Raw genomic sequence first — 1,153,433 nt, forward strand, 5'->3', positions numbered from 1 at the left:
TGCAACACGTAGCCTTATTGGACAGTCTGATTAAGGCACTACAGCTCCCAGTGGGCATAGCAGTCATGAAATCCACCGCCCACACGAAAGGGAGAGATTTTATCTCACGCGGAAATCAAGCAGCAGACACGGAATCCAAAGGTATGGCATCCAAGAGTGAGACAATCATGGAAGTTGAAGTCACCCACACAAATGAAAGAATGCTGGTTGCATGGATTACACCTGAGAGTTATAGTAATTTGGGGCAAAGACAGTTGATGGAACACCAATGGGAGGCACCACAGGAAGAGAAAAATCTTTGGAATCAGCGAGGGTGTTTTTTAAACCCCTCTGACAGTTTGTGGCAACACAACAGCACTGGTAAACCAGTAATGCCTATAGCCCTGTTAAAAATAGCGCTGAAGCAGCTACATTATCCGGCACACATGACGAAAGAGAATCTAGCAGCAGCGCTCGCAGAAGACTGGTTCATACCGAAGTTAACCAAGCACGTTGCATTTTTTTATAGTGAACTGTATAATCTTCCAACAATTCACAGCTGGGCACACATTAAAAGTAATGAGAGGAGTCATCCCAAGGCCGAATGGTCCTTTTCAGCACTTGCATGCTGATTACATTGACATGATCCATGTATGTAACGGCTACAGATACCTAATTGTTGTGGTGTGTCCATTCTCTAGATGGATAGAAGCAGGTCCATGTACACACCCAGACTCTACCTGTGTGGCCACATTTTTAGTGAGAGAGGTATTTCCCAAGTGGGGGGTATGTGAAGTTATGAGATCCGATAATGGGGCCTACTTTGTAAATGAGATTTTCGAACAGATTAGCTTGCTGCCTGGTATAAAGCACAAGTTCTCATCGGCGTATCATCCACACGGTAACGGACTCTGTGAGAAGCTCAACGGCTTATTAAAGGAAAGGATAGCCAAGTTGAAGCTTACTCTAAGAAAGGGATGGTTGCACTGCCTTCCTTTGGCACTGTATGCACTCAGAAACCAACCTGGTTCTGACCATCATCTCACGCCGCACGAAATAGCCACAGGAAGAAGAATGCACACTCCTCTGACACCCTGAGACAGACTTAGATGTGATGCCCAGTCAACAGGAGAAATCATAGGGTCTGAAATGCAAAATTACCTGAATTGCATGACATCTTGCCTTACTGTAATTTCAGAACAGCTGCAGCGGTGACGAAAAGGGTGCAGGGCAGCACAGAAGACAGAAGTAGATACTACTACAGGCACAGCTCAAGGACTTTGTGTACCATCCGTTTTTCCTGGAGATACCATCCTGGTAAAGAATCATACGAGGAAAAGGTGGGACGAGCCAAGGTTTAACGGTCCCTTTACAGTAGAAGACTGCACTCCTTCCGCTGTGAAACTACAAGGTAGAAGAGCTTGGATTTTTCTGGGTGATATCAAACCCTACATCGAAGAAGGCTCCCTGCCTGCAAATGAGAAGGCCTGCACCATGGACCGGGATACTCGAGAATCCTCCAGTAAGAAAGAGCCATATAGATGCATTCAGGGATGTAGTTATAGCAAACTACAGGAAAACATTAAGAATCAAGAGAAGCATGCATGGAGATGACAGTGAACTAAACGATTAATTGGACAGCACAGCACATTTGGGAAACAACATTTGGTACCAGCACATGAAAGAAGTTGGAAGACGAAATTCAGAAGGGGAATGCTTTGCTTGTGCACTCCTACCATACAGCAAGGGGAAGTCCAAGATCTTCGTAGCTGTAGAAATTGATGTCCAGACAGCACACTGTCTTTCACACATAGCCATGTGCAAAACTAGAGGCCAGTTCATAGGTAGTGATGCCTCACTAAAATGGGCAACTGAAACAGCTTATCCCGATACAATTGTGCTTCAGGAACAATGGCACGAGAAAGATGGGAGAGAATCAGAACTGTGGACGAATCTTTGACACCCCAGGCATGGAACACAGAACTGTAGTAATTATGGATAACTATTGGGCATGTGGATCCAAAGCATACATCAGACTGCCGAGAAACTGGGGAGGTATATGCACATTAGTGAATGTCCACGTTCCAGCGTTGGTGATCCCAAAAAGCGAATTGAATATTGACAGTTTCCTGAAAGCAGATGCTCACCTGAGAAAAAAGAGATCTGTGGAAGTGATGACTCAACTGAAGAGGGAAAATTACTTCTCTGCCAAATCTGAAGAAGCCTTTCATGCAATCCCATATGAACACAGACTGTTTAGCCTCACCTGGTCAGTGTTCATGACAATCTTTATTCCAGGACTTCAAGTTGGAGCAAATACTAAATGGTTACAGATAAACAGATGGGAGTTACTGCAGACCATCAACATGACAATAAAAGGATTCAATGCAATCAAGGAAGAGTTTACAGCCATCCGACTGATTACTCTCCAGAACAGATATGTACTTCAAATGATCACAGCTATGGATGGAGGAGTTTGTGCAAAAATTGGAGAATCATGTTGCACATTCACACCTTCTCACAATGAGGATAATGTAACTCTAACAGAAGCCATAGGTATGCTGACAAAACTGCAGAACCAGATGATTGACGGGACAGACGAAGTTGATGATGACAGTTGGTTTGGATCACTATTCTCATGGGTTCCACATTGGATGGCAGACACATTCAAGTTCCTGGGAGCACTGCTAGTGATGATATTGCTAGGATTTTGTGCTATTAAGATAATAATGTCCCAGTGCCAGAAAACTGCAAGGAAAGCCATAGAGATGAAGATCATCATTGATGTCAAACCAGGATGGAAGCCCAAAGACCTGACTGATGAAGAAATAAGAGACTTTGTGAAATCTAGCATTCTTGCACCTAAAGGAACAAAATTTCTCTATCCCAGGAAACATTGAAACTATCTGGGAATGTGGGTCTACTGCAGCCCAAATGGACAATGTCAACTGATGACATGGAATAAAGACGAACATGTGAGGACAGCAGGAAGCCTGAAAGGAGTCATAAAGATATGGGGGGTCATTATGAGTTTGGAGGCAGCCATGGCGCTTTTAGCGCCATGGCTGCCTCCAAACCCAGGTCCAGTCTGGCTGAATGGGGACTTACCGGGACATTCTGACCTATGCGGACCCGGTAAGTCCCCATTTAGTTAACCATTCCCCATTCCCATTTGAGCCCCCATAGAACTCAATGGGAATGGGGAAGGCGCTAATAACGGGCCCACAAATTGCGGGTCCGTTATTAGCTCCAAGGTCCCTTAACGGGACCCGCAGAGAACGGCTGGTCAGACCAGCCGTTTCTGCTGGGATCCACTAAGGGACCTCGGAATAGGACGGTAAGGGTTTACCGGCACCGACATAATTACTGGTGACCGTTAACCCTTACCACCCAACTCGTAATGAGCCCATGGACTCCAAAGAGACACTTCTTCAGACCATCATGTATAGATCTAGAAGATGAAGAAGGAATGAACCCAGGCGATGAAGTGGAGGTGAATACAGAAGAATTGAGTAAAATGAATCCAATGATGGAAGTCAAAGTGGTCGATGAATCGCCCAGAGGGGGGAGTGTAGAGGAGGTCCCGAATAAAGCCTGCACTCCAATCGTCCATTTTCGAAGTTCCAGGAATATTCACACCAAGATAAGTGACATATGATGAGCAAATAAACCAGCAGAGAGCCGCAGTAGGACTCTGTCCAGTACCTATTAAAAGAACAGCACCTATTGACGTACCAATACCAAGGAAACCATGGACAGTAAGGTACCCTTTGAGAAAACCATACCAAAAAATGAACCAAAATGAAGATCGTCTGTGTACAGTCCCTGAAGAAACCAAAAAGGCCTTAATAGAAGATGAATGGTGACATCATGTGGAACCTCAAGAAAGCTAAGAAAACAGTGCGGCTTGCTATGCTTAGTAGAAGAATAGTGCGGCATGCGTCATTATACATTATAGTCTACCTCAAATGAAGCACCTTATTATAAGTATATTTCTACTTTGCACAAGAAGCAGAATCAACCCAGGTGACTAAAGGACATACGAGTAAAAGCTTCACATTTAGCAAAACGAGAAGAGACGTCTGAAACAAAACTCAGCAGAGGTAACTTGTGCCAGGAGAGCCAAGGTCATACCAATAGAAGTTATGAACAGTAGCTATGTTTAATTGAAACTAAGAACGGAATATCCTGCCTCTGAAAGGTCGAGATAAGAAGGCGAAGGAAGGTGGTGGTTGAAACGAAAATCAAATACACGAATTGATGGAAAAGAAGCAAATTCACAGTGCCTGAACCACGTGACCAGCCAAGGGAGAAGAGACAAGAGTTCACACCTACGCATGGCACAAGGCCAGATGAAGATATCAGAACCTTTTCCAGACAGAAGATGCAGTCTCGAGGCCAACCGCAGAGAAATAATTGACACATGGCTACTAAAGTTATGATTGATTCTAGCAAGGACTGGGGGATGGCCGGGTAACTAAGGGGCACCTCGCACCTGGCCGACCATTCTGCGTGCTGCTAAGCGAAATAGAAAAGTATGCATGGGGTTGGTGCCAACCCGATCACAATGGACCAAATAATCTATGGTCCTATAGTTAGTAGAACCAATGGGACATCATACTTTTAGTGACGTCTGCAGCAGTCATTTTCATGGAAGGGCTTAGATGCCCACCTGACAGTGTTTACCCAATCCTCTCACTCTGTTACCATATACAGATATAGTACCTATAATAAAGTTACCTTTTCCTAACCAATAGAATTGCATGTCAACCTTTGAGTGTTACACGTCAATGATGATGAGTTTTGAGTATAAATGTTACAACTTGTATGAAGTTCGTTGGAGTTGAAGCGAGAAGGAAGATCGCACCATTGCTGATATTCATAACTCCCTGTTTTTTGTACTTGTCATTAAACGGACCCCCTTTGCCAAACCGTTTGAGTTGTCCTTATTGATTGGTGTTGGAGTAATAAATCTGCACCCCCATCCATCTCACGGGTGCTGCTATCTTGTCATAAAGTACTTCTGAACAAACTCTGACTCTATGGGCTGGTCGGGGGTCTCGGAGTACAACTTTTCATTCCCCCTCCAATTAGATCTGGCAAATTCTCTTACAGCCTAATGTTTAATTCATGTGTGTTGACATCCTTGTTATTGTCCTCGCGTTGCACACGTGCTCTGTGTATGTATGAACTCAGACGTGAAGCCGTCTAACTTTTTTTAAACTGTATTAGATTTCAAAATGTATTCTTGTTCCTTCAGCTGCTCTCTTCTGTAGAAGAGAAAGGTGTTGCTGGAATTATTATCTCCTCAAACTACTTATGACTGTCACTTCTGGATCTGATGAGGCGTGGCCCCAGTAATATATAATGCTTACTACTTCTTGTCCATCCTGGGCTAGAGGACTCTGACGTTACAAAGCTGAATAGGATCAACACAAGGCAGAAATTAAATTGTATATTTAACCAGGCTTTATTAGGGATATTTATAATATTGGGGCAAATATTGGGGCAAAACAAGGAAATTACCTTAAAAGGATGCACCTTGAATTTAACAAACAAACAAAGAGATCACCTCTTCCTAGATTTTACAAATGGCAGACGTACCCTTTCACAGAATTAACAATAAAAGGATTACTGAGGTTCAATTAAAAAAAGAACTTGCAGTCGAAACATCCTTCCTGGTAGCTGATTGCGTCACAGCCACTCACACTACTTGCATTGTGTTAAGTGCTCCCCCACATGTTGTTCCAGTGTGATGAACCTGCAGACTTTAGTCCTCTGCTGCTCATCCTCGCTGATGGCAAAACTCATTGCAAGGATCACGTGGCCCACGTGAGTTTGCAGTCTGGGCCTGAACAGGGGGAGAGAGTGGGAATGGGGAATAGTAGGCAGCTCTGAGTCAGAGCTTCCACAAGGCAGCAGGTAGCCTTCAGGTAGCCTTCACTCATCGTCTGCCTTTACTTTCCAACTTCCTGTCTTAGGGTCTTGGCTCTGTCAGCAGAGCCCTGTCCTTGTCTACCTCCTCAAAGACTAGCAGCAGACTTGTGCCAAAGGGATATCTCTAATGTCTCCCCATAGTTCCTCTCCAAGCTCCTGCCTTTTCTCCTGTTTCTCCCTGACATCACACCACCTACTATCACCTGCACCCCTCCTGGCCTCGCCCTGACAGGTTTTTGGCCTCACCTTCCACCTCACCACCCCTTTACGGTTGTTCTCTTTCACTGTCCCTTCACTGTCATCTTCATTTTCTTCTTGTGTGTCTTCACCACTTTATTCCTGACTACTTCCTTCAACCTCACTTTGACATTCCTGCAGACCTCCTTCTCAATATTCACATCTTACTCTTTCTGATAGTTTCTTTCCACTGTCTCTTCTCCCCACCTCCCCCTCCCCCTTTCAGCTTTCTCTTTGAGGTATTTACCAAGCTCTGGTGAAGTGTTATTTTTTTTCCGTATCCTTATCACCTCTGCCTTTTCTCCTTCTTAACTTTCTCTTCCTAGTCCACTCCTCTCGTCTCCTTCTCAATATTCTTTCCAGCCCCTATATCAATCCCTCAATGCTTCCCTTTCTATTCATGTCCTCCTTCCATTCATTTCTTTCTCCCTTTTTGACCTCCTTCAGCCACCAGATTCAATGTTCTCTCTATCTCTTGTCTCGATTGGCTCTGTCCCACTCCTCCTTGCCTCTGCTTCCTTTCTCCTCTGTCACCGTCTCTCAGCCCCCTCTCCCTGCTGGTTAGCCTCCTCCCTTCTCCACTTCTCCTTCCTTCTTTTCTCTGCGTCCATTCATCACTGTCCCGCCTTCTCCCTCCACCACTCCTCCACTTCTTGTCACCGGCTCCTAGATACTCCACACCTTACTTGCCAACCCTTCACTCCTACAGCCAGGTCCGAATTTGTATTCCTTTTCCAGGGGCAGAACTGCTCCCCTTGAGTCACACAGCTCAGGGGTACACACACTTGCATCTGATTATTAGAAACTAGTGTAGATGCCTGTGTACACCGGCCAAAGTGCAGGTTTACATTAACAAAGAAGGAGCACTATATATCCTAAGGCAACAGCTACCTAAGATGACAACCGGCAAAGCTACTGCATAGGACAAACATACAGGGACAAAAATACATCTGGCCTTTTATTATATTGTTAGAAATGTAGTGAAGAGGTGGTGACAGAGCATGCATTTAACACAATCAGCATCTTTGTGTCTTGTCACAGTCTGCCAGGAATGAGTGGGGCTACAGAGTATTAGTCTTTTTCAGTGATAGACAGTGATCACCTGTAAAATGGAGACAGACTTGCTTTTGGGGGCTGCATGGACTTTCATCTCTGAAGTGCTCCTACTTGAAATTGGCCTCTGTCACTTTGTGCAGCACAGAAGACCACGCGTACATCCCATGGATGATGCTGAGTCCGTCGGCGCACGCTCTCTCCCCGGATGACAGAAGCTGTGTCCGTGGCCCACCTGATGCCGTCAGCATCCCTTGGTGGTGTTCCTCAATGTTTACAAGTGTTTCTCCTGTCTTTCTCAGTGCAGGCTGTTCTGATGTTGGAAAAACATAAAGCTATGGGAATCACTTAATTGTAATTGGTAATTTATAATGCGCTTAATACCCAGAGGTTTCAAAGCACGTACCCGGGGATTGAACCTGTGTTGCCCCGTGTCATCTTGCTTCCAAGGTGAGCGCATTGACCCTGACCTATCCTCGTGGCCCAAAGGGGCAGGGGTACCAATGTATACCTCCAGTGACCGCCCCTTGTTATAGACCTGGGCCAAGGTAGGGGCTGAGTCCAGAGGATCCACACTGTGCCAGCTCTGGACCCCGCATCATGCCACGGGTGGTGGCACCCAGCCCCTATCTGTGACAACAGCACCCTTCACCCCAAGGCTCAGGCAGGAGACTTTGTCACAGATGACTCCTTTCGTGCATTCCATCCGTACTTGCCCTTTTGAGTGGTAATGACTTTCTGTACAATGCTGACTCAAGGCTTTGCTGTCATGTGTGAGCCTGCTTATGACATCTGTGATAATGGTTAAATACAATGGGGGGAGAAGGAGGCGCACTTCCTAAATTTGTGTGTCGCTCTCTAAGGCTCAACTTAGACCCTTATCAAATTAACCACATGTGCCTATGGGTGGTCAGTCAAAATGTCGAAAATAAAATGTAGAATGACAATAATGTTGAAAAATAAATGTAGAAAAAAAAAATGTCGAATTTCCTTTTTTTAATTATATATTTATTTTGGGGTCCGGGAATAAAAAAAAATAGGTAAAAAAAAAAAAGGGGGGTTGGGGGGAACCCCCCCATTTCGAATAAAAAACATCATAAAATCAAATTTGACATTTTTTTTCTACATTTATTTTTCGACATTTTGACTTTCTACATTTTGTCTTTCTACATTATCACTATAATCCGTGCCTATGTATGTACATTTTTTGTGTAAGTGAAACCCCTGGTGCAAAAATGTAAGGTCTCTAGGCCACCAGAGACCTTCACTATAAAGATCCAAACACCAAGGCCTTTTGTTAACAACAGGAACCCCTTCTTGCACTCCTGACGGCCTAAAGCCGTGTGGCTAATAATTCTATCTCTATTTTACAAATGTAGAGCCCACCTACACTCTACATTCAATCAATTCCGTACATCTGGAGCAAACCAATGCTCAGAAATTGTAGATATCCAATTCAAAATACAAACTGAAAATTTCAAACGAAAATAATTTAAATTGTTTTGGGATAGCAGGTACACCCTGAAACCCTCAAATAAATAATACATGGATGAGAAACTCTAACACAACAATAATTAAAGAGTGTAGCAGTAAATACAAACAATGTTTCAAAAAATCCAGCAATGATATATCAACATACAATGCAATTGTGAATGCCAGTAACATACACAGATATTCTGGCTGTTTAGAAACCCCTTGCATGACACTCTGCACTAGTGTCATATAGTTAAATATATATGCAGAACAGTATCTAATGAATTCACAGTATCCAAATAAGCTCAAATCATTGTTTTTGTAAAAACCATCTATGGCCGGTGCGTTTCGGATTTTGTATCCTTCTTCAGGGCATTTGAGGCAATATGTTCCCGGTATGTTCCAAGTATGGTATGACCTGTAGACAAAACAGGTATACACACTTTAGTAACATATTACTTAAGGACAATGTCCTGTTTATCTGTTCATGTTATACTTAAGATGTCATTTAGTACTAACCTTTGTGAGAATAATGTTCTGTATAATTAAATCTTGACCAGAACCTACACAAGAAAGGAGTGAGATCCCAATGTTAATAAAAGCACTCTGTTACATTTGGACAAAAAGAGTTTACTTAATGTGTATCAGATGTCTGTAACAAGTAAAGTGAGAGGACATACACTCACCCGACTACTGGATGAAACCGGCTTGGTGGGGTAGTGTGACTTGCTGAATGGCTAACATGGACTCAGGATTCACTGTGAAAAAACAATGATGATGATCATTCCTCTAGTTGTCTTATGACCAACATGGGTTGCTGGAGATAAAAATTTGAGTGGCGTAGTCTAGACACCATATCCGTCAATACTGGATAATATCTAAATATCAAAGATCAAGTGTGCAATGTCCATTATCGCCTCAATCTCTATATCGACAGTAAGGTATAGTAGAAAGACTCAGAACACAAATTGTAATATCAGGTCATTAAGTTTGTCAATGTAAACACACAACACCCTGCAGAGCAGTGTCCAATATTATATTAACGTTGTTAAGCAAGCGTGAACTGAAGTAAGAGTGTACATTGTTTATAAGATAACGGATGCCGCCCTCTACTGTCTGTAGACACGTAACCTACTTGTGGGGTATCGCGGGTGCCACCATCTACTATAGCCATAATTGTAACCTAGACTGTAAATCGTGTGCGTCTGGGTTAGTGCATCGTGTCATAAACTCTACACACATTACAATGTGCCAACATTATGCTGCACATGTCACGTCCCATATAACCCTAAAGATGTTACCTGCAGTGTGAATACAAGTCCTCTGTGTCTGCTAACCATATGTGGCGCAGCTCATGGATGCTCTGTTTATCAGTTGGCATGGCAACATTGCGCATGCCTATGGGCCTGGCCTTCAGGCATTCCACCATATTGGTATGGGCGACGTGATTCAAATCCACGTCAGGTTGTCTAGGCAACCAACCATGTAAAAGGCCCGTCTCTCACCATGAGCTCCGTTGATAGCTTAAACTATTCTCTGAATAAACGGAGAGGAATGTGTTCCTATTTCAAAGCCTAGTAAATTCAGTGGAAGAGAAAGTGTACAGCAGAATCTGTCTTTTTTATCTTTATCCCGGTACTTGATGATTAAGATTACTGAATTCATCATGCATCATAGTAATCCATTTCATGCTTAATAATTGTGCCAAGCCTTCCTTGTTTTTCCTTGTCAGTTCCCATTCTGCTTGTACTCATTCATGAATATGTTTAATTTAAACAAACCCTTCAAAAAATCTAAATAATGCACTCCCTATTCTTGAAAATCATACCAATCAGGGTGTGTGCTCTATAGAAAATACTCATTTAACCTAATGGCACACTCCTTTATATGTTCAGGCCTTAGAAATACTAGTATTATTTCTTGTGTGCATTCATAACTAATCCCTAAACTAGTGCATGTTATCTCCTTAGTTATTTACTGAGATCTCTCCTGAATACAACTGTTAAATATATCAAATCAAAGGGGGATCTGGGAGTCTCTCTACCAGCACAAACACAGCCCAATGATCTGTTTTTGGGTAGATGGCCCATAGGAGAGTCTCAACCAAGTCTTTAGCTCACTGTCCCTTGCAGAGAGGAGAAATATCCCAGCATATCAGTCTTTGTCCTGCCCAGGGGCAGGCAAGCACCAAAAGGCTAGGCAATTCTTCTCTGAACAAGAGTACCAACAGCAACCCCAGACACGTGTTTCGGCCTAGTCGGGCCTCATCAGTGAGGTGGATCTGTGCCTCTCTAAGAAAGGTGAGCAAGGGGTCCACGTCTGGATTCCCCTGGTAACGTAGGGTGAGACCCAAAGTTACTTTATATGCAAATCAAAGGGGGGTCTGGGAGTCTCTCTACCAGCACGAACACAGCCCAATGAACTGTTCTTGGATGGATGGCCCCTGGGAGAGTATCAACCAAGTATTTAGCTCACTGTCCCTTTCACAGAGGAGAAATATCCCTGCATAAATATGTTAAATATATCATGCTTTTTTAAATCTATATTGTGTGTAACCTCAGCCTACCTGCATTTGAGAGTACTTCCTCTGATTGTTTACTGCTTCCCCATTCTAAATACAAATTCTTGCGTCAATACATGCACTTTTAACACTGTTGCTGAAAAAAGGTGTTTTATCACCTTAATTCTTGCTATTCCCCATAAATATTTACCATGCTTAATCTAGTATCATTTACTATTGTGTTAACATACTTTTTAATGTAATTTACAAGCATAATTACATTTCTATTCTCAGCGCATGTTTCACAAATTGTGTGATTTTAGAAATATATCTTTTAATTCCTCACAGTTGTGCATTGGGGGATATGCTGTCCCCTCTCTTGAAGCTTGTCTAATTTGCTGTGGCTTGTGTGCATATGCTTGAGTCTTTATGTAATCTCTTTATGACTCTGTATTTTATTGTGGTGCCTATCCCATTCCTCCTTTCTCTTTCCTTAATTACCAATATTCTCACTGTTCTGGTTACTTATAGTACTCTCCTGTACATTCATTTGCTATTTCTGTCTTACTTTTGCTCTCCTAATCATTTTATGTCCCTTTCTCATTCTCCTTCTCTCCTTCTATAATCACTTTCCCATTTCCTTCTGCTGACATACTTCATTGCCTTCTGTTTCAAATTCTATGAAAATAAACAGTGTGCATCTGCTCTTCCTTTTGGTAGCGCACTGAAACCTTTTAGCGAAGCACCTTTCCTTTTCCCCCCAATTATTTTCCATTAATGCATCTAGATTTTATTTTAAATGGTTTCTTTCCATTACATGTTCCTCATCTGTGTAATTGGCCCATGCATGCTTTATGATATATGCTCTTTCAAAATGTCCCATTATCACTAATAAGAAATGCTGAGATTCCTTTAAAATGAGATTAACACATCAGGGGTACTCTAGTGTGGGCCTAACAGAGAAAGTATCGAACATTAGCTCCAAAATAACTTAAAAAAAACTTAAAATGGAAAGTGGCTTGTGTGATTTAAAAAAGTGACCTAATGGGACCTCCTTAGTTCACATATGTGCAATGACTGGGGACAACTTCTAGTGTAAAACAGAGAACTGACAATATGGTTCCGTCACATATAGTTTCTTTGCGCTCAAGTACCCGGAAGTACCTCTTTGCCTCGGCACGCTCTTCATCTGCCACGGGAGCCGTTTAAGCAGTTTGGACTTTAATGGTACTGTGGACTTCAGAACGTTATATTCATTGATGGGTGTCCTAACTAAGGCAATCTAATAGTGATATCATCTTGTCTACATTTATTCAGAGCATTTTACCCCTGTGAAGCAAGATAACTTTAAGAATAACTGAGGCAAGCCTACTTGGGGGCAGATCCTATAAAATCAGCGGATCACGCGCACCAGCACGTGCGCACCGAGTGGAAGTGCCCGGAAGTATCTCTTTGCCTCTTCGCTGAGTTGGTGCAGCGCTGATGCATGTGGGTCTTCCGGGTACTCCGTCGGTGGAAATCATCCACTTGTGCTCCTGGGATTAGAAAAATGATCCGCCAAACACTAAAATCAGGCATGCCGGTGAGAAGGCATTATCGCGGGTAAGAGAGCAACCCACGGAACGGCAGCGGCCTGTCAGTTATTCTTGTTCTATGCCCCGCAGAGGCAACAACAGTAATGGAGTGCTGGTGGACTCTGACATTAGGATGTTCTGCAATGGCACGCTGTCGGCATACAGGGCGAAAAATGTAAGCGAAACAGAAGATCGACCAAGAATTGGGAATGTTGAGATTCCGAAACTGGAGATTCTAAAAACTGATAATATTGCCCCCCAAGTGGCTTTTGCTGTTAACAATGCGGTGGAGGCTACTCCCACAACACATCAAAATGATGCGTCCACATTGACACAGCATTGTTGAACAGCATGCCTCCTACGGGGAATATGTTAAATCCAATACACCCCACTTGTGACAGTTCAATGGGGGAGGTAGTCATTGACTTAGAAGCCAATGACTCAGTATTTTCAAACAATTTACTTCCGGAAAATCTGTCTGGGTGATGTTTTCTGAGGTAAGTCATAGCACAGTGGAATTGGCCTCTTCGGTTGAGTCCTTCAGGCCAATTAAACTTCAAACTAACACTCACAGTACATATGCATCGCTGGTCATTCAGCATTCTGACAAATTATTGGAAGTGACATTGCAAGCGATGAACCTTGCAATCCAGACGCTGGGGAATGTCTTTCAAACTTGTGAACACAAATTACTCATTCATGGTGAAAACTTGCAGAAAATTCTCTTATGGCAAAGTTCTAGACCGCCCCCTGTGGACCGTATGACTGCCATGAAACAACTAGTGCCAAGTCCGAAGTTGCCAGAAACTCTGTAGCATGTCAAACAGACAAAAATGTGTTCCCGGTACAGGCTGTAAAACCAAAGACTCAATCCAAGGCCCAAAAAGAGACCTTACAACCATTAGCATGTATTGAAGAAATTATTTACGATACCATAATAGATGTTGATAAAACAACTAATACCAAGACAATAACCCCACAGTTGTCTGTCGCTGATAATAGCTTCAGTGAGAAAGGTAAACAAAATTACATGATTTTTACTCCTGGGGCCCTGGAGAAAAAGAATAAGAAAGCAAGCCTAACAAAATTGTCAAAAAAAAAAAAAAAACTAAAAGTATAGGGCAGATCTCAAATTGTTTTTTAAAAGCAATATCACTTCCAAAGAGAAATACTGTCAACAAATCCAGGCAAGAACAATTGTGAGTGTCACCTTTAATCCAGCGCAGGCCATGAGTTATCCACCTTTGGACAATTTAATGGTTGAAATAAGTAATCAAAACATCTCAGAACCCAATCAATTAAGCGAGGCATCCACTGTTCCTGCAATGATCGGTGCCCCTGCCAAACCTAAAATAGTAGCAAACGAATGTACTCAAAGTGCCCATAGAGCATAAATCCGAAAAGCAGTAGATGCTTATATGGCAGGGCTTACCCCGTCTGACCTTACCTTCCCGGCAAATAGCACTCCGCAGCCAAACCCTATAAACCCCGGGTATGACGCTGGCTTCATAGCTAAAGAGAAAAACTAGGGAGCCAGAAACTGGACAAATTATTGAAAAGTTAACCCTGCCCACATCCACCAATAATCACCTGTCCCAGGGCGTGCAGGCGCAAATCAATATTGGCGAAGGACCTCAGGACATGTCTGGAGCCATTTTGCGACTAATCGAAAATGCGCTGGGAAAATCTGCAGGGCCAAAATTTACAAAAAGTCCAAGCGGATTTGGTCAGCAAAGTAAAAGGTGACAGCATGAAGAAAGCAGTGCATTTTGCCAGGAAGCCTCCAGCTGCACATTCCTTAGTACTGGCGTGTGGGCCGCCCCCGCTTACTCAATATGATTTAAACCGAAGAGCGGTAATGGCCATCTTTTCCGATGTACAGGAGCTGGAGGACCATGATGGTGAAAAAATCCCAACAAAGTAACATGCATTGCAAATGTCAGCAAAAGAATAACCGGAATCAACTAGATGTGGAGGTGGGTCTGGGCCAACTGTCCCTTAAGAGGATTTAAACATCTCCTTAATAACGACCAAAGTAACGGAAGTAAATGTGATATAGCCCTCTTTCAAGAGACGTGGCTCACCCTGCCTCCAATCTGGGACAATCATGAAATCCACCTAAATCCTGCCTTTAAACCTCTGTCAGGCAGACCGATCTCTGGCCTGTTGACAGATGTGAAAATGGGCAAGGGTTTGTCATCTAAATTTTGGATGGCACCAAACAAATATATGTTGTTGGTTAAAGTGCTTTGTTTAAATGAAGAGTATGCAATACTAAACATATATTGGAATCCGATTGCATTATCGGATGAGGTATTTTGTAGAGATTCGAATGCCCTGTTGGACATGGTAGCAGAACATCAAAATGTCAGGTTCCTTGTGTTAGCTGGGGATCTAAATCTAAACTGCATGGCCAAATTAGACTGCCACAACAAAGAGAGACGCTTGAGATGGAATGCCTTGGTTGACTTTAGAGGTCTATATGTGCTCAATGGCGCTTTCGCCACAGATATTCCACCTGCCACGACATGGCACAAGGGCGAGAGCACATCGATAATAGACTATATTTATGTGAATTCTACATTGTGGTCTCGCATGAAGAACTTCTGTGTGATTAAGTCCGAAGTGAGTGATCATAACATCCTCACTGCAGAGTGGGGGTCATGGGTTGTAAATGACGGTGTCCACACGGAATCTGAACAAGGTTGCTTGGTAGTCAATCCTGGTGGGAACCATCTCTGATGGTCGGAGGACGACTTGATGCACTTTAATCGATTGTTAACTCCTCGTCGGAGACATAATTACACTCAGTTAGAAAATGTGGGGATAGTATACTGTGATGCAATTCAGGCATTGCAACAGGGAAAATCAAACATAAAGCCACAATTGAGCCATGTGCACAGTTATAACAATGTGGTCAGAGTAAGAAAATCATTGTATCGCTCTGAATCGAGACAGCTTTCACATTGTCCTCTCTCCACTAGATCGGCGACATCAAAATTGATAAAAGCCAGCTATAGAAACTGGATCAAGGGGTACAGAGCTTCCCTGTATCAGCAAGATGGTGCCCATATGCAAAAACTTTTATCAAACAAAAATATTTCGAAAATGTGGTTTGTAATTAACCACTCAATAGCAGCTCCCCAAATGGTCATGCAGTCGACCTCAGTGAATATGCATTTATGGGTAACGCACTTTGCAATTATATGCACCTTGAGCAATTAAAGATACCTATTGATTTCCATCTGGCATTTGAACAATCTGATATTCTACATCTTATTAGAACATCTAGCAACTCGAAGACAGGTGGGCCGGGTGGCCTATCTAATCATGCCCTGAAAGCGCAGCCTGACATTTGGTCATCCATACTGTACAAGATCTTCTCAGCAGTACATTTGGCACAGACCCTGCCCAAGTCCTGGACACAAGCCATTATGGTACCTATTTATAAAAAAAGGTCGTCAATCCACATAGAGCTATTGGCCCATCTCACTTTTAGATGTACCAGGCAAAGATTTTGGCGGTTAATTCTCAGAGAGTTACAAACCTGGGTCTCAGTAAAAACACTAACTGACCCCCTACAATCAGGGTTTGTGAAAGGGTTGGGCACCATTCCAAGTATACTCTCTTTAATGATGATTCAATCTCAGTATACTAAACAGTAAGAGGTCAATCGCTATATCTGAACTTCATCGACTTTAGAGCCGCTTTTGACTCGGTGGATAGGGCCCTGTTATATAGTAAGTTAAAACATCATGAATTTCCTAACTCATTGATCTCCCTGATAATGTTATTTCATATGAATACTACTATGCGAGTCTGAGTCACCCTTGATGGTAAATTATTGCCCATAATTACTACACAAAGAGGTTTGAAACAGGGCTGTGCATAAGCTTTGTTCTTGTTCAACTTCTTCCTATTAGATATGGGAGCTGAGTCACAAATTGTAATGGCGACCCCCCTAGATTAGAAGACCAATAAATGCCTTAGCTGCTATATGCAGATGAGTTGGTGCTCCTCTCACAAACTCCTAATGGTCTTCAACGAATGTTACAGGGTTTGGGCACTTATGTGCAACGGAACAACTTAGACATCAACACAACGAAAACACAAATTGATGTCTGTAATAACACACCTAGTTCCAGAAAATGCAAGTATAAATGGCATCTACAGGACTGCGAACTACTTATTGTCCCTCAATATAAATACTTAGGGGTAACTATTCAACATGTAAAATCTTTGCAGCAGGACGCATTGGAACTTAAAAACAGACTACAGAACTTAATGTCTCAAATGAAAATACTAATTAGAAAATTTTCTTTGAAACAAATTATTGTATTTTATAAAATGAAGGTTATTCCCATTATGTTGTACGGTACAGAAGGAACTATACCAAAAAAGCGTGCAGCTTGGGATTTGCTTGAGTCAAAGTATTGGAAACGAACATTATGTTTACCGAGCTGCACCCCGATAGCCTTGATATGACATGAATTTGGCCTCTTGTCACTGTACTCGGTAGTGACGTCGAAACGGTGTGCTTTACTTCGCAAATGTCTGTTGGGCTTAAAAAGCTCCAGCATTTTAGAAGTGATAGCTCACTACTTGTTGACGTCTAAATACATGTTTCCAAACACTTGGCGTAATCAAGTTCTGAACAGTCTGGCCGATGCAGACGGCACAATTGACCTGCTGTTGTCCAAAACAGATCGGGCAAAAACGAAAATCTATCAATTAGATTGGGCTAATAATGCCACAAATTGTTCACAATATAAAGATTTTAATATCTTTTGTTTGGTACTAAGAGATATGGAGTCAAGGCGGAATATCTGGTGAAATGCCCTTCCCCTAATATACGTGCAAAATACCTAAGGTTTAGATTAAACCTATGGAACACCCGGGATGTATTATACGAAAGGAAATTGCTGTTACTTGAACAAAACTATTGTCGATATTGTTTGAATGTAAGGCAAAAAGAAACTTTACAGCATCTAGTAGTGGAGTGCACTGGACTAACAATGGTTAAAGAGAAGTGATTTAAGAGGATGATCACTATACAAACCCATATGAGTAGTGATCAAATATGGCAATTCTTATTTGCAAATCCGCGTCCAGCCGTACGAATAGCCATTGTGCAATACTTAGAAATGATCCTACCAGTCTGTAAATAATGATGACTTTGGTTGTCCCTTTCTCATGTTCAGTGGTTGAGGGTCTAATTATTTTTAGTAGAAAACTCTGGAAAATAGCATTGGCAGCAGGCCATGCCTGTCTCGAAGCGATGGAAAGTGAAATGTTTTTCATTTTGACTGTTTTGTTCTAATGTGTTTTTAGGATTCATGTGTTCATTGTGATATGGTATCATTTGTGTTTTTTGTAATACGTGAATGATTTTGTAATATATGAATGATAAATGATGACAAATATTTGAAAAGTTGTTAATTCAACTAAACAAATAATAAAATATATATATATATATATAAATATATAGTTTCTTAGCAAAACAACAATCTTTCAAGATATATACCTTTGCTTTACTTAAACAACCAGGGGCCTAACTATCCCACAATGTCATGTAATTTAATCAAGTGCTTCTCTATCACCTGGCTTCAACAAAACATGCACAAATACCATGAAGAAAAGCTGTTCTCAAAACCCACTCAATTGTCAATTTCTTCAACTGGTATTTGTCATTAGGACCTACAGCTGAGCATCCCTACCCAAAAAACACAAGCATCACACGTGTGTATCACAGAAATCCCTAAAAAACAAAAGTCAGTTCAATGAGTTCTGGTTCAAGGCTATATTTCCATAAGGGTGTGAATCAGGCCTTTCTCACTTACAACCTTTGTGCACAAAATATGAATATTTAAAAATGCACAGATAAATCACTACTTGTTCCAAGAAAACCAAAAGCCACACATTTTTAAAACAATTTGTCTCACTGTATTAAATGCATGCTCATTCATGCATCAGCTCTGGCCCTACTCATTCCCACTCATTTTGATCATATGTTCAGGAATGTGTATTTATTTTTCTGTTTCATTAATGAATACACATACATACATTTGTCATTTCTCCAAGCTTCCCATATTTTCGCTAAAGTTTTATAAAAGTATTGTCACTTTTACTAAAAAGAACAGCATATTCCTCTTTCTTTATGCAAAACTGATTCATAGCCATTTAACTTGCAGGGCTAGCCCATGATTTCAAATACAAACAGCTCTGTTTTTGTACAACTATTAATCACTTCCTGGATGTGTGTCAGCCCTTATCTTAGCTTTGAAAAGGAGCCTTGGTTTACTTCAAAGGTGCTGCGGTTTTGAAACATAAATCTCACTCTGCACACTGTGCGTGGTTTCTATCAACTATGCACATATTGTGCTTTTTAAAATGAATACATTTCTATCTTCTTCTTTACTCTTAGAGCGTGCCATGTACAAACTGTCTTCATTTGTTCAAACACAAAATGAAATCAGTATTGTTTTAGCTCACAACCCAGCTTTAAGGAATGCTTTCAACTGCACACTTTCCTATACAGAAAAAAATGCTTGCAAAATCTCCCACTGCTGTCTTATTTCCTCCTTCGTTCATGTGTTCCGCTAATCGGATTTCTATCGTTCAAAGCTTTCCAATATGTCAAGAGCTTTATCTCTGTCTGGACGTAATTATTATTTCTCCTTAACTCTTTACTTGATTTCACTGCCTTATTTAAAAAGTGTAGAGGAGAGTCACAATTGACTGCCTATTTTTACCAGATTCTTATATAAAGCCTCCATTTTTTTAAACTTAAACCATCACTTTTAAAATTTTAAAACAACAAATAGGAGCGAGCACCTTCAATCGCAGCTCAGACCTCTAATTTCAATGCCTATCTACTCTCTTGATTGGTGCCAATCACTTTGCTGAGCTCAATCACTGTTGTTCCTCAACCTTTTCTAATTTTTTTCACAACCTCTATCGTTCTTCGATATTTTTACTTGACAAACAACATCAGACTAGTCAAACATTACATTTTATAAACACTGTGATCACCTTTTTCTCTCCTCTTCATTCTATACGCGATACAGGGTTTTAGACGTAAGCTTACATAAACCTGTTTACCCGTTGTATGTTTCTGCTCTACCCCCATTAGACTTGAAACATCTCCCTCTGAAACTTCCTTGAGCCAGGACTTCTAGGCGCTACCTTTTCTCAAAAATATTTCGCGTTACTCAGAAATTATCATGATCCCCTTAATATGTACATGAACAGGTTTTATTCATTTTCTGTTGCCTCTGTCTTTCAGAATGCATACCATAATTCATAGATGGCAGGTGTGCTATGCTGGCGGTCATGAGCAGACGCCCCTGACAGAAATGAGACCATACTGCAGTTTGACACTCACGTTATCATCTTTTTCAGGCATCTCCCCCTGTCTGCCAGCACATCAACATGAAGCCTGGGTCCTTGTCCATGAATCTTATGAACTGAACTGAAGGCCCTGACCCCCATCCTCCATCAAACACTAGGCATACATTAACATTCCCCAGAGAGAGAGATGAGAGAAAATCAGGCACCTGGGAGTTTCTCAGCAGTCTTTATTAGCTGTAGTTACAAGACACGCTCTGGACACACTCAAAGAAATGTTGCCTTTCCCCTGCTTTTATAGTCTGGTGTACACTAAGCCCACATTAATCATAACTGGCATCCACAATTTTCTCTGACGCACAAAACTGATAAGCTTATTTTAGATGTGGCTAGACACGACTATGACAGTTGTTAACTTCTGCCAAGAATACCTTCATTACATCAGTGTCTACTCTTTATCTAATTTTTGAGGTCCTGCCAAGTTAGTTAGTGCCTATTACTGTAGCAGGAATTGATCAACATTATTATATGGTGCCAAATAATAGCTGTCTCTCAAAATGGTCTGCATGATGCACATTGTGCACTTGTCATTAAGTACATAGATACATGTATCCAAGTTTCCCTTGCTTTATCTGGCTTCATCATTAATCTTGTCTGCTTTTCCTGCCAAGTTCCAATTGTAACCTCACAAACCAAATCACTTTACTGCAAGATGCTGCCAAAGACTACCTCCAATGTATCAGCCTCTGTTGCTTGTCTGAAATCTCTTGGCATGAGTCATAATCTCTCACACCTGGAAACCATTTTGTACTTGAGTTATCCATTTTGAATATATATCTTAGTTTGACACTATATGCATTCTTCAGAGAGCTATTATTGTTTTATTTAAGCATCTCTCGCATTGTATCCCTTATTCATAATATATCTTTATACATGTATGGTATGTGTGTAATATTTTAAGCACCCTTCACTTCCTGGGTCATCCTAATCCAAATATGCGCAAATAAAGGCACTATAATCCTGAGTTCTGCAATAATTGAACCATTTGATCTGCCTATCATGTTATCTATACTCAGTTGGGGGGGGGGGGCTTGGCACCCCCTATACAGATAGGTTTAAGTATCAATGTAATGTCAACATTTTTGCCAGTGTTTGTTATATGAGTATTCAGTTGTATGCTCATTCATCACATTGCACTTCATGAAACAAGATACAACACTATGACAATTATTTGTTATGGAACAACCACAAATGCTAAAAGTATTGCCTTTGATAATGCTTATTAGATGAGTGTTCAGTCGTATACACATGTTTGTATGTGATATTACACTGTATGAAACAGGTTATTAAGCGATGACCATTTATTTGTCAATTAACAAGTGCAAACACCTAAAATAATGGCTTTGATGATGCTTGTTAGATGAGTTATCAGAAGTTTGTTTATTTAGTCACATAGCTTATTACACTTTGCAAAATGAGTCACAAAGCTATGCCTATTTGTCTGCCAATGAATGAGTACAAATGCCAAAACCATTGGCCCTCATTACGACCCTGGCGGAGGTCCATGGTGCAATTTGCACCATGGACCATGGCGCAGAGCTGCCAACTCCGCCATGGGGGTTGGCGGACTTACCGCCCCATTCCGACCTTGGCGGGGCGGTAAGTCCCCAATCCCCATTTACCCTTCCCCATTCCCATTTTTGCCCCATAGGGTATAATGGGAGTGGGGAAGGCATTAATTACGCCACCGTAGAATACGGTGGCGTAATTAACGAGGGGACCCGTAGCGCCATGGATTTTTCCGCCCGGAAAATCCGGGCGTAAAAATCACCATGGCGCTACGGAAAGTCCTAATCTGGCGGAGAGGTACGCCATGCATTACGCTGGCGTAAACCCCTCTCCGCCAGGGTCGTAATGAGGGCCATTGTCTTTTTTAATGATTGCTAGATTCGTTTGCATACAATTGTATGTTTGTGTGGCATATTACACTTTATAAAGGAACCTATACAGCTGCACCATTTGTCTATTAACAAACATTTACAGAGTCCAAAAGTATTGGCATTTTCAATGCTTGTTAGGTGAGTTTTCTTTCATATGTTCATGTGCTCGCATAGCTTATTACACTTTGTGATAGGAGATGATAAGTTATGACCATTTGTTTGGCAATGAGCAAGTAGAAGTGCCAAGATCATTCACTTTGATAATGCTTGTTAGATGAGTTTATATTGTTTATATGTTCATATATCATAATACACTTTACGAAACGAGATATGAAGACTAAGTTGCCAAGGTAGGACCTTTCCTTTGGTAATTGAGCAAGTACAACATTCAAAATTATTCACATTGCCAATGCTTGTTTGATTTCTTTCAGCCATATGTTTGAATAGCATGCAGCATTTTTTAGAAATGAGATACAAGAGTAAAACCATGTTTTTGCCAATGCACAACTAGAAATGGCACAATTTGTTTGCCAATACTTATAAGATGAGTTTTCAATCGTATGTTCATATACCACATTGCACTTTACATAAGGGAATACAAAGGTTCAACCAATTGTTTCTCAATGACGAACTTTAAATACCACAACTATTGTCTTTGCCAATGCATTTTGGATGACTTTTCAGTCTTCCTTTCTTATATCATACTACACTTTCTGAAAGAAGATATATGAAGCTATGACCATTTGTCAATGAAGAAGTACAAACAACAAAACTATGGGCTTTTTCAATGCTTTTTGTTTTTACTGTGTCATTGGTCTGTAGTAGTTGTATTTTGAATGGTACTATTATGAAAGAAGATACAACGATATCTCCATTTCTTTGGCAATAAACAATGACAAAGGGCAAAATTATTTGCTTTGCCAATGCTTGTTTTCAGTTGTATATTTGTATTTCATGTTATACTTAAAAAAATAGATACATACTATGACCATTTATTTGACAATGATCAACTACAAACACCAGAAATATTGTAATTTCTGGGGCTTGGTAGATGAGTTTTCAGTTATATGTTCATATATTTATTTAATTGATATAGCGCTCATACAACCCTGAGGCATTAAGGCACTGTTACAAGTCAAGTAGAGGAGTTGTGTAATACAGTCACAATGATCCTGTAGCAGGCATGTATTGGGTACATTTACAAAATGGTAACATGGTTGCAATGCATACAGCCAAAGTCATGCAACATAATATACATTATAGTGGTGTTTTGAGTCATACATCTGAACAAGCTTTTTAGGTGTGGAGCTGAGTTTTAAGAGCTTTATGAAACAACCAATATGATTTATCAACGCTCAAGCAGGGAGGGAGGTCATTCCAGAGTCTCGCTGAAAGGTAGGGGAAACTTGAGCCTCCGGCTTTGCATCTCTTTACTTTGGAGATGATAAGTCAATCAGTGTAGGTGGCCCTCATAGGTCTTTTGGAGTGAGCTTTTGTAATTCTCTGGGTGGGGGAGGGGGATGCTGAGTTGGAGAAGCACTTGTGGGCAATGGGGAGTGCTTTAAAGGTGATGCGCTTCCCTGATGGGGAGCCAGTGCATATCTCTCCTAGCTTTGGTGATGTGTTCTCTTTTTGCAATGTTAAGGGCTGCTCCCAGGGCGTTGTTTTGTATGACTTGTGGTTGTTTCCCGAGGATGTGGATGTGAATAAGGCTTTGCAGTAGTCAATCTTGGAGCTAATGATAGCACAGGCAATGGTATGGCAGTTATTTTTAGAGAGGATGGGTCTGGCGGCATAGAGGACTTTGGTGGCATAGGCTGCTGAGGAGGCAATTGCGTTTTCTTGTCTTGTCATGGTGAGAGAGGCATCAAGATAGACTCCCAGAGTGTTGACCATAGTTGAGACTGGTATTGAGCAGCTGTCTATTCGGAAGGCAGTGTAATGAAAGTGGAGGGACTTGGGGGCATTGGGTGTGCCTGCAATTAAGATTTCTGTTTTGTCTGTATTAAGGCAAAGATGGTTAGCTGCCATCCAGGCCTCTATTGTAGAATAGATTGTATTGAGGGTGTTGGAATCATCTGGATAGTTGCCTGAGAGTGGGATTAGGATTTGGGTGTCATCAACCTAGTTTGTGAAAGCTACCCTGTGGGAGTCCCAGATATTTAAGAGTGGCCTTGTAAAGATGCTGTAAAGGGTTGGCGCGATTCAGGAGCCTTGGGGCACATCAACACATGATGGGGGAAGGAGAGGGGTTAGCAATCTCTGAGAAGACCCTCGTGACCCTTCCTTCCAAGAGATAAGCGATCCGGCAGTGGCTTGAGGGGAGAAATTTGCATGCATGGTGAGATGGTGACAGAGGATTTTGTGGTTGACAAGGGCGAATAGGTTGAGGAGGAAGGATCAAGGCAGAGTTGCCTTCATCCTTGATTGCATCTATCTGATTTTTTAGATCCAGGAGGGTAGATTCAGAGCCGTGCCCTGGGCTGGAGCCAGATTGTCGCATCCCTAAGATTTTGTTGTTCTCCAGGAACTGTTGAACATGCAGGTAAGCTGCCCGGCCCAGGATTTTTAGTAGGAAGGGGAGGGGTGTGATTGCACTGTAGTTTGTTGGGATGGCTGTGTAAAGGGACTTTTTTTTAGAAGGGGAAGGACCCAAGCTTCTTTGAACGCTAGCTGGAACAAGGATTTTGGCGAAGGATGCATTTATGGAGGGAAGTGATAAAGGGGCTAGCAGGTCGGCACAGTCTTTGACGGGAGATGCAGGGATATGTCGCCTTTGCATTTGGAAGGTTTCAAGCTTTTGATCAATTTTAATCCTTTGCTTTCAGATAGGTCTCTGAAGGAGAACTGATTGGTGGAGGGAAGGGTTGGTGGCGGAAGGCCCCTGTTGGTGATGTTTGTGGGATCATTACTGAAAATAGCCTGTTGTTTAAGAATTTTCAAGTTCAGGGCGTAAATTTTGGCTAGTCGTTCTGCTTGGATATTGGAGCACCACGTAGCGCCTTTAGTGATGTTTGTGAGGGGTGGGGTGGGGTAGGGGATTCAAGTTCTCTGAAGATAGTAAAGATTTTCTTTTACATCAGTCTTGGCATTGTTGATTCTAGAATTGAATGAGTTTGATTTAGCTGTGATGGTGACAGATTTGTACTGTTTGGCTATTTTGGAAAATCTAAATTTTCAAAGTATTGGTAGGGTTCTTTAACCATACTAGCTGGGCTTATCTTTTCTGATTGCGTAGAGCCAAAAGGTAATTGGAAAACCAGGAGTTAGAGTGGCTGACTGTTTTAGCTTTGTGCGGCACTAAGGGGGGGCTAAGGTGTTTATTGCTTTGGATAGGATTGAGGAGTAAGTATCCACTAACGTGTTGAGGTTTGAGCCGAATAGGGGCTGGAGGACTGGGGTGTCGCGCAACAGCAGAATGTCATCTCCTGTGAGCCTCCAAGAGCTGCGTGTTGTAGCTCGGGCTAAAGGGTTGAGCGTGGGTTTTGCTTTGGAGTGGAGTGGGATGGAGAAATTGATGATATGGTGGTCAGACCAAGGACAAGGTGTGATGGTACTGGTGGAGATCTCACAGTTGTGATCAGCAATCCAGTCTAGAGTGCATAATTTCCTGTGAGTGGGGGAAGTGGTACACTGGAAAAAGCCTAATGTGTCTAGTGCATCGGATAGTGATGTTTCTTTTGGGTCGTTGGGGTCGTAGAGGCCCAGATTAAGGTCTCCTAGCAAGATCACTTTTTAGGAGGCTTTTAAATTGTCTTGAAAATATGCAGTAGGTTAGACTCGAAGTTGAGAAGGGGGCTGGGTGGGCCAAAGATGAGTTGAAATGTGATGGTGCAAGTGAGTGATGGTGTGCGTTTGAGTGAGAGCAGGTTGGTGTTACCTTCGATGGATGTGGTGCAATATCTGAAAGAAAGGGAATCCCTGGCTATCAGGGGAACTCCACCGCCTCTGGAGGTAAGTCTGTCATTCCAAAAGATGGTGTACCGTGAAGGTATGGCTAGGGATAGGGCAGGGCCAGAGGCCTCATGGAGCCATGTTTAGTAGATAGCTAAGGTGTCGAGGTTATGAGTGGTAATCAGGTTGTTAATGTCTAGTGCATGTGCAGGCATTGAGAGAGCATTGATTAGGGTGCAGGTCAGGAGGGGCTGAACGACAGGGGTAGGGGTGATAGGATATAGCTCTACTGGTGAGCCCTGATTAGCAGAGGTTTGGTGTAAAAGTTGGGCAGATGCCTGCTGTCTGGGGGAGGGTTTATTAGAAGGATGGGAGCTTGGTACGGCTGCCCTCTTCTCCTTTCTGAGGTCAGGAGAAATAATAAGGTTAGATAAGGTCTGGGTGACCTGGGAAAGGGTGGTTGTAAGGTAGTGAAGTAAACCAGGGGTGGTGTTGGGGTTGATCTTGGATGGACCGCAGTAGCAGCAGTGTCGAGATACTGTGTTCTCTCTATGACTTGGCTCTGGACTTTGCGTTGGGCTGAGGACATAGCCTTGCGGGCTAAGGGTATTTTCCCTCCAGTGAGGAAAAGCATGGTTACTATGGCTAGGAGGCACTAAAGTGTCTGGTGTGAGAGTGGTGCTTATTGAACACTTAGGTGAAGCAGCAAGAGGTAGCTCTTATTGGTAGATGGAGGTGCTGCTAGTGCGCATTGCGAGTCTGGAGTTCCTGGAATGCATGTTTTGGGGCCATGTGGGAAATGAGGTGTTGCTGAAGCGTGAGCGTAATCTGGGGTTTCTAGCTGCTGACCACCTGCCAGATGGGCTCAAGAGCGTATCCTTTGGGCTATGGAGGGGCAGCACTGGCAGTGTGGGGCAGCTGTAAGTGCTGGTTGGTAGATGCATATGCTGTGGGGAGTCAGCCCCTTTCGTGGCAGCAGTAAGAGGTGGACCTGTGTATAGAGGAGGGCTTAGCAGACAATTGTGTGCAGGGCACTGTTGTCCTTGGGGGATAGAGGGATTTCTTTGCTATTTGGCTAAAGTAGCCCCTCTCCTCTTCTTGGAGAATAGCAGCAGAGTACTCACGTGCGCATGCGCACGCAGAGAGGATTGTGGAGGTAGTAGTTGCATGGAGCGGCGATTCGCGCTATGCCGCTTGATCGCTTAGGTCATGCTGGAAGCAAGAGTAACTGGTGATAATGCTCATGGTGTGGGCGGCAGCTAATGTGGCAGCTTGCCTATTTATGGAGGCGCTACTTGATGTGATGGGCATGCAGAGGCCGTTCATGGCTGCGTTGGGGCTGGATGTCGTGCACCGAGCAGCAGTAACATTGCATGGCTTAGGAGAGATGAAGAGAGATACTGGTGCATTGTGTGCACGCACTGCCGGGCAGATGTGAGAAAGGGGCTAGGAGGGGCAAAGGGATGGTTGTGTGGCATGATATTCTTACATAAACAGAGATAGATTTAGTATTGTAATTTATCAAGCATTGCTTAGCTGTTTCAAGGTCTAAGGTTGGACGCATGCGTGAGGAGTAATCTGTGGTTGTAGTTCTCTGAGCGGTGGTAGTGCTGTGTGCGGCTTCATCGCAAAGCTAGCATTTAGACGGTGAGTGGCTGGTATGAGCGTTCGGGATGCTTGTGTAGCAACTCTTACGCCGGGTATCGCAAACGAGCTGCTAGTCGCATAGTGGTTTGCCAAGCAAACGGGGCTGTTACTGATGGTATGATTACACTTTGTAGCTTCACCTGGATGAGGTGAGAATCAATTGGATGATCTTGTGGAATCATCTGGCGCGTTATGAGATTGCACTGTAGCAATCAATTTACGCTTTACAAACAAGATATCGAGCTATGACTATTTGTCAATCAACAACTACAAAGTCCAAACATTTGGTTTTGTCAATGCTTGTTTTTTGAAAATCAGATTTTATTGCCATTTTAGTTATACCAACTCAGAACAATATAAATAAATTCCTTAATAGTGCCAACTTTAACCCTATCCCCATGCCACGGATTCTCGATCTTATCTCCTTCAAAACAAATTGGACAATTAGTAATACCTCTTATTCAAGTCCGGGTTCTCCTCATGGAAACGCCTGAACCCTAGGCGTGTGAGTCTCTCCCCCGGTCCCAACTGTGAGTCCCAAGTCCAATAATGTCACTTCCCCATAAGGAGTTCACCTTTTTCTTTCTGCCACAGCCCCCTCCATCTCCTCAGCGCCTCCAGTTCTACCGCCCATATTTCTCAAAGAAAGGGTGCCAAGCACTTTCAATGTTAAACCTAGATTCGGCCAGAAGGTGAGTTAAATATTTAATGTCATATATGGCACGGTCCTTGGCAACACATTCCTTCTCTAAATGTATTTGCGGGTTCTTCCACAATTGGGACAGACAACATCTCGCTGCCACCAACATGATTTGGAACATATGCCCCCATTCCGTTTCAGGTTCCTTCTCAGTGATCACCCCAACAAGAACAAGCCATAGGAAGAGATCCCTCTGAATCCCATCCACCCCCTTTATCCACAACAGGACTTCCCTTCAGTATGTCCCTACCTTGTAACAGCCCCATCACATATGGATGTATTGTCTCCTTTCACAGTGACATTCCCAGCAGTGTGGGTCGTATCCATCTCTCATCTGGGCTATCATCACTGGGGGATAGTGCCACCTATGCAAAATGTTAAGGGCCTGATACCTGTATTGCCTGTACTGAAGGGATGCGGTGGTGCAGTGGTGCGGTAGGCCCATATGCACATCTGAACCCATAGTGCATCTTCGATATCTCTACCCAGGTCCTGTCCCCATTTGACCCTCGAGGAGGGAGGTTCCCTCGGGATTGCCAAGAAAAGCAATTTGTACATTCTGGCGTAATCATGAATCTTTAAAAATTCAAAATTTGTCAGTTCCCTCCTAAGGTTTTCCCCCACCTCTCCTCGGACAGGGCCTCTTTTAATAAAAAAAAAAAAATGAAAGGGCGATAGCTTGCATAAACCTAGGTCTTCCTCCAATTCCCCCAGAGATATGAAAGCCTTCCCTGCCAACAATTGTCCCGCCCTGCTGGGTCCCGCCGTATTCCATGATTCAAAAGCAAGTGGTTCCTCAATCCCAAGTGGAGGGGCCCAGATGCAACTCAAACATGATGGCCATGTTGTAAGCCACCTGTTATCCCCTGCCTCTTTCCAGAGAGACCACAGAACCTCCAGGACCGGATGGTGCATGATGCTGTTCGGGATGCGAGCCCTGGGAACCCATAACCATTCGTCCAATGTAACCGGGGCCAGTACTTCGTTATCCATTGCCACCCATTGTTTCCCCGATCCCGGATAGAAGTGGTCCACAAAGACTCGCAACTGAGTCTCTTTGTAATATGTTGCCAAGTCTGGGAACCCCACTCCCCCCTCTTCTTTTGTCCGAGTTAATGTCTCATAGGTTATTGTGTGCATCTTCCCCTCCTAGAGGAATCGCAACAAGGTTTGCTTCACCTTGGCTAGGAAAGATGCAGGTATGGATGTCGCCAACATTTGAAACAAGAACAAGAATTTGGGGAGAACCGACATCTTTATAGAGTTCAGCTGCACCATCCAAGACAACCCCGCCCATCTCTCCATGTCTCATTTCACAGCCGCCCATAGGGGGAGGAAGTTACCGGGGAAGACTTCCCCCCGAATGTTTGGTTACCTGGATCCCCAGATGATGGAAGGTCTCATTCTGCACCTTAAATGGAAGCCCGGCCACATAGTTCCTCTCCTCATCCGACAATCCCCCAATTATGAACACCACTGACTTCCCAGATTTACTTTAAAGCCAGACAACTTCCAATAATACTCCAGACTTTCCAACACATGGGGTACCGAGTGTGAATGTAAGTAACCTAGAGCAAGGCATCATCTGCAAAGAGGCTTATATTACAGTGTGTCGAAGATCTTGCCAGCCACGTTAAGGAGGGAGATGGGCCTGTACGAGGCACAGTCAGCTGAGTCCTTCCCTAGTTTTGGAATGACCGCTATGAGAGCCTGGAGACAAGACAGTGGTATTGTGTCTCTTCCTCCTAGTAGGTTAAACAGCTTGGCCAAGGGCTTCGCCAGCAGGGTCTGATACTGCTTATAAATATCAGCCCTAAGGCCATCCCCTCCTGGGGCCTTCCCTTCCTTCAACCTTTTGATGGCTCCCAGCACCTCCTCCCCTGTCACCTCCCCCTCCAAAGCATCCCTTTCAAGCCCTGTGAGCTTGGGGAGGTTTTGCTAGACCAAATACTGCTGCATGTCCTCTGCAGGTTGCGTTGGCAGCCTAGCATATAGGTCTTTGTAGAATTTAGCAAAGCAACCCACTATGTCCTTTCCCCCCCCCTGGACCCGTCCCCCAATGTCCCGGATTCCCTCTACCCTCCTTTCCATCCTACAACCTCTCACCCTGTCCCCCCTCTCATAATATCTCCTCCCCAGACCTCCCTAATTAGGACTGTATGGAGCTCCTGTCTCTTGTCCCTCATATCATTCAGTAAGGCCTCTGTATCCATGCCCCCCTGGTTAAGCTGCAGGTGCATTGCTCTCAGGTCTTCACGGAGCCTAGTTTCTATCAGTGCCCTCTTGTGCTTCTTACGGGCCCCCTCTGCAATGAGTAGACCTCGGAAGGTGGCCTTGGCCACCTCCCAGACCATTGTCATACCCGTCTCCCCATTATCATTGATTTAAAAATAGGCCTGTATCTCCTTCCTCAAAAACTCTGGAATACCTGGCATCTCAACAAGTTATCGTTACATCTCCACCTATAGCTCTATAGGGTCTCCACTATCTTCCAGCTCACCATAATGAGCTTGTGGTCTGACCACGTAATGGCTTCCACCCTTGGCACCCCATCCTCACCCTCCTGCTCCCTTGGAATCAACAGGAGGACGATCCTTGTATATGATTGATGTGGGGTGAAAAAAAGTTTTAGCCCCCCGGTCCCGGCCAGGTCTTGCGACACACCTCCCCCAGAAGTGGTCCCGCAGAAGGTCCCTCAGGGCAAGATTATCTCTCGTCACCCCTCTCGCGCCAATCCCTTTGTTGACCAGCAATCCAGCTGCGGGTCCAGTATCAAATTGAAACCCCCCAGCAGCATTGCCCCCTCTGCCCACCCGTCTATCACTCTAAACACCTGACGTATAAACCCCAACTGGCACGCATTAGGTGCGGAAAGGGTGGCCAGTGTAATCTGCCTACCCTTGTAAGTGCCTTTTATTCCCAAGAATATTCCCCCAAAGCCCCTCTTAGTCTCGATTTCCTTCAGACAAAATGACTTGCCAAACAGTATTCCCACCCCCTCCTTCTTAGATGATCTATGCGAAGCCAAAAATTCCCCCCTATCTTTTTGCCTTTTATTGATGATTCTGCCCCCTGTGGGTAGTGGGTTTCTTGCAGGAAGAGGACCATGAGTTTTTGTTTGCAGAAAATGTTACTGGTGAGGGACCGTTTGTTTTGAGAGCTCAAACCCTTGACGTTCAGCGTATCGATCATCCCTTCAACCATTCCCCCTCTTTACCTTTCGCCCATTACTCCTCTTGCATCTAACAAGGCCCGTAGCCTTCCTACTATTTAGAATCTGTGGCATTCCCTGTTTTCCCTCACCCCTCCTCCCACTACCACCCATCCCCACCCTTCCCACCTTTCCCTCCGACCCTCCGCCTAAACTGAGGTGTCCGTTCCCATCTCCCAGTCATGCTGGGCATGGTCAACGAACCATCAGAGACTTGTCCCGTAACTTGGGTGTCATATTAAGCAGGTCTACAATTCCCATATCTCTGAGACAGTCAGGGGGGTTGCGTAAGCCCCATCAGTTCCAAACTGATCCCCGAGCATCGCCCTCCAACACCCTGTTAATCCCTTCTCAACCATGTGCATTCAACCTTCAAAACCTTCTATGTATTTTAACAACTGAAACCTCAAACAGAGTGTACCGCTGGCCCCTCTCACACCAGCATGAAACAGCCAAACAGTGGTGACTCCATAGTCATTTGTCTCCTACTGGGCCCCTAAGAACATTGTGTGGATAAACAGCACTATTTAACGCCTCGTCCCATGAGGAGTCCTCGTTCCGTAGTGGGGGTTGGGGGGCAGCTGCTGAAACTTCGGGCCTCCTTTCACCCTTCGCTTTCCTCGTACCGAGTCTGGGCCTATGAGTCTCTGAGTAGGGTCCAGGCCTGCCCACCCAGCTCCGAAGAAGGGCCCTCCCGACTGCCAACCAACTCCTCTGTGATACTCTGAATGTTCTCTTCTGCCACCAGGTGATGCCTCTCCCCTTCCCATTCGAACACGAAGGATATTGGATAGGCCCAATGGTACTGAACCCCCTTTTCCTGCAGCCACTTGGTAGGGTCCCACATTTCTTTCGTCTCAGCAACATGTGGGCCGAGAGGTCCTGGAAAATGGGCACTTTTGAGTCACCATATAGTATTTCCCTTAGGCGTTTAGCTTTTTGAGTATCCTCACTTTGTCCCATAGTAGTGCATGTGTGTCAAGACCGTACGGGGGCCATGGACCCCTCCACCTGCCCGGTGCACTCTGTCAATCATGACCCTTTCACTGTCCTCCGTTCCGAGGACCATCCTTATTATGTCCTGCACCTTATGCTCCAAACCTGCCAGGGTCTCACCCTCCACCTCCAGCAGCCAGAAGAAATGAAGATTGTTCCTTCTCTTAAGGTTTTCAATGTCGTCCACCTTGAGGCGTAGTTCCTCTTCTCAGTGCTCCATCTCCATGAAGTGAGCCTCCATCTGCGTTCCCAAGATCCCAGGTGACGTTTGGCTTGCCTCAACCCCATTCATTCGCTCTTCCAGTGTGGACACCTTAGCCGAGAGGTCAGCCGGTCTCACCCCATCCTCATCCCCGAATCTCCTCGAGGATGGTCTGTATGTCCGTCTTTATGGAGCCAAATTCTGCCGATGGTGGTGGCGCGCTCACGGGCCTCCATTGTGGTGTCCGCTGTGTGAAACTGATATTGTGCCAGGGCCTCCTCCCAACTCATGGAGTGTCCCTCCTTTATTCCCTGGGAGTCTCAAATACTGTTCCACTACTTCACAGGCACCCCTTCCAGAGTTAGATCCTGTGTATGTAGGTAATGCAACTGTTTTTTCAAGGAGAAGAGGAGGTGCCAACCTGGCCGGGGGTGTCTTGTGACTCATAGGGCCTGTCGCCCGCGTTTTCCCTTCCACAAAGTCTTTGTTTCCAAGTTGGGTTGTTGCACCCTTCCTGCTGGTCTAGAGGGGGGTGTCTCTCGGACGGTGTATATGTCGCAATAATTATCCCCACCCCACCCTTCCACTAGTCAGTTTCTATCCCCAAGGATTGGGGAATGTACCCCAACAGGGCGCCTGGCCATCCACCTCGGGGGCCTGTTGTCTCCCACCCCCATGGGGCTGTCTGCAGTCCTCTGGGGTCTGGCCCAGCAGTCAGCACCTTGCGTTGCTTTCCGAGTCACGGTATATGGCAGGGTGTTCTGGTTGACTCCTTACAGGGCCTTCCTCATGGGCTCTGTGTCCCCTTTCCACTACTATTCATAGGAGGTGCTGACACCAGGATCCATCCACCTCCCCGGGTGGCATGTGAGGGGATGCCGTCGAGCTTTAGTAGTCCCTGTGGGCTCATTTGCTATCTTCACTCCTGGCTGGGCTGCGTCGGGTGCCTGGGGCCTTCGGAGGCACAGGTCGCCTCCCCCGGACACCTGCGATCGCCTGCTGCCTGGGCCCAGTCTCCCTCATAGAATGCTGGTGCCGCGGTGCAGCATCTGCAGCCCCCACAAGGGCTTGGAGACCCCACTGCTCCCTCATCTGTTGCGTGCTGGACCTGCTGCGTGCTAGCTGGCTGCCGGTCCTTGGTCTGCTGCGTTCCTTCCTCATCACTGCAGGCAGCGTCGGGGAAGGCGCGCTCCCACGTCAGCCCTTGGCAGGGGGTCGCTGTGCCAGGGGAGAGGGCCTCTTCATCCCATCAGTGATCAGTTCACGCACTCTCCGGTCTCAGCTGCATACAGGGAAGCATGTCCCCCGCGGCTCTGGTCTCATCCGTCACACCATCCGGGTCCGGGAGCCAGTCAGCTTCTCTGTGTTCGGATCCAGCGTGGTGCGTGGCTGTTGGGAATTATGCCCAGATACACCAGGCTGCATTTGAAGTGTAGGGGTCGGCCTCTGGACTTCTTTCTTGGTTGCCCCTGACGATTTCAGGTTCCAATGTATACATTTCGGCAATTTGAGCTTATAGAAGGCTGCTTTTCACATTAACACTGCATTGCGTCCCAGGCTGGGGACGGAGCACGGCAATCAGGCAGCCATCTTGCATGCACCCCCTGGTGGCCTCCCAATGCTTGTTTGATGAACGTTCCATTGTATTTGTGAATAGAATATTGCACCGCCCTTAAGAGATAAAAAGGTACACCCATCTATTTATCAATGAAGAATTACAAATCGCAGATACTACTGGTTTTGCCAGTGCTCATTCGATGAGTTTTTATTTTTATGTGGGTATATCATAATCCACCTAGCAAAACAAGTCAGTTTGGTTTGTTTGCACATATTCCATATTTCTGTCTGTCTGTCTTTGGGTGTCTTTCTAGCTATCATGTTCAGAAAATAATGTTTCTGTGTGTCGATCTCCATACTAGCAAGGTGAAAACATGAGCTTTCCATGATCAGATAGGTTAACCAGCCCTTAAGACACATCTATCACAATGTCACTGTTGAGACATTATTAATTGCTACACATGATGGTAGAGGATGGTAGAGACACAAATCTAATGTTGCAGCACATTTTGAATTTGTTCCACAAATGTGTTTTGCTACATTTTCCAGATATTGTACAGGGAGTTCCCCCTATTGAACTATCCTTTTGGTGAAAGACAAACGTAACCTTATATTAAAAGGTTACATTTTATCGACAATAGACAAGTGGTGCCACATTGAAAAAGTTAGACAAACATAATTACAAAGATTAAAACAAAAACACTTGAGTTTATATGGTTTCATAAATGACAGAATAAAAGGTACAGTGAACAAAAAGAGGACTTGTAAAACATAAACATAAAAATCAAAACATTAAACGATCTTGATTTTCTCATGTGTAAATTAGCAGTCAATTGTATTGTATGTGAGATTTATTCTGAACAGTTCATCTTCAAAAATATTTACTTATTCCTTTTCTAACGTGCACTTAATTTCATGAAATGTCTAAATTGAATTAACTGCCATCCTCTAAATGAAAAAGACATTTTCCATGGTCGGCTTAATTGAAACGTTCCAGTCTATTCCAGTTAAGACAACTTTTTTCAGGACCAAATGCAATTCACCCTGTGTATAGACAGGGTACCCATACAGTATTAGTTTGAGGTCTCATGAGATCATTCTCAAACATTTGATTATATACTTAATCGGCACTTATGGTACATGTTTAAGGTACACACAAAATCAAACTGTTTGTACATTAAATACACGTGGTGACCTCATAGCCTATGCGCATGGCATCATATTTGTAAATTTGGACATTTTTATAGTCTCATAAATTGTGTTATATGATACATCATCCAATGTAGCTTCATTCAAATGGGTCATGATTATCCACAATCCTTTAATATGATTGGAAATATGATACATGTTCCAATGTTTATATAGTGACTAGAGCACTTGTTGAACACGAGATGAGATTACATGTTATTTAGACATCTATTACTTTGAGTAGGTATTGTGTTTCAAAGGTTGCATGGCATACAGAGGTCAATAGTTGAATGACGAATTCATGATGTTAATATCAGGGACCAATCTGTAGAATCATTCAAAATCTCAGAGTGGAATTTCATACAATAAATCAATTTCCAACTCTTTCCATAGAAGGTCCTGTTCCATTTTCATTGCTAATTTCCAGATATGCCCAAAATCATAAGTGAATTGATCATCTGTTGGGGTACCTGGTTTGATTGAAATAACCTATATGTGAGGTATTTGCTTCAGCCTGTCTTGCAATGTTGCATTGAAACCAGTCCAGTTGAATACAATTAGAATAAGGACTTGTTTTCCTCGGTTGATTTTTGGAGTATTTGACCATTGGATCATCATCCATCCTGCTTGCGTTCTCAACTTTCCATGTAGTAGAATTTGCTAGGTGTCCAGTTTAGCATTACAAAAATCCCAAGTATGTTTCTGGAAACGTTCTCAAATCCTTAACTCTTCTGTTAGCTTTAGGAGATTTGGGCCATTGTAGGAGATGAAGTCTGTCATGTATCATGGTAGGTTTTGTAGTGAACGATTCATCATGCCTATATCGGACAATGTTATGTACTGTGATTCATTTTTGTCATCACATTCTTGTCACCACAGTTGCATAAAAGGTTCCCTTTCCATCAGGTGTGTCCTCACAGAATTCACAATTATCTGCAGCACAGTACATACATCTTCCTTTCACAAGGCCGATTGGTACATATATTCCTCCATTACCTTCTATGCAGCGTAGAATTCATCGGCTAACACTGTATCAAGTTAGAGAACTTATTATAGTCCATCGATGAACCAAAGCCATGCATTAGCTGAAACAAGAATTTGCGTCCAGTTTTGAAACTTATCATTAGGCCATGTGATAGGGTCATGATCATGACTCTGTCAGGGGGTGCAGGGGCCCCCCTCAAAGTGGGGTAGGTGGCCTTCAATGTACAGCCAGAGTCAGTCCTACCTCAGGGCTGGCAAGGGAGGTGTTGAGAGGAACCTCAGTCCCTGGCTCCCCCAGAGTGCTGAAGTATTTGCAAGACAATTGCTTCTCTCTCCCTGCCTCAATACCTATCAGCCTCTGACCTGGCCAGGCCTCGTTTTCTTCCTTTTCAGAGAATGGGAGTAGGTGTGAACCCCTAAACCCTGATAAGCCTGACAGAAGTAATGGGTCATGAGGATCAAGGCAAAGTAGTGGAAGACCAAAGAATCCAGTACCAGTATGCACACGGGATCAACTGGGAACACCAGTACTGGAGCCACAGGAATTGAATTGTGGCAAGATGTGGAAAGGACTGTGATTTTCCCTCCACAAGGGCAATGCGACACCCAACACCTGAACCACCAACCCCTAGCAGACCCCAATGGAATGGTGGGATAACAGAAAACTGACTGAGAATGGAAGAGACTGCAGGGGAATATGAAAATACAGAAATCCTCCCCAAACCCTGGTTGGAAACAAAACCCCCAAACACTTGAAGATAATCACAGGGACAAATGAGTATCCTGGGCACAGGGCTGCTAGCACAATAGTGGTGACTGAAAAAGGGGGCAGTACTAGAAGCTTTCTTAAAGAATGTCATGGGAAGCCCTGGCCCCCACGGGAGTAAGAGATTGTCCAAGGGGATCAGGTGATATAGAGGGCTAATCGGGACAGGAAGGAACTCCACAACAGGGAAGGCTGGGCTATATAGAGAGATATTGTGTGACAAGAACAGGGGACAGAGTATGCTGTCTGAGAGGGGGAGAGAGGTAAGACTAGTAAACAGACTATAGGACGATGGGAGAGGCCAGCTGGGGGGTGATACAGGATAAGCAGTGGAAGGAGTGGAGACAGAGAAAGGGAGAGAGAGAGAGAGAGAGAGAGAGACAGATGAGGCGAGAAGAGAGGAGATAGGTGAGTGAGGAGAATCAGCGGAGTCAAGCATTGAAACAAAAGGAGACAGAACCACCAGAAAATCCCATGAGGTGCCTTTGGAAGTCCCTGGGGAAGTCCTTGGCGAACAGAGTTAAATAATGCGAGAGCAGTTGCCCCCCTTAAGGATAAAGGATAGATACAGAGAATAGGGGTCACCTAGCAATAGTTTACCAAAATTTGCGAATCATTTTGGGGGGATAGGGGAGTTTGTTTTAGGGCGGTACAAGCACACTTGCAAGTTGAGGTAAACTGCAGGGACCATGCCTTATCTGGGAATCCTGAATGTTTTGAAAAATAAATTGCAAAATAAAAAAATTAAACATACTCATTGTCATGACATTCTTGGCGCAAAGTATCACACATTTGGTCCTGGCTTTGTTCAAGCCCGGAAACAGAGGCCACCCACAAGGGGGAAGCCAGAGGTACACACATCTCCTAGGAAAAGATGGCCAGCCATTTGAAACGCACTCATTGTCGTGAGATTCTTGGATAAAAGCATCACAGCAAAAACAACCTAAAATGGAATTTCATGTGTTCGTCTTACTTTTACTGAAGTTAAGGCGCCATATGATGCCTTCCTTTGTATTATGCACTCATACATTAGAGTTTGCGACAAAGTAGCAGCCTTCTGGTTTAATTGTTTATTTTTAGTCTGTAAACTATCTAGCATTCTTCTCTGGCATAGGCACAATTTGAAAAGGGATAACACTTCTCGCGGTATTGCTTTTGTGACTTTTTCCTGCATGATGGAAGTTGTGAATTTTCATTTCTCCTTTTCTGCAATTTTTTCCCTAGTGATTTAGCATCATACTAGAGTCCCATCATATTTGCAACTATTTACGACTTACTTCTGCACGTGAAAGAACAGGATTGTTAAATGATTTCAAAGACAATTGCTGCGATTTCTTCTGGGAGACAGGATTGCTGAAAACTACATCTATGTAAAAAATATCATTTTCCCCAAAAAAAATCAGAGATTTTAATGATGTATCCTCCTATTTAACACCTTTTGAAGAAGCAGGTGTCCTTGTAGTATTGCTCAGTATCTACCGTTGTGATAACCTTACCGTCCAAAAGGCCTCTGATAAACAGTCAACAAATTCTACCTGGCATATACATTCTGGCACATTTGGTGGCATTTCATCATTACAAGTTGTGCGGAATGCATTTAACGGCGCCGGTTATGGTGCCGGCGCCGTTAAACGCATTCCGCATTATTACGAGGTTCCCTCGCGGGACCCGCTCTGGACGTCTGGTTTATCCAGATGTCCAGAGCGGGTCCCGCGAGGGAACCAGGGAGCTGACAACGGGCCCTCTTGTAATGGGCCCGTTGTTAGCCCCCTCCCCATTCCCATTGAGCCCTATGGGGGCTCGAATGGGAATGGGGTCCGGGTTCCCTGAATGGGGAAATACCGGGCCCTCCATACTCGGAATGGCCCGATATTATCCCAATCAGGGAACTGGGACCCCTACACGGTTTTGGAGGCAGCCATGGCACCAATAGCGCCATGGCTACCTCCAAAGTCGTAATGAGGCCCATTGTGCACACTTTCTGCATAGAATTCTTTGTGACATACTATGTCAAATATATGGTCATCTTTTGGGTGGATGCACCCACTCAGCTACAATTTTCATTGGATATTTTCACTCAACTGAACAGACTAAATCATTTTTGACCTGCACCTTTAGTACAAAGAGAGCGAAATATATTCCTTCTAGCTTCAGGTCTATCGCAAAATAAGCAGGAATGTTTTGGTAAATGAGTACCTGTACTTGGGATCATGATTAGGGAAGGTCCCTATGCACTGAGCTCTCAACAGCATCTTCATGTTCTGTCAGCTGTGCTTCGTGTGTCTGGCCTGCAGTCCATCAAGATTAACTTTGTGTCTGTATTTCTTGTAACAGAACGGATGCCATTATTTATTCTATGGTTGTATTTTCAAAATATTTTTCGAGGTGTTTTTTAATCCCTGTCTTTGCAATTATTTCAAATTCTTAGAGCGTCCATGGCTGTTAAGTAGATTTACAGTTTTTAACTTGACACATTAAACTGAAATCAAACTTTATACCACTCGAATTTTTGAATTTGTGTTATGATGGTTCATCTATATGTCATCCACCTACCATCATTTCAGTCAAATGGTTGTCCCTGAAACAGCCGATTCATGGAATTAATGTGCGCTGAAATTTTCAGCGCAAGGGTGCGAAAGCGTGCAAAAACGTGCGAATCGCAGTGCCAGTGTGAAAATCGCAGCGAAACCCGCGCACAGTGATTCATGGAAGTCCGTGCGCATGTAAATCCCAGGACGTGCGCCAAAATTCTGCGTGGCGCATGCTGGCGCACACGTCTCCAAACAGGGTGTGCTACGTGCACTGCAAAATCGCACATAGGGCCTCATTAGGACCCAGGCGGAGTGGGTTTCCGCCAGCGCTAATCGCGGCGGACCCGTCCGCCGTACTACGAGTTCCCTTAGCGCCATGGAGGTTTTCTCCGCCTGGTTTTACCAGGCGGAGAAAACCATGGCGCTACGGGACCTCGTTGTTAATTACGCCACCGTATTTTACGGTGGCGTAATTAACTCCTTCCCCACTCCCATTATACCCTATGGGGCAAGAATGGGAATGGGGAAGGGCAGAATGGGGATTGGGGATTTACCGCTCCGCCGAGGTCGGAATGGGGCGGTAAATCCGCCAACCCCCATGGCGCTATCGACGGCTTTCCGCCGTGCTTCGCGGTGCATTTAGCACCGCGAAATCCGCCTGGGTCCTAATGAGGCCCATAGTGTGGCGCACACAACAAAAGTAGGAGGAACAGAGGGCGTGACACGCGGAATGGGGAACAACATGTGAAAATGTGGGCGTCACGGGGAAAATACAGGAGGCAAATGTGTGGAACGCCCACACGCACGTTCAAAACACGTATTCATGGATTCGAACGGGGCTAACGCGTGCGCCAAAAAAGATGCGCTAATCCTGAAACACAGACGCCAGCAGGAAGCAGGCGTACATGGACCCACGCATAAAAGTGCGCGCAAACAACAAACAAGCTCAGACGCCAGGATGAATATACCGTTCCTAGCAGCAGTGGTCGTGGGATACCGCAGGAGGAGGAGGAGGAGGATAGTCAGGCCCAGAATTTTCACACCCAGAAACAGCCTTTTTGGGATGCCTGATGACCAGGTGTATGGGAGGTACAGGTTTCCACCTCACATAATACTCGACCTGGTGAGTGAGTGGGAGGATGACCTCACATCATCCACCCTGTGCTCCCAAGCACTCAGCCCCCTGGAGAAGGTCCTTAATGTACTGCACTTCTTGACCACTGGATCATTTCAGCGGACAAGTGCTATAGTGGGGGGGTGTCACAGGCCACGCAGTCACGTTGCCTACACCAGGTCTTGACCATCATGACTGCACGCCCATCAGTCCGCAGGCACATATACCTGCCCAGAACACCTGCAGAAAGGCAGGCTGCCGCTCAGGATTTCTACGGGGTGACACAATTCCCTAAAGTCCTAGGTGCCATTAATTGCACCCATGTGGCTCTACATCCCCCCAGGGCATCAGAGCACATCTATAGAAACCGCAAGCCATGGCATTCCATCAACGTCCAGGTAGTATGTGATGCCAAGGCAATCATCACCTCAGTATTTGCCAACTATCCAGGGTCCACCCACGACAGTTTTATTTACAGAATGTCAACCCTAAACCGGGACCTAGAAGCTGGGCGGCATGGCGATACATGGCTGCTCGGTGAGTATAAATGCCACAGCACATGCATGTATGTCAGATACTGAGTAATGTCACAACCCCACTAATGATACCCATCACCACCTCCCCAGGGGACAGTGCCTACCCTCTGAGAACTAACATGATGTCGCCAATTCGGAACCCCACCACGCCACCCGAGGTAAGATACAATACAGCCCACATTGCAACCCGCGGCATAGTGGAGCGCACATTCGGAGTGCTCAAGTCATGCTTTCGCTCCCTTGACCGTTCTGGTGGGCAGCTGTTATACGCTCCCCCAGTAGTGTGCAGGATCATAGTGGAAGCATGTGTCCTGCACAACGTTGCAACACGTTGGGGCCTGCCCGTGGACATGGTGGTGCCCCCACATCCCCAACCACATGCAAGGCCGCTGCGCATGGGAGGGGAAAGGGCATGGGGTGAGGCAGCCCGTACGCAGCTGGTGGCTAATTAATTCACCTAAAATCACACCCCTGTGGAGTGCACACAGCCCTGGCACATACCAGCTGACAATCAATGATGATGACATAAGGGACAGTCAACTGTCACAACCATACCAGCCTGAGATTGGTCACCTGGAAGTGTTACATTGTGTGCATCCCTACCTACACAAACACCACCAATGCTGTGTCATCAAAAGACACACTTCTATGCTGCTAAATACATTACCCCCTTGCAAAATACAACATGACAACAGTGCCATGTCACCCAACCCCTCCCCAGCACTGCCACCCAACACACCATCGCATGTCATGCTATGTGAGAGCAAACAAAGCAATCCCCAAAACATGACACAAGTGTCACAAAGTACAGTGTCCCTAATGGAAACTGGCCACACACAATATGCTCCCAGTAATGTAGAACTAACAACACACATGACCAAATTCTTACCAACAATACAATGCAGCTACACAACCTAAAACATAGCATAAACATGACAGTACTAAGTTAAAGTAGTGGTAGTCTTACAACCTGATTATGCCAGCACATCGACCACTTCCAACTGTACAGTGCTGCTGACACGCAAATGTGTAAGTGCACTGCTTACAACATGAACTCCATCTCCAAAGTAGACAGCTTTGGGAAGACATGAGGAATGAACCTGCAAATTAGGAGGAAGACATGGATGCACAAGCACATATCAATGCACCATGCAGTGTACAATACAACAACAATATCCACTAGGAATGTATACACAGTATTGACTACAGACTGCCCACACAGCTCATTGGAGTCCAACGTCACTGTGTAAGTCACTGTCACTTGGGCACACCCTTTGCAAGCCCATGGAAACGGGAAGCAGGAGGGTTGTGTGTCTCACGAACCCAAGCATCTAACCCAAACTCAGGACAAGCCTGCATGTGCCCAGCCGGAATACAGTGGATGCCCACGGGAGCCACACAAGGCAACACACTGTAAAAAAAAATCAAAAATCAAAAATGCCCATGTGGGAGCCGGCGGGGGAGGCCACCCAGGAGGTCTGAGGACAGGGTGCGCACCAACAGCCACCTGTGTGGATGTTGGGAAAAAAACCACCTCCATGGGCTCATGGCCTGCACAGCTATGCTAATGTGGGAGAACCGCTGCTGTCACTCTCATCACCCTCTGCTGCTGCCACAGGAGGTGGTGGTGCTATTGGAGGCAGCCCACGCAAAGCCCTGGTATGGTCCTCCATGGCAGCAAGCATGCGGGTGTGGAAGGTCTCGTTCTGGAGGATTATAGTGTGGAGATCCCCATGCACCACCTGACGTGATGCCCGGATCTCCTCCCGAGTTGCCTGCATCTCAGCTGAGAGCAAACGTGTGAGCCGCTCCAGCTGCTGTTTTGTCCTCAAGTTAGTGGAAGCCTCAAGGTCAACAAGAGTCTCCCTGAGGTGATGGAGTTCTACCCTCAGGGCTTCCCTGTGGCCCTGGGACTCTATTGATATCGATTGGCGTAGAGTCTCCAGTGCCGCCCGTCTGTCCCTGTTGGATGCCAACATGTCCTCCCTGTGTGATTGGCAAATGGAGTCTGTTGCCTGCTGTAGTTGCTCCATCTGCCTTTCAGGGGACAATGGAAGTGGCCACCCTCTCCATTGCTTGAGCCATCATCTCAACTGATGCTGCCTGTTGGGTTGCCATACCGTACATGGATTGTTCCCATGCGGAATTGCCTGGTGGCGTACGGCCACCGCGTCGGCGGGCACCACACCTGTTTGGGGCAAGGCGATCTGCGCCTTGCTGTGCCAGAACTGCCTGAAGCTGCAGGACTGCATTCCCCCTCTGATCTGCTGGCCCAGGAACAGGATCAGATGTTGTGGAGTGCGACCCTGCATCCGTAACCGCCAAAGGCGGACTTACCAACACTGACATCCCCATAGAGGGTTCGACCCCTGGTGCAGGTGGGTTGGACAGAACAGAATCCCTGCCAGAAACACTTACCTGCGACGCCACATAGGTCTCATCATCCGAATCAGCACCTGAATAGTGGTCTGGGGAGGTGCACCCAGAGACACCCCTGGGCAGAATGGTCTGCAGCAAGATTGGGTTCTCACCCACCACCACACCACATCCCCCACTGGGCCCGATCGTGCCTGAGATCCCTCCTGGGTCTGCACCATCTCCTCAACCTCAACAGCATCAAGTGCGTCATCCCCTGCAAAAACATGAAAGACAAAAAATGGAAACAGGCATTAGCACCATAGCACACAAATAGGCCTAACAAGCTACAGAACCAGTACATGATTTACACATGTCCCACATGACTATAACCCTCCCATGCATGCACTGTCACTGAGTTGGAAGGGGAGGCAAAAGGCAGACACTGATGACACCAAGATGGAAGAGAAACACATTTGCCGCATGCTGGGTAGCACTGCCATCACACATTGGCCTGTGAGTGGCATGTCCAATACACATACATGACACATGCCATCACACAGATGGCATGTACCATAGCCATGGTACATTCCACAAGTACATCCATATGTCAGTGAATGAATACTGTCAGCCATCCATGTGAGATGGACATGATGAGATGAAAAATGCTACATAGTCTGACAAAATAGGCATGTGCCACACACTGCAACACATCCAGTGTACAAAAATACAGTGATTGCAGGCCGATGTACACATCAATGGTTGTGCACTTCAACATGACAGGAAACAACTATCATGTTCCACATTCAAACAGGCCCCAAAAATGTATGTGATCAGGCCAATACTCAATCAGCCTGAATGATCAAATCATTCACCTAACAAGGTAACACATGTGGGCCAATGTGGGGTTCATCAATGACAGAAGCATGTCACAAATGTGACAATAGTGCTGAGGAATGCGTAGCAAAAGTGGGAGAATTGAAACAATCAGCCTGAATGAACACTGAAAAATACAAACAATGTTGTTGCAAGATGCCACTTCAAGGGCAACTGCCGTAATGCTGCGCTAAATTACTAATGTGGGCAGAAGGGATACTGTCACACCCAAATCCAAGGCCGCTGAATGTTTTGGATGAAGCACATGGGTGACCCATACCACTTAGGCACACACACACTCTCACCTGGCACTCAATCACAACATGTCACCCAAACAACATACACATGCATTACACACACATGCATGGGCACTCATCGGACAATGCATCATAATCAGGTAGTTCTCCCACACCTTGGATCTGTTCCTCTCTGACAAAGGCCCCAGCAACAGACTCATGTTCAGCGAGTTCATTGTCCTCTTGTGGAGACCCACCGCCAGTCACCAGAGTAGCGGCATGATTTGAGGCCAGCTTGTTCTTTGCTCTGCATTTCAGGTCATTCCACCGCTTGTAGCAATCATCAGCTGTGCGCCTCACAAATCCAAGGGCATTTATGCGGTCCGCGATGGTCTGCCAGTGTGCCCTACGTTGACCAGGTGTGGTCTTGCACCCTGCAGTCACCACCATTTTACGGCTATGTGCTGACACATAGGCCACAAGTGCATCAAGTTCAAGATCATTAAAGCAAGGCTTCCTTGAGGTACCGGAGTGTGTAGCCGTGTCTGGGGTCTCAGCCTGTCGTGCCAGAGCACCCTTCATCCTCTTCTTTAAAGGTGGAGCAGAGCCAGAGTGGTTTACACTGCTCTGGTCAGTAGGGGCAGAATCACCGGTGGACTGGGTGGTAGGAGTGTGGGAATGCACAATGACCATAGGTCTTGATGCAGGTATTGGTTGCAGGGTAATCTTGGCAGGGGGGAACGTCAGTTTGATGGACCTGGACTGACACTGTCCTGGCTGGGAGAGTCAGAGCTGGGGCGGATGGAGCTGCAGCTGCCCCTGCAGCCTCCCCACCCTGCATACTTGGGGCAGCAGATGAAATAGCTGCCCCAGATCCAAGTGGCTTGGTGACAACAACTTGCACCGCCACACGTGGCCTAGACTTGCTGACCTGGAAGTCAGCCAGGGAGTAATCCTGTGCCAGGTCAGGTGCCACAATGGGCTGGTCCAACAGGGGCTGAGCTGGGATGGTGTCAGCTACGTTTCCCTGAACCATGGGGGTGGGGGGCATGGGTGTCCCTGATTGTTCCTCCACACATGGGGGTATAGGAGCACCCTGCAAATCCCGGTCACGTCCCCTACCGCGCCCACCATGCCCACCTTTTGAAGGTCGGCCAACTTTGCCTCCCTTACCGCTTGGTCGCCTCCCAACCATGGCAGTGATGTTGTTGTGCGTATGGGAGTTGCAGTAAACTATTGTCCTGGGCAGTTGGGGGTCAAAGGGGTAGGATACCAGATGGAATTCGTACCCTAGTGCTCTAACAAGGCTGTCTGTGACCCCTGGGGGAAGATGACGGGTCACGCAACACACAGGCAGCCCAAAATCAAAAATTAACGTGCACGCAACCCCTCGTAGACCACGTGCGTGAAAAAATGAACCTGCACTACGCTGTGGCACCCAGAAACACAAAACTAAGCGTACGAGTAATACACGCAGCCTACAATGACCTCTGAAGGGAAACGCGACACACGGGGCAAGCACAGTTGCTAAGTACGTGCGGAACGCACCGTCTGCCTGGAAAAAGAACGTGAAAAATACACGTGTGTGCGCATTGGCAACACCCCCGCCAAAAGAAGAATTGTACGCTGTCTGAGGAGACAGGACAAAAGGAGAAGTGAATTCTGTTTGAGGAAACAGGCCCAACAGAAATTCAGAGAAGAGCTGTCAGAGGTAACAGGGAGTACGAACTAGAAACGCTGTGAAGTAATAATGTGTGAACCGACAAGAAGTACAGATTTCACCCACTCGCTCACCCACGAAAAGCACGTACAAGGAAATAGCATCCTACACGTAGCTTTTAAACTGGCCCACACGTACACGTCAGATATGTGTGTACGTGAGCGCTTTCCTCCAATTACACTCGATGACACTCGGACGTGCAGTTTTTCCACGTGTGCTCTGTCATCACGTGCTATGAGGGAAACGCCCGCGCGCGTAATGTAACTTATGCGCTTACGCGCTAAGGGCCTTTGGTCCAATGAAATCGCGTGCGTATGCTGACGCGCTTATACGCTAAGGCCCTTTCCTCGAATTACAGATTCGACCTGCAATTTATTCACGTGCCAAATCACGCCGTATCAAGCTGGCCTCGCGAAAACACACGGAAGACCACGCTCCTGCCCAGAAGGCCGAATTACTGCCCCCCAGAGCCCCGAGCACGCTCCCACCTGCCATCTGCTGCTGCCTGACTGCCTGCTGCCCACGTGCCCTGCCATTTGCTGCCTGCACGTCAGCCAGGGGAGTAGTTGCTGTGACTACCCCTGCTGGAACCGAAGACTCCCGACTGGGATTCCATCGCTCCACAGCCCAGCCCCAGGACCCAGTTGCCCACCCACTCCTGCCTCTGGGGTTGCCATGTCCAGCACAACACCATCTGGTAGCACTGGCAACCCCCAGCCAGAGAGGCAGAGGTCCACCAGCTTCACTGCCACCAAAGTTGGTGTCCTGGTGGAGCAAGTCCTGTGGCAGTATGATGCCCTCTTTGGAAGTTTGCGCGCCGACAATGAAGGATGGACCAGGATCTGGATGGACATCATGACTGCCATCAATGCGGAGGGGGTGGCAGTCCGCGACTTACATCATGTCAAGAAGCGCTGGGAGGACTTCAGGTCCAGGACCCTCAACAAGGCCCGGCGCCTCGCTAAGGCAGCGGATGCCAGGGGGTGCCGGGGCCAGCTGTCGAACCATCAAATGAGGGTCCTGGAACGCATATGCCCAGCGCTCTACGTCCAGATCCTTGAGAGGCAGACCCGTCTGGAGTCGAGCGCTAAGTGTACATGCATGTTGATAGTACGCTTTGCGTGTCGTGGTGTGCCAGTAGTGTGCAGGTTGCACATGTGTTTATCTAGGGTCATGTAGGGATGTGTATGAACATGGGCGTGAGGCTGCCACATGATAGTCCTCTCAGTTGTGAGACACATTGATGGTGTATGTGTTGGTAAGCATGCTGGGCAAATGCAGGTGTGGGAGCACACATGTTTGAATTTCTGTGTATGTACATTGGCATGGTTGTGGCATGGATGGTGGTTCATAATGCATTTATCTGCACTGTGTACATGTGCATGTATGTGTATCTGACAAGTGTGCAACTGTGATGCAACATGGATGCACGTGACACTGATATGTAGAAGGATGAATGGCAGATGTGACATGTATGGCGATCTCATCACTGCAACAGTTGGAGGAGATGTAGACATGCATGTAAGTGTGGTGGTGTGTGTGCATGTCTAGTGCACTCCTTGTGTTTCATGTGATGTCAGGCTCACCTTTGGCTGTTCATGCTGTTGTATGTGTATGGATGGGGTTGCCTGGTGCAATATTGCTGTTGAAATGTTCATGTGTGTGAGTTAAAATGACATGTGTCTCATGGAGTGTGATGCCGTGTCTGAAGTTAAACATTGCCACTCATGTGCAACTGTCATGTGTGTATCAGTCCATTGTACAGTGCCCTGCTGATGCCTGTGTTTTATCTCTCCCTGTCTACAGCGTCAACTGAAGAAGAGGGCGGAGAGGGTGCTGTGGAGCACAGCGGCAGAGATCGTCCCGCCAGCCGGAGATGCAAGGCCCGGCTCCCCTCCCAGATTGTCATCTCATCAGGGAGTGAGGAGTCTGGTGCCACGTGCCAGGCCGCAGCTGCCGAGGGTATGTCCAAGAGGCGGAGGTTGGAGGTGGACTCATTGGCAGCAGAAGGGGCAGCTGAGACCCCACAGGGTCCGACGGAGGAAGATGGCATGGAGTCATCAGGTTGATGGGGGGTTTGGTGGATGAGGAGGCCATGGAAGGGACACACACGGGGTCTGGAGGTGGGGATTCCACTGGTGCTAGTGGTGCAGTGCAGGACCAGGGACAGGAGGCAGCACAGGCCGACGCGGAGGTGCCTGTGTGCAATCTGTCCCTGATCCTGTCACTGCATCATCTGGCACCAGCAGGGATGCCTATGTCCAGACCCGTTTTCAGGGAGGGGATGAGCGCACAACAACTGGCCTTCCTCTCCCTGCGGACGTGGCTATGCAGGACCGTGTTGAGCCTGTCCTGGCCGGGATAGCGTTGCGTCAACGGGGCATGCGAGGTGACGTGCAGTTTTTTCATGAAAAGACTGCACGTCATCTCGGGTGCCTCTTTGACTGCATTGACCTGCTGGGACAGGTCACCAGTGCTGGATTCCTCCGTGTGCTGGACCCCCTTCCGACCCTCTCCTCACCTGAACCGCCTACGCGCCAGTCGTCCTCAATGCCATCTTCCCACCCATGTATCACCTGGGTACCCTGTGGAGCTGCCTCTGACCCTGCGGCCAGGCTGGTGGAGGACACATCCCTGCCACAGTCGGGAGTCAGACGTCCAGCAGGGGTGGCCACCTCAACAACTGCACCCCAGCTGGAGGAGGATGTGCAGGCAGCAAGAGCCAGGACACAGGCAGAGGCACAGCAGAAGCAGCAACAAGGTGGGAGCCATCATGGCTTGGGGCCTTCGACATCGGAGGGGCATGCATCGGCCAGACGGCAGGAGGACCCAGGACTGGAAGTGTCTTCCATGTGGCAGCGGTTAGGCCATGCTATAGATGCGGAGCGGCAGCGGGCAGAAGAGACACGGCTCACGATGGTCAGAGCGGAGAACTCCATGCGGAGGGCCCTGAGGTGGGCCGAGTGCCTCGAGGCAATTCGCAGGGAGATGGAGGAGAACATGTCGTCGTCCCTGCGAACCCTCGGGGCCATGGAAGAGGACCGCCTCCAGGACATTGAGCAGGAGTTCGATGATGCCCTGGCCTGGGACATCCAAAAGTGAGCCGTCGGACTAGTCTGCTGCCCTTGTAAATAGTTTTTAGAGTTAGGTTTCCTTTTCGTTTTCCTTTTATTTGTGGTCTATGGACAATGCCACACAAATTTGTATATAGTTATATTTTTAGGTAGTTTGTTAGGTAGGTTTCATTTGTTTGGTTGGGATCATGGACCCTTTACATCCATGGACAATGGATTGTATATAGTTTCATCATGTATTCATTTATTTTTTTTTTTTTGCATTATGGACATGGAGCATTGGATTTATTTTTTCCGGACAATGGATTGTAATAGTTGGACTATGGATTGATTTCTCTTTTTTTTTAATTATGAACATGAAGCAATGGAGATTTTTTTTACATTTCCTTTGGATTTCTGTTGTTGGAGTGTGACTTTGGACTGTTTTTCTTTCTCATTTATTTGGATTGGTTATCATTTTCATTCAATCATCTTTTTCACATGCTTTTCATTTCATGTTTCATATTTTGGTATGCTTTCATTTCATTTTTGATTTTATGTACATAATAACATAATACATTTTCATTTTTTAGTTCCATGTGTGGGATTCGCTCATTGGGTTGATGCATGTGAAAATGTGGGTTTACACAAGCAATGCCAACCAGTGTATGTGTGTGACGGACATGTGTTGATGTACATAGTTGACTTTTGGTTTGTGTCATGAGATCGGCATTTCACTGCTGGGGGTGGGGGTGCAGGAGGACATGAGTGGGACATGAGTGGGGGCCTGCTGGCAGGTGCCCCACAGTGCTGGGGGGTGAGGGTCCAGGGGGACATGAGTGGGACATGAGTGGGGGCCTGCTGGCAGGTACCCTCAGTGCTGGGGGTTGGGGGTGCAAGGGGACATGAGTGGGGGCCTGCTGGCAGGTGCCCCACAGTGCTGGGGGGTGAGGGTCCAGGGGGACATGAGTGGGACATGAGTGGGGGCCTGCTGGCAGGTACCCTCAGTGCTGGGGGTGGGGGTGCAAGGGGACATGAGTGGGGGCCTGCTGGCAGGTGCCCCACAGTGCTGGGGGGTGGGGGTGCAGGGGGACATGAGTGGGACATGAGTGGGGGCCTGCTGGTAGGTGCTCCTCAGTGCTGGGTGGTGGGGGTGCAGGGGGACATGAGTGGGACATGAGTGGGGGCCTGCTGGCAGGTGCCCCACAGTGCTGGGGGGTGGGGGTGCAAGGGGACATGAGCTGGTGATCAGTACTGCAAGGTGACATGTGGCTTGGCTGGGGGGGCATGCCCATGGTGGATGGGCTGCCTGCGGGACATGACCAGGGGTGCAGGGTAGTCCCCTGTGGTGTGGGCTGCCTGCAGGGTCCGTGGAGGGTGTAGACGGAACACCTGGGAGATCCCACACTGCCAATTCACGTGTTGGACTCCCTGCGCACCCTGAAATTCACGTACCCCGCTCTGACAGCAAAATCGCATGTGAAACTTCCCGCGCACCCCCGAAATACACGTACCCTGCTCCAATCGCGTGTGAAACTTCCCGCGAACCCCAGTAATACACGTACCCCACTCGCACAGGGCCTATCGCGTGTGAAACTTCCCGCGCACACTAGGAATACACGTACCCGGCTCCAATCACGTGTGAGACTTCCCGCGAACCCCAGTTATACACGTACCCCGCTGAAATCGTGTCCCCTTGCACCCCCACCCCCCAGCAGTGCAGGGCACCTGCCAGCAGGCCCCCACAAATGTCCACTCATGTCCCCTTGCACCCCCACCCCCCAGCAGTGCAGGGCACCTGCCAGCAGGCCCCCACTCATGTCCCACTCATGTCCCCCTGCCCCCAGGTCATGATGATCCTCAATCGTAGCCCTTATGGCCAGCCTCCCCAGCCCAAAGACCCAACCAAGTATTGCATCCACCCACATAGAAAAGGCAATTACATGATACAACCCCAATGGCAAGTATGTAAATGAACACATGTCCGTCACACACACACAATGGGTGCAAGTGAATGTGAAAACCCATATCATGACATGCATGAAACCAATGAGATAATACCACACATCAAAGTATGAAGAAAAAAATGTATTGAACACAACATGAATGTAATCTAAATCCAACACACAACAATGGGAATAATAAAAGAAAAGCTGCATGTCCGTAAAAGAATAAAAAACAAGAAATCATAATCCATAGAAATCCAAAAGAAATGGTGTCCAAAGTCACAGTCCAACAAAGCAAATCCAAGGGAAAAAGAAAGTGAAAACCATTGTTCCATGGTGAAAATAAAAAAAAAGAGAACACTCCAATGGTGAACTATGTACAGATGAACAATCCAGGGTCCATGAGCCCAACTGATGAAATGAAAAATATTACCTAATACAAAACTATATACAAAAACGTGGTGCATTGTCCAAGCGCAACCAAAATTAAGAAAAAACGAAAGGAAACCTAACACTATCTAACTATATACAATGGCGGCGGGCAAGTCCAGCAGCTCACTCTGTGGTGTCCCGGGCCAGGGCATCATCGAACTCCATATCTCGCACTCATGGCCTGTTCCAACTCCCTGCGAGTTGCCTCAAGGCACTCTGCCCGCCCCAAAGCCCGACGCATAGAGAACTCCGCCCTGACCATGGTGAGCCACGCCTATTCCACCCGCCGCCGCTCCGCACCTATCTGCTGCCCCAACCGGTGCCACACGGAAGACACTCCCATTCCTGGTTCCTCCTGCCCTCTGGCCGATGCCTGCCCCTCCAATGTTGATGGCCCGAGCCATCATTGCTCCCACCTAGAGCCTGCTCTTGCTGCTGCTGTCCATGTGCCATGTCTGATGGTGCCTGCACATCCTCCATCAGCTGGTGTCCAGTTGTGGTGTCCACCCCTGCTGGACCGCCGACTCCCGACTGTGGCAGGGATGTGAGCTCCACCAAGCTGGCTGTGTTGGTCGGGCCAGGTCCACAGGGGGCCCTGGTGGAATCTGGGCCGGAAGACGGTGTGGAGAACGACTGGCGCATAGTCTCCACAGAGGAGGAGAGGTCCGCCAGAGTGCGCGACACCTGTAGGAACCCACCAACCAGGGCCCCTCCCAGCAGTGCAACGTCACGACGCTGCTCTCCGTGATGGCGTGCGTTCTCTGCCCAGGAAGAACGCACATCATCACGAATGACACGCGTGCGCAACGCGACACCAACCAGGATGGAGCCCATACTTTCGTGGGACCCCTCGTCCACAGGTAGTGGAGAGGCAGATGACATGGCACTCTCCCCTACCTGCGGACGTGCCTGGGACGGGGCCTTCCTGCTGGTGCATGGTGGTGCAGTCACAGGGTCAGGGACAGCGACATGCACAGGCCCCTCCGCGGTGACCTGTGCTGCCTCCTGACCCTGGCCCTGGACTGCACCACTTGCACCAGTGGTACTACCCCCACCAAGCCCCATGTGCTGCTCAGTAGCGGGCTCCTCCTCCTCTGTGGAGAACACCAACCTGGATGTCTCCACACTGTCTTCCGCCATTGGAAGCCCCTGTGGGGGCTCACCCGGCCCTTCCGCCACAGCCGTTGTGGCAGACGCAGCACCAGCCCCCTCGCTCCCTGATGATGGTAATTCCTGGGATGGTGGCTGGGCCTTGCGTCGCTGCCCAGTGGAGACATCCCCGCCGCTTGGCTCCACAGCGCAGTCTCCGCCCTCTTCTTCACTTGACGCTGCGTAGAGGGAGACATAGAACACAAGCATCAGGGTACAGTACAAAATACCCTAGACAGGAAGCAATAACACATGAGTGGCACTGTCAAATGTCACTTCCATCCTGTCATTCCACAACACATGGGTGAATGCACACAACACACATGCAGAAACAGTCCTGGCGCCTGCAATCAACATCAACATCCATGTAGAAGGGCCCCTGAAAACCAAGATGTTGCCTTCAAAGTCACATGCATCGATGGCGTTTCAAAGTCACACACACACGTCTCAGGCACACACACACATGTGCACCATACATGTACATGAAATCAGCACCCATTCCTCACCCCCCCTCCATGTCCAGGAACAGAGACAGCCATGCTTTCATGTGTGCATTCCGTATAAAGCTCCCCATGTTGCATTGAAACACATGCACCAACCATGTGGTTCACACATAACTGGTCTCACATACAAGACCATGATGTCCCTGCACACACACATCCATACATGGCCTATGTCAAACATACAGGCAAGCATCAGACTACCAGCACACTGCAACATGCCCTGTCTCACACAGCAATGCTTGGCCACTTATCGCTCAACTCCAGACGGGTCTGCCTCCGAAGGATCTGGGCGTGGAGTACTGGGCCTACGCGTTCGAGGACCCTCATCTGGATGTTACTCATGCGTGCCCGGCCCCCCTCAGCGAGGCGCCGGGCCTTGTGGAGGGTCCTGGACCTGAAGTCCTCCCAGTGCTTCTTGACGTGCTTGATGTCGCTGGTTGCCACCCACTCTGCGTAGATGGCAACCACTACGTTGTCCCAGATCCTCTCCCGTCCTTCCTTGTTGGCGCGTGATGTTCCAAAGAGGGCATCATAATGCCCCAGGACATGCTCCACCAGGACACCAACTTCGGTGGCAGTGAAACTGGTGGCCCTCTGCCTCTCTGGCTGGGGTTGCCAGTGGTGCCAGATGGAGATGTGCCCGACATGGCAACCCCAGAGGCAGGAGTGGGTGGGCAACTGAGTCCTGGGGCTGGGCTGTGGAGCGATGGTATCCCAATCGGGAGTCTTCTGTTCCAGCAGGGGTGGACACAGCAACTGGACCCCTGCAGATGGCTGATGTGCAGGCACCAAATAGCAGGGCACATGGGCAGCAGACAGTCAGGCAGCAGCAGATGGCAGGTGGGAGCGTGCTCGGGGCTCTGGGGGGCAGGAAAATGGCCTTCAGGGCAGGAGCGTGGTCTTCCGTGTGTGTATGCGTGGCCAGCTTGATACGGAGTGATTTGGCACGTGAAAATATTGCACGTCAGCGTGTAATTCGAGGAAAGGCCCTTAGCGCGTAAGCGGGTCAGCACACGTACGCGATTTCATTGGACCAAAGGCCCTTAGCGCGTAAGCACGTCTGTGACGTATCGTGCACGGGCATTGCCCTTTTGCGTGTAAAACTTCACGCGAACCCCAGGAATACACGTGTCCCACTCGCACAGGGCCCTTTCGTGTGTAAAACTTCACGCGAACCCCAGAAATACATGTACCCCACTCGCACAGGGCCCTTATGCGTGTAAAACTTCATGTGAACCCCAGGAATACACGTACCCCACTCGCACAGGGCCCTTTCGCATGTAAAACTTCATGTGAACCCCAGGAATACACGTACCCCACTCGCACAGGCCCTTTCGGTTGTGAAACTTCCCGCGCAACCCCGTAATACACGTACCCGGCTGAAATCGCGTGTGAGACTTCTCACGAACCCCAGTTATACACGTACCCCACTCGCACAGGCCCTTTCGCGTGTGAAACTTCCCACGAACCTCGTAATACACATACCCTGCTCCAATCGCATGTGAAACTTCCTGCGAACCGCAGTTATACACATACCCCACTCGCACAGGCCCTTTCGTGTGTGAAACTTCCCGCGAACCCTCTTAATACACGTACCCTGCTCCAATCGCGTGTGAGACTTCCCACAAACACCCGTAATACACGTACCCTGCTCCAATCGCGTGTGAAACTTCCCGTGAACCCCAGTTATACACGTACCCCACTCACACCGGCCCTTTCGCATGTGAAACTTCCTGCGCACCCCCGAAATACATGTACACTGCTGAAATCGAGTGTGAGACTTCCCGCGAACCCCAGGAATACACATACCCCACTCGAACAGGCCCTTTCGCATGTGAAACTTCCTGCGCACCCCCGTAATACACGTACCCTGCTCCAATCGCGTGTGAAACTTCACGCGAACCCCAGTTATACACGTACCCCACTCGCAGAGGCCCTTTCGCGTGTGAAACTTCACGCAAACCCCAGTAATACACTTTCCCCGCTTGGCGTTTGCTGTTTGGCAGCCCTGTAAACTGGTCCAGGGTTAGCGCAGCCCTTTGTGCTGGATTGGGGATTTTGATGGCTTTTCCTTGCGCAAGGGTGTTCTTGGGGGCGTAACTGGCGCTGCTGCAGGGTCGCTGCACCACTCTGCGCCACGGCTGGTTTTGGAGGCTAAAATCCATGAATACGCTGTGCGCGGAAATCGATTTTAGCGCACACGGCTGGCGCAGACATTCGCACGCGCACAATGTGCGCCAGCCGCGTGCGCCACTTGTGCGCGAAATTCTATGAATTACCCCGAATTAAAATGAAACATTGAAACATATGAAGAACTGAACATGTAACACTGGTGATGTAATTGCATAAATGTACTTAAAGGTTTTTGCAACACCATGGATTTGACCATGGATCTTGGAAATTGAAATCTGTCCACAAATAACACAGATATTGAAAATGGTATTTATTTCGTTATTGGCTATCTTGTGCACATCCTCATCACTGCATGTGATGCATCATAGAATCACACCAAGGACATTCATTATTCATGCATAGCTAGCTAGCTTGACACAAACTCACCACCTTTTCCTCACTGAAGCTGCCACAGAGCATACATTTTGTAAGTATTCTCCTGTCCTATATGTGAAATATTTGTATTAAACAATCTAGTGTTCAGTGTTTTTGTATTATACTACACTTGGTCCATGTTTTGTTGGTGGACTGTTAGCATGCACTTCATAAATGTGAATTATAAATACATTTAAGACACTGCTGTTTACCAGATGTTGCTCTTATGGTGTGCTGCTTGTTCACGCTATGATAGGTGCTCTTTCTGTATACATAGACTGTGGCACTTAAAGTGCATGCACATATCGTCAATCTGTTTCTTTTAGACTGTAGGGATAGCCAGGTGTGGTGAACAGTACATATTCTGCAAGTGGATGATGGGAGCCACCTTTTAGTGCATATAAAACCCATAGATCAAAGGATGTACATTAAGGGATGGTCTCATACCTAGTATTATTGAATTACTGACCGCGGATGAAGGTCTTCAATCCAAAGCCTGCACGAAAAGTTTGTTTTTAAGAGTTTCATCACGTGTAGATAGTCTAGTTCTGGCATTACATGTTTGTTTGTGATTGGTGCCCAGGTTAGAAGAAGCAAACCTCTTCTTTTACGATATAGTTCTGGGTCAGGGAATGCTGGTTCTATGTGTAAATGTCCCCAGGAAAACGTAGTCCTGTGAAAATGTAGCCAGCAAAATGTTGCTTTAAAAAATGTAGTCATTCAATACAATCAATGCAAAGTGTGAAAATGTTGCCAGTAATAGGTCGCCAAAAGACCTATTTCTAAATACACAAAAGTACAAGGCAGTAACCCTAATAATGACCCAAATCTTTAATAAAATCTCTACAATCATAGTAACTCAGTTCCTAAACCCTCCCCTAACTCTAATTACCACTTCGAACTCTTACGAAACACTACACCTTCAGTGCACTTTTATTATCATTATATTCAATATATAAAGTCAATGGAACATGAATTGTGAAACTAACTCTAACCCCATCACCAGCTTGCCACAAATGACATAGCCCATAAGCTAATCCAAAACCTTGCTCTAATACTAACCTTACCCTAACTGCAACTCTAACACTTTGTAACGCTCACTTGGTATCCACGGGGACATCACTCAGCCTGTTCTGACCTCTTACGACCTCAAACCCTTCCCTGGAGTCTACTCGACTGGAGACTGGTCCTGAAACACATGATTGGTAGAGTTTAACTCCCTATTGTCTCTGTGTGCTTGAACCCCTTCTTCCCCGGGGTCCAACCCTTCTCTTTGATCCACAGCTCACCTTGTTTTCTTGGAAAGTGTGCTCTCAGTCCCGCTTGCAGCGCAGGGGCGCTTTGATTGATGCAGGCTCGTTGCTGCCTAGTTACTTCACTGGCAAGAGTCAGACAGGTAAGTATAAAGAGTCTTTTGAACAGTTCTCTAAGTTTGTTCCTTTCCTTCCTTAGATGATGGCCGGCGTCCGGGGATGGCGACGTGCTGCTGAGATGAGTAGCGCTGAAAGTGAGTGAGAGCGCGATGCGCAATGCAACCCTTCGTATTTGTATTGAACTGAGTTCTTTTTCTGTGTCTTTTAGGTGCCGCGACGTTTTCAGCGTGGATGCCGGTTATGAAGAAGAAATGCGGTAAGCACGGTATGCGGCGCCTCTAGATGTTTCCACGCTAACCTGGAGTGTCTTTTCCCTCTTGCAGATGGATGAGAAGTTCCGGAGACAGAGTTCCCCCAGAGCGGCTGGGATTCAGGTAAGCGTTTGAAGCTCGTACAGCCTTTAAAAATAAGCAAAGATTTGCTGAATGCTTACTAATTCCTTTTTTCTGTTCTTTTCCCTTTTCCATAGGAAGCAGCGTGCCGGGATAGGAATTACAACGCCGAAGATGCCCGCAGAACAGAAGAAGCGATGAATGATGGGCAGAAGCGCTGCAAGGTAAGGCTGTTCTTAACGATGTTCTTGTTCTTGCAGGAGCTGAGCGCAGAAGAAAGATGCAGGCCTACTGGAGACCTATCCGAACACGGTGAGTGTCACGCTGCAGGTGCAGAAAACACAAAGCATGTTTCTCAGCCTGGGCGTGACTTAAATTGTCTCTCGATATCTCAGCTGTCTCTGGGCTGAACCACACCCAAAAGACTAGACTGCACATGCAGTTCTGGGAATCGAAATATGTGGGGGCATCCATCTTGTCCCCATCAAAGCACTACAAGTCCAATCCCCAATTTTATCCTATGGGAGTGAGTGAGTCTGGTGCCACAAGCACCAAGTCTGACTCCAAGTGGGTCTTTGGAGGGATGGAGATGCCCTTGAGGGCCACGTAGGTGATCGTGGCCTGGCTCCAGCCTTACATCTTGGAGGGCTGGGGACATGAGGGGCAGGAATCATGACAGCACTCCCCCCCAAGGCCCCTCTCAAGGTGGCTCTTCTGTCTGGTCTTGGTTTGTTTGGATGGTTTTGATGAAATCGTCTAAGCAAGCGAGGTGCATGGATGTACTCACAAGGCTCCCATGTCCTGTCTTGCGGACCATACCCCTTCCAGTCTACTAAGTAGTATAATTTGGATCTGACATACTTTGAATCCAGGATGTCCATGACTTTGAATTCTGGCTCCCCGGCTACTACTACTGGCTGCGGTGGCGTTGCTACCCGGGTCCCAGGTTGAACAGCTTTAAGGAGAGACACGTGGAACACAGGATGAATCTGCATGTTTGACGGCAAAGCTAGTCTGACCGCTACAGGATTTATCAGGGAGGTGAAGGTGAATGGACCCAGGTATCTTGGATGGAAAGTTTGGGTTCCTTTAATGGACACGTGTTTAGACGCCAGCCAGACTTTGTCTCCTACTTGGTAGTTGGGGGCCTTTGCTCGGTGTTGATCAGAAAACTTCTTTTGGCGATTCTTAGCTGGAAGTAGGTGTTCAGCTGCTCTTTTAAAGGTTTGAGAAATGGTCGTGTGGAAGGTTTTGACTGCTGGCATTTCCAGGGTTGTAGGAACGTCCAACTCAGAAGTACGTGGGTGCCTGCCATACATGGTATAAAAGGGTGTCTGCCCAGTGCTGGTGTGTAGGGAATTATTATAAGCATATTCAGCTATACATAATAGGTCGAACCAGCTTCCTTCAGCTTGGTGTAACATGCAACGCAGATACTTCTCGAGTGTCTGATTTGTCCTCTCAGTTTGACCATCCATTTGGGGATGGTGACTGGTGGATAGCCGGATGTCGATCTGGGCCATAGAACAGCATTTTCTCCAGAAGTTAAATACGAATTGAGTACCTCGGTCTGAGACTAAAACTGAAGGAAACCCATGGAGCCGTACGATGCCTTCAAGAAATACCTTTGCCAGAGTGGAAGTATTTGGGAGACCCTTAAGAGGAATGAAATGTGCCATTTTTGAAAATAGGTCCACGACCACAAGAATAGTGTTAAACCCTTGACTGGGTGGTAAGTCAGTAATAAAATCGAGGGACAACGTGTGCCAGGGTGCTGGTGGGATTTCCAATGGTTGTAATAGCCCAGCCGGTTTCTGCTTGGATGACTTGTTTTGAGCACACACTCCACAAGATAGGATGAATTGGATAATGTCTTTACGCCATGTGGGCCGCCAATAATTTCGTTTTACCTTGGCTAGGGTTTTAGTGATTCCGGGGTGGCCCTCGATTAAGGAATCATGATAACTGGACATGATTTGTTCTCGTAGTTCTTGGTTTGGTAAGAATAAACGATTCCTGAAGTAGGGCAACTGATCTTTTATCATGTAATGTTCTCCTTGTGCACTCCACGCTTGTAATTGCTCCGGACTCATCAGGTTTTGGATTTCTTCATGTAATTATTTCTGAGTTATGGTTGCTGTGATTCATAGGAGCTTGTCACTCGGGATGATTGCTATTGGGTCAGGGGTCTGATACCCTTGCTCTTCCACCGCCATACGGGAAAGGGCATCGGCCTTCCTGTTTTTCACCCCTGGTCGAAATGTAATCACGTAGTCATATTCAGCAAAAAAAGAGCCCAACGTAGTTGTCGTGAGGATTGGGCCTTTGCCGTTTTTAGGTACTGGAGGTTCTGGTGGTCTGTTATTACAGTGATTGTGTGTCTGGCGCCCAAGAGGTTACTAGGCTACCACACCCAAAACACTAGACCGCATAGCTTGGTTCTTATGAACCAAGCTATGTGGATGCCTCCATGTTGGCTGACAATACAATAAAGTAGTTCCCAAGCACATTGTTTTTCATGGTGTATGAGCCTGGTGCCATAGGCGCCAGGACTGGCCCCATGAGGGCTTTTGAAGAGGATGCCAGGCTCTAGAGGCTCGAGTCCTGACTCCACCTGGCCAATGGATTTGCCAGAGGGGGTTTTGGGCCAGGGTTGTGACAGCACTCCCCCCTTAGGCCCCTCCCATGGTGTTCCTTCTGTCTGGCCCAGGTTTGGTTGGGAAGTTCCGATGGAATTTTCTGATTAGACGTGATGCGTGGATATTCTCACTGGGCTCCCAGGATCTATCTTGTGGTCCAAATCCTTTTCAATTGACGAGATAATATAGCTTGGTCCTAGAGTATTTAGAGTCCAAGATATCTGTGACTTTGAATTCTGGTTCTCCGTCAACAAGTATGGGCTTAGGTGGTGTCCCAATCCGTGTGCCGGGTTGCATTCGTTTCAGGAGGGACACATGGAATACCGGGTGGATGTGTAGATTAGGTGGTAAATACAGTTTCACGGCTGCTGGGTTGATAATTGCCTTAATGGTATAGGGTCCTAAGAATCTGGGATGAAAGGTCCGGGTTCCCTTGATGGGTACGAATTTAGCGGCTAACCAAACTTTGTCTCCTACTTGATAATCAGGGGCCTTTTTCCGGTGTTGGTCGGCGAATCTCGTTTGTTTTTCTTTGGCAAGAATAAGGTGTTCCTTTGCCCTTTTAAAAGCCTGAGTAATGGTTGTGTGTAGAGTCTTTACCGCTGGCATTTCCAAGCTGGCTGGAAGGTCTAGTTCAGAGGTACCCGGATTTCTGTCATAAAGGGTATAGAAGGGCGTTTGTCCCGTGTATGAATGCAAAGAATTGTTATATGCATATTCGGCTATCCACAGTAGGTCTTTCCAATTCCTTTGTTCCTGGAGCAGCAAGCACCGTAAATATTGCTCGAGTGTCTGATTGGTTCTATCGGTTTGGCCGTATGTTTGGGGATGGTGACTGGTAGCTAGCCGCACGTCGATCTGCTACATTGCACAAAATGTTTTCCCGAACTTTGAAACAAACTGGCTGTGTCGATCAGAGACCAGAACCGAAGGGAAGCCATGTAGCTTAACCACGCCCTCCAGGAACACTTTTGCTAAAGTGGCTGCATCTGGGAGGCCCTTGAGAGGAATAAAATGGACCATCTTCGAGAATAAGTCCACAACTACAAGGATGGTGTTGAACCCTTGGCTTGGAGGTAGATCAGTGATGAAGTCAAGGGAAAGAGTGTGCCATGGAACTGGAGGAATGTCCAATGGTTGTAGGAGACCAGATGGTTTTTGTTTCTGTGATTTATTTTGTGCGCAGACACCGCAGGACTGAATATACTGAATTATGTCCTTACGCCAGGTAGGCCACCAAAAGTTCTCTTTCACCTTAGCTAGGATTTTGGCGATCCCAGGATGCCCTTCGATCAGTGAGTCGTGATAGTTTGAAATAGTATGCTGTTGTAATTCCTTCTTGGGTACATATAGGCGATCCCTAAAAAGGGTAGATGGTTCTTGATGGTATATTGTTCTCCTTGAGTTTGCCATGCGAGGTAGGCATCAGGATTCATTGTGCGTTGGATTTCTTTTTGTAGTTCTGCTTGTGTTAAGGCTGTTGTGATACCCAAGAGTTTGTCTTCAGGTATAATAGGTACTGGGTCTGGAGTTGTATATACTATTTCATCTATGCCCATGCGAGATAAGGCATCCGCCTTTCCGTTTCTGACTCCTGGTCGAAATGTGATTACATAATCATATTCGGAGAAGAAACGGGCCCACCGTAATTGGCGTGAGGACTGGGCCTTGGCTGTTTTGAGATATTGCAGGTTTCGGTGGTCTGTGATGACTGTAATGGTGTGTCTGGCCCCAGAAGGTAGTGCCTCCAGGCTTTAAAGGCGGATTTGATAGCCAGGAGTTCCTTGTCCATGATGGCATAATTAATCTCTGGAGGTGAGTACTTTTTCGACCAGAAGGCCACAGGATGTAGCTGGCTGGTTTCCAGGTCTCTCTGTGAAAGGACAGCCCCCATTGCGAGACTGGGCATATCAGTTTCAACGACATAAGGGAGGTCTGGACGAGGATGTCGCAGGATTGGGGCGAGGTAAACCTTTGTTTAAGTTCCTGAAAGGCTTCTTCTGCTTCTTCGGTCCAAGCAAACTTTTTATTGTTTTTTCGTAATAGTACTGTGATTGGGTGCACAACCTGAGAGAAGTCTGGGATGAACCGGCGGTAGAAGTTCGCAAACCCCAGCATGATTTGTACCCCTTTCAGAGACGTTGGTGAAGGCCATTTCAGAATGGCATCTACCTTGTGCACGTCCATTCTGATGCCTCCTGGAGAAAGGATAAAACCAAGAAATTCTACTTCAGTGACGTGAAAAAAGCATTTTTCAAGCTTTGCAAACAAGCGATGTTGACGGAGCTTGGTGAGGACTGAACGAACGTGCCTGACATGATCTTGTTCCGAGGCTGAGTATACTAAGATGTCGTCTATGTACACTAAGGCGCACACATCAATTAACTCCCTTAAGATGTCATTAATGAAATACTGGAATGCCGCAGGAGCGTTGCATAACCCGAAGGGCATGACTTGATATTCAAACAAGCCGTACTTAGTACGGAAGGCGGTTTTCCATTCATCTCCTTTTCTGACTCGGACCAGGTGGTACGCTCCTCGAAGGTCCAATTTGGTATAAATCTGGGCATCTTTAACTTGGTCTAGCATCTCAGGGATAAGTAGCAAGGGGTAGCGGTTCTTCATGGTGATCTGGTTCAATGCGCGGTAGTCAATACAGGTTCTCAAGTCTCCTTCCTTTTTCGGTATGAAGAACAAAGGACTGGCTGTGGGGGACTTCGAATAGGATTTCAAATGAAGGTTTTCTGGTTCTGTGAGAGCGTAGATCATGCCACAAGGGATTTGTCGATCTGACAGTCATAGGGCCTATGTGGCAGCAATGTATTGGCCTGGTCCTTTCGGAAAACATTGTGGAAATCATGGTATTCCCTTGGCAAGGTATTAGTTGCTCCCAGGGTTGATACTGTCGCTCCGGGAGTCATGGGGATACAGACGTCGGGTTTCTCTTCTTGGTAATAGCAGCCAGGGGAGCAGTCACCGGGGAAGGTTAATTTTCGTGCCCGCCAGTCTATCAAAGTGCCTTGATGAGATCGAATGAAATAGACTCCCGATGTCCATTCTGGCACAGCAAGGTTCTCCTGGCTGTGCACTGGGTTACTGGTCCGTAAGCGATTTCTGTCCCATCCCCCCTGGTTACCTTGTCCATAGTTGGCTTAGAACACAAAGGAAAGCCCCATCTCTGCTGCCGGTTCTTGATCAATATAATTTCCAACTGCTCCGCTATCGATGTATGCTTCAACAGCATGCATTCTTGATGACTGTTAGTGGTTAATTAAGATCACTGGTATTGCAAAGTGCGAGGTCAGCAACTCTTTCTTCTCACTCGACAAACTGACCTCTACGTTTGTCAAGCTTGGTAGTTTTCCGATTCCTTAGCTTTATCCTTCTCTGTGGTCCCGACTGTTCTTCTTGGGGGTTTTACTGGACAGTCCTTCAGGAAATGTCCTGGTTTCCCACAATACAAACAAAGCTGTTGTTGTCTTCTTTTGTCCCGCTCTTGTTTTGTTAATGGAGGCCGTATCCCTCTAATCTGCATGGGTTCTACAGCATTTTCAGGTACACAGGGTGTGTTTTCCCTTGGTCGAACATACACGGTCCGAGGGCCTGTCTTAGACCGGTCTGCCTTTCGGTCCTGCAACTGGTGGTCTAGCTGCACGACCAGATTTATGAATTCTGCACAGTCTCTGGGTGGATCAACCACCTGGGCTAAGACGTCCTTTAAATCACCTCGTAAGCCTCGATGGAATAATGTGGTTCTTTTGTTTTCTGGCCACCTAGCTTCGGCAACCAGTCTGTTGAAGGTAGCAATGTACGTTAACAAGTCCTGATTCCCCTGTCGGAGGGACAAGAGTTAATTGTCTACTGCTTGTTCCTGGGTATGGCGAGCAAAACGTTTTTCCATTTCTCTCTGGACCCCCCCAAAGTCATGTAATAGAGGATCGTCATGGGTTACCAAGGGCACCGACCAATCTGCTGCACTACCACTCAAGTATGATAAGACAAAACTACCCGAGCTTGGTCATTTGGAAATGCTCCAGGCCTACAAAGAAAATGAAGGCTGTACTGATTGATGAATGCCACAAACTTCCGTGGGTCGCCTGAGAACCTTTCGGGTTGTGCCAGGGGCACTGTTCCAGGTAACGTGATCCTACCGGAGTGGGTGGTATGGCGGGGTTTTGCATCGTTGGATTGCTTCCAGGTAGAGGCGTCTGTCCTGCCTGTGATTGCAAGTATTGCCTGTTAATCTCTTCAGTGTGTTCTTTGGTCACTATTAGGTCTCTCTTGAACCCCTTCTTCCCCAGGGTCCAACCCTTCCCTTTGATCCACAGCTCACCTTGTTTTCTTGGAAAGTGTGCTCTCCATCCTGCTTTCAGCGCAGGGGCGCATGGATTGATGCAGGCTCGTTGCTGCCTAGTTACTTCACTGGCAAGAGTTGGACAGGTAAGTATAATGAGTCTTTTGAACAGTTCTCTAACTTCATTCCTTTCCTCCCTTAGATGATGGCCGGCGTCCGGGGATGGCGACGTGCTGCTGAGATGAGTAGTGCTGAAGGTGAGTGAGAGCGCGATGCGCGATGCGACCCTTTCGTATTTGTATTGAACTGAGTTCTTTTTCTGTGTCTTTTAGGTGCTGTGATGTTTTCAGCGTGGATGCCGGTTATGAAGAAGAAATGCGGTGAGTAAGCGCGGTAAGCGGCGCCTCTAGATGTTTCTACGCTAACCTGGAGTGTCTTTTCCCTCTTGCAGATGGATGAGAAGTTCCGGAGACAGAGTTCCCCCAGAGCGGCTTGGATTCAGTTAAGCGTTTGAAGCTCGTACAGTCTTTAAAAATAAGCGAAGATTTGCTGAATGCTTACTAATGCCTTTTTTCTGTTCTTTTCCTTAGGAAGCGGCGTGCCGGGATGGGGATGACACCGCCTAAGATGCCCGCAGAACAGAAGAAGCGATGAATGATGGGCAGAAGCGCTGCAAGGTAAGGCTGTATTTAACGGTGTTCTTGTTCTTGCAGGAGCTGAGTCCACAAGAAAGATGCAGGCCTGTTGGAGACCGATCCGAACACTTTGAGTGTCACGCTGCAAATGCAGAAAACACAAAGCATGTTTCTCAGCCTGGGTGTGGCTTAAATAGTCCATGGATATCTGGGGTGAACCACACCCAAAAGACTAGACTGCACATGCAGTTCTGGGAACCGAAATATGTGGGGGCATCCATCTTGTCCCCATCAAAGCACTACAAGTCCAATCCCCAATGTTATCCTATGGGAGTGAGTGAGTCTGGTGCCACAAGCGCCAAGTCTGACTCCAAGTGGGTCTTTGGAGGGATGGAGAGGCCCTTGAGGTCCATGTAGGTGATCGTGGCCTGGCTCCAGCCTGACATCTTGGAGGGCTGTGGACATGAGGGGCAGGAATCATGGTACACTTACCCTAATGCTGACTTTGCTCTAACCACTAGGCTTATCCTAACCCCTATCCTATGCCAACATCACCAGCGCTCCCAAATGTCCCTATCCCTTTCTTTAACACTTACCCAAACCATTACTCTATTTGCCCTAGCCTTACCAAAAGCCCTACCCTAACACATACCCTGACAATTAATCTACCCTAACGACTAACCAAAGTCCAACATACCCAACCCTGCAGAAACCACCCTGCCCCTAACTCTTTACACTAATTCCAACCAACATCTTTAATATAGTCCTATACCCTATCCTCCCCCAAAACCAGGCAATCACAAGCCCACAAAACCCAACTTAACCCTAATAATGACCTTAGCAGCACTACTTTGTTGGCTACTTTCCAGCTGCATTTTATTACCATGTTTTGCTTGGTAACTTTATCACTACAGAGGTAGTTTCACCGGTATTAGCATAATTGACCTAAAAACATTTGACCTAAAACATTTGATTGAATTTATTTTTACCTTTTTTCGGTCAAATATATATATGTATATATATATATGTATATATATATATATATATATATATATATATATATATATATATATATATATATATATATATGGGGTGGGTAAGGGTATAGATTAGGTTGAGGAGAAGTGGGGGGATTGCGGGGGTCTCCCCCCCGCATTTTAGACCAAAAGAAAAGGTCAGACAGATTCGATCACATGAGATTTGGTCAAATGTTTTAGGTCAAATAGACCCAAACCATTTTCATCACATCTTTTTCAATGACTACATTTTTGCTGGCAACATTTTCACTGGATACCGTAAACTCAAGCCAAAAGCCAGGATTTCACATATGTTATTGCCAGAGATTTCTTAAGACCTTTCCTTCTTCACTTTTGACAGCCACCTTCCCTTTTCTCATTTCATCAGGGACTAAAAAGGTTATTTTCTCCAAATAATGTCAATGGCTGTGGTCTGTAATATGTTTTATCTGTGATGTTCTGTATTCTTTTTTGTACTTTAAATGTTGTGCAGTGATCCATACGCCTCTGAACACCTTCAAATATGTTTTAATAAAATTACAAAATTATAAGACATGTGTTGATGGCCCACTGATGCCTGGCTGGCACGTTGTAGGGGGTCATTTTCTGGAGGTGCTAGTGAGTAAGTTACATTGTGTTCGCCAGGTCTGGCTCTTCCTTTCCTGGCTGTACCTTTACCACGATACACCTAATGAAATTAAACTATTGTGGTATGCATGACTTCTTTCACTTCTGCAAATTGTATTAAAATATTTTAGCCACAATGTGGCAAATTTCCTTTGTGGCTAACGGTTACCAGTCAATTGGTCGAAAACATTTGGTCGACAGGACAATTGGTCGACACCATTTGGTCAAATGCCAAATGGTCGAATTTTTTTTTTTTTTACCCCCTTTTTTTCTTTTTTTTTTTCTTTCCCCACACGAAAACCCACAAAAAATATATATAAATTAAAAAAAAAAATTCGACCATTTGGCATTCGACCAAATGGTGTCGACCAAATTGCAGTCGACCAAATTGCAGTCGACCAATTGACAGGACACCGTGGCTAACCTGTTCCCCATCTGCATAGCTGTCTCACTAAACATTTGTGTATAGCTCTTTACTGCCACCTGCTCTGTCTCTCTTTCTTTTCCAATGTATCTCGTCTTTCTTTATCTTAATCTTGCTCCATCTCTATCTCTTTCTCCATCTCGCCCTTAATATCACTCTCGAACTCTCTCTCTTTTTCTCTTTCTCCTTTTCACTCTACGTCTCTCACATTCTCTCTTTCTCTCTTTATCTCTCAAATCTTCTCCCGCTCTTTGTCTCTTAGCCATCATTTACTCAAAAGATGACAAAACAGTGGTGTACCTGTCCTCACATAAAGACATCCAACACATTTGGTGAGTATGGTCTTAAAAATGCAAACCCAAATCTTTATCCATCCCACTCTCTGTGCAAATAAATTGGTGAAAGACACTGGGTTCAGGTGTAAGCACGTGGAAAAGTCAGATAACTTATAATCAGGATATTGTATTTCTCAGCTGAGCTGGCATACTTACAAATGTGTCCCGATAGGCATTTCAGATGTCCACTCTATTAATTTAAAAGCGTTAAGGTGAGTAAATGAGTATTTTCAAAGGTCAGAAGACATGTTCCTCTAAACGAGCTACTAACAAGATGATCTGTTGGTCAAGACAAATGGCCACATGCAAAAAATATGCATTTCTTGAGCCACATAAAAACATCCCAAAATCAAGCACTGTCATAATTCATCAATGTAAGAAGAATCCTCAGCAACAAACAATATCAAATTCACAGTGAGAATTTGCAATCAAATCCCTGTGCAGGACTTCTAATTCTAGACACCTATTTGCATTTTTCTGGTGTTGGAGTTGGTTGGTGGTGGTAGCAGAGGTAGGACTGTTGGAAAGATAGCTCAGTTTTAGGGACGAGCTTTTCAAAAATCCTGGGTCTGACATGAATTCCGAAACAATGCTCAATAGCACAAGAAAAGGTGATGAGGCTCTAAACCCTAAGTGCGTTCCTGTGAGAGTAGCAATCAACCATACCAGCCAAACATAGTGAGAGCTTTTGCAAGCCAGAAGAAATAATTTTATAATTCCATTAACCTCACCATCAACCAAACTCTTCTACCCATTGAAGGGGAGTCAATCACCCCAGAACGAAGGTCAAAAATCTAAAAGTCAACTCATGTCAATGGGGCTCACTAAACCCAGGCTTGACCTTTGTCAGCACACTGCAGTACCACTACCACCTCTCTCTACCTCAATACAACCTCGCCCTCATTCCACTATAAGACTGATGAGTGAATGCGAGAGCTGAAATCGAGTCCCGCCATGACTATATCAGTTCCCTCAAGCCTCCAAAGATAATATCTTCCACCTGCAAAAGACCCTAAATCAACTGTCAGAATAAGGCAATCTGGGCGCATCTGACAGCAAGCATCCTGCCTAACAACGGCCAAGTGCAAGTGCCAAGTGAGAACTGCCATCCAGTCCCGCCACAACTACGTCAGTTCCCTCAAGCCTCTAAAGAGGACATCTTTCACCTGAAAAAGACACTAAATGCAACTGTCTCCTCCTTGGCAACTACTAAATTGGGCGATATCGATCTACATGATGGTGACACATCTGAGCTATTCAGCCACCTATCTTCTGCTATTAATGAACCTTGGCCCCAGAAAAAAATCCAGATGTTGAAAGCAGAAACCATCAACAAAACTAGGTTCTGTAAAGAGATCCTAGAACAAAGAACAAGTAAAAGAACCTATGAGTTATAATGAGAAATAAACAGTGCCCTACTACTCTGGGAAAATATAAAAAACAGGTCCAGGAGTATAAGTATGCCAAAATTGAGCCCCAAAATGATGTTGACAATGCTCGCATTGATAACGCTAAATCTAGTTCCAAAGAACTATTGAAAATTCTTAAAGATTTTGAAAATCACACCTCCCCCTTTGCACCCATCTCCAAGGATTCTGCCTAGTGCCAACAAATCCAGAACAAATTCATGAATAAAATAGCTGGACATCGTCAGGGCATTGCAAATCAACTGGCTAACATTGACAAAAAAGACTGCATCAATGCAAATTACCTGAACAATGTTTTTCCTGTCAATTCCTAGAAATTTGAATTTCATTCCTGCACCAAACAAGAGGTCAAGTAGGTAATTATCAATATGAAATCAACCATCTGTCTCAGAGACGTCTTGCTGCCAGATTTATTAAAAGAGTCCATGAACTTCCTGTTACCATAGATCACCAAAATGATGAACCTTTCCTTCTCGTGAGGCATAGTCCCTGCTGCCTTAAAGGAAGCCTGGATCATGCCACTCTTGAAAAAGGATTCCCTTGACCCCTCAATCCCCAAAAACTACAGACCCATTATCAACGTCCCTTATCTATTGAAAATCTTAGACCGAGTGGCATATGTACAATTGCAGAGCGATTCATTGAGGATCATACACTCCTCAACCTAAATCAATACGGTTTTTGTGCCCAGCATGGCACTGAAACCGTATTTTTGGATCTCAAACATTATTGAAATCATTGAAAGACGACATCCTGCACTGCTATTATTCTTGGACCTCTCAGCAGCATTTGACATCATAGACCATAATCTTCTACACAACAGATTACTAACTGTCACTAATTGTTCCAAAATTGCAGCAAAGTGGATTGCATCATTCTTGGTTCCCAGAACGTCTAGTGCGGCAGTCGAGGGAGCTCACGCTAGACCCTTATCAAGCACATGTGGTGTTCCGCAGGGTTCCTGATTTTCCCCTTTGCTTTTTAATATTTATATTAGACCTTTTCTCAACCTTCTTGAGGATCTGGTCATTCAATTTGCAAACTATGCAGACATCACAAAGATCCTTTTTAACTCCCTGGTAACTACCAGGAAGACGTGGAAGCTGTGAATAAAATCTATACTAAAATCCAAGACTGGATGGCACTCAACTCACTGGCTCTTAAAGACTCCAAAACGCAGCTGCTTATGTTGGCCTCCAGTCCGTGATTGAAGAATCTCACCCAATAGTATGAATCTTTTGAGGTTGCGAGCAATATCATTCCTGTGAGCAAATCAGTAAAAACATTGGGAGTGATGCTGGATGCTGACCTCTCAATGAAAAAAGCAGGTTTTTCAGATCCGCTCATCATGTGGACAGGTAATCAAACTCTTACATCAGAATAGGCTATATTTTACGCTTACAAACAGATCCCTGGTTGCATCCTCATTAATAAACTCACGATTGGATTATTGTAATAGTTTATTGATGGGGACAGTACTAGCGAACTTGAAGCGGTTACAGACCGTGCAGAACTGAGCCGTCCGGGCAGTGTTCGGCTTGGCTAGATGAGACCACGTCACCGTTTTCAGGAAGGAACTTCACTGGCTTCCAGTGAAGCACAGGATCGGGCACAAAATTCTCTCACTTATAAATCTCAAAATGCTAATGCGCCTCACTATTTTACCAACAGATTGAAGAGGAAATCATCCTGTAGAGTGTTACGCTCCTCCAACACTCTCCTGCTTAATCAGCTTAGATCCCGTCTAAAAAACATTGGCGACTGCAATTTTGAATTCATTGCTCCCCGTGAATGGAATGCTTTGACTCTGAATATTAAAACATCTCAAACATGTGGTGGCCTTTCTCTTCAATCTTCCCAATTAGTATCCTCACTTAAACTCACTGCCGTGCTCTCCTCCCCTTACGTGCAGCGCTTGGAGGCCCACGGACATGTAGCTCCTTACAAGAAATTAATACATAATTAAATAAATAAGGCAACCAGCCTGCCTGATGACGGCCAAGTGCAAGTGCCAAGTGAGAGCTACCATCGAGTCCCTCCACAACTATGTCAGTTCCCTCAAGTCTCCAAAGATAGCATCTTCCACCTGCAGAAGACCCTAAATACAACCGTCAGACTAGCTACTGGATAGAAACTTTGTCTACGCTGCAACGACCCAGAGGATGCCTCACTTGCTTGATCACACCTACAACCAAATACAGCCACACCAGAGCACTAAAATACAACGAAAGCTCTTCCTAGGTCCATCCAAATAAAGCTTACTTTAGATGTCTGGAGAATTCTGCACCACAAAAGAAAGTGCGAGATCTGTAGATAATACACCCCAACTATGACACTCCCTCGTAAACGACATGTGCTGCAAAAGCCCAACCACCAAACGTCTTCCCGTGTTTGGCAATCAGAAACTATTCATTCGTTTTTTAAGGCATTGTTTAATGTAAAACATTTCTTTGTGTTGATAAATACACTGCGTTACGAGAAGCCTTCAATGTCAGGCTAAGAAGAAGGCCACATATTTCACTTTTAACAGTGACGAATAAGTCTGTACGCTCCAAATAAGCCAGGGTGCTACAGAATCTTAGAAGCAAGTAAAATGTTTTCACAAATTGAAAAACCACACTACATGATATCTGCACCGAGTAATCTCCTACTAAGGTGTGCATAAAAATAAAATAAGAACAAAGGGGAAACAAATCACCAGGTGACAGTGTCAGGGCTGTCACAGATATATGGTTTCCACTTCAACATATCTTGCGACGTTTTGCAACTTCCTTGACCGTCTGCTTTGAAGGGATTTGAAAGATTCTCTGAAATTCTCTCTTGGGATCTGCTCTCCGGTTCATCTGACAGTGCTTTGGTCACAGGAGAGTGCCTCAATTCGAATGAGGCACCTTCTGCTGAAATGTGTTTGCTGTCTTCATTCATGCAAATTTCAACGTGTGAAATAGTGCTTCCTGTTATTGTTGGACATCCTCCTGAGATACTTCAGCAAAGTAAGCTGGCCCCTTCAAAGATGACGTGAGACATTCACAATGTGAAGGTGACGACAGAGAAAAATGGAGGAGGTGCACGGATAACATGGGCAGGGTCCTCCTCCCTACCCCCTGGGTAAGGGGGAGGGTTGTGACAAGCGTGCCAAGAATAAGCAAAAGCCTGCGAAGGCCGACAAAGGAAAGGGGCGTGCCTAGCGGCATATAAGATGGCGGGCGTCCTGCTGCAGGAGTATCCAGCTCCAAGCAGAAGGACGCCCGCCTGCCGCATCAGAGGACTTGTTTTTCAGAGGTACGGCAAGGCCTGGCTGTTGACGTCGTGGGACAGCGAGGCAGTGTTTTGGCAACCAGTGGCAGTTTACAGACTCCGAATGAGCCATGGGAAAGCCGGAAGGATCTTCGCTCTTCGCGGGACCAGCGCCTCGTGGGGGCCTAAGCGGTGGGGGCGTCTGGTGGTAGCAGTGAGGGCTCAGTTTCCCCCGAATAAACGGCACTCCCCCAGCCCAGGAACACCTGCAGGGGCAGGCGGGGCTCAGACACAAAGGGTTTGGGGGAGTTGGGCCTACTGTGGACTTTGTCCGGAAAAGGGGGAAGCAGGTTTTTGGACACGGAGCAGTCGCTGCACCTTCAGAATATTTTCACAAAGTTGTTTGCAGTGTTTTGAATTTATTATGTTGTGAAAATAAATCTACGCCCTTTTTATGCCAAAAAGAAGACATGACTCATTCTGCACCTTACTGGGTGGGAAAGGAAAGGGGCAAAGAGAATGAGGGAGTGTGATGGAACAAAGATGGACAAATTCCCACCATTTCGTCAATGTCTCTGTGTAGTGCATTTAATAGAACAGCAAAGTTTGTCCTATTTCTATAAACAGTGGGACATTTTAAAAAACCATTGCACCATAAGTGCAGTTTTGCATGGTGCTTATACCATGCAAACTGCACTTGTCATGGTGCAATGGTTTTCTAATATGTCCCAGTGCTTTTAAAAACAGGGCAGCCATTGTCCAGCGCTGATAGGCGCTTTTGCCCAAAACATCTGGGAATCAGTCGTGTATTTAGCCACCCCTGCCTGCCCAGACCTCCAGAAAACACAGCACGGTGCGCTGCTGCCTGCAAAGCTTTTGCGTTGACGAGCAATTCCCGTGTGTCCAAGACAATGGAAATGCGTTCCCAGTCTTGACGACACGCTTGCCACGATGACGAATATTATAATGTCTGACACAAACACAATGATAGTGCTATGCCAAAAACGATGGCCTGTCATAGCTTCAAAGGTGTTCTACGAGCTTCAGGGGGTGTCGCAGGGGCTTTTTTCTAGAGCAGCACACATGTGTAGTACACTGTCATATCAGGCCGATGTGGAGCATGCCTAGCGCCTCCCGGGAATGCGGGAATCTGGCGGCAGCGAGCAGCCTGCCCAATGACAGCCAAGTATACATTCTGCATGGTTGCCTATCAGAAACACGGAAACGCGTTATCACGTATCCCTTTACCCAGAAACCCACTGGCAGCGTTATGCACTACTGATGGAAACTGGAGTGGTATTGTATTGTGACCGGTGTTAAGCACCATGTGATCTACCTCGTCTAGGGGTAAGTCAAATGTGGAAATGACTTAGGGTGACCAAATGTTCCGGTTGTACCTTGACTGTCCCGGAAATGGGTGCTTTGTCCCCCTTTCTCAAGATAATTTTTCCATTGGAAAATGCAGCAGTCCCGGCTTTTTGGTAGTAGATCTTTATAGCTGGGAGATCTCACATAGAAATAATGCTGCATTTTACGAATTAAGAGAGTGGTGATTTGTGATCAATTAATTATAATATGTGTTTATTTCACCAGTAACACTTAAAACTCCTTCTCCTCCAACCGCTACTGAAGTGTAGTCAGAGTCGGACTGGGGCATAACAGTGAAAAAGTGGCACACAGTTGCAAATAGCAATACATTCCTTTTGTGACAGACTTTGAGTAGTATGCAAGTGGGATGTTTTTGATAAAAATGTGATGCAAGTTGTGCATTTTACAGAATATTATACAGATGCCCGAGGGCCAGGCGCGCTTTACAAATAAAGAAATTCAATTCAATTCAATTATTTATACAGTAACACTCGTCAAAACTACTAGCCGCATGGGGAAGTAACTTATCAAACTGGCTCACATGGGCCAAACAAGTGGCCCACTTTCACCAAAAAATCTGGCGCACACTAGCATTTTGTGTTTTTGGTTCAGGCATTGCCCTGTTTACTTATAGGTCAGTCCAAGCCTGAGTGTAGTGCCTTGGCAGGGTATCCAGTCAATGAGGGTTATTCTGAGGTTGGAGGTAAGGGAAAAACGATGCAGGTAAACAGGGCCGGTCTTTGTGTCAGGCAGCTCAGGCGGCTGCCTGATGTCAGTGAGCCTCTAGGGGGCGCCGCGCGGCGGTGCTCAGAGTCTTGCAACTGCAAGCCAGGCCAGGCCACACACACGACGCACCAGCCAGGCCTTGATTTTGACGTCCGTGTATTAGCAGCAGTGAGCACTGCTTCAGGCTGCAGCCTTTGCCCTCAGGCAGGGCAGCAGTAATTAAAAAAAAAATTAGCAATTCGCAACATTTGTTTGTTGCTTTTTCACTTCCCCCGGGCCCCGGTGTTGCTGGCGCCAGCCAGGCCTATGGCCATGGGTGCATGTGCAGCGTGCCCCCAGGCTATGTGCGCGCGTGCACTGATGATTTTGGCTGGCTGGCGTTGTCAGCCCAGCCCCCCGCCATTCCGGAAACCAGGAAGAGTGGAGTGAATGCATCATGCATGAACAATAATATCAGGTAAGTCAGTAGTGTACTGTATTTGGAACTTTGGCACAACTATGATGCAGCCAGGCGCATCCCATCCTGATTCCCCACACAGCTTCAATTGTGAGCAGCACCGAGCCACGAGACACGGCTGCTGCAGCTCATTAGTCTTGGAACTAGAAAGGAGGTTGCATGTCAGGCACCTCCGGCCGGGTCACGTGTTGCCCTGGGGGCCCCCAGCGCTATGAGTAGTCATAGGGTGCCTAAGTGCATCCTAAGGTCCGCTCCGTGCGTGACCTGGCTGTCATCGGTGTGATCGCGGCAGCAGCTCTGTGTCAGGTAAGTGAAGTGATGCAGGACTGCCCCGCACTGTTAGATTGTGTCCTGTATGGCGCACACACTCTCCCGGGGTCCGGGATGGAGGTAAGTCCGGACTTAGCTTCGGGCTGAGCATTGCTGGGGGGGCACGGCAAGTGTTGCACAGCGGGTATAGTCCCGGGGGCCGGGTCTTTTGGTTGTAGCCCAATAAGCCCCGAATCCCAGGAGCTACAATCAAACACCTTAATGCATATTGATATTATTTAACCTAGGAAAATGTGCGGTCAAGTGTTTATATCACCGGCATCCCGGTCCCACCACTTTGTGATCTTGGGCAAATCATCCGCAGTACATGTATGTGATTTAGTTAATGCCATTTGCTAATTGTCTGGTCTGTAGCTAAGGAAACGGCAGGACATATGGCATAAAAGTTAACTGATATAGACTCGTCTGCAATGTACAGGAGGGATGTGCTTCTGTTCAAGACCTTTGGCTAGGTTATGAAAGTGAATGTTTTGTGGAAAGTGTGTACCTGGACGCGCAAGCGCCCAACAGAATCAAGTCTCTGCTCTGCCTTGTTTCCTTCGCAGCCACTTTCGGGGAATGTGTGTACCTCAATATTGCTCGCAGGCCCCTGGGTACAAGGGTGTTCTCTGGCCTGGGACATGGCAGGGGCCAGGGTTGGTTTTGTGTCATGGGTCTCTGTCCCAGTCTAGATAGCATTTTCCCTTTTTCTGACCGTCTTCTGTTAATCGGAAATGCGCCTCTCATGATTTCCTTCATTGAATACTCCCCCACCTACATATGCACTCTAGAGAGGGGGCTGCTGAATAAGGGGGCGACGGAAGTCTACCGCCCAACCTGTTGTGAATAAGGTCATGAAAGGCCGAACACGTGGATTTGGCGATTGCTGCTGCACATCTTTTAGACATATCTGACAGCCATTGCTGCATTCCTTGTACATTATGACTGCTTGCTTCATACTTATATGTGTTAGGAATGAATACACTTGGCTCGAACTTCGGGCGTTGTTTCCTCTATAATAATAGTAACTACCAACGACTATGCCTCTCCCATACAATATGCCTCTGATTAGTTACTGCTAACTTTGCTGGTTCGTTCTGTAACCCAAGCAGACAAACAAACACAAAGCCGTTTATGAGGGGGTGGTGACGGTGTACCCCTGATAGACGGAGGGTCCTTCACATGGGCCCAGCACCCCCTTTCCTGCTCCCTCTTCTGGGGGTGGCCGTGGCAGGTAAGTGACTGCGAGGTGGGGGTGGCGTATCGGTATGGGAAATTGTTGGTCTTTATTGCTGGTACAGCCTGGGGTGCACTGGCCACTACAGGTAGGCCAGATGGACTCAACATACTCCAACAGCAGCCATCTCTACCTGCAGTGCTTTAGAACTTTCCAGAAGGAGAATCACTACCACTGTGCCACGTGTGGCTCTGCTCCCATTAATGTGCCCGGGGCCTGCTGCCTCACACGAAGGGAGACACTCAGCGGTGGGAGTCTGCAGGTGAATGGGACTGGGGAAAGACTAGTGGCCTCGCTGTCTGTCCTCTTCTTGCTGATAGACTTTCCCATCAGCGGTGATTTCTGGCTACCCAGGATTGCGTATAAGGCATGTTGCATGCAGGCGGGCACTCTTACCAGCGGCATCTCTCCCCTCCAAAGCTGGCTTTGCTGGTCTTCGCTGGTCTTTTTCTATTTCTCCGCAGCTGGGTTGTTTGGTCAGGATTTCACTGGTTTGTAGCGGGCAACGTGGAACCCAACAATGCCAACAGCGGTGGGTTGATTTCACTCTCCTGATCTGGGTCGGTTTGTGCATGTTGGTGGACACTGGTACCGCTCAGGCTCCAGTGCTGAGTTTGTTTTACCTGGTGCCATCCACAGATCAGTTGATAGGTGCCCACTGGTGGGAATTGGTATCCTCTCACCCTCAAGAGATGGGTTGGTGCCAGCTGGTGGATCACACTGTTACTACTGTTCTCGAGCGCTGGCTGAATTTTGTCTGAGCCGAGTCACCCTCGTGCCCTCCACAGCTGGATTGGTTGATGTCCGCTGGCGGAATGTTATCCTCCCCCACAAGAGCTTGGTTGCTTCCTCCTGATGGGAACTGTTGCTGTCCTGCTCGCTAGTGCTGGGTTCATTTTGTGTGGTGATCAGAGTCCCTCTCCCTCCCTCCTGGACTGATTTGGTTGATGACTGATGGTGGCCAATGTATCCTCTTGCTGTCTTGCACTCATGAGGTAGGTTGGTTCCCAATGTTGACCACTATTTCCCATTCGTTTTCTAGTGATGGGTCATGTTTGGCAGGTGATCAGAGTCACCCAGCTGCCCGGTTGTCATTTGCGTTGGATCCAGGTGCAGTGACCGATATGAAAGAGATGGTTGGGGGGAAGAGGGAATATGCAAGCTAACTTTGCTGATGCCTTCCTAGGTAAACCGAGCAGCTCTGTGTCTGTGTGTGGCTTTCTAGGTGTTTTGCATCAACAGTGACAAGCTGTTTGTGTCAGTTAAGTGAACTTTTATATTGCACTATATACCAGTGACCAGCCTCTAAGCGCAGGACCAGAGGTTCGAGTCCGTGAACGTGGTAAGCTTGAGGAGACATTTCAGAGACCATCATTGCAATGCCGCCTGACCTATGAACGCAGTAGCTTTGCTGAAGATTTTTTAAATGTGTTAGAGTTTGGAAATTGCAAACATGTGCAGGTCCACAGAAACAGGAGTGTAACTTTATTCATTTGATTTATGAAAAGGCAACCTTAAATTGAACCAGTAATGAGTTGGGGCTGAGGACTACTGCTTGTGTCCGTGGAACAGGGCACTCTAGTCTAGCACATGGACTGAGTAGCAGGGCTGAAGTCGAGGGTACACGCGGGGGACAGAGTCCACCCACTTTTTTGGGTACAAGTGGGGGGACAGAGTCCACCCACTTTTATCAGAGGGTAGACTCAGTCCTCCCCAGCTAAAATGAGAAACATTGAATGTCATCTTTGAATGTATGCATTAAAGCCGACCGTGGGGATCGGACCACAGTCATCAGGTTTGTAGGCCAGACACTTCACCACACTGCATGATATAACCTGATGAAAAATAACAAACAGCTAAAGGTGAAATGTCCCATTTCGGTACTGCAAGTTCCTGGAAAACATTTGTATTGGTTCTTAGAGTTTAAAACAGGCACTCCTTTTAACATTTTCAAAAACACTATTAGAAGAAAATATCCTCTCTTGGTTTTGTGTGTGTTGATTTTATGAAAAGGCAAATGCCATTCGTCCTGTACAATTTGGGTGGTTATGCAAAGCCAATTTAATGAAATATTATGTCATGTTATGTTACTTGGCATTTGTATTGCGCCTTATGTATCAATGGTATGATCTCAAAGAGCTGGTATGTTGAATGCCCTCGGGAACCGTAGTTCACGTCAGTAGAGAGAGAGAGTGTTGTACGGTGCGTGGGTGCACTGGATATGTGTGCAGCTGGTGTAGTGTTATTTCACCTTGGTATGCTAATTTCTGGCAACGTCACATCCCATTGCATTTGTTGATGAGTCCCCTCACTTAAATTTTTAGGACTTGACCCCTGCTGAGTAGGGTTTATTCACTTAGTTTGGAGGGGAGCCTGCCCTTCCTTGAACTGCTGTCCCGAGACTAGTCTTTGTCAGTCGGAAATTGCATGGAATCGTGAACGAATCAGAAGGCCCAGCCGCAGCAAGACCCAGTGAGCCAGAGCCTGCTGACTTTGCCATTGGGGCACCGTGACCGGTCTGTGCAGCCCACGGGTGCTGAGTGCTTCTGCCTTCTCTGCCGATCAATAAATTAAGTCAGTGTGTTGCTGGCATGTATGCTATAGTATGTATTGAATAACTTCTAGGCTCTTAAGCCACAGTGAGATAAAATCATATGTCCAGGATCACACACTTTGTGGTGAAGAGTGTCACCTAGTGTCTAATGTATGCATTTTCTATTACATTTGTAATTCTATCTGGTTCTTAATGAAGTGCCCTATTTACAACATTTGTAACACATTTTTTGGTTGTCATTTTTAGGGGGGGTGCCAATAATACTTCCCGCCTGGGGTGCAATATGGTGTAAGACCGGCTCTGCCGGTAAAGGATTACCGGCATCGCTTACTGCTATGGGCTATTCTGACCTGTTAGACCGCTATTTATGGTACCGTAAATTCCGATGCCATAATTATTGGTCTTGGGTCGCGTGCGCGCCCCACCATGCCGAAATTAGTGGCATGGCGTAAACCGGAGCTGATCACAAATAACGCGCACATGTAAATAACGGCCACCTCAAGGCCGTTAAGTACCTTACCGGCATGGAGTACATAGAGGCATCTCAGAGAAGGAGTAAAGAACCCTGAGTGGTAGTTCCCAGAGCCACAGGTGCACACAATCAGCACAGGTGGAGGCAATGGAGTCTGACACAGCAGAAAAGGGTCACACCCACACACCACACTCCCTCCCACACCAAGATGATACCAATAGTGGCAGCAGTACATGAAGTGGGAGGCCCCTGCCTGAAGGGCACAACCACAAGAACAACACCAACAACACCAGGCCCCACCACTGAGGAGACACAGGGGGAGAAGGAGGGTGAGACAGGCCCAGCATGCAGCACCAGTGCAGCCTCCGTCACCATCCCAGCAGCCCCAATTCCCACGCAGCAGGTCCGGTCCCTCAAGGAAACCCCTGAGCAGATACACACCCCCTACCAGCTTGACTGTGACACCATCACTACAATGGTAGGCCTGAGAAATTAGGAGATAAGCTAGCAGCATACAAATACACACCGCTATCCCTGCTCAACTGAAGGTGGTGCCTGTGCCCCACACCCATGCCACAGGCACCTACCAGCACACAGTGGGGCCCATGCATGGCATGTCACAACCGTCCATTTTACGGATGCAGAACCAAGTGCTGGATCACCTCCTCAAGCACACAAAGGGCTACAAATCCCTAACATGGACTACCCAGGAGATATACGACACAAAAGTTGGCCCGCATGCATTGGCAGGCATGCCAAATGACATGGGTGCCCCTGACTGCACCCACGTGGATTAGGTGAACCTGCATGGCATGCAGGTGGCGGATCGCAACCGCAAGCAATACCACTCCACCACTGTGCAGACGGAATGCAACGCAAGCAAGAACATCACACATGGGTGGGCCCGACATCCGGGAACAACTCATGACTCAATGGGCCAGCTGAACTCCACGCTACTGTGCCGAATGGGGCGACATGCAGGGTGACGTGCCTGGCTGCTTGGTGAGTCATTTGACTGTGTCATGCCAGTGCATCAGTGCCATGAGCTGGGTGCCTGTATAAACAAACTGGGTCGAAATGATCAAGCCAGTGCACGATGTTCACCCACCAATCACCGTGCCACAGAACCAGTGTAACGGCACATGAGTACATATTCCCACATCGATGGAGTAAGGCACACACCAAACACAACATAACCAACATCTGACAAGGCCAAATCCCACAACACATGCACCACTCATTGGCAGCCCCCACAACTGTAAGGGCATATAGGAAGACACACTGCATATGCAGAATGTGGGTGCCTCCAGCATGTCACCACACTGGAGAGTCATCCCTGGGAGTGGATTGAACTTAGGGCAGCAGGGATACCACACCACATCACCGGTTTGGCACACCCATAGGAGTGGTGGAATTCACCATAGTATGGATCAGAGCAGTATGATGAATATGAGCCACTGACTACAGCCAACACACCCAACTACGGATTCACACAGTACACAGCACTTCATGGATCTAACATCAAGACTGCTGCATTCATCAATGAATCACGTACCACGAGATGTGCATGCCATTGTTCATAGACCATCTCGTAGACGCGTCCCCCTACAGCATTCCATTGCACAGGACACATATTGGGGCCATGAATGGGCTAAATGCATCCATGGACATGTGCGTATGGGCATCAATGACCTGCTGCCATGTCAGACAAGTTCAGTTCTCCACCATGACAGTCCAAACACTTACCTTAATTGGCTAGACATGCAGGTGTTGGTGGCTGTCCCTTGACACCATGGTACGGGACCCCTGTCAGAAACCCACAGAACAGGCCCAAGGAGGCCTAAAATATTGGCCATACCCGTGCATGCGTGGAGATGAAGCAGCCACCTGGCTTGCATAAGGCACATATGAGTTGCCGAAGCTGGACTGGTGGGGGACCCATCTACTGCAATGTGGTGTCCAAGACCCCCATGTCATGTGTAAAGCTGAACAAAATGTGCATCCCTTGGAATGTGGCTCTGTCCCCTGACATGGGACTGCTAGCACCAGATGAACATGGAGTGAAGGAGGAGGAAGAAGGGGCAAGACAGCATCATGGAGGCGGTGCACGGGAGGGACATGTCGTGTGGCAAACATTGATTGGACATAAAAACCAAAACACAAGTCAGCAGAGGGCGGCATTACATGGGCACACAGGGCACTGGGTGTGTGTATACTTGTAGACCATGCACTGTCAGACGTCATAATACACATGCTCAATGATGAATGTCCACACAGGTTAAACTTTGCGACTCCAACGGTGTATTGTAAATTTAAATGAATGAGTGTGAACATTCCCTCCACCCCCCACCCCCCCAAACTCCACAACAAACCCTCCCCTCCACCCACCTCCCCCCCAACTCCACAACAAACCCTCACCCCTCACCCTCCTCCCCCCAACTCCACAACAGTAGTCCCATGTTGTCCATTAAGGCCACATGTGGCAGAAATGCCGACTAATCCATGCTCCCGGGGCCCGGGGGAGGCATGTCCCGGCGCCGCATAGAACACAGAATGCGTCACAGTGAGCTTGCTGGGGTGGATCGACTGGATGAGGGGGTGTCCTCCTGCTGAGGCAGCTGATTGGGATGTGCAGCTAGGACGTCGCATAACCTGTTGGTGCTCTCTGTGACCACCTGACGCATTGCCCTAAGTTCATCTAGCCACTCCATCCTGGCCTGGCGGTTGTCCTCCATCAACCCAGTGATGAGGGCAGTCAGCTGTGTCGCACAAAGTGCATCCATTGATGGTGGTTCATCCCTGCAGGGGATTGGGCGTACATGCCCTGGCATGGCCTCGACTGGGGAACTGGGCCCGGGATCAGCGTCTCCCTGTGCATCGCCACATGCACTACGGCCAGGTGTTTCAGGCTCCCCTGAGTAACTGCACGACGCCTGGGGGACATTGCTGGGCTCCGGGGTGTGGACGGTGGGGTAGAAGTCCTCCTCGGATGCCCCACAGATGGACAAGGGGCTGTCCACATTCTCCAGGGGGGCCATGGCTGCCACCTCCCCAGCAATGCTCGACTCCTCCGACCTTGGGGCGGCCATTGTGGCAGGTACCAATGCAGGGAGGGAATGGGGTGGTGCATCCTCCATGGACCTTTGGGGATCCGGGGTGGGTGTTTTTGTCCGGGCTGGTATGCCACGGACCCTGCCTCTGCCCGTGGAGGTGGTTGGACGGTTCGTCTCGGGCTCCCCGCTCTCCTGCTCATTGCCTGTGGGGGTAGAAGAGAGGGACGACATGAGTGATTGTTTGAGACGCTAATTACATTGATGGCTGCATTCACATTTCAGCCATTTGGGGTTTGTGGCCTTTTGGGCGTTGCAACAGCACTAGTACATATGCAGGTGTATGATATGTACGCAGGTGTCGGAGTGACTCATCCTGCCCTGGTAATGTGCAGTCTGACTTGCACACTGCCGAACCTACTGCACAGTGTGCATAATGGGATGTGCCAGTTAGTGCACTATGGTTGATGTGCGTTATGTACTTGCACTTGGCCCTTGATTGTGTGGCAGTTGGCTCTGCATTATTTGGATGGTGGGGAAGGCAGCATGGCAAGGTGCCTTGGACGGCCCTTGGGGGTGTATACATCATGTAAATGCCATTGGCAGTGTTGACTTTGGACACTCACCTCCATCGGCAGACGACGTTGCCCCGCACTCCATATCGCCGACGCCCTCTATGGATTCGGTCCCGATCAATGACGCTCATGTGTCCTCCCATGGCTCCAGTCTCATTGGGGAACTTGGGCCCCCTCCGGTCTGCAGTGCCTGACTCCGGTTGGTGGAGAGGAGGCATCGCACCCGCACCCGCAAGTCATCCCACCGCTTGCGGCAGTCCTTGGGGGCGCGGGGGGTGGTCCCTACTGCGCTCACCCTTTGGGCGGTTTGTGCCCAGATGTTTTTTTTGCAGCGTATTGCCTCTCGCCACATGTTGGTGCTCAACACGACATCAGCGTGCTCCGCCAGGTTGTCCACCATGGCCTGCAGCTCTTCCGGGCTGAATCGCTTCTTGCGGAGCCGGTCCGCTGACTTCTTCAGGGCTTTTGGCATTGGTTCCTGGTGTGTAGTCCTTTCCCAAACTTCAGATTGCTCCCAAGGGTGCTGCCTGATGAGAATGGCAATGGATTGTGTTTTTAAAGATGGCCGCTGTGCTCCTTCCCACTCCTGTGCGATGACGATATTTCCGGTTCTGTTATTTTGCAGTGACCGTAATTTACGGCACCCGTAAATTACGGTCCCCATTATTTGCAGACATCGCTGCTTCCGTAGCAGTGTTGTTAAGTACGTCTCGCAGCATGCCGGTAGGGGGCTTTACGGGTCATTTAGCGGCATGCCGCTAGGTACTTTTCCGGCATGGCGAAAAGCTTGTGCCCGCGAGGTCGTAATGGGCCGCAATTAGCGGTCTGTCACCAGGTCGGTCTCGTACTTTCCGCCATGCCGGAAAGTACCTGAACTTACCTCCAAGCTCGGAATGAGGGCCTTTAAAACAAAACAGAGTGTGCATTTCAGAATGGACCATAACACTGAAAAATACTGCAAACATGAATTAAATAAATAAAGGTGTTTTGGGGTAAAGGGGTTAAAATGGTTCTGGAATGGGGTTGGAGGTGGAGTTATAAGGGTAAAAAAACAGGGGGGGTGGTGGGAGCCCCAAATTGAAAAAGCAAAACAAGATTCGATATTTTGTCCACGATTAAATGTACCACTCTGTAAGTCTGGTCGGTAAGATCACATATAACCACCTGCGCGCAGCACATGGGTCCCAATGTGGTGTGATGTGCTGTCACAATGGCAGGTTGGAGAAAGAGGATGGACTTGCCTCACAGACCACGCACTGTCTATGAGCGAACTTCTACTCATTGAAACAGGTTGTTTCTTTTGTTGTCCTATCTCCCCCATCTTCCCTTCTTGCTGGTTTTTCCTAACACTGCGTTGTAGCCACCAACATTCCTTAGCCATTTTACCCCAGACCCTTGTGTGTGGGGGTACTCAGTAGTTGGAATTCCCAAAGGCGTTTGTATTATAAGCTTTTCTTTCCTGTTTGGTGACTTCTTTCAAGCCACAAATTAAACAATTCTCTTATTAAATAAAACATCCTGGGATATATAATCATTCAAGATGTGCTCCTCTTTAAGACTCTTAAACCATGCTCTTGTAAAGTTGTGGGCAGCCGGAACCCTCAGCTTGTGCCCCCGGCTTGCTCAGACAGATTTAAGATCATGCATAGGACAGTTATATGCACAAATCCGTGGCAAATCTGGCCTCGCCATTCCGGAGGAGGGGTAGGCACTTTCTGCATAGATTCAAACGGGGCACACATGGAGCACAGAGAGGCTAGTCCCCACACTTCCCCTCTGAAAAAGGAACCCATTGCTCCAATTTTGACGATTCAGGTCATTTTCAGACCCTCTTTCCAAACATATGTTCTCTTGAACCCATGAGTCCTGGAAGCGTCGTCTTCAAATGAAGAGAAGCCGTAACCTGTGAACAATGCATATCCATTTGCCATCGATGAAGCAGGACACTCACCTTTCCTCCTCTTCCCAGTGGGATTCCAACCAGCGGCACCCCAAATCCGCAATCCATGTTCTTAGACAGTGAACGACGCGTTGGTTCTGGGAAAACATTCCGCTCAACTACTCGTATGTAAACTTGCCGAGCAGTGTGACTTGGACGTTCAGCTAACTTGTCAAGCAATAATGTGGTCAAAGTAATCAGACTTTATGAATGCCACGAAGGGTGGGTCTTATAGCAACTCATCTAGAGAGTTTTATGGAAGTTAATTTTAGAGCAGTCATTTATTCTATATCACATAAATTGCATGCAGCCATTTTCCTCCACTTGTTTATTCAATGTCTGGCCGCGGATACGCCACACTAATTGGATGGCATCAAAAGGAGATAATAATAATAATATTTGTTTTTATATATTTCATGCTATGTAGTTCTTAATGTTTCTTTTCCCAGTAAAAGAAATGTACGTTGCTATGACATGCCATTATGGTTATGTTATGTTAGGTTAATAGAACTTATTAAGCGCATCGGTCCTACGAGGGCATCGTGGCGCTAAGAGACCAAAAGTAACCAGCAGAGACAGTGTAGAGGAGCAGATGCATACATCTGTAGGAGATCCCGCCCCCTTCCTACTCTGTATTGGAGACATGAGACTGACAAGCCGTCTTGCCAATAACAGAGCTAGTGTTGTGAAGAAGATACCCATTAAGAGAACCTTATCGAATGTACCACCGAAGTGACGACAACCTGCAGGAGGAACTGCCTGAAGGTATATGAGAAAGAACAAAGAAGAGTAGCTAGTTATGTCATAAAAAGTGTGCACGATGTCCCGAGATACTGGCTGAAGATGATGTATAAATCCTGAAGAAACTAATGACGAAGTAAAGAATCGAGTGAACTCTCAAATGTAAAAGAAGATTACACATGCACGAAGTACTGCAGAAAATAACCATTCAATAAATTTACAGACGCTGAAACGCAAGTTAGATCATGTCATCATAGAAGCTAGCTAAGAGCAATGAATAAAATGCAGGCAAAGCCGCCATTGTACAGAAACTGGACATTGGCATCATAAATGAAGTAAGCCAGAACCCATAAAGTGGGAAGGGAAAACTGTGTCGCTGCAATAATAATAGGTTCATGCAGCTGCGTGGCAAGGCTGCCTGGCCTAAAGTCAAGAATCTAGAAGGTGAGGTCAGCTGTCTCCTCTGAAGAAGGACGAGTGTGCAGAGGATGAACCTTCTCACATTAAGGTGCAAGAAAGAAAACAAAGGATGGCAAGCTTTAATTCATTTAGAGCATTTAAATGCTGCAGCATGGACCAAATCGTGGTCTCCTGTCATGTGAGCCAAGGATGGAAATAGAGTTTGAACTTGGAGTTCCAGACATGATTGTCACGCTCCTGGGGGTGGGGGGGCTTGCGCTTAAGGAAGCAATGGAGGCACCGCCTCCATTGAACCATGCTATTATGTTTTCTTCCCCGCTTCCGACGCGGTCTAGTTGTTCCTAAACATGGCAGCCGCCGGGAGGTTCTTATACCTCCTCCTCCCGGTGGTCGGCGCATTGCAACTCATTGTGCTTCCTCCTTTTGGGTCACCATGCTAGTTTTCTCTTTTGCTGTGATCTGCTTTTTGTTTCTCTGACCTGATCTTGCTGTTTGGCTTTTTGTCTCTCTCAAGATCCTGCGGCGGATCTCTCCCACCCGCGCTCTCTCTCCCTCTCCTCGTTTCTCTGCGGCAGCTCTCTTCAGCCCGTGGTCTCTCTCCTCCTCTGTGCTCCTCTGCGATGGTGCTTCCCCGCTCGCGGTCGCTCTCCTCCTCTCTCTCTGTACTTACCTGCTTTCTCTCTCTCTTTCTCGCAGCTTTCCCACGCTGCCTCGTTTTGTACATTCCTTGCCTTCAGGTTTTGCCCTCTACTTTAAAAAAGGACTATCGGACAAGGGGAAGGAAGAAGGTTCCGTCTCCGGAGTCAAGTTCTTCAGGTGAGGAGGAAGAAGGGGACTGTAAGTCAGATTCTGTCAACTCTGAGGAAGACCGCCCTGACAGATTGCAATGCCTGAACATAACCATGGCTACAGCTAAACAGGTGCAAGAATTTGTCACAGCAGTTCAAGGATCAACCCAACAAGTGCAAAATTTGAAGACAGAGAACACGGTCTTACGCCTAATGGTCACAGCAAGGGAACAACATCCGTCAGACTTGCCCCCGATGGCCCTAGCCTTAGGTAAATTTGATGGGTTGCCGAACAAGGTGAAGGAGTTTATTGAGGCTTGTGGGGTCCACTTCACTTTCAGAGTCGGCAAATTCGCCTCAGACGACACGCGTGTCAGATTTATGATCTCCCACATGGTGGGGAACGTTTTGGCCTGGGCTACCCCTCTTGTCATTCAAGCCAATCCTGTGTTTCATGATTACGGTGGTTTTGTAACATTGCTCAGACTGACCCTCCAAAGACCCGAGACCCCATTTGTTGCCTGTGAGGAGTTGCTTGACGTTCGTCAAAGTAATTCACACGTATTATCTTACATTACTACGTTTAAACAACTAGCATCCGAGACTGGTTGGCCGGAGCCGGCAAAATATGCCATCTTCAGCCGGGGACTACGAGAAGAGCTCAAGGATGAGTTAGCTCAAACACCCCGTCCTCCCATCTTATCGAATCTACTGTCGGCTGTCCTTCAAATCGAATACTGATTATTGGAACGACGGACAGAGAGGAAGAAGAACCATAGTTTGCTTTTGCCCCCTGACCTGTATGGCTATCCGTCACAGTCAACTATACCCCAGCCAAAGGAAGAGCCCATGCAAGTAGGAACAGCTCGAGCCCCTCTGACACCAGACGAGAGCGTAAGAGAAGAAAGGAAAAAGGCTTGTGTAAGTACTGCAGCTCTGATACACACCTGTTAAGAGACTATGCCAAGGTTCTGCCTAGGCGTTCAGGAAACAGACGCCCTCGGTCCTAGGATGGACGGGAGACCGAGGCACCAAGGACAGTCCCAAGTCACACTTGCAGTGTCATCTCCCAATAACCCTGAGGACTCTCGGCTCATGGTGGTGGTCATCCAGTTGAAGGTGGGGGACCAGAAGATTGACTCCCTGGCTTTATTGGATTTCAGAGTGGCAGGGAACTTCGTCGACACCCTCTGGGCAGAGAATATTGGACTCTGACGCTTAGAGAAGAAGGAAGACCAGAACGTTGAAGGGATAGACGGCGAGCCACTTAGCTCAGGTCTTATTACCCATACCACTGAAGAGCTAAAGTAACCATCCTTCAGCATGCGGAAAGGATTACGTTTTACTTTATCCGGGCTTCCCATTTTCCAATTATCCTGGGTATAGTGTAGCTTTGCAAGCACAACCCGTTCAACAATTGGACTGACAACCAGCTCAGTTTTCATTCCGCATACTGTAAAAGGAATTGTCTCCAGGGACCAGGTTGCAAGACCATCAAGATGGTGTCTGTTACAGGGTCAGTTTGTATCCACTGTCTACCTGTCGAATTCATGGAGTTTAAGGATGTCTTCCTCGGGAAGATACCTCAAATCCTTTCGCCCCATAGACCTGAGGATTGTGCCATCAATCTTATTCCGGGGGCTTTAGTGCCTTTTGGGCGGATGTACTCCCTTTCTCTGACTGATAAGAGGGTTCTGAGAGAGTACCTTGACGTGAATCTCACTAATGGTCTCATTAAACCCCCTCGCTCTCTGGCTGGGGCATCACTATTCTTTATTTCTAAGAGGGATTCTAAGGAATTGAGACCATGCATTGACTTCCGCGGCCTTATCAAGGTCACCATCAGGGATCACTACCCAATGCACACATTTCTGACATTATAGAGGGGGTACAGAGGGCTACTATCTTCTCCAAACTGGACCCAAGGCGTGCCCACCATCTTCTCTGAGTTCGTGCTGGCAATGAGCGGAAAACGGCCCTCAGAACTCTGTTTGGACATTTTGAATATCAAGTCATGCCGTTTGGTTAGGTGAACGCCCCTGCCATTTTCCAAATATTCATGACTGGCTATTCTCAGATCTGCTTTTCCACTCTGCCATCATTTACCTTGATGGCATCCTTGTTTTTTCCTGCACCAAACAAACCCACCAGGATCATGTATGGGAAGTACTTTGCAGACTCCAGGCACATTATATCTTGGTCAAGCCTGAGAAGTGTCTTTTCTCCACATCTTCCATTCCTTAGCTTGGTTTCATCCTTTCTGATCAAGGTATAACCATGGACCAGAGGAAAGTCTCCGCCTTCCTGGACTGGCCCGTTCCCACCTCAGTTAAGGAGGTGCAAAGGTTTATCGGACTTGCCAATTTCTACTGGAAGTTTATTCCGGAGTTCTCTGACTTGGTATTACCCATCACTAGTCTTCTTAAGAAATCATCCGCTACTTTCCGGTGGACCCTGGCAGTGGAAATAAGCCTCACTCAACTCAAGAACCACTTCTGCTCGGCGCCCATTCTGCATCAACCAGATCAGTCAAAGCCTTTCATACTGGAGACCGACGCTTCATCGGCAGTGGTTAGGGCGGCTCGTCTACAAGCTCATAAGGGCGTGGAACACCCAATTGCCTACTTTTCCAAGACCCTGACTCCCAGTCAGACTATTATGTTATAGAAAAAGAGTTACTCGCGATGAAACTAGCATGTGAGAAGTGGCGGCATCTTCTGCAAGGCGGAGAGCGTCCTTTTCTTATACGCACAGACCATAAGAACCTCAAGGTCCTCCAAAAAATGGAGTGCGTGAACACCTGCCAAGCAAGATGGGCCCACTTCTTTGCCCAGTTTGATTTTACCATCATCTACCTACTGGGCATGCTTAATATACTGGTGGATGCACTTTCCCGCCGCTATGCTCACGACAAGAACCCGGATCACCCCAAGGAGCTAATTTTTCCCCAAAACAAGCTCATATCCTTGGTTTCCACCTTTCTTCAGGATGTCAAAGAAGCCACCAGCATATCTTAGGAGGTGGTAGAGCGCAAACCCCACAACCAGTTCAAGGAGAAAGAAGGACTGCTCTTCGTCAAACAAAGGTTGTACCCACCTACTAAAGACTTGCGCAGATCAACTCTATCTTGGTGTCATGACTCCTGTACCACGGGTCATTGCGGGAAGAAGGGTACCCTAGACCTCCTCAAATGCTCTTTTTACTGGCCAGGGATGGCAGCCGACACAGAAGAATACACCAAAGCCTGCCCAGTGTGTATCCAGAGCAAGTACAGCACGCATAAACCTATCAGTCTCTTGGAACAAAGCCTGGTTCCCCCATGTCCCTGGAGTCACATCTCCACCAGTTTCATTGTAGAATTACCCCTCTCTCAAGGTTGTTCATGCATTATGGTGACCGTGGACACATTCTCCAAACTGGCTCATTTTTCACCCTTGCCAGGTGTTATCTCAGCATCCGAGATGGCGAAAGTGTTCATCAGGGATGTATTCAGACTCCACGGCTTGACGAGAAAGGTAGTATCAGAAAGAGGGAGCCAATACACATTCCGATTCTGGAAAGCCCTCTGTGAAAGTTTGAACATCGATCAGGCTCTTTCGTCCGGTTTCCACCCTCACACCAATGGCCAGACAAAGCATATCAACAGCTGTAACGCTCACCTGACTCCCACGGAGGCGCTGGCCTGGTTCGCGCTGCTGTGAGCTCTTCTAAGGTGATGCGCAGGGTTCGGAAGACGGACTGGACCGGGCCCCCAAATCTGGCTTGTCTGGCTCGCAGAAGTATCCTTCTGTAGGCGAAAATAGGGGATTAACTGTCTGCGGGGTAATGCAATCGGCCTCCCACTTTCCCCTCTCACCCTCCTCGAAACCCTTCTGTGATTCCCCGTAGCGTCTCACCTTAGGGTCTGGAAGGACGAGCTCTCCATCCTGCTTCTGATGCAGGGGCGCATTGGTATCCAGTTACTTCACTGGATTTTCGGATTGGTGAGAACCGAACTTGCTTGGCTTCCAGGTAAGTTTTTTGATAAGAGGTTCCCCTTGTGTCCATGCATTAATGTACTAATGTTAGTGTCTTTTTCCCCATACGGGCCGGGGTACGGAATGCCGGGGAACAGGCACCGACCCGAGATGAAAGGTGAAATCCTTGTAGAAATCAGGTAAGTCTTTAATGAGCGTTTTTTTGGTAATGTCTTTTCATTCGCTCATTAACGCTGATGTCCTTTTTTCCCCTTAGGGGCCGGGGGCCGGAAATGCCAGGATGCGGCGCGGACCCGAAATGAAGAGAGAATGAATCAACAGGTAAGTCTTAACATGGAGATTTAGCTTTCCTTATTCCCTTCTCTCTCTCACCTTTTGTTCTTGCCTTTTTCTCCCTAGGCGCTGGGGCGTGACTGCGAATCCGGATGATCGCTGCTGAACATGGAGGCGCCCTGTGAAGGTGAGTGGAATGCGGCGCTGCAGCGATCGACGCGATGAGCTTTTAAATAAAAGTCTTCCTTTTCAGGATTGTCGGCGAGATGTCTCTGGGATGCGGATTTAGCAGGTAAGGACTTTTCCTTCTTCTGTTCTCTTCTTCTCTTCCTTTGCAGGTGATCCAGGATGCTGGCAGGCGTGGCAGAAGTCAGGATGCAGGAGCAGACACGGTGAGCGTCCAGCTGCTAGATGCAGAACAACGCGAAGCACGTGTGGCTGTTCCGCTGGGGTTTAAATAGCCTTGGAAGAAGTTCCAGGTATGTATCCTTCCTCCAATCAGGTATGTACCCTTCCCCGACCACGCCCGAATGGTAAATTAGTCCCACAGGTAAAATAGTTCCTTTCAGGCCTCAAGGAGGCCGGGATCCTGCAGCATGGTCTGCATCAGGTAAGTGCACCCAAGCACTCCCATAATGAGCCTGGCGCCTATGGCGCCAGGACTGATGTCTTTTATGAGCCTGGCGCCATAGGCGCCAGGACACTGTCCAAAGGGCCCCTATATGGGGTTGCTGGGCCTTTCCTTGGGGACTGGATGTCCGCTTTCGGGGACGCAGGGCTTGAACCCGCTCCCCGGGAGCAGGCATCATGACAACAGCACGTTGGAGCAATACCTACGCTGTTATATCAACCAACATCAAGACAACTGGGTGTCCATTCTACCCACCACAGAGTTTGCATAAAACAACACCATTCACTCAGCCTTGGGTATGAGTCAGTTTTTCTGCACTTACTGTCTACATCCCCTTTTCATCCTGCCGGTGGCATCTTTGCCTTCTAACATCCCCTTTATTGAAGATTCTCTTGCTAGGATCTCAGAAGCCCACAAGACCGCGGAACGGAGCCTACAGGAGACCAGGAAGTGCTATAAGACTGGAGCCGATAAGCAGCGGAAGAGGGGTCCTGATTGGGTGATCGGATCTAAGGTCTGGTTATCTACCAAATTCCTTCCCCAGTGGGTCCGTCCCACCAAGCTATCTCCGCACTTCATAGGTCTTTACGAGATAGTGTCTAAGATCAATCCTGTGGCCTTTCGGCTACGACTTCCTCACAGTTTGAGAAGCATTCATGCTGTTTTTCACTCTTCCCTTTTGCACCCTGTGGAGCCTGATCCCATGGTTTGCACTGTTCCTCCCCTTTGCATAGCTCCTGTCATCACACCGGAGGAATACAAAGCCGTTCAGATTTGTGACTCCCGTTACCGCAGAGGGGTTTTGAGTACTTAGTGAGATGGAAAGGGTTATCCCAGTTCCAGGAATTCTTGGGAACCTGTCTCTTTTGTACATGCCCCCCTTTTAGTGCATAAGTGTCATCGGGTGCACCCGGGTAAGCCTGGGGGGACCCGGCACAGGAGGGGGCATACTGTCAAGCTCCCGGGGGGCTGGCACTTGTGGAAGTAATGGAGGCATTGCTTCCATTGAACCATGCCATCACGTTTTCTTTCATGACTCCTATGCGGTCTAGTTGTTCATAAACATGGCCGCCGCCGGAAGGTTCTTATGCCTCCTCCTCCCGGTGTTCGGCATGTTGCAACTCATTGTGCTTCCTCCTTTTGGGTCGCCACGCTAGTTTTCTCTTTTGCAGTGCTCTGCTTTTTGTTTCTAGGTCCTCTGACCTTGCTGTTTGGCTTTTTGCCCGCTCTCAAACTCCCACGGCGGATCTCTCCCGCCTGTGCTCTCTCTCCCTCTCCTCGTTTCTCCACGGTAGCTCTCTTCCGCGCACGGTCTCTCTCCTCCTCTGTGGTCCACTGCAGTGGCGCTTCCTCTCTCTTTGTACTCACCTGCTTTCTCTCTCGCTTTCTCGCGGCTTTCCTGCGCTGCCTCCTTTTGGACATTCCTTACCTTCAGGTCTTGTCTGATCACTCCCTCTGTTGTCCTCTCTCGGTCCTTTCAACAGGCCGAGGCACTCTCCAGAGTTCTATCCGTTCCTTTCTATGAATGGCTGCTTGTACTCACTCCACTCTCCACCCCTGTACTCTATTGGGGATATTGCCATCCTTTTCTGGACTGCCTGCCTTATCTACCTACCAAGTTCTACTCTCTTTTTACCAGACCTGGATCCAGTGGCTCCATCAAGGCCTCTGCTACAGGAAACGTTCTTCAATACAGAACACACCATCACAGCTTTATTCCGTGGCAACAAGGTTTTTTTATGCCTGGAGGCTTTTTCCCCTGATTCTTGGCTGCTCTGGAAGTGAGGTCACTGGCCTGCTGACATCTCGCGGCCACAGTGGCTTCCTTCCGTGGTAGGCCATATCTATATAAAAAGGACTATTGGACAAGGGGAAGGAAGAAGGTTCTGTCTCCAGAGTCAAGTTCTTAAGGTGAGGAAGAAGAAGGGGACTTTAAGTCAGAATTTGTCGACTCTGAGGAAGACCGCCCATACAATGATAGCGAGTGCCCTCTCTTCTGTGCATTCTCAAAGACAAGGATACTCTGCAAGGCCAGGTACAAAGACAATTTCATGGGAGAAGGCATGGGTGTTGAGAGATGCAGTGCTAACTGGGTGGTGAGGTAGCTTCATATCCTATCTCCCTGCACCTGGGTCTGCACTTGCGTGCTGCCAAATGAACCAAATGTTCCAAACATGGCACAAGCATGCCAACAAATTGAATTAGTCCATACAATGAAGGACCTTATAGTTTGAAGACCAATGAGAAACTGTTTATCTAATGTTTCTGAAATGACATGTTTTTAGAGGTAGACATAAGTTGTCCACCTGATAACGGGCAGCCAATAACAATCCTAGCTCTTATAAAAATCTATACTTAAATGTTTCCCTTAACCAATATTGACCCTTGATAGGTTTTTCACTATTGCCACGTAGTATGACATTACTCTGATGCATTATTTAGTGTAAAGACCATATTTTGTGTGGAGATCATTGAGAGACTGAACGTATGTCCGTTGATGTTTGTTGTAACCTCCCTGTTTTATATAATTGTTAATAAAATAGTACTTGTCCATCTTCCTGAGTTGGTTCAGTTATTTGGACTCAGAATTACTCTGGTGTAATGCTATCCCTTACCATATGCACATTCCTAAGGGCCATACGCTCAACAGGGTCAAATTGATTTAGAAAAGAAAAGTCCTCAGGGAGCAGAGAAAGAAGAGGTGATTATCCATTGCGCAAAGGGAGAATGGGAGAGAGTTCCAGGACTTTGTTGCAGCAACAGAGAATGCGCGACTGCCTATCCGGGTATGTTTTATCCGGGAGACCTGAATCATATGCTCCTCCATTCATTGACTTGCGAAGGCTGAAGGGATGAGTTGGCCCTGCTGCATTCAACATTTGACATGCAGACTGAACTCGAGTGTGCCTACTCCATTGAGATATCTGGCCGGCACATGTAAAGTGCCCATACAACCAATTTAGGAAAGGTCTTGATTTTATTCAAGGCATGTTACTATTTTTCAGAGGGCAACACTCTTGTTGTCTAGCGCTAGGATGGATGATGCTCTCCCGTTGGCCAGCATGAGCATTGCATACCTTTTAGACAGAGTCAATTCTCTGCTGCTGGTTGAAGTACTCTAAAGATGTGAGATTTCTTTATCAGAGGGCGTTGATGTACATGTAAAAATGATGTACATTGCATTTACGCCTGTAGAGGAGGTCCCAAATATGGCCTACACTCCAGCCACCCATGTCGAAATGCCAGAAGCATACGCGCCAAGATATGTGACATATAAGGAGCAAATGAACCAACAGAGAGCCACGGTGGGGCTCTGTCCAGTACCCATCAGAGAGACATGTATACCTATTGAAGCGCCAATAACCAGACAACCGTGGGCTCCAAGGTACCCACTGAGACAACCATACCCGCAGCTGATACGAAATGAAGATTACTTACAAACAGTCCCTGAAGAGACCCAGAGAGCCTTAATGGAGGGCAGATGGTGAGAACAAATGAACACAAACGACGAACGAAAAACGGACACACAAGGACTAAAAACAAAGAGTAACGATGTAATGGACATATAAGAAGAAACGATGTTGGCAAACAGAAACGTAACCATGAAGTAAGATGAAAATATGCGACTAACTGAATGCATGTGAATAGGCTTGGAACAGAAGAAGCTAAGAAAAACGGTACTGCTTGCAATGCTTAGTAGAAGAATAGAGCGGCATGCGCCAAGTATATATCTACCTCAATGAAGCACGCTATACAAGTGCAACTCCTTTTTGTAAAAGCAGAATTAAGCCCAGGTTGCAAGGGACTAACAAGGCCAAGATTCATATTCCAGCCAAAACCGAAGGAAAGAGCGGAAGCGAAACTCATTAAGAAGCAGCTCAATGCCTGGGAATTTGAGGTCAACTCCAGGAAGGGAGGAGAGCGACAACTCGGAAGAATCGAAACTTCAGAGCACAGCAGCCAGCCAGTGAAGGTCAAGATAAGGAGGCCCCATGCAGGTGGCGAGGCTATGGAAGAATCAAATACACAAATAAGAGGGAAAATGAAGCAGATTTTGAGTGAACAGACACGTGACCAGCCAAGGGCAAAGAAGTACCAACGTCTGATGTCACCCAGAACCCGAAGATGCCATAACTTTTCCTGATAAGAATTACAGTTTCGAGGCCATCCCTAGCCATCTAATTGACACATAGCCCTAAAGGTACTGATTGATGGAATGGAGGCAGGGTGAATCGTGGGGCACTCCGCATCTGGGTGTTCATTCTGCTTGCTGCTCATTAAAGTGGAGATTTATGCCTAGGGGTGTAACCCACCCAATCACAATGGACCAAATAATCTAGGGTCTTATAGCTGGTAGAACCAATAAGTCATCGTAGTTGTAGTGACGTCTATCACGAGTGATGTAGTGGGATGGGCATAGATGCCCACCCGATAAGAGCTATGCAATCCGCATGCTCTGTTACCATATACAGATATAGCACCATATAGCACCTATACTTAAGTTACCTTCCCGAACAATAGAATTGCATGACAAACTTATGTGTTTTGCACGTCAACTGATGACGAATTTTGCCCATAAAAGGTGCTGTCTGAATGAAGAATTTGGGAGTTGAAGCGAGGCAGGCGATCGCATCATTGATGATTACCATTTGTTTCCCCGTTTTTTGTACTTGTCATTAAACAGACTTCCCTTTGCCAAACTATTGAGTTGTCCTTATTGAAGTGTGTCGGAGTAAGTGAATCCTGCACCCTAACCTCCTCAAGGTGCAGCTATCTTGTCTTACAGGTACTAGAGAGTGAGCTCTGACCTATGGGCTCGTCAGAGGATGCTCCGCCCTCCTGTACACTTGGTGGCAGAGGATGGTTCGACCATCAACTATTAATTAATTAATACTAAGACACCATAGACCGATGGAACGGAGTAACTCTAGGCCTTCGGCAATATCACAAGTCCTTCGCCATGCGGTTGAGTAGACTGAGAAGCTTCCCGTGGACAATGATAGAAGTAAGTCCATCAAATCTGCAGTAGGTCTGAAGGAATCTACCTTTCCAAGCATAACCCTTCCAATTCCCACAGGCAGCAGATCAGATGAAAAGACCGCAAGAGGCGGTAACTACGGAGGGGCTGGTGATCCCGAAGTTCCAGAGAGGAAAAGATGCGAGCGATGAGTGAAACAATAAACTCATTACTTTGGCAAATGTCTTGTAGGCATTAGAACAAGTAAGGGAAAGGTAACGGAGGGCGGCGGAGAAAAAATAAATAGTTAGAAGTAGAGAAGACTGTATATATATATATATATTTAAGGGGTTAATGACTCAAGTATAATAGATAAAAAGTGGTTACCGGGATAGACACCCGAGATAAAAAGTATTTACTGGGATAAATACCCGAGATAAAAAGTGGTTACCGGGATAGACACCCGAGATAAAAATTGATAACCGGGATGACACCCAAGATAAAAAGTAGGTTACCGGGAGGGCACCCGAGAGAAAAAGTAAGAGGATTCACCCTGTTCCTGCGCTTTAATACAGCGGTCAGAAGAAACGTGAACTCAGAGCCCACATATTAGGGGACAATTAGGCTATGGTGATGATTAAAGATGGCACTAATGGGGTTTGTTTAAACCCCATGTCGGGGTATTGATTAGAAGGCAGGTATATGTCTGTCCAGCGGTGTCCGTCTAGTCTGTCAAATGTCTGTCATACGTGTCCTGTTATATGTCAAACGTAAAGAACTGTGTCATTGATTGTTTGAAATTAGGTTTGGGCTTTACGTGATTCTGTATCTAAGAGGGAATCGCCAATGAATTGATGTTCTTGAATAAAGTGATGATATAGAATTTTGGCAGGAAAGATTGGATTGGAGCTTGCGTATTTGGTGCTCGCTCATACTGTTGGACGTCTGAAAATTGCATAAAATAGTGTTGGTAACGAAAGTTGAGAATGGAGGCGGTTACCCCACTTGCCCATTTGTGCAAGCAATTAAACAAGCACGCACTCATGCTTAAGAAGCATAGTGCGGAGTGGGTTAAGGGTACCGCCCACAAAATGTTTATGCCGTGGCCACACAATGGATCTTTATCTAAAGCTGTCTTACAGCATATGACAACTTATCTGCATGCCACACACAGGTAAGAAACTAGAGAAACGTCTTGCTGTTCTAGAACTGTGGAAAATGTTTGAACAGCCAAAGGAGGAAGAGCCTCCTGCAGATTGGATACTAAACGTATGCATGGAGGTGGGTGAGACGCCTATCGCGCCACCAGCCCGCCTGAGCCAGATATCGAGGAGAGTAAGTGAGAGGGGCTCTACCCGTTAAGAGAGCTTAAGGCAGCTACGGGGTACAACAACCCCGCGTATGAGTCACCTACGTACGGTAGTGATGAAATCAAGGAGAAGGAGCAGGAAATTACCTTACCTCTGCAGTCCTGAGGGAGAAGGAAAGATGCGATGAGGAGAGGAAAGACGAGGCACAGAGTAGTGCACCTCTCGTTAAGGAAAGAGAGAGAAAGAAATAGAAGGGAAGCAAAGGCAGAACTGATGAGATAGCATTCGCAAAAGACGAATGGATGGGAGGACAGATATTGTTGGAACTTGATGGTAAAGGAAGTCATAATATAAGGCCGAGAGAGAAGTCTGATGAGGCACAGAGAAGGGAAAAGGAGAAGGAAAAGGAAATGAGGGACGAGAGAATAAAAAAGAAAGATAGGCTGAGGCGAGAACAGCTATATCGCGAAGAGCAAGGAAAACCGCTCAGTCGCAAACAATGTGAAGCCTATGCACAGTACAGACAGAACATGCAAAGGTGAGAAGAAGAGCAAAGCGTATGTGAAAAGAGAATAAGGAGACGGGAAGATGAGGAAGTTAGAAGGGCAAATGAACGTAGAAATGAGAGAAGAAGAGAAGAAGATAACACTAGAGAAGAAGCGAGGAAGCACAAGGAAGTCGAAGGTGATATAGAACGCAAACGTAGACAGAGGGCACGGGATCTTGAATATTTGGAGCGGGAAGTTAAAAAACCCAATCCTGTTGTAGAATGGGAAGACATCGAAGAATTCTTCCCTGCAAATGAGTCAATATCAGGCACGAATGGGGCAAACATTGAAGATGACTTCGACACCAGATGCATCGGGGAAACGAATGATAAAATATACGATGAAATGGGGCTGGAACAAATTTCCCAAAGGGGAAGGGAAGATGAGCGCTTGGAAAGCACTCAGCTGTATGACACTGAGGATGTCTCCCGAAGTAGTGGGAGCCGGGGGCTGTTCCTGGATAGGCCAGAAATTAGTAAGAATGAAGAAGATGGAAGGAGTTGCATGAACTGGGAACAATCAGCGTCCAACTCCGGTGGGGAAACGGAGGACGAGACACACGAAGAAGGCAGACAACGCGAGAAGCGGCTCCCAAGGGACCAAGGGGTACGATGGTCAGACACTAGCAAGTCCACACCTAGGGCAGCGGAGTTCGCTGCGCAGCCTGGCTGACATAAGGGAATACCCTGCAGTCAGAGGGGGGAGCCAGCACCTGCCTATGTAGACAGATTGAGGACATTGCCAGGTAGATGGCGATGCGGGAATGCTACCCCAGCGATAGACAGGAGAGCTATGGGGAAAGTGAAGGAAGGCTGCGCATTTCAGTTCCCGCTGCTAGAAAAGGGGGGCGCAAGACCACAATATATTCCATGGCCACACATGGATCGAGAGAACTTTAAAAACAAGCTTCCAATGCTGACTTCGGGAGCCGGGAAATGGATACAAGAGTTAGAAAAAATTACAGGGGGTGTCACGATGGCTATAGGGGACATTAAAGGTCTCCTGATCGCCATACTGGGTGAGAGAGCAGACGATGTATGGAAGCGGGCTGGATACCCTGGGGTAACCATAATTAACACTATCCATAACAGAGCACCATTCAATAATTATAGAGCAGCAGTGTGGAAAGCGCTAGGAGTGCTGTACCCAGACACTTCCGATATGGGAGCTATAATGACTCGAAAAATGAAAGAGTCAGAGGATCCTTTGATTTATATCCAGAATTTTCAAGACGCGTGGGTGCTCGAAACACATGAATCTTGGACGAAATCTATCCCTGTATTCTACCATATATTGTGCCAAGGGTTGCCAGACCCGGTGCAGAAACAACTCAAGAAATTGGCAGGAGTAGAAGCTAAACCGTGGGCCGAAATACAGTTGACAATTGCACACTGCTGTAGATTGTTGCAAGAAAAGAACCGAAAAAAGGAGGCAACTCGTAATGGTGAGGAAGCGAAGCTGGTGCAAAAGAAACTCTCAGAGTATGCTCTCGAGGGAGCCATGCTGACAAAACCAGCTGAGCCAAGCGCGCGACAAGTGACTAACCCATTGCAGAATAACCAGGGTAGTGCAGGATTTTACCCGAGGGGTAGGGGATTTAGAGGAAGAGGATGGCAGAATAATCAGGGAGGGTTTCAAAGTAATCAGGGAGGTTTTCCGAATAATCAAGGTGGATTTCAGAACATGCAGATGGGCAGCCCAGCTGGACAGATGGCCCGACCACCGCCAGTTTGTTGGCTGTGTGGAATGACAGGACATGTGGCGCGCGTGTGCAGAAGCCAAGGCATGTGGCAAAATGGCCAAGGGATGGGAACGGGCATGGTGAATCAGCCTGCCGTCCCACAACAAGACGGTGCACAGAATCACGCAGTGCAGCAGCAGGCGCCAGGCTTGCAGCAAGGTACGCCGCAAGGGGTTCAACCCTCGAATATAGGGAATTTTCCACAGGGGCAATCCCAACAGGCACCGCTGCAAATGTCGCAGGGCACTAACTCCGGAGGGGGGGTCAACCCTGGAAATGGGGGAATTCCACAAGTATACAGTGGACCAAACCTTTGTTTACAATAGGACAGCTCACTGGATAATCTGATGTGCTCTATCCTATCAGTGGCGCCAGACCCTAATAGGGAACCTAGGGTAAATGTCATCATAGGGGGGAAAGAATATTCCTTCTTAGTTGACACGGGTGCAACACGCTTGTGCATTCGAGAAGGCAGGTTTTCCTTGTCCGGCCAGGCCATAGACACTCAGAGTTTTACAGGAGATCACAGCAGAGTTCCCTTTGCGGACAATCACCCAGTCTTTGTGGGGGAATGTGAGATGAATGTACCCTTGTTATATTCACGCCAGACCCCAGTAAACATTTCGGGTCGAGATTTAATGACAAAGTTGAATATGACTATATCGTTAACAGAGGAGGGCATAGTATGCTCCACTCCAGGAATGCATTATTCTAACATGTGCAAAATGATCAGAAGAGCGTACTCCGGACGCATAGCCATGGGAGCTATACCATTACAACCGGAAGTCTTCACATATGGCGTGTGTGTGCTTATGGCGGGATTGCCAGGCCTCGCAGAAAGAACTATGAGAAGCCCTGATGAATTTCTATTGAGACCAAGAATACCTATGCATGAAGAAGAGGGACAAGTATTTCCCTTATCGATACATATTACAGCAGTACGAGGGAAGGTAGTAATGGTCGAAGGATACGATGATGAAGGCAGACAATGGTGTGCCATTATCGCCATTGAAGAAGGGTACCGAGTGACTGACGTCACCGATGATGATCTGTTCGAAGAACACCCTGACTCAGAAGAGACTAGGGTGGAGGTGAGTCTCATATTTTGGGTCACAAGTGCCACAGAGAATGATGTTGACACTGATCCGCCCCACATACTTTGATGACGATATGTCCCAGGTGCCTGTCTCAGTATGGACTACAGGACCCTATGACTTAGGCCTCCTGAAAGGAGCAGGAGAAGTGAAAATTAAATTGAAACCAGGAGCAATTTTACCAAGGGCACGACAATATCCCATGTCCAGAGAAGCGGATGAAGGGATTGCGAAGACAATTTCTGCCATGATGGAGCAGGACATCCTTGTGACGTCAGAATCACCCTGCAATACGGTGATTTACCCGTCAAGAAATCAAAGGGAGGGTCGTGGCATTTAATCCAAGATTTAAGAGCATTAAACGATATTGTTGAAGCCGAGTTCCCTATAGTCACTAATCCATCTACATTCTTGTGTAACATACCGATTGAGGCAAAATACTTCACTGTGATTGATTTGAAAAATGCTTTTTTCTCAATCCTGCTGCACTGTGACTCACAAGATCTGACGTCTTTCACGTTCAGACAAATGCGCCTAAAAAGTATGAGGTTGCCGCAGGGATACTGTGAGTCCCCATCCATTTTCAACAGAGTCTTGCAAATGGATCTAGGCAACATTACAGTAGACAGTGTTGTTTTGCAGTATCTGGATGACATCCTGATCTGCAGCACCACTGAAGAACAATGCAGGCGCGATTCTATCCAGCTTCTGACTATATTGGCTGAGAAAGGATATAAGGTTGACAAAGAAAAGTTACAATATTGTCAAGAAGAGGTGCTGTACATAGGCCAGCTAATCTCGTATGAGGGGAAAAAGGTCACTCCTGAAAGGGCTGACACTATCATGAACACGGCTAAGCCGATCACGATAAAACAAATGGAGAACTTCCTAGGGTTGTGCAACTATGTTAGGGCATGGGTCTTCGATTACAGCTCATATACCAAGCCCTTGCACCAGGCCCTGAAGAAGGCCTGAGCGACAACAGAAAAAATGGAATGTACTGAAGTGATGGAAGAGGGGTTCACAGAACTAAAGAGAGCAATTTGCGCGGCTCCAGTTCTCGGGATTCCTAATTATGCAGAGAAATTCTACCTGTTCTCGCACACGAATGGCAATGTTATGACGGCAGTACTCACTCAAAAAAACTTGTTGGGGTACAAGCCCCTGGCGTATTACAGTGGGAATCTGGACCCAGTAATGAGAGGCCAGTCCCCATTCGAACAAAGCTTAGCTGCCGCAGCATTCGCCATAGAGAAGGCAACAACCATTGTAATGGGATGCTCCATGACATTATATGTTGAACACTCATTATTTGCCATATTATAGAAACCAAAAGATACATTGACATCTCAAAGGGCCTCTGCCTATGAGGTGATCATATCGAATCCATCGATCAAAATAGTGCGATGTAAAACAGTTAATCCAGCCACGTTTATAGCTGACCCAGTCACTGAAGCTGAGCCGATACATGACTGCGCAAACTACGAAGAATTCTATGATGAAATCCAGAGGGTAAAAGAAAATGCCCTGGTGGGAGGTGAGATCTTTTTCATTGACGGTTCTTTGAGAATCGACCAAAAAGATGTACGGGCATTTCCGTGATAAAACACATAGCAAATGGAGAATTTCAAGTACTCGTTAGTGCACGAATACCATCTCATTATTCAGCACAGGCTGCAGAATTATTGGCGTTGATACTCGCCATTGAGAATCATGCAGACCAGGAAGTAACGGTGTATAGTGACTCCGCCTATGTGACGTCGATAGTAACACGCAGGACTAGCGCGTTGGAAGAGGAGGGGATACCTCCAAGCAGACCGCACGCTAGTGCAGCATGCAGCCTTATTGGACAGGCTGATCAAGGCACTTCAGCTCCCAGTGGGCATAGCAATCGTGAAATGCGCCGCCCATACTCATGGGACAGATTTTGTGTCACGTGGAAATCATGCAGCAAACATGGAAGCCAAGCGTATGGCATCCACAAATGAGACAATCATGGAAGTAGAAGTGGCACGCACCCATGAGCGTATGATGATAGCTCGAGCCACATCAGAGGCTTATAGTAATATGGGGCAAACTCAATTGATGGAGCTAGAAGGGGAGGCACCACAGGACGAAAAGAACCTGTGGAAGCGACAAGGGTGTTCTTTGAACCCCTCGGATGGATTGTACAGACAAGACAGCACTGGTAAACCAGTAATGCCTGTAGCCCTACTAAAGATATCACTAGAACAATTACATTACCCGTTCCATATGACAAAAGAAAATCTAGTCGCAACGCTCGCAGAAGACTGGTTCATACCGAATTTAGCAGAGCAGGTTGCATTTTTTATAGTGAAGTGCATAATTTGCCAGCAGGTCACCGCTGGGCACACATTAAAAGTAGTGAGAGGAGTCATCCCCCGGCCAAATGGGCCATTTCAGCACTTGCACGTTGATTATTTCGACATGATTCAAGTATGTAACGGGTACAGGTACTTAATTGTAGTGGTGTGTCCATTCTCTAGATGGATAGAAGCAGGTCCCTGTACACACCCAGACTCAGCCTGTGCTGCCAAATTCCTGGTGAGGGAAGTATTCCCCAAATGGGGGGTGTGTGAGGTGATGAGATCAGATATTGGGGCTCATTTTGTAAATACAGTTTTTGAACAGATTAGCTTGTTGCTTGGTATACAGTACATGTTCTCGTCCGCATACCATCCAGAGGGAAATGGTATATGCAAGAGGCTCAACGGCTTGTTAAAGGAAAGGATAGCCGTGTTGAAGCTTACTCTAAAAAAGGGATGGCTGCACTGTCTACCACTGGCATTGTAAGCACTTCGGAACCAACCAGGCTCCGACCATCATCTCACGCCGCACGAGATAGTCACGGGAAGGAGAATGAGGACCCCCCTCACCCCTCGAGATAGAGCTAGATGTGATGCCCAGTCTACCCGAGAGGTCCTGGGAACCGAATTGTCAGAATATCTGAACTGCATGACATCAAGCCTCGCTGTCATTTCAGACCAACTGCAGCGATGACGAAAAGGCTGCAGCACAACACCAGACCCAGAGGGAGATGCTGAAACAGACACAGCTCAAGGGCTATGTGCGCCCGTCATCTTCCCTGGTGACACAGTACTGGTGAGAAATCACACAAAGAAAAGGTGGGACGAGCCGAGATTCAACGGCCCGTTCATCGTAGAGGTTTGCACTCCCTCAGTCATGAAACTGCAAGGCAGGAGAGCTTGGATTTTCCTAAATGACATTAAACCTTATATCGGTGAGATCCCTTTAGCTGCACCCCACTGTGAAGAACCTATAGACAACGGGAAAGCACGTGCAGACGAGAGCTATGACGAGGAAGAAGGACGCATGAGCAGGAAAACCAAGACAAAGAACCCGGATACAAGTTGTGGCTTGAAACTGGACAGTTCCTCCAAGAAAAGGGGGATAAGGACATAACGAACACTCTGTGCATTCTAGTTGCAGGGTAAAGAAGAGAATCGTACATCTGAGCCACAACACACTGATGATACGAACTTTTGAATCAATCCATATCCAAGCATTATTAGTAAACAAGACTTTGATGAACTAAGAGAAAAAGTTAAAAACATCACACAGTCACCTGAATCAACCAACACCCAGACTTTGTTTTGCAGAATGTATGACATCCCCCAACAGGAATATCACAAGAGATGTGCTGTCCTGTTTTCAGTTAATACTAGAGACATATCCATCGCTTGTAGGGAGAGTTACCAGCATCTCAGACTTTGTCCAAAATCCTGCCAACAAGAAGGTGATCTGGCAACTACTGACTGTCATCGCGGAATCCTTCATTGTACTGCCTGAGTACAGTAATATAGACACAGATGCTTCCTCCACAGGTGCTAATAGATGAACTCACTTATACGCTTTTCTTTCGCATCATAGAGGAGTGCCCAGGACTCATTGGGAGAACCACGGATACCCTACCATTCATCAGACATCCAAGAACCAATGAATACCTGAACCAAGTGTGGATCAAGCTAAATTACGTGATTTCAATCCACGCAGCAGGAAAGTGCAGAGACTGTTCTCGTCCAAAGAAAGGCCTGTGATCCGGAACCCAGCCAAGCAGGACAAATGTCACTGTCACCCGAGGACAGCCGCCTGGCACATAATGTCCTGTTTCGTTTAGTCACAGACTATCCAGAAATGGTGGGGAGGCCTGCAGATGTTGACATCATCACCTTCCTCAGAGACCCAGCTAATGTCGCACATGTGGGCACACTCCTCCACGTTATCATACTCCAGGTGGAGCTATCCAACGTCCAGTGAGAGTACCTGAGGAAATTCCAGTGAAACCGTCTGCCGAGGGACAGATCGAGGGAACAGAGGCACAGTTCTTCATCTTACCGCTCGGGACAGATCGAGAAGAGCAGGGAAGAGAACTTCACTGCTTGTTTTGTTTTTATTTTTTCATTTTTATGGTTATTTATCTCCCATTTTTTATTTGATTTTGAACAGTTTTTGAACAGTTGAACAGTACCATTTTTTCAATTTGTTTCTATTGTTTCCACATTTTTCCATCTTTTTCACATTTAAACAAGATTCCAGCATCTCTTCCAGACTAAGGCAAATTTGGGGGGTGGACTGGGAATTGACCTATTTTGAATATGCTTAATGAGTGTGACTCACCAAAGAGGCTAGTCTAATATTTTTCCATAGTCTAGCAAGGGAACTACATCCCGCAACCAAAGACAATCGTCACCCTCGAGAGGGGGGACTCTTACGAAGCACAAGACACTTTACATCCAAGACCATAATGGAGTAAATGAAAAGAAGAGATCTAGAACTTTAACCATTGATATAAATGAAATGGGGGTCCAGAACAGTAACCTAGTCCTCCCACAAGCAGAGGGGCGCCCCCACTTCCCTGGAAGAAAATGCTGCAAATTGTCTTATCGAACGAAAATGTGCATATGTATAGTGATTATTATTGTTTTTCTGTCATTAACAATCAGAACTGCAGTCTTTATTGGTTCACAAAGCGTTCCAATTTCAGTGCACCCACCAGATAATGTACGTACGAACCCCACAAAAGCACCCAGACCCTATATAGTTATTTCAGTTCCAAGAAAAGCTGATGGTAAAGCAAACAAGCTAAAATTAAATGTAATTAACAGTGATTCATACACATTTGAGGTAACAAATGAAGAGAAAAGCTGAAGACAGGGTAAGCACAGAATGAATGAAAATGTAGCACTGACCACTGCACGCACCCACACACAGGATGCACATAAACCAGGGCAAGTGTCAATGGCTACAGAACCTCGAATGATGGCAACAGAAAGTAAGAGACTGACTACCGAACAACCAGTTCCAGAAAATAGTGGAAGTGACCAAGAGGAAGCAAGCAAAAGGCCAACTGAAAAAGATATAACCAACGCACTCAAGAAGACAGAGACTGCTACAAAAGAATTCACTGCAAAGATACAAATGCTGATAGACAATTTGTTCCCGTTTATAGCTAGAGCAAAGAAACTGCATGAGGAACTGAAAAATAGAACCACAGTGACTATCGCAGCAAGCACATCAGTTCCTACGAGCACCAGGCCCATGATGAGGCCACACGTAGGATTGATGATACACAGATGGTGGATGAAGGAGCCCTACGGGAGAATGCAAGAGGAGAAGAAGAGACACACAAAACCTTCTCCTACCACAGCAATACAGGTAATGAAGCCTGCTCCTCCAACAAGCATGCCCGAGAATCCTCCAGCAAGAAAAAGTCACACAGACGCATTTAGAGACATAGTTATAGCTACCTACAAAAAGACATTAAGAATCAAGAGAAACCCACATGAAGACAACAATGAACTAAATGATTACCTAGACAGCACAGCACATCTAGGAAATAACATTTGGTACCAACACATGAAAGAGGTCGGAAGAAGAAAGTTGAAGGAGAATGCTACGTCTGCGCACTCCTACCGTACAGCATGGGAAAATCCAAGAGCTTTGTGGCTGTAGAAATCGATGTCCCGACAGCACACTGTTTGTCACACGTAGCAATGTGCAACACCAGAAGACAATTCATGGGGAGAGATGCCTCACTGATATGGGCAACAGAAAGAGCATACCCTGATGAAGATGACTATATCCAAGACATCAAGACAAGAAGCAGAGCTCACACCAGGAATCACATGATTAGGTATGCAAAGTCAGAAGCACAAGGAGCAGGAACAAGATGGGAGATAAACCCGAGACTGAACGTCCAAGGAAAAACTCCAAAAGAAGCGCAAATTTGGAGAAATAAAGGCCAGATGCAGATTTGGGGAACAGTGCTTTCCCCAGACGGATGGGAAGCAGGAGTAGTGATATGCCGAGCATGGATGGTCCTTGAAGCCTGCAAGGAAGCAATAGAAAACTCTCAAAAACTGTGCAAACCCCTATGGCCAAAATTGGTGAAGTTACTAACATGGGTCGAAGATAGAGGAGGACCACTGCAGATAGTGCCACTGGAAAGCCCGAAATTATACTTTAGTAATAATGGCACGAGGAAGATGGGAGAGAATCAGAACTGTGGACGCATCTTTGAAGCTCCAGGTATGATTCACGGAACCGCAGTAATTATGGATCATTACTGGGCTTGTGGATCCAAAGCATACATAAGGTTGCCGAAAAAAACTGGGGAGGTATATGCACGATAGTGAATGTCCACGTTCCAGCACTAGTGATACCAAAAAGTGACTTGAGCATTGACGGCTTCCCAAATGCAGATGGTCACGCGAGAAAGAGGAGGTCTGTGGAACTGGTATCCCAAATAAAGAGAGAGAATTACTTTTCTGCCAAATCAGAAGAAGCATTTCATGCAATCCCATACGAGCACAGGCTGTTTAGCCTCACCTCAACAGTATTCACAACAATGCTCTTGCCACACATCCAAAAAGGAGTGAATGCTAAATGGTTGCATATAACCAGTTGTGACTTATTGCAAACCATCAACACTACCATAAAAGGATTCAACGTAATCAAAGAAGAACTGAGAGCAATCCAATTGATGACCCTCCAGAACAGATATGTACTTGACATGATCACAGCAATGGATGGAGGTGTTTGCACAAAAATCGGAAAATCGTGTTGCACGTTTATACCTTCACATGATGAAGAAAATGGAACCTTAACAGAAGCCATATGTATGCTGGCAGATCTGCAGAATCAGATGATCAAGGAAACTGACGAAGTCAATGATGACAGCTGGTTTGGAACGCTGTTTCTATGGGTCCCACAATGGATGGTAGACATATTCAAAATTCTGGGAGCCCTGCTAGTAATGATACTACTAGGATTTTGCGTTATCAAGATAATCGTAACTCAATGCCAGAAAACTGCGAAGAAAGCCATTGGGATGAAAATTATGGTCGATGTCGAACCAGGATGGAAGCCCAGAGACCTAACAGATGAAGAAATAATAAACTTTGTGAAGGCCAGCGAATTTGCGCCAGAAGGAACAAAGTTTGCATACCCCAGAAAACGAAGAAGGTATGAAGGGAAAGTGATTTACTGCAGCCCAAATGGGCAATGCCAGCTAATGACCTGGACCAAAGATGAACACGTAAAAACAACAGGAAGTTTGAAAGGAGTGATAAAAATATGGACTCCAAAGATGTACACGTTCACATCATCATGTACAAACCCAGATGATGAAGAATTGGATATAGAAGAACCAAGCAAGAATAATCTAAAGGAAGAAGAAAAAGTGGTTGATAAACCGACCAGAGGGGGGGTGTGTAGAGGAGGTCCCAAATATGGCCTGCACTCCAGCCACCCATGTCTAAATGCCAGAAGCATACTCGCCAAGATATGTGACATATAAGGAGCAATTGAACCAACAGAGAGCCACGGTGGAGCTCTGTCCAGTACCCATCAGAGGGACATGTATACCTATTGAAGCGCAAATAACCAGACAACCGTGGGCTGCAAGGTACCCACTGAGACAACCATACCAGCAGCTGATACGAAATGAAGATTACTTACAAACAGTCCTTGAAGAGACCCAGAGAGCCTTAATGGAGGGCAGATGGTAACAACAAATGAACACAAACGACGAACGAAAAACTGACACACAAGGACTAAAAACAAAGAGTAACGATGTAATGGGCATATAAGAAGAAACAATGTTGGCAAACAGAAACGTAACCATGAAGTAAGATGAAAATATGCAACTAACTGAATGCATGTGAATAGGCTTGAAATGCAAGAAGCTAAGAAAAACGGTACTGCTTGCAATGCTTAGTAGAAGAAAAGAGCGGCATGCGCCAAGTATATATCTAGCTCAATGAAGCACGCTATACAAGTGCAACTCCATTTTGTAAAAGCAGAATTAAGCCCAGGCTGCAAGGGACTAACAAGGCCAAGATTCATATACCAGCCAAAACCAAAGGAAAGAGCGGAATCGAAACTCAGTAAGAAGCAGCTCAATGCCTGGGAATTCGAGGTCAACTACAGGAAGGGAGGAGAGCGACAACTCGGAAGAATCGAAACTTCAGAGCATAGCAGCCAGCCAGTGAAAGTCAAGATAAGGAGGCCCCATGCAGGTGGCGAGGCTAGGGAAGAAACAAATACGCGAATAAGACAGAAAATGAAGCAGATTCACTGTGAACAGACATGTGACCAGCCAAGGGCAAAGAAGTACCATCATCTGATGTCACCCAGAACCCGAGGATGCCATAACTTTTCCTGATAAAAACTACAGTTTCGAGGTCATCCCTAGCCAACTAATTGACACATAGCCCTAAAGGTACTGATTGATGGAAGGGAGGCAGGGTAAATTGTGGGGCACTCCGCATCTGGGTGTCCATTCCGCATGCTGCTCATTAAAGTGGAGATTTATGCCTAGGGGTGTAACCCACCCAATGACAATGGACAAATAATCTAGGGTCTTATAGCTGGTAGAACCAATAAGACGTCGTAGTTGTAGTGACGTCTATCATGAGTGATGTAGTGGGATGGGCATAGACGCTCACCCGATAAGAGCTATCCAATCCGCATGCTCTGTTACCATATACAGATATAGCACCTATACTTAAGTTACCTTTCCGACCAATAGAATTGCATGACAAACGTATGAGTTTTGCACGTCAACTGATGACGAATTTTGCCCAAAAAAGTTGCTGTCTGAATGAAGAATTTGGGAGTTGAAGCGAGACAGGTGATCGCATCATTGATGATTACCATTTGTTTCCCCGTTTTTTGTACTTGTCATTAAACGGACTTCCTTTTGCCAAATTATTGAGTTGTCCTTATTGAAGTGTGTCGGAGTAAGTGAATCCTGCACCCTAACCTCCTCAAGGTGCAGCTATCTTGTTTTACAGGTACTATAGGGTGAGCTCTGACCTATGGGCACGTCAGCGGATGCTCTGCCCTCCTGTACACGCCTGTGGAGGATATCCACCACAGTTACATCAGAAGACTGGCTCTGTTTCCGAATTCTCTGTTGATTGCAATTATGTTGCAGCACAGATCCAGGCAATAAGTTATCAGCATGTCTTTCTTTGCAGAGAGCTAATCAACAGTGTCCTTTGTAATCCGTTTCCTCAGTTACAAGAAATGCGTGCATATCTGCATGAGTCTGTCATGTGCAGTGATCTTGGCTTGGCATAGATTGACATTAGAACTCTCCTCCCATTGCAGGCTCACACGGACACAAGTAAGAAAATGTGTTTACCTGTGTCAGACTTCTCGAAAAGTGACCCCATGCTAATTGCGCAGTCAATTGATGTCAAATTAATGTCAAATTCAAAACTGATCCACTTTGACTGTTTATTTATTATTTATTTATTTGTTTGCATTTGTAGAGCATGCCAAGCCCATGCATATCTGGCCACTGGACAGACACGAAATAGGGCATTTACGTTGGATACATAGTAAAGACATAGTACAGTTAAGCATAATTTATCATCATTACAGTATGTACAGGAGGCACATAGATACAGTGTGCAGAGGAGTTCAGAAAGACTGAAGGTGCCTGGGATGTTTTGACAGATTGTGTGTTAGGAACCACGTTTTGAGTTTTCTGCGGAAGGATGTGTGGGAGGGTTCAGATCTGATGGCTATGGGGAGGGCATTCCATTGTTTGGCAGCCATGCCAGGGAATCTGCGGCCCCTGACCTTAGCTCTCTTGAATTTGGGTACGGTGAGGAGGTGAGCAGAGGAGGTTTGGCCGTTTGGGATGATGTGAGTATGATAGAGAGGTATTTCGGGGCAATATTAGCCAGGCATTTGTGAGTAATTGACATTGTTTTGAACCTGATCCTGTCCTGGACTGGTTGCCAAAGTGCATTGTGTCTCGATTCGGAGATGTGCTCTCTCTTGGGGGTTTTTAAGGCTGCTCGTAGAGTGTTATTTTGTGTGACCTGAAGTTTTTTGATGTTGCTGGTTGAGGCTCCAGCGAGGAGCACGTTACAGTAGTCGAGTTTGGACAGGATGAGGGCTCTGGCTAGAGTCATGCAGCTGTCTGGGGAGATATCGGGTCTGCATGTATTGATGAGCTTAGCTGTGTACGCTGCAGAAGAAATAGTTGTGTTGACTTGTCTTGAGAGTGATAGTGATGAGTTGAGGTACACTCCCAATTTGTTTACCTCCTTCAGGACGGTGATAGTGTTACTATCTATTGTGGAGGTTTTGTATTTTGGGTCAAGTTTTTTTAGGCGTGTTTGTGTACCTACCAGTAGCAGCTCGGTATTGTCATCGTTTAGACATAATTCATGTCGAGCCATCCAAGTTTGAATGATCTGATAGATGTTATTGAGTGTGGTAGAACCCTTTTTGTAGTTGTCTGTGATGTGAAGTAGGATCTTCGTGTAATCTGCATAGTTAGTATAAGACACTCAATGTTCATCTAAGCGGTCGAACAGGGGCTTAGTGAAGATATTATATAGTGTAGGTGACATGCAAGATCCTTGGGGCACGCCGCAGAACTGGGGCAGGAACGGCATTTGCTGTGTTGGAAAAGACTGTCATTGTTCGTTCTGAGAGGGAAGATTCTATCCATGTTATAGCTTTCGAGGAGGAGTGGGCTGCGCTGGATATGTGACGGCACAGGATTTCATGGTTCGCTAAGTCAAAGTTCATTATTAAAACATTGATTTTCTTCAGTAAACTGCATCACAGTGCTATTTAGGCAGAGCCCACAGCTGTCATCAGTTGCTCTTGAATAGATGGATTCAATAGGAACTAGCATTACATGCATCATTCTTACCCACCGTGCCCCTAAATTGACTAAATGGGTAATGTGTATTGATGACTCTACAAACACGCACTTGCTTACATTGGCACATGCGTGGGCAGTATGTGTTTCCCTCCAGCCAGCATGTAGTAAATGATTACGATTCCATGTGATTACATCAAAATGAATTAGTCGAATATGATTTTGGCTAAATTATTTTATTCTTTAATTCAATTTGGCTGAAAATATATGCAGGTGAGACCCCCAGAGCCCTCCCCCTGATGTCCTCCTATCTATATTATCATGATTACCCACATATAGTTTGGTCCAAATTCGATTAAAATAATTAATCAAATTCATATTCGACAATTTCTTCCACAATGTAACCACCCTATCCCAATGATTACTTTTTGCCAGTGTTCAAACATGTTTATGTCTCAGTTGTTAGAATCCCCTATGTCATGTAATAAATGGCCGGCCTGCGGTCATATAATGGGGTGTCCACTCTCCCTCAGCACTTTGAAGCCATAGCAAGTGCAGCTGAGTGCTTTTCAAATACTACATACAGTTCCTTGAATTGTGGGTCCTTATGCAGTCTCTGGCCTTCCCCTCTCTTTATCTGCATTTTCCTGCTCACACAGTCAATTCTTTTTGTATTCACATGTTTATTATTAATAGGAAAAGGAAACAATTCAATATCATGAATTTGGCAAAGCGGGGCTGCGCAGTAGTCAGCGGCTATTCCAGCATCAAGCTCAACATGCTACCCATATTGCTCCTCTTTGAAATAAGTGGAAGGGAGGAACAGAGTGCGTGAGTGGCAGGAGAGCAACTATTACATGGGAGGTGGCCTGCTAGGGGCCTGGCCAGGCTCAGGACATGGTCTGTTGCAGGCACGCACTCCACTCTACTAGATACTGGAGAAGAAATTGGGGCCTAGCATGAACACCTCTCAACTCCCACGCTCTTGGCAGGTGTCACCTCCCAGCGAAAGCGTCCAATCCCCACCAAGCTCCTTATCTGTCTATTAACTTCAACGGACTCTGACCCGCCCCAAATAAAAATTGTGTGCTTTCACCCACCCATTGGACTGGAAAGATTGAGAGCTATGAGCGTGTGTGGGTGGTATCTCACAGGTTGAGCCAAATGTGACACGGTGTTACGCATGTGCTTGTGGACAGCTTCAGTCTCACTTTGCCTTGCGGCATAGAGCATGCAAGTGCATCTTCCGCATGAAGCATCCGTGATTATCCTTCAGTGAAGTGTGGAAAAGTTATGTTTTTTGGTAATTGGTCAGAAACAGGCAGCGACGCACGCATACCAATCAATCTATTGACTCACCAAGACAGGTACAATCAGGTGTGCTTGGCAGGTATGTAGCAGGTGATCACATTGAAGTCAATGGGAACTAATGCATGTTTTAATGTTGGTGAAGCGTTTCTGGGCGGCAAGGCCTTTAAAGTCAATGGGTGACAGTGGCGTATTGGGAGGTTGACAATATGTTCAAGCCGGGTGACGCCTTTTAAATGCAGGTAAGTTGAGAGGTATGCATATCGACAGGTATTCATACATGCCAACCCTCCCAATTTGGGCAGAGACTCCTTGAATTTCCGATTACAATAGTTGCTACTTTTCACTTTCTCCCACCTAAAATAATTCTAGTCCCAATGCTTTTCTATGGGAAAATTAATCTCTCCCGCTTTTTTTCAGGAAATCTCCCTCCCAGGTGCTACAAAATGGCACTCATAGGTATTGCCCACTGGGAAAGGAATGCTCCAAAAAACGCACAGATTGAAATGATGACTTTATATAAAGAAGAACATTTGAGAAGGTTTACAGCGTAAATGATAGTCCCTTAGAGAAAGGTTGCCAGAAGATTCAATGCATAGACAGTTGGGCATCTTGGGATTACTTCTGTTTCTCGGTCTGGTGTACCGTGCAAGAATCATTTGAAAAACACATTCCAGAAAAACGTGAGGAGCGTGAAAGACAGTCATAGTCCCTGAGTTACTTTGACTCTAGGGTCGGTCCACATCAATTAGACAAGCAGATTCTGGGTTGTCTCGCATTTTTAATAGTATTTACTCTGAACATTTTTACTGGCTTCTATCTGCTTCAGTGCAAAAGCATGCCCAAATCAACACGGTACTGTATGACAGCAAAGTAAGACACAGAAAGAGAGCGTATTTACAAACATGAAGAACTCAGCTGAGTCAAATAAGAAAATTAAAACCTTTACAAAATAAAAAGATCACACGAGTAGCGTCGACTTTGAGCTGTCTCTAAGCATAAATTAAATAAATAAACACATAAAATCAGTTGTCATTTTTTGCACCAACACCCCCTCACAGAGGGAGACAAATGTTTGCGTAATACGTAGGTGTTTGCTTGTGTGCCCTTGCGCGTGTCCCATGGAGAAAATAAATTCCAAGATGGCCGATTCGTTATGCCTGCCTAGAACCTTGAGGATTGTAGATTGTACGTGCTAGCCTCCAGCTACGTGAGCGCTCACTTCCGTGTATTCAAGAATGCATGCATGAAATGCCGATCATAAAAAGAGGACTGCACAGTTGATGCTCAAAATAGCACGACCACACCAACATGAAATATACTAAGATCCGGGACTGTATGCTGACAGAGATCAAGCGATAGCCACAGAATAACTTTAAACCTTTTCAAGGAACTTATACAGTTTAATATACAAATAACAAGCTCAACATACACCTGTTTCAGTTGGGTGTAGAATTTTCGTGTTTTTTTTGGCTCAGTCAATTACCAACAACGTACAGGCAGAAAGCCGATGGCCACCATAAGTTTCCCTTAATTAAACATGTTGCTCTTAATAGGGCTGCGATGCTTACTTGTGTATATAACAGCATGAGCAAGAGTATTCCGGACACAGACACCATGCACAACATTTGATTGCACAGTTGTAAGTAGGAGATGTTTTGTTGACAAGTACAATTACACTTGATCCACTGTTTAGGGCTCCCTCATGGAGATTTGCGAGCTCGTATGATTATCGTCATATTGACGCTGTACACGAATGCGCCTGGCTCCCATCTGAGGTATACCTTTTACCACTTGCATCATGTTATCAGACCATACAAAGACAGGGTTAGGTGGCTGAGCAGGGCTGAACGTATAGTGCTGTCATGATCCTTATATAGGTAGCATTGATCTCTCCCGCCGTTTCCCTCGCTCTCTCGCTCTTTCCCTCCCACTCTCTTACTCTCACCACCATACAACTTTAAGTCTAGCAATGGAGGAGGCTACCCAAAGAACAAAGTTCAGCCATTTTTGCACTGCCCCCATCTTGACCCTCCCCTGGCATGAGATACCCGCTAGCTAGCATGGCCTGCAGCACCACTCCCAGTTTCTTCTGTCCGTGGTTGGTGCTGCCGCGCGAACGTTCACAATGGAACAGGCAGTAACCGTTTCTCCTCGCAAATGGTCACCAGGTTTGAGCGCATTTTTCAGCTTTCACCCCCAGAACATCAGCTTAAAGTCCTGCATTTCAAACATGTTGCCTCCACTTGGAAAGAAAGATGTTTCCCACGCAGAACACGTAGCCTGGCGTCCCACGTGCCGAATCAAAAAAGTCGAGGCAAAGTGAGGTGGAATCCACACAAAAGTCCAGTAGATGCACAGCTGAAGTCACAAAGTTCGAAGTCAAATGTTCGTTTCCCTTTTTGTATCCACATCAAAGGCAGGAGTACATAAAGGCATTGTTAGATGTGGTGGACAGAGTTGTGCACCTGCCCATTAAACAGACTGGGGTTTTAAGGCCTTGATCTATGCAGAGTTACATGTAATACAGAAGCAAGGGTGGCTCAACATCACAACGATGAGGGAGACACTTCCGGGCATTGAGAGGATGATGGGGTGAAGGAGTGAAACGAGGTAGAAAACAGAAAGGAGGTCAAACGGAAAGAGAGGATGCAAGAAAGGAAGCAAGGAGCATGAGAGAAGAAGATACAACTTTTTTTTGTTATCAAAATAGTCAATACTCTGTCTACAGATGGAGGAGTGCACGTTGCTTGCCCTTTGAAAGCTTCTCCGCCTCTCTGTAAATAATACTGTCAGAATCAAGAACACACACCATGGAGTTCGGGGGGCTGTAGAACATGCCCGCTCACAGCCAACGGAGGAAAAGCCACAGGCTGCTAGCCCAGAATATCCAGGTAGACTGGGGAAGCCTTGGCCAAGTTCTGAAGGAGAATGTGGATCTCTTTGATGTTCAGCCTCATGTGGGGCTCCCTTTGCCAGCAGCCCAGCATCAGGTCATACACCTCCTTGGGACATGTGCGCGGCCGCTGGAGGACTCTGCCCTGAGTGATGCACTCTATCACCTACAAGGAGGAGAAGACAGGCAAGTGTCAGTCAACAAGCTCTGGACAAAAAAACAACACGTGTTTCGTGAACATGATTCCTGTACATGCCTGATTTATCCTATCCTCGTAATTTAAGCAAAACACCTTCGGCCCAATGAAAAAATGACTGCATATTGAAATATTGGAGGAAGCCTCCCTTCACGCTCCCGGGCACTTGAACATCACACTCTGTCAACGTCCTGGCATTTAGTGGCACCACATTTTTGAAAATACTGCGTCCTAGGCAGACCGGGCAACATAGCGACAAGAGGGAGGAGGCCATACATCCATGCAGCAAAGATTCATCATGAAGAGAAATTGTGTACATAGGTTTTCGTTGCATAATGACTATAACAGATGTTGACCTAAGCACTGAGCCATGGACTCATATTATCTAGTATTCTGCTCCGCTTTGCACTGGCATTATGCCGAAGGTAGCCTCTTTCTAGCACAGTCACAGTTTTATGTGCGTAATGTTGGTGTGGGGTTGGAAGTTGGTCTTCAGGAGCCTTGATGTCACTTGAATAAACCGTGCAGTCCTGGTGATTTTAGTTTACCTGGATTTTGTCTGAATGTGGCCCATGATTTTTCAGAATATATTGATTCTGCCGCTGGAGATTGAACAATCAGAGGGTAGTGATTCTGCCCCTGGTCTGAGCCATGCTGGTCTAACACAAAATAGAGGCCGATACTAAGAATGCCACCTGGTCCCCAGGGCAGTGGCATGTGGGCCCTCAGGCCCTGCAGAGGTGGGCTTTTTGGCAGTCACCCATTTGCACTATGTGACTTCTAGATATATAAGGCCTGCCCCAGGCGCAGGTGGACCCTAGAACATAAATGACAGAGAGAATGTGTACTGATTTGGGGTGAAAGTAAAACTTGTATTTGAAAGGTGCTTTAAATTACATTGATTCCTATGGACACACATTGGGCCTCATTCCGACCCAGGCGGTAAGTTACCGCCTGGGTCGTACCTTTACCACCATGGCGTAAACTATGTTTACGCCATGGTGGTTGGCGGACTTACCGCCCCATTCCGAGGTTGGCGGGGCGGTAAGTCCCCAATCCCCATTTACCCTTCCCCATTCCCATTTTTGCCCCATAGGGCATAATGGGAGTGGGGAAGGCGTTAATTACGCCACCGTAAATTACAGTGGCGTAATTAACAACAAGGTCCCTTAGCGCCATGGATTTTAACACCTGCTAAAAGCAGGTGTTAAATCCTCCATGGCGCTAAGGGACCTCGGAATCAGGCGGTAAGGGTCGGCGCTGTTTACGCTGCCGTAAACCCGTTACCGCCTGGGTCGGAATGAGGCCCATTGTCTTCTATGGACCCTCATTATGTTCAATGGACTGCATTGACTTCATTGGGTGGAATATTCCTATGGTCCCGTTTTTCCGCTCACCCCATCCCACAGATTCTGTTTATAGGCGATTCAGTTGTAATAGTTGTCATAGGTTACATTGGGCTTTTCAGATCTCCCTATCTCTCTAATGGAAGAATGTTCCAGGCACTCTTCCATCCTTACCTGTGCCTAACTGCAGAATGGCAGACACCTTCTGAAACATACACGTATTTATTTAATTTTATGGCAACAGAAAGCTTTGTGTAATTTCATGAATTGCTCATTTTATTGTGTAATGTTAATATTGGGAGTGGTGTGGTAATGTGTGTTATTCCGTTAGCACTTCATTTGCAATTGCTTTTGTATATATTTGCTGTAACCTTTCCAGTGTATAGGCAGTGCTGCTGTCCCAGTGGCCCCCTGCCACCACATACACTTGGTCTGTACCTTTGGTTATTTTAGCCCAGGCTCTTGGGGGCAGCTTTTTCCCTGGAGACCTTCTGGAGAGAATCAGTGTCAGCCTGTGCTCTGCTGTCAGGCGTGCCAGAGGACTGTTCCCCTGCTCCTGGAGGCCTGTCCCCCTGACTCCTGTGTGCTGCCCTAATGCCTAAATCCTGCAATTGGTGGGGACTGTGCAGGTCTTGTGGTCCCTGACTACATGTAACCACCCAGCCTCATATTGGGGCAGTTCCCAGCTTCTAGCAATCCATGCTTGTGAGCATCAAAACTGTCTGCTCCCTGCCCTGGCTGTCCCCCTGGTTTTCCCTGCTCCTCCAGTGTTAATAGGTGCCACTTTAATCTCTTTTTCTATTGACTTTCATTCTGTGATTTCTTTCTGTGATTTAGTTTACGTACAGTAATCACACCTAGAAGTCCCACCCGTTTGCCATTGAATTTCTGTATGCCAGTGATTCTGATATTCTGAAGACTGTTTGTGGATTTTAGACAGTTTCCATGGGGTTTGAAACTGTTCAGGCTGTATTTATGCATTGTGTGACACTTACAGGTGTGAAATATGCTGTAAACAAGTACAATGTGCTGTTAAGCTGTGTGTACAGGGAAGCTCTGTGTTCATTTCAAGGCATATGTGTACAAAGTGTTGATAAGTAAAGAAAGGTGAAAAGGGTTGAAACCCGTATGCACTGCACTGGTTTACCGAAAAAAACATGAGTTTTCCTTTTGTGTTGTTAAATAGGCATTCTACGTATTTCCCCAACCCTCAATTTTCTATTTTTTTTAACCCCCTATTTCTATTTTTTACACATCCCCTTTTCTGGGGTCAAAGTCACGCCACCTCTTGCTGCTTCTCATCCCTCCCTTCTTTTGGGTCAGGTTTCTCTGTCCTTTGGTTTCAAGGGGCTCTCCCCCCTCACTGGAGTCACCCCTCTTCTCGGGTCAAAGGGGATCCTTCTTCCTCACAGGAGTACACCCCTATTCTGGGGTAGATGGTCTTCTCTCTCACTCACTGGTGCAGAGCCCACTTTTGAGGTTCAGGGGGCTTTTCTCCCTCTCACTGGGGAATTCCCCTCTTCTTGGGTTTAGGGGTCTCTGCTACCCTCTCAATGATGCCGAATCCTCTTCTCGGGTTTGGGGAGGCTCACTACCACCCCACTGGAACAAACCCCTTTTTTGGGGTTCAGGGAGGCTCTTCTTCCCCTCACCAGAGCAGACCCATTTTATGGGGCTCAGGAGGCTCCACTCTCCCCTGGAGCACATCCCTCTTCTGGGCTCAAGGGGGTCCGTCCCTTAGTCTGGTGCTCTGTACTTCCTCAACAAATTCCTTGCTTAGCTCCTATCCCTAAAGACACTGCCAGTGTTTCTAAGCTTCAGTTATAAAAAAGGCTAACCGATTTATGGTGTTTATTTTGTAAGCATTACTGTCTGTATTTATCTATATATTTTTTTGTCATTGTATCCACATTTATATTTGTTATGTAAAAAATAAGTTTCAACTATTGCTTTTCTGTATTTATTCAAATTAAAAATGTAGAACGTGATTCCTGTAATGAGAAGCTCAGAGAGGTGGTTTCCTGCACTTCTATCCAAGATATATTTAACCCTTAAAACAATCACCCTAGTCCTTTAGACAACTCGAAAGAGAAATCCATCACTTTTTTTTAGCCTCACCACTGTGTTACTTTACACATCCATTGGCCTGCAAAGCACAATTGACAACTAGAATAGCTAATCAAAACACATGAATTTCTGCTTTTTCAGATTTTCACAAATAAATACTGTAAGGAAAGAGGGTGACTTCAGTGTGGATTAATGTGTAAAAATAGAAAACTGGGAGCTCTAGTTATAAAGCACTCACTGCTCTCCCATCGGCTGAGCAAATATTCACATTTATTGATTAATTTGCTTCCTATTCCAAGCCAAGGGAGGGATGTCTTTAAAAAAGCTTGCTGCCATTTTGGATTTCTTTCAGTTGATTTCAAAGTAAGGGAGTCAGCGCTTGTCTGCTGCTCTGCTACTGCCTGTACCTATGCACAGAAGTAAATTTGGAAGGTTTCTCATTTTGAGAGTTTCTGGTAGATAATAGCCCATCCCAAGTGACATGATAGTCTCTAGTAAGTTCCCATCTGTGCAAAATCTCTCTCTTTTTGAAGGCTGCAGTTGCAGGGGTAGTGGAAAACATGGGGTTGGCATAAGGTATGTTTTTTCCTTAGAGGATGTGCACCTGTTGAATAACGGGTCTCTCTGGATGTGCTAGCGTTTCCCCATAGCGTATGTTTCTCTGAATCCCAGAAAGCCGCTCTGGACTCCGCTCTGGGTCTGGATCTCTAAATCTGATGAATGTTGGGAGATGCAGTCCCCAACACCGTGTTTCATTGGGACCTGGTAGATTCTAACAAGGGGTTTGGGAATAGTTCAGGGCTGGTCCAGCCGCCAGTCCTACTCACAGGTGGGCTGGGGACTGAATGCGAGGTTGGAACTTTGACCTTGTCACACAGGACCACAGCTGAAAGCAGAAAACTACCATATGTGGTGAATGACAGAGGTATTAGAAGGAATAAAGCAAGGAAAAACAGCCAAAGCAATGTCAGACGCCAGAGGCAACTTACAAATAATGAGAGTACTGGAAACGTTGCGTGAAAAAACAAGAAAATAAAAACAACAGACCCCAGAGATAAAACACATAATTCCTTCTAACAAAAGCTTATGTTTGCAGTTATACCACATATGATTCAGTGGCAACATGTTGGATGTTTACCATAGGTAATTGCTCTTGATGCTATCGTTGGCATTTAACATAAATGGTAGATTGGCATCGCTTTTCACCTACAAGGAGAGCTTTGCTGACATATACACACCTCGTTGTTTGAAAGTTGATACCAAGGCTGTTTTCCATAAGTGAAGATTTCCCACAGGACAACTCCCAGACTCCAGACATCACTTTCGGTGGTGAACTTCCTGTACATTATGCTCTCCGGTGGCATCCAGCGAATGGGAAGCATGGTATGGCCGCCAACCTGAAACACATGAAAATAAGCATTGCTGTACTATATCTGCCAGTGCAACCGTATGCCAGACACAAGGCATTATCCTATATATGCTCTTACAACCCAGTAACAGACAGAAGGCATTGCCCTATATATGCTACTGCAACTCAATAATAGACACAAGGCATTGCCCTATATATGCTCCTACAACCCAGTAACAGACAGAAGGCATTGCCCTATATATGCTACTGCAACTCAATAATAGACACAAGGCATTGCCCTATATATGCTCTTACAACCCAGTAACAGACAGAAGGCATTGCCTGTATCTGCCCTTACAACCCCATAACAGACATGAGTCATTGTCCTGTATCTGACCTTACAACCCCATAACCGACACAAGGCCTTGCCCTATATATGCTCTTACAACCCAATAACAGACATAAGTCATTGTCCTGTATCTGACCTTACCACCCAATAACAGACAGAAGGCATTGTCCTATATATGCTCCTACAACCCAGTAACAGACAGAAGGCATTGCCTGTATCTGCCCTTACAACCCCATAACAGACAGAAGGCATTGTCCTTTATCTGACCTTACAACCCCATAACAGACACAAGGCCCTGCCCTATATATGCTCTTACAACCCAATAACAGACAGAAGGCATTGTCCTGTATCTGACCTTACCACCCAATAACAGACAGAAGGCATTGTCCTATATATGCTCCTACAACCCAGTAACAGACAGAAGGCATTGTCCTATATATGCTCTTACAACCCAATAATAGACACAAGGCATTGCCCTATATATGCTCCTACAACCCAATGACAGACAGAAGGCATTATGCTGTATCTGCCCGTCAAACTAATAGCAGACACAAGGTGCTGCCCTACGGCTGCCCTCTCGACCCAGTACCAGACACAAGACAATGGTGTATGTCTGTTTCAACTCAACACCCAATACAAAGCAATGAGCTCTCTCTAGTTTTTCAGCCCAGCACCAGACTCAAGGCAATGGTTGTGTAAAGTGATAGACAGTCTTTCCAGGAAGCTCGTTCAGCTGACCAAGGACTACACTGGGCAGTAGGAAAACCCTGATGCAAGTAGACCCAGAGACTGCCTCCGGGTGGTAGCGATGCACATTAAAAGTCCACATAACATAACATAAAGCCCAGGCTTAATACCAGTTAGTAACTGAGTAGAGTTGGAAAGGCAGCATCAGGAACACAGCTGCTAAATGGCCTGGAATGTGCGGGTCTGGCCCACAACTGTCAGCAGATTTACCCAAGATGATAAGATTACCTTCAAACCCACGAGGCAGGATCTCTCCCTCCCCATCCCCCATTGGAGAAGTTTGCTTTGTTTTTCCCCGTTTTATGACATCACTATGGCCGCATGTGCATCACCCTTAAAAGAGGCTTGCATCTGAGTGCATGCAGAAAACTAGGCAAGGACACAACAGCTGCACAGGTGAGCCATTCCCGACTTAAATGGAACTTGTGGACTGCCGCACGTGTCACTGCTGAGCATTTCTCTGAACTTCGGCCTTTCTCAAGCTCCAGCATTGGCTGCAGAATTGGATTTTTTGTAAAGACTCACAAAAAGCAACATTTACGCATTGTGTTGTGGGCTAGAACGGAACTTTGACATAGACTGGAAATTCTTCAGAAATGCCTTCAGAGGAAACCAGCGTTGTCTCCCAACCACTCCCTCCGCCAATCCAGGTCCATCTTTTCTCATGACAAGGCTTGCGTGGTGTATCTCAATGGACTATGACTGACCTCACATGTGGTGAGGAATTCGACCATCCTCACGGTGGGTGTGCACTCGCGTTGGTTTTTTGACATTTTAAAAGAAATTGAATGATGGTAGATGATCCTCCAGAAAATGTGCGGGGCTAATCCGCACACATATTCCTATGCTCACCACATCTCTGATTAGTATGCAAAGCTGCCACCAGCAGAGCTAACAAAGGACAGGGAGGATCCATGGATCCTTTGTTAGTTAATTAGGCTGGCCATAGCAGCAGGACAGTTTTGGCCTTCCCCTTCAGATATGTCTTGATGTACTCTTGGCTGTCATATCCTAACTAAATATGACAGGGGGGACGGTGCCTATAGGCTGTGTTACAGAGTACACTGTGTTTGCAGTACACGAAAACACTTTTTTGTCACTAACCTCATCCGAATTTGAACTATATGTTCTTGTATTGTGATTGACAATGATAGTCATAGTTTTGTTTCTGTTTTTATTATCAAACTTCACTGAGAATGATTTTTTTTTTTTTTTTATAACTCTGTTTATTGAGTTTTAAAGCATAACAACATAACAAGCAACATAAATCATCGGCATTCAACAAATGAGAAGGGCATAGCATGGCAGCAACAGAAACATTGTCCAAGGCAAGAGGGGCAACACCAGGCCAGGGGCCACAGGCAGTTGCATGTCAAGGCAGGCAGGTGGGGTTAGGCAAGATGTTGAGTTGTATCGACCGGCGGGGCTTACTGCGCGTCTAGCCATTTGCCCCATATTTTCTCAAATTTGCGGGGGCAGCCTCGTGCATTGTAGATCCGGCGTTCCGAGGCCGCACACCTGTCCAGGTCGTTCCTCCATCGGTTCAGGCACAGTATTACAATTTGTAAGGTTTATCATGCACGGCTAAACGGTCAAATCCCTTAGCCCCCAATAGGTTGTTTTGCACTACCTGTGCGTTGAAGGGAGGGGTGACCTTGGCTCACCTTTTTGTTTTGTTTGAGCATGTTTCTTAGCCCTGCAAACCTATTCCATGACCCTTCTTTGGTTGGTGGGAGTCAGAGGGCCAAGCTGATATTAGCATTGTCATGTTGGCACTATGCAGAGAAACTCAGTAGATCCAATGAATATATTGGATGCTGGGGTGGTTAAATGTATTGGCAACAATATTATTTGCACTAATATTGGCAATGGATATGATGGACTGATTGGCAATCAGTCAATTAAAATAATTACATTTAATAGAACGAAAAAAAAAGCATAATTCCCAATATTCACATACAATAATACAGGTCTTAATGACAGAAATTATGCGGGCTACATTGGTGGAATGTATTTAACATTTTGAATAAACTCTGTCCTTTTCAGCGTGGCCTATCCCCACTGGTGTTTTACTTAAGGCTGCTCAAACCCCTTTCTGTAAGACAGTAGGACCCCGTGCTTTTAAAGGGTGTTCCCGCCTTTGCATGGGACATTACCTCGTTAAAGAGAGGGAGGTCCCTTTACACTGGCGCATGCCCACAGTGAAGTACATTTAGCAAGGGAACTGCAGTACCCAGGCCATGTAGGAGGTACCTTTCACTGTAGAAGCACTCGCCTATCGCGCAGGCCGGTGAGTGCCGAGGGATGCAGGGGCAGGGACATCCGTACGGACCATGCGGGGGAACTCACTCAAAGACAGAGACCCCCCTGGAGGTACGCTGGGCCACTCCCTGATGCTTGCTGCTTGATGCCCGCGGCAGAGCTAGGCAGCCTATCTGGAGGGATGTAGCCTGACTCTTCCCAGGGCCCCCACGATGGTGGGATTGAGGCCGCTCTTGCAGAGCCCTCCGCTCCATCACAGGGTGCTGAGGGAAGCAGTCTACCTCTGGAGGTTTAGGCTGTGCACGTGGGCCTCATTACAAGTTTGGTGGTGCAGTAAAAAAAATGGTGGCAAATCCATTATCTGCACTTTATCAGCAGTAAAAGGTTTACTGGCACCTTTATCGCACTCACACATCCTGAGAATGGAGGGAAACTGGAGGAGGAATCATAGGGGGAGGTTTCTCTTCCACTTTGACTCCACAAAATGGAGGATTTACCATAGGGAGAATGACCACCCGTGGGAAATCCCCCACGAGTCCCATGGACCTCTGCGGACTCCAAAAATGGGGATTAACACTACCTTACTGCAATGTGTAATCTGGCAGAAGCCGCAGATTGCGAGCAGCGGTAAAAGTAACTGAGTTTGGCAGTATTTCCCAAAAATACTGCAGCAATACTACCAAACGTGGTGTACATGGAGCACAATGCACCTGGTGCTATGTTCTGTCATACTGCCCACAGCCTAGTATTAGCTCGGTTCATACACATATTACATTACTGAATCATGCAGATGCTATGAAGGGAGCGCCTGCTATGAACATCACCCTGTTCAGGCCCTCTTTCGCACACAGCCCTGCAGTGTGTGCCAGGATTCTGTGAGTTCTTGTGATCAAAGACGCGGCAAAATATCAGTGGCGCACAATAATGATCCCAAGTGTGGTTGAGTCGGCATCAAGATCTAAACCGATTGCTCGCACGATCCCCCTGAATTGGCGTGAGCTACCTGATGTCCGGTCCCCCATGCCACCCAAGGTGGGGAGTGTGACAGGAGACATGGCTGTGACTTCACATACTTCAAAGCTCGGGGGTATGGTATTGTGTATTTATATAGCGCCTATACACAGGCAAGCGTTTCAAAGCGCTCAAGGAGGAAGACATCTTGTTCGATCGGGAAACATAACGAAGCGTGCAGCAAATGAAGCCTCGAGACCACACCCGTCTGCTGCATTTACTTATCATGCCCATGGCGATAACTCAGCTTGGGTCTTAAAACTTTACTCACTCAGAAACCCACAGCAGGGCAAAGAGCAGGCCCCATTAGAGGGAAATTAACGGTCATAAGCCTTTGGTCTCATTAAATATTGAAGAATGGCTCTTAGTCTGCCTCGCCCGGTCGGTAACTGTCAGCAGTTTCCTTTGCTGTATCTCCGCCATCCATGAAGGGACACCAACAGATATAAGACAGCTGTGTTTTTTGCACACCAGTTGTTAGAGACAGGGAAGCCTGCACCCTTTCCCATACCCTTGCTGTTGGATGCAGTACGTTTAGGTATAAGTCAGGCCAGGCTCCAACATTCATAGTTATTTCCTCCCATTGTGTACTTTGTCCTGGCTCCTGTCCTTCTTTGTTTATCTCTGCCCATTGTGATACTTAACCTGTCCTCATCCCTCAATTATTTGATTTTGGCCTGGCTCCTCCTGTTCACTGATTTTGTTCCCATGGTTTTTTCATCAGGTTCCTGCCCTTCACTGCTCATTTTTGCCCATTGTCATCCTTCACCTTGCCCATTTACTTCATTGTTAATTTCTGTCCATTATGTTCTTTGACCTGGCTCTGTCCCTGCATTGTTTACTTTTCCCTATGAGTACCTGGGTGGGTGATTGCAGCCAATCAGTGATTTCAGCGGGCATTCCATAGAACCTGAGGGCTACCTCCTCTGCCGCGGGTCGCAATTGCCCCCCACCCTCCTATGTTTGTTTTCATTTCCCAACCCCCTCCCCTACACCACTTACCTTAATGTTGGGGCCGCCGCAGCAGCAGCTTCCCTCCTCCCTTTTCCAGCTGCAATGGTAATAGAAGAGGGGCTCTGTACAGAGCCCGACCTTGTAAAACCATGGTGGCCATCTTGGATCAGTATTTTTACTCATTGAACGTGACGCTATTGGCCTCCTGTTCAATGAATGAAAATGCTTTTCATTAGCACCCCGCTTTGGTAACCCAGGGTGCTAATGACGTTAACATCCCGTTCCAAGGACTGGAATGGGGGTTTATGTCCTGGAGCCCTTGTTAACTGCCCTCGCGAACTTGATAATATTTGCAAGACAAAAGAACAATAAAATTGAGTACGACAATAAGCAAAAAGAGGGCTGAGCAGGTCTAGATGGTCCCAACAAGAGAGCACATGAGGAGGAGCTGCCCACTTCCAGCACTTAAACCTCTCCAACAGAGTGCAAGAGAGGGCCGGGGACACTGTGCGCAACAATGTGAAGTTTTGCAACTAATTGTCAATCAGCCTGTGGTTTTGGTCTTACTTTACCCACTATTCTGTTTTGGCTTTAGCTTTCAGCGCTGACAAATGGCAATGTAAGATTTATTAAACCTTTGCGCTCGAGAAGAAACGGTGCTGTGCTGAGCAGCTGGCCCTTCCCGGGGAAGATTAAACTGCAATTAATCACAAATCACAATTAATCAGTGCTCAAAATCGAGAGTTGGACTGTTGTCACCATCATAACGATGGCCACCAGATGACTCCATGTCACGGGGACACCATGCCTCAGTGTTGGGCTTATATTGCTCGATCAATTGCATTGTGGGAAATGTAGTTTGGGGTCAGCCCAACTGAATACAATGGACCAAAATAAAACTACAGTAAAAGGTAAACCCTGAAATGTATTTGGGTGTCTCATGCAGAGGAGTCATCCGATTAATGTTCTCCTAACCCAATTCTTAGGAAGCATTTCCACTCTCATTTACTTGGGCAAAAAGGCATCCATGTGGGCGTTACAACTAGCCCCATTTCTTTGCCAGTCCTTTTTCGCACTTGCCTCAGGGCCACACACCTCACCCACATTTTCTGCACTTGAGAAATAACCTAAGAGAGTGGCTCTCTCTGCACTTACCCTGTCTCCACCGACCCGGTGCACTTGGACCTCCCCCTCCCTCTGGCCGTCTTGCAATTGCACGATCCATACGCAGCGCACCTGAAGATCGTCTGTCTGTTCCTCTTGTCTTCACCCCCTTAATTGCACTGGTAAAAGTGCAGTATCGCTGTAAGGCCTATTTGCTGTATCCCAAACTGTTAAATGTATTTTACGCACTTACTCTGCCTGTGCAGGCTGTTATCGTCTTAGAAATTCAAGGACTCCGAGCGACGGCTGTTTTTTACCCATGTTCACACCCTCCTTCAACACTTTGAAACACTTGCCTGTGTATAGGCCCCTTATAAATAAAGAATACCATACCATACCATAGATGTCTCTCGTTAGTAAACCTATAGCAAAAGCAAAAAATAATGATGCACACTGACATGCAAGTCTCGTACCCCAACCTTGTCTTCGTATGTTAAGCACTAGAGGGCTGCTGGAGTGACCATACTGTAGCCCCGGTCTAGTAATATAGTCACCAATGCAGCAGTGAAACTAGTAAGCACTTGCAAACTGATACATGCTGCTAGTCGTAGTTGTGTTTTATGCTTTAGCTTTTCAGTTCCCGTCCCCGGCGAGCCCAGAGTTCCAGGATGAAACATAGGTTTCATCTGGCGTCTCTGGGACTTGGGGGCAGGTGCACCAGACTTGCTCCCGAACTACACCTTGTGGCAAAACGAGACCACTTTTTAGGGTGCATCTTAAGGGCCCTGAAATGGTTAAGAGACATCCCTGGCATCAGCTTAGTTAATTCCTTGCTCATGTTATGGTTGTGAAATGTGCAGTGGATGGTGTCCTCTCTACCCACTGCCAAGAGCATCTGTCACTCAAGCAACCATTACATGAGCTGGGGCTGTCACCCAGAAGCAATGCCAGTCCTTCATCCTGGCCAGGAGGATAGCTCGGGGGCACGGTCGGACTGGGGAATAAAATGGTCTCGGGCACCAATGAGAAAGTGGCCCACAGTGGCAAATGGCAATTCAATCCTTTTGTCACAGACTATTTGAGTAGTACTCAAGGGGGAGATTTTTGATCAAATGTGATGCAAATTGTGCATTTTAAAGACTATGTATCCAGCAGCACTGGTCAAAACTACTAGCCGAACGGTGAAGTAACTTATCAAACTGGCCCACAAGGCCCAAAAAAGTAAGCCACATCGACCAAAAAAACTGGCCCACACTAGCATTTCGTGTTTTTGGTTCGGGCATTGCCCTGTTGCCCGGTCCGAGCCTACTCAGGGGCAGCGAGTTCGTTCCACGCTTTGAGGCTGGCATCCAGCATGAAGCGCGATATCAAAGCTGAATGCATTTTTATTTTGTTTTCTTATCTACTCTACATGGCAAGCAGCACACAGCCCCGTGAATCCCCCAACTTTCCACACCATTTGCCAACAAGAGCCAAATGGACTCTACAAAGGTACCCTGAAACAGTAGCGACCTGCCTGAGTGAACACTGTGTTCAATGCGCGCACAGCCACGTGCCTCTTAATCGTACCCCCCCCCGATGGGACGTGTATTCCCGCCTAATGCCCAGAGGCTGAGCACGACTCGCCCAGGACTCAGAGTCGGCGGCTGCATGGTGATGAATGCACCTGCGGAAAGAAGCCCACCCTGACCGTAAAGCCGGCTGGCCAATGGCCGCTCCAGGGCGCCGACCACACTCCTCAAAACAAGATGCCGCCAGGCCAGGAACCGCGGAAACACAAAAGGCTAATCGGCGACCATTAACATCTTCCCACAATCTACTTAGTGCTCTTCACATTAAGATTTCATGATGCTACAATGCGTGGTGTTAACGCCTGGCAAGCCATTTTATTAAATGAAACAAATCATTTTATTTTTTTGAAGGAACCGCTGAGATGTTACCGCAGCGGAAGTTTACTGATAACCCGGTCTCTTCTCTCCGGTGTCCTGCAGGGCGAACAACACAAACCACACAACGGTGCTTACTTATCGAATTAACCACTGCTACGCAGGCATTAGGCCTGCTCTCCTCGGCCACCGATGGCAAAAGCAGGGCTTTCAGTGGGCCGGAGCTGAGCCCTAGCAGTCTCCTGAAACTTTGATCCAGTTGGGGTGCTGCCAGGGCTTCCTCATCTCCCACCACCCCACCAGTGAGAAAAGTCAGTTTGCTGTATTGTCCCATGTTGGGGACTCAAACCCAAGCCTAGCCACGGTCACAGCACATTCTGCTATTTCGGAGATGCTGCATTTTTGTTGTTGCTTGATTCACTAGACTGCTTGACACATAAAGCCAGTGAGCAATCAAGCAGCTATGAAATAGCACAGCACCAACAGAGCTTGGGTTTGAATCCCCAGTGTTGACAATAACACAATAAAAGAGACCTGAACTCCACTTATTATTGTCCCGTGAGGGGGACACTTCAGGCCATGACCATCATTTCAGCCACACCCACTTCTTACACCCCACCCATCGATTTCTCACCCCACTTAAAGCACTAAGTAAACCCACCCAAACCACAGATATGCAAGCAATCTCCTATGAAGCACATTGCATGTACACTTCATTCATGTAGACTAACAGCGGGAAGCCTGAAAACTGGCCTGTATTTTGCTGCATAGGGAGTTGGAGGGGTGGGGGGGGACTTACCTAAACAGATACCAAACAACAGACAGAATGCTAGCATGGTATAACTGATATTTTCCAGTGTCTATTTCGTGACCGTGAGAATATTTATATAGGGGGAGACAAAAGGGTATATTGATTGCCGCTCCATGTCAGAGGCCAAGACTTCCAAGTACTTCCTGGCACAGCCAGCTGCCCCCTCAGTGTGCACCGCTTACGTGATGGTGTTCAACCTTGCGGGCATTCTCAGGTGGTAATGGCACCCAGACCAAGTTATAATTCAAGAGCGAAGCATGGGGCATCCAGCACTGCCACCAGGGCAAGCCTGCAAGGGAGGGTGCTACAGAAATTATCACCGCAGGATGTATGGTGCCTGTGGTGCTCAGGGCATTGTTTTTTACATGAGAAGTGGAGCGCACAGAGAGTGCAAGTTATTTATCAAGCTAAAAAAATACAATCTACAAAAAAACATGGCTGCCAAGGAGATGGTGCAGGGAACTCGTGCAGTGCCTTCTTCATTTCCATGGGCAGCCAAAGAGCAGGAGTGCTGCAAGGGTGGGTGGGAGTAGCCAGCGGGCGGTGAGTGCAGTTTGGAAAGGGGGTGGCGGGTGAGGAGCAGAGGGATGCAGGGCGGGATAGTGCAGAGCCATTGGTGCAGAGGAGGCGACCTTGCGGAGTGATGAGCTGATCCAAGCTGCTCAGAATACAGGTCCTACTACTTGGTACGGCCCACGTCCCGGGCCCTATGGTTGGCTGAGGTGTGCGTGCATCCAGGTGCCAATCTGTAATAAACAGTCTATCCAGCTCTTAAAGAACAGAGAAGGAGGGTGTAAGTGGGCATCAACAATGATTTAGGTGGGTTGAGAAATCGAGAGGGGCTGCAATGAGGGTGTGTGGCCTAAATTATAGGCGTGGCCTGAAGTGTCCCCAGCACAGGACAATACAGTGCCGAATTGCACTGTGCTGTTTCATTCAATAGACTGTGTCAAGCAGTCAATTGAATGAGACCAATAGAATCCAGCACCTATGCAATAGCACAGTGTGATGGCTTGCCATAAACAGGGCTCGGGTTCGAATCCCCAGCCTGGGACGACAAAAACATTGCTTTTTGGACTGCCCCGTGCTAGGGATTCCAACCCGGGCCCTGCCACTGACAAGCCAGTGTTGCAGCGCACTGTGCTCTTTCATAGGTACACAATTTATTTGGTTTTATACAATAGACTGCTTGACACATAAAGCCTGCTATGGGCTTCATGTGTCAAGCAGTCTAGGAATGAAACAGACGCTATCCCCCACCTGAATAATAGCACATTGCAACATGGCACTGGCTAGTCACTGGCAATACGTGGGTTCCAGTCCTGGGCATGGTTGAGTAACAAAAAGGGAGGAGGGCTGGCTGGGTTAATGAGAGCCCAGTATCAATCAAGATTTTGGGAGACTTCCACAAGCCCCGGCTAGCCCCGGCCGACTTAAAGCCCTGTTAACCAACCAGGTGCGTCTCATGTCGTGCTGGGGCACTGCCCCTTCATATGTGACACTCTGCATCTCTAAAGTAAGTAGTCCCGATGTGCAGGGAGGGCTGTGTCATACATACTTGAAAGCAGAAGATGGACCCTGCACAGTAAGGCTGTGCTAAGGCTGAGTGAGAGATGAGCCAACTGCCCAGAAAAATTAAAACCACACAATATCAGCTGACTTGACCTAAATTAGGCAGGTAGCGAAGGCCAATGCTCTCGTTGGCTCGACCCCTATGACAGATTAAATAGAAGCATCGCCGGCAAGAGGGCATTCCCCTATGATTTGAACAATGCGTAATAATTATAGCCGACATATTGCTCCCAACATGTGGTGTCTGGGGCCCTTTGGACTGTGTTACCATTTTCATTTTAACCCTCGCTACAACCGTGCATATGCGTCGAACCTATTAAACAAACGAGTTCTCTGTTCGCACAGTTTGGAAATGTGCAAAGAAAAGGTGACATTGAGTAGTTGCTGCTAGGTTTCGTGACATGTTCTTATGGCAGGGTTTTGGAGAAGGTTTGCCTGCGCCTAGACCACGTGTGGAAGAAAGAAAGCCCGTGTCCGCTGTAATAAACAGGGAAGGGCGCTCTGTTCGCGAAGGTGCGCGGATATTAGTAATTGAGACGGTGCTTCTCGTCGGCGCAGTGGGATTTAGTTGGGGTTTTATGCACTGATTTGTAAGGAATGTTTATTGACTGTAAAGCACCAATGTGCTTCATGACGGCGCATAAATATTAGAAGACGCACTCATAAATAAGAGCCATTTGGGACGCCAAGGAGTTCCTCCCACTTAGAAAGGTGGCAAACGTCGCGAGCGCAGCGGTGCCACGAGACTTGCCATATGAGGGTTGACGGGCTAGTTCCTCATTTTCTCATGTAAGTACTCACGGCTCCAATACCCCTCCTGTGCCGCGGTGCATGTGTGGAGAACAGGTGTGCAAAAAGAAGAAGACCACTGTGCAGGGCATCAGAACACCCGAACGCGAGGCACCCGGCACGCAGCGCGTGCTTTACGACGAGTGTGGATACACTGTGGAAAAGTTCATGCCCGAGAGCTTCAGAGAAGTGTAGAGCTGCAGTGCTCGCCGGAGCCCCTAGATGGCGGTGGCGAGCCTCCGCAAAGAAGCCCTGCGCCGCCGTCCATTTTCCCATTATTTGTCTGGATAGACGGAACTTTAGTGCTCATTCCGGAAAGCTTTTTCTGTCGTTGTGATACAATTTTGGTCTCCTGGGTTGCTTCTCTAGCTCTTTGCCCTTCTTAAAAAAACACAAACACTTAAGGGCTCTATCAGCCTGTGGTCAAAGTTAACATCGCAGCATTGCCAGCGCTAACACTGAAATTGAACAGAAAGGCCTCTGCTTCTAGGCGTTTCTTGTTTTCTAAGCTTTCTGTCCCACTCCATTAATCAAGACGTATCTACGCTTCTGGCATTGGGTCCCATTGAAAACGTGTTTGTACATCAGGCTCTTGGTGTTTTTTTGTGGTTTTCGGTTGCGTGAGTGGGGCAAAATGTCAAAACGACCCGCCTTTCGGCGTTGGAAAGGACACATGTTTTTAACATAGCACCAAACACTGGTGGGACTGTGTTGTGTGCTGCTCGCAGGTTTTGCTATAAGGGAACGGATGCCGGGCAATACCATGATTGTCAAAGTGTCGCGCAGTTTTAGACACTTGTGAAAGTGGGTCTGGGATGTATGTGTATTTAGGGTGCCAACTCTTTGATGGTATTTTGCGGGACACTTGACAACAAAGCGGCGATGACGTCACCACGCCATTCACGTTTGGCCCGCCCCTTTTTTAATTTGCATTTTTTAATGTCTCCTTTAGAGCCCGTAGGTCGAGCTGTAACGCTCTGACACCAGGCTTAATTGAAATGCAAATGGTTTGTCCTTGGGAGGTGATGGTCACGTTTTTTAACTGCAAACATGACCATCATTACCCAGGAACAAACCATTAGCATTTGAATAAAGCCAGGTGTCGCGCGTTACACAGCTCGACCTGCAGGCTCTAAAGTAGCCGGGGGTTGCAGAGCCACTGGGGAAAGAAATCAGCAGGCGGTAGCGCCGTGCTGTGTAAATGCGCACTTCAATTCGCAGAGTGGCTGTGATGGATGCAGGTTGTCCTGACAAAAGTCGGGACAACCTGCGTCCCGCACAGCCACTCTGCAAACGGCGGGACAGAGTCCCTGATTGCGGGACAATCCCGCGAAAAGCGGGACAGTTGGCCACCCTATGTGTATTGTTGCCATTCTTTTTTGTTGTTTATTTTGTCCTTGGCTGGATTGCCTCTCCCCCTGAGCCTAATGGGTGGTCCACTCCCCACAACTTGTCATTCCTTATCAACATCTAGATATACATGTGCTCCCTTTTTACTTACTTAAGGGAGTTTTTGCTCTTTTTTAGACAATTAATTTCAAATAAACTTATATGAAGGGAACATCTATTTCCTACGTTTTGTACATATCTGTCTGACGTTTTCGAATGCACGGAGGTCTCGGGAAGTATGTTCCGGAGACGGGGAGCCAGAAAGCTATACGATCTGGCCCCAGTTCGGCTTTCTGGGCCTCTAGCTGCTTCAAGTCACCACTAGCTGCACGAGCACTGGATGGAGTGTAAGGTCTTAGTTAATCTGGGATGAAGGATCAGACCCTATTCTAATGAAAACCGCCCGCTCCCGCGGTGGGAAGCCCTGCAACAGCACAAGAGCGGGGCGCATTTAATTTCAATAGGGCACCTTCCGCGTCTTCTCCCACCACGCCAGCTTGGGGGAGCCCTTGAAAGACTCCCTGAACTTGCATGGTGGGGGACTAATGGCGCCCTGGGCGGTTGCCCAGGCAGCCCTGCCCTAAGGCCGGCCCTGGCTATAGGAGTGATTGATGGCCAGGCACAGAGCCTTAAAGGCAATCGCAAGTCACTGGAAGCTAGTGTGAATAGCGTAGGGCAGGAGTGTTAGGGTCACTGTGTACTGAGTTCACAATTGGTCTTGCAGCCATATTTGAAACCCCTGAAATTAGCAGAGAAGAGAGGCCGTAAGGCAGAGATACACACGGCCTAGAGAAGCTGGGATACACAATTGCAAATATTGCAGATATTCTAAGTGAGTGGCAGGAAGGGAGAACAATGAAAGGGTGTAGAGGTGGTGCCACTATGCACCACTGCACTGATCTCTGACCTGTGAATTGACAACATAGAGATGAAAAGCACCCCCCAGACAGTGAATGTGCCAAGAGTCAGGAAAGGTGCCCTCTTCCCATCCCACAATATGGATCTCTGATTTTGGAATTAATTTTTAACATGCCAATAACTGCTCAGAGACAAGACTGAAGATGATGGCACCAACACAAAGTTGAATAATCAGTTGGGTGTCATTGGCATAACTCCTTGTCATGTGTACTGAGGGAAGAATCGAAACTAAAAAAGGAGCCGCGAGATCTCAGTGAGCAGTTACTTAGAAATGAAGTAATACCGTCCGTCTAGACCAGCGATATTCAAACTGTGTGGCGCGCCCCGCATCCCTCGGGATGGCAGCCCAACATGAAATGTAAAAAAAAAATACATTTTTTTTATATTGGAAGAAATGGAAGAAATGGGCAGGGGCGGCTCACATGGTCGGGCTGAAGCAAGAAACTGTCTCAGGCACCAATTAAAAAGTGGCCCGCAGATGTAAATGGATATTCATGTCTTTAGTTACAGACTGTTTGAGTAGTACCCAAGGGGGTGCTTTGTGTTAAAATGTAATTAAATTGTGATATTTAAAGAATATTTTTTCAGCAACAATGGTCAAAATTACTAAATGCATAGTGAAGTAACTCATCAAATTGGCCCACATTCGCCAAAAAGGTGACCCATTTTGACTGGGCCACACTAGCATTTTGCATTTTTGGTACAGGCATTGCCCTATTGACCTATAGGTCAGTCAGAGTCTGGCGGCTCATCCATAATGGGAAGGGGCTGCCCACCCAGTGGCCCCCTCACCCATTTAGTAGGAGCTAAGGAGCCAGCCAGCGAAACAATGAGCACTCCCTCATCTGCCTTTTCCAGGTGAGGGAGTGCTCCTGGGCTGACTGAACTGTCAAAGGGAAACCGTATTTCCCTTTGACCGTTCATTTTAGTTCCCCAGCCGCAAATGCTCACTGAGCCATGCAAGTGCTGGGGCATTTTGCTTCGCCAGCTTTGCATAGCTCATTGGAAATGCTGGCTGGGGCACTGCATGTTTGTATGTGCAAGGGGGAGCTCCTGCGCCTCCTCGCACATATGGACAGAGCAGCCTGGAGCATGGCGTTTCAGCACCCACACGCAGGCTAATGCAGAAGGTACGCTTATGTTAATTTTTTATTTATTTAGACATTTGTATGGATGCGTGTATGCTTGTGTTATGAGTGTATGGTGATGGATGCTTGTGTGAATGATAGAGTGATTGCTGCATGAATGTGTGTGTGTTAGTTTGCTTTGGTCCGTTGAGCTGATTTTGGCAAGTGGTTGATAGAGGGGGGAAAGAGGGTTGGACAACAAAGGCATTTTAAAAATGCCTAAATGCCTTTGTTGCACAATCCCCCTACCCACCTGCCAAAATCAGCTCTCCTTCTGAGACGCTGTGGAGCCCAGGGGACAGGGGTGGTATTTTTTTTACTGTCTATCATAGATGTCCAGTCAAAAATACCATGTTTTCCCCCATGGCACCCTAGCGCCTTGCATGCACACATAATCATGTTGATTGTGTTAGGCCCACTGGGGCCCAGATGACAGGGATGGCATCTTTTTACTGGACATCTATCATAGATGTCCAGTAAAAAATGTCATGCTCACCCGAGCCCCCGCCCCCCGCTCCAATTGCAAACTATTTGGCTATTTACCCATTTTTTTTAAAGTATGCTCTACAATACAAGATTTTAAAGCATTATTTAAAAAAAAACTTCACTGGGGGAAAAAAAACCTGAACCCCCTTGGGTTGGTTAGGGCTCCCTCACTGCGCTCGGTCGCTATGGCATTTTTGGGGGAATGTCCACTTAAAACATTCAAAAGCCGCCACTGGCCTTCAGATTGTTTTAGTAACAGGATGAGGGGAGCCCAGGGACTGTGGTGGAAGCCATGGGATAGTGGTGGGAGCAGCGTGGGGAGAGCCCAGTGTCTGTGGTGGGGCGTAGAGAGCCCAGGGACTGGGTAGGAGTGGGATGAGGGAGCCCAGCAACTGTGATGGGAGCAGGTGGGGGAGCCCAGGGACTATACTGGGAGTAGGGTGCGGTGACAGCGCACAATAGTTCCTAGGGTGTCCAGGCCAAAGAAGTTTGAAGACCAGTGGTCTAGATCCATGGCAGTCACTCTTGTGCCTTCGCAGCAATCATTCGCAGCATGCCAGAAATGTTCTTGGAGACTCAAACCCAGCTAGAAGTACTGATTCAGCAGCATGCGCAAACCCAACCCTGACTGCAGGGCTTTGACTGACAGTCCCACAGCCATTTTTATTTTATTTGCATGTATGGGATTCGAACCTGCACACTGCCAGTGGCAGGCCAGTGGCACCTTGCACTGTGCTAATCCGTAGCTGGTGTGTGCTGTTTGTTTCATTCAATAGACAATGTGTCAAGCAGTCTTTTGCATGACACAAAAGTCCAGCACCTACGAAATGAATGAAACAAAAGAAATGCACCACCTACGAAATAGAACAATGCTATTTTGCAGGTGCTGGCTTTCTTATGTTTCATTTAATAGACTGCTTGAAGTATGAAGCTCATAACGGCCTTCATGTGTCAAGCAGTCTGTTGAATAAACTAAATAAATAGTGCACCTGGATCGAAACCCCAGCACGGGACAATAAAAAAAAAACAATTTTGTTAACTGGCCCATGCTGGGTTTTCAAACATGAGTCCTGCTGGTAACAAGCCCGTGTTGCATTGCACTCTGCTATTTCATTTGGGCTCAATTTCTTCTGTTAAATGAAACAAAAGAAATTGAGCACGAACGAAATAGCAGAGTGCAACGTGACTTTGGTTTGTTAGCAGCAAGCTCAGGTTCAAATCCCCAGCACAGGACAGTAACAAAAAAATGAACACAACGTTTCTTATTTCTGGGAACGCTTCAGGCCACGCTCATCATTTAGGCAACACTCCCTCATTTCAGCTCCCACCCTCGATTTCACACCCCACCTAAAGCACGGATTGGCCACAGCCCTTTCCGTATCGCTATATCCCTGATGCATTTTGAATACACATTGAATTTAGCAATCTTTTCCTGGAAATCTTGTTTATTCTTCAATTAAATCGTTTTGCAATTAGTAGCTCTACCTTGCTTGCACCCTGAGACAGTGACACATTTTGGGCACTTTCCTCTGCTTCTGGCACCACTTTTGCCAAGATCCGGGTCTGCAATTAGCAGCTCGCCAGGTGTTTTGGCCCATCCCATGACTCTGGTGATCTCTGAAAAAAATGGCTCTGCCGGCTACCGCTCATGGGAGATGTAGTCCAAAGTTGCAGGCCCCATCCCTAGACACTTGAGCATAAGATAGAGATTGAAATATGTATATGAAATGCATTAGTGAACTCTGCCGAGAGCATTAAATAGATGTGAGACATAGGGCCTCATTACGAGGTGGGCGGTAAGGGGTTAACGGTGCCGGTAAAGGCGCTGGAGCTGTTAACCCCATACCGCCCTATTACGAGGTCCCCTTGCGGGACCCGCTCTGGACGTCTGGCGAGGGGGCCAGCTTGCTAACAACGGGACAGTCATCAACGGGCCTGTTGTTAAAACGCCCCTTATTCCCATTGAGCCCTATGGGGGCTCAAATGGGAATGGTCCGGGTTCCCTGAATGGGGAAATACTGGGCCCTCCAAGGTCGGAATAGCCCGGTATTTCCCCATTCAGGAAACCCGGACCTGAGTTTGGAGGCAGCCATGCCCTTATTAAGGGCATGGCTGCCTCCAAACTCGTAATGAGGCCCATACACTGTTGTGGAGGGCGGTGTGTACTCAGTTAGGCAGCGTGCCTTCTGGCACAACTGATTTATTGCGTGGTCTTTTCTTTCACTTCAGTTTCTTCCACTTTCTGCCGTCTCACAACTGTTCACACTCAATATCATCAGGCACTTGGAATCAGTGCAAAGAAACCCATCCCCTCTGCTCACACTGCGCCTGGCAGCACTCCCTATTCGGCTACTGAACAGTCGGGCTATCTGTGCAAATACCCACACACCGTGAAGACTTAAAATGAGGCGATACGCCCCAAGGCACCGGGCCGACCTTGAACTGGATGGGTGAGCACACCACTGAGGGGCATATCGCCTGTAGCACCCATGTAGTTCGCTGCACGGGTACTAATGGTGTCTAAACAAAAAGAAACAAAATGTAAGAAATGAAAGTAGCTTTGTTTCGCGCCCCGTGTCGCACAGTGCTGCTGTCTCTTATTGAGCAAGAACAATTGTCGCTTATTGTTTGCGCAGCGGTGTTGTTGGACTATAAGACTCATCGTGCTGTACTTTCAAACCTATATCGGATCACCAGCAAGAATAAAATATATCGTGACTGGCTGGTTTTCCCTTTCCTTAATATTCCCGTAACATCAGGAAGGCCATGCGACCACAGTCCCGAGATGCAAATCAGTAGAACATGGCAGAAAATATGTCCACTGCACAATATTGGCTCCACAGCGCAAATACGCAAGCACATTGTGCGCCAGGTTTTTCATGAATTGCATCAGGTAATTGCTTGCATTCTGCCTCTCGTAACGCCATGCTTTGGCGCATAAAGGATCGTGGGACAATAAAATGAACAAGTGTTAAACTAGTTTAGAGAGGGTTAGAAGAGAAAAGAAAGAGCGGCAGGAACAATAAAACGTTCCCCCATCACCAATGAAAAAAATATATATATATATATATTCGTATGTACTCATATCAAGTGATTAGACGAGGATCCCGTACCCTGGTTTCCTTGTTCCACAATCTACAATTTAAACAGAAGAGTACACTGTTCCATTTTCAATTAAAAAAAATAATATTTTTGTGCCTTATTGTCTTAAACTACCAACAGTGGGGTCACTCAGCAGGGAAGCAATGCATTGTCTTCCACAGTGAAAGTGTCCCTCACACATTATCTATAGTGTTGGTCCATATAGAATTCTAATATTACCCCTTTACACAGAGCGTTAGTTGCGTGCTCTCTGCTCACTCACGGCAGCCTCACTTTGAGTCATGGTACACACACAAAGAAACTTAAACAAATGATATTTTACCATGGCCAAGTACACATATGTTCTAAATGTGTGCAAGACACATGTACTCATCTGTAACTGGTCCCCCATGGCAGTGATTTTGTACAGACACCCCCGCTTGGCGGCCGCACCAGCAGTGCTCTGTTTTAACTCTGCTCATCAATTTCACTGCCGCACTTGGGGTCTGATTTACAAACATGTTTTCACAAGGGGAACGTCTATAATGCCCCATTAGAAGGACAACAGAACATGAATAAATACATACAAAAACAAATATCTGCAAAAAGCAAAGAGTGGGGCGGGCCAGAGGATATTACTGAGAAAAGAGGAAAAGCCGTACGCCATGGAGAACAATAGCCAATAACACTAATATCAGAATACCCATAGGAACATGAAACGGAGGTCAGTTTTACCCTGACGAATGTCCTTAAACAGTTTTTGGTGAGATTGAAAGGAATGAAACATGTAGGGAAACGCATGAGTGAAGTATTAATGCGATTAGTAGAAGTGTGGGAGAAAGAAATGAGTCGATGTGGTGATTAAATTCTGGACAGCCCTGATTGAATAAGCGTCCATAAGATCCAAAGAGCCGACTACCGTGGAATATACAAAAAAGATGTTTGTACTGTTTTGAGCTCTTTTTCTTGAAATATGTTTGCACTGTTCTAAGCACTTTTTCTTGAGTGATGTTTGGTGTACTTGAAGACTGTGGGCCTGATCCATGGAATATTTCGCACGGTGCAAAGTACTTTTCACTGGTGCAAAGTGACTTTGCACTGCAAAAATACACTTTGCACTGTTCCATGAGTCACGGTGTTTGTTGGCAGTGTAATGTCACTTTGCACTAGTGAAAAGTACTCCACCGTGCAAATTATTCCATGAATCAGACCCTGTGTAAATATGTGATTTATTTTTTTTGTATGGCCTTACTAATGAAGTAGAAGAAATATTATTAATAAACATATCAAAGATTAACAAAATACGAGTCGGCTGTTGTGCATATTCAATAACAAAACAGATCAGCCTCAGATGTAAGTGGGTAGCAGCACGCCACCTCAACGACTGAGACCTGAAAGCATTTTGGAGTTCATTGTTAACATGGGAAAGCACCATTGAAAACATTTTGATAAATCAGGCCCTTGGTCTCTGCAGTATTGGAATCCCTCCTTCCATTGGACCGCTCATTCTTCATTATCAAATGTACTCATCTTCAGGTGAGAACAATGGAATGGGATAATTCTTTTTTGTTTACACTAGTAGATTTTGAAATGGATGAATATCCTGCCTTCTTGAGCAATGACACGCTCCAGTCCGGAGCAGAAGACTGCTCCAGAGGACACGTCAGAGTCCTGTTGGGGCTTTGTGTCTGTGGAGTTTATAGTTTGGCGTTTTGTCGTTGCCTGCACTGGCGTTGCCAAAGATGTATATACATTATCTTCATTCTTGGGGTCGTGACATGACACCGCTCCTGAATGTGCAGTAGAAATGGGACATGTACGTGAACGGTCCTCAGTGAGATAACAGTGCACTCTAATTGAAAGACCATACTCTGTGGGCCAAATATGAAGGTGTCCGTGTTTCATCTGGCCCAGAGGAGCACATTTATTTATTTATTTATTTATTTGTGTGCAGGGAGGGACAATGCTCTTTTGATCACAAAAGAACGTACAATAGATATGAAATCCGAATTCACGGGAAGCAGTGTGCTTCTTATAAGGGGTGAGCTCAAGTCACATTGTGACAGGTTGTTGGTCCTTTCTACCCTCCTTTATTGATGCAACACCTGGAAACCATGCACGCTGCTTCGAGATGCATGTTCCCTAGGGCTCACTCAAAACAGAACAAAATCCAGCATACCGCCGATTACCCAGAGCTGTGATACAAGCCCTTCCGGTCTGGACGGGTCCCCATCTTGTAGACACCCGTTTGCCTGGCGCAGGGCCTGCAGGCCTGAACTGATGCACCCCCCCTCCTCCTCTGCTGGGAAGATGTGGCAGCTGCTGGAGCCCACTGCAAAAGATGGATGGAACTGAGGCTCTCCGCTAGGCTCTTCCCTAACGGCCCCTCACGGTCCATTATGAGGTAATGGTGCCGCCGTGCCTTTAACTGCCTTCTCGCGCATGATAGATTTAAAAAATGGTGGCCAATTTGTCTGTTAATCTGTGGCTAATGGGGCCACATCTTTCATTCCGGTATTTAAACTTAGTTTTTCTGCGCTGCCTGTTACTCTGGCTTCCTGCTGGGCTTGTGCCTAGGTTACTGCTTGCTTGCTCTGGGCGGTCTACTGCACTTTCCTGCCTTTCTTGTTTTCCTTCTTATATGTGTACAATCTACAGTGCATTTGTACTATTTCATAATAGGCTTTCAGCACTTTTGATGACTGCATTTTTTGATTTTTCCGAATGCTTTTATTTTTATTGTTAATTCAATGAGTCATTAGTTAAATCCCATATTAGTGGCACAGGGTCATTGATGCATACGTAATATTAAAGTATAGCAGGACACACAATGTGCACTCACCACTATCCATCGGTTAGTGATAATTGACACTTGGCGGGTACCAAATGGGGTGGTGTGTGTTTGTATGTCTAGAATTGAGGTGGCAAGTGACTTTTTATGGCTGGCTAGTGGATTGTAACTTCAAATGTTTACCCCTGAGTATATTGAAGACATTATGATTCAATCTTTTTTTTTTTACTGTGGCAGTGGGAGGGCCTGCAGTCATGTGCCATTAGCATTTATTTATTTATGTTTGCAATTATAGCAGTGCACCAAGCCCTCAGGCATCTGGGCACTAGTTACAGTGAATAGTTACAAGATGTTATCAGGCAAGTACATAAGCAGCACAATGCTGAAGAAGTCATCGGCAGGTAGGTTACAAGCAAGTTATAGGCGCAGAATAAGGCTGAGAGGCCATAAGCAGGTGGAAGTTGCAGGCATGATAAATGTAATAATTTGTGTAAGGACATCAGCACAGTCTGGTAAAGCCTCACCTCATGGTGCGGGGGCGGGGGATACATCAGATGAGCATATGGCATAATAGGAAACATTTGTGTAAAACATGGGTTGATGGGTTACTTGCAATGTTGAGATGTGCTTGGGTGGGGTGAAGGGAGGGCTGACTCAGAGGCTCTGACAGAGTTCCATGAGACAGACTCCATTAACTCAAACATACCCTGCTTACACCACATATATATGTGTGTGTGGGGCTATATGATATAATAGTAATATGGGGAGGCTGCAGAGGTCTCCCCGCATATGTATGTGCTGTAAAGGGGGTTTACATATATATTTTTTTAAGTCAGCATTTTCGGCTGTCGCAATTATGGGGGTCGTAGTCATCACATAGATCTGGTTTCTACAGTGACCCCGCCCAGGCTCCAGACTATAGCCGGCAGCGTCCCTCTGTTTCGGATTGCTTGGGAAATGGGGCTCAGCGTAGGCGCAGTTCAGCCCTGACATTGAGTACTCCTTATTTTGTGGTCTGCCGCAGTGCTCTTTTGAAGTCTATGACAGGCACGTGCATAGTCGCTACTCACACAATCCAGGAGGCCTAAGCTATTTTGATGAAAGGCATCCTACGGATCGTATATTTGATCTTTATTTTTTAAAGTGATTTGTGTCACAAAGGGTTTCTTCTCTCAAAGCAATCAAACATCAACAACAAATAAGACTGCAGTAAAACATCAGAGCATTACAATGCGTCTCCACCCCATCCACTGAAAGGTGATCCCCCATTGTCAAACAGGGGCTGAATGGGTAAATCTGTAGGACGCTACATGGACAACTAAAACAATGTGATTGCTGCTGGGTGTCACAAAAAACGAATAGATGGACATGAGCACTTTCCACAGGTGTGTGAATATATATGCTCAAAAATCCAGGTACAAAAATCCCTCAGGCTGAGCCCAGACCAAGCTACTGAAGATTGGAATTAGATAGTTCCTCCGCCTATCCCTCACTCTCATCCCAACTATCTACCCAACTTTGCTTCTCCCTACCACTACTTAAGCAATAGAAATTGGGTCCCTTGGCTGTAGCTGGTGGGAATGGCCTGGGGGCCGAGTTAATACATAAGGGTCCGTAGGATGTTACCATGTGGTGCAGCCCAGGGAGCAAGATATTACTGCCATTAGCATCCCGGGTTAACATCCCTGGGTGCTAGTAGCAATGTATTTGGTCAATTCAATGGGTCACGCACTCGCTGCGATACGTTGATTCAGAAAAATACTCACCCATGATGGCCGCCATGGACATAGAATATGAGGCTCCAAGAGGAGCCCCTATTCCGTTTCCATGGCCTGCTGAGGATGTAGGAGCGGCTTGGCAGCGATGCCCGCCACAACGAAAAACAGATGAGTGGGAGCAGGAGGCGGGTGGTGATATGGGGGATGTGGAGGTGGACAACAGCGGAAGGGGAGGTGGGGGAAGATGGCAGAGGAGGAGGATCAGCTTTCAGCATGTTCAGAAAGTGGGCTTAGATGGTAGGAATCAGCCACAATCCAAGTAACCTGATTGGCTGCTGTTCCCTCCCCAGGAACCAATTAAGAACACATAACATGAGTATCAAGCTACCTCCCGATGCTGCCCATGACCTGCACTAACTTAGTAAGCCTCTGTTCTGCCCATCTTTAGACCCACTTCCATCTCTGTAACCACTGGGGCAGTCTAACTGAACAACCTCATAAAAATCTATCAACTACTTGCTGAACACTCACTCCACTCATACAATGCATTCCCTCCAATGTAACGAACCAGCATGGACTCCCCAATTCCAGCGAGTTTCTGCATCCTCGGAGTGGGCAATGGAAACTGAAGCAAAAGTGGGGTTCCACTAATCCACAAAGGCATCATCACGTTTAAACAAATACAGTGAAGAGAATACTCTGTGTCGGAATGGTCCTGAGTAAAAAAAAAACATCTCTTTAAAAAACACAAACAAAAAAGGTCAGTTTAGAAAGTCCACTGCGAGACCTCTCTGAGCGTCCTTTCTAAATCGACGAGCTACACCCGTCGTCACATAAGAGTCAGCGCAGGGGCTAACAGGTAGGCACGGCTGGAAGACAGAAGTCGCAAATGTCCCCGGTAAGTGTTAAATATATATGTGTGCGTGTGGGTGGGTGTCTGTCTTTCTGTCTGGTGGGCATTTTGGAGGAATGATTTTAGCATGGAAAGGAGGAGGCAGGGGAAATGTTTGTGGTGTGTAAGTGAGTAAGTGTGTGCATCTGTGGGGTAGAGGGAAAATGTTTTTGGCAGGGGGTTAGTTGAGCAAAGGATGGTTTGGGGGTAAAGCCCCCCAATTTAAAGGAAATCCCATCAGCGTGCAAGAGAGTGAGGTAAGGGGTAGGCAGGGGATCAGCTGGCAGGGGGTTTGCACAAAATCGGCTGATAAAAACATTATTTTTTGCGTGCAGCCTTCACTATGTGGGATTATCACATAGAACGGTCTGAATGTTTAGTTGTAAAATGTATCCTTAGCCCTCCTGTCTACTAACTCCATTCATCACATTACTTCCACCTAAATTCTACAGTAAATAACAATTTGAATCGACAACATTTGACGAAATGGCTACTGCTCTACTCTGCTCTGCAGAAGTGGGCTTGGATGGTTCGACAGGCCATCGGGGTCCTGCAGTGGCATTTGGCTGAAGCATGCAAGCTGCTGACCAGGTGGCGGTGTCAAGTTTGGGATGCAAGAGGACTCGGCAGGTCTCAGATGCAGAGATGGCAGAGTTTCAGCATCAGTGTCAAGCGAGACTCTGAGATGCAGAGGCGACTGGGCGTCGAGGTAGGAGAGGACTCTGGTGGTTTCCATGCATCAGCTTGAATGTCATCTAAGGTACCCAAACTGGCACAGATGCGGTTTGGCGATACAGGGAGAGCCAGAGGTCCCTTCTTTGATTCTGTAGTCGCTGGGAGTCCAAATCCAGGGGCTCCAGGAAAAGGTGAGTCCTTTCTGCACTTCCCTTCCAGGGAGCTTGGCATGAACCTTTTGGCGGAGGCTTCACCCCCGTGGCCAGGACCTTAGTTGCAGAGCAGTGTGTGTGCAGAAGGAGGCACTGACACATTGTGGCATGATTGTTGGCATAAACTGTTATTTAATGAAAAATAAAAAGGCAACCCATCCCTCTCTAACTCTAAGAGGGGTTTCCCAGCCTCAACTAAGGAACTAAGGATTCAGTGGGAATGTCCAAGTACATTAAAAGAGTCCACTGTCATTTGTCAAAATGTCTACTTCTGTCACTCACACTTGTCACTAAACTGAAGAGGTAGTGGATCTTCCTGGTCCAGAAGAATGGCTCCCTTCTTCTGGACAATGTATCATAATTCCAATTGGTAGGTGGGAACTATGCCTGAGAGAATAACTCCCTTCCCGAGGTCTCAGATCCTTTCCAAGAAATAAAACAAAATTCCAGCTTGTGACGTTCTCAGTTCAAACTCAAAGAGTAAAGTTCCAGTTTAAACATCAACATACCTTATTGCATATAGTTTCCTTTACTATTGGGTTCCTGGAGAATGCCTCCCTTCTCCGGGTGTCTTGTTCTCAGTAGTTCCACAGGGCCAGAGGAATGCCTCCCTTCCCTGGGCCTTCCTTGGCTTTGCTTCGCGGTACTCAACACCACGGTGTATGGATTCCTCCCCCTGATCTCTCTTGGATTGCAGTTTTGCCATAGTAGGAGGAATTTGTCCCCTGTCCCTTCTCAGGCTCTTTACCACAGCTCAGGAAGGCTGGTGGACCGACTCCCTTCCCCAGGCCCTTCTCAGGCTCTTTATCACAGTTCACGAAGGCTGGTGGACCGACTCCCTTCCCCAGGCCCTTCTCAGGCTCTTTATCATAGTTCATGAAGGCTGGGGGAGTGACTCCCTTCCCCAGGCCCTTCTCAAGCTTCTTATTTTGGGTGCAGGTCCCAGACCCATGTGGGCGGACCTGCAATGAGCAAGAGTGATTATGATGCTTTTTCTATGAGGGTGCGGATTTCAGACCCAGGCTTCTCGATCTGACTTCTTGGATGTGGGTCCCAGACCTATGTATCTCTCTCTCTCTCCTTTGCAACCCCACCAACCGTCCCGGTCACCCAGCTACCTCTAGGGTGATTGCCAGTCCTCTCCAGTCAGCGTTGGGTGTTGTGTTGAGTCACATCACATTACTAGACATCTTCCTAGGTGACTTTAACTTACAGTGGGGAGACCACTACTCATGGCCAGTATTGAACATTCAATTGTTTCTAAATGGTCAACTTTCTATACCAACCCTGCATGTAACAGATGTATACGATTTGGCCGCGACACAATTGTTTGTGGCCGAATTGACTCTAGTCAATTTGGCCACAAAGACAATTTTGCTGCAGCCAAATCGGGCCAAACCTAAACCCCCCCAGGATCTCGCCTGTGCACTCCCCCACCTACCCTACTGACCTTTTTTGCATCCACTCATCTTCTGACCCTGCGGCGTCGGATCCTCCCGCCTACGTGGGTCGGATCTGACGCTGCAGGGTACGCTTTTCTTTTTTTTTTCTTTCCGGCCCACCTCCAAAACTCCGGAAGTGGGGGACACCCCTGCTACCTCCAAAGGCCATGACTACCAAACATGGGGAGCGGGTGACACCCCTGCAACCCCTGCTGTCCATATTTGGCAGTGATTACCCAATCTGATTTTTTCCATACGATCGTAGGGTACTGGCAGAATTCGGTCAGATTTACCATACAATCGTTTGGAAACAATCAGTTTGGGTACTACCCTACCCATGTAGCGCATTCCCATATGCATGTAGATCAATAAAGCACTGAAGATGCTAGATTGTATTATATGTTTGCCATTGTTGCTCCAGTATGAAGACCCTAAAGCCCTGTCAGAGTTGAATGGTCACATCCCTACCAAATTCCCTTCTCCCTCAAAATCGAAACAACAGACAATCTAGGAAATCCCAAGGGACAACCCAAAAGACATAGGATCTGGTTTAGTGACCTGAGGCATGTGGACCTGACTAGCCTCAATAATATTTTCTTCATTGGCTTTCTTCTGGAAGCTACTGTAGAGCAAGTCAACTTCCACACTACACAGTGCCATAGCTCATCAGTAATGGCAGTGACAGGCACATTACAAAAAGTTTAACGTTATGTAATCCCACTATGGTTGTTCACTAGCCTAAATGAGGAAATTCATCCCTGCATATTCAAAAAATATCCGGGCACTGAGCGGGACATATACGCATAACACCGGAGTAGCAAAGGTCACCTATTCAATTTTCATATAGGTACAACAGACCAATAACGTCTATTTCCCACCCAAGGAAACTCGGTGACATAATCAAACATGAAGGTAACATAACCCCAGGGCCATTTATCCCTTAGCCAAATATGCCAAATTCCTTGTGGATAAAAAATAGACATGAAGCGGGATGAAATAGGAACCACTACCAATACACCCAACACACGATGCCTAATAAGTTAATTATGGGATGGCGTGAGTACACCTCAAATGAGCTACATGAATTCACAAAAACTAACAGATCCCTAAAGACTTTCACTTTCCTGGGAGACCCAGGCCAGCTACCTTATCAAATCAGCTATACACTATCTTATCTATACAGCAATGAGATTTCCATAGCAACTTAACAACTCGCAAGTTTACCCCTCACACAAAAAGACTACCACTGACCAGAACAATAAAAACAATGTTCCCTGCCCTTGGCCTCCTGTTTTTACAAAGGTCGTGAAAAGCAGGAGTTCTTCACCAGAACTCACCAGGTGCACTAAAAAGGGCATCCTCCAGGGGGCCTACGAATCATGCAGTCATTCAGGGGCCTGTCAGTGGAACGGCAGGCATCCAGGTTGTGGAGCACATCCTTATTTGTTAAAATAAATGCTTTTCTGGGATCAGCTCTTTCCTAGATCTCTCATCAGCTTTCAACACCATCAACCACTCAGTTCTCCTAAACATCCTGAAGACCTGCACAGGCATTTGCAATGCAATACTCAACTAGTTTACCTCCTTTGTTCAACCCCAAGCCCATCCGGTGAAACTCTACTTCATGGCGATGGCCTAAAGAGTCGCCTATGGGTAGAGTGAGCAGACGTCACAGCTTTGCCTGCACTGTTCAATATTGTGGGCCCTGTATCAACTTGTGCAATGAGTTTTTTTATTTTTTATTTAAAAAACCATGTCCCGGATTTTGGGAAAGGGAGGGTGATAGTGTGACCACTTAATCGGAGACAGTTCAAAACGAAATAAAGATCCTAATACATTCAGAATATTTCTATCTCGGGGCACGCTCACCCCCCAGCCACATGCATTCATTGATTGTGCCACAGAGACTGGCTGAGAAGTGATGAATCAGCAAGGCATGTCCTACCAATCAGAGCCATGACAAAGAGACCTGCGAAAGGAACATGCTTATATCAACAGTCAGAACCACAGAATGTATGGGCAGATACTGTGGGATCCCGTGCGGAGGGTCGGTCGGATTAAAGAGCTGTGTCAGGCGGGAGTGGTAAAGACGGGGGATGAGGGTTGGTCCTTCTTTTGTGCTGTTGGCCATCCCGTTTTTTTTATTTTATTTTTTTTTGCTTGAACATCTGGTCACCCTACCCAAGGGTCAATCCTCTTCCAATATGTAATCTTCATATCGAACCTGTGGGAGAACCATTTGGAAATGTGGGTACATCAGTCCACCAGCAAGTAGGGTGACCAGACAACCCGATTTTGCCAGGACTGACCTAGTATTGGGTGCTCTGTCCACCTTTCTCAAGATTATGTTCCCATTGGAAACAACAGTGGTCTTGGTTTTTGTAGTAGGTCTTTATAGCTGGCAGGCAGGAATGCACGATGTTGCACAGAAGAAATGCTGCATTTTACAATTTAACATAGTGTTAGTGTGATGAACTAATCATAATATGTGTTTCTTTGAACAGTAACACTTAAACCCCCTTCACCTCCAAACGCTACTGAATTGTAGTGCCTTGACAGCCACTTTCAAGAGTTAGTCCTACTTTTATGTTAGTTGCCCAGTCCCGGTTTTTAACTTTTAAAATCTGTTCACCCTACCAATAAGTGTCCAACACATAGCAGTATTTCAAAATTACAGCTCAACAGTATATTACTCATCTCGACAACACATCTCCCCAAAATAAGAATTCCTTCTGGCCACATCATGACACTCTCTGTTGCCCACCCAGAAACGGTGCCCAGTCTCTGCTAAAGTGGCAATCTCCCATATTGCAGAGGAGACTGCACGTTTACTGGGCGTCATGTTCTACAGCATGATTCAGTTTGAATATGACTATATGAGCTCATTCCTAATCTTCCTTCAATGGCTTGCCTCCGAAGCCTGCGATTCCAAGATGGCCTGCCCAGTTGGCCACTTTGTTCACCTAAACTCAAGCCAATATCTAGCTGTTGAGCTCTCACACTCCTCCTTCAACACTACGCAGCACAGTAGAGCTTTGTCTGGAACCACTGAAATTCCAAACACAACAAATGCTTAATGAACCTTTCTTGTGCTTAGAGCCAAACCTCTGAATCACATTTCCAATCGAACCTCGCTTCTCCCAGCACTCCCCACTCACCGAACAGAGCATTTCTGTTTAGCCAGAAGACTGTTGATGTTCTAGTTTCCCCTCCTTAATACTGTGCCCTTATGTGATTATGACACTGTGCCCATCAGCAGCTCTGATTAGTGAGGCAATGCTGTTATGCTGCTATGCTTCCATACTGTGCCAACTCACGATCCGTGATTCAGAACATCTAGGCTTGTCCCATGAGCATAGTTTACTCTTTAATATTGGGTATGTGATTGTGAGATTTCCCAAAAAGAAAGGGGTTTTCCCAACTAAACTGGATAGTGTGACGAGCCAGAAACCGGCCCATTTTTAGATTATTTTACATTGAATACTAGCCATCATTGCTGCAACACCATTGAGCTGACCGGAATTTAGCCCCCCGCCCCTCCCTGAAATGTTGTGCTTTGTTGACTCGACCTACCTGACGTACAGAGCCGCGGCCTAACAGAACAGGACACAGATTCTAAACTATACCTGGACATCGCTGTTAACAGAGGCCCGGCAATTACTAAGGTAAAGTGTTTCACTGTTAGCACATGCATTAATATGCAAATATCTTCAGGCAATTGAAATCGTGATGTGAGGTTAGCACTTGCATGCCAGGGGAGTGATTGGAAGGGCAGAGAGGGGACAGGAGACTGCTCATTCTAACAGCAGTCCTTAAGTGGGTGCTTTCAGACTTAAAGGAGAGTTAACTGCGTGTAGCATTGACACTGCACTAGAATAGTCTCATTAGAATACATAAAGAAATTAGATGCCCCCACAGAAATGAGTTTTCCCCTCCCCCACTGTCACAAGTTAGCACCTCCCCCAACATTTGAAGGGTTAGTCCCGCAAAAAATGTAGGTTTCGTTGGGCCGTTAACCATATCCTACTACGATTGCTATGCCTTCCTGTAGCCCATTATATTGCTCAACCTTTGCAGGATAGAGCTCTGTCATAATAGTTCATGCTTGTACGAGTGGGAGTGAAAGTCAAACCACTCAAATTGCAGGTGGTTTGGGGCTCCTGAAACGTTCAAACATTTTCATGGATTTATGGCCAGAAAACGACCTGGGTTCAAAGCAGCGCAAGACCCCGCAAAGGAAGGCAGGCTGCCAGCTCCCACAGGACCTTGTTTTCACTCTATTTAAAACGCGAGTACCTGCTCATGCTAGAAATAGCAGCATCTCTCTTAAAACGCTGTTCTACTTTCAGTGCAAGCCTTTAGAAGGAGGAAGGATAGCTCAGGGGAAACGTGTTTGTTTTGGAAGCAAGACAACGCAGCGCAACACTGGTTTGAATCCCGATCCCAGGCATAGAAACCACTCGTTGGTATTAAGCACGTTATGAAAGAACAATTATAATGATCCCATTGTGCTAGAATGTTTAGTACAAGCACATTGCCAGTGCTAGAAATAGATTTTCCAGCGCCTGCACATGCGAGAAAGAGAAAAGGATTTTTTCTAACTATAGCTTGTTCCTATACCAGGCAAGTGCCCGCCAATGCTATAAGTGGTATTTTCCTATTCCCGACCGGCCATCAACACTGGAACCACCATGCACAGAAAATAGTATGATGGAGAAGGGAACGCACCCAACGAATGACCCACACACATTTGTGGACTATTGGATATTTAAAGGGGTGGGCTATGAATATTCAAAGGTCACGTGTTGAGCAGTTCTAACAAACTTGTCCTTATTCACTTCCTTTCATGTTCCTGGCTGCACATAATATGAATTGGAAAACAAGCCACTCCCACTGACCAAACATTGTATTTGATCACTGAATCCACATGTATGTATGAGGAGAGACATTTTTTGTAAAATAGCAGTGCAAAAATAGATACACCGCATAATAAGTCAAGTGACAAGATACACCAGGTCAAGTTAGTCCCCTAAACAATAGGCAGGGGTAGAGTTACTGGCGGAAAGCCATCAGAAATGAAAAAATTAGGAATTTATGTAATACTCAGAACATTACTCCTGTGTCTATGTAGTTGAGAACAATATATTGTAGATTGTCTCCAGTTGAAGGTTGTTTTACTTATTTTTGATACATAGTTTTGATGAAATAAAAGAATGTTTGTATACTGAAAAAGGCAAGCGGGTCTAGGTCTGTCCTCTGTCGCCCTGATCAGTGGGTTGTTTTGCTGTATGTGGAGAGAGCCATACCTAGTGTCGTTCCATGAGTGAGCTGGGACACAATTCAGCCTATTGCGGGCACTGTATAACTGGTCAATATTATTGTATATTGGCTATTGTTCCATTCCCAACTTAAATTCAATGTTCTATGTCGTGTTTTTAAATCTCTTCATGGTCTGCACCTAACTATCTTTCCTCTTTCGTCTCATTCCATACGCCTTTCTGATCTCTTCGTTCTACATCCTAATTTCTCTTAGTAGCCTCCCGACCGCCCTGTGCCCAGTCTCGCTTTCGCCCTTTTTCTCTTTTGGCGCCATTACACTGGAATGCCCTGCCTTGCTCTCTTCTTTCTGTCTTTTCTTACTCCATTTTCCGAAAGTCGGCGAAGTCACTTTTTACATCCCGGTTAAAATGACAGATTGCTTTGATTGATTATTTTATTGTAATTACTCATTTTTGTGCTGTATTGCCTCTGTGCAGCGCCTTGCCTTAAGGTGCTACTTAAAATATAAATAAATATGAAATATACGGAGCAACGCCGCAGTCTATTATTGTATGCAGGGTTCGAAATTGAGAGGAGCAGGGAGCTGTTTAGCTCCTGCAGAGGGCCTAGAAGAGGATGGTTAACTTGACAGCAACAGCTACCAGGAGCTACTCTTGGCTCCCCAAGCCAACTGGTGCCACTCAAATATACCCATCTGAATAGTCACTCTGCTGCCTCTGGAAACTTGCATAAGAGGTGCTTTAGTAAACTTCTAGAAGACATCTAAACATGAACGGTCACATGCACTTTACACAACATTCTAGCTGCATCCCATTTGGAAGTTGGGCCGCTCCTGGGTTATGCTGAGTAACCCCTGCTGAGAGAATAGTCCTGATCCTGAGAAGCTCCTTCCAGCTGTTGCTCTATGAATCACAATGTCAACCCACGTGCATGCATTAGTGAGCCATTTTATATAATGCACATTTAGGAAATCCCATTCAACATGGTTCGAATGGGAAAGAAAACAGAGCAATGGTAGTTGATTTGCCCAGGATCACATACATTTTGGGGAGGGGAATAAGCTGGAATTTGAGTCCATAATTCGTATTTCCACATTGTGCAATTTAATCAGTAGCCCACGTCTAATCCCATCCAATCTTTCCTGGTGCACCAACATATAATGCTGGATAATGGCCCTTAAAAAGGTATCATGTCATCAGTGACGCCCTAGTAAATGGATTCAATTCATGGAAAATCAACATAAAAATATATACGAATTCTAAATAGAAATGCACTACAGCAAGTATCATTCATTCTGAAAGGTCAAATGAATACACCAGGGACAGTGTGGCTGCAGAATAATTACAAAGCAAGACAGCAAAGTTTGTGATTTAAAAAGAAAGTGTGTCGTTTTCTGCAAAACAATCTCAAATACATGGAAGGGAAGCGACCGTGTGTGTGCTAAAATCAGTGAGCTCCACAAACTGAATGTGACAAGTTGAAAACCATAGTGAACAACAAAATGCTTCTAAATATGAATCAGTCATTGATTAGGGCGGCGTGTGGAGATGTAGGCATATACCCAGAAATAGCCCAGCATGCAGGACAATGATGCCAGCATATCTCAGGCGCTAGAAGGCCCACTGCCTGCGTGTGTGATCTCAGTCACACGTTTCGAACTGGGCAAGGCGAACATGGCCTTTCATTGTCCGAAGTCAATAGCATGATTACCTTTATGTAAAGTATTGACATCACCATTGGTGACATCTCTTCCAGATGCCTCAACCATTCAGAAACAGATGGCATGTGTCCACTCTCCAGTACCTTAAAATCATTGTGCTTGCAGAAATGGATGCTCTAAAAACCAACATCTTTTGTGCATCTGACAAATCATCTATCAGGTTTCCTTCTCCTAGAATGATGCTCTCATCATTATAATCCACATCCAACATTAAGACTCGATCATTCTTACCGCCCTCCAAAAATGGAAAGGCTTCTCTTCTGCAAAAACAAAAAAAGAAACGTATATGAAGATATTTGGGGTAAATTCCTGGAAATGTAAAATGGGTAACTTTATTGGACTCTAAACTTCAGACTGGACTGAGCTGGTTTGACCGCACTTGTGAACTGCTGTTTCTCTGTTCGTAAAATAAGATGTAGCCATCTGCATTCTTAATGTACTGTGTTAAATTCGAATTAATAAGTGAATATAAAAAAATAAAAAAAGTATTGAGTATTGACATCACCTATTGACATGTGGAGACAAAGACCTGGGCCTGTTTATAAGGGGTACACATGTGGGCACTGTGTACCTGCAAAAGGGTCCCTTTCCCTACAGTGCCACCTACTAGACCCAATCCCTAATGCTCACAGGAGAATAAGGAAAAGCCAGAGTCCAGCCGTCTCCGCAATGGCCTACTGCCAGAAGAATATCTTTGCCAAGGGTGTAAATATGATGTTTGCCAACTAGCAATAGGGTGCAGCGATGTACTGTGGATCACTCAGTCACTACCCCAATATTAAAGTGTAAACTATGCTCATGGGACAAGCCTACATGCTTAAACAATATTTATTCAGGAACAATGGCTGAAACTACTCGCCGCATAGTGAAGTAACTCATCAAACTGGCCCACATTGGCCAAAAAAGTGGTCCACTTTGACCCAAATAACTGTCCCACACGAGCATTTCGTGTTTTTGTTTCGCGTTTTTGTTTCGCGCATTGCCCTATTGCCCTATAGGCCAGTCCAAGCCTGCTTCTCTGCATGCTACACCTCTGCCCAGGAGTGGGGTATTGTGGCTCCATCCAGGGGATCTAGCTCTTAGACTGCAGGAGGAAAAAAAATATCAGGAGAAGATCAGATGATGGCAAAGCAGGAAAAAGATAAAGAGGGGTGATGCAGTGGGGTGGCATGGCGGCGGAACATGGCGGCATTGCAAGACGCGCATAGCTAGGCAGGAGAAAAAGCAGTGTATGATGTAATGTGGTGCAGTCACTGGAATGTCTCTCCAAGGCAGATAGGGATGATGGTCAGTTAGTACACAGTTGACAGTTGGATGCTTGAGAGTCTCAAGGATGTGGTCAGGCAATGCTGGAAGTTCAGTGGTTTAATTGCCAGGGCATAGCCATACATTCTGCCACAGGTAACAATCCAGAAGGGTACATCTAGGCTGAGAAGCCAGAGCCGAGAGAGAGCCTTGGTACAAGAAGGGGTCGTTTTCGGGTGAATATTGTTTATTAACAGACGTTAGAGTCTTGGGATCATCAGAGCAGTTCTGTAAAGTGTCAAAAGCCTGGCACTTTGCTGTGCAACAAGTTATTTTTGAGAGTATATTCCATGTTGCTTGTTGTAAGGCCCAGATCAAGCAGACAGATGTCAGAACTTGGAAGCAAATTTCTTGTTTTGGAGCGTCGTGATGAAATACATAGCAGGTAGTGAAGAAGTACTGGTCGAATGGGCGATGCAAGAGACTTACGTTTTGTTACCCGTATCTTGACGGCACACGCTTACATGTATATGTGTGAAATGGACAGACCAATAAGAAACATTACTCTCTCAATAGAGCTTTATGGGTCAAACTGCCAAGCATGCAACATCAGCAAAATGGCTCTACCTACCACTAAATTACAACATGGGTAGACCTGACTGCCAACAGAGGGCAGATGCCCAGGCAGTGAGTATACAAATCGGTTAAGCCCTTCGGGCATCAGAGCCGCTATGTGGGGGAAAGGTAGTGCAACCCCTTTCAGGGCAGGTCACAGCTTTCTTTCATCATTGATTTGTTACTGTGTGGCTGTCATCTATTAAGGGCCAAACACAGCAGTCAATCATGAGGTCATTATTAATTTCGATCAACACATACGTTTTCCAAGGTGGAAGTCCACATAGTGGAGCCCACAGATTTTGGCTCAATATCACTGCTTCGGAGAAAACAAAACAATCTGGCCGAATTACAAAGTACAGTGCTTTCATTAAATGTAACAATTCCTGGGCCTGTTTCTTTGTGGCACTGCAGTGTGTATTATCATGGTGTATAACAGCTTGGCAGGTGACCGTTTTGCATCTGTGTAACGCAAAGGATAGCAGATATCTCACGCCACCTCAGGTGACGCGCGGGATGCTCAGCCAGTCGCGGCTTTTATTATTCCATCTCTTCTCGTCCTGTTATTTGCAAAGCAGCAATTACACTGGGGGAATAACACTATACACACTGTATATGCCTGCTGAAGGACATGAGCCAAAAATCCAGGACTTTGAAACATTTCAGAGTTTTGTTTCTGGGTATTTGTATAACATGGCGTAAATAATCAGCACTTTCCGTGGTGTGTTCCTTCCTCCCTCTTTCCCACACTTATTGGTCTGAGGACCTGAGATCACTTTTTGTGCAGACTAAAAAGAGGCAATATTAAAATCCAGGCACTCACCCTTTTACGTTGCCCCCTCCACCGTGCCTTATCAACCCATGTTTAGGGCAGGAGTCTCTTTCCTGTGACAGCTCTTCTGGCTGGTCTGTTATTGCTTCTTAAGGCTGCCTTGCCCCAGAAAGTCTAGAAGTTGGCTACCGATGGCCACAGCCTTGCCAAACTTGCAAAGTATGATCAGCCCCAGCTCACCGGTTGAGGCAGAAGTTTTTTTTAACCTTTTCTTCGGTCAAATTTAATTCAATATATATATATGGGGGTGGGTAAGGGTATACATTAGGTGGAGGGGAAGTGGGGGTGGGGTTGCAGGGGTATCCCCCTGCATTTTAGACCATAAAAAAGGTCAAATAAATTTGATCAAAAGTGATTAGGTCAAATGTTTTAGGTCAAATAGACCCAAGCCGATTCTAAGTCTGTGGATTCAATGGTAAAGAAAGGTGGAGGCGAGTGCCTGTCAAATAAATCACCTGGGAGAGCGGATGTACATGAAGACAATCATTTATGTGGGTGCAGAAAACTTAAAGAGGCAGAGGACAAAAGTCAGGAGATAGCAATACGTCACTCATGATGAAGCCAAAGGCTTAACTGCTGGGCTCCCCCTTTTCTCGCCCACACCTCCAATGATTAGCACCTCTTCTGGAAACTGAACATCCTCTGATGGAGTGTAAGATGCATCTGGTTGCTCAAAGGAAGGCGTAAAAGCTATTCAGGATGGGCGGGTCTGACAGCCCAATGGGTTAATGCCCCACTAACGACCATCTTTCAAAACTGTCATCTGGGCTGCCGCAAAAAATGTGAGGCCTGTTTCCTCCCTGCTTCAAGGTGTCAATAGAGGTGCCCGATTTTGAGTGAATGGGAGCCGCTCACCCCAAAACGATTCTTCTGCTGGCTCACATCTCCCTTGGCTGGTGCTGCTGATAGCAGCTTTCCAAGTGCCAAACATGTCAGAAAGTGAAGGACCAGTCAGCCCTGCAATCTGAAATACGTATCTCATATAGCGGTATATGGGAAGATGCTGTTTGTTGCATCTATGGTGGCGATAAATGGCAGAGGTGGCTTCTTTGAGCGTTTGACGTCATAACGCTTCGTACCTTGCAGTGCTAAACTAAGGTGGAATGAATGCTGACATGTTGAATGAATGCGCTGTGTGCTGTCGCAAACTTCACTGTGGCATTATGTACCCGTTCCACGGGCAACATTGGGGGTTAACGAGCAAAGCGAGTGAAATCTCCCATGTGTTCAAGCAATACTCTGATGCAAGAGAATGCACAAGTCGTGTAATTGCGCTGCCTTCTGTGACACTGGTGCTGCCTCAGGGTGGCAGGGGGAGGGGAGAGAGGAAGCGCAGGTGGGGGGGCTGTTTATCTTTACAGCCATCTAGAAAACCCTCACGGTTATAAACTCTTTCTGTGCCTCTCCTGAGATATAGAGGCAGCTTTTTGTACAGAGCTTTTAATAGTGCCGACATGAGTGATCAGATCGCGATGGCGATGCTGGAGAGCTGTCGGCGCGATGCACTGACACGTCCATTATCGGGCAGACCTGGCCAATCAATGCAGCATTTCCTTCGCTCCATCTAGGCCCTTTCTTTGTGAGAAACCTGCCTCTTGACTTCTGTTCCAAATTAAAATGTTAGGGCTGTGTGTAAAATGAAGGCTTCATACAGATTATCAAGGCAAAAGCCACTTCTTTCAATACAAGAATAGCAAATGCAAAATCTGGGAGGAAAGAGATCTTTGTTATCTTCCGGGAGCTAGAAACACCCCCCCCCCCCCACCTACTATTCAGAAAAATTAAGACTGGTGTAACAAGATACAATCAGCAATGCTGGATAAACTCAACTCCCGGCAAGACAAAATTCTTGCTGATCAACGTGCACTCAGTCACCAAATCTCAGAATTACAAAGTAGGACTACCAGTGACTCTCCCTCATTTGCTTTTAAGGAAATTAGTGAACTGGAAGTTACCAATCTCCTAAAGTCCATCAAACCCTACCCTTGCAAAGGTGATGCCTGCCGAGCTCAGCCTATTAAAGACTGTGCCCCAACCATAACCCTGTTTCTCACAACCTTCATTGATGCCCACTTCCAGGCTGGCTATGTCCCTACAGGTCTCAAGGAAGCATGGGTACACCCCCTCCACAAGAAACCCTCTCTTGACCCCAGTGTCCACGGGAATTACAGACCCATCACTACAGTCCCGTTCCTGTTGAAAATCTTGGACAAAGCAGCTTATCTGCAGGTCCAGAAACTCCTCGAGGCAAACAACTTGCCGCAATGTAGTTTTATTTAGAGCATGCAGACCGGATGTAAACAAGACCACCTCAGACTGTGCTAGCTAGGCCAAAGTACATGTTTGCAGAGCCTCTTAATGCTGTTTCTAGGCTGGAGGCCCACGCCAAAGTCACCTGCCCTTCCTTTAGGCCACATCTAGCACAATTTGACCACACGCCCTTTCCAGAGACCACAACCAATGATTTCATATCCGCCTTAGAGCACTGTTCTATCGTCAATAATACGGTGAGCAAAGATTGGTGCAAGGCCTTTGACTTAGCCTACTTCCCAGTGGCGGCAATGGATTACAGAGAACCTGATGTGCACATATTCATCCAAAGGGATGACCGAAAGCTCATACAATTGCAGCTGTGGCGGGTTCCTCGAAGGCCATATGCTAGAAGGAGGTTTGGTAAAACGACTACACAGAGAATGGTTGGGACCGCACTGACATGCGTGGACCTTGGTGGCCGCCGCCGCTCTTAGCAGCAAAGAGCACGGGCCCAGGTCACTGTCACCCTCCCCTGTTGGGCCCTAGGGCAGGAGGATGCTTCAAAGTAAGAGGGAGAGGAGGGTGGGTTTACCTGGAGAAGGGGAGGGTATGGGTTAAGGGTATGTGGGCAGCAGCAGAACAAAGAGCTGAGGGGGGGAGTGTCAAAAGCTTAAGTAAACAGCACGTGAGGAGCAGAGGCTATTTGTATGTTGGTGACGGGAACTCTAGAACTGTGAGACTGCCGTGCTTCCAGATGAGAATATCGTATGCCCTGCTGCGTGTGGCCTGGTCTGCTTCAGAAAGTGCCCCACTGTCCCCTGCTCGGATTCCAGGTACGGTTTTGAGACCTGTCACATTCGCGCTGGACACTGTGTAGAGGTTCTCTTACCAAATCTTGCGAGATCTCGTTTGTGTGAGCATTAACAGGTGTTTATTAGGTTTCGCTGACACGGGTTTCGACCTTAAAGGTCATTTTCAAGGCAAGATGAGTAAGGTAGTGCAGGTTAAGCGTTTGAAGATCAGGAAGGGGGGGCCCTATGTTGTTACCTGGTGGGTAATCCACATTACACGGTGGATGTGAAACCTGATTGCTTCTCATTCGAGTTTTCTCGGTCGATCGCACTGGTTATTTTGATGAGCTGCCCCCTGGAATAAGGTTCGCCCATCCGTCATCGCACATTTTCATTTGCAAGGATTGCGCCTCGATGTGATGTGCACTTCTCTCTTTCTCGGTTTGCTGCAACAGCGTTGCATGGTGGATCCCAGGAATACGCACTCATCGGGCCACAAGGAGCTGGCAGCCATTAGAAAGCTACAGAGTCTCAGGCTGCAAGAGCGCAGGGGATCAATGGAGTGCGAGGGTGTATGCAGGTGGGGAAGTGGTTTCTGGCCTGAAACAAATGCTCCAAAAGAGAGCTAGCTTGAAATCAAGTTATCCTTGGGAGGGCTGGCGCAAAGGACAAAAAGAGTGGGGACACACTAGGGTCCCAAAATGCCTGCATAAGGTACAACTTCAATCCCCCCAGAAGGGAAGGCATCCCTTCTGTTTACATACAGAGTCCGGCCTGAGGCTGTGCTAACACATGTTGAGGCCTGTATGTAAACGTATGCAAATTGAAGGAATTGCGCCAGTCCGAACCTCACTAAATAGTCGTCTTGGTGTCTTTTTTTCCAGAGGAGGATGAGGGAAGGTGAAATGGATGTGGGGGTGACTGCAGGCAACGATCGTGAACAGCGGAAGGTGGCCATCTTGGAGGGATACGTTGTGGGCTGTCGCAGTGTCGTGAAATAAGAGTGATGGAAAGGCGCCCACACTGTCTTTTCTTCTGCTCCAGTCATGCTCCTCTGAGGCCATTTCTCCTGATCTTTCTGTTTAGATGCAGAAAGCTGGCGAATTACAGACACCAACCCTCATATTCACTGACAACTGTGTGAGGGGCCACTAGGTCACATGGACAGTCTCTCGGCATAGCAAGACGCGCCAGGCGATTGTGCAATGGGATCTCATAATGTAGAGTATATGCTACATTATTCTACCCAATGTAATAAATACTGTGTACTTTGGGGATATTAGATCCACTCGGTTCGATTAGGGTCGGTATATTCGATTTCTTTGCTTTGCTCTCTTTTTATTTTTGCATTTTTCCCCATTATTAAAATCCATCATTTTCTCCATAAACTCTACTAAGCGACTTGATTTCCCGCTTTCCATTGTTTGCAAACATTCATCACGGGTCGCCTGCATTGAAATACCACATTCCGGAAACTGTTTTTCTCAGGGACTAAAACGTGCTTGATGTCAAAGAGAAAGCTGCAATGTCCATACACGACCAAGGCCTTTTATTTTACTCTCTCTCACCTCCCCCGCGAAAATCTGAAGACTGCAGTCCAGGCCAATCCCTTCCAACCCGTCCCCTATCTCAACGCCTTTTTTCTGACAAGCTGAAGAGATGTTTGCTGTTATCATCACATCAGGGCCTTGTGCTATGGTAGTGGTTACAGGGCCATCTTAAGCAATTTTGGGGCCCTGGGCATGGACATCTTTGGGACCCCCTCCACCAAATGAAAGGAATTAAGTGATGGAGAATATCTGGTGATACCCCCCCCTCTCCCTTCCCCACCATGAGCATAACCTATCGGTATATATGCCACCTTACAGCATTAAAAATAAGCATGTTTACTCCATTTTAGTCCCCTTACCCTCTTCATTCTTGCTCTAATCAGAATGATAAACAAGTAGCATTTGAAGGCCAACATTAACAATCTACAAAGAGGTTACTTCTCTTCTAGTATAGAAACAGGATGCTTTTTATCAATATCATCCAGGAAGGTATGCAGCCTGCAGTTTTAATGCAGGACTGTATGTAAAAGGTACATGTCACCCATAATAGACAGAGAACTCACATTAGCTGCCTCACAGAATGCAAAAGTGTTCAAGCATGGATAGAGGAGACCATTTGTAAGGAAGTAGAAAGCTACAAATAGCACATCATGGATAGTGAATGCAGATTAGAAGCTACCAGGAAGGTTTCTCTATCCAGACAGACTGAGATTAGAAGTGGGACATGGTTTTCAAATAGTGTTGTCATTAGAGATCAAGGGAACAAGTGCCTGTGGTGTGCAGTATATTGATGCTCACTATTATAGTGGAAGCAACCGTATAGCCAGTGAAGCCACGAGTGAGGCTTTTATGAAGATCATACCCTGAGAAGGAAATCACTCTGAAGGGCTGACAATTTTTAAAGGTTTAGGGACTGTCAATTCTGAGAGGTTAGGCAATACAAGATTAAATGAGAGGCCCAGGATCACACATTGCTTAAGGGGTGAAGCTGGGATTTGTGCCAACTCTGCAACTTCTGCATTTGAACACTTCCTTTTCAAGCTCTTACCACGGACTTGCAAAGTACACAAATCACATTTCCAGACCTGACAATTTTTAAAACCAAGATATTACAGAAGGGTGTTATGCAAAATGGGAATGATTTACCAATCAATGTGATTTAACAGATTTAATCTAGGTATGTCTTTTGTACTTTTAAGCTTGAAGTACGTCTAAAACAATGGCTTGTGAAATTGCCATTCAAAAATGTGCAAAAAACCTTTGACTTTTATACAAAAAGCAAAATGTTTTCTGTGTCAAACGAGCAGACCTTAAAATATGCTTGCCCAAGGCCTACACCATCTGGTCCGCTCTCTCCTGTCTACCACCCCTTCCACTCAAATGGCCTAAATAAGAAGAAAGATCAAGTAATGAGCTAAACAATGCCACCAGCATACAAGAAGGAAAACCTCACAGAAGACAGCACAGTAATGCAAGAGATATATGATTTGACCAGGATCACTGTATCGTCTGCTGTCAAAGCCAGGATACAAGCATGAACACTTTGGTTCCACAGTCTTTTATTCACCTCTTGGACTAATAGTTTATGCTCATCTTTTGAGGGGATTGCCTAGCTTTTAGAACGCCCCATCTGAATAAACCATTTTCTAGAACTTCACCATACGAAAGGCATGTTAGTTTTTATAGCAACCCCTATCTGGTGCAGGAACATTGCTGATAATAGCACCTCTTATGCTGCAAAACCAAGTACATATGCAGGTAGGTTTATAAACTTCAGACATCAGAAAGTTTCAGCCAGCCTTGCTGGAGTGCTCTTCTAATCTTTCATATGTACGCATATCTCTGCAATGAGTGCTTAACACACTGTGCTAACTTCTGAACCATTGTGCCACTCAATGTATCAATATGGATTTCAACTTTGGCTATTGCACATGATCAACACAATTCCCACAAGAATGAAAGAATGCCACAGAAGCTGTGCCATATGGAACACACAAACTATGTATTCCACAGTGAACACAGAAAGCTGGTCAGATAGCACAGCGAGTAGAGCGCTCGCTTTGACATCTGTGAAGAGCCTGCTGATGCAGGTTTGAATCCCGGCAGGGCAAAACTCAGCCTTCCATCCTTCCCAGCTCGATAAATGAGCACCACACACCGTGGGAAATAAGCAGCGCTCAGATACCTGAGGGTTCGTAGCGCTATATAAATGCCCAAACAAAGCATTACATGATTAATTGATCAGGGCAGAATGTACTTGTCAAAACAGACAAGCAATAGGTCTAGCACTTCAGCAGCATGCCATAAAATCTCCTGGCGTGTGCTATTTAAGTCTGGTAAACAATGGAATCTTACTTTACGTCAGGCAGCTTTGTGGTGGCCCCTTCCAAGGTGGGGGCCCTGGGCAAGTTCCCCTTTTGCCCTCCCATAAAGACGTCTCTAAGTGGTTACTGCAAACACTCCTAAAAAACGCTTTCTTCTCTATATCAGCATTATACAAAATGCATTCTGCATACAAGGTATGCACAGGCCGGTGTAAATATTACCCTTAAAAACAGCCCAATGAAATCACTGCTGCTGCCGCCGCCACTGCCATGTGCACGCAAGTAAGATAGGTTGCACTGCGCCAGCGTCACTAAATACTCACATGAAAAATGCAACGTGACACGGAATGATCGCGAAAACGGGGAGGGTCCTTCACATGGTCTGCCAAGAAATGCCAGGATCTTCCCAAAATGAAACCGGAAGGCAGCCAAGGGAGCAAATGCAGCCGCGTAGATGAATTGGAAACCTACTAGCCAACACGCAGTTCTCAGCCGGCTTCTAACAGGGAGGGGTTGCCGGTAATGATGTACAGATCATTTCATGCTTGCCTTCGTCTATTCAGACCACTCAAGCCTCTAGCCAAATCATGATGTGCAAAACGCCGCGCGAGCCGTGCAGAGCCACACGCATGGCTAGCCCTACTGAGCGGAGACTCGCCATTCAGCTGGCCACACTCCACTCGAGAGGGGGTCAGTAACATCAACTGAAAAATTGGTGTATGATGACGATGTATTGGATCTATGACTTTTGCTCTCAACAGCAATGCTGGGTGAACACTTCAAACCAGGTTTGATTGGTTTAAATGTATGCCTTCTCTTTGTTTGCCTTGGGGGGTACTCTCATACTTCCTTGCACTTTCCCAATATCCCCACTCACGATCAATACCTAACCTGCCCCCGTTGTTTTAATTACTCAAATTTCTCTCTTCTTACTGCAGTTCATTTTTTGGTTTTAAGGGAGTTTTGCTCATTTTTGGTTACCTGTTTTTCGGTTTATTGACGTTAACCTATTTTATCAACTTTGGATGAGTGGAAGGCTGGGAGAGCCCTCAAGGGAAGGCAATGTGCGACCTGGTTTTCGTGCACAACCCTCATCAGCTGGCACACAAATTAGTAAGCAATCTCACTTACAATTCACAGAGCTAGTTTTTTCATGATTGCCCTTCCTAGCGTGTATTTAGCATACGTCTCACAAGACAAACAGTTGGTTTCAACCTATTTGTTTTAATGTTCGTATGAAGATGCTCTTGGTTTTATTTCACAGTGTCACCTTTTTGTCTTGCTTTTTCAATCGGTGGGAAAGGCCATTGAAGAAAACATATTTCAAGAATTGTCAGTCCTGTCTCGACAAAGTTAATATCCAATGGACATGATATCAATCGAGCAAAATCAACTGGAAAGCCAACACCCTCATGGTAGCCCAGGGTCACAAGGTTGGAGTGCCTATCAACGGCGAGGGGCTGTCCCGGGAACCACTGGGCAGTCCCTCGTGACTTAGGATGGTACAGGGGATAGGATGCCAACATGCCATTCAAGTGCAGAGAAGTACCAGGTTCACTGGATGGGCCCACGTGCCCAGCACACCCAATTATCCATATAGCATGAAGGTAATCCCTTAGCACGTCACCACAAAACAGATTGAAGACGGCTCTGGTGAGTTAGGCCAGAGCAAATAGCCAAACCAATGTTTGCCAACCATCCCTTCATCTCATTAAGGGGACTCGAGGGCTGAAGGCTGTACAGGGGTTGCTTTCAGAGTTCATGCAAAGCTCAGAGAGATCATTTTTCACATCTGCATAAGAAAGAAATCAACCCTTTCCAACAGAAATGAACGAGGGGGTGAAAGAGAACAAGCGGGCTTGGACTGGCCAACGGGGCTCTGGGGAAATGCTGCAAGGGCCAGCCAACATTAGGCCTTTGCCGAATGAGAAAAGCAGTGCTGCTATAGCCAGGGCTGCGATTCTGTCCAGACTGGACTATGGGGCGCTCTAATGCTGGGAGCAAACAAAGGGTGCATTGCTGGATGCCAGATTACTCTGAACAGTGCAGTAAGGATGGTCAAGAAGCAAACCGGGAGGGAGCATATTACCGTAGACAGAAAAGCACTGCACTGGTTGGCTGTCAATAGAAGGATTTCCTTCAAGGCCATGACCATAGTCCACCGATGCTTTCATAGCAGGTCCCCTGCCTATTTGAGAGAACAGATAACTCACTACGCCCCAGGTCGATCACTGAGATCAGAGTCTGCTGGCCAAATTCTCTGCCCTCCCTTTAAGAGCTCCAACGGGCTCGGCAGGTCATTTCCAGTAAGAGCCGCCCAAGTATGGAATGGATTACCAAATTCAATCAGACATGAGAGCAACTATCTAATCTTCAGGAAAGCGCGAACGACAGCAATCTTTAGATAATCTCAGCAGATTCTAGGAGACTCAATGAATCAGTCAATTGTCCTGTCAAACTTTTTGTCATCCTTGTCTAAATGTATGCGCTCTGATGCCTGCGGACTTCGGTGCAATATAAATAAATAAAACAAAAACATGCTCGCAACTTTAATGAGTCATTTGCACTGTGCGGCTAGTTCTTACACGCCTATGTTACAGATCAAGTGTGCTAAGGTCACCATTTGCAAAAAGGTTACCAAATACACCCCCCTAGGTAGTACTCAGTTGTAATATTTCCCAGGCCTCTTTAATGCCCCAGTCAGATCATGGGAACAAGGAAGAGAGGAAAAGGCAAGAGGGCAAGCAGGGCAGTCTACACTTAGACTCATTCTTATTTTTACATTTGTTGTTTATACATTTTTTTGTTTTCTTTCTTTACATTATGCTGACATACACCATTAAAAAAAAACAGCCTACTAGCAATAATGCGTTAGCCCGTGGCTGCAGCAGGTTTCGATGCTATGTTTCAACCCCCCCCACCAACCCGCCCCCCACATCAAGTGCAGGCAGAATGCACACCCATCTCCTGGAACCGGAGCACCTGTTCCTTCCGAGATGTACTAAGCGGGAGCAAATGATGCTCTAGGATTGATAATCAGGTTTGAACATTTGTGCGGTCTTTCCCGGGACATGACAAGGTAACACCTGCATTATGCCGATATTGTGTTACATCTCGTCCAGAAGACTGCAGGGAGTATGGATTGCAGGAGCCTGCCGCCTCAGATAAACCGATTCCAGATGCTTCTTACAGTAAGTGCTGCAAGGAGATCGTGTGCGGGAACCTCGGCCGGAGGAGGGCAGCCAAGTCAGAGTGGAGCACCACTGTTGGTCATTTGCCCTCACATGTGGGTGCGTCCATGTTGTGTAAGGCTCCAGAGCCCCAGAACGACTAGACTAACTTCACCAAATCGGTATCAGGTAATAATGTCCCCGTACATAATGTCGTAACGAACCACCAAATCTGCCTAGCGTCAAGCACTCTTCCTGAAAAGAGGCTGACAGCAGAAGAGGTAAGTTGGGTCTTGCCAGAGTGACTGTGCAAAGCCAAAGACACTGAGGACCATTCCGACTGCCAAGATGCAGATTAAAGACACCCTACGCTCCTCCCCCCAAATTGTCCCTTCAGCTTGCTGTCCACCTGTTCCTTTCTGTAGATAATTGAGATGGATGAGCCAGGTGGGGTTTGGGCCATTTGGCTGCCGCTAGCAGGAACCTAGTTTCAAGACACTTGCCAGCCACATGGCGGACCTCTTCGCCCTACTGCAGCAGTAAACAAATCTATAATTACACAAAATAACTTGCCTGAATCGGGACGGGCGTTGCCCGACTGACTTCCGGTGCTGTCCCTCACAACTCAGGGTTAAACTGGGCCTGGGCAGAAAGTTACAGACAATGTGAGTGACAGCTGCTCCTTTCGACACCGCCATTTTCTCACTGTTCAGATGCTGTGGTAGGGAAGCTGCTGCATCGCCACGCATCTGCCAGCGCCTCCTCTCGCCCCACCGCCCCATGATCCATTAACACGGTCCCCTAAAATAAACGCACTAAATGAAATCCCATGCTGCTATGGCAGTGCCTCCAGCCCAGCACCCCCTTCCTTCCTTCGCCTCATTCTCTGTTTGGGGAGGTGGGAGGTGATGGCAGGACTCCAGGTACGGGTCTTTTTTGAGGGGCGCCGGGCAGTTATGGGGCAATGAAGACGCAGGAGGTCAGGCAGGGTTGTTGTGGTGGCGAGTTGGGGAGGGTGGCTGCTGGGTGAGGGGCTTTCATTGTTAGGATGTGAGGGCCCAGGGCATAAGTCAGGCATCGTTTGTTGTAGGGTGGGAGGTTTGGAGGCACACAGGGCCTGATTTATACAAATGTTTTAACCTGGGAAGGTCCCATTGAAAACTTTTTGAAGTACATAAACTCTGCACCGGTGCAAGTGCAATTTTGAATGGTATTAGCACAAGGACAACATTTCCCTAGGGCTGAAAACACTGGGGGCCACATTACAAAACGTTTGCAACATGGCAAGTGTAATTTTGCATGGTATTATCACTAAGGCAAAAACTGCCCTGGTGCAAACACATGCACTTTCAATGCATTTTTTCAAAAGTGCAATGTTTGCCCTACTGCTAATACCAGTCCTTATAAACACTAGGACAAACTTTGCACAGATGCAAAAATGCACTCAAAGAAGAGTTGTTTGCCTTAGGGCAAGCTCTGCCCTAGTGCTAATACCGTACAATATTAAATTCTTACTTTTTTGGCCATAATCAGGTGCTGCGATTTATGCTATGAACACAGATTTGGAATGAGCCTGGAATAAACAAATGCACCCAAAGGCGCAGAAAAACACTCTGTGTAAGAAATTCTTTTTTTGGTGGGTAAAGTTAAACTCAACATAGACCATTTCGCCTCGTTCCTCCACCACAGCAATAGTGATGTAGTGTGTGGAAAGGTGGATGACATAAATATGACGTTTGTGTTTCATCTTTCCCGGCATTTTGATCCTTTAAAGGCACGTCATTGAAAATCTCTCGACCGTCGGAGAGCCACAACATGCTCTTTTCCCTTATTATAATCGCTACATTCACTGTTTCTCATATATTCTTATTTAAAGGTTCCCTTCTCCGAATTTATCAGAAGAAATGTGGTTCCTCCTTTTTTTTCAGTGCTTGCTGTTTCTGGGCTATCTGATGTTTAATGGCATCACTGCAATATACAATAACTGGTGTTTACGTCTCTTTACAGCTTGTTAAACACCCAGACACATGTTTTCGTGGCCGAACGTGCTGTACCTGCTGGGGGGTAGATCTCTCTCCTCTGCAGGTGCCTCCCTCTGGAACTGCCCCCCTGCCCCTCTCAGACATGAGCTGGGCACTTGAAGATCCGGAAGCAGCTCAAGACCCCCCCCCTTTTCTCCTCTGCCTTCTCTCTCTCTCTCTCGCTTCCTTGCTAACTTACCTGTCCAGTGGTTGCTTGTTACCCTCAGAGTCTCACTGGGTACCAGGCTCTTCCATGACTAGTCTCCTTGCACTGTCTCCTGGCCTACCGCGCACACGGGGCTGTAACAGTTACCCCTACAGCATTCCTGCCTCCGTGCACTTACCCAGAGCCGCACTGGCTGCACTTACTCAGAGCCATTTGGCCCTGATCGCACTCCCCCCTACCCTCTCCCTTACACTTCTCCCGCTCACTTTCCCTTGCACTTCTCCCGCTCACTTTCCCTTGCACTTCTCCCGCTCACTTTCCCTTGCACTTCTCCCGCTCACTTCCCCTTGCACTTCTTGTTGCCGCACTTGCACAATCCGAACGGCACAAGGCCTAGTAGGATCGTTTGTCTTTTCTTCCTTATGTCTTCCCTCCCGTTTTCTTGTTGCGCCTAGAGACACCTAAGTACAGGCGCAATATAAATACCATATCATATCAGACACAAAATGACAAATAAATGTGCTTGTTGCGCTGCCATTCCCAGGGTTGGATCATTCCCAATTTCCGATCGGCTACGCTCCGGTTCAATACATTCGAGGTTGGCGGTGGGCGGTGTCATCCGGCAGCGAGTAGAACTGATGCTTTTCTCCTGCATAATCAATGCACTCATTTCAATGATAGGCTCCAAACCATTAGGGGGAACTGCCAGCTGAAATCGAATGCACATAGTTTCTGATCAGTTTCCCGATTTAAACACAACTTTCCCGTTTATTTCCACCATATGCTCTGCGTTGCAATGGTCATTATTTCTAATGGAGAAAAATACAAATGAAAAACAATGCTTGAGTGGGAAGGTCACCAAATTGGCTGACGCCATCGCTCACTGCGATTCGTTAAAAGCAGGGAATAGTTCTATTTATACCAATGAATATACATATCATTGGTATCATTTCTTATAGCTAAGATCTTGATGAGGGTGCTACACCAAAAACTGGGATGGTGTGATTGTACTCATAAAGGAGTTAGCATTGTAGGAATCATTTTCTGAAGGAACTCTGCACCTCAGATCCCTAGGTCCGTTTCCTGTCCACAGCATCCTGACATGGTCCAATGCCGGCCTCCGGTTAGGAGCCATTGGTTGCCCATGTATGTGATCCGGTGATTTGCGGCTCAGAGGCCACCGCGCACTGGCTGCTCCATGCATGAGCACATGGCAGTGGCAGCCCTGGTGCTGCATACTAATTGGCAAGGCTGTAATGGCTTTTCCCCCCTCTCCTCTCCCTCGAAACGCCTGCTCTGGGCAGACGAGCTTGCTGCCATGGAAACCACGTCCCCGAATGCGCAGAACCCAAGCCCGCATCAGCGCTCACTGCGAATTCCGCTGGTGAATTTGAAAAAAAAGGGGATGCTGGAGGAAGAGACATAGAGGAGGAGGCGGCAAGTGAAGAGATGAGAGGGGGGGGGCATTTTTAAGCTGCAAAGGGGTTGACTATTGCACTGCTCTTTATGTCCAGGGTTCCAGTACATAAAGCACCCAGGATGGGCGCCAGTAGGCAGCCATGACAGCTGCAATGCCCATTGTCAACTGGTTGTTTGTCATATCAGTGCTGCGGCTGCTGCGGGATCTGTTGCTATTGTATCGATGTACGGAATTCGGCATAATGTGTGGCCCAAGCATGAGGTGAGTATTGGATTGTTATGCTTCGCTTGTGCCCCACGGCCTGCTGTACACTTGGGCAGACAGGAGAGGCTCTCAGAGAGGTGGCGGTTACCCAAGTAGTCTATCAAGGATCTCGATCCCAAATAATTCCCACTAGGAGAAATGATCAGCTGCCCATCCTTTCATGAAACCGATGGGATTGTGTGTGACTTTGCCTCAGCATAGATTGGGTCCAATGTCTGTAGGAGGCAGTTTTGAACACAAGAGCATACACGAGCCATGCAAAGTAGAGATCCGAGCTCCCCGACAGCCATCCTTCCTGATAAAAGGCATGATTCTGAATCCAAGCGTTAGACATTTGGGGGTGTACCACCATGATTCCAAGGCATGGCAGAGATGCAGACAACCTCATTTGAAAGGTCGAGTTCAAATCCCTCCCTCTTCACAGTACCGCATAACGTGGTTTTAAGATTGATATTTATGTACATGTCCCTTACATTTTTATTTGATTTAAAATGTTTATTTTATTATAACACCATTGAGTAACATTCATCACATGCGTGTACAAAGGTATTACAAGCATCATATCGACAATTTAAATATGCAAACCTGTTGGACATGCTATACAAGTTGGAAGTCATTCGTGGTCACAAAGTGAAAGGAAAAGAGAGAAAGAAAAAAACAAAAAAAGCCATTTAACAAATTGTATCAATGTCATACTCACTATCCATCAGACAGGATACTATTGCAGAAGCAGCAACGCAACCAGATCATTGACAATACATTGCAGGAAACCTTCAGAATATGCACATTTAATGAAGTAATAAAATGACATATCATTTAATCATGACACTCCAGGAAACGGCCCCTGAGATCATTGAATTTATCAGATTCTCGTCTGTATTTAAAAATTGCCTTCTCAGACGTGGATAGAGTCAGCAGTTTCTCCACCTAAACATGTCCCTTACTTTTTACTTGTCTTTTACTTTTTCATCATAATTGGCAGGTTGTTCCATGGACAACAACCCGAAGTATACAACACTTTGGTACCCAGTCATTTTAACGAAGCAAATTTCAGAGTGGTACATTTAACCACGACCAGAATATCGAAAAATGCTGATAATGTTATATAGGGTAGAGGGGTAAGGGGTTAAAATGGATCAGATGTGGTTGGGGTGGGGTTATAAGGATAGAAAAACAGGGGATTTAGGGAGGAGCCCCTAAAATAGAAATAAATAAATACATTTGGTATTTTTCAGTATTTTGTTCGCAATGAAATGTACCACTCTGAAATTTGCTTCGGTAATGTCACATATAACCAAAACTTTGCCTGCAAATGATGCCTTGCGGAATTTACCAACCACTAACCAGTCCTTGGTACTAGATCTAAGAGAGTATATCGGGCAATAGAGGTGTGCCATGTACCATAAGTACCCAGGCACAAGGTCCTTCACAATTTTCAGAATTTGTGTATGATATGATATGATTGGTTATTTATATCCTGAACCTGTGTGGCTCTGTGTTGTTTTGCTTTCAAGGCGAGCACGTTGCCCCTGAGCTATCTTCCCAAAACAAAGCAAATGAACTTGAATCAAGGGTTCGACAGCCTAACTCTCGCCATGCCTGAGATATCTGGTCAAATTGTTTCAAACCAAAAATCACACGCACGGTCCGATTTTGAACTGCTTACAATGTTTTGTTTCTTTGAAATGCCAAGGTAGGGAGACAGACAGCGCTGCACTTAGGGACATCATTTAGGGGCTGGCAGGGGTTGCAGCTGCGACCCCTGAGGCCTCCCTTGCTACCCCTGTTGTCTTCCTTGCTACCCCTTAAAAAAAATCCTTTTTTTCCCCCTTGGCTGTGGCCAGCAGCACGTGGTTCTTTGTTTCTGGAGTGGCTGGTTTCATTATAGCTATAGCCGTTTAAGATAACTCAGTGAGTTGAGCTCTCGCTGCTGAAATGCATATGTGATCTGCAGATTGCAGGTTCGACTCCCGGCGAGATTAACTCAGCCTTTCATCCTGCTGAGGTTGATAAATGAGTACCAACACAGGTTGGGTAATATTGTATGTATATTTGTTCTATATGAAGCACTTAAGCGTAAGTGCTATACAATAACACATCATTATCGTTTGGCCTTGGACGTATGTTTGCATTCACAGTAATTTGGTAATTTGGGCCTATACACGCTGATATTAATGATACATATGGTGATCCATTCTTGTATGAAATGTATACCACTTTACAGTGATATCGTAACCATATTTTTCATAGTGTTCTTAGAAACAATGCTATGTGATGCCACTTCCTGTTTTGTCATGTGGTGAAAGGTTGTGTTCCATTGCTTACCGTGATGTCACTTTGGGTTGGGGTCGTGATGTCATCAGAGGTCAAGCGTCGTGTGTTGTCACTTCCACTAACCCTGGCATTTTGATGAAATGACGTTCCTGGCTGCACTCTCCAAAGAACCACTGCCAGAATTAAGATCTTAAGGTGGCCTGTGTCTAAAAGATGACTGCACCGACTAGCATTGAGGAGATAGAAATAGGCAGTTTTTACTACTGCGTTTACTTGTGGCGCAAAAGGAAGTTGATTGTCAGACAGGATACCCAGATTCCTAGCCACCTCTACACTTTAACACTTTTACCTTTACATTTCGCTTATATACCACTTTTGTCGACATGACGCATTCACCCATTTTATTTAACATAGCTACATTTCTAGTATTTTAACATATTGCAGTCCGTTATACCCATTTTGTAAGAATCATTAGCTTGAAGCCCGCATCTTAATTGTTTTAATGATACTATTTTCCCATTTTATTTCACTTTTTTTGCATTTTGCCACAGTGAGGCGCATGATATTCAAAAGGGTGCCTTTTACAGATGCTACACACTACGTACACTCAATGCCACCCCTCATTGCCACACATAGTCAGACTGTATCATATGTCTTGAACTTCCCCTACTTCTTTAACGTTGCTACACCAATCCCAAGATGGCCACCACCTTATGCTAATGGAGCTCATGTAGAGCAGTCTAGTTGTTTCAAGTCTGCACTGACTTACTAAGCCTGCATTCCCCATTCCCGCTCACCACTCATGCTATGCAGAATCATGTTCTGACTGGATACCCGAGGAAGAGTTGGTGTATAGGTATGGTGATGAGAACTTTAGTCAGTTGCATGTACTCTCTAGGGAACTGTAAACGGTCACATTCTTTTAAAAATTCATAAGAAATAAATCAAATTTGCGACAATAATTTATGGAATGAAAGGAAAGGACTGGGCAGAAATAAAGGTTAAATTAACTTGCAGAATCATCATGGAGCACAACAGTTATGTTGTCACTAGAGCATATAACTCTATGGGAGGCTGGGCAGCGCTGACAGCCATTAGACCGATTTCAATATGGACGAGCCGGCCCACAAGCCAAAAGCAGGTAGAGAGGTGTGCACAGGAGGGCCCTCTCTCCCTGCCCAACTCCTGCCGCTGGGGTGCAAAGCTCCCCCTGCCAGCATGGCCCATTTGGAATGCTGGCTGGGTCCCTGCCTGCGGACCTCAGATATAGGAAGCCTAATAGGAAGGAACGCTTGGAGCTGAAAGACTGGGGCATGTAACCGCCATGTAATAACCAGCAATAGGCAGTGCTATGGGTAGCATAGTATAAGTACAGCCCAAAGTAGACAAGTGCTTTAAACATCTCGGACACCCCTAGGGTTTCATTCTAAAGGTGGTACCCAGACCCCAACTGAATCCAGACGAATAATCTGGGGAACCCTCACATGCTGTTGGTTGATCTGACCCCTTTAGCTGAATACCCCTTTTCCATGACCTTTCATGCGGTCCAATGGGCAAGGCCCCCCACCCCCCAAACCAATAACGAAAGTGAGCAAAGTCCAATAAGACAACGATGTCTCATGTTTCCCTCACGTGAAAGGTGCTGTTAGGAACAGCATTACTTTAGGCCTACCACTAACATTGTTACTCTTCTTCAGAGTCCTCATGCAATCGCACTGGGGACCGTGATCACCGTGCTCGCCTGCACCGGGCTCCCAAGTAGGACACCTGCCAAACTCCAAAGAGTTCAGAACCTTGCCTTCACGCATAAACTTAGCCTCATACACTCATCTAAAAGGTCACCTCAGCAGTCGTTGACACGGCAGCCAACAAGCATGATGTGCTACTTGAATTCTTCGCAATCTCAGCGGGTGATGGAGGCATGGAATTCACTTGGTTTACATCCTTTCTAGCAAACCATACCCATCAAGCTAAACTGCGCTCTACACTCTCACGCCACTCTAACATTGTGCTGGGTGTGACAGGCACCAGCCCCTTTGCTGATCATGTGCAATTGCATCATGACCACACTGCACAGCATCCTCTAATCCCACAGTGTGATCTACCACATTTATAAGGCTAGATCTGAGATCTTCCTTCAACTAGGTGAGGGGTGAGGGAGCCACTGCGTTGTTGCAAACTTCCAGACCCATGTACACAATTGTATTCACATGAATCGACTGTGTCTACATGGTCATACAATAAAAAGGCACAGGGTGGCCTTCTCCGCTATGGTGCACCCAGCTCCTTGAGCCGCAACCTTGTACTGGTCATGCCAATAGTGCAGAAGCATTTACAATCTGCTCCTATAAAGGTCTCCATTAAATCTTCAAACATTTTGGTCGCCTGGCTCATCTCACATTTGGCTCACGATGCCAGACCACACCATGTCAATCACTGAATGCCGGGCACTGTAGTTAGCTTCAAGAACCTGCAGTTTGAACTTGAGCTTGCCACTAAGTCCCTTCAGGACCAGTTCTCCCAGATACCACTCTCAGATTTTCCCGTCATATTAACCTTCCAACACCTAAGGTTGGCTAATTTATATAATAATAATAATAATAATAATAATAATTAGGCTTTTATATAGCGCTACAAACCCTCAGGTATCCGAGCGCTGCTTATTATTACCCACGGTGTGTGGTGCTCATTTATCGACCTCGGAAGGATGAAAGGCTGAGTTTGGCCCCGCCGGGATTCGAACCCGCGTTAACAGGCTCTGCACGGGTGTCAAAGCGAGCGCTCTACTCACTCCTGATTCACCAGACAACATACATATGTGGCAAGGGTCTCCAAGCCCAGAGCCTTCTACTTTTGAACACCCTCAATTCAGATGTCCTCAAACTCTGACAGGGCTAAAAGACTGTCCTATTCAGCTTTTGCACACCAATTGGCTAGATGTGCTGCCAACTTAACTTTGCTTCCAAGGCCAGTGAACATGTTATTCCCCAGATCTCTCTCCTCTTCAGGTGCCTCCCTCTGGAATCCTCTCAAACTAGAGCCGGACCACCTGAAGTTCCGGAAGCAGCTCAAAACGTTCCTCTTCTCTGATTTCTCTCCCCCCCGGCTGACCTACCTGACCTACCTGTCTGCTGCACCGACTGGTTGCTTGACTACCCTCAGAGTCTCACGAGGTTCCAGGCTCTTTCTTAATCAGTTACCCTTGCACTGCCTCCGGGCCATCCACGCACTTAGGGCCTGTCACCGTAACCTCTGCAGTCCCCTACCACTTTGCACTTACCCAGAGCCACGCTGCCCTGTGCTGCACTTACTCAGAGCATTGCTGCCCTGTTTTCCCCTCCCCTCTCCCTTGCACTGCCCCCTCCCTTTCCCCTTGCACTTCTCGTTCTTGCACTTGCACGATCTGAATGACACAAAGCCTAGTAAGATCGTTTGTCTTGACATTACATGATTGGTTATTTATAACACGCTTAATACCCAAAGGTTTCTAAGCGCGGACCCGGGGATCGAACCTGTGTTGCTGCGTGGTTTTGCTTCCAAGGCGAGCATGTTGCCCCTGAGCTATCCTCCCGGGACTGAACCACTTGTCCTCCCCCTGTCTTCCCTCCTTTGTCTTGTCGCGCCTAGGAACACTTGTGTGCAAGTGTGTTATAAATTACTTATTTATGAGGTGAAATGGAAGATGACATTGTTGTTTTATGTGGTGAATATTGTGTTTTATGAATTAATATGTACATTTTTTTTAACCTTTATTTACAATTTAACAACATACAGAGTAAGTCATAACTATAAAACCTTATAGTCAAAGCAGAATCAAAATCAAACAAACCTTATATACAATACAATTATGTACAGTAAGGGATGTAATTACATCATAATCTTCCTCAAAATCTACCATACCTCCGACTCCACCCTTCCCCCGCCCCCCACCCCAGCCCTCCAGATTCACTTTCACATATTCACAGTTTAGTACAATGAAAGAAATGTTCCCCAGATCTTTTCAAAAAGTGCATTGTTCCCTTCCCTCCTGTAGCTAGCTTTACTGTCAGTATATTAAATAAATAAATAAATAAACGTCTTCTCATATCTACTGACTCCCGGCACCTCATCCTACAGTGCAGGCCTCCTATGGTCTCCTCCCTCTTGAAGCATTCTTTACCATTTGCCTACATATTGAGGATGTCCCATGACAGCAGCATTAAAACCTCCACCTCCCCCCGAAGCCTTCAAGGGGCGTCATGTAGTGCTGCACATATCAAATATCAATACATTGGTGTCATCAAAGATGCTGCCCCGCCCTTCTTTCATATGAAATGCTCCAATAAATGGTTTCTTTTGCTCATTCAAGGGATACGTAGGGCGTCGGCACGTGGGCGAGGCTTCGAACAAGTACATGCCAAGCATTGTCCAAGGCCAAACGCTCATTTTCCCTTGAAGAAAACATGCGATATGACATGATTCTGTCTGGGAGGGCCAGGTTTTAGAGCATACCAGGCACGGTATACAAATGATACCCCCTGACTGTATTTTTTGCCAAGGATGCCCGGCACAGAGACACAGAGCAGCGACTGGCCCTCTTCTCTATTGGTGTGAAGCAGCACACATGCCCTAGGACTTTCCAGGTGGATAATTCTTGTGTTATGTTATGTCATATTCACCAGTATTTATAGGGCACACACCTGACATGAATAGGGCCACATAGGGCTCGCAGCTTCTCCGGTGATGCATTGCCGCAACGTTGTAGGGTTCCTACAGTGCATGGGTGGAAGGTTGTGTGGTTGCAGGTTGTCCTATGCAAGTGCATAAGGTCAGCAGCAAAGACAGTCAGACTCAGGTAGCACGCAAGTGTCACTTACTCAAGTCACGCAAGGTGGTGCAAGCAAGTGGGAGCATTGGTGGTTCCAGGTGCTGTGCCTCCCATCCGAAGATACGTGCTGCACCACGTCACTGTGTCCTATGCACGCCTGGACAGCAGTAGGGAACGCCAGGAGCTGGTAGAGCTCTGATAAAGAGGCAGCAAAGACTGGAGGTATTGTAGGGCCTCGTGATCAAAGCAGCATTTTGTACAGTTTTTCATAAAAGTCCATGGGCGGATTGGCCCACGTTTTGGCGATCATGCCATCTGTTTATCTGCCTTGCCTTCTTCAGGATCACATGTTTTCATAGGGGTCTAACTTCTCTGACATTATTAATCCCTCTTCCATAGTCCACTGAGCTCACTCGTGACACACCCGATGTCAAGGGGTCCTAAATATCCTGCTCTCCATGACAAAAAGCCGCTTCTTGTTGCTTGTACATGATATTTAAGGGGGGTTCTCTCTTTCTCTTATATCCACAATCTTATGGAACTTAAGCTGCGCTTAGTTCCTGAGCACAACCTGCTCAGTTTCTCTTCTGAATAGATGTTGGGAGGCAATATCTATAATAGTACAACTTGGTAGACAAAAGAGTTTGTGAGTAAGTGGAAGTATTTAGTCAGAGTCTCTGTAAACATATAGCAGTTCATGTACTGGCATGAGTGCGATGTCGACAGACGTTTCGCAGAGGTCACATACATCAATGTGATTTCTGTTCTAAGTAAATACCCACCAACAACTGCCCAAGTTTCAATAGGGAACCAAGCGCGGATTATGGTCCTTAGTAAGGACAGTCATCATGGTGTCAAGAGGTGCTTCTCTGCTGGAAAGTGTGTGCTTTTTGTCCTGTGTTCACTTCCCGTTGAAGCAACAGAGTCAATAGGCTGTTGTCTGCAGCTTGGACCTAAGCAAGGGATTGCTTTTAAACTGATGTTCCTATTCCTTTTCCAGGAGTCAGAATAATTCTGTTCGAACAAGCACTGACTTCCGAAGCCCTTCTTTCTAGCCGCTCCCCTTAGCTTAGACGCACCATCTATCACTAAGAAGTCAAGGAACCTGCGCTTAATCTCAAACGTCAACTGCTTGTTTGCGTCTTTGGTCTAGGGGGGTCACCAGTGCCTTCTTCCTCTACCTGAGCGCACTAAAAAATAGACTCGGAGAGCTGACCATCTAAAACAAAGGAAAGGGGGTCGACACCCTCATCGCCTCCAGAATCAACCACTGCAACATCCTGTACCCTTGTCTCAGGCGGCAGCTCATCCATATTCTGCAGAGGAACCAGGGCATAGCGACTGGACGCTTTCTGAAAATCCGGAGACACAACTAAACCACCGGGGAGCCCGCCTCATTCCACTTGTTCCTTTTCTGCAAAGCTGATGCCCACCATGTCCTTCTGCCTCCCACCAACCAAGCCCCAAATAATGCATGGAAATATGAACAATATTCCCAGGCCAGGTCGTCCGTCTACAAACCCTCGTGAAGTGCCCATCTCAGGATGCAAGCCATGCCACTGCCATCCTTGCCACTCACTTGCTGAACCCTCTCCAACACGTGACCTGGAGCACTGAAGACAGCCTGGTGGCTGAATGCATATTGAACGGGTTCTTTGTGCTGTGGTCTCACCCGCTGCCACCATGCTGTTACACCTTCCACTGTTGTCGCTGGTTGATGTCGCAAGAGCACCATAGTGAAGAACACCATGCTCTAAACAATGCAGGATACTGTGGCATTGGGCTTCCATTGATGTACACAATGCACACCATAGACCGTTATCTGGCCTGGAACCCTAGGTTCCAGGAGTGACGTTTGGGACACACAGGATGGGAGATGAAACACAGAAGGATGTGTCTACCATAGCTCTTGCCTCCCTTCTAACTGAATAAAGCGTATTCCTATTTCTACGTAGCGGCTTCCAGAGTCCTGCCTGCTTCCTGCTTATATGTGTGAACTTCAGATACATACACGCATTGTACATATGTGTCACCGTTTTGTTTAAAAGGCAATGGTAACACAATTCTTATAATTTGGAAGTAAAGTGAGCTGGTACTTTGCAAAACAGCAGAATATTCATAAGCAGTGTACAAAGATGATGCCCTGTCCTGGCGTATGAATATGCATTAGTCAAGGACGGTTCCATGTCTCAGAATGGCGGCAAAAATTCCTGTGTATACAAAACATTGCAGCAAAAATGCTGTGGTTTTGCTGCCACAATCATGTAAAGGATGTGGGGGGACACCCCAGCATCCCCCAGACCCATTATACCATTTAAGGGGAGCGGGGGACACCCCCGCAACCCCTGCTCCCCTGAAATGGAATAATGGGGTACACCTTTACGAGGTCAAACCACAGCATTTCTGTCGCGATATTTTTTACCAGCGACATTTCTGCCGCGATTTTATTAGCTGAAACCTCAAGGACGGCCCAGTGTAAAGCCCAGGAAGATAGTGCACTCACAGCGCGCACATCACCCCAGACACATGCCTAGAGAGCGTCGTTACATGTGAGCTTCCCTGTAGTTGCAGTGCCACCGCTTGCCTTGGGCTAGGGGACAAAGGCATGGTCAATGCAGTCCGATAATGTATGCCTACGTTGGGGAGGGGCTTTACGTCCATTATAACCCCCGAGTCCAATAGCAAAAGCCGCTAGTCAGATGGCACAGTTAAGACCAGCCTTGCAATGCTTTTCAAATCAGCTCTGTGTCGGTGGGTGGTCAAACGTGCCCGGTGCGCCTTTTATGAAAGAGTTCCCAAGGAAAGGGAGGTGGAACTTAAGGAGGGCTGGCTGCAAAGGACTGCTTTTCTCCGACTGACCTGGGGGGGGGGGAGGTGGGGTGTTCATGCCGTTTCCACACATACGTTATATTACAATCCAGAATATAATATTTTACATCTTAACCTAAACACCTTTTAGGGACAAATATATTCACGCATTTATTTTCTTTGAACAGTTTGGTGAGCATCACAAGAGAGGGGGGTGCTGGGAGGGGCAAGGTACAAAATTCATGCCTCATTGAACATAGCCTCTGCTTGCAACGCCTCAAAATCAGCTGCACCCACATTCGCTAGATGTGGGAGGCAGCCTGAACTTACAGTGAGTTTGTTTAGCCTCCTCCTACCCAAAGGCTAAATTGTGATTGGCTAAGCAGGCTCAGGTGTTTCTTTTCTGTCCGCCTTTCGACCAGCTGTGGAGTTCTGTTCACAGACCTAGTCCAGGACCTGACTCGGACCCAGACCCGTCAGCAAGCTCTGATCGGGATTCATGGCCCTGCACAAATGTCAAAGTACAATTCTAAATGGAAAATGATTGGGACCATCATTATACATGGATAATACATGGATCCAGCCTTGATTGGTCTCCTGGACTCCTTCGAGTGTGACGTTTTTTAAGTGGCTAAAGTAAGCTGCCAGACGTGTGTGGCCATCATTTGAAAAAACGATTTGCTAATCCCATGTGTTTGGTTGGCTTGTCCGCTGTCGAGATGTGTGCGTAGTCTACAGATCCAATGTTACAATCGCAGGGGGGCCAATAGCAATAACAGTGTTTTCATGTATAGCGCTTCATGTCATACTCCCACAGCTTCTAAGCACTGTAATAACATGTGCTATTATTGTTATTTCAATGGACATTTGTTTGGTGACCTCAGAAGGATGAAAGACCTTTGCGGGATTCATACTTGCAAAGTGCAGGCTGCCTGACCAACACTTTACCTGTACCACTCTCCATCCTTAGCATCCAATCCAAAGTGCTGGGGTTGAGAAAAGGGAGCAAACCCAGTTGGCCAGTATTAACACATATTGTCTGCGAACCAAAAGACGATTCAATCTGTGGCGTGCACAGAAGAATTGGTGAAAGGTAACAGCATGCAACAGCATGGCGGCGTGCTTGCTCACCCCAGAGTATTGTTCTGGGACTCTGCAATTCCCAGTTTACTACACTGAGTCATGTGCTAAAAGTAAAAATATGAGTTTTCTGGACTGTGGGCGATTTTCCAAACCATAATGTGTGTGTTTTGTCTGTGTGCAGATCTAGTCGAACCAATGAGCGTGGTTTTCCTTGTGCTCTTCTGTGGCCCATGAAGGAAGGTGTAGTATTATGGGATTGCTATTAGCCATGTTGCCAAAAGAATTCCTTTCCCAAGTGCCGGAAGGTGACATCACCCGCCCCCTAATTCATTCGGCAAGAGAAGAAACTGACCGGTCCCACTGAGAGAGCCAGGGAGGGAACTCGCTTACAGACAGCCTCACTCTATCCGGCCCTCCTCGCCTTCGGTCCCCTCAACAAACTCCACCCCATGACCTCATTTTCTGGAGCAGAAAATCCCAACGTGAGGTCAGCGGACGGCCTCCCACGATATGTACTAGCGGGGCCGCCAGAGAGCTCCAAGGAGAATATTCATTCAAATGTGCGCTAACGTGGCCGAAAGGGAGCACGTTTAGTAGAATCCAAAAACCCTCAATGAATAACCAAATCAAATCTTAAATAAAAACAGCCTTTTGTGCCCAGGGGACCAATGCGACGGGTTCAGCACAGTTTGCAGGTTCCATTTGGTGGCCTTCCTCCTCAAGGAACCGAATTGGCCGAGCGTACAACTCTACAAATGTTAATGTTGATATGGAAGGGTATCTGTACCACACCACACACTGCCACCACCGGAGTGGTCCCCTGGCGCTCTGGTGGCTCTCGTGGGCAAGGGGGTAGGGTAAGTTAATAGTGATTACGCGACATTAGTTGGCATGCATGGTTCCAGGAAAAGTGTCTCGGGGTTACCGGAAATACCGCTGACCGTTTCCGCAAAAGCAGGGCTCTGCAATGTCTACTTTGTCGCTGCATTCTACGCATGAAACGTGCACTTTTTTCATTTATACTAAACAATTCTTTTCTTTCTCTCTGTGGGTGGGAACATTGCAAAGCTAAGGATTCTGGGAAGAAGAGGTGTAGGCGACTAACAGCAGATAGGCCATTCTGAAGGATGCAGCAACGTGTAATAGCTCAAGCGAAATAGGTATTTTCTGTGTGTGTGCTTTTAGGTGGAATCCGTATGTTTGTTCGAATAAAAAAACAAAACGAATGGTAGATTTATTCGACTGTACGAAAATTACTACAGCCGAAAATGCTGGATTAATCCCCCATTCAGTGTCATTATGGTGAACAAGGGCCATGGGGGCTGTGGGGTGTCCCTCGCACCCTTGTTCACCACAATGCCACCAGGAGTTGCGGGGGTTTTCCCTTTTGCTATAGAATAAAGTTTAAAAGAAAAAAAAAAGAGGACACTGCTGCGCCGGGTCCCATTTGTGTAAGTGAAGGGGACCGGCGTTGCAGAGGGATGCACGAGACACCGCGGCACACAAGGTCTTCCGCCAAGAGGTAAGTCAAGCAGTGGAGTAACTTTGCTGAAAATGTTGGGGGGACATGACATCCGAAGAAAACATGCCCCGGCGAAATGAATGGGGACAAAATGGTGGGCCATGAAAGTTGGGGGGACAAGCACCCCCGCCCCCCTAAAATTACGGCCATGAAGTCAAGGAGTGGGGGCCAGTGGGTTGTCAGAAATGTTCGGGGGGGGGTGAAAATCAAAAGTCATTTTCATTCAATTCGGTAAATTCAAGGTAATCCCTTTTAGGATGCTGTATTCTCGTACCTAGATGAACATGGTGAGAACAATCGCGCTTCTCCCCCTCTGGAAACGTCAATGCGACGACTGTGCAACTTTTTACATTGTTAAGCACTGCACAAGCTAATTATGCAATTTTTGTTACTGCTTTCCCTGGCCAGGACCCCCTTTTTTCATACTATTTTGGCTTCAGTGAAAATGTATTGTAGCATGACTATTTTAGCTTTTTATATGAACAGAAATGATTTATTTCATTCATATCAAGGTTTTTGCTCTGTTCAGCTGAAAATCTCTCTCTAAAGTATTATGAGCAGTAAATTAAGATGTCTCGCGTTTGATCTGATTCCAAGAACATGGAAAACCTTAGACTCCCACCGTGAATTCCTTGGCGCGGGGGCCGACTAATGGATCCGCTTAGCTTTTTAACTGCAGCGATATGCACAATGGCCTCAGTGGCGAAAGGCGAAGCCAGAGGTGGATTGAATGGGAGGATCATGCAAGGGCTGGGTTGCGTGGCCTGGACACGTGACCGGCCGCTGGGGAAGTCATGGCTCAGGAGTAGTGTCGAAAGAAGCATATATTGTGTCTTAACATATAACAACTAATCTCCGGAACGAGTCTCACCACTCATTGGGAGTATGCATAGCATCAGTAGAATGAATGCAAAACAATCATCGCAGTTAGTAAGGCTTTCCTTTTGTCGCGCGCGCTTCGGTTTAAGCGCATGAGTGCTTCTTCAGGGTATCCTCTTGCTCTCGATATTCAGAACCTCCATTCAAATCCATGTTTCTACTCGTACATCTCACTGTGCTTAGGGCCGTCGGCTACAAAAAGATGTCTCCTGGGAGGGCACCCATGCATGACTACAGCTATGCTATATGGGGAAGCGCGTGATTGGACGCTGGGATAAAGGAAAGGGGGATGAATTCGTTATTGGCTTTAGTTTACAGGTATTTATAGCAGAGAGCAACCTGCAGGAAGAAGTGACGTGCTCCTTTGAGGGAACATTACAGGACAAACCGGGTATATATCATTTTCAGATGTGACAAGGGCAATGGCCTGACCTTCTCAAAATGGGGAGAGGACAGAGGAGAGGGGGATCCAGAGGCAGCCCTAACCCTGGTGACAGCTGCACAGGCCCAAATGCCTCTTTTTCCGCCTTGTGCCAGAAGGCTTGTGTGCAGAACCATGTCTCCTACCAAGCCTCTTGGCAAAGATGCTCGCCAGTGTTTCTCTTCATGTTTCACATCCACTACAAGTCCACCAGACTATCAGCTTGACCGAACAAAGAGAGATGCATACATCAAAAGACTAATAACACCCATACAAAGGGAAGAGAACCCCGGGTCTTACAGAGAGACCGTCACGCTGCGCAAACCAGCTTTAAGCCACCCAGAGACCGGAGGAGAGAGACAGAGAGAGAGAGAGAGGGAAAGGCAGGGAGAGAGAAAAAGAGAGAGAGAGAGAGAGAGAGAGAGACAGATGCGACGGGAAGCCACAGCGTACTAGTCAATTACACAGGCAGCGCGGTCTGGTTTGGATGCATCGGCAGGGGTTCTCACATGCAGCCACTAAACCGCCAGGGACAACCACAGAGACATACCAGCATTGTTGGAGACACGCTGCCCTGTTATACAAACTCTTACAAGGAACTTGGTACAACGCCATTATACAGCAAGGGGAGAGAGTGTTGGAGCAGGTGAGGTATTGGGTTAGGAGTACTAGTGCTTCTACAGTTTAAGACTGCATGTTTGTGAGGTGAGTGAGTAGGAGAAGACAGTGCAAGGAGAAGAATTGACCTTGTTGGAAACTACCATGGAGATAGAAATGAGAGCCGAAGAGGCGGAGGGGTGTTCAAGGAGGCACAACATACGTGTGGTGGGCATGACAGAGTGCGCATGGGGCTTGGCCGAGTTGTTTCTTGAGCAATGGCTGAAAGAGTCCTTCGGTCTTAAAGGTCTCTCGAACTGGTTCACATTGGAACACACCCATATGGTGCCGTTGCAGAAAACACTGTGGGATCCAGACCTAGACCTTTGGTGGCCAGAATATTCATATTTTAGAGACCCAGATGCAACATTGCAAACTGAAATTGGTCTGAGATTGGTTGGGCACAGGCATACAGTACTTAGTAACATAATTACATGGAATGTCCGTGCGATGGGTAATCCAACAAAGAGGAGGCGGATATGGGCTTAGATTAAGCGGTGGAATTTACAGGTCGCATTTCTTCAGGAAACACTCTTGTTTGCCACGGAGCAGCACATGATTAAATCTAACTGGGGAGGAGAGGTTTATGGCACCACCTGCTCATCCTTTGCAAGAGGGATTCTTATGTGGGTGGTTAGGGGAGTAGAGCTCTGGATATCGAAGATGATAAAAGATGAGGAACAGCAGAACGTTATTTCTGGTGGGCATATTAGATGGGAAAAAGTGTGTTTGATTAATTCTTATGCCCTCCAACATTGATAATAACTTGTATGTTCCTCTTTTGTCAGAAATGTTGTGGGGCTTTGTGTATGGGATGCTCATTTGGAGCGGTGACTTTAATTGCCTGTTGGATCCAGACTTGGATAGGTCAAATATTGCAGTTTTCTATCAATTGCAAGCGTCAAGATCCCTAAATCGTGTGGCTTCGGATCTTGGTTTGATAGAGTTGTGGAGAGAAAGGAATGGGACTCCTACTTACATAACACACATTACAGGATCGACTACATATTCCGGTTTGACCTAGTCCACAACTTTCAAAATGTTGAGTATTTGGGGAGAGTCCTCTCGGATCACTCACTGTGGATGCTAGGTTTTCTTGGGTTAAAGAGATTACTCGGATACCGACATGGAGATTGAGGGCAGAATCGCAGCTGGACATGGCTTTTAAGGCCACGTTCCGAGACGCTACGTTGGCATACTTTGCTCTCAATATGGGCTTGGTTGAGGATGTCTGTGTTTTATGAGAAGCATTTCAGGTGATAGAGGAAAATCGCATGTGGCAATCAGTGTGGAGCAATAATTGATTACAGAACGTTTTACTTACGTGCAGACACAGGAGACACTGGGACACCATGATTACACCCGCTATATTTGTAGAATTAATGGGGAAGGAGGAAAAGATGGCAGGCTACTGGCCTCCCCGCTACAGAGAGAGAGAGATACCACACACGACCGATACTCAAATAGAGAAAACAGATGAGTCCCTAGCAGTTACAAAGAAGGATATTAATAGTACCTTTATTGACTTTGTCACATCACTATATAAAAAGGGAGGCGATAGTCCCATGGAAGCTGTTACGGACGTCCTGGGTCAGGCTCAACTCCCTCCAGCTGCACAGGTGGAACTAGGGGAACAGATAACAGAGGCTGAGGTATGGCTATCCATGGAATATTTGAAGGGAGATAAACGCCTGGTAATGACAGTTTACCAGCTGAATTTTATAAGGCATATGCGAATATCTTCCCTCCACAGTTGAAACAGGAATAGTGTGATGGCTTTAGAGTGGGAACGTTGCCTCTGTCGATGAGAGAACCCATCATTGTGGTCCTATTGAAATTGGGCAAGGAGCCCAAATATAAGACTTGTATCACCCTATGTCCATATTGAATATGGACGTAAATATTCTGGGTACAATTATACTGACCAGATTGCTAAGAGTAGCATTTTACCTGGTACACTCAGACCAGTGTGGGTTTGGAATGGTAGGAACAAAACCATGAACATTCGCAGATTACACCATGTGATGGAGGTGGCAACAACATCTGGATGAGGATCTAGCCTTGGTCTTGTTGGATGCTACCAAGACATTCAACTCCTTGGAATGGAGCAGGCTATTCCAGGTTTTAGAGAGATATGGTTTGGGGGACAACATGTTGAAATTAATTAAGTTACTCTATAAGGAACTGAGGGCTAGGATGAAGGTCACCTTTCCCAGCTGGTCAATTGGCAAGGGTACACGCCAGGGGCTCCCTTTATCCCCGTTTTTGTTTGCAATGGCATTTGAACCCCTTGCTGCAATCTTCCGTAGGGAGTTTGTGGAAGCGGGTATACAGGTTGAAAGGCATATTCATATTATATCCCTCTATGATATGATATGATATGGCATTTATAATGTGCCTATACACAAGTGATGATGTATTGCCTATACACTATGCTGATGAGGTATTGCTCTAAATACAGGCTACATTGGTACATATCCCGTATATGATGGATTTCCTTGGGAGGTTGAGTGAGATGTTTGAATACAGGGTGAATGGAAGCAAATCTGTTAACTTGCCCCTTGTGTTACTTACAGACAAATGAAAGGAAGATTTTCCGGATATGGGGATTCATTGAGAATTGGAGTCTTCTAAGTACCTGGGGATACAAACACATCACACTATCGCTGAGACGTTCCAATAAAATACTGGTAGGGTTTCTACTGGTATAGAGGACGTCGGCAAAGCTACCTTTGACCTAATGGCAAGACTGGCAATTTGTAAAATGGTGATCCTTCTGAGGCTCCTATACATGTTTGTTTACATACTCTAAATGATTCATCCACATTTTTCAAAAGCTATTAAACATTAGCTTAACAAGACTCCTATGGACTGGGGGAAATTGTGTGGTGTTCTCTACGATGCATAGGACATATCAAGAAGGTGGGCTTACTCTCCCAGATTTCGAATTATACTTCTTGGCGGCGCAATTGCACGTTGCGTCTAGGTGGAATCAAATACAGAACAAGGTGAATGAAACGCTGCCGGGGGAAATTCCCCCCTACAGGAGTGGTTTGGAACGAATGTGGGGTCAGATAGGCACGATAGGGGCTTCATGTATCATTAAGGTGGTTGAGAGGGTGTGGAAGCACGCATGTGCTACGCTCTCCCTGAACGAGGTGTATAGCCTGGATATCTCCTTGAGGGCGATTGGGAGCTTAGCGGGAATGAATAAAGACACGGGAGATGAGAGATGTGCTAGATCTGTACTTTCTCTGTTAGGAGATGTATTTGAAGGGTCTTACCTTTACAAATTGGAGAGGACAACATGGTATGTCACAAGGGCAATTTCTGAATTATGCCAGACTGACTAAAGGATTGGCCTCTAGTTGAAAATGGATGCCAGAGGAACCACTGACTACCCCACTATTGCATTTCATATTACATATAGCATATATGAAACATGGAATATAGCGTGGTGATATCACAATTTAAAGTGAAAGAAATATGGAAAAGTGATATTGGAGAATCACTTAAAAATGGACAATGGTTAAAGAACTGTACAGAGGTTAAAACAGTTATGCGCAAGGTTTAAATTGATTAGATATAACATCATACACAGGGTCTCCATGACCCACAAGAGACTGCATTCATTTAATCGAGAAATTGCACACAGGTGCCCTAGATGTTGATAAGACAATGCTAATGTCTGGCATATGGTTTGGACAAAGGAGATAGGAAACCCAACAACTTTTCATATGTAACTGTATCAAACTGATGCCGGCTCCCGCCCTCAGTGTCAATACAAGTGAGCTGTCATGTCTGGGACTGTGTGTTTGCACTAGGCCACCCCGGTAGGGCGACCCCAATCATAAGGTACGAGAATGTGGTTTGCAGGAGCCAGAGAGTCTGTTCTTACCACAACTAAAGGGAGACCTGCAGCTTTAATCAGGGACCACAGAGAGATCCAACAACCAGACAGACTCTTTGATCAACAACAGACAGGAAGATGGGTGGGACTTAGTATCACAAGTATTCACCCCTTTACCTTCCCTGTTTCAAAGCACTCTGGTTATGATAGGAGATTGTTTGTAGGGACCCCAAGATTGGTTAATTTTGGTAGGTTTAGTCTACACCAATCAATGTGGCACACTTGGCTTTAAAAGAGGGCTGAACCCCCCTTTTGGCAGATCATCTGAAGACTTCACAAGAAGTAGAAAAGAAGAACTCATCCTTGGACCCTGGCTGAAGGTACAGTCTTCCTTACAGGTTCCACCAGTGAAGAAAGGCCAGGACATCCAAAGAGCGAAGCAAGATCCCTTGACTTAACTTCTCCCAGGGAACAGAGGGAGAAAAAGAACTCAGAGGACCCTCCAGCCGCTTCAAGACCTTGTACCCAGTCAGCACACAGCGTGCTCTGCTAGGCTCGGCATTGGGCAGGGAGTGCCAGAAGGTCTCTGAACCTACAACCAAGGACAAGGCAACTGCCTGCAACACACTCCAAAGCTGTGGGCTGTCCATCTTAAAAGACGACACAAGCCCATTGAAGAAGCCGGGAGAAGTGCCTCGACAAACATCTATCGCTATCTGCCCTGAAGGGCATTTTTGAGCCAGTTGAGTTCCTCGAGCTGCAACGGTCTGCAACGCTGAGCGTCGTTAGGCTGCAGTCACTTAAAGACATCGAGATGTCTCGACCGGTGCTTCAGAACCACCAATCAGCACTGAGACAACGATTCCTGCCCCTGAGGCTCGCTGTGTAGGCCAGCCTGCAGCCGTTTGTCAAGCTTTGCTTGCCGAACCATCTTGTTTCCTGATACTCGCAGCCGACTCCCACCTTGGACTCTGTCACAGAAGTGCCCTGAAGCCAACTCGACCCTGTTGAGCACCAAGAACACCAACAGCACAAGGTACATTGTGGTTCTGTCTGTCCTCTGCATTCCTTTACAAGGTGGGTTGTATTTCAGACTGTTGCTAGAACTGTCTGTTGTGATATAAAGAAAGTAGTTATTTTTGATACAACCTTGACTGGCCACTCCCTTTTATCATTGGGTTATATTTGTATTTTCGCTGTGTTGCAACTAACCAACAATCCTTAACCTTTCGTAGATGAGCCTGCCGTTCTATCCACGTTACCAACATTGGACAAGGAGGTTTATAATTTGCTTGTTATTCCAATCTGTTTGGATCCCTTCTGGTGTATTAGAGGTGTGGAGCTGATTGCCGGTTTAGAAACCGATATTCACCACTGGACCACTGGTACCCCAGAAGTAACAGCTGCCCTCCATGGATTCTAAATGGTTCCTGGGGACCAGGGAACCTTGTATGGGGGTATTATCTGTCTATGTGTATGAGGATCCGTTGGTAGAAAGTTAAGGTGGCAAAGGACTTGGGCTTTTCTTTAGGAGGTTTATTTGATGTCAGGCATCCTGGACTGTTTTGCAGATAGGTTACTAGAAGAAGAAAAGAAAATCAATATGCAAGCTCAAAGATGATATGGTGGATGAGAATGTTGGAGACATCGACATGCTGCTAAGTGAGGAAAGTGTTTCTGTCAGAGCCGTCATTGCAGATTATGAGGAAATCTGTCTTGCTGGAGTTCTGCTGAAGATAAAATGCTAACATCAGTGCTTTAATCACAATAAAGCAAGATCAGGATTGTCTTCCACCAATGACACCTTCAGATAGACTTGACCATTGTTGACACTGCCTGCCTAGTAGGACTCCCTGATGCTCTGTTACATCTGGCTTGCGTGCGATGAGTTCATGTGTGATGATGTTGTGGCTTGTCTTACTGGTTCTTCTTGCGTAAATGTAAAATGTTGATGATTGCAGATGAACAACAGCCCATTAATTTGGGGTGAGAGTTGTATGTATGATTCTGAGAGTGTTAGTTACATTTGAGCTGTGAGTGCATGAGGATGGACCGGTGGGTGTGTCCCTGTGTAGCATCTCAACGTAAGAGTTGCAGGATTGCTTCAGCTTACATGTGAATAAAGAAACGTTATTTTGTATCTGCATGACCCCATAGCTTGCATGAGTCTGAAGATCATCAGTCTACCTAACTGTTCCATGTATAGACTAATGACCGTGGAGATATAGCAGGCCTGGGGAATGCTTTAGTGACATGCATGTGGGCATGGAGTGATCGTGTGACCTCCATATGATGATAGTGTCTGTTTGACGGGAACTGATACACTGCATGCCTGTGTCCTCAAGTCACATGCATGGGGGTGGCCGGTCTGAGGGTCCACAGTGCTGATGTACACAGGTGAGGAGGCTTGTCTAGGGTCAGAGTATGTCTTTGGAATTCTAATTGGTTGCCATTCCCATGTTGTATTTTGTGAGGAAGTCAGATTGCTAGCATTGTAGGTCGCGGCAGTGATCCAGGTGGGCTTCTGGATGGGTGGCTGTGAACCTTTCAGCTATTCCTTGTTCAGTCCCATTGATAGGGAAACACCGACAGAATAATAAACTGATGAAAAGAACAAACCCAACCTTAGCAAAACAGTGTCTGCAGTTTCCAGACTGAAGAATGGACGTGTTGGCAGCTGCAAACAGGCATGGTCAGTGGTGTGGTGCACCATGCCAGGTACGTACCAGGGATTTGGCATGTGGGGACAGGCGTAGGGGGTTGAGGGCTCAGGAAGGGAGGAGAATCCTGAGAACGAAAAGGCGCAGACAGGTGCAGAGGGATTAGGGAAAGTGCTGAGAGAGTAGTAGAGTAACAGGATAGAAAACCTATGCCATAGAGGGGAGCGGTACATGGTGGGAAAAGGGGGATAGTAGAGGGAGTGGGTCAGATGGGGCGAGGGCAAATGCGAATGCATGCAATGTTGGGGTGCGTACTGGAAAAGGGGTGTGTGTACAAGGCTGATGGGGTGTCAGCTCTTTAAGAGTAGATGTCAGTAGGCTTCCCAGCATGTACCTGTCTTTAGTCTGGAGAAGTCGCCTTTGGTTTGCAGTTAGTAAAGTTTTATTTTTTGTGAGATAGTTTTGTGAAACTTTGGAGAGGGACTAGTGCGTCAGATAATGGCCAGGTCTTCAATAGTGAGAGTTTGTAGGACCAGCCTTTTTTGGATGCAACTGGGTGAGGTTGGTAGGGGTTTTGCCTGGGTCATTGCTGAAGTCCAGGTCTGTGTGATCGCTAATAATATGTCTGGATGAATAATGTGTTCATAGATTGCTTTTTTAAACATATGAAGGATTGGAGTGTCACTAAGGAGAAATTAAGGCAGCATGTAGATGGCAATATAATTAAATTAATGAAGGAGCATGGTGTGTGTGTGTGTGTGCATATCTAATAAAGAACTTGCACGATTATTGTGTGTGTGCTATATCTTTCTATCATCTATATATCTATTTTTCTATCTGTTGTAGAATAGTCTTTTTTATTAACTTGGTGACTTTTTTGTTTTATTTACAGGTTAGTCATGAAAAAACGGTTGTTTGTGGGCTACACAGACAATGTAAGCAATGGACCCACACATGTCCCATGTGACAATGTAACAGACGTTTTGATAGCCTACCTGTTTGGCTGGATGCAGGATCGCACAATAAACTCATTCCACTGCTCTTTTTGTAGCCTGATTGGTTCTCAGCGTAGGCCATTCTCACGAAGACACTTGACAACGTGAACTATTGGTGACTGACATGACCATCACTGACCATAATGTGATCCATTTCAGACTGATCATTATGTGAAACACTGCAAACTGGTCATGATGTGAGCCATTTAGAGATTCATCTCACGTGATCTCTTGTCTGAATGGGTATAAGAAAAGGTTACATGCTATATCAGGTGATTGGCCAATGCAGATACAGCTTTTCCGTCCTTCCTTGCAGAACAACAGGCAACACCAAAGATGGTTAAGCTTGCTTGGAATTAAGAATTTCCCCCACCATCCCTCACCTGATTGGGCTGTGCAATATCTTATGGCCATTTGACAGGAATCCATATAAGTCTATATCTTGCTGTGCCGCCATCATAGCTAAGCCTCCACAGGCCTTTCCGCGGCACCGTCACCATCATCGCTCCCTCTTTTTGTCCTGCTATTTCTATTTGGAGCAGATTCTCTGTTGTCCTTGGAAATGAAATGGAAAAAAAATGCTTCTTCTTGCTGCCTAGCAACCAGGTCCCTTCATTTCAAGGACATCAATTATTTGCATAATAAGAGGCCTGTGGGCAGCGGAGTGGGAGCGCATAGGGGGGGCACTTTACAAGGTCTCTGCTGAGAGCTCCCCAGGCCCCCGCCATTACAGAAAGAAATCCCATTCCCCAATCCCCTTTCCAGGAACCTCTCTAACTAAGGCCCACTTGTATTCCTTTCATTGGAAGCGCGTTCCGCGGTGTTTACTACAAAGGCGGTACAGCCTGTTCCCCATGCGCATTGGTGCTGCGCCAGAGCACGGCCCCACAGTCCGCTTGCACTGTTTCCAGGTCTGTGTGCTCTGCATGGCAATTCCACCATGCCCGAGCCCTGGAGATATGGACGCCATTTTCTTGCCGTTTCGCCCTGCAGGGATTCAAGTAGTACGAATAGTAATAAAAATATTTCGTAAGCACACCAATCACCAACAAATGTAGCTTCAAGGTGCTACATAGAACAATATTAAGCATATAAGTGAAATCAATGCAGGGTCGTAGTGCTGACGCTAAGTTTACTCCTTCGTAAGGAGATGGTGTTGTAGTCTGCCCCATAAGAGTTGTATGGGTAACACTTCCTGAACCTTGCTCGGCAGGGCATTCCAAAGACTGACCCCCTTTATCGTGATCATTTTGCCGCCACCGGTTCCTCACTGTGCAGATGCTCAAAATGCCACATTGAGGAAAAGGCCTTGCTCTCAATTGAGTGGGACAATGACCGTGTGCGGTGATGGCCTTTGTTTTGATGTTTCCAATTTGAAAAAAACGTGAAATTGGCGTAATCAAGCAATAACAACGCGGTATAGTCTCCCATTGGGATATTGTATTGTAGTCGTCATTTATATAGCACAATTTCCCCATTTGTATGGCCTCCTTAGATATATGTGCACAGATGTGTTTTGTCGGAATTCCAATTGATGTTGCGGGAATTGGTGGTTTAGAGACTCATAAACTCAGTTCTTGATTGCATGGGCGCCTTGCATGCTCAGACCTCAAGAGGTCAAGCTGCTGGCCAATCTGTGCTAATCCCCGAAATGACACATGCATTAGTGTGGCAAGATACTTTTTGGGAAGTGCAGACTCTTCCTTGGACAAATGGCCCTGAAATTAAGAAATCGTGAGTTGCCGCCTAGGTTTATCGATTCGACACATTTGAATCTTACCTCCCCCACCAAAAGACCCGGGACAGGTTTTAAGTCGCAATCCACCGTCCCGTTTACGTGCAGAAGCAATGCAAATGTCACCAGCTTTTGTGTGTGAAGTATATAAGAATAGAGAACATTGGAGACTTAAGCAACGCAATTTGCAACATTGGATTCTCAAATGACAGTAAAAATCTCTTGAACACAGTTGCCTAATAGTACAATCAAACCAACAGTTAGAAATGCCGGAAACTACACCCCCCCCTAGCCAGTGAACCAATCAAAGTGGCCAAGCCAGCCGTGTAGACCGTACGGAAGCGCCACCTGGATTGCTGGTGGTAACGATGATAAAGAAGCATGCTTCCAGCATAGCGCCTCATGTGGCAAGGCACTAAGGCAGGAAAGAACTGTCCCACCAGACAAATACATACAAATATAGAAAAGCAGCTCCACAACGTTCATTTATGATGTACTGCACAACCGCACAATGCATAGGCCAAGTACGGGTGAAGTGTGGGCGGCTTGCACTGCACAAATAAACATATTCGCAAATCACAACGGATGGTACGCAACAGACTTGCACTGCTTCCCTCTTCCTGATAGTCTCCGCAATTGACTTAGTTCTCTTTCTGAGTGATGCTGCCAGCAGGAGAGGCCTGACACAATGTTCAGTCATTGTTCCTTGTTGCAATATCAATAGCCACAAACCAATAATAATAATAATAATAATAATGGTTGGGATAGAGAACCCACTCAGCATATGTTCTAAGGAAAGTGCAAGGCACCGGAATTCCAGGGCCACATGTCTCGAAGGAGGCTTTCAGTATCCTTTTCATGTGCGGTAGCGGATACCTTATTCCTTAACACTTGGTCTCTAGCTTGCTTCAGCTTCCACTTTTGGATATGTATCAACATAGTAAATCTATAAGGCTGGACAATGAAATAGCCACAGACAGAGTAAATATATAACAAAAGGTTAAGACAAATGTACACTTTGCTCGTTTTTCAGGGAGATGGAGACATGTAACATGTGTTTTGTGCAGTAGCTGCCGTCTCCCCATTTGCCCGTCCTATGTGTCCCTTTTGGAGCGCATCCACTTTTGGTTCATGCCCATTATCGCCACTTTATTTTCTTTCCTGGGCTGTGCCACACGCTGCAGGGTCTCAAAGCATTAGGGGGTAAATGTAAGGTCACCCGTTAGCTCTGGGCACAGCCCACAACGAATAAGAAATAAAAAAGAAACTCCATTTAAGGAAACCACCACTTGTTTCATAGAAGGAGGCATGACTCACTTGCCAAAAGATGGCCACATGTTTCTTTCGGTGGGCAGCCATAATTTCGAAAAAAAATGTCGACAGACAAAAATGTCGACAAAAAAATGTCGAAAAAAAAAATGTCGACTTTCGTTTTTTTTAATTATATATTTATTTTAGGGGTTCGGGAGTTAAAAAAAAGGGAAAAATTAAAAAAAAAATTAAAAAAGGGGGGTTGGGGGGGAACCCCCCATTTAAAAAAAAAATGCATTGAAAAAAAAAGTCAACATTTTTTTTTCGACATTTTTTTTTCGAAATTTTGACTGTCGACATTTTTGTTGTCGACATTATGACTATAAACCGTTTCTTTCTGTAGCCAGGAGAGATAACACCTCTTAGTGAAAGGGAGGGTGGAATGAAGGAAAAAGGCGTAGGATGGCTCCCCTTGCCTTTGAGTCCTGTGCCTCGGCCTACAATATAGCATTCCCATCACATCTTGAAAGCACTGAATCCCAGAGCAGCAGCTGACTGAAACTCTAAAAACAGTGTGCGTGTGTGTCTGTGTGTGCGCACACACAAAACCACTCCAATAGATTATTTGGGAAATGCTACCTTTGTAGTGTTGTTTTGCAGGGTTGCACTAATATTTGTTTGTTGTGCCAAGCTATGTCCTTTTCTGCTTTCAAATGCCAAGATCGCTTGGGTTTTTGCCATGGGGCAGTGTGCTGTGCTATGCAACATTGTTATGTGAGGACCTAAGTGTTTTGCTCCCAATTCTAAGTGCATGTTAACTTGGATATGTGCTTTTGATTTTAGCTTATTTTTGAAATAAAATGAAGAGGAAAGAAAACAAAAAGAAAAACAATATTGCTCCTTTTTTATGGAGTTGTGAATAGGGGAAATTCACATCTCTGACATACATTGGGCCTCATTATGAGTATGGAGGTAGCCATGCCGCTTGTAGCGGCATGGCTACCCCCATACCGGGTACCGGGCACGGTTTCCAGGAATAGGGAATTACCGGGCCATGCCGACTTTGGCGGGCCCGGTAATTCCCATTCTCGGGACCCGGACCCGGTACATCCCCATGAATGGGGAGCATGCTAACAACGGGCCTGTTAATGACGGGCCCGTTGTTAGCATCCTGGTCCCGCTAAGGATGCCTGGTCTGACCACGCGTTCCAGAGCGGACCCGCTGCAGACCTCGTAATAGGGCAGCCCGGAATGAACGATGCTGGTCCCTTACCGGCACCGTTCATTCCGTGGCCGCCTCCTCATAATGAGGCCCATTGAATCTTGTTACTTTGTGAGCGTGTACGTGGAGGAGGAGTGAGGGAACACCGAGTCTATTATCCTACTCGGGACATGCTACCTTTGCATGCTGATTTGAAGGGTTGCATTATTGCATTATTATCCGGTTATGCCACGCTACGGCACATGCTATGCTCTCTTAGGTTCTGTTATGCTACATGTGGTTATGCTATGTAATGTTTGACGGTTAGGATCCGTGTATCTTTCCCAAATGTAAAGGCATGTTAACATGAAACTACACCTTTGATTTACAGCTTCTTTCTGCTTTGATGTGGGTTGACCAGCCCGCCCCCAGTGAGACCACTGTTTGAGCGGCAGTCAGTTTATGAAAAAGGCTGTGATCCCCAACGCAGACTTGTACATGTGATCTAGTAACCAGTCTCCACGTCCCTGCTTGGACTCCCAGTATGCATGCTGCCCTCAGTGAAGAGGATACTGTAACTGCAGCCCAGAGAACGAGAAGGCTGGGCAATGTGCGATTATGCAGATTAGCTCCCAGAAGTGCTCAACCTCAGCCTAAGAGGAGTCCTCACATGACTAGCCTCATCCCCAAGAGGCTCCTAGCAAGCCTCAAGCACTTCCAGGAAGCCCGGCCCAGGCTTTTGCTGCCAGAATAGCCAGCGCTCCAAACCCACACAAAAACACCCACAGTGCCAGCCTGCTTTCCCGTCTACGGGACCTGGCAGGGCATGGCTGTTCATAGGGAGAGGGTTATCTCCCTGTGCTTTCCTGGGCTGGCTTCAACATGCCCAGGCACACAACGGCACCCGGGCACTATGGAAAGCTGAAGAGGCTGCTGAGCCAAAGACAGTGCTCATTTCCTTAAGCAGGCCCAAAGTGCCATAAGCGCTGATTCCCGGCCTTCATTTCTACAAGGTTAGAGGAAGCAGCCGCATGCCCCAATGTATACCATGTCAGCTCAACCATTAGATGGTTTACCAGCATGATGCAGTAGGATTTCAGATGTGGCAGGGGGGGGGGGCAGAGTCAATATAAGAACACGACCCCAGGCTAGGTCCGTGCAGACCACGTTGATAAACAGGAAGTTATAATCAGTTGATTACTATCATTAATGATTAACCTGGAAGATTTGGTATCCCACTTAATGAGACAGAATACAAACGATTCCCCTTAGCTCACTCCTGCCTCTTAGATACACCCACCCATGTTAACAGCCTTCATAACAAACCCGAGCCATCATGCATGACCTTTCTGATTTCACTGCTAGTAAGTCCTTCTCATCATAGCACCAAGCTCGCAGTATCTCCTGAGAGCACCGCGAACAGACCAGCGCACCCTCTTGCTCCCCAACCACATTCAGACTTGTATGTGGTCTATTCCTGACCTACACACTCCTGGCCCAGACCCGGCACTTTTCCTGGAATTGCCATTCCCGATCTGACTAACGGCTATATATGAACTACAAGCCGGGTCAAAGACCTCCACCGGACCCACTAGGCGGTCTAAGCACTTCTTGAGCCCATCACACAACCAAACAATGTAGGAATATTATACAAATATTATTTTTTGAAACGTACATAAACAGTGGAGTTCAAACTGAGCCCAGGTATGTGTACTATGCCTTCTTCATAAGGGGGAGGGCACGGTACGCCACATTTACCCTGCCAATCCAGGTCTTCTGAGACTGCTGCAGTGGTTATTTGGCATAGCATAAGAGCCCCTTGGCAGAACATGACATACGATTTGCAAAAAACATTCTAAGCAGTTTCATTAAAAAATCCTTTAAACACTAGCTTGTATTTTGCAAGAGGTGGCACCATGCACATACATACCTATGCTCGTGCACTCCAACAGTGCATTAAACAGACATGCTATAATGCATGCTTCCTGATCAGCTGATGGCTGCGAATTGTCCTAGACATTTAATAAGATTATGACCCTTTCCAGAACATTTGTCATGGCTGAGCCAATCAGAAGTGAGGAATTTCAGGCTTTTCTCTCTCTTAGTCTCCCTGGAATGTCTTGATCACAAGCTCGGGGACCTCCTGTGGCTGTGCGCATCCATGCCTGCCGGAACCCTCGCCTACTCCCCGGCGGACCTTATGGCTTTCTACTGTTTCCCTGCATCCTGTGCTCTCTGCTCCCGACCCTCCCTGGCCCTGCTCTTTGCTCCCTCCACGCCTCAATGCAATGCTCCACCCTTCCGCATCGGCCCTGTGTGCCATGCGACGATAGCAACGCAGCATTCCCTGTTACATTGGGAACGCAGCCCCCCAGTGTAGGTGTTTCCCCCACAGTTAAATGCCACACAGTTTTGGGAAGCACCACAACAGGTGCTAAAAGCATTATAGATCCCAGCAGTTGGCAATACCAGCATTAAGGGCCCGACTCATGGAATATTTGCACTGCCAAAAAATGACCTTGCACTGCCGATGCCAACCCTGATTCACGGAACCGTGCAAAGTGTATTTTTGCCGGGCAAAGTCATTTTGTACTGCAAAAATGACTATGTGCTGACTTTTCAGCAGTGCAAATTCACTTTGAACCGGGCACATATTCCATGTATCCGGCCCTAAGTGTCCTACGCGCTCTTCAAGGGCTGATGCTTTCCTCAGGTTCATTGAGCCGAGCTTCCCGGCAACTTGTGACCATTATTGCATACCAATGGGAGCTAAAATGCCCAAATGGTTATTTAAGATGAAAGGAATCTGAAAAAGCCAGTCCTCCTTAATGTAGAGGTAGCTAGAAAAATGCTTACCTGGCTTGCATCGCACTCTGGCTGGCCCTGTCCGCAGGTTTTGTGTCTATGTCACACACCTGTAATATGCTATTCCAGTTGTCTAGTGATATGTTTATGTAATAAATAGAAGCCTGCAATCTCTGCATAAAAGCCTTGTGCACATTGTTCTTATTACAGGTCAGGTGTAACATAAAACGCGTATGATATCAGTATTCTAAGCAGGTTACAGCTGATACATGAGGTCACAATGCCTGCTGCCAGAGCGAGCACAAGCTGTGAAAGGCAGCTCCCTCCCCAAAACCCCAACTGCCACTAGAGCACTGAAAGCAATGGCTCGCTTGTCTGATTGAATCTTTCGAACAAAGTCATTGGCTAATTTATAAGGAGAAGAGTGTGGTAGTGTGTGCATTTAGTGCAGTGATGGTAGTTAGCACAGGAGAACGGGAACCTATCTGCTAGCTGCCATCAGTTTCCACTTATTCTAACCCATGATGCTGCTTATTAAATGCATTCTTGTTCTGCCGCTTAAAGGTATTTTTGCACCACACTCAGGCTGCATATCAGTGTGTTTTTATAACCAGATTCTACACTTATTCCACATCACACCGGGATGGACTTTGACATCAGAGCCAGTAAGAGGTCAAGTATTAAAGGGGGTGAAGATGGGACAAAGTATTGTAAAGAAGAAAGTACCTCTATTATACGCCATGAAATTATTGGAAGTTACATCAGAGTTCTGTGACCTTATAAAAGAATTAGCTCTTTGTCAAAAACTCCGTTTGGATAAAAGGATCTGCAAATTTGTTTGGGCCATGACTCAAACTATTTCACCTTGCCTCATATGCAGCAGGAAAGAAACAAAATGGCCGCCCGAACGACTGGATTCTCGAAAGCACTTTTTATATTTGAGTCTTCTTAAATTTTGCACAAGAATTATACTTATGGACAAATCTATGAAGCCATTGACCGATTTAGAAGGGGTATCATTCTGCATGACATTGGTACCCACATGGAATGAAATACAGAGTGCCAACACGCTTTGGCCTAAGTATACATTTCACCAAGCGGGACAGCCTGTTTTTCTGTCTTCCCAATCATTTCAATCTAGAATTCCTAGCTCTGCTGTATAGGAGGACTGGTTTGTGTCACCCCCATCCTTCCTTAGGCAGAGGGACTTACCGGTCACTCCCTGGACTGTGAGCAGTGTCCCGGGCCCACCATTTATGCACTGTGTCTCCTGGGGGCCAGCAGGTCCCTCATGAGAAATGACTGGCAAAGACTAGCCTTGTTTTGGGTAGTTTTACTCTTATCATTGCAACTCTATAATACAAATTCGATGTTTGGAGATGGGGCGATAGAGTCAGGAGTAAGATCTGAATGTGGCACACGCCTGTGTATATCTGGCGATCTTGCCATCAGAAAACAGGTTGGCGCGGGCCTAGAACCTCGACCCATGGCTGTCAGTACAACGTGAAGGCCCAATATTGCATTTGTTGTCCCTTTCACTTTGGGGGCTGAGAAACCAACATTGCATTCATGATTTGGGTTTTTGCACGCGAGCGCAGTGTGCATCACGTACCATGATCCGGACACCAGGTCCTGCACACACGCCCTTCGTTGCCTTAGCGGAGGGTGCAGTTGCAACAGTACATGTGCTCTGCCGCCCGCATTGACCACCAGTGATCACTGATTCCTCCTTGCAGCACTCAAAGGACTGTGGTCAGGCCTTTGGGTGTGATTAGTAGTGGGCTGCTAAAGGACTGTGGTCAGGCCTTTGGGTGTGATCAGGCCTTTGGGTGTGATTAGTAGTGGGCTGCTAAAGGACTGTGGTCAGGCCTTTGGGTGTGATTAGTAGTGGGCTGCTAAAGGACTGTGGTCAGGCCTTTGGGTGTGATTAGTAGTGGGCTGCTAAAGGACTGTGGTCAGGCCTTTGGGTGTGATTAGTAGTGGGCTGCTAAAGGACTGTGGACAGGCCTTTGGGTGTGATTAGTAGTGGGCTGCTAAAGGATTGTGGACAGGCCTTTGGGTGTGATTAGTAGTGGGCTGCTTAAGGACTGTGGTCAGGCCTTTGGGTGTGATTAGTAGTGGGCTGCTAAAGGACTGTGGTCAGGCCTTTGGGTGTGATTAGTAGTGGTCATAGTGGAGTTCTTTTGGTTGCCTTTAGACCTTCTTCATCCAAATAATTCCGGCAAACGGCTCTGACCCCTGATCTCTCCCCCGCCAGTCCACACCCCCCTTACACGCAGGGTTGGGCAAAGATCCACGAGGCCCATTGCACAGTGATGCTTGAGGCCCCCCTAATCTGGAGCTGGGAACCCCTGCCGCCATATGTCAGCAGCAAATCTGTGTGGATGTGGTGGAGTTTAAGGTTTTCAAAGGCAAAAGAGAAGTGACATATACGTGTCTTGGGGGACAAGCAGATTCAATTGGTGCACTTTCCTATCCCCAGTGAGGGTGGTATAGCTCAGTGGCAATGCTCTTATCTTGGAAGCGAGATTTGAATCCCGGGTCGTGCTTAGAAACCTCTTCAGTATTAAGTGTGTTATAAAAAAAAACAATTATAATATAATGTGAAAAATTCTCTGAAAATGATCACTTGTTTCTCATAGTTCACAACATGTTTAACTTCTTCCTTTTGCATCAAATTAATGATGAGCATGTGACTTGCTTAGTGACTATGTTTATGCCCACAGGCGGGGGTGTTGCTAGGTCTGGAAAAGATCCGGGACTGCGCTACTGTCTGGACTGTCGGCACTCGGGGCTAGCTAGCCTCTTGGTTGTAGTCCCTGAGCTTCTATCCGGGTCTACAACCAAAAGACCCGGGGCTATAGCACCCCCAGGACACTCTTAGCTACACCTCTGCCCAAAGCCTTAATGCGTGCCTTGATTGTGCATGAAAATCCCAAAGAAAGCCATGCAGGAATTCTATGGTGTGCAGACCATCAAGGGACTTGTTGATTGTCTTTTGCACAGCTGAACAAAGAAAGGCTACTAAGAGAGGAGCAGAACTCCTAAATGACCACTTAAGAAAAGGATTTGAGTTTTCTTCAACTGAGTCATGGGAGCAGGGGGGCCGGCTGGGATGCTTAAGGTGTAGGGGCCCACTTCAATTGAAAACCCTAAAAGGCCCCAAATAGTGTCCCTGACTATATGGATTTACACTAAACTCCAAATTAGATTTCAGATCCAGCACAACATATGTCAGTCTGGACCAGGGGTGTTGCTAGGTCTGGAAAAGACCCCGGGCTACGCTAATGTCAGAACTGTCGGGACTGGGGGCTAGCAGCCCTTTTGGTTGTAGCTCCTGAGATTCTATCCGGGGCTACAACCAAAATACCAGGGGCTATAGCCCCCTTAGCCCACACCTAGCAATGCCTCTGGTCTGGACTCCAGGGAACACCTTTACTGTTTCCGCTTTGCATTAGCAGGCTATAGACTTGTGCAAGTCAGCGGTTATCTACCGGTTATAGGGAACATCCTCTCACCACTCTTGGTTTATGATGATGGCTTGGTATTAGTAGCTAAAACACCTTGTGCTCTCCAGTGCTTTAATCATTTTTTAACCGAAACAAATCCATCGAAAAACACCGATTTAAAAATATATATATTTGGGGGTAAGGGGTTAAAACGGGTGGGGAGGGATTTGGGTGGGGTGAAAAACATAGCGAAGCAGGTGGCCTGAGGGGGTGACCCCCCAAATAAAAAAATGTAACGTGATTTATTTTGATATATTTTTTGGGTAAAGAATCCACCGAAAAAAATATTTTCGATAAAATCACAGGGAACCATACCATCCTCATGAAGCAGCTCGGTCGAATCGGCTGTTTTAGTTTGCCAAACGGGTCGCGACATCTTAAATGTCCTATTTTCCAAACCAGGGAGACTGAGTTTCACTGTCTCAGCATGCGTTTTTCAGCCAGATTGAGGGGAGACGGACATATATCCAAACAAGGCCCTGACTGAAACACACGCTTGGGCATATGAGCGGTCAGCGATAGGGGGCGGGGCAAATGGCCTGCTGTGCAGTGCACCTTGCAAGGATTTGTTGCATGTCATGTTTTTTTGTGCATCTTATTCAGACATTAGATGGAAGACTTTATTTGCAATACTCAGCGGTTTTACTCGGTGTCATCCCGCGCTCTGTTTTTTGTAGCGGGCTGGTCGCCCGATATTTGGCTGCGCGTTGTTATCCCGGCTCATGCAAGCATGGGAGGCAAAGAGCTCCTGTCTCTTATCTTGGATATTATTCTGATGACGCTTTCCTTGTTTGTGTTCTTTTGTGATGTGCATTGATAAGGCATGTTTTATATGTGTGTGTGCATTATGCTCTTATGTGTTTTATGGAATGTTTTATTCAAAATAAACATGACGTTGACCTTTAGGTTTTGTGGCTCATTCCAACCTGTTCATTGACCTTGGCCCCACGATTCTGCACAGCAAGTTGCAAAGTCCTAAGAATATGCTAAATGAATTTCCTGAAGGCAACGGGAGACCACAACCCTGTCCCTGCTGCAAAGACCTGCCATTCTGCTTCTCAGCAAGGGAGCCAGGAGTAGATGGCTGCCGAGCAGAGCTGTGAGTCCCGGGCACCCGGATGAAGTATTATTTGGACTGCAGATGTTTCAAGCGCGTCTAATAAAAGCTGTCGAACTGCGCCAGTGCTGTGCTCACGCCCACAGGTTGCCTTGACAAGGCGCTTGGCGCCTCAGAAGCCTTTCCTTGCTTTTCCTCCGCCGTGCTCCTCATCATCCCCTCCCACACAGGTACACAAGCAGGCAGCTGTGCAGTGACACACGCTAGCCTGACAGGCATCCCAGATGACTGACACATCACAGCGGGGGTTTGCGGCACCCTGGGCGTGGACTCCACAGTTGCAGTGCCAGGTGAGCTGCTTGCTGGCATGCATGAATGTGCTGTGGTGTGTTTTGTTTGTTTTGCCACATTCTGCCGTGGTGGGATTCAAACGTTGTTTGAATCCCCCCTCACCGCCCACCACCCCATGAGTATAAATATTGTTGCAGGACTCCCCCACAAAGTTTAACTGCTCTCGTGTTCTAGTGGAAGCAGTCATCGTAAACCCCCCTGGCCCCGAAGATTTTTCAGCCCCCCCATAGGGGGGACCAGCCAGAATTTGAAGACCACTGGTCTATTGGCATATTCAGCTGGTCATTCGGGCTGTGATTATGTTTGGAGTCATTGGACCAATGCGAGAAGCAAGATGAGGAGCTCCAGCGGCTTTGCTGTCAGTCGTGGGCACAGGCGTCCTGAATCCGAATCCTGGCTGCCCCACTTGCCCAAATAGTTTGATCCTGGGTAACAGTGAATTCCGTGAGACTGCCTTTCTCTTCTGCAAACATTGCTGGAGATCAGAAATGGCCCAATGACCAGCAAAAGGAAGGGGGGGGCGGGGCTAAGCCGTCACATACTACCTTAATAAAAGTCGGAACTAGTTCTATTTTCAGAAGAAAGAAGGACACTATTCAGTGTGCGGGATAGTCTTCTGAGATGCAGAGCCGCAGAGACCAATGGGAATCTTTCGGATTCATCCATTGTGTGGGTTACAATCAGCCACTGATTCTCGTAAGGCATGGACTCGCCCGCCTCCTGCTCACAGGCATGTCAGAGTTATTGGGGCATGCATGACATACTTCAGAAGGAGAATCATCTCCTCGGATGTAGCATGATTTGGGAATGACGGCACGTCAACGTTTGGTTATTGAGCACTTGAATTAAAGCGCCTGGCGGAAGCAGTGTTTCTGCTAGGCACATGCCATGTGCACTTCAGGCTGCCAAGCAGAAGCACTTTCACAATGCAGATGCAGTGCTGCAAGCTGGGTTGGCTGGCCTGCTTGGTGGTGCATTAGTAGAAGGGGGGCAACCACTTCAGGGCTGATGGGTGTGTCTTCTCCCCCTCTCTCTCCTCCCCCGGATCCAAGGATCCCTCAGTGTTCCCTTGGCTTCTCCTGTGTGGGGGGTGGGAGCGCAGGGACAGGAAGACCACTGGCCTTTGGTGGAAGGCATTACTGCCTTGATACGGCCCCCCGACGCCAGTGCCCTCTACCAAGCTCTGAATCAGCCAGCTTTTTGGTTTCCAGGTGGTGGGAAAGGGCCGGCACATGGGCCACTTATAAAGTGGAGGGGCGGACATAGTGGAAGGAGCTTCGCCCTTTTCCTGCCACAGCGGGCTTAAGTTATTTGGATTTTTGCATAAAGAGCTTAGAAAGAAAAATAAAACACACACATGGCAGAGGTCTCTCTAGAGAATCTCTACACACACCGGAAAAGCCGGGGTAGTAATGCAGATGTCATGTTGGGCTTTTACACCTAAGTTGAATCGTGGGTTTCTCATTAAAATTGTGATGTGTTATGACCCATTGGATCTCAAAGTGGGGGAGGGGAGTGGGGGGGAGAAGACAGTTCCAGCCTCAATGGCTTTCTTCTTTGGTGATCCCTAGATCCCCTAGCGACATGACGGAAGGCCAGAAGGAACTTCCGCCTGAGCCGCGGCATGCCGTTTAAAGGTAGATCCACTTTAGTAAACATTTTGCCATATTACGAGAAACACAAGAATGCTCACATGTTAACTGTACGCATCACACGCATGTCCGCATTTTCCTTTCCCTAAGCAGTGAATCCCCTCATTTGAGGAAGTTCGTGAGCCTGTGGAGACTGGGTGCTAGGCGGAGTGAAACGGGGGAGCGTACCACAGTTTGGTGCCAAGATAAAAGGATTCGGTACATGACCTTTCCATGGAGTAACACAGACATGTAGTCCTAGTGAATGGCAAAGGGTCAGAATGCTGTGGGCCTATCGCGTGTTGCACCGCCCTTTCTCGGATCCCTCCATTGGCTAATGATAAAGGCGTGTTCTTCCTAGGGCTATACATTCAGTTCATTGCATACCTCCTACAGTAGTCAACGTACACCTTGTGCGATGGGTGCTTTGGGGCTCTGGCCTGCAGACTGCGCAGCACCCTGACATTCACGAGCTGCTTACATACTGGTTCTGTGCAGGACTCAGCAGCTAGCGCTTCACTTAAATACATCTGGAGAGGTTTTTTTCACTACCCAATGTTTGTAGTGGTTGCAACCTTGTACCTAACATGACATTAGTCTCGGAGAAGGCAATTGTTTTTTGATGTCAAGTTCCCAAATGTCCGTCATTGGTCCAAAATGTGATATCCACTGTTATGAGGTTAAACCCAGTGATGTCACAGACGGTATCCAGTGATCATTTCTACCCCCAAAATATCTCACTATCAAAACCAGGGCTATAAGTGGGGTAAGAAATCGAGGGTGCGCCCTCATTTGGGGCCGTGGCTTGTGGGATGGCCGTGGCCCAACAAAGTACACAAACTGCAGTAAGGTACGCAAACAAATATATAAATGCGTGCAAGCATTTATATATGTGTATGCGTACCTTACTATGGTTTGTGTAGTAGGCAAGACATATTTTATGACATATTTCTATGTTTATAAAAGATGGCTTGGAAAGTACACAAACCATAGTAAGGTGGGCACACAAATACATAACATTTATATATTTGTGTGCGTACCTCATGGTTTGCGCACTTTTCAAGCCATCTTTTTTAAACATTTCTATGTTTATAAAAGATGGCTTGAAAAGTACATAATTCAATCCATCTTTTATAAACATAGAAATATGTTATAAAATATGTCTTGCCTACTACACAAACCATAGTCAAAGCTATATAATAAATCTTTCCCAACGTACAAAGCCCGAGGCATCTTTGTCTGTCGGCAAAGCTTTTTAAAAGATGGCTTGACTTGTGTACTTTTCAAGTCAACTTTTATAAACCTCTAATTATGTTTTGGAATCCCCAGGTTTGCCGAGGGTTAAAGATGCCTCGCGACCTGGAGAAACAAAGGGACAATAACTTCCTCTGGTGACCCCCGTGCAAGGGGTCACCAGAAGAATTTACAGTGACTGACAGAAGTGCCAGCCAGTCACAGCGTCGCGGGGTCTGGTTGGCACTTCTGTCAGTTTGCCTGATATAATGCTGACGCATGTCCCGTCGCAGATTCAGCGGGATAATGTGTCCCGCCAATGTTATGGTGGGACCGGGGGTCCCAGCAGGGCCCCTGCTCAGCCCCACTTTTTGGAGACTGCCGGGGCCTGGCCCCGGGTGGACCCAGCCTACTTAAAACACTGATCAAAACTATGAACAGTAATAATCCCAGCACACACCTTAATATCTATGTGCTATAATGATGCCATGAAAAGAATTGAGGGATCCACATATCACACAGTTGCCCTGAAACGGGTCAGGGGCTGGAGTTAGAGGCATAAACTAACTCAGTGGAGATATCATTGCAGAATACTGGCTGTTGATATTTGAAGATTGGCACTGGAGATAGTTGTTTTGCCTGAATTAGGACCTGGTATGGTGGCAGAGGTGAACAGATGCATGTAGTTGTGTGGGATTTATAAAGCGCAAACCTCATGGAAGGAATGGAGCACGCTACACAGGGGACACACCAATGGGACTACAGGTGAGGTGCAGTAGTGGCTGCTGGGATGGGTAGAGGCGGCAGAGGAGGAGATGAGCTCTACTGGGGATGAGGGAGGTAGGGATGTGTAGAGGGATCAGCCACGTGTTCTTTGAAGAGTCGGGTCTCCAGGTTCGTCTGGAGTTATAGCATGAAAGGGGCATCTCGAGCCGCGTTGGTGACTTGCTCGAGAGTTCTTCTGCTCACCCCTGCCTGTGGCAAAGTGAGCAAGCTGATGTTGCCTCTCTTGGCGGATGAAGGGCCTCGGCTTGCGCAGTTCGATATCACCAATGGGCAACACCCCGAAGGGCAGTGGCACTATGTTAGAGTCGCAGTGCCAGGAGCTGTGATTCTGCATGGCCCCTGCTTTACCTACCACTGAGGTTTCAGAGCAGCGCAGTTGGTCAATGATTGGGGGTGCGCTGGGGAGACCACAGACATTTACGTAACTCATCTAGTCCTTCCGTCCCTTTCCTTCCCCCGCTCTTTCCACATTTAATTCAGCTTTGATTGATCATTTGTACATTACTTTAACTGTCTCGCTAATTACTTTGCCATTTTATTGGGCCTCATTACGAATCAGGCGTTAAGGGGTTAACGGCGCCGTAAACGGCGCCGACCCTTAACGCCTGATTCCGAGGTCCCTTTGCGCCATGGTGAGTTTAACGCCTGCTTTTTGCAGGCGTTAAAATCCATGGCGCTAAGGGACCATGGTGCTAATTACGCCACCGTAATTTACGATGGCGTAATTAGCGCCTTCCCCACTCCCATTATGCCCTACGGGGCAAAAATGGGAATGGGGAAGGGTAAAATGGGAAATGGGGATTTACCGCCCCACTCACCTTGGAATGGGGCGGTAAATCCGCCATCCACCATGGTGTAAACATAGTTTACACCATGGTGGTAAGGGTACGACCCAGGTGGTAACTTACCGCCTGGGTCGTAATGAGGCCCATTATCTTTGAAATAATTTTGGAGAGCAAGATGAAACCTTGCTGTTCTTGTAGCATTCGTTTCATAACACAAAAGGGACAAGCAGCTCGAAATTGTTTATCATTTCAAAAAATATTCTTTGGCACTTCTATGAATCCAAGCTTATCAGCGATGTATCGACAGCCTGACTTCCAGCACAGGCATGAGGGTGTGTGACGTCACGATCTGGCCACAAGTGCGCGCAGAATGTCGACTCTGACCAAAATGGACACCAATGAGCCATAGGAGTCTTCATCGTGCTTGTAAATATTCTGGTATGATTCAATTGACACATCCATAGGTAAAACTACGATTACGTTAGGAAGTCTCTGCCCAAACAATTATTTTCTTCCTCTGCCACTGTCTCACAGTAGAGAGGGTGAGTTTCCCTTCATTGCCAACTCAGCCTTGCATTCTTACAAGGAGGAAAACATGAGTGCTGTTAAGTTGGGCAGCACTTAAACTGGCTTCTCTTTATCCAGGGTTCCACAGCCTTATCAAGGGACGGCCTTACGCAGATCCCAGCCCACTGGGACCCGAAGCACGACCGTGTTTTTCTGCCTGCACGTCACCTACCAGGCGCCAAGATCAAGGAGAAACCCTCTCCCCGCTGCACACAGTCCAGCACTAGCCGCAGGCTGGAGACGTTTGTGCCCCAGGTACTTCATGGTCCCTAGGTTTGGACAATACCATTTTTTACTTAATTACAACATCACCCAGACACATATTGTTGTTCTTCTTTTTCTTCTCTCCATTTTAACATCCAGCATTTCCAGTAGATGTACCATCTACATGCAGCTGTTTCCCTGATGAGACCTGCCTAAACAAACAATCCTACAGAACTCCCTATCGTCAACAACGGGAAGTTAATATAAACCCCCAGATTTTTGTCCAGGTTAGTAACCAGGTGCCAGCAAGCAATAGGACAACTCCAAAGTTGTTCCTACAGTTGGTCCCAATTCGTTTTTTAATGCATGCTGGTAACACTAGTATTAGATTTACCCCTCTTTTTAGATGAGCTCTACAGCAAGTATGAGCCCCACATGTTTTACTTTAAAATATACATATTTTTTCTACTCTTTCCCTTTTTCCACACACAGGGGATACCAAGTCGAGGCCCATGAAGAAGGCTCCTTGCCGAAACGTCACAGGACCACATAACTTTGAGGGCTTCATTCCCACAATCCCGGTCCATTATTCGATCTGTTTCTTGACGTTGACCAACGACTAGGTTCCTGTCTCTTCAAGAGCTCACAGACACCATGTTGTTTTGAATGTATTACCTATTCAAGACAAACAAACATTAATGATGGTGTTTCTGTCTATTGTATTTGTTAAACCTTTGTTACAACAATGTTTGTAACCTTGTTTTCTAATGCATTTCTAGAATAAGATGAATGTTCTTTGATTCTAGATGCTCACTATGAAAAAGTTTAAAATGCATAGAATATGATGTGTTCCCACTAGCATTAGCAAAATAAAAAATGCTACAATGTACTCTCTAAGGGCTCTATTGCTCGTCTTTTAGAACACGTATGACAGTGGCTAAATAAAAAAAAGCTGCTGCCATACTCAGCATGCAAAATCATTTAGCCTTTACCAAAGCAGACAGGTAAAGAGCCCTAAAAGGAAGTGGTAGGACGCCTCACCCTTTGTTTCAAGTTGGGTTCAAGACACAGCTGTTATTGAAAGTACTACACAATGCAGACATGTTTCCTTGTTTTAGACCCACAGATGTTGAGATGTTCCCTGCTCTTTATTTACCCGTTGCCAGCGACAGTTCTAAATCTCGACCTAACCACTAGCACGCACCAATATCAGTCTACACCTTCTGTGCCACTGTACTCTAAAGTCGGCATGCCTAGAGACAGATAACCAGGAATATACTGAATCCTAACCTAACCTCTTGTGCACATCAATACCAGTCCATGACATCTCATACCATACCATCTTAATGGATCAACTTCCTCTGGCTTAGCCTTGAAACTATGAAACTCCCTTTCGAGGGAAATACGAACTATGCAGGACCATACAACATTCAGAAAACTTCTTAAAACCTGGCACTTCAGCTCCGAACACAATGAAACCGACTGAACAGCGCCTGCACACCTCTTAACCAGCCAAGTACTGAAAAAGGAAACGCAGTATGAAAACAATAGAGGAATGAGGGATAGGACTGGGAAGAGAGACCTTAAACAGAGACAAGCCCTCCCCCGACCCTCTAAAGAGGGACTACTAAGAAACAGGAGAAGCTGGTAGACCCGATACGATTTGGCCAGGGAAGGAGGCTCAATGGAAATCGGCAGAGGGAAAAACAGGGAAGGGAGACCCTCAGGGTAGACGTACCCACACTGGGGACCAACAAGCGAACAGGAGTAATGCACCAAACCCTCCCCAATAGATAATGGACAAGACCGTAGGGTATTGAGGAAGATGACTAACTGCTGAAGATTCCCCTTAAACCAGCGAACACATCACTTAGCTAGGGCTTTATTGACAAATCAGACACCTTAGCAAATTCAGGAGGAGCATGACGGCTGAGGTGACAATTAAGGTAAATATCAGAAAGGGCAACTAGGGGGGAGACAAAGATCATGACTGCCACAGGTGATGCAGTAAGATGAATTTCAAGGGTAGGAAATGTGACGCACTCGGACAGTTTTAGGGTGGGAACTGTGATGAACTTGGATGGATGTCAGGGTTAGGGAATCTGACGAGCTTAGGTGGATTTCAGGGGTAGGACATGTGATGCACTGAGATGGATTTTTGTGGGGGAGGTGTGACACGCTAGGATTGATTCCTGGTGTGGGAGGTGTGATGCACTTGGATGGATCTCAGGGGAGGGAGTTGTGGTGCATTTGGGTGGATTCCAGGGGTAGGAAATGTGATGCACTTAGGTGAATTTTGGGGGAGGGGGTGTGACACACTCGGATGGATTCCTGGGGTGGGAGGTGTGACTCAGTTGGATGGATCTCAGGGGTGGGAGTTGTGGCCCAGTTGGGTGAATTCCGGGGGTGGGATTTGTGATGCACTTGGATTAATTCCTTGGGTGGGGTGAGTGGTGCACTTGGGTGGATTTCGGCAGTGGGAGGTGGGGAGCACTTGGATGGATTTCCAGGACGTTCACCAACAATCCGTACTAATAAGCTCACTCCTCTGCATACACCTCTCAAACTCGGACTTAACACAAGCAGACCTCTACAGTACCACAGTCCATAAATACTTCACAAAACCTCAAGAAAACAAACCACACATAATCTTCTACAAAAGCACATGGTGGCTAACTTCCGAAAATCACATTTATGCTCAGTGAACAGTGTTTCCGAACTGAAGCTGCCAACAGCACATCACAGCTCTCTTGCTCTTCTCCCGCTCAACCCTACAACCACCCCCCTCCCTCCTTGCATGACAGATCCGTCTGAGCGCCTGGAGACCAAACAATTGGCATTGGTGTGCGGTATAAAAACCTTTAACATTAACATTACCCTAACAGCTTTCTCATCTTACTCTTAAGTTGGTATGTCCAGAGTTGGATAACCAGGAATATGCTAAATCCCAACTTAACCTCTAGTGCACATCAATACCAGTCTTTGCCATCTATGTCAATTTACTCTAAAGTTGGCATTCCTAGAGATGGATAACCAGGAAAATGGTAAATCCTGGCCTAAACTGTGTGCACATCAATAGCAGTCTATGCCATCTATGTCATCTTACTCTAAAGTTGGCATGCCTAAAAACATATAACCAGCAATATGTTGACTCCTGGGCTAACCTCTAGTGCACATCAATACCAGTCTATACCATCTATGTCATTTTACTCTAAAGTTGGCGTTCCAAGAGATGGATAACCCCGGAAGGTGACAGCCTTTGAACAGTTATGGAGAAGAAAACATTTAGTTTACTGAAACATTAAACAATAGGTTGTCAGTGATCTAGTATAGCTCTTTTACTCTGGCAGTCCCGTAATGACCGGCACCGTTCATTACGGGCTGCCCTATTACGAGGACTGCTGTGGGTCCCGCTAAGGAACGCCTGGTCAGACCAGGCGTCCTTAGTGGGACCCGCTAGCAGTCGAGGATGCTAACAACGGCCCGTCATTAACGGGCCCGTTGTTAGCACCCTCCCCATTCCCATTGAGCCCTATGGGGGCCCTATGGGGCCCCTATGGGGCTCCATGGGAATGGGGAATGGTTTTTCCCAGAGCCCAGAAAAGGGCAATAACCGGGTTCGGCAAGGTCGGCATGACCCAGTTATTGCCCTTTTCTGGGCCCCGGAAAAAAATCATTACCGGCAGCAGCCGGGCCCTTAATAAGGGCCTGGCCTCCCCCAGGGCCCTAATGAGGCCCTGGGACTCTTCTTACCTAAGGCATTTAGGTCTGGGCTCTTGCTTATTAACTTCATGTATTTGTCCGGATTTGAAGTACACAAACACAGAAGAATATCCAAAGTGGCTGAATTCTGGCCTCGATTTTAGGGCCATGGAAACTCCAGATGGAACCCCGCTCCCAGCCCCTGGACACAGATCAATCAGCCAAGACAAAATGATCAAAATAAATCACACTGGCAAGCCAGTCAATTTCAGCAACACTATCAACTTCCTCTAAACCAGGGGTCTGCAACCTTTGGCTCTCCAAGTATTTTGAACTACAACTCCCCTCAACCCTAGCCAGCAGAGTCAATAGTGAGGTGTCATGGGAGCTGTAGTCCAAAACATCTGGAGATCTGCGGGGTGAAGAACCCTGGTTTAAACAAAAAGAACCATGCACCATCAAATAGGCAGATAAATTGACATTAAGCCACCCGGTATTTGAGAGTGTACTTAATGTAAAGAGCACAGCTGTTGTGATGCCACATTACAACTGGCCTTTTCTGCCATATGGCCAAGGTTATTCGGTGACTCCATGTCACCAAAACACCCTATTCCAGACCTGGGCTTTGTTATTAATCGAACCCATTATATTCAATTGCATTAACCCAAGAATACAACTCCCAGAATGTAAATAGTTGAGAAAGTAAAGCCCAGGACTGGTACATGATGTTACCAATGACATGGAGACATCTGATGCCCTTACTTATGGGCACTCTACCTTCAATGGTAGATTCACAAAGTATAACCCGACTACTGTCCTTTCCAACCAATGTTTCCAGTGCATGAATTGATCAGGAAGCGATACAGTCTCGCGCCCTCATCAGACCATTGCAGCACATTACCCTGTATTTGAGCACAATTTCATAACAGAATGATTTTTTAAATAATATGAAGTCTTCCTTTTGGTGTGGCATTGTAGTATCTCTTTGACATCATTGAAGATACGTGAACCGACTCCCTCCCAGCGCGGCTCTCAGAGATGTTGCTTTACAATCTGACTCCAGTCATAAACCAGACATCTACATTCAGAGTGTCTTCTGTAGTACAGTGATGACCTAAATAGTGTAGAATAAGAAGAGGGCGGAGCACGCTTGAAGCTAATATGATCCCAATTGACATGTGCTGTGGCAGCAGAATACCCCCATAAGCCATTGCACTTACCCTGTAGTAATCCGTGCTGTATACATCCCTGGACATCCCAAAATCTCCAATCTTCACCAGGAGGTTCTCCCCTACCAAACAATTCCGGGTTGCGAGGTCGCGGTGGACGAAGTGCTGCGATGCCAGGTACACCATGCCGGCTGCAATTTGCTGGGCTATGTGCAGCATCTGAGACTGCGTCAGCTCCGCAAGGAGCGTGCCTTCCGCCATTAGCACCGCATCAGGGCCATGTGATCTGCATTTAGGAAAGAAAAGACCGGGCAATTACTTCAAATTGTAGGCATTCTAGAGATTGCAATGGCCGGCCTTCACCTCAGAGACCAACCACTGAGGCCGATCAAGCTTGCATTAGCGTGAAACAGAAAACTATCTGTCTTGCCCTTTGCTATGCGGAGATTACCACCCCATTCCTTACGATGCACATAAAACCCAAATATTGGGGGGAGAAGGGAGGTTTTGATAACAAGTAATCTTCTCCAAGTTCTACAATTTGCCTACGGAAAAGAAATCAGGTGAAAAAGCACGAAGCACTTAAATAATCTATACGATATGAAATATGATAAGTCATTTATAGCATGCCTGTACACACGTATGTTTATTCCACAGTTTTGTGAAAATAGATATGCTTTTGTGATTCACATACATTTGTCTCACCGTTTATGTTTGTAAAATTATTGTACTTCCATCTACCAAATGACAATGTTACAGGCTAACTGCTGGAAATATGCATGCATATACAGTGAATAGTGGGCTTTCATGGACACAGCGGGATGCCCGACTGGGCCGATATGCCTACCCTCGGCGACCTTCTGAGGGGTCCATAAGGGCCTACTATGTACCCGAAAAATGCAGACTAGATGTCATTTCCGATCCCACAACATTTTCTTTTCAAAATGAATTTACTTTATTTGTCGTATATGATGTAATGGAACTTGAGAGAAAAAAAAATACCTATTTTGATATATTGATTGAGTGAGAAACTTGAACGGTATCTGCCATGTTTTCATTTTCAAAATGTGGGGAGAAAACAAGATATTATTGTAATATTGACAAATAAGAAAGAGCATTTTTCGGTTTATATGCTGGCGGTTTGGGGAATTATCCTCAATCTAACATTGTTAAAAGTATCCCAAAAAATACTCAGGAGGAAGTCTGCTGGATTCCTGATAGGCTCCCCGGCCCCTGCTTCATCTGTCCTGTTCGAGGCAGGAGCGAAGGGACAGATTGCGCCTTTGCACGGATAATGAGCCGGCCATGTCAGATATAAAATCCCCAATATTTAACAATGCATCTTCTTTACACAAAAAAAAAGAAACAGGAGCCACGGGGCCAGTGGTTATCTCTGTAAATGTGAAATATTGGAAAAGAAATATTGCTCATTAAATCCTGAATGGTTCACAAAGTCAATAGGCTTTTTAGGGGGCTGAGGTTCTGGGGGACAATGGCTGCTTGTGGAGGTTTCCATTGTTGAAGTGTGTGGTGCCACCTCCCCACATTCCAAAGGCATGGTCAATGATCCAAGGGGCATGGTCAATGATCCAAGGGGCATGGTCAATGATCCAAGGGGCATGACGGGGAAACCTATCATCATCATCATCATCATCATCATCATCATCGCAATCGTTTATTTCGGATTATAATATCCACAAAGATTAACAATACACCACAATTCACACACCTTAAACGAACTTGCATTATTTAAAATCTGTGCATCCATGAATACACAAAAACCCAACACAGCATAATTACGATGATAATTCGGCACCATCATGGCACCCCATAACTCAAATAAAATAGATTTGGGATACATCAGAGTCAAATCTGCTCCCACCTGAGTAGCCATTGTTTTAGATCTTCAATATCAGGTTCCCTTTTAGTAACTTGCAAAGGCAAACGCCTCCTTAGCCTCTTCTAAAGACATCAAGAACATAAAGGCTGATCTAAATTACCTCAAACCACTCTCGCTTATTATACCCAAAAGATAACATTTTCTAATATCTTGATATCAGAGACGGAATCAATGCTCCCCTCTTGCCACAAATACAACACGAGTCAACATCTGCCTGATTCCATGCTGTAGCTTTGAGAGGGAGCACATGAGGCCGGGATTTGGTTAGAAGAATTCTATGGTAATAATCAGTGTTGACAGAAAGACGCCCAGCTGCGCCCCTTGAAAGAGAGAGCAGTAAATAAAGCCTTACTTGAGATTTACGAAGATTTACTTCATCCCTGTTTTGTTCCAAAAAATACATTCATTTAATTTAAGCAGCTGTTTGGAGAATTTGGCAATGCTTTCTAGTTTATCGAACCTACTACAACAACTTCTTCATATACACGAGCCACCCTATTTTATAACAAATTCCTAGTGACATCAATTTTCTTATTAACCTTTTCGGTAATTCCCCGTTTTCACAGAACGACAACACATGCCATAACAAAATTGGCCTCATGTATAAAAGATCACTGAGGTTAAACTATCCAGTTTCCAAATGTGTGCCGTACACTGATGTAGAGGGAGGGATGGCGAGGAGACGGGCAAGAAAAAACAGTCCCACATCTTCTGTAATGCATCTAATGTGCCAAAACGCCATATCTCGCTCCTGTATGCACCTGCAGGGATAGCCTTTCCCCTATTAATCATCAGCATGTGCTCAACAGAGTAACACTTGGAAATTGTTGTGGCTGTGAAGAGGCTGCATATGACCTGCCTCCTCTCCACCCCATGTTTAACAATAGGATTTTTGCGGGTTAGTCGCTGGTTAAATGTAATCTCTAAGTAGTCAAAAGAATCAAAGACATGAGCCAATGAACTTCCAAAAGGTCTGCAGATTCCTCCTCTTAGTGCTAGAAACACACATAACAGCACTGGGCAGCATTTACCTTTAAACCTCTGTATGGCATTCATTCTGAACATGTATTTACTAATATTTGTAACAATCTCAGGGGTTTTGGCAAGGAGCACCAAATCGTCAGCATATCTGAGGACCGGCAACCTTCGGGTCCCACATCATGGTATGTCTGTCTCTGTAACTCCCAGGTAGGATGAGAGTGAGTTAACATATGCGGTGAACATTTAGGATGCAAGCACACAGCTTTGCCTGATCCCTCAATATGCTCACTCAATTTGACCCCCTGTACCATATCCATCACATAACTATGATTCTGCATGAAGAAGCTCCAACATACAAATCAGTGGTTTTGGAACTCCCACATCCTCATGGGTTTGCCAGAGGAGTCTCCTGTCCCGTGGCCAAAGATTGAGCTCAAGTCCATATAGGCCACACAGCCAGGAGATCCCAATCCGGAAACATGCTTAACCAATATCAAATAGGGATTATAACCCTGCTAAATCATACCTGTACCCGCCCTAAAAGCTAATTGAGTGTCTGTGTCTGTCGGAATATCCTGCTCCAGTACTCATACCTCTCACCTCTTTAATAAAATCCCCGAAAAGAGTTTAGCCATACCATCTAACAAGGTGACTGGTTGGTAAAATGACGGGCGAGACTTGTTGCCCTTTTTGTGCATGGGCACAATAATCTGGGTTTTGCAACTCTGCAGAATCTGTTTTGTCTGACTAATCACATTAAATACCTGTACCAAGAATGGAGCCCACAAATCAGTCTGCACACAAGAAACACTTTTTGGCACCACATAATTCCCTGGAGCTCTAAGGGGTCAATGCCTGGCTATCACACGTTCCATTCGCAAACTGAGAATGGACTTCAGTGCCTTCTCCTGGCAGAACATCTCCATTTCCTTCAGTCCAATCCTCAATGATGCCGCTTGAATCACATAGGGTATGAAAGTGATCAATCAATCAATCTAGGGTAGGAAAGTGATCAATAAATCCCTCTCCAAAACCTAGACTTCTGTTCTTTCTAAGAGCCTCACATCAAGCCAATTGGAATTCCTAGCCGAAATCCTCCAAAGGGATTTGACATTGGTCAATATTGCTGCTTCAATTAAGTCATCCCAATTCTTGTTTGCAATCTCTGCTCTTCTTTTGGATAATTCGGTTCTATAATCCCGCCATCTCTGTCTTCTGTCGACAATATCTGGACAGGGTGATTGAAGTACTTCAGAGACTACCCTCTTCTTTTCTTTAAAGCTACCAGATAGCCACAATATTTTCCCTTCAAAATGGCTTCTCATAACAGATAAGCGAATTCCAAAAATGTTATTACAGTTCTCGGCAAATTGGGTAAAAGTTCTGACAATATCTCGGGATGGAGTATTAGTATTTAAACATATCATGAGCTCTGCCATACTTTACCTCGCAGCAACCTTTCAATTGCCCCACCTAGAGGATGTGAGGCATAATTATGGGCAGTGTTGGGCACCTTCCCACACCAAGCCCAAATAACAGAACGCAGATTAATATCACTTGTTTGCTTTCCTGTAATCTCAAAGCCATGGATACAGCCCAACCAATTCATATAAATTAAACCATAATCAATTATAATCCGAAACCTCCCATTGTCAAACAATTTCCAGCAGTTTCAGAGTCATATCTGCCATTTACAGCTCGATAACCTGTTTCTAATAGGATATTCCATTAAATGAAAGCATTAACATAGGTTTCAGGGTCCACCAAAAGGGGTATGGAGAACATGTCGTATGAACATCAAAGGACCAATGAGAGGCTGAGTCCCTGGAGATGGCCTTGATTCTTTACATAATTAAAAGTCAGCACTTGGCCCAGATGTCTTGGCAAACTACCAACACATCATGCATGTTCCCTTCATTGTAAAGATCACATACAATTAGTCCTGCTTTTGTTGCACAAGAAGATCGCCAAACACAAGCTCAGCCTGCACTGTTAGTCCCGATTCTGACCAAGATGTCGCACCGAGATCGCCACTATCCAGGTCACCGAAGATGCATTGCTCATCACGGATAAAGGTGACCCTTGCCTACTGCTTCTGCCCGACCTGTACACTGCCTCCAACAGAGTCTACTTTAAAGAGCTCCTCCTAATACTCACCAGCTGCATGGGTTTCTAGGATGCTTTGCCTCCTACCTCACTGAAAGACACCCACTTGTCGAAATGGGCTCCAACCGATCCCAATGCCATTACATCATCTATTCTATAGAAAGCCACAAGGGACCATCCTCTCTCAAATCATCTTCAACTTGTACATGGAACCACCAGGGAACTCCTTGATAACCTTTACTTCAGGAGCCACAGGCACGATTCCATATGCAGCATTCGTCTAGATAAGATGTTTTTCCCCTAATACCACACTTGATTTTTCTTTTGTCGCTCTCTGCATCCAATGAGCAATACGTACAGCCCTGCTCTTCCACTAGATCTTCATACTAGGGATGGTCTAGGCTAGGGCCATGCACCGTATGTTTTGCAATACAACTCCCATCAGCCCTAGCCGCCAATGTCAATGGTGAGGGATCATGGGAGTCACAGTCGAAAATATATGGCAAAATGCAGGTTGCAGCCCCTTGCTCTAGGCTAAATGGCACGATGAAGGTGTCCATCATTTCCTTGTGTCAGATTTAATATGCTGTCTTTGTTGGTCTTTGAAAATTCCTAAACACTAAATAAAAAATCAATAAGAAATGATCCACCAACAGAATCACCCAGCTCTACATAAAAGTAAGCTCAGTCAACAAGGTCCATCAATTGATCTCAGCCTTCCAATCCTTGAAGCTGGGGTGGCAAGCACATACCACAAAGGCGGAAATCCTCCACCTCAGGGATTTCACCACTCACACTGAAGTCCTGTCTTACATAAAAGAGACTGGACAGCTTCCCTCAATACTTGACAGCCAGCACAAAGTCTATTGGCTTCACCATTGACTGCAACCATTTGTTCAAGTCAAACATTATGACAAAAAAACAGAAAGCCAGCCCATTGCCAGGTTGCTCTCTTTCACCAAACCAAGACCTTCATCCCAGCTAAATATCTCCAGAATGTCCGAGCCCGGACCTCTCACACTTGGCTGGTGGCAATGTGCTCCTTGCTGGAATCCTGTCCTCCTTCCTTGCCCAAGTGGAAATTGCCCAGCACACAACCGACCCTCTCATCACAGGAAGGAAGCAGTCCAACCACACCCCCCACCCTCAGTGAGATACAGCAGCTACCGCTGCACGCCGGTATCACCGTCCAAACAACCTACATCATATCCAATGTATGGCAACCATTTCCCCATCCTAACTCGCCAAAAGATTCACCATCTCGGATGCCTCCCTGACACTAGAAGCCAAAACACTGCCAGAGTAGAATCTTAAATAAAAAGCAAAGAGAAAACGGCAGCTTTCGGTCTCTTGAACAGCATACCTGCTCGCATCCGATTGGCCCATCTCTCCTGCACAGGCGAAGGAACCGAAGGCCCCGCTGATCAAGGAACTCCTCATTGCCCACTGACAGAAACTCTCCTCTACCCCATCCTTCTCCTCCCCTGAGCCCAGCCTGTCCTTCCATCTCTGTATTTCCCCCCTTTTTGCACGGCGCCCCATTGTTTTTGAACTGGGTTTTCACTATGTAATTTGCATACATGCATGCATACACACATATAGATACATACAGAGAATGTGTAGGGATTTCATAATTAGAAAACATACCCTGTACGAATGTTAAGGTTTCACAATTCCTTGAGTACCACATTTTATGACTGAAACCTCAAAAATCAACATCACTGCCACTTCGTCGGTCATATTCAATTGTCTTTAATGAACAGTGTTAACCTTAATACGGAAATCAAAGACACACAAATGCCAGTGTCTAATAAACGCAACAACATTTCAATAAACATGGCATTTTTTGTATGTCAGTGACAAAAATGCATTACCACTGCATTCCACACCAACTGCTGCTAATCTACAACACAGAGCTAGAGTCAAGGCCCTCTCCCGAATATACGCTGGCCCTTCTTAATGGGACAGTCGCAGGACATGCCATGCACATAGCGCCACTCTGCACACGCGCAGACGCCACCGACCTATCCCGCAAGCTGAGAGGGCACGTCCTGCAGGAAGCGACATTTCCAACACCGTTCAAAAGTCTAAAGCCTTAACAAAGTACAAATTACTCCATGATCATGTACCAGAAAAGAACATCATTTTTAACGATTTGGGCATTTTAAGCATTACGTGAAAGCAGGACAAAGTATGTAAGTATAAATATCATAAATAACACGGACAGGGGAGCTGGGCTGATGCTAAATGCTGGAGTGGAAAGTAGCCCCCCCACGTCCCCCCTACCCCACCCCCCCCCCCTCTCTCTCTCTCTCTCTCTCTCTCTCTCTCTCTCTCTCCATCTACATATCCACCTCTTCATCCACCCAACTCTGTCTCGTTCTATGTGTCTCCATCTTTATCTATCCAACTCTGTATCTAGCTATCCCCTTATCTACCCAACACTGTATATATCTGTCTCTATCTACCCAGCGCTTTATCTGTGCCTATCTGGCCAACTCTATATCTATCTATCCATCTATCTATCTATCTATCTATCTATCTATCTATCTATCTATCTATCTCTATCTGTCGCTTTCTACCCAACTCTTTATCTTTGTCTAACTGCCCTTTTATCTACCCAGCTGGTTATCTGTCTATCTGTCTATCTGTCTATCTGTCTGTTTCTGCGTCTACATCTTTATCTACCCAACTCTGTATCTAGCCATCTGTGTATATCTATCCCTTTATCTACCCAACACTTTATATATCTGTCTCTATCTACCCAGCTCTTTATCTATCTATCTATCTATCTATCTATCTATCTATCTATCTATCTCTTTCTACCCAACTCTTTATCTATCTGTCTCTATCTATCCAACTCTTTTGCTGTGCCTATCTACCTCTTAATCTTCCCAACTCGTTACCTATCTATCAATCTGTCTATCTATCTCTTTCTACCCAACTCATTATCGTTCTCTAACTACCCTTTCATCTACCCAACTCGTTATCTGTCTATCTGTGTCTATCTCCTTATCTACCCAACTCTGTATCTCTCATTCTATCTCTGTATCTACCCACCTCTTTATCTATCTGTGTGTAACTACCTCTTTGTCCAGGTCTTTATCTTCCCAGCTGCGTATCTATCTATATCTCTTTATCGATCCAACGTTCTATCTATTCACCTCTCTCTGGACACCTATCTCTCTCTACGTTTCTATCTTCTCTACCTCGCACGCTCCCATTTGCCGCTATTTCTTTCTCCCCGTGCCAGTTTCCAAACATTCCCAGCAGTGTTTTGAGTCACTGTCCCAATAAAGCAGCTCCGTAATAAAAAAAAAACAGCTGTATTTAGCGCCGCCGTTTTTTACACGAGCTCGGCAATGTTACAAGCACACAACTACATTTAGGAACTTGTTTTCTGACCCACAGAATCACAAACATGTGACTGTTTCCGAAATGAAATCCCGGTGTCATTGCCACATACGAGAAAGGACAACACATATATCATTGGCGTGGAAAAGATAACGCGGTGGTTTAAAATAGTCCGGAATGCTTATTTGACAGCCAATTGCATTTGCAAACTGGGCACTCAGTGAGCGTCTTTCACAAGACATCCACACATTCGGCTCGCAGGCTGTGATAATTGAGAGCACTGGCTGTTCTCAAACAACACATTATTCTGAGCTAATTAAACAGGGTTTCATCAATGTGTTTTTAGTGCTGAGCCCAGATTTCAGACCTGGCAATTCTCCCTATCAAATCAGAGAATAAGAATAACCCGCAGCAGCACAGCTGCAGCAAGGCCCGGGAGCCTCCTCCCCAGCAGCGAATCGCTTCCCTCGGCTGTGCGCAGAGACCGCTCCGACCTTCAACCTGTGCTCCAGCAGCGTCTGAAACCCGAGTCTATTCAGCCGGAAGCAGGGATCAGTCTGATGTGGGATTAGGAAGGGACGGGATGCGTTTCCCATGGCGGCCAGCGGTGGCGCTGCAGGGTAAAGAAAGGCCGCCACAACATTTTCACGCTCAAGATGCGGCAAAAGCGTAAGGCAGGAAGCATGCACATGACTAGGAGCTTGGACTGACACACATGCATAGACGCCCCTAGAGGGGGCGAAGGGGGCAATTGCCCCCCTATTTTCTGCTTTGCTGCCCTAATTGGTGGTCTGTACTCCCTCTGGTAAAGAACTCTTTCCAGGAGTCTTAAAGCATACATGCCAACACCCCCTCCCCCCGGATTTAGGCGGGAGAAATTATTGTTATTTTGCACGTTCTCCCACCTAAAAGAATTCTGTCCCTAATGCATTCCTATGAGAAAGTTGTCTCCCGATTTCTATGATGAAATCTCCCTCCCAGGTGCGTCGGAATGTTGGCATGTATAACAAAGGTGCTCCTCGTTGCCCAGCCATCATTCACGCGTTTGCAGGCCCTATTTGCCTAGACTGTCCTTTCTTCTGGACTGAAGGGACCCCACAGGAATTAAGGGGCCATGAATATCACTTATGTGGAGGGGGGGCTCACTGCTAAAAGCAGCTTTCTACATGCTGGGCACACTATTGTTTTCCAAATGTGCAGCTTACACTTGCATAGAAAAAAACAATAACGGTCCTACTAGGCCTTGTGTTATTCGGATTGTGCAAGTGCAGTAAAAAGAAGAGCAAGAGGGAGGGGAAGAGACGGCCAGAGCGGAAGGGATAATGCTAGGGAGGGAGGGAAATGAGGGGCAGAGGACGGCATACAAGTGCGGGGGAGGAGCAGGAGGGGAAGAAAAAGACCACTGGGGATGGACAAGTGTTAAGGCGAGCTCAGGAGGGCAGGTGCCAGGGGACACAAGGGGTGGGGACCCCATGCTAGGTGCGAGGATGGGGGCACCGGACACCATAGGGAGGCACACCACACCAGGCTGGTCAGTGTAAGGGGGCCCGGAAGGGCAAGTGCAGGTTAGGGTGCGTGCTGGGCTAGACTGGTAGAGGAGGGCCTGGTGCCCAGTAGGACTCAGAAGGGACCAGGCAGCCAGGCAAAGCCTAGAGAGGGCGTTAGCAAAGGAGGGGGAGAGGGAAGGAAGAAGCAAAAAGGAAGGTCTTGAGAAGCTTCCGGAACTTAAGCAAATCCAGCTTAAAGATGAGAGGAGCAGGGAGGCCATACCAGAAGGAGGCTCCTGCCAATGAGAGAGATCCTCCCCCCACTCTCTGCTAGGAAAAGCATCTTATCTGCAGAGAGTTAGACCAAAGGGCTCTAGCAGGAGAACGAGTTGGATGTAGCAAGGTCCCAGGCCCCAGAAGGCCTTGTGGATGATGCAGAGGGTCTTGAACTTGATCCTCGCAGCCACAAAAGCCATTGGAGAGAGTTTAGGGCTGGAGAGATGCGGTCCCTGGGCTCGAGGCCAAGGATACGTCTTGCAATCATATTCTGGATTAGTTGAAGGGGGCGAAGGGAGGATAAAGACAGATTGAGGAAGATGCTGTTGCAGTAGTCCAGCCTAGGGAAGACCAGAGCTCTGGCAACATTGAGTTTCTGAGGGAAGGTGAGCAAAGACAGAATGCCTCTGAGGAAGTGAAGCTGAAAGTGGGCCTTCTTGGCAAGGTCCGCGATGTGAGGAGAGAAGGAGAGAGAGGAGTCAAAGATGATGCCCACGTTTTTAGCCTCACAAGAGGGTGAGGAGACGGGACCCAAGGAGGTCCACCAGAGAGCAGGAGGGAAGGAGAGAGCAGGTATCCCAATGAGTAGGATCACAGTCTTACTGGAATAAAGGCAGAGATCGTTAGCAGCACACCATGCGTGAATAGCAGCCAGACATCCAGGAATGAGAGAGGAAGAAGAGGAGGCATGTCGTCCACATAACACTGGAAGTGAGGAGATAAGGTGGAGATCAAGTGGGCCAGAGGAGGAAGGAAGATGTTGAAAAGCCACAGAGAGAGGATAGAGCCTGAGGGACGCCGCAGGTAGAGAGTGACGTGAAGGAGAGGATAGGGCCAAGTTGAACCTGGGAAGGTCAGTCAGATAGAAAGGAAGTTAACCAATCCAGCTTTATAAGGGTGGCATGATTGACCATATCAAAGGCAGAGGAAAGATCAAGAAGGATGAGAACGGAAGGAGAGTTGGAATCAAGGTTTGAGAGCAACTCTTCACAGGTGTTCAGGAGAGCAGTTTCTGTGCCTCTGGCTGCTCTGAAGCCAGACTGGTGGTCGTGGAGACAGCCAACAGATTCAGTGTGGTGGGTCAGTTGGGAGATGACCAACTCCTCCAGTAGTTTGCCCAGTAAGGGGGTAATGGAGATAGGGCAGTAGTTAGCCGGGCAGCAAGGGTCGGCGGTAGGCTTTTAAGGAGAGGATGCACAAGGGTGTGCTTGAGGGGTAGTGGGACGGAGCCAGTGGCAAAGAAGTGATTGCAGAAATCAGCCAAGGCAGTAACAAGGGAGGAACTGTTGTCTTGGATAGTTCTTGAAGAGTAGGGGAGCACCTGTTTTGAAGAGACTTTCATAGAGCGGACTAGCTTAGAGACCTCATCCAGTGCTACGGGCGATGGAGGAGGAGAGTAAAAGGGAAGGGAGCAGGGGGGCTGAGGGAGGCCAGACAGCAGGTGATGGATGAGGGAGAGGAGAAGATGAGAAGGAGGACTGGATGCCCAATGTTTTAGTAGTGAAGTGGAAGGCCAGTGCAGTGCAGAGAGCCTGGGATGGAAGATGAGAAGCGGAGACTGCACTAGGATTGTCGAATTCCTTGCAGATTTTGAACAGTTCAGCCATGTTGTTGGTGGCTCAGAGATGCGTGCTTGGATATGGGACCTCTTCTTTGAGCAGATGTAGAGTCTGTATTGCCTTTGGAGTAGGCGACAGGCCAGGCTGTCCGTGGATGTGCTTGAAGCGAGCCACTTCCGTTCAGCAACTCTGTACTTATGTTTCAGAGAGCCTAGGTCAGAGTCATACCAGGTGTTGTGCTTGGAGACAGGCTTCATGCGGATCCTCATGACAAGGGCAAGGATGTTAATGGTGTTGGAGATGGAGAGGTGAAGGTTGGCAAGGGCAATATCAGTGTGAGAGTCAGTGGCAGGAATGGGAGGGGAAATGAAAGTGGCGGTAAAAGCAACATCTGACACTTGCTTAATCGGTTAAATGGTGCAGTAGGAAACTGGCAGTGCAGGAAGAGGCTTAGCCGGGTGTTAAGACGGATTTCTGAACTCTGTCCTGGTGGCGCAGAAGTTCAGAAGGCCAACCTAATTACTTGGAACAGGGTAACCTCTGGACAAGCCAGACCACAAGGTAGCGATTGCGGCGGTCAAGACTAGGTCTCAAGAGGGGTGAGGGTGACTGAAAGCCCGCAATGAGCACACAAAGCAAGGACACTTACAAACTACTCCAAACAGGTGTTATATTAAAAATATATACACATTTATTCCAAGGCCTTTAAAACAATGACCGTAGCGAGAAATCACAATACAACTCTAGTAAACCAACACATACCATACCAATACAATATATATACAAATACAAACAAGTCTCAGGCGTTAGATGCACGAAATGTGTAGTCCACCTAAAAAGGGAAGGAAAACAGGCAGTGCGAAATAATGCTTAGACCCAGTCCGCCTTCAGAGGCACCTAACTAAAAGGAAGTCCGAGCCCTACGAAGAGTGGAGCCTTGTGCTCAAAAGTACCTGCACACGCTGGTGCCAACGGGCAAAAGGGGGAGTCTCTTCGGGGGAATCAGGCAGTTCAGTTTAGTGCACAAATGAAGAAGAACGGAGTTCCGTGACTCAAGCGCAGCCTCCACTGTGGGCAGAAGCAGAGCGCGAGTACGGAAAGGCGTGCTGTTTTGACACAGCGTGGAAACGCTTTGGGGTCCTGCAGGTGGGCGACCAGTTCCTAGCTATGTTACTCACTGTCCCTGATGCAAGCAGACCCAGGCTTCTCCGCGTCAGTTTCAGTCGCTGGCAGGTTCAGGAGAGCAGGGGACGTCTCGTCGTCGTGCTGATTCAGCAGCAGCAGAGTTGAGTTGAAGATGTCCCAAACGAAGTGAACCCACACAGTTTGTTACCACAGCAGGGCAATGGAGCGGCCGTGTGTATCTGAGCCAAATGTACACTACTCACTTCAGACCTGGGTACGCCAAGTGTACGAATCGTGTGAGAGTGACAAGGACTTGAAATACTGCACAACCTGGCGGCGGTTACAGAGCAAGACTCCTGTGTAGGCTGGTCAGTCTGCTGGATGGCCCAGAGACGCTTCCGAAGGCTTACTAGCAGTAGATGGTGAAGATGCCGAGAATAGCTGTTCCCGCTATTCCAAGGGTCGAAGTACCAGTACAGGCCTTCTGGTTCGATCAAAGGTGAAAAGGGTTTCACAAGGCGACAGCAGTGCAGAGGAGCAGTCCTTCAGCGGGTCACCAGCGATTCCTCGGTTCAGCCTCTTGGTTGCAGGATACTTGGCTCCTGTATTCATTTGTTCGTGAGAACTCAGGAGATCGACATGGTAGTGGTGTTTCCAGCCCCCTCTTATCCACGGTTCCCTTCATGCCAAAACGGAGGAGACCCAATGGGAGATCCGCTCATCAACACTCACACCATACGTGGACCTATCACGGACCACGGTGGTCCCAGGCATTCACACCACCCTAGATTCTCTGGCACCCAGGATGTGTATTGGGACCAGGCATCCCAGCCCACATCCTGGAGGCACACACCAGACATGTAGAAGCCTGCAAAAGCATCCGTGTTTCGCGGGAAAGTACATGCCCAAATAAGGAAGGCCCCGGTTCGGCTCGACCTGGGGAAGGTGAAGGGAGCAAGACGGTCAGCAGACAGGACAAAGGAGCCTCGTGGTCTGGCCATTTTGGGAGCCTGGCCACCATTTTGGGTTAAGCGTGAGAAACGCACTTAAAACGCCAAAAGGAGCTCAAAACACAAGAAACGATCGCTGCCACCATTCCCGTCCGTGAATCACTTGCACCGATCAGTTACAATCCTAAAAGAGTATCTAGGGCCTTTAGAAGGCTAGAGACCCAAGAGAGCAGTAACTTAGCTTACAGTGCCCTCTTGTGTCATGTTGCACGAAAGCCGCAACATGATAAAAGAAACTACGGAAAACAGCGTTTCCCGGTACTGTCTGTCGTAAGGGCATGTCAGTTTCCCCGTAAGAAAGGAGCGAAAGCCCAGAGGAGTGCGGCAGAAGGCTGCACTTCTCTGGCAAAGTCGAGAACAAGGTGAAAAACAACAGCAAAAAGTTTAGGGGTTGCCCCATGGAAGGAAAATTACCTACAATTACGAAATCTTTCCTAACACCGGGGGACCCAAGAGATCCCAAGAGAGAGGAAAGGAGAGAATGTTTAGATCAGAAGGAAGGTGTAGTGAGAGGGTTTGAGATAGGTATGTCTGCTGAGATGAGCGCATTGAAGGTGTGTCTGGCTGAGTGGGTTGGACCGGAGGGAAGAAAGGTGAGGGAAAGAGAGTCACAGAGGCTGAGGAAGAGTCCAATGGCAATGAACCACGTTACAGTGAGAGCGAGGACATCAAGGTCAAAGTCCTCAAGAAGGTGACAGGTGTCAGAGGAGTGTTTAACAGCAGAGCAAGAGTTGAGGGTAGCTAAGTGAGGTTGGTTGCCAACTTTTAAGGTCTTTCGAGCCTGGGTACAGGGCAGGGATGAGGTACACCCGACAGTGGTGACAAAGGGGGAAGGACGTGGTAGAAGGAGGAGTGGCAGAAGAAAGGAGGAAGTTGATGAAAGATGGAGGACGCCTATCAAGAAGAAGGAGTTTGGGCTGAGAGCCTTGGGCCATGACAGGTCCATTTTGGTAGACATTAATGATGCATCTAGAGGACGGGGAATGGGCCAAGAGTACTTCCCATCTAGTTCCACCATTAATGGGCTAAAAAGAGAAAGAGGAGAGGACTGAGATCATATGGGAAGTCCATATGTCCGAGGAGGGAGCAACAAAGAGGATGTCAGTGACAATCTGCCTGGAAGAAGCGTTGATATAGGTGGCAGCGATGGGCAGGCCTGGGTTGGAGCCAGGAGTTCTTTCTTGAATTTCTTCCTTCCAGGCTTTGAAAGAGAGGTAGGATAAGTGTAGCAGTTAGAGTAGATAGGGGAGATGGAGAGCATCATGGAGGGACAGAGCAGAGAGATAGAAGGGGAGAGAGAGAGAGAGAGAGAGAGAAAGAGAGAGAGAGAGAGAGAGAGAGAGAGAGGGAGAGAAAGAGAGAGAGACAACGAAACTGCACAATGAACTCTCCAGCCGGCCCAGCAGCAAGACAGGTGGAGACGAATCAGATTCACGTTGTCAGAACGATTGCGGAAAAGGGGGGCTGCGCTGCTCCAGCAGTAGAGGAGGTAGGAAGGCAACTCAGTTGTGCTGAAACCTTCTCTGAAATACAAAGAAGGGGCTTTCAATCATTAGTCAGTGGGCGCTTTTTGTGGTTGCATTAATGCCGACTTTAAGCTCAAGGGCTTCAATGGTAGGAACTTAGCTGAGCTGCTGAGTGGGCATGTGCAGAGTGCATGCGGATGCTCCTCTTGGGAGAAAGGTAAGGGTGGGTGGGAAAAACCAACACAGCTAAACAATTGCATACACCAGAATTATGTAGCAAGCCTCCACGTGCCTGACATCACCATGCTCTGGAGCCTGAACACGAAAAGTCAGCAGTAGCTCAAGTATTCAGATGCCCAGTCACTAAGCACTTCCTGTGACTGCATTGATGGTAACTTAAAGCTCAAAGGGCTTCAATAGCTGGACCTAAGCCGAGCTGCAGAGTGCATCATGAGTGCAATATTCTAATAAAATGTGGTGCATCCAACACAAGAGGGAAAGACCCAATGACCAAAACAGCACAGGAACACAGGCTCAGGTTGTTTTCGGTGGTCTATCTCCACAAGAACACTATACCTAGTGTTCAAATAAAGCAGGAGATTGGTCACTGTTAAAGCCATGCCTGCTTCCAGGCTGCAATGAACTCTGGTCGAACTTCCTCCAGGTGGGAATTGGCTGTCAAATTTGGTGGAGTAAACCACTGGATGACAAAAGAACAGCAAGCCAGTTGAAAAATCCTTGGGCAGCACCCGCCATGCTTCCGAATCAAAGGCATCTGGTTGGGGGAGGGCTTCATGGCCCTCTACATGGTGGCAGTGTTGGCACCATGCGATCTGGACAATGCAGACTCCCAGTGTGCCAGAGGTATTAACTGGCGGACTCTCCAGAGAACTCCAGAGCAAACTGTAGCCACCAGAAGATCAACTGATTCCCTCCAGCTGCCTCTCCATGCCTCGCTGTTCGAGGTGCCCTGTCTGCCGATGCAGACCTCAGTCGGCCCACACAGGAGAGGCTCTCCCCCTGCTCGCAGGACTCCACAGCCGAGTTCACCGCTTGGTGACACAATACCTCCCAACCCTCCACAGTATCGCTGGAAGCTCAGAAGCATCTCTCGGTACGAGAGAGGGGAGAGAAATAAATGACTCCCCCTCTAGAGAAAAACTGCTGGTGCAGCAGGTGGCAGAATTGCCCACATGCCCTGGCAGGACATCTGCTGTGCTCTACTGATTGGAGCAAACGTTGAGGGTGGCCAGAGAGATAACATACCCGGCAATGAGGTAAGAGAGGTGTTGGGTCATTGTGCTCCTCCCCAAGGATGTGAACGTTTTTTCTCACGGGGGGGTCTCAATAATGAATACTATTTGTACTAAGTATGCCCCCTTAAGAGAAACTATTCCCAAGACAGTGCATAAGGTTTGGTATACTGCACAGCTCTCAGAACTTGAAACAGCATATATACACCTTGAGATGGTATTCTTCAAAGTTGCCTGAACATGCCACTATGGCGAAAATAGCCCTGACTAACTAAAATTTGATTTCCTAGTAGTAACAATTACAGCTGCAGCTAATCATCCTCAAGAGCTATTCAGAGTGATAGCACATTTGTAAAAACTAGCACGACTACTTCAGTGAAGGAACTGTCAGCAGACCACGCAAATGCCTTAAACGTTTTTTTCATGGATAACATTTCGACTATTCAGAAAAGCATTAAGTCTCAAAGGGAGTTTGAAGCCACAGTGCCCATGAATATCATGAATTGGAATACTGTATTAACGGAAGGGGGACCCATCAAGAGTATATCGTTTACTTTTAAGCCGGTATCAGATGAGAATATCTCCACGCTTTTGCTGACGCTAAAACCTGTGCCGGTTGATCTGAAACTGTCGGTCATCCCTCCTATGTTAAAGAAGTCTAGTCCTGACCAGAGGTCGAAGTGAGCGGGAGCGGTCGGGAGCGGTGCTCCTCTACTTTTTTAAATTACGTTTTACAGCTCCTATACTTTTATTTTAAAAAGAAACCATTCGGGAACGGTTTCATTTTAAAATAACACTGTAGGAAGAAGTTGAAACTTTCACGTTCAGTGCACTACACTGAACGTTCCCTTAAACAGCAGGCAAATGTGTTTGGGGGTTTGTATTGTGTGTCAGAGGGGGCAGGGCAATGTGGTTTGTGTGGAGCGGGGCAGGCTAGCATGGAACATAGTTCCACTACTTCTTTTCTTACACTTCGACCACTGGTCCTGACCCTGAGGACCACAAGAACTATCGTCCTATTGCAGGCCTTCCTAGGCCGGAAAAACATCCTGGAAAAAGTGGCCACAGCTCAGTTCCAGAATAATATTGAAGGAGAGGACTTGCTACACCCATTACAATCAGGATTTCGGCCTACATTTGGGATGGAAACAGTGCTGATGGAGGTATGGGACGTGTTGTTGCAAGTAGGCGATGAGGATAAATTATCCCTGCTTGCAATGCTCGACCTATCCACAGCGTTTGATACAGTGGATCCCTGGATCTTGTTAGATCGCTTAAAAAACATAGGGAATGTTGACACATGTGCTTTGGATTGGTTTGTAACATTCTTGGCAGGCGTAGACAGTGTGTACAGGTGGGAGGTTTTCTGCCAGAAATTCTCTCGCAATGTTATGCTGTCCCACAGGGCTCTGCGCTTTCCCCCCTCCTGTTCAATATCTATCTCCGCCCATTGATGGACATACTAGAGAAACATCATATCAGCTTCCAATCATATGCTGTCGACACGCAGCTTTACATCAGACTCGATGATGTGGATAATGCACCTATCAAGGTGGGTAGATGCCTGGAAGAAATAGGGGTTTGGATGGCATTAAATTGGCTACAGCTTAATTCAAATAAAACAGAGGTGATCCTCTTTGCACCAAAACACCTATTGGAGGGGAATAGCAGTCCGCCTCCACCTCTATTTCTGGGTTCAAAACTCAAGTATGCCTCTAAGGTAAAAAAATAACCTGGGATGCATATGGCAGAGTGACTTGGGCTGTGATGGTCAAGTCTCAGCTAAAGTTCAGTCAGCATTTTATAACATTCTAACATTCGGCTGTTACGACAAGCCCTCCCCTATGTGCATGAGACTGACTGTGTCCTGGTTGTGGGAGGCCTAGTCAACTTGAAATTAGACTACTGCAACAGATTCCTTGTTGGAGCCCCGGCTAAACAAATTCACAACCTGCAAGGGGCACAAAATGCAGCGGTCAGACTAGTGTTTAGTGCACCTAAAAATACCCCAACCTCAGGCCTCTGCCGCTCTCTCCGTTGGTTAGCAGTGGAGGATTGTATAAAGTTCAAGGTTGGCTGCTTGGTGTTTAAATGTATTAATGGTCTGGCACCAAGTTACCTGAGGGACAAGTTGAATCTATACCATCCCACTCGACCCCTAAGGTCGGAAGATAAACTTCTACTTATTATCCCCAGGAAAAAATGTGTGTTCAGGGGAGATTGTAGATTTTCAGTATTTGAGCCCAGATTGTGGAACAGTCTCCCTGTGAACCCAAGGAAAATGAACTCGCTCTTAACATTCCAAGCAGGTTTAAAAACTCATCTTTTCAAATAAGGTATTCTTTTGTTTTGACCTCAGTACTACTATCACCATGTGATTGACTACTACATTTTGTCTGATGACATATTCCATCTGCGCCAGGATTCGATTTGGTTTGTTGTGTGCGCGTTTACAAATTTCTCAATCAATCAATTTCTCAATCAGAGTCTGCACTGCTCGTGAGTTCCTGCAAGCACCAATGTTAGCGGCTCTACACAGTGAGAGTGCTCATGTGACAGCAGGTCTGAACAAGTCCAAGCAAAGAGACATTAGAGCCGAAAGAGATGGCGTTGAAGATGAGGTGCCAACATCCATGGACCAATGGCGGCAAGGACTTCAATCTAGCCCGGGACTACAACAGGTACCGCAGCTCTTCCATAGCAATCCAGTCCCAGAGTTTGATGTGGCGGGGTCACCGGCTGTGCTGGGACCGTGATGGGTGCTCTATGGTGTGAGCATTTGGGACAACACCAAGGGCTCCATGCTGCTCTTTTAAGCCGGCAGTGAAGCTCACCGCCTTTTTTCAAAACAATGCCACAAGGTAATGGGTTATATGCAGACACCAAAGTGGCCTTGACAAACTATTTTGCACCAATGGTTAATGTGGACTATGAAAGGCTCCAGTTGAGACAGGCACAACTGGAGTGAACAGAATCGTTGGATGCCTTCTGTACCTGGTTGAGTGATCTGGTCACCTCATGTGCGTTCCAGTATGAAAAGGTAGAGATTAGAAGCCAAATCATCCAGAAGTGCAACTTGTGACAACTGGCGAAGCACATTTTGAAGGTCCATGGCCTGCCTCTAGTATGTATTCTGGAGCTGGGGAGAGCACAAGAGCTGGTGAACATGAGAGCATCACACATGGAAGATGCAACAAAGGGTATGAAGATCAAACAGGCACATGCAATCAAGTCTACGCCCCTATGCCATGCAAGAGAAGAAAGCCTGTCCAACTCAACAAGGATATCAAGATCCAATGACATCATTGTGTGACCAGTGTGGTAGACCACTCCCACATCCCCAGGAGTGTCCAGCGATGGGAAGAAAATGTAGGCAATTTAGCAAGATGAACCACTATGCAAGCATGTGCCGGTTGGCATGGTGTTCATTTCCAATTTGGCTACAATCACAAAACCTCTTAGGAATGTTATCTGCAGTAATATAATGTGGCAGTGGAATGCGACCACTCAGACAGCATTTGAGAAGGCCAAAGCAGCCCTTTGCAGAGGGCATTACAATGGCATTCTTGAACCCCCATTGCCAATCAGAAATGTTGGTCAATGCAAATCGAGCAGGAGTGGGGGCACTGCTGGCACAGGTGAATGGTGAAGGTGTTCGAAGGCCAACCACATTTGCCAGTAAAGCGCTGAAGGCTACGCAGAGAAGATGCTCACAAATTGAGCATGAGGCACTGGCCTAGCTATGGGCTTCCGGCATTTTCATATATATGTGTTTGGGTGGCCTGTCACCATGGCCACAGACCATGGACCATTGCTGCCTATACTGCATAGCTTCACCCTGTGCCTGCGACTGAGATTGGAGAGATGGATGTTGCAAACGCAGGACAATGGAGTGAAGCTACGTTTTGAGGCAGGGGTGTCAAATCCTACCGATAACCTTTCGAGGCATCCACTGGTTATGGATCCGAAAGAGGCTGTCCAGACTTTGGAGGATCCAGTTAACATAGTTACCAGGGCTGTGGTGCCTTGCTCAATATTGCTTGAGGGCATTACAGCGGCAACAAGCAGGCCTACAGAAATGCAGCAGGTGATAGACCAACTATGTGAAAGACAGTGGAAGATGTGGGCCAATGCACACCAGACACCTAGGCATTTAGGAGTGGACTCTGGAGAGTAAGAGCTGAACTCTCATGGGGATCTGAAGGGGTGCTGTTAGGAGATACACGGATAGTCATTCACCAAGCCCTGATTCCAGCAGTCGTGGAAAAGGCACACAGGGGCCACCATGTAGCGGGCAAGACCAAGGCAAATGGTGCCAGGCTGCTGGAAGTCTTTCTATACCTCCACCTATGCAGACATCTGAAAGCGTAGAGGAACCGTTGCAAGGCCTGAGTATGGACTTCGGAACCATTCTACAGAACAGTCATTTCCTGCTGGTCCTCAATGCGTTTTCAAGTTATCCGTTGGTGTGATTTGTTAACTTGAAATCAGCAGAGGTGGAGATTCCTGTCATTAAGGATATCTTTGCAGCACATGCACTGCCGCAGTCTTTGAGGACGGAAAATGGTCCACCTTTCCAGGGAATAGTGTTTATGGAATTCCTGGATGTGGAGCACAAGCGCATTGCACCATGTTGGCCAAGGCCATTGATGATGTGGAGTGGTTTATGTGCACTCTCAAGAAGACATTCAGGATTGCGATGGAAGAAGGCATATCTCTCGGGAAGGCACTGACTACTTTTATGATGGCATATAGGACAATGCCTCACACATCCACAGGTATTTCTCCAACGATTCCGGAATATTGGTACCGAGTAGTGGGAAAGCTGGATGCAAGTGGACTAACAGAGATGCAGCAAGAGAACAATGACCTTGAATCCAGTGGCAGGCATCTGGTGCCGTCCCCTGACCAAGTGGGGGATACGGAAAAGGAACATCACTCACAAGTTGGATCTGCGTCATGAAATGGCCCAGTGGACAATTGCTAGGAAGAAAGGGTCTATGGGCATGGTCAGAAAGGTAGGTGAAAAGGTGACCCGAAACTCCAGTTGGTTTAAGAAGGTGATCCCGGGGTCCACAACAGGGATTAGCAGGAGTGAGGCTGATGACGAGCCTGATGCCCATGAGAGCGGCAGTGAGGAATTCCATTTTCTGGAGGTTGTGGCAGAGGATAATACAGGACAAGGAGTATGACAGCAGGTGAGATGTGAGGAAGAAGATATATGCTAAGTGAGGAGATATCTGAGAAGGGAACATAGGAGGATGCCGGCAAGGTTGGATGACTTTCTGGTAGAAAATGACTAATAATAAGGGTTCAAATGAAAGTCATATTCTATCATACTGAAGGTCAGTAACTAATGCTTGTATTATGTAGTTTGTTATGAGGGTGGTAAGGGATATAATATGGTCTGCCCGTACATGCTGCAATGTAGTGCGGACGTGATGTGAAGCCCTGAATTAAAGAGCCCAATCTTACCAGAGATGGGCAGTTACAACACCACCCTCTGTGTGAAGTGTGTGTTTGGTCCAGGGCCACAACGGGCCTACAACAGGGTGTGTCTATGGATCCCTTAATGAGCTAAAAGTAACTGCATTACCAACAGTGCCCAGGCAGAAGGCAATATCATTTTAATAAGTATATGTATGCGTGTGTTGTGTGCCATTAGTGAGTGCATGATGATGAGTGCACATGTGAATGAGCGAGTGCATGCTGTGTGTGCATCTGTGTGAACATGTGTTTGTGCTGGGCCATGGAGCTGCTTTTGGCAGGAGGGGGGCTCCCCCACCAGCCACAATCAACTCCTTTGCAAGGTGTTGGGACGGGGGCAGGTGGCAGGCATCGATTTTTTTTTACTGGGCACCTATGTTAAAGCAAGCATGGTCAGTGTTATTACATGGTTATTACATGGTAGACCGCCATTTTGGAGCAGCCAGTCTAGCCATTTCCTACTGTGGCATGTCATTTTGTATAGAGCATCTTTAATAAAGTAAGCATGAGAAGTGTTATTATGTTGCTAGACTGGAATTTTAATTCAGCCAGTCTAGCCATTTCTCACTTTGGCATAACATTTTGTATTGGGCATCTTTAATAAAGGAAGCATGATCAGTGTTATTACTAGCCTAGACTGGCATTGTGGTGTAGCTAGTCTAGCCACGTCTTACTGTGGCATGACACTTTGTATGGGCATGTTTGATAAAGCAAGCATGATACATGTTATTACATAATATTATGTGGCTAGACTGGCATTTTGATGCAGCCAGTTCTGACATGTTTTCATCCTGTGGCATGGCATTTTTAATGGTAAAGTCGACTGGAGTATGTGTACTGCCATGCCTTAGTATAGTCTCATTACTGGCATTATGCGCAAAGCAAACGTGAGTATACAAGTATGTTCTTATATGGGAATAATGGCATATGTTGATGCTGCTGACATGGAAATGTATGGGCACAGCCAGCATGAACATTTATTTATACTGGCATATATTTTGGGCAAAGGCATCATGAAAATGTGTTGGGGGAAACGCTCCTGTCAATTTATGGTAACTTGCATCTATTGGATTTTTTCACAAGTTACCCTACAAAACAAATTGCAAACTCTTCAGCTTTTTACACAGTTTTTCAAAAAAAGTGTCCTGTAAAATGCACCATCTTAAGCCAGTATTGTAAACATTTTCTCGGGAGGGGGAAATCCCCTTAAGTCCCCCTTGATTGGCAAATGTATACACCTCCAATTAAACAATTCCCCAGCCACTACTGGGATGTTCTGTAAGAAATGGAAAACTGTAAATTCTATGTGGACAAAAGTGAGACTCCTGCAACCATTACTAGCGAACCAATGGAGCAGTGTCCTCCTTTCACCTGTACTTGGCGCCTGTATGTGATAGTTCATTTGTTAAACAGACTGTCCTTGACTATCATTTGTAACAGAGGTCTGAGTGACATCTCTTCTGTTAAACCAACTCTTTTTGATTGGCTATTACTTAAAGGTGAGCTCGAAGCAATGTCTCTTCTGTTAAATACCACATCTAACTACACAGTATTTGAAGCTGTGCTGGCAGTGTTGTCCGCCTGAGTTAAAAGAATGCAGTCTTTTGCTGAGTGCAAATGTTGAAAATGAGTTAACATTTTTAGGATGTTTATTAATTTGGAGCACATCTTTATTGTCTTAACTCTACTCCGAAAATGCTTGTCACATTTCTTTTAAACAGCTTTGTAAAATATAGGCATTCTTGTTGACCTTTGTTTAGGGTGACCAGATTTTCAAGACGAAAAACCAAGATGGCCAACAATACAAAAAGGATCACACCCACCTCCACTCACTCACCATTGACAACCCCTCCCCCAAACACCTTTAACACACCCCGCCCTGCACTATTTCCAGCACTGCCCCTCTATATAAATTATATATCGTGTAAGTTGTGAGGTTTATGCATGAATGTCAGCATGTCAATCAAAAAAGGAGCTTGTGTTCTAAATGATTTTGCAGGCCTTGCTGGCTGCTTCTAAGCTGGTCTCTGTGGCACAATCAGTAAATGCGTGTGGCTGACACCAGAAAAGTTGAGGGTTCAAGCCTATCAAACGATGGCAGAATTCTGACAGTGTTATGATGTTTATTTATTTATTTTTATTTATTTATTTTACATTTTTATTTAAAAAATGTAAACAATAACAAGATACATAGACAATTGCAAAACAATATACATCAAACGCAGTAAGGAACAACAAACTATGTACAGTGAATGATACCCCCCTTCCCCCCAACGAGTCACAACATATCCAAAAGATCAAGTTCAGTACAATAAAAGAAATTTACACCAAATCTTGTTGAATAAAGCACTTTTCTTCTCCCTATGATACAACACTCTCTCTATTTCCGCCAGATCATGCATTTCGGCCACCCACATCTCAATTGTAACAGGAGCAGATGTTTTCCAGTTTCTCAAAATCAGTTTTTTCCCCACCAACGCTCCCCGGAAAACCCATTTTCTCTGGGAAGTACTCAAGTCATCCAGTTCCTCATCACTACCCAGCACAACAGTCTTAAAATCCAAATTCATCCTCACATCAAGAACCTTCTCACAAATCCGATCAAATTCAAACCACATACCCCTCACCCTTGAACATTCCCACAACATATGTTCCATGGTCCCAATTTCATGTACACATGCCCAGCATTCAGAGTTGTCACTCATCCCCCTCTTCATCATTCTCTCAGGCGTCCAGTAGGTTCTATGTAGAATCTTGATTTGACGTTTGTAATCGTTACTCGTGAAGTTGTCACCCTCCGTTTACCCAAAACTCAGGACTGTCACCTTCTTTTTCCCTAAAACCAGGACAGGGCTTTAAAAGTAAAAAATCTCTGTGAACTGGGGGAACAGAGGGCCCAATTCTGGGACAGTCGCCGCAAAACCGGGACGTCTGGTCACCCTACCCTTATTTGATGTGTCACAATCCCGCCCACCTTGTATTTGTGCCCCCTGTTTTGCCCCCCTATTACTGATTTCTAGTGATGCCACTGCGCACGTCCCTGTGTCATGATAAGAGCTATGCTCGTACATTGTCTGGTGGGTCTGAGAACAAACAGTCAGATTTGAAAATAGCCTTAAAAGACAGCCGAGGCCAACTAAGAGCACAGACGTTTTTTAACAAAGTGTATTTAGTTTTCACTAAGGTTTTCTATATTGCCAAATATCATATCATGATGTGTTTAAAAAAAAGCTAGGTGTGCTAATAACCTCTCTTTCTCTCCCTCTCTTCACCTCGGGAGTCAATAGTCACCTGACTCTTTCCACAGAGGTACACTTTGGCGAGGGCAGTAAGTATTTACTGTTCCTGCCTTGAGACTATTACAGTCACTGTCAAGATTCTGTACACTGTACTCTGTCATTAAAACGAAAAATATAACCAAGAACAATTGAATTCACACAGAGGTCAGGAGCAGGTCTAGTTGAGCATTTGCAAATCCCTGTAACGCAAAAGATGTGCAGGTCCCCCTAATTTGCATGTGTCTGTGATTTCACCAGAAGTGATATCACAGACTTTGACGTAACGGGCAGTGACATCAGTCTTTGATGCTCGAGGGCAGTGTGGAAAGTTAATACGTTTTAATAAGAATTCAACAGAGAAATGACTTTGTGATGTGCATTCGCTCAATGGCCACTACTATTATCATCGATCCATAGGTCGTTCCTTGCTATCTAATGAAGTTTCCGCGCCATAGAGCGTTCTTGATTTTCTTACGGTTTTGTTTTAATTTCTTGCCTGCTCTGCAGATTATTGGCGTCAGAACCAGGTTTCCAACTGATAAGCAAAATTGTCGATTATGTGCAAAGATAAACCGGAAACTTTGAAACATCTGATATTATATCACCAAACCCTTGAGGGTCACTCATTTTGGCCGGTATGTACATTCCACAGAAATGATTGCCTCTGAGATGTACTGGGAGCGTCTCCGAACAGGTACTCATTCACTGGGTCTAGCTACTATAAGTTTCTTTTTTGCTCTGATTGTGAGGAATTCGACCATCCGCATAGCGGGTGTGCGCTTGCCTGGGCTTTTTTTAAATGAAATTAAATAATGGTAGATCAACCTTTGGAAAATGGGTGGGGATAATGCACACACATTTTCCTATGCTCACTGCATGACATACATATAGACCTGGGTACTCTGGGTGGACACAGCCTACAGGCCTCGCTTGACGAACTGCCTGCTGCCTGAGACCAGCAGCTGTCTCCGTCTTGAATTCTGTCGCAGACACACTTCTACAAGCGCAAGGTACATTGTGGTAGTGTCCTCCTGCTCCTTCTCCGAAGGCCCCTGGTGACATTTTATGACCGATGATTGCTCCCTTTGTGCTGAAACCAAGTATCTCTCAACTATTGCGATTAATTACTTTACTGACTACCCTCCTGTCAGTATCCAGAGAGCATCCCTTTTCCTTCTTGAAACTGTCTGTCCTTTGCATTCCTTTACAGGGTGGGTTGTATTTTGTAGTGTGATAGAACTGTCTGTTGAATGAAGTAGATATGTTTATACATCCTTGACTGGACAGTCCCTTTTTATCAATGAGTAATAATTGTATTTTTGCTGTGTTGCAACTGACCAACAATCCACGTAAACCTGCTGTTCCATCCAGGTACCAAAATTGGACAATGATGTTTATACTTTGCTTGTGTTTCCAATCTGTTCGGATCCATTCTGGTGTATTAGAGGTGTGGGGCTGATTGATGGTTTAGTAACCGATATTCATCCCTGGACCACTGGTGCCCCGGAAGTTGATTTGTCACACTGATTAATTAGATAAATGAAATACTTTTGTTGAGTGAATGATTTACGAATTCACGTGCAAATAATTGGCGCTCTAGTTAATGAATTAATTTTATTAGGATTAATCATTTGAGCAATGTTTGCATTGTGTCCTAACTTTGTGTTTATGACGTGTTTTTATACTGGAATATTGAATGTATTTACATGTGTTGTCATGATTAATTTGTTAAGTACTAATCATACCATGGTTTACTTGCCTTAGGGTTTGATTTCTGTGGTTTTATATCAAAATACTGACAGTGTATTTATCTGTCCTCGTGTTGTATATTCATGTGAAAGGTTTGTAGAAACCGTATCACTTTAATAAAAAAAATATGTATTTATTATTGTTATTATTATTGCAATAACCTAAAGGCTTGTTTGAATTATGTTCATTGAGAGTCACTTCTGGAGACTTCATATTTGGGCAGTTAATGCATTGTGAGATAGAGTGATTTGCCCGGGTGCCCGGAACTTTAGTTAAGTGCTGAAGCCAAAATATGTCCTGCAACTTAGGTACATGACCACTTATCTTGCCAGGGACTAGTTGGTAGATGTATGTTTTAATGTTTGGATTCCAAGGATGCTTTGTTTTAGGGAGATTACTTATAAAGTACAAATCCCACAGAAAATCATATACTTTTAGAAATATGTTAAGTTAGAGAGTCTAACTTGAGCTTTATTTTTCTAGTCTTGAATTGAAGTGTCCGAGTACCAGGATACAAAGTACTAATATAAAAATGTCATGAGGATTTTACAAAAAGACTTGACAATAGATAATCTGTGATAAACTCAGGTCCTTCTAGTCATTGTTTGACACATTTGTAGGATGTGAAGAAAAGGTAAAGTACCAACAACAAAAAACCTGCTTTCTATGGGTTTGGCGGAGAATCCTCGGAGAATGTTATCCATAGGGAGGAAGCCAAGATCGAATAAACTACATCACTTTGGGTCTGCTTAGCTGCTGATGTGGGAGTGTGATCGTGCTAAAGAGGAGTGCTTAGTCATAGTTCGTTAGTGTTGATGTGCTAATGGCTAATGCCTGTGACAGCCGTCTGTGAGGGTTTGTGTGTGTGTAGTGTACAGTGATAGGAGGTCTTAGAGGGGATTAGGGAAGTCAGGGACTAGGGCAGTAGGCCTTACAAAGCAAAACAACCTGCTACCCGGCACTCTCACCAATAGCCTCTTGCAGACAGGTCTCATTTCACAAGCTCACATTGCCACTCTCAATACCCCCCCCACCTCTCTCTCTCTCTCTCTCTCTCTCTCTTTCTCTCTCTCTCGCTCTGTCTTTCTCAAATAGATACTTTGCATGTGCAACAAAACAAGCATCTTTTAGCTGGCAGACGAGGGAAGGGGGCAGTCTGGAAGTTTCACCCAATCATTATAAGCTGCTTGCCAAAGGTTATGGGAGGCAAGAACGTTTGGTTCAGAGAAAGGCCTACTTGAAATTTATGGGCCGCAGTCAGCCATTTCGCCTTCCTTATTGTGCCGGTTGGCAGGCTGTGAGACGCCTCAAACATCACTCTTGCATGTGCATGCTGTGCTCAGCGGCCTGCTGGGAATTCTGCCTGTCAATGGCAGGGCCTGTCTTGATCAGGACAAGGAGGCGTTCACTGGGCAGTCAGCACAGGGGTCATAATCCTTGCACGTTATTTCCTGCTGTCTCCCACAATTCCCAAAATTCTTCTCAGACAGGCCAAATGGCACTCCACCCCACATTGGGTCAACAGGTTTTGGGGTGGTTCTAAGGTTTTGAGATTGTTTTGAAATGGGAGAAAGTCAGAGGGAACAATGTTTTTTGTATGCATGTGATAATTCTGTGATTGAAACAGCAGTTTTATTGTTGCACATGATATGTTCCTAAGGAAACATTACTTAGTACCATGTTGAAAGAATCTGGGCATACAAGAACTCCATGTTGTTTTATTGTACTTCTCTTCTGGTATACATACTGGCATAAAAAAGGCATTTGCACTAAGCATTCAATATAAGAAATTGAATAATAAAATACTTCATTGACATAGTTTAATGTGATGTGTTGCACTAAAAGTGTTTTCTCGGTTGTTGAAATGAATTATGAATTTGAAGGCTGTATATTTTAGGGAATTACATATTTCAGAATAAACAAATTATGATAATTAAACAGTGACATTTATTGTTTATTTGTGAGTGAAGCAGTTACATTGTCTAGAACAGCAGCACATAATTCGGTAGCTCACTGGTGCCTGGTTGCGGCTTTTAGAAGCAATTGAACCTATCTTGTTTCTTATCATCCAAACATTAACACTTAATAAGGGACTTGTTTGAGACAAAGATGACTCCTATGAACCATCACTATGCAAGAGCTGTTCCTATGTTCTGGCAATAACAGAGTGATTGGTAAATAGTTGTAAAGGTCTGATGAATTTCTTGTGGTATCTGGTTTGGCGACCTCTCTAACATAGCCGCCTTATCATCTGATGGTTGGTGAGCGGAAGGCTGCCCACCAAGGCAGTCACGCCGTCTCCGAGCGCTGTCTGCGTTCCCCTGTGTAGGGTGCGTGTAAGGAAGTTTCAGGCACATTCTGTTTGGAACTCTGGACAAAAATAAGTAGCGTGCACACCGATAAAGTGCTTGTTATCACTGTGACAGAACACATTGTAGTTCCAGATCAGTCCAGCCTGCCAGGTCACACCTACTGAAATTCCAGTGGGCCTCAAGCGCTGGTGGACCAGGGAAAGTGATGTCAATGGTCCTTCTGTCACCATTGTGGGCACCAGAGAGCAAACACAGTAAAGTAGAGGATGTTCTTTGATTGGTATGTTAAAGTGCCTGCACAGCCCAGTGACAGAGTGAGCGAGTGGGTGAGTGAGCAGGAGAGTGAGCGAGCCAATCAATGACGCTGAACAGTTGAATGGAGTGTATAGGTATTGTGAAATAACTTGGTACCTGGAGTAACACCCGGACCAGCAGGTAGGTTATTTGTAGGTTTATTAGTAAGTTTGTGCCAGGAAGACACTGGCACGTCCCTTCATCTCCAACTGTGCAAGATAGAACCTGTATTCAGAACATAACATCCCAACACTCCACACTCACTGACATCACACCATTCCACCATCAGTGATGTCACCCACACCCAGAGACACATTACAACACTTCTCCCTCCTTACATTTCTTGAACAAGAAGGAATTCAAGCAAAACTATCACCCAAAACAATCCCCCACAAGTACGTGTGGCCAGCACGTAAATGCACCAACGAAACAGACCCCAGATATGTGCCACAAAAACTGGCCACCTGGAGCTCGCTCACACCTCCAACTGTCATGATGCCTACCTCCACGGAGCCAGGTCCGACCCAGCGACCCCACAGGCAGGCATCATTTCCCCCAGGGAAGTGCCAGCGGGCCCAAGCTGGGGCCCTTTGGACGCAGTCCTGGCGCCTTAGGCGCCAGGCTCATGTTGGACCTCTGTCCTGGCGCCTTAGGCGCCAGGCTCATAAAGCTAGACATGTGTTCAAGTGTTTTTATGTGCACTTACCTGATGCAGACCATGCTGCCACATCCAGGCCCTCTTGAGGCCTGAATGGAACTACTTTACCTGTGGGACTACTTTCCACCCGGGTGTGGTCGGGGAAGGATACATACCTGATCGGAGGAAGGATACATACTTGGGACTTCTTCCAAAGCTATTTAAACCACACCCGATCAGCAACTCACGCTTCGTGTTGTTCTGCTCCTCGCAGCTGGACGCTCACCGTGTCAGCCCCTGCATCTGGACTGTCAGCATCCTGGGTCACCTGCAAAGGGAGACAAGAGACCTTACCAGCTAAATCTGCACCACAGAGACATCACCGACGATCCTGAAAGGGAAGACATTATTTTTTAAAAGCATTTCATTACGATCGCTAAGACATAAGCATTAGCGCTTGCTGCAAAAAGACAATGAACATCATTATTAGGCTTGGACTTTTGAACTTGCAACAGAACTTTTACAGAGCCTTACCTGAATAGTCAGGCTTACCTGAACTCCCATCAATCCTCAATCCAGTGAAGTAACTGGGTTTCAACGCGCCCCTGCATCAGAAGCAGGATGGGGAGCTCATCCTTCCTGACCCTAAGGTGAGACTTCACGGGGAATCGTGGAAGGGTATCGTGGAGGGTTGGAAGAGAGTGGGAGGCTTGAGCAAAACTCAGTCAGAAGGTAATACTCCCTTTTCATGCACAGGGGAATATTCCTGCGAGCCGGAGAAGCCAGAGTAGAGGGCCCTTCCTGTCCATCTTCAGAGTCCTGCGCTTCACCATTGAAGAAGCATCAGCACTCGAAGCCAGACCTGCGCCTCCGTGGGAATCAGGTGAGCGTTACAGAACGCAAAGCCTACCCACAATTTCCCACCTGGGCGCTATGGAGACTTCCGAGACTGACCAGCTGGCCCAGCTTTTGGGGGAATTACGGGCAGAGGTGCACTCAGCCCGCCAGGAGACTAACGCTTTCAAAAGAGAACTGATCTTATCCAAGGAAGGAACAGATGACCTAGCCAAAAGGTTATTACAGGCCCAGGCAGGGCACACTTCTTTACCTAATTCCGGAGACATTTCCACATCAATGGGTTTGAGTAACCCGGTACAAATTAATCTACCTGGACACATGCCTTTGGCCCCGCCTGAATGTTTTGCGGGGGATCCCAAGAAATATGCCGTCTTTATGAACCAATGTCGTTTACACTTTCTATGCAGACCCGCAGCCTTCCCTAACGACCAGACCAAGGTAGCCTTTATACTATCTTACCTCAGTGGCAGTGCTGCCGATTGGTCTATTCCATTGGTAAATCAGGATGCTCCCATTCTACAGAATTTTCAGGGCTTCCAGGCCAGCATGGAAAGATTGTTCGCTCAACACTCTCAAGGACAGGCCCTTGATAACGAACTGCTATCCTTACGACAACGTAATCAGGATCTTCTGTCCTACATAGCCACCTTTAACAGACTGGTTGTGGAAACTGGATGGCCAGAAAGCAAAAGGATCACATTGTTTCATCGAGGCCTGCGCGGAGAGCTTAAGGATGTTCTAGCTCAGATAGTAAACCCACCCCAGGTCTGCGCAGACTACATTGACTTGGTGGTTCAAGTTGATCACAGACTTCAAAATAGAAAAGCAGATCGGTTCAAGTATGAAAACCGAGCACCGATCAAAACCCACGCTAACTCCAAGAGTACCGACGTATCTGAACCTATGCAAATCGGTGGTGTTAAAGGACCATTAACGCAGAAAGAACGAGAGAGAAGGCGGCAAATGCAACTTTGTCTGTATTGTGGGACTTCCGGTCACTTTCTTCGAAATTGTCCAGTTAAACCACTTAAGAAGGTGGTTGGAGCTACTGATAACGAATTAGTGACACCTGATTCGGGAAACGACCTAGCCCGGCAAGCGTAGGGGTCCGCTTGCCGAGCTTGAAAACTAACTCTTTGACCTCGCATTTTGTCATGCCAATGGTGCTCGTGGACCCAAAACAGCCTCAGCAGTTGCATGCTATAAAAGCATGCATCGACAGTGGAGCTATTGGAAATTACATAGACCGTGAATTGGCTTCCAGGATTAAGCTTCCTCTCCGCCCGAAAGTAACCCAAGATGTCATTACTACAGTAGATGGAACCGAAATAGCCTCAGGGCCTGTAACACATTCCACTGTTGAAGTGACACTGGTGGGTCAGGATGGACATCGGGAAGCAATCGTGTTTGATGTGATCAAGGCCCCACAATTTCAAGTAATTCCTGGAATTCCTTGGTTAGAAACACATAATCCCAGAATTGACTGGCGAGCAAAGAAGATACGTTTTCCTGATTGTGAACATACTTGTTATCCAAGAAATCCAGCTATGGGTCTAGCCTCAGCAACTTCCACCCCTGTACAGCTACCGTCAGAAAGAACAGGCTAACACGTTACCTCCCCATCGGTCTTATGATTGCCAAATCGATCTGGTACCCAATGCTCAACTACCTTGTAGTAGGATTTATGCTCTTACGGAACCTGAGAACCTGCATTTGCGTCAGTATTTAGATCAGTACCTAGCCAATGGTTTTATTTGCCCGTCCAAGTCTCCTGTCTCTTCAGCTCTGTTCTTCGTGCCGAAAAAAGAAGGCGACCTTAGAACGTGTATAGACTATCGCGCCCTAAATCAAATAACAATTAAGAATCGTTATCCTCTGCCCTTGATCCCTGAGCTTATCGACCAGGTGAAAGACGCTTGTGTGTACACCAAGTTAGATCTCCGAGGAGCGTATCACCTGGTGCGCATAAAAGAAGGCGACGAATGGAAGACTGCATTCCGCACCAAGTTTGGGCTCTTCGAATATCAGGTGATGCCCTTCGGTTTGTGCAATGCACCTGCCGCCTTTCAGTACTTTATGAATGATGTTCTTCGGGAACCTATCGATGTCTGTGTCATTGTTTACATTGACGACATCCTGGTGTACTCTTCTTCAGAATCTGATCACAGAAAACATGTTAGGGCAGTTCTTGAGAAACTGTGCCAGCACAGATTATTTGCAAAACTCGAAAAATGCGTTTTTCATACCACAGAAGTTGAGTTTCTCGGATTCATCCTGACACCTCAAGGAGTCCGAATGGACTCGCGAAAGGTGGATGCCATCCTCAAATGGCCATCTCCAAGCTCGGTGAAGGGAGTTCAGAGCATGCTCGGCTTTGCCAATTTCTATCGAAGATTCATCCCGGAATTTTCCCGAACAGTCCATCTCATCACCGCTCTCCTAAAGAAAAACAAACGCTTCGAATGGACTCTTGAGGCCGAACAAGTCTTCCAGGACCTAAAAACCAAATTCACCTCTGCACCTGTATTGAAGCACCCGCACCCAGATCTCCCGTACATAGTGGAAACCGATGCATCCAGTTCGGCCATGGGAGCTGTCCTGTCGCAAAGAGACCCAAAAACTAACCAACTACACCCAGTGGGCTTTTGGTCCAGAAATTTTCTCCTCCTGAAATCAACTACGCAATTACCGATAAAGAGTTACTGGCCATCAAATCTGCTTTCAAGGCTTGGCGTCACTACCTTATCGGGGCAAGACACACCATCACCGTAATTACGGACCACAGAAACTTACAGTATTTAAAAACGGCCAAAGCTCAATCTTCACGACAACTCCGATGGGCTCTATTCTTTGCGGAATTTGATTTTGTAATTACCTATTGCCCTGGCTGCAAGAATTGAAAAGCGGACGCCTTATCCCGGATTGGCATGGAAGAACCTAATTCGAGCTTAGAACCTGTGCCCATCATACCTGAGCAAAGAATCTTAGGCTTAACTTCATTGCAAACTATTGAGGATATCCAAACGCAAGTAAAACAACTTCTAGACTCTTCAACCTTACTGGAATAGAGTCAAAAGGGTCCTCATTACACCGTTAAGGATGACTTACCCTACTTCCAGGAGCGGTTGTTTCTGCCAAGTAAAGAATTGCAAGAACTTGTTATTGCCCATCATCATGAATCTTTAATGGAAGGACACCCTGGTATCGCTAAAACGGAGGAAAAAATCAAACGCCACTTCTGGTGGCCTTCTTGGAGAAAAGACATAAAGTCTTTTGTACTGTCTTGTGGAATTTGCGCCCAAAACAAGGCTCAAAAGAAAAGGCCAGCCGGCCTACTTCAACCCTTGGATATTCCACCGGCGTCATGGCACACCCTGTCAATGGACTTTATAACAGATCTGCATCCTTGGGCTGGTTACAACACAATCCTTGTAATTGTGGACCTATTCTCCAAAATGGCCCACTTTATCCCTTTAAAGGGTTTGCCTTCAGCTTCCACCTTGGCAAAGGAATTCCGGGAGAATGTAGTTCGCATACATGGTTTCCCTTCCATATTAGTCTCGAATCGTGGAAGTCAATTTATCTCACATTTTTGGAAGAAGTGTTGCCAACTAGCACAAATAGATGTGCGGTTATCCACCAGCCACCACCCCCAGACCGACGGACAGACCGAGAGAACCAATCAGACTCTCGAGCAATATCTTCGGTGCATGTTACACCAATCCGAGTTAAATTGGAAAGACATCCTTTGGATCGCAGAATATGCATACAACAATTCAGTGCATTCTGGAACCGGACAAACCCCCTTTTATACTTTGTATGGTCACCATCCTCGGACCTCTGACCTAGATCCACCTCTGACCCTGGAAATGCCCGCAGTAAATCATCTGCATTCCACAATAACCCAAGCCTTCAAAGAAGCTGCAACTCATTTACAGCAAGCCAAGAAAAAGTATAGAGAAAACGCTGATTTGCACCAAAGTAAAACTCCTCCTTACCAAGTAGTTGACCAGGTATGGCTAGCAACTAAACATGTACCCCTCAAGGGCCCGCAAACCTTCAATCCCAGATTCATAGGACCTTATCCCATCAAAGCTATAATCAACCCAGTGGCCTTTAAACTGGATCTACCGTCCAACATGCGTATTCATCCAGTTTTTCATGCATCACTTTTGAAACCAGTACAACCAGGAACCCGATTGTCCAAACCTCCAGATCCAGTTCAAATTGAAGGGGAATTAGAATTCGAAGTTAAAGACATTTTAGACTCCAAGGTGGTAAAGTCGAAACTCTTCTATCTTGTTGACTGGAAGGGATATGGACCTCAGGAGAGATCGTGGGAGCCTAGTAACCATGTCCACGCACCTCGATTAGTACAAAGGTTTCACCGGAGATTTCCGAACAAGCCCAAACCCCCGGAGGGAAGAACCTTGGGAGGGGCCTTGAGGGGGGTACTGTCATGATGCCTACCTCTAAGGAGCCAGGTCCGACCCAGCGACCCCAGAGGCAGGCATCATTTCCCCCAGGGGAGTGCCAGCGGGCCCAAGCTGGGGCCCTTTGGACGCAGTCCTGGCGCCTTAGGTGCAAGGCTCATGTTGGACCTCTGTCCTGGCGCCTTAGGCGCCAGGCTCATAAAGCTAGACATGTGTTCAAGTGTTTTAATGTGCACTTACCTGATGCAGACCATGCTGCCACATCCAGGCCCTCTTGAGGCCTGAATGGAACTACTTTACCTGTGGGACTACTTTCCACCCGGGTGTGGTCGGGGAAGGATACATACCTGATCGGAGGAAGGATACACACTTGGGACTTCTTCCAAAGCTATTTAAACCACACCCGATCAGCAACTCACGCTTTGCGTTGTTCTGCTCCTCGCAGCTGGACGCTCACCGTGTCAGCTCCTGCATCTGGACTTCAGCCACACCTGTCAGCATCCTGGGTCACCTGCAAAGGGAGACAAGAGACCTTACCAGCTAAATCTGCACCACGGAGACATCACCAACGATCCTGAAAGGGAAGACATTATTTTTAAAAGCATTTCATTACGATCGCTGCAGCGCTGCATTTCACTCACCTTTCCTGGGTTCCTCCATCTTCAGCAGCGATCATCCGGATATACAGCCACTTCCCAGAGCCTAGAGAAAAAGACAAGAATAAGAGGTGAGAGAAGGAAGGGAATAAGACTTACCTGTTGGGTCATTCCCATTTCATTTCGGGTCTTGCCGCTTCCAGGCATTTTCCGGACCCCGGCCCCTATGGGGAAAAAAGACAAAGACATTGAATGAGCGTATGCAAAGACAGTTCCCGAGCGCTCATCCAGAACTAACCTGCCATTTATTGGAACTGGAACTGCACGTTTCACTTCGGGTCGGTGCCATATCTCCGGCATTCCGAACCCCGACCCCTAAGGGGAAAAAAGACATAAGCATTAGCGCTTGCTGCAAAAAGACAATGAACATCATTATTAGGCTTGGACTTTTGAACTTGCAACAGAACTTTTACAGAGCCTTACCTGAATAGTCAAGCTTATCTGAACTCCCATCAAACCTCAATCCAGTGAAGTAACTGGGTTTCAACGCGCCTCTGCATCAGAAGCAGGATGGAGAGCTCATCCTTCCGGACCCTAAGGTGAGACTTCACAGGGAATCGTGGAAGGGTATCGTGGAGGGTTGGAAGAGAGTGGGAGGCTTGAGCATAACTCAGTCAGTAGGTAATACTCCCTTTTCACGCACAGGGGAATATTCCTGCGAGCCGGAGAAGCCAGAGTAGAGGGCCCTTCCTGTCCATCTTCAGAGTCCTGCGCTTCACCATTGAAGAAGCATCAGCACTCGAAGCCAGACCTGCGCCTCCGTGGGAATCAGGTGAGCGTTACACCAACACTCACAATAATTGACCGAATGCCAACCAACTGAAACCAACTCTAACGGAAACTGCGCCTCAATTAGCACTATAACCAATGACACCCATAACCTACGTGGCACCCCAAGAATATGCACCCTAACTGTGCCTAACAATGGACAATAAAGAACCATAACCATGCCAACAAAGAATACATCCAACTCCACTGCTTCCCCACAAAACACTAATAATGAGGAAACCATCGAAGTAGAACAAGGGCTAACTCCTCCCTTAAAACCTGACCGGAATACACTCGAGAAGCAAAAATAATAAATTACACACTCTGCCTGTTTCAAGCTGCCTAGAGCCTGCTTCACTCCAGCATTCCCCAAAATACAATACCTAACACGCCAAACCATCCATGCACCAACAACCTTCCACACTAGTCTGCACCCTAGGGCACCAGGGCTGCCACCCCTGGGCACAATCCCAGCTCACCAAGAGCAACAACAAGCACACCATGCCAACATCAGTCCACAACAGCACCCATACAGAGCACACCTAACACACAAGAACACCATAAGAAAACACAGTCCAACTAATCCGCGGCAACACATACTCCTTAAGCCACCACACTACGAGACCCAGGTCCCCACCAACTGCCCGTGACAGTACACCAAACACACAACTAGGACCCCTAGTCCAGCCAAACTGCACCACCGCAGCACACCAACACTACAACTCAGGACCCCTAGCCCTTGTCAACTGCACCACTGCAGTGCACCAACACTACCAGTCAGGACCCCTAGTCCAGCCAAACGGCACCACTGCAGCACACCAACACGACCAGTCAGGACCCCTAGTCCTTGCCAACTGCACCACTGCAGCACACCAACACTACAACTCTACAACTCTGAACCCCAAGTCCTAGCCAAACTGCACACACAGCACCACATCACTAACCTATGGGACCCCTAGACCAATCATAGGCTACCATAAGGACAGCTATCCCGCAACACACCCGGTCACGGAAAACATCCTTTACACAACACATCCCCGCAGCATAATCACTTAGCTCCTATAATCATTCCCAAATTATTGACTAACCCGTCACAGCCTATCACATAAGACGAGGAACAATACAGGAATAATTTAATGATAATGCTGCATTTCCCTTGTTGGCAATCAATTATGAACAATGCTGATACGAACACAATGCAACAATTAGGAATTTAACCATCGCCCAAGAAGACAACCCACCCGCAAGTCTTTTGTGGACCAAAACCCACTAATCCAACCCACCCGTGAGTCACGGTCGCCAGACCATTAAGCTCCCTGCCGAAAAAGAAAATCATGTTAGAACAACAGTACGTACGCATTTTAAATTTCACAGATCCAGGTAACGCTTCCAGGAAATATTATAGTCCCTCCTGAAAGATATTATGTTATCATTAGAACAAATTTAACAATAACATATAAACGCTACAATATTATAACCCGCCACCCAAATTTTTAAGTCCACATGCAAGACAAATACGTTACTACTAGCATATAGCAGCATAATCAATTAAAAATATAATTTGAATGACATCACACCTAGGCCACAACCAAAAACACACACTTCCAACTGGCCGATAACTACATTCATAGACCACGACACCACCTGCCATTCATACTAACCCGCCATTCATAATGACCCATTACACACATGCACCGGTGCAAGACGCATACAGGCCACAACAAATACACAGAACATCACACAACAGGCTTAACACCATACTCTTACTACTGTCCTTGACAGACACGTGTTGGCCTTGTCCTTAAGAACAACACGCAGGAATCCAAACCCGACAGCTCCAGGTTTCCAAACTGCACACCGGAACTCCAGTAAGTGTCCAAAGAGGAACACATGCCAGTTAATCCAGAAGAACACACAGTCCTCAGGGGATCCCTCATCACACCCTGTAAGCAACAATCCACTATTGTGCTCCATATCGTCCTAGGAACGTCCCTGACTCCACTTGACTCCGTCTTTGAAACATCAATACTACACAACTCATAATCACCGGCTGCTTTAATCTGAGAAGTCTTGAAACAGTCACTACACGCACTACTCCTCACATGAGCCGGTACTCCGACGTGCATGACACTCAAGAACGCGGCACAGTCAGCACGTTCGTAACCTCTTCTGCGTTCCAGCTGCCCACGCTGAAACGCACAACCTCTTCCGCATTCCAGCTGCCCACGCTGAAACGCGCAAACTCTTCCGCATTCTAGCTCATTACCCTGGAAAGCATCGTGATAACCCCCCGACATCATCATTTCACTGAAGGCGCCACAGCGAACGTATCTCTGCTTGCTCCCCATTCCTCACGGCTCTTCTCCCTTGTCCACTGCGCCGGGAACCTTCATGATGGGCACTCTCCACCCCCACTGCCACACGTACGGAGCAGCCTCACAGCGGATCACCAAACACCGGACCTCCTCCAACCAGCAATGTACCCGGCCCCACTCTGCACTGCCTGAGGGGCACAGAACTGTGCCTCCCCCCCTCGAGCAGGCTCAACGCGGAGAGACCAGGACACGCCTTCTCTGCTACTTGCTGCACGCTTCCAGCAGCTTCTAACACCGCCCGGCCTGCTTGGGTACAGGCGCTGGAGCACAGCACCCCAATGGGGTACTTTGCCAAAGGGCACCTGCACCTTCACTGCACACCAAACTGTGTGCTGACCAGCAACCCCCTTCCCTCTAGCAGGGGGAGGCACGATGAACTCATGCCTTGGACAATCCAGAGACTTCAAGGAGACTCCTGCATTCACAATACCCCTTGTTATGCACACAGATTATGTGCATTTCAGCTCTGCTACCAAATACCTGGACACTCGAGCTCAGCACCACCCGGCCTGCTGAGACTCCATCCGCGGCTCAGGAAACCAAGAGCAAACATAACTGGCATCACCACGGGACGTGGGTACATGGAGGGCGATGTTCCTGGACTTCAACTCCTGTCCCCTCCATGACAGAATCCCATCCTTGTCGCCAGTGAAATAACTTGGTACCTGGAGTAACACCCGGACCAGCAGGTAAGTAATTTGTAGATTTATTAGTAAGTTTGTGCCAGGAAGACACCGGCACATCCCTTCATGCCAGCTCAGATCTCCAACTGTCGAAGATAGAACCTGTATTCAGAACATAACATCCCAACACTCCACACTCACTGACATCACCACATTCCACCATCAGTGATGTCACCCACACCCAGAGACACATTACAACACATTGCTTTCTACCGCTATGCCAGTAGAGCCAGGACACAATGATGACGTGAATTTACTCAATAGCATCTCGTCAGCAACACACAGTAAAGGACTGCATTTTGGACTGTCTGCAGCTGAATGAGACATTTATTGGGAATAGGCAGCTGGACTGCTTACATGCCATTCTAACAAGGGTTTGCTGAATGGTACATGGAGACATCGCAACTTAGCAATGCCGGATAGCTGGCCGGTCTCTTGTCACGTCCAGACTCTCAGTTCTCTCAAATCAAGACATAGGGCCTCATTACAAGTGAGGAGCTGAATGGGAATGGGGAAGGTCCGGGCCCGGGTTCCTGGAGGGAGGAATTACCGGGCCCTCTGAACTCGGAATGGCCTGGTAATTCCCCATTCTGGGAACCCGGTCCCGATTTTGGTGGAAGCCATGCTGCCACCAAAATCCAAGATCGTAATGCGGTCCATAATCTCAGTCTCTTAACTATTCACTTTGGATCTCCATTCCTCTGGGATCAGGTCATCAGAAGCAGCAGCCATAGAGTGAGGTAATTCACAATAGGCTCATGCACAAAAGAACAGTTTTTAAAAAGGGGGTTTATCGAAGAATTTACAGGTTAGGATATTAGATAATACTGGGCTATGTGTGTCATTGAACTTATTAAAAGAATAATTTGATTCTTTCAAGCAGCACACAACCCTTTTTCTAAACTTACCAAGCACCGAGATAAAAGCTCATAGTCTCAAAAGTCAGGATTCTCTATACATTGTTTTTTTTTGTTTTGGAAGGCGGGGGGCGGGGTCGTGATAATGCACCACGATTGCGTGGGATCAAGGTATGGAGTCATGTGTTTTGAACCAAATTATCCTTCTTTAATATACAATTCCTCGAAGAGGAAGCTAGCGCATCACTAGAAATAGAACGCTGTGGGTAGCCAGGATTCCATTTGTACAACATACATTAAGGCCTTTATTTAATCATCTGGCACTTTGGAGAACCTCTTGTTCAACCTTGATGCCCCAAGTGTTGGGCGGCATAAGGGAATGCACAAATAACATGGGCATGCCCTGCCTTGACTTTAAAGCATGTATGTCGCCTTTTCCTTCCTAGGTAATAGCATATGGCACGCGGACCCTACTTTGATCCCCACAAAAGATACAATGATCTATGTGGTACCTAGATGGGAACGGTCTGGGGAGGTTTGCAAAGGTGAACAGTGGAACCAGTCTTGGCATACTCCCACCAATGACGTTTGGGTGCCGATTAATGTATCTGAACATCAAATGTGTTAAAGCAGATAGGCAGCTACTTGCACAGCCGAAAGGGAACCAATTACCATTAGCGAGTCTCGCGGGGAGATGAAAGGGAAGATGTCGGAAACAATGTAAGGAGCCTCGTGGGGCTAAGCTGGTAGAAAGATGCAGAGCATTTCCTGTTATTCTGTATGCTGTACTTGGCACAGAAGGAGAAGCTAATTGCACCTGCAGTAATATGAAAAGTGTTAGATGTGGCGAAAACCCGTATGTGTAGACCGCAGTCTGGACCTTATTTATCTTATATATATTTATTTAGTGCAGAACCTTCAGCCCAAACAAAATACCACACACAGTAATGTATACAAAAACAAGATAAAATGACCTTTGAATATGAAAGTAAAATGTTGAAGTTCCATATAAAATAAAATAATGATGTTCCTACTTCATACAGTCCCAATTCAAAACAGTCTTTAACAAATTAATCGCTGCAAAGCACAATGACAATTTATGAGAGTTTAAAAGACAGATCCATAAATAATCAACATTAGCATTCACTTCATCGTAATTGTCAGTAAAATATAATTTCCTTCTAGGAGATACACCCACAATGATAGAAATCTGTGCCAACCAATGTGCAACAAGTTATGAAATTTCCTTCAAAAAGGCAGGCAAGGAGGATTTTCTAACATTACAATCTACATTCATCAGAATGCAAATATCAGGCCCATGATGCTCATCCCTTTGGTGTTGAGTCCTTACTGCCAGAATGTCCAAAGACTTAGATTCGATGTTGTGTGTAGAGAAGCCCAAATTGTTACGGATGGCACAGAGCAGTCCTCCAGAAGGACGACCCCGAGGCCCTTTAGTGGCCAACGATGCATGTATGGTAAAACCATCAATAATAGGAGCACAATCCAACCAGGTTTCTTGAAAGCAAACAATATGAGCTTCTTCATCACCAAACATCCCAAACGAGTCAAATAACAAGTGTGAGAAACTGCAGATATTCGAACTAGCTAGCGTTAGATTTGCATCCTCCCTTCAATGTTCTTTAAATCGGAATTATATGTTTTCATGCAAAGACATTGAAACATGAGCCCAGTTGTTCTGAACGTTTGACGTATCACCAAACGTGTCCCCTTCAAAAGACACCACCCAGCAGGATTGGTCAGCCAAAGTCACATTGATCCTCAGAAGTGACTTGTCGGCTGAATTATTAGATCCCGCATTACACTTATCCAAAGTGACTCCATTCACAATCTTCTCAAAACTCGTCCTCCTGGAATTTAGTACTCTACTGTGTGTCAACCTGCCATGGCTCTGAAAAGGGCCCGTAACCTCAAATACTTTGTACCCCATATATAGTAACAGATTTGCCTCCTCCAAGACCACTCTTTTCACCAAATTAGAACAAAAAATATAATTGAGCCAGATAATTTCCATTTTCCTGTATGAAATCTACTGATATAAATTCAGAGGAGTCAATCATCCTAAGTTAAGGGATCTCCTTAAAGACAGCTAAAATATAAGTAGGAAATGAGCACTATCCTTAGGAATGTGCTCCACGAGGAGAGAATGTCCCTGAACTGGGGTGTGTTTTGAGTTGCTTTGGATTTTAACATGAATAGTGCCTAAATCGCAAAGGGAACCTGGCAGAACACTGCATCTAGGTGCAGGTGTTGAATGTTTTTGAATGTTGATCACCACGTGATAACCCAGAATCGGGTTCCTTCGAATAACATCTTGTTAGGTCTGGCCCCAAAGTCTTAAGTCTCCTTTCCTCTGGTGTCAGATAAGCCAGAGACAAAGGCACCAATTTACTATTAATGGAACCAGCTTGACTGACATGAGTATCTGTCCGGACAGTGCAAGTGGATGGGCCAGGTTCTTTAGAATTTCATCTTTGTGGATCCGGCCCCCGAGATCTTACATCTCCTCTCTTCTAAAGTCAGAAAGGCAGGGGTCATAGGAACCAGTGCATTGCTAATCAACCCTGCCACACTGCTAGAAGTAGTTGCCACCCGCAACAAGGCCACTATCACCAGGCTCGGCATGTATCACACTTGTATTTAATGGCTATGGGATGGTGGCTCTAAATTTTGTAGTCAGAAGGGCCTGTACTAGATGACTCTCCATGGCCTCAGCATTGTCTAGATTAACATTTGGCATGGCCCTGGTGTTCCCCACAAAAACCGAGGGCAATGAGGCATATTTTAGCTCGGACATATGGCGACCCATACTGTTGGTCAGTTGGGAGCAGTGACCTGTGACACGTGCACCACTAATGCTTGGTGTGGTTAACATTTCAACAACACTGTATACCTCATCTTCCCTGGATTCCACATCTGCATCACCATGCACCGTTAAGATGCTTAAGTGTAACAACTCTTCCTCCAAAGCCACTATGTTGCTTATGTGTTTCAGAAAGTGCATAATGGTGTAATTCCCCTTTGAGAGATCTTTACATTTCATGTTCTCCTTCTATTGTTGTTACATTTGGGCAAGGAGTTGTCAGTCTTCATCCCTATCTCATCGGATACCAGGCCGATAGACATCCCTGTTGCTGTCTCTGAAGTATCATTAGGGGTCAACATTGCATCTGTCTCCTCCATACCCTCAGATAAATTGTGGCAGAGATGCCTAAGGAACTTCCTTGAACCCTTATTTTTATTCTTAGAGGCCATTTTAATATTTGTAGACTTTTTCAGCTGCTGATCAAACCGCCGCATAGCTACATTATTTCTCCCAACCCGATTAGACTGCATTCTCTGACCTCTGACTTTAGACTCAACAATCAATATATCAGACAAAGCAGGAATCTTTGGAGGCGAAACTTCCACAATTGTTCTCTGACCATCAGCAAACTCAGCCACCAACCTAGCAGAGGACATGAATAGGATTTTTCTGACCCACTCCCACACCTTCATTCATAACCACATTAGTGGTAACGCCATCTTTCTCCACCACTTGGCCCACCCTTTCTACCATTTGCAAAACGGAAAGACAATGGTCCAACTCTGTAACACCACGAACAGATTGCGCCTTGATATCATGAACCCCCACAACACTGTTGGCTTTCACAGTCGAAACCTCGACCTTCGCAAGGGGCACCACATTGTTTACATTTTTAGTCTTAACAAAATCATTCTCACTGTGGACCCCCGCCTATGAGTCAAAGTTAGGAAATCTTGCCGTAGCCGTGATAGAAAGGATAATTTAGCTGACAATTCTTTCAAATTCTTTCAAAACTTGCCTAACTTCACAGACTCCAAGTTGAAAGGTATCATGACCCTTATCCACGCAGTCTAAAATTCGGGTCAAATCTGGAACGGGAAAAGCATCAAATAAATCTTCACTAGTAGTGTTAGTTTGGTCCATTTCCATGAGGCGTATCTGGCCCAGAGCCACTTTGTTGTTTTTCAGACTGAGTTTGGGTTGAACAACAGATCCTTTCCGGTGCCTGCTTAGTAGGACCCTCCCAAAGCATACCATCCTTGAGGGACGATTCCTCCCTGAAGAGTGTAGGAGTGCAGTGAAGGAAAACGCTCTCCATCCTGTCCCATACTGGTAACTGAGCACTTTCGGGATCTAAGACAGGTGAACTCACTTTTCTAGTTCTCTGGAAACAGTGGGGGCTAACATAGATACAGCAGAGATTACATTTCTGATCTCACAATTATGGAGATCGTTTAAGCTCAAATGTTCGAGGGAACAGGAGGCCTCCAGAGTGCTCGGAGACCCATTAACTGGATGGTTGGCTAGATCCACTGCAACCGCGACTTTGGAAGGAGATCTTTAACCTGCACTGCCTTAAATATTTCCCCTTCCCCGCTGACAATTTGAACAAAAGAGTATGGAGGAAACTCTTTGTTCCATGTTTTAATAGTCACCACTGTTTCATCCAAATGAATAATTTCAATAGGGCAAGTGTTCGCTTGGAGAATCGCAGTCATAGGGGTTAATGCATCACCTGCACATATATCCAAACGATCAGTCTCCCTCGAAGTAAGTCTTTGACACTGCATACTAAACACAGTCACAAAGTGTGTCAAGCAAAGTCAGATCAAAACTGAGGTGCCCTGATTGCAAAGCCGATGACACAATCAGTAGACCATGCACCCTATCGCAGACATACGTACAGCATTGCTTCCACTATAACAGCTAACGGCATCCCTATCTGAAGGCAAGAAATCCAACAGAAAGATTGGGGCTTCTGCGTGGACGAGACCACATGGGAAAGGATGAGGGTTTTCAAAGCTGGCCATGGGCTGTTCCTAAAGAAATGTAATGGGTTAGTCGTCTCTATATAGAAGTCCACCTTAGTTGGCCCTGTTTTGCATTTATGATGGAATGCCCATTTAACTATATGTTAGTTAAGGGTAACACTGTTCTATTTTTAATTCTGGGTTTTGTAAGTCCGAGTCTCAGAAGAAACCCACTAAACCCTTTATGAGCACTCCTGGTCTGAAAATGCATAGAAATTCGTCCTTGAATGTCCGAATAGAAAGCAGACTTACAACAATCCACGCATATAGAATGTGCATGGCTTAAAGATGGGGTCAACCGGGCAAATGTCCTTTCAGAATTTATGAAATATTTGCCATGTGACTCGATGCCTATATCCAATCCCTTCATCGGATTCCCGCCATCTTTCTCGATAAGGCTGCAACAAACACAGGGTTTATGGCAGGATGTGTGCCGCTCTGCCCCTCTCGATTGAACATTCCTTTGATGAGGGTTCCTCATACTGAGGTTTATATGCAGGTGCACTGTGTACGATTCCTTCTAATACAAAAGACATTATTGACCTACCAGCCTCTCACGTCACCTTCCTCAAAATATGAGGTTCTTCTTACCTCATTACAGAAGCCAAGAAAATAGTCTGTGCACCTGCTATCAGGCCTGAATCCACATCTCTCCTCCTCCTACTAGGAGGTATTCAGCCCTGGCCACACATGTCACTTCCTATTTTTCTTCTCCTTAAGATGGACGTGCCCATCAGAATCCATGTGGCAGGGACAGGGGGCAAGAAAATACAACCAAAGAGACCTGGGGAGCAGCAGCTTGCCCTTTTCTGTGAGAGACGAAGTCCAGGGCAGATCTGGGTGCTGCCCTTTATCCTCCGGAATGGCGGGTGATCAAGGGCACCCACAATGTTGCAGCGGGGCTGCGCCATTGTTTGTCCAGTGTGTCTGAGGTGCCAACAAATAACATCAAGAAGGGGTCAGTGGCCCAGGCACTGCCTTGGAAACTACAAAGTGGGAATGAGCCTGTAAATTGGCTCAGTTTCCAATTCCCCCAAGTGGCAATTCAGCTAACATCTAAACCTAGAAAAGTTGGTCCTGACTAGTGAGCAGAACTTCCAACCAGGGAGTTTGCCTTCAAGTCTTTATGCCTGAGTGGGAAGCCCTTTTTGGGAATGATTGGGAAACAAGGATCATAGAAGAAGGCTACGCAGTAGACTTGATGACAGCCCCTTCACAAGCTTGTGTCACGAAGATGCAGACAACAAAAGATCAGTTTCAAGGGAACTGACTCCTCAAGAGCATTCAGTGATAGTTCCAGTGCCTCGGGGGTGGGGGCCAGAGGGGGAGGTAGGCCAGGCCTTCAACCCTCACATGTTGCTCATTAGGAAGTACTCTGGAGGAGCTGGGGGTCATGTTAGTTCTCAACTGCAGAACTAAACCTTTAACACATGCAATCCCTGCACACAGTTTATTTGAAAACCTAGTAGAGAATCTGGCCACTATTGTCATCTTGTCTTGCCTGACCATGACCTCAGTGGATCTTCAGGATGAATACTACCATGTTCCTATTGCCCCAGCTCACCGGAACTTTCTCTGATTCGTTTTGTTCTAAAGGTGCAAAGGGTCCTGTCATCCAGGCTAAAAGTGACGCTGTGGACTTTTACCAAACTCTTTGCTCTGATGAGTGGGTGCTTGCACAGGGACGGTGTTCAGATACAACCATGCCTTGATGGCTGGCTCATCCCTGGGAGATTCCAGGTGGAAGTGAAGTACCATATATGGAAGGAATTGCAGCTGGTCGGGAGCTTGGGGTTCCTCTTCAACCATCAGTATTCCCCGGCAAAAGAGGTCACAGGTCAGTATGGTGCAGCAAAGAGTGTTCCTCGAAGAGGAAAAGGTGCTCAAACTGCAAGAGCAAGCAACGCTTCTCCTGTCCCACGAGAAAGCACCAGTGAGGCCTTGCATGACAGTGCAGAGGTTCAGAGCACCCACCATCTTTCTCAATCCGGTGCACGGCACCGGCTGCACCATCTGATGAACTAGGCATGAGTTACCAGGTGTCTGTACTAGTGTCCTCTAAGATAGGATCCAGGCTACAGTTCTGGTTGGGTCCCTTGAATCAGGTGCAGGGAATTGCTTTGGACCCTCTCTATCCCCTGGTCTTGACCACAGGTGTGAGCCAGATGGGATGGGGTTGACTTGCGAGGCGCTGTCAGTCCACACAAGACATTTGGTATCCGATGGCACTTGGTCCTCCATCTGGAGGGAGTTGGCAGCAGTACTGGAAGCCTGGTTTACTTTGCTTCATCTCTCCAGCGGAGGGCTGTTCTGTTCTGAACAGAAAACATACTATGGAAAAGGCCTATTTAAAACTTTAAAAGGGCACTCACTCAAGGTCCTTGATGCAGCTGGCAGACATGAGTTTTTACTGGGCAGAGCTGCACCTACTGGCTGTCACAGCAACGCATATTCCAGGGATCTTGAACACAGATGCAACGGGTCCAGAAGAATCTAAATGTCCTCTCTAGAACCGACTCTGACTCACATGTGATCTACAGCAGGTTTGGATCTGCCATGATCCACCTGTTCACAGCACATCAGAACAGGGTGGCTCCTCTTTCTGGTTCTCAGATCCCAACCCCCTGGTTGCAATGAAACCCATCTGAAGTAGACCAAATCTCTGCTGAATGCAGAGGTGTATTATAACGAAAAGGTCTCCTAACCATTCAATTCTTTATGCACACAGTGTATAATCATTTTCTGACCGGGGTTCACAATAAATGTCTACTAAGATCCCAATTCAAACATCAAAATAAAGAATAGTCATTTTATCTTTCATAAAATTGGATATGGGAGTGGGAATGTATTTGCCCATCTCTTCCATTATCTTTATTTCATTGTTATTTCGTGTTTTCAAACCTCTAAAGACATGCTACTTGCTTCCACATGTTTCTATATATAGTGACAAAAGAGCATATTCATGAAGGTAGCAAAAGATTTGTTCACTCCCATCAACCATTATATACTTCATTATTTAAAAGACAGTGAAAAAACAATGGTATGGTCCACACTTGTGTACATAGAACCAACAGTCAAGTATAGAAGAACATACAAAAACCCTGTTTTTAGTATATGCAAAATTACATAGACACTGGTACTTAACGTTACATAAATGTGCATATTAATGACCCAATGGCTATAATTGTGTCCATGTTCTAAACTGTGTCATCACGTGTACTGGTTTATATGTGTTTATGTTCCTGGATTAATTCTTTCTGGGCAAAGCGGAGGCATAGCCAGGATTGTCTAACAATTGGGGACAGAAGCTAATGTAGTTGGGCCCACCGCAGTGACATTGACATGAGTACATTCCCACACAGTACTGCTGAGTGGTCCGTTACAGCTTTTGGGTGGGCCTGGTACTACCCTGCCTATGCCTCTTGCTGTATGCATTTCCTCAATTTCCTCTCATTCCCAGGGTAAGGCATAATATAATCTGGGAAGGGAAGAGGTGCTTAAGTTGGTGTCACAGTTGCTGGGGTAGCCCTCGTGCATTTTCCTGTAGTGGCTCACAGTGAATCAAGCACGGATCTTAACAGGAGATCACCCTCTTGTTTCGTCATCCAAGGGGCAACATCAGCACCTTGGTATAAAGCGCTCTATAAATAAACAAATCAATCAATCAATCAACATCAAAGGTCCTCTCTTCTGAAATGACCAGCATGGAGGTTAAACGGCGGGGTTAGCATAGTTCAGGCTTTTCCTCTGTCATGGATGAGGCAGTCCAGAAGTAGATCATATGAGAGCCATTAGACCTCTTTTCAGTCATGGGGTGAGGGTGTGGGGTATTCACTCTTTGTACTGTGGATCCCTTAGATTTTGGATTTCCTTCGGGATGAGTTCATTAGGATTTGGCAGTTCCTATCCTTGAGGTCCAGTGGAGCATTATCAGGGATTTGGAAAGTCTTGGGGTGGTCTGGCCATCATTGAGAAATTGGTTCCCTATATTCTGAAGACTTGTATTCCACTGAATCGTCAGAGGAAGAAAATGGTTCCTTAAGAGGAGTTGCCCTTGGTATTTAAATCTCTACTAGGGCCTTCCTATGAACCCTTAGAGCAAGCTTATTAACAAGGCTGTTCGCCAGAAAAAAGGTTCTTTCAACTGTTAGGCATCTGGACCTTGTGTTGCAGGAAACCTTATCTTAGGGTTTTTCCTTTTGCATAGGTTCCAACTTCCAAAGCCTGGTCTCAGATTTCTTAAAATATTTTTTTTAATCATCCCAGGAAGCTCTTAATTCCCTAAGGTCTTTCGGTGGTCCAAAAGAGTACTGTAGATCAGATCTGTTAGATGTCAGACACTCAGTGCTTGTTTATGTTGACAGAACTGAATATTTTAAGGAACGTTACAGCTTGCTTGTGAAATGTGGTGGCAGCGGAAAAGGTTTCTTCCCTAAGCAAATGGTTAGGGTTGTCACATCAAAAGCCTAGGAGCTACAGAGCTCTGTATTCCCTCTGATTGTAGAGGGCCGATCAAGGAGGGGCATAGCAGCATCCTGGGTGGAATTAAAGGGCATTAGCTTGGCGGATATCGGTAGGACATCCATCTTTGCACATCATTACAGACTGGTGGTTCTGGGCCATCGTACCAGAATTGTGGCTGCGTATGTGTTAGACACTGGCCCTCATTACGACCCTGGCGGAAAGTAACTGACCTGACCGCCATAGCGTAAATAGCGTTTCCGCCATTGCACGACGGAGTAAAGTGCGGCCAATTCTGACCCATCGGGCACGAGCACTACGCCATGGCGGAAGTGCAAAGTCCGCGATGGCGGAAATGTCCCCAAAACGCCCCTCACCGCCGTCGTACGGCGCCCTAGGTGCAATTCCGCCACCCATCATAGCGGTCACCGTAATGAGCGGCAATCGGAAAATACGGTGACCGTAAATATACGGAAACGGAAGTAAAAACATGGTCCCGGAACGGGAAACAGCACGCCGTACACCTATAAAATCAGAATTCCCACACAACCATTAAAAATACTACCCTGAGACACATCCCAACCCGTCATCCACCCTAGTGAAAACAATAAAAATGGGAAAAGTAGCGAAAAAAGAGTGCGACCGCAAGCGGCAGGTCCAGTTCTCCCCTGAGGAACTCACCGTGCTCACAGAGACCCTCCAGGAGAATGCTGCCGTCGTCTTCTCAACGCAAATGACCAGGACGGCACTTGCGAACAAGAAGGCCATATGGGCCCTGGTGGCACAGCGGGTAAGTGCGGTGGGGACCGCACCCCGCAACCCACAGCAATGCAGAAAGCGATGGGACGACTTGCGGATACGCGTACGGAGCATACTATCCGCCAACCGTAACATTGCCACAGCTACCGGGGGAGGATCGGAATCACCCATCAAGTTGACCCCCTGGGAAGAAATCTGTGCCTCCACCATTGGAATGGAGAGTATAGAGGGAGTCGGAGGGATGGAGAAAGGAGTGCAGACATCCGAAGAATCAGGTAGGTGGGCCAAATAAAACAATGCTAAATCCACAATGTCCAATCATGTGAAGTACCATGTGTCCACATAGTGCAACAGAAACACATGTCCAGGAGAACGTCCACATACATTGGCCTGATAGCGCACTTTAAAAGTCACATTAAATACATAAATAATTAAAAATCCTAAAAACACCCTCTACATATGCAGCAGGCACACCCTAACTGCAGGCTGCAAAACAACTGCATCCTCAATCCACACAAAAATGAAACCACCTCCAAGGCCCTGACCCAAATAACCCTCAGGTACCACCCCAATGCATGTGATACATTGCCATTCCAATTTCCACAGACCCATTAATAACGCTCGCCCTCCTTTACTCCACCACAGGGTCCGATTCAAACGACGAGCTCCAGGACACCCCTACCAGCACACCTGCAAAGAGGGCCAAGACCAACGGCCAAAGACCCTCCACCTCAGCTGCACGGATCAAGACACGGCAGCAGCACAAATCAAGTGGCAGCACACAGGAGGGCACTTCAACAGGCACCCCAGCAGCCAGCATGCCCACAACAGCACCACCACAGGTCCCCCCAATGGATGCCACAGAAGGCACTGCTTCTGGTGGCAGCAGCACCATAGGTGACACTGCATTAATGGCAGCATGTTCCGACACAGAAAACGGTGATGTCGATGTAGGATCCATCCATGACCTGTCTCAATCCCCCTGTTTGTTTCATCCCGTACACCATGAGGATACCACGCAGGGGCACCCACAAGACGACGACTGGCCATCCCCCACAAGCCCTGTGTCAAGGCAACATGAGGTGATCAGCCCCTCTGTGACACCACCGCAAATGGCCATGGCCCAGCAGAGGCAACAGTCCCTCGACCAGGTGATCGTGCAACAGCAGCAACTGGCCACGCTCCTCAAGGACCATGCTGATGAATGTGGGGGTACTAAGGCAGCCATAGAAACATCTACTGAGACACTTAGGGCAGAAATGGAGAGAAGTACAGAGACACTAAGGGCACAAATGGAGAGAAGCACCGAGAGCCTGAGGGGGGAACTGCATGCGACGTCCAAAGACGTATGTGCTGAACTTGCCGCTGTGCGCCGTGTGCTCACTGAGCTCTCACAAACCCTTAGGGACATGCATGGACGTGAGCAGGCAGAGACATCATCCGTTGCAAGTTCCGTCCAGGGCAGCCCCCAACGTAGATCTGGGAGGAACCTGCGCTCCACAGGCAGGGGAGCCCCTGATACCCGGAGAGGGGGCTTGCAATAGCGTCTGCCCACTGACAATGAGCATCTTTGGACACTGGTGTTCGGGGGGGAGGTAGGAGGGTGGAGGGGGTGTGTTGGGCTTACTTGGGTGGCGGGTCGATGGGGTGTGTAACATAATTTCACATATGCTATAAACATTTCACAATCATCCAATGAGATATGTGGACATTGATCTTTGTGTACGATGCCTTTATAGGCGTACAGTCCATATTGTGCATGTTCCAGACACACACAGTGCCACAAGTCGCGTGTCCATGTATCAGCCACCGGGCGTGAGCGCTAGAAGCATGAATCTATGATAATCTGACGAATTTCACGGCCCTCCTGTGCCTCGCGGACTCCTTGAGGTGCTGCCACATCCCCACCCTCATCATGACCATCTTCAGGTGCTTGCAGTTCTGCGTCAGGGGGCATGGGCACATTTCTACGTACGCACATGTTGTGTAGCATGACACATGCCATGACCATCTTTGCAACCTTCTCATGGCGGTACAGGAGTGCCCCGCCAGACCTGCTGAGGCAGCGGAAACGACCCTTCAGTAGGCCGAATGCCTGTTCTATGACTACACGGGTACGTGAGTGGGCATGGTTGTAGTCCTCCTCATGCTGGTTCTGTGGGTTCCGGAGTGGTGTAAGGAGCCATCTCTTCAGTGGATACCCGGCATCACCTGTATGTGGACAATAAAGGATGTTTGTGGAATGATATTGCTACGTACGCATCCCCCCCCCTTCCTGCCAGGTCATTGCCGCATCACATACCCCACATTATCATGCATGAAATGAGACTCACCGAGTAGCCAGGATATGTTCCCTGCGTGTCGCTCCATGTAGCGTGGTATTGTAGAGTTCCTCAAGACCATAGAATCATGGGTTGATCCAGGAAATCGGGCACAACAATGTGTAATGATCCTGTTGGAGTCACACACCATTTGTACATTAAGAGAATGATATTGTTTTCGGTTGCGGTACTGGGCCTCCATGGCATGTGGGACAACCAATTCCACATGGGTGCAGTCGATGGCACCAATGCAACCCGGTATGCCGGCAAGTACATGGAATCCCACTTTTGTGTTCGTAATTTCCTGCTCCGAGCGTGGTAGAGAGATGTAGTCGTCTGCGTGCTTCAGGAGGGCATCGAGCACTTGCAATAGTGTCCGTGACAACAGTGGCTGTGAAATGCCATGCAACTGTCCGACTGTGTGCTGGTAGGTGCCTGTGGCCAGGAAGTGGAGTACAGACACCACCTTCAGTAGGGGTGGGATGGCGGTTGGGCTATCTATCATGCTGACAAGGTCAGCGTGTGTCATGTCCACAATGGCGGTTATGGTGTCCCGGTCCAAACGGTAGAGGGTGTGGATCTGCTCATCAGTGAGGTTGAACGGATGTGCTCGGAGGCGTGGGATTGCGGGCTGCCTGCGTGGTGGTAGTGGCTGTGCTGGTGGGCCTTGCTGGCCCTGCCTTGCCCTCCTCCTCCTCCTCCGTCTCCTCTGTGCGGCCGGTTGTTGTAGTAGTTGGTGTTCGTCTTCTTCTTGAAGTTGGAGTACTTGCAGTGCTATCAGGTCCCCCAGGGCCAACATCGCTAGTCCTGCCGGTAGCATTTTGGAGTGGGTGTGGTTGTGGGAGGGGGTTGGGTGTGCAATTTATGTGTTTTCAGGCTGTATAGCCTCCACCTATGGTGATTCATTCCACCTGTGCAAGCTGCAATCCCCTTTGGGCGAGCACGTCCCGCACAAAACGCTGCAATTCGACGCATGGCATCTTGCTATTACAATCATGTATTTAATCCCGATGGCAGTGAAATATTGGTTCATATGTTCATTCTGCTATTGTCCCATTGTTTCACATACTATCTTTGCAGTCGCGAACAAACTTGTGAAGGGTCAGTGGAATGTAGTACTCGATTAACGGTGGACCCTCATGCAGCACTGTACCGCGGTTCACCGACGGGCGGGGCGTCCCATTTGTGAGTGAAGCCAGTTGCCATTTTCACACACTGCCGCACTACATGGATGGATTTGTGATTTCAAGCGGTCACAGATGCCTTTTCGACGTGATGTTGCAAATGAGGAATTCGAAGGACAGCGCTTTCGGTTTTTAGCTAGCGGCGAGGAGACGCCCACAGGTCTGACTGCAGATATAAAGTTCTATTGTTTAATGTCCTTCGGACAGGGGCCATGGCGAGAATGCAATGATTGATATGAATAGTATGGGATGCGCAATAGCGTAGTGGACGATAAGGCCGGACGTTCCCAAATACATGTTACTTCACAACACTGGAATTCCGGGCTGAAGCACAGTGGATTTTGCAGACTGCATTACGCACAGACTCAATGGAAATTTCACATGTTATGTGAGTAAATAATCAGGCGTTTTCATACCGGGATGAGGGAATGATGTATGGATGCATGGACAGATGATTTAATAGAGAGTTTGCCATGTACATGGCTTTTTGGAATCTATCCACTTCCCCTGCGCTATGTGATGCAGGGCTGCCATAGTGGGACCATCGTCTATGTGCCCTTGTTGAACCCTCCCTGTCTCGACGCGCCTTCAAACACTTGTGTCTATGCACGTTACTAATCCCATCTAATGGAATCTGTTTTAACAGACGCATGCACACAAACACTCGTTTGTAATAGTGTTTTCACCTCGATTTATATAGTTATGATTCGCAAGTGATTTTTGGGTGGGAATAATCCTTTTGAGTGGGCTAGCATGCATATGGCTGTGGATTTAGTGTGATCATTGAAGTGAGTAATTCAAATGAAGTTCTGATGCCCATACTATTGTTTTTCATTTCATTTGGGTGACAGGTATCTCCTCCCCTTTTGCCGCTGCCATCTGTATGCCACTCCTGCAGATGGCTTTTACTCCCGACACCTGCTGCTTCGTGTTAATCAGTGGAGCACCATTACGATCTTATGGGACGATCGCCAATGGGCCACATGCCCTTACGCAGTACTAGTGGCTAGGAGCAACATATCGAACTTTCAGCTGGACTAGTGCCTACCTAATGGGACGGCCCTGCGGTTCTAGGCGCTTCCATGTTGCCTTTTTGAACGTGAATGTAGCCCCTGTGTACCATGAAGGAACAGGGCGTCACACAAGAAGAGGCTGGTCATTTATTGCGGATGCAGCCCACAATGATGAAATATATTTTGGAGTTCATGACCTAATAGCTGTATGGGCTTGGTGATTTTGTTGTGCATTAAATTTTGATTATGATATTGACCGTGTAGCGTTATTCTTTGCAAGTAATGTAGCATATTCCTATTTGTGGAGCGATGTATTGTGAGAAGATCTGCATTGGGTTCCGGCTTCTGAGTATAGTTGCGTGGTACTGTACTGGGCGCGTTTGCCTACGAAGCCCAGTGAGGTCAGGGATAGGGGCTGCCATTATGACTGTTTTAATGATGTCATGCTCAGGGGCGGGGGATTAGCTTTTGTGTAACAGATGCCGGTCAGCCAGGTGGATTGGTGGAATGATGTGATTATCAGAATATGGCTGGTCACAGGTGCCTGTGTTTGCGTGCGTTTCTTGGAGGGAGACTGAGGTCATGTCCATTGGAATAGCTTCTGTATTCGTGCCATCTGTGCCCTGCAGCTCCCATTGGCCCCTCTTGAGATGAGCCTGGCTGCTCAGTCACTCTGCCAACTTGTGTGGTACATGCTTATGCTGATGGTTGGTTTGTTTACTGGCAGGAGTACAGGGCTGGTGCAGTCTCACTCAAGATACTGCTTTGAATGTTGCCTTACACTGGTGTCAAGCGATGGGGGGCCTGTTTTTGTTTGTCTCATATTTCAGTTCATGTTGCTGTACTTGAACCTTCACATGCCTGTGCTGCATCAGTACGGCAATGGTGCCATGGCAAATATGGATGGCCACTCACAAGGCACTTGGAGCCCCTACATTCTTTTGTTCGTTGGCATGCATGGGTGACTTGTACATTTCACTGGTTGCATTGTGTGACTTCATTGCACCTACGAGGAGTTGTGCAATGTGGCCAGGGAGTGGTGTACGGGCACTCAGTAGGGCCTTTTACGGTTGGTTCGCGATGCCGTACTTCTCACCATGGCGGAATGGTACTTTCCGCCATGCTTGATGGCGTTAGGTAAATGTCCGCTAGGGTCAGAATTCGCGTACCGTTGCGCCATGGTGGTAATTACGGTTTCGCATGGCGCGCATGCGCGTACTTGGTGCAGTTAGCGTTGGCGTTCACTACGGTGTCGCTAATGGCATCGTACTTTACGGTGACGGGTCATAATCGCACCGAGCGCTATTCGATGGCGGTATTGCATTTCCGCCATCGTTTTTCGATTTCCGCCAGGGTCGTAATGAGGGCCACTGTCAATTGTGGAGAACCGTAGGTAATTTTCACTAAATAAAGGTGTAGCATGGTACTTCCCCGAGTGTATGGGTGTTTTTTGCGTGGACCTCTTGTGCAGTGTTCTCACTCTTGTGCATATCATCATATTTTGTGGAAGGTGCAGAGGAAGGTCATCTGCTCGGTAATGCCCAGATTAGGTAAAATAGTCCTCTTTACTGCAACAGGCCTCTCACCCAATCCACAAGCATGCAACCACAAGCATGCAACAACAAGCATGCAACCACAAGCATGCAACCGGTTTGAGGGATCAGGAGTAAGCAGAAAGTGGCGTGGGTTGCCCGGGATTGTTTGACCTCAGTGGAGGTGGGGGCATGGGGTACCATCAGTCTTCAGTCGTCAGGTAGGGAGAACCTCATATTTTGAGTAAGGTGATGAGGCTGAGTAAGGGGATGAGGGACACTTGTTGCAGTAATGAGGATTACAGTATGTAATCCAGGCATTACTTTCATTTGCCCTGGACCAAAAATACCATAGGGTGACCTCACAAGTTACATATTGCTTACTAATCACGTGGGTTGTTAGACCTATTTTCTGTAATATTCTTTAAAGTATCTGCAAGCTCACAAGGCCAAACAGAATCATTCTGAACTGTGCAGAAAGTATGCAAATGTCTGTCTATGTCCGTCTGCCATTCGACAACAAAAGCTATGTTATGTTATTAGTATTTGTACCAGACACTGCTGCCATTTGCATTTTTCTCCAGGCTCTCTGGCATGTCTGCCAGAAAGCGGGTGGGCTTGGTTAGATAACAGGAGAGGGACATGCAAGATTGCAGTGCTTTTGTGTTGAGGGTGCAGGTTGGAAGTACCTTGAACTTTGCAGGCTTGCAAGCTTTCTAGGTTTGAAGAGTAGGAGGTATTAAAGGCTTTTGTGTCCGGACGGGGCAGCCTTGTGCCTGCAGTGTGTTGGCCAGGGGCTGAGCGTGCCAGTTGTAAATAGAGGTGTACGTTTGTGTTTTTGGAGGTTTGAGGAAGCTGTGTGCAAGTGACTGGTTTTCATAGTTGTGTGTTAAGGTGGAGAGACATTGAGAGTTAGTCAAAAGGTGGGGTGTTGTTTTCAGGTTGACGTAGGGCTTTCCCATTTTTGGTCTTGCTGCGGGTTGCTTTATGGTGAGAAGTGCATGGCTTGAATGGTTGATGCATGTCCTGTGTTGAGGTTTCAATATCCTGCAAGACGGGGAAGGAGTTCTCTCCGGGGTTTCGTGAATCTCCATTCTCTCTTTACAGACGTTGTTCAGGCTGCAGTGCATTGTGTCTTCCGCCTCAGCAGGACCTGGATCCCGTCGCCACGCTGCTGAGGTTGCTGTACACTGAGGACTGGGCAACCTAAAAATGTTGATGGTGACTATGCCTCATTGTTGCTGGGTGTCCTTTACCTGAGGGTGGCGGGGTGCATGTAAAGATCTAATATGCCTTAACTCTGAGGAAGTGTGGGATGTGAAAGGGTGGGAGTAGTATGTCTACTATGTTTATTCTGAGTATTTGAGGGATATTTAGATGTAAAGCACAAGAAAGTACAGTTAACAGCAACGCAATGTTCTTTTTAGTGATACCTGTATATGAACCCAAAGACCAGGAGTAAAAATGGCAAGCTGTGAGCCACCACCGAGGCACTACAAGTTTCCCAACCCCCAGCATTTACCTCACGCACACAGCAAGAATCAATGAGTCCAGATCTGTGATCTTAGTGGCAAGAAGCGAGAGAATTAATGAGTCAAGAATGCGGTAACACTTTGGCTCAGTTTTTTGTGATGTACAAAATGCATTAATTTCACAATGAGGCATGATGGAGACAGGGTTTGGCAAGTTTGCTTGTCTGCATTCGGGCTAACGGCGAGTCCACCCCATCGACGCGTTGAGGCCAAATGAGACAAGCCCCAAGCAGCACATGGATCTAAACACTGCTCGCGTTGTACCCTCCTATAAGCTTATCCGAGCAAGGGTCTGTAACCATTGGCTCGTCAGATCTTTTGGACTACAACTCCATCAGCCCCAGCCAACAGAATGAAGGCGAGTGATCATGGGAGTTGCAGTCAAACACGCCTGGAGAGCCACAGGTAGTTCAGGGCAGGCCACAGTCTCTTCCAAGAAGTGTCTAAAGTGGCCTGTGGGCCTCAGGCACGCCCCGCCTTCTACTAGCACACCTGCACTGTGGTGTCTTACGTGGTAACGTTTTTGCTGTGTTTTATAGACATATTCAGCATCACAACACACACGTGACTTTCTTGTTGCCCTCAAAATATACGAAAAGCAGGAAACTGGTAAAACCTGGGATTTTCCTAGGTTTCAGTGTTTTCTTATTTTGGGGTCTCTTTCACTTAGTTCCTGCCTCTGCCCTAAGGGAAAAAGCATTTATCTGCCTCCAGCAGTTACCTACGCACCAAAAATTACGCAGATTTGAATGATTAAAAACCTGTTCTGTGAAAGAGCACCAGCGAATGATGTGTTGGAGGAAGCTAATTGCCCCCCCGCTTCCCTCCCCCATCTGATGCAAGAGTTCATTAGAAGCAGGTGCCGGGGTCGCAGCAGGAGCAGGACAGTAGCACTTCTCCCACGGCTGGCTGAGAGAAAATACAGCATTCCGTTGCTGTGCCTAACTCACAACTCTCAACTCACGCGCTTGTGGCATGTGTGCCCACCCTCTAACAAATGTACCCACCCGTCAAGCCCCTCACACGCCCATGCACTTCAATGGGCTCTCAGGGACTCAGGCGTAACCCAATGTAAACGTGGCCTAGGGTCACATGAAGAGGCGCCGATAATGCTAATCAAACATATGTCAAGATATGCAGGTGGGGTAAGGTATAGACGAGTTTCCTGACACCCTTCATCATATTCCAAGCAAATGAGAGTTACATGTAGAAATCATTAGTCCTCAATTAAAGATTACATACATTGTTTGGTCCTCAAATAAATGGACAAAGCAATTGAATACATGAGGTATACAAGCAAAAATAAGTGAACCAAGGATGAGATTCTCATGTGTGAAACTTTGATTAATAAAGCTGTTGAAACACAGACATGGATAGAAGTGCTGGAAAAGTTTTGAATTTGTGAATTCTAATAAAAGACATTTCATTAAAAAAAAGTGTATTGGGATTAGGAAAATAGTAAATTACTACGAAACATTTTTTTGTTTGGCGCAGAAACCAAACCTGTAACCTTTCCAAGTTCATCTTTTTTGGGCAGACACAAAAATTAGGCGATTTTTTTTACGACAACTAAACCAAATACAAACAGAGATTATCGCGACGATTTAACGTGTGCCTGCAAAAAATTCTTTTGCAACACAAAGGAGAGTGACTTGTCTCGGTGACTTTATTCGGAAGCCCCTCAAACCCCCAGCGGCAACTACATCTACACGCAGTGTTGGTTAGTTCATACATGGCGACCGGGCAATACTGCTCGGGCCCTGAGGGCACGCCACGTGCCTTCTGCCACTGGCGGCTAACTTCACTTTCCCTTTCTGCATCAAGCAAATGGCTGACATTCCCAAAAGGCTGAAAGAAGGTCGTTTTTAAAATAAAAAGACATCTCGTAAACTCCTTATGACTGCGCATGTGTACCCGGGGAACACTGCGGACGCCCCTAGTTCGCAGATGGGGGTGCAATATGTGCCGCCCGAAAGGGCATGACCTGCAGAATATGGTCGCACAAACGTATTAGGCAAGTATACAAGCGCCACAGTACAGGTGCAACTGCTAATTAGCGTGTACAGAGCACACTAGCAGTTGTGTGGCACGGGGAGGCAGCCCCCAGCTTTCAATAGTGACTGGGGCGGTTGGGCCTTTAGCCTGGGCCAGAGCAGAGACAGCAGCCGGCACAGGCATGAGGAATGTTGCACGAGACATCAGGTGTGGGACGGGAGCAGCAGCAGAACAAGCAACAGATTGATGGCCCCAGTGTCCCACTCACCCCCTGAACTGGCAGGAGGAAGGAGGAAGGCGGAAGCAACGAGGAGCAAGGAGGACGTTGAAGCAAGAAGGAGGAAGGAGGAAGGAGTAACGCCACCAGGAGGACACAGAGAAGTTGATACAGAGAACCCGGCAGCCATTGATGTCCACATTAAGGTGGTCCAGTGATGGGGTAGCAGGTGAGGTGTGCTAACTAAGCATATAATAATGCCATGAAATCTTTTCCCATGTTGCTTCTCCCTTACATTGATAGGAATGTAAAACATATTTTGAAGGTGATAAACGTTTGCTAGGAGGTGGATCAGTTCACAGTCAATGGTCAGGGGATTTATTAGGAGGATGGAAATGAGTCTAAGATAGGCGACACTTCAAATGAAGGTTAGGTAAGATATATATGTAGTGCTAAAGCAGGCCTTTGAAAGGGGAATTAATCTATTAAGGTGAGGCTGAATCTGGAATTGGGAAGATAGGAATGTAAGCAAGACAGGCTGGCTTCTTCTGGTAGCATATTCCATCATTGCCACTGTAAAACGCATTTTCAAGATGACTATAGCTCCAGACCTGCCCCACGTCACCTCCCTGTCCAGTTTGGCCCCATGTACTGGACAGGGAGGTGACGTGGGGCAGGTCTGGGGCTATAGTCACCTTGAAAATGCGTTTTACAGTGGCAATGATGGAATATGCTTCCAGGAGAGGCCATATGATTTTCTTTGGGCACAGGCAACAGGAAAATGTCTTTATAGTGGCAATGTTGGCATATACTGTTGAGACAGACTCCGTGCATTTCTTTGGGCATAACAAGCATGAAAATAGATGACAGAATGCTCCTAGGCACTATTGGCAAAATAGCATCTATTTGTGTCTTTCATATATTTCTACAGAGCCAACCTAATATTTTAAAACATGTATGGCCTTCTCCCCACACCCCTGAAAACTCCTGAGTTGGTCTGGCTCCCCGGTGGCGACCTGGGCAATTCCGGGAAAACATTTATGGCCCACCAATTTAGAAATAAACCAGCTGCATCATTACAAAAGATGTTTGCGGAGACCCAGGCACGTAGCGGAAGCGTAAGACAAACGGAACAGCTGGAGACTAAGCAGTATCTACTGATTAGCATGCTCCTCATTGCTATGAGTCATAGTTATCAATACATACATTTGTCACAGTAAGTACTAAAAGAGCATCAGTGCCTTGGTACATGCACTCTGTAACGCACACAGAACCACAGAAGCCCTCCCTCGTGAAGGACACACTAGTTAAAGGGTCTGACACTCAGGCTGCTTAATGGACAGCCTTCTGCCATTTCCCAATCCCTTCCTTGTTTTTCCTGTTCCCAAAATGGATGAGTGTTTATTTCATTTGGAAATACTGTATTTGAGGGTGTAGAAATATTTTCTTTTGGCACCTTTATGGTTCTTCAGTAAAAAGAACACTACATATTAGTGAACGTTCAGCCAATGAGTTCCTCACTACCTCCCATGTCAATATGATACTCTGCATTTTACCTGCAGTGTGTAACAAACACACCAACTTATGTCAGAGAATAATTTCAGAAACACATTGTGTAAACACTCTGTGCTATCAAGAACCATGAGTCCCCCTGCTACACAGCAGTATGCTCTCCACTGTTGTCGATATAAATCTTGAATTTGGGGGCATATGATACACCACACTGTTGCAATATTCGGTGCAGTCAACCATCACATGTCCTCCTGTTGCCTAGGTTGGAACCCCCATTCGCGACATACCTGAGGAATTTGTTGAGATCTCCGTGCTTCATGTACTCAAAGACCATGATGAGTGGGTCTCCCTCCACGCAGACTCCGTAGAACTTCACAATGTGGTCATGCTGCAGGTTGGTGAGCAGCTCTGCCTCCCGGTGGAAATCCTTCCTCGCGTTCTCGCTGGCTTCTTTCAAGGTCTGTGGGGCAAAAGTGAGGGCCAAGAACATTTTCTTAACACAATGAATAATAACGAACCATCAGGCGCTGCTCATACCAGCATGCAAGTTACGCAAAGCAAGCCAACATGTTCAGAAATCAGTGTCCCAAAGCAGAACTGTATGCGTGCTTCTTGTGGAAGCGTAAAATGCACGTTCAACACAAGAGGTCTCCAAGCCATGTAGCAATGGCCATGTCCAGTCTATGGGGCTCATTATGAGTGTGCCGGTCTGGTAAAAATGCCGGACAAAATGCAAGTAATACTGGCTCTGGCATTTTTACCAGACTGCCACACTCTGGGTTTGCCGGTAAGGGCAGTGAACTGCCGGCAGGCCTGACCTGCTGGGAGGTCAGGCCTGTACCAGCAAATAATTGACGCAATTACTGGCACTGGTAGCACAAACAAACTGCAATTTCGACAAGAGCTGTGGGCAACAACCCCACAAACCTGTGACCGTGCAACTCATAAAGCCTAAACATGAAATAACTACTAACATAGGAGTGGAGCGCAAGTGGATCCTAATACCTAGTGCCCAAACACCTCTGCTTGCATATAAACGTAGCTCCTTCCTTCCGCTTATGTTTGCAGATTGATGCCCCTCTTTCGTGGGGGATGGCATCATTAGACACATCAGATGGTGCACCCAAAGAGTGGGCACCATTGGAAAGACTGTGGGGCCCAATCACAAAACATTTTGCGGCTCAAGTGATGGGATGCGTTTGTTCATACGCATCACCGGCACCCAAGCAGGTTTTGCCCACTTCAAGCATCTCAATGTGCCCATGAATGCCCCTACCCACCCCCCCCGCCCTTTTTGTTCAATTGTGTAAACCAGAGGTGAAAGGGAGGCAAAACGGAATGTGGTTTGAAATGTGTAGAAAATGAAAACATTCCTAGCAACAGTATGGAATAGGCAGAGGGGCAGGTGCAATTCATTCAAGTGGGCCAGAAGCAGTATGCTTCACCTGTATTCCTATCCCTCATACAGGGGTCAGTATGATCACTTGCTTTTTACATTTCTCAGTGACACGCTTTTTAAGAGCCCCCTCTGTGAAATCAGCTCACAGCACCTCCATGGACATCTTGGAGGGGATCATTTATTTTTTAAATGTTTGTATTTATTTATTTTCTTTTATTAATTTTTATATCATGCATGTGTGCAGTGAGCACACTCCCCAACACTGATGTATGACAAATGGAGGCCAGTGCACCCCCCAGCCCCAGTCTGGAAATTCACTGGTCATGATTGTACATTTCCAGACAGACACAGGGAATGCTTTTGTTTTTGCCTCATTTTAAAATGCACTCATTTGGGAATTGGGGATGGGCTTTGAAGTCCAGAGAAATGCTGTTCCGCACCCCTGCTTTGCAAACATTTTCATGGAGGGGAGAGGATTAGCACCCTAGGCCCTGATTCATGCAATTATTTGCACGGTGCAAAGTGACTTTGCACTGCTGACCATGTGCGCATTCAGATTCCCTGTGCAAAGTGACAGGACTTTCTGGTGCAAGTGAAGGAGATAGCTGGGCAAGCACAAACCATCACGTGCACTCCTGAACCCCGCCCCCCAACCCCCTCCCCGCGGCCTACCAGGGCACCCACTCACCACACATCCGGGAGCATGCGCAAGCACACCTTTCTGGCACAGCATGCAGGATCACAGCACACTTGTTGAGAGGCATCGGAGAGTAGTGTTACTCGCACATCAGGTTGCGCTGCGTTGCACATATGTCAAGCATATGCCCAGCTAAGCTCTTTCTTCCCCTCTCATCTCCGCATAACCTCCCACAATCATCCCTTGCCAATCGATCCCCCAAACCCAGAGCATGAATCAGAATGTCTACAAGCTGCACTAATCCCACACTGCCACTCTCCCACCGGCACGCTTCAGGATTCCACGGCCACATCCTTCAATGGCAAGCGCAGGTCACCAAAGAGGAGAATTCCGCTCCTAGTCAGGCCAGGCCCTGCCAGACACTAAACCTCTGGGACTTTCTCTGAAAGAACACATGCTAATAATCAGAGGTTCAAGAAGAATAACAACACCCCTCTCCATTTCAAAGCCTTGCTAAGCCATCTAAGGGAGACGTCACACTCCCAAATGGCCAAAGAAGCGGACACCCAGATGCTGGAACTTAGATGGACACGTTACAAAGAAACATTTGGCACCCAAAAATCTCATACAAAATGAAGCACAGCGAAGGTTAAATACAAAAACGGAGCAATGTGGAATGCTACCAACCACACCCTAGCATAATACCCGTTCCCAGTGAAGAGCTCTGAACACAGACAAATAATGGCCAGATAGAGCAGGGGGCCAGCAACCTTGGGCCCTCCAGTTTTCGTTTTTTGGACTACAATTCCCCTTGGCACCGGCCAGCATAGTCAATGGTGAGGTATCATGGGAGTCGTAGTTCAGAACATCTTGAGAACTGTTACTCTTAGAAAATTCTCCTGCAGCAATACCAACTTCGGAAACTTTGAAGCTGAACACAAGATCTGTTAGCTGCTAGAAGACCAATTAGAGGTTTCAGGGAAACAGCATACATATTAGCATGTAACCCCATCAGAGATCAAAACTGTGTATTTAGAAAGGTTGTAATGCCTATGAACCTGCAGCAGCTTAGTCAAAACTTACAAACTCAAACGCCATGTCAGTAAAGCTTTACCGAATTTAATTGTATTGCACTGTAATGCTGTGTTTGAGCAATGTCCTAACCAAATTCTTTATTCTGGCAGCTTCTGACACCATGTTACAGCTAGGATCCAAATTAGTATCCGTTCAAGTGATCAACTCACTAACAACTGAAAAACCCCTCATGTGCTGTACTACTGCCATGCCATCCAATGAAAGCACCGCGCATCCAACTTGGACAGCTATGCGCTGAACTATGTGGAATGCATTTTAGGGCCTAATCTGCGCTTGTGAGAAAAGTAGTGTGGAAAGCTGACATTAGCCCCTCCAGTTTCCAGCGCCACCATTCTGAGGTGGGTGGAAGGATTGGAGGGGAGCCGCCATGCTTCCCAGCTGCAAAGGCTGCTAACATCTACCATTGTGGAGCCACCCTGTGCACCAGTGTCACTTCGCAGATTTCTAAAACGCCTGCCCCTTTTGTGGTTTGGTATCCTTGAGCTTTCAGTAAATCTGAAAAGTGCTGCTGTCACCTCGGAAAGGCCTTGATTATAAAAGAAAATGTGTGCAGTGGATGTTAACGATACCTCATAGGTGCCGCATTTTAACTCCTTTTTTATTAAATGTAAAAGTAGTGCTCTGCAAAAGAAAGTACCCTCACAGTGTCTGCCCTGCATTAGGGATGGCCACTAGGGCTGTATCTGGCTTTAAATCAGGGTCATGCAACAGCTGAGGCATTCATGTTAGAAACATCACATTCTTTCCTTTTAGGAGAAGTGGTGTTCCGCTTTGGAACAACACTTTTCAATTTTTACATAGATCTCCGAATCGGCCGGCCCGTCTCTGTCATACTGGAACTGTGTGCCATCGTTACTATGGTGATGTGCTTTAAAGTAGCACCCCTCCACGTCACACAATGAATGAACTATCACCACCGTTTGTTACACAATCATGGCCACAATTTGTTGACAGGAATGATGACACCCATCATGTTATGTTATGTTATGTTATGTTATGTTATTTGGCATTTATATAGCGCTCTGTATATCATTGGTATGACCTCAAAAGCGCTGGTAGGTTGAATGCCCTCGGGGACCGCAGTCCAGGTCAGTTGAGAGAGTAGGAGATCAGGGGACTGTGGCACAGACCCTAGCAACCAATGATTGACCCTGTGTGTGAATTGGTAACCCATCTTTTCCATAATGCTTAGGTGTGAACCCTCACACTATCACTGTGCCGCGTAGCACTCTTCTCTATGGTTTGTGTTAAGCCAGGAATAGGAAACGTGTACAGTGCAAAGCCACATCTCTGCAAATGACACCCACCAAAAGCAAATTCTGAGATGCTTGATACAGGTTCGAGATGCTCTGCGGCAGAGGTTCATTGTCAGGAAACCCTGCTCAGCACAATTGTACCTCACAGGGAAGCGGAACAGACTCATGCCCACCCTGACGACCATCCACCCACTTCGTAAAACGGCTGAACAATGCCATGCTATAGAGAACGTTAATAGCCTATCACATGATATGAATGGGAAACCAGAGCGTGCGCTGTCGCGATCCACGGCGAAGCCCACCTGGTTGCGCGGCCCATGATCCGGGGCCGCTTCGCGCTGGCATCCATGGGACACCACAGACAGCCACATGTGGCACGTCCCGGTGCCCCGGGGCAAAAGCAAACACTGAGATGCCTGATACAGGTTCGAGCTGCTCTGGGGCAGAGGTTCATTTCCAGGAAACCCTGCTCAGCACAACTGTACCTCACAAGCAAGAGGAACAGACTCATGCCCGCCCTGACGACCATCCACCCACTTCGTGAAACAGCTGAACAATGCCATGCTATAAAGAACGGTAATAACCTATCACATGATATGAATGGGAAAGCAGCATCACATAGTTGGGCACCTTTGACGGTCATGGGACATTTCCTGCTGCCCCTGCACCAGATGTGTTGTGATGAGCCTCTGCCATCTTGGATTTCTCTCATCTACGTTCTGCTGTATGCAGTTACTTGCTTGTAAATCTTAGTTATGTTGTTCATTGTAGCAGTGAACGAAAGAAAATCCCAGGTTACACGGAAGTGAGATCCTTATGCTAGTAGTTAAGAAGGATATCCCACATGACTAATAATATTTCACATTTTAGAAACACAATTTTGCTTCCTGTGGCCCCCTCTGCCTGCTTTTTCATTTGTGCGGGTGCCAGTGTGCGCTCCCGCCCCCGAACCCTACCCTGAGGCCCCGACAGGAGACCAAGTCCCAGCCGGCAAAGCAGGTAAGTCACTTGTTGTTGCGTGCGGTGCAGCCTGAGCCTGTCACAGTCAAGTGATCAGGCAAGCAAGGCCCAGGTTGGGGCCCGGGTGGCGGCACAGTCCCCTTGTGGTGTCCTGACTGGCCAGGAGTCAGGACCCCACCAGGGGCCCGTCCGCTCCTAGGCTTCTGTCTGTGCGACCTGTGTGCAGTGTGCTGCTGACTGCAGTCAGTGCCAGGCCCAGGCCAATTTCTCTGACCAGGGGCTGCCGGCTGCCGCAGACTGAGTCGGGTGACTCTGCTGCGGGCGGCCGGGCCCGTGGATTGTGCCCAAAAGTATGTTTTTTACTTTTTTCTTTGAAAACCTGACCTTCCGTGGGGACGGCGGCCGGGGCCCACCCCATGGAAGGTAGGTTTTAAAAGAAATAACTTATTTTGAGTGGCAGCTGTGGACCATCACTTCGAAAGTGATGGGCTCCATCCGCCCAAATACACGTTCTTTCTTTTAAAATCTTACGTTCCGTGGGGCCACTGCGCCGTGCACCTATTTTAGTCACCATCAGGCTTAGCATGGCCATGGCGGTGGTGGCCCCACGGAAGGTAGCCTAAGTGATTGAGACAAGGCAGGGCAAAGCCCAGGACCGGGCGGGCACGGGCGGCAGCGTGGTCCCACTAGTGTCTGTCACAAAAGGAATGAATTGTCGTTTGCAACTTTGGCCACTTTTTCATTGGTGCCGAGCCCGACTCCAGACAATTGTATGCCCCAGTCCGACCCTGGATAGCATTCATCTAAGCAAAACATAAACTGTGAATTTTTGACTGGGTGTTTCCGTTCTTCCTTTTAATGTTATCGGCCTCATTAGTTCACAAACGAGCTTCAGCGAGGGGACCCGGAACGGTGCACGTATTGGGCCGAAACCGAACCGGCTGCACTTCGCGAGAAAAGCCCATGCAAAGACGAACTTCTGAAATGCCATTTCAGTCTTAAAGATACACACATGGAAACTAGACGGGAATAAACATGGTGCATGTGCCCAGTAATCTGTCCTCATAAATAAAAGCACTAGTTGAGTATTCATGTATAATTCTCAACCGTCTTTTGGTGTCATTTTTTTACGTAATTCCAGGGCATGTTTTCTATCCTGATGTGTGCTTTATACACCAGATGTGGCCCCTTAACCTGGGTACAATACACTCCGAGCATGTGCTCCGAATGATAGCACATGCAATCCTCTGATAGGAATCCCCAGATAGGGGGGTGGGTGTTTGTTACACCCCGCAGTTTAGTGAAGTATGTCAAGAACATGTCAGTGGGAAGGAGATATCCGAATATGCATTCTCCTCTGGCTCCTGAATATTGGGTGACAAAACATATTTAGTTTTTTTAATATGTGTTAAGGTGGAAAGAGGCCCTAAAGCAGAAGTAGCACAGGCTGTTGATTTCACAACAATGTCTTGCAGAAATGACTTTTTCCAAGTTATACAACACCATGCTCATGCTTCAAGGAAGGGTGAAGAGGGATGCATTTATGAGATGTGATGACTGATAAGGGCTTGAGAGTAAATTGATTAAACAAAACACCTGGATGAGGTGACTGAATAACAGGCTGCGTCGAGGGTGCTCTTCCTGGAGGTAACCGATTAACAATACTTGGTGCACGTTAACAGGCTGTCAGATGGGGCAGAAGGGGTAGAGACAAATACAGTGAAACAGTGACTGAAACAGAAAGCTTTTTTATTTATTTGCATTTTTAAAGAGCTCACACAGCCCGGGGGCATCGAGGCGCAGTTACAGAAGGAGCATGTCTTAGTTGCATATTTACTACTAGCCTGTGCCAGCAGTTGCTGCAGTGCCAAACACATGACATGGAGCAGCAGCAGTGTGATGCGCTGGTGGTGGGCCGATCTAGGTAGGTCTAGCACTGAACTGGCGCGGCCGGCGCGCCTGCGGTGAGGGCGGTGCGGCGCCACGCCCGGCATTATGGGGCCAATATTTTTTGGGCACTGGCACTTATTTTTTTACAAATTAAGCACTGCTAACAGCACAAAGTGATGAAAATAGGTAGCCGATTAACCTCATTGATGATGGCTGACAAGACCATTGATATGTGATTTTTCTCCTTCTTGGTTTTGTGAAAAAAACCCTCTGTATGTGATTTTTCTGTTTTTTTTGGTTTTGCGTCTTCAATAACGCTTATATGTTTATGCTGGCCTGCAAGTGGCCTTTTATTGGGTTGTTTTTGATAATGTAGACGTTTTTACATTGCTGTATAACCATTAAAATATGTTTGGGATACTCTAAATGATGTGGACGTACATGAACTGAGTGAAAGTGACCTTCATTCATTAAGTAGATGCCCCATGGCTGTTGTGTTGGGAAGGTGGGAAGCTAGGGGTGAATGTTCTCTTATTGACACTTACCTCCTCAATCACCCTATTCCCCGAAAAAAACGAGGATTTGTTTGCTCGACATTCTTTTGACAGGCTATACCTTCAGCCAGGGTGCAAATCAGTTCTTCTTGTTACTCCTTGCAAAGTCTTCAGATGATCTACCTAAAAGAGGGGCTCAGACCTCTTTTAAAGCCAAATGTGCCACAGTGATTGGTGTTCCTTAATGAACCAATCCTGGGTCCCCACCAGCAATCTCCTGTATGCATGAGGTCATAACCAGAGTGCTTTGCAACAGGAAAGGTAACGGGGTGTAAACATGTAATACTAATTCCCACACATCTTCCTGTCTGTTGTGGATCAAAGGGTCTCTCTCGTTAATGGAGCTCTCTGTGGTTGCTCAGTAAAGCGGCAAGTCTCCCTTTGTCTCCATCAAACCACATACTCCAACCTTCTGAATGGGGTTTCCCTGCAGGGGTGACTACCTCAATCCACACATTCCCAGACAAGACATTTCACTGTCCATTGATGCTAAGGGGGGGAGCCTCTTCAGGTTGACACAGTGCATATCGAAGGTTTTTGAGGTTTCCTGTCTCTTTGATCATCTCTGCAGCTAGGCCCCATGTGGGCATTTTTTAAGTATATTCTGTTAGTATTCTAATTATGTTCATTTCTGCCACCATTCTGCAGTGCTTACACATAAGGACAGGGTGAATCCATGGGGTTAACAACTGTGGACCACCATAAGGATGTCCACTATCACCACTATACTTCAACATCTACCAGACACTGTTAATCAAGATTTTCAAAAAATTCAACATTACATGCTACAACTACACAGACGACACTCAAATCATCTACAAAATCTAAGATGCACAAGCAGACCACTCAATTCTAATAGAATGTCTAAAAGAAATCTCAGACTGGATGAATGCCAACAACCTAAAAATCAACCCAGGAAAGACAGAAATCATGATTATATCCAAAAACCAAGAGACCAACACCTACATTCCCTGGACGATTGTATTGGGAAGCACACCCACACCATCTAAGGTAGTAAAAACACTGGGAGGCCCAATGAACACAAGTAAATGTGATAATTAAGAAATGCTTCCTCCTCCTTCACTCAACAAAATAAATCCTACCTTTCCTCTCCTTTACCCACAAAACACTGAAAATCATCGCCCTCATCATGTCATGAATCGATTACTAAAAAAGCCTCTACCTCACGATGCCGGAACACCTCCTGAAAAAAATTACAAAGCATCCAAAACGCAGCAGCTAGACTCCTCCTCAAACTATCTAGAAGAGATCACATCAATCCAGCGCTAAAAATGTTTAATTGTCTTCCAATCAAACATCGTATCACATTCAAAACAATGTGCATAACACACAGGGCAATCAACGGACAGGGAGCACAGTTCCTACAAAAGAAAATAACAATCTACAAGTCAACCAACAAGACTCCTCATCAAGCAATGAAATCCGCCTGGAACCAAAACAATACGTCAAGAAAATAACTAGGAGGCTCCTCTTTCTCCCACCTAGCCGCAAAACCCTGGAACAACCTCCTGAAAGGAATAACAAATACCAAAAATCACCTAAAATTTAGAAAACCACTAAAAACTTGTCTCTTCAACACCTCGGAACCAGATGGAAACAACTGAAACAATGAAACAGGAAATACAAAAGAACAGGCTAACAGAATATATGATGGCACAGACAACACCTAGGACCGACTAAGGGAAACACCTACAAGAAGAAGAGAGACAATGCTAGGCAGAAAAGAACATGAGCGACAACCCCATCTGGACAGAACAATAGCAGACATGCCTAAACACAAAGGCACAACCACCAACCTCACCCACTCAGACAGGGCGGAGGGTACGGGCGCAGGTCGCAAGCAGATCGATCCGAAAGGACTAGTTTCTATCAACCACAAACTGGGATATCTGGGCTGGCCAAATACAAAGATAGCTAGTGCTAAGACTAGCTAACTTAGAATAATGACAGAGAGATGAGGGGCAGCCTTATCATCCTGAAACTTAATCAATGAAAAGAAGACAACCATGTCTAAATCGCCAAAGACACACAATAGGTGTGTGCATTTCTCCGAATTACAAGGCTACTAACCAACCCCACAAAAACTTCTACAAATCTCACCATTCCTCACACATCTCTCACACTCTAACTAAACACAACTAGACCTCTTAAACTGCAGCAACCCGCATGTAGTTCACCACACCGCAACAACAGACACACCACACAGACTTTCACACAACAGCACATGACAGATTCAGACCGGATACCACACCAAAAAGCTCAGCGAATGGGTTAACCAAACTGAAGCTGCCAACAGTACATCACAGTTCACTTGCTCCTCTCCAAACGTTGTCCTACTAACACGTCTCTAACCTACCCTCCTTTTCTTTCAGATCTGCCAGAGCACCAGGTGACGACTCCGTTGGTGATAGTGCGCGGTGCAAATATACTTTAACATTAACATTAACGTTAATTAGGCTGACCATGGCAGGAGGAAGGTTTTGCCCTCTCCATCTGAGAGACAAAGTGTAATCCTGGCTGTCATATCCCAATTAAATATGACAGGGATACTGCGCCTGTAGACTTTGTCCACCCAGATTACACGTGTCTATGTGTATGTCCTGCAGTAGAGCATGGGAAAATGTGTGCGGATTAGCCCACACATGTTCCACAGGTTGATCTAGCTTCATTCAATTTCATATAAAATTTCCAAAAAGCCCAGGTAAGCGCACACCCGCCGTACGGATGGTCGAATTCCTCACAAGGTAATACACTGTTTAGACACAAACTGATAGACGCAAATCCTATGGAAAGATTGCTGCCATGTTTTAATGAAGATGTAAAACGATCAAGTAATAAACATATTTCATGGTCTTGCGCTTAAAGAGCCCTCACTTAATATCAAATACATATGGATTACATCGATATGTGAAATTCCAAAAACCTCCACCAGGTACAAAGGCACGTAAACAGGCCTATAAAACAGATAGTCCAGAACAAGGCCCTGCGGATATCGTCTGGAGCTCCAATCTTCACAAGGACAGCTGACCTTCACAGAGACCTGGACATCGAGATGTTGGACGAACAACTAGCGAACCTGAGTAAAAACTTCTGCCAAGAATTGGATCAGAACGCAAACCCTCTGATCAGAGGACTCATTGCCACCACTGCAAACCCCTTTGACCGCTGCCCGCAGCCCATCACGGTGAAGACCCTGTGAAACCAGCCCTACTGTGACAAGTCCACACAGACCAAGAAGAATCGTAACCCATGACTACATACTCAACCGAGAAGATGGAATAATGAGGCTCAAGCCACGGTATCCAAAAATCACTGCTGATGGATGAAATCTATCAGCAAGAAGAAGAAGTGACGTATTAGACAATAAGCCTTTCGAGGACAAGGCCAGATGCCGTAAGACCACTACGGCGGGGAAGAGTGAAGAATAAAAACAGAATAACATAAAATAACATGACATGCACTGAACGATGGAAGAGCTGCGTTTCTTTGAATACATGTATGACAAACCGCGGTGGCGGGCAGCCCAGGGAAGCAAGTAGCTGTCCAAAAGCCACACTTGGGCTGCGGTTTTGCAAAAGGTAGTACAATTAGCGCTGAGGTTGGCAGCAGACAGAAAATTCAGTCCTTATGTTTCTGTTCAGCAAGTCGGGAGACCAGGTCCTTTTTTGCGTTTTCTTTTAATACAATTGTTTTTTTTTCCTTTGCAAAGAGGTTGAAATTCCAAGCTGGCACGCGTGCTGCACGCCCCTGGACCGAAGCGCCGCTGCATGTGCAGAAACGATCCCGTTCAGAAGAGGCAGGACAATTGCTGGGTGATGGAACGTGCTGCTATGGCAACCTCGACACTATTTTCATTAATCAGCGGAATTAATAGCTGTATTAAACACATGCGGATTGCTGTTCTGCTAGTTACTGCCGCCCTGGGACCCAGCAAATGTTCTGTTCATCTTTCTTTTATATAATCCTGCGTTGGCGAGGCATAAAACCCCGGGCCTCAAGTCTGCTGCTTGGGCCGCCCATATGTGGCGTGTCCGGATAATCACTCATGCGCGAGCGCGCCTCAGCTTGTACTTCTAAGCAGCCGGGGCTCGTTGGGCTGGGAAGCATTATAGAAAACCGCATTGCTTTCTCCTCACCACAACTCCGCTCTTTATTATCCACGTCAATTAGGACTGCATTAGACAAATAAACAGGGGCCGTGATAATCACGTGCCATTGACGGAGGGAAATGGCGCGGCCACATAGGCATCTTTGGCGGGAAGGATCACAGGTTGTTTGAGAGGCGGGCACTGGATTGCCATGGCAACAAACCTCACGAGCGGCAGAATACTCAGCCAATCAAAGCCTGGCTACCCGGAAAAGAGGTCATTGTTACCTAGGGATGCTGACCTATGGAAAAACTGTGACCTGATACTGAGGTTGGCGAATGCCTCAAACCCAAGGCATTCCCATAAAGGAATCCATTGAGTGGGATACACTCTACCAAACTGTTTGTAAATAATTCTAACACTGATAATAACGGAAAACTTACTAGGTCTTCCTATAGCACAGCTTTTACTATTTGCTTCATCTCTTGGTGTTGTGGCTGCAAGTTAAACAGTGGGGTTACGTTAGTGGGTGCATGGCAGATGTTGTGATGATTGGATTTCCTGTGCAAGGCAGGTTCTGCTGTATTGATGCCTGCATGTAGGGGGGAGTCTGATTTGTGCGGGGTATGCATTAGGATTCTGGACACGGTTGGGGTATGCATTAGGATTCTGGACACGGTTGGTGTTCAGCAAGCCAGAGTTCCTGGCTTGCCTGTGGGATGGCGCATGCGTATAATTACGCGGCGGTGGGTGATATATTTGGGAAGTTTAGCAAGGGTCTGATTTGTGTGATGTGTGTTGCCTGGGTGCACAGGGCAAGCAAAGGGTATATTTGTACCGCTGGATGTGTGTCAGCTGGTGGATGAGGTTGAGCGGGAGCTGCTAGGAACAGATTCGGATTGCAATACAGAAAAGGTCATGGACATTGCATCATTCACCAATCTTGGGTCAGTGCTTGTGTCCATACCATATGTAAGGTCATTGCAGCACTGACAGTCCTGGCATACACAGCTGCAGCGTGAGTCATCACTTCAAATAATTAGTTAATTACCTGAATTGTAGTTAGTTAGTACTATCAATGATAATGAAAATAATAAGAGCAATATTAGTAGTAGTATTACTAATATTACTCATTATTATTATTATTATTATTATTATTATTATTATTATTATTATTATTACTATTATGCTTATTATTAATACTAACAATACTATTAATAATAGTAATAAAACACGTATTTACTGTGTTTCAAAACATCAGAGATGTGGTAACCCCCAGATAAAAGCCTAATTATGTGTATGTTTTCTTTGAAAAACCTATAATTGATCCACGATAGAACAATTTCTTCTCAATAAAATGAATGTCTAGAATTTTCAATCGCATAGTGCGCTCTTAAAATGCTGCTCACGTCAATAGCCTCTGCGTGATCTTTTGTGGCGGGAGCAAGAAGACGCCAAACGTTAATGTAGACTCGAACATTTACACAATCGCATCTCCGACCCATCAAATTGGGCTTGAAATGTCCGAAACCCTACGGGCGCTTCTTGATGTGTGAAGGGTAGGATGGGTAGAACAGAGATGGAGGAACGGAGAGCTGTAAGGGACACCATGGAGGAGAGCCAGGTGGGAAGGAAGCAAGATAGAGCCCCTCTCCCGCGCGGTATTGCTTGAGGATGGCTTTGCAGTGTAGGAGAGGATTTGCCGCAGGCGGTCTTCATGGTGTCTCTACTGTCACAGTCACCGCTGCACCTGGTTTGGCACTCATTGGTTTTCGATTCTCTGCCTCTGATGGCTTTGGGACCTCTGCCGAGAAAGGATTGTGAATTCTGGACAGGAGATACCTGGTTATGGCCCACGTTGCCCGTGTGCTCTAAATGGGACGTCACTTGTGTTTATTTTGTCAATGATTTTGTAGGGTGGGTCCTACACGTTAAAGCATGTATCTTGAAATCTGGTCTTAGCACCAGGAGATGAACATTGCATCTTGATTGTGTGGGTAAGGACAAGGACATGTAATGGCAGCAAAGACATTATGAGAGTTGAGAGTGACCAATCTGATGACGGCCCGCCGGACGCCTTCCCCAAAACTCTAAATAGCAAGCCGCTTGCTGCTATGCGTCACAGTTGCCAATACGTGTGTGTCTTGTTATCCCGGCTCATTAGCGAGACTGTCTTCATGTACAGGCTCAATAGATCATTCATGAATAATTTGGGCTAGAACTCTTTCTGATTTCACATATTTTCATTAGTAATAATTATTAATTAGCGTTACGCATTTAGTTGTGCAACAGAATTGAGCGGAGATGGTCAGCCAGCTGAATAGAAATATCGAGTCAGGTTTTCAGAAACACCCAACATTTTGCCTATCATCTCCACTGAAATCCATCCGTTGTAACTATTTGCGATGCATACGCAACGTGAATATCCCGAAACGCGAATGTGATTTTCCTGTTCAGGGGATCGACGAGCTCAGCTCTACTACATAATATTGATTTTTTTAAATATTTGTATGTATTTATGCTAAATGAAAGCATCACTGGCCTCTACGTGAAATAGAGGAGAACTGTTAATTTAGACTTAACCATTTAGACCGGGGTTGTCCAACTCGAGCCCTCGAGAGCCGGAATCCTGGCGGGTTTCAGGATATCCCTCATTAATATTCATGAGACAAAATGTGTATACACGTAGAATCATTGTATGCAAATTTATCTTATGAATATTAATAAGGGGTATCCTGAAAATCCAACATGTTTCCGGCCCTCGAGATGGGCAACTATGATTTAGACAATCTCGTGTCCGACCCCTCAAATTGGGCTGATTATGCGTCCAACCAATTGAATGCTTCCTCATGTGTGAAAGGTTGGACAAGAAAAACTATTGATTTTATTGCATTTACAATATTATCATGAGGATTTTGGAATTTACTGTAGCTTGCACTCAGAACTGAATACATATTTAATCAGACGTGCAGACATTTTGGAGTCAGGTCCCAGCACTGTTTTCTGCAGTAGCTCCTTCGCTGAGTGAGAAAAATGAAGAAAAAACCAGACAATCGCAACAGCAGTAGCTTCTTAGCACGCATGCACAAAGCTGCGGCGGTTGCCTGGCAACAAGTGAAGGTCTATGTGAGAGCCATAGAGGCCAAGATGAATGACAGACGCATCGACAACAATTTCACGAGGGAGGAGAGAGATTCTCTGTCCGGCGCCATCTTGCTTGGCATCGCCCTTTCTCAAATCCAATGGGGTAAGCGAGTATGTGAGTAGTGACATTAGAAAACTGCACTCTGGCGGCTGGCAGATGCAAAAATGCCTCACGTGATGTACAAATAGATTGTCACCGGACTGAAGAGTTATGCATTGCTAAACACGTGTTAAAATCGGTTCAACGTGTTTACATTGCCCTCCCTTTGGATATTGTAAATCTGGTCGACACACGTTTTGTCTGCCTTCTTTTTTCTATAATAGGGGACTCCGCCCACTCCCATGCCTCCCTTCCTCCACCACCGCCCGTTAGCAGCGCTGAAACCTAACTTATGCATGGCATGTGCAATATATCTATGCATTTAGTTGCTAAAACGAACATGGGTCGACCAAATTTGCAACCACCAAACCAGAATTGTTGGAACCACGACATAGCATTACTGTCTCAATCTGCAATAGAAGCCTCTGATACTGAGTGTACTCTACATAGGGTGACCAGATTTCCAAGACAGAAAATCGGGACGACCAACAATACAAAGGAAGGACTACCCCACTCCCTCTACACCCTGCCCCATTCTCTCCATTTAACCCAACCCGCCTCATTAGGCACCCCAAAGTATTTGCATGTTAATTGAGCTGTTTTGTATGTAAACAGGTTAATAACCAAGGAGCTGTTTGACATTACATGCCTTGCTATGGTTACTGGCTTCCCTGTCAGTCTGTGTGGCACAGGCAGTAAATGCATGTGGATTGTATTGGGAAAGGTGGGGGTTCAAGCCCATCCTCATATGGCATAACTGTGAAAATACCATGAGGCCTATTTAGTACCACACAATGAGAGCTGAGTGTCATAGGGTGACATTAAAAGCCAAAGGTACAAGGGGAAGTGCGCCTTCGTCTCAAATAAGATATTTGAGAGGAAATTACATTAAGAATACATTGCACTGGTGTTTGCTGAAATTCTGCCTGAAGAAGCCTGCAGACAAACAAATGAGACCACTGCCCAGCCATTTACATCAAATTATCCATTAAAATGATACTTCTTAAGAAATACATTATGCAACAAAATACTTCAAGTCTGCTTATTAAACAGTTATCAACTGACATGTCGCTCAGTGCATAAAAAAGACTGTCTTTCTTAAAAGTATCACTTTAATGGCAAATTGGATGGAAATGGCGGGCAGTGTTCTCATTTGTTTGTCTGGAGGTTACTTTAGGCAGGATTTCAGCAAACACCAGTGCAATGTATTTTTAATGTAATTTCCTTTCTAATATCTTATTTTATTGGCTTTTAATGTCCCCCTATGACACTCAGCTCTCATTGCGTGGTACTCCATGACATCAGATACCGTGATCTCCTGACATTCCACTAGCCCGTGGCCCCGACCACGCATGTGCCACAGAATCTCTGTAGACTGTGGCCTGTGGATAGGCACATATAGACGAGCGGCATTAAACCCTGTCGTGCCAGCCTCTTACCTTCACTGCCACCAGGATTTTGTCTTGCTCCATGTAGAGGTTGTAGCATTCTGCCAAGAAGACCTTCCCAAAGGCCCCTTCGCCCAGCTCTCGCTTCAAGACAATGTTGTGTCTCTTGATATGCTGAACAACTGTAAATGAATGGAAATGTGGGTTAGGCGTGTGCACAGTGGACGATCTGCACACGGTACATAAAGGTGAAAGGTCACAGCAGCTTCAATGCGCCACCAAATGACAGTGGGGAGAGTTAGCATACAGTAGCAAAAAATACACGGGTGCAGTGTTTCTGTGTGAGTTTGTATATGCATACTAATGTTACATGACACTGAAAACAACATGTTCATCTGTGTCTTTTAGCCTTGTTCATGAAAGAGAACTACATTTGCCAAATAGCCGGTCTGGCCACACCCAACTCTCAGAGCAGATTCGATGAAGTTTCATGAAGGTTTTCCTGAAGCTTACAAAAGTTGAACATTTTTGCTTTTCCCAGTGCTTAATTTTGTATAAAAAAAGAAGTGCTAGGGTCCAAATATTTTCTAGCACTACTGTGACACTGCAGGCGGTTCCCCACCACTGCTGCCATCGGTATCAGGTAATATTATCCCCATATATATGGTCGCCGTAAATAATATCGCCGGGAAAAGGTCGCAGCGATATTATATGGGTGACCATATATATGGGGACAGGGGCAAAAAATAAATAAAAAATTAAAATAAAAAAATGGGGGGTTGTGGGGATGTCCCCCGCATGTTCCATGCAATAATGTCGCCACAAAAAACGGCCATTTTTCGGCAATATTTTTGTATGGCGAGATTTTTGTGGCGACATTATTACATGGAACCCTGCCATCACCCAGAGCTGCTCCCCACAGTGTCGACATATGTGTGGTTACACCGCAGCTCGCAACTGCTCATTGTGGTGGATGGATGCACTATCACCCGCCAGGGTCGGACTGGGCCATAACATTGTCTCGGGCAGCAATGAAAAAGTGGCCCACAGTTTCTAATGGCAATTCATTCCTTTTGTGACACGGTTTGAATTTTTTGATAAAATGTGATGAACATTGTGCATTAAAAAATATATAAAAATTCACAACCATTGCAGTGACCTGAACATTGTGCTTTTGAAAGAATATGTATTCAGCAACAGTGGTCAAAACTATTAGCCACATAGTGAAGTAACTCTTCAAACTGGCCCACATTGGTCAAAAAGTGGGTCACTTTGACCAAAAAAAGTTGCCCACAACCGCATTTTGCATTTTTGGTTCAGCCATGGGCCTATTGCCAAAAAGGCCAGTCCGTGCCTGATCACCACTTCATAATTAAAGTGAGTCTGAGACAATAAGTGGCGGGGCTAAAAAATAAGTGCTAGGGCTAAACCCTGGCAAACACCCCCACAAATTAAGCACTGGATTTTTCCATAGATCCACAAAAAAAAAAACTTTTCAGACATACATTTAAACATTTTCCTCTTCCATATTGAAGAGTTTTGGAACACACATAGCAATTACCTTGAACTGATGCACACAGTAAACATCCTGACAATCGGATCTGCCAAACGTGAGATAGTTTATTTTTTAAGAAAGAACTATCGATATCTTGCATGCGCAGTAGGCCCAGAATTACACCAATAAGTGGCTAACGGATAACATCACCAATGCACGGGATGACAGATGAAAACACCACACATGCACACACACACAAGCACGCGTGCGTGCCCGGATACACTTCTGCAGAATGTGCATGGGCACACAGACACCATCACCAACAGGATCCAAGATCCCTCACTTCACATATCACTATGGACAAAAATGAAAGAGCAAGAGCAGAATGCATGAACACGCATGGCATGAAAACATGGACACCAAGCCCATGCAGACTGATTGGGAGAACAACAACCTCAGAAGACACTTGCCAACACCATTCATGTACAACCTATAGGCACAGATATCACTTTCAGAATGAAGAGTCAAGGAAACCATAAAAGAGGAGGCACTCATCAATAAAAGCATTGTGGTTAATTCCTAGACAAGCTGTAGTCTACAAACACTGGGACATTATAACTTTAAGACGCAAACATCTCCTCAAAGATAACAAGGTAGAGTCTGCACACTGTGTCAGTGCCAATGGTCAGGAACCAGCACTCATTTTCTAATAGAAGCAAAGCCCATCACAGAACAGAAATAAGCCTGACTCACTCTACTCCTCTTCCCCAAAGCACTATGCATCTTAGTGGCCCACATCGGTGCTATACTTGGAGATTTTTTAAGTGCATTAGGTCTGAAGCATCTCCAGTTTTTCAATAAAGGTTCTCCCAGGAAAGTTATGATCTGAAACTGTTGGTGTCATTTGACGTGTTGTGCAGCAATGCTCCATGAGATCAGTAAGGTAGAGTATTTGTGAGTCAGTGGTACCACGGAATACATGCGAGTGTCTCCAGAGTGTTTGTAAGTGACATCCAGGAATACCTCTCCTCACCCAGTTCCACAAAGGGATTGAATTTTAACGGTCATCTGTGATGAGGAAGTGCCACCATTTTCTCCAAAGGCCTTCCACTGTAAAGCCATCCATGGTAAAGAGGATTCTATCATCTTGACTGGGAATGTATATTGCATCTGCCACAACTTTACCAACCTGGTAATCACTGCAGATAATGTAACCACCTCAAACCTACTACAGAATTGAGTATCCAGTGATAAAGTCGCCTTGGAAAAGGTCGCCAGGGGGCGACATTTTCCCGAATTTGAACTCCGGAGAAAATCAAGCAGTTTGTCTAAATATTCTCTGACTCAAGTATATAATAGTTATTATTTCCTATCCTAGAATATGTGGGGGGAAGGTTTTTATGGGTGCAAGGAAAAAGAATCACGTACCTGTCAACTTGTTCCCAGGTAACATTTTCGCCTAGAACCTAAAATTGCAGCACAGCTAACATCCATAACGTCTCCTGCCTTACCCTCTAGTGAGGTCCCAAGCTGAATGCAGCGCTAGGCTTTCTTCAATGGCCCACAATTGTCAGTGACGTTCATGAGCTATCCTGTCACCAGACCTGAACTCCAGCACCAGGGCTGAGAGCATGTCTAGTGGCAAACAGGCTAAGGCCTCCAGGCAACCTCCACACTCCAGACTACCACCCTTTCATGATATGTCTCGGGAGGATAGCTCAGGGGCAACATGCTCGCCTTGGTAGCAAGTTGACACGGAGGAACACAGGTTCGATCCCCGGGTCCGCGTTTAGACACCTCTGGGTATTAAGCACGTTTATAAATAACCTATCATATCATATGCTCATTGGCCTGCCCATTATGCAAGTCCATTCAAATGGTTCGTCAGAATTCGCCATGGACATCTTCTAGATGCCTAAGGAACCAGTAGGTCCAAACAGAACCCATGCCTACACTGTGTGGAATAGGAATCTGTGCAAAGACATGATGGCTTCCTTCAGATAGAAAGCCGACTTTGTAAGGACAGACATCAAAATGAAGTGCTCAAGCAGCAGCCCCGCGTCCCATAGACAGACACCTTACCCACAACTCTTCCATGACATCCCCACCCATTTACAGAAGACGACCTTCAAAACATCCTGCCCCTTTCAAAGAAATCATCATCACCAACTGATATACGCAACAGGAAGTTCCTTAATTTCGGTCCACATGCACTCTCCTCCATAAGTACAAAGATTACCAATGCCTAACTCTCCTCATGTGTAGTCTGCAAGTTATTTAAACATGCCATCCTTACACTGATGTCACGGGAGGAAAGCCCAGGGGCAACCCTCTCGTCTTGGACGCAAGACGACACAGAGCAACACCAGTTCGATCCCTGGGTCCTCTGGGTATTAAGCATGTTATGAATAACCTATCACAATTATAATGCTGAAGAAATCCAATGCAGATCCCAAAGCATTAACTATCGACTGCCCATCTCTTGCCTTCCAAGCATTGCAAGAGGCTCTTGAAACCACTGTCGATTCGCAGCCATTCCTGCATCGCCAATCAAACAACCTATACAGTGATTTTCGGACGGGTTTCAGACCATGCTGTGGCACTTTAACCATTTAGCTGAAAATAACAGGAGACCCTTTCACAAATGGCAACCAAGGGGAGATGGGGGTTCTTAAAATATTGCATCTCACAGCATTGGACACCATCATCCATGGGGTGCGGCTAGGATGTCACCAAAAGATCATCGCTCTCGATGACCCTCCTCAGCGCCTACTTTGCTTCAGTGGCCATTGCCGATATCATCAGAACACAAGAGGTGGGTTTACGTGTACCTGCAGAGGGCACCCACTTTCACGCAAGTTTGGACTAAGAATAAGTAGGTTGTCATCAGGTTGTCGTTAGGTTGCTAACTGCCCGCCTCACGTTCATCGTAGCGTGCATACTAACTGGCGGTGCCTAAATGGGCAGAAAACTGCGATACAACTCTTGGTTCTGTTGCTGCACGCTCCCCCCTCACTCCCGGCCTTTACATACCTATCACTCTTGGATCACCTCCACATTTGATCCAGTAAACCAGAAACCTGGGAGCGATCTTTGACAGAAAAGTCTCTTTCAATGCTCTGGTGAATACAGTTACTAAAACCTGTACCGCTCATCTTTGGGCAAGGGGTTTCCCAAATCCCTTCAAGACCCGTGTAAAGTTACTTTAGCCACTGCAGCCTTTGCAGTTGCCCCCTCACACCTTGGCTATTGCAACAGCATTCACCCAGGACTGCATAACCCCATCAAAACTGCAAAAGGTACCAAATCATACTCCCTGCCTCATCCTTGCACTACATTATAAAGACAATATCACACCAGCACCAAAGGCCATAAAATGGATCCCCCAAAATGAATAATGTTTCACAAGAACTTGTGCGTTGTGCACAAAAGCCTCCATGATTGCACACCCAGCTCCCTTGGTGGTCTTTCCCAGCTATATCAACTCTCCGGATGCCTGAGATTAGCAAATTTAAATCTATGCAACATCCGCACAACCAGTGCGGAAGTCAAACCCTTAATAGGGGGCTCCACCAGCTGGAACACCTCCTCATGACACCTGTGCGGAGTGGCAGACCCTCTGAAGTTCTGCAAATACACGTATAAAGACTTTTCTCTTACTGCCAAAGGACATTTGACCGCAATGTGATCTTTGCATTATTTACTGGGAATATTCCTTAGACTGGTGTGATGGGATTCTGTATGCTCAGGCTTCTGCAGGTGCGGAATCAAAGGTGTCCAATAGCATGACAGAATGAAGAAAATGCAAATTCGTCCAGAGCCCCCAAACAGCTGGAGGATGTAGAGGCAAGCGGGGCTGGCAGTGTATGGCGAGTCTGGTGCTGAGAGCGTGTGTGTAAAAAGAGGCACAAGGGGACACATATTCAATAAGTAAAACCAGGTTCACTGGGATTCAGGTTGTTGAGATTGCGGTGGTCGATGAACCCAAATGAATCCCAGCTCAACATACCCTAGCTACATATTCCTCTTATGCTTTCTCCCCACCCAGAGTATGCCACCATCTCAGAAGAACTCATTGCGGCTCGGCCTGTGCCTGCAAACTGCCACCTTCTTCCTTGAAGCATTTGGACCATTTCCAACATTCCTCTTTGTACCCCCACTCGCCTCCTGCTGCTTGGAGTTTGCCCTTGGATTTCATGCATCCGATAAAGAAATGCAAAAACAGGGAAATAACCTTGCAGATTAGTTAGCAGAGACGGCAACTCCTCGCCACCAAGAGTTCATCATCCTGTCTTCTATGCAAACACTGGACTATTAGAACAAATTGGCCGTGTTTCCTACAAAATGCATGGAATAGCTGAAATCCCCTTGCTTGTTTAGATCTATCTCTAATTTCAAAACAACTACTTCAACATGGATAAACCCGTCCGATACGCACCTAGCTAGAGTGTGGCAGTAGGACTCAGCACCCGTCTCCGTCTCCTGCCACACTTGCGTTCTTCACACTTTTTAGTCGAGGTTGAGTTCCCCATGTCGTCTTGCACATCCACACTGAGTATGCCTGTAGGATATCTGGGGGAAAGCGCTAGCAATGATATGTACACCACCGTCTCCGAGATGGCGGTCGGCTCTTTCCAACCTCCCTTAGATATGGGAATCCCCTGAGGAGTGCCTCCATTAGCAACAGTGGTGACCCGCCTCTCAGTGCTTTGCCTACCAGTGCACTCCACCGGTCTGGCTGACATGATTCCTCCAGGCTAATCCCCAGCTCTGCGCTGTAACTGGCTTCCCAATCCTAATAGTCTGCCATGCTATAGATCTACTCCATAGAGTTCTTGGGGCCGCTAGGCGTTAGAACTGAAAGACGGTTCTCTTTAACAAGGGCCTTTTCTGGGCTTACAGTGACATGTTCTCTCTGCCTACCTGTAATTCTCATTTTCGTCTTTCGCAGCCCTTACGATGGAGGTGTACATCCTGACAAAGGGTTAGGGACATCCTAATTGATGAGAGTCACAGAATGTGTTGTGAGCACTCCGGGCACACCTTTAGATTCGGCCTTGGCGGGGCTAAGAATGATACAGAGTGTAAGTGCGGCTCTTTCTGCATTTTCCTTTTGATGGTTTGTGTCTTTCCATCAGTTGCAAGTCTAAGGAACACTTGCACGCCTGGGCTACATAACTTCCTAACCAATTAGAAGCAAACTGTTGCATTCAAAATCCTGCAGAATCAGGGGTTAGCAAGACCAGCTTAATAATAATATAATTGTGCTACATGTGCAGCATGTCCTAGGCCAAACATAATTAAGAACATATGTCCAAGATTACTACTACTCTCCGCTTGCCAACATGTCCAGCGCAAACTGTACAAAGGGTCTTCATTCTTGACTAGAACATCTACGTCCTTTTGGTTCCACTGGTTTTCCAGCTCATGGGCGTCAAAGAACATGTCAATTTCCATTTGTTTTGCTGGAAGGAAACCTCTTGCATGGCACATAAATGATCATCAAACCTCAAAGATGTGTCAAGTGAGCAGGGTTTCTACATTTGTGACACATTAGCTTCCTTCTGTCAAGGTCAACCATCTCATTACAAGCCAACACTTCTTGCCGCCCTTCGATGTGATCGGCCCATTATTTTGCACTTTGTAAAGGGCATTCATCCACAGAATTCTGAATACTATCCTACAATGAAATGTTATTTTATGCCCCTTCCTTAATATGTTCATTTCTCACTTTTGCTGATAGTGGTCCCATCTATTTCCTGCATCCATGTATGATACTTTAGTCAATACACACTGGTATTATCAATGGTACTTAGTTACGCAGAAGTTTCTAATGGGTGTTAAGAAGATTCACATCAGCCTTCACTGCTGGTACCATCAAGACAAGGGGCCTCATTACGACCCTGGCGGAATGGGTTTAATGGCGCTGGTAGAACTGCCGGCGCCATTAAACCCATTCCGCCCTATCACGAGGTCCCCTTGCGGGACCCGCTCTGGACGCCTGGTCAGACCAGACGTTCTTTGCTGGTCCTGCGAGGGGACCAGCATGCTAACAACAGGCCCGTCATTAACGGGCCCGTTGTTAGCATGCTCCCCATTCCCATTGAGGCCTATGGGGCCTCAAATGGGAATGGTCCGGGTCCCGGTTCCCTGAATGCGGAAATACCAGGCCCTCCAAAGTCGGAATGGCCCGGTATTTCCCCATTCAGGGACCACGGACCCGACCTTATTAAGGGCATGACTACCTCCAAACTCGTAATGAGGTCCAAGGTCTGAATGTGGCTGCAAATAAGGGCTGCTTGAAGAAATGATGCCTGATGGCCGTATCCTCACTATGCAGTACTATTATTTGCATCAATCATTAGAATATTATTAGCATTCTTTATGACTTTGGCTATATCCGATAGGCAATCAGAAACTTGGTTAACATCCTGAGAAACCTTTTCATGTTTCTTTAAATCCTATGAACCTTTTGCTGAGACTTGAATATACCTAGCTAGCCTCTACAAACTTAGTCGCTGTCCTAATTCTAGTTTTCAGACGGGTGGCGTGCCACAGCCAATGAGGTTGTGGAACCCGGGCTGTAATCACCAGAATGTTCCCACAGATTTCCCACAGCTTGTGGGGCTGGAGGCGCCTTCTCTTTTTAGAAGGTGCACACAGGTTCTTCTCTTTTGTGCCCATTGTCCCTGGCATGCACTTGTCCCGGCTTCCACCCTTTCTGTCTCAAAGGCACCAATGCCAGCACTCAGCCTGCATTCCTGCCAACCCGCTCAGGTGTGTCCACCATTCCTGTTGGTGTGCAGCTTCTCTCTGCTGCTGTGTCTCTTCTCCCACACACCTTTTTGACCCTAATGTGTTTTGAACTGGGACTTGTTCCCTTCAACCCTGGCCATCAGTGGTTTGGAACATCATGCAGTCTTTTCGTTCTGTCTTGCAGCCCTTTCCACTCTCCAAAACCTGTCTGTTTGATTTGAGGAAATGTTTCATGATCTGACTACAAGGTGCCGGTAGCCGACCTGAGTTCTTCTGACTAAAAGGTGCTGGGTAGCCGACCAGAGTTCTAATAGCGGTATAGCCCACAGGTGCAATTAAGGGCCCCCAACCCACCTGTGAATTTGTGGTTCCAATGCTTTAGAAGCTAGTATCTGTCAATCCTGCGGGCTGCAATGCTGCATTATTAAAAACACGAAGCAGTGCACTGTTTAAAAGGTGGGACATTAACCTCGCTTATAATGTTAGTTATATTTCCCGACACTGGCATTTTGAATGCTTTATAAGTCTGTATTGCTAGGAAACGTCACAGACGTTGATAAGTTATTTAGCAAATTTGCATTCAACTACAATTAAGAAAAACAATGCTGCAGGTGTGCTACCAATGTTACATTGTTACATCTATCTGTGGTTCTCCAATTTCCACTTGAGCGCTCTCTGAATGCAGGCCTGCACCCGCGAGTGGCATGCGTCTGCCCCGTGAGTGGCATGGGTCTGCCCCGTGAGTGGCATGCGTGTGCCCCGTGAGTGGCCTGGGTCTGCCCCGTGAGTGGCATGTGTGTGCCCCGTGAGTGGCATGCGTCTGCCCCGTGAGTGGCATGGGTCTGCCCCGTGAGTGGCCTAGGTCTGCCCCGTGAGTGACCTGGGTCTGCCCCGTGAGTGGCATGGGTCTGCCCCGTGAGTGGCCTGGGTCTGCCCCGTGAGTGGCATGCGTCTGCCCCGTGAGTGGCATGGGTCTGCCCCGTGAGTGGCCTGGGTCTGCCCCGTGAGTGGCATGCGTCTGCCCCGTGAGTGACCTGGGTCTGCCCTGTGAGTGGCATGCGTGTGCGCCGTGAGTGGCCTGGGTCTGCCCCGTGAGTGGCATGTTTGTGCCCCGTGAGTGGCATGCGTCTGCCCCGTGAGTGGCATGGGTCTGCCCCGTGAGTGGCCTAGGTCTGCCCCGTGAGTGACCTGGGTCTGCCCCGTGAGAGGCATGGGTCTTCCCCGTGAGTGGCCTGGGTCTGCCCCGTGAGTGGCATGCGTCTGCCCCATGAGTGGCATGGGTCTGCCCCGTGAGTGGCCTGGGTCTGCCCCGTGAGTGGCATGCGTCTGCCCCGTGAGTGACCTAGGTCTGCCCCGTGAGTGGCCTGGGTCTTCCCCGTGAGTGGCATGCGTCTGCCATAGCTGAAGGTCGTGTCAGAGGTGCAGGTGCTATAGTGCCTCGCAATCTATGCACCGCCCTATGGCGCAGGGTCCAGCAGCAGCAGTCCCACTATGTGTCCTATGCAGTGACGCAGAAGAAGACGTATATCAACAGTGCTGGGTGTCCCAGCCCCGCGAGATTTACAGCTAATCCTGGAGCCTTGCTGTCTCCTGCTGGGTTCCCTATGGGCGGCATCCTGAGGCAGAATGGCTGGCGTTCAGACTACACAAGGGGTTTAGTTCTGCCCACAAGCATCTCTTTGTTGCAGGGCCCGCCACATGCCTTAATTGTACTCGAGACTGACGCTGATTCTGTCTCCGACTCAAACAGAATAGCTCGGTGTTTAACTTTTCCAAATGTGTTTTATATCTGTCCACATTAAAAGACAGCCATGGAATGCATTTTGAAGAATGTCGGAGATTGCATTTCTATGCTGGCACATCCGAAAGTGCTGTTGTCTATCGGATCTTGGGCTCTTTCCTATGGAGAACATTCTCCCAAGTGTTTCTGCCAAACCCATGGAAAGCAGATCGGCACGCAGGAACCTGGTACCCCACCTGCACCCTTCAACACCACAGGTTTTGCATCTGCCTCTCCCACTGTCCCACTAATGGCTCCCACCCTTTTCTTCCAGGCCAGTGACAGCTGGGCACTATAAAAGGCCACTTACATTCCATTGCATTTGCTGATCAGCATAAATCAACACAAGGAAGCTGCGTGATGATTGTATAGGATCTGGGCAGGAGGACGAAATGATAATCGGGTGTGGCAGGAAAAGGCCTTTTTTGTTTACTCGAAAGCAAAAAAGACAGATCTAGAAAGACAGGTCTGAGACCGCTGAGAACAGTCTTTCTAAATCGAAATGTCACGGCCCTGGACGCACACAAGTGCGCGCAGGTGAAGACAAAAGCTGTGGATGCATCTGGTGAGTTTCTTTGTGTGTGTGTGTGTGTGTCTGTATGTGTATATGTTGAGGGGAAATGTGTTTAGTGGTATGGGGATGGGGCTGGAGAGAAGCTAAGGGTAAGAGTGTTTGCGTCGGTCAAAGAAGATTGCTTGTTGCATTGAAGGGCCACGGCGGGTGGGCACATAAGTGTGTGTGTTTCTGTGTTTGTGAGTGTGTGTGTTTGTGAGGTGAAGGGGGTTTGAGTAGAAATGGCTACAGCGGGAAGGGGAGTAAAGGAGTGTTAGGGGACTGAAACCCCTGATTTAAAGGTTGAGGGCAGACATGGGATTGGTTTTGAGGGGTAGTAACGAACATTGAATGCTGCACGAAAGCAACTGAAAAAGAAAATTGGTCTTTTTTGCATGCAGCCTTGTATACGTCAAAAAAGGCCACATAGACCCGATAATCCTTTTGCAGAAATGAAGGTGTTCACAACCCTCTATCAATGAAAGTAACAGAAACATTACAGTGAAGCATGAATACCGTGGGACCTTGGGATAAACTAACCGATGTGAGATTTACTGTAAGAAGAATACATTTCAACGCCAATATGATCTCAAGTTGCCCATCTCAGTTTAGAAAAACAAAATAAGCATACTTCATAAAGCCACAATTGATCACAGAAAATAAGCTAATGCGACAAGCTCCAGTGGGATGGGCGGAAGCACGCTGCCCTGGATCACAAATGATAGAACATGCGCACGACAGTGCGGGTCACCTCGAACATCTGGACACACATGATCTGGAGTTATTCAACTGGTGATAGAACATGAAATGGAAATCTTCAGCAATGAATATTCACACATACTGATAAACGCCAACGCAACAGGACACACACCTTTGCGATATTGTCCTATTGAAGGGACCTCTAATGTATGGCAAGCAACACCCTGGCCCAGTGGAGTAGCTTTGCTGAAAATGTTGGGGGGGTAGATGACATCTAAAGGAAAGGGGCCCCTGCCAAATGAGGAGGACAAAAAGGTGTGCCACGAAATTGAGGGGGACAAACACACTTGTCCCTCCCTAAAATGACACCCATGCTCAGACCCACCCACTTACAAAAAAGGGAGGTCCCTTGGATCTGTACGCGCTCCATTGTGTGTCTACAGTAGCTTGCGGTATTGATAGACCATGGTTTCAGTTGAGCCTTTGAACACATTTCGCTAATTCAAAACTTTACAACAACATGCAAAATACCTACATTCGATTCCTGTTCCCATATGCAAGAGGGCCCTTCAAGAGATTCCTGATTTACATTTTTTTAATTGTTCTGTTAGTTTCTGTGACCCTATTAGAAACATCTTTGCTAGAATAACCCTGCACACTGTGCAAAATGAACACAGTAGTTCAGGCGTGTTTTACAGGCAAACAATTGGATGATGACACACAAAAAAGAGGATTGGCTTTTGTTAATCATCACACACCTTCATCACAACAGCAGAGCCCCGGGTAGAGTGTGCTTCAAATGGGCTGCAAGGCTTAGTGATCAGCAGGATAAAACGTCACTCTATACCCTACGCCATCCAATGTGTGTACTTGAGGATGCGTACAATTCTTCGGGTAATGCTCTGGCATTACCTCAAATCACCTATCCTCCTTCATTAAAACAGTATTGGCAACCATGCCCAATGCAATGCCAATGTAACAAGTGCCATTGTGAATCTACTGCACAAGAAGCATCGACTGTCTCGGGAGGATAGCTCAGGGGCAACATGCTCGGCTTGGAAGCAACACGGCACGGAACAACACAGTTTTGATCACCGGGTCCGTGCTTAGAAAGGTCTGGGCATTATAAATAACCAATTACAATTGCAAAGCAACAAGCTAATACTTAAGACATTGCCAAAGAATGTATGTAGCTTTCTGGGGAAAAATCAAGTGCAAAGCAAATGTGAAAGATATGTCCATGGCGGTTATACACTCAAGGTGTTTCAGTATTTACTGCACTGTACACTAAAGAGGTGGGGGGATTAAACTATGGACCAAAACGCCCCCTAACTTTAGGAACACCTAAACAATATAAACTAAAGAATGGTCCACAGTAAAGTGTCACGGTGTCACGTGTCCATCCTCACTAATAGGAAGGCAGGGAAAGGGGTAAACAGTTCCCACTTAACATAACTTTAAACATAAGTACTTGTCGTTATTAGTACTATGCAAGGAAAAATAGAGCAAGGTATACAATTTTTAAATTTTATTAACCTTCAATGGTAAGAATACATCGTAAAAATGCCGACATGGCATCATACATTATTTAATACAAAAATAGCATAATCCTTAAAAACTTTTAGTACAAAATGAACTAAAGAGCAAGAAAAACAACCATATCGCATCAGTGACAATATAAGTACACCGGGAGACAGAGGTGTACGTGTAAACCTAAAAAACCACACAATCAAGGAATACAAAAAGCACAAAAAAGTCTAAATCAATATGTTGCTAATAAGCCTAACCACAGTGATAAGGTTAGGAAAAAAAATATATATCACACAACTGAAATAACTAATAACTACCACACAGCTACTCTCCCATTCAACCCGACATGTTTCATTCCTCACTCATTTCATACACACACAGTCAGGGGAAATTCATCAGGGGTATATACTTAAAAAAGCACGATGTGTCTCAGTTGGTCGTTTTATGCGGCAGAGCTGTGGTTGACGCCTCACAACCTAAATGGTTCAAGGTGGACATTAAATGTATCACACATATTAAGCCAAATTCTGCATTTTTAGAAATTACGTAAAAAACTGGCTTAAGCGACAGCACCTGGATCCATGCACTTTGCAAATAAAATGTAAAAGTTTGCCCGTTACAAAAACATTTAATTTCTTGAGGTTAAAGTAGAGTTTGGACTGTCCTCCCGTAAGGAATGGACGCGTGACACCTTACGTTTGCTAATAAAAGACTTCAACCGACAACAATGTGGGATGAGTATCTGTGCAAATTCAAAACTCCTCTATCGCCTCTCTTAGATTAAAGGCGTTGTGTGTCGCTCTAATACGCTTATACAATTGGCTCCACAGTTGCCGTGTTGTACCGTCCCGTCAGGTATGTCGTTACGAAGTCAACATCAAAGCAGCACGATTAATCAGCTGCTAGTGTGGCCTCTAGTAAAATGCAGCCCAATTAGGTCTGGGTCTCGTTGTCGCGTCGCGTTAGTCAGTCAGTATTTACTGCAACTGAGGCATACACTCATATATATATATATATACAATCACATGTTAAATGTTAAAGGTATTTGTACCGCGCACCGTCAGCAACGGAGTTGGTCCCCAGGCGCTCGGGCTGATCTGTAAATGAGAAGGTGAAAGTCGTGCGTAGAAAGCCGCAGTGGATATGCAAAGCAAGTGGGAAGAAAGCCATACGGTTCATGGCTCCCTGATTTAAGCCAAATACATGTTTATTTTGTTGTTTTGTCATTTTGTAGAGGCAGAACTATGCCTCAAAGGGTGTCAAATCAGAAGAGTATGCAAACATTTAAGGAGGAGGGTGTGAGGAGATGAGTGAAACCATGTAGTGTAGCGAACACTTCCTATTGGGATCTTGCAGTCAAGTTGGATAAGCTTGCAGTGGTAAATAAAAGAAATATAGCCCCGCCCCCACCTATATTCTCAGGTTTCACGGCCAGTCGCGGTTGATCTGTTTCTACAGGAGATTGCGCTCGCCTGAATGCCTGAGATGGTAGCAATGTGAAGATAAGCGTAAGGAGGGGGTGCCGCTTGCTCTTAGACAGTGAGTGCAGCAACACAATAATATATTATGTGTCTGCACCCAACATAAAGATGAATGAAAGGGGCTGGCAGGTGTCCCATAGGTTTCCCCACAAAAGAGGGATGAATGTGTACATGAAGCCAAAGTGTAAACAGAGATAGAGCCTACCTTATGCAAGCATTTCAGTTACTTTGTTTAGGAGCAAGAACGATGCAGAGTTAAACGCACAAGTACACCATTTAAATATATAAATATATGTAAACTCATCAGGATTTTTGGCACCCCATATGTACATTGGTTATAAGGAGATTCCATTCGATAGTGGTTTTGGAACCCAACCCGGCCAGCAAAGAAATGGTGTTTGGCACATTGAAACCCACACTCTACATGTCAATAGATACATAGCCAGTGGATCCAAGGAGTCTGCTGAAACCCACGCCCCCAGAGAGCAAACCCTATAATGTATGTCTACTCCACCACATGTGGGGCTTCTTAACCATTACCCCTTCTCCTAAACTCTTGCTTACCTCCACAGACTTCTGTCAGTCAATCTGTCAGGTTTACTGTCTGCTGATGGAAGCCTAAGCATGCCAGGGACTGTACCTGTTCAAGCCCCTGGGTATCCCACCGCTTGATAGGCTCTTCTGCCAATGGGGAGCCATGCAATTATAGAAGAGCGGGATCTGCTCCTCCTCACCCAGCTGGAGGGAACTCAAGGAGTTTTAGAAAGGAAATCACCTAGTCCTAAACCCATCATGTGTTTCTCCCCTTGCTAGACCCGGCGATGGCCATGTTCCAGGCAGCAACCCCTTAGGGACCTTTCCCACACTAACAAACATCTGAGTCATGTCTTGTCTCTCTCAACTCTCAGTCAGACATATGTCCTCCAGGATTACACACAACTTCTCCTCACAGCACTGCCCCGGAAGTGAAACATGTGTCACAGCAATATACAGCAGCTGAGAAAAGGAACGCAACAACATGCCTGCTCAAAATCTCAAACCCTCTCAGGCAAAAGCCCCAAGGGTGGTTACACAAAAAGACAAAAGTCACAACAGGCTGTTGCAAACTCCGATTTAAGCTGGTGCTTAGACATAGTTAATGTTAATGTTAAAGGACATTTGTACCGTGCACTATCACCACCGGAGTGGTCCCCTGGCGCTCTAGCGGCTCTGAAAGAGGAGGGGAGGTTGAGTTAGTGGGAGGAGGCAGGGAAAGTGCAAGAGAGCAGTGATGTGCTGTTGGCGGCCTCAGCCCGGTGGGTCCGTTGGCTGGGCCTGAGGTGTTTGCGGCCGGTAGTCGTCATGTAATTTTGTGCAAGACTTTGTGTGTTTTTGTTTTGTTGTTGAAATGTAGTGAAGTTTGTGTGGTTTGTTGTGCTGTAGATTTTGGTTGTGCTTGGTTTGGAGTTTGAGAGGTGTATGCAGAAAGGGAAATTGTTAGTAGGGCTGGTTAGTTTGCGTCTCTATGCTGAATTCAGGCGCTCGGCTTGCGCAGTCTCCCCTGGTGCGGCTCTGTCCTGATCTGGGTCCGACCCGACTGGCACATAAGGTTCCTTACTCCTCTGGCCGCCACCTCTAACATGCTCTCTCATAGCTCCCCTTATCCTCCCTTCATACTCCTGTGGCCAGTGCACCTGCCAATGTCAATCTCTCAGGTAGAGTGGTGATTGCCAATATCTCGACAATTCCACACCACTGTGGTACCTGGCGGTAACTAAGGGACGGGCGAAAGTGTTGGTGGGATTGTCTGGGGGAGTTGGCTCAGTCTTCGTGCGTGCCGCCTGTGTTCCAGTCTATCCGGTGTCACCCGTTCAGGTGCCGTGGGAGCTACCTTCTCGGGTCTGGGATGTCTGTGTCCTTTCCGGATTAGTCATCCTTTTTCCGGTTTCGGTTTCCAGATTCAGTCTGTGTGTTGAAGAGCCAGGTTTTTAGTGATTTCCTGAATTTTAGGTGATCTTCAGTGTCAGTGTTTCTTATTTCTTTTGGGATGTTGTTCCAGGTTTTTGCGGCTAAGTGGTAGAAGGAGGTGCCTCCAAGTTTTTTCTTAAGGTATGGTTTGAGTTCCAGGCAGATTTCGTTGCTTGATCGGAGGGGTCTCTTTGGTTTGTAGACTGTTATTTTCTTTTGTAGGAATTCTGCTCCTTGTCCGCTGATTGCCCTGTGTGTTATGCACATTGTTTTGAAGGTGATGCAATGTTTTACTAGGAGCCATTGTAGTGTTTATAGGGCTGGAGTGATGTGGTCTCTTCTGGATAGTTTGAGGAGTAGAAGGAATGGAATGTTTAAAGGTAACACATAAATGGGTTTTAAAGGGTTGGGTTGAAAGGAAAAATATTGACGATAGAGACACTTATTTTTCAAAGGAAACTCATTCAGTTTTATATTACAGGCAGGGAGAAAGAGAACCCTATATATACCGGGAGAATTGGCGGCACTCGAACCTATGAGCAGAGAGAAGGTTCAAGGGACCTAACCAGATGCCCATACACAAATGTGTCTGCTGTGCAGTTTTGACAGTGGAAAAACTCCTGTGAAAACTCCCATATCGTTGCTGCAAAGCATGCCTAAAAAGAGGACAAATACGACCCGACAGACGATCTATGGAGTCCAAACCAAGATGATTTGGGTGGAAGAAATACACAATGAACAAAGAAGAGAGGGAAAATCAACGTGTAGAAATACAAATGGGGAAGCAGGAAATGTTATGGGATGGGAGCGATAGAACAAATATGGTGTATAAACCACACGTGAATAAAGTGTGTCAAACGGGCTGGTGGGTTACCTCAAAGCGTGACCTTCTTTCAAATTCTCATAGTGGCTGTAAATTTATCTGAGGCATATAGTTAGTTTAAAGTTAACTGGGTAATAGAGGTGGGATTTAGATAAAAGTTAACAAAGGTATTCTTTAGGGACACATACATGTTTAGACTGTGTTAGTACTGACATTGTAGAAATGTTGTAGGATACCTCCCATATTAAAATAAATTATATCACAGAAAAGGGTTATTAGGTGATTATATTTTTATAATATAAAAAAGATAAAAAAATAAAACATAACATTTGTACGTTCAATTACAAATTACAAATGCATATGTCATCCATCATAAAAGTAAGAAAAATGACACCTAACAATAAATTACAGTGATTCCAATGCATTTGTGTTTGATATCTGAACACCATGATTACAAGCTATTTCCTTAAACTGTATAAAGTATAAGACAGAGCACATAATTTCCCATCTGCAGCAGATCATGCCATTTTTCGCAATTTCAAAATTTCTAACAAAACATACTGATAGTTGTTTGGATCAATGCTACTGGGAGCCCATGATTTCGACTTAGTGGATCTTGCACATGTATAGGGAAAATGCAAATTATATCTACTTCAGTTCTAGTTCATTGGTGTTCTCCAAGGCCAGAGCCATCAAGAAGTTTGCAGTTGCAATTCTAATGCTGATGGATGGTGAGGAACGCCTCAAGTGGAGGAATCCTGAATGGTGTTGTCTTTTCCAAGACACAAGTAAATTGGGTGTTGATTGAATCGAGAGTCTATGGGTCACTTTGTAGGAAAGATGGGCATTTCAGGAAATCACTCGATCTCCCAATATTTTTTCTTTGTATCATACAAAGCAAAGCAAGGCTGTTGGCAGAGGGCTGGCTTTGAAGGGCATTGGGGACAGTACACCCGAGTATCCCTCCTCCTTCCTTGATTTGTACACACCTTACATCTTTTGTATGGTTGTGTCTTCCTGGGGGTGGCAGGCACATAATCAGCAAAGTGTCGTTCTTGCAATCTGGCTACATCCTCTACTTCTGCAAAGTTGGGAGTTGGTACATGCACAACGGTCAGCGAAGGTAAAACTGCTAATTCAAACTTCAAAAATGTCAGTTTGTTTTCTAGAGCGGCTGCACGATATACAACATATGCATTGTATGTAGCTAGATGCATAAGGTAAACTGCCAACTTCTTGTACCACATGCAAGCTCTTACGCTCTACATGGTATAACTCAAGTAATTGGTCTATTTTGTCTACTCCTCCCATGTACCTGTTGTAGTCCAGAATACACTTGGGTTTTAGCACTTGCTGAGCCTGCCCGTGTACAGTGTCAAGGGAAGTAATTTCATCATGAATAGTACTCAGCATGTGCACATCCCTTCGGTGGCAGAATTTTAGTGCCAACAGTTCATCATGCCGCAATGCCATACATGCTCCCTTGTCCAGCTTCTTACACACAAGTTGACTGGGGAAGCCTTTGCGGTTACTGCGGATTCACCGCATGCCAGTGTGCCCACGTTGTACAATTCCTTCAACAGTGGTATTATGGTGTAGAAATTGTCCACATAAAATTGGTGACCCTTGTGGAACAATGATGTGGCAAGATCCCACACAATCCTCTCACTGGTCCCTAAATGGGTTGGGGACATTTCTTACATAGGTAAAACGTTTCTTACATTTCTTACATAGGTAAGAAGAACTCTATCTGTTGCGAGAGCATTGATTGCAGGATATTCCATTGCATGTTTGTTTCCCGCTATTTACTGATTAGATGGTGAAGGGGGTTCCATGTCACACATTTTTTCAAAGTAATTTTCTATGAAGAAATGACTTTGAATAAACAAATTGAAATGTTTTCTTTTAATTTTGGCGGGGTTCACCACCAAGCCCCTCCCTTCTCTTACTATTACCCCTACCCCCACACCCTTGCTGCCCCTTTTAACCCTGTACACCCCTATATAATTTTCTATGAATTTTTTAAACGTAATTTCTTCATAGAACATAGAAAAAATTGAAAAAATAGAAAAGATACATGTTGTTAAAGCAACGCAATACTGTTGAAGGTATGACTCAACAATCTAGTTACCAAGGCACCGACTATTCTAGGAAGGCAGGGATCCCCCAGGCACTGTTGATTTGTAGAGGGGTGATTAGGTTTTTACCAACTAGAACTGAACTTACGTAGAACAGAGTCAGAAGATCTAGAGGGGACATTGACCGTCAACATTCTAAAAGATGCGATGGTGAGGGATAACTTAGAGACTGCCCTGGCTGAGTATTTCACACATAATGTGGCAGCAGACGCATGGGTGGCAAATCACTGGGACGCCATGAAAGCGGTGGTAAGAGACATTGCAATGGCTGTGTACTGTATCATACACAACATTAGAAAACAGCAGGAAAATAATCTGCTAGCAGACATATCAGAGTTGAAAAGCCGACATAGATTGAAACAAACAAGGGTTAATTTCAGGAAGCTGGTGGCGAAAAGAGGGGAGTTAAATATGTTTGGAATAGACAAAGTGTGAAAAATGCTCCTGCGATTTAGACAATTCTTTTATGAAAAAGGAGGGAAAGCTGACAGGCTCCTGGTGAATAGGCTGAGGACCTGGGAGAGCAGATCCTTTATCCAAAGGATAGTGGATGATGCTGGGAAGGATAGCAGAGCACAAACATAAATCCTTCTGGAGATTCTATCACACTTTATATATGGCTGAGGGAGCAAGGTCTACCTTTCCTCAAATGGACTACTTAGCATTCCTGAATGAACCAGAGAATTTTATTTTATTTATTTGCATATTTAAAGTGCTCACACAGCACCGGGGCATTGAGGCGCTGTTACAGAAATGTTTGTTGTTGTCTTAGTTGCATATTTATAACGCGCTTAAATACCCTGAGGTTTCTAAGCACGGACCTGGGAATCGAACCTGTGTTGCTTTGTGTCGTCTTACTTCCAAGGCGAGCACATTGCCATTGAGCTATCCTCCCGGGACAATACACAGAGAGCCAGGAGGATCTAGCAGCAATCATGGGGTTGGTAGTCGGGAAAAGCCTGGGGCCAGATGGATTCTCTGCAACCTTCCACAAGGTAATGGCTCTCCTTATCATAAACTCTACGTTAGATCTTTTCAATTCCCTTAGAGACGAGGGAAACATTCAACACCACTCAATGACAGAAGCACAAATTGTGCTGATTTCAAAACCAGCCATGGATCCAGGAAACTGTGTGTCGTACAGGCCAATCCCCTTGCTTATTGATTTGTAGAGGGGTGATTAGGTTTTTACCAACTAGAACTGAACTTACGTAGAACAGAGTCAGAAGATCTAGAGGGGGCATTGAGCGTCAACATTCTAAAAGATGCGATGGTGAGGGATAACTTAGAGACTGCCCTGGCTGAGTATTTCACACATAATGTGGCAGCAGACACATGGGTGGCAAATCACTGGGACGCCATGAAAGCGGTGGTAAGAGACATTACAATGGCTGTGTACTGTATCATACACAACATTAGAAAACAGCAGGAAAATAATCTGCTAGCAGACATATCAGAGTTGAAAAGCCGACATAGATTGAAACAAACAAGGGTTAATTTCAGGAAGCTGATGACAACGAGGGGGGGCAAGGGAAGGAGAGAGGGGGGCGTGGTACATGCTGTAAAAACCAATACAAATATATTTTGAAAAATAGACTTTAGCAATTCACCTTTGGGGCCTTCTTCATAAGTGAGACGAAGCTGGGCGAAAGCTCTTCTCCTGCCAGGGCTCTACCCGTGAAATGATATTTCATTCACTTGAGTTTGGTCTTGTCGGCAAGAAAGTGGCTGACTTTGTTGTCTAAGTCTGATGAGTGCGCTGTTGTATGGCGAAAGCTGAAAAAACACAGACCTTGCCTCTGCATCCCAACAGAATCTACCTGCCTCGGCAAACTGAACGGGTGTAATGATACGAATGCAATCAATGACACTTAGAGAAAACTCAAAATATTTCAGAGCCCATGCATACTTGTCTTTTGTTTTTCATCTTGACGTATTTATTGAAACCAAAAATGTTATAATTATGCTTGGACATACTGACACGTTGATTGAATCCAACTAAGCATCTCATGGTGCTTGCGGATGCATCTTACAGCCATGGCGGGCTCGCGGATCATTATGCACGTGGAATCCCAGAGGTGACAAGGCACTTTATTAGCACTTCAAGGTACCTCACGCCAATAACGAGTATGACCTGAAGAAAGTAGTGCCAGATTCATAAGGAGGCAGAATTGGCAGGACTGACTAATTAGTAACAATTAATGTTATGGGGATGGCTGCAGTGCATGTATAAGGTTCTATAAAAGCTTAATACATGTCACTGTAATTCATACTTATCTCTTTCCTTCGCTCCATTCATCTTGGAAAATGGCTGCACCTGATTCTTTAGTAACATAGATGTGGTCGGAAGTGATCCTTAATGGGACTCTAGGTATTCGCTTCAGCAGACTTTGCGTGGATCCGTTGCGCCACCACGTCGAAATAGAATGCATCAGGGGCCTCCACTGCACCACCGATCTATGTGTATAGGGGCAATGCTGCATAAGATACATAAAGCAAAATGATCTTTTGAAATGCAAGAACCTCCGCGGGAGCCAGCATGGCGCATGCTCACGTTGATGCTTATTTTACTGTAAAAAAGACCCTTCTTGCGAGCAGCAGGCAATATTCCCCTTCGGGGGTCACCAATATGTTTTTAGTCTGATTTAAATCTTTCTGCTACTTTTTCAATTGAGGTACCTTTGAAGTATTTTTGGATGGGGCCTTCACTAATTGTACACATTCTATAAATCAAGATGTCAATTGTGTTGTTGGAGCATTACATACAGAATCCAGCAATGAACCTTACATGGTCTGTGCAGTGGATTGGCCTGAAATTATTCCATACCTGTGAACATTCTGCATTGCACTGAGGCGGTGCTTGTACAGTCCTGTTTTTTTCCGTGACATTCTAAGGCACTCTATGACTTTTAGTCCCAGAATTATAAGGCGAAATCTGGGGGAACAAGTTCTAGAAATTAACAGGACTGGACAAACACCTCCTGAAAGGAATGGGTCATGTTGGCATGTATTGAATGTTGACCAGAGATCTTAATTACATAACATGCCATTACATAAAACAAACAAAGACTCCTCCGGCTTGTCCACCGAGCCCAATGTCTTTTCAGTGTCTTGTGGTCTACAAATACCTATGGTAGACCAGTGACGCCCAACACCATTTTATAAGCCAGCCTTCATCTTGTTTAATACATTTCCTGTAGCATTTCGAATCCAAAGTAGTGTCTGGTATCATTAGACCAAGGTGGGGTTGAGCTACAAAGAAAGGGTCTTCTGCAGAGGGCTACACCTCTTAAGCTATGCCGGCCCCTGATGAATTCCAGGCTGACTCCCGAGTCAAGACACAGGAGGAACAGCGATGAGGCGAACATGACACAGAGGCAGTGTCCACTGCTAATGTAAACTGTAAACATCTCCTCTTCAAGACATCAGGTGCCTAAACAAAAACAGCCACCCATTGCCCAGTAGGTTAGACAGTGAATTGTGTGTGTGTACTCCCCCCCCCTTCAACACCACTTACATGGCTGAAAGTCGGCTAGAAAGATATGTTTTTCTAAATCCACAGGAATAAAAGATGTTCTTCCATTTTTTTCAAGGTAAACCAAATGCTATGTGTGTGAGGAATTTGGCCCGCCGCACGGCAGGTGTGCACTCACCTGGGCTTTTAGATGTTTTTTTAAGAAATTGAAGGATGGGAGATCAACCTCAGAAAATGTGTGGGGCTAATCTGCACACATTTTCCTATGCTCACCGCGCAACACACACATAGTCACGTCTACTCTGGCTGGACACAGCCTACAGGAGCATTCCTCCTGTCACGTTCAATTGGAATGTGACAGCCAGGAGTACATAAAAGCAGGGCAACACCTTCCTCCTGCCTTGGCCAGCCAAATTAAATATCAAAGGCTCCATGAATTCACCCTATCCTTTGTCTGCCTGCTGATGGCAGCGCATACTGATGAGAGTTAATTGAAGCAGGCCTGCGGCAGGCCTGGTAGCAGGACTGACAAAGGGGACAGGAAACCCAACACTGTTTTGATATGCATCTGTGTCAACTTGATGTCAGCTTGCGCCCATTAGTATGAAGGGCAGTGAATGTCATGTCTGGGGCCTCTTTTTACAGTGCTCATCCCGCAAGGGGGCCCCATTCAGGAAGGTACGAGTATGTGATTTGATGGAGACAGAAAGTCTATTTCCGCCATAACTTCAAGGGAGACCTGAGCTTTGATCAGGAGCCACAGAGAGCTCGATTAACCAGAGAGACACTTTGATCGGAAAGGAAGATGGGTGGGACTTAATAGTACATGTTGTCACCTCTTTACCTTTTCGGTTGCAAATCACTCTGGTTATGACCTCACGCATACTAGAAGATTGTTGGTGGGGACCCAGGATTGGTTCATTAAGGTAAGCTTAGCCTGCACCAATCACTGGAGCCCATTTGGCATTAAAAGAGGGTTGAGCCCTTCTTTTGGCAGATCATCCAACGACTACGAAAGGAGTAAGAAGAAGGACTCACTTAGACCCGAGCTAAAGGTACAGCCTGCCTTACAGTTTCCGCCAGTGAAGGAAGGCCAGGATTTCCAAGAGGGAAGCAAGGTCCTTCCCCTAAACATTTCCCATGGAACAGAGGGTAATGCCGACATCACAGGACCCATCCAGAAGCTCCAGAACCGGTACCCAGCCAGCACACAGCGTGCCCTGCTAGGTTCTGCCAGCAAGCTTCCTAGGTGAGAAGTGCCAGAGAGTCTGTGACCAAAGGACATGGTTGTTGCCTGCAAACGCTCTCCTCATGTTTGGGCCATCCACCTTAAAGGACGACACATGCCCAGCGAAGAAGCTAGGAGGAGTGCCACAACAAGTACCAACCAGCGTCCATCTTTTAAGGAACATTTTGAGGTAGTCATGCCCTCGAACCGCGACCGGCTGCACCACTGAGTGTTGTCATGTTGCAGTCACTAAAGCCATCCGAGACGCCTCGACCAGCATTCCAGATCTGCAAACCAGCACAGCGACAACAATTCTTGACCCTAAAGCCACCGTGTAGACCAGCCTGCAGCCGTCCGTTCAGCCTCGATTGCCGAACTGCCGGCCACCTGATACCCACAACTGTCTCCCGTCTTGACCTCTGTTGCAGGAGCTGCAAAGCGTCCTAGAACTGACTCAACTCTGTTGTGCATCAAGATCATCTCAGGGACCAGGTACATTATGGTTCTGTCCCCCCTGGTCCTTCTCCAAAGGCCGCTAGTGACATTTACGACCCCTTGCTCCCTTGGTGCTGAAACCAAACAACCTTGAACAGTTAAGACTTATTACTTTACCGACTACCCTCCTGTCATTATCCAGAGTGCATCCCTTTCCTTCGTGAAACTGTTTGTCTTCTGTGTTCCTTTACAGGGTTGGTTGTATTTTGTAGTGTGCTAGAACTGTCTGTTGTAATAATAATAAAGTAGATATTGTTATGCAACCTTGACTGAACAGTCCCTTTTATCATTGGCTCATAATTCTATTTTCACTGTGTTGCAACTAACCAACGATCCAGGTCCTAGAGAAGATAAGCCTAGCATTCCGTCCACGTTACCAAAATTGGAAGTTTATAATTTACTTGTGTTTCTAATATGTTCGGAAACCCTTCTGGTATACTAGAGGTGTGGGGCTGATTGATGGTTTAGAAACCAATATTCAACCCTGGACCACTGGTGACCCGGAAATTGATCCCCTCACATTGAGAAAGATCAAATTGAGTTTTCAGCATCAGGAAAATGTATGGATATTACAAAAATGCAAATAGAATCTGAGTAAATTTAACCATGTACTTTGTTATCCAGCATTGTCACAGTTCCCCTTGACATGGGCCTCATTATGAGTTTGCTGGTACAGTAACAACAGTACTTGTAAGCTTGCCGGTACCATTGTTACGGTACCGGCAAACTACGAGTTCTGCTCGCGGGTGCCTTTGCAGCCTTTGCAGCCACCAGGTCTGACCTGGTGGCCGTACCGGCACCCGTGAGCAGAACATGACGGTAGCACCGGAACCGTTTTTAACATACCGGTGCTACCACCTTCCCAATTCCCATTGAGCCCCATGAGGCTCAATGGGAATGGGGAAGAATGTTTTCCGGCGCCCAGAAAAAGGCAATTACTGGGTCCCGCAAGGTCTTAATGACCCAGTAATTGCCCTTTGCTGGGCGCCAGAAAAAATGAATGCCAGCGGCAGCCGTGCCTGTACCGCCAGCCTCGTAATGAGGCGCTCCATGGCCCGCTGCACACTGCAGGCCCCTTTGTCCGGTAAGCAATGCAGAAGTGGCCTCTTACTGCTGCATCACTTAATCTTGGCTAGCATGCATTCCACTGGCATCGCCATTCTTAGACCAGCAAAATATGCCCCACTGCTATGTTCCTTCCTGTTAACTTCTGTGTGCACTCAGGTGATGGTGGGGGGGTGAAGCTTCAGTGCAGCAATAATGGATATGCTCTTCAGTGCTTTCAAAGTGTACGCTCTCCAAGCATGGCATGCCAATCTTGTAAAAATCCACATTGCTTAATGTATAGTTTACATACAGACATCTCGATTACCATGCATTAGCTAAATCATATTGACCCGTGAATTCAATGTTGTAGAAAAAAGTGATTCTTTAGCCCGAATCCATTTATAGCTTATTTTGGTGGATGTGTTTTTGCCACCTAACATCAAAGTGAGATTTTTGTTTTTCAGAGGATAGGTTAAACATTTTAGCCCCCCCTCAACCCCCACCGCTGCCCTTAAGGTCCAGGAATGTCCTGACAAAAGTTATTTGCTTGGGCTGGGCTCCCTGTGACCTGGCGCAGGGGCCAGCTCAGAACTTAATGTCCCAGCATATATACATTTATACATTCACTGAAAAAAAATCAAGGGGCGTTATGGTTAAGTTACACTAATAATAACCTATGAAATTCAATGAAAAAACATTGTTAAAGAGACGTTATGGTTACAAGTAAAACCGAAAAACCTCAGAGATTCACCAGTTATGGTAAATTTAGCAAGCCTAGCTCGCACCACCGCCGTGCACTGCTAAGACTAACACCCAGGACATCAAAGATGACATCACAAATGCCATTGATGCATTCAGAAAGACCCAACAGGACAAAGGCTGTTTTGCTGTTGTTTTGTACCTGCCCTGACTTCTGGAAGCAAGTGCAGCCTTTTCTCTTCACTTGCCTTCCTAAACTCATCTGTTTTGGGGGCACTGGTTAGTCCCCATGGCTATCAGTGCAGGGGAACTCTGTTATCCATGAGGACATTCTCGGTTTTACACTGCACTCTTCACCTTACAGTGATGTGCAGTAGGGATACTTTGTGTCCCTATAACTTGTTTTTTCATTACTTAGTGGTTACTTGAATGAAGTGTCCAAGACTGGCTCGTGGCAGCTGTTATTTTCCTACAATGTTTCTTTTTTATTCTTGTGTGAACCTTTGCATTTTACCGCTTAATGCCTGTTAGAGTACTATATACTCTAAAATGGCCATGCTGTGAGATGTTCGTGTGTCCGTTAGCCAGCTTGTAATTGGGCCTTCTTCCTGCCCTTTCAGGCTAAATCTGCTATATATGGTAAGCCCTTCCCGGGGAGAAGTTCACTTTTCTTGGACAAAGTGGTGGTGTGTGTTTGTGGCCAGATGTGGAGACTGGGATTGTCTGCTGCCAGTTCAATCCATGCCAAAGTGTCTGTTGCTTTGCAGACGTGGTGGCCAGAGGCTGTCCATGATTGGACAGCCACAGCCAGTTTGAATGGTGCGGATCCTTACCTTTGGTGGCTACCGGGTGACACCAGCTCAAATCCCGGATAAAGGGGGGATCTTTGCAGACATTTATCCTATTTGTATTGGAGCCAATGCTTCTGGGAAGAGGGGCATCTCATTTGAATATCCAGAACTCAGTGCTGCAGCGAACCAGCATGGTCTTCTTCAACCATGTCGGCAAAACCCTGCTCCTTTGTTGATCTCCAGAAGGCCTTCATTGAATGCTCCGACACCTGGACCAATGGGAACAACCAGCCTCAACCCGAGGTTGAGGATCCTGCTTTTGGAAACCTTCAGTGGTGTCCCAGAACCATCCTGTGGGTTGGCCTGCTTCTTCATGGGCTACCACGCTGCATCAGTTACTGTACCAAGTTTGGACTGCGGACTCTGTAGACCCTCCCCTTGTAAAATAAGAGTCAAGCCCCTGTTGTTGCAGCTCTCCAGCATAAAGAGGGCCCTTTCAGGGTGAACTTCTTTGCACCAGCTTCTTTGTCTCTGCCATGAGGGTCGACTTCTGCCATTTCTTCGTAGTGGCCATCTCTGATCTCAGCCTGCATCGTGTCCTCAGGGTCCATTGAGGCTGGCAACAACATGGTGGTCCTTTCTTCATTCTTCATTGTGCCAGGGTCGTCCAGCTGTCCAGTGAGAGGAACCATTTCACCAGAGTGTGGAACCACCGACCAGCAGGACCTAAATCCTGATACCCAAAGTGACCAGCGCAGCCACGACCCAGTGCCTCCTTCAATGGAATCCAGGCACAGAGCACTGAGATTCAGCCATTTCAGGAGCTGCCAAAGTGCTCTGTGAGTGAATCGGAGTACAGGGGGTGAGTAACATACCTGTACCTACTCCCTACCTCCAAAAGAATGAAAAGGCATAAAGTCCATACACTACCTCTGCCTTGCCTGACCATGATTGGTGGAGTTCTGATCACGGATCCTCCACCTGGCTTCCCCTAAACTAGTTGGACTGGGGGAATGTTTCCAACAACTTTACTTTCATTTTTATTCAACATGTAGGCACTTACAAGTAGTACCGTTTGGCTTTGCCAACATGTGTTCAGACTCCTTTACAGATTCTGAGCCTCCCGAAAACAACTGTATTTGTTTCTTGTGAATCTAAAGGCAATAGGCCACATCTTTTCTAGCTAGGGTGGGACCTTTAAGGTGTGTCCTATTTCTATAAGAATGCATATTTTTCTCTAACTCCTTTCTTTCTTACATATTAGTTTTCTAATGTTGTTCTTTCTCATCGTGTTCTTTATTCACTTGCTTTGCTACACTACAGTTGGTAGGAGTGTGCTGTTTGTTTTCAGAAGTAAAGTGTTAGTGCTCTGTAGCCAGAGCAACGCAAAAGTGATTGAGTACATAATAGCAGTGGATGTTTAGTGTGCTAAGAGTTTATCCAAGGCCTCAATAGATAATTGTATTTGTGTACATTCTGCCTAACCTGTGCTATTAAGAATGCTTTATGTGTGCTTAACTGAACCCTGCACCACTCTCGCACTCTGCTGCGGTCAAGCCTTACTGCTCAATCACACTACCCAGATAGAGTTTGGCTAGACACTCATCTCGCAAACTGTCCACAGGGCTGATTCTGAAAATCCATCCTAACAATGTCCTTAGTTTAAAACTAGCCCACTTTTTTAGGTCATGTAGACATATGTCAAAGGTCAAAGGGTTAAGCAATCAATGTGTATCTCTAAGAAGTCTCATTGTTGTGGTGTGATCCATGGATATCAAATGAGTCACACCACACTGTGCCTGGGCATGAAATGAGAGCTCCACCAGCCTGGGGCAAGTTGCCTTATAGTGCCTTCCGACAGCACCAATAAGTCTCTGGGATCCCAAACACGTCACTTTATGTCATTATTATTTTTATATTTAACATGCCTAATACTGTACCTGAGTTTGGTTTCTAAGCACAGATCCGGGGGTTCGGACCTCTGTTGCTCTGCGTGGTCTTGCTTCCAAGAACAGCGCATTGCCCCTGTGCTATCCTCTGCTCACTGCGCACTTTTTGTCCCCTTCCTTGTGGCTCTAAAGACAAACTGGGTGTCCGACCGGTCGTTTGGAATTGGAGCTGATGCGACGTCATTACTGACGTGCTGCTTTGAGGAGGCCCAATGCAGGAGAATCTTTTGGTGGGATATTCACTCTACATCTCGCGTGCCAGAGCACCCACACATCTAAAGCAAAATAAAGAATATGGCCGATGGACGGTCCACTGGGAATGATGAGAGTACAACGTGAACCTTGATCTTCATAGTGAATGAATCATTTAAGTATGGAATGAAAATAGCATAGTTTTGTCAATGTTACCCAAGAAAATATATCAGCGTTCCTCTTGGACCGAATTTCAGTACTTGTTCTTATTTGGATTCTGATTATTGTCTTGCTACAGATACGAATAAGTTGAATTTAAATTCTTTTGAAATAATGAATCGGATTTAAGCTCCCGCCTCTCAGTTTGTAGGAATTTGGATTGAAATCACATGAGCGCTCGTTACCCGAAATCTACACCAAGAAATGCAATGATTGAGCAAATTGCCCTCCCACAGCATCAGACATACAAGCATCAACTAAATGGAAGAATGCTCCGAAAACAGGCATTGGAGGGAAGAAGGGCCCTGTGAGTGGAGGCTCTCACTCAGTGAAAGGAGGAGTCATTGAGGTACACAGAGGACAACCTTTGTAGAAGCAGAGCTTTTTCATCAAAATCCGCCCCTTTTGAAAACATTGAGATAGTAGATCTGTGTGGAGAGTCAATCTGCGGGCAACAAGAGGCATCTGCTAACATTTCTCCTGACTCAATTCTCCACTATTCACATGCTAGGTGTGTGTGTTGTGTGGAATGTGAGCTGTTGTTATGGGTCTAGATAGCTCAGGGAGGTAGGTGCTCACCCCAGACATCTGTGTTCTGCCTGCCAGAGGCACGTTTGAATCCTGGCATAAATAACTCAGCCCTTCATCGATCTCAGGTGAGTACATCAAGTAGTGTTGTACTGATTAGAAGCGCGAGGAATCCGGCATCAAGTTGTCTATAAAAAAGGTGATGTTCTTAATCGGGACCCCATGTTTCAAATGCGCGCCCGGGGTATGTAGACCCCGTTCGCACCGACTCTTTGCTTCATGCGTCAACATTTAAAGGTGAGCAGGATGTAGCGAAAGCACCGCGCTGTTTATATTTCTCTCTCGTGGCTCTCACCCTGGATTTCACATAAAAATGTACTCGGTTAAAACATGAGTAATGAGTAACTCTTGGAATGCAAATCAGGGCTACATTAAAAAAAAGTTTCAATTTGAAGAATGTTAACAGGCCAATAAAATATTAGAAGATTAAAGGAGCATATTGACTTTTCAGGAAAAGCACTCTTAGAAAACGTTTTGCTGGAGAAAAAAAACACCAATTGTTTTATTAGCTCCTCAGGAAGATGTCTCTGCGTGAAATGAAGAGGTATCAGAGTAAGTAATCAACAGATTCCATTTCATATTATTTGAGTTGCAACCTTTCTTTGAAAAGATGTAACTGCTGTCCACCAAGGGAGCGGGGGGCCTCACCCTTTGCCCGGGGAGCAGAGAAACATTTTGTATTGTTTGCAACTGAATTGAAAAGTTGCATCAGGGAGGCCCAATTGATTCTGGGAATTATTGACTAAGCCATTCAGTCCCAGTGTGGGAACACAGCAATTGCAATAGGAATAAAAGCACAGATCATCAATCACTGGGCAAAACAATGCACATTGTTGACTTGCCATACACAAGGGTTGAGCCAGGTCGAACTTGACAGGTTTTTCTAGAGGTGTGAGATATGAGGTTCTACTGGGTTAGACATCACATCTATATAAAGACAGGTGGGCAGACACTCGGGACAGTCGATAGTAGGCATCTGAAGTGGGAGGAGCCTTGCTTATTAGTGAAGGGGACTGTGGCTAGGCTATTGCAAGGTAGAGTAGAATTAAACTGAAAATCGGTCCAAGGGCCTAGTTACACTTAGAAAAATAGGTTGGAATTTTTGGGGGATTGAAGGGTAGGGGCACATGATTTCTTGGTGGGTAGGGTTTTGAATTTTATGGCTGGAAGAGCAGTACAGCCTACTTGCTTTCTGTAGTCATAAAGGAAGTCCAAAACACTAAGAACCTTGCATGCATGTACTTGTCATAGGGGAAGTCCAAAGCATTGAGACCGACATGTGCATTTTAAAGTTGTAGGAAAAGGCAAGAGCAGTGAGGATCCCATTTGCATTGTGTAGTTGAAGGAGAAGACCAAATATTTGAGGATCCCATGGGCATTTATTAGGCAGAAAAGGCCAAATCAATGAAAATACAATGGAGATCATTTTTGGGCTCTGATAATTCTGCAGCGGGGACTTGTTACGTTAACACTTTAGCATAGACATGACCCCTCACCACATTTTCCTCATTTGCATAGTACAGTGCAAAAGGGGAGCAGCAAAAGGAGGCGTGCATGCCTGTACACCACCCCATTTGCACTCCGCCATGCATATTGAGTAAACGCTGCCTGCTACGTACACATGGCAGGTGGAATTTACAATGGATTCCTTGGGACCCTGTCTGCTTTTTGCTCATGCAAAAAGCCAACGAACTTCAAAGGAATCCCCAGCATTCGCGCTGGGATGAAAATCCGTGCCGGCGCAAATGCCGGAGTTTTTTTATGACAGAGAGAAAGGGAGCAAGGGAACTGTAACGTTCCGTCCCCTCCTCTCTGCCATACAAATCATTGAAAATGGGCCGTACCAGAAACGAAATGCGTAAAAGCCCAAAATGAGCTCCCATGTGCACTTAGTAGGCAAAAGAGAAGACAAAAGCAACGAGAACCACAGGTGCATTTTCAAGGCAGGGGAGAACGCCAAAGTATTGAGAATCCCACCTCCATTAATCAAAGGGAAGTGGTGAATTAAAATGAATTTGTCTGAATCTACTGTAAGTCCGAAACGTGGTATGGGATATGTTCAAGGTTTGTGGAGGAATGTATCTGTTGGGTGTCTTTCACGCTCTATATCAGCCGTTGTTTGCAGTGGAGAAGCAGATAGAGTACTCGGTTTGCTGTACTGGCCGCTCTAGTGAATTGGTAGCCACGGAATCCTTCCTCTGCAAATAACAGGGGTATATGTCTCCAAAAGATACTGGTATAACAAGAAGAAATGTAACTGGGGATGCAGCACCTTTTTGTATGCATCAGGGGCCAGCGGATTTGGTTCAGGAAGAGGAAGTTGAGTCGCAGCAAACCGGGACCAAGAGGGAAAAGATATGAAATCAACTAAGCAACATAGAGAGCAATACTTGGACGAGGGAGAAGAGGCGATCCCTGAACCTTCCCCACTTCTGATATCCCTTGGAACAGATCACAAAGACGAAGAAGATGACAAAGATGATGCTACATCCACTGATGCAAGACCCAGGCTCAGACATCTCTACTGCACCGCAGCTAGCGAGAGACGTAGAGACAGACAACGGCGCAGGCCTTGACCCACCCATGCAATTGGCAAGCGCAAGCACTGTGCACAGGAAGCAAGCTTCAGATACGGCCCGTGAACCAGTCTCAAGTCTTCTCGAAAATGAGGCAAAAAGCACATGCTTAGTACCCCTCTGTAGCCAGTCACATGAACCTCCCCAACTCTTCAGTCAACGGCGCCCGCACAGCATCCACTGCAATGTACACCAAGAAGACCTCAAGAAGGGTGAGAGGCAAGTGCGTAATCAGCCCTCCTAAGACTATCAGGAATGTGGGTTTATTTTAAATTGGAAAAGCAACAGGCTCATCTTGCTACCTTCCATATATATATGTTATTTTAACTTATGTTCAGATATATTTAAACTGAGCCCATCACCACCAGAGTGGTCTAATGGTGCCCAGCCTTGCCTTGGTATCAGCGTATAGTGACCCCAGCAGGGCGTTTCCAGACCATCGTCTGTTGGTAATAAGGAACAGAGGAGACAAAGAGAAAGATATAGAAATAAAGATAAAAACAGAGTGAACAAATGGAGGCTGTCAGTTATATAATGCACAAGCAGTGTAATGGGGGGATGTTTGTAGTAGTATGGATGTATGTCTTTAGTACGCGCTTGCTTATAGAAATTAAAAAAAAACAGCATGAAAGCAACTACAACGAGCAGGCAGCTTGTAGTCAAATATGACTGTTAGGTCAGCTGCAATATCTACTCCTGAAGTGTTACGGCCCTAGAAATGAGTTTTGTGGGGTCGCATATGGGCGTGAGATGTGCTCGAGCAGACCCCTGTAACGTGGGGACTTTTCACTCTGTGGTGTCTATGAAACCACGCCTGTAAACAGAGAAGGGCACGTGTTTCCAAGGCCGCTGACAAGATGCACCAGCGCCAAGAAGCGTGCATTGGGAAACAGGTTGAAGAGTTGGAACTAGAGAGAGAATGTAATTAGCATCCTTTCTCCTAATCTCTAACTACTGTGCCCTGCCATGCAACCTCTGGGTGGTTACAGGGTATTGTAGAGTGATAATCAGAAGTTATAATGGTGCATGGAGTTTTTTTCTTATGTTCTCATTATGTTTTGCGCTATGTGAGCACTAACATGCTGCCTTGTATCAGCTTTTAAGTCCTTTGAGGCACAGCCGTGCGTTGCAAATTACAGGAAATAAAATAAATAAAGTAATGAAGCTGCATCAAACAAAGAGGATTTAGAGCACCAGGGGACTGGCTGAAGATGTGCATAGGCCCATTTCAACATGATGGTTGGGGGCCCACCCTTGCTCACAGTGGAAAACCGCCTGAGGCACCCGTGGGAAGGAGACAAATACAACCGGGGGCTAATGTCCGTTGGTTATCACGAGACAGACAGCCAGCGGGGAGCTGTAACAGTAAATGCCCAATACATGCAGAATAAAAAGCTATAAACCCACCTTTGTCAGCAAGCGGCTGAAGTGGAGGAACCAGCGACAAAGTGATACCCCGAGGGAAGTGACGGCCAGAAGGGCTCCAGAAAACGCAGCTTGTAAGGTGATGGCTGCAAAGCGGACATTCAAAGCCCCAGAATGTAAGTATTAAATAAAGGAATACATTGCTATGGTCCAAGACTATTGACTGGTGAAATGGGGGGCAGTTCTTGGGGGCCCAACTGAGGCCGCTTTGATTTGAAAAAGTTGAAAGGCCCTGACACTGTCCCTGGTACCACACTGGAGGTTCTACCGTTATATATTTGGCTCCATAAATGAGCAGAGCTCCATTTCCCCTACACTCTCCCCTCACACTACGTCCTTCCTTGTACTAGCCTCTTGCAGAGTCATGTAGGAGAGTGTAAGGTGGGGCAAGAGCATGTGCTTCTCCGTGTCCCACACCACAAGCTCATCATTCCGCTCACACTAACTCGGAAAGGTCAGGCAATGCAGACAGTATGTGCCTACATTCCTTGTCACCTGCTCTGACTAAATGGAACCACAACCTAAGGGATGCCACTGCTAATGGTGGAAGGTGGCCCTGCTAGTCTATGCTGTGTCTGCCTCAGACTGTGTTGGGCCAGACATGGGGGACGAGGAGACAGTTGGGCTACCCCAGAGTCGGGGTGATGGGGTGGGTTTGGAGGCCATTTGCGTTAACGTGACCAGTGTTAAACTGGCGTGCCATCTGACTCCCTTTCAGCCACAGTCAGTACGGCAGGAGGGTGCGGCATTAGCTGTGTCTTTGGCACTTGCTGTACACTCATTGAACACATCATTGTGCCACAGCCTGCAGTGTTAGTGCATTGCAGAGGTACTCTTACTTTCTTGAGGTGGAGGTTGTAGATTACACTGCCTCCCCCCAGCAGTCATACCCTCTGACAAGCGGAAGTAGTCCCAGAACCCAGGACTAGATGGATGTTGATGTGATGTCATTGGTGGGGATTGTCTTCTGAGCTGACTTCATTCACTTGAAGAAAGCCTGAGCCTACAGTGCCCTTTCCAGGGGAAAGTAGTGGTGTAGTTGCCCCAATTTCCGTGCTCCAAGCCATCGGCTGGGGGCCATCTCAGGCTCCTTCGATCTCCTGCAGCACCACCACGTCTCCATCTCCCACCCGCCCTGCACCCACCTGCACTTCTGTGGCTACCATTGCCATCTGCACAGCCGCTTGCTTCTCACATCTATCTCTGGTTCGAAGTAGACTGTCAACCGCGTGTTTCTCTGTGGTATGGGTTTCATGAAGGAGGGAGGGTCTTCCCCACGTCATTTTGCGGGTGTAAGAAATGCCGTCGAATCCTCAAAGCTCCCTATCCTTGAGCAGATCACCTTCTGCTTTCCTTATTTAGGCACCACGTAGGGAGGGAGAATGTGACTCAGGCAAAGCCATGTGCTCCACATACAGTGCGGTGCGCATGATGGCTTTGTTGATGTCCGCAACTGTGTCACGGGCAGGATAGAGCCTTGCTCCATTGCAAAACCCCTCAGAGGGCGAGCGGTGGTGCCACAGCTTGCTTTCCTGCAGACATGGTGAACATCAGGATCAGTTCTCTGTTGTCAGGTGTGATTGAGCCCAAAAAGGGCTTTGAAGGCCTTGGTGAATGAGCAGGTGAGCGAGCCCTGCAACATGAAAGCTGGCAGTGATAGCTTCCCACCTGTGGAAGTTATGTTAGTGGGGCCCCTTGCATAGAAATGTCACTGCTCCAGAGCTCCTACTCACTGAAACGCAGTGATCGGATGACTGCTGGAAGAATCAGGGCTGGGGTTATACAAGGTTCTTATATTAAGCAGTATTTACTTTTTTGAGAGTAATGGGTGTTCAGCTCTCCGGGGCTTGGCCACTCCTGTCTGTGGGGTTTGCATGGCAAAGAGGCGGGGGGGTGGCAGTGGGTCCGAAAAAGAGACCAAAAAAGTATGTATTGTACAAAGAAAAAGGTATTTTGTTGGACTAACTTTTTTGGCATTTCAAAAATCACACAGACCTCTGAGCTAGGAAGTCAACTTTATCAAAATGTCTGTGTTGTTAAGGCCTGCTGCAAGGAAATTAAAGTTATGATGTATAATATGATATTTTATTTGTATCACGCTCGTACACAAGTGTTTCAGAGCGCAACCAGGCAAGGGGAGGGGAAACAAGGGAGAAACAAAAAAACAACGATTTTACTAGGCACAGTGAAATTAAGAACGTGCAAGTGCATGGACAATGGAAAAAGGGGGAAGTGCAAGGGGGAAGGGGGGAATGGAAAGTGCTGAACAGAGGAGAGAACAGAATAAATAATAAGTAAAATAAATAAAGGCGATGAACAGTGGAAGTGCAGCCAGCAAGTGGCAAGTGCTGGATTAGTCAGGTAGGGTATATCTGATATGCAAAGAAGAAAAGTGGGAGGGAGATTGTACGGGTACAGATACAGGCCTGAAGGACAGAGGGTGGCCAGGTGCACGGTGCCGAGAGAGAGAACAGATCAGCAAGGGAGAAGAGGGGCAAAGGCAGAAGCAAAGAGAAAGGTCTTGAGGTGCTTCCGGAACAGGGGCCAATCAGAGTTGGCCCCTGCACCGACCACCTAGCGAATGCCTGGCAAACACCTACTTGCCGGGGGCAAAATTCCCAGCATGCCACTGAGCGCACCACCTGAGAATGCTAGACTTGAGTTTGAGGCGTCTCTCAGTCTGACAAGCAGCACACTAAGGAAGGTGAAATGGTTGACTGTAGCCCCCAAATTTGAAGTAGCACTTTCGCTGAACCAAAGGTTCTTGCCTCCCATAACCCTTAGCAAGTAGCTTACGATAATGGAGTGGAGTTTCACGACTGCCTGTTTCCCGAACTGCAGATCCTTGTTTTGGTGCATGTGGGATGCAAAGTATCTACTTGACTTGAGAGAGAGAGAGGAGGATATTGGCAGTGGCAATGTGAACCTTTGAAAATGGGACCTGCATGCAAGAGGCCAGTGGTGTGCAGGTTGCTTTTGCCTTGTTAGGCCCACTCCTCCCTTGCTGTGACTAAACGACTCTCCTCTAGACTCCTTCCACCTTACACTACACACACACTTAGAGAGAGCCCCCACAGGCCTGGCCAATAGTGCATCAACATTAACCAAATCATGACTAGGACCCCCTCTTTAGCCTGGCACACTCTCGCACATCAGCGTGAAGAGGACCCACAGCTATGCAGTCGTTCAGCTCTTGGGCTCTTCCCTATGGATAACATACTCCGAGGTATCACCACCAAATCCATAGAGTGCAGATTAGCACACAAGAACTGGGAACATCTGGCCTGCACCCATCAACACCACAGGTTTTGCACCTGCCTCTCTCCCTGTCCATTAACTACTGCCCCCTTTACTTCCAGAGCCAAGCCCAGTGAGGCCACCAATAGCGACGGAAGGGTGCTGTGCAAGACCATGTACATTACATGACCTGCTCTCAACCCTATGTAAGATTTTTTTGGTGGTATTTCAGTTTCGCAGAGTGCAGAGTCCCAGCAGCACGCAGAAGCAGAGCGATGTGCAGAGAACATTGGTGTTGGCGCAGAAGCATCTGGACCGTGAGATGCTCCAGGCAGTGCAGTCGATGGCGCCGGCTGAAATCCGATTACGTAAACCAGGATGTGATGCGGAGCAGGGGCACACACATTTCTTACATATACGTATTACAAATCTTTACAATGAGGACACAGTGGAATACGGTGGTTTGGCCACAATCCTGGAATAATTTCGGTGAAATGCAGAAGTTGGGACTCTAAGCCAGTAATTGGAAGCTGGTGGGGACAGTGCATGGGCTTCTGGCCTCTCGTGTTGGAAGATTGAGAGAGGCCTACACTGCCCCACTTTTCCTCTCCAGGTGGTATTATCATGGTCATGTGCTCACCAGGGCTTTAAGTGGGCCGGGGCCTGCCGGGGCTGGGCCCCGGCAGGCTCCGAAATTTCGTTTTGAGGCGGGGCCCTGCCGGGGCCCACTAATCTCCCCTGGCAGCCCCGGCCACAACACGAAAAGGCATTTTTTTCTACAGCCTGAAGCTCTCGCTCGTGAGCGAGAGCTTCAGGCTTCAGAAAAAAATGCCTTTTAGCCATAATGGTGGCGCCGCACCTGCGAGGCATCCCTTTAATCAAGTGATGCACGTGGGCCGGCGCCACCATTATGGAGAAAACGTGAGGCCGCTGGAAGCAGAGGCCTTGCTTTCTAAATACTGAAGCTCCCGCGGATTCGCGAGAGTTTCAGTCTTTAGGAAAAAGGCCTCTGCTTCCAGTGGCCTCACCCTTTCAGCCATGAAGGTGATGCTGCCTCTCCCCAGCTTGCGAGGGGCAGCACCACCATTAAGGCTGAAGAGGCGAGGCGCCGTCCCCTGCCAGGCAAGCCTATAAAAAATACATGCAGCATCAGCACCCTCTCCCCCATAGGGGAGAGGGTGCTAATCTCTACAAAAGGCTGTCTGGCAGGGGTGCCAGTAGCCCATTGAGCTGGGGCTCGTCAAGGGGGCGTGGCCTAACGGGCCATGAAGACCCCCGTTGTTAGGCCACGCCCCTCGATGAGCCCCGGCTCGATTTGTAGTGCCACTTAAGGCACTGGTGCTCACGATTGGGGCGAGTGTGTTTGTGCATGTGCGTGGCTTCGTTGCACGTTCTTGACACACTGCCAGTGTTTGTGAGCGTGGCCATAAAAGAGGGTATCGTTTATAGGTGAAATATGTTCACATGCACAGCGATGTGTATAACAATAGGGACGAGGACGAAAAGGTCAACTATTTAAATATGGTCGAATTTACAGAGCACCTGCGGGTTTTCCTGTAGGACTACGGATATTTGTTTACAGGGTTTCTCCAAATCTCGATGTGAATTTATAAGCTCTTGCAGGAATGGCTGTTTGTAACAGATAATCCGAACGAAGAAATATCCTCGCCCTTCCCACGCCTCGAAAGTGATGACACATTATCTGCTCGTTCTCTCTCACACACACACACTTTGATTGACAGCCTGAGACCTCCCACACTGCTGCAGGCGAATGCTGCGTTGCATGCGGACATAACGCCTGCACGCTATGCATTGGAACAGAGAATACCTACATTTCCCCGTAGTATACGAGAAAATACAGTTCCATGTAGTTAAGATGCTATGAGCAAAGTCAAACAGAGGAGTGCGACGTGGTGCCCTGTAAGCCGCGTTTAGGGGGGCATCCGCAGTGGTTCTCTTCTCTGCGCCGGATAATATCCCCGTTGCCATGGAAATGGGGGAAGATGGTGTCTCTCAGTCCCCCGGTGCATTTTCTACTGACACACATTCTTTGCAGGTGAGGCGACCCTCGCCGCCTCTTAAGCCTTTCCATGGCAACATTATTGCATCGGGCTGGCTATGGCACGCCATATTTAGTGGGATGACAGGCAAGGGGGCGCCGTGGGTCTGTAGGTCTGTAAGCAGCGGGGTGCGAGTGGAAGGGCCAGTTGGAGAAGACGCATGCGTTTCACGCTCAAACAGGCGTCATCGACTAGATCCTAAGACGTCCAACCAGTATCGACGTGTTTGAGCAAAAGCCACTGCATTTCAAAATGGCGCACCTGTTCCGCTGCTTATTGTGGATGCTGGAATTGCGGGATATTGTTCAATAAACGGAATAGACGGATAGAAAACGAAATCACAAAAAACCATTACGCAGTCACCTCATTAAAAGCCGCCCACATCTAGTAATGTTTGTCATTTGCATCGCTTATGTGGTACCTTAAGTGAAGAAGACACTGTTGCACTATACAAGTGGTGCTCGAATATTATAAGGAAAATGAAAACCCAACTCCTCAGGTAAAATAATGTTGAATTAAGTAGGGGCTTAACGCATGCTAGGCCATTGTTATCGAAATAGAAACACATAAGCAAGACATTATTAGAAAATGCGAAAAAATTAAACTAGCCTTGATCTAGACGATTTTCCTTAGAGAGGGTGCGGTGGATGGGTAGCTACATTGACAGAAGATGAGAGAGAGAGGGGGAGAGAGAAAAAGAGCGCAAGAGGGAGGAAGAGCGAGAAAGTGAGAGAGAGCGAGAGAGAGCAAAAGAGAGAGAAAGAGAGAGAGAGAGAGAGGGAAAGAGAGAGAGGGAAAGAGTGAGAGGGAAAGAGAGAAGAACGAGAGGGAAAGATAGAGAGAGAGAGGGTGAGAAAGAGAGAGAGAGGGAAAGAGAGCAAGAGAGGGAAAGAGAGAGCGAGGGGAGAGGAAGAGCGAGAAAGTGAGATAGAGCGAGAGAGAGCAAACGAGAGAAAGAGAGAGCGAGAGAGAAAGAGAGAGAGGCAAAGAGAGCAAGAGAGGGAAAGAGAGAGAGAGGGCGAGAGCGAGAGAGGGAAGAGAGAGAGGGAGACACGGCGAGAGGGGAAGAGCGTGAGAGGTAGAGCGAGAGAAAGCAAAAGAGAGACGGAGAGAAAGGAAGAGAGAGGAAGAGAGCGAAAAGAGAGGGAGAGAGGGAAAATGAGAGAGAGGGAGCGAGAGAGATTGAAAGAGAGCGAAAGTGAGAAAATGAGAGAGAAAGGTAGAGAGAGAGCGCGAGAGGGAGGAAGAGCGAGAAAGTGAGATAGAGCGAGAGAGAGCAAAAGAGAGAGAAAGAGAGAGAGAGAGGGAAAGAGAGCAAGAGAGTGAAAGAGAGAGCGAGGGGGGAGGAAGAGCGAGAAAGTGAGATAGAGCGAGAGAGAGCAAACGAGAGAAAGAGAGAGAGGGAAAGAGAGCAAGAGAGTGAAAGAGAGAGCGAGGGGGGAGGAAGAGCGAGAAAGTGAGATAGAGCGAGAGAGAGCAAACGAGAGAAAGAGAGAGCGAGAGAGAAAGAAAGAGAGGGAAAGAGAGAAGAACGAGAGGGAAAGATAGAGAGAGAGAGGGAGAGAGAGCAAACGAGAGAAAGAGAGAGCGAGAGAGAAAGAGAGAGAGGGAAAGAGAGAAGAACGAGAGGGAAAGATAGAGAGAGAGAGGGAGAGAAAGAGAGAGAGAGGGAAAGAGAGCAAGAGAGGGAAAGAGAGAGAGAGAGAGAGAGAGGGAGAGAAAGAGAGAGAGAGGGAAAGAGCAAGAGAGGGAAAGAGAGAGAGAGAGAGAGAGGGAAAGAGAGCAAGAGAGGGAAAGAGAGAGAGAGAGAGAGAGAGAGAGAGAGAGAGAGAGAGCAAGAGAGGGAAAGAGATAGAGAGAGAGGGAGAGAGCGAGAGAGAGAGCAAGAGAGAGAAAGAGAGCAAGAGAGGGAAAGAGAGAGAGAGGGAGAGAGCGAGCGAGAGAAAGAGAGAGAGAGAGAGAGAGAGAGAGAGAGAGAGATAACATGCACCAGGTAGGTGCTCATGCTTTTGAAGTGGTGGACTGGTCCCACGCTTGAAGGTTGGTGCAGTTAGGCATTGCTGCTGTCCCTGCGTGCCCACTCTTGGATCGTAAAGAACAGGAGCTCCCACACACGATGAACAAGTGGCCCCCTTGACCGCTGCTCTCTCATAGTGCACTGGCCGCTCTGCTCTGCAGCCACATCTGTGGATGCGGTGGAGATTATTCTAATCCCACTCGCCTTTAGAAAAGAACACAGGGCATGTGACAGCTTTCTGTGCTTGAACAGTGTCCCCCGGCTGCAAGACCGGTAATCGGGTCATGGGTAACATTGACTTAGGCCTTAGGAGAAGGTGGGTGTGGTTGTTTGGGAGGGTAGGACAACGTGTTAAGGCATTCAGTCTGCGACCTAGTGCCGCTACATGGTCACCAAAGACCTCAGTGAGCATTGAATTGTAGCATCCGGGTTAAACGCATGTGTGTGTGCCAAGGGAAGTTAATCCCTTTAAGTAGTCATTGAGCCTCATTACAGTTTTGGTGGTATCACGCCAGTAAATCCGGTGGGATACCACCAAAATGGTAATACCGGTACCCCCACTTGGAAAGCTGGAATTACTGGCATATTCAAAGTGGCGGAAACGCCACTAAATCCCTATTCCATGGAATCTGATAGGACTCGGGGGATTGCCCGAATTACCGGCACCGGAATTACCGGTGCTGGTTATTCTGGCATTTTTCTGCTGGTGGGGGCAAGATTTACCTCTATCTCTTGGCTGGAGGTAAATCAGTGCCCACAATGGCACACTTGTATTTTGCCAGTGCAGTAAAAGTGCCAGTGCTGGAATTACTGGCAGTTTTATGGGCAGTTTTACCACACCGGTGAAACTGTAATGAGGTCCATTGTATCTTGTACATGCAAATAAAATCTATTCAACTCACCTGTTAATGTCAGGTTCAGAAAATCCCATTTATGCATTCCTTTAAAACAACCCCTATGTTGTATCACTGCAGGGTGCAACATTGCCCACTGAGCCACAGACCAAGCTGTGTAATTTCATTTTTCATTTTATTTTATTGCTTAAAACATGGAAGTAGGTTATGGGTGGCCAGTGTGAGGGCTGGAATCATTTCACAGTAGAGTAGTAGCGTGGGTTTCCACCTGTGCATCAGTCTATACATGGATTGGGATTAGTCCTTGGTTAAGTGTGTTTGAAAAAGACACGTTTGAGAGATTTGTGAAATTGGAGAATTGTGGGGGCATTCCGACTGATAGCGGAATCATGTTCCAGAGGTTGGGCGCATGACAAGACAAGGATGGTTTGCAGATCCTCGCTTCGAGGGTGAGTTGTGAATCAAGGCAGCAACAAGCGTGTGCCACCAGATATGTCTTCTTGTGCTATCCGTGACTGCTTTGTAGAAGATACATGCAATCTTCAACAGTATCCTGTCCTGGAAAGAAAGCCAATGTAGCTTGCGTAGGATGGGGATGATTGTGACAAATCAACTTCTGGGGACCCAGTGGCCCAGGGGTGAAAGTCGGTTTCTAAACCATCAATCAGCCCCACAACTTTAATAAACCTGAAGGGATACAAACAGATTGGAATAACAAGCAAATTATAAACCTCCTTGTCCAATTTTGGTAATGTGGTCGGAACGGCAGTCTTATCTCCGAAAAGATAGATCGTTGGTTAGTTGCAACGCAGCAAAAATACTTTACCCAATGATAAAAGGGACAGTTCAGTCAAGGTTGCATCAAAAATGTCTACTTTACTTACATAACAACAGACAGTTCTAGCAACACTACAAAATACAACCCACCCTGTAAAGGAATGCAGAGAACAGACAGTTGCAAAGAAGGAAAAGGGATGCACTGTGGATTCTGAAAGGACGGTAGTCGGTATGGTTGATAACCACAACAGGTTAAGGTTACTTGGCTTCAGCACAAAGGGAGCAATCGGCTTCAGGGCGCATTGCAGGCTTCTGTGACAGAGTTCAAAACGGGAGTCAGCTGCCGGGATCAGGCGGCAAGACGGTTCAGCGAGTGAAGCTGGATGAACGGCTGCAGGCTGGCATACGCGGTGGCTCAGTGTCAGGAATCGTTGTCTTAGTGCTGTTCGCAGTTCTTAAGCACTGGTTAAGATATCACGGTTGTCTTTAAGTGACTGTGGCATGACAACGGTCAGCATTGCAGTTGGTTGCAGCTTGAGGAACTCCACTGGCACGAAAATATCCTATAAGGCAGACGTTGGTAGATGCTCATCGAGTCACTTCTCCCAGCTTCTTCAATGAGCTTGTGTCATCCTTTAAGGCAGATGGCCCAAAGCTGAGGAGTGTTTTGCAAATAGCTGCCTTGTCCTTGGTTGTAGGCTCAGAGAGCTTCTGGCAGTTCCTACCTAGGAAGCTTGCAGCAGAGCCTAGCAGGGCATGCTGCGTGCTGGCTGGGTACTGGTTCTAGAGCTGCTTGAGGGTCCTCTGGATTCAATTTCTCCCCCTGTTCCCTGGGAGATGTTTAGAGGAGGGATCGTACTTCCTTCTTTGGAGGTCCTGGCCTTCCTTCACTGGCAGAAGATGCAAGGCAGACTGTATCTTCAGCCAGGGTCCTATGATGAGTACTTCTTTCACAGTCTTCAGATGATCTGCCAAAAGAGGGGCTCCACCCTCTTTTAAAGCAAAATGGGCTACATTGATTGGTGTAAGCTAAGCCTACCTTAATGAACCAATGCTGGGGTCCCCACCAATAATCTCCTGTATGAATGAGTTAATAACCAGAGTGCTTTGCAAAAGGAAGGTAAAGGGGTGAAAACATGTAATACTAAGTGCCACCAATCCTCTTGTCTGTTGTGAATCAAAGAGTCTTTCTGGTTAATGGATCTCGCTGTGGTTCCTGATTACATTGGCAGGTCTCCCTTGAAGCTGACATGAGACCAGACTCTCTGGCTTCAGCAAATGACATGCTCGTACCTTATGAATGGGGTCTCCCTGTGTGGTGGCCTACTGTAAACACGCAGTCCCAGTCGTGACAGGTCACTGCCATAGATACTGAGGGCGGCAGCTGGCTTCAGCTTGACACAGTTACATATCCATGGAGCCTTTGTTAGTTAATCAGGCTGGCCATGGCAGGGGGAACCTTAGTCCTCCCCCTTTCTGAAGATGACATGGTGTACTCCTGACTCTCATATCCCAACTAATTATGACAGGACGGACCGTGCATGTAGGCTGTGTCCACCCACAATACAAGGGTCTATTTGTTTGTTGTGGCGTGAGCATAGGAAAATGTGTGTGGATTAGCCCCACATATTTTCCTGAGGTTGGTCTACGATTATTCCATTTAATAAAAAATATCAAAAAAGCCCAGGCGAGCGCAGACCCACCATGCGGATGGTCAAATCCTGACAACGATTCAGTAAATTTACCACACACCTCTACTAAGACATGCTGCAGCCTGATGGACTGCTTTTAGGAGAGCCAAGTGAGCGGCTGGGAGCCCTGTCATGAGGGCATTTCCCCTATTGCGTGCGAGATTGCAAGGGCCTACTCTGCGGGCCGGTACTCCTGCATCGGGAGGAAGGGTTTGATTTTGCAAAGGGTGGATCGCATGAGTCGCCCTTATCCATGATTGGGAGGGTATCATCTACCACCTCAATGGTGGATAGCTCAATGCTACTCTTGGGGCGGAACCTATTGTTGGTCATCGAGGAGGCGTAGTTGTCCAATTCTGTCAAGTAGTTGTTTAGTGACTACTTTTGCCAAGATTGTGTTAATAAACGGGAGGTTTGTAATGGGCCAGTAGGTTATGGATCAGTTTTAAAAAAATAAGTCATACGAGACCAGTCTCGAGGGTTTTTCAGCAATGACCCTTCTGTGAAGCAGACAGAGTAGGAAGTAGGTTTGAGGGTAGCAAATCTTTTTAGGAGGTCTGGGGAGAGAAGTGAAAACATTTGTTCCAGAGGGGCAGTGTGCGTGGTGGAGTGTGGGGCGACAGGGGCAAGAGGGGGGAGGGTAATGTTGTGGGAGGTTGATTTTATGATCTGCTTGATCTATAATAACCTTTTAGGTTTTAAACTTTTGGACATGCATATACAGTCTTTACAACATACATAATGTTAATTGGAATGATTGATAAGCCATTCTTATTAGAAGCTGTTCAACCAGCTAAATGGAAGCGTGGCTCTTGGCAAAGGTATTTCAGATTTCCATGATTTGGTTCATGGGCCAAAAGTTGGATGCTATTTTATTTCTTTTTTACATGGGTTCACTTAAGGCCTAAGGCTGATTCCTGGCTCTTGCTGAGTGAATTAGGGATGGGAAAAGGTGGCACAAGCGTATATTATCGTTACATCAATATATGCTGGAAAACTTGCATTGATAGTGAGTTAGAAGGTCTGGAGTGATTTATTTTCATGCATTCATTTGACCTTTTCTTAAATAAAGAGCACACATGCACAGGCCAAACAACTGCTACTAAGAAACAAAGAGCTATAGCCTTACCAGAAAAATGCCAAGCACGGAAATCCCAAACCCACGTCACTCACCCACATAGTTGATAATAAGCAGTCACATAATCACATACGCAGTAAAAGAATAGCACATGCATAGCACATAATCATTATACAAACACTGGGGTAGGTTCGAAGACACAAGGAAGGAAAACTACCTTCCCTAACCGTTAAACTAAACTTTGTAACACAAAAACAACAGTTCATCGGGAGAACACAGTGCGCATACCAATCCTAAGTAAAGACTCGAGTACATACAAAGCAGTGTACTAGCTGGCCCTAAGGGAAGAACACCCTGTACCTGACAGGAGTGCCTGGCCCTAGGTGGCGTGTGCTGGAACGCCTACCTGAGAATCTGTCACTCAGCGCTAGCAATTGTGACATTCAAATATATTTCAAGGAAGGCACATTACAATCAGACAAGACCACAACTGATCAGCTGTTCATCTACTCACAGAACTGGATATTAGATTCTGCCAGGCACCAGCTCAGATCTAATGCTGTATCAGCTACTTATAACCTAGTAGATTGTGTATTTTAATCCACCCGTGGCTATTATAATCACCAGGTATGATCAGTGTGGTCCACTCAATCAATGGTTTAAAAATGGGCATTTGAAGTCCATCCTATAAAAGCTCACTCTGCATGAGTATGAACTAAACAAAATCTATAGGGTGTCCATCTTTCGTATATCTGGACATCCATAGGATCACGAGAGCCCTCATGGTCCGTGTGGTCGACCGGTCTCGATGGCAATCTCATTCAAGCCATCTTCTTCAGGACCGTGGCTGTACAAAGGAGCTGAGTTCCGGTGTCGGCTTGCCGGAGTCTTCGGCACCAAGGGCGAATGCTTACCTCCCCTGTTGGAACCCCTGCCGAACACACGTTCGAGCGCTAGGGGAAATGCTGTTGTATCTACTGGTGCTTCTCTGTTGCCCACAGTGACTATGTGAGCGGTTCAGAACCGCTGAATCTCTCTACCTACACAGCATTTGGATTAGCTCACAAAGCTTCTGCGGGCCAAAGGGCTGCACAGACGCACTAGCTGATACGCCAGCATCCCCCAAGTGTCCAAAGGCACTCCACTTGTACCGAGGTTTCCACAGTAAGCCGACTTCACAGATTCAGCGGTTCTGAACAGCTCAACTTTTTCTGGCACTGAGATAATCCTTATCAGCACTCACCCAGTGTTTCGTATCTCTAATCCCCAAAGGCAGTGTAGGCATATGGATCACCTTCCAGTGCATAACCCTCAGTCTTTTAACCAGTAGGAGACCTCGCTCTATGAACAAAGTCATTGCACCACGCTTCCTTGTTTGAGGTATGCTTCTCAGAAGACACGGAAGTGGCGAGGGCATCACTGCCCATTCACCCCAAGGAGGCCAGCCCAGCACACTGCGGATCATTTGGAGAAACGCAGCAGGGGGCATTTACAGGTGTTAGCTGTGCCCTGTGTAGAAATCTCAAGTGAAACAACTTAAAGCTGCATCTATAGAGGCCTTCCTGGAGTATCTGCACACTGCTGGCCAAGTCACTTCTTCACCTGGTGCTTCTTAGTCAGTTTCCATCTACTAGGTACCTCTCAGAGATTCATTTAATTTAAATGAATCTGTGACCCGATGGTATTATTGCTCTGTATAACAGCATCATTTTCCTATAACGCCCAATCACTTCCCTCATAACAATTGCAACAATGCAACAATTCTTTACTGAACTGTTTATGAAGGGAATACCGGCGCATTTTCCATATAACAGCAGTAGCAGAAAAATTAAAAACAGTCCATTCGCAAATCCTCAGGCGGTAACAAAATCATGACATGAAAACAATCTATTATAAAGCCACAAAACCCCACCGTTCCATACCCATTATCATCGCAACTTTATCTTTTCACAGTTCCTAACATACCATAGAAATACCTCTTCTCCTGTAGTGGTCTGTCAATGGGGTAAAGTGGTCCACCCTGTACATCACTGTTCAAATGGGAAGACATCCCCCAGATCGTATTGACCTGACATGGACATTTCTTAATTTGTTTCCATAAACCCACAGCAGGTTCCTCAGGAATTCATGTTCAGTCATTTCATGTAATACTTCTATTGGGTGTATCTAAAGCAGCAGCGCCACTCCATGCAACAGTGTGTTGATTCTGGGCACAATGTCACTGTTGACAACTCCACCCTTGGCGACAAATCACAACACGACAGCTTAACAAGGAATCACATTTCTTAAATATATGCCTGGGAAGGGAGATGGGAAAACACTGGTTACCAAACAATAGCCTGGGAAGCATGATCATTGTAGCTATTGCAATACACTCCAGCATTGATCAATTACATTTACACTGTGTCTCCACAGAAAGCATCAAGTGACCAATCTTCACAATAATGTTCAAGTCAGGCATGTTGTTATGGCAGTGTCCACCCAATTCCCCACTGATTGAAAGGTTTCAGTCAAAATAGGCACAGTTCGCAATAGGGTACACAACACATTTTTCTGGCATTGATGTGAAGGTCCGATGCCTCCCAACATCTAACATTTCTTTGAGTACAACAAAAATGTCATCAGCATAAAGTGACACAATGTGCGTTTCACCAGCAACTTTAATACTGCTATCCACATATGATGCCTTGAGAGTACAGACCATGGCTTCCAATGGCAAGATGAACACCAATGGTGGCATTGCCCCCTTTTGCAAAGGAAACACCTACAATATTACATCATTTGCATGGACTGTAGCCAAGGGCCGTTCTCTAAGAATCTGGTCCAGCTCAGGAAGGACTCACTGGCTCCAAGCGACTGTCATAAAAATTGCCAATCAATGCAGTCAAATGCCTTTTTGGCATGAAGGTTAGCCAGCGCAGAACTCTGAGCAGCATTCTTAGTCGTGCCTAGATTATAAACATTCTATGTACATTCACTGGTATTAAGCCAGCCTGGTCACAGTGCACCAGACCAATAATCACCTGTGCCAACATAACAGGCAGTATTGTTTCTAATATTTTACCACCTATGTTTTATAAGCAATATATCACACAGCAGCAACATGAAGCATCGGGTTTCCATGTTATCAACAGCAAGACTATCAATGCCTGCCTCATTGCACGTGGAAGGGAGTCAGTCTCCAAATACCCTAGGCTGAAAAGATGGGTCACAACGAAGCACCACGAGTCCCAGGGAACCCGGAAGTAAGTTGCCACACACAATAATGCACTCAACTCCCCCAATCACCTGGCTGATACCATGGCTTCCAAGAATACCACCGTGATTGGTTAGAAACTTTAATTCTGGCTCTTCCAATAGTTCATGAGTGGTACCTTGTAAAGACTTCAGTACGACTGGCAAATCCCATGCAGGAACCAGCAATCTAATCCCCGGCCTTTCCACTCTGAACAACCCCTGAACATCCCAGCAATGCCTACTACTTTCCTTCTCATGCTTGGCCAGCGCTCCCTAACTTCTCTAATTGCTGTCCACTATACCTGAAGGCAATAAGGGGCCAATCCTAAGTGGAGCCTATCCTGCGGGTGCTGGGCTATAACCAATGTTCCAACGTATAGTGGAAGAATTCCACGGTTCCCACACCAGGATGAACAATGAGCACAAATGCTGGAGCCGGCACTGTATGTAACTCTACCGCACATGAGGGTGGCTATTGCCACAGCAACTAGACATTTAAGGTGGGAATTTCCCATGCTTGAAGGACCTGATGATGGGCAATGTATCACTCTAAGATCCGTGCAGAGGGTGGGTATGCATTGCACTTAGCTCGTATGTGAGATTATGCCGTGCTCTTTGTACCTAGATATAATCCAGGGGGTAGACAATGTCGAATGAATAGCTAACACATTAATTCCTATCGCACCCCGCACCTTCATAATTTAGTCAAAGCCACAGCCTCATCCGCACACACATCTGCTCTCACATATAACTGAAACGCTGCTGCATAACACCCCTGCCATACGAACGAAGCTACCTTTCATGATAGAAAATTTGAACTGTAGCTACTCACATAACTTGTCCATCCTCTTACACACACCCTCCAGTTTAGCTACTGGTGTACCAGCTGCAAATGTTCCCATACTCTGGACGTTGGTCCCTCTGAGAGCGTTCAACCACCAAAGCATTGGGACCATAATTATGGTGAAAGGTGCTATACAAATGAAAAGAATAAATACAAATAAAAAAATAAAGCTGGAGCTGTTGGAAGGCCAATAGATCCTCAAATTATGCAGATATCTCGACTGGTATCACATCCCTACCAGTTACCTATCCGAACAAATTGTCTACTGACCCATTTGACCTCCTGCAATTTAATAAGATCATCGAGAGATTCATGTAATGGTGACAGAGAGAGTGGGGGGGGGGGCATCTGTCAACCAATGAAGGACGTGTGCAGTATCAGCACAAACCTGTGATGTATAAACAGTGGTGTAATATTTCCACACCAATCCCCTTTGCATGACTTTAATACTTCAGGCTTCTTTATCAAAAAAGAAAACCTAGTGAGAGACTTTAAGAAGTTGTTAGATTAACGATAATGTTAACTAGGCTTATTCAGCGCACTGTCGCCACTTGCGCAGTCTCTTGGCGCTCTGGTGGTTGTGCAATGGACGGAGGGTTGCGGCAACTGTGGCCACTGCCGGAGGTCACACTTTTCAAGGGTGGGTGCCCCAGTGAGTTAACAACCACCAAACTGAAATTGGAAATGTCATTGGCCGGCTCCCTTTTGACTATGTCACAATGAAAAGTCCAGTCTAACGAACAACACAACTCAATAAATGAACTGTCTTAGCATTTGGTGAAACCATAAAACAAATTAATAGGAAACAATTTGAGTTCATACTACAATACTTGAACCCAGTTCAAGAGTGCATGAAAATACTTCTCAAAAAGCGTGCGTTAGAACATATCCGCAGTGTACACTTTGGACCAAAGTAGAATAATATATTTATAATGATAAAAGTCCAAAAGTGTTCCATAGCTGCCAGAACTGGACGGTGATGAGGTCACACCGCCAGCACAAGAGAGCTCCAAACTCTTGGCAGTGCACCTATCCAATTGGGTTCCATGTTATTTCATCGCCAGGTATTATAACGTCTGCCTTTCTAACGAGTACATGATAACGAAAAGGGTCATCGATTTCTCCCCCAACCCCTGTCTCCCCAACCTATTTTTACCTATTCCTGACCCCCTAACCCTTTATCTACCCTTTCCCGCCCCCCCCAAACTTCGATGACCCTTTTCGTTATTATGTACCCGTTAGAAAGTCAGACGTTAAAATCCCTGGCGATGAAAGGACGGTATACCATCCAATTGGTACATTTCGGTGAGGTGGGAAGATACTCTCTTACTAGTAGAGGGAATGCTGCCATTTTTATAAGGATCCAGCAGGAGGCACAAATCTTGGACTAAGAACCATACGGAGGGTTATCGGCTCCTGAAGCCAAGGAGCCTCAGGTGGAAGGCAGTTTGCACTGGTGGAGGATGGAATGTACTCTCATGAAGGGCTACGCCAGTCCCACACAGCTGAAAGCACGGCCACTATTTCTCTTACATTGAAATTAGGGTGCACACGATTCCTCATTGTTTGTAATTGCCGCCAGTGGACGGAGGTAGGTCAGGCTACAGGAGGCTGCTCCTCTAGGCCTCGTCAGCAATTGATTAGGGGACAGGTAAGGAGGACAGCCTTCAAGGCACTTTGATTAGGGCAGTGATACAAATTGGATCAAGAAACATCAAGCGTCTCAAACTATCAAATTATTAAGTTTTGGTATTCTCTTTCAAGCTCGGGGAATTGCTTCAAAAAAAGTTTATAAATTGCCGTCAGCAAAAAAAATGTCAGGGTTCTTGTAGTTAAAGATGAGGGACTTCTGATGTGAACATCTATACAGTTTGTTTTAACTTATTTTCCATGCTCACGTGACCGTTTAGTGTTCAACATGTTTCACAACATGCAAGTATTCAGAAAATGGAAGTCTAAAACGAGAAATTGCAGCATTTCCCTGTCTCCCTCCTTTAAACATTTTGTTTCTCAAAAAATCCTTGTTATTTTTGATTGGTACCCGGCAGCATCTTTCGCTAATTAAACCCATTGATTTAGCAGAAGAAAGCATTTAATTGTCACAGAAATATCCTCCGCTGTTGCCGTCACGGTATGATTGAGGCCTCTGCTTTCCCTACTCGGCCATTTTACAGCTCCTTTTAAAGATGGCTGCCATGGCTTCAGGGGCTCCTAATTTACCCTGGGAGAGCAGGTATTAAAGGCTTCCAAAGAAGCTCATTTCTCGTCAATCAAGACATGGAAAGGGTCACACAAATCATTCACCCATGAAAAGTCTCTTTGGAACTTAATGAAAGCTGTTCAGAAATGGAGTGCACATGGGATCTCCTTGGATCATGTCCAGTTCCTAAAATACGTAAATACACAGCCGGAGTGGTCTAGTCCAAATTTGACTCTGCTGCCTATGACACAGACTTAACAACTCCTTTTTGTAATGTTACGCACCTCGGGAAAAAAAACTAATATCAGCACAATGTGTGTGAGGAATTCGACCATCCACACAGTGGGTGTGCACTATCATGGGCTTTTTTTAAATAATAAATTAAATTGAATGATGGTAGATCAACCTCTGGAAAATGTGTGGGGCTAATCCGCACACATTTTCCTATGCTCACTACACAATACACGCATAGAGGCATGTGCTCTGGCTGGATGCAGTCTACAGGCGCAGTCACCTCTGTCATATTTAGTTGGGATATGACAGCCAGGAGTACACCATGTCATCTCAGAAGGGGAAAAGGCCAAACCTTCCCCCTCCATGGCCAGCCTTATTAACTAACAAAGGCTCCATGGATCCGCCCTGTCCTTTTGTGTAAGCACTGCAGATGGTGGAAGCAATTAGCATAATTAACATACTAATAGAGTATACTTCAAACAGGCACACGTGGGGCCTGCAGGAACGTCATTTCACCAAAATGGCACGGGTAGCGGAAGTGACATCACATGACCCTTGACCTCTGACATCACAGGAAGTGATGCCTTTTGACCCCACCCCGAAGTGACATCACGGGGAGCAATGGACCACAACCTTTCACCCGACGCCAAAACAGGAAGTGGCATCACATAGCATTGGAAAAGGAAGCTGCCTGCAACACACTCCTCAGCTTTGGGTTATCCACCTTAAAGGATGACACAAGCCCAGTGAAGAAGCTAGGAGGACTGCACCGACAAGCATCTACTGATGTCCGTCTTAAAGAACATTTTCAAGCAAGTCCTGCCCCTGGAGCTGCAACTGACTTCACTGCTAACTGTTGTTATGCCGCAGTCGCTAAAGCCATCCAAGATGCCTCAACCACTGCTTTAGAACCTCCGACAATCACTCAGAAATGATTCCTGACCCCGAACCACTGAGTAGGCCAGACAGCAGCCGTATGTTCAGCTTTGCTTGCCGAACTGCCTGCCGTTTGATACCCGCAGCTGTGTTCTGTCTTGAACTCTGTTTCAGAAGCTGCAAAGCACCTTGAAAACGGCTCGACGCTGTCTAGCACTAATAACTCCTACAGCACAAGGTACATTGTGGTTCTGTTCCCCTGGTCCTTCTCTGAAGGCCCCTAGTGACATTATATGACCCATTGCTCCCTTTGTGTTTAAACCAAGTATCCTTGAACTATTGTGATTAATAACTATACCGACTACCCTCCTGTCAGTATCCAGAGTGAATACCTTTTCCTTCTTTGAAACTTTCTGCCCTATGCATTCCTTTACCTGGTGGGTTATATTTTGTAGTGTGCTATAACTGTCAATTGTGATAATAATAAAGTAGATATTTTATACAACCTTGACTAGCCAGTCCTTTTTTGTCATTGGGCAATAATTGTATTTTCGCTGTGTTGCAACTAACCAATGATCCACGACCTTTGGGAGATAAGCCTGACATTCCATCCACGTTACCAAAATTGGATAAGGAGGTTTATTATTTGCTTGTGTTTCGAGTCAGTTCGGATCCCTTCTGGTGTGCTAGAGGTGTGGGGCTGATTGATTGTTTAGAAACTGATATTCATCCCTGGAATACTGGTGGCCCGGAACTTGATACGTCTCAACGTGACTTTAATTGAAAATCTTGTTTGTGTTTATAATAGGTGGACTTTAAAGACATCAAGTGTCCCACAGTTAAAACAGGCATTCTTTGTATGCACATGCAAATGGAATTTTGAAGAATAATTTACCATAGAAGGAGGAAGTGGCCCAGGATAAAAACAGCACTTTTAAAATGAGATCCTGTAGTTGCAGAGGGGGGCTTAAATTGTCAAACAAAACTTGTTAAGGAAAACAATTGAACGTTGCCTTGCCTGCCATGCTATGTGAGATTGAAATTGGCGCTCACCTGCAAAGGTATAATGACACATTTGTAGTTTGGGCTATTAGGTGGTTCTAAAGTGCAATCTATAAGCCAAAACAAATGCATTATAATACTGCTAGGAGGGAGATGAGCTGCAAGGTGGTACACAAAGCTTGTAGGTTTTCATTGGTTAGTTCCCCACCCATTGACTGCCCATTGTCATGCAAATCCCTATGGTGTCGAAACGCATCCTATTTGTATCTCACTGGGCTAGCTTCATCAAGCAGTAACATCAAACGTTGTGCTAGAAGTGCTTGCCAGTGCTATTTCAAAGAAGTCTACTGGGAGGTAATGGCTTAATTGCAGCTGTAAATGTGCTACTTTTGTAATAAAAACTGCTTTTGTCAAGTGTGCCTTCAGCCACTTGATTTATAAGCGGTATGCGTGCCCTTCACTAAAGGCTTGTAAAAAACAAGGTATTGGGCGTTTTCCAGAAACTGTTATCATTTGCCCAGAATCTCATACCATTTGCAGCTGCTGCCATTAATTGCCAGTAGGCACCATGGGAGCATTGCTGGCAAATACATACCTCATGCCTACACAAAAGCCCAAACTGTTGACTTTGCAAATGCTTGTTTGGAAAAGAAATGAATAGGTCAGTTTTCCCAGTGGAGGTCTTAATACAGATTCCTGAAAAACAGTGAGTTACCCTCGTAAATGTAACTTGCTGCACAAGGCTTGGATATGGCGATGGGTTGGATGGCTCATGCCACTTTAAGAATTATTTATAAACTTGCACCCATGAATTATCCCCTACAGCTAACTGTTGACTGCTGACTTCTTACATTGCGCCATCTCCGGGGACCGGCCTCGCACAGTTTTGCTCAAAGACATACTTCAGGTACAAATAGGCAGTAAGGTGTTTACTTTTCAGTTCCTGTTGGGTCACATCTCACTAAATAAATAATCCCTGTTTTCTATCGGTTAAAACAACGACAACATAAACCAGCATTAAGGATTGTGCACACCTCCAATCAAGGCCAAACGAAATATTGCATTTAAAGTGACACATTTTTTTGAAAAAAGGTAGCCTACTCCTAAAGTCGAATGTCCCAACGTGAGGCTCGCCCAAAGGAAGTTATGCCAAGGTACTTTGCCCCCTTTTTGCTTCTCCAACAAACACAATGGTTTTTCCACACTCTCCTGTCTTCAGCCCAAAGCCAGTGCACTGTCCTGGGCCACTGCTAGGGTGAGCCATCCAATGTCCCTTGCTCTGCAATATTCCAAGGGCTCGCATCGTTGGTAGAGCTCCTCTCCGCAAGGTCAGTACAGTTAATACAACTTTACACAGTACTATACTTGGTTTAAACAATCCATGGCGTCTTTGTGTTTTTCTCCCACGCCTCTACTTCCCCTAAGCTAAGTCAGCAATGCAACCCCCATGTTAACTGGCCCCATTTGGGCCAGGGGTTACACACACCAGACCATTTTCGATAGCTGAGGTTCAGTACTGGCCACAATTCCATCAGCACCTTAGCAAGCACCAGGGAATTCGTTTGTAAACATCTGCTTTTTGAAAAAATCAGATACGCATTTTGTTTTGTGCAAATGTTTGGGTAATTGGAACTGTAATTGAGCATTTACATGCACAATCCCGCATACAGCACAAGTTACCCACCACGTCTATGCCTTCTTCTAGGACAATTAAACACAGACACAAAACACATATTTTTAAAACTGCATAGTTTAAATCCATGATATCTACTAGTTTAAAACACAGTCAAATCATGTGTTGTTTGGGGAAATGTAAATGTCCTCAAGATCCTGCATAATAACAAGATACATGTATGTGCCGAATAGTGACTATAGGTAGGTGACTTTACCACACTGGTCATTTTGTTGTGCGCCCTTAACTTCTGAAAGTACAGTGATAAAACAAAGAAAAGAGTTTTCAGGCTCACATTACTTTTCATTGTCGTACTTGCTACTTTCCATTCAGAATTTGGAAAACGATGCTACAATCCTACCTTTTTTGAGTAACATGTATTTATAAGGATTTGTAGACTGTCTGTTTGGTTTATTAAGGCATTTGTTTACTTTGAAAGCAATCTCTATAACATATAATGTGTGTACTTCTTGAATTCTAAAACCTTTCAGAGAGCGAGGTTTTGTGGGCAATTTCTTAATTTTCTTCATTTTCTTCATTCTTTCAAAGATTTGTATCCACTTTCTCTATTGCCCTGTGAGAGGAGCCTACGGTGAAAGTTTGCATTCAGAATAAAACCTTTCAGTAACAATTTTACAATCAATGGTGTTCCAGGATGTTCTGGCAAACCTAGAGATAGGCAAGACCATGCTAGACCCACGGTGGCTGCACAACAAGACTACCAAACCTAGAGATAGGCAAGACCATGCTAGACCCACAGTGGCTGCACAACAAGACTACCAAACCTAGAGATAGGCAAGACCATGCTAGACCCACGGTGGCTGCACAACTAGACTGCCAAACCTAGAGATAGGCAAGACCATGCTAGACCCACGGTGGCTGCACAACTAGACTGCCAAACCTAGAGATAGGCAAGACCATGCTAGACCCACGGTGGCTGCACAACAAGACTGCCAAACCTGGAGATAGGCAAGACCATGCTAGACTCACAGTGGCTGCACAACAAGACATACATAGCATGCATTGTATGTGATTGGGGCAGGGGCTTCACCTGCCATGTGCAGGATAGAGACCCCTCTCATCATCCTGCCCCAGACACTTGGTGAGAGTCTCAGACTCCCCGTTATGTGCCTTGTTACAGGTGAAAGGTACCATTGTCAATCCCCCAACACCTGAAGCACCTTGTTCTGGCCAGAGTTCTATTTCAGGATTCCATCGACTAAGAAGCACTGCAGAAGATGGAAATTGTCCTGTTCTGGGAGAACCGAAACAACAGATTGAGTCCCACAAACCATCTACACAGTGAAACAAAACTCACTGTGTCTCAGCAACAGCGACACAGCCACCGGAGCCTACACTCGATAGACTAAGGCCAACTCTCAGAACGAAAAGGGGGTAGGGCTACGCACGGATATTGAAGCTTCACACCATTGTGGCACTTCTCAGATGGGTCAAGCAAGATCAGATTGGGCCCAAGGAACAGGTGAACAAATAAAGCCCATGGGCCTGGGCGGAAACGACCACTACATGAGGTCAGAAGTATAAAAACCCTGCCAATGTTGGCTGTTCAGGCGAGGGGAGGCTGAGCAGAGACAGACCAAGAGACCTGGGCTTGGAGAGGGAGAGTAGGAGGATACATGAGCGTAAATAGGGTGTATGAGCGAGTGAAAGGGTGAATGAAAGTGGGAGAAGAGGAAGGGATGCGAGGAGACAGTAGAGGGGAGAGGAGTGGAGAGTGAGGAGTAGAGGGGAGAGAGAGAGGAGAATACAGGTGAGTGGAGAGGAGTGGAGAGTGGAGAGTAAATGGGAGAGGATAAGAGTGTGAAGAATAAAGAGTGGAGTGGAGAGTAAAAGTGAAGATGAGAGTGGAAAATAGGGCAGTAGAAACGACCAGAGGGAGAAAGTAGAGAATAGAGAGGAGAAGAGTAGGTAGGAGTTTGTGTGACCATCAGAGGGACCGAAGGAGGGATCAGAGAGGAAAAGGAGAGGGAAGGAGAAAGAAGGAGCGAGAGAGATAAAGAGTGGGTGAGAGAGATAAAGAGTGAGGAACCAAACTTCAGAGACAGGAATGCAAGGGCACACAAATGTCAAGTGAGTAGAACTGGACATTTGGAAAAGGGCACCAGATCGTATTGAGAACCCTACCCGAGGGAATTATCAGGACATGTTTCCCACTAGAAGAATCCTAGAGGGAGTGAGAAAGAAAGCCTGAAGTCTCTATGCCAGCACACTAGTCAGGTGTTGCCAATCTCTAGTTGCCAACCTGGCTATGAAGGGGGTTGGTGGGAGATCACGGGAGACAAGAGAGGGATGCCCCTTAGTCTGCCACATTTCTTTCACATGTTCAAGTTTCTGAATCATATCAATTTTCTGCAAAAAAAACTTGACTCTTCCTCTGGAGTCTGGATATTCTTAAATCCGTCTGTGACATCTGCTACCCTGGGAAACAGTTTGTTGTACTATCAAATTAAATGGGACACATGGAGAGTTCATTAAGCTGTGGGCACAGATGCTGATTTGCTGGACTTTTGAGAATGTACGAATATCGGGTAAAAGGTTTGGGAAATGAAGACGTAGGTCCAAGTATGGCGCATGACCCCCACACAACTATCAGCCCCCAGACTGAGACACGACAGATACACCTCACTCTTAGGCCCTTCACTGCCATCGTAGACGCATCGCAGATGTGAGAAACGTTACTCTCTCAGACAACCATTCAGGCCATGCCCAGTCGATGATCTGGAGGAAATGGAGATGCCATCCATCGAACAAGTCGATTGACTGCAAATCAAGAAATCATTGACCTCATCACTGGCACTTAGACATGAAGTACATAGCCATCCATTTGCAAAGTTACATGAACATGCACTAGCTTATTGCATGTAGACACGGAACACATGCTTATGACACATACAGGTAGATGACAGACACATACATATCTCTATATCTAGTCACATTATTTGCCAAAGCTGGGCCGCAAGATGCCAAAGTATACGTATACCAAGCTTGCACATGCTTGACTGCCACTAACATAGAAAAGCCATAAGGACAAATATGGAAGATATAGGCCCACTGAAGTGAATGAGGAATGGGAGACAGGCTTCGAGTACATGGAAGGGCCAGCATCATCACTGCAGCCAAAGGCAAGCAGAATGATTCACCCAGCCAAGGACGAGTGGAGACGTAAAGTTCCAGTTAACAAGACGATAAGCCACCTGCGAGAAATTCTGACGAAAATCCTCAAAATTACAGGCAAGAGAGCTTCATTTCATGGTCTCAACACATGTGACCCAGCAGAACAGGATAATGCCTATTCAATCTAGGTTGGCGCACAAAAGCTGTTCCCACCAAATCAGAGGTGGAAAGACACAAGTGTTGATCATGAACTGCCCATTGAATGCACTCTCCCAGGCTTAGGTGATTAGAGATGGCAACATTAGAGAAAACACAGACCAGCCATGTTCATTCTCATTGCCTTGAAAAGATTCATTCAACCTGGTAACCGTCCAGTGTACGGGGGCTGGGAGGACACATTCTGCCCAATCCAGAGTCACCTTTCACATGAGGTTATAATATGTTGCAGGACCCAATGGTCTCCCTGCGACCCTGGAATTAGGATAAAGGCCACAATCTTTATCCTAATTGATGCCACATTGACATACAGTCAGGAATACAGCAGAGCACATATCCCATTCACCAATAAATAATGAGATACCACTGAATATGGCCTTTGGTCATGGGCAGTGGCCATGGTGTATAGCCACGGTGTTCAGCCATGGGCACTGGCTTTGTTGCCACAATTTGGCTAAATGACCACCATGGGACACAGGCCACAGCTTCATACATTGTCAATCCCTTTTCCCCCCTTCTTGTGGAAACATAACTTCAGTCACTGTGGCGCCGACTTTCATCGTTGTCATAATCGTTCCCATGCTAATGCAGCATTTGCCGATTATCGCTGTAATGGTAAAACACTTGAAAATTAAGAAGTCTTCCCCATCCCCACTGCTACTCTTCATGTGCACCCCTCCTCCTTTTAAGGATCCCCCAACTCCTCCCCACTGTGTAAATCCCTCCTGGACCTTCCCGATTATTCTCTTTTCCCGCTGTTCTCTGTGACACACTTTTGTTTCAGAGTGCTTCCTGTGATTTTCCAGTGGGAATACTGTGGAAATCCTTTGGTATTTGTACAGTAAAGTCTGAAAAAGGGCTCTGCAGGCTTTTCCAAAGTGACTACCTAGTATTTGGTCCTCGCTCCCCCTCCTCACCCCCACCCTGATGTGAAATCACCCCTTTCTCCCGTTCAAAAATCATGTTGAGCCCTTTTTGTTTAGCTTCTCACAGGAATACCATTGGAAGCGCTCGCATTGAGCAAAAGAGAAATTGTGGCTTATCATTTCTCAGTGCTGGAATACACCATGAGAGAAATATAACATTTGTGGGTGTTGGGGGCACCCCATTCTCCGCCAAAGTGTTTTAAAAAAAAACTACTGGACAGATTTACATCACACCAAAAAAAGGAATATCTGTGCTGCTTTGTGCCCAACGTTGCGCAAATTCATCCAGTGGATTCTGCGGTGCACGTGATTAATCAAAGCACCTTTTCCTTTATGAATGGGGGTAGACAAAAACAGTTCTTTTCTCTTTGATTGATAACTTTTGTACCCTTTAACAATTTGTCCTCAACATTTCCATTTTTGGAATCCGTGCCGCCAGACATTTTATTTGTAAATATTCAGCCTAATCTGTCGAGAGAGCCAAAATGCATTAGCAATAGAATTTTGGGAAGAAATTATTTTATCTTGACTATAGGGCAGTTGTTGGCCTATAGTAAAGATAATATATGTGTGGGTGTTAAAATAATAATAAATTCCATTTGCTGCCTTGTGTTACATATTGGTAAATTATTCCCTTTGTAACTGTGCAAACTGTAAGTCCGGACAAAGTCATGTTGTACTGCAAAAATAACTTTGCACTGACTTTGCCCGGACTTTGCCCGCAAAAATACACTCTGCACCGTTCCTTGAATCAGGGTTTGTGTCGGCAGTGCAAAGTCACTTTTCAGCTGTGCAAATTCACTTCGAACCAGGCCAATATTCCATTAATCAAGCCCTTTGCCTCTGCAATTTTGACTTCAGATTTCTGATGCATGACTCGTTTGGTATTCTGTGGTACTGTCAAGTTCTTGTTTTTTAAAAACAGGTGTTTTGCAGGATAAAGATTGGTTTGATGTGAATAGGTGAGTTACACACTGTGGAGCGCACCATGGGATAAGTGAGGGAATAACAGAAGGCAGATTATGTTGTCACTCTGTGTTACGCGATGGAATGAAAACAAGTTCTATCACTTAGCTTAGGGCAAGAAGTTTCCAGACAGTTAGGTATGCACTCAGTTTGGAGTCTCATGCGAATCCCACCGAGGAAGCGTCATAGCAATGCCAGGGTCATGGAAGGTCAGGGTCGGACTGGCAGGCCACAAACAGACCAGGCAGTAAGGGAGTCCAGCCGGTTCCAACAATATTCTACTATTCCTCTACACAACCAACATTGTGAATATTCTTGCGCTAAGTGTCCAAACTGTTTTGACTGGGGTGGCCCAAGCCGGGCACTGACTTATAAAGCCGGCATGAAGTAGAAGCACACACACACGCACACACTCACACACACACACATGTCTGAATATCATTAATTTACTATTTGTCTCCACTACCCATATCTACTTTAATTACTAACATAGGTGTCTTACATTCCTGTGTGTAAAGTTGAATGATCATAGTTTAGGATAATGGGGTGAGGTGACACCTGGGGTGGCCAATCAGATTCCCAGGGAAGCATGTGCCACCCGAGGCCACTCCCTGGAGACGCCACTGGCATTCATTAGCACTGCCACAAAATAAGAAGACTTCTATGCTCATTACTAGCATGTCATTACGAGTATGTCATTACTAGCATGACAGTGTCAGCAGAACATGGATTGATGTTCTGTCTGCACTTTTCTTAATATTAGCCATTTTCATGGGACATATTTTTTCATCAGACCAAAAAATGAGTCGATTCTCGCTGGACTCAAGCACGTTCTCTGCAGAGTAAGCATGGAGCTGAACAGCGCACACCTGGTGCAGAGAGCTATCCGGCCCTGCATGGGGCCATGGCTCTTGCAGATACAAATGAGTACTGTTTACTCTGAGGACCACAGGAGGGAGGTGACCTACACCATCTAACAAGCCTTTTAGTTATGCCATTGTGAGCTTTGTAAATGCCTTATCTCTCTTGAACCAGCCTGTGCTGGAGAGAGAAGCGGGGTGTGGGGGCAGTGACCACACACATGGAGTCATCCCTAAAACAACAGCAGAGCAGCACCGCACCTGACAAACCCTTCTCTGGAGAGGGTAATCCTGCTACCTACAGCTGAGGGGTGGTGAGCTACCAGAGTAAGGACATTGCACAAAGCACACATAGTTTTGGGTGAATGAAGGATTGGCTTGTAGTAAAACAACTAGGGGTGAACAATGCAAGTAAAGGACGTTGACGACTGGTTCATAGTGACTATTTCGAATTAAATAATTTCGAATGCCAAAATGTCAAAAAATGATATCTAAAACATGTTTTCAAATGTCTTTTTGTTTTTTTGTTTTTTAAATGGAGGGGTTCACCCCAACCCCCTTTTTTTAACCCTTTTTTTTACTTGCGAAATAAACAAAAAAACATGTAAATTAACAAATAAGACATTCGAAAACAAAAATGTAGGTATCATTTTTTCTACATTTTTGTCATTCGAAATTATTATTTCGACATATTAACTGGATACCTGAGGACTGGCCTAGAACTAACATGATGCAGAAGATGTTGAACAATTAGTCAGGGTAGCAAGGGACACTTAACACCCTGCACTGCATCACCATTTCCTTTCAGGGCGTCCAGTGGAGGTTCCAGAGCTACATACATCCAGAAAAGTCTATGCTGACCCCGAGATTAAAGAGTGTTTTTGAATGGTGAGGAGTAGAAGAAACACAAACATTGTACAAACTAAAGATAAGCCATGCCAAGCTGCCAAAAAAGCCGAATGAAAACGATCGGTGACGTGATGATCCACTGAGAGAGCAGGGTAAGCCAGAAAAGAAATTGTTGCCGGTGGTGTACCCAGAGTACACTGGTCTTTGGGTATGCCGTGCAGTGAGAATAGAAAATATGTGCAGATTAGCCCCACACTTTTTCCGGAAGTTGATCTACCTTCATTCAATTTCATTTTAAATTTTAAAAAAGCCTGGGCGAGCTCACACTCACACCATGTTTTCACCCCTTTGCCTTTTCTGGTACAAAGCACTCTGGTTATGACCTCACGCATACAGGAGATTGTTGGTAGGGACCCAGGATTGGTTCATTAAGGTAGACTTATTCTACACCAATCACTGTGGCCCATTTGGCTTTAAAAGAGGGATACCCCTTTTTTGGGCAGATCATCTCAAGACTTCACAATGAGTAACAAGAAGAACTCATTTGGACCTTGGCTGAAGCTACAGTCTGCCTCACAGCTTCCGGCAGTGAAGGAAGGCCAGAATTTCCAAAGAGGGAAGCAAGAGCCCTCCCCTAAACATTTCCCAGGGAGCAGAGGGAGATACTGAATCCAGGGGACCCTCCAGCAGCTCCAGAACCGGTCCCCAGCCAGCACACAGCGTGCCCTGCCAGGCTCTGCAAGCAAGCCATAGGTATCCACTAACAAAGTACACTGTAGGTGTGCTTTATGTGCATCTTGCCAACGTCATTTGCTGTGTCATGTACAGCATGGAAGCTATCAGCATACCATTTTAATTTTGGTTTTAAAATCTAGACTGGACATTTTCTAATTGGTACAGAGGCAGAGAAAACAGCCCTCTCTGTCAAATCTCAAATGTTAGGCCCCCAGACCAAACCAAGAAAGCATTTTTTCTACAAGGTAACACTTCATCTACGTGTGAGAGGGGGTCTTCAATAAGTTAAGTTGAATCCAGAACAGACTCTTGGGCCTGTACAGCAGCGGGTGATTAGGGGAGGGTACCTGTATTGGCAGCTAGGACTCTGTATTCTTGAGGTGTCCGGACATGAGATAGAAACTCAAGGAGAGTTACACTCATTCCCACTATTTGTATTCTTCTAGAACCCTCTGTATGAGCCATACAGCAGGAGAAGGGCAACCTAGGAGCTGCAGCAATAGAGGTAGGACACTCAATGCTTGGGATGTCCTCCCTGAGCCCTGGAGGGAGGTTGGAAGATTTGCACCCCCTACTAGTATTTGTGACTAAATAGGGTTATAACGAGCCATTATGTTGGTTACTTGTTGGAGCATGGAATCCTCACAGCCCCTTATCAAGGAGGGAAGACACAGGAATCACGAAAGGAGAAAGTCTTGTATCCTTCACTTTCCAGAGGGATGGAATGGACACTTGCGTGGGGAATTAAAGAGCTTGAATGCTTCCGAGGAACAAGTCCCAGGACACCAGGATAACCACGCGGAGACATAGTGGCTGGCAGCGCCTCAGCCAAAGGGAGCAGAGCAGTTGAGCGCGCCAATTTCAGACATTCCGGGAAGAACCTCCAATAAGTAGCACTGTCTGCTGCAGCAGTTGACTAGCAGACCCAAAAGAAGAATCAGGCTTTTTTTTTTATAAATAGCTTATTTTTGACATTCATCCTGTGTTGCCACTCCATCTATTCAATCTGCTTGTTGTATATGTTCAGTCTACCCACACTGTGCTTTTCCACTGTGAGGGATGTTGTTTGTGTTATATGAAGTATTGAATTGTGTCTGCTTAACTTCTATGTCTGGAACAACTATGTGGCAAGTTGCGGTGTGAGTTTGCTCATAGCACTTTGAAACCTTTGGCCTGCCTTCTTTGTACTTTGGACAGCAAGGATTTCATCTCACAACCGTTTTGAATGTTTTACTGTTTTGAATTACGCCCAGGGCTTTAAGGAGGGTTAAAAAAACGTGCGGGGGCCCTCCTTTGGGGGCGTGGGTTGCGGGATATGCGTGGCCTTAAAAACGTACACAAACCATAGTAAGGTACGCAAAAATTGTACATATCTGTAGGCATACCTTACTATGGTTTGTGTAGTAGGCAAGCCATCTCTTATAAACATAGAACTATGCAACATAGTTCTATGTTTATAAAAGATGGCTTCTATACTACACAAATCATAGTAAGGTACACACATAAATATATAAATGCCTACATTTAAATATTTGTTTGCGTGCCTTACTGTGGTTTGTGTACTTCAAGATGGCTTGAAAAGTACTTGAACCAAAGTAAGGTACGCACACAAATATACAGCATTTATATATTTGTATGCATACCTTATGGTTTGTGTACTTTACACGTCATCTTTGTTAAACATTTCTATGTTTATAAAAGATGGTTTGAAAAGTGCACAATTCAATCCATCTTTTATAAAGCTTTCCCGACGGACAAAGCCTGAGGCGTCTTTGTCCTTTGGCGAAGCTTTATAAAAGATGGCTTGAATTGTGCACTTTTCAAGCCAACTTTTAAAAACCTCAAAATATGTCGAGTAGCCCCCAGGTTCGCTGAGGGTTAAAGACGCATCAGTGACCTGGGGAAACAAAGGCACAGTAACTTCCTCTGGTGACTACTCACACGAGAGGTCACCATAGGAAGTTACAGTGACTGACAAGCGATGCTGTGGCTGGCTGACACGTCTGTTAGGTTGCCTGACCTAATAGCGGACTTATCTCCTGTGTCAGCTGCAGCCGCGACGGGATAATGCCTCCCGCCAATGTTGTGGTCGGACCGGGCCCGGCCCCGGCCCACTTAAAGCACTGATTACACCTGAGAAAACTAGTTCAGGTATGATTTGCATCACATGAATTTGGGGTGCTTCGATGTCTCCCAATTTTTTCAATCAGAAATTCATCTGGAAAAGTTTGAGGTTTGTCCATGGTTAATCAATGAGGGGCATGTGAGGAAAGGGGGTAAGCTGCAATCCCTCAAAGGCCCCCATAACTATTCCCCACACTCTCCCATATCTGCCTTACCGGAGACGCTTAGGCGTGGGCGTGGCAGTGGTGCATGATAAACCTTGTTCTATTTGCACAGAACTGGTACTGGAATTTGTAAAAGAAAAAGTGTTTCTGTTTGTTGGAGTATTGTGGGGGAGGAAGACATTGGGTACTTAGGTGTGGTAGCTGGCAAAGCTGTGCTTCGCGGCGTCGATTTGGATATGTTCGTAGTGCAGCATACATGGACTAACTAATAATATTCATGGATCACCATAAATTCGATGTGATGGCGGATCACACCCGGTACTAGATTTTATGTTTAGTCAAATGAGCCACTGGTGGAATATAGCAGTGGGCTGACAAACACGGCAAAGATCAAAATCCAGTCCAGTTTTTTAAAATTCATTTTCACGGTAGCCATAGAGGAGAAATCCGTTTCCTACACAATTGTTCACATATTTAAAATTTTAATGGATTGTCTTCTTTGTTTTGATTGCCGCAGAACATCCTAGAATAATCTCCTGCAGCCTCCCATAACCCCCCTCGCCCCCCAATGAATGAATGCGTCAACACCCAAACAACTGCCACAGAATTCCCCAGAAATACTGAGACAGGAGGAGGCAATGGGTGTTGGCGGAGCCAGGCATGCCCTTGGAAGGCAGACCTTGGTATGTTTTCCGAGCTGCGCCATCCTGAATGGTCTGCCCTGCCAGACTCCATGAGAATAATCATTAGGCCGCCTCAATCATCGGCAGGGGATGTTGGCGCAAGAACACCTAAGTCCCGGTGTCTTTCATCCGCAGCCGCCGTGCATCCCTCGTCGCCTTCGCGAAACACCCATTCCATCGTTCCACTCGTCACGGGGGGATTTGAAATGCTGGGCCGTTTACCTCAGAGCGCGCGCCTTCAAAGCGACACCTGCTCGCGCGCGCTTCCTGTGTACACAGATCACTCATGGCCCGAAAGCGAAACTATTCTGGCGGGAGCCTTAATCGCAAGTTCAGATGCCGAGCTTTCGCTGGAGGAGACAACCTCACAACAACAGAGAGAAGTTGCTTTCTTGTTTGTTTACTTACCTCGAAGAGTCTTGATTCAAGAACGGTTTGTAGATTGTGGCCCCTATATTGTGCCACTCCCCAGGTTCAACACAGGTTCTGTATACCCTCAAGTTTGCTGTGTTAATATTGATGGCCTTTGTTGGCCACGCTGTGAGGCGATGAAGTGGTTAGCATGATGACTTTCATTGGGTTTTGTTGGGCAAGCCGCTGCCGCTTTGCATTGAGTTTTAGGGGGACAGATGTGCAAACAACACACTAGTGGTAAAAGGCTGTGAGTAGATTGTGCCGTTCCATTGCAACCGCGTGTGCAATGACTCGAAAGGTACACAAGTATCATTTTAATTATTGAGATTGGTAAACCAGGGCGGTAGGGATATTGCGGCTCTATGGAAAGTTATTTCTGGAAATTGTCATTGTAACACAAAGTATTTGCAGAATATAAAACAGTTTTGGGAAAAACATCCCAAAAACATTCTTGAAAGGAATATACTTTTACATTTCACTCAAAAATCAATTGTTTCCCTGAAACAGGCCAGAATTTGGTTTTCCAGCCAGATGGGATTCTGCAACATTATTGCTGATCTATGAAATATAGGAATGGGGCGGGTTTCACCAATGACACCCATTAATGGAAGAGCATTGCGCGCTGTTGACTGAGCAAGCGGCAAACCTTCCAGGAGAGAATGAGATGCAATGATGCCTGTTCTTTAACGCAGTTAATGCCCCCCAACCCCCACTCCCCACCTGACTCTGCTTTGAATTGAAGGCCGCGCGGTCACCCAGCTGTTGAGGGAGGGCATTGCACAGCAGCCATGCAATCCCCCTTCCCGCTTTACAATCTCCCATGACACTTTAACTTTAAACGTTCACATTCAAAATTCTAAGAAGTGCAAACAAGTGTTTGATTGGCAACTGGAAGGAGGATATCTTTCAATTTTCCGAAGCGTTCTCCACTAAGGTCACGACCTGCGTTATTTGGAAGCTTTCACTAATAAGGGGGCGTTGTTCTCATGTCGCTGCCGCCCCGAGTGACCTGTGAGGGACAGGTGGCAATCCTTCCGGAACATTGCTCGCTCAGGGCAAGAGGGAATGTTGACTGTTGCAGGATCACTTTTCTGTAAATGACTCTGTATTTTCATTCCTGGGGATACGCCAGCTCCCCAGCTCCCCAGGCGATCTTGCCTCTTCCGGGACTCAGTAAAAAGTCTCCCGAGAGAAAGAGGGTTTAGCTCAGTGACAGCCAACACTGGGTGGCTTGCAGGGCACAGCTATTTACCACTCTCAAGCAAGCAAGCACAAACTACACCTTGCATTGCTTTTGCTGTGCAGTGACCCCGTACCTAAAGTAAACAGTAAGCAATAACATACAATACAATAAACTTTATTTAGAACATTAAAGTGCAACCGTAATCACAATACGGAATGCCTTAACGCTCACTATCACAGAAACAATGACTCTACAAAAAAAGTAAGCCTACATCAGACATGTAAACTAAAGAACGTTCTACGCAATGCATGAACATATTTTCTGTAACTAGACATTCCTATTCAGCTCAGCCGTTGACGCAGATCAGGGAATGTGTACCAGGAGGGTCTACGTCAAAACATTGAATCCATTAGTGCGAATCCGAATTCGGCGAACCGTTTTTTGTGCATTTTTAGCCCCCACACCAAATACCCTAATCCACCCACCCCTCTATATTGCGATGAAATGCGCAGAAAACGGTTTGGTGAAATCTACCTCGCAGTATTCGGGTTCATCGTTTTGGTATGATACCTACCAGGATAGGAGCCTTCCACGGCATAAGTGGACTCTTTCATTTCTGCATCCAATCCTGCTCATTCCATACCCATAGTGGTAGCTCAAGGTGAGGCAGTATGACTGCTGAAGCGTGTCATGCAGGCCAGGCTTACATATGTCTCCCAGAAGAAGTTATTACTAGATTGTCTAGGGTAGGGTTGTCCAACTCCAGGCCTCGAGGGCTGGGATCCTGACGGGTTTTCAGGATATCCCTCTTTAATATTCATGAAGAAAATGTGCATATGTTTAGAATCATAATACGAAAATCCATATCATGAATATTAAAGAGGGGTATCCTGAAAACCCGACATGGATCCAGCCCTCGAGGCCTAGAGTTGGACAACCATGGTCTAGGGAGTGAATGATTGAGTGAGTAGTGAGTTATATTGTTAAAGTCAAACAATCCCAGAACCATTGTGAAACCAGCTATGACAAAAAAAAGGAGCATGTCAGCAAATGTAGTTATATGTATTCATTAGCATTCCTCACGGAACCTTAATAGAGGCTTCGCCAATCAGGCATGATGAATTCTGGGCAGTAACCAATGTTATAGGGGTGAAAGTGAGAGCATTAGATAGCTCACTGCGCTTATCATGGTGTTTTTCAGGTGTGGGTCCTGCTGCCGGTTGTTGATTTCTTGTGGGACAGTGCTCTTCTGTCCTGTTTTGTAGTGAGAAAAAAGGTTGCTAAGAAACATGTAAAGTCAGGCGCTGGACCTCAGGTAACATGACCAGTTAGGTTCTGTGTATGAAGCAACTACATGAAAAGCCTTGTCACTTCCATTTGAATTTAGAGTGCTGGTTTATTGGCATAGAATGTGCCCTGGTTTGTTAGCATACAAAGTGCAGTCATGTGTTTCGACCATGAAAAGGGCTTTATCAAGGCGGGTGATCCAGCAAAATCATCCATCTGGAACTCTCCACCAAGGCCCCAGACTCAGAACCTGAGTTCTGAGTCTGGGGCCTTGGTGGAGAGTTCCAGATGGATGATTTTGCTGGATAGCAAGCAAGAAGGCTGCTTCCAGCATCTGCAAATACTCACTTCCAGCACGTGAAAAGTCCCGCTGCCAGCACCTGCTGGATTCCATTGGGTTCTAAAAGCTTTAGTAACTATGCAGGGAGCAATGTCATGCATGGGGTGTTCTTTGGCCTCCCTAATGCCCCTTGATTAACTTGGGGCAGTTAAATTAGGATTCTGATACCTAATGCCCGGCATTGTCCCCCTAACTTCCCTTTGCTGCATGAAGGGGATGCAGAACTGGAACGGGCTCCTATGCGACATACGCAAAGTTCATGCCAGTGCCATTTTCCCAAACAGGAGATTTCGCTCATACCGACATGGATTTCGCTCATACCGCGAGGGATCAGAATGCACGGACAAGGAGGACCACTACGCACACATGATTTTTGTTTTTTCTTCTGTGCTCACAGACATCTGAATGAATCGATCAGTGGTGCTCATTTCATCAGTAAGATAGCTGACAGCGCATAAGGTAACCCAGAGAGTTAAACACCTGACTCTCATATCTGTGTGCAGACTGCAGTCACAGCTTTGAATAATGGTTGGGCCAACTCTGTCTTTCTGGAGACAATCATTTGAGTAGTGTTATATTCTGTATACAAAACACCCATTATTGCGGCGCTTAGAAACTTGAGAAATCCAAAATGATATGCTACATAAAAATGGAATATTATTATTATCGGCTTGAGAAGTGTGAATGGTTAGGCCTCCCAGCCCAGGTTAGACACAGCAATTTATTGGTTGTACACAGATGGCCGCATCAGGTCTGTAAACCCACAGAGCGTATTTATTGGAGGATTGGAGCCTGTAAATTACCATGAACTCCAGTCACTGCAGTTTTCAAATTGACACTATCAGCCTCAAGCTACATGAAGAAGTTTTGAAGGGCCCTTGAATTTATTTTTACCCATGTAACTCTGGCAGACAAGAAACAGCACTGCTTGTGTGACCTTCCAGGACCTACTACAATAAAAATGCTTGGTGAACAGCGAGTCTGACCAAGGACCCTGTGTGACGAATCAATTCCGGGGCACCGGTGTTCCAGGCATGAAAAGGGGCTTCTAAACTGTCAATCAACCCCACACCTCTAGTACACCAGAAAGGATCCAAACAGAATGGAATACAAGTACATTATAAGACCTCTGTGTCCAATTTTGGTAACATGGACGGAGCGGCAGGCTTATCTCTGAAAGGTAATGAATGGATCGTTGGTTAGTGGTAACACAGCGTAAATACAATTATTACCCAATGATAAAAGGGACTGTCGGGTCAAGGTTGTGTACAAATATATATTTTATTATTACTACAACAGACAGTTCTAGCACACTACAATTACAACACACACTGTAAAGGAACACAGAGGACAGACCGTTTCATACAGGAAAGGGTTGCACTCTGGATACTTACAGGAGGATAATTGGTAAAGTAATCAGTCATATAGTTCAAGATTATTTGGTTTCAACACCAAAAGGTAATAACTGTCTCTCAGGGCCTTCGGAGTAGGACCAGCAGGGCAGAACCACAATGTACCTGGTGTTGAATAAGTTCTTGGTGCTCGACAGCGTCGAGGTGGTTCCAGGGCACTTCGCACTCGGGCGAAACAAAGTTAGTGCTGGGAGAAAGCTGCGGGTACCAGGGGGCAGGCAGGTCAGCGAGCGAGGCTGGATGAAGTCTGCAGGCTGACGAGCGCGGCAACTCAGGGCCAAGAATCAATGTCTCTGTGCTGGTTGGTGGATCTGGAATACTGGTCGAGGCATCTCGGACGGCTCTGGCGACTGCAGCGTCACAACAGTCAGCGATGCAGCCGGATGTGGTTCGAGGAATCGACTGTCTCGATATTGTCCTTAAAAAGATGTACATTGGATGATGCTTGTGTGGCACTCCTCCTAGCCTCTTTGCAGGGTTTGTGTCCTTTCAAGGCAGACGGCCCAAAGCTCAAGAGAGTGATTGCAGGCAGCAGGCTTGTTCTTTGTCCAGAGACTCTCCGGCACTTCCCACCTAGGAAGCTTGCTGTTAGAACCTACCAGGGCACACTCTGTTCTGGCTGCATACCAGTTCTGGAACTGCTGGATGGGTCCTCTGAGTCTGGTATCTTGCTCTGTTCCCTGGGAGATGTTTAGGTGAAGGATCTTGCTTCCCTCTTAGAACCTCTGGCCTTCCTTCACTGGCAGAAGATGTAAGGTAGACTGTACCTTCAGCTTGGGTCCAAATGAGTCCTCCTTCTTACTCCTTGCAAAGTCTTCAGATGATCTGATCTGCGAGGGGCTCAGCCCTCTTTTAAAGCTAAATGGGCTCCAGTGATTGGTGCAGGCTTAGCCCCCCTTAATGAACCAATCCTGGGTCCCCACCAACAATCTTCAGTGATGCTTCATGTCGGAATCAGAGCGCTTGACAACAGACAGGGGAAGGATGACAACATATACTTCTAAGTCCCACCCATCTTCCTGTCATCTGTACATCAAAGTCTCTCCCTAATTAACTGAGCCCTATGTGGTGCTTGGTCACAACATGGGTCTCCTTTGAAGTAGGGGGTTGCAGGCAGACTTTCATCTCCTACAGTTGACATACTTCCCTGCTTTGAAAGGAGTGGTTCCAGACAGGACATTCCTTGCCCTTTCATACCAAATAGGGGTGTTAGTGCCATGTTGATGCATTGTATTACAAAGAGGTGCTGGTCTCTGGTCTCCATTGTTACTTCCTGCACCCAGGCCTTCTCTGAGGCCTGCTAATTAACATTCTTCAGTAGTCGCTGCCACCTGCAAGGTGTAACAATGAAGGTGCTAATCCATGGGGCTTTGAAGAGCTAATCAGGCTGCCCACAGCCAGAGGCTTTTGATGTACCCACAGCTGTCAGGTGTCAGCTCCACATGACAGTGGGGGACGGCACTGGTAAGTTGTGTCCTCCCAGAGTACATGACTATTTTTCTGCAGAAATACTAGGATGAGTAGAGGCTAAAGAGTCCACTCCACCCTCACACTGCTACACACCAAGAGCCAACCCAATCATAAAGGTAAAACAGGTACAGTCACAAGATACACCTCCTTTACTTTTTGAGTGTAACATGGGCCGAGGGAAGGATATGCTCTCAAGAGGTGTGTGAATGCCATTCAATCGTGACCCAAACAGCAAAGCATAACAGTCCAGAATAAAGGGAATGTCCAATCAAAGTTCTATAAAAATAGAACTGCTTTAAAAAAAAAACACCATCTGCAAAATAACTAAATAGAAATAAAATACACAATACCCACCCCTGAGGAAAGAACAGAGAATAAGCAAGGGTAGCACAATGAGGCACTTTGAGTAATGAATCAGGGGTGTAAGGCAAGTCAAAACCACAATGTTCTTTAACAAGGATATGTTTCCTGAATGCAAACATGTAATTAGTCACCTAAACAGTTTCTAGGGTCCAGAACTGGACCATGGGTGCAGTTAATAGTTAATAGTGTCTTTTTGCAGTTCTTGACGGTTCAGCAGCGACAAATTGGTATTTCTGGTGCCGTGTGAGAAATTTGAAGATTGAGAGACTACAACAGGCAGCACTGGACGGTCCTGGTGGGTCGAATGTGTTGAACGGTTCTTAAAAACACGACTCCAAGCAGTTCAATTACAGTTCAATGGTGAACACACCAGGATCCCAGCTGTTTTGGCTGTCAGGATGCTATGAAACCCAATACAGGGGCAAGATGAGTACTTTCCTCATGCTCCCAAACACGGGAGAGGCTAGCACCCAACTGCAGGGGTACTTCACCACAATGAGGCCCTGAGTACCACAGTGGCTGGCAGAGAGGCAGGTCTTGTTCCAGCAGCATTTCACCCCTACTGGTCCCTGGGATGGTTTGGGGACAGAGCTTCCCTCTCCCTTGGAGTCTTCACCTCACTGGTAGAGGACTGGGAAAGATCAACCTTCCCAACAGAAGTCCTATGAAATCTTCTTGAAAGGTTGGAGTCCAAAAGATGATTCAAAGATGATTAAAAGAAGTGGTGGGAGACCCCTTCTTTTAAAAGCAAAATCCCTCAAGTGATTGGACTAATGCTAGCTTGCCTTGGCGGTTGAATCCCTGCTCTTGAAACAAGTGGACTTTGCCTTTCTGACATCACACTCAAAGTGCTTTGTGCTACAGGAAGAGGAGGGGACTGAAAGGAGAGACAGAGACAGAGACGGTGTGCAGTCATATTTTCGAAAGTTATATTTTCGAAAGTCATAATGTCGAAAATATAACATCGAAATTATAAATGTTGAATTAACAAAAAGTCGAATTTTTTTTGATTTTTTTCCGTTTTAATGTTAATACAAGGTAAGTGTCACAATATATCGCCTATGTTATTAAAGAGTAGATTGGTATATAGTTATTTATAACTATTTAAACGTTTTTCTTTTAAATATAATAATATTTTTATTTACTATAAACATTTGATTGAAAGGTAGTACAATCTACATTTTATTTAAAAAAATAATAAAAAAAATAATTAAAGGTATATCCATGGGGGGTGGGGGATAGGGTGTTGGGGGAGGGGTTTGGGATGGGGGGTTTGGGGTGACCCCCTCCCATAAAAAACGTTAGTATTTGTGACATTTTACATTGGTGTTTTAGCATTGGCTTTTCGATTTTTTTTTCGACATTTTATTTTCGAAATAATGACTTTTTGTATTATATGTATATGATTTAGATATATTTGAATCCAACATTATTTTTTCGAAATTTTTGCTTTTCGAGATTTTTTTTCTCGAAATTATGACTATAAACCGACAGAGACATAGAGAAACAAGATGTTGAAAGTCTTTCTGCACTGTACATAGTCCTCATGTCTACTCTAACCCTCCCACTTTTCATCTCAAGAGGAACAAAGGCCTTTACAAATGAAGCACTGATTTGTGAGGTTACTCCATTTGAATGGGTGTACTCCTTTGACGCCTGAGCCCAGGACAGATGTCTGTTGTGCAGCTATTTCTGGCGGAGGGTGTTACATGCCCTCACAAAGAGATCAAAGAAGAGACATGCCAATTCAGGCTCATGTCCTGTCATTTGGCAGGCTCAGTCCGTATGGCCAGAATACACATCCCCTTCCAAAAAGCTGAGTTGACTCACAGGAGCTGACACATGTATGATATCAAATTGGATGTGGCTGTAATTATTAGAACACCATCCACCACACCCTAACTCATGAATAGTTTATATTTAAAGAGTATCACAAAAAATCCCAAGGGGAAAAAAGGGGTTCACATGGAAGAGTACTGTATTAGTTTGAGTACTCAATTATAAAAATAGAGGCGAGGAAGAGAAGGAAGCCCAGACATAAATATTCACATTTTCATTTTTAATTTATTACCATTGTAAAATTGCATAATATATAAACATCAAAACAACAATAAAATAGATGAATTAATTTTAGTATAAAATTCTTGTCAAATCTCATGCCTCAAAACATTCAATCGCAGTTTAGTTGCCACAATTCCTAACCTTGTATTACTCAAGGTAAAGCATCGCTGTCTCATTTTTAAATTTCATTCAAAAAATGGAATTGCTGTAGAGAAAATGAATAGTTAACAATTGGATAAAGTGCTAAATGCAACCAAGTGCTAAGTGCCAAATTGTTAACAAAGAAATAAAGTACTGAATGCAAAAAAAGTGCTAAGTGCCTTAGGAATTGTGGCAACTAAACTGCGATTGAATGTTTTGAGGCATGAGATTTGACAAGAATTTTATACTAAAATTAATTCATCTATTTTATTGTTGTTTTGATGTTTATATATTATGCAATTTTACAATGGTAATAAATTAAAAATGAAAATGTGAATATTTATGTCTGGGCTTCCTTCTCTTCCTCGCCTCTATTTTTATAATTGAGTACTCAAACTAATACAGTACTCTTCCATGTGAACCCCTTTTTTCCCCTTGGGATTTTTTGTGATACTTTGTTGTTCCCCAGTTCCATGGTTTAGGGGTTACCCATCCGGTGTGATATATATATTTAAAGAGTAGTCAGCTACCAGGAGGTAGACTTATAACTATGTGTTTTTGGAAGAAGGGTACACAGGGGAGTTGCTAGGTCTGGAAAAGACCTGGGGCTAAGCTGATGTCGGAACTGTTGGGACTGGGGGCTAGCTAGTCTTTTGGCTGTAGCTCCTGAGATTCTATCCGGGGCTACAACCAAAAGATCAGGGGCTATAGCCCCCTTAGCCCCCCCCTAGCAACGCCCCTGAGAGTACATATCTTAAATGCAGCCCCTGGCTATCAGTGTAGCTGTCAAATGGGCACCGGTGACCTCAGAATTTGCTCAGTGCAATTGGTAGGGCATGTGCTGCAAATCAGGGTACTGATGCAGCAGAACAAAGGTACACACAATGCTTTTGGCATGGAGTTCATGAAAGGAGAATCTGGTCAGCAGATTTTCCTTTCAGAGATGGAATTACAGACACATTATTTTGTTAATTTAATATCAATAAAAACTGGCAGGGCTCCTACACCTTTGCCAAATGGCAATACATCACCCATCTTCCTCTATGCGTTTTGATAGTTAGAAGTCGGTTAATTGAGAGAGAGAGAGAGAGAGAGAGAGAGAGAGAGAGAGAGAAAGCGAGAGCTATAGATAAAGAGTGCTACAGGGAAATTATTGCAGGAGACGGAGAACGACACATGCAAATGTGAGGTAGCAATTATGGAATAGTGTTTGATGGCGTTAATATCAGATTATAGAAAGAAAGTACAGATCTTGGTGATGGCAAATCAAATATATTTTGAGTTTTGTCAAAATGCTTCCAGTTCGCAGTGTTTTATTTGCTCCATCATTTTTTGATTGCCGCTTGATGCTGTTTCGTGCGCTGCATCTTGTTTTGATAGTTTACTGGATTGCATTGGTTAAAGGCTACACAAACCTGTGCACTGTTGACTGCAGGAGCCTCAGTGATAACACAATTGTTCATAAACACATGTTTTCTATGAAGAACAGCTTGACATAAAGGAGTTTTTTTTTTAGCATAGATAGAACCCAGGGGCTATCAGTGTAAACAACTGAAGGATGACATATTGCCACTAGCTGTGTCCCGGCAAAGGCTAGCACTTTACCCTACTTCGGCCACAACCTCCCCTGTGCAGAGCAGGTTTGTTTCTCGCCACTTCTCAATATTACAGTAGCGCAGTAGGCCCATTTTAGGTCCTCATTATTCAACAGGGTGCCTGCCAGTCCCTTGACTCGAAATTCGATAGAATGCAGTGTTTTTCCATGTGCCCACTCTGGTATCTTCTGCTGTGGAATATGGCCCGTGGGCACACGATGTGCAACGTCCTTCTCCACGTTTCTGTCAAACTGACAGTGCTTCTCTGTAGGTGGTACAATACGGAGGGGGGCAAAGTGGGCACATTGTGAGTTTACACTGGTGGCCTCTGTAATGAAAGACCTAGCTCTTCAGTTATAGTCACTGACATGCAACACAACCAAACAACCTACAATGGCATCGCCACAGCACTTTCCAGTGCCTGCGTACTCTTCTGTGCCCGCAGGGACGGGTGCCCTCTGCACCCAGATCACTGAACTGAAATTGTATTTTCTTATGTTACAAGCCACCATTTGGAGCATTTTAGTTTTAACAGCACAGAATCCAACCATTTCAAAGTCCACCCTACCCCTATGACGATAGGTTTCTAAGAAGGGTGGTTGACATTTTCAAGACCATCCATTTTGTAAGTGCTGCCCGTTTCGGATGGCATGCAATGCCAATGTGCCCCCTGTTCCATGCTTGCATATTATCGATGGCATCTTGAATAACCCCATGGTTCCTGGCGATATAGAAGTTTCTGAATATTAGAGACTCGCCGCCGCAGTGTTCCTATGAAAGCGTCTGGGCGACAGTTGCCTTCCCCAGTGGGTCTCCAACTGTTGTGTGGGCGAGCGTGGGTGGGTGGTGTCTGCTTGCCATTTCTCCGCGCAAAGGAGGCACTGTCCTGTCCTGGAGCTGGAGCCCTTCTGCTGTGCTCACGTCTCTGCGGCAAGGCTCCCCCTCTCAGACTGATGCAAGCACAGACTCTCCCTGGGTGTGAGTGTGCGGCGTGACATGGGAAACATGTTTCCATGCAATCTGTTTTCTAAAAAGCCCACAACTTTTTTTTCTTCTAAAAAATACATCCATTTAAACAAAAAAGGGACTATGCGTAAATGTGTGAATTTGCCAAACACAGTATGTAGAAAATGTAATAAAAAGAACCAGCACACAAGGAGAAAAGAATAATCTCGGGAGGATACTATGCTTCATACACAAATACTGGGATGAGATAGAGTTGCATGGAGGTAATGCCTGACTTAGCTACCTGTATCTTTATTACTCCTAATCCCACTCTTCCTCATTCCAGTCCTTTCCTGTTAGGCAAGGAGCCTCAAACGTAAGCTCTGGGACAAGGAAGAAGGACGTGAATGTAATTCTGGGCCAAGGAGCTTTTCTTGGAGGTTGGGTAGGGCATAGGAGGGAGGGGGGATGTGTGGGGGCTGGATTGTGCGATAAATCATAATGGATGTCTATGTCCAGGCTAAGCAGGATATGTGGTATTAGTGGCTAGAGAGGCATTTTGGTGCAGCCAGTCCAGTTATTCCTCAGTTTGGTATGACTTTTTTTTTAACTGCACATTTCTGATAAAGCAGTCCTGCGAAGTATAATTACCTGGCTAGAATAGCATTTGGGTGCTACCAGTCTAGCCATTTCTTACTGCGGCATTGCATTTTTTTGGGCATCTGTGATCAAATGAAATGATATAAGTCTACTATAACACAAGCGTACACAAGTGTTTCTAGGTGCAACAAGTAAGGGAGGGAAGATAGAGAGAGGACAAGACAAATGATCTTTCTAGGCCTTGTGTCATTCAGATCGTGCAAGTGCAAGAATGAGAAATGCAAGGAGAAAGGGAGGGGGGAAGTGCAAGTTAGAAGGGAGGGGAAAACAGAACGGTAATGGTCTGGGTAAGTACAGCTAGGGCAGTGCGGCTCTGGTTAGTGCAAGGAGAACAAGGGACTGTAGGGTTACAGTTACAGCCGTTCGTGGTAGGCCGGAGGCAGTTCAAGGGTGACTGATCAAGAAAGAGCCTGGACTCAGTGAGACTCTAGGGGTAGCCAAGCGACGAGTCGGTACAGCAGACAGGTAGGTCAGCAGGGGAGGGAGAGAGCGAAACAAAGGAGAAGAGGAACGTTTTGAGCTGCTTCCAGAACCTCAGGTGGGCCACTAAAGTTTGAGAGAGGCAGGGAGGCCATTCCAGGGGGAGGCATCTGCAGAGGAGAGAGATCTACCCCCCACTCTCTGCCTGTAGAAGCATCTAGCCCTTAGAAAGTTGGAGGTAGCTTGGGGAAGGCCTCGAGAAGAAAGGTATTTTGGAAGAGAGCATTGGATGTAGTGTGGGCCTGACCCCAGAAAGCCTTGTGGACAATGCAAAGGGTCTTGAACTTGATTTTTGCAACCACTGAGAGCCAGTGGAGAGATTTCAGGGATGGGGAGATATGATCCTGGGCTTGTGGCCAACAATAAGTCTTGCAGTCCTGTTCTGGATTAGTTGCAAAGGGCGGAAAGTAGAGGAAGGCAGCTTGAGAAAGAGGCTGTTGCAGTAGTCCAGCCTAGAGAGAAACAGAGCTCTGGAGACAGTGAGCTTCTGGGGGAAAGTGAGAAAGGGAAGAGTCACTTTGAGGAGGAGCAGCTGGTACTCAGTGGGACTTCTTGGCGACGTCCGAGATGCGAGGAGAGAAAGGGCGAGTGGATTCGAAGATGACACAAACAGTTTTTTGCCTCGCAGGAAGGCAAAGGAAGAGGGCCCAAGGTGGGCGGCCAGAGTCAGAGAGAGAAAGCAGGGGCAGGGGTCCCATTGAGAAGGATCTCCATCTTAATGGCTTTAAGGCAGAGATTGTTGGAGGCGCACCAATCCTGAATCATGGATAGACTGTCAGGAATGAGCGAGAGATGAGAGGGGCCTGAAGAAAAAAGCTGACTGCCATCCGTATAACACTGAAAGTTAGAGGATATGGTAAAGATCAGGTGGGCCAAAGGGGCCAAGTAGAGGTTGAAAACCAGGGTGAGAGGATAGAACCCTGGGGAGTGCAACAGGCAGAGAGAGAGGTGGCTGAGAGAAAGGGACCAAGTTGGACCTGGGAGGGGCAGTCCAAGAGGAAGTAGGTCAGCCACTCCAGGGCCTGCTCCGTGATGTCGATTGATCAGGATGGCGTGGTTGACTGTCGAAACTAGAGGAAAGATCAAGGAGGATTAGGACAGAAGGAATGCTGGAATCAAGGTTAGGATCTTCACGGGTGTTCAGGAGAGCAGTTTCTTTTCCTCTGGCAGCTCTGAAGCCAGATTAATGGTTATGGAGACAACCAACAGATTCAATGTGGAGAGTAAGCTGGGAGATGGCCAGCTTTTTTCCAAGAGTTTGCCCAGGAAAGGGGTGATGGAGATTGGACAATAGTTTGCTGGACAGGTAGGTTCGGCAGACGGCTTCTTGAAGAGTGGGTGCACAAGGGAGTGCTTAAGGGGAGAGGGGAATGTTCCAATGGTGAAAGAGTGATTTCAGAATTCAACCAAGGTTGCAGCAAGGGTGTCAATTGATGGTTCTGGAGGAGCAGGGGAGCACCTGTTTGGACGACACTTTCATGGATCAGAATTGTCTAGAAACCTTGTCAGGTGTGGTCAGAGAGAAAGAATAGAAAGGAGGAGGAGAGTTAGAGAGGGCCTGGGAGGGAACAGGAGAGGTGGAGACCGCAACAGGATTGACCAGTTCCATGCAGATTTTAAAGAGTTTGGCTGTGTTGCTAGAGGCCACAGAGAGCCTGGCTTCAATGTGTGCTCTCCTCTTGATGAGTGTTATTGCTTCGACTGGCATTTTTGTGCAACCAGTCTAGGTATGTCTAAATGTGGCCCGTCATGCTTTACTGTAATATTATTACGTGTCTACAATGGTCTACATTGTGCAGCCAGTTGGACATCCTTTCAATGTGACAGGGCATTTTTAACAGCAAAGCACTAATGTTCCTGTGCACTGTTGGTGACTTGCATGTATTGTGTTGGTGTTACCCTACAAAACAATTGCAAACACTCTGGCTTTTTAGACAGTTTTTTCTCAGAAAGTGTGCTGGATTTTGCATTAAAACACATATTTATATCTTTCTCCTAGTACAGTGTGTGGCATACCCCTTCAGCAGCACGTTCATGCATATTTTTCAAGCGTGATAATCTAGGCCGGCCCAGAGTGTAACAAAACCTGTGATTTGTTGCCGAGTTGGAGGGGGGCCCTCAGCAGGGCGCGCAGGGGGCCCCCCACATTTTGTGTTCCGCCCTGCCTCCCACCCTTTTGCCATTTTCCTTTCCTTCACAGACCAAAGTCTGGCTCACCCCCGGCGGGGGCACAATAGGCCTATCTAGACAAGCATTGGGCTGTCAGACCACTGCGGTGGCGGCGGGCACAGCATAAAAGCTTTTTCGCGCAACATAATGTAACAAAACCAGCAGTAAACAATAAACCAATGGTCGCAGCTGACAGGTTTGGCTTTATGGTTGAATCTGGACATAAGCAATAAGCCCACTTTTGCATTCAAGCACAAATTCAACCAAGAAATACATTGTCCCAGGAGGATAGCTCAGTGGCAGCGTGCTCGACTTGGAAACAAGATGACACGAAGCAACACAGGTTTGATCCCTGGGTCCGCGCTTGGAAACCTCTGGGTATTAAGCGCGTTATAAATAACCCATCATATATATCATTTTGGAAGGGGCTTCCCCCTCAAATACCGGTATTCCGATTTATCCAAATTCTTCTGTAGTAGTAAGGAGCATCCGAGCACTGAGTTGAAATGCACCACAACTGCTATTCTAAGATCCATTGGGCATGGCCTGGATGGTGGCAAACAACTCACCTGAATCCACAGAATGTGCCTATGGCAGGGCGGCAGATTGTGAACTGAGATCTTGCAAAGCAAGTAGTAACACAGCAGGTTAAGACCAGTTGGACTCCCTTTAAGATGCCACACTGAAGAACTAAAGTAATTGACCGCTCACTGCTAGGGAATTGCAATAGTTATTCCTGCCCACAAGTGGAACATCAGCCCTCCACAGCAATACAACACACCATGCAGAAGCATACAAAAGCCATAGGTATACACAGTCAGCACGATACTCCACAACACATAATACAGAAAAATATTGTAACAGTACAAATGGGACAGGTCACAACACTCCAGTAGCAAGATCGCAAAGTTAAAGCACTGCATTATCGGTTAGCCACACAAATCTGCGATCTGCACAAATGTGACTCCCAGTGTGGCAGGGCACAGACACAGGGCCCTATTCTCTGCCCAACAAGGTATTGATAACGTTGAGGTAACACAATACACACAATGGGCCTCATTACGACTCAGGCGGTAAGGGGTTTACGGCAGCGTAAACAGCGCCGACCCTTACCGCCTGATTCCGAGGTCCCTTAGCGCCATGGCGGATTTAACACCTGCTTTTAGCAGGTGTTAAAATCCATGGCGCTAAGGGACCTTGTTGTTAATTACGCCACCGTAATTTACGGTGGCGTAATTAACGCCTTCCCCACTCCCATTATGCCCTATGGGGCAAAAATGGGAATGGGGAAGGGTAAATGGGGATTGGGGACTTACCGCCCCGCCAACCTCGGAATGGGGCGGTAAGTCCGCCAACCACCATGGCGTAAACGTAGTTTACGCCATGGTGGTAAAGGTACGACCCAGGCGGTAACTTACCGCCTGGGTCGTAATGAGGCCCAATGTATCTGATTCACAAAGATTTGAACCTCAGCAAATGAAGCCATGCCCGTCAGCATCTCAGGTCTGCACCTGCCACCGTATACACAATTCCCAAAGCCTAAAACTGGAGCAAATATGGGGATGCCTGTAACAGACTGCAGATGCCCACGTGCCAATATGATTCATAAAGATTTGCTCCAGGGCATCTCCGAGGTGCCCCAGAGTGGCTCCCCTTTTTCGTCTTTGTGAACCAGGTGCAAGCTTGCATGTGCAAATATGAGATTCTCGTGGGCATCTCCTGATTTGCTCCTGTGCAAATCTTTGTGAAAGTGTTGCAATTAAGGGCCCGATTCAAGGAATTATTTGCAAGGAAATTCATGGGTTTGCGTGCCAAACATCGCACATGTCCCCATTCAGCGATTCATGGAATCGAATGCGCGGGACTTCTCCTGGACTTGCGTGGAGTTCGAGCCATCGAGCGCCTAGAAGAGTGTGGGAGTGGCTTGCTCAGAGGGCCGGAAAGGGGGCGGAACACCAAAAATGGGGAAGAACTTGTGAAAAAAGTGTGCGTCCCTCTCACTCCCACAATTGCGCGGCACGAGACACATTCAAGGATTCGATCACGCAACCTCTCAGCTGGTAAATGGCCATGCAAGTCCTTCATACCATCCGCCACCCGAAGGCAGGCGTAAGGACACTTTCACATAGTAATTGTAGCGCGGAGGTGGGTTTGCATTTCAGATTTCGGGGTGCGTGTACACAACCGGGGTCCAATCTAACTTAGGGGTGAACATATGCAGTGCAGCAGGGTGCAAAAACAGTTTACAGCGGTTCAGACACAGATTTTCTGAGTTTTTACTGAGTTATGATTTTTCATACGTATGTTGGCAGGGTGCCGGAACTAGTTAGAGGGTCCGCGAGATGCAGGCCTGCTAGCGGGGGACCCCACACACTGTTTGAAGGGTGCATGTATTCGCACCCGGGGGATCGCGCAAAGGTAGCTTTTCTGGCTGGTTATGATTTGCGTGTGGACGTGTCGGGGGCATTCCGGCCACGATTTGCGATTACGGCTACTTTGCACAGTAAATTCCATAAATATGCAGGCCCACATTTTTTATTCAGCATGCTGGCTCACGCAATTTCCGGCACGCGACCCTTCTGGGATTTCTAGGCACATTTCCATGAATCGGGCCCTAAATGTTTTGAAAAGATGTTTATTCTAAAGGGGCAAACAAGTTTCAATCATCCTGTAATCCCCATTTTGCAGGCCTTTCACTGATGTACACAAACGACACAGTGCTGGCTACAACATGAACATGCACTTTGTGAAGTCAGCGAGCATAAAAAAGGCAATGCAAGAACACCATGGGCCTCATTACAAGTATTGCGGAATGGTTTAACGGGCACTGCTAATGGTGGCGGTGCCTTTAAACCCATTCCGCAATATTACGAGGTTCTGGTTTTACCAGACGTCCAGAGCGGGTCCCGTGAGGGGACCAGGGAGCTAACAACGGGCCAGTCGTAATCGGCCCGTTGTTAGCTCCCACACCCATTCCCATTTAGCCGTATGGGGGCTCAAATGGGAATGGGGAAGGTCCGGGCCGAGGTTCCCTGAAGGAGGAATTACCGGGCCCTCCAAATTCAGAATGGCCTGGTAATTCCCCATTCAGGGAACCCGGACCCGATTTTGGAGGCAGCCATGGCGCCAATAGGGCCATGGCTACCTCCAAAGTCGTAATGAGGCCCCATGAGTCCTAAAGAGTGGTCCAACTTGCCAACACATGCTATAATATGAGCCGCCAAACAAATGAGTTCCACTGATACAAATCTTGAGCAACATCCGGGTACTACATGTATAGGAAGAACCAGGCTATGAACAAAGTCAGGACACTGACAGAGGTTTTTATGGCGCTGTGCCCCTGAGGCACCCTTCTCCTGGACATACCATAACATTATTCAGTGGGGCGCAGTGCAATTGCCTACAATAAGTGTCCAAGGAATGTGCAGACATATAGGTCATAGAACGCTACAGCTAGACCCTAATACTAGAACATCCAATGAAGCAAAATGATTCCTCGAGTGCATAGTGCCAGAGTGCATCATAACACCTGGCAACGTCAATGCTATTATTATAAGCGCAGCAAGCACCTGCAACGGTAAAATCATGCATGGGCAGAGTGCAAAGGCACACATCTGCTTACACCTGCACAATCAAAAGTATGGCAAAATCACCGCACCTACACTCCACCACTTTTGGTGCAGTTGCACTGTGGCACTAGCATTCAGCAGTCGAAGGAATGACTGACAGAAGACCAACGCGCAGGAGCCCCGGCAGGAGCAGAGACTTGCCACTGCATAAAGCACTTCTATGCGCACTTGTATTAGGAGTGGCTTGTAGCAGGCAGTTAAAACCCTTTCAGTACGTCTTAAACCAAGCAATATGTTCCAAGTTGTACAATCTCTTAAATGTGGAGAAGAAATGCCCTTAAAACAAGACGAACACCTTCCCCATGTGTTCACTGGCAGGGAGCAAACACTCGCCATTCCAGCAACGTCAACTGAAGGCACGTGCTTAGAATAGGTTTCGTGTGCCAGATGTTTTGGACTACAACTCCCATTAGCTTCAGCCAGCATAGTCAATGGCAAGGGATCATGGGACTCGCAACCCAGAACATCTGGAGAGCTGCAGGTTGCACCCACCCCCCTGATAGCCGAACACTTCTCAGGATCAATGTGAAAGGAGGCACCTCTCAAATCACCAGTGGAATTCCCTTGGTCAATTCGACCATTTGCTTTACAAAGTCATCTAAATGATCCCATAAGAACAATAGAGGTTGCGTATCTTTGAGCGATGCTACCGGCTGTGTACATATTAGAGACATTAAATGTTTGGTCCCAATATCTGATTTTCAAGGCCATGGCAAAGAACAACGCTCCCTAGGTTAACCTTCCATTTCCACCCTGCTGGAGCTTTGCTAGACAATTCTTGAGCAGGCATGTTCTTTGTGCATCAGATGCAACAGGCTAATAGGGGGAAAAGATGAGCGTGTGTACTCACAGGTGTCGGGCTTCATGTGACTGTTGGTGATCCCGAAGTACTGGGGGTTTTCAATGACCGGGATCTTCGTCATGCCGATGATGACGGCATCAGGGCCCCCCTCAGAGGATGAGGGTGTGTTGCTCCCATTGGAGATGTGGTGGAGGGGGCTGGCGGAATCATCATCGTTGCTGATCACGGACGACGGACCTGAAAAACAGAACAGGGTCATGAGCTCGGGTGCACATCTTTGGGTACGTGTTTTTGCATGTAAACACTGGAAAAGAGCAAGGATTCATTTAATGTCCATTATAGAGCACAAGATGAGGGAGATACCAGCCAATCAAGGAGCTCGGAAAGCGAGCTCTACCTCATGGTATTAGTCTACCTTCTGAGTCCCCTGAGCAGTAGGACGCTGCCATATTGCCTCCCACGCTCTGGACACTGGCTACAAGTAACTCCTGACACCCCTTACATTTCTCCATACCGTCCCCTTGCTCCCCTGCCACAATTCCATGCATCCAGGTACCTTCTTCTATAGGGTGACCAGATAAAAAAAAAAAAAAAAAAAGAAAAGCCGGACAGGCCAGAAGTAGGAATAAAGTAAATACAATTAAAATGTTAGTCCTACTTCTATGTCGCTGGCCTGTTGCTGGGGGGGGGGGGGGGGTGGGGTTTGAGGGGGTGGTGTGCTGAGTGGCAGGGGGAGGACATGGAAGCGCGAAAAGCATTTAACGCCCCCATTTGTGCAGGAAAAGTTGCGCCGGGACCCGATTTCAGGATTTCAAAATCGGGTCCCTGCAAAAAGCGGGACCGTAGCCACCCACCCTTGGAAACCCCAGATGGGGTTTATAAAATCAAAAAACTCCCAAGACCCCGGGACGGAGGGTGATTTCCCCAGACTGTCCCGGGAAAACTGGAACGTCTGGTCACCCACTTCTTTCACCTCTCCACTCTGCCGCACAGGCCCCTTGCCCCTCAGACCTGTCTCTTTACTTTTTCGGCAATGGTCACCAAGGAAAGGGAGAACAGACTAGGAGTAGATTTCTTTCTCCATTTTCCATGCCAGCCATTCCTTTTAGTAGTTATGTGCAACTTTTGAAATGACAACTGCATAATTTCACAACTGTAAAACGAGCTATTGGTACCCTGGAGGTACGTCAGGGTGCTAATAGCTATAACCCCAAAGGTGGGGTGACTTTACCACACAGTAATTGCTCTGGGTCCCTGTGCCATTGCCAAGCGATAAAGCCCTCCCCCACCTTAGGAGGTGTTTCTTAAGTAGTAACAGTGGTGGGATGTACACTGATTCTGATTGGCTTAGGTGCAGGCCTTGCCTGATGGTAATGTTTGCCTTTGAACTATGGCTCTGTGACCTGCTCTTATCTGGTCCTCCGCTCCAGTCTCTCTCCCCAGCTGACGCTATCATTTCCCACCACATACTCCACCCACCTAAGCTGCTGCCACTGTCACCTTGTCCCTCTAGACTCTCAGCAGCCATTTTGTTTCCCCCTTCTTTTGCCCCCTCTGTCCCACCTACACACTAGTGCACATGACCCCCTTCTAATGGCGACGTCCTCTCTTGTGCTCATTACTCTTTCATAGCTCCTGCACACAGCACCTTACCCTCTCACCGGACCGCCCTAAAGCGTTTTTATCTGAATTAATACCCCCAGACCTGCTGCTCTGTTTGAGCATCCTCCCAGGGCACTAGTAGCTACATGCCACTCCGAGGAAGGACTTTAGTGACTGGTTACGGCACCAGGGAACATTGTGAGGCCCTTTCTTGCTGTGACCTCTTATTTGGGAACAAGGCAATTGTTGACCTGTAAAGCCCCCCTCTTCAGGGTTTATTGCTTAAGTGATAGAATGATAATATGAAATGGCATTTATAGCGCGCCTATACACAAGTGTTTCAAGGCCCGACGAGGCAAGGGAGGTGGAACAGAGGGAAGGTGGAGACAACAATCCTACTAGGCCAAGTGTCATTCAGATCGCACAAGTGCATAGTAAGGGGGAAGGGGGAATTAGGAAGTGCGGGGGGAAGGGTGAGGGGACAGTGCAGTACATGGGATAATAGAATAAATAAACAATAAGTAAAAAGTACGGCCAGCTGGTGGCAAGTGCAAGGGTAAGTGCAGACATCAGGTGTCAAGTGCTGATAGATACCTATGAAGGGGAATGTTACCAGTGGACACTCCATAAGTACACAGTTGTCGCTAGCTTAGGGGGCAGAGGCACCCCTTCTCATACACTAAAGAGGAAGTACTAAAATAAATCTCCATCAATAATCAATACGCTTCAAACGGCCAAAAAAAAGAACAGCGATAAACTAAGTTTCAAGATGTAAGATATTTCTATCTGTACCGGTGCAACCATGTAACTAATGCATTCCTATTGTCAAGAACAGAAGTAACTAACTTAGGATGTAAGACCCTTTTTTCTGTACCTGCGCAAACTATGTAACTACTGTATTTTCTTTGTAACCACGGAATTATTGCATTTTTATTATCAAGAAAAGCGCCCAGATGGCTCCGGGTTAGGTGCACTATACAAATGTAAATATAAATAAATAAATAAAATTCACTTGAAACGTGGAAATGGAAACTATTTGGCAGAATTGCTGATAGAAGGCGTGTCAGGATCCAAGCAACATGACGTGCTGCATAAATTGGCACAGATGTGCAACCGCCTTAGTTCGGCTTGAGCAAGGCCTGGCCTTTTACGCTCAACGTGACATCTGGACACCCTTATTTTCTGCAGCTCACTGTCCATGCATCATTTTGGCCCCAGGCCTGAAGTCTGTCCCACTGAAGCCTATGTTGGAGCTGAGCTTGTTAAGTTTGAAGCAGGTGAACAGCGTTGGCCAGCATTGCACGGGGTTGGGATCTCAACCTGTTCCAATGTTTTGAACTCTTTGCCTCGAGACGTTTTACTTGGACACTCTGCATTGTGTTTTCTGTTTGTTGACAATGTTTCTAAGCAGAGATCCGATCTGAGAGCATTTGCCAGATCAGCTGCACACGTTACACTGGGTAAGGGGCCGACTCGAAGCGGGACTTGGGGCAATAAGGCAATGCCCGGAGTGCAGGCCCAACATGCTACTATGGGCCCGTTTTTTCAGTCAAAGGAAGCCAGTTAAATGCGTCACTCCAATGTTCAGATACTACTTTTTAATGGTGTCACTGAACACATATTCTCTAAAATGCAAAATGTGCTACACATTTGACTAAAGCAAGATCTCCTTGGGTACTGCTCAAGCAGTCTGCCACAAAAGGAATGACCAGGAACATGCCACCCTGGGCCACTTTTTCATTGGTGCCTGGGATACATGGACTCCCCAGTCTGGCTGAATAGCAGCAGTACCTCAAACACGGGGAGACGTCCACTTTATTTGATCTCATCCTGCTGATGCTATTCTTGGCTCCTTCGATTTGTTCCCTGATCTCTGCCTTTCTTTGGATTCGGAAGAGGGTGTTTTTCACTCTCCATGGAAATTGGGGGACTTAAAAACCTGCCGGTATCTGTGTCAAGCTGCCCACAGTAACCCCATGCTAGTGAAAGACTGATATGCGGCAACTATCCCCCACGAGGCAGTTAAGCAGCGCCAACAGTAAGGCAAATTGCCATATCTATGTTAGGTTATGTGGGTAGAATCGGTACCATGCACCACTGCCATTTGCATGGTGTCCAGGCGCTCTGGTGGACCTGGGAGAGAGTGGGTGGCTTTAGTTGGTGGGGAGGAGAGGGAAAGGCAAGATTGCAGTGCTTTGTGTAGAGGTTGCAGTTTGGAAGTACCCTGAGCTCTTTGTGCGTGTCAGCTTTCTAGGGTGTGAAATTTGCGAGGCAGCGAGGGCTTTGTGTCCAGAGGGGCAACATAATCGTGCTTATAGTGTGGACAACTGTGGGCCAGGGGCTGAGTATGTTTGCCCAGGTTAGAATTAGTGGAAGATCTAAATAAAAGAATGCCATAAGAACAAGCACATGGAAATGTTCTTTGAAGTTCGAGCCCAACTGCATGCAAATCAATGCATTTTCGGTCAGCATGGCGGTGATAGTCTCTGTCCTACAGAAGCCGTAAAAAGCTACCATGGAAACTGGTGAACAAAAACAAGAAGAACCCACCATTCTATTTTCTGAAATCAAAATGTATCATTTCCTCGTTTGTTGGGTATCAGGTAATAATGTCCCCATACATGAAGTCCCCATACATGATGTCCCCATACATGATGTTACCAGGAAAAGCCATTGGCAACATTATATATGGTGACATTATGTATGGGGACGGGTTGCAGGGATATCCCCTGCTCCTTGTTAAAAAAAAAAAAAAAATGTGTGGGCTGCAGGGGTGTCCCCCGCTTGTTCAATGTAATAATGTCTCTGCAAAAACAGCGACTTTTTTGTCAGCAGCCATTTTTGCGGGGACATTGTTACATAGAACCGTTTGTTGGTCACAGGTGCACACAACAAGTTTTAGAACGGTTTTACACTAACATAATACCACATTGAAGTGATAAATTTACCCTTCCTTACAATTTGTTTGTGTCATTAATCATGCAATTTACCTGCAGTATTTCTTCTCTCTTGCTTGTGCTATACTATGAAGGCCTTCACTAAACAAAACATTTGATTTGGGTTTCCAACAACTAATGCATCCTTCTTAAATGCTAGAGATTGATGTGTAAAGGGCATTCGGCGTACTCAATTGTGCTAAAAGCATTGGCCAACACTTAAAGGGTTCTGCCCAATGGACCTGGAAGGGAATTAGCAGGAACCAATGTATTTTAAAGCACATTGTAAGGAGAATTGGGCTTGTATCATTGGTCAAAACGTGACACCAAAAGAATGGCCAAGGAAGTCAGAGGATGGAACTTCTTGACAACATTTTGACAAAAGGTATTGAAGTGTTGTATATGGTATATGCCGATTGCATCCAATCCTCTGGACAACCTACATTCCGACCACTGAAAAACACCAGAGGGTCGAATGTGGCAGGATTGCTCCTTAAAATACCATGTGTGCCATGACTGGTGCTCAAATGTGCCAGATCTCATCAATGTGCCAATGGTGCTGCTGTGCCCTGGCTGATAACATAGTAATGCCTCTGATCAAGTAAATCAGTGGTTCAAATCTGTGCCAGGGCTGCTGTTGCAGTACGGGGGGGGGGTGCTCCATGTGCCACAGTACTGCAAAACATTGTCAATGATGCTATGCTTGCCAGTGTGGCTGCTGAAACATACAATGATGTGTAATATCTGCTCGAAATTCACATGATGCTTACATGTACAAGGGGTGGGACAACATATACCAGAGCTGCTTGCACGGGGCCTGCTCATAGGGGCCAGGGGAGGTGCTCACCTTTGCAGGGGTGCGTGCCTTCTCTGTCGCTGCAGCAAGGTGCTGGAATTCTCTTCCACTTCGCCTTCGGGCAACGGCGGATTACTTAGCTTGTCACCGGTTGCTAAAATGTTTCTTTTTATTTAGAGGGATGATACTCTGCATAGTGCCAAGATGCCGTCAGGTGGACGTGCGCTTTATAAACTCATATAACATAACGCAACATAACAGGGCTGATCATAACATGATTCTGCTTCGGATTTGCCACCGCTCATCTTGGTGGCGCTGGTGGTGCTTAAATGCCTGCGGCTTGTTCATACTTGCCAGCACTTCTGCTTACATACACCAGGGCTGCTCTTGCTGCCCCCCCCCCCTTGTGTCCCCTACCACTTCTCTACGGGGTGGTTATGAGCCACTGCTTTGTGAGGTAGCTAGTGCAACAGTAAAGTGCACCATTGTGGACCCACACAGGCAGCCACATGTTACACGAAATGTAAGTGCATGCAGGAGACCACCCACATTAGAACTCACAGCTTGTGGGGTGCCCTGTATGCAATGTTGAGCTCCCACAAGGAGGAGGGGAACATGAAAGAGTAAAGTAAGGCAAATTCACTTTTGCTGCTCAATTTTATCGTTGGCTCATGGACAAGTACAAATTACGCTTTGCAGGCAGAGTTTACTAACACATTTCTATGGACTAGGTCTAGTTTTGAGCAGGTGCAAAATCACAGAAATCAATCTGTTTAATAGCTGCACGAATATTTCCTGCAGGTGTAAAACGATGCGCACTGACAAGACGGTGTAGGAATCCAAGGACATTTTACGCCTCACTTTTCCGCCTCCATTTAATGCATCAGCACATTTCAAATGAGCCCTTTATGGGTTTCCTGCAATCTAGAGACCTTTGCGAGGAGTTCAAACTAAGGCCATTATTACGAGTTTGCTGGTATCCCGCCGGTAATTTCGGAAGGATGTCGTCAAACTGACCCTACGTTGCAGGCACCTGATATCCCGGCAGAGGCGTTGCTAGGGAGGGACTGAGGAGGCGATAGATAGAAGCTCAGGGGCTACAATCAAAAGGCTGGCTAGCCCAGAGTACCGACAGTCCAGACAGTAGCTTAGCCCCTGATCTTTTACAAACCTAGCAACACCTCTGCATCCCAGTATTACCAGAATAGTCCAGGTGCTGGCAATGGCAGGAAATCCCCATTCCATGGAGTCCACATAGGATTCCATGGAGGGGATTGCCTCAATTACTGGCACCGGTAATTGCAGCATTATTAGCCGGGGTGGCAGATTTACTGGCAGGTCAGGCCTCAAGGTAGATCCGTGGCCACCACCGGCAAACGTGTGTTTCCCATGTACGGTACAAATGCTGGTTCCGGAGTTACCGTACATTTTCTGGCATTTTTACTATAGCGGAGAAGCTGTAATGAGGCCTTTAAGTGGCCGCTCTTGCTTGCTGGCTATAAAGTTTGCCAGGATCATAAACGTGTCACTGATGACGCCAGAGGAAACATTTTTCTATGTCGTGATGTGAGCTGCTCATGCTCACATAAGGGGGCGTCACAGTTTTTTAAAGTATTCGGTAGCACGGCTGATCGTGGAAGGGGAGCTGGCCTAGCAGAAATTACAAACCACACAACAGAGGATAACAATAATGACGTTTTGTGTGTGCTCTATCGTTTGCGCAACAGGTGCCATGTTAGTCAGCAACGCTTTCGCTTTTTTAACAGCGACTTTATTTGCAGTACAGTTTTTGCTGGAAAAGCCTCGGGATCAGCATGGTGTGCTTGCGCTGCTCACACCTGAACTTCATCGACACCTCCTGCCGCGCCGCTCTCGACGAGCCATTCGGCCGAACGTGACCTCACGTCCCCAAACTGCTCCAGGAAACGGTTCCCGCCTCTGCCGCTGAGCTCCCACTCACAACATGATGTCATCAGTGGGAATGCATGTTATAATGCTCTGGAGTGGTCCTTGACCAGGGGGCGGGACTGGCTGTCCCATGGCGAGAGCCACCTTTAAGCCATTATCAGACATGCCTAGCTTCTGAGCATGCGCCCGCCCTTGGCCGAACTTTCACGTTGTTTTGACTTAAGGCCAGCAAGAGGGAAAGGAAACGTGCTCAAGATGTTTAGCAGCCCCTGCATGGTACTGACTGGGAGGATGAGGGGGGGGGGGTGCACTACACTACATGCATTAGAAACTCTGCTCAAAGCTCTTCTGTACAAGGGATAAGAAAAGCAGTGGACGTCATTTAAAAAAGGCTGCATTGCTGATACATGCAACAAACATGAAGACTGCATGCGCAGTGGCAAGGGGTGCACCCACTGAGGAGCTGCCTTTGAAAATGCCCAGACTTTAGACAGAATTGCAGATTATTCTTCATTGGTCGAGTCAGCAGCTGAATCAGTGCACAACATGCAGTGCTGGAGCAAGGCTTTCGTTATTAGTATCATGGTGTTTATTGAGCGTGCACCTAGCTTCGAGAAGCAGCGGAGCGCTTTACAGAGGTATACAACAATACAAATACAGAACGGAGCACTTTACAGAGGTCTACAACATTACAGATATACAGTGGGGGTAGGATACAGAGGGGCACAGAGGTGGCGGGGATCAGGGGAGCGGGCGGCATCTAGCGAGTCAGGTGGCATGAGGGACAATGTGATGGCCTAGGTGTTGAGGAGGAGAGAGTCCTTGGAGAGCTGGGTATTGAGTAATTTTTAGAATTGTAGGTGCGTCGGGTGAGTCTGATCTGACAGAGAGGACGTTCCATAGTCTTGGGGTTTAAGCAGAGAAGGCTTCATCGGACCTCAAGTGAAGTGCTATGTTGACTGTCCCAGACCAAGGGCGTAGCCAGCCTCTAAATATGGGGCGGGCTGGAGAACAGTTTAAAAGGCAATGTGTTGCTTGTGGGTGGCACAAATAGCTGCAGTAGGTGCTTTAACCTGCTGGACTGTCAATTCCACCACCTTTCTCTAGGACCAGGAGACTGAATAGCTATTACACCTTCTCTTGGCCCATTAGATTAATCTTCTACCCCACCCACCCAAGCCCAACCATCCTTTTGGGGATATTTAGTTTCACAAAGAGATGTTCACCATTCATTGTGGGCCATTTAAAAGCTGAGCAGATTTGGCTTCATCATAGGGGCAATATTGCTATGGGCAGGACAGAGTAGCTGATCTGGCTCTTGCAGCATACCACTGAAATGTCGCTGCTCAGGCAATATAGCACAGCAAAAAGGGAGAATGTCAAAAAAGAAAATACATAACTACGCTTAAAATAAAAAAGGCAAAATAACCCAACATACATACTTTAGAGAAAAATAAAAAAATGATGAGAAATTGATGGGAGATCAACCTCTGAAAATGTGTGAGGCCATTCTGCGCTCATTTTCCCTGTTCACTGCATGAAACGCATAGTCACATGCACTCTGGGACGACACAGCCTACACGAGCCATCCTCCACTGTCATGTCCAGCTGGAATGTGACAGCCATGGGTACTACAAAGCATCTCACGAAGGGGGAAGGCACACCTTCCTCCATGGATCTGACTTCCTGTTATCCCAACTGCTGGCGGCAGCACACACTGATGAGAGTTAATTGAGGCAAGACGGTTGAAGGGGTTTGGTCTCAGAACAGACAACAGGATGGCGGGGCTAACAACTAATTGATCTGCAAAGTGTCAACTTGAAGCTAGTTCCCATCCCGCTGTATGAAAGGCAGTGAATGGCTTGTCTGGGTCCATTATTTACTGTGGGCAACCCATGCAGAGCGGACCTCTTGCAGAGGGGAGAAGTATGTGATTTAAGGGAGACAGGAAGTCTGCTCGCATCACAAACTTCAAGGGAGACCTGCACTTTGATCAAGAGTCACAGAGGGATCAGTTAACCAGAGACACTTTGATCTACAACAGACAGGAAGATGGGTGGGATTTAGGAGTATATGTTGTCACCCCTTACCTTTCCTGTTGGAGAGCACTCTGGTTCTTATCTCAGGCATAACCGAACCGTGTTGGTGGGGACCCAGGATTGGTTCATTAAGGTAGGCTTAGCCTGCAGCAATCACTGGGGCCCATTTGGCTTTAAAAGGGTTCGAACTCTTCACTTAGGAGATCATCTGATGACTTCGAAAGGAGTAAGAAGAAGGACTCATTTTGGACCCTGGCAGTCTGCCTTACATCTTCCGACAGTGAAGGAAGGCCAGGATTTCCAAGAGGGAACGATTCTTGACCCCGAGCTGCACTGTAGGCCAGCCTGCAGCCGTCTGTCCACCCTCGTTTGCCAAACTGCCTGCCGCATGATACCCGCAGCTGTCTCCCATTTTGAAATCTGTTGCAGGAGCTGCAAAGCATCCTGGAACCGACTTGATGCTGTCGAGCATCAAGGGCATCTCAAGCACCAGGTACATTCTGTCCATCTGGTCCTTCTCTGAAGGCTGCTTGTGACATTTACGACCCCTTCCTCCCTTGATGCTGAAACCAAATAACCTTGCACAGTTAAGACTGATTGCTTTACCAACTACCCTCCTGTCAGTATCCAGAGTGCTTCCCTTTCCTTTGTGAAGCTGTCTGTCCGCTGTGTTCTTTTACAGGGTGGGTTGTATTTTGTAGTGTGCTAGAACTGTCTGTTGTAATAATAGAAGTAGATATTTGTATACAACCTTGACTGGACAGTTCCTTTTATTATTGGCTAATAATTGTATTTTTGCTGTGTTGCAAATAACAAACGATCCACGACCTTGCAGAGATAAGCCTGCCGTTCCATCCACATTACCAAAATTGGACAAGGAGGTTTATAATTGACTTGTGTTCCAATCTGTTCGGATCTGTTCTGGTGTACTAAAGGTGTGGGGCTGATTGATTGTTTAGAAACCAATATTCATCCCTGGTCTACCGGTGCCCCAGAAGTTGATTCGTCACAAAAACACACTCATGGTTTGTCTGGTTTAGAGCAAGTAAAGTAGGTAGAGGGTGGTTGGAAGGATTCTTTGACTTTAAACCTCCATAGACTGAAATTGGTAGGTTCTAAATAAGTGGTGCTCAAGATGAAAAGATGGCGGCATACAAGGATCCCCCACAAGCTACAACATGCGTGAAAACATGAAAAAACTCATTTTTTAAGCAAATATGTATATTTAGACTGAATTCACTTTTTCAGAAACTCATAACGTAATACATTTAGTTCTTTTTACTTCCTTCGTTTAACTCTTGGGTTTCGTTCCTTTTGGCATTACTTTCAGTGTAAAATCAGTGTTGCTTATCTCTTCGTGTTTACCATTTCTTTTACAGATCAAGTAATTATTTTTCAGGATTTCATAGCAAAGAACAGAATTATCATCAGGGACAATAAAACTGCCCATCCCAACAAGAGAGTAATGGCACACAATGACAAGTCGTGACAGATTCTAGAGCAAACCCCTCCAGATGAAAGGCATTCATAAAGAGTCCTGTCCCAAGTCGGGTGCTCGATTTGTTTTGGCAACACCTGAACAATGCACAGTGAAAATGGGGATGGGCTTTTATACCATTCACCCCTTTCTAGTTCTAAAATCACTTTGGCAATATATTAAGGGCCTGACTCATGGAATCTTGTGCACGTTTCAAAGTGACTTTGCACTGCCGACACAAACCCTGATTCGTACGAAGTGTATTATTGAAGTGCAAAGTTCGTGCAAAGTCATTTTGTACTGCAACAATTACTCTGCACTGACTCGTGCAAAGTCATTTTGTACTGCAAAAATTACTCTGCACTGACTTTGCACTGCAAAAATACACTTGCACAGTTCCATGAATCAGGTTTGTGTCAAAAGTGCAAAGTCACCTTTCAGCAGTGCAAAGTCACTTTGAACCGTTTTTGCGCGTCGGTTCAAAGTGAATTTGCACTGCTGAAAGTTGAGTTTTCACTGTCAACACAATCCCTGATTCATGGAACTGTGCAAAGTGTATTTTTTCCATAGTCATGTTTTATTGCAAAAATGACTATGCACTGACTTTGCACAGACTTTGCGCTGCAAAAATGTGCACCTTTTCTTGACTTCAAAATATCCAACTATCCAAAAGAGGCAACATTCAAGCTATGCACTTGTATCCCGTTTTACTTTTTTTCCCTTCATTTCGTGCTCTTTTTTCCTATTTTTGCGTTCAAAGTGCATAATGCCTTTCATGGCCTCCGGAAGCTCGGTTATGTTGTATCCTGCTTTCTTGGCTACTGGTATAGAGTGTCAGTCTAAGGACTCATTTCCATCCTTCTAGTGCACCATAATGAATTCTCATAAACAGCGGCCTCATCTTAGAGTACACTGTAATTCATTTGATTAGAATGCATCATGCACTCTCTTGCACTCCAATCCACGAGTCTGCCCAGATGTAATATCCATAGCGCTCCTTTGATGTACGTATGATACACGATGCATGTATAATGCATAAAATGCCCGATGCTTTCTCCTCTTTCGATTTTCGTCCTCACCCGCTTGGCTTGGCTAAAAATGCTTTGCTTTTTGGGAAAGGGGTGGCCAAATTACCCAGCATTCCAGTCACTCTGCACCCCTCCATAGCTGCTTCTGCCGGGTGGAAAGAAAACTGTCAGGATTTAGTGCACAATCTTCTGGTGGCCGGGCTGAAATTGCAGGCATTGCACACCAAGGATTGTGGGGAGAATGTTCTACACCAGTGGTCTGCAACCTTTGGCTCTCCAGATGCGTTGGACTATAACCCCTATAACCCCCTAACCAGCATAGCCAATAGACAGAATTCATGGAAATTGTAGTCCAAAACATCTGGAGCGCCAAAGGTTGCAGACATCTGTTCTACACACAGCTGATTCAAATGTGCATGCACTCTCTCCCTTTTTGTGTTTGAGATGTTGGGTTTGTATAGTGTAACCAGGGTTGGATTGGCCCCTCTGCCTTTCGGCCCGTGGGAAGTGGGGGCCGGTTTCTGGTCAAGCCTGGGCCGGTTTGGAGAAAAAGAAATAGAACATGTTGTTTTTTTTTCACAAAGCCTTTCATCCTTCTTAAATGAGTCACAATACAGGTTGGGTGATATTGTACGCATATTGGTTCTATAAAAAAAAGAGCTTAAGCGTAAGTGCTATACAATAACACATTATCATTTGGCCTTGGGCGTCTGCTTGGATTCACAGTAATTTAGTGTACTTAGGAACAATGCCATTTGATGGCACTTCCTGTTTTGTCAAGGGGTGAAAGGTTGTGTTTCATCGCTTCCTGGGACATCACTTCCGGTGATGTCATCAGAGGTCAAGGATCGTGAGGCATGGGCCACTTTTCTGAGACGAGGGGTGGGACACTTTTTTTGGGTGACCGGGCCTATTTCTTGTCCCACTCCGACCCCGAGTGTAGCGCGTGTTACTAGGCAACCTGCTGAGCAATTGACAAAAGGGAATCTGCACTAGGCCTTAGCAACACACCGTGTGGACCGTGCTAAGACAAGCACAGCACCTGCCCATCGAGCGTTGGAAACCACAATTCATGACATTGCTTTTTTAATTTTTTTGAATATGTATTTCTTATTTATCAAAAATACATGCAACATATATACAGAAAAACCAACATGCCGATATTGACTACTCTAAATCTAAAAGCCTTACAATAATCGGCAACAATAAACTAAGAATAACCCCCCACCCTCCTCTACCCACTAACATCATCACCAATAATAAGTATGTACAAATGAAATCAAAGTCTAGTACAACAGTAAAAACCTCCCCCAAATCTTCTCAAAAAGGGAAATCTTCTTTTCCCTCCTGTAAATGACCTTCTCAATATATGCCAAACCGTGCATCTCATTCAACCATGTACTCATTTCCACAGCTGCTTTTGATTTCCAACCAACCAAAATTCGTTTCTTCCCAATCATCGCACTACAAAACAACATTTTATTCTGGTTCGTAGTCAGATCCACCAGGAGTTCATCAGAATCAAAGTTTTGAAGTCGTAATCAATTCTTATCTCCAGTATCTCATCACATTCCATGCCACACTGTGTCCAAAAACCTCTCACTCTCAAGCAATCCCACATCATGTGTTCCATTGTACCCATCTCATGTACACAAGCCCAACAACCATTATTGTCCAAGAATCCCCTTTTCCACAAACGTTCAATCTGTTAAGTATTTCAATCCGGCAATACACTCTGGTCTCAGCCCAGTATGCAGCGCACAACTGAAATGCTTATTTTGTTATATACGTAGGTTCAATATTTGAGAGATACACCATATTTGAGAGATACACCACTCATATCACACTCTTTTTTCAAATACCCTGGGTCACGGTGGACCAACCAGGCTGGTTGGTAAAGGTAATATTTATTTATTTATTCAAAATTCAAGAAAATCATACACTTTTTAATATATGGGGCAGCAATCACCAACGGGTGACAATAACAAATAGGAATGTGAACAATGCACTTAAATTAAAACCCTTTAGCAACACAGAGAGAACACACCAGAGAATAGAGACGCTTTTGAATTTTGGGAAAGATAGCACTCAAGTTAGGATTTCCCCCTCCAATATTCTGCAACCCACAAATAATCAATTCTGAATAGATATAAGGAAGCAACAGGTCATCAGGAATGAGGAATAAAAAACAAAATTCGAATCCAACCTCCCCTCCCCAAACAAGAGAGAACAACGGATTTGAAACCCTTGCAAGGTTAAAATGGCACTCGGAAATGGGTGAATAAAACAATGTATGTGTGCAAAAATCCTAAAACAAGTACAATTCTGTACGGGAGCAACACTGGAAAGTTACAAGTAATCAAGTAATCATAAGCAATATATTGAGCAAAAGCATACAATTCGAAAATGAATGGAAGGTTTAAAACAATTGATAGTATAAAAATAACTTCAAATTCACAGATGTGAAGAGTTGGGGTACAGCTATAGATCTTAGCTACAATCAGGAGGTCAAATGAAGTCTCTAGCTATTAAACTGAGGGAGATATGCAAGGTAGTATGAGGTGCGTTCTTCGAAAAAATCGGGTAGTGAAAACAGAAAAGAACTTAGTTTGGACAAGAACAGGTTTACTCTACACTAGAGCATTCCGGCTAGAATACCAAAGAGGGACATAGTAAGCTCCTAGGTTGATTCATGAGTTCAACCGTAGTTCCCCAGCGCCCGCCCTGGCGCAACCAGTCCGAGCACTTGAAATAGGATTAATAATTTAGGATTTACAAGACGAGATAAAAATGACTAAAGAAATGGCATTTGGAAAGATAAATCAATGACAGGGTTGCAATAAGTATTGTGACAATGTTACAAATTATTAAGGTAAGGATAGGATGGTTTAGAGATTGGGATAGGACAAGACAAGGCAAGTTATGCTATGGTTTTATGGTTCCTATTGATACTCACAGTCCACTGTTAATTTGGATTTTGGACAGTCAGCGCTCTGGATCACCCTACGGATCTGGTCTAACACAGGACAGCCGGACAAAATCAGTGGGCGTGGACTGGATACCGGGTTACACTTCTGGTTATGGATACTACAGATCATCAGGGTAGGATAGCAGCAGCATGCATATATTTAGTGGCAGCAAGCCAGGCTGGTATCAGGATGCTTCCCACAATTTGGGTAATGGGATTTTTTTAGAATTTGAGGCCTAGCTGAAAATGGGGTCAGCAATGCATAGGCCTTGGCTTTGCAATGAGCATCTGGAATCAGGATCAAAGAGGATGAAGAAAGCAGGAACCGGGCGCCACGCAGAAATTCAGGAAGAGCGTCAGGAATCAGTGCCTGCTGAGTTTGTTGTCATGGACCCTTTATATAGAGCATAGTGACATTATTGACTATATTGCTGGGCTGGCTTAGCTAAGCATGCCTTTAAACAATGGATTGGGCAATCAATGTTAGCGGCCTCCCCTGAGCGGTACCCAGTTTAGGAGGTTGTATTTTTATGAGGTAAAAGACTTCCCACAGACATTTTTGCCAAAAATCTGTCATTTCAGTATTTAAGCACTTGTACAATGGTAGCACCTTAATAAATTGCATAATCAGGTCATATATTGTATGTAAAGTACAGCCGTCCAATCCTGCAATCTGTGAGACCTTATTTTGGTTAATTACTACCTTTTCATCATTTTAGGCATGAAAAGTTTGGCCTAAAATTCCATAATTTTATACATATATGGGTACTGTTATGAGGGATGTATGTACAAAAAATGTATGTTTGTAACATTTATACTTTTCTTTAAATCCTCAATATTTCACCATTTCCGTCCAGAGTGTTTCAAGACATTCTACTTAGTTTCAAAATAAAGCACACATGATCAATTTTAAACTGGGAAGTCTTGCTGCAGAGATAGAAGTCTTTAAAGTTTCTTCATGAAATAATCTTTAAAAGCAAATGGCAGGTGCTGGACCATTTTTTTTCTTGTCAGCTGACCCCAACTGGCATTTCCTTCAAAGCAGGATGGGAGTTTTAAGCTTGATTGTAGATTTCATTGCCCTTTCACACTTCCAACTTCCTTGCCCTGGGAGCTCCGTTGTCTGTGGGCTTAATAGAGACGGAAGTCTGTCCAACCCTTTTATTATCAGGGAATTTCCAGGAGCTGCTGAGAGAGAGAGAGCCCTCTTCCAAGCAGAAAAATGTTTTTCAACTTTGTACCTCAAGCCACCCTGAGTTTAACATCTTTCACTTATGCTCTTAAATCCAGAACTAAAACAAACCTATGGCATTAAATAATCCATGTTATATAGTCTCAACAGTAACAAATCCCTTTACATTTCTAAAGACAAGTTAAACTTTTATTTACCAGTGTACTGTTTTAAAACACAGGCATTCGTTTTTCATTATTTTGTAAGCAGCCTATGTTCACATGTGGTGCAAACTGACATTTCTTTCTTTAATTCGGTTTTGGGCAGCTCACTCAGATTTCCACAATGTCCTTGCAGCTAAAGTCATTTTTCTTTGAATGCATGAGTTTTATCTGAACACTGGTATATCAAACTGACTAATTTCAGATAGTTGAAGTTCTTTTGAAGACAGCTAATGTTTGATACATTGTGGAGAAATATGCGTCTTTCCTGTGCAAGTAAAAGCAGAGTTCTTGGTTACTTTTTCAAAGTTACTTTTGACAGGGTTGTCATTCAGGAATTAGGCTCGGTTTTGCTGAGACACAATGGATGATCCTGGGCATGACATGGCCTTTTTAATCACAGTGGTTTTAAAATGAATGGAATGAATTAGCGTCAAAGCAGCTTTTACAAAGAGTGAAAAAGTTTCATTTTAATAGGGAATTTTGGGGTTTTTCAGCAAGGCAATGCTGCCTATTTACTTAATTCCATGTTAAATGTTGCAGAGCACACTGGCACATTCCTGCAGTGTGTACTCTGTTCCCCACGCCTGAAATGTGTGTGGCAGGGTGGTGCAGCCATTTTTCTGGTGGTTGTAAAAATGCAATTTTGAGAGCCTGGCGCGCACAGGAGTCAGTGCATCCATTTTGCTGTTTCTTGCACCAATGCAGCACAGTAATGTGGGGCAAAGCGTTGAGTGGGTCAATATATCCCACAAGGCGTCCAATAAATCCTATTAAGTATTTTTATCTGTCGTGACTTTTCACCTAAGCTCAAAGAGCAGAATCTGATATTTTGACATATATTTAAATGTTGCTCGGCAGAGATAACACATCCAATTCTATTGCCCCAGTCTTCTCTCAGACCATCATTTACGCTGTACCTCGAAACAATCTGATGATAAACTCTACTGGCTAAACCTCCCACTCCAGCTTCGGGGACATTGGTAAAGAAATCAAAATCAACCCTGGTGTCCAGGGCTACCACACCCAATGCTTTCCTTAGCCTCTGATAATCCGTTACTGAGAAACCAACAACATTCCAATTATCCTGAAACACTGGCCATCATCTACTTTCCATCCTTTTTCAAATCCGAGATCTGCCTAATCCCACTCAAGAACCACTCCGGCAAGAAGATAGATTTCCCTGCAACCTTGATACTAGGGTTCAACCAGACCGAAGACGTTGGATCGTTCAAAGCATCAGTCCCCAACAACACACACAATTTCCTCCACAAAACTCTAACAGCTTCAGACAAAGGATACTTTACAGATCCTGGTGCACCAGCCTTTGACAGGACATTTACAGCCGAAAGAGGGCCATTACAGCTAGCTTCCGCATCTGCCCAATCATCTGAACCATCCTTGAAGAAAGGCACAAAAATGTGCGACATGAATGACAAATGGCAAGCTATAAAATTAGGAACCCCTAGACCAACTTTCTCAATTGCAAGTTGCAATTTCCATAGTTTCAATCTAGGCAGTTTATGGTCCCAAATAAACTCTTGCATCAGTCTGTGTAATTCCTTCCAGTATTTAGGACTAATAGTCAGAGGGAGCATGCCCAGCACATAATTGATCCTAGGGGCCGCATTCATCTTCAATTTGTTGACTTTACCCCACATAGAAAGATTCAGCAGACCCCATCTCTTAAAGTCAATCTTCAAGTCTGAACAAATTTCATTTAAATTCTCACCCTCATAGTCCAAAATATTAGGCGTCAACCAGATCCCCAGGTACCTCATTCTTACAGTACACCACCTGAAACCAAAAGAACTCACCAAATGCCTGTCACAAGATAGAGTCAAAGGCAACACCTCTGACTTAGACCAATTTATTTTGTAACCCAACGCCTGATGAAACACCGTTAAGATCTCCATAAGCGCTGGTAAAGAGTCTTCCAAATTCTTAAGCACCAGAAGCAAATCGTAGGCGTACAACCACAATCGTTGCACTAGCCCCCAACAAGACACACCTGCCAACTTTTCATCTTGCCTCAATAGCTCCGCTAAGGGCTCTATAGCAATCACAAACAACAGAGGCGGAAGCTGACAGCCTTGTCTCGTGCCTCTCTTCAGCGAGAAAGTTTGTATTAATATCCGCAGTGGGATCAGCATACAAATGTTTTATCCAGGACACAAACGTCTCCCCCAATCCCATCCTACATAGCACCAAAAACAGATAGTCCCAATTCACCCTATGAAACGCTTTTTCTGCATCGAGCGACAGAACTGCAATGTCATCAGGGGAATCGCTAGCATTAGAAATAGTTTGAATCAAATTCCTAATATTAGTAGACATCCGCCTCCCCTTAACAAAACCTGATTGATTCCAATGAATTAGATTAGGTAGCAACTCCTCCAATCTCAGAGCCGACACTTTTGCCAAGATTTTATTGTCCATATTGATTAAGCTTATTGGCCTATAACTTGATGACAATGTCTCATCTTTACCTTTCTTCAGGAAGACAGAAATCATAGCATGTCTAGTAGTGGGAGGTAAACTGCCTGAGATCAATGAAGATTCAAACCTATCATTAAGCAAAGTTAAAGCCGAATCAGGCAAAAGTCTATAAAATTCCACTGGAAGAGCATCCGGTCCCGGGGAACTTCCCAGAATTCAATTTACCAATCGCTCTTCTAATTTCATCTACTGTGATATTGCCCTCTAGTTTTTACGAGTCAGTCTGATTCAATTCTTTCAAATGTATACTGTCCCCATGGACACCCTGTTCATTCTGATAAAGATCACTATAAAACTCTCAAAGGATTTCATTGATTTTTGCCGGTTAAAAAGTAAGCAACCCATCCCTATCTTGAATAGCAGTAATAGACCTTTCTGAGTTTCTTTTCCTTAACCTGTAAGCTAACCATCAACCGAACTTCTCCCCCTTCTCAAAATAAGAACATTTCTGAAGGTATACATTCTGATCTGCCCTATCACCAATCATAGCCTTTAGGTCCTTTTTCATCTTCTGCAAAACTTTCCTTTTCTCTTCCTGTCAAGGATTCTCCATGACCTCCTGCGACAAAACTCCAATCCTTGAATCTAACTCCAATCACTCTTTCTCAAATCTTTTTTTTCTGGCCACAAGACAAACTGATGAGAGTACCTCTAATAGTGTATTTAAACGCTTCACACACAGTTTGAGTTCCTACTTCTCCATTGTAATTCATGACATTGCTATGTGCTGCACCAGATAAATATGAGAATTAGAAAGCAGTACCACAACCCCAAATGAGTTTGAAGCTCAGCATTGGCCTCCGTTCAAGCCGATGCGATAACGCTTACCCCCTCTGCCTTGCATTGAGTGCTCTTCAGCATCATACCGGACCAAAAGAGGCACAGAGCACACAGCCGCTAGAGGGTTGTGTCATCATTTCCTTTCTATCAATTTACTGTGCACATATAGGTTGTACATATTGGGTTCCAGTGACATACTTTGCTGACATTGAGATTATGAAGGTGTCCCAATACCAGAGCATACAAATGAGCACTGGGGACTTTACTTTTACAAATTATTCAAAAAGCCACCACCTCAAAGTGAAGTCTGCAATCATGTAAGATTGGAAAATTGTGTCTGAGACTTATTTTCAAAATTGTAAGCCAATGTGTATTTCGGTAGCCAACACTGGAATACTTATTTTTGGGGCAACCAATACTCACCAGAATTGTTACATTCAACTGATGTTTATTTTTTTATTGTTGCCAAGTTGGGTTAGAATTTCAATATTTTTGGCCAAAGCTGTAGACAAGTCAAAATGGATCTCATCGGAATGATCTGTTTCTCTGGTAACACATGCTGACATCAGGGATGTCAACGTAGAAATTATGTATGCATTTTTATTTGTTTAATATATCACCAAACATGTCTGCTTCACGGCAAATCCTGGATTCCTTTATGTAAACAATCTATTAAAACACGCATTGAGTTAGAGGACAATAATAGGGGTAACACAAAATAGGGTGTAGGAGATAGGATTGGGGAAGTAGATACTGCAGGTGGGGGCATTGTGTATGCCACCAGACAGGGCAGCTTGAGTCCTACCAATGAAAGGGTTATGCTATAGTAGTTGGTATTATTGAATCACTTCAAGCAAAGATCAGTGTATGTGGCCAATCCGGATTGAACATCTTTGCTTTTGAGCATATTATAAAGAACACTTCTTTCAACTTTGTGTTTTGTGGGTTGGGGCACTATTGATCATATTCCAGAGTAGATATAGTAGAAAGACTACCTTCTGCTCTTCAGACACTTCAGAAGGGAGTCCATTTCATTTGTCTAATCCAGAGAGGAGAACTGTGGGGAGTGGCAGAGTAAATAAGAGGTACATTTGGAGATGGAGTTAGAATACACGTTTTTATTTTTTTAACTACATTGCCCTGCAGAGAGATGTCTTCCACTGCATTTCCCTGAAATGTAGAAAACACGAAGATCCCATTAGTTAGTAGGTAATAAGGGCCAATGTCTCGTTTGTCATGTCTGCCACCAATGTATTCACAGTTACCTCTTAATCCATACATCGAGGACTCAAATGATGTTATGGTATGTTGTGTTATATCATGCCATGTTATGGTATGCTATGTTATGTTCTTGTTCTAGTATTTATTCTGTTTTATTCTTCTATTTGCATGGCCTCCAGGTGCTCTGGCAGATCTGAAGGGGAGCAGGAGGGAGCAAAGGAGAAATGAAAGATAGCTTTGCTGTTGTACTGATGCATGCACACTGAGCTCTGCATGCCGGTCTGTTTCTTGGTGCTATTTTACCAGGTGCTGTGAGGAAATACCATCTGCCAAGATTGTAGAAGCCTTTGTTTTTTTGAGTTGTATTAACTAATCCAATTATGTGGGTAATTCCACCTCAGAAAGGGTGGCCTGCTAACCAGGTCCCCCTATGCTAAAGCCCCATGCCAAAAGCATACTGTACATCTGTGCACTGTTGAATCAGTAGCCTGATTGCAGTTCCTGCTCTCCAGTGGCAGAGATCGGGGTCTGGCCACAGGTGCCCTATTGGCAGCTGCAGTGACATATTTACTCCTGTTCCCAAAACTTCATAAGTATGCAAATGCTATCCGGGTGGCATGTTAAACTGTAAATATAAACCAGACCTGAGTTTGTGATATGTGGCTAGCATCTCACGTCCGCCCCCTCTGACCCTCTCCCCTCCGTTCTTATCCCCAAGATCTACCCTCTTCTTATCCCTTACCTTACCACCTTCTTCAACTCTTGCCTCTCCTCATCAATCTTTCCCTCTGCGTTCAAACATGCAACAATTATTCCTATTCTAAAGAAGCCCTCTGCTGATCCACTGCTCCTGCTAACTACAGACCTATTTCTCTTCTACCTTTCCTCTCTAAGCTTCTTGAGCGCCTTGCCTACTCTCAACTCTCATCCTTTGTTACTTCTTCCTCTCTCCTTCCTCCCTTCCAATCTGGCTTCTGTCCCAAACATTCCACTGAAACTGCTCTCACCTCTATCCTTAACTCACTCCTCTCTGCTCGACATGCTAAGCAATCCTCTATCCTTATTCTACTTGATCTCTCTGCAGCGTTTGACACTGTCGATCACCCACTCCTGCTTCATACTCTTTCCTCCTTCGGGTTTAACGGCCCTGTTCTAAAATGGCTATCCTCCTACCTCTCCTCCCGTTCCTTTGCTGTATCGTGGGGAGGCCAGTCCTCTCCTTCCTTCCCTCTTAACTACGGTGTTCCTCAAGGCTCTGTACTTGGTCCTTTCCTTTTCTCTCTTTACACCTCTCTCATTGCCCCTGTCATCTCTTTGTTTGGCATTTCTCACCACTTTTATGCTGACGATACTCAACTCTTTCTTTCTTTCTCCTCCTTCTCGCCTGACCTCCACCTTAAACTCTCCTCCTGTCTCACTGCTATCAAGAACTGGATGTCCTCCCGCTTTCTCTCTCTTAACACCGATAAAACCGAAGTCCTTTTCTTCCCCTCTAACTCTCTTCCCCCTCCCTCCCCTCCTCCTTTCATTCACTTTCCTCCCTCCAATCTCCCTATCTCCCCCCAAGCTCGTACTCTAGGCGTTCTCTTTGACTCCTCTCTCACCTTCTCACAACACATTTCACTCACCTCCCGCCCCTGCCGATACCACCTCTACAATATACGCAAAATCCGTCCCTCCCTCACATTTCACGCCACCAAACTCCTAATTTCCTCTCTCATCTTTTCCCGCCTCTTCTACTGCTCCTCTCTAATCTTTGGACTTCCCGCATCTCAGCTTACCCCTCTAAAATCCTTATACCACTCTGCTGTCCGTACCCTTTGTCTCCTTCCCTCCGTGACTCCATCTCTTCCTCGCTCTCTCACCTTGGCTGGCTACCTTTCCACTCACAACTAAAGTTCTACTTTCTCTGCCTTGTCTTCAAATCCCTCCATGGTCTTGCTCCTCCTTATCTCTCCTCCCTCCTCTCCTTCTACTCCCCCTCCCTCTCCCTTCGCTCAGCTGACCATTTCCTTCTCACTGTTCCTCCTTCCCCTTGCGCTTCCTCCCGTTTCCACTCATTCCAACTCCTTGCACCCCTGCATTGGAACTCGCTCCCTCTTACAATCCGCTCTACCACAACCTTCACCTCATTTCGCACTTCCCTTAAATCCCTCCTTCTCCATTCTCCTCCTTGAAAACTTCTCCTCTGCCCTCTTCACTTCCCCCCACACCCCTCTCTTTTTACCCTCATCTGATTCCTCTCTCCCCTCTCCTACTCCTCTCTTTTCCCCTTCCATTCTCCCTCGCCCTGTCCATCTCCTACTCCCCCCACCTCTTCCCTCTCCCCTTTCCACCCCCCCACCTAAGTTAATTGCTCTTTGCACTGTTTTGTTGAATGATTCATGATTTGCTCTCATTGTTAAATGTTGTTGTTATTTTGTATTTTGTTGTTCCACTGTACAGCGCCTTGGTATAAAGCGCTATATAAATCAATCAATCAATCAATCAATCAATCAATCTCTCATAACTAAACAAGCCAAACCAATTTGATATAACACACGTCAGCCCTGCGAGCCCAGCTTATCAGTGGAAGGGGTATGTACATTCCTCCCAGTCAGGATTTCTTGGCTGCTCCCGCAAAACTGTTGCCTCCCTTTGCTCCTTTGCCGAGGCCAGGTAACATCCTCTCAGTGAGGCAGTCACTCCAAAGGACGCTGTCCTGGGAAAAGTAATCAAAGGGCACACCCATTAAAAAAAAGTAGCTTCATACCAGGATGCTGCATGCGAAGAGGAACTTTGATTCTGTTGAGAAGGGAAAGGGCAGTGTTAGTGGCGAGAGAGAGGGGTATGGCTGCTGGCGGATTGCAGGGTTGGTGCCATGGCAAGCTCATGTGTTAACAATCCAGGCTTTCCAGGCCATAGTTTGAAGACATGGTCCATGATCTATTATTTTTTCCTACAATTTGAAGTTTTACAATAAATCACTGTTATTGCCAAAGATGTGCTTTGTTTTTTTAGGCAGTGAGAGGTAGTGTGCTTGACTGAGTACTTGGTAGTGTTGAGTGGTAAAACATTTAAAGGGGGATCCTAAAAGGGCCAGGGTTGGGGAAGAGTCTGGATGAGGTTGTGGAGCTCTGAGCAGGCAGATCTCAGAGGGGGTGGAGCTGGCAGCTGAACTCGGCTCAAAGAAAATGTTCAAAATAATAGTTTTTAAATGGTGCCATTTTTTTCATGCTTCTTATCAATTCCAATTTAAATCACTTCCTTGGAAATGGTGCACCCAAAATATGTTTAAATATGTTTCAAATCGCTTTGGGATCCCATCACCAGAAAAATTACCTGAGAGATGAGATTTGCAAATAACTATGCTGGAAAAGTTTAAAAGGTGCTCACCTTTTAAACCCTGCAATCTATAATGCAATATTCCCATGAAAACAAAATCCAAAAATGGGCATGTGCGTTGATGACAATTTTAAGTGGTCTTGTGGGTAAGCGTAAACACTAGGAATGTGAATGAGAATGTGACAGCCTGGGTGAAATCCTGGTAGAGAAAACACTTGCGCATGCTTGCCCGTCTCAAAAACACCCATGGGGTTTTGCGTCTGCTATCTAAAAAAAGCGACATTGTCCATCCACATGTATCCTTTCCTTGTGCGCTGAAAAGCAGCACATGGCCACAATCGGGGAGAAATAACTCCAGGATTGCAGACTCTCTTGCCACATCCTGGGCAAATATTCACGACTCACTGCCACAATCATCATCTCCCCTCCTCAACAACCTGTTTGGCTTTCAACAATATTGTGCTTTATAAAGATGGCTTAAAAAAGTACACTAACAATAGTAAGGTACTCACACACATATATCAATTCTTATAGAAATATGTTAGGCAAAAAGTATACAATTGTAATATTATTCCCCCCATCTTGACTGGGAGACTACAAACCCGGAATGTAATTCAGCAAAAGACAAACAAAATGGCCCTGGGATTTGAAAATATACTTCCAAGACTTATAAGAAAATGCAATGTGTGAAAAGGTTACCTGCATATGTTTCACATGTTGTGAAATGCATGGTTAACATATGATGGAAATATGACATTATACCAGAAATAAACAATGAACATCTGAAAATAATGTAGTTAGTTTTAAAAACGGTTTTGTGTGATATAAATGAATTGGCCTGGAGTAGGACATAGATTTGGGCAGCTGACTGCTGCTTTCTGTGTGCTTTCCAAATTAAAACGTCCATTTGCATTTCATAACCCGCAACCCTTCCGAACATCTTGTCCAAATAAAAATTGTCCTTTAAATGAGCCATTATTTATGAATCAATTGTACTTTAAAAGCTCTACTAGAAGATTTTGTATTTGTATTTTATTTATTTGTACAGCGCGGCCAAGCCCTGGGGCAACTGGGCTTAGCCGCGTGATAAACTGTAAGTGTGGGGCCGGCACCCTCTGATGGGCCGCTGGGAGGAGACATTTGTCTCTAGATAGCCACTGAGCCACAGGAGCTCACACGGCGGCCTCACTCAACATTGTCGTAGAAGAAAAGAAAAGCAAAACCATAAGTGAGCCTCTCACATGAAAGCCGCACAGTCAACCCATGCCTGAGGCCGGCTTTGGGCAGGACTGCCTCTTTAAGCCGTGACTGTGCTTTAAGCAGTCCCTGGTCTGCCCATCAGCAAAGCCGGCGGTTCGGGGATGTGATCTGCTTTACGGGCTAGAGCTCGCAGAGCAGATTAGATCACTGAGCCCCCAGCTTCACCAAGGGGCAAAGACGCCTCGCTCTGTGTGTTAAGGAGGGAGACCCTCCGTCGAGCAAAGCTGGGGGCTCGGTAAAGCCTTGTCAGGACTGAGGCAGGCCGGGTCCAGGATCCGGGTAGACATCTGATACTGCATCTTAGGCACGGCAAGATCCAGCCTATTGACCAGCGCTGGTAGTGTCCAGGATTTCTCTGCATGTCAGGTCTCTGGCACCACCCCCCAGCGGCCCACCGAACACATTCCACCTATAGATTCTCGTTTTATGTAGGTCATCATGAAATATGACATGCTATTCAACAACTTCTCTGAGATTTCCTTTTTATTCATTTTTCATTATATTTTGTTTTCATAACATTATTAATAAAACACTGAACTTGTTGGTGCTTAGCTGTCCCAGTAATGAGGGGAAGGATGGATATGCACTGCAGATCCCTTCACAACATCCATCAATCAAACTCCTTTCTCACCCACATCATCCCCAGGTTGTGATTTGTGGTTGTGTTTCCCTCACCTACTTCCCCTCCAGCACACTACTGTAGAAGAATCACTCAACTGTGATTGTGTTGTTGAGGGTGTGTAAGAGGGTGTAGGGGACGGGGACAGTGAGGGGTAAGTGCACTGCGAGTTGGAAGTTTTCTGGTGGGTTTTACAGGGTGGGGGAACAGTTGGCAGAAGAGCAACTGGAAGGAGACCTGGGGGGGGGAGAAGTAATCTAAATCTGCAGAGGGCTTTTGGTGGGAGCACAAACAAAGGTAGGGATGATGCGAGACCCTATATTTACAGGAATTATATTCAACAAATAAATGCAGCTTTCAAGAAGGACGATGTCCAACAATGCAGCCACTTTGCAGCTGTGGCAACTGAAACGGCCATGGGTTCTAGTCCCCTGTGATGCTCACACCACATTTCCCAGGAAAATGTCTCAATTTGCTGCCCTTTGCCCTAATGGGTGGGCCAAGTAATTGGAGCAATATATTTCTAGTTCAAATGTTGTTTTCCCAACTAGAACCACGCGTATCTTTGTGTAAGTGCATTGTCTTAACTTGAGTGAGTTAAGTCAATGATTGGATTGGTTCCATATCATAGTAAGGTTTATTCGCCTTTGTGAGAAGTTGATGTGAAGCTCGAGCACCAATGAAACATCTCCAATACCTGGGGTTTGCCCTGTGCCGACAACTAGTTCCTTTTCTTCCTGGTCTGCACACAGCATCAGAAAGAATGAGAGGCGTGGCTAAAACCTAAGGACCCAAGAGAGACAATCGACAGGCCGCCCCGCCACTTGTATTTTTGGTTCACGGTTCCTTGGTCCTCACAGGTTACGTTGTAAGCCACTTCATGAACAGCCTCCTCGACTGACAGAAAAGACACTAGAAGGAGAGATGAAGATGGGGTCTCGGCCAAAATAGAGCCCCTGGAATCGAGAAAGGGCAATTCCGACCCATTCAGAAGTATCATGTGTGGTTGGAGGACAGCATAGGCTAGGCCTTGAAATGCTGTGTCCTGACCCCGGCAATACTGCACATGTAACCTTTTACTGTGTGTAGGCAATACTGCAAATGTAACCTTTTACTGTGTGTACTATACATTCCAACAGGCAAAGGATAAATCACCCAAAAACCACACTTAGATTGTTGCTGGGGTAAAGCATAAATGGGGCGTAAATGAATGAAGTGAGTGGAATAATCACATTTTATCTCTCACTTTAGAGGAAGGCATAAGAATTAACCAGTGCACCAGAATATCTGAGCAAGTCCATTCATGTGAGCATACAGTCATGTGAGAGGAGAGTGTACATTGTCTCAGGGAGAATTTTCACAGCAGCAGGACCGCTGTAAACATATGGTACAACCTATAGAACATTCTGGTGTGTTCGTATTGGTTGAGACCAGATTACGGAAACGTGGGTGCGATGGGGCAGAGCTCAGGAGCATGCCAACGGGACACGATAAAGGCGCACAAGGTACCAAAGACTGGATTGGAACCAGGCTTCCACGTTCAATGGTCAGATTTATCCGGCAGATAACTTCTCCACCTCTAAACTGGGCTTCTAAATCTCGATCTTCTCTCGCTATGTATAAGTATATAGCAGAAAATCTGTTTGTTTGCTTTTTATACAATTCCACACCACTCCACCAATCTGCACCACATATTTCATAGCTATCTGTCAGGACCCTCTGGACATTACTGGCTGCATGACATTTGGACACCCCACCCCTTCCCCCGATTTCATTCCCTTTGCATATTAGACGGTTGCCTGAATTCGGTGAAACAGCAATGTGTCGTAGAAGTACCGGGCAAAGCACATTTTAAGTGTCTTGACGCAAGGAACAAAACTCAAAGATGCCATACCTTGAAAACCACATTTCAAGGCCCTACGACACACAGTTTCCAAGATATTTGCTCCGCAACGCACCACAACGCACTGCACCATGCCATGGTGAGCCGACAGTTGGAGAGAGCGCACAGAACGTCCCAGTATGGTGCAGCATGACAACTCTCCCCTCCCCTCCACGTCTGCTCCGGGGGATGTCAGCCAGCCACACCCACTCATTCTCAGTGCTGTTTACTTCAGAGTGCAAAGCACATCAATCGATAAGCGACTCGGAACAGCGACTTACAGGATCATTGATTTTCAACAATTGATGAGAGTGTTATCATGACTGTCTACAGAACCTGTGCCGAGTATGGGTACTTTTTGCTAGTGCTTTTATGTATATAACAGTCAGGGACATGTCAAACACAAGTATAGTTAAAATTGAACCACGCCAATGAACCCTGCTGTTACTGGCATGGGCCATTACATGACAGGCCCACATTTCTTTCTGACTGAGCATGACCCTTCATCTAGCGGGGTAACATTATCTCTGTCCGGGTGTGCTTTGCATGATGGACCTGACAGATCTGCCATCTCCCCATGACGAAGGCAATTCAGCGCACAGGTCTGTGCAACGATTGACGGTTACGCTGACAGACCTGCTGTTGCTGCACACGAAATTGGACCCGGCCCAGCCCATTGACATAGCGCGCTGGCCAGAACAAATCAAGCGAGAGCGTGGATGACAAGCCCAACGTGGCACAGAGTGCGGGGCTGGGACAGAAAGCCAACCAAATGCCGCTCGCAGGCTGGCCTCCCCCGGCTGGCGGGCTGCCGGCGCGCGCGGCTCCCTGAATCACACAGGCAGAGCCGGCACCAACGGCTCATGTCTGCAAGAGTGTCTTAGTGGCACGTTATGCTGATTGCATGGGGTCACCTAATTGGCTGTCAGAGGCAGAATGAGCCTGGGCACCTATCAGGGATTCGGCTCTTCTGACAGGGGACTCTGGGGCATCAGAAGTCAGGGAACAAAAGGAGCCCCCGTGCACAAGACTGAATGCGTGCTCCATGTTGTGCACCCACAAGTACTAACTATTGTGAAAAAGTCCTGTTCTGTGATTGTCGTTTTTGTTCTGTTTTTAGGAAGGCTAATAGAATAGCCACCAGCCATTGCATTTTTGATGACGTAACTCGCTGCTCCAAACTTGTGCCTGCTACAGAGCTACCCACATTTGACATTTGAAAAACCCTAAGATATTGGCTCTAATAGCACATAGCCAACCCCCCAACTTCTAATGATCATAGAGACCCTAAGAAAACATATCAAGTTGCGAAAACACGGTGGCCGGCTCCAAGGGCATCTATTTGTAGTTCCCTCGTATTTTCTAACACTCTCAGTTTCACACTTGGCTCACTTCACCACACCCCTACAATTCTCCAATATTTCACCACCCCCAAGTTTCTGGGTTTATGAAACTCTTTCATTTCCCATCTACACTCCACCTCTCCCGTTTTGTCCCCTCTTTGCAGCTCTAGTACTGTTGCTAATCTCTCCATCTGTCACGTGTCATGTCCTATCTGCACACATATGCATACTCAGGGTCAAAGGACGAGTGTGACATGCAGGGTCGGGCTGGGGCATAAAATGGTTTGGGGCACCAATGAAAAAGTGGCCCACAGTGCCAAATGGCAGACTGTTTGAATAGTACCCAAGGGGGAGGTATTTGATCAAATGTGATGAAAACTGTGCATTTTAAGGAATATCTATTCAGTTACACTGGTCAAAACTACTAACCGCGTGGTGAAGTAACTTATGAAACTGCCCACTTTGACCCAAAAAAAACTGCCCCACGCTAGCATTTTGTGTTTCTGGTTCTGGCATTGGTATGTTGCCCTATAGGCCAGTCCGAGCCTGGCAACATGTTTATTGGAGCAAGGAAAACAAGGGCAGACAGGAGCGGGAGGCCTCAGTGAGAGGAAGAAAGCCAGAGTGGATATCTGGAAAGCCAGAGTGGATCTCTGGCAGCTTGCAAAGAAAACAAAGAATGCAAGTTTGAGTTAAACAGCTGTTTCCACAACATTGGCGACGAGGAAGGGAGAAAGCGCTCTCGCAATGAATTTGTCCCATTTCAGAAAACTGAATCCCGATAAAGCTGGCAGAGTCTCATTTGGATCACCAAGGCCATTACACGATGCAGGTGATGAAGAGATGCCAGCATGCACAGAATGAAGAAATCCCAGCATGCACAGCATGAAGAGATCCCAGCATGCACCGCATGAAGAGATCCCAGCATGCACCGCATGAAGAGATCCCAGCATGCACCGCATGAAAAGATCCCAGCATGCACAGCATGAAGAGATCCCAGCATGCAGCGCATGAAGAGATCCCAGCATGCACAGCATGAAGAGATCCCAGCATGCACCGCATGAAGAGATCCCAGCATGCACCGCATGAAGAGATCCCAGCATGCACAGATGATACTGATAAACATTAAGAATGGGTTGGAAACAGAGCCACACAGATTCAAAGACCACAAAAGCGGATTGAACAAAGGGTACGGGGGTTTGCTTCCCTTTAAGTCCGTGGGAGATGGTGTGCCCTATCCAGGGACATCATTTTGGGGTCGCCAGGGGTCGCATCTGCGACTCCTGAGGTCTCCCTTGCTACCCCTGTGGTCTTCCTTGCTACCCCTACAAATAATGCAAACCCCTGGGCTCTGGCCAGCGCTGTGTGGGTCTTTCCTTTTGGAATGGCTGGCTTTCTTTTTCAGGCCTCTTAAAAAATAAAAAATAAAAAATAAAAAATAAAAAAGAACAGGGGCTGCACAAAGTCTAACACTTTCAGCAGTGACCCTAAATAAGAAAGAATAGGAATACCCAAAATGTGTCTTTCAGGAATTCTGTACAATAATTGCTAGGCTCATTAAAAGTTTATTTCAGGCACACTTCAGGGGGTGAGTCACTGATTTAGTTTGTTCTTAAACACCTGAACTCAGCCTTTCATCCTTCTGAGATCGATAAATGACTATCAACGCAGGTTGGGTGATATTGCATGTATATTTTTTCTATATAAAGCGCTTAAGCATAAGTGCTATATAATAATACATCATTATCATTTGGCCATGGAAGTCTGCTTGCATTCACAGTAATTTGGTAATATGAGCCTATGCACACGGATCTTAACGATACATATGGCGATCCATTCTTCTATGAAATGTATATCACATTATAGTGATGTCGTAACCATATTTTTTGTAGTGTTCTTAGGAACAATGCTATGTGATGTCACTTCATGTTTTGTCAAGAGGTGAAAGGCCGTGTTCCATCGCTTCCTGCGATATCACTTGAGGGTGGGATCGAATTACAACACTTCTTGTGATGTCATCAGAGGTCAAGGGTCATGTGATGTCACTTCAGCTACCCCTGGCATTTTGGTAAAATGATGTCCCTGGTCCTATCTGAATCATTCTGCATTCTTGTGGCCAAAAGACAAGCTGTGACATGGCCTTAGGGAGCACTGACATTAAGGGCAGAGAGGGAAGGCAGGAGGCCGCAAAGGGAGGGAAACCAGAAAAGAAGTGTGGCAGCCGGCAAACAACATAAAAAGAAAACATATGAGTGAGCTGTGCCCATCTGGTCTTTGATGGGCATATCATCCCACATCACCAACCCTCTCCGGCACCCCCATTGCTCCTACTCACCCCAAATATCCCATTCCTCAGATTCGCCAGCTCCCATTTCCCAAAATCTATCCAGCTGTCCCATTCATCTCCCTTTACATCTCTCGAATTTAGCACGCTCTGTCCAACTCTCATCTCTTACTCTCTCCAGGTATCCCCATTCGACATTGCCACCCAAGTAAAGTTTCAATATTTGCCCAGTCAAGCTCTTTCATTTGTGCCAGCCCTTCCAAATCTCAATCCTCCCTTTTACTCCTGGGCTTTGCTAATATTTCCCAGAGCCTCTAAATTACTCTCTCCCCTGGCTTCCTTAGACAGGTGGACACACACTGGCTGTTCTGCTCCACCTCTGCATGGAGAGCTTAGAGCATAGCTCTCTTTCTGCCTTGACATGAACAGTCAAATACAGAAGCACGCCGAGCAGAGCCGAGGAGGACCTCCGGGAACTCAGCGCGAGGAAATCAGAAGCAGCTTTGGGATCTACTGCTCCTGTCCCTGTTTGTGAAACAGAGAAAGTACTTCTTATGACGTTGTGCATTTTACACTCTGTCCTGTTTCTGAATCCAGGAGTTTACATACACTGCCTGGAAGCCCAGAAGAGAGCATGATAGCCCACAAATGCTGAGAGTACAAGATATTGCCAATAAACGGGAGGTTCAAAGTGGGCTAGTAGTTGGCCTGGTTGTCTGGATTCGTTTTTTTTTCAGAATATGTCTTATTGGAGAAGTCTTGAGGGGGTCTGGAAATGGGCCTTCAGTGAGGGAGGCATTAATGATGCTGAGGAGTGCATTGAGCGCTGGGCCCACCAATTGTTTGATGATGGGGGAAGGGATGATATTGTCAGAGTAGGAGGTAGGTTTGTGGAGGGCAAGTGTTTTTAGGAGTTCTGGGAGAGAGCGAGGAGAGAATTTTATCCAGAGGGGCAGTGTACGTGCTGTGATGCCGGGGAGAGGGGGTCATGCTAAGGGAGGTTGATTTAATGATCTGTTGGATTTTGTCTATTAAAAAAGTTGTTTCTGTCGATTTTTCCTGAGTTGTTGGCAACTCAGTGTCAGGTGAAGGTTTGGTACACTGCTTTGCTATTTCAATGAGGGCTTTGCTCAGCTGTAATGGTGGTGGAGTAGTATGCAGCTTTGGCGTTGGTCATCAGAATCCTATGCTTGGTGTAGAGAGGTTTGAGGTTAGTGTTATTTCCAGATTTGGGTCTGTGTGCCACTATTTCATCAGGACTCTGATTGCACATTTGTTGGAGGTGAGCTCAGGGGTGTACCAAGGGGTAGATGGTTTGTTCTTAGCACAGCTGCCTTTTTAGAGGGCATGAGTCTCCACCAGTTTCATAGCAGAGTTGTTCAATAATTCTAGGAGGAACGAGGCATTCTCTATGGTGGGGTAGACTGCAAATTTGCTTCGAGCGCATTGACTGAGAAAGTTTTGAAGGAGTGGTGCATGAAGAGATCCCAGCATGCACCGCATGAAGAGATCCCAGCATGCACCGCATGAAAAGATCCCAGCATGCACAGCATGAAGAGATCCCAGCATGCAGCGCATGAAGAGATCCCAGCATGCACAGCATGAAGAGATCCCAGCATGCACCGCATGAAGAGATCCCAGCATGCACAGCATGAAGAGATCCCAGCATGCACCGCATGAAGAGATCCCAGCATGCACCGCATGAAGAGATCCCAGCATGCAGCGATGATACTGATAAACATTAAGAATGGGTTGGAAACAGAGCCACACAGATTCAAAGACCACAAAAGCGGATTGAACAAAGGGTACGGGGTTTGCTTCCCTTTAAGTCCGTGGGAGATGGTGTGCCCTAGCCAGGGACATCATTTTGGGGTCGCCAGGGGTCGCATCTACGACTCCTGAGGTCTCCCTTGCTACCCCTGTGGTCTTCCTTGCTACCCCTACAAATAATGCAAACCCCTGGGCTGTGGCCAGCGCTGTGTGGGTCTTTCCTTCTGGAGTGGCTGGCTTTCTTTTTCAGGCCTCTTAAAAAATAAAAAATAAAAAAGAACAGGGGCTGCACAAAGTCTAACACCTTCAGCAGTGACCCTAAATAAGAAAGAATAGGAATACCCAAAATGTGTCTTTCAGGAATTCTGTACAATAATTGCTAGGCTCATTAAAAGTTTATTTCAGGCACACTTCAGGGGGTGAGTCACTGATTTAGTTTGTTCTTAAACACCTGAAGTCAGCCTTTCATCCTTCTGAGATCAATAAATGACTATCAACGCAGGTTGGGTGATATTGCATGTATATTTTTTCTATATAAAGCGCTTAAGCATAAGTGCTATATAATAATACATCATTATCATTTGGCCATGGAAGTCTGCTTGCATTCACAGTAATTTGGTAATATGAGCCTATGCACACGGATCTTAACGATACATATGGCTTTGCTCCTGTTAGACGCAGCTGTAATGGTGGTGGAGTAGTATGCAGCTTTGGCGTTGGTCATCAGAATCCTATGCTTGGTGTAGAGAGGTTTGAGGTTAGTGTTATTTCCAGATTTGGGTCTGTGTGCCACTATTTCATCAGGACTCTGATTGCACATTTGTTGGAGGTGAGCTCAGGGGTGTACCAAGGGGTAGATGGTTTGTTCTTAGCACAGCTGCCTTTTTAGAGGGCATGAGTCTCCACCAGTTTCATAGCAGAGTTGTTCAATAATTCTAGGAGGAACGAGGCATTCTCTATGGTGGGGTAGACTGCAAATTTGCTTCGAGCGCATTGACTGAGAAAGTTTTGAAGGAGTGGCGCTGAGTGAAGTGGCGTTAAGCCTGACCTTTGTGGGATGTGGTCAAGTGGGTGATCGACAGTGGGATGATGGCATGGTCGAGTGAGACAGGGTCTTAGCGTGTGATGGGAAGGGATGATATAAAGACTAAGTGTAGGATGTTGCCTTTGTTTTGCATGGGGGAGAGTGCAATTTGCTTTATGTCCATGGATCTGGTGAGTGTGAAAAGTGTGCTTCAAGTGTAACTCTCAGCGTGCGATTCAGGGATGTTAAAATCTCAGAGAAAGACATTATTAACGTGTGCACATTTGGCACATTTGGCAGATGAGAGGAAGTTGGGGATTTCTTCAGTGAAAGAGTCACTCCAGTAAGGTGGTCTGTAGATAAGGTGGAGTGATACGAATTAGCTTGTTCTGGGATAAGAGATGATGGAGCATGGCCAATCTATTGTGCTGATAACTGCTATTCCACCTCCTGTCTTTTCTGACAGGTCAGCATGTTGGATGCAGTAGCCTGGGGGTAGGAGGACAAAGAAAACACGGTGGAGGCTGGGGGAAACCATATGTCAGTGATGAAGAAGGCATCAAGGTTATTGAACGAGATGAGGTTGGTAATCTCTGTGGCGTGGGCGACTGCTGAGCTAGCATTGACTTGCATGAGGAGGCATGTGCATGTGATCTATGGGTGTTGGATGGGAACAAGGGTGATTTTAATGCGGTACATTAGGGTAGCTTGCCAATTATGCCCACAGCGCTTAACCATTTGAACCGTTGCGATGGTGGGGAGAGGCTGTGGAGGTAGGAGACACACAGTAATGTATTTTGGTAGCAGCAGCAATTGCAGGGCCTGGTTATGTGACCAGAAGCCTCCTCAATGCTGCCACTTATGAGCTTCTGGAAAATAATCCTTTTCCACAAATACCAATGACACTATGGAGATCTCTACTATGATAACACCCCTGAACATCTGACATCTTAACTAGAGTTATCCTTAGTGCATAAACTGATATAAGGCTATACGTGTAAAGCCAATTTTTAGACCAATCATGCCGACAGAAAAATGCAGGTAATATATGTGAACTAATGTCTTAACTATGCAATCACATAGTACCTGAATAAGGGTCAGAATGAGAAATCACCCTAGTGAGTGTAGCTCGCTAGCAAAGGAGAGGCAGATGCAAGAGACTTGATTTCTGGTCTTTTGGTTAGGCTTTCCTGACTCCAAAACTGCTTAAGCTTTGAGCCAAGTCAGGTGATCCTATTGGCATACTATTTGGTGCCCGGCAGACCACAGTTCATATGGCCAGACGTATTGTAGAAGGATGTTGTAGTGTGGCCTTCCTCATGCTAACAGGGTATAGAGGAGCAGGTTCATGCCTCTGCAGGAAATCCTGGTCCCTACCGCTTATATGTTGGAAGTCAGAGCCTTTGCCATGTTTGACACCAGCAGTTGTGTCAATAACGCAGTGAGTACTTGAGAAAACGTATCCACTGAGAAAACTGTATCAAATGTATCCCCAAAGAGACGACAATCTGAGGGAAAAACTCTCTGAAGGAATATTTAAAAGAGTGAAAAAAAGCTAGTGACACCACAAGAGATGAGCATGACACACTGAGAATACTGGCTGAAGAGAATGCATGGATTTTATGGAAACTGATGATGTTGATAAGAATCAAGTAAACTATTTGCAGAAAAAAGATTGCACGTGTGTGAAGTTCTACAGAAATGGAACTGTTCCATAATTGTATAGATGCAGAAACGCAAGTATACTAGGTAATCATAGAAGCTGGCAATATGTAGTGCGTAAACTACAGGCAAAGCCACCATTGTATAGGAAATGGACATCAGCGTCATGAATTTACTAAGCTTGGACCCATGGAGAGGAAAGACAGAGAATTGTGTCGCAACATGAATAAGCTGAGATCGTGGAAACGCCTGGCAAGGCTGTGTGGCCTGGCATAAAAACAGAAGCAGCCAAGGTCGGTTATCTTTTCTTGAAAGCAAAGAAAGAATTCCAAGCTTGCCAGGTTTTATTCATTTAAGACATTTAAATACTGCATAATGGACCAGAATTATGGTCTCTTGTCACGTGAGCTGAGGATGGAAATAGAGTTGTGCTTGGGGTCCTAGAACAACGATAGTGAGTGCCTGGACTCCCATAAATTCCCAGAGACAAGGATACTTTGCAAGGACAAGTTCAAAGACAATCTGCATGGCAGAAGGAATGGGTGATGAGAGATGTTGGGCTAATTGGGTAGGGAGGTAAGGTCAAGTCCACCTACTAGCACCTTGCTATGAGCTTACATGCTTCTAAGTGAACCAAATGTTTCAGACATGGCACAAGCATGCCAACCAATTGTTGGGAGCCGTGTAAAGAAGGTCCTTATAGTTTGAGAGCCAATGATAAACCATGTACTTAACAGTGTTGAAGAACATATGTTTTAGAGGGAGGCATAAATTGTCCACTTGACAGTAGTTCACAATTGCAGCCCTTATAGAAAGTATACTTAGATATTCCTCTTGAACCAATTATAATTGATTGTAGATTTTTCTTATTTGCCATGTAGCATGATGTCACTTCTGACATATTTTTAGTATGAAGTGTATGTTTTATGAGAAATCTGTTGAGAACTGAGCGTACGTCCGTTGATGTCCGTTGTAACCTCCCCGTTTTAGATAATTGTTAATAAAACAGCAACCTTTGCCATCTTCCTAAATTGGTTTGATTATTTGGACTCTGAGTTATTCTGTGAACCCCATCCATTGCATGCACATTGCTAAAGAACCATACGTTTAGGGGCATGATCAGTGCTCTGAAAAGAGTGCAAATAGTGTCCAGTGATGACCTTTTTAATGTTTCAAAATAGATATCTCCAGGGGTTCAAAGCAATAGCCAGCTCCGGAGAAGAACATTTTTTGCCTGTCCCAACTTTCACAGTCACACTTGATGACGGTTAGTGGCAAGAACTCACTAGCAATTTTAATCATCCATAATCTTACATCACATACCAGTATAATACCTGACTTTGATGCAACAAATTCCTGCAATCTGCATACGCGTATCTCAGGCAGGTAAGAAAAGCATGCATTACAATCTTAATGCTACATCAGAAACTCATGCCAAAGATTATTTGTATCATCTGGAAAATAAAGGACACACATTACCTGAAGATGATTCAAATACAGAGTACAATGAGCGATATCATTTGACAAACTTAGATAAATGTGCTTCTGGAGGTTGCATTGAATTATAGTGCAGAAAAGCTTGGTTCAACTCCGCAGAGCAGTCCTGCAAATACTTTCCATTGGTATGTCCCTAGAAACCTTTTAACTGTCTCGAGAATTGTTCAGAATAGAGGCATTCAATGGGGATTCTTAGAACTGTATTTTAAGTTCATATTAATGATACAAACTGTGTTGAAGAATTAAAATTCATCACACCAGGGAGATAAGTTTAATTAGTTTTCAGTGAATCACAAATGATGACAATTTTCCATGCGCTAGATAGGTGGCCGTCATAAAGCCGCTCTGCGCTTGTCAGGCACATTTGGACTAGCGCCACTGCTGATGGCATGACCAGTTCCGGCAGATGATTAACTTATTGGCAACCATCATTGGCAGACTCATGAAACACATATATGAGAAGAATGCGAGGCTAGTGGAAGAACTGGCATCAGGATCGATATAGTTGCATCAGCCAGGAGGAGTTAAGTCTCCTCGTGACGAGAAAGCACAAAGAGAGAAATTCAATGCCAGGAGTTGTTCTTTTCAGTATACATATATATATAGTTGAGTACATTTTTTAAAAACAGTCATCAACTTGTGTGCCGAGGAATTGTTGGCTAAAAAACTAATTATTCTAATATTGCTAGAAAAGATATAGGGGCAAGAATAGAAGGCTCACTGTAACAGATGGTTTTTATTATATAAAATGATGCAGGTAATTCTGTTTCTGAAAGGGAAATCTGTTAATCAGAGCCGTCTTTCATGAATGCTCCACGCCAAAATGAAAGTGCATTCATGTGCCTTGGCTGTAGCAGTCGCCAAATATCTACTACTGCAGTCTTGCGGTGGTATATGTCAGGTTCAAAGGTCTGATGTGCATCCCTAGACAGCTGCTGGAAAACAAAGTGACTCTATCTGTCTGCACCACTGATACAAATTATAATAATGAAATATCCTAGTCAGACTGGTTGTGCATTGAGCCTTAACTATACGGCCATACCTGGTTCTAGCATGGTGGCTGCTTGGATCATGCAATTATACAGCCACAGCTATTTGATAGCATTCTTGTGTCATCTCTGTGAGCAAGAAACAGCTATGAAAGGACAATGTATATTAGCCATTTGGTATGGATGTCACCACAACTGGCATATAGAACAATGGCCAGGATTCTGCCTCTTTGTTCCTACAGTGGAAGTCCAGCCTCTCCCTCCAGGGCACAGGAATCTTACCCAGGCGACCTCCTGAGAGCCAGTGTTACAAAGGCAACACCAACGTTAAGAAAAAGGCAAACTCACACCAGGGTGCTGACTACTGTCCCTTCAACGTCAGAAGGCATGGGAAGGGGCGGAGTAAAAGTAGCCAGAGGAGAGAGGGGTTTGACCACCTTGGCTTCTACTGGGTATCGCTACTACTTCTTCCCGCCTCCGATTTCCTACAATAATGCTCTCTAGGTGAGACAAAGAGCACTTGTTGCAACTGCCTGGATTAGACCTGTTACAGCCAGCTTGCTTTTGAATCAATCCCTTCTGACATTTGCCTTTATAAGGAGGAGGAACACACGCCTTCTTTGATTCATCTTTGGACTCTCAGGGCAAGAAAATGCATTCACAGGACCTCTGTTGGGAATACAGCTTATCCCAAATTCCTCTGCCAAAGAGGTGAAGACAGAAGGCATCCAAGGCAGAGGAAAGCTCTGCTCCCTAACACATCCCAAGGAACAGTGGGGGTGTACTGCTGTAGAAGAAGGCCTCTATGATGGATGTACTCATTTCAGGATCCTATTCGCTGAAGAAGAAAGACCCCCGGTATGTGCTAGCCAACTTCCTGAAGTGGAACAACAGAACAGAAGGATTCACCTTGTCCTGGAGACCCTAGACTGGGTCTCTCAGGAAACCAGAAGTCCAGAAACAGTTGCAATTCATTTTCCCTCCCTCCAGAGTGCTTTGCTGCAGATTGAGCATGCTCAACACACTTTGAGCCAACATTGGACCCAGAGTACTGCTTTTGGCACTCTATTCAACTTCAAACCACTTGTTGCGCTTCAACCCATTCAGATGGCAGTTTGACCCATTGAAACGGATCGACTCATCTCAACCTGATTGCGGGAACGACATTGTTAGAGCAACAGACTCAAGTGCTGTCTTGATTGCCGGAATTAATAATAAAGGGGTTACCTGTTTTTAATCCCTGGTTCTTCAAGTATATCAAGCAGACAATATGTAACAGTTTGAACCAGCGGATGGAGGATAAGATTATGTCACTCAGTTTATTCTAAAAGCATTTTTATTGATCATAGTACAAAACTACATATGTCTAAAATTGTGTATATCAAAATACATTTCCCAATTCATAATAACCAGCACACTAATCATGAACTCAAATACATGTACAATTTATACTCACACAATCAATTCTCTCAGTCATTCATTCATACCCACACTTTCAACACTAGCACTAACTCTTCTATATTGCAGAGTAACATAATCTAATTGTTAGAATATATTCCATACATTAAGTTTCTTTTTGAGACCCTATCATAGATTCAAGTGTCTATAACTGTTCATTATAATTTGGAGCAGTCCTTTTTCGTCGACACGTGTTTTGGTCATATGATCGGGCACTACAATTATGGCCCTTATTGTCTGACCTTCTACAGGATGTTTGGCAAAGGTCTTGTTGTTTCTTGCCTTATATGTACTGAGGTGAGCCACACCACCTCCACATGTATACTTTGGAGATGCAAGCAAAAGTAGAATGAACTTGATCCTTCACCAGGTCCTAGCAATGATGTTTTCACACTGGGCCAGATAACTGTAGGTGAATCTCTGTTACTGCTCGTGGTTTTCTTTGGGGTACAGTATTCTCAAAGGTACAGCAGGTCTGCTTTTATCCTTCCTTATTCTCCCAACCTGGGCAGATAGTTCTAGTTATTTCATCGTGAGAATGTCAGGTCTGATATTCATACTATATCAAATTTGCATGTTTTCTTGGTGTCCGAGTGCGCAAGAAATTATTTGCCGGAATAGTCTACAGACCTTATTATATAGCTGTGATTTCTACAGGGCGTCTACCATCTGTATTGGCTACGGTGACTAGCCTTCTTTCTCAAAAGAAACTTAATGTATGGAATATGTTGTAACAATTAGATTCTGTTACTCTGCAATATAGAAGAGATAGTGCTAGTGTTGAAAGTGTGGTAAAAATGCTTTTAGAATACATTGAATGAAATAATCTTGTCATCCTCCATCCGCTGGTTCAAATTGTTACATATTAATTGCCAGAAGCCATTCACTCTCCTGTCTCCAACACTGGCTCAATATAGCAGAGCCATTGTCTCGCCACTGACTCGACCGCTGTACCGAACCGATAGAAGCTATCGTCTACATTGTCTCGATGGCTGTCTCAACCAGCGGGAGCCCACACATTCAAACCAACTTGATGATGAGCACCATCGGTTTGATTTTCTTGACATAGGCTTGACCACAGGGAAAGCACCTAGAAGCCCAGCATGCACCATCGCACACCAAAGACAATATTTAAAGGCACTGTGAAGAGGCTGTGTGCCTCTAGTCCGCCTTTTGCCACCATAGTGATCTTTGAGTCCAGGTTGTACCATTTTCTACAAGAAAATAACCTTGGAATTTGCAAAGGTTGTTGCATAAACATCCCCGCCTATCAACCCAGAGTACCCTTTCACACAAAGTTCTGCATTCTTTGTGTCTCTTTTACAGGGTTTTGTTTTTAGTGTTTTTAATTATTTTGTTTGCATTGATTGTGTTTTTAAAGCGCCTGTATTTTTATAGAAACTTGATTGGACATTCTTTTATTTTGGAACCATTATTCTAACACTGTTATGGTTTGCTACTGTTGTCAGCTCCCACCCCTTCTGAAGACACAGCCTGTCCTTGGCCTGCGCTACCAAAGGAAACAGAAGAGGTATTCCTTTTGGGCTATTCCTGTTCCACCATTATGTTTGGGATCACTGCTGGTTTAGTCTTAGAGCGGGGTTGAGTAGGTGGTTTATCCACTACACACCCCTGTACTCCTGCAGAGCAGTAGTCATTTCATCACCCGAAAGGGGATTATTTTAAGCAAACACACAGACAGTTATGACCCTTTGTCCCCTGGGTGCTCAAACCAAATAACAGTAAGACTGATTACTTTACCAACTACCCTCCTGTCAGTATACATAGTGCTTTCCTTTCCTTCATGAAACTGTCTGTCCTCTGTGTTCCTTTACAGTGTGGGTTGTAATTTGTAGTGTGGTAGAACTGTCTGTTGCAATAATGATAAAGTATATATTTTTAATAAATCCTTGACTGGACAGTCCCTTTTATCATTGGGTAATAATTGAATTTTCGCTGTGTTGCAACTAACCAACGAGACACAACCTTGGGGAGATAAGCCTGCCGTTCTTTCCACGTTACCCATATTGGACTAGGAGGTTTATAATTGACTGGTGCTGGAAACTGTTTGGGTCCTTTCTGGTGTACTAGACGTGTGGGTCAGATTGATTGTTTAGAAATCGATATTCATCCCTGTGCCACTGGTGCCCTGGAAGTTGATTTGTCACACCAAGTCTTCACAGTGTTCCATGACCTTACAATGGAAATCTGCCTTAGGCCTCATTCCCATATTTGGTCAAAGAACTCCTCAGTGACTTGCAATATCATTACAGCATACTGTAGGGAATACTTTAACTCATATATTGCAAAATGTAATGGCATTCAGTGTAACTACTTGGAAGGATGAAGGGCCGAGTAAGCTCTACCAGGATTCAAACCTGTATCTTTGTCTTGAGCACAGATTTCTGAGGTAGCTCTTCGTGCTCTGAGCTATCTTGGGAGTGTATCACAGTACCCCTCAGTGATCTTGCTGTTGTTTGATCAGATAGGCCACTGTGATACACTGCCAAGACAGCACAGAGGGTTGATTGCTAAACCAGGCGGTTTATGGTAATAATACCGAATTTACAAATCGCGAAAAAATAAATCTCGAAAAAAAAGGCTGAAAAAAAAAGGTCGAATTTTTTTTTATGACGTTTTTTATTCGAAATGGGGGGGGTTCCCCCCAAACCCCCTTTTTTTACCATTTTTTTTTATCCCGGACCCCAAAATAAATATATAATTAAAAAAAAAAACTTTTTTTTTTCAGTCTTTTTTTTTCGACCTTATTGTTATTCGAGATTATTTTTTCAAGATTTTGACTGACCACCAAACCAGGCATCTGCATTCAAGGTGAAGACACAGATTTGAATCCTGGTAGAGCTGACTCAGCCCTTCATATTCCAAGTTGTTGCATTCAACACCATTACATATGGTACTATATCGGATAGCGTTACTTGTAGCGTACGACTGTGTAATGCGCAATTTTTTAGGCGTACCTGTTTGCAGAATGCAATTAACATGGGATTTATTCATTTCATTTATTCATTTCAGGAGTCATATTTACACCTTTGCCAAAACATAAACATTGCAAAAATGCACCAGGACCCTCACTTGGCAAAGATTGTTTCGTTTGTAAGCGTGCTAACATGTAGTTATCTTGCTGCTATTTGCACAACGTTCCGCATTATTCTTGTTTCTTTTGGTTATGTTGTTGCCAGGCTTGACCAATTCGTTTCAGCATTTGAGATTTTATTAGCCGTTCCGGTTGGAGGGAGGTTTATAATCTTACAGTCAAAGCTGTAGAATTGGAATTCACCCAAACACAACTACTTTCAAAACATATTTAGTTCTTTGTTTTTGACTGATTTTTAGTTGCAGTGATTCCTACTGTAGAATTGACCCCCTATTTACATTGCTGGAAGAAGGGCTTTGACCGTTCCTGGGAGTGCACCAGGAAAACTACATATGCCAGCAATGGTAGCTCAGGCACCCACTGACGCGCAGCCTGTTGTCGTCTGCTGGCACATTGAAGGCCCTACAGGCCTGCTACACTGCCGAGGTGGGACCGTTCTATCTCTTTTAGGAGTTCTTCTGCCTAAATACTATTCTATATCACCTGAAGAGACTTTAACCTGCTCTGTAAAGGCACCAGCTATGTCAGCACATTTCTGGACAGTCACAGGTCTCAAAGGTTGTCAGTGAATATATGGATTTAACAAAGCCAGATCTGGCCGCTTCTGCAGCTGTAGCCACCCGTGACCCCGCCACCTGCCTCGTTGTCAGAAGAAGGGGACACCCTCTTAACCGCAGTTACGGAGGGTAGCTCATGGGCAACGTGCTCGCCTTGGAAGCAAGACGACACAGAGCAACACAGGTTCGATTACCAGCTCCATGCATAGAAATCTCTGGGTATTAAGCGTGTTGTAAATAACCTATCATATCAACAGCAATGATTCATTTTGGAGCAGGGAGACATACAGAACTGTGGGTGCCTTTCCACACTACTGAGGCCAAGCGGATCCACAGCACAGGGCCACAGCCAGACACCTTTTCAATTAATGTACATCATTAGGCTACAGGATTTTATGTTAGCAAACAGATGAAAACTTGCTGCGCAAGAGGCAGAGGAAAGTAATTCTGCCTATAAAGAGTGGGTAGTTAAGGATAAGTGGCTGCCCAACACTTCTAAACTGGCAGAGGTTTCTGAACAGTCACAAAGCAACCCTCTGTCTGTGGCCTCTTGCAAAATGCGTCTTCAGTTGTAAAAAAACAACAACACATATCCGTACTTGATGTAAACATCGCTTAATTGTGTATGACAAAAACGTGGTTTGTGGAGCATTCTGAGCCAAAGACCCGCCCATTTTGGGGATGCCGGGTTGGGTGGGCCGGGGGCAGACAGAGGCACAGATGACCAGCGGTGCCCAGTAGGCAATGCCCCAAACTGGTTCTTGGCGGCAGGTGCTGGCCTTTGGCCTTTGGTGGGGACTTGACCAGGAGGGCACAGCGGCACTAAATCTATACATTAAAGGGGGTGGGCGCGCTAGAGATGGGTATCAGCCTTCATCTCTCCTCGGTTTTCCAGGCGGCCCTCCCCCCCATCGCTTCAACCCATGCCATCAACCACCTCGAAGGAATCTTAGACCCTTTTTCCATCGCACCCACCCTGACATTAGAATTCTGAGTTGGGGAGGGGGGCAGGCAGGTGGGGGACGACCATGGGACACTAAGCTGCCCGTTCTGGGGACACTGGGGCTGGAATGGTGTAGTGGGGAGGGCAAAGGACGCCCCCGATAGAGAATGGACTGCCAGCAGGGTGTCCCAATGGATAGGGGCCTGGAGGAGGCAGGATCATGAGGCAATTTGGGCCAGTGACAAGGGGTGTAGCTCCTGGTATCACCCACTGAGAGGGCATCGTGGGTGGTGGACAGAGGCCTCACCACCATGCATTGCCATGATGGCTGGAGTCATGGTCCACCTGAACCACCTGTCCGTAGGATATAATGTAATTTTGTGTGGTTATGATGTGTTGTTTGAGGGGAGTCACACTTTGGTGTTTTGCGGTTGATGTGTTGGTTGGTTTCAATAGTTTTCAATAAAATGTGGCCAGAGTGACATCTATACCGTAGTCATGTGTGTTCACTTATGCACCTGGCACTGCGCCCTGCTTAGCTCACACTTTATGCACAGAACGATCTGTGCCCAGATGACAAGAGGCAGAGTTGCAATTGTTTATAAAAACACAGTAAATGTTGTAAAGAACACCAGGGCAACCTGTAAGTGAGCTGCAATTTTGCATTAAAATACACTCTGAATTCTATATCTGTGGATATTCTAGCAGTATATCACCCACCCTCCAATGTGATATGATATATGATATGATATTGTGGGATACATCAACTAGCCCTGCAGAATTCCCCTACCTCACCAACCTACACTTCAGCAGTTACCAGCAGAATGGCTGCGCTGGCTCATCAGAGCGCCATTCCCTTGCATCAAAAACTTTTGCAGCTATAAAAATGATGGCTGTGCTGTCCTTGGTAAGCACCTATTGGGCAAGATGGAACATGGACCCCCCCCACCCGAGAAAGGCTGCCAGTGTGTTCCTTATGTGCACCAAAGAAAACAATTGATAAGCAGTGCTACTTTGCTGCTAGCTCAAAATTTCCCATTGAAAAAGGAAGTATTTTATATTTAAAGTGACTGCGCCTGATGCTTTTTTTTTCATCTGTTCAACAGTACACCATTGGTTCCAGTGAGACCCAGCTATGCCCTGCCATATTCAGGTAGTGCTCCAGCAAAAGAAAGCTCTTCTCACTGAATGACAGGCTGTGTCAGGCAAGATGAAATAACAAAGAAACTCCACTCTCAGCCATACAGAAAAACACTTGACTTTTTGCTACAAAATATCACAGATGAACTCTTCAAAAGAAGCCCCGTCTCTCTGTGCTTATGTCAGTTTCAGTGGACCTTTGACTTCAACAGATTGTTGTGTATGAGAAAATAACTAGGGCTACAAATAATGTTAGAACCTAGATGTAAGAGAAAAACCGCATTTGAAAGTGACATCCCAACTGAATTAACCCACGTGTAAAAAAGGTTACTTTTTGCAGACAAGAAAAATATCTTTTTAAAAGTGAAATGTTGAATTAGGCCTATCCTTGCATAGAAATGTGAGGGGGGCTTTGTTTGAAAACATATATAGGATGTTTTATTTCAACAGACTTGCTTCTGGTTCAGACAAAAATAACAAATTAAATAAATAAGTGCATTTACTGTGGAACCAGCAAGACAGGTTTTTCCTGGCCTGGCTTCAAAGGACATTTGCTTTCTGGAAACAGGATTTGCCTTCCCCCAAAGGGGCCAGCCCTTTGGAAACTACGAATGGACCAAGAGGAAGCATCTCACATGCTTGTCAGACTTTGTGTCTGTGCTTCTGCCTGATACAATGGATTTCTGGGACACTTAAGTGAGAAATTTCAAGTAGTTGCCAACCCCCTTCAAAGACAAACTCCAAGGCAGCACAGGGCTAAACTGACATTTGGTTGTGGCCTGGAAAGAAATTACCATATTTGGAAGACAAAGGCCAGCCCATCTGGCTAAAAAGACTATTTTAATTAATAAACGTTAAGACTGTTATTTCTGCAACCACACAACGCAGTAATGCAAAGGTTTTACAGTTTAAATGCAATTTTTGTGTCATTAAATTAAGACGTGGTAGCTTTCACTAGCAGGTTGGGCATGGAAATGGCAGAATATGGTATATTCTGAGGAAGGTGTATGTGGTGCCCCTTTGAAATTCAATACTAATATGCCTTGTGATAATAGGTATACATGTAGAAAATTATAGAATGTTAGATAAAACATTTCCCACTGAAAATGACGAAAGATTATTAAAAGGGTGAAACAAAGTCCTACAAACTTGGGAGTGGGAATATTATGCTCTGTGTGGAATATGTAATTTGCCAATAAGATTTGCGAAAGCACCACAACTGTAAACATGTGCAATTTATGTCAAAACTGATTTTTGGCTAAATGAACTCTGGGAGGACCCAGGCATAATAAACCCACACCATAAAACTCATGTCATGTCTCTAAAGTCCAACCGGCTGACAGGAAGGCGGTAACAATAAACCCTTACAAATCCAGTTGTTTAGAGGCATGTCCAGCCAATGCCTGCCCCCATGGTAAACCCTGTGATGTCACCCGCCTTCTAAAAGGGGGAAGCTCACAGAGACAAAGGACAGACTCTTCTGAATTTTCCAACTCCTATCCTGATATTCCACATTCACTCTGCAAGATTCCAGAATCTACTGCCAGGCCACAGCATTGCTGATCCTATCCAGGCAGAACCACCCTTCAGAACTAAACCCCATAACAAAATCCCACTTACTCAGGGATAAAGGGGGAAAAGCTGTGGTACCCTTTTTGAGAGTATCCTGTGACCAGACTGGCTTTGTGCCCGACTACCTGCATGCCGCTGTGCCGTGAGCAGACAGGCCCAGCTGTGTTCTGCTAGGAGAGCCCTGCTGTGGTGCTGTGACCAGATACTTTGAGTCCAGAATCCCGGTTGGCTGTCCCAAACTCCTTCACTGATTGTGAGTATCTCCCTATCCCATAGCAACACATAGTATACCCCAATTTGATACCTTGTCTTGGTTCCATTCTCTAAGTAATCCCAGCCGGTAGATTGTCAGCGCCGATGAAGACAACTAGCGGCGTTAAACAGGGGTGTATGGTTGCTGCGATTCTATTCAACCTGTATTTGGCAGATATGGGTGGAGCTTTCAATATTCCTGCAGCTTATCCATTAAAAATCTCCGAGGTGATCCTTGGGTGGTTGGCATATGCCGATGACCTCATCTTGCTTGATTACACACAAGCGGGACTTCAGCTGATGCTGGATGCGCTGAGTAGGTATTGCACTCTTAACGGTCTAGTGATCAATATTGACAAAAGCAAAGTGATGGTCTTCACAAAAAAACACTGCCCAAAAAAATATACGTGGCTCATGAATGGTCAAACCTTAGAACAGGTCAAAACCTATAAATATTTAGGGATAATCATAGATGACCACCTGACATGGTATGCCCATTGGACTGCTCTCCAAACTCGATGCAAAACCGCAACTAATGCTCTTAGCATATTTATTGGTAGGTATAGTGGCTACTCAATTTCAGCGGTATTGTGCATCTACATTGCTAAGATAAGATCTATAATATTGTATGCAATTATCATATGGGGACACAAATATGTTAAAATGGTTATGAAACTTGAAGCTTTTTTGCTACGTGAATTATTTCGTTTACCTCAATGTGTCAGTGTCGAATATCTTAATCTTGAATTTAATCTGACAGGCATATCTCATGTTTTCTTCAACCATTGTGTGCTAAACTATGAGAAGTTGTTACGCCTTAAGACCGAAACTATCACTAGTGCTTATGTTCATGCTTACTTACACTTAGTCAATGGTACCATGTTTGGAGTAATGGGTGAGTTATAAAAACTTCACAATAAGTGGGCCCGTCAACTGGCCATAGATGTCCAAATGAGTATACACTCCGTGAGGGTAACTTTAAAAAATGCTCTCAAAGAAGTTAGCTACGAACAACAGATAATTGATCTTGCAACTAAATCCAATAGTGCAATCTATTGCAATGAACGTATACTGCCTAGCCATATACCGAGATACATTAATGCCTATCCCAGCCCACGTATAGTGAGGCAATATCTACTATTGAAGTTTAATAGATCTGAAGCACTTGAAATTAAAGGCGCACATACACGTATCCCGCGAGAATGTCGCTACTGTCGTTTGTGCGGGATAGACATAATTGAGACGTTACACCATCTTCTCATTGTATGTGAAAGTCTACATGCACTTCGGCATAGACATATGATATCATACAATAATAACCTTACCCCTAATAAAAAATGAAAGTCTCTGGTCATTGTTTATGAGTGGTAATGATTTAAATCTAATGTACTTCCTGGTATTATTTTATACCAAAATTGTACAGATTTTACAGTGACAATATGGGATTACTGTAATATTTGATACAAATCACCTATGAACTAATGAATTATATAACCTGATATGATTTGGTTCCATTATTATTAGTGCCAATTACTGTTTGTTTTTAAAAATAAAATTGAAAATGTTTGATTTTAGAAATAACATGTAACGTGAATGGGATGAAATGATATATAAAACATTTGTTTTGTTATATGTATATCAATAAAAACTGAACTGAACTGAGCTAAGTAATCCCATCTATACCCTGATAACTTGTTGAAGATAGTCTGAATTCTCTGTGTGTTCTGATCCTTGATTTTCTAGTGTTAGCACAATTCTTTCGTTCATCTCTGTCATTTGTAAGTCCTTAGTACTATTTTGATTAAATAAATTAATTCTCCTGGAAAAGAGGCACACTGCGTGAAGGGTTACAAGTGCAACGTAACTTTTCTACTTCACGGGTGGCGTTTCTCTTTTCTAGCCACTAAATCTAGTTTAAGTGAAGCCTTCCCTTTTTAAACCGTTTTTCTCTGTTAACTGCTTTTATTTTTAAAACCGAATTTCCTTTCACATTGAAAATCTCATCCAGTTATTCAGCTAGAGTCACTCTTTCATTTTCATATTATCCCTGTGATGTGCATCTATCACCCAAACTAAAAACCGCATTCCAATTGTACCTATTTGACCTATTTTTCAAACTGTTTTGACCTTTAAACCTGTAAAAAGATGAAAAATGCAATTTTCCAACATGTGATTTGGCAGCACTGTGTTCTTACTTCCAAGTTGATTTTTGAACTGTATGCCCTTTGTTGAAACCTTGCCTTGTAGTTGCTAGTGTTCTTACATTCCTGATACTGTTAAAACTCATATTTAGCCCATTTATTCAACGGCACATGTAAATTAATTATTTACCAATTCTGAGTGTTATTTATGCAATTGCAAAGGTTTTAAAACCTGCTCCTTTCTATCCACTCAATACTTGATTAATAGGGGCTTGAGGGACGATTACAAGGGGAAATCTTAACTCAGGTGCTATCTACCAGAACAGTAAAATTGCTCCCATTCATCTGCGCTTTGGATATGTTATAGTAGAAGGTCAACTAAGTGGGTTTCATCATGTTACCTTGTAATTATCGCCCCATTGGTGATTGCTGCCCAATATTAAAAATGTGTGATTTTCTTTGAATACAAAATAAATATTGTACCGGCCTGGTTCATGGTCCATTGTGACACGGGGTATTTGTAAAAAGGGGTGTGAGACGGGTTAAGTGCCAGCTCAATCCGAATTCTAGGAAATAAAGAAAAAGTATTTTAATTGTGCGCTACCTCCTAGGCTAAGGGCAAGAGTCCTGGTCTGGTGTGTGATGCTCGATTGGAATCCTTAACACTATGGCATTTATAATGCGCCTATACACAAGTGTTTCAAGATTTTGATGATCTCTTAGCTCAACTCATTGCATTTGACTCCCTGTTGATAATGGTAAGCGATCTTAAGGGTTGGCTGCGTCTCACAAACAATGAGAATTCTAAAGCTTGTCTTGATTCACTGATCCATTTAGGCCCGCATCAGCCTGTACCTTCGCATGTTGCTGGATATACTTCGGACTGCATTTTTGACAATTCTGGCTCAGCTAAATCTGGAGATACTTTTTTTCTTCCCAGGACAGACCATGCAGGCACCACTTGTTATAATGAATCTCATTATGAATAGTAAGTCACTCTTGGTTGATAAGAGAGTGCAGATAGTGTGCAAGTGGGACCATGTCAATGTTGATCTGTTTTGCACTCTCTTTGTATCATTAGCTCACTCTATGGAGTTCAATACAGAAGAGAGGAATCTGATCCTTCACTGACTCTTGATACCTTCAATGATTCTGTTTTGGAGGTAGTCAGCCAATTTGCCCCAGCTTTCACTAGGCCATCAAGACAAGAGCAACACATTATTAGTCATCTGGTGTGAACCTGGAGAAGGAATTAAGAGCATTGTGCAAAGGTAGTATTTATGAGGAAACTCCATAATTATAAGGATGAATTGCAGGATAAGCCTAAGAGAAATATTATGCAGATCACACATGTGAGAGCCCAAACATAGCACTAAAGCAAATGCAATCCCTCTGACTCCCAATTGTCTAATTGTACCACTGCAGGCATTGTGTGATGACTCAGCAGTATTTATTTTAAAAAATGTCTCAAATGCTACGGGAATTGATAGTTTTTGAGCTTCTTAGGGACCCATATGTGTGTTCTGCCATCCGCATCAGACGATCTGGACTTTGAAATTGACTCGATTTCTTTTCAGCCGGTAACCCACAATTGGCTGTTGAAAATCACTGCATCCCAGCGTGCAACAGGATCATCTCATGGACTGTGCCCAGATAGAAATCTTAAGGAAGCCCGATCGGTAGAAATCTCAGATCTTTGTAAGATCACACACTGCTCTTTTGATTGCGGTCTGGCCCGCACTTCTTACAGCAGCAGTGATTACTGCCATGCTTAAGAAGCCAACTTGTGACCTATTTCTCAGCTTGTTGATTTCTAGCAAACTCATGGGGGAAGTGGAAACAGCGCAACTGCAGCCATTCTTAGAAGATTTAGGCAGGCTAAGGGTGCCCAGGCTGTTTCTTTCCTAGGGCATGGCACAGAATCACTAATCATGGCAGCTTTATTTGACATTAGATTGACAATCGATGGAGATGGAGTCAGGCCGCGAATTTTACTTAATCCTTTGGCAGCTTTCGATACGTCTACCACTCAGTGTTCTTAAGGAGATTATTTTTGCTTGTTCATCAGGGGTAAGGCATGGGCATGGCTCTGGTAATTTTCGACATGGAGAGTACAGCTGGTGGGCGCAGTCACACCATTTCAATCAGCACAAAGAAAGAACTCTGCCCAGCTCAGTCCCAAAAGGATTAGCCCTCCATCCTCTGCTGTTCAATATTCATGAAATCCTTGGCCAACCATATTCAAACATTTTACATTAAATTCTATACATATGTGGACCATACGCGAATATTGATTTTTCTGGGATGTACAAGTGAGAGTACAGAAACTCACTTGAAATGTTGCATGGAACAGGTCAGGGACTAGATGAACTTAAATTGTCTGTAGTTTAAAACACAGAAAACAGTTCTTCGTTGTAAACGCTGTACTCATACAATGCACAGGGCCTTTCCGTTAGATTGCAAGACAGGTACTCGGTTTACAGTGAAATGGTCTGATACCCATTGGCTTTCATCATTAGGACAAATCTCTGCCCTGTGTGCTGATGGTCAAGAACCTAGGAGTCTCGTTTGACTCCTGCCTTTTCTTTGAGGCCTAGATCAATATGTTTTTTATAACTTGTGTTTTTCCCATCTTAGGAGCCTAAAAGGATTCCTAGAATATTTGTTTTCCCATAGAGTTCAATTTGTCTAGAACCCTCGGATCTTCATTTGTCGGCCTACTTTCCATACTTCGGTTCCAGTATAAAAAGTGGGGTGGATGATCTTTCTCTGTCAAGGTGGCACCACTCTGGAATGCTCTGCCATACCACATTCACTCTCTGGAAACGCATTTGGAGCTCAGGCATGATGAAACTACCCATCGGTTCCCTAAATAATCTGTTTCAGCAAATGGGCCACTCGATTGCTTCTGCGCCTAGCTACCTTTCTTAAGTGATTGCTGTGTGGTATATCTACACATGCCTAGACACATATATAGAACTTGATTGTGTCCTTCTGGCAGTAAGTAGAGGGGCTTCACCTGTTGTGTTTCCTTGGCCATGGCTTTCTACCTGCCTTGGCACACCATGACACCGTGGAAGGGTCAAAGTCTGGCCATAGACAGGCTGTGTGTCCTTGAGCACTTTGCGTACAAGCTTAGGGTTTTGGTAACCAGGACATAAATGAAGAAACCAAAAGAATTGGGGGGGGTTTGCTTGCTTTTGAGGGAGCTTTTGCACGTTTTGCACATCTGGATTTCTGACACAACCACTCCCAAATCTTGTTCGAGGCCTAGGGAAGGAAAAAAGGGTTTTGCCATCTGTGTTTGTTTTCTTGGCGATAGCTTCAACATGCCCAGGCTAACCATGCAGTGAGTAATTTTCAGACATACCCGATTTGCACAGAGAACACTCTCTCTCCTTTTGGTGCTGTGCCTCACAGAATACAGTGGAGTCCCACGAGAAATGTGCTTCAATTATACACATAGCTCCTTCTCATGCCTTCAAGAGCATCTTATCTATCTCTCGCCCTCATCCCAAATGTCTACACAACTTTGCTACTCCCTACCACTACAACATGTTCTATCATACTCCTTAGCTTCTCTCACAGGCAAAGTGCTTTGACGCCCTAAACTATGGCAGGAGGCGCTACACAAATGCAGGATAGCATAACATACATGCAAACAGGTGTGTGCAGGCCTAGGAACGTGTGCATGCAAATTAAGAGGAACATTAAAATCAGAAAACAAAAAGTTGTCCAAGCTCTTCAGTAGCAACTTTGACTAACACTGAAAGACGTCCTGCTCGTCTGCTTTGCCACTGCTTCCACAAAAGACATATAGTGTGCCACCATCATCCCTAGTGAGATGCAAATGCTGGTGGACAAAATGTCCACTAGCGGGATCTGATTAAGGTAGAACATTGTGATGTAAATGGAGCTGTACAAGCAGTTACCAGTGAATTGCCCAGAAGATCACCAACATCTGTGGCTAGTAAGGCTACAGAATGGGTGAAGTGGCAATGACCTGGCTACACCAACACCCAATAAAAAAGGGTGCCAAGAGCTTTCCCCACCAGCAGCACAGAGATGACAGCAGTGACCACACAAGAGAGGTTTTAGGCAAGCTTCCTCCATGCTACATCAATATCCTCTGGAGGCATCGGCTCTATGCGAAATAAGAATGGCTTACTTTGATGTGACTATCCACATAACTGGCTTTCTCTATGGAATGCTAAGAAAGTTACTGCTCGATGTCCTTAGCCCATTCATTCATTTGGTAACCCAGCTTTGCAGAAGAAATTCCACTAGCACTCGGAGGCTAAATGGAAAGTGTCTGGTCCTTCCACAATGTTACAACCAGAGACTTACTATCCACAGAAAAGTCCCCTCCAATTCACCCTCAAGATATTCACTCATACATCCTCGGCTACTCACACCGGGACGTCATTTGGGGGTCGCCAGGGGTCGCATATGCGACCCCCGAGGTCTACCTTGCTACCCCTGTGTTCTCCCTTGCTACTGCAAAAAAAAAGGAAACAAGCATTTTTTTTTTATTCTTTTTTTTTTTTTACAAATGGAAGCTCCTTGGCTGTGGCTAGCACCATGTGGCTCTTTGTTTGGCTGGCTTACTTTGTTCAGGCCTCTTTAAAAAAAAGAAAAAAACTGGTGTTCCCCAAGTGTAACACTTTGTGCAGTGACCCTAAATCAGAAAGAATGGGAATAACAAATAATCTGTCTTTCTGGAATGCTGTACAATAATTGCTAGACTCATTAAAGGTTTATTCAAACACACTTCAGGGGGTGAGTCACCGATTTAGTCTGTTCTTAAAAACCTAAAATTCACAATGCAGACAAAAACTTCCCAAAAAGAATTTAGAGTAGAATAAGCATCCATTTCGGACCATGTGTTTTGATTTTTGCAAGTTGCAGTTAGCGTATGTTTTTTTTTCTGCTGTTGTCTCTGTTACGATCATCACAAGATTCATCTGAGTGTCCTCGCTCACTTGACAAAATCCTTGTTTTTAAAAGCTTGGGTACAGTGTAGAAATGTTTGACCAAAGCACATAAAGTGGTCCTTGATTTCATTGTGCCACAAATAAATGCGTTGTTGTAACATGTCTATCGTTCCTATCTCCCTGGCATGCTGTTCAGGATGTTTGTTTTCATGTATCAGGTAAAGAGTGTCCAGAGTACGGGATGCTGTGTGAGTGCGCTGCATTCGCCGTGCTAATATGAATTATGAACCCTCCCAATGGTATGAAGCCTGAAAAGTAGATCCATGCAGACTTGACATGTGGCCAACTTTGCACCAGACCTGCAGATGAACGGGCCTGCTGTTAAATCTTGGTTACCAGTTTATTGGTATTCGCTACAGAGTGTAATTTGCTTTTTTGACTTTGAGATCATTCAGACATGTAATTGCTCATTTTACTATTGCCAATTAATTAGCTCTAGCCAGTATGATCGCTCATTGGGTTGAGTGCTCGCTGCTGCTGTGTGTGTGTGATCTGCAGGTTGCAGATATGAATCCCAGCAAGGACAACTCAGCCTTTCATCCTTCTGACTTTGATAAATGAATAACAACACAGGTTAGGTGATCTTTTATGTGTATTTGTTGTATATAAAGCACTTAAGCAGAAGTGCTATATAATAATAACACATCATTATCAGTTGGCCTTGGATGTTTGCTCATATACACAGTAATTTTGTAATATGGGCCAATACACACTGATATTAACGATACATATGGTGATCCATTCTTGTATGAAATGTATATCACATTACGGTGATATTGTAACCATATTTTTACTAGTGTACTTAGGAACAATACTATGTGATGCCACTTCCTGTTTTGTCAAGGGGTGAAAGGCCATGTTCCATCGCTTCCCGTGATGCCACCTCGGGGTGTGATCAAATGACATCACTTCCTGTGATGTCATCAGAGATCAATGGTATTGTGATGTCACTTCCGCTATCCTGCCATGTTGGTGAAATGACGTCCTTCTGCTCGCAGTTAACCCCTTGCAGCATGTACATGGGCAAAGAAATCTGTTCTCAAAAGTTTGAGTCTGCACACAGAGGCACAGGAGGACGTTCGGGTGATAATGCACACGTGTCAAATGAAACTTTGGCAGTGACAGAGTTCAACACACAGGAGTCTCTGTGAAGACGTGTCACAGATGCTTTCGTCATCAACGTATGCAGAGCCAAGACATGTCGTATGTAGCCACGTGCTTTGGATGTATGACAGCAGCTGGTATTATTGTGATGGATAGTGAATTTAAAGACATACACCAGCCATTGCCTGGTGTGGAGTGAATCTTTCAGCACAGTGCGTGTGCTGTTGCACGACATTCTCTGTGTAGAGCACACAGGCGTCACGCAGTCTGCTTCAAATCAGAGATTGACTTTTCAAACTGCTGTAGGTTTAGGCTGGGTTGGCAACTACAGCGCAAAGGCCGCATGATTTGCTGGGGATGGGGCACTGTAGTTAGTCTATTCTTGCAGTGCAGCTGAAACCCTCTGAGTATGTCCGTCTTGTGTGTCACGTGCTCGCTGGTATCATCTACGTGGCCAGTGGAGATTTGAAGGGCAAGAAGCGGCTTCCTGTGGTTCTATTGTACTGCTATGGATTCCCATATTAGGCATTATTACAGAACCATAACTCATACTTGGGCGCTCTTAAACACAATTTACTTGATGTATAAGCACCTTACAAATGCACAATCAAGAAATGAATACATATTAATGTAATGGCAACATAAAAGCCCAAGGGTTCCTTAAATTAAGGGGTGTGCCTTTCCTAAGACACCCACACACCATTGCCCTGAACAATGTTGTGTTTGTATCTTTTGGAATTTGGTGGTGGCTAGCCAGACAGGGATACATGGATGGGCCTAGGTGGATGACTAGGGATATTTTTGCCAGCCAATAACTAAGCAGCCTGAGGCATAATGGGAGATCTACTGAGGCCTATTTTCAACAGCAGATCACAAAGGCTGCCCAGCAAGTCAGCTGGCAGCAAAGAGCCTTATTCATCCTATATCTACTATGACCTTCAGAGTACCGGAGATGCAAGTGTAATATAAACCATTAGTACGCTGTACCACTAGTTCTTTTCATTTTTACAGAGCATACCTTTAGTTCCAAGGCTCAAGAAATGCACTTGGCTGCTTTTTCCTTCTCATGGGCCAAATATAGAGTTCAGGCCGGACATTCAAGCACTGCCAGTTTCCCAAGTCAGAGCAAGGCAGAAAAACTCACAGTGTCCGTGGCTCTGCAGGTGGTTAAGGTACTCAGGATGCCAACACATTTCTTTTATCAGTGGCAGAGCCTTTCATATGCATGATGGGACATTTTCAACCCAAAGAGCACGCAAAGCACCAGTTACCTTGCAAATATGCGCTAGTTAAAGTGAGCAACACAAAGCACCCGTTTAAAGATTTGTTTACATCCATGATGCCTACTATCTGGATGTGCAAAACAATAAAGGTGCTTGAAGTCACTAATCAAATGTTTTCAACATCAAGCCTAACAACGTGCTGGAAGTTTGCGACAAAGAATCTGCATAGTTTATTACACAACTTCCTTCATTCTGAGTCTTAAATCACTGAATGTACTGTGGGGTTAACTAGATTCTTCAGTTTGGCATTTTATTGCATTCTGGGACTTATAGTTTACCATTCAGGATGTGAAAATTAAAGCCATAACGATATTATTTTATCTTAACCTGTTGCTATAAGTATTTACATCTTGTCATGTGGCTTTATTTTGCAGTTCGTTTTTTTGAAAGTAAACTCCATAAGACATTATTCCTGTAGACCTTCAAATCCAACTATTTGAGCCAAGGTTTGTGGTCCTACTCACCGCCCCGCCCCACACTCGACATCCCCCCAGCCATCCTGGCCCTCTGTCCTACCATTCCACTCCTTCCTTTTTGGATGCAGCCAGAGCGCACCACTAGTTCTTTTTTCCACTTCCACCCCTGCAGAGTAACGTTTCCGAAACACGTGTCTTAAAGGCTTCAGATCAGAGGTGCAATGGCAACCTGATGACAAGAACAGTGATGCTGTGACCGTCTGCTGGGCCTTAAAGGCAGGCAGCAGTCAGGGCTGAGAGGAAGAGCACACCCGCCACTCAATGCCATGCCTCAGAACTGAGTGCAACAGGGACATTGCTCGAGGCAGCCATCTTGTGAAACACGGCTGGCGGGCTGATTGGCAAGAATCAGCATGTCCAGCTTGAATGATAGGGGCTTCAGAGTGTAGGGGGCGTGTGCCGGGGTGAGGAGGACAATCACAATAAGGCACGGAGTGGCATGTGATGCCACATTCAGCAGGTAGAAAGAGCAGGCCCAGACACACTAACCCCACTATCCTTCTAGAAAGTGCCTGTGCCTTCAAGGGATCAGCCTATATATCCATTAAGCCCTAGACGAAGCAGGTGATGGAGCCACATACAAACAACGTTATGCCCAGAGCCGGCTCAAGGGGCGATGAAGTGGTGCAGTGGCACAGGGGCACTGCAGATGAAATGGCACCGCCAGCTCACACACTGTAAAGTGTTAGATACATTAGATGACATTTTACAGTGGGTGAGCTGTGGCACCCTTTATCTGCAGCACCCTGACCTAAAGTGTCAGTCAATGACATTCCACTAGTTAGTAACTCACTAATAGAAAGTCATTGTCTAGCCCTTTACATGACAGTGAGGGACAGAGGCGCAGCGCCTATTCCAGAATCACGCCGTGACTTTGCATTCTGGTATTTGTTTGTAGTCTAGGAGGGGGGGTGGTGGAGGGGGGAGCCCAAATATCGTGTACAGGACGCTGGAAGGCGTGGGGCATGGCACTGTTTACGCCTGACCACCAAAAGTCCCCCAGCAAAACAGTCAAAAGGTGTATTAATGGTGAACTAAAGGAGGTTATCTTCCATCATCATACGACTGTTGCTGGTGACTGTCTGTCAGTCCATTGCATTCCTGAAAGAGGAAGCAGTGCACATTCAGTATAAAGAGGCGGGCCTACTTTTTCCCACATGCCAGGATGCCCTGCTGATGGCGAGGTGGACTGCCGCCACCAGCCCCTGTAAGTCGTGGCCTAGGGAGAGGGTGAGTTCTGCTGTGGTCCAGGGAAGGTAGAATGTTGCCACATGGTACATCACGGTGCTGCCCAGATATTGTATCTGGACATTTTAAGAAGGGGAGTTGGCGGGGTTGTTGGGGGAAGTGCCATCCCTTGACCGCCACTGTGCTGAGATCGCTGCCCACGTGCCTCTTTCCGACTGCTGGCAAGCCCCATGCGCATGGTTCGAGCCTGATCTAAAAATTGGTCATGCTGCTCAAAGCAGGTGGCATCCTTTGTGGCAAATTGTCCTGTGGTGCTGGTGCGGGCTGGGCTGGTGACTTTATGGTCAGTTAGGCTGACCAATAAAGTTAATATCTAAACTCGGCAGGTGTTGCCTGCCAGGTAGACCTGAATTTTCCAAGAGTCAGAATCCTTGAAAAAAAGTGAACGATGTCAGCAATTGTGTTTTCTATTGGGAGCACTCCAAGGCAATCACACATTCTGTAGTGATAAGTCTTAGACACGCCTGACCCTACTTGTGAAGGAATCGGGAGTCTGGAGGTAAGCTCATACCACACATACCACATGGTCCCACCACTACGTGATGTGTGCCTAATTTATGGAACATGTAATATCCATTTGGTCGTTGACATGCCAAGACTGCGCGTCCACCACATTACTTGATCACTTCGACATAGACTGGCATTTGCTTTGCAAGAGGCAATGGCCTCCAAAGCTTCCGATATGGTTAGTCATCCTAGCTGCAAACCTGTCTGGTGTGTTCTGGACTGGGGCGGTCCCAGTAGTGATGCACCTGAGCTCTGGGCTGAGAATCCTCTCCCACTGTAATCAAGTTTGGTTGATAAGACAAGCATGCAACCAATTTTGAGATGGGGATACAATTATTGTTTTCGGGTCACTGGGACAGTCTAAGAAAGTGTCAACGATCACTGCTCTCAACCCCACATCTCCAGTGCAAAATAAATCCACAAGCCCATGGGATGTCTCAAAATAGCTGTACATACCACAGCCGCGCCCCACGCTCTTCTGCCAACAATGGCAACATTGATTATGGAAAGGAATAAATGGGATTATGCATGCATGATAGCCTGCAAGACCCATATGAAATACTTTGAGAAACTTTATTACAGGATAGTTGTGACATCATTACCGACCTGTAACAAAACAAATGCATGACTGCCGCTCTGCAATCAGTTATTACAGTGGGGTAGTGAGGCGACCATGCCTGCTGCTTGAGCCATCACAGAGTGGGTTCTAACTCCCCTCTCCCTTCCCTCCCCAGAGCGCTAACTGAAAGCCAGGGCTATTATGTTCTTGTGAAATACATTCCTGAGACACTTTAGAGACATTCCTTTATGAATGAGGGGAGGATCATGGTTGTTTGTTTTTGTATTTCCTGCTGGAGCTTAACACAGGAGACCAAGAATCCATCTGCACCTTATCACTTATTAGAATCCATCTGCACCATATCACTTCTTAGAATCCATCTGCACCTTATCACTTCTTAGAATCCATCTGCACTTATCACTTCTTAGAATCCATCTGCACCTTATCACTTCTTAGAATCCATCTGCACTTATCACTTCTTAGAATCCATCTGCACCTTATCACTTCTTAGAATCCATCTGCACCTTATCACTTCTTAGAATCCATCTGCACTTATCACTTCTTAGAATCCATCTGCACCTTATCACTTCTTAGACTCCATCTGCACCTTATCACTTCTTAGAATCCATCTGCACCATATCACTTCTTAGAATCCATCTGCACCTTATCACTTCTTAGAATCCATCTGCACCTTATCACTTCTTAGAATCCATCTGCGCCATATCACTTCTTAGAATCCATCTGCACCTTAATCGCAATCCATCTGCACCTTATCACTTCTTAGAATCCATCTGCACCATATCACTTCTTAGAATCCATCTGCACCATATCACTTCTTAGAATCCATCTGCACCATATCACTTCTTAGAATCCATCTGCACCTTATCACTTCTTAGAATCCATCTGCACTTATCACTCCTTAGAATCCATCTGCACCTTATCACTTCTTAGAATCCATCTGCACTTATCACTTCTTAGAATCCATCTGCACCTTATCACTTCTTAGACTCCATCTGCACCTTATCACTTCTTAGAATCCATCTGCACCTTATCACTTCTTAGAATCCATTGCAATCCATCTGCACCTTATCACTTCTTAGAATCCATCTGCACCATATCACTTCTTAGAATCCATCTGCACCTTATCACTTCTTAGAATCCATTGCAATCCATCTGCACCTTATCACTTCTTAGAATCCATCTGCACCATATCACTTCTTAGAATCCATCTGCACCTTATCACTTCTTAGAATCCATCTGCACCATATCACTTCTTAGAATCCATCTGCACCTTATCACTTCTTAGAATCCATTGCAATCCATCTGCACCTTATCACTTCTTAGAATCCATCTGCACCATATCACTTCTTAGAATCCATCTGCACCTTATCACTTCTTAGAATCCATTGCAATCCATCTGCACCTTATCACTTCTTAGAATCCATCTGCACCATATCACTTCTTAGAATCCATCTGCACCTTATCACTTCTTAGAATCCATTGCAATCCATCTGCACCTTATCACTTCTTAGAATCCATTGCAATCCATCTGCACCTTATCACTTCTTAGAATCCATCTGCACCATATCACTTCTTAGAATCCATCTGCACCTTATCACTTCTTAGAATCCATTGCAATCCATCTGCACCTTATCACTTCTTAGAATCCATCTGCACCTTATCACTTCTTAGAATCCATCTGCACCTTATCACTTATTAGATTCCCTCTGCACCGTATCTCTTATTCTAAATCACAAACCGCTTGTAAATGGCTGGTATTAAACTGCACTAAATTGTCCCTTGGTATTTTTGGTATCGTGTTATTTTAAGGTGCACTAACAAAGCATCCATTGATAAGCATCAAAGGTGTAGTAACACTTTAGTAAGGACTAACTCATTGCTCATTGTTGTATAAGGTACATAGAACTACTGGCTCTGGGGTCCTCCTGTACAGAAGGAGCGACTCGCCGGTGATCCAAAAGTGTTAAAGGAGTCCCACGTGCTCGCAACGAGACCAAATTGTTGGCACCCCAAATGATCCCCTTTTCATGTGCATTTTGCATACAGCTCTCCCTAACGTGCAATCGGTGCACCGAGCGCATTTCACAGGTGGGAAATAGACACACTTAAAGAGACACAGTGACTGAGGATCATTGGTGGCTTCACAGCTTCTAGTAGACACAACTAAGTGGGTTTCCTGCTTTAGCAGTTGTGAATCACTCATTCGGTATAGAGTGACCCCCAGAGCGAGTCACAATGTGTTTATTACACAGTGTGCCATTAGTTATAAATAACTAAAGTGTTGTTACACCTTTGCCTAATTAGTTACTCATTAGTAAGCTGTTCTTATGCTGTTGTTGCATATTAATTGTGCATTCGTCATTGCATTGTTGGCCAAGCAGATTCTATATTCATTTTATGTATCACCATCTGGAAGATCTCTTGCATAAGAGCTCGGTCCGTAATCTTTGGCTTTTCAGCTGCTTTACACTACACCTCCCATGATCCCACAGCATGGACTATGCTGGCTAGAGTTGGTGGGATTTGCAGTCCAAAACATCTGGAGAGGCAACGGTTACAGACCTTGCAAAACAGTACCCAAAAGAGAGAGTATTAAAGAAGGGGATGGTGTGGCCCTTTATTATGAGGTAGCAAATGACTGTGCCTTATTCAAAAAGGATATTTACGAGTTGCCTTAGAATTCCTTACTTCTCTGTTTGGGTATCCAGTGATAATGTTGCTGTGAAAATGGCAGCCAGGTGGTGACATTTGCCTAAAAATGCACCCTTCAGACAAACACTTTTGGCACACCCCTATTCGGCACGGTCAGTTGACCGTGGGCAGGTTTGGCCGACTTGTTAGGCGCGACCAGTCTGGCGCAGGGATCTATTTGGCCCCAGCACGTTTTGCCACAGCAGTTCAAGGATTCTAATTAGATCCAAAAAAATAAAGTATTGATGCTGTCTATAACCCGGACTGATGAGATGACCACTAGGTTATCGAGATCTTGTCAATCTTAAAATCATATGTTACTTCTTTTAACGTGGATCATTTTGAATAAGTTATGCTTAATATAAATATCTTGAGATACTATGCCGCATTCCCCAATTGTGGTCTCTTACTAATGTAGATCTTACAAGGATTTCACTAGCAGGAGACAACAATCACAGAATGATTTGTTACGTGCCATCGGAAGCAATTTTGAAATATATTTGGGCAAATAGGGCGGAGCTGAAAGAACAAGGTTTTCCCTATTTAAGTTTGGTAACGAACAAAGCGCAAATTCATCTCATACTCATGGCAATCGGCAGGCCAAAGTGGTACCAATTCTTCTGAAACTAAAAACAATTGCAAAGATCAGAATCAAATAATTACACAACTTTTAGGATTGGCAGGGAATAATAAAGATATGTCATGGCTTGAACCCATGCTAAGAATGATTGTAAGTTCGAACACCCCATCACAGTCACTCTAGCCACCTATAGAAGGGAAATATAACGTCATCTCCTGGAACTCATGTGGTTTTCGTAATTTTCAGAATTGCTTTAGTTCACTATCGGTGGTTAAGTATCCCTGTATTCTCTTATTACAAGAAACTATGAAAATGGAGGCATTAACTGTTGCTGACTACAGAACATTTTGCTCTCCTGAGACCAGGGTCAATGGCTGTCGACCGTCTGGCAGATTAGCAATCGCTGTTAACAATAATATCAGATGCCACACGCAACTTGTTTGGGAATCAAGCAACCTCTTGTGCATTATATTCAATTCTACGAACATAAAATCGAAGCCATTTATGATAGTAAACTTGTATTGGAATCCTGTGTCATAAGCCAATCAACACCCTATTTGAGGAATTAGATAATTGCCTTGAAACACTCCTTTTACAAAGGGACGAGTGTGATGTTATTATCGGAGGTGACTTTAACTCTGAATGGTACCAGGGGATGACTGATTCCTGGACAGGTTCACTGCTAGCGGAGAGAAGAGGGAACTTATAGAAATCATATCTCCAGGACTGGGATATTGATATTGTTGATTATGATGTGCATGGACCCAATTTTACCTGGAACAGAGAGGGTAGCACCTCTATGATTGACTACATATGCCTATGCCATAGTATTAGCCACTTAGCGAGTTCTGTAACAATTTACCCTATAAAATACGGTGATCATGCACCCTTATCAATAACTCTTCAACTGGACCATTCTCTACGAGATGTTGTCCCAGATTTAGCATTCCCTGAGTTACATCGTTCTACCTTGTCGCTTCGATTGGACATGGGTTTATGTAAGCGCTTTACGACATATGTATCCAATGGTGTCACTCTAAATCATCACATGACAGCTGCAGAAAACGAAGTGATGTATGTTAGCGCTATAAATCAGGCATTAAATCACTTTCTGACAAAAGCTGTAACCAAGATTAATCATCCCCATTGCTATGATCCGGAAAGTAAAATATTGAAAAGGGGGAAGAACAGCGACTTGAGGAATCTGAAAAAGAAATCAACGCTATGCAGCTAATTATCATACACTGCGGAAACGTATATTGTTGAAGTATAAGAACAAGATGAGGGAAATTTGTGTATGGAACTACAATAAAACTAATTGTGCATTAATTAAGGCCATCTGTAGGCATAATACACGGACCGTTTGGCAAACTATTAAGAGTACCAACTTTGGAAATATGGTCCCTTCTGCTAGTCTTATCCCTGCACAGACCTGGCATGAATACATTTCAGCAAAATTTAAAATTCCAGGTGCATTTCAAACTTCAACCTTTGTAACAAAAAGCTATAAAGAATTGGGCCGCCTCAATGGTCTCTGGATGACATAAGGTGGGCAATTAGCAAACTATCCTTTTCAAAATCTGCTGGACCTGATGGGATCCCTCCTTGTGTCTTTAAATCTGACCCTAGGGTATGGGCTGATATTTTGAAATCCAAATTCGAATTGATCATATCGTCTGGAAAAATTCCTCAGGGATGGACCACTTTGAATATTATTCCCATTTACAAAAAAGGGGACCCTGCACTACCAGTAAATTATCGTCCAATTTCTTTAATAAACACAGAAGCAAAGATCTTTTCAATATTGCTTCTTTATGATTTGGAACAGCACATTAGTCAACATGCTCTTTATTCCAAATTCCAAACCGGTTTTAGGAAATCAATGAGCACAACTTTAAACGGCACAATTTTATCTCACATACATTTGGGTATGAAATGTAAAGATCCCCGTCCCATTTATATGGCGCTAATTGATAAGTCTGCGGCTTTTGATTCTGTTGTCCGGAACATCTTATGGCACAAATTGGAATAATTAGGCACCCCTTCAATGCTAATTTATTAGCTTGTTCAATTACACACAGATACATCTTACAAAATACAAATTACTAAAGATGGAGCAACTACGGATCCAATTAAAACATTCTTGGGTCTCAAGCAGGGATGTAATCTCGCGGCTACTCTTTTTAATCTGTATATTTCTGATTTGGATCATTTGTGGTGGGAGCTAAACCCTTTTTCAATTAAACTAGGAATACTCCCACTGCAATGGCTTGCTTTTGCTGATGATCTCATTTTTTGGCCCTACCTCATCAGGACTTCAAAACAAATTGAATCTGTTTGACATCTTTGCAAGAGAGCACAAGTTGAGCCCCAATCCAGCTAAAACTGCAATAATGACCTTTGGTTTAATGAATAGAAAAAAAAGCATTTCCAATGGCAAATATTGAAAACACTGATTCTGCTTATCGATGAAACCATCTATTTGGGATATTATATATCGCATAGGAATTCGATGAAGCTATGGGTTGCCCAATTGAACTTGAGAGCTAGACTACTTCTCTTGCAGTTAAAAATAATTGTGCCCAAATAATGTAAATTCTCCTTGGTGCCCTTGTTAGATTTTTTCAACTTAAAGGTGGAAAGTGTACTTTTGTATTCGATGGATGTTTGTTTATTGAATATGAACACATACCTTGACTCGTTACAGGGTCGTTTATTGAAATCGGCATTACACCTACCCTTGTCTTTACCAAACAGCCTACTCAGACACAAGTTTGGATTGATTGCGCTGTCCACCAGAAGGAAATGGAGGCAATTATCAAACTATGCAAAAATGATAATGCCTTCTAATAACTCATTATATCAGGACTTGGAGAGCAATCTATAATTGAAGAATGTTGTCCCGTTAAATTCATACCAAGATGAAATGCAAAAATGTCTATCTGAGGTTAACATTACCTCTGCTGATCTATGTTTAAGAGCTGGGTATGCTAAAAAGAAAATAATTGAACATGACTGGTGTCGGACTGTACAAGAGATGAGTAATTTTAAAATGCATTTTGAATATGCTAAATTTCCAACAAAAAGAAGTCCACGGTACTCTTACTTGGAATCCTTTCCATGTAGATCTATTAGATCAGTTTATATGAGGTTTATAATGAACCTATTTCATACAAGAGAAAGAACATCTCATAGGAATAAGGGTACAGATGAGGCAATTATTCTCAAATGTCGCTTTCCATTTGTGAGGAACTGGTGGACACGTTGAAACACCTAGTGTTAGCCTGTAGCCACTTCAAAATACAAAGAACTAATTAACTCATGAAATTTGTAAACATTCAATTAGAAGATTGCTTGGAAGTCTTTTGGGCCAGAATGATGAATGGTAATTATCGGCCTTTGATTTTTGCACTAGGATGGTTTCTGAAGCATATTGAAAAGGAACTAGGAAATAATGCATGGTGATTATTAGTAAGATGTTTTTGGAGATATTTTTATGTATGAAGTTACTTTTGTATGATTTTCAAAAATTTTGTTTTAAAATGTATGTAAATAATTTTTCTTCTTTTGATATTTGTGTAAATGTTCATTTGTGAACGATGGACAAATAAAAATAAAAAACATATATAAATAAGCAACTGTTGCAGATGCAATTGATAAGATCTCTATGGCCTTGCGGTTAACTTTTCAGTTTCGTATTTCTGCAGGCCAGGGGTCACCACCGCCCTAAACCTATATCATTTTTATTTTAAATTAGCATTGCAATGCAATGTTAATTAAACTTGCGCTGAACTGACCGCGCAGAAGAGGTCGCGTCCAACTGGCTCCTGCAGCGAAACATCCGTGCAAAATTGGCCCACGCCGAAATGTCCTGCTCCAAACACTTTCCCCAAATATTCTACGATCGGAGGTAATAATATATAAGTATGCCCCTCCTAGAATTTTAGGGGGGAGGAAAAAAGTCACCCACCTGGCGACTTTTACACGGGAACATTATCACATGGAAGCTCTAATCGGCCACAGAGCTCCTCTGCGGCTACTAATGTCCTTATAGCGTACGGTTGGGGGTACTTTAGGATACATATTCCACTTCATGCCGGGTTTCAGTCTCCATCTTTTAAGGGCTGCAACCCTTGGGGTATTATTTCCTTGCTGACTTGTGCTCAGTTTGTGGGCTGGAAGGATGAAGTGTTGGGACAGCCGTGCCGGTCATCTGCTGAGTGAACTTGTCAGCCTTATGCGACATCGGGCCTGATTTACACAGCGTTTTCCAACGGGGAAATCCCATTGAAAAATGCATTGTGAATCGGTTCATTGTGTTATGCATTGTTTAACGTATGTACTAAAAACAGGGAGAATCAGTCCAAGGCTACTTGTTCTACATACGCACGGGGCATTGAACAGGGTGGCGGGAAAGACCGGGAGCGATCATCAGAAATAGGAATGACGCAATGAAAGGAATTACGCATTCACCGGTTGACTTCCCCGCTCCTTTTTTTATAAGATCACGATGGTGTGGGCAACAGCTGCATCACTTAATTTTGTGAAAAGGCCACATGCGCACTTACAATGCACTCGTATTGCCTCCATTGGGCCCCTATCCTGCCTGGCCTCATACCAGCTGGGGTTGGCATTAACTGAAGCATGTGCTCATTGATTTTGTTTAATTTTGCCTAGTGTGATGCTAATTCGATTAAAATAGGAACGTCCTAGTTTGAAAAACAGGGCATATTCTTTGAATGTTTAAGACGAGGACTGCCCTGTGAGAAAGGAAGGCAAGGCTTGATAGTCTGAGGACACGGGCACTCCTCACTGGAGTCAGTCTGGATGAGTGCGCGTGCGCCCTAAAATACCTCAGACGGTTTGCCCAATGAGCTTCAAGCTGCTCACAGTGTCGGTGTACGTCCTGCACGTTACTCACAGTGTCCACAGGCTACTGACAGTGTCTGTCTACACTGCGGTGTCTGCCCAAGCGCCTCACATTCTTCACGCTCTCTGTCTGTGTACCTCAAGCTCCTCATTGTGTCCGCCGACTGCCTCTAGGTGTATCCTTGGGCTCAAGCTCCTCACAGTGTCTACACAGTCTCACAAGCTACGCACAGAGTCTACACAGGCCCACAAGCTACTCACAGCCTCGGTCTGTGTGCCTTAAGCCACCCTGCGCTGTCTACCGAGGTGCTGCCAGCTTCCCATGGCGTCTTTCCATGTGGCCCAACACTCCTCACACTGACTGTCTTTAAGACCCACTCTAGCACGCAGTCTTCCCATGCACCTCAAACTCCTCCCACTGATTTCCCACATGCACTATGCTCCTCAAAATTGATTGGCCAAGTGCTGCTAGCCCATCGCCATGCCTGTCCATGTGACCCGCGTCTGCTCAATCCGTTGAGAGTGAGCTGTAAATGCAGCCCCTCCTTCACCCAGGCAATGACTGCACAGGTCAATACTTCTCTTGATTGTAATTTAGGCTGAATGCTCATCTGTCTGGGTGTTTAATCATTATGCAGCCAGTAAATAACATTTTTGATCTTTTGCACGCAATTGCAAGTTACAGATACGACACCCACTTGCCATGTAAGAGCGCTAAGAGCAGGAACGTCATTTGGGGGTTCCCAGGGAGGGCAACTGCGACCCTTGAGCTCTCCCTTGCAACCCCTGTGGTCTCCCTTGATCCCCTAAAAAAATATTTGAAAAAACTTTTTTAAAACATGTTTTTATTTTTTAAATGGAAGCTCCTGGGCTGTGGCCAGCACCGTGTGGCTCTTTGTTTCTGGAAGGGCTGGCTTTCTTGTTCAGGCCTTTTACTAAAAACAGGGGTTTCCACTTCCACAAGTGTAACACTTTGAGCAGTGACCCTAAATAAGTAAGAATAGGAATAACAAATAGGCTTTCTGGAATTCTATGTAATAATTGCTAGACTCGTGAAAGGTTTATTTTAGGCACACTTCAGGGGGTGAGTCACTGATTTATTCTGATTTAGTTGAACACCTCAAATTCAGAATGCAGACAAAAACAATATGTTTTTAGCTTTTCGCAAGTTGCAGTTATAGCATGTTTTTTTTCTGCCATTGTCTCTGTTACGATCATCACAGGACATTCCACCTCGGTGTCCTCGGTCACTTTGCAAAATCCTTGTGCCTAAAAGCTTGTGTACAGTGTAGACATGTTTGACCGTTAGCACATCAAGTGTCTCTTGATTGATTTCATTATGTCACAATTCATTCTTTGTATTAATGTGTCTATCTTTCCTATCTCCCTGGCATGTGCATGTATGAGGTAACGAGTGCCAGAGTACGGGATGCCGTGTGAGTGCGCTGCTTTTCCTGCGCTACTCTAAATTCTTTAATACACAGTTTGAACCCTCCCAAGGGAATGTATTTTGCCAACCTATGAAGCCTGAAAAGTAGATCCATGCAGACTTGACATGAGGCCAACTTTGCACCCGACTTGCAGATGAACGGGCCTGCTGTTGAATCTCAGTTACCAGGTTATTGGTATCCGCTACAGAGTGTAATTTGCTTTCTGACTTTGAGAACATTCATGTAATTGCTCATTTTACTATAGCCTCAAGTTAGCTAGCGCTGGTAAGATAGCTCAGTGGGTTGAGCGCTCGTTGCTGCAATGCGCGTGAGATCTGCAGGTTCGAATCCTGGCAAGGCAAACTTTCCCTTTCAGCCTTTGAGGTCTATAAATGAGTACCAACACAGATTGAGTGATATTGTATGTATATTTGCTCTATACAAAGTACCTAAGCATCAGTGCTATATAGTAACACATCATTATCATTTGGCCTTGGACTGCTGCTTGCATTCACAGTACTTTGGTAATATGGGTCTTGAAACGCTGATATTAACGACACATATGGTGATCCATTCTTGTATGAAATGTATATAACATTACAGTGATATCGTAACCATATTTATCATAGTTTATTTATAAACAATGCTATGTGATGTCACTTCCTGTTTTGTCAAAGGGTGAAAGGTTTTGTTCCATTGCTTCCCGTGATGTCATTTCAGAGTGGGGTCAAATGACATCACTTCCTGTCATGTCATCAGAGGTCAAAGGGCATGTGATGTCACTGCTACTACCCCTGGCATTTTGGTGAAATGACGTCTCTGGCTAAGAGCACTGACTACCAGAATGAGGTTGTTCATTGTGCAAAGTGCACCAAGTATTACCCTGCAACAAAGGGAAACATGTATAGAGAGAAATGGGGTTTCCCCAAGGTCAAAGGAATATGTGTTGCGGGTGTTCATGACATTCTCCCCTCCCCTTTGGTGCCTACGGTCCTAAAACAGGCCCCTGCCAGCGACGGGGGCCCAGTTCAAGATGCTCTCAATTGAAGATACGATTCACGCTGGCAGCTGCTCCCCTGCTTTCTGCGCTGCATCATGTCGGAAAGACTCATTGTTCCAAGAGTTGGGAAGCTGGCGGGATGCGAACAGCCAACCACAGCGCACGCTGTGAACCTCAAACAAAGGCGTCTTACTCCGGGATTAATATCATCCCTGCAAGCAGAGTAGTGGTACGATGTCCCGTCTGCCCCATTCCCCTTTTTGTCCCTACCCCTACTCACTCTTCTCCCCCTCTTCCCAAGATTAAAACTCCATACCTGGCTCCTTCCTTTCCTCCACTCTGCCCCCGCAATGCTGTGCTTTACATCAGTTCTAGCAAAACTGAAGAAAACACAATGAAAGAAAATGCGTTTAAATGACTACCTTGGTGTGTTATTATCCCCCTCGGCAAACAGCTTTATACCGCCTCCCCTTCTCACCCACTGTGCAGGCCTCTTACGGGACATTCCCATAGCCAACCCCCCCCCCCACCCCCCCTTACCTGCATACACTACTGTGCCTACAGCAATTCAGACGCAGATCGCTGACGGCTGGGCCTTTTGACCCAGGCCCCAGGACGCATGAAATGTGGAACGATAGAGGGTCTGGGAGTTTAGGCGCGGGGTGGGAGGAAAACGGCGCGAAAGCGTAGGGAGGGGCGTCCGAATGGTGCCACAAGAAACAAAAGGCCCAGGAGGGGCAGGAAGCAGCGCCTGGGTAGGTGCGAAATATAACAACAGGAGGTCAGGGGGTAACCCGGCCGCCCCCAGGAAGGAACAAAAGGCCGGGGGGTATAAGTAAGCCTTGCTCTTGCGGGCTCACGCGCTTTCGACCCTTCAATAAGCGGAGCTTTTGCGGGTTCACGCATTTTAGACAGCGTTCGTCGCTTGAGACTAACGCGGCAACCGAGACGACACCGGAGTGAGCGAGAGGGATAGTCGTTGCAGTTGCCAAACGGAAGCGGGACCGGCAGAATTCAGACGAGAAAAATGGCGGATGGGAGAGCGAAGAGGGCCCGAGAATTCTCAGAATGGGCAAGAAAAGCGGAGAAGGAGTATGGAGCCCAATGGGTGCTGGAAGTAATGCAGAAAGAAGAAAGGGCGAAGGCAGCATCCCCCCTACTGTTCATCGAACACAGCAGCAGCGAAGGCGAGGAAGAAGTGCCACAAGGACAGAAGAGGGGAAGAGCAGAGTCAAGAAGAACAGAGGAGGAGACGGAGACGACGGTCAAGAGAAAGAGGAAAGATAAAAAGAAAGGTACTGTGAATAATAATGTTGGGAATAAAATAGTAAAGATGTTAAAAAATTGTGTCACGGTTTCGGGTAAGTCGCCCAGAACCAACGACAGGAAGAGCAGACAGGGGAAGAAAAGCAGGGAAGAATGGTTGGGAAATTCGTCAGAGGAAACCAGCAGTGAGGATGAAGAAAGGGATCATCTAAAAGCTTGGGTAAAGTGGAAAGGAGTGGTGAGCAAGGAAAAGCGGAGTGGGGTAGGGGGGGCACGGATAGAACCCAAAGAGGCCCCGGTACCTACCCCACAGGGGGCACCAGTTGAGCCCAAGGAAGTTCCGGTTCCGACACCGCAGGGGACACCAGTAGTCCCAGTGCCCCAAGGAGCGCCAATTGTAGCGACGCTGCAAAGCGCGACGGTAGGCCCAAACATAGGGGCAGGGGCAACAACAACGGCGGCAACAGTAGAGAATGAGGCACCACTCATGACGAAATATGGCAGGCCAACCATGGGTAAAGACGCACAGGGCAGGTCAATGAAAGCGATGGCCTGGTACATAAATGACAAAGTAAAGGAAAACATTTGGAGAAAGGAGTTGATCGATATATTTACATTATTAGATTGTCAAAAAAGGGGGATGAATGTGGCAGTCGAAGACATGAAAGAGGATGAAAAGAGTTTACTCAAAAAGGGGCCAGTAGTTAGGAACTTCGATAATTGGATGTTGGCCTTTACCATAATGTCGACAATCATATTACAGAAATTCCCGGAGGATGGGGTAGCGTTAGTAGCTTATCAACAGAGGGTGCTGAAGGTCCACGCAGCGTTTGGTGGGGACGCATGGCTAGAGTACGACCATGAGTTCCGAAAGGAGATGGACTGCTTCCCGGACATGGGCTGGGACGAAGAAAATTTCAACCTTTACATCTTTAATGTGCTGAAAGAAAAATGGGATTCCAAGGAGCGGAATACAGGTGGTCAGCAGAGAAGGCAGTACTGGCAGAGCGATTACAAGACAGATTACAGATCTAGTAACCGAAGATACGACTCCAGTTACGACAGATACAGGGAACAGAGTTTTCGGAGCAAAAATTTCGGGCCACAGAGAGGATGGCAGAGCAGCCTGCCCCCAACAACACAAGGTGGGGGCAGGGGAGCCCGGTTACGGCTCGGACAGAACCAGGGCAATGCAGGAGCTTTGAAAAAGGGGTACCATGCAGCTGGGGTTGGAAGTGCAAATTCAGCCACAAATGCGAGAGATGCAAAGGAGACCACAGCAGTTCCAAGTGCACAAGGGCCGCAGCTCCGAGCGGCAGAAGAGACGAGACACGGAAATAAGAGCGGGAGCAGGAAAGGGGCCACGCCGGTAAAGATCGAGAGAATGGAAAAGTGGCTCCGAGATTACCCCGACCAAGAAGCGGCAGAGCAGATTAGGCGAGGCTTTAGTGAGGGGTTCAACATCCCGTTCACCAGCCAAGGAGCGCGAGACATTCCCAGGAATCTGAAATCAGCAAGAGAAAACAGAGAGATAGTGACCAAGAAGATCATGACGGAAGTGGAACTAGGGAGGGTGGAGGGCCCATTCATGGCCCTACCCTTTGAAGAATTCTTGTGCTCTCCGCTAGGGCTGGTGCCAAAGAAAGAGGAAGGGGAATACAGGTTGATACACCACCTATCCTACCCCCCGGGGGCCTCGGTGAACGACGGTATCGCGCAGAGCGAAGCAACAGTAACGTATTCAGATTTCGAAGACGCAGTGGAATTGGTCAGAAAAGCAGGGGAAGGGGCATGGATGGCAAAAGCAGACATTAAATCGGCATTTTGCCTGTTGCCAGTCAACAGCAGATCACAAAAATGTCTATGTATGCACTGGGAGGGGGAATACTTCATCGACAAGTGCCTCCCAATGGGTTGTGCCATCTCGTGCGCATATTTCGAGAGGGTGAGTTCATTTTTACAATGGGCAGTGGCACAAGAGATGAGGGAGTCCATGATGGTGCATTACCTAGATGATTTTTTATTTGTCGGCACCAAGGGGGCAGACATGTGCAAGGCAACACTGGACAAATTCGTAGAAATAACGAGTGAGTGGGGCATTCCTCTGGCAGATGAGAAAATGAAGGGGCCAACACAGGGGATCCAGTTTCTAGGTATAGAGATCGACTCGAACAAGGGGAGGTGTCGGATCCCAGAGGACAAAGTGACGGAGCTAATCAAAACAATACAGGAGCTACGAGGAAGAAACAAGGCAACCGTGAAGGAATTACAAGCACTGGCAGGGAAACTGAACTTCGCAGGAAGAGTCATACCGCAGGCAAAAGTGTTCCAGAGAAGGATCGAGCTAAAGACAAGAGGTGCTACCAAAGGGCACCACAGGGTCAGGCTAGGAGGAGGAATCAAGAGAGACTTAGAAGTCTGGGCTAAATTTTTGGTGAAGTTCAGAGGTACAGTGATATGGCGCTCGCCAGTGAATGAGGAAGGCAGAAGAGTGTTATTCACTGACGCAGCCGGTGGTTTCGGTTTTGGAGCAATACTGGGGAGAAAATGGTGTGCAGATGAGTGGCCGGAATCATGTCAGGTGGCGGAATGGACAAAGAACATAACGCTACTAGAGCTCTTCCAGATATGGGTCGCGTTATGCGCATGGGGGAAGGAGCTAGGCAATAAGGAGTTGGCGGTATGGTCGGACAACATGTGTTATACAAGGGTAATGCATCATGCAGTGTAGTGTTGGAGTTGATGAGGGCAATCACATTGGAAAGCCTGGAATTAAATACATGCATAAGGGCGAGGCATATCGCAGGGGAGGAAAATGTGGTGGCTGATGCAATCTCTCGTTTTCAGTGGGAGAGATTCAGGGAGCAGAGACCGGACGCCGACAAGGAAAAGACGCCCACGCCACGAAAGGCATGGGTCCCGTTGAAGGCACTAAAAAGGAAAGCACGGTTGGCCTCAAGGTCGACTCAAAAGTGGTGGAAAAAGAGTGGAAAAAAGAAAGGGTCATCGACAAGCTGACCAGGAATGCCCTGACAGACAAGACGGGTAAGCAGTACGCAAAGAGTGTAAAAGATGTGTTGTTGGAAACAGGTGTAAAAGTGGTGGAAGAAATATCAACGGAAAAAATCTGTGAATTCCTGGAAGGGGCATTTGCCAAAGGTAAAAAGAAAAGCTGGGCAGCAGCGCACCTAACGGCGGAGGCATATACCGCAAAAGTGGCGGGCATACCGGACCCGACTGACAGCGATAAAATAAAATATGCAATAAGGGGATGGCCGAAGCTAGAGGGGAAGAAGCCAGATAGCAGAAGGCCGGTCAATTTTGGGAAATTGATAATTTTACTGAAAGTGCTACCAAATACATGCAGCAGCACATACGAAACTGCGCTGTTCAGGGCAGCATTCGCGCTAGCGTACTACTGGGCTTTCAGAATAGGGGAACTGGTGGCCAGGAATACGACGGCAGGAGACGGCCTGGCAAGGAAAGATATCACTATGGGCGACAAAGGTATGTCAATAATGCTAAGGAAATCTAAGACAGACCAAACAGGGAGGGGGAGAGCGATAGATCTCAATTGCATCAGAGAGAAGGACCACTGTCCCAGATGCATCACCAGGGAATTTTTAGATCTGCGACCAGAAAATTGACGGGCAGTTATTGATACATAGGGACGGCCGCACGCTCAGCAGGTATCAGTTTCAGGCGGTATTGAAGCAGGTAGTGGCAAAGGCGGGATGGGATCCAGCCGAGTTTGGGACACACTCCTTCAGGATAGGTGCAGCAACCTCTGCGTGGGCAGGGGGCCTGGGACGAAGGGGGTGTAAAGAATTGGGGGATGGAAATCGCAATGTTTTAAGAGATACATATGGGAGGAACTGATATGATATTTATCTCCCCCGTTTCCACAGAGGTCGGACCCTGCAAATCGGCCTGGATAGTGGGGCACTCTTTTGTGACCCGGGCAGGCAGGTGGCTGGAAGAGGTGAATCAAGGATTACAATTCAGGAACACAATTACGTCATGGTGGGGCCTCCCGGGGATGCACTGGGTGGACATCCACGACAGGCTATCGGACTTAATAGGTTTCAGGGAACCCCCCGAGTACCTGGTTATACATTTAGGGGGGAACGATCTGGTGAGCATGAACAGGGGCAAATTGCAAAGAGAGATCTGTGAGTCACTGCATAGCTTGGCTCGCAGCTGGTGGAAGACAGAGATTTTTATGTCAGAAATAATACCTAGAAGGATCTGGCATGGGGCACAAAAGAGACACGCAATTGAGATAGCGAGGAAGAAGTTAAATAAATCAGTAGAGAAGTACTGCAAGAGTACAGGTCTGCATTTCATAAGACATGGTTTACACCGGAGCAACCCGGACATGTTCCACCAAGATGGAGTGCACCTATCGAAGGTTGGGATGGGGGTTTTTTCCGACAACATTTTTAGGGCACTTCAGGCAAGAGGCTGTAGGTAGGGGGCTTTCGGGGGGGACCTGAGTGGGTGTAAAGGACACCCACTCAGGTGTGGCGGCATGTGCCCAGGAACGAAGGCTCGGGGATAACAAAGACTCAGAAGGAGCCTTGAGCGGCTTCGGAACTGGACACAATGTGCCCAAAAGCATATGTATATGTAATGTTTTGTTATCATGCATTTTCTGTAAGAAAATAAAATGCCTACGGCCTACAAATTTTCCATACACACAAACTTGTCTGTAATTTATTATTAGGTAGGGATCTGGTAAGAACAGCAAGGTGAACCCACACTACTCAGCCTATGACCCAGGCCCCGGGCCGCATGAAATGTGGAACGATAGAGGGTCTGGGAGTTTAGGCGCGGGTGGGGGGAAAACGGCGCGAAAGCGTAGGGAGGGGCGTCCGAATGGCGCCACAAGAAACAAAAGGCCCAGGAGGGGCAGGAAGCAGCACCTGGGTAGGTGCGAAATATAACAACAGGAGGTCAGGGGGTAACCCGGCCGCCCCCAGGAAGGAACAAAAGGCCGGGGGGGTATAAGTAAGCCTGGAGAAGGAGAGGCGGCACAAACCAGGTAAGAGCTCACCTCTCTCAGGTAGGCACTTGGTACCTGGAGAAGGGAAAGGAAAAACGTTGCCACCCAACCCACCCTACAAAAGAAATGGAAGAGGTGGGGGTGTGCAGGCAGGAGCCAGGACGCCGAGTACTCCTTCGGGACACGGTACAAAAAAGATGGTACAAAAGTGGAAGAAAGAACGCCGAGTACTCGTTCGGTACACGGTCCAAGGAAAGAAGGAATAAGCAGGAGAAAAGAACGCCGAGTACTCTTTCGGTACACGGTCCAAGAAACGTCGTAGGCGGCATGTGCCCAGGAACGAAGGCTCAGGGATAACAAAGACTCAGAAGGAGCCTTGAGCGGCTTCGGAACTGGACACAATGTGCCCAAAAGCATATGTATATGGAATGTTTTGTTATCATGGATTTTCTGTAAGAAAATAAAATGCCTACGGGATACAAATTTTCCATACACACAAAGTTGTCTGTAATTTATTATTAGGTAGGGATCTGGTAAGAGCAGCAAGGTGAACCCACACTACTCAGCCTATGGCTGTTTGGGAATGGGTTGTATATCCCAAGCAGTCTATTGAAATAAGCAATGCCACTGTAGCACCTGTGAGACAGCACAGTGACATGTTACACTGGCTTCCTATAGTATGGGAGAAGTTTAAAACAAAAAAATCAACAAAAGTTGCCACCCAGGAACGGTACTCCAGGTCCCATAAAGTAAGGGACCGAGGACGGATTTCCCCGAAAAGTAAGGGAACGTCGTACCCTTTAGTTCTGGCCCACTTTGAACTCTGTGTAAAAGACTTTGCCAATGGGCTGCATCCATTGGAAAACGCTTTGTGAATCGGGCAACATATTGGAAATGTTGTTGCATACTAAAGCAAAAAATAGTGCACAGAAGTGTTGCTCCGTATTGTGTTGCTTCTGTCAGAAGGAATGGAGCAAATCGTCTTTTCTCCGGCCTACATCAAATAAATGTGTTCTCGCGAGAGAAGCAATGGAGTAGATAGTCTAACACATATTAATCCCTTATCACATACACACGAGTTTATAGGGGTAACCAAGACCTTATCGGGTCTGTGAACAACCTTTGTTAAAAACAAGCAGCAAACTCTTTGCGCCCTACTTCTGCTGCTTAAGGAGCCCCTCAGCAAGTCGCTCCTGTCGCCCTTTAAAAGTAAAGACGCTGGTGTTTGCTTTATTAATGACTGGACTCACACAGGAAAATAAAGTGCACAAGCAGTTTGCACCATTGTTTGCTCCGGTACAAAGCTCGGTGTAATACGCTCCCGGCTGAGTTTAACATGCATGTGCGCCCATAGCATAGCCCTTCCAGACAGACTCCTCCCTGGGGATCCCTTGCAAGCCTAGTTCAGTGAACTGGGGGGGGGGTGGGGGCTACTGCCTTCTACCCTTCCCTGCCGTGGCGCATGCACGCAGAGTGATTGATCAACGCCCCTGAAACCCGGCCCAGCTAAGGGATGTCTGGCACCCTGACCCACCCGCCAAAGGTGAACAGGTTGCGGCCTGCTGATGGCAAGCAGCCGCCTCCCCGCGGTTGGGTTTCCGCCTAGTTGACAGAGCTGCCAGCATGGCACGTTGAACAGCAGGCACTTAAGGCAGGATAGAGCAGAGGGCGCGAGGGTAAAGGCAGAGGGCTCAGGAGTGGGTGCCTTCTGTGGTCTGTAATCCAGGGCCTTTCTGGGGCGAGGGGGGGGAGGGATTTGTGTGCAGCCGCGATGGAAGGAGAAACGTGGAACGGTTGTAGCAACATGGGAACGCATGCCGGCTCTCTGTCATTTGGGAAGAGGCCTGCCTATGTATCTATTCGCCTGGTATTGGGGCGACGCGGGGCGGGGGGGGGTGATGCGAGTGCAATCCACGGCAGCTCGTCTTCTCGGGATTCCGAGTGGCACTGCTGCTCTTGGGTGATGGACACTGGTCCACTGTACATGTAGTGCAGGCAGACGCAGCTCGCGCTTGGGACTTCTGTACCCTTGGTGAAGAGAGGAGTAGGCTAGTCCATGTCACTAAGCGGGCCATTGTAAGATTTAAAGTTAAGCTTGGCTCCTCAGGCCTGTAACCCCCTTCTCCCCCCCCCAGGGCAGACAGAGCACCCATGTTGGCTGCACATTTTATAGAAGCAGGGGCTTCTGAATGGACGCCCAGAGGCAGCAATGCATTGTCGGGATTGCAGGAGACCAAGTGTTGCACAGCTCTACTCCCTTGCAGCATGTTGTATGGACATACTTTTAAAGTTAAGCTTGGTTCCTCAAGCCTTTAACACCCTTCATGAGATTACACTTGTTAGGATACCAGTTTCATATGTGTTCCTAAAACATGTGTAGTAATCTTTACAATGTACAGAGTTATGAGTTTATGTATGCATATAGGATTTCTATAGTGCAAGCAAAATCCCAGTGGCCACAGGGGAACTTTGCAATGGATGCAAAAGCCAGTTGGAAAGACTGCATTGGGTGCAGAGGGCCACAGACATGTCAGCTTTTTAGGACACCTCCATTAATATTCATGGGGTTCGTTTGCATGCATTTGGATTATTGCATGTACATTTCATATTAATGGGAGATATCCTGAATATCTGATGTGTTAGCATCCCACAAGCCTTGGATTTCCAAATCAAAGTCTATTCAGAGTAATGCTGGTACCCTGGGACTCGAGGAATGGGTAGCATTTTGACAGTGTGGGTACAGGTAATTGACCATTACAGTGGTGTCAGAGGGCTGTGGCTTGAACTGAGGTGTAGTCTGGCCATTCCACTTTCCCGCTGCTAGAACGTGGTATGACTGGCAATGGGGGTGGGTGGAGGGCAATAGGGTGCTCGATAAGGTCTTGTTGAATCTAGGAGTCATTTGGAGGCTTCACAGGTCTTCATTGTCCATTTTAGCCATAAGGAACTGTTTCATAGTTGGGTGGTATGTTTTGGACTTTTGGTGGTAGTTCCTGATGAGGTAACGCGTCGCTTCCCAGGAACAGCTATAATTTTAGAGGTTTGTAGAATTTAAGGAAGACCGAGTGAATCCCGGGGTAAAGGACGAGTGAGTTACAGAGGGTGGTGCATTTTGTGTGGAAGACTTTCCACCAAACCTCTTATATTTAGTTGGGTGGGTGAATTGTTGGGCTGGAAGCCAAGGCAAGGCATATGCTCAGCATGGGCAGGTGGGCTGCTTTGGTTGGGTATTCTACTGTAGTGCCATGTAAGGAAGCCAAGGCAAGGCATCTACTCAGCATGGGCAGGTGGGCTGTTTTGGTTAGGTATTCTACTGTAGTGCCATGTAAGGCATCTGCTCAGCATGGACAGGTGGGCTGCTTTGGTTAGGTATTCTACCATAGTGCCATGTAAGGAAGCCAAGGCAAGGCATCTGCTCAGCATGGGCAGGTGGGCTTCTTTGGTTCGGTATTCTACTGTAGTGCCATGTAAGGAAGCCAAGGCAAGGCATCTGCTCAGCATTGGCAGGTGGGCTGTTTTGGTTAGGCATTCTACTGTAGTGCCATGTAAGGCATCTGCTCAGCATGGACAGGTGGGCTGCTTTGGTTAGGTATTCTACCATAGTGCCATGTAAGGAAGCCAAGGCAAGGCATCTGCTCAGCATGGGCAGGTGGGCTGCTTTGGTTAGGTATTCTACCATAGTGCCATGTAAGGAAGCCAAGGCAAGGCATCTGCTCAGCATGGGCAGGTGGGCTGCTTTGGTTAGGTATTCTACCATAGTGCCATGTAAGGAAGCCAAGGCAAGGCATCTGCTCAGCATGGGCAGGTGGGCTTCTTTGGTTCGGTATTCTACTGTAGTGCCATGTAAGGAAGCCAAGGCAAGGCATCTGCTCAGCATTGGCAGGTGGGCTGTTTTGGTTAGGCATTCTACTGTAGTGCCATGTAAGGCATCTGCTCAGCATGGACAGGTGGGCTGCTTTGGTTAGGTATTCTACTGTAGTGCCATGTAAGGAAACCAAGGTAAGGCATCTGCTCAGCATGGGCAGGTGGGCTGCTTTGGTTAAGTATTCTACTGTAGTGCCAAGCAAGGCATTTCAGGCATCAAGCTATTTCTCTATTTGGGAGCCAATGTACGTTCCTTAAGGCAGGAATGATGTGGTGGGACGGCCACAGTCCGCAGGCGGTCCATCCACTGTAATTCTGGAACCCTGAATTCTATCAAAGATTACCTTTGATAGACACCCTTTGTAAAGTGCATCGTTGTAGTTCAGGCATGATATGGGTGGTCACTCTCTGGTCGTGCTGTGGCCAAAGAGGATGGCCAGCTGGACGTGGGAAGGTTATGGGGTCTACTGGGCGGCAAGAGACAACTTCTGTTTTGGGTGTATTCAGAATATGAATGGTTAAAAGCGCAACTTGAATGTCCTCATTTTAATCATTAGATACTAGGGGCCCGACTCATGGAATTATTTGCATGGTTCAAAGGGACTTTGCCCGGCAAAAATACACTTTGCACAGTTCCATGAATCAGGGTTTGTGTCGGCAGTGCAAAGTCACTTTTCAACAGTGCAAATTCACTTTTCAGCAGTGCAAAGTCACTTTGAAACGCGCACAAACTTCCATGAATCAGGCCCTTTATATAATGGCAAATATAAGCATTTCACACTTTTTATTATTCATTGAGGCAAAGATTGTTCGCGTTTACTCAGCACTGGAAGTGATCCAAACTGGTAAATTTCTGGTCTGTATAGTTAGAAGAATTGTGATGTTTAGTGTGTAGTTTGGTACGTCGTCACGATGCAAGAATTAATATTAATCTCACATATAAACAAATACAATGCCTCTTAAGGAGATGGTTGGCAAAATACTACACAGCATGAACACTACAATACCCAGTAAGATATAAGAACCTTGAAAAATGAGCGACTGTGCGAAACACGGCGGTCCCCTTCCATGAATCAAAAATGTTAGAAATAATTTGAAATAAACACTCATGTCTGAAATTCAGCTCCTCGATGCAATACTTTTCTCGGCTCGTAGTGCTATGTAATAATGAATAGCATTTTGAGCACTCGCCAAAGTGCTTTTCTCTTTGAGTTTCAATCAAGCAACAGATACCGCATTACACATGTCTAAAACCAGAGCAGGACAGCTCATGTGGCTTCACGGTTCATAGAACCTGTAAAGACAACCGATTTTAGAGGGTTGGATGAGATGAGTACAATGAACAGTGTTAATATCACACAGGATCAGGCACACAGTTGAGCCCTAGGGCTTGCGGTATGTGATGACAGAGAGGAGTTCAGTTGTGGCTGTTGCATACAGCGATCTACGAATGATGAGAACCGATTGAGGTTGGTGCCATGGTACTGTAATGTGGCAATGCCAGTTATGTGTGACTCGCATGTGAGGAATTAGTTGGGCAATTCCAATTCAGTTGGATCCAGACAAACACAGATTGTAAGCTTCTTGTCTGGTCAGGTAGATTGCTAAAATGTTTCTATCCAGGTCTTTCTGGTTCGTTTTGCGCCCATCACTCCTGAAGTGTACGAGTTCCTTAAACTGACTACCCTTTTTAATAAATAGGATTGAGTGCTGTTTTGCGGAACCTCCTTTAGTCTCATATCATGAACTCTAGTGCACTGGAAAATCTATGGTCGGTTCTTGATCTATGTTTGTTTTCTTCATGAATACCAATGCCTCGGTCTTATTGAAGAGAGGGTCCCTTCAATGCCCCTCTGGACCCCTGTAAGCATGATAGCCAGAGGAGTCAAAAATGCAAGATGCCAGTCACTGTTTGGGCCAGTCCTCAGGAGGGCCAGTGACTTCTACATATGCAAACAGATATTCTCTCAGACAACCATTCAAACCATATCCAGCTGATGTCCTCATCGATAAAGGTACCACACCTTGACTAATGATAAATATCCAGCTGTGCTGATATCATTAGAGACACCACGACATAGTAACGTTAGCCACAAAGCAAACTCGCATCCCTGCGCAAAGTTCGATGTGCACACACAAAGAACATGCTTACATAGTTCTGTAGATAGAGGATAGATAGATATACATACTGTCAGAAGCCTTTCCTTTTCATTTGCAAAACGCAGAAACGCAAGAAAGCAAGAGATGCAGAGCAAGCTTGCAGCCGCTTATTGCAACTAACTATATGGAACAACAGGGTTGTATCGGGAACCTGAAGTACCACTAATCCATAAGGAAAATAATGCAATATAGACATATAGAAATCAAATCATAACTATGAAGCCACAGGCCTCAGAATATGGGATGAAGGAAAACAGATTTTGCAGCACACTGTCCAGGGCTTGTGCTCTCAGCCAAGGTCAGAGACAAGCAGAACATTCCTGGCTCCAGGGACAGAGAGCCACCTGCAAAATAGCAGAATAAATCCTCACTCATTGCAGACATAAAAGCTCAATTTGACGGTCTTCACCCACGTGGTCTGGCCGAGCCAAACAATAGCCATTACCCGCGGTGGGCAGAGGAGCAGTTCCCAGAAAAGCAGACAAGAACTGATTCATGTGTTGTTTTACAACGTTGCAACCTGCAGGCAACCTTCTAAGGTGAAGTGGTAGCAACAATGGGAACACATAGTCTTTCTCATCACCTTGAGAAGGTACACAGAGCTCTGAGAACAGAGCTGGAACCCGCTCCAGACAATCAGGGAACACAAATCCATGGGTGGATGGCAAAAGGCAAGGGCCAATGGTAATCCAGTGACCCTGCAAAAATGTAATAGATCGTTTTTTTAGGGAAGGTTCAGGCAAAGCCACCGGCCATGCATAGTTGCCGTCTATAGGCACTAGCACCCCAGCCACCCAATTGTGTAAGCTCTTCGGTTTTTGGGGAAGACCCCCAACTTGTGATGACACATGCAACAAAAGCCCCTGACACGGGCTCAGGGTCTCGGATTGCTGCAGAAATATTTCCTGTATGATCCATGTCTGTTACAGAGAATAAAGGACAGTTCTAACTTGCCCTTGGCTGAGTCCTCTGTCTTTTACCGGGGGAGGGTTCAGTGTGCCCTGGATACTCTGCTGAACAGTGATTGTGTGGCACGTACCGCGGTCCTTTGGTATACCTATACATGATCTTGTTACATCTTGCTGCCTTCCTTCCAGCAGATAGAGATGTATCGTCTTGAGTTGCTCCACCTATGACCAATGATCAAAAGATGCATTGGTTTTGTTGATATTCTCCATAATGTGACCAATCTGGCTTCATCTTTCTAGAAATGTGGACTCCGGATTAGGAGCAGATACTCCAAAACTGGCCCTGCAAGCGGGGTCTGAAGGCGCTAGCTTTATAGGAATGTTAGTGTTCCAGGGTTCTTTTATGAACTGGGAAATTATGAGAGAAGTCTATTTCTCTGACACTTAGTACAATATTAGGCTAAACCAAGTAGACATGAAGGATGTTGCAGAATTTCCAATCCATTATTTGCCCTAGAGTCTGAGCCTCTTATCTGGTGGCCTGTGTCCAAGACCTTACCTCATTGTTTTTTATTTATTTTATTTATTTATTTGCCTTTTTATGTTACAAAAAAACATTTTAGCAAAAGGAAAAGAAGAAAAAGAAAAAGAAAAGGAACAACATCATAGTACATCAACCATCTTACATCTGTCAGCCAGCTATATATCATTGTTGTTTCTGACATGAAGCTGTGTTTTATGTTTGGATGACAGTGACTATTATGTTGCGTCAGTAGAAATAAATAGATTGGCCCTACTAGGCTTCTATTCTGTCTTGATATCCCTGTGTGAAAACTGTAAATCCACTCCTGCAATAATCCTTGTGTCTGATGGCCTGAAATACCTTGTACTACCTCAGGGACAAGTTCAAATCTCTTGGGACATTTCGTATGTATTTATGCTTTATTTAGCTGCCACTGTACAGCTCTGTAACCTACCACAAGTAAGGCTGTGAAGGCCACAAAGACTGTGAGAGCGTGAAGATGGGTGTTCCTGCCTTTGTTCTTCATGGAATAGGTTTGTTTGCACACCTTTGTGTAATTTCAGAAATTCGTAATCTAAGCGGTCTGGCAAGCAAGATCAAGATCTTGTGTTGCCATGTGAAGGCTTCTACAGATGTACTGCTTGTCTGGGTAGATGGCAAGGGAGTAACATTCAATACTAGGGCCTTTTTGTGTCTCACACAATAGCTCGCGCAGAAAGGTTTATTGCACAGGCTCATTGTCATATCTGCCGCGCACGCGAGGGCATTCCAACGTTCTTCTTTGGAATGCCATTGCATGCACCCTTTGTAGACACTTGATCTGCATGGGGTCTTGTTACGAAATAAATTACTTCTTCATTATTACTACATGGTGTCTTGATATTACTTACCACATTATAAGTTGCAACCAGGACCCTGATCAAGGAAGACTCTGTGCGGGGTGAAGCTGTTGGTGTCCAGGTGTGGTGAAAAGGGACGCTGCCTGGATGGTGTGGGCCCATCTGTGTGACACCTGCACAAGCTGTGGTGCATTCATCAGATAAGGGTGCCAGCTGTTGCTGGGGCTGGACAGTGAGTTTCAGATTCCCCCCATCCATATCAGGGCGGGTGTGCTGCGTGGCGCAAATGGCCTCTGTCTCAATGGAGAAAAAACAGAGATTCTCCTAGTAGGCCCTAAAGAAACCCTAAGTAAACTGGGTAATCAATATAATGACTTCACCATTGATAATATCGTTATCCCGTCCCTCCATCGGTAAAAACTCTAGTTATCTATCTAGACTCTATATTCTCCATGTCTCGCCAAGTAACCGCAATTGCCTCTGCCTCTGCACTCACCACCAAACTAATAAATGCAGTAAAACCCTATTTGTCTAAGGAAAACCACCTTTCAATAGCTAGAGCCACCTTTAGAGCCAAACTAGATTATTGCAATGTTCTCCTAGCAGGTACTTTGGCCAAAAACTTGAATAGTCTTCAAGTCAATCAAAACAACAATCTCAGAGCAGCATTAAACATCCTCAAAAGAGACCACATCTCACATGCCAGGCGCGCAGCCCACTGGCTCCCTGTCAAGGAACGGATTATCTTCAAGACACTCACCCTTGCCCACAAGTGCCTTGCGCTCACAGCCCCCCATACCTATCAGAGAAAATCATCACAGCTATTTCTACACGCCCCAAAAGAGCTTGCCACGCAAACCAGTTGCTCATCCACTCAATCAAGAGGGGTAAAGCAGGCGGCAAAGGCTTTCCCTACATTGCCTCCAAATCATGGAATGCCTTACCGAACCCACTCAGAGCTGAGACCTGCCTTACCACATTTCGGAAAATGCTGAAACCAGACTTTTCAACTAAACACCTCCTCCCTGTCCCTCCCTATCCCGCCTCACTGAACTGTTTTAGATGTAGTCTACATCAGTCTGTTCTCTGCTATATTACCGTCTGTTTTTCTATCTACCCTGACCACTTTCAGGCTCATGTTTTCCACTCCCTCCTCTTCTTCCTTTCTTTTTGTTTTTTGTCGTCCTCATGTAACTAAGTATGCCTTCTTGTAACAGTGCCACAATGCCTTCGGGCTGTTGCACGCTTTATAAATGTTAATAAATAAATAAATCAATACATTTCCTTGAGAGCTGCCGTCAGAGTGCAGAGGATCCACAAGTCCTGCTGGGGAAGAGAGCACTTGCTCTGGGCTCGGGTCAGGGGCCATGTGGTGAAGGCTAGCGCTGGACACACTATATCAGGGCTTGGATCGGGCCCAGAGTGCGTGTTGGAGGTGGGCGGGCTTCCTGTACCCCCAGCTATCCCAGAGGTGTTCTGCGCAGCACTCCTGACTGGTCCAGTCGTAGCCATTTTGCAGCACAGCACAAGTTTGTGAGCAGGCCCAGTGTGTGGCATGCTGGGGGTCTCACAATTCGGAACCTGTTGAGGGTGTGGGAGCAGATTTGAGCATCGCAGCCCAGGTCAGGGCTAGCGCCCGGGCACGCGCCATTACGTGTGTAAAGCTATTTGACATATGGCTGGGGCGGAGCAACAATAGAGGTTTGCTGCAGATTGTTTACAACAATAAAGTCTGCACCTCAAATAGGCAGGCACCCTGGAGAAGACATTTCTGTCCTCGTGTGAGCATACTCTGATATACGCAGGCGCCAGCTGGGAACATTATATTTTACATCTAAGAGGAACAGGAGAGATTGTGCGCAATCAGGCCATATGGTTTGTAAGAGTCAAAAGTGACATCTTCAATTTGGACAGAAAAGAATTAATGAAATGTTTTTTTTTTGGTCCTGCAAAATACTTTAGCGTTTCATGGTATATTAACAGTGATGGACATTACCTTATTACGATGTAACGTAAGTCTAGCATAGATACGTGGCATGCCATGAAGTTTTGCATTAAAATGCAATGATCTATTTGCATTTGTCTTCATTTGTTTACCAAGTTGGGCTCTTCTCCCAGAGGTGAGTGTCCTACAGAGAGCAGAACTACAGACAGCAGAGGTCTGGACCTTTTGGCTTTGAGACAATGTTTACAGGAATACAATTTACATCGATACAGTTGTTTCGCATCAGGCTGTTGAAAGCTGAAATGTGGAGAGCTTCGGTGGAAGAGCAGAGGGAGATGCAATCGGCTAGATATTCCAGGCTAGTAAAAAGTCAAAGGGCGAGGAAATGTGTCATTGTGGCCATCCAGCATGGTGGATGTAGGCCAATGTGGTAGGGGATCTAGGTAGGGAGAGGCAGAATGGAGTACTTTGTTGATGGAAGAAGAAGCAAAAGAGTAGAGGAGAAGACTGATAGCCGTCTGAAGCAAAAGTAAAGTGTACTGAGGACTAGGTTGGAGATGAGAGTTTGTCCGAGTGGTCCGTAAGTTGCAGGTGGTTCTTAATATTCAGATGATTGAGTCTGGCCCCAGTGGCTGTGGCAATGATAAAGCGATTTGAATTAGTTTGCTGTCAAAGAGGGCCCCAAGATTGTGCGTCCTTTGTTATGGAGTGAGGATGTCCAGAGGAAAAGAGAAAAGGATGAACGAGAGAGAGATTAGCATTGGGTGAAAGGAGGAAGATGACTTCCTCCTGTTTTAGAGGAGTTTAACATTAAGCACTGTGTGACATCCAGTGAAGGATAGTGGAGATGAGGGTGAGATGGAGAAGATGTGGCGGCCATCAGCTAAGAAGTGGTAGGAGAAGCCAAAGGATGAATTATATTAGGAAGGGTATCGCATAAAAAAGGAGCTGTCCCAGGACTGAGCCTTTGGGGAGGCCCACGGGAAAGGGGTATGGAAGAGGTGATGGAATTCCAAGAAGTAGAGCAGGAGTGTTCTTAGAGCTAATATGCCACCAAGTTGAGTATGGTGTCCTTGAAGCCTAGGAAAGGAGAGCCTCAGGGATGCTGGATGATGCAACGTGTCAAGGACAGCAGAAAGATGAGTAGAATGGGAGTGGTGAGAAGTGTTCAGAAAGTTGGAGACATGGCTTAGAGGAGAGTTGTGCATTGTTTTCTGAGAAGCCCAGATGGGAGGGAATTGCCCAGCACTTTTGCCTAGAGGTTGTTGACAATGGGGTTAAAACTACCGAAGATTTGGGGGTGCTGCAGAAGAAGAGAGGGTGCTCAGAGGGAAAAGGGTCTGTAGGGGTCAGTACTTGTTTTTTGCAAGGTGAGTATGGCTGTGCACACCTTGTAGCAGGCTCAGAAGATATTATTTATTGGAGAGATATTGACAGGGAGGAGTGGTGAGAGTAGGTGACAGTAGAAAGCTCTTTGCTTGTTTCAAGAGTAACAAGATAGGTTACTCGGCTCCAAATCTCTTGGCTGACATACATTAGCCTTTTCCTGGCCTCCAACCTCTCTCTTTATTCTGAAAATAAGTAACAGAGATGATACCAGGTATAAAGCCCCAAAGTCATTCAGACGACTTCCTCAGAACACCAAGTCACATTAACACAGCAGGATAGGAAGCAGCTTAGAACAGAATTTTTCATGAATACAAAAAAGTGGAAGGCATATACCAAGAACAAACAAAACATCGAACAGGCCCATTTGTGCAGTGCCATCTCCCCTCGTTAAATCATGAAGCTCAGCCTATTTAGGTAACTCTTAGTCAAAGAAACTAAGCAAAATAGCCGGTACCTTGTGCCATTTGGTGGCCTCACTAGTCTGAGCAGGGACCTCCTCATATTCTAGAGGCCAGGTGAGCTAGTGAAACCATGAGTCTTGTTTCTTTAGACTGGTATAGTAAGGAGAAAAAGCTCTCTTTTCCCTCCTGAAATGCTGTTTATTTTTAACATGCATAGTAGGTGTTTTTATACATCACACACCCCATTTTAAGACTGTTACATATAGCCTACAGTGGTGGCAGAGGGGACACATTGTGCCTGTTTTAACAAGCAAGTGAAAGAGTTGGCACAGTGGTTGTCCATGAATCTAAAAGGTGGGTTTTTAGCCCTTTGTGGAATTTGTTAAAGATATCATCTAGGCAGAGGGGGGTAAGGAAAAAGAGGTATCTACTGAAGAGCAATGTGAATTAGAAATGTGTCCATGTTGTCAGGTTGATGCTCAGTTTGTTGTGGGTGCCAACCTTAGGTTTCTTTCTGTTGTGCTTTTATCAATAGGCTAGATGTGCTGTTGTGTGGACGTATAGAAATGTTCTTGTGAAGTAGGCACTGTCTTTTGAATTCCATTGGCTGAAGGTACTCTAATGTGATCATCCCAGCAGTACTCCTGGACATCATTATGAGCACTGTGGAAATATTTGGTATTAGCAACCCTGAGGGGAAGGAAGCAATGGGGCTTCCCAATCAGGAAGCTCGAAACGTGGCGTTACCTCATGGTAAATCCAGGGTTACAATCCGCCTCTGAAGCTAAAGACCACCATCTATCCAGCCCGGCTGCAGGTAAGTATTCATCCCCTCACCTCCCAAACTTCACTCCCCATATTCCTGGGTAATTTGCCAGGATTCACGTTAAGGCCCTTGCCGCACTCTGGCCTATAACTCTGCCCCAGGCATTACCTGATCTGATAATGCCCTGCCCGTCAGGGGTTCATTGCTTAATTATAAATACCTGCTATTTTTAAAACCCTGGTTATGAATTTGGGATCACCAGGGAGGATCACCTGGAAAATGTATGACATATGATACATACAAGGTACTTCCTGGTCTAAATGGAGCCCATGCAGTACTTGCTAAGTACCCTTTACATAATAATAATTGTCTATTTATAGTGCGCTTGATACCGAAGAGGTTTCTAAGCGTGAATCCAGGATTCGAGCAAGTGTTGCTCTACGTCGTCTTGCTTCCAAGATGAGCGCATGGCCACTGAGCTATACAACCCATTGCTTTGCTATAAGTATCCATTGCAATCCCGTCTCATTGGATATAAGAGGCATGCATTGTGTTCCCTGTGACCACCATACTCATCTTAAGGCAGTGTCCAGCCTTGTGTTGGGTGAAACACTGTCAGGATGGTCAAGGAGGGTCCCCATCATTATGAGGGATTCATGTTGTGGGTGCCATATTGATGACTGAGCGTGAGTGCTAATTTTGTTCAGAACTGATACATATTAGCTTGCACGTGCACAGAAACATTAAGTATTAGATCCACCAAATGTAAAAACATGAATGCACATTAACGGAATTCATGAATCTCAATGCAAGTGGCTATTCACAATGAATCCGAACTCAGTGGTTAGGGCTTCCTTGCAAAATGCACTTTGACTTCTAAACAGGTTTTTCACATGGCAGAAGGCAGATAAATGAGTAATCTCAAACTTTGTGGTCAGCAGCTGCAGAAATACTCTTGAATTTTATAGTATGATAAGTCTTGTAGATAGTAGATATAATTTTGTGTTGTTTAAGAGCGTGACCAAAAGAGTTTCATTATTTATTCTGGTCAGTCGTAAAACACAGGGTAAGTTAAGTGCCTAAAGCTATATAGGAGTTTTCAATCGTGCAATAAAATGGGAGCCTTGGAGATTGGAAGGTTTCAAGGAAACAGTGACCTGGGAAATAAGATAGCATCATGAACCAAGTGAAATCATTCACCCAGCCTTCTCATGTTGCATTGAATGTCCATATGAGTCATGTGCAAATCAAGAATTAGGATTTAAACAGCTTAGGTCAGTTATTACTAGTAATGAATTATGTTTTCAATACCAATGTTTAATCCTGTGTTGTCATCATGACCTACTGCGAACGAATCAAAAGAAGAGGTGCGTTATGAATGTAATATGAAGATAATTATTGAGATAACCCTGGCCAATGAAAATATAGAAATTGGGGAAATATGGGATTTCTTTGAAGAGGGTTGTTTCCAATCATGTTTGGGGGTGGATTGCAATAAAGTATTTTGGAAGTGTTTTAACTGTTGCAGAATTGTATAAAAGATGTGAACTGATGTAGTATTGTTGAGACTTGGGTTAATTTGGTCCTGCAACACCATCTAACCACTCCCCGGAGCGTTGTACAATAAACTTGTTTTATGTGCAACTGTGTACACACTTATTAAGTGATTGGTCTGTTTTGGGTTAAGGTTATGGAAGGCCCATCCCCCCACATGGCACATTGTTACGGGCATCTTCCCACAGTGGCCGCTTTCATGGTTACAACGTATGTCTTGCATGCAGGTTTGTTCTCGTTTTCATGACTATTTCCTTTGCACACAAGAAACATGAAATGTCCAAAGGTTCTTCATACACAAAGCCATCCATAATGGTGTTATCACCAGAATTTACTTCAGCAGAATCCCATGCAGGCGTGAGGCCGCTTCACAGCGTGGATGTTGGCATACGTAAACTGCCTTGTTTGTTTCAGACAGGTAAGAATTATTTATACAGTGAAAGACAGAAGCATATTGAATTATTCACCTTTATTAGCTTGTTATTAAAAAAATCATGTACATTTGAAATCTATCAACAACTTTCAGCTTGTATTACAAAATAAAATAAACAATAAAACACTGATTGTCAATTAAGTATTTACATGAATACAAAAATAACCTCAAACTTTCCAAGGTTAGTAAAGATGTAATGTTGAGAGTCACTAATCGCTCGGGATTACAGCAAATGTGTTTCGAGAATGACTAATGAATTACGCTGGCTGCAGTACCGAATGAACATCAATGTAACAGTGTCTTAACCCTTGGAGTGCATTTAGGACGTGTGAGTTCTTGTTTTGTTCTTAGCACATATATTTAATTTCTGAAACGACGGGAAGGGTCACCTGTATAACCCTAAATCCCGAAGATGTGATGTCAATAATTTTGTTTGGACAAGGGCACTCTGGACCTTCAGGGGCGAGACGACGGTCACTCAATGGATTAAAACGTGTATTGCTTATTCAGAATTCAAATACATTTTCAGATTTTTCAAAAAACGTGTAACATTTTGGAGAAAGAGAATCGACGGGGACATCCTTTCTCAAAATGGCGTAGGGTGGTCACTGTCCAGTTTTTTACGGCACTGTCCTTAAATTACAGCTCAGGACCCGCATTCTGCAGACCTCCTGTCCGGAATGTCAAAGTCCTGCTTTTGCTTCATGCGGACTGAGGGGGTCTGCAGGACGCAGGACGCACCCTGTCAATTCGACCTTTCGAGCGCCCCGACTCTTGTGTGAAAGTTGGAGTACCTGGCAGAAGAGCTGCTCTTCCCGTGTCTGTCTGTGACACATTTTAGGCTATAAGCAGTGGGGGGTTGTCCCTTAAGAAACGTGAATGGGGGTGATAAGAAATGGGAAGCGAGCATAATGCTGCATGCTGTGTGAAGTAACGCCAGGAGAGATTAGGCTCACAATACTTTGCCTGCTGCTACTGTGACCTTCTATGCAGGATGGGGAGAGGAGAATAAAACTAAAGCCATACTATTATTGCTCAACATATTTTTATGACCATATAGTGTGAGGTTAGTATGTTATGGAAGGCTAGTTTATTGTGCATTGTGATTCTTTTCAAGGCACTGCTATAAAGAAAGTATTATTTAGGCACATGAAACCCAAAGCAAAAGCTAAATAAATACCGATATCAACTAAACGTGGGAACATATGAGTTAAATTGCTTTAATTGTTCACATCGTGGGTTCTTCATGTAACCAAAGTGTATGGTCCTGGGCAAATCATTTAATGTCACTGTGTCTTATCTGGAGCCTCTGTGAGTGATTCAGTTCATAACGTATGTATTGCTATGTATCATGCTATTGTTAACAAAGCCTAGTGGCTGTAGAGTTGCTCCTTATATCACAATAGTGCCATTCATATATTTCTTACCACACTTATCCGCTACTCGGCTTACTTATGGCAGCGTCTTCTAACGGCACTTCCCAAGGTGCATCTCAGCATCAAAGACTGAAGATACTCCTTGCAAATCAATTTTCTGAGAAGTCACTTCTGTTGTTGTCAATGCATATGCAAATGAGGAGGCTTGCATGTATTTTGCCCCATAAGGCCTGGGTAGAGCTCTAATCGGCGAGTTTCCTGCATGTATAATGGCCCTAGAGTTTTGTTGTTTTTTTTGCTCTGTGTATGTGTTAAAATGCCATGTGCAAGTAATGTCACCAAAAAACTTGATGGGGGCACGCACATTATATCGTATGTGATCGCGCTCACTGTAGGCCACTTCTGATGCGCTACCACGTCCAAAGTGTCCTGCAAGAACTATTTCGGAAAGTGGGCCACCCTAGCCTGTTAGCTTAAGTGCATTGCACCTTGGGGATCGCTCGGTGCCAGGAACTTTCCCAGCATGCATACAATGGGCCATCAAACGTGTACATCACTGATTTTACAACCCCTCTAACCAACTGAGTGTTTCTCAAGTAGGAAGGAACTGTATTTTTCAAACTATTGCGGGCAAAGGAATTCCCTAAATTAGGGCGAGGTGCGGCAACATACTAAACATTAAAGTCCAATCTGGGTTCGGGGTATCGAACATGAATGGGTATCAGAAAGAAATTAAACATTGTAATTCTGTATAGCACACTGGATTTCAATGTGTGGTCGACATGCTCAACCCTTGACCATGCATTGAAGAGGTACGTTAGTCTGATGACGTCATAGAGGAATGGAAAAAGGAAGAATTGAAGTGGAAGCATTCTACAGTTTGCCGTGTGTCCACCATGGGCCGCGGAAAGGCCATGGGTGCTAGCTGAGCTTTTATTTCAAAAGGTTGTCATGGTAACTGTCAGTGAACACCAGCTGCTACCAAGAGACCTCATTTACAAAGGTGGTTTTACGAGGCAGTCAGATCAATGTGTGGAGATAGAATTCAGGGGTTGCCAAAGCGTAGGGTGACCAGATTTTGAAAATAAAAAAACGGACAGGCCACTGACATAGAAGTAGGACTACAGCTTCAGCTGTGAAACTAGTCCTTCTTCTATGTGGGTGGCCTGTCCTGTGTCACGTCGATCAAGTGAGGAGAGCGCTATGGGTCCCCACACTATTTAAGTTTTAAAAATCTGTCTGGGATTTGCAGATCGGGTGGATACCATCCCTTTTTTGGCCAAACCAATGGAAAAATCATGACATCGGGCCAAAAACCATGACGGAATGCACCTGATCTCCAAATCCGGGGACAGGTTTGTTAAACTTAAAAAGTCCCTGGACCACGGACGGAATCGCATATACCCGGACAGTCCCGTCAAAACCGGGACGTCTGGTCAACCTACCAAAGCGGGATTTGCAAAAAGGTATCACTTTCGTGGTAAGATTAGTTGTTGTCATGAGCAGAAGGTGGTATCAACAAGAAGCTGTGGGGTGAGGGTTCAGGGGCCACAGTGTGGCACAAACGTGTTGGGATGGGTGGCAGTACAACTGGATGGGCGGTCCAAGTACTTGCAGGAGGCGGTAGAATGCCTTGAATAAGAGGGTAGCTGCCAAAGAACCATGGTGACTCTTGGGGGCAACACAGGGATGGCCCAGGGGAAAACGGCAAGGCATCCAAATAAAGAGAAACATGGAGCGCCATAGCCGGAACGATATAAGGCCCTTCGTAAGAGAGGAGATTTAACAACATAAGAAAAATCTCTTAGCAAGACAGGCAATCATATGATGCTGCCAAAACTAGGCAGCTGCCACAGAACCGAGAACAAACTGATCGGGGAATGCACAGAATCTACGCTTTCCAGGAACTGCCAGAATGGTGCAGCCTGGCAATAAGATGGGCAACAGCTGCCAAAGGGTCATAGGATCTGGGCACATTATGCAGTGCCTGGCAAATGCTAATACGAGAGCCAAAAATGTTGGCTTTGCAAATGTATGTTTTAACAGAAATTCAGTGCAATGTACAGATGCAAGAACATGTGTATTGCCTGGCACACTTGGTTAATATAGTTTTCTTCCAAAAGGAGCGTGTTTGGCTGGCTTTTAGCTGCAACTTTCTTTTATTTTATTCTTTAAAGTGTGGACCTAGCTTGAGAGCAGCAGAGCGTTGTACACATTTTGGCTAGCCAGCGTTTTGACTGGCATCTTTAAACAGGTGTGCAGTACTGTAAGTTGCAATTTGTGTGTCCACTGGAATTAGTTCATGGACAGGTGCTTTTGAGAAAGCCACGTTCTGAGAGATTTGTGAAACTGGAGAAATGTGGGGGCATTTTGAGTTGATAATGGAATCGAGTGGCAGAGTGCGGCTGTGTGACAAGAGAAGGATGTTTTTGCGGGTCTCTCTTTGCCGACTAGTTGTGATTCAAGTCAGTTGGTTGATTTGCTGCGCATTGGCGCGTGTGCCACCAGATTTGTGCAGTTTTGCTGCCAGGCATGCTGGTGTGCTACTCATGACTGCTTCGCCATGATAAGTATGGCAACAATTCGATCCATGTGACAGTAATCATAGATGAAAATGGGAAAAATATCAAATTGTTAACAATCCAATTTCCCTGAGTAGGGGCAGATTTTATTGGTCCCTGAGAGGGAGAAGCCGTTGAATATTCCCTTCGAGATATCAGACTTTCCTGGCAAAGTGGACACAGAATTTGAGGGTAAATAGTAATTACAATTGATTATTTGCATGGAGCAAGCCATAAGTTTAGACATTGTCAATTGACTGACCTTGTGAAGGAGGATAAAGGATTTATCAGTCAGCGATTACTCATGTGAACCCTGCACTCAGCAAGACAGACAGATGATGTCAGAATAGATGTGGAGAAAGAGTTAATAGTAACAACTTCTCCTTTTTGCTGCCACTAAATGCAGAATGTTGTACGTATTAAAAATGTCAACTTGGATATGCTCGAGCATTAATATTCGACTATCCCACACTTGCTTCCCATAGCTATCCGCCTGATGGTTGGACTGTAAGAAAAGACGAAAGGGACCTCATTGACAGTGGATCCCAGAGAAATCACCAACAAGAAGACAAACATAATTGTACATGTCAATAGAATGTGGTAGAATTTTTTACCCCTGAAGAATTTCCTTGTGAATAGCGTGAAAGTGTGAAAGGAATGAAACATGTCGGGTACGGTATGAATGCAGTATGAAAGTGAGCATGTGTGAATGAGTACAAAGAAAAAGTTTTATGGACTGAGATTTACTCCTCTATGAAAGAGGTGACTAAACTACAGATCCTGATGATATTATCATCTTTCTAAAGTATTTTATAATTGATTGCTACAGGATATTGAATGTGCATAACTTAATTGAGATTTATTGAAAAATTGTTTGTTGTCTAAAAATTACTTGAGAAAATTTGTAAAAAAAATATTTTTCTATATTTGTAGATGTGGTAAAGTAAAAAAATGTAATTGATGAAATGCTATTAAAAAAATAACTATTTTTGATATTAATTGGTGTAGTACATGAGAATTCATCAACTATTAATCATATATGTAAAAAGAAATAACCACGAAAGGATTTGGGGAAGCAAGCGACCCGGTGAACATAGTGTATTGCGAAACAAAACTGTTGATAGAGGGCTGGTCACAAGTGGTCGTTAAAAATTACCTCTGGTCTCTCTAAGTCAGTTGTGCTTCGCAGATGAAACATGCAGCCTTGAACAGTATCCTGGCCTAGGACAGGAGTGATTCGATAACATTTCCGCACACCCAAGACATGCTGCAGCGTGGTGGACTGCTTTTAGGGGAGCCAAGTGAGCCAACTAAGACATTACCTTTCAGAAAGCTGCTCAGAAGGCAAAGAGTTAAATTGAAAAAGATGCCGTGTTTTGGGCAGGGAGAGACAGTTAGTGGGTGGAATGGCCATAGCGACTTGTACAGAGATGGAGGCTCCCGGAGGTGTCCACCAAGTCATACTCCAGGAGGTGTCTGACAAGTCACAGGCTCTAGGAGGTGTCTGACAAGTCACAGGCTCCAGGAGGCGCCCACCAAGTCACAGGCTCCAGGAGGCGCCCACCAAGTCACAGGCTCCAGGAGGCACCCACCAAGTCACAGGCTCCAGGAGGGGCCCACCAAGTCACAGGCTCCAGGAGACGCCCACCGACATGGGCTCCAGGAGGGGCCCACCAAGTCACAGGCTCCAGGAGGTGCCCACCAAGTCACAGGCTGCAGGAGATGTCCTCCAAGTCACAGGCACCAGGAGGTGCCCACCAAGTCACAGGCTCCAGGAGGTGCCCACCAAATCATGGGCTCCAGGAGGGGCCCACCAAGTCACAGGCTCCAGGAGGCACCCACCAAGTCACAGGCTCCAGGAGGTGCCCACCAAGTCACAGGCTCCAGGAGGCGCCCACCAAGTCACAGGCTGCAGGAGGTGTCCTCCAAGTCACAGGCTCCAGGAGGCGCCCACCAAGTCACAGGCTCCAGGAGGCGCCCACCAAGTCACAGGCTCCAGGAGGTGCCCACCAAGTTACAGGCTCCAGGAGGCGCCCACCAAGTCACAGGCTCCAGGAGGCGCCCACCAAGTCACAGGCTGCAGGAGGTGTCCTCCAAGTCACAGGCTCTAGGAGGCGCCCACCAAGTCACAGGCTCCAGGAGGCGCCCACCAAGTCACAGGCTGCAGGAGATGTCCTCCAAGTCACAGGCTGCAGGAGGTGTCCTCCAAGTCACAGGCTCTAGGAGGGGCCCTTTAGGCAGTGAAATATAAAATGTGGTTCACTTTCAGATGTGTGGGGAGTGTGGCACTTCGCCAGGAATGGAATACATCTTCACAACAGCCCTGGCCACTTTGCACAATGGATACATGAAATCGGGTTCCCCCTTTCCAGGTCCTCCATTTCCCAGCGGCCCTCTATGCGCATGTGCCCCGAGAGGTTGACCTGACACTGCGAACAGCAACTGCCCTGTGATGGCGTTATTCACCTCTGAATTGAAAGCAGATATTTAACCTTTTCAGAGACCACACTCCTCGCGCCGAGGGACCAGGGCGATGGAATGAGAAGTATGTTTCACCCCAGGGGTCTGCCGGATTAAAGGGTGGGAGGGCAGGGGATTTACTTCACTCTCATATAAGAATGGATGTATTCCACTTGGGTCAAAATGGGTGTGCGTTCTTAAGGAATATGCATATAGGTCTAACCGGCCCTCAGAGGGCTAAGAGGATCCAACCAAAACCTTGAGAAGAAACGTTTTTCCTGCCAAATATTATTTTTGGCAGTTGACTCGTTACAAGATATTTTCATTTTTTGGCATGGGTTAGGAATTGGGTGTAAATGAGGCTGCTTGTCCCGGTACTGCGTCTGCAAAAGCTCACATGAATGCATACGCTGTCTCTATATTGCGTGCCAGAGGAGGGCAAAGTTCTTAGTGACCCCGCTCGCGCAGGCGTTACCACAGGCACTCCTGTTATTCCAACACAAGCGACTCATTACCTGCTCACATCCTCTTACAGAGAGAGGATCTACACTTCTACACCCCAGCATTCTGTCCAGTAACCAGCACCCCCAGTCCCTCATCGTTTCTGGCTATACGCGTCATTTCTGGGACTCGCCACAGTGAAGAGTGAGTGTCGTTCTAAGATGGCTGCCACTGGCTGAGGTGTCCTTTGCTTTGTTTGCCATAGCTGTCTGCTGGATGGACTCCCTCCCTCACGAGAACGCAACATAGGATAGAGAAGAGCTTTTCCGTATTTTGAGAGTGAGACTTTGGAGTTGAGCCTAATCGCACTAAAATGGCAAGCCACTTAATCTGCAATTGGTCCACTGATGGACCCTAACTGATGCTGGTTGTAAAGGTTCTCCAGTCCTCAATGGCCCCTAACTTATTTTGGTTTTAAAGGGTTTCCAGTAGGGACAGCTTTGGGGCCTTTCTACCTTTTCAGTTGAAAGGGGCGACCCCTGCAACTGCCCCCATATTGCCTGTCAGTAGTCTTATAAGGCAGCAATATATTCCTTTATTTATTACTTACATTCCGGGGCTTAGAATGTACACTTTGCAGAGTTCACTTTACAAGCTGCATTTGCTAGAACCCTTCCGGACGTCAATTCCCTCAGCAAATACAGAAGTGTTATCACCTCATTGCCTTTTAACACTGGTTCCTCCACCTTAGCCACTTGTTGACAAAGATGGATGTATAGCTTTTCAGTGAGTATTTAGTGTTTCAGCTCCCTGCTGGCCATCTCGTGATCATCGGCAGCTATTTACCCCTGGCTGCAGTGCCAGAAATGAAAAAGAATTACTCAGGGATCACCCTCCCCCTTGCGACGAGGGGGGCCGGGCCAGGTGAACATGGGCCATACCAGTTCATGAAACATCTACCTTTTCAAGGAACCAAAGAATGGCGATTTGCATTAAAGCATGTAGCATTTTAGGAGCAAAAAAATACCCACAATATTATATTTGAAATAGTTCTGTGGTAGTGCTTCAGCGAGACAATTCTGCAAGAAACCCTGTGCTTTTCATTGGTCACGACGCCCTAACAAAAATATGTCTGTAAATTGCCAGACATATATACCAATAAAAACAGCTTCTGAAGAGGATGTCAGGCAGGGTTTGGCTCTTTCTGTACTCTAGTACTCTACCCACTTTCAGTCTCCCACAAGGAGTCTTCTCAAGTGCTGGCTGCTCAGCTAGGGAGTAGCCCAGTACATTTCCTGGGCCTCAGAATGGAGCAGAGTTCCGGGAAGACAAGTTTTTCTGGAGCTCCACTCAGTCTTGTTCCAGCCCGTTTCCGACCCTGCCCGACTGTATTTGTCTCCATTATAATGCGTGCCCTGTTATCACATCCTAGAAAGGCAGAGGGAGTGTGCAGAACAAGTACTGGTAACAGGCAGGGGCCTAGACTTTTTTCCTGGGGGGGGATAGGGGGGTAGCGGAGGAGGTGGTGGCTAAGTAAACAAAACGTCCCGTTATAAGTATAGGGACTTTCACAAAAATAGCCTTTCCCGGGGGACGGGCGGCCCCCGGAGAACCCACGTACTCGGCGCCCCTAGTAACAGGCATTAAAACAAATAATAGGACCCTGTCATAGAGTAGGAGGAGCCTTGTTTGCCAATTTTATTATCACGTGAACTAAACTTTTCTGACATTCCGAGTTTGGGAAACTAAAACTCAGGGTTCAGCCTGTCTCGGCCTGGCCCTGGAGGCAACAGGAACATGATTGAAGAGCTGGTCTTCAGCTGGGACCTCTTTTGTGGACTAAGGTGGGTCAGTTGGAAGAATTAGAGCATTTGTGCAGCTGGTAGATTCAAAAAATCTTCAAAGAATACAACCCGACATAATACTAATAGAGTTTGCAGATAAAGGCCACACATTGCGATTACCGAATCCGGGACACTTTATTTAATCGGCCCAGAGCCTGCTTTTAGTTCCAGTCCAAGCCTGGATTTTCTGCCTGCCCTATATGCTCTCCCCCTCACTATAGTAGGGCTGATAAAATCACTGTTTCCCGTGCGGAGTGCAGGAAGGACCAGTTTCTGACTAGCCCCCAGGATGAGCTGCACTTCTTCTCAGACTTTGGAACAAACAAACTCAGGGTGCTTCATGACCCTGTGCCTTTTTCCCGCTGGTATTGTTTTCCCCGGCTTCTTAGAATCCATCTCACTGGGCATGCTCCATCTTGGCTATCTTTCATTTTCAGGGCGAGTTGACCTTGTTTTGCGGCCTGTCTGGCAACTCTGGGGTGCAATGGGGAATAGCTGATTCTGAGCCATTGGTGTGCCCAGTCACAACCATAAGGCTGCACTATTGCAACCGCCTCCTGCAAGTCCGGCTATTTCTGAGTCAATCCCATTTTGTGAGTTGTGCAGAGCAGGAACTGCTGTTTCTCTTTGCAAAATGCTGCTTAAAACGGCAGGCAAGTGCTGTGCATGACAACGCCCTCCTCTTAGTCTGTTCTTAAGAATTTAAACATACCTAGAAAGGTATGTGACGTGAAAATGAACAGACATTTAACCAGCCACAGTTTTGGTGAGAAGGTATACATCCTTTCTCTAAAGACTGAAGACAGTCCATTGTTTCGAATTCAGGCAAGGCACCCGGATATGTCCCCCAGCAACCTGGGGCCATGCACACTCTGTCAATTGTCAAAGTAACTGACTACCGCAGTGATCTTAAGAGAGGGGTTCGGGGGGGGGGGAGGAGCTGGTGGCCACCCAAGGGCTGGGTCATCAGTCAATTTCAACACCACTTAACAGGAAGGGGGTTACGTTCTGTGATAAGGACCATAATGCTTTGCTCAGCACTGTTCATACTCCAGAGCAGCTCCCCGTCTCCAGGTGGCTGTGGACATTGTAGCGGAAGAGGTCGCTTTAGCTGTGGGGTCAAGCAGGATGAGGAGTGGGGACCAGCGTCCGGGGCCCCCTAGGAACAGGCAGAAGTGCATTTCCTGCAGATGAAGAATATGGACAGAGCGGCGATTGGAGAGACTCCAGGCCACACAAAATGGCAGAGCTATGAAAGGCTGCATGTGGACTACCATTAGCGCCTTCTGGCAAACCCAGTTATCCAAAGCCATCCGCGCGGTCCCGCTGGCTGCACAGGGACCCCACAAACAGGTTTTGAAAGCATTGTTTGAAGGCGAATCTGGCACAAGGACGGACAGAATCCCTTTTGATTTGTCCCTTGCAAAAACCGTGCACACATAGGAGAATACATTTAAAGTATGCTTTGGATCAAACTATTGGTTCGATGCACCCAGCCCTGCCCGCACACGCTCACCTTCTAATGTGTGGATGGGTGCATTGCCACTGCTGGGGATAGAGCCCTCTTCGCTTATGCCTGAGCCTGGCACATGAAACCCACGGTAGTGGCAGCCGGCAAGAGTTATCAAATTCCAGTGTTTAATGATCCCAAGAAAAAAGGCATTAACTAACCCTAGGAGGTCAAAGAAAACTCTTCAGACGCAGGGGTGCTTGGCCAGTCCTGGTCGGTGAGAGGTGCGTGCTGGCTTGTACCAAGTCTGGCCATTTACAGGCTAGTTGGTGTGTGTGGAGAGTTAGACGGCAGCCTGTGGCCCAGGTAAACTGCACCATGAATGGCAGGTGCCTTGCTCATCAGGTAGAGAAAGGACTGCTCGTGATGCCTTCGATGAATTTCAGATCCAAAGAAAGTAAGACAGTAGAGTGACGCTGCCCTGTAGCTGGAGAAGCATTCTATGCACCACGATCCCCTAGATGTCTCCAACCTGCGGCTCCACAGACGTGTTGGACTCCCATACCCATCATCCCTCACTATTAACAAGGTTTTCTAGGTCTGATGGGAGTTGTAGTCCAAAACCTCTTGAAAGCAAAAGACTGCAGACTGCGGGCCTAGAGGGAGCAAGATGGTTCTTGCTCAGGTGCAACATTCAAGATTTCTGGTTAATCTCGCTCACCCATGCTCTGAACTCGGAAACGAAACGCTTCAAAGAAATGGCAGAATCCTGCGATGCATCCGTGTATGGCTGAGCGAGATTAACCAGAAATTCACTTAGGGCGTATGGCACTGTAGTTACTCGCCATCAATGTCTAAGATGCTTTGTTTGTAAAGGGCGATTTGTTAAGAGTGAAAGGTTTGTGTAGACCCGCCTCATTTTCTTGTCAATCCTTTCCTTGTAGGTTGTTTGCAATTTGAGTGCAAAGGCTTCTCCACGCATGTGGTATTGCACTTTCCTTGCACAGCCATGCAAAGCACATAGGCATGGCCGTGGGGCCACAGCGGAAAGTGAGGCCTACGTCTACCACACTGGGCTGCCTGGTGTCTCCCTACCAAGTTTCAACACAGGAGTGCATTTGCCCTCACTATAAACTCGAAAGTGACGCACCTCTGCTGTGACTGGTTCTAAGCGAGGTGCATAAAGAACTAACGAAGCAGGAGCATAATTAGGCTGGGCGCGAGGGGGGACTGTTAGTTTAGCTGCACTGCATTTAAAAAGTCTGACCTCAGTCTGCCAAAGGGTAACGGGATCTGCTCATAATGTCATAGGATTGTTTTGTAAAGGGTTTAAACCTTGCAGCCAAAATGACGTATGTTCTAGCTATGCGGATATCGCTGGGTTTCTTCACGTATTTATTGACACGCTAATAGCTCTGCTTTGATTCGCGGTTTCTGCACCTTAAAAACATCAGTTAGGCGGGAATGCAAACGGTTCCAGAGAAACTGTTGCAAAAGAAACAACTTTTTTTCTCATGTTTACAGCTTCAGTTCTCAAACAATTCCAAAGCGTTATTGGTGCTTTTGTGAAACCCTATCAAAGGTCCCTCTGCCCACCCTTCCACGCGGGAGTTTCTTCACAGCCAGTGGTTTGCGGTTCTCCAAGGGCACCCTCGGAACCGGGCCAGCCCCGCCAGGCATCAGCAGTAAACACAACGCTCTGCGCCAGTGTGGAAAATGCGAATCTGCGTGCGATGACAGGAGGGTGACGTATTCCCAAATGCCGCTTCCCGCCATTATGATCCCACTAACTAGTCTGGGCAAAGGCCACATTTTAACGCCACACACCGCACACGCTTTGCTCCCTGCATTGCTATTAGCCCACTTTTGTGCGTCTCATCAAAGGACGCGAGCCACCACAGCGTACTGTCAATGGTGGTCCAGCAAGTGGTGGGGTTTTTAAAGTTAGTACACGGATTTACTCAGTGGTGGAAATGGAAACATTTTGGAGGGGGATCCCAAAGGCTGGTGTGGGGGCGGAGCTTGGATGAGTGGCGGACCTTATAGGGGGTGGGGCTTCCAGTTGAAGTCCGATGAATGGAACTGTTCGAAATAATACTTTAAAAATGGCGCAATTTCTTTTATTGCTTAAAAACTACACGAACCATATTAAACATGATTTGTGTACTTTTCAAGCCATCACAGCATGCACCAGAATGTCTTTTGACAACCCCAACTACAAATACCAGAATACATTTGGGAAAGGCCGCGAAGGTGGGGGCTAAGTGATCATTGCGTTTTCCAAAAGGATTCTGCTTTCTACTCAGTCACAGGGTCTTGGACCCTCGGCGAACCCCGGGGGCTCGCCTCAGTGATGTACTCTGCTCTGTGCAAGCACACTGTGCACTACGGGGCTCGCACAGAGCAGGCTAGGTCATTGAGGAGAGCCCCCAGGTTCACCGAGGGTCTGCCTTGGCTGAGGGCTCGTGCTGCCTGTGACATGGGTAGGGGGTGGAGCCAGAAGGGCGCTCATGGCGCAATGTGCAGTTTGCGGCTCCTCCCCCGACTCTGTACCGTAGCGCGACAAGTGCTTTTTTTCTTCTTCTTATTTTAAATGCGCTTTATGGGTAGAGGCTACACATCTGATGCCGGATCTTGGATCCAGTGAGAGCCGGCCCAATGCCCAGCGCTGGATTTACTGTTAGATGAAACTAACTAGAACCAATGGAAAAAACGACAGTTTTCCTCTCAGTCACGACTGATAAACAACCACTGGGTTAACAATGCAACTTTGTGAAGCTCGTAAGAAGACGACTTGAATTTCGATACCGCCAGACTCTGGGTCGGTGGAAGAATTTCTAAAATGTTCGGTGAACCTCACCAAGGTGACATCTTGTTGCATGTTCCCCTAGCAGTGGGGCCAACATTGCTGAGGAAGGGGCACTCTTATGGAGCCCTGCTGGAGGCGAGTCTGGTGAGATGGTTAGTGATTCTGGCCTTAGACCAGTGCACTTCAAACCTTTTGATACCAAGCCACCCCCCTTGAACAAAGATATTTTTTCTGAACCCCATACCTAGGTGTTGGCCCCCCTAGGGGGCACAAAGGATGTCCAGGGAGCGTGGGGGCAAGCTCTTTAAGCAGATTTTCTAAGGCTTATATTTTCTATTAAAAAAGTCACGTTAATGTTTATAATATTAAAAGCCGTTATTTTAATCCCTTTTTAAAGAGTCTGCCCCCCACACCAACTTGACATCCTCCAAGCCCCCGAGTTTGAAGACCAATGCCCAAGACCCAGCCCGGCCCAAACAGACTGCTATTTCCCTGGTCTGGCTGCATTGCTGTGCTGGTTAGGAGGTTGATCATGTGTTTGCAGGGACAAGCTACATAGGGACTTTTTACATAGTACTGGAAACGGCCCCCAGCGACAGCCCCGCTGAGAGCCAGTGTGAACAAGGCATCGTGGTTAGTGGGAGATAAAGCGGGGAGCCTCACATCTCTCAGCTAATGTCACAAGTCCCAGGCCTTGCTTCGACATACGTACACCAAAGCTACACTGTCTTAACATGAAACACTGGTTTTAATAAATACCTTCTATCTATCCCCATGCCCTGCAACTGGAAGCACATGAGAGTCTTCTTCAGCAGTGTAATCACGTGTTGCTCGCGAATGTCCCCTTCAGACGTCACTGTAGGAAAAATGGCGTACCAAATGCAGGAAAGCCGCTGACGGCCTACGCCGGTGGATGCGGAAACTTAGTCGTTGCCTTTGAATAAACTCAGTGCTAAGAATCTACACATTACAGACATGCTAGTGCACGGCACGCTACCCATAGAGGTCTCCGAGGAGCGGGCCTTCACGGCACCCTAGTGCGCAGCGTACAGCACAGCTCCGCCAAAGCCGCCACAACGGGCCCTGTCCCTCTTTCCAATTACAGTAGGTCCTCTAGCCATCCAGTGGCACCTTATGAAACAACACAAAACCTAAAAGAAACACAAAATAAAACATGAGAATTCATGCATGGAACATAAACAAAAACAAATGAAATCAACATGTGGAGGCAAATTAAGGCAAAGAATAAACAGAGGTGAATAGGAGATAAAGATGGAAAATGAATAAAAGAGGAATGCATCTCAAAGCATAACATAACAGGAAGCGAAGCGGAAAAAACAATACAGCGCGGAACAACACTCCATGATTACTGGAAGAAGTCAAAGTGTGGGGTGTCTTCCTGGGTCAGTGCACAGAGAGCTTATTTGGGCTCTATTGTAGGGCCACCTAGCGGGAAAGAGCAACATGCCACAATCCCCAACAAATCTAACCCCACAGCAGGTAAAAGAAATTGCAAAGTTCCACGCATGTCCAGTGGAACAGAAGCATCCACCACGATTACCAAGCCGGGGAATCCGAAGCTCAGTATCCCCCAGGCGCGCTCGGCCTCAAGGCGCATGTCGACACTGTGAGTACTTACACCTTTGCTCTGAAACTTCAACTTTACCGGGAATCATACAGCGAGTGCTATTTTGTGAGCATGTGTTAACTCATATCTTAGTCTGGTGCTCAGATTCTTCAGTGATGTGTCTAGATTACACAATGCAGGTGCTGTGCGGTGTGTGCACACACAATGATGATAACACAGCAGGGCACAGTGTTGTCTGGAAAGGGGAAACATCTGTTTGTCATGATTCGTTGATGAAACACACCAGCACCCGCAGGGACATGATTCATTGCAATCCTTGAATGATTGTTTTTGAATTGTGAAGCCTGCGAGTCCCCCTCCCAGTGTGAGAAGACATGGATGGGCCTAATGCGCTTCAATGAAGATTGAACGAGTGTGAAAGATGGCCCTGATGAAGGCCGCGTCCTACCCGTCCACTTTGACTGCATAGGATAGGAGCGAGGATAAGCAGACAAGGAGCCGCCAGAGACATCGGAACTGGCAGACCATAGGTCTTGTCAAGGGGGAGGAGTCTGCCAAGGCCAGATGTTCATTGGCTGCCCAGTTGCCCTATCCATTAGACACAGAAGAGTAGAGCTGAGGAGTAGTGGGTGTGTGGGATTGGACGAAATAAGAGGGCTCCTGATTGGTCTCTTCAGAATGCAATCATTAGCAACTCAGATTCCCTCCTGGCCAATTATAAGAGAAAGAGCCTAGAGGGACTTCAGCTGTGGGGTCTTTTGGCCAATTAAGAAGAGAATTGTCATAAACAGCCGTAAAGAAAAGTGCATTTCCCATCACCGCCTGGTGACTCGCATCACTCCTAAGGCTCCTTGCACACTGATCAGTCGCCGGTGCCCTCAGAGAACCGCGGCGCCATTGGCGCATCATACATCTGAGACGCCTCAAAGGCGGCCATGATGGCTGCACCAACAAGAGGGACTGTTCAGATTGATGTTGAGAACTCTTAACAGCAGTGTTTACAACGGTTATAAGTGACGGTATAAGTATCTAAAAACTGTTCATCCTCATAGTGAAAAAGGGGTGGGCAAGCGAGCCAAGCAGCAGCGGCCAAGCCAGCATGCTTCATGCCGCTCTCCCACCGACGATGTAGTTGTTTAGATGACAGGTGAGGCTACGGACATCATTAAGGAGGCAAATAAACTTAAGATTTAATAAAGTAAGTGGCATACTTGTTTATTCCAAATCTCGGACGGACCTGGCTTTGTGATGGCTGGAGTTCTTGCATCACTCGTGCCTGTGTTTCCTTGCCTGGCTTTGTGATGGCTGGAGTTCTTGCATCACTCTTGCCTGTGTTCCTTTGCCTGGCTTTATGATGGCTGGAGTTCTTGCATCACTCGTGCCTGTGTTCCTTTGCCTGGCTTTGTGATGGCTGGAGTTCTTGTATCACTCTTGCCTGTGTTTCCTTACCTGGCTTGTGATGGCTGGAGTTCTTGCATCACTCTTGCCTGTGTTTCCTTAGCTGGCTTTGTGATGGCTGGAGTTCTTGCATCACTCGTGCCTGTGTTTCCTTACCTGCCTTTGTGATGGCTCGAGGTCTTGCATCACTCTTGCCTGTGTTTCCTTACCTAGCTTTGTGATGGCTGGAGTTCTTGAATCAATGTTGCATGTACTTGTTTAGCTGGCCATCTGATGGCTGGAGTGCTTGCATATGTTTTTTTTTTTTCTGTGGTCGGGTGTATGGCTTTGTGCTGACTGTATCACGTGCCTCACCTTTGCCTGTGTTCCCTTTGAATCATTTCGGATGACTGCAGTCCTTGCATCAACTAGGTGTTTGATGGCTGCAGTCCTTGCATCACTCTTGCCTGTGTTCCTTTACCTGGCTTGGCTGGAGTTCTTGCATCATCTTTGACAGCATTTTAAGGGCTGGCTTTGTGGTGGCTGCAGGGCTTGCAACACCTTAGCCTGTGGTAGTGTGTCTGGCTTTGTGGTGGCTGTGTTCTTGCATCATTTGTGCTTTTGTTCCCTTCGAAGGATTTATGATGGCTGTAGGCCCTGCATCGCCTTTGCCAATGTTCCTTCACCTGGCTTTGTGATGGCTGCAGTCCTTGAATCACTTTTTCCTGAGGTAGTTTGTCTGGCTTTGTGATGGCTGCAGTCCTTGAATCACTTTTGCCTGAGGTAGTTTGTCTGGCTTTGTGATGGCTGCAGTCCTTGAATCGCTTTTGCCTGAGGTAGTTTGTCTGGCTTTGTGATGGCTGCAGTCTTTGAATCACTTTTGCCTGAGGTAGTTTGTCTGGCTTTGTGATGGTTGCAGCCCTTGACTCACTTTTGCCCGTGGTCGTTTGTCTGGCTTTGTGCTGGCATTAGCACCTGCCTTCCTTTTGCCTCTGTTCTGTTTGATGGCTTTGTGATGGCTGCGGTAATTGTGCCACTTTTGCCTGTATTCCTTTTTTAGGTGCTGGTGCATTCTATTCACTGCTCCGATTCTCCTATCACTCCACATCACCATTTTCCCTCTGTTGTTTTCATTGTTTCTGTCCCCGAGGTACCTGTTGAATTTGGCACCTCAATTTCTTCTCGTCTTTCAACCTTCCCTTTTTAACTGTGTTTAGTTTTCTCTTTTTTACTGTGTTTGGCATGTTCCTCCCCTCCAAATGTAGTTGGTAGCCAGGCCGATGTCATTCAGTCGGTGGGTTGCTTGTCTCCTAAAGTTCTAAGAAATGGTCTACACGAGCCCCCCCCCGCGGCCCCCATCACTATCTCAACCCTCGGCCTTGACGTTCAGTGGGGCATCTTGGAATGAGCGAATGGACCTGGCCACAGTTCTCTTTCTTTTTACCCCAGAAGCATTGGTTTAGTACTGTCCATCCCTTGAGGCTGCAGTTGCTTAACGAAGGGAAGGATTGTCAGGCCAGGCTGCCATTTTGGCCTGGTGTGAAGGCTGAAGTCTAGACACGCTTCAAGAGAATGTCTAGTTTCTGTCTCACGCTCAGCCACTGACCATGTTTCAGAGGGTTCCCAATGTTGGCAGGGGAGGGAACAGAGGCATGCATTGATGGAGTGATTTTCTGAAGATCCCACCTTAGGCTTCACGATGGTCTGGCGCAGAGGGGTGCTTGATCCAGTACCACGCACACTGTGGTAACCCCCTACCACTCCCCACACTCTCTCACCTTGCTCCTTAAAGGTGCTGAGACAGCGGGAATCTAAAAGCAGCAAAGTGAGCCCAGGCTTTTCTTGGTAGATCGGCTGAACCCTGAGAGAGGTCTCCTGGGTTCAGTGGGATCCCTCTGACCCAATTGTCTGTTAGCTTACTCATCGCAAATCCACTTCCGAGCCATGGGGCTTTGCTCAAAGAGAAGGGAAGCACATGACATATTACGCTGCTTACTGGTACCTGCATTCTCAATGCATGCGCACCTTATAATGGAGACAGATGTTCTGCTCTTCATAAGCAGTCCTTATTGCCCAGTGCCCATTGCACTGTGGTTTTGGCATGCACCGCTTGGTCCCCACTGTATGCACTCTCACCAACAATTGCTACAGACAGCAATGCATCAACACATATGGTCAGGAGGGCAAACTGGCATTATAGGCTCGGCCTCCTTGTTGCACACTTGTCATTAGGGTGCACAACAAGATCCTTTAAGTATCACAATAGTACAACTCGAACATCATAAAATGCAGTATTCATCAAAGAACGACTATTGCTGCTTTGTTTGACATAAACATGGCAACAGAAATCCAACCAGTTCTTGAGTTCAGAACACAATCAGTAAACAAAGAAGCATTGGCAAATCCAATAGTTGTGTGGTTCACTGTTCTTTGCATTTTGCATTTGTAGGCAACCGGGGGCAAGGAGAAGAGTTCACACTTTCGAAGGAGCTCTGATAAGGGTTGCAGGTGTGCAAGAGAATGAGAACGAGAACAGAGCAGGGTAGGAAACGACTGGAGAGGGTGCCATCGATGATGAGCAAGAGGAAATATGAGCGAGAAAGGTTGAGAGTGAGAGGGTAAGAAATAAAGTTAGAGTGTGAGAGGAAGTATGAGAGGGGGTAGAGAGTGTGGGTTAGGGTGGGTGGATTGTAGAGGGAGTTGGGTGGGTTGGGGTGGAGAGAGTGGGGGTATGATGTGTGGATGGAGGTAGAGTGAGTGGGGGTAGCGTGGGTGGGGGTAGAGAGAGTCATGGTAGGGTGATTTCAGAGGTACGAAGTATGTGATTTGAGGGAGAAAGCAGTCTGTTCTCACCACAAACGTCAAGGGAGACCTGCACTTTGATCAAGAACCACAGAGGTCTCAGTTAACCAGAGAGACACTCTGATCTACAACAGACAGGAAGATGGGTGGGACTTAGGAGTACATGTTGTCACCTCTTACCTTTCCTGTTGCAAAGCACTCTGGTACTGACCTAACGCATGACAGAAGATTGTTGGTGGGTACCGGGGATTGGTACCTTAAGGTAGGCTTAGCCTGCACCAATCACTGGGGCCCATTTGGCTTTAAGAGAGGGCTTAGCCCCTCACTTAACAGAACATGCAATGACTTTGAAAGGAGTAAGAAGAAGGAGGCATTTGGAACATGGCTGAAGGTACAGTCTGCCGTACATCTTCCGCCAGTGAAGGAAGGCCAGGATTTCCAAGAGAGAAGCAAGAGCCCTTCCCTAAACATCTACCAGGGTCCAGCAGCTCCAGAACCAGTACCCAGCCAGCAAACAGCATGCCCTGTTAGGTTCTGCCAGCAAGCTTCCTAGGTCGGAAGTGCCAGAAAGTCTCTGAACAAAGGACAAGGCTGTTGCCTGCAAGCACTCTCCCCAGCTATGGGCAGTCCACCTTGAAGGATGCCACAAGCCCTGCGAAGAAGCTAGGAGGAGTGCCACACAAGCATCAACCAGCGTCCATCTTTTAAGCCCATTTTCGAGGCAGTCGAGCCTTCGAACTGCGACTGGCTGCACCACTGACTGTTGTCATGCTGCAGTCACTAAAGCCATCTGAGACACCACGACCAGTGTTCCAGATACACCAACCAGCACAGAGACAATTCTTGACCCTGAGCTGCCATGTAGGCCAGCCTGCAGCCATCCGTCCAGCCTCGCTTACCGAACTGCCTGCTGCCTGATACTCACAGCTGTCTCCCATCTTGAACTCTGTCGCAGGAGCTGCAAAGCGTCCTGGAACTGACTCGACGCTGTGGAGCATCAAAAACATCTCAAGAACCAGGTACATTGTGGTTCTGTACCCCGGTCCTTTTCTGAAGGCTCTTAGTGATATTTACAACCCCTTGCTCCCTTGTTGCTGATACCAAATAACCTTAAACAGTTAAGACTGATTGCTTTACCGACTACCCAGTAGCCAGCGTGCATCCCTTTCCTTCGTGAAACTGTCTTCTGTGTTCCTTTACAGAGTGGGTTGTGTTTTGTAGTGTGCTATAACTGTCTGTTCTAATAATAATAAAGTGGATATTTTAATACAACCTTGACTGGACAGTCCCTTTCATCATTGGGTAATAATTGTATTTTCGCTGTGTTGCAACTAACCAACAATCCACAAGTTTACGAAATTAAGCCTGTCGTTCCGTCCACGTTACCAACATTGGAAAAGGAGGTTTAAAATTGACTTGTGTTTCCAATCTGTTCGTATCCCTTCTGGTGTACTAGAGGGGTGGGGCTGATTGATGTTTTAGAAAACAATATTCATCCCTGGATCACTGGTGCCCTGGAAGTTGATTCGTCACATGGGGATATTTCAATAGGCATCGATGTGAAATCATTACTGCCCTATTATTAAATGCACCCCACTGCCGAGAGCCGCATAAACTCCCCTGAGCTGGCGTGGTAGGGGGCTAATGGCGCCCCAGATGGTCGCCCTGACGGCCCTGTCCTAAGGCTGGCCCTGAGCATCACAAAAATTCCCAAAAACTAAAAGCAGGAGGTCTACCCCTTAGCTCCAGCTGCTCGTGGTTCCCACCTTGCAAGGTCCAGTCACTGCAAATACAATGTTCACATGTCCACTACAGTTCAGAAGGTGAAAAGAGAAACAGAAATAGAGACCTTCATGCCAAGCATGAGCAAGACAGTATTCCTCTTGGGGAAGAGGAATACTGTCAAGGTCCTGAAATATGCCTGGCGGCATTGCACACGAGTACAGGGACTGGCGCAGTTGCAAACACCTCCTTCTGTGAATCATTGATTCCGCTGGAATTGCTCAACCCCTTCCCCCAACACTCCTCTACCCCACTTCCGTGTTTGCAGTGAATTATAGCAGTGAGTCTGCATGCGTCCAGTGACGTGTGCATGGAGGGAGCGTTTCTTTGCGTGTGTTTTTTTTATCATACAATCGGGTGAAAACTATTTAGAGCCCTGGCCCCATTGTGCTTTTCAATACTGCCTATGTTGTTGGTAGTGCTGAGCAGAGCCCCAGAAACTCCCAATAGTGTCACGGATGGTATAGTGTCCGCCTGTCAGTCATCCACATCTATGCATTCGTAAGATACGGGTTTTTAAATCATGGGCTTGAGTGAGAGGCCTGTATGAGTTGCCTGCTGGTCACTTGTCTTTATCTACAAAGTGCATCTTGGACCTTATACCATATGTACAGTAAAGGAATGTATTTTATACTTTCAGACCATACATATCCTGTGCTTGCTGACGGGAAAACTCGGATTATACCATAAGGCTAGTCTCAGGAGAAAGTTTTGTATTTTCTACTAAAAGGTTTTAATGTATAGACTATATATCGATTGATTTAAATGCGTGTCTGTGTTTTTGACATCATATAATATTGTATCCCATAATATTAACATAGGTAGTGTTTTGGGGTATCCCTCACCCCTATACCTTACAGGCACACAGAGCCGTGGTGACTTCAACCTCCTTTATTCATTGTCTAACCAAAACTGAAACTAGATAGCCCACATCCCCCTTCCTCCCCAATCCCGGGCGTCCTCCCTCCCCACTGTCCCTTTTCTAGGAGAGCTAGAGCCCTTCTTCCCTTCACAGCATCTCCCCCACTTATCATAATACTTTGTCAGTTATCTATGTTCAATGAATCTAGAGGGCATCTGAACAGTTGGGTGTGGTCTCCCGGGGTACTCGCGAGTCTCTCCTTTCCTTCCTCTCTCAGGTTCCTCGATCTCTGCCATGGGTGGACCCATCGCTTCTTCCTCTTGTGATTCTTCTCACGGCCTGACTGTCTCTTCTAACTTCTCAGGTGGCTCCCACTCGTCCTCCTCGTCTGTGGCGTGCAGCTTGCGGAAGAAGAAGGTGTTTCGAGTTATGCTTTTTCCGTCCCTTGCTGCCATGATCATGGATCCTTTGGTTTCCACCACTTCAAATGGCTCAGAGTCATACCTGGTGTCTGTTTGCCTCTGCCGTTTCGGCTGCACCAGCACTAGGTCTCCCAATGGGATTGTGGACTCTTTTGATCCTCTTCGCTGATCGGCCCACCTCTTTGCTTTTCTCTTTCGCTCAGTGTCTCACTCCCTGATTTTCGGCGCCCTGTTCTTCAGTGTAGTCTTTGAACTGCCGAAGTCTCGTTCGCGGCTTTTTATCGGATCATTATTTTGGTCAGAGTCTTTCTTCCTTGTGCCCTTGTGTGGGTTGGTCCGGTCAGTAGCTTCTGAGCATTTGGCACATGGCTTGTGCAAATGGCATCTGGTCTACCCTTGCTTTCTGGCGTGTCTCTCACATAGCACATCTCCTCCCTCTCATGGTGGCGTGCCAGTAGGTGGCTGGGTGCAATGGGGTAATCTTGTTCCCCTTGATATAGCGGTGGAATCTGCATGGTGAGATCCTCCATCACTCTCACAAATCTGGTCTGTCCTTGCCGTGGGATTGTCGGTCGTACTGGCACTCTCACATAGCACATCTCCTCCCTCTCATGGTGGCGTGCCAGTAGGTGGCTGGGTGCAATGGGGTAATCTTGTTCCCCTTGATATAGCGGTGGAGTGTGCATGGTGTGATCCTCCATCACTCTCACAAATCTAGTCTGTCCTTGCCGTGGGATTGTCGGTCGTACTGGCAGTGAACGTGGGTTATTCTGATCAGGATACATCCTGTTGCCAAAGTTGCAGGACTGTTCCAGTCGACCATCAAGGCTTCCTGGCCTGGAATTCCTGTAGGCCAGAAGAAGTACTTTCTTCTCTTTATATACTGCCTGAAAGTGATACTCTCGCCCGCATCCCTTGCACATCTGTCCCCATGCTGGGTACTGTCCCCGGTGTGGGAATTCGAAGCTGCACCGATAACATTGTTTGTCCCCTTGGTATCTCTACCTGGACCGGGTTGGTTGGTTCGTCTGGGGTCCGTATGGTTCCTCCCACTTCCTGATGGTGTTGTCTGCATGGCTGACAGTGTTTCTGGGTTCTTCGGGGTCTCCATGGTAGCCGCCTAGGCACCTACCCTTTCGTAAACTCTCACCAGGTCCATTATTTCTGGCAGCGAAATTGGCTTCTTCAGTAGTGTCTCCTAAATACTGATGAGGTGCACCCTTCAATGATGCGCAGCCGAATAGCTTCATTGCCAGAAAAGTTCTCAAAGTCGCAATGGGTGATTTTCTTCTGTAGCCTGAGCACAAACTTCCCTATTGTCTCATGAGTGAGTTGTACACACTGATTAAATAAATACCTTTGATAGTCTCTGTTGGGAAGCACCAGCAATATTTTCTTCACTGCCGCCACCAGCATCGGATCAGCATCAGCATCACGATGCCCTTGGGCTGCTGCACGCTTTATAAATGTTAATAATAAATAAATAAATGCTGTTCTTTCTTGCAGGGGGATGTTTTTATCATGCTCTTTATTTATTTCCCCACCAGGTTTGTGAATATTTCAGCAATGTTTGGTGAGCCCTGATCTCCCACCGCTTTAGTGAAGTCGTCAAACTCTTCCATCCATTCTTCCCATCTGTGGCCTTGATCGTGCTGGGGCTGCAGTGAAAATGGACTTGGTCTCCTCAGGAATGTGACTCTCGATGGTGTAGCTAGTAGGTTGGGTGCAGGTATCCCTGCGGCCGCTGGTGCGCCCAGGTCAACTTGTGCGTTGTCCACTAGTTTGCTCTACTTCTTGCTTGGGGCCCTTTTCTCTTTTTTTTTTCTTTTTGTGTATCCCATCTGGCTGTTCCCTCCTGCATGGCCTTGGGTTTTTCCCTTTCCCACAGATGCTCTTGACATTGTCCTTGGGCTGTCATGTGGCCTGTGCATACTTTCCACAGTGCTTTTCTCTGTATTGGGCTCCCACCTCCCCCTCAGTGGTAATGTGGCCTCTCCCCTGGTTTGCGTTGTCCTTTACACCGGGTCCCACCTTTCCTTTGGTGGTAATATGGCTTCCCCTTTGGCCGAAATTGTCCTGTGTGCCCATCCTCTCACCTCTTCTTCAGTAGTGGCTGTGCTCTATCCCCAGGCTCTTGCTGGATGGTGCGCCCCTCTATGGCCACGTGTGTAGGCACTGGTGTTGTCCTTCACTCCATCTCCTTACTTCGTTTTTGCAGCAATGTAATACCTGTGTCATGTCCTTCTCGCGTTCCTCCTCAGCACGTGTGTACCGGTAAAGCTGAGCTCCTCCTTCTCGTAGCTCCGTGCTCACGCGTACCTCTGGCAGCAGCAAATAGTCTCCTCCTGCTCCCAGATGGCTTCTTCTCCTCCCAGCCGTGTCATAAGCACACTCCTGTCTTTTGGAGAGGGCCAAGCAGCGGCAAGCCTGGTCACCAGCAGGTCTCCTCGCCCCTCCGCCGGCAGCACCGTCGGCTCGCAGCTGATGGGACGCCGAGAAGCAAAGCCCTCCTTCCTTGTAAGGTCCGTCGCCTAATCGCCAGTTGTTTTGGGGTATCCCTCACCCATATACCTTACAAAAACATGCAGCCGTGGTGACTTCAACCTCCTTTATTCATTACCTAATCAAAACTGAGACTAGATTTCCCATGTCCCTCCCCTTCCTCCCAACTCCTACGTGCCCTCCCTTCTCAGTGTCCCTTTTCTTAAAGAGCTAGAACCTTTCTTCCCTTCCCAACAGGTAACAATCTTACCAAAAATGGTCCAATGTCACAAGCACTCCTAGAAACATCTGTGACAATATACACTAGAGATAACATTAAATACCTTTAATTAATTAATTCAGAACTACAGGCTGGGCAACTAAGCCAATTATTGGACCTCTAGAGTGGCCATTTTGGCTGGCGGCTTCATTCACATGTACACATGCTCATCTATGCCCTGCTGCATTGTACAGCACCTTTGCCTGACACACAGCATAATATCGTACTTACAAGTCCCAAAGGGCAGAGCTCAGGTACACAGCTGCCAAAACACACAGTCGGGGTGCCAACGTGGTACCACTTAGCCAGCAAATGAAAAGGCAGAGCAATTGGAGCCATACATAAACTACTGTGTTGTAAAAATGCTGCCAGTAGCACTGTCTTAGACTATTGTGACTGATTAAAATATCACGATAGTGAATTCTGAAAGTGACGAGTGACGATGAAAAAGAAGAAAATGAGGGAGTGGGATACTGTATGGGTACAGATACAGGCCCCAGTGCAAAAGGTGACCAGGAGGCAGTGCGGGAGGGTGGCAGGGTGAGCAGGTACCTGGGCACAGGGGACAGAGAGTGGCCATGTGTTCAGTCCCAAGAGAGAGCAGATCAGCTGAGGAGAGGGGGAGCAAAGGCAAAAGCAAAGAGGAAGGTCTTGAGGTGCTTCCGGAACCGGAGATGGTTCTCCTCAAGTTTTAGAGTGGCGGGGAGGCTGTTCCAGAGGGAGGTACCAGCCGAAGACAGAGATCTACCCCCAGCTTGTTTCTTTGAAAAACGACTGACTCTGAGGGAGTTAGAGGTAGAGGAGCGAAGAGCTCGAGAGGGGAGGTATTTTCGGAGGGATAGCTGAAGGTATTTTGGACCCAGGCCCCAGAAAGCCTTGTGGACAATGCAGAGGGTTTCAAGAAGAATGTTTAGCAGCACCAGAGGCACCAACAAGATGCATCCCCATTGGTCAAATTTCCATGAGACAACTGCTCACATCCTCCCAGGGCCAGCTTAAGTGGCCGCAGCGCTGGGCAGCAAAACAAAAATGGACCCCCTCCCATTGAGCGCACCCATGGTCATGCGGGTCGGGGGCCACATTTTTCAATAGGCGCTGTTCAGCTCCCTATTGTTATTAAATATGCTCAGCTTCTGAGAGCGTAGCACATTTAATTTCAATAGGATGCCTGCAACGACTTCCCCCACCACGCCAGCTCAGAGGAGACCTTGAAAGACTCACCTGATCTGGCGTTTTGGGGGGCTAATGGCAGGGCATCCCGGGAGGTCACCCGGGCGGCCCATCCCTGAGGCCAGCTTTGCCCCTCCTGTATCTCCCTCACCCTTCCTTCCTGTCTTTCCTCGTTCCTTTCTCAAGAGCCAGATCCATGCCCTCGTTGCCTTTCTCTCTTTCTGCAGCCACCCTCTGCATCCCCTCAACCCCGACTGTCTCCTCCAAGACTCCCCTTTGTCCCCCACCAACTTCTCTGCTTGGCCACTTAGCCTTCAAAAAAACAAATTACACTAAACAAATTGGGGCGTGGTCGGCGACTGCATGAGAGAAGGAAGAGAACATACACCTGCTGGAAAGGTCTGCAACATAAAAGTGGGGGGTCGGATTTGGGAGGAAGGGCAAGTTTTGATTTCCGAGGTAGCAATCACTTAATTGTAGGGTCTAACTGTTATTGTGTATCGCAGCATATTAAGACACTTGACCCTCTGAAAAGTATGACGCAAGCTAGGCTTCCTGCCTACCCACTCAATGATGAGCTGAAGGCCCCATGAATAACTCCAATGCCCTTCATCTATAGGTACATAACCTATTCGAACCTTCTTGAAGTAGTGCTTATGCATATGGTCGTTACATAAGTAAGCATTTCTTGCCAAATGTTATATTGACCCTTTTTAAAGCATATTCTGCTAAATTAATTGTCTCTTGGTGTTTGAGGGAATAATATCCAGTTTAATTGCGTTGACCTTGGAAGAAAAACATGCTCAGTTGGTTCTGTTTGCAGTTGAACCTGTGGCAAGCAGGCTATGCACGAACACAATGCGCACATCCAACCACTGCACTACCGTATCAAGAAATAAAGTATAGAGGATTGAGGAAGACTCAGTGGGATGTGCTCTTTGCCAAGGCTATGGATCTCCCAACCTTCTGACATTTGATTTGTCGTATCTCCAACCTTCTCACCTGCAACCAAAATGTCAACCCTTACTTCTTCCAGAACGGCTGTACAAAGAAATCCTTTATTCTATGTCCTCAGGATCTTCACCCAGGCCCAAGACACAACGCCCATTTGCCAGACACCATATACGCATGCGCAAATGGAAATAAAGTCAACTATGACAATTGTCGAATTGAAATGGTGCATTTCTAACATGCAGACCAACCAGCAGTGGCGCTGTATTTAGTTAAGTGATTGACTCCCCGCTCCCATGGTGAAAGGCTGCCCCATGCTTGTTGGTATCAGCGTGGTATTATAATAAAAATCCCCCCGCTCTCATGCTGGAACGCCTGGCACCAGTACTAGAGCAGGGCACATTTGATTACAATAAGGTGCCTGCCGCACCTTCACTCACCACACTAGCTCGGAGGAGCCCTTGAAAGACTCCCCAGAGCTGGCATGGCAGAGGGATAATGTGGCATCCTGGGCGGTCAGCCTTGCGCTGGGTTCCCCAGCCCCTTGCACCAACATTCCACTTCTAACCCAGCCATGGATCCATCTAGAGTTAGGCAAGGAGGAGCGCGTTCTGTCACACTTGCAGTTTTACATGGCTGCTGCACCATAGGTGGAGGTGCATGGAGCAAACTCCTGCAAATTGCCACTGCAAAAGGGGCTGTAATCCTCATTGTGTGGTCTGCAGTAACACTCTTCTGTGACTCCTCTGCTCAAAATATCTCCATTTTAAGACTAATGCATTCATCATTTCTGTAGCACAACAACCACTATGGCAGCCCTCCTCTCTTTAAAGGTCCCTCTCATCTTAAAATATCACAATTCATTTCTAAACATAAAGCCAGTCCCTAGTTTGCTCTTCCCGCCCTCCCTCATCACCACAGTGGCCTCTCCACCATCAAACCGGCTCAAGCAATGCACAAATCACAGACAAAAGCCCAATTATCGTTACACACTTTGGTCTCAAAATTAAGGTGCAGACTGAATTTCGTACCGAACAGTGCCAACATTCCCTGTTCCCTCGAACTCCAAATCTGGCTTTCAGATACCTAATAATGACCCACCTTGTCACCTATGAAAAGATAGAAATTGTTCTGTTGATTTCTTTAATTTAAAAAAAAAAAAAACACAAACAACAATCAACAAACCACAAACTGTTTCTTGTTCCTTGGTTCTAAACAATGAAGAACCAAAGTGGTTTGAAATAACAAAATAGCGCAATATAGAATTGTAATATGACTCGTAGTACATAAATAAATAAATAAATAAACACACCCAAGCATTCATAGCAGACTTGTAGGGGCACAGATACTCAGTCCTAGAGGGTTAGCAAAAGGGACCCATTACATTAGTGAGGTGCAAGGGGTGGTGGCAAACAGTCAAAGATCGATGACAATAATCAGGTTACTCAACAGCTGACACATACTGAACCTCTAGACACTAAGGGCCCGATTCATGAAAAAGTCCACATTCATCCCGCAAAGGCCACACGCCGAGAGCAACACTGCCCGAGCCTGCATGCAGAATGTATTCTGTGCGCTCTGCGCTTTCATGGAATTGTCTGTGCAAAGTAACCGTATACGCCAGTCGCATCCGGAACGCCCCAAAGCCAGAACAGCTGCCTTTGCGTGCTCGCCCGGGTGCAAATATATGCACCCTTCAAACTGTGCATGGGGTCCCCCGCAAGCAGGCCTGCATCTCAGGGACCCTGAGCGGGGTCCCCCTTAATGTTACCGGCACCACAACTACATACGTACGATTTATCGTAACTCGGGTAAAACTCTGAAAATCTGCCTATGAACCCCTGTAAATCCTTCCTGCACCCTGCTACACTGAGTAGGAGCACCCCTAAGTCAGATCGGAACCATGGCTGCATACACACACTCATAAATTCGACCCCTGATTCCTATGCACAAGTGTGTGTACGCCTGCCTTCGGGTGACGGATAGTATGACGGCTTTGAGTGGCCATTTCCCTTCCCGCATATGCAACAATGAACACCCCAGCAAATAGCACACTCGCCTATTTCACACACCCTTAGTCACGTTGACGTGAATATCACACACTGGCATAACGTGAATTTCCCCAACAATACATCACCACTGAAAGCAGCCACCAAACCCAGCTACTTTACTATCTGCAGCACAATGTCTGGCAGCAATACAAGCCAATCGGCCTGTGCAGGAACGTACAATTCCCTGAGCCCCCAGGACCGAGAACCCCTGAAAAAGGCAGATATTGCGATGTATAAAAACCAAATATGATTCATTACATAAGCACGTCCCTGTTAATTTCTCATCAGTATTGCATGAACTCAGGTTCCCTTCCTTTGTAAAAAAGAAAACAGGGCGAGGTTGTAAATAAAGAAATAAACGAGATTTTGTGTAATACATGCAATGTGGTCACATATATATATATATATATATATATATCCAGTGGTGGAAATGGGAAAAAATTGGTGGGGGACCCCACAAGGGTGGGTGCCGAGTTTGGGTGGGGAGGGCAATGCCCGAGGAGGCGGGGTTTAGGGGGGCCGAGCTGGCAGTTGGCCTCTGATCAAAGCAAATGTCCAAAATAATAGTTTAAACTGCGCTATTTCTTTCATGCTGCTTCTTTTCCAAACTATATATCACTTCCACTTTAAACCACTTCCATGGCACTGGTGATGAGTTACTTCAGAATGACAATGATAGGGCTATTTATTTATTCATGCAATGTTTGTCGGATACCTGTATATTTATTTATTTATGCAAGGTTTTTCAGATACAGATATCCAACCAACATTGCATTAATAAATAATCCGACAAACATTGCATAAATAAATAAACCGGGTTGTGGCTGAGAACTGTAACTTCCCCTGGTGACCCCTTTTGCGGAATCACCAGAGGAAGTTACAGTTTGCTTTTCCTGTAGCTGTGACCTGTATCAAACTCCTGATGTGTACGCGCAGGAGGGCAGAGTCAGCAGAGCGCTCACCGCGGCGATGTTCTGCTCCGCCCTCTACTCTGTGCCATTGTGGAAAGCGGGCGTTTTCATTCTTTTTTTTCACATTTTATTTTTTCTAAATAATTTGGGTTTTGCAGCGGCAGACTCTGGCTGGATCCCAAGATCCAGCTACACATCTGGTGCCAGCGAGAGCCGGCCCAATGACCAGCACTGTATATATCAGAATCTACTACAATTATCAGAGCTGACAAAAAGGCGATATCGCCGAAACAGCTTGGTGCTCAGCTCACGGTCCCTTGGCAGAAGCCACTCTGCCTGGCGTTACTGTGCATTTCTTGCTCAGATGTTAAGTGAGCAGAATAACTGAGTTCATAATATCGTGACTTCAGCCTTGATGTACAATACTTAAAATGGACTTTATTGAGCTAAGTTTGGCGCTCTGTTACTCGGGAAGCTAACTTGGCATATTGGCTCGCGTGACCAGATTTTAAAAGTTTAAAAAACGGGACAGGGCAACTAACATAAAAGTAGGACTAACTTGTGAAAGTGGTTGTCATGGCACTTCAGTTCAGTTGCGGTTGGAGAAGAAGGGGGTTTAAGTGTTATTGTTCACATAAACAGATAATATAATTAATTTGTCACAAATGTATCACAAACTAACACTATATTAATTTGCAAAATGCAGCATTTTTTCTGTACGAGCTGTGCCTGCCAGCTATGAAGACCTACTACCAACAACCGGGACCATTGCAGTTTCCAATGGAAACATAATCTTGCCAAAGGGGGACAGGGCTCCAATATCAGGACGTCTGGTCACCCTATAACATTGGCACCCCATCTGCTTATACCAGAGAATCCTTGCTGGCGCTTCTTTGCCTTTTCGCGAGGGTGGATGCAACATTCTTTCTCTCTGAAACAATCGGCTGAGCTCATTAGAGGAAGCCAACACAAACAGAGAGAGCTGCGTAGCTAATCAAGGTGGTAACGAATGGCTTTCCGTTCCCACTGTTTATTTTGCAAGCCCAGACCCGCCCGGCTCCTGCGCGTGACGTGCGCGCGTGCGCGCACGCTAGGAGGTACGCAGCCGGCCTGCTGCACGTGCTGGAAAGAGTGAGCAGCCAAGGTAGCCTAAAACAGCCCCGGCATGTCAAGAGGGCTGTCTTAAGGGAGCCGCAAAGTGTGAAGCATCAGAAATGTGTGTTGTTTATTCAGCCGCCAAGAACACACCACATTAGTCATGGCGGGACACGCAGGTAGGAGGGTGAGCTTCCTGGTGTTACTTGACATCAACACAATTACCTCAATTATCAGTCATGGCACTGGCTCTATTTTTAGATGTCTCTGTCAACCCTCCCTGAAGCTGCATATTACCCATAGAGGTGCAATGAGCTTTTTTTTTTAAAAGATCTTTTTTGTAAGTGTACTGTTGATGCTGGCCTTGGTTGGGCAGCAGCCATGTTTATGACTGTGCTTCCAGGGCCCCCAGTTAAAGATGAAGGTTGGGTTTTGTTCGGATTGCAGCTTAGGACAGAATGTGCACCGCATAAGACTCATTTGTCTTCGAAGTCAGGCAGTCATCATGTTTCCAAAGGCCTGTCAACAAACAGCCCCGGAGGGTTCATTACCACAGCCCCTCCCAGTAGAGGCTTGGCCCAGACGCAGGCCATCAGATGCCAATCAAAGCACACCCTGTGCAGAAGGGAAGAGGTGAGGTAACCTCCAAAACCTAGAACGGATTGTGATGGAGAAATCAGCAACGCTGGCCTGAACTGTGCCCCGTTAATCGCTGCTGGAGCAAGAAACACGTTTTGATTTTCAATAAATGTAAAGACTTGTTTGGCAGAATCTTGCAAAAATCAACACCCAATTGACTAGTTTTCCACTACAGTAGCTTATATTGGGGATAGTGAAAAAAAGAACCACTTGGGGTTTGGGATGTGTAAAAAGAAAAGCTGATATTTTGAATTATTGGGCACACAAACCTAGCCACAACTCCTCCATCAGTGTGCTAAATATTCACGTGTGATCTGTGTGTGATTGACTGTACAGAGTTTTCTGCATGAGGGTGGCCCCTTGCTCTAGACTGGATGCTGTGCACTTCCCTGGACTGTGTGCTGAAGACCACGTGCCATTAAATGGAAGCTATTTATATACTATATAGACGCCAGTTTCATTTATCTCCATGGACATGAACCCAGGGAGGGGTCAACCCAAGTTACGTGTAGTTTCATAAAAGCAGCCCATAAAACGATTGCTATAAAAATGAGTTACAGGCGTGTGATGCTGTGGTAAGTGCTCGCCCATCAAGGAAGGGGGCACGGCAGGTAGGGAAGGGTTAATAGGCTGCACCCTGCTTAGGTGAGCCGTGATTCCCTTAATCGCGTTTACAGTAGCATAGTGTGTAATAAAGGAAGGTTTTGTACTCGGAGGAATACTTCCCTTTTAGTGTGGTCGCCATCTTGCAGCATCCACCAACAGCACCTCCGCATGTAGAGGCGCACGCTACATGTACTGGTGTTTCCCTCATGTTTTTCGGATCAGAGTTTCACTGTCATTTCCAGGCGAATCGTGCAGCTGCTTTTCTTGCCCAGATCTCTGTGGATCAGTTAGCATCAAGATCATTGCAAACCACAGCACTAACCGTACTTTCTCTTGGAGCAGACGCGGGATAACGTAGACCAGCGGTCCATATGATGGTGCCTCAAGACAGATAGGAACCTATCCAAACTGCAGCTACTGCAAAACAAGGCCCTCAGAGTGGCCAAAGGCCCAGGGCGTTCGGCTCGCATCTCATCAACCAGACGGGATGGCCACTGGCTCCCCGTTAATGCCTGAATCAAGTTCAAAATCTTAACTACCACGCGCCGTTGTATCTATAACGATGCTCCCTCCTTCCTTAATCACTGCATCTCCACCAAACCTTCTCCAGCCTCACCTTGCAAACTCCCAGATTAAAAAAAAAAAACGAGCAGGAGAGCTTTTGTATCACTGCGCCCTTCCTCTGGAACACCCTCCCGCCACCATCAAAAATGAGACTTCCTATCGCATGTTCTGAAAACTTGTAAAAACCTGTCTGTTTGACAAATACGTAGGGTGACCAGACGTCCCGGTTTTTGGTGCTCTGTCCCAATTTCTGAAGATGATGTTTCCATTGGAAACTGCAGTTGTCCCAGTTTTTGGTAGTCTCTCATTATAGCTGACAGGTATGAATGCACAATCGGACACAAAAGAAATGCTGCATTTTACAACTTAATATACTGTTGGTTTGCCATAAATTAATTATAATGTGTTTATTTGAACAGTAACACTTAAAACCCCTTCTTCCCTAATCTCTACTGAAGTGTAGTGCCTTGACAGCCACTGTCAAGAGTTAGTCCTACCTTTATGTTAGTTGCCCTGTCCCGGTTTTGTACTTTTTAAATCTGGTCACCCTACAAATACGACAAATGTTTCTCCTGCTATCTGCACATGAATCAGTATCCAGGTTAGCGCTGTGATATCCACGGGTCTGGGCACTACAAAATGTAATAAATAAATACAAATAAATAAAGTCTATGTTCACGAGCAGTGAGTGACGCGGGTTAAGCTTTTATAAATCTCAAAGTGGGCTCTTGACCTGAATCAACGAGCAGGCGTGGGCTGGGGCATGGTTTGTCTGCATCGTGTAACAGGTACTGGAGAGAGGAGGAGAGTGTGTAGTGGCTTTGGATGTATTTGTCCACATTTCAAACGTCCGAATATTGATGTAGCTTTCAAGACTATAAAAGATATGGTTTAATCCATTTTTTAAAATAATAATAATTTTATATTTATATAGTGCGTTGATTTAAAATAGCACGTTTCTACACTTTATTATTACACAATTGAATTTGGTACTCACTTTATGAGCCTCAGAAGGATGAAAGGATGAGTCGACCTTGCTGGGATTTGAACCTGTGACCAGCAGATCATCAAAGAGCGCGTAACCCGCTGAGCCATTTTACCAGCTTAAAAAGAAGTAAAGCACCAAAAATACACCATCTCCTCTTGCAAGTGTGTACTTTTGTTAGACTAACAATTGTGGGCCTGCGACCTTTGGCTCCCCAGGTGTGGATTACAACTCCCATCTGCCCCAGCCAGCGAAGTTAATTAAAAGTCTAGGTCCATGGGAGGCAGAGTCTCCGTTTGTGGACTCCTTAACACATATTGTAGGTAATGAAGAAAGCTGTGTGCTTGGTACTAAGTGAAAAAATCGATTATTAAGAAACAATTTCAGAAATAACAGTTTTAGAAAGACGCTCAGAGGCCGCTCCAAGCAGTATTTCTAAATCAAACTGTCACGCCCCACGATGCACAGGAATGCATGCAGGGGGTGACAGGCCTGGTGGGAGCACGGTATTTCAAGGCCCGAGTATCCTGGCAGCACATTCCAGAAACCAGAACTGTGACTTCAAAGAGTCTGCTTCCTGTTAGAAGATGGACAAGGCACTGGGCCTTTAGGATGAGCCAATCATAAGCATTGCAGCTCTGTGAGCTCTGCTTCCCTGGGAGGCTTCGGAAGCTTGGAATGTCCGTGAGCCAATGAGCGGAACGGATTAATGATCCCCGCATCAAGGCCTTCAACGTGGAGGGAAATGCGGCCCCGCTTCCCAAATCCTTGCCGTGGGTGGGGGACGGGGGGAGGTGGTTAGTAGCTCTCAACCATTTGGGTCGCGAAGGCGGGTGAAAACACCCGATTTTAGTTTTGGCGGGTGAGACGCCCATTGAAATGAATGGGCGTGCTGGAGGCTTGGCGGGTGAGTCAGCTGTTTACAAGGCGGGTGACACCCGCCAAAAGCGTGAGAGTTGAGAGCTATGGGGTACAGAGCACAGGACGCTGATGACGCAAGCCACAGGAGTGCCCCCGCAATCAATGGAAGCCCAGTTTCGCCGCGAATCATGACCTCATCCTTATAGCCAGCGGCAGGGCATAAAAAGGAAAGCAATCTTGGCTCCTTTAACTATTCGGAAACAAATTGTGCTGCTTGAGGTGTAGAAAGAGGACTGGAAGCCAGGGCATTCCACGCCTGCGCAGCTTTGCCGTGAGACGCCAGCGCGTGCACAATGCCTATGAGAATGCCGATAGCATTCGCACATTCCTGTTTCTCTTTTTAAATAAAAAGGGATCATGTTTTTTTTTTCTGATTTGCTTATTCTTATAGGGTCATGTCCATGAGCTGGCAGAATGGCCCGGAGGAGGTCACATTTGTGAAGACAGACTGTGTGTGCTTTGCTGCCCCACTCCTTGCCAGGAATCTGCCAGCACCTCTTCTTGCAGCCCATCCTGGCATGGGCAGAGAGGGCGGGATCTCTGTGGGCTCTGCCCAGGGGATCCCAGGTAATGTCAGCTCCCACGTGTGTACATGTCACTGGTGTGCACCATGTCCACAAAGCAGTGATGGAAGCGCACAAAAACATTTGTAAAACATTTGCAAATGGGGCGTTTTGCAGAACATTTTTTGAGAAAATGTGGTTGTAAAGGAATAAGGTTTACAGGCTGTACTCTACAGGAACATATGAAATATCCCAACATTGTAGACGTCAGGTCAGCCACCACAAGTGCGCAATAGCAGTTTACAGTGACAAATCATGTATGTGCCCACCATACAATTGTGCACCCGTTACACATTCATCATACGCCAGTAGAAGTTCCCAGGTGTATTGCGCCAGGAGATTTAATGCACATCAGAGTTTCTGTGCTCGTCTTAAAACGCAATCCGAAACGTCCACACGAACATAGGGGTGCTGCCATCATACGCCGCGTCACTCCCCGAGTATTTCTCAGAGTTGATCAAATAAGCCCTGGTGCTTCTAATGCTAAAGGTAATGCCAAGTCTCGATGCCAAGGTAATGTCCAAACACACCACAGTACCCGAACACATATGAGGCATTCGCAGAGCAGGCCATCCTCTCACTTTAAACATTGCCATGACCATTTCCACATCGCCAGAACAGTTTCCAACTTCCCCCTTCAATGCCATATTATCATTGTCGCTGTACAACAGTGCCCTGGCACTGGTCACCCACCTGAAGAATATCTATCTCATTTCTACATTGACTCCAGAACATTGTGATGCCAGTTTCAACAATAAGATGCCAGGGTTGTGCCAGTTAATCAGATTGTCACGATGTTTTTTTACATTTGCTTCACTGCTCATGGGTACATTAACTCTAGAGAACTAAACTAAGATGCCAACCTCAACAGTAAGTATTGCTCTAGGTAAGTCCAAGCGCTATACCTTCTCCACCCCATTACACACCCATAGGCCCTATCTGGTCTGATGAGTGGGTGGAGTCTGAGTGCCGAGTACAGCTATCTCTGAACATGCCAAGCAATGGGCGCACTCTCTCTCTCTCTCTCACACACACACACACACACACACCAAAGACACACACACACAACAAACACACGTTTAGCGCTGATGAGCAATTCAGAGTTGTGAGGCAAGGGTTTGACGGTAAGAGAGCATCATGTCTGTTTTGTATAGCCCAGAATCAAAGATGAAGGCATCTCCAAACCTTTCAAGGCACAGATGTAGGTGGGGTGTTTCAGCCAAAGGACTGACAGGGCTTGGCTTCCAAAGTAAGAGGCTCGCAGCAGATTCGGTGTCGGTGCGGGTGTATCTGCTCTGCTCTGAGGGTACAGTAGGCCACGACACATTGGAGTAGATGGCATATGAAGTGTGAAGTGGACACAGAGCCAAATTTGCCTCCCAAAGAATTTTCATTAAGTGTTCTCTTTCCTGGCCATTGTATGTGTGGGGTGTGACTTATGTACTCTTGAACTCAGAAGTGGTGGCTGAAGTGTTGTACGTACCCTCGTAATGTATTACGCAATGCAAACTGGGGGGCTTGACCAAGGACATTACAAAAGCTGAACGATCACACAGTTGACTCTGCTGGCTCGGAATGATGGGAGTTGTAGTCCAAGACACCTGAGAGACATAGGTTACAGATCCCTGGCCTACAGGGTGCATGGTAATCGTCAGCCGAGAATGACTGCGGCTGCATTTCATTTAAGCTCTCTCTGACCACAAGGTCTCGTTTTCAAGGCTCTCTGTGGAAATATAAAACAAAAAGGGGATCTTTGAATGCTTCAAATCTCTAAGTGCTCTTAGAAGCAGGCCAAAGGTCGCTGGGAAGTAGGGCCCTGTTTTCCATAAACAAGCCTCAGGGCAGTCCCTCCAAAGAAGCCTGACGTCAGGTTTCAGGCTTGGTTCTGAAGCCTGCGTGCTGACAGTACATCAGAGGCCAGGTCACGAGAACGCGGGGTCCCGTGCCCCTGATCCTCATTAGTGAGCCTGGCGATTGAGGCGTCCATCAGTAGTCGCAGAATCTCGGCTCAGGGCCTCCCGCCATTCAGTGACAGTCCCAGGCTGTTGAGGGGAGAGGCTGTTCTCATGACGAAGTGCAGAGCACGCAGGTGCGATTTCTGAGCACTCTGTATGCCTGCCAGGGTCCGGGTCCGGGATGGCGGCCCTATAGAGTTGGGGGTGAATGAACTGTGAGCGTAGGGTTGCTGCAGCTCCCCAGCTCCCCACGTGTATGGTTGCACTGCTAAACACGAGTGACAAAGCAAAGTATGCTGATTGCCACCCCAGGAGTGCACCTTTACCTCCCCATAGCTCCCCTTACAGAGAGGACATAGCGCCTTGAAGTGAAAGGGGGTTTCACGACTGCTGGGCGGTTGGAGACGAATGTTGCATTTGGGGGAGTGTTTGTGAGTGGTGGGGGATCGAGATGCCTTTTTAACCTTCTTCTGCTTTCCCCTCCGACCAAAGGCGTGGAAGGGTTCAGGTTCCCAGTAAAACTTTCTGGAAATCTCTAAAAGATTAAAGGCATTTGGCCATTTTTAAAATAATAAAAATGCATGCCTCTGGTTTGCTGAGGGCAGAACTGAAGCAGCTGCTCTGGGATAGCGACAGGTGCTACGAAATGACCACGCCCTCACACACACAATCAACATTCGTATGCTGCGCACTACAAAATGGACTGAATGGGTGCTGCAAAGGAATTAATGGGTGCTGCAATGGGCTGAATGGGTACTACAATGGACTGAATGGGTGCTGCAATCGACTGAATGGGTGCTGCAATCGACTGAATGGGTGCTGCAATGGACTGAATGGGTGCTGCAATGGGCTGAATGGGTACTACAATGGACTGAATGGGTGCTGCAAAGGAATTAATGGGTGCTGCAATGGGCTGAATGGGTGCTGCAAAGGAATTAATGGGTGCTGCAATGGGCTGAATGGGTGCTGCAATGGACTGAATGGGTACTGCAATGGACTGAATGGATGCTGCAATGGACTGAATGGGTACTGCAATGGACTGAATGGGTGCTGCAATGGACTAAATTGGTACTGAAATGGACTGAATGGGTGCTGCTCGCTTGCGACTCCTCTCACATCAAAACTGCGCAGCCTGAAAAAAAGGCAGTGCACAGCCCACCTGAACCAAGCACGTGATACATTTTATAATCACAGCCATTATTATAATTGTCATTATGAGGCAATGGATTTTGCACTGAAATGGGGAACACTCATAGGTTTAGTATATTGACAACGTTTAAGTGTAATTTGGACGTTTACGTGGTGGCAGTCGTAAGATTGGTAGATATCACTTAAGTTCTGCAAAGGTGCCGTGCCTGCATTTTTTTATTTGAGCTAGATGCTCATAAAACAATCATGTCGACAATGTTTCGGCTTGTACAACTAGTGCAAACAGCCTTATTCATGACATGAAACAAGGTCATGGTGACTGGAAAGCAGATTTGATGACCATTATTGCACACACCACACAAAACACACAAGCATCACCTAAAATGTGATGAACTAAAAGCGTAAAATGATGCTCTTGCAGCAAGAACACCGGTCATCCAGGGTTAGCAAACAGGCAGCGTGCCTTCATCAGGCACTGGAGAAGACTACAGCTGGATGATGTTTTTACTGCTACCTGTGCTCAGGGGTGTTGCTAGGTCTGGAAAAGATCTGGCGCTACGCTGTTGTCGGGACTGTCGGGACTCAGGGCTAGCTATCCTTTTGGTTGTAGCCCCTGAGCTTCTATCTGGGGCTACAACCAAAAGACAAGGGGCTGTAGCCTCCCTTGACACGTTAAAGCAACTTAAAAACATGCCCTCCACCAGGAACGATCTGCCAGGAACTTCAGTGACTTTACAACTCTCCTTTGCTCTAAGCCAAGGGTACTCAGACATTTGTATACTGATCGCCTCCCCGCTTGAGTACAAATATTGTTTGTGGGCCGCTCTGCCAGCTGTAACGGCTTAAACACTGCAGAGTTAGAACAAACGCTCATGCTGGCATCCCAAAGACCCAGCACGACTCTCAAAATGCAACCCCTCCTGAAAGTCCATATGCACAGAATCACAAGCAAACGTGTCCCAGCCTTCCGAGTTGCCGTTGTGCGACTTAATGCACCGCGTATCGTGAACGGTCCTGGCAGATTTCTCCTCCTGGCGCCCTGATATGCTCTCCGTTTCTGCCCTTCTGCTATGGTTTCTAAGATCCCACAATTGATTTGAATTAAACAATTCTCCCTAAAGTGTTGCACCACTTACTTGGTATATGGTGCGAACTCTAAAACATCTGTGTGTATGTACAAAAGGTCATCCTTTTTGAAACATGACAATGAATGCCTGGGCGAATGTTGAAGAGTGCAGGAAACTGGAGGACGATGGAGCAGGCGTACAGAAAAAGAAAACTGGATAATGAGCGACACAAAGGCTATCATTAGAAGCACCCGGGGGGGGGGCAGGGATTGGCTGGATCTTGCTTGGAATGGAGGGGAGAATGGACTGTCATAATGGGAGGCGAAAAGATGTGATGGATGCTCCCTCTAATGCCTTTAGTTCTAAACCTCAATGACACCAACTTGAGGTGTTCTCATTATGGTCTGATGAAGGGAGGCGATTATGCATAGAATAGACTTCAGAGCACCTAAAAGGGCCCATTTTAGCTGATTATATCCTGCTACTAATGAATGCTAAACTGGTCCATTTTAGCTCAGTATATCCTGCGACTAATGAATGCTAAACCGGCCCATTTTAGCTGAGTATAGCCTACTACTAATGAATGCTAAACTCGCCCGTCTTAGCTGAGTATATCCTGCTACTAATGAATGCTAAACTGGTCCATTTTAGCTCAGTATATCCTGCGACTAATGAATGCTAAACCGGCCATTTTAGCTGAGTATAGCCTACCACTAATGAATGCTAAACTCGACCATTTTAGCTGAGTATAGCCTACTAGTAATGAATGCTAAACTCGCCCATCTTAACTGAGTATATCTTGCTACTAATGAATGCTGAACTGGCCCATCTTAGCTCAGTATATCCTGTGATTAATGAATTCTAAACCAGCCCATTTTAGCTGAGTATAGCCTACTGCTAATGAATGCTAAACTCGCCCATCTTAGCTGTGTATAGCCTACTAGCAATGAATGCTAAACTCGCCCATTTTAGCTGAGTATATTCTGCGACTAATGAATGCCAAACTGGCCCATCTTGGCTGAGTATATCCTGCTACTAACGAATGCTAAACTGGCCCATTTTAGCTGAGTATATCCTGCTACTAATGAATGCTAATAATGTCTACACATTTTAAATCTTACATGTTCTGGATTTTTAGAGCAGTTTATCTATCTGCATCCTGACACAAACCATATATTTGGTTTCCATAGCAACAAGAGTCCGTTGCTTCACTCTGCTGGCTGTGCTTCCGGATGTCGCGGCTCACCTGCCCGCAGCAGGCGCTGTTCTCCAGATACCCACCCAGCAGTCACATACACCACCTCCTGTGGCCGAGCCTTCCCGGGTGGGCGTGGAAGGCTTCCATCAGGCCACTGACTCTGCCAGGCTCGCATATCGCTGTTAAGAATCCGTTTTTCACCCAACTTCTAAAAAGGAAATGGATCCCAGGCTGGTTGGCCCATCAATTGGTGTGACTTGGAAATCCTGATTACCTTTCTGACAGGATATGTACATCCTGTGCGCATGCATCCACGCTTCCTCCACCAGTTTTTCTTACTCATGTTCCTGTTTATTTGGCCATATTGTTCTTGGATGATACTTTGGACTCTTATTTGAAGCAGTAAATTTCAGCAAAGCAGGGAACAGCCAGAAAGTGTAGCAAAGAGCTCAGGGTATGAATCGCTATGCTGAAAACCATCAACCAATCGACCAATCACAAAATGGCACCCATGCCGAATAAGACCCAGTGGTATTTTGTCACTGGTCCCCGGCGTTACTCTCCATTAAGGCAAGCAAGCAGCATATCAAAGATAAAGGACCTGGCTCAGGAAGAAGGACATTCAAACAAATCTACCAATAAGAAGCAAGGATAGGCCTCTATGTGGGCCAAATACGCTCCCATAATAGCCCTTAAATTCTGCCTCGAACAAGAGATTGGCATTTCCCTGTGAGCCTGGGGGCTCTTTAGAATGGTATCATGAAAGGATAAGAGGCACCGTTCCCTAGAGCCTGGAGTACCTGCTCGAGGCACTCTGAATTTGGTCCCCAGCGCGTAAATGGAAGAGATCGGATTCCTGAAACTATGCAATGGAGCCCGCCGTGTGTTTTGTAAATCGAGGGACACGCTGACATGGCAGACATTGCTGGCGACCTTGAAACTAAATCATCGATCTTGCTGCTTTGGACTGGGAGTCACGAAACCACCCGCCCTGAATCATTAATGGGGCTGTGTGCATGTTTGCGGCCTCTTTGAGATTGCAGGATTGCCTGGTGGCGGACATCTTCCCATGTGTGCACGCGCACACTGCGATGACTGCGGGAAATGAATGGAGGCGAAAGCAGTGAGGGACACATGCGAACACACGCCATCAGGCCTCAAGCCTCTCTTCCTGCATCTAGGTGCATTATCAGCAACAACATTTATTTATTTATTTATCTGGATTGGTAAAGCGCGCTACAGACCAGAGGCATCGAGGTGCTATTGCATGAGATTGTCTCGGTTGCAATTAAGAAGGCTTGGTTCAGGGTTAAAACAACAGAAGGTAAAGTTATTGTAAGTTATTCCTGTAGCTAGATCCCTAGCCAACAAATAAGTCTCCCTATCTGTGAATAATCTCAAACCAATAAGAGGGGTCCCTAGTTAGTGCTGCTGGGCCGACTACAAATGGTGTTGAGATCTTCTCCCTGGTCTCTCTAAAACACTTTTCTGGTGTCTAGTATGTGCACACAGGTTGGGGGTCGATTCTTGAATTTTAATGTGTCGCCCCCAATTTGTGTGTCTTATCGTTAAAAAACACAACAAGTGCTGATCTCAGAGTATCTGGTTGAGAAGCCAGATAACAATGGCGAAAAATTAAAAAAGATTTTTTTGTGTTCAAAAATTATGTGGAAAGTGAAGATATTAATTCTTCATAACTCCCAAGGGTTCAGATTGAACCATAAATAATATGGATAACGAATTTAGTTTCCTTGCAACAATCCCTTTGTTTTTCTTTTGGAAAGGGAATGTGGGTCTGGGTTATCTTCCAGGCCTTTTCTATGGTCAACCGGTTTCAGCGGGATTCTTGAGTTGCCGCTTTCTTCAGGACGAATACTTCAAGTTGAGGTATCCTCAACAGTGTCTTCAACACTGTTTAGATGATAGAGGGTGTCCAGGGTTTGGTAGGGTAATTACTTCCTAGTCCTGTATGGACAACAAAAACAAGAAAAAATGGGGACTATGATCAGTCTCTTGTACCAACAGTTTCTACTTAAAAAAGATTTTTCTCGAAAAGGAGATTTCTAAGGTACTTCTATCAGTACCACCTCTATAGTGGAATCATACCTCTGTGTTGTAATTCCAGGGTAGCTGTTTGGTTTTTCAGCGGTATCCACTTTGCAGTCAAAATACTCGCAAGGTAGGTCTTATTTCGTCCTTACTTCTGGATATTGTCCCTCTGGGTACCGAGTTGTTCCTTCCCGAATTGAGTCGTATCCAATACTAAGTTTCCCTGTGTCTGTTGTGCTTTTATAGCAGTGTGCGTGGTCACGTGACCGTAATGTCAGATCACGTGATCATGCACACGCAATCGCGTCTAAAGCGCGAGATCAGGCAAACATGCCCGATGTGGAACCGTGACTCAATGTGAATGAGAAACAACTGCCGGAACCACTGTTCGCCATAAGGAGGAGAAAAAACTTAAGAGATTCTTTAGTGCACACTTACAAAGAATCACTGCCTGCTATGGACACGAACACACTATGGGATACACCAAAAGCTCAGGGTCATACACCTTGTGGAAACTGCACCATTTGCAAATATACAAAACGTACTACAGTAATAGATATAGGCTGGAAATATCCCTGGGAACAAAGAACTCTGACCAACTGCAATTCCACCAATGTTGTGTACCTCATACAATGCCCCTGCAACAAAAAATATATTGGGATGACGACTCGAACAATAAAACTACGGATAGGAGAGCACCGTTCCAACATTAGGACATGCAAAAGGACGGCTCCTCTAGTAGAACATTTTATCGAGAACCATCACACTGCAGACGATATTATGTGGACCGTAATAGAAAAAGTGAAAGCACCAGCAAGAGGTGGAAACATCACAGCACTCCTATTAAAGAGGGAACAACAGTGGATATACAGAACACGCAGTCACGTGATTGGCCTTAATGATGAGATCTGCTGGCAGGCTCTGGCGACCCTTGGATGAACAGACTTAGCTAACTAAGACCCATTTTAGGGTACAGATTTTTGCAATTTCCACCTTGCATTTAAGCCCTTACTCCGTACAATCTGCTTTTGACGGAGTCCCCTTTAAGAGTCACGGTTCCACATCGGGCATGTTTGCCTGATCTCGCGCTTTAGACGCGATTGCGTGTGCATGATCACGTGATCTGACATTACGGTCACGTGACCACGCACACTGCTATAAAAGCACAACAGACACAGGGAAACTTAGTATTGGATACGACTCGATTCGGGAAGGAACAACTCGGTACCCAGAGGGACAATATCCAGAAGTAAGGACGAAATAAGACCTACCTTGCGAGTATTTTGACTGCAAAGTGGATACCGCTGAAAAACCAAACAGCTACCCTGGAATTACAACACAGAGGTATGATTCCACTATAGAGGTGGTACTGATAGAAGTACCTTAGAAATCTCCTTTTCGAGAAAAATCTTTTTTAAGTAGAAACTGTTGGTACAAGAGACTGATCATAGTCCCCATTTTTTCTTGTTTTTGTTGTCCATACAGGACTAGGAAGTAATTACCCTACCAAACCCTGGACACCCTCAATCATCTAAACAGTGTTGAAGACACTGTTGAGGATACCTCAACTTGAAGTATTCGTCCTGAAGAAAGCGGCAACTCAAGAATCCCGCTGAAACCGGTTGACCATAGAAAAGGCCTGGAAGATAACCCAGACCCACATTCCCTTTCCAAAAGAAAAACAAAAGGATTGTTGCAAGGAAACTAAATTCGTTATCCATATTATTTATGGTTCAATCTGAACCCTTGGGAGTTATGAAGAATTAATATCTTCACTTTCCACATAATTTTTGAACACAAAAAAATCTTTTTTAATTTTTCGCCATTGTTATCTGGCTTCTCAACCAGATACTCTGAGATCAGCACTTGTTGTGTTTTTTAACGATAAGACACACAAATTGGGGGCGACACATTAAAATTCAAGAATCGACCCCCAACCTGTGTGCACATACTAGACACCAGAAAAGTGTTTTAGAGAGACCAGGGAGAAGATCTCAACACCATTTGTAGTCGGCCCAGCAGCACTAACTAGGGACCCCTCTTATTGGTTTGAGATTATTCACAGATAGGGAGACTTATTTGTTGGCTAGGGATCTAGCTACAGGAATAACTTACAATAACTTTACCTTCTGTTGTTTTGAGTGTTATAAACGATTGGCATAAACAGGAGGGAACCGCCCTATAACTCCTTTTTGTGGTTACTTGGTTCAGGGTTACACTGAAAGTGTAGCCCAACAATAGGAATTTCTTAAGTTACCTACACAGGTGGTTCAAGAGAAAAGCAAAGCTCAGAGTTCCAATGTACTTTTAACCTAACAGTGAATAAGGTTGAATACGTACATAGTTAGTTACAGATGTTGTGTATCATACAGCTACAGTGGGGGTTTCATCATAGATAGCAATAACGTACGGCCTAGAAGGGTGCAATGGTTTGGCAACGGCTATGTTACACAAGTAGCATGTTATCGCCCATAGTGTCGGGCCAACTGCAACACTTGCTGCAGTAAGTATTGTAGCGCTATGCCTTTCAGTTCACAGGCAGAAGAAAAGAGAGCACTCCAGGACTAAATAAATAAATATAAAAAGACTACTCAATACAACATGGTGACGTCAATTCCACAGTCACGGGAAATGGTCTGCGTGAACTTCATGCAAATGTTCAGGGTTACGCTGTATCATGGACGCCAAATTGGAAATCAAAGGCACGAGCGCATTCGGTCGTGGAGTACTAGGATTTAAAGTAAATAAAGCTCAGCGGTGGTCTGCAGCTCTTCATGACGGAGGCCATAGGCCTACTGCTTGCCATATGAAGCGGTGGGCAGAGTGCAAGGCTAATGGCGCATTTGCATGTTCGGCCGCTCCCGAACAAGTGGGAATAGCTTTCCAATAATGTCTCTCTCTGTAAAAATGTCACTAGAAAAATATCCTTTCTGAATAGCATCTCCCTCTGCTAAATCATAAGATCATGAGGGAACCTTGCAATAGAAAGAGAAGCGGGGGACGGAACCGACTGAGAGGGACTGGAGCGATACAGCAAATTACAAACAAATTAAAATAGTAACAACATTAAAACATCCCCCCAAAAAAGTACTTAAAGGAGGCTGAAAACAACAGCAGTAAAAAAAGAATTGCAAATTATTGCATAAACACAAGCAATGCATACTTTACAAAGGGAATATGAATGAGGATGAGAATCTGAGAAGCAACAATTCTGAAAGATATTTTTTATAAAAAAGAAATCATTCCATGGGGTCTCTATGCTGACCAGATCTGATAATGATCCCGGAATGAACTCCTCATTGTGGGTGCAAGACGCACTGCCTGCAGCCATTGACATCTACCATTAACCTATCAAATAAGAGAATCCAATAGGGCAAGCTCTACGCGTAACACAAGCCAACGCGCTCTGCAAGGAGCTAGTTGCAGTGGCAGTGCAGTGAGCAAAATAACCCCTCAGCAGCAGTGGCAGGAGTCATCGCCGCTGCAGGACTGACCCACGTTTAACAGCACAGTTCCTCTGGAACAAGGAAAACAGATCAAGTCTTACATGCGCCCCCTGGTGGAAATTTCAGATCACCAGTGAAGTCCAGTTGAGAAAACGTGGGTCTCTCAAATGAGGGAACCCCGCCTGGCAAGGCCGACTCAGCCTTCCATCCTTCTGAGGTCGACAAACCAAGTACCAAACAATTGGGTAAGACCACCTTTTATTACAGCGCATAGAAGCGTGAGGAATCCGTCATGAACCACTATTATTACCACTAACGTTTTACACTCAATGTAGTTGCAGCTTATGGGCTTTTGGAAAATAGACTGTTCTTCATAGTGCATAAAAACCAGGAAGCACTCTACTTGTTAAAAGCAATAATACCAATAGCCACCAATTACCCTTTCCAAGATGCAACTAGAATGCACTTGAATGGTGTCCAAAGCACTTCAGTAGAAGTGCAAAGAAACATGGATCAGCATTTGGAACCAGTAAAAACCACGGAAGACTCTACTTTTTCCAGTGTATTAATTCATCTGTGTTTTCCTTTCTTCTTCCTGCATTCTGTTTTTTTGCCTAGCGCCTTGATGCCATTGCTGGTGAATGCCACACTTTACAAATGCTTTAACATAACATAACATGTTGAAAACAATGCATTTGAAAACATATTTGCTCAGTAACATTGATTAAAACTAGTGTAGCAACTTCTGAAACTGGCCCAATCGGAAACAAAAATGTGGTCCAGTCTGTCAAAAAACTGGCCCCTCCTAGAATCATGGGCTGGCACTTCGGGCATTGCCCTGTTGCCCACTAGGCCAGAACAAGCCTGCTGCTGGCAGCTTTAGCTGTTTCCTAGGCCGTGCCCCCCTTTAATCTTTTCTCACACAAAAAATGGACACTAGGCGGGGTGAATGTTGTTCCCTCTGCGCATGTTTACTTCTCTCTGTTTCCCCCTAATATATTTCAATAATGCCAGGGACAAAAAGGGGGTTCTTTCCTGTGGAACTTTGCATTTTCTTGACACTGTGCGTATCTGGAACTGTAGGCTGGGTTTGCTTAAGGCTTCATATTAAGTTGCAGGAGGAGTCGCACATTACTGGATTTTCTATTACTTGAGTACTTTCATTCTGATTGGTGAATGTGATCTACAATAAACACACTAAAGGACTATGGGTGGATGGGTAACCTGCACCAAAACCCTTACATATTCCCACAAAAAGTGTACAGGTGTAGTCAATTAATTCTTAGTCAATCATGTCGTTTCATGAAACCTGAATTGCCCTCCAACTGTGGTAACTGCACCCTCCTGTTGTTGCGTGTCTCTAGGTGCCAGTGATGCGCCGGCTATCTAGTGGGAGTGGACAGAAATAAGCTTGCCCTACTCCTATTGAAGGCAACAGAAAGACAAAGCAAAGAAACAACTATACCCTTTGCGCTGTGTCCCAGAGTGATGGGGATGAAGCAGGAGATTCGGTGTCTTTAATAGCCCTGCTTCTTGAACTCAGATAGGATTAAAATCAACTAAAAGTACAACTCAACATTCAGAGTTTTGTGTACAGGTTCTTGTGTATGTCAGTACTAATTTGGGGATCCCTAATTTATTGGGCACCCCTCAAAGACAAATGGCCGACCGGTTTCAGTGGTGTCTGCTAGTGCTAGCACTTTCTTCAGGGCCTGTGGTGCCAAGATTATGCACCAGGCAGAATGCTAGATGGAGGACAGTGACTGCAGCCCTAGATAGGCGGCGCATCCCCGGCACAGCTAGCATGGCTGAATGTAATCTACAATCATACTCCTTTTTCTTAATGCACTTCTACCAGGATTCATGTGATGGTCAGATTGGTTTATAATATATGTTTAACAACCAGACCTGAGAAGATATGCGGTCAGTCAGAGGGCTAAACTGCAGACTGGGCTCAAATGCAGGCTTCGCCACTTAAAGTGTGTGAACTTGAGCAAATCATGTATTCTTACTTTACTTTAAAATTGTTCGTCCATTGGGGGAAAACTGATTTTAATGTTATATAATCCTTTTTACAGGGTATTGGTAGGCCCAGTTAAATTTAAACCTAATTTCTTAAAATAATCATATGATTTTATACAATCTGACAATTGATTTTGTTATATTATTAGACTATTACTTAATTATTGTTTCAATATGTCAAGAAAGCCAAGAGTCTTTTTCCCATTGCAATCACACCACTTCGGAACACTGGTTTAAGGGTAAGTCAAAAGTGCAATGTAGTACACACCTCCACTGAGCGATGCAAATAAGTTGAAATGCTCCCCTGGCAAACTAATGGCAAAGCGCATTCCCTTAACCCCTTAAGTGCCAGGCTATTATGCTAGACTATGCAAATGGGACGAGCATACTCGTCCTTGACACTTATAGGTCATTCCTTTTGGGGAAAATACACGTATGTACACTATTAAAACTATTACACAAGGCAAATGAAAGTGAACTGTGCGTGTTCTTGATGCTAATGCAAAATGCCCTCAACGAGGTGGGTCCCTTGTATGTTCTATCTTTTTTAAGGTGGTGAGTGTGGTTATGCAAATATGAAAATGTCTGCAGGGTGGAGCATAGGAATGTGGGCACCACACAAGGGACCCTCGAGCCCACTCTAAAAAGTTGGAGTCTATGGAAAACCCACTAATGTTTTCTTTTACAAATTAGGCTCTTGTGTGCAGCGCCACCTTTGGTGATGTGTTTTTTAAATATTAGAGAAATGTTGGCGAGATGAAGAAACAGGGTAGTCATGGACTCACAAAACGTTCACTCTTCTTACAGTTTAGGTAGGTTGCTTAGTACATCGTAAAAAAATAAAATAATAATAATAATAATAATGTTTGTTCAATGTGTACATAAAAATAGTAGGTCAGGATGTGCAGAGAGCTAAGAAGTGTTCTCCCCCAGTCCCAGAAGGGGGTACTAGAGGGTAGAAGTGTCACGGCTACACTTCTAGAACTGAAGCCAGAGAGGAAGAAAAGCAAGGTGTAACCGGAAGTGACCCAAAACCTCCTTCCAGGGCACTGGGCTAACAGCACGGGCAAGTTGCCAAGTCGAAGCACGGTCCAAGGAGAGGGAGGGCCAATGGTCAAAAGGGGGTGGAAGAATACATGAGAGGGGAGCCGGGGCACATGGAATCTTTAGCATCTGGAGCTGCACCTTTGGGAACATGTGTGGCAAATGGTGCATTTCACATCACATTGGGCGATGCCGTTTATCAAAGCTACCAGTATCAAGGGCTACTAAGCGGGGCAACTTCCCCGCAGTGGCCGGCAAAACTGGCCCCGGCTGGCCTGCCAGCTCATCAGGCATTGGTCCATAGACCAGCCCGAGCCTGTTTATTTCGGTGCCTTGCCTCACTTTTTGCATTAATGTGTTCAAATCACATTGATTTCGTCGCACGTGGCCAGGGTCAAGAAGTCCACCACCAAGAGTGCCTGCGGTAATCATGAGTGCAGGGCAATGTTTGGAGATGGAATGTTTCTAGCTGAGCGCTCCAGCCCACACTGCGCATGCGCAGCAGATTGATTCAGGCCCGGATTGGCCCACAGGGCCAGGCTGGCAGTTCATTTTCAGACACTTTTGAGGGACAACGCGGGTCAATGTAATTACTCAGTAGACTCTGCAGCTGGGATTTTTAAATCGGGCCGATGCTGTTCTTTGTCCCTGTCCGGTCCTGGCCTGTTTACAGCAGCTCAATCTACAACATCCGTATGTGTCTGAAAGACATGTTGGAGCCAATGTTTTATGGTAATATCCAAGCCGTGCGTAATTCTGATGGGCAATTGCAACACCATTCAGAGAAAACACACATATGCCATGCAAGCAGCGACCTGCACATTCAAGCTGACAAGGAAACCGCGAGGATGGATCCCGTGCCAAGGGTGGGCAGAGTGCGCGCAGAAGAATCATTGTGTGCTTCTGGAGTAAAGTGCACGAGCATCTTCTCCGGAGAAGACACACATGCATTGGATCAATGCATGTGTGCTTCCCATGCCTTGCAGAAATGCATCTGTGCTCCCATGCATTGCAGCGATGCATGTGTGCTCCCATGTGTTGCAGCAATGCATCTGTGTCCCCATGCATTGCAGCGATGCATGCATGCTTCCCATGCGTTGCGGCAATGCATCTGTGCTCCCATGCATTGCAGCGATGCATGTGTGCTTCCCATGTGTTGCAGATATGCATGTGTGCTCCAGCAGAAGCGCACCTTGTTATCTTGATCATATTTCACACACGGTCTTGCTTCGGTGCACGCTCTGGCTCTATCATTGCCACGTACTTGTCGCACTTCCCCTTCGAACGCTCCCATTCATCTGAGAAGAGCGTGAGTGTTGCCGCCATACGCGTTATGGTGCAGACACACGTGTTCTCATTGCCAACCTCTGGGGGACACATGGCTGAGTGAAGCATTTCACCTGAAGCCAAGGGGCCCTTTCCCAGGGAACTGCATTGTGGAACATGTTGCATGGATTGCTGTTTGGATGTGGACCTGCTGGCTACTGCAGTGGTCGGTGGAATAGAGGAAGAGGCGTGTCCTGTGCCAGAAGGGGGTGGGGAGAATAACCACCAAACAGATAACCGCCATGAAAAGGGGTCAGTGTGGGGCAGTGAATCGGCTGTTAGAAATATACGCGTTGGAGTGTCCTCTCGGTGAATTTGCTGCGTCAGTTGTTGGTGAACAGCCTGACCTGATGCAAGCTTTGCTGAGCAAGTGAATGAGCCCTAAGTGGTACTGAAGCGGGATGGGTGGTAAGCTTTGAATCACTCACAGTCTGGGGCATTCCCTGCCAACCCTCCAGACCATTGTGTATTAGCCTGCCACGCCATGGCCGAAAGGACACAAAGCCATGAGCAGATCTGGCTTGGTGCCACCTCAAATGGGGCACCCAGAGCAAACGCCTAGGTCAGATCTCATCTCCACGAGGCAACAAGCACCCCAGACACTGAGCTTCACAGGTGAGGTGTAGCCTGCATCTCCAGGCACAGCAAGCTCGGCACACATGTCTCGCCATTGTGGCGCCAGTTAGACGGACTTAGTTAACGGGAAGGTGCTCATTGACTTTACTTGAGAGGCTGGCAAGCGAGCTTTCACTATCACTTTCCACGGCTCATTGCCGATGACCACACGCAGCAGAGACCCGGAGCGCCTGCATTCTTGCTATTAAATGGCCTGGATTTCAATATAGCAATGGTTGCTATTTTAGATGCATTCCTATTTGGTAGGGCCGAGGACTCATGGTGGTGTTGGGATGGATGGCTACATCCGTCCAGCGTGGCTCTCACGTGATATTGCCGTTGTTACATATGAAGCGATTGGGTGATGCTTTTCATGAGATTGGACTGATGATTTAAAAGCTGGGAAATGACCGGGACTGTAAAAGGACAGCTATGCAGTGCCTGAGATTGCCCCCTTATAACCACTAAAGGTAAAATAATTTGCCTCCATCCAATTGGTGCAAATCATGGGGCACCGCATGCTGAGTTTGTCACCTTGCAGGAATACACAAAGCTGTGCCTGGATCGCATACAACCGATAGCGGGGAATATGGCACCAAGTGAACACAACTAGGGGAGGCCTGCAAGGGCAGGGCTTTGCAACCTGTAAATCCCATGAGCCCTCACCATTGACTATGCTGACTAGAGCTGATGGGAGTTGTAGTCCAAAGCAACGGAAGATCCAAAGGTTGCAGACCCTTGTGCTAGGGTGAGGCAGGCAGGTATCGGGCGATTATCCGCTGAGGATTCTGGACGCAAGACTCAATTTCTGTCCGATCAGACGGGCCACTGGCTGACATGGCCTGCATACTTGTGGGACCTACAAACGTAGAGATGTATCAGACATAGGCGAGGCAACAGCACGTGGCCAACATAATGTGAAGCAGGGGTATTGCTACATCTGAAAAAGATACGGGCTATGCTAATGTCGGGGCTGTCGGGACTCGGGGATGGCTGACCTTTTGGTTGTAACCCCTGAGCTTCTATCCGGGGCTACAACCAAAAGACCCGGGGCTATAGCCCCTCAACCCTACCCTAGCAACGCCTCTGGCTATTGGGGCAAGCAGGATAGTACCATTTTATTTATTTTCTCAATGAAATGAATAAAGCACGTCCTTGCCCCAAGAGGTAACAGGACATACACGAAAATATATTTAAAATGCTTTAAAACTAAAATGAATTATGTTAAAACGTTATATAAACACAAGCCACGGGGAAAAGGCAAAAGAAAAAGCAACACCGTTCTGATTCAGCAGAACATCAAAATACCAACACCTGTATAAGGTGCTTAATATTTTTCAAATTTCATTCTCTCTATGTTTTCATGTGCCCCCATTTAAAACTAGGTAGCAACGGGATTCCAAGATGGCCGCCGGCAGGTGAAGACGCACGTCTCCAGAGCTCTGCAAAAGCAGCATCTGAAAAAGGGGCCAAAAGCATGTGAAACAGGGCGGAGAGCATAGGCAAGAACAGCATTTGCAGCTTATATAGGTGCGGGCAGACGTGAGCCCAAATTGCAGCTACGAGTTCTCACCAACAAAACGACTCGCGCGGGAGCCCTGGTGTGGAAGGCCCAGAGGGGGCTGGGCATGAGGAGATCCCTCCTGGAGAAACACCATCAACGGAGGAAGAGCGGTCCCACGGCAGATCGGGACGTCATTGTTCCCCCCCGGGGCATATACGACGAGCCAGGAGCTCACAGTGTGCTCCCCATCTGACGGACTGGTGACAGACTGGTGGGGGTCCTGGGGGAGCAGCGGCCCGGAGATTGGAAGGGCGGCCCACCCAGGAGCTGGCAGGAAGCAGAGGGCACCCGGAAGCCCGAGGGAGAGCGCACCCCACTGCAACAGCAGCCGAGGCGGACCAGAAGGGAATCGGGGGAGCCCCGCTAACAGGCCGCCCCGCAGCCAGCATTGGAGGAGCGGGGAGGCAGTCAGTGAACCCCGCGGGCCCACGGCCAGTGTAGCAGAGGTCCCAGAGCCTCGGCAGGAGATAGACCAAGCGGTCTGCTCAGGCTGGGCACCCCGCCCCCTACCTCCACCACGCTGAGGATGGTGACACTGGGAATGGAGGTCCCAGAGCACCGAAGCTCAGCAGGAGCAGCCGCAGAACAACAACGGTCACGGAGGGACACAAACGCACAGGGGCCAGGAAGTAGAAGGCACAACAGAGAGCAACTCTGAGAGCAGGGTGCACGCAGGAGCTACGGTCATCTGAGCGCCAAGGTAAGAGTCTCGCCCCTCCTCCCCCTCATAATTAAAAACCACTGACGGGGGCCCCAGCTGGGGGCGATCCGCCGGAGCGGCTCCTGGGGAGGGGAAGAGGAGTGGGCTGGTGGCTCAGCAAACATCCCCCTAGGTACTAGAAGTGCACCAATGGACCACATGACACGGTCCCTCCAGCAACCCTTCAGCAACCAACCGAACAGTAAAGGTTCCAAAGTGCCACAGCTAGGATCAGGAGATAAGAGCAGCCACCAATCTTCCCCAGTCGTACTCTTATCAGCAGGAAGATATATCTAGGCCCATTGGGGGCAGGTGGATCTCTGGCCCCACAAATTGCGCATACTAATTTGCGGCTGACACAAGAACAACGTAGATCTAGTGGAGAGAACACTATCAAAAAAAAAGACATTAACGATCAGCCTAGATGCCTGGCGCTACGATGAAAAGTGCACCCCCAAAAGTGAAAGGATCCCCCAAGAACCAAGAAAACCAGCTGGCCAGGTGCTGGGGCCTATAACAACCACAGGACTTAAACACACAACAGCCATGAAAATTTCCTACGGAAACAACCCCGGATATATCCCCAAGCACAATGAACTCAGATAGGGAGGAGTTGTTGGCATTCCTGAAAGGCATGGAGTCTAGAATGACAAATGCATTCCAGACCTAAATTTGTCAGCTAAGGGAAGATATAAAATCCTCACTACAAGAAGTTCGGAAAGAGATCAACGAGTTGGGGCAGAGAGTAGATATAATGGAAAGTGGCCTCTCCAGTCTATCGGAGGAATCCAAACAAACCAGCGAGTTGCTGGCCCAACTAGCAGTTGCTACAAACAACCTCGAACTGCAAGCAGAGGCCCTTGAAAATAGGTCATGACGGTCCAACATTCGGATTAAGGGACTATCTGAGTCGGTCCCGGACAGGGAGCTATGCAACACAATACAGTAGGCCTTCAGCAATATGCTACTCGACACCATGCCGGAAACAATAGGATTTGACAGGATCCACAGGGTCGGACCCCGAAGAACGGAACCGGGGCTCATCCCAGAGACGTGCTGGTGTCGATAACATCATTTGCTATGAAGGAAAGGATTATGAAAGCAGCCAGATCTACCACTGATCTGTCAATTAATGGGAGCCCGATCCAACTATTTCAGGATCTGGCGCTCACCACTCTACACAAACGGCACTTAATGCGTCCAGTGATGAGAGTGCTATGAGACAAACAAATCCCCTATGGCTGGGCTTACCCATTTGGCCTAACATTCAATTGGGATGGAAGACAGAGGAAAATTTGTACGTGCGAAGAGGCCCTCCCATTGTTGGGGCTGGAAGGAGACCAGAACCGTGAAGGAAATGGCCGGGTCTAGAGCACTCAATCCTCGGGGGCCAACCCATGGGAGTGGTCCACAACACATAGGAGCAGATCCAGGAGAGAACTACATCCTAAGGGTCCAACTCACGCTCCATCACGACAGGAAGCTCAGTGATGATGGCCTAGCACTCTCTCCGTAACCTTATAAAGGAAGCCACCATCAATACCCCAAAGGCGGGGGAAAATTTGCATCTACAGGCCTGCAGAAGCGGAGATGGGAGGTGCCGAATCTTGGAATCCAACCTGAGTCTAGTTTCTCTGAGACCACTCGGAAATAATGCCCTGTATAGTGACTTTAACCCCCAATAGGTCAGAGGGGGGATCTCAGGGACATCCTGGTCACAGGGGCCATAAGAAGGGGGAAGAGGGGTGGGAAGGCAATAGGGGAAGGGAGGGGGGAAGAGGGAGTTGGGAAGGGAGAGATGGGATAGATAGCCACTGAAAGTTCCAGCGTAGAATAGAACAACAAGAAGTAGGCAAAGGAGGCAATAAGGTAACCCAAGGTAGGAATAAATGGGTGGGCACCCCTCTTGAACTAGATGATGGCGGAGTCTAACGTAATCTCCCTGAATGTACAAGGGTTGAACTCTCGACAAAGTGCAGAGTAATATTGGAAAGGTTAAGAGCATTGAAAGCCTCAGTGGGGATCCTACAGGAGACCCACCTCTTTCCGAAAGATGAAAAAAGGATGGCTCATAGTGCCTTTCCTCAGCAATATTATGCATCTAGTGGGGGACAAAAGTGGGGAGTAGCCATTCTGATAGGGCGTGACCTTGAATTAAAAAAAACACCAACTCCGCAGGGATGGCGGGGGAAGTTACCTAGGGGTTAAGGGAACGATAAAAGGCTGCATGTACCCAATACTAGTCATCTATGCCCCCAATGAACGGCAGGATTCGTTCATTTTAGACCTACTCGGCCAACTGGGCAGTTGGTGCGAGGGCCAATTGATAGTGGGTGGGGTCTTCAACTGCGTTATGGACCCACCACTAGATAAAACTCTCCCCCCCATGGCTGCTGACCATAAGAACAGGCAGGCACTAGGGCACTTCTTTAGAGAGTTGGGAGTCATTGAGACCGGGTGGTTCTTCCACGAAGAAATCAAAGAGTACACCCATTACTCTGCTGTCCACCTAGGCTATTCCAGGATAGATATGATCCTGGTTTCGGCCACTCTAATCCCCCAAATAACGTCAGTAGAAATAGGGGTGGAATACTGCTCAGATCATGCTCCAGTCATGGTGGGGGTGGATTGGGGGGCGTGAGGGCGGAAGCAGAAGCCACCCTGGAAATTAAACAAACTCCTCCTGAAAGATGTAGCCTTAAGAGCCCACATGGAAAACACCATCAATAATTATAGTGAGCTGGAGGGGAATATAGGACGCAGGGAAGGCTTTGATCAGAGGGGAGTTTATATCTCAAGCGGCAACATATTACAGGAACAGAGCCTTGGTGACACAACATCTAGAAAAAGAGGTGAAGAAAGCTGAAGCCCAACACAAGGCCCGACAAACAAGGAAGTCCCTACGAGAACTCAAGAAGATCTGAGCTCAGCTCGAGAACCACATGGCTGAGGGAGTGGCCAGACACTATTAAACGCAAAACAGTCCTATTATACACATGGGGGTAAGGCAAATAGATTTTTGCCCGCTAAATTGGGAAAACAAAAGACCCAAAACTACATTACGCAACTGCACGACAAGAAGGGCACTCCCCATACAGCGGAACATGAAAAAATGGAAATAATGATGAAATTTCATGAAGACCTCCTGTGCGGAGAGAACCTGGATCGGGAGCAACAACGCTCATATATCCGCTCAGGCCTCCTACCACAGATTACGGAACAGGATAGATTAGAAATAGGTAGCCCAATAACAGCGCAGGAGATCAGCGATGCAATCTCAGCACTACCGATGAAGAAAGCCCCTGGGCCAGGCGTGTTTAGTAATGGCTACTACAAGGCTTTCCGCACACAACTCTTGGCCCTGCTGACAAAGCTTTTTAACACAATCAGAGAAGAGGGTCAGGTAACACCAGATATGGGGCGGTCCACAACCATACTTATTCTAAATCCAGGGAAAGCCCCCCATGAATGCTCTAACTACTGACCTATCGCATTGCTGAACACTGACGCAAAACTATATACAAAAATCTTGGCAACGCGACTGATGATGGTCTTCCGGGCATAATCCATGATGACTAAGCAGTATTTATTACAGGTCGACACACCCAGGACAATGTGAGAAGAGCAATAAACGTAATAGATGCAGGGAGACGAATACAACAAGCGATCGCAGTGGCTGCCCTAGATGCAAGACGGGCATTCAATAGTATGGATTGGGGTTATCTGGAGTTGGTGCTGTAGGGCTTTGGATGCGGTCCGGAATTCACGCACATGGTACTAGCAAATTACAAAATCCCGTCGACCAGCTTTACCCTCAATTGCCAAAGCTTGGAGTATATCAAAGTTCGCAGAGGCACGCGTCAAGGTTGCCCGCTCTCCCCACTAATATTTGCGATGGCAATGGAACCATGTGCCGCTCGGTTCAGGCAAGATGTGGAAATCAGAGGAATGCAGTCCAGCCAGATAACCCATAAAATCGCGCTCTACGCCGATGACATTATGTTTTTCATGAGAGACCCTGAAGTAACAATGCCCCTAGCAATGTCACAATTACAGGAATTCTGAGAAATCTCCGGGTTCGCCATTAATTTCGCAAAATCTAAGGCAATAAACATCACGGAGAAGGGGGAAGTGATCAAGAAGCTGGAGAAGAACTTCCCAGTGCCCTGGGTAGAAGACTCACTGGAGTATTTGGGGATCCACTTAACGAGAGACCCAAACAAACCATACAAGGCGAATATAATCCCCTTTTGGAGACAGTTGCAAGAAGATATGCTTAAATGGGAAACCCAGGAGGTGTCGTGGTTCGCCCGAAAAACAGCAGTAAAAATGACAATCCTTCCCAGGCTCCTATACGTGGCGGGAGCCATCCCGTTGTTCATTACGACAGCTAAAATCAAAGAGCTGCAAAAAGCAATATTAAAATTGATTTGGCGGGGGAAAAAACCAAGGATCTAGAAACGCATCATGATGCGCCCGCCGCTCCTCGGTGGCCTGGGGGTACCGAACATGAATGGTTACATACTGGCAGCGCAGCTGGCACCGATGCTAAGATGGGCAAACCCCAAAACCCACAAAGGATGGTGTCAAATTGAGCAAGCGGCCACGTCCATCCCTCTGAAAGCCCTATTAAGCCTGAAAAGACGGGACCGAGAGAAAGGTGGTACTCTACTGGAAGCGACCAAATGGTCCCTGCTTAACTGGGACAAAGCCCGGAGAAGGAAAGGAATCCCACTTGGACTGGACCCTAACACCCTGCTCATGCATACCCTGGACTTCTCACCAGGCCTTCAAAAAAAGTTCTGGGTAGGATGGGCCGGAGCCGACGCATTGACTCTGCAAGACTTATATAATAACGGTACCCCACTGCTCTTTACAGAATGCCAACATAAATTCGGCCTGGAAGAAAAAGAACGGTATAGATACACTCAGCTCAGGCACTGGATCACCCATCCAGCAGTGAAACAGGCAGGCACAAGGACTCTTTCAGGTCTCGAACTGACCCTACAGGAGGGTCAGACATCGAAGGGAGTGACCAGACTCTATAGATTACTCACCAAGGCTCAACCGGAAGATGATTTCCCATATAAAGTGAACTGGGAAAGAGACATGGACAAACCCATAACAGAGCAGGAATGGAATCAAATCTGGGCAAGAGCACAGGGTACCTCCAGATGCACAACGATCAAAGAATCGGCATATAAACCATGCCTCAGATGGTATCTGTCCCCCCACCAAATACACAAAATCAATAGATCCTACTCCCCAAATTTCTGGAGGAAATGTGGAGAGAGAGGCGTCCTATTCCACATGTGGTGGACGTGTCCTAAAGCAAACACGTTCTGGAAGGAAATACTGAGCCACATCAAAGATATTACCAGGGTGGAACTACCAATGTCCCCAAAATCGATCCTACTGGGAGTGCCCATAGAAGGAAAATATGCAATGTCAGGGCCCAATGCTTCTCTAATCACTCATTTGCTATCAGCAGCAAGAATGACCTAGCCCTGAACTGGAAGAACGAGTCCGGTAAAGATCTGGGGAGTAATGGCCATGGAGAAGATATGCGCCCTCAATTCAGGAAGATACCAACGGTTCCTTCCCATATGGTCACCCTTTCACGACTTAGTGAAGGACAGAGAAGCCCAATACTTCAAGCCACGCCTATTTCGGAGCATACACGTTATATGAACTTGAACTTAAAGAAAATTAAGACACTATTGCCTACGACAGCCCTCACACGGTTGGATCTCTGCATCCCAAAAGTTAGAAAAGGAACGTTGGGGGGTTTGGGGGTATAGAGGGAGGGAGGGAGGGGGGGAGTAAACCAGAAAATATTTGAGGACTTGCAAACGTCTTTCACCCTGAAGAGCAAGCATGCTAGTGATGCACGATACTCTGCCGGAAAATAAGGACCCATCTTCGGGAAATGTACCAATGCTTTGTTTTGTCTTTTGTATGCCTTCGAATTCTAAATAAAGATGTTTAAAAAAAAATAGGTAGCACCTCATTCCCAATTCACAGTAGTCATAATTGGAACGTTTGCTGTTGCCAGCAAACCCAGCCCTGTTATCAAAGCATTGCATTACCCATCTCCATTATGCACAGTCGTGGCAGCCTTCCAGTACACCCGCGGGTCACATCATTGCTAGTTATGCACATCATGAGAAGGTTGTTTGCGGCCCCACATCTTGCCTGGATCTCCCGCTGGTCACTTGACCTATCATTGCCCAGCATTAGCTGACCTCTCCTCCCAAGGGGTCACATTCTACTGGAAGTGTCAGAAAAAAAGGGATACCATGGTCATCATGGGCACAATAGTTTACCCTCTGCCCTCAGAAACAGTACACTTTATTTGCTTCAAGTCTGGCTGGGTTGGCCAAAAGCCCCAGCCCGCCTCAGCCCTGCTCCAGGCAGACAGGTCTGGCTGGGGTCTCCTACACCACTTCCCTATGGGGACCTCTTTACTGCCCTATCATTGGGGCAAACGGGGACGCGTGATGGAACATATTTCCCTTTAACTGTGCAGAGATATCATGTGCAAACATCAGACACAGAGACCATTATAAAAAGTGGATGAGAGCAGAGGAATTTCTAAGTAGGGAAGGGATAGTAGTCCCAGACTGGCAACAAATGATGCAACTTAAGGCCGCATTAGGAGGGAGGGGCAAATGAGAAGAATTATGATCCGATCGGGGGTGGGAACACTGGAAATTGGAGAGCCTGCAGCCAATTATAATAAGGACATGGGTGTGCGCAACTACGTAGAAAGATACCCAGCTATGATCTCAGAAGGAGATTCTTCTTGTTGTGACTAAATCTGTGGCAGACGCAGGAGTTTATAATTGGAGCTATAGAAAAAATGTCTGGGTTTGAATGGATGTGCTGATGGTGTGAGATGGCCAGGAGACCGTGAAACACGGATTGCTGGGCTGCCGTCATGAATCAATGAACTTGAGGGCTGGTGAACGGAACACTTGTTGTGGAAATATAAAGGCCCTATGCGGAATCGCAAATAGACGGTCACTGATTGCCCACTGAATAGAATTGTTTTATTAGTGGTCAATGTGTGTGAGGACAAATAAGGGGTGTTGATGCAGCATTGATTTGATGCAAAATGTATGGCTTTAAGAAGGATTTGGGGGTCAGGAGTTGTTCTTATATCCATAGATTACTGAGGAAATGTATTTATTTATATTATAGTGCCGATTCAAGGAATTATTCGCGGGGAAAATCGGGGATGTGCGCACCATTCTGCGTGCAAAATCCTGTTTGTTGATTCATGGAATCGATTGCGTGGCACTTTTCCCTAACTTGTGTGGACTTTGTGCAGGCTCGGCACATCTCTGTGAGTGGTTGAGTGCCTTGTGCGAAACACCATGCATAGGTGTTCCCGTACGCAGTGTAGTGTGGAGCAGGAATGGTTTACGGGGGTTCGCACGCAGATTTTCAGTTTCACCCGAGTTATGATACATTGTACTCATGTTGTTGGGATGCCGCTAACAGTTACTGGGGATCCCGCGCTGGGTCCTTGATGTGAAGACCTGCATGTGGAGCACCCCATGCACTGTTTGAAGGATGCATGTATTCGTACCTGGGGAAGCACGCAAAGGTAGCTGCACTGGCATTTTTTTGCTTTGCATGGGAGCGTGTCGGGGGCGTTCCATCCACGACTTGCGTATACGGTTACTTTGCACAGAAAATTCCATGAATACGCAGGGCGTGCATTTTTTATCCTGTGCGCAGGGTCACCCAGTGTCATTCTCAGCCCGTGCCCTTTGTGGATAAAATGCACACTTGTCCATGAATCGGGCCCTAAATTCTTATTTATTGTCCACAGGGTTTGCCTAGGAACTAAAAATAGACAGTAATACTGGAAAATATATGCTCAGGTGGTTGAGGGCCTATTCTAGTTAAGTGCTTGTCCCAACAGTTCTTTTCAGGCTGCATAACACACACTCGCAACCGGGCAGGGCCAACACAGTGCTTCCTGCTTATGATGATACTAAATGGAGTGCCATTAAATTGGATAATACCTTTGCTTATTATAAGTGCTCTTAGAAGTGTGGGGGGGCTGCATGCGACACTATAAAAACGCGAGATAACTCTTTCAGAACCATTAACTAACAAAGACTTAAAACTGATGTGCTTATAAGATGCCAGGAAAGATGTTCGCAGAAATCACAGCAAAACTTTGGGGGGTCGGGGAAAGATAACCGAAGGGTAGCAGACACATTAAAATGTTATAAAAATGGAAAAATATGGAAGCTGGCTAAGTACCATCCTTTAAAAGAAATGCTGCCACTAACATAGAAACACGTGTCTAGGAGGCATGCAGCAGGCGGGCCAGTGTCGCTCTGTCTAGTAAGCAGCACGCCAAAACCTTTTGGGTATCACGTAGGTGAACAGTCTGAATACCAACACAATCATGTTGATATTGTCTTTGGTGGAACTTAAAAAGAGCTCCAGCCTCCAGCCCCCACCCTCCATCCTCCAGCCCCCAGCCTCCAGCCTCCAGCCCCCAGCTCGGCGAATCAAATGTCTGGTGATTTCCCACATCTGTGCACAGAAAGACTTCTCATGCAAAATACTGATCCTGTTACCTTTTCCTGTTATGAAAGGAACTGACCCTCCGCCCCCCGCCCCTTGCTTCAAACTTTGGGGATCATTTAAGCATTCAAAAAGTACTCCGGATTAAACGTGTAAAATCATAAATACAGAGAGCTGCGGGCCGCCTGCAGCTGCGGCAGCCGCCTGGCGTCTCCAGTGTCAGGCGCGATGGGACTCACAGGTAACAGTCTGCGAATTGCATTTTTCAAGTGCCTCTTAACACACAGGGAGTGCGACCCGGTTGAAAGGGATCACTTTCTTCCTGTGTTTTTTCTTCTAGGCCGAGTCCTATATTTTGTTAAGTTGTACATCTGGAGCTGTGAGCCTTGAGTTCAGTTTCTGCCACATGAAGGCTGTAACCCTAGGAAGACGAGGAGAAGGGAAGGGGTCAGGAGCTCTCTCCTTTCAGATTCACATTTCCTACTCTGGACCCAAGAACATGACAAGTGTTAGTGAAACATACTTGTTAAACAATGGCTCTTGGGGAGCTGTATTTTGCAATCTTCTGTCTCTATTTGTTGTGTTCTTTCTCTGCGTGTGCAATGTTTGCCTGTGCATCTCTTGCCTTGCCCAGCCTGTATGAAGGTTGTCAGTTGCCTGTTTCTGTGAGCAGAGGTGCCTGTCCATTTCCCATCTCTGTCTACACAAGGCATGTCAGTCAGTCCCCTTTCTCGCTCCATCTCTATGATGGTCTGTTTGTCAGTCCCCGGCATCTCTCTGGTACAACGTTGTTACAACGCCAGCCTTTAATTCGCAGAGTTTTTTTGCCGATAAGTTTTGTCTGGAAAAAACTCATAGAAAAATATGTGGGTGGGGGGGTTGTTAAGGGGATATAAGGTCTAGTGTGGGTGTTGACAATAGGGGCTAGATAATAGGGAAAGGGGTGTTTGGGGGGCAACCCCCAATTAAAAAAAACAAACATTTGATTTGTTTTTTAGGCTGAAAGTATTCGGCAAACACTCCACGAAAACAAACTGGGGATGTAAGAACATAGAACCCTCTCTCTGTATGAAGGATTATCTGTTTGTTTACTGCACATATCGGCACTAAGTTGTGTCTAACAGTTTGCTGCCTTTCTCAGCATGAAGGCTTGTCCGTTGGTCTCCTCTCTAGCTCCATCCCTGTCTCGGTTTGTCTTTCGTCTCTTACCTCTCTCTGTATGAAGGATTGTCTGTTTGTTTACTGCATATATCGGCACTAAGTTGTGTCTAACAGTTTGATGCCTTTCTCAGCACGAAGGCTTGTCCGTTGGTCTCCTCTCTAGCTCCATCCCTGTCTCGGTTTGTCTTTCGTCTCTTACCTCTCTCTGTATGAAGGATTGTCTGTTTGTTTACTGCATATATCGGCACTAAGTTGTGTCTAACAGTTTGATGCCTTTCTCAGCATGAAGGCTTGTCCGTTGGTCTCATCTCTAGCTCCAACCCTGTCCCGGTTTGTCTTTCGTCTCTTACCTCTGTCTGTTTGAAGGATTGTCTGTCAGAGTCCTGCCTCGCACCTCATCCATTTCCTTCTCCTCATCACTCAGATGTCGTTCCTGTGTAGTGTAGGGAGCTGCAAGAGTTGAGGGCCTGCCTACGGGGTAGGGGTGCATCCCCGGTAAAGATTCCACCAAAGGTGGGAGCTTTTGTTTTAAGAACATGCTGAAATGCTTATGCAGGTGATTGCGGTCACAGAATCTATTACCAAATGTGATCAGGAAAAAGATCTGCGGTGACCAGGGAAGGTTTGATCGACTGATTCAAATACCATTTTATTGGTCTAGATGCATGCTTAATATATTTTGAAGGAGCTATTATGACAAAACTCGATAATTTATCATCTGTTGCCATGGTTTGGTAGTAGACATCACCATGCCCATCAACGATGGACATTTTGATCAGTCTAGGCAAATTGTTTCTTTGGTGTTTCGATATGTGTGGAGTGAATATGAGGTCTCAATTGTTCTTTCCTGCTGAATATGCATTGCTATGATTGAGAAAATCAGCTTAATTGTCGCAACAAAAATGCGCTCTGTCACTCTCCCACTCTTGATCTCTCTGGGACAGTGTCCCTCTTTCATTCAGCAAGTTTCTATGTCTGTCTCTCCTAAGGTTATGCTTGCCTCTCACTTTGTTACTGTTATGTTATCCTGCTCTATAATTCTGTCTATGGCCCTCATTACGAGTTTGGTGGTATCCCACTGGTAATACCGGTGGGATACCACCAAACGGAATTAGCATTCCCGCCACCTGATATCCCGGTATTTCTGGGATGTTACAGGCAGCAGGAATGCCGGTAATTCCCAGTGATGCTAATTCTGGCTGTTTTTTTGCCAGTGGGGCCTAACTTACCTCCATCTGTTGTCTGCATGTAAATCATTCACCCCACCAGCAACACTTGTAATTTCCCTGTTTGGTGCCGGTGGTGGTATAACTGCCACTTTTACCCGCATTTTTCCTGCACCGGAAAACGTATAATGACCTCTATGTCTCCTTGTTGCCATTGTCTCTTCATATTCCCATAATGTTTCCTTTTCATAGTTATTCTATATTGCCCTGTACTTCTGCCTCTGGGTCCTTGTTGCCATCGTCTCTACATATGCCCATGTATGTATGTCTTTCTCATAGTTTGGGTATATGGCACACTGCCTCTGTCTATGGCCCTCATTATGAGGTTGCCAGTAGGCCGCTGGTAGTAACGGCGGCCTACCAGCAACCTCGACTTACCGTTTCCGCAGCCCGATATCCTACTGGGATATTACAGGCGGTGGAGTAACGGTAAGTTTGCATTCCCATGGAGTCCTGTAGGAACCACTCAAGCACCGGCATTGTTTTCAATGGTGCCGGTGCTCAGAGAATTATCTGCCGATAGGGGCCTGAACTACCGGCAGCTTGGGCCTGCTGGTAGTTCACTGCCCCTATTAGCAGACTCAGAGTCTGCCGTTCCGGAAAAGGTGCCAGTGCCCGTTGTTACCGGCACCTTTTTCCAGACTGGTATACTCATAAAGAAGCCCTATGTGTCCTTGTTGCCATCATCTCTACAGATGCCCATATATGTCTCAGTCTTTCTCATTGCTATGGTATATTGCCACATGCTTCTGTGTATGCCTCCCTGTTGTCATCATGGCTGGTCATTGTGTTCCTGCAGCTGTGCATCTTTCTCTTTGTCTTTTCACCTCTCTCACTCGCTTTCGCTCACTCTCTTCTGCCTGGGTAAATCAGTCTATTTTCTTAAATATCTGTCTCTTTCTCTAGCTTTCGGTCAGGATATCAGTCCCCATCTAATCAGCCACATAGTGGTCCATTGAGCTTGCATTTGCTTTCACGTCTCTTGGTTAATGGAACGCGGTGCCGTACTGTGAGTGTCCGGCAACCGGGGGCTGTTTATTGTGCAAGAGGCGGTAGTATGCCACACATTTACTGGGTTTTATACTCTGTACTATGACTTGGTTTCACCCACTGAACACTATACTGAATGCTTATTAAAGAAAATTCACACTGACTGCATTATACCCTTCCAAATATGTGTGTTTCTCATGGCAGGTCACTGTCTTCCTTAGTATGGATTTCAGCTACGATGAAAAATCAGTAGCCTACTGCATGAGCCATGTTATGTTATTTTATTATGTTATTTGTTGCTTACTTTCAGAATTCAGCATGGAAGAACTTCACTTTTATTTTTTGAGGCTCCCAAATCAGGTGGCGGTCATTTCTCCAACTGCTAAAATCATGCCTTCCAATTTTACTTTGCAGTACCCTGGTTTGGCTGGATGACGGGAACACCTGGGGCATTGTGAAATCACACAGGTTTTCATAAATCTGGTCTTGGCTCCAGAAGATCCAGTCAATAGAGTTTTTGATTTAAAAAAGAAAATCACCAGATATTGAATCTGTCATAGCAATGGCATCCAACTATGTGTGACTTGCTCCATGTGACACAGGCCACCCAGTATCCTTGTGTCATGATTGTGACCACTGTGTGGTGTTCTTGTGAAGCCCTGTGAAGCCAGAATTGTGGACATCTGGTAGATAGAGAGACAATACACATTCAAGTGACAGGCCAATGTTCAGGAATGTAAGGCTGCATTTAGAACAAATAATTACAGTGTCCTATTTTATAGAACTCCCAGGTGCTCCAATGCCCTAATCAGGCCAGGTTCAGGGATTACTTACTGGATCCATTTGTAGGGGAGAGAGGATGGGTGCAATTGATCCACCAGCATTCGTTTAAATTATGGTGCTATTGAAGCAGAGGATATGGACAAGGGAGTTTGGCATATATATCACAAAAGAGGATCCACAGACAGTGTGGAAAGGATCCAGGCATGGCTGCTGGTAAATGTTAATCTGGAAGATGGCAAGTGGAGGAGGTCAATGGATGCGCCAATTTGTGAGACATAAAGGCCTAATTGCGTCCTTTGCTGATGAGCTCTGCGCTGTGGCATACCATCCCCCCCTGGCTAACAAATAATACAAGTGTGTGCTGTTATATAGTTTGATAGATCTCTATCATTTCAACCAACCCCTTTTTTCTCTCTCCCTCCTCCACCCCTTCGTTCCACAGTCCCTGGTTTCGTATATTTTGAGGATTGAGATAGCCTCAAAATAATCATTGCACTCAACCCATCATTTTCTCTCATAGATTTTTCTGCCACCAGTCATCAAATCACACTTTTCTGCTCTCCTCACCCACATCTCAATGTTGGTCAACTCTTTAAATAAGGCAATATTTTCACCTGCCCTTAAGATGCTAACAATCACTCGACTAAAAATAAGGATCTGATATCAGGAAACCTGCAAATTACAGGCCACTCTCCAACATTCCAGAATTGACAAAAATCATTGACAAATGCACCACCACTGACCTTCCGCACCATGTGGATTTAATCAAATGCTGGGTGTTTGACAATCAGGCTTCTGCTCAGCTGCAAAAACTGAATCTAGCCTTGCTTGCATCTTCATTGTCCTCCTAGGAGTGAGGGATTCTGGAAGACCTCCTCGGCCTTCTGAACCTTTCAGCCATGTTTGACACTAGTGATCCTCACACTCTTCTTGATACGCCCTCTTCAGTTGCCACTGTGAAGAAGGAAGCCCTCCACTCGTTCAATTCCTTTCTATCAGAGCGATTGTTCGCCACCACATTGGGTCACTTTGCTTCTTCCAGCTTCACTTTGTCCTGTGGCTTCCCCAAAGTCTCCCCCTTCCCCCTCTTCTTTTCTATATATCTGTCAGACGACGTACTAATTCAATCAAACGTTTTAGTCTTCCCTTCCACTCTTAAAGGGATGACACTCAAGTATTACTTCAGCTAGACCAAGCCTCTGATGAAGTCCATCGAGTTTCTGAATTCATTAACACAATCAACTGCTGGAGAAGAAGTAACTGGCCCTAAATAAAAAAAATGATTCTCCTCTCGGACTAATCACCTCCTCCTCCTCCAACTGCTCCTTGGCATAAGAACTTTAGTGCCCCCCTCCAACCTCCAAAGCCCTCTTTAACAATGCATTCTCCCTAGCACCTTACATTTCCAGCATTTAAGCCGCTGCCACCTTTAAACTGAAAACCACTAGAAAACCTCTGCCTGCACTCTCCATTCCCTACAAAGTCACATTTGTCCTAGCTACTGTCTTGTCAAGTATGGACTTCTACAAAGCCCTCTTCAATGGACTCCCTGCCTCTTCCGGCCATAAACTGCCAGATCAGCCCTCAAACCACCTAAACAGTACTATATGAAATCCGGCCTTAAGCCTTTACGCTGACTCCCCATCAAAAAACATTTGCATTTGAAATTGCTATGCCATGTCCACAATGTGCGACATGGCATATGCCTGGAATACCTCGGAAACATATGGCCCATATTTCCCGTCTCACACCCGCAATTAATCGTTACTTACCTTAGCATGATCCCACCTAACGTCGTCATGTCGCATCTACCTCCTGGTTCCATGTCATTTCATCCCGCAATGTTTTTTCACAGGGTTTTTTACCGCAAACTTTTTTAATGAAAAAAACCCATTGAATTTTTTAAAAATTAGTTTTGGGGGGTTTCCCCCACAAACCCACATTCCCTTTCCTTTTTTATCTAATCCCAAACACCCACATCCCATATATATAATTTTCAAACCCCCCCTCCAAAAATCAGATTATTTTTTTTTGGTTAAAAAATTCGCGGTAAAAAACCCTGCGAAAAAAACATCACACAACTTGTCTGCCTGCCTACGTTCCACCTCCAATTCAATTAATTTCAGAAAGCTCTTAAAACCTGATCCATGTTCTATTACTTGCTAGTCTCTACTGCCTGCTCCTCCACCTTTTTGCCATGTGCCCTGAAGCTACCTCTGCCGGATGTCTGTCGCTATAAAAAAGCATAAATAAATAATAAAGGGAATTTGTTGAAGATGCAAGATGCATTCTTTCAGTGGGGGTAGGGGGTTAGTAGAAGGAACACCTGTGGTCCATTAGGGAATCCCACAAAAGCATTTGTAGGACTTTTTAAAGTACTTTTGGCATTCTTAGCTTCTTACAAAACATCCACTGTCACTTAGAAGAAAGATCAATGCTAACTTCAGCGCATGTCAGGAGTAGCCCCGCCCATGCAAGGGGGCATGTCGGGAGACATTATGCCTCGTCTGGGTTGCTCTGTCTAAGATCTTAAGTGGCTCCATTATGCGCTTCAAAGTCCTGCTAATTCAGTTATTGCCATTATCGGCCCTCCACATTGTGAAGAGATTGAGCTGTCACTGGCTGGGTGGTAATGGAGAGGCCTTCCGCCATGTTGCCTGCAATGCGAGCCTGCCTCCTGCCCTGCGATACGCGGCCCAGGGAGCTAATCGCAGAGTCAAGGTGAATATTTGCCAGGCATGTGAAATACAATCTCGGGTGCCTTTACACAGCAATAACAAAAAGGCCACTTCAGTGTAATAAGATTGCGGCCTTCTGCTGGAGGGATTGGTAAGTGGCTGCTGCGGACATGGCACGGCTCTAATCTCGTTTCCCGAGGCCCTGGTTTAACTCGGGCGATTCCCGTGCTCAGCAAACGAGCCTTGGACAAAGCACAGCCAAGAGTGGCAAATAACCAGGGAGAAGCCAAGGAGACCCACATCTTCATTCCGGCAACCAGGACATTGGCCTTTGAATCAAGTTTGGACATTTATACCTCAAATGCTCGTCCACCACCGTGCCAGGCCATTCATAGCCCTGGATTTTATTAATTGAATATCAATATTTATCTTTTTCAGGGCCAGGCGCACATAGCAATGACGTCATTTTAACTGGTTGTGTTTCCTCGTGCAAACCTCTTTCCCAATATAAAGGGGAGAAGACACAGCATGTGTTTTCTGGGCAGCCATCTTATAGCGACCTGAGATGGAAAGGAATCATGGACACAAACCTATAGGGTGACCAGACGTTCCGGTTTTCCCGTGACAGTCCAGGGCAATCACCCTCTGTCCCGGGGTCCAGGGAGTTTTTTCATTTTGCAATCCCCATCTGGGGTTGGCAATGGTGGGTTGCTACAGTCCGGGACCCGATTTCGAAATCCCGAATTCGGATCCCGGCGCAACTCTTCCTGCGCAAATGAGGTTGTGAAATGTTTTTCACACAAATCCCATAAAGAACATATGTTATTGCTGCTGCACAAATGCTTGCCCAACCCCCGCACCACCATGTAAGAATACTCTTCATGTTGACTTGGCCCTCAATGCCAGTAAAACATGCAATGCTACATTAAGGAACCATTTCCTTTTTTTGGCTGAACAAATACCTTCACCCACCATGTAAGAACAATCATCATGTTGGCTTTGCCCTTAACACCAGTGAAACACGCAATGCCAAAGTAAGAAAACATTTACTTGCTAACTGCACAAATGCCCCCAGCTTCCCCATGAAAGAACACACACCATAAATGCCTTGCCCCTCATATGGGTAAAATATGCCACAGCACTGAATGGAAATGTCCATTCTCCTTGCCTCACCCAAACCTTCCTCTGATCAATAACATTCATCATGTTAGTTTTGCCCAAAAATAGCAATGCAATGTGTAAGAAAATGTCCATGCTCCAATGCCCCTTCCCAGGGCCCCAACCAAGCATGCACACATTCACACCCATTTACCCACCAGCCACTCATCCAGTGGCGGCAGGTGAATTTTTTAATTGGAGGGGTGTTAACATTTCCCACAAATATGCTATAGCGACCGAGCGTAGCGAGGGATCCCAAACCAACCCAAAGGAGTTTGGTGGGAGGGGGGTGTGTCCCCCTTACCCATCCCTACTTTCCCCAAGATTTTATGAATGATGATTTAAAATGGTGCATTATACAGAACACTTTCTGTAAAAAAGTGGGTAAAAACCCGACAGTTTGCAATTGGTTTTGCAAGGTAACTCCAATCCAAAAATCAAATAGATGCAATTCACGAACAGTGCTCAGGAGCATTTCCCAATGCATTTTCATGATACCTTTACCCAAAATATATGTCAGTATAAAAACATTTGTATGCTGTCTGTGCCTATACATGTCCATTATGGCTGCACCAATATATGCAAGTATTCCAATATAAGAACATACTCTGTGCATAATGGCAGTAATGATACTGTAAGAAAACATGTCCACACTGGTTCTGCCACTAAAGGCAGGATAACCATGTAAGGACATACTCCTGTTAGCTTTGCCATTAAAAATGTGATGCCACAGTAAGAAAACCTGGCCAAACTGGCTGCACCAAAATGCCAGTCTAGCAACATAATAACACTTATCATGCTTATTTTATTATAGATACCCAGCAAACATTACTATGCCGCAGTAAGAACTGGCTACACTGGCTGTACCAAAATACCAGTCTAGCCACATAATAACACATCATGCTTGCTTAACTACAGATGTCCAGTAAAAAAAAGCCATGTCACAGGAAGAAATGGCTAGACTGGCTGAACCCAAATGCTAGTCTAGAGAGGTAATGATGACACTTATCATGCTTGCTTTATTACAAATGGCCATTAACAAATGTTGCACACACACACACACAACATTCTTTTTTCCTTACCTGCTCCAGACCTGATCCGATTTCCCAGAGGAAGGCCTCCTCTCCACTGCGGCAGCCGGGCTCACGCACTGCAGCCACCCACATGCAGGCAGGAAGCAGGGCGAGCTTACTGTTTCCTGTCATGCACTCCAATCTAACTTCACAAATAAATCATTTAAATTGTTTCTGAAGTCGGAGCCCATGCACTCCGATTTCACAAAGAAAGGATTTTTCTTCAGAAATAAATCGTTTCTTTCTGAATTAAGAGTTTATGCACTCTGAATTACATTCTGCATATCCTCCAGCTTCGTCACTTTGCATTTTGCCTCCGCGCCTACCAATAGTTTAGCCACATTTGGCTGTTGGAAAGTGCCAGTTGATGTCCATCGTGCAACATTTGAAACAGCTGGCATGCAAGTAACAGCGCAGTGACCACCAGGGATTATAGAGCTGCTACATGTCTAGCCAGTGGTTTTCTCAGAAGTGCTCTGGTGTGCATGGATTTCCGACACTGGCTTAATGTGATACCTGTCCATTCACTTTGCTGCAAATGATTCCCTCCATCCAGGCAGTTCAAAGCCTGCATAGCTCGGGTTGCCATAGACACCAGGATAAGGTTGGCGGGGCTCACGATTACCAGCACCGCCATAGTGTATTTGTTTATTAATTTATTTTTCAGTATATGGATTATATATATAAACTTGCTTATATGGCTCCGCGTGGACACTTTAGGCCAATACATTGTGTGTTACTTTAATGCTTAAATAGTTGATCATGTATCATCTCGGTAGCTAGTCACTATCAGCTGGACACAAATGACAGATGTCTCACAAAAATGCTGCCTTTGATGACATCCCCTGTATCTTCATTGCTCCCTTTGAGCTCAAAATTGGCAGTTCTTGGTTTAAAATGGTATATTTGCACATTCTGCGTGTGTCCTGCTGCAGTGTCTTGGACTGGATGTTATTTGAAGCATGTTTACACATCATATTTACACATCAATTCTGAGATTGTTTTTTTGCACTGTACTGATGACTTTTGACGGACAGGCTACTGCATGCTTCATACTCTGCTTAAACCTTTAGTAGATGTGCACATCTAATGGGGATGCACTACAGAAACCTTGCCCTAGAGCTAATAGTAAGCAAATCTGCACTGGCATCGGTGCAAATCCCCCAATGCAATATGGCTCCTGGGAGCGATCACTTTGCACATTGCCTTGTGTACGTACCGACGGTGAAAGAATCGTGTGCAATACCAAACACCAAAATGGTGCCAGCCCAGCCGCCACCGAAATTGGGAAGATGAACTCTTCTCACTGTTGAATTTTTCCAAAATCTTTCAGAAGACAAAAGGGCCACCGTGTAAGTTCAGAGAGCGATTCCTAAAGATAGACCCAGAGAACAGATACTATTTGGGTTTCTGCCTCCATGGAGGGTGATTTGTGAGATGTTGAGCTGGATTCTCCTGCAGCAGCATCTGGCTGGAAGGCTTTGCCTGCCTCCGTAGGCAAGAATCTTAGAGGTCAAGGGCTGCTTCTTCAAAGCTTGCTCTGGTGGGTTCCAACTACTGCAACCGCAAATATTTGCCTGACATTATATCGAGAACTCCAATACTTGTAATTACCACTGGTGGTCCTCTCACTCCGGAGTGATGGGAGATCGCAGCGGGAGAAAGCACAGGGCCTGGGTGCATAGCTTTTCTCGTGCATGACGCGCAATTAAGTGACAAGGACGAGTATGCTCGTCCTTTTTGCATAGACTTGCATCATAGCCTGGCACTTAAGGGGTTAAGGGAGTTAAAAGCACAAGTTGTTCCACACTGTTTATTTCCAAGAACACTCTGATGGGTTTGAGGCTGATGGGATTCCCTACCTGGGGACAGCTGAAGGGTCACCTCCCAGAATGCTGTGCAGTATCTCAGTCTGCTGGCAAGCGTCCACAGGCAAGCGCCGGCAGCAAGAGGCGCCGTGGCGCAACAGCTTGCAATGCTTCCCACTGCATGCCAATCTTCTGCCGGTCACCCAATGGAAGGCAATGTGCCCACTTGCCACAATGTCACCGTGGCAATCCCAGGCAGCGGTCACAGAGTTACCTTTTCAACTCTTGCTCAACAAGAGATGATAATCGTCTTCCCATATCGGACCCTGCTTCCTGGTTTCCCACAAGGGTTTATCAGGATGCACACAGCTGCAAGCAGTGTTATAGTTTCAATAACTATGCTCCAGAACTGTTGCATGTTTATGTTTTTTTTTAGGGATCCAACATTTCATTTTAATAAGGGTGGGGCACTTCAGTTCTAAGGCAATGATTTGCCGAGCTTGGATGTTCTTTGAAGGGGAGCATAACATGGTGTGAAAAATATGGGAGAAATAGTTGAAGCCGAGATTTAAAAAAAAGTAGCAAAGATTTCCATTCCGTTCTTCCTTGAAGTGCCATTATTCATGTATGCACCGCTTGACCTGCAGTAACTTGGTGGAAACGCAAGGAAGTTCTGCCCAAGCTCGACAAACAAGGGTCCAGTGCACTGTTCCCCAATACCGTGCCTCGCAAGAAGCATCCACCGTTCGGTTTCAAGATAACCACAGACTGTGCAGCGACCTCCAATTTGTATTCAATGTTACCCAAATGCATGTTGCCAGGACAACCTGGCAACATGAAATGGATTGGCTCTTGTGGACGAGACTTGGAGACCCATGGTGTAGCATTCCATGTGTGGAAGATGGGAGGAACAAGTGCTGCCAACATTTCATTTTCCCAGTGGGCAAGTCCAGGCGCTGACTGCTGCTGAGATTGCCATCTACATCAGGTCCAGAGAAGGCCAGGTGATCCTAGAAACTAACCATCATACAAGAAGCAGTCATTGGGAAGCATGGAGTGGCTCCTGGATTTTTTCCTAGACACTGGCACAGCAACGAGGTCCATGCAGAGCAACTTTGCACGTGATAAAAGTGTATTTGAGGTTTTCACCACATGTTCCCATTGTAGAAGCCTCTTGCATGAAGGTACCGAAAACAGATTCTGCGCTTTTGCTGACTCGTAAAATCTAGGATTAAGAGAAAACGTTTATTCTGATCGAGTAAACAGGATTACATTAAAAAAAACAATGTATTGCATTTTGGGGTTTGAAAAATGGACCAATGAGGACCCATAAAAGCCGTATAGTGGAGAGCATTACTTAGGAAGTCGCTGGCCTTCTGACAATAGTGCACTTTTTTTGTTGAAAGAAAAGTGGACACTGGGAGCTACCATTTTTCAAATTGGGAACAGGACAGTTTTCTTTAATCGGACGCTTTCGGTTGGTGGGCAATGATGCATGCGGATCCTTAATGCTGTATATGCTCACATTGCCTTTACTTATTTCCACGGCTTTAGTTTTTACGTTTGTTTTACATGTGTTTGCCTTGCTAACATTTTTATTGATATTATTACTTGCATATTAGATGGAAATAATCAACCATGTTAAGGAATTCTTCTTGAATGGTTTGTCAAAGACTATTTTATAGTTGGCTTGTTCATTATATGAATCTAATGACACAGACATACAATACAATAATACAACAATGCAATGTCTTCCTTGGTATCGTAAATCACCTATCAGTGAAAAAGATAGATCGATTGGGACTTCTTTATGGAAAAAGATAAGGTTAGGTCTGTTTAGACCAATTTGCCTGGTTTAATATTTCAAAACATTGGAAATGTGACATTGACATGACATATACCAGCCTCTCACTGCACAATTTTAAAGTTTAAAGGTCCATATTTGCGGAGGATAAACACAATCCTCGGGGATTAACTTCTCATTGCTTTGTTCAATTAAATACCGCCCCAATGTCTTCATCTAATGTTAATACAGGTGTGCCATGTACTCTGAAGATAACCAGATACACTTAGATACCAAAGATAGAGATTGATCAATGTGGCCCTTAAACAACTGCTGTGAGGTCAGATGAAAGCAAAATGCAGGACCAACCCTAGGCACAGGCAGTCTGGGCCATCACCCAGGGCTCTGCGCTCATGGGTCACCACATGCACCAGCTGCATACCAACTAATGAAGAGCACATTTTATAGGGACTGTGCTCCTTCCACATTTGAGGCTCTTTTTCCTGCCTGTTCCGGAGAGCATGTGTTCTCAGCTCCAATTCCCCTGCAAGTCTCTGGAGACAAATCCTCCCCAGTGGACCAGTAGCCACTGCAAACAAAGCAGGTCCTACTGGGGCCTTGCAAATACTTATCTACTTAACACTCTCTCACAGCTATGTATTTATAATGATGGTTCATTCGAGTAAGCATTGTCTCGTGATAAGACCTGCAATAGGGTTTTTTTTAATTCTGAAAGCACATACCAGGCACTGGTTTGCTAACTAAAACTATGCCTTCCTTGAAAACTAAAAACGTTTAAAATATGTCATATAAAAAAGTTTTCAACCATATTTCGTGTGTGCTTATTTGACACAGGAAAACATGATTTTTGCTGAACGTCACATTTTCCTCACATCACATAGGTTGCAATACATTGTCAAGCAATGAAAAACAACCATGTTACCCTTTCAAACTCTAGCTTTTGTTCAGTCTTCAGGTCTTGAAGTAAATTTACTAAAATGTACAAAACCAGCAGGCCATTTGTTTAGCATCACATTGACTTGCATTCTGGTATTTGTAGCCTTCCATTCAAGATGGGGACGTTATGTAACAATCACACTCCTTTGCATACTATGTGTCCATAAGGATGTGTATATTTGTCAGAGTACCTTATGATTTGTGTTCTTTCCAAGTCATCTCTGTAAAACAAAGTATTCTTGAAAGTAAACGCAAGGCTGAGGAGGGGAAAGGAGAAGAGGAATGTGGGAAGAGAGGTTGATGGTCTTGAGAGGTTGTTTTACCTCTGTTCTTGCCTCTGTGCTGATTTTGCTAACACCCGAAAGACCTGAGACATTGCTTACTCTCACTGTCACAAAACCCTCCTACTAATCGGGCACTGCTTCGGCCACACTATACGGCAATCCTGCAGTAGAGGCCCTTGGTGCTGTCTCTCCAAGCCCCAATTCCGGCCCTGAGGTCCTTTGAACCTGTAAGGTAGTCCTATAGCTTGCCTTATATTAGTAATAAAAGCATTGCTTGGAGATTCATTTCTTTGACAGTCAAAATAATCCTCGCTCGTAGCTTCGGAATCAAAAGCATATTGCTATTTTGGACAATATGGCCAAATATATACATCATAAAATATTAGCAATCAGGAAACCACGGTAAATGCAACAGTTACCTTCAGTTAGCAAAACACAATTTGTTTCCACATCATTCCGAAGTCACATGGTGTTTGCAAACAAACGTTGCAAAAATACGTGCTGCAAACAATATTTCAACCAAGTAAGTACAGCTGGTAAGATGCGTGCATGTGCCTGAGTTGCAGACTGGTCTCAAATCACACCTTTGCCATGAAACCAAAGCCGGTGCGCCCGGCAAATCCATTTATCGCACTATGCCTTAATTGATAAAATCAGAAGTGATTCAGCTTACACAGTCCACCACTTAAAAAAATCGTCATTCACGCTATTGATCAATTTATAATCACAACAATGACTTTTACATATTAAACATCAGCAAGTTTGTCTCTTGGCTAACCCCTTGCAACTGCTTTCAATGTAACGTCTGATGAAACCCTCTAGTATCAAAGACTCAAACTTGGACTGTCATTTTCTGTGATGTCACCACATATGCAAATTAGGGTGCCAAACACATCCTTTGACACCACGGGCCCGCACATTCTAAGGCCGGGTCCAGAAACATTTTCACATCCAATGAAAAGAAACATTGGTGACACTAAGGGCCCGATTCATGGAATACTTGCCAGGTTGAAAGTGACTTTGCGCTGCTGAAAAGTGACTTTGCACTGCCAACACCAACCCTGATTCATGGAACCATGCAAAGAGTATTTTTGAGGTGCAAAGTCCGGGAAAATTCAGCGCATACTAATTTTTGCAGTTCAAAATGGCCGAGCACAGACTTTGCAGGGTAAAAATACACTTTGCGCGGTTCCATGAATCAGGGTTTGTGCCGGCAGTGCAAAGTCACTTTTCAGCAGCGCAAATTCACTTGGAAGCGGGCAAATATTCCATGAATCAGGCCCTAAGTAGTTTTATTGTGAGTACTTTTTACGATTGATGTTATGCTTCTTTTGCAGTAAGAGGCGACAGAGGTAAAGAGGAGCAAAGATACAGAGAGCCAGGTACAAGGATAGGCAGATAGACAAGCGAAGGAAAGTTAGAGCATGCGGACAGAATTAACAATAAATCAACAACTGGTAAAAACACACATGATACTTCTTCCAACCACTGGAGAGGGCTGCTATGCAACTGCTCAGCACAAGGCATTGCTTTTACAGCAGCTCAAGCAACATGACTTCAGTATCTATTTCTTGATGCATTTGGCATGTCGCTAACATTGGTATTTCATGATCTAATTATTGTATACATTGACGTGTGCATGGAGTAAACTGTACAGTTCAGTTTTCTTTTTTGTCAGTGAATGTGTGTGGATGTATGGCTGTTTATGTGTGTATGGCATGTTGTGTGCTATGTAAAAGTGGTTGTCAGTATGTGCACACATACATGTGTGCTATTGTTGCACTATAGGCGCGTTTTTGAAGTTATGCATGAGTGCACCTAAACTATGTGGCATGCAAGTAAAAGAAGCAATATCTCACTCTGAGTCTACCTTTCTCCAGTGTACTGTGGCTGCATGCTTAGGGCCTTGGATGACCTCAGTAAGGTCTTGTGTTCCTGGCTACCAGTACCACGGCTGTGCCGCGTGCAGAACTTCGGGGGATGGTTGATGGTGTAATGCAGCTAGGTGCAGAGAGGCTGCATTTCTTACCTTTCAGTCCAAACTTGGAGTGCCTGCCAAACTTCAGGATTATCAGCATGACCACCAAGCCTGTGCACACCAGTACTGCAATCCCCACCACAACGTATACCTGGAAGAAACCATTGGTCAGTTTAGACAAGGTGCCCGAAAGCTAAAATGGCCGCCAGTGAAACCCTGTCTGCTCTCTGTAAACAAAGCTGCTGTCAGGAAACCTAGGGAGACTTTGTTGAGAGTGCACTGAAGGGGCGATGTGCTAAGGCATTGCTAGAGTTTCTGGCAGTGCCAGCCCCAGGTCTGCCAGCACCCTGTGCGACATTTTTCGGTGCTACGCACCCTTAAGCCCCCATTTTGCCCGGTCACTAATTGCACCAACCCACCACAAATGCAGAACAGCAGGGGGCTCAGTTCTGTTGTCCGGCTGATACTTGTACACAAGTGTTACCCAAAAAACAGAACTGAGCCTGCTGCTGTTCTTGTAAAGTGTGTTTAAAGGTAGTGCCCAGCGCAGCATGATTCTTTAACAAGCACTGGGCCAGATCGATACTTAAGTTTACGTAACACTGAGCTGGAGCCTCCAGCTCAGTGTCACGTCAACTGGAGGCAAGGTGCCCTTTACTTGCTGCGTTCGCTGGTTTCTGGAATTAGTTTCAGGGTTGGATAATGAAGCCTTTCATCTGTTTTGAATTTCTATTTTTTATTTGTATTTTGGGGTTTATCAAGTACATCATTCATCCAAAGGCATCTTGGTGCTATAGAGGATGGCAAAGAAGCATGTTCATCAGCTTGAGAAGGGCGGAGAGTGTCCCATCTGTGCAAGTTTGCTATGCGTACTGGGAGACTAATGGATCTGGAAAATTAGCCCAAAATGACGTGGAGCGGGGCGGCCGGGGTGCCCTTGAATACAGTTCATATGGGGGCATATAGAAAGGATGGCGTCAGAATCTGTTGATCTTCTTTGAGACTGTGGCCACAAGTTCACAGCTTTCCGTAAAACAATGGATTTAATGCTTTGACTGAATCATAACTGTTGTCAATTTCGCCGAGCTGCTTCTGTTTTTTAGTCAATTTCTGCCATTACAGAGTGTGAGGAGTGTATGAAAATCAGTCTTGGCCCCACCCCTAAATGGGCCGTTCCACTAGCCGCAACATGTAGCTCCTTTGCATGCCAAACCTCCCATCTTTGTGGTTATACAGTAATTTCTGTGAAACTGCTTTTGAGGAGCTGCCAGCTATGATTAAGGCCTGGACCAGGCAGCTGTGGAAGAGGCGTTGCGGGATTCGCGGGAGAGGTGCACGCAGTAAAACCTTCACTTTATGCTTCAGCACTAAATACTGGGATTATTTTGTTCCGCTCCCCGTATTCTACCGGAAGTCCTATTTGCATACTTCCTTGCAGCATGCAGACAGGTTCCTCGCGGAGGGGTTCAATGTGGCGGGTATGTTCCTAGACCTTTGAGAGCTAGTTGGCAGGACTCACATGTCCCTCTCACTCCTTTTCATCACAGTAGGCAGGGTTTCAAGTGCTAATGTCAGAAAGGATACCTTTTCATTATCTTGTCTGCAATTATTAGAGTTCCTTCCTTTCAGAAAATCATCACTATTCAAAACCTATTTCAATGTAAATCGCAGCAGAACTTTGGAGAAGTTGTCAGTGGACGAAGTGTACGAAAAGAAGTAGAGGAACTATGTTCCCTTCTGGCCTGCCCCCGCTCCCCACAAACCCCATTGCCACGCCCCCTCCCACGCACAATACAAACCCCCAAACACATGCACCTGCTGTTTAAGTGAATGTTCAGTGCACTGCACACAGGTGCACGTTTCGACTTCTTGCTACACTTTTAGTTTAAAACAAAACCATTCCCAAACGCTTTCTTTTTAAAATAAAAGTATAGGAGCAGTAAAACTTAAAAACGCAGAGAAGCTCCACACCCAACCGCTCCTGCCCACTTCGATCACTGAGGGAGTGGTAATTGCATTATCCTATTTTGTTTTGAATATGATCTTCAATTTGAAATGTTTTATTTTAGTCGATTTTTTGGCCGTTGAATAGTTATATTACATCACACACACACACGATAGATTTAAAGCAAAACAGACTCAATTTCCTAAATGTTCCTAGATATATAGGCTGGGCATAATTTATCAGCAAGTCAGTTTGGGAAAGCTTTTTTACCAAGATGCCACCTTAATGCACATGTTTCAGTGTTCTGAACCCACTGCTCTCCAGATGTTGTAGACTACGACACCTGTAATCCTTCACCATTGACTATGCTGATTAGGGCTGATGGAAGTTGTAGTGCAAAACATCTGGTGAACCTAAGGAAGGTTGCAGGCCCTTGTGACCTGATGGGTGGGAAGGCATTGGGCCATGGATCACAAGGAGGTTCTGTCTCTATGTTTGCCATCCATCCCTAATCAGTTTAGTTGTGTTGTCCTCTGAATTGCTTTGTGGCATTTGCAGGTGAAAAGGGAGTGACACTACAATTTAATTTGCTGCATTGATCCTGTATTTCCCATTCTCTTGGGGGTGGGGGGGGTTGGCATTTGCTTGTCATTAAACCCCATTCCCCTTCAACCTCCAACCCTAATCCTTTCTACTGTCCTGCTATACAAAGGAGCCAGATGTGTTCAGTGCAGATATGAGTGTTCAATAAAGTTCTAGCCCAGGTCTCACGACTGATGGTTCAGTCTCCGCCAATGATTCATCAGCCCAAACATGGATAGGCCTGACTGGATCATTGCAGGTGCCACTAAAGAAGACAACCATTGGATGTCAAAGACACCTTAATTAAATCAGAACATTGTTCTGACAATCCTCTCAGTTCCCCAGAAACCTTCAATCAGAAAAGGTGGTAAACGTGACAAAAATCAAGATAGCAGAAAAAGGACCTTTTGGAAATCAGAGTGAATTTATGTTTAAAACTCAGACCCCACCCCATACCCACCCCCCATGAGTGCTCAACTAAACCTCTGATCACACAGCCACCCTCCCCACGCCCCAGAGAGTCAGACTGGAGCCCATGGGCACTCACCGTGATGCTGTCTTCTTTTCCCTCTGTCGACACATTGGTGAACCTGTTATCTGTGGTTTCCCGGAAGTCACTGGAGGTGGTGTCATAGTATTCTTAGAAGAAAAAAGAAACATTCTTTGTCTTCACTGTCGTTATAGTAAAAATCCGAAGAACAGATTATCATTCCAATCTAAAGTATATCTGCCAAGAAATAAGACATATCACCTTAGGTGGCCTTTCTGGCAACTAAGAAAATATACCTTCTGCAAATGTTGACTTGCTTCAAATTTTGCATGCCATTTGCCATAGCGCAACACACTTGGGTGGTGAAAATACATTTTACTTCAATGCATTCCTGCACCAGGGAAAGTGTTGACCAGTTGCAAATATTGTGCACAAAATCATTGCACAAGTGCACATTTCTTGTAACATGGGTTCTATGCTCCATCAAGATGTATGAAATGTAAATCTAGCCAGAGGGTGGAGTAGTCACCATGAAATGTTATAAAGCTAGAGCAGATTCACAATAAGCCTCATCACGCCAATTCTTAATGCATTCCGCAAGCTTCTGCACCAAGAAATGACAAATTCCACCATGGAGGGAGATTATGGAATGCAGGTCAAATGCAGGACCCCTGGAGGGAGATGTTTAACCAAAACCTCTTAAAAGAGAGGGATTTTGTTGACGCTTCCTTTTAATTTGTAAAAATAATTCTCCTGCTGGTTCATGGTAATGTCCGCAGGTAACAACCCACCCTGATCCATAAGTAGGGACATACAATGCACTTTTCCTGTTGAGTTGCATGGATGACTTCAGAGGGGATTGTGCTTGCTAAAGAGGTGCTGATAGAACTACCTCAGCCCAGGGGGCCCTCTTATTCTTATAGTGTACACTATGTAACAATGCATGAATAGTGTACTACCTCTAAATAAATCACCCATGGACACATAACCCTACCTAGGATGTGGGATCCAATTGCAAAACACCTAAATGTCCCAAAGAGCTTCTATGCACAGTTGGACACCTGTTTCACATCCAATCATGAACACTATGTGCCAATCCCACTGAGGATTATCCCCCAAACCAGACTCAAGGATCAGGAACATGGGGGTGAAACGATCAGCTGGTCAGAGCATCAACTATGGAATTCCTAGAATCCCATCTGAGGGATAACTCCCCCAAACTAGGCTCAAGCATTAGTAAACACAGAGGAGAAACCATCAGAGGATCTGACCATCAACTATGGAATTTCTAAAAGCCCATCCAAGAAATCACTCCACCAAACCAGGCCCAAGGATCAGGAACATGGAAGAGAAACCATCAGAGGATCTGACCATCAACTATGGAATTTCTAAAAGCCCATCCAAGAAATCACTCCACCAAACCAGGCTCAAGGATCAGGAACATGGAAGAGAAACCATCAGAGGATCAGACCACCAACTATGGAATTCCTAGAAGCCCATCCAAGAAATCACTCCACCAAACCAGGCTCAAGGATCAGGAACATGGAAGAGAAACCATCAGATGATCAGGCCACCTACTATGGAATTCCTGGAACCCCACCTGAGGGCTAACTCCCCTAAACCAGGCTCAAGAATTAGTAACATGGAGGAGAAACCATCAGAGGATCAGACCACCAACTATAGAACTCCTAGATGCCTACCTGAGGGATCATTCAAGCATAACTTCCTTCATAGGAGCCTTCAAGACATGTCTCTTTATAAGCTCCTTAATACGTTTTTTTAAGAAAATGTTTGCACAACAAATACATTATACACACGTTACTTCCTTAAAACCACACTGAACTCTCCTGTAGATTGAAACACCATTCATAACAACTATCAATTGAAATAAATATTAAAAAACGATTAGATTCACAAACATCTTAGCATTTTATGTTGACAAAGGGTTTCATTAAAGTGCTGGCCCTAAAGCTGTATACTAAATTTGACGTCCCGATCGAGCTATATAACCTAAGACCTGTCACATCAATAATGGCTCATCATACAACATCACCATCATATCTTGATCTCATGGCTCACACCCTTTTGAGGCAGTTGATGACAGCAAAAACCGTAACATCGGTGGTGCTCTGCCCATGCACAGTAATGGCATCCCTGCAGTAATGGACACCCACTGTTCTCAGTGCCGGGAGTCAACAGTTGTTTCTATCCTTGTCATATGATAGGCAACAACAAAGAAGGTGTGACACATCTTTGCCACCAGATGTGCAGGAGAGGCAGATACCATTGCCACCATCCCTTCATCTCTGCTTCAAAACTGCAAGGTGTAGCGTGCCAAAACGCAGTTTAGGACAGAGCCACCTTACACTGCATGGTTCTTCTTCAACCAGATGCTTCCCAAAGCCCAGTTCATTCTCATAGGCCACATGTCTCTCCATGAAGACATTCAACAGCATCAGGACCATCCCTGCGATAGAAAGGGGGCATGCGCGGCACGATATCTAAGCAAAGGAGTGCTGTTGCCTCTGGCCTGGCAAGAAGGAACGTTCTGTCCCAGAGAAGCCTCTCACGACTTGGGAGATCCCGGTGCTGATTCAGGGAATCCACAAGTCTCCCGCTGCTGATTAGCCAACAGTGGCATGTCAGGGCATCACAAAACATTTCAATTAATTAAATACATATTTAAGTGATTACTGTCAGATACCTACTTTCCCAAGAACGTATTTTACTAGTCTGGAGCTAGAGGCTGCATCACTTCTTCCAAGGTTGTACCAACATCTGGAAAAAGATGACAATGTCAATCTTTCTGTTGGTCGCTGGAGGTGAGCAGGGCACTTCTTCCTTTGCAGGTCCTCAGCTGATGGGCGTAAATGCATTAAGACATTAGTCTCCACACTCCGCTAATCAATCAATAACTCAGCCAATGAATTGTCTAGCCAATCAATAATCGCGGCAGGTCCACTGCTGGCTGAGCTATCACTGTCTATTTCTTTTTTTTCATTGTTGTCAAGTTTAAGACAAAGTGACTCAGGTCCAGTGTTTCCAATGTCAACAACTGAGAAGAAAAGAAGAAACTTCAGTGTGACACGAGAATGCACATATCCTAGAGCTTCAAGGCCAGGTGAGAGGACTGCATCCCTAGAGGCTATTTTATTTCAAATGACACATTAGTAGGGATGCACAATGCGATTGTGCTTCATTGTTTACATTGTAAACAAGGTCCTTACAGGAATCTACTCAAAAAGGCTGATGCTTGGATATTTCTTTGCGAGCACGGCATTGTGTTCCTCTAGAAGGGGATACGGATCCTGGACACCGGTGCACGCTTGCGAACTTTTACTGGCGGGAAGGAAGGCTACCTGAAGTAAGAGTATGCTGGTGCTCCGAAGTGCTTGTGACGCCACCGTCCATAAGTGCGTGAGCGAGTTCAGCGGTGTCTGCAAGTTCGGGATGATGCTGCTTTCATGTTAGGACGGAGCGAACCCCATTCCTGGGACTGGGCCGGCTTGGATAATGGTGCGCTGCCTAGTAGATGGTATTTTCTTCTACCCTACCTCCCCTGTCTTGTGTCATCTGTGAGTCTGTACATGTTCCTCTCGCTGCTGTAGAGGACCATTAACTTGGCTGCTATTGGCCACCACCCTGGCAGAGATTTTGTGGATTCTTGAGGGTTGCGCGCAGTTGCAGCTCCCTCATCCCAACTGCTGGTCAAGCAGAGTCAATGCAGTTTCTATATTATTTTATTTTTTAGATAGGACTAAGCACTTGCACCAATTTTCGGACATATGTATCAGCCATTGATGTGCGATTTTCAGAATTGTACAAAAGTTGTACTATGATAAAGATTGACTGCTTTTCAAACACTACTGTCTTGTATTATCAGGTCAGTTCCTTCGTCTGCACAAGTTTCGAATGGGATAAGATGAAGCTGGCATCTGCAAAACCACCCTACCTTCTTCAGGACCATATTCTCTTTGACCGAACTCCTTGTTCACATTTAACACCTTTCCTTTGTATCAGCATGTCAAGTAGCACCCTTGTTAAAAGAAACTTCTGGCTTTGAAATGGTTTCACTTGTTCACGTGCAAGGGTTATGAATGGCTCTGGCCACCGCGGCAGCAGTGTAACCCGCTGGGGTGCTTTTTATCCTCACCGCCGTTAGACTCTCGACTTTTCAGAGCCCCCTCTTTCCCTCATTTCTTGTGTAGCCTCTGAGAGCTAAGCAGAGCCTCACTCTCGCCTGAAGGCACCTGTGGCCAGCGTTCCGCAAGTTCATGTGTGCCAGGGCCCACATTATCCGAGCGACAATTCACATTCGTTCAAAAAGCTTTTGCTCCAAATCATTTTTTGACCCCATTGAAAATACCATGAAAAATAAAATTGTGCCAGTGTAAAGTTGCTGTAATAGAGGCCCTGGAGGTTCCCTTTAAGCGTTTTCTTCAATCACTACATGCACGTGCATTCCTTGGGGTTCTGTCCACAGAACAGAGTGGTGCATCAAGTGATATAGGGAACTTGGCTTAAGGTGTGTATAGCACCAGTCTTGCATATATATTTAATTTCTGCTATGCCAGTCACTCGTACATATTTCGATGCTTTTTGGTCCAAATAAGACTTTTTCAGCATGTTCAGTTTCACATTCATCCAGGAATGTCTGGTGTGAGTAAACCCCCCCTGAACTGTGAGCCTTGCATTCCCAACCTTTCTATGGCTCAGAGAATGTCGTTCCCAATAAGCCGGACTCAATCAGCCCTTAGGTCAGTATTGAGCCATAGTAGCGTCCATTCACAAGCAGCAGCCTCCAAGGCATTCGGTAGGCAAAAGCAAATCTCTTCACCAAGAAGATCCTGACCTTATGCTATAGGTCCGAATAAGTCACATGATTTCTTCCACACTCAATGGAATTCAATTATCTGCTGTGCCCAGATCTCAGGTGACGCCAGTCAGCGGCTCAGTCGTCAGCCACCCTGCCAAACATATTGTCTCCACTTTTTCCTGCCATTTTTCTTTGAGAGCAGGGAGACTCCACCGCCAAGTGAGGGGAACTGCAAAGAAGGTGCAGCTGTGCACTTCGAGGTCACTGGGGACGTCGCAGGCAACGATCGAGCCTGTCAAGCTGCCCGCAGGGTGTAAAACCCACCCCTCTTCATTGCACTTGTAGTAACATTTTGCAGAAAGAGTAAGTCAAGGAAAATGGTTGGTGCAAAATATGGCTAGAGGAAAATTTTGAGAAAACACCATGCAGTTTTCAGTCTGTTTTGATGGCTTGTCATTGCCGCTCACTTTAGTGCAAGTGCCCAACTCTAAGCTTCCAGGGATGCTTTCCTAAAATGTTTTTGAGATAAATCTGCGCCCTTCTTCCACTTCCTTTTCTGCCACGGGGGTGTTCTAAGAAGGAAAGGCAGCGTACGATGGCAGTGCATCACTCTGTGCGACGTGTGTATCCGACTTCTCTACATCTGGTTCCCCGGCGCCCCACGTTGCCACTCCCTTTGTCATGTGATGGCTGCTTTTCTCGCCGACAAACAAAAAAGGCACCCAGCACCGAAGCACATGCTGCCATTGGCCAATGCTTGTGAGACGTCAGTTCAGGCGGTGAAAATCCCCTTCCACAATATTTTAAAACGGAATTTCAAATTTCCACTGATTTTCCTGGCAACATTTTTTCTGAAAAACACAACCGCCAGCTGTGTTTCCAGACCGTACGTGGCCATCATGTTTTTCTTCAAAGGTAGTTTGCAGAATGCACTCGCGCGACTCAGCAGCGCCGAGTTCTCATGAGACACGCGGTACCCGAAGCGCGCTTCCTGGAAGGAAGCCGGCACAGCACAAAAGAGCAACGGAGCAGCAGCAGCTCCCGGTGTTCCTGCTCTAATGGGAGAACAGGAGCTGCCCAGCATACAGAGACATCATAGACTTGCCAGAGACTCATGAGTACTCATGACAGTGAAGTAACTGTCCCCCACATATATTGCGTTGCTCATGTAATCATTAAAGCAAGTAACCAACATCTAATTAGGCCTGTTTATTCTACATCATAATTGGCAACGACGATCAGACTGATATACCACGACCAATGATGCAAGTTGCGACACCATCCGCACCGTTTCTACAAACTCCAGGTAAGCCCACCATAAAATGTCCTCAGTGGGAGTCCCTGTTTGTGACAAATGTGGACGCACTGGGTGGTGTGGACTTCACAGCTGCGAGGAAGAGGGAAAGCTTCTCAACGCATTAGGAGTGTAAGGACAAAGAGTGTTTGCCAGCCTCACGCCAGAGGTGATTGCGGTCGACGACGATAATCTGTACAAGGAAACTTTGAGGAGAATTGTCAAGAGATTTTCCAGCAAGGAGAACACTGTACTACATAGAATGAAGTGCTACGGCCGGAAACAGGAACCCACTGAACGTGTGGATGATTCCGTCATGAAATTGCGTGAGTTGGTGGCGCTTTGCAATTTTGGTAATAATGCAGAAAACATGATTTGTGACATGCTCACGTTACATCTTGGAGAAAGAACTTCAATTGGACAAGGCCGTTGAAAGTGCGAGAGCAGTAAAAGAGACTATGGGCAGATGCAAGGAGTTTGCTGATAGCCCAGTGGCTATGGAAGTCCAGGCTGTGGTGTTTAGAGGGAAGACAGAGAAGCAGTCATTTGAACTCTGAGAGGAGAGATGGTGTAGAAGGGAACCCCTCAAGTGCCACAGATGAACCAGTACACAGCACTTAGCCAATGACAGAGAATGTCCTGCGATTGACAAAGAGTGTTACAACTGCAAGAGGTTCAGGCACTTCACAGTCACATGTAAGTGGTGCAAAAAAAAGTGAAAGCCATACAAGCCGAAGAAGGGGATGAAGGAAACAGTTTGTTTGAAGAAGAAGGAAGACCAACCATAATAATGGGTAATAAATAGCTCAAGGGCCAGGAGGGCAAAGCCACATTGCATCCTCAATGTAGATGTTAAGGAGATGAGAGTGATGGGCGATTCGGGGTCAGATCTGAAAATACTACCCATCCACATATATTAGGAAATAGTAGGAAGTGACAATGTAGAAGTGTTGAAGACCAAATAAAAGCCCACTGTATTCAAATGTGCCTCAATACATTTGATAGTGTCATTGAGTTTAAAGGGAGAGAAGCCAGGCCCGACTTTACTTTGCAAAGGAAGGTCCAGCGGTCCTGGGACGGGACAATTAACCCAACCTTTAAATCAAGCTAGATCCCAGTAAGGAGGACCAAGTAATGGTGGTAGATGCAGGAGGAGCGCCGGTATCAAAAGAAGATTTCCCCAAGTTGTTCTCTGAAGGGTCTAGTAGAATCAAAAACTATGCACATAAGATAATGGTCAGAACCAATGCAGTCCCTATAACGAACAAGGTACGTCCAGTGCCAGCAACAGCAAGGAACGTGTTGAAGCTGAAACTGGAAAAGATGGTGAAAGAGGGCATCATTGAAGAAGTGTAATCTGCAAGTGGTTGAGTCCAGTGGTGCTAATCAAAATACAGAACTCAAACGATTTGAGGGTATGCAAAGACCTTTGCAGTCTAAATTTGTTTTGATTGAAGAAGTCAGTAAAGATTCCACAATGATGAGGCTCACTGAATGGTTTAGGAGAGGCTGGCTGTAATAAAAAGGGCCATCCCAGAGGGTATGAGGCCATATTGGAAAGTGGCTGAAGACACCTTCGAGGCAGAATGATTGATAATCAAGGATGATCAAGTGATCCCGCCATTAGGCATGAGAAAGATCCTCCTATATAGGGCCCATTCGGGACATTTAGGAAGTACCATGACACAACGCTGGGTGCGTGAGGAGTACTGGTGGCCTACCATGGATCAGGACATACGCACGATGATCGACAGATGTCATGAATGTCTAAGCAGTGACAAGAGGTTGCAGACAAGTGCCACTAATACCCACAGAAGTCGCGGACGGGGTGTGGCAAAAGTTAGGCTTGGATTGTATTGCCCCCCCTGGAAGCTATGCCCCCAGAACATCGATATGGTAGTGGTTATGATTGACTATTTATCAAAGTGGGTGGAAGCTGAATTTGTGCCGAACATCACCACCACGACTGTGATTGATGTGTTAATAGCAATGTCTCAGAGGGAAGGACTACCAAAAGACATTGTCACAGACAATGGAGTTCAACTGGTCTCATGTGAAATGGAGACTTTCATGGGAAAAAAACATAAGGCAGATCAAAGCAGCACTGTACCACCCCCCGGCCAATGGACTGGTGGAAAGGGTGAACAGGTTTATCAAAGGAGCAATACAGCTGGCCACGGCATCCTGAATTGACCCATTAAAGACAGTTAAGGAAGCCATAGCAGCCCACTGCTTGACCCCCATTGGTATCACCCAAGTGTCACCGTTCCATATGCTAAGGGGGAGAAGAGCGCCGTCCACCCTGGTACCTCCATGGTTGTCAAGTATAAGGGAGGATGAAGAGGTGAATATGGAGGATGTAGTATGGAGGATAAAGAACAGCAAGATACAGATGAACAAAATGGAGCAACCAGTGAAGAGCAACCCAAAGTCGAGGAGTCAGAGAAGACAATAGAATCAAAATCTGGTTATCGCGCAAAGACCAGGTTACTGGGTCCAAGTTCAGTTGACCAATCTAGGTAGTGCAAAGAGGAACCAACCACGTCTTCAGCCAAGATGGCCGCAAATGGAATATGGAACGAGTGGCAGTTTTTCAGAGATATCAGCCCCACGGGGGAGTAAGAGCAGAGAAATGAACACGAGAAGACCCCGACCAGGTGACAGCAAAGGAACATGATTCAGACCAACATGGGGTACTCCTGATAGAAGCTGAGACGGAACTAGAGCAGCCTGACCTCAGTCCAGAAGTAACTGACATGCAGACCGACGGGGGAGAAAAGGAGAACTGGCCCAGGAAAGAATGGAGAAGACCGGTGAAGTATGATGATTATGTAATGGGGTAAACTGTTGGTGTATTTACCAAAGGGAGGTATCTAGAACACACTTGCGAGATTCAGTAGCAATTTCTCAATGAGACACATTCTACGTGAAGCGCACTTCCAGGAAGGAAGCCGGCAGAGCGCGAGAGAGCAACGGAGCAGCAGCAGCTCGCGGCGCTCCTCCTCTAGCGGGAGAATAGGAGCTCCCCAGCCTACAGAGACACCAGAGACTTACCAGAGCCTCATGAGTACTCATGACAATGAAGTAACTGTCACACATATATATATTGCATCGCTCATGTAATCATTAAAGCAAGTAAACAACATCTAATACGGCCTGATTATTATACAACATAGTTGTCAAACATCCGAGTAGTTGTCATCTGATTTTTAATCGTAGGTTTTGGAGTGGGGAGTTACTTCTGAAGTCAGAATAAAAACGAATGGAGGAGCGTTTAAAAGAAATCTCAGACGGACCAGATGTGAGTAGCTCCTTGGAAAACAGAATGTCAGGCCTGGTGAGAATGGCCATATGCATCTGCAGTAGTTACGGCACGCTAAATCTGGACACACCAAAGTAAACCAGTCACAGACCCGGAAACAAGTAACTAATCTCATTAGGAATAATTAACGTATCAAAATAATGGAATCCATTTGTTCAATGGTATTTTTTGGTCAGAAGGGCGAGCTTTGTCTTTAAGTATTATTCCAAAAGCGAGGGAAATGGTTTGCATGCTCTAACATGGGAGCATCGTACTCTGTACTTCGCAGTACTGCAATCAGAGTGCAATCAGAGTGCGTGGGTACGCAATGATGTCATCCTAAAGCAGGAAAATGCCAGTGATGAATTCAGAGCTAATGGACATACGAGCTATGCTCCAGGGAGACTTGTGAGTGCAAGTGAACCATCAGAGCACACGGGCATGCGTGGCACACAGCAGTGCGCATGGGTAAACGGATCACACTTTGGTGCACCAGTGAATGACCGAGGTGGCATTGGAATGCATAAGGATTCAACAGTTAAATGAGGGCAGACGGACATGCAAGTAATGACACCATAGCACACAGAAATGAAAGCATGTGGGCATGCATGCACTGGATGGCATTATAACGCAAGGGCATGCAAGTAATGACATCGGAGCACCTGGTATTCAACTGTTTAGTTCTGAGTTCATGTGAAAATTAAAACGCCATGCCAGAGAGACATCAAATTGCATGCACAATCCTTTCTCAACCAGCATCACAAACCATTCAGTGGAACAGGTGGGCTAGTGCAATGCAACATTCCCGAATTACAGGGTCTTGTTTTCCCACTTGTGCCTTTACTCATATATTCCAAATATATTGGAGTGGCCTGATGTCAATGTTTGAAAAGAATTCATGGTATGAACCAGTGTGCCCAATTAGAATTGACCCATCACTCATTGGAGATGGATGACTACCAGTTACCATTGGTCGAGCAGGCACCGGGAGTGTCTAGGGTAACTAGCACTATATGATGCATGTGATAATAGCAGTAAGAAAGCCACCTGGACCATGAAGAAACACCGCTCGCGACATGCCTGAATATGAACAGTCACACTCAGTCAAGCTGACCAACAATGTATTGCTACTCAGAAAGAGGGATCGCAATTTTCTCGTGCCCTGCGTTCATTCTAATCACGTTGTCTGCACAAGGGTCCTATCTGTTTCTGTGTGATCTGATGGATAGGTATGGATGCTCAGCGTGTAGGTTGCAGCAACCATATACTTGATGTCCATCAAGCACCATGCATTCACTGTCTGCATGTATTTCTGTGTCTTCTCTGCAGCTATAGCCCCAGTGTCTACCTCTGCTCGATTCCTCGCTTCCTGTCTCGGGCAGCCAGTCACATGGAAATACAATTGGTGCCTTCAGGCAGGTTCTCGTCTTTAAAAAGAAGATGGCCGCCATGCCCGAGAGTTGAGAGGTTACAAAGCAGGACGGTGCTCGCATTTCCAGTGACATGTACATAATAACAGTGTGGCCAATGGAAGTCTAAAGCACATTCCTTTCAGGGGGTTCCTGAAAGAAATGAGCCGGAAGTGAAACTTGCAATAAGTTGCCCTCACATTTTCATTTTTAATCTTTAGCATGCAATGGGCCACTTTACGAAAGGTCTAATCAAATAACATCCAATGATTTATGTGGAGGGACAATATATACTCTACGACCTTTCATTAGCAATCTACACCCCAGACGCACCAAGAGACGGGGAGTCCAGGGCCGCGTTGGGTCTAAGAGGCAGGGAAAGAGGTTCTGCTATGTTTCAAGTAATGCCCCCTAGGCGCTTCTTCTCCCAATAATTAACTGAGTGTAACTGTTCATTTTTTCAGCCGATTTTCCAGCTGTGTTCAGTTATTTAAATCATTTGTTTTCTTCAATTTTACATAAAGGAAATTTAATTGGAATTTGTACCATAAAAGGCAGGGTCGGTAAATCCTTTACCTAAATAGAAAAAAAAAAAAGTTTGTGAGAATTTGTAAATTTGGCAAGAGAATTATCACCTGTTACTTAAAAATGCAGTTTGGTGCTGGAAAAAGTGAACAGACGACCTTGCATCCTTATCCCACAGTATGCACAGGCTCCCTTTTAAGGAAAGAACGCATAAGATCACAAAATGGCAGAACAGGAATATTGCATATCATGATCATGCTTATTCTCTCCAGAAATGCACAGGCTGGCACAGTGCATGAACACCCGCCCACACAGGACAGGAAGAAGCCCTAGAGGGAGGCAAACGTGCTCCATCAGGCCGGGGGCGGGGGGGGCGGCGCTGCAGTGCAGGGGAGGGGAGGCGATCTTTCATTTGCTAGAGGGCCAGAAAATTGAATTTTGCCCCCCGGGACCAGGATAAAGAACCAATGTAATAGGGCCTCCAATCAGCAAGTGAAACGTGCTTGACAGCTGTGCCATTATAGTCAAATCTTACTCATGAAGTGGCAAAACAACCTTCCATTATGCCCCGCCCCCTGACATTTGACCAACAGCTCTCATTAGCAGGTAATTAGAGAATGTATGATTTTTGATATACTCCTATAATAGATCTCTTTGTTTTTTGTTTTTGTTTTGATTATTAGTTGGCATTTTAGCAATACATATAAGATGAAAATAGTGCAATGGAGTACAGATAGGAGGGAGATGGGAATTGAAAAACAACACAGAGCTTGGGAGCTCTGTTTGTCTTTTTGCCCACCCATGGCAATGCTAATCCCTGTACCTGCCCTTGCCCATACAAATGAACCTGTGTACCCAACACTAGGCCTTTTAAGACGAGGTAGTAATACTTTGAGATAGATGGGGATGCAGATCATACTCAAACATCAATAATCACAGTGACCCAGGAAGTTGGCAAAGTACGTCTGTTTTAATATCAATTGTCTAAAAAAGGGAGTATAACGAATATCAACGAACATCCTCTCGATCTTCTCATTCAGCGAGTTTCATAAAAAACATAGCTTATATAGTAAAAACCCGTCATCACTGACGTCAATCTACGTGGCAAACTACAAAAACCTACTTGGGAAAGTGATTGGCTTAGAGGGAACATCTAGGTATATGTTCCATACTTGTCCGGGAAAGTGTTTGGGTCTCTAACATCAGGTGAGCAACTAAGTCTTCCTCTAGTGCAAGTCACTATGAACATCATCAAATTCATAACGTCCTATTGGTCAGACAAACTATAGGGTTCTCTATTACGTGGCCCTCTATAATTGGTTGGCACCTTTGTATCCCTCTGTAATATTCCACACATGCTAGCAGCACACAGGCTGGCACCCAGGTGGTGGTGGGCTGGTCATGACCATAGGTTTCCACCTAATTAGCCTGCCATCTATCATCACTCTTGCCGCCTGCCAGTCAATTAGCCTTTGAACATGGCCTTGGAAATGTTCCTTAATGCCTGATGATAAAAGGGAGTATAAGCATACTTTGTCTCTTGGTTTCGAAGTAGCTCAACTCAGTATCTATTTTCATCCGACCATGTGACTAGAGACCATGTTTTAGAGCTTTTCTGTATTTGAAATACTATTAAATGATAAGCCCCTGACATCTTCAATGTTCTTGTTCCTCACCTCGGACAGGAGTTTGTTCTTTTCACACGTTTTGTAGCTACTGCATGAACATTCAGGCTCACAGTGGTCTTGACTTCCTGGTGCTGGGACAGCCAAGCCTTTCTTGAATTTACCTCCGTCATTAAGTCGTTTTCCAACTGCGCCACACTGAAAAAGCCTTTCTATTCGCTGGGTCCAAGATCTTATAAAGTGTGTTGTGGAAAATCCATATTTCATGCATTCCTATACATATACGTTGGTGCATCACCACAATCTATTCACTCCGTAGCCAGCCTTTAAGAATACTTTGTCTGCTTGCGTTACTGAGTCTGTACAATTGTAAAATGGCTTGCCATTTTCTTCATCATTTCTGAAGGTTGAGCATATTCATCTCGAGCCCGAAATGTTGCTCATCTTTAACACCTCCTGCTTACATCATAATGATTGTTTATGGTCTTCAATCTCTTTTCTGGATGCGTCAGCTCTGCTTCGCATGACGTCACCAATCTCTCTTGCTCATTTTCACACTTCCTCCAGGATGTCATTCAAATGACCATCATATTGTCGTGAGTGCATATATGGTTTCCTCAATGGGTACCTCACTTCCAGGATTCTTTTCGGTATAGGTATTGTCAGTGGCATTGCACGTGGCTCACACTCTGTCTCCCAATGTATAGGCAGCATGAGGGCAGAGCTTTGAGTGGGGGTACTTAGCTCCATCTCTATACTTCTCACTCTGGGCGATTCATTGACCACTCTCCCATCACTCATCACATCTAGACAACCTCGTCTGAAGAAATGCTTCTTAGGGACCCATACATTTATGATTCCTTTCAAGCATCCTGCTGATTTCATATGCTCATCCTTATTCCAGGACATAAACATGCTTTGTCCATTGGGACTGCAGTAAATCCACTTCCCCACATACTTATTGTGGGTCTTCAGAATCAGTTATAGGGTTGTTGTTTCAGTTGAAACATTTTTAAGGTCCCTTTGGGGAATTTGCAAGGTATTTGTTGCCATTTCTCCTTATGCATGTCAATGCCCAGCTCTGTTAATCAGTCTGTTACCCAGTCTCTGGCAAATGTCTTAAAATATGAAATGTTCTCATCTGTGACATGCCTAAAAATATTAGCTTCTGCAAGCTGGTTCACCCTCTTTGAGACAACATTTGCTCCACTTGATGCATCACTGGATCCCAGGTTTTCTGATCTTCCCGCTTTGAATGTCTTTAACACTGGGACAAGACTCAGGCAATTCCAGAGCTCTTGTAAAGGGAGGCCATACTTCCTGCATAGCTATCAGAATGACCACAGTATGCATTACGTCTCTCCAAATCCCTCATCATCTGTATGTGAGCTTCCACCCATTCTTTGCTACAGCAAGGCAAGCCTGTCACGGATCAGTATGCTGGGATTCTCTCAGAACCGTCAATCATCTGTTCTCAGCGGGACACTATCCACTGTTTCTACCCTATTCCTGGATGATCTCTCTCCCATTGTGTAGATTGACTGGTCGAGTTTTGATCGTTGTATACTTTGGAGGAGTCGTGAGTGACTTTATTTTCTCCCCTTCCATTTCCGATTCAAATTTTACCCAGTTGGGACTTTTGTCTCTTATGGGTCCAAGGAGAGGCACAGTTTGCTTCACAGCTCGAGGTTCATGAATGTTTGGAAGGCCAAATCCACTTTTGTGGGTTGGGGTCTGTACTGTTTTGAGAGACTGAGAGGGCTCCTTACTTTTCCATATGATTTTCATCAGCAATTTGTCTATTTCTACAAAATTCTGTAGTGGATATTGTCAATCATATAGAGGAACTTTGGTTAGGTTACTATTTTGATTAGATAAAGGTTATCCCACAGTTCTGAGATGATTGAGGCCCACATTCCCATACCACCTGAGATATCTTTCATAGCTGTATTAAATTTCACCATCTTTCCCATATCATCTTAAATGTTCAGGCCCAAGTGTTTTATTTATGTCTGAGCAATTCAGATTCAAAGGCTGTGTACGAGTTCCATCTTGCATTGCCTCGTGTGAGCCTGTGCAGTCGTTGCCTTCGTTTTCCTGCTCCTCTAGCAGCTTTCCTTCTCTACCTACCTGTGTTTTGATCTGCGGCCAGACCATTCCATCCCTCTCTGCAATGTTGGAATTCATGCCCCGGAGTGTTGCCTCTCGCTCGCAGTGCTTCTCTGTCTGCCTGCTATGGGGCATGCAGTGGGAGGACTGCCGGTGCAGTTGTTCTAGATTACTCGTAGTTGTAGAAATGATTGCATTACACTAAATGGCGTGTTGGTATTCTTTTGCCCTTCTCTGTGTTACCTACCGTTGGCATTCCCCTTGTTGCAATCATTTGTTAACATTATGAAAGTACTTCTGGTGTGTAAACTCCTGGATACTCTCACTTGCCTGAGACTGCCGTGTCTGTCTGCTAAGGGAACAGAGGAAGGCTGCCTTTCGCAAGTTTGCCAGCGTGTTGCCTGGATGTGTTTGTTTAATTGTTGGTGGTGTTTTTCTATGTCCTGCAGAGGGTGCGTAGGTGTATCATTGGGGTGGAAGCTCAGGGTACCTCAGGGTGTTTGATCTTACGTGTGGCTAACTTTGGCCATGTTGTTTCCGACAGTATTCTGGGTCTTGCACGCTCAGCATGGCTTCCTCTGGTTGGTGTGTGCGGCCATCTGGGTGGCGATGTATCTTGGCGGTTGGTTTCTTTCCACTTCTTTTCTTCCTGCCCTCGCTGTGTGCTTGTCCCGTCCATGGGTAGTTGGGTAGTGTTCTTTGAGCGTATCCCTTGCATGGGTGTCTGGTTGATTGTTGCAAGGGTGTCCCTAGAATGAGTGAATATTTGATTGTCACTGGAGTGCCTGCCTGAGCAACGACCACTTTTCATCCCTTTCTGTGTCTGGTTGGTATGAGTGGTGTTAGTCTATAGCATGTATACAACCCCTGAATATGCTGTGATGTCATGAGTACGTATGTTACGCTCACCTGTTCCCACGGGGACGTCGATCTGGACCGGCCTGGTGCCACGTTGAGCCGAGATGACTGACTGGACACCCCCACTTACTTCGTTTGTCGGCTCGTATGAATATCTTTCTGCAAAGGAGAAAGGGAATTAACCTCCCGTAATTCGAGCGTTAACCCACCTTCCACTCCCGTTGTCTGCCCACTGACCACTCCCTCTTGTTCTCACCTGATGGTTTAGAAAGGTGGGCTCTCCATCCTGCATCAAGAGCAGGGGCGCGTAGACGACCAGTTACTTCACTGGCGTGGAGGAATTGGTGAGTTCCAGTATTGACTCTAGGATCCAATAGTTTGTAAGAGTTCAAATGTCTGATCTTCACTCTTTCCGATTCCTTGTAGGTTGCCGACTTAACCACCAAGAAGAGTCCAAAGGGCAGTTGGTGAGAGTCAGGTAAGTCTATAGTGGTTTTCCCCTTAGGGGCCGGGGTACGGTGATGATGCAGAGTTAACTGCGCCGACCCGATATGAGGTGAGTACCCCCTGCGGTAAATCAGGTCAGTCTTTGGGGGGTTGCTTGTAATGTCCAGTGGTTTCCCCTTAGGGGATGGGGTGCGGCGGTAATGCTGAGTTAACTGCGCCGACCCGAGATGAGGTGAGTACCCCCCGTGGTAATCCGGTAAGTCTTTGGGGGTAGTTTGTATTGCCCTTTTGCATTCCCGTGCTCACCTGGCTTTTCTTGTCCCCTTAGATATCGGAGAGCGGTGTGGAAATGCAGAGTCTGCGATGGAGTGAGGAAAAGCTGCACTGGATGGTGAGTGCAGCGCGGCGCTGCGAGGTGCGTGACGATGCGCGTGCGATGACTCCTTCTTCGAGATCGACGGCGCGATGGATCAAGAATTCAGGTAAGGTTTCAAGTTTGAACCTCTTCTCCTTCTTTCTTTTCGTTTCCAGGTGGTCCAGGACTGAAGCGGGCGTGGCTGAAGACTGGAAGATGCTGGAGGCACGGTGAGCGTTATGCTGCTGAAGCACGTGTGGCTGTCCGGGCGTGGTTTAAATAGCTTAGGAAGAAGTCCCAGGTAAGTATTCTTCCACAGCCCCCACCCAAGAAAAAAGTAGTCCCTTAGGTAAAATAGTCCCTCCTAAGCCCCATTTGGCTTGTGGCTTCGTGCAGCATGGTCTGCACCAGGTGAGTATGCAGCATGGTCTGCATTAGGTAAGTTTTCTGTAATGAGCCCGGCGCCCATGGCGCCAGGACTGACTTTATCCTTATGAGCCTGGCGCCATAGGCGCCAGGACTGCACCCAAACAGCCCCTAACTGGGGTTTTTGGGCATGCTTCAAATGGCATGATGCCTGCTTCCGGGGTTGCTGGGCCTGGTCTGGCTTCCCGGGGGCAGGCATCATGACAGTGTAAGCTAGTAGAATGTGTGTATTGTTGGATCCCTGTCGGTTGGAGATTGCCTGGGTGTTGGATCCCGATGGGCCTCCGCTATCTGTACCTCTGAACGTACTAGCATAAAGAGGGCTTACCTGAACCCAGGGTCCCTGACCTCCTTCTTACTGCAAATGTATCTGAGAAGGTTACCATGGTGGGCCTTAACTCATAAGGGCATTGCACAGGAGTGAGATGCCTGAAAATAATTAAGACCAGAAGTGACACGTGTCCCCATGTTCAATACCCAGGAATGGGGAAAGACACCCAGATAGGGGTTAGGAGTAGAAGTCACTGCTAACCAGGCAATGCTGGGATCACCTGTATGTTGCTTCTTAGAATAAAATATGGCCTGTTTTCCTTCCCTTATGTTTGGTGTCAAATTATTAGGTTTCCCCTCACAAGTGGACTGGATAGGGGCTAAACCCACTACGCATCAGAGTGATGCACTTAAGGTCTTCTTTATATTGAGGCAACCTTATTTTATATTGGTTCATTATCAATTAATGCTCTTACCTGAATTGAGAAAGCTGACTGTATGATATGGAAGCATCATCTCTCAGGTAGTTGATTAATAAATACTTGGCTGTATGCAGCTGTGATACGTACTTTGAGATATCTCGAATATATGATTGTAGCATGACAGTGTAGAAGTTTAATGTACTGAAACACTGCATGGAGCTAATTTTTTAGTCTCTTTTAATTTGGTTGCGGGAATCCATTACATGTGCACGTTCACGTCCATGGGTCCCTGGCACCAAAAGTTTGTCATTTGCACAGCAGATATTGACACAGTGGGGGCAGAGGGTGTGAGGGATTCAAAATTCCACACAGGGAGTGTGTGCCTGCCTGGGCTCCTTTGAGGATTGCTTAGGAAATGGAATGATGGAAGATGAACCTCCGAAAATGTGTGGGGCTAATCCGCACACATTTTCTATGCACGCCACACACAGCCTACAGACGCAGTCCTCCCTGTCACATTTATTTGACAGATGACAGTGAGGGGTGCACATAAACATCCAGAGGATAAGGGCAACACCTTCCTCCTCCCGTGGCTAGCCTAATTAAATATCAAAGGCTCCATGGATCTTCCCTGTTCTATTGTCTAAGTAATGTGTGGTGGCGGCGCATACTGATGAGAGTTAATTGAAGCAGTCCTGCGAATAGGCCTGGTCACAGAACATAATAATGGGCAGGAAATCGAACACCTCTTTGATATGAAATGTGTCACCTTGAAGCTAGCTCCTAACCCTCTGCAAGATGGGCAGTGAATGCCATGTCTGGGACAACTGTTTACAGTAAGAAAACTCCCTTTCAGAGGGATGAAGTATGTGATTTGAGAGAGACAGAAGTCTGTTCTCACCACAAACTTCAAGCGAGGCCTGCACCTTGATCAAGAATCACAGAGGGCTAAGTTCACCAGAGAGACAGTTTTGATCAACAGACAGGAAGATGGGTGGAAATTAGGAATACATGTTGTCATCTCATACCTTTCCTGTTGCAAAGCACTTTGGTCCTGACCTCATGCATAACAGAAGATTGTTGGTGGGGACCCCGGATTGGTACCTTAAGGTAGTCTTAGCCTGCACCAATCACTGGGGTCCATTTGGCTTTAAAAGAGGGCTGAGCCCCTCACTTACCAGATCATCCTACCTCTTCCAAAGGAGTAAGACGAAGGACTCATTTAGACCATGGCCGAAGGTACAATTTGCCTTACAGCTTCTGCCAGTGAAGAACGGCCAGGATTACCAAGAGGGAAGCACGATCCCTCCCCTAAACATCTCCCAGGGAACAGAGGGAGATACCGGACTCAGAGGACCCGTCCAGCAGCTTCAAAACTGGTACCCAGCCAGCACACAGCATGCCCTGCTACTTTCCTCCAGATGGGAAGCACCAGCGAGTCTCTGGACAAAGGACAAGGCTGTTGTCTGCAAGCGCTCTCCTCAGCTTTGGGCTGTCCACCTTGAAAGGATGCCACGAGCCCTGTGAAGAAGCCAGGAGGAGTGGCACACAAGCATCAACCAGCGTCCATCTTTTAAGGACATTTTCGAGGCAGTCGTGCCCTTGAACAGCGACCGGCTGCACCACTGATAGCAGTCACTAAAGGAGTCTGAGATGCCTCGACCACCATTCTAGATCCACCAACCAGAACAGAGACAATCATTCTTGACCCCGAGCCTCTGTGTAGGCCAGCCTGCAGCCATCAATCCGGCCTTGCTTGCCAACTGCCTGCCGCCTGATACCTGCAGCTGTCTCCCATCTTGAACTCTGTCACAGAAGCTGCAAAGCATCCTGTAACTGACTTGACGCTGTTGAGCATCAAGATAATCTCAAGCACCAGGTTCATTGTGGTTCTGTCCCCCTGGTCCTTCTCCGAAGGCCCCTTTAGACATTTACAACCCCTCGCTCACTTGGCGCTGAAACCAAATAACCTTTAAGAGTTAAGACTGAATGCTTTACCGACAACCCTCTGTTGTTGTAATAATAAAGTATATATTTGTATACAACCTTAACTGGACAGCCCCTTTTATCATTGGGTAATAATTGTATGTTCGCTGTGTTGCAACTAACCACCAACCCATGACCTTGCGGAGATATGCCTGCCATTACATCCATGTTACCAAAATTGGACTAGGAGGTTTATAATTGACTTGTGTTCCAATCTGTTCGGATCGCTTCTGGTGTACTAGAGGTGTGGGGCGATTGATGGTTTAGAAACCAATATTCATCCCTGCACCACTGGTGCCCGGAAGGTGATTCGTCACAGCGGGGTACTTGAATTGTTTCACAAATAAAAGTTTCAAAATGTGTACAAGCATGTGTGCTTCCCTTTGCCCTCCCATTTTGCACTCTGCCATGAAAATTGAGTAAACACTGTGGGCCTCATTATGACCCTGGCAGTAAGTATCGGTCATTACTGGCATGGCGCAATTACCGTGTCCGTGCTGGCAAGAGACCGCTAAAAGCGTCGCATTACGAGTTTGCGGGCACGAGCATTGCGCAATGCCGTTAATGAAATCACTGCCATGCCGCTAAAGGGCTAAAAATCCCACTTACCGTCATTGTATGCAGTGCAAATAGCACCTCCGGCATCCTAGCTATCGGCATTAGCGGTCACCGCTAATAGCGGGAACCGCTATTAGCGGTGACCGTAAATAAGCAGATCCGGAAGTAGCGTTATCGCACAGGAACGGGAAAGAGCACGGCGGCCATCTTTAAAAACACAATCCATTGCCATCCTCTGTAACCAGGAGACATCTGACCCCCAGAACTCCCACACACCTCAACCACCACCCTCTGATATCAGGATGCCAAAAGTTGTTAAGAAAAGCGGAGATCGGCTGCGCCAGGAGCGCTTCTCAAGACAGGAGCTGACCATGTTGGCAGAAATCCTCCAGGAACATGCAGATGTCATGTTTGCAACAGAGATGATCCCCCGACCGGCGCTGCTGCGGAAAAAGCAGATTTGGGCCATGGTCTCCCAGAGGGTCAGTGCTGTCGGCACAACACCCCGCACCCCAAAACAATGCCGCAAGCGGTGGGACGACCTACGTCGCCGTGTGAGGAGCATACTGGCGGCAAACAGGAATCTTGGGATGGCGACAGGTGGAGGTGCTGAGTCGCCCCTAAAACTCCAGCTATGGGAGTAGATGTGTGCCTCCACCATAGGCACGGAGTCCATAGAGGGAGCAGGGGACATGGAGAGAGGAGCCCCGTCATCAGCCGATGCAGGTAGGTGTCTCAAGTCTAACTATGCCAATACCACCACGATGATGTCCAGATGAATGGGAAGTGCAATGATGCATACCAGGGTCCACCAGACACATTAGCACAAGAGGCAGTGCAGAGCATCACCTTGTCCACATGCATAATGCACCCCATTTCTGTAGCTACCCACATGCCTCCATGCATCACCCACCCAAGAGTGAGACAACCTGTATGTCACTCCCTCACAAACCCTCTCCCTCCTTTGGTCCCCCACAGGCACACAATCAGACAGCGCCGATGACGACACTGGTGCCACCCCAGCTAAGAAGGCCAGGGCCGAAGAGGGACAACACCGGCCCTCCACTTTAAGGGGCATAAGGAAACCCCTAAGACAGGAAATGGCCAAGAGCACACCACAGGCCACAGCACCAATGTGCTCCACGTCCACACCTTTGGCACCAACAACAGCCAGCATCAGCCAAGTGTTGGCCGCCGAAGGAACTGCATCGGCTGCAAGCAGCACCATTGGTGAAACAGCTGCCACAGCAGCAATCTCGGATGACGAGGAAGGGGATGTGCTGCATGTTGACACTTCCACCAATGGCCCCCTGCATTCCCCCCACCTGTCCCCATGCAGCCTGCCCAACAACAGCATACACGGGCTATCTGAGGCAAACTCGTGGCCGGCTACTCCCAGCCCAACCACACCTGTGCAGGAGGAAAACAGTATTTTGTACACCCCTCAACCATCAACCACAGCCCAAAACACCCAAGAGGGGATGCAGGACATTATAAGGCACCAACAACAACTCACTGGCCTGTTGACACAGCATATCACAGAATGTTGTAGCGCTAGGGAGGATATGCCTGATTGTGCTGCTTCCCTGAGGTCAGCTATTGAGTCCAGTTCAAAGGACATATGCGCTGAACTTGCCGCAGTGCGGCACATACTGTCTGACTTGGTGCAAGCAATGCGGGACATGCGTCCATCCGAGCAACCGAGTACATCCTCAGCTGCCAGTTCCACCAGGACCAGCCCCGTGCACAGGTCGGGCAGGACCCTGCGGCGATCAGACAGGGGTGCACCTGGTGATGGGAGAGGGGGATGCCAGTAGGCATAGCCTTGTGTACTGGTGCCACGTGTTCCACTGGTGCACAGTACTGCACACCATGTGTTGGGGAGTAGAGGGGGAGGGGGGAGTGGGTGTGTTGGGGAGTAGAGGGGGGAGAGGGGAGTGGGTGTGTTGGGGAGTAGAGGGGGGAGAGGGGAGTGGGTGTGTTGGGGAGTAGAGGGTGGAGGGGGTAGTGGGTGTGTGGGGTGGTGGGCCTGTTCACTTTGTTTTGCCTATTCAATACACTTTTTGGTTAATCAGAAATCACATGTGTGGACATTGCTTATTGCGTAAGTGTGCTTAATTGGTTAACATTCTACAGTGTCCATATCCCGGACACACCCTGTGCCCCGAGTGCCATCTCCATGTAACCCCCCCCCCGTCCATGTCTGCTAGAAACATTGGTTGATCAGAGTCTGATGCATGGCATGTCCCTCCTGTGCATTGTTACGTCCCTGAGGTGCTGCCCCATCCCCAACCTCCTCATCCTCATTGTCAGGTGATTGCAGTTCAGCGTCAGTGGGCAGGGGCAAAGTCCATCAGATGCACTTATTGTGTAGCATGACACATGCCATGACTTTCTTGGCCACCTCCTGATGCCCGTACAGGAGTGCCCCACCAGACCTGCTGAGGCAGTGAAAACCTGCCTTCAAAAGGCCAAATGTCTGCTCAATCACCACAAGGGTACGTGTATGTGCACGATTGTAGTCCTTTCGTGCATGTTCTGCGGGTTACAGACTGTGGTAAGGAGCCACCTCTTCAAGAGATAGCGTGCATCATCTGCATGTGGCCAACGATGTATGAGTAAGTTACCACATCATAATTGACCTCATTGAGGGACGACATAGCATGCATGTATTTCTTATGTTCAAGCCCATTTCCATGCATGGATGGAGACACACGATGTGACTGGTATGTGTGTATTTCTCTTATGGACTGGTTTGCATGCCATCTACTAGTCGGCGCAGGGGGGTCAAGTTCTTTGTGAGTGCCCATGCACTGTGTTAGTCCACAGTGGTTGTTTCTGTGATGTTGAAGATGTCCGGTGATTTGTATGCTTTCATCCTGGCACCGTTGATGTCAGCCTCATGATGATCTCACTACGCACAACAAAAGGTGTCATACAATTCAGTTGGGCCTCTGTGTCAGTGTAGTGGTGTATTGATGTTTTTGACCCTTATGTGACTCCTTTGTACGCAGTAATGGTGGACTGTCCTTTCAGTTGATGGTTTTTGGTGCTGTGTATTGGCCATAGTCATTGCTTGTACCTGCATTTTGATGAGGGGGATGCAATCTGATTTGGTACAGTACACATGCAGATGGCTGTGGAATGGTTGACACAGTTTCATTTACATGGTAGGGCTGCTTGCATCTTGCATTTTGTGGTCATGTATCATGTCCCCAATGGTAATGATGGTGTCCCGGTCCAGACGGTACAGGGTGTGGATCCGCTCAGTGGTTAGGTTGAATGGACTGGCTCTGATGCGTGGGATTGGGGGCTGCCTGCGTGGTGCCACTGCTGTGCTGGTAGGGCATGCTGGCCCTGTCTTGCCCTCCTTCTCCTCCTGCACCTCCTCTGTTCTGCCTGTTGTTGTTGTTCTTGCTGTTGTTGTTGCACTTCCACTGCAATCAGGTCCTCCAGCCCAGCATTGCTATTAGTATTGGGGTCATTGTGGAGTGTGACTGGGTGTGGGAAGGGGTGTGGTGTGCTCCTTATGTGCTTGGCCAGTCTGTATGGCCTCCACCTGTGCAGATTGTGTGCACATGTGGCAGTTGGGAACACTGCACATGGCCGTTTACAGTTGGTCCGCGGGGGCGGTATTAGCACCATGGCGGTAAGGTACTTTACGCCCTTCACAATGGCATTAATTGTATGTCCGCCCGACTCGTGATGTTCCCCACTTTGCGCCATGCCGGTATTTACGGCATGGGAGGTCGCGTGCCCGCGCCCTTGGCGCTTTTAGTGGCACCATTAATTACGGTGCCGTAAATAGCGCATTGTTCAGTTATAATCGGCCGGAGCGGTAAACGATGCCGGTAATCTTTTACCGGCATCGTTTGCCACTTAACGCCAGGGTCATAATGAGGCCCTGTATGCCATGTACGCACACTGGACAGCATTTACAATAGATCCCTATGGAGTCTGTCTGCTTTTTGCTGGTGCAAAATACCAGTAAACTCCAAAGGCCTCCCCAGCATTTGCGCTAGAATGAAAATCCATCCCAGTGCAAATGCAGGAGTATTTGTCTGGCAGAAAGGAAGGTAGTTGTGGAAATGTAAGTTATGTGTCGCCCCTCTTCTCCACTATACAAATCAATGAAAATGGGGCACACAGTAAAGAAAATGCGTAGAAGTTGTACCCAAGGCTTTTATGCATTTTTTAACAGGACGCCAAGCTCAAAATGCAGTGTCATAAGTCCCCATGAATTGCCTATATTTTAGCTATTTTGATTTCGACACACTGGGGGGAGTGCAGTACTTGAATTGTTTCACAAATAAAAGTTTTTAAATGTGTTGATCGATAAAGCCAGGGAAGTTTGGATGCATCACATTGCATATGTACAAGATTTTACAATTGGGATTGAATCACTTGTCTCGGTCATTATTGAAAACACCCGTCACACAAATCAGACATATGTGTTGTTTTCGACGTGGGCACTGCAGGATTTCGGATGCGTTTTATGCCCTCACACTTCAGTGCTCGGTTGTGGAGGGACAGGCTCTATTCAGGAAATGAACTCTCATTACGTGGCAAGAAGTAGTGGTGAAGTGGCATCACTCCATTGCTGGTACTTCGCCGCCACATTACGACACCTTCATACTACAACTTCTGGCAGTGAGTTGGAAGGTCTAGGTCCACCAAAAAGCTGGAGATTAATCACCCATCTCACTGCCAAAAATCCTCAGATTTAACACGTGGAATTACCATTTGGGGAAAATCTGAAATATGGCTGCATCAAATCAGAAGATGTACCACTAATTTACCACCTAACTCATAATGAGGCCCGAAGTTTCGTCATAATCTCTTGATAGAAATTATTTTGATAGCTTCTATTATACATATGAAGTAAACGTGCTAATGGCACATCATTTCGAACGATTGAAGCAGTAGTGCCGGCTTCAAGGATTATTTGCAATTTTTGCTTTTACTTATCCAATGTGTAGAGTTTAAGATGGACAGGACTTTAAAACAGGACCAGGTGCCGCGTGCGCGCTGATCAGTTGAGATGAACACCGCTACCCTGCAGCCTCCTCATAAACAATGGTAAAAGTGAACCGAACAAAGTAGTGGAACTGTGGTCTCAGAAGGGGCAAGGGTAGGCTGAAACATAGCGCAAAATATGACACGGTGTTGCAGCCGGGGGCATTGCAATAGTCTAAGTGACTAGTAACTAAGGCTCTCATTAGAACTTTACACTTGCACAGGGACATGAATGGACAAATCCTCTATATAGATTGGTGAATATGGTCGTAAAAAGCAGAGTAATGGTGAACAGATAAAAATAAAAGTAGTGGAACAGCACTCCCGACCGTTCCCGCTCACTTCGATCACTGCTCATAAGGTGTGACTGGGTGGAGCGCCCAGGCCTCAAGAGAGGCGATCAGGAGAGGGTGCCCCTGTGTGAGGGGTTCAAGCAGCATGTCATGAGTGCTGAAGGAAGAAAGCCAGGACAGGCAGGTCCACATATCGATCTACGGTGAAGGAAGAAAGCCAAAGTGACCGGCTAGCTTGCCCTTCTGCGGTGAGTTCTGAAATCGCCTCCTTGCACCATTCCTCATCCCAAATGAAGACAAACGGCATGACAGGAAGCACATCTGTTTCTCAGCTTCACACTCTCCATCTTTCCTGCTGCCAATCCCCCTGGCTCTCCGGCCCCAACTTTTCTGAACATGGTAATTGATTATTAAGTGCTTTTTGATCCCTGTGCGGTGTTGGACCAGCTATGAACCTTTGGGAAAGAATTAGACGCAATCTTGTACACAGCCTTTCAGCCCTCGGGGCAGTGGAGGCGGGGAGAGCCCTGGGCCCCCACAATGCGGCATTTACATCTCAAGCTTCGATTTTCTCATTTGAAGCAAGAATCTAAACAAAATAGCTATTTTCTGATCCTAAGCAACGTCCAAAGCAGAATATTTTATGTTAAGTATTTGGTATAGTCTGGCCCTATGTAAAATGAGCAGAGGAGCTCTTTAGGGCAGTGGTCTTCAAACCGTGGGGTTGGCCCAAAGGAAGGCCAAGGGGGGTGCGAGGCTCTTCAAAAAAGGAGGACGGTGACTGATTTCAATAGAATATATACGCAGATATGGCATCTCAGGGGGACCAGCAACTCCATTTTTACTAAAGGGGGGGCTCGATCATATTTTAACTCAAGGGGGCTCAGCATCAAAAAGTGTGAATAACACTGCGTTAGAGGCAGCATGTACTGTCGACAGAGCATCACACTCATGCTCTGTTGCACAGACAACAGTGAGAGATGTGGGGCCCAGATTAGAGCAAATTGCAAAGCCCAGCACGGGCTGGAGAAGGGGCACAACCATGGAATTGGACAATACTTCATGACACGCTGTAGTAGAGCTGGGATTTATATCGTAACAATTTGGGTGAGTAGCGATAAAGTTACTTACTCATATTGACACGATTGCTGGCAAAGTGCAGAAGATGGGAAGTCTCGGGAGGATAGCTCAGGGGCAACATGCTCGCCTTGGAAGCAAGATGACACGGAGCACCACAGGTTCGATCCCCGGGTCCGCGCTTACAAACCTCTGGATATTAAGTGCATTATAAATAACCTATCATATCATATCCCTGCTCTCAATGTGCAAAGGCAGTAATACGGCCACTAGACCAATTTGGCCACGAGACCACAACAGCACAGTGTAGTTCAACGTGAAGAATCCCAGAGTGCATGCCAGTGAAAAACCTCTGGTGTCAATTCTCGGAAGATTTCTCCAGATTTACAATGGCCAACACTCAGCCAATGGCAGACATATTTGCATAAGATGTTGTTAAGATGTTGTTATCTTAACAACATCTTAATACCACTTGTAACATCTTAACATAAGATGTTACAAGTGGTATAATTGTAGAATATTTACCACACACATCTTTCAATGCAGAATATTCATCACTAGGAAATTCAGCCACAATGTATAATATAATTTCATGTAATTAAAAGTTACAGACAGTGTGGGAAAGGGGGTACCTTTTTTGAGTTGGTGGGATGGGGTTCAGGGCTAAAGAGGGATCTGGTGTGCCCCCCCTGCCTTTGTCCACTGCTTTGAATTTAAAAATGGTGAAAATGTAAAAATTCAATAGTTGAGTACAAAAAAATCAGAAGAAAAAACACATGGACTTACTGATAATCGAGAGCGTAAAAAGAAAAATTACGGGGAGAGTGAGAGAGAAGGTGGTGAGCATGGGGCAATAGGAGGGGAGGGAAGTTCGGTCCAGAGTGACCGGCCTACAGGCGGGTACAAACAAGCGCATTCATTCTAAATGCAGATGATCAAATGTTGGTGCAGACTTCAGGGAAAAGAATGGTATTACCAGCCTTCAGTAATATGAAATCACATCAGGCTAAAGTCATGCAAGGTTTCAACAATAAAAGATCGTATTCCAAGCAATCAGTGCTGCACAAGTGCTGCTCAGAGCGTGGAGTTCCCCTGAAGGGCACAGCCACCGATACTGCCCCTCTTCTAGTGCGCAACTGGGCTCCAAGACATTAGGGTGGATTTACAGTGCCAGAGGTCTCAAGGCGCAAGACTGCAAGTGGTCATTGTGTGGCAGATTAGACCCCAGCGTCCCTTTTTTTATGCTTGTTTCATCACAAATCCAGATAGGCTGTGTTGCCGTTTCTTGCCAAGGTGGATTTTCGAGCCTATTCTCTCATCTCATATTCCTGTATACTTTCAATGTTTTCTTTTCTCTTCTCTGCCTGAGCATGACAAGGGAGGAAAAGGCAGAGGGAGGACAAAATAAACGATCTTACTAGGTCTTGTGTCATTCAGATCGTGCAGGTGCGATATGCAAAAGTGCAGGGGGTGCCGGAGGGGGGAAGTGCAGTCAGGGCAGCGCGACTCTGGGTAAATGCAGTCAGGGCAGCGCGACTCTCAGTAAGCGCAAGGAGGCAGGGGACTGCAGGGTTCCAGATACAGCCCCTAAGTGCACGGTAGGCCCAGAGACAGTGCAGGAGCTACTGGTCATGGAGGAGCCTAGTACCAATGAAACTCTGAGGGTAGCCTGGCAACCATCAACGCAGCCGACAGGTTGGTCAGCAGGGGAGAGAGAGAGAAAGCAGAAGTGAAAAGGGAGATCTTGAGCTGCTTCCAGAACCTCAGGTGGTCCGGCTCGAGTTTGAGAGTGGGAGGGAGGCCATTTCAGAGGGAGGCACCTGTAGAGGAGAAATATCTACCCCCCACTCTCTTCCTGGAGAAGCATCTGACCCTCAGAGGGTTGGAGGTGGCTGAGCGATGGGCTCGAGAAGGAAGGTGTTTAGGAAGAGAGAGTTGGTTGTAGTGCAGGCCCCGGCCCCAGAAAGACTTGTGGACGATGCAGAGGATCTTGAACTTGATCCTTGTAGCCACCGGGAGCAAGTGAAGAGATGTCAGGGCTGGTGAGATATGGTCCCTGGGCTTGAGGCCAATGGCAAGTCTCGCAGTCCTGTTCTGGATTAGTTGCAGAGGGCGGAGAGTAGAGAAAGGCAGACAGAGAAAGAGGCTGTTGCAGTAGTCCAGCCTAGAGAGAATCAGGGCTCCTGAGACAATGAGCTTCTGGGGGAAAGTGAGAAAAGTAAGAATACCTCTGAGGAGGTGCAGCTGGTAGTGGGCCTTCTTGGCAAGGTCTGTGATGTGAGGAGAGAAGGATAGAGTGGAGTCGAAGATGACACTGGGGTTGTTAGCCTCCCAGGAAGGTGAAGGAAGAGGGCTCGAGAAGGGCAGCCAGAGGAGAGAGGGAACGTGGGAGTAGGGGTCCCAGAGAGAATGATCTCAGTCTTACTGGCATTAAGGCAGAGATACTTGGAGGCACACCACTCCTGAATCATGGATATACAGTAAGGAATGAGCAAGAGAGAAGTGGAGGATGAGGAGTGTCATCCGCATAATACTGAAAGTTAGAGGAGAAGGTAGAGATAAGGTGCGCCAAAGGGGCCAACTAGACATTGAAGAGCCAGGGTGAGAGGTTAAAGCCTTGGGGAACACCACAAGTGGAGAGAGAGGTGGTGGAGAGAAAGGACCCAAGTTGAACCTGAGCAGGTCGGTCCAGAAGGAAGGAGGTCAACCAAGCCAGGGCCTGATCCATGAAACCCAGACGAGTGATCAGGATGGCATAATTGCCCATGTCAAAAACAGAGGAAAGATACAGAAGGAGGAGGTTAGAAGGAAGTCTAAGGAAGTCTAGAATTGAGATTAGTGAGCAGATCTACAAAGGTGTTGAGGAGAGCAGTTTCCATGCCTCTGGCTGCTCTGAAGCCAGACTGACCATCATGGAGCTAACCTGCAGATTCAGTGTGGAGAGTATGCTAGGAGATGGCCAGCTTTTCCAGAAGTTTGCCCAGGAAAGATAGAGATCGGGTGGCAGTTTGCCAGACAGGGAGGATGGGCAGAAGGCATTTTCAAGTGGGGGTGCACAAGAGAGTGCTTGATGGGAGAGGGGAAAGTTCCATTGGCAAAATACAACATCGGGGGTGGTCGGAGAGAAAGAGGGGATAGGAGGAGGAGAGGGAGAGGTGGCTAGAGGGCGGCCAAGGGAGAAAGAGGGAGAGGAAGAGGAGAGAGAGGACAGGATGTTGTGAGTTTTAGTGGTGAACTGTGAAGCCAGAGCCGTACAGAGAGCCTGGGAGGGAACAGGAGAGGTGGAGACTGCAGAAGGATTGGCCAGCTTCTTGCAGATTTTAAAGAATTCTGCCATGCTGTTAGAAGCCGCAGAGATGCAGGCTTGGATGTGGGCTCTCTTCTTGGACAGGACAGAGAGTGTGTTTTGCCTTTGGAGCAGGCGGTAGGCCAGTTTGTCACAGGATGCACCTATTGCCCTCCACTTCCTCTCAGCCACTCAACACTTGCATTTCAGGGTGGTGAGATCGGAGTCATACCAAGAGTGCACTTGGAGGTAGGCTTCAGACACATTCTCATGACAGGGGCAAGGACATCCAGAGTGTTGCAGATATAAAGATGCAGGTTAGCGAGGGCTGTGTCAGAGTGTGAGTCAGCCGCAGGTGTCGGAGGAGCAGAGAAAGTAGCAGCAAAAACCTCCACTGACACACGTTGCATGGGCCGGATGAACGAGAAGGTAGGTGGCAGTGGAGGGGTCAGCTTCACCTGGGGGACAGAAATCTGCAGGTGAGAGGAAAGCAGAAAGTGGACCAGAAGGTAGAATGGAAAGAGAGAGAGTGTTGCAGAGGTTGTGGAAGAGCCCCAAGGAGGGATTAAAGGCAGTCATATGGATGTTGAGGTGTCCGAGGAGGAGAGATTGAGAGGTAGAGGCCAAGAGAGAAGGGGAGAGGTCAGCCCACTCTGAGAGGAAGAGGGCGACCTGCAAGAGTTTGCAAGTCTACAAAGCCATCTCTGGGTCAACTCAGTTCTGAGAATGTCTTCATAATTCTCACTGTGATACTGTCATTCAATTCTTTCTTCCAAGTTGGCTCGTCTTATAGGACTTCCTCCAATCACTCTCGAGGGAGGAGTCCACATGCCAGGTGCCCCAGCAGAAGCAATCGCACTCATTGCAAATGTGGCGGAGGGAGCAGGCTGGCCGCTGCTGCACAGGATAGGGAATATTATTGAGAGTGTCTTGCAACTCCTAGCACCTATGTGATTAGGGACCTGATTCATGGAACGTTTAGAGCGGAGCAAAGTGACTTTGCACTGCAAATAAACACTTTCCAATGGGCCTAACTTACAGAGCGGGACAAAGTGTATTTTTGCAGAGCAAAGTGACTGCACTGCCAAAGTACTCTTTGCACCGCGCTAAATGGGCCTAATTCACACATAAAACACTATGCGCCTCATTAGGAGTTTGGAGGCAGCCATGCCCTTAATAAGGCTGGCTCTAAACTCGGGTCCGGTCCGTGGTCCCTGAATGGGGAAATACTGGGCCATTCCGACTTTGGAGGGCCCGGTATTTCCCCATTCAGGGAACCCGGACCATCCCCATTCCCATTTGAGCCCCCATAGGGCTCAAATGGAAATGGGAAGCATGCTAACAATGGGCCCGTTACTGACGGGCCTGTTGTTAGCATGCTGGCCCCCTCGCGGGACCTGCTAAGGACGTCTGGTAAAACCAGGGACCTCGTAATAGGGTGGAATGGGTTTAACGGCACCAGCACCTTTACCGGCGCCGTTAAACCCATTCCACCAGGGTCATAATGAGGCCCTAAGAAGCGCAGACCTAGTGCCTTTTGGGGAATTAGGCCCATTTAGCCAGGTGGAACATGTTTATTTGCAGTGCAAAGTCACTTTCCTCCTCCGCTATAAACGCTCCACCAATTAGCCCCTAAGTCTGTTGATTGGTTGTAAAGATAGCTCTTATAAGCTCTCAGACATGTTTTTTGCTTTGGCACCTCATGCTGGAACGTTTCACACATGTTGCCGTGTTTCATATTTAAACTTTGCTATTTTTATTACCCATATAATTAACAAAGGTACTCCTCATACTCTATCCTGGTGTTTGCAAGGGGAAAGAGAGGCCCAGAACATGTATGCCAAAAAGATGATGGACTCTGTTGGGACATTCTCCAAGTGGGTGTGTTTACTTGAACCCATAATAATGCGATGTCAGTCAGGTGGGTCTAGGGGGAACCTCAGAGTACCCTGGAACCACCCCTTACATGGCACGCACATCTATCGCCATTAGGGGAGCCCCCTCTGTTTGATACATTCAATTGATGGGTCTATTAGGGCACTGTAAAGGCATGTCTACGTGGCAGCAGCACTAACCCACTTGTGGTCGCAGTCATCAGCAGCAGCCTCCCCATTCGTAATCCCATGCAGAATAAGCGCAAGCGACACTCACCCGTATCAGGAATCTTCATGAACTCTGCATGGATGTGACGCTCGTCGACCCCGTAGTCATTCTGCGCCCGCAGTGTGTACAGGCCATTATTGACGTGGGTGGGGCTGTCCAATTGGAGGCAGCCGTGGTGCTCACTCTTGTTGCTGGTCTCATGGATTTTACTCCAGATGAACTGAGTGTAATTCAGGAGCTCTCCTTCGTAGAACCACTGTAGCGTAGGGGCAGGGTTACCCCGGACGCTGAATGGAATGCACCAATGGTGGTCCAGAGCCGGGATGTCCAAGAATGTGATCACCGGGGCAACTACATTTAACAACAAAAAAGAGATCATTCAATCAGATTTTCTCAATATTATTTTTCCACACACACTTCTTCAGGTTCTTCAAATGTGGAGGAACAATTATGACCGCAGGTTGTAAGGCCTTAGAAAGGGAATTCTCAAAAAACATTCACTACCCCACACACATCGCCCATTCAACATGGAACCTAATATTTTATTTTCTAAGTTCCTGGGTGGATATCATTTGTTGGGCTGATTCAAGTCGATCTAGGTCACCCAAACTAAACCACACCCACCTGTCGATTACTGCTAATCATTTGGTGCCTTTTTGTTTTGGTGCTCTTTTTGGCTTACTTAAGCAGCCTTCTAGCCTCTTTTCATTTGCAGTTGGTGAGTTGGTGCAAGTGGATCAAGGTTACGTGACCTAAGCCCAAACCAACCTACTTAGCCCTGCCCTCCTTTCTTAACTGTTAGATGCCAGGGCACTGCGAAAGAAAAACAACGAAACAGAAGATTCCTGTTTGGTCCTGTTAGGGTCTGGAAAGCCCAGGACCAGTTACTCTGCATAGTGCATACCAGGTAGACATCACCCTGTGTTTTCTCTAAAACCCATTCTCATGTTCTCCTGGGATCATACAGCCAAACGCCTAAAGCAGTGCACGATAGTTACTCTGGCGTACTTCGTCAATATCCCATGTTCACGCCTACTATTCGCTTCTGTCCGGTTTTCATGGGACACACCTACTCTGGGTTTGCACACACCCCAGCATCGCTGACATCATGACAAACAACGATCTTGATGCCCTTTCGATGATCAAAATGTGATTTACACCTTCGTCCCTTACATCTTCAATATCCTCCAACCCCAAGGCTAGAGCCTTCATCATACCGACTGGTGAGGAAAAATTGGAGGTGGGGTGGCAGTCATCCAGATCGACTGGCCTTGCACGCTAATGCCTATCCCATCACACTGCTTCTTCAAATCCCTCTCATGTCAGTTCTCCATAACAAGCAACAACTTAATTATATCCCATCTTACGTACAAGCCCCCAAGTGTGTTGTTACTTCATTGATGATCCTTCCAACTTTATCTTCTCTGTAAAAATCCCTGCACTAATAACGTCTTCATCATACACTCTAGTGTCCCAACAAACAAAACACCTATGTCACTCCATTTTCTCTCTGACCAACTTCATGCAGCGTCAACAGATCGTATTCACCCCCACATCTATTTGTATTTGTATTTATCTGATTTTTATATAGCACTTTACACCAAAGCGCTGTACATGAGAACAACACGGAACAATAAAATGCAAATGAAACCGAAAACACAGAGGAAATCTGCATTTACAGTAACCTTGCTAACCAGAAGAAAGAAGATAAGATCTCAAAGAGACTCGGAAAGAAGAATAGAGACAAATAGAACAAAGAGAAAGAGGGAGGGCATTCCAGGTTAGCAGGGAAAGGAGAGAAAATGAGCAGAAACGAGACTGAGCGCAGGGAGGAGGAGGAACAGCAAGAAGGGAATGGGAAGAGTAGCAGAGTTAACGCGAAGGAATACACAGTGAAATAAGAGAAGAGCGGTATGCAGGTGCGAGGCCATGGAGAGATTTAAAAACTAAGCACAGAAAATTCAATTTTAGACGATGATGGAAAGAAAGCCATCCTAGATCAGAGTTGGAGGAAGAATTACAGTCATGAGGAGCTAGGAGAAATAGGACACGAATAGAGGCCTTGAATACAGATTTCAGAGGGGCAAGCTGAGGTATGGGAAGCCTAAAGTGGGTAGAAGAACAGTAGAAGAGCCGGGAAAAGATTAAGGCAGACACCAGGGGTTGAGTGGCATGTCAAAGGCCACACACTCAACCTCATCTTCACCTCTTCTCCACTCCATTTGCGTTCTAATTCCCTCCTCGAATGGACCAACCATACCACAATTCCCCTTCTCATATCACACACAAACTTGCCTCACTATGGCCAAGCTTAACACTCTATGATTGAGCACTTCTCCTTCTAGAATTTCCTGTTAGACACACTAGAGACAACTTTTACAGCATTCCCCACCACAGGGAATGACTCAGCCCTATTGATACTTTTATTCACTTTACCAAACAACTAGTGGACACCCACGCACCTATAAAGTCTAGTTGCACCAAAGATAAACCGTCTGCACCCTGGCACACACCCAAGCTAGCTGACAATAAACACTCAATCAGTTCCCTTGAAAAGGGGTGGTGCCAGGACTGCAACCCAGAGAATGCCTCATCCCTCAAATCCCTGCGTACCAAATCCAGACACATGATCTGCAAGGCTGGACGGCTCCACCATTGAGCCATCCTTTAAAAAGAGCCAAACCTTATTCGAAGTAGTCAAGTCAAGCACTATGCCTAGCCTACACCTGTCCTTGAGGTGCCAGTTTCACAAGAGAAATGCAGTGTAATCAACTCCTTCTTCATTACAAAATTGATAAGATCAGAGGTCTCATTGAAGCCTCAAAACCAAACAGAGGTGTAGAAGAGCAGCTGAATACATCTGCAGGAGAACCCGCCGCCCTACCTCCCATGTATTGAAAACATGAGACCGTGCTGTGTTTGACACCAGATGGCGTGCTAATACCGCAGCAAGTGTTTGGGAGAAGATAACCATTAAGAGAACCTTATCGAATGTACCCCCAAAGCAATGATGACTTGCAGGATGAACTCCCTGAAGGAATATGAGAAAGAGCAAAGAAGAGGAGCTAGTGACGTCATAGTCATAAGAAAGTGTGCATGATGTCTCGGGTACTAGCTGAAGATGATGTATAGATCCTGAACACCAACAAAAGTAAGGATAGAGAGAACTCTCAAGAGTAAAAGAAGAAGATTACACATGCACAAAGTGCTACAGAAAACACATGTTCAATAACTGTACAGACGCTGAAATGCAAGGCAGATTAAGCCCTCATAGAAGCTAGCTGTGAGTAGTGAATTGGATGCATGCAAAGTCTCCATTGTACAGAAGCTGGACATTGGTATCCTGACCAACACCAAAAAGTGGGAATGGAAAAGCTGTGTCGCAGCAGAATAACAGGCTCATGGAGCTGCATGGCGAGGCTGCCTGGCCTGAAGTCAAGATCATAGAAATGGAGGACAGCTATCTCTCTGAAGGAGAAAAAGTGTGCAGAGTTTGAACTTGGAGTTCCAGACACGATAGTGAGTGCCCTCACTCCTGTGCATTCTCAAAGACCAGGATACTCTGCAAGGCCAAGTACAAACACAATTTCATGGCAGAAGGCATGGGTGCTGAGAGATGCTGGGCTAATTGGGTAGTGAGGTAGCTTTATGTCCTATCTCCCTTCAACTGGGTCTGGGCGTACATGCTGGTAAATCAGCCGAATGTTCCAGACATGGCACAAGCATGCCCGTCATCTAATAACGGGCAGCCAACAACAGTCTTAGCTCCTATAGAAATGTATACTTAGATGTTTCCCTTAATCAATCCCGACCTTTGATAGGTTTTTGACTATAGCCATGAAGCACGATGTCACTCTGATGCATTATTGTGTATAAAGACCATATTTTGTGTGGAGATCATTGAGAGACTGAGCGTACGTCCGTTGATGTTCGTTGTAACCTGCCTGTTTTAGATACTTGTTAATAAAACAGAACTTGTCATATTCTTGAGTTTGTCTGGTTATTTGGACTCAAAATTATTCTGGTTTAATCCCATCCATTACCATATGCACCTTCCAAAGGGCCATAAACTCAGAAGCTTGTAATCCAACTCCCTCCAGGCACTGCTTTTCTGGACCGCCGTCACCCTCCTCTCAACTAAATATCTCTCAGACACACTTACTTCCCTTAAACATTCCACTTACATGGATGACTTCCTCCCGGCCTCCCTGATTAAACAACTCACTGGCCCAGTGCATAATGCATCCAAACTCATCCCTCAGGGAAGGTGATATGATATGATATGATATGGCATTTGTAACGCGCCTATACACAAGTGTATCAAGGCGCGACGAGGCAGGGGGTGACAAAGGGAGACAGACAACGATCCTACTAGGCCAGGTGTCATACAGATCGCGCAAGTGCAAGGGTAGGAGGACTGGGGAAAGTGCAGGGGAAGGGGAGAGGGGAAGTGCAGTACATGGTTAGTAGAATACAAGATAAATAATAGGGCCAGCTGGTGGCAAGTGCAAGGAAAGTGCGGTACATGGTTAATAGAATAGGAGATAAATAATAGGGCCAGCTGGTGGCAAGTGCAAAGGTAAGTGCCGGGAGAAGGGGCTGTAGGATACAGAGACAGTCCCGTAGTGCATGTAGGCAGTGCAAGGAAGAGTGGCTGGGCCAGGACATGAGATCGGTGAGTGGCCCAGTTGCAGATTCAGTGCAGGTTCAGTGATTTTAGCAGGGGAGAGAGGGAGAGAAAGTGGAGGCAAAGAGGAAGGTTTTGAGGTGCTTCCGGAACCGGAGATGGTTCTCCTCAAGTTTCAGGGAGGCAGGAAGGCTGTTCCAGAGGGAGGCCCCTGCTGCAGCGAGAGATCTACCCCCAGCTCGTTGCTTGTAGAAGCGGCTGACCCTGAGATAGTTGGAGGTGGATGAGCGAAGGGCTCGAGAAGGAAGATATTTAGGAAGAGAGAGTTGCAGGTATTTTGGCCCAAGGCCCCAGAAGGCCTTGTGGACAATGCAGAGGGTTTTGAACTTAATCCTCGCAGCCACTGGGAGCCAGTGTAGTGATTTCAGTCCTGGAGAGATACAGTCCCTGGGCTTGAGGCCAAGGATATGTCTCGCAGTCCTGTTCTGGAAGAGTTGCAAAGGGCGGTGAGTAGAGGCAGGAAGATTTAGAAAGAGGCTGTTACAGTAGTCCAGCCTAGAGAGAACCAGAGCTCTGGAGACAGTGAGCTTCTGGGGGAAGGAGAGAAGCTGAGGAGGTGTAGCTGGTAGTGTGACTTCTTAGAGACGTCAGAGATGTGAGGAGAGAAGGAGAGTGTGGGCCAAGGGAGGCCGGCCAGAGAGCTGCATGGAAGGAGGGAGTGGGTATGCCGATAAGTAGAATCTCAGTCTTACTGGAATTAAGGCAGAGGTCGTTGGCAGCACACCATGCCTGGATAGCAGAAAGACAGTCAGAGATGAGGGAAGTGGAAGAGAAGGCCGAGGGTAGCCTGAAAATGAGCTGGGTATCATCCGCGTAGCACTGAAAGTTGGGACAGAGAGCGGCAATGCAGTGAGCAAGAAGTGCCAGATACTGGTTGAACAGCCAGGGGGAGAGGTTAGATCCCTGGGGGACACCACAGGTAGAGAAAAAGATGTCAGAGAGGAAGGAACCCAGTTGGACCTGGAGGGTCGATTGGAGAGGAAGGAGGACAGCCATGCCAGAGCTTGACCAGTGATACCCAGGTTATCACGGAGACGGTTGAGCATGATGGTGTGGTTAACAGTGTCAAAGACAGAAGAGAGGTCGAGCAAGATGAGAACACAAGGGGTGTTAGAATAAAGGTTTGAGAGCAGGTCCTCACGGATGTTCAGGAGAGCAGTTTCTGTGCTTCTGGCAGCTCTGAAGCCAGACCGATGGTCATGAAGACTACCAACAGATTCAGCATGGAGATTAAGCTGGGAGATGGCCAGTTTCTCCAGGAGCTTGCCCAGGAAGGGAGTGATAGAGATTGGGTGATAGTTAGCTGGGCAGGAGGGGTCGGAGGAGGGTTTCTCCCAGACACATTGAAAACAGGTCTCACACAACCGCTTCTCAAAAAACCATCCCTTCCTCTCCCCAAAAATCTTCGATATATACATGGCACCCTTGGGAGCTCTCCTCGATGACCCCAACAAAGCCATCCATCGGTACACAGATGACACTCGACCGTACCTTAAGGTCAGTGGCCCCCAGAGCATTGTGCCTTTGCATATGCCTGGCTACCATTTAAACATGGATGTCAAATGCCTTCCTCAAACAGGTCCCCGTCAAGACCGGAATCCTCTTTATCTGTCTCCCCACCAAACAAAACCTCATGCAACAATGGCTGGGAAACATATTTCACCCCTCAGCTGTCAAACTCAGTTAAATCCCCGGGCTTTATTGTTGACATTACCCTTTCCTTCCAAAAGCAAATAGCCAGAAAGTTGCAAGCTGCATGACTGCCGATCACCCTACTTAAACCCTTTATCCACACACATGACTTCTGCATGGTTGTCCAAGCATCTGCGATCTCTCATATCAATGGAGGAAATGCCCTTCTTACAGGACTTCCAGCTGCACACCTGGGCCTACTCACAGCAGCTCACCACGCTGCAGCCCACCTGATAACAGGTGCCCCACAAATTCAATTGTATCCCTTCAACTCTGTGCAAGCTTCAATGGCTCCAAATTCCTGCCTGGATCATATTAAAAACTGCAGTATCACCTACAAAGCTGTCTTGAAAGGAACACCAACATACTTAGTGGCTAAACGCCACACCTCTGGGGGCTCTCACACCTCACATAACAAAACTATCAAAAGGTTGGAGTCTAGTCTAGCCCTTAAAGAGATGACTTGCAAGCCTCTCCTGCCACATCCCAACCATCTGGAACTCAATCCCGGCAGAGGCTTGAAATGCCCCCATTATCCTCTGGTTTTGCAAAACACTAAAAACCTGGTTCGTTCAACAATACCTACAGGATGAACAAAAATCTCTTGCTCCCTCCACCAACAGTACTGAGCTAAAGCCCAAGGCCAAGGCTACAACCCTCCTATTGTAAAGCTCTCTGCTGCTCTTGAGCTCATAAGCAATAGAATACAAATAAATAAAATAAACGTACAAAATTGCACATAAAACTGAATCTAGCCACCATCTTCTCTCGCTCTAGTGACATTAGAGTGGTTCTTTGGTGCCTGAAGAAAAGCCCAATCTAGAGAAAGCAGGTTCTCTCAATTGAAGGCGTGAGGCAGGACACAGCAAGAGGTACCTTATCACAGGAGAGAAGCCAGAGACCCTGAGGAAAAAGCTGGTGCCGAGCCTCAGTGGTTTGACCGCACGCAAGCACATCCTTAACTCCATTTTAAGTTTTGCCTAGAGTGCTATGACAGTCAGACTAAGGGCCTCATTTCCGAGATGGGCGGAAAGAGTTAACGGTTACCGGTAATGATGGCAGTGCCGGTAAAACCTTACCGCCCTATTCCGAGGTCCCTTAGCGGGTCCCAGCAGGAACGGCTTGTCTGACCAGCCGTTCTCTGTGGGTCCCGTTAAGGGACCTTGGAGCTAATAACGGGCCCGTTACTAGCGCCTTCCCCATTCCCATTGAGCCCTATTTGGGCTCAATGGGAATGGGGAATGGTCTACAGAATGGGGACTTACCGGGTCCTCCAAGGTCGGAATGACCCGGTAAGTCCCCATGCTGTCAGACCGGACCCGGACCCGGGTTTGGAGGCAGCCATGGCGCTAATAGCGCCATGGCTTCCTCAAAACTCGTAATGACCCCCGAAGATCCTGTTGATTTGTAGAAAAACATCACAGCCAGGGTTGTAGAAGAGAAACTTTGTGGCATTGCAAGTCCAATTTGCACCAGGGCAAAACATGTTGTCATGTGATAAACATATTCTTTCAATGCATGTTGGCACCAAGCCAAAGTTTGCCCTAGCCATGGTCATTTGCCCTGGTGCAAAAAACGTTTGAAAGAATATTATTTTTTGCACTTCGGCAATTTTTGCGAAGGTGCTCTTGCACCAGTTCAAAGTTTCTGCAATGCTGACAATATTTCATCAGCAGGAATAAACAACCTGTGGCTCTCCAGATGTTTTGGCATGCGACGCCCAGGATCCCTCACCTTTGCCAATACTAGCCATGGCTGATGGAAGCAGTCAGCTAAAACATCTGGAGATGTGAGGTGTCACAGGTTGCCTGATCATGGGACATATTGCTGATGGCAAGTTCTTAACAATATTGCTAGGTTTTCCTTTTTGGGAAAGTAGTTTTTAAACCTCAGTGCCTTAAATGGGACAAGGAGACACAGAAATAATCATCTTCGGCTGTCAGCTGGTAATTTTCACTACAAATGGAAAAATAATAAAGTAGCTTTTTTCTTACAAAGCGCTTGCTACCACAGATTTTGGCGATGCTTAGCCTTGTAAATAACAGATGAGACTATGGGGGTCATTACGAGTACAGCGTTAGGGGATTAACAGCACGGGTAAGGATGCTGGTGCCGTTAACCCCCTACCGCCACATTCCGAGGTCCCTTAGTGGGTCCCACTAAGGCCGTAGCGGGAGCCGTTAAGAGACCATGGAGCTAATAACGGGCCCGCTATTTGGGGGCCCGTTATTAGCTCCTTCCCCATTCCCATTGAGCCCGATGGGGGCTCAAATGTGAATGGGGAATGGTTTGGTGAATGGGGATTTACCGGGTCCTCCAAGTCGGAATGACCCGGTAAGTCCCCATTCTGACTACCTGGACCCGGAAACGACTTTGGAGGCAGCCATGGTGCTAACAGCACCATGGCTGCCTCCAAAGTCGTAATGACCCCCTATGTCCCAACTTCATTCATGCAGCGATCTTCACACATCACATGCCACAAGTGTTTTGACAATATTTGTATCAATTCAACAGGACTTAAGAAGCATCCCTCTATATTTTGAGGTGTGAAAGCCACAAAGCAACGTGTGGCATTGCCTACACCAGCTTGGATGGCAATTTCTGGCTGCATTACCATTTTAAAATCATGATGGTACCAACTTGTGTGGTTCTTGGCAACACTAATGGTTTACATGCTTTCTGCTTCTCCTGAATCTGATGACAGCGTCCCAAACAATATTTGCCATCCTTAAATCCATCGTAAAACATGGCCTATTCAGTACAAGTCAACCTTCCACGCCATTCTCCCTCTTTCTGTTTCAAAATCACTCTCTTTTGACAAGTCCGGTGTCAGTACGGATGCATGCAGGATGTAGGAAGTCATCCTTGGTGAACCCCCTGGTAAGTGGCAAACACAAATGTAAATGTGGGGGTCAATCCACCCGGCTAAACTGACACCCCAAACATGAACAAATCACCTTTTGGGAAGCTTGCTCTATTGGTTACTATGGAACCTAGGGCCCACTCATGAGCGGGCCAAAGAGAAAAGAGCACCTGTGAAATTCTCCCTCCCTGGGCCCAGACCGAAGACCAAAAGTATAAAGCACAATGGAAGGACGGGTAAGAGTAGCATTGTGTAAAGTTAAAGCACAATGGAAGGACGGGTAAAAGTAGCATTGTGTAAAGTTAAAGCACAATGGAAAGACGGGTAAAAGTAGCATTGTGTAAAGTTAAAGCACAATGGAAGGACGGGTAAGAGTAGCATTGTGTAAAGTTAAAGCACAATGGAAGGACGGGTAAAAGTAGCATTGTGTAAAGTTAAAGCACAATGGAAGGACGGGTAAGAGTAGCATTGTGTAAAGTTAAAGCACAATGCAAGGACGGGTAAAAGTAGCATTGTGTAAAGTTAAAGCACAATGGAAGGACGGGTAAGAGTAGCATTGTGTAAAGTTAAAGCACAATGGAAAGACGGGTAAAAGTAGCATTGTGTAAAGTTAAAGCACAATGGAAGGACGGGTAAGAGTAGCATTGTGTAAAGTTAAAGCACAATGGAAAGACGGGTAAAAGTAGCATTGTGTAAAGTTAAAGCACAATGGAAAGACGGGTAAAAGTAGCATTGTGTAAAGTTAAAGCACAATGGAAGGACGGGTAAGAGTAGCATTGTGTAAAGTTAAAGCACAATGGAAGGACGGGTAAGTTTAAAAGGTGTTTGTATTGTTTGTGAATGTTTCAGACAGTGTATGTTTCTGTGTGTATGTAAGATTTGTAATGCAGGTATATTCATGTATGTAATATTTCACAAATGTAATCTGTGCATGATGCAGGCATGGCTGTGTGGGGCCCATTTCAAAATGATGGTTGCCACCTCCCAACCCCCTTTGCTCAGAGCAGAAAACAGTCTGGGGCACCCGTGTGTGTACCAGGTGTGCAACAAGACAAACATTTTGGAGGTGGGCTAACTTTAGAGACTGCGGGGGATGGCGCACTTACTTGTGTGTATGCATCCAACTTCTTACATATTCTGAGACTATTCTACGGCAGCTTAAATGTTGCAAGCAGTTAACTCTCGGTGTGTCTGAAAAACACACTTAAGTACTGCTGTGAGAATGATCTGTCTCTCTGCCCCCCCCACCCTTCCAATCACTCCCCTGGCATACAAGTACTAACCCCACATCACGATTTCAATTGGCTAAAAATCTATGCATATGGATTCAGGTGCCAACAATGAAACGCTGAACAATAATAATTGCCAGGCTTTTGTTAACAGTGCATCCCCAAGCACTGTTAATTATCTGTGTCTGGTCCTGTCCTGCCAAGGCTCTGTAGGTCAGCCAGATCAAGTCAACATAACCTAACATTTTAGGGGAGGAGGACAAAAACTGGTCTGCCACTGATGGAGACACATACAGCTAGGGGTTAATAACTGCCACTTATCACAAAATGGTAACCAGCAAGGAGCTGAAACACTAAATGCCCACTGATTATCACCTTCTTGTCTTTTAACACCAGTTCCTCCACATCAGCCCCTTGACAAAGAAGAATGTATAGCTTTTCAGTGGGCATTTAGTGTTTCAGCTCCCTGCTCCTGGCTGTCTAGTGATAGCCGGTGGCTATTAATGCTGGGTGTTTTTCCTCACTTTAAATGTGTGCTTTGCAGCACTCACATTACAAACCTCATTTGTTGGAGACCTTCAGGTCGTCACTTCCAAGTGATGGCCTGAAGGGCTCCAGCAGTCAAGGGCTCGAGCAAATAAAGCTTGGAAAGCCCTATAATGAACATAATATAAAAAAGGAATCGATTTCTGTATTATAGGACTGCTGACAGGCAAAATGGGAGCAGTTGTTGGGGCCCCCCTGAGACTCAAGGCCGGTTTCATTTGAAAGATTGAAAGTCCCTGATGCCGTCCTGTATGCGTGTGCGTGTGCGTGTGCGTGTGTGTGTGTGTGTGTGTGTGTGTGTGTGTGTGTGTGTGTGTGTGTGCGTGCGTGCGTGCGTGCGTGCGTGCGTGCGCACGCGCGCACACACACACAGATTGTCATGAGATGGCAGCCAGCAGAGAGCTGAAACACCAAGTGCGCTACAACACAATTAATCAGTCTTTGTCATCAAGGGGCTAATGTAAACGTAAAAAGGCAACGAGGTGATAAAGCATTGCTGCATACCAAGCAAGGTGATGGCCCCTGAAGGGCTATAGCAAATGTAGCCTGTAGCATGTGCACTGCAAAGCGCACATTAAAAGTCCTGAATGAAAGGAGTATCGTGTAGTCTCGTAGAACTGCTGATTGCCAAAGTGGGGGCAGCTGCAGGGGTCCCCCCTTAGTATCGGGCCCATTGCAACTGGAAGGGTTGAAAGGACCGGATGCCTTTCCTGCGTGCAGGCAGAGGCAGCTGATATATGCTTTAAATAATAACAAAAAAGAAAGTACACATGTAATACCTGTGCCACTCCTTTATTCAGTTCGTTTTTGTAGCGTTTCTATGTGTGTAATAAATGTAAGGAGGGAGTTTAGCATATGTTCTTAACGTGGCACTTCAACTGCAGAATCTATGTTCTCACTTTTCTGGGTGGAAGCTCTCGCAGTCTTTACCTGTCATCTGTTTCCCCATTTCTGTCAAAAATTTGCAGCAAAATTTACATCAGCAAAACACAATGGGCCTCATTACGACCCTGGCGGTACGGGGTAAACTGCGCCGTAAAAGGTGCCGGCACCGTTTACCCCGTACCGCCTCATTACGAGGTCCCCTCGCGGGACCCAGGACGCAACGCCTGGTCAAACCAGACGTGCTTACCGGGTCCCACGAGGGCAAGAGAGAGCAAACAACGGGCCAACTCGTAATGGCCCGTTGTTTGCTCCCTCTCCCATTCCCATTCAGCCCTATGGGGGCTGAAATGGGAATGGGGAAGGACCAGGAACGGGTCCTTGGAGGGAGGAATTACCGGGCCTTCCGAACTCGGAATGGCCCGGTAATACCTCATTCTGAGGACCCGGACGCGATTTCGGCGGCAGCCATGCCGCCAATAGCGGCATGGCTACCGCCGAGGTCGTAATGAGGCCCAATGTTTCTGGAGCTAGAAGGCTATTTGTATGAATATATACTAATGAGTGTGTGTGTGCCTACGCCGCTGCATATACAGAGGGATTGCTTTGTTTTTCTAGCTACATTAGAATGTGTCCTATTGTTAAATCTAGCCTCTGCAGACTTGAGTGGGGGTTTAGTGAGGCTGGCTCTTCGCAGTAGGTATTGAAGGCCTGGGGCCTTGGACTGCATTGTCTTCCTTATCAGGTCCACAAATCAGGAATCAACTGTTTGGCCCTGTTCATCATTAGCTCTTGGTTTGAATTTTAGTGGCCTACGTGTAAGCCACATCTTAGCTTCCCTGCAACTGGAAAAAACAATTCAAGGCACCTGCGTGGTGCTTATTATAATGGAGTGAAAAGAATGCAGATTATAAAGGGATAGACAGCCAGCAGGGAGCTGAAATACTAAATCTTCACTGAAAAGGCATTAATAACTTTTTGACAGCAGGCTACTAATGTCGAGGATACCAGAGTAAAAAGGCAACAAGGTGATAAAAACATTGCTGAATATTGCAAGAGGTCTGAGTGTGGTGATGGCATTAGGACACCAGCAAAGGCAGCCTGGAACATGAACACTGCAAAGTACACATTTAATGTCCTGAATTAAAGGAGTATGTTGCTGTGTCTTATGGCTGCCAACATGGGGGCGCTGGTCTGAGCCCGTTTCAACTGAAAAGGTAAAAATGCCTGGTTGCCATCCATCCATACATTACAGATACATGCATGTTTTTTATGAGGAGGGTGAACAAATAAGTGATTTTTATTGACTCGTTCTTAAATAGATTGTGTTCTCAGCTTTATGAGAGCTTTACAGTCACTACACTAGCATATATTGTGTCCACATGTTCATGGAAATGTGATTTGGCAGTCCCTATACTGGCATAATTTGTGGCCGCTTGTTTGTGAAAGTGATATTCTGTCACTATACTGGTAGGGATTGTCTCTTTAGCTTTCTGAAATGTATTTATAGTGACAGATACAGGCATAGATAGATTGTGGCCTAAGCTTCATAAAAGTGACTTACAGTGGCAATGCTTGCATATGTTGTGGACACGGGCATCATGAAAATGTAATATACATCCCATGTAGTGTTGATGAATTAGCATCTGCTCAATTGTTTTTCATGAATTTACCCCATCATTCTCAAGAATGTCACCATATAATGGACAATTTCAAAACATTTCTTTAAACATTTTCTCACCACCTTTACCACCTACATTACTAGGGCTCCCTCGTTACTCTTGGTGGCTGACACCGGGAGATGTTAATGGCCCTCCACTAACAATGTCCACCTGCCACCGCTGACCTCAACTGATTACAATGCCATTCCCCTCAGGAATCCGCCCGCCCTCCCAGCACCAAAAAGCTGACTGTTAGCATGTGCATATTAATTGCACTGGTTTGTGCATTGTGGTGGCCGGTACTTTTGGACACCAGGGGACAGACACTGCGCCAGTCCCTTGTTCTTAAAACTGGGTGAATGATGTAGGGTTTGATATAAAAAGAAATGTACATCTTTCATCTAGTGCAGTGTTCAGTGCCTCCTGTCAGCAGCGCAGTCCTCTGTGCCTTGTCATGCCTGGCCACACAGGTCGGCCCCTGGAGTCTTTGACATGCTCTCTGCTTCTTTGAAAAGCTTTGAAAAGCTTTGGGGTGGCCCCCTCAGCAGGTCTTGCAGGTGGGCCCCACATTTTGTGTGATGCCACTGACCACAAGGCAGCCCTATGGGCTCCCTTCCAGGCACTTCTACAGCTCAATTTTCCCCAAAGCACCCCTACAACTCTCTTCCACATCCCGCCCTCCCCCAATTTATCCATATGGATCCTTTCTACCTTGTAACCCTTTCTTATTTTGAAAAGAAATGCAGCATGCTGTTCCAAATCGATTCGAGCGTCTCTTTCGGGAAAAATACTTTGTAACACATTTTGAGTTGTGGTGCCTTTCACATTCCTTTCTTTTTTCCTGTCATTGAGAGTGTCCTGGAAATAGAAAAAGGTTGAGCATGGATGACTTCCCTAAGGGGTCTACCGCCCCCCACCCCTGCGTCGGGGTGTGGTGCATGTTATGGGGCTCTGTGGTGGATAGCAAGAGCCTGACTTCCCTCACAGGGCCTCACGCTTTTTTTGGATGAATACTTGAACGATTTTGGCCGTTAGGGTGGTTGGATATTCTCACAAATCAGTTCAGCCAGTGATGCTGATTTTTCTCTCACATGAAATGATCTCTGCAAATAAGGCCTCACTTTCTGATAAATGCTCTATGCAACCAAAGGAATAGTACACATATGTTCTCTTTGCTGGACCCTGTCCTCTGTCATCCCTGCCACTGCCTTGTCTTTTTTTCTTTTGCATTACAGCTTCAGAGTAACCTTCACATTCCCCAAACTGTCTTCTGCAATCCAAATTATTCCAACCAATATGGGCAGCCTTTAGCAACAGGCCCCCATGATGGAAGGTGTATATAAATGTGTAACCCCATGACTTGGTGGCAGGTTAGTTAAATCTATTTATAAAGCTATATGCAGTTTGATAAAGCGGTCTATTAGTAAATAATGTTATGCATTGCCAGGACCATTGGATGTCATCTGATTATTATCCAGTTTCCTGTGACTCCTACAGTGTTGTAAGAGCTTTTGTGTATTGCTATCTGGAGCTCAGGTTCACACACACATGTTTGCTTTGCATGGAACCTGGGGCTCCATGCTTGATAATTTACCAGGACAACAGGACATACCCTCAGGGGGTAGAGTTGGAGTCAGGGCTTCAAGGGAAGTTCTGCTAGCACAACGGAGAAGTCATCCTAGGAGGGTCATTGCTGGGATCTCTTTGATCGGGGAGACAGGTGAGAGGGTGACGTGGAACTCAGGAGAGGATTTATCTCCAGTGGAAGGGTTCTGCCATCTTGAGAATGTTTAGGCATCACTCCTTTCTGTACCCCCTCCAACTTCATGACAACAGGGCACTCTGGGAGTTGGCATCAGAAGGCAAAAACTACTGTTACAACAACTGAGATTGACCGCTTACAGAAGCCTTGAAATTGACCAATCCACTGTGTCAAACAGACTATATACAAGGGCTCACCACCTCCTTTGTTGACTCATCTTTGGACTTGAGAAGAAGAGTGATTTCACTAGAACCTTATTGGGTATCAATGTCCCACAACTCCACTGCCCTTGGAGTGAAGATAAGAATGTCCATGGAAGAGAGGCATTGCTGGGGGGCGGGGGTGTAGCCCCGGGGCTTTTGGTTGTAGCCCCAGATTGAAGCTCAGGGGTTACAACCAAAAGGCTAGCTAGCCCCGAATCCTGACAGTCCAGACATTAACTCAGCCACGGATCTTTTACAAACCTAGCACAACCCCCGTCATGGAAGGAGCAAGACTTTGGCTCCAGCCACTTCACGCTAGCATGTACAGTGTCATTCTCCGGGAAATGCCTGCCTGCTGATGAAACACTGCTCGCCAGGACCCTGCCCACACCTGCAGATGTTCTCTGGAGAGCTTCCTGGGTGGGAAGGGCAGAAGAGGGACTTACATTGCCATGTAAATTCTACAGAGTCTGACAGCAATTCAGAATTAAAAAGGAGCAGCTGTGGGCTCTACTTCCCGGATGTGCGCGTGGTGTGGGCTTCTGGAGGTGGATTAACAGGGAATGGGATGCTACTACCAGCTTTATTTATTTTTAATAGAAACACCCTGGCACTCTGTACTATAATTAAAGGAAATTATAACTCCAGATGTGCAAAGGGCACCATGCTTCCTCGTCACGGAATTAACCGCCTCATGTGCAGTGTGATATTGGGGCCTTCCCTCGCCCTTGCAATGGGCTAGATTTGAACTCTGTAGACCCGCCCTGATGTCGAGGAGGCCCTCATCATCGTGCCACGTTGCCTCACAGGCAGGAACCACACACACGATCGATGTAGGCCATGTGAAAGGCTTGCTTCTTTCATAATCAGAGAACTCGTTTATTACTTCTACTCAAGCTACGGCCTCAATCAGACAATCACCAGCGTTGATTTTGGCAAGGAAAGAAGCTCGCAAACCAAAATATATTTCGGTATTTTTCCAAGTGAATTTAATTCCTAAAGCAACAGCGTATAGCTATGGGATTTGACGTTCCAGTTAACTTTGCGGGATTCCTGCTGACTCTGTTTTGGACACACTTCAATGTATGTGTTGGATCCGGGTAGAGTAGAGCACTTCTTTCTGAATGTGAGCACGTGGGCACTGTCAATCACCTGTTCCCATGCTGGTCACTTCGCACAGGTGTGCTGCCGTGCAAGAGAATCGACTTTTCAAGCGTCCATGGCTGGTCTGTCCACTTTGGAGCCGAGTAGTAAGCACGATAAGCAGAGTTAGTTCAAGCAAGGGAAGAGCCTTCCAGCGATGAGGTATTTTTAGGCTAGTCGCTCTTGGAGACTGACATGAGACTTTTGGGGTGGCAAAGCTGAGCTTTATATGGCATAGAGCTTCACTTTGCCTGTCATGTGGGAACCCTGGTGGTCTGGTTGTGGTACTGATGTGCACACTATTAACCTTGCCTATGCCGGGTGGGGCCTGCAACCTTTGGCTCGCCAGATGTTTTGGATTATAACTCGCATCAGAGCTAGCCAGCGTCGCATGGTGGAGGCCCATCAAAGTCGTAGTGCAGAAGGAGAGGTCCTGGTATTGCCACTCCTCCCAGTCACTTGCTCGCTCTCCACTGAAAGTAAAAGTACTAATATTCTCCCGGCCTGTGGGTTGCATTGATGCAGTTTGACCATCCTGTTTGGGAGTGCCCCAGCACTGCGTGTCTTGCCATGTTAAAGCTGTGGTGTAAACTACAATGACACCGCAAAGCCACTAGATTACAGAACATGGAGGGCAATTCACAACGAGTTTAGTTTACCAGGAGCCCTGTGAGTTCCCCCTGCAGAGAGACACTTTGCTTCACAAATAGGTTACTGGTAGGAATGTATTTATTTATTTCTTACGTGCCAAAAAGAAACGGGACAGGATCACTGGTCAGTCGAGTGGGATTAATTAAAAAACAAGGTTTTAAGGATTTTCTGAAAGTCCAAGGATTGTGGTCTAGGGTTATAGTTGCGGGGAGTGAATTCCAGAATTTCGGCGATTTGACCTGGATTGATCGGCCTAGGCTCGTCTCCAGTTTGAACGTGGGACAAGCAATCTGTATTTTGTTAGAGGAACATAGTACTGTGGCCGGGAAATACAGTGTGACCAGCATCTTCAGGTAAGAGGGGGCTTCTCCATACACACATTTATGAATAATAGTACCCACTTTGAAGTTAATGCGGTCATGGATGGGTAGCCAATGTAGCTTCCTTGTGTCAGCTGAAATGTGCTCCCACCTGGTAAGGTTATTAACAGTGCGCAGAGTGCAATTTTGCAGCACTTGACATTTCCTGAGATTTTTGGATGAGGCTCCTATCAGTAAGACTTCACAGTAGTCCAGTCTTGTGAGAATCGTGGCCCGGCAATGGTTGCAGTGTTGTCTCTGGAAATGAATGGGCGTATGCTCAAGTTGGTACGAGAGTCTTTAGATTCAGGTCAGACTCTGACGATCTAACAACCAACCTTTCATTGTAAGCCTATGGCTTGCTTCCAGTTCTTAGGACAATTCTCATGGCATCCATTAAGCTCTTGGACAGCCAGGCTCGCTGGACTGTGGATTCTGTAGAATGGTTGATAAGAACTATTTTGACATAACTTAAATTCTATTCCTTAGGTTTATAATATATTGGCACACCCAGAAATCCACTCACCTATTCACTCATACACATTCTCCCATACTCAGCCCCTCCCTCACTCCCTTACTAAAACACGAATTCCCCTGCTGAGTTCCCCAATCACTCCATCTGGCCTGGAGCCCCTATTCTGTTCCTTGCTCACTACCTTGATCATTCCCTTCCTCTCTTGATCATTTCCTCTGTGTAACATTATCTTCACACTCAACCCCACTCTTTCAATCACTTCCTGGCTTTTCCCTCACTCCTTTCCTCTCTCCTCCCCACTTCCCCCCTTGTAATCCCCTCTTCACTCACTCACTCACTGTACAAGGCATTTGTGATTTTCCCAGACAATCCCCTTTTCTGGGTATTGACAGTGGAAGCTTAGTTGCCGATTTTCTTCCATAGACTTTCAATATGAGCAACAGAGAAAGGACAAGGCACTACTTTACAATATGGGCAGCGAGGCTGCCATGTGGAAATCCTGAGGTGCTTTTAAAGATTAAATCACTTTTCAGATAAATAAATAAATAAATAAATGACGCTTGAAGTAATGCATAATTATGTAGTTCATTAGCAGACCCCGTCGATTTTAGATACTGTTATACCTTTCGGTATTAATACGTGTAATTAATGCATGGAGTCGGCATCACTGAATGGTGTTATCATACTGAGGGCACCTCAGGGAATAGACCACTGCATCCCGATCCATTGGTATCACTTGTGGTGAGACCGGTGGGCTAAAACAAGCATCATCAGATTAAACAAGTTAAACACAAACTAAACTACTGTGTGACGTAGAGACACCGCAAAATGAAGACTTTATTAAGACAAAACAGGGCCCACTAGCAAGTATCATAGTCTCGCTGCCATTGTACAGACTGCTCAAGGTCCGCAGCAAAAATGTATAAGTGTATAGTGCTGTCAAAGCATTGCTGGTCATGAGTCCATACTTAAGCTGCTTAAACTCCTTCTCGGTCTCTGTGAGCCCATCACATGTATTATAGAGCTCTGTACAATTCTAACAGGCAGAGCTCATGTTTCCATGTTCCAAGTCCAAGCCATCGCTGTGCATAGTAATGTTTATTAGGTGGGCTACAAGACTATATTCCCCCCTTTCTGTCTCAAAATGCCATTTTTATCAAAGCTTCTTGAGGTATGGCAGGCAGCGCAAGATTGTGGTGTGGTCTGTGCGGAGTTCAGGTCCATTGCATTTTATCATCCATTCCTCTAGGTTCCCTCTTTCCATGCTTACTTTCCACGGTGGAGGTTATAGCTTTATCAGAGATAATTTGTGGATGCAACAGAATTGTGACTGTTTGGTGTGAAGAATTGTATCTATAAAAAATGGCATTCGTTTGATGCTTGACATTTGAAATATCTCTTCAAGCTGAAATCTGTCTTATAGTTAAACTTAATGCACTTACTTGTAATTCATGGCAGCCGGCAATACCCTTATTTGATGTTCTTATTACAGGCTATTTGTGAAATTAGTACCCCCAGTGGGACAAATCAGATTGTTACAAACAATCTGATTGGCCCTTGCTTGGACCTTACCAGCCTGACAATGCTCTAGTTGCTGCAACGTCCCTCTGTGTTCCTTCCACGAGTGGCCGCCAAGGAGAGCGAGAAGGGACTACATCTAGTCCCTTCTCCCATTCCATGGCAGCCATTTTCTTTGTTTTCTTGTTTTCCTATTTTTTAATAGCCACCATGGAAAGGGAGAAGGGACTACATATGTCATGTAGTCCCTCCTCCCTTTCCATGCTGGCCATCTTTTTGTTTACTTTTTAAAAACTTGTTTCAGTGGCCGCCATAGAAAGGGAGAACAGACTTCATATCCAGTTCCATGGTGGCGATGTACATTTTTTCTTTTTCTTTTTTCGGTTGCTAAACGCCAGAGCGTCTCGCAACTAAATAAAGACACTATTAGTACCGTGGTCCAATGGGCTGGAGTGCTAATAGCAATAAGTCCCAAGCCGGTGGGGTGGTATTACTGGGTCAGGTATTCCTGTGGTACTTTACAGGCATTAGCTGCTAAGAAACTATTCATAGTAATACGTTTATTTTGGACACCGCTGAGTTCAACAGATGGGAACAGAACTACTACTTTAAAGCAGAACATATTTTTTGATGGATTTTAGTATAATGATTAAACTATTTTTCTGCAACTTTTTGGAAGCTGCATATTCTTTTTTTTTTTTATAGCCAAACCAATTTTACACTGACAATATGTATGAACAACTGGAAGAGCTCATACATTAGATTAGGCAAGAGGCTAGGCATCAAAAAAGCATAAGAAAGGATTTCAGTGTTTGGCCATGTATTATGAGAAATACAATACACCCTACTGTACGTAAATCACCTTGGAGTTCCGTGACCTTTGGCATCGTCCTCTCTTTGGTCATGGAACTCCTCTGTGACTTGCAATACCCGTATAGCTTATGGTAGGGGGTACTTTATGAGAACACAAAAGAGAGAGGGAAAACCACCTACTTCATGAATGCCCCTGCAACGGTACTAACTGTCCCTGCGCGTGTCCAAGAGTGGGGGTATACATGGCTTTTTATACATGTATATCTCCCTGGGCAGAGGTGAGGCGCCGACGCTCCATGGAAGGGCAGGGAGGAGAGCTTCCCTGTTCTGATCTTACTTCATCCAGTATTTGTTTAGGCCTTGGATATGTACAAAGGCACCTAAACAAATATATATTATTTTGTACTAGAAATGGTGGTTCAAGCTTAGTTTTCTAGAGCTATCTTTTACCCGCTTGTTACCCACGAAAATGTTAAAACAAAGGAGTGAGTTGAGCGACCACGTGACCGCTTATACCCGCTCCCGAGTATTAAAACAAGAAATGGCAAGGAATAGTATTTTCCCACCAGTGAGGGATCCAGCCCGCTTAGCATAAAACCAAAGAGCATTTTTTGGCAATATAAGAATGACCTCAGATGTGTACTTGTGAAAAATGTGTCTGTGGTCGGTAATGCTTGAATCGGTAAGTACATAATGCACACCGGGCTTGGCGGGAATGGCACCTTTCACATGTTGGTAACATTGGCCCATTTATACTGATGCAGACAGCTTCAAGCCTCCAGGGTGAGGATGAAGTGGCTGCACTGTGTGTTACTCCACTGGGCTCCATGAGCCAGGGTGTGCGGAATTTTAGCAGGGGCTCAGGGCCATGCTGGCTCTGCACATGCCTAGTCCCCGCTCTGTAGACATCTTACGAGAATTATACATACGGGGTATTCACTTGACCTCAGCATTGCTTGGACTGAACTGAAGCAAATACCAAACAGTGACAGATGACCTTGTTCCATGGAGCTCCTAGTACTAGTGTGGGATAAACTCTTCTCACGTAGTGGGGTGGGCACATGGTGAGTAAAGAACTGTGCCATTCAGAGGCTCAGGAGAAGTGCTCTTGCCTTTATAACGTAAGTGCATAATGATAAACAGGGGATGTTTCATCCCTCAGCAATGGTATACTTGTAATCACGTTTGTACTGGGTCGACCCAAGAAATGTAAATGTCCAGCTGTGCATCAGTCCCTCGCCCCCCCCCCGTGTGCCATACAATGCAAATGAGAGCAATGCTTTCCCATATATCTTGCCCTAGGCTATACAGCACTGCACTTTGTGTTCGAAGTTTTGAGGTGTACTCTTGATAGAAAAAAGCAAAACAATGAAATCTGATCAAATGAATAAAGTATAACCATGCGGAAACTATTGTAAACTATATGGGTAGCGCTTACATTTGGCGTGTGTGTTAGTGCGCATGCCGCATGAGCGCAAGCGCATCGGCCATGAAAGTTATCAGACCAAGTGTGGAACATACTGAGGTCCTTTGCCCGTCACTGAGTTATGCCCATTGACTGTTAACACACGGCTTGACTGCATAAGTCAAAAAAGGGGCTAAAACCGGCGGATCTAGATGGAAGCATCCCTGTCAAAGCCAACAGAGAAGGGGTTCATGCCTCAGTGTCAGCTGAGGTATCGAGAACCTGCGCATGCCAACCATGGAAACCCGGCCAGAGTAGCTGCCCTTTGTCACCAAGTGACTCATCAAGAAATGAGCACAAGCTGTGCAAACCACATATTCAGCTGTTTGCATGGCAGGGTGTTTTCTTTGATATTAAAAAGAGGGTGCAAGGCCCCATCGGTAATACAGAGTGCGCGCATGACTGCTATCTTTGCAGGCGCGTAGCCTGGAGATGTGCCCTATGCTACTGAGGTGATCTCATCGCCTGTATGCTTAGTTTCAATGACCAAACCATGCTCACAGGAAAGCATGGTGGGGGTGTGTGTACCACCAGAAAGTTGGCATAGACCAATTGTGCACCCTCTACAGTGCCCTTTTGAAGGGGAACAGGTGGATCCCCCACATCACCCAGAAGAATATAGATTCAGCTCCCCATAGAAGGTTCTAGACTCTTCCAAAAGAGCCCTTGGCCCTCATTCTTAGTGTGCCGGTCCGGTAACAACGCTGCCGGTAAATTTACCTGTACCGTTGTTACCGGACCCGCACACTACGGGTCTGCTTGCCTGAGTTACTGTGCCCGGCAGGTCATTCCCTGCCGTGCACAGCGACCGCAGTAAGCAGACCTGCACAGAAGCGCCGGCACCGTTCATAACGGTGCTGGCGCTTCCTTGTTCCCCATTCCCATTGAGTCCTATGGGAATCAATGGGAATGGGGAATTCAATTTTTCCGGCACCTGAAATCCCGGACCGGAGGGGTTAGAAACCCCCTGCTGCTACCGGCAAGCCAGGCGCCGGAAAAATGTGCAAGTCCGGTGGCAGCCTGACGGTTTTACCTGCACGGCTGCTGCAGGACTTAGAATGAGCCCCCTTGTCTGTGAGATTTGGGCATTGGGTTCTGTTGTGTAGGCTGCGCTACATGAAACCTGCTGCTGCACCGCTTACAAGGATTGCATGTGCGTCCATGGGTGATTTTTCTTTTGGCTAATAGGACACAAAGGGCCTAATTCATTGAACATTTTGCACAAAGCAACATGACTTTGCACTGCAAAAGTACTCTTTGCACCACGCTAAATGGGCTTAATTAACAAAAAAAGCACTACGTTTGCGCAGACTTAATTCATGGAACGTTTAGCACGGTGCAAAGCGACTTTGCACTGCCAACAAACCTGCTGAACTGGGCCTAACTCACAGAGCGGTGGAAAGTGTCTTTTTGCCGTGCGAAGTCGCTTTGCTCCACGCTAAGCGTTGTGGGAATTAGGCCCTAAGTCTCGGCTGCTCCTGGCATAGCCTGCCTGTACTGAGTCGGTGCAGTGTTTTATCAGGAGATTGCTGGCTACCGGGGGCCAGCTTCCAGGGCCTTCGGGGCTGAGGAGGATAAACACTCACCAGAAGCAGTGCAATGATTCCCCTGCGCTAGACATACATGTATAATACTCCATTTATTCATGGATGTATTGATGACGAAATCCTGTGGGCATTCATGATACAGTAGATCTCTAAAGCGTTTGCTACCGCTTTAACCAATCTTTGGTAAAAATGCTTTGTTCTCCAATGTGGTTCAGTAACTGACTTCCATATTATGACCACTAATCGTAGTAATAAAAAAATAATATAAAATGATGATAATAAAAACCCTAATGCAATAACCAATGGAGTAATGGCTCAAAATTGTTTAGCTCAAATATTGTGCCAGTAGACCTTACCCATGATGGGGCAGCATTTTGGAAGTGTATCAAACTGTGATTTAATATAAAACTCTGCATGGCATTGCAATACAAGGAGCACAATAAAACAATAATTCAAAAAATAAGGGCAATATTGTTACTGAATAAAAACAATAATACCCATAAATATAGGAAGTCAACAGTAGCCTCCCAATTGTGTATCTTCTTTGGTTGTCCATGAAATAACCGACAATTAAAAAAAACGAAAGAAGAAATTACCAAATTGTTTTGGTCGAAAAACGAAAGTTACTTTAGCTTTTTGCAATTTTTTTTATAATTGGGGGAGACTCCTGCATGCCTCCCTCGCCCACGTTACCTTAACTAATATCCCTACCCCACCACCCACCTATTAATTACTTTAAATATAAAAAAATCCCTACCAAATTAGATTTAAAAAACCCGTTAATTTCTACCTAATTTTCTTTGCATTTGGTCATTTCTACGGATACCATCTTCTTTAGCAGCTACTAATCACCAAAGGGGTAAACTAAAGTATGGACCGAGTCCAGGATTTAAAACCACAGATCATTGGATCAGCATTGTCTTACATTTTGTGTGGGGCAGTGCATAGAAAAAAAGATTAATTCACCAGCTCACCTGCGTGTTCCCTTGCGCTGATTCACGTAAGTGAACCTGCATGTGCTGTGAAGCACTTCATCCCAGGAATGTGGGCAGTGGTCATATTGGGGGAATTACTGGTGCAGTTTAAAGCACTTCCCTGATTCACACAGAGAAGTGGGTGAACTATGGAAAACCTTGTTTTTTAAAAAAAAAAAACTAGCAGTATGTTTCTATCCTAAATAGAAATGCTCGTGCTTGACATAAGTATTTCCCTTTTCGTTTACATTTCCACCTCACAAACAGAGGTGATAATATAAAAGCTGGATGCAGTGGTGGTGGCTTTAAGGTCTGTCACTGTAAATGTGCATACCAATACTACATGAGTAGGGGCTGAGCCCAGCACCCACAAACATGAGGTCAGTCAAACGATGACTGCTTATACCGCCAATACTATATGAGTAGGGACTAAACCCAGCACACACCAACATGGGCTCAGTTAAACGACTTTAAACTTACACCCAAGGAGCATACAGACTTGTTTAGGCTGGGAGGAGCAGCGTGCAGGCCCCTTGCACCCTCAGCCAGACCCTGCTACATATTGCAGGACCCTTTTGGGAATCCAGGATTTGCATTTGAGAGCTTCAAGTTCAGACTTGGAACGAGAAACGTTCCCTCCCGTTAGACATGTCAGTTGTTAGGGACTTGCTCCCAAGTGTTACACTTTGGGCCCAATTCATGGAATTATTTGCATGGAAAATAGGGAACTTGCACGCCAAACTGCATGCGTAATCCCGTTTGTTGATTCGTAGAATCGAATGTGTTGAATTTTTTGTGGACTTGCGTGGATTTTGTGTCGGCCTGGCATGCCCCTGCGAGCAACCAAGTGCCTTGCGTGAGACACAATGCATAGTGTGGCCGTGGCTTGCTCACAGGACGGCGAAGAGGGAAGAACATGCAAACAAGGGGGCGTTACGTGAGATGGCCTGCAGGGAATCCATTGCCCCCCCACTATTGCACAGAACAATACGACATTCATGAATCCGAGCGTGCAACCTCCAGGCAGAGAAATGGCCATGCAAGGCCCTCATACTATCCGCCAGCTGAAGGCAGGCTACAGACACTTGCGCAAAGAATTCACCACGCAGAGGTAAGATCGGGTGTCGGATGTAGGGGTGCGTGCGTGCAGCCGGTTTTCCAATCTAACGTAGGGGTGCTCGTATGCAGCGCAGCAGGGTGCAGGAATGGTTTACGGGGGTTAGAATGCAGATTTTCTGAGTTTTACCAGAGTAACGATAAAATGTACGCAAGTTGTCGGGGTGCCGGTCACTGTTACAGGGGCCCCCGAGATGCAGGTGTACTTGCGGGGGACCCCGTGCACTATTTTGAGGGTGCATGTATTTGCATCCGGGGGGGCACCCAAAGGTGGCTGTTTGGGGCTGTTTTCGATTTGCATGGGGGCTTGCCAGGGCGTTCCGTCTGCGCCTTGCGCATACGGTTAATTTGCGCAAACAATTCCATGAATACGTGAAATGCGCATAAAAACGGGGACGTTCTTGGCCCGCGGACGTCGCAGGATTGCTGTGCACTTTTCCATGAATGGGGCCCTTTAACACATAGCATGTTTAATGGCTGGTCGAATACATCTGATGTCATGTAGAGCATTACTTTTCTGACAGTGTAAGCACATGGCACAGCCGCCTGGTCTCATGCCAGGCTATATGAGTAAATAAATGCCTAATCACTCACAATGCACTACCAACTCCACCGACGTTTGGTCCTCGCCAACAATGTTCTCTGCCACACACGCAATCCGCTTTGTGTTGTCCTGAGATGTGATGTTCTTCAGCTTCAGAGAGGCAGGGCGCCTGTTTGTTTCAATCTGCGGAGCACAAAAAGGACATGAAACTTTGCATTGCTATATAAACGTAACGAGTTTGCAAAGCTGTAAAATGAAGATCAGAATAAGAAGAGCAGTGCTGCCACTCGCCACATCATGTCAAGGTTGCAGTGGGGCAAAAGGGCATATCAGTTTTATCATTTTTCTGCTGTTTCCTGCACTCATTCCATATCAGATTAAGGTTTGCTCACCGAGGCAAACAAAGCAAAAGCAGAAGGATGATGCGGTGAGATCTTTACAAAACAATATAAGACTGCGCCCACTCATTACCATTCATTAGCAGTCACTGAGCCTGTGCAACTGAGTTTCAACAAAGCGTACTTAATAGTTAAATAAACTCTTAAAAATTGGAAAAAATAATTTGTCAGTATTTTTGCAGCATACATAATAGGAACTGGGGCAGGCAGCCTCCTGCTCAAACTTCAGCTTTCACATTATAGAAGTGGTACAAATATTATTTTGCATCCCTAAATCATAAACACAGGAAACGTAATGCAAATTAAATTAGCTCCACATCCTTTTAGGCAAGCGGCAACATTTTTCAAATTGTATTTGCTCAATTTCTTTGCAACAGAGGAGAACATTCCATTGGATGAACCCTGGTTTGCTGTTTCATCCGCACCTTCCCATGGCCGCTGCTGAACGTGTGCCTCAGTGGGGCCACAATTCCAAAGTCTTCCATTCGCCCTCTTGCATCTGCTTGCTTCTCCTAAGGTGGTCATTTTCTATTTTCTGTGTTTGTGATTCCATTCACCCTCCTGCATCTGCTCGCTTCTCCTAGGTGGTCATATTCTGTTTTGTGTGTTTGTGGTTGTGAGGAATTCGACCATCTGTACGGGGAGAATGCGCTCGCCTGGGATTTTTGATTGTCTGATAAATGAAAATGAATGATGGGAGATCAACCTCTGAGAAATGTATGAGGCCATTCTGCACACATTTCATATGCTTCCCTCACGAAACGCATAGTCACATGTGCTCCGGGAAGACTACAGCTGGAGTGTGACAGCCACAGGTACATCAAAGCATCTCAAGAAGGGGGAGGCACACCTTCCTCCAGCCATAGGCAGCCTAATTTAAATATCAACGGTTCCATGGATTTGTCTTCCTTTTGTAGTAGTTCGGCTAGTGGCTGTGCATACTAATGAGAGATAATTGAGGCAAGCCTAGAAGAGAGGCTTGGTTGCCAAACAGACAACAGGAAGGCAGGGCTAACAGACTTTGGTGTGCAATGTGTCACCTTGAAGCTAGCTTGCAGCTCTCTGTATGAAAGGCAGTGAATGGCATATCTGGGACCAGCAGTTACCGCAGGTGTCCCTGAGGAGCAGACCCTTTTCAGAGGGACGAAGGATGTGATATAGGGGAGACAGGAAGTCTGCTCCCATCACAAACTTCAAGGGATACCTGCACTTTAATCAAGAGTAGCAGAGGGCTCAGTTAACCAGAGAGACATTTTGATCTACAACAGACAGGAAGATGGGTGGGACTTAGGTATGTTTTGTCACCCCTAGTCTGTCCTGTTGCAGAGCACTCTGGTCCTGACCTCAAGCATAACATAAGATTGTTGGTGGGGACCCAGAATGGATTCATTAAGGTGGGCTTAACCTGCACCAATCACTGGGGACCATTTGGCTTCGAAGAGGGCTGAACCCCTCACTTGACAGATCAAACCTGATCACTTTGAAAGAAGTAAAAAGAAGGACTCATTTGGACCTGGGCAGAAGGTACAGTCTACCTTACTTATTCCGCCAATGAAGGAAGGCCAGGTGTTCCAAGATGGAGGCAAGATCCCTCCCCTAAACATCTCCCAGGGAACAGAGGGAGATACCGGACTCAGGGGGCACGTCCAGCAACTCCAGAACCGGTACCCAGCCAGCACACAGTGTGCCCTTCGAGGTTCTGCCAGCAGGCTTCCTAGGTGGGAAGTGCTGGAAAGTATCTGAACTAAGGACAAGACTGTTGCCTGCAAACACTCTCCGGAGCTTTGGGCCATCCACCTTAAAAGGATGACACGAACCCTGTGAAGAAGCTAGGAGGAATGCCAAACAAGCATCATCCAGGGTCCCTCTTTTAAGGAAATTTTCAAGACAGTCGAGTCCTCGAACCGCATCCAGCTGCACCGCTGACTGTTCTGATGCCGGAGTCACCAGAGCCGTCCGAGACACCTCGACCAGCATTCCAGATCCTCCAACCAGCAGAGAGACAACGATTCTTGGCCCTGAGTCACCACGCTGGCCAGCTTGCAGAAGTCCATCCAGCCTCACTTGATGAACTGCCTGCCGCCTAATACCGCAATGTGTCTCCAGCCATTAACTCTGTCTCAAGGGCTGCGAAGTGCCCTGGAACCGCCTCAGCGCTGTTGAGCACCAGGAACTTCTTCAGCACCAGGTACATTGTGGTTCTGCCCCCCTGGTCCTTCTCCAAAGGCCTCTTGAGACAGTTACAACCCTTTGCCCCCTTGGTGCTGGAACCAAATAACCTTGAACAGTAAGAATGATTACTTTACCAACTAGCCTGCTGTCAGTCCAGAGTGTATCCCTTTACTTCCTGAAACCGTCTGTCCTCTGTGTTACTTTACAGGGTGGGTTGTATTTTGTAGTGTTAGAACTGTCTGTTGTAGTAATAATAAAGTTGATATTTTTATACAACATTGACTGGACAGTCCATTCTATCATTGGGTAATAATTGTATTTTCACTGTGTTGAAACTAACCAACGATCCATGACCTTGCGGAGATAAGCCTGCAGTTCCGTCCATGTTACCAAAATTGGACAAGGAGGTGGTATTATAATTCACTTGTATTCCAATCTGTGCTGATCCCTTCTGGTGTACTAGAGGTGTGGGGTTGATTGATGATTTAGAAACTGATATTCATCCCTGGACCACTGGTGCTTCGGGAATTTGATTTGTCACAGTGGTTCCATTCATCCTCCTGTATCTGCTTGCTTTTCCTAAAGTGGTCATATTCTGTTTTGTGTGTTTGTGATTCCATTCGCCCTCCTGCATTGGCCCCCTTCTGCCAAGGTGGTCATTTTTTGTTTTGTGTGTTTGTGATTCCATTCGCCCTCCTGCATCTGCTTGCTTCTCCTAAGGTGGTTATGTTCTGTTTTATGTGTTTGTGATTCCACTCGCCCTCCTGCATCTGCTCGCTTCTCTTAAGTGGGTCATATTCTGTTTTGTATTTGTGCGTTACATTCCCTTTCCTGCTTCTCAGGGATCATGATCTCAAATGCAGGAGGCCTGGAGTCAATTGCATTGGACCACGGCCAGAATGTTGGTCTCTACCAATGATCTCTATTGACACGCCTCTCACACAGGGAAGGCCAGACCTCCACATATTCCAAATCTCTGGCAAAGCAGACTCATCTCTTGATCCTTCCGAGGTCGTTAACTGAGTACCTTTAAATTGGTTGGTAAAGGAGCCCTTATGTCAGTGCTTAGGAGTGGGAGGCGTTCTACATGAGGCACTATAGAGCAACCTTATGCTATTATTATGCTTTTCTGAAAGGAAGTTATTTAATAAAAGGTTCCAGAACAAAAAGTGGGGATGGTTACATTATGTATTAAAACCCGTCCAGGCACCTAATGAGTTGGAAATTCCAAACAAGTTTTGGAAAAAAAGACATTGGGCCTCATTCCGAGTAGGGTGGTAAGGGTTAACGTCACCGGTAACGAGACCGGTGCCGTTAAATCCTTATCGCCCTACTACGAGTTCCCTTTGCGGGTCCTTCCTTAACGCCTGCTTTTAGCAGGCGTTAAGGATGGGACCCGCAAAAGGACTCCGGGGTCAATAATGGTACCGTAATTTACGGTACCGTTATTGCCGCCTTCCCATTGAGCCCTATGGGGGCTCACATGGGAATGGGGAATGGCCCTGGTGAATGGGGAATTACCGGTCCCTTCGACGTCGGAATGGATCGGTAATTACTCCATTCACCAGGCTGGAGTTTGGACGAGTTCGGAGGCAGCCATGCCGCAAATAGCGGCGTGGTTACCTCCGATCTCGGAATCAGGCCATTATTACCACAGTAGCAGGTTTACAAACCTGCAATGCTTCATTAAAGCATGCTGAAAGAGGGCCAAGAACAAAGAGGGAATGGCCACAGGGATTAGTGTGGCCACGGGCAGCCAATGGGTGGGCAAACAACACCGACAAGCTGTGTGCCGCTCCTCATGTGCCTTTTCTCCATATCTGTACTCTAATGCAATATATTCGGCTTATCGACACCTAATAGCCCAAAATAAAAAAATGACACATTGGGCCTCATTACAAGTTTGCTGGTCTGGTAGTAACAGCCCCAGTAAGCTACCACCGCCATTACTACCGGACCGGCAAACTACGAGTTCTGCTCGTGGGTGCCTTTTCGCCCGCCAGGTCTGACCTGGCGGGCGTACCAGCACCCACGAGCAGAACATGTCGGATGCACTGGCACCATTCACGAATGGTGCCGGTGCATCTGTCCTCCCTGTTCCCATTGAGCCCTATGGGGCTCAAATGGGAATGCAGAGTAATTATTACTGGCACCCTGCAATGGGGATGTACCGGGTCCGCCGGGGCTGGAATGCCCCAATGCATCCCCATTGCCGGTTGCCGGTATAAAACGACTCCGGCGGCAGCCGTGACAGTAATTACTGGCACGGCTACCACCGTAGTCGTAATGAGGCCCATTGACTGGAAATTGTCAAAGACTGGCTTGGTTGACCACAAGACCTGGACATCTATTATAATGTCCTTCTTAGATCATGCACAAATATAAATATATATATATATTACACGGCCTGCGGTAGCGGCGGTGTAATTATGGTTAAGTTGCTAAACTCATAGGAAGAGCCCTTTTTCGGCAGCTTATAACTTTGCTCCACCTGGACGATTCCTATATATATATATATGTATGTCTATATATATATACATATATACATATATATATATATGTGCATGAGTGATTGTCTTGTGACTGGATGTTACATGCCTGCTGAGCCTTTGGGATGGCTGAGCTACTTACAAATATTGCTTGCGTGCGAAACTGACCTATTTTCATTAAACAAACAAATTGACTGAATCTGATACTTACCACAGTTTTGGAAATGATGTGAGATATTGACCACGATACGTTTGGAAGTGGAAATCCGGATGTGTCGCAGTATAGGGTCGCTTCACTTCCTTCCATCACTGTGAGGTTGCCAGTGCTCAAGTTTGCTGTTGGTGAGCCTGCGAGTAAAAACAATGCAATTTTGAATGTGTGCCAGCCAGCTAAGAATTCTGGGCTCATTTACATACGTAGATCCGATTGGATATATGAACAGCTGAAAGATTGATACAGTGCTTCATGCATAAATAGCAGGTGTGAGGTCCCTCAATCAACTACTCTTCTCACAATGAGGGCACCTGCAAGTAATTTCCCAAAATTGCAACAAAATGTTGGACTGGAAAAAAGAAATTACAGGCAAAATCAGTTCCATGTATGATGCATTTGAATACAAGGTAACACTTCAAAATTGTGGGCAATCACCTAACAAAAACGCCACCACGTGCAGGTGTGAAAAACACCCTATGAAACTATCTGCAAACATCATTTATGGAAATATCACATAACCCATTAACCAGTCTTCCGCACTCAACGCTGAAAACTAGTCAGTGGGATTCTGGGGGGCAGCACGTGGTAGAGGGGGAGAACAGATGCAATCAGGTATACAAAAACAGAACCCGACCAGAGCGCCACTTACATCCAAGACACACCATATCATTTCACAACTCTTTGGGTCTGATTTGCAAAGCGTTTTTCAATGGGATTGCGGTCCACAGGCTGTTCTATTATGTCCCTACATTCATCCATGAATTAGTGATCTACGTGATGATATAGCTCCCAGACACCTGTGAATCGCGTCCACTCACTTTGATCGAGGAGCCCGACAGGCGACGGCTGCCTCTCGCGGTGAAACACGCACTTGCGCATTTGACGCAGCACACGCTCGCATCTGTTATGTAAGTTCAAAATATGTATTTGTATTTTGTATTTATTTTATTTATATAGCACAAAACCAGGCCCAAGGGTAACCGGGCACATATCTTAATAGAGCGTTACAGCAATGACATATGATCACAGTAGACATAACAATTGTGACAGAGTTACAGAAGATGTTACATATTTCTAATCTTACGTTTTCTAATATGTGATTTCTTCCCATTTAAATTTTCTTTTTTCACGTTCCAATGAACTATTAGTTTATCAGGAGGAACACATATAGTCATGTGAAAAGTACAGGTAATGCTTTAATCCACATTCCTGTGATCCAATAATTTTTCATGATCCATGTGTCATAGGATCATTAATATCTGACAGCTCCAGGCTAAAGCTGCAAATCAGAAGTTTTGAGTTTTTTTTTCAAAAAACGTACTCAATTGAGAAGATTTGAATGACTTGTGTGGTGCCCACCCCTGCCCCTCTTCCATATCCTTAACAAGCATGGCAATAACTGGGGAGGGGCGGGGCTATCACATGATATTCCCCAATACACCTGGGATTTGGCCACGTCCCCACACTACCCTCCTACTGCCTCTGTAGTGGCCCTCTAGGGACCCTGAAAACTGAAAAAGCAACAGCTCTTACTTTACGGTGAGGTTTTTTTCGTCAAGGAGCTGCATTTGGTTACGGGTGCGTGTCCTTTAGCACGAGCCCGTAGTCCAGCCTGAAGCCAGATTTGAATCCAAGTTCCCTTGCGTGTTAAGCGCTCCCTGTCACTCTCCATCTCTGCGCCTGAGTAAGAGCCTTATTCATCGTAATTCCTAATGCAATCACATGGAAGCCAATTCAATAACCCAAGAAACAATCTGCACTTGAAATATCGCTCTGAGTTTAATTAGCTCAATAAAAATGAATTGAGAGGCATTAATAGCAAAGGCAGGGCAAATCATTGCCCAGGCTCTGCTCAGTTGCCTAATATGATTTGGAAGTAGGGGATAAATGTGCGCGTCGTGCTTCTAGTGTTTTAAGCGCAGCTGTAATGTGATTCTGATTATCGCTATGCTATATTTCTCCTGCTGCATTCGCAGCCTGAACGTCTGTGCAACAGAGGTACCACCAGGCAATTCCCTTCCCGACAGTGGGAACCTGTCTACCACGGTAACAGGCCGTGACCGAGCTGCCGGCAACTGGCAATTCCCTCCTGGAAGTGGGAACTTGTCTATCACGGTAACAGGCTGCGACCAAGCTGCAGGCACCTGGCAATTCCCCTTCCAGCAGTGGGACCCTGTCTACCACGGTAACAGGCCGTGAGCGAGCTGCCGGCACCTGGCAATTCCCTCCTGGCAGTGGGAACCTGTCTACCACGGTAACAGGCCGTGACCAAGCTGCCGGCACATGGCAATTCCCTCCTGGCAGTGGGAACCTGTCTACCACAGTAACAGGCCGTGACTGAGCTGCCGGCACCTTGCAGTTCCCCCTGGCAGTGGGAACCTGTCTACCATGGTAACAGGCCGTGACCAAGCTGCCGGCACATGGCAATTCCCTCCTAGCAGTGGGAACCTGTCTACCACAGTAACAGGCCGTGCCCGAGCTGTCGGCACCTGACAATTCCCTCCTGGCAGTGGGAAACTGTCTACCACGGTAACAGGCCGTGACCAAGCTGCCGGCACATGGCAATTCCCTCCTGGCAGTGGGAACCTGTCTACCACAGTAACAGGCCGGAACCGAGCTGCCGGCCCCTTGCAGTTCCCCCTGGCAGTGGGAAACTGCCTGCCAACGCAGCTTTTGGCACCATTGGCACCATACTGTTCCCCTCCGGACAGTGAGACACTGTCTGCCACAGTAACAGGTGGTGAGGCCTACCCTCACCACCTTCCGCAAAACTCTGAAAACTTTCCTCTTCACAAAAGGCCTGACACATCAGCACGAATACTTATCATATATGTTGTAATATACGACCAAATGCAATATCTGTAACAACAGTATGATGTCTTGTAGTATTCATAATGTGTCCACAATCGCTATCATGCCTGTACCATGTAACTAAGTTATTGCAAGTAACAGCGCCTCAATGCCCCTGGGCTGCTTGCGCGCTATGTAAATATAAATAAATAAATAAATGACACTGTCAAGCCTCTGGCACAGGGCCGGCCTAAGGGCAGGGCCGCCCGGGTGACTGCCCAGGGCGCCCTGCCATTAGCCCCCGCCATGCCAGCTCGGGGGAGTCTTTCAAGGTCTCTGCCAGGCTGGCGTGGTGGGAGAAGGCACGGCAGGCGCCCTAATCAAATTAAATATATATGCCACGCTCATAGGGGACATTTGGTGCCCCTCCATCACCCCCCAATGCCCCACATGACCAGGGCCACGCTGGGGGAGGAGGTGGGGTGCCAAATGGTTGTTTTGCTGCCCGGGGCGCTGACGCCACTAAGGCTGGCCCTGCTCTGGCACCTGGCAATTCCCTTCTGGCAGTGGGAAACTGCATGCTACCTGAGCCTCTGGCACCATAATGTTCCCCTCCTGACAGTGAGACCCTGTCTGCCACAGTGACAGGCCATGATACTGCCCAGCCTCTGGCACCTGGCAATTCCCCTCCTGACAGTGGGAAGCGTTCTGCCACGATAACAGGCCACGAAACTGTCAAGCCTCTGGCACAGGGCCGGCCTTAGGGCATGGCCACCCGGGCTGCTACCCGGGGCGCCATGCCATCAGCCCCCCACCATGCCAGCTTCGAGGAGTATTTCATGGTCTCCGCCAAGCTGGCGTGGTGGGAGAAGGCTCCAGGGAGCGGGACACATTTAATAACAATAGGGCAAATTTGGTGCTCTTCCCTCACCCACCTCCCCATGCCCCACATGACCTGGGGAACACGGGGGGAGACGGTGGGTGCCACATTTTAGTTTTGCTGCCCGGGACACTGACACCACTAAGGCCGGCCCTACTCTGACTCTTGGCAATTCCCCTCCTGACGGTGCGACGCTGTCTACCACGGTAACAAGGCATGATACTGCCGAACCTCTGGCACCAGACTATTACCCTGCTGACAGTGGGAAGCTGTCTGCTACAGTAACAGGCCATGACAATGCCGAGCTTCTGGTCATAACAGCAAAGAGTCCCTGGCACCAGAAAATCCTCCTGAAGGCCGCAGGAAACTGTCCACCACAATATCAACATATAACTCCAAGCAGACACTGACGCCAGTCAATTTACAGCATGGTAGCAGGCAAGTCGCCTCCTGACAGAAGGAAACCCTACACTGAAGCAAGTAGTCTCATCACCACGGGGCCTACACTGCTAGGCCATTCAACTCCTTGTTAACGGGAAGATATCTGCCACGATAACAGGTCATAACAGCATAGAGCACCAGCCAATTCACCTGCTGGCAATGGAAAGGCATCCACCAAGGTAACCTGTCTTAACCCTACATAACCCCGGCACCAGATAATTCACCACCTGGCAACAGGCAGCCATTCACCCAGGTTCACAAGCCATGGCACCATAGGGCCTCTGGCACCAAGCAATTCACCTCATGGAACAGGAAGTAGTCCACCCAGGTACCCGGCCGGGGAATATTGGGCGCGCAGCTTTCTTGAACACACGTCTATTGGTAAGGCTAGCATGAGACTCTGGAGTTAAACAATTCTTAAGTGGACAAACTTCCTGTGCCAGAAAATAGTGAGGATGGGTCCAAAATGTTAGCTCACGAGTCAATATTTTGACAATCCGCTTACAACAGAAAAATTGAAGAAAATGGCAGTGAGTACAGAAGGTTTTTTCAAGCAAGCCTTTAGCCATAAAAGCATCATTCCACCCACCCCTGCTTTTCTGCCTGCACAGTTGAGATCTTACCTCCCACTTTCTACGCACCCCTTCCACCACATCAATCCCATGGTGATATCACCTCCCATTGAGCAAAATGGCAATCAGGGCCCCATCACCCACCATGCTTTTTGATTGGTTGGGTAGTGTCTGCTTTCCAGCCATTCGGGTTGACTGAACTTTTCTCCCCACCCTCTGATTGACTGGAATGAATAGCCCACCAGCCAATCCACGCATTCCCTGCCTCTGCACTGTTGGTGGCTCAATCTAGTCGATTTCCTAGAATTTCATTCCATCAATATCCAGAGGGATCTACGCCTTTTCTGCCTTTGGCACAAACGTTTCCTTCTCTCATTAGTTCTGGCAGTGCCACTCACCGACTTGGTTTAATTGCTCTCTTGAGAGAGTTGTGTTGCCTGAGGAATTGGGAAGTGCGTATGCAGTCCTACCGCACATAAACTGACGGAGGTAGGAGGCGGTCAGTCCTAGACCTGCAAAATGCTTCCCTGAGTCCTACTTAAATTGTAAAAAGGATTAATTAATCTTTTATAACTCACTTAATACCGGTGACCAGTCTCTATGTGTGACGGGGATTTGAGCCTGTGTCGCTCTGTGTTGTCTTGCTTTCAAGACAATCCCGTTGCCCCTGAACATTCCTCCCACAAGTACACCAGACAGTATGGTGTAACTGGTTTGGAAGTATTTCTACCTACCAGGTGGTGCTGAGTGCGAGCTGGAGAAGTATCCCCCCTCTCTACTAGCCAAGGCTCGAACAGAGAAACCTGTGGTCCCTCTTACATGTCCCGCGTTATGAGCAAAACAAGTTGCTTTTATTCCTCCACCTCTCCTGGGAAGTTGGTCTACTTGCTTGCGGTTTCTGGTGTGCCTTCCTACGTTCAGTCTTACATTGTAACGTTTAGTTCTAGCAGCTTGCATCCAGCATTTTCTAAAGGCTTTCTGTATAACTTTTTCAGTCCAATCGTCATAGGACGTGCGCTTTAAGCTAAACACTAGTTTGGTAACCAATCCACACACTGCATCTAACCAGTTGTTATCATGCGGGCGACGTGGAGTTCAGAACTGACGACACTGCTCCGGACAGTACGTCACCAATGATGGGTTAGTTGGTAATGCACGCGTTCCTTTTATGTTGCTAGTACCCCTTCATATAAACCCCATTTGACTCTGTTTGTTTTATTATCAGGGAATCTGGGCAACCTTTGTTGCCTGTTACGCTCCTCATTCACAAACCTTCTTCGTATCGCCCAATGGGCAGCTACGTCAGTAACGCGATGTCGCGCCTCCTGCCTATCACCCAAGAGCACAACGCTTTTTTACAGCTTTCCCAGAAACAGGGTGCGTGTCCACCATTTGCCCCTAAAGGATCGGGGGAACCCTCTGGGACTCATGTCAGGAACGGAGCACTCGCCTGCAGGGATACTGAATAACTGTGGGACAGTTCCCTGGGTCTGACTGCAACATTGTCGCTATTACACAAGTAATGCACTCGTGAGCCACCAGGCAAGTGGCAAGCCCAGTTCTCTGTGTAAAGGTTACGTTCACATCTAGCCAGAGCCGGATGAGAAACCATTGGAAGTTGAAGTGTAGTGTGTAACACACTAGGAAGCCATACCAACACTTGCCCTGTTTCCCAGGGCTTCATTTGTAAAGCAACACGTGCCAGATCCTAACTACTTTCTAGCAGGCTTGTGGCCCGCCACTGTAAACACCACACACAGCTGCTCCCTACAGTGTCCACACATTTGGGGCTACAGCTGCAACTCCCACAGGCTCATTAAGGGTGATAGAAGAACGGAGTCTGGCATGTGTGCAGTTTACAGATACCAATTGACAGAACGTGACATACTAGCTGTGTCTTGAACTAAGATACATGTTTAAGTGTTTCTTTAAACTGAAACATCATTGTTACCACTATCGGTGGCAGGTGGAACATTATGCCTTTTAATAGCCCCTCCGCTTGTGCTGCCCTGTCTCCACCCCGACCAGCTGAAGCCATAGCACTGTTAGTTATGTTTTCCACACGGACTGCTGGAGACAAATCATATATTTCGGCACCACTTGACTAGATGTGTGGTATGTGCAGCAGCGTGCTGGATCAGCTTCGCAAAATGGCGTAGGAGAGGGACGGCGTGTTGCTCGTATGGGCTACGCCTGGATATCAGATACTGAAGGCCAACAAGTAAGTTGGGCGTAGCTCTATGCCCACTTTCCTTCACTAGCACAGACAGCATGTGAGTTTAGCCTCACTCCTTTCTATTTGCTTGACCTTGGCCCTTTGGCAGTAGCATGCTCTGTTTCCTCTTACTCTGTCGTGAGTCCAACCCCCTCCGACCAGCACTACTGAAAATGACCCTTTGTTCCAGGCTCGGTCTGGCCTATCGGGCAATAGGGATAACGAACCCAAAAAACAAAATGCTAGTCTGGGCCAGTATTTTTGGTCAAAGTGGCCCACTTTTTTGGCCAATGTTGGCCAGTTTGATGAGCTAATTCACTGTGCGGCTAGTAGTTTAGACCAGTGTTGCTGAATAAATATTCTTTAAATTGCACAGTTGGCATCACATTTTCTCAAATACCTCCCCCTAGGGTACTACTCAAACAGTCTGTAATAAAAGGAACAACATTTTCAACAAAGGTTTAGGCCCGCATCCGATCCTGTTTTGTTCCAGGATCACACTCAGACTTAGAATTCCCTGGAGTGGGATATTCTTGGCACCCAAATGCATTTTTCGCAATTTGAACGTTTTGGCATGCACGCATCTAAACCGTTCCAATAATTGTATGATTTCATTTCATTAGTAAAAGGGAACCTTTTTTTGAGCCACCTTAAAAGCAGCTCTTCTTGTTTCCAAACCCGAGAGTTCAGCAGAGAGGTGGCTGCTGTCTGCACTTCACATCACATTATGGGGTTTTCATGTGGAGCACCAACAGGCTTTCCCAGAACAGTTCCAACAGATGCAAAGTAGAACGTCAGTCCCGAGGAGAATGAGATGTGTTTATGGGGGAGGGGGGGATGTTGGTATCAAAATGCACTCGAGCACTGTTCATTGGTTACTTTGTTGCACTCCAGCAAGAAACCTAAGTGTCGATGGCCAGTGATAGCCAAACTATGCATGACGATTAACAATGAAGAATGGCCAAGTGCACAGTTCCATCATCTTTAACAATGTCTGTTGTGAGTACCCATTTCGATTTGCTAAAAATGAATGTACATACAAACGCTCCATTATAAGGTGTTTGCATAAAGGGCCATACATATTACACATTACGAACAACCCCTTGCATTGCAATTGTTACATTTCTGTGGATCGCAACATTTGCAAAATACAGAGGAATGAAAATCACTGTAACATCATGTTGGTGCTACATTTGTTAACATATATCATTTTTTAAGTCTTATAAGTGCTTCCTTTAAAAAAGCGACCCACTACCTCATAGCCATGAATCATCCTGTGCTGATCACACCCCCTCCATGCTGGTCTCTCCAGAGTTTCTGGGGTGCGCCTGAGGGATCCGTTTCTGCAGCAGGCTCTGCCTTGACTCAGTATTGGCGGGAAGACCCATGGATCGGGGTTGAAAGCCCGAGACAGAAAAGACTGAAGATCATTTTTCCGAAATAACCTCCGGTCTTTTCTCCCCTGAACATTTCTGACTTGGCCCGTGCTCCAAGCCCCCACACCCCCCACCCCCACCTGCACCACTGAATTCCAACATTAGTGGTAAAGTGTATGGTTTCCCTCAGGATATAAGTACACTTTACCTCCAAAAGTGGGAGGCTATACCACAGGTGGAATTGCCAGCTCTAGTAAAAATGTCAAACCTGTGATGGAGTCCTATGACTCCAAAAATGGGCATGCACTCTGCCACGCTGCCACTCACAATCTAGTGGTTGATCTGCCAGACCAAATGGTGGTAATGATAATCAGTTTTGGTGGCAAAACTCCACAGAAACGTCACAGAAATGCCACCAAACTCGAAATGAGGACGAATATGCCTGAAGGAAAACATGCAAAAGGACAACTATGCCTAAAATCACCAAATAAGAGGAAGTGACAGGAGGACAAGGAAAAGGTATATTTTTAGAGAACAAAGAGATTTACAGGTAAAAAAAGCAGACATAACGAAAATGACATCAATACGGGAAAAGAAAATGGGAATGAGTGGGATAACGGGAAACAACTCAAGTAAAAGACAATGGCCACGGAGAAAAAAGTAGGGATGCTCTAGGAGAAAGAAGATACATTCCCACATAAAGAGCAAGGAAAATAAGAATGAAAGGAAACAAGAAGCGAAGAAAAAGAGAAACACGGAAATAACATTGTTCAGCATAAACTCTAAAAATAGTAGGGAAAATATATATATATTTGTAAACATTAGGCGCGCATAATTAGGAAAAATACTTCAAATGGCATAGAGTGAATGGAGACCCCGGAGAAAATTGCTAAAGCTGATACATTATGGGAGGGTGTTGATTTTAGGAGAAATAATATTAAGTAAATAAAAGTGAAAACAAGGAGAACAGTTGCGCTGCTGTCAAACATAACATTAGTTTGGAACAAAACGCTACCAAAATAAAGCAAGCCAAACTCTAGAACAATTTGAAAAATGTGCAAACTGAGAAATCCCAACGGAAGTGCTAGAACGCTAGAGTGAAGGAACGAACTTGCCATTGGCCTCTTAAAGAATGAGTATTGAAAAAGTCAAATGGCCCCTGATCTACAAGTGGAGCTGCGTGGGCAGCTGGCTCAGACTCGAAGGAATTGGCTCCGTTGTGTATTTACTATCAGTAGAGGAGGAAATAGGCCGGCACAAGACCAAGCTGTGCTCCCGCAAAGTGTCCTAAATGAAGGCCGGGTACAAACCCCCAGATCTTCTCCCGATCCAACACTACCTCAGTCACTCATAAGCAACACTAAATCGGGTGAGTCATTTCATTTTTTTCATCTGTTGACCGGCTCTCCAAAAGAGGATATATGGCTAGTGGCTTACAGACATTTAACTGTTAGGGTGAGTATTGAGACAAACGAAAAGAGCAGAGAGCCCAGTACACATTACTTGCTACTTGAATCCCTGTCACAGACATTTCAAATACTGCATTCTATGGCGATTTTTACATTCCCAAAATGCTTTTTGCTTTTATGCAAATTGCCTGGGTTGGGTTCCATAAGCAGATGGGCTCTCTGCGCGACCTGGCCTGGGGCTCTGCCTCTCTGCCTCACCTGATTCACTCTGCCCAACTACCTTCCCACCACAAAAAGATTTGGGTTCCCAGATATTTTTCTTCCATCCCCGACACTGGCTAGCAGCCCATCCATACCATCATACAATGAGCATGCTTCAGATCCCCCAAAGAGTTTCTAGAGGATATCGAATAATAAGAAAACACGCAGAAACCTCTCTTACAAGCAATGTAGATACACACCTAGTCAAGACTATAACCCGCATTACAGAACAGGAAGTACCACCACCCATCTATTCCAGGAGAGGGCTTCTGATAACACTCAGATAAATGACAGCCCAATACTGATGCCACCACACAGGTCATCATGGGCGCCTCCAGTTGAGATGCTTTCAACTGAGATGGGGGGTACCCTGAACTCCCATAGAGGGAGAAGGGAAGTTAGCGAGGGCAACAGCATGAGGGCCTTAAGGTTCCCGTACTAAGCACACATCATGGGCCCGTGTGCACCCCTGTAGGAAATGGAACTTCTGTGCTGTTTACACAAGCTGTGCAACTTGCACAACGGGCAGTGGAAATAAACCCACCATCTGCAGAAAATGGTGATAGCGATACCTTGTTTCTATCTACTGTTCCTGACCCAAAACAAACTTTCAGAGTGTTGTAAGTAGTCAATAGAGGTAGAAAGATTAGAAATCGTGCCAGACTCTGGGCCCGACACTAGCCTGGTAGGAAAAGCAGGATTCAGAGCAAGATAGAAAGAAATAGGCAGGCGGGGGAGGCTAGGGAAAGTCATGCAAGCAAGAACAAAGAAAAATGGGAGGAGGGACAAAGAGGGCCCGGTGTGCACCTCCCCAGTGCACAAAGAACACATAGACCGTCCGGGCTCAGGCTACAATGTAAGGCCCGAAGTCATCCATTCCTTCACGGAATCCCATGTTTCCACATCGGGAAATTCTAACATATAAACCCCGCTTGCAAGACTGAATTGCCAAATTTGGTATCAGTATTACATTTTATTTTCTTCAAGCATTATGCAATTTACAACATGATACAATTGCTTAAAAGGCACAGGGGAGTTCATTAAGAAACAAGGGACAAGATGAGCTCAGATTCTAGATGCTGTATCTCACGTTTGGAAAGGTGCTCGCAAAGGCAGGCCTTATCGCACTCTAAGCATGGTAATACCTACTTTGTGCCCTAGTGCTCTGGATGGCTATTGGTGTAAGCGGATATGGTTTCAGTGGGTTTGCACTGGCACCTGCATAATAACAATTAGAAAAGTGCATTAGTGTACATGCATGGAATATTAGTCGTATAGATTGATTACAACATAGCATTCTTAGACAATGAACAGCCTAGGACCTTAAGTCACATTCCGATCATGTATCGACTCACACATGGCAAACTGAAAATCATATACGGTGACCCTAAAAACCGGCCAATCCTGAACACAGTTATGGGACTCCAATAGTCAAGTGGAATTTCCAAAAGATGAGAAAAGAAGGAGTTAATCTCAACATCATGACATGTGACTAGGAACTCTGGGTGGTTTGGGGTGGACAGAGAAGGTTGACTTGTTCACCTGCATATCAGCATGGAAGAGTGCAGACGTTTCAGAGAACGCTATGGTTAAGAGTCTTTATTCAAGCATTTATCTGTATAAAGCATGCAATCTCAATGTATATACCCGATTAATCTGCAGACGTATTAGCACAGAAAAATGTACATCCATTATGTAGGTTCAACAACATAAATAATCAAACAAAAACGTTTTTCTTCAAATAGTTACATGAGTAAGGAGAAAGAAGAAAGACCCAAACTCATACTTCGACCTCCTACAAACAAGACAGTGAACACGTTTCAACTGTATAACCCCGACCCCCTGCCCCCGCCCCCCAAGATGGTCATCATCAGGGCAATGCAGTGACACATGGAGTGGGCAATCAAGACCAGAATGCTGCTAAAATATGACTAATTAGCAAGTATGATCCATTTCATGGTGAGGGACAATCTTCCTGAAAGTGGTTGCCATGCGATGTCAATGTGGATTTCTTGTGATTAATACAGGTGCAGGCATGCCTGATGCATGTCTCTCCAATATGGGTGCCTGGCCTTGTAAAGACTGTGCAGCATGATTTATGGTCACTAAATGGAGCCCTCTGACTTGGAATAAGGATTTCTTTATTTTTGGGTGCACCCGTTCCTTAGTTGTGGCTCGGGCACATGCAGAAGGGAGTTGCATCAGAATTTCTCACACCACGTAAAAAAAAAAAAAAGAATTTCTCACACCACTCATTTTCAGGTTCTTATGCATGTAACCAGAAGCAGCACATACATTCTCGCGGCTCATTCCAGCAGTAGCAATCATTTGAAGGCCTTTCAGTTTGGCTACTATGAGGCAACGTGTTTTTGGTTTTTGGTTGTTTAAAGGTAGAGGCGAGGTGATGAGCATGGAATACGTTGTCACTGTTAACCTCCCAAATAGAATGTTGAGCACACTGTCGACAATCATGCTGCCACCATTTGTCACTCAATCTATCATGAAGTCTGTGGGTTGTGTGAAGAGAGGAATTGGATGTAACTGGTAACATTCTCTGCATTATTTCCATTTGGAAATGATGCTGTGCCCCCCAGTATGCCTGTATGCCCGCCATATACATGAGTAACTCACCTGGAAACGATGCCAATACAACAGACATGAATGGACGTGCATAGCACTCAGGAAGTCACACGCTTCGTTCGACCCATTGACATATGAGGCGCAGTGAAATGCGATAAATACAAAGTGTTTACATCGGTGTCAATAATTTCGTCAGCTTCAATTTGCACTTTTGGGTTATAATGACCTGTTATAAATGATTGCAATGCAATTTCTGTTGGCTCGCTGAACCCCTTTTTGTGCAGTGCAGCTGAACCTTTCAATGCTTTTCATCCTAAAGGCGTAAAGTACCTACGGTATAAGGCAGAATATTTTTCTGTGTAAAGCAATCATGCATGCAATGGCTCTCTGCAACATTTGACAAAATGAGTCAAGAAGAACAGAAACCCCCATTGCACTTTTAACAAGGAAGCACGCAAAGATTCAATTTTGTAAAACCAAATTCATCCTCTTCGACAATAACCCCGATCACAGCCACACTAGACTTGCCTGCCCGCCAGGAATCTAGGGGGCTTCATTCCCTGTGCTACTGGCCAAGGGCAGCCAGTCCCTGCGATTCCACATCAACAGTTATTTCCCAGTCAACACACATAGTGAAGAAAGCCAAGGCAGCTGGGGACCAATTCTCTCTTCCGCGGCATCAAGCGCTTCCTTCCAGACAATGGGCCTCATTACGACTCAGGCGGTAAGGGGTTTACGGCGCCGTAAACAGCGCCGACCCTTACCGCCTGAGTACGAGGTCCCTTAGCGCCATGGAGCTTTTAACACCTGCTTTTAGCAGGTGTTAAAATCCATGGCGCTAAGGGACCATGGAGTTAATTACGCCACCGTAATTTACGGTGGCGTAATTAACGCCTTCCCCACTCCCATTATGCCCTATGGGGCAAAAATGGGAATGGGGAAGGGTAAATGGGGATTGGGGACTTACCGCCCCGCCAAGGTTGGAATGGGGCGGTAAGTCCGCCAACCACGATGGCGTAAACGTAGTTTACGCCATGGTGGTAAAGTCACGGCCCAGGCGGTAACTTACCGCCTGGGTCGTAATGAGGCCCAATAACTTCTGATCTCCCCCTTTCTCAGCTGGACAGTGGAATTGCACTCCTCACTGGGCTACCCACCTACACCCTGGCACCAACCTGAAGCATCCTCCACACCGCAGACCACATCACCCATTAAATCCACGCTCATCAAGCTATGCTAGTTGCCCCTACAAGCATCTATCACCACCAAGGCTAGCTGCATCATTCGCACACCTCCAGCTTTGCATCCCCCCTGCTACCCAGCCACCAAGGCGCCATCTCCGGTAGCCAGCGCTGCACAGGAAGCCAGGACCATGTCAGATTAGAGCTGCAGAAAGGCAAAAACAGGCATTCTCGATGTGTGCCCCCAGTCTGTGGAACCTCATGCCTGTCAACATTAGACTCATGCCTACCCTCATAAAATCCAGAAAGGGCCCTCCCCTTTAAGGAACAACTTCTTCATGCACCATAAACACCCCAATCCCGCCTGCTGGCTGACCCCCACCTCACCCCTAAGTACAGCTTCTTTTGCTTAACGGCTATGTGCTCCTTCCCTGCTGTGACTTGAACCCCTTACTTGTATTCTAAGTCACTCATTGCTGTAAAGAGTTCCACTGCCTCTCAAAGTTAGGCCCACACTTCATACATAGTCACCATACAATAAAGTAAATAACTAGCTAGGCTAGCAAAGACACATAAAGTGTTATGGCAGATGTAATGTGGCAGACAGTATGCAGCTGTTGCCGCCTACAGTAGACATTGTGAAATCGCAGAAATTCTTCAAGCTACCTTGATATTTAAACAGGGCACACTCTAAAGACAAGTATTACTGCTTTCAAAGAAGAAACTGTGGAAACTAAGTTTTATTGATAAGAGAAAATAACGTTTACTCATGCTCATGACATCTCCCAACTGAAGGATGACCTTCCGAGCCTGAGAAGTGGAAGGCAACTCCCTTTCTGAAGCTGTACATCTGAGGCAGAGTTCCTTTTTGCACCCTTGCTTCCCCCAGGGTTCTTCCCTGTCTGAACCTGCCTTCTGTTTCTGATGCTGCTGCCACCCTTCCCAACAGTGCTAAGATCCCGGTATTTTAGTTTGGATTCTTGTCTTTCTCTTGTCCACCATGATAATGCATTGGCTAAATCAGACCAGATGCAGGTTTTGATACCTTTTATTGGACTGAGGGAAAATATTATGCAGAGATGGAACAATGCATTAGCTTTCAAAGTCTGACAGACCTCTTCATCAGATGGTGCAGAGGGAAAGGATTGGTAGAGAAAGACTCACTTGACAGTTCATTCTCAAAGCAAAAGGACATAAAGAACAGTTTAAACTTTGTTGGCGGGGGGAATCGCATGCATGGAATGCAGGCCTGGAATTGCTGTCTTGGCTAAAAGCCTACACCTGTAGATGCAGTGTGCACAGATCACTTTTGGAAACACTCCACGTTTCTAGTTGAGAGTTGCATTTCAAGCAAACAAACCCTTTTTCACAAGTAACATGTTTTCAACGCTAGGCACAGGCTGTTTTAAGGTGGGCGCGGGTCATTTCCTAAAATTACTGATGTTATTTTAAAATACATATTGCAGTGAAAGGTTTAAAAACACAGAATTGGAAAACAGTGTCATTATGGCATTGTCCTTACACAAAATGTAAACATGTATTTGCAACCTCTATGTAGTCTCGGGACATTGTAGTGATGCTAATACTACTGCTAAGGATTCCTGACTGGTATATAATGTAACACTACAAAATATGCCCTTGAGGTTTAACTTGTGCAGTCACCCATGTTACCGCAGTAAGCCGCATGCTTCACGGTGGTTCCTGTGCTTGCAGACCGTGTGGCGAATGCAACACATCTTACCAGTCTTTGAATGGTGCAATGTTTTCTGTTGTCTCATGATCAGTAATGGGTGCCAACCCTTTAAGCATAGACACAGAAGATGTCTATGGTCGGTGTCCTGTTCCCTCACACATCCTGAACAGTAGTGTCCGATAGCTGCTGGTGAGAGATGGCACTGGAGGGGTTGTCCTCTGACTTTGTGTATGTGACTGCACTGCTGGACCTGGGCTCAAAGTTGGCCATCTTGTGTTATGACGCCTATATCTCTGTTCAGATGTCTGTCTTTAAGGTTAAGAAGCCGCAGTTGCTTGAGCAGCTGCGTTCTTCTGTGTGTGCTATTGGGAAGGTCACCTTTTAAAGCCATCACTGATAGATCCTTCAGTGTGTGCCCCTGTGGTGTGAAGTGCCGCCCCACTGGCATTTATCTGTTGTGGTTTGAGATGGTGTGTCTATGCAGGTGAAACCTTTCACGTAGCTCCTTGCAGGTCTCACCTATTTACTTTCTTTGCAGGCATTTCTTGCATTGGAGGAGGTATACAACAACGGACGATCTGCAGTTGTATCTCCGTTGTATCTGTATTGTTCAGGTGTGTGGGGTTACTATGGCGATCCCGTCCAGATGTGTTTTCACATTTGCATTATCATATTGCAAGGGTCCGTTCATGGTCTTTTTTTGTCTTTGATCTAGCTGAAATGTACTTCTAGCCAGAGACTGTGCTAGGCTTCTCTGTTGCTTGTGTGCAATTAGGGGAGCTTCTTTTAAATTGTCTCTCACCTCATTATGCCTGATAAATGCTGGTTGTAGTTTTACCAATCCTATTCAGTTGTGTATGTTCTGAACGGTAGCTGACAACCAAATGTACACATTCTGTATCTCTGCTGACTGTGTATTGTAGCAGGTTGTCTCTGGGTATGTTCAATGCACGATCAAATTCCCTGTCAATTTGTCTGGCTGAGTAACCTTTTTGCAAGAACAATGTGTGGAGTGTGGCAAGTTCGTTGTCCTTTGTGCGCCTTTTGGAACATAAGCGTTTGTTCAAGATGGTCTGGCTGGTAGATGATAGACCATTGTGTGTGATAATGCGGTAATTATCACCTAAATACAACAACTGTCCCGAGGTGACTTTACATAACATGGCTGCTGATTGTCACACTCAGGAGTTTCTTGACTGTCTTTCACAATTTTGTTGTGTGTGGCTCTGAAAACCGACAACGCAGTTGTCAGCTTCTGTTATATTATTTTTCAGACTTTCAAAGCTATTTTAGAGTTCAGCACCATTTCCTTGTGTTGCAGTGTTTGTTTTTGTTTTAATCAGCTACGTATTTATCTACGTATTTGCTCAGTCATTATTTCTTCCTTTTGCTTATAGTGATTATCAAGTGTGACGTCATCAATGGTTTTCAGTGTTTGTAGTATTTTAGCTTCCAAATGCAAACTAAAATTAGTTTTTTTTTAAAAAAAACATTGCCGCAGAGCCAGGGTGAAAAAGCTCCACTGGAAGCAACATTAAAACATATTTTGTTTTTGCTTTTTGCTTGGGGTAATACAAACACACCATTTAGCGTGATCTAGCATGTGTAATATCCAATAGGCGTGTGCATGCCCCTAACATGCAGTTCAAGTAGATTAGGAACGGTTTCATACTTTTTTCACAGCATCTACACTGCCAGTCTGTCAGTCAGGAGAGGTATGCACCACTTCAGCCAGCGGCTGCGTCCATCTTGTCTTCAGACTGACACCTGTGCACCCATAGATTGCCATGCTGAATTGGGAGGGAATTTACACAGGTATTTGGTTTGTTGTAGGATGGCGACACATTACACTCTGCAACACGTAGCCAAGTTTTATACAATAGATTTGGATATTATGCCCTAAGTGTGTGCGATTCTTTTTGATATGTCTTCATTGCTCTTTTGCAAGAAAATGCACTGTAAGCGTTTGTAAGCTCTGCCACATCTCATGTCATATATGTTATGTTATGTTAAAGGATATTTATACCGTGCACTATCACCACGGGAGTGGTCCCCTGGCACTAGCTACTGCTCATCAGGTTCTGTACTCGCCTAGAGACATTCGCTTGATTTTGGATTCTCTGAATGATTAATAAATCATCCCCTGACACATACAACTGCAATCAATTGATGAGATGCGGTAACACCCTTGGTGTACTTACAAAAATAACAAGCAAGAACAGTGGGTAGCGATGACTGTCATCTTACGGAACATCCTGGTAATGCTACATGTACCTCATTAATGCATACGTTGAATAGATAGCTTGCGTGCCATGACACGGCCTGGTCCCACACCGATACAGAATGCACGAAAGAGCCGGTGGCCGATCCTTCTCCTTCCTAGGAGGACCGAAAGGGAATGCCCCCTCACTTGAATTAGGATCGACCACAACCAATTGCGCGTTCAGATTGAAACTAAAAAGGCCTATTTATGCATGTGCTAAGTAACTGACTATTCCGATCACAACCATCATTTTTAGATAGGTAGCGAAAGATCGCCGTATTAGGAACATGTTACACTTTTTCAATTTCCGATAACAAGACCAGTCGCAATAACCTCTGCAGCCCACCATGGTGACCCTGTACACAGGTGCATCAGCTTCTCACTTTCCTACTGCTTCTCCACCCGACTAACCCCAACCCGCCTTCTTGTTTGCAGATCCGCCTGAACGCCTGGGGACCAACTCTGTTGGTGACGGTGCACGATACAAATACCTTTAACATTAACTTTAACATGGATGGATGAAGAGACAGACTGATGACGAATGGATCAATGGATGGATGGATTGATGATTGCCAGACGGATGGATGATGGACATATGGATGGATGGACAGATGGGTGGAAGACAGATGGAGAGATGGATGGATAGATGGATTGGCGGGTCGACAGATGGAAGGGCAGATGACAGGTCAAAGGATGGATTGATGCATGCATGGATTGATGGCCAGACAGATGAATGATGGATGGATGATGGATGGATGATGGATGGATGGATTGATGGCCAGACAGATGAATGATGGATGAATGATGGATGGATGAATGGAGAAATGGATGGATGATGGAGAAATTGGATGGATGAATGGGCAGAAGACAGATGGATAAATAAATAGATTGAATGGGTGGTTAGATGAAGAGACTGGTGGCTTAAAGGAGTGGCAGGTGGGCCTATGAATGGTGGAAGGTGTAATGAATGAAGGGTGGCTAGTTGGACAGATAGGCTGGTCATTGATCAACATGCAATAGCTGGGATGATGGATGAATATGTTTAATAATGCATGTAGTGGGTGATGAATGAATTAGAAGGTTACATTTTGGATCTGCGACTAAATGCATCCTAGAAAATTATGTTTTGTCCTTATGATCCTGCCCTATAATGCTTGAATTGTCTTCTGTCAAATGCAAGCGTCTTCAGGCCCTTGTCGGCGATTTGTTGCTTGTGAAACTTTTCTGGAACATAACAGGCACACACAGAGAATAGTTGCCAAAAAATGATGAAGCAACTAACGGAGGGCATGGGTGGATGAATAAACACCCATCTGCCACCTGACACCCAAAAGATTACCTAAAAGCAAAAGAACTTAACCATAGCTCCCAACCATTTGTGTTGCAAAGGCGGGTGAAATCACCCGATTTTGTTTTTGGCGGGTGAGACGCCCATTGGAATGAATGGGCGTGCAGGAGGCTTGGCGGGTGAGTCAGTGCTTTACAAGGAGGGTGTCACCCGCCAAATGCGTGTGTGTTGAGAGCTATGGCTTAACCAAGTTACAACGAGATCAAACTTTATTTTTGTAATTCTTTTAAAACGTCAGGATTTCCTGGGTTTGTAAAGCCTTCGTGAAAAAAGAGTCCCCTAACCTTGTACCCGACCAGTCACTGCCTAATAAATACGGTCGCCAGGGTGAGTGGTGGCTTACAGAGACTATCAGATAAACACAATTAAATGTCCTTGTGCGCCATGCCCCGTCCAACACACGGAGTACGTTCTTTGTGTCCCATCTTCACATGTGTGTGTAAACAGTGTTGAGTGTATCCAGATCTGTTGTAGTATCAGTTGCCTCCCTTCCCCCTCCACTACTCTCCTTTATATGACGTCGACCACCCAACCAACACATTTCAATTAGCAAAGTGTGGGAGCTCTTCACTACTGCACAAGTCACGGCCTGCCCAGCTCCCGCGGGCAGCCCCAGCCTCTCCGCGGGGTGCCGTCTCCCCCATTCAGGCTCGGACTCGGCGCTGTTTTTTATTACGGGTGTTTTGAAGCCAACTGCGCAGCTTGGAATTTCAAACTGACAGATAAACGGCCCGCTGCGGAAAGGAGGAGACATTCAGGCAGCGCGAGGTGCTTTTCTGTGGTACTAAAGTGCTCAAGGCCTGTGGTTTTCGATTAAACAGGAAGTAAATCACAACCCCCGTCATTGCGCGCCGTGCTTAATAGCATAGCATGACCTCGGCGCACTCTTTAATGGAATGGGGACAAAAGGTCGCGTCATTATCCTATTATTAAATGATTGACACGGGTCTTGGTGATCCTTTTTTGTTCTATTTACTTTGCATGAACGATCGCTCAGGAGGCAGCTTAAATCTAGCACAGGCCTCACCGATGATCCTGGAAGGCCGGCGTGCTTCTGTAAACACAACTTTCGCTTCAACAAGCACACCTGAAAACAGACATTTTATGGCAGCATGGCTGTTTATAGTGGGTAAATCCACTCAAGATGGAGTCTTGAAGAAGCAGGGCGGCGCCCTTAGGTGCTAACTTCAGATTTTTACTGCATGGGGCCGAAAAAGCCTGCCACCATCTACTTCCACCAAACATGGGCAAGTGACAGTGTGATGCCCAGCCACTGCCCAGATTCATTTTACAAAATATTTTCTAAAAAAAGCTTAAGAGTTACAGTTAGTTTGGCACACACGAAATCTCAGTAACAATCACTGATATGATATGGTATTTGTAACGCGCCTATACACAAGTGTGTCACTGCACCTGCTGAGCAACCTTTCCAGCTTTGTTCCTCCTAATACAACACTCAACCTAGAAATAATTAATTGAATGTGGAACCCCTGATACCGGTCAGTATTACTGTATTACAACCAATAGTTCAGGGCATGAAAATTACTTAAAAGGGAAATGGGGTTTCAGCTCCAGCAAGATCAACACAGTCTACTGTCTAATTTAGGATATAAAGTCAGAAACCGAAAACTGTAAACATCTTTACGGGGATAGAGTGAGGTTCCTGCACCATTACTGAAGAACAGAGGAGGGGTTTCACAGCCATGTCGGGGCTCATAAGAATGACCGTGGCAAGGGCTAGGGGAGGCAGGACTCATAGAATTGACAGCTGAAGGGAGTATGCCTGGGTGAAATCCTGCAAATCCTCTCCACAGTATTTCTGCTGAAATTCGCCCATTTTGTTGAATTTCAACCTGCCACGATCATTTGTAATTCCTTAATTTTATGACAATTTCACCCCCAAAATCACAAATATCATGAATTATTCTCAGCAGAAATAAATATAAGTGGAGGGCCATCTGTTACAATAACCTAGTCCGTGGGATTTTGAATGAAGGGAAGGTATGCCTTATGGGGATGCCTTGACAATGAAGCATACAATCATATATTTCCAGGTGTTTTGTCTGAATTTGTGGCAGAGGTCCTGTGTGATGTCATTAATCCAAGATGGCTGTCGTTACGGATACTAATTTCGTTTTCGAGCTGTAACTGCTTTTAGGGTGGTTATATGATCAAATTTGCTGCGTAGGTGTTTTGTTAAACATGATCAAATGAATAGAAAAGTTCATATAAGGATTTTTTTTAAATATCTTTTACTGTTTCTGAGATATATCTTTGTAAATGATTGCTACTTCATTGCAAACCTTCAACTGTATGCTCACTAAATCAGAAAGTTTGAAATAATGTGCAACTTTCTTTTTGAAATATACAATTTTTAAAACTACAATAGCTATTTACATTCGAATAGAGAAATTAAGGTTTTAAAGATCATCTTCTGCGTCCCAGAGTTCATTTTTATCATCTACAAAATTGTTGTTATCAGAGAGCTCTTCGTCTCCACCACATTTACACAGTTCTGTGCACCTTAGAGACTGAGCTTGGTATTTGCAATGCAACGCACTACGTCCTTTGACAAATGCACACGGTACCACCTGTATGATTGATTGTGGTGCACATGGAAGCATACATATAGTAGGAGAGTATTGATTATCTGCCTTATCCCACCCGAATGGTGATGGCTTTAGGAGATACAGGTGTTGTTGATCAGCACGTCGCCAAACCATCAGGTGATAATGAGTGCTTCAGATGTACAGTATTAGAGAGGATCTTGTTGGTGGCAGATTTTCACTTTACATCTCTTTTTTTGTGAACATCCACAAATGCAGTTGAGCAATGTCCAAAATCTGTGTTCTTGGCGAGTAGATTTGACAAATGAACCGTCTATCAATTGTTTATCTTCCTTCTTAAATCATCCAGACCACCAAGTCTTCCCAAAGCGTCAAGGAATTATTTTTCTGAAGTCTTGCTAACTTGCATGAAAGATATTTCTCCTTTCTTCGCAAAGCACCCGGTAACATCATACCCTGAAAGAGCATGAAGGCTTAGTAATTCTTGTTCTTTTGTAGGCCCTACGCAGGTGGACACATGTTTGAGATCTATCAATATTCTATTAGTTCCAACTCCTGATCAAACATGCTGTCAGATGGGAAAAACAGTAACCACCACAGTGAAAGGAAAAAAACATTGGTACCAGGTGAAAAATTGTGGAGGGTAGTAGCATGATGACGTGATACACAAAGGGAGTGAATAATTACTTTTGCGTCTTCCTCCTCATGTGTGTTTTCAATGTCTCCAACATCATTACCATCTGTTGACTTGGCTTCATTTCTCCAACTGGCTACCAGCCTTCCTTTCACCCTCTGTGCATGCAGAATTTCTTTATTTGGGAGGTAAGCTGTTCACTCATCTTTAGTTTTAGAATGCAATATGAGGGTTCTAATGAAATCTTTTTCAATATTTGTAGAATCTGTGATTTAGTACTCAACATGTTTTGCTTTTCTTGATCTTTTCCTTTGCATGGAGTCTTGTGTAAATCGTCTAGGTAGGTATCACATACTAAATGAGTTTTATAATACTTCAGCAGATAAGGTTCTATTCTCTTTGTGAATTCAATTGCAAGGTCATAGCATGCATTTTCATATGATGGTTTCTGCAGCGCTTGCATTTCTGCCATTCTGTCAAGGACAGCTGCTGAATATGTTTGCTCTGTTAGAGATAATCTGTCCTCAGGAACACATGAAGAGACCTCTGTCATGTTGTTAAAAACCCCTGTATATTGTTCATTATCCAGTATATTCATCAGCCTGCTTTTGATTGCGGTTAAAATCATTGTACCATCTAAGTTGAACATTGAAAGAGGTACTGCAGAGAATGTGTAATTACTTAAGCATTCCTGAAGATAAATGTTGGTTTGACTTTGTGAAGCAATCAGAAAATGTGTGAAGAATGACCTGCCTTCAAATGAATAATAGTGTTTGATCCTTTTGTCTTAACAACTTTGCTTTCACATTTACACATCTGATGGTTCCCTTTCCACAGGCTACAAATGTCTGATTCAATCTGGTCCTCTCTGAAGCTGTTGTATATTTGGCAACCTTTTCCTGTCATTCTTGATGTGTCTTCTAAATTTTGTAATCAAAACTGCCTTTGCTGAGATTTTGATAAGTTCTTTTCCATAATAATTCACAGGATTCGTCGATGTCATGATCGAGTTGTAGATCTGTTGAACTCCTTCCTTTTGGTGTGTTGCTTTGGATGCTATTAGGTGGTGATGTTTAGACCGTTCTTAATCTGTGATTCCTACAATTCTTTTTGCATCTGTAGACAGGCATGACAGCTCAGGCGAGGATAAAAAGAATCCTACTAGAGCCTGCTTCTTTTGAGTAATATTAACCACAACACCAATTCATTTCATTGCCCTGTTTTGATGTTCTAGAGCTTTATTTGAACCTAAAGCACAAAAGGGAAATTTTGACTTGCTTACTACCCAATTGCTTTTCTGAAACTCACTCTACATGTCTGGGTGTTTGCTTTTAAGCTATTTCATTTCTGCTAAGTACCATGCTATTATACTTGCGTAGTTTATGAAATCAAGGGTGACGCAAGGTGTAAATCCCAGTTTGCAGTTCAGACGAATCTGATAAATAAAAGCATTGTGTCCACCATATGAATGTACCGAAGAGCAATGAGTGTTTTGGCCATCACATTCACATTTTTCATAACTGTCCCAGTGTAATTACGGATCCTTTCCTTGATTTCAACATGTTCTTTGTAGAATTAATAGATAATGCAAGTCTTGGTGACGTGCGTGCTTCAACTGCACTCCTTATGCACTTCCCTGATAAAATCTTCGACACAACATTTGCATCATAAAGTACAGTTAAGGTGGTCTCAATGACCTGTACCATCCAAGAAAGAACCCATAGCTCGAAGCATCGCCACTATTATATGTAAATCACCTGGTCTAAGCATCTAGTTCTTTGACACGTCTTTTTTAGCCATCCCTAATTTTAAAACAGGCTTGTAAAGGTCAAGCGCCAATGTTACAACTGTTTTTATTCTGGGGTTACAACAGATGTTATTTTTTCCAACGTCTTCATGAATGTGAGTTGTGCTTGTGTGCTTGTTGGGATGGCATCTATGAGTGGGATTACACAGACTCTAGTTTCTTTAGTTGGAGGATCATTTATAATGGAATTGAAAGCAGTGGCTCTGACTCACATTCATCAGTCTCAGTTTCTTCATTGAGATTACTTGTGTTTCCAGCAACTCTTCATCAAAACATTCTTGAAAATCACTTAACGGCAAGACTTGCGGCTTCATCCAAAGTAAGTCCTCAAGCTTGTTGGAATCTAAAATAATCTTATTCCTCTCCATATAATCACTGAATTGACTGCTTATAGGATTCCGTGGTCTACACCCTTTGGGAATGTTGCAAGACATGACCTCAGAAAGGGACTGAGTCATTTTCTGCAGTGATCGAAGTGATGACGGTCCTGATATTTCAATTGGGCTTCGGACATCTGACTCCTCCTTCTCCTGATAGACCATCATAACTGTACCGTGCAAAGTTCCTTTACCATACAGAGTATCCTCGAGGAAGTCAATGTTGTCAGCAGCGCAATAGACAAATCTGCCTCTGACAAACTCTGAGGGAACGTAAGATCCTCCACACTCATCCATGGGTTTTATTTTCTCTGTGTCTATTTGTGTCTCAAACCAATGGACTCTGGTGTAATCTATAGAAGCTCCCACGCCATGCAGAAATTGAATGATACATTTGCTGCTGGTAGCTGTGTGCATTGTGAGCCCAACCGCCACTGGCAATGGCATTTCCTGAGTATGCCGTGTGGTAGAAGTGCTTGCGTAAGAAGCTTGTCATGGTGATAGCATTTCACATATAAGCATCTCTGACAATTTATGAGACCTGTTCATTACAGTGGCATCCCGCTTTTCTGAATAACCTTTCATATCCATCTGTCCTTGACAGCATCACTTGTAAAAAAGAACAACTTCATTTGGAACGACAACTGCCAAATTCTCTTCATCAAAACTTCCAGTGATTTTCCATTTTTTAAAAGTTAGCACGGCTCTCCATAAAATTATAGCTGCTTCCAGAAGGGTTCTCATAATTTTCTCAATATCCTCACATTCTTCTTCTTAGAGAGACAGTGCAACATCTTCTGTTACTTCCAGTGAGACTCGTTGTGGTTCATTTACCCTTTTGGGATTACTAAAAAAGAATGCCAATACATTCAAGCTCTTCTTCCATGAAACGTTTCATTTGTTTTCCTCTTTCCTTCTTCTAAATCATTGTTAGCTGCAATTTTCTTGTAAAGCTTTTCAATTTCCCCCATTGTTACATTCCCTTCAAGGAGAAAATCACTGATTGAAGATACAAATTAAACATTTGTTGTTTTGCAAGACAGTCAATTTGGCTACATCTTTCTGCTTAGTGTAGGCTTGCGTCGTAAGACGTTCACTACATGAGTGTTCCAACATATCTTGTGATATGCAATTTCCCTTGCATGAGGGTCTCCGGGATCTGTGCAAACGGTAAGACGAATCCTCAATGTCTCACTGCTAGACAGTATTACTGCTCACTTCAAATGGATGGCTGCTGAATCAGTTGCTATCAGATATAATTGATTTCTTCTTTTGCCTTCTTTATTGCAAAAGAAGCATTTATTTCTGTCGTACATAGGTATTTTTGATCTTTTACTGTAGCTTTGTTCTACTTCTTCCTCTTCTTCATGGCTGGAAATAGATGTCTTTGGCTCAGATAACTGTTCTCCATACAAACTTTTGCTTCGATCCATGTTTGCTTTATGAGTACATTGCTTGTGGCCTTCCGAATGCCACTGTGCTTTTACATTTTTCAGTTTTTCAGGTGTTAAGTTGCCTAATCGTAGACGTATGTTCAAGTATTCATTATTGTTCCAATCAGCCCTCTTCCTAATACACTCTAAAACCTTTTCATAACATTCTGTATTAACCAGGGGAGATGTCTTTCTTTCTTGACATAAGATACACAAGGACAAGTCTGCTATCTGTTTTCTTTTTTTGGCTGTTGGTGGAAGTTCTAATTTTAAATGACTTTCTATATCTGGAGTTCTCCAGAATTTTAAAAAATGATTTTACTGGAAAATAGAATCAAATTTCACACTTCAACTGCTCTTAAAATAATTTTCCAATTTTCTTGCCAATTACCAGAACCTGTAACAAAACAGAAGGAATTTCTTTTAGAAATCATGAAAAACAAACTGCAAACAGAAACTTCTAAACAATAAGAGATATCACATTGTTTTAAGGACCTTTTTTATGCAGTGAATAAAAAAGGCCCTTAGAAAATATTTGATAGCATCACTCTGAAAGGGAGATCTAATATGCTTTAATAATGAATAATGAAATTTTAGTGGTGGCCATCTTGGATCCATGACGTCAAACAGGCCCTCTGCCACATATTCAGAGAAAACACCTGGTAATACATGATTATGTCCTTCATTTGCAATGTACCCCATGTGTTCATAACTTCCCTTAATTCAAAATCCCACAGAATTACAAATGCCCCTCAACTAATAGGAATTATTCTGGTTACAACTGTCACGGTTTTGCCATGAAATCCCTTGTTTTTCTGTAAAATGCCACAGGCGAAATCCAACACATTCTATTCATGAGTGTACATTTTACCCACCCCTTTATAGGATGATATTGGAGACATTTGTATGAAAAAGGCATCAGAAATCCTCATATGCGTCAGATCAAATAGGTTTAGTGTAGATAAGAAGGAAGTGTGTATCTCTCTACACCAGCAAGACAAAACTGAAACTGTATATTGTTACATTTAAACTATCTTTTTTCGGCCCTCCACATCTGGCCCTTTAACCACATGGGACTTTTCCACTGCTGGAGTGCTGAGTGAGGGGTGAAGGCCTTGCCTGTACTGGCCTTGCCTCCCCGGTGAGCGTGGGTGAGCCAAGTACTTCCTGAAGGGTCGTTCCATTCTCTTTAAGGCTGCTATGAAGTATTTTAGCTGATTAATCAATGCATTCCTTTCCCATGAATGATGAGCTTTGTGTTTTTACTTGAGTCCATTCGCATGCATGCGCCCAGAGGCAAACGGATAACTGGAGACCAATGCAACATGCTTAAAATAAAAGGAGTTTGAACACACAGGGCCATGAACTATACACAAAACGAATGCGTGTGCTTTGGTTTGTTATGGCTCAGTGACCACATTTATTTCAGCCACATTTTGGTCCATTGTTGTAGGTCGTGGTTTGTTTCATTTTTTAAATGTGGGGTCCCTATACCCTCCCTGTACCCTCCCCCTAACACCGACCACCCCATAGCCCAATGTAAAAAATATAAATATATATATGAGTGAGGGGCGACGGCTCTGTCTGTGCTGGCAATTTATATAAAGATAAATGTGTGCATGTAGGATGTACGACTTACCAAAGTCGACCAAAATGTGGTTGAACTATGTGGGTTCGATGAAACCACAGATGACTGTGTGTTTGTCCTTGCTTGACTCAATTCCCCTAGCTGCCAAAATTGGGAGTATTTAGAAATATACTTACCCGGCGAGAGTGCACCACGTCAAATAAAAACATGGCCTCTGCATCTTCTGTGCGTTCAGGAAGGTGGCTAGCATGCATCATTACCCTCCGGCCCGTCTTCGCCCACATCTTGCGATAAATCTGTTCCGCTTTTCTCTCTGCACTTACTCCACAGTGTACCAATGCGTGACGCTTCCCCTGTTCCCGATGCCTTCTGGATATATACCTTCATCGGTCCAGACGATCACAGTAGAAAGCGGGCCCAATTCCCCAAAAGCAGCAAGATGAGGTGTAGATTAGGTAGTATGATTATGGAAATGCGCCATACCCAGCTAAAAAGGTCAGGGGCGGCTCTTTTAATCATGTACTTTGGAGCCGGACAATACAGAAGTTTAACACATTTATTTCATTACTTCCACAGTTGGACTAGGCCAGAATTCTGCACTTTAGTTCATTACTGTCCCAAGCACCCCCTTAAATTGAAACATGCGTGTCCTTCAAAATACTGCATTTGCGAGAAACATTTGAATGTATGGCTCATTTATTTATTGTCCGAAATGGACATCTCAACAACACGTCTCACCACTATTTCGGCCCAAATGTATCTCTAATACACGCAAGATACAGCTTTCCGAGTTGCTGTATATCATTTCACAACTAGGTGTCTCCTTGTCATTCAACAGGTTCCAATCAGCTGCACCTTCGTGCCCCGCCCACAACATACGCCGACGAACTGTGAGTACAAGGGTGTGACATAAACATCCTTTCAAGCAAGTAGGCGTTCAGGCACCTGCCATACCGTGTAACATTAGAGAGGTTGTGCGCTAATTTCGGCATAGCAGCTATACCCCTTCAGCTCTGAGAGTTCAGTCCTTATTTGGTCAGCCAGGAGTTTTGGCGGCCGCTGCCTTCGGCACTGAGGCATGATCAGGTTTCTATACAATGTCCCACTGGTGCACCTTGCTTTCGAACTTGTCAGTCACATAGGTATGATAGACAATGTATTGCATAATAATAAGTCATATTACATTTGCGCAGCACTGTAACCAAAGAGCTGTAAAAGGTGCGCATTGTGTAACTTGTTATGTTTTACTGCCAGCAGTCAATATTGCCACTGGCAACTACCACTGGTTGTCAGAATTCCAATATTAAAACACATTTTCCTACTTCCGCCGCCGATCACTAAATATCACCTGTGATAAGATTGATCCACCAGGGTTTATAAAAATCACCGGTTATAGAAATTTTAATTTTGGGGCGACCTAGAACCCCAGCAGCATAACCAACATATCTATCCTAAATACTCAAGTATGTTCTCAAATACTTTGCAATGCAGCTGCTGGTTACAGGTCTTAATTATAAAACGAGCACAAAGATGATCTATTTTGGATGGTAATTTCCACCATTTTCTGTCAGTATTTTAATGAACTCAAGGAGTCGCTCCTCCTCAACACCTGGGCCATCACGTCACCGCTCGTGCCACCTGACTCACTAGATGCCGCCCGCCCTTCTCCTCCCTGCCACCCGGTACAGCTGTACCCCTCCTCTGTGCGCCTCTGTATCTTTACTGCCCCCACTGTATATCTGTTCTGTTACCTCTGTAAAGCACTGCGTTATGTACCTGTATTGTTGTATACGTATGTAAAGCGCTCCGTTGCTTCTCATAGCTAGGTCTGCGCTCAATAAATACAATAATAATAATAATAATAATAATAATAATAATAATTGAACTATATGGATTCACATCAGAGCATTTAGTGTTATTGGTAATTGCACCGCTGGTGGTAAGCCACCAGAGTGACCTTTACTGCCCCATGGTAATTTCCCTTTCTGCAGTGAGTTGGACTTTACCACAAGTGGTTATTGTCCATTTCTGACAGCGGTATTCAGAGCAGAGCGATCTTTCTTTTATGATGACCTGCTTATTAAAGCATATTAGATCTCGCTCTCGTAGCAGCTTCCCTGTGTCACCTTCAGGCAGGGCCCTGTGTCCACTATAGGTGTATATCCCACGTGAGTGGCCACATATGACCGCAAGAGTCCTATAGGAATAAGTAGAACAGTTACCAGTTCACGTGTTCACTCTTTCCCTTTGGGTTTATCTCCTCATATTTTTGGGGGGAGGATGCTCTTGGCTATGTCTGTGTGTGTGTTTGTGTGTGTGTGTGTGTGTGTGTGTTAGATAACACTCACAGCAGGGTGAGCTGCCTCCTGGAACCGGCTTTCTTCTGTCACAAGGGAGGCAGAGACCGAAGAGGAGAGATTTGCTATTTTTAGTAACAGGTGGGGGGGTGAGGCCCCGGGAGTAGAGTGTCATGCTGAAGCTTATTAGAGAGTTGGGGCCCACTCGTCTTAAGTTGAGTGCAATGCAATGAGCACAAGGTTATGAAATAAACTGGTGATCTGCTAGTACACTATGCGGGTCGGTTAAATGTCATATTTCCAACATGGTGCAGATGCAAGTGGTTAAAAGCACATTGTCAAGTTGTTAGATTCTGAGGATACCTCAATCGATGGTTGTGTGCTCACTCTGGTGTATGGTTTTTTGGTTCTTCCGCACAGCATTGATGGATATTTCACTGGATGGGCAATGACTTATATTTCTGGAACTTACACACATTCTGCGTTGGATTTTCCTGACATTAGTTTGGTCTCTCTTATATGCTGATTGCCCCATCCTTGATTAATTCTTTCACAGGTCTGCATTACTGTTTTGGAGGGTGGCACATTTTGATTATGAGATGGTGGATAGATTTACTCTTCTGGGGGTTGATTGGCTATTCCTTATTACGGAATTTCTTGTTTATGTTAGGTTCTTAGTTTTCTTCTAGCAGATATGGTTTTACTGGTGGTTGGGGGCTGGGGTTTTTGGGGGTTATCCTAGTGGTTTTTGGGTTTCACTAATACACTCTTCTAGTTATTCTTTGGAAGGGTAACTTGATGCATTATTGTTTTTCTATTGTGCCTTGGGAGGGGTCCTGGGAATGGTTCTGAATGTTGTTTCAATTATTGTTTGGGCTGAACAGACTTCGCTGTCTTAACTATTCTTTAGGTTTGTTTTTCTTTGTTTTTTGTTCATTTTTGTTTTTGTGTCGTTTATTTTTGCTTTTGATGCTCCAGACCTTCAAGTTATAATGGCGACCTCTCACACAGATAGGTCTGCTAATGACCACCTGTGTATAGTTTCTTGGAATGTGAATGGGGTCAATAACTTGTTAAAGAAAAAGAAAGTACTTCACATGTTACAGGACATGCATGCTGATATCTGTTTTTTGCAGGAGACTCATATTTTGAAGGATGAGATTTCTAAGTTGGAAAAGGAGTGGGTGGGTTCGGCTTATGGTTCCTCTTTTTCGTCAAGGTCGAGGGGAGTGGCAATTTTGTTTGGTAAGAAACTGCCTGTTAAAATTTTGAAGGACTGTGGGGATAAGGATGGTAGGATAATTGCATTGCTGGTTGAGATTCAGGGGGAGTTATTATCCCTCTGTAATGTGTATGCTCCTACTGTAGACAATGGCTCCTTCTTTAGAATGGTGGCACAGACCCTTTTGGATTTGAATAATCCTAATATTCTGCTTGGGGGTGACTTCAATACGGTAGTTGATCCTGATTTGGATAGAAGTCAGGTCAGGCTTGTGTTACGTTGTGATTATCATCATCAGGCGCTTCATTCACTCTTGGAGGAACATGATTTGAAAGACACGTGGCGTCTGGAGAACCTAGACAAGCGACAATACAGTTTATTTTCTAGTGCACATGGTGTGTTCTCTAGATTGGACATGATGTTTACTGGTGGGAATGTTTCGGAGAGTGTCGTCTCAAGTGGTATTGGTAATATTTTATTGAGTGATCATGTCCCTGTTGAGATGAAGTTGAGACTGAAGTTTCAGTGTAAAAGAAGTTTCTCATGGAAGATGAACACGTCTACCCTGTTAGATGATGACATTTTAGAACGGATTGTTTCAGAGGCGAATTACTTTGTTATGGAGAATCGCTCGGAGGAGATCAGTGTAGAGAACACGTGGGAAGCGTTTAAATGCAGTATGCATGGTGTCTGTTTAGGGCTGTTGTGTGGTAAACGGAAAACGGAGGAGTGTAAGAGGCATGATCTAGATCTACGTATTAGTGGGATCTCGAGGGTTTTGATGCTTGATCCGACTAACTCTGTTTCTTTGGCGACTTTGAAGAAACTTAAAAAAGAAATGGAAGACTTTTTGACGATGAGGGCTGAACGAGGCTTTTTCTATTCTAAATGTACATATTTTGAGAAGGGGGAACGTTGTGACAGATGGTTGGCATACAGGTTGAAGAAAAGGATTTCGGAGTCTGCAATTGCGTCTATGGTTGACAAGGATGGTAGGATTACATTTGATCCAAATAAAATTAACTTGATATTTCGTGACTTCTATGAGAATCTGTATAGCAATGAGGCTGGTATTACTGGTGAGGGTGAGAACTTCTTTGGTAATTTGCCGATGGCGAAGGTTTTGGATAACGATCATGATCTACTTGGTGTTGAGATTACGGTGGATGAGATCAAAGGGGCGATTTCTGCGCTGAATACAGGCAAATCCCTGGGCCCTGATGGCCTTCCTTGTGAGTTTTATAGGATTCTTCCGAACTCAGCCTTGGAGCTCTTGAGAGATGTGTTTGTTTCTAGCAAATAGACTGAGACGCTGCCTAAAAGTACTAATCATGCGTCTATTTCGGTATTTTTGAAAAAAGGTAGAGATTGTAATTTCCCGGCCAGTTATCGTCCGATTAGCCTAATCAATACAGATAATAAGATTCTTGCTAAGGTCCTAGCTATGCGCCTGGTGCAATTATTGCCTACTTTGATTGGAGACGAACAATCAGGTTTCATGAAAAATAGGCGTACATTTAGTATCATCAGGAGGTTATTGCTTACTATGGAAATGGCGGAAAGGATGAACTGTGATGCCGCTGTCCTGTCGCTTGATGCAGAAAAAGCGTTTGACAGGGTTAGTTGGGATTATTTATATTCTGTACTGAGGAGGATGAATTTGGGTGAGGATGAATCTCTTGGGTTGTTCTTTTATATTCCAGACCGACTGCTGCCGTTAGGACTAATGGAGTAATTTCAGAACCTTTCAGTTTGGAGCTCGGCACGCGTCAAGGTTGTCCTTTCTCCCCTCTGTTGTTCATTTTGGCAATTGAGCCTCTTGCTGTTAGCATCAAACATGACCCAGATTTGCACGGAGTGAGTTGTTGGGGTGTGACACAAAAGGCTTGGCTTTATGCGGACGACCTTTTATTGGTACTGGAGAATTTGCAAGTTTCCATACCCAGTTTGATGAGGCTATTGTCTGAATTTCATGATTGTTCAGGCTATAAAATTAACCGTTTGAAATCTGAAGTGTTGCCTCTGACGAATAAGACCCTGGTTACGGGGCAGGGGTTTACGTGGTGTAAGGTTCGCTTGCGTTATTTGGGGGTATGGCTGACGTTTCCTCTTTCCAAGATGGTGGATGAGAATATGAGTGTGGTCATTCGAGAATGTAAATCGGAATTAGAAAGGTGGTCTTTGCTTAATCTTTCTTTGTGGGGTAAAGATGAATGAATACAACTCCTAAGATCAACTTTATATCTAGCATGCTTCCTTTGAAAATTAAGAGCTGTTACTGGAATGATTTGGACCTCCTAGTTCAGGAATTTTTGTGGGACAAAAAGCCACCAAGACTTAGTCTATGGAAGTTACAGCTTCCAGTTCATTTAGGTGGACTGCGGGTACCGAATTTTCGGGCCTACCATTTGGCCTTTTCTGCTCATTCTTTTGTTCCATTTTTAACTAGTGAATTAGACAGCTGGGCGGTAGCAGAATCGAGTGCCTATGGGCCGCTGGGGCCGACAGCCTTGTTGACCACAAATACCAAGATTCAGGGTGGTGATTTGTTGGCAACGTCTTTTTTGCGCAATTCTTGGATTGCAGTTTTATCATGGCTTGGTCGGGATGCATTCAAGTATAAGAGTGCCTCTTTCTGGTTGAATCCTAAGATTAGGGACAATTTGAGGACAGTTTTTTGGCCTGAATGGTTTTTGATGGATATTAAACAGGTTTCTGATTTGGGGAATGATGATCGATGGTTGACTGCAGCAGAGCTGAGAGAGAGATGGAATTTTGAGGGTTTATCGGACTCTGCATATAGACGGCTTAAGAGGGCGGTTGGTGAGGTTGACTGGTCTGACTCTTTGGATGTGTGCGCTTTGCTGACAGGCTCTAGTGGGAAGTGTGGCGGTCTGGCCAGTCGGCTTTACAAGCTAATGGTGTCACATTTTCGGAGTAATGACAATTTGCGGAGAGTATGGAGTGAGTATGGAGTGAGAAAATAGGATCAGAGATTGATTTGGATGATTGGCAGAAAATGTGTAGTAATGTATCTTTGTGCTCTCTGAATCTAGGTGAACGGTCTCGACAGATCAAGATCCTGAACCGGGTGTATTGGTGCCCTGAAACATTGCATAAAAGAGGCATGTCTGATAACTCTAACTGTTGGGGGTGCGTCCAGGCAGTCGGGTCATTGGAACACATGTGGTGGGATTGTGTGAGAGTCAGAGATTTTTGGTGTGAAGTTTGTAGTCTGTGTGACAGGATTGCAGGAGGTGGGCTGGTCCTTGATTTTAGGACGGTAATCCTAGGTGATGATTCTGGGTTCGGAGATGTCAGCTCAGCTCACAAGAAGTTGATTTTTCGTGCATTCATTGTGGCCAAGAGGTTGATTCTCCGTGGGTGGAAAGGGCAGGTCTCACCTTCCTATGAGGAGTGGATACAGGAAATGCATAACCTGTCACGGACGGAGAAATTGATTTACAAATTGAAATGTAAATTGTCTACATATGAGAAGATCTGGAATGTGTTTAATGACTGCTTTTAGGTTATTTCTTCCTTGTTTATTTTTTTATTAATTCTTTTTGTGTACTTCCTGTTTTTGGTTTTTGTTAACATTGCTGTTGGTGATATGTTGTATATATTGTATAAAGTATAAATAAATAATAAAAAAAAAAAATAAAAAAAGATTCCCTCCAGTCCTGCAATCCCCTGGCATGATCTGCAAAAGGCGTTGATTGGAAGCTTGAAGCACGTGAGGGGGAGGAGTAAAGGGGCACGTGGCCATCAGGGTAACACAGAGAATGTCCACCATCAGACCTTTCAGCAGGGGTGAGGGTTCCGAATGTGCTCACATTCCGTAGAGGTAGAATGCTCAATGCTTGAGGGGTAGCTTTGCAGATCAGGCCGTGCTGCTGGCACTGCATGGATTAGAAAAGGTCAGGACATGGATGGATTGTTCGTGCATAATGACAAGCACATCGGCCCTCGGTGCTCTGTGACTGCGGGGGGGTATAACGAGAATGTATCACGTTCTAGACACATTACTAAGGGAGAGCAAAGAACCTGCAGGTTTACTTGTGCACTGGGTGTGAATGAATGGCCTTTCTCCGGTCCTGTGGTCTTAAAACATTGCAGAACTTTAGCGAGTGCACATTAAACTCATCCCCGAGGTGCCCAGATGACAGTGCTCCTGCGGAAAACTCCCACACCCCCTTCTCTGTGGTTCCAGGGTGGAAGCTAGCAAGACATGCACGGCAATAGTGAAGGGGATGTGTGAGCGCCATGGAGTCAGGGATTGATTTTCAGAGGATTAGAGTGCTAGGCAGAACGCATGTTGTGATTTAAGAAGGTGAGCGCACATTCTCTGGTATTATAAGTCTGTACAGTCCGTGGATACAACAGAGGTGTCCAATCGCGCCATTGACATTGCTGGGTGAGCAGCGCTCCCAGTTGCAGGGTTGTCATGAAGGAGCGTCGTGGCAACAGACGCTGTTGCATTTCAGCAGCAGAACCGCACTTGCGCTTGATTTCATGGAAGAAGTGCACTTTGTTTCTGGTGCTTTTTCTGGAGTAAAGAGAACTGTTTAGCGGCATGCACAACCTGGTGCCTCTATGTCCACACCCATTCACAACTCTCCCACCCACCCTCACCAGCGCTGGAAATGGAAAACAATTACTGGGGGAACTCAGCCTAGGAGCAGGGCTGTGGGGAGGAGGGGGCATGGCTGAGGGGTGAGGCCCCAGGCCAGGTCACGCAATACAGTATCTCTTCATTGAACCCAATCCTGGCGATTTGCATAAAAGCAAAGAGCCTTCTGGGAACATGATGTCCACAATTTAAAATTTGAAACACCACTTATAGTGAGTCAGTATGAAACCTTTTGAGCCAGTAATAGAAGTTGGGCTAGGCACTTTTGATTGGTCACACTATTCGCCCTTAGAAAAGATTTCTGTACATCGGAGGACATATATACCAGGTTGAAGAGCTGCAATAAGTATGTGAGACTTTGGCTGTTTCTGTATTCAGTGTCCTGCTGACTCTACTGAAAGTGCCTGCTTGTTCAAACATGGGGTGCTCGTGCATGTGATAACTCGGCTTCACGACAGATCTCCTGGGAGTGTCCTGTTCTGAAGCTGATATTTCACAAGCAACCCCCGCCCCAAGGGGCAGACTGCTTTCAGAACACTTGGTTGCACAGTATACAGTATGGTTGAATGGTGTGTTCTACTTTGGTACCATGTGTTCTTCAGTGTTTCCTTCCGGTGTTATCTCCAGCTTTATGGTGCAATTTGATGTACACTGGGCATGGTGGACTGTTCCTCTGGTGCAACATAGAATTGCATTGTGTGCTAAGGGCGTTAGTCATAATGAACTGTTTGTATCGAATTACTGTAGTAGATACGCTCTTAGGGAGTGGTGGAGCTAGGCTTGGGAGAAGGTTAGTCCTTCTGATGTGCTCACGTGGTCTCCTTGTGCATGAATGGCACATATGTGGGGTCCACCATATTTGACATCGTACTAGTATGTAATTGAAGAGTGTCAAAGTGTCTCCTTTGGCCAACCTTTAGAAAACATTCTAAATGTTTGATCAATTTCTATAGCATTTCCATTAGAATAGTCAATGTAAGTGGACATATTTACAAACGGAAGTGCTAACACACAGTGCTACAAATAGAAATGGGACACAATCACGTATTTCCACATCCTGGTGCCACTCAAGAACAGGATACGATTATTGGACTACATGCTTAACTCAAGAACTCTAGGATGCCCAAAATGAAGACATGTTCTAATAAGCAGCATCCATCTACCCTCTAGTGGATTTCTATTGGGCCGCTCTTTGGTTCAGGAATTTACTTAAAATACACGCATGGGGTGTTTGCTCAACAGGAGCCAGGTTACAGAACCTTTACACTGATGCAATTCCAACGTTAGATGGTATTGGCACTAGGGTAAAAATTGCTCTGTGCAAAAAAACAGATGCTTTCAATGCATTCTTGCACCAGAGCAAAGTTTGCCCCAGTGCTAATATCATTCAGTAACATGTCCTGGCAAATTCACAACCCAGTAGCACCAACCTGCTTTAGCAAATGTATTTATGCGTGGATTAATAGAGGCACACTTCTAAGTGCTTCAAAAAGAAAAGCGCCTGTGCCCAATGAAGTGCTTGGTCTCATTCACGCAACAGGTTGTAAGAAACGAATGATCTTGGGTTAGTACATTCCTGAAACCGCTTCATCCGCGTGCCAATAGACGCCCTATTTTGAACCTGGCTCAAGTTCCTTGACAACTCAAGAGAAGAAAATGTCCTCTCCTAAGTGAGGTCAATAACATCATGTTCTTTCTCTCCATTTTCTTAGTAAAATAAATAAATAGATGCCTTTATTGTTGTCTAGAGGACTTGCTGACCACACATTGAGGTCATGGGATGGAGTGGGTTCCTGCATTAGTGCACACTCCAGTGTCAGCGTTTCTTAAAGAATGTTCGACTCAGTTTCACTGTCGCAATGTTTTCTGTTGGTTTACAGGTAAGTCCAAAGCAATGCAATTTCCGGGCGAATTTGAGATTGATTTGATTTATGTTTATTTATTTATTTGTACATGTATAAAGCGCTCCTGACCCTGGGGTATCTGGGCGCATATACGAAAGCTTATCTTACAGTCATGGGTTACAGGTAAGCAGGTGTGAAACACCTTGCTAGAGCACAGGTACAGTTGGAAGGCATTAATCATCACAATAGAGATCACAGTATATTAGTGTATCAAACAATTTTGCAGGTAGTGTTACAGGTGTATTGTAAGAAAGACCAAAGATCAGGTTTGCAAAACCACATATGTGTGAGCAGAGTGAACAAGGTACCTATGGGTGTGCTTGAGTGAACAGCCAAGTTTTCACTTTTTTCCTAATGCCTCAGTATGATGGTTCAGCTCATAGTGCTATAGTGTTTATAGTGCTAAGAAGTGATGGAGGAGTCCAGGGAACATGAGACTACAGACATCCTGGAAAATGGCAAATAGATGTTTATCATTAACCTGGAAACAGTGAGACTAAGGTGAGCAAGCAAGGGTGGAATGAGAAACACTGTTAGGCTTGATTAAACAGAAAGCTTCACCACCCATCCAAAGAAGGCCTGAGAAAAGTAGTCTGAGCAGGAAGTGGCACAAAGTGAAGAATGGAATTTGAAAATTCTATAATTTTCTAAGCAGCCGAACAGAAAAGTTCCATAATTATGGGGCCTTAGGATGTTCCATATTATAAGAGGTGCCTTCAACTGTGTTGTCTTGAGCACACCATTTGGCAGCAGTTTTTAGCAGATTTTGAGTAGAACAAACAATTGCTCTTCCTTTATAAACAGGTGGATTATATTGATTAGCTAGATCACACATGAGGTAGGTAGATCACTCATGTTGAAGGTAACATGAATGGATTTTCTGCTTTACATTGCAGTACCAAAACATGAAGTGGAGGATCATTGAAGCTTTGGAAAGAGGAGGGTCAATGCTCCAATACTGCCACAGCAGATGATCCATGTGTGCCAATGGTGAGAAGCCTGTAGGAAGTCATCAGGTGTGCACCAGGCTGGCTCATTAACTGGAACACACCATGTCAACAACTACATACCACAAGGCCTGGTGTGACATGAATGCAAAAAGGATATTTTTTAAAACAGTTCTTGAAACACAGCTGTTCTTGAATGAATCAAAGGAAGAAGGATGGAAGGTGGGTCCACTGAGCTGCATCAATCCCAAGAAAGCAACTCCAACCATCAATAACTGCGTTGCTGGGGAGATGATAGAGCCAACAACTGAAAGGGAGAACATGGCGCTGGCGACACTAGGGCGTACTGCAGAAGTTTGAATACAGCTCTGAAAGGAAAGATAAGGCGGAGCAGCAACACCAGCACTTATTTATTGTTCATTTATAACACACTTAATACCAGCAAGTGGTTTCTAAGTGCGGGATCAGGATTCAAACCTGTGTTGTGCCACGTTGTCTTGCATCCAAGACAAATGTGTTGCCTCTGAGCTATTCTTCCTCCCTTTGTAACCAATGATGCACATGTTACATCACAAAGACCCTCACAGTCATAAGGCACGGCAAGGATTGTAGAGGTGTATCTACTGACAGAATGCCCATTTCTTTCCTGAAGACTAACCTAGTGTAAGTCATTGAGGAAGCACCTGGAATCTCAATGAGCAAGTCAAAAGTAGGTAGCCACTGACCAAGACCAAGTCGAGCAATTGATATACCCGGGTCAGGCATTTTTAAAGGGCACTTATAAGTTCAACTTGGAGAGAGGCTGCCAAGTGCAACTATACTACGTTATTGTCTTACAATTTGTATATGCCAAGAAGGAAATCAGAGCCATTTTGGAATCCTGTCCAGTTAGATAATGATTGCTGCAAAATTGGGGTTGAACTGAAAATGTCTATGTAGCTTTCATAGGGTTTTGGAATTAGATGAGTTTCCGGGACCTTCTTTTGGTGGATTGAAGTAAGCACTAAGCATGGGAACGGCGTTATTTTAGCTGTCTTGTGATTATAAATGTTTAGTAGGGGTGTGCATTGGGGTGTCATTGACCAGATGAAGGGTGTTTGCTAGTTGGCTAAATGTGGTTATGGGAGTAAGGCTCAGAAATCCAATGTAGCTCACATAGCATGGATACATGACTGCACTTTCTGCCCCCCCAAATACCTTTTCATGCATGTTGGATTCCTAGTAGTAGATGGAGTAGAAGTTTTGATAGGCCTATGCCACAATTTCGCCCGGCTGATGAAAGTAGGCAGTAAGGTAACTCAGGGAGATAAGCGCTTGCTTCAGAGATCTGCACCTGTTATCTCTTTAGACCTTCATGCTTCTTAAGACAATACATTGCGTATCATTTACATTGCCTATATCCCCAAGAATAAGGATACATAGAAGCAGGAAGAATTGGGCATAACGCGATGTATATCAAAATCCGATATAATGAAGGCGCAGAAGGTTACATCCATTTGCGTAGATGTATATGCTCCTTATGCAGGAGGAATTTCTCTGGATACCAATGGATCCTGGACCATCTAACTGAAGTTTGATGCAATAGAAAAGGGTATACCTTCTGCTGAAGATATAGCTAAGTAGCAACTCTTGCTCTATACAGGCTTGTTGATGAATTGCATTTGGATGAGGAAGTGACCACGTTTCAAGTCAACGTGCTTCCAGGCCCTAGGGAGCACATCATGGATGTATATCCTGAAAACCAACCTTTCGTACAACCATGGGCCAAAGGCTTAGAGGAAAAAGTAACTCTTAATGACTCAAGTTTGGAGGAAGGCCTTCTCAAGGCTCAAATGGAGAAGGACAGAGTTTAAGGGGGCACCGTGTTGAGTGTGGAGCGATCTCCCATGATCTGTTTGCACAAAGCAAGGTGGGTGGCAAGCACGTTCTAGGTGATAGAAATTACCATATAAAAGTCATTTTTAGTGTTACTGCCACAGAAGACAAATTCGCAAACATTGAGGCTTGAACTATTTTCTCTGCAGCTGGTGAGATTCATGAAAACATATCGGCCGGTATTACAAAAACGTTGGACTGATGCAAGTGAAATTATCACTGTGGTAGAATGTGCCTGCCTAGTGCAAAAAACAAAACGTGTTCATTCGATGGATTTTTTGAACAAAGTAAGTGTTTGCACTAGTCCTAGTCCTTTGCAGTGTTTATAAAAAATAAATTGGACGGATATGTTTATTGGACCATTGCCATTTTTTTCCAGGTGGTAATTTCATTCGCACTGGGAAGTTGCAAAATACTGAAGATTGTAATGAATAAACGTTGTCCTAGACACGTTGCTCAATGTGCTCTTTGTGTGAATTGCGCCTGGCTGTGCTTGTGTGTTGCATAAAAAAGGCGCATTTTGGTTGTGTCATGCGACTCCCAAGTCATGGACATGCTCGTGGTAGAGTGGCACCTGATTAGAAAATATTGTTACGCATGCTCTTGAAAAAGCAAAGTTCAACCAAGGAGAGGAGTTTAATACTATTAGATGTTACTTTATCCATAAATATTTTGGTGGGTTTGAAAAAAAACAAAAAAACTTTCTATCTGCAAGGTGATACTAAATAGGTTATTTTAGCTAAAAATTGACACATGCACAGCACCATCTTGAAGCCATCACTGGAAGTTCACCTCGCGATCAGAGCCACACAGCAAAGCACTATGGGTATGCAAATTAGCAAAACAGCTTTCTTTTGGTGCTATTTTAGGGGTTAGTGATACAAATATTTCCTTCCCTTTGTGTTAAATTCCACTTCTAAGTTACAGAAGGCTGGAGAGGGGCAACGTTTTAAAGTTTCATGCTTCTTTCGTTAATCCACAAACTGTTTGTGGGAATGACTCTCAGTTTTGGCGTGTCTACCCTTTGCACAGTTTTTCCATGGCCACTTCTTCTGCTGGTCCCAATTTGCCTAAGTATCCTCTTCGGTCCAGCTTCTTTACGCCCAGTTCCATATTTGCACACGTGATGTAACGTACAAAGTCACAGCACTCTGATTTTAGTGTGCAGGTCCCCTTGTTTCTACTGTTAATCCAACATAAAATGCATTTTGCCCCAGCACCATGTTCTGCCAGTTCCTTTTTTGGGGCCTCATGATTTGGGAGAGGAAAGTCCTTTTTCCATGAAACATTCCTGTAAAAAATTCAGCCTTGGCAAAATGAGGTCGGGTGGGAGGGAAAACTCCATCCTTCCAAGGTGACCCTTATTGTGGAGTAACTCATCCAGGCGAGGGTCAGCAGCGGCGATATGACAAAAGGGGAGGCGAGGCACTTTGCTTTCCTGAAGCAACCCCTTTTATGCTGCTTTTCCAGCTGTGCAGCTGCTGCACTCCCACCCAGAAAGCCACCCAACCTATACCCCCAGTCCATACCCCCCACCCTTCCCGGTGCCACCCACACCTGGTGGTGACGTCACCCAGTGGCGCAGAAAGGTTTGGGGGCAGCCAAAGATCAGATAGGGAGGTAGCAGAGGGATCTCCACCTTCGCACCACTGGGGCCCGCTCTCCCAACCTGGCTGCGCCGGCATTACACCGGGGCTTGCCCTCAGAAGCGGAGTAGAATAGAAACAAGACCACCAAATGGAACGATACAAGGGGGTATATATTCCAAACCAAAAACCAAAAGTCAGTTGTAACGTTTGTGCTTTTTCACAGAAGACTGGCTTGCAATCCCTGCTCATATTCGGCTGTTCTGAGCACCTGCTTCTGTCGTTTCCCTATTTTGTAATTTCGGGGCGGTGTAACGCACAGGGAAAGAAAATGACATTTTACGTGAAGTGACTTCATAGCTTTGAGATGAGATTCTCCGCGATTTAGCAGTCCCAGAGGGTTGGGAGGAAGCGGGCCTGACAACTCTGTCTGCCTCGAGTCGAAAGGGAGCCAGGCCCCAACACGACGAGCGGAACCATGTGAAACGGAACCCTCTGCAGCGTAGAGGGAACATTGCGTGGTGCGACGCGACGTGCCTGACGGCAGGCTTTCGCTCGAATGTTCCTGGGAATCCTGGCTTACTAAAGGGCATTGCAGACTCTAAAAAGTCCTTTCGGCTTTAAAAGGAGCTCCGACGATGTTTCAAATATAACATGAAATATTCGCTGAGAGTCGGGTTTCCTGCATGATGAGAAATCCAGACAAACGTGCTTCCTATGAAAAAGGGAAGTCTGGAACCTAGCCTCATGTACGCCTAAAACTCAAAACAAACATGTGGCTCACCCATCCTAAGCGTCAAATAAAGGATGGGGTAAAAAAAATACACTTCCATTCTGTTCCATCAAACTCCATAGATTCAGACATTATTGTGTCTGCCATTTTCTATGGACAGATGGTATTGACGATGTCCATCGCATTAGAACGAGGGCCAGCAGTGGACATTCAAAAATGGTTGCTGCACCTCTGACGAGCGAGTGATAAGTTCATGAAACGTTTAATTTACATCTCATGTACGGAACTGACATGGGAAGGTGGAGTGGAGAGTGAAAGAAGGCCTTGTAACTGGGGAAAATACTCACTATTCACCTTTTCACTGAATTCGCATGTCCGCCTCCCACATGCACAATCCCAGGCACACTGCCAAGAAAAAGTAAGCTTCCTACTTAGCAGCAAGTCCCAGGCTACACATTTCTTAACATGGCAACGCTGGAGCAGGCTGGTTTTAATCCGTGATTCTCTGTCTCTGCAGGGAGCTCAACTTTGTAAGATGACCTCAGTGTCCTGATCACGGTCCAATACAGTACATTTCAGACCTATTTGACGTGCGGTAACTGAAAATTCAGGCTGTTGGAGCGATGAAAAATGTACACATTTTTGAACACACACTTTGTGTCCCTTTGCCTGTCGCCAGGTTGCCATGGTGCTCGTGTGGGACAGGTTTCGTATCAGCCATTGAAAAGAGGGTTTCTATGTGTTGAAGTGCCTTTCCTTGCAAAGAAATCACCAAGACAGTTGTTTGTTAAGTCTCACTCAAAAAACCAAAATGTGTCTGGCCTGAAGAAGGATGTGTTTATTGAAAAAGTGGAAATCCTAAGAGCCGAAACTCGAGTAGGCATGTGGAACTTGAACATCAGACTTAATGAACTTGTTCAATATGGTTGTGTGATCATCAACAGTAGTTGTCACATTCTACAGAGTAATGGCACATGGCTACTTCAGATGCACAGTGCCAGATGGTATTACGTAACAGCAGCATTTTTAAATTATATAAATCAGTAACCATACACCCTGGTGTTGCCCGGGTCTGTAGCTGACATGCATGTGGGGGTCTGTCATAGCTTTGTGTGTGTTTTATTATGTCATAACCTCCTATTTTTGAAAAATTGCTAAATCGCCAATCTCCCAAAATAGCCTATACTGATAGCACAGGGCCAAACTCCGCTCCAACCCTGTGCAGGGCGAATGGGTGAGGTTGGCCACATTTCACGATCGCCAGTACACCCCAGACTGGTATGCCAACCTCGGGCCAATATTTCTGCCCACCAACTGTTGTGGGGCTGGGGTCAACAATTACAAAATCATCAATCTCCCGAAATCGCCTATACTGATAGCACAGAACTGGACCCCGTCCTGTGCAGGGCAAATGGGTGGGTTTGGTCAAATTTCACTATCGTCAGTACACCCCAGACTGGTATGCTGACCTTGTGCCAACATTTGAGCCCACCAACTGTTATGGAGCTGGAGCCAACCCAGAACATATAAACACACTTTCACAAATATATATATATATATTGGTTTGCATAGTATATGTGTTCTGTTGTGTGAGTGGGGTTATGTGAATTGATGTAATATTTGGTGTATAGATATAGTTTGATTAATTCACAGGTTTGCATGTTGCTTATTATAGTATTTTGAATCATTCTCATTGTGATATTCAATAAACTGTGTTTTATCCTTTTTGAGAAAATTCTCTGTTTGTATTTGTTTTGGTTAAACACATTTTTGTTAAAGTGTTGCATAGGATGTCTAGTTTGTGCAGCCACAGGCATAGTGCAGCATTGTGTGGGCCTTGGGCCGGTGTGGCCAGGATAAGAGAGCATCTGGGGAGAGAGGGTAAACCTGTCAGCCTAGGGCATATAAGGATAGCAATCTTTCTCCGACACCATTGCTTACATTTACCCAGTCTAACATAGCTTTCCAAATGTTCTCAAATTTCTGCTTTGCTTTCCTCCTGTCAAACATGACTTTCTCATGTGATGAAGGCAACACCATCTCAAACACCTTCTCCTCTACCGTCAGTGAGACACTAATCTTCCAAACCTGTTGAGAGTTGTGTAGTGCAGAAGTTCTATGAGAGTCTCAGTCTTCCTCTTACATCCTTTTTTCATCACAAGTTTTCAAACCTCCCAAATGTTGTAAAAGGCCGGATCTTCAAGTCATGGTTGGTCCCATGTGAGATTTCTGATTAAGTGATTGCTACCCTAATGTGCCCTAGTCTGACTTCAGTGTAACTTCTCCCTCTCCATGCTTTCTTATCCAGGCCACACTAGTCAATAATGGAGCTTGGAGGATGGCATATGGTGGTCATTCCGCGGTGGGAGCCAGCTCAGTAGGAAGGCAATCTGAGTCAGCTCAACCACTAGGCCACCTTCCCCTCCTCTTCCGATCATCAGGCCAGTAAGCGGCTTAATAGTGTCGGGCACATTTAGCATCGTGATGATTTGCTGCCCACTCTGGCCTACAGGGACAGGAAGATCATCCCCACTGCCTGCCAGGGTGGCCTATTCATGAATAGAACAATAGCTAGCAGTTCGTACTGGTATCCAACCCTCCCGCGTTAGGAGAGACAGTCATTGGTTGAAACATCCTCTTCGGCCTCTTGTTCATCTCCACCTGTTATCCAGAAAGCAGACACTTTGCTTTATTCATTTAGCCTGCTTTCTTTCCTTGGACTTGTGATAACCAAGAAACATCTGGCAATACACTCTATAGTCACCAACCAACACTAATAAACAACTTGTCTGGCCGTTTCGCAAAGAGGAGAAATCCTTTCATTATGATATGAGATGATATTTTAATTGTATTGCGCTCATACACAAGTGTTTCAGAGCGCGGCGAGGCAAGGGAGGGGAACAAAGGAGAACAAAAACAAGGATCCTACTAGGCCCAGTGACATTGAGAACGAGCAAGTGCTGGGGAAAAGACAACATTGACCTAGACAACTCATGTCAGACAATAAATCACACGGTTGGTGTTCTTGCCTATTCTGGGTCAGAGACTCTGCACTCGGGTGCAAGAAAAAAGCATGCGCTGAAACTCTTTGGTAAAGTGAGGGGTCTGATTGGATGCCATCCCAGCTCAGCAATAGTGGCATGGCCTGTCCCATTCCTTACAAGCAACAGGCTGGATGTACGTATCTGCCAACATTTTTGACTGCATTATGGAGCATCTGGGGTTGTAAGGGGTTTCTCTAGCAGTCCAGGGGCCACTTTAGAAATAAATAGTGTGCTAAGAAATCTGTCAGGTTTGTGACAGTCTGTGAACCCAAACAGATGTGCTGTCTTTGGTTTATGTATGGTGTGTCTCTCCCCGTGCTACTTACTGCTATATTTATAATTGTTTTTCAGTAATGTCCCCCGTACGACTACCCAATCATGCTGGATGTGTTAAAACGGCAAATGTTTCCATTGGGAAGCGGCAGTTCTCTGGTTTGTGTAATTTGATACCTAGCTACATTGTATTATCTTAAGAAGTTTCAAGAAAAAGTATTTTTTTAAATCTTGTTTGCTGACAAATCTCCTGACCCACCCTTTTCATTTCGAAAACTATTATCGACAATTCTCTGCCTTGATCACGGTCCCACATTTTACAGAAAACTCATTATGCTAAACCAATCTGAAATACCCTTCAAATCATGGGATTCTACCTTCCTAACAGTGGCAACATTCTCCAAAAACCACCTGGGAGGGTGTTCAAGATCCCACGCTTTAGAAAGCCATGTCCCCCTACTTCCATCTGAAGAGGACTACTGCCCCTTCTCATGCTCTCTCTCGATACTTTCTTGCTCTCTCTTTCTTGGACATTTTCCATTAACAAAACCATAATGTGACGTATAATCTGATGGCATTGTGTCGGAAGCGGCTGCATGATTGACTGACTGAACGTCCCGGAAACGCAGTGCGGCTTGACATGTGATTCACACGTTAGTGGGTCCATTCCTTGAATCCAGTTCATTGCTTGCTGTCAGAGCAAGGAGCATTGAAAGGAGCATGGATTGAAGGACCGAGGGACGAGGAGTGCAGTGTTTAGAGTGCAGAAGTGTCAACACAACACCGCCTTGGAGGAGGCAGTTCCTCGTTATGAAGAAGGTGAGCACGAGGGTAAAGGCTCGGGGTGGCAAGGCGCTGAGTGATGACCGTGCCCCGCTTAGCTCTCGGCTGAGCAGCCTTTCCACAGCAACCCCTGTGGAATTCTCAGGCCTTTTCGCCCTTACGTTTGGTAAAGCTTGTGTCTATTGCTCTGAACGTTTTGTAGGCTTTATCCGACTACCTTACCGATAACCTTTGAAACTGACCATTAACCATAATACCACTGGTATGCCAGTTGGTGCATAGCCTTTAGCAAAGGGTCTAGGGGGGGCCTTCTTCGTGTCCCGGTCAGCTTGTTACAACCGGACTGCAATTTTTAGTTAGTGCTCATCCTATGGCCGTAAAGTGAAGCAAACTATTATGCTGGGAAAAGTCAGCTAAAAAAAGAACTGCTATAACTTGCGGCATTAACCCCTGTAAAGTAAAAATAAGTCAATGAGTACAGTCCATGCAAAGAATATGGCGTCTGAAGAACACGCAGCAGGAGAAAATGTACCTGTTACCAGCTCCCCGACTAGAAATATGGTTAATGGGAACGGGAAGACTGGTGGTAGAATCGCATCTTTTTTCCTGCCGGATGGCGCTAAGTTGGCTAAGGACCCCGCAACCGCCGATGGAAGTGAGGCAGCAGTAAACAGCGTGAGTGGCACGACGAGGGCGAAATTGCCTCAGCCCCCATTCATAATAATGATTTATTAGAATGATGCTACTCCCTACATATCACGATTGCCTGCGGAACAGCGACAGCCTCTTTGGTAAGTGTCTGTCCTATAGAGGTGGCCCAAACTACACTTAGTGAAGAAGTGAGGGCCGCTGTAGTCGGGTCACAGAGACTACCAGCTTCAGCAAACTGGTGTGTAAATGTGAGTGCAAGCATCAGCACGAGTAGCGTTGTCACTGCTGACACACCTAGTAGGGACTTACCGGCGGTGAGGACCGCAATGCAGTTTGCCATGAAAGTTCTCCTCAATTTATGTGGGCGAATCTTGGAAAGGGCAATGGTAATCTGTTAGATCTACAACTACCAAAAATGCAGAGGCAGACCGACAAAGCGGTCAAACTATTGACAATACTTCAGGGCCAGGGGGGAGGAACGAATGGGTGGGCTCTTCAATTATTTCTTTCGCAAGAAAACAGAAGAGGCAGTTAGGCAAGCAACAAGACATGTGCACGAAGCAAAAGAAAAAAAAAACTTTGATAAACTAAGATGATGCATTTTTCTGCCGGGAGAACTGCAAAGCCGTTATTTGTTGCTGGAGAAAATCATATTGACTATGTTGCGAATTACAAATACTTGGGGCTTGATCCAACCACTAGCAGCGACTACGCGGAAGTCATTTCAGCCACTAGTAGGAAGGCAGCAGTGTTAACCGCATTTATCGTAAGTTTGTAACCGAGTCCTCAGGCTTCCTGACATGTTATAAGCGATGCTTCTGTGCCATTAGGTTGTATGGCTTATAGGCACTAACAATAGGGGACCAGGCGTGGCTGAAAGTAATTGAGGGGACATTTTGAGGCGTATGGCTGGCATGGCCCTGTGTGTCCTTATTGAGACATTACGCTTGGAACTTGGCTTGATGTCACTGCCCGCTATGGCTTTAAAAAGGAGAGGTCTCCTTTACATAAAATCGAGAACCAACCAAAAATCTCCCATGTTAAAACACTTGGGCCATGCATCTGAAGTGGGGCAACCAGAAGGCTATACGTCCTGGTACGAGCCGCTTTTGAGCTGATTGACTGGTGTCCCAAATGGGGGTGTGAACATTTTGAGTTAGAGAAGAAATTCACCAATAAAATGGACAAATAATTAGGATCCTAAGGCTCGCCTAAGAACATATAAACCCCTGGCAGGTGTAGTCCATACATTCATGAAACCCCAGAGGTATCTTTTGATTTGTCCGGACCCTAGTTTGTGCAGATTTATACCACTTCTACGCGTAAATAGGCTGCCCGTTTTGACAGTTATAGGGCCTGGAAAAGGTATGGCTAAATCGGAAAGAACATGCCCTATTTGTAAATGGAAGACTGTGGAAGAAACTGTGCAGCATGTGTTAACGGAATGTAGGGAAAAGGGGGCTTTGTACATGTCGCTACTGGGGAGGTTTTGCAAATAGAGATGATCATTTCTGGCAGTATTGTCTGAATGCCAAGAATAAGGCAGTGCACACTGCTCTATATTGCTTATGGAAGTAGATAAAGAGTTCATTGATGAACACAGCATCGGTAAGATAGCTCAGCTGGATGAGTGCTGGCTGCTGTAATCTGTAGGTCACAGGTTCGAATCTTGGCAAGGCCAACTCAGCCTTTCATCATTCTGAGGTCGATAAATGAGTACCAATTTCATTTGGGTGATAGTGTATGAAAATATGTGTTCAGTACAACACTATATAAGCTTATCATGAATCAATAATAGGGTAGATTACATTGTAAGAGGGTTTTATAAGATTATGAATTAATTTTAAATGTTTAATAATTAGAAACATGAAGTATATGAAACACAATGGGTATGTGTGTGATGTATTTTACATGTTGCCATTATTATGTTATACACAATTTTAGTGAAAGACGTGAAGATTTTAATAATTTGAAATATGGTAATATATTTGTATCTCAAATGTTATGTATTAATATGTGTAATGCTCAATATGAGCTAATAGCATTAATTCAAAATAAGAAAATTATTGTTTGTATATCTTATTCCTCTCCTCCTCTCGGTACTTTCACCCTCTCCTCTCGTCCTTAGGCCTTGGCCCTAGCTCCTCTGGCACCCGCGTCATAAAGTGATAATTCGACATGAGCATGCTGAAAATAAACACACAACAAAAAGCGAAGAAAGACCTCATTGAATATTCCTTACCTCTCTACTATAGTGGACGGCGATGTGCTGAGACTTACCCCGCCTACCCATGTGCGGTACTCCGCCGACACATTCTCACATCTCTGGGTGGGAAGCCCAACACACATGGGGCCTGTGTTCACCCCGTTGCAAAGACTAATCCAGGGGCCTGCGGGTGCTTTTGAGCATCCTCTCTCTGCCCCCCAAACCACATCTCATAGATCTGATAGGAGAGCAGCAGCCTTGGCTCTCTGAAGCAGCTTCAGCCTGCCTCTTCATGATGCCCGTCTCGTCTCGTGTGCTGGAGGCCTGCAGAGAACAGGGCTGCACAGGTCCCAGCTAAGTCTTGGGCAGGTTCTCGCCTCGGCTACCGGCTAACAGGCACGCTACTCCCGTCCAAGAGCAGGCAATGGCAGTGGTCGTAGAGAGCTTTTCTACTCTCCTGTGATGCCACAACAGGGATGGACATCGCAGAGGCCCTGCTCTGCCCCTGTGGAACACCAGAAGCCACCCAGAAGACGCATAAGGGGAGACTTTACATTCATGAGCAGAAAGGGCTTGTAAAATTACTTGGAGAAAAAAAGATTGGCTCCCAGCAATAATCAGTAACTCATTACTATACTACAAAAGTACAATACTTACAAATTACATGCACATTAAATGTGTGCACCAAAAGGACAACTTCTTGAAAAGTATGAAAGACAATAAGTCTCCCAAAGGTAATAAAGCAGGAAAACAACACATTTTCTAATCAGGCTTGCTCCTTCCTGTGCATCAAAAACGCTTAGAAACATAGGGCCTCATTACACGGAATGCGGTAAGCCATGATGCTATTAGCACCATTGTTGCCGCAGGTACCATACCGGTACCACCATGGAGGAAAGGGGAATTACCACCCCATTCCAAGAAAGGGCTCAATGGGAATGGGGAAGGAGCTACTTACGGTACCGCAAATTGCGGTACCGTAATTTGCACCAAGGTCCCTTTGCGGGTCCCAACTTTAACGGCTGGTCTACACCAGCCGTTAAGGTTGGGTCCCGCAAAGGGACCTTGTAGTAAGGCGGTAAGGGTTTACCGGTACCGGTGCCCTTACCGTTACCGGTAAACCCTTACCGCATTCCGTGTAATGAGGCCCATAGAGTGGCACAACCATAATGAAAAACAGAAACAAGGAACTCTGGGTAAGTTGTTAAACTCTGGCATCTCACTCAGGCGTGTATGCAGCTTAGTTGATGCTTCCAAACATGAATCTTCCAGTATAGTTGCAGTGTTTAGTTCAGCAGTTTATTTCTGCTTAATATTTTAAGCAAGCACTTTCTTTGAAATAAAAGTGGAGCACTCAGATCTTTCTACTCACTGCAGTTTGGGATCTCCATATCCGAGAGCGGGACCTTCCTCCTACTGTCATCGTAGCAGTACAAATCCTGCGCTTCGGAGTTCAGAAAATTGGTCTGCTGGAAAATTTTGATCCACATGATGTCGCAGGAGCACTGGAAGGGGTTGTCGGCTAAGATCCTGCAACAGAATTGGGGCAACATTAACAGCAAAGTTAAACTAGTAACAGTGGTACAAAAATATGCAGGACTCTCACATCAGGAGTTACGAGATAGCCATCACCCACTGTAGCGGATGGTGAGAGCGAGAAGTCCCTCACTTCATAGACTGGTAAGAAATGCAGGACTCTCACCTCAGGAGTTACGAGATAGCCATCACCCACTGTAGCGGATGGTGAGAGAGAGGAGTCCCTCACTTCATAGACTGGTAAGAAATGCAAGACTCTCACATCAGGAGTTATGAGATAGCCATCACCCACTGTAGCGGATGGTGAGAGAGAGAAGTCCCTCACTTCATAGACTGGTAAGAAATGCAGGACTCTCACATCAGGAGTTACGAGATAGCCATCACCCACTGTAGCGGATGGTGAGAGAGAGAAGTTCCTCACTTCATAGACTGGTAAGAAATGCAAGACTCTCACCTCAGGAGTTACGAGATAGCCATCACCCACTGTAGCGGATGGTGAGAGAGAGAAGTCCCTCACTTCATAGACTGGTAAGAAATGCAGGACTCTCACCTCAGGAGTTACGAGATAGCCATCACCCACTGTAGCGGATGGTGAGAGAGAGAAGTCCCTCACTTCATAGACTGCTAAGAAATGCAGGACTCTCACCTCAGGAGTTAAGAGATAGCCATCACCCACTGTAGCGGATGGTGAGAGCGAGAAGTCCCTCACTTCATAGACTGGTAAGAAATGCAGGACTCTCACCTCAGGAGTTACGAGATAGCCATCACCCACTGTAGCGGATGGTGAGAGAGAGAAGTCCCTCACTTCATAGACTGGTAAGAAATGCAGGACTCTCACCTCAGGAGTTACGAGATAGCCATCACCCACTGTAGCGGATGGTGAGAGAGAGAAGTCCCTCACTTCATAGACTGCTAAGAAATGCAGGACTCTCACCTCAGGAGTTACGAGATAGCCATCACCCACTGTAGCGGATGGTGAGAGAGAGGAGTCCCTCACTTCATAGACTGGTAAGAAATGCAGGACTCTCACCTCAGGAGTTACGAGATAGCCATCACCCACTGTAGCGGATGGTGAGAGAGAGAAGTGCCTCACTTCATAGACTGGTAAGAAATGCAGGACTCTCACCTCAGGAGTTACGAGATAGCCATCAACCACTGTAGCGGATGGTGAGAGCGAGAAGTCCCTCACTTCATAGACTGGTAAGAAATGCAGGACTCTCACCTCAGGAGTTACGAGATAGCCATCACCCACTGTAGCGGATGGTGAGAGAGAGGAGTCCCTCACTTCATAGACTGGTAAGAAATGCAAGACTCTCACATCAGGAGTTATGAGATAGCCATCACCCACTGTAGCGGATGGTGAGAGAGAGAAGTCCCTCACTTCATAGACTGGTAAGAAATGCAGGACTCTCACATCAGGAGTTACGACATAGCCATCACCCACTGTAGCGGATGGTGAGAGAGAGAAGTTCCTCACTTCATAGACTGGTAAGAAATGCAAGACTCTCACCTCAGGAGTTACGAGATAGCCATCACCCACTGTAGCGGATGGTGAGAGAGAGAAGTCCCTCACTTCATAGACTGGTAAGAAATGCAGGACTCTCACCTCAGGAGTTACGAGATAGCCATCACCCACTGTAGCGGATGGTGAGAGAGAGAAGTCCCTCACTTCATTGACTGCTAAGAAATGCAGGACTCTCACCTCAGGAGTTACGAGATAGCCATCACCCACTGTAGCGGATGGTGAGAGCGAGAAGTCCCTCACTTCATAGACTGGTAAGAAATGCAGGACTCTCACCTCAGGAGTTACGAGATAGCCATCACCCACTGTAGCGGATGGTGAGAGAGAGAAGTCCCTCACTTCATAGACTGGTAAGAAATGCAGGACTCTCACCTCAGGAGTTACGAGATAGCCATCACCCACTGTAGCGGATGGTGAGAGAGAGAAGTCCCTCACTTCATAGACTGCTAAGAAATGCAGGACTCTCACCTCAGGAGTTACGAGATAGCCATCACCCACTGTAGCGGATGGTGAGAGAGAGGAGTCCCTCACTTCATAGACTGGTAAGAAATGCAGGACTCTCACCTCAGGAGTTACGAGATAGCCATCACCCACTGTAGCGGATGGTGAGAGAGAGAAGTCCCTCACTTCATAGACTGGTAAGAAATGCAGGACTCTCACCTCAGGAGTTACGAGATAGCCATCACCCACTGTAGCGGATGGTGAGAGAGAGAAGTCCCTCACTTCATAGACTGGTAAGAAATGCAGGACTCTCACCTCAGGAGTTACGAGATAGCCATCACCCACTGTAGCGGATGGTGAGAGAGAGAAGTCCCTCACTTCATAGACTGCTAAGAAATGCAGGACTCTCACCTCAGGAGTTACGAGATAGCCATCACCCACTGTAGCGGATGGTGAGAGAGAGAAGTCCCTCACTTCATAGACTGGTAAGAAATGCAGGACTCTCACCTCAGGGGTTACGAGATAGCCATCACCCACTGTAGCGGATGGTGAGAGAGAGAAGTCCCTCACTTCATAGACTGGTAAGAAATGCAGGACTCTCACCTCAGGAGTTACGAGATAGCCATCACCCACTGTAGCGGATGGTGAGAGAGAGAAGTCCCTCACTTCATAGACTGGTAAGAAATGCAGGACTCTCACCTCAGGAGTTACGAGATAGCCATCACCCACTGTAGCGGATGGTGAGAGAGAGAAGTCCCTCACTTCATAGACTGCTAAGAAATGCAGGACTCTCACCTCAGGAGTTACGAGATAGCCATCACCCACTGTAGCGGATGGTGAGAGAGAGAAGTCCCTCACTTCATAGACTGGTAAGAAATGCAGGACTCTCACCTCAGGAGTTACGAGATAGCCATCACCCACTGTAGCGGATGGTGAGAGAGAGAAGTCCCTCACTTCATAGACTGGTAAGAAATGCAGGACTCTCACCTCAGGAGTTACGAGATAGCCATCACCCACTGTAGCGGATGGTGAGAGAGAGGAGTCCCTCACTTCATAGACTGGTAAGAAATGCAGGACTCTCACCTCAGGAGTTACGAGATAGCCATCACCCACTGTAGCGGATGGTGAGAGAGAGAAGTCCCTCACTTCATAGACTGGTAAGAAATGCAGGACTCTCACCTCAGGAGTTACGAGATAGCCATCACCCACTGTAGCGGATGGTGAGAGAGAGAAGTCCCTCACTTCATAGACTGCTAAGAAATGCAGGACTCTCACCTCAGGAGTTACGAGATAGCCATCACCCACTGTAGCGGATGGTGAGAGAGAGAAGTCCCTCACTTCATAGACTGGTAAGAAATGCAGGACTCTCACCTCAGGAGTTACGAGATAGCCATCACCCACTGTAGCGGATGGTGAGAGAGAGGAGTCCCTCACTTCATAGACTGGTAAGAAATGCAGGACTCTCACCTCAGGAGTTACGAGACAGCCATCACCCACTGTAGCGGATGGTGAGAGAGAGAAGTCCCTCACTTCATAGACTGGTAAGAAATGCAGGACTCTCACCTCAGGAGTTACGAGATAGCCATCACCCACTGTAGCGGATGGTGAGAGAGAGAAGTCCCTCACTTCATAGACTGCTAAGAAATGCAGGACTCTCACCTCAGGAGTTACGAGATAGCCATCACCCACTGTAGCGGATGGTGAGAGAGAGAAGTCCCTCACTTCATAGACTGGTAAGAAATGCAGGACTCTCACCTCAGGAGTTACGAGATAGCCATCACCCACTGTAGCGGATGGTGAGAGAGAGAAGTCCCTCACTTCATAGACTGGTAAGAAATGCAGGACTCTCACCTCAGGAGTTACGAGATAGCCATCACCCACTGTAGCGGATGGTGAGAGAGAGAAGTCCCTCACTTCATTGACTGCTAAGAAATGCAGGACTCTCACCTCAGGAGTTACGAGATAGCCATCACCCACTGTAGCGGATGGTGAGAGCGAGAAGTCCCTCACTTCATAGACTGGTAAGAAATGCAGGACTCTCACCTCAGGAGTTACGAGATAGCCATCACCCACTGTAGCGGATGGTGAGAGAGAGAAGTCCCTCACTTCATAGACTGGTAAGAAATGCAGGACTCTCACCTCAGGAGTTACGAGATAGCCATCACCCACTGTAGCGGATGGTGAGAGAGAGAAGTCCCTCACTTCATAGACTGCTAAGAAATGCAGGACTCTCACCTCAGGAGTTACGAGATAACCATCACCCACTGTAGCGGATGGTGAGAGAGAGGAGTCCCTCACTTCATAGACTGGTAAGAAATGCAGGACTCTCACCTCAGGAGTTACGAGATAGCCATCACCCACTGTAGCGGATGGTGAGAGAGAGAAGTCCCTCACTTCATAGACTGGTAAGAAATGCAGGACTCTCACCTCAGGAGTTACGAGATAGCCATCACCCACTGTAGCGGATGGTGAGAGAGAGAAGTCCCTCACTTCATAGACTGGTAAGAAATGCAGGACTCTCACCTCAGGAGTTACGAGATAGCCATCACCCACTGTAGCGGATGGTGAGAGAGAGAAGTCCCTCACTTCATAGACTGCTAAGAAATGCAGGACTCTCACCTCAGGAGTTACGAGATAGCCATCACCCACTGTAGCGGATGGTGAGAGAGAGAAGTCCCTCACTTCATAGACTGGTAAGAAATGCAGGACTCTCACCTCAGGGGTTACGAGATAGCCATCACCCACTGTAGCGGATGGTGAGAGAGAGAAGTCCCTCACTTCATAGACTGGTAAGAAATGCAGGACTCTCACCTCAGGAGTTACGAGATAGCCATCACCCACTGTAGCGGATGGTGAGAGAGAGAAGTCCCTCACTTCATAGACTGCTAAGAAATGCAGGACTCTCACCTCAGGAGTTACGAGATAGCCATCACCCACTGTAGCGGATGGTGAGAGAGAGAAGTCCCTCACTTCATAGACTGCTAAGAAATGCAGGACTCTCACCTCAGGAGTTACGAGATAGCCATCACCCACTGTAGCGGATGGTGAGAGAGAGAAGTCCCTCACTTCATAGACTGGTAAGAAATGCAGGACTCTCACCTCAGGAGTTACGAGATAGCCATCACCCACTGTAGCGGATGGTGAGAGAGAGAAGTCCCTCACTTCATAGACTGGTAAGAAATGCAGGACTCTCACCTCAGGAGTTACGAGATAGCCATCACCCACTGTAGCGGATGGTGAGAGAGAGGAGTCCCTCACTTCATAGACTGGTAAGAAATGCAGGACTCTCACCTCAGGAGTTACGAGATAGCCATCACCCACTGTAGCGGATGGTGAGAGAGAGAAGTCCCTCACTTCATAGACTGGTAAGAAATGCAGGACTCTCACCTCAGGAGTTACGAGATAGCCATCACCCACTGTAGCGGATGGTGAGAGAGAGAAGTCCCTCACTTCATAGACTGCTAAGAAATGCAGGACTCTCACCTCAGGAGTTACGAGATAGCCATCACCCACTGTAGCGGATGGTGAGAGAGAGAAGTCCCTCACTTCATAGACTGGTAAGAAATGCAGGACTCTCACCTCAGGAGTTACGAGATAGCCATCACCCACTGTAGCGGATGGTGAGAGAGAGGAGTCCCTCACTTCATAGACTGGTAAGAAATGCAGGACTCTCACCTCAGGAGTTACGAGACAGCCATCACCCACTGTAGCGGATGGTGAGAGAGAGAAGTCCCTCACTTCATAGACTGGTAAGAAATGCAGGACTCTCACCTCAGGAGTTACGAGATAGCCATCACCCACTGTAGCGGATGGTGAGAGAGAGAAGTCCCTCACTTCATAGACTGCTAAGAAATGCAGGACTCTCACCTCAGGAGTTACGAGATAGCCATCACCCACTGTAGCGGATGGTGAGAGAGAGAAGTCCCTCACTTCATAGACTGGTAAGAAATGCAGGACTCTCACCTCAGGAGTTACGAGATAGCCATCACCCACTGTAGCGGATGGTGAGAGAGAGAAGTCCCTCACTTCATAGACTGGTAAGAAATGCAGGACTCTCACCTCAGGAGTTACGAGATAGCCATCACCCACTGTAGCGGATGGTGAGAGAGAGAAGTCCCTCACTTCATAGACTGGTAAGAAATGCAGGACTCTCACCTCAGGAGTTACGAGATAGCCATCACCCACTGTAGCGGATGGTGAGAGAGAGGAGTCCCTCACTTCATAGACTGGTAAGAAATGCAGGACTCTCACCTCAGGAGTTACGAGATAGCCATCACCCACTGTAGCGGATGGTGAGAGAGAGAAGTCCCTCACTTCATAGACTGGTAAGAAATGCAGGACTCTCACCTCAGGAGTTACGAGATAGCCATCACCCACTGTAGCGGATGGTGAGAGAGAGAAGTCCCTCACTTCATAGACTGGTAAGAAATGCAGGACTCTCACCTCAGGAGTTACGAGATAGCCATCACCCACTGTAGCGGATGGTGAGAGAGAGGAGTCCCTCACTTCATAGACTGGTAAGAAATGCAGGACTCTCACCTCAGGAGTTACGAGATAGCCATCACCCACTGTAGCGGATGGTGAGAGAGAGAAGTCCCTCACTTCATAGACTGGTAAGAAATGCAGGACTCTCACCTCAGGAGTTACGAGATAGCCATCACCCACTGTAGCGGATGGTGAGAGAGAGGAGTCCCTCACTTCATAGACTGGTAAGAAATGCAGGACTCTCACCTCAGGAGTTACGAGATAGCCATCACCCACTGTAGCGGATGGTGAGAGAGAGAAGTCCCTCACTTCATAGACTGGTAAGAAATGCAGGACTCTCACCTCAGGAGTTACGAGATAGCCATCACCCACTGTAGCGGATGGTGAGAGAGAGAAGTCCCTCACTTCATAGACTGGTAAGAAATGCAGGACTCTCACCTCAGGAGTTACGAGATAGCCATCACCCACTGTAGCGGATGGTGAGAGAGAGGAGTCCCTCACTTCATAGACTGGTAAGAAATGCAGGACTCTCACCTCAGGAGTTACGAGATAGCCATCACCCACTGTAGCGGATGGTGAGAGAGAGGAGTCCCTCACTTCATAGACTGGTAAGAAATGCAGGACTCTCACCTCAGGAGTTACGAGATAGCCATCACCCACTGTAGCGGATGGTGAGAGAGAGGAGTCCCTCACTTCATAGACTGATAAGAAATCTTACTTTTGATACATTGATTTTTTTTTTACTTTCAGCTCCATGAGCCTTTCATCACAGCATACAAAAAAGACATATAGCATACAAACATTTAAAAAGCACATAATAGAACAGATAAAGGGACAATATACTACTTCATAAAACAAATAAAGGTTTAAGAACTGGTAGGAGAGGTTATAAGTCAGCAAAGTATCCTTGAAGCCTGCCGAGCCACCTATCACCAAAACCTTATAAGACAAAGAACACTTCAGAAAAACATATTTCTTTTGCTATCTCGAGATCAGGTGCAACCTACGCCCTAATCTTCCAAGCTGCAACTAAAAAGGCAACCACCATTTTGATTATCCCTGTGTGAAAGTCAGCTGGCAAAAATGTCATTGCTTCAATTACAGTTTGAATTCCATCTGCCCGTAGCCGGGAGCAAATTCTGCTATTGCTCAACACAGCGTAGAAAGGACACATTAACAAGAAATGTTGCAAGTTTAGTTTTAAATTGGTTTTAAGTGACATTTTCATAGATGGCATTACACATGTTCAATTCCTTTTTATTATAGCCTTATAGACCGAGGGAGGGGTCTTATCCCAACTGATAGTGACCCCTCCGAAGGTCGATTCGTGAATTAGCACATACAGGTAATAGCAATATAGGTTTCGGGTTTGTGGTTGTAAATCAGAAACAGTGTAATAATGTGTAAAATAAATATGCAAACCCTGTTAGTAAATTAAGCATTTTCATTTTGTAATATTTTAATAAAAAGGGTGTCTTCATAAGTTTATCATTTCAATTACAAAATTGGTTGAACTGGAAACGTTTAACATGTTTATGCATTAGGTGTAATGTGAAAAGAAGCAGTTTCTCTATAAGAAAGTGAAACCTTTTCACATGTTTTAGCGTTTTGTTTGGTGTGGTAAATCGGGTGTTACAGCGGGAACAAAGATCCTCTAAGAGAAGGAGTGTTTTATTAAACGAAAACATACCTGGAAAATACCTGAAGGCAGAATATTCAGAATGCAGTCAATACAATGCAGGTATAGACTGCACTCTGAATGTTCTGATTGGCTGAGATAGCGTACTCCATGGGCTTATACTGGTTCCATGTTATGTCACTAAAAACGTTTTCAGAGAGGTATTTTATAACGAAACAAATATAATGAAAACACATCGACATTATATCTTTTATTTTATTTGGGCCCTCTCCAAGCCCCCTGTTTCCCTATGCTTTTAACCCTACCCCAACTCCCTCCCCACCCGTTTTAACCCCTTACCCCACCCCCATATATATATATTTTGTTTTGAATAAATGTTTTTTTAATTCTCTGTAATTTGTCCATTAAAATCACTCGATACCGCTTATACTATAGCAATAATACCCGATCCGATGGGCCAGATCAAGTGGTAACAGCCCTGGTGGTAACAACAGACCCCGGCATCATTGCCACTTTATTGGGTATTATTGCTAATATCACCCCTGGTTTTGAATCTGAGAACCCAGGCGTGCTGAGAGTAATGCATTTTGTTTGAATGAACAGGATGCCTTGTGTTGTCCCATTCATTCAAACAACATACTTACCTAAGATGGGCACCATGGATCTGGAATCCAGGGCTCCATAGAGCGAGCCCAAAGTTACCAAATCCTAAAGCATACGAGCAACACTGTCCATAGATGCCTAATCTAGCGGGCCAGTCCACTCTTGTAGGTCCCATCACACATGTGTACCCTTGCAATCTTCAAACAGGCATTCGTGTCCACCTAAGTTCTGATGGCTGCCCACAGGTACTGATTTAAGCTGGTTCTCTTTTTTGGGTACCTCAAAGAGGTATTAAGATTTGTTTTTGTGATCCTCTGATTTGCCAGCTGTTTTCTCTCGCATCCTCATGTTCTCATTGTCTCTTTTTCATTTTGCAAGATGAGGATATTTCTGTTCGCTTTACTCCAGACTCCCCTTCGTCTTGACCACTTCCAGAATCCTCTTTTTGGCCCTGGTGGCTGATGGAAGGCTGAGTCCCACTTGAGTTTCCACCTCGGTTGCCTATATGCAATGCATCCAAGTAAAAAGAAAGGATCCGGCTCTGGTGATTGGACAGAATGAATGAATGACGTTAAGGGCAAATCTCTAAGTGCAATGTGCAATGCAGCGTAGATAGCACACAGAAATCAGCAGCCTGCTCAGTGGACAACATAATTTGGACTCCGTCAGCAAGTTGGGTATCGCAGAGGACAGGATGTCCTCAGGCAATACTTGTGCACATGTAATCAGGCACTGGAACCTATGGAGGAAGGTCCTAAAGAGTGCTCATGCCTTCGTTGGGATCCAGAGCAAGAGTCCATGGAATGCTGATGGTGTGTACTAGCTACACGCCTTGCAATGGGGCTGGCCCCTGTAAACCGGCCAAGAGGATGTTCAGAGGGGCCGCCGAGGGTCTGTAAAAGGGATTACGAAAAATATAAGTGGTTCAGGCATTTCAGGCGACCATAAACAACATTTTTACTCGGGGTAGGAGGGCTCAGCATTCAAAATGTTTTAGATAGCACTGAGTAAAAGGAATGAGAGCTGACACCTGTGGGGACCCTGGAGCCGGGAGAGCAACAGCCCAGGCAGGTAGGCATGATGGCTCTTCTGCAGGGTGACAGGTACTTGGGCCCAGGCAGCTCTGTATTTGCTCTCGTTTGAGGCGTTGTGAATTAGGTATAAGGCAGCAGGAGCAAATCTGAGATGCTCCGGCCATGTGCGCCTTCGCGGCAGGGCGCGTCTTTGTGAATCCGCCACATGATCAGAATACTTTTCTCCATTCTGCAGTGCCATGCATTGCAGCATATGTCCTAGTCCATGGTCATGCAGCGAAAACAATGTTGCATCTTCTTAAATCTTCCTGATCAATAGTCATAACAAAGAATTAGCACTCATGTTTTAAAAGGCAGATACCCTATATTTTTTGCCGGTTAAATTACCATTGCTGTGTCTGTGGCCTTACAACGCTTTTTGCTAGACTGCCATCAGTATGGTTAATAGCTGAACTACAACAGCACATTCTGATGGGCAAAGATGAGACAGCACCGATTCCTGAAATCTGCCAACATGTTATCTTCCCATTGTTCTGACTTTACTTCTCTGGGCACAGTACGACATAATGCACCATGCATGAGTGAAATGCCACCAATCCAGAAAAGGAAAGAGAATTGCAAATGGAATCAAAATTCCCAGGGCATAAATAAATAAATAAATAAATAAATAACGTTTGGGGAAGCATAGCACCGGTTAACAAAGCTTGAGGGAAATGTGACTAATTTGCCTTCTGATTTCTTTTGCAATTCGGGTGAAGTTTCCTCATCCGTAAATGACATACCCAATGCATCTTTTTGGGAGTATGGTTTCTTTGAGTGGACTCAATAAACAACTATATATTCCATGACTCCGAAATCAGGTGGGCGACAAACAGACCTACAATCGCCCTGTCTTTTGTCCGACACCTGATTCGCCGGCCTAGATTCCAGTCAGAAACAGTGACACTGGCCCTTCTGTTTTGGACAGACCGTACAACAGTGTTCCTTTTGCTTAATTGAAGTTTGCTTATCTTGGGAGATACCATTCTGGAGCTGAAATCCCACAAGCAACATCCTCTCATAATTAATTGTATATGTTCCGGTGAATTGGGTAATTATTTTGCGCTCCTCCAGATGTCCGAAGAGCTAAAATTATGAAACTACATCAGCAGCTCTGGAAGGGAGCCAAAGAATAATCCGCTCGTTTTTTGTCTGCGCGACTTCTTATGACATTCCATTAGGCTAAAGCAATTAAAGTTTAAGGAACGACTACCCACGGGCGAGCATTCGTGCAATCAAAGAGCCATTCCGCTAATAATGGATAAGTGCGATGAGAGAATAAGAGAGACGGAGGAATTAGAACCGAAAGAAGATGAGCAATGGATGGGCTTCTTATCTCTAATGACGGTGATGCCAAGAGCCAACGACTTGTTGGATATATCAGTCCGCGCGATGAGGGAAAGCGCAAAGCAGCGCGCAGTTCTGAATTAACTTTGATGGACCAGATTTGTTTAAATATCAGAATGCCTTGTAATATCATTGGTGAGGCATTTAGTCATTAGGATTTTATTGGTGGGGTGCATGGAGTTCAAACTCAGCATCAGGGGTAGCGCGGCAATGGCCAATCGCATAGAGATGAGATGAAGAGCGAAACAAGCAAAATCATTATGCATCCCTTGCAATTTGTTATTTATAAGGCACTTAATACCCACAGGTTTCTAAGCGCAGGCCCGGGGAATCAAACCTGCGTTGCTCCACGCCATTTTGCTTTCCAGACTAGCACGTTGCCCCTCAGCTATCCTCCTTCGACAACTAAGAAATGTTAACATCTGTGTAAGAGGTTGCTTCCAGATAAAATCTGATCGGTCATGGATGGGAGCAAGCAGGAGAAAGAGCAGAAAGGGCACGAAGGTGAGCTGACTTTTCTGACCGGGATTCTCTGTTGAGATGAGATTTAAGAAGGCGTTGTTGGATGTTTTTCCGCAAGGCTAACAGGTTGGGAACCAATGTCTAGCTTACAAGGGAAAGACCTCAAGTGTTCTGGAGCAAAAGGGAAGAATGCTTCTTTACTCATCTTGATCCTCTTGCCTTTGGGGTTGTCTAGTCAGAAGAATGATTTGCTACATTCCATAAGTCCCTCTTCACAACTGATTGGCAATAATATGTCCTTCCCCTGATATTTCATATTGTTATGCTGTAAAATGCCCTATTGCAACCCATTATTTTCAAAGATTCACCAGCAGGGGCAGAACCGCCATGAAACTCCTGTGAGTTAGTTCTGTTTTGCTCGCTTCACGTGCCCGCTCAAGCCAATTTGGGGAAAATATTTCCATCCAACAACTTTAAAAAGCATCCACCACTGCTGTGGCCAAACCACAATGAGGATTTTAAAGCAGGTCTATAAGCAAAGGGTGTTGGCTAACAGGCTTAAATATAGATTAAATAATATACTTGCCTGACTATTTGTGTTACTGCAAAGGCAAAATCAGGAGGTTATGCACACACACACACATATATGTTTTCAGTCAAAGCCTGCAATCATATTCAAGGATCAAAGAAAAAACTGCAATGTCTCAGAATGGTTGAAATCTTCCTCACCATATAGGAAGCAGTGACAAAGCAAAGGGTTATAATGCCCCAGTGGGATTGCACTAAAGATACCACCACTGCGACTCCACAGTTATGTTATTGGAATTTGTTAAGCGCTCAGTCACCCGCAAGCTATCATAGCACTGGAGGAAAGAAAAAGGCAAAAGAAAAAGGAACAGCTATGTCAGAATTACTGGAACAGATACGTTTTTAGTGCTTTCCTAAAGAGAAAATGGCTTGAGCAATTTTTCAAAGTAAGCGGAAGATCATTGCTTATCCGGGCTGAGGCAACTGAAAAAGCTTGTCCTCCAATACAGGAGCGACGGAAAGTAGGAACAACAAGTAATCCCGCGGCGGCATACAGTAATAGCCGCGTAGGCAGGTATCAGGTAAACTTTTTGCCAAGATATTCGGCCCCTTGATCATGCAAAGCATGGTGTACCAAGCAAAGGGATTTAAAAACAATGCGCTGAATAACTGGCAACCAATGTAAGGACCGGAGCACTAGTGAAATGTGGGCCCCATAAGGGGAACCAGTAGCCACCCTAGCAGCCAGATTCTGTAAGCTCTGAAGCCGCTGAACTAGAGCTTTAGGCTGAGCCAAATATAGTGCGTTGCCGTTGTCTAAACGACTAAGTACCAGAGCTGCAACGACAGGGGTGCGTAAGTAGGAAGGGCTAAGTGGAAGCACCTTCTTTAGTATTTTAAGGTGAAAATGGCCTGCCTGGCACACTGCAGCAACCTGTGTCTCCATAGAGAGTGAAGCGGAGACAATCACACCCAGGTGCTTCACCTTGGCCACCGGAATTGGGAGAGGGCCAAGAGAAATAGGCCAGAAGGAAGTCACCAACAGTGAAGGATCACGGGGAGAGCCCACCACCAACGCCTCCGTCTTGTCTCCATTCAACTTCAGTCAATTGTGGTTCATCCATTGCCCCCATGGCAGTCAGGCACCCACTACCCTCCGTGAAAGATATTGCCACCCATCTCACATCTACTTACAACTTGTAATTAGTCGTGAGGTGGGTGACAATGCCTTACAATGATGCTATTCTCCTGTGTGGGGAAAGGTGATCCATAAGCAAGGTACCAATATTTGCCCTCTACAAAAAAAGGCCCAAAAGCGAAGGCAAATCTAAAATGAAAATAACCAGCAGTAGCTGGGACCACTGAGCAGAATGTATTTATTTCACTTGTAAAGCACACGCAAGCCCTCAGGCGTCAGGGCGCTATAGACCCAGTCACACTTGGCCTGAAGGCGGAAGTCAGTTGCTGAGCAAAATGATTCCACCCCTTCCAACCTCTCTGAGCAACAACTCAAGCAAACGCCGAGGAGCGCTTGATTGATGAGAGAGGGCAGACGCGTGCAGCTGCTTATATGGCATTAAGCGCAACGTTTGCATTAAAGGGACATCATTTACATTTGGAACGACTGGGCGAAGGCCCTCAAGAGATAATTAGCAAAATGTCCCTATCGTGTGCATTTTTAAAACACTTCAGGCACGTGCTTTTTAAAAAGGGGAATGATTTTAGAAAAACAATGGCAAAGGCCATCTACAAAAGTAGATTTAGTTCTCGGCACACAAATATTTGCGGAAACGAGGGCAAGCATTATGTACCTTTAAAGCACTTTTAACCTAGTAAATTAGTGTGACAATAGCATTTGTCCTAACATGGCCACATGAGCAAATTACGTCATTTTTACCATGAGAGCCTTCAGTGCCCTCTCAGCGCTGCAAGATGAGAACATTTTGGGCTATGAGCCCCCTCCCCATGTGTGCAATAATAGCGCTGATACCTCAGGACGCACATTCCCCGTAGCAATATTCCTGACCTCGTGCCCACGCAGGTGTCCCCGTGAATCATTTGAGTAGGGCTACTGGGCACCACGGCCATACACAATCTCAGTCATAAGCATGGCATTGCCCACATGAGCCATGAAATCGCTTCCAAGTGACACGCGAAACTGCCCCCGATAGCCACAAAGCTGGTTCCAGGTACGCCTTCAAAACCAAAACAATAGTTTCCACTTCAGCCTCTAACATAATCTTCTTGCAGCCATGTCAATACCCTTATGTCAGGCAGCCATGCCAATATCCCTATGTGAGGCAGCCATGTCAATATCCCTATGTCAGGAAGCCATGTCAATATCCCTATGTGAGGCAGCCAAGTCAATATCCCTATGTCAGGAAGCCATGTCAATATCCCTATGTGAGGCAGCCATGTCAATATCCCTATGTCAGGAAGCCATGTCAATATCCCTATGTGAGGCAGCCATGTCAATATCCCCATGTGAGTAGCAAAGTGCCGTCAGCAGTCCTGATGCTCAACCCACCTGATCCCATGAACTGATCGAGGGCCCAGCTGCTCCAAAGGACGGCACAATCACTGCTGCAGTGCGGATGTGTAATGCGGGTGTCTTCTCTTCTGTCACTAGAGCATGTTGGAGTTCACTGATGACAGGACAGAGGAAATGGGGTGTCAATGATGGAGTTGGGGTTTACAAGAGTGGGCTCCCAACATGTAAATGACATATTCTAAACAAGCAGGATATGTAGGCGAAAAGAGAACATAAACACATGTACGTGTAAAACCTGTAACCATGGGGGAGGGAGATTGCCTGGAGGTGGCATTCCCTCCTGTATACATTATACTGAGGAGATGAAGGACCTTCTGCACTCAGGTACGTATCAAAAAATATATATACATGTATTCAGTGTTTTTTACACATTAGTGCATGGCATAAAACAAAAAAACATAACAACACAAAAATGGTACATGTAATGTGAAACAAAAAAGGAGGAATTCATGAACAAATCAGAAATACATTATAACGGGCACACTGTGTATTGAGTACTAGTGTGGTTTATAAAAAAAATGGTGGGACTATGCAGGAAGTGGTTCTCTTGGCCACTGTCTGTCTAGCCCAACTGCACATTAAATCGTATTGCATGATGGAGTGGGGGGACAGGAGCTTGACTGCAGTGGACAGTCTGGAAGAAGGAAAAAGGCTGCAGTACGGGCAATCGTATTGCATGATGGATGGGGGAACAGGAGCTTAACTGCAGCGGAGAGAGGCTGCAGTACGGGAAATCGTATTGCACGATGGAGATGGGGAATAGGAGCTTGACTGCAGCGGACGGTCCTGGAAGAAGGAACAAGGCTGCGGTATGGGCAATCATATTGTGTAATGGAGTGGGGGAACAGGAGCTTGACTGCAGTGGACGGTCCTGGAAGAAGGAACAAGGCTGCAGTACGGGCACTGTATGGCATGATGGAGTGGGGGAACAGGAGCTTGACTGCAGTGGATGGTCCTGGAAGAAGGAACAAGGCTGCAGTACGGGCACTCATATTGCATGATGGAGCGGGGGAACAGGAGCTTGATTGCAGCGGACAGTCATGGAAGAAGGAACAAGGCTGCAGTACGGGCAATCGTATTGCATGATGGAGTGGGGGAACAGGAGCTTGACTGCAGCGGACGGTCCTGGAAGAAGGAACAAGGCTGCAGTACAGGCAATCGTATTGCATGATGGAGTGGGGGGACAGGAGCTTGACTGCAGCGGACGGTCCTGGAAGAAGGAACAAGGCTGCAGTACGGGCAATCGTATTGCTGGATGGAGTGGGGGAACAGGAGCTTGACTGCAGCGGATAGAGGCTGCAGTACGGGCAATCGTATTGCATGATGGAATGGGAGAACAGGAGCTTGATTGCAGCGGACAGTCATGGAAGAAGGAACAAGGCTGCAGTATGGGCAATCGTATTGCTTCATGGAGTGGGGGAACAGGAGCTTGACTGCAGCAGACAGTCCTGGAAGAAGGAACAAGGCTGCAGTACAGGCAATCGTATTGCATGATAGAGTGGGGGGACAGGAGCTTGACTGCAGTGGACAGTCTGGAAGATGGAAAAAGGCTGCAGTATGGGCAATCGTATTGCATGATGGATGGGGGAACAGGAGCTTAACTGCAGCGGAGAGAGGCTGCAGTACGGGAAATCGTATTGCACGATGGAGATGGGGAATAGGAGCTTGACTGCAGCGGATGGTCCTGGAAGAAGGAACAAGGCTGCGGTATGGGCAATCATATTGTGTAATGGAGTGGGGGAACAGGAGCTTGACTGCAGTGGACGGTCCTGGAAGAAGGAACAAGGCTGCAGTACGGGCACTGTATGGCATGATGGAGTGGGGGAACAGGAGCTTGACTGCAGTGGATGGTCCTGGAAGAAGGAACAAGGCTGCAGTACGGGCACTCATATTGCATGATGGAGCGGGGGAACAGGAGCTTGATTGCAGCGGACAGTCATGGAAGAAGGAACAAGGCTGCAGTACGGGCAATCGTATTGCATGATGGAGTGGGGGAACAGGAGCTTGACTGCAGCGGACGGTCCTGGAAGAAGGAACAAGGCTGCAGTACAGCCAATCGTATTGCATGATGGAGTGGGGGAACAGGAGCTTGACTGCAGCGGATGGTCCTGGAAGAAGGAACAAGGCTGCAGTACGGGCCATCGTATTGCATGATGGAGTGGGGGAACAGGAGCTTGATTGCAGCGGACGGTCCAGGAAGAAGGAACATGGCTGCAGTGCGGGCAATCGTATTGCATGATGGAGTGGGGGAATAGGAGCTTCACCGCATCGGACGGTCCTGGAAGAAGGGACAATGCTGCAGTATGGGCAATCGTATTGCTTGATGGAGTGGGGGAACAGGAGCTTGACTGCAGCAGACAGTCCTGGAAGAAGGAACAAGGCTGCAGTACAGGCAATCGTATTGCATGATGGAGTGGGGGGACAGGAGCTTGACTGCAGCGGACGGTCCTGGAAGAAGGAAGAAGGCTGCAGTACGGGCAATCTTATTGCATGATGGATGGGGGAACAGGAGCTTAACTGCAGCGGAGAGAGGCTGCAGTACGGGAAATCGTATTGCACGATGGAGATGGGGAATAGGAGCTTGACTGCAGCGGACGGTCCTGGAAGAAGGAACAAGACTGCGGTATGGGCAATTGTATTGTGTAATGGAGTGGGGGAACAGGAGCTTCACTGCAGTGGACGGTCCTGGAAGAAGGAACAAGGCTGCAGTACGGGCACTGTATGGCATGATGGAGTGGGGGAACAGGAGCTTGCCTGCAGTGGATGGTCCTGGAAGAAGGAACAAGGCTGCAGTACGGGCACTCATATTGCATGATGGAGCGGGGGAACAGGAGCTTGACTGCAGCGGAAAGAGGCTGCAGTACGGGAAATCGTATTGCACGATGGAGATGGGGAATAGGAGCTTGACTGCAGCGGACGGTCCTGGAAGAAGGAACAAGGCTGCAGTACAGGCAATCGTATTGCATGATGGAGTGGGGGGACAGGAGCTTGACTGCAGCGGACGGTCCTGGAAGAAGGAAGAAGGCTGCAGTACGGGCAATCTTATTGCATGATGGATGGGGGAACAGGAGCTTAACTGCAGCGGAGAGAGGCTGCAGTACGGGAAATCGTATTGCACGATGGAGATGGGGAATAGGAGCTTGACTGCAGCGGACGGTCCTGGAAGAAGGAACAAGACTGCGGTATGGGCAATTGTATTGTGTAATGGAGTGGGGGAACAGGAGCTTCACTGCAGTGGACGGTCCTGGAAGAAGGAACAAGGCTGCAGTACGGGCACTGTATGGCATGATGGAGTGGGGGAACAGGAGCTTGCCTGCAGTGGATGGTCCTGGAAGAAGGAACAAGGCTGCAGTACGGGCACTCATATTGCATGATGGAGCGGGGGAACAGGAGCTTGACTGCAGCGGAAAGAGGCTGCAGTACGGGAAATCGTATTGCACGATGGAGATGGGGAATAGGAGCTTGACTGCAGCGGACGGTCCTGGAAGAAGGAACAAGGCTGCGGTATGGGCAATCGTATTGTGTAATGGAGTGGGGGAACAGGAGCTTGACTGCAGTGGACGGTCCTGGAAGAAGGAACAAGGATGGAGTGGGGGAACAGGAGCTTGACTGCAGTGGACAGTCATGGAAGAAGGAACAAGGCTGCAGTACGGGAAATCGTATTGCACGATGGAGATGGGGAACAGGAGCTTGACTGCAGCGGACGGTCCTCGAAGAAGGAACAAGGCTGCGGTATGGGCAATCGTATTGTGTAATGGAGTGGGGGAACAGGAGCTTGACTGCAGTGGACGGTCCTGGAAGAAGGAACAAGGCTGCAGTACGGGCACTCGTATTGCATGATGGAGTGGGGGAACAGGAGCTTGACTGCAGTGGACAGTCATGGAAGAAGGAACAAGGCTGCAGTACGGGAAATCGTATTGCACGATGGAGATGGGGAACAGTAGCTTGACTGCAGCGGACGGTCCTGTAAAAAGGAACAAGGCTGCGGTATTGGCAATCGTATTGTGTAATGGAGTGGGGGAACAGGAGCTTGACTGCAGTGGACGGTCCTGGAAGAAGGAACAAGGCTGCAGTACGGGCACTCGTATTGCATGATGGAGTGGGGGAACAGGAGCTTGACTGCAGTGGACGGTCCTGGAAGAAGGAACAAGGCTGCAGTACGGGCACTGTATGGCATGAGGGAGTGGGGGAACAGGAGCTTGAATGCAGTGGATGGTCCTGGAAGAAGGAACAAGGCTGCAGTACGGGCACTCATATTGCATGATGGAGTGGGGAAACAGGAGCTTGACTGCACTGGATCGTCCTGGAAGAAGGAACAAGGATGCAGTACGGCCACTCATATTGCATGATGGAGTGGGGGAACAGGAGCTTGACTGCAGTGGATGGTCCTGGAAGAAGGAACAAGGCTGCAGTGCGGGCAGATGGTCCAACAAATGCTCCATGATTTCACTTCAAGGGGTGTAGGTTGATGGGGCTGACGCTAGGATGGGGTGTTAACTGGACAATGAGGTGTCTAGGCCTTCAGAGCCTTGCTGAGTAGAGCGAGACAGGAGAATGGATGTGTCTTCAGTTGGACGGACAGGCCAGATCCTGGGTTTTAACCGATGGAGACAAAGAGCAATGTCCCGGGAGGATAGCTCAGTGGCAGTGTGCGCGTCTTAGAAGCACGACGACACGAAGCAACAACAGGTTCGATCCCCTGGTCTGTGCTTAGAAACCTCTGGGTGTTTAAGCGTGTTATAAATACGTAACTAAGACAAAAAAAAGATACGCAACTAAGATTACTGTAACAGCGCCTCGATGCCTGCGGGCTGTGTGAGCGCTTTATAAATGTAAAAAAAAAAATAATAATGTGGGTGGTGAATGACAAACCTTTGTACCAGAGGATGAGATCAAGGATTCAACTGTGCAGTCAGATATTTTTCATAGGAAATATACTGGGGGAATGACTGGAAATCCACTAGATCGCTCAACATTCCTTCAGTATGGTGGCACTCAAGGAGATCCACCACAATCTACGTTTCTCCACATGTGCATACGGGTGAGATTTTCAAAAGCATTTGCAAACCATTTCAAGACCTTTTTGTCATCTTCAATGCAGTATTTACCCGCGCGCCCACCCCACGCGCCTGCTGCCGTTTGCAGGTATCACATGGGAAAGATCAATGTTGACCAGAGCGATTATAAATGGGGCATGCTCCAGTTCCCATGCAAGAGCCAACCACTTGAAAGCCCAAAAGAGCTCCTGCCTACCACTGAAAACCCCATTTCCCCTTCCGTGCCCCTCCTCGCAAACATCATTCAGAACATTGAGTGAAATCTGAATACTTACAGGTGGGTTAGGTTGAGGTGACGGAACGTCTTCTTGGATAAACTTGACAGCTTGTTCCTGGAGAAATTACTGAAAGGCAACAGACCGGAGATGAGATTACACTGCAACGTAACTGTTCAGGTTTCAGAGCCATAAGCATGCGGGCACATTCTTTAACATTCATCCTTCAACAGGCGGCCCCCAGCCTTAGCGCCACAGACAAGTCAACAGAAGAGACTCGAGGGCTTTGTTATAGGTAATTCAGACACATATAACAACTCGCATCCGCACTAGACTGTACTCTGGGATTAGACAGCAGCACGAGCTGCGTACGTGTTTTTAGAAGCGTGATGTGAGGCCTGCGCATGTTTGATACGCGCAGTGAGCGTGCTGATTCACGGCCGATGGGAGGCCGACACTCCAGAGCGAAAAGAACACTGCCGCCGTCTCCAGCCTGGCCTGACTCCAACCCAGAGGCACACATTCAAACAGAGGGATGCCAGTGACGCAGCCTTAATTCAATTACCCCAAACATGCACTGGCTCCACACATATCTGTACCACTCTGCTGAACAACTCCCCTGTAACCACGCTTTGGCGCAAAGCAACAACAGTGCGGATGTTTCAGAAAGCTTAATGGCCTGGAAGCCACCAGTACAAGATTTCAAGTGCAGAAGCAGCGACCACATCCGAGTGCATCCCTGCGCTCTGCGTCTCTTCATATAAGACATCTCCAATGAATAACGTGAAGCTGAAACACCGACATGCACACTGTCCACTGGGCGCCAAAGTGGGCATTTGAGTCAGGCCACTAGAACTAGGCATCCTGCTCACTGGTAGCGTGTACATCATTCATTAATGATAGGCTAATGATATGTCTATACCACACCTAGACCCCAAAGGTTGTCAAGGTGCTGGACTCCTGTGCATACTGATTAAGTGCACAATCCCCCCCCCCCCCCATGCCCGACCAGATGGAAATGTTAATGCAGGGCTTAGAGCTGTCAAAATAGTAATAGGGTGCCTTGCTTCGAGAAGCCAAGATGCTGAGCTGGAGCTGCATGACCAACATTCAGAAGGGGAACCCTCGATAAAGGGACATCAGATTTCTGGAGGACCTTCATGATCCGGGCGTGCGCGACACAAGATGGCCGCCACCAGTGTAGCCTCTATGAGAGCACCCATTGCATAGATAAAAAAGTTCGCAGGTCAGGTTTCCGAGCATGGGTGTAATTTCAGGAGCCGGGCAAGGGTGTTAACCCCCACGCCATTTTGTCCCCCTCCTTTGGTCAGGGGCCCCTTTCCTTTAGCTGTCATGTCCCCCCAACATTTTCAGCAAAGCTACTGCACTGCTTCCGAGAAGAGAAGGCGTCACACCGCCCCTATAGCAGCTCTTGGAGAAGTCACTTTGCATGGCAATGCTGCATGCAGTCCCTTTCTTGTAATGTAATTTATAAATGGCACTTAAATGCCAGCTCTGAAAATTAGAGACCTCTCTTAAATTAACAGATGATGGAGATTAACAAAAGAAACATTATAGGCTCCGCAATCTACTAAGGGGGAGTTTTGGGGCTTCTCCCTGAAACATTCAAGTACATTATTTAGCGAAGTGGGGCATTCCTCAGCGGTTTTGTGAAATAAAGATGTCAAATGAGAAAGGATGTTAAAACACGATTAAGGTCCATACAGGTGCATTTTACCTCATCAGGTTTCTGAAAACTTGCATCAGAAAAATAGCGGGCAATGCACTTGTCAAGGAACACTAGCCGAAATGTATATGGGACTTAAATAAACGTTTTGAAAGAGCTGTACTCTCTCCCATTTTTAAAAGTACTCAATTCTCATGATAGAAACACTGTTGAGGGAAACGGGGGTGGTGTCATGAATCCGACCAGCCTCTATGGCATGCCACTGTTAGGTCAACAGAGGTCTCCTTTATCATCAGCACAAAAGTAGCTCCTCATCGCCTCATAAGCGCAAGCCATGTCGTTCCCCTTCTATGCAGAGCATTTGGCTCTGGTCCTCGCACCCTCTGACTCAGTCCTGTACAGTGCAATCCACACTCCAGGTGAATAATGGCCGCACAAGATGTAAACATCTGCCTCCTTTCACTTTGTAGCTACTACCTGAAGCTGAGGGGGCAGGGTAGTCCCTGCCCCCCCACCCCCCATCCGCACAGGGGGAGACGCTAGTCACCAGAGATTCGGCTAGCGCAAGGGGTGCGTTCTTCCCACCAGGCCTGCCAACACTGATACCAGCACCTGGCTGCAGAGGGGAAGCCCTAGCCTTTGCAGTGCTGCCTGCCTCTCAGCAGGGCCTTCTAGAAAGCTCACTGCCCGCTTGCCTCCCCCGACAGCCAATAGAATCGCTGCTTCCCCTTTGTCCTCTAAGGAGTAGTCTGGGCTGTGGCTTCACCGCCACATGCCATGTGCATCACAATCCTGGCCTAGGGGCCCCACTTGTTAGACTAGTAGGGGGTGTTACTTCAATGGCCAGTCCACCATTGACTTAGACTCAGTGGTGGCAATGGAAAAAATGTGGTGGGGGATCCCACAACACAAGGGGGCGGTGCCCCACGAGCATGGTCTAGAGGGGACCGGGCTCGTAGTGGACATCCAGCAACGCTGGAATCTTAGGAATACTTAAAAAATAATAATAATGCGCCCGCGATGGCAGTTTGCCTTTTACCGCGACTTTGGCACTGGTGTGTAATGCACAATGCTCGCTACATGTACAATGCTCGCTACATGTAAAACTGAAAGGAATCAGTTGTACATGTAGCGAGCATTGTGCATTCATTACACACCAGTGCCAAAGCCACGGTAAAAGGCAATGCTGCCGTCGCGGGCGCATTTTTTAAAAAAATTTCCAATGCAGTTCATGGGCTAGGGCGGCTGACTCTAGCCAGATCCCGAGATCCGGCTTCACATCTGGTGCCGGATCTCGGATCCGCCGAGAGCCGGCCCAATGACCAGCACTGTTTAGACTGACACTAAAATTGAGGTTTATTGACACAGGGACTTTGTGAGAATGAGGATGTGCTCTCCAACTCATGTTACACACTGGGCTAAATTACATATAAGGTTTTCCGGGGCATACGATCAGCCTAACGCAACACATCTGGGCATCCATCTGAAATTGATTTCGCCATTTGAAAATAACAAAACTTTATTGTATGTATTGTATTTTAGCCGAATTTTACGGCTTTTCACAACATAAAACGAATGTCTTCTAATTCACAATAAAATACAAACTCTTCATAATAAAATATATACATTGTGTCTTCAGTAGCTTGGGGCTTGGTAGCATATTGGCGGTCACCTCAGCCCTTCGTCTTCATCAATGCCCCCGTACGCATGTTCAGGTGTATTATTTGCAGGCAGCTGCCTATGCAAAACTGTGCAAACAAGCCCTTTCCCAGAGGGAGCAGGGCCAGTGCATTGAATGACCATATATGCAGCAGCAATGTAGGCAGCTTATTGTAGGCTGTAGGGTAGACAGACTAGGAGATCTCTGGGCAAAGGGACATCCTGATTTACACACTCCTTGTGTCATTCTGTGAGTACAGCTGTTGGTTGGATGACTGGCAAAGTACTCTTAGACACACTCGCTGTTGCTTACTGTGGACTTTGGTTGCCCGTTGAGTGTCACTCAGGGGTTGCAGATACCACACACAGAATACCCGCTGAAAGAGGCCCCTACAGCAATGCCCACAGAACAGCGGCTGCACCCTCATTGCAATCTATCCTTCTGCTTCACGGATCAGTCATTCAACCTCCAGTACAGGGACCAAGATCAGTGGGCGAGTGTGCATGTACACAATCCAGGGCTCATAGCAGTACAACGAGTGGCAGGCACTCTGAACTGAACCATCAAGACCCCGGAAGGCCACTTTTTAAGCAACTATTTTCTACAACTAGTGGGAGGGTTTTGAGTTAGCAAGACCAAAGTCATCATCTGATCCACTGGCTTAGAAGAAGATGATTTACTACCAGTCGGTTTTCAAGAACATCTCCGTCTGTGACCATTCATTTCCCGATTGGTTCATAAGTGTATATGGATGTAGGACATGCGTGATGTCATTGCTTGTCATCTTGACACATGGCGCTTGGTGTTGCCTATGATAAGGGCTCCTCTAATAGGTTGGACCTCTTAGCAAATTCCTTATCCCCATCACCTCTATCCCCGCATCTACCCTCACCGCCACCTGCCAGCCAGGATGGCTCTTCAAGCATAACCCAGTCCTATTGGATTCCTGTGCCATGTTTTCATATCAGTCCCTTGTCGCGCTCCTCTCTACCTCAGCCGTGTGAGGCGGCTAGCTCTAGGGTTAGCCTGCGCTCGGAAAGTGCGAGCACCGGGGGTTCATCGGTGCAAGGCTGCTTAATGATGTGCCATTAAACTCGGTAATGGCGATAGCCATTAGTACAGCTCTGGGAAGGGGGAGGAATCTGGCATGAAGTGATGTATAACATCCTGATTTTATTATTATCTCCAACTACCGCCACCATCTCCCCATCCATACGATCTTCACCATCTGATCCTTATAATGCTTAGTGTAGCCCAACCCATTAATAAACCTCTGAGGTGAGCACTTAACTTGCTTGCTATCCACCTTCAACTCCATCCACCTCATCCCCCACTTACTCATGGGAAACCACTATCAAGGACTGCCTGTTCCAAAAGGAAGGCATCCCGGGTAAATCCACGGTCTTAGGCCCTTAGCAAGGTTGGCCCGTTAGCCCTGAATAGGATCTTACAAATGCAATAAGGGCCGCGAGCTCGCCCTTGACTTAAATGCATACATGTACTGTACTGTTCATCTTACACTTCCCTTGCCTTTTCACTGTGCAGCTCACGCTGTGTTTTCTGGTACCTATTTAGAGCATTTAAGCTGGAATGTCCATGCACAACTCGTGTCAACTTCCAGATATATTGATATTTTGAATACCAAGCCCATGATTGTTGTGCAAAAGTCCAGAAACAACACATTTGCCCCCTAGTGCCCAATGCAATTAGTGCCCCAACATGTTTTCCTCGGCGCTGCCCAGTGCAATTCACGTGACCTGCTACTGCATATGGAAGCTTGCTGAACTGATCCCTAAGGACCCCAGTGGGACTCTTCCCAGTGTGGTGGAATCCTTACTCTGAACTCTCCCTGGAAACTACTTTCAAGCACTGTCTACTCAGTACCGAGTGCTGCAGGCTCCCTATGTTTCCGCTCCGCCCAGAGTTCCCCCACTCTCTGCCGCTGCAACCTGTCCACCAGCCCATTCCACGGCACCTTCTCAAAGCAACCTTACCTGAAGGGCATCACTACTGAGACATCACCATGGTCACACCGGATGGATGCTCCAAGTTGCCCACCAGGCCCTCCACTAAACTTCCAGCACTAACCTTCTTGACCTCGGACGGTGCATCCTAACACCGCAGACATACAAGGATCACCTCTGGGCAAAAATGCCTCTGTACTCTCGACACGGAACACGCAGAAGCCGATCTGCAATCAGAGCTCAGCAGTAAAGCTACTTTGCAGTTTCCCTCTCTCCCCACTAACCTAGCCACCCCCCTTTTTTCAAATCTGCCTGAACGTCCGGGGTCTATACAAATTGCAACAGTGCTCGGTACAAATGCCAATAGCATAAAAATGGCATGCATCGCTACATGCCTGATCCTCTCTTCCTGTAAGAGCCTTAACATTGGGTTATCATTACTTGATGTATTGGTGTACAGGAAGGATTGAGGCAGGGTCGGCTCTACCGAGATTCAAATCCGCGGAAACCTCTGAGGTAAGCACTTAACTTGCTTGCTATCTTACCTGCTACACTACCTTGCTCCTTCCTGTGTCATGTGTGTTAATGCAAAATAATCTCAGATGTTCAGATGCTACAAGTGGTAAACATACCCTACGGTCCAATGTGGGGTAACCGGTTGATATAAATGTATAGCAAACAATATTAAGCAGCATAGAGTTCAGTCGAATAATGAAGGGCTTCTGCGGGCTTGAAAACTGAACTGCAGTTCCCTTTTAATTAAAACAATCTCTCTTACCAACCTCATAAAGCGTCGTCCCACAAGATGAAGCAGGTCTTTAAAACTCTCTATCAGACAGCCCAGCGCTGGCGCCAAGATTAGGCTGCTCCGCGTAAATTCTCCAAGCACAATATTAAGCGATGCTTTAGAGCTGAAGGCTAAATACGCTTGATGGCCATTAAATGGGGGACGGCCCAAAAACGGAACACTCTACAACAGAGGAGCTCATTAGTATCTGCTGCAAACCCTTTAAATACGACGGAATTTTGCTTTTAGGTATAGCACATTCCAAACATCGCACCCCCTTCCATCTAAATGCCAAGCACTAGAGGATATTGAAGCAGATTTTCAGTAACCTTCCTTCCATTTTGGATGGCTAAGAGGTAGAACTCTCCCAGACCGATATAATAGTATTTGATGAAGACGTAAGTGGAGGGATGCCAACCAAAGGGACCCAATAAGAAGCATCTGCTAAGAACAATGGGAAGTAACATAGATCTACAGTAATTTGTCAGAACGCTACGACGCGCCCGCTTCAGTCGTTGGTTTGCAATATCATACCTGGCCAACAAATGGATTAATTCTTGTGTCTTGTGTAGTCCGGAGCCAATTGTTTCGGTGAGGATGGCGTTGTAGACCAACGCATGGAGCTTCTCGAGGTGGAGGCTTCACACATTAAAGCTTAAGTTGCCAGATTGTTTCTACTCAGCAGTGGTGGTGAGTAGGAATTGGTAGCGGTAATTCCGCACTCAGCAATCAGTCTAGAAGGTTCAGCTGCAGAGCATCAGCATTCCGTCAGTGCTGAATTGCTGGACACTACCCTTCAGTGCACAGGCACAGTCATTTTAATCTTTTTACAGGTTTATGGATGAGAACTAAAATGGCAAAATGAGTGCTAAAGATGGTGAATGAAACAAGTGCAGGATGTTCAGGGCTGATAGAATGGAGAGAGCCTGATCCAATTCCGCTTGCTCCTACCCACGGACAACCTCCAATAAAGAGAAAAACGGGTGAACTATATGCAACCGAAGAAAGTGGTGGAGGCCTGTGTCCAGAAGATTCAGAACGATGTGCTATCGGGGACCCTTGACACTAGGGACTCTCCAGATGTTTTGGATTACAACACCCTTTAACCCAGACCATTGAATATGCTAGCTATAGCTGAAGGAAGCTGTAGTCTGAAACATTTGGAGACCCAAATGTTGAAGACCCCAATCCAATGCTCCTAAATCTCTTTGGCCGGCATCACACAGTTCGTGAAGTGTGTAGGCAACACAATACAAGTTGAATAAGGTGCAACAGGTGTTTTATCTATGACAACCAAATGATAATGTGACTCAGGTATACATGAATTGGGGGTATTAATAAGGGATATGGTGGGGGAAAACAACTTTTAAGCAGGGGTTGTAGGTCAATGTTCCTTTGGCTTTTACCCATGCTTCTCCTGATCAGAAAAGAAAAGGTCGTACAATTGTAAAGGTGATACAGTCCTTAAGGTGTCCAAACTAAAAGGTGAAATGTTCAAAAAAAGACAAAAGTCTTGCAAAGTTCTTGGTGCATGCTCTCACTGACCCAAATCACAGTCCAATATTTCACCCTTGTCAAGGTCATCGGGCTACAGGTTTACAGGTGCCCAAACCTCATTTAGTGTAGTCTGTGGAAAGACTGGTCCATGGCAAGAAAGTATGCAGGTTAAGTCAACTCTAAAAAATCTTCTCCACTTTCAAATGCCAATGTCGACTTTAAAGATATCCACTTCTCTCAGGGTTTTGGTGGCAGGCCAGAGTGGCTTTGATCCCCTAGACCACCTCCCTTCTCTAGTGTCTTGGTTCCCAGGACACTTCCCTCCTGGCTACTCCTGAAGTGTCTTTCCTGTCCCGCAGTGAGATGGTACGGTCTCATTTCTTCACTCATCTCTGAAGTCTTCCCTTGACAGTCCTGGTCTACTGGGATCTTCCTGCTTTTAATATCCATGGGGCACTGGTTTTCCTGCAGCCTTCTCATGTTGAGTACATTTATTTCCCCTCTCCTTCTCAGGTGGTAATTCGTCTTCCCACCCCCATACTCCGAGCCTCTTTTACACCTGATGACTCCTCTCCTCCAACCTCCTCAATATCGCTCACTCTAGATGGCTGGATGGTACCAACCCCTCATTCAAAATCCTCCATACTCTCCCTCCAACTTCCAACAGTCTCCTACAGATGGCATCACCTCCTCAGTACTCTCCCTTCAACCTCCATCTATATCTGCAGATGGTCTCATCTCTGCCTCATCCACCCTCCTCAATACTTTCCCTCCAACCTCCAGCACTCGCCTCCAGATTTTATCATCTAAGCCTTCTTCAATCTCAATGCTCTACCTCTCACTCTTTTCTCCAGATGTTATCATTTACTCCTACTCCAATCTTCAAAGTACTCTCCCTCCAGCTCTCTCCTCTGATGTTCCAATCTCTCCCCACTCAAAAGACCTCTAGCTCAAGACCCTTCTCCAAACATCTTCCTCCAGCTCCTTCGAAAACAGCCCACTCTACCAGAATAACTGATTGTTTTTTTTAGTGTAGCCTCTCCTCCCTTTAAATGGTTTTCAGGGACATGCATTGTGCCTTTGTAGTACGTGCTGTGCTATCCTGAGATTGAATCATGTGTTGGGGGTCATGCGGGTTGAAAGGTGGTTGGCCTGAGAGTACATTAAGGCCTGTCCATCATTGTGGATTGATTTTCAAACTGCCTTTGACATGTGAGAGACCATCCCTACCCCCTGGAATCCTGCTCCCAGTTCCTGCTTCAATCTGAGTGCCTCTGCTGTCCCAGCATTTAGATGTACAGACGTGAAACCCTCGGATAGACATGTGAAACTGCTTTTTAAAAAAATTGTAATTCTTTCATTGAAGGGGATTTGCAACCTTGTAACCCATGTGATACCAGCAGGAATGAGAGAATGTCATTTGTTTTCTTTCTCTTGTTTTCAACTTGAGTCAGTTTAAGTTGTTTGTGTGCAACTTTGTATCTCTGGGGCTTCTGTGGTCTGCATAACATCTGTCCCTTGACATTGATGCCGAGAAAATAAATATATTTCGAGGCTCACCACTGACTTTGAAAATGTATTTCCTATGCTCGGTGTTTGGGTCTAGCTAGGGAGCTACAATGGGCGCTCTAAGAGTGTCAAAAGTATGGCGAGGGTTACCCTTTAGAGTTCTAGAGTCCTTCCTATGTCCTATGTCCTTAGTGGTCCTGAGCATGTGAGCCAGCATTCCAGTAAATTGTACAGTTCCAAATCTTATAAGGGTGACAATGTACTCTAAGTATCCTGTAACAAAGTCTGGGGAATCCGGGGAAATAAGAATGGTTATGTGTGAAACTGTTATTCTGAGAGTGTTTTTTCAACTGACCTATTGAAACGTGCATTAAGCTTGGTTTAAGTAAAATAAATGAACTAAGATGTTCACTTCAAGATCTGCCGCAAGCTTTCTGGGCAACTTTTCCCTCATGCCAAAGAGGGACAAGGGTCTCGATGCGTTGTGAACTTTGAATGCAGAAAGGGTGTACCAAAATCACAAACAAACGAGGGCAGGTGCTTTGCTCCCAAAGTACTTCATGGCAAACTTTGATTTGAAAAGATGATTACTTTATGCCCCTTTTGGGATTTCTCCTGTATGTTTTATTTTGAGGAGACAGGAAATGGCAGGTAGAAGAGATTAAATGGCAGGCTGCTGTTAAGTGTTTATTAGGTAGGTAGTCCTTATAAGGTATCTCCGGCCCAGGGTGTCCAACCACATAATCGGAGATGAGATTGAAGGCTTGCAAAATGAGACCGTTCTATTGGCCCTTTGAATTATGAGGGAAGTCTTCAGCTCTTTCTGTCACTTTAGACAGTCCTTTGGCTGTTTCATCCCACCACTCAGGTTGTAACATGCTCTGGCTCCCTTTGTGTCCAAGGTCTTTCCACCAAAGAAGTTCTGTCTGAATGGAGCAAGGCACATTTTATCACCAGAGGCTGATATCAATAACCACAGTCGTTTCAAATGCCAGACCAACTAACACAAGTATTCTGTACTGTGCAATTGCTAAGCTCTTTCAGTCTCAATCAGAATATTAGGTTCTTGTACATATCCAGCACAAGAACCTAATATTCCACGACCACTCTGTTGAAGATCAAACATGGCTTCATTCCTGCTTAATGCATTTCTCAATGAATGGTCCCCATTTCAGGGCTGTGCCTTTCTTCCCTTCTTCGTGGTAACCAGGGCGTGGGTGGTCATTCTCTGAGTTAGAGGCCCTGAAGGACGATTGTAATTTCCAATTTTGGTCGATCAAAGCAAATATTTTCTCCTTTCTGGACCAATCCATATTTTTTTTTCTTCCGATGGTCACTTTGGATCCCCAGACCCAATGAATACTCCTCATGAGCTGGAAACTCATAGTAATTAATGCGTTCTGCCTCGAAGATTGAAGGGGCTCCTGGGATCTCCCAGGATGTTTCACACTCAGAGGCTCTGACACTGATCAAAGACCCTGGGGCAATAGGGGCTCATTGAAAGTCTTTCTGTTCTATGTGCTAGTGCATGCATACACGTGTGGATACACCATCAGCATTTCCAATGGAGGTCCTCAGCTATCTTGGAACGTTACTGGAATAGAGGACCATTACTTCACACCACTCAGTGGATATAGTGTGTTCTAATAAACCATTGCTTAAGTCCTCTGAACCCGAGTATTCCCCTCACAGGCGTGTACATGCAGTTCTCAGTTTGATTAACTCGCCTCTTGACTAGACAATGAACACTTATCCCTGTGACAATTCAGCAAAGCTCACAAGGCTACTTTGCCTTTTCTCAGACGATACAGTGCCCAACATCAGTCCCGGAATATAGGGGACAGGGTGGGCAAACACAGTAACTTTGCACCATGCAAGTGTCATTTTGCACAGAATTAGAACTACGGCAACACATTGCCCTAGTGCAAATAAAATATGGTTTCAATGCGTCAGTATAAAAATGCATTAAAAGAGTAACGTTTGCCCTAGTGATAATACTGTGCAGAATTATGCTTGCAAAGTTTTGTGATCTCGCCCCATAAGAATCACACTTCTAAGTCAACAAAAGACCAAAAGCAAGGTTGCCTTTTATTTCTTCTGACGATGCTCATAATAACTTAATATTGAATGTGAAGTACAATGTTCAAATGTTTATCAGAAGAATAAAATATCAATGAGAATTCCACCAGCCTATCAATTACTAATTTATATTGCAAACCATCATTTCCTGCACTCTTCCTGCACTCATTCTAGATGGGCAGAATAAGTCACAGATGTGTCCTTTCCAGAGTTAGCACACATGCTGTTGGGGGCCTCGGTCTGATACAAACTTTCTATGCAGGCAGTGGTTTGGAGGCCATCCTACAACAAGGTTATGCGACTTTTGCTCCCATATTTTTGGGAAAATGACTCCCAGGATCCTCCACCATTCGTTGTGCTGGCTAGCGCTTATTGGAGCTGTAGTCCAAAACATCTGGAGAGGCAAAGGTTGCATAATGCTGTCCTGGGACTGCTGATTGGTCATGAGCATTAACTTTTCGAAATGTCTGTCAAGCCAATACTCCAAGAGGTATATAAAGACGATAACTAGCATGGCATAAGCCTCTGTGTTTGCAATACAATTACTGATCACCCTTGCTACCATAAGACAAGGATTTGATTGTAGTAAATGGAGGTGAGTATTATCCCTCTGGTACCTGCCTAATTTATTGATATCTATCATTCTTGGAAAGAGGTAAGGGTGCAGGGTTGCAGGTTGTTTTGCCTTGTAAGGCTTACTCTCCACTTCCCCTGACGATGCGACATACCACTAAAATCTCCTAGCACCTTACACTGCACACAAAAACTCCCCGCAGATGGCCACCATAGGTCTAGCCATTAGTACGGCAGCACTAATCTGAACCACGACTACGCTCACCACTTTAACACCGTTAAACTCTTCCACATCGGCAGTTATCTAGACTCAAAGCACTGTAGTCCAGCATCTATTGGCTTCTCTCTATTTATTGTATACTTCCAAGTTTCTCTGCCAAAACCACACAAAGCAGATTGGTACACAGGAACCGGGTACTTCTGACTTGCACCATCAACACTACAAGTTTCGCATCTGCCTCTCCCACTGTCACACAAACCCTCCTTTTTTCTTACAGAGCCATGCACAGTGAGGTCACCAACAGTGACGCAATGGCTCCATATAAGACCTCTTACATTATATTACATTCTACTCTAGATGTAAGGTTTACACGTGGATTCAGCCGGCATGGCGTGCTGGTCAGTTTCTTTGCTGTTGGGTGATTATGAAGGCGTTATTCATCTGGATCTTGCTTCAATTTTCAAGTCTTAGAGGCTGTTACAAAGGTTGACTGGCTGCATAGGGATCATGAGCACTAGAGATTTTTTAGAAAAAATTGTTTAAATTAATTGTCTTCATATGCGTTCTATTTCCTTCTTTACTATTAATGTTGCGTTTACACAATGTGAAAGTCATTAATAAGCCTGTCTGAGAGAGTCACAACATAATCACTTTTGGAAGTATAGGTTTTGGGTGGTCGAGGGAACACCTCCATGCAACTGTGGATTACGGCAGCCGATAGGTGTGATCTCAGCCAATGCCTGGGCACATGTAGCATCATACTCCTATAAATTAGGTCAGATGGAGCAGTGGCATACAGGCAGGAGATGTATGCTGGGACTTGTGGTTCCTCTCAGGAGCAGCCTCACAGATAACAACTTTAAGCATCCTAAAGACAGTAGGTGGTCTTCAGATCGCCCACCTTTCCACATGATGTTAACTCCTGACACTTGTATTCCTCTGTGGTCATTTAATGAGTGCTGGAGATTGCCCTATAGACCATCCAATAGGAGCAAAAAGAATGCCTCTCACCGCACATCATCACGTGCTTCTTGCTTTTAACCCTCAATATACCTTTTCCACCATGTTACGTTTCAATGGGTTGGTGATGCACAGGTGGTATAAATCCTGGTCACTTAAGGACGGGTATGCTCCTCCTGTTTGCATAGACTTGCATAATAGCCTGGCACTTAGCCAGAGTTGTATTAAGAGGAGCCTATCTCACGAGAGCAGAGGCAGCTTCATCACAAGTTTGCTGAATCTGATTATGCATGAATATGTCATCCCCGGACGATTACCCGTCTCTGTGCCTCATCTGCTCTGGCATTCCATGCGTCCTCTTCACCCACTCTCATATTGATATTTGTATCTTTGCAGATGACAAGAGCTTTCCACACCAGGCTGGAGAAGGCAGTTTTAGACTTCCAATGATATCATCTAGTACAGTAGCTCATGATAGCACACAGCCTTAGTTTAGCTAGTTTAGGTTTCACCAAACCAGGATCTTTTGGGGTGCCACACAGATCTGCTGAAAGTTATTATTTCACCCCAAATGGTCTCTTTGGTGTCCTACTCTCGGCCGCTGGCAGCAACTTGCTGGACTCAAGCTCTATGCTCTCCGTGCTATCCTGAGGAGCAGCACTTGTTTAAGCTGTGGTGCACGTTTTCCTAGGTGTTTTACAAATTGCTATTAATATTCTGGAATAGAGTCCCATGGCTCGTATCCAGTACACCATTCCTATCGGTTTTGAAAGAATGCTGCAAGCCTTGAAGGCTCCTTTCATCATTGGTCCAGGTTCCAATAATACTATGAAGTTAAAGCCACTACAGCCGGCCCGTTCAGGTGTAGATGTTCCTAGCAGCAGCTTTCTTCCAGAATCAGGGTCTAGACCCGAGGGAGGAATTGTTGTGCAGCCTCCAAGAGCTTGTGTCTCCAGAATACTGAATCGATCCTTCTGTTCCGCTTAGCCTGATGGGTAGAGTAAAACCCTAGAAGGGGGTCATACTTCCAACACACCTGCCTAGTTCCCACGGCCAAATCTAGCCACACTACCAGGTTTGCAATAAAAGGTCCGTATCCCAAAAATGTGTATTGTACTGGGTCATTTCCACTTCTTCTGGGATTACTGCCAAACATAGTTGTTCTGTAATCGCTTAACAATTTCCCGCCTTCTGGTCACATTCTTTATATTTTACCATTTTTAAAAACATTGTTTTACAGTACAAGCAACCTAAAGCTTCAGAATGAGTAGACTACCCATGGCTGTGGCATACAACGAAGCAGTGGCCAGCAGATGTATTTATTTAAATGTATATAGTGCACAAACAGTCCTTGGGCATCGAGGCAGAGATACACATCTAAATATCTTTATGCAGCCCACTGCACCTGCTTACAATGCACCGCCTTCTTCTGCAGGAATGCAAAGCAAATTCCTATTGCAACAGGAAGGGGCGCAAACGGGGACACACTTCTGATGACAACTAAAGGAAAGTCAGCGAAGGCGCTAGCAGATTAATGGCCCACGCATCTGCAAATCAGGTCTTGCGTGCTCAGAGTCTGCATGATGCAAATCACCAAAAGATGCAGCCATAATACAATGAAGGATAAAAGCCCAAAGCAACACTATCTGAAAGAAACTGATGAGAGAAAACACTGCAATAACAAAGCGTGCATGTATAGAGACGCTGTGTGGGGCGTGCAGACATGGCTAGAAAGCAGCAAAGTGCACTACAAAAACATCTCTGCTGTTTTCACCAGTGCAAAAGTCTTGCACTGTTTCAGATTTCATCAGGATTTTCTGGGATTCCTTATTCCATTATAGAAAGTATTTGTAGCCTAGCCTTTAAACAAGCAAGTCTCCTAAAGGGGTGATGCACAACGCAACCTTTCAGATTTGGCACTAAAAGATACATTTCGATACAGTTTGAATTGCGTGATTACACAATTACACTTTCTTTGTGGGAAATTCTAACAATTTTCAGAAATTTGACCTGAAAATATAAAGCATCTTGTGAATTTTGTTATTTGACCTTGCTCTGCTCCTCGGCTGACAGCCTTCAGTTCGCCCCGTGCTACCCATTAGCTAAACTTTAAGCTTTCTTTGGAGTTCCGGCGAACTACATTTCCCAGTGCCCGTGCCGTTCTTCAAAACGTTGGTGGAGCGTTAGCTTCGGCGTGTTTGAAGAGGCCGGTTTTCACCGGTTAGTGTCTGCTTTGCGGAACGGGAGCCAAAGAACGCTGCGTTCTGCAGGTATTTCTGTCGTACATCGTACAGAGCTTTCTGCGCATGGCCCTCCAACCATGTGCAGCGACTAGATGCGAGGCTAGTCCATGTCATCAGCTGACCCCAAGGCATGCCACTATGTCCAATGAAGTGCCTGAAGGCAGCCAGATAAAACCCTTGAATGACATAATCAATCTCCCTAATACCAACTATGCAACAAGTGGTACCATTAAAGCGGACTCGGCCACCTCGAATGAGTTTGGATAGTCAGACATGCTACAGAGGTGGCAGATGATATTTTGGGTTATAAAATTCACATCTGTGTTGTCACTGAGACATGGCTTCATGCAGCAGCGGGGCCCTCACTCTTCACTCTCCTTGGCCATGCCTATTGGCCATAAAATCCTCCATACAGATCATGTATCAGGGCGGGGGAGGTAGCCTTGATTTATGAGGCCTCACTCCAATTCCATCAAACTGAGGGCATCACTTGGGTGAATTGTGAAATTTGATCAGCCAAACTATCGGTGAACCCCAATACTAATGTCAACTGCCTCCTAGTATATCGACCTCCAGATAAAATGCCTGATTTTCTCCCACATCTAAGTGATGTGAATCTTCCCTTGCTTAAACCCTCCTCCATAGTGATCATTTTGGGTGATATGAAACTTGGACTTACAGACCCAATGGACAGCATGGCCAGCATCATCAACTCCACTCTGGCTGAACTGGTGTTCTCCCTACGTGTCAAAACAGCGTCTTATAACAAGGGAAGAACTCTAGATTGGGTTGTCACGCATAGAGTGGATTTAACTGATTTTAAGGTCTCCCCCTGTCCTTAGTCAGACCACTCCTCTTTTGTTCACTTTAACCTCCTTTGCGTCCTTCAACACACTCAAATCACAGGAATAAAAAGCTGGACAAAAGACAGAAATCTGCGCAAATTAACTGCCCCTGCCCTAGCACCGCATTTTGCATCCACTGTGGAGAACCTGCCAAACCTGAATTCTGTTGACGAGCTAGCAGAAGCCAACCATCAAATGATGACCAGCGTGGTAAACTGTCTCGTTCCAGAGAAAATGCTTCAGGGAACGGAAGTGCTGGAGAAAGTTTGGTACTCTGCTGAGATTTAAAAATGTAAAACCGTCAGGAATAGGGCATTCCAACTATGGAGAAATAACCAATCTACTGAAAATAAAACCAAGTGCTCCATCCCGCTAAATCCCACAAAATTGCCATCTGTGAGGAAAAAAAACTCTCTTATGACAACAGAATTGAAAATGCGTCTTCCAATACAAGAGGGCTCTTAAAATTTCTTAAAGAACTCGAAAATTCCTGTCCCACTCTGATAATAGGCATTAAAGACACAAAATGGTGTGTTGCCATACAGGAGGTGATGATGAAAAAGATTGAGATAATTAAAGAGAACGTGATCACTAGACGCATCTCCATGGATACAGCTGGGACTCTTAAAGGAAGCAGCATGCCATCCCCTGTAAAACCTGCTTTCACCTTTAAGGCAGTGACGGAATTAGAAATCTAAAAAGTCTTGTCCAATCGTAAACTGACCTTCTGTAATGGGGACATCTGCCCTGCACAGTTGATACCACTTATCACAAAATGTGTGAACTGCTCATTTTGGCATAACATCGTTCCAGCCGCAATCAAGCACGCATGGATTTCTCCATTACTAAAGAAACCCTCCCTGGATCCGGCCTGACCTGAGAACTATCACCCTATATCTAACAAGCCTTTTTTGTTAAAAATTGTAGATAAGGTGGCGTATGTTGAAATCCAGGATTTCCTGGACAGATACAACACACTGGGGCACAAGCAATCAGTCTTCAGGAGAGCTCACAGCACTGAGCCTACCCTGTTACATCTCAAGGCAAACATTTTGCACTTGTTCAACAAAGGGAGCATGGTATTTCTGATGCTCCTTGATCTATCCTATGCATTTGACCTGCTGGACCATTCAATAATCGTCCCCAGATTGCGTAAATAGGTTCCTTCTCGCCAGAGGCTGCAGAGTGCATGAACACTTTTCTCTCCGACCGTAAAGCCAAAGTTTTCTGTAATGATGCCATGGCAGACAAATGCCTGGTTTCGTGTGCAGTACCACAGGAATCATTTGTTTCACCTATACTGTTTAACTTCTTCACAATCCCACTTTTTGAGATGTTGGATGTGGAGGGGGTTGTTTTCTGCGAACTATGCTGATGACACGCAGCGTCTCATCCCACTTTCGGGTGATCACGGAACATACTCCATCATTGTTAACATCATCTATAATCTGATTGAGTCTTGGATGGTGGAAAATGGTCTTGCACTCAACAACTTAAAGACAGAGCTTATGATTACGGCAACCGCATCCCAGCTTCGGAAGCTTGACAATGAATCCCAGTTGTTTCAGATCGCAGGCTGTGCCATTGACACATTACCCATTGGTGTTATACTGGATCAGGAACTGAATATGAAGTTGCATATTAACATCTGGCCTCCAGCTCAGCATACTACCTGAAACTCCTCGTGCAACTTAGGCCCTTTCTTAATACATCTAACTGTGCCACCATAACCAGGGCGATTATTACGGTGCATCTGGATTATTGTGCAAATCTCCTCCATGGAATTGGCAAATGCAAAATGGTTCCCGTGCAGGTGATTCAGAATAACGTGGTACGCTTTGTTGATGGCCTGCATAGATCCGATCATGTTTCATCTGCAAGGAGGGCGCTGTATTGGTTGCCGGTTGATGCTAGAGTTACCTTTCGAACACTCTGTATCACTCACAAGTGTGTTTATGGCAAGTTTCCATGCAACCGACTAGTAGACTGTCCTGGCTGCCAGATCGTAGAGTTCTCCGATCCAATAATCCTCACCTATTGCAAATCCCTAAATCTAGACTTTCTATAGTTAAGCAAGGGCCCTTCCCCACTCTGCTCCCAGATGTTGGAATTCCCTGCCCCCAGATTTAAGCGCTTGTTCCAGTTTTGCGACATTGAAACAGGAACTTAAAACTGTCACTAACTTGATACAATGATACCTGTGCATTTGGATTGAGCCTCTTTTCCCATCATCTTTTGTGTATGATCACTTTGTCTGCTTTTGTCTTGTCTCAGCGCTATCATGTCTACGGGCCTCGTCTAGGCGCTTTACAAATAAATTAAATTAAAATAAATGAATACATGTAATATCCACCTCAGTTGCCGCTCGTGGGAATTTGGATATGGAAAGCAATTTGACTCCAAGTAGATGGGGCACATTTATAATTCTGAGTTTACGATTCACTGCAGGGGTTTTGTATTTTGTACCATTTTATTATGAAAAGCCGCATGTCAATGAATGCATTTCTTGTGTTTGTTGCTTTATCGACACAATACTAGATTTGCACCACCCAGCACAGTTTATGTGGTCCAACCACAAGTGGGTCCCTCTGAGTGCCAGTACTTTAGCTTCCATTTATGGTGCTCAACAGTCTTTACCTTACAAATTACGTTCCATTTTATTCCGTCTCATCCAGCGCTTTTCACCTGGACATGCCACTTTCTGGATACCTTGTGCAGAATTACGCTTACCTAGAATTGTGTACTGCTGTTGAGCAGTAGTGTCAAAGGTAATGCTCTGCACCCTGTGTTCACTCATTGTGGGCCACTCCACAGCCAAGGCAGCAATACTGCGACTCACAATTAATCCTTCAAATGGACAATTGTCCGCAAGAACCGTCGTCAGGAGACAACTTCCGAGCGACAAAAGCGTGCTCATCAGCACATCGCCTGTGTGAGAAGCATGTGTCGTCAAGCACCTGAGGGTTCTGATAGTTCTCAGCCAACTGAGTGAAGTCTGCACCAGGTCCTGGCTTATTGGCACACTGAACTTGATGGGGTCACCCAAACATGGCAGGGGCTCCTTTCCACCAGCTCATTGATTTTAAGTGACTCTGCCCTGTTTCCACCAAACAGACGTCCCCCAGTTTTTCGGCCCACTGAACATTTCCATCAGTGAGCACTGCCTTCAACTCTATGTGACCAATAAGCGACAAAGCCGAGGTCCAAGCCCATCTAAATATACATTAAGGCTCTCCTGTCCCTGTGCCACTACTTCCCCAGCCACCCATATTAAGGCGCCCCTAGATTTAAACCCAGAGCTTGCCACAGCCTGGCTACCAGCTGCCCCCTCCACATCCAGTGTACCCTCTCTTTTATCCTACCAGCCTCTCCCATCTACCTTTAGGGGATCAGCACTTGCATCAGATCCAATAGCTCTCCCACCACCACTGTTCCACCTCTGCCCCCAGTCGTCCATAAAATTCACCTACTGAAATACAATGTTTACCTTCCTTCTCCTTACACTAACCTCTGATTATGGTCACAGCTCCCCTCCCTTCACAAAGCCCCAACACCTGCATCCTTTTCCACCCACCATCACACGTTAAACCCTCAGAATCCATCCTCCGAAATCTATCTATCCGACTCTGTCTCACCATATTTCAATGTATGATGTATGACCTGCTGAGTCGCCAAACCCCACCTCCTCTGTCGCTGCAATGCCAGATTTCTCTGCAATAAGAATACAAATATCTCCAGCCATTTCGACCCCTACTATTCCCTCTGCACTTCACCCCCTTGAGACCTGGCTTCAGACCCTTCAGTCTGCAACACATGGCACCCTCCCTACTATACACAGCAGCATCAGGGTAAGGGTCAATAAAAAAAACCTTCACCATCGTGGTCCTCCCGTAGCGGGTACTCCTACTGCACCCTTGGCATCCACAAGCATTCTTGATGAATGTGACATGTGGCTCGTCACAACCCCTCCAGCATCGACCAAATGTTGGTTGGGACATCAAAACCATGAAGCATCCTCTAGTGTGCCAGAACTCTGCCATGCTTTTATATGATACCCTGTTAGAACTGATATAATATTGTTTCGTCCTCATTGTACATGTTGGCCTATGCCCAGTCGCTTTGCGAGGAAATCCGTATTACAAGGTCGCGACCTCAAGTGAATCAAGCCTCCATTTTAGGTTAGAGCCGCAATTTTAGCTTATTGTACAAAGTCACCCTGTAGTCTAAAATGGCTGTCTCATGTGCTCTTGTTCTTGCCTTAACCTCTTCAATCTCTGTAGGAGGGTTAATGTCCAACCTGCCTTCAGGTTACATGTTAGGTTCATGTAGACCTTGTCCTTCGTTGACCTCGGTATCAGGGAATAACTTGAATCAGCAATGTTAACCTACAAGTATACAAGAACAATAATGCTATCCAAATACGGCATGCGAAACATTTGTCTGATCTGTATTAAAGCAATGTGTAAAGAGTGTAACGTTAAATTAGAGAATAATAATGTTTGTTAGTAAATGTATTTAAAAGTAAACCGCATGCACGAGATATGTAAATTAGGAAACGAACCTGGCGCGACCCTAGCCCAGTGTATAATTAACTAGTAAGAGGCTGGACATCATTATAACAAACTGTATAAATATGCTGATGTCCAGCTAGCAAATTCTGCTCACTGCTCAAATTGAACCCTGCTGGTGGTCTCTGTGATGTATTGACAGCCAAATAGCTATTTGTGTACTTTGTTCGACACTGTTCAGTTTGGTAATAAAGATTCTGGGAATCTTTACAAGCCAGGGTTGGTGTATTGTCCTTTGCATGGTGTAAAAGCCTTAATATTGTATTTTTCTGATTCCACAACCCAACACTTACTTGCTGCCCACCCACCACTATGGCAATACCAATCACCACATCACATTTACCTGCAATCGATTGAACCCATCCACTTTGATCATGCTCTCATTCCCATGACTGCCTCCTCGCCCTATACAAAATACTCAAGGGCTGATTGCAAACACATGTACTCATTACCTCTCAACCAACAACAGCAGCAGTCTGTAGCGGAGCAGTTGCATACCTCTGCAGGAATCCCCCACCCCCTACCTCCCATTTGTTGGAAGCCTGAGATCGGGCAATGTTTGACACCAGCAGTTGTGCCAATACTGCAACGTGTGTTCAAAAGAAGATACCCATTGAGACAACCATATCGAAAGGATGACAATTTGAGGGAGGAACTCCCTGAAGGAATATGGAAAAGAGCAAACAATAGAAGTCTGTGACATCATGAAAATGTATGAACGGCATCTCAGGATACTGGCCGAAAAGGATGTATGGATCCTACAGAAATGTGTGATGAAGTAAGGAATCAAGTGAACTTTTAAATACGAAAAAGAAGATTACACATGCACAGAGTGCTGCAGAGTAATAACCGTTCAATAATTGTACAGACGGTGAAACGCAAGTAGATTAAGTCATCATAGAAGCTGGCTATATGTATTGACTAGAATGCAGGCAAAGCCTTTGTATAGAAGCTGGACATCGGTATCATGAATTTTAGTAAGCCAGGACTCATGAAGAGGGAAAAGAAAAACTATGTTGCAGCAAGAATACGTTGAATGATGGAGCTGCATGGCGAGGCTGTCCGGCCTGAAGTCAAGATTGAAGCATCCAAAGTCAGCTATCTATTCTGGAAAGAAGCGAACGTACAAATGATGAATCATCCCTTGTTAAGGTGCAAACAAAGAACGCCAAGAGTGCCAGTTTTAATTCATTTAAGACATTTAAAATCTGCAAAATGGACCATTGTGTGGTCTCCTGTCACGTGAGCCAAGAATGAAAATGGAGTTTGAACTTGGAGTCCTAGAACACGATAGTGAGTGCCTGCACTCCCGTGTATTCTCAGAGACAAGGATACTTTGCAAGGCCAAGTTCAAAGACAATCTTCAGCGCAAAAGGCATGGGCGATGAGAGATGTTGGGCTAATTGGGTGGGGAGGTAGAGTCAGGCCCACCTCCTTGCACCTCAGTCTGGGCTTACGTGCTGCTAAGTGAGCCGAATGTTCCAGACATGGTACAAGCGTGCCAACCAATTGTAGTGGTCCATATAACGAAGGATCGTATAGTTTGAGAAACCAATAAGAAACAGTGTACCTAATGATTTTGAAGATGACATGTTTTAGAAGTAGGCATATGTGGTCCACCTGCAGTGGGCAGTCAATTACAATCCTAGTTCCTGGAGATGATATAATCACATGTTCCCCTTAAGCATATCCCGATCCTCAGTAGGTTTTTCATTATTTGCCATGTAGTATGACATCACCTCTGATGTATTTTTCAGATATAACTTTGTTTTGTGAAAAGATCACTGAGAGAAGTTGAGCGTACGTGCGTTGATGTTCGTTGTAACTCCCTGGTTTAGATAATTGTTAATAAAACAGTACTTTACCATCTTCCTGAGTTGGTTCGGTTATTTGGACTTGGAATTATTCTGTGTTATCCCATCCATTACATGCACATTCCTTAAGGGCCCTAAGCTCAAATCCTTTACAAACAGGTGTATGTATTCTTGATTTATATCAAACTTAATGCTGGACTTCTCCAGCTTCTAAGAACTGGTCCGAGGAACAAACCCATGCTGCAAGGTAACAACGGTGGGTGCCTAGCCTCCACGCTATTCCCCCAGCTGTCATTGAAGTAACCACACAGAGCAAGTTCAAGCTGCAATTGCAGTTTCCAACCCACATCGCACCAAAACTATGTTCCTCCATATCCACCCTCTTTGCCTATTCAACTGACCATGTCTTAAGCATGGTCGCAAAACATTCTATCTACCGTGGTGTGGGCCCCTAAAGGCAACAAAAGGGGGGTGGCCCACAAAGTAACATGGGAGGACCTAATTATACGTATGCAGTATTATTCTGAGCTTCGTGATCTCTGTGTCCACCATCCTTGCAGAACGTTTGGAACGTTTGTCTGTGAACATCCTGTGCAACTAATGCACTGAATAAGTGAATCTATATGAAAGTGTAATTGCAAGTGTGTGGGCTGGGAAGATAGCTCAGGGGGATCCGTGTTTGTCTTGCAAGCAACACCACATAACAACACAGGTTCAAATTCCCGTCCTGCCCTTAGTGGCTGGTCTCTGCGCAAGATTAATTCATTGAAAGTAAGGAGCCATGAGCATGGTTCAACTCGGCAAGCTAAACTACCCCCAGGTGGAACAGAATAGGGCTGTATTTCTACTTTGAGCATACTCCAGAAAAGTGATCTGAGGCACAGAGAGATAAGATGATTTGCCCAAAATCATAGGAGTTTGGTGATATGGGACATCCGGGATTGGGGCCTATGTCACCTCCCGTCCTACACTGCAAGTTTCTGAAACACAAATACATTGCAAGAGAATACATTCTTGAAACCAGTCCACCCACCAATCTATTAATTGTACACTGAAAATTGGAAATATTATTTTCCCTGTGCAACTTGGAGATGAGAATCAAATATATTTGATCCATTACCCCATCAAGATCCTGGACAGTTTATATATATATTATCTTTTCTGTGAACAACCTTAGCTCACAGCTGGCATAAGTGAACCAGGAGTCACTTCAGACTCTGGTCTGTGCCCTACTAAAAATGGGCCTTATTATTACAAATGGAGCAACACTGTAGTCTATTGAAACATGCATGCGCGAGGATCTTTGCATATTGAACACTTGACAGAATCGTAGCTAGGTAATCTCACTTTTAGCAACTACTGAAGATAAGGGGCAGTAAAGTAATTTTCCCATAATCACATCATTGGAAAAGTTAAGAACATGATTTGGTTTTACATCAACATGCAATGCTTTCTCCACAGTTGTATTCTAAGAGATAAATTAGCTCTCTGTTAAAAAGAAGATGGTTGACAATCCACCAAGCCACATAGGAGCATGGTGATGCAGAACAAAAGTGGTGGTAACAGAATTACCGCCAATATTCCCGCTCTGCCATACTACGAGTTTGGCCCTGGAGAGGGGGATTTACCTCTAGCATAGTGCTGGAGGTAAATCCTCCCACTTTCCACTGAAAAAGTGGCAATCTCGGCACAGTAATTCTGCCAGCGGAAATTCTGCCAAAATCCCCCATGGAGTCATATGGATGCGAAATTAATGGGGACTAACACTGACATCACCACTTGTAATCGCCAGTAAATCTGCCGGACCAACTGGCAGTAACAGTTGTTTGATTGGGCTGTATTCCGGAGGATTTACCACCGGAATACTGCGCAACTCGTACTGAGGCCCTATATAATTTACCCGGATAAAGTATAATTTAAAAATTAGGAACATGTTAGCCAAAATGCATATGACTCCCATTTGAAAGGGGAATTAAGCACACCAGAGAATGCATATCTGCAAACATCTATTCGGCAAACTATGTAATTTAGAAATGCTGTTCTCCGGAGCACAATGTCACTTTCAAGGGAGGGAAAAGGCTGAATAACTGAGAAGTTAACAAAGGAAGGGAAAAGACTCAATAACCGAGAAGTTAACAAAGGAAGGGAAAAGACAGAATAACTGAGAATTCAACAAAGGAAGGGAAAAGACTGAATAACTGAGAAGTTAACAAAGGAAGGGAAAAGACATAATAACTGAGACGTTAACAAAGGAAGGGAAAAGACAGAATAACTGAGAAGTTAACAAAGGAAGGGAAAAGGCTGAATACCTGAGAAGTTAACAAAGGAAGGGAAAAGGCTGAATACCTGAGCAGTTAACACACTTTATGACGTTAATAGAGGTGATAGATACACTTCTATATTAGAACATTATACCTCTTCTGCTACGCGTTCTAAGTTTGTAGGGCTGCTAAGGCATCTATTGCAGTGTATTTCCACTTGACGTGCTTGCAGCATCATACTACACTGAGCAGGAGGATAACAGGGTGAGGAGAGCTTGGCAGCAGATCCCATCATGAGGGACTTTCAGTTGCTGAAGAAACCAAATGAGTACAGTTGCTGGCACCAGAGGACAATAGCAGGAAGTCAGGTAAAAGGAACCAACAAAATGAAGCTCTGGGATGTCCCTTCAAGGGTTAATTTTACCTGAAATGGATGGATGGATGGATGGATGGATGGATGGATGGATGGATGGATAGGTGGATGGGTAGAAACATTGATAGATTGATAGACTGAACAGTAGACATAATTGAAATAAAGATATATCTTTACTGTCTCTTAGAAAAGACAAGCGTGACTCACATGTAATGGAGTTTTGGAGATTTCCGGAATGCCAGGCGGGAAACAAACTTCAGACCTGAGTCCACCACCGTTCTGAAAACCAAGCAAATGGTAAAATGCATCAGTGGGCGGCTTGGAACAGAAGGAAAAGAGCCAACCTTAATAATATTGATCACATTTCAATGGCCCTTGCACATATGTACCTGACTCCAGTGGCCAGAATTCATGTGCAAGATAGGCACTTGCTTTTTGTGATGTACTCACAGGTTTTTTAGGGAGGTGTAGTATCCAACGTCGTTATCGTTGATGCTGGCCAATCTGCGCTGGTTTGCAATGTAGCTAAAATGGCAGATACAAAAGAATGAGACGATGAAGGCAAAGCACACCACATGAATTATCCCTTACCATTACTAATGGCAGCCATATTACGAGTAGTCCAAGTACTACCAATGTCCAATCCAGCGTCAGATAATAATAATAATAATAATAATAATAATAATAATAATAATAATAATAATATATTTGTTATATATAGCGCTACACACCCATAGGTCTCAGAGCGCTCAAATAACAAAAGACATTATTATCCCACCGGGTGGTACTTCTCATAACCTCACAACTGTGCAAAACAAAACGTCACAAAGCTACTCCATAGCCTGAGATGGCACCGAGGCTCGGGGCTCCCCTAGTTCAGCGGAGGCTGAGGTGAAATGTGCCGAGTCTTTCATGGGCGTGTCAGGGGTCATTTTTTCTCTCTATAGTACAAAGCATTCCTCGATCCGTTGGACCATTTCCCATGTCTAACTCGGCATCAGAAAATAATAGAAATGACCCCCCAAACACACAGATCCATGTGGCTGCTCCATCCCTCTGCCTCTACTCTGACACCACTGGTGTATCCCAATCATGACTGTTGCATGTCACCCCTACAACAATGACCTCATACCTGGACATGTTTGGCGTTTGTTGTTTTGTTTTTGTTGAGTGGTAACTATGGATAGTTTAACTAAAACATTAGCAAACGCCCTCCGTGCCTCCCAATGGGTACCCTTTGATTAACGATTGCATATTCATGCACGCCACACAGGAGGGCCCCGGAACAGTCGAGCGGGCGCAAGGGACTACAGAAAAAGGAAAGACGCGGCATCTCAATGTTCCTAAAACCAAGGGAGGGCATATGGGAAAGCCACATTCTTCATGGAAAACTGTTGAAGATGATCAAATCTAGCCCAATTTGGGTCAAAACCTTGCTGCAAATCGGTTTGCGGTCTAAACGTATTGCACAGGTATGCAAACATCGATGAGGTTTTTGAGAAAAAAGAACCTTGTTGAGTGGGATGGTAATCTGGAGGACAGACGCTAGCTGTGAGAAACCCCATCTGGTCCCAGTTGCTGCAGTGTTATAATTTCTCTGTTTTATGTCTTTCATTGCCTTGTCTGGGGGTATTATGTTTCCATCCACTTGGAGACTGCTGCTCTCAAATATTTACTTGAATTAAAGTGCTCCTGGCTCCTGCATGTAATGGTTACATGTCTTTATAACAAAGTCATTTATAACAAATTAATTTATAACGACAAATAAATAACGACAAAAAAGTTCAGAGATGTATAAGCCAATGAGGAAATTAACACTTATTTATTCTATATATATCTTAAGATATTACCCAATCATAAGCACTTATAAGTTTGTAAATGATATTTTATTATGAAATCATTGCTTACATATTTTTAGTACAAAATCCGCTCACATTGATTGTAATGTTAAGAGCTGCTTGTATGCTGCCCCTGGCTGAGATTCTGTGCTTTAAATAAAGTTGGGTTTCATTGTGCATTTTGAGTACTGCATTATTGAGTATCGGATTTTATGCTATTGTGAATTTGGGTCAATTTCTACAATGTTCGACAGACTCCACCACTCTCCCCTGTCGAACCGGAGTGCTTAGTGACTTTCCCAAACAAGTCTAATGGCGTGGATTTTATCACTTCTCCCACAAGATCTTTAAATATTTTCTAATATTTAAATTGTCTGTTCATTTCTGCATCCCCAACATCTCTGGTTCAGCACTTGAGCTTGGACTGCACATCCAGGTGGTGAGCCCAAAGTTCCTTTCAGGGCGCTTTTTCACACTCTTCTGTCTGTGACCCGTTTGGTTTAGAGTGGTGTGGGAAGTCACATGCACTGCATCAAGCTTCCAGCCACTCTCCCACTCCTGCTCTGCCGGATCAGTCCCTTAAACTGTCTCTGCTGAAACTGTAGCATATCCAAAGATATTTCCAGGGCCTGCCCTGGGAAATTGGGTACGGAGCCTCGGAATAAGTGTTCAATGTTGTTTTATGTTTAGTTAAACGGTCTTGCTAAGAGCTCCTTTCACTACTGCAAGTGGCTGCTGGGCGCAGGGTTGAACAGGGTACAATTGCTGCACAAGCCTGAATCGGTATGGAAAGAGATACATTTTTATGTGAGTGGTCTCCTACAGTGTGTAGGTTCTACATTGGGGGTCCCAAAGCTATACCGAGAACAGAAAACAAGCGCCAACTTCAGCAATTTCTGGTGAATTTGGAGACAGACTGAAATAAGGAATACAGAGACCTCGGGGCACATGGAGGATGATATCGACTAAGTGTATCCTGGGAAATCAGAGGGCTCATACCACAGACGTCTCTCCATGCCCTGCAAAGATAAAGTCAAAGAAGATCGTGAAGGCACCCGCAATCCTTTGGCCAAGCACAGGATTCAAAAGGTGACAGTGCAATCGACTGACTCAGATAAATAAAGAAAGGATCTCAGCCGTCTGAAAGCCTGACCACAAATTCCAAAATCATATAGAAGTGGGTCCAAGATAGACTTAGGGCCTCATTACACGGATGGCGGTAAGGGATTACCGGTACTGGTAAGGGTACTATGGGGGCTCAATGGGAATGGGGAAGGGCCAATGGTGAATGGGGAATTACCGCCCGCCAACCTTGGAATGGGGCAGTAATTCCACCATCCACCATGGCAGAATCGGTAAATTACTGGCGGCAACCATGGCACTAACCGCCTTCCGTCTAAGGAGGCCCTTAGTGACATTTCAAAGGATAGGCACCAGTGCTTGAACTCCACCGCCAATGACATGCAGTGTGCTGTCCCAAATCATCTTATATGCAAGGGACCGTAGACTCTTTTCCTTGAAGAAGCAGAAATACAGAAGGCATCAGATTGAGGAGGAAATTGGTTTCAGTAAACAGTTGCAAGAACTGCACAACAGTCTTTTTCAACAGGTTGGCAAGGTACAGCACTCTAGAAATCACACTCAATTCTGATGGGCGGGAATGGACTAGGGCAGGTAACACCACAATCATCCAAAGCTATATTTGTTTCTGTATTTGTTTTAGAAAGGGTAAATGGGTAATTTGGAAACTAGGTATGAATACACTTGGGGGCCCAAGTTGAAGCTCTTGCATGGGCATGAGTCAGGATCAAACCTTTGATGTTCTCTAACAAAAACATAAGCTGTTTCACTCTAATGTGGGACACCATCATAGAAAGAATCTTGTTAGAGACAAGATTGAGGATTAGTCCAGATTAGAAGAATCTTTGTAATGAGAAATGGTGCCTGAAGGTGAAAGCCAGGCCACCGGGTTGGAAGACTTTCTCCAGTTCCTACCTTCCTGTGGCCATTGCCTGAATTTAAGCAAATCCTTTGTTAAACTGGCTGTGGTGGACGGTGTTGCCTACACTAGACGGAGTTCTCAGCATGTCATGCTGAGAGTAGTAGATATAAATGTACTATGGCACAGCTAATTACATTAACTAAATTAATAAGTACAGTTGCAAATATCTGGAGAACCTGTTTGCTAATGGTAGGGGCTTTAGGTTTCTCTTGCGTATCTTTTTTTCATTCTCTGTGCTTTTCTGTCCATTCTTATTGTTTTCACAAGGAAGTGGCAGTGCGTAGTGGCAGTCTGCGGCAGTATGTCAGTAATTTTGGACACTGAATAAGCACTCCACTTTGGGAAACGCTGTCCCTTTAACTGCAGAGTAGGAGGAGACTAGAAAACCCCCAGCAAGGTGCGTAGTGACGGAGCAGACTTGGTGGTGCGAAGTGGCAGTCTGCAGCAGCCTTTGTCTGGCTTCAGTTGGTGTGGAACATGTTGAGACTGTGGGCCCCTTTACCAACGCACTAAGGAACAAGCATAGTAAGGTATGGGACGAAGACACCGACTAAAGTGCCTGGTCTGCCTTTATTGTCTTGTTTGATTTATAGCATGGTGACTTCCTACACTGATGCGCTCAGAAGCAAAAATCCATCTGCAGGGGGACCGGCTACGAGAAATTGTGTCACAGCTGAACCTAGCACAGGCCAATCAAAAAATCCAGTTCTTAAGTTTAGCTATTTTGACTCTGATGGAAGGAAAGGAATTATCAACTGCCAACAGCAATAGGGAGGTTGAGTTTCGGGTGCAAATGGAGGGTGAATGCACGCCGAAACTGGAGGGAGCTCGGAGGACTGCATTAAAATTAAATGTCCGGGTGAGCTCGACCCCCTGTGTCCCAAAAACTGTGACGGTCAAAATAACTAATTATTTCCACAAAACAACAGATTTTCTGTTAAATAATATTGCAATGTGGACTCTGTGGGTTCAAATAATTCCAGATATAATGCATGATGTATTGCTAGCCGTAGCCAATGAACTCACCGATGACCGAGAGATTCGAGAAGCCATTGAAAGAGATCTCTGTGAGGTGGAGAGTGCACCGCAGGCTCAGCTACTGGTAGTGAATGAGGAAATTTAGGGGAGGTCACTCCTTGACAATTCAAGCAGTGCTGGAAAGAGAGGACCAGCTCCAGGCTGAAATGATTGCTAGTTTTGCGGAAGGGCATTTAATCACGAATTTGGATAATGGCAAGGCGCACAGCCCGGAGCTACCTACTAATATGAATAACATGGATAATTCCCTCATGGCCTCGCCAGTGCTTTATCCGGATTCCTCGTCTAGCACCTCATCTACTCATTCATCCGAACAGAAATTTACCAACATATTTTCTGAACGTGTAACAGGAGACATAAGAACTGTCCCATTAAAGTCCATACATTGGCTGTTTGCCTTTGATAAATATGAAATAGTCTGTCTGATTAATATGAGTAGCAAACCCAGGGCACCGGGACTTACCAATGCCACCCTGAAAGCTTATCCAGATCTGTGGGCTGAAGCCTTGGGTATTATCTTCTTGTATGTTATTGACAGGAGATGTATCCTGAACACATGTAAAGAGGCAATTGACATTCCAATGTATAAAAAGGGTGATAGGTCCGGTACCAAGAATTACAGTTCTATCGCCCTTTTGGATGCCCCTGGAAACATGTTCGCCTCTCTTATTCTGCAACAGTTTAATCAATGGGTGATAAGCAGTGGGCACTTTGATAAGCAGCAGACGGGATTTGTAAAAGGTGTAGGCACCCCCATAAAGGGGTTACTATTAAACCTATGCAAAGGCAGAGTCCTAGAAGAAAAGAAAGAGGTCTTTTTGGCATTTATACATCAATAGTGTAGATCATAGGAGCCAGTGGAATAAACCCAGAGCGTGGAATTGCCCCACCTTTTTGGTCGATATGATGGAAGGTCTATATTCAGGAACCTCTGTGCGAGTACATATAAAACAGCAGGGAGATTTAACGTGTAGCATTCTGGCATGTAGAGGAGTGAAGCAGGAGTCCACTGTGTACCCTGCATTATTCAACCCCTACATCTCGCACCTATAAAATACCCTGGACCTGCCTCGTATCTATGGCCATCCTATATCTTGACTTCTATATGCAGATGATTTGGTCATATTAGAACAAACCCACATAAGACTCCAATGGCATCTGTTAGCCTTACAATCCTTGCCAGTGAGAACTCCATGAAAATGAATTTCAGTAAATCAAATATTTATTATCTTAATTACGAAGAAGAGTAAGAAAGTGCAGCATTATACGTGGAGAATTTATGAAGCAGAACTTCCCAAGACGGATTCCTGTAGATACCTGGGATTTAATATTAAAAACAGCGCTCGAAATATAGACAATACAGTAACATTGAGAAGAAAAGCTGAGACACTGGCTACTCAGGGGCGATAAATTCATTAGAGGTTTGGTAGATTCTCTACTTTGCCGGTAATACAATTTTAGAAATTAAAGGTAATCTCAACACTAACCTACGGAGGAGGAGTGGCGTTAAAAACCCCAAATACTATATGAAACATAATTGAAGGGATATTTGGGGGAAAAGTACTTGCCCTTCCTCGTGGTTTTCCAATGCAGATTATTAGTTGGGAGTTGGGCTTATTGTCCTTACAGGCGATCCTTAACTTGGAAGTCCCTTTTATTATACAGGAAATCTGTAATAGCTGATTCTAATTCTCTCTTTTATATATTCAATGTGACAATAGGTAAAATAGATGCCACAGTATCATTTTGGATGAGCGAGTGTCTTAAGATTGCCAATGATGTGGTAGTGGACAATACTCTTGACGGAAAACCCCCAGAAAGTGAGAAAACAAAATGTGGGAAGCAGACTGGATAACAACATGGCAAGAGTGTGTCAAATATAACGTTTTTAATCATTTTAAAGGTGAAATGAAGGATCTCAATCAACTACCAAGATATCTGAATAAATTCCCAGATGCTTCAAGTAGATCTTTGTTTCTGAGATTTCGGTATATTGTACTAACAACAAAAGAGGTAATAGGAATTAGAGTGAAATGGGAAGAAAAGGAATGTTGTTCCATATACTGTGGCTACATCTCGCAGTTAAAAACTCGTTTTCATCTTGTAATAGAGTGTCAAGTATTAAGGGACAAGATATGTAATTGTTTGGGAGTCTTCTTTCAAGAGCACACATCATGTACTAATGAAGACAATTGGCTAAGTCGGCAAAGCAGACATTTGTAAACACAAACACCGCTGTAATAACATTTTTAAGAACACTGGTTTTGTGATAAGAATCACTATTAACACATTATTGACCCAAATTAGATTAGTTTGTGGATTTTATTACTTGAAGCTTTGTTATGAGAAACTTAAAGCATTGAGAGACTTTTGGGTACTTTTCATAAGTTTTTTTATAATTCCTTCTTTGTTTTTGATTTTGTCTTGGTTTTTAGTAAGAAGTATTATGTAAATGAGAGCATTATGTCATTTTGACTATGATTATTTTACACAAAGTATGCTTGGTTGATTGTAATTAACATGTTTTTGAATTTCCCGAAAGGTACGGATTTTGCGCTGTAATAAAAAAAAAAATGTTGTCTATCCCTTTCCGGATCTATTTTTTGGCATTGGCTTTTTAAGCTACTGTGCTGCAGAAGTAAGCAAGTTAAACTAAGTATGATTTACTTATTACATATCCCCACCCTTCAATAATTCCAAGAGGCATAAGTAGCTTCTACATTTCCTTGAAAAGATACATGGTTTTGGTATAGGTAAAAAGTTAAATATGGCAATTAATTTATTCTGCCAATGAAAGGTGCAAATGTGGTTTGGGAATCGCACTGCTTTTGAAATGATCGGATTGCAATCTTTAATATGATGAATTCGGAAATAAAATGACTTCATAAACAGTGATACCCTTTTCAGTAATATAATTAGGAGCATCATTGTTACAATTTAATGAGTCACTGATATACAAATAGGCTAGTGTAATCCCAACTGTACATTACAAGTATATTACAAATCCTTGAGGAGTTGTGTGACATGTGGCGGCTGTAGGCCAAGTGCCTTAATACGTTCACAGGTCACTCAGGGGAATTGCCATAATTCATTAACTAGAGAGGTCAAGAGCCGGCAGTAGGTGATATGTTGGTTATGTAATAATTTATCAGCACCCTGTAATAGGTTATTACAGTGGGGAGTGGTTGCATTTTATTACAACTAAACCCTCTAAATTGAAATGACGTGACTCGTCTTTCTCCATCTCTTGAACACAAGCCCATACCATGCCACTCCTCTCATAAGTGAAGTTCCTCAAAGATTGTTCCTTGGTTTATTCGTCTTCACGCTGTAAACTGCCTCTATTGACACATGTGTCCCTTAATTTGGCTTCTCCTATCACTTATTTGCTGATGACAGCCCAATCGTGTTCTCCCTCATCTTTCAACTATCCCATCATATCCCCAACTATCTGCCACTGGATGCCATTCAACTCCCTGATGCTAAACTCTTCCAAAACCAAATGGGCCCCACCCCTAGAGTGTGGCACTTGCTAAACAAAAAGAGAATTGGTGCTAATTCTATGTGGCTTCATCTACACCCATTGAAAAGTGGGAGTTTGGGATTGGCAAATTGATTGATGTATTTTCATGTATGTTTCAATATTTTAATGCCTCGTCCAGGCTCACATCCGCTCCACCCTGCCAAACGTCTCCCCCAATACTGCCCTTGAACGCCCCCACACCTCTTTCAATTTGCCATGAGCAAGCTTTCCAGTTTTAATTTTGTCACAATTGAACCACTGCATACCTTTTATCCTGTAACCCTGATTGCATCGTCATCTCTAAAGAGTCACAACTACAGATGTGCTTTGAGAGCAGCCTTAAACTCCAACAGTTAATTTCCTGTAATGCCACAAATGCCAAGCAAAGCCAACCGAACATCCACACAATATGGCTGTACCTCACCAACGACCCTGATATCCACTCTAGGACTGCTTCCTAATGCCACATCTCTTCCACTTCTTTGGTCCTCTTCCTAACAAAGCAATGAACTTCTCCGCCCCTGCTCCCTCCGTCCTCCCATGTTCCTTTTCTCACCATCACCCCCATGCAGGGGGCTTTCCGTGCACCACTGCTCCGTCTTCAAACTCTTCCTCCTGGTCTATAAATCCCCTCATGACATGCTCCCCATCTGCAAATGTTGTCTGAATTATGTAATCTCACGCCCAACTCAGCCTCCCTGCGCCGCTCCTGCACACTGCCCCACCGCACACTTCTGCTGCTTTCCCCTCCTTGCTGCTTACCACTGGATCTCCTTACAACTTGAAATTCACAATACAACCACTGAGCAGGAGTACAAACCACACCTGAAAGCCACCTGTTTGTCCATCCTGTAACACGCGTTTAAAATCCTGTACACAAACATTCTTATTACACACGAGTTCTGACATCACTAATGACCTGTAATGAGTTATTAGAGTTCAATTGTGACATCACAATGCTTGCTGCTTGACTCACCAGTACAGAGCAGAATTCCCGATATAATTGCAGCATATTTAATGAAAGCTGTCACAAACTTTTCAAGTTCCTTATTTTGTAAATTGATTCTGTGAACCGTTACAGCCACGAACTGATAAGCAACTGTTTATGGTAGCGCGTACATGTTTGGCACGGCTAGACTTTAACACGGGAAAGCAAACATGCACATGGTTTTTATTTTAAATCGCGAAACAGTGTTTAGATGCATTTTTATTAGGCTGCTGCTGCCCCTAGCACAAGCTGCATATTAGTTTGTCTTTTTTAATGTAAACAGGTGCTGCATCGATTATAAGTATCAACAACTGGAAGATCTCTTACATTAGGTTAAGCGGAAGACAGCAAGAGGTCAGGCATTAAACGGATAATGTTTTATAAGGAATAACATTTCTCCTACTGTATGTTAAGGGTATTGCAAGTCACCTGGGAATAATGTCACGTTATGAAGGAGCTCAGACTTCAGCCTCCTTCCTCTATTTGCTCACAGAACTGTTTGGTAACTTTCATTACAATGTCCAGTGAGGGTACTTTATCCCAAATGATATTCAATCATTTTCAAAGCAAACCAATTTTATCATAGGGATGGTGTCAATGAAAACGGACTGGCAGGAAGCAAAGATCAGGGGCATACGCTGCTGCCCTCAGTGACTCATCCTAAATTCCAAAAAATAGGAGTAGGTGTAGCTATGTCCCGGCAGCTACGCTTTCCAAAAACAAACCACATTTCTTCTAAGACACTGCGGCTCTCCAAGGCCCATATTGACCGCTTCAAAAAGAGAATTGACGCTAAATAGACCAATCTACCGCCATCAAGGGCATTTTTAGGAAATTAATTCACCTTGCCTGCATAAAGCATATGGCCTGTGGTCTTTTGCTTTATATGAAAATGTGAACTTCAATGGCATTTGTAAAGTCTGCTAAAAAAAAAACAGGACAGTGTAATAAATATGCACGTGCCTATCCTCTTTGTATTGCTAGTTTTCACGTGTCTGATGTAATATATGTTATACAATTCTCCATATTGTGCATATACGGAGATTGCATGATATCAAGGATTTCTTTGCCGCTTCCTGAGTAGGTGTTTCAAGCAGGCATGGTAGTTTAGAATGAGTCTTATGCAGAGAGATAAACTCCCAAAGAGGTCTAATGAACTTACTATCACCAATTTCTCCTTATTTATCAACCAATGATTATCAATTGATACAAAAACATGATTTCAAAAGAAATGCATCTGAAAGAAAAGAAAATGTGTGGCAGCTTGGAATCTGCTTAGAGAGTTGTCCTTCACACAGTGTGCTGACTCTGGCAGCAAACACTGTGTGTGACGTTACAACTCAACTTTAAAAACAGTGGTAATGTTAACTTCTCATTACAAGTCTAGGCTGTAATATATGAGATAATGTATCCCCTACTGTAGATTATAAGGACATTGCAAGTCACAAAGAGAGGAGCAAGGCCGAAGGGAGAGATTTCCTTTATAAGGTCAAGGACCTACTAGGTGACTTGCAATATCCTTATAAAGTTCAATAAGGGATACTTTATTCCTAACAGTACAAAGTCACACCATACTCCGCTTAATTACTTGATCTCTTTCCAATTCTGATGTGAAAGATTTACCAGCTGCTGCAGCATGGAGAAAATGCAGAATGTGTTAATTTGGATAAAACATGCTATGACACAGGAAGTAACAAGTCTCAAACACATTGTAGGCAGTTTAATAAAAATGCATTAAATAACCACCATTACGATTTAGGATAAGCAGTAACAAGCAGACAGATATCTTCTCTCACATGCTAAAACCCTGCAGTGCACTAAATAAACATAGTATCACAGTTGTCTCTGGCATTCAGAATAGTGATATCATTGGTAGACTGTAATATAATCACACTAATGATGTCATTTTCATATCACATCTCTTTAATGCAGTACAGTTGATGAGTAATAACAAAATGACATGCATGCATTAACATTTCCAGATTCCATGCGTTAAAGGAAAAGTTTACAACACCTTCAACACAGGTATTGGAGGCCACCAGTGATGCCACAATGCACTTTTCACATCTTTATTAGCCAGCACATGTCACCTCTTGTTGATCAATAAAAATGAAGGTGCTTTTCTCAGCTCCACTGGGGCTGCATGTTTGTACAAGAGGCTATGGTTCTCATTATGACTTTGAAGGTCCGGAAAAAATGCTGGAAAAAATGCTGGTAATCCTGGCACCAGCATTTTTTATGGAACGGCAAAACACAAGTTTGGCACCAGTAATACCGGTGTCAGTGATTCAGGCATTCCCATCCCATGTCTGTAAGCCAGAAGCAAACCCTTTTGCTGGCTGTGGGACACTTCACAAAGAAATCCCCCACTACCAGTCTGGATTTTACAGCCCACAGGTAATTACAAACTGCAATGATATGTCCTACTAAAGATGTGGAAAACCCAGTGTTCCCCAGACTTGCTGGCTCTAAAGGCAGCTACTGCAGGACAATTTCCCTTGGCTGGAGCATGACCAGAATGTGTGAAAATGGGGGATACAAGAAAGGAGGATTCAAAGAGAATAATAAAAAACTCTGGTGGCAGGCGAGCCCAGTGAGGCAGGATAATTGAAATTTGTCCCACTTGAAGATTTACTATTAATTAAAAAGGAATGTTATCATTTTTAGGCCTTTTTCCCAGCAACCATAAGGCGGATTTGCTTCATTTATGTTCCATTTTGTAGGTAATTTCCAGGCAATTTTGTAGATATAAAATTCATGCACCTGCAAGTCAGGGAACTGTAATGGCCATCTAAGTTGTGTTTCTGGCTGATCTGAAAATGTTCCAAATGTGAGAGTTGGTGAACGGGTGGAGGATAAAAATAGGAATATGGGTAACAAATTACATATTCATAACTTTTATGCTTATTATGGAAACGGTGAAGAAATTGCCACATGGCAGTGCGAAATGGTGCAGACCTGGCAGTCCTCTTATTTAATTCACCATGATTAACTGAATCCTAAAATATGTATATTATGGCAATTATTTGTAAAATCATGAGGTTCTGCCACATAATTAGCTTTTGCCAAAAATTTGGCATAAAACAAATGGGGCTTGTAAATTAAGCTGCCATATGTCTGCTCCAGACTCTCAAACCAAACCGTAAAGATGGGCTGGAGTGGGGAGGGCGGAGAAGGGTAACTGTACAATCCTATTGTGTGATTTCTTGCAGGGTACTCCCCCAAAATTGTAAAATTGCTGGTGTCATTGCTGCTATATAAGGGGGACTGCACTAGGAGGAAGGGACAGAGCTGCTGAAATGTATCATTGAAGAGTGCTGATGAAACTTTATATCTTACAGCTACAAGGAAACACCAGAGGTGATTGCTGAGAGTGCACTTGGGTGGAGCTGCCTTTTCTAGGAAGGCCTAAGAGCTGACTAGGTCCTATGATGGAGTGCGGGAGGCCATCCTTGAGAGTGGGGTGACCAGCCACCAGCCTTATATTTCGAGAGGGTGGTGGCTGTCATGAACCTTAAACAGAGGCTTTTTATGTAATTAGAAGTGAGCCCTGGGAAACTAAAAGTTGGAGAGTCTCTGTGCCTTAAATCTGTTTCCCTTTATAGTGGGCGGGGGGCAAAACTGTGTAGATCCTTAGCCTACTTAACTAAAAAGTTTCATTTAATTAATTACACATTTGGTGGAACACTAGCGGGTGATTTGTGCTAACATTCGAAATTAATAAAACTCACTTCCAGTGTGCGCTGAAAATTATAGCCTATAATTTAATTGGGTAATCCTTTTCATCCTGTTGACCCCAACTTCTTTAAGGAAGAGGGGTGTCTTTCTTATTTAATCAGACCAAACTTTTTATCCAGCTTCCCCAATGCAGGCCTTTAAGTGGAGGGGGGGCTGGGGTGTCTAAAATCCCAAATCCTCAAATAATTGCAATTTTACTGTCCAACTTCCCCAACACAGGCCAAAATAGGGGTTGGGGGGTCTGAAAAACAAACCACTAAATCACCCTGTGTTTATTTTAAGCCAAATGTGTGGGTGAATTCATAATTGACATATGTATTGGTACCAATCTTGAAATCCTACTGCTAGCCATTTAAGCCTGCAGGAAAATCAAAATTGCACAGCACTACATTTATAATTGTTTCAGTTATTTATAAGTTTAATTATTTCTTGAAGTGAAATGTGTAGAAAGTAAAGATTTGTGTTTTTTCTTTCTTAACTAATTTGTATAATTGATTTGTTTAACAAGAAGTTAATGGTGAGCTACAAAGAAGTGGAATGTGCAGTTGTGTGATTTCTATTACTTTTAATTTAAATAAAATACAAATATGTTTCATGTACACCGGCCTGGTTTTTGGCTCATTGGTAGCTCAGGATGAGGGATCCAAGGGGCATGATATGCATCTGAAGTTGGACTGAATAAAATAATCTGTCAAACTGTTTGTTGCATGACAACTTGAGTGGGGAGGGAAGGACCTCCCTGTGTTGAGGGTGGCCTCTCAATACACCGTTCCAGCAGTATTCTTATGACATGCAGTTAGTTGACTGAACTTTCTCCCATGTGTCCTGCAAAGCGGGGGCTACATTCTTCTGAATATTATATTATATGCACTATACCCAGCTTAGCATTGCACAGCTATCATCTCCATGCAAGCCTACCCCTATTAATGCAGACAATCACATTAAGGAGATAAACAAATGGCATGTTATTTATTTATTTATTTTATTTCTTATTTCGTGCCACATGCCCATGGGCCTCAGGTCACATGAAAAACAAACCATTGGAGCACAGGACACAAACAGATAATCAGAAAGTCAGGAGGGTAGCGGAAGTCTAACAGAACAGGTACATTTTGACTGTTTTCTTGAAGCATGTTTGGGAGCCAGTAGTTCTTATTGTGAGCGATGGAGCATTCCACTCTATGGGTGCCCGGACAGTGAAGCTACTGCCACCAAATTTGGTGAGTTCAAAGCAGGGCTGTTTGACTTTGTAATGGTCCCTTGAGCATAGTGTGCGAGCCTGATGGTCAGGGATCAACGGTTTCATTAGAGGAGGTGGAGCAATAGAAGACCAGCATTTATAAGCCAAGGTCAGAATCTTATGGGCGATCCTATGAGCGTCAATTAGCCAATTCAGTGCACTCCTGGAGTCAGGTACATGATCGTGTCTGCAGAGGCCAAAAATGGCACAAACTGCACTGTTTTGAACAAGCCGAAGGGCCTGTAGATTAGCCTTAGCCGTCCCAGACAGAAGGCTGGTGTAGTAATCAAGTCTTGAATTCATTAATGCTGAGGCAAGGATAGATCTGTTTTCGATGGAAATATAAGGCCTGATTTGATTACGTATCCACATAATGCTTGCGTGTGGGATGTTCAGGAACATTATGGAATTCAGTCAATTCAATAAATGTTGGCTAATTTCAAAATGAGGTGAGAGTGTGCTTGAGAAGGTGGGAAGTCAGGAGGGGACAGGCATTGGAAGCCGGTGGCCAAAGGCTGAGACAGTGACAGTAGATGTAAAGATGGACTGTTTGGAGGTGCGGGTGTTTTATTCGGAATAATAGAACCTCAACATGTACATAACAAAGGATGCAGAAAGCTAAGGATGATGCTGTACATTTTCAGCAATCACCCTGCACCCATGGGGTGTCTGAGTGAATGCAAGTCTTATTTGTATCTAGTGCGTCATTTTCTCATAGATAATTAATAACACATATTTGATAACAATTGTCAGCATTATCATTCCTGATGTAAATATCTATACATTTATTATACATGTGAAAATAATGCATGTGACATTGCAACTATCTTAAGCTAATGCACATGCAGCTAAGATAACCTGCTGAGTTATGCCCTGTGTCCCACATATTTGTGTGACCTGTATTTTTGTTCAGGGCAACCACAAGGTAGTCCCAAAATGGCAGTGTAAGCTCAGCCACCTGCACATTCTACAGCGGCTTGAAGTTTCTGCCCTTTGTTATGTCGTATTCTGTGAGGGCAGTCATGGGTGAGTGGTGGATTTAGGAGCTAACCATATTAGTGGACTGCCAATCCCTATATTTCTCACTCCCTAGTGTGATTGGTGGATGTGTGTGTGCGTGTCTATCTGGCTATCATTATAAAATCAGGGGAGACCCTGTCCTTACGTTCACTTCTGACAGAAGTTTCTTGGAGGTCCAGGTCCCTTACCTGCTACAGGATTGCCCCCTTTTCTGTATGTTAAGCACTTGATCAGGCCACACTGGCCCGCCCTGTGTCCTGGGCGTATCTCTGGTTGGGATTGTTGGATTTGGATCGCCTTCCAGGGGCCTTCTCTGTCCTCCTGCTGGCTCCCCTTGTGTGCTGGGCCAGGACTCCATGCTGGTAAAGTCCCCAGTCCGTTTTACAGCCAGATTCACAATGTTCTGCTGTTATCATCTTCTGGTAGGAGGTTTTGACCCCAGCACTCTGCCTCATCAGCTCTTCAGGGCTGTCCTGGGTCGAAGTCATCAGTGGAGTCAATTGGCACAGTGGGTGGGGATCTGTAGCACTTACTGTGACTGGAGCTCCTCGTTCCGTGGGAGCAGACACATGCAGGACAGGAGCCTCTTGGCTCCATGTGGCACACGTGCTGTGCTGTTCTCTCTCTCTTACCGCCGCGGGCTGGGTACCGTGTCACCCTCCGTGCTGTCACCAGCAAAGCAGGTACCAGTGGCTCCACCACAGAAAACAGTCACATGACCAAGACTGTGTCGGAGTCGACCCAGGGGCTCCAGTGCACAGTAAGTGCTACAGATCCCCACCCACTGTGCCAATTGACTCCACTGATGGTGCTCATGCCACTCCTGGCGTGCATCTAATCCCCATAAGCAGGCTGGGTCAGGGCCTGAGAAAGAGGGAGAGTGGAGCAGAGGACTTCTACCTAGGGTCCACCCCAACCGATGGTGCTCGTGCCATAGCGGCGGCCATCAGAGCGAGAGAGTGGGTGGCAAGCAGCCAGAAAGAGCCAGAAGGAACACCCCAGGCCAAGTTAACCCCACATAGTGGAAATGTCGGGCCAAGAGGACGGCCAAGGTGCACAAGCTCAGGGAAATGGGCCTCCAGCTCCGGGCATACAAGCACGAGACCCCGTGCCTTATCGCCTGCCAGACACGCTGGCTGCCCAGATGCCAGGCGCTTTCGACGTCACCGACACCAGAAACATGGGTCCCAGATGGACCAAGTGGATCAGAGACTTTGATCTATACATGGGAGCCACAGGGCCAATTGCCGATGCCAGGCAAGTCTGCCTACTAAAACTGGCAGTTGGGTCCGCGACACGTGATATCATTGATGAAATGCCCCCAGACTCCATAGACACGATCCAAGACCTCAAAGACACGTTAGCCGCGTACTTCGCTCCACACACCAACGTGGATTATGAAAGACACCAGAAACAATCCCCCACAGACTTGGACCCCAGCTCATCAGGGAGTGATCAGAAAAAAAAGGCCTACGTGTACGCCCTAGGAAACCCCACGGCAACAGCACACAGCCCTACACTCATCATCAAACTCAACGAGTGACCGACTGAATTTCTCATAGACACGGGAGTCACAGTGAACGTGGTGAGTGAAAACATATACACCGATCAACCCCAGAAGCCAAAGCTACACCCCGCACAGTAGATATATATGCCTACGGTGCCAAGGCACCCCTAAAGTGTCTGGGACATTTCAATGGTCTCTGTCGCTACAAAGGTCACGAGATGAAAATACTGATACATGTTCTGGCCACAGAGACAGACAGCGGCTGTGTCTTAAGCTTCAAGGCTGCTTCCGACATGGGACTGATTCATATTTTATGTAACATAATGGTTCACAAATACATCAGCCCTGTCGAAATGGTCAACAATTTATATCCCCGGATATTCAAAGGAATCGGCAAACTAAAAAACAAACAAATCAATCTCCACATAGATGACTCTATACGCCCAGTGGCCCAACCATACCGAGGAATCCCAGTCAACATCCAGAAGAAAGTTGAGGAACAGGACATCATCGAACACGCCACAGGCCCCACCACCTGGGTGTCCCCAATAGTTCCGGTACCCAAAAAGGGGCCAGAGGCCATAAGACTGTGTGTGGACATAAGGCGCCCAATCAAGCCATCAGGCGGGGGAGACATTCAGCACCCTGTATCACAGATATGATCCATTTACTGAATGGAGCGAAGGTCTTTTCCAAACTTGACCTACAGAACGGGTAGCACCAGCTGGTATTAAGCCCTGAAAGCAGAAACATCACAACGTTCGTCACCCACATTGGCCTTTTCAGGTATAAGAGACTGGATTTTGGAGTGTCCTCGGCTGCAGAAATTTTCCAGGCCGAGGTACACAATGTCATCAAACATATCCCGAACTGACTCAACTACAGTGACGACATACTTGTATTCGGCACTGACGTAATCAAGCATGACGAAATCCTAATGAAAGTCTGCAAAGCCCTGAATGATGCAAATCTCACCTTGAACTGAGACAAGAGTGAGTTTTGCAAAAGCACACTGAAGTTCTTCGGACATGTATTCTCGGAATCGGGAATGACCCCAGACCCAGAGAAGGTGGCAGCGCTAAATGAAACCTCGGCCCCCGCCGTGTCGGAATTGCGTTCCTTGATGGGCCTAACCAGCTACTGCAATCGATACATCCATGATTTTGCATCCATCAGCGGGCCATTGAGACGCCTGACGCACCAAGATGTGACCTTTAGATGGACCGATGACTGCCAGAGGGCGTTCGAAATCATAAGAGAGAGGGTTGCGAAAGCAGTCAAGATGGCTTACTATGACCCCTGCCGGAAGACTGAACTGACAGTGGATGCCAGCCCTGTGGGCCTGGGAGCCATTTTTGCACAAGTAGACCCAAAGGACCCATCCCAAACACACATTGTTGCCTATGCCAGCAGGAGTCTTTCCACCACCGAGCAGGCATAATCTCAAGCAGAGAAAGAAGGCCTTGCAGTTGTGTGGGCATGTGAGCACTTTCATTTATTCCTGTACGGAAAGCCGTTTCGAGTCATCACGGACCACCAAGCCCTACTATTCCTGTACGGAAATCCCCAGGCAAAGATGCCACCTCGCATTGCCCGGTGGGGTTTGAGACTGCAAAACTATGCATTTGAAACCATACACAGGCCAGGGAAAGGGGAAAACCCTGCAGATTTTCAATCCAGGAGACCACGGGAGGGATACGCACCGGAGCCCTCCGTGGCTGACAAATACCTCAGGTATCTCATTCACCAGACCACCCCGGAGGGAGTAAATACTGAGATACTAGCGAGAGAGACAGAAAATGACCTAGCCTGCCGCATCATATGCGAGGCACTCGAGTCTGGACTGTTTCGAAGGGCAAAGGAAAGAGGGAAAGCTGCAGGGGACGTGGTACGAGAGGACATGGAGCACCTCATACAGGTGAAGGATGAGCTAGCATTATCTGAGGATCATCTGCTGCTGAAAGATTGCAAGTTAGTAATACCGGCAGCCATGAGAACAAAGGTCATTGTGCTGGCCCATGAGAATCACTGGGGCATGGTCTCCACCAAGTGCATGCTCCGCCAGAAAGTGTGGTTTCCCCACATGGACACCATGGTGGAGGTGGCACTGAAAGCTTGTCCCACGTGCTGCTTTATCACCCCAAATCGCCACCCGGAACCACTGGTCATGTCCGATCGCCCACAGGGAATATGGGATGCTGTCGCCGATGATTTCTTTGGGCCCATCGAAGGAGGGAGATACATTTTAGCAGTGATGGATGAATACTCCCGGTACCCGGTCGTTCAATTAATATCCTCGCCGGCAGCTCACCATGTCATCCCAGCTCTGGACCACATTTTCTCGGCCTATGGAGTGCCGAAGGTGCTCAAGATGGACAATGGACCCCCATTCTGTGGGCATCAGTTTGCCGAGTACTTGGGGTTTCACCATCGGAATATTACCCCCTTCTGGCCCCAAGCCAACGGGATGATTGAGCGCTTCATGGCAAATCTAAAAAGAGCCCTACAGTTTGCCAGGTTGACGGGACAGCCATACGAACAAGTGCTGAATCAGCTCATGAGAGATTACCGTGGGACGCCTCACAGCACTACGGGGAAGACCCCGGCGGAACTAATGTTTGGACAAAACACCCAAACGAGAATCCCCCAGGGCAGTGAAATCAGCCAACCTCCTGCCCTAGATCAGGAGGTGCGGGAGCGGGATGAGGCCGCGAAGGCCCGAATGAAAGAGTATGCAGATACCCGCCGTCGGGCACAAACGCCGCAGATAGAGGTAGGAGATGTTGTGGCAGTCAGGCAGCCCCTGATGCACAAACACACGTCGCCATTTCGAGGGGAACCGCTACTTGTCACGCACAAAAAGGGTTCCATGGTAACAGCTCAAGGCTTGGAGGGGTCAGTTACTCGGAACTCCTCCCACTTCAAGGGGATCCCAAAATTGGGAGCCAGGCGCCTGAGCAGGCGGTTGCAAGCGCACCTGGACTATGAATCGGTTGACCCGTACCAAGGGGATCAGTGGGACTCCGAAGAATCGTATCAGGAATCTCTGAAAGAGAATGATGGTGTTGGACAGTCCCCAGCAAGTTGTCATGCAAGCCCGCAGAGAGCCCGGAACAAACCTCACCGATGGATTGAGGAAATGGACTAGTGGGTCCTCCAAACCTTCTGCACTAGTGGGTCCTCCAAACCGTCACCTGTTGTGAAGAGTCTGGTAACTGTTTAAAATGGGGGGATGTCATGTTGACGTTGCCTTGGGAGCGGGAGGCAGGAGTTGGGGAAAGGGAACTGACGCAGGGAGGGGAAGTGATGTTGGAGGGGGCGTAGAGGGGCAGTTGAAGTTGGTGTAACGAATAAAGAAGACGTGTTGGGTGAACTCCCTGTGTCCGCCTATTCTATGCTGCGCCACACGCGCTCCACGGTGAACCCTCGCCATAACAGAATCTAGGCAGAGGTGACTCAGCCCTTCATCTTCAAAAGTTGATTACCATTCAATTAGGAAATAATAGCGCCTATTATTGCATATTACAGCACTTGGAACTGGGAGGCTTCTTGCTAAATAAAAACAATATTTATTATAATGTGATGCAGTGTTGTATATTTGCGGGAGTCTGGTGGAGAAACGTGTTGAGGATCACATACGCAGGTGGATGGCATTTGTCTTCAACGCTTCAACACCGCACTCCCCCCCCCCCACCACCACCACCTCAAGTGCTGCCTCTTCCATTCCACTGCCGGTGGGAGGACCAAGATTGGGAAACGCAGACGCCTGGGGAAGGTTTCTGCGCTGATAATGAAACGCCTGGCTATCAAAATGAAATATGTCTATCATGGCGGCCTGCTTTCCTTGGCTCTCCGCCCTGTGTTTAGTCTTTGCACAGCCCAGAATATCTCTGGAACTGCAGTTTCCCCCCACCCAAATCACTCATTCCATCAAACCCTCCCGGATCAGGGCACCGACCGCAGGCAGGGGTAGGCGCTGTCCTGTCTGGGGGTCGCGGCCTGGCTAACGTGTTCATTGCCAAGTTCGACTACAGGCCCACTAGCCACCGGAAGTCAACAAAAACAAGAGAAGGACGAGGAGAGGGTGGGGGCGGGAAGGAGGAAGAGAGGGGAAACGATATGAAGGGGAGGAGAGAGGGGAGAGTGTGAAAGAAAGGAAGAAAAGAAGAAAAGGAATGGGGGAGCAATGATGAGAGGTATGAAGGGAGGGAGGCGAAGGGGGGAAGGAAAGAAGGGAAGGAGGATGGAAGGCCGATACAGGAAATGGTTAAAGAGCAGGAAGAGGGAATGGCGAGAGGAGGAAGGAAGAATGGAAGGAGGGGGCGAGGGAGAGATGAAGGGGAGGAGGGAGGGAAGAGGCAGTAAAGGCAGGATAGTTGGAAAGGGTGGAAGGAAGGGAAGGAACCGAGAAGAAATAAAGGAAGGTAAGGAGGGTGCCAGGGAGGGGTGGGAGAGAGGAAGAAAGGGGGAAGGAAGGAAGGAAGGAAGGAAGGAAGGAAGGAAGGAAGGAAGGAAGGAAGGAAGGAAGGAAGGAAGGAAGGAAGGAAGGAAGGAAGGAAGGAAGGAAGGAAGGAAGGAAGGAAGGAAGGAAGGAAGGAAGGAAGGAAGGAAGGAAGGAAGGAAGGAAGGAAGGAAGGAAGGAAGGAAGGAAGGAAGGAAGGAAGGAAGGAAGGAAGGAAGGAAGGATAAAAGGGTGGACAGAAGGAAGCATGAAGAAAGAAAGAAAGAAAGAAAGAAAGAAAGAAAGAAAGAAAGAAAGAAAGAAAGAAAGAAAGAAAGAAAGAAAGGAAGGAAGGAAAGAAAGAAAGAAGAAAGAAAGAAAGAAAGAAAGAAAGAAAGAAAGAAAGAAAGAAAGAAAGAAAGAAAGAAAGAAAGAAAGAAAGAAAGAAAGAAAGAAAGAAAGAAAGAAAGAAAGAAAGAAAGATGGATGGTGCAGAGGTAAGAGAATGGGACGAGAGGGGAGGGCGGGGGCAGGGAGGTGACATGAAGGAGGAAGAGAGAGTAGAGAGGTTACAGATGTTAGTAATTAAAGAATAATCAGAAGATGGTGTCTTCAAAATCAGGGCTTCCCAGAATGTTCTGTCAGATGTTTTGTAGCCCCTTTCTGGAGCTCGTCTGCAGATACCACATCATAATTGTGTTTTTACAAGTGAAGGCAAATTAAACTGGCGAGGAACTCAAAGCTCTTTCAAGATAATTGTGCACTGTTTATGTCTGCATATTGTCATGCACCGGCACACTCGTGAGGCAAGAAAGAAAGAAAGAAAGAAAGAAAGAAAGAAAGAAAGAAAGAAAGAAAGAAAGAAAGAAAGGAAGGAAAGGAAGGAAGGAAGGAAGGAAGGAAGGAAGGAAGGAAGGAAGGAAGGAAGGAAGGAAGGAAGGAAGAAAGAAAGAAAGAGAAAGAAAGAAAGAAAGAAAGAAAGAAAGAAAGAAAGAAAGAAAGAAAGAAAGAAAGAAAGAAAGAAAGAAAGAAAGAAAAAAAAGCCAAGTGCATATTTTACTATTACATATTTTGCTATGTTATGTTGATTTATACTGCGCACCTAAATTTAATGGACGTAATAGCACTAAATGCCACCAGACTAGTAAACATCGTTCCTGTCTGTAACTACTTTCACAATCTTACTGCAATTTAGTATTCGTATTTTGCAACAACATTTCAAAGCATGTCACAGCCACAGGCCTAAGTTTCCAGCTGTCTTGGAAACGTACTTAGAAACCCCCTGGCATAGAAGCACCAATGCTGTCGACAGCAAAGGCATGCAGAATGCGTGCTCGGGTGGTGGTACGTGGACCAAAGCACATGAGTTTCCAAAGATTACAACAGCAGATGCCTTGCCTGGTTCCCTGCAATCATTTCTATGAAGTGGTGAGCAATAGGGGGAGTAGGATAGTGCGAGAGAACGACGCCAGGGATGTCATTTCACCAAAATGCCAGGAGTAGTGGAAGTGACATCACATGACATTTGACTCCTGATGACATCACAGGAAGTGATGTTATTTGACAACCAAGCCGAAGTGACTTCACACTAAGCGATGGAACACAACCTTTCAGTCCGTGACAAAGTAAGAAGTGTCATCACATAGCATTGTTCCTAAGTACACTACGAGAAATATGGTAACAATGTCACTATAATGTGATGTACATTTTGTACAAGAATGGATTACCCTATGTATCGTTAATATCAGTGTGTATAAGCCCATTTTACCAAATTACTGTGAGTACAAGCAGACATCCAAGGCCAAATGATAATGATGTGTTATTATATAACAATTACGCTTAAGCACTTTTTATAGAGCGTATTATACATACAATATCACCCAACCTGTGTTGGTACTAATTTATAGTCCTCAGATGGATGAAAGGATGAGTTGAGGTGTTTAAGAACGGTATTAGCATACTTCATCAACAAACTTTTGACTTTTTCAATTTGAACCATTTTTTTCTTGTTTTTTTCGGGTTGAATTAAAATAAATAAATATATGGGTTAGGGTGGGGGGAAGTAGGGCAGATGTGGGGGGTCTCCCAACGCATTGTCAACCAAAAAACGACCCAAACAATTAGGTCACATTCGGAAAGGTCAAATATTTTTGATCAAGTAGACCTAAACCTTTAAGAACAAACTAAATAAACCTTTCATGAGTTTAGCAATTATTGTATAGAATTCCAGAAAGAGAAATTATTTGTTATTCCTATTCTTTCGTGTTTAGGGTCACTGGTCAAAGTGTTACACTTGTGGAACCCCCTGTTTTTTTAAGAGGCCTAAACAAGAGCGCCAGCCCCTACAAAAATATAGAGCCATATCGTGCAGGCCACAGTCCAGGAGCTTACGTTAAAAGAAAAAGAAAACCTTTTTTTTCCCTTTTTTTTAGGGGTAGCAAGGGAGACCTCAGGGGTTGCAACTGCGACCCCTGGTGACCACCAAATGACATCCCTGGGCGAGCCAGTGAGTGAAAAGATGACTGCAATCAAGTGAGTGAGCGTATGTGAGGGAGGAACATTTGTGAGTCATTTCATGGTCGGGTGAAGAGGAAAGTCATGGGTGAGTGAAGAAGAAAGTGATTGTGGTGGGGACAGGGAGATTTCATCGAGGTGGAAATCATCGACATTTTTACAATGGATTTTGCCGCAAATATATGGGGGCTGGGTTTAGGTGAATAATTAATACAGGGTGGTTAAGGGGGTAACTGTGGGGGGTCTCGTCGTATATATTTGCAACAAAAACTACCAGTAAAAGCAAATTGATGATTTCTACTTTGATGAGAAAAATGTAAAGTTTCACATAAAGCCATTGCGGTGGAGAGCAAATGAGAGAGGGTCTGATTACAGAGGATAGGCGAGTGAGAGAGGAGGCAAACAATAGGGCAAAGTGAGTGGCTGAGAATGAGTGACAGACTCAACGAGTGGTTGCGTGAGTGACTAAATGAATAGATGAGTGTGTGACTAAATGAGTGGGTCGGAATGAGTGAGCGATAGGAGAGGAACAGGGAGCGACTAACTGAGCTGATGAGAGTCACTGGAGTAGTTCATGAATGCCCATACAAATGGGCGAGCGACTGGGCAAGTGATTCGGCCATTGAACAAGCATGTGTGTAACTGAATGAGCGAATCAGGAAGTGGATGAGCGGGTGAGGAAGGTGCTGACTGAGTGAGCAAGTGAGTGAGTGGCGAATCCAGTCGGCATGCTCAGACTGAGTGAGAGACTCGGTGAGGGAGACTACAGCGCACAGGATGTGTCTTGCTGGTGACGACTGGACAAGCAGCTCTGCTTAGTCAATAAGGGGTGGTCACTGATTGCGTGAGTGAACTCACACTTTGGACCCCGCTGACCACAGAGCACAAAAACACATTAAGCACTTATTTCACAGGCTCATCTGACTACGGCCATGCCAGCAAGATGGCCGCTAGTGCTGGGCTAACACGTGTGCTCATGCCCTTGGAGCATAGACGGGGGATGGCTCTTCTGTTTTGAGGGGCGTGGGGGGGGGGCTTTTCATTCTGTCGCATCCATTTGTGAGGTGTTCTGGTAAAAATGATATTGTGTTTACGCATCTTCTATGACTTCTCTGTTTTTTTTTAAATTTATTGGTAAATATAACCTAATATTAGCACAGTTAGAAATTGAGTTAATTAAGAGGAAATGCAGTATTCATTTGTTTATTAGCACCCATACACCTCCTCTCGGCTGTGCCTTCATTGCCAGACAGATTCAACCCTAAGGGCACGTCTCTACATGAGCCACCCCTTCCCAAGCACAGTTATTCACGCCTCTAGATACTGGCGCATCCTTGCTGCATATCATGTGCTACCCAAGCCAACGTCCTTCCACCATTCACGCACTTCGGCACTCCTAGCAGCCCCATTACTTGGGCCTCACTCACTCCTCGTGACAAAGCCTTCACCGGTGAACAGGACATTGCCCCTCTGTATCAGGCTGTCCCACACTGCTCCCAGCTACACATGAAGCCTGACCTGGCTCCCACACCTGCGCTGTCCCGAGGCACCATCGAAGGAGTGAGTACGAACCCCAACTATTCTCCACATGTCCACCAGAAGCAACAGACCCCACTGTCATACCTCCACCCCTTACCATGTCTCCCTCCCTCAACCTACAGCAACAAGAAATGTTTGCCTTGCTGATCGCACTGCAACCACCCCTAGGCCTAGGACAAAGCAGACAGCCTTACACTTTGTCCACACTCCAACCAGGTCCCTGACCTCACCTCACACCCTGCCTCCCCAAGTCACCTAGCAGCAAAGTGTGCTACACACAGAAGGACCCTAAGCCCTCCATCATACGAAATGCTATGACCACCGCCCTATTAGCAGCCAGTCGCCACAAAGCCAGGATTCTAAAACCAAGGCTTCATCTGGCCAACAAAACCAGCACGTACCCACTCCACCATCAGAATGTGCAATCATCAATGCTAGGTCTATCCCTGCTCATGCCCTTGATATCTATGATCTCATCACTGTTCTAAACCTCGACATCTTAGCTACCACGGAAACATGGCTACACGTAGAAACAGTCCCAGTCCTCTCTATAGCTGTCCCCCCAGGGTTCACCATATTCCGATGCGACAGACCCAACGCGAGGGGCGGAGGAGTAGCACTTATAGCAAGGGACTCCCTGCCCATTAGATAACTGTTATGACCAGCCCTTGGTCATAGGGTTCACTCATCAAGGACACTCAGGATACTCGGGTCAGGTACTCTTAGTGGTTACTTTATTAGCTTCTTAGTTACAGGATCAGATGTCATCAAGTCATTGAGATATCAAGAGGATCAGGGATAGTAGCCCACTGGCTCCCACCACCCAGGCTCACATATTGTAACTGCCTGGGTTAGAACCAATTAAACTCCAAACATTCTAACCTCACACTCCACACTCACAGCCTACATTCTGATGACATCAATCCTGGCACAAGAGCACACCCTAACACCTCCTTTCCTACAACAAACAAACACGCGTCAAACTCAACAGAAGGAAGCCAACCCTTACACCTCCTCCTGTTGCATAAAGACAAAACCACTACCACACACTTAGTAAAACACTCCTCACTCCAACAAGTTCTACTTACCCCTGGGAAATTGTACCAAAAGGAGTAACTAACATCCTACGACAGACCCAGCCGCCACAACTAACGCTCCTAACCAATCAAAATACCACACATCATCTTCCGTTCCCACCTGCCACAAAGGAACCTCGGACTGCCACTTCCGAGCACTAACTCCCAAAGCCGGGAAAAAACCAGGTACTATCGTAACAACACAAGACACTTACTAACAACCCAACAATCTACCCGGGTCAACAAGGAACCACAGTCTCAACTCATACCGCTGTTAAATCCACTCAGAAATGCAAGCAACCAAAGACACCAGGTCACCACAGGTCACCAATCACTCACCCAATCACACCAATAAATAAAGGCAACAAGCTGTCACTAAAACAACCACCACCAGCACTAGCTACAAATGTTGGCCAGACACTTGAGCCCTTCTAAACAATATAAATCACCCCAAAGTGAACACAGCTGCGCAGATGGAACATTGCCAGGGTTCTACAAATGACCAAGAGAGAACTCAAGAACAATTCCAGAAACCACCTAAAAGTTCTAGAAAAGAAGAAACAAGATGCTAGATCATTTGCATCTTCAGAATTTCCAACGAAATCCCTGGACCCTAACAACTCCGTAAGGTCACCAAAAACAACATCAAAGCTTCAAAAAGCTTCACGTGGACTCCGCAGAGCCACAAATCACCACAACACCAAAGTATCAGGCACTATTTCCCTGCTAGACACCTCTGGAGTACAAAAAGTCACACATCACCATAACATCAAAGCTTTTCAAAGCTTCAGGTACTAGTCCCCTGCTAGACACCTCTGGACTCCACAGAGTCACAAAATAACACAAATCCAAGCTTCACAAAGCTTCACATGAACTCCGCAGAGCCACATCACCACAACATCAAAGCTTCACAAAGCTTCTGGTACTAGTCTCCTACTAGTTACCACTGGACCCCGCAGAGTCACTAATCAACACCCATCAAAGCTCCAACAAGCTTCCATACTAGCCTACCACTAGTACATTTGTATCTGACCTTGCAGGGCCACAACACCCACAACGCCACCAACTCCACAAAGTTCCTTGACCATTCCTTGGTCATGCACTACATCTAAAATCTCTTACAACCCGGGAGGGTTCCTTGACCAACCACTGGTCATGCACCACACACACACTCTACTCAAAACATACACAAACACAGCACCAACCCATAAATATGATGTAAAGCTGCTAAAAAGCGCTGCAGTCACTCTAGCAGAAATCATGGGTTAAACATCAATAAACATACAAGCAACACACCACACCTACAATGCCTCAAAACTGGTTATACTAAGCATTGCATTGACATAAGTATACACACATTATAAATTGCATATCTCATTTCCTAAAAGTCCATGTTGCCAAAGGACAGCCAACTCTAACTGCTGAAATGCCTCAAGAATGTTATGCTGAACAAAATATGGATCCCACCACACTGATTGCATTAAAACCACACCTCTCACCACACACAATCAACCAAATAGCGGCAAAGAAGTGACGCATAAATTAGTTCAAACCTAAAAATAAGTCCATGTTGCCTGTAAATAAAGCGCAACCCTAAACCTGGAATGCCTCAAAATGTTATGCTAGCATGTAAAGCCTTTTTTCATTAGCAGATCTCACATGCAAATCAATGTTGTCTCTACAACATTACAAGTAAGTAAATATTCTTTAAATATGCGAACAGTTAAACATCACACATAGCATTCATCAGGCTGCCACAAAAGCACCAGCCCTAATTTCACTATGAGGAAAAACGCATTTGACCACAATCACTGCCCTACATCCACTAAGACATCACAGACGAATGAAACTGCAAAGCTGACAAGAATAAAACAGCAACAACTTCACATTGCCACAACACGAAAGTTCAGGTCGCCAAACCCGGTGTTGTCTACCACTCGGGCAACACTCCACTGGAATCAGCTTAAAAGGTGACCTGATGTAAGCAGTGCTGGAAACTCGTAAATTGTACCTCCTTCCCAATTCACATGGTACAGCAGTTCTTACACGAACCACTACGCCTCATTTCCTTTATCCAACACCACTCTCTCTGGTTTCATTTGCAATGGCCTGACATCCTATTTCGTTATGCCGCCTTCCCCAAAGAAGTCAGGTTGTAGCGGGAGTACATTTCTCTGTCCAATGGCACCGGACATCTAACGTTGGACAACTGTTCACTTCCTGGTCACGCTGCACGTTCTGATAGGTGCTTTACTCAGAGATCAGATAATGTTCAGATCGACTTCGTCCTTGTTGCTGCGCATCAAGAACATCAGCAGCTCCAACAGCTGACACAACTGCATTTGAAACTATCGCCATCACCAACTGACACTCGAGTGACGTCATCAGTCGCCCTTGATCCAGGGAGCCCATCGAGCTCCGTAGTACCAATGGCCAAACAGTACCATACCATCTGCTAAAAGGGGCATACAGGAATCTACCTCCTCTCACTCCAGCCTGATCCGCCAGATGATCGCCGCTCGAGACAGGCGACCAGACACAAACCCGCAGGTACATGCAACTTATTCCACAAATATAACTTCCTGGCTTACTTCCCTTGAATAGCGTGAGGGGAACGCCCCATCCCTCCTGAACACAGGCACCTGCCAGCCTTTCCTGCTACTACGCTGCTCCAGCAAGCAGCTGGATGTCAAACAGCGCTTCACACCATAAAACGTTCACAAGCCCGGTGACACCGGTCACATTATACATTGTTTGCTGGTAAACAGCGCCTCTCAAAGCAAGCACTCTCTTTTCTTCTGGACAGCCTCTTATCGCTAGCTTCTGCCAAAGAGTCCGTTGGGCCAGGCTGTCCCATACAGCACTGAGTGGATGCCTCGAATAGCCCTGGATGGTGGGTGCTAAACGGTCCATGGGGGGCAGTGGGCTCTCCCTCTCACCTAACAGTCACTTTTGTCCTCTTGCCTGCACCCCCCGCAGCATAGTCCTCTTCTCTCATACAACATCACACATGTACCTGCTTCTCTTTGCTTTCATGATGTCCAGTCCAAGGTCCTCCTTCACTATCCCTTGGAACATCCTCGTCACCAATTGTTATGACCAGCCCTTGGTCATAGGGTTCACTCATCAAGGACACTCAGGATACTCGGGTCAGGTACTCTTAGTGGTTACTTTATTAGCTTCTTAGTTACAGGACCAGATGTCATCAAGTCATTGAGATATCAAGAGGATCAGGGATAATAGCCCACTGGCTCCCACCACCCAGGCTCACATATTGTAACTGCCTGGGTTGGAACCAATTGAACTCCAAACATTCTAACCTCACACTCCACACTCACAGCCTACATTCTGATGATGACATCAATCCTGGCACAGCAGGCATGCAGGCATAAGAGCCAACCCTAACAATAACTCAAGTCCACTCTTATTGACAATTGCGATATCCTGCCAGTCAAATTGACACTCTCATACTCGAGCAATTTCGCCATTACACACTATGTGCTTTGCCTACCCTCTGGGCACCCCACTAAACCAACCTTACTTGCATATCAACCCTGCCCTGTACCTTGTTACCACCTATTTTCTAGCCTTCCAAATGCCATTCAAAGTACCTATCTCAATGCACGTATCATCTTGAGTAATGTACGGCACTACACTGATTACTTGAAGGTTTTATGTTGGTATCTACTGCCTGCTCTAGGCACCTGTGGCATCATTATGTTCTATGCCTGCCTCATACTAAGCCCATAGCGGCAGAACATGCCCTTTTTACTGCACTTCCACAGTGTTTTATGCCTGTCTCACACTAGCCTATTGTAGGAGAATGTGCCCTTGACTGCACTTCCATTGTGTTTTGTGCCTGTCTCACACTAGCCTATTGTAGGAGAATGTGCCCTTGACTGCGTTACCACTGTGTTTTTATGACTGTCTCACACTAGCCTATAACTGCAGAATGTGCCCTTCAACTGTGCCACTACTGTGTACAATCCTATCGTGACACCTTCGTCACCACTGTGCTTAGTCCTGCAACAGCACCGTGCCCACAACATACAATAGCTACCCGCCTACACACTATTACTAGGTGACCTCCACTAACATGGCCACACACCAACCTACTGCATTGCCGTGCTCACATACCATTCCCCCTACACCTTTCCTCCCAGCTCTCACTACTGGTGTGCCACACACTGCCCCGCTCAGGGACACCTCATTTCAGCTATCAAGCACTGCCCACTTTCAGCAAACACAAAAAGCCCATGCCCACACTCTCCCACCACCATTATACCTAAGGAACCAAAGATTAGGTTCCCTCTCTCTCAGGGCTTCCACCACTAAGCACATACTCTCAGCGAAAACCCCCAACACACTGCCACTTACAAGGGCACTAACATGAAGTTCTAAGGAACCAAGAACCGCACACCCCCTCATCACGGTCAAACCTATACCTAGTAACAGCATCCCAACACAAATTCAACTTGCACTCATCAGTGCAAGACCAATGCAAGCCCACGCTACAGAAATCTATGACTTGATCACTGACCTGGAGCTCGACGCACTGGCCATCACTGAAACTTGGCTACACGAGGCCTCTGGTCCAGCCAAATGCCAGTCCCTACCCCCTGGTTACACAATCCTCCGCCAGGATAGACCTACACACAAAGGCAGCGGGGTCGCTCTTATAGCCAAAGAAAACCTCAAGGCTAGACAAATCAAATCGGCCACATCAGACAACTTTGACGCACTCTCTGTAAAAATCTCCTTGTCTCCGAATGACACCTTGACGATGCACCTAGTATACCGTCCCCCAGACCTGCTGATGGACTTCCAAGCCAATCTTTTACACCTCATAGGCAATAACCTCAAATCTAACACCAGAGCCATCCTCCTAGGAGATTTCAACCTCGGTTTCAAGGATATAAAGGACAAACAAAGTAAAGCCTTTGCTAAATCTCTCCTTGATTTAGAATTAATTCAAAAGGTGGACTCTCCCACCCACATAAAAGGATGCATATTAGATCGGTTAGCTGACCATAACTGTGGGGTTGACATCAGCTCCAACACCCCACGCCCATGGACGGACCACCACCTCATCCACTTCAACCTTGCTTCATGAGTTGCAACCCAACAGAATCCTCCTATGCCAGCTGCTACTGCCAGGTCAAAATAAATGCTTATTAAAGATAGAATTCTCCCCCTCCTGGAAGCATCAGCACTAGCACTACCACTCTCCAACAACCCCACAGAACTGGTCGAGCTCTACAACACCATTCTCAAAGAAGCAGTTGACACCATTGCGCCACTTGAGAAAAAAAAGAGCAAAAAGTATCAAACACGCCAACTCCTGGTACAATCAAGACCTCCTCGACTTAAAAGCACTCAAAAGGCAAGCCTTGAACAAATGGCAATCCTGCCGCTCTGCCTCCACACGTGACTCCTACCTTTCCATTGCCAAACAATATAAAAACGACATCGCCACTGCAAAAGCTGATGCCTACAACATCAAAATTGACAAAGCTAAATCCCAATCCAAGGAACTCTTTGCCATTTTCCATGAACTTGTCATCCCCCCCTCATCCACACACCAAACTGTAAAGGATGAGAAATGGTGTAACAACATCCAACATGCTATGTTGAGCAAAATTAACTTACTCCAAGAAAAATTTAAAACCAATTTCAACAATCTGCTCAAGACTACCACTCCAACAAACACCACCCCTGAACCAGGTCCTTCTAACACTCCTGCCACTAAGCCCCCGCCTTTTATCTTCAGAAATGTAACCTCTCCTGAAGTCATATCAATCATGAAGCATATAAAACCGTCACTACGCAAAAGTGACATCTGTCCAGCAAGCATAATCAAAGACTGTGCTGTAGCACTAGCTCCCTTCATTACATCCTTTATAAATGCCTCATTCACCTCTGGCATGGTACCTTCCTCCCTTAAGGAAGCTTGGGTCCGGCCACTGCTAAAAAAATTCCACATTGGACCCTGACTCCCCTAACAACTATAGGCCCATCCCCACTGGGCCATTGCTGTTGAAAATTCTTGACAAGGCTGCATATCTGCAGATCCAGTCCTACCTAGAACTACACAACATCCTGGGAAAGAGGCAATATGGATTTCGTCCTCGTCATGGCACTGAGTCAGCCTTGCTCAACTTGAAAAACCAACTACTTCAAAACATGGACAAGGGTAAATCAGCGCTTCTTCTGCTCCTCGACCTGTCGGAGCGTTCGACTTGGTTGACCACAAGATCCTTTGGAAACACCTCTGCCCACTTCTCCTGTTAGGCCACCACCTGGATAACCTCCTTCCTAGAGGGTCGAGCCATGAGGGTCTTCTCAGACCAGGCATCAGCCGCTCCATCCCCCATTGGTTGTGGGGTACCACAAGGCTCATGGACCTCTCCTACGCTCTATAACCTATTCACCCTACCATTATTTAATGATCTAGAAGAATTCGGCATAACGTTCACCAATTATGTCGATGATACACAAATTCTTCTCCCACTAACTGGTGACTACCGGCATGACCTCAAAACCCAACAAAACAGATACGCTATCATCCAGGCCTGGATGGCAGCAAACAGCCTCTGTCACAATGGGGACAAAACAGAAATCTTACTAGTTGGCCCCAAAGAGACCCTGAAAAACTAGACAGCAACTACTGAAATTTTAAAATAGAGAACACCGTAATTACAGTCTCTGCAGCTGTAAAAACTCTGGGAGTTTATTTAGACTCAACCTTGTCTATGGAGAGACAAGTTAGCTACATCTCCTCCTCATCAGCACTTACAACTAAAATCATCAATGCGGTAAAACCCCACCTCTCTGCCAAGAACTGCCTCAACATTGCCAGAGCTACCATAGGGGAAAACTTGACTATTGTAATGTCCTCCTACTCATGACATCCACCAAAAACATTAACAGATAACAAATTGCACAAAACAATGCAATTAAGCAGCTCTCAGTATCCACAGGAGAGAGCACATCTCTCAGGCAAGACAACAGGGCCACTAGCTCCCGGTCAAAGAGCGCATACTATTCAAGATGTTCACAATCACTCACAGATGCCTTTCACAATCAGCACCCCCCTATCTAGTGGAACGAATACACCAAACTCAAACACTCAGACCCAAAGGATACATATACTCACACCAACTCACAATTTCTGCCTTTAACAGAGCCAAAGCAGGTGGATCCAGCTTCGAAGCATTAGCACCAAAATCCTGGCACACACTCGAACTAAGATCAGAAACTTTGCTCATGGTCTTCAGAAAGGCTCTGAAAACCAAATGGTTCAAGTAGACCTCAGTCGCTCCGCTGTTCCCCTGTAATCTCGGAACATGAGTACTGTATGTTCCTAATCTGTCAAACTGCACATAAAATATGCCTTAAGTGAATAATCTGCAGCAGCGCCTCGATGCCCGAGGGCAGTTTGTGCGCGTTATGAATGTTAATAAATAAATAAATAGATACCATCACTCTTTACACCATTCATCACCCACCAGGCCCAGCTACTTCCTTTAAAGAGAACCTTTTACACACATTGGGTGCCCATATCAAGCCCACCTCTAAAACAATTCTCCTAGGAGACTTTAACCTGGGATATAATGACCCAACTGATCCAACAGCCATGTCAGTTGCTAGCTCGCTAAGGGCTCTAGGCTTCCAACAATGTGCCAGTATCCCAACTCATAACAAAGTTTGCATCCTAGACTGGATTGCAGACTTCAATTGCCAGGTCTCAAATCCACACCAACAGCCCTTCCCCGTGGTCTGACCACCACATAGTGCACTTCACTATCACACCTGTTGGACATTCAACACCTGACTCCATCCCGCTGCCCCTGACTCTGGCCCGGAGTTCCAAAACCTCACTAAGAAGCGTATTGCTCCCCGGCTCAGCACACATTTACCCGAGCCCCCCGTCTCCACATGTCTTAATACACTTGCTGATCTGTACTCTAAAGCTCTGACTGTAACCATCGACATTATTGCTCCTTCATTGCCACGCAAACTCAAACCATCTGCACTCAGAAAGTCATAGTTTATCCCAGAGCTCCAAATGTTCAGGTGAAAAAAGGACTAGCAGAAGCCAATTGGAAAAAATCACCTTCAGAAGCTAAGAAGCTACTGTTCACTGCTGAGGTCGAACTTTTCAAAAAAAGCCATCCTTCTTGCCAAATGTACCACCTACAATGCCCACATTGCCAATGCTAAATTCAATACCCGTGAGATCGTCAGCATCCTCAGGGAACTGGAAACTCCTTCTAACCCCTCTGCCACAATCAACAAAGATGAATCTTGGCGCACCATTATTCGAAACGCCATGCTTGCCAAAATGGACACCGTTCACAGAAAAATCGATATTAACCAATCCCTGCTTAAACCCCCACAGTCCTCTCTGATGGCCACTTCTTCCCTCTCTACCAGTCCTCAAGACTTGCCTATGTTTCACTCTGCTAATGTCTCAGAAGCCAAAGTCAAAAACCATTTTAAAAGGTCTTAAATCATTCAGATGTAAAGGAGGCATTTGCCTAGCCGCTCTTATCAAAGACTGCTCGGAAGTTCTGGTTCCCCTCAGCGCCTCCTTCATCAATGCCGCCTTTTCCAACAGCATAGTCCCCACCAGCCTCAAGGAAGCCTGGGTACTCCCTCTTATTAGAAACCCTCTCTAGACCCTATCATTCCAACCAACTACCGCCCTATCACAACAGTCCCCGTCCGACTGAAAATTCTAGACAGAGCAGCTTATCTGAATAGTCAGCACTACTTGGAAGCCAACCGTATCCTGGGTATGCACAAGTCAGGGCTCCACCCAGTCCATGGGACAGAATCAGCACTACTTCACCTGAAGATCCAGCTCGATGAGATCAAGCCCAAATTTAAACGGGCTAAAGCTGGAGGCTCTAGCTTCCCTACCATTGCAGCCAAATATTGGAACTTACTCCTGCCTACCCTGCGAGCCAAACATTCCTACTAGACTTTCCGGAAATCACTAAAAATAATGACGTTCACTTAAATGTGATTGCTAAACTGCTTGGTACACAGACTCCTTCTGTACATGCTCTGTCTTTGTAAGTAATTGGTCATATAACAGCGCCTTGATGCCTCAGGGCTTAGTGCGCTCTATAAATGGAAACATAGATAAATAAATACATTATTTAAATCCTTACATTTTTATAGTGCTCAAATGTAATGGGCAATGGAGCAAAGAACAACGCATCAAAGAATACAGAAAGAAATTGGAGAAGAACAATGATAGAGATTAGGGGCCTGATTCACAGAGCTTTTTCAATGGGATTGTGCCATTATAAAAGACTTCTGTGAATCAGGCACTAGGAATTTAAAATTTAGTTTGGAAACTTAATTGAAGCAGGGAGGGGGCCAGACAGAGGAAAGGGGGTGGTGAATTCCAGAGCTGCGGCCAGACAATTGTGTGCGCCTGTCGTGATGGGCGTGCTTTCTTTGCCATGGGGAATTTAGAAAGAGACACTGGCCTTTTTGTTTGTTGTTTGTTTGTTTTTTGTTTTATTATTTATAATGCGCGAGCGTACCCGGGGGTATCAGGGCGCAGACTTTACAAGAATTTTCGAAGCTTGGTTACACTACACGAGGAAAATACATAATACAAATATAGGTGCACAAATGTTATATACAATATATACAAATCAACAGTAGGCCAGCAGGCCGTAATGTAATATACAGATAAGCAAGAGGCACACGTGGTTACGATGTGTGCGTGTAGCGCTGGACACTACCTGGTTTTAGTGGGTCTCCAGTTTCAACCAGGAGATTAACTTGGAACGGAAGTTCTGATAAGGCAAGTCTGCTCTGAGGTTTGGAGGCAGGGAGTTCCAGAACTTGGCAGCTTTTACCGGGAAGCTGTTGCCTCCTATAGTGGCCCGTTTGTAGTGGGGGACAGATAAGCAATCTTTGTATGCGGTTCTGATGGGTCTTGAGGAGGATAGTTTGTGGAACCTGTTGATCAGGTAGGTTGGGGCTGCGTTGTTGAGAGACTTGTGGGTGAGGGATGCCGTTTTTAAGAGAATTTTATCTCTGGTGGGGAGCCAATTGTTCTGTTGGCTGAATCCTGTAATGTGTTCTCTTCTGGAGATGCCCAGAGCTGCTCTGAGAGCGTTGTTCTGAAGGGTTTGCAGTTTATTGGTGATGGCCTTGGTGGATCCTAGGTAGAGGGCGTTACAATAGTCAAGGCGAGACAGTATGAGGGCTCTGGCGAGTGTCAGACAACTAGTGTCGGACAGGAAAGGTTTGGCTGCACGGATTAATTTGCACGTGTAAGCCGTGGAGGATGCAAGGGAGCTCACTTGTCTTTTGAGGGAAAAATTGGAGTCTAGATAGAATCCCAATGTTTTGACCTCCAGTCCGACTTTGATGTTGTTCCCGTCAATCATGAAGGATTTATAAGCCGGGCCAAGTTTCTTTATACTGATTGTGGTGCCTAAGATGATGAGTTCTGTTTTATCATCATTCAGGCATAGTCCATGAGTAGCCATCCATGCCTGGATGATGATGTACACCCTATTTAACAAGGCCAAATCCTTTCCATAATCTCCTGAAAGCGGAAGGAGGATCTGAGTATCATCTGCATAGTTAGTGTAGGTGATACCAAGATGATCCAAATCATCGAAAAGGGGCTTGGTAAATATGTTATATAATGTGGGGGAGACACAAGAGCACTGAGGAACACCACAGGTGATGGGTATAGGGTCTGCTGCCGCCGTGGGAGAGAAGACCCTCATAGTCCTGCCGTTAAGGAAGGATGTGATCCAGGTGATGGCCTCGCTGGAGAAATGAGCCGAGGAGTGGAGGTGTGAGCAAAGGACGGAGTGATCGACCAGATCGAAGGCTGCAGATAGGTCGAGGAGGAGGAGTAGGGCGGCTTGTCCGTTGTCTCTGAGCGAATCGATCTGCGCTTTCAAGTCAATAAGGGCGGTTTCAGTCCCGTGTTGGGGACGGAATCCAGATTGTCTAGAGCCTAAGAGGTTGTGTTCTTCCAAGTGCTTCTGTATTTGTACATAGGCAACCTTGTCCAGAATTTTTAGTAGAAAGGGAACAGTAGTTATGGGTCGGTAGTTTGTGGGTGTGGCTGGGTCGAGTGTAGGTTTTTTCAGTAGAGGTAGTACCCAGGATTGTTTTAGGTTAGTAGGGATGGAGCCAGTGGCAAAGGAGGCATTGATCAATTTTGTAATGAAAGGGGAGAGGTCGCGGGCAGCATCTTTAATGAGCTGTGCAGGGCATAGATCTCCCTGGCAGTTAGACGGTTTCAAGGACAGGATAATTTTTTCGACTTCCAGTATGTTGACTTTGGTGAATTGGAAGCGGGCTAGGTCAGTGGGTGTGGGTTTGTCCGGAATTATTGAGTTGAGGGTGTCATTCAGGGATGCTCTTTTGCTAGTGATTTTACTTTGAAGAGTCGCAATCTTGTTGGCTAGGGCACTTTGAATTTCTGAGCACCAGTTTTTATCTTTGGTGCACGTGTCAAGGGGTGCTATGGGGGTTTCTATTTCTTTGAGGATGGAGAAAAGTTCTTTCATGTTAGATTTCGCTTGGGATATACGAGAGTCAAAGGAGGCTCGTTTGGCCAGGTAGATTTCTTTTTTGTAGAGTGCGGCTAGTTTGGAGAGTTTTAGTTTATTAGAGACTGAAGGGGATTTTTTCCAGATGGCCTCGCAGTTTCTTTTTTGCTGTCTTAGTTTTTTGAGGAATGGTGAGTACCATTTGTTGAGGTGCGTTTTCGGTTTACTGGATCTCAGTTTAAGGGGGGCGATGCGGTCCAGTGAGGTGGCCATAATCCGAGTAGGGCGGTAAGGGATACTGGGCACTGGTAAGGAGACCGGTGGCGGTAATCCCTTACCACCCTACTACGAGGTCCCTTAGCGGGTCCCTTCCTTAACGCCTGGTCTGACCAGGTGCTCAGTACGGGACCCATTAAGGGACCTGGGCGCAAATAACGGGCTTGGCATACGCCAGCCCGTTATTTGCGCCCTCCCCATTCCCATTGAGCCCTATTGGGGCTCAAATGGGAATGGGGAATGGTTTGATAAATGGGGACTTACCGGTCCCTCCAAGGTCAGAATGGACTGGCATGTCCCTATTGAACCAAACCGGAGTCGGTACCAGCATGGGAGGCAGTCATGGCGCAAATAGCGCCGTGACTATCACCATACTCGGAATGAGGGCCAGTGTCTCTGCATTGAGTTACTCTGCTAACTCCAGATATTATAAGTTCATTAGCCACATTGGTGGGTTGTTGAATCTCAAGAGCCTTATAGGTGACACAGACCAGCTTACGCGTAATGCGTGCTTCGCGAGGCAGCCAATTCAACTCGTCCAGAACAGGAGAGATAGAGCCCGATTCATGGAACTTTTAGCGCGGTGCAAAGTGACTTTGCACTGGCAACAAACACTGTGATTCACAGAGTGGTGCAAAGTGTACTTTTGCAGTGTAAAGTGACTTTTCAATGGTGCAAAAGTGGTGCAAAGCGACTTTGCACTGTAAAAATACAGTTTGCACAACTCTGTGAATCAGGGTGTTTGTTGCACCAGTGCAAAGTCACTTTGCACCGCGTTGAACGTTCCATGAATTAGGACCATAGGATCAAACTTCTTTTTGCCCTGAAAGCAACCGGGCAGAAGCGCGCAATACTGACCCAATCGGCAAGAGGACACAGTTAGGGATATCCCGGATATGGATGGCATTTTCACCAGCAATATCTGCGAGCAGAAGTGCTTGAAGAACTGAGTGAAACAGTTCTTCAGGAATTTAACTCTTGAGTTTACATAGAGGCGACAGCTGAACGCTAGCTGCCTTTTACTTTTCTATGAGTTCGATATTTAAGAGAACGTTTGGAGTCCAGCCAGAAACTGTGAGATCTGACCATAGGGGTTAATGAGGGAACAGTGCCCTTGTCAAGTGAAGTAGCCCTCCACGTTATAATGTTGGCTTCCTGACTCGGCAACGCAAGCAAAAGAAATTCAGTTTTTGATTGGGTTGAGATTAAGATTGGGCGATGTCATCCACTTCCCAATGTTGCACAAAGTATTAGATTACAGATGTCACCAGACAAAGACACACGCAGACACAGCTCTGCATCATCGGCATACTGATGAATAGTAAGATTAAAATTTGACACAATATCACCCAGTGGTTGAACATGAAGATTAAAAAAGTCAGAGATCATTTAGAACCCTGTGTTCCCCCACACAGACTGGAATGGAAGGGGAGCAGTGAGATTGAGCAATAACACATTGTGCTTGTCAGATCAAATAGGATTGAAACCCTTTTAGGATGACACCATCAAAGCCCATCGTATCATTAGGAATAGACACAAGGACTTCATGATTGACAGTACCGATAGCTGACGATAAGTCAAGTAATGTCACACTTGTTACACTATGCACTCCTTGTAGTCTCCAAAGTTAATCTATTAAACCAAACAATTTACTGAATTTAGTCAAGTTGAAGGTGCGGGGCAGAACAGATCAACCCTGGCACATGGGTTGAAAAAGGTTGGACCAAAACAAAAGAAAGTTCCCTAATAGGGAACTCCCGTCCCTATGCATAGTAGAAAGAGAAAGACTACATTCTGCAAAAGTATACTGAATGTTAGTAGTGATAAGGAATACATTTTAAACAAATTGATGGTATATGGATCCCTTGGCAGGTTTGAAAAATCTATGAACTTTAAACCATTTGCTTGTTTATAACACTATACTAAATATACATTATTTACATTTTTTATAGAATTGATGTTGAAACTTGCCCCTGATGAAGAGATATCTGATCTCGAAACACGTTGGGGCTGAAGAATAGAATAAATACCTTTGAAATTCAATGAATATTGTCTTTCATCATATTTGTATAACAACACAAGGAAAACCACTTTTGGAAAATATTTATTTGGATGAAATATTCTGTTATGAAAGATAGTTTGGATAAAATATATATCCCCAAAAAATAATAACCTCAATGAATTAAGGAAATCCATTCTCTAAAATGTTTGGCTCATATTAGAGCCGAGGATAGTGTGCGAGGGACGGAAGTTCCCTATTATGGAACTTTAGAGAAGGAGCTATGTACCCCCACCTCAACCATCTCACCCAAAGCACTTGTATGTTGGATGCCGGAGTGTGAAACACGTGCAGTACCAGTGAAACTACCAATACCTAGGAGAATCTGGGAAGCAAGGTTTCCATTGAAGAAACCATACCTGCAAACAAGACAATGTGATGGTCGTCTGAATGAAATTGGAGAAGAAACAGGATGGTTGAATGATGAAGAGGAATGGTGATGTCATCACCATCACTGTCATATAGAGCAAGGTTGACGTATAGGGAAGAGATGTAGAGACTAGAGGATGTAGACGATTCTATAAGGCATCAAGAAAGCATTGAGATGAATGACATCTTGGGATCAAGATGAAGGAACTTATGCTGCAGACATAATGAAGAGATCAAGCTATTTCACACGTATACACATGCAAAGAAACACAAGCAGATGAAGTATTCTTAAAGGCTAGCTTTATAGTGAATAGATTGCGGCAGGCGCCAACATGAACATATATATATCTCAATAAGAAAAAAGAGGAAAAGGGAGAGACCACACTCTCCGCGGATCATATGGCAGGATCCAATCAAATATAATGCGCAACTCACATGGGGAAGAGGTCGTAAAGTAAGTTTAATAAATTAAACAAAAATATATAAACAAAAAGCACGGCTGGGAAAGCAGCAATAACAGAGGCAGGACGCCCGTGGGCACGGCCTGCTAACAACGCGTTTCACGCTCTACTGAGCGCTTGGTCACGTAAATATATACATATATATATATATATATTGGAGTCAGTAGAAGATGGATGGTTTCCACCATGTACAATAGTAGTGCTGAGCAAAAGAAGAAAGGCCGCTTTTTTCAGTTTCTTAATGTGTGGCACAGTAAGAAAACAAGTGAATTAACAAGAGGTGATACTTGGAAAGGCGAGGTTGGATGAGAAGCCAAGGCCATATCAGACGGGGGTGAGCTGATATTGGATACAAATCGTGTGAAAGAACAAAGCTCCTGTTCAGAAGGCATGGATAAAAACAAGAAGACGTCAGAGGTCTATCAAAGAATAGTGTTTTAATACACTGAAAGTTCAATTTTGTGGTTTCTAGTCACGTGGGGAGGAGAAGTTGGATGATGGTCACACCAACGTATGAGGGCAGAGCGTGCCTTCACTCCCCTGAATTCCCCGGAGCAAAGAACATGCTCAAGGCCGAGTTCAAAGACTTTATTGACAGTGGACCACTGAGGTGATGATGGATAGATATGCTAATTGGTGGGAAGCTATGGGTAAAACAAGTTCATCTGCACCTGGACTTTCAGCTTACATGCTGCCAGCGTAGGTTGGGAGGGTAATGCCGGAGGTCAGAAAGTAACCAATGAGAGAGGACCGCATGATCAAGTGTCCTATAGTTGTGTAGCCAATTAGACGTTGTATATTTAGTGACGTTCATAGTGACATATTTTAAGGGAAGGGCTTAGTTGTCCCACCTGATGTTAAGAGACAAATTATTTTCTTCCACTACCCTAAAAGAGTATGGATTGTATACCTAGATGATGCTTGTAGAACCTATCACACTCACCATTAGGTGTTTGTAGTTTGCCACGTAGGATGATGTTAGTAATATGCAGGTTAAATGTCACCTATGATGCTTTTTTACTATAAGAATGTAATTTTTATGAAATGCTTTGAGAAGTCTTGAGAGAGATCATGATGAGGGATGTCTGTTGATATCCGTTGTACTCCCTGTTTTAGATAATTGATATTAAAACAGAATCTTTTGGCAACTACCTGAGTTGTTTCTATTATTGATGTTTGAGTAAACTCTGCATCCACCGTCCATCTCTAAGGTATTGCTAAGCCATCTTAAAGGGCTGAGAAGGAACCTCAGATCAGAACTTACTTTTGTTCAGTTAAGTCAAGTAATACCAGAAGACAGGCATCACCAGCATTGGCTGTTTTCAGTATGTTATCTAATAGCAAAAGAGTCACTGTTTCAGTACTGTGAAATTGACGAAAACCAGACCGGGATAAAGAATTAAATCTTGCCTAATTTGGTCATTTAACTGCGACAGAACGATCCTTTCAAGATTTTCCTCAAAAGGGGGTCTAAATATCGGTGTAAGTTTTGAATACGCGCTGAAAGCCAAGTAAGGTGTTTTGAGAATTGGTGTTATGATGCCCAGTTTTAAATAGGAGGGAAAGATGAGTTTGGTCAGTGAACATTTAATTAAATTCCCAACAAGTCCCGGTTTCCTGACCCATAACTGGTGTTCTGTTCTGCCCAGTCCCTCCTTTATAGAGTAGGATTGCGTACAATGCGTTGGATGATGTACATCAATATAGTTGTTCTGAGGTTGTATTTATAATTTATTTTGTTAAAGTGGTGGAACATTTTCACATGGGAATATTGTTCATGGTTGTGGTAGTACCTTGCACCACTTGCTAATGCATTTTTGTGTGTTTCAGTGTATGGTCGGTGTGATCGCACATCAACTACAATTTGTTTCAGAAAAAACAAGTAAGGCCCATCTCATGCACTACTTTATGGATTATATGGAGAGCCATTGGCTAGCAGGGAATAGATGTAATGTAAAATAAAATAGTCTTGAATTGCAGCCTTTCACCACTTATTTTTATTTGTTGTGCATGGCCCTGCGCAAGAGGACAGGGGGGTGGCTGTTTCTGGTTTACTGGGATTCAGGGAGATGTAAATTCAAAAATCTGTGTTGTTGCTGAGTGCAGGCTAGAAGTATCCAGTTCCTGCACCTCTCTCTGATTCTGTGTGTTTGGCTCTGATATGATATGGCATTTGTGATATGATATGATATGGCATTTGTAACGTGCCTACACACAAGTGTTTCAAGGCGCAACGAGGCGGGGGGGGAACAAGGGGAGACAGACAACGATCCTACTAGGCCAGGTGTCATTCAGATTGCGCAAGTGGAAAGCGTAGAGGGAAAGGGAAAAGTGCAAGGGGGAAAGGGAGAGGGGAAAGTGCAGTACAGGGTTAATAGCATACAGCAAACAGGATAAATAACAAGGGCCAGCTGGTGGCAAGTGCGAAGTAAGTGCAGACAAGTGCTGGGAAGGGGGGCTGTAGGGATACAGACACAGTCCCGTAGTGCAGGGGTTGCCATCGAGGCAGTGCAGGGGAGAGTGGCTGGGCCAAGGAGCGAGAACGGTGAGTGGCCCAGTTGCAGATTCAGTGCAGTTTCAGTAGTATTAGCAGGGGAGAGGGGGAGAGAAAGCAGAGGCAAAGAGGAAGGTTTTGAGGTGCTTACGGAACCAGAGATGGTTCTCCTCAAGTTTCAGAGAGGCAGGAAGGCTGTTCCAGAGGGAGGCCCCTGCAGTGGAGAGAGATCTGCCCCCGAACTCGTTGTTTGGAGAAGCGGCTGACCCTGAGGGAGTTGGAGGCGGATGAGCAAAGAGCTCGAGAAGGAAGATATTTAGGAAGAGAGAGTTGAAGGTATTTTGGCCCAAGGCCCCAGACGGCCTTGTGGACAATGCAGAGGGTTTTGAACTTGATCCTCGCAGTCACTGGGAGCCAGTGCAGTGATTTCAGTCCTGGAGAGATACGGTCTCTGGGCTTGAGGCCAAGGACAAGTCTTGCAGTCCTGTTCTGGATGAGTTGCAAAGGGCGGAGAGTAGAGGCGGGCAGATTTAGATAGAGGCTGTTACAGTAGTCCAGCTTCGAGAGAACCAGGGCTCTGGATACAGTGAGCTTCTGGGGGAAGGAGAGGAAAGGAAGGATACCTCTGAGGAAGTGTAGCTGGTAGTGTGACTTCTTAGCGACGTCAGATATGTGAGGAGAGAAGGAGAGTGTGGAGTCGAAGATGACCCCAAGGTTTTTGCCTTGCAGGTAGGAGCAGGAAGAGGGCCAAGAGAGGCCGGCCAGAGAGCTGCAGGGAAGGAGGGAGTGGGTGTGCCGATGAGTAGAATCTCAGTCTTACTGGCATTAAGGCAGAGGTCGTTGGCGTCACACCATTCCTGGATAGCAGAAAGACAGTCAGAGATGAGGGAAGGAGAAGAGGAGGTCGAGGGTAGCCTGAAAATGAGCTGGGTATCATCCGCATAGCACTGAAAGTTGGGGCAGAGAGCAGCGATGCGGTGGGCGAGAAGTGCCAGATACTGGTTGAACAGCCAGGGAGAGAGGTTGGATCCCTGGGGGACACCACAGGTAGAAAAAAAGATGTCAGAGAGGAAAGACCACAGTTGGACCTGGGAGGGTCGATTGGAGAGGAAAGAGGTCAGCCACGCCAGAGCCTGACCAGTGATACCCAGATTATCACAGAGACGGTTGAGCAGGATGGTATGGTTGACAGTATCAAAGGCAGAAGAGAGATCAAGCAAAATGAGAACACATGGAATGTTAGAGTCAAGGTTCGAGAGCAGGTCCTCACGGATGTTCAGGAGAGCAGTTTCCGTGCTTCTGGCAGCTCTGAAGCCAGACTGATGGTCATGAAGACTACCAACAGATTCAGCATGGAGATTGAGCTGGGAGATGGCCAGTTTCTCCAGGAGCTTGCCGAGGAAGGGGGTGATAGAGACTGGGCGATAGTTAGCCGGGCAGGAAGGGTCGGAAGAGGGTTTTCTAAGAAGGGGGTGCACAAGGGAGTGCTGGAGAGGGGATGGGAAGACTCCAAAGGCAAAGGAGTGATTGCAGAAGTCAGCAAGGGCAGGAGCCAGGGAGTCTATGTGGTCCTTGATAGTCTTGGATGAACACGGGTGGACATATTTTGACGAGACTTTCATAGATCGGACTTGTCTTGAAACCTCGTCAGCAGAAAAAAGGGGAAAGGCAGAGAAGGAGAGAGGAGGGGTGGCTGCAGAAGGGCCAGAGGAAGGGCAGAGAATAGAGGGGGTGAGGTGATATGAGGAGGACAGGATGTCCTGAGTTTTTGAAATGAAGTGAGAGGCCAGTGCCGTGCAGAGGGCCTGGGAGGGGACAGGGGAGGTAGAGACTGCAGCAGGGTTGGCCAGCTCCTTGCAGATTCTGAAGAGTTCGGCCAAATTGTTAGATGCCGCAGAGATGCGGGCTTGGATAAGAGCTCTCTTCTTGATGAGAACGGAGAGCCGGTATTGCCTTTGGAGCAGGCGACAGGCCAGTTTGTCAGAGGATGAACATGAAGCACGCCATTTCTCTGCTACTTGGGAACGTGCCTATCTAGAGGGGAACGCCCAAGATCCAATATATTACAGTACTCTCAATCATGATTAGCCACTGATGTGGGGGTAACATAGCGTTATATTAAAGAGAAGTCATCAGTTACAAAAATGATGAAAGAGGTGAGCTTCGTGGTTGCTCAATTAATGCTGATTTGAAACTGAAAGTCCTGAGGTGGTGCCACTTGGTGGATTTGTGTGTGTATAGTGTAAGGTGGTACGAGAGGTTAGAGGAAAGTGAGTTAGTAATGGAATTAGAAAAACAGCCCGGGAGACAAAATGGGAGAGATGGATTGTAAGAGAGACGGAGAAGGAGATATGAAAAGTGATATACATATAGAAATAGGGATAGATAGATAGATAGATAGATAGATAGATAGATAGATAGATAGATAGATAGATAGATAGATAGATAGATAGATAGATAGATATAGAATGAATAATTCATAGGCACACTGGAAGACAAACACAGAGAAATCAGTACACATATAGATGTACAGCTCGATCAACAGCCATAGTTTTGTGGACAACTTTTTTGTCCTGATGAAGGCTTGTAATTAAAGTATGTGAAGAATGGTGTCAGATGGCCCTATCTTGATTAAGGCCTGAAACACAGTGGGCCTCATTAGGACCCAGGCGGTAAGGGGTTTACGGCGGCGTAAACAGCGCCGACCCTTACCGCCTGATTCCGAGGTCCCTTAGCGACATGGAGATTTTAACACCTGCTTTTAGCAGGTGTTAAAATCCATGGTGCTAAGGGACCTTGTTGTTAATTACGCCACCGTAATTTACGGTGGCGTAATTAACGCCTTCCCCACTCCCATTATGCCCTATGGGGCAAAAATGGGAATGGGGAAGGGTAAATGGGTTAATGGGGACTTACCGCCCCACTCATCTCGGAATGGGGCGGTAAGTTCGCCAACCACCATGGCGTAAACATAGTTTACGCCATGGTGGTAAAGGTACGTCCTAGGCGGTAACTTACCGCCTGGGTCGTAATGAGGCCCAGTGTGTCAACTGACTGGTGTTGAGTTGTAATATTTGGTCAACATCCTGTTTATGAACTTGGAAGTAATGAGATGAAATAGAGGGAAGCCTTTTGCTCCAATAGCAATATAGATTTGTTGACTCATTGCAACTGAGAAAATTGAATACATGTACAATGCACTTTGGCTGCAAGAAATTGAATTGAAGTGAGGGCTGTCCATATCACCTCTATTATGAGACCGCACTTGATCTGTTTGAAAAAGTAGTTGCTGCACTTTATTTGGCACTTTATATTAACCCCGTTGGCACTATTTGCACAATTTGTGATGTGTTTTATACTGCTTTTTTGCACAAAGTTTGTCAATATGTATGTGTTTGTGATAATGGGCCTCATTATGACCCAGGCGCTAAGTGTTTAATAGCGCCGTAAAAGGCTGCAGCGCTGTTAAACACTTAGCGCCTAATTAGGAGGTCCCTTTGCGGCACCCGACCTTAACAGCTGGTTTTACCAGCTATTAAAGTAGGGACCCGCAAAGGGACCTTGGTGCTAATTACGGTACCGCAATTTGCGGTAACGTAATTAGCGCCTTCCCCATTCCCATTGAGCCCTATGGGGCAAAAATGGGAATGGGGAAGGGCCATGGCGGCATGGTGAATTACCGCCCCACCAACCTCGGAATGGGGTGGTAATTCCCCATTCCGCCATGGCGGACTCCGGCATGGACCATGATGCTAAGAGCACCATGGTTTAGTGCCGGAGTCCCAATGAGGCCCAATGTGTTGATTTCATTCTCTAAATGACATTGGCCAAGTGCCTAGCGGCTTGGTTATACCCTCTACTTCTGAGACTGATCCATTTGGGGGTGTTTCCTTTTAGGCTGCAATTGCATTTCATCAAATACTTAGGAATGCGTGTTGGCCCCTCTATACTCTCCCTAGTTCAGGATAACTATCCCACTTTGATATCAAAAATCCAATTGGACTTGCTTAAATGGAATACAGTACCCATGTCACTACAGGGAAGGATCAGTGTGGTAAATGAACACCCTTTCCAAATTGGTTTACCTCGCACAAATGATTCCCTATCCTATGCCCGCGAGATACAACGTAATCTAGATAGACAAATTGGGAAATGTATCTGCGACACAAGAAAGCTAGGTTAAAATATAAATGGCTTTGTGCCTCCAAGCAAGATGGAGGATTGGTGCTGCCAGCGTGGGATTCCTATTTCTTAGTAGCGTAAGCATGCTGGGTGAAGAGGTGGTTGAGCCCGACTGAGGTGGCCTGTTGGCATGAAACCGAACTAGCAGATTTACGAACCCTTATGCGTCAGGAGGTAGTGGGCCTCATTACGACCCTGGGATTAAGGGTTTAACGGTGCCGTAAAAGGTGTCAGCGCCGTTAAACCTTTAACACCTGATTATGAGGTCCCTTCGCGGGACGCGACCTTAACGGCTGGTTTTTCCAGCTGTTAAAGTAGGGACCCGCAAAGGGACTTTGGTGCTAATAACGGTACCGCAATTTGCGGTACCGTTATTAGCGCCTTCCCCATTCCCATTGAACTCTATGGGGCAAAAATGGGAATGGGGAAGGGCCATGGCAGCATGGGGAATTACCGCCCCACCAACCTCGGAATGGGGTGGTAATTCCCCATTCCGCCATGGCGGACACCGGCATGGACCATGGTGCTAATCGCACCATGGTCCTCCGCCTGGGTCGTAACGAGGCCCAGTGTCTCTTCTGCAGTTCCGTATCCCAAGCCATGTGACTTTGCATCCAATTGCGGGCTCAATGCTAAAATCCTGGTCACAATCATTGAGGAAAATGGGGAGCGTGGGTTGTACATCGATTACAGGATGGCTCGGCCTGGGTGTGTTACTTATAACCAGTAGGGAGGGGGGCAGAGATGGGCTGAACCAGAAGTATGGAGGCAGTTCTCCATAATGGATCTGTTTGAAGGGGGAGCCCCCTTCCCCTTTGCCGAGGCCAGGATGGTGTTGGGTTTGCAGCAAACAGCCTGTCTAGAGCACATGGCAGTGATTTCGCTGATCTGTGCCCAGACGACCCAGAACACTTTCACTTGCACCCCCTCAAGCTGCGAAATAGAATTGCTGAATGATCGGCAGCAGTTTCCCAAAGTGAAGGCCTTTCATCTTCTCCGAATAATGTGGGGAGAAATATTGCTATACGGACCTGTCTGCTGCTGTCCACTGCGAGCCGCGAGAGAGCGGAACATAACTCTGCTATTCTGGCGCCCGAAACGCAGACCTGTCATATTGAACACTACACTAATGTAAGCGCCCGACTCCTGAAATCACCGGCACATTCTGAGTTCCCATTATGACTTTTATCGCATATTACTGTCTCCCATTAAGCAAGGTAATCTCACCTACACTTTCCTGCCTCACGTATGTTATGCGCACCCATTTCATGACGTTATCAGTATAGCAAATACAGTGATGCATGACACTCTCTTACTAACTCCTATACGACAACCTAGACTACACCTGCACGCTATGGGCGAATAACTGTATTGCCCCATAGCATGTGCACCTACCTTGTTTTGCTTACCAGTTGTGCACCTGTCTTATGCCTGCCTAACCCTGCACTAGGGCTCTATGCTTGTATATGTACGTCACATCTGCTATTCATGTGTGTCTAGTCAATGCTTATTTAGTACAAATAATGTACTGTATTACGAAGTATACTACGTATGTTGCCTGCATCCAACTATCTGTATAGCTGTATAGACTGCATTAGCCTTACGGCTCACTTCGCTATCCGGTATACCTATGTACTTGTCATTTGTATGTTTCCAGCCATTACTACACCGGCATTTGCATGTATAAGACCAGCCCCTTTGAAGACTCTCCCAGTCTCTTTATCTGCTGTGTAACTTAAGCGTACTCATTGATGTTAGATTTAACTTAGGAACTGCACAGACCCACAGCACTGTGTCAACCGTATCCCCACGCTACTCAACTTCCCAAACGACTAAATTTAGGTTAGCCATAACCCTAACTAACTAGTTAGTACCATAATGTGTTCTTGGTAAAACCTACTTCTCATATCTCACTGTATTATATATCTACTAAATATGTCACTAAATACAGCTTCACCTTGTCCATTATTAGACAGAAACCTTAGACTGCGCGCCAGACTACCGAGAATATATGAGCCCAGAGCCAATAAAGTAAACGTAAATAGCACTAATAGACTTACCAAAGACCTTCAGACTAACCTGCCTACGGGCCCAGTCCCCAAGTCATACCTACACAATCCTCTGCCAACTACCATCCATCCTGGTACGGAGGCATCATGCCCCAACTTAGATAACCACATTACAAATGTAAAAATTATGAATATCACTGGAGCCCTAATCAATGCAGAGTCTTTAGTGGTACACGCCACAGAAATAAATGACTTACTAGCCTCTGATACCATTGACTTTTTGGCCATTGCAGAATCATGGCTCCACGAGGCAGCTGGCCCATCTCTGATGCTTGCCGTCCCAGACAGATATCATATCCTAAGAATGGATAGACCTAATGCTAAGAGGTCTGGCATAGCCATTATAGCGAAAATAAGCCTTGAACTAAGACTTAGCACTGCTCAACCTTTCAAATCTTGTGAGCTACTTACAGCTAAGCTACCTATCACCAACAATCGAACCCTAACTATTCACCTGCTGTATAGACCTCCAGGCCCAATTGGTACATTTGAGGACGATCTGTCAAACCTGCTCTCTAACAATACGAAAGAATCTTCTCAGATATTAGTGTTAGGCGACTTTAACCTAGGTTTTAACGACCCAGAGGATAAACAGGCACCTGTGATAGCAGACACACTGACTGAGCATGGCTTTACCCAAAAAGTGCACGTCCCCACCCATATCAAAGGCAGAACCCTTGACTGGATAGCTGACCTAAACTATTCATCCACTGTTCTGAATATAACCCCCCCAACCCTGGACTGACCATTACTTGATAGATTTCACCTTAAAACTAGACAAATCAATGCCCAAAGACGTAGCTATGGCTCCTCCACTACTTACGAGATGCAAAAAAACATCACAGTTGACAAACTAATGCCATTGCTTTTGCCTGTTCTTGACTCTATTTCTCTGAATGCCGACCCTAACCTCCTAGTTGAGACCTATAACAACACCATCACTAAAGCTCTAGATACCATTGCGCCAGCCAAACTCCGTAAAAGCAAACCAAAGGCCCATTTGAACATTTGGTTTACCCCCCCAACTCAAAGAGTTAAGACAAAAAAATAAAGTTGCAAGCTAACTGGAGACACTCCCCCTCTGAGGACAACAAAACACAATTATACCAACTAGCTAAAAAATACAAGACCGAAATAATCAACACAAAAAAACATGTTTTTAATGAAAGAATTGCAAAAGCTAATTCTAACACTAAGGAGCTTTTCATGATCCTCCGGGAGCTCGAATCCCCCATTCCCACAGTAGATAACATCGCAAAAGACAAACAATGGTGCACAGATATTCAAAATGCTCTTACCAACAAAATAACTTCACTCCAAACTAAAATTAAAAAAAAGAAAGCATCTCTGATACCGAATACGACCTCCACCACCCCACTGACTACAACATCCAATGTGCTAACCCCCTTCAGTTTCACTAAGGTGTCGATCCTGGAAACAGAGAAAGTTATATTATCTCTGAAGACATCTAATTGCAAAAGGGACAACTGTCCTGCTCAAATAGTGAAAGATGCAGCTAGAGACTTAGCACCAGTCATAACTAAACTCATAAATGCTTCCTTTAAATCTAACTGCGTCTCCGAGAGTTTAAATGAATCCTGGATTCTTCCCTTACTAAAGAAACAGACACTGGACCCCTCTATCCCTACAAACTACCGTCTCATTACAACAGTACCTTTTCTTCTCAAAATAATTAAGCGGGTAGCATACCTACAGATTCAGGGCTACCTTGAAGCTCACCACCTGCTGGGGTCTCGTCAATCAGGTTTCAGAGCCCAACATGGCCCTGAGACTGCACTGATTGACCTTAAGATACAAATAGATGAGCTTAAAGACAAGGGTAAAATGGCAATGCTACTGCTCCTGGACCTTTTGGCCGCTTTCGATTTAGTGGACCACACAGTGCTTTGCAAACAAGTAGCCTCTGCAGCCCACTTCTCTTGTGATGCTATCGCCTGGGTTCATATCTTTTCTCGCTAACAGAATCATGCAAGTTTTCTCCCCATCTGATTCAGCAGATCCGATCCACATTACATGCAGTGTCCCTCAAGGATCCTGTGTTTCACCTACCATGTACAATATTTTTACCAAGCCCCTATTTGACAAATTGGACAGACTGGGTGTCACTTACACTAATTACGCTGATGACACACAGAGCCTCACCCCCCTTTCGGGAAATTTCGACAATGATACGGCCTTGGTAAATGAAATATACTCTCTCATTCAAGCATGGATGGCCTCCCATGGCCTTTGTTTGAATGACGAGAAAACCGAAATTATGATCCTCGATTCCATAGCCAACCTAAAGAAACTAACCCCTAACTACGCCTCAATAAACATAGATGAAATACTATCAAAACAGCAAAAGAGGTAAAAACTCTGGGTTTCTATTTGGACGCTACCTTAACTCTAAGAAAGCAGGTGAACTCACTAGCTTCCTCAACAGCATACACAGGCAAACTCATTCGAGAATGCCGCCCGTTTCTATCTGAAACGAGCTGTATCACCTTGGCCAATGCCCTCATATTATCTAAACTTGATTATTGTAAGGCACTTTATTTAGGAGCTAATAACTATATCCTCAATAAACTGCAGATATTGCAAAATAATGCCCGAAGAACAGCTTTGAACCTAGCCAACAAAGAACACATTACTAATTCAGAAGAGACCCCCACTGGCTAACAATTAGCAACGGAATATTGCTCAAAACCATTTCACTTACACACAAATGTCTTAATGATGCTGCCCCCCCCATACCTAGTGAACAGAATAAATAGGAAAACCTCCTCGCGACCGACTAGAGTTATGAACCCCCATTGCCTTGACATACCAACATTTAAACTGACCAAAGCTGGAGGGACTTGCTTCCCAGTCAAACCTGCTCACGCGTGGAATAACCTCCCACTGCACATCAGAATAAATCAACCGTACAATAGCTTCAGAAGCAAAGCCCTAACTTGTCTCCGATCTGCTGACACCTCAATGTCTACCTAATCACTATATCCAGAAATACCCCTTGATTCAACTTCTATTCTATTTTGTACCTTTACCTGTATTTTTACTTCCATCATCTTCGCACCTGTAAATACCATTGTAATTATTACTTTTTTCTTGCTGTATTGTGCCTATACTATGTTGTAACTAAGCTGAAAGTGTTCTTTTCTTGTTGCGCCCAGCTACCTACGGGTTTTGGTGTGCCCTACTAAATAAATAAACAAACAAACAAACAAACCTAGCTGAACAATGGGTCTTGAATTGGACACCCAGATAGATTGTGGGGACATTTACACCTTCTTTGCATTGATTAACGAGGTATTTTACAATTTGGGCAACAGAGAAATCCAGTATTAAATTGTCCAGAGTGTCTATTGTTCTCCAATTAGAATGGCTGCAATGAGGCTATCACCATCTGCTGAGTGTTGGAGTGGGTGTGGGCAGTCAGGTACGTTGGGGCACATGATTCTGGCATGCTGAAGGCACAGAGGTTCTGGGGCAGATCCAAGCCACCATCGGGACCATAGAAGGAGTTTCATTGGCTCTGGAGCCTACAGCTATGATTTTCGGTATGGGCGTAGTCGATAGTCATGGTGATGGGGATGTGGTCAGGTTGTTACATACCTTGCTGTTTGCCACTCGGAAGGCCATTGTGGTAAACTGGAAATCGCTGGAAGGGCCCTGAATGGTGGTATAGGAGGGTCTACTGTCCAGTTTGTGTAGATTGGGTGTCCAGTTTGTGTAGATTAGAGAGACAAGCAAATGCTGACAGACGACGTATGGAAAGGGCCCAACATCTTTGGGATCTGTATGTACAGTTTATTTGAATTTGAATGACAAATGAAATATGGTGACATCATGCCTGGGGCACACCAAGGGGAGAGAGAGGGGTGGTGGGCGATGGAGTTGAAGGGAGTTCATTGGTACTCAACTGGTGATAGCTCTGGTTGTACAGATGAGCGCTCCCCTGAATATCAAGGGCTGTAAGCGAGTCCAGACAATAATAGTTTGCCCATGTCTCCCCGGTTGCTGCGGGTGGGAGAATGCCAGGAACGGACCTGATAGCAACTAATGGGTGATGGTGATGGAAATCCACGGCAGACATGGCCCTAGAGTGCGGCGCTCAAACCTCCTGACCCGAACTGCTCTGCATTTAGGACTCGCTAAGTAAACCCTGAGCCCTCCTGAGTGGTGTTTTCTTTTCTTCTTTTCTTCATGTTATGTTTGGCATTATCTTGTTCTATTACGGTTCATGTGTATGTGAACCTTTCTGTTAAGAATAAAAACATTTTTTTAAAAAGATTGGAGGGTATATGCAGGTCAAAGAAGGGAGGTTTCTACTACTCGGTAGTCGTTTGGGAGATCGTAAGGTTACTATAGAGATGGTATATGGCCCTAATGAGATACAGGCAGATTTTCTTGCACAGTTCTCAGATACTCTGGTCAAATTTTCTGAAAGGGAAATTATCTTAGGGGGTGGACTTCAATTGTGTCATAGATCCAGCAAAGGATAAATCACTGGCTCCCATTACCAATGCTAAGTGAAACTTTGAGGCCATGGCGACATTGTTGAGGGAACACTCGCTGATAGAGGTGCTGTGCTTTTCCCACCAGGGGAATGGGATTATACGTTTTACTCCACTGTCCATAAGGTTTTTTCCAGGTTGGATATGTTCGTAGTCTCGATTACCCTCATTCCGTCAGTTAAGGGGATAGACATTCTAACGAAAGCGCTCTCAGACCACTCTCCCCTTAGGATTAGCTAGATTTGATCCAGAAGGTCCCACAGCAAAGGCCCCCCTGGAAGCTTAATGATGCCATACTATCTGATGCAGCCATGAAAGCTCACATAGAAGAGGCCAAATAAAAATAAAATAACAAATTATTTTCGGCAAAATGAAACCAAGGATTTGGACATTCGGACGATATGGGATGCTGAGAAGGCAGTGATTCAGAGGAGTCATAATAGGGCAGTCAATGGCTTCGGGGAGGGTCCAGAGGCAGCAGCAGGCCACATTGGAAGGAATAGCCTAGGATAAGGAGAAGGAACATATAGCGAACGGCAATCGGCGGTCGCTTCGGGACCTCAGCGTAGCTCAACAGGTTCTGGAGACACACTTGATGGAGAAGGCTGCTCAATTGATACTTCGGACAAAACAATACTTTTATTCCAGAGGCAATCAAGCTAATAAATAGTTGGCAGCTAAGCAATGAAAAAGGACACTCACAACCACACTAGGGTCTTGAAAGATGGGGATGGGAAACGGGTCACTACGGAGGCAGGGAAGCTGAGGGTTATGGAGGGCTTCTTTTGCAGGGTCTTGGCTCCTCATCAAGGAAACCCAACCCACATTCAAGAATGTATTAGCCAAGCACAACTTCCCCGGATTCCTCAGGAAGTGAGGGGGGTGCTGAAGAGTGCCAAACTGCTCAGGTAAAGCCCCTGGCCCATATGGTTTCACTAACAGATTTTACCAAACCTTTGTGGGCATTCTGATTCTGAAACTCACTATGCCTTTCAACTCCTTCTCCAATTTGGGGCAAGTATCGCGCTCCATGACAGAATCCACAACAACCTTGCTGTTGAAACCCGAGAAAGACCATCAAGACTGCACATCATATTGCCCCATAGCCCTCCTAAATACTGATCCAAAACTCTACAGCAAAATCTTGACTACCAGATTAGGAGAGGTTCTCCCTCGGATAATTAATAGTGATCAGAAAGTTGTCATCAGAAATAGGGGTGCTTGTGCCAATATTTTCTGCAGGTGGTGGATTTAATAACCCTAGCCCCATGAATCCTGTGGGGACTACCCCTCCTTTCTTTAGATATGCACAGGGCATTGGACAGTACGTCATGGGACTTTCTAAAGGCTCTTTTACCTGCATACGAATTTGGGCCGCTCTTCAGCAGGCTGATCATGGCAAACTTCCGAATCCCACCCACCAACATTAAAGCAAACGCTCTTTGCTCATCTCCACTTCCCCTGTGCAGGGGCATGAGACAAGGCTGTCCCTTGTCCCCCTTGGCTTTTGCATTGGCAATAGAACCTCTGGCACAAATGATATGGGGTAACCCCCGCATATTAGGTCTGACCTATGGTGTAGACACACACAAGGTGGCACTATATGCCAACAATATCATTTGCTTTCTTGAGAAACCCCTGGCTTCCCTTCCATCACTTCTTGAGCTTCTGGAGAGGTTCGCCTTGGTATCAGGCTTTCGCATTAATCACCAGAAGTCGGTGGTTCTTGCAATAATAGAATCACCTGAAGTCCTACAATCTGCTTTTCCCTTAAGTGGTGCAGACCAAAAAAATTACATATCTGTAGGTTTACATTACTAATACGTACGGGGCCCTCCTAGGGGCTAATATTCCCCCACTTTGTAAGGAGACCAAGAAGACACTCCAACAATGGGAGATGCAGGAAATCTCATGGTTGGGAATTATCAGCGCAGTCAACATGGCGATACTTCCGAGACGTCAGTATATATTCCAAGCATTATCAATCCTTATCCCAGAGCAAGACTTATTAGACATACAGAAGGCAGTGGGTCAATTCATTTGGTGAGGAAAACCCACTAGACTTCCTTGTAAAGTGCTTCTTACGTCAAGAGGGATGGTGGGGCTGGTGATCCCATCTATACAGAGTTATTTTTGGACGGCACAGGTTGCGTCAATGTTGGACTGGGCAGCGAAGGAGAGGCGACCGAAATGGAAGACGCTGGAGCAGGTCAGCTCACCTTATCCTTTGGTCCACCTACCGTTCTGCCCGAAGTCTGCCAGGGGTACCCAGGAGACCCTTTTGGAATCCACTAGCTCTACCCTGGGTCATTGGGACAAAGCTTTCCCTCAACTAGGTTTTAGAACGGGATTGGGTCTCCTGCCCCGGTATTACAAAATCCAGAGTTCTCTCCGGGAATGGAGAAGAGGGTCTTTGCAAAATGGGAGTCACTTTTGGTTTTACGGCTGAGAGACCTGTACAAGGAGGGAATACCACTCACATTCGTAGAATGCAAAGAGAAGTTTAACTTACCCGAAGTAGAGTGCTTAGATATTTTTAACTCAGACACTGAGTGTCCAATAACCGGGTTAAACAAGCTGGCTCTCAACAGCCCACAGGGATAGAACTTAGGATTTTGGAGGGTCAGGAATCATGTTAAATATCCACTTGCTACCGACTGCTAGAAAAGGCTTCTACTGAAGATAAATTGCCATATATGGCACGTTGGGAGAGGGACTGGGGGATAGAAATGTCAGCAGAATCCTGCCAAAAGATCTGGTCCTGAACCCAGAAAAGCTCCTGCTGCACATTAGTCAAGGAGTGTGCCATTATATTATGCTATCGCTGGTACATGACCCAACAGAGGTTGCATGCAATCTACCCTGACCGCTCAAATCGGTGTCGGCATGGGTGTGGGCAATTGGTTGATCTCAAGCAGATGTGGTGGCATTGTGCAATCATGCAAATGTACTGGCGAGAGATTTGCTCAAAGATGAAGGACGTCACAGGCAGCTTGCTCACTATGTATCCACTGACTCTGCTTTTGAGGGATGTCCCCGAGCATGGTACTTTCCCACTGACAGGGCCCAGAGCGGACCTAATAACACATCTGCTAATGACGGCATGGAGAACCTGTGCATGCTTTTGGAAGACTGTGGAGGGCCCTTGTACATCATATTGGAATGGTTAAAGTGTGGGAGATCATAGCCCTGGAGAATTTAACCGCACACATTTCAGAGCAAATGACACTATTCTCCCACACTTGGGCCCCTTCTTTGATATTGTTCAAGGGAAGGAACATATGCTTTTTTGACCACAGCTCCTGAAACACCTATTTCAGAATGAATGGCGTAGGAGTGCATTGGGTGGCCTGTACAAGGTGGTGGAAGGACATCTATGGAAGAGGGAGGGGCTGTGGAGTGTTGACATCTGGTTGAGCCGGCGGGTCTAGGGGATCACAAGACGGATTTGGAATACCCCTGTGACCATATTATTTTATCTGTTACTTATTTTAACTGTTTTAGTTATTTTATTTGGGGAGATTAGGAAATTGTAAAATGAAGTTTCGATATTTCTAATCTATGTGCGTAGTTTTGGCATTGGTACTATAATATATTCATTGAGATTTCAATAAAAGAAACTTGGGGGGGGAAAAGAACAAAAAAGATGTCAATGTAAATTACATAAAGTGATGTTTCTAGAATGTTTTGGCTTAGGTGTGATGCAGTGAATAATTGGCCTGCATAGGTTCCCATGTCCCTTAATATATGGGGCCAAAGGGAGGGGTGGCCAGCTGTACGTGTGCCGTAGTGCAGCTCGATAAACTGCCGCAGGCATGGGTTCACATATATGAGCTTATTCAGCTCACCCGTGCTGCTCCACGCTTGCTCCCAGTTCCCAGATATGTCAAATCCATTCATAATGCACATTAGAAACCAGGCACCACTCTCATGAGCTGATAATCCACTCCCATCTCCCTTTTCCCCAATGAGGGCTCGACACCAGGGCACTCACTATTGTCGGGAACTCTAGATTGCACAGGGCCCGCAAGGGTGGCCTCATTTCAGTGGGTCAGGGCATGATTTGGTATTCACATCCTCTCCAACTAAGAGTCACTGAGGATCAACTAGCACACAAGCAGCGTACTCGCTCACTCTTCCACTAGTCGAGCCCATATTCCACCCAGTGTCATCGGGTGCGCTGGAGTGTGCCAAGATGCTACAAGCACTTGAGAATACTCCTTAATAAAACATGGGGACCCGAAGAAAGCACAGGTTTCTTATTTCATAGACAAGTCTTCTGTGGATCCTCAAGGGGCAGCTAAAGTTCAACCTACACCCAGCTCCCGGTGATCGCCATGGTCCATAGGAGGACCGTGGCAGTAGAATAGCGGGATTTTGCCAAAGGCACTGGGTATGTGGACCGCGCACCTGACAATTGATAATGGCTCAGTGGCATCCCTTTGGTTAAAGTCAAATTCTGATCAGGTGACATATTTGATGGCTGTGGTGCCAACAAGATGTCAAAGTCCTCCTTTTTATCCAATCAGTTGGTCCTGTGCGCAGCTATGAAATTAGGTAGGACTCTGGTGTTTCATTTCATGGCTGAGTTGAGTGCCCTAAGCAGCACCTGTCTCTTCTGACGAAAAATGCAAAGAAGCATTCTCTCATGCCTATCCCATGACCACTAGGGGGCCATGGTTATACCCTTTAATGCTTCTCGCTTGGACAGCAGCAATTGCCTTAAGTTGGGAACGCCGGCTAAATAAAGAATACGTGGTCTTCTGTCAGGAGTTCATAGGTGTGGGCATATTTCCTAATCTTTACAAACTTCAATGGCTCCATGTTGAGGAGTGCCATTCTTTTATGACTTAGACCGAGCCCTGTCCATCTTGAGCCTGATCTTATTAAGTTCCAGAAAGTCCTCAAGACCATCCTCTTTCCCTCCTCCTTCTCTCTCCCTCTGCCCTCCTAACCTAGCTCTTTGGTCTTTTCATCTGTCCCTCCTCTTCCTTACAGCTTGCCGACTTGCCACCTGGTGTACCTTGGAGTCTCGCAGGTCCCGGGCACCCCCGCCAGTCCTCTCTGCATTTGCCTCACGGCCCTGCACCCCACCCTCCCTCAATGCACTTGAGAATGAACCCAAGAGAGTGGCTCTCTCTTCACTTGCCCCAGTCTCCACCGACTGGATGCACTTGGACCTCCCCCTCCCTTGACCGTCTGTGCACTTGCACGATCCGAATGCACCTTGCCTGAAGATCGTCTGTCTGTTCTCCCTTGTCTTCACCCCTTAATGTGCACTTGGTACAACTGCAGAATCGCCATCAGGCCTATTTGCTGTATCTCAATTGTTAAATGTACTATATTCACTTACTCTGCCTGTGCAGACTGATATAGTCTCAGAAATTCAAGGGCTCTGAGCGACTGTTTGTTTTCCCCATGTTCCCATCCTCTGAGCGCTTTGAAACACTTGCCTGTGTATAGGCACTTTATACATAAACATTACCAATACCAGTCCTCTTTTTCTCATTAGCACAGTTTCCGATCACCTTCTCTCTGAAGAGACCTTAGAAACAAAAGAGGAAAGGCTGGGGATATAAAGAAAGCCTAGAGGAGGGTCTGCAACCTGGGGCTCTTCACATATTTTTGACTAAGAATCACCAGAACCGTCGCTGTTGACAATGCTGTATGGGGCTGATGGGAGTTGTAGTCTGAAACATCTGGGGAGCCAAAGATGGTTGTACCCTGGGGAAGAGGGCACCCTCTCTGTTGTGCCTGTTCTGTATGTATGAAAATAGGTTAAACAGATATTGTACTATATATGAGAGAGAGAGAGAGAGAGAAAGAGAGAGAGAGAGAGAGAGAGAGAGAGAGCACTGCTACTTCCGCTGCTTTAGTATTGACAGCTGCTTTCACCGCCACGCTCCCTTCTGCAATTCTCGAGGGTGAAGGCGCAAATGCTGCGGCTGCCTCTGCTGCTTGCAGAGATGTGTGTAGCACCTAATACTGGAATAACGGGGTTCAGCAGGTCAGGACTGATGTCCATCATCACGTACGAATAGGGTCCTACAACTGTGCTAAAAGGGGGTACTGCCGGCCACTAGTGAGTGGTGCCCACAGAAAGGTATGTGTGGGTGCTACAGCTGGAATATCAGGATGTGTTGCTTGTCAGGCTTCAGGTTCATTGGTAGCACAGTGTGTGGAACCGCCTAATGGCACAGCACTGGAGGCTGCGTGGCTGAGGAGCATTGATGGCACCATATGTGGCTCCAGTAATGGAATAGCAGGGTTACTGACAGCCAGGGTCGAGGTGCATTGGCAAGTGATGTGGCTCCAAGGGCAGGACCAGTCGGGTGCCTAATGATCGGGCAGAGGTAGAGTGCTTCATGAGATCCTGCTCTCCCTACTGAACCTTTTCTGGCTCTTCTCTGTCCAGAATGTAAGAATGGTGTGTCAGATGGGCCTAGTTTTGCACTGCCCCTATGGACGCCTTTTCATTTAGCTAGAAGGAGGTGCAGGCATCCGCGCTAGTTGATTCCTGTAATGCAGGCCCTAGTCACTCTCATAGTAGTGTGTGGTCTCGCGGTACCATGCATAGGAGCGCCTACACTGCAACTGCTTGCACCTTGGAATATTACAAGGCCCTTCCTGCGGCTGGCCTCTTTTGGTCAGAGGCCATAGTGAGGGAAACTCCTGAAGTGGAGGTTTGGCCCAAGCTCTTATTAAGTGTGGATTGGAAGGGATGCCTCCAGAAGTAGCCTGTCCAGTCAGGACATCTGGCAATTGCCAGCCAGGTCAGTGCATCAGAGAGACATTGCGGGCAGAGTCGGCGGCACCTCGGTCCCTGCTCGACTTGTACCTTTAGAGGCACCAGCCTGACGTGAGATGGCGCTGTGTCGCTGGAGGACAGACCAGCTCCTGGTGCCCCCAGGGTATAGGCTGTCATCTTCAGCGACTATTAGAGGTCCCCCGAGACGTTCATCTGGAGGAGCGTTTATGGGCCCTAAAGGGAATGTGCATGTACCCACCAAGAACCTTCAAACAATAACACAGGTGTTTCCAATCTAGGACCCTTTAAAGGGTAGTCCACTACTGAGGTTTTCCGAGGACTGCAGAGGTACCTTCCTAATACGAATACATTGAGATAATGCTAGTACGTATCTGCTGGAAAAAAGAAGAGGTAGGCCAGGCACTTATTCTAGTGTAATGGAGGCTCCTAATGGTATCTGTTTTCATGGATCAGCCAGCCCTACCCTGGGAGGACTGTCTTTTGGATGGCTTTGTTTTATTGACTGGATCGTACAAATGACCTCAAAGGGTGCATCAGTACCCCGAACACTTGCTAGCCCAGTACCTCCAAAGACTTTGAAGTCCAGCTCGTCTTGTGTCACCCCACGCTGCAAAACCAACCCACACGCATATGGCCGGAAGCCACAGGCATGAGTTCCATGGCCCCAGGCCTAGATGCTGCACCTGTTTAATCCACCTGAGGTCTGCAACCTTCGGTCCTCCAGATGTTTGAACTAAAACTTGCATCAGCACTAGCCTAGTCAATGGTGTGGCATGATGGGAGTCGTAGTTTGTAATCACAAGGCCGCAGGTTGCATACTGCTGAGCTGTCCCCGCCTGTCTCTCTTTCACTACCAGGTTGGATCTCTCTGGGTCCTACTTGGTGAAGGCTCACATACCACGAGTACCTCTGTGCTACTCTCTGGGGTCACCCGTCAGTGTTGGGGGACAGGTGACCACTGTATCCCCCTCACACGGGATAGTAGCTTAGCTCACCAGTTGCCTATATTCCCTTCTGGTCCCCCAACACCCCCACCCCCGCCTTCCTGGGCCCTGCGATTGTCTGCCACATAATAATTTTATGTCTCGGAACCTTACCAATATAGATCGCGGGGTTCACTTCCAGAGAAGTGTTTTTTAAACCCCTCTCTAACGAATTGGGTAGGAGTCATTCCTATGTGCAGAGGTCGAAGTGGGAGGGAACTAAAAGGTCGGAAGTCCCCCTATTTTTCGGGAAAATCCACCACATTCGAGGATGGCAGGGAAGAGCCCCTTTGCCTGTGCTTTACTTCTCCCCCATTGGGGGTTGGAATCTGGGCCCTGCTGCTAACACTCCACTGCCACATCTCACTGAGCTATCTCCCACACTGATTTGCTATTGTTTCTTTGAGCAGACTGCTTGGGTCATAGCCACATAGCGCCCATTCCGGAGCCCTCACAAAGCCCAGCTCGGTAGTGGTCTGCGTTTGCCTTCTGCAATTAGGCACCTCTGTCTGTACAGGTAGCGGGGGGACGGGGGGAGGTGGTGGCTATGGTCCTGGGCATGTCCCTTGAGAGGTGCGAATGGTGGGTGGTTTGGGGGATGGTGCATAAAGCTGCGGCTGTGGGGGGGCATTGACTGAAACTAACTGGTCCGTTGCATGCATTTTTCTCTCTATTCCTTATACGAGTTTTGGAACAAAATGTAAACCATTCAAAATGTATTACTTTATTCTGCTGCTTAGGCATAGCGTTTGATAGCTATGCCAAGTGCCTAGAAAAGGAAGATTGTATTTTGGAAAAATGTCTTTCTTTTCTTATTTTTATGATTTTGCTGTTTTAAATTGAAATAGAAGATTTTGTTAAAGGGTTTTCATTTAACCAAATACAAATGCATTTTCTTTCACCGTGTTTTCTTCAGTCTTGATAGTACTGTCGTAAAGCACAGCATTGTGGGTCGAGGGGAGCAGAATCCAGGACTGGGGTTTGAATTGCTGGGGGGCGAGGATTATGGTGTCAGTGGGGAACGGCGTAGGGGCGGCAGAAGGGGCGGGAAGAGTGAATCATGGCCCCACTCCGTATTTTTGTAAACTGCGACCCCTGCATTTGCGGGCTTGCGTGTGCACATGCTCACAGGCAGAGTGGGGTTTGTGTTGCACAATGCCACCTAGAAAGCTGGGGACGTGTGTGTGTGTGTGTGTGTGCGTGGCAATATCTGAGTGTTGACTGTGCCTCCCCTCTGATCCTGCTCGCCAGTCTGTCAAGGGCTGCCCATTCATCTAGCGGCGGGCCATGCACGGGGTAAACATATGCGCACGGCTGGTTGCCACTGGCATGCAGAGAGGGACCAGATCTCTTCAATATGTCCCCGCCGCACAGAGCCCGTAATCTGCATGGGCCCTTCGGATCGCCCTGGGAGATGGGGTACGTGTGAAGTTGATGCACCTGTTGCTGAGCCTGCCGGACTCTCCTCTCCGTCGCATCCACCGAGCTCTCGCCCTCCTGCACCCTGAATGTGTGTGCGGGTGGGTGGCTTGGAGGGGGGCGGGGGGTGGAGAGGGTTCTCTCAGCACAAGGATCCGAACCGATCTCTCATTGACCCGGGCTCCCGGGCAATGCTGGCAAAAGACAAGGACGATTTATCACCTCGCTGTCTTTGAAATGCGACCACCGGCAAATGTCAGCCCCTCATCAAAGCACGGCCATGGTCTCGGCCGCGCGGAGCACAGCGTCTGACACACACACACCAAGCCCACAGAGCCCACCCACAGTCCCTCGCCGCGGTCCCTCCCCCGAGTCCTGCTCACAGCACTGGTGCCCACATCCAATGGCCAGCAGATCAGCTCCCATCCTAACACCTGCACCAGTCCATGACCGGAGCGCCCGAGCACTGTCCTGGCACCTGTACCCTACCCCCGCCCCACTGTGCCTACCCAACGTTTCTACCTCCGCCCCTTGTATTCGCGTGAACAGTTCTTGCCCAGCTCCCGGCATCACGCGAAAGGAAAACTCTCGCCCCGGGTGTCTGCCACCCTGGCTCTGCCCGCAGCTCCTGCCACAGCGCTCTTACGAACAGATCTGGCCCCACGGCGCCTGTCTCTGGCGCCCACTTCAGCGCCCGCACTGACATCTGCACGCACAGCTCCGCCACCAGAGCCCTGGCTCTGCCCCTGCCCCCAGCGTGCACAGTTCCTGTCCCCAACCCCTGCCCTCAAGCCCCTACCCCATCTCTAGCGCCCAAGCCCCTGTTCTTGGCATGAGCGCAGGCCCTGCACGGGGACTCGGGGAAATGGCACGGGACCCCTATACAGCTCCGCGCAGCCTCTCTCGGCACCGCCGCTTGCACCGTGTTCCTGCGCAGCGCACCTTCTGACTCCGTGTACACCGCCAGTAGTATACAGGTGTGCATACTCCCCACGCGTGCCTGCATTATAGATGTTGGCAGGTTCCGTTTTGGCGGACGGGGCGTGTTTGGTGCCCGTGCACAGCTCGTTGGGTGTACTCTCCCCGCCCCTGGTTAAGTGTTTATCACTAAAAACAACAGAACCGGGGAGTCCTGATCTCACAGCGGCATCGCTGCGATGCTAGGCCATGGTTTCGCACTCCTTCCCACGCTCGCCGCTTCTCCAGTGTCGGAAGGGACATTCCTGCACATTCATTAATAATAGTAATTATTATTATTATTATTCCCTTTTTCTTCCTCCCCTTTCTTTTTATTAATGTCCTGTGGATATTTTAAAATTGCTATATATTGCGATTGTTTGTGTAAGGTTTAATACCCCAATTCACAAATAAATAAATAAATAAAACATAATAATAGGCAGAATCATATAATCGTATTATTATTCGCACGGTTGGTTAATATTGGTACTACTGTGATGGCAGTCATCACGGATTAGCGTTCGTGAATGCCCCCGCGCGCCCTGCCCGGTACTCACATCTCCGTGATGTTCTCGCGCTCGGCGACGCTCTCCAGCACCGGGAAGGACGCGATGCCCGCGATCTGCTCCTTGCACCAGATCCTGCTGGCGCCGCACTTGCAGGACGCGGGGCAGGCCAGTCCCCTCCCGATGACAAGGCCGAGCAGGAGCCAGGCCAGCCACCAGACCCTGGCCGGGCCGCGCCCGCCCCTCCAGGAGCCCATCATCCCAGGGTCAGATCCTCCGGGGTAGGGGGGTGATCTCCGGCCGGCCCCCCTGCTCCCAGCGCCTCCGCGCGCCTCTACCGGGAGGTGGCCGAGAGGCGCGAGGGAGCGAACATTCCAACCCTGCGGGCAGGCGCAGGAGGCTCCAGGCTTAGGTGTCTCCCGTCCAGCGCATGCCAGGGACCCGCTCCTTAAAATGGAGGTGTGCAAAAAAGGAAGACCGGGCGGCACGGGGGGCAGCTGCTCCGAGCTGTGAGAAGGTGCTGCTCCCGGGATGCAGTGATGGTCGCCTCCGCCAGCCTCCCGGAAGATGGTCCAGGCGAGGGATGCTGCGCCGAGCTGCTGCTGCTGCGCTGCTGCCGCTGCTGCTGCTGCAGGTGCTGTGGAGAGACAGAGCGCGAGCCACCAGTGAGAGCAGGAGAGAGCAAGTGTGTGTGCGCGAGCCTTACTGATGACATGCCAAGCCTGCAGCATCAAGGAGACACCCCCCACCCTCGACAACAGCCCACGCGCAGCAGCAGCAACCTCCAGCGCGCGCGCACTCACACGCAGACACGCACGAACCAGAGTGGAAACCACATCGACGCCTTCAGCATTCTCCCATCACCCCATAAGGGCAACCGTTATCACCACCACCCACACTACCGCTATCACCGCCAATACCCCGACTGCATCACCACCTGCCCTCAACATTACCCCGACTCCACCACCGCGACCCATGCGCGTAATAATCCCTGTTAGCTCTCCCACCTGCACCCGCATAACAGGTGCACAGGGCTGCTGGCCTCAGTGGGCAATGACGCGTCCCCCTAATACGGTGGCTGCCCCATTCCTCTCGTGTACCTCTTCAGCGCGCGAGAACTAGCCGGGTGGCGGTCTCAGGGCCCCTTGGCGGCCCTCTACAGCGCCTGCTCCCGCCTCATCCCTACACGCTCGCTGTCAGCGGGGGAGGATGCGATGCGGCAGGTAGCGAGGGCGGGCAGCGCTGTCCGCCGAGGGATGGGGCTTCCCTGCGAGGCAGCACGGCTCGTCTGTGCGGGGGCGTCTGCTCCCCCGCACGGGAGCCACACACAAGGGGGCGTGGGGGAGGGAGGGAGGGAGAGTGGCTACATGTGTGGCACAGGCAGCGGTTCGCACCCCCCAGCCAGGACGCTCCCCGCATTCAGCCGCGGGGCTCCCACCTTGCAGGGCTGCAGGCAGGCGGAGAGGTGCTGCGGTGGCGACGAGCCCCTCGCTGCCAGTGCCGGAGGGCACAGGGGCGCAGTGTTGCCTGTGCACACCGTCTCCTCGGCTAATAATACCTAGACGCCCTCTTGGGCGGCAGTGACGTCCGCTGCCGTGACGCAGGGCCCAGAGACCTGCTCCCGGGGCTGCGGAGGACCCGCAGTCGGGGGGATGCTGCGGTCGGACGGGAGCAGGACAACTGCCCCGTGCGTAGGCGCGCAGCAGACACCGGCCGGACGCCACCTCAACGCAGCGCCGCAAAGAGCGAAGCGCTAGAGTCACTCCATACGTGCCCCGAATCCCCAACGAGCACGACGCCACCATTTCCTGAAAGGGAAAAGCAGCTCGCTGCCGGCAGCCAGTCGGCCGTCTCTCGGCAAGATTAAAGTGCGCGACTACTGTTTATTATGATGCGCGACGGCGCCCCAGTGGGCAAATAAATGGGGGCACTTTATTCTAGCCCCAATGTCACCTTAAGTTTCCAGAATGCATGTGTTTTTTCTCCAATGGAATGCATATATGTACGTGCACATGTGTGGTATGCGATCGTCTCCCCTATCTCATATGCACACACCCACACGTATACACGCGTGTGCGTTTTAGTGCGAGTGCGCGTTATTGGCTACGCATGTGCTGTACAATACTGAGAGGAGTACACTCGTTTATAGTGGCATAATAAAATGTAATCGCGTTTAGAACGCAGGTAGGTGATGAATGAGTGACATTAAAATGCCTTGTCTGGGAATTTGTCTTTTCATTTGCGGGCCTGGATTATATATTTTTTTTCCGCAGTCATTTAAAAGGGGGGGATGATAAACCCACTGCAGTGCTCCAGAGTGAAGAGAACTCTGGCGACATCGAGTGGAGAAAGTGGGTACTGCTACCGCCGGCAGTGCTGGAAGGGGGCTGCGAAGGGGCGGGGCGTGTGAGAAAGTGCGTAAGGACAGGGAAAGGAATAGCCAGGCAACGGGAACGGAAGCAAATACTTTCCTGTCATTTTTTCCACTCCAGCCCCAATAGAAAGCAGGATTTTAAGTGACAGAAAGGTCCTAAGGTGCGGGTTGCCATCGAGGAGGCATTGCCAGTGGTGGAAATGGAAAACATTTAAAGGGGGATCCCACAAGGGCCACGGTGGGTGGAGTTCCGAGGGGGTGGAGTTCTGAGGAGGCGGAGCAAGCAGTTGTACTCTACTCAAAGGAAAAGTTCAAAATACCAGTTTTAAAATGATGCAATTTCTTTCATGCTGCTTATTTCCAACCTCCACACTGTACATCAATTCCACTTTAAATCACTTCCATGGCAGTGATTCGCCCAAAGTAATCTTGGTAATGCAGTGATTTTGAGTACATTACGGGATCCATGGACCCGCTCTACAGTTGAAGGCTACCAGGGTAGCTCAGTAGGTTGACAGACGTTGCTGAGATGTTATATATTCAAAACTTGTTAATCGCATGACTTTTTGCAATTCCTTATAAAAGGAACAAGTGCTATAAAATTATGAAATGTGTTTGGCCAAGGGATGGGTTGGGCTGGTCGATGGGTTGGACTGGGGTGATGGGTTTCTTATATTGAGGGCAGAGGTGGGGGTATTTATGCCCTTGTAGTCAAAATCAAAAGTTGGCACCGATGACCCCACAGTTTAATTTCCTGATAACTGTCAGCACAACAGAAGCATTTATTTGTGATTAACCAGTTTGACAACCATATAACATCTTTATAAATATAACCTGTGAAAAAAAGTAAGGGGCACACAAATTACAGAGTATTGGTGTGGTAGTCTGACAAAAAAAGCAAAGAAAACTAGTTAACTAGTGAATGCAAGCAGCATTTTTGAGTTTTGAAATTACTTTGTTTTCTATCAAAGTGTAAAATGCAAATTGCAAAAACAATAGTGTGCCCAGGATGTAGAATGTCTGCTTTCAACAATGATGCCCCCCCCAGTGATATTCATGGCCCAAAAGAAAACGGGCCCAGCGAACAGACTGCAGATGCGCAAATGACAGCTGGGAATAGGCGGACAGCGCAGATTAGGTCACAGAGGCCCCAGCTTCCCTGGCAAAGCTGGTGGCTTGGTAAAAGTCTGGTCAGGGCTGAGGCAGGCTGGGTCCTGAGATCTTGCCCCACATCTGATGCCGGATATCAGACCCTGCAAGAGCCGGCCCATTGACCAGCGCTGGGCGAAATTTGTCAAAGGACCAGCACACGCATCCCATTACCTGCCCCTCTGAACCTGTTGCCGATCATAGAAATCCCTTTTCCAAAAATCGGGATGGACATAATTGGACCTCTCAAAACATCCAGGCTAGGCAACAAATATGTCCTTGTGATTGTGGACTAGGCGACCCGATATCCCGAAGCATTCCGAATGCAAAATAATACCACACAGAAAATCCTTAAACACCTCCTGCTGTATTTATCCAGGGCTGGCTTTCCCAAGGAAATAGTAACCGACCAGGGTTCAAATTGTATGAGTACACTCATGGCAGAGTCAAAGAGCTAATCTATATTACCACCATGCAAACCTCTGTGAACCATCTCCAAACCGATGGCTTGGTAGAAAGATTCAATAAAACTCTGAAGTTCATTCTACAAAAACTGGTAGATAAGGACGGGAAATACTGGAACCTAATGACCCCGTGAGCACTATTTGCAGTAAGGAAAACCCCTCAAGCTTCCACAGGTTTCTCTCCTTTTGCATTTCTCGATGGTAGAGAACCTAGAGATATCCTGGACATGCTGCAGGAAACCTGACAAAAATGAGAAGAGACACCCATTCCTATCTCGCAAACTGCCACCAGAATGCGAGAAAATATTAAATTAGTTTGACATCTAGTCTGTACTGATATGGAAATGGCCAAGATCCAACAAAAATTCACTTATGACAAGAAGGTGAACTTAAGATCATTCTCCGTAGGACAGAAAGTACTGGTCCTCTTACCCACCAAACAAAACAAGCTTATCTCCAATTGGCACAGACCCGATGAGATATTAGAACAAATGGGAACCTGTACTTATAAAGTAGCCCAAGCGGACAGAAAACAGAAGGTACATTTGTATCAGGTAAATCTCTTGAAAGAGTGGAAAGAGAATCCGCCAGCCACCCAAGCCAAAGTACTAGCCTGCTTGGTTCCTGAAGAGATAGAAAACATTGAGTTGATTCCTCCAGAACTATCAATCCAACAACAAGAAGATCTAAATGATGTAATCACCTAATTTCCTGACGTATTCTCAGAAAAACCAGGAAGAGTAAAAGGCACATACCACTATATTAGAACACCTAAGGGTAAAGTGGTTCATTTAAAACCATTTAGACTACCAGAAGCCTGTAAACAAACAGTGTTTGAGGAAGTCAACAAAATGTTGAAAGCCAATATTATCAAGCCTTCTTCAAGTCCATGGTGCTCTCCCATCGTGTTGTTCAGTAAATCTGACCATTCCTGGAGATTCTGCATATGTTTTTGTCAAGTTAATGGCATTTTGACTTCGATATCTATCTCATGCCACGCATCGATGATCTAATTGACAAACTCAGAGCAGCCACCATTCTATCCACCCTAGACTTAACCAGAGGGTATTGGCAAGTTCCCATATATGGGCCAGATAAAGAAAATACTGTATTTCAATGCCTCTAGGACTGTTTCAATTCAAAGTCCTCCCTTTTGGATTACACGGCGCACCAGCCACTTTCCAACGCCTCATGGATAAAATCCTGCAACCCTATTCCAATTTCTGTGGAGCTTATATTGACAAAATCGTAATTTATAGTAAGACTTGAGAAGATGATCTCTTCCATCTTAATACCATCATGAAATTCCTCAGAGGGGCAGGCCTAACTGCTAATCCAGCTAAATGTAGACAGGCCAAGTCAGCCTTAAAAAATACTTCAGCTTCTTTATAGGGAATGGTAATGTAAAGCCTCAACATGAGAAGGTGAAAGCCGTCTTAGATACACCAACACCCAAGACCAAAAGAGTTCTTAGAGCTTTCCTCAGAATAATAGGATATTACCATAGGTTTATATCCCCAACGTTTTGGACAAAACAACTAGGCTGACAGATAAACTCAAGAATGCCGAAGCCCAGAAACTCAATTGGAATGACAAGGATGATATATGTTATAACACCTTAAAACAGACACTGTGCCAGAACCTACTCCCTAAGGTAGTTGACTTCTCTAAAGAGTTTGTATTACAGATGGATGCCTCGCTTACAGGGTAAAGATCAGTCCTGTCCCTAGTTTGTGATGGATTAGTACACCCATCTTATTTGCTAGTTGCAAGCTTTCCCACGTGAAAAAAAAACTCGGTGTTGGAACTAGAGGCACCGGCCATCAAATGGGCCATTATTCATCTTAGATACTACCTATTAAGAAGAAAGTTCACACTCGTTATAGACCACTCACCCCTAGTTTGGATTAGCCAATGCAATGATTGGAACCCTCGGGCCATGCAATGGTTTCTAGACCTACAACCCTATTGTTTCACTGTGGAACACTGAAAAGGCAAAGACCAGGGAAAAGTGGACTTCCATTGCCAGTTCCCCTGTGAAACAAATGTGGCTACATCGCATAGAGGAGGGGTATGTGAGAAACCTGAAGGTGTCTCGCCCGCTAGTCCCTGGGGATCTTTCATCCAGGTGGCCAGGACACAGCCATCGCTATTGGATCCAGTTCCTGGGGGTGGACCAGTGCAGGAGGATCACCTGGATGGGGGATCCTCGGGGAGTGGAAGTGGGACACTGATGGCTGAGACGCGTACCCCCTTCCCTATAACACCTTTTCCCCATCCTACACCATAGGATGTTCAGAAACTCTACCCCTTCCCCTTTTCCAACACAAATACTTTCCTACACCATTACAGACAACAGACTAACACTCTAGCCGTTTACCTGACATGTCGCAATACAAAGGTCAGGCAGAGACAGGCAATTGACAGTAACTCCGCACACCTGACATCCCTTTCCCTTCCCCACAGGCAGAGCACGAAAGCACACTTTGAGCAAGGCTGAATGCACAAGGAAGCAGCTATTCCGGACTGGCAGTTCAAATGGAGGAGAATGGTGGAGAGACCTGGAGGGATGATGAGGAGGGTCTTGCCCTTGCCCTTTTCAACTCAGACCTGCAAAGCCTCCGAAAGGGAAATCATAAGACCGGGAAGTCCAGCTGGCTGTCATGACCACTGTGAGTGGGCATAAGTTGTGCCACAAGCAGGCTCCCACCAGGACCCTGAGGGCCTTAAAACCAATGCAAAAGGGCTCCTGGAGCAAGTCCTGGCGCCTTTGGCACCAGGCTCATATGTAGGAAGGAAGGGCTGTTCAAACTAGGTCCCATTTATGTACATAGGCCTTTAAATCCAACATGGAAGCACCCACACAGTCTAGGTCTAAGAACCAAGCCATGCAGTCTAGTATTTTGGGTGTGGCAGGCCTGGAACTACTTTCCCTGGTACTACTTTACCTGGGCTATATAAACCACACCCTAACTGCAGAAGACGTTTCGTGTTATTCTGTAACCCGCAGCGTGACGCTCACCGTGTACAGCTCCTGGTCTTCAGCATCTTCCTGTAATCCTGCAAGAACAAGAACAAGATTATTCTGTTTTACCTGAGAAAACACCATCCAGCACTCAGCATCTCAACTGGGCTGCAATCTGTGGAAACCGAGAGAAGAAGAAACATCACTCACCTGTGAGTACTAGCTTAAGGACTTCTGGCGAACCGCTACCACAGCTGCTGTTCTAACATTGCGACCTGCAGTAACGAGAAAGGGAAAAACAATATTAGAATGCGTGCTTCCAAAACATCGAATTCTATCAGTCTTACCTGAATTCCATCACGGTACGCCACACTTCCATCCAGAGCACCACAGCAACATCTCCAAAGGAAAAGAGACATATTCAGGTTCGCTTTCAATATTAAACCGCACAGCGCTGTACTTACCTTAACGGATTCCGGGGGCCTGTTTTTCATCGCGCTCTCATTCACTCGCAGCACCACAGCGGCCTGTGAGGAGAAGTAGAAGAAAACAAAAGTTAGCTTTAAAAGACAATAAAGGCGCTGCGCTTCACACTTTCTCTTACCTAGAAAACGTGCCTTTCCATGAGGCATGCCAGCATCAAGACCTCCGCGCCTGAAAAGAAGGAGATAAAGACATTAACAAATTCCCACCATAAACCGAACAAAGACTTACAATTAACAAACCTACCTGCCGACCAGTAATTCGTGGTCACAGCAGGCCTGGGCCCAAGGAAGACGTACTGCACCAGTGAAGCAACTTGGTCAGCTCGCCAACAAATGTCAAGCGCCCCTGCACAAGAAACACAGGACAGATAGCTCACCCTACAAATAACTAAGGTGAGATAAAAACCCAGTGGGAAGGAAATCAGTCAGAGGGAGGTGGGAGATTCACTCATTAGAGACAGTTATCACAAATCCTCCCCTCTGTAATTGCAGATTCATTATTCAGCACTGGGCAACTACGCATCCAGGATTCCAGATCTCAGAGCCTTCCAGACGCCCCCAGGGAAATCAGGTGAGCATAACAGAACACAAAACCTTTAAACCTTATCCACCTGGGCGTCATGGAGACATCTGAAACTGATCAGTTAGCCCAGCTTTTGGGACAGTTACGTGCCGAGGTGCACGCAGCCCAGCAGGAAACCAATGCCTTAAAATAAGAGTTAATAGTTACAAAAGAACGTACTGATGAACTAAGCAAACAGCTTCTACAAACACAGGCGAGGCAGGCTCCATTGCCCGGATTCGCCCCATCCGTCGCTAAACCATCATCAGTCAATCCAGTACAGATAACGTTGCCGGGAGCAGTACCCCTGGCACCTCCAGAATGGTTAAAAGTAGATCCTAGAAGCTACGCAAAATTCATGAACCAGTGCCGCCCCATTTTCTTTGTAGGCCTGGGGCTTTCCCAAACGACCAGGTGAGGGTGGACTTCGTGTTATCATATTTGAGTGGAAGTGCTGCAGACCGGTCGGTACCTTTAGTGAGCCGGGATGACCCATTACTGCAGAACTTCAGGGGTTTTCAACAGGCGATGGAAAAGTTATTTGCTCGACACTTGCATGGACAAGCTCTTGCTAATGAACTCCTATCCCTCCACCAAGGGAATCAATATTTGCTGACTTATATTGCCAGCTTTAATAGACTGGTTGTAGAAGCAGGGTGGCCAGAATATGAAAGAACCACGTTGTTTCATCGGGGCTTACAAGGAGACCTGAAGAATATCCTTGCGCAAGTGGTAGACCCACCTAAAGACTGTGCAGAGTTTATCAACCTGGTAGTTCAGTTGGACCACAGATTACAGGATCGAAGAACAGACCGAAGTAGACTCAAAAATTGTGCCATGTACGTACGTTCAAAAGATAATGTTCAACGTCCATCAGAAAATACCACAGAACCCATGCAGATTGGAGAAGTACGACCCCCTTTAACCAAGGGTGAAAGAGACAAGAGGAGACAGCTACAGCTATGCCTATACTGTGGTAAATGTCCAGTGAAACCTCCAAGGAAGGTGGTAGGCGCTACAGAGAAAGAAGATGATGGATAGGAATTGGAAAACTACCAGGCCCGACAAGCGTAGCGGTCCGCTTGTCGAGTGAGAAGGATAAGTCACAGACCTCACATTTAGCCCTACCAGTAACCTTGATCAATCACCAACGACCGTCACGGATGCATGCCATAGAGGCATATATAGACAGCAGAGCAGTTGGTAATTACATAGATCGAGATCTGGCAACAGAAATGGGACTTCCCTTATGCACAAAACCAACAACTGAAAAGGTAACTACTGTTGACGGTACAGAAATTGCTTTAGGACCAGTAACCCAATGCACAACAGAATTAACCCTTCTGTGTCAGGATGGACATCAAGAAGCAATCACGTTTGACCTCATCAAAGCTCCTCAGTTCCGGTTGATCTTAGGGATGCCATGGTTAGTAACTCACAATCCCCACATAGACTAGCGTGCAAAGAGACTGGCCTTTTACGACGAATGCGCCCACGCATGCTACCCGAAATCTATACCACAGCCAAACCTGAAATCTGTTCAAGGAATAGCATTGGGGATCGCGGAACCAATGGACACCATACCAAAAGAATATCAGGATTATCAAGATGTTTTTCAGAAAGAACAGGCTAACACATTACCGCCACATAGGCCCTATGACTGTCAGATAGACCTGATACATGGTGCACAGGTTCCTTGTGGTCAAATTTATGCACTTACGGAAACCGAAAATCTGCACTTGAAGTCCTATCTGGATCAATAGCTGGCTAATGGGTTTATCCGCCCGTCAAAGTCACCAGCAGCCTCCCCCTTATTCTTCGTACCCAAGAAGGAAGGAGATTTGAGGACTTGCATCGATTACCGCGCACTTAATCAAATCACAATAAAAAAACGCTACCCTTTGCCCCTTATACCGGAACTGTTGGACCAAGTCAATGATATCCGAATCTACACCAAACTAGACCTCAGAGGAGCATACCATCTTGCACATGTTAAGAAAGGGGATGAATGGAAAACCGCGTTTCGCACCAAGTATGGCCTGTACAAATATCAGGTAATGCCTTTCGGGCTGTGCAATGCTCTCGCAGCGTTCCAATACTTCATGAATGATGCATTACGGGAATTAATCGATGTCTGCGCCCTGGTCTATATTGACGACATCCTGGTTTATTCCCCCTCTGAAAGAGATCATGTGGAACATGTTTGCTCAGTAATTGCAAAACTTTGCCAGCACAAACTGTACGCTAAACTCGAGAAATGCTCCTTCCATATCACCGAAGTTGAGTTCCTCGGTTTTGTTCTCTCGTCAACAGGAGTCAAGATGGATTTACACAAAGTAGATGCCATCCTTAATTGGCCGTCACCTTCTTCACTTAAAGGAACCCAAAGCATGCCCGGCTTTGCACATTTTTACCGCCAATTTATTCCAGATTTCTCACGGATAGTCCACCCAATCACATTGTTACTGAGAAAAAACAACAAAAAATTCCAATGGGCTGAAGAGGCGGAACAGGCCTTTCAAGAACTCAAGAAAAGATTCACCTCTGCTCCAATTTCACAACTTCCTCACCCTGATGTCCCCTACGTAGTGGAAACTGATGCTTCCAGCTTAGATATAGGAGCAGTTCTCTCTCAAAGAGATCCAGAGACAGGCCAATTCCACCCTGTGGCCTTTTGGTCACGTAAATTCTCACCACCAGAACTTAACTATGCAATTACAGACAAAAGAATTGTTGGCAATAAAATCAGCCTTCAAAGCCTGGCAGCTGTATCTATTAGGAGCCAGACATACCATTACAGTAATCACAGATCATCGAAACATTTAGTACCTAAAGTCAGCAAAAGCCCAATCGCCACAACAGTTGCAGTGGGCTCTATTCGTCGCAGAATACGATTACATAATAACATACCGACCGGGAGTTCGGAATGGGAAGGCCGATGCCTTGTCTCGTATGGGTGTTGAAGAGAAAACGAACAGTACCCTGGACCCTGTTGCCATCATCCCAAGTGATAAACTACTGGGACTCACCACCACATTCACTCTGAGTGAACTTCAAGATAAGATTCGAACCTTAATGAATCCCGAGATCTTGCTGAAATGGAATTCCCAAAATGAATATCACACGGTTCTGAATGGATTACCCTACTTCAGGGAACGACTATATCTACCAAGTAAAGATCTGCAAGAATTGGTCATGTCTGCTCATCACGATTCCCTGATCAAAGGCCATCCCGGAAATTGCTAAGACTCTAGCCAAGGTTAAACGGAATTATTGGTGGCCAACCTGGCGTAAGGACATTGCTCGATTTGTTCTATCCTGTGGGATATGTGCACAGAATAAATCACAAAAACAGAAATCAGATGGCCTCCTACAACCACTGGATATTCCACCGGCTCCCTGGCATACTCTTTCTCTTGATTTTATTACAGTCTTACCTCCCTGTCAAGGTTTTAATACCATTCTGGTGGTTGCAGACTTGTTCTCTAAAATGGCGCATTTCATTCCATTCAAAGGACTTCCTAACGCTACCGGTCTGCCAAAAGCATTTCTTGAACAGATTATAAAACTGCATGGTTGCCCCTCAGTCATAATCTCAGATTGTGGAAGCCAATTTGTATCCAACTTCTGGAGGAAATGTTGTACCATGGCACAAATCGATGTTCGATTATCCACTAGCCATCACCCCCAAACGGATGGACAAACAGAAATAACAAACCAGACATTGGAACAGTATCTATGTTTCATGCTGCATTAAGTGGAAGAGAATTGGAAAGACTTGTTATGGATAGCGGAATACGCATACAATAACTCCATACACACCAGCACAGGACAAAGCCTGTTCTACACAATATACGGAAGACATCCACGTACCTCTGAACTAGACTCCCCCACGACCTTGGAAATGCCAGCGGTAAAGACTTTACACACAAGCATAAACCAAGCCTTCAAAAGGGCAAATGAACATTTACTGCAAGCCAAAGACAGACAAAAACAATTTCTCAGACCGGCATCGAAAGAAAGCTCCATATTACCAGGTTGGAGACAAAGTCTTGTTGGCATCAAAACATGTGCCCATAAAAGGTACCCAGACCTTTTGTCCAAGATATCTAGGACCCTATACCATCGAATCGGTGATAAATCCGGTGGCCGTCAAGTTAGACTTGCCACCAAGCATGCAAATTCATCCAGTGTTCCATGTGTCACTTGTGAAACCTGTACAACCAGGAACCCGAGTCTTAACACCAAAAAAACATGTGCTAGTTGATGGAGAGCCTGAATTTGAAGTTAAAAACATCCTGGATTCGAAACGTACCAGATCAAAGCTATACTATTTAGTGGACTGGAAAAGGTACGGGCCTCAAGACAGAACTTGGGAACCAAGTGAACATATTCACGCACCACGTCTGATTAAGAGGTTTCACCTGGATAATCCCACCAAACCCAGACCAGACAGGAAGGATACCATGAGAGGGGCCTTGGGGGGAGTGCTGTCATGACCACTGTGAGGGGGCACAAGTTGTGCCACAAGCAGGCTCCCACCAGGTCCCTGAGGGCCTTAAAGCCACTGCAAAAGGGCTCCTGGAGCCAGTCCTGGCTCCTTTGGCACTAGGCTCATATGTAGGCAGGAAGGGCTGTTCAAACTAGGTCACATTTATGTACATGGGCCTTTAAATTCAACATGGAAGCAACAACACAGTCTAGTTCTAAGAACCAAGCCATGCGGTCTAGTGTTTTGGGTGTGGCAGGCCTGGAACTAATTTCCCTGGTACTACTTTACCTGGGCTATATAAACCACACCCTGACTGCAGAACACGCTTCGTATTATTCTTCAACCCGCAGCGTTACACTCATTGTGTCCAGGTCCTGGTCTTCAGCATCTTCAGGTAATCCTGCAAGAACAGGAACAAGATTGTTCTGTCTTACCTGAGAAAAACCACCCAGTACTCAGCATCTCAACTGTGCTGCAATCTGTGGAAATCGAGAGAAGAAGAAACATCACTCACCTGTGAGTACTAGCTTAAGGACTTCCGGCGAACCGCTACCACAGCTGCTATTCGAACATTGTGACCTGAAATAACGAGAAAGGGAAAAACAATATTAGAACATGTGCTTCCAAAACATCAAATTCCATCAGTCTTACCTGAATTCATCGCGCTACGCCACGCTTCCATCTGGAGCACCTTAGCAACATCTGCAAAGAGACATATTCAGGTTCGCTTTCAATATTAAATAACCGCACAGCGCTGTACTTAGCTTAACGGATTCGGGGAGCCTGTTTTTCATCACGCTCTCATTCACTCGTAGCACCACAGCGGCCTGTGAGGAGAAGAAGAAGAAAACACAGGTTAGCTTTAAAAGACAATAAAGGCGCTGCGCTTCGCGCTTTCTCTTACCTAGAAAAAACGTGCCTCTCCATCCGGCATGCCAGCATCAAGACCTTCGCACCTGAAAAGAAGGAGATAAAGACATTAACGAATTCCCACCATAAAAAGAACAAAGACTTACAATTAACAAACCTACCTGCCTACCAGCAGATTTGGGGTCACAGCAGGCCTGGGCCCAAGGAAGGCGTACTGCACCAGTGAAGCAACTCGGGCAGCTCGCCAACAAACGTCAAGCACCCCTGCACAAGAAATGCAGGATGGATAGCTCACCCTACAAATAACTAAGGTGAGAAAAGAACCCAGTGGGAAGGGAATCAGTCAGAGGGAGGTGGGAGATTCACCCATTATGGACAGTTATCACAAATCCTCCCCTCTGTAATTGCAGATTCATTATTTAGCACTGGGCAACTACACATCCAGGGTTCCAGATCTCAGAGCCTTCCAGACGCCCCTGGGGATGTCAGGTGAGTGTAACACTGGCCTGTGGTGTGACAGGTGTCAACGGCACATAGAGCCCTCCTGTGCTGATAGCTAAAGCGCAGAGAAGTGCTTGTCACTGTGGTGTTGTCCTTGACTCCCGAGACAAAAAACTCCAACAGTTCAGCACAGCCAGTGAGTCGGAGAAGACATATAGTAAAACTGAACTGTGCTAGGCCCAAGGTTGCAGACAGCAACCTTGTTGAACAAAGAACTTGTGTAATTGAACTTTAAAGAAACCCTAGTAAAAGGTTCAGAAGCCTGAGTGGTCAGGTGTTGCAGGAGGCTCTCCTTCAAAGGACTCTAACTGAAGCCCTTTTGGGTTGTGTTGTTTTGTTGAAACTACAAAGACCAACATGCCTTAGGAGAGGCTAGTGTAAAGTGTGAAAGCAGTCCTACAAGGGTCGAGCAAAACCCCTCATACACTTGAACGTCTTTGACACATGGGAGAAAACAGATTGAACTGTGAAACTGGCAAATGTGAACCCGACAGAGGGATGCCTGCGAATTGAGGATAAATAGTGATATAGCCGTGAACATTGTGATGAGAAGTGTGAACCCAGCTGAGGGATGTCCACAATGGATAGTTGGTGCAAAGGACGTTGAGATTGTTAAGTGATACGTTTTTGAGTGCAAGCCCATAGTGAACCCGTTTGAGGGTGGCTAACGTTGCAAGAAGGATGAGAGCCCGACTGAGGGGGATACAAGAGGCAAAGAGTTGTCACCCAATATGAAAATATTGCCAAAGGAACTTTTGTTTGTGTATTGTTTTGGTATAGCCGGCCTGCTAAGAAAAGAGACATTTGCAGGAAAGAGACTTGGCCCCGGAAGGTCCTGGCATCGTTGAAAGGAACTGTTACCTCATGCTGGCGAGGCCCAGGAGTGTGCTGTGCTGAAAGGTCCTGCCTTGTCCCGTGCTAAAAACATGGGGAAGGGGGAACATACCACCATGACCTATCATTTGGTGAACACTTCTTTCTTTTCTGGAGAACATTATCCCACACTATTTTGTAACTTAGTTGCAAGGATTTTCAATAGGTTTTTTAGTATAGGCCATTTTTATTTGACAAGATGTCACTACGACTGCTTTATTATTATTTGATGTCTTAGTTTACTCCATCTTATATTTTGGTTTAGATTGGGTGTTTTTCTCACCCATTATACAGTTTAATAAACACCCTTGAACTGTGATCACTTATGTCTGTCTTCACTGTTGCCACCATGAGTTTCTTACACACCACATGGTAACTCAGGCAAAAATGCTGTTGATCCAGCTGTTAGATGCTACTGGGCTTGTTCAATCACTCCGGACAAAGTTCCATTTGCCACATCGTTTGCAGGCACGAACCTTCAACAGCTGCTTTCTATTTTCTTGCACACACCACCCTCCATTACTGTTAATGCATCCAAAATATATCTATTTTGATGCACAGCCAGTTTTACCTCCCTCAGCTCCTCCCTTATTGCATTCAGCCCTTTCTCAGTTGAATTTGCCAACTGTTAAACTTCATAGCGGATGATTTTTACCCACTTCGCGTTCCCCACTGCCAGAACACGTGGAAGTAATAATGAGATGAAAAACATGACTACCTTGCTGAACAAACAAAAATCTGGTGGCCAGTCTGTTAGATGATATCTGCGACCAGTAACTACTGTCCCTGCAAATTCTTTTCAATTTCAGAGATCAGGCCGATTCTAAATGTACCCCCCTGGCCAATGCTTTATTGCTATACCTTGCAGCCAACTGTATTACTGTTCCCCTTCCATGCTTGCTGTGATCCCGCATGCTCATTGCGCTTTAATATGGACCCAGTAAGCAGGGCATGTCTCAATGACTTTCCTGCAGACTCAAATCTCAATGTCGTTCACCTCACTGTATCTGCCTTGCAACTGTGTAATTTGTAATCATCTTGCAACTGTGTAACACTTAACCGTCTTTCAACGTTTAATCATTTTGTAACTGTAACTGGCCCCTAGATGCCTCCGGGCTTTGTGATCTGCTATAAATGCAAAAATGAATAAAATAAATAAATAAAATAATTTAAAGCATAAACCAGACAGCAGAGCCAGTTCTTGCCAAGTGTATCTGACAACTTGTGAATGTGCTCGTTAAGCAGGCATTTGAGCAACTCAACAGGCCCGTTGGCTTTGGGATGGTACACAGAGCACATTTTGTGCTTAATGCCCAATAATGAGGTTACCGCTTAAAAAGATCATTGGCAAAGTGATGTCCTTTGTCAGACCTCCACAGATTGCATACTCCCCACCAGGGGAATCCCTCTCATACTAGAAATTTGGCTGCAGATTTTGCATCATTATGAGCACATGGGCCAACCTCAAGCCAACATGAAAAAGGACGTACATTCACTGTCATGTACCTACAAGAGCTACATCTATTCTTCATATCAACATAGTCAATATGCAAATGCCAGAAGGGCGCCTGTTAAGACGGATTTCTGAACTCTGACCTGGTGGCGCAGAAGTTCAGAAGGCCAACCTAATTACTTGGAACAGGGTAACCTCTGGACGAGCCAGACCAATCAAGGTAGCGATCGAGGCGGTCAAGACTAGGTCTCAAGAGGGGTGAGGGTGACTGAAAGCCCGCAATGAGCACCCAAAGCAAGAACACTTACAAACTACTCCAAACAGTTGTTATGTTAAAAATATATACACATTTATTTCAAAGCCTTTAAAACAATGACCGCAGCGAGAAAATCACAATATAACGATAGTAAACCAACACATACCATATCAACACAATATATATAAAATACAGTCTCAAGCGTTATATGCACAAAATGTGTAGTCCACCTAAAAGGGAGGGAAAACAGGCAGTGCGCAATAATGCTTAGACCCAGTTTGCCTTCAGAGGCACCTAACTAGATGGAAGTCCGAGCCCTGCGAAGAGTGGAGCCTTGTGCTCAAAAGTACCTGCACGCGCTGTGCCAACGGGCAAAAGGAGAAGCTCTTCGAGGGAAATCAGGCAGTTCAGTTTAGTGCACAAAAGAAGAAAAACAAGTTCCGCGACTCAAGCGCAGCCTCCACAGTGGGCAGAAGCAGAGCGCGAGTACGGAAAAGGGTGCTGTTTGACACAGTGGGGAAAAGCAACGGGCTCCTGCAGGAGGGCGACCAGATCCTAGCTATGCTACTCACCGGTCCCCGATGCAAGCAGACCCAGGCTTCTCCGCGTCAGTTTCAGCAGCTGGTAGGTTCAGAAGAGTAGGGAACGCCTCGTCGTCGTGTTGAGTAAAAAGACGTCCCAATCGAAGAAACCCGCACAGTTTGTTACCACAGCAGGGCAACGGAGCGGCCGTGTGTATCTGAGCCAAATGTACAATACTCACTTCAGACCTGGGAACGCCAAGTGTACGAAGCGTGTGAGAGTGACAAGGACTGGAAATACTACACAACCTGGCGGCGGTTACAGAGCAAGACTCTCGTGTAAGCTGGTCAGTCAGCTGGATGGCCCAGAGACGCTTCCGAAGGCTTACTGGCAGGAGATGGTGAAGATGCTGAGAATAGCTGTTCCCGCTATTCCAAGGGTCGAAGTACCAGTACAGGCCTTCTGGTTCGATCAAAGGTGAAAAGGGTTTCACAAGGCGACAGCAGTGCAGAGGAGAAATCCTTCAGCGGGTCACCAGCGATTCCTCGGTCCAGCCTCTTGGTTGCAGGATACTTGGCTCCTGTATTCCTTCGTTCGTGAGAACTCAGGAGATCGACATGGTAGTGGTGTTTCCAGCCCCCTCTTATCCACGGTTCCCTTCGCGCCAAAACGGAGGAGACCCAATGGGAGATCCGCTCATCAACACTCACACCATTTGTGGACCAATCACGGACCACGGTGGTCCCAGGCATTCACACCACCCTAGACTCTCTGGCACCCAGGATGTGTATTGGGACCAGACATCCCAGCCCACATCCTGGAGGCACACACAAGACATGTAGAAGCCCGCGAAAGCATCCGTGTTTCGCGGGAAAGTACATGCCCAAATAAGGAAGGCCCCGGGTTGGCTCGACCTGGGGAAGGTGAAGGGAGCAAGACTGTCAGCGGACAGGACAAAGGAGCCTCGTGGTCTGGCCATTTTGGGAGCCAGGCCACCATTTTGGGTTAAGCGCGAGAAACGCGCTTAGAACGCCAAAAGGAGCTCAAAACACACAAAACGATCGCTGCCACCATTCCCGTCCCTGAATCACTTGCACCGATCAGATACAATCCTAAACGAGTATCTAGGGCCTGTAGAAGGCTAGAGACCCAAGAGAGCTGTAACTTAGCTTACAGTGCCCTCTTGTGTCATGTTGCACGAAAGCCGCAACATGATAAAAGAAACTACGGGAAACAGCGTTCCCCGGTACTGACTGTCTTAAGGGCATGTCAGTTTCCCCGTAAGAAAGGAGCGAAAGCCCAGAGGAGTGCGGCAGAAGGCTGCACTTCTCTGGCAAAGTCAAGAACAAGGTGAAAAACAACAGCAAAAAGTTTAGGGGTTGCCACATGGAAGGAAAATTACCTACAATTACGAAATCTTTCCTAACAGCGCCTCTGGACATGGTATTATTGCTTTAATTGTTTTAAGTGTGTGCCCTGCTGTAAACATCTGGCAAGTCACACATTTGTTTACAAATTTGTTTACCAGTTTGTGCAAATTAGGCACACACCATTGTTTGGCACATGTACTGAGTAATGCAACTGATCCAGGCCTATTTTGAGTAGCCCATGAGGCATCACCGGTTTCCCTGTACTGTTTTGTCACCACACTACATCTGTGGGTGACAGTGAGTGGCCCCTTTATCCCAGTCCTGCTCCTGTTGGGGTGCACCTCTGTAACTCTATCACTTGGACATTGGGCAATGTGTTGCATGGTTCCTCGAGTGTGGGGTGCTGCCTTTTCAACAATGCCAGTGCCAAAGACGTTTGATTTCTTGACAGGGTAAATGGCTGTGTTACTTTGTTATTCTGACATTTCTATTATGCCCTGCCTCCATAGTGCAAGGATTTTGTCATACATTCCCTTGTCAGCTTCACATGATAATGGGTATTCTTTAATGCAGGGCAACAGTTCGCCTTTCTTCAATTTTATGCAGACTCCCTCCGCTCAATTCATTAACAATACATCATGGGGCCCACTGGTCAATAGCACCTCTGGTACCTTTTTCACAACATCTAGCAAGTGAGTTGATAACGTACTTGCTATCTGTATCCTCTGGTGGATCTGTCTTTCTTCTATATTCACCTGACATGGGATGCATATCTGGAATACATTCTGCCCCTCTTCTTCATCATCTGAAAACAGTTGTATGTCGGTCAAGTCTGTTAGTGTTAATGTCAGGTCAATGGATAAAACTGTGAGCCACTTGGAATCCTCTTCATCTGTCCCATACAATATTACCAAATCCTTCCTTTTGAGTGCTGCTTCTAAGTTTATTGTGAGTGGCATGCCTAGTATCACTTCATTGTGTACTGCAGGTCTAAACAAAACTCCTGTGGCCACTCGGAACACCTTGTCTTTCATTCTGGCTACCCACACTAACAATACTTGCACCCCATAGAGGAATAAATCACAGTGGCGTGGTAACCCACGTAAAGTGCTGTGTGCGCAAAATACTTGGATAATTGCTGCAACCTGTACCAGACGTTGAGCATACAATGTCTTTCTCTGAAAATGTTTAACTTGCTCAGTATATCTCTTACTAATATGTTCATGGGCGTGTCTTTTGAATTTATCAGGGGCACTACTATTTGCTCTATGACAATTGTGAGTGGCAAGTCTTCTGTGATAGGAACCGTTACAACAACCCTAAAAAATCCCTGTGTGTCCATTACATTGTCCGACAAGGGAAGCGCTCCCTCCTTAATGCAGGTCTTGGTGGCTCCCGTGGTGACCAAAAATCAGAAGTCTTTCTGTCCAATCTTTACTACTACCTCTGGTTCCTCGTCAGGGTCTTCAGTTATTGAAAGGATTGGGCACACATGTGTATTCTGTAGGCTGGCGTATAGGGCATGTGGGCCTTGTTGTGGAAATGGGAACAGGTTACCCCCAAGTACTGTCACTCCGATAAAGTGTGGTACTGTGTTTTGAGCCGACAATGTGCTGTCCCCTTGTGTGTATATTTGTGCTTGGGCCTGTGAGGCTTTTGCTGGCATTGTCGATCGGTTGCTGCAGGGTTTCCTGCAATGCCTGGGTCAATCCTTGTCCTGCATGTTGTACTGTCTGTTTAAGGGGCACCCACACCTCTCCGGTGGCATCTGTGCTTGCAGTGGCTGCATCTGATGTTGTATTATTATTATTATTATTATTATTATTATTATTATTATTATTATTATTATTTGTTATTATTATATTTATTGAGCATGGACCTAACTTTGAGAAGCAATGGAGCACTTTACAGAGGTATCGGTCAATATAAATTCATTGCTTGAGTTACATTTGTTGCTGCATGAGCTGCACATTTACCTGGGACCACCCTTGGCCATACTGCTGCTGTTGCCCATGTGGCCACATCCATGCAAATTGTCCCCTTTGTCCACATGTAAAACATTGTCCTCCAAATGTGGGTCCTGCACCTCCATATCCATACCCCCTCCCTCTCTGTGGGTATCCTCTGCCCTGTTGGTAATATCCCACCTGCAATTAATACCCTGCATGTTGATAATACCCTTACTGTTGGTGTACTTCCTGTTGGGGATACACTCGTGTGATTTTGTTAGCCCCCCTGCCAAGTCTGCACCTGTTGCGAAATACACTTTAGAGATTCCATCATAGTTGTCAAATAATGGTGTATTTCCTGTCCAAGCACAGTGGCAATACTTTCAGCATCAGTACCAGCCTGTGTGAGAGGAGCAATGGAAGTATGCATTCAGGGCCCTGTCACTAGCTCATGTGGAGTCAGGGGAAATAGGGCTAAATGAAGGCAGTTTAGCCAACTCTTTTTAAGAGTCTCCTTTATTTTGGAAAACATTCTTTTAAGAAGCTGTTTAAGTGCTCACAAACGCTGTTTGCTAGTGGATGATAGGCAGATGAGAATGTATGCTTTATTTCCAAAAAGATAGTTATGTGTTCAAACACATCATTATAAAGTGTGTTCCATTGTCGGAATGTAGCAGTTCACACTCTCCTCACCTTGGAAAAACCTCTCATACAAGAAATGTTGCCACTGTAGTGGTATCTGGCTGGGGTCATGAACCAACTTTGATCCAGTGTGAAAAAGGGCATATCACTACTATCATATACTTGGAGGATATCCACGTAGTTGATATGCAAGTGCTGAAAAAGTCGAGTAGGATGAAGTATTGCTCCTCTCACCATTCTCAGTGTATGACCAGTAGTGAACCTCTCACATACTAGCATAGGGGCAATGTACTGGTCTTGGAAGCAAGACCATGCAGAGCAACAGTGGTTCAATTCCCGGATCTGCGCTCAGAAACCAAACTTGTATCAGTATTAAACATGTTATAAAAAACCAATAAATTAATAAATAGACAATTAATAACAAAATTGACAATATGATCATTTAAAGTAGCGACAAACCATTTCTCGGAAATAAGTACTGCAAGACATTCCATTGTTATGTGTGCTGGATAGTGAAGTTGTTCTAATGCTACTGTAAGCAGCCCTAGGGGCATAACAGGGTTCCTGGTACAGTCCTGCCACCACATTCCTTCTGTGGCGAACAATGATTACCCCCTTCTCTTCCACAATTCCTGCTCTTCTGGTGGTGCACCTCCCTGCAGATCTAAAACCTGTGCTATGGGTAGTGCATTAAATCCCTCCTTCATCACCATGTTCAGTACACGTGTGTATTTGATTAGGTCAGATACTTCTGGGAAATATGCTGACCTTGTTTTCTTCTAGTTCAGCAGCCTCATTGCTGCGGGAAACCACGTCTGCACCTCTGGTGTGCGCTACGCACTTCACTACGGCGTTAGTCTATGGAAGTTCAAATGTGTCTATGAGTCTTTCTAGTAATTGTGCATGCTGGAAGCCCATCCTTTTCCAACGTGACAGTCCTGCGTGTAATGTTGATGTCATGTCGGTGGAGTTGGAATACACTTTTACTGCCTTTTGCTCATGCGTTTCAAGCACCAAATCAAAGCTACCAAATCAGCTGCTTTCGCTGAAAAATGTGATGGCAGTCCTGCGCTTGTTACTATTTAAAAGCTGTCATTCTCTCCTGCCTTCAATACTGGTGTTCCACTGTGCCTCTCTGCAGAGCTCTGATCTATCGTTGATGGCCCCTCAACGAAGAGAATTATCTCCCCTCCGAGGGAATTTTCCTTGAAGTGAGGTACATTATCACAATAATCAATTTGGGTGGTACAATCATGTACATGATATGCCTCCTTTACTTCTTCTGCTATGAATCTGGTTGGGTTCAATACTCGACACCTGGCAATTCTGAATGATGTATTTGATATAATCACTTTATAGCATGAGGCTCTCTATGTTAGCAATGTACTTTTGGACTTTTCAAGGAGAGCGAAAAGAGCATGTTCAACTTATAACGTTATTAAACAACCCATAGTTATGCTGGCTGCTTTCTCAAAGGCAGAAGCTGCTGCAGCCAATGCCTGCTCACAAGGGTAATAGCCTCTCAATAATGGATCTAAGATCCCACTGTAGAATGCTAATGGTTTTCTGTGCGGGGAGAGCCGCCATTACTACTCCAGTAGAATGGGAAAATACAAAAAAGTCTTCATTGTAATCAGAAATCCCTAACACTGGAGCTATGCTAATTCCTAGCTTTAACTCATCAAAGGCATCTATTACATCACCTGTCCAGGCTATGTCACCTTTGTCTTTCTGTGCATCTTACAGTCCTCTTAAAAGTGGCCTGACATATCTACTGTAATCACAGACCCATGTCCTACAATAATTGCAAAGGCATAGAAAATGCTGTAATATTTCATCTGTCTCTAGCCTACATGTTTTGGTGATTGTTTCTGCTCTTTCAGGTGTCCATTTTATACCTTTTTTCTGCCAGTACTGTCAATAGTTTCACTCAGTCTTTCCTGCACTCCTCCTCCATGGTGATGCAGACTAAGATGTCATCCACATATTGGATGACCACACTGTCTATTTGTACATTTCCTAAATTCATTTGCAATACCCTTTTGAAGACCTGAGGTAAACGAGAATATTGCAATCGGATTCCCCTATAAGTGAATGCTGTTAGATATTGCAAATATTCATCCAAGGGAAATGAAAAGAAGGCATGTTTTTAAATCGATCTCTGTAAATTTGGTTGTACATAATATTGTGGCTGGATTTGGCACCATTGGTAACTCTGCCTCAACAATATTAATCAGAGGGAGTAAATCCTGTATAAATCTCCATGACCCTCATCGCCTTTTAAATCGGGTACAACACTGTCAGGGTAATTCATAGAAATTCGCACAAAAATGGCGCACGCGGCTGGCACACAGTGTCCCCGTGCGATACACTGCGCCAGCCGCTTGCGAAAAAATCCTTTCCATCGCACAGCGTATTCATGGATTTTAGCCTCCGAAACCAGCCGTGGTGCTGAGTGGCGCAGCGACCCTGCAGCAGCGCCAGTTACGCCCCCAAGAACGCCCTCGCGCAAGGAAAAGCCTTCAAAATCCCCAAATCATCGCAAAGGGCTGCGCTAACCCTGGACTAGTTCACAGGGCTGCCAAACAGCAAATGCCAAGCGGGGAACGTGTATTTCAGTGGTTTGCGGGAAGTTCCACACGCAATTGTCCTGTGTACGTGTGCATCAGGGGTGCGTGGGAAGTAACACATGCAAAAGCAGCAGGGTACGTGTATCTCAGGGGTGCGCGGGAAGTATCACACGCGATTCCATCAGGGTACGTGTATTCCAGGGGTGCGCGGGAAGTAGCACACGCAAAAACAGCAGGGGACGTGTATTTCAGGGGTGTGCGGGAAGTATCACATGCAAAAGCAGCAGGGTACGTGTCTCTTAGGGGTGTGCGGGAAGTATCACACGCGATTCCATCATGGTACGTGTATTCCAGGGGTGCACGGGAAGTATCACATGCAAAAACAGCAGGGTACGTGTATTCCAGGGGTGCAGGGGAAGTATCACACGCAAAAGCAGCAGGGTATGTGTATTTCAGGGGTGCGCGGGAAGTATCACACGCAAAAGCAGCAGGATACGTGTATTTCAGGGGTGCGTGGGAAGTAACACACGCGATTCCATCAGGGTACGTGTATTCCAGGGGTGCATGGGAAGTATCACATGCAAAAACAGCAGGGTACGTGTATTCCAGGGGTGCACGGGAAGTATCACACGCAAAAGCAGCAGGGTACGTGTATTTCAGGGGTGCGCGGGAAGTATCACACGCGATTCCATCAGGGTATGTGTATTCCAGGGGTGCGCGGGAAGTACCACACGCAAAAGCAGCAGGGTACGTGTATTTCACGGGTGCGCGGGAAGTATCACACGCAAAAGCAGCAGGGTACGTGTATTTCAGGGGTGCGCGGGAAGTATCACACACGATTCCATCAGGGTACGTGTATTCCAGGGGTGCGCGGGAAGTATCACACGCAAAAGCAGCAGGGTACGTTTATTCCAGGGGTGCGCGGGAAGTATCACACGCAAAACCAGCAGGGTACGTGTATTTCAGGGGTGCGCAGGAAGTATCACACGCTATTCCATCAGGGTACATGTATTCCAGGGGTGCGCGGGGAGCACCACACATGAATTGCACGTGTGGGTCCTCCCATGTGTTCCCTCTACACCCTCCACGGCCCCTGCAGGTGGCCCACACCACAGGGGCCTACCCTGAACATGTCCCGCAGGCACCCCATCCAGCATGGCCATGCCCCCCAGCCAACCCACATGTCACCTTGCACTACTGCCCACCAACGCATGTCCCCCTAGACCCCCAGCCACCAGGGGCACCCTCCACCAGGTCCCCACTCATGTCTCCCACCACCCCCAGCATCCAGGGGCACCCTCCACCAGGACCCCACTCATGTCCCCTATCACCCCCACGCCCCAGCAGTGCAGGGGCACCCTCCACCAGGCCCCCACTCATGTCTCCCACCACCCCACCCCCCAGCCACCAGGGGCACCCTCCACCAGGCCCCCACTCATGTCTACCATCACCCCCACCCCCCAGCAGTGCAGGAGCAGCCTCCACCAGGCCCCCACTCATGTCCCCTATCACCCCACCCCCCAGCAGTGCAGGGGCAGCCTACACCAGGCCCCCACTCATGTCTACCACCACCCCCACCCCCCAGCCACCAGGGGCACCCTCCACCAGGCCCCCACTCATGTCTACCATCACCCCCACCACCCAGCCACCAGGGGTACCCTCCACCAGGCCCCCACTCATGTCTCCCACCAGCCCCACCCCCCAGCATCCAGGGGCACCCTCCACCAGGCCCCCACTCATGTCCCCTATCACCCCCACCCCCCAGCAGTGCAGGGGCAGCCTCCACCAGCCCCCCACTCATGTCTCCCATCACCCCTACCCTCCAGCAGTGCAGGGGCAGCCTCCACCAGGCCCCCACTCATGTCTACCACCACCACCCCCCAGCCACCAGGGGCACCCTCCACCAGGCCCCCACTCATGTCTATCATCACCCCCGCCCCCCAGCAGTGCAGCGGCAGCCTCCACCAGGCCCCCACTCATGTCTACCACCACCCCCACCCCCAGCCACCAAGGGCACCCTCCATCAGGCCCCCACTCATGTCTCCCATCACCCCACCCCAGCAGTGCAGGGGCAGCCTCCACCAGGCCCCCACTCATGTCTCCCACCACCCCCACCCCCAGCAGTGCAGGGACAGCCTCCACCAGACCCCCACTCATGTCCAACTCATGCCTCCCACCACCCCCACCCCCCAGCCACCAGGGGCACCCTCCACCAGGCCCCCACTCATGTCTACCATCACTCCCACCCCCCAGCCACCAGGGGCACCCTCCACCAGGCCCCCACTCATGTCTACCACCACCCCCACCCCCAGCCACCAGGGGCACCCTCCATCAGGCCCCCACTGATGTCTCCCATCACCCCCACCCCCCAGCAGTGCAGGGGCACCCTCCACCAGGCCCCCACTCATGTCTCCCACCACCCACCCCCCCATCAGTGCAGGGGCAGCCTCCACCAGGCCCCCACTCATGTCTACCATCACCCCCACCCCCCAGCAGTGCAGGGGCAGCCTCCACCAGGCCCCCACCCATGTCTCCCATCACCCCCACCCCCCAGCAGTGCAGGGGCAGCCTCCACCAGGCCCCCAATCATGTCTCCCATCACCCCCACCCCCCAGCAGTGCAGGGGCAGCCTCCACCAGGCCCCCACTCATGTCTCCCATCACCCCCAACCCCCAGCAGTGCAGGGGCACCCTCCTCCAGGCCCCCACTCATGTCCTCCACCACCCCCACCCCCCAGCCACCAGGGGCACCCTCCACCAGGCCCCCACTCATGTCTCCCACCACCCCACCCCCCAGCAGTGCAGGGGCACCCTCCACCAGGCCCCCACTCATGTCTACCATCACCCCCACCCCCCCAGCCACCAGGGGCACCCTCCACCATGCCCCCACTCATGTCTCCCACCACCCCCACCCCCCAGGATCCAGGGGCACCCTCCACCAGGCCCCCACTCATGTCTCCCTGCACCCCCACCCCCCAGCATCCAGAAGCAGCCTCCACCAGGCCCCCACTCATGTCCCCCAGCCAACTTGTCACCACAATCTAGATCCCTGGCTCTTATGGTCAGCCTCCAAATACCAAACACCCACCTGAGTATTGCATTCACCCACTTAGAAATGGCAAAAACATGATAGAACCCCAATTGCAAGTTTGCACATGAACACATGTCCCTCACATACACCCAATGGGTGTCAGTGAATGTCAAAACCCATATCATGATATGCATGAAACCAATGAGATGATACTACACATTGAATTCTGATAAAAAAAAATGTATTAAACGCAACATAAATAGAATCAAAAATAAACAAACACGGAAGACACTTCCCGTCCTGGGTCCTCCTGCCCTCCGGCCAATGCCTGCCCCTCCGATGTCAAAGGCCCCGAGCCATCATGGCTCCCACCACGTTGCTGCTGCTGCTGCGCCTCTGCCTGTGCACTGCCTCCTGCTGCCTGCACATCCTCCGCTGGCTGGGGTGCAGTCGTTGATGTGGCCACCCCTGCTGGACGTCCGACTCCCGACTGTGGCAGGGATGCCTCCTCCACCAGCCTGGCCGCGCCGTCATAGGCAGCTCCACAGGGCACCCAGGTGACTGATGGGTGGGAAGATGGCACGGAGAACGACTGGCGCATAGGGGGTTCAGTTGAGGAGGGGGTCTGAGCAAGCCCCATCAAACGGAGGAATCCAGCCTGGGTGACCTGTCCCAGTAGGCCGACGCGGTCAACGAGCCATTCGAGATGACGTGCAGTCTCCTCATGAAAAGACTGCAGGTCACCTCGCATGGCCCGTTGACGCAACGCCACACCAGTCAGGACAGGCTCAACCCAGACCCGGATAGCCACGTCCGCAGGCAGAGGAAGGCCAGTTGTCGTGAGCTCATCCCCTGCCTGAAAACCGTTCTGGACGTAGGCATCCCTGCTGGTGCAAGATGATGCAGTGACAGGATCAGGGACAGGATTGCACACAGGCACCTCCGCGGTGACCTGTGCTGCCTCCTGTCCCCGGTCCTGCACTGCACCACTAGCACCAGTGGAATCCCCACCTCCATACCCCGTATCTGTTGCTTGCGCGGCCTCTTCCTCAACCAAACCCCCCACCAACCTGGATGACTCCGTGCCATCTTCCCCCGTTGGGCCCTCTGGGGTCCCAGCTGCCCCTTCTGCTGCCGAGGAGTCCAACTCCGACCTCCCCCCGGCAGCTGCGGCCTGGGATGCGGCACCGGACTCCTCACTCCCCGACGAGATCACAACTTTGGAGGGGAGCCGGGACTTGCGTCTCCGGCTGGCAGTGCGATCCCCGCCGCTGTGCTCCACAGCACCTTCTCCGCCCTCTTAATCAGTTGACGCTGCAGACAGGGAGAAATAAAACACAGGCATCAGGGCACTGTACAATGGACACATACACACATGACAGTTACACATGAGTGGCATTGGCAAACCTCAGACATGGCATCACAATTGGAAACACACATGTCATTTCTACATGCACACATGAGCCATACCACAGCCACATCGCAACTGCCAGCACCATCCATACACATACAACAGCATGAGCAGGCAAAGGTGAGCCAGACATCACATGCAACACAGGGAGTGCACTACACATGCACGCACACCACCACACTTGCATGCATGTGTACACCTCAGCCAACTGTCGCAGTGTTCCGATTGGCATCCATGTCACATCTGGCAATCAGGCTTCCACATCCCCTTGTCACATGCATCCATGTTGCATCACTATTGCACCCTTGTCAAATACACACACATGCACATGTACACAGTGCTGATACATGCAGCTGAAAACAACATACATGCGTGACATCACGAACATGCCTACTTACATACACATTCATCCAAACATGTGTGCCCACACAACTGCATTTGGCATGCAAGCCTACACACACAAGCACCATCCATGTCTCACACATGACACCGCTCGCATGTGTTAGCCTCACGGTCCTGTACACCCCCACCCATACTCTACCTCATACAAACAGATGTGCAACCGGAACACTACTGGCACATCACCACACGCACAGCTTACAATCATGATGCATGTACACTTACCGCTCGACTCCAGACGGGTCTGTCTCTCAAGGACCTGGACGTGGAGTGCTGGGGATATGCGTTCCAGGACCCTCATCTGATCTTCCGACAAGTGGCCCCGGCGCCCCTTAGCATCCGCTGCCTTCAAGAGGCGCCGGGCCTTGTTCAGGGTCCTGGACCTGAAGTCCTCCCAGCGCTTCTTGACATGTTGGAAGTCGCAGACTGCCACCCCCTCCGCGTTGATGGCAGTCATGATGTCCGTCCAGATCCGAGTCCGTCCTTCCTTGTCAGCGCGCACCCTTCCGTAGAGGGCATCACACTGCCCCAGGACTTGCTCCACCAGGACACCAACTTCCCTGGCAGTGAAGCTGGTGTCCCTCTGCCTCTCTGGCCGGGGGTTGTCAGTGGTGCCAGATGTTGCAGTGCCCGACATGACAACCCCAGAGGCAGGAGTGGGTGGGCAACTGGGTCCTGGGGCTGGGCTGTGGAGCGATGGAATCCCAGTTGGGAGTCTTCGGTTCCAGCAGGGGTGGTCACAGCAACAGCACCCCTGGCTGATGTGCAGGCAGCAAATGGCAGGGCACGTGGGCAGCAGGCAGTCAGGCAGCAGCAGATGGCAGGTGGGAGCGTGCTCGGGGCTCTGGGGGGCATTAAATCGGCTTTCTGGGCAGGAGCGTGGTCTTCCGTGTGCTTTGGCACGTGAAAAGTCCTGTACGTCTGCGTGTAATTCGAGGAAAGGCCCTTAGCGCGTAAGGGCGTCTGCACGCATATGCGATTTCATTTGCCCAAAGGCCCCCATGCGCAGCTATGATGTCACGCGCATGGCCGTAGAGAATGGCGCATGTAAAAAAAAGATACACGTCCGAGTGTCAAAGCGTGTAATTGGTGGAAATGGCCTCATCGCGTATGCGCGGTCTGTGACGTGTGTATAAAAGGTACGTGTAGAACGCCATTTCCTTGTAGGTGCCATTTCCTTGTACGTGCTTTTCGTGCTTTTCGTGGAGAGCGAGTGGGTGAAATCTGTACTTCTTGTCGGTTCACACGCGATTTACTTCACAGCGTTTCAAGTTCGTACTCCCTGTTACTTCTGACAGCTTTTTCTCTTTTCCTCTTTTTCCTGGGCCTGATCCCTTCTACTGTTGTAATGTCGCCTCAGACAGCGTACAATTCTTCTTTTGGCAGGGGTGTTGCCAACGCGCACACGCGCATATTTTTCACGCTTTGTTCCTGGCAGACGGTGAGTCGCGCACTTATTTAACATCTGTGCTTGCCCCGTGTGTCGCGTACCCCTTCAGAGGTCATTCTAGGCTGCGTGTGACACGCATACGTTCATTCTTGTGTTTCTGGGTGCCACAGCGTAGTGCAGGTTTATCTTTCCACGCACGTGGTCTAGGAGAGGTTGCGTGCACCTTACTTCCCTTTTTTGGGGTGCCTGTGCGTTGCGTGACCCGTCATCTTTCCCCAGGGGTGACATACAGCCTTGCTAGAGCACTAGGGTACTATTACCATCTGGTACCCAACCCCTTTGACCCCCAATTGCCCAGGACAATAGTTCACATCGACTCCCATACGCACAATAACATCAGTGCCATGGCTGGGAGGCGAACAAGCCATAAGGGTGGCAAATGTGGCCGAGCCCCAAGTGGTGGCCGTGGTGGATCTGGTAGGGGACGTGGCCGTGACTTGGAGGGTGCCCCTAGCCCCCAATGTGTGGAGGAGCAGTCAGGGACACCCATGCCCCCCCCCCCGGTTGAGGTTAATGTGGCTGACACCATCCATGCTCAGCCCTTGTTGGACCAGCCCACTGTGGAACCAGACCTGGCACAGGGTGACTCCATGGCTGACTTCCAGGTCAGCAGGTCTAGGCCACGTGCGCTGGTGATTGTTGGTGTCATCAGGCCACGTGGATCAGGGGCAGCTAGGTCATCTTCTGCCCCGCGTAGGCAGGCTGGGGAGGCTGCAGGGGCAGCTGCGGCTCCATCCACCCCACCTCTCACACACCCAGCCAGGACAGTGTCGGTCCAAGTCCATCATGCTGACATTCCCCCTGACACCATCACACTTGAGCTAATGCCTGCACCAACTCCCATGCTGAGTGTGCAATCCCACACTCCTAGTACAGAGTCCACCGGGGCTTCTGCCCCTAGTGTCCAGAGCGGCGTAGGACACTCAGGATCCCCACCACCTTCCAAGCGGAAGAGGAAGAGTGCTCGTCCAGTAGAGGCTGATGCCCCAGACACGGCTACACAGTCCGGCCCATCAAGGAAGCCCAGCTTCAATGAGGCCGAACTGAATGCACTTGTAGAGTATGTGTCCGCACATGACCGCGAAATGGTGATTGTTGCAGGATCCAAGACCACACCTGCACAACGTCAGGCACACTGGCAGACCATTACGGACATCATAAGCATAAGTGCCCTTGGAATCGTGAGGCGCACAGCTACTGAATGCTACAAGCGCTGGAATGACCTGAAGCGGAGGGCAAAGAATAAGCTGGCCTCAAGTCATGCCGCAACTCTAGTGACTGGAGGTGGGTCTCCAGCAGAGGACATAGAACTCACTCCACATGAGCAGGTTGCTGGGACCTATGTCACGGAGGAACAGATCCAAGGCGTGGGAGAACTGGCAGATTACGAGGCATTGTCCGGTGAGTGCACATGCATGTGTGTGTCATCCATGTGCATGGTGTGTGTGGGAGGGCTTCTGTTTGGGTGCCAGGTGAGGGTGTGTGTGCCTGAGTGGTTTGGGTCAGCCATGTGCCTCATCCTATACATTCTGCGCACCAGCATTTGGGTATAGCAGCATCCCTTCTGCCAACATTAGACATCCAGCCCAACACCACGCCAGTTGCCCTTAAAGTGTCATCTTGCCACAACATTGTTGCTTATTTACCTCTGTTTATTCAGGCAGATTGTTTGCATACCACCACTTTTACTCGGGATTTCTCAGTCCTATTGTCACATGTCTGACATGGCTATGGTACAGTGGACTGGCTTTGTTTCCTGGACATGATTTGTTTAGACATGTCCCTGTGCTATAGGACCATTTTGGACTGGCAGCTCCAGGTTAAACATTTGAACCATTTCATTGAAAAAATCAATTTCATGAGCAAACTGGACTGAATGAACAATTGGTGCCCTCCTCTCTCTCTTCACTTTATGGCTAGGGTACATGCCATCTGTGTGATGGCATGTGTATTTGACCTGCCAATCACTAGCCAATGTGTGATGCCACTGCTAGGCAGCATGCAGCAAATGTGTTCATCTTCCATCTTGGTGTCATCAATGTGTGCCATCTGCCTACCCTTCACACGCAGTGACGGTGCATGCATGGGAGGGTTTTAGTCATGTGGGACATGTGTCAATCAAGTACTGTTTCTGTGGCCGCTCAGCTCTAATTGTGTGCCATAGTGCTAATGCCTGTTTCCATTTGTTTTCTTGTATGTCTTTGCAGGGGATGACGCACTTGATACTGCTGGGGTTGTGGAGATGGTGCAGAACCAGGAGGGGTCTGAGGGCTGACAGACCACCAGTGAGGGACGTGGTGTGGTGGTGGGTGAGAACCCACAACTGCTGCAGGTCGTGCTCTCAAGGGGTGTCTCTGGCTGCACCTCCCCCGAGCTGTATTCAGGTGTCGATTTGGATGATGAGACCTATGTGCCGTCGCAGGTGAGTGTTCCTGGGAGGGATTCTGTTCTGTCCGACCCACCTGCACCAGGGTTAGAACCCTCAATGGGGATGTCAGTGTTGACAGGTACGCCTTTGGTGGTTACGGATGCAGGGTCACACTCCGCGACATCTGATCCTGTTCCTGGGCCAGCAGATCAGAGGGGAGTGCAGTCCTGCAGCCTCCGGCAGTGCCGGCACAGCAAGGCGCAGTTCGCCTTGCCCCAGACAGGTGTGGTGCCCGCCGACGTGATGGCCGTCCGCCACCTGGCAATACCGCATGGTAGCAATCCATATACGGTATGGCAACCCAACAGGCAGCATCATCAGAGATGATGGCTCAGGCCATGGATAGGGTGGCCACTTCCATTGTCCCCCCCGAAAGGCTGATGGAGCGACTACAGCAGGCAACAGACTCCATCTGCCAGTCACACAGGGAGGACATGTTGGCGTCGACAGGGACAGGCGGGCGGCACTGGCGACTCTGCGGGAGGCCATTTCCATAGAGTCCCAGGGCCACAGGGAAGCCCTGAGGGTGGAACTCCTTCACCTCAGGACGACTCTTGTTGAGCTTGAGGCTTCAACAAACAGAAGGACAGAACAGCAGCTGGAGTGTCTCACACGTACGCTCTCAGCTGAGATGCAGGCAACTAGGGCAGAGGTCCGGGCATCCCGTGAGTTGTTGCATGGGGACCTCTGCACAATTATACTCCAGAACGAGACCTACCACACTTGCATGCTTGCTGCCATGGAGGAACAGACTAGGGCTTTGCGTGGGCTGCCTCCCATAGTGCCACCACCTCCTGATGCAGCTGCAGAGGGTGAGGAGAGCGACAGCAGTGATTCTCCCACAATAGGGTAGCCGTGTAGGCCATGAGCCCATGGAGGTGTTTTTTTTTCGCAAGATCCACACAGGTGGGTTTTGGTGTGCACCCTGTCCTCGGACCTCCTGGGTGGCCCATTAATGGACCTTTTTTTTTTTTTTTTGGGACAGTGTGTTGCCTTGTGTGGCTCCCGTGGGCATACGCTGCATTGTGGCTGGGCACATGCAGGCTTGTCATGAATTTGGTTCAGATGCTTGGGTTTTTGTGACACACACCCCTCCTGCTTCCCGTTTCCATGGGCTTGCAAAGGGTGTGCCCAAGTGACATTGACGTACATGGTGACATTGGACTCCCATTCGATGTGTGGGCAGTCTGTAGTCAATACTGTGTATACATTCATAGTGCATATTGTTGTTGTATTGTACACTGCATGGTGTATTGATATGAACCTCTGCATCCATCTCATCCCCCAAACTGCAGGTCCATTTCTCATGTCTTCACAAGGCGGTCCTTGTTGTAAGCAGTGCACCTACACTCTTGCGTGGCACTAACACTGTATACTCGGAAGTGTTCGAAGTGCTGGCATCATCAGGTAGTGAGGCTAGCAAATTTTTAAGTCTGTAATGTCATGTTTAAGGTAGGTTGGAGGTTGTTGTAGGTGATTGGTATTCTTGGTAAGTATTTGGTAATGTGGGTTGTAGGTCCTGCATTACTGTGAGCATTTCATGTGTGGCCATGTTTCCATTAGGGACACTGTAGCTGGTGACACTTGGGGCATGTTGTGGGGATTAATTTGTTTGCTCTCACATTGCATGACATGCCATGGTGTGTTGTGTGGCCGTGCCGGGGAGGGGTTGGGTGACATGGCACTGTTTTCATGTAGTATTTTGCAAGTGGGTATTCATTTCTGCAGCATGGAAGTGTGTCTTTTGATGACACTGCATTGGTGGTGTTTGTGTGGGTAGGGATGCACACATTGTGACACTTCCACATGAACAATCTCAGGCTGCTATGGTTCTGACAGTTGACTGTCCCTTTGTTGGTCATAATTGTCAGGTCGAGTCATCATTGCTTATCAGATGGTATGTGCCAGGGCTGTGTGCACTCCACAGGGGTGCGATTTCTATGTGAAGTAATTAGCCACCAGCTGCGTACGGGCTGCCTCACCCCGTGCCCTCTCCGCTCCCATGCACAGCGGGCGTGCATGTGGTTGGGGATGTGGGGGCTCCACCATGTCCACAGCCAGGCACCGGCGTGTTGCAACATTGTGCAGGACACATGCTGCCACTATGATCCTGCACACTACTGGGGGCGCATATAACAGCTGCCCGCCAGAACGGTCAAGGGAGCGAAAGCGTGACTTGAGCACGCCGAATGTGCGCTCCACTATGCACCGGGTTGCAATATGGGCTGTGTTGTATCTTACCTCGGGAGGCGTGATGGGGTTCCGAATTGGCGTCATCATGTGGGTGCTCAGAGGGTAGGCACTGTCCCCTGGTGAGGAGGTGATGGGTATCATTAGTGGGGTAGTGACATAACTCTGCATCTGACATGCATGCATGTGCAGTGGCATTCATACTCACCCAGCAGCCATGTATCGCCATGCCGCCCAGCTTCTAGGTCCCGGCTTAGGGTAGACATTCGGTAAATGAAGCTGTCGTGGGTGGACCCTGGATAGTTGGCATATACTGAGGTGATGATTCCCTTGGCATTACATACTACCTGCACATTGATGGAATGCCAGTGCTGGGGGGACGTAGTGCCACATGGGTGCAGTCAATGGCACCTATCACTTTGGGGAATTGTGCCACACTGTAGAAATTGAGGGCGGCAGCCTGCCTTTCTGCAGGTGTCCTGGCAGGTATATGTGCCTACGGACTGATGGGCGTGCAGTGATGATGTTCAAGACCTGGTGTAGGCAGCGTGACTGCGTGGCCTGTGACACCCCACCCTCTATGGCACTTTTCAGCTGAAATGATCCAGTGGCCAAGAAGTGCAGTACATTGAGGACCTTCACCAGGGGGCTGAGTGCTTGGGAGCACAGGGTGGGTGATGTGAGGTCATCCTCCCACTCACTGACCAGGTCCAGTATTATGTGTGGTGGAAACCTGTACCTCCCATACACCTGGTCATCAGGCATCCCAAAAAGGCTGGTTCTGGGAGTGAAAATTCGGGCCCTCACTATCCTCCTCCTCCTTTGGTAACCCACGGCCACTGCTGCTAGGAACGGTATATTCATCCTGGCGTCTGAGCTTGTTTGTTGTTTGCGCGCACTTTTATGCTGCGCGGGTCGATGCACGCCTGCTTCATGCTGGCATACGTGTTTCAGGATTGGACCATTTATTTTTCGGCGCGTCGTAGGCAAACGTGTGAATCTTCCCTCCCACCCCAGGAATACACGTAACACGCTTTCCCAGGCCCAGTCGTGAGTGAATATTCCCGCCCACCCCTGGAATACGTCGCGTGTGGAAGTTCACGCGCACCCCGAAATACACGTACCCAGGGCAATCGCGTGTGGAACTTCCCGCAAACCCCGTAAAACACGTAGCCTGCTGGTATCACGTGTGGAAGTTCACGCGGACCCATAATACACGTACCCTGATGGTATCGCATGGGAGACTACCCGCGCACCCCAGGGATACACATACCCAAGCAAATCGCATGGCTGGGGGGTGGGGGTGGTGGGAGACATGAGTGGGGGCCTGGTGGAGGATGACCCTGGTGGCTGGGGGATGCGGGTGGTGGGAGACATGAGTGGGGGCCTGGTGGAGGGTGCCCCTGGTGGCTGGGGGTGGGGGTGGTGGTAGACATGAGAGGGGGCCTGGTGGAGGGTGCCCCTGGATGCAGGGGGGTGGGGGTGGTGGGAGACATGAGTGGGGGCCGGGTGGAGGGTGCCCCTTCACTGCTGGGGGGTGGGGGTGGTGGGAGACATGAGTGGGGGCCTGGTGGAGGGTGCCCCTGCACTGCTGGGGGGTGGGGGTGGTGGTAGACATGAGTGGGGGCCTGGTGGAGGGTGCCCCAGGATGCAGGGGGGTGGGGGTGCAGGGAGACATGAGTGGGGGCCTGGTGGAGGGTGCCCCTGGATGCTGGGGGGTGGGGGTGGTGGTAGACATGAGTGGGGGCCTGGTGGAGGCTGCCCCTGCACTGCTGGGGGGTGGGGGTGGTGGTAGACATGAGTGGGGGCCTGGTGGAGGCTGCCCCTGCACTGCTGGGGTGTGGAGGTGGTGGTAGACATGAGTGGGGGCCTGGTGGAGGCTGCCCCTGCACTGCTGGGGGGTGGGGGTGATGGTAGACATGAGTGGGGGCCTAGTGGAGGGTGCCCATGCACTGCTGGGGGGTGGGGGTGGTGGTAGACATGAGTGGGGGCCTGGTGGAGGCTGCCCCTGGTGGCTGGGGGGTGGGGGCGACAGGGGACATGAGTGGGGGCGTGGTGGAGGCTGCTCCTGCACTGCTGGGGGGTGGGGGTGGTGGGAGACATGAGTGGGGGCCTGGTAGAGGGTGCCCCTGCACTGCTGGGGGGTGGGGGTGGTGGGAGACATGAGTGGGGGCCTGGTGGAGGCTGCCCCTGCACTGCTGGGGGTGGGGGTGATGGTAGACATGAGTGGGGGCCTGGTGGAGGCTGCCCCTGCACTGCTGGGGGGTGGGGGTGGTGGGAGACATGAGTGGGGGCCTGGTGGAGGCTGCCCCTGCACTGCTGGGGGGTGGGGGCAATAGGGGACATGAGTGGGGTCCTGGTGGAGGGTGCCCCTGGATGCTGGGGGGTGGGGGTGGTGGGAGACATGAGTGGGGGCCTGGTGGAGGGTGCCCCTGGTGGCTGGGGGGTGGAGGTGATGGTAGACATGAGTGGGGGCCTGGTGGAGGGTGCCCCTGGTGGCTGGGGGGTGGGGTGGTGGTAGACATGAGTGGGGGCCTGGTGGAGGGTGCCCCTGGATGCTGGGGGGTGGGGGTGGTGGGAGACATGAATGGGGGCTTGGTGGAGGGTGCCCCTGGATGCTGGGGGGTGGGGGTGGTAGGAGACATGAGTGGGGGCCTGGTGGAGGCTGCCCCTGCACTGCTGGGGAGTGGGGGTGCAGGGAGACAGGAGTTGGACATGAGTGGGGGCCTGGTGGAGGGTGCCCCTGCACTGCTGGGGGGTGGGGGTGGTGGTAGACATGAGTGGGGGCCTGGTGGAGGGTGCCCTGGTGGCTGGGGGGTGGGGTGGTGGGAGACATGAGTGGGGGCCTGGTGGAGGCTGCCCCTGCCCTGCTGGGGGTGGGGGTGATAGGGGACATGAGTGGGGCCTCGTGGAGGCTGCCCCTGCACTGCTGGGGGGTGGGGGTGGTGGGAGACATGAGTGGGGGCTTGGTGGAGGGTGCCCCTGGTGGCTGGGGGATGGGGGTGATGGTAGACATGAGTGGGGGCCTGGTGGAGGGTGCCCCTGGTGGCTGGTGGGTGGGGGTGGTGGCAGACATGAGTGGGAGCCTGGTGGAGGGTGCCCCTGGATGCTGGGGGGTGGGGGTGGTGGGAGACATGAGTGGGGGCCTGGTGGAGGGTGCTCCTGGATGCAAGGGGGTGGGGGTGGTGGGAGACATGAGTGAGGGCCTGGTGGAGGGTGCCCCTGCACTGCTGGGGGGTGGGTGTGCTGGGAGACATGAGTGGGGGCCTGGTAGAGGGTGCCCCTGGTGGCTGGGGGGTGGGGGTGGTGTGAGACATGAGTGGGGGCCTGGTGAAGGGTGCCCCTGCACTGCTGGGGGGTGGGGGTGGTGGGAGACATGGGTGGTGGCCTGCTGGAGGGTGCCCCTGCACTGCTGGGGGGTGGGGGTGGTGGGATACATGAGTGGGGGCCTGGTGGAGGCTGCCCCTGCACTGCTGGGGGTGGTGGTAGACATGTGTGGGGGCCTGGTGGAGGGTGCCCTGCACTGCTGGGGGGTGGGGGTGGTGGTAGACATGTTTGGGGACCTGGTGGAGGGTGCCCCTGGATGCTGGGGGGTGGGGGTGCTGGGAGACATGTGTTGGTGATCAGTAGTGCAAGGTTACATGTGGGTTGGCTGGTGGGCATGGCCATGGTGGATGGGTTGCCTGTGGGACATGAGCAGGGGTGCAGGGTAATCCCCTGTGGTGTGGGCTGCCTGCAGGGGCCGTGGAGGGTATAGAGGGAACACCTGGGAGGACCCACATGGCCAAATCACGTGTAGCATTCCCCGGCACCACCGAAATACACGTACCCTGCTGAAATTGCGTGTGAATCTTCCCGCGCACCTCAGAATACACATACCCAGGCCAATCGTGTGTGGAACTTCCCGCGCACCCGAAGTACACGTACCCAGGACAATCGCGTGTGGAACTTCACGCGCATCCCGAAGTACATGTACCCAGGCCAATCGCGTGTGGAACTTCCTGCGCACCCCGAAGTACACGTACCCAGGCCAATCGCGTGTGGAACTTCTGGCACACCCCGAAGTACACGTACCCACGCCAATCGCGTGTGGAACTTCCCGCGCACCCCGAAACACACGTACCCAGGCTAATCGCATGTGGAACTTCCCGTGCACCCAGGAACACACGCACACGCTATTTTTCACAGAGCGGGTGTCCGTGTTTGTCGGTACTCCTTTGCACCTCATTTGTCCTAGAGGGCCAGTGTATGGACCATTCATGATGGCTGTATATGGGTGCTTTTTGTTAGCGCACATTTTGGCGCACATTTTTTTCAGGCGCAGGGGCACTACCGCCTGCTTTCTTGTGGCGTACTTGTTTGGCCCTGTGCGCGTCTTTGACCGTGCGCTGGTTTGCCCTATTCGATTCCATGAATACTGGTTGTAGGCGAGCGTGTGGGCGTTCCACGCACTTGCCTCCTGTACTTCCCCCGTGACGCCCATATTTTCACGCGTTGTTCCCCATTCCGAGTGTTATGCCCCGTGTTCCACCTACTTTTGTGATGTGCGCCACGCTATGTGCGATTTCGTAGTGGCCGTGGTGCACGCTGTTGGATGACCTGTGCGCCGGCGTGCGCGGCGCACATTTTTAGCGCACATCCAAAATTTTTCTCGCGCACGGACTTCCATGAATCGATGTGCGCTGGTTTCCCTGCGATTTTCGCACTTGCACTGCGATTTCGCACTTTTACTGCGAATCGCACGTTTTGCCAGCTCTGCGTGGCAATTTCCGGCGCACATTAATTCCATGAATCGACCCGTGTGTTACATGGTGATTCTGAAGGCACTAATATCCCTGTGGAACTAAGGTGGCAATAGCTTCATAGATACCATCGTCAGCTTCCTTTGGCATGGCATACTGTTTTATTCATGGTAAAATGGCTCCCTTCTTTAGTTTAATTTTGACTGCTTCTACTCCTTTTAATAGACCAACATCATATGGATTGCTGGTCCATAGTGAGCTTGGTATGTGTGCCAAACCTGCTTGAAGAAAGGATGGTATTTGTCTCACCCAAGACATTCTCTGAGGAATCTCCCTGTAAGTAATATGCAATTGATATGTGAGACTGATGCTAAACATCACTTTGTCATGTGAGTACTCATATGTAAACAATTCTTCCTCTGTTAAGTCAGTTAGTCTATGTACTGAGTCAAGAGCTATTACTGTGCAACAATTTACCGCTTTGTCATCTACTCCATGTAATATTACCCTGTCTTCTCTTACTATTGCTGCTTCTTGCTCAATTGAAATTACCTGCCCTTCTGCCATGTCCGTGGGCACATCTGGTCTAAACAAAAACTCTGCTGATAACCTCAATAATTTGTCCTGCATTCTTAGAAGCCACACTAATAACACGTGTACTCCATAAAGGAATACATCTGGGTTTAGTGGCACACCTCTAGGTAGCTTTTGGCCATAGAATGCTGTTATGAATTCTTGTGTATTCACATAATGGGTCCCTGTGGTAAAACATATTATCCCCTTTTCAGTAAACAAGATTGTCCTGTTTAACTTATTCATTAATACTCTTCCCAATATGTTGACTGGTGTCTTGCGAGAATAGAAAACAGCATAGCTTTATTGTGTTCTCCTTTGGTTATGGGTAAGTTATCTGTAAAAGGAACTGTTGTCATTGCCCCAGAAAATCCTTTTGCATCTATGGAACTACATGCCATCTGGTATTTTCCCTCTCTAACAAAGGATCGAGTCACCCCCGTATCTCGTGTAATTAAGTCTTTCTCTGGGCGGTCCTATTGTGAGTACATATTCAGTCCCTTGCCAGTGAAAGGATTCCCTCCCACTACTGTCACACACCGTATTCTAGGTGTGTAATGATACAGCAGTATATTTGCGTTCAAAGGCGTCACTGCATTGGTGCCTGTGCCTGTGTTGGTGCTTGCTGTGCCTGAGGCAGCATCTCCTGTTGTGTATGTTGTATTTGTGGCACTTGTGTTTGATACTGCATGTGATCTTGGGCATAATATTCTTGTGGTTCCGCACTATTTGGTGAGGGTGTGCTGGCCCCCATTTTGGGCCAAATGACTGCAAACTTTGTTGTATTCCTCCCCCACTTCTACATACATGCGCAATGTGTCCGATCTCCCTGCATGTCCAAAATTGTGGCAGAGTCCCTCCAAACCATGGCTGTCCCCCATCAAGCCCCTTTCCTAGTGGGGCTTGAAATCTAAACCCTCTGCCTCTGGGTGCACCACCTCTCACTCAGTGGTAATAATTATAATCCTGCAAAGTTCCTGTTCGACCCTGGCTGCATCTGTTGTGTTTCCGGCATGCAGCAGTTTTCCCCACTATTTGTTAACACAGTTCATTCTACTGTCACCTTTGATAATTATTTTGATAATTCTTTTGGACCAACTTTGCTTCATCTATCTCCCTGTCCTCAACCTTCTTTCTATCCTTTTCTTGTTTTAATCTACAATGATGGACACCAGTTAATTGTATCTCTGGCCATGGTTTTGCTTCAATTCCCACAATTGTCTTTCACTGCCTCTGTACTTCTTTGGGAATGCCCTGACAGGAAATGTGATAAAAAAATAGTTATATTTTTGTCCCATGCCTCCCTTATCTCTACATGCCATTTCTCCTGAATCTTCTGAATATACACAGCAGGGTCATCATCTGATCCCATTTTTCACATCATTATGGCACTCGTACCTGATGTGTCTGGGAATTGTATTCTAAGTTCCTTCCATACATCTGCTTGACTATTATTGAAAGGTGCCTCGTCATGGCTTGTGTTTTGGGATGTCATTCCAGGATATCCTGCTAATTTCCTAATGTCATCTGACTGTTTTCCCAATATTTCAGCAAACACGCTTTTCATGTCACCCACAGCTAATGTCATGCCAGCTGTCTCTCTTTCTAACTCATAGATTTTACTTTCTCGCTCCTGCTGTAAGCGATGATAAATTATAAATGAATTTATTTTTATCTGTATATACTGCGCTATTCCTGACCTTTCTGTAATAAGGGAAATTGTGCCAATCCAGTGTTATCTAAGGGTGCTGTTGTGCCCTTCTTCCTCTTTGGTACTTCCGTTAGGTTAGCTTTCTTATGACCTGGTAATTCTCATAGTCTATTTATGTATGGAGTCTTCCTCTCTGCCCCCCTTGGGAACATCTATGGAAGCCAAAGATATTTAATAGGTTTTGGCCTTATCGCCAGCTCCTCCAATTCTGACCAAGCCACCTCTCTCCCAAGATCAGTGCCCATAGAGTGGGCTGTGTAGCATCCTCTTCCCCGTTCTCCTCATCCTCTCCATTTTCCAACATTGTGTCTTCGCTGTCTTCACCCTCTTGATCCTCTCTATCCTCAAAAACTAGTCTTCCAAGGAGATCTGTCCTGTATGTTCCACTCATTACATCTTCCAATAATTCATCTCTGCTACCCTCTTGCTGATACGTTCCACAAATTTCTCTTCTACTGGTGACATCCCCTTTGTTCCTGGGTAGACTGTTACTCTTTCGCTCCTAACGTTTTCCTCTCCTTTTTCCACTCCTCTATGTTTCCTACTGATTTCATCAACTTCCCTGCAACATCTCTCTAGACTTCTCTCTTTTTTCCCTTTTATCATTGTGTCTCCTATCCTTTTCTTTTTCTTCCTCCCTTTTCTTTGCTATCGCCATTTCTTCTCTCTTTCCATTTATTTATTTATTATTTATTTGTTTGTAAGGCACCGAAAGCCCACGGGCATCGGGGGCGCCAACATAAAGACAGGATGGCAATGACAATACAAAGAAACAGGACACTTGATCTATTCTCCTGCTGCTTCTCCACACTTCGTATTACCACTTCTTTCTCTTCCTCTACTCCCTTTTCCTTTCTTTCTCTACCTTCCCTTGACTTCTCGTTTGAATCGCCGGCCCCCTTTCCATCAAATTTTAGTATTATTTCTCCTCCTATCTATTCATTTGGAACAATTTCTGTCTCAACCCTGTCGCCTTGCCTCTCTCTCTGCACCTCCTCCTCTATACCTATGTACTTGTGTCTGGCCTTTTTAACCAGTTTTTTTGGTATATGTGTATACTTGATCATGAAGAGTCCCCGCTCTATCCCTTTTAGATAGACGGTGCACCACTAAGCACCTAGAGAGAGATACTCCGAATAGGGTCAGGGTGTTCTTCTTAGTAGGGACAGGCTGCATGTGTGTTTTGTCAGTAAGATGAGAGTTCTGTCATTTTGTAAATACCTCTCCTAGTACCGTATCTTTAACACATTCTGTATGGTATTTAATAATTAATAATGTTGTCCTTATACCAGGGAAGTGTTGCACAAATAAATGATGGGAGTGTCTCCCCTAATGACAATTTAAAAAACAACTTACAACTGATCAATAAACACTGCTGCAATTTTCGCTCACCTTATTTCCTCTGTTATGCACCCCTCCTCAACAATATTTCCCCACAAATTGACACTTCTTTGTGTCTCTCTGTGACCATGCCTCTTGCATCACTCAACCTTTCTGAGCAGCAACACAAACGCCACTCTCACCCCCACACAGGCCCACCTCGCTGCTCCTACACCGGACTACCCATCTTGGTCCACATCACCACTTCACGTCCTCCACAAATTTTATGAAAAAACACATATAAAAACCTAAGATATCTCACAACATAAGGCTGGTGCCAGCAATCATTATCCCAATGAAATACAGCTGTCTTCTCACTCTCTGTGAAGGATTTGTCTCTTCATTACTGCCCGTAACAAGTCTTACCACGTGATCTTTTCCAAAACTTGTTGGAAGTTATCACTTTTTCCCAATCTCTCATTTCTTCACGACCCCTCAATATAAAACAAAAACCTCCCCAGTTTTGCCATTCCTATGTCATACTCACATCCACGGATTGACTGAATGTCTCCAGCGTTGAGTCTCCCTTTACTTTACTTCATTATTTGTACCATGCAACCAAAGGACCCGGGCGCTGGAAGAAGGCAGACCTTCTTAGAAGTCAAACACAAAAGCACACAAGCAAAACAGGGCAAACGAGAGAAGATGCATATGCTCCTGGCTGGGATCCCTAAAGAATCTCAGTTCTATTGAAACAAGAAGGTTTTCAATTTTTTGGGGAATATGCTTAGTGATTTAGAGGCTCTTAGATCTGGCGGAATAGAGTTCCAGAGTCTCAGTGCTGCTATGAAAAAAACCACTTTTGTTCACTTGAGATAGCATGTTGGTGTTAGGAGATCAGAGGTTTTTGACTGCTGATTTATTAGTTAGCCTTTCTGCCAAATTATAAGTATTGGGGCCCTCTAGGCATTTGGAGGTTATTGTGAGAAGATGGAATTCTATTCTGTATCCCCTATCAGCCTGCTGTTCTCCATGCCCTACGGGGGGCCTGCAGTGACCAGACACAATTTCTCTTCAAAAGGGGTGCCTGTGGACCTCTCTATGTTGCGCGTGATACCGCTATCCACAGGCTGCCTCCACAGTCCTCAGGGACATAGTAGGGACCCCTCGAAAGTTGACGATGATTAGCTAACCGTCCTCTGCTGCCATATGTTGAGCAGCACCCAAAATCCCAGATATGCCCAGAGGTATGGAGCTTAGTCCAAACAAGTCTCAATGACGGAGCAGACACAATGTGCTGCAAACCCCAGCTTTATTCAAATGAAGACAAAGCCAGGACAGCATACAAGCAGTCAATTCATACTGCTCTCAACATGTTAATACAAAATCATTCCTTAAGTATTAAAACCTTGTCATCAATGACATAACAACATGATATCAGTTCACAAAATGTCTGGGGAATGGGGATAGATTAGTGGGTTTGGCTTCATATAGATTCTATATGCGTTAAACATTTCAATGGGTTACAAGTATCTGATGGCTCCACATGGAACCACCCCTATATTGATAAAGGTTCTGAAAGACCAAAGAAATATCGAGGCTTAGTACACAAAGGAAATACGCCAATCACGGGTCGAAAAGATACAAGTATCTTTTATTTCTGTACAGTCGAAGCAAAACAGATAGCTATCTGGCTCCCAACACCTCGCAGTGTGTACCAACAGACACAGTGAGGGATGAAAGTGCTGGACATCTGAACACAGACATATTTATACCATTTTTGAAACATTGTCCAGCCTCCCTCCAAGCTAATAATTCACATGCTAGAGTTCGTGCCCAGTTCACATGTCAAATATTACAATATTGTACAAGGTATTAAACAAGTTTGCAGGTCCATGAAGTTACAATGATGCTTGTTGGTTTTCTAATCCATGGCAAGCCTTGTTCCAAGAATCGCCACAATGCAGTTCAGACAGACCACACAATCTGAGTTTATTTTCCATTGTCTCATTGTTTATATAAGGATGAGGCTTGTGAGCACAGACAACACTTGGATGGCAGTTCATTCGAGTTATAAGGTTTCTTTACATTGGTCAAACAGTCTGCTCTCGGTCAGCCTAAACATTAACAGAACTCCAAGGTCGGTCAGTTTGGCTGCAAGTTGAAAACACAGTCCACCATTTTAGAACATGGAAACAAGAGTTGAAATCAAAATGGCAGACGATTCTTAAAATGGCGGCGACATCGATCAAAAAGCAGAACATTTCAGATGCGGTTTTCTGTGTAAAACAAAAGGGCTTACGCCAATATTCATAATAAGGCGGTAATATGCGAATTTAATGAGCAGTGTGACACCAAGGATTTTAATAGGTTGGCTCCTTACTGACCAACCTTGGACACTTGACAGGTCGTCAAGATATGAGCCAGACTAATAGATGGGGGAGAGAGGCCCTTGGACTGCTCTTCTTCCAATTTAAATTTATCATCCCTCCTTCTCAGGCCACAAGACCAGCCAATCCATTTGCACTTGGGCTTGTGCGGCAATTCCTGTCTATGTGTGATTTTAGAGAGTATCGCATGTGCCATATCTGTGTTTGCTTCTAATGAATGGACAGTGTTTTCCATGTGTACCTTACATACAATGACAATGTGTATGAATTTGAATTACCTTCTGTTTATTAAGGTTTTAGCTAATATTAATGTATGTGTCATGTTTTCTCTTGCCACTGGGGACACTCTTGGGTTATTCTTCATGGAGTCTTTTGGCTTGCTGTTATACTGCACCTGGCTAACAAAGGCTGTTTGTGCCTTTCTGAAACCTTAATTAATCTAGGATATGCTGCTTGCATTTTAGGAACAGTAATCCTGTGCCTTCATTCCGCCGTCCCTATCGTCCCTTATTTCCTAAAACCTTGGTATGTATTCCTGCTACTCTCTAAGATCAGCACGGATACGTGTTTTTGTGGATTCAGCCTTTTGTGCTTTTCGAGGAAGCTGATATTTCTGAGATATGCAGTGGCTCCCATCTTTAAAAAGATGGGTGCCCAATTACACTCTCATTTCCATGTTAGTGAGCTATATTCATTTGTCGTTCATGTTGCATTTACCTTAAACATTGGTCATGTTAATGCTCTTTGTGTCTTATGGATGCTATGTTAGTATTTTTCATGTCTAAATGCATATATTACCTATTGTACGTGTTCTTCATTCATGTCTAATGCATGTACTTTTACTGTTACAACATTAGTTTGAATGCTTTTGTCATCTTTAGCTCACATTGTCCCCAAGCCCTGCTGTACCCTTGGGGGATAAGTGAGGAAAGACTGTCTCAGGGAGTAATGTCTCTCACCTTTGCAGTATTGATGCTGGGAGGGGACAGAAACTTTGGATGACATATTAATCTGCCTTCCAACAACTGCGCTTCCTCTTTTTCATCATGGATGATATATGTTGTTGACTTGTTGTTTTTGCAGACCTGTGTGTGGACCACCAGACCCACATATTTAATGAGCTGGAATAACAGGCTATCTTGCATACTATTTAAAAATATAGTTTTTCCACTACAGTGTTAATAATATTATTTATATGCTGCTTTTCGCAGAGTGTGAACGATAACCACCAAGCAGGGTATGTCTGCTGCCCTTGGTTTCACCGATGTCATCAACCAGGTGGTGCTGCTGTTGTCTGTCATGGACCATTGCATGCAGTACAGGTGGTGCAGGCAAGTGGGGTTCACCATGGCAACCAACAAGCAGACCCACACTAGACAGATGTCACTTAAGGTAGCCTGCCAAGAAACCTGAAATGGTCCTTGTTGGCCATTCTGGGTCAGACACAAGAGGGCTCGGAACTGGAGGATGGTGTTTGATGAACCCATTAAGCCCATGAATCTGAGATTGCCCATGAAAATACTATCTTTTTCAGCACACTTCCACTGCCTGGCGGGAAATAAGAAAGTTCTACTAGCACTGGGGTTGACAGTACTCTTGTCAGGAATAAGCCACATCCACAACCGCCAGCCTGTACCCCATCTTCACCATCACTAACCCCACTCCCCCAAACTGAGTGCAGCAGACAACTTTCCCCATCTCAAACAAAGTCAGCAGTGTAGAACTATTTCACTATCGACAAAGCAAGCATCAATATTGTGGTATGTTTCCTACGCAAGAAGGTGGTAAGCAGGGATAACTTAGGTTCCCATCTGAGTATATAGGCTAGAATGACCGCATGAAAAACCACCACAAGTATGCCTGGAGCCAAGCTGGCATGAAGAATAAAGGCACTAGCGGGCTGCTGGTGCAAGGGTAGGCAATGCAGGCTTCAACAACAACTGCAATGCATGGTAGTGCTCTGAACACAGTTCCTAAAAGACTGCACGAGTGCGCCCATATCACAGTGTGCTCATGAGATATGCACATACTTCAGCTGCTCCTAAACCAGCTAGCTTCTAGGATGCACACCACCTACCACAGCACCAATCAAGCTGGGGGATGTCACTTGTTGGTCACCATTATGTTTTTTTAATTGTAGGGGATAGTTGTTGGTTGGGGTGAGTGAGATGCACATTGTGCCCATGTTGCATAAGTTGGTTGAGGGTAGATTTGTATGCTAGATGTTATAAAGTTAATTTCCTTTGTCCTTCCGACCTCTTATGTGTAGGCAGCCCACACTGTTTTTTTTTTGCTTACGGACGTTTGTGTTTGGGGGGCAAAATTTTATTTATCCCACTGCACCAACTGCGCATGCCCAGAAATATTTGGACATTTATTTAACCTTCAACAGCAAATATAAGTTTGGCTGATGTGATTTTAGCAGCATACACTACTGTAGCTTAGGGCCTAGATGTGGGCCCAGAAATGTCCAAAATAGAAGCAAACAGCTTTGAGATATCATGGGCTAGATAATGCATTTTACGGTCACTGTGGAAATCCTTTGAAAAAATCAGGTTTTATTCAACAATCCTTTTAGGCATGCGAACGTTGATGAAACCTTGCCAAACTTGACATGAGTGTTTGAATGTGACCAGATCAGTTGCACACTAAGTATGGTGATTTTTTTACAGATAAGAACAAAAGTTACAAAGCAAAGATATTTGCAGACTGTGATGTAGATGACCCTACCTATCATTCCTGTAACATGTCCATCTCTCTGTCCATGCTCAGCTCTGGTTTCACACTGTGCAATGTTGAGATCCATCTGGCTTTCTGTTTTTCCAAACCCATTTCACAGTTTCCTCCTCTTCCTGAGGCTGTCATTCATCCTATGTGAAAAGAAAAAAAAACAGAACAAAGTCCACAACCACATAATATATTTTAGCAAAGTGCCAGGCAACAGGTGGTTTGATGCTCTGATTTTTAATGGCCAACATATGGTCTGATATTGGTCCTTGTGTGGGTGTATGGCACTGTTTGTATAGATCATGGAGTTAGGGTACAGGAGTATGCATACAACATTGCTGGTTAGAAAATAAATTAAGGAATTGATCTGATTTAGGGTTGTTGTTGCAGAAGTTTTTGAAGATTTTATTAAAACACACCTCGGCACACCATCCTTTGGGGCACCAGAACAGCAATGAACAACACATCCAAGTCACAGGGGAATAAAAAAAAGAAGGGACACACAATTTAAAAACTCACAAAAACAACACAGATTGTTGCAGTAGGGGTTCTTCCTGTTTTATTCAAATGTGCAGTTTTTAAATTTCATATTTGAAAAACCCATGAGGAACTGTATGATTTGTCACCAAGTGCCCCCTTTATCTCACCAGGGCACATTCTCTTACGTACATTCAAACCTTTGCAGTCTAAGGTGCTGTTTGTGTTCCAAAGGTCCCCACTGAGATCGATTTCATTGTGAGAAGTGACAGTGCATCTCCAGAATGACTGTTCACCGTAGGGCTCTGTCCTGTATAGATTGACATACATCTGACGGGTTGTGTCATTGTTCATGCATTTATTATGTTTGGGCGTCAAGAGGATTTTCTAGCTGCCAGATCAGTCTAGCTTTTATAGGGCCTTTACCCCAATAGCTCTTTGCTTGAAACAGATTGTCATCCAGACTTCAAAATGTGGTGTGCAGACTTCAGTTTAATTGAATGCTAAGGAACTCTCCATGGGGGAGGATGATAATCAATTTTCTCTGATGTGGGCTTGTGTCATGCAAATTGAAGTCGGTGGCTGTCAGTATTCTGAAGACCTTACTTGACAGAGTTCCATCTATTGTGTGCAAGTCCAAGTCCAAGACAGTAATAGTAAGTTTACTGCATTAACAGTACATTTTACAGTGTAATTGTTCCTAAAAGGCTCCAGCAAATCCTTTCAAATTTGTCGGTGCTCTCCCAAACCATCAGGGCATTGCCAATATAACAGACCGGATAGTGATGTTGTCATTATAATTGATGGTGGTATTATTCTAAACATGAATCAATCCAAACTCCCCTATAAATGAGTTGGCAAAAATGTGTGAACCTGTCACCCACGGCCATGTCACCCAGAGTAATACGTCAAGGAATTTAACACAGGGAGTACGTTTATAGAAAAGAAAATGCAACCTGTCTACTGTTGTCTCACTTATGTACACATTCACAATATAATGTCCAACGTATGTTTCAGATTTACACCAACATCAACACATGTATGTTCAATCAAATATAAATGACTAATCTTGACAAACATTGGATCTTCTAATATCTGTGGATACTCCAAACTAAATATTTAGTTCTCTGTTTATGTAAGACATGACTCAGAATAAACAGTTCAATAATATGTGGAAAATAATGTTATTGTAAACTTATCACACACAGAGTACCACATATTGGCTAATTTCTCACTGACTCACAATGCAGGTGCCATTTGTAGTATTAGGGTGACCGGAACCTAACATCAGAGTCTGCCTTTCGTGGATGAGTCATTCCCACTTACGTAAGTGGAGAGAGAGAGAGGGAGAGAGAGAGAGAAAGAGACAGAGAGAGAGAGGGGGTCAGAAACAATGGCAAAGTACTTTTATTATAGGATTTGGGGTGTGGGATGTTGATACGAGCTCAACACCAAATGATGTATAAATGAGAACTAATTTCAATGAAAAATCACTGTCAATCACACAATGTGAAAAATCATACGTAATTTAATTCAAGTTGCGAACAGCCGACACGTGTTTCGACACACTGGTCGTTCTCAAGGCTGAAATTATCAAGAATTATACACAAAACATTGTTGTAGTAAAATGAAAAGTTACCAAAAATTGTAGAGTCCAACAATGAATACAATCATTATTGCAAAACAAATCATCAAAATAAAATTCAAAGCCACATCGGCGTACATTACAAGGAATTAATGTTACAACTTGATGAATGAGTAAATAAAGAAATCAAGACACCATACCACATTTCAGGTTGAGGGCAGGGCAAACTATTAATTTGATGTTGTTCAGGAGTTGCAGGAATACATCATGAAAAAGAAAAGGGTTAAAACAGAATATGACCAACCTGGTCTAAAAGCGATAGATAATGTGTTAACTTTATCACTCCATCGCAGCTATTAGCTAATTGTTTAGTAAAAGGATTGATGATTAAACCTATATTAGGAAAAGATAGTTAATGGTGCCACATCTGGGCAGATAGGACTTAAAACCAAGGTCCACCAACAAATTGCCTAACAGAGATACCCCTGGTGAAATATAAGAATTGCATGTACGATGTGCAACAGAAGAAATAAAGAAAATAATATTTGTCACCCCGTGATGGAGTTATATAAATCAATTGTGCACAAAACGATGAGTTCAAGTGAAAACAACGATTGAATATGAGGTCAAGCTTACCCTGACTCTTGATCCCAGCAAAATTTAATGTGAAGTAATGTGAAATCATTGTAAAAAAGCACTCATCTTTATGCTGAGACAGATACAATAACTGTCAAATATAGAGAAAGTATCTATGACTGTGGCTGGAAAAATACCTGAATGGACAAAATTGCATATCTCAGGCCCTGGGGAGAACCAGGCGTGCTTACCGCATCCCGCGAGGGGAAGAGGGAGCAAACAACATGCCATCTTGTTATGGCCCGTTGTTTGCTCCCTCTCCCATTCCCATTCAGCCCTATGGGAGCTGAAATGGGAATGGGAAGGACCGTGTCTGGGTCCTTGAGGGAGGAATTACCGGGCCATCCGAACTCGGAATGGCCCGGTAAGTCCTCATTCCGAGGACCCGGACACGGATGCAATTTCGGCGGCAGCCATGCCGCCAATAGCGGCATGGCTACCGGCCAAACTTGTAATGAGGGCCTTAGAGTGAATCCATTGTAAGAACGAATGATGCCAAACTTAACAAAAATGAATAAAAAGAAATATAGGGCTAGGTTTTCACCACTAATTGTATCAGGATTATATATTGGATATTTCATTGAATATTGAGGCAAAATTTAGAGAGATATACCTAATTATTAACAATCAATAAAATTATGGTTATAATCATATCTGTTGATGATAATTAAAAAGGCACGTAGAGTGGCTCTGAGTAGAAAAAAAGATATTTCAATCCGCAGAAAATAAATGAAGCATTGAATAATCTACATTGAATTCAGTAAGAAATTGCACTGAGCCCCAGAAACAGCAGACTAGTCTGTTGGTGGAGAAAGGCATAAGACAAATCTGCCCATTAGTTAACATCACAGATCACACATTAGAGAAACACATTCATCTCATGATCCATGTTTAAGCCCTCATTAAGCCATCGTAAGAAACAAATTAATTTGGCCTCCATTTGTCTAAGTTTCAATTGGATGTTGCTGCCTCTTTTCCCCCTTTGTACTTTCATAAGTCTAATGAATCTAAGATCAGCTTTGCTATTGAGCTGATGTTCAAGTTGCCAGTGTAAGGCTAGAGGAGATTTGGGTTCAGACATTTTAAGACTGGCAAGATGTTCTCTTATCCTAATTCTAAATAGTCGAATAGCACTGCCAATGTATAATTTGCCACAGACACAGATTATGGCATAGACCACAAAACAGGTTTTACAATTGATGAAGTCACGTTTTATAATTTCCATGCCAACATTGTCAGTGAAAGATTTACAATTGTCATGTGCCAATTGACATTGGTTACAATTCCCACATTTGTAGAAACCAGCGGGTTTGTACAGCCATTTGGTATCAGAGGTGGAATCTTTATTTTGAAAGTAGGTTGGACTCACTTTCTGTTTGATTTTAGGTGCTCTGGTAAAAGTAAATTTAGGTATTTCTGGCAAAAATGGTAAGAGGTCTTTATCAAGTCTTAAAATGTGCCAGTGTTTTCGAACCAATCTATACAATATAGGAGCGTCTCTGGAGAACTGTGTGATTCGAGAAATAAATTGGGGTGAATCACTAGACTTAGTTTGTTCGACCAAGAGATCAGATTGAGCTTTGTCAGCAAATTTTGCACATGATTTATTGATGATATTGGATTGATACCCAAGATTGAGAAATCGTTGATTAAGAGTATTTCATTCCATATTGTAATCAATAAGGCGACTACAATTCCGTCTCGCCCTATGAAACTCACTGACCGCTATGTTGTTTATAGTGGCACATTAGTGATTACTCTGAGCTGAAAGAATGGAGTTAACCTCAGTAGGTTTCCTGAAAATATGTAAATCCAGGAAATCAATTTCTGAGGGGTTGGAGTTGCCAGTCAAGCCAATGCCAAATGCAGTGGCATTAGTATACTCCAAGAACCTTGAAAAGGATTCCTGTGAACCTTTCCAGACAATAGAAATGTCATCAATAAAGCGTCGCCAGACTATTAGATTGGATCTGAACATTTCATGTCTAAGGATATGCGTTTCTTCATAATGTGACATGAAGAGGTTAGCTAAAGCCGGGGCAAATTTAGCCCCCATTGCTACTCCTTTCAATTGAAATTACTATTGATCATTAAAGATGCAGACACTGTTCGATAATACAAATCTCAAAAAATTCTTCAACATATCCACATGATGTAAATATGAAGCTGAAGTATTGCAAAAGATGTAGTCAACTGTTTGTACTGCAAGATTATGGTCAATGCTGATATAAAGTCATACAACATCAGTAGTTGCCAACAGATAATCAGTTTCCCATGTGTTCATCTTCAAAAACTGAAGTACATGAGTGCTGTCTCTGATGTACGATTTCATTTTGACAACAAAAGGTTTTAAAGCTTCATCAAGATATTTGGACAACCCTTCAGTAGGCCAATTAATACCACTCATAATTGGTCTGACTTCTCGAAGTAAAACGTAGGGCTTATGTATTTAAGGTAAAAAATAAAGAGTGGGTAAAGTTGGTTCGGTTATAAGTAGAAATCTTTTATCATTGTCTGTCAGATACCCTTCAGCATACCATTCACTGATCAAGTCTTTGAAATCAGCTACCACACGTTTAGTTGGATTAGATTTCAAAGTCTTGTACCAATCAGGAGTATTGAGGTGTTTCAAACCCATTGTGATGTAATCACGTGTATTAAGAATCACAATATTCCTCCCCTTGTCTGCCTCTTTGATGACAATACTATCATCTTCAGCAAGGTTTTTTAAGGCATTTAGTTCATTCAATGTAAGATTAGAACGTTTGTTGACCTTGTTATTCTTGTCCAAGTAGGAATGGATATCATTTGTCAAAGCTGTATGAAATGTCTCAATAACATTATCTGTTGTAAGTTGTGGAGTAAACTTAGATTTAGCTTTTCATTCTTTCAATTTGAGATGTTTTGCATTGATTTCTAAGTCTTTGTAGATGCATTGTGAAGCTGAACTGGTCTCTTGGTTTATAGAAACTAAAGTCTCGATTTTGGAAATATCCCCAATTGTGTATGTGCTATGGGGGTCCAGTATAGCCTTTGGTTTAAAGTTTTGCACTTCGGTAGCAAAACATTTTTTTAATTTTAGTTTTCTCAAAAATATATAAACATCTATCTGAAAGTTAACAAAATCAGTTCCAATACTTGGTGCAAATGACAATCCTTTATTTAAGACAGAGATTTCATGTTGTGACAGTTCTCGTTTGGAGAGATTAATTACGAAATCAGAATCAATTACTTGCCCAATTTTTTTGTTGAACGAGTCAAGATCCCTGGATGAGTACTGTCCTCATCGGAGCTTCCGCTTCCACTTCTGCTTGCCCCCCTGCCCCTTGTGTGGTGTGCGGAGTTGGCGTAAAGACAGTGGGTGTTTTTGTGAATGTGACCTGTTTGGTATTGGTAAATCTGATGTTGCCTTTTTTGTACCTGCAAAATTGTTCTAAAAAATTGGAACCGCTAGGATTTGCTGATTCTTTAGCTGAAACATCATTGGTATCCTGTTGATTAGGTTCTGACTCAGAATCCGGATCATAACTTGCGGGAGTGGTATATTGGATGAAGTGGGTTTAGAACCAATCGAGTCTCAGGATATGAATTGCCATTGCCTTATATTGTAATACCACACTATTCTGGTTTTATTTGTTAATTGGTTAACTTATTGGATCCATTTGAACTTTTATTGAAGGCACTTGGCAATTTGTACAATTCGTTAATCTGGATCTTGCCAGCCTATACATTGTGGACACTCACTTAATGTGAAACAATGTTGTCCATTCAGGTATTTTTATTTCCATCAACATTCATAGATACTTTCTCTATATTTTACAGTTATTGTATCTGTCTCAGCACAAAAATTAGTGCTAAATTACAATGATTTCACAGGACTTCATATTTAATTTTGCTGGGATCAAGATTCAGGGTAAGCTTGACCTCGTACTCAATCAATGTTTTCACTTGAACTCATCGTTTTGTGCACAATTGAGTTTTATAACTCCATCACGGGGTGACAAATATTCTTTTCTTTATTTCTTCTATTGCACATCGGGCATGCAATTCTTATATTTCTCCAGGGGTGTCTCTGTTAGACAGTCTGTGGGTGGACCTTGTTTTTAAGTCCTATCTGCCCAGATGTGGCACCAATAATTATCTTTTCCTAGTATACGTTTAATCATCAATCCTTTTACTAAATAATTAGCTTATAGCTCCCATGAAGTGATAAAGTTAACACATTATCTATCGCTTTCAGACCAGGTTGGTCATATTCTGTTTTAACCCTTTTCTTTTTCATGATGTATTCCTGCAACTCCTGAACAACATCAAATTAATAGTTTACCCTGCCCTCAACCTGAAATGTGGTATGGTTTCTTGATTTCTTTATTTACTCATTCATAAAATTGTAACATTAATTTCTTGTAATGTACGCCGATGTGGCTTTGAATTTTATTTTGATGATTTGTTTTGCAATAATGATTGTATTCATTGTTGGTAACTTTTCATTTGACTACAACAATGTTTTGTATATAATTCTTGATAATTTTAGCCTTGAGAACGACCAGTGTGTCAAAACACGTGTCTGCTGTTTGCAACTTAAATTAAATTACCTATGATTTTTCAAATTGTGTGATTGATAGTGATTTTTCATTAAAAATAGTTCTAATTTATTCATCATTTGGTGTTGAGCGCGTATCACCATTCCACACCTCAAATCCTTATATTATCATATTCTAACCCGCGTGGATGGGTTGGAGGGATTAGTGTGATCGCTGCCAGCACACATCCTGTAACTGTTAACTTTGGGTCGTGAATACCTCCCTCATAAAGGCCCAGCTGACCCTGTCGAAGGCCTTCTACTGGTCAAGGGCCAGTAGAAGCGCGCCTTCGTCGCGGACCCCTCTCAAGGCAAGCACATGGAGCGTCTTCCGCATATTATCAGAACCCTGCCTGTTCAAGACAAATCCCGCTTGGTCGGGGTGTACCAGGCGCGGGAGGCAGCACTCAAGTCTGGTGGCCAGGACTCTGGCAAAGATCTTAGCGTCCAGATTGAGGAGTGAGATGGGTCTGTAAAACCCACATTCCGTCTGGTCCTTGCCAGGTTTGGGTATAACAGTGATGAGGGCCTGCAAAAATGTCGGTGGGATGGACTCCCGGTTCCTGATCTGGTTAAACAATTTGGCCAGGGGCTTCAGCAGGACGGGTTGGGTCTGTTTGTAAAAGTCGGCTTTGTAGCCGTCTTCCCCTGATGCCTTTCCCACTTTCAATCTTTTGATGGCGCCCTCCACCCCCTCCTCCGTTATCTCTCTCTCCAGAAAATCTAGCTCCACGTCGGACAGCCTAGGCACAGGGTGTTCTGCCAGGTAGGCACGGATGTCCTCCAGTGATTCGCCTACCTTTTTGGAATAGAGTTTGCTGTAATAGTCAGCAAAACACTCCACTATTTCCTCGCGGCCCCCGTGAATCCCGCACACTCCATCTCTGAGACGAGTGACTCCCCTCTCAACCCTGCAGCCCCGAGCCCTCTGCGCCAGTAGGGTCCCCACCTTGTCTCCCCATTCATAGTACCTCTGCTTAGTGTATCTCATTTTATTGATGACTTCCCCTATGAGGACCGTATGGAGTTCCTGTGTTTTGCCCTGCATCTCCTCCAGGAGAGCCCCTCGATCCACCCCCGGGAGGCCCAGTCTGGCTCGCAGAGCGCCCAACTCTGCGCGGAGTTTACCCTCGATTAGGCCTCTCTCCCGTTTACGTCTCGAACCCTCAGCCATGAGAAGGCCCCTGAAAGTGGCTTTTGCGGCATCCCACACCATGGACATATCCGTCTCGCCGGTGTCGTTTGTCTCAAAATAGGCCAGCATTTCCTGCCTCATGAAATCACGAAATACTGGGTCCCTGAGGAGTGTATCATTGCAACGCCATCGGGAGGATCTTGGGGAGATGGGAAGTGACCAATTCGCTATGAGGAGTTCGTGGTCCGACCAAGTTATGGCTTCCACCTTCGGCTGTTGTGCCACCCCGTTCCCCTCTTCCGAGATTAACAAAAGGTCGATTCTGGTGTAGGTGCAATGAGGGGGCGAAAAAAAGGTGTACCCACCCTGGTTCGGGTTTGCTGTTCGCCAGATGTCCACCCAATAGTGCTCTCTCAGGAGGGCCTGCTGGGCCAGATTGTCCTTGGAGATGCCCCTGGGTGTCCCCCCTCTCGCGGACCACCAGTCGAGCCTCGGGTCCATTATAAGGTTGAAGTCCCCCCCCAGTATCATGGCTCCCTCTGCCCACTCATCCATGACATGAAAGACCTGGGTGAGAAAGTGTATTTGTTTTGAGTTGGGCAAGTATAGAGTGGCCAGGGTAACGCGCTCTCCCTCACAGGTTCCCTTAATGCCCACGAAACAACCACCAAAACCCCTCTTGGTTTCTATGCCGTGAGATGGAACGCCCTGCTCAGGAGGATTCCCACTCCTTCCTTCTTAGAACTTCTATGTGAGGCCCAGTAATTGCACCAGATGTCTTTCCCCTTGATCTTCAATTCCCTGCCTTGCCTGTAATGTATCTCCTGTAGGAAAAGAACCGTTAGGTGTTGCTTACGGAACGTGTTGCTCGTGAGAGATCTCTTATTGTGGGAGTTAAGGCCCTTGACGTTCAACGTGCCTATCTTTGCTTCAATCATTGTCATTTTTTGTTACACGCACTGATATCGCCTCGAAGTGTCCGCTACTCGGAGCCCGTTGCAAAAAAAGTGTCCATAGCTTGAGCTGGTTTCCCCTTTCCCCTCGAGCCCCACGTGGGGCTGCCCCCCCTCCCCTCATTCCCTCCTCCCTCCTCCCCCCTTACCCCCGCCTCACTCGTTTAGTGGGGCATTCGCCGCCGGGTCCCCGGGTGGGGATGTGACTGGCAACGAACCACCAGGATCGCTTCCCTGGCCCCGGGAAAACATTTTCTTAGGTGTAGCGCTTTCCAACCTGTCTTTCTTCGTTAAGTACCGGCCCTTTCGGATCCGCGGTGGGGAACTGGCTGTAGCGACTCCCGAGGCAGGTCCCCCCTGACCCTGGTACCTGGTTGTGTCTCCTTTGCCTCTGGCGGGGCGTATCATGACATGAGGCCCGGAGAGGCATCGGCCGTTGTCCGTGTGAAGTCGCCGTGCAACTTCCTATGAAACCATACAACAGCCTCTAAATGGGCAACACTTCAACCCTGACCGAAGTCGATTAAACCAAGAACTCTCCACGGGTCATGGGGCGAAAACACTATGAATGGCAGGCTCCAGGAATCGTCGCGTGGGGTGTGGATCTGGCCTTCTGTACAGAAAGGCGAGCCTTGGTTGCTGCTCGTACGCTCATATAGGATCTCCTCGGTCTGAGGGTGGATGTTTGGTTTTTCGGAATTTACATGAGCCTTTGACCTTTAGCTTCCCCTGGGAGAGGTCTGGGCCTTGAGGGGCACGAGGGCGGTCTCCGTTGGTTTCGTCCCGATTTTCTGATGGTCCCGCGATGTCGCCTGTGAGATCCTCAGTGGCCCTTCGGATTTCCGCCTCCGTGACTAGTTGGTACCTCTGGCCCTGCCATTTGAATGCTAGGTGGAATGGGTGGCCCCAGATATAGCGTGTCCCGTTTTCCTGTAGCCACCTGGTGATAGTGCCGCAATTCTTTCGCATCTGGAGAGTGAGTGCCGAGAGATCCTGGTAGATCGTCACCCTGGAGTTACCATGTTGAATATCCCGTAAGGTTCTAGCCCTCTTCAACACGCTAGCCTTGTCCTTATAGTAGTGAAATCTTGCAAGAACTGAGCATGGACCTCTGCCCCCCCGCCAGCCCGATGGACTCTATCAAGCAGGAGAGTCTCCCCCGAGTCCAACCCCAGGACAATCCTGATGATGTCTTGGATTTTGCTTTCAAGTCCAACCGGGGTCTCTCCCTCCGTCTCCTCAAGGCCAAAAATTCTCACGTTGTTTCTCCTCTCCCGGTTCTCCATGTTGTCGACCTTGAGCCGGAGGTCCTCCTCGTGGCGGTGTAGTCCCTGAAATCTAGTTTCCATTTGTGCCTCGAGGATGTCCGTCGATGCCTGGTTACACTCGACCCCTTCTACCCGATCCTCCAGTGTTGAAACCTTGGCTGTGAGGTCCGCCAACCTGGCCCCCATGTCTGTCCTCATACCCCTAATGTCTTCTAAGATCGTTTGGATGTTGCTCTGTATGGCATTCATGTCCGGGGGTTGCGAGGCTGCAGGGCCGGTCTCCATTTCGAGGGACCCAGGCGTGTATTGGTATTGCACAAGGGTCTCCCTCCAGTTCATGGGGTACCGATCGCACCAAGCTATAAGGTTCTCCTGAGGTGTCTGCCGGGTGGCGGGGTGGCCAAGGCACACTCCCGCGACGGCCTGAGCCTTCTCCGGTGGTCGGTGGGCGCCTCTGCCACTAATCCGGAGCCCCGTGAGGGTTGTGGGGAGGTAGGCCGCTGGGGCGGTGGTCAGGTGTGGAAATGTGGGTCGTTGAGATGGTTCCGCGGTGCGCCTCCTCGTCGGCTCGGGCCAGACGAATCACTGGTGGTGGGAGCGGTAGGTGTGGCGGTGGCGCCCCTGTCTCCCCAATGATGGATGGGCCGGTCGCCGGCAGCCGTTGGAACTTCTCGGAAGGCCCGCCCGGTGTTGGGCCCTGTGTGTTGGTCGCACGGGCCGTTACTCCTCTCTGGTGGGGTCAGATGACCCGCCGCATCCGGCGTGGGGACTCCTCTGAGATGTCCGGAGAGGCAGGGGCCGTCAACCGTGTGGCCCAAGCCGCTGAGGGGGATCTCCGCAGGGCCCGCCCGTGCCGTCGAGAGGACCTCAGGCCTCGGTGCATACCCTGGCCTATGCCATTGCTACTTAAGGGGTTGGAGGTACAATATCTGCTTTGTCTGTTTACTTTTATGATTGAAGCAAAGTGAAGCTAACTTGTAGAAGAAGCGTAGTCATAGCGCACAGAAGCATTTGCTCCCCCTTCTAGTGCTTTTGGACAGAATGGGATTACACCAATTACTCATCATAACTTGTTTGTGAGTTTGCCCCCAAACGTATGCAATGATCTCACTAAAAATAAATATGCTTCTCTATTTAGTTTACTCATGTCAGTCTTTTTTCTCCTGGCATGGACATGTTCGCCTCTGTTCCTCTACCTTAACAGTCCTAGGTGTTTTTGGAAACCTCTATACATCTCGTTTTATTGTCCCTTGAACTATCAGAGGGCTATAATCGACATATATAGCCTCTGCATAGACCCATTTTTGGTAGGTTTTAGGGATGAGGTGTATCACCAAACGCTGCCTCATTAATAATTATTTCATCTACAAAGATAACATTTTGACTGCTACCAGATGTGCCAGCATAGCAGTTCCACCTTCTGTTTCTACACATGTAGCAATTCCCTCACGCAGGAGTAAAGAGACAAACGCACTGACAACATAATGAAAATGTGTCAACGTGGTGCTATGTGGACTACTGGATATGTTGGAAGTAGACAAATTAACTACACCTAGGAGAGGTTTGGGAATTGCATTGACATGTAAGTGAATGGCAGGACTTCGGGGGGTCAAAAGGAAATGATTCATTGTATTGCTATAGACCTTTCTACTGCCAAACTGACCCTGATTAAAAGCAGTCGAATAAGAAATAGCACATTACCTGCGTGTTTGATGCTTTAGATTCGGTAGGTTCTGTATGTAGGCAGTTACACCTCTATTTAGCAATTGCGAGAACCTTGAAAGAATTTACCCAAGGGACTCAATGGGCTCTCAAATTAAATAAGAATCTGTACAGAGTAAGGACTGGCCAGCATCCCTTTGATGCAGGCTTTCACTTCTGATACCATTTAATTTGCGACACTGTCACCACATCTACCAGTGCCTTACACAGCGCTTCTCAAATGTCCTTAATATTTGATTTTATAAATCTGTTTTTTCAAGGATTATGTGAATTCTGAAAATATGCAAAGATTTATTGTGAATCAACTCATTACTGAATGATGAAGCAAATTAGGGGGGCAAGGTAAACAAAGGTTTAATACGAAGGAAGGTAGGTGTTATTTATTACCAATCAAAGACCAGTGCTTAATTTGCATAGCTTGCCAGGGCTCAGCCTGGCACTTATTTCTGAGCCCCAGCACTTATGTTTAAGCCCAGTTTGATTATGTTGTGGTGTTTTGGCAACTTTATTATTTTAGCTGTCTGTCAGTCATAGTAACATAACAATCACCAACCGTGTGCACTGGCCAGTGACTCTGCATCCTGGGCTGGCTCATTGTTATTCACAAACCTAATGACACAGGTTGGCAGGGCAGGACGATTTATCAATTTTCATGAAAAACTATGAAATGCTCCACTCAGCCTGCATGGCATTGCTGCGCGTTCTCTAGTGTAATAACAAGCAGGCTGGGTTGACAACAACAGGACAGTCACCCGCCAAAAGTCCAAACACAGGGGCAAAGTCAGTGAAAAGACCCATATCGAACAGGAGAGCCAGTCATGAGTGCCAACCTATGGAAGACATTCTTGCAGCAGTGCTTGACAGGCAGCTCATCAGTTCAGTAATGAGTTTGACTGCATTAGTCCATCAATTCAACATAGGAGGAAAGCACTTTTGCTCTTTTTTTCCTGTCGTTAGATGGTTAACATGCTCCACTTGTCGCCGATAGGATTAGAGCAAAATGTTAATGATGATGTGTTTTAAAGAAGCACTTAAACATCTATTTTATTTCAAGACACAACTAATATGTTATGTTGATTTCACCCTCAATGAACCAGTGGGAGTTGGATCTTTAACCCCAAATATGTTGACACCGTATGGAGCAGCCTTGTGAAACTTTATGTGACACTGTAAGGAGCAACAGTGATGGTGTCAACAGTAGACGGGGAGCTGCCCCCCCACCCCCCTGCCAAGCAAGAGCAGATTTTGTCCTGGTACTTATTGTATTATATTGAATGTGCATTTATACCGTGCACCAATGACCCGAGGGCTTACGGGCACCGACAAACACAACACAAAAACAGCTATCAGACTAAAGGAGCAAACTGTAGTCAGATTTTTTCGATAGAGGAGTCAACAGGGAAAAAGAAATCTAGCAAAATAAAAATGTTTTTCATTTCTTTTTAAAAAGTTCGACTGACTTCATGTCCCTAAGATACGCCGGGAGGGTATTCCAGGCTCTTGGGGTGGCATTAGCAAAGGATCCCATGAGGGCTTTGTTAGAGTTACAGTGAGGGATCATTAATTGATTGTTATTGTTCAATCTTAAGGCTCTCGAGTTGTGTTGTATAACCAGCCAATCCTTTAGGTAAGAAGACACGACTCTAACATTCCCTCCGTCCTCATCCTACTTGATCTCTCCTCTGCTTTCGACACGGTCAACCATATCATCCTGCTCAATCGTCTGGCCTGGTTGACCTCTTTCCTTTCTGATCGACCCTCCCAGGTAACAGTTGGGTCCTTCCTATCCTCTATCTCCCTCTCTACCTTTGGTGTTCCCCAGGGGTCTTACCTCTCACCCTGGATTTTCAACCAATACCTGGCAACTCTTGCCTACTGCATTTACATTTTCTGCTCAAACTTCCAGGGCTATGCTGATGTCACCCAACTCATTTGCAGGCTCCCCTCAGGCACCTCCTCTCCTTCCCTCATCTCCGACTGCCTAATCGCAATTCAAAATTGGTGTGCCGGCAACAATATTTGTCTAAATTGCAACAAGACTGAGATCCTCCTCATCCTTTCCCCTCAATCTCTGGCCAGCCTCCCTTGTCCCTCTTCCTACCCCTACATGCGAGGCTAAGAACCTCGCGGTCATCTTTGACACCACACGTTCCTTCTCCGCACACATCTCTGACGTCTCTAAAAAGTCAAACTTCTTACTGCACCTCCTTAGAGGTACTCTGCCTCTCCTCCCCTTCCCCCAGAAGCTCACTGTCTCCCAAGCTCTGGTTCTCTCTAGGTTGGACTATTTTAACAGCCTCTTTCTCTTTCTTAATCTACTTGCCTCCACTCTTCGCCCTTTCTTTACAACTAATCTAGAACAGGTCTGCAAGACTTTTCCTTGGCCCCAAGCCCTGGGTTCTTATCTCTCCAGCTCTGAAATCCCTTCATTGGCTCCCAGTGGATGCAAGGATTACATTTAAAACCCTCTGTATTGTCCACAAGGCTTTCTCGGGCCTGTGTCCAAAATACCTTCAACTATCCCTCCGTAAATACCTCCGCTCTCGAGCCCTTCGCTCCTCCACTTCTAACTCCCTCAGGGTCAGTCGTTTTTGAAAGAAACAAGCTGCGGACCGATCTCTGTCTTCTGCCGAGGCCTCCCTTTGGAATAACCTCCTGACCACCCTGAAACTTGAGGAGAACCATCTCCGGTTCCAGAAGCACCTCAAGACCTTCCTCTTTGCTTCTGCCTTTGCCGCTCTTTTCCCCTGCTGATCTGCTTCTCTCTCGGCACTGTGCACCTGGCCACCCTCTGTCCGAGGGCCCCAGTACCTGCTCACCCTGCCTCCCTCCTGCACTGCCTCCGGGCCACCACTGGCACTGGGATCTGTATCTGTACCCATACAGTCCCCACTCTTCTTCTGCACTTATCAGATTTAGCCTATTTGACTAATCATGCACTGGCCACTTGCTGGCTGCACTACCTTTTTTCACTGTATTTATTTATTTATTTATTTATTTATTTATTTATTTATTTATTTATTTATTTTGCTTACTATTTATTCTGTTCTCCCCTCAGTACCGCACTCGCCACTTCTCTCCTGTCCACGCACTTTCCCCTTTTTCCACTTTCCATGCACTTGAGCGTTCTTAATGTCACTGGGCCCAGTAAGATCGTTATGTTTGTTATTTTGTTCTCCTCTAATCCCCTCCCTTTGCTTGGCCGCGCTCCGAAACATTTGTTTATGAGTGCGATATAATAAAATTATCAATTTCAATTTCAAAGGCATAAGTTCCACGCAACATTTTTGGGTAATCAGAAGTATCCCAAACTGGATTCTGGCCCTCACCGGAAGCCAATGCAGACCTCGCCTTGCATCCGACACATGGTCCCTCCATTTAAATCCATTTAAGTCCAGTAACCGCCCTGACCGCGCTGTTTTGTATCAGCTGCAGGTGATCACAATCTGTTTGTGAGCTCCCGAGTTGCAGGCTGCAACAATAATCAATTTTGGAGCCAATTATGGCTTGTGCAATTGTCTCTGCGTTCTTCTGTGAAATAAAAGCTGAAGTGACGCAAGTAATTTGATATAGTAGATGGATGCTGAGACCAACCCACTAATCTGTGCCCTCATTTTCAAATTCTGGTCCAGAATAATGTCCAGAGTTTTTACTTTACTTTGAACCTCAATGTTATGTTCTGCTATGGAGAAGCATTTGTAAAGTGGACCTAACTTCTGAATTTTCTTAGCTGAGCCAACCACCATAAGTTTGGTTTTGTCTTTGTTAAGAGCCAACCCATTTTGAATCATCCAGGCTTGGATGATTCACGAAAACGGGGGGTTTGGGGGACATTCAGCCCGAAAAGACAGGAAGAACAAAGAAAGCAAGTAGGAGTGTAGAAAGAGCAAAGAGAGGCAAGATAGTCAGGGGCAAGCCCATAGAGAGATTTAAAAACTAAACAAAGAAAGTGAAATTTAAGTTGAGAATGGAAGGGTAGCCAACCAAGAGAAGCAAGAGATCGAGTCGCAATAGGAAAGGAGACAAAGTAAACTAATAGAAGAGTGATAGATTGATTTGAGAGGAGGGAGACATGAACAGGGAAGGCCAAAAAGCGTGCCAGAACAATAGAATATGCGAGAAAAAATTAGTGAAGAGATGAGAAGTTTCCTAGCATGAAAGGTGAGAAAGAGACGAACTCTGCAAATAGTATAGAGATGAAAGTGACAGAAGCAAGATGTGAGAGAAATGTGGTGGGCAAAGGAAAGGTTAGAGTTGAAGTGAAGACCAAGGATACGCGCAGTAGGAGAAATAGATAGAATCGAGGGAGGAAAGGAAATAGGCAGAGGAGGGGGATGTGGAGGAAGAGTGTTAGCAGGAAAGAATAAAACTTCAGTCTTTCCTGCATTTAAAGCGAGGAAATGGGAGGACATCCATGAATTGATTACAGAAAGACATGCTGAAAGAGTGTGATTAATATGAGGAGTGAAGGACAGAAGATAGAAAGAGCTGAGTATCATCAGCATAGAAGTGATGGGATAGTCCAAAAGAAGAAATTATAGTCGCAAGTAATGAGGAATATAAGGAAAATAGAAAAGGACCCAAGACTGACCCTTGAGGATTGACCCCATAACTCCTGTACTCATGCAGATCTTGTACTTTGTTTTAGATCCTGACAAGCTGTTACCACCCCAGTCAACTGAACCATCAGCCTAGTGCTCTCACATACTGGTGGACCGGACGGGAAACGAGTTCCGACCGTACTCATAACGCGTCTCTGAATTCATGTCTCTGGTTGGGTTTATTGCAACTGGCCATGCCGTGGAGGATCAAGTCTCTTCCAAGCATCAGGTACGGATATAGTGACCTTATGTGACAACTTAAAAGACAGCGGGAAAAACTAAAAAAGTGCTGCAATATAAGGATGAATCTAATTAGATTCCCTTGATTGCCGGCTGGGTCCTTAGCTTCTGATTCCTGGCAGCACGCCGCTCTGGTGGCCTATTTGATGAAAGCATGTATGTGCTTGTACATTGGCAAATCTTGCACTCTATGTTATTTTGGTAAAGCTCTGTGAATATGTCACTATGTCAAATTATCCACAGCACGTGAACAGTATTAGGGCCAATGCAGGCTGGTACTTGAACGTTTACTAAGATGGTCACTTATATTCTATACGCCTGATGTCATAGATGGCAGCCAAACTGCAAGTCGTTTTTTTAAATCTTTCAGTAGTAATAAACTTTATTCAGATTTCTCCATTTACAAATAAAAATACACAATATACAATAAATAGCCAAACAGCCCACATACAATCTTAAAATCCAAAACACCCCACAAACACATTGGTTAAAATCCAACCGCACATCCCACAATGAAATGCATTCCAAAATGTTTAAAAACCAGTGTCTCAAAAAGCAATAAAATCAAGATGAAACCCTCATAAAAGTACGACTGTGCTATCAGCATTGAGCTTGGAGTTTCAAAGCTTCAGTAACATACTCGGTGAGATTATAAATAAATGTCAGATCACCATAGTTGATTACAAAGCGCACTGCTTCTCTACATGTTTTTTACGCATCATATTTAAAAAACGTAAAAGCGAAAGCTATTGAGCTGCTAAATAGCGTGGACAGGTCAGGAAATAGAGCCCCAAGTCTTCTGCATGTCCGAGGCCACATGTACGGTTGGATGAACCTGCTGCCACGTCAAACGTTTGTTAAGCGGAAGTAGATTTAAACGTAGCTGTAAAACATTCCTACCACTGGATGGCAATCTTATTTGGTGAAAGTTCCCAGGTGGCAAAGGAAAATCTCGAAGCTCAGCCTGTGTGGCCAAAGAGCGCAACGAATGTATATTTTGCATATCCAACTCCTTGGCCCTACTGCCCATCATAGACCAGATTACAGAAATGGCAGAGTGCAAGTGCAAAGTTGCACTGCATTAGCACCCAGGCAAAGTTTGCCTTATTTTTCAAAACAAACGCTGTGACGTATTAGAAAACCATTGCACAGTGGCATGTGCAGTGTGGCATGTGATAAGCACCAGTGTAAACATTGGTCTCGTGCAACAAGACCAGGGCAATGTTTGCCCTGGTGCTAATATGAAATGACATTGATAAACATGCGCTGAAAATGTCTCATTTTGCCCTGGTTCTTCTGCCATGCCAAACTGCACTTGTCACGGTGAAGGTTTTCTAGTATGTCCCAGTGTTTTTGAAAATGGGGCAAACTTTTAGTGCTAATACCGTGCAAACTTGCACTTGCATCTGGTCCCGTATTTTTAATAGCTGATTTATGCTGGGCCAATGAGACAGGATTTAAAAATGGCCCACCATGCCTGAATCAAAATGTATTTGCGTTATTATACCACTTATTTTGTGTATGCATGGTGAGGATTTCATCTCTGAGAAGCCCTCTTTCACATTGTGGTTAACCAGGAAACTCAGAAGTATTTTCAAGAAATAGGTTAAGTAAAGTACAAACACCATCGATTCGATACTCAGCAACCCCGGCTCTCTCCTAAGGACACTCCCAGGGGTTCCAGGGGAAAGCTCCATTATCCTGGGTGAGAATATATTCTGGACCGCCTCCAACTGTTTGCAGTTCTAATATCCCCAAAAGTCACTGCCATACAGCATCATATCCCCAGAAGTCACTGCCATACAGCATCATATCCCCAAAAGTCACTGCCATACAGCATCATATCCCCAGAAGTCACTGCCATACAGCATCATATCCCCAGAAGTCACTGCCATACAGCATCATATCCCCAGAAGTCACTGCCGTAAAGCATCATATCCCCAAAAGTCACTGCCATACAGCATCATATCCCCAGAAGTCACTGCCATACAGCATCATATCCCCAAAAGTCACTGCCATACAGCATCATATCCCCAGAAGTCACTGCCATACAGCATCATATCCCCAGAAGTCACTGCCATACAGCATCATATCCCCAAAAGTCACTGCCATACAACATCATATCCCCAGAAGTCACTGCCATACAGCATCATATCCCCAAAAGTCACTGCCATACAGCATCATATCCCCAAAAGTCACTGCCATAAAGCATCATATCCCCAAAGGTCACTGCCATACAGCATCATATCCCCAAAGGTCACATCCATACAGCATCATATCCCCAAAAGTCACTGCCATACAGCATCATATCCCCAGAAGTCACTGCCATACAGCATCATATCCCCAGAAGTCACTGCCATAAAGCATCATATCCCCAAAAGTCACTGCCATACAGCATCATATGCCCAGAAGTCACTGCCATAAAGCATCATATCCCCAGACGTCACTGCCATGCAGCATCATATCCCCAGAAGTCACTGCCATACAGCATCATATCCCCAGAAGTCACTGCCATACAGCATCATAGCAGAAACGTTGGCTTTATACCCTTCCAGACACTTACCCAGTCTACAATCTCCATCTTTCAGGAAAAGTGTCTTCCTCTTCAATTCCCTACTGCTAGGGTGAAAGGATGTAGGCGTAGTAGTGTAATGTAGTCTCTTGACGTGTAGAGTCCTGTCATGCAGAGGTACTTGCAATGTGCCTTCTACATGACTGATACACAGGTCAATTACATGCAATGTGTTCTTGGTCTTCATAATTGTGCGCCTCAATGCTTGATGTTGTGTAGGAATCCTTATTGTGATGCAAACAAAAGCAAGGGGTAATTCTTAAACTTTTGGAGTGTGCACTGCCGCCTTAGTTATGACGCAGATACAGGGAGAGAGGGCGATACTAGAAACATTCCCAGTAAGGATACCTTGGACCCACCTGTTCCTGCAGGTCGGTAAAAGAATAATAAGGTTCATCCTACAAAGAAATATAATAACAATAATCACTTTGCTATGCAGTGCTTCATTCTGGCTGCCTTGCACTTTTAGGCGCTGTGATCACAGGCGTCATTATTACCTTATGTTATGGAACTGAATGTATCAGCCCCAGAGAGCTGGAGAACTGAGATGACCTCGTGAGGATTCGAACTTGAGACTGCAGGTTGCACACAGAGGTCAGAATGTGTGCTTAACACCTGGAGCTCAGAAAGGTATTTGAAAACGAACTTATTCAGTTTGCTCCCATTCATGATGAGGCAATGTACCTCCCGAGTAGATGATATAGGAACTGTTGTGTGCCTGGACATGTATGTGGAGGGAAGTAAGGAGTATGGGTGTGGGGGGGGGGGGGTGCGGGAGTTCGTAAAAGGTAGGGTTTGAACACTGTTACATTAAGCAGACATAGAAAAAGGACTTCCATTCTTTGCAGTGAACAAAACTCTTTTTTATTATGTCTATGTTTAAATGTAGTACTGTACAAACACTAGCTTTGTCCATCTTGTAAACATTCAGATGATTTACATGGTATGTGAGTATTATATGAGTACTCTTTGTAAAATTATAGAGACCTTGAAGATGGTGATGTCAATATCTCATAATGCGCTTTAATTTAAAAAAAAGAGTACTTGAATGAAGCCCATATGTTCTGTAAATACCATTTAATACTGGAAAATGTGTCCGGTTAGGGTTGGCATATTTTTAACTTAAGCATAGACATAGCAAAATGTCTTGTTCATTCTTTCCACTATGTCTATGTTTCACGTGACAGTATGGAATCTCTAACGTGCACACGTTTTGCATCATTCCAAAGTATTCACTTGGTATATGGGCATTGCTTGAGTATGCCTTTTAAATGAATGGCACATTTTGAGATGTTATTGTCACCATCTCAGAATGCACTGCAATTCAACACAACGTTGGAAAATAAAGCCCCTTCATCCAGTAAATACATTGTAATGCTGAAAATGTGTGCGAGCTAGGTTTTGCATACTACTACATTAAGCACAGAGATAATAGAAACGCTTCTGTTCACGAATGGAAGACTTTCTACTAGGCCTATGCTTAATGTACTCCATCGCATATTCTTACCCAGGAAACTACTGGCATGTGGGGGCAAAGCCATCACATATATGTTCTTACAGGGGCCATTCCTGGCATATTGGGCACGGCCATCCGAGGTGGGTCCTTACAAGGGACAATGGTGGCATGTTGGGGCAAAGGCATTGCAGGTGTGCCCTTCAATGGCCAAATGCTTCCGTAATGGGGCATGGCCATCAGAGGTGTGTACTTGCAGGGGGAACTACTGGCCTTTTGGCGCTAATCCATTGAGGGTGTGTCCTTGCAGGGGAAAATGCTGATATTTGGGGACAAAGCCAACTCAGTTGTGCCCTTATACAGGCAAATGCAGGTAATGTTTGGGGGAAATCCATCCCAGGCATGGCTGTAAAGGGGCACATGCTAGCAATATTTGGTCAAAGCTATTGTAGATGTATCGTTAAAGGGGCAAATGACGGTATTTTGTGCAAAGCCATGGCAGGTGCGTCCATCGGAGGTGAAAATGCTAGCATTTTGGGGACAAGCCATCACACTTAGGTCCTTACAAGGGCAAATGCTGGTAATATTGTAGCAAAACCATCAGAGGTGTGCCCTCCCAGGAGAAAATGCTGACAATATCTGGCCATAACCTCACAGGTGTGACTTTACAGGGGCAAATGCTGCCAATACGTGGGCAAAATAATCACATGTGTGTTGTTAAAGGTCCAAATACTGGTAACATTTGGCATCAGATATAATGATGGTTTTCCTACAGTGAAAATACTGGCATTCTTTTTTTCTGCCTATACTGTATATCTACAAAAACATTCCCTCGATCTGCCGAGCATATATTTGTTTTTTTTTAATGCATAGTGCATGCCTGTTCCTCATTTTTGTGAGATAACATTCCTCCAATGGAACACACTGGGCCTCATTACAGTATGGCAAATTGTTGTGAATTACTATCTACACAGGCTGCGCTTGGTAACCAACGTAAGAACACTGATGTGGATAATTTAAACAAAAATGATGGGGAATTAATCACAGAGATATTCAACTGATTTATTAGTGACAAAGAACAAAGTTGTTTTTAAATAAATCAAAACTTGGATGAATTAAACAGTATATTTTTGTAAAAGGAAATATCAAGCGAAAGTCATACAATGTGTTGAGTACTTCAACAACCAAAACTTGAATATGTCACATTGTTTGGAATAGGCTTGGTCAATACAACACCCACAATTTATATACAATTGCGCTGCGTGTTTGTTGAGTACTTCAACGACCAAAAACTTGAATAAATCACATGGTTTGAGAAAGGCTTATTCGCCAAATCACACACAATTTATATGCAATTGCACAGCTTGTTTAACATTAAAGGATTTGCCTAAACATGCCAAATCACACACAATTTATATACAATTGCGCAGCTTGTTTAACATTAAAGGATTTGCCAAAACATGCCAACACGTGTTTCAACCAAAAGGTCGTCCTCAGGGCATACCAGTATATTTTACCATTTGCATTAATCTGTAATTATTGAACCTTGGCTTAAAATAAAAACAACCAACGTCAGAGGTAGTAGGTCAAAAAACAAGAAAAACAGGAGAGAAAAGAGAAATAAAAGGAAATAAAAACATACCGTTAGAAATAATGTATGCAATTAGTTTTTCTAAATTCCTAAAATAGGAATGAATGAATCTATCCATACCTTAAAAGTAATTGGGGTTTCCTAATACTTGATTCTACTTTCAGTAGTTGAGAGATTTGATGATTTCTACATGCTTGACTGGACAGGGTCTGTAAGTTATAAAGACTAGATATGAATGGCACATATTTAGCTCAAAAGTCTACATTGCTAGTAAGTTATATAGTAATAACATCTAATTTGTGAAGAGTATGGAAACTATAATTACCTGTCTTGCAAACAAGTAATAGTTGTCGCTTGACTGACGTGCCGCTGGTGCAGTCTAATTGAAGTGTAACGCCCGTTTTTAGCGTACCTTGCCTTTAAATTCGGCCGTAATCTATAACATGGATATGACAGCGTATTTAAACACTTAATATGAGGAACGTGCTGCATAAGCTTTTCGTTTGGTACAATTAGGGCATAGAACTGGCTTGCCGGCATACGATCCAAGAAGTTAATGTGCTCAATGGCCGGTTGTTTCTCAAAACTGAAGGAATCGGCACAATCCCGGGGTTACTATAGTAACCTTTCCGGGTTGGGTCAGGTGATGTAGTCATCTGACCCGGTTGCTTGGATACTCCTTCCAAGCCGGAAATGCATATGGCAGCATATGGGGGGGCAAAGTTATAAGGGGGTCCCAAAAATTTGCTTGCGTCTACAGCCCAAACCGCTGGACGGATTTTCACCAAATTTGGACCAGGAGCAGCGGCTTGGTCTCGAAAGCGTGCTTTTGCAAATTTGGTGAAAATCCATCCAGTAGTTTTTTTTAAAATGACCAAAAAGTAGGTAAAAAAATATTAGTGATATCTGTGTTCGCTTCGCGGACACACTTCCCTGTTCGCTTCGCGGACAGGACGGTGATTGGGCCAGCAGCTTGCGTGATGTCCGCGGACATCTGACGTGCTCTCTCATTGGATGCGGTGAAAGTGCGCAGTGCGTCTGGCTTCAGAGACGCCTGCCATCTTTCTTTGCCGCATGAGAGGCTTTGTCAGGTCAGCAGGAGCGTGTCTGTCTCTTGTTCCTCCCACCCCCACTCATGCCCGTGTCTGCCCCACCCCCCGCTCATGCCCCGTGTGACCTTTCTGTCCCTCCACCCCACTCATGCCCCGTGTGTCCTTCCTGTCCCCCCACCCCCACTCATGCTCCATGTGTCCCCTGTTCCTCCAGCCCCCCCCGCTCACGCCATCGCACACGGTGGCCAGCAGAGGGCCGAGGAGCGGGATCTGTCGCACAAACTCATGTCCGTGCGGCATGTCCGTGTTTTTTTTTGTCCCCCCACCCCCTGCTCATGCCCCGTGTGTCTCTATCCCTCCCGCCTACCCCCCGCTCATGCCCCGTGTGTGTCTCGCACTCCCCCACCCCCGCTCATGCCCCATGTGTCTCTATAACTCCCGCCCACCCCCCGCTCATGCCCCGTGTGTCTCTCTCCCTCCCCCCACCCCCGCTCATGCCCCGTGTGTCTCTCTCCCTCCCCCCCACCCCCGCTCATGCCCCGTGTGTCTCTATCCCTCCCACCCACCCCCCGCGTGTCTCTATCCCTCCCGCCCACCCCCGCTCATGCCCCGTGTGTCTCTATCCCTCCCGCCCACCCCCCGCTCATGCCCCGTGTGTCTCTAGCCCTCACACCCACCCCCCGCTCATGCCCTGTGTGTGTCTCTCCCTCCCCCCCACCCCCTGCTCATGCCCCGTGTGTCTCTCCCCTCACCCCCTACTCATGCCCCGTGTGTCTCTAGCCCTCCCACCCACCCCCGCTCATTCCCCTAGCCCTCCCACCCACCCCCCGCTCATTCCCCTAGCCCTCCCACCCACCCCCCGCTCATGCCCCGTGAGTCTCTATCCCTCCCACCCACCCCCTGCTCATGCCCCGTGTGTCTCTATCCCTCCCACCCACCCCCCGCTCATGCCCCGTGTGTGTCTATCCCTCCCACCCATTCCCCGCTCATGCCCTGTGTGTCTCTATCCCTCCCACCCACCCCTGCTCATGCCCCGTGTGTCTCTCCCCTCACCCCCTACTCATGCCCCGTGTGTCTCTAGCACTCCCACCCACCCCTCGCTCATGCTCCGTGTGTCTCTATCCCTCCCGCCCACCCCCCGCTCATGCCCCGTGTGTCTCTATCCCTCCCGCCCACTCCCCGTTCATGCCCTGTGTGTCTCTAAACCTCCCACCCCACCCACCCCCCACTCTCTCCCTCCCCCCCACCCCCACTCATGCCCCGTGTGTCTCTATCCCTCCCGCCCACCCCTCGCTCATGCTCCGTGTGTCTCTATCCCTCCTGCCCACCCCCCGCTCATGCCCAGTGTGTCTCTATCCATCCCGCCCACCCCCGCTCATGCCCCGTGTGTCTCTATAATTCCCTCCCACCCCCCGCTCTTGCCCTGTGTGTCTCTATCCCTCCCGTCCACCCCTGCTCATGCCCCATGTGTCTCTATCCCTCCTGCCCACCCCCGCTCATGCCCCATGTGTCTCTATCCCTCCTGCCCACCCCCCGCTCATGCCACGTGTTTCTCTATCCCTCCCGCCCACCCCCGCTCATGCCCCGTGTGTGTCTCTCCCTCCCCCCACCCCCGCTCATGCCCCGTGTGTCTCTCCCCTCACCCCCTACTCATGCCCCGTGTGTCTCTATCCCTCCCACCCACCCCCAGCTCATGCCCCGTTTCTCTCTATCCCTCCCACCCACCCCCCGCTCATGCCCCGTGTGTCTCTATCACTCCCACCCATCCCCCGCTCAAGCCCCGTGTGTCTCTATCCCTCCCACCCACCCCCCGCTCATTCCCCATGTGTCTCTATCCCTCCCACCCACCCCCCGCTCATGCCCGTGAGTCTCTCTCCCCACCCCCGCTCATGCCCCGTGTGTCTCTATCCCTCCCGCCCACCCCCCGCTCATGCCCCGTGTGTGTCTCTCCCTCCCCCCACCCCCTGCTCATGCCCCGTGTGTCTCTCCCCTCACCCCCTACTCATGCCCTGTGTGTCTTTAGAACTCCCACCCACCCCCCACTCATTCCCCTGGCCCTCCCACCCACCCCCGCTCATTCCCCGTGTGTCTCTATCCCTCCCACCCACCCCCCTGCTCATGCCCCGTGTGTCTCTATCCCTCGCTCATACCCACCGCTCATGCCCCGTGTGTCTCTATCCCTCCCACCCACCCCCCGCTCATGCCCCGTGTCTCTCCCTCCCCCCCACGCCCTGCTCATGCCCCGTGTGTCTCTTCCCTCACCCCCGACTCATGCCCCGTGTGTCTCTAGCCCTCCCACCCACCCCCTGCTCATGCCCCTAGCCCTCCCACCCACCCCCCGCTCATGCCCCGTTTGTCTCTCCCATCCCACCCACCCCCGCTCATGCCCCGTGTGTCTCTATCCCTCCCACCCACCCCGCTAATGCCCCGTGTGTCTCTATCCCTCCCACCCACCCCCCACTCATGCCCCGTGTGTCTCTATCCCTCCCACCCCCCGCTCATGCCCGTGTGTCTCTATCCCTCCCACCCACCCCCGCTCATGCCCCGTGTGTCTCTATCCCTCCCGCCCACCCCCCGCTCATGCCGCATGTGTTTCTCTCGCTCCACCCCACCCCCGCTCATGCCCCGTGTGTCTCTATCCCTCCCGCCCACCCGCCGCTCATGCCCCGTCTGTCTCTCTCCCTCTCCCCCACCCCCGCTCATGCCCCGTGTGTCTCTCTCCCTCCCCCCACCCCCGCTCACGCCCCGTGTGTGTCTCTCCCTCCCCCCCACCCCCGCTCATGCCCCGTGTGTCTCTCTCCCTCCCGCTCACCCCCCGCTCATGCCTCGTGTTTCTCTCTCCCTCCCCCCACCCCTGCTCATGCCCCGTGTGCCTCTAGTCCTCCCACCCACCCCCCGCTCATGCCCTGTGTGTCTCTAGCCCTCCCACCCTGCCCCAGCTCATGCCCTCTGTGTCTCTCTCCCACCCCCCACCCCCGCTCATGCCCCGTGTGTCTCTAGCCCTCCCACCCACCCCCACGCTCACGCCCCGTGTGTCTCTAGCCCTCCCACCCACCCCCCGCTCATGCCCCATGTGTCTCTAGCCCTCCCACCCACCCCCCGCTCATGCCCCGTGTGTGTCTCTCCCTCCCCCCACCCCCTGCTCACGCCCCGTGTGTCTCTCCCCTCACCCCCTACTCATGCCCCCTGTGTCTCTCTCCCTCCCCCCCACCTCCGCTCATGCCCCGTGTGTCTCTCTCCCTCCCCCACACCCCCGCTCATGCCCCGTGTGTCTCTCTCCCTCCCCCCCATGCCCGCTCACGCCCCGTGTGTCTCTAGCCCTCCCACCCACCCCCCACTCATGCCCCGTGTGTCTCTAGCCCTCCCACCCACCCCCCACTCATGCCCCGTGTGTCTCTAGCCCTCCCACCCACCCCCCGCTCATGTCCCGTGTGTCTCTAGCCCTAACACCCACCCCCCGCTCATGCCCCGTGTGTCTCTAGTACTCCAACCCACCCCCCGTTCATGCCCCGTGTGTCTCTAGCCCTCCCACCCACCCCCCGCTCAAGCCCCGTGTGTGTCTCTCCCTCCCCCCACCCCCTGCTCATGCCCTGTGTGTCTCTCCCCTCACCCCCTACTCATGCCCCGTGTGTCTTTAGACCCGCTCATGCCCTAGCCCTCCCACCCACCCCTGCTCATGCCCCGTGTGTCTCTATCCCTCCCGCCCACCCGCGCCCATGCCCCGTGTGTCTCTATCCCTCCCGCCCACCGTCGCTCATGCCCCGTGTGTCTCTATCCTCACCCACTATTCATGCCCCGTGTGTCTCTAGCCCTCCCACCCACCCCCCGCTCATGCCCCGTTTGTCTCTATCCCTCCCACCCACCCCCCGCTCATGCCCCGTGTGTCTCTATCACTCCCACCCACCCCCCGCTCATCTTGCCCCGTGTGTCTCTATCACAAACCACCCACCCCCCGCTCATGCCCCGTGTGTCTCTATCCCTCTCACCAAGCCCCCGCTCATGCCCTTGTGTCTCTCCCCCCCACCCCCTGCTCATGCCCCGTGTGTCTCTCCCCTCACCCCCTACTCATGCCCTGTGTGTCTCTAGCCCTCCCCACCACCCTACGCTCATTCCCCTGGCCCTCCCACCCACCCCCCACTCATTCCCCGTGTGTCTCTATCCCTCCCACCCACCCCCTCGCTCATGCCCCGTGTTTCTCTATCCCTCCCTCATACCCACCGCTCATGCCCCGTGTGTCTCTCTCCCTCACCCCCACACCCGCTCATGCCCTGTGTGTCTCTAGCCCTCCCACCCACCCCCCACTCATGCCCGTGTGTCTCTATCCCTCCCACCCACCCCCCACTCATGCCCCGTGTGTCTCTTTCCCTCCCACCCACCCCCCGCTCATGCCCCATGTGTCTCTCCCCTCACCCCCACCCCCCGCTCATGCCCCATGTGTGTCTCTAGCTCCCCCCACCCCCTGCTCATGCCCCATGTGTCTCTCCCCTCACCCCCACTCACGCCCCGTGTGTCTCTATCCCTCCCACCCACCCCCCACTCATGCCCCGTGTGTCTCTTTCCCTCCCACCCACCCCCCGCTCATGCCCCATGTGTCTCTCCCCTCACCCCCTACTCATGCCCCCTGTGTCTCTAGACCTCCCGCTCATGCCCCGTTTGTCTCTCCCCTACCACCCACCCCCGCTCATGCCCTGTGCGTCTCTATCCCTCCCACCCACCCTCCGCTCATGTCCTGTGTGTCTCTATCCCTCCCACCCACCCCCCGCTCATGCCCTGTGTGTCTCTATCCCTCCCACCCACCCCCGGCTCATGCCCCGTGTGTCTCCATCCCCCCCCACCCCCCGCTCATGCCCCGTGTGTCTCTCTCCCTCCCCCCACCCCCGCTCATGCCCCGTGTGTCTCTATCCCTCCCACCCACCCTCCGCTCATGCCCCGTGTGTCTCTATCCCTCCCACCCACCCCCGACTCATGCCACGGGTGTCTATATCCCTCCCACCCACCCCCCGCTCATGCCCCGTGTGATTCCATTCCTCCTCCCCACCCCCCGCTCATGCCCCGTATGTCTCTCTCCCTCCCCCCACCCCCGCTCATGCCCGTGTATCTCTATCCTTCCCGTCCTCCACCGCTCATGCCCCATGTGTCTCTATCCCTCCCACCCACCCCCCGCTCATGCCCGGTGTGTCTCTATCCCTCCCGCCCACCCCCCGCTCAAGCCCCGTGTGTCTCTATCCCTTCCGCCCACCCCCCGCTCGTGCCCCGTGTGTCTCTATCCCTCCCGCCCACCCCCGCTCATGCCCCGTGTGTCTCTATCCCTCCCGCCCACCCCCGCTCATGCCCCGTTTGTCTCTATCCCTCCCGCCCACACGCGCTAAAGCCCCGTGTGTCTCTATCCCTCCCGCCCACCCCCCGCTCATGCCCTGTGTGTCTCTATCCCTCCCGCCCACCCTCTGCTCATGCCCCGTGTGTCTCTATCCCTCCCGCCCACACCCTGCTCATGCCCCGTGTGTCTCTCACTCCCCCCACCCCCGCTCATGCCCCGTGTGTCTCTCCCCTCACCCCCTACTCATGCCCCGTGTGTCTCTAGCCCTCCCACCCACCCCCGCTCATTCCCCTGGCCCTCCCACCCACCCCCCGCTCATTCCCCGTGTGTCTCTATCCCTCCCACCCACCCCCCCGCTCATGCCCCGTGTGTCTCTATCCCTCCCTCATACCCACCGCTCATGCCCCGTGTGTCTCTATCCCTCCCACCCACCCCCTGCTCATGACCCGTGTGTCTCTATCCCTCCCACCCACCCCCCGCTCATGCCCCGTGTGTCTCTATCACGACCACCCACCGCCCGCTCACGCCCCATGTGTCTCTATCCCTCCCACCCACCCCCCGCTCATGCCCGTGTGTCTCTCCCCCCACCCCCGCTCATGCCCCGTGTGTCTCTATCCCTCCCGCCCACCCCCCGCTCATGCCCCGTGTGTGTCTCTCCCCCCCACCCCCTGCTCATGTCCCGTGTGTCTCTCCCCTCACCCCCTACTCATGCCCCGTGTGTCTCTAGCCCTCCCACCCACCCCCGCTCATTCCCCTGGCCCTCCCACCCACCCCCCGCTCATTCCCCGTGTGTCTCTATCCCTCCCACCCACCCCCCCGCTCATGCCCCGTGTGTCTCTATCCCTCCCTCATACCCACCGCTCATGCCCCGTGTGTCTCTATCCCTCCCACCCACCCCCTGCTCATGACCCGTGTGTCTCTATCCCTCCCACCCACCCCCCGCTCATGCCCCGTGTCTCTCCCTCCCCCCCACCCCCTGCTCATGCCCCGTGTGTCTCTCCCCTCACCCCCTACTCATGCCCTGTTTGTCTCTAGCACTCCCACCCACCCCCTGCTCATGCCCCTAGCCCTCCCACCCACCCCCCTCTCATGCCCCGTGTGTCTCTATCCCTCCCACCCACCCCCCGCTCATGCCCCATGTGTCTCTAACCCGACCACCCACCCCCCGCTCATGCCCCGTGTGTCTCTAGCCCGTTCTACCCACCCCCCGCTCATGCCCCTAGCCCTCCCACCCACCCGCCGCTCATGCACCGTGTGTCTCTATCCCTCCCACCCACCCCCCGCTCATGCCCCGTGTGTCTCTAACCCTCCCACCCACCCCCTACTCATGCCCCGTGTGTCTCTAGCTCTCCCACCCACCACCCGCTCATGCCCCTAGCCCTCCCACCCACCCCTGCTCATGCCCCATGTGTGTCTCGCCCTCCCACCCACCCCCGCTCATGCCCCGTGTGTCTCTAGCCCTCCCACCAACCCCCGCTCATGCCCCGTGTGTGTCTCTCCCTCCCCCCACCCCCCGCTCATGCCCCGTGTGTCTCTAGCCCTCCCACCCACCCCCGCTCATGCCCCTAGCCCTCCCGCCCACCCCCCGCTCATGCCCCTAGCCCGCCCACCCGCTCATGCCCCGTGTGTCTCTCCCCCCACTCCCCGCTCATGCCCCGTGTTTCTCTAGCCAGCCCTCCCACCCACCCCTCGGTCATGCCCCATGTGTCTCTAGCCCTCCCCGCACCCCCTGCTCATACCCCGTGTGTCTCTCCCCCCACCCCCTGCCCCTTGTGTCTCTAGCCCTCCCACCCACCCCCTGCTCAAGCCCCGTGTGTCTCTCCCCTCCCTCCCACCCCCCGCTCACGCCCCGTGTGTCTCTCCCCTCCACCCCACCCCCCGCTCATGCCCCGTGTGTCTCTCCCCTCCCACCCACCCCCCACTCATGCCCCATGTGTCTCTCCCCTCCCACCCACCCCCCGCTCATGCCCCGTGTGTCTCTCACCTCCCACCCACCCCCCGCTCACGCCCTGTGTGTCTCTCCCCTCCCACCCACCCCCCGCTCATGCCCCGTGTGTCTCTCCCCTCCCACCCAACCCCCGCTCATGCCCCGTGTGTCTCTCCCCTCCCACCCACCCACTGCTCATGCCCCGTGTGTCTCTCGCCTCCCACCCACCCCTGCTCATGCCCTGTGTGTCTCTCCCCTCCCACCCACCCCCCGCTCATGCCCCGTTTGTCTCTCCCCTCCCACCCACCCCCCGCTCATGCCCCGTGGTCTCTCCCCTCCCACCCACCCCCGCTCATGCCCCGTGTGTCTCTCCCCTCCCACCCCACCCCCCACTCATGCCCCGTGTGTCTCTATCCCTGCCACCCACCCCCCGCTCAGGCACCGTGTGTCTCTATCCCTCCCACCCACCCCCCGGTCAGGCCCCGTGTGTCTCTATCCCTCCCACCCACCCCCGCTCAGGCCATGTGTGTCTCTCCTCTCCCCCCCACCCCCCGCTGATGCCCCGTGTGTCTCTAGCCCTCCCACCCACCCCCTGCTCATGCCCAGTGTGTCTCTAGCCCTCCCACCCACCCCCGCTCACGCCCCATGTGTCTCTAGCCCTCCCACCCAACCCCCGCTCATGGCCCGTGCGTCTCTAGCCCTCCCACCCACCCCCGCTCATGCCCCGTGTGTGTCTCTCCCTCCCACGCACCCCCCGCTCCGGCCCCATGTGTCTCTATCCCTCCCACCCACCCCCCGCTCCGGCCTTGTGTGTCCCTAGCCCTCCCACCCAACCCCCGCTCACGCCCCGTGTGTCTCTAGCCCACCCACCCACCCCCGCTCAAGCCCTGTGTGTGTCTCTCCCTCCCCCCCACCCCTGCTCATGCCCCTTGTGTCTCTAGCCCTCCCACCCACCCCCCGCTCATGCCCCGTTTGTCTCTCCCCTCCCGCCCACCCGCCGCTCATGCCCCGTGTGTCTCTATCCCTCCCACCCACCCCCCGCTCATGCCCCGTGTGTCTCTAGCCCTCCCACCCACCCCCCGCTCATGCCCCTAGCCCTCCCACCCACCCCCCGCTCATGCCCTGTGTGTCTCTAACCCTCCCACCCACACCCTACTCATGACCCGTGTGTCTCTAGCTCTCCCACCCACCCCCCGCTCATGCCCCTAGCCCTCCCACCCACCCACGCTCATGCCCCGTGTGTGTCTCTCCCTCCCCCCACCCCCGCTCATGCCCCGTGTGTCTCTAGCCCTCCCACCCACCCCCGCTCATGCCCCGAGCCCTCCCACCCACCCCCCCGCTCATGCCCCTAGCCCGCCCACCCGCCCCCCCGCTCATGCCCCGTGTGTCTCTCCCCCCACTCCCCGCTCATGCCCCGTGTGTCTCTAGCCAGCCCTCCCACCCACCCCTCGCTCATGCCCCGTGTGTCTCTAGCCCTCCCCCCACCCCCTGCTCATACCCCGTGTGTCTCTCCCCCCACCCCCTGCTCATGCCCCGTGTTTCTCTAGCCCTCCCACCCACCCCCTGCTCAAGCCCGTGTGTCTCTCCCCTCCCTCCCACCCCCCGCTCACGCCCCGTGTGTCTCTCCCCTCCACCCCACCTCCGCTCATGCCCCGTGTGTCTCTCCCCTCCCCCACCCCCCGCTCATTCCCCGTGTGTCTCTCCCCTCCCACCCACCACCCGCTCATGCCCAGTGTGTTTCTCCCCTCTCACCCACCCCCGCTAATGCCCCGTGTGTCTCTCCCCTCCCACCCACCCCCCGCTCATGCCTCATGTGTCTCTCCCCTCCCACCCACCCCCCTCTCATGCCCCGTGTGTCTCTCCCCTCCCACCCACCCCCGCTCACGCCCTGTGTGTCTCTCCCCTCCCACCCACCCCCCGCTCATTCCCCGTGTGTCTCTCCCCTCCCACCCACCACCCGCTCATGCCCAGTGTGTTTCTCCCCTCTCACCCACCCCCGCTAATGCCCCGTGTGTCTCTCCCCTCCCACCCACCCCCCGCTCATGCCCCATGTGTCTCTCCCCGAAACACCCACCCCCCGCTCATGCCCCGTGTGTCTCTCCCCTCCCACCCACCCCCCGCTCACGCCCTGTGTGTCTCTCCCCAAACACCCACCCCCCGCTCATGCCCCGTGTGTCTCTCCCCTCCCACCCAACCCCCGCTCATGCCCCGTGTGTCTCTCCCCTCCCACCCACCCCCTGCTCATGCCCCGTGTGTCTCTCCCCTCCCACCCACCTCCTGCTCATGCCCTGTGTGTCTCTCCCCTCCCACCCACCCCCTGCTCATGCCCCGTTTGTCTCTCCCCTCCCACCCACCCCCCGCTCATGCCCCGTTTGTCTCTCCCCTCATGGCCCGTGCGTCTCTAATCCTCCCACCCACCCCCGCTCATGCCCCGTGTGTGTCTCTCCCTCCCACGCACCCCCCGCTCAGGCCCCATGTGTCTCTATCCCTCCCACCCACCCCCCGCTCCGGCCCTGTGTGTCTCTCCTCTCCCCCCCAACCCCCCGCTCATGCCCCGTGTGTCCCTATCCCTCCCACCCAACCCCTGCTCACGCCCCGTGTGTCTCTAGCCCTCCCACCCACCCCCGCTCATGCCCTGTGTGTGTCTCTCCCTCCCCCCCACCCCTGCTCATGCCCCTTGTGTCTCTAGCCCTCCCACCCACCCCCGCTCATGCCCCTAGCCCTCCCAACCACCCCCCGCTCATGCCCCGTGTGTCTCTCCCCCCACTCCCCGCTCATGCCCCGTGTGTCTCTAGCCAGCCCTCCCACCCACCCCCCCGCTCATGCCCCGTGTGTCTCTAGCCCTCCCCCCACCCCCTGCTCATGCCCCGTGTGTCTCTCCCCCCACCCCCTGCTCATGCCCCGTGTGTCTCTAGCCCTCCCACCCACCCCCTGCTCACGCCCGTATGTCTCTCCCCTCCCTCCCACCCCCCGCTCATGCCCCGTGTGTCTCTCCCCTCCCCCCCACCCCCCGCTCATGCCCCGTGTGTCTCTCCCCTCCCTCCACCCCCCGCTCATGCCCCGTGTGTCTCTCGCTTCCCACCAACCCCCCCATCATGCCCCGTGTGTTTCTCCCCTCCCACCCACCCCCCGCTAAAGCCCCGTGTGTCTCTCCCCTCCCATCCCCCCGCTCATGCCCCATGTGTCTCTCCCCTCCCACCCACCCCCCGCTCATGCCCCGTTTGTCTCTCCTCTCCCACCCACCCCCCCGCTCATGCCCCGTTTGTCTCTCCCTTCCCACCCACCCCCCGCTCAAGCCCCGTGTGTCTCTCCGCGCCACCACCGTTCACTGCTAAGACTAACACCCAGGACATCAAAGATGACATCACAAATGTCATTGATGACATCACTGATGAAATCACATGTCTGGCTCGCTCTTTTTTCTTTTGTTGACATGTCTAGGCCACATGGTGTTCTTCAGTAACAGTCAGAAACTAAAAATGTTATTTTATTTGTAGACGTATCCTTCAAGTAGGTTCTTACAGTAATTCCCTTAGAGTCCAGTCACACCATATGAAACATATACATACGGGAAGAGACAAGCTTGAAAGACAGCAATCCTTTTTGTGCATAAAGATAATCAATAGACTTATCAGCACTTCCTGATAGTTCTGTTTTTTTTTATGGCTGTACTTTCCCTGTGGGTCCAATCACATCAAGTGATACATATACATAGGGTAAATAGCAGCTTTGAAACAGAGCAATCATTTATTTGCATGAAAATAATCAGTTAAGTTATGAATTGTTTATGCTACTACTTGTGCTTTTTTGCTAACTTCAATTTCCCTGTATATACCCATATTGGTATGTGTTCTTGTGTCTTTGTGTTTTGTCTATAGTAATGCAATTATGTAATACATGTGTTTTATTAGCTACGAATTACATATTTCACAGTACACAAAAATCTATTAAGAAAACAATTATCATTTCAATATTCAACATATTAACATTACAAATATTATACCTTCATCTTGTACGCTGCACACAATGTTATGTTTCTGTATGAGTAGCTTAGTATACCAGATAGAACCCCATAATAGAATGCTATTTATATCAATGCATCGTTCAATGCACTAATTAGGGTATGATATTTATTGCAATGATCCTTGACACTTGTTTCGCAACATTATAATAAGGATCCCTTGTACACATATTTCATGAAAAGTACATACACATGTGATGTCATCAGTGATGTCATCAATGACATTTGTGATGTCATCTTTTTTGTCCTGGGTGTTAGTCTTAGCAGTGCACAGTGGTGGCGTGAGTTATGGTTGCTTAGCTTACCATAACTTGCGAATTTCAAGGGTTTTTCGGTTTTACTTGGAACCATAACGTCCCTTTGACAATGTTTTTTCACTGAATTTCATAGGTTTTTAGTAGCGCAACTTAACCATAACGTCCCTTTAACAACGTTTTTTCACTGAATATATATATATATATATATATATATATATATATATATTCTCTTAGGATGTCTCTACATTGGCAAATTAGCATGTGCACAGGCAACCCTACTGTGAGAACTGCCTCATAGTCTGTGCCTGAAAAGGAAACAAACCCTCCCAAAGGCAGTTGGATCCCAGTGGAGTGACAATGTCGCTGCTATTCTATCATCACACACAAGTCCTGATGTGGTATGAAAAAGTACCGCAGGTTCAATGTTTCAGATATTGTGATGTTAGGGTGAAAACATAATGCCAGTGTGCATTATGTACGTAGTGATTCAATCATACCACCCTTTTATTCCACAAATATTTGTCAAAGTTGGAAAACAAATCACAGAACAGGTTATCATGCCATGTTCTTTCTGGAGAGGGGTGCCTGGTACCTTTTTAGACATTTTTTTGCAAGGATCTTGGGGTTGGACACCCTGAGTTACCTGGGAGAATGCAGACATGGACCCCCTGCTCACTGTGCTCAGAGAGGCGCAGCTCCACCTCACTGATGAGGCCCAACAAGGCTGAAACACGTTTATGGGGTTGCTGTTGGTACTCTTGTTCAGAATGGAATTGCTATAGCATTTCAGTGCTGGACTGCCCATGTGGGCGGAACAAAGACTGATATGCAAATGGAAATTTCGCATCTGTGAAAGGTACGATGAACAAAAAGTGATGGCTGCGGACTCTCAAAGTGGGAAAAAAACCACAGAACAGGTTATCATGCCATGTTCTTTCTGGAGAGGGGCTCCTGCTACCTTTTTTGAAAATGTTTTGCAAGGAACTTGGGGTTGGTCACCCTGAGTTACCTGCTGGAAGCCAGACATGGTCCCCCTGCTCATTGTGCTCAGAGAGGCACAGTTCCACCTCACTGATGAGGCCCAACAAGGCTGAAACACGTGTATGGGGTTGCTGTTGGTTTTCTTGCTCAGAAGGGAAATGCCATAGCATTTTGGTGCTGGACTGCCCATGTGAGCGGGACAAAGACTGATATGCAAATGGATATTTCCCACCTGCGAAAGGTACAGTGAGCAAAAAGCGACGGCTGCAAACTCTCAAAGTGGGAAAAAAAACACAGAACAGGTTATCATGCCATGTTCTTTCTGGAGAGGGTCGCCTGCTACCTTTTTTGAAAGACCCTCTTGAATTTGTGCAGAACACTCCAACGCAATTCAATAGGGATAGCCAAACAAGTGAATAGTGAACATTTACAAGGTAACCTCTGCATCAGTCCAAATTTAGAGTTTCTGGTGGCTGATTTGGCCTCGGGAGCCAAGACAGACATTGAAAATGATGCGACAACAACAGAGTGGGTTAATGTGTCTCTTAAGTTTGATGGGCTCCCTATCCATCAACTCAAATACATTTCTGCAAAACTTGATGCTGTGATAATATTGTGTTGTAACCTGGCCAAGGACCATGGCAATGTGAAGCATTCGTTGGCCATGGTAATGGATGTTATTGGGGTACCGACTCCTGGGTCAAAACATCATAGCACCAGGATTACGAGTTGTGGGCTGTTGAACCCGGCTCTTCCCACGAATGAGGCTCGGGTCGTACCCGACACTGGGGTGTATCAGAATGTAGGGGAAGAGCAAGAAGAGGGTGACATCATGACCTATATATCCCTGGATGATACCGAGAACTCATTGAGGTCCCAAGATTCTGTTAATATTGCAGCTGAAAACGAGGAAGATGCGCTAGATGCCCTGTGTGCGGAAATTTCAATGATGGAAAAAACTACTCCACTTGGTTCAAACATAACCTTTATGAGGAGAGTACTTAAGGACACAGTGACAACCAAATTAACTCATTCCAACATTGGACTTCACCGCAGAGATAGTATCAGGTCACCAGAGTCTGCGGGATTGGACTATGCAGGTGTTTCTGCTAGACCAGAAATGGTAAGAATACCTTGGTAGATGAACTAGAAGGAAGGTAATCCTGCAAGGACCTATGGACAGGTGGTCACTCTCTAAGCCTAAAGTAACTACATACAAAAAGAAGCATGAGGAGACGGCTCCTGAATGTAACTTGACTGCCAGGGATACGTTTTGGCTAACAAATCGATCTCACACTATTACCAATCTTTCTCGTAATGGAAATGGTCTTGGGAAGACTGACAAGGGAAAGGACAGGTTGGTAAGAGAGGGTCCCGTTGCACGACTTATGTTTGCATAACATCCAGACACTTATCAGGGCTCGACTACTAGGAATAATAATGAGAAAGGGGCTGGGATAGCCATAAAACCTACTTATGGATCCTGTAGACTTATAAAGCCTTGATGTCTCGTTAAACTCGAGGAGATACAGACCTGAGCTATTTTAGAATAGCTCAAAACTGCTTTGGCTACGGGCAACTATCCCCTGGTTGTCCACTATTTCATCTGCAGACATCACAGAGTTGGCATTGCCAAAGTGGGACAGCAGCTCTAATTGGGATTTGTTACGATTTGTCTCCCCTGTGGTTGCATCTTTACTGTGTACTAATGTTGATGCACTTGATGGACTGGGGCTGAAACTATTAGTGCATGGTTTGAAGCTCGAATCCCCTGAGAGAAATATTGTGGACCGTTCTGGTCATTATTTTGTAGGGCTGACAACACAGGGGTGGAAGTGGGGGCTTTCTGGCCCAATCTATCCCACTCTTGCACTGGAGCAACCGTTTTGCCACTCATTAAGTCGGGAAGAGGTGTCCCCCCCACTCCCAATTCCAGACCCAGGGGTGGCCTTTGATTATTATTGAAGAGGAAATTGAAAATAAAATTAAGAAACATAATAATTCCAGGGCCCCAGGACCAAATGGTTTCGCAAACGTTGTCCTTCAGCAAAACCCCAAGAAGTGGGCAGCCATTTTGAAAAACTCTATTTGTTGAAGTGTGTTACTCTCAGGTGATACCGACCTCGTGGCAACAGGCAGTATTAATACCTGTTTACAAAAAAGGGGACAGTGGAGTGCCTGCCAATTATAGACTGCTTTCCCTTTTAGATTCTATTGGGAAATGATTTGCCATCTTTGTACTAGGTGCCCTTCAAACACTCGGATGAAGAAGCCAACATTTTAAGTTTTGCTCAGACAGGTTTTTTCCCGGAGTGTGGTACCTCCCACAACATAAGGCTCATGGATTCCCTGTACAGGGACACAATGTCTCCATGGGTGTCAGCATTGTACTCTATCTTTGTTTACTTCTGGGCTGCCTTTGACGGAGTGTGTCATGAGAAGTTGTGGGTTAAGATGGAAAATTGGGTGTGACCCACGTTGCTTTTGAGTATTCTCAAAGGTCTTCATTATGACACGACAGTGCGGGTACTGCTTGACGATCAGGGTGGTTTAACATCTCCAGTGCGAACTTATATGGGTTTTAAGCAGAGTTGCACTCTGGCTCCATTGTTGTACAGCATATATACGTCAGATCTCCCTGTGCTCTTTAGTCAGGTAGTTGGTTGTTGTTCTAGAGTCGGGGGACGGACTGTCTCTTGTGTTCTGTACGTGGACGATCTTGTATTTTTTAACTACACATTTAGTGGAGCAAAGGCAATGTTTGAGAAGTTGGTGGAGTATACTGTGGTCAACGATTTATGTATTAACATGGATAAAACCAAGGTTATGGTTGTTGCCCCTGATTAAATGTCCAGATTTTAACAATAGTCTTGGTGTTCTAGAAAAGGTGAAAAAGTACCCGTATTTGGGTCTGGAAATGAGTTTATGTAGTTCCTATTATCACATAAAAGTGTCAAAAAGTATACAATCTAAACGCCTGACCCACCTGATAGACAAGTTTGTGAATTACACTGCGGGCTATTCACTTGAAGGGGTTTGCACTCTGTACAGTCAATGTCTGTGTCCGATGGTCCTTTACGACCTCGATACCCTCGCCATGGCGGATTTCCGGTGGCTTGACAGAATAGAGGGTTATTTTTGTAAAAGGATACTTAAATTCACACTATCAACTCCAATTGAGTTTCTTAGGTTGGAGCTTGGTCTAATATCTTTAAAAGGTCAGGCAATGATTAGACAGGGGATGCTGTAGAGCCAATGCGAGCCCGAAATGCCAGCTACTTGCCTTGATGAGGATAACCCAAGGTTTGGGGAGGGTGCCTAAAGGACAAGAGTTTAATAATGTCAGGGATAAAGGCAGGCAAAGACGTAAACTGGCCACTCATAGGGGTGTTGTGGGGACTATTGTTGCTGGGTCAGCTGCACAGATATTGTTTGGGAAGCTGCAACTGTATAAAAGGGTGCTTTGCCCTATGTGCAGGAAAAACAGCGCTAAAAACTACATTGCCCAGCAGCCGGCACCAAGTGCCTACAAATACCAGCATGCTTTGGGCCGGTCTGGACCAATCAGGAGCCAGGACGGACATGGCACACCAACGCGCATGCACAGAGCCCTAGGCACGGGGCTTGCGCTTGAGACTCCACGGCGAGAGGACGTACGCACCGGAGCTCCAGCAGAACTACACGCGAGGGGCCCAGCCCCACCCGAGCAGCAGCCCGGCCCCTCACCTTTACAAGATAAGTACCTGTCCATGCCTGAATCCAAGGGGATCGAGGGGAAAGTGCAGGGGGCCATCATTTGCCCATCCATAGCCCCTGCACCTCTGAATAAAGATAAGTGGCCATAACTTCGGCGCTGTAGTGCGTGGGCAGCATATGTTGGAGGATTTAACCCGTACAGGGATCCGCATTGTTGTAGGGGTGTTTCCACCTCTTGGAGACCGAGAAGGGCCCACGAGGTGAAAACACCAGTGACATCTTGCCAAGTTTTAAACGCACACGCATTTACGAGGGTCTGAGGAAAGACCGCTCATGAGAACCCAGTGAAAGTTACAGTTACGCCCGCAGGGGTCTACAGGAAGACCGCTTGCTAATTGTCGTACACCCCGGTGCACGCCACTCATTATTGGCACATTTATCTTGAGCAATCCATGCCTTGAGAAGGCAACACTGTATGTGTATGAGTGTGGCATGGTGTGAATGCTGGCAACTCAGAGGGCATATTGTAATGCTTGTCATTTCTTTTAGCTTGGACCAGTGGTGAGACAACTTCACAGACGTGCCAAAGGACTCGACCACCCTTCAAGGACAGGACACCAAAGACCAGAGCTAAGTTTGCATGCACATTTAATTGTCTTAATACTGTGTACTTGTGTACTGGTCTGCTGACATAGGGCTAGATAGTTGAATGGTGAGTTTATGTGCAAATTGGTGCTTATGTAAAGAACAGCTAGTAAGGGCTGAGGACACCCGAACAAAAGTGTGCAACAATCAACCTTATCCTATACTCCCCCTGTCCTGTCCATAACCTCTACCTTACCCTCAATCTGGTTTACCTAACTTCCCCCTACCCATCCAACCATCGAGACCCTAACCCTCCTTCCATGCTCTGGTCTAGGAAACCCGTGTAAGCTTCGACTTGCGGCCTCCGCGACCATAGTGGGGGTGGTTGGTATAACGTCGCTTCTGCACCTTGGATCTGGATATCGTGACAAATAATTTGATTGATAAGCTTTGTGCAATATGGGCTGGATTCCAGATTTCAAACATGGTACTAGCCTTACCACCTTGTAACATATATTTAAAAGAAAACTAAAACAGTGGGACTCGACTAATAATTATACACACCTCTCAACCTTGAGGATTTATGCAGATGTTACACATGTCACACAGTCATATCTTATAGCACAAAGATACTTGAGACAGTGTCCTAGCTCTGCTGTTAGGTGGTTACTGTTGAGATTAAGGATAAACCAACTTCCCTTCTTGGCAACCTGCGGGGAACTGTTTAATATTCAGCAGCAGGAATGCACCTGTTGAATTTGCAATAGCCGGATCTCGCTCGAGACAGCAAAACATTTATTTACTGAGTGTTCATATTTAGGTCTGGCAATTATGACTATGCTGGGCGGCTTTGTGCAGTTATACATCTTTAAAATTGGACGCTTTCTGGACATATTGTCTTAACACAGAGAGCGAAAGGGTACTGTTAGCGCTGTATAGATTGTGGGGTATTAATAAGAAATTGTTATCTAAGGATTCACGTGGGGCCAACTGGGGGAGCGGGGGTATTGCAATAATCATAGATGTCAATGACTCCCATAGTCAAACATTAACTATTTTTAATTGATTTTAATTATACAAGTCATTGCTGACTTGTATTCTTAGTATTTATAATATTAAAGATCTCAAATAATACTTGTATTAGAATGTTTTGCTGCAGGAATCCTAATATACTCTTAATTTTGTAACGGTAACTAACATTTATAAAAGTAATGCCCTTGGTTCTTGCTCAACTGTTGACTGTAATTAGAGGTACTTTGTACGCCTATGATGCTTGTTCCATGAGGGAAGGAGGGTTCTGACTGATTGCACATTTGAAATCTGGTTTACACTAAATGTGAATTGGGTAGTACGATGTACTAACTAGTCTTGCATTTTAGCCTGCTCTGATAATTTAATCAATAAGTGTATAAATATGATCAAATTGATGTTTTAATTTTAAAAGTTTGAATACTACATACAAATAAATATGTATGCAGTCAACGGCTGGTAGCCTTTTTTGGAATGAGTGCTGGCCTGCAATATCATAATACTTTAAATTCACAGGGCCAGATTCTCTAAAAATAGTGCAAATGAAAAGAGCGCAAAGAATGTGCTTGATTCATTTGCCCTATTTTTAGAATTTCAGGGGGAGCTTGGCATTGGTGAAAAGATGCCCTGTCCAGCCCCCTTGCATACATTGGTGTTGAGAGTTGCTCCCGACACTAATGTATGACAGGCTCCCAGCTACCAAGTGCTCCCTGTTTACCGGATGGAAATGCTAGTGTGACAACTGCAGTTTAACCAACTGTCACACATCAAAAACAATTCACGACAGGGTCAGAAATGACCGCATCCCCTGCGTGTCTTCCAAAAGGCACAGGGAGGTGACTGGCATTTCAGAGCATTTATTCGAGCATGCTCTTTTAAATGCCCTGAAGCACCCAAGGGGAAAAGAAGGGTGTCTGAATAAGTGTATCTAACAAGCGCTCATTCAGATGCACTTTGAGATTTTAGCCGCTACTGTTTTGGGCGCACGTGAGGAGATGCACTAGAGAATCTGGCCCACTGTGTGCATCCTGCCACTCATTCTTGGAACGTTTGTGTAAGTGTGCACATGTGGTAGCAACACTGACAGGGCCTTCTCTTTGCTGTGGCAGAAGGCAACGTGGGACAAACCAGCGACTTTAGTAACAGCTCATTAGTAGACAGCACTAGAGTAGAAGTGTGAAACTGTGAAAGGTTTTTATCAGGGATGGCAATGCACATGTATCGCACATGTGTTGCTGCTTAGCCGCCTCAAATCATCACGCATGCCTTTCAGGCTTTCTAGAATTGTGGGAAGGTCTAGCCTGCATACGGTTAGAATGTGATGGTCTTTGAGGTTGATACACCACATGTGACTTCTGCACCCTCTTGGTTCATTCTGACTCTTCTTTCTTCCTCTTGATTGGCATCTGTCATACTGACGTGATTAGTTTAGCAGTAGTGGTGTGCGTTGTAGAGACACGGGGCCCGATTAATAGAATTTCTTGCACGATTTAAAGTGACTTTGCACTGCTGAAAAGTGACTTTGCACTGCCGACACAAACCCTGATTCATGGAACCGCGCAAAGTGTATTTTTGCAGTGCAAAGTTCGGGCAAAGTCAGCGCATAGTAATTTTTGCAGTACAAAATGACTTTGCCCGGACTTTGCACTGTGCAACGTCACTTTTCAGCAGTGCAAATTCACTTTGAACCGGGCAAATATTACATGTATCGGCCCTGAATGAGTCCAGCAACTTCATCCATGTTTCTCTGCAGTGCATTTCCTTTTTATGTGACTTTGCAGTGGGCAGTAGATTGTGGTTATTCAGTTGTTTTATAATATATGTTCCACTATTGGGAAGTATTTGTAATTTTATTTGTATTTATTTGAAGATACCAAAGTGTTTTGAATAGGAACATTGCACGTGAGTCCAATAAGGCGGTGAATTGTAGTTTTGCGGTTATTGGTGAATTGTAGCTTTGCGGTTGCTGGTGAATTGTAGTTTTGCAGTTACTGGTGAATTGTAACTTTGCGGTTGCTGATGAATTGTAGTTTTGCGGTTGCTGGTGAATTGTAGCTTTGCGGTTGCTGATGAATTGTAGTTTTGCGGTTGCTGGTGAATTGTAGCTTTGCGGTTGCTGATGAATTGTAGTTTTGCGGTTGCTCGACCATCGAGCTTTGAAATTTGGCGCATGCAAGTGTCAAAAAAGTCTAACAACGTAATAATATACATCAGGTTAGAATTATCAGTGCCAGCCAAGGTGCGCTCAGAGGGTGCAGCCACATAAGGGCGCCCCCATGGGGCAGCAAATAAGGGCTCCTTGCCTCCAGCTCATTGTCATGTAAACAGCGCCTATTAAAGAATCAGGGACCCTTAACCACACTTTACAAGAACAGCAGGGGGCTCATTTCTGTTATTCGGCTGAACAAGAGAACTGAGCCCCCTGCTGTTCTTCATTTGTGGTGGGCGGATCTATGGGATGGGGCACACAAATCTTGCACAAGGCACTGGAGTTGAAATCAGGGTTGGTGTGGAGTGAATAGTGAGTTCGGGTAATATTACAGATAGGTATAGCCAGGCAGTCATGGCACTGGAGGTAATAAACAGTTGAAGATTAAGGTTGTCATCAATGAGCCACTAGGATGTGATGCTAGGGCGATAAGGTGAGAAGGTCCAGCGTAAAGCATATAAAGAGTGGAGAAGGGGTGCGATATTAGAAACATGGGAGATGCCTTTGGTTTGAAAGAGTTGCTCATCACAGAACAGAGCACCATGAAGTGATGGACGGCAAGAGACGCTTTGATAATAAGTCAAAGCGTCTCTTCCTTGTTTCGAATATCGCACCCTTCTCCACTCTATATTCTAAAAGTAGAAGCGATCTGTCAGACAGGTAAAAGGTGATTCAACAAGGGTGGTGTCCTGGAAGTCAAGGTCAGAGGGTGTACAGGACAAAGAAGTGTGATTGACAGTGTCGGAGGCAGCAGAGAGACTGTGGAGGATGAGACAGGAAGAGAGACAAAAGTGAGGATCAGTAGCACGGAAGTTAGAGACGGTGGTGAGTACCGTTCCCTTCGAATGACTGCTGCGGAATCAGAATTGGGGCATTGCAGAGTCCTTTGTCTTCCAGGACAGCGATGGTATGGTTTAACACCGCGCGATACACAACGCCAGATTAGTAGGGCAGAAAGAAAAAGGGCCATTAATTGGCTTGATAAATCAGGTAAGCTAGTGCTAGTTTTTAGGATAAGTAGTGGCCAACTGGAAGCACACTGGAAAAGTACCTGTTGAGAACGATAAGCTGAAGAGAGGAGAAAGGGAAGCGCATCAGCGGGGTGTCAGAGACTTTGTTATCTGAGGTGCCAAATGGGGCACTGGATAGGTTGGCAGACTGGAGAAGGGGTGCCAGGTCCCCTGGGATGATGGGAAGGAATTAATAGAAGTAGGAAGAGTGGCAGTGGGGTGTTTTGTGGAGGGAAAGGAGGATGCACAATAGCGGTCAAACTAATTGGCAGTGGCACAGATTGGGCCTCATTACGAGTCCAGCAGTAAACCTGCCGATGCTACCGGCAGGTTGTCGCCAGACTCGTGACATTTTACTGGCGCCTGGCTTCCAGTGCCACTGGGGGATTACAACTCGCAGCCTGGGAATTCAGGTGCCGGTAAAATGTAAGTCCCCATTCCCATAGAGGGACACTGAAGTGCCAGCACCTTTGCCAAAGGTGCCAGATCTTCTGTGACCAGTCTGCCTACCGTGGCCGCTGTGCTCAGCAGGGTCAGACCTGTCGGGCATAGCGGCCCCGGCAGGCAGACTCCTAGTTTGTGGATCCGGAAACAAGGGTGCCGGTGTGCTTACCAACACTCTTGTTGGCCGACCGGCAAACTTATAATGAGGCCCATTGTATTGAAGAGAATCTGACACACTTTTGGCATTGATGCAGTGTTTCCGACATGTACGCCACAAGTTGTAGGTGTTTTGCACTACATGGCACTGAGTTAATTGAGCAGCTCATTCACCATCCTTGCAATGCCACACTGATCTTGCACTGGCACAAATGGCCCGTGTACAAATTTGCTCTGCTTGAACCACATTCTGAGCTCGGCTGCGGTGTTCAGTCTCATGAATTCGGGCCTGTTTGAGCAATGCTGGCTATTCCACCATTTACAGTGCACTGTAACTAGAGTAAAATAAAAAACCCATTAATGAATGTTTAATGGCTGAGGTTTGGAAAGAAACCAAATGTTAGAATGAACCCATTCTGGAAACGATTAAGTTGAGCTAACTAAAAACATGAACAGGGTTGGAGCAGGACTTTCAGGTCTCCAAAGCAAGGTGGAGCGAGGATTTGCCTGGTTGGATTAATATCAATTGCACTTGGCTTCGAGTCAAGAGAAATCCGATAATGATATCAGCATTGGCGGCTTTGCTCACAAACCGACCATTGTTTTCAACTGTTGAAATACTCTATGATATGATATGATATGACATTTACAACGTGCCTGTACACACGTGTTTCTAGGCGTGACAAGACAAGGGAGGGAAGACAATGGGATGAAGAGACAAACGATCTTACTAGTCCTTGATTTATTCAGATCGTGCAAGTGCGACAATGCACAGTGCAAGGGGGTGCAAGGGTGAGGGAAGGGGCAGTGCAATTAGGGCAGCAGTGCTCTGGGTACGTGCAGCCAGGGCAGCAAGGCTCGGTAAGTGCCAGGAGGCAAGCAACTCTAGAGGTTACAGTTACAGCCCCTAAGTGCACGGTAGGCCCGCAGGCAGTGCATGGGAAACTGATCGTGGAAGGCCTGATAACCGGTGAGACTCACGGGGTAGTCAGGCGACCAGTTGGCGCAGCAGGCAGCAGGCACGTAGGCAGGTAGGTCCCAACTCTCAAGTAAAACTTTACTGTGAAAGAACATCAGTAATGTATAGAAAATGAGAAAGTCATACCAGAAACAGATGCTCTGGCGAGTGACCCTCCATCTGGCCACTGTTCCTCAGGATATCGGCAGCACGCGAAGGTACAGCATGCACACTTTCTGGAGTATACCACGTGATGGCGAAGCAGTGTCAGATGCTTTGCAAATGGTGTCCAGAAAGGAGGTTTTTCAGAAGATCAATGTTATTTTTTGTTATGATACAGTTTGTGATGGGAATACATATGTCGATTCATTCTCTTTATGGATTCTCTTTGTTTCTGAGAGGCAATGTATGGTGTTCTCGACAACATGCCGTTCATGGGTTCTGTTGTTAAGTTATAACCCTGTACACAGATCCAAAATAAATTCACCTACTTGAAGTAGCATTGCAACCACCCCAGCCAGTGGACACCCTCACCATCCACAGTAACACTCGTAATGTTGCGAATGCCCCCGTTGCAGATCATCGAACGAAACTTTGACTCACTTCATGTTAATCTGCCCTGTTTCACAGGAGCTAAGGCATAGATACTTAAAAGCTCCATTGATTGATGCAAGGATAAGGAGCACTCGAGAAGCGTTGATGTACTTAACGTGCACATTGCAGTGGAAAGTTGTGTTTGCCTCCGCTAGATACGTGCATCGTACCTGGTTACTAAGAAGGGGGGTCCATAGAGGGGGTAACTCCACCAGCAAGATAATAATTAATGTAGATCCCATTTTAAGACTCTTATGTGTTCTTAAGATTGTTGTGTGCATTGTTATGTACAATTTTGTAAAATTGATTATTGATTGCGGTGATGAATTGTGCTGACGGTCCAATACGAATAAAGCTTTAAAAATTAAATGTAATGTTGCAATCACTCTGGAAAGCCTTTGCATTAATCCACTAATTTTTCAGCTCGTGGGAAATATGAAATAACTGGACAATGATCTCTAAACCTTTGCGTTGCCCAATGGCAGGCAAAAATCCCCTGTCTCAACATTGTAAAAGCAGGAAATGGAAATATCACCATTTAATAGTGAACTTTGGTGGTAGCAAGAGCCTAATAAAAATCCACATTCTAAATGCTGAAGTGATTCTCCAGCAAGATAGGAAAAGGCACAACAGACTAGAATGGCACAAAGATGCTGTCTGGCGACGAAGCCTTCGCACTTCAAGGGCCTGTTTGAGCACATCTCGATTGGATCACACAGCCATGCACTGACTAGTTCTAGTAGCATGGAAGCAATGTACTAGATGTTGCAACCCCAGGCAATTGCTTGGCAAGACAGTGGGCTTTAGTCCCTCTTTTCCCAATCTTTTTGATCCATTACCAATGATTGCACACAGATCCCTACTACCACAATCAAACACCTTCCTCCATAAAGGGTAAAGCCGGAGGCCATCTCACGCCGGTGTGACAAGAAAAAGCAGGAAATAGGCTAAAGGGTTGTGCCAGCAATAGACAGGAACAATCAAACTGGTCCCCAAAGACAAAAGAAGTGAGAAAATGACCAGACAATCAAAAGGAGGCATTTGCGGTCTAGATCCTGCAGCCCCGGAAGCCCGAGGCACAAAAGGACGTGCAAAAAAGGATGGGACGTGCTGTCCGTCAGGCTTCCTGGGCTGTGGTGTCTGGAGCACAAATGGAGCATGGAAGAGGCAGCCGGAGGCAGGATCCTGCAGCAGGCAAGCTGGAGAGGGTGCAGTAGTGGGTAGAGGGTAGAGGGAACAACCTAGGTTGTTGTTCGGTTGGGGAACTCCACGACGGGGACTTTATGTATATCTCTAATTATATTCCCCGTTCTGGAGAGCATTTGTATACCCATACACATATATTCTCTTTTTCTGCCTACTCACAAGTTTAGTTCTATATTTATTGCATTCTAACTCTCCACTAGTTTCTGCCCCCTGATTCTGGTACCCCACGACCGATTTCCCTGCATTACATTTGAGACTGAGTATGGCAGAAAACGCCACACTCAGCTACACAGAAAAACAAACTTCCGAACTCATTAGAGGCCCTTCCTTTTTTGACTCTTTAGACCCGAGCCAACCTCGAGCTTTAACCAACACTACGGAAGAGATTCTTAAACTTAAAAAGAAAACCTTCAGGACAGAACTACACGGGCACTTTCTTCGGGAGTACTTGAGATCAAGTATTATCCCGGAGGGTCTCATTGTAAGAAATGAGCCACGCCCATTCCTAGAAGACAAAGAATATATGACTGACTTTAGTTTCATCGCCACAAAGTGCAGTCGGGATCTTATGGTTCTGACTATAACTACTGCACAACGGATTAGTCACGATTTACAGAAAACCTTAGAAAGTGAGGAATTAAAGTTCAAAAACAACTCGGCCGTCACTAATGCACAGGAATTACTGAACGAACTCAACAAACAGTTTGATATTTTTAAAACAAACACCATTACCAAGAAAACGAATAAACTTCAAAAAGACATTAAAGAGTTTAACACGGAAGTTGTGTACCCCTATACAACAGCTGACTATATAAATACACACAAACAACGAGGCGGGTCTGCCAATAATAGAGGGCGGGGAGGAAGAAGAAGAGTGACCTTCTCTGGATCAAGCAGTGGATCCTCGGGCAGTGGATCCAATTTCAGCTATCCACCATATACACCCCATTTTGATCCACAACAGTTCCCAGGCCCCCAACTCCCACAATTTCCTTTTTTAGGGAGAGGAGGTCAGGGAGGAGGATGGGGCCCACCCTTGTACCCTGGACCGTGGAACATGCCATATCAGGGCCAACGCAGTCGTCCCAGACAACGGAGACGCCAGCGATAACTTCACAGCATGTTACATTACCTATTTTTAACTTGGCAGCAACTAATCTTACATCAGGACAAATTTATGTCCTTACCAAGGGTCTATCTTTTGTCCCCACAGCCAATACTGATTGGTACAAAACAGAAGTTGAAATGAGACGATTTTTCCGTACTTTAAGACTTTGTGTCTTTTTTAATGAACACAAAAGTAAGGAGGACAACAACGAAACCGGTCTCCGACCCCCTTCTATTTTTATGCCCTCTGAGGGACAGATACCACAGGATCTCATCACCTTTGAAAGATGCGTGTTAAGGGATATAAAAAAAAATGAGTAAAAAGAATATCTCTTACCAAGAAAGAAAGAACAGTTCTAAAAAAATTAGCTGAGAACAGCAATATTGTGATCAAACCGGCTGATAAGGGGGGCGGAATCGTACTCATCACCAACGAACAATACTGCCACATGATTATGGACCTACTTGAGGACCAGACTAGTTATTGTCCACTTAAACTAGACCCCACTCGTGAAATAAAAAACAGAGATTGCAGAGATGGTAGCCTTCGCGGCTGACCGTGAGTGGATTACACCTAAAGAAGCATCCTTTCTGACGTCCTCCCAAGAACGTACTCCATGTTTGTACACCCTTCCCAAGATGCACAAAGACATTCGGAACCCACCAGGGCGCCCTATCGTGTCGGGGTGTGTCGGGGTGTGGCTCCATATTGGAACCCATCGGTAGATTCATTGACTACTTTTTGAAACCCATTAGCATCGGAACTAGATCATATCTCCGCGACACGACTCACACCATCCAACTATTTGAAGGCCTTCTGTTTGACCCTACATCTCAATATCTAGTCACCCTTGACATCAAATCATTGTACACGTCCATACCTCAAGAGGCAGCCATAGATTGTATTTATGAATATCTGACCCATAGCAGCACACAATCTAGGGTCCCGGCTGAATTCATCATTGAACTCCTTACATTAGCCTTCAGTAAAAGTTTCTTCATTTTCAATAAACAATTCTTTTTACAAATCAAGGGCACGGCCATGGGGGCAACGTTTGCCCCTAGTCTGGCCATCCTATTCATGGCATCCTTTGAAGATAAATATGTGTACAACCAAATCAATCCATGGCTGGCACACATACATAATTGGCAGAGGTATATTGACGATATTATCTTTCTGTGGTCAGGGGATGAATCCTCCCTTGGGAACTTTCTACTATGGCTCAACTCCTGTGACAATAATATTCAGTTTACAATGGAATTTGACCGCAAGACCATCCACTTTTTGGACTTAGAAATATCCAATACAATAAACAAACTCACATGTAATCTCTACAGAAAACCCACATATCGTAATACTCTGCTTCACTTTAGAAGTGACCACCCACATCACGTCCAACAGAATTTACCATACGGGCAGTTCCTGCGAATCAGGAGGAACTGCACTTCATTACCGGATTATTATGCCCACTCGGATCTACTGACGGAAAGACTTCACCAAAGAGGGTACCCTAAAAAACTTGTATCTACTGCCCAGAAAAGGGCAAGGTTCACCAATCGAGATAGCCTTCTGACATCTGAGCCATCACAAGAATAGGTGACCCAAGACAGGACCACATGCGTCACCACACATGGCCCTAACTCATTTCAAATCAAAAGGACCATTCAAACATTTTGGCCTATAGTGAGGCTAATGTTACCAGAGGAACCACTCCCCAGATTTGCCTTTAAGAGAGGGAGGAATATTAGAGAACATTTAGTACATTCCATGCACACACGGGACATTCTCACCACTGGACCCTGGAATTTACGCAAAATCACTGGACATTTCCCGTGCGGATCATGTTCAGTATGTAAATTTACTATGAAAACCAAGTCTTTTCTCATAAATGGAAGACCATGGACCTTGAAACACCACACAAATTGCAAAAGCAGCCAGGTAATCTATTGCATTCAATGCCCATGTGGATACAGATATGTAGGTCAGACCATACGCAAAGTAGGGACCCGCATATCAGAACATCGATCTAGGATTCGCTGTAAACTCACTACATCACCTATGGTAACACATTACCTAGAGTACCAACATGCACCAGACGATCTCATGTGGTGGGTACTAGAAAAAGTCGAATCAGGTCCCAACGTCCAAACTAGACTTCTCTCATCAGAAGCCAGATGGATCCATCGCTTGGACACCTTTGAACATGGCCTAAATGAACTTAACATTCCCCAGTTCTAAACAGACACCGGGCTGATGAGGACCAGTTGACACTTCAGTGTCCCCCCCTTTGGTCCTCACATTGCGACACCCTGCGGGCGTCTCATTCACCAATCATCATCCATGTCCCGTTTTTATTGTGTACCTTTCCTCCCATTTTCACGCACACTGTATGCAGTCCCCTTCTGGTGGGGGACCATAGTAGCATATAGCGTTTTCCAAGGATCTCTGATACCCTTACGAGGGTCTCGAGCAAGTCCCTGCACAGTTATGACCCTCCCTCCTCACCCATTTCCCCTCCCTGTTTCATTTCCTTGGGGCCCTGCCCACCTTTACCGCTAGTGCGGAATCTGGACACACCCCCCGTCGGCAACTGCATTCTGATCTGCAGGCCGGCTCTCCGTGGATGCTGCATGTCAATTTAGGCTACTCTGCCCCGCCCACGGGCGCATTCCAGGGGCTCCCTGGCAACCGAGCCACGCTTCTGGCTTACATCATGAAGCACCGTGCAGACTCACTAGCTGAGTCCTGCTTACGATGCGGGCGTGGCATTGACAGCCAATCGCTGTCTGACACATCTCCCCCTCCCGCCCTCTACGAGCTTTAACATTTCAGCTCGGTGTCTCCCCTCACAGACAGGCTTCGTCCTGCACCACACAGAGCGAGTTATACACTCTGTCCGCGCATTTGAAACGCAGACTTTTCAGGTAAGCCTCCACCTCTATATTTCATTTAGTAATCATTTGCCCACGCCGGTGCATGATTTCTCCCATTCCTCCGCCCGCCCTCTATTTACGATCCCTCTCTCCTTTCCCCCCCTCCCGGGTCCCGTCCAGCTGACGGTCGCTCTGACTGCAGCTGGCCTTCTTCGAACTACACAGCAGTGCTGTTCCTGTTTCCCTACGGGAGTTCCACAGCATCGCCGTACATATTGGATCTGTTCCTCAACAGATTCCCAGGTACCCATCACGAAGTACTACATGTCTGGTACAGGCGGGGAGCACTCGGTCTGTGGGGCACCATCATTGGGGAGCATGCTGGATTAGAATGAGCTCACTTCTTTTCCACCACTTCCCTGTCCATAGGCAGACACAGGAGGAAGTGCTATGTGATTTTACTATTAGTTTATTTATTTCTTTTCTTGACTGTGGAGTTTCTTCCTGCTTTCCATCTACTTTAAGCACAATTTTCACTACTACACTTCATTTTTAACCCTTACTTATCTATCAGGATACCAATGGTAGGGAACTCACACCCCACTTGGCTACAGTCTTCTCTCTCTTCCATACACTGAACTCTTCTTTTTACTTCATTTTCCTTGCAGAACTCACCAGCCCTGAAGAAGGCGGAACGTTCAAACTGGTCCTCAACCTTTAAGGGACCAGTCTCCGCCGAAACGCAAGAACGTGAGGGGAGTGCTGGGATCTTTTCTCCTACCCACACATCTTTTTGCATTCATTGGAATAGATTCCCCCACTGCGTTGGCAAAACCTTGGAAACAGACGATATACCTGAACAATAATATCAGGATTTTTCTGTCTTGATTTTACTCTTCCAGACCTTTATACTGGGAACATTAAGGATACACTCCTTGACTAGAGCAGCATAACAAAAAGTTGTTTATCTTGGAATTTTTCCCCGAGACCCTGGCAGGACAGACAGACATATCCAGGTCCTACCACTTTGCTGCCAACATTAACCGCATTTCCGGTTATACTTTTTCAGTTTACCACTCCTTTACTTTTCTGCATATCTGTTGCTCTTTGGACACCACCGTTTTGAATTAAATGCATCTTTTTCTGTGATGATACAACACATCTAATTTAGGTGTGTGTCACACCGCACCAATTTGTTTTATATGTTTGGAGACTCATATGTTTTTATTGTTGTGTTTTTTCACTGTTAGTTCCTTGCTGATTTATCACTTGCTGAATGCTTTACATATATTATATTATATATATTAAAAAAACGTTTGTTATGTGAAAATTGCCTCACGGTTGTATCTCATATATTGTGTCAAGAGGATTTATTTTCTCAAAATAATTGACTATATCATTTATTGCTTAAACATTGAGCTACTTAGGGGAGCCCCAGGAATCAAATGACCCCCGGTTCAGCTCCTAACCCCTAGCACAGCGACACTTCTCCCCCTTTTTTCATGATTTATAATCTCACGCCGGTGTGACAAGAAAAAGCAGGAAATAGGCTAAAGGGTTGTGCCAGCAATAGACAGGAACAATCAAACCGGTCCCCAAAGACAAAAGAAGTGAGAAAATGACCAGACAATCAAAAGGAGGCATTTGCGGTCTAGATCCTGCAGCCCCAGGAAGCCTGAGGCACAAAAGGACGTGCAAAAAAGGATGGGACGTGCTGTCCGTCGGGCTTCCTGGGCTGTGGTGTCTGGAGCACAAATGGAGCATGGAAGAGGCAGCCGGAGGCAGGAACCTGCAGCAGGCAAGCTGGAGAGGGTGCAGTAGTGGGTAGAGGGACCTGGAGAGGGGCGGTTACAAAAGGCCCCACCTGCAGAATGTGCCCCTTTGTTCTGGAATCTGCAGGTACAGTCTTCTGTAAGCACCATTTAGAGATACATTCAAAGGAAGGCAAACCATTTGTCTTTTTGTAGCATTTGGGACTTGCTTTAATGGTAAGCAAGCAAGATTGTTGATTGACACTCATCCAAAAAATAATACCAAATTGTGTTAAAGTGTACATATTAGGGGACAAATCAACCCCACTTTATTGCAGAAAGGCAGCCCCTCCATCCCTTTCCTTCCACATATTTACTACAAAGAGCTGTTGGTGGGTTGGCTGGTTCCATGGGACCTTCTCTATGGATACAGTTCACACCTTGTGCAAATAATGACCCCAAGGGCCCCTCTCTACCTCTGCAAGGACAGCCTTGAAATTTGATAAAGAATACAAAGTGATTTGTTATTTAGCTTTTGAACAAAGCTTTGGAAGGAGCTCTAGAAAAAGCAGTACCTAGTAAGGGGACCCGAGTTACTGCACATTCGAGATTGCAGTGTTACTGGACTGTCCATCCTGTCCCATTGTCCCAACCACTTCTCTGGGCTCTTTTGGAATATGTTGTCTAGCTCCCGCAGTCTCCTAGGCAGTAGTGTGTCTACTCTGGAGTTGTCATTTGGTTTGATTATTTAGCTTTTGAATACAGTTTTCCAAGAATCCTGGACAGAGGGCAGTGCCTAGTAACTGGTCAGAGATATGGCACTTTTGACATAGTACTGTTACTGGAATGCCCTTGCTATCCACCCACAACCACACCCCCTCTTTCACTATCATCATGATTCATCCTGCAGCTGTGACACCAAGTTTAGGCCAAGGTGTGGTGCACACAGCTTTACGGATACTGTGAGGAATAGAGACTCCACCTTTTATGTTCCCAGCTTCCCATCTCATTGTCAAGAATCCCCTGTAACTGTCAGCATTATTCTGGAACCGAGGTCATGGAGATGCTGCAACACCAGGTGGGCGAAGGGAGGAATAATTTAATTTAATATTGGCCAGTAGCTGTGTGCATTGTCTAAAGGTAGTTTGGGGCTTGCAAGAGACACTAAGGTGGACCTCTGGGTGAAAATAACAGGTGTTCTGGACCCTACCTCAATTGCCTGGACAATTCAGGACAAAAGCTGTTTGTTGACCTAGCAGGGTTTTACTAAACATGCAAAAGTCCCAGCTAGTCCGTGAACAAAGAACAAGAGCAAGTTAGGTTGAGGTTTGAGACAGCAGTCAGCCTGTCAACCAGCACACTAATGAGGGTGCAATGGATGCCAGTGATCTTGATACCTTAAGCAAACATTTCTCTGAACCAAGGATTCTTGCCTCCCAGAAGTCTTAGCAGATACCTACACTTGGGAGAATGTTAACCATTAGGAAGAGGCCAAGATCTGATAGACTACAGTGATGTGGGTCTAGTTAGTTGTTGATATGGGAGATTGTGACACAGCTAAAGAGGAGAGCTTAGTCACATCTCAGTGTTGATAGACTAACGGCTAGGCTTATGCTCTCGCTATCTCTCTCTCTCTCTCTCTTTTTCTCTCTCTCTCTCTCTCTCATTGATACATTGTACCCCATCTCATGAGGAACAAAACAAGCATCTGTGAGTTGGCAGATGCAAGAAAGGGTCAGTGTGGAAACCCAGACATTACCATAACCTGCTAAGGCATATGGGATGTGCAAGAACCTAAGGTTCACTGGAAGGGCAGCTTTCAATTTGAGGACCACAGTCACCCATTTCATCTTCCTTAGTATGTTGGTTAGATATTGTCAAAGTGGAAATGTAAGGAGTAGATATGGGTATAGCTGTGTGATAACCCAACCCTCTGGCCCGGATTTCACCAGGTAAATGGTGTGTTTCTAATGAGAAAGTCGCAACCTTCCCTCTGTTCTCCTTCCTTTTTATTTTTGATCATTTGTTTTAACGGATATGTGATCAGGAGGATTGCGTAATTTTGCTAAAGTCTTGTAAAGAATTGATGCAGATTTAATACAAAATAAATACATTTGAAAAAAGTATGTTGGTTAGCAGGCTGAGAGATGCCTGAAGCCTTGCTATAACATGCGCAGGTGCCATGCACAGTGGCCTGGTGGGGCCTTTTCCTACTGAGGGCAGGGCAGGGAGCCAGGTTTTCATCAGGCGATGGGTCGGGGAAGGTGCCAGAATCCTTGCTCATTTTGTCCCAGAGGTTTACCCTGCTGTCTCCCACAAGCCCCAAACTCTTTTCATCGAGTCCAAAATGACCCCCCCCTCACTATGAACAGCCACATCTCACCAGGTTGTGACGCAGCACCAGGCCCTCGTTAACAGAGCAATGCTGTAAACCTGTAGGATATTCTTCATGGTGAAACGAGGAGCACAAAAGATACAAGGTGGAGTGGGGGATTCCTCCAAAATAAAAGTGTAGCACTGTGGCCTAATAAAGGGCATTGGGAGGTGAGGTGCCAGCAGGATGGTGAAGAGCAGCGTGTTGGCAGTGACAGACAGGGGCTTTGGGGTGGGGCATATGGTGGACTTTCCAATAAAGCTGCAACTTTGAGTTTCTAGTCCCTCCGGCCCATTGCTAGGTAAGAGTCTCAGGGGACTTTCTTTATCTGTGTCACAGCTAGATTATGGGACCAGTGCCACAAAAGTCATGCTCTTTTCATCTAGATTTTAAGGGCTGTTCTTCCAAAAGTAGGGAGGGATTGCCATGGATTAGCATATGCGCAAAGTGTGAGCTGTTTCCGACAGGGACGGTACCACCTCACCATGAATCCACTAGTTACACTACAGAAGAGAGGAAAACAGGAGAGAAGCTGTCAGGCTGTCTCTTTGCATTCCATATAACATAGCCGTATTCTGTCCAGTTCTGGAGGAGCCTCATTTGGATAATGGAGTCTGTTTTCAGAGGTTTCTTTAGGCAGAATTGTGTCCCGTTTTGGAGGCCTTGTTTGAAGGGGCTTGTCCAGATCAGGTGGTCTTGTGTTGTAGAATAGTAAGTCCTGTGGGACTAATGAGGGGTATATTGTCCAGCTTTGAAAGGCATGCCCAAATTTGTAGATCATGTCCAGTTCTGGAGGACTCAATCTTATTATATGGTCAAGTGACAGAGTTTTTCTTGCCAATAATATTCCCATGTAGTTAAAGGGGTTTCCTCAGAAGTACTGTGTTCACTTCCAGATGCCTCCTTTGGATGCTGGTGTTCACTTCCAGAAGTTTCCTCTGAAGTATTGTGTTCACTTCCAGATGCCTCATTTGGAGGGTGGTGTTTAGTTCCAGAGGTTTCCTCAGAAGTACTGTGGTCACTTCAAGATGCCTCATTTGGAGACTGGGGCTATTGCTACAATGATTCTAAGTGGTTAATAACATCGGCCATTGATGAGCTTATTCATAGTCACTGATAGACTGTTGGCCAATATCATGCAGATATTTGGACATTCGTTTGTGGCAATGGTGAAAAATAATATAGATTCCGGTTTGTTGTGTGCACCACATGAATGCTGGTGTTTCTATTTAAGTAACATCCCAGAGGCACTCGAATGCAACCTGTGGAGCATTTTCCATCTGATTTTGGAAATGAATCTGACTAAAAGGGTTTTAAAAATTATCCTGCTTGCTAGCAATTTCGAAATAGGGGTTCATGCTAAAAAAATCTGAAAGCATAAAAAGTGGTTGTAAACGCGTGACGCCATGTTTATAACCACATTTTATGGCTCACAGGATTTTTTTAAAGCCGGAATTGTACGGTAAAGACTTAACAAATCCATCTGCTCTTCCACCTCGTCCAGCTCCAGCTGCCAAATCTGCCTGGTTTCCCACTAGCATGCAATATCATGTTGGCAGGAAACCCTTGGATTCCTGTGCAATCTGCATCCTTTTCCATTGGAATCCATTGTAAATGCCACTCAGTATTATTAGCTATGGGAGGCATTTATACTATTCTACACACTTAGTGGAAAAGTTGGCGTAAAGGCAATTGCACTTTACTTTTTTACTAAATGGTGAAAAGGTAGGAAACAGCATGTAGGGGAACCTTTCCCGCAAAAGTGCAAACATATGTGGTCCCCTTTGTGCAACTTAGGTCTTATTTCTAACCCCATTGGATAGGTCCATGTCCAAACCCTGCAGGGATATGGCCCAAAGCAATAACTTGGGATTCTCCCTCTGCATGGTCACAAGCAACCTAAGAGGTCTGTGGTCTGATGGAAAGTAAAATTACACCCAACAATGTAGGGTTTCATCTTGCGTATAACCCAAACCACTGCAAATGATTCCTTCTGAATTTTGGCCCCGTTCAGCTCTCACTTAGTCAAGCACCTACTTAGGTATGCACAAGGTTGTTCTACCTCCTCAGAGGTCAGTTGTGCTAACACTGCACAAATATCAAATTCACAGGCCTCTGTCTTGATAATTAATTCCTTCCCATAATCTGGGATCTTTAGAACTGAGGCCTGCACAGACCATTCTTCAAGCTCTGGAAGGAGGTCTGACAGGCTTGGGTCCTGGTGACCTTCTTCAGCGACATTTTAAAGATGACATTGTTGAGGGGAAGGGCAAGTGTCCCATACCCCTTGATAAAAATATGAAATAACTTGTGAGGCCCATGAAGGCTGTCACTTGAGTCTGGGTGGTGGGAATGTCCCAATCCATCACTGCCTGGACTTTGGTCTGGAGAGGCTGCTTCTTATGGCCACCTACTCAGTGCCACAGTTCCCTGCGCTATCACTTGGAGGCCTTGATAGTCAAGCCAACTTCTGCATGGCTTGAAGCACCCATTTCAGATGGAATAGATGATCTTTCAAAGTATGACTGAACACTGCAATGTCATCTAAGTCGGCAGTACCTGGTTTTCCATCCTCTGAAAGGTTGAAAGGGAATTCTTTATCCCAAACGACATAACAGTAAACTGATTGTGGCCCTCTTGAGTGCAACACGCTGATCTCTCTTTTCTTTTGCTTGATCAGTTAGACTGACCTGCCAGTATCCTGCTGTGAGGTCAAAAGTACTCATAAACTTGGCAACCCCTTTCCTGTGAAATATCGCATCCGCCCTCAGTGTGGCCTATTTATCTGCCTTAGTGACAGAAGTGAGCCCTCTGTAGTTGGCATAAAAGCAGACTTCAGTTTTCCTGCTACAGGAATGTTTAGTGACCAATCCCACTGGGCCAGCCCAAGGGCTGCAGGATTGCTCAATAACCCCCAAGTACAACATCTTGGAGACTTCCCCCTTGATGATGTCCTTGACCTTGTTGCACATCCGGTGGATCCTACTCTTCACCGGTTTACTGTGTTCAGTATTGATACTGTGGATGATACAATCACAAAAGACAACCCAAGTCAGTTATATAGGCATCCCCAAACGGCCAGTGTAAAAGGAGGAAATAATACCTTAATACATTCAAAGCTATAAAAATATATAGTGACCTTGTAAGAAAGGTTAGAATACGTTTTATTAAAAAATCAGTTTGTAACACATTTCTTTATAAGGACAACATTTGTATAATTAAAAAAGACAACATGAACACACACACACCAGATACCAAAAATGCAACATGTATACCTACCAAATACCACAAATACAGAGTGCAAATAGTGCTGTACAATTCACAGAAATAGAAATTACAATAATCATGTTCATAACACCACATACTCATACTTGAATCAATCAAAAGAAAGACATTAACAAAGATCATAGGGTCTCACACATTTCTGTGAATTCTTGTTATTAAATGTATTGAACCTGATATTGTCACCCGACATGTTTCAATGCCCCCTTGTAGATGTGGGGATTTTCTTCAGGGACCATGATCTTATAGGTGGTGAAAGGAACCTGGAAAATTACCAATATACGAGTTCATGGGGTTGTCATTAGATGCATTAAGAATATTGAATTAATATTCATTAACAGAGGTAAAACCTAGATAAGTGTCTTAGCTACAGTCGGTGTATGGGTGCCTGTAGAGAAAACAAACACACTACTGTGTGTTGTGCCTAGCTCGTCGCTTCCTAATTAGTTTCAACATGCACCATATAATGAGCGGAAACCCTATGAAAAGCAAAGCATTTCACAATCAGTAAAAATGTAGAAACCTAAGAGTGAGCGTGGATGGCACTTACAGATAACCGCACTCACCCAATGGCTGCTCCAGAAAAAGTGTATCTCTGTGGAGTTGTTGAACCCAGTATAAAATCTAAAGAGGAAGAAAATCAGAAGAAAAATAAATAAAGTGGATGTTTTGACTGATAGGACAAAATGTATAAGTATCCGTATGAAACAGACAAAAGCCACATGTAAATATAAATAAAAAATGCCCGAGATTGTATTCTCACTTACTAGTGTCAGAGGAACTGATTGTTAATGAAACCAGCGGCTTCTGGCAACCACAGGGTCAAAGAAGTGCTGCTTTCTGAGATAATTTATAGTGTAGATCAGAGAGCTGTTTGGACCGTTACTTTCGATGACATGTCAAAACTATGGCAGCCATTTTTCCAGAAAAAAACATCCGTATGGGGTTGGGTGTACAGGCGCCATATTGGAATAGTGCACACATTACTATAAACATATGTGGGAGGGAAGGATTGCTGAGACTACAATTGATATTGAATAGGATAAACAGGTGGATAAATGAAACATTAGTACTTTAAACATTGTATGAGTACAATGAAACATGATAAACACGCTCACATCCATAAAAGGATGTAATGAGCATCACTGCAGATTCGATGCTATGTTTAAGTTAGAACACACGTAAAAAATAATTATTTGTACAGGTGACCCAATTGTTGCCACAGAATTGTCAAGGCTACCTGTCATTCTCACTGTTACAATACTTGACTGACTATGGTTACAATAAAAAGTCATTCATGTATAAACTACATATATAACGGCACTCATATGAAAAATGTAGATCAGTTATTAAATGGAAACTTACTAAAGAAGTAAGTCTTGAGATATCTATTGAAAATAAAGGACTGTATGCCTTATAATATACTGTTAATACAGGCACATCTGTCAATAAAACAGGAAACCATGATATATTTCTTGGAGTCAGCGAGAACAGACCTGTTTACTGCTCAGTGAGGTCCGGGAAGATCTGGACTCCCTATAGACACCCTTTACTCGATTTGGCGTGTCTCTTCCTCAGTTTCATTGTCAGTGACCAGAGGCTTTACTAGGTTGTCCCGGCTGGAATGGGGCTCAGCCGTTTGACATGAAAATACCTAACTTGTATGCCTCTTTGTAACAGTAGTAAGGAAAGATGGATTTGTTACCCACTGAATAGTTTCTCCCTAGATGAATTGCCACATTGCTGTATTACTGCTACCTAGATTATCTGTTGTGTTAGCTGCTATCCTAGATTGTATGCCACTTAAAGTGAAGCAATAGGGCCTCATTCCGAGTTTGGCGCTAATTCTGTGGTAATTCCACTGATTTACTGCCAAAATCGCTTACTGTTACTGCGACCTGTTCGCATGGGTTTACCACAGGATTGCAAGTGGTCGTAGGGCAGTGTTAGTCCCTCTTTTCGGAGTCCATAGGTCTCCTTGTTAGGGAACAACCTCTAACACACACACGCGTAAGCCCATTAGGGTACAGGTTGCTCCCTAACAAGGAGACTTTGAATATTTTGTACAGCAAAAACCTGACAGGGTTTGCTTCCAATGTTTATATGTACTATATCAGTATTGACTGTGTAAATTCTCTACATTTAGTATATTATGAAATGTAATTGTATTGCAGATTGGATCATTTTTTTCCCTTGTATTTATGTATTAATGTGAAAGGTTCTATGAACTGAAAAATATTAAAATAAAATAAAACATTAAAATATTTATATAAGGAGACAAGGTTATCAAGCCACTCCATGTGAACTGATATGAATCATTGATCACAACACGAGGACATTCTTTCGTATATCTGCTGATGGTTAATAGGGGCGAACCCCTGTCATATCGATCATTTGTTGCTCAAGCACTCAAACTAAGCCCAGCCTTGATAAAGACCAGCACCAGGCCATCTGTACTACTTGAGTACAACCAGGACCTATGATGAATGGAATAAAATTAATAATTGTGAAAACGCAACAGAGACATACCATTATTAATACGAATATTCAACCAACCAAACTGCTAGTTCTGATCTTTCTCTAACTACTAGCTAGAAATACATCGACACACACTTAACAGGCATATGCGCAAGAGACATGGGGCCTCATTACAAGTTCGGTGATAGCCTTGCCGGTAAAACCGGCAGGTTGCCGCCAAACTTGCAATGGGGAAATACAGGGCCATTAAAGCCCTGGCGGACCCTGTATTTCCCCATTGCCAGACGCCGGAAATTCTTACTCCCCATTCCCATTTGAGCCCCGTAGGGCTCAATGGAAATGAGGAGGCCGGTAGTGCTGGCACCATTCAGAATGGTGCCGGTGCTACCGTCAGTGTCTGCTCGCGGGTTCCGGTACGCCCGCTAGGTCATACCTGGCAGGTGGGAAGGCACCCGCGAGCAGAACTCGGAGTTTGCCGGTACAGTAGTAACGGTGCCGGTAGCTTACCGGCACCGTAACTACCGGACCGGGAAACTTGTAATGAGTCCCATGGTCTTGTAATGAGTCCCATGGTGCTGTAACTATTTCTCCTAATATATTTGACTGTTTCTTTTGGATACATTTTCACATTGTGTTTCGGAGGGAAACATCCCTAAACTGTTCTGATGCTTCATAGGAGATTGGGAGAGGTTCCCGCTGGGAAAATTTATTGTTGCTTCTCCGGCACATTTTGGAGCTAGGATACCTCCAGCAGTGACCACGGGCACATTGAAATCCTATGGGGTGCTATAACATGGCGAGTCTTCTCGATCTAACTGCAGGAACCATGAAATTGACGCATTTAGCTAAATCCTGCCGTCTGTTATCCCCCATGCAGGACATATGTGATCTCTTTGTTGGTTTTTAAAAAAGTATGCTTTACTTATATTTCATTTCTCTCCTACTTTTTTTTTTACATTTGCCACCTAAGTATGCTATGACTACATTCCATAACTCACTATCCGTACATATCCTTGAATAAAAAGTATTGTGAATGGAAGATATCACTGGGCAACGCCACATGGGTCTTGGAAGCAAGACCATGCAGAGCAACAGAGGTTTGAATCCCTGATCTGTGCTTAGAAACCGAACTCAAGTATAAAGCATGTTATGAAAAAAACAATAATAAAGCATGAGTCATTTTGTAAACACTGTGATATAAGAAGCAGCAGAAAGCTAGTCTGGTGTCTTCATCTTATACTAGGAGCTCATTATCCAGAAAGAGCATCTCTATTTGTTAGGGTAAGTCATCGGCTGATCATATGGCATTAGGTAGGGGCAGTGTTCCTCCTCTAGGATTTACTGCAACACTTGTCTGTAGTCAATTACTCCCTCGTCTGACCAGGGATGCTTATGGCAAATGTGTCCTGAATTATAGATGCTCATGGGTAAGGATGGGATCATATGATAAGCCATGCTCTTATGGGGATGCAGTATATTCTGAATGTCAAAGTGCAGGAGTCACAATGTTAATGGCTCTTGAGAACCTTGCGCATAACCGAGCAGGAATGCATAAATAATGCAACCCGGATACAAAACAATTCATAGAACGAGAAGCGGGTGTCAGGCAGTGCCTTATCCTGTCAACACATGGGCAAAAGCAACATTTCTTGCATTAGTTGAGTAGAAAGCTAGGGCCATTGGGACAAGTTTTATGACTGAGCTGAGCCCAGTCTATAATGCACAATTTTAAAAAGGTGCACATTGGTAACACACCCCATAAAGAGGCGAGTCATACAAGACCTGCCACCATTAATGCCACACAGAGCTTAGCAAAGGGTCTGGATTGAAAAATTATGTGAAGATGCGATTCTTGACTTCAGTTACCAACAAAGTCCTAATTAAACGTTCTTCAAAAGCCCCATGGAAAGCCTGGTCGGCGTCGTGGCCATCACATTCTATGGACAGGTCATTGACAGAGATTTCATCTGCAAGTACTAGGTATGATCAACAGTATAGCTGACTCCCCCCTTTTCTATCTGGCATTCATGAAATAAGTTTCTGGGTAATGTGATTTGTGGAATGTTAAAAGAAGGTTTATCCACCTGACCGAAAATCTTTTGTCTAGCCTTTTTTCACCATTTGCATGCACTCCCTGGGCTTCCTCTAAATGTTCGGGCAATCCCACCATTCGGATATTGTCTTGCTTAGATGTGCTCTCTAGATATCGGGTTGTCTTACATGTCCAGGTTGTCTTTAGTTTGGATTGCAAGCACGTTTCTTTGTATGGCGTTTCAATGGCCACACTGTTTCAATTGTGCTTTTCCTTTTATGATCATTTCCTTCAGCCTTCCGGTTCTTCTAGTATGTCTGGCAAATCCTCCCGGCACTTTGGGCGACACTGCATTGATGCGGCTTTCTGATACTTCTGAAGCATCTGGGAAGGGTGGTACCTGAACAATCAGGGGGCTGCGGTACATAAACTAAACTTTGCAATAGTGCAAGTGCAATTGTGCACACTGGTAGCTAAGACAAAAAGGAACCCAGTGCAGAAACATCTTCTTTCGATGTATTCTTTCAACAGGGTAAAATGTAGCCTACTGCTAAGAACATTCATCTCCACATTTGCACCAGGGTGAGAATTATCCTGGTGCCAACATTCACTGAAAGAATACGTTTTTGCTGTGGTGCTAACACCGTGCACATTTACTCGTGTACCAGTGCACGGTTTGTGCAGTAAGGCCTGGAACTGACCTCTTACAGCTCCAGTTTCAATGCTATTCATTCCATTGACTCATTGCTTTTTCATGCCTCCGGCACACCTTGTTCTTTGAACTACTTTCAAGTGATTGTTCATCCCTCAGTTATTTTACTGTCCACTTCCGGGGTTTTGTCTGCTGCTTCCGGCTTATCTACACCCCGGCATCATTCTTTTTTGTACAGCTAGAATGTCCTGACCATGTGGAAATATAGTAGTCACGTGCAATGTGCCAATGGACCCCTGGCGTCTGTTGGGCTCTTTGTTCCTGATATCTAACATCATGGTTGTCGCCCATGTCTGCCTAGAATTCCACAGTGAAAATAGGTTTGCTCCCAGGGATACCAATCTATATATTTATGTTATTTCCTGCAGCTCTTACACAGTCTTAAAGTGAAGTTTTGTGTCACAGATGTGGCAAATGAAGTTGTGTTTTTTCCTCTGCCGTTTTGAGGTGTTTGAAATGTATAACAGAGCATGATGGATTCCATTTAGCTGGTTTTTTATTCATGTGCAATAGACACTTTTTTGCACTTTATTTTTGCAATTGTCAGATGCAAATTGAAAATCTGTCACTGCTCTTATAGTTTGGGGAGATATGTGTTTTGGATATCTGATATTGTCCATATGATATAGATGCCTAAGATACACTTTGAAGATGCCTCCGAAGTTCTAATCCAGTGGTCTACAGTGCAACCCGTGGCTCTCCAGATGTTTTGGACTCCGACTCCCATGACTCCTCAGCGTTGACTATGCTGGGTAGAACTAGTGGGAGTTGCAGTCCAAAACATCTGGAGGGCCAAAGGTTGCAGACCCCTGTTATTGTTTTCATGATGCAACACTATGCTGCATAGTCTTTTTTAAGTCCACGCACACAGAAGGTATTATTTGAGTACATTACAGAATTTCAACAATACAAATATAGGGCCTCATTCCAAGTATGGTGGTAGTCATGGTGCTATTTGCGCCATGACTACCTCCCGTACTGGTACCGAATCTGACCTGGTTCAATGGGGACATACCGGTGTAGTCCGACCTTTGCGGGACCGGTAAATCCCCATTGAAAAATCCATTCCCCATTCCCATTGAGCCCCCACGGGGCTCAATGGGAATGGGGAAGTAGCTAATAACGGTACGGCAATTTGTGGTACCGTTATTAGCTCTCAAGTCCATTAGCGGGTCCCGTCCATAATGCCTGGTAAAACCAGGCGTTGAAGGAGGGACCCGCTAAGGGACCTCGTAGTAGGGCGGTAAGGGATAACCGGCACCGGTCTCCTTAACGGTGCCCGGTATCCCTTACCGCCCTACTCGGAATGAGGCCCATAGTGTTCCGTCTTCTCATCTCACTGAATTTCAAAATATAAAGTAAACCTATCTTTTGAAATGCAAAAGTATTTCTGTTTTTTGGGTGTTCTGCACTGTATTTCATTATCTAATGACTTACGTTCAAATGTTTCTGTCACTCCACTAGTCCATCTGGTTCTCTGCACAGCCCATATTACAATAACAGAAAAGGGGCAAACAGTTTTAAAAAAACTTAAGCTCCTGGAGTAGCAGGGGCACCCGTAGCCCCTGCAGTGCGAGGGCCCCACCACACCAAGTCTGGGGGAGGCCCAGCATAATCCTCAACCATCAGGGTGAAGGCTGGGCCGGGGCTTGTAGCGCGAGAAGGAAGCGTTCAGTAGGGTTTCGAGGGGACCATGACATGTGTCATATGTCACATGCCACATTCAGCTCCAACACCTTCTCTTCTGGATTCCATGTGGCTCATATACAGGAACCACAAAGCTCTCCCAGCTTCCTGGTTCCTGTTTGTGAGCAGCACGGTGGAGCCGAGGGTGGCCTGGAGTGACGGACTGAAGCTGGAAAAACATGTAAGATGGATTTAAATGAATGTGATGTGTATTTTGCCTGTGTGAAGTGCTTGTCATATGTATGTATGTGGTATGGGTCAGTAAGTGGTGGGTGAATAAAATGAAATATCATAGTGTGTGTTTTTTAATGTTCTGGGTGGGTGCATGCCTGTGTGTTGAATGCTTTGTCCTGATCAAGCTAAGGATAAGCCATCCCGTTGTCCTGTTAAAAAAGTACTTAATCTTGTTGAAGAACGGGGTTTTGAGACTGCAGTGGTCCCAGTGGTATACCATACTGAATCCACTTATGGATACAATACATATTTTGAAATGGGAACATATTTACATTTAGTAACGTATAACTATAACCTTTTTCTGTTTATGTTTTTGATTGTGTCTTTTTATTGTTCTGCACTTTTATTGCCATGTTTGCATCCCTAATGAAGACCTGCGGTTATGGGTCAAAAGACATGTTAGCTTTTCAGGCTAGCCATTATAATGAACAACTATATTAACAATTCACAATTTATTGAAGAAGTTCTCCAACTATGATTGTTGATGAGAGAATCCTCACACTGCTTTTGTTATAGTATTTTTGTTCAAAAATGACTTAATAGGGGACTAGTGCTCTTATCGCGCTCCCTTGTGTGTTTTATTTCTTACTGTAGCATTACCTTTTATTAAATGAGCATCTATGATGAAGCAAGGATGGTAAGTGTTCTTATGGGTCTAGACTGGCTTACATTGGCACTAGTTTGAACATGTTTTCTTATTGTGACATGTCACTTTTAAAGGCCTAACCAACAGAGTATTTTCTTACATAGGAATACTGGCATATATTGGCAGAGCCAGCGTTATGCCTAGTGCCATTAATGATGCTACAAAAACATCCTAAAGCGAGCATGAGTATCTTTTTAAATGGTAATACTAACATATGTTGGGTGAGCCAACATGGAAATGTATGGGCACAACCAGCATGAAAATGTTGTTATACTGGCATATATTGAAGGGACCGGCATGGCAATGCATTGGGAAATGCACTTGTGCACGTTTGGTAACTTCCATCTGTTTTAGTTTTTTCCATGAGTTACCCAACACCCTACAAAACTGATTGCAAACTGTCTGGCCTTCTACCCACATTTTCACAGAAAATGTGCTGTGTAATGCACCATTTAACCCATTATTCAAAGCACTTTCTCATGAGAGGGGGAAGAATCCACCTCAACCCACGCCCCAAAACTAATTTTCATTAGTTCGGGACCCCTCGCTATGCTTGATCGCAATCTAATATTCGTGGCAAATATTTACACCCTCCACTAAAACAACTCAGCAGCCAACAGTGGTATATTTTGGGACCATGAACCACCCCCTTCTTTCCACACTTGGTGAAATATTTAAGCTTTGATTAAAAACATCTTTACTTCTTTCACTTGGAGTAGGCATAATCATCATGGACATTGCGCACACATGGTGGTCCGGGCCTGCCTGGGGTGCGACATGCCCTGTGCTTTGTTCATAAGCTTGGGGGGGGGGCTCAGCATGGCTCGCAGGGAGGGCTCCACATTTTGGGCTATGCCTCTGATTGTGCTCTTTTCACCTTGAATGCATTCAAGGGTTATGTAAATGGTTGAGAGGGGTTGCAAACTCAGCCAGGACCCTGCTCTGATGCCACACTGTTTAAGAAAATAAGTGTTGGTTACAGAGTCTCAGAAGTGAGAGAGCCATGGAGTGGCCTAACCCTGCCCACTCAAACTCCTTCTTGGAAAGGGCTTTATCGAAGCTTCACAAACAGGCTGTCCATGATAGAGGGGTCATTGAATAACGCACCGTGCACATAGTGCTCTGAAAATCGTAGATGCATTCAACCCCACTCTTGAGGGAAGTGCATCCCCCCACACCTGACTTCAAAGTGGCCTGCTGTCTTTCTGAAGCCTTGGAAGTAATGCAGAACCAACAGCTGCAGGTAGTGCCAATCAGCAGATGCATATACATGCATGTGCAACGTAGAGGCAAATTGAGGAAGGGTAAAGAGGAAAAGAGATGATCAAAAGTGCATGAGACTAAAAAGAACGTACCGCTTGGAGAGCTGCAAATTGAGCAGAGTGCCATATCCCTGGAGGTAAGGTACTGTGCAAACTGCATAAAGAGCTGGGCATTATATCCCCAGAGGCAAACTGTAAACTGCAGAGTAAGCTGGGCATTATAGCCCTCGAAAGAGTGTAGAGCAAGATGGGCACTATATCCTTGGAGGCAGGGCATAGGGAGCTGGTCATATATCCCAAACTATGAGTTGGGCGGAACGTTGGGGGTTCACCTCCAGCTCTGAGCTGGTGGTAAATCTGCCGACTTACTTCCCCTTTTCAGTGCAATTACTCCAGTGGTATTTGCGATGCGGTAATTGTGGTGAAAAATGCCCCATGGGGTCCAAATGACACAATATAAATGGGGACTTACCACTGCACCACAACTGCGGATCCGGCGCTAATAGCGCTGGACCGAGTTGCGGTAATGCTATTTGCGTTGGGCGGTATCCTGGAGGATTTACCGCTGGGATACTGCCCATTCGTGATGAGACCCTATATACTTAGTGGCAAGAGATAGAGAGCTGAACATTATATCGCTGGAGGCATAGGGTAAGCTGCAGAGCAAGCTCGGCGTTATATCAAGGGAACTACCGTAGAGCAAGCTGGGCGCTACATCTCTGGATGCACTGCATAGAACGAGATAGGAGTTATTTATCTGCAGTCTTGGTGGAGCCCCACTGCAGACCGAAGAATCCAATGGGCTCTATACCGCTAGCATGAGATTGAGTTGTGTGCTATATCTGGGCTCATCCCATCATGCTGAGTTTCTGCAGGCATTGTGGAAGCCTGGATACAGAGCTGTGCCATTGAAGGCATAGCAAGACCACTGCTATTTCACTGGATATATATCTGGGCTCATCCCATCATGCTGAGTCTCTGCAGGCATTGTGGAAGCCTGGATACAGAGCTGTGCCATTGAAGGCATAGCAAGACCACTGCTATTTCACTGGATACACAGCAAGAGCCTTGCTGCCACTTTAGCGCTGAGAATGAGAAAGCAAGAAGCATTCTGGGTGCTATAACCCTGAAACTGTGACGCCAAGAAGCGTGCCTGGTGCACGAACTCTCAGGCTGATAGGGAAGCTAGTAGGGTACTTTAAATACCTACTATTTTAATACTCCCTAACCACAGGTTGAGATCACATGCAATATGTATGGCATAGGGTATGGGGTAAATATCCCATATAATACCTGATGCAATACTTTCCATGTACCCCCAGGACAAAATATCACATATGTGTTCAAAATTCCACTTGTTTTTACGATTGCCGCCATAGCTGCAATGAGTCCTTAGTAATATAGCTGAGCATATTCAGATCATCAGTATGCGCAACCTGCCGGCCGGGGGATAGCTCATGGGCTTGGAAGCAAGACACATAGAGCAACACTGGTTCGAATCCCGGTCTGGGTTTAGAGAAACGATTAATTAACCCAAATAGCAAAGATATGCCCTTCCTGCCAGAGGAAGTAGCCCACATTAGAAACCATGTAAGTAAACCCAAACTTATCCTCATAAAGGGCTGCCTATTACCTCAGGGAACACACACTGGCATTGCCAAGCAACTCCCTCACCCACAAAGCATGCCAGCATGATGGGAATTACCCACTGAGGCACGCCAATGCAGATTAGACAGTTCTCCCCATACAGGTGGAGCTGCAATAATACACACTTACGTGCATACACATATTCTCCATTTCCTACAAAAGACAGGTTTCAAACCACTGACTACTGAGAACATGCTTCACTTTACTTCATCCTTCCAGTGCCATCAATCCAACAACTAAGGCTAAGCGCTGCCACCTTTGGGAAACGGGGGCCCAGGACACCCGCCCTTTCAAATGTTACAGTCATGTTTAAAAAAAAAAAACAAGCGCCTAGATGCGCCGACAGAAGGCACTATCTGCCTGCCCACATCGTGCTTGTGTTGTTAGTGCACTTGCAGGTGTGCTCGCAGATAGGAATCGGCATCTCTGCTCACAGCACCCCGCCCATGCTGCCATAGGAAAAGTCTAACCCTATTTTCGATGATAATGTAATAAATATGTGTTTAATCAGAAGTGAATGCTGTACACTTATTCGCATCATCTTTTAACAAACTACCAGTTTGGTGAGCCGTTGGGGGGGAGGGAGGCATTACAGATGTTCCCCATCATTCGGTCATTCCCCTTCCCAAGGGCCGAAGGGTGGTGGGTTCTCCATGGTAGGGTTCACCATTAGAAGGGGGTAGCGCCTACAGAGGGACGCCTCGAGGGGAAGTGGCTCTGTAAGAATTCCGAGCAATGATACCGTGGAAACCGGTCTCTTTTCCAACAGTTCTTTTGTTTTGTGCTGTTTTGAGGATGAGGTAGGTAAAAAGGCCAACAGGAACTAGGGGGTAATCTACAAGTTTTAAGAGATCAGTCTAAGAAGCGTGGCCAAGGACGGGGCAACATAAAATAGGGAGACAGGTGGTGTGTTACACCATTATTTGCAGACCTACCCTTAGTAAGCTTTATCCCCTGGGGATGGCCTAGTCTAGCCAATGAGGAGTGTAACAAAAGTGCCCGACAGAAGAGTTCCACATAATCTTAACGAGTCCTTTTGCCTTCTAGCTAACCCTAACCCACAAAGCAATGTTCTGTTATCCAGGCAATGAAAATGGCTCAGAATCCCCATCTCTCTCATCAAAAACAGCACAAAAGACTCCTACGCTGCAATGTATGCAAGGAGCACTCACTGTACCCAGGATCCTCCAGAATCCAGCTGCATTATTCCACAGAGTACTTATGGACTGGCTTGGGATATCTTGCCCTTCGCCCTGTCTGGCCTGGAATTTTTTTCAACCGTTTCTGGTTCTCCTTTCTGTTATTAGGGGGTCTTTTCCTCCCTTGTTGGCAATGAGTAGTTAGATACTCTCTTTACTCAACTTGCAGCAGGTCTCTCCATTTCTGAATTGTTGGAGTTGTCTCTAGACGGTCAGTATTGCCACCCTCCTGAATGGGATCTGGTTCCTTCTCAATCACTTTCCTCCAGGTCGCAGGTGGAAGGCCCAGACTTCAGGCTCTCCAATTCCCTCCCCTGTCTCTCCAGTATAGACCAACCATAGTTTCTTCTTCCAATGGGCCAGACTTCCCTGTGCCGTTGCTCTCTACCGCAAATCTGGCAGTGCTCCTGCCTACCCACCTTCAGCAGGCGGTCTACCCTCTTCAAGGCAACAGTTTATCTTACAACTAGCAAGCAGTTGTCAGCACACCTGCTTCCACTGGGGCTCTCACGCCATTTACGTTTTCCCACGCCCTTTTATACCCATGAATCTGTGGGAAAATATGGACGCTGTTTCGATGTTGGACTCGTCTATGCTTTGTTTGTTGCAAGCTTTCAAATTGGTTCATTTCTAAGGACCTCCTTAATGTTCTTTTTATTCTATTATTACTTTCTCTCTCTCTCTCTCTCTCTCTCTCTCTCTCTCTCGCTCTTATTTCCTATCCCAAAGATTATCAGTATTCAACTGTGTTTCCTGTTTTGTGGCTCTGGGTGAGGTTTGAAATGCCTCATATCGCATTGGTGTCATCTTGGAATTCAGGATGCACCATTCTGTGGCATTTCAAAGTTGCCTGCAACCCTATTGGGGGGGGGGGTGGCGTGTCGGGGGGTAAGCTATCGATCAGAGTTCCACGTTCTGAATATTCATTCCGCTATGTTCGTAGGCTTGTTTGGGCATAAGTGCTGCTGGAACGAGTAGTTCCCCTCAGACACCCTGCTGTTTTTGTTGGCATTCACAAGCATCTCCAGGAAAGTATTAAACTCTGTGGATCCCTCTCTAGCCAACTTCTGGGGGGCAAATTGCGTAGCAGGAAGATCGCCCTGCCCTCCCCACCCTGATAGGTCTGCCCCCTTGCAAAAAAGGTGGGGAGTTGTTCCAACTGGGGAAACGCCCATAAAGCCTTCTAGAGCAGCTCCAGAGGAAGACAAGAGTGGAAGCCAGAAAAAGGCTGAAGATGTCATGGGGACGAGGGGTAGTTTCAAGACAGCACACAGCTGCATTTCATTCTTTCTCCAAAATACAAATCCTTAGCAACACATTTCCGGTTCCTGAGGTTGAAGCAGTGGCTTGACAACCACAGGAAGTACCTGAAGCAATGTTCCCTCTAAGCTGTGCGCATGTGCGCTTGCCCAGATTCCTTCTGGGTGCTGCTCAGAAGAATTTCAGCAGCGCACACAGACAATTTCCACCTATTCATAAAAGATTTAATAAGCGACAAGCCACAGCAGCTACCTAATATTTGCTTTCTCTCAAAATGAAGATAAATTATACTACTATTCTTGATATTCTGGTCTAACCTTTTTACATTGCCCTACTATACAAGCTTGACCTTAAAAACATAAAAACCCTAAAAACAGAATACTCCGACAAGAGGATAAAAACGAATATGAAAAAGTGGTTCAATGAACAGAACATATAACTAAGAAATGCATGCACACATTAACCAAATTATCGTCCCTCCCCACCAATGACTCCCATACTTTATTCTACCACATGACTCAAACTCTGCCCAAGACCACATTCAGATATTACCCGACAACCTTCACTCTGCCAAGCCTTAGCTCTGCAAAAGGTTAGCAGACTTAGATACTAGTCTTGTTTTATGTTTGTTATAATGTGCTTGAACGTCATTCATAAGAATTTCTGTTACTCATGGTGCCTTAGCAAAAGCATTACCCACACTATGTAATCCAAGTTTCAGCTCAAATATTGGATACTGACTGTACGTAAGCAAGCTACTAGGATGTGTAACCTCATCCAATGCTTCCTATTCTTTGCACATATGTCACACAAGCACTTTGAAAAGCCCCCTTGCAAGTTAACACATTATAAAACTCAAATATTAATTTGCCCTTTAAGGATTTTGAGTAGGCAAATGTCATTCTCAGCGTCTCCTACTTTAGCATTGCTGACATTACCCTATATGTGGAGAGCAACATTGCAATTTCATTTATTTGGCCTGCAAGGGAAAATTGGTATGTATTCTGTCTTCCAATATTCGTAAATAAAATGAGTGCAACAATATTCAGATAACTAGAATGTTTTTCACACAATCTGCAACCTTTCAAAATGTTCAGAGTTCCATGGAGCATAGACCTTAACAAATGATATGTTAACTCGCTGCTATACACGACTGTTTTCACTGAGCACTTGTATAATCCTACACAACAATTGAAAGGTGGGTTATGTTGCAAACAATATTGTATGTTCTTCATAGTAATTGTGCACATGGAGACTTATGACATTTGTTTAAACTCCACATAATATCAATGTGAGACGTTCAATTGGATTTGCTTGCATTGTATTGTAGGTATGCAAATATCCTAGTTAGTGTTTTACTGCTACAATCCCTCACTTTTTACAGAGCCCTGTCAACTAATATTGGAGACTAGTACATGAGCCGGAGAGGGGAACGGGTGGAAGGGAACAGGAGAACACTCACTTGGTGTGAAGAACAAATCAGCAACTTTTAACAACCAAATCAGATATTTTGGCAGTACAGTGAAGGAAGTGTTTGTTTGCTAAAGAATAGGAAACTATATTAATAGTCTAAGAAACTGCACCTTCGCTTTCTGTCTATGCTCAGCAACTGAGGGCTTTTCAATATAATCATGGGTTTGCTTTTATTGTCTCTAGCATCCCCATGCATCTTGTTCAACTGATAACAGCGCATATCCCTAGTTAAAGAAGAAGGTACCCAATATGTTGTACCTGTGAGCATTGCTACTGTTGACTTAAAGGGCAAATACATGTAATGATCTTCAACAGGGCACCAGAAGAAACCGCATTCAGGCTCTTGTTGAGTTTTGTGTAGGCTGTGGTGAGCAAGGGTGGGCAAAACTATAAACTGTATTATGTACCCTGTAATTTCACTTCCTATGTTAGGGTTCCAAGCAGGGTTCGTATACGATTTTACTCCATACTTGGAATCAAAAGGTTTTTCAGTAAGTAAGAAAGTAGTTGGCTTTTCTAGTAGGGATACTTCATGCTTATTAAAATATTTTCTTTCCCCTTAAAATTCCTCTTGAGATCGGGCAGTAATATTATTTGAGTCTCTACCAATCCCACTGCTCTGCTGGTCATTGATTAGAAGAGATGTCAGTGGAAAGTTGTGGGTAGAAGCAGGGGTAGATTCCTATATGTTCACAGCTTCCTGTTTTGGTTGGACATATTGCCCTGTTTTTAGGGAGTAAAATGGATGGTGTATATGCCTCCGAGCCGGTTTTGAGTAAATGTTGTCACAACTCACAGACAAACATAACGTGGATAGTTAGCAGAGGCCCAAGAATTCTGATCATCATATTTTGTGCTGCAGTTATTCTGATGCAATTATCATCCTTACACAAATTATGAGTGCCATTTTCTCCTGGCCCTTGAATTACTCCATTAAAGTGTGACACAAACTCTTATTGGCATATTTTCCCACACATTCCTTTCAGTTACAATTATTCCATTTGCAAAAATTGCATAATGTCTGAATTTTTCACAGCCACATCAGAGTGGCATAAACATGAGATGTTTCCCAATGGCATTAAGCACTTTCTGTATTGTCTCTGAGCAGTGCTGACAATTGAATAGCCACGACTAAACCTATTGTTTATCCTGAGCATGCAAAGTTTTTTCTTTGTGCATACACGTTTTTCTCTCTGCGCAGCAGTGCTTTTGTTAGGTACTATGGCATATTTTGAAGTCTTGGACCGGTTGATAAGCTCTCCTTATCACATATAAAATAATTTTTATTTAGCCTATATTTTCAGAAAAAGAGTTGTAAGATGCTCCTTTTACACTGATGTGTAAAGAATCGCAGTGGTTGGAAAGGGAAAATTGCCTTCCAAACTCTTCAGAGATGGTATCTCACTAACTATGCATGCCCAAAAAGTAACTTTCATCGTTATTCAATTGCGCACAGGGAAAATAATGTGCGCACAAAGAAAAATCATTTCCGCACTTAGAGAAAAATAATTAGAGGGAACATTGACCTGAAGACGGCTACCTGGAGTCATAACGTAAGACTGGGTAGACATGTGCTTCACATGACAAGAGTAAGGAGGCAGGAATAACCTGCATAATGGCCCTTCTCAGCATCAGTTATGTTGCCTGCTCTTGAGGGAGAAGAGCCAGGGCCTCTGCGTAGCCTGCTCCCGACGGAGAGCAAACAGAGCTGGACCAAAGGATCATAGCTTCTCTGAGGGAGGGCCTGCTAGGCTGTCTGCACCATAGCACTCAGGTGGCCCAAACCAAGCAAACTCCTTGGACACACACCACGGGTGTGCAGGGCTTGAGGTCCTGTGTCAACAGGTCGGGACGGACACATTTGAGGCTGAATCTTCAGTTGGATTGCAAGGTCCAGTTACCACTTAGCTGCCATCTTAAAAGGATTAAGGTTGGTGGCTTCAGATCGATCTGTTCTAGTTGATGAGGAAACTGAACTGGCTCCAGCATGACAAGCTTCATTGCTGATGGTCCTGGACTGAATTGCAGGCAACAGAACCTCCAAACAAGGCTGAAATATTCAAGGTACTAACAGTGCATGTTCCTCGGTCGGGGATGTACCCTCATGAGTTTATCTAGTCACAATGAGGGGCTTCTGCACAAGATGAGAAAGAAGGGAAGGCACCTACGTCTGCTGGAGAGGGACCTTCACCCAGAACACCTGGAAGTTATCAACTCAAATGGTCCTGGATATCACTGATGACCTAGGGACAGCCAAGTAAGGGAGGCAGGGTGCTGAAGATGCCAGCATCAAATTTAGAGAAACCTCCAGTTAGACCCTTTCGAATAGGCTGCTCCTGAATAGGGAAACTGAGAATTGACCTCCCAGAGGAGAGCCAGAACAGTGACCCAGAGCGTGCTAACCTCAAACGAGACTGTAAGGTTTTCAGATGTAAGTGGACTCTCTAAGTGCGTGGTGTCGACACGGACTGCATCAGCTTGAGACAGGACTCCTGGGAATCCTTGTGGGCATCCCGGTCCCTGGATATGAGCACACAGCCATGGTCTACGATTTGACAGCCAGGCCACTGATCCATCTGTGGCCTCTGTTTTCTGGCCCTGGTTCAGGCAAGGGGTAGACCTCTCCTACCCCAGACCATGGGAAGTCCCCACAGGAACCAACTACCCCCGTTCTCCAGACCTGCTGGACAGGGAGGGGCTCTGCACCTGCAAATAACATTGCTGTTAGCAGGAGATGGGCTACACAGTGAGTCCTTAACTTACCTTTTTTTACGACTTCAAGAGACACAGACACCAAGGTGGATTTCTTAGGCATGCCAATGGGTATCCCTCTTTATAAAACGACAAACGTTATCATTGTACACTCCTACCACTAATTACTTTATAGATTCCTGGGCTCTGTGCGTTTATTTCTATAGTCCCTTGGGGGAATATGCAGCCCTGTTCAGCCGGGACTACTTGGGCTACAAGCTACATATCCCTGAGGGAGCTGTAAAACATAGGGTTATGAATCCCTCCCCTGAAATGACCTGAACAGATGTTCGGTCTCACAGGGTCACCATGGGTAACATCCTAAGGGCTGTAAAGGATTTACTAAGTGAAAGGTGCAGCAATTGCACGACCCTGCCTTATCAGCGCCTTTCTGGGACCCAGTGGGTGAAACGCAGCCCCTGGATGGGGAAGTGCACCCTTTTTTCCCAGAAGACAGGAAGGCCAGTAACAGAGAGGGAGTCTTAATGGTATAGGTTTGAGCATATAGCAAAGAGGCCATATAGACAGGACAGATGAGCTGAAAGCCTTTAGTAAGAGCTCAAGCCAGGGGAATCCATGCAGTAATCAGTGGCAAGAGTGTACAGTGATAAAGTTTCTGGTTTGTATCAATAAAGAGGGGTTCACATTGGGATCCCTAAAACGCCCTCTCCATTGCACCTGTTCTGGCCAGCAAGGATTTCATCTCGCCAACTGTCTTTCCAGCAGCTGCACCATTGCACCTCCTCGGGCACTGTGCCCGGTCACCAAGATGAAGATGCCGCACTGCATATACAGCCACACGCGGCATGCACTCTCTTTCCTGCTCACCCACACAATCTCTCTCAAGGGCACATGCTCAATCCAGACACTCTTCACCATAACCCAGCACCCGCAAACCAAACTGGCCAACACAGCCGATGGCCTGGCACTCACCATCGCCAGGGCATGTGCATCCGTCACAGTACAGCTGCGTAGGAACTGTTTTATACACTGCTCTATCAAATTGCCGTAGTTGCAATTACCACCACTGCCACCAGCAAGTTGCAACGTAACTCTGGCATTCCATTCTTCAGCTTGCAACTTGGTTTAAATGGCCATTCCCTCTCTTACTCAACTTTCCCTGGATGGCAGGGGTATTGCTAGGTCTGGAAAAAATCAGGGCTCTGCTAATGTCGGGATTGTCGGGACTCGGGGCTAGCTAGCCTTTTGGTTGTAGCCTCTGAGCTTCTATCCTGGGCTACAACCAAAAGACCCGGGGCTATAGATGCCCCCCCCCCGGGCCCCTGCAACGCCTCTGCTGGGTGGACCATAACTTGGCAGCAGGCCATTACGTGTGTTGCAGTCGGCAGTCACAGGCCGGGATGCTTCAATATTCTTGAAGTGTTTCCTTGCTTAAGCTGTCTTCCATTGAGTGAAGGCGGGACCGTTGGAATCATCCTTTTTTATTGTCAGACTCAAGGCAATGGCAAGATGACGCACAGGGCAGAGTGAGGCGGTCACTGAAACCAATAACACACCCCAACGCTAGAGTGGCTTTTTCCATTGACATCAAAGCAAGGGGGCATGCGCCCTGGATGAAGGATTTGACGCGGGTCACCCAATCCAATCAGAAAGAAACAATTTGAAAAATTGGAAAGCACGGCTCTGGGGAAAAGTCAAAGCCTGATGAAATGTCAATGGGTTTTCTATGACTAGGGGCTGTTGAAAACTATGAAAATATAAATAAAGCGCCAGCTCGGCCACACAACGCGATGATTATAAGTAAACACATATTCCAGTTTCAAAGAACCTGCAAGTATTACAATTTTGAGATGCACGATTTTAATATCTTTGTAGAGCTTCTAGTTCTGGTTCTAAAATAAAGTAAGAATATCAGGGCTAGAGTTTTGGAATTGGGTAGAAATTAACTGGGTGGGGCTGGAGCTACCAACTCCCTGGGCCTGGAGTTGCCAACTTCTTTCTGCACACGTTCTCTTCTGTCATAATGCTCGGACTGTTTTCAGCAAGCCTGGAACTGCTAGCATCCTGCCGCTGAAATTGACCGAGCCTCTGTTGGCAGCATTGTCATTACATCTCATTCTGACACAAGTGCATTTAGAACCGGAATCCCTTTGAAGGCTTTGCTAATTCAATGCAGCGCTGCAGTTTGCTGGATCATCATGGTTGCTCAGCCAGGCAGACGTCATCGGAATTGCAGAATATGAGCAGTGATTCTGTTCCACGCAGGTGAGCAGGAATTGTAGCATAAGGTTATCGAGATGCAGACCGTGAAAGCTAATCGTTGCTGAGCCTGATTGCCACTGTTTCATCTGGTTACCTACAGTGAATCATTTAAGATGGTGAGTGTCTTAATGGAGAGGCTCCCTGAATGTTTAATGCAGCATAGCACTTCATTCAATGGCAGGGCTACCTGGATTCCGTAGCAGAAGATTGACAAATTGCATTACTACCTTACCATCATCAACAGCGGCGTGCTAGAACCTCACTACCGTCTTTGGTTCTTACGCGTTGTGTGCGGCTTCGGTTGAAAGCCATCAACAACTATTTCCTTTTTGAAATGCTTTATCCTCCTGCTGTGGTATCCTAGCAGAGGTTTGTGGAATCCATAATCACCTGCCCAACATCACAGCAGGTGGGTGAAGCATGTTCTCTGCCTATCCTAAGAGTCAAGGAATGAGGAGCAAGTCCAGCACCATGCGCGCACCAATCCCTCTCTCTCCGACAGAGTGACAGCTGTGAGTCTGGGGGAGCCACTGCTAATGATCTGATGAAGGACAGCGCCGCAGCTGTGACTGTCAGACACGCTGCTCCCACACACTAAGGGAGGCATGCCTGGAAGGTTGAGGGTGGCGTGGAACATCTGGAAGAACGCCCCACTATATGTATTCCTCCTTTGGGTGGCAGAGGGAGGCACGGCCCCAAGAGTGAAGTGAAGGAAGGTGGCATGATGCCAAGTAAATATTTTGCTGTTGGGTTCTTGGGAAGGGGAAGGTTGTAGGAGACCAGCTATATTGATTCCATTCTGGGTTGGGTAAGACATATGATGAAGGTGGGGGGGGTGCTTGGCCGTTCACCGGTCATCTAATTTATTTCCTTTTGGGTGCTGGAGATGGGGAGTGAGGTATGGAAGGGAGATGGAGGAGGGGGTCTGTAAGTAGGGTATTTTCTTTACCATTTTTGAAAGCCGTGGGTTGACGGAAGAGGGGACCTGACCTGCTATTTGTGTTGTTGTGCATAGTTCCACCAGGCCACCCCTCGCCTTCCCCCGCAGAGCTGGTGCTTTGGACCAGGGAGGGCGTAGAAAAGAAATGTAGGGAGTTCATGCAAAACTTCAAGTGACATTGACAAATCAAGGTTCACTCTCGTTATCAATCAGATGCCATTCAAAACGCCTCAGTGGAATATATCTCATGTGTCTCGTCCCATTTCTGTTAGTCCTCGTGTCCATGTTTCTGCGCCCCGAAACTTGCGAGTTACCGGCGCATTACAAATAAATAAATAAATAAATAAATATCCCATACCTGATAGTTACCTTTCTCCATTCCATTATGTTGTAGGTGATAGAGGAGAGCTAGATATGAGTTCATATTATACAAACCGACAGAGAGCACCAATCAGAGTAGCCGATAAAGCAAACATTAGCAGTATATGAAAAATGCGTTGTGCTTCAAGGAAAATGGGTGTGCTGTTCACTGCAGACCTACAGTGTCATCGCTTATAGCCGTGCAGTATAACACAGCACAGTGCAAAGTAGCTGCATCATCGCCCACTGCTTTGTGAAACTCCCACAAGTGCGCTGAACAACTTCCTAATCTTGAAGTTGGAGCCCGAAGGTCATTGCAGGGTGGGTACAGTAAGGTGTAATTATTTGTCAATGTTGGAATTTCATTAACTAAAATAGTATTCTGTAGATCTGACCTTGAAAGGACATAAATCACATGATAAACTACCATGACAATATATAGTATTTTAAATCCTTATAGAAACATGTTCTAGAAAAGGAGAATGATTGCAGTTATTTTTTTCTCCATCATGAATGGAGATCTAAAACTATCAAAATAGGAAGTGATTTGAGCCTAACAAATCCTATCTGGGTTTTAGTATTGTATTTAGTATTGTATTTAGTATTGTATTTTAAAGTTTAAAATACACCCAACTACAGAAACAGTGTCATTCGTTTACTTACTTATAGTCATTGGTTGACACCTATGTGCACATTGTTATTCATCATCTGAACAACATTTTAAACTGGGAGGAAAAAAGAAAACTGTTTTGTGCCATAAATGCAGACTGAAAAAAGAAGCTCACCAGAGGTCTGTGACATGTAGTTGTCTCTCTCCTGTCTGGGGTCCGTTCCACTCAAACAGCCTGCAAGAAAGAAAGTACAGGCAATGAGCTAAACAATACTTCTAGAATGCGAGAAAGCAAGCACAGTGAGATCATTCGATCAGTCCCAGATCACAGTGTTGTTTGGTGGAAAAGGCAGGACATAACTACGAATCTTTGGGTCAACTGTCCTGAATTTGGCAACCTAATCACCTCTATTTACAAATTTGTGTTGGTGGCTATCCAATTTTTACAACCTTCGTTTATATGAACCAAGCTGAACTGCTTCACCATACTGATGCTGTGCTTGTTTTTATGAATAATCCTTTCTGGTGCCTGTACAATGGGCCTCATTGCGTGTTTTGTGGTAATTCTGTTGGAATTACTGGAAAACTCATTTACCGATAATGCCACTCAGTTCCGTGAATTTCCCACAGGATTATGAGTGGTGGTAAAGCAGTGTTAAGCCCCATTTTTGGAGTCTTGGAATCCATGGGGATTTTATTGGATTTAGCATGAGCAGTAATACTGATGTGGTTAATCCAACACTTTTTTGGAGGTAAAGTGGAGGATTTACCTCCAGCCATACACTGGAGGTAAATCCAGCACTTAACCTCCAATCTCAGAAGTCAAGTTGGTGATAATTCTGTTAATGCCAAAAAGTGATTTTTCCCAAACTACTATCATAAATTTACCAAAGCGCCGAACTTCTAATGAGGCATGTTCTTTGTAGCACAGCAGGTGTTAGTGTAATCAAGATATATGTACTCAAGCTGATCAACCATGTCACGTTGTGAAGTGACAGGCCTCATGTTCTCCCACATCATTATGTAGGTGGTTCCACATTTGGCCACATGTTGAAAGGGAAAGTGACGTTGGGCTACGGAGGGGGCGGGTTGAGGGAGGGGAAGCAAGTTCAGTTCACTTGTGATAGTGATTAAAGAAGGTTCCTCTCTGCACCTCGCCTGTGCCAGGTTATTAATGGATGCGTGCAGAGTGTGGGTGAAGCCATGACTGGAAGAGCGTCGTGACCCACTCTTGCTGGCTGACATTGGCAACGCGGGATCCAATGACCCCATGCCACGTCCAGCGCATGCCAGGAGGTCCCGCTGCCTGGGAGAAGCCATGCGCGTGGGAGAGAAGGCAGCCTGTGCCCCACAAACCCTTTCCCCAGAAGGCAGCCCGCAGGGTGTTGTCAGACACTGTTCGCGTGTCGGCGCACCTCCGCCTCCCAGGCTCTCAGGTATGGTGGGGAAGGGACAACACAGGACGGAGGCCTGGCACCATTAAGCCACGCCCCCACACCCACTCACAGTGTGCTGCTGACCCTCAGCATCCACAATACATACCGGAGGCCCAGCACCATTAAGCCACACACCCGTACCCGCTCGGAGAGCGCTGCTGACACTCTACATCCACAACACAGGACGGAGGCCCGGCACCATTAAGCGACACCCCTACACACGCTCACAGACTGCCAGTGACACTCAGCAGCCACACTGGGAATCAAGTAAACAAGTCTTCTGCAAGGAGCCCGGCACCATTAGCAGTCTACAAGTCCTCCAGCCAAACCCAATGAAAAGGCTCAGTAAGGCACGGGCTTAAGGAGTACCAGATTACCTCACCTTGCCCCACAGGCCCAAAAAGGACAAGCACAAGGGCACAAACCTACCCACCTCGCCCATACCACATTATGGTTTTTCCTCCACCACCACCACACCCGTTGTGAAACAATAGGAGGTGCCCAGCAACGCTCAATCAAGCCACAATCATGTCTGAGGAGGAGGTTACATCCACGTCGGGAGCAGGACCCTCAGGGCAGGCACCCCCCTCAGGCGGGGGCTCTCAAGTACTGCACCTTCCCCACGCGTACGATGTATGCCGACACCAGCAATCTGGGTCCAAGATGGTCAACATGGCTACGCAACTTAAAATGTTATGTGGGAGCCATAGGACTCAACAATGATATTCAGCGCAAAAAACACGTTATCCATGGCAGTCGGACCGGCAGTCCTAGACATTGCAGGGGAACTCGTCAACCTTTACAGCGCATCCTATCATGACCTACCCACCAAATTGTCTGAATACTTTACACCCCATATCAATGTTGACTATGAGAGGCACCTCTTCCACACCACACGCCAAGATAAAGGGGAGTCCTTCGACAACTATGTAATGCAACTGCACATCAAACTAAAACATTGCGAATTCCATCGATACTCCAACGAGGAAGCCCTACGATCCCAGGTCATTGCTGGGTGTGACTCCCAGTGTTTTTGAAAGAAACTTCTGCAGAAACAGCGGTCGTTGGAAGAAATCCTTGCTCTGGCATGCATGGAAGCAGTGGCTGAGTCCCAGCTGGACAACATGGGAAAAGTCATGCTACAGCCGAAGACCCCTGAACCAGACCCCATCAACAAACTCTGCACCGCACTGAACATACCGCCCAGATGCACGGATGCCAGGTGCTACAGGTTTGGTTTCGAATACCCCCACACAGGTGACTTCCCTGCCCTGGTACAGAAATGTGCTGCATGTGGTGGTGACGACCACTTCAAGGCTGTCTGCAAAAACACCCTCTTTCCCCCGGGTAGTCGGAGGAGCATGAGGGAAAGTAGGTGGACAACACCATCAAGCCCCCGAGAGGGTGGTCCTCATCAACAATCCAGATGGCCTGCGATGTGAAGAATGTGACCGCAGGTATGCATACACTCGAGAGGAGTACAGGCCAGCTGAAGGTCCGAGACGGAGCAGCCGCAGATGCTACATCCGCTACATCGAAATGTGGATGCCATCCAGCAGTGACTCTCTGTCATCGAGTGAAGACCAGAGGAAGAAAGGATATGTCTAGGCCTTAAACAACAACACAGAAAAACAACACAGCCCAGTGCTGGCCTTCCAAGTGAATGGCGCACAGCTGGAGTTCCTGATGGACACCAGAGCAAGGGTTAACATAATCATTGAAGGGGTGTATAACACTCTCCCCAACGCACCGAAGCTCAGAAAGGCCACGTTGATATTTACCCCTACGGCTCCACCATGCCACGTCCCTGCAAAGGCATCATCTCTGGCGTGTGTACACACAAGGTTCATGCAGCAAAAATCCAGTTGCACGTCCTCAAGACGGAAGTGAACAGTGGCTGTATAATCAGCTTTAAGACACCGGTGGACATGAGGCTTGTGCACATTCTATACCAGCTGATGGCCCATACGTACTTTGCAAGACCCGAGGACTTTGAAGCAGCGCTCCCCAATCTGTTTAAAGCACTAGGCAAGTTGAGGAATTGCAACATCCAGCTCCACATTAACCCAGGGGTCAAGCCCATCGTACAACACTACAGTGGCATACCCATGGATATCCAAAGGCAGGTGGAGTCAGAGATCATCAAACTCCTAAAGCAACATGTCATAGAGGCCGCGACAGGGCCCACCAGATGGGTATCCCCCATAGTAACCGTCCCGAAGAAATCCCCTGACGGCTCTATCAGACTGTGTGTAGACATGAGGAGGGCAAATGATGTGATAGAAAGGGAATGGCACCAGCCACCCAGAATAAAAGACATTATACACCTATTGCTTTGCACCAGGTTCTTTTTGAAGTTAGACCTCACAAAAGGATACCACCAGATCGAGATAGCGCCGGAGTCACAGTATATTACCACTTTCGTCACACACATGGGCCTATTTCAATTCAAACGGCTCACTTTTGCCATCTCATATGCGGCAGAGATTTTTCAAGATGAATTACACAAAGCCATCCGCTATGTCCTGAACTGCCTGAAGTGTTTGGTCAATGTGCTGGTCTTTGGCAAGTCAAATGCGGAACACGATGCAGCCCTACACAAGGACTGCTCAGCACTAAAGGCAGTGGGGCTAATGCTCAACAGGGCGAAATGCAAGTTCAGAAAAGGCTCCCTCTGATTTTTTGGACACATATTTTCCGAGAAAGGCATGAGGCTAGACCTCGACAATGTGGCAGCGCTGAACAGGGCCCAGACACCCCCAAAACATCTCAGAGCTACGATCATTCCTGGTATTAGCAAGTTACTGCTCAAGGTACTTGCAGGACTACATCACCATCAGTAATCCCCTCCACCTACTAACTCAGAAGGTCCAGCCTTTTTAATGGTCGCCAGACTGCCAATGTGCATTTGAGACCCTCAGGAATAACATTTCTAAGGCTGAGGACATGGCCTACTTCGATGCCGACAGAAGGACGGAGGTCATTGTCGATGCCAGCCCAGTTGGCCTCTGTGGCATTCTAACACAAAGGAACCCTGCAAACCCAGAAGGCTTATGCAAGCCACAGTCTCACGACCACGGAACAGGCATACTCACAGGCAGAGAAAGAGAGCCTTGGAGTGGTGTGGGCCTGTGAGTATTTTCAACTCTTCCTGTATGGGAAGGCCTTCACAGTCATCATTGACCACCAGGCCCTGGTAACGATGTTCGGCGACCCCAAGGCAAGAATGCCCCCCAGAATCACCAGGTGGGGGTTGCAACAGCAGGATTACAAATTTGATATCGTACAGAAAACAATCCGGCCGACTACCTGTCTCGGCACCCCACAGTTTTCCCACAGGTCAGCCGTTCCACCGCTGACGCATACATCAACTACGTGATCCTCCACCTGCAACCCCTGCCAGTAGCCTGGGCCACCCTGTGGAAGTATTCGGAAAGTGACCCAGCCCTGATGATAGTGACTCACTGCATTTGAACCAGTAGAACAGCCGACGCCAAACACCAGGATAGAGTGGAACCAGAATCTGTGAAGGAAGACATGAAGTCCCTGGAGCTGGTGAAAGATGAACTGATGGTGGTGGATGACCACATCATCCTGAAGGGCTGCAAAGTCATTATTCCATCCTCGCTGCCAGAGCAGACAGTCATGCTGGAGCACAAAGGCCACGAGGGGGTGGTCTCCATGAAATAACATCTGCGTCAGAAGGTGTGGTTCTCCAAATTGGATGCCCTAGTGGAGGAGATTGTTGGCAGATGCAACACCTGCATGCTGCTGACTCCCCCGCCGCACCCCAACCCACTACAAATGTCCCCTCTCCCAGAAGGCGTCTCGGAATAAGTGGCCGTAGACTTCTTCGGACTGCTACACATTGGGTGTATGTTCTGGTGCTGGTCGATGAACATTCTCATTTCCCGGACGCCCAACTGATTGACTCTACTGCAGCGACGTACGTCATCCAGCACTAGAACACATGTTGTCGACCTACGGAATACTGAAGATAATGAAGTCTGACATTGGCCACCGTTCATGAGCCAGGACTTTGAGAACTTTGCACGCTATATGGGGTTCCAACATTGCAAGATAATCCTGCGATGCCCCAAGCCAATGGTGTCATGGAGCGGTTCATGGTCAACATCAAACAGACACTGCAAACAGCTATCCTTGTCAATAAACCATTCAAACAGGCGCTATATCAACTCCTCTGGGAATATCGACATATGCAACACAGCACCATTGGGATCAGCCTATCCGACCTTATGTTTCGATGAGTCATTAGAACGAGACTACCTAAAGCCCCATCCCTGCCTCATACCATACCTCAAGAACAAAGAGCCAAAGCCCGGGATTGAATTGAATGAAAGAGAGGGCCGACACGCGGCGATTGGCAATGGAATGTGACATTGTACCAGGAGACCAACTGGTGGTATGCCAACCAAAAGTGAGAAAGGAAGACCCAACATTTGCGCCGGAATGGCTGGTAGTGACCAGCAGAAAGGGCACTATGGTAACAGCCAGTGGAGAACACCACCACTCCGTCCCAAGGAAATCATCTCACTTTATGCAACTTGTGGGCAGCCTGCCCCGGGAAGGGGAACCATCGCACACATTCACAGACGACCAGCTCGCAGATTACCTGTATCTGGGAGATGGGGAGCAGTCGGAAGGAGAAGAGAACAATGAAAGTAACGACGCAATAGTACAAGAACTCTATCGGCACACAAGACCTCAACAAACCCACGTGAAACCCCAGAGACTCATTGAAGAAATGGGGTGAAGGTCTCAGTGACGCTGCACGTTAAAAAGGGGTGGATGTCACGTTGTGAAGTGACAGGCCCCGTGTTCTCCCACATAATTATGTAGGTGGTTCCAAAATTGGGCCACATGTTGAAAGCGAAGGGAAAGCAAGTTTAGTTCATGGGTGATAGTGATTAAAGAAGGTTCCGCTCCGCACCTCGCCTGTGCCGAGTTATTTATGGATGCGTGTGGAGTGTGAGTGAAGCTGTGACTGGGAAAGCATAGTCCGCTCTTGCTGGCTTACAAACCTCAGAGGGAAGAAAGGGCGCTCTACATATTGGGGATCAGTGATCTGCCATATGAACACAGATCTCTGTGACAAGTTTTAAATTGAAATGAATTGAATTGATTGTTTATTTATATAGCGCCTATACACAATGTGTTTCAAAGAGATTCAAGGCAGGGAGGGAACAAGGGAGAATACAGTGACATTCTTACAAGTCCTTCATATATTCAAAATGTGAAATTAACTATCGTAATCAGCCTGGAGACATTTCAGATAGTGCAAGAGCTTTTGACAATGATTGGGAGGGGAGGCGGTTGGGAAGGAGAATGAGACAGACAAGCAGCTACATTATTATGCCTGACGATAATTGAGGTAGTGCCGGAATTTAACAATAGATGGGGCTGGGAGGTTGGAGTCAAAAGAGAAGGAGAAGAACAAAAACAAGCGACTATCGGACTAGGCCTGACGACATTTCAGATAGTGCTAGAGGGGGAGAGGGATGAGAAAACATATGAGGGAGAGGGAGGGGGTTAGACAAACAAGCTGCTATCAAACAGGTCAGGAGACATTAGTGATAGAGTAAAAGCTATTGACAATGAGAAGGAGGGGAGGGGCGTGGGGAGGAGAATGAGACAGACATGCGGCTACATTACTATGCCTGATGACAATTGAGGTAGTGCCGGAATTAAACAATAGGCGGGGGGGTTGAAGTCAAAGGAGAAGGAGAAGAACAAAACAAGTGACAATCTTACTAGGGCTGATGACATTTCAAATAGTGCTGGTTCCGGTGGCAAGGAAACAAATAAGAGAAGGGGGAGGAGACAAACATTTGATATTATCATACTAGGTTAGGGACAATTCTGATAGAGTCGGTGCATACAAAAAAGTAAGGGAGGGAGGGAGAAGAGAGAGGAGGAGAGTGCAGAGAGTAAAACAGTGAAGAAGAGCGGAGAAGCAGAGGGGAGAGTGAATACAGTTGTGGAGGTCCAATAGATCACATAATGTTGCAGGGCGAAGAAAATGTGAGCAAGGATTCAAGATGACGATGGGCACAGCATGGTTCAGGGCCACCCTGAGTACGAGATCCAGGGGAGGTCCAGCATGAGAGTTGAGAAAGTGAAGCAACAAAAGTCAATGGGCCTCATTATGAGTCCGGCGGTAACCGAGGCGGTAAAACCGCCTGGTTACCGCCGGACTCGTATTACCATTCCGTCTCCGTGATTCCCGGAATTACCGGGGGATTACAACCCCTGTTTCCCAGGAATCACGGAGGCAGAATGGTGTTAATCCCCATTCCCATTGAGTACTATGGGACTCAATGGGAATGGGGATCATGGAAACAACGGCAGCATCTCGTAATGCTGCCGGTGTTTCCTCGTCCGCCTGCAGGCGGGCGGTGTTAAACCCGCCAGGTCAGGCCTGGCGGGAACATCACCTCCCGCCTGCAGGAGTTGTGATCGCCCGGCATGGAAACAACGGTGGCGGCGGGTTTACCGCCACCGTTGTTTCCATAACGGGCAATATGTAATGAGGCCCAATGTGTCCACAAGGTCAAATCCAAGCGATGGCAACAGGCCGGTGATGGTGAAACATAGTGAATCAAGACAACTCCAATGGTGGTTATGGAGAAAGGGGGGGTGGAAGAAGGGATAGGGGAAAGGGAAAGCAGGAAACAATAGATCGTGCAAGGCAGGGTAGGGGAGCAAAGCAGGATGAGGGGCCAGAGAAGAGCAGGGGCAAACAGACACCACAGGGGACCAATGAGAGGGTTGGTGGCACTAAAGACATCGTGGGGGACCAGGGAGAGGGTGGGGGGGCACTAAAGACATCACACTGGACCAGGGAGAGGGTGGGAGGCACTAAAGAAATCACGGGGGAACAGGGAGAGGTTGGGGGGCACTAAAGACATCACGCGGGACAAGGAAGAGAATGGGGGGCACTAAAGACATCACGCAGGACCAAGGAGAGGGTGGGAGGCACTAAAGACATCACGGGGGACCAGGGAGAGGGTGGGGGGCACTAAAGACATCACGCGGGACAAGGGAGAGGGTGGGGGCACTAAAGACATCACACTGTACCAGTGAGAGTGTGGGGGCACTAAAGACATCACACTGGACCAGGGAGAGGGTGGGGGGCACTAAAGACATCACACGGGACCAGGGAGAGGGTGGGAGGCACTAAAGACATCACGGGGGACCAGGGAGAGGGTGTGGGGCACTAAAGACATCACGCGGGACAAGGGAGAGAGTGGGGGGGCACTAAAGACATCACGCAGGACCATTGAGAGGGTGGAGGGCACTAAAGATATCAGGGGGGGACCAGGGAGATGGTGGGGGGCACTAAAGACATTTAACACACTCAGTTATCCTCGCACAATATGCATTTCGACATTGGTTATTGAACTTGATCAATCTATGCCCTGAAGAAAGGTGAAAAGGCTCTGCAAATTCTGCTATAGTGAACAAGCACATGTTATGTACCGCAAACACTAACTGCATGACATGGCTAATTAATCCGATTGCAACGTAGTTGTCAACAGCAGTCAGTCAGCAGGGCAGGCAGGCTCAGGGCCTCAGCAGCACACTATACAAGATAATAAATTCTGTTATGCACGTTTTATACAAAATTGGCTCAGACTCCTTTGCATTAGGCAGCCATGCGGGCATTCCTTCCAAGTTCACGGCCAAGAACACAATTACATTGATTAAGGGTACTTAGAAGTCATGTTCATTGTTAATCAAAAAATAAGTCACAGAATGTGCGTGTTCTTTTGGAGGAGCTTGCTAACTTTTCAGCTTATCCCATGAAGAAGAAAACCTTTTTCCCCATTTTTGGGTGCTTTTGTTGTACGTATAGCGCCTCAAAATACGCAGCAAACATTCAACACGCTATAGAGGCGTGAATAGGAAAGGGGTCTGCAAAGCACGATAACGGAGACCATTAGCAGCTCCTCTGCGTATTCGTAGGTATTTCTGATCCCACAAGTTGGCATCTGCCATACTGTACCACAGGGCTCCTTAAGAGCAGGCAACATGTATTGGAGTGGGTGGGCTTGACTTACTACGTTACTTTTCAGAGGTCATATTAAGTCCCTAGGAGTACTCGAGTCGTCATCCCAGGAAGAATTTACAAAGCATAATGAAAATCACACAGGGAAGACTGAGCGATTCGTGGTTGACAATCGGCCCAGCGATCAGAGGTATTTCCCCATAATTGCACCACTGCTCAAAAGGGGGAGGGGGTACGTTACTTTGCCAACACTTTCACATCTTATAGGCCAAGTCCTGCTAGGTCCTATCAGTGGTCGAAGTGTACGAAAAGAAGTAGTGGTACTATGTTCCCTGATAGCCTGCACCCACTCCCCACAAACCCCGTCACCACACTGCCTCCCACACACAATATAAACCCCCAAACACATGCACCTGCTGTTTAAGGGAACATTCAGTGCAGTGCACTGAAAGTGCAAGTTTCAACTTCTTCCTACACATGTATTTTAAAACAAAACCGTTCCGGAGAGGTTTCTTTTTAAAATAAAAGTATAAGAGCAGCAAATCTTAATTCAAAAAAAGTAGCGGAGCACCGCTCCCAATCGCTCCCGCTCCTCACTTCGACCACTGGACCGTCTAAACTCCTGGGGAGGGCATTTTGACGGCTGTTATAGCCCTCATGGTTAATAGAATCCTTTGGGACTATGTGCTTTATTCCTGATGGGAATAATGCAAATTTCATAACGAAGAGAATAAAACTCAGCCATGATTACAAGTTCGCGGTCGGTTATAAACAATATTAGAACACCCTAGAGGGTGTTTGGCAATCCTGATTGGTCAATCTGCGGGCTATACTAACTGGTATAGCCCGCAGTTCGGGTTGCATTTATTCACCTGAAGGAAACGCTTTCCGCTTGCAAGTCGCAACAATAGCGTTTATATCCATTTCTGATTTTTACCGCAGCATTTGCAAAGCGTGGCAGGTCACCCGCATTACAATGTAATCGTGCGCCTGTCACTACGAACAAAATCCATCCAATGCACGTTGCAAATTGAGCCATGCGAGACTATTCAGCCTCCCCCCAGGAAGACAGCTCAGAAGGCAAATGCGCTGCTCTCAGACATCTGCATGGAACCTAGAGCTCGCAGGTAGGCATCCTAGAACGTGACTCCATTTGGAAGTAAACTGAATGCAGATGAGATGGGTAATAACAACGCCTGCTAATGACCTCGCAAGGAGACGACATTCAGTGCAGTACATGAAAGCAGGTTTTTGTGGCAGTGTGGGTTTTGCTAATCTGGGCAACAGCTACACATACAGAACGCAGAGGGTCATAACAGGCGTAGAGATGGTTTTGTCTGTAGAGTGAATGAACTGCAAGTGACATGAAAGCATCATCAGCAATAGGCGGGAAAGGCGTGCACACATGACGCTCAGCTTCCACGACAAAGAATGGCGTTTCTCCAATCAATACACAGCCGAGTAGGCAAAGCCCCGAACATGACGGGGCTACAATAGGACATACACACAACACCCCATTTACAACACTTAGGCACTACCTGTATGACACATTTATTTACTATTTAGCAATTTTTTATACTTAACATGTCTCATTTATTGTACTTTAATTAAAAACTGAGGGTGTTCTAATAGCTTTATAGACCTGCAGCTCGGCCGTACCGGGCGTTATGGTCCCTCATCCCTCGTTAACTCGGTCTTCAGGGCCCATAACGCCCAGTACAGCTCTCGCTGCAGGTCTATAAAGCAATAAGAGTGTATGGTGAAAAAAGCCACGGAGATTAGTTAACAATGGGTTAACTCTACACAGTTCTCTGGCATGGGTTCTGAAAATTTGCACTCGTGGTGCCTGGCTGTAAAAATGATGGCTGATCTGTGAGGCAGGCAAGTGGGGGAGGCCCGACAGATCTCACAGAGTCTTGGGGGGATGCCAGGAACAGCAGGCCTGACAGGCCCTGTACCATCAGGGAAAGCCATCAGAGCGTCCCGCCTTCCACTGATAAGTCCAGCCACGCTCGGCATTTAGATTTTCCAATGTATTTTTGACTGACGTTTGTCCAATCATATATTTGCTACATAAACAGACACGGTCTCCTCCAGCTCCGTGGGGTTTGGGATCCCTGCTGTGCCCCATGGAAAGAGTCCTGGGAAAGGAATTCACTTTTATTTTAGGATCACCTCCCCTGACCTAGACGCGGCACCGTTGGCACCCAGTGCTCGTCAAGTCCCATGTCCAAGAGCATACCACGTCCTTTTAAAGGTCAGCTATTAGCCCTCGCGCCTGCCAGTATTATCTTTACTGGCGCCATTTTGGAGGGGAACATATGTGATGGAATAAAAACATGGGAACATCATCTGGGTATGGTGGGCCAAGAGAATGATTTCTCACGTGCATTGCATCATTCTGCTGAAGCCCATGCCCACACACCAAACGCATTAAAGTACATGGGTTATTATCAATATTGGATAACATGTGTTCACGCATGTTATTTCAAAAGGATAAAAGGCTGGGTGTGTATTGGTGGGCTTTTCATATGCAACAAAAAAAACACGCAATTAGAAATTGCCGTTCTCAACCAGACCCAAACATGGACGACAAAGTGCAGTTGCCTGGCTACGGAATATCACAACACTACAGGCACCATTTTGAGAGCCTCTGAGAAGTAAAAGCTTCCCTGTGAGCGAAAATGATTACAACTCCTTTAGTCAATATTTTTAGTGCACTGCCGCCAATCAGAACCATTACAATATTATGTGTCAGGTTATTGACCCAAGGAGAACGAGTGGCACCTGAGCGCTATGCCTCAGCTTTGGGGTCATAAGGGCGCACAAAGGGCTACTAACGGATACACCTTGTTCCCAGTAAGACCTGAATGCAACTCACAGGAGCAACATGGCCAGAGCATGCCAGAATACAAGGACACAATGACGAGAAAACCAAACGTTGTAACAAGTGAACGTTGTACCTTTTTACAACATGTATTCGGCTCATTGTGACATTGTGGACATCCGAGACGTCTACATTATTATGTGTAAGGTAGAGCTAGGGTTGGGGGCAGAGGGTATTAAGTGACGTGGTGAGACAGGAAGCCTCAAGGGGGTTGGGCAGTTAATAAAGTTGTGGAGTTGATGCCTGTCACGACTGTGTGGGCCTCCTTACTTTGCATATGTTACGCACTTAATCATTTGTGCCGCAGAGTGATCTGCGTGGCCCGTACAAGGCCGACACTCAATACTTTTTGTGGAGCAGTTCTTCGTGTTCTTACTGGGCCTGCCACCATGTCATGTACAGATAAACATAGTTCTTAAAAAAAGAGTGTCAATGACCAGGAAGTAAGGAAGGAAGGAATGAAGCAAGGAAATAAATGAGGTGCTCCTGACTGTAGGTGGCTGTAATGGTGGACAGTTCTTCCAAGGTGCCAGAGAAGTTCCAACCATACTGTCCCTTTCCCCTGATGTTAAGGCCTTAGCAGCAAGCCCCCCTCAATACATACAGTCACATAACCCAAAAACGTGCACGCCGGAGCAGCCCTGCACCACACTTCCGTGGGGAGTGGTCCAGTGTACCCCCAGGGTACCGATCTCTAAAGCTGACTTAATGAAGCCCCGGTAAACTCTTCAAAAGGCTTGTGACTTTACTCTTGCCTCATAACAGTTAGGATAGCACAAGGTTGCCAATTCTCAAAAATATTTGTGGCACAAGTGAAGAGATGTGCTAGCCTGACCAACTGCTGAGGTAGGGATGACCACTGCCGCCCTATTCCAGCCATAGCAAAAACATTGGCCTCAAAGACTCAATTGAAGACTGGGCCTTGCCCAATGCAGTACATGTTCCAAAGAATTTGGCTAAATCTTTAGAGAATGGGTCACCAAACAACAACCCTGGGCCTTGGGCCCCATCCTTAGAAGATGCCAGATCGCTTAACCGGCTATCAATTTCCACACATAACCTTGTGTGATGTTCCATCATAATGGTGCACATAGAATTGCAAAAAAAAGGAAGGCAGCCCTCCGGGCCAAACTTGTTAAAGTGTGGGGATCTATAGGAGTGTCCATGTCCTTTGCCTTTACCCTTAAGCGATTTGCCCACAAACATGTGTATCTTTAGATCCACTTCTTGGGTAGCTGCTACTTTTCACTCAATATCCGGGCCAGGAAATTCTGCCCTCAGCTTCACACTAACCTCCTTGTCTAAGGTCTTCCATAGACGCATTCACAATTATTCAGTCATGTTAGGCGATGGCGTAAAATCAGATGATTTGGGATTTTGGAACGAGCTGGTGGCCAATCTTTTTCCTCAGCTGGCTCCCTCCTCCGGAACAGCCTCCTCCTTCCTCTCTGCCTGGAGCCGGATCTCCTCAAATTCCCAAAGTTCCTCAAGACTTTCCTTTTCACCTCCTCCTTCCCATGCTAAACACCACAGTCGTTGAGATTGGTACCAGGGCCATCATGTATCCTTAGGGGTCCTGGCCTCCCCTGCCCCAATTGCTGTCACGGATGATGGGAACCAGCGGATTATCCTCCAAATCTGATAATTCAACGTCCACCTCCCCTTTCTCCTCACCTGTCTCTTTCGAAACGGTTTCTCTTCTGGAGGCCTTGTTCTTGGGCTTCTTCTTCTTTATGAAGAGGTACGGCCGTCCGCGGGAAGAAGCCACCCTGATCCCCTGATAAACAGGGAAGCAACCGGCCCCCGTCCCGCAGAAACCAAAACGAGAGGAAAAAAGCAGCCGCTAAAAAAAACCTCTCTACGATGTAGTTGGTACGGATGCTGTGCAGGAAGAGATGACTGGAGAGCCCGGAAATGCAGGAAAATACCGGAGCAGGAGAATCAAGGTAAGTCTCTCGGTGCGGCAGTAGGCTGGATAGTCCGGAGATGCTGATACTGAACTAGGAGCAGTGCGAGGGACTGGAATGGAAGTACTGCCAGGAACCAGGAACGAGATCCGGGAGAAAGGAAGGAGAGGAGAAACCCCGAAAGGTAAGAGGACCGATGTGACGGAAAGGCAGAAAAAGGGAAGGAAGGGGGAGAAGCTGAGTGAAAGGATACCGCGATAGACTCCGCGGAAAATTACAACAGGAAAAGGCACGGAAAACAAAGTAGCACGGCAACCAGGAAACGGAAACAAAGTTGCAATGCACAGAGCCCAGGAGAGGGCGTGGTTAAATACATAAACAAGAGAAAAAGGCTAGACCGTCAAACCAGGAAGTGAAAGGAAAAAACACGGAACAATCTAATGGCGCCGCCAACGCCAAGCCTTCCATAACCGCCAGCGACCACCAAAAGACGGCGGCATGACAGTATGCCCCCCCCAAGGGACACCCGCCCCGGCTTACCCGGGAACAGACGGTGAAACCGCTGAATTAACGCCGGAGCGTGCACATGAGACACCGGTTCCCAGGAGTCCTCCGAGCGGGGGTACCCTTTCCAGTGGATGAGATACTCCAAGCGACCCCGCCGATAGCGGGAGTCACGAACGGAGGCCACCTCATACTCATCGGAAGGAACCACCTTGGGGACCGGGTCCCGTGGCAAAGGACGATGGTAGGGATCACCCCTACATTCCCTCAGGAGAGAGGAATGAAACACAGGATGGAGACGGTGCATGTGTTTGGGCAACCGGAGGCGGAAAGCCACGGGGTTGATCTGGCGAAGTATAGGGAAAGGACCCAGGTACCGGGGAGACAGTTTAGAGGGGTGAAGCCAGCGAGGCAGAAACCTAGTAGATAACCAGACCTTGGTGCCCCTCCGCCATGCCGGAACAGGCTGGCGCTTAAGATTGCAGTATGATCGATACCGAAGACTGCTTGCCCGCAAACATCCTGTAGCAGACTTGTGAGCCTCCGAGATACTGGTAAGTAGGGCATCCACAGACGAAGTGGTAGAAGGAGGAAAGGAGAGAGAAGGAATAAAGCTGGGATGGAAACCATAGGAACAAAAGAAAGAACTGAGACCAGTGGCACTGTGTTTGGCATTGTTATAGGCAAATTCCGCAGTGACCAATAGACTAACCCAATTATCCTGTTGGGCATTTGTGAAGCATCGAAGATACTGCTCCAGCGTAGCATTGGTTCTTTCAGTCTGCCCGTTAGTCTGTGGGTGGAAGCCAGATGACAATGCTCGTTCCATTCCCAGTCTCACACAAAGCTCCTTCCAGAACTTTGAAGTATACTGAGAACCTCTGTCAGAAATAATCTTGTCTGGAGTACCATGTAGGCGAAATATTTCTCTGGCAAATACAGCCGCCATCTCGGCGGCAGTGGGAAGACCAGCCAAGGGAGTGAAATGTGCCATTTTAGTGAAGCAGTCGACTGTTACCATGATGCATGAACAACCTTCCGAGGGTGGCAGATCCACAATAAAATCTGTGGAAATAAGGCTCCAGGGTCTCTTGGGAAGGTCCTGTTGTTGGAGAAAACCAATCGACTTTTGAGTGCAATGTTTGGATCGACAGCATACCGGACATGACTTGACGTAGGTTGAAACATCTTTGGCCATACCGGGCCACCAGAACCTGCGATGAAGCAATTCCAAAGTGTTCTTAACACCTCTGTGTCCTGCCGTTGGATCGTCGTGGCACCACTTTAAAACCGACTGACGGTTGAATCTGTCTGGCAGAAACAATCGCTGTTGCTTGAAACATAAACCATCTTGAATGGATAGGTCCTTTGAGAGAGGAGAGGTGGACCGCGTGGCCTTGCGGACCCTTTCTAAGAAAGACTCCACCGAACAGATTACCTTGACCTCAGGAAGCATGAGACCGGGAGATTCCTTCTGAGACACATCTGGATACGGCTTTCTAGAAAGGGCATCGGCTAGTATGTTCTTGGAACCTGGTAAGTAAGTCAATGTGAAATCATATTGGGAGAAAAAATGCGCCCAGCGAGCCTGACGGGAGTTGACACATTCCATCTTTTGTAGAATTTTAAGATTCTTGTGGTCAGTTCTGATCTCAAAGGGATGGTTTGCTCCTTGTAGGAGATGTCTCCATTCTTCTCATGCGGATTTCATGGCCAGGAGTTCTTTTTCTATCACCGAATAGTGTGTCTGGCTGTCATTCAGTGTCTTGGACATGTAGGCAACAGGATACTCCAAACCTTCATGTTCCTGTAGAAGAGCTGCACCAATCGCCGCAGAGGAGGCGTCAGTCTCCACAATGAATCTTAGATTCTGATCTGGTTGACGAAGTACCGGGGCAGAACAGAATTCCTCCTTAAGTCGTTGGAAAGCTCGGTTTGCCTCAGAAGACCAGATAAAGGGCATTGAAGACTTTTTTAACAGCCTCGTAATGGGAAGAACACGATCCGAGAAACCTTAGATGAATTTGCGATAAAAATTGGCTAGCCCTAGAAACCTTTGGACGTCTTTGATGGAATGGGGTGTAGGCCATTGCAATATGGCGTCGATCTTAGTGGGATCCATGCGGATTCCTTCCGAAGACAGGATAAAGCCAAGGTAGTTGACCTCGGAGGCTTGAAAAATGCATTTATCAGCATTGGCCTTAAGTAGATTGTCTCGCAGTCTTTGAAGGACTTGGTGGAGGTGATCAGAATAGAGTTGGGCGTCTTTAGAATAAACCAGAATGTCGTCAAGATAAACGAAGGCACAATGGAAAAGTAGATCAGAAAAGATGCGATCCATGAATCTTTGGAATATCGATGGAGCGTTGACCAGGCCAAAGGGCATGACACAATATTCGTAGTGTCCGAAGGGAGTGCGAAAGGCCGTCTTCCATTCATCACCTGCTCGTATCCGCAAAAGGTGGTAGGCTCTTCTTAAATCGATTTTGGAAAAGACGTTCTCCCCTTGAACTGCTTCAGAATGTCTCCGATAAGTGGCATGGGATACCTATCCCTAAGCGTGACTTGGTTTAGGCCCCTATAATCAATGCAAGGACGAAGTTCATTGAAACCTTTCTTTGGAACAAAAAAAAGTGAAGCCCCAGCGGGAGAGAATGAAGGTCGGATCAGGCCATGATGTGAATTAGAATCCAGATATTCCTTGAGAGCCTTCTTTTCCTTGAGAGAAAGAGAAAACATTCGTCCAAAAGGGACAACAGCATTGGGCTGGAGAATAATCTGACAATCCTCTGGTCTATGAGGAGGTAACTCCTGCGGGCCTTTGTCTGTAAACACCTCCTGATAGCGGAGATATTCTTTAGGGATGCTGTTTACCTTCAATATATCTGATCTGGAGGTTATATCTGGAAAAATATGGACAGAGGTATGCATGGTCTGCGAAGAACATGACCGACGACAAAATGTTGAAGTAAATGACAGTTGATTCTTTGTCCAATCGATGGTCGGGTTATGCTTCCGAAGCCAAGAGATTCCCAGGATTACTGGAAAATGTGCTGCTCGGATAAGGTCGAATTGAATGGTTTCGTTGTGATGTAGGATCTTCATCTGCATAGGAGATGTGGCCTGGGTGATAAGACCCGAGCTGAGTGGTCTACCATCCACACCTTACACCTTTTGGTCCTCGTCTTTCTGCAAACGGCGAATACCGACCTTTTCCGCCCAAACCAAGTCCATAAAGCAGCCAGCAGCGCCGCAATCCAGTAGAGCCAGAACCTCATAGGACTGCTGAGAGATGCATAACTCTACTCCGACTACCATAAGACGGTTGTCTTCTGTGGTAAGCATGGGTGTGACTGATAAAGAAACGAAGGGACCAGGAAATCCCCCTCGGTAACTTGTCCCTACTAGCTCCGAGGACTGGCGTTTCCCAAACGTCTTGGTGGTACATTAGGGCAGTCTCTAAGAATATGCTGGTTAGACCCACAATACATACACAGGTTGTTTTCCCTGCGTCTTCTTCTTTCTTCCGAGTTGAGTGGCCCTCGAGTAGTTCCAATTTGCATTGGCTCTTCTTTCGACATACAGGTAGGAGAAGGAGAGGTAATCCCAGGATCAGGCGTAGCAGGAAATCCACGCTGTCTTCGACGTTCAGACCGCCGTTCTGAGAGACGGAAATCCAGCTGAACCACTGTAGACCACAAGTCGGTTAAAGTGGCTGGTCTGGTTACCCTTGCTAATTCATCTTTAAGGTCTTCCCTTAATCCTCGGCGAAAAATGGTGTACTGAGCGTTCTCTTGCCAGCCTGCGTCTGCAGCCACCCGTTTAAAGCGGGAGATGTAGGACAGAAGATCTGAGCTTCCCTGTCGAATGTCCAGTAACTGTTCACTGGCGACTACCGCTGTCTCTTGCCTCTCGAAGGCCAATTTGAACTGGGCAGTGAAACCGGCGTAATCGTGTAGTAACGGGCTGACACCGGTCACAAGCGGAGTAGCCCAGGAAAGAGCGTTACCCGTAAGGTTAGAAATCAGAAAACCTATGCGGGCTGCATCCGAGGCATATGTCTGAGGTCTGAAGGTGAAATAGATTATGCAAGCCTCCATGAATTCCTTAAATCTAGTAGGTGAACCATCATATTTACCGCAGGCTAAGGACATGGGAGGCAGATCACTCCGGGACTGTTCGAAGTGGTCGACTCGCTGTCTCAAAGCAGCATTTTCGGCCTTCACAGCCTGTAATTCTAATGTTACATTCTGCATTGCGGTGAGCAGCTCTTGGACCTGTTCCGGAATAGACATTGTAATCTCTTTCTGGCGTTGCAATCTGTCACGGATGATGGGAACCAGCGGATTATCCTCCAAATCTGATAATTCAACGTCCACCTCCCCTTTCTTCTCACCTGTCTCTTTCGAAACGGTTTCTCTTCTGGAGGCCTTGTTCTTGGGCTTCTTCTTCTTTGTGAAGAGGTACGGCCGTCCGCGGGAAGAAGCCACCCTGATCCCCTGATAAACAGGGAAGCAACCGGCCCCCGTCCCGCAGAAACCAAAACGAGAGGAAAAAAGCAGCTGCTAAAAAAAAACCTCTCTATGATGTAGTTGGTACGGATGCTGTGCAGGAAGAGATGACTGGAGAGCCCGGAAATGCAGGAAAATACCGGAGCAGGAGAATCAAGGTAAGTCTCTCGGTGCGGCAGTAGGCTGGATAGTCCGGAGATGCTGATACTGAACTAGGAGCAGTGCGAGGGACTGGAATGGAAGTACCGCCAGGAACCAGGAACGAGATCCGGGAGAAAGGAAGGAGAGGAGAAACCCCGAAAGGTAAGAGGACCGAGGGGACGGAAAGGCAGAAAAAGGGAAGGAAGGGGGAGAAGCTGAGTGAAAGGATACCGCGATAGACTCCGTGGAAAATGACAACAGGAAAAGGCACGGAAAACAAAGTAGCACGGCAACCAGGAAACGGAAACAAAGTTGCAACGCACAGAGCCCAGGAGAGGGCGTGGTTAAATACATAAACAAGAGAAAAAGACTAGACCGTCAAACCAGGATGTGAAAGGAAAAAACACGGAACAATCTAATGGCGCCGCCAACGCCAAGCCTTCCATAACCGCCAGCGACCACCAAAAGACGGCGGCATGACAATTGCCTCCAGCCTCCACCCACTCCTAGCACTTGCATTAGGGCACCCTCTGGCCTGTGCTGTCTCACAGCCTGCGCTTATTATGGTTTTGTACGACCGGACAGAAAAAAAGGTCCGACCATACAAAACGAGCAAAAAAATGCTACCACCAAAGGTTCGAACACCAAAAGTTCGAACCTTTGGTGGTAGCATTGCAGGTAAGTAAAAATACTGTGGGGCCTGCGGGGGTGTCACCCGAAACACCCCGCTCACTATACTGTGTGGCATAGTGAGCGGGGTGTTGCGGGGGACACCTCTGCAGCACACCCGAAAAAAAAAAAAAATCAAATCGGGGGCTGCAGGGGTGTCCCCCGCAACACCACAGTCACTATACTTTAAAGAATAGTGAGCAGGGGTTGTGGGGGACACCCCTGCAGCCCCAATAGTATGTAAGTGTGTTCGCATGAGAAAATTGCAAACTTTTGGTAGTTCACACCTTTCTCATGCGAACTTTCCGGCCGCGGCAAAATCAGCCGTGGCTGGATCACTTAGAATCCTTATTATTGGCAGTTGACCACTCTTACGAAGTGATCTCTGCCAGGCACTTAACAACTGCTTGCAACTTACTCCCTAGCAATTCCCGTGGAACTCCTAGCACTTCAGGGGTTGAAACTAAGATGAGCTAAACTGGCGCTACTATAGAGGAACCATGAGCTAGTACATAGCATTCTACGAATCCAACTCAACGTAAGATGCACATTCAAAATGTTTCTTTTATCTTATGACCCCATGTGCTTTAAAGATCCTATAGATGGGTCATGGTGCTTATAGTGTCCTGAAAGCACAACGTTAAATTCACATTGGTGTGTTTGTTTGGCATCAGTTGGCCTGGGGATCCAAAAGTAGCTTCTGGTAGCTGTTGGTGCCAAGCTTACCAGACTCTTCTAGGCTACTAGCAGGAGCTAAGTTGCTCCCAGCTCCCCTCAATTTCTAACCCTGCACTTACCGCCTTCCCTCGTCCCTTCTCCCTCTCTGCACTTACACGTTCTGAATGCTCACACGGCCTTGTAGGACCGCCGCTTTTTTTTCTTCATTGTTAGTATATTTGCCTTTTGTTCCCATGTTCCCTCCCTGCTGCCCTGTGGGCGCTTTTGAAAACAATTTAATTGTTGTATAAGGGCCTTCCTAATGCACAATAAATAAATAAAATGAACCAATTTGTTGGAATCAATAACACTGGTTGGCTTCTCTGCTCTTGGAACTTCTGTTATTGGCTCCTTCTTGGCCATTCGTGTGATGGGCTAGACCCCTTCTCTGGTGGGTCAAGGGACTCACTCATCTATGACTGTCCCTGCATATGAAACAGATGCCAAATCTTTGACTGAGGTATAACTCCTTTCTACTGTCTTGAGGATCAAGGGTCAAGATAGAGTACTGGAGGCTTTGCCCTTAAGAATGGCCTCTCTCAGCCTATCAAAGACATCTTCAGTTCCTGAGGTATGAGGCCCCTCTACCTTATGTGTGACCAGAGCGTCAACAAGGAGCTGGACTTCTTGCCGGGTATAGGAGCCCCCTGCATTGATCTCCCTTTTCTAAGCTCTTCTTTTCAGGCCCACATCTCTTAAGTGATACTTCACATCAATCAACCTATGTTGGAGAACGCTTTCCTGATAGCAACCTCCTCAAGCTCCAGAGTCTGCGAGTCTGCGATGCTGAGCAAGTGCCATCAGTGCTTTCTGCGTAGAAAGTAAGCCAAAGATGTGAGTGAGTTGAAAGAAACTGTTTCGGACCTCCGTGGCAAGCTCACCAACCTGAACCACAGGATGACCACAGAGGAAAAGAAAGCACGTGGATTGGAGGTGGACATCTCTGGACGTTTTAAGACCTGTGAGGAAATTAAGATGGAGGGGAAACAGCTTAAGGATCAAAACATGGAGTTGGAAAGGAGAAATTGCGAATCAGGATTCCATAGAGATTTGACACATTTATAGTGGGAGATGAGGAGGGCCAGGAGGAGAGTCCACGCTGTAGTGTGGTCTTGTTACAGGGTGTCACCATGCTTTCCAAGAAAATGTAAATCATATTAAGCAAGTGGAAGTGCCCAGAGTACCTGACCATCAGTGAATGGCTAGCACGTTTACCTATTACATGCTCCATTGACAGGGCGATTTCATGACAAAAGGGCTGAGAAAAAAATGTCAGGGGACACTGGTCAAGGTATGGTGATCAGCTGAGTGGGAGATCAAGCAGGATACATGAGTATTGCAATGGCATGACTTAATTGCAGAGGATTTCCTGTGATGATGTATTCACTATGTTGGCATGGAAGGTCTTGTGGATTTGCCACTGTATTGCAATCTTCTTTCATTGTCTAATTTTTGTCAAATCTGTTGCGTTGCTGTTCTGTTGCTTGTTCGAATGAAGTATCAATGCAAACAAAACCATCTGAAATGATTTCCATGAATGTCACTTCAATGACATTCATTATCCAAGACGATGCTGCATTGCACCGAGGTAGGTGCAATTTGTGTGGTGCATTTGATCAAGTCTGTTCTCATCTCAGTCAAATGAAAAATGTGACCAGGTGCTAAAGGAAGTTTAAATTTTAAGACTTACAGATTGTGAATCAAAATAGCCCTACCTGGCAGCTTCTTCTCGCATAGCTGGTCTAACTTTAAAATCTCACAAAGGGTCCAGTCTTTATTTTCGGGTGTGTCTTCCTTATGCCTTTCACCTCTCCCGGGTTTCTCACAGTTATTTCTGCTGCTCCTTCTGGGAATCATGACCTTAATTTCCTGTCACTATGAAGTAGATGTTCATCACTTATTTAATCATTTTTAAAATTTATTTATTTTTATTTGTATAGCGCACAACAGCCCGTGGGCATCGCGGTGCTGTTACATAGGTAGTTCGATTACTTTGTTACAGAGGTAAGACATAACATCGACAATGTACATAGTTGGTTGGGTTACAGTGAACATGAGTACATCAGAGTAAGGAAAAGCAATGGTGCGACATAACATAAAGGATGTATATAGGTCGTTGGGTTACAGAGAGCGTGACTACACATGGGAACAGAGTGAGACGCGTGTGTGAGGTTAGTCAAACAGCAGGGTTTTAAGGGCTTTGCGGAATGCAAGGCGTGAAGGTTCAATTTTGAGGGTGAGTGGCAATGAGTTCCAGCAATGAAAGGGAAGCTGGCGTTTGACTACGGGGATAGTGAGTTGGTGGGAGTATGGTGTTCTGCTGGGTCTGGAGGAGCCCGCTCTGACTACTTTCGAGGAGAGGTAGTCCGCGTGAGTGATGCACTTATGAGTGATGACAAGGGTTTTGAATAAGATTTGTTCTTTGACAGGGAGTCTGTGAGCTGCACATCTTGCTGCAGAGATGTGTTCTCCTTTGGGAATGTTGAGAGCAGCTTGGAGAGCGTTGTTTTGAATTATTTGGAGTTTCTTTAGAAGTTTTGCTGAAGTGCCAGCGAAAAGGACGTTACAATGGTTCAGTCTTGAGCCTATCGTTGCTCTGGCAATGGAGAGGCAGTTCTCCTTAGATAGGAATGGTTTGGCTGCATTAATCAGCTTAGTGGAATACGCAGCTGAGGAGGCAATAGAGGTGACTTCGCATGACATAGAAAGGGTGGCATCCAGGTAGACTCCTAGGGTCTTCACGGAGGATGAGACTTGGATCTGTATGTTGTCAATTGTGAAAGTGGTGTATTGACTAGTGAGTTTCTTGAGGGTTTCCTTGGGACCTGCTAGGAGGATTCATTTTTTTCATCATTCAGGCAGAGCCAATTGGCCGACATCCAGGCCTGTATGGCCGAATAGACTGTGTCAAGGGCCTTTGCGTCTGTTTCATAGTTACCAGAAAGCGGAAAGCGGGAGGAGGACTTGGGTGTCATCGGCATAGTTGGTGTAGGCTATGCCGATGGAGTCCAAGATGTCAAAAAGTGGCTTTATAAAAATGTTGTAGAGGGTGGGAGAAATACAGGATCCCTGCGGGAATCCACAATGGATGGTGGCCGGGGCTGCACAGGCCTGCTCTGAGAACACTCTCATTGCTCTTCCTTCTAGGAATGAGGTGATCCAGTTTGTGGCTTTGGGGGAGAAGTGAGCTGAGGAGGTGAGGTGCTGACATAGAGGGCCTGATTCATGGACTGTTTTCCTATGGGATTGCGCCATTATAAAACACTTCCATGAATCAGGCCCAGAATGTTGTGGTCCACTAAGTCAAATGCAGCTGATAAGTCAAGGAAGAGGAGTGGTGCTGATTTACCTGCATCCTTAATCTCATCTAATTGATTTTTTAGGTCAAGCATAGCCGATTCGCTGCCATGACCAGGGCGAAAGCCAGATTGACGTAGACCAAGAATACGATTGGTTTCTAGGAAGTGTTGGACCTGTATGTATGCTGCTTTGACAAGGATTTATAGAAGGAAGGGGACTGTTGTTACAGGACTGTAGGGGAGGCAGGGTCAAGTGAGGCTTTTTTTTAGAAGCGGCCGTTCCCAAGCTTCCTTGAGGCATAGGGGGACCAGTCCTGAGGCAAAGGAGGCATTTATGAATGCAGTGAGGAACGGCCCTAAGGTGGCTGCACAATCCTTGATGATGGTGGCTGGGCATACATCGCCTTTGCAGTTAGAGGGTTTGAGCTGTTTCAGGAGGGTCAGAACTTCAGGTTCAATAACAGCCTTGAACGAAAAGAGTTGGAACTCCTGGGTGGAGGGGTTCGTGGTTGGTGTGATAGGGTGCTTGGGTCTAGTCATTATGTTCTGGTTGGTTCCTGAAGGCTCCACATGTTCAAGGTACTCCACAGTGCTTTTGGATTCCTCCACACCCCTTTCCTTCCACTCTGTACCTCAATATGGGCCGCTTTGCCTGCAACACTGCAGTTTGTACTGAAAAGTGTTGTGATGCCAGAAGGAAGGCCATAATAAACATCTGCTGTTTGCTAAATTCCACAGAAGAGCACAAGTCTTGTTAAACTGAAAAGTTGCATATTTATTTCATAGAACTTCTCCATTACACGAAAACCTCACTTGGGCAATGGCGCTGTGTACTTTCATGTCAGTGTCTCCAATGCTACAGTTGGGCTAATGGGTTCCGCCGAGGGTGCACATAAGGCAAAGATTGATTCTGCCCACTTGGTTCTTCTGGTGAGTGTGACTAAAATGTTGGAAAGTACTCCAAATCTTGAACTTTATCTTGTTATTTAATGTTTTATTTATTATGGTATTTATTGAATATTGACCTAGTTTGAGAAGCAACAGGGGTCTGTACAGAGATATTAATGCAGGTAAGTGATCACAAGTTACACGAGGGTTGTGTCACATGAAAAGGATGATTAGGAAGAATCCTGCAAAAGTGAAATGTGGCACCCACCGTAGATAGGGTAACTGGCCACAACATTGAATATATTTCAGCCAGTGATTGGCGATTGGGCCTCATATCCTCAGCAGTGGGGTGTTTAGGCTTTCTGCTGCCCTACACCCAAAAAAGTGCAGGCAAGGACCCCAACTTTACTCTACCTCTGCCAGACTCTGCATCTGCACCAGATTCCGCCCCTTAAACAAACTCTGTCCACGTTCTCCAAACTATGCCCTTACACCCCAATTTTCGCTCCTTTAAATTTACAAGGATGTTTTTACGTTGCAGCGATTAGAAAGTTATTGCTTCCTCTCTGTTAATTCGAGCCTGTCATTGTCTATGTTATGTTAGTTGAAAGAGCATTTTCAGTTCTCTGCTGCCCAAGATTTGGAGAGGGAATTGTGTTCTACAGTTGAGCTTACTCGAGGTAATTGTTACGGCTAATTATCTACTTTCGGGTAAGGTCCAAAAACAATATTTTAGAGGGTGCAATATGAACATAAGCTGTCTGCCAACTGGACACAAGTGAGAGAAGGTTGGAACGAGGAATTATGGCTTCAATGCTAATATCTGGTTTCTCTCACAAATTGGCTGCAGTCACTCTGTGAGAAGCACTTTGACTGATCTGTGATATTAATGCAACATAACTAACTTTCTACATCTGGTCTTGTCAAATGGTAAAATTTACATATGAAATATATGCAAGTGGTACAGACACATCTTATAAAAAATGTTCAATGAAAAGGACTCAAGTCCCTTCCCATGGTTACAGCTTTGGTGTTAGCAGGGGTCAAAGTGGAAATAAGGCAAGTTGCCTGCTGCAGCCAATGTACCTTCAATCCCTGGGGCTGGAACCTCATTACAATATGGAAAAATCACAAGTGAAGTTTGAAATCTCTGCCTGGGCATTAACACCTCAGTGGAGTAAAGACAGTTGGAGAATGTACTTGGAATCTTTTGCTGTGCATCCTCACAGTGAAGTAATGGATAAGGGCGACCCTGAACATTCATGTGTGGAAAGCAACAGCATTCCTCATAGCTGCACAAAGCAGCCACCTTTTATAACAAATGAAGTGGTACATACTGTTGACATCATTGCTGTTTGTACAATTGTTCAAAATACCCAACACTCCAAGAGTAAAATCGAGCAATGGATCGGGCATTCCAGCACAATATTACCTTTGTTGGTGTTAGGCTATCGGTCTTGCCAGTTTACGTTTAAGGTGATTTAAAATGTGTGTTAACTCCGTAGAGTTGGACTGTACAATGCATAGGAACATTTTGAGGTTTGTGGGTATAGATATAGATGTCCTGCTGTCATTTGAAATACTGTTTCACAGTAAAAGTCCTACCTTGTATTTAAAATATAATGAATGTAAAGATTACTTATAAATATCAAAGTTATTTATTGTGTGACATACTTTGTAGGTGGTTCTCCTGGTAGTACTGATCATGCAGCTGTCATCAAAGACGCATGATACACCCACACGGATGCCATTTGCCTTCTTAGCACTTTGCAGCTTCTGTAAAGATGGCTGAATGGATATCTTTGTGGAACACCTTTACTGGCACACAGTTTTTGTTCTCACCCTTCTATGGCTTTGGGTATACTTTCACAGGTTTCTTGATGCACTTGCTGTGATGCTGGAAATGCATCGGAGGGACAGGGCCTCCATATCCCTGTCCTTTACTGCTGTTTATCGTGTGTTCTCTCGTGTTTTCTGTGCAGGAGTTCATGAGGGACACCTGGCGGTGCAGCTCTCTCTTTAGGTTTGGTGAACAGACGCACGGGATACCGTTATGGCACCCATGGGTGGGGGTACAACACTGTGCCCCTAGTGTATGTTTTCGGGCACTTGTGTGTGGCCCACAGAGCAGGGTACGGGCTGGTGCCTTGAGTATCCTCCATTTTGGGATGCCCTTGCACTGTCATTGGAATCAGTAGATTCCTGATGGAGACAAGATGGCCCCTGTGGCCTCTTGCCTTCCATCGCCTGTTACTTTGATCTTCCCGAAGTCCAGAGAAGCCCTGACTCTGTCCCTTCCCCCTGACTGGCTGTCGGGGGAAGTTCCATATTTGGTAGTGTGGGGAAGAGCCATCCAGACTGGCTGGAGCCTTCCCAACGGCCGTATGATGTGGGTACCCCTGTGGGAGGGACCTGGGTGAATGGAGTGCGTGACGAATATGCCCTTCTTGTTGTGGATGTCTGTTTTCTGGTGTTTGACACAATGACTGCGACAGCCCTGCCCGAAACTGGTATGAATGCAGTGTGTAGTGTTGAATGACGTGGTACTTTTCCGAATCCACATTCTGTGTTGTGAGTGTCTGGATGGAGAAGAATGGCCTGAATGCATTGTGCACCTGATTGGCTGACAGACTGCTGAATGCCCTTTGTAGTGATTGGATGTTTAAGTGTGACCCAGCGGAATGAATGGGAGATCAACAGTATATCTGGGGACCTCTCACTGCTAGGAATTGTGTTCAGAAGTGTTCAGCTGGAGTCCGAACTATGAAGAGTAACTGGAGTGAAACTGACGCTTGACCTTGAAGCCCTGCTGTAAGAAAAGAATTGCTGTTGCTCTTCTTCATCGATCTGAAAGCTGCTGGGTCTCCAAGGGCTGACCCAGAGAGGACCTGGTAAGGCGCCCTCTTCCTGAGCTACGAGGAACCATCATGCACCAGCTGATCATTGCCAAAGCTCCCTGGTAGACAGACCTTCGGCAGGCTGCCGACCCGAGACAGGGACTACCGCGGAATCCCAAGGAGAATTTGCTGGTGAGTTTTCCACCACCCAAAGCCCACAGAGACGCCGACGACTCAGTGCCGTTGCTGAAGCACAGTTCTTCAAACTCTTTGCGGTCCAGGACTATCGACATTGAGGTGCCCCGCACACCTCTGCCTTGCAGGACGTTTATGCTTCCCCGTCGACGAGCATCGCTAGGAAAGAAACTGCCACTTCACCGCCATAGTTCACCCTGTTCTCATCGGACATTCGACGACCCGTGACTCCTGTCTTAAAGGCAGGGCACTCAAGAAGGGCCGTCGATTCCCCAACGAGGAACTCTACAACGCCAGGTACTTTGGGTTTGCAGAACTATTGGAAAAACTCTTGTGAACAATATATGGACTGGACTTGTGATATATCTTTATTCTACAGGTTGTCCAGGTGGGGGATCTCCACACAGAACTGTGTCTAGGTAACGGGGCCAGTATTCTGACAATTGTTCTGACCAACTGATTTCCTTTTATATCTATTGTTGGTTTCCTTTACAAACTGATTTGTGTGACATTTAACCGTACAGTTGATGCACTTTAAAGAGATCTAAAAGTAATTGTGGTGCCACGTAGAACTGTATATTTGCCATTATAGATAACCGAGTACAAAGTGAGTTATCGTGATCGTGTACATAACCTTGAATATTAATTATATAAAGACTGTGTTTTAAATGATAGAGTGTGCGTACATTCCTTTGTGGGTGCATGTAGACTACACTGTACTTAAGAACCAACCCGCATCACCGCCTGAGAAGTCCCTAGCAAGACAAAATGCCCGCTGGCTCCCAGTCAAAGAGCGTATCCAGTCAAGACTCTCACCATTACCCACAGATGCATATCCCAATCTGCCCCTTGCTACCTTACTAAATGAATACAACCAGCCCAGACACTCAGACCCAAAAGGGACTTGTACGCAAACCAACTCTCACTCCCCAACTTCAACAGAGCTAAAGCTGGTGGTTTGAGTTTCGAAGTTCTAGCTCCAAAATCTTGGAACTCTCTAACTCCCAAACTGAGAGCTGAAACATCCCTCATGGCCTTCAGAAAGGCACTGAAAACCATCTGATTTAAGTGAATCCTACTTAAAACACCACTGCATTGTTAATAGAGGCTATAATATACAATTCTACCTATGCTCACTGTTCCCATGTAACCTCAGAACTTTAGCTATGTCTGTAACCATGTTCCCATTGTCTTCGTTATATTCACCTATGCCAAGTAAACTTTCTTGTAACAGCGCCACGATGCCTGAGGGCAGCTGTGCGCTTTAAAAATGCAAATAAATAAATAAAAAATAAATAGGCCTTGATTGCTCGTCCATTGCTACCATAATAGAGAATCTTGGATGGGGTCCTCTGTGCCTCTCCTCTACCATATAGAGAGCAGAAGTACAACCCCCCCTCCAGTCTTTATACTTGCGCATTCAGATTTACTCTTCGCCATTTTAACTTCTCTATGATCTATTTCATGCTTCAACCTTTTGGGCGGCCACAGACCTCTGAAATGTGGTGTCAGATGGGGAAATTAGTGCGTGCTTCTGAACATCATTTTAGTGCCACTTGTGGGAACTCTGTGCTTACTTAAGCATAGGCATGCATTTAATATTCTAAAATGATGCATAATCTTTAACCTTTACTTTTCTGAAGGGAAAATCCTAATTTTTGCAGTGGTTTAAAAAATGCATGTTGTGTATTTGAATATAAAAGCGATATAATAATGATCAAAGAGCTTTTCATCTGTCATATATGTCTGTGAGAGTTGTATGACTGAATCACTAAATACCTAAAGCACACTGGGTTTGGTACGCGCTGATTTCTTTTTTTCTTTAAAAAAAAATCACCCTAACAATTACGCGTTTTAAAATATCAAGTATGTATACAAGTTTGACCATCAAACACTTTAGCTATCAGAGTGGAATGACTGCTAACAGCTCACAACTACTCGCAGTGTTGTGGATCAGCCATACTTGGAGAAACAAAATTGACTTTATATTGAAAAAATGACAACCAGTAAATTGAAAATAAACTGCAATAAAATGCCACTCCTCTGGCAATGTGCCGCCCCAGGAAGATGCATGATGCCTGATGAAGAAGCTGCAAAACCTACTAAGACCTTTTGTAACTGGACTTCCAACACCCCAGGACGAAACATGGACCAGTGCTCATCTCTAGGTCTCAGCAAGACTAGCCAAGGTGACGGCAGAATCATTGCATTTTCCCCTGGTCCCTGGCCCTGTTAAAGGATAAGATCTGAAGGCTGGGAAAGCGGTGCGGTGTGGGATCAGACGTGCTCAAGAGTTGGCAAAGTCAGGAGAGCTGAAGCTTTGATGCCATTATCTCCCTTGAACAAAATGTAAGCATTATACAATTTCTTTGTCTCTGGCTGTTGTCTCCACTGCCCCAGAGAGTATACACCTTTCCCAGTACTCAAGCATTAATGCATGCACTCACAGGCCTCTCAAGAACCTGCCAGCACATCTTTCCCAACTGCCCCAGTTATCCCCCTCTCACATCCCCATTGACTAGCTTCAACTTCTACTTATAGGGCATTTCACTGCTTGCCATCTAGGTGTGTCGTTTATGAATCACCTACAAGTACACACCTCCCTGCATATATACATTGGATCATTCCATAGCATACATGACTCACATTAATCTCTGCACACTATAATATGCAAACAGCATACGCAAACTGCCTTATTCACACGGCACTCATAGGGTCTGATTCTTGGAATTTTTAGTGCAGTGTGAAGTGACTTTGCACAGCTAACCAACACCCTGAGTTCACCGAGCGGTGCAACGTGTATTTTTGCAGTGGAAAGTTACTTTGCATTGAATCAGGGTGTTTGTTTGCAGTGCAAAGTGACTTTGCACCACGCTAAAAGTTCCATGAGCCGAGAATACAATCACTGCTCTCATGCTGCATTTCACACTGCACCTTTGGCCTCAAACTCACTGTGTACTCTGCATCAACCATGCACTGGCTTTACTGCATCAGCCTGCATGCCTCACACTCCGCCTATACTGACCGACCAGACTGCAGGGCTCTCACTGCACTTACACTGAACTGTTCACACTACACTTTCAAACGGTCCTGTTCAAACTGCATGAAATACTGTATTGCCAACAGTACAATGCCCACATTGTATTACTCACATGTCACTCAGACTGATAGCCTACACCATCCTGTATACACTCCACCGGCACAGCACTGCACTTAGGGCCTGATTCATGGATTATTTTGCATGGTGCAAAGTGACTTTTCACTGGTGCAAAGTGACTTTGCACTTCCAACAAACACCCTGATTCATGGAACAATGCAAAGTGTCTTTTTGCTGTGAAAGGTCACTTTGCATTGCAAACATACACTTTGCACTGCTCCACCTTGATTCATGGAGCAGTGCAAAATGTATTTGTGCAGTGCAAAGTGACTTGGCTTGGCAAAAAGACACTTTGTACTGTTCCCTGAATAAGGGTATTTGTTGGTAGTGCAAAATACTTTGCACCAGTGAACTGGGCAAAAAGATCCAGGAATCAAGCCCTTAATATACATTGCTTTTGGTGAACCCGCACATCATGTTTTGTTTTCCTGACATTTTTCTGTGAATAGTGATATTTGTTTTCACTTTTAATTTTTAAAACCGTTTTTATTTGCACACACATGTGCAGGCCATTTTTGTTTTTAGTGTTTAAAAATCCTGTCATCCATGTGACAAGGATCTTTGATTCCTCCTTCCTTTGTAAAATAAAATGCTGCTTATCAATTGGTAATGACAGGGAGCCCCCTTTTCACATGGCTCTTTAATTTTACTTGAAAAACAACAAGTCCAGGCCGTTTTTGTTTCAGTGTTTAAAATGCCTGCTATTCATGTGAAAGGGACTTCTGTTTGGGGCCTTTAAATGCACCCCCCAAGCCCCCTGTGTTTTTCCATGACTGTTGGGGAAGAGCAGGGCAGCATGGAGTTTCATTAGGCATAATTTCCTTCATCACTGAGTTGGAACTCCAGTCTCTGCTTCCATCTATGGGTTGGGCGGTATGGCATGGCACCCCCTTTGCTTCCTTCTTTTGGAGGTGGGCACGCCAGCCTCCTCTTCCATCTTTGGGTTGGAGGGCTTGGCACGGCACCACCTTTCTTCCTTCCTTTCCAGGTCCGTGGGATTTTCACCAGACTCTGCTCTCATCTCCAGGCTGGAAATTAAGGAGGTTAGTTCTCTAATAAAAGAATTTCAGTACTTTTTGCACACATTCTTCCCCCGACAGATTTACATAGAATTTACAACAACAACCACAACAACATACAGTTATAACATGACATTTCCATTTCACAAAATTAAGAAAAAATTATTTTCTTAATTTGTAAAATGATGTGGACCCATCTTTCTTCTGTCAATTCTCCTTTTGGGATGCAGATCTTGTAAGTACAGGTGATATTTTATCTACAATTTCAAAGGCACCACACCAAGATAGGAGGATTTTCCGCTCCTTGGCCTTATTCCTTTGGTATTTGTACAGGTAAACCGTGTCACATATTTCATACTCTTTCTTGGTGTTCTTTCGATCTTTAGATCATAGTAGGTCTTCATTCCTTCAGCCAACATTTCTAAATTGCTCTGAGCATAAGCAAAAGCATGCTGGAGTTGCTTCCCTACATTTTTAATGTACTCAAGAGTAGTGGACGCATTTATCAGTGTCTGCTCCTGAGTCCTATAGAGCAGATTCTGTGGTAACACCATTTTTCATACAGACATGAGCTGAAATGGAGACATCTTTGTTACAGAAGATGATAACAGCCATCAGGACAAGCAGCAATCTGATGTCCCAAATAGGTCCAGAGTCGGCCATGAACTTATTTAAGATACTCACAATTGTTTTGTTGTACCTCTCTACCCCTCAACTTGAGCCCAGGCATTAGGCAATGTGGAGTTTTCTTTTTACCCCTAGAATCTCCCACATCTTTGCCATCACCTCATTGGTAAAATGGCTTCCTCGGTCCGACTTAATCCTTTGTGGGAGGCCAGAACGAAAGAAGATGTGGTTGATCATTAGTGCTGCAGCCGTCTCCACCTTACATTTCGGGCTGGGAGACATTCTACCCACTTTGTGAACAAGCATGTCGCAGTCAACATGTACTTGTTTCCTCTAGTGGAGCAAATCACTGGCCCGATGAAATTGACTTGCAAATCTGACCAAGGCAGTGTCATTCCCCTTTTTTGTGGCGGAGCTCTGTGTGTGAGTGAACTGGGTTGGAATTGAACACACACACAACACCCCTTTAGGTAAGTGTCAAGGACCTGGGCCATGTGTTGCCAGTAGGCAACCTCGCACAAGATTTCCAATGTCATTTGAAACCCCCTATGACCAGCAGTGGACACATCATGGCTGTGATTCAACATCAGGCTTCGGAATGAGGTAGGTACCACCCACTGGTCACAGCCAGATAGGGCTCTCCTTACCAACAAACCATCTTGGATCCAGAACATCTTAGAAAACTTCATCAACTGTTTACCGGCATAATCCGACTCTGTTAGAGTAAGGCTTACGGGTCTTCAATGTGTCGATACAATTTCCCAATGATCAGGTCATCTTTCTGTGCAGTGATGAATTCTGCATCTGGGGTATCCTTACTCCACTGGGCTGTTGAAAGTTTGCTGCTCGCTTGAGTTTGTGACCTCGTGATAGCTGTCATTTGGATTTCACCCAGTAGGGATTCCGTTTCTATGAAATCCCCCTGAAGAGCTCTGGTTTAAGTCAGCTGGCCAGCCAGGTTATTCCCAGTCTTATCTGGCCCCTCTATCTTGGAATGACCTCTTATCCTCTTTTTAGAAATGGTCATCTCGTTTGAGGTCATCATATCGTCGATTGACTGGATCAGTTTGTCATGCTTCAGGGGTTTTTGTGGGCACAAAGCATGCCTCGATTCTTTCAGTTAATCAGATGCTCCACAAACCTATTCCTGTTATAATCAGAGTCAGTGATTATGACCAGTTAATTGAGTTGGTGGTGCACTGCAGGGAGGATGGCTTGATAAACAGCCATCAAATCTGCAACTTGACTACTCAGGGTCCTATTTTATAACCAGCAGAGCATTCTGGGGTATCATTCACCTCGGCATTCCCATTGCCAGCCACCAGTTATTTTTTTCTGTTGCTATCAACATGGTAGGAGCACCCATCCACATAAACTGTGGGTATCCCCCAACACGTGTCTTCTTCATAGACCTTGTGTGGGGAAGTTAAGTACGCCTCCATGTTGTTGTTGGTCATTAGACTTTCATCCTCGAGACAGTTTTCTTGAGCACAATCATGCAAGTCCTCCAACCCTTGCGCTAGGAGACTCTTCTTGTTTTGGCCATATCTGAACTCCACAGGAAAGCCTTGCATGGACAGAATCCAGGAAGTAATTATGGAATTACAAACGTTCCCCGCCCAGATTCTTTCACTTTGTAGATACTGCAAGGGTTGGTGAGGAGTCTCGATAATGAGGTGCTCCCCCTGTATGAATGGGCGGTAATTTTTTAGCACCCACACCGTTGCCACGAGTGCCTTCTTGCAGTCATTGAATTTTTCTCCCAACGAGGACAAAGTCTTGCTCGTGTATGAGATGACGGATTTGTCTCTGGAGGATAGTTTAGGGGCCTTGGAAGCAAGATGACACAGAGCAACACAGGTTTGATCCCCGGGTCCACGCTTAGAAACCTCTCGATATTAAGTGTGTTATAAATAAACTATCATATTATATCATATCATATCACATAAAATGATTATAGATTAGACCTTGTCATGCTGTTGGTGCAATAACACTTTTAGGCAAGCATCTGAGAACCTTGTCTCCAAGAAGAACTCCTTGTTCTTTATGGGGTAAGCCAAACAAGGAGCACGAGAAAAGCTTCTTTTCAGTTATTTAACTGCCTCTGGTTGTTCTGGACCCCACTCCCACTTGTCTCTGGCCTTTAATAAATGGACCACGTGTCGAGTGACCTCTGCGCAGTCTTCAATAGACTTTCGACTATAATCAGTAAGTCCAAGAAGGCGTCTTAATTATTGCAGAGTGGTAGGGGCTTTAATTTCAATAAGGCTTCCACCTTCTTTGCCTGGGGATTAAGACCCTCAGGTGTAATCTCATGCCCTAAGAGGTTCACTCGGGTCTTACACAACTGTGTCTTCTGAAAGGACAGTTTTGCTTCGGCCATCTGCAACTAAATTAGAACATAGTGGATGTCTTCTATATGTTCCTCCACAGTTGAGCTCTTGATCAAAACATCATCCACATAGAACAGGTTTACCCTTTTGCCCAAATCAGGCATGGCTTTATGTAAGAAGATGTTGAACTCATTGCCGGAGTTTATGTATCCAAAGGGGGTTCAGGTCCTTGTGTACTGCTTCCCTCCAAAGGTAAAGGTAAGCTTGTACTGGTCTTACTTACTCACAGGTACTGTCCAGTAACCATTGGTCAGGTCAATGGCGGTGTACGCCTTTGACCCTTGGATCTGGGCTAGTCCCTGATCGATGTAGGGAACGGGCCTTCTTGACATGTGGACCCATTTGTTCAACTCCCTCAGGTCTGCACATAGTCTCCATTGGCCATTTGGTTTGAGGATCCCCAGTTCCGGTTTGTTGAAGGTACTGTACCTCGGACGAATCATCCCACGGGATTGTAAATTCTTAATAATCTCAGTGAGTGACTCCATGGATGTGAGAGGTAACCGGTATTGTTTCACAAATACGGGAGCCATCTTGGCATCCGTGGGAATGGTGGTTGAATAAATGGATGTGCATCCATAGTCATATGAGTCTACTTAAAAGGTATCCTGGAATTCCAAGAAGACCTGTTTTAGCTTTTGTCTTTGCTCCTCAGTCTTACAGGCATCAGCAAGATTGATCCTTTCCTCGACCATCTGCTTCAATCCTGGAAAGACCTCAGGCCTGGCCATTTCAGCAGTATCCTCCTGTTGAGTGGAGAGATCTCTTTTGATGGTGTTGACCTGGACAGGGGATTTGAGGTAGTGGTCCTTGACTCTGAACACACCCCCCCCTAATGTCTCAGGTCACCTCTTCCACACAGTAGGGGCCGGTGTAAAATGTTAGGGTGTTCCCTTCCAGTGTGGACTGACACTTCAAACTGGGAGGAAGGTTAATGTTCAAGAATGGAGAAGGGTTCCCATCACCAGTTTGTTCTCCTACAGAGGTGACTGTGATGTCTGGGACTTGGTTATTCTTTAAATGGAACTCTACATTCTCAGAGCGTTGATCATACGGGACAGCTACCATTCAGGCTTACACAATTGGTACTCATCTTTTATTTGATAGGGTGCTTAGTCTGTGTCCAGAGGACCTTGTTTACACAGTCGATCAGAGGTGATAACCTCCTCTGGAGATCGTTCCCCGACAAACATTTAGTGTCCTCTGAAGTCACCGCGATCACCGGATGTTTCAGCCAGTGCCGTCCAATTTTTATGTCCAGATCTGCAGTCCCTTCGACAGGAATATAATTCCTGTTGAAATTTTGGAGTTGTCTGGGAAGTGTTATGAGTGGAATTTGGTGGCCCTCCCCCCGTCCTGAGTTTAGTTGGACAAAGGCCCTTTTCGACAGGAAGGTGGCTTGGGATCCAGTATCCACCAGAGCTGATAATTTACACTTACCTTGCACCTTTACCGGTGCATAAAATCTGCCTTCTTTCTCCTCCAAGGCGCAAAGAAAGTGTGAGTTATTTGACAGCCCGGTGGTCATTTCCTTTATATTGAACTCAGACACAGTGTGATCCTGGGCAGTTTTCTGAGTCAGAGTTTGGGAATCTGTAAACAAAAAACTTTCAAACTCACAATGAGTGTTGTTAGGGAATCCTCCATTTCCCCGGCTCCTCGGCTGTCACCCTTTACCTGGCAACAGTGCTCAGAACCTGTTTGGAGAAAGGACACCCCCTATGTTTCACTTCTGTGTGGCTCACATGTTTAGGGTTGAATAGTTTCTGGTTCTGGGTCAGTCTCCATACCTACCCTGTCCCACACAGGGTCTTTTGGGACCCATTTTTTTGGGGAGGGATCCCCTGTTTTTGAAAGAAGATCTGCCTACCTGAATCTTCCTGGGATTCTTCTCTTTCACAAGGGAAAATCCAGAGTTCCTCCACAAAGTGGCTTCTTCTTTGGCCGCTCCTACTTACCTGTTGCTCTTTTGGTTCTGACATTTTGGAAGTAGAAGAGACACTTACAGGCTGAGAGCTTTTTAGGGGTTCTGTTTGGATGAAAAAGGAAGCTTCCTCAAGGGCTTGGCATCTCCCCTCTCCCCAGGGCCTCTCCTCTGGAACCTTTGGATTGTCAGAGGCTTCCTCCCGTCATTTCCCCCCCTGGGGCATCAGACCTGGGTGTTGGGGAATTCTGGGAAGCAAGGTTAGGTTGAGAGTTGGACTGAGCCCTCAGCATGCGCCCCAGATCATTGGTTAGTTGTTGGACCTGTCGCTCCAGTTGCAAGACCTTGTCTGGGTGGTAGGGAGGTCTCCAGTCATACCTCTGCTGCTCCTGAAAGGAGTAACTGTCCCTTCTCCCGGACTAGCTTGGATACTGGAAATTCCCCCCATCATTTTCCATCCTGAATCTCCCTTCTCCTGGGTTCAGGGATCTATTGTCCTGGAACTTGGGGGAGAGAGGATGATTGTTTTAAAAGTTCAGATTGGGAGGTGGAGTGATTCTTCTTTCCTGAGGGAAGTTTGGAGGGAAGTTTCCCAGAGCAGTACTTACCTGATTAGTTCCCCTCCTTGGGCCAGGGGAGAGTAAATATACCCCAGGATTGGTTTAGTACCCTTGCACCTTGGACTTATGTAGGTGGCAGGGTGAGAGGAATCATTGTTCTTAGCCCCCACCTGACTACCATTCAATTTGGGTTGGGGGCTCCCTTCTGCTTTCCATTTTGCTTGTTGTCAGGAGGGTTGCCTTTAGGCCCCCCATCTCCAGATCTAATGGGTGGGTAGTTTTGTCACCTTTGCACAGCAGGGGTGTTAGATGTTTGGGATTTTGGTAGTATTTTTACTCTCAGCAGGCTTTTGCAACTCATAAATCCAGGTGGCCTGTTCAATCACCCAATCCAGGGTCTTATATTCGCGAAAGCCATGCATCAACTGAGTCATTATGTATTTAGGGAGAGTATGGAAATATGTAGTTTTGAACTCCCTACTATTTGTGTTCACCCGCTGGAAAGTCTGAACAAATGCCCGCTTTAACTCTTGCACAAGCTCCCTAGCAGCCTGATCTTCCCCACATTGCAAGATATATGCAGCCTTATGGGCCTCTTGTGGGTTCCTATGGGTAGAATAATGTTTCAGTATGGCCGCCTTACAAGTGGACCATTTATGATGATCCTGGTCCTCGAGTCCTGCAAATAAATTGGAGTACTTAGATGAGAACGTCCATTTAGCAACCGCTATACAATTCACATCATTCCTGATCTGGAATGATGACATCATCTGCTCATAAAGTTCCAGGTGCTCTCATACCAAATACTTGGCATTCTTGTGGCATGGGGTCAGGAAGCTCTTTATGGCTTTGATTTGTCTTATTGGGTCTTTCACAAAATCCTTGCTCTGCTCTGCTTTGCTGCCTTTTTCTTCCTATGCACCTGAGTCCATTCACCTTCTGACTCAGAGCTGCTAGTGGTATTCCCTTCCCTGTCTTCTAGGTGCTCCCTATCTCTATGAGACTGAGACTGAGAATATCTCCCAGAATCATAGGGTCTGGACTCCTCTCACCTGGACCAAAGTGAACTCTCAGGGTCACTCTCCCTGGATTTCCTTTCTGGCCCAGAATATAACCCAGTTTCCTCATCCCTCCTACCAGGGAGTCTGGGGAATTCAACCCCTTCCCCTGAATAAACTCAGGTTTTTAGAATGTCTTTCCTAGGATGATGGTCTGGCTTTTTTCCTTAAGCGAAGCGGGTAAGGTGGTCTCTTTGTAGTCGCATCTTCAGCCAATCTAACTCCCTGACGTTCTCCTCATAAGAGTTTTCATGGTCTGAAGTACTTAAGGTATTATTCCTTACTTCCCAGGACACACTGGTCCGGCCACTTTCCCTTCTGTGTGGTAGGGATGAATACTCATCAATATCATACAGGGACTGGCCCTCTTGATTGGTCGGACTATGCCTGGGTAAGCCTAACTTCCTCATGTCACCCTGTGCTGGATAGGTGGCACGCATGAGATCAGTTTCCATTTGTGCCCGAGAGGTTGTAAATGACTGGTATGGTGCCCCTGTTGGAAAGCGTGCCTCACCTTTATGAGTGGGCCTTGTCCCATATCTTGATTGGTCAGGGTGCCTCAGGTCCTGTTTATAATTTTCAATTTCCTTGGTGAGGCCCTCACACCTACGTCTCTCTTTATTTATTTGCTGTTGGTAGTCAGAGAGATGGCTTTTTAATTCTGACTCTAAGGCCTGATTCATCTCATGCAACCTGCTCTGAGCTACCAACCAATCCTTTGTTTGCTGCACCTCCTGTTGAAGTGATTCATTCTCCCTCTGTGAGCCTTGTAAGCAGCGTGCACATTCAAGGCGTTTTTCCTTCAGGAGACTAATCTCTTTCTCTTGCTCATCCCTACAATTTGCTGCCTCTAATAGTTCAGCTTCTATTTGCCTCACTCGTTCTACAAGCTCATTCTGTTCTCTATTTTTGGTCAGTCCCTGAGAACCTGACTGTTCCTTTTCTACCTCCATTTCCAACTGATTTATCCTCTGTAATAGGACACTGTTATCCTGATTCAAGAAACATTGTTCCTGAGCCAGCTGCGTCCTTGGTTGTTTTAGAGCACTTACCTGCTGATGTATCTGATCAAAGTCATTTTGGGAATCAAGCCCTTTTATAATTAATTGACTATTTGCAGTTTTCAATTGTTTTACTTCTGATTGAAATGCGATAATGTCCTCTAAAACAATTCTATTATGAGCAGCCTGGTAATTTATCTTCTGTTGCAGTGTGCTCAGATTTTCTACACACTCCTTATGTGCATTTTTCAGTGCATAAAACTGTGTTTCACGCTCTGCACTCTCTTGCTGCAGTGTTTTTCACTCAGCTTTGAATTGTTGAAAGATCCTGGGCCTGTGACAGGTCTCCAGCCTGATTCATCCCACTAGCCTCACTAATTTGCCAATGCTCTTCCAGTAAAAGCAAATGAAAATAGAACTGAACAGTTAACTGAGCCATTTGTATCTGTTCATCACGAGCCGTTGTGGTCATATAAAATGCTTCAAGTGCTTTTTGCAATATTCCAGCTTCAAGCCAAACATCATTGAGGTGACCTCCTACACAATTCTGGTTTGCCTGTTTCCTGCATCGTCCTCAACCCATTCTCCTTTGAGAAATAATTTAGTTAGGAGATGCTCCCTGGCTTCCCCAATTTTGCACAGTAGTCATGTTCACAATTGGCTTCTTGCGCTTTCATACAACTTTCTTTATGTGGGAGCAAAATCACCCTGTTCCTGCTTTATATACTCACTCAAATAAATTCTTACACACTCTTAATATTTTACCTATACACCTCCCTGGAACTCAGGAGTCAAATCCTAGTGGCAATTTAACAAAACAAAGATGACTTTCCCTCCACCTTAATGCAATTGCATCAAAATGAATAGACTGTCACTATGTACTTGTCATGGGTCAGAAATAGGAAGGTAAATCCTGGCCGAGCCCCCAATTTGTAACAGTTTATTGAGAAGCCACCCTCAACACAGGGAGTTCCTTCACTCCCCACTCACGTGGATATGCAACAAACTGTTTAACATATTTTTTTAGCCATATCTCAGACACATACCATGCCCTTTCGATCACTCTCCCCGGAGCTAACAATGAGCCAAGAACCAGGCCGGTGTACGGGAAATATATTGGTATTTATTTAAATTAAAAGTAATAGAAATTAGAAAAAAAGGTCAAAACACCACTTTATCTGTGGCACAACACAATCAACATCTCTCAGCATAAACAAATCACAAAACTGAGTTAAAAAGAACACCATCACAATTCTTCACTTTCTGTAAATTTCACTTATAATTCCACTGATCAATAAAGAAGGCACTTATGTAATGTTGTGTGATTTTGATTTTCCTGCAGGCTTAAAAGGCTAGCAGTAGGATTTCAAGATTGGTAATGATGATTTTGCCCACACTTTTGGTTTAAAATAAACACAGGGTGATTTATCAGTTTGTTTGTCAGACCCCCCTTGCTTTGGTCTATGTTGGGATGTTAGACAGAAACATGTGAATGCTTTGGGTAATTTTGGATTTCAGACCCCTCTCACTGAAAGGCCTGTGTTGGGGTCAGCTGGACAACAAGGATTACCCAATTAATTTATAGACTATAGTTTTCAGCACACACTGGGAAGTCAGATTTGTTCATTTTGAATTTTAACAAAATTCACACTGTAGTGTTCTGCCAAACGAGGAATTAATAAAATTTATATTTTCAATTACATAGGCTAAGGATCTACACAGTTTGTCCCCCCTGCCCACTATACAGGGAAGGGATTCAAGGCAAGTAGACTCCCCCACATTTTGGTTTCCCAGGGCTCAGTTCTACTTAGATTGCAATCCTATGTTTAAGGTTCAGGAAAGCAAGCTGCATCTCAGGACACTCTGGAAAGATAGATGCAGGGGTCCCGTCACTCCACTCTCAAAGATGGCCTCCCGCTCTCCACCATACAACCCATTCAGCTTTGAGGTCTTCCTAGAAATAGACAGCTCCAACCAGATGCACTCTCAGCAATCTCCTCTGGTGTCTCCTTACAGCTGTCAGATGGTAAGTTTCAGCAGCCTTCCTGATTGTGTATCTCTTGTCTGTCTGTTCCTCCTTCTCCTTTTTCCTCCTGTCTTTCTCCTTTTTACTGTCTCCAGTCCTAGTGCAGTCCCTCTTATATAGCAGCGATGACACCACCAATTTTACAGTCTTCAGGAAATACCCTGCAATAATCCCTGCTACTAGGATTGGACAGTTACCTTTCTCTCTCCTCCAAAACCTAGCCTCCAAGTCAGGATTGGTTTAGGGGTATGGAGCAACATATGGCAATTCCCACTTGTAAATGCCATTTGTTCCCCACTAGTTATGTATCACAACTTCATAATTTTACTATCAACTGCCATAATAAACATATTTTCTGATTTAGCTAATTATGGAAAATTAGATAAGCCGACTACCAAATCCGTACCATATAGCACGGCCAAGTGGCACCTTTCTGCCATTTCAATAAAAAGCATAACAGTTATGAATATGTAAGTTATTAAGCATATCACTAATTTCGTTTTCCACCCGCTCACAAACTGTCACATTTTGAACATGTTCAGATCAGCCAGAAACCTAGTTTGACTGGCCATTACAATTCCCAGAGTCACAGGTAGATGCATTTTAAATCCCCAAAATCACCTGGAAATTACATTAAAAATGGTACATAGATGAAATCCATCCGATTATGATGGCTGAGAAAAAGGCCTAATTGATAATAGTCCTTTTAAATTAATTGAGAATCTTCATGTGGGACAAATGGCCCTGACTCCTGCTTTCCAGCCATTTGTTTTCACTGGTTCAGCCTGTGCCCAGAGTTTTCATCAATCTCTTTAGTGCTGGAAGCTTGCTCTTTGAAGTTGGTGCCCCTATTTTCACACATGTTAGTCATAAACCAGCCAAGGGTGACTTTTCTTGAAGTCAATGCTTTCAAAGCCAGCAGGTCTGGAGAACACTGAATGTCGACGCCTTTAGCTGGACAATTTTATTGCGGTTGGTCATTACATGGGAGATGTGACATCCAGGCTGGGAGTCAGAGATGTCCTTGTGAAGTGTAGCCTAGAGCCAGCAAAAGGGATTGCGTTGGGCTGACATTTTCCATGAAGACAAAGTGGCTCTTCAAATGTCACTGGAGTTTTGTGGGTGAAACATAATAAACATTACTTTTAGTCAACCTGCACACCATGTTTTGTTTCCTGACATTTTTCTGTGAACAGTGATATTTTTTTCACTTTTACTTTTTAAAACCGTTTTTATTTGCACATACATGTGCAGGCAGTTTTTGTTTTCAATGTTTAAAAATCCTGTTCTCCATGTGACAGGGATCTTTGATTCCTCATTCCTTTGTAAATTAAAATGCTGCTTATCAATTGGTAATGAAAGGTAGGACCCTTTCCACATGGCTCTTAAATTGTACTTGAAAAACAGCAACAAAGTTCAGGCCGTTTTTGTTTCAGTGTTTAAAATGCCTGCCATTCATGTGAAAGGGACTTCTGTTTAGGCCCTTTAAATACACCCCGCAGAAATAACGTCCAAAAAGATGCCAAAGAAGGTAACTTGGACCCCCACCTGTCAAACCTCCTTTCAGGATTTAAAGGACGGATTGTGCAGGTCCCCAGTTCTGAAAGTGCCAGATTATGGTCCGGATTTATTATCCAGACAGACACCTGTGATTATGGGATTGGAGCAGTGTTAGTGCAGCTCAACTCTGAAGGGGTAGAGCAACCTGTTGCCTACATTAGCAGGCGGTTGACAAAAAAGGGAAAGGAACTGGGCTGTCATAGAAAAAGAGGTGTATGCGGTCATGTGGGCCATAAAGAAACAGAAACCCTACATCTTTGGGTCTCACTTCACTATCCAGACGGACCACAAGCCTCTGGATTAGTTAAAGGCCATGCAAGGGGAGAACCCTACGCTTTTGCAGTGTGCCATATCCCTAAAGGGATTAGAAATGGACATCCAGCACAAGCCAGGCTCCCAGCAGGGAAATGCAGATGGCCTCAGCCAGTGCTTTCACCTTGATGACGAACCAGACCCTCAGTAGGGTGGTAGTTCACATGTTGAGGCTGGGGGGCATGTTTGGGATTCAACCATCTGCACAGGAAGAATGCACGCACCTGTTTTTTTTGGTTCCGGTTCCCTAAAAAGTATAAATGATGGGAGAACAACCTCCGAAAATATGTGGGGCCATACCCGTTTGTGTTTTCCACGCTCACAGCACAGTAGAAAAATAGTCATGTACTCTGGAAGGAAACAACTTACCAGCACCGCCCTCCCCTGTCATGTGTAGCTGACACCTGACAGCCGTGGGAACATCAAAATCCTTTGACCGTGGGCAGCCTGATTAGAATTTCAAGGCACCATGGATTTGCATCTCCTTTGTCAAACCTTGCTGGTGGTGGCAAATATTGAAGAATGTTAATTAGCAGGCCTCGGGGAAGGCCTGGGTGCAGGAAGTGACAATGAAGACCAGACACCAACACCTTTTGTGTCAACTTGGTATTAACACCCGTCCTTGGTATCAAAGGGCAATGAATGTCATGTCTGCAACCACTCCTACCAGAGCAGGCAAGTATGTGAATTGTAGGAGACAAAAGTCTGCCTGCAGCCGCCTACTTCAAAGGAGGCCCATGTTGTGATCAAGCACTGCATAGGGTTCATTTAATTAGGGAGACACTTTGATGTACAGCAGACAGGAAGATGGGTGGGACTTAGAATAATATGTTGTCATCCTTCTCCTGTCTGTTGCCAAGTGCCCTGGTTCTGACCTGAAGCATCACTGAAGATTGTTGGTGGAGACCCAGGATTGGCTCACTTAATTTAGGCTTGGCCTACACCAATCCCTGAGCCCCGTTTGCGTTTAAAAGCCGGCTGAGCCCCTCACTTATCAGAACATCTGAAGACTTTGCAAGGAGTAAGAAGAAGGACTCATTTGGACCCGAGCTGAAGGTACAGTCTACCTTACATCTTCCACCAGTGAAGGAAGGCCAGGAGCTCCAAGGGGGAAGCAAGATCCCTCCCCTAAACATCTCCCAGGAACCTGAGGGAGGTACCAGACTCAGAGGACCCATCCAGCAGCTCCAGAACCTGTGCTCAGCCAGCACACAGCATGCCCTGCTAGGTTCTGACGGGAAAGCTTCCTAGGTGGGAAGTGCCAGAGAGTCTCTGGACAAAGGACAAGGCCATTGCCTGCTAACACCCTCCTAAACTTTGGGCCGTCCGCATGCGAAGATGCTAGGAGGGGTGCCACACAAGCATCATCCAGCACCATATTTTTAAGGACAATTTTGAGACAGTCGAGTCCTCGAAACCACATCCGATTGCACAGCTGACTGTTGTCACTCTGCAGTCACCAGAGCCGCCTGAGATGCCTCGACCAGCATTCCAAATCCATCAACCAGCACAGAGACAACGATTCTTAGCCCAAGCCGCCACGCCAGACAGCCTTCAGACGTCGGTCCAGCCTCGCTTGCCGAACTGCCTGCTGCCTGGTACCCACAGCTGTTTCACGCCACTAACTCTGTCTCAAGGGCTCTGAAGTGCCCTCGAACCACCTCAATGCTGTCGAGCACCAAGACCTTCTTCAGCACCAGGGACATTGTGGTTCTACCCCCCTAGTACTTCTCAGAAGGCCCCTAGAGACAGTTACAAACCTTTTCCCCTTTGGTGCTGCAACCAAATAATCATGAACTATAAGACTGATTACTTTACCAACTACCCTCCTGTCAGTATCCAGAGTACCCTTTCATTCGTGAAACTGTCTGTCCTCTGCATTCCTTTACAGTGTGGGTTGTAATTGTAGTGTGCTAGAACTGTCTGTTATAGTAATAATAAAGTAGATCTTTGTATACAACCTTGACTGGAAAGTCCCTTTTATCATTGGGTAATAATTGTATTTTCGCTGTGTTGCAACTAACCAATGATCCTCGACCATGCGGAGATAAGCCTGCCGGTCCGTCCATGTTACCAAAATCGGATAAGGAGGTTTTATAATTTACTTTTATTCCAATATGTTTGGAACAGAGGAAAATAAAGAACTCAGAGGTCCCTCTAGCCATGCCAGAACTGGTAGCCGTAGCAAGCTTCCTGGATAGGAAATGCCAGAAGGTCTCTTAACCTACAACCATTTTCTAGAGTACTGAGCTTGGACAACAATCAGAAATAAAAGGGTTTCCTGACAAGTCATTGCTTTCATTAAAAAGTTTGGTAAAGGATTGAAAGGTGCAGGACCCCATCTCAGCAATTTCATAATCTCATGCTTACGCAAGACAAAATCCTCCCCAGCAGCTGAGAATATAATTTATGAAATGCCACTAATAACATCTCCACCCATCACAGAACCTCACCTAAGAACTTGAGGACTACACTTCCAACAGAGGGTTTCAACCCTCCATATACCAGCCATCGCCACACACAGATTGCTCACCTGAGGTTGTCTGTTACAGAGTGCCATCTGGTGGGGTGGTATAGTCTGACTGTGACAAATCAACTTCTGGGGTACCAGTGGTCAAGGGGTGAATATCTGTTTCTAAGCCATCAATCATCCCCACGCCCCTAATACACCAGAAGGAATCTGAATAGATTGGAATAACAAGCACATTGTAAACCTCCTTGTTCAATTTTAGTAACATGGACAGGATGGCAGGCTTATCTCAGAAAGGTCATGGATCATTGGTTAGTTGCAACACAGCGAAAATACAATTATTGCCCAACGATAAAAGGAGTGTCCACTCAAGGTTGCATTAAAAAATATCTACTTTACTAATCACAACAGATAGTCTAACAACACTACTAAATACCGCTGACTCTGTAAAGGAATGCAGAAGGACAGACAGTTTGTAAAACGAAAAAGGGATACAAAATGGATGCAGACAGGAGGGTAGTCGGAATAGTAAATAACCTCATCAGTTTGTTAAGGTTTCTTGGCTTTAGCACAAAAGTGGAAAAGGGTGTTACAATGTCTCTAGGGGCCTTCTGGGAAGGACCCCGACAGACAGAACCACAATATACCTTTGGCTGTTGGTGCTCTTGGTGCTCAACAGGTTTGAGTTGGCTTCAGGGCGTTTTAGGGCTTCTGTGACGGAGTTCAAGACAGGAGTCAGCTGTTGTGGTCAGTAATCGTTGTCTCGGTGCTGACTGGTGGTTCTGAAGCACTGTTAAGGACATCACGCATGTCTTTAATCAACTGTGGCATAACAACATCCAGTGTTGCAGTCAGTTGCGGATCGAGGAACTCAACTGGCTAGAAAATGTCCTTTAATGCAGACGTCGGTAGATGCTTCTCAAGGCACTTCTCCCTGTTTCTTCAATGGGCTTGAGTCGTCCTTTGAGGTGGATGACCAACATCTGTGGAGTGTGCTGCAGGCAGCTGCCTTATCCTTGGTTGTAGTTTAAGAGACCTTCTGAGACTTCCTACCCAGGAAGCTTGCTACAGGTACCAGTTCTTTGCATGGCTGGAGGGTCCTCTGAGTTCTTTATTTCCCTCTGTTCCCTGGGAGATTTTTAGGGGAGAGCTTTTGTTTTCATCGTTGGGTACCCTGGCCTTCCATCACTGGCGGAAGATGTAAGGCAGAGTGTGCCATCAGCCAGGGCCCAAGGTTGAGTAATTCTTTGTTACTTCCGGTGAAGTCTTTGGATGATCTGCCAAAAGAGTGGAAAGGCCCTCTTTTAAAGCCAACTGGGCCACAGTGATTGCTCTAGGCTACGCCTACCTTTGTGAACCAATCCTGGGGTCCCTACCAACCATCTCCTGTATGTGTGAGGTAATAACCAGAGTGATTTGCAACAGGAAAGGTAAAGGGGCAAAAACAGGAGCAAAGTGTGCCCCAGAACTAAAATAGCTAAACCCTTCTCTCAACAGAAAGAGCTCTGGGCTCACTCCCTTGTAGTACTAAGTCCCATCCATCTTCCTGTCTGTTGTGTTCAAAGAGTCCCTCTGGTTAATGGCCCTCCCTGTGAGGTCCCAGTTAAAGTGGCAGGTCTCCCTTGAAGCTGCAGCAAGACCAGACTCTCTGGCTCCTGCAAACCACATTCTCGTACCTTATGAATGGGGTCCCCCTAATGGGGTGGCCTACTGTAAACAACAGACCCAGATATGACAGTTCACGGCCATCGATACTGAGAGGCGGGAGCTGGCTTCAGGTTGACACAGTTGCATATGAAAGATTGTGTGGCTTCCTACCTCCTTTGTTATCCTCTGCAGCCAGGCCCCATGTGGGCCTGTTTGAAATGTACCCTGTTGATGTGATAATCGCTGCCACCAGCTGCAGGGCCTAACAAAAGAGCAGGAGTCTTTGTCAGGTAATCAGGCTGGCCCTGGCAAGGGGGCGGTTGGTCCTCTCCCTTCCTGGGGATGACATTGTGCACTCCTCGGCTGTCACATTTCAACTAAATATGACAGAGGCAGACAGTGCCTGTATCAAGTTCCGTTTCCTCAGACCCCACTTCTTGGTCACTCCAAACCGCTTCCTCCTCACCCGTGGGTTCTTGATCCAAAGTTCCACCGAACCTCTTCTCCCACAGCTCCTCCTTCTTTTTTTTTGTAGGTAGGATCTGCCCCAAAAGGAAGCCACCCTGACCCCTAAGTGAGTGGTCCGGGGGGCCCCTCCTCCGGTTCAGACCAAATTGGGGAAAAAGCCGCTAGGCATAAAAAAACCCTGTCTGGTGGTTTCTGGTGGTATTCCTTTTGCGAGGTGTTGATAGGTAGAATGGGTAGGGATGAGAGGCAAGGCTTATTGGAATGGCAAGTAGCCTTAAGCAATAGCTTGAAACAGAAGAGAAAAAACAGGTAAGTGAAGGTGAGCCAATAGGCAAACACCGGTACTGTCAGAAACAGGAGACAAGAAAAGAACAATAGGATTTGTAGGTAACCCTGGAATGAGGCGAACTCCCGAACCTAAAAAGGAGCAAGGAAGAGGACAGAATCCAGCGAGGCAAGCGGCAAGGAGGAAAGGAGCAAACGAGGAAGAAATGGCCCGCAGAGAGCCGAGAGGAATACTTACGAGCGTTTCAACCCGAAAGCCTGACGCGAGTAGGTTGCAATGCGCAGGCTTCCGGGTTGGAGTGACGGAAGCAGGCCTCCCCTGGCAGCCACCAGAAAGACTAGACCGCCGCAGGGCGTTGCGCAGAGACGTGGCGGGGTGGGCTAATGGCCGCTCCAATGTCATCGGCTCCACACACGCCAGCCGCGGCGGCGTGTGACAGTATGACCCCCTCCATGGCCCACGCCACACGGTTTACCCGGATGGAGCCGATGGAACCGCTGAGTCAACCTAGGTGCGTGTGCATGGGACTCTGGTTCCCAGGAGTCTTCAGAACGGGGATAACCTTTCCAGGCTACTAAATACTCAAGCCGCCCTCTTCGATACCTGGAATCCTGAATACAAGATATCTCATACTCCTCAGGGAGGGACTGCTGAACCACAGGCATTCTTCGATTGTAAGGAGTATCTGGATCGACAGATTGAAGAAGGGAGGAGTGAAACACAGGGTGAACCTGATGCATACTTTTTGGGAGTTGTAATCTAAAGGCCACAGGGTTTATCTGTTTCACAATCTTGAAGGGACCCAGAAATCGGGGAGTGAGTTTTAGTCGGGTGAACCCATCGAGGTAAATACTTGGTGGACAGCCAGACTCGATCGCCTACTTTCCAATTGGGACAGGGTAGCCGAGACCGGTCAGATTGCTCTTTATACCTTCTTCTTGATAAGTGTAAACTCTGTTGAGCAGTCTTGTGAGCGGAGGCTATCTCGGCTAAGATAGACTCAAGTGTAGGTACATTGGAGAGGGATTTGAACAACTGAGGTATACCACGCGGGTGTATTCTGTAGGTGCAAAAGAAAGGACTGAGACCAGTAGTTGAGTGCTCGGAGTTATTATATGCAAATTCTGCAGTAGGTAGAAGGGCCACCCAATTGTCTTGTAGACTATTAATGTAACACCTAAGATATTGCTCGAGAGAGGCATTAAGCCGCTCTGTCTGACCATTGGTCTGTGGATGAAACCCAGAGGAAAGTGCACGTTCGATCCCCAAATGCTGACTTAGGGCAGCCCAAAATCAGGAGGTGTATTGACTGCCCCGGTCACTAATAATCTTCTCAGGTAACCCATGTAACCTGAAGATATCTTTAAGGAATACTTCCGCTATCACTGAAGCAGATGGCACTCCTGGTAGTGGGGAGAAGTGAGCAAGTTTGGTGAAGGAATACACCGTAACCACCAGACATGTGCAACCTTGAGACAAGGGCAAATCAACAATAAAATCTGTTGATATATGGGACCGAGGCCGAATAGGTATCTCTGGTTGTTCAAGAAGACCATAAGATTTGTGGGTCGGGTTCTTATTCCTGGCACAAGTCTGAAATGCTCTGCAATGTCTTTTGACATCCTGAGAAAGAGTGGGCCAAAAGAAGGAACGAGAGATGAGTTCTAAAGTACCTCGTACTCCTCTATGACCTCCAGTCACATGGTTGTGACCCCAGCCTAGGATCTTCAACTGTAAGGCCCTAGTGGGGATGAACAATTTCTGTCCTACTAACAACAGTCCGTCGGACCACCGGGCCTGGTGTCGTATGTTCCGAGGTACGCTTGCTTCCAATTCAGGCGTAGTGACAGTCCTGACCTCCTGGAGAAAGGAGGAAATCAAGCCCACAATCCGGTTCCTAGGAAACATCTACTCTGGCACAGGAACTGTCTGTACTTCTGGGGAATCACGCCTGGATAAGGCATCTGCCAGGCTGTTTAGAGTACCAGGAATATAAGTTATGGTGAAGTCGTATTGACTAAATAAATGAGCCCAGCGTGCTTGTCTTGAATTCACGCACTCCATATTCCTGAGGATCTGTAGGTTCTTATAATCCGTGCATAGTGTAAAATTGATGAGAGCTTCCTTGTAGCAGGTGTCTCCATTCCTCACAGGCAGCCTTCAATGCCAGTAATTCCTTCTCTATCACAGAATAATGTCTTTGACTGGCAGAAAGGGTTTTCGAGAGGTATGCCACTGGATGTTCTTTCCCGTTTCTGACCTGAAGAAGAACCGCTCCTAAAGCGCTAGTCGATGCATCAGCTTCCACTATGAAAGGCTTGGTTTGATCTGGCTGGCACAGGACCGGAGCAGTACAGAACTTCTCTTTAAGTACTAGAAAGTCTTGGTTTGCTTGTTCCGTCAAGAGGAAGGGTCGTGCATCCTTCTTGAGTAGGGCAGTGATAGGTAAGACTATCTGAGAGAATTGTCCGATAAACTTCCTATAGAAGTTAGCTAAACCCAGGAATCGCTGGACCTCCTTAAGGGAAGCAGGAGTCGGCCACTCCAGGATGGCCGAAACCTTCCTCGGGTCCAGGGTAATGCCTTCCGGTGAAAGGATATACCCCAAATAAGGGACTGATGAGGCATTAAAGAGACATTTCTCCGGTTTTACTAACAGGTGTTGGGATTGGAGGCGATTAAGTACTGTCCTTAGGTGCTGGGTGTGTTCTTGTGGTGTGGGTGAAAATACCAGAATGTCGTCGAGATAAACTATGGTGTTCAAAAAGAGTGAATCCGAGAAGAGACGATCCATGAAATGCTGGAATATGGCCGGTGTGTTAACTAATCCAAAGGGCATGACCCGATACTCGAACAGGTCAAAAGGAGTCCTGAACGCCGTCTTCCATTCATCTCCTTCTCTAATAAGGAGGAGATGGTAGGCACTCTGTAAATCTAATTTAGAGAAGACTGAGACGCCTTGTACAGCCTCTAGGATGTCTGAGATGAGTGGCATCGGGTCACGATCTCGAAAGGTGACCTTATTAAGGCCACGATAGTCAATACACGGTCTCAGTTCCGATGAATCCCATTTAGGTCTGAAAAATAACGAGGCTCCTGCTGGGGATCTTGATGGTTGTATGAGCCCGTTAGTCAGATGCGAGTCCAGATAGATGCAAAGGACCTTCTTCTCTACCAAGGATAAAGAGAACATGCGCCCAAAGGGTACCAAGGCTTCTGGTAGCAGCTCTATATCGCAATCTTCCAGACGGTGTGGAGGTAGGTCCAGGACGGGACTATCCCTGAATACTTATTGGTATTCGGATAGTTCGGGAGGAATACAACAAACATCGCAAACTTCTGGAGTAAGGATTTGCACAGATTCTACTTGCGGTTGTGTAAGACAGTTCTGTTTACAAAAAGCCGATTCAAATACCATAGTGTTTTGAGTCCAATCAATGGTTAGAATATGTTTCCTAAACCACGGAATACCGAGAATAATCGGAAAATGAGCAGCTCGGAGGAAAGGGGGGTACCGTCCACCCCTTCTACCTTTTGGGCATCTTCACGCTGCAGAAGGGTGAGACCTTGTTTGTGGGCCCAAACAGTGTCTATGAACACCCCTGCGGCTCCGCAATCGTGCAGTGCCATGGTAGTAAGTACCGAGTGTCGTGTCTTCAGCTGGATGGCCACTATCATGAGGTGTGAATCCATCGTTGCGACTTGGGACGTAACCGTTACTGTAACATAGGGACTGGGGGTTAGACCTCAGATGCTAGTCCCCATTAGGTCCGGGGTTGGTTATTTCCCGCCCGCCTAGGAGGTACATCTGGACAGTTACGTAGGAGATGGTAATTGGATCCGCAATACATGCAAAGTCCGGTATCTCTTCTTCGTCTTCTCTCTTCGGGTGTCAGGGGGGGCCAGGCGGATCCAATCTGCATAAGTTCTTCCTTACTGCTTAAGGACGGCACAGGAGGTAGAGAGGAGGTCACAAGGGGATGGGTGACTGGGGTCTTATGCTTCCTCTTTTCTGCTCTTCGTTCAGTGAACCGATATTCTATCTGTAGTACAATCGACATCAAATCTGATAGGGTTATGGGGTGAGCGATGTGTGCTAGCTCGTACTAAATCTCCTCCTATAGAACTCGGCGGAATATGGTATACTGGGCTTGTTCCGGCCATCCTGCTTCCGTAGCCAGTCGCTTGAAGGTAGATATGTAGGAAAGTAGATGACTGGTCCCTTGCTGTACTTCGAGAAGCTCCTCAGCTGCTACGTGGGTAATATCAGGTTGTTCAAAAGTCTGTTTGAGCAATGACAGGAAGGCTTCATGGTATCGGATTACCGGATTGTTAGCCGTCACCAGAGGGGTAGCCCATGCCAGAGCATTTCCTGTCATATTTGACACCATTAATCCCACCTTAGTATGGTCAGTGGAATAAGTCTGAGGGCGAAAGGCAAAATAGACGGAAAAGGCTTCCAGAAACTCCTTCAATCGTTTTGCGGTTCCGTCGAACTTGCCCGAGGATAAGGCGATGGGAGGTAAGTCAGATTCACGGGGTTCTCGGTTGGCAAACAGCTGCCTCAGGGCGGCATTCTCAGCTTTAACGTTCTGTAAATCTACATTCATAGCCTGAACGGCTGCTACCAACTCTTGAAGTTGCTCAGGAGTAGCCATTGGCGTTTTTTGGCGTTGCAAACTATCAAGTTCCGTTTCCTCAGACCCCACTTCTTGGACACTCCAAACCGCTTCCTCCTCACCTGTGGGTTCTTGATCCAAAGTTCCGCCAAAACTCTTCTCCCACAGTTCATCCTTATTTTTTTTTGTAGGTAGAATCTGCCCCAAAAGGAAGCCACCCTGACCCCTAAGTGAGTGGTCCGGGGGGCCCCTCCTCCGGTTCAGACCAAATTGGGGAAAAATCTGCTAGGCATAAAACAACCCTGTCTGGTGGTGTATGGAGGTATTCCCTTTGCGAGGTGTTGATAGGTAGAATGGGTAGGGATGAGAGGCAAGGCTTATTGGAATGGCAAGTAGCCTTAAGCAACAGCCTGAAACAGAAGAGAAAAAACAGGTAAGTGAAGGCGAGCCAATAGGCAAACACCGGTACTGTCAGAAACAGGAGACAAGAAAAGAACAATAGGATTTGGAGGTAACCCTGGAATGAGGCGAACTCACGAACCTAAAAAGGAGCAAGGAAGAGGACAGAATCCAGCGAGGTAAGCGGCAAGGAGGAAAGGAGCAAGCGAGGAAGAAATGGTCCGCAGAGAGCTGAGAGGAAAACTTACGAGCGCTTCAACCCGAAAGCCTGACGCCAGGCTTCCGGGTTGGAGCGACGGAAAAAGGCCTCCCCCGGCGGCCACCAGAAAGACTAGACCGCCACGGGGCGTTGCGCGGAGACGTGGCGGGGCGGGCTAATGGCCGCACCAATGCCATCGGCTCCACACACACCAGCCGCGGCGGCGTGTGACAGCCTGTAGGCATTGCCCAGCCCGGATTACACAGGTCTATGCTTTTGTTGTGGTGTGAGCATAGGAACATGTGTGTGGATTAGCCCCATACATTTTTACATTTTCATGAGGTTGGTCTACCATCATCCCATCTAATTATACATTTTAAAAATCCCAGGTGACCTTACGCCTACCAGGCAGATGGTCACATTCTTCACACTGACCTTTTTTCATTTATAGAAATATCTGCCAATTAGACCTCACTTTCGTAATGCTCCATGTCAAAAGAGCAGAGTGCACAAATGTACCTTGCTGGTACAGTCCACTGACATACCCCAGTAGGTACCTTGCAGTGGCTACAGAGCAGGTTCAAATGTCACATTTGCATTTCTGAACTCAGAGGGGTGGCTTTTTACCTGTAAGCCCCCACTGGTCCAATAATCAACATTGTATACCCCAGAAGCCTGGTGGTAGTTGGTAAAAACTAAATATAACTAAACAAAATTGTGGGTTTCACAAGTATTATTCTCAATTCAGAAATATTAAAAGTAATTATTGGTTCTATACTAACGGTTCACAGTGCTAGAACCATGAAACCACAAATAGTTCTACAAACCTCTGTAGTAGCAATATAGCACTCTAAAATGAAAACCTCCCAAAACTCAGACATAACCATTTAATTACAGTGAAACGTATCATTTTCAACAATATCATATATAAGCATAGTTACATTTGTTTAAAGCATCCACTACAATATATTTAACATAAACCTGCACAATATTTTTAATGCAACATATAAATCTCTCAGCAGTAAAAACTAAGTCACTTTCAATAATTAACAATATTCTGTACGCAAATGATTTAAAAAGATCTTCTTATAATTAATAGTGAGAAAAGACCCTGTATTTCATGAATTCCTTTTGGACAATAAGAAGCGCTTCATCAGGAGGGAAGGCACCTGACATTCTACAATAAATCATAGAAAAAAGAATCATCCATTACTGTCACTGCATGTCAACAAATATTATTTTCACTATCTCTCCCAAATCACTATCCTGTATGTTTCACGAACTCCTATAAGGCTTGTGGTCACTGATTATCCAGGTACCCACTGTTGTTCACCAATAACTTCCAATGTAAAGTAACCTCAATAATTTGCCTACCAAAATTAGATATTGTAAATATCAACATAACTGTATGTCGCTCCCCTTGTCATATTATCAAAACCTGTTCATAGTTTCAAACGTCTAACATCCATAATTCCAAATGTATTTCAAACATCTAGCTAAAACACATAACAACCAATCGCCAAAATTAGAAACTAAATATAAGCCATGTCTGGTTTGGTGTGGTGGCTAAAGAAATGACACAACTATACAGCCACAAGTTATTGATGTCATTTTCCCAACCTGGTGGACAGTGAATCTTGCATGCAGGGCTGGGTTTGTATTGAGCTATCTGGGCTGGCTGTACACTAAACAACCATTTGGGTCCCGTCTTGGCAGCACTTTATTTGATTTCTCTGAGAAGGCATGTCACACCCTCCAGAGAACACAAGCACACAGGTACTGAGCTGAGTGCTTAGCTGGAAACGAGTACTTCAAAGACAGCCTTGCCCTTACAATGGCCATCTCTCAACCAAGGTGCTAATTACTGGAGTCCTTTTGATGTAGGCAGACATTGTAAAGGGGTGAAATTAGAGTAGCTCAGGAGAGAGCTTCAGTTCACAGAAGGTTCCCACCATTTTGGGTTTTCCTAGGGCTCCCAAAGTTCCTTTGCCTCTCCCCACTTCCAGGAGACATATCACTCTGGGCAGGACAACGGAAGGCAAAGCACACTTCTTATAGCAGCCAGTAGTGGACCCTTAAAGCAAGCTCAGTTTGGACAAATCCACTGTGCCATTTTGCTTTTAGAAAGAGAGGGTCTTCCCCTGATTTATTCTGGAACCTGATTGGGAATAGAGTCTGCTCCAAAGTCTTCTAACACAGAGATTAAAGGCATGGTCTAGTAAAAAAATGTATTTAAAAAATAGATAGGCAACATAAAAAAATAATACTAGCATTCTCTTTTTTAAAACTTCCTATGTAAAATGTTGAGCTATTCAAGCTCAAAATTGGCAAAAGCAAGCACATGGGCGCATTCATTTTGTGAAATGGATGCCCTCCTGTGCTGGCTTTTGCTTTTGCGGCACTAATGAAGGAAAAGCCAGCCAGCTGTAGTAAACAAAAGCTACCGCTGGGTGGCTTTCCCTTCATTAGTGCTGTACGCGGAGGACGGGGACAGGAGACCAGAGCAGGAAAGCTGCAGCTGAATCTCGGTAAGTGCTATTTATTTTTTTTAAAAAATAAGCACTAGCTGCGTTTTTTTTTCTAAGTTTTCCGGGCTGGAGGAGCCCGGAAAACTTAGAAATAAAACCGCAGCTTTAAAAACGTTGTATTTAAGTATTTAAGTTTGCGGTCGCTTTTGAAGCGACCGCAAACATAAATACAACGTTATTGTGTTGGAAAACGCTGCGGTTTTTCTTTCCGAGTTTCTCAGGCTCCTCCGGCTCGGAGGAGCCTGAGAAACTCGGAAAGAAAAACCGCAGCGTTTTCCAACACAACCGTGTTGTGTTTCTGCCTGCTGTGGCTATCACTTTGAGTCTCCGGTGCTCCCAGGGGAGCACCGGAGACCCAAAGTGAAAGCCACAGCAGGCAGAAACACAACGCGGTTGTGTTTACATGCCGCGTGGTGTTTCTGGCAACAGCTGATTTCCCATTTGGGGCTCTCGGGCTCCCCGTAGGGAGCCCGAGAGCCCCAAATGGGAAATGCTAAATGCTGCGTTGTGTCTGCCTAAATCTGCTTTCCCATTTGGGGCTCTCGGGCTCCCCACGGGGAGCCCGAGAGCCCCAAATGGGAAAGCAGATTTAGGCAGAAACAACGCGGTTGTTTTCCGCAATGCCGCGTTGTTTCTGCCTGAATCTGCTTTCCCATTTGGGGCTCTCGGGCTCCCCATGGGGAGACCGAGAGCCCCAAATGGGAAAGCAGATTCAGGCAGAAACAACGCGGTTGTGTTGGAGAACGCTGCGGTTTCTCTTTCTGAGTTTCTCAGGCTCCTCCGGCTCGGAGGAGCCTGAGAAACACGGAAAGAAAAACCGCAGCGTTTTCCAACACAACCGTGTTGTGTTTCTGCCTGCTGTGGCTATCACTTTGAGTCTCCGGTGCTCCCCGTGGGGAGCCCGAGAGCCCCAAATGGGAAATGCTAAATGCTGCGTTGTGTCTGCCTAAATCTGCTTTCCCATTTGGGGCTCTCGGGCTCCCCGCGCCCCAAATGGGAAAGCAGATTCAGGCAGAAACAACGCGGTTGTTTTCCGCAATGCCGCATTGTTTCTGCCTGAATCTGCTTTCCCATTTGATGCTCTCGGGCTCCCCATGGGGAGACCGAGAGCCCAAAATGGGAAAGCAGATTCAGGCAGAAACAACGCGGTTGTGTTGGAGAACGCTGCGGTTTCTCTTTCCGAGTTTCTCAGGCTCCTCCAAGCCGGAGGAGCCTGAGAAACTTGGAAAGAAAAACTGCAGCGTTTTCCAACACAATAAGCCCAAAGCCTGTTTCCTGCCTCAAGAGGCACCATGCTTCGCTCACTTCGAGCCACTGTACAACCTGCTTTGTTCGCTTTGGCACTGGAAATATCTTGAACTGCTTACCTACTTTCGAGTTGTCTTGATTTTGGATTTATGCATTGAAGCCGATCCTCCTGACTCTATTGACCACCAGCTCAACTTCTTGGAAGCAACTAACTCACCGCTTCTCAACCGCTGACTTGATTCAACAGAAGCATTGTCTCTACCTGACTCAAATGACTACTCAGCCGGCTGGAAGCCATTGCCTCACATGACACAAAGGTCAATTTGTGTGAACTTTTGTCAATTGTGCCCGTTTGACCCAGCAGGATCATCATCTCGACGCTAACTTTATTGCCTAATCCACCCTCTGGAAGACATCAAACCCTGACTCGATCCACTGGGACCCGTTGCCACGAATCATCTGAATGGCGATGCACCATTAGGAAGAATGACTTGACTGGTTTATGACCGGCTCGACTATGGTCAAGCACTCAGAAAACTGGCTTGATGCTGTAGAGTCCTAAAGAAAAGACATTAAAGGTGTTTGAAGTGCTCCTATCCTCCTGGCCCACCTTGAAGGGCCCTAGTGAATTGGAAACCCCCTTCACTACCTTTTCAAAGACATCTCTAATAACTGTGACAATTTCTTGCGGAAATCATTTCATGAAAACCCCTGTCTACAAACCCATCGCACCAATTTGTTCTGAAGTCTTCTTTTCTCTGTGTTTTTCTGTATAGAGGTGAGTTCTAAGTGTTTTCATTAGTTGTCTGCATTTTTATTAATTTCATTAATTAATGATTCTATTCTTATAGAACTTAGGTTGGACTTTCTTTAATGTTGCTACCACAGTACTATTGTAGTTTGGTTCACTTCGGCACCAGCACACATCCTTTCTGAAAGGTATAGCCTGAGCTCGGCCTGCGCTACCCTAAGAGGTGATACAAGCTATACGTTTCAGGCTTTGCGTGTTTCACCTTTATGACTGGCATCACTGCTAGATGAGTAGAAGCAGTGTGGGGCTTTTAGGAGTTTTATTCACTAGTCATCCCTACACTCCTGCAAAGGAGAAGTCCTTTTGTTACCACATCATTGCACATACCCATGTGCCACCAGGATGTTTCAATGCACAGTTGTATGGATATACTGTGTTGTGTTTTGGCTGTGGTTTTCTGCAGCATCCCCCCTAACAACAGCTGTCCCCTGAAGCTTTGTCACAGCTTTACAAATAGTTTTTAAAACATGTGTTTTCTTTTTAAACTGATATTAGGATGTCACCTACAGCCCCACCCACACATTAGCGCTCCCTCCCACCACAATCTGCAAGGAGAATTGCAAATCAACTTAGGTCAGGTAGTGATCAGCGTTGTGGCTGCTGACTGCAAAGAAATTTCAAAACCTCTTCCTGTCACAGACCGCTCCTAACGTGAGGGCCAGAACGGTCTGTGGAGAGCACATGTAGTAGTCATGTACACACCTAAAACCAGCCACAGTACTTTATGTTTGTTCTTTCAATCCTGGCATCACCTATTCTGTCAAGAACTCCCAGATCAGATCACTGGCTATGAGGGCAGCGCCTATGAGGGCTAGCACAGCCTGCTTGAGGACTGACATAGGTAGCTGTGAGTGACGGCACAGAGCCTGTCTGCTCACTTGCCCTTTGAGAGATGTCAAAGTGAGAAGTGGAAGCAGGTGCAGGGGATGCCATCCTGTAAATCTTTGAACATTGGCATGTCCTTCAAGCAACACTTTCGTTTTCACTTGTTGGTGGGGAGGATAGCTCAGATAGCTAGGCTCGGGAGGATAGCTCAGGAGCAACGTCTACGCATTGGAAGCAAGACGACAGGAGCACCACAAGTTCGATCCTCGGGTCCGAGCTTTGAAACCTCTGGGTATTACGTGCGTTATAAATAACATACCGTAACATATCATATTGTACTGTATAAAGCCAGCTGCATAAAGCTGTTACTCACATCCTAATACCAGATTAACATTAATTTGAAAAAAACCTATCGAAAATCTGTGAAAAACGTCCCATGGAAGCTATTGTTGAGGAAAGGCTGCAGAATAAAGGTTGTGAAAAAAAAGTGTTCAACAGGCTAAGAAAACTAAATGCAGCCTACACAGCATTGGCGAAGCCTTCCTTCTAGCTGTGCCTTCAGCATGGGCGGTGTTTCCATGCCTGCACATTTGCCCTACAGCCATCTGTCAGAAAGGCAGGATCTGCAATGGGCTGGCCTGTGTTTGGAGGACCTCTCCAGTAGGTTGGGTCCTATTTGGTATGTCGCTTGCCCCAAAGGTTTGAGGTACAAAGGCAATTCCTGCACTCCTGTGCCACTCCACCGAGCCGCCATGATTTGTTTTGTCTGGCACCCTTGATCATGAATTCTCCCCTGACAATGCCCCCTTCCCATCCTACTCCACTGAACCCCACATGCCCCCTCGGCCCACACTTCCCGGGCTAAGTACCCTCTCTTGCCTGCCATATGTCACCTTCTCGCTCTGCATCATGGCCTTAGAAATAGTGTCCTTTTACTATGACTACCACCAAGCAATTTATTTTGTAATGTATCGGGCAAGCACAATATGTGTGAAGCTGATTTCTTTTTACAATCAAACTATTAGGCGCCTGCATGGATGCACCAGGGAGCTACCTGAATTATTGTAGCATCACTCACCCTGTTCTGGGGATGGTTTGGCCAGTAATGGGCCTGAGCCCTCTCCGAATACCTTGTTTTGCTCGGGCCCCTGTGACTCGGGCAAGAAGGCTGTTAATGGTCAAGCCCACCCCAGACCAGGGTCATTAACATTACATTATACCTGTGAGTGGAGTCTTCGACGTCAGAACGGGTTTGAGGTGTGCTTCGATTTCCCAAGGGCAGGGCATGCAGATACTGTGGCTCCAGAGGGAACCATGTTTAGACTTGTTGTGGCATAACATGGAGTTGGTGATAGGTTGGTTCTTGGTTGGCTGGTCTATCTAGAGGCATGTACAACTGTGTACATTCATCAAGGTTTGTGACCGGGCCTAGAATTCCTGTTTCCTTGTGCGGCTCAGGTTACCCAGACTGGGCCACGATTTCAGGGAGATTGTTGTGAGAAATGCAGTTATAACACATATCAAGGAAAACACATGTCTAACTAATGTTCCCTCTCAATGGTCATCATATAGACGGCAAGTGCACTTCTTGCAAATAATCGCTCTGTGTCCAGTTGCATGCTTTGCATTGCATGATACAGTTTTTATGAATTGGCCCGAACAATATAGTTTCCTATCGCTGCACACATGCACCACACAAATGACACTGGAATGCTCACACAATCTGTGTCAAACAATGGTGTTGTGTACACGCGTTTGATTGTGCCATAGCAAAGGGAAAGGGAAATATATGTGTTCATTCATGCCAGAAACTAGAGTTTCCTGGCTTTGGTCATAACACTGTGCTATGACTGAACATTCAGTGAAGACCCTGACAATCCTATTGTGAGGGTCAGAAACAGTGATTGGTGGATAGTCTGGAGCATGAGTGTGCAAGGGAATGGGCTATTGAGGTATGGGCGCGTGGTCCTTTGAGGGTATAGGTGATGATCTGAGGTGTGGAGGCATGGTGTGGTTGAAAGTCTGCACCCCTACTGGCATGAAACATTTATGACATCTATATAGTCCAGCATTCCCCTGCACATTCATCCTCTTGAGTAGTGTTGGCAAGGCACATCATGGCGATTATGTACATCACATGAGAGCTGAGAAATGAGGCCCCTTAAAGCACTCAAGCGCACGGCTCTTCAGCAAGGGAAACATCATTCAAGGCTTGGAGTGAGCTAAGTGAGTATGGAGAGACTGTGGAGGTTGTACAGACTGTGGTAAGTCAGAATCAGGAGACAAGCACTTAGCCACTTTTCTTAAGGGAATGTATTGTTTCACCAGTTCAAAATCCTACTCTGTCCCTAAAGTGTGAAGCCCTGTCCTAGAAAGAAAGAAGTCTAAGGGGTGCTCTTCAGGATGTTCCCTAAAGCAAACTAAGTAAGCCAATCAGAAAACCTACTCTAGTGTGGATTCCTTCGGTACCACTTTCAACACAAGAAAGAAATGAATAAACACAGGACAGTTTCTTCCCCCAAACCAAAGAATGGTGGCCAACTTATAACCCCATTGTGACCTTTCCTTGTTACGAGAAATACGGCCCCTGGGCCTTTGTTAGAGTTTCAGTTTCTATTACCAATCTCTCTTCTTCTCTTCACCCTCTGGGGAGATCTCATAGTATCATAGTCTTGGATAAGTTGCTTCCATGTTATCCCTCACGAGAAAGTTAATTTCAGTCTTTGGGTAATGAACCAGCCTTAGTTGGTCTCCCCGTCACTAATCAGTGTCCAATAACGTCCGTGGGTTCCCCAGCTTGGAGTTTGGTGACACTCTTTCCAATGGTGATTGTCAGATTTCTCAGGCCAACTTGGCCCATAATTGTGTCCCTGGGTTGTTTTCACCCTGGATCTGGTTTCTGGTAGCTTGTCTGAGGCTTTTCTGTCTCTCATCCTAGCTTGGGTTATATTTGTTTTTACCCCACTCCGGGATATGTTGTTTGGCTCCCCCCATGGGGATATGGTTTCAGTTAGACCGTCTTGGTTTGCCTCGCTTGGAGGTATGCTTGTTCTCACCCGAACCTGGGGTTTATTGCTTGACTCCCCACCCTGGGGTATGCCTTCTGGTAGCCCTACTTGGACTGTCATATCTCACCTTGCTCTGAAGTATGCTGGTTCTCACTCCACCCTGGGATATATTTAGCCTTCCCCTTCCATGTCTCCCAGAGTGACCGTGTACCTGGTTTTTCATTGGCGGTCCTGCATAGGAAGATGGGGAGCTTCAGAATTGGCTTCTCACTGGCTCCTCTCTGTGTGGCCGCAATCGTCGTGGGGATCTTTCCCTCCTACTACCCGCCTTATTCGGTGGTTCTTTGCTCCAGATCCACCGTCGATCTCTCAGCTTCAGAGGCACCGGATATCCCTGCCTTTTCCTTCTCCTACCGGCGTTTCAGTGTTCCATGGGTCTCTCCATTCCCTCAAGGACACCCAGACACAGCTCTGCTTCCTCTAGAAAGACCTTCTCAGAGGAGGTCTTTCCACCTCTCACACTTCACAGGTTACTCGGTCTCCTTCTTCCAGTGCCAAATACACCTTTTGTTGTAGCCTAAAAAGGGGCGTTTCCCCTTCATTTTCTAACGGTATCTGAAAGGGATCAGAAGACAAGTCAACCAGTCCTCTATCTATTTGTGAGTCAGTGCACCATTCAATGCTCATAAAACCGGCATAGTTGGTAGCTTCTTGAGCTAGGGGTGGATAACACTTATCCCCATTATTGGATTTCCTGTCCTCTAAGGGTGGGTGGGGCTCACCCTCAGTGAGCTCCTGCTTGCCCTGTCCCCTATGGGGGGTAAGCTTAGCAGGCTCACCTCCCTAGTCCCAAAGGGGGTGGCTCCCCGTTGGGGAGAGATTTGTCACAATGCATAAAGAGTTCTAATCTATGTCAGTGAGGACAATGTTCTCGTATAGGAATCCTGTGAGGAGAGGGCCAAGTCACTGTCCCTCTGCCCTTTTGTTCCTTGTTACATCTTTTGCCTCCATTTCAACTAGTAAAATCCAACTGGTGTCACAAATTATTCCATTCCTTCTGTCTAAGGCCTGGGCCTTTCATCATGTCACCTTTTCTTGCTTCATTTAATACACTTCATAATTCCTTTGTGGCTTTGAAATTCAAACTGGGACCTCACTTGATTGCTGGTAACGCACTCCACACTCTCCACACATACAGTCCCACAGTTGGCACCTTCAGTGTCAACACGATCATGCAACAGCATTCATTCATCACATGATAATGGATGCAAAGTACACCTTTCTGTGTGATATGCCTTTCTCCAAGCAATATGTGATTGAATCAGTTATTATGTTGTCTTCCTGACCGTTGTCTCAGGAGGATAGCCGTATGTTGTCTCAGGAGGATAGCTCAGGGGCAACGTGCTCACCTTGGAAGCATAAAGGCACGGAGCAACACAGGTTCGATCGCCGGATCGGCCCTTAGCAACCTCTGGGTATTAAGAGCGTTATAAATAACCTATCATACCCTCTGTAGTCATTCCTTATGTTCCTTTAACCTGCATGCAGGTCCCCCCATTCCTCCTTCCACTTTCATTTTCCAATCAATTCTTATGTTTTCAGCTCCTCTGTCTGTCTCCATCACACATGTGTGATGATCTGCTTTTGGCATGGCCCACTCAGATCCAGTCCTGAACATTCAATAAGGCATTTGTTTATAGAATGCACGCTGCCGAAGTCCTGCCTCATGTGACCCCCGCCCCTCCACCAGTGCTGCTGAGGTATCTGTGCCTTTCTTGTGGTACACTGTTAACCTACCTCGTTTTCAGCTCATTGTATTCTTACCTTGTCCCTGTGTGCTGCCATCTCCAACCCCGGTGATCTGTTTCTCAGTCATCGTGTGCAGTGCTGCCTTCTCTGGGGTTTTGAGGTTGGGTGGCTGACGGTGCTCTTCCTCCTGCGGTGGTTGATTGATGCCAACCCTTGGCATCCTTTTTCTTGGGTTCCCCCCCTTGGATCATTCTATTGTTTGCATGCATCATCTGGCCTGACCTGCCTCACTGCCTTCACGGTGTGTGCTATGCACCATCAATTCGGGATCCCTCTCTTGGTGTGTGGTTATGTTGCTTTGGGAGCTACCGAGGTTTGCATTGTATGTTGGGGCTTCATCACTGAGGACCCAGAGCTCCTCAGAACTGGGTTTGACCCTTTGATGCTTGTGTAGTTGTGCTTGTGCTTGCTCATGAAAGGGTACTGTGGCTGCTGCCATCCTCACAAGTGTCCTTTTGATTTAAGTACTTCATAGATCTCACTCAGACTCCCTCGTCCCATGGGACTTCATTTCACCTTAATTCTGCCGGTGCCTTGACCCTGTGCAGGTGTTCTGGTGTGTTCTCTGGGAGTGGAAGCCAGGGTCCTTTCTGTTGTGTTGTTCTGTTTGAATAGGAGGACAATCTTCCATACACAGGTCAGAAGATTATGTTAAAACGTTCCACGACTTGTGATTCGGCCAAAGTGGTCTACGGGATAAGATGCCCGTGTGGCATATTTTATGTTGGAATCACCACACGCAAAGCCAAGACATGTTGGAAAGAACACAACTCCAATGTCAGGACTAGGTCAGAAAAATCTCCACTTGCACAACATTTTATCCAAGCACATCATCCTGTAGTCCAAATGCAGGTGATCATACCAGATCAGATACCACCATTGAGAAATGGCAGGGACTCACTTAGAAATCTCCTCCAAAAAGACATATTTTGGATTGAACACTTTGATTGTTTATCACCTCGAGGAATGAACAGAGTGGGTCCTTACATGCTATCTATAATGCCCCTTTTAATATAATACACACTATGATTATTTAATCTGTGTTGTGTATGATCCTTAAGCTCATCATACGACCCATTGATCCCGAATCTAGTCATGCTATATTTAGCCTTGCTATAATGCGATGTGTGATTAGCAAGTTATTATATGACCAATCGATCTGGAACTCAGACATTCTACATAGAAATGCCTTGTTGGAGTTTCATCGTGTATAATAGATCTGACACATCCCATCGACACTGTAACTCACCTTGATATGACAGAGAACTAGCCGCCAGTAATAACTGTTTTTTTTTTTTAATTCACACAGCCATTTCGAACATATATCTTTATCTGTCAACATGTAATGCATTATATGTTCAGGGTTTTTATCCTGGATACCTTGCGTTTAGTTTGAATCTTCAGGTAAGTAGATTTACCAAATTTAGTACAAAAAGTCCGTATTAACTTGCACTTCGACTTTATTTATCAATTGTTTCATATGGACTCACAGTCCCAATTATGGTCAGCCGACAAGTGTTTCGACCGCGTGGGTTTTTCTCAAGGCAATTAACTTTGAATAAACTGCTCCACGTGGGGTGGGGTGCTGATGAGCCGTCAGTCCGATGGCTGACAGCTGGGCTTCAGGTGTGCCCTGCAATAGATTAGATGTGGACGCATAATAGTGTCTAGGTCCGATGTCCATAATGCATTATAAACAAAGATGTTATGCAATAATGGAATACTATTAGAATCTAGGAAACGATATGATGCCTACTTGTTTGTAAACACCATGATGGCATGTGAGCAATGAGCTCTGAGGTTGGAAGGTACTTGACACTTTTAATAATTGTACGTTTTATTAGAACATATTGAGATCAGTGAGTCACGTTGATTGCTTAATTGGTAGCATATTTAAATGTTAAATGCAAGTATATTAATATGTTCGCAACAACAGTAGTGGACTGATATCTCATTTCATACATAACATGTGGGATGAAGATATACTAACAATGATGTATTGTAAATGTGTGTTGCACACTGCTCTCGCAGTAAAATTAATATCATGTGTCCTTTGTATTGTAAAGGGATTAGGCCAGTCTCTTGGCAGGCAGGTCCATACTGGGCAGCTTAAGCATAGCATTTCACAGAGATGCAGTATCTGGTCTTACGGGGACTCATCAACAAACGCAATGAGATGTGATATCGCCAGAAATTAGCATAGCAAGTTGAAATATGCACATTTCATTAAACGGGCTATGCATAACGACCCACATTGCACAGGACGAATGGCATTTGGCTTTGATAAAATCAACACACACACAAAACCAAGATAGGATTTTTTCTTCCAATAGTGTTTTTGGAGTGTGCATGTTTTAAACTCCAAGAACCAATACAAATGTCTTCCCTGGGACTTGCAGTACCGAAATGGGACATTTCACCTTTAGTTGTTTGTTATTTTTCATCAGGTTATATAGTGCAGTGTCAAAGTGTCTGGCCTGCAAACCTTACAACTGTTGTTCGTTCCAGTCATCGCCTTTAATTCATAAATTCAAAGAGGACATTCAATGTTTTTCATTTTAGCTGGGGGGACGGAGTCTACCCTCTGAAAACAGTGGGTGGACTCTGTCCACCCACGTGTACCCTCGACTTGAGCACTGAGCTAAAGACAATTATTTATCCGCAATACAGAGTACATACAACACGTGAGATATGTCAACGCGCGTGTTCACACTCAATGACGGATTCACTTCACTTTAAGAGGATTTATTATGCATGACATGTGATGTCATTTACAGCCATGATCAGCGTTTTGCGTGATCTTTAATTATTCCAAGTACACGAACAGCTGTTATTCTCTATTTCGAGAACAAAAAGCATATTCAGATCACATACTTTAATCTTGGATTTTTATTTTGAACAGCATGACATTCAATTGACATAAGGCTGAATATCCATTGAGCACAACTATAAAAGTCTTTCATGATAACTTTAATTTCATTATCACGTGTGGACGACGTCATGACGTACATTAACGTCAGACGGCCCACCTGGCCCAGTCTTTCAGTACAAAGTTGAGTGAGGGATGGGAGGCTATTTTTTCAGCGCTTTCCCTTTCCGCACTCGGCTTTTTAAGATTTAGAAGGTAAGTGAGCCCCAATGCATTGGTGCTCTGGTTCTTTTTACCAAAATCCCTTAAATAATATATACCAAATCCCTGCTCGTTTTTTTCATAGGAAGGGTTAACAGCACTTTAGCTAATGCAGCGCATTTGGCTAAGAAAATGACTCATTTTGATAGAAAGTTACTTTCCCTTAAGTCCATATGTAGAATAATGTGATGTGTATGTATTACTACTCAACACACATATTCTGTTCATTGTAGGGTTGACCACAAAGACATTCAGGAGGCCTTTCTTGGCATGATATTGTTACACCACTAAGTTAGTGATTTTGATATCACTACTCAATATTGATTCATTGTTTAAAATGACTTGCAGTGACTGTAACAAGTTTTAGTAAAAGATAGACTTATTTTCTCTTTTTTTTCTTTTTCTCTTTCTTTTGACTGTGTTTTGTATTGTAACAAAGGTCGCCGCTGGCAGCCAAAATTCTCATAAGGTTAGAGCATCTGTATGAGTCCAAGCCCATATTATTATTATTATTATTTTTTTTGTATTGGATAATAAAATCATCCTTTCAAATTATATAAATAACATTTCATCACATAAATCAACAAATCCAACATTTTTAGATATCAATGAATTAATAATCATCAAAACATAAATCAACCAAATTTTTACAAAGCTAGCATATCAAGAAAGGTGGCCAACAGAAAGTGAATGATCGCTGTGCGAACTGTTTGTTTGGGATTATTTAATTAATGATGCCAAATCATACTTGATTCCATGTTACTATAAAAGACCACCCATTCCTTTTTTAAATGTATGCTCCTAAGATTAGATAGTTTGGGACAAACAGTTAGACAGTGCTCTAAAGTTTCTTTTAAAGATTTGTTTTCACAAAAGCGACAATAGAATAGTTCTTTTGATATAACTCGCCTTCTCACCAAGATCTCAAGGTTCAATCTAAACCTAAGATATAGATTGCGCATTTGGGGATTTGGACATTTGCAGAGGTAGTCTGCCATAACTCGAAAGCGCTTATATAGAAACGGATTCGACTTAAAGTCTATGTACCTAAAGCACAAATTTCGATTTGTTATCAGTCGTGTTGGTATAATTTGACTTGCGCGATCAGGATTAAACAACAGAAGATCAAGAGTTATGGATGCGTCAGCTAGTGCATGCAGGATATATTCGCACCACAATTTAGTAAATAATTGGTCTCGCGCTAGAAGATGTTCAGCCATGATTCCCAAAAGATTACTAGAATGCAAACCTAAAATGCTTTTTCTAAATAAGGCAGCCATTTTCCACTTAACTTGAACTTCAAGAGATAACAGGCCTAGTTCATGCCTAATAAGCGGCAAGGGCACAGAACCAAGTAATATTTATAAGTCTTTCCAAAACCGAGATTCTAGTTTTGGCCAATTTGTGTTTAAAGGCGGGAGACAGTCAGTTCCATACAGTAAAGTAGGAATGACCTTTAGTTGATAAAAGGTCATGATGTGAGTCAAGGCAAACTTCCCAAATTTCCAATTTAGAATTTTTGCTTGACATATTAGTGTTTGAAGTTTGTTACATCTGTCATGTTCATTAATTTTGTTAGACGCAGACACTGCAATATTTAATCCCAAGTATCTATACTGAGCCACGTTAGTTAAGTTTGTATTTTGCAGATGCCACTTGTAATCTTTAGGTCTAGAATTATTATGAGGGGGACACACCATGATATGTGTTTTGCGCAGATTGATAATCAAATTGTTGCTTGACACATACGAATTCAACTTATTTAGCAACAACTGCAAACCTGATGGAGTTTGGGATAAAAGAATAAGTTCATCAGCGTAACGAAGATGAGAAATTTTGTATTTCCCCAATTTAGAGGTATCACACTGAACAGACCATAAATCAACACCAAGGTCAAGCAGGAAGAAATAAAAAAATTGATGATGCTAATATACATCCCTGCTTCAGACCCTCGAAATGTATGCAGTTTAGCAGTGAGTTTACCCGCCAAAGTTAGCCTGACGTGGACTGTAGTGCTTGTATGAAAACGCATAATCAAAGAAAGTAAAGAAGAAGGGCAATTGTGCTGGATGAGTTTACGGTACAAGATGTTGCGATCAATGGAATCAAATGCGGATTGAAAGTCTATATACGCTATGTAGAGCACTTGGTTCTTTGTTGCATATTTCGATTTGACCATATTCAGAACCATCAGATTGGGACTAGTGCCTAAACCGGCCACAAAACCTATTTGAAAAGGGTCATGCAGCAGTTTTGTGCAGGTCCATTCCTTAAAATCTCTCAACATCAATCTGGTGAAAATCTTTCCCGGAGCGTCCAATAACGCGATTGGTCTGTAGCTAGATGCAAGTGAACGGTCTCCTTTTTTGTAGATCGGGACAATTAAAGAATGTGTCCAAAATACTGGAAGAGTTTGAGTAGTGTTAATTAATGTAAATATTTGAAATAGTATCTTCGATCATAATTCAGGATGTTTCTTAAATGTCCTATTGGATAAACCGTCGGGACCACAAGCCCCTGACTTACTGATCTTATTTATGTAAAAATGAATATCCTCTAGGTCAAACTTTTGGTGAAAGGGCCCCAGATCATATGGTAGATGAGCAACAGTATTTGAAGGAGCCACATAAATTTCGAGAAAATGGGAACTCCAATCTTGTTCAGTGACATTATTTGCTTGCATAATGTCTTGAGAATAGTGCATTGACTGATTGAGCAAAGACCAAGTCAGAGCAAGGCTCTTAGACTGCACTGCAGACAGCATGTGTTCGCCGTCATGCTGCAATCTTTGAGCGCTAGTTGATCTGATCCAGTTTTTATATGTGGTCTTAATATGTGCCAAGAAAGGGTCTCTCTCTCTCTTCGGATGACAATTTAGAGGCTGCTCCTAGCTGCTGATGGAATTCTGTCTTCCTAGCTCTAGTGGCCGCGTCATACACATATATCTTAGGATGCTGCAAATGGTCACTACGTACACCTTTGCTAATACTCACCCTTTGGGAATGTAACATATCAGAGTAAGAGGGCTGCGGATAATCACACCCTATACGAGTGTGAAGACATTGAGAGGCCAGCTGATCTCTTAGCAATGTTAGAGATTGGGCTGACCATCATAGCCGGTTACCGCTGTTATTTACCAAAAGATTTTCACTCAAGTGGTTTGCTTGTGCAACAGGTAGGACAGTAGCACATTGACAATGTGTTACAAGTTGGTTATTATCACTATGTATGTTTTCCACAATACAAAACTTGGCATCACTTTGAAACATGTAAGTGTTTACATAAATAAAGTCGATCGTAGAAGCACTGCCACCACGATGCCAGGTTGGATGAGGGGGAATATAGGTTGGAAAGGCGCCATTTAATCTAATCAAGTTGTTTGAGGACACAAATGCTGCCCATTTTGCCAATCGTGGATTGTAAGTGGAAGGCTGTTCAATTGTGCAATCTAAATTAAAGTCTCCTGCGATTATGATTCGAGATATAGTTGTGGCCATTGCGATAAGACTACATAAGTCGCCAAGAGATTTAATAAAGCAACCGTCCGATATTCTCACCGGATTCCAATATACATTTACCATAGGTTTCATTGTGAACTTTTAGTTTGGTCTATTGTAAAAACTCATTGGGCATTGCCCATGCCTGTGCGAAAATACCTTCTTTTGATTTGACGGCAATAAGCAAACCAGCAGAGGGCCTACCATGCAAGGCCTTGTTTGCAGGATTCAAAAAGAGATCGTAGTTGTCCCACACTGGAACTGACATTAGCCATGTTTCTTGTAACATAAGTATGTAATATTGAGCTAAATTACTGTTGTTGTTGTTGATCAGATGGGAGAAGCCCCTTGTATTCCAACTTAAGAGTGCAATGTTTTGGACTACCGCGGGTTGGACTAGTTAGGCACTATTTGTTGGTAGACTGCAAGTGCAGTTAGTTGGTTCACAATGCGAAGGGTTCTGTTTGAGTATGGAGTGAATAGGACCATGAGGTGTGGGTTGGTAATGTGCTTTATTTTTTATCTCATCATTCACTGTTGTTTCAGTAGTAAGTGTGAAACCCAACGGGAACAACTCCTTCTTGGCAAGCCATATTGTATTTTGAACCAGCATGGAATTCAGCCATATGCGTACACATTGGCGATTCGATTTTACAGGGAATTCCACCAACACCAAATCAGTAGAACAGATGTCCTCTAGCCGTGGGATATCAGAGGAAATGGCTAAGATCAATCTTCTCGATCTTCTATTCAGATCATATTGAACTTCGGGAGAGGCATTGCATGCTAGCTTCAAGGAAAAATTGGCCGGAGGTCTCCTGTTGGAGATCACAGGGAGTACGGCAGATGCAGATTTGACCAGTGGCGCTACAACAGTGGCTGCTCTCCCTTGGCTACACAAGGGACCCAAGGCCATTTAAATTATATATCAAATTTCAGGTGTAATCTGCGACAGCAGAGAATTTTGAGATGTTAGGAGAGTCAAAGAATCTTTCACATCAAGGCAGATGGAAGTGTGCAGCTTTCGGTTATCTACCTGGCCAAGTTGCACCTTGACACTGGTTTTGTCGATGTCCGGATATGTGTTGCTTACCAATGCAGTCTTATGGGTCACTTCTAGTGGCAAGAGATTTTCATTTGCCTTTTGATCCTTGAGGCTAACACTTTTAGCATTTGCGCTAGAGGGAGTAGAAAGTTGGTTGTCTTTTTTAGAGGCAGATTGACTAATCATGTAAGCGTCAACTGCTTTTCTTATTCCTTGATGATGGGATTCTCTAGTATTAAGAGCCACGTTAGTGTCATTTGTTGTCAGGGATTTGGGTGGCAGCGCCAAGGGTGGTTTACCCTCGTTGGTGCTTGTATGCGAATGCTGCGAAGTTGTCTCGTAAACGAGTGTGTCAAGAGGGGCATATCCAAGAGATGGATCAGATGTGCCACCTTCCAATCTGTTCGCCTTGGAGCAGTTAAGTAGCTGATATTTTTGGGAAATAGCTTGGGCAGTTGTTATTACATTAGTACTCGGTATGTTCAACTTTTTGACAAAAGTTCGTATCTTTGTGCCTTTTTTGTTTTCTGTCATTGGTTGATTTTTGGATAGCTTGGTGATAGGAAAATTGGACTGTTTTGTACCACTTTTGGCACTTTTTGAGAAAACCGTATATGCGGCTTGAGGAGACTTCGTTGAAGTTTCATGCGAGGAGCTACAAGCCATTATTTTGCTCTGTATGCGGTTGTTGGACCCATTATCCATTATCAATTTGGGGAATCGGGTTGAACACCTGAGAGCCCGCTACCGGTGCAGGTCCAGCTACAGATGGTGGCAAGAGGACAGCAGACCTCATACTCATTGCTGTCGTCAGTGTGGAGGGAACCAGGGCCCGCAGAAACGGATTTGTGCCTTTGGATTGCAATTTATGGGTGGCTTTCTGTTGCCACAGAAACACATGTTCAATTTGTATAGCTTGCTTGTGAACCTGTTCAGTAAGGGTGTCATATAACTTAAGCAAGGCAGAAAGAGAGAATTGAGTAGCTTTTAACGCAATTTACATCAAGGCGTGACTATTTGACACAGAATTGACTACATCTATGTTCTGGAGTGGTTCCACAGAAGTAATGGGTAAGCACGGCCGAGGGGCTTCTGCCAAACATACCGGTACTTCATTAAATGTAAACACCGGCGGAACACATGCTCGCCGCTGCGTTGGTGCACAAAAGAACACACAAATACTAGAATAATCGGTTCCAATACTGGAAAACATTGCTGGTGATTTAGGCAAATTATCTGAAAGAAGCTGTGGAGAAAAACCAGAGTTAGACGAATTCAAGTCAATAATTACAACATCAGACGTTATATGCTCAACAGGAGCCTCCGCTCCAACTGGGCTGTGCACAGCACAGAGTTCAAAAGACTGTCAGTGATTGAAATGTTCATTTTTGCAATTTCCGCACGTGGAGGAATGCACAACGTTGGAATAATTAGTGCTGTCTGCCCGCCACATTGTGCTTGTTTGTGAGGTTCAAAGTTTAACTTTTGTCCAACAGCTGGCAGGTCCAAATTGGAAAAAGGGGCAGGGATTATGGGATTACAAGTACTCACTGCATTGTCCGTCAGCACGACATTTGTTGATGATGAAACATCCTTCCAAAATGTCCTGATGTCCATACAATCGGTAAGAGCGGCTTTGGCAGTTGCCGCGTTCCGCACCGCCTTCGGAGTGGAAGTGTGATTGAGGAAGCAGTTCTTTGTAATAATACCCACAGCCCTGTCCGCCACAGGCTGATTCACGGGAAGCAGGCCCTTCGGCATGCTTGTTTTTAGGGAGTTAGCCATTCCTGCACAGCAACCAAGCAAGCCGAGAAGTTCCCTCAGCCTCGGCCGCGACGCCGCGGCGAAGAGGCATAGAGGGACTTGTCAGGACTTGCGCGCGCTCGTGTGCACAGGGGGGCGTGGTTACCACGTTACCTGTACGCTCTAAAGAAACAGAAAGAAAATAAAATTCAAATAAAGTGTTTACACTAAAACAAAGAGGATCACAGTAGAGAATAACCTCCTTAAAACGGTCTCTGATTCAAGTTAATACCGTAAAATGGTGTAGAAGGAAAGCACATAGAGGATTTCAGCAGCGTTGCAGAGCGTCCTTACTGTTTTACGAAGGTGGGATAACACAAACTCACGGGCCGCGGACTGCAGACTGTAGAAACCACGTAGTCCACTTTTCCCAAGCCCATATTCTCATGTTTGAGTTCCCACCAGATTATCAGCATTTATTGATTCACATTATCCTTTATTAGGAAGACAGAATGTACCTACCTGAAGAAAGGGAAGTTTGATTCCCGAAACCCATAGCAGCAGCAGGAGGACCCTTTACTGCACATCATTGTCTCACACTAAGGAATACTTTTGCACAGTTGCATGCTGTCATTTCTGTCTCAAGAATAACAACACTTTCTCTGATTGCACATATCCATTGTATCTATTTTTACAGATCAATTTCAAAATTACTTTAAGATGTTTTTGCTGTTTGAAAATGTAAAGAATTACGTGTGAACTTTTTTCATCACATTTGTGCAAAATAAACATTAAAACCCACAATATATATTTAGGATTCTATATATTTTCTGAGCCATATTGGGATATTCCCACAGGAGTGCCCGGGTATTTCTTTGTGTGCCTCGAGGAACTATAGGTTCTTAGTATTCTGTGTCCCTGGAGCCGGTAAAACTTACCCAGAGCACCTGAAATACTTTCCTAACCATAATTAACATATTGGATCTTATTGAAATGTACAGTATACAGTGGTGCGTCCCCACATCCAATTTTCAGAATCAGCGGACATGGCAGCCCGATGTGGTGTGTCCCTTGTGTTTCTTCCTCCTTTACTCCTCCCGCTCTTCCGAGCTGCACTTCCTGTCGCAGGCTTTCAGGATACCTTGGTACTCCGAGGACTTCCCCTGCCTCCAGCATCATTTCCACCTCGGCTACTTAAATTACAGTGGGAGGTATTTTCTGCCAGCCGGTAAATAGCGCTGGGTCGAAGTGATGCAATGATACAGATGGGAGTGCTTGCTCAAATTCCGGCACAAAGTTTGTATGGCCCCTCCTGTTCCTCATGACTGGACTCCCACTACTGCCGCCATGGATGATATCCAGTGAACTCTTACTGCAGTCAGCATGGGTACATCACAGCCTTTTAATTAAATACAATTTGCAGCAGAATTCTGTCCAGGTGAGGTTGGAAAGAATGGCAAACAGATTTATATTCACTAGCCGTGCACTTCAGGTAATATGGCTTTCTATGTCATACACATATCACCCACCGAAATTCTGCTACTAGGCACACAAACCTATCTCCCTACTCAAAACACACGTTTTCCACAGTAGGAAGAGCCAGGCCAATTGAATCAAGACCTTATTCTGAAGTGGTTGCTACCTAAGTCTTTGGCATGTGTTAGTTCATTCAAATAAAAGGTGTCAAAAAGACCCTGTTTAATTCTAGTCGCTGTAACCACCTGAAATTAATGATTAAGTCAGCACTCCAGGTATTCAGACCTTTGATCTACTGGAAGACACACATAGCAGCAGGAGCTTCATTCACTCAGCTACCTGGCCTGAATGTGGTGGAGCAACCTGCTGATTGCACCATACCTTTGTCTGTATGGCCTGACTTTATCACTAGTTCATACGCGACCACAAACCCTGGAAAGTCCCTGAAACCTTTGGCTGAGCAGGAGAAGCCAACACATGTACTTTATAGTCAGTCTATGAAAAAGGCGTTGAGGCACTTCAAAGAGGTGCTGTGGGCTGCCTCTATACTAAGCACCTGACCAATGGGATCCATGGGTCTTACAATCTGATGCCTCTAATCAAGGGAGGAGAGGAATGGCTTGTCAGGTAGAATTTCAGGGGCTAAAGTGTGCAATCATCTGCAGTGGCAGCTGTGGATGTTTTCATTGGAAGGGCATAAATATTTTCCACATAAATGCCAGAGCGACCGAGCGTAGCGAGCGTTCCCGCAGAAACCAAGGGAAGACTCAGGGTCCCCCCACTCCACGTAACATTTATTTTAATATTGGGCTAATATGGTGCATTATACAGCACACTTTCTGTGAAAAACTGGGTAAAAAGCCAGTTTTCAATTGGTTTTGTAGGGTACCGTCCAATCCAAAAATGCATTAGCTGCAAGTTGCCAACAGTGCACAGGAGCATTTCTCAAAGCATTTTCATGATGCTTTCGCCTACAATTTAGGTCAATGTAAAAACATGTTCACACTGGCTGTGCCCATACATTTCCATGCTTGCTGTAACAATATATGCCAGAATTCCTATATAAGATTATGAACATACTTATGTTTGCTTTTCACAAAATGGCTGTAGCAATAATGTAAACACATATCCGCACTGCCTCTGCCAATATATAGTATCCCCACAAAAGAACATACTCATGTTGTCCTTGCCTTTAAAAATGCCATTAAAGAATAAGAAAATATGTGCAAACTGGCTGCACAATGTAGTCCAGTTCAGACACGCAATAACATGTATCATACTTCTTTCCTCATAGATGCCCAAAATAGAATTCCATGCCACAGAGAAATTAGCTACACTGGCTGCACCAATATTTCAGTATTTCTATGTAATAGCACTTAACATGCTTGTTTTTATCATATATGACAAGAATAAGGAAAAACATGCCACAGTAAGAAAGGGCTAGACTGGTTGGCCCACAATACCAGTCTAGCCAAGTAACAGATACCATGCTTGGTTTATCATAGATGCCTAGTAAAAAATGTCATGCAGCAGTAAGAAAGGGCTAGAATGGATACTCCAAAATGCCAGTCTGTCCAAGTAATAACACATAAAATGCTCAGTTTATTGTTTTAAGATAGATGCCCACTAAAAATGTTATGCAACGGAAAGAATGGGCTAGACTGGCTATCCCAAAATAACAGTTTAGCCAAGTAATAGCATATTTCATGATTGGTTTATCATAGATTCCCAGTAAAAAATGTCATGCCACAGTAAGAAAGGACTCGAATGGTGACCCCGTAATTCTAGTCTAGCCAAGTAATAATACATATCATGCATGGTTTATCATAGATGCCTAGTAAAAGAATTACATGCCACAGTAAGAAAGGGCTAGACTGGCTGCCTCAAAATTAAATGTTAGCCAAGTAATAACACCTACCATGCTTGGTTTATCTTGGATGCCCAGAGAAAACGCCATGCCACAGTAAGAAAGGGCTAGACTAGCTTCCCTAAAATACCAGTCTAGCCATGTATTAACACATACCATACTTGCTTTATCATAGATATCCAGTAAAAAGTGTCATGTCAATGTAAGAAATGGCTTATATCGGTGACCCAAAATACCAGTCTAGTCACGTAATCAACTAAGAGTTGATAAAAGAAAGGATGATGATTTTCTACTAGGCATCACAACCATCCTCTCACTGACCCAGCACAAACACACAAAGGCACACACACAGCACATACATACACACAGCACATTCACACAAAGCATTCACTCAATCATTGACACGTGCATCTATACATCATACACTAACTCATTCACACTCACATTATAATACATTATTAAAAAAATAAAAACCTTACATGCAAGCAGCTCCGGTCTGGATTCAGCTTTGCTCGGCCTCCAGAAAACGCTCCTGCACTGCATGATCAGGACCCAGGAAGCAGAGCGCTTTGTGCTTCCTGCTCATGCATACAGGAGCCAAAGCCTTGATGACACACATCCACTCTATTTTTATGTGCGTGGAGGTTCAGGGATAGTTCCCCAGTCTGCATCCCCAATGGGCCAAACAAGGCAGGGGATGCAAAAGGCCCCAGTTCTCAATGACCCACTGGACCTGTGTGGCTGGGGAATAGAATTGCATTTCCCTTTGATAGTTTAAGGCAGTGCAGGAGCACACCCTGAGCTGTAACAATCAGCTGAGGGAGCCCTTCTGGGCTGGTGCAGCTCCTCCATGATGATCAGGAGTTCTGGTGGGTTGCCGCCCAGTCGCCCATTATGGACGAGGTGCCCCGGATCATCTGCTTGGTAACAAGTGTAAGGCAAAGAACCCACTTAACATGAAATGAGGTAAAGTCTAGAGCAGCCACAACACTATGGGATGGGTAGAGTTATTTTCTGCCATGAACCACACATAGATTTTACGTTGCAGGTAACACAGAGTTCCACCGACCAACCCTTATAATCTGCAGGCGTTGAGAATGTCATCTGCATTTAATGTGTACTCCCAGTTAGTAATAGGGAAATTGATTTTCATTAATTTCCTTTTTTCCATCACAACCCTTCTGCTTCTGGCCACTTCTACCCCCAAAATTATCTTTAAGTGTTTATTTATTCTATTTATTTTTTTACTGTCTATCCTATGTACTGAACTGCCCCTCCCCTTACCCCGCACTTTCCCCCTTCCCCAGCAATAGCGCGATCTCAATGTCAACTGGCCTAGTAAGAGCGTTGTGTCTGTCTTCCCTCTGTTCCCCCTCCCTTGCCTCGTCGCGCCTTGAAACACTTGTGTATAGGCGCGCTATAAATGCCATATCATATCATATCATATATAATGACAAGTCCCCTGTTCCTGTGGAGATGACACCATCTGCTGTTATGTGTCCCGTTGGCCATGAGGTATATCTTTGCATTTTAAATTGCCCCGGCCATTCTAGCATGGGAATTGTTCTTGCCTGCCATTTTCCTCACTCCATCAGTGCTCTGTGTCTGACGCAGAGGGAGGATGATCCTCTGGGATTTCTGTGGGAATTAAATGAATGAGTGCCTAGAAGAGTCTGGCACTTACTCCGCACCCTAACCCATGCTGACTCCGGCACCTTGTCACACGTGTGGGATGACACTGGGGAGTTAAGACGAAAAGTGTACAGGAACGAGAGAGGAGAAAGAGAAGGAGAGGAGATCCTTGGCATTGAAGTTCTCCTAGTGACACGAGAATGGAACTCCTGACAACAGGTCATCTTGCAGATTATCTATATTATGGATTTACTGGAGGGTGGGGGCTGCTTGGGAAATTGTTGACTCTAGAGACAGAAAGGTCCTTTCTTCAATCCCTCCAGCTCCTAGAGAGTTTCTTGCCTGTCTTTTGTTTACACCAACTGAAAGCTTTGCCCAAGCTTATTGGTTCTAGTCAAGTCAGTTTCACCTTCTGCACCTGTGTAACAGGCGAATTAGTGTTTTTAACTGTGTAGACCGGGGTATCCAACCTGTCCATGTTCTAAAGTTTTGACCTTCAAGTACCATGATCCCTCAAATGTGGCTGTGTTCGGTGGGTTTGATGGGAGCCGTAGGGCAAAATATCTAAAATGGTGCAAGCAATTTAAATTTTTTGTCACATGTGATTCAAACTGGACAAATCAATTTGACCCCTTAAACAATGTAAATTGAACTTTTAAAGGCTAGGTTTAAATCCCGTTCCAACTTTGCCGCATGGGCGTTTCAGTGATTTAAATTAATTCCTACCATTATTTTACTAATACGAAAAATGACTGGAGTTGAGAACTATAAAGGTAGACCACCCCTAGATTGAATGCAATATTTAGGTCTGTATTCCAGTGGAATGAGGACGGCAGTGCGAGATGTTGAAATAGTCTGCCATCATACTAGGCAGCAAGGCTCTCTCCGGCGTAGTACAATGCAATTGGTATTTTTTCCCAGCAGCCCCACCTCACTAGCCTTTCTGTTTTCAGGAGGTCCCTCCATCCCCCATTTTGCAACTCCGTACCTCCCATAGCATCTGCCCTCATTGCACCCTCGGTCTGCCTCCCCAACTTCCCACTCTCCACTCAGCAAACGTACCTATTCCATAGTCGCGCCATGCCCCCCCCTCTGCGTTGTTGCCCTTGCATTTCCCAGGGGCAGGATTTTGCGTGACATCCTTTTGCCACAATGGCTATCCTCTCCACCCCCGCACTAATGTGAGTGGGGGTTTAGATTGTATTAAGAGACACATTGGCCAGTATTGTGCAATAAACTCCTTTACTGACAACCAGCAAAAAATATTTAAAAATGTTTCCATAAACCAACACATTTTAAGACAACACACCAATTTATAAGAAAAACACGAAAGACCCCAATCCAAGATGGCAGTCCTGGCATTACAGTCAATCAGGGTCATTACCCCCCTTTAAAGTTCCATGCATCTAGTCCCTCATCCTCTTCTGAAGGTGTGAGACAAAAGCAATAAAGGAAACAGCACTCCAGAACAGAAGTGCCAACCATCCGGACAGCGAAGTCCAGCAGAACCTCTGACTCTCCTGCCATGTCCCTGGTGATGTGCCGCCGACTTTGCCCCAAATGATCACTGGAGAAAGAGAAAACTATATGAATATGAGGGAGGGAGGGATAATACTTGCCTCTGTGTCTCTGAATAGAATCTAACCCCCCACACATGTTAGTGTGGGGGTTAACCATTCTGTGTCGAGACCAGAGGCTTCCTATTATGCAAGTTCAAAGCTTTTGCAACAACACATTAGTCATATGCTGGACTTTCCTATGATAACAAGACTTAAACGTAGACTCCTTGAACCAATCAGCTGCTTGGAGGTAATTCTCCAAACTTCCACCCCGCAATGCTGACTATGAAGCCATAGCCCCCCTAACTAAATGGGCCACAAAAATGGACTTATCTATCCTGGCCTCCCTCATAACCCAACGCACCCAGCGAGAACAAATGGACGAGGAGACTGCAGTAAAGGGCTTTCTGAAGAAAATGAGCAATTGAGAGGTAAAAGGGGCTCTTAACCACTAGTGACTTTGACATAACTTTGCACACAATGGACCACACAGGAATGAAGGATAAGAAACCGAGGTAGACAAGGTCTTTGTTCTACATAAATAAAAAAGGTTACCCCTTCTGGGGAATAAACTTTATTATCCATGTCCAATGCTTTGATGTCAGAAACTCTTTTAATAGAAATAAGACATAATATCATAGTCAACTTTGCAGACAGTTGCTGAAGCGAAAGATTGTCATTTGAAGGCCATGATTGAAATAACTGGAAACCGCATTAAGATCCCAGAAAACAGAATACTTAGCTTTAGGAGGGATCTTAATCCTGATGGACCATATGCTCACATTTGCCCAAAATATGCCCCGCCAAGATGAGCGAATGGAAATTGTTCATTGTTCTATATGCTTTCCCCTCCATAAACAGAGAGACCAGGAAACTGACCACTTCTACAGAAGCAGCAGAAATTGGATTGAGACCAGCCCACCCAGTGCAACCACACTGAATCGTGGGAAGTCTGAGTGGATCTTGAACATGACTCCCGGATTACCTGACACGCGTATCCTGAAAGACCTGCGAACACCTAGGACTCACAGAAGTCTTCCATGCCATGAGCTGAAGCTGCCCCAGCAACACCAGGGCCCTCATTACAACACCGGCGCTAAACCATGGCGCTATTAACACCATGGTTGGTGCCAGTGTTGTAACGGGTCCGCCATGGTTCAATGGGGAATTACCCCCTATTCCAAGGTTGGCGGGGCGGTAATTCCCCATTGAACCATGGCCCTTCCCCATTCCCATTTTCGCCCCATGGGGCTCTATGGGAATGGGGAAGGCGCTAAGTACGGTACCGCAAATTGCGGTACCGTACTTAGCACCAAGGTCCCTTTGCGGGTCCCTACTTTAACGGCTGGTCTAGACCAGCCGTTCAGGTCAGGTCCCGCAAAGGGACCCCGTAGTAAGGTGCTAAGTGTTTAACGGCGCCGCAGCCTTTTATGGCACCGTTAAACACTTAGCACCAGGGTCCTAATGAGGCTCCAAGTCGTGACAATCCCAGCAGGGTCTATGATTAGGAGAGGAAAGGACGGAGGAAGTCTGGGGATATCGACCGAGAGCTCCAGAAGAATGGGAAACCATGCCTGAGCTGGCCTAAAGGGGGTTAGGAGGACCAACATTGCTACCTGCCTAAGTGCCTGAAGCACAACCCTCGGGATGAGAGAGAATGGTGGGAAGGAATACCCTTGAAGATGCACCCAGTTTTGAAGAAAGGCATCCACTGCTGCCGTGTCCGGATCTGGTCGCCAGCTGAAATAATGAAAGGACCGGCAGTTGAGGTGAGAGTCTAAGAGGTCCGTACAAAACAGTCCCCAAATCTCCACCAAGAAAGCAAACATTTTTCGCTGTTGAGCTTCCAATCGCTCCCGTCCCAAAAAAAAACTGGAATTCCAATCCACCACCATGTTGCTCAGACGTGGGAGATACTCTGCCTGCATCATTATCCCACAATTGAGGCAAACGTGCCAAAAGTCCTGGGTTATGTCCACTAGCCCCTTGGACCGAGTGCCCCCCAACTTGTTGATGTAACAGAGTGTCAACAAATTGTCCTTTCTCAAGAACATGTAACAATTCATTGGGCCTCATTACGACCCTGGCGCTAATGGGTTAACGGCGCCGTAAAAGGCTGCGGCGCCGTTAACCCATTAGCGCCTGATTACGAGGTCCCTTTGCGGGACCCGACCTTAACGGCTGGTCTACACCAGCCGTTAAAGTAGGGACCCGCAAAGTGACCTTGGTGCTAAGTACGGTACCCCAATTTGCGGTACCCTACTTAGCGCCTTCCCCATTCCCATTGAGCCCTATGGGGCAAAAATGGGAATTGGGAAGGGCCATGGAGGAAGGGGGAATTACTGCCCCGCCAACCTTGTAATGGGGTGGTAATTCCCCCTTTCTCCATGGTGGAGTCGGTAAGTTACCGGCATGGACCATGGTGATATTAGCACCATGGTTTTCCGCCAGGGTCGTAATGAGGCCCATTGGGCCTCATTACAACCTTGGCGGAGGACCATGGTGCTATTAGCACCATGGTCCATGCCGCTAAGGTTGCAATTCCGCCATGGTGGATGGCGGAATTACCGCCCCATTCCAAGGTGAGTGGGGCGGTAATTCCCCATTCACCAATGGCCCCTTCCCCATTCCCATTTTTGCCGCATAGGGCATAATAGGAATGGGGAAAGGCGATAATTATGGCACCGTAAATTACGGTGCTGTAATTATCGCCAAGGTCCCTTTGCGGCATGGCTTTTAACGCCTGCAAAAAGCAGGCGTTAAACAGCCATCCCGCAAAGGGAACCTTGTAATCAGACGTTAAGGGTCGGCGCCGTTTACGGTGCCGTAAACCCCTTAACGCCTGAGTCGGAATGAGGCCCATTTGTGTCTTAGAAGCTTGAGACAGTTGATTTGAAGAGATTGTTGCAGAACGGACCACTTTCCCCCATCAAAATCTCCTGTTTTCAAGCCTCCCCAACTGGAGAGTCTGACATCCGTCTCTAATATCATGTTGGGAGCGAAGCCAAACATAGCTTGGACATTACAAGGTTCCATGTGCTGAAGCCACCAACGTAACAAAGCCATTGCATCCTGAGACAGGCGCAACCCCTGAGAATAAGGTGCTATGGACTGAAGATGTCGCGCCTTCAGCCTCTGAAGAACTCTGTAATAGAGAGGGGCTGGAAAAACTGCCTGAATGGACACCAACAACATACCTGTGAACCAGGCAAGAAGACGGAGTGACAGAACCCCTTTCTTTAGAATGGACCTGATCTGGGACCAAATCCCCTGCATTCTCTTCTGTGGGGGAACAAAGCTGGCACCATGAGAATCTATAACGAAGCCCAGAAACTGGACACATTGCGTAGGAAAGAGAACAGATTTGTCTAGGTTGATCACAAACCCCAGATCCTGTCCAAGTCACTGTCAACCTGAGCTGGAAGAGAAGAAGGCTCTCCCCCTGTGCCAGAATGAGCATGTCATCCAAGTACATTATTATCCTGATGCCTCTGGCCTGCAGGAAGGCCATCACAGGCCGGAAGAGGTGCAAACTGCCAAAACCGACTCTGCCACTGGAACTGCAGATACTCCTGATGAGGGAAGACTGGGACCACCAAGTATGCATCCTTCAAGTAAATCCTGCCCATCCAATCTCCCAGCAGGAGGGAGTCTCTCAATAGTTGAATCCCCTCCATCTTGAAGTGGTGAAACACCACAAAGGCATTGAGGGCCTTGAGATTGATCACTGGTCTGAAACCCCCTCCTCCCCGGTCCAGCTTGGGTACCAAAAAGATGGAACTGAGTAAAGGGAAAGCTGACATAACGGCAGGAACCACCACTCCTTCTAAATGAGATTGCATACCTCTGCATCGACCCAAATATGTCTCTCCAGACTGAACACTAGCAGGCAAGGTCATACCCCTTGAACAGGGGCGGGGGGCAGTACAACTCTATGTGGAAACCTTGTACTGTCTGAAGGACCCAAGGGTCCACTGTGATAAGAGACCAATTGTGAGCAAAACGAGCTAACCTCCCCCCATGCGCTCCCTGGGAAGAAACATTTAAAAGAAAAATGCACACCTGAGGTGGCTCAGCCGTGACCTGCCCAACTCTATGAGCAGCCTTTTCACTGAGTCCCTCGCTGCGGAAAGAAGGCATCAGATGCACCTCTGGAGTTGACATACCTTGAAAGCCCTCCTCTGGGCACAAACTGCGCTGGTCGAGACGGCCATAGGAGCGGTCTCTACCTCTTCCAGCCTTGACAAAAACATCAGTGGTCAGGGCCTTTTGATGTTAATCTACACCTTATCAAGGGTGGTAAAGGTATGCACAAATGAGGAGAGTTCCTTAACGAACCTCTCTCCAAAAAGCAAACCTTGAGCTTCTGGACCTGCCTCTGCTGGAGCCATATCTGCAAGCTTGGGATCCAGGTTCATCAGCAATGCCTCGCAATGCTGTGATGACAGAGCTGCGTAATCATTTCTGACCAGGAAAACACAACGTTATACCCAACCTCTGACCACATCAAGCAGGGTGTCGTAAAATTGTACTCTCCTCCAACATATCAAAGACCTGAGTAAGGGGTCCCAGGATGTCCTGACAAAACAACAGTGCTTTGTCAATTCCTTTTCTAGGGTCCTTACCCTATGTGGACAGGAATACCACCATAGAGTGGTCTATTTCAGGAGTTGCTGCAATCTTATCTGGAAGCGAGGGACGCGTACACTCTGACTGTAGCTTATTACGGACACCCTTCTCCATAGGCTTTGTAACCCAGTGCTGCATAAAGGAAGCCACTGATTCCGACGGCCACCACTCAGCCAAGTGAGGATGCTGAATATCAGCAGGGTTAAAGAATGGCTCCTCCAACATATCACAGAGCACCTTCCTTGCCTCCTGGTACAGCTCCTTACCTTCTTCATCTTTGGGGGAGAATCTGAATCAACAGAAGAAGAAGATTCTGAAGAAGAAACTAGAGGGGATCCCTTATCCACACTCCTACGCCTCTTCCAGTATGGGGACCTCTTGCCCACGTGTTTAGTCTTGGCTACACATTTATGAGGCCTAGCCTCCTCTGCCCCCGGAGACTCCAAAGAACCGGCATACCCTTTAGCCTGAAAATCAGCAATTCTCCTAACAAGGCGGTCAAAAGCAGAAGCTTGAGTATTGTTCAAGTCCCACAAAGCCTCATCAACTGACTCCTGGACCACCCTATGAAGGTGGTTATCCCCAGCCTCCAACCTGTGACCTGAAGCCCCCTACTTAACTGGAACCTCATTCCCATCCGAGGAACTATCCTGACTAATTAAAATGGCCCCTCCATTGCTCCCTGTTTGAAGATCCGTACCCTTAGGAGTTACTATGGTTTCCTTTAAAGTTAATGACAGGTAACCCGACAACTGTAACCGAAAAGGAGTGGGACCCAGGGGAAAACACACAGCCTTAACCAGCTAGTTGAACCATGTGCAACTCAAATACCATCTCGAGCAGAGGTAGCTCCTCACCCCAAGCAGGCCTCAGGCACAGGGCCGGCCTTAAGGGCAGCAGCGCCCTGGGCGAATTGGCGTCCCCTCACCCCCTGTGCGCCCCTGGTTGACTGGGGCTGCGGCGGGTGGAAGTGATGGGGCCAGGGTGGGCCACTTTTTTTTTTAACCTCCTCGCTCCAGCGAGGAGGTTAGATAGGGCACGTCAGCACCCCATTGTCATTGAATGAGCCCGCCGCCGTGGGTGCATTCAATGACAATGAGGCACCTGCCACGCCTTCTGCCACCACGCCAGCTCGGGGGAGCGCTTGAAAGACTCCCCCAAGCTGGCATGGCGGGGGCTAAAGGTGCCCTGGGGGGGGCGTGGCACCCCGGGCAGTCGCCCAGCTCGCACCCCCCCCCAAAGTCGGCTCTGCTCAGGCATGCGACACAGATGAGGGCTGATAGGCCGATACCCACAGCAATACCAAAGGAGCTGAGAAACTGTGTCACACGGACAGACGTATCCCCAAAAGAACAAAGAGTGACAGACAATGTTGCAGCACAGGCGCAGTGCAGTAGCATAGGCACAAGATGGCGCTGCTTTGTGCATGGCGTGAACCCCTCCCATGGGTTTGGCGCTGGAGGGAAAAACAAAGCGGGACTCACAAAAGGAAATATAATGCTGAGGCACGTGCCGCTATGAAAGCGAGCGCTGCATCGCCCGACTGATAATATAAATCCCGGGCTACGACCGCTTAAAGCCAGCACTGTCTAATACACATTAAACGAAAGTAATGTAGAGTACAAGAAACACCGGCCTGGGATATTCCTATGACGTCGCTTTAATGAAAGTAAGCTACCAAATATATTTAGTACAGGACATACACAATGTTCATAATTACAAACAGTAGAGAAACAAAGTAACTTATCTGCTGGTCGAGCAGCAAAGAAGAGGATGAGGGACTAGCTGCATGTAGGGGGCAAAGACCCTGATTGCCTGTTATGCCAGTACTGCCATCTTGGCTTGGGTCTTTTGTGTTTTTCTTTTAAGTTGGTGTGGTGTTTGGAAACATTTCTAAATCTTTGCTGTTGGTTGTCAGTAAAGGAGTTTATTGCATTGTAGGAAGCCTCCGGTCTGGACATAGAATCATTCTGTTTGACGTCATCTGACAGGTGTCATGAATACGCACAACAGAATGCTCTAGTGCCTAATGAAGAAAGAGTGGCTATGTAAGGAAATGCAACTTACTTTTGCTGCACCTATAGCCTAGCTACATTTAACATATATACTTTAACAGCCTGATACCTGTGTACTGGCAGTTTTTAGGATAATCATGTCTTTACCTATATCCCTGTTGGTGTTTTAATTGTGCTAGACAGTCCTACGTGTGGATAGTTTGCAAGTTTCCAGGCCCAACTTTTATTCTTTTAAATATGATTTCTTTGTTTCCTGTAAAACTTCACTTTCGCTTTTAGTGGATTGCATTCATTATGGTGACGTCTGAATCAGGGTGCTACAAAGTAAATGCGGGGAACATCCCCGAACCTCTGCTTCTTTAGAGCAGATGCATGTGCTGCAAAGCTTGCCACTGCCTTTACTGCGGCAGGATGAGTCTGTACGTTGCACAGCATCCTGGAACCTAGGCACAGGCTGGCCACAAGTATTCAGGAAGCAGTGACTCACCAGAAGCACCCTTCTGCTCACACCGCTGGAACGGTCACTGCTCTGGAACATTGCAGTAAAACCCTTCTCTTCTGGAAATAAAAGCGCAGCGATGACTGTGGCCAGACATAATCTAAATGGCAACCATATTGTGCAGCTAATGTTTGTAACGTATTTGGATGACTGGGCAAATCAGTCACCATGTTGTCATGATGCATGAGAAGTTCATCGGGACTCTGCTGCCGTGATGACGATGCTGTAGGAGGTACAGAGTAATGAAGGTTAGTCTATTATCATAGGACTTGCTTGTGTATAACAATTCCCTTGATGACATGTATTCACTCCCTTTTAATGGCATCTGCATCTATGGGATACAGTGCCCAGAATAGATGTAAGGGTGTTGAAGTAAGAGATCGACACAGTGGCGACATTTTGGTGGTTATAGACTTTTATTAACGAAATGAGGGTTGGGGAAATGCCTTCCTGTCCCTAAAACTAAGAAGGGCTTCCCTGCCTTAAAGAAATACTCTAGTGGGTCTGTCAGGATGGCAAAATAAAACCAGTGCACCGTTGTGTCAAAATCCTATTTGCGGCCCTCACACTAACAACTCAAAGTAAAGTGCATGGGAGTCTTCTGCTTATGGGGTTCAACAGGTCTTCTACAGTTCATGAAGTAAAGTTCCAAAATGGTACAAAAACAACTTCCAAAAAGACGGACAACCTTGTCCAAGCAGGGCGTCGGATTCCCACACTGCCAAGACGGCGTTCCTTGCTCTTGGCTTTCTAAAAAGTCCACATAGTTCTAGGGGTTATGTTTCCCTTCCCCTAATTTCTTTCCAGTCTCTTTCCCAGTTAACAGGGCTAACTCTTCTCCAAGGTGTGTCGACTAGGATAATTATTGTAAGCACAATGTCCTCACAGGGTACTGGTTTCCTTCTCCTTTCTTTCTCCTTATTCTCGCAGCTAACCTGGTACACTATACTGTGCTGTGACTATGAAGATTGTTATGGCTTTTCATCTTCATGTGACTGGAATTTACTAACATGTCCATTTCAGTATTCTTTACTGTGGTTTCTCGTCTTCTTTAGGCTTTCTTGAGACACTACTAACATGACATACTATCCTGCCAGTTACTGTGACTATGAGGATTTCCTTGGAGGCCTTGATTATCTTTGTGGGTGCAGGTCCCACCCACGCACTTGTTTCTCTTAGGATTCTGTTCACCTAGTATAGTAGGCTGCCAGGTACTGTGACTATGAAGACCTTCTTGGAGGACTTAATTGGTATTATGGGCGCGGGTCCCAGACTCACACTTATTTCTCTGCCAATTCTGTCCACCTGGTATACTAGCCTGCCTAGTACGGTGACTATGAAATCCTTCTTGGAGGACTACATTGGTATTGTCAGTGCGGGTTCCCCTCCAATTACATCTACCTAGTACCCTAGATTTCCACTAGATAGATAGTTACTCTGACTATGAAGATCTCTTCAGAGGTGTACGTTTTAGGGTGGGTCCCCAACCTGTCTTTCGTATTCCTCCCTCCTTTCAGCCATCCCGCCAACTGTCCCGGTCTCACTGATATCTCTGGAAAGCTTACTGGTGGTCTTCGGTTGTCTGCAGGTGTTTCAAACCTTCTCGACTTCCTTCTACTGCTTCCAGAGACTGCAGCGGCTCTACAGCAGCTCCCTGCTTCTGGGCGGCGAGTCTCGGATTCTCCACGCACTACAGCCTCGGGTTGCTGTCCACCGACAGGCAAGCATCCTGCTCCTGTGGCTTTCGGCGTCCCGGTTCTTCCACTGCTAATGGTATTTAAATCTCCTGCTTCCTCTTGGGAGGGTCTCTCTTCTTAGAAAGTCCTTCTTCCGTTTTTCCATTTTTATGTTGCTTCCACACTTGGCTGATACAAATTGACTAGCGTACAGTATGTCATTTCACTGAAGTGTCAGGGGTTGCAGAAGTGACATCACATGACCCTTGACCTCTGATGACATCAAAGGAAGTGATGTAATTTGACCCAACCCCGAAGTGACATCATGGGAAGTGATGGAACACGACCTTTCACCCTTTGACAAAACAATAAGTGGCATCACATAGCATTGTTCCTAAGTACACTATGAAAAATATGGTTACAATATCACTGTAATGTGATATACATTTCATACAAGAATGGATCACCATATATAATGTTAATATCAGTGTGTATAGGCCCATGTTACCAAATTAGTGTGAATTCAAGCAGACGTCCAAGGCCAAATGATAATGATGTGTTATTATATAGCACTTACGATTACGTTTACTTACGATTTATATAGAACAAATATACATACAACATCACCCAACCTGTGTAGGTACTCAGTTATCAACCTCAGAAGGATGAAAGTCTGAGTTGGCCTTGCTGGGATTCAAACCTGCAACCTGCTGATCACACACATCACTGCAGCGAGTGTTAAACTCATTACGCTATCTTACTGGCTATATCTATCTTACCGGCTATAGTAAAATGTGCAATTACATATCTGAATGTTCTCAAAGTCAGAAAGCAAATTACACTCTGTAGTGGATACCATTGCACTGGTAACAGATTTAACAGCAGACCAGTTCATCTGCAGGTCTGGTGCAAAGTTGGCCACATGTCAACCCTGCATGGATCTACTTTTCAGGTTCCAGAGGTTGGCCTCACATGGCGTTCCATACTCTGGGCACTCGTTACCTCATACATGCAAACAAACATCCTGAACAGTGTGCCATGCAGATAGGAACAACAAGGCACAATGAAATCAAGGGCCACTTTATGTGCTTTGACCAAACATTTCTACACTGTACACAAGCTTTTAGGACACTGAGATGGAATGTCTTGTTATGATCATAACAGAGACAACAGCAGACAAAAAATGCTATAATTGCAACTTGCAAAAAGCAAAATACATAGGGCCTCATCACGAGTTGGGCGGTAACGCCGGCGCTATTACTGCGGGTGCTATTAGCCCTACCGCCAAACCCCCGGCGCTATTAGCGCCGGAACACGGGTTAGTGCCCTTTCCCCATTGGGCCCATTCGGGAATTCCTCATTCCCCATTGGGCTTAATGGGGAAAATCCACGCTATTACCGCCGGCGGATTTCCCGCCAGCGGTAATAGCGCCGAAAATCGGCAAATTTGCCGCAGATTTTCCCCCAGCTCAGAGCTGGGGGGAAATCCACCAAGGCCATGGTCTGGCGGACCCTTAAATGCAGCGGTAATAGCGCTACCACCGCATTTAAGGGTTACCGCCAGACTCGTGATGAGGCCCATAGTCTGAAATTGATGCTTATTCTACTCAAAATGCTTTTTGGAAGTTTTTGTCTGCATTGTGAATTTGGGGTGTTTAAGAACAGACTAAATCAGTGACTCACCCCCTGAAGTGTGCCTGAAATAAACCCTTATTGAGTCTAGCAATTGTTGTATAGAATTCTAGAGAGACAAATTATTTGTTATTCCTATTCTTTCTTATTTAGGGTCATGGCTCAAAGTGGTACACTTGTGGAACCCCTTGTTTTTATTTTACGAGGCCTGAACAAGAAGCCCAGCCACTTCAGAAACAAAGAGCCACAAGGTGCTGGCCCCAGCCCAAGAGCTTCTATCTAAAACATTTTTTTTTTAAATCCACTTTTTTGTGTGGGGTGGGGGGTAGCAAGGGAGACCACAGGGGTATAAAGGGAGACCTCAGGGGTCTCAGATGCGACCCCTAAATGACGTCCCTACCTGGGAACTTGCAACAGTTCTCTGGAGTAGTCCACATTACTCTGCATTTCTTTTTCATCACAATGTTAAGTTTTTCCCCATTCCTCCTCGTCTCAGTGTTTCCTATGGAAGGGACACTGTCTATTCTGCAGCGATACATGGAAGTGTGTGGGGTTCCTATACTTTGTCTAGGAAAACAGGGTGTGGGAGGTTGGGGTGCAGGGGGGCTGTACCTCGTTCTGCCAGGATTGACCTCCCTTGTGCCATAGGGGATTTCCCTCCCTATGTGATCCTCCCACGGTGCACCACCACCAGGGGGACTATTCGGCTGTGGCTGCACCACCGGATCCCAAAGGGGAGGGTCCTCCTCTATGGGATAAGGGACAACATTCATGGATTCGTCACATAGATTACTATAACTCTTGGCCATTTTTGGTTGAGAGTTTATCTCATTTTCGTGTTTTAATGTAACGCACTTGGTATTTTGCTATAAGTGCAAAGAGGTAATCCAGGCGTGGGCAGAGAAGCATGTCCTGTGTACAATTGTACCCATGTTAATAGGTGATTGCATAGCATTTCTGGGCTGGTCTGCCCCTGCGTGCGGGATCAGCATGATATGGAAAGTATATTTGCAGCTATGGAAGTCACTGAGAGCAAAAACATGAGTGAGACCCTGTTAACTGGCCACAGCCCCTGGGACAGTCACATATAGATTTTGTTACCTAATATTGAGGGTTTCTTACATTAAGTTTGTGTGCATAGCACAATATCAACCCTGTATTTATTGTTAAGTTTTTCTCACCATAGGAAGAGCACTTTTTGTACTGCTCATAACTTTGGCACCATTTAACGAATCCACACACCACTTTCGGAAACTAGCATAGTCCCAACTCTGAATTGTTTTGGAAGGTTGTATGTGCTTATGTCAAGGTGGGACAAAGTTAAAGGGAAGGCCCACACTTTTTGAAATCCCGGTTTACTTACTTTGAAAAAGATGTCTGTTGTTCTTAACTAAGATGCCTGGCTGTTGGATTTTTAGCAAGGGCAAAATGTGGTGGACTGTTCCCAAAAGCGTGCTTTGGTATATTTGGTGTTAATCTATAAAGAAAAAATGGACAAAAAGTATGTAAAAAAGATGTTGATATCTCTGTCTGGTCTGAACACTCAGTTCTTGATCCATTGTATGAAGTGGTATTTTGCCCAATCTGAAGTGCCTGGGTTGTTCTAGGATATCTCATAAAGGAGCCAATTCCTCAATCAGGAAGTGTGAGGAACATCAACATATTTTAAATTCACGCAATGTTTGATTTGCAGACCTCGTACTTAGTCAGCCAGAAAATTGGACAAACATAACATTCCATTACTCTTTTGAATGCAATGAACTCAAGGGGTTTAGAGATGGTCAGCAGTGGGTGCAATAAGTCTGCAAAAGGTGCAAAAAGAGATGCCATATTTGTGGAATTGATCACGGACATTGACCTTTTTAGGGTGACCAAGGTACTACATATGTCTTACACTTCAAATACTCTCGGAGAGTGTGAGGGAAAGTCCTGATGGGTAGGTAGATGTTATGAAAACCAAACAAGACTCAATTTGTGAACCAATATGTTGTCCGCAGACATTTTGGGGCAGTAAAAGGACATTTTTGTAAAGAGGCTCTGGCCTTATGCACACTTTTTCTAGGCACTGTTGAGACACTCATTTTCGGGTCCTAAACGTTCTGAGAAGGGTTTGTGGGTTCTATTGTCGCAGTGTACAGTGGGCATGTCTCCTTGTTGCTTGCCAGGCCCTGTGGCCACCTTTTACCGACACTGATGGTATGCTGCTTGCAGTGTTTTGAAATGATCACTGACTGTTGGGTGCATGGTTGGTTGAGTGGGATGTTTGTGAAATTGTTTGTGTAATGTTGGGAGAACTGTAGGTTGTGTGGAACATCAGAGTTAGTTATCTGTGGGACTAAAGATGTCAGTCTGGGTTTTGGGTGTTGTGGTAGTGTAGTTATTGGTTGCAGGTGTAGTTGTGGGTGTGTGGGTTTGGACATCCTTATGACCGGGGTAGACTGTGTGTATGCCAGTATGTATTCAAAGAAGAGAAAACATAATTTGAACTGTAATATGTTTTAGAAAGCGTTACAAACATGTCCTTATATTTTGGAGCTTATATATCCTAGGTACTATGTATTATACAGCAGTCTGTGTGTAGCACATTGGTGTGTCTTTGCAGATTTCTAATCAGTGGGTAATGGTTGGTGTGTCTTTGCAGATATGCAATCAATGGTTCATGGGAAAAAATCCAAGCAGGGTTAAAAGGCATATTTTCAGTTCATAAGTGAATTGTAACATTCAATAATGTGCTTTTTACTATATGTTCATAGAATTGTTAGATACCAACATACAGTTACACACCAGTTGATTACACACCAGTTGGTTACACACCAGTTAGTGTATTCTAACTGTAACGTGAAAAACAGTGAAGCCAGCAGGTACACGTTTATTTTGTTATATTTAGGGAACAATTCAGGTATTGTATTCAAGTTAAAGGTTAGTTAGCAATGTCAGTATACTGTATATTCAGTTGTTTAATACAAAATGGTTTTTTCACAACATTATCACTTTTAAGTAGAAAATATGATAAGTATTGTCTATTATAACAGCTTGCAGTGTAGCCAATATTGTTAAGTAGTTAGACACCAGTTGGTGTATTCTAACTATAACATTAAAAGTAACGTTCACTGCAGGGCTGGGTTTATTATGTGAAGTTTAAATTACCGACAGTGCAGGTATTCCTTTAAATTAAGGTTACAGTAAACCCAATACCTTCAAAGATAAAACTATGGCAATTATTGTCTATAATATACCTTGCAGTGTCGTGCTTTTAACGTTGTAAAGTGATTGCACATCTATTGCTGTATTCTTTTTTTAATGTTGAAAGTAATAAACACGCTAGGTATAACTTTAATTGGTCAATTTTGTCTTTAAAAAGTGTTAAATAACGATTTTGTAAATGTGCAGCTAATTATTGTTTGTGAGTGATGCAGGTATCTTTACACTCAAACCAATGGTCTGTATGTTTTATATATGCTGTGTAATAATGTAGTACTGACATCTGCATTGTATATTATGCCAACAATGTTAAATGCTTTCCCACCAACAGACACTTGTCCATATGTGAATTTGGTCAGTTAACAGTTGTTTTTTGTTCCATCTGCCAAATATCTAAAATGAATTAGTATACTAAATTAGACATTGCTGTCTATTTTTATAGCGGAAAGAATGTCTGAATTGCAAGAGTACAACATGCTATGACTTGCTACATTTAAAAGTTACTGAAAATGCACTATCACAGTTTTGTATAGTTATATACACAAATCGCTCATTTGGAACATTTGCATACAAAACATGGCTGAAAAGACTGCACGTATGTTTCCAACTGAGTGCCATGGCCAGAACTGCATTAACATGCAAACATTTCTCTCCTCAGACCTTCATGAGGAATTCTTGGGGATCCTCCTGTTTCTTTAGGAAGAATTTAAGAATTCCTTCTTGTGTTTGCACTAGGTTTCCTATCCTGAATACACTGGGATTTGTGTAAGGATTTTTTGTTCCATTTCTGTGCAGGTGAGCCAACACAACACATACCTGTGGAAAGCCATACAATGATGTCTCATGTAAAATGAAATGAAGATGAAAAGTAAATTACAGATTCATAGCAACCTTTGCATATAAATTTACTCAAATTGTGTTCTCAAATTTAAATGGACCAGCAGACGTGGAGTGCTTTGGCGTTGAGATATGTGTAATTCTTCTGCTTTTTTAATGGGTTTGATAGGGAACTTCAATGTGAATTTTTACTTTGCATCTAGTATTTTGGTAATGTTATGATTTTTGAGGTACTGCTATATCTCCAAGCATTAAGTGTACACATTACAGAGTGTACTAGTCTATAGAATGCAAGGGACATCTGCTTTCATTTTCTTGCATCAAAGTTTAGCAACTTTGACCTCTGAGTGCACAAAGACATGAGAGTGCCATGTAACTCATACCTTCTTTGAGACTTACAAATTGTAAGAGCACATGCAAGAAAAATAAATAATAATTGTTTTCTTTTCTTACTTAAATATCTTTATGAAAAGGAAATTAGCTGGGAATTGTTTTAGGTTGTTGTAGTTTGTCAAATTTGACAATGACAAACTGGATATCAACTTGATTTGAATATGGTTGTGAACGAACAACTGTTCTGCAGCTGTTAGGTCAGAAATATAATAAAACCCTACTTCTTTATGGGTAGAATATGTAGGTGTCATTCAAATTGGGGCAAAAAAGGGAAAAAAAATAGATTTTCAATAGTTTGCGGAAAACTACTATAAGCAGAATGGTTCCTAGGTACATTTTCGGATGTCATACTTTCAAAATGCCATTTCTTTGACACCAAAATACCCAAAAAAATGTTTAATGTTTTTTTTGTTTAAATGGGGGTGGGGTTCCTCCCACAACCTCCCTTTTGTTATAGACACTTTTTCTTTACTCGCAAAACAAACAAAAAACTAAATTTAAAAAAAAAACATTCAGAATTTTTTTTTTTGGCAATTTACTATCGACAAAATGGCATGTCGAAAATATTTTTTCGATAATTTAACTGGATATCATGCAGAATATCCCCACATTGCTGAACCGTACAGTTCGCTTGGGACATTTTAAGAGCTTGATTAGTAATATGTGCCCCTTATTGCCAAAGTGAGTAAAATGCAATGCCCAAATAGACAAAGTTACTGCAGCTAATCTGCTCTCCCTGGGTATCGCCAGTGCCTTTAATCCACACTTTTACTTTTCAAAGGCCATTATGTTAGATTTCACGATATTTACATTTAGTCCTTTGATAACCATATAGCATACTTGCCAACCCTACAGATTTAGGCAGTAGGCTACTGCTTTTGAAGCAGCCCTACCGCCTACAGATTTCGGTGACAGATCCTACTGCTTTTTACAGTGGCAAGTAATGTACGTGATTCTAAGGCAGGCTCCAGGCTAGAGCATACAACACATTAATTAGTCTGTCTATACAGTGGACTGGTAGATGATTACTTTGATTGCACTCAGACCAATCCACTGACCCAACAGCTGCGTGACTCTGTCCTGCACTCTTCCCAGTACAACGGTGAACCAGCAGTGAAAGCAAGTAGTAGAGTGCAACCCCATCACACAGCATCTGCGACAATTTGGTGTTAGCATTCAGAATTATCCATGTTTAACATTTCAACATCTTTCCATGTTGTGCTGTTTGTATGTTTTCTATTTTCCTGTGACGTCATTGTTATGGGAATTATTATTTTTCAAACTTGAAAAATCCTACATCTTTTTGGTCACAGAATGTTGGCAAGTATGATATAGTTCTTATATGTTGTAACTAGAGTTGTTAATGCTGCTGTTGTTCGTTCCAATTAGGACTGCATTGTTTGCATAGCTAAGGACAGGAATGTGCTTTTTGGTGATTCTTGGAACATCAGAAGAACATTCACATACTTCTTCTGATAAGGAGTTTGTATACAAGTTGATCAATAGTGGTGCTAAAACGCAACCTTAGCACACCACCTTCTCAACTTGAAATTCCTCAGTCCATTCACCCTTGGGCTATACCTTACTCTAGCAGTACTGTTCCTGTGTAACTCTATTAATATCTGTAGATAGCCATCTGGAGTGCCCAATCTCCTCAATGCATCCCGGAGTAGTGTGTGTTTAACATAATCAAAGGCTGTTAATAATTCCATGTACACAGCATATACTTTGGATGTATGACCAAAGCATATTTCTGAATAAAGACAGGTTTAGGCCTTGGTATGCCATACCCAGCTTCTTTCTAAGACCTAGCTGTGAGCTGCACAGAATGTTGTGTTCCTCCAGTCATTCAATTAATTTAAGGGGTATCAATGTTCCAAATACTTTAGTAGGTGATGCCAAAAGGGTAATTGGCTGATACGCTGCAGGGAGATATCTATTTCCTTCTATATATAATGATGCAATCAACCATGTCTTCCACATTGATTGAACTATACCAGTGTCAAAACACTTTAAATAGTCAAAAGTGTATATTTTTTTGTTGAATGCGCACACCTGAATATAAGCTTTCCAGACACCTGTGAAATTTGGTTGTCTCTTTCCTGTCTAGGAGGCATTCCACTCAAATAGCAAACTGGAAAAGAAAGAACAGTCAAATTGCCCAACAATTCCACAAAAATGTGAGAAAGAAAACATTCTCACTGAAGACAGCATAGTACTATAAAGTAAGATTAGATAATCTAACCAGGATCTCAGTGTCGCCCATTTGCAAAAGAGCGAAATGAGTGTTGAGACTCTGGCTCTACTACTATGAATTTGGCTACAAAATCACCTCTCCCAATTATATTTTTCATTATAAGTGACTGCTCAGTTTTTACAGCCCTCCCTTGGACGGACTGCACTCTTGACCTGCAATATTTGTATGCTATGTTAGTTTTCATAACAGGTGCTTTCTGGCACAGGAATGTTGTTTTGTTGCACACTAGCTCTTACTTTGAACACAGTGTATATACTCCAATGTATTAACTTCAGAGAGAGGAAAGGGGAAATGTGTTTTGCCGTGATTTGGAACTGTGATCTGGCATGTGAACACAGATCTCTGGAACAAATACTTTACACACATCTATCCTCAGACACAGAGCGGCACTCCAGCTTTTCAATATGAATTTTTAATGTTGGTCATTGCATGTTATCAATATATTTGCCCAGGAAAGGTGAGTTATAGTTTTTCCACAGTGAACAGGCAAACTGTATGTACTATGATGAACACAGAATACATCACATGAATAATTATCAGGTTGGAATGTGGTATCAACAGCAGCAACGCAGCAAGCACAGTCTCAGCAACACACTACTCATTAGCAAGACTTGCGACTTACCTTTTGTTAAAAATATCCATTGAATTCTTTGTATGAGACAGTCATATTGGGGCCCTCCCAGGGTAATGGCCCCTTTTGTCCTCAACTAAAGAAGCCTCGATGAGCAGAAGGTGAGCCGAGCCTTGAACTTCCCGTAGGAGATTCACACCTCTGTAAAACCAGGAATTCGACCTGAGATTCCAAATTGGATCTGAGATTCGAGCAGTAATCATTTGGTTAGCAAAGACTGCATGTAACTGAGTCTGCATCAAGAATGCATTGCACAAGGCTGGTGCTGCTGGCACATACGCGGGTTCAAAGCTCTGTATAGGAATCAAAAACGGGCTATTTTCTGTTAAGGATCTAAAACTGCTGATACAAAGAAGGAGAAAAACCACAGGGTAATCCGCACCTTCATACCCAAGAGGATCTGAGACATTCCTAAAAGTGGGTAAAGATTGGCACCACGATGTTTAGCATCAGTATTTAATTCAGCAAGTGGATGAGTCAGAAGCAGAAAGTATATTCGGAATTTCCCAAGATTCTGTCAAGAGGAAAGTTTGAGGACACTATATTGAAAATTAGTGGGTTTATATTTTTGGAAAAAGGAGGAAGAAGTTAATGGTTCTTTCAAAACAACTCATCAGCATGCTCCAAGTGAGGGTGACATAAGAAACCGAGCTCCCTTGTTTTGTAGGTAACACTTTGTGTAGGAGAAGGCCATTATTAAAAAAATGAAATGGTAAGGGGCACACCTGCTATAGCTAACAAAGCAGGGCTGCTATACCTCTAAATGTTTTCAGAGGTACATAATTTCTCCTCTCTGACTAAACTATCTCCTCAGTTTAGTTTAATGTAGTTGTTTGATAATAAATAATAAACATAGAAGGGAGATTATAAATATAGTTTTTGAATGACATATGAGATCAATCCACATATATTATGATACAACAAGATATTGTCTATCAAAACGAACCATGTATGGCATCATCAGATAGCATGATTTTCATTTTTTAGTTACAATGTTCTGCTCATTAAGCCCTAATCAGGGGTAGGGTGACCTTTTACCATTATTAAGGTACTATTCTTGTAATAACACAACGATGTCTATAGTGAATAGTTATGTTCTTTTAAGGATGTGTCAGATGTAACAGAACCCTACGACAGGAAGCTTCATGTATGTAAGATAAATACATATAGGGAAGAGGCCCATCATTTAAAAAAGCACTCAGCCCCACTCTTGCTCTTTGTAATCCTGATTGCAATGAAGCACATTGTGGCTAGAATAGCAGAGCATTCCATTCCACATACTCTTCAATTTCTGTCTCCATTGCTGTTCCAATATGGAGAGTGTTACTTCTCTCATATGGTCTCTGGCCTTTGGTTTATTGTTTCTACGATTTGCCACTCCACTGTCGTTCTCAGTTCGTCCAAATTCTTGGATGTCTTCTTTGTACTTCTCTGGTGGCCGATTCCTCCTCTCTGCACTATGTGCCTCTTTCTCTAGGCCATCAACCCTCTAGCATTGCAACTCACCAACTCTGCCCCTCCAGAATTTACTTCACTGCTGTCCTCGGAGCTGGCTCATATATAGAGCTTGCATTCAGTATTGTATTCAGTAGCTTCTTCTTGATTGGCTGAAGGCATCATGTGATATGTCCAAGAATGCTCAGTGACTGGGAGAGTCCCGCCTTTCCTGACAAAGGGCCTCATTGTGGGATTGGAGGTAGCCATGGCGCTATTTGCGCCATGGCTGCCTCCAATACCGGGTCCGTGTCCGGTCTGGTTGAATGGGGACTTACCAGGACATTCCGACCTGTGCGGACCAGGTAAGTCCCCATTCAACCAACCTTTCCCCATTCCCATTTGAGCCCCTGTAGGGCTCAAATTGGAATGCGCTAATTACAGGCCTGCTAATAGCAGGCCCGTTATTAGCGCCCTGGTCCCTTAGCGGGACCCGTAAAGAACGTGCGCTCAGACCACACGTCCTTTGCGGCTCCCGCTAAGGGACCTCGGAATTGGGCGGTAAGGGTTCAACGGCACCAGTCTCCTTACCGGTGACCGTTATCCCTTACCGCCCAAGTCGGAATAAGGGCCAAAGTCTCTGAAGATGCCAACCACCATCTTGGATTTCTTTCCTGTGCATTGTTCTTGGTAGATGATCTGCAGCTGCTGGTCTCTCTCAATGTCTGTTGCTGAGGGGACTCTTTCCCTCTGGGGATTTGATATGGGTATCTTCTGTAGCCGAAGGATTAGAGTGGACACCCTGTAGTCCTTTTGAGGAGTATGTTGGCAGAAATGTTTTCCTCCCACATTACTCGTCAGCTGGATGCTTCACCATTGATTCCACTGGAGCTGTTGGTTGCTGGGGGCTCTCTCTCTTTCCCATGATTGAAGCTGTGAGGGATACATGAGTCTTCCTCTCTTTTCAGGCCCCCTTTTGGTGTGGGAAAGAGGTGGAGTCCGCTTTGTGAAGTTAGTTGTGGCACAGGTGAGACTCTGCTCTTCCCTTTCACTCAAGGAATTATATGGATGCTGGTCACCATAACTCTGGGGAGTTTTTAAGTGCTTCCGAGGGGTGCTCAGATTCTTCCTCATAGCCTTGCTCTCCTAGAATGTGTAACTGGTGTAACCAGATGTATTTCTTGCTTTCCCTCTGCAAACGAGAGGGTTATGAGAGTATGCGAGATGTTGTTCTTCCCCGTTTGGTTTGTGAACAAAAGTGGAATGACCTGGGCTTGGGCATGTTGTGCATGTTTCTCCCCCCAAATCCATAGGTGGTTCTGCCACATCCATGCTGGATTTGTGTTCTGTAAGACAGGAGGATTCTGGGAAATAAAGTTTTTCAAATCTTGGTTTTCCCCAAATGTCCTGGGTATTTTGACATATGATGCAAAGCTTTCCTTCCAGTCTTGAGACTAAGTCCAATGGAAGATGACCGGTAGGTCACTTCATCAAATGTCCTCTGTTTAGCACTCTAGTGGAGAGACCCTTACATCCATACAATAATCCTCTTTCTGGGTACAGTTTATCGTAGGGAAAGAATGGAGGTTGTCACTCATGGGATGCTGACTGGAGTGATTGAATGTTATGTTCCTTTTTGTCGGATTGTGGTGCAAAGTATTAAATAGGTGGTCTTCTTCACGAGAGATCCAGATATCTAAGTACCGTATTTTGTTATTACTGCATTAAATTGTGAATTTCAGGTTCCTGTTGCATTGATTCAATCAGGCTTAAAAGCTATGTAGTGCTAGGCTACATCTTGTCCAGACCATTAGGAAATGTTAGATGTATCAACACTAATGGTTATGCCTTGGGCACACTGCCCTTAGCAATTGCCCTTGCATGAAGTATGTCTAATGCCGGCAGCAGCCATATCCAAGGTGTACCTGCGGAGTGTGGCTGCACATCTTATGAAAGTATATCATTGCAACCTCTCCTTCGTCTCAGGAGCCTTCCCATCCCCTCTGAAGCACTCACTTGTGCACCGTCTTCTCATGAAACCCACAGCTGACCCTTCTTGCCCTTTTAAACTATCAGCCTATTTCCATCACTCGTTTCCTGTGCAAACTCCTGGAAAAGCTGGCCATCTCACAGCTAAACCTACACACCGATTCTATTGGTTGTCTCCATGACCATCAGTCGGGCCTTAGAGCTGCCAGAAGCACGGAAACTGCTTTACTGAACATCTGCGAAGACCTACTCTACAACCATGCCTCTAACGTTCCTTCTGACCTCATCCTAGTCAATTTCTCTTCTGCCTTCAACATTGTCAACCATACCATCCTGCTCAACCACCTCTGTGACAACCTGGGTATCACTGATCAGGCTCTGGCCTGGCTGACCTCTTTCCTCTCTGATCGACCCTCCCGGGTCCAACTTGGGTCCTTCTATTCCTCTATCTCTCTCTCTCCACCTGCAGTGTTACCCAGGGGTCTGTCAGGGATCACTGGCCCTTTTTCTGAGATGAGTGGTGGATCGTGAGTGAGTTTAGTTGAGTTGTACCATGGATTCTTTAATTTAGTGTTGGTTGGGCCTTAATTCATTTAGAGTGTTGACAGAATCCCAAGTCAAGGTGGAGGGCTGCAGCAGTGATTTGATTGGCTGGGAACTCCTTTTGTTTTGCTGGAAGGAGTTATCAACTGCCTTTCATTGTCTACCTTCAGCTGAGCAAGTCAAGTCAATTTGGAGTTCCAGTTGTAGGCCCTGTTGCCTGGGCCTGGACTGTTTTGAGAGTGCCAAGAAGAAGAATTTGGTGATTTCAAGAGAATCAGGAATGAACTGAGAGCTGTGGTTGATTCAAGTAACTGAGATAAGTGTTTTGCTGACTCTTTCACCTCATCTGTCAGCCAACTGCTGTTGTGAACCATAAAACTGACATAGGAGTTGTTTTGACGTGGTACGCTTTGAAAATATAAATATCCATGAAATTTTAAATGTAGGAGAGTAGGTTTTATCTAGTGATGTGCGTGCATGACTTTCTGATTTTGAGCGAGCACGGAGGATATAATAATTTCCTTAGTTTATTGTTTGTAATTTTTTGTAAATAAACTTTGTGTTTTCAAACGCAGAGTCTTCAGTTTAGCAAAAGTTATAAACTTGTATGCCGTAATACAGCCCCGGCGGCCGCTGACGGAATAGACCATTATACGATGCGAGCGACAGCAGTCAGCTGTTCACTATAACTTTATTTCAGTGCCCGTTTTCGGGCGGACATGAGGGTGGTGGTGGACTCTCATCAGCCTTCTCTGTTCTCAAGGCGGCTGGGACAGTGCTCTAAAGGACTTGAGGGCGGGTTTGGTTCCTGTTCTTGCTGTCTTTAGCGGATATTTATGTGGCCCTATTGGGCAGATGTGAGGGAGGGGGGCTTCCTCGTATTCCAGGATTGTGTGCTGATTCACCAGTGTTGTCAGTTCTGCAAGTGAGGGTGTTGTGTGCCCTTACATAGTGCTGGCGTGGAGTATGTGTGAGTGTGGTGGGTGCATTTTACTGCACAGTCTATATTGTGGGTACTTGTGCATCTTGGTTTATAGTGTCTCGTTAGTTGGTGATGCGTTTTCTAGGAGGCTAAAATGGATTCCGGCCGGGTCCTTTGTGTTCTCCAATGATAAAGTCCTTGTTGTTCTCCAATGGTAAAGTCCTTTCTGTTCTCCAATGGAGTTATGCTGATTCTGGTAGTGGTGGCAGTGACTAGGGGTCACATGTAGTGGGAGTGGCAGTGACCTGGGGTCACATTGAGCTGTGGTGTAGTGGTGGCAGTGACTAGGGGTCACATGTGGTGTGGTGGAAGTGACCTGGGGTCATATTGAGCTGTGTGCTGTAGAGGTGGCAGTGACCTGGGGTCACATTGAGGTGTATGGTGTAGTGGTGGCAGTGACTAGGGGTCGCATGTGGTGCGGTGGCAGTGACCTGGGGTCACATGGAGGTGTGAAGCAGTTGTAGTGGTGGCAGTGACTAGGGGTCACATGTGGGGTGGTGGCAGTGACCTGGGGTCACATGGAGGTGTGTACTGTTGTGGTGGCAGTGACTAGGGGTCACATGTGGTTATGTAGGGTCATATGGTACATGATGCTTATACCAGTGTTGTTTGCTATCTTAGGTTTGTCCCTTAGCGGTTGGACTGGGCATCTTACTTGGTGTTGTGCTTGTTGTTGCCCTGGTCAGGGTTGGTTTGTGCTTGGGCGTGGCTGGCCTGAGGCTTCAGGTGGCAGCTCAGGGCATAAGGATGTTAGTGCACTGAGGATTCGGGAAGTTAGGTGAATTGTCATTTGACCTTGTTAAGTTGTCAGTAGTGGACGTGGCAGGTCCAGTCCTGAGGGGCAGCTCAGGACGGTGGATGTTCGTTTTTTTGTTTTCCGTTTTCGTGGGCTGATGTCTGGTCGGTTAGTTGTGTATCAGAGGACTGGTGTGTAGTTGTGGAAATATCTTGTACCTGTCAGTGAACAAGGGGTAATTCTTTGTTGTCATATGGAGGTTTCTTAGTCGCATGGATTGGTTAGTGTCCAGTTATCTTACCCGGTGTGGAGTTCATTTTAGGGTGTTGCTGTAACTGTTGATAGCGTGGTGGCCACACGTTGTTGGCAGGTGGTTGGTTAGGGTTTAGGTGTTCTTCGGTTAACTTAGTGCCAGCGGGGAGGATGAGTGTTTGGTTGTTATCAGGTTATATGTATAATGCTGTAATTGAATTAGCATTGGTACAGCTGTACGGCATTCCTATTTTCGTTTTTCGGTTTTTACGTGAGGAGAAGTGTTATGATGTTTGCCTGCGATGGATTGCTGGAATGTTGAGAAGGAATGCTGTATGTGAGTTCTGAGAGGAGCTGTTGGCAGTGGAAGGTGAAGGATGTAACTGGCTGGATGGGACGCCGGTGTTTCACGCACTAGCTTGTAAGGAAACGACAATAAAAGCTAAGAACTTACCTTGATTGGAAGCTGACAAACTTAATTATTACAATATACAATCACAATAACTCAATTTGTGCTTAGTTAATGTATAATGTTAAATGTTAAATGTTAAAGGTATTTGTACCGTGCACCGTCACCAATGGAATTGGTCCCCAGGCGCTCAGGCGGATCTGTAAACGATAAAGGTGGGATGGGTTAGTAAGGTGAAGAAGGGAGTAGGATAGTGAGAGGAGTGGTGTTTTGTTGGCAGCATCAACTCGGTATACACCGGGTGCTGAGCTTTGGTGTGGGTATCAGATCGGAGTCAGTCCGCGTGTGCTGTTGTTCCGGCTTATGTGTTGTTGCAGTGTTGTGAAGGGCGTGCGGCTTGTTGTGCGAGAGATGGTTGTGTGAGTTTTTTGAGTGAGATAAGTATGCAGAGTTTGAGCTTATATTGGTTAGTGGGTTACCTGACCTTTACCATGCTAACATTCACAGCTCTGTCCGAGTGTGGCACCTGTCGGCCTCCACATTCCCATCCAGACGCGGCGCAGGCCAACGCCCAGGACTCCATCCAGGCGTGGTCATGCCAACACTCACACTCCCACCCAGACGCGGCGCAGGCCAGTGTCCGGAGACCCGTCCAGTTGTGGGCGTGCTAACATTCACAACTCCATCTGAGCGCAGGCCAACGCCCAAGACTCCATCCAGGGGTGGTCATGCCAACACTCACACTCCCACCCAGATGAGGCGCAGGCCAGTGTCCAGAGACCCGTCCAGTTGTGGGCATGCTAACATTCACAACTCCATCCGAGTGCCACACAGGCCGCCATTCACAACTCTAGGTGTGGCACATGTTAGCATTCACATTTCTTCTAAGTGTGGCCATGTTATCCTTCAATCGATCCTATCCAGATGCGACGCAGGCCAACGGGTATCTAGATGCATCTGCCGGTCTGGATATGTTTGTCCGGTACATACCAGTGGGGGAGTCAATTGGGCTTTCGTGTGGGTCTAGGTATATGGTCAGTCTCTGCAGCCTTCCTTTGTGGCTATTTTCCATGATGTCTTATGCTCTGTTGAGTGGTTGGTTCTTTGGTTTGAGTGTTTGTCCAATTTGAGAGTGGTCGAGGTTGGAGTTATTTCCATCATTGTTTTGATGTCTGGGCATTCTAGTGCGTCTCCGTTGTGGTTATGCTTTGAAGAGCCATGATTTGAGGAGTTTCCTGAATGCTAGGTGGTGTGTTGTATTCCGTATATTCTTAGGTAGGTCATTCCAGGTTTTGGGTGCCTGGTGGGAGAAAGACGATCCTCCGAATTTTTTTCTGTGGTAGGGTTTTGGTTCCAGGCGTATGTCGGTGCTTGATCTTAGTGTTCTTGTCAGCAAGTAATGGCAAATATATACAGTTCTAAAGTGGTACCACAATTATTATCAGATCTCATTAAAGTGCATCAACTGTACTCTTGTTCAATGTCACACAGATCACTTAATAAAGGCAACCAACAATAGATTTAGGAGGAAAGCAGTTGGTTAGAACAATTGGCAGAATACTGCCCCCTACCACTAGACACAGTTCTGTGTGGAGATCCCCCCACCTGGGCAACCTGTAAAGTAAAGATATGTCACAAGCCCTGTCCATATATTGTTCTATAAGTCTTATTTCCTTCTGTAATGTTTCTATCACCCCAATGTACCTGGAATAGCAGAGTTCGACATCAGGTCGTCAACGGTTCCTTCTTGCGTGGCTCCCTTTAAAGCAGGAGCCACGGATAATCGAGATCCCATGAAGAAAGTGAAATCGGCATCGAGGTGGCAGCTTTGGTCCCAGCGGTGCTCGTCGTCGACGAAGTGAAGGCGTCCTGCAAGGAAGAGGCGTGTGGGGCACCTCGATGATGATAGTTCAGGACTGCAAAGAGTTTATGAAGAACTGTGGCCCGGCAAGGGAGTTGAGTTGTCCGGCGTCTCTACTGTCATTGGGTGGTGGGAAACCCACTGGCAGATGCTCCTCGGTGCGTCGATGGCCTGGCCTTCTCCAGTGGAATAAGGCGGGCGGCGATTCGGATGAGCGCATCTGTGAATCAAAAGTCTTAGGCTAAGGAGCGTGTGGCTCCGGTCGTCGGCGGCACGGCGTCAAGCAGTCCCCTCTTCAGGGAAACACGGCTTCGACGGGCCTGCAGCGGTTACAGCAGACTTACGAACCCTGCTCAACGACGGTGGATGGAATGTCCGGTGCTAATCTTCGTTCTCCTCAGCGGCCCCAGTCTCTGGTTGGCAGCCTTTCGAGGGTCTGACTTCCAGGGTGCTTCCGCAAAGGTTAGTTTTGCTCGATGGTCCCTCGGAGCATGGGAAGAGGGCGTCTAACCAGGTCCTCTCTTGGATCAGTCTCAACGGCTTTCGGCTTCTGGATTTCGGCAAAGGGAGACAGCAGTCAATCTTCTTCTTCAGGCTTGGCTTCGAGGTTAAGCATCAGTTTCAACTTCAGCTATTGAACAATTTCCAGTGGTGAGAGGTCCCCAGATATACTATTCTGTCTCTCATCCACACTGCTGGGTCACACTCAGCAGCCAATCATACAGAAGGGCATTCATGCAGTCAGTCTGCCAATCAGGCATACAGTGCATTCAGGCCATACTCCTCCCTCTCAGACACTGACAACAAGGAATGTGTATTGGGACAAGTACCCATCCATTTAACACTACACACTGCATTCATACCAGTTTGGGGCAGGGCTGTCTCAGTCATTGTGTCAAACACCAGATACCAGACATCCACAACAAGAAGTGCATATTGGACACACAGTCCATTCACCCAGGTCCCACCCACAGGGTGTACCCACAACATACAGTCACTGGGAAGGCTCCAGCCAGTCTGGCCTAGACTTCACAACAACACCATATATGGAACTCCCACCCCACAGCCAGTCAGTGGGAAAGGACAGAGTCAGGGCTTCCCAGGGCTTTGGGAAAACAAGGTAACAGGCAATAGAAAGCAAGAGGGCACAGGGGCCATCTTGTTCACTATCAGGAATCAACTGATTCCAATGGCAGGGCATGGGTATCCCAAAATGGAGTATACTCAGAGCACCTGTCAAATTCATCATGGAGCTGCCACCAGCCCATACCCTGCTCTGTGCTCACACAGAGGTGCACAAAAACATTCACTAGGGGCACAGGGTTGTACCCCCACCCATGGGTGTCATAAGGGTATCCCATTGGTCTGTACACCAAACCACAAACAGGAAGAGCTGCACTGCCAGGAGTCCCACATGGACGTGTGGGCAGAAAACAATACAGAACACAAATGAAAAAGACTACAGGACAAGGAGAGGGAGGCCCTGTCCCTCCAATGCATTTCCAGCAACACAGTGCACCCCCCCCAGACTGAGGTTAGGGTGCCTAATCTCCCACGAGATAGACACCCTCATCCAGACAGTCAACATACCTCCTGGAAAGGCCATCTGCATTACCATGACTCTTCCCTGGTCTATGCTCTATGGTGAAGTCTAGCCCTTGCAGGCTAATGGACCACCTGAGCAGTTTCCGGTTCCCGCCCTTCATCTGCATAAGCCACTTCAGGGGCTTATGATCTGTTTCAACCTTGAAGGTAGACCCCGTAAGGTAGGGCCTAAAATGCCTAAGGCTTCAAACTATACTGAAACACTCCTTTTCAACAGTAGCCCACCTAAGTTCTCTACCCTTGAGTTGTCTACTGATGAATATGATAGGATGTTCCCTCCCTTTGTCATCTAACTGGGACAAGACAGCTCCAATTCCGGTGTCGCAGGCATCCGTCTGGAAGATAAAGGGTCGGCTGTAGTCAGGCGCACACAACACAGGTGCCCTACACAGACTTTCTTTCAAGCCATCAAAGGCCCTCTGACAGTGTCCAGTCCACTTAACCTTCCTAGGCTGTTTGGGTGAAGTCAGAGCTGTCATAGGTGCAACTATGGTTCCATAGTCTGCCATGAAATTGCGATAATACCCAGTTAGACCCAAAAAGGCTCTCACCTGGGTTTGAGTAGTGGGAGTCTCCCAGTCATGTACATCCTGTACCTTACTGGAGAGATGTTGAATTTGACCCCCTCCTACCTCATGATCAAGATACGTGACTTTCCCCTGAGCTATCTGGCACTTGGTGGCCTTGATAGTGAGGTTAGCCCTTTTCAAGGCCTGCAACAACTTATCAAGATGTGTTAAATGCTCTTCCCAGGTGTAACTGTGGACTATAATGTCGTCTAAGTAGGCCACACAAAAGGCCTCCAGCCCACTGAGTGTATGATTGACCAATCTCTGGAAGGTGGCAGGGGCATTCTTCAACTCTAAAAGGCATGACGCTAAACTGGTAGAGTCCCTCTGGTGTTGAGAACGCCGTCTTTTCCAAGGCATGGTCCGTCAGAGCTATTTGCCAATAGCCTGAGGTAAGGTCAAAGGTGCTCACAAATTTGGCAGCACCTATGGTTTCACAAGCTCATCAGCCCTGGGCAATGGGTGCACGTCAGTTTTGGTGACGGCATTGACTCCTCGGTAGTCCACACAGAACCTCCAATCCTTGGTACCTGCCTGGAAACTTGCCTTGGGGACAAGAACCATGGGACTGGACCAGGGACTGGTTGAAGGTTCAATAACACCCAGATCCAACATCTTGGCAACCTCAGCCTGGATGTGGTTCTTAACTGTATCTGACATACGTTAGCGCCTGTTTTGACAGGCACACTGTCACCAGTGTCAATTTCATGTCTACACCACGGGGTAAGGCCTGGTGTCAGTGAAAACAGAGAGTCATACTGCTGGAGCAAAACCCTGCAGGCCCTCTGCTGCTCTGTCATCAGATCAGGAGAGAGATGCACTCCCTCCACTGAGCCATCCTGAGGGTTGCTATGCAGCAAATCAGGAAGGGGCTCTCTCTCATCCTCTTCTTGCTCTGAAGCTAGCAAGAGACAGGAGACTTCTGCTCACCTGTGGAATGGCTTGAGCCTGTTAACATGGAATACCTGAGGGGCTACCCCCGGGACTCCCATGTCAACCAGATAATTGATTTTGCCCATCTTGGATATTATCCTGAAAGGCCCATTCCACTTGTCTGCCAAAGGTCTAGGCTTGGTAGGCTCCATCACAAGTATTTCCTATTCCAGAGTTCAATCCACTTGCGAGGCTTTCAGGTCATGCCAGTACTTGTTCAATTCCTGGCTGGCCTTGAGATTTGCTGTTGCCTGACCCCTCATCTGTGTCATCCTCTGTCTGAGGCCTAACATAGTCCCCCACTTGCTTGGTGGGACCTGGAAGGGTGGCTTCCAAACCTTCTCTGATCAAGGAAAGGGGCCCCCATATGGGATTTCCAAAGAGTAACTCAAAGGGGCTGAAACCAACACCCTCTTAAGGTACCTCTCTGTAAGCGAACAACAGGCATGGCAGGAGGAGATCCCATTTCCTCCTTAGAGGCACTTCCAAAGCGCCTAGCATGCCTTTGAGAGTTTTATTAAATCTCTAAACCAGACCATTGGTCTGGGGATGGTAAGAGGTGGAGAACTTGTAGGTTACCCCGCACACTTTCCACATGGTATTCATGTAACTAGACATGGGAGGTCATTACAACTCAGGCGTTAAGGGTTAACGCCGTTGTTAACCCTTAACGCCTGATTCCAATTTTAACGGCAGCTTTTTGAGAGGTCCCCTTTTCTTTGTCCTTGTCCTTCCCACTGGAGTCCTTAGGGGACACCAGGTGGGAGACCCACTTGTCAGCCAACCTAGCCAGCTTAAAGGGATCCAAAATGATCTGGTCAGCAACATACTGATGCAGCTCTGGTGAACAGGCTTTGGAAAAATGCTCGAAAAACAAAAGGTGAGACAATTCAACAAAGGTTTTCACTTTGTAACCATCAATCCACCCCATCATATTCATGTGCGCAGCACTCACTCAGTCAACCCAAGACACATTATCTCTTTTTTTAAAATCCCTGAACCTTTTAAGGTATTGGGGAGGTGTCTTGCCAAGCTTGGCAATCAAAGCAGACTTCATGCACTCATACTGACCCCTTTCTTCCACACTCAGTTTCAGAATACAGTCATATCCAGTCTGAGGCACTCTGCTTAACAAACACTTAGCCCAATCTCTCTCATCAACATCATGAATTGCACAAGCCATTTCAAACGCTTCAATCCATTGCAGGATATCAGAACCCTCCACAAACACACCAACCAAATCTTTCATAAACTTGGTGGCTGGGGACCTGCCACTCTCAACGGGTTTAGCTGAAGTCTCCACTCAAGCTTTCTCTAGCTGGATTCTCTGGTGCTCAGTGTCCCTATCCTTGAGTTCACTTGCTGTGCCAACTCCTCTTTCTTCAACTCAGCTTCTGTTGCCAACTTTTTGTATTGAAAGGCTGACTGTTCCCGTTGTAGCTCCAATTTTAATAGTTCAATCTTCAGGGCTTCCCCCTGAAGAGCAGTGCTGGGGTTTGGAACAGAGGCAGCAGGAATGGTGGCATTCCCAGTATCAGATTCAGCAAAACCCCCAGGTGCAGAGTCCTCATTGGTTGCACCCCCCCCTTCAAGAGTTTCACCATCAGTCTGGTAGTCCACCAGGGCAGCTATAAGCTCAGCCCTAGACTTATCCACAAAGTCTAATTCCCTGGCTTTACAAGCACCCTGGAGAGTCTCTAAGTCATCCTAGTCAATTTAACATTTGCAATAGACTCCGTTGCTTGTAATGCAGTTATATTGTACACAACTAAATCTCAATTTAACAAAGTGCAGATATTTTGTAAGTGGCATGGTTATAAACGGATTCTCATAACCATAAGCATCCCACCGCTGCCACCAGTGTAAAGACTGGAGGGGGGGGTCTGTACTCTTGCTCTCTATATGGTAGAGGAGAGGCAGAGATGACCCCAGCCAAGATTCTCTATTAAGTTAGCAATGGACAAGCAATCAAGGCCTAGCTTCTCAAGACGTGATGCAGGCTGGTTCTTAAATACAGTGTAGTCCCCACAGCCCCCACAAAGGAATGGCCACACACTATATTAGTTAAAACACAGTCTTTATATAATTAAGTTTAAGGTTATATACAATCACAATAACTCACCCGCATCCGAGAAGCCCTGTAAAGTCCCGCTTTGCCGCGGGTTTATCTTGGAGCTCCTGCGATTCTGTGCTTCGTGCTCATTTTTGCTGCAGATTTTCACTGGACTACTTTCTGAACTACAGCAACCAGGAGGTGAACTCTCATAAAAGCACTGTATATACCACGGCTACATTATATATCTATATAAAGTGCTAAAATACACCCTGTTTGTTTATATCTAGGCATCCTGTGTGGGGAGGAGCTATATATACGAGGCACCGCGCACACCGCGCGCGCGCACCCGAGAAGCCCCGTAAAGTCCTACTTTGCCGCTTCGCCGCGCCTGTCGCGGTGAGTGGCGAGGCATTTGGTTTTGCCTCTTAGCGTAAATCATTTCTTCTGTTTATTTTTGTTTATTGTCGTTGTGTGAAAATGAAAAGAGGCATTACCTCTTTAAAATCAGGGATGCCCCCGGTTTCGGCCTCACATTTTGCCAATGGTGTGAATTCTCTGGCAAATTTGCCATCTACTATAACCAAAAAACCTTGTCTAAGTTCTACCCCTCGTATGTCTAATACGAAATTAAAGCCTAAAACCAAAGCAGAGATACTCTTAGGGATGGATATTCGACCTTTCTGCCGTGAAACAAATCTTGTGAACTCTTTTGAACTCAATAATGGAAGCAACATAGCAACAGTACATGGCCATGTGGATCAAACAGCTGCTGCATTAAAAAAGGATTCATCTTATGGACAATCAGCCAAGATGTTTGCAGCGGAGGAGGGTACAACTGGTGAGACATTAAAAACTGCCCCTCCGGTCGTTGCTACAGTTACGTTTGCTAAAGGAAATGTGTCTCTTTCAGATAGTATTTTGCTAAATAATGTGTTGACTGGTGCTGTTGTGCCTCTTGGTAAAACACCTAACAGTCCTGCCACATCCATAAGCAATTCCTTGAATTCGAAAATGTCTGCCATTTCAATCACCGGGGATATGCCTGTAATTGATCTTGACACAAATGCCTCTGCTTTTTCAACTCACACTCTTTCTGAAAACCTCTCTAAATCTCCCATTTTGTTCACAAATATTAACGTTGTTAATTCTGTAGCTAATCTGTCATTCATTGCTCCAACTCCGCGAAAAATGGCTACACAAGGCATCCCTGAGTCTTGTTTTGCTGAAACTCACAATGTAAACACTGGGATAGCCCTCACTTCAATGAATACTGCTATCTTAGCTTTAGCTAAGTTGTTTAAGGTCTTAGTCACAAAGGCTGATGTGCACTCTAATCAACTTAACCAGTTACTAGCTGAGCAACACACGCTTGCCAATAAATTGGAAAGTTTGAGACAATTTGATAGTCCACTCTCGAGTAGGAAGTCTGTAATGTGTCAGATTTTCTTTTCAGTCTGAATTTTCATCACAAGTATATCAGACCATTCCGTGTATTCCAAATCCCATAATTGATCTTATGAGTGTTACACATGAAACTCCTCTAGACCAGCAAAAAAATCAAAAATCAACATATCCATTGTTTGATGCTAATATAAATCCATTTGATGTGGTCAAGTCGGGGTTCAAAAAGGCTGCCTCTACAAAAAAATCTAAAAACATTAAATCGGGAGCCAAACGTTCCAAACAAACCAAATCTTTTATTAAGAACCTTTCAACTCCTGCTGTGGCCTCTGTAGTCGCGGCCAAAGTGATTGAAAAAAAATATTCCTTACAGTCACAGACAAGAAAAGCAAAGATAATGCCGGTATCAGCTGCACTGGTTGTAGATCACAGACCTTTAAACGATTTGATATTTGTGGCTACTGACATGTCAAGAAATACCCTCAAAAGTCAGACTTCCAATGGCTTTTCATTCGAATCCGCCTTATCGATGGGAATTGTGGACAAGGAAATGTGACTCAAAGAATTAAGGCAAGCTATCGATGAATATATGGTATCTAAATCCGTTTCTAAAAATTTGACTTTTGTGCGGGGTGAAACGGCTCTGATGCATAAACCTTTTGCGCCTGTTGCACAGTTACCACAAATATCTCTACAAGATGTTGCCAAGGCTGTGCCTGGTCGAATCGTGTCCCAGGCGCCAGTTCAGAACAAGACAAACATCTCTGCTGCTGCGCCTGTTGTTGCTGGTGACATGGAAAGACTGATCCAGTCTTCATTGATCAAATTCTTTGAGACCTCCACCTTTTCTCAAATTAAAACATGCCCTGTAGATCAGCTAACTTCAAAGGCTCCGCCTCTGTCAGTTAATCAAAAACGTGTGACTGTATGCCCTAAGCGCCCAGCAGTTCACGCACTGACACTTAGCTGCATGCCTGCTCCAGCTAAACAATACAATCTTAATCGTGCCTCTTTTCTCGCAATATTTGGTGAGGTTCCTGAGCTCGATGACATTGGTACGATTTACATCGAGCTTGTGGAATTCATTAATCAATCAAATCGGACTTTTGTAAATCTTTGGATCAATTTGAGGATTGTGGTAAACACAATTTGGGCTGTGAAAGCTCAACTTCTTGAACTGGGTTTTATTCTCCATCCCATGTCTGATTCATCAGACCCTTCAGTAAACTGTCAACAGGTCTCACACGTAAAGCAACCTTTAAACAAGAAACAAGTACCGATCTCTAGTACAGGCACTTGTGACCCCAAAAGCAGTCAATGTTAGCATCACGAATCTGTAGAATGTACTTTTTCTCTCATCTGTTGGAATTCCAGAGGGAATAGGCATTTGCTAAATAATAGGAGTGTGCAGCTATTAGATCATGATGTAATGCAAGATTCCTAGTTCACTAGTGTTCCATCATGGAACAATTATGATGTCCTCCTGATACCAGCAGTGAAAGGTTCTTGGGGTGCCCCACATCTGGTCTGTTGACGGCTTTGTTGACGACTTTAAAAATCGAACCTTGGTACTCCCCAAATGCCTTTTTACAAATGACAAAAATTTTGGGGAAAAATTTCTCATGTGCTGCTATAAATGTCTATTGGAATCCTCTGGGTATTTCTGATTAATGTTTCTTGGATTCTGTGACAAAAGCCTTTGATATCGTCACTCTTGAGGGCCACACTGACTTTATTTGTTTAACTGGTGATTTAAATCTGCACTGTTTGGGTCCTCTATGTTAATCTGAAAGAAATCGTATTGGGAAGTGGACAAGTTTCGTCGAATCTCGAAACTTGTTCATGTTAAATGGTGCCTTTCCCCAGGATATTCCACCTAGACCTACTTGGCATCGTGGTAGGAGCGAGGGAATCATTGACTTTATGTATGTAAATTCATCCATGCTAAATAATGTAACAGCATTCAACATAATTGACTCAGAAGTGAGTGACCATAACATGTTACACATGACCTGGAGCTCAAACTCTATTGCTGCCCAAGTAAAATCCCCCTCTCTTATGGGCTCCTATAAGTTAACCCAGCCAGGAATAGATTAATATGGACTGAGACTTCCCTGGCAGCCTTTAGGACATGCTATTATGCTGAACTGAATAGTGGAGAGTTGGGCAATTGTTCTGCAGAGGTAGGATACCATGATTTAATGCAGCTGTTCCAGCCGGGTTCAATTATACAAAAACTAAAGCAAACGCCTAATTTGCATATATTCGATCATGAAATTAGATCTAGGAAAGCCATGGTTCGGGCAGATAGGAGGGCTGCTCTTAAGCTCCCACAAGATATGCGATCAACTGCCCTCTCTTGCATTAAAACCAAGTATAGAAACTGGGTAAGAGGCATGAGGGCTACGCTTTATCAAATTGATGGAAATAACATGTTGAAATCTTTGGCTTCTAAGAACACTGCTCAGTCATGGAACATCATAAATCAAGTAACAGCAGGTCATCAGGTTGCTGTTCAAACCAACGACGTGACGGAGGCGATGTGGATTCACCATTATTCTGAATTATTTGCTGCACCCCCGTCACACCCAAGCTTTCCCATGCCTGAGTCTTTGCCTCCTTTCAATATATCTTTTGACAGAGACGACATTATGTACTTCATAAAACAAGCAAGTAATTCCAGAGCTCCTGGGCCGGATGGCTTGTCCAATAGACATCTTAAACAATTCCCGGACATCTGGGCGGATATACTTTTTCTCTTATTTGAGTCCATTAATGTCTCCCAGAGGATCCCGATGTCCTGGAAACGATCGATTGTCATCCCCATCTATAAGAAGGGTGATCGAGCTAACCCAGCTATTTATAGACCCATCTCCCTCCTTGATGTGCCTGGGAAGATTTACTCTCGTTTAATTCTGAGAGAGTTGAAAAATTGGACAAAAAATAGCTTCAAGAGAGATTCTCTGCATTCAGGCTTTGTTAGTGGCCTCGGCACACTTCCTAACATGATTACATTAAATATGCTCAAGTCACAATACGCGGCTAGGAAACAATCTTTAAATTTTGCTTTTATTGATTTTCGTTCAGCTTTTGATTCCATAAATCGTAATCTGTTATTTCATAAGTTAAAATCTTTTGGTTTTCCATCCTCCCTCTTGTCAATAATTATTCAGTTACACACGGAGACTTCCATGTGTGTTAGTCTCTCTTTTGAAGGCCTTTTATCTGCATCTTTTTCCACGTTTTTGGGACTCAAACAGGGGTGTATTTTGGCGTCAATACTGTTTAATTTATATATTTTGGATATGGGTCTCTCTTTTCTTCGAATTCCGTCGGAAGCCCCTGAATTGGGTGGCCAGCGTATACCATGGTTGCTGTATGCTGACGACCTTGTATTAGTATCCCAAACTCCAAAGGGTCTCCAGAATTTGTTATCTGCCCTGTCTGATTATGCCACGGAGAACCAACTAATAGTCAATCTGGAAAAATCACAGATCCTGGTTTGTAGACCCAGAGGGAGTTCCAAGATTCAAAATGTTGAATGGCACCTGCAACATGAACCAATGGAAGTAGTCTTGGAATATAAATATTTGGGTCTATTCATTCAAAATAGTGTTGGTGATACCAAATATTCAATTATGCTACAGTCAAAACTTCTGACTCTGATGTCACAGGCCAAAATACTTCTTTATAAGTATGGTAAATTCACTCCAAAGCATCTGTTCATGTTTTATGAACAAAAAGTCATCCCTATGCTTTTATATGGTGCGGAATCAAAGTTGTACTCTAATGACCAATCATGGGATAAATTGGAGGCCGCTTTTTGGAGAAAGGTGCTACATCTACCAAACTGCTTGCCCTTGCCCATACTGCGTTTTGAATTGGGCTTGAACTCATTATCTAGCAGGGTTAAATGGAGAATGTGTTCCTTTTTTCGTAAGTGTTTGCTTGGTGTGGCCAACAACAATATATTGAGTACGATTACTCGCTATTTGTCCTCTTCCACTCTGGCTTTCCCTTTAAAATGGCGAAGTCTTGTCTTGAATACTTTAGTAGAAGCCGACATTTCCCTACAGTTCCTAATTGAAAAGCCAACACGTGCTAAAGCAAAATACTATCAATGGGATTGGATCCAGAACTATGATCTTTGCATAAAATATAGAGATTTTAATACCAAGATTTTTGGTATTAAACGCATGGGTCAAGTGGCTGGATACCTGTTGAAATGCCCTTCGGCGAAAATTCGGAACAAGTTCTTGCGTTTAAGGATGAACTTATGACTTACGAGGGAAGTGCTAGTGAGGCGCAAGATTATTCCTTCCGATGTAAATTTTTATCGATTCTGTGAATTTCATAGTGTGAAAGAAACTCTGCAACATGTGATAATATCTTGCCCCAAGTTGAAGGAGCTTCAGGCTAAACATTTTGCAAACTTGTTGAATTTGCATATGGAACGGAATGAATGAGACATGGAGCATTTTATTTAATAGTGCCAGATTTTCGGTCATAAAGGCCTTGGTACAGTTTTTGGAAATTATTTTACCTAGTGAAATTCATTTATAATCATTTTGAGCCATGAATATATTTGTAAATACCTGCTGTTATGCACATGGGAAATCATTTGATTTGTATTAGACTTCAAGTTATTATAAATTGTGTATATGATCTTTTTGTTTTCGAATGGCTCCTTTGTCTCTTGTCATGTTCCAAACTGTAAATGTGTATTTGAATTTTTATTCTGTTATTATGTAATTTTGAAAAGTTGATTGATTTCAGCTGTATCAAATAAAAATAAAAAATAAAAATAACTCACTTTGTGCTTAGTTAATATATAATGGCAAACATATACAGTTCTAAAGTGGTACCACAATTATTATCAGATCTCATTAAAGGGCATCAACTATACTCTGGTTCAATGTCACACAGATCGCTTATTAAAGGCAACCAACAATAGATTTAGGAGGAAAGCAGTTGGTTAGAACAATTGGCAGAATACTGGCCCCTACCACTAGATGGGAACTCTAAAAAGTATCCTCACTGGCCACGCTCACTACCATGAAATGAGATAGACCAAAAAGTGTTTTAACATATTGGCACCATTGAGGTGCTGGGTTTATTTGTATAGAGAACAAGAACAGACAAGTAAAATAAATTTGCTTATAACAGCTACAAATGCTAGGTTGGTACAGAATGGGTTTGACCATCCACCTCACCTAAAAGGACAAAAAAGTTAATTTACTGAGAGCACTGTAACCTCACCAATAAAAATTAAACACAACTTGGATGGTGCCCTCTAGTTATATCAATTGGCTCCATTCTTCCTGGTTGTTCAAACCGTGCACATGGCTCTGTGTTTGATACATCCACCATTGTCACCTTTGAGAGAGTTTGATGGCTGTGTTACGAGCATCAGTTCCACACATTTTTCCAATGCCCACCATTTAAAGTCTTCAGGACCATGGTGTTCAGCCAGGAAATGTGCCACCAATGGTGAAGTAGTGCTATATGTCCTTATCCTCGACCTGTGTTCTATTATTCTTACTTTCACTGGTCGCAAAGTTTTCCCTATATATGTCCTATAACACGGCCCAAAATAACGTATAAAACATTAAAGCTATTGCAGGTCGTTTGGCTATGCAATAACCACGTTTTTTCCATTTATTTTAAGAGAGCAACAGGCAGATGTAAGACCACAGTTGTTACAGCCGCTGCAGGGAGAATGGCCCACTATGGGTGCCATCCCCCACATAGACGTCATTGTCCTTGGTTTGGATTTATTAACTCTGTCTGCTTTTGATAGCCAATCTTTCAGATTCCTTCCTTTTTTAAATGCAAACATGGGGCATAATAGGTTAGGGTCATTAAGTTGCAATAGGGGCCAGTGTTTAACAATGGACTTCCTAATTTCACTGTGACATGTATTAAAAGTCATTGCACACACAAGCTGGTTGGTCTTCTTCTTTTGCCTTAAGTCCTTGTTCAAAAGGTTGGATCTAAATTGATTGTTGGCTCTTTTCTTTGATTGTCTCAGCAATCTAATAGGGTAGCCTCTTTTTTTAAAAAAGACTGCCGATATCAAATCTGATTGCACTGAAAAGTCTTGTAGTCATGTGCAATTTCTCCTTGCTCTCAAAAATTGACCAAACATGATATTTTTCCTAAGAGCCTTAGCGTGAAAACTGTCATACCGTAATATAGTATTTCTATCTGTTTCTTTATGGAATAGGTCCACTATAAGTACACCATTTTCTTCCTTAATAAGCAAATCCAGGAAGGGTATTTCACTGCTGCTAAATTGCATAGTGAACTTCAGGTTTGCATTTTGTTAATGAATCCAGTTGATAACATCATCTATATAGCGTTTATATACTCTTAACACTTTTCTAAACGGATTAGCATCAGTTAAGATGCAACGTTGTTAAAACCACCACATGAATAACGTGGTAAAGTTGAGGGCAAATGCTGCCCCAATAGCCATACCCTTAATCTGCATGTAATAAGAGGTTTTACAGTGAAAGTAATTTTTAGTAAGAATAACCTCTAAAGGTTCTACCAAAAATTCACTGGGGACCTTATTACAACTTTCCCTGGTATCAACAAAATCTTTCATGATACTCAGTTCCTAGACGTGATGAGCAGTGCATGTGAGGGAGAGGAGGGATGCAGGTGCATAGCTAGACATGGTGAGCAGTGCATGTGAGGGGGAGAAAGGATATAGGTGGATAACTAGACGTGTTGAGCTGTGCATGTAAGAGGGAGAAGGATACAGGTGCATAGCTAGACTTGTTGAGCAGTACATGTGACAGGGAGAAAGGATAAGGGTGCATAGCTAGATGCGTTGAGCAGTGCATGCGGTGGAGTAAGATACAGGTGCATAGATAGAAGTGTTGAGCAGTACATGTGAGGGGAAGAAAGGATATATGAGCATAGCTAGATGTGTCGAGAAGTGCACTCAAAGGGGAAGAGAGATATGGTTGCATAGCTAGATGTGCTGTTTTTGAGTTTCTGCTCTGTAACCTTATTGTTTTTCAGTAAACAGATATGTACTTATATAAATATAGCCAGCCCCACGCTGCATTTTAGACCTGTTATGAAACCGAGCGTTTTTGTGACCCAGTTAATCACTGCAAGCGTAAACATGAGCTTCTGCAATAACCCTGAAAAATATGAAGTCTATTGTCAAATCTAATATACTTTGCAGAAAAGACCACCGCAGGATTAGAGAACAGTAGACAATCATACGCTGTTTTTCTCAGAATCTAGATGTTTTTAATTGCGCTGTTGTTCTGTGCCCTTTCTGAAGTAGCAGTGCTCTGTGAACAGGGCCCAAACACAAACATGATTACTCGTAGTGCCTTGACCACATTATAGCCGATTTTAGTTAACAGCATGTCATTGAGGTGAAACTTCTATAGCATAGTGTACAGGAGTAGAAATTTTACAACAGAGAGATGTTACACCAAGTGTTTCCAAATGAACTGTTAGACAATGGTAGCAAAGCTCACGTCTTCCTCATACTCTTATGTAAAATAAATACCCCCTTGTTATCTAATCATGCAGAATTGTTTGCTTTTTATGGCCCAAACTGAAACCAATTCCCTGAGCTCCCTCCTAACAATCATAGCATCAGGTGAAGAGAGGGGTGACAGGTCTCCCAAACATAACAAACACGTACTTGGTGTCCTATGCCACCATCCCCCACCTGGCTCGTGCAACCCTCACTTCCCTCCCACAAAAGATACCTGATCGTGAACAAAGAGAGGAGTCCAGATCCTATACACTGCAAAGGTAGCAATGTCATGTTCCTTTTACTTTTTCTATGGATTAGCACCATTCCTGATCTCATCAAGTGTTTGAATTGAGGGCTGTGCTAACTTTAGCCCTATAATTATGCTATCTTGTGCATGTCTACACCTTTGTCCGATAAGGCGGTGGGAATGGTTATTTACGCTTCATAGACCTAACACAAGGGCCATGCTGAGAGTTATTGACCCCGAAGACCAGGTTAAAGTCCGGAGCGCAGTGAGGGCACTTAACGGGGTCTTCAGGGCCCCCAATTCCCAGTATGGCCTGACGGTGTGGTCCATAAAACTATCATGTCCCATTTTTTTTTATTTTTCTTTTTTTTTAAAGGGCTATCTGCCTGGAGTGGTTGCTGGGAACCGGTTAGTCCCCAGCAACCTCCACTAGGGAGTGGTAAGTTTTGGAAAAAGGGCATGCCACATCTGCAGGTGTGCTCAGAGACTGCAGGCCGCAAGGGGGTGGCGGATGACCACCCCATACAAGAACAAGGTAATGAGTGCGGGGGACGGGTGGTTTCTCGTGTCCGGGTCGCGTCTGTCAGGTGTCGCCCTGGCTATGAGGAGAGTGGTGCTGGCTGGGGGAGCGATCCTCACTCTCTAAGAAGGTAAGGGGAGGGTGGCAGGTAGGTGCCCGGGTCATGTCTGTCAGGTGCGGCCCAGGCGAGGTGGAGAGTGGCGCTGACAGCATAGCTGGAGTGCTGCGCTGAGAGCCTCGGCTGCCTGACTGCCAGCGTGGTGCTTCCTTGATGAGAGGCAGAGCCGCACCGAGAGCCATGTGGCACTGGCAGCATGGCTGTAGGTGCGATGCTGCCCCTCATCACGGGAGTGCCATGCTGAGAGCCGTGTGTCGCTGGCATTATGGCTGTCAGCGGGGTGCACCCGTGATGAGAAGGAACACTCCACAGAGAGGCCTGCTGACAGGGCAGCAAGACTGTGGGAATGGCGAGCCTTCCCTAATTGGCCATAGGCTGAGTAGTGTGGGCTCGCCCCTGCTCTTGTACCTGATAACCTATTACCTGGGATAAAGAAATGTTAGTACAGACCATATTTTTGTTTCGTGGAAAAAATTGTGGCCGTAGGCCTGTTTATTTTCTACAGAAAAAAATGCCACACAATAATCATGACAGTCAAAAAATAACAATCGCTTTTGGGCACCTCGTGTCCAGGGGTTATGGATGCCCAGCCTTCCCTTAGGCTAGTTTTCGTTACCCTGTGGCATCCCTTCCTGGACACGTGCCGCTGCCTACGACTTTTCTTCTACCATGTACCGAAGAAGAGTACTTGGCGTTCCTGTTCCTGGTTCTTTCTTTTTCTTGTTGCTGGGTGGGTTGGGTGGTAAAACGTTTCCTTATCCCCCTTTTCCAGGCCCAGGGAGCTTACCCGAGTGAGGTGAGCTCCGGACCTGTTTGTGCCTCACTTGGATTTTTCTGGGGTACTTATACACCCTACCCCCTTTGTTGTGTTGCTGGGGGCCGGGCTTCCTCCTGTCCCCCTGCTGTTTTCTTTCGCACCTGTTTGGCATGTTCCCTTGGCAACGCCGAGGGTGGGGGCGCTGCTTTGGCTGCCCCTCCCTCTTTGTTTCCCGCCGTTCGTCTCCCCCACCCCGCGCCTAACCCCCCAGGCCCTCCATCGTGTCATACTTTGTATGGCACGGGGCTTGGGGCAATTTACAGGCTCTATGGATTTTCTGAGCCATACCGGCTCGCACAGCCTGGATAATGGCCAATGGGGGAGGGCCCACATCACTCCATGGGACATGATAATGCTTAAACAGTGCCTTTTGTAATGTGTACATAAAGCCTGCACCATGAACTTCTGCAGGTCCACTAAGCTGTTGCTAGCCTTTCCTCTCTTTCCATTTCTCTTGCCTTATTTGCAAACTGTTTCATTTTTCTCTCTCTATCTCTATCCTTAGTCGTCTCCTTCCTTGTTTTCTTCCTTCTTGCTTTTTCCCTCCCTCTTTCCTTCCCTCCTTCCCTTCCTTCCTTCCTTCCTTCCTTCCTTCCTTCCTTCCTTCCTTCCTTCCTTCCTTCCTTCCTTCCTTCCTTCCTTCCTTCCTTCCTTCTTTCCTTCATTTCTTCCTTCCTTTCCTTCCTTCCTTTCTTCTTTGCTTCCTTCCCTTCCTTCCCCTCTTTCTTTTTCTTCTTTTCTTTCTTTCGTTCTTCCTTCCTTCCTCTCTTTTTTCCTTCTTCTTTTTCTTTCTTTCTTTTTTCTTTCTTTCTTTCTTTCTTTCTTTCTTTCTTTCTTTCTTTCTTTCTTTCTTCCTCTCTTTCTTTCCTTCCTTCCTCTCTTCCTCTCTTCCTTCCTTCCACTCTTTCTTTCCTTCCTTCCTCTCTTTCTCTCCATCTTCTCTTTCTTTGTTTCTTTCTTTCTCTTCTTCTCTCCTTTCTTTCTTTCTTTCTTTTCTTTCTTTCTTTCTTTCTTTCTTTCTTTCTTTCTTTCTTTCTTTCTTTCTTTCTTTCTTTCTTTCGAATAGAAGGGATGAGAAAGGCAGATGGCGAGTATGGGCTCGCTGGCACGCGCTCTGGGCCGGGATCCATGTCCTCAGTGTGGACACTCTGCAGCTCCTCTGGCAAATGTGTCCTTGTTGTGGGGTGATTAGAGGCCTGCGTGTCTAAAGTAAATCTACCCAAAATAAAAGCAGCAAAACTGAAATATGATGTGATAGGATGAAATATTTGCAACACTTCCAATTTACCACCAGCCAAAAATAAATAACTGCAGCGAAAATAGTTTATGTGACCCGGGTCTCCAGCTGTACACGGTTGTCAACTAATACAAGTGCACAACAACCCTTCAATCCGGCAGGAGCGCTATACAGCAAGCATATTAGAAAACTACTGTTTACAATTTCTTGTCTGCCGGGTTACACTGCAAGCCCCTAATATTTCAATTAACAGTGGATCTTATAATGTATGCTTAGCCTCCGCTGGTTGCATTGCAATGCTGTGCAGTTTTGTTTATGTCACTTTGTAGTCAGTCTCCTCTGCAGCAGGCTTGGCAGTCAGTCTCCTCTTCAGCAGGTTTGGTAGTACGTCTCCTCTCCAGCAGGCTTGGCAGTCAGTCTCCCTTTCATCAGGCTTACAGTCAGTCTCTTCTCAAGCAGGCTTGGCAGCCAGTCGCCTCTCCAGCAGGCTTGGCAGCCAGTCGCCTCTCCAGCAGGCTAGGCAGCCAGTCTCCTCTTCAGCATGTTTGGTAGTCAGTCTCCTCTTCAGCAGGCTTGGCAGTCAGTCTCCTCTTCAGCAGGTTTGGTAGTCAGTCTCCTCTCCAGGAGGTTTGGTAGTCATTCTCCTCTCCAGCAGGATTGGCAGTCAGTCTCCTCTTCAGCAGGCTTGTCAGTCAGTCTCCTCTTCAGCAGGTTTGGTAGTCAGTCTCCTCTCCAGGAGGTTTGGCAGTCAGTCTCCTCTCCAGCAGGCTTGGCAGTCAGTCTCCTCTTCAGCAGGCTTGGCAGTCAGTCTCCTCTCCCGCAGGCTTGGCAGTCAGTCTCCTCTTCCAGAGATTTGGTAGTCAGTCTCCTTTCCAGCAGGCTTGGCAGTCAGTCTCCTCTTCATCAGGTTTGGTAGTCAGTCTCCTCTCCCGCAGGCTTGGCAGTCAGTCTCCTCTTCAGCAGGTTTGGTAGTCAGTCTCCTCTCCAGCAGGCTTAGCAGTCAGTCTCCTCTTCAGCAGGCTTGGCAATCAATCTCCTCTCCCGCAGGCTTGGCAGTCAGTCTCCTCTTGAGCAGGTTTGGTAGTCAGTTTCCTCTTCAGCAGCACCATAGGCATATGAGCAGTCACTGATGCTATGAAACCTAAACTAGCAATGGCGGTAGCAGCATTCCGTGAGAGAATGCCGACTCCCAGGGAACCGCTGGGCTTCCTTCCACATGTAGAGCACCCATCCATTGGCTAGCAGTGGTAACTAGTAAACCTTTATAATTCTGACCCAGAACATCTGAGAGAGGCGCATCCTCCAAACCATCAGGACATAGGGAAAGGTTAGCAAAGCCATCTTCCCCCAGGGCAGAGTGCCATCCCAGACACACGCAGGGGTGGATCTCTGCCCAGGCATGAGATGGACACCTGCGTGGCACCAGTCCAAAGCTGGACGCTGGAGGGTTGCCGCCCCTAAACGAATCTTGACACATAGGAGCAGGTCATCATCCCATGAAATCTGGAATAGCCAGTCAAGTCCAAACTTGGCTTCACGAAGAGGGTTTGGGAATCGAGAGTGACGCAGAGATGCATTCATTAAGGGACTAAGCGGGTGTGGATAACGTTGCTGCGTTTAGTTTGGAAGCTGGGAGAATGCGCCAGTGCTCTTGAGAGAAATGAAGGAAGTCAAAATGCCCCAAATTGGTGTCTTTAATAAAAGGGAGAGAGGAAACCCCTCCACTCAAAAACTGGAAAAGCTCCAGAGCAATGTGGCGTCATGGCATAGATTATTTACATTGAGAACAGCAGCAATACGATTCCGAAGCCTTGATTTCTGGGTGTGAAAAGCAGCTGTGAGTCTTCCTGTAGCGTCCTTGGAAGCAGTTGGTAGCCATGTTTCTGCAATGAATGTGTACACCGGTGTACAGTAAAGAGAAACATATAGTTGTATGTGCTTTGGCTACTTAAAGATAACGATGCTATCGTTATCGGTGTCGTTATCGCTAACGGTGTCATCTCTTAGGTTAATTACGAGATCAAAATACATAACAAATACAAAGAAAGATGGGGTGTTGGGGTTTTTCACACAATCCAAGACAGTCATGGCGAAGAGCATGCTTTGGATAGGGGCAAAACATTGCCAGGCTTATTTGGGTCGCCTACCTGTAAGGCGAGGTGTTCCAGGAGCACCAAGTGATCAACTGTATTAAAAACGAGGATATGACCTAAGGGCAGGTAGAATGACAGCCCATTCAGCCAATGATAGCATGAGCCCATTCCACATCTGCAATGGTGTCATCCCTGTCCCCTGCCAGGCCCAGAAACGGGGCTGCCACTGTTCTCTATGTGATGACAAGGCCGTGGGACAGAGCATTGGTTAATCGCCTTACAGAAAAGGTGCACAATATATTCTGAGGATGCACCAAAATGAATGGGTACCACAGCAGGATGTGAAAGGGAGGTGGTGTCTGTCTTGCTTACATGAACAGTGGGCAATGCATTTCTACTGGATAGTGGAAAGCCTAGCCTTTTTCCTTTTTTTAAATGTTTTTATTTTTTTTATTTAAAGTTTAATTGTATTACAGTATCCATTCCTACAGGGCAAAGCACCATAATTCCTAAAGGTAACACAAAACTATGCCACATTGTTCAGCTGAAACGTGTTTATATAGTAGAATCATTAGCACTACCGCAAAGCTGTCCATCCATTTTGCAATTGTTCACCCGTCAAATATTGCAGTAGGGCGACCAGGACAAGACAGAAACTAAAAAGGAAATCAGGGAAAAATAAGAGAAGGAATAAAAGAAGAAAAGCGCGCTTGGATATACATGGAGGTATGGGATAAAGACAAGCCATCATTGCCACAATTGCGCAGTTGTCTGAGTCAGTCATTTCTAGCGCTAAAAAGATTCCCAAAATTATATCCTATCCTTTTATATAGAAGTTGCACCTTCCAATACTTCCAGCTGTTACAAGTCTACAAGGGAGGTTTCGAATTCGTTTATTTTATCCTTGAGGACTATGCCTTTGGTGGTCTGGGGGTACTTCTTTACATGATCTGTTGAATCTCAGGTGTTCTGGATAATTTCAAGGCTATTGCTCATCATTTCCTTTGTTTTGTTGGTAATCATCTGGCTGTCCGTGGCAGCTGATGCTTGTATCAGCAAAGCCAGAGGTGTGTCACCTTTCTCTTCCCATTCTTTGTGGGGTTTCTGCCAATATCCCATTATTTAATGGGCATGTGTGTTTCCCATGTGATAACAACTGACATGTTTTTCTATGATCTTGTACAGCTCATGGTCCCAGTATCTCCTTGTTATGGAAATATTATAGCGCCATGGACTGTGGTGTTGCTTTCCTCTTATCATTTCTGCCTAGACTCTCTGTGATGTTGAATTCTGAACATACAGTGGACACGTTATTACGGATTGCAATGCAATAGGGCTGAACCATTGAGAATAATGAGGATTTGAGTTTGAAACCTCGCTACAAACACCAGTGTATTAAAGATATTTCAGAGATGAGACATGGAGTCCCACCACTTGGCGGTCGTCAAAATGGCATAAGAATTGATCAGTTCTTGGTCAGCTTGAGGATTTACCTTGATCACTTGTGATCTACTGGACATTTGCATTGGCTGTGAAGGACAGAAGCTTTTCATTCCATGTCTAAGTTCATGAGTGTGTATAGACAATGCACACCAACCACACTGCCCAGGCGGGGAATTAGCTAATAATACCACAATCAAGCATTGTTGGAATAGGGGTGGGGTTTCAGAAAGGTGAGATAGGAGTGCCTGATCCTGATGCCCTGTATCAGGTTGGCAAGCATCACAATGACAGTTCATAGCAAGCAAAACAAGTTAGTCCACATCTTGCTGAATTACAAAGCATGTTCTGAAATTCTATGTTTTTTTAAGTAAAGCATGTTCTGAAATTCTATGTTTTTTTAAGTCAAATAAAGTGCAATACTATGGCCCTCATTCCAAGTTTGGAGGCAGCCATGGCGCTATTGGCTATTAGCGCCATGGCTGCCTCCAAAATCGGTCTGATTCTGGCCTGGTGAAGGGAGTAATTACTGGTCCAGTCCGAGGTCGGCGGGACCGGTAATTCCCCATTCACCAGAGCCATTCCCCATTCCCATTTGAGCCCCCATAGGGCTCAATGGGAATGGGGAAGGTGCAAATAACGGTACTGCAATTTGCGGTCCCTGGTCCCTTTGCGGCTCCCGCTAAGGCCGCCTGGTAAAACCAGGCATTAAGGGAGGACCCACAAAGGGACCTCGGAATAGGGCGCAAAGGGATTACCGGCACCGGTGTCATTACCGGTGCCCGGTATCCCTTTGTGCCCCCGGGTCTGTCAGATGGAAAGCTCTGAAAACTACAAGAAAACTCATGGGCCGGGTGTTGTGTCAGGGTGGTATGTCAAACGCATGCAAATCAATGTTTTACTGTACGTTTTCTGGAGATTGATGAGGGCAGTAGCTAAGCTTCCAGAGTCTCTGGTGTGATAGAATGCGGTGTTTGTGGCTTTGTGAGATAAAATCCAGCACCAGTTCAACCACTCCACCACCATGTCCGTGTTTGGAAAATGAAACAGGTTGGCCCTCATATGCAATACATGTCTGATAATTATACTAGGCTTAGTTATCTGAAGTATGTGCCTTTCTTTGTAAGTCTGCCCTTTTAGTGAGTCTTGGAATCAGTTTATTATTTCTGGGAACAGGTTTTCTTCATGGCAGTGTCGCAGATTTGAACTGCTATATATTGGCTTCTTTCACTAAGAGGGCAGCACTGATTAAATGTCCACTAACATACAGTCCAACCGTTCTGGGTCAAAAGATCTTTTTCTTAAAACTGATTTAGAAACACTGCTCCGTGACTGCACGTAGCATTCCTTCTAAATGGAACTGTCATGCCCCTGGGTCTGAGAGATGGGGAATCCCAAAGGAGAGTGTGGTGGTGGTGGGGGGCAGAGAGGAACAAAGGGGGATCGGGCAGTGAAACCCCCTTTATATATATATATATATATATATATATATATATATATATATATATATATATATATATATATATATATATATATATATATATATATATATTTTTTTTTTTTGTTTTTTTTTTTTTTTTTAAAAGCATTTAAAAGGTTTCAAGAGAAAAAGACCTTTACAATGCTGGTTTTCGGATCAATATAAAATTGGACATTGTAAATCGCTCTTTCTCTCTTGAGACCTTTAAAATTAGGCCTTTTCACATAGAACAAATCCAACTCCACAATTCCAAATATAAGAAACAGGCTAATTCAGGATTCAATATTTTGTTTTATTAAAATAAAATCAATGCAAAGGTGGTCCCAAAGTTTTAGACAAGTGAATTCAACACAACATTATACAATAAGAGACAGCTTGTTTACAAAAACGAAAATAATCTCACTATTCCTCACACTCATACATTCATTTATGTACTCAACTCTCTATATGTTTAATTCTGAATAGAAATAAGATTTCTAGTCTTAATTCTGCTGCTTGTTGGTCACTGTATCAAAACCCTCTTTGCTTAAAAACATTTTTACATTACATATGAATTACATAAAAAGTATTGAACTGTGCATTCCTCAATAATAACAGTCAGTACTGGAATCAGAGAACTGTTGCATCTATCACTTTTCCCATGTAAATATGGTGCTGTGGGTTGCTAATGTATGTGTAATTGCAAACTATGTTTAAACTGAATTGCATCAGCATTCTGCAGGTTTTGGGTGAGGGATGCAGGTTGATTCCGAATGCACAGAATTTTGGTCTACCCAGCCTAGGAGAATAATAGGATATTTTGATTCAAGTACGAGTGCCTCTCCCCCTTTATTCCACAGATAGAGTCCCACTGGCATGAGATTATTTTCTCTACTACACATCTTCAAGAGTGAGGGGTCTCATAGGATGTACATATACATAATTTCTTATGGGAGTAGAAATAACACATTTAAGCTTGTTCTCCTTTTCAAATCATTATAAAGTAGCTATGGCCTTCGCAGAACACACATTATCAAGTAAATCTTCATTAAGTTATGGTACAGACATCTTCATATCACAGCTTAATGTTAACTATTTCTTTAAGAACACAGTGGGTACAATTTAGTAAGATCATTATTAATAAAGGGCAGCCAGAAGGCTGTACAGAAGTGCCATGTATAGCACACTGCACACACAGCTCAGAAATATATTTTCTTTAGATGGAAAAGTCATCCCACTTGATTTTAATTGCAGTAAAAATACACTGTTTATTTCCCATTTCAAAATTAATATATTTTATCATTTAATTTGGGGAGGTCTTATACTCACTGTAAGTTGATCCTCTCAGTTCTCAGTATCAGCATGGACCCTCTTGGATTCGAAATCTACCAGGAAGCAAGTCTCTTTCTGATCTGCTTCCATGAATTTAGAACTTCTACAGGGACCCTCCTTTGTGCTGGTTACAATGTGGACAGGACCCACACCTTTGGAACAGGAATCCTCCCATCTACATCGCTTGTGGAATGCCAGCTCTTCATTTGGTTTCTCTCATTAATCCAACCAAAATCCTTATATTTCTGTATTCTCCTCCTTTTTACAATCTAAAATATTCACACACATTGTCATCAATGATGTTGCATATTTTAATTGGTCAAGTCCTTCTATTGGCTTGCACAAAAGGCAGACACTCCCAGAGAATACACAGCACAATCTCCATTAGATGTTCATATGTCGGAATATGAAAAAGATGGGGCCCAATTTGCTCCAAATAATATTGAATTCTAAATCAGTTTTTCTTTGTATTTAATTGCAGCAATACCTGGACATTTGGGATTCATTTGTGTGACACATTTTCATAAAGTTATCAACATTTATCTTTTCAATCAGCATAGGAAATTCTAAATTAGACTACATAGAAAAAGATCTCACGATCGCAACGCAAACCCAACCCATGTTTTTAAGTCACCTGGCTGCAAAATGATAGGCTAAATTTGTTTCTGCATGTAAAATGTGATTGCAAATAATGGATTCATTTAAACTGTAGACAGAATTTTGTGCTCAGCACAATGACTCATGTGAGCAAGTCTTTGTAATTGCTTCATGCAATAATTGATTTGAGTAATATGACCAACTGGCTTAATTGTGAGGCAAAGTTCAAAGAGTACTAAAGCTAATATATGACTGGCTGTCACACTCTACCCAATAAATAGAAAGAGAAAATATGTGTAAGTCCACAAATTGATTCCTAATCAAGATTCAAAATGTAGCTGATATGCAAGTAGTTGACATTTCTTTAATCAACAGAAGATGTCATCCTATACGTGTTTCGACGAAGCATCATTCTTAAGGCTGGCAAGGTTAAATGGTTACAAGTACAATTAACAGCACAATTCATTGTACACTGAAAATTGCAATTGATAAAAATAAATTGGACAAATTGTCCCAATAACAAAATAATGAGTTGAGTTACATTGATACAATCATAAATAATTAATTAAGGTAATTACATACCCATGTAGCATATACATCATATTTGTTACAATGGGGGTGGGTGGAAGTTCAGAACAAGAGTGAGGTCTTGTAAGTTAAAATAACTAGATTATCAATTGTCAGAAACATAATTGGATTTTGGTGCAGTGAAGGTGCAGCGCGACACCCTCACCAATGCAGCATATGCAAACCTATCATTGGATAAAATCCACCAGCAAGTGAGGTGTAGTTAGAGCGGAAATTAGTGGTGAAAGATTATCTCTAGTCTAAGTGCAATGCTATGCTTGAGAAAGATTTGTTTGGTATTAGAGTTCACATATGTGAATTAGTGTAGAGAGCTGGTAAAACACCAGCATCTAGAGTTCATATGTAACATTTAACTTGAAAAGAAATGTCCATAGCGAGTTCCCCTGCTGCATGCAAGCAAAATAGTGCCTCACAGAAAATGTATAAGTGGTCAATAAAGCATAATGGCTCACCAAACTTTATGAATTTCTATAGATTGGCATGCTGTAAGGAGGTTCATCATACTAGAGTCACGGACGGCGGAAAACTCCAGCGTTCGCAGAGTTCTGTAAGCAGATGGTGAAACTGTTTTATTATAAACAGCTGATAATGACTGTGTGCTGCCGTATATATAAAGGATTAAGAAAATATCTTTAAAGCACTCACCACATTACTTGAATTGCATTCTTGTGAAATAGAATGGTGTCGGAGTGTAAGTCTGTGCCCTGATGGGTCCAAATATACAATTGCGATCGTGCAGATCGTGCAGTGAAAACTTGCTGATCACAATCACAGAGTTTTACGTGCATTTATAAAGATGTCATTGATACTTCTGTAAATATGTATTACTGGGAAAATAAATCAAAGATTCATTTGCTGTTGAAAAAGAAATACACTTTTACATTTGAATATTTTTGACAAACTGGGGCCTGTTTGCGCTTTTAGAGATTGAGTTCCTTTTCAAATCTCCTGTTTTCATTTTACATTGGTTAAAACCCAGTCTTTGCGTGAAATGTGCTCAAGGGCCAATATGGTTCCTGGGATGGAGTAGCTGTTTGTAAAATCATCTGTGCCATGTGTCGGGTGCTGTCTTTTTGGTGTACAGGTGACATCCCACAGATGCACCCTATTCATAGCAATGGAAGCAATATTATACAAGTGAAGGGGGGCAAGGCACTATCTGGGCACCACTCACTTTCAATTCATGCAGTTCTCATTTGCCTTTTGTATTGTACTACAGTGGTGACATATGAATACATATATTTCACATATATTTCCAGCATCATTTTCATTATATTTCAAACCCTCTGAGCCATCTCAAGCCCCACAAAACGTCATTGGATTGGATGATAGGTGCAAAGAAATGAATGTGGGTTGGTGGTAAAGGGCAACCACTCACCTTACATCCACTGTAGCATTAAGTGCGCCACTTTAGGGTGATGAGCATGGCCAACCATGCTTCTGTATCAGAGTGAGCCCAGATTTCTGTTTTTCTGTAATGTTCACTGACATCTAGTTTAAACAATACAATAATGCATGTATGACTAATGGTGCAACTGTGTAATCTGTATAGAGGAAGTTCCAGCATCCTTTATTTTATTCATTTTATTGTGCATTTGTAAGGCGCATATACATCAAGTAAATTGTGGTTCAAAGTACCCACATGACAATGGGGAGGGAACATGGGAATGAAAGGAAAATATAATAGCAATGAAGAGAACGAAAGAGACGGTCCTACTAAGCCATGTGAGCATTCAGAATGTGCTAGTACAGAGAGAGAGAAGGGGGGAGTGAGTGGGGTAAGTGCTACAACTTCCACGGAGGCTAGGGAATAAGTTGCAAGCTGCTGTTAAGTGCCTTGCAGAGATCACTTTGGTAATAGTGCTCAACTGCCAATACAATAAGTGCAGGCCTCTGAGACAGCACAGGCCAGTGGGTGCCCAAAATCAAGTGCTGGGAGTGGGCAGAGGTTGAAGACGATTAGGGGAAGGCCAGGACCCAGAAGGACACATAAGGACCCTGGTCATCAATCTCAGCGACTGTGGGGTTTAGCAAGGGAGGGAGACAGGGATGGAGGAGGCAAAAAGTCAAGTATGGAGGATTTTTTTCAGAATTTGAGGAGATCTGGCTGAAGACAAAGAGGAAGAGGAGATGGTTCCAAAAGAGGGAGCCAGCCGAGGAAAGAGATCGGCCACTCGCTCGCTGTTTACATAAGCGCTTGACATGCAGAGAGTTGATGCCAGTGGAGCGTAAAGATCTGGGGTGAGAGTATTTGGTGGGAGTCAGTTGTAGACTGCCTGGTCCCCGGCCCCAGACAGCCTTGTGGATGAAGCAGAGGGATTTGATTTGATCCTTGCAGCAACCGAGAGCCAGTGGAGGGATTTTAGGGCTTGAGAGATGTGGTCCCTGGGCTTGAGGCCAGGGATAGTGTTAGAGACCTATTCTGAATATGCTTGAGGGGGCACAAAGAGGAAGAGGGTAGATTAAGGAAGAGGCTATTGCAGTAGTCCAGCCTAGAGAGTAACAGAGCTGTAGAGACATTGAGCTTCTGGGGGGGGGGGAGTGAGGAAAGGAAGGATTTCTAAGAGGAGGTGTAGTTGAAAGTGGGCCTTCTTGACAAGGTCCTGGATGTGAGAGTGGAAGGAAAGAGAGGAGTTGAAGATGACTCCAAGGTTTCTGGCTTCAGATGAAGGAAAAGTTGGAGAGCCAGAGTGAAGAGAAGAAAGAGGGAGCTGGAGTCCCAATGAGAAGAATTTCAGTATTGCTGGCATTGAGGCGGAGATCATAGGAGGCACACTAGGACTGGATGGCAGATAGGCAGTCAGGAATGATGGGGGGAGTAAGGAGAGAATAAGAGGGAAGTTTGAAGAAAATGTTTGTGTCATCTGCATAACACTGGAAGTAAGGGGAGAAAGTGGAAATTAAGGTGTGCAAGCGGAGCAAGATAGATGCTAAAGAGCCAGTGAGAAAGGTTGGAGCCCTGGGGAATGCCACAGGTGGAGATAGAGGTGGGAGAGGAGAAAGACCTCAGGATAACCTAGGAGCGACGGTCAGTGAGGAAGGAGGTCAGCCAGTCCAGTGCCCACTCCGAGATACCAAAGGTATCATGGAACCGTTTTATGAGGATGGAGTGGCTGACCATATCAAATGCAGAGGAGAGATTAACTAGAATGGGTACAGTTGTAGAGTCAAGAGATTCAAGCAGTTCTTCAAAGGTGTTCAGAAGAGCAGTTTCCGAGCCTCTGGATGCTCGGAATCCAGATTGATGGTTGTGTGGGCAACCGACAAACTCAGTATGCTAGGTCAGTTGGGGGAAGACCAACTTCTCCAAGAGTTTCCCAAGGAAAGGGATGATAGAGATGGGGCGGTAGTTAGCCAGACAGGAGGGTAGGCGGAAGGTTTTTTCAGAGGGGGGCACACAAGAGAGTGCTTGAGGGAATAGGGGTAAGATCCAGTAGCAAGAGAGTGATTACAGGAATCAGCAAGTGAAGGGGCAAGAGATCCGATATTGTCCTTAATAGTTCTGTAAGAACAGGGGAGTCCTGTTTGTGGGAGACCTTCATACAGCAGACAACTCTAATGACCTCATCAATAGTGATAGGAGAGAAGGTGGAATGAAAGTCAGAGGGAGGATGGGAGGCCATAGGTGGCAGGGCGATGGGAGGAGGAGAGGGGGAAATGGAAGAGAGAGTGCTTAGGATGTCCTGAGTGTTTGCAGTGAAGTGTGTGGTCAATGCATTGCAGCAGGCCTGAGATGGAAGAGGTGAGGTGGAGACTGGGGAATGGTTGGCTAGTTCCTTGCAGATTTTAAAGAGTTCAGCCATGTTGTTGGATGCACCTGTGAGGCTAGCCTGAATGTGGGCCCTTTCTTTAGAACAAATGGAGAGCCAGTATTGCCTTTGGAGAAGGCCAACAGGCCGTTTTGTCGAAGGGTGAGTCAGAGGTCTGCCACTTCTGTTCCGCAGCTCTGCACTTGCGATTCAGAGCTGCAAGTTCAGAATCGTACCAGGTGTTACGCTTGGTGGCATATTTCAGGCGGATCCTCATGACTGGGGCAAGAATATTGAGCGTGTTAGCGATGGCAAGATGGAGGTTGCGGAGAGGAGTCTTCAGTGGGAGAGAAGGGGGTGAAAGTGGATGTGAAGACAGAAGCTGACACTTGTTTCATCGGGCGGATGTCTGTCAATGAAGTTGGCAGAGCTGGGGGAGGTGCGGTCACAGGCCAGAGAGGACCCAGGTGAGGAGTGGTCTGACCAAGAGTGTGGGGTGGTGAGTGGTGCAGAAAGCAAATTATCTGTGTGCATCAAGGCATCAAGAGTGTGTCCAGCAAAGTGGCTGGGACCAGAGGGGAGAATGGAGAGGGCGAGCGAAGTGTAGCAGTCACGAAAGAGAGTGGACGCCATGATTGAGGAGTCAAGGTGGATGGTGAAGTTACCCAGGAGAAAGCGTTTAGAGGTAGATGTGAGGAGAGAGGAGGAGAAATCAGCCCATTCTGAGAACAACAGGTGATAGAGCCAAGTGGCCTCTAGATAGTGGCAATGGTCAGGGAAGAAGTGGGACAGATGACCAGCTTGCACACCAGGCTCTCAAAGGAGGAGTATGGCTGGGTGGGTATGAGGGAAGAAGGGACCCACTCAAGATAGATTAGGGCAACCCCACCACCACACAGTTAGGGTGAGGCTTGGAGATGATCTTGTACCCATCAGGGAGAATGGAGTCATAAGCAGTGATGGAGCTGGCATTGAACTCTGTCTCTGCAAGGATATCAGGGTCAAGGTCGTCAATGAAGAGGCAGATGTCGGCACAGTGTTTGATAGCAGAGTGAGCATTAAGTGTGGCTAGATGCAGCAGGTTACTGCCTTTGAAGGTTTTCGATGTGGGGTAAAGGGGCGTGGTAAACCAGTTCAAGGAGGGGGGACAGAGAGAGAGGATGAAGGAGTAGCGGGTGAAGGAAGGAAGTTGATGATGGATGGCAAGTGCCGGTTGAAGAGGAGGAGATTGGTTTGAGGACCCTGAGCCATGATAGTGCCATTGCGATAGACTTTAATGATACGGTCATACTCCTTAGGGTCTGTCTGGGATACTATGAAGACGAGAAGACCCGGTCCAACTGAAGAAATTAGACTTTCTTCCTGAGAGCACATCTTGCAGGGTATAATAACCTGTCAGGCCAAGGGCTCAGGCAAAAAGGCGGGAGAGACAGCAGAGCTAGAGAAGGAAAACAAGGCAAACATGAATACTTGTCCTTCCTTGATGGAACCAACACCTCACTCCCCACAAGGCCACAACCTTACAATGTTACCTGTAGTCGTCCCTTAAAGCCCAGCTGAACCTACTTGTGAAGGAACACATGGTGCATCGATGTGGATGGGCCTTTGAAGAATTTGGCAGATTCCCAGGAGCAAAAGTCACCAATTGAAGGCTTTGGCGGTGGCCAAGAGAAGTACCTAACCCAGGCGGAATGAGGGCGCAACTGGGGCAGAACAGAGCAATCCAAAAGGGTTGTCAGCAGAGCGTCCATAAAGGAAGCCCAGAACACGCTGGGAACACAAAACCCTCAATTGGTTCAGCAAAGCATCCAGGTAAGTGATTGACGAAGTATTCCTTGTACCGGGAAGCGTCCAACCTCGGAATGAGGTGAGCGTTCCCTCGCTCTGCAACAAAGCGTCCGAGGAAGCGAGGGCACGTGGACAAAAGAGCGGAAGTCCGAAAAATGCAGGTAATGGGGGGCACACTAGGGAGAGAGGTCGGGGAGAGGGAAGCAGGGCACCCAGAAAAGAAACATTACACTGTATCAAGCCAGGAGTCCATCCGAAGTCAAATAGCACAATGGGGAATCAATCCATGGGAATGAGGCACCAGGCACAGAATCGTAATCCAAGGCAAGTCCAAAAACAGCAAGCCGAGTCCAAAAACACTGAAACCCAGAAACAGGAATTACAGAGAAAGCTATGGAAGCTATGGTCGTTACCATGTGACCAAGTCCATAAAAGGGACGAGCCCCTTCCGGCTCATCAGTCAAACAAAGAACTGACTCCAGAGTGTTATTGAAAGCACCATGCTGGTGCCACGCCACATGCTGCAGGCTCTTTGGCATGCCCTGCATCAGGACGGTGCCCCTGCTGGGCAACACCGTCCCACCTGAATTTCGTGGCAAAGTGACCCTGGTTATTGGAGCAACCACGGCCTGGGTGCCCCCAGTGTGCCTGGTGCCCCCAGTCATAGTGTCCTGCTCTGGTGATTCAGAGCATGCAGGGTGCCCCCTATTGAGTGTCTGCTGCGTGAACGCAGCCCAACGGTCTACCTCAGGTGATCCCGACATCTGCGATGGCCCGCTCCGGTGATCTGAGAGCGGGCCACAACGATAGTGACGACGGAGTGGCGGCTCGGACCCATGCACACTGGTGTGCGAAGCGCAGGAGGCCAGTGATCCTTTTGTGTTTTTTGTTGTTTTGCTTCCTTATTTCGCCTGAGCGGCGGTTTCAGCTGTGCGAGGCACATTGGGGAGGGAAATGTGGATGCCGCTGGTGCTCTGGGTGGCCCAGGGCCCCGTGCCTTGTCTGCACGAGCCGCCTGGCGCCTAAGAGGAGGTGTGAAAACAAAATTGAGATTTCGAGGCTGAGTACCCAAAAGGAAATACACCAAACGCGGGTTACAAAGGACAATACAACGATCTTTATTTTATACTGAACAGTTTCAAAGGTTAAAGCAACAGATAGCTATCGGCCCTCAGTACAACACAGCAAACTCCAGCATGGTTCAGTGTGCTCAGTGAGTGAGCCTGTACATTAGAATAGTCTCACTTTATATACTGTCGATAACATGATGTTCAGCCCTCCTTCAAGTTAATATAAGTTAATACATGACAGATCTAGGGTTCGTACCAAGTTCATGCATCTATACATTTAGGGTTTACCTTTAATACATTCACTTAACAAGCCACAATGGCAACAGTATGTCTTCGGATTTCTTACTAAACCTTCTCAAATGTCTATACAATGTAGTTTAAACAAGTGTTCACAGTTCAGTATTTGAATACATTGTGTTTAACATATGCTTGCGGATTTGCTTCGTTGGCGCGGGTAATCCTCTACACAAAGGTCAGCAAAGGACAAGGTCTCAGTTCATGACCCCAACATGTGACCTGCAGGCAAGTTACATATTAGTTCGTACACAGAGGTCAAGACGGCCATGTTACATTCAGAATGACACTGTTCACCATTTTAGAACACAGGGTGACTTCCAAAGAGGGAATCTAAAATGGCGATAGACCTAAAATGGCGGCTTACACTGATCTAAGGTCAAGACCTTGCAACGCGGATTTTCTTCGCAAGCGGATTATAAGCAGCTTGGCGTAGGCCAATATACATATATTCATACAGTATAGGAGGCACAATATGATTTCCTGTTCAACAGAGGAAGGCAGAATCGGACGGGTGTGCGGCGCAGCGGGCCAAGGAACAAAGACCAGCTGTTACCCGGAGGCAGCCCCGACATGGAGGGGCGTGCCCGGGAATGCCGGCCGTAGTGGTGAGGGCGGGTGCTCAGGCCAGCTGGCCCATGCCCGCTCGAAAGAACGCACCCGTCCACAGGTGGAAGAGAAAGAAAATTGCTCTGGACCGGAGCATTCTAAAAAAATAAATAAAAGAAAAAAAAATGGGAAAAGAAGAGGTCAATGCCTGCAGGAGTCCCGGGAAGGAAGGGTGTGCCCCATCAAGACCCGGGCCTGCCGGCAGATGGAGAAAAAAAAACGAAAAATAAAAATGAACAAAAGGAAACAGAGGCTCGCAACGGCCCCAAAGTAATAAAGGAAGGTGGTCGTGGCCCACGAACAGCGGCCCGTGGCAGTGATTACAGAGACAGCCCCCTCAAGCATCAACAAAGGAAGGTGGGCATGGCCCATGACACCCGGGCCTGCGGCGGTGATGGTGTGGTGTGCTGCAGCATAGCTGGACATGGGCTGCAGACTATTGCGCACCTGCAGTGGAATTTTTTTTTTTTAAATAAAGTGCTCCGGATCGGGACATATTCGGCCCAGCGGTAGATCAAAGGAGCGCTGGGGTGCAAGGTTCCAAAGAGAAGCACTGTGCGGACAGGGGGGTGTGCTGTTTCCATGCCACGGCTGGTGACAGAAAGAGCAAGAAGCAGTGGCAGGGGGGAGAGGTGAGTCCTGGTGGCCATGCCCACAGGTGACACCATCTAAGCCTGCCAGCTGTGCCCGTAGCCCAACAAGACCCTAAGCTACCGGGCAGTAGAAGACGAACTGGAACTCCGGGGTTAGAGCGGGATAAAGGAGAAGTGACTGGGTGGGCCCCAACTAAACATCCCAGGCCCATCGTGGTAACAACCAAGGGGCTCCAAGTTTGGGAATCCTCCACCTTCAGGAAAACGACTTTGACATGCCCCTTTTGGTGATCCTGGGGCAACGATGTTATTGTGCATGAAGAAAATAAAAAAGGGGTGTGGCCACCTGTGGTCGAGGGCCTGCCTGGCAGTGATAGGGTCTGTCAAGGAGAACGGCAGGTGGGGGTTGCAGCTCTGATGAGTGCTTGTGCGCCCTCCCATGACACAGAGACTCCTACCTGGGGGAGCGGAATGGGCAATGTCGACCAGACACCTTGTCACCAGTGCCTCCCTGCCAGCAGCCCCTAGGTGGAAGGTGGAAGGGGAGGTAAAAGGAGTGGTTTGGTATCCTGCCGCCAGTACCCTCCAATGGTGAGTTTACCCCATCTATGAACGAGGACAGCGTGGCCTGTGGGAGTCCCTGGTGCGGCTTTACCGGCCCTCGAACTCTGAACTGTCCTGAAAAGATCCCAATGGAAGTCGGACTGGTATCCTGCAAACCTGCAAACCTGCAAGTGCGTAAAGTGAACCCAGTAGTCGTACCATTCGAGGCTGGGAGCCCAGCCAAAATGTTGTGTGCAGCTGTGCTCATGCGCTTGTGGGCTATGTAGTGACAGGTGCCAGGTGCGAGCGATGGGGTTTTTCAGTGGTGCAAGATCCACTCACCCAGGTTAATAAAGGGTGTGCTTTCATGTGGAGTTTCCAAACTGTCACCAGTAACCCACCAACCCTGACTGTCACACTGTGGGTAACCTAGGCCCCTATGTATGTGGAGAGTAGTTGCACTAATAGTCCTAGTATTATTGTTTTTAGTGTGGTGTGATGTCATGTTGTTTGGTCGTTATGAAAAAGGAGGGGTGTTGCATGTCACCCCATCCTGGGAGATTGGTAGCTCCCAGGATGTGTGTAATGGTCACATGGTGGTTACCATGTGACCAAGTCAATAAAAGGGACGAGCCGCTTCTGGCTCGTCAGTCGAACAAAGAACTGACTCTGGCGTGTTATTGAGAGCACCATGCTGGTGCCACGCTGCATGCAGCAGGCCCTACAGCACGGCTCTGCATCAGGACGGTGCCCCTTCTGGGCACACCGTCCCTCATGAATGTCTTGGCCGTGTGACCATGCTTACAGGAGCAACCCCGGCCTGGGAGCCCCCAGAGCCGGGGCTGCAGTTTGCTGGTTGCCCGCAGTCACAGTGTCCCGCTGCACGGTGCCCCCTGTTGCAGGGTGCCCCCTGTTGAGTGTCTGCTGCGTGAACGCAGCCCAGATGTCTACGTCGGGTGATCCCAACATCTGCAATGGCCCAGGAGCGTGTCACAACAATTGCCTCCACAGTCAAGACATTGTGCATTTGGCCTTGGATGGGATGACAACAATGGCCTGGCACAGGGTATTAGAGGCTGGTATCTGTTAAGCAGAGTGCCAAGGGGTATCAGGCACATACTAGATGTGGTTACCACAGGGGATCCTCCCAAATGGATTGGGAGGCCCGATGAAGGCTTGGGCCACAATCACTGACATGCAATACACCTCCCAAGCCAACGTGAGCCGCTAGTAACTGTGTGCCAGTAGGCACATGATCATAGATGGGGTTATGGACTGGGCACATAAACTATGTGTTTAGGGTTTTACAGCTGTCACTGCTGCCAAATGTTGTGGGCTTGGTCACAGGGCGGTATTCAGAATGTGGTAATCATTTATGCTTTGAATGTACTGATTTAATATATAATCTTCTAATGTTTATAACTTAAGTCAGGGATTTGGAGGGAAGGCGGGGAGGGATGGAAGGGGGCTAGGATGCATAAATACTGTAAATATGACTATAACATGTTACTAGCTGCATGCTGATGGATAAAACATCATCAAAAGTGTTAAAAACATGTGAATATTGCCCAACACACGACGGTCCCTTTGCTTTAATACATGATCTGTTGTCTTGGTGAATGGCCCTTGGTTGAGTTTGGTCTTTTTCAGCATCACTGGTAGTCATAAAGAGAAACAAATAGCGCCTCTCCACTTTCCTCATGGTGGGGCGCTAGATGGAATTCTCACTGCCAAGGTACACGGTTTTATCAAAGCAAAGTGCATCGTTACATATGAGGTTGTGTTGACTCTTATCTTTGCTTCTATGGGCCTCATGTGAACTGTATTATTGAAGTGGTTTTGGCTTTTATCTATAAGGAACAGTCATGACAGGAGCAGATGACAGGATCATGTGAAGCTTCTGTTTAGCCATTGACAAATCAATAAGACTAAAATGTGCAGTTTGTGGGTCAAAAAGAGGAGACAAACCAGAACGTGTCATTTTTTATGATATTTTATTTAAATAACAGGAAAAAGGCCTCAATGCCCCTAACCTATGGGTTTCCCTTCCAAACAAAACTAACTAGGGTGTGTGTCGTCCATTGTGAAGTCCAAAAGTAAAGTCCGTCCTCGGCCCAACAACTCATCTGTACTGATGCTACCACTTAGGAAAACCAACTAAAGTCCAGGAGAATCGCCCGATAGTTCTTGGCTATCCGTTGCATTTTTCAGACTCCCTGGTTTCCCCTTCTCCATGGATTCTTATAATTCTTGTTTTCTCTATCATGTCTTTGGGTTTCCTGCAATTCTCTTCTCACAAATGTCCTTGAAAGTCTCTCTTCTTTGTGATATCACATTTATCTTCTCTGAAATATGCTCACACTTCTTATTGTTACCATTCTCAATACTCTTCCTCTCACCAAGACGACAATTATTACACTTGGGATAATGATTCACAGTTTCTTGTTCACTTATTCTCTCCCTGGGACTTGTGTGGTGAACCCAATACTGATTTCCACTTTCTTGTTCACTTGTTTTATTACTGGGACGGGTAGGATGAGCCCTGTAATAAATCTCACTCTCTTGACTACTGGTTCTCTCACTGGGACAAGTATGACGACACTAGTAATGATTCTTAGGGCCTCATCACAAGTCTGGCAATAATCATGTGTAATTTCCTCCGAGCGGAAATAACGTTACTGCCGGATCGTGCGGCGGAATTACCACTGCATCACACCCTGGTGTAAACACGGCCCCGACACCAGCAGTAACACTATTAGCGCCCAGCGGAAATTGCACCGAAATAAGGGTTACCCCCAACAAACCAGTGCTAATAGAGCTACCGCCAGCAATCCCCGAGCTATTAGCACTAGCGGGAAATTGCGTCACCAGCGGAACAGGAAGCATTGCAGTGGCCATTTTGAAAAACACAATCCAATTAAATATCTCCACTTCCTTCAGCCATCCGGTCCTGGAAAGAGTCAAGAATGTCCCAGGAGAGGATATGAAGCAAGGTGGCCGAACATTGCCTGTGTAAACCCAAATTTAGTCAGGAAGAGCTGGGGGTCCTCACAGATGAGGTCATTACCCACTGTTAGGAACTTATTTGCAGTCGGCAGCAGAAGACCACTGGGCAGCGCAGGATAGCCATCTGGAAGGACATCTGCCAGAGGGTGACAGCAGTGACAAGTGTACCCTGTAATGGAGAAGACTGCTGCAAGCGGTGGAACGACCTGAGGGTCAGGGAGTGGGGTCTGCAATCCCAACACCTCCAGGAGTTCCTGGCGAATGGAGGAGGCACTGTGGAGCCACTGGTCTTCATCGCCTTGTAGGAGAAATGTATTACATGCTGGACATCGATAAGATAGAGGGAGTTGGCAGTGTGGAGGCAGCTGCCAGCAGCCAGGAGGCAGGAGGTGAGTCAACTCCCCCAAAACAAGCGCATGCACAAATGACAGCCCAGCATAAGATGCCCCAGTGGACAGGGATACTGGTGTAACAGGGGCCCCTGTGGTGCATGGGGCCCCATCACCACATGTCCAGTGAGGGGGCCCCCCTTGGACTAAAAAAAGTTTTTCAAAAATTAAAATTATATTTTTAATTTCTTTTTTTAGTCAATCTGCCTTCATAAACAGCATAACAGAAATACATTCTTTATGGAGGCAGAGTGACCACAAAAAGAAACTATTTCTTTTTTAAGTCCAAGGGCTCCCCCACCCCATGACATGAAGGCCTCTGGGTTGTAGGCCTCCATGTCATGGTGTGGGGGACCTATGACTTCAAAAGGAAATAGTTTATTTTTGAAGTCACTCTGCCTTCATAAAGAAATTAGTTCCATTATGGTCAGAAATAATTTCTTCATGAAGTCGGAGAGACTTCAAAAATAAACCATTTCTTTTTCAAGTAATAGGGTTCCCCTAAACCCCATGACATGTGCGTGTGTGAGTGTATGGTGAAAGGCTGCACAATTAAATGTATGTGTGGCTGGGTGTGCGTGTCGAGTGTATGGTGGTCTCCTATCCCCTCTATGCCCTTCCAATAATTTCCCTGGCATGCAAGTACTAAACCCACATCAAGATTTCAATTGCCTAAACAACTATGCATTTGAATCCAGGTACTAACAGTGACATGCTCAAATTTAGTAATTACTAGGCCTTTGTTAACAGCGATATCCAGGTGCCGTTTCACATCTGTGTCTTGTTCTGGCCGGCCACGGCTCTGTAGGTCAGCCAGGTCGAGTCAACATAGCCAAACATTTCAGGGTGAGGTGGGGTGGGGGCTGAAGCCCAGTCAGCTCAATAATGTTGTGCCACTACTTGTGTTTAATCCCTTGATTACTTATTGGTAATCTTCATTACTCATATCCCTATTCTTCCTCGTCCCAGTACTTGTGTGTGTGGCACTTTGACTCATGTACAAGTACTGGGATGAGGTAGAGGGATATGTAGGTAATGCCTGGCTTAGTTACCTGTAATCTTCATTACTCCTAGTGCCACTCTTCCTCATCCCAGTACTTACCTATGAGGCAAGGAGCCTCATGCGTAAGCACTGGGACAAAGAAAAGGGACATGGAGGTAATTCTGGGCCGAGAAGCTGATTCTGGGGGTTGGGGCAGGCTGTGGGAGGGAGAGGGGATGTATGGGGGTTGGCGTGGGATGGAGATTGTGTGATAAATCATAATAGTCATCCATGTCCAGGCTAAGCAGGCATCACATGTGGTATTAGTGGCTAGAGAGACATTTTGGTGCAGCCGGTCTAGTCATTTCTTAGTTTGGCTTGACTTTTTTTTAACTGGGCATCTCTGATAAAGCAGTCCTGCTAAGTGCCATTACCTGGCTAGATTGGCCTTTGGGTGCTGCCAGTCTATCCGTTTCTTACTGCAGCTTTGTATTTTTTTCTGGGCATCTGTGATAAATAACCATGATAAGTGTTATTGTCTAGGTAAGTTTAAATGTGACCTTGCATGCTTTACTGCAATATTTTAATATGTGTCTAGACTGATCTACATTGTGCAGCCAGTTGGACATGTTTTCATTGTGGCATGGAATTTTTAATATCAAATCATTATATTAATTAAAGCATTAATGTTCCTGTGCACTGTTGGTCCCTTGCATGTATTGGATTTTTGGATTTCTGTTACCCTACAAAACAATTGCAAACGCTCTGGCCTTTTAGCCTATTTTTCTCAGAGTGCGCAGTATAATGCATTAAAAAAGGGCAGCCCTGAATGTTACAGCAGCGGGAAGGGGTGACAAGTGAACGAAACAAATGCCATGCACTCCAAACCCCTACTGGTGCACCCTGTGCCAGTGGGATTGAGGTGCATGAGCGACCACAACACCATGCAGCTGTCACCCTGCTTGATGCTGCCAGTTGACCTGTCCAATGTTGGCATGGCAGACAAGCCACAGAAAGTACACGTCCCCCAAACAGATATGTGCCTAGCCTGTCAATCACTGTGCACCACAGTGCAGCCTTGCTGGCTGCACAGCAGTGCCCCATAGATCCATGACAGGGCCATGGACTAAGCCACCAACCCACCCCCACCATGTGAGTGCGACCCAGGGAGGGGATGTGGGGGCATAAATGACTACAAGTATGCATGCCAGACGTAAGCTGCCCCAGCATGGATACCCTGCCCTCCTCATACACAGGCCAAAGACCAACCGGCCATGTGTCAGACACTCATCGCTACAAGCAACCCCATAATGCTGGGCCCACATGCAATCTCCCATGACTAACCATGCCCATTTTCCCATATGTGTTTGGTTCCACTCCGTACCATAGCAATTGTGACATGCATGCCAACACACGTGGGGGAACCATACCTGACTAAATATCCTATGTCTCCTACAGGCACTCACATATCGCCACAGACATCAGAGGAGGAGGAGGATGTGTCACATCCAGGCCCTCAAGGTCCGCTACCACCACCACCACCCCGCAAAGGGCCACTCAAGCCACACCGAGGCAGATGTCTTGCCACATAACACTGCAGCAGAGCTGGGTCAAGCCGAGGACCCCACACCATAGGCCATCAGGAGCAGTGGAAGATCCTGTACCCACACCCGCAACGGGAGGCACAGGGGGACACCAGCCCAGTGTCACCGCCTGCTGAAGGGCCACAGACCCTGGAGAGCCCACCACACTGCCAGCTTCATCACTCCCCAGAGAGCCCACCACACCACCAGCATGCATGGACACCTGAGCCAGATGTTGATACACCCTCATATGGCTCCCCTGAATACAGCCCAGGGCCAGTTCAGAGCCCCTCAACCACAGAGCACACACCAGCATGCAGCATGCTCTCACAGTGGCTTGAGGACATGGAGTACAGACAACGGGAGATGGAAGCAATTGGAAAAACACGCACTCCGAACACCTGCAGGCCATTGGGGACATCATTCAAGGGGCTACCCACAGGATCGTGCGGGCCATCACGCGGAACAGGGCCCGAGACCACAGCCAACATGACCGCCATGACACTGTACACCCAGAGGGTCAGTGAGGTGACAGAAGGCGTCTTTGCACTGGCAGAGCCCATCCAGCAGAGCACGAAGGTGCAATGCCAAAATAAAACCTGGGGACAGTCTCCGTCCCTTCCACTTCAACCACACCTACAGAGAGGTCACAACAGGGCATGTACATGCTCCCTGGCTTGTATTGTGATGATGGTGTGGGAGTAGATGAAGTACAGATTTCGCATTCACTTGTCATGCCATACTTTGTGAAGTCATTCACACCCCCAGTCCTCCATTTGGGCATGTACTTTGCAGTCCATGTGTGCTGGCTTTTATACTCACCCACTATACAGGTCTGTTGTCTCTGTGCCTCTCCATTTATCCTGGCAGTGTGCTGTTCCATAGGACCATGGCATCATGGGTGGAACCAGGGTAGCGGGCACAGCAGTAGATGATGTACAGATTGGGGTCACAGGTCACCTGCACATTCAGGTAGTGGTAGTGCTTGTGGTATCGGTACACTGCTTCATGGGCCTGGGTGGCCACCAGCACAACATGGGTACAGTCCAGGCAAGCAATCATATTTGGGCAATGGCATAGAACTGTCCCTTCATGGCATTGATCTGGGCTGGGGTGGTAGGCAGTGAGATGTGGTGTTGCACTTGCCGCATGAGGGGTTCAAGCACCTGGGCCAAGACTGCACAGAATGTGGGCTGTGCCATGCCATGAATCATGGTCACAGAGTTCTGGAAGGTGCCAGTTCCAAGAAATTGTAAGACAGAGACTAGCTTCAGCAGTCGGGGCACAGCTGTCCGGATGTTGATCTGGCTACCTATGTCATCCTGTATTGTGATGAGCAGCTCTATTATGGTCTCCCTGTTGAGGCAGTACAGAGTTTGGGCACTCCTCCTTCTCCTCCCCTCCACCATGTGCTCCCTGTGCCCTGGCCTGGTTGTCCTGCCTCTCTACTTCCAGGCACCACAGTAGCAGCTGCCTGTCCCAGCTCACACTGGCTAGTGACAGCATTGTGTTGGATACAGTGTTTGGGGTAGTGGTGTGCCTTGTATAGCCCAGTGGGGTGGATTGGGTTCACCTGTGGCTTCATTCCAGGAACAGGAGGTAAATGTGCCATGTTTTCAGCAGTATTATCACTGGTTTTTGGCACTAATAAGGGTGAGCATGGCCTTGTGATTCAGCTGGGTTTGCGCTTCGTGAGTCCGGCTGTAAGAGCAATGGCTTTAATAGCACTAGCTGCTTTTGCAGTCGGTGGTATTTGTGCTGGATCATGATCCAGGAGAGTGGTATTGGCAGCGCTAATTCCATTACTGATGATTTTAAGGGTTAACCCTATGTCTCTTCACTTACTATCTCACTTGGATGAGCATGATGACCCCATTAATGAGTCTTAGTCTCTTGTTCAGTTGCTCTCTCACTGCGGTCTTTAGCACCAAAAATATCATATCCACACTGCCTCAATGCCCCCTAACAAGGACAGATCACTCAGCAACCTTCTTCTCTGTACCACTCTCAACTGCGGCCCGTGCCCAAAGCCATGCCCGATGACCACCCCCTCCACACCGCTCACTCCACTCTGCAACAAAGTCATTATCACCCCAGATCTAGCCAACTCCCTCCTCCTCTCAATCCCAGCACTCTTCGGTATGATATATATGATATCCCCAGTAACGATCCCCGGTAACGATTCTTAGTCTCTTGTTTATTTGCTTTCTCACTGGGATCAGTATGATGACCCGAGATACGGATCTAGACAACTCCCTCCTCATCTCATTCCCAGCACTCTCCGTCCAGGAAAGCACCCCCATTAAACTCTTCGACCTCTGGCTCTTGAACGCCTTCACGCTCCTCACCCCAACAAAATGGCCATCTCAGAGAACAGGCCCCACACCGAGGTGGTATACCATCAACCTCAAATCAATAAAAACCCTCAAGCCCCACCTGGAATGGACCTGGAGAACCAACCCAACCGCACAGAACACAACCGCCCAAGCAAGTCTAACAAGGGCATACAGATTGGAAATCATAAAAACCGAGAAAATATTCTACGGGAACAGAATCCTAAACTCTCGCAACCCGAGCAAGTAATGCATAAAATCATTTCTGAATGAAATTCTCCTGGCTGCTCTACACACCTTCACCTAACTCCCAATCCCTTTGCAATGCCTTATCAGAACACTTCCACAACGTTGCAATCTACAGACACTCCGCCATCATCTCTAAGTTAGAAATAATGCCACTGCCCATTGACCATTCACAGCCCAACCTCCATCCAAACCCCCTCCCAATAGAAACCTCATTGGGGGTCATTCCGAGGTTGGAGGTATGGGATTACCGGCGCCGGTAAGGTCACTGATGCCGGTAATCCCTTACCTCTGTATTCCGAGTTCCCTTTGCGGGTCCCTCTTTACCTCCTGCTTTTAGCAGGAGTAAATTACGGGACCCACAAAGGTACCTCGGAGGTAATTACGGTACCGTAATTTTTACGGTGCCGTAATTACCTCCTTCCCCATTCCCATTGAGCCCTATGGGGCTGAAATGGGAATGGGGAAGGGCAAAAGGTGAATGGGGAATTACCGGTCCCTCCAACCTTGGAATGGACCGGTAATTACTCCATTCACCATGCCGGATTTCCATGGAGTAAATAGCTCCATGGTTGCCAACCATGGAGCTATTTACTCCATGGTTACCTCCAACCTCGGAATGATGCCCATTGTCTCCAATCTCACACCTGGAGTTCCTCTCGCTCCTAGCACAAAGCCACCCACCAGGTTCCCCTGAGGACCCTGCCCTCCCACCCCCTCAAAAATGATAGCCTCAACCTGTGCAGGCAGTATCACACACTCAATCCTCAACCCCTCCCTAACAACCAGAACCTTCCCGGAAGCCTTAATAACACCCTACATCAAACCCCTCCTCAGAAACCCTCTGCTCAACCCTCTGCTCGACCCTCTCCTCCCCCAGAACTACAACAATAACAAGAACAAGAGAGACGACGTTCGGTGGAATACAACATAAGCGACAACCCCATGAGGACAGAAATTAGCATACATGCCCTACACTACCAACAACCTTACCCACTAAGAAAGGGCGTAGAGTATAGGCATAGCTCACAATAAAAGAATCCAAAACTAAGTTACAGCAAAGACAAACTGGGATAAAAGGGCTGACCGAATACAAAGATGGAAACACGAAAGTAGCTAACTTAGCATAATGACTGAGAGAGACTGCATTATCACACTGAATCTCAAGTCACTGAAAGGAAACAGCAGTCTATAAACCATGAAGGAGACACAATAGAAATATATATCTCTCCTGACAAGAATACTAACCCACTCAAATACTAAAAACTTCTCCATTCCTCACACACCTCTCACACTCTAACCAAACACAACCACACCTCTTAAAACGGCAGCAACCCGCATGCACTTCACCACACCTGCAGCAACAACCACACCACACAGACCCCCAACAACAGAACACAAAGGACTCAGAACTGAATAACACACCAATATGCGTGGCGTATGGTGTTAACCGAACCGAAGCAGCCAACAGTACATCACAGCTCCCTTGCTCTTCTCCAAACTTTGTCCTACTAACACGCCTAAACTACCCCCTTTGTTTCAGATCCGCCAGAGTGCCAGGAGACCACTCTGGTGGTGACAGTGGTGCAAATATCTTTCAACATTAACATTAACAGAACAGGCATGCAGAAAGGCCCTCAAAACCTGGCTTTTCCCATCCTCCTCTTGAAAACCCTCTCGCACTCTATACTGTCGATGCGCACACAGAAACACTCGCCCAAACCCAACAACACACCAATCCACGGAACCTCAATGGATGCTGTGGCACACGTGACATATTTTCACAGCCTCTCACCCATGGACGATCGTACATCACCCCCGTCCCTCCGGGCCCTTCTCCCACTGCTCAGACTTTCAATCTAGGGAGACTACAACTGGCGAGACCAGCCAATCGCATTGGACTGAGAAAAACACCATTGAAGATTAACTCTATCCAAATTTACAGTATGTATTCCTTGCACCACTTCTGTGGACACAGGCCGCAGGCACGACCAACCATACATGCACTCTAGAATGCAGCTATGTCTAAGCTATTACAGTCTAGAAGCTCACATAGTCGTCCACACTGAAACCCCTGACATACCTCAACACCTTTGCCATTAGTACGCAGCAACAACCTACCAAAACCTTTGGTGTAGCTGCGTAAACATTGAATCTCTGACACAAGCACTCTATACTAAACCACCAACAGCACCCTCCAACGTGCCTGACCCCTGGGATGCTTACTGGAGCCTAGCCAGCCATCTAAGTCCAAAATGCACACACATATTTTTAAACTAACTTTCAGAATCTCCCACACAATGGACTACGGTCACCGAGGGCATTCCAACCACAAAGCGCATTGAAGCCATACAAATGAGGAAAGGGCACTATACAAATAACCAATACAACACAATACAATACAAAAAAGAATGCAATATCTAAATGCCCATTTGGATATAATTGAACGTAGCTGTAGTCACATCTGTAGATTGGTTTTACTTCATTGTTTTTTTTTCTTTCTGTGTTCTTTCATGTGGATCACTACAAAGCACAAAAAAGACAAAAAGACAAATAAATAAATGGGAAAATTGCTAAGGCCAGTAGTAAGTGGGAACACTGAGGGACTACGTGGGGCCTTTCCCAATAAATACAAAAAGAAAGAATAAACGAGGAACAAACACAGAAAAAAAGACCTCACAAGAAGACTCCAATAAAAAATAATGGCGCCAGTGCTATAATACGCCGAACAGTGGCCCCACTCGCTATGTACACCTCATGCACCCCACATACCCCTTCCACACACTTTTAACCACAACACCTATACCCATGCCCCTTACTCGCCCTGTATAGGAGTGTCAAACGGAAATTCCACAGCCTTTGAACCCCACCACCTGTACCCATGCCACTTATCCCCCTGTATAACGGTGTCAAAGGAAAGGACACTGGTGGCATTTTTACTTCTGCCATGCTCACAGCAGCAGTGTCCTCTTAAACTCCTATTGCAGCAGTGCTCCCATGCGAATGTTAGTCCTTGTGAAACAGCTATACGCGACCCCTGGCCCCAACCGAGGGCGAAGGGAGACTTGTCTGGCAAGGATTTGCTATCACTAATAGCAAATTATGAAGTCACTAATCCTCCATCGATTAATTACAACATACAAGGTACTAGGAATGAGAGAACACATTCAATCTGGGAACAGAGTCACCGACTGCAAGTAAGCAACGGCCCCCCGAATTGACAAGTTTATGTCAGATTTGAATAGCACACGCTTTGGGGTACATGCTGATAGGGTGTTTTCAAATTAGTCAAACAATTGGCAGTAGGTAACTTTGAAGGGAAGGGCTCCTTGTTAAACAAATGCATTTACTGGCAGAGGCATAAAAGTGGGTGCTTGCTGATAATTTGGGATGATTTGGTAAATGTTCAGCGCCTCCCTGAGTTTGACACGGTTATGCTGGCTCTGGTGCATAGAGATGTGAGGCACCGGGAAGAATTGAGAATGTAGAGCTCTCCACCACCCCCTAAGCACAACTATCCAGATTCAACTAAAAGTCCAACACCGTTTGTTCTCGACGCCATTTTGAAAGCACTGAGCAAAATAATGATTCATCACAGCAGTGTCAGGGAGGTGGTTCATGTGGAAGAGTTGTCTATAGTTAGTGTGTTGCTCCGCCTGCTGATGCTGCTGTGAGGGAGGCGGACATGGCAGCAACAGTGGACCCCTGCTTGCAATCTTTCCTTAGAGATACGATGGACACAGGTTTGCTCACAATCATTTCTTGCAATTTGGTGGGTATAGGGTGTAAGGATCAGGAGTGGCAGGAATGCATACAAAAAGCACGTATTTTGTGCTTTCAATAAACATGGGTGTGTTACTTTTACCAAATCAGCCGTTAAGGGACTGTATGGCAGACTAAGTGGGAATCTAGTTTACTGAGTAACGCCTGACATCTGGCTAGAGGACATGGAAGTCCCTGTGGTTTCAGTTAATATCCATTGTGACCAATGAACTTTACATGCTCATGTTGTGTTGTATGTTTTGCATATTTATTCACAGCCCAGAAAATCTGCTCTTGAAACACTGTCACTTGCGCTAGATTTGATGTAATAATTATGTAAGTGCGACGAGGGGGCAAAGGTTTTAGTCTGCATATATTTCACTATGCAATTTGTACCCTTTCAAGTTTTAATAAGGATTCATGTGGAGGAGGGCAGTGACTGGCGGAATCCCAGAACCTCTGGCCCAGTTTCTCCAACTAAAGCATCCCCTTGCTCCACTTCTTGCATTCCTGTTGGTTCGGCTGGGTTTAAGGGCATGTAACGGGACATTGCAAGGTGATATGCCGGCAAAGCCAATTTACAGAGCAGGGAATAGAGAGTCGTTTATTGATTATATTTTGGTAATTTTTCTACCTGGAACCTGGTGGAGATTATGGGTGAAGCACAGAGAGTCGAGGGTGACCATTAGCCAGTTGTTCTTGCAATGACAATAAGGTGGGATATAAACAGGGCACTTCAGACCAGTCCATACAGTGTGGCATTGAAGGTTAGCTCCAACAGGTGGACCAAACTGAACCCTGATGTCAATAGTCCATTGTTGCATAATGGGTTAATGCCACGTCATGATTATAGTTTTTCCACTAGTGGCCTAGATAGTCTTGCAGTAGATTGCCATGACAGCTTGGAATCTCCAGGACAGCAGTGTTCGTGACAGATTAATTCCACTACATGTGTGAACCGAAGGCAGATTCAGGTTCGACAAAGATTTTCATCCTGCCAAAAATAGGAAAATCTTGTGAACCCTATTTAGAGTCACTGTAATCATCATAATCCTTGTGTTTCTTCACCCAGGTTGGCACATAAAGAAAATATCAAAAGGAAAAAGTGGAAGTTTAAAGATAATAATTGGGATGCCCTTAATCAGGCAATTATCAACAATGATCAATGAACATTTTAGCAAATTGTGAACATGGGCTCCATTATTGGAATATTGGAAGCATCCCTTAGAGGCCAATATTCCAGCAGCTATGCTGTTTGATTATTATACAAATCAGTATAAACAGGGAGAATCCCAGAGGATCCCTCTAGCTGATGGTAGAGAGGATGTGCAGTCAAAAGGGGTCTCATGTACTTTAGTATCATCATGGCTGAAGTAACTAGAGTGTTATAACTTCAACAATGGAATACAGTCCCTGGGCTGGATTTAAAAAACAGCCAGTGGTGTGAGTTCTGTTTATTAGAAAGCTTTTCAATGGGCTTAAGTTGGAGTTACTTCTCTCAAGGATCGATGGGTAGATGGTGAGATTGTGCTGATGCAAAAAGGGGGATCCAGAGGTGTCATGGGAAATGATGGGCTTTATCTTTTCTGGATTCCCTCCCAAAGCTTTATAGTAAAATGCTGGTGACCCAGTTGGAAATGTGGGTGGAGCAGCATCATGTTCTGTTTCACTTCCACATAGGTGCACACAAGGAATCTCTTCCGTGGACCATTTATATAAATCTTTTCTTGATTATTAATTATGAAGCATACAAAGGTTTGCAAAAAAGAAAACGGGGAAATAGGGATAATTCTTTGAAGATGAGAAATGTGAATGGGGTAAAGATGAAGAAAAGCTATCATTTATAAAATGTTCAAAGTTTGGGCAATAGTGAATAAGGAAAATGGTGTAAGAATGATAGTCTTGTGAGTTTAAGAAGGCGTACAGCAATCAAAAAAGAAAATGCAGAGGATTATGTTTGTGGTTTACAGATTCATCATACACTGTAAAGAGGGAGGACACGACTGTGTAAAAACGAATTGGATTGTCATGCAAAAAGTGGGATCACCTTGTGGATAGGTTCAATGTTTTCAAAGACAGTGTCAGAATATCTAACAATTGCACCAGTGCTAAAAAAACAAAAAGCTAATGCCTTAACCCCAATTTTACTGCTTAGGCAATATGGAATGTGGCAAATGTTTTCCCAATCCGTATTATTTATAAATGTTTACATTAGAGCATAACAAATAGAAATGTGCTTACTACATTTCTTTTTTATGTTGCATGGGTCATATAGCAGCAACCTCCATCAGGTTTGCACCATACCCATGTTCCCCAATAATTGTGTGGATCTGGGGGAACAGAGAACACTCTACCTGGTGGGAAAAGAGGGCACTGCATCAAATGTGATTTCAACATGTCAATAGTCTGTGTCTCTCCATCAGTTTTCGTCTCGACATCCAGTAATATTTTCATCCCTATTGTTTTTTAGTATTTTAGTAGTCTTCTTGCACTGTACTATAGCTACTCTGATAATGCATAAGGTGAATAATACTAGCTCTCAGCACCTTCATTCCACTAGCCCTCCATGATGGTATGGGAAAGATGTATGCTAGCTAGTCTTCGTCTTCTCCCATTGGGGTTGTCACCACCTCCATTCTAGCATGCAGGTCTGATAATGGCATGATTGCCTCTGTTAGTGTTCCATTCTCTCCATCAGTGGAAGGCATGTATGTACATAAAGAAAGCCCAATCTTTGTGCAAACACCTCCTTACATAGCTGTAAGAAGATCCAGGGTCTATCTGTACTGTAAAGTCATCAATCTGACACCTTTCAACTCTTCTTTGATGGCATTAAACCCCTTGACTGTCGGGTTTATCACCTGAAACAATTCCCATCGGGTGATCTGGAGCCACTTGGCGTTCACATTGGCCTGAACTGCTGGAGCGACCTGCATCTAGTGTGTCTTCCATCTTTGATGACACATAGTTTCCCCTATTTACACTTGTCAGCTCTACAGATCTCTTCTTCCTCTGGTGTGTATCCATTTTGTGAAATCCATCTATTAGTATGTCTTATTGAGGCTGCTGTGTTCAGCTGTACTAGAGAGCATATCCCTCTGCAGTTTGGCAGTAGTTGCATGCATAGCTTGGATCCACAGTGCCAGTACTGATACATTAGCACTGCAGTACCGACCCTCATGCCTGGTATCTTCGATATTCATTTGCATCTATTATTCTCTCCAACATTCACTGGACCATCACTCTGGAAACACATGGAAGCATTCTCACATGGTACAATTGGCAGGGGACCTGCCTCGTTTTCCACCCAGGTAGAGCAGTTTGTCACTTGCTGCCCATCTTTCAGACAATCTTAAATTTCCTTCTGCACCATTTCTATTGGAACTTTCAGGAGTGTGTGTGCTTTGAACCCTACCATTTCTTCCCCTCCATCCTTCACCTGTGAGTATCTGTCCATATACTTGTAAATGGGGTCTTTCCTAGCATTCTAGCATTCCTCCTTTTCTCTTTGTCCTGTTTTTAGGCATTGCAACTCATTTTGTGTCACTATTCTGGCTTCTCCTTTGTTCGGGCCATACTCTATTGTGTTGTCAGTGCTCCAATTTTCATCTATCATTCCTTGAGTCTTGATATAGCTGTCTTCCTACGGGAACATCCATCTTAGTGTAGCCCATCTGCCTTGGAATTGGTTCTCTTGTTGTGTAGAGCACCAGGTGCATGAGGCATTGTGCTCTGGCCATTGAGATTTCTGTTGCTATTAATGTTCTGGAAGTACTCATATGAAACAGGGGGGCGCCCTGCCTTCAATATTTGAAATTTTGCAAGAAATCAAATGCAATTGTTTGAATCATACAACATATATCATCAAGACAAGAAGCTATTTCTGTCTCAGTGTGCACCTCAATGTAACATAGAGAGAACTCTAGTGACTTATAAGTATCTATGCAGCTTTTATTATTTGGCTGCAGATATTTTATCTTTTTTTCTTTTTCTGATAATACAGGGTCAAACCGTACACATTCTTTCATGAATTTGCACCTTCATATGCCAATCTGTACATGGGCAGCTTTGAACTCAAACATGCATGGTCACACAAAGCATTTACAGAAAACAATCAGATTATTTTTTGGGCAGGTATATTGACGATATACTAGTGATATGGAATGGTAACCAAAAATCTCTGCAAGACTATCAAAAACACCTCAACAACAACAATTATAATCTAAAACTTACTATGGAAGAAAGTCCAGACCGGATTCATTTTCTTGATTTAGAACTGTATATAGAAGACAACACGATTCAAACTACTCTCTATACAAAACCTACTTCTGGCAATAGTATTTTACATGCCGACAGTAATCATCCACCACATACAATAAAAAATATACCCTTTGGAGAATTTACAAGAATTAAACGGAACTGTACCAAAGACAGTGAAATGTACAAACATTTGGAAACAGCAACGGACAAATTTCCAAAAAGAGGCTATCACGACAAACTTTTAAGAGAGTCACTAACAAAAGTTCAACAACAGAATCGCCAAGATCTTCTACATACAACAACACAACAAAAACAAGCAGACAAAAAAGCCAACAAAATAAGATTTGTTACTAGCTTCAATTCAGACAACAAAATTCTAAGGAAAATCTTAAACAAACACTGGAATATGCTTACATTGGATGAAGAGTTGAAGGATCACATTAATGACCACCCTCTGATCACATATCGCAAAGCAAGAAATCTCAAACAAACTCTATGCCCATCGCATTTTACACAAGATTTATCAAAACAAGGACAAACACAATTATGGTCAAGAAAGAAACTAGTAGGATTTTACAAGTGTGGACAATGTAACTATTGCAAATTTGCAGAAAATGGCAAAAAATCTATAACTTTACCCAATGGAAAAACGCATAATATAATGGACCTCATGAACTGCAACACGAGCAACATAGTATACACCATCATCTGTATATGCAATAAACAATACATAGGCAGCACAACAAGACCTCTTAAAATAAGGATTGCTGAACATTTACGCACAATCAGGAACAAAGACAATAGATACCCACTGGGAAAACACTTTGTAATGGAACACTCTGAAGAGAGTATGGATGCGATAAGATACTTTGGCATTGAACAAGTCACGATGGGACAGAGAGGTGGCAATAAAGAAAAGAAACTTTGGCAACATGAAGCAAAATGGATTTGTTTAATGGACTGTTGCAACAAAGGTCTAAACACCGATACGGAAATGGGACACTTTTTGTAAAATATGTAAAATATGTCTAAACAAATTGCAAAAAAATGTAAAAAAATGCAAAATATTATGTCAATTTATAATTCATAGTGATAACTTACAAACCGGTTTCTCCGGAAGGTATAGACAGTTCCCTATGTTTCGACGCAATGTAAACAGGCAGAGACTAAGTTTTCTCCTCCTGCACTAATACAACGTTTTCTCCCGATCCAAAATGGCGGTCGGAACAACTACGCGACACACGGTGCGTAGTGACGTCAGTTTGCGTCCACGGCGAGGTGACGTGATCATGTCGCGACGCCATGAACTCACCATAAAAAGCAGCGGCTCTCGAGGGGTGCAGCGGACAATCGTATGCGATGCACACCCTTGAAAGCGACCGCCAAGATGATCAAAGACCAAACAACACTACCAGGTAAGCCCAATAACAGCAACCTAGCATATTCTAAATGGTAGAACTTATTTTTGTTAAAGAAGATGTTACTTTTCAACTGTCATAGGCAAACAGCCACGCTAACATCAACCACACATTTAAAAATTATATATATATATTTTTTTTTTGTAGATTGTTCAGAAAACTTTGGATATAGACAACAAATTTGTGTTAAAAAATGAGACGATGAAGGAAATTGATGTAATATCATAAGCTAGCACTAACAAGGAAATCCCAAAATATGTAAGTAGGTACCGTATAAAAATAAACTTGAATAGGGCGAACCTGATGATGATCTGCTCTATAAAGCATTGATTTGCTGCTTTTTTCTTTCTGTTCATTTTTTCTCTTTAGCTCCAACCAGCATAACTATACGTTAAAAATCCCTCCTGAAGATCCTTGCCAACACAAGCAAGGTGAAACACGTGTAGAGGGTGAACCTTATAACCCTCACAACTGAGAAACAATGTATTGAATCAACTGAGGGTGAACCTTATAACCCTCACAACTGAGAAACAATGTATTGAATCAACTGTGTAATCAATCAAATAAAATTTATATTTGGAGCGCAAAAGTGGAAGTCTGGTATTTTTCCAAGGAATTCATTCATGACATTGGGCAGCCGCAATGTCCCAAGCTCCACATGCAGCAAACAAATAGCACAATATCAGTGCAGTGACCTCTCACAAAACAGCATCAAGGTAGCTCGCAACAGCTGTTCAGGCTGAACGCACTCTCAACATTCTTTCATGAATTACACAATATGTCAATGACCCAGTCTCAACAAATAAAGCAAATGCACAACCATTTTTTCACAAAAAACAATGTATGAGTAACAAACAGAGTAATTCATGGAATTTCGCACAAAAGTGTCGCACGCGGCTGGCGCACAGCGTGCCCGTGCGAATGTTTGCGCAAGCCGCGTGCGATAAAATCAATTTGCGCGCACAGCGTATTCATGGATTCTCGCCTCCAAAAGCAGACGTGGCGCAGAGTGGCGCAGCGACCCTGCAGCAGCGCCAGTTACGCCCCCAAGAACACCCTCGCGCAAGGAAAAGCCATCAAGATCGCAAAACCATCGCAAAGGGCTGCGCCAACCCTGTACCAGTTTACCGGACTGGCAAACAGCAAACGCAAAGCGGGGAACATGTATTACGGGTTTCGGGAACACACGTGCGCGAGAAGTTTCACACGCGATCTGGCCTGGGGGAGCGTGTGCGTGTATTTCAGAGGTGCGCGAGAAGTTTCACATGCGAACGTGCTGGGTGCGTGTATTTCAGGGGTGCGTGAGAACTACCACACGCGATTGGCCTGGGCGCGTGTATTTCAGAGGTGCGCGAGAAGTTCCACACGCGATCGGGCCTGGGGGAGCGTGTGCGTGTATTTCAGGGGTGCGCGAGAAGTTTTACACGCAAATGGCCTGGGTGCGTGTATTTCAGGGATGCGCGAGAAGTTCCACACGCGATTGGCCTGGGCGCGTGTATTTCAGAGGTGTGTGAGAAGTTTCACACATGAACGGGGCTGGGGAAGCGTGTGTGTGTATTTCAGGGGTGCGCGAGAAGTCTCACACGCGATTGGCCTGGGCGCGTGTATTTCAGAGGTGCGCGGGAAGTTTCACATGCGATCGGTCCTGGGGGAGCGTGTGCGTGTATTTCAGGGGTGCGCGAGAAGTTCCACACGCGATCGGGCCTGGGGGAGCGTGTGCGTGTATTTCAGAGGTGTGCGAGAAGTTCCACATGCGATTGGCCTGGGCGCGTGTATTCCAGAGGTGCGCGAGAAGTTTCACACGTGATTGGCCTGTGCGCGTGTATTTCAGGGGTGCGCTAGAAGTTCCACACGCGATTGGCCTGGGCGCGTGTATTCCAGAGGTGTGCGAGAAGTTCCACACGCGATTGGCCTGGGCGCGTGTATTTCAGAGGTGCGCGAGAAGTTTCACACGCGATCGGGCCTGGGGGAGCGTGTGCCTGTATTTCAGGGGTACGCGAGAAGTTTCACACGCGATTGGCCTGTGCGCGTGTATTGCAGAGGTGCGTGAGAAGTTTCACACGCGATCGGGCCTGGGGGAGCGTGTGCGTGTATTTCAGGGGTGCGCGAGAATTATCACACGCGATTTCAGCAGGGCACGTGTATTTCAGGGGTGCGCGAGAATTTTCACACGCGATTTCAGTAGGGTACGTGTATTTCAGGGGTGCCGGGGAGTCCTACATGTGATTTGGCAGTGTGGGTCCTCCCAGGTGTTCCCTGTACACCCTCCACGGCCCCTGCAGGCAGCCCACACCACAGGGGACTACCCTGCATCCCTGGTCATGTCCCGCAGGCAGCCCACCCAACATGGGCATGCCCCCCAGCAAAGGCACATGTCTCCTTGCACTACTGATCACCAACTCATGTCCCCTTGCACCCCCACCCCCAGCATTGCGGGGCACCTGCCAGCAGGCCCCCACTCATGTCCCACTCATGTCCCCCTGCACCCCCACCCCCCAGCATTGCGGGGCACCTGCCAGCAGGCCCCCACTCATTTCCCACTCATGTCCCCCTACACCCCCACCCCCCAGCATTGCGGGGCACCTGCCAGCAGGCCCCCACTCATGTCCCACTCATGTCCCCCTGCACCCCCACCCCCCAGCATTGCTGGGCACCTGCAAGCAGGCCCCCACTCATGTCCCACTCATGTCCCCCTGCACCCCCACCACCCAGCATTGCGAGGCATCTGCCAGCAGGCCCCCACTCATGTCCCACTCATGTCCCCCTGCACTCCCACCCCCCAGCACTGTGGGGCACCCTCCACCAGGCCCCAACTCATGTTCCCCTGCACCCCCACCCCCCAGCACTGTGGTGCACCCTCCACCAGGCCCCAACTCATGTTCCCCTGCACCCCCACCCCCCAGCACTGTGGGGCACCTGCCAGCAGGCCCCCACTCATGTCCAACTCATGTCTCCCATCACCCCCACCCCCCAGCACTGTGGGACACCTGCCAGCAGGCCCCCACTCATGTCCCACTCATGTCCCCCTGAACCCCCACCCCCCCAGCACTGTGGGGCACCTGCCAGCAGGCCCCAACTCATGTTCCCAGCCAACATGTCATCACAATCTAGATCCCTGGTCCCTATGGTCAGCCTCCAAATGCAGAACACCCACCTGAGTATTGCATTCACCCACTTAGAAATGGCAATAACATGATAGAACACCAATTGCAAGTTTGGAAACGAACACATGTCCCTCACATACACCCAATGGGTGTCAGTGAATCTCAAAACCCATATCATGATACGCATGAAACCAATGAGATGATACTACACATTGAAGTTTGATCAAGAAATATGTATTAAAGGAAACATAAATTGAATCAAAAATAAACAAACAGAAATGGGAATGTAAAAAAATAAAAAGAAGCATGTCCGTGAAAAAATGCAAAACCAAAAATCATAATCCAAAGGAATGGTGTCCAAAGTCACAGTCCACAAAAGAAAATCCTATGGAAAATAATAATCGAAAGCCATTGCTCCATGGGTAAATTGTAAAATAAAAAGAAAATCCAACAGTGAACTATGTACTTAGGAACAAGCCAGGGTCCATGATCCCAACAAAAGAAATGAAACCTATCTAACAACACTACCTAATTAAAAAAAACTATATACAAAAATGTGGCCCATTGTCCAAAAGGTCCAAAATAAATAAAAAAGCAAAGGAAACCTAACACTAACTACATAACTATTTACAAGGGCAGCGGGCTAGTCCGACGGCTCACTGGTTGTTGTCATGGGCCAGGGCATCATCGAACTCCTGTTCAATGGCTTGGAGGCGGGCATGTTCCCTGGCCCAGAGGTCCCGCAGGGATAATGCAGTGTCCAGCTCCAACTCCCTGCGAAGACCTTCGAGGCACTCAGCTCGCCTCAGCGCCCTCCGCATGGAGTTCTCCGTCCTGACCATTGTGAGCCGTTCCTCCTCTGCCTGCTGCCGCTCCGCACCTATCTGCTGGCCCAACCGCTCCCACACGGAAGCCACTTCCATTCCAGGGTTCTCCTGCCCTCCGGCCGATGCCTACACCCCTGATGTTGATGGCCCCGAGCCATGATGCCTCCCACGTCGAGCCTGCCGCTGCCTCCGGCGCAACTGCCTGTGCCAGCACAACGGCATCCAGGCTGATGGAATCCACCGACGCTGTCGTGCCCGTGCCCTGCCCGATGATGCCGTCACATTCTCCATCTGCTGGGGTCCAGTTGCTGGTGTGTCCACCCCTGCTGGACCTCCGACTCCCGACTGTGGCAGGGATGGGATCCCCACCGAAGTGGCTGCATTGGTCGGGGCAGGTCCACAGGGGGCCCTTGTGGCATCTGGGCCGGAAGACGGCATGGAGTACGACTGGCGCATAGCCTCCACAGAGGAGGAGAGGGTCGCCAGAGTGCCCGACACATGTATGAGACCCCCGACCATGACCGCTCCCAACTGGGCCACGTTGCCACGGTGCTCTTCGTGATGACGTGCGTGCTCCCCCGGGAAGCACACACCTCATCACGAATGACAGCCATGCGCAACGCGACACCAATCAGGACCTTCTCCATACGGCCAGGGGTCCCCTCGTCCGCAGGTGGAGGGGAGTCAGATGACATGGACATCCCCCCTACCTGCGGATGGGCCTGGGATGGGGCATCCCTGCTGGTGCATGGTGGTGCAGTCACAGTGTTAGGGACAGTGACATGCACAGGCACCTCCACGGCGACCTGTGCTGCCTCCTGCCCCTGCCCCTGGACTGAACCACTTGCACCAGCAGGGATGCCCCCACCAGGCCCCATGTGCAGCTCAGTAGCGGCCTCCTCCTCCTCTGTGGAAACCACCAACCTGGATGGCTCCACACCGTCTTCCGCCGTTGCAAGCCCCTGTGGGGGCTCACCCACCCCTTCCGCTGCAGCGGTGGGGGCAACCCCGCCGCTTAGCTCCACAGTGCCGTCTCAGCCCTCTTCTTCACTTTGCGCTTGTAGAGGGAGACATAGAACACAAGCATCAGGGTACTGTACAATGGTCCCCTAGACAGGAAGCAACAGCAGATGAGTGGCACTGTCAAAGATCACTTCCATCATGTCCCTCCACAACACATGGGTCAGTGCAGGCAAAACACATGCAATAACAGCCATGGCGCATGCTATGGACATAAGCAAACATGTCCAAGGGACTCTTGAAGCATACAATGTTGTTTTTGGACTCACATGCATCATGGGTCATGCCTATCACATGCACACACTTCAACGTACTTTCATCCATCTGGACTCGTACACCCCAGACACAGTGGATGCAAGGATAACTAGGCTGCATCAGTGATTCTGAACATTGTCACAGACATGTGTCATGCATCCATGGCATTCACAAGTCACAGACACGCAGGTCAGAAACACAGACATGGACACCATACATGTACATGGCATCAGCACCCATCCCTCACCCCACCCATGTCCAGGAACAGAGACTGGCATGCTCTCATGTGTCCATTCCGCATAGGGCTCCCCATGTTGCATTTAAACACATACACCAACCGTGTGCTTCACACATTACTGGTCTCACATGCATGACCATGATGTCCCTGCACACACACACGTGTACATGGCCTATGTCACACATACAGGCAAGTATCAGACAACCAGCACACTGCAACATGCCCTGTCTAACACAGCAATGCTTGGCCACTTACCGCTCGACTCCAGACGGGTCTGCCTCTCAAGGATCTGGGCATGGAGCACTGGGCGTACGCGTTCCAGGACCCTCAGCTGGATGGTACTCATGCTGCCCCGGCCCCCCTCCACGAGGCGCCGGGCCTTTATGAGGGTCCTTGACCTGAAGTCCTCCCAGCGCTTCTTGACTTGCTTGATGTTGCGGGTTGCCACCCCCTCCGCATTGATGGCAACCACAAAGTCGTCCCAGATCCTGTCCCGTCCTTCCTTGTCGGCGCATGGTGATCCGAAGAGGGCATCATAATGCCCCAGGACAAGCTCCACCAGGACACCAACTTCCTTCTGACTGAAGCTGGTGGCCCTCTGCCCCTCTGGCTGGGGGTCGCCAGTGGTCTCGGATGGTGTTTGCCCCGACATGGCAACACCCGAGGCAGGCGTGGGTGGGCAACTGGGTCCTGGGGCTGGGCTGTGGAGCGATGGTATCCCAGTCGGGAGTGTTCTGTTCCAGCAGGGGTGGACACAGCAACTGGACCCCTGCAGATGGCTGATGTGCAGGCACCGAATGGCAGGGCACGGTGGCAGCAGGCAGGCAGGCAGCAGCAGATGGCTCGTGGGAGGCTGCTCGGGGCTCTGGGGGGCAGTAATTCGGCCTTTTGGGCAGGAGCGTGGTCTTCTGTGTGCTTACGCTTGGCCAGCTTGATACGGAGTGATTTGGCACGTGAAAATTCTGCACGTCAGCGTGTAAATCGAGGAAAGGCCCTTAGCGCGTAAGCACGTCAGCACGCATACGCGATTCCATTGGACCAAAGGCCCTTAGTGCGTATGCGCGTCTGTGACGTATCGCGCACGGGCGTTGCTTTTCATGGGGTGCGGTGCGTGTGTTTTGCAGGCGTTGGCGTTCACACGCTATTACTTCACAGCGGGTGGGTGTTGGCTACGCGATCTTCTACACGCAAGGCAGACGGTGAGTGGTACCCTGCTCCCCCAGGCCCGATCGCGTGTAAAAACACCCGCGAGCCCCTGAAATACACGTACCCCGCTCCCCCAGGCCCGATCGCGTGTAAAAACACCCGCGAGCCCCTGAAATACACGCGCCCGGGTCAATCGCGTGTGGAACTTCTCGCGCACCTCTGAAATACACGCGCCCAAGCCAATCGCGTGTGGAACTTCTCGCGCACCCCTGAAATACACGCGCCCAGGCCAATCGCGTGTGGAACTTCTCGCGCACCTCTGAAATACACGCACACGCTCCCCCAGGCCCGATCGCGTGTGGAACTTCTCGCGCACCCCTGAAATACACGCGCCCAGGCCAATCGCATGTGGAACTTCTCGCGCACCCCTGAAATACACGCGCCCAGGCCAATCGCGTGTGGAACTTCTCGCGCACCTCTGAAATACACGCACACACTCCCCCAGGCCCGATCGCATGTGGAACTTCTCGTGCACCCCTGAAATACACGCGCACAGGCCAATCTCGTGTGAAACTTCTCACGCACCTCTGAAATACACGCGCCCAAGCCAATCGCGTGTGGAACTTCTCGCGCACCCCTGAAATACACGCGCCCAGACCAATCGTGTGTGGAACTTCTTGCGCACCCCTGAAATACACGCGCACAGGCCAATCGCGTGTGGAACTTCTCACGCACCTCTGAAATACACGCACACGCTCCCCCAGGCCCGATCGCGTGTGGTACTTCTCGCGCACCCCTGAAATACACGCACACGCTCCCCCAGGCCTGATCGCGTGTGGAACTTCTTGCGTGTGTAGAACTTTGGCGCACATTTTTTGCCTGCGCAGGGACTCTACCGCCTGCTTTCGTGTGGCGGACATGTATGGGCCTGTGCGCGTCTTTGGCCGTGCGCTGTTTTTCCCTATTCCATTCCATGAATACGTGTTGTAGGCTATTCCATTCCATGAATACGTGTTGTAGGCGAGCGTGTGGGTGTTCCGCGCACTTGCCCCCTGTACTTCCCCCGTGACGCCCACATTTTCACGAGTTGTTCCCCATTCTGCGTGTAACGCCCCGTGTTATGCCTACTTTTGTTATGTGCGCCGCGCTATGTGCGAATTCGCTGTGGCATTATCGCACGGCGTTCGATGACCTGTGCGCCATCCCACATTTTGCGCGTGCACGGACTTCCATGAATAGATGTGCGCTGTTTTCTGTGCGATAATCACACTTGCACTGCGATTTTCGCTCTTTCACTGCGAATCGCACGTTTTCGCACGCTTGCGCTGAAATCTTCGGTGCACATTAATTCCATGAATCGGCCTGAAAGTGTCAACAGATGAAATCAACTTGTGTCTAACACAGGGTAAGCTTTGGCTGACCGTAGTACATGTATATATTCCACATGATCAATAGTTCCTTTCTTGATTAGGCAATCAATCAAAATAAAATACTCACTCTCTATGATGGGTAAAACTGCAAAGGGCTTGACGCTAAGGTACAAACCCTTGTGGAGCTACAGAAATGGCATCCACATGAATAGTCCCAGGGGTGTGTGCTCTGTCACACTCCTTAGTTCACACCAGATAGGAGGTCTGATAGTGCCAGGCAGAAGGGTGACTTGATGATATGTAAGTATGGAAGCACTCATGGTATGGGGGACAACAGAGCACACATTGCAGCTCTCCTTCGATGTCTCTTTCCCCAGATACCACATGTTTTTAGACACGTGGGCCCAATCAGCTAGGTATGAATTTGCATGTTTAAAATCTAGATCTGCGCTTCACCTGAGTCTTTGTACTTCTCGGACAGCATTGCTTACCCGCCCAGATATGGCTTTTGAAAGAGCAGGAATAGGGGTTTTGTTAAAAGGGACCAAAGCATATTCAGCTCTTTAAGGCCGGTGAGCGAACTAGCGCTTTACAAAAATTATATAGAATAGAATAGACAATACAACCTTTTGTAGTGCAAAGAGGGTAACACAGTAGATCTTGTTGCAGCTTCCATTTTCTGTAGTGCCTGATGTCTTTTATATTGTCCATAGAGTCCATGAGACCATTTGAAAAAATCTTTAAAATGCATCATTACTGTTTTAGTGTGTTAGACAAGCTCTCCTACAGTGATACTGAGCAAGTGCAGCAAAAAACAATCACTTCCAAACAAGTCACACTTTATTACTACCAAGCAATGGGATGATAGGTGTGTCACCTTGAGCTGATATGGGATAAGTGTGTACCACATAAAGAAGGCAAGCATAAATGAACACTTTAGGAGGTATCATTGTCCGAATGTGGCTGCAAGTTTGGAAAAAGTGCTTCTCCAAGTGTGTGCAGGTATAGTATCATTAACCAAAATCAGTCCAACTTATACGATGATTACCTAGTGTGAGGAAAAGATAGTGTGCCTAGTCTAGCTTTCCATTTTGTTCTTGTCTAGCTCATAGTTGTCAACCATGTTTGCATTCGCTGAGGTGTTTCTTCTTCTTGTTCTTCTTCTTGCATCTAACCATCTGTGTGTTGTGAGAGAAGGTCTTCCCTCTCCAGGGCATGACGTCTCCTAGGTAATTCCAGGCCTTTTTCCCCACAAGTTTCAATGCCCTATCAGTGGCTTGTTCTATGGATAGCACCTCCTGGGCTTGTACCATGAATAAAAATGTGCGTAGATAAACCTGGTCCCCTGGGTAAAGAGGTGGTTGCTTGAGCAGTTTAGAGTCTGGTACTGGTGCATTATCTTCCTCATCCTTCTTCGACCTCCCCCACCAGGACTGGAGCTGTCAAGAGATAAAAGAAGCACTAGCCATTGTTGAAGTGAGATATTTGTGCACCCACCTAAGACAGTGACTGTACTCTGGGCATCTGTCAACACTCTAGTGGGAGGAGCTAGTGGGAGTTGCATGTGTCATCCTGTCACCACCTCATGATGAGTTAAATGGTGGTCAGATCCAGGTTGCTTGCACAATGCAAACAAGGCTATGGGTAGGCAATGTAGCCACCCGTTCTTCAATGTTGCTTTTATTTAGGCTATATTTTCCTTCAGCAAACCATTGAGGAGTTCACAAATCACATTTGCTTGAGGGTGATAAGCATAGGAAACGTTATGCTTAATCCACAGAAGGGCTGAGATGTGCTTGAAAGTTTAATTTACAAAATGAGGCCCATTGTCTGAACCCAGGACCTTGCACTCTCCCCATCGTAGGAACACCTCTCTGATGTGGAATTTTGCCGCTCTGAGGGCATTGGGGTGTGAGCATGTACCAGCCTCGATCCAGCGAGAAAAGGGGCATACAACCATGATCATATAGTGGCACCCTTGGCAAATTTGGATTACATCCACATAATCTACATGGAGATGTTGGAAGTGCCCAATGGGGTGTGGTATTGCTCCTCGCATTATGCAAAACGTGTGACCCGCACTTTATTTCTTACATAATATGCAATTATCCATAAAAGTGGTGATATATTCCACTAGATTTTCACAGAACCAATCTTCCCCAATATGTGAAGTAAGAACATCCTTACTAAGGTGATTGGGATAATGCAGCTGTGTGAGCGCAATCTGCAACAATGTTGCAGGAATAACTGTCTTTCCTGTGCTCTCCTGTCACCATAATGCATCTGTAGGGGATATTGAACACCCTATAAATCCTTTTATTCTGGTGGTGTTCTCCCCGGAAACTCTACTATTTGGATAACAGGCAATGAAGACCCATGTGTTACATGGAGTATCAAACTAATTTATTTCTGTAAATTATGCTACTCGCTTCGCCTCTGTGTCTGCAGCTTCCTTGCTACGGGAGATCAAGTCCTCCCCCCTCGTGTGTGCCTGGCACTTCATGACTGTTATGGCTGATGGGAATTGTAGTGCGTCTATAATTCCGGCAAATAGGGGCGGGTGCTACACTGGTGTGCTTTCAACACATCGGAAGCCCCTCCTCTTCCACTGTGACAGTCCAGCATGTACTGTGGACGCCACGTAGGCAGAATAGGAATACACAGTGATCTCCTCATCCTCATGTGCTTCAAATGCCAATATGAGAGCTACTAATACTGCCGCTTGTGCTGAAAAATGTGAAGGCAATCTCACGCTTGCTACTATTTCAACTGTCCCGCTTGGCTTTATTTTTACTACTGCTATCCTGTATGTCTCTCTCCTGTCATTCAATTTATAATTGAAGACCTATCAATGAAGAGTACTTCCCCTCCTTCGAGGGCTTTCTCTCCTTTTCTGGGGATGTCATCATAATATTCTCTGTATGTAGTGAAGTCGTGTACATAGTCTCCCTCCTTTACTGGTTCAGCCTTGAAAGTCACTGGGTTTGCTAGTCTACACCTCACTATTTTTATCGCTGGATTTGAGATTATCACTTTGTATCTGCATGCTCTCTGCGTGGTCAATGTGCTCTTGGGTTTTTCATGGATAGCGAAAAGGGCATGCTCCACATAAAGTATGGTACTACACCTGTGGGAAACCTGAGGGTAGTCTCACTCATACTCCCTCTGGATCCTCTTCTCAGGTGGCCAGGGAAAAGTCATCGCGTTTGGATCCTGACCCTGAGTCGGAGAAGCGAGGGAGGATCACCTAGGTGGAGGGTCCTTGGGGATTGGGAAGAGGGTATCCTTAGTCAAGATATGGTATCCTCCTTTCCTTTATGAGAGCCAACCTAACCCTCCTCTGGCTTTTAAGAGCTATTGTAAAACATATCCCTTAATTTTCCCTCATTCAACCTACTACAGTACTGGGATGAGGAAGAGGAGACTAGGAGTAGTGAACACTAGTAAGTCCTTTCACCACTCTGGTACTGAGACAAGGGAGAAGCCAGCAGAGTATTGTAAAGGTCAGGCATGTCCCAGGTTCTACTCTAATTGCAGTCATGCAATTTCAAATGATAATTCACACCTGCAAACTGTCAAGTGGTTGCAGGTGCATTAGAAGGGAGGAGATCAGCAGCAAGGAAACCAGCATGGGATCCTGTTTGTGAGGAGACAGCAAGGGTGGGTCCTGCTGGAGAACCAGAATGCCGGCAGACGACCTCAAGAAACTGTGGTGCCCAGGACCAGGTGGGCTGTAAGAAATCCACACCTCCATGGTCAGAGATACACAGCCAGAGCTGCTTACAAAGAAAAGGAAACAAAGAAGCCACCAGCATCCAGAGAAGAGAAGCGGAGCTGCCGACTGGAACAGAGGAGCTTCCAAAATGCAAGGGGGCTCATGGGGTCTAATAAGCCAGTAGGTGTGGCATAAGCAGAACACTGCAGCTGCGCAGAGGGAACGTCAGGTATCGGTGAGTGAAGCGGAAAGTCATTTGAAACCAGGGCGCTCCTGGGGAGGCTGTTGGAAGCGAGGCAAATGTCGAATACACAGTATAATATGCACACAATGAAATACACCCAAAGCCAAGGGTTAGGAGAAAAGTGAAGCAGTAAAATTGAGCGAGCACAAATATTGAATACCAAACTGAATGAACACTTTATGGGCAGAGCTACAAGCTGATGACAGATGAATGTGAAATTGCCCATTTGAAAACAATGTTTGAAATAAGTGAGCAAGTGTGAAAGAGCCTTAAGAGCATGACAGAAAGGTGGGAAAGAAATGAAAACCCTGCAAAGTGAACTTTATGCATAAATACAAAGTGGCAAGGCCGAAGACTGGCAAAGGAGATGTGACACACTGTGACAAAGCCAAGAGGCTAACAAGGAAAAGCCAAGTGAGAGTGAAACCTTCACGTAAAGCCAAGAGGCTGATAAGGAGAAGCCAAGTGAGTGTGAACATTCACACGGGGGTAGATACAGAAGAACCTGTGCAGGCTAAAGAGCATAGGGTTCCTGGTTGCGCAACCTGTAATGGGTGGACCGTGTGGTCTAACAACTGTACCTAGACAAGGGAACCCTCAATTGTGAAAGCCAAAGATGTTGAAGAAAATCAAGAAAAAGTACTTTGTTTGAACTGTTAATCCTATCCAGAAGGAGTGTCAATTTGTTCTAGAGTTTTTGTGAACATTGAAAGACTGATACTAAGGGCCTCATTACATGGACCGCGGTAAGGGTTAGCGGTCACCGTTAATGGTACCGGTGACCGTTAACCCTTATCGCCTTACTACGAGGTCCCTTTGCGGGTTGGAGAATTTAAAAACCAACCCGCAAAGGGACCAGGGAGCTAATTACGGTAACGCAATTTGCGGTGCCGTAATTGGCACCTTCCCCGTTCCCATTATGCCCTATGGGGCAAAAATGGGAATGGGGAAGGGCAATGGGGGAAGGGGGAATTACTGCCCCACCAACCTTGGAATAGGGCGGTAATTCCCCTTTCCACCAAGGCGGTGCCGGTATTTTACCGGCATGGACCAAGGTGCTAATATCACCTTGGTCCACCGCCGTCCATGTAATGTAATGAGGCCCTAAGTATAAGGTGGTAAGCTGAAGTCTTGGGGAAGGGCAACCTGAGACTTGCTGAACTTCAGTGTTGTCTTGAGGACAGGAACCTCAAGACCCTTTTTCTTTGGAACTTTGTTATTTTGAACTTGGGGAAGGGAACCCTGAGGATTTCTGGAATGGTCTTGAACATGAGAAAGGTAATCCCAAGATGTTTGTGAAACTTTCATGAACTTGGGGAAGGGGGGCTGAAAAGTAAGCTAGGAGTTGGAAGAAGCTCAGAGCTTTATTTCAATTACATGTCTCTAATTGCTGACATCCCTACACATTGTCTAGCTTTAGTTGTGGAGTAAGGATAGGTTTTGGACACAGACAGATTTATAAATGGAACTTTCTGACTCAGACTTTCCTTACTTTCATTCAGGTAGGGAAATCCCACCTTAGTTTAGGGCAAGTTAGCCCTTCATCCATCCTGACATTTGTGTTAATAAAGCAACTATGTTTGAACTTTGAATCTGTTGCCTGTGTCTTACTTCATGATATATTCACAAATGGTCTCGGGACTTAGGATGCAGCTCAACCGATACAAGATGGGGACCCTAATATTTGATAAGGTAGGTGCCAGAGCATCAGACTCCTCAGTAGCCACAAAGGGCTCTATTGGGTTTGATATCTGTAGTAGCAGGGACAAGACTGTTCCTCCAGGCGAAAGAAGGCTGATACCTAGTGATTTGATACTAATTCTACCCACTGAAACATACATCAGACTAGCACCCAAATCTGGGTTTGGAATTGATGAATTGGCCCAAGTTATAGATCAATACTTTAGAGGTGATGTTAAGCTGTTGTTACAGAATCACAGGAAGGACCCATTCTAAATTCATCAAGGGGATAACATTGCTCAAGGGTGTGCTTGAGAAAGTGGTGTTTCCTAGGGTTAAGAAATGATCCAGGAGGGAGAGAACAGATAGAGGAACTCAAGGCTTTGGAGAGGCTGATGAAACATCTGATGGCCCTCCCAAGCCCGAACCCAGAAAAGCTAAAGAGGAAGAACCCGATACACTTCCAGACTTAGCCTTTGCCCAAAGAAATGACCCCTTGTTAGCTGAAGCCTTTATACAAGTCCTAGCAGAGCCAGGGTGTTGTGAGAAAGGGGGACCTTTTTGTTGTTGTTGAACATGGACTTCTATATAGAGGAGACACCACTTCAGAGGGCTTGGTAAATATGCAGCTGGTAGTCCCTAAAAGTCACAAGCAGGTGGTCTTGGAGATTGTCCATTCACATTTGAGGGGAGGCCATCCGGGACATTCCAAAACTCAATCCCAAATAATGAATACATTTTACTGGCCCGGAATCCATGCTGACAATAAGAATTTAATTCAGGCTTGCAAAATCCGCCAGAAAACTAGCACACACATACCACCACCAATGCCCTTAAATGTACTACCAATAATTAAGGCTCCATTTCCCCAGATTGGTATGGACATTGTGGGACCCCTAGAGACTTCCAAACTGGGGATAAAATACGTTCTGGTTATTGTAGACTACGCTACACAGTATCTCAAAGCTTTCCCCTTGAGAGCCATTCATGCGTAGGGTTTCCGAAAGAGATATTAACTGACCAGGGCTTTACGTATATGAGCAAGCTTATGGGGGAAGTTAAACAACGGTTGCATATCACTACACTATGAACATCAATGTATCATCCCCAGACTGATGGCCTCGTGGAAAGATTTAATAAAACCCTAAAAAACATATTACGAAAGCTAGTGGAACAGAATGATAGGAACTAGGACCATATGATACCATGCGCTCTGTTTGCAGTTAAGAAAACCCCTCAGGCATTGACAGGATTTTCCCCGTTTGGACTCCTTTATGGACAAGAACCCTGGGATGTCCTGGATATGTTGAGGGAAACTTGGGAAGAGAGAGAGGAAGCCCCAATTCCACTCTGCCAAACTGCAACTAGGCGTAAAGAACATATGACAGTTGTTAGATGTTTTTGTACACACTCACATGGTTAAAGCACGGGAATAGCAAAAGACCTCCTATGATAAAAAAGGCTTCTATTAAATCCTTTTCCATAGGTTCAAAAGGTGCTGGTACTATTGCCTACTTCTGAAAGTAAACTTGTGTCCAAGTGGCATGGACAATAGAGGAACTGGAACAAATGGGTCTGTGTAATTTTAAGATCTCACAACTGGATTGGCATCTTAAAACCCAAGTCTATCATGTAAACTTAGTAAATGAGTGGAGAGAAAATCCTTCAGAATCTCAGGCTGTAATATCATCCTGTCTATTACCAGAAGACACAGATAACAAAGCCTTAATTTCTCCTGACCTTAGTAACAAGGAAAAGCCAGACCTGTATGACCTTATAAGACACTTTATGAACGTGTTTAGAGAGGAGCCTGGAAGCGTGAAGGATATTTATCCTCATAGCCGCACTCCCGTAGGCAAAGTGATACACTTAAAACCCTATCAATTACCTGAAGTTAGAAAAGAAATCATCATTCAGGACGTTAAAACCGTGCTTGGGGCTAACATCCTCGAACCTTCTATCAGTCCCTGGTCCTCCCCTCTCCTGGATTTTGCTTTATGTTAACAGCTCCTACTCCCTTTAGCAGGCCAACATCATATGGGCTGTTGGTCCATAAAACACTCATTACTCATGCTAAGTTTTCTTTGAGAAATGGCGGTAGTGGCTTTTTCAGTAAGGTCATTGTCTGTGGTACTTCCCTATAATGAATCATCACCCAATAGGTAATGCTCATAAAAAACACTGGGCCTCATTATGAGGTTGGAGGTAATGGAAAAACGATGCCGGTAAAGGATTCCCAGCATCGCTTACCGCTCCGGTGTATTATTACTCGGCAACCGCTATTGGCGGCACCCTAAATAACGGTGCCTCTAATAGTGGCATGGGCGCCTACACGCGCCCCTTCGGGGAGCAAATACCAGCATCCCGGTATTAGGAGGACATCCCAACCCACGCGGACATGCAAATACCGGCATCCAGAAGCCGGTAATCACAGGCTGCACGATGCCGGCCATACAGGCATCGCGGACTACCCGCAAACAGCAATCAGCAATCAAGCCAACTGCCACAGGTGCACACAATCACCACAGGTGTAGTCAATGGAGGCTGGGCCAGTATAAAATGAGCACACCCACAAACCACACCCCTTCTAACACCAAAATGTTACCACTAGCTGTTGCAATCATGGCGCTGGAGGACATGAAAATACTGCTACAACTACAGCAACAACACCAACACCAACAACAACAGCAGCAGCAACAGGCAGCACAGAGGAGACGCAGGAGGAGAAGGAGGGTGAGACAGGCCCAGCAATTACCACCAGCGCAGCCAGCAGTGCCTCGTAGGCAGCCACCAATCCCTCGCATCAGACCCAGCCCATTCAACCTAACCCCTGAGCAGATCCACACCCTGTACTGGTTGGACCGGGACACCATCACCACCATAGTGGACATGATACACAACGACATTGCCAGCCTCATAGAAATATGCACTAAAGGTTGTGTTCGTGCTCCACTTCCTGGCTACAGGCACCTATCAACACACAGTGGGGCAGCTGCATGGCATTTCACAACCACTTTTTTCACGCATGTTGAACCAAGTGCTGGATGCCCTCCTGAAGCATGCAAGCACCCACATATCCCTACCACGGACTGCCGAGGAGATAGCCGACACCAAAGTAGGCTTCCATGCACTGCCAAGCATGCCCAATTGTGTTGGTGCCCTGGACTGCACCCATGTCGAATTATTAGTCCCCCATGCCATAGAGGCGGTGTACCGCAGTCGCAGGCAATACCACTCCATCAATGTGCAGATGGTATGTGACTCCAGCAAGATCATCACACATTGCTGCACCCGATATCCCGGATCAACACATGATGCCACAGTGCTGCCCAACTCCATGCTACCCCGTCACATGGAGCGACATGCTGGACCACGTGCCTGGCTTCTTGGTGAGTTGCCCAACTGGCCCATGGCAGTGCTTTTGGGCACTGATGTGTAGGGATGCATACTCCACCTGGGTGGGAAAGGGGGGTTGCTTACTCCACGTGGGTGGGAACGGGGGGGTGCATACTCCACCTGGGTGGGAAGGGGGGGTGTATACTCCACCTGGGTGGGAAAGGGGGGATGCATACTCCAGCTCGGTGGGAAAAGGGGGATGCATACTCCATCTGGGTGGGACATGTCGGTGATTTTAGAATGCATGCAGAGCTAAACACTCCTGACCTGAACCTCCCAAACAGAACATGAGACATCACTGGCACACATTTTACCATCAATGCATATCAAACAAGAACAAGTATGAGGCACGACCAGGCCACCATGGGTATGACAAGCAATGCATGACTGAACAGGATTGCAACTGTGCCAATATGGCTAGTGTGACCATGCACAGTATAGAATACACAGCATGAACGGGAGGCGAAACATTGTCATACAACCACAGTACATCCGCCTCAGCATGCATCATTACACCCTGCATCATCTATCGAATGCCATCCAGACTACCACACCTCATAACAGTATAGTATGCATCAACGTAACAATCTTGCATACATACAGGGACATGTGCATGTCCACACCAAATAGCTGCGGCCATGACTGTGCTCCCTGACACACACCTTTTTGTATTTGCTTGCAGGTGATGGAGGATATCCCTTGAGGTTGTGGCTACTTACCCCTGTGCGGAACCCGCAGAACAGCCATGAAGAGGAGTACAATTGTGTGCACACCCGTACCCGTGTTGTGACTGAGCAGACCTTTGGCCTGCTGAAGGCTCGTTTCCGCTGCCTAAGCAGGTCTGGTGGGGCACTCCTATATAGTCCTGAGAAGGTGGCAAAGATCACCATGGCATGTGTCATGCTGCACGCATATACGTCCGGAGAAATGTACCACTGCCACCTGACATTGACATGCATGCACCGGGTGAGGATGATGAGGTTGGAGACGGAAGTGAAGTAGCCCCGCTGCCAGTACCTGATGCACGGGATGGGCATGCAGTATGCCAAGCACTGATTCACGAATACTTCTGAACCACAGGGACTATGATAGACATGTGTCACTGACACACTGGGTCCATGTGGACATGCACACTGGGAGTGTTTGGAGTTGGCCACTGAACACCGTCACACATTAAATGGATATACACAAAATGAACAATGTCCAGCCATTACATTTTTTTCCACACAACAGGTGTATTTGTTCTAACAGAGAAAATGTTACCACTCCCCCCGAACTCCCAGTGAACTCCCTAACCCGCCCTACAAACCCCAAAAAACCCCAGTGAACTCCCATTACCCACCCTACAAACCCCAAAACCCCCCAGTGAACTAACTCCGCAACCCACCCTACAAACCACAAAAGTCCCCAAATGTACCCCATGAAATGGTTCCCTTCATCCACAACCATGTGTCCCACTCCCATTGTCTGGGCACTCTACTTCCTGGACTTTTTGTTGTCCGGGGGTGGCATCTCCGTGTGCTGTGCACTCCTCCGGGTCATCTGCACAGGGCTTGCGGGGGCTGAGGATGCAGGTGTTGTGGCAGTGGATGTGTCCGAGGCAGGTTCCACGCCTGCTCCAAGGCGTGGCCGCTGCATATGGAGCAGGATAGAAGTTAGGACTTGGGTTACTGCCCTCAGACAGTCCCTCATGAGCAAAGCCGACGCATTCACGGCAGTTGTGTTCGCTGCGATGGCCGCTGTGGTTCCCGCAATGGCAGTTGCAATGCCCCTCCTTGTCTCCTCCCATTCGGCAATATACTGCCGCAGGAGTTCCAGCATTGCCTCCTGTCATGCCTCCACCCTCGACAGGCGTGACTCCAGGGTGTTGGTGGGAGCTGGAGTGGTGGGAGTTGGAGCTGGAGTGGTGGATGGTGCATGCATGGGGCCTACATCCTGGGTGCTGTCCTCCTCGAAGGAGCACAGGTCCGAATCCCTCAGGTCAGAGTCATGGAGGCAGGGATCATCACTGCTGTAGGGCTCCATATGGAGTGGGTGGGTTTTTCAGGGGGCTTGGGGTGGGTGTAGAAGTCACTACTGTGACTCCCTCTGGGTCCACATTGGCATCCAAAACGTCCTCGTGGTGGGTGGCGCAGGAAGGGACACCCCTCCGACTGTTGTGGGTGTGTGCTGCTGGTCCTGATGTGTGTCGGGCACACTGGCAGCAGGTGTTGTTGGCTGGCTTGCCACCCGGTCAGGCACACTGCCTGTGGATCTGGCCTGTTTGTCTGGCTGGGGGGTGGTGGTGGCGGTGGCCCTTGTCTTATGGTGTGATGTGGATGCCCTTGCGGTCCTCTCCTGACTGGCATCTTCCTCATAGGTGCTTGGGGGTTAGAAGAGATGCAGGTCATCACTGATGGTGTCACATGCCAGCGGCATACAATTGTGCTGTTCAATATTCATACATTCATGCATCCATGTGTTACAGGTGTGTGGCACTTGGTGTTCTGAGGGGGCATATTGGCAATCACTGCATGGCAGGTGGCATGCCATTGATACGAGGTTTGTGTGTTGGGTTACATGGGCATGGTCCTGGTGTGCTGCCCATGTGTTGGTTATGGGATTGGCACTCAGCATGCATTTCTGTGTGGCAGGGTTTGGGCTGCAATCTGCACTTGGATATGTTGATGTGGGTGTAGGGACATGCATTGCCTTGACTCACTTCCACGTCACTTGTGCTACGTCATGGTTTCCCCTACAGGGATGTGCAGGGTCACTCACCTCCTTCTGGGGATGATGCCGCACCCATCTCCATCTCTCCGAATCCCTCAATCGACTCAGGATCGATAAATGTGCTGGCAGTCTCCTCCCAGGGCATCAGCTTTGCAGGTGAGTGGGGACCCCCACCTGTCGCCATGGCCGCCCTTGCCTCTTGCGGCAGTCACGCACAGTACATGGGGTGGTCCCCACAGCCGACACCTTCCGGGCAACCTCCAGCCAGATTTCCTTTTTACCTCATCTGGGCTTCATGTCATTGGCTTTCATTATGTCTGCATGTGCAGCAAGAGTGTCCGCCAGCATATTTAGCTCTGCGTCAGAGAAACGCTGTTTCTGCTGCCGGGGGGTCATCTTCCGGGTGGCCTTGGACATCCTCAGGGTTTTCCAACATAGCACAACACGAATGGACTGGTGGTTTTGGAGGATTGCAATGGATTGTGTTTTTCCCGTTCCGACGCGATGACGTTATTTCCGGGTCCGGTTTTACGAGCCTGGTATTAGCATGTTGGTATTACCGGTCGGTATTTAGGGGTTCCTGCTAGGCGGTGCCGGTATCGGCAGGTCCCGTGATGCCACTATCTGGGGGTTGGAGGTCCTTTTGCGGCATGCCGGTATGGCCATTACCGGCATGGGCGCTCACGCGCACTCGCACACTCGTAACCACCCGCCATTAGCGGCATCCTGCGAGAACGGACTCGCTCTTACCTCCATGCCTGTAATGACCCTGGTTTTACCACACTACTCGTAATGAGGCCCACTGTCTCAAGGTCTGAATCGTTGTCTCGAAGCAGTTCTTCATCTGTCAAGTTATTCAGTCTGTGCCCTTCTCCTACCATGATTACTGTTCTCCATGCCCATCCTGTGTCATCAGTCCCATGCAATACTACCCTCTCATCCCTCACTATCGCCATCTCCAGTTCTAGTGGGAACACTTGTACTCCCTTCTTGTCTAAGGAGACTTCTGTTCTGAACAAAATTTCATTGGTATACAAATCACTTTGCCCTGTATCCCTGAAAGCCATACTAACAGTACATATTGGAACAACTCAGGGTTCACTGGCACCCCCTCTGTACAATCTGCCCACAATATGCCTGAATGAGTTCTTGCATGTTCATGTAGTGAATTCCTGGGGTTGAGCACACTACACCCCGATCGGTGAACGAGATGGTCATGTTTAGTCGGCTCATCATGTCCCTACCCATTATGTTGACTGTTGTCTGTCGGGAAAATAACAATGGTATGGTCCTCATGTTCCCCTATGGAAATCGGAAGCTTGTCAGTGAAAGGAACCAAGTCTGTAGCCCCAGAGAATCCCTGTGCATTAATTGCAATGTCTGACATTGGGTATCTCCCTTCTCTAGTACAGGATCTGGTCACCCCTGTATCGATGAGAAAAAAGAGAATGTCTTGTCACCCATAGTCAAACCTACACGTGGTTCCTCGTTCGGATAGGGTGTAATGGATAGGATTGAACACATCAGGTCTGTCTGTGGGCTGTCCTGTTGTGGGTATAGAGTCATCCCTGTCAAGGGATTACCTCCCACCACGGTCGCTCCCCATACTTTTTTTGTACAGGAGTCTGCATCTTGGAATCTCTGTGTCTTGTGGCTACAATATTCCGCTGTGCTAGTGCTTGCTGTGCTGGTTGTGGTAACTGTGTAGACTCCTGTGTCTGCAGTGGGTATTCCGTGGGTTGGTGTGACTTTACTGGTGTACCTTGTGTTGGTGCCAGTTGCAGCGCATATGTCTATATCTGCAAGCGATCATGGGCATAATAGTCTGGTTGCTCCGTCTGGTACACTGGCTGGTAAGTCATCCCCCCATTTCGCTGCATTCCACCCCTGTTTTACTGAACACCCAGCATTGTGGTGGACCCCCCCATGAGTCTCTGTTGTCCTCCGTTAAACCCGTCTCCACCCGTCTGCATTGGGTGGCCAATACCTCTTCCCCGGGGCACTCCTCTCCGTCCCTCTGGCCAATAATTGGCATCTCCTCTTCCTGCAAAACATCCCCCTTCCATTGTATACTTTGATAGCTTCCACTGCACTCATTTCGCTTCTTCCTGCTTCCTTTTCTCATGCTTGTTTCTCACGTTCTTCTTCATTAGTCAGCAATAATGTACAATAATCAGCTGAATTTCTGACTTTCTGACTTGGCTTAATATGTGGTAAAATAACCCCACTGTTTTATCCCATGGCTCTCTCATCTCTCTCATCTCGAGATGCCAATGTTCCTATATCACCTGAATATATTGAAATGGGTCTTCCTCCTCACGCATTTTGCGTGCCATAATCGCGCTTATGTCCGATGTGTCTGGTTATTGTACTCTCAGAGCTTGCCATATGGCTGCTCTGCAGTTATTGACCGGTGCGCAATCATACTCTGTGTTCTGTGCCAACACTCCGGGATACCCTGCCCGTTTCCAAATGTAATCCACTGCCTCTCCAAGAATGGCTGAGAGCAAGCTCTTCATGTCACCCACTACCAGCCTCGTCCCTGCCATCCACCTCTCTAGCTCCTATATCCATTTCCCTGCTCCTGCAACTTGCATCTCAAATTATCCTTGTCCATCTGTTGCCATGGTATATATTGCGGTCATCTGCCATCCTTTTCTAGTAGCAGAAAGTGTGTCAATTGCATTCCCCTGTCATGTCTCGCTTTGTCTCTGGTAGTTGTGAACGCTCTCGTCATGCTCGCTCTTTTTTGTCCCGGTAAGGCCCCGAGCCTCTGTTCATATGGAGTAAATTAGTCCGCGCTATGCAACCTAACTTTGGGACGCTCATGGCATCCTTTGGGTTGCCCCTTATTATTCTCAGTGTCTTCCTCTCCTCTCCATATTGTTCCTCTTTCGGGGGTTATTTCCCTGCAGGGGTAGCAAGGCCTCCTCCTTTGGTCATCGTCACGTTTGCCTCGTTCCTCATCTGACCCCATAGTGCCGATACTGTTATCGCTGTCCTCTTCTCCTAAGTCTTTGAAATTTAGTCTCCTTAACATGCGTTTCACCTGTTGTTTCCCCATCACCATGTCCAATTAATTGCTTTACCCCCCTCAATGGAGACCCCCACGATACGCTTGCTTGTCATCAGGGCAGAGGCACTATCCCTCATGCTCCTATGCAGTATCCCTTTTCTTCTTCGTATCCTCTCATCCTCATCATCATTTAGGCGTGTCTGACCCGTCATAATGTCTGCTACCTCCCGGGGGCGTCTTTCTTGACTCTGTCTCTTTCCCATTCCTGTCTCCTATCCCTCTCTTCTACCTCTCTGCATCAACTATCTTTAATGAGTCTTTCAGTTTCCAACTTCTTTTTCTCTCTCTTCACTTGCAACTGTTTCCCTTTTTCTTCCTCTGCTTTCCTCATCACCTTCTCCTCTATCTACGTCTTCCTTTTCCTTTCTCTTTGCTCCCTTTCCCTTTCTTCTGCCTTTTCCTTTTCCCTTTTCAGCCACTATGGTTCCTCTTTCTCTCTTCTTTTTAATTCATCACTTATTTCTGTCCTCTTCTTCCACCCGTTTAATTTTCGGAGCTTCCTCTCCCATACTACTTTGCTCGTCCGCAGCCCTTCCATCCAATTTGAGCAGTATCTGTCCCCCTTCCCACTCGTTTGTCGGGACTATCACTTCAGTATACTCACTACGTCCCGCTATCCCTTTGTCATCTCTCCTCAGTTTCGCTTGCAGGTTGCTGCACTCTTTGTGTTTGTCATTTAAGGCCTCTATTCCCTTGCATGACTGCTTTGTGCCGCTAAGCGCGCCTTCGCTGCTATACGCGGGTGGTGCATAAACAGGGTTGGTATATCCTACCGCTGCTTTTAATTCCTTCCAGGGGTTAAATCCCTGGCTTTCTGTTGTGGGGTCTGTATTTTGAGGAGGTGCCTTGGGTGCTTCGCCCCTCACATCGCGTTGGCTCAGCATCCACTCATTCCTGGGTTGGTCCTCTTCCCCATCTGAAACATTTTCCATAGCTCCAATAGCTAATCTATTACTCAGTTTCTTTCCTTTATAGTTGGCATGCAGATATGTGGACGTGTTTTGCAGCACACGTTTGGAAAGACTGCCCTCCCGGGGCCGTGGCTTTGCCATTTTGACCTCTGTATCACAAGTCCATTCTGCGCTATACTTGCGTATTTTGTCTTGATATCATGGACGGGACTTGCACAAATGTTGAAGGGGCGTATTCCCCATGACGGCACGTCACTTTCTGACTGCCGATACTTACTTGACCTAAAAATTGGGATTTTTGACATGTTTGAATACCTCGTCAATGTGTATATTTCACAGTTATTGTGAATTTTCAGTTACATTCTGCAAATTCGTGACAATTCTCAAACCACTCGAACAGCTCTCTGGCTCACCACCATCAATATGAGTGTGTTCTGCACACCGCCCACACTGTATTCTCCGCCCTTGAAGGCCAAACCACAATTTCTTCATGTGCTCCTTCAGCCCAGCTTAAATGGTGTAACAATCCTAAATAATCTGAACATCATTTCATCAAGTTAAAACCCAGCGTCTTCTGCTTTTCAACACTTCCCGTCTCTCTCACCATCAATCTGTGCCCTTACTGCAGGCCTTCACTCCCAGATGAATGCACCAAGTCCTATTCAACAACCTTATGCGTGATGTCAAGAGCTCAAAAGGAAAAATCCTAAAACTTCAAATACACTCACACTGATTACGACGCCCCAAGACACAACAACACAAATGACATAACACAGGGCCATCTTCCTACCTCTCAAAGCAGAGGGTATACCAAAATCATGTGGCCCTTCTTTTATACAGCCGCTTATAGTAATACATCCCAATGAGATGAACTAAGAAACCACCTTCTATGACCTAAGCGAGCTATGCCAGTGCCTAGACACAGGGACCCACACAATAATCATCTGTAAACCAATCCTAACTGCCTAGAAAATCAGTATTCCTTTTTATTGTCTTTTTCCTATTTTTCATCCGCACACTAAACTAGCGCCTAGAGAGGCAGGTATTCATTTAATTGGGCCTCATTCTGAGATTGGAGACAGTCATGGCGCTATTTCCGCCATGACTGCCTCCAGTAACGGTACCGGCACCGGTCTCGTTCAATTGGGACTTACCGGAGTAGTCCGACATTTGCGGGACCAGAAAGTCCCCATTGAAAAAGCCATTCCCCATTCGCATTCGAGCCCCCATAGGGCTCATGGGAATGGAGAAGTAGCTAATAACGGTACCGCAATTTGCGGTACCGTTATTAGCTCTGAAGTCCCTTAACGGGTCCCGTCCATAATGCCTGGTCAGGCCAGGCGTTAAAGGAGGGACCCACTAAGGGACCTCGTAGTAGGGCGGTAAGGGATTATCGGCACCGGTCTCCTTAACGGTGCCCGGTATCCCTTACCGCCCTACTCGGAATGAGGCCCATTGTCTTTTTTCTTTTTTCATCCGTGAGCTAAGCTGACCACCTAGAAACAGGGATACTTTTGATTGTCTTTTTTCATCTGTAACCCAGCTAACGCGCCTGGAAACAGGGATCCTTTCCAAAAAACATAGAAACACAACGACAAATAACACTTTCCCTTCCACCAATATTTGTAATATGTCTGAGTCTATATTTACACTTTGTGGATTTGCTGAAGCCCCTTGTGCACCACCTCTCCCACAATCTGCCACTGTTCTGTCCGGTCTGCTTGGCGTCCCACGGGGGGGCGGGCAGGAATGTCTCCAAGGCGACTGCTGACGACCGTCTCAGTATCCACGTGTGGCTTTTGAATCCAGACCTCGCGGGTCGCAATGCATCCCTTCCGGCACGCAACAGGAAAAAGACGGTCTTATGCTGAAAGGTCATAGTGACTGTCTTCTGCAACCACTTGTAATAGAGTGGCTGGGGAACTATTATCAGTCTCCCTGTTTACATTCAAGAGGAACTGCAGGCCCTGGAAATAACCTGCACCCAGAACTGGAGACCAAGCCATAAGACTTAGTTCACTGTCTTTATTGAAAATCAAAATGACAGGGATTGCAACATGAACAACGCAAAATTCTCCAAGTGCTTTCCCTCTCTAGGCGCTTGTCATTCCATTTTGTTAACCAGTGACATCACAAAAACAAAGTTACATCACAAAAACCTAACAGGGGAAGGAATTGGTTAGTGAGGTGAACTATATATGCATTCCATAAGGGATTAGTATGATCATTGGGTAACCCATATCTGGTTGCGCCTCCTGAAACCACCTCTATATGTCACAAATAGAAAGTTACAGGTTAGCATAAAGGTGATTGACCGGTGAAACATAGTGTATGCTTATCGTGGAAGGTTGTTAGGGATTGGACAGAAGGGGCCTTCTCAGCCTTGGAGCTTTGGACAGTTACTAAGTGCAACTATTCAAGGTAGTGGGAACAACCCCAAAGGTGCTGAATGTTCCCAATAAGTTACCATCTCTGATCTCTTAGGCACTGAGACAGAACATTCCACTTTGAACCTGTATTACTTTTTGTATCTTTCTGCTTGTGGTGTGATGGGAACAGTCTTCTCTGTCTGCCTCGGATGAATAGGTTCTGTCTCGTAGATTCAGGTCATGTGTGTAGGAATCACGAAATGGAGCTCTCTTGTTTGTAATTAAGAGGATTTTGGACTGTGTCCCTCGCAGATTCCCCATCTTCGCCTGCTAACTTGAAACCTTCCTTTGCTATTTGTCCTTGGCGTGGCTGTGCACAGTGTCTGCGCTGGAAGCCTTGTCTGCATGCTTCAGCAGGATCAGCTTGTCAGCCTTTCGCTATATTCTGAAGTTTGTCTTGCTTTTCCCATTCACTCCAATGTACCTATGGCTTCCATCTTTATTCGCATGGCCATCCATGTTAGTTGCGAATAAGAGTTGGCAAGCTGTTTATATGTATTCTTAGGCATCTTACTGTATCTGCGTGTCAAAAACCGTGTGTGTGTCAGTCATCTAACTGTGAGTCATGAGCAGTTGCATCATGTCTTTCAGCAATTAAGCTAAATGTCTCTGTAGCTTCGTCCAGGGATGTCTATGTACTTCATGTCTAATTTATCTATGTCCTGATGTCAGCCATGAAGTCATCACCATTCTTCAAGGTTGCAGTCAATCGACTTGTTCAATTGATGACAGCTGTAGCGCTTGAATACTGTCATCCGGGTATGGTCTGAATGGTTGTCTGAGTGAGTAGCATTCTGACAAAAGGTGCATTTGACCTTCTAGTACTAAAAGTACAAGCAAGCGGCTTAAAAAACTCAGCCTGCACAATTGTATATCATGCTGCATGTCACACAAGTGACAAATATTGTTTGACAAAATGTGCAGTTGACCATCTGACACAATAAACATATTGTGTTCACAAAACCCACCAATGGTGTCAACTATAATTGATGAATGAATCTTGAGCATTCAAAATCAAAACAGGTGAACACTGGATCCAGCGCCACTGTACAACAGGGTTCCAACCCCCACAAAAAACGTTCTTTATCGAAGCTGGGACTGCAGAAGCTCTGTCCCTTGGAACCGCACACACAGGCAGCAGGACGGACAACAAACAAGTACCTAAGCATCTATTATTTATGGCTAAATTGAAGTATATATGATAGCGCAGAGATCCACAGTACTGTTAAGCTCCAACTGCCAAACACAAATATCATACTGCTCCACTATCGTCGAACAAGATATTGTTGAATTGTGAATGGCAGCCTCAGTGTTAAACTTCGAAGAATATAGTCATCTTCATACCAATGAGTATGTGCATTTGCTAGGTATAGTTACAAACCCCACACCCTAGTAATATAACTCCTAAACTCTAAGATAGTCTTGGAGGGAAAGTTTGATCAGTCATGGCTGCATAATGTTTGCTGAGTATTTGTCTCAAGCATGCCAAACATTGTCAAAATGTGATACACTTTAATAGTTGATGCTGGCTGCTTTGCCTTCTTCGAGATCAGGTATTACACGGAGGGATATTTCAGTGGACGTATCAGGTAATAGATCCCCCTGCCCTGGCATATTCATCATACTATATCTTCCCATTCCATGCACACAATCATGCATAGGCCCATGACATCATCGTTTTAATCAACGCCGATGTGGGGTGTTAAGAAAAAATATATATGAACATATGCTTGCCCAAAGATCAAAGAATCTGAATAGAATATTGGAAATACCACAGAAAATAAATGTGCTCCGAATTATGCTGGAGCCTTGCATGCCCTAACTCAAGAAAAGAATTGGGCTGCCTTTTTTGACCATATTTCTAATGGAAAGAAATCATTCTTTTTAAATATTGTCTTCTGTTCGCCGAGGACGAGAGCATTTGCAGGAGGGCAAAAAGTTGAGCAGATGCACTCTGCACTATTTTGACTGCTTGGGGAACATGGAATGGATTAAACAGGATTTTATTTTACAATCCGTGTTATCTAAAAACATTTGCACCCGGCAAAAATAAATCAGGCAGGTTTTTGGTAAAATAAAAAGAAATGTGTTTACTATATTTATATTAACCAGCAAACATAGTAGAAAAATATATTTTCTTCATTTTTACCCTAATGAAATCATTTGTAGCTAATAGTGGTTGGTGCTGTTTTGTCCTTTTCATATTGTCTAAGCAGCAAAACTGGTGCTTAATTCATTTGCTCCATATTGTGTACAAGGTAAACGTTTGTGTAATCTGGCCGAGGTGACAATGTTGTATTCAGCCTTCATGGATTTAAAGTCCTTGCCTTCAACATACAAAGTCAAAGAGTTTCTCATTGAATTGCTGCATAGTATTCTGTAGAGTTATGGTGCAAAACATAATATGTTGAAATATATGCAGAGAATATAACACAATTCATCTACGAAAAGGAGTTCGGGGTCACTAAGCTTGAGAAAAACAAATCTGAGAAAACTGTGTCTGAAGCAATTTGCTTGCAACCTAATTAATATTCATGCTGAAGTAGCAAGCTGGGCGTGTCCACATTGCAGGCCTTTGCAGCAAAGTGCAGGTAGTGCAGCAAAGGGGAACTCGCCACATAATCAACACAGCACAAATATGTCACAACTGCAAAATGCACAGACGTCATACCTACCTACACAGCTGACAAGGAATAACAACCAATACACAAAGCAATGCACCGGCCACAAATACATGGCACATGTAAACATCAGAAAAGAAAAGAGTAAAGGAACCATGCAACATGTGTGCACACAGCCGCAGGCACTTCCGGCAACAGCATATAAAATAAGAACATTGCTGCAATTCACTACATGCCTCAAACAGGAGCCAGTAACGGAACGTGATAAAAAGTACCACCTGCTGTTACGGTGATCGTGTCCCCTTAAGAGACTGACACCTTGTCACGTGAGCGCACCACGTGACGTAGCACGTAAGGGGGAGGGAGCAAGAGGGATTCAGTATGTACGAGCAATAAAGAAGACGTACATTTCAGCTCAGTCTGTCTGTCCTTATTAGCGTCCCCCCTCCGGGCATAACAACTGGTGACGAGGTGCTCTACCGGACCGCCGAGCCCTCCTCCTCCTCCTCCACTCGTACCGATCCCACTCAGCAGAACGCCGCAGGCATTTCCAGCCTGCCGGCGAACCGCGCCTGATCCCAAGCCCGCCTCCTCCTAACGCTGCAGGTATTTCCAGTCTGCCGGTGACTGTGCCTGATCCCAGGCCCGTCTCCTCCTTACGCTGCAGACATTTCCAGCCCGCCGGTGACCGCGCCTCATCCCAGGCTCGCCTCCTCTCACGGACCAACCCCGGCCCACTCCGCATCAGCGGCGCGTGTGATCCCACACCCGCCCCTCCTCCCACATGTTCAGAAACAGCACCACGTGGCCACGGACAAGTGCACAGTTGGCAGGCAGCCAACTGGAGGCCGCATAAACAGCAACACATGCCGTCAAGGGCCCACCCAGTCCAGCAAAGGTGAACACGCCCACAGGCCTGGGCCCTCTCCACTCCCAGGCGTCCTTCATCTCCACGTGGCCTATCCTCCAGCATCGGCCTCACGTAGGAGAAGACGACTCGTCCAGGGTGAACATTCAGTGCCCCCATGTCTCGACTGCACGGCAATCCACCAGCGGTCACAACCAAGGCCCAGAGGACTCCTGAAAGAGGTGGGTGACACCATACACTAACAGCAACAGCATAGGACAGCAGGCCCAAACCCATGCCACCTGCTGCATACCCTGCCCACCACCACCTCGCCATGAGCTCTCCGCAGGATCAACAAGCTCCAAACGCACCAGCTCCGACAGGGAAAACTCCAACCACGGCATGGCGTATGCCCCCCCCCTTTCTCCATGATGCCACAAGCGGACAAGGGCCCACGGTGGGTTGAGTGATTAGAGGACTTTAATACCTTTATAGATGCCGCAGGGGAAGAAAAGTCACCAAGGCTACGCAGTAGGTTCCTAAACCTAGCAGGTAATGATATTAAAGTCCTATTAATGACTATCCCAACAGCTGAACAGGCTGATTTCCCATCCCTAATTGCAGCCCTAAACAGAAGACTGGTAATTGAGCCCAACAGGGACTACGAAAGGTACATATTCAATCAGTGCATGCAAAGGATTGATGAGACCGTAGACGAGTTCATCATCCGCTTACGAATAAAAGGAGCAAATTGTCAATTTGATGTCTTCTCACTTGACGAGGCCATAAGATTGAGAGTAATTGAAGGATGTACATCCCAGACCCTAAAAAAGCAACTCCTCAAAAAGCCGATCACCATTGATGAAGTAAGTCAGATGGCTAGGATTCTAGAAAGGGTCGAGAAACAAGTTACGCAGATATCAGGCACCACTTCGTCGAAACAAGATAAGAACAAGACTGTAGCGGCACTGCAGTCCAACAACAGCAGACCTGCAGAAAGAGGCACTAACCCCAACTATTCCATGACACCGAGAACTCAACGTCAATGCTACCGCTGTGGGATGGCTTTCCCTCACGCCGGAACCTGCCCCGCGCTATGCCAGAGATGTGGCAACTGCGGCAGAGAGGGACACTTTCAATCAGTCTGCAGGGAAGGCAGACCATTTCCAACACAAAGACCTCCAGTTGCTCCCCAATTCAAAATACCAAACAGAAACCCACAAGCCCAAACCTACCAAACAGGACCATATCACCAAAACCCAAGAAGATACGTCAGAGTGGTCGAAGACTTCTACCCAACAGATGAGAACCAGGGCAATGAAGGGAACGAGCAAGTATCTCACATCAGAGACAAATACGATGGACCCCCAACACATTACTCCCACTATGAGGTGGACCAACAAAGTGTGCAATATGAAGTCGATCAATAGGATCAGTACCCGCATGACGAATACGTCAATCTTATCATGGACAAAGGTGAAGCCCGCGAGGCACCCAAGATACCGGTTTACATAGGAGGGAGGCAATTCAGCTTCCTCGTTGACTCAGGAGCCACCGTCAACATAATGGGTGAGAAAGAATTTCACCAAATTCCCAACAAGCCAACCTTGACGCCGCCTGATTCCAAGATATATCAATAGGGCGCTGCTACTCCTCTACAAACAATTGGATTTTTCAGCCGTCGTCTCATCCACGACAAACACTCCACCACGGCAAGCATCCACGTCATCCGCAGCCCGACCAAAGGTAGATGCCTCCTCAGCTACAGGACTGCCTCTTGTTAGGGCTCATAGACATACACGTGTGAGATGGTGACATAATCCACTCGACAGAACCAACAGTGGAAACAAGAGAGTGCGTGTTCAACGTCCAACCAGAATCCACGCATACAGAGATGATGTCAAAAGACAACATCATCGAAGAATTTTCCCTCATCTGCAAGGGCTTAGGGAAATTAAAAGGACCGCCAGTAAAACTCCACATAGAACCCACCATCCGACCCGTGTCACAACACCCGAGGAGGGTTGGTTTCCACCTTCGAGCTGCAGTGTCAGCCGAACTCAGCCAACTGCTAGAAGATGGAATAATCGAGCCAGCCACGGGCCCGACCCCATGGGTGTCCCCACTGGTAATAGTGCCAAAGGACGGAGGACGACTCAGACTCTGCGTAGACATGTGAGTGGCCAACACCGCTATTCAGTGCGAATGACACCCTGGTCCCAGAATTGAGGACATGATACTCCAACTGAATAAATCCACCCTCTTCTCCAAATTTGACCTCAACCAAGGCTACCACCAGATGGTACTTCATCCTGAGTCAAGGGGGATCACTACCTTTGCTACGCATGACGGACTATTTCGTTACAAACGTCTGAATTTTGGCATATCTTCAGCCGCAGAAATTTTCCATGAAGCCATCAGACAAATCATTTGCCCAATCAAAGGAGCACTGAATTACAGTGACGACATCTTAGTGTATGGATACTCACGAGAAGAACATGATGTCGCCCTTCGCGCTACGTGCAAGGCCCTCCAGGATGCTGGCCTCACGTTGAACGTGGAAAAATGCTGATTCAGCAAAAGCAAGCTAAAAATTTTCACCCACATATTCTCCGCAGACGGAATGACCCCTGACCACGACAAAGTGGCCACCATTTTCAACTTACAAGCACCAAGACAGATAGCAGACATACGTTCCTTCCTGGGCATGGCAGGATACTGCGCAAGGTACATACCCCATTACGCCACTATCAATGAACCACTCCGTAAACTTCTCCAGAAGGACATGCTCTTCGCCTGGATGGCAGAATGCCAAGAGGCATTTGATACCATCAAGCAGTCTTTAGCAAAAGCCAGAAAACTGGCCTACTTCGACCCGGACTGGCATACCGAAATAGTAGTCGATGCAAGCCCAGCGGAAAAAGAGAGTCTGGCGACAGTCTTGGCATGTGAACAGTTTCACAACTTCATAATAAGGAAAAGATTTGCCCTCATTACGGACCATCAGGCCCTACTTTCACTGTGTGGGAACCCACGAACAAAGATTCCCCCCAGAATTGAACGGTGGGGCATTCGCTTACAAAAGTATGACTACCGCATCATACATCGTCCGGGGGGTGAGCACAACCCAGCCGACTACTTGTCGAGACACCCCACAGGAAAGCCAACACCAAGACAGGGTGACATGGAATACATAAGCGACGTCACCACAAGCGCGCTACCACCAGCGATCTCACTAGAAGCCGTCGCACTTGCGTCAGCAGCAGCTCCATCCATGGCCCTGGCGATTGAACTTACTGTACACAACAAGTGGAAAGACTAGAGGAGGTCACTGTCAACGCATCCGGGGGCAAACCGAGACGAACTAGAGAGGTTTGCAAAGGTCCACACCGAGCTGGCTGTGAAAGATAGAACCATACTCCTAGGAGGATGCAGAATAGTAATCCCAGCGGCCCTGCAGTCAGAAATAATTAAGACAGCCCACGAGGGACACCGGGGAGCAGACAACACCAAACGTCAACTACGCTGCCATGTGTGGTTCCCTTTCCTTGATGCCCTAGTCGACCGTTGGGTAAGGAACTGCATGGCGTGTCAATGCACGGCCAGAGCCGAAACACCAGTACCCCTACAGCCGACAAAGATACCAGAACATCCATGGGAAAAAGTGGCGGTGGACTTTTATGGTCCCCTAGAGTCAGGAGAATACCTACTCTTATTCATTGATGAACATTCAAGGTTCCCAATCGTAAAGAGGTCTTCATCTACAGCCTTTTCACAAGTCGCAGCTATCTTCGCTGAAGTTGTGAATGAATGGGGCATACCTGACGTCATCAAGTCAGATAACGGCCCGCCTGTTATGACCCGGTCTGGGTCATAGTGATATAATCAGGATACAGTTGCAGGTATGCTTAATGGTTGCTTTATTCAGGTTCTTCAGTTACAGGTACAAAATCAGGTCTCATCAAGTCCATAAGGAGATGGGAGGAAATCATGAGGGAAACCACTGGCTCCCACCACCCAGGCTTCTTTAGATCAACTGCCTGGGTTAGAACCCATTCATACACAAACACTCCAAGATATCTCATACATTCCACAAATGACATCACCACATACATACAGCATTCAGAAGGTGAAACCATAAGAAAGGAAGGCTGATCCTAACACCTCCTTCCCTTATAAACCATAGAAGGGAAGGCTAATCCTAACACCTCCTTCCCCTACAATCCCAACCAGTCCAGTGTCACACCTCAAACACACCATGACCTGAAGCCGTCATCACACCTAACCATCAAAAGGCCTCAAGCACCAATACTCTGCCAGTCACTCTAAAAGACCAAGAATATAACAGCTGGACAACCAGGCGTAACTAACAATCCAGTAACGGCACCCCACCATCTAAACAACAACAACTTCTGTCCTTCAAAAAATCACGCATCACCTTCCACCCGTCGCCGCCACCAACGGGTCACCAGCCTGCCACGCTGGAGCACAGACCTGCCCCTCTGGGCTACTAACCAGCATGCCATACGCAACCTGAGGAAAACAAACCACCTCCCGTCCACCACTGCCACTGGTGGACCTCAGGGCTGCCACACCTGAGCACAAACAGCCACCTACACGGGCTGGCACGAAGTCCGCTACACACCTACAAGGAACATGTCTAACCTACTACACCAGACCATAGACTCATGTCAACTGAAGAGACAGGCGCCTCCAATCAATTAAAACACACTCACCTGACTCATCCTCCACCACTCAACATTCATAGCAACACTCACAACAGAGGCAACTGGTGGGGAACCAGTCAACCATACCACCATACTTCCTCGATGTGTTGGCCAGACACCTCGAGCCCTCATTGCTACTAAAAACCACCAGGTAACCCCACTACCAAGATGTTCTGTTGCCAAGCTCCCAGAACCACCCAGAAGAAAATCCAGGATGACCCCAGAAACAACACTTCAAGTAAAAACAATAATAAGGAATCACTCACCATCATGGCTCAGCACAAAATACTATCATGACTCCTCTGAGCCACACAAATCACTACCCTGACTCCTCTGAGCCACGCAAATTACTATCATAACTCCGCAGAGCCACACCAATCACTATCAAGACTCCTCTGAGCCGCTTGACCAGACTACCACTGGTCACACAATTCACTACCACAACTCCGCAGAGCCGCTTGACCAGACTACCACTAGTCATACAATTCACTACCATGACTCCTCTGAGCCGCTTGACCAGACTACCACTGGTCACACAATTCACTACCATGACTCCTCTGAGCCGCTTGACCAGACTACCACTAGTCATACAATTGACTACTATGACTCCGCAGAGCCGCTTGACCAGACTACCACTGGTCACACAAATTCACTACCTTGACTCCGCAGAGCCGCTTGACCAGACCACCACTAGTCATACAATTCCCTACCATGACTCCTCTGAGCCGCTTGACCAGACTGCCACTGGTCACACAATTCACTACCATGACTCCTCTGAGCCGCTTGACCAGACTACCACTAGTCATACAATTGACTACCAAGACTCCGCAGAGCCGCTTGACTAGCCACAACCAGTCCACACGTCACACTGGTTACATGCCTGCCATGCATCTTCAAACAGTTTTGCAACATAACCACTCAACACTTAAGAAAAAACATGTTGATACTAATAGGTGGAAATAGTGGGGTGTGGGCAGGGCCCTACCCACACTCCACATCAAAGAACATGTCCTTAAAATATTTTTGGCAAAACTAAACGCATGGATATGACATTCCTCAGAAATTATTACTATGGTGTCAAATCTATAAGTCCATGTTGTCCATTGCAGGAAACAACTCTACAAGCTGCAAAATCCTCAAAATGGTTAAGAACTAGAGATATCATGAAACATAGGATTAACAGACATGGATTGCAACATACTTCATTACTCACATACTGCAAAATTCTCAACATTATTATGAATGTTAGTGAGATATGTCAAACTAACCCTCCATGCCTAAAACTAAACAGTTTTAATGCAACCTTTTCTGAAACATTCCTGGTGACATTTTATCAGTTCACGTTGCCACCTTTGCCACGAATCCTAGCTGCAAAGCCTCAAAATTGGTTAAGCTCAATATTCAACTTAACTGCAGTATTCTATACATGTCATACATGCATGCGCTCTAATCCAATCATCCACGAACACCTCATCAACCTTCCATCCCAAAATAACATCACCAGTATTCCGGAATAGTAACGAAAAATACATCAATTCAATCACTGCATAGTGTCCATTAGTAAAAACATTGCCGTGCATATGGCATTACATGGGTGATGTTGAAACAAGAAATACCCGATTCCCACACCATCGTGAAATCTTCATTCCGATGTGGCGTTTAGTTTCTCTTTACCCCAGCGAATCACATGCTTCATAGCTGCAGTGCCAACAGTGTACATAAGTTCAACCTTGCTTGATTCATGCAGCATTTCAAAACCGAAACTGGACTTCACGCACGTCATCACGCTCCAGGCGCATCGACTGAAGAATCAACTATTTCCTGGTCACGTTTTAACGCGTTGGTAGGTGCTTTACTTTAAGGACGTTCTTGCCGTCATCCCACTCAGCTGAGCTGACGGCATCCAGATTTTCAGTGACGCCAACAGCTAGTGCGCAATCAACATTCCGAATTCCACTCCATTGCTGAATCCACCAGCCACCATGCCTACGTCATCATTGCAGCAAAGTAGACAGAGCAGCACAGAGCTCCGGTGTCCCAAAACGGCCGCCTCACTCGCACAGAAGAACAGATGGGGGCACACGCACGTCCATCAGCAGTTTTTGGTGAGTCATACGCTTTCTTTGATTACGGTAACTGTAGGATGTCGCTGCACTTTCAGCAGAATGCGATCGATCACGCTCTCCTTAGCATCTTCCGTGGCGCACACATACATCCCCAAGACACCGGCAAGGTTCACACTGTTCTCATTGCACAGCTACCAAAACGGCCACAGCTCCCAGGGTGCCCAAGTCCTAGACAGCCTCTTACACTCACCGGAGCGCTCTGCCAGGGCTCTCCTCTCTGGCCCACTGCTGGTGGGCCAGTGGCAGTTGGCAGGACAATCACCTCTGCTCCTAGGTACTTAGCAGGGCACTGGCTTTGTTGCTAATGAGGTGATCGCTTTACTGCCTCCTGGGTGCCTCTCTTTGCTTCTTACAGGCCCCTGCATGCCTACCAGGGCTTCCACATTTCCTTAGCCCTGGGTGCTTCTATGCGCCTACCAAGGCACTGTCACTTTCTCAGCCCTGGGTGGTGGGACTCCTCCTGGACCATGGGGGGCAGTGGGTTCCCTCTCCTTGTACAGTCTCTCACTTGAGCTTCGCTCCTGCTCTGCACCCCCCGCAGCAGTATCTCCTTACTCCTTATCCTGGACCACTCCTTACACACCACACACACAGGTACCTGTTGCCTTGTGGCCTTCAGGGTCCATCCAACCAGTCCTGTTGGAGACCAATCCTCGTCGCCAATTGTTATGACCCGGTCTGGGTCATAGTGATATAATCAGGATACAGTTGCAGGTATGCTTAATGGTTGCTTTATTCAGGTTCTTCAGTTACAGGTACAAAATCAGGTCTCATCAAGTCCATAAGGAGATGGGAGGAAATCATGAGGGAAACCACTGGCTCCCACCACCCAGGCTTCTTTAGATCAACCGCCTGGGTTAGAACCCATTCATACACAAACACTCCAAGATATCTCATACATTCCACAAATGACATCACCACATACATACAGCATTCAGAAGGTGAAACCATAAGAAAGGAAGGCTGATCCTAACACCTCCTTCCCTTATAAACCATAGAAGGGAAGGCTAATCCTAACACCGCCCTTCTGCGGCCACGATTTCACAACATTCGCCAAGCACCTAGGGTTCAAGCACCAGAAAATAACACCCCTATAGCTACCGGCCAACGGAATGGCCAAGAGATTCATGTCGTCGATCAAAAAGACGTTGCAAAGAGCCCGACTAGAAAATGTCGACCCACACCAAGCCTTATGCAGGATGCTTCGAGATTACCGAAATACGCCCCATGAGGCCACAAACAAGACCCCAGCCGAAATTATGGTAAAGTACCAAGTTTGCACACGAATCATACAACATCTGATAAACAAACCAAAAACAGATCCAGAAATACTAAGGCGAGACGCAGAGAGGAAGGAACAAGCCTGCATCCAAACAGACGAAAGGCGAGGAGCGCGCCCTAAAGACTTTCAACTAGGAGATGAGGTGCTGGTGCAACAGTCAACAGTCAAGAAGACTGACTCAAGATTCGCCCCACAGCCATTACAAGTCACGGCGATCAAAGGAACAATGGTGACTGCTGAAAATGACGAAGAGGAAATAACACGTAACAGCTCAAAGTTCAAGCGTACGACAACCACAGAAAATGAGAGACTTCAGCCTCCAGATCCCGAACAAATTCCAATAAATCCGCAAGACACACGGTGGACGCCTCCAAGTCTCTCCCCTTGTCCAGGAATGAAGAGAACAGAGAGGCCCGATGAAGATCCAGGAGAAAGCACCAGTAGCCGGCCCCAACGAGCCGTGAAGAAACCAGCACACCTGGTTGAAGAATGTTGAGAATGTTGTAATGACATTTTGTCCGGGGGTGATGTTACGGTGATTGTGTCTCCTTAAGAGACCGACACCTTGTCACGTGAGCACCACCATGTGACGTAGCACGCAAGGGGGAGGGAGCAAGAGGGATTCAATATTCGTATTTACGAGCAATAAAGAAGACGTACATTTCAGTTTGGTGTGTCTGTCCTTATTAGCGTGCCCCCTCCGGGCATAACACCTGCTACAGATGAAAAAATCACAATACAACATGTCACAAAGCATGCAGCAAATGCTATGTCTGATAGTCACCACACTCACACATGACACCTCAATAGTGTATGAGTCAACACATCTTCATCACACATGACCAAAAAGCACACCACTCGGTAGCGACATTGTCATACAGTGAATGTATCTGCATACGTGGAGAGCCAATGGCCCTCTTGGTCAACTTAACAAAAAAACGTAACAGTCTCAATGTAACTGCCGGTCTAACACAGTGGGGGAGCCAGGGAGGTTGCAGGGCAGCCACCCCGTTGCCTTCCCCGTGGTGCTGAGTGTGCCCCCTAGCTGGCACTCTAATATCTGGCTCCCACTGGCACCAAAAGCTGCATCGCTACTGGTCTGACGTCATCAGAAGGAATTACATGCTCCAAGCCACTTGGCGGACACCTCAAAAGCCCCACGCAAAAACCCTGAAAGACCAAGTGATGTATCACCAAAGTATGGCACCATCTAGAGGGTGGGGAGGAGGTGCATGACGATTGCGATTGTAAATGTATGACACTGGCCAGCAAAAGAGCACTAAGGCAACTGAGCCCAAAATGCATACAGCACGCATGCAGCCAGAGTACAAGTCCCAAAGGAAGTACCCTCGGCCCAAAAAACACATATGTGCCAGCATCCTGCAAAGTACATGCAATTGCAACACTGCATCGTGTATGACCGCCCAGAATGAGAAGCACGTGCTATGTACTTTACCCTACCAACTGGCCTTTCGAGCGTTTAGTTAAGCCATCCCTTAGTTACGATTCTCATCATTTGCCACTTAATCTTGCAAACTCAGCCATTCATCATTTCCCATGCAGCCTGTCTTGACCAGCTAATACTTGTGTTCTAGTCAGCTAGTCAACGTCGTCCGTTTCCCTCACTGATGACCAGCGCCTTAGATGAAGGGTCAGAATGATAAGCACCTGGTTCACGGCCCCTACGCTCCTTCGCTTGTTCATCCTTTGCTACTGTAGGTAAGTTTAAGCGACCCACCATGAGCTTGTTTATGCTTATGTCTCTTTTTTATCACCGACGCCCCACAGTTGGGCAGCCTCACAGTAGAGCCTGGACTGCAACACAGAGTGGGAGGTTGATAACAACATTGACATGCAGTACCCAACTCCAGTGTGGCCCCAGACTTCCATAGGGCAAAGAGGTGGCCAGCCAAGAACTGCTCACGGAACAAGCACTGCTGAGTCGATGAAAGGCGCATGCTTGCCGTCCCCCGAACACACCACAATCCATAAGTGGTAGATAATCACTAAGCCGTCACAGAACAGCGGCCCCTGCTACATCTCGTCTGAAGTGCACTCAAACTCAGAGACACTTTCCACAAGCAGGTGGAGAGCCAAGGGAGCCTGCTCCCAGCTTTAAACTTGCACTTGTAATTGGTGATGAGCATCTTGGATGTGGGGGGGGGGGTCAGTGAAGCAGAAGGTGTTCAAAACCTAATACAATACCAGACAGCTCCCTGTTGCTCCTCCCCTGTTGACATCCTCCACTTCACTACTCCTAAGATTGCAGTCACTCCTACTCCCGCTTCCCTTTTCCTAGTTACACAAACTATAGGGCTCTTAATCATGCAGCCCCCTACAATTGGTTGGCACTCTTAAATCCTTCAGTACTTTTCCACCCATGTTAGCAGCACGCAGGCTGGACTTCCAGGTGCTGGTGAGCTGGTCACAACCATAGCTTCCCACAAATTAGCATATCAACTATCATCACCTCAGTGGTCTGCACGTCAATTAGGGCTTTGAACTTGGCCTTGGAAATGTTCTTTGCTCTGAAGAATACAGGGGAGTAGAGGCATGCTCTGCCCATCTCTGTACGTGTGGTTTGTCATGTTTGTCCAGTTCCATCCATTCACGTGACTGAAGACCACAAATTTGAGCTCTGGTACATTTAAAGTACTATTTTTTAATAGACCTCTGACGTCTTCCTTGTTTTCGTCCATGCCTTCTGAACAAGAGTTTCATTCTTTCACATGATTTTAACTAATGTCTGCTCATCCCAGTCCGATAAGACATTGGTTTCTTGGGGCTGATCTAGCCTCGCCTTTCTGAGATTCACTTCTGTAATTTCATTATTTTTCAACTGCGACACACTGGAAAAGGCCTTCCTTCTCTGGTCCAGCTCTGCTATAATATGTTGTGGAAACATCCATTCTTTACTTACTCCTATATATGTATACGTTGGCGTATGCCGCAATCTATTCACTATAAAGCCAGCCTCAAGAATACTTCATCTGCTTGTGTTTCTTTGCATCTGTACACGTGTAAGATAACTTGATATATTCATTGTTTCTGTAGCATATGTTTCTTCATCTCGAGCCGAGATGTCACTTATCTTTGATACTTTCTTGATGCCTTTTAGACTATTGTCACTTCTTTTGTCTCTGCATCTCTTCTATGTACATCAGTCTTTCTTCGTGTGATGTCACCAATCTGCTCGTTCATTCATTGGTCCTGCTTCTTCTGGGACTTCATTCAAATGGCCATCATACTGTCTCATATGCAGACATGGCTTTCTCAATGGGAACCCTGCCTCCAGGATTCTCTTTGATATCGGTACTTTCACTGTTACTGGACGTGTCTCACACTCTGTTTCCCAAATATAGGCAATATGGGTGAGATGGTTAAGGTGCGGATACTTGGCTCCTTCTCTACAGCATTGACATGTCTTGATCTCCTATAAAAAGTGGTAATTTGTCTGTAAAAGGAACTAAGCTCATTGCCCCAGAGAATCCCTGCACATTCATGGCAATGCCTGACATTGGGTGTTTTCCCTCCCAAACACAGGAGCAAATTGCTCCAGTGGCTACAAGGAATGACAGTATCTTGCCTCCTATCATTACCTTGACTCTTGGTTCTTCTTGGGGTCCGGTGTCAATGATAGTACTGAACACATCATGTCACTCTGTGGGCTGTCCTGTTGTGGATATAAATTCATTCCTGTACCTGTGAAAGGATTTCCTCCTGACACGGTTACACTCCCTAGTTTAGGTGTGGGTGTTTGCAGTATTCCTACATTTGTGTTCCATTGTGGTACCATGGCCTGTTATGTCTATGCTTGCTGGGTCCATATCTGTTGTGCTTGCATAGGCACTGACTGTGATTTCCCTTGTGGTGATTGTATTTGTAATGGAGCTTGCTTTGCTTGCTGTGATTGCAACAGAGGTGTCTGATTCTGCATGTGATCTTGGGCATAATACTCTTGTGGTTCTGTATTATAATGGGGAACATAGCCCATCCCCTCTCTTGGAGCTTGCCAATTTTGCTGCATGCCCCCTCTACTTCTACATGTTCTGGCTATATGTCACATCCTCCCACAGTTCCAGCATTTTTACAGCTGTCTGTCATCCATTAAACCCTCTTCCTCCTGTCATGATTCCTGCCCCTCATGTCCCCAGCCCTCCAAGATGTCAGGCTGGAGCCAGGCCACAATCACCTACATGGCCCTCAAGGGCCTCTCCATCCCTCCAAAGACCCACTTGGAGTCAGACTTGGCGCTTGTGGCACCAGACTCACTCACTCCCATAGGATAACATTGGGGATTGGACTTGTAGTGCATTGATGGGGACAAGATGGATGCCCCCACATATTTCGGTTCCCAGAACTGCATGTGCAGTCTAGTCTTTTGGGTGTGGTTCAGCCCAGAGACACCTGGGATACCCAGAGTATTTAAACCACGCCCAGGCTGAGAAACATGCTTTGCGTTTTCTGCACCTTCAGCGTGACACTCACCGTGTTCGGATCGGTCTCCAGTAGGCCTGCATCTTTCTTCTGCGCTCAGCTCCTGCAAGAACAAGAACAAGAACACTGTTAGGAACAGCCTTACCTTGCGGCGCTTCTGCCCATCATTCATCGCTCCTTCTGTTCTGCGGGCATCTTTGGCGGTGTCATTCCCATCCCGGCACGCCGCTTCCTAAGGAAAAGGGAAAATAACAGAAAAAAGGCATTAGTAAGTATTCAGCAAATCTTTGCTTATTTTTTAAAAACTGTACGAGCTTCAAACGCTTACCCGAATCCCAGCCGCTCTGGGGGAACTCTGTCTCTGGAACTTCTCATCCATCTTCAAGAGGGAAAAGACACTCCAGGTTAGCGTGGAAACATTAGAGGCACCGCTGAAAATGTTGCGGCACCTAAAAGACACAGAAAAAGAACTCAGTTCAATACAAATACGAAAGGGTCGCATCGCGCATCGCGCTCTCACTCACCTTCAGCGCTACTCATCTCAGCAGTACGTCGCCATCCCCGGACGCCAGCCATCATCTAAGGAAGGAAAGGAACAAAGTTAGAGAACTGTTCAAAGACTCATTATACTTACCTGTCGGACTCTTGCCAGTGAAGTAACTAGGCAGCAATGAGCCTGCATCAATCAACGCGCCCCTGCGCTGAAAGCAGGACAGAGAGCACACTTTCCAAGAAAACAAGGTGAGCTGTGGATCAAAGGGAAGAGTTGGACCCCGGGGAAGAAGGGGTTCAAGCACAAAGAGACAATAGGGAGTTAAACTCTTCCAATCCTGTGTTTCAGGCCCAGTCTCCAGTCAAGTAGCCTCAGGGAAGTGTTCAAGGTCATAAGAGGTAAGAACAGGCTGAGTGACGTCCCCGTGGATACCAGGTGAGCGTTACACTTCCTTAAGGGTTCTAAAATCCACCTTGCCCTCCTCCCCTAGGTCCATTCCCTCTTCTTCTTGGCCAGAAATTGTACCCATTCTGATCCATAGGGTACACTACATTACATTGCTGCGCTGGACACATCTCTTGTGTCACCACACCTTCATTACTCATCAAAACCACTCCCTCTATTGGCTAGTTTTGACAATTTATTCTGAAGTAATTTCGCTTCCTCCTGCTTTCTACTTTCAGCTTTCTTCTTATTCTTCCCTTTTAACGATCGACAATGGTGCACGATCGTCAACTGTATTTCTGGCCATGACTTCGCTTCCATCCCTACAAGTTTCTTCATCTGCCTTTGCACTGGCTCTGGCAGTCCTTCGCATAAAATGTGGTAAAATAATGCCACTGTTTCATCCCACTGTTCTCTCATCTCAAGACTCCATCTATCTTGAATATCTTCAATAAAGACAACAGGATCTTCATCCTCATCAATCTTCCTAGTCATAATCGTACCCATATCTGATGTATCGGGATATTGTAATCTGAGCATCCGCCATACATCTGCTCTGCAATTTTTAGATGGTGCTCCATCGTGTGTCATGTTTTGTGCAGTCACACCTGCATATCCTGCTTGCTTCCAAATGTCATCAGCCCTCTCCCCTGGGATGGCTGCTAGCAGGCCTTTTATGTCACCTACGCCCAACGTAATTCCTGATGTCATTCGCTCTAACTCATAAATCCAGTTTCCTGCACCTGAAGTCAGACTAGGACATTTACATTTAAAATGATCCTTGTCCATTTGTGGCCATGGAATATATTGTGACCGTCCTCCCCCTTTCTCTAATAATGGGAATTGCAAAACCCTGATCCATAATAATACCCACCTATGCTTCATGTTTTCCAGGTGGGGCTGGTCTCACCCACTTGCCTCCGGCCTGGTAGGGACCATAATATGCTTAGATAAGGTGTGTGGGATGTTTTTATCCACGCATCCAAGCCCTACCTCAAAACTGTGCAGTACTGACATGGAAAACATCATGATGGCCAGAGCTTCCCAGAAAATGCACAGGGAAATGCATGAAGAATAGGCTGCCACTCATTTTTGCCGATGTTATGGGCACAGAAGGACACTGCCTAAAACCACCATTGGACTACCCACACAGTAGTCTGAAACCATTGGGAGTGGCAATGCTGATTGCCAAAAGCAAACCCATAACTGTTGGGAATTCATTTTCTTAAATCCCAAAAAGGGGTGCAGTACCAGTACTCACCACTATCCAAAAGCCGGCGTTTTAAAACAACACCAGATTTTACTTTTTGTATAAAACTGAATAAATGAACCCAAAGCAGGCCAAAGAAAGACTTACTGAGAGGTGGATCCAATGTAAAGTTATATTCTGAAGTGACTTGAAGGTTTATAACAAGACTGGCTGAGCTGTGGATTTCAGCAGTTTAAGTAAATTTGGACTGAAAGACACTCAAAATCTAAATGTTTAAATTGACTGAGTGACCTACTTTAGAGTGTCACATAGGTTTCAATTGTTTAAATGTCATAGTTTTAAACTTAGAATCAGCATTCTAGCTGCATATGTAAAAATGTTTAGTTTTATTTGAATGCAGAAAACTGGGGAACAGAAATGACATGTAGCTAAAAACTGGCTTAAAGAGATTCCAATTTTGCCTGGCAACTACCCCCCATCAGGAGTGAAACTTGAGTCACAGCTGTGTTCCCAGGCCTATCTGCCTTTTGCTGGCCACACTAAGGATATGCCATCTCTCTGATAATTGAATTAAGGGGAGCCCCCACAGAATACAGGAGCTCTGAACAAAGCCCTGTCCTGACTCAGGCAAATGTTTTATTGGCGGGAGTCGTAAATGGAGCTTCCTCCTGGAAGGACAGGGGAGGGGCACTGCCTGTGAGAGCAAGCTGGCTTGGCAGAACTGGAAAAACCAGAAATTCAACCTTGTGCTGGGGGGAAACCACACCCCTTTGGGGCCAGAACATAACTCTAAAAAGATGAATAACTCATAGTACGGACTTGTGAAAATTATTTAAATGACACCATAATTATTGTGATTTTTCTGCCCACATTTTAAGACGTGTTAGGACCCGGTGGTATGTTCAGGGGGGTTTTAGCGGAAAAGAGGATATTACTCAAAATGTGTGCATGTGAAAAATCTGACACTTCATCAACTAATGTCCATACTCCTTGCGCACATGTGTGTAAATTTGGGTTAATGTCCGAAATTGCAAAATCAGTTAAAAAGTGCAAAATATTGCCATTTCTGAATGCAAGCTCTCAGGAAGAGCAGATTTGGACAGGGTATACCTCCTGTGATATGTGATGGGTGCGTGTAATTTTAAAACAATATGTACCTCTGCAAATATGTATTTGGTTCAAATCTAGATTTGTGTGCAAGTTGACAGGAGGAGTGGACTTTCTGCAGGCTGTAAAATGACATCACTCTGACACAACTTAGCTCCCCCAATCAGGGGAGAAATGAAAGCTTGGCCAATGATAAGTGGAGAGGGGTAGAGCCTAGTGATGCTGCACACACACCCATTTTCAAAACACATAAAAGCAGACAGTCAGGACAGATAGGGACCTTCAAATCCATTTGATGCGGGACGCTCTGCTGGAAAATCCATACTTTACCTCCATCAATCTCTAGAGAAAGCTGTGCAGAAAGATCCAGACTTCAAATCCATCAGTCTCCAGAATCCAGAGAGAGAGCGAGCTGACCCAGATCACTGTGAAGTCCAGTCTAAAACCTGACCAGATCCGTGGCGAGGCCCATTCTAATTCAAGAATATAGTGTGAGTACCTAGCAGAACTGTGCAGAACCAATCTCTTAGTTAAAATAATATAATCCAAGCTATTTTAATCTAAGTAGAACTGTCTCCTAACTGTCACCTGTCATTTGTAAAGCTGTCACTTGTCATTTTCTAGTTGCAAGCTGCACTTGTCTTTTTGAACTTTAAAATTTCAAATCTGAAAAACGACCTTTATTTAATCGCTCATATCTCCGTGACCGTTTGTGCTAGAGACTTGCAGTAACTTTCCTCAGAAAGCTTAGAATCGTGGCTTCCCTACGAACCGCATTCCTACCCCCTATAGTTCTGCCGTAATCGCGAAAGACGCACTCGTGAATTTTGTCGCGATTTGCAAATTTCTCAACGTGTGAAAACAGCAGTTTTATTGCTTTCATTTGCCAAAAATTCGTTCAACCTACCAATTACTCCTAGATCCTTGCTAAAGTGAGCCTGGACTAATATTAACTAGATTTCACTCACCCTGAACCTCCTAGAGGGAATTAAAAGCATTTTAGTATATTTTTCACTTCATTGCCAGCACATATAAAAGCATTTTGGGCTTGTGTTTAAAACTCCGATCTGTAACCTAAGCTTGCTGGGGTGAACTGAATTACATTTGATTGCATTTCTGAGAACTGTGTGCTTTCCTTCCATTTCCCTGCATTGCATAAAGGGGGAAGGGGATTGCCAGAGAAAAGTGATTACATTGTTTTGTTGAAATCATATTGAGTATTTTCTGTATTGCATTTTCATTCAACATTACATCCATCTGAACTTATATAAAGCATTCTCTACCACCTTCTTCTTCTGTTCCTATTCACAAGTGTGCTAGTGCCAGATTCTCCGTTGTTAATCTTTATCATATCAGATTAAGTGTGATATCCAATTATTAATTTATTATAAAGTGTGATATATATCTATATTGTTTAAATTCTCAAATATACCTTTTAACTTGCAAAACAGAACTACTTCTTGGCTCAGTGGGGTCAGGGGGATTCCAAGGGAGGGGTGTTATATAGGGGTAGTCATCCAGAACGCATGAACTGGACATAAAGATATATCAATAAGGGTTTCCATTCAGTATCCCAGACTAGGCATTGACTTAGCTGTAGTGTTGAATTGAATCCTCTTACAAATTGGGGGCTTGTGCCGGACGTTTGGGTTAGATCTACCATTTGTGCAGATTAATACAGCGTGCCAGCTGACCAGATACACATATCCGGTCGGATCACCACGCTGTGTTACGCTGTAAAGCACTCCTCAAAGGAACGCTCTAAGAAAAAGGTCTGTTTTGCAAAAATAAAATACAAACTTCTGTAAGTCAGGAAGGAACTAATCTCTAGAATGACGATCTTAGTAGACATGAAAATAGCCAGAGAGCACTTCTTACATAAGTTATTTGTGAGAGGTGAGTGGACTCACCAGGACCAGATGGTCTGGTTGCAGGCCATCATGCAACAGGTCACGGAAACAGGGTCAGATATATATAGAGATCAGGGTCCCTTACATGTGGCCCTGAGTGAACTATACATGGCTCCTAAAGCTAAGGATGAACAAGACAAGATGGTTAGGATAGCGGCATACCTGTACCTATATATGGGAGACATGCAGGATAAATGTACTGAAAGCCAAGATCTGGCGAATAAGCGACAGATGGCGTTAGAGAAGGTCCAATCTGACCTGGTCTCTTCTGAGCAGAGGCTGCGGGGGAGCCAGGAGTCAGAAAATGAGAGTAGACAGCACATCATTAAAATAAAGAGGGATATGGACATCCTGCAACAGGAAAAGGCTGACCAGGATACCAGATTTCTGGCCTTGCAGAAGGAGTACCAAGAAGGTTTGGACTCCCTACTGCAGAGCCAGAAAAAGCTGGAGCAACAGTTAGACTTCAATAGGGCATGTGCTGAGCAGGTAGTCACCCTGCAAAGCCACCTAGATAGGGAGAAGGCAGAGAGCAATAAACTGATTTTGAAAGACCTGGATACCCAGGCAGAATTTGATCAGGAGCGCCAGAAAGCTGGTGCCTTCCAAAGGCAAAGGGACGACCTGGCGGCACAGATGCAGGCTCTTAGTCAGGAAAGGGATACCTTAGGCCAGGAAGTCTGCCACTTAAAAAGGAAAATGGAAGAAAATCACCTGGCCCTCCAGGGACTGGGTGACCTCCAAAAAGAACACCAGAACTTGTTAGAGCACACCAGGAAGGTGGAGGATGCTCTGGCAAGAAAGGAGCAGGCCAATAGGGACACAGCTCAGGAGGTAACCCTCCTGCAGCAAAGACTGGCCCAGTGCTCCAGGACCAACCAGGAAGCACAGAGGGAAAATGAGGCCCTCTGTCAACACAATGATAGGCTCCAACAACAGGTAGCGATGCAGGAGAGACTGATAGAGTCTAGTAAGGCCTTAACTGAGGAACTGAAGGCACAAATGCAGGCTCTTGCATTGCAACAGGGAGCAGGGGCGGATGGAGACCAGGTTCGCTGGGAAAGGGAAACTCCTGAGCATAACCTCAGGAGCCCTAGTACCAGAGGCCTTTATCTCTCTCAGTCCCTGGACTCTGCCACCCACATGTCCCCTGGCGCACATGAGCACAGGGCCACAGGGATGGCAGATTACTATCCAGCCAGAAGCATGGGGCTCATAGGCCAGTACCACCCAGGAATGGAGGGGCGGGCATCCGGGTATGGGCACCCAAGCACAGTGCAATTTGATGGGGAACCCCAGGTGAGTAGGCCCATTAAGGGCATCCTGAAAACCTCTTCCCAGTTAGGTCAGTGGGGGGGGTACCCATCAAATCCTGGCAGCAAGGAGGGATCTGAAGACTCCTCTGAGCACCACAGGAAACAGGAGACCAGGTCCCCACATTCTGCCAGCCATTCCCAGGCTCGCAGAATCCGGGAAAACCTGGAAGATCTGACGGGAACCTCTGGGAGCAGTGCCTCTGAGTCAGAAGATGAATGGACCAGGGTTACCCGAACCAAAAGGGCCAGTAAGGCAAAAAGGGCCTTGCTTAAGGACCCCTTAAAGCAGATTAAGGCGATCAGGAGCGTCATCACGCCTTACCATAAGAACGCTAAGTATTCTGTTTGGGAGCACTTAGAGTTGTTTGAGCAAATGATGGAGACTTTCCATTTGAAGGACAGCCAAAGCTGTATTCAATATGTAAAGTGGACCTTCTCCCCGGAATACTCCAGTTTCTTTGCGGGGCTGGAGGACCAAAATCATTTAAGATGGTCCACCTATAAGGCGGCCATCTTGAAACATTTTTCTGTTCACAGAAATCCTCAAGAGGCTCGCAAGGCAGCCTACAATTTGCAATGTGGGGAGGATCAGGCCCAACAAGAATTTGTGCAAGAACTGAAACGTGCTTTTGCGCAGACCACCAGAAGGGTGCGCACAGACAGTAGAGAATTCATTAATACATTTTTTCATGCCTTGCCCAAATACATAATGACCCAGCTCGTGAGGGATTTTCACGAGAAAAGATCTTTAGACTGGGTCATTGAACAGGCTACCCGGATCTATGAGGTGCAGAAACCGGTAGATAGCAAAAGTAATGCCCAGAAAAACCCCAAAGCCAACAGCACCCCTGCTGCTGCCAAGGTGGCAGAGGTAAAGGTCACCCCCGTTTTAGATTTGGAGATGGGGGGGCCTAAAAACCTACCTGCACCTAATAATGCTAGGCCCAGAAGGTCCTCGGGCCAGTCACAAACAGGGTGTCAAGGAGGTAGTCCCACAAATGGGGTCCCTCGCTCTCCTGATTATGTAAGTCCCTGTTACAAGGGAAATCGACCCATCCTGGGTTATGTGTGGACTCCTCCAGCCCAAGGGGGGGGGATCCAGCCAAGCAACTAACCCAGGGAACTTCAACCCTAACTTCCCACCGGAGGGCAGAAATTCTCCAAATCCTGGGCAGAACTTTTTCCCCAGGTATCCACCCAATTTCCAACCCCAAAATCATCCATCCTTCTTTCCCCAATTCCCTGAGCCCAGACAACCTAATCCGGGAGAGGGGAGGCCAAGGGTGGAGGGGTACCCAAATCTTCCCAACCAGGGGTACTACCAAAGAAGGGATAGCTACCCTTCCCGGGATCAGCCCAGGGGAGAAAACAGGGCCCCGTATCAGCCTGAGCGGGTTTCCCAGTTAGAGCGCCAGGTTCAAAACATGGCGCGGGATCTGGGTCACATACTGAGGGCTCAGCAGAACCCTCAGATCGGCATGCCGGCGCAGAACGCACCCAACTCTGGACCTGGTGCTCCAGAACAATGACGGGGGCAGCACCCCGATAACTCACCGGTTCCCAGGGAGGAGGCACAAGGGGAAGGGGGGTGTAAAGCCTTGGAGGAAGCTTCCTTCCTCACTTGTAAACAGCCCCTGGAAACCAGGGAACCGGAAACAAAATCTCTTGCCCCTGAAAGTCTGCCTCCTAAGGAGCAGAGGGGGGATAGGAGAAACAAAAGACCCAAACAGACTCAGTTTGAGGAGGAGGTACAGATCTTCCAATTTGAGGGAGAGGGATCCTCAGAGGATCCTGGGAAAAGGGTCTTCTCCTTCAGAGAGGGGGGAACTCCTCCCAAAGAAAAATGGGTCCCTAGGGATGCAAATCCAGACTGGGGAGATGTGGAGACTGAGCTACCGCCGCCCACCATCTCATCCCAGAACCAACAGCAAGAAAATCCCCTGGTTCAAACCCATCCTGGTGACTGCCTCCAAAAAGGGGGGGGCGGCCCGGAACCGGAGCCAGGGGAACCCACAATGGCTCTGATCTCCAGTTGCCAACTTTTTCTTTCAGATTCCCAAGGCTCTCCACAGAATTCTGCCCAAATCTCTTCGCTAGCGATGTCCAAAACCAGAAAATTAGCCCACCAGTTGTCCAAAAATGTACATTATCTGTGCCCCCTTGAGGAGAAGGAGGGAAGATATTATGCCCCGGTACAAGTACAGGGGCAGGGTACAATTTTGGCACTGGTGGACACTGGATCTCAAGCTACCCTTCTGTCCAGAAGGGCCTTTGACGAACTGAATGCAGGAAGGGGGGAGAATTATCGTATTCCTCTCACCTCTCTTCCTGGACAACTCCAGAACTTCGACGGGAAGGAAATTCCCGTTGAGGGGACGGCAGATTTGGACATAAAAATTGGGCGACATAAGTTGAAACACCCGGTCATAGTTGTGACCCCAGAGGGCACCCCTTGTTTACTAGGGAATGACCTCCTGAGAAGGTTGTCACCCCTAATAGATTGCGTAAACAAGGTCCTCTGGACCCAGACTAGCCGACCAATAAAATTAAAACAGAGTGTCAACCATGTTAGTTTAAACGGCACCTGCCACATGGTTGAACAAAAATCTGACCAAGTAGAATTTCACTTCCAGAACAACCAAATTTCAGACGTGACAGTAATAGCAGTAGGATAACAGACTGGTGATGGGGGGTCCTCTCTATTTCTGAAAATCAACCTTCCTTCCAGTCTAAAGTGGTACTCCACGCTGGAAGGAAACACCCTGAAATTCTATACTAATCCACAATCAGAAACTCCCACTCCTATAGTGCAGAAAGATGTGAAATCAGCTCAGAGCCTGGCTGATATTCGGCAAATTGGAGAGCAGTTGTTCATCCCTGTTCAGTTAAATGATGGGAAGGACTCTGTTCTCGCTCGAGTGTGTGTGAACAATGGTAAGAGCTTCATCAGCGAAGCCATGTTTCGCCAACTCCCAAAAGATCCAGCCATTCCCACCTTCAAACTGATAGACAAATGGGAAATGGACCTGGAAGCACCTAATTCCAAACATCTCCTGCCAAGCAGGTGTATGCTCAAAATCTCCATTGGCAACAAGAGCATAGTCCACAATTGTTGGGTCGTGCGAGACGTCCCTGCCGCCTTTTACTTAGGCAGTGACATTCTCAATCGCTTTGCCATTAGTTTGGACCTAATAAACTTCAAAGCTTGGTCCCGATTAGCGGATAATCCCATGGGCTTTGATGATCCAGAAAAAGCATTTAGGTCAGCTCAATTGCTACCTTATGCAGTTGAAATTCAGATTAAAGAGGAAGTCACCATCCCAGAAAGGACCTGACAATTCTCCCTGGAAGTGAAAGCTAAAAGAGGACAACATTTGAAAAACCCTGATGCTTACATACATCTAAATGCTTCTCTCCAACTGCAAGGGTTAGGGGTAAACCCAACTCCATTTGACAACATAGAACATGACACCATTCTAATAGAGGTGGATAACAGCGACTTAAAGAGTATTACTCTTGCCGCAGGCACCATTATTGGAATGGCGGTCGATGACCGACATTTTTCCATAGACTTAGGTAATGAACTGTTAGGGCCAATCCCCAAGGACTGCTTTGACAGTGACAGTGATGACAATACAACACCAGACAGGATTTTTACCCAGCATGGGGGGAACTTCCTGGTGTACACTTCCTGCCCCTATGGTAAGGAAGATGTGACTTGTGACTTCAGGAGGGATGAGGTGATTTTCCAGGTCCATGAGGGCTGCCTTTCCCACCTGAAGCCTCCGGTCCAAATCAGCACTCTGACCAGGGACTTCTCCACCCAGCTGGAGGAGGCCGCGGAGATAGCCAAACCAGAAGTCTTTCCAGGCTTCAGGCAGATGGTGGAAGAGAGAGTCAACCTAGCTGATGCCTGTGTGACTCTGGAACAAAAGCAAAAGTTGAAACAAGTTTTCTTGGATTTCCAAGATCTCTTTGCGGTAGACTCATATGACTGTGGTCGCACTGACATCCACACAACAACAATCCCCACGGACCCTGGCATGACTCCTGTGTTTGTGAAGCAATATCGCTTGCCTCTCGCATCAATGGAGTCCCTTACTGAAATAATTAAGAACCTTGAGTCCCGGGGAATAATCCGTCCAGTCCACAGCACCTTCAATAATCCGGTGCTGGGAATATTAAAGCCAAACGGCCAGTGGAGACTCTGCGCTGACCTTAGGGAGCTCAACAAACGGGTCCATACTTCCCGATGGCCTCTTCCCTACATTGACCAAGGGCTGGCCCAGATTCAGGGGTCACAGGTATTCACTGCAATAGACCTGACCAATGGATACTGGACCGTGCCTGTCAGCAGGGAGGACCAATACAAACTGGCTTTTACCTTTGGGGGCCAGCAGTATACATGGACCCGGACTCTTTTCGGATACCTCAACTCCGGCATTGAATTCAACATTTTTCTACACAAGGCCTTGCCCGACTTGGGTGCAAGGGGTAACCTGGCTTATGTAGATGATGTCCTCATTAAAAGTTCATCTGTAGAGGAACACATAGCGGAGATCCGTTATGTTCTGACACAGTTGAGGGCCGCCGGAGCAAAACTTTCCTTTCAGAAAGCACAGTGGTGTAGAACCCGTGTTAATTTCTTGGGGCATGAGATTACTGCTCAGGGCCTCTGTCCCCAGGAAAAGAAAGTGGAAGCACTTCAGAAACTGAAAGACCCCACAACTCTGCGGGAACTAAGGAGCCTCCTTGGACTGACTAATTACAGCAGAAAGTTCATTGAGGGCTACGCAGAGATCACCAGACCCCTGATTCATCTCTTGAAGGGGGGGGTCAAGTGGGAATGGGGTCCAGAACAAGCCAAGGCGGTAAAACAACTCAAAAGAAGCCTCTCACAAGCGCCTTGCCTAGCTTACCCTGTCAGAAACAAGGAGTTCTTCCTGGAGACGGGGTTCTCTAATACGTGCTTGACGGCAGTATTATACCAAAAGCATGACAAGGTCAATAAAGTAATCTCCTATGCGAGCAAAACTTTATCCTCTGTGGAGGAAAAATTCAACGATTGTGAGAAGGCACTCCTGGCAACGGTGTGGGCATTGAAGAATTACCGCCCGTTTATCCAGGGGGAACACATCATAGTGGAGACTCCACACCAGCCTCTGCAATATCTCCAAAGTGACAGAAACCGGGCCGGAAATGTGAGTAATTCCCGAATTACTTCCTGGATTCTGTCAATGCAAGGCTTTCCTGTGGAGGTCAGATATGGCCAAAACAAGAAGAGTCCCCTCGCGCAAGGTCTGGCTGACTTGCATGATTGTGCCAGAGAAAACTGTCTCGAGGACGAAAGTCTAAAAATAAAGGACAACACGGAGGCATACCTTAATTCCCCACACAAAGTCTTGGAAGAGGACAAGTGTGAGGGAATGCCCACTGTCTATGTGGATGGATGCTCTTACCATGTTGACAACGACGGGGAGAAAGAACTGGTGGCTGGCGTAGGGAATGCATGGGTGAATGAGTCCCCAGAACCCTCCGCTGGATACAAAATTGGTCCCCGAAGTAGTCAGGTGGCAGAATTGATGGCTGTGCATCAGGCCATCCTCACTGCTGTCCAGCATCAACTCCACGAACTGGTCATAATCACAGATTCGGATTATGTACGGAACGGGTTCGTGGAGCACCTGGTTAATTGGAAAGCCAGAGGCATGTTATGTGCTAACAACAAACCCTTGAAACATGGGAAGTTGATCCAAAACATTGATGATCTGGTCACCTCGAATGAGATGACCATCTATTGGAAAAAGATCAAGGGTCATTCCAAAGTAGAGGGACCAGACAAAACTGGAAATGACTTAGCTGATCAGCTGGCCAAAACCGGGGCCATCCAAGGGGATCTAATTGAGATTGAGTCCCTGTTGGGGGAAATCCAGGTCACTGCTATCACTAGGTCCCAGACAAATGCTCACAACGACCTTTCAATTGCACAATGGAGTAAGGAGACCCCTGATGCTGACTTGATTACAGCTCAGAAGGGGGATCCAGTTATTGGTAAGTTTTACCAACACCTTGAGGACCCTGAGAACTTTCCCCTGACGGATACCGATTACATTGGGAAAGAGGACCTAAGAGTGTTGATGAAATGTCCAAAAATGTTCCGGATCCAAGACGGTTTGCTGGTAAGGAAATCCAAAGCTGGCCACGATCAGTGGGTGGTTCCTACCTCATTCCGAAGCCTGATGTTAAGTCACGCCCATGATGCGACCACCGCCGGTCATAGGGGGTTTCACACAACATTGGAAATCTTAAGAGAGGTTGCATACTGGCCACACATGGGGCAGGACCTCGACCAATACTTGAAGGGGTGTCTTGTGTGTGCACAATTTCAGCCATCATCCCTCACACACCGTGCGCCTCTCCAAAAGCGGGGGATGACACTGCCATGGTCAGATTTACAAATTGACTTTGTAGGCCCCGTGATTCGCTCTGCTAGGGGGAATAAGTACATGTTGACTGTGACATGCTTGTTTACCAAGTGGGTGGAATGTCTCCCAGCCCCAAATTGCAAGGCAGAAACCGCAGCTGCCCTGATGATTAACCATATCTTTTCCCGTTTTGGTCTACCTCAAAGGATTGAGTCAGACAGAGGTAGCCACTTCACCAGTGAAGTAATGACAAAGATGTGGGAGATACTGGGGGTCAAAAGGAAGTTGCATATTGCTTACAGGCCAGCTTCTTCTGGGGCAGTAGAGAGATATAATCGGACAATTGTGAGCATCTTAAAGAGGTTTGTGGCAGATTCTGGGCCAAGTTGGGATATCCGATTACCTCTGGTCCTAATGGCCATCAGATCTACCCCTTCATCTGCAACCAAAATGTCACCATTTGAGTTGATGACTGGGCGCAAGATGGTGCTTCCTCAGCATTTGCTCTACAGGACCCAAGAGCAGACACTGATAAATGCCTCCACTACTCATGAGTATGTGGAGAATTTAAGGAAACACCTCCAACATGCTTTTGCTTACGCTCAGCGGAATCTAGAAAGATCGGCTGATAGCATGAAGACCCACTATGACCTGAAGACTTCCAGGAAGGAATATCAGGTGGGGGACAGGGTCTATCTATACAACTTCCAAAGAAACCAGGCAAAACAGCGGAAATTCTTGCCTACATGGAAGGGACCCTTTGAGATCATCGACAAGATCTCCCCTGTGGCCTACAAAATCCACATCCCCAAAGGTCCTTTGGCAGCGGGGGAAGACAAGTGGGTCTACATAAACCAGTTGAAATGTTGCCATCCCAGGCACACTCTGCAACAACTGGAGGAATCCTCTGGAATCCTAGTGGGTACTGTCTCAGACTAATTCAGTTCCAACCATAAAACATACCACATCTAGTCTCTAAAATATTGTGATTTGCATGAAACTGTCTCTTAGTTATACTGTTTTTTTTTTCAAAATAAGAATGTAATGTTTTGTTATGATGAAATGCATATGCTGCCCCACTATCTCAACAGTGGTGGAAAAATGTCTATGAATAGGTATTGCCGCTCTTCCTTTGTCGTCCTAGGAGAAAGAAAACCTGGAGACGGGACAAGGAGGACGATCCGGAGACTGGGAGGATGACGCAAGGGGGCCCAGTGTACCGCCCAATATTCCCATCAGGACCGGCGAGGAGAACCGATCGATCCGACCGGTTGGAGAAAAATACTGAACTGTGCCATCTATTGGAAGAAGATGAGGAAACATCCCAGGTCTTGCGAGTCCCATCAGTGAAACAGAATGGCCATCGCAAGAGGGGGGCTTGTGGGATGTTTTTATCCACGCATCCAAGCCCTACCTCAAAACTGTGCAGTACTGACATGGAAAACATCATGATGGCCAGAGCTTCCCAGAAAATGCACAGGGAAATGCATGAAGAACAGGCTGCCACTCATTTTTGCCGATGTTATGGGCACAGAAGGACACTGCCTAAAACCACCATTGGACTACCCACACAGTAGTCTGAAACCATTGGGAGTGGCAATGCTGATTGCCAAAAGCAAACCCATAACTGTTGGGAATTCATTTTCTTAAATCCCAAAAAGGGGTGCAGTACCAGTACTCACCACTATCCAAAAGCCGGCGTTTTAAAACAACACCAGATTTTACTTTTTGTATAAAACTGAAAAAATGAACCCAAAGCAGGCCAAAGAAAGACTTACTGAGAGGTGGATCCAATGTAAAGTTATATTCTGAAGTGACTTGAAGGTTTATAACAAGACTGGCTGAGCTGTGGATTTCAGCAGTTTAAGTAAATTTGGACTGAAAGACACTAAAAATCTAAATGTTTAAATTGACTGAGTGACCTACTTTTGAGTGTCACATAGGTTTCAATTGTTTAAATGTCATAGTTTTAAACTTAGAATCAGCATTCTAGCTGCATATGTAAAAATGTTTAGTTTTATTTGAATGCAGAAAACTGGGGAACAGAAATGACATGTAGCTAAAAACTGGCTTAAAGAGATTCCAATTTTGCCTGGCAACTACCCCCCATCAGGAGTGAAACTTGAGTCACAGCTGTGTTCCCAGGCCTATCTGCCTTTTGCTGGCCACACTAAGGATATGCCATCTCTCTGATAATTGCATTAAGGGGAGCCCCCACAGAATACAGGAGCTCTGAACAAAGCCCTGTCCTGACTCAGGCAAATGTTTTATTGGCGGGAGTCGTAAATGGAGCTTCCTCCTGGAAGGACAGGGGAGGGGCACTGCCTGTGAGAGCAAGCTGGCTTGGCAGAACTGGAAAAACCAGAAATTCAACCTTGTGCTGGGGGGAAACCACACCCCTTTGGGGCCAGAACATAACTCTAAAAAGATGAATAACTCATAGTACGGACTTGTGAAAATTATTTAAATGACACCATAATTCTTGTGATTTTTCTGCCCACATTTTAAGACGTGTTAGGACCCGGTGGTATGTTCAGGGAGTTTTAGCAGAAAAGAGGATATTACTCAAAATGTGTGCATGTGAAAAATCTGACACTTCATCAACTAATGTCCATACTCCTTGCGCACATGTGTGTAAATTTGGGTTAATGTCCGAAATTGCAAAATCAGTTAAAAAGTGCAAAATATTGCCATTTCTGAATGCAAGCTCTCAGGAAGAGCAGATTTGGACAGGGTATACCTCCTGTGATATGTGATGGGTGCGTGTAATTTTAAAACAATATGTACCTCTGCAAATATGTATTTGGTTCAAATCTAGATTTGTGTGCAAGTTGACAGGAGGAGTGGACTTTCTGCAGGCTGTAAAATGACATCACTCTGACACAACTTAGCTCCCCCAATCAGGGGAGAAATGAAAGCTTGGCCAATGATAAGTGGAGAGGGGTAGAGCCTAGTGATGCTGCACACACACCCATTTTCAAAACACATAAAAGCAGACAGTCAGGACAGATAGGGACCTTCAAATCCATTTGATGCGGGACGCTCTGCTGGAAAATCCATACTTTACCTCCATCAATCTCTAGAGAAAGCTGTGCAGAAAGATCCAGACTTCAAATCCATCAGTCTCCAGAATCCAGAGAGAGAGAGAGCTGACCCAGATCACTGTGAAGTCCAGTCTAAAACCTGACCAGATCCGTGGCGAGGCCCATTCTAATTCAAGAATATATTGTGAGTACCTAGCAGAACTGTGCAGAACCAATCTCTTAGTTAAAATAATATAATCCAAGCTATTTTAATCTAAGTAGAACTGTCTCCTAACTGTCACCTGTCATTTGTAAAGCTGTCACTTGTCATTTTCTAGTTGCAAGCTGCACTTGTCTTTTTGAACTTTAAAATTTCAAATCTGAAAATCGACCTTTATTTAATCGCTCATATCTCCGTGACCGCTTGTGCCCCCTATAGTTCTGCCGTAATCGCGAAAGACGCACTCGCGAATTTTGCCGCGATTTGCAAATTTCTCAACGTGTGAAAACAGCAGTTTTCTTGCTTTCATTTGCCAAAAATTCGTTCAACCTACCAATTACTCCTAGATCCTTGCTAAAGTGAGCCTGGACTAATATTAACTTGATTTCACTCACCCTGAACCTCCTAGAGGGAATTAAAAGCATTTTAGTATATTTTTCACTTCATTGCCAGCACATATAAAAGCATTTTGGGCTTGTGTTTAAAACTCCGATCTGTAACCTAAGCTTGCTGGGGTGAACTGAATTACATTTGATTGCATTTCTGAGAACTGTGTGCTTTCCTTCCATTTCCCTGCATTGCATAAAGGGGGAAGGGGATTGCCAGAGAAAAGTGATTACATTCTTTTGTTGAAATCATATTGAGTATTTTCTGTATTGCATTTTCATTCAACATTACATCCATCTGAACTTATATAAAGCATTCTCTACCACCTTCTTCTTCTGTTCCTATTCACAAGTGTGCTAGTGCCAGATTCTCCGTTGTTAATCTTTATCATATCAGATTAAGTGTGATATCCAATTATTAATTTATTATAAAGTGTGATATATATCTATATTGTTTAAATTCTCAAATATACCTTTTAACTTGCAAAACAGAACTACTTCTTGGCTCAGTGAGGTCAGGGGGATTCCAAGGGAGGGGTGTTATATAGGGGTAGTCATCCAGAACGCATGAACTGGACATAAAGATATATCAATAAGGGTTTCCATTCAGTATCCCAGACTAGGCATTGACTTAGCTGTAGTGTTGAATTGAATCCTCTTACAGGTGGGGATACATCCCCTTCACTTTGCGACAGTGCTTGAAGTCGCTCAGTGTATGGTGTCAGTTCTGGTATTTCTTCTTTAGGGTTTTCTAGATTTGACAATTTTACCCCTTTCTCTACACTCGACTCTTTTGAAAAACTACTTGTGCCATCTCTTGGATCTTTCTCATTTTCTTCCTTTTCTTCATCTGAAATCATTATGCCCCAGCTTGTATGAATTTCACCCTTTCCTCGTCATCAAGATTCAGTCTACTTAAAGACAGCACTCTATGTTTATCTGTTAATGCGTCACTTGACCTTCCTCCTGTTTCCCTTGATAAAGATCCTTCAACATTCTCTTGGGTTTTATTCCCATCTGTATCTCTCATTTGCCTATATAAATTGCCAATCCTCTTCCCTATGTTTTCTGCTTCATGCTCGTCAGCCCATGTCTGTATTCTCGGTATCCCTTGAAGCTCATTGTGGGGCTGTTGGGACTCACTTTCTTCTTCAAATCGTTCTTGTGCTTCGATTGGCATTATTCCTCTATTAAATAGATGATCTATCTCATCATCCTTTAGTCCCTCAGTTCTGTTCATCTCATCTTTCCTTCTCCTCATCTCTCTTTTCTTTTCTTCCTCTTGCCTTCATTGCAACCTATGTACTTGCATTCTCTGTATTTCTATCTTCTCTCGCTTCTTCTCTTCTAGTTTTCTCTTTTTCTTTCCTTGCCTCGTACCTTCTTCATTCTTCCTTTTGCTTCCTCTCCTTTTCCTTCTCTTCTTTTTATGCTCTCGCGTGTTCTCTTTCTTTTCCCGCTCTTCTCTTTCTACTCTTTTGCGAACCCCATCAATGCCCTTATCATCCAACTTAACTAATATCTGTCCTCCTATCCATTCATTATGTACTATTGTTACTCCCTTAGCCTTGTCTTTTAAGTCCCTTTATCTCCTTGTTTCTTCCCCTATCTCCATCTGTCTGTCTTTTCATCACACTGTTCACTTTCATTGCGTATTGGCATATATTTGCGTTCTCTAGTTTTGTTCTTACTGTTTTAAGCGGGGGGCTCGTATGTTGGATTAACATACCACGGTGCTGCTGTTAATTCCTTTAAAGGATGAAATCCCAATTCCTCAGGTATCTGCGCTCTTGTTTTCAGAAGGGGGAAAAAGGAGTTTTTTCAGGAGTGGAAAGAGGAGCCAAAGGGATTATATCCTCCCCTTTATGCTGATTAAGCATCCACTCCTTCTCAGGTGGATCTTCTTTCTCGGTCTGATACATTTTCCACAACTCTAAGACAGCCAATCTTTTCTGTAACTTCTTCCCCTTGTATGTAGCATGGAACTAAGTTGTCATATGTCACAATACTGTTTTTGACAATGAACCCTAGTGAGGCCACGGCATTAGTGTTTATTAGTCCTGACTCTGACCCACTCCGTGTGATACTGCCTTATTTTGGGTGTATATCTCAGCAGTATCCTGCATAGTTGTAAAAGAGGAGCGTCCCCCATGATGACAAGTCGATCTCAACTGTCAATACTTATCAGAATTTGTATTCTTTTATTTTTTTTATCAAGTATACCACACTGATTAACTTGAGCACGCACCATCAATCACTGCTTATAACCAAAAAAATCATTTTTAACCACTTTAAAAATCTATGCAATAGTGTTCTTTTTGTTCCTTCATTTACACTTTCTGTCAATGTTTGCTATTTCATTGTTTTATTATTAATGTTTTAAGAATCTCTTCTTTATTTATTATACTCCTTTGTTTTTTACCATCCTGATTGACGCCAATCTCTTGATTAAAAAGTTTTATGTCTCCCATTCTAGACAAAATAAAAATGTTATACTGACACATGTATAACCCCATACACATGTGCACTTTTACATGTTCTGTGTTCATCTTCCTTTACTATCTTTAGTAAATGTATCTCATTTCACTTTTTACCCCATTTTGGAGTGTGATACGCACTCTTCTTTTTGGGCTTGCCTCAGGAATCCTTACTTACCCCACTTGGAGTTCTTTTAGTGCATAGCGTTCTATCCCTGGAACCAGCAAAACAGGGTATATATATTTCTTCTTTCTAATCCCCAAAAATCCTGTTCTGTCTATCCAAATATATACAATACAATTCCCCCCCCCTATTTTTACCACCTTTGATGTTCTGCTTACATTCGTGGCTCAACTCGAGTCCCTCGGCAAGACTCTTCCCCAATCGACCAGTTCACCTTTAGTCCATGGGGCACCTGTGCGGACCAGACAGGAATGTGATCCAAGGAGCACCTGCTGACCGATTCTGCTCACATGTGTGTTTTTTTGCGCCAATCTCCACAGGAAGCTCCACGGATTTCTGGCTAATGCCAGAAGTCGTTGATTGTCCGAGAGTCTAGAGCTGGGCCCAGGTAGATGAGACCAGAACCATTCACTCCACTACCAAAATGTGCTCTAGAACTTTGAAGCGTCTTGTGCGCCAGATTGAATTACCAATAACGATCTCTGACCCAAATAAGCAGGCAGACTCAAAGAATATCGCAAAGTACTATTTATTATTAGCATAAAATAAAGTAGGGCAATCTGGCGAACAACAAGCAGTAGTTCACGCACTCACGCACAAATGTGATTATAAAAAGGTTTTACACCTCAATATGCATCATCTATGACATCATCCTATGTGGCAAACAATAAAACCTATTGAAGGGTTGGTTAAGGGAACCTATAGTATGTATAAGTGTTGATAACATCATTGGCTGTGCCTCATCTGTAAGGCACACCTCGAACAACCCCTTAATATGGATAATGCTGATTATAGTGGAAAAATGGCAGCAAGTTGGTCTTTGCAAAATTGTATAGCATGCTGCTACATAGACCCTCTGATTGGTTGGTATGCTTTCCCAACCTTGGACTTTCGGCTTGTTAGCAGCACGTAAGCAAAACAAAACTCAGGTGCCGAGAGTAACGTCAGACTACTCCCCTCTTTCCCAATTAGTCCATCAGCTCTCATCAGTCAGGCCCCAAGCCAAGGCTTCTCGTTTGTAGTTGACCTCAAAGGCTGTTCTCTGTGCTGGGACATTCAAGCGAGTGTAGGTACACCATTATCTTTATTTGGGCTTAATGACTAGTCCTTTTTTCCGACCTCTGAATCATGTGTGAGGAAGCCACAAATGTATCCATCTCAACCTTGTATTTACTACTATTTGATTCACTTGTCGTAGGTGTCATTACTCCTCTTGGCCTCTGGAGACTTGCTCACTCCATCTTGCATAGGTTTTCTGCATCTTTAATTGTCCAATGCTTGGCTCTTGCAGATGTTTTCTTCTTTGCTTAATCTAAGACAAATATCTTATGTACATAGCTTATCCTTTTCATTCCCTTTGGCCTTTGCCATTATTCCTTGAAGTACCATCCTTAATCCCAGGCCAATAGACTTCTATTTATTCCTCACACAAGGCTGTTTTCCCAATGTCTTGTGACTCTGCTGCCCTGGCCTGTCTCTGAGGTAACTTGATTGGTTTCACCAAGAGTCCAGTGTCCATTTGTTCATCATTGCTGCCATAGCAAGTTATTTCTTTCCTCTGCAGCAAGCTTCTATAGGTCTTGTCTACCGTGCTTTTCTGTGTATATGAACTTACTAGTCAACAGATTACTTTACCTTCTTTACGTATATTTCTTTGTATCTTGATTACATATTTCACTTGTTACATCAATTACATCTCTATTCTTAAGTATTTTCATATTGTTTCCGTACGTCTCAGTATCTTTCCTCCATGACATCACTCTGCTCTCGTCAGATTTAATTTATAGCTGTATGATGTCCAATGGTGTGTGCAGACATCCTTCCACCCTTTCAGTGCAAGAGTACATTCGATAGAGTTGTCTAAGTGCATATCGTCTCTCATACCCTCAATGTGGTATTGGAATGATACCTGGTGTCCCACATAGAGCTCTTCTCCTGCTGTTTCAGGATGATGGAGGTGAGGGGGCGGGAGCTAGGGATGATGTGTCCACTGTCATGCTTGAAATGAATTGGAGGGACGGGGCCTCCCTGTCCTTGTCCTGTAGACCTTGTTCATTTGTGTGCTGTATTGTTTTCTGCCCAGGAGTCCATGTGGAACTCCTGGCAGTGTAGCTCTTCCTGTTTTTGGTTTGGTGTACAGGCCCATGTGATACCCTTATGGCACCCGTGGGTGGGGGTACAACCCTGTGCCCCTGGTGTATGTTTCTGGTTTGGGCACCTGTGTGTGGCCCACAGAGCAGGGTATGGGCTGGTGGCAGCTCCATGCTGAAGTTGACAGGCGCGCAGAGCATCCTCCATTTTGGGATACCCAGGCCCTGCCATTGGAATCAGTTGATTCCAGATAGGAAACAAGATGGCCTCTGTGGCCTCTTGCTTTCTATTACCTGTTACCTTGTTTTCCCAAAGTCCTGGGAAGCCCTGACTCTGTCCCTTCCCCCTGACTGTCTGTTGGGTGGAAGTTCCATGTATGGTGTTGTTGTGAAGTCCAGGCCAGACTGGCTGGAGCCTTCCCAGTGACTGTATCTTGTGGGTACACCCTGTGGGTGGGACCTGCGTGAATGGAGCGTGTGACCAATATGCACTTCTTGTTGTGGATGTCTGGTTTCTAGTATGAAACACAATGACCGAGACAGCCCTGCCCGAAATTGGTATGAATGTAGTGTGTAGTGTTGAATGGCTGGGTACTTGTCCCAATACACATTCCTTGTTTTGAGTGTCTGAGAGGGAGGAGAATGGCCTGAATGCACTGTATGCCTGATTGTCTGACTGACTGCTGAATGCCCTTCTGAGTGATTGGTTGCCTGAGTGTGACCCAGCAGAATGAACGAGAGATCAACTGGTATATCTGGGGGCCTCTCACTGTTAGAAATCGTTCAGAAGCTGAAGTTGAAACTTACGCATGATCTCGACAACCGAGCCTGAAGAAGAAGGTTGACTGCTGCCTTCCTTCGCTGAAATCTGAAAGCTGCCGAGCTGTCGAGACGGATTCAAGAGAGGACCTGCTTAGGCGTCCTCCACCCGTGCTCCGAGGGACCATCAAGCACTGCTAACCTTTGCCGAATCTCCCTGGAAGTCAGACCCTCGACAGGGTGCCGACCGAAATGGGGACCACCGAGGAGAATGAAGATAAGCACCGGTCATTCCATCCACCGTCGTCAATCAGGGTTCGCAGGTTTGCTATAACTGCTGGAGGCCTGTCAAAGCCATGTTGCCCAGAATCGGGGACCACTTGATGCTGTGCCATCGACGACCAAAGCCGCAACACTCCTTTGCCTAAGACTTTTCGATTCACGGATGCGCTCATCTGCACTGCCGCCCACCTTATCCCACCGGAGAAGGCCAGGCTGTCGACGCGCCGAGGAGCATCCGCCGGTAGTTTTCCCACCACCCAATGACTGTAGAGACGCCGGATGACTCGCCGCCCTTGCTGGACCACAGTTCTTCACAAACTCTTTGCAGTCCTGAACTATCGACATTGAGGTGCCACGCTCGCCTCTTCCTTGCAGGACGTCTTCGCTCCGTCGTCAACGAGCACCGATGGGACCGAAGCTGTCGCCTCAATGTTGAGTTCACTTTCTTCGAGGGATCTCGATGATCTGTGGCTCATGCTTTAAAGGGAGCCGCTCAAGGAGGATCCGTCGATGACTCGTCGTCGAACTCTGCTATTCCAGGTACATTGGGGTGGTAGAAATATTGTGGAAGGAAATAAGACATATTGAACAATATATGAACTGGGCTTGTAGGGTATCCTTATTGTACAGGTTGCCCAGGTGGGGGATCTCCACACAGAACTCTGTCTAGTGGTAGGGGCCAGTATTCTGCCAATTGTTCTAACCAACTGCATTTCCTCCTATATCTATTGTTGGTTACCTTTATTAAGTGATTTGTGTGACATTTAACCAGAGTACAGTTGATGCACTTTAATGTAATCTAATAATAATTGTGGTACCACTTAGAACTGTATATATTTTCCATTGTATATTAATTGAACACAAAGTGAGTGATTGTGATTGTGTATATAACCCTGAACCAAAATCATATAAGGACTGTGTTTTAACGAATACAGTGTGTGGACATTTCTTTGTGGGGGCTTGGGGACTACACTGTACTGAAGAACCAGCCTGTATCACCTACTGAGAAGCTAGGCCTTGATTGCTTGACTATTTCACAAATAATAGAGAATCTTGGCTGGGGTCCTCTGTGCCTCTCTGCCATATAGAGAGCAGGAGCACAGACACACCCCTCTAGTCTTTACATCCACCTACTCCTCTACACCACCCATCCACCCTAGCTCTATGTTCTCTACCCCTACCCACCCCACTCTCTCCACCCTCACCCACCCACCCTACCTCCACTCTCTCTACCCACCCTTCACCCACTCTCTCTACCCACTCACCCTACTCCCACTCCCCCTAGCCCCACCGCCCAATCCCCATCCTTCCTACCCCCTCCACCCTACTCCCACTCTCTCTACCCCACTAACCCATCCTATCTTCACTCTCTCCACGCCACCACCCTTCGGCAACTCTCTCTACCCCACCTACCTACCTACCCACTCTCTCTAACCTCACCCACCCAGCCTACTTCTAATCTCTCTACCCCACCCACCTACCCTACCCACTCTCTCTACCACACCCCCCACCCTGCCTCCAATCAGTATGGTTCATACCGTATGAATTGCATTGTTTTACCAGGATTGACTCTAGTGTATTTACTCCTGATGTCCCTATAATGTATATCAAGTCTGCTTGTCGGCATAAAAACACTGAAGGTGGTATGTTGAGCTATCACTGAGAGAAAATAGGTAATATATTTAATGCTTTTTTATTGTTAAAGAAATATTGTTTTATCTTTATTTCCATATCAATTGGTTCAGAACGAGAGACCAGATGATTTGTTTAACCCAATTCACATTGCTAGTTCCATAATGTATCTTCATCCATTCCACCTTTGACCCCCCCTCCCCCATGACAATAATGCAAACAGCTATGCTTTTTAAAGTTAGACCCAGTGGCTCAGAGGTGACAGCATGGTTGTGGCAAGGTTGCAGGTACAAGTTACCGTGATGCATGAAAATACTGAAAGTGGTAGGTTGAGCTGTTGATTAGGAGTAAATATGTATTTTTTTTTTTTACTAACAATATTGTTTTATCATTATTTCCATTACAACAACCAGCAATGCTAGTTTCCAAATGCATCTTCCTACATTACACCTTTGACTCACATGTCATCAGGCAAAAAACTATTCTTTTTGAAGGGCGACCCAGAGGATCAGATGTTAGTGCCCATGCAGAGCGTTTACCAGTGCATTGGTTTCACATACAAGTCCCCTCATGGGCATGAGAATACTCAAGGCTCCACTCTTGTGAATTGTGCATTGGGAAGAAATAGGTAAAGAAGATATTTTTTACTGTTATGCAATTTGAATTTATCTTAGTTCTCATTATAAACAGTTTATAGGGAGACCAGAACATGTATTCATCCCAACCAGCATTGCCAGTTCCCAGATGTATCTTCATACACTCTCCCTTTGAATTCTATGGCATAATGCAAAAAGCTATGCGTCCTGCTGAGTGACCGAGCTCAGGCGTAGCCAGGATTGTTTACCAAGTGTGGCCTGAAGCTCATGTATTTTGGGTCCACCACAGTTATATTAACTTCTGTAAATACTCACACAGCGCTGCTGAGTGGGCATTTACACATTTTAGGTGAGCCTTGTCCAATCAGGCCCTATCCTGTCTACGCCTCTGTGACTGAGTGGCTCAGAGGTTAGAGAATTGGTTACCAAATGAAAAGATTGTAGGATCAAGTCCCATTGTTGGCATGGAAATGCTTAAACCGATAAATTGAGCTGTCCCTTGGGAGAAAATAACCAATGTTTTTTGTTCTTAGAAAAATATTGTGTTATCTTTATTTCCATTACAAATGGCACAGAGAGAGAGATGCACCTTTGTCTGCCCCTATCAGCACTGCTAGTTCCCAGATGTATTTTCATCCATTACACATTTTACCTCCATGTCATAATGCAAAAAGCTATGTTTTTTTTAAGTGAGACCCATTAGCTTTAAGGATAGAGGATGGGTTTACCAATGGCAAGGGTGTAGCTTGATGTACTCTCATGTGTATGAATATACTTAAAATGATAGGTTGAGCTGTGACTTCACATTTCTATTTATTTTTATTTTTATAAAAATATGGATGTATCTGAATTTCCATTATGAATGGCTCGGAGAGAGAGACCAGCACATGTGTTTAGCCCAACCGGCATTGCTAGTTCCTAGATGCATCTACATTCATTAAACCTTTGACCCCCATGTCATAATGCAAAAAGCTATGCATTTTGAAAGGCGACCTAGTGGCTCAGAAGTTAGAGTGTTGGTTTACCCCTGGCAACGTTGCTGGTTTAAGTTCCCTTATCAACATGAGAGTGCTCAAAATGGTAGTTTGAAAATAGGTATGGTTTTTATTTTTATAAGCATATTGTTTATCGTTATTTCCATTACAAATGGCTCAGAGAGAGAGGAGCCTGCACCTGTTTACCTATCTTTTCCCACATGCATCTTCATGCATTACACCTTGGACTCCCATGTCATAATGCTAAAAACTATGTTTTCTGCAAGACAACCCTTTGGCTCATAGATTACAGCAGTGGTTCACCAATTGCAAGTTTGGACTGTACATTGGTAGGAAAGAGGTAACTTTCTGATTGATATAAAAATATAATTTTACCTTTATTTCCATCACAAATGATTTGGAGAGAGAGACCAGTAAAGTGATTATCAAGCCAACATTGCTAATTCACAGATGTATCTTCATCCATTAAACTTTGACCCCATTTCATGATGCAAAATAATATACTTTCTGAAGAGAGACACAGTGTCTCCGAGGTTTGAGCAAAGGTTTAACAGTGACAAAGTTGCAGATTTAAGTCTGCTTGGTGGCATGAAAATATTCAAACTGATATGTTGAACTCTGCATTGGGAGGAAATAGGTAAACAAATTGTAAACAGTATAGTTATAAAACAATTGCTTTTGAGCATATGGCCCTTTCGATATCGTGCATGCAATGGATAGGGATGTAGAATTACTCTGACACCAAATAATCAAACCAATTCAGGAAGATGGAAAAGGTGCTGTTTTATTAACAATTATCTAAAACAGGGAGTTACAACGGACATCAACGTACGTTTGTTCAAACTCTCAGTGCATTTCATATAAAAACATCCTTATATGCAAAAAATGCATCAGATTTGACATCATACTATGTGGAAAATAAGAAAAATCTATGAGGGATTGTGATACGATCAAGGAGAACATCTAAGTATACTTTCTATATGGGCTGGGATTTTGATTGGCTATTGACTGTCATGTAGACAGCTTATGCCTATCTCTAAAAACATGTCACCTTCAACACTGCCCTCTATAATTGGTTCACACGCTTGTGTCATGTCTGGAGCATTGGGTTCACTTAGCAGCACATAAGCTCAGACCCAGGTGCCAGGAGGTGGACTTGCCTTTACCTCCCCACCCAATTAGCCCAACATCTCTCATCACCCACGCCTTCTGCCATGAAGATTGTCTTTGAACTTGGCCTTGCAAAGTATTCTTGTCTCTAGGAATATATGGGATGGCGGGCACTCACTATCGTTGCTCTAAGACTCCACACTCAATTTTATTTCCATCCTTGGCTCACGTGACAGGAGACCACAATTTGGTCCATTTTACAGCATTTAAATATCTGAAATGAATAAAACTTGGCACACTTGGTGTTCTTTCTTTGCCCATTAACAAGGGATGATTCAGCTTCACACGTTCACTGCCTTCAAGAATAGATAACCGATCTTAGCTGTTTCAGCTTTGATACCAGGCCAGACAGCTTCACCTTTCGTTTCCACATTCTCAGCTTATTCTTGCCGCAACACAGTTCTCGTCTTATCTCTTCATGGCTCCTGGCGTATTAAATTCATGACACTGATGTCCAGTTTCCATACAATGGTGGGTTCGCCTACGCACCACGTATAGCTAGCTTCTGAGATTACTTAATCTACTTGCGTTAAAGCATCTGTACAGTTATTGAACGACTTGCATTGTCTGCAGTGCTTTGCACACGCGCAGTCTTCTTTTCGCCAAGGTTTAGTCGATTCTTAACTTTGTCATCAGTTTCTGTACGATCCATTCATTCTCTTCATCCAGTATTCTCAGGGCATCACACTCGTCTCTTGTGATGTTGCTGGCTTCTCTGTCACTCTTTTTCATATTTCTTCAGGGAGTTCCTCCCTCAGATTGTCGTCTCTTCAGGGACACATTCGATAGGGTTTTCTCAGAGGATACCTTTTCTCAAACACTTGCTGCAGAATTGGCACAACTGCTGGTGTCACAGATGGTGCAGTCTTTGACTTCCAACATATAGATGGCATGGTGTCGGGATTTCCTGCAGAGGCATGAACCTGCCCCTCTACACTTTATCTTTATCTCCGATAAAAATTGGTCATGGAGAGAGACCAGAAACAATCTTAATCCCATCCGCCATTGCTACTTCCCATATGCACCTTCATCCATTCCACCTTTGACCCCCATGTCCGTATGACTCAGAGGGCAAAGCATGGGTGAGCTTACCAATAGTAATGTTTCAGGTTTAACTGAAAATACTGAAAGTGGTAGGCAGAGCTATGCATTGGAGGGCAATCAGTAACATTTGTAATGCTTTTTTAATTGTTATAAAAATATCTGTTTCTGTTACAAACGGCCCAGAAAGAGAGACTGTCACCCTAAGATCAAGCTCCTACCTCCATTTAGTGATCCCAAGCACCAACTCAGGATAGGCGGATCCTCATTCTCAGCCTTGGCCCCCATGCTATGGAACTCGCTTCCACCCCACATCCAAAACACCAAAGACTATTTGTCATTCCACAAACGACTAAAAATGTGTCTCTTCCCATAACACAGATGACCACCTAAAGATGTGTCCAAGCCCCCAAGCAACCCAACGACGAAACACACAATGAAGCTGTCCTACCTGGTGTTCACCCACATGATAGGATAGAATGGATGGATTAGAGTGAATTGTTGCAGTGAATGGAGCTGATGGATGGAGTAAACGGAGTGGGTGGACAGAGTAAACGGAATGACAGGGTTGATGGAGTAGAGGGAATAAAGGAGTAAACAGAGTGGGTGGAATGGATTCAGTGGATGGAATGGACAGAGTGGATGGAACGGATAGAGTGAATTGAACGGATAGAGTGAATGGAACGGATAGGGTGGATTGAATGGATAGGGTGGATGGAACAGATAGAGTGGATGGAACGGATAGTGGATGGAACGGATAGAGTAGATGGAACGGATGGAGTGGATGGAACAGTTTTAGTGGATGTAACGGGTGGAGTGGACGGAACGGATGGAGTGGATGCAACAGATCGAGTGATGGAACGGATGAGTGGAGGGAGCAGATGGAGTGGATGGAACGGATGAAACGGTTAGAGTGGATAGAACTAATGGAATGCCTGGAACAGATGGAACGGATGGAGTAAATGGAACAGATCGAGTGGATGGAACTGATTGAGTGGATGCAGCGGAAAAAATGGATGGAGCGGACGAATAAGTGAATGGATGGAGTGGATGGAACGGATGGAGCCCATGGAACGGATGGAGCAGAAGGAACAGATGGAGCAGAAGGAACAGATGGAGCAGAAGGAACGGATGGACCAGACGGAACGGATGGAACGGATGGAACGGATGGAGTGGATGGAATAGATGAAGTGGATGGAACGGATGAAGTGGATGGAACGGATGAAGTGAATGGAACGGATGGAGTGGATGGAACGGACGTCATGGATGGAGTGGATGGTACCGATGGAGTGGACGGTATGGATGGAGTGGACGGTACAGATGAGGGGACGTTACAGATGGAGTGGACACTGGATGTTACGGATGGTGTGGATGGTACGGATGGCGTGGATTGTACAGATGGAGTGAATGGTATGGATGGAGTGGACAGTGCAGATGGACTGAATGGTATGGATGGAGTGGACATTACGGATGGAGTGGTTGGTGCGGATAGTACAGATGAAACAGAAGTCAACTCAACTCAACAGAGTGGATGGAACTTGACTAAGTGGATGGAACTGAACAAAGTGTATGGAACTGGACTGAGTGGGTGGAATTGGACAGAGTGGATGGAATTGTTGCCATATATCTGTATCCCCCTATATACGCTATATATAAGTATCCCCATATATACCTGTATTGACCCCTGTCAATATTTATCTGTATGTCGCTATGTATGTCCCCACCATCCTGTCCACGTGCCTTGTCTCAGGCGCTTATCACATTGCTACGCTTACTCTCTACTATACACCATCATTCAACTAGAACACAGCTATACCCCTGACATATAAGGCGTTATATAAATGCCAAGTAACATAACATAACGTAACATAACATGTATGCAACTGGCATTGCTAGCCCCCAAATACATTTTCATCCATTACAACTTTGACTTCCTCATGTCATAATGCAAAAAGCTATGCTTTAGGAAAAGAGACCCAGTGGCTTAGAGATTAGAGCATTGGTTTACTAATGGCAAGACTGTTCATTCAAGTCCCTTCAGCCACATGACAGTGTTCAAAGTTGTAGGTGAAGCTGTGCATTGAGAGGAAGTTGGTAAAACAATTCTTTACAGTTATAAAACATTTTGTTTTGGCTGTATTTTCATTCCAAATGGCTCAGAGAGACACTGCACATCTTAATCCCATCCCCATTGCTACTTCACAGCCGCATCTTCATTCATTCCACCTTTGACCCCCATGCCTTATGCAAAAGGCTGTTCTTTCTGAAGGGGGCACCAGTGACTTAGAGGTGAAATCATGGGTTTGCCAATGGTAGTCTTTCAGGGAGTCCCGTTGTCTGTGTGAAAGTAGACAAATTGTTTGGCTGAGCTGTACAGTGGGAGGAAACAGGTAGAATATCTAATGCTTTTCTATTTCTTATACACATCCTTTTGTATTGTTATTTCCATTATAAATGACTCAGAAAGAGAGCCTGCATCCTTCTTTATCCCAACAGGCATTGCTGGGTCCCAAGCGTATTTTCATCCATTACACCGTTGACCTGGGAAGTCTGCTTGTGGAAGTCCCTTCATCCACATGAAAACATTCAAAGTTCTAGGCTGAGCTGTGCATTGAGAGGAATTAGGTAACATTTTCTAAATGGCTCAGAGCGAGACTAGCACATTTGTTTATCCGAATTCACATTACTATTTAATAGATGCATATTCATCCATGAAACCTTGCCATGATGCCCAAACCTATACTTTCTGAAAAGATGCACAGTGGTTCTGAGGTGGGTGCATAGGTTTACTAATGACATTGTTGAAATCTGCTCATTTTCTTTAAAAAATGCTCAAACTAAAAGGTTGTTCTTTGGGAGAACAGAAGCACATTTTTTACGTTTTTTATTGTTATAAAAATATTGTTTTATCTTTATTTCCTTTACAAATGTTTCAGAGAGAGGCCAGCAAATGGGTTTATCCCAACCATTGGTAGTTTACAGATGCATCTCTATCCATCACACCTGTGACCTCTATGTCATGATGCAAAAAGCTATAAGCTTAGAAGTGAGACCCAGTGGCTCAGAGGTTAAATTGTGAGATTTGTAGCAGCAAATTTGCAGGTTCAAGAACACTTCTTAGTATGGAAATTGGTGGGTTGTTCTTCACGAAGGAAATATTCAAAAATTGTATTTTTGTATTTCTATAATAAATATTGTTTTCTCATTATTCCATTATAAATGGCTCAGAAAGAGAGAGACTTGCCTTTAAAAACGGCAAGAGGATATGACGCTTCCATTGCTCTCTGTACATTGGTAGCAAGGAAAGACATATGTTTTACTGTGTCGGACTCCAGGACGCACCAGAATCCCGTAGGCTCTCCCTCCTGGACATTGTTAACAACGGTAAGCTCCGGTGCTTTTTTCGCCACTTTGCTTATCTGATTTGGTTATCAGTATCTGCACGCCGTACCTAAACTGTCCCGGGCGGCGGCAACAGTCACCTCTATTTAACCAATGTTTCACGTGGGCTTATCAGTGGCTGGGTGTAGCCTTACGTTAATTAATACAACAGGGCTGTTCATTCCGCATGCTGTGACTCTCTTTTAGAGAGAACCACTCGCTAACTTTGTTCTGTGGTCACAATATTATTGAGATTCACGTGCTAATAATAGTAAAAGGGTTTTTGGTTTAGTTGATCCTTTAACGATCTGTCAAATGCCGTACATGGTACGGCGGCGCCGCCACTCTGGGTTGCAAGGTTCCAAGGAGTAAGAGGCAATTGTTGGATATTGACCCTTTGAAACAGTCGTTAGCCGTATCTTCGACTGGGGTTTGCCAAATCACAATTCCTGCAAGCCATCACATGGATGCCTTGTTCGACACACTGCTGTTTTGTGCCGGCTATTGGTCAAATGAACAACGAGTCCGATACAGTTTTTTGCTCTCTTAGACTTACCCGGTTGGGAGGCGAGCCATAGAAGTAACCGTTCTAAGCACAGCGGTTTACGATCGCAATGAGCAGTGGTACCATTACAAGGTAACGCCTTATGATCCCTTGTTCTTTTACCCACCCAGAGCTATAAGGGGCACTGAGTGTTGATTAATAGTACTTTCCTTTGCACTGTCCACAGGTTATTTCAATTGAATTGAAGAGTGCCCCTGGCGACCGAACTCGAACCAGCTGCAAACCTTGATTTACGGGATCTAATTATCCAGACACCCGGTGTACATTCTCTTATCGAGTGGCTGTGAAGGCCTTTTGTTTGGTAAGCTCAGTGAACACATAGCTGCAGCTAAATTGGCCAATGTTGTTCTATTGCTGCTTTGACATATTTCGGCTAATTGGGACCTATGATAACGGGTTCTTTTTACTCCCAACTTAGGCTAGATAGTCATGCTTCCAACTGTGTAATATATAAAGTGAGGATTAGCCACCCCTAATGTGCCTTTTGCCATTGTGTTTTTTTAACAGTAAGGAGCCTTTCTATGTTTGAACACCTGTGTGGGTTGATGAGATTGGAGCATATGATACCTCCTCAGATGTTGTAATGTAACAGTCTGTTGAGTGAGAGACCCTATTGATTAGTCTCTGTATCTCCTTGTTTGTCCACAGGTGTCTGATGTCCCTCCCTTGCTGGAGGAAAACTGAAGCTTACCAGAGCAACAGGAAATAGCTGTTTAGTTTGGTGCTTCGAAATAGTCCATTTGAGCAATTTGGAAACTTACCATAGGAGCAGGAACCAGCTGATTGCTTAGTGCTCTTTATAAGACTATCCCCACGTGACACTATCAGTGTGGGGCTTGCTTAGCACAGTTTGAGAGTATTCTTTGCCCTGAACTTAATTAATCCGGTTGTGTGGCATTGAAAATTAAATTGTCCCGCCTTTTGTACTGTCAACCTTGGCACATATTGTTTTTAAGTGCATACCCCTGATGAATTTCCCCTGACTGTGTGTGTATAGAACGTGTGAGGAATGAAACATGTTGGGTTGAATGGGAGTGAAGGAGTGTGAGATTTAGTAGTCAATACAGCCTTGTTATTATTCTTTAAACCTAATTTTTTATGGTTGGGCTAAGAAGGAGTTAGTTGATTTAGACACAATTGTTTACGTTACTGCTTCCTTAACTATATACTTTGTTTATGGTTTTTGTACACTTTTATTCCCGGTGTACTTAAGTTGTCACTGCTGTGTTTTGTTTTTTTTCTTTTTTTCTTTTTGTGCAAATTCTTTATGTACTGTGCCAAAGATTTTTAGGAAATAATTAACTGTGCCATTTCGGCATTTTTATGATGAATTTTAAGCATTGTTGAATGTTTAATAAAATTGATATGTGAATATTTTGATAATTGTACATTTTTGTGCACCTACCCCTCACTGTGCAATCATTGCAGTGGTTAGCATCTGTATAGAGATATGGGAAATTGATCCCTCCCTCTTCTCAGTTTTCCCGTAAGTGAGGTTGGACACCTTACCCTGTGACAATAAACTGTTGACCAAATCTTTAGTTTATGTAATTTAGGTGTTCCTAAAGTTAGGGGGCTTCTTGGTATAACAGTCTAAATCCCCTGACCTCTTTTTGTATTTGGTCAGAAAGACACAGACCAGCACCTTTGGTTATTGCAATCAGCATTGCTAGTTCCCAGATGCACCTTCATCCCTTTCACCGTGGACCTTCATGGCATAATGCAAAAAGCAACGCATGTGGAAGGAGGCTCGATGTCTCATAGGTTAGGGACTGTGTTTGCCACTGGCAAAGTTGAAGGTTCAAGTCTCCTTGTTGGCATGCACATACTCAAAGCAGTAGCCTGAGTTATGCATTGGAAGGAAATAATGAACTCATTTAATGTTTTTCTTTATAGTTTTACAAATATTGTTCAAGTTTATTTCCATTGAACATGTCTCACAGAGAGGGGGAGGTGGGGAGAGGGAGGGAGAGAGAGAGAGAGAGAGAGAGAGAGAGAGAGATCAGTTTCTCCAAATCGGCATTACTAGGTCCCAGATTCATCCTAATCTATCTGCCCTTTGACCCCCATGGCATAATGCAAAAAGCTATGCTTTCTGAGCAGGCACACTGTCCCTCAGGGGCTACAGCATAGGTTTACCAATGACAAGGTTGAAGGTATACGTCTGTTTGTTGGCATGAATATACTAAAACTTGCAAGTTGAGCTATGCTTTGCGATGAAATAGGTATATCTCAAATAAAAACATTGTTTTATCTTTATTTCCATTACAATGGTTCAATAGAAGGCCGGCAAATGTGTCCATCACAATCAACATTGCTAATTCCCATATATATTCTTTGATTAAACCTTTGTTCCTGTGTCATGAAGCAAAAAGCTATGTTTTTAAAACAAAACCCATGAGCTCAGAGGTTAGAGCATGGGTTTACCACTGGAAATGTTGCAGGTTTAGGTACAGGCCCTTTTGTTGGCATGCAATGCTCAAAGTGGTAGATTGAACTGTGCTTTGGGAGGGAATAGGTAACGTTTCTGTTGTCTTTTATTGCTATAGAAATTTGCATGTATCTTAATTTCCATTGTAAATGGCTCTAATAGAGAGACCAGAGCGTGGCGTTACCCCAACTGGCATTGCTACTTCCCAGATGCATCTTCATCCTTTCCACCTTTGTCCCCATGTCATAATGCAAAAGTATTTGCTTTCAGAAGAGATACCCAGTGGTTCAGAGAACGCATCTTTATTTCCATTATAAAAGCACTGGCATTGCTAGTGCGCAGAGGCATCTTCATCCTTTCCACATTTGACCCCATGTCATAATGAAATGCATTTTCAAGTCTCCTATTTGGAAATGAAAAACCTTAACTGGAATTTTGAACTGTATATTGGGAGGAAATATTTAAATTTTTTTTTTCATTACAAATGGCTCAAAGGGAGATAGAGAGAGGACTGGCCCAGAAAGAGGGCCCTGCACCTTTCTTTATCCCAACTAGCATTGCTAGTTCCAAGATGCACCTTCAGCCATTGCACCATTGAGCCCCATGTTATAATGTAAAATGTATTTCACTTTGAAGGGAGACCCGGTGGCCCAGAGCTTAGAGAATGCATTTGCTAACTGCAGGGTTGCAGGTTCAAAGGCCCTCATCTCCATCAATGTAATAGGTTGAGCTGTGCTTTGGGGTGAAAAAGATAAAATGGTCATTTCCCTTATAAATTGCTCAGAGAGAGACCAGCACCTTTGCTTATCCGTGCCGGCATTACTATGTCCCAGATGTAATTGTATCCATTACACCTTGGACCACCATCTCGTAATGCAAACAGCTGTGCTTTCTGGAGGGAGAGCCTGAGCCGCTCAGGGGGTACAGCATGGATGCTCGCACTGGCCTATGGGGCAAGACCCAGAATGGACCACTTTTTGGGCCACAGTGGACCAGTTTCATAAATTACTACACTACTTTTAACCAATGTTACTTAGCAAATATGTTTCAAATGCATTATTTGCAACATATTTTAGCAAAAGCGGCCCCTTGGATAGTACTGTCCATTCTGCATAGAAATGAATTGCAATGTGGGATTGAGGGCCATTTTTTCATTGGTGCCACAACAGGTGTTATGCCACGGTCTGACTGTGCTTTAATGATCCTGGTTACTTGTATGATGTAGTCAACAGAGTATGCTTTCAAATTCATACAACGATCTCTTGGGCACAGAAACGCCTTTGGGAGTAATATGTTGGGAGTTTTACGCATCCATGGAAATAGCTAATGGTAAGGATGTGTGTTGCTGTTGCAGATATGGCTGTGGAGATGCCTTGGCATTGAGTGGTCCTAAAGCCCACACATGTTGCGTGTAAATATGCACGTTAGGACACTCCTTTGCCCAGCACAGTACTCATAGATGGGGTTCCAAGTGTAAAAACACATTATTTGGAAAATGGATCTCGACTCAGGTCCTGACACCAGAGATATTTTCACTAGAGAGATACAGAAGCCAGAAGGAAAAGGCCCTACACATGAATTCTAATCTATGCAGTTAACCTACCATGGCGTCTGTTCGCGTTTAACTGCAGCGCACCTTGCCAACTATGCGTCACCTTAAACCGCAAGTAATTTATCTGGATGAAATGCAAATTATCATACGTCACAACCGAGAAGTGAACAATGCAGTCAGTTGGCTTAAATTATGCGCGACATTGGCTAAACCACAAAGGCTTTCCTACGAGGAAATAAAGTTATCAGGCCTTGTTAGTGTGACGGATGGCGTATGCCAGCAGGCCATGTGTTTTGGCTTCTGCGCTTTCCGTCCACATTCCGGTTGCAGTTGAGTAGGCGAGGCAGCCCTCGTTACTGATACGGAGAAAGATACGCTCCCTGCGTGGTGATTCGCGACTATTGCACGCAATACGCTCTCTTAGTTTTTAATTGATGGAGTCTGGATCAAACTGAATGCTCGAGGGGTGCATTTGGAGAAACACAATATTTATTGCCATTGAAGGGCGAGGCACTTGCACGTTAAACTCCTAATGCACGAGCAATTTAGGGATTGTATTATTAGGTTTAGAAATATCCTGCATGCATTAGACGCTGTCCAATTGTAATGGCCGCATAATCACCCTAATAAATCAGCCTTTGCAACGACGCCATGTCCCATTCTGACGGGGGAAATTTCGAGCGAATGTGGGGCGGGGAGGATAATCAACCCTGTAAATGGGCTCCTAAACGCGTTGTCTGCTTCCATCCTTTTTATATAATAAGACCTCCTTTGTCAAAGTTCAAAGGGAATTTTACAGCTGCGTGGCTTTTTAAACGCTTTATGTTAAATTAAATGAGATATTCTTGTCTCCTTGTTTATTTTCTTGTGGCAGCTTAGTCTCCTGCTTTCCATGTCTTGGTCTGGGTGCAGGCTTGCGTTATGTCACTTAGAGAGCGTTCTGGTGTCCGGGTTCCACTATTGGAACTTAGAGCTGAGTGCAGGGGTGGACTGGGAACCAAAACAGGCCCTGGAAATAATGTTCAAAGTGGCCCCACATTACATATTTTTCGGCAATCCCAACCCTTTTCCTATGAGAACATTTGGAAATAAGACACGTTACCACACAAAGAAGCCCAGGGTGCAGAAGCCTAATGGGGAATCTCCAGAGTTCCCTATAGACCAGTCTATCCATGGCCTAGCATCCGGGGTTGGGGGGAGGGTACCAGTGTGTCCTATATATACATGAAGTAAAATAAAAGGATGTATTTTGAGTGTACTTGCATGAATGTATTTCGAATGTTCATCCCATTGCTGTTTGGAACACATGTTGCAGTAAGAGGGTGTGTCTGTTGGCGACCCATGCTGGGGAAGCCGCCAGTAGATGGAAGGTTCCAGTCCTAAAGATGGCGGCTCAGTGATCTAGCTTCGCCGAAACCGGTCGACTTCCTAGACCGGGGTGGAGGCCCTGCACCCCTGGATGATGATTGCTGCATACCCCGCGAGGGCCAAGCCCGCGGGGGGGAAAGGGTGCGGGTGTTTGCACCTGAGGGGTGTGTTCGCACTGTGAAAGGTGCCTGTAAGCTCCCCTGGAAGGCCCTTGAAAGCACTATACGGGCTATTCAGTCACTCATTGCACCTGGAGAGAGGAACTGGAGGACCAACCTGGGTTGCTTGGAAAACAAGTGAGATCCACCTACCTTGTCATTGTTTCTGCTGCTGCCCGAATAGACTTTGGGTCAACCGGCCAGCCCAGGGAATCATAGGGTCATGTGAATAAATGGAGGAGAGCTGCCCTGTGCTTTGCGCACCCCTAGCCCAAAACAGACAGCCTAGCGAACTTAGTGATTCCAACACGGACAGGCCAACCTTTGTTTTCACTGACGTCCAAGTAAACCCTGCAAACCAGGCAAATCCTGTAATCCCTGTACCTGTGTTTTCATCCACACTAAAACGGAAAATCATACAAGTTAAAAGGAAATTTCCAGCACCAGAGTCAGCACCAAACCAAGCGATCACAGTATGTACAAAAGAGTGAAGTACAGTAAATGTCAGAACACCCTTTGGTGAAGCTCAATCACCGAAATCAAACATGTTCGTTTGGCCCTCAACTTTTCCTACAACCAGCTTGGATCCATGGGGGGGGGGACAGTTGCCCCAGACATTGCGGTCCATGTTGAATCTGATAAAACTGATAAGGATTGATGCTTGTGGTTGCGCTATACAGACAAGGGCATGGACTCTGTACTAGTGCCAACACCTACGGATGTACACAAAAGGTCTGATCCAGGGAGAGTCATTGCTCTTGGTCTTGTCCCTGATCGTGGAACGCCCAACCCTATAAGCTGCTCTATGACTGTAATCCCTCTGGCTCTAGATACCACTGACCTTCGACCTTCCAGGCATGTCTTGGCTCCCCATACCTTAAACACTGTGATGGGGAAACCACAGCGCCAAGAAGCCTGGCCATGATGAATATCTTACCCCTGTTAAACTTTCTAACACTATATGGCCCCAGGGGTTTCCTAAACAGCCGATGGAGGGCAAAGAAAAATCTGGATCTTGTGGGCAGAGGAACGGTGGGAATGGGGTTGCAGTTAGCCCAAGATGGTCTCATTGGTGACTCGCTCTTAGGTCCGCCTTTAGATAAAGGGCAATGCAGTTCTTTTTTTCCTGTGAGAGAGTGGCCAATAGTATATCAACTTATGTGAATGAGAGGGGCCGAATACTTAGCATTTGTAAGTGTAGTGCTGTCCTAGTTGAAATCTTCCAATTTAAGAAACTAATTCTCCATCTGATTGAATTGATGGGCAGTGGCACGAGTAAGGATGGCCTCTTGGCTGGTATGGGGGCTAAACAAGAGGCCTATATGATACAAGTGGATGATGGTTTGTCAGCCCCTGCGTTGACAATTAGCCTGGTTGATACTGTCATTAATTACAGTGACAGGGGCTCATAATTGGGCCCAAAATAAATACCCCTTTGTTAGCAGGTTTAGCAGGAGAGGAGGCACTGCCTAAGCTAGCGTTATGTTGCCAGGTGTCACAAAACGCTAGAGTGTAGGGTTGGAATGTGCAAAAGGTGCTTCTGCACAAGCGTATAATATGGATATACATGAGGTGGCGCATTACAATTGGAGACTAGACTTGCGCTAGGAAGCGCTAGCAAGTAGGGGACTCATGCACAAAAACACATAATGTGATGGAAGGAGTGTCTGATGGCTGTGTTGAGACCGAAGGTTATAATTAGCAGTTTTTCAGCTCAGCTAACAAGAGTTTCTAAACTGTAGAGGAGGTCCCAAATAAAGTCTGCACTCCAACTGCTCATTTCGAAGTACCAGGAACGTTCACACCGAAATATGTGATGTATGATGAGCAAATAAACCAGCAGAGAGCCGCAGTGGGGCTCTGTCCAGTAACTATTATAAGAACAGCACCTATTTAAGTACCCATACCCAGAAAACCATGGACACTAAGGTATCCATTAAGAAAACCCTACCAACAATTAAAACTAAATAAAGATCGTCTAAGTACAGTCCCTGAAGAAACTAAAAAGGTCTTAATGGAAGATGAATGGTGACATCACGAGAACCCAGACTGACTCACATATAGAAGAAATGACGACCAGAGAATTACGCAAATAGACGAAATGCCATGAACAAGGATATTGTGAACTTAAAGTGTAGGGGCGATGTCAAATGTAAGAAGTTTAAGCTGTAAGCATGGCAAAGATATGTGACCAGTTTACACCTGTACATATGCTTGGAACCACAAGAAAGCTAAGAAAATTGTGCAGCTTGCTATGCTTAGTAGAAAGATAGTGCGGCAAGCGCCACTACACATACCTACCTCAACGAAGCACATTATATAAGTGTATTTCCACTTTCGCACGAAAAGCAGAATAAATCCAAGGGTTACTAAAGGCCACACGAGAAAAGGCTTTGTGTTTAGCAGAATCAAGAAGAGACGGCAAAAATGAAACTCAGCAGAGGCAACTCGTGCCAGGAAAGACAAGGTTGTACCAATAGAAGAGACGAACAGTAGCTACATTTAATTGAAACTAAGAACAGAATATCCTGCCTCTGAAAGGTCTAGATAAGAAGACGAAGGCAGGTGGTGGGAAAAACGAGAATCAAATACACAAATTGAGTGAAAAGAGGCATATTCCAGGTGTCTGAATCACGTGACCAGCTGAGCAAGAAGAAGTGAGGGCTCCCACCTACGCATGGCACCAGGCCAGGCAAAGATATCAGAACTTCTCCAGACAGAAGATGCAGTCTCGAGGCCAACCATAGTGAAATAATTGACACATGGCTACTAAAGTGATGATTGATTGTAACAATAATTGGAAGAAGGCCGGGTAACTAAGGGGCACCCCTCACCTGGCCGACCATTCTGCGTAATGCTAAGCAAAGTGGAAAAGTATGCATTGGGTTGGTGCCAACCGAATCACAATGGACCAAATAATCTAGGGTCCTATAGTTAGTAGAACCAATAGGACGTCATACTCTTAGTGACGTTTGCAGTAGTCGTTTTTGAAGGAAGGGCTTAGATGCCCACCTGACAGGGTTTACCCAATCCCCTCACTCCGTTACCATATATAGATATAGTACCTATATTAAAGTTACCTTTCCCGAACCAATAGAATTGCATGTCAACTTTTGAGTGTTACACATCAAATGATGACGAGTTTTCAGTATAAATGTCACAATTTTTATGAAGTTCATTGGAGTTGAAGCAAGAAGGAAGATCACACCATTTGCTGATATTCATGACTCCCAGTTTTTTGCACTTGTCATTAAAAAAACTCTCTTTGCCAAACCATTGAGTTGTCCTTATTGATTGGTGTTGAAGTATACATCTGCACTCCCATCCATCTCACGGGTGCTGCTATCTTGTCTTAAAGTGCTTCTGAGCAAACCCCGATTCTATGGGCCAGTTGGGGGCTCGGAGCACACTTGGTTGCAGAGATTGATGGTTATCGATTATCGATTAGATAAAGACATCCATTGACCATTGACATAAAGTAACTCTAGGTCCTCAGTAATATCACAAGTCCTTTGCCATTCGGCTGAGTAGACCGTGACGCTCCCTGTAGACAGTGGTAGAGTAAAAATAAAATCTGCAGAACGAGGTCTGAAGGGACCTGTGCTTCCCCACGTAACCCCTTCCCACTCCTACGGACAGCTGAGTGGGCGAAAAGTCGGAGAAGGCAGTGACGAAGGCAGTGATCCCGAGGATCCATAGAGGAATCATGCGAATGGTGAGTGAAAAAGACGAATGCTTTGGCAAAAAGTATATACCTTAGAACAAGTAAGGGAAAGGTAATGGAGGGAGGCTGGAAAACAAAATATAGCCAGAAGTAGAGAAGAGTGTGTATATATATATATATATGTATATATATATATACATATATATATATGTAAATGTCTCTGTGCCAAGGTGCAGGGAAAGTGGATGGCACTCCAGGAAGCAGTGTTGCATACGAAAATCCTTGCAAAACAGTGAGGCAGCAGACCATGGATTTGTCAGCAAAGAAATACACTTTAATAAATAAAATGTCCAGGACAGACAAAATAACACGAAAAACAACACGTTTCGCGGTAACAAACCGCTTGCTCACGTTAGGGGTGACAAAAACAAAGGAGGGACTACTTATACTAACATTGTCTCTATGGTTGTAACATAGAGAGTCGCAAACAGTTTTTTGTGGTCTTGTGTTAAGGTCCACCATCTTTGAATGGGTTTAGAAACTTTGAACAACCTAAACATCCAAGCAAGGACATGCTTGCATATTAAGCTTGACAACAAAATAACTTAACCTAAAGTCTTTTTTGCCATATTTTAAACTTGTTGTAAGTATTTGCTTTGGAACGTGTTGGTTCAAATGAACTGAACCATTAACACATCGCTGATCTATACATTAAGCATATGAAATATTACAAAATAAAAGGCTCTTAGCGTTCAATGTTTCTTATTATTAGCAAACCATATATATATATGGGGAAGGAAATAATGACTCAAGAATAATTAAGTAGACAGAGAGAGGAAACCAGGGAGGACACTCAAGAAGAGAGAGGTTACCAGGGGAAGACACCCGAGAGTTGAGAGGATTCGCCTAATTCCTATGCTTTTAATACAAGCGCCTAGAAGAAACCTGCATCCAGAGTCCCAAATAAAGGGGAACGAATAGGCCACCACAGCGATTAAAGACGCTTTTTGTGAAAGGGATGGGTTTAAACTCCATGTCGGGGTAAGATTATTAGAGGCAGAGGTATATGTGGCCAGCTGGAGTTCGTCTAGTCTATTAACGTCTGTCTTATGTGTTGCTTGTTGTGACGTCATAAATCAAAATTTTCCTTAGAGGAACTGACATAAGATTTATGCGATTAAATAACTGAGATATTGTAATATACGAATTGATGTTCATTGAGCAAAATAGAAGATGTTACATTTTGTGGAAAAAACGGGATTGCAGCTTGCAGTAATTGGTGCTCGCTCATATTGTTGGAATTGTTCAAGTCACGTAAGGCGTTGACAAGTGTTATATAAAGAGAAAGGAAACAGATATAAGCATGGAAGACATAACTCCATTAGCACACCTGTGCAAACAGTTGCCGAAACATGCACCTAAGCTGAAAAAGTACAATGGGGAATGGGTTAAAGGAACCGCCCACAAAATGTGTATGCCATGGCCAGAGGGCGGGTCATTATCTAAAGCTGTTTTGCAACATATGACTTTAGCAAAACAGAATGGTGATGGCTGGAAGGTTTTGAATTAAGCATAACCACGGGCAACGCTCTGGGCAACCATCCAGACCAACGTTTTTCAGCCTGCCAAGCCATTACAGAAGGGGAAAAACCATATGCAAATCAGGCTTGGTCCTACCCCAAAAGGGGCAGTCCAGCCCGAACTGCTAGGTCACATCCCTTCTGCACAAGACCACAAGCATCCCCAGACAGTTTCAACATTGTTGGGTGTCATCAATGAGGAGTAGCTTGGGTCTCTAGGCCCCGCAGAATCGGGACCCACGTCGGGGCATACCCGTCCCACTCGGGGTGACATTAGCAAAACAGAAAGGTGATGGCTGGAAGGTATTGAATTAATCATAACCACGGGCAACGCTCTGGGCAACCATCCAGACCATCGTTTTTCAGCCTGCCAAACCATTACAGAAGGCAAAAAACCATATGCAAATCAGGCTTGGTCTTACCCCAAAAGGGGTAGTCCAGCCCAAACTGCTAGGTCACATCCCTTCTGCACGAGACCACAAGCATCCCCAAACATGTTTCAGCCTTGTTGGGTGTAATCAATGAGGAGTAGCTTGGGTCTCTAGGCCCGGCAGACTCGGGACACACGTCTGGGCATACCCGTCCCACTCGAGGTGACTTTAGCAAAACAGAAAGGTGATGGCTGGAAGGTTTTGAATTAATCATAACCACGGGCAACGCTCTGGGCAACCATCCAGACCATCGTTTTTCAGCCTGCCAAACCATTATAGAAGGGAAAAAACCATATGCAAATCAGGCTTGGTCCTACCCCAAAAGGGGCAGTCCAACCCAAACTGCTAGGTCACATCCCTTCTGCACGAGACCACAAGCATCCCCAGACATGTTTCAGCCTTGTTGGGCATCATCAATGAGGAGTAGCTTGGGTCTCTTCATGCAGAGGCAAAATGAGTGCAGAAGAAATTGTCAAAATATGCTCTTGAAGGAGCCATGATAACTAGCACAGCTGAATCGAGCATGCAGCAAGTCAATAATCCACAGCAGAGTAATCAGGGCAATACTGGGTTTTATCCCAGGGGAAGAGGGTTTAGAGGAAAAGGATGGCAGAGTAATCAGGGAGGTTACCAGAATAATCAAGGAGGTTTTCAAAACATGCAAAATGGCAACCAAGACATATCAAATGGGCAAATGATCAGACCACCGCCAGTATGTTGGTTGTGTGGGATGACAGGGAATTTAGCGCACACATGCAGAAATCAAGACCTGATGCAGAATGGCCAAGGAATAGGAGCAGGTATGGTGAATCCACCTGCGTTTCTACAGCAGCGAGGTGCACAGAATCACAGAGTGCAACAGCAAATGCCAGGAGCACAGCAAAACTCGCAACCTCAGAATTTGATGAGTTTGCCACAAGGACAGTCTCAACAGTCGCCTATGCAACTGTCACAGACAGTAAGTACAGGACAGGCTGCAAACCCTGGAATGAGGAATAATACTGGTGATGGGGGAAGTCCATTCACACAAGGTGGAACAAAATGATATATGGACTAGGACAGCTCACTGGGAACACTGATGTGTTCTATCCTATCAGTGACACCAGACCCTCACCAGGAACCAAGGGTGGATGTTGTTATAAGGGATAAAAAATATTCCTTCCTCGTTGATACGGGTGCTACACGTTTGTGTATCCGTTAAGGCAACTTTTCCTTGTCCGGCGATGCTATAAATACTCTGAGTTTCACAGGAGCTACAACTCGTGTTCCCTTTACAAATGCAATTCCAGTCTCTATAGGAGAATGTGAAATGAATGTGCCTCTATTATATTTATGAAAAATCCGAGTAAACATTTTCGGTCGAAATCTAATGACGAAGTTAAATATGACAATCTCGTTCACGGAGGAGGGCATAGTATGGTCAACTCCAGGAATGCACTATTCAAACATATGCAAAATGATTAGAGCATATGCAGGACACACAGCTATGAGGGCTGTACCATTGGAGCCCGAAATATTTGTGTATGGAGTATGTGTGCTGATGGCAGGGCTGCCAGGCCTTGCTGAAAAAACTATGCGGACCCCAGACGAATTTCTGTTCAGGCCAAGAATACCTATGCATGAGGAAATGGGACAAGTATTTCCCTTGGTGATAGACACAGCTGCAGGATGAGGGAAAATGGCTTTGATCAATGGTTATGATGATGAAGACAGACAGTGTTGCACAGTAATCGCCATTGAAGAGAGGTACCGATTGACTGACATCACTGATGACAATCTGTTTGGCGAGCAAGCAGATATGGGAGAAACAACAGTTGAGGTGAACCTCCATTTTTGGGTAAGAATGATCAAAAGAGAAGTGCCTCAGAGAATGATGCTGGCACAAAACCGTCCTGAATATTTTGATGACGACATGGCCCAGGTGCCTGTCTCATTATGGACTACAGGCCCCTATGACGTAGGCTTATTGAAAGGAGTCAGAGAAATAAAAATCAAACTGAAGCCAGGAGCAATTCTACCGAAAGCACAGCAATACCGCATGTCCAGGGAGGCTGATGAGGGCATTTTCAAGACAATTTCGGCTATGATGGAGCAAGGCTTCTTAGTGACATCAGAGTGTCATGCAATACTCCAGTTTATCCTATCAAAAAATCAAAGGGAGGGTGTTGGAGGCTAATTCAAGACCTGAGGCCAATAAATGATATTGTTAAGGCCGAGTTCCCTTTAGTCCCTAACCCGGCTACAATCCTATGTAATATACCTGTTGATGCAAAATATTTCACAGTGATTGACTTGACAAAATGCATTTTTCTCAATCCCGTTGCACCGTGACTCTCAAGATCTGACGTCATTCACGTTCAGACAGATGAGTCTGAAAGCACAAGACTACCCCAGGGGTACTGTGAGTCTCCTTCTATCTTTAACAGAGTCCTGCAGATGGACCTAAGAAATATTGAATTAGAAAGTGTTGTCTTGCAATATGTGGATGACATCTTAATTTGTAGCACGACAGAGGAGCAATGCAGGCGCGATTCTGTTCAGCTATTGACTATATTGGCTGAGAAAGGATATAAGGTTGACAAAGAGAAGATACAATATTGTCAACGAGAAGTGCTCCTCATAGGTCATTTGATTTCTCATGAAGGGAAAAGAATTACCCCTGAAAGAGCTAAAGCAATACTAAACACAGCCAAGCCACACACGTTGAAGCAGATGCAGAGTTTCTTAGGCCTGAGTAATTATGTCAGAGCATGAGTCTTCGACTACAGCTGTTACACCACGCCTTTGCTTCAGGCCCTAAAGAAAGCACAAGTGACGAAAGAAAAGATTGATAGATTTTCTGAACTCAAAAGAACAATTTGCACAGCACCAGTTTTAGGAATCCCCAATTATGCAGAGGAATTTTACCTGTTCTCACACACGAATGGCAGCGTTATGTCGGCAGTGCTCACACAAAACCACATTGGGGTACAAGCACCTGGCATACTATAGTGGAAATTTGGACCCAGTGATGGAGGCCACTTCCCGCGCGAACAAAGTTTAGCTGCCGCAGCGTTCGCCATCGAGAAGGCTACTACCATTGTGATGGGATGCTCAATGACGTTGTACGTCGAGCACTCGCTATTTCCTATTCTAGAGAAATCGAAAGGCATATTGACATCTCAGAGAGCTTCTGCTTATGAAGTGATCATATTGAATCCTTCAATTAAAATAGTCTGATGCAAGATAGTGAACCCAGCTATGTTCATAGCCCAGCCAGTTACTAAAGGAGAGCCGATAAAGGACTACGCGAATTATGAAGAATTCTATGATGAAATCACCATAGTGAAAGAAAATACATTGGCAGAAGGAGAAATTGTCTTCATTGACGGTTCTTCGAGAATCGATCAAACTGATGGACATAGATATACAGGCGTTGCTGTGATGAAGCACACAGCAAATGGAGAATTTCAAGTGCTTCTTAGGACACGAATACCATCTCACTAATCAGCACAGGATGCAGAATTATTGGCGTTGATACTCGCGATTGAGAATTACGCAGACCAGGAAGTAACGATGTACAGCGACTCCGCCTAAGTGATGTCGACAGTGCACGCAGGCCTAGCGTGCTGGAAAAGGAGGGGCTACCTCCGAGTGGACGGCACACCAGTGCAGCACGCAGCCCTATTGGATAGGCTGATTAAGGCACTACAGCTCCCAGTGGGCATAGCGGTCGTGAAATGCGCCGCCCACACAAAGGGGACAGATTTTATCTCACGAGGAAATGAAGCAGCAGACACGCAAGCCAAGCGTATGGCATCCAAGAGTAAGACGATAATGGAGGTGGAAATCGCTCACACAAATAAGAAAATGATTGTTGCACCAATTACGCCAGAAAGCTATAATAATCTGGTGCAAACACAGTTGATGGAAGTCCAAGGGGAGGCACCACAGGAGGAGAAAAAGTTATGGAAACGGTGGGGGTGTTCTTTAAACCCCACCAAAAGCTTGTGGCAACAAGACAGCACTGATAAACCAGTAATGCCTATAAGCCCTGTTAAAAACAGCGCTGGAGCAGTTACACTATCCAGCACACATGACAAAAGAGAATCTAGCGGCATTGCTCGCAGAAGACTAGTTCATACCGAACTTAACCGAGCATGCTGCATTTTTTATAGTGAACTGTATAATCTGCCAACAATTCACAGCTGGGCACACATTAAAAGTAATGAGAGGAGTCATACCAGGGCCAAATGGGCCTTTTCAGCACTTGTATGTCGATTACATCGACATGATCCAAGTATGTAATGGGTTCAGATACTTAATTGTTGTGGTGTGTCCATTCTCTAGATGGATAGAGGCAGGTCCATGTACATACCCAGACTCTACCTGTGCGGCCAAATTCCTAGTGAGAGGGGTATTCCCCAATCATGATATCAGATAACAGGGCTCACTTTGTAAGCAACGTTTTTGAGCAGATTAGCTTGTTGCTTGGTATAAAGCACAAGTTCTCATCGGCGTATCACCCACAAGGTAACAGAAACTCTGAGAAGCTCAACGGCCTATTAAAGGAGAGGATAGCCAAGTTGAAGCTTACTGTAAGAAAGGGATGGTTGCACTGCCTTCCTTTGGCACTGTATTCACTCAGGAATCAACCTGGTTCCGATCAGCATTTTACACTGGACGAAATAGCCACAGGAAGAAGAATGTGCAATCCCCTGACCCCCGAGACAGAGCTAGATGTGATGCCCAGTCAACAGGAGAAATGTTAGGGTCTGAAATGCAAAATTACCTGAATTACATGACATCTTGCCTTACTGTAATTTCAGGCCAGCTGCAGCGACAACAAAAAGGGTGCAGGGCAGCATGGAACACAGAAGGAGATACTGCTATAGGCACAGCTCAGGAACTTTGTGTTCCATCCATTTTCTGTGGCGATACCATTCTGGTAAAGAACCATACGAGGAAAAAGTGGGACGAGCCAAGGTTTAACAGTCCGTTTACAGTGGAAGACTGCATTCCCTCTGCAGTGAAGCTACAAGGAAGGAGAGCTTGAATCTTTCTGGGTGACATCAAACCATACATTGGGGAAGGCCCCCTGCCTGCACCCCAGCACAAAGAGACTACAGACGACAGGGAAGAACCACAGCACGTGCAGACGAGATTCACGACGAGGAAGATGGACGCATGATCAGCAACAAAGTAAAGACAAAGAACTTTTGTGCAATAGTTGTGGTTTTACTTTGGACATTCCTCTGAGCAAAAAAGAGGATAAGGATATAAAAACGGACACTCTGTGCATCCTAGTTGCAGGGTGAAGAAGAAAATTGCATCTATAAACCACAACATAGTCTGTCGACTTTGAACTTTGGGTTGAGGCACCTTGAAACCTTAACCAGAAAAGAATATGCCAAACTTTGATCAAGGACACATAAATTGGAAGAAAATACAGTATCCAGACTCTTTCCACACAGAGACCTTGTTTGGAATCACTTATGGTGTCCCACAGTAGCGACATCACCAAAGATGTGGTGACATACTTCGATCTAGTGCTAAGATCGTACCCGTCATTGGTGAGGAGGCTCACCAGTGTCACTGACTTTCTTCAAGATCCAGAAAATGAAAAGATAATAAGGAGATTGCTCACTGTGATTGCCGAGCAGTTCCTCCTGCTTCTGGAGTACAGTGAGGAAAAACCAAATGTCCCAAGTGGAGAAGGAAACAAATGAGCGTATCAACATATTGTTCTTTCGCCTAATCGAAGACTGTCCAGAACTTGTCAGGAGAACGACAGATGTATTAAATATTCTTCGAGATCCAG

The 1,153,433-nt window shown here is 46.2% G+C and overlaps 1 protein-coding gene and 1 long non-coding RNA gene across 7 annotated transcripts; both read right to left on the minus strand.

The window, feature by feature from the left end:
• Nucleotides 1-114,671: 114,671 nt before the first annotated feature.
• NTRK2 (neurotrophic receptor tyrosine kinase 2) lies at nucleotides 114,672-778,328 on the minus strand. Of its 6 annotated transcripts, none has more exons than XM_069625857.1 (19): nucleotides 778,067-778,328; nucleotides 776,560-777,145; nucleotides 711,888-711,962; nucleotides 711,645-711,716; nucleotides 686,458-686,526; nucleotides 666,311-666,468; nucleotides 626,463-626,531; nucleotides 615,367-615,503; nucleotides 610,147-610,279; nucleotides 584,015-584,317; nucleotides 563,157-563,186; nucleotides 551,848-551,939; nucleotides 548,825-548,924; nucleotides 379,974-380,162; nucleotides 294,703-294,833; nucleotides 278,407-278,579; nucleotides 215,884-216,118; nucleotides 121,914-122,072; nucleotides 114,672-117,232 (listed from the first exon to the last, which is right to left on the minus strand). In XM_069625857.1, the coding sequence occupies exons 1-19, from the start codon at nucleotides 778,311-778,313 to the stop codon at nucleotides 117,047-117,049; spliced, it is 3,144 nt and encodes a 1,047-aa protein (XP_069481958.1). In that variant the 5' UTR covers nucleotides 778,314-778,328; the 3' UTR covers nucleotides 114,672-117,046. The 6 variants fall into 6 exon arrangements, with proteins under 6 accessions (XP_069481958.1, XP_069481963.1, XP_069481960.1 ...); XM_069625862.1 differs by lacking the exon at nucleotides 778,067-778,328 and adding an exon at nucleotides 777,947-778,060; XM_069625859.1 differs by lacking the exon at nucleotides 626,463-626,531.
• A 106,258-nt stretch (nucleotides 778,329-884,586) lies between these two features.
• Nucleotides 884,587-978,958, minus strand: LOC138511026 (uncharacterized). The gene is made up of 3 exons (XR_011280544.1): nucleotides 978,732-978,958; nucleotides 905,710-905,769; nucleotides 884,587-884,645 (listed from the first exon to the last, which is right to left on the minus strand). It is a non-coding gene; the product is annotated as an uncharacterized lncRNA (long non-coding RNA).
• Between the last annotated feature and the right edge of the window lie 174,475 nt (nucleotides 978,959-1,153,433).

This window comes from Ambystoma mexicanum, chromosome 6p (assembly GCF_040938575.1).
Source record: "Ambystoma mexicanum isolate Mex_15411 chromosome 6p, UKY_AmexF1_1, whole genome shotgun sequence".
Classification (NCBI taxonomy): domain Eukaryota; kingdom Metazoa; phylum Chordata; class Amphibia; order Caudata; family Ambystomatidae; genus Ambystoma; species Ambystoma mexicanum.

What these genes read in the sequence shown, in the direction of transcription:
- NTRK2 (XM_069625857.1), bottom strand. Translation starts at nt 778,313, where the DNA reads ATGGTGGCGTCGTGCTCGTTGGGGATTCGGGGCACGTATGGAGTGACT. An exon ending in CCGCCCAAGAGGGCGTCTAG is followed by an intron (nt 777,146 to 778,066) that starts GTATTATTAGCC and finishes GTCTCTCCACAG; the next exon opens with CACCTGCAGCAGCAGCAGCG. An exon ending in GATCTCAACAAATTCCTCAG is followed by an intron (nt 216,119 to 278,406) that starts GTATGTCGCGAA and finishes TCCTAAATGCAG; the next exon opens with ATCACATGGCCCTGATGCGG.